The 1,153,433-nt window shown below is 44.1% G+C and overlaps 7 protein-coding genes and 5 long non-coding RNA genes across 28 annotated transcripts; 5 read left to right on the forward strand and 7 right to left on the reverse strand.

Annotated features, from left to right (window-relative positions):
- Positions 1-64,226: 64,226 nt before the first annotated feature.
- Positions 64,227-120,185, reverse strand: WNT7A (Wnt family member 7A). Of its 3 annotated transcripts, none has more exons than XM_075939682.1 (5): positions 119,493-120,185; positions 117,866-118,567; positions 116,326-116,552; positions 92,797-93,068; positions 64,227-66,511 (listed from the first exon to the last, which is right to left on the reverse strand). In XM_075939682.1, exons 2-5 carry the CDS (start codon positions 117,934-117,936, stop codon positions 66,032-66,034), a joined length of 1,050 nt encoding a protein of 349 aa, XP_075795797.1. In that variant the 5' UTR covers positions 117,937-118,567; positions 119,493-120,185; the 3' UTR covers positions 64,227-66,031. The 3 variants fall into 3 exon arrangements, with proteins under 3 accessions (XP_075795797.1, XP_075795798.1, XP_075795799.1); XM_075939683.1 differs by lacking the exon at positions 119,493-120,185 and adding an exon at positions 118,686-119,473; XM_075939684.1 differs by lacking the exons at positions 117,866-118,567; positions 119,493-120,185 and adding an exon at positions 116,651-117,012.
- Positions 120,186-120,919: 734 nt separating this feature from the next.
- Positions 120,920-179,573, reverse strand: LOC142830989 (uncharacterized). The gene is made up of 5 exons (XR_012906572.1): positions 179,405-179,573; positions 179,022-179,164; positions 170,808-178,475; positions 133,249-133,349; positions 120,920-128,307 (listed from the first exon to the last, which is right to left on the reverse strand). It is a non-coding gene; the product is annotated as an uncharacterized LOC142830989 (long non-coding RNA).
- Positions 145,551-168,225, forward strand: FBXW12 (F-box and WD repeat domain containing 12). Of its 2 annotated transcripts, XM_075939679.1 has the most exons (11): positions 145,630-145,746; positions 147,141-147,302; positions 149,710-149,747; positions 151,767-151,930; positions 153,136-153,257; positions 160,078-160,287; positions 161,641-161,805; positions 165,368-165,575; positions 166,517-166,698; positions 166,783-166,910; positions 167,802-168,225. In XM_075939679.1, the coding sequence occupies exons 4-11, from the start codon at positions 151,822-151,824 to the stop codon at positions 167,899-167,901; spliced, it is 1,224 nt and encodes a 407-aa protein (XP_075795794.1). In that variant the 5' UTR covers positions 145,630-145,746; positions 147,141-147,302; positions 149,710-149,747; positions 151,767-151,821; the 3' UTR covers positions 167,902-168,225. The 2 variants fall into 2 exon arrangements, with proteins under 2 accessions (XP_075795793.1, XP_075795794.1); XM_075939678.1 differs by lacking the exon at positions 147,141-147,302 and having other exon boundaries at positions 145,551-145,746.
- Positions 179,574-199,503: 19,930 nt separating the features above from the next.
- Positions 199,504-207,727, reverse strand: LOC112546249 (tripartite motif-containing protein 54). 2 transcript variants are annotated; one of them, XM_025186021.2, is made up of 4 exons: positions 207,536-207,727; positions 205,983-206,141; positions 202,907-203,077; positions 199,508-200,281 (listed from the first exon to the last, which is right to left on the reverse strand). In XM_025186021.2, exons 1-4 carry the CDS (start codon positions 207,725-207,727, stop codon positions 199,652-199,654), a joined length of 1,152 nt encoding a protein of 383 aa, XP_025041806.2. In that variant the 3' UTR covers positions 199,508-199,651. The 2 variants fall into 2 exon arrangements, with proteins under 2 accessions (XP_075795796.1, XP_025041806.2); XM_075939681.1 differs by lacking the exon at positions 202,907-203,077 and having other exon boundaries at positions 199,504-200,281.
- A 99-nt stretch (positions 207,728-207,826) lies between these two features.
- Positions 207,827-211,824, forward strand: LOC112546248 (uncharacterized). The gene is made up of 3 exons (XR_012906573.1): positions 207,827-207,948; positions 210,216-210,334; positions 211,682-211,824. It is a non-coding gene; the product is annotated as an uncharacterized LOC112546248 (long non-coding RNA).
- Positions 211,825-223,186: 11,362 nt separating this feature from the next.
- On the reverse strand, positions 223,187-272,979 carry PTPDC1 (protein tyrosine phosphatase domain containing 1). Of its 11 annotated transcripts, none has more exons than XM_075939692.1 (13): positions 271,297-271,695; positions 264,310-264,543; positions 262,575-262,612; positions 244,553-244,645; positions 240,419-240,530; positions 239,673-239,844; positions 238,796-238,876; positions 238,474-238,592; positions 237,581-237,718; positions 233,959-235,166; positions 231,506-231,691; positions 228,183-228,293; positions 223,187-223,721 (listed from the first exon to the last, which is right to left on the reverse strand). In XM_075939692.1, exons 5-13 carry the CDS (start codon positions 240,477-240,479, stop codon positions 223,605-223,607), a joined length of 2,193 nt encoding a protein of 730 aa, XP_075795807.1. In that variant the 5' UTR covers positions 240,480-240,530; positions 244,553-244,645; positions 262,575-262,612; positions 264,310-264,543; positions 271,297-271,695; the 3' UTR covers positions 223,187-223,604. The 11 variants fall into 11 exon arrangements, with proteins under 11 accessions (XP_075795807.1, XP_075795806.1, XP_075795802.1 ...); XM_075939691.1 differs by having other exon boundaries at positions 240,419-240,575; XM_075939687.1 differs by lacking the exon at positions 240,419-240,530.
- A 4,972-nt stretch (positions 272,980-277,951) lies between these two features.
- On the forward strand, positions 277,952-285,402 carry LOC112546243 (uncharacterized). The gene is made up of 3 exons (XR_003089887.2): positions 277,952-280,094; positions 280,582-280,720; positions 285,312-285,402. It is a non-coding gene; the product is annotated as an uncharacterized LOC112546243 (long non-coding RNA).
- Positions 285,403-309,235: 23,833 nt separating this feature from the next.
- On the forward strand, positions 309,236-314,998 carry BARX1 (BARX homeobox 1). The gene is made up of 4 exons (XM_075939693.1): positions 309,236-309,804; positions 312,773-313,061; positions 313,489-313,573; positions 314,198-314,998. The coding sequence occupies exons 1-4, from the start codon at positions 309,600-309,602 to the stop codon at positions 314,360-314,362; spliced, it is 744 nt and encodes a 247-aa protein (XP_075795808.1). The 5' UTR covers positions 309,236-309,599; the 3' UTR covers positions 314,363-314,998.
- Positions 314,999-345,068: 30,070 nt separating this feature from the next.
- LOC142830995 (uncharacterized) lies at positions 345,069-727,366 on the forward strand. Of its 2 annotated transcripts, none has more exons than XR_012906580.1 (3): positions 345,069-345,271; positions 463,780-463,901; positions 727,250-727,366. It is a non-coding gene; the product is annotated as an uncharacterized LOC142830995 (long non-coding RNA). The 2 variants fall into 2 exon arrangements; XR_012906581.1 differs by lacking the exon at positions 727,250-727,366 and adding an exon at positions 592,533-592,893.
- LOC142830994 (uncharacterized) lies at positions 582,822-594,828 on the reverse strand. The gene is made up of 3 exons (XR_012906579.1): positions 594,332-594,828; positions 589,621-589,807; positions 582,822-584,316 (listed from the first exon to the last, which is right to left on the reverse strand). It is a non-coding gene; the product is annotated as an uncharacterized LOC142830994 (long non-coding RNA).
- On the reverse strand, positions 719,252-900,248 carry PHF2 (PHD finger protein 2). Of its 2 annotated transcripts, XM_075939694.1 has the most exons (22): positions 899,512-900,243; positions 804,376-804,461; positions 798,555-798,669; positions 790,651-790,811; positions 781,844-781,985; positions 774,203-774,389; positions 773,081-773,243; positions 771,317-771,404; positions 767,622-767,728; positions 765,703-765,794; positions 760,761-760,850; positions 755,138-755,509; positions 754,036-754,155; positions 749,706-749,824; positions 747,086-747,264; positions 746,776-746,849; positions 745,372-745,529; positions 735,232-735,506; positions 729,732-729,827; positions 728,191-728,300; positions 725,530-725,791; positions 719,252-721,349 (listed from the first exon to the last, which is right to left on the reverse strand). In XM_075939694.1, the coding sequence occupies exons 1-22, from the start codon at positions 899,607-899,609 to the stop codon at positions 721,261-721,263; spliced, it is 3,183 nt and encodes a 1,060-aa protein (XP_075795809.1). In that variant the 5' UTR covers positions 899,610-900,243; the 3' UTR covers positions 719,252-721,260. The 2 variants fall into 2 exon arrangements, 1 of the variants encoding a protein (XP_075795809.1); XR_012906578.1 differs by lacking the exons at positions 719,252-721,349; positions 725,530-725,791; positions 728,191-728,300; positions 729,732-729,827 and adding an exon at positions 740,301-740,411 and having other exon boundaries at positions 735,367-735,506; positions 899,512-900,248.
- Positions 900,249-938,479: 38,231 nt separating this feature from the next.
- On the reverse strand, positions 938,480-1,049,648 carry FAM120A (family with sequence similarity 120 member A). The gene is made up of 18 exons (XM_075939695.1): positions 1,048,781-1,049,648; positions 1,034,751-1,034,997; positions 1,029,030-1,029,112; positions 1,005,301-1,005,429; positions 1,004,150-1,004,246; positions 1,001,965-1,002,062; positions 1,001,389-1,001,672; positions 1,000,155-1,000,242; positions 999,515-999,739; positions 985,351-985,525; positions 969,153-969,402; positions 961,544-961,658; positions 953,604-953,813; positions 951,559-951,742; positions 949,555-949,692; positions 947,944-948,085; positions 943,667-943,763; positions 938,480-940,375 (listed from the first exon to the last, which is right to left on the reverse strand). Exons 1-18 carry the CDS (start codon positions 1,049,252-1,049,254, stop codon positions 940,064-940,066), a joined length of 3,348 nt encoding a protein of 1,115 aa, XP_075795810.1. The 5' UTR covers positions 1,049,255-1,049,648; the 3' UTR covers positions 938,480-940,063.
- Positions 1,049,649-1,153,433: the final 103,785 nt, after the last annotated feature.

Here is a 1,153,433-nt window from a genome sequence, read left to right on the forward strand (position 1 = left end):
GGCAGGCCCAGGTTCCACCCAACCTCCCCGTGCCTCAGAAAGAACTAATCCTAGGAAAGGAGGTCCAGGAATTACGGAGGGATTTCCCTATCCCCATTCACTGACTTTGCCAATTATGACAATGCAAAGCTCCTATTAAGATACCAATGCTTCAAAGGTGGTGTACCTGGGTAGTATTGGACTCTACTTGTATTGATTTAACAGGTATGTATTGCAGCAGCATAACAGTGAAGAGCTCCACAGAATTTAAGTGTTACATGGAAGGCGCATAAAGAACTTCATTTCTCAGTCCTCCAGCTATTTAACATGGTGAAGTCTTTGCAGACTTCCTGTAAAATAACTTTGAAAAGCATTTTAAGATGTGGGGATGATTCCTGCATGACAATTGAGGTGTATCTTTGCTAGTGATCTGCTTCCTAATATGGTCTTATTAAAAGGTCACTTTTCCTATTTATTTTGTAATATAGTATGTGTATTGAAACGTGAAATAGTGCTGGCTACTACCTCAGTTATGCACCAAAATATTTTTCATAGTTTAGAGACATTGGGTGAAATCCTGGTTCCATTGACCTCTATGGAGTTCTCTGCTATAGGGTCTGAAACTTGAGGGTTTTTTGTGAAAAAGAGCTACCTGAATTGAAATTAAAAATATATAAAAACATAAGTATTCCCCTGCATTATTTTTAAGCCAAACAGCAATATTGTGCTAGGACACATGAAAACAGGAAGTGATCTCAAGAAAAACTGCAGTAAAAATAGGTCCTTTCATTGGTTGTGCTAAGCATTGCAAGAAGTTAAATAGCAGAAATAATAAATTGCACATTGGGCTTTAAAAATGCTTCCAGTTTTAATAATGTAATGTAATAATCTAGAAAATAAGGAAACATTTAGATTAGTTTTATGTGAAATGTCATGTGGTTGTTTAACAATCATGTTGCCCCATTTCACTTCTCAAAAATGCACTCCTTGAAACAGAGAACTAAGCTGAACTGGCTCCATTTCTCACAATTGTATAAACACGTTGCATGTATTTTTCTTCTGAGGAGAAAATGCTGACTGCAGGCCCACTACTATTCACAATGTAACTAGATACTGAATTCACTCTTTAGTGCCTTCATTTTGAAACCAGCCCGGAGGTTCGAACTTCATTGCATTGCAATGAGTTATCTTTGGTGATGAAGAAGGCATTTGCCTTCAGGTTGGAAAAACTAGAACTAGAGTCATCTCGGCAAGATTAGAACTCATGTGTACTGCTGACCTGAGGGCATGCACCAACAGGTAAGAGTCAGCAAAGACAATTTATTCATTTTTTTTCTCCAGAGCGTATGGTTTATACTAAGGTGAAAGTGGGAATACAGAAATACATAATGCAGGACATAATCCATTAGCAAAACTAGAGTAAAAAATAGGTAGGTGTCACTGCAATACTTCATACGTGTGCAATCTCATTATACACAGTAAACCATCAATAGATTATTCTACAGCCCTGTTCCTCCTCTGGCTGACGTCCAGGACACAATTCCCATTGAGTTAGTTTACAGAACTGTGGTGCTAATTAGGCAAAATAGTCTGTGGAGCTGCTTGTGTGAGCACAGAATCTAGCTCTTAATCTGTAAAGGCTGATTCTTCATACATGTCTTTAAAGCTCCAAGCATACCAATGGTCTGAAAAATGGATGCTTATTTACTAGTTTGCAAGCTCTTTGGGACAAGACAGAAGTGGATTTGGGGTTTGTAGGGCCCTGGACCACAGCAAGTGGGCCGCCTCCTCATCCCTTCCAGTCTCCTGCTAGGGAAATGGTGTCAGGTGTGGGGGATTCCCCCACTCCATCTACCCAGTGCTCCTGCCAAGGAGCCGTGTCCAGGGGCAAGGGCTTCCCTCACTGGCTCAACGCACTCCTGTAGGGAGTTGCATTGGGGCTTGGGTGGAAGGAGTGGGGCAAGCCCCCATACCCCAAACCTGCTCCCAAACAGGAATGCAGGTGGAGTGGCAGTGCCCATTTTTCTCGGGTTCCCCAATTGGCTGTGGCCCCTGGGCTCAGGCCCTCTTGGCCCAGTGGCTAATCTGCTCCTGGACAAGGACTATCTTTTCGATGCTGTGAACAGTGCCTAGCATAATGGGAACCAGTTCCATCACTAGGGCTCCTATGTGCTACTGTAGTCCAGAGAATACATTTACAATAGGATCAGGACTGGAAACAATAACTGTTGGAAACACACTTATCCACAATTTTATAGATAGTTTTTCCAAGTTTTTTCCGCAAACATGTTGACGGAGCTGAAGATGAAGAAAATATCTATGTTCTGTTAAGGAAACATACTAATCTCGCTACCATTAAATGTCCATTTCACAGTGATAGCTAGTCTAGTGGGGCCAGTGTTGCTCTGGTAGAAATGTTGCTTTGTGCCAAATGAGTGTCCTGTTTTCCACATCTGTGCCACTGGAATTTAAACATCCCCTCACAGCTTTCAGAAAAGGCAGCATGATAGGAATATGCTGTCTTGGCCAACGGAGGTTTTATCCAAATTGGTGGATGATCAGTTCTAAGTGAGTAACAGTTGCCCCCTTTGCACTTTTCCTTGGCATGTGCCTATGCACAGAGCACTCAATGTGCAGATCTCCTTTATATACTTTAAAGTGAAACTTATCCTAGAAGTTGTAGGGCTCCAGTTGGCCACCTAGACCAGCTCCCTGTGCTCACAGGACGGAGTATACCTGAACTTGTTTCTGATAGGTATTTTCTTTTAACCTAGTCTTAAAAACTTTCAGTGATGGTGATTCTACAATCTTTGGAAATCTATTTCAACATGTAACTATCCTTATGATTAGAAAGTTGCTACTAATATCTAACTTAAATCTCCCCTGCTGCAGATTAAGCCTTCTTGCCCTATCTTGTGTGGATGTGGAGAACAATTATTCACCATCCTCATTATACACACCTTACCATATCTGAAGACTTCCCCTCCCCCCCAGGTATCTTTTCTCAAGTCTAAGCATGCTTATTTTTTAACCTTTCCATATAAGCCACGTTTTCTAAAACTTTCATCATTTTTGTTGCTCTTCTTTGCCTATCTAGTTTGTGCACATCCTGAATGGGATACTCATCATTGCCTAGGAGAATGGGACAATAAATTCCCATGTATTACCTGTGACGCTCTTGTTAATACATCTTTCACCTGTAGGCTGAGAATCTGACCACCTGCAGTGGCTGGCTGTTCTGACAAAACACCAGACCTTTTTCACCACTACAGCACTTTGTTGACCCCTATTCAATTTAGGACCAGTTACAACCCTCTGATACTTGTCAGCCGTACTGCTGCCTTCCCAGTTATTTTTAGTTGTGCCTTTCATTTTTTTTCTTCCTAAGTGTAGTATTTTGCACTTAGTTTTTATTTATTTTCGACTTGTTTAATTTCATACAAACACTCCAATTTGTCAAGGTCATTGTGAATTCAACCCTTTTCTTAAAACACTGCCAACCTCTCCCAGCTCCAGTATTACCTGCAGCTGTCATAAACCTCTCCAGTCCACTATCCAAGTCATTTGTGACAATATTGAATAACGGACGCAAGGCAGACTCCTGTGGGACATCACTCCCCAGTTTGACAGAGAACTATTGACAACTACTCTTTTAGTTTGATTTTCCAACCTGTTTTGCACCCACCTTATAATCATTTCATCTAGACAGTGGTTTTCAAAGTATGGGTCATGACCCAGTGCTGGGTCGCAGAATACTAGGCACCGGGTCACCTTGCTCTAGAGTCACATGGTGCCCAGCAGATGTGCTAAGGCAGGCTTCCCAGAAGTGGCCAGCAGCAGGTTCAGCTCCTAGATGTGGGATGTGGGAAAGAGGTCTTGGGATCCTGCCCCCCCCCCCTTGGGAATTGCTTCTGCACCCCCATTGGTAGGTTCCCAAAACAAATCACCCCCCCCCATTTGGATATAAAATGTGTTTACCAAGAAAGGGAATATTGGCTTCTCTGACACTCTTCTTTCTGAAAGCTGTGAGGGAGTGTTTAAATTCCACCTCCACAGATGTAGAAAACGGGACACCAATTTTGCATAGAGCAACATTTCTACAACTGCAGCACTGACCCCACTAGTCTATGTATCGTTGTTGAATGGACATTTAAATTCAGTGAGATAAAACTGGGAGGATAGTGCCTGTGGGCAAGAGCAACATGCAGAACTGCTTGTATGCCTCTGCCTAGGAGCCAGACCTGCTGCTGGCCTCTTTGGGCTCGGGGGGAGGGGTAGCATGATCTGCTGTGTCAGGACAGTGGAAAGTCTGCTTTAGTACCCCTGTGGAGCCACTGACCAGGAGCCATTAGAGGTAAGCCCATGTACCCTAATCCCCTGCCACTGACCAGGAGCTGCTAGAGGTAAGCCCATGTACCCTCATCTCCTGCCCCACCCTGGAGACCACACACTTGTCAAAAGATATAATTATGTTTGGGTTGCAGGCATCAAGAATATTCTTCAACTAAGTCACAAGAAAAACAGTTTGAATACCTCTAATCTAGATCACCTTTCCTTAGTTTTTTAAAAGATAATGTCAGATGGGATTGCATCCAAATCCTTACTAAAATCAAGATCGAGCTCACCTACAGCTTTCCCCTATCTACTGTAATGCTATCAGAGAAGGAAATTAGATTAGTTTGTTTTTGGTTGTTCTTGACTGAACCATGCAGGCAATTACTTATTACCCTAATAAGTCCTCTCGCTGCATACTTACAGATTGCTTAATAATTTGTTCCAGTTTCTTTCCAGCTATTGAAGTTAATATGACCGATATATAATTTTACATGACCTATTTGTTCCCCCTTTTATCTGTAAATACTATATTTGCCTTTTTCTAGCCCTCTGGGATCTCACCCATCCATGAGTTGTCAGAAAATGCTAATGGATATGAGATTGCTCCACCTAGTGCCTTAACTACTATAGGATGAATTTCACTGGTCTCTGCCAACTTGAATATATCTAACTTGTTTGTTCTTTCCCTATTTTGGCTTATGTTCCTTCCCCCTTATTAATATTAATTATTACATACCCGGTCACAATGTACTGTATTAGTGAAGACAGAAGCAGCCTTCTTGAGCACATCTGTTATTAATTCTCCATCTTCGCTAGGTAGAGGACCTACAATTCCTTTTGTCTTTCTCTTGCTTCTTACGTATTTGTGGAATCTCTTCTTATTTCTCCCTTATAACTAATGTTAGTTGAACTGAGTCTGTGCCTTAGCATTTCTGATCTTGTCCCTACATCCTTGTGGCATTCTTCTGTACTCGTCCTTAGCAATTTGTCCAAGTTTCCAGATTTTGTAGGATTCCTTTTTGATTTTTCAGCTCACTAAAGAGTTAGTGATGGATCCATACTGGCCTCTTACTATTCTTCTAATCTTTCTTTTGCATTGGGATAGTTTGCTCTTGTGCTCTTTAGATAGTCTCTCGAGTAAACTGCCAGTTCTCCTGATATTCTTTTTCACTTTAATCTTGTTTCCCAATGGACATTACCTGCCAGTTCTCAGGTTTAGTCTACTTTTCTTAAAGTCCACCATAGCGTTTATACAGTTGAAAACAGTACTTAACTCCCTGCAGCTGTGGCTCTACTGAACAAATAGAAGTGTTCCTACCCAGTGACAACATGGGTCTCAATAAATTAGTGGAAGAAGAGGGGAATAAGTGAAAGAAGGAACACAATACGAACAGATCTTGCTTTAATGGTATTGGTTGGGTCTGTTCACTATGATTTCCTAGGATTTGTGTGGCCTTGGCCTTGCACATTCTTTAGAGCTCCAGAAACACTCTTAATTACAAGGAATGCTTAGCAGATGATTGTGGGGGAACTGAATCGTTGTTGGGGAGGTTTTTTTTCTCCTCTCCCTCAGATTCCCCATAGGCAGCCAGGGAGTTTAAACGCTATTTAAAGTAGAGGGGTGATCTGAGCCATTTAAATAATTATACAGGTGTCCCCCTACTTGCGATGCAATTGGTTCCTGGGGAAACATCGCAAGTCAGGGATGTCATAAATGGAACCCTCATAGGCGCTGTGCGCCATTGTAAATGCAGGCTGAGGACGTAAGTCAGGGGGTTTCGGCCACTTCTGCACTTACAAAATGGTTGTAAGTGCAGGGGGTTGGAACTCAGGCGGTCATATGTGGGTTTCTTGTGCATCTTTTTTGGAAGATAAATTTCTATTGATAGGGCTGTATAGGAAGTTGCTATGTAGAAGAAATTTGTGCAACATGACTAATATGTAATTACATACTGTAGTGGAGGTTTGTTAAATGTATACAAAGTACCTTTAACACAAGCATAAATTGCATTCTGTAGAAACAGGAATTACATGTTGGACTATCATATATGAAAATATAAGGATATAGTTTGTAAACATAAGTGTAATTTATGTAGGTTTGTACAGGTACCTATTAGATTGTTCTCATACGTACATTCTCATACCTATAGGATGCATAATCTGCTAATTTTACACATAGGTTGGGGCAGGATCGTTAGCACTTCTAACTGCATAGTGTGGTGGTGGTGGTGGTGGTGGCAATCCATTGTTAGTAGAGGCCATTTTAAGGAGAGCACATGGTTTCATGATAGCAGTCTCTCTTAGGGTGTGTCTAAACTACAGGGTTTTTTTTAAAACAAGTGGCCTTTTTTCGAAAAAACTTCCCCTGCGACTAGACTGCCACCGCGTTCTTTCGAAACTAAATCGAAAGAACATGGTGGTTTTTTCAACCTCGGTAAACTTCATTTTATAAGGAAGAATGACTTTTTTCAAAAGTGCTTTTTTGAAAAAAGGCATTCTTGAATGCAAACAGGGCTTTTTTGAAAGATAGCATCCAGACTGCTTTGGGTGCTCTCTTTTTCAAAAAGCAATCACTTTTTCGAAAAAGCAGTGGCTGTCTAGATGATTTCTTTCAAAAGAGGCTTGTAGTCTAGATGTACCCTATGAGAAAAATATGGAGTTTAGATCTCCATTACATCTCACTAAGGCTATGTCTAGACTACAAGCCTCTTTCGAAAGAGAGCATCTAGACTGCAATCACTTCTTTTGAAAAAGCGATCCACTTCTTTGAAAGAGAGCACCCGGGCAGTCTGGATGCTCTCTTTCGAAGAAGCCCTGTTTGCATTGAAGAACACCTTTTTTCAAAAGAGCACTTTCGAAAAAAGGTGTTCTTCCTCGTAAAATATGGTTTCCCGTGGTCGAAAAAAATGCCGTATTCTTTCAATTTAATTTTGAAAGAACGCAGTGGCAGTCTAGACACAGGGGACATATTTTCAAAAAAAAGGCCACTTTTTTTCAAAAAAAACCCTGTAGTCTAGACATACCCGAAGAGAGGCTGCTATCATGAAACCATGCATCAATAATATGGATGCCAAGTGGACTCTTTGCACAGTGCAGAGTGTTGCCCTAAACTTGCTGTCATTGCAAGTGGTTGATTCCTTAGGAGCACAAAACCTGCTCCATAACTTTGTACATACCGTAGGAAGTTTTAATTCTTATTGAACTTCCATCTTTTTGCACTCTAGAATGCTGTTCCACCTGAACTTTCTTACTCTGGGGAAAGAAATAATGCCATTTTCATTTGAAATAAAAACAATCTCATTAAATACTGAGCAGCCTTGGCAACACTGGCACCATATAAACATCCAGTAAAAAAAAAAAACTTCAAAACCTTCCAGAATTAAGATGTCATCAAAATCGTAAAGTAATTTGGATCAATCAATATTCATTTGGCATCAATATGTGGAGAAGGCTTTGGAGTGCACATTAACTAGGTATAAATATATACCATGTAGCATTTCTGGGCATATTATTTCAACTAGTTGTACTAAAAAATTCATGGAAGTTATATCGTGGCTCCACTTGTGACATGCATCTTTCTGGTACGGGAACTCCTTTACTAGAATGTTATTAAATGTTATAGCTATATCTTTTCTGCAAAAAGGGTAAAACACAGGTAATTTTTACTCTGATGTTATGTAGCTAATTGAAGTAGGTAAGGTGTGGGGGATCTTGACTAGCTAAACTGAGGTAAAACTACTTGTACTTGTATCTCTGTTAGGATTTACTCTTTGTAAAAGTACACCTTTTCTGAAGTGAAGACATAGCTCTCAACACCTTTATGGGCATGGCATGCACAGGTAGGTTAGAAGGTGAAGTTGTTTTGCAGAGAGATTAATCTTATATTGCTTTTATGCCAACATTGTATGAAAAATTTAGAACTTTGCTGACAATTTTGAATGCCCTCCTGCTTTGCTCCTCCATTCTGATGTCCACTGATTTTCCAATCCAATATCTGTCCTTGGAACCAGGTAAGTTCAGTAGCACCCAGACTGTGGTATCAGACTGGACTGCCTGCGGAGATGTGTTGGTGACATGAAAACTCTCACTGAGATTGGCAGCAGCAGAGGGCACTCTACTGAACCAATGACACTTATCTTTACTATTTGTGATAGTAATATCATGTCACCAGGTGATGCTCCCATTGAGGAGAGAGTAGGGTACAGAGCCCTTGGACTACCTGCTGCCCAACTAATCAAAAGGGAAAGCAGCTGGGCTTTAGACATGCAGTTACCACCAGACTCCTGCTGGACCTTGAGTCAGCAGGGAAGGACAGTGGACAAGGCCAAACTCCAGGTCAAGTTGCTGGCAGCCCAGTAGACAGATTCTCAGCCAAGAGAGGCTGTTCCTACGTTTAGAGTTCTGCTGGGATTCAAACATTTAAAAAGAGGAGCTGTCCCCAGCTTAGGACTCGGGTGAAAGATGCTTAGGGAGGAGGTGCTGGGCCAAACAAAACTGGGGTGAAGATTTTGTAGGGTGAAACTATTTGTAAAGAATGTACAGGGTATAATATATTGAACTACAGAATGGAATATGGAATATCTGGGTTGTGAGGATTTTTAAGGGACTCCCACAGAAGGGAAAACTGAGGCCCGTTGTTGCGGGGGCAGCTCTGTGACAGCTGGCCAGTAGGTTGCACTACAGTGGAAGCACACCCTTTGATACACTCTGTGAGGCCTTGTCTACTCTCCCTCCCTCCCCCCAATCAATCTACCGTACTCCACTTCAGCTAGGCAAATAGCACAGCTAAAGTTGATATACTTACTGCAGTGTCTTCCTCACAGTAGGGTGGGCAGGGGCTGCTTTCCCATCGACTCTGGCTATTCTTCTCATCCTGGTGGAGAACCAGAGTCGATGGGAGAGCACTTGGAGATCAATTTATCATGTATAAGCATGTAGTGGAGACGAGGCCTAAGTGAGCAAATAGGTACATATTTAGTCTAGATTTTAGCTATCTGAGGTAGTACAGACATACACTTCAAGCTGTTTTTTAAAAAGCTGATGCAAAATTGGGCAAATGGGACTAAAAATGGAAATCTCTTGCAATTATATGGTAGTATCTCTTATTCTCTGCATGTTTTTAATGTCTCCATTTGAGCTTTTGCTAGATTAATGGTGCACCTTTCATATCATCGTCTCATTGATTAGGGATCTTAAGTAAACTAATTGGAGTCAGTGAATGACAATAACTTCTTATGGTGCTTTTCCTAGTTCTGTTTTAGTAGCTGAAAGCTCCAAGAAGGCAGACTCTGTTCTGACTTTTGACCCCCATAAAGATGTCTCAGTAGAGAAAGAAAACTATAATACTGCCTTCTTTTTAGCCATATACAAAAAATTGCCAGCAGGTGGCATGCAGAGGGTGCAATTTTTTTTCTTTTTCTTTTTTGAGTGAGACAACAGAAATTTGAGATCAAAAGATTCTGAAGTGAAAAAGCCTCCTTTGCTGTTAGACCCATTATCAATAATTCATCGTGAATAAGAAAATGCTGCTTTCTTACTCCTTTCCAACAAAGGTTTGTGTAACATTTTGTATTTCAAGAACACATGGTAAAATTCTGGAGCAGCTGAAACTAAACCATACTTTCAGAACCTTGGTCTTTTTGGTGCTTTGCAAATTGACAGCAATGTTAATTTCTGCATGACGGCCGGCAAGAATGACAAAACGTGGAAAGCACTTTGTTTTGCTGTCCCCTTCCAGTTTTTTCTTTGAATCAACAGGTCAACAAGTTGGTCTGCTGCCATTGGGCATTATGTGTGGCTGAAAAAATAGTATTTTTGTTTGTTTTCTAGCCGTATTACAAATGTCTGGGTTTAAGAAACCTTTGCTTCTCCCACATTAGCACTCTAGACAAATCTTGAACTACCTTTGTGGCAGGCCCTAACAAACTTTGTCACTTTGACCTAATCCAGTTTTCTGCACAGCTGTGCTGAAGTCACCTTTAGTTTTATCACATTTTAATGCAAAGAAGGCCGGAAGGGTGCTTGTTTGGATTGAAGAAGCTGTGACAATTCATCTGAATGGGAGATTCAGTAACTGGGAAGAAAAATGTGACAGGGAGCTTTATCACTGCATTGTACACAACAATCTGAAAATTATTGCTTCTTTAGGGGCCTATTCTCTTACTGAGGCCTAGTTCAGTCTATGCTAAGCAGCTAGACAGAACTCTGAATAGTTTGCCAGCCCTAAAGACAGATTTTTAATTCTATTGTTTGTGGGTATCCCTGACTTTCCTAAGAGGATTCAAAGACAGATTGCAGAACAAGGCAGCTACCACAGGACTTTGCTAGGGCTGAGAGGTATTCTTTAACATTCAAATGGCAAAGCACACTTCCTTCAGTACTTCAAACTGATAAAACTCTTTTCATGATTCCTTTCAAAATTTGTAAAATTTATTGAACATAAAATGAGCTTTCAAAACACATTGTGAGCTGTTTTGTAAATGTTCTCACATCACTAACTTCCTGCAAAGTGGTGTATAAAGCAGAGCAGAAAAAAATTAGAGCACTGAAATGACTATATAAAAGTAGCTCTGTGTAAATCATATATATAATTATTAAAGAGGAAGTGTGATATATACACAATGTACTTGTCCTGATTCTCTATATATTGAATTGTAATGTCCAAATGAAACCAAACAAGTGTTGAAAATTGACATTCAAAAATGGGAGGAAGCCATTAGAAACTGATGTAACATTCAAACTGTTTGCAGTGCACTGTTGAATGAACCCTCCTTCCTGAAGCTGCTCTGTAAAACCCAGGTACTAGGAGAATAGGGACTTAAATCTCCTAGGAGACCTCAAACTGATGGTGAGTGGGATTGTGGCATCCCAGCACTGTTTGGCTGGCTCACTTTGCTGTCTCATAGCTGTGAGCTGAATCGGCAAAGCAGCATATAATGCAAAGAGTTCCCTGTCTAATACACCAGTATAAAGTGCTGGGCAGGCATGAAAATGCCTGCTTTGATCTAGAAGGACTTTAAATGACCTTTGATGTTGACTAACTCAGCCTGTCAAATGCATGCAAGAGTTGTGAGCAATAGGTGGTGGAATTTTTAATATGAATATCAGAATCTTGCTACTTCTGAACAGATAGTAAAAATAACAATAGGATTATATAGAGGAGAGGTTACCCCCTCGTGCCTGTACATGGAGGCCCTATTCAAGAGTAGCAGTTCTAAAACCACCTTTGAGTTCATTGGACTCCTCACAGTGGTTTTAACAAAGAGGAAGGACAAAAATGACATATTTGCAGGTGATCACCTGCTGATGGCAGATGTTACGATGGAATCCTTAAACAGGGGGCAACATATGAACAAAGATACCTATCAGGGAAAGACTGAAGGAATAGGTCTCAAATATAGCCCAGGCCAGCTCCATAAAGAGCTTTAAAAACAGGCAGTAAAGAATGCAGAGCAGGCATAAAATGATTACAATAGTTCAAATGAGCCAACAGATGTAGTACTGTATTTGGAACCAGCGAAAGTACTCAACCAAGAAGGAATTGTACTTAAGCTGCATGATGCAAGGGTATGTGGTATTGTTGCAAGGCCATTAAGGTGTTCTCTTCAATGTAGCGAATTCAGACAGTGCAACTGAATGACACTTCAGTGCCACAGTGCATGGCATTGCTTTCCACAGGAAGAGCAGAGTCAAGATGTGATATCCACTTTCTCTTACCCTAACACACCGTCTGTGAATGAATATACTCAGGAAAAAGGAACATTTAGGACAAAGCTTCTTGTAGATCAGGGCTGGGCAAAATATGGCCCGCCAAGCCACAAGACCCAACCCATGGTTCCCTGCCTGCAACCCCCCAGACGCTGCTGAGAAAAGTGGCTGCTGCAAAGCCCTGATTGAATAGCTGAGAGCTCAGGGAAAGAGGCAGAGACTTCACATGCTGCCTCGACCCCAGCACAATCCCATTGTCTGGCTTCCAGCCAATGGAAGCTGCCTGTTGTCAACACCCACCCCTCGGACTCCTAGTTATTGAAAGACAACATGGACCTTGCAGCCAGTGTGAGGGTGGGATAGGGCAGGGAATCTGCCTGAGCAGGCTGCTGGCTGGGAGTCAAACAGGTATGTCTCCTGGCCAGAGCCTGCCTCTGGCATCCCAACCCCTTTGCCCCTCCACCACACATAACCCAAGCCCTCTGCCCTGCCCCCCCCCCCACACTCATATCCCCTCCCCAGTCCACTGCCCCAGGTCACAATCCCCCCCGTCCAAGATCATAACCCATACCCTCTGCCCCCTCTCCTATAGGTTTCCTTTGAGGATGAAGACCGAAAGGTCATATATAGTGATCGCTTTGTGAACAGTGCTCACCCAGGGGTGATGCTTTGACTTTACTCTCCCTATAAAAGCAGAGTTTCTAAAGGGCATTATAAGGCTAGTCCTTCCCCCACCTCCCCAGTTTCAAATCCAGTCCTTCCTTGGGATCTGAACCTCATCCTCTCATGGGACGACAGTTTGAAATCTTGGCTCCTGTTCTTTCCTTCGCCTTTCTTTTAAAGTCACTTTCTTAACATCAGTTACCTCTGCTAAAAGGGCTAGAGAGTGTGAGGCACTTATGGCAGATCTGCAGTGTACAGTTTTTCACAAGGATGAGGTTTCATTATGACTTCCTCCAAAGTGCAACATGCCTTCTGATTTTCATCTTGTCGTGATTATGAGGGTTAACCAGCAGCCTGGGAACTAAGCGGTTAACCTTACCTAACCAGGTACATTCAGCCAATAGGAATGTAGGTAGGAATTTCAAACTAGGACAAAGGAATGTTTGGTTTTTTCCCTCCTCTCTCTCAGAGAGTTCCCCCAGCTACAAAAGGGGACAGACATGTCTCTCTCTCTCTCCAAGAAACAATTCTTCACTTTCTGTAAGTAGGGTAAAGTTTAGATAAATCCACTAGGTTTTATTGTTTTATGGTTTGGGACAGGTATCTGGTGTCTGTGCACTTTTAAACAATGTTTTGGCTTTCTTTTGTAACTAAGTCCTCGTCCATAGTGGAATTTCTCCATGAGTATTACCTTGTTACTTTTCTACCTGATCATTATGCTTGCAACAGGAATATTGTTGTGATAATAAAAGATTTTCTCTTTTCTTTTTATTAACCTGGTACTGGTTACTTGTTATGTCCTGGGTTTGTATTTTAGGGGTGAGATTTCCCGAGTAGTCTCTCCTCTGATTTTCTTTATCAATATTTGGGTGGTGGCAGCGGCAATTGTATTCCCAAAATCTAAGGTTAAGATTTTGGGGGAAGTTTTATACCAAAGCCTGGTAGATAAGGTTTTGGGGGGCTTTTGCTGGCCCCGACTTCTGCATTTATCGTGCCAGAGTGGGGAAGGAGCCATGACACACCTCAACCAGACTGTTTACCTTTTGGTGTTTTCTACCCTAATCATCACCAAAGCATGGACAAGACAAGACTGCATAACCTGGATATGTGTGTGGCTCTAACCAGCAACCTGCACAGAATGTCACCATTTTGGAAGTCACCAAGGTTGTTTGTCACTATTGCCAAAAGAACGAAGGGCAAAGCAATCTCTTCCCAAAGGCTACATGGGTTTCTTTCTGCATCAGCCTTTGCTATGGTCTTATGGAAAGCTCTTCTTTCTCAAATTGCCAGGGCTTATTTTATGAGAGCCCAAGTGGTGACTCTCTTCTCCAATGAGCACTGCTCGGGAGTCATCCACAGTGAATAACTACAGGGACCAGCACCCAAAGAAGAAAGGAAGGATATTTAGCTTGTAGAAACTAGTATTCTTCAAGATGTGTGGTTCCTGTGGGCTTTCACAACCCATCCTCCTTTCTTTCTGCTCAGATCATCATGTGGTGCTCTATAAGTTGGAACTGGAGAAGTGGTCTCACTCTCACACACACACACATTTTTGTGCCCACAATTGACAGCATGAGGAAGTGCAAACGCAGTCTCAGGCTAACAGACACTACTATTGAAGAGCTTCCAATTCTGGCCACGTGGAGCCCATGTGCACCCACAGTGACCATACTATGATGTTATATGTTGTTGCTACCACTGCTATATAATTGCAATAAGTCTTATACAAAATATGTCAAATAAGGTGTCAATGGAAAAATGGTTTGCTGAATATGAATGTGTGTATGCATATGTAACCACCACCAGGTGGATTTGAACCTGGGATCTTAGTATAGGAGTCTCTACTCTCTGAGCTAAAAGCCAGCTGATTCTCAGCCCATGCTGTAGAGGTCTCTTGAGCTTAACTGTTGCTATGGTCTAGGTACCACTTGCATTGCTCAGTAACCACACTAAGGGTATGTCTAGACTATATGCCTCTGCCAACAGAGGCATGTAAAATAGGATACCCGACATAGTCAATGAAGCAGGGATTTAAATATCCCTGGCTACATTAAAATAAAAATGGCCACCGTGCTGTGCCGGCTCAGCTGATCGTCAGCACAGCACGCGAGTCAAGACGGGGAAGCCTTTGTCAACCGCTCCTGTAAACCTCGTTCCATGAGGCATAAGGGAGTGGGGGTATGTCTACACTACCACCCTAGTTCGAACTAGGGTGGTTAATGTAGTCATACGAACTTGCAAATGAAGCCCGGGATTTGAATTTCCCGGGCTTCATTTGCATGTTGCCGGGCGCCGCCATTTTTAAATGTCCGCTAGTGCGGACTCCGTGCCCGCGGCTACACACGGCATGAACTAGATAGTTCGGACTAGGCTTCCTATTCCAAACTATCTAGTTCGTGCCGTGTGTAGCTGCGGGCACGGAGTCCACACTAGCGGACATTTAAAAATGGCGGCGCCCGGCAACATGCAAATGAATCCCGGGAAATTCAAATCCCGAGCTTCATTTGCAAGTTCGTATGACTACATTAACCACCCTAGTTCGAACTAAGGTGGTAGTGTAGACATACCCTGGTTGACAAAGGCTTCCTCTGTCCACCAATCCATGTCTTGACTTGAGCGCTGAGCTGAGCCAGCATAGTGCAGCGCCCATTTTTATTTTAATGAAGCCAGGGATATTTAAATCCCCCTTCATTGACTATGTTGGGTAGCCTATTTTACATATCTCTGTCGGCAGAGGCATGTAGTCTAGACATACCCTAGGTGTGTGGGTTACACGTATATCATTCTTGTACTTGAAGTTATGAATATTGACTATGTATCTGTATTTCAGATGTGTTTGGTCCTCTACAGAGTAATTTGTATCCAATCTGGCCAGCACATGGCTCATTAATGAGCACAATGGACCCAAAAGAAGCCAATCAACATCTAATGGATTTTCATGGGAACTTTCTAACTAGAGTATGTGTAATAGCCTCTGCTATGACTCAGCAAAGCATGCGAGGCTTGTGACAAATCACGTGACCCTAAACTCCATCTTGTTACCGATATGTCTCCCCAAGCTGTGCTCAGGACTTTGTTTGAAACAACAGGTTTCTATTCACATGACAGAAACTATAAAAGGTCCTGGAAACATCTCCATTTTTCCCCTTTCCTGCCCTAATCTCTAGACCAGAGGTGGGCAACAAAAAAGCAGCTGTTCACCAGGGTTATCCTCTGAGGCTGCCACTGCTATAGTTACCTCTGCCTCCACAGGTGCATGTGAGTGCAGCTTCTGTTGGCTGCAGATCACCGTTCCCGACCAATGGGAGCTGCAGGAGTTGGCACAGACCAGGACATCACTTGCTAAACTCCCACTGGCCAGGAATGGTGATCTGCAACCAATGGGAGCTGCAATTGCCTGTACCTGTGGAGGCGCAGGTAAATATAGCAGCAGTGGCCCACCAGGGGCTAACTCTGGGGAACTGGATCTGTCCTGTGGGCTAGTATTTGCCCACCCCTGCTCTAGACCAGTGTTTTTCAACGTGGTCCATGAAACCACTTTGAGAAACCTGCTAATTGGGTGCTTCGATAAGTTGATTTAGCAGCTCCTCAGCCACAAAGCCTCATGGCTCCCATTGGCTCTGGTTTACCATTTGCAGCCTAGAGGAGCCACAGGAAGTGCCGATCTGACCCACAGCTTCCCACAACTTGACTCATAGCTTCACACAGCTACCCTGCTTATCTCAAATAGCCAAGATATAGAAGGGACAAAGCAATAGAGCAATGGCCTTGGGAGATCTTGGAGAACACTTAACCGCTTCACCAGGAATTCAATCAAATGCAGTCACTAGATTCCAGTGGAAACCGGAAGCTCTTACTATGAAGACAAGAAAAATTCAGCCCAGATTTTCTATTTATTTGCAAAAAATGACACAAGTTCATCACAATAATCAACTGAAGGGTATATCTGGTCCCTTGCCTCTCTAAGGTAATCAGTATATAACAGTCTGCTACCTCAAATGAAATTACCAATCAAAAATGAATTTGCCTTAATTAAAGAATAAAATAAGTTTATTTAATTATAAGGACACGAGTTTTTAAGAGAATAAAAGTATAAGGTATTTAATGTCAGATATGGTGTTACAAGATAAAGATAAACTTACCAAACTAGATTTGATTCAAGGTGAAGGCCCTTCCCTCATGTTTCCAGGAACATGGCTGACCAATCTCTCAGTCCAGAAACTGCTCCCAAAGTCCAATGACTGTTTCCTTTGTCATTTTGAGTAAAAAGGAAAAAGACGGATAGAGAGAGAACTTAGGAAACGTTTACCCCTCACTATAAAAGTCCTGTTACCCTCTGAAATGCATTGCCTGAGGGCTAGCTCTAGATAAAATTCATTCTTGCTGTGAGGTTGGAGTCAATGAGTCTAGTGATTGAAAAATGTTCCACACTGCTGTTTGCCAAGATGTTTGTTACTGTCCTCTTTCGTGCCACAGAATGGCCATGTGATAGGTGATGGTCCATCAGTTTTGATGACACCTGGCTAGAGGCATCAGGTTGTTCTTTGTTTTTGAGAAACAGATCTATCCCTTCCCCAGACTTGTTAACACACTTCAGTCATGATTTTGGCTTACGGTCATATGTTTATGTAAAATATTACATACATTTTGCCATGACATTATTGATAGCAAGTAATTGGTTTTCAAAGGATATATTTTGTATAAGCTGCACAGCCCACATTTTGCATAAAGATTATTACAATAGTGTTTAGGGCGTGAACACGACGATACATTCTGTCCTATGCATGTCTTCAGAAATCTTCCTTCTCAAAACTATCAGCTCATTTGCAAATTAAAATGATGATTCACTATGTGGCAAATAGACAAATGGTAAAGAGAGATCAATGCCTGGGGACAGGTAGGTCTGATGGATTAGATAAAGGCCCCTAAAACGACCAGTTTGCGGAACTGTATCCTTGATATACAGGAACTTAAGGTTGTTCTAATCTTAGTACCATCCATTTACATTTTGATCATTTTCCAGGAGAGAAATGCATCTCCCCCCAAGTCCTGACTAATTACATAGGGTAGATTGGCAGTTACCTAAGCATATGCCTGTATTCCTATGCTCAGTGAGACCTTAACAAATCTGGTTATACCCACAATATCACTACACACAAACCACTGTTATGGACACAACAGTGAGATAATTGACCACAAAATGAGTTATGTGTCCCAAGCCAAAAGCATAATGAAAATCAAGGGTCAATTACCTTGCCATAGGAGACTGGAAGGAGTCTTTTGCAAGGGAGTCTGTTATGAGCCTTACCCTTTTTAATATTTTTAATATTGCAAAGGATTGAGTCTTTTTAACAACATAAATCAGTTGAGTTGCTGTGGTGATACAGGCAAGAGAGGTGAGGTAATTTTCTGTTGGTGGAAGGCAAACATTTCAAGCTAGACTGAGCTAGCGCTTCAGATCTGGGGAAGGAAGCTGATTTATGAAAATGAAGCCTCTAAATATCTTTGAGGATCTGGGCCAGGGTCTTACAAGTTGCTGAGCATCTCCTGTGGGTCTGAGCGTGTAAGTATTCACCAGCTCTCGGCAGGAGGTGCTCAACATTTCAAAGGATTGGGCCCTAGGCTTGACCCTGTCAAAATTCTTACTGATTTCAAGGGGACAGTTTGTGAGTTGTAAAAACTGAGCCTTCTGGCCACTGATCCATAACTAGCTTGTACGTGTGAGCTACTGATCAGAATAGCTTGTATTTGTGATTTAATAATATAATATTTGATAAGAAATAATATGTGGCTTTAATATCACATAAATGGAGAATCTACAGAAGGCTGCATCGATACCAAAAAATTCCATTTAATTTAGAAAAATGTCCTCCAGTGTAGGTCTTGATTTCAGTTGTGTCGCTGTTTCCTCTGAAAGTGAACTGTTTGTTTTCTTCTTGTGACTTTAGAAATTAAAATTTTCTTTACAGGAGAGAAAACAAGCTACTGTTTAGATTTAACACCTAGAGTTTTTATATGGCTTCACTTTAATATATAGAAATAGGATATTTTTCAAAAATACCGTTACTGTGAACTAATCCGTCTGTAAGGAACTGAGTAAAGTAATGAAAGTGATACCATATAACAGGGAGTAGAAAAACCAACTCCCTATCAGTGGAATTTAGGAAGCTTTCTCTCACATATGGGAGACAGATACATTTAATCCTCAGATTAGCGGCTGAGATCCTCCTTTGCTCTTGTGAATCGTGGGCTACAGAACAGAGCCCCAGAAATGTCAGCTGGGAACATGGAAGGGGAATTTCTTAACTCCTGATGGAAAAGGGTAAAGCAGTGAACACCCAGCAGGAAGTTCACTTCTGAAATGTGTGTGGTTTGCTGAGGTTGTGGACAAGTAATAACCATTGCTTGTTAAAGGTTAAGCAATGTTAACATTAGGGACTGAAACTGGCAGTGGGGAGGGACTATAGCAATAGTGAGTCTTGAGATACTTACACAAGGAGACGATTGGTACCATAAATGATTGCTGTATAGCGGCATTAGAATTGTGGTTTGGCTGATGCTTGGTTGGCTTTCTGGGAAATTCATGTGCATATTGGCCAGTACTAGAAATTCCATTACAACAGTTCTGTGTTCTGTGTGTGACTAGTCAGTAGGGAGAGGAGATGAGAGAGATGCTCTGGATTTAAACTGAGCTTTCATTCAATGTAATTATCTCCCAATCACCACACTCCATAAAGCCTCCGCATTAGCTAGATAACTAGACTTTCTCCAGAGAGTTCTCTCTTGAGTATTCATATAGGAATCAAAAAAAGCTCTGTAATCTTCAGAAATGTCTTCTCTCTAGCTCTTCTTTCTTCCTGTTCTCTCTTTCTCTCATGCCCGGTGGCAGGGCTTCAGTAACTAGCCCTGCTATGCCTGAAATGACCAAGGGTACATTTACATGGCATTGTATGCCCTGGGTTTGAACACAGGCTCCAGTATAACCCTCCATCTCTCTCAGCTTATACACAAATCAAGCTAACCCAAGGTTTAGACCCATGATTCCAGAACCCCGCAGGCCTGAGGCAAGTTGGGATCCAGGGTTCAAGCTGTATTGCTTTGCAGTGTAGATGCAGCACCACTGGACTTGTGCTCTGGGAGCCCACAAAAAGTGTTCCAGAATCCCCTGGGATGACTTCCATTGTCCTCTGAAAAGCCAGAATTGATGGACAATCAAACTTCCCCACACTGCAAATAAAGGGCTTGAATGGCCACATTTGGGGAGGGAGCTAGGAAGTCTGGGATATGGGCGATTGAACTTGAGCCTGTAAAAATGCACCGTCGATATTGGGGCCCAGGCTGGGGCTCAAAGTTCAACAATTCCTAACATGGATTACCAATTAGTCTAGATGCTTATGCTCTATGTTAACAAACGGGGGGTCTCCCACCTTGCATTCTTATAACCTTCGCATATATCTCCACTGAGGAGAAGCCCTCGCAGGGTCCCAGAGCTTGGACTCCAGCCCAAGCCAAAATGTCTAAACCACAATTTTACAGCCAGCCAGCCAGCCCTGTCCCCTTGGCCAGTTCCCAGCTGCTACTGGCTATTTGCTCCTTATGACTGTGGCTGGTGAGTGCAGGCAGGCATCAAGCACCATCCTCTGCTGAGCCACCTCTCTGCCAGGTTCACTGACACCCCTGCAGTCAGGTGCCCTTGGGCCTGGGGGCACAAAGCATCCTTAGAGCTTAAGCCCTCCCTGCCTATGCTATAGCTGGGGGGAGAATTAAGGGTGCCCCTTATGGGAGCTATGGGGGCAGTAGCCCCCCCCCCAAGTTTGAACCCCTGGATTTCATACTTGAGGTCTGCTTAATGCTGCATGCCCTGACTCCAGAAGCAGTTAGAATCATAGAACACTAGAACTGGAAAGAAACTCGAGAGGTCATCAAGTCCAGTCCCCTGCCCTTCCGGAAGGATCAGGCACTGTCTAGATCACCTCTGACAGACATCTATCCAACCTGCTCTTAAATATCTCCAGTGATGGAGATTCCACAACCTCCCTTGGCAATTTATTCTAGTATTTAACCACCTGACAGGAAGTTTTTCTTAATATCCAACCTAAACCTTCCTTGCTGCAAGTAAAGCCTATTGCTACTCGTCCTATCATCAGAAGCCAAGGCGAACAATTTTTCTCCTTCCTCCTTGTGACATCCTTTTAGATACTTGAAAACTGCTATCCTGTCCCCTGTCAGTCTTCTCTTTTCTAAACTAAACAAGCCCAGTTCAGCCTTCCCTCATAGGTCATGTTTTCCAGACCTTTAATAATTTTTGCTGCTCTTTTCTGGACCTTCTCCAATTTCTCCACATCTTTCTTGAAATATGGTGCCCAGAACTGGAGATAATACTCCATTTGAGGCCTAATCAGTGCAGAGTAGAGCGGAAGAATGACTTCTCATGTCTTGCTCACAACACTCTGGGGGTATGTCTACACTACCCCCCTAGTTCGAACTAGGGGGGTAATGTATGCATACCGAACTTGCTAATGAAGCCCGGGATTTGAATTTCCCGGGCTGCATTAGCATAAAGCCGGCGCCGCCATTTTTAAAAGCCGGCTAGCGCGAACCCCGTGCCGCGCGGCTACACGCGGCACGGGGTTCGCGCTAGCCGGCTTTTAAAAATGGCGGCGCCGGCTTTATGCTAATGCAGCCCGGGAAATTCAAATCCCGGGCTTCATTAGCAAGTTCGGTATGCATACATTACCCCCCTAGTTCGAACTAGGGGGGTAGTATAGACATACCCAAGGTAATGCATCCCAGAATCATGTTTGCTTTTTTTGCAACAGTGTCACACTGTTGACTCATGCTTAACTTGTGATCCACTAAATCCCTTTCAGCAGTTCTTCTTCCTAGACAATCGCTTCCCATTCTGTATGTGTGAGACTGATTGTTCCTTCCTAAGTGGAGTGCTTTGCATTTGTCTTTATTAAACTTCATCCTATTTACCTCAGACCATTTCTCTAGTTTGTCCAGATCATTTTGAATTATGATCTTATCCTCCAAAGCACTTGCAACCCCTCCCACCTTCATATTATCTGCAAACTTAATAATCATATTCTCTATACCATCATCTAAATCATTGATGGAGATATGGAATAGAACCAGTTGCTTAACAGACCCCTGTGGAACCACACTTGTTATGCCCTTCCAGCATGATTGTGAGCCATTAATAACTACTCTCTGAGAATGGTTATCCAGCCAGTTATGCACCCATTTTATAGTAGCCCCAAGTAGGCTGTATTTCCCTAGTTTATTGATAAGAAGGTTATGAGAGACCATGTCAAATGCCTTACTAAAGTCTAGGTATACCATGTCCATCTCTTCTCCCTTTTCCACAAAGCTTGATATCCTATCAAGGAAAGTTATCAGATTGGTTTCACATGATTTGTTCTTTACAAATCCAACCAGTTCTTAAATGTAACAGAGTTTGAGCTGCTTGCAGCTTTGGCTTTGGGCTGGGAGTTTGTTGTAAAAAGAGGAAGGCAGGGTGATTAAGAATAACAAAAGGCTGGGCATTCAAGCAATTGAAGAATCTTTAGATAATCATGAAAAAATTGCCGGGTACTCCACTTAAAAGATTGGGGGAGTAGGAATGAGTGTTGTGCTGCTGGGATTTGCATTTGGATTACTGTGTTAAATTTACAAATGTTCTTGAAATGGAGATGAACAGGGACTAATCCAAAGATAACTGCAAATAGTTACAAAGCGATTTCACAAAATTGGGTGACTGGACAGCACAAAGGCAGATGGAATTTGCTGTGAATAAGTGCAAAGTAATGCACATGGAAAAATATAATCCTAACTGTAGATACAAAATAGCTGTTTCCACTCAAGAAAAATCTTGGAATCATCGTGGATAGTTCCCTGAAAACATCTGTTCATTGTGCAATGGCAGTCTAAAAACTAAAAATCCAACAGAATATTGGGAACCATTAGAAAAGGAATAGATAATAAAACAAAATACCATGTTGCCTCTACATAAAATAATTATATGCCCACATCTTCAATACTGTATGCAGAGCTGGTAAACCCATATAAAAAAGGATATACTGTATTTTGAAAAGTACAGACTCCAATTTGCATAGCTCAAGTTGTATAGCTTATTTCGAACTAGAGCCGCTGTGTAGACACACCCAAGGAGATGTATATATTCATCTTGTTCTCTTTACTAAATTCCTTAAATACTTCCTGATTTCCCATTGTATATTCTTGGGAAAAAGTCAAAATAATTTATTTTTATGTTAATCACCTATTTCTTTCATTTCTTTAAGATAGTTGCCCTTAATAGTTGCTTGCTACTTCCTGTTTAATCATCACCTCAAAAATATTACAAAAGCAATTATTCTATCTCCACTGGCAAGTAAGACCTATATTAAACTACTTTCTGTTTCAGGTAAAGAACCATCTAAGATAATCTGGAACAAACTAATCTTTTGTATTCTATAAGGAAAAATCCCAGCTATTTAGTTTATACAAATTGGTAGTTTCTGTTAATATTCCTAGCATTAAGATGCAGTCATTTTATAATCTCACATGTCAGAGATGAGCAGTTTCCTTTTCCCCTTAATTTTAAGATCTGCAAACTATTATTGTAATTCTGCTTTAAGGAATTTCATTTTTCATTTTCATTCCAGCTACTTTTGTGCTTGTCAGCATGAGTGATTTTTTTATTCACATTTGAAACAAATGAGAATGACAACAATCTTCCCTTTTTATAGCTCACACATATAAAGGATTTACAAGAGCTTCCACTACAACCATCAGGAAAGAGGCTGAGATGATGAGTTGTTCACTGTGCATAGAAGCAATAGCAGAAGGGTAAGGAAGGGCTTATGTCTAAACCACAGAATTAGAAGTCAGCTGATCCAAGTTCAGTTCCACTCCTTTATGCAGCTCCCCTATAACCTTAGATTCATCACTTAGGCTACATCTACATTGCGCAAAAGTCTATGCAAATGAAGTGCAGATTAGCATATTGTTGCACTTTATTTGCATAATTAATTAGGGATGTTTTTGCCCAAGAGGCTTGTGCGCAAAAAGGAACTGTCTACACAACTCCTTTTGGTGCAAAAACCTCCTCTTGCGCAAGAGCGGTTCTATCTGAAAAAATGAGGAAAAACGACTTTTGCGCAGGGGGGAAGTTTGTGCAAAAAGGAGCTATGTAGACGGCTCTTTTTGCACAAAACCCTGTTGTGCAAAAATGGCCCCTAATTAATTATGCAAAAGAAGTGTGGTGATATGCTAATCCACATTTCATTTGCATAGGCTTTTGGGCAAGAGGGATGTAATGTAGACGTTGCCTCTTGGTGAACTATTAAGGACAACAGAATGAGTAGGGGTAAGGAACAGTTTCCATAGGAGGAGAGATTAACAAGAGTAGGACTTTTCACCTTGGAAAAGAAATGACTAATGGATGTGGGAGATATGTTAGAGGTCAAAGAATTATGAAGGATGTGGGAAAATAGAATAAGGAAATGTTATTTACTCATAAGAACATAAGAACGGCCGTACTGGGTCAGACCAAAGGTCCATCCAGCCCAGTATCCTGTCTGCCCACAGTGGCCAATGCCAGGTGTCCCAGAGGGAGTGAATTAAACAGGTAATGATCAAGCGATCTCTCACCTGCCATCCATCTCCACCCTCTGACAAACAAAGGCTGGGGACACCATTCCTTACCCATCCTGGCTAATAGCCATTAATGAACTTAACCTCCATGAATGTATCTAGTTCTCTTTTAAACCCTGTTATAGTCCTAGCCTTCACAGCCTCCTCAGGCAAGGAGTTCCACAGATTGACTATGTGCTGTATAAAGAACTTCCTCTTTTTTGTTTTAAACCTGCTTCCCATTAATTTCATTTGGTGGCCCTAGCTCTTATATTATGGGAACAAGTAAATAACTTTTCCTTATTCACTTTCTCCACACCACTCATGATTTTATATATCTCTATCATATCCCCCTTAGTCTCCTCTTTTCCAAATCTTAGTCTCTTTAATCACCCCTCATATGGGACCTATTCCAAACGCCTAATAATTTTAGCTGCCCTTCTCTGAACCTTTTCTAATGACAATATATCTTTTTGAGATGAGGAGACCACATCTGTATGCAGTAGTCAAGATGTGGGCGTACCATGGATTTATATAAGGGCAATAAGATGTTCTCTGCCTTATTCTCTATCCCTTTTTTAATGATTCCTAACATCCTGTTTGCTTTTTTGACTGCCGCTGCACACTGCATGGACGTCTTCAGAGAACTATCTACAATGACTCCAACATTGCATTAACAGGTGTGTTGTGAGCAAGACATGAGAAGTCATTCTTCCGCTCGACTCTGCGCTGATTAGGCCTCAATTGGAGTATTGTGTTCAGTTCTGGGCACCACATTTCAAGAAAGATGTGGAAAAATTGGAGAGGGTCCAGAGAAGAGCAACGAGAATGATGAAAGGTCTAGAGAACATGACCTATGAGGGAAGGCTGAAGGAATTGGGTTTGTTTAGTTTAGAAAAGAGAAGATTGAGGGGGAACATGATAGCAGTTTTAAGGTATCTAAAAGGATGTCATAAGGAGGAGGGAGAAAACTTGTTCATCTTGGTCTCTGGGGATAGAACAAGAAGCAATGGGCTTAAACTGCAGCAAGGGAGGTTTAGGTTGGACATTAGGAAAAAGTTCCTAATTGTCAGGGTGGTCAAACACTGGAATAAATTGCCCAGGGAAGGTTGCGGAATCTCCATCTCTGGAGATATTTAAGAGTAGGTTAGATAAATGTCTATCAGGGATGGTCTACACGGTATTTGGTCCTGCCATGAGGGCAGGGGACTGGACTCGATGACCTCTCGAGGTCCCTTCCAGTCCTAGTATTCTATGATTCTAAGATCTTTTTCCTGATTAGTTGTAGCTAAATTAGCCCCCATCATATTGTATGTATAGTTGGGGTTATTTTTCCAATGTGCATTACTTTACATTTATCCACATTACATTTCATTTGCCATTTTGTTGCCCAGTCACTTAAGTTTGGTGAGAAGTTTTTTAAGTTCTTTTTGAAGTTCTGCAGTCTCCTTCAGTAATGTAACTCAAGAAATTGACCCAATTACATTTATAGGCAGCAGATTTGAAACAAAACAATCCACTTGTGGAACTCTTTTCCAGGAGATGGTGGAAAGCCCCGAATCATAACAGGGTTACAATAAGAAAAAAATAAGTTCCAGGAGGACAGGTCTATCAATAGCAACTAGTCAGAATGGGCAGGATGGTTTCCCTAGTCTCCGTTTGCCAGAAGCTGGGAATGGGTGACAGGGGATGGAGCATGATGATTGCTTCTTCTGTTTATTCCTTCTGAAGCACCTGGCATTGGCCACTCTTGGAAGACAGGATACTGGGCTAAAAGGGCCTTTGGTCTGACCCAGTATGGCCACTCTGATGTTCTTATATAGAGCTGAAATGTATCTGCCCCCTTGCTGTAACCCACTAGACCCCACTTCTCTTCCAGAGCTGAGATAGAGCCCAAGGGTCCTGACAGGGTGTCTCTCTCTCCACAGGGTTAGTAACATAGTAAGAACACACATTAAATTTTTAAAGCTGCCCAGTGTCCCATAAGTGACTTGCCACAAGATGTCAGAATATGTTAGTGTTAGAGCTGAGTGGGTCTAGTATTTATTTATTTTTCTTTCTTTTATATAGGAATTAGATACAGTGCTCCTGTCAGCTAACTGCTAAGGTGTCTGCCAAAAAGTAGAGTTTTCTCATGCTTTGGTAGCCACAGGACAGAGATGATGCGTGGTGCAGGAGGTTGCATTGGATTGGATCATCCCTCCCCATTTGGTGCTTGACTAGTACTGAGCATGCTCAGTAACACTGCTTAAGCCTCTGTCCTCAGTCCACCTCCCCATACTTTCACTCTCCCTCTTCCCCCCCCCCCCACCTCCCGCCCATCATGACATGCACAGGTCAGTTCCCTCCTACCAAAATCTGAAATGGCACCCCTGGGGAGGGTCATAGGAAATGGCTCGGTTATGTCAGTGGCCAGCAGCAGCTTAAAGGTATTAGATGCCTTTCAATGCTGTGCAGGCAGGAAGGGACAAGCTGCTTCTAGCCATAGGTAAGTGGGGTGTGGAGGGTGAGGCTCTTCAAAGACACAGGACAGATCATCCTCCCCTGCAGCTGGAAACAGCTTCCATCTCTTCCCTCCTGCCCAGTACCGAAAGGGCCACATTCTGGTGTGGACCCTGGCAGAAATTCAGGAGAGGGCATGTGACCCTGCTTGCACCCTCCTCCTTCCCCCATACCACCTGCACGTTGCCTTAGGACAGGGGTGGGCAATAAAAAAATGGCAGCCCACAGGGTTAGTCCCTGGTGGGCCGCTGCCACTATATTTACTTGCACCTCTGCAGGTATTGGATGATCGCAGTTCTGGTTGGCCATGAATTGCCATTTGCAGTCAATGCAAGTGATGGGAAGCATTGTGGACCGGGATGTCACTTCCCAGCACTCACATTGGCTGCAAATGGCAATTCGCAGCCAACCAGAGCTGCGATCCTCTGATACCTGCAGAGGCACAAGTAAACAGGAGGTGGGGGCCCATCAGAGAATAACCCTGCAGCCCAGATCCAGCACCAGGTACTGGGAGAGAGAGGTCCATACTTGAAGCCCTAGCAGGCATGGTGGGCAGAGAGCGCCAGGCAGGGAGGATTGGGCCAGGTCAGCCAGTCATCCACCATGTATAGGACAGGTGTATGGGATTTTTTATTTTGTGTGTGGGTGTGGGTGTGGGTGTGTGTGGCCTCTCCCCATGAAAACGTTAAAGATAAGAAGATAAATTAAAAGACTCCAACTATGCAGTATTCCTCTTCAACAGGTGCTCAGTCAACTTGACGTTAATCTGAACCTTTGTATTTCATAGTTCTGATTGTCACTGAACTCACTTGCATAGGAGTCACTTTACAGTGCATCCTGTATTCAGCACGTGGAAGTATGGTCACCCTACTGAGGCTTAGTCACTCAAGTATGAGCTCGTCCAGCCCCACAGTATGTACTCAGACCCACAGTGGTCACGCTGCTAATGCACATATGTCTCCCCAAGCTGGGAATTGTGTTTCCCAGCTGTTATGTATATCTGCCCTTAGTTACAGGAAATGCAGTTCAGCATGGGATGGGCTATATCAACCTGCTGTTAACAAGCTTCTCTGAGCTTGCTACTCTTACACTTGCTGTCAGGTAAGAAAGGGACAGTTAAAAAGAGAAATAGGTGACTGACTAGAAGGGAGAATAGACCGGCCCAGAACCTCTGCAGAGATTGCTGATTGCCAGAACCCACTGGGAGAAAAGTAGGACTATTACATGGGACTATTACACTTTTCCTCAGAAGATTCTTTGCCCACTGTAAAGAGACTGTTGGCTAGTCTGGGCTGGCTGGGAGAGGCCTGCGGTGCTTAACAAAGCTGTTGTGAGGAACCTTTGCCCAGAGGTCTGAGTGGGAACCACCTTAATAAAGTCTGTGGACTTTTACACCCTATTTGCATTTGCCCTGTAGTTTGTCTTGGACCCTGAGAGGTAGAGTCATGCAGCACTGTGATGTTTATAAATGAAGCTTTTCCACAATTTTGAATCTGTTTCTATCTGCTTACTATTTAGTGATGCATTACTGATTAGTGCCCTACTGAAATCAATCAGAGAGAACTTTTTCCTACACCATCCAACTGATTGATGTACTCGTATCATATGGCATATATAACTTTTTTTAGTTCTGCAGTTAATTTCATGTGATTTGTTATTGAACAACTGAACAGTCCTAGCACAGTTCAATTTTAGGAATATGTTGATCTCTGACATCCTATAGCATTTTTGTCAAACTATTAATGAATAATTGCAATAAGCATGCAGCATGTGAGCCTGCATTTGCCTTCACTAGTTCTTCAAAAGTAGTTCTTTGGAAATGAAATCAAGTAATCTAGTAAGAGATTTTCAGTGTCTCACTGTTCATGTATCTTTGAAAAGCATTTTAGTGGTTTCAAAACCCCAATTGTACTTGTGTGACTTTGTGATTTGGTTTGTTTTTCAAAGATATGAACACGTTAATTTCAGTCATCTGGTGTAATAAAGATCAAATATCTTTGTGTTGGAATGCTTGTATTGAATTTCATGCAAGCAGTTCAAGTCAATTGAGTATTAAGAGGATTTGGATTGATCGGTGTTGGTTCTAAACATGTAAAGTAGTTTTCCATTTGAAGGTCATGTCCTGTGGTAGATGTATTCTTTCATTTCAGACCAGTGCAATGAGAATACACTGATGAAGAGTGTTTGTGATTGGTTTTACTGGCTAAATTTAAAGAGTTAATTTTCCAATATGAAACTTATAAATAAATGGCAGTTGGTTCTCACGGGCAATTTAATCTCAACAATTCTCATTAATAGAGCACTGGGATTTGAGAAACTTGGGCTTTATTCCTTATTCTGCTATTGATTCACTGTGTGACTTTGGATAAGTCATTTCAATTTTTTCTTGCCTCATTTTCCTCACTTGTATAATTTGGATTTGTAAAATGCTTAGAAATGTGTACAAGGGCCATGTAAGTGCTAAGTAAGGACAATGAGCAAAGTGTCATTGTCTCAGGACTCTTGAATTTTAAAGTCTTATCTGAAATGCAGTGTAAACTGTTTAAATAGTGTTATATACGTGCCAGATCCTGAGTCTTTACTCAATTTTTAATCTATCCTTATTCTAGGAAAACTCTTGTTGCAATCAGTGGTAGTTTAATCACTATAAGGACTTTAGGATTTGGCCTTATGGGATACAAGCACTAAATGTATACTGTCCCCTGCCAAGTGAAACTGGTACTGTATTAAGTTGTCACGTCTCTAGTTTACATTTTTTAGGGGGGGAACCCTCCTGAAATCTCAAAGTAAAGCAGTAAATTGTAGCAATTTTATCGAGGGAGCTGCTTTTATATCTTCGCTGCATGTTTGTATGGTAGCTGCATAGTGTAACCAGAGATTAATATTCTGGAAAACCACAATTTATGATAGTTGCGATCGCACAAGTATCAGCTGACGATACTGTGTCACACTTTATTTCAAAGAAGTAGCGGTAACAATGGCTTATAGTAATAACAGTAATGCTCCTTCCCCTCAGGGAAAAGCAGAGAATGCTATCTTGCCACATGATCTCATTTCTTTTAAGCTTTGCACTAACTGCTGACATATCACATAAATGCCTCCTTTATTACCTGCCAGTGATTGTCTTCTGTATTGAGAATAGCCTCCGGAACCTACGTCCACATGCCAGCAAAGCGCTTCACTTACTCCATGTGAATTTCTCTCTGTCTAGGGTTCCATGAGGCCCCTTTATACACCTGACCATTCTTACTAAGTCAGGTAGCCTAAATTACACTGACTGTGAAAGGCCTTTGTTCCATTGCCTTCGTAGGCTTGGGACTGGGAGTTGGCACCGGCTTGGGCTATGTTTCTATATTTGCCAAGTAAGTAATTTGCCATTTTAGAGAGTTTTTAGTTGTGTCCAGCGAGCAATGCAGCTTGGCCACGTATCTCTGTAAGGATTTGGGTTCTTATCATTGCAAATGCTTTTAAACAAAAGCTGCATTCAGTCCCCAAACCGCACTTATCAGCACACTGGCAGATAAAATGATGCACAGTTATTTCAGATTGTTTCCCAGTCCCAATTTAAATGCAGCCCTGTAGGTATTTTTATTAGTTTCAGACCAGTAGATGATGTTTATTATTTAGGCTGGTCCAAAACTTTACATGCTGTTTCACACAGCTGTCATATTCAGCGATAAAGCAAATAAATGTTCCGACTTTGCTTGGCTGTGCTGTGGTGCTGCAAACACTTTAGCACGTGCTTCACTTTATGCATGAGTAGTACCATTGTTTATGGGATCAGGTCCATCTTGAAAAACCAGCTATTTGTCATGAAAAGCTATGTCTCATCCTAATGCTAAATCAGACCTATTTAAATATACCTTTGCATTCACCACATAAACTACATATATAATCATAAATGGAGGACTAGAAAATGTACCCGCTGTTGCTCATGTCCTTATCTCAAATATGTTTTGTTTTTCTACATTTAAATTATTGCTCTGGGCTGGGGCTGGAGATGAAGGGTCCATTATGCAGGCTGCCCCAGGGAGAGAGGATAACTCCGGTCCTCTCTCACCACAACAGCTGAGAGCCAGGAGGAAATACCTCTCCATGCTCACTGCAACTGCGCCAGATCAGCTGGGGGTGGGGGGTGCTGTATAACCTTCAGCTGAGGGACAGACACACCCACAAGCTCTCTGAAATAAGTAGTAGTTAGCTATCTCTTTCTCCACTCCTGCCCTCTCCTGGCCCAATGGGTTATAGCTGTCCCTGTCCCCGTCTCTGGCCCTTTGGCACCCCCCTGTGATCATTCTGCAGTATGACTCCCTCCAACCATACGCCTCCCTTTCCATTTCATGAGAAACAATTGAATTCCAAACATATCCCATTATCCTGGCACAACCAAACCCTTACTGTACTTGACGATAGGATAAGAGGAAGCTGCATACAAAGTTTGGTGATCTTAGCTCTAATTATTTAGGAGTTCTTGAACAAATGGACTCACAGATGGACAGATAGACATACACATATTTCTAAAATATATACTAAGATTACATCACCACACTAACCAATTCCCATTTGATGTTAACATCTTTATTTAAGGATTGCATATTACTTTTGCCTATGTATTATGTGGGCAAAGGCTTACATTGTCAATTTAAAAAAAATGTCTAAATAGCCACTTTCACTCAAAGGTCTTTTAATCTAAAATGGAAATGATAGCTTCATCAAAAAAACTATCAAATAAATGTGTCATTTCTCCAGTTGTGTCTTTGAAGTTTGACCTCTGACTTGGCCATCTGACACGTACTAGAATTGCAGAATTAATCATACTGGATCATCCCATTGACCCATCAATCTGATATCATGGAATCATAGAAATGTAGCACTGGCAGGGTCCTCAGTAAGTCACTTAGTCCATTCCCTTGCACTAAAGCAGAATTAGGTATTACCTAGACTATCCCCAAGAGGTGTTTTTCTAACCAGCCCTTAAAAACCTCTAATGACAGATTCCGCAACCTTCCTAAGTAATTTGTTCCAGTGCTTAACTACATTAGGTCATTTTTACTAATGCATAACTTAAACCTGTCTTGCTGCAATTTAAGCCCACTACTTCTTGTCCTGTCTTCAGTGGTGAAGGAGAACAATTTATCACCCTTCTCTCTCTTATGTACTTAAGACTGTTATCGTGTCTCCTCCCACCCACTTTTCTCTTCTCCAGACTAAACAAACTAAACTTTTTCAATCTTTCCTCATAGGTCATGTTTTTTAGACCTTTAATCGTTTTTGTTGATCTCCTCTGGCTTTTCTTCAATCACTCCACATCTTTTCCAAAGTTTGGTGTCCAAAAGTGGACATAGAACTCCAGCTGAAGCCTTATCAGTATTGAGTAGAGGGGTGGAATTACTTCCTGTGTCTTGCTTACAACATTCCTGCTAATATATCCCAAAATGATATTCACTTCTTTACCCAATAATACATTGTTGACTTGTATTTACACTGTGATGCATTATAACCTCTGGATCTTGTTCAGCAGCCACTTCCCATTTTGTATTTGTGCAATTGTTTATTCCTTCTGAAGTGTAGTATCTTTTCTTTATCTTCATTGAATTTCATTCTATTTATTTCAGTCCATTTCTGCAGTTTAAGATCATTTAGAATTTGAATCCTTTCCTCCACAGTGCTTGCAAGCTCACCCAGGCATTATAAGTGTACTCTCAATGACATTATATACTTTATCATTTATGACATTTCAGAGGGGTAGCTGAGTTAGTCTGTAACAGGAAAAACTTAAAAAATGAACAAATAGTCTGGTAGCACTTTAAAGACTAACAAAACATGTAGATGGTATTGTGAGCTTTCGTAGGCACCACCCACTTCTTCAGATGGCCAGTCATCTGCAGAATTGGGCTGTGCCCACGAAAACTCATGATACCATCTACATGTTTTGTTTATCATTTATGAAGACAGTGATAGAACCAAACTCATAGTGCTAGCAATTCCCCTCTGCCATGTGTATTGGCCAAACTGGACAGTCTCTATGACAAAGGTTAAATGGGTACAAGTCAGATATCATAAATGGGAATACACAAAAACCTGTAGGAAAACATTTTAACCTACATGGGCACTCATTAATGGATTTAAAAGTAGCCATTCTTCTACAAAGGAATTTTAAAAAAACAATTATAGAGAGAAACTGTGGAACTGGCCTTCCTCTACAAATTCGATGCTATCTCTCATGGCTTGAACAAAGACTTGAAGTGGATGGGCTGTTATATTCAACACCCAAATGATATTAAAAGCTAAGTATGGGACACTTCCAGCTCACTCAGTTAGTCCTTCACTAGTACTGGCACTACAACTTACAGAGGGTTTTTCTTTGTTCGTTTCCCCCCCCCCCCCCCCGCCTTTTTTTCTGCTATATATTGTGATGTTTCTCCCTTTTTTTCTCCATTCTGCTCATCTGAGGAAGTGGATTTTGCCCATGAAAGCTCATGATTCTCTCTGTGTGTGTGTGTGTGTGTGTGTGTGTGTGTGTGTGTGTGTGTGTGTGTGTGTACGTACACAGAGCTTGACAAGCGGCATCAAGCCCATCTCGCCAGCCATGTGGTTTGGCATGCTGCGCATGCACAGACCGCGCTGCACATATGCTGATCCCACTGAGGTGCCATGCAGGGCTAAAATTTACTTGCCACAGGAGAGTAGCTTGCCGTAATCATCAAGCCCTGTGTGTGTATATATATATGTATGTATGTTAGTCTCTAAGGTGTTACAGGACCTCTCTCTTTCTTTTTTTAAGTTACAAAATAACATGGCTACCCCTCTGAGACTTTAGAAGCAGACTCAATAGAAAGCCCCACTCAATGTGCCTTTCCAGCTTAACTGTGAACCATTGATAACTACTCTCTGAGGGTATGTCTAACTTGCACCTTCTTTCAATAGAGGGATGCAAATGAAGACATTTGAAATTGCAAATGAAGCTCGGATTTAAATATCCCATATTCGCTTTATGGCGCTATTTTGAAATAGCCCTATTTCGAAATAACAGATGCTGTTAAGATGCTGTTATTTCGAGAGAAAACCCTTCTCTCAAAATAACTGATAAAAGTGATTCCTTTGAAGCAAGGAGTGGCACTGCAGCTTTGTGTTACCATAAAGCACATCTAGATGAGACACTTCTTCTAACTATAACAAGGTTAAAAATAAACAATAATTTGTTGCTCTTGAACAAATTATGAGTTTTTCCCAGAAACATTTGCATGAAATTTCATTCTTCCTCCCTGTCTCCTCCAGGAACCCTAGAGATGGATTGATGCCCTTCCAGTTCTTGCTGTCACCCTCCCCCATCATATATCCTATTTCAGCTTAGCCAAATGTAGCTTCTTCCAAAGCCCTTCAATACAGCTCTTGAAGTGGCTGGAAGGGAAGATAGGGAGATAATGCTGGACTCAAATCTGTCTCCCACAGAAATCCATGACCGTTTTGCCATTTGCTTCCATGACAGTTGAGACAGACTCCAGTAGTTTCCCTCAAGAACTAAGCTATCATCTGTCAAATCCCTGTCCCCCAAGAGTAATGGTCTAGATCCCACACTGTTGCCTAGTAGGGCATCGCATCACCAGGAGAGCACCACAAACATTTCTTTGGCTCCTGAAAAACCCCTTCTTTGCATTCTAATTGAGAATTGAACCATGAATAAGGTGTATATCAAACAAGTCTGTTTGTAGGGTTTGAGCACATTAGCCATTGATTACACTTCACTTATGCATTGTGTATGCTGCTGGACTGCTCTGTGACAAGCTAAGCCTCTGAACCATAACAGCACAGTAGTATATGGCTAAAGTATCTGTTTTTCCCCTTCCCCTCCTATTTATTTCAAGTTTTCATATCCCCAAATCATAACTCCAGTCATCTGAAGAAGTGGGCTATGCCCACGAAAGCTCATGATGTCATCTACATGTTTCGTTAGTCTATAAAGTGCTACCAGACCATTTGTTGTTTTTTTCTGTAAGGGTATGTCTACACGCGGCACAGACTAGGTAGTTCGGACACGAGGAGTAACGGTAGTTCGGACTAGGAAGCCTAGTCTGAACTACCTAGTCCGTGCCGCGTGTAGCCGCGCGGCACGGAGTCCTCACTAGCGGACATTTAAAAATGGCGGCGCCCGGCTTTATGCAAATGAAGCCCGGGAAATTAAAATCCCGGGCTTCATTTGCAACTCCGGTTGCCTACATTACCACCCTAGTTCGAACTAGGGTGGTAGTGTAGACATTCCCTAAAAGACTAACTCGGCTACCTCCTGAAGCTTCTTCAAACTGGATATTACTTTTAGGAAATTAAACTCACTTCATAATGCAATATTGTATAGCAACAGCTTCTTGCTATAAAAATTGGGACCAAGGATGCACTTCTATGCTGCAGTCCTGACTATATAAATATCTTCTTTAGTTCCGTTGCCACTGCTCAAGCTGTCTAAACAATGGCTGTGAAGGATGGTAACAGCTTACATGGAATAGCCCTGGGAAAGTATAATAATGTGAACTTTGAATGGGAATGAGGGAAATTACCTTATTTTCTTTTCTTCGGAAATATTAACTTATTTCTCTCATTTGTTTGCTTTAGTTTGCTGATTTGCCAGGTGCAAAGAACCACTAGGCCAGGATGCACCCAAGACATTTGTCTGGATGCTTTTCTTTCTCTTGACTTTGCTCTTCAAATCCTGTTGCATAAATTAACACGTCATCTTCCCACGCCTGGCAATCACTGGTTAGTGGTTAAACTTTTTTATTTTATTTTCTTAAACATTTGTGTTGATTCAGCAATGCTCAACTTTGAGAGAGAACAGGAGCTTAAATCGTGATGAAATTTATCAATGAATATCCAGGCTTCCACAAGCATTGTGCCAAAAGAATATTTTTTGTTGCCTCATTAGCACAACAGTAAAGTAGAGACTGGTCAAGTGCTTACATTCGTATTTACTACATTCCCACAGCTTGAAGTTTGCCCTGATCAGCTGATGTATTTTGACCAGAATTCTTTAATGTGTAGTTACCATAAATTATTTTTTCAGCTTTGATGATATAAAGGTGTGTGGGGGGGGGGGGGGGAATCAGTAAAATAATTTACTTTCATTTCACTGTGAACAGAATCAGCTAGATCATCTGTGTGGTTAGAGCAGAAAAGCAAGAGTTGGGACTCCTAATTTCTATTCCTGATTCTACCATTAGAAAGTGGCCTGATCTTGGGCAAGATGCTCTGTGCTCAGTTTTTGTGTCTGTAAAATATTTATAACAACTACCTCTTGAAGGTTAATTATTTTTGATCAAGTTTTTACACAGTTCTCTCAGAGGCACTAGATATGCAAGGTGTCAAAAGGGTGACATAGTCATTGTCAAAGCACACCTTAAATCACTTGCAAAACATTTTCCTTCAGATAAAGTTTATAGTCTCTGTTCATGGGGACCACAGTGATTTGTTTGTCTGCAGTGGAGGATGAAGAGCTAGAAGATTAGAATATCTGTCTTTTTGGCTTTCAAAAAGAATTTTCATTCAGCTACTAGCTAAAGCTGGTGGACAGATGGCTTAAAAATCCCTTTAACTAATACATGTTGCAAGCCCTATGTTCTCTCCTCTGTCAAACCTTTCATTCATTATTCAGTCTTGAGAAATGGTGGGAGCCAAGTCCCTCTCCTCTTTTCCTAATTTCAAAGTCTGTGCTAAATCCATTCATCCATTTCTGAGTTATTGAAAGCTGAGGGGAGACTCTTTTTTTCTCCATTTTAAGTACATTTTAAGATGCTTTCAAGCTCAGATATATCTTAAAAACCACATTAAATGTTCAAAGTGGCTAGTCCTCAGTGAGAATTAGGCTCTTTCATTGTTCTCAAAAATTTAACAAATACCTTAGTTATTAGCATTTTTAATACTGGTGTTTATGAATGCAGGACCGTAACAGATTTCTAACACTGGGGGCTATGAGACCATTTAGTATCACTGCTGGTTAGCATTGTGAAGACATCCTCTATGGACTGATTTGTAAATGCAGTATCAAAAAATTGAGCCCCAGAGTAAAAATAGTGAAAACTTTGACATATATGATTAACCTAAGGTTATAAGGGATCTGCATAAAGGAGTGGAACTGAACTTGGATCAGCTGACTCCTAATTCTGTGGTTTAGACACAAGCCCTTCCTTACCCTTCTGCTATTGCTTCTATGCACAGTGAACAACTCATCATCTCAGCCTCTTTCCCGATGGTTGTAGTGGAAGCTCTTGTAAATCCTTTATGTGTGTGAGGTATAAAAAGAGAAGATTGTTGTCATTCTCATTTTTTTCAAATGTGAATAAAAAATCGTACATACTGACAAGCACAAAAGTAGCTGGAATGAAAATGAAAAATGAAATTCCTTAAAGCAAAATTACAGTAATAGTTTGCAGATCTTAAAATTAAGGGGAAAAGGAAACTGCTCATCTCTGATGTGTGAGATTATAAAATGACTGCATCTTAATGCCAGGAAGATTAACAAAAACTACCCATGTGTATAAACTAAATAGCTAGGATTCTTCCTTATAGAATCCAAAAGATGAGTTTGTTCCACATTATTGTAGATGGTTCTTTACTTGAAACAGAAAGTAGTTTAATATTGGTCTTACTAGCCAGTGGAGATAAAATAATTGCTTTTGTAATATTTTTGAGGTGGTGATTAAATAGGAAGTAGCAAGCGACTATTAAGGGCAACTATCTTAAAGAAATGGAAGAAATAAGTAATTAACATAAAAATAAATGATTTTGACTTTTCCCTCAGAATATACAACAGGAAATCAGGAAGTATTTAAGGAATTTAGCAAAGAGGACAAGATGAATATATACATCTCCTACGGTGCATCTACATAGCGGCGCTAGCTTGAAATAAGCTACAGAATTTGAGCTACGCAAATTCATATCTTATTTCAAGCTAATTTTGAGAGAGTCTCTTTCAAGATTTGACAGAATAAGCAAGCTCATAAGAGTCAGCTGATCATGATTGTGGTGTACATGTTATCATTTCTACTCCTTACTGCATGGATGTACAGTACTTCACCTTTACTTGCTAGAAACGTTTTTTGGTTTTTTTTCAATTCAGAACTATAACGCCCTTTTGGCAAATCCCATTTGCACTGCTATGTAGCTTAAGGAAAGAGCCGGTGTGCTTTAAATCATGAAATTATCAGCCCCTCACATATTTTAACTCCTAGCTAGATGAAGGTATTCTATTGATCGCATAACACGTTTTGGATAAGAGCATGCTCAAAGTGCAACTGCCCTCTATGATAAAGGATAAATAAACACAAATCAGATATCAGAAATGTTAACACCTGTAGAGGAGCATTGTAACCTGCCTCAACACTCAATCCTGTTTTTAAAAGTAGCTATTCTTCTACAAAGGAATTTCACAAGCCAACTACAGAAAGAGAGAAAATGCAAATTGACCTTCATGTGCAAATTGGACACTGTTTCCCTTCACCTGAACAAAGACATTAATGGGGTGGCCATTATAAAACCAGCTATCCTTACATTCAACACCTCACTGCCATCGAAAGCTAATTATGGGACACTTGCAGCCCACTCAGTTAGCCTCATTAGCACCGGCACTACAATTGACAGGCACTTCTCCCCCTTCTTTTTCTGTTCTAAATTCTCAGAGTGCCCCTTTTTTTCTTGAATCAAGCTCATCTGAAGAAGTGGATTTTCCCCATGAAAACTTGTGATGTGATATATATATATACCGGTATATTTGTTACTCTCTAAAGTGCCTCAAGACTACTCGCTCCCTTTGAAATACATGCCTTGAACTTTCTTTTTGGAGTCTGGTTTTTCCTGCATTCTATTTCATATGTTTTTAATTCGTTGTAACAGTGCACACAGTGCAAATGTAGCACAGCGCCATTTGACTGAGTTCTGTAGCTACGAACGCTGGTTTGGGATTCAAATCCATGTTGGTCAGAGGTTAGGGGTGTGTGTGTGTGTGTGTGTGTGTGTGTGTGTGTGTGTGTGTGTGTGTGTGTGTGTGTGTGTGTGTGTGTGTGTGTGAAGGGTTGAACAGTGGTTAGTTGTAGTTGTGTGTGTGTGTGTGTGTGTGTGTGTGTGTGTGTGTGTGTGTGTGTGTGTGTGTGTGTGAAGGGTTGAACAGCTCAATCTACTGGTGGAATATCTAGCTATCCTAACCCAGAGAAGAGAGGCATAAAAGGCATATCTAGCCCCACACTAAGCTGTACCATAGCTAACCTTCTTACTCTTGAAGAATGACTATTAGAGCATAAGAATCCAGTGGAGGAAATAACTATTTGTATTTGGGAAGATATTGCTTTAGTCTGCTTTATTGCCTCTCAGAGCTTCCGGTATGCCACAAGCTCAGGGTGGGAGGGGAAGAAGCAGGGATGGGAGACCACTCAGGGAAAGAGACAGGGTGGTAGTGGAACTCTGCACCCATGGGCCAAGAGTGCAACCCAACTGCTCTGGGACTCGGTGCTCTCCTGCAGGGTTGCACTCCTAGCAAACAGCTGCGGGGCTCGGAAGACACTCTGCCTCTTCCCCCGAGTGCCCCTCCCAGTCCTTGCCAGCCCCTGTACTGCTGCCGAAATGGAGCCCAGCAAGCAGTGGCAGCAGAGGGGCCAGCATTCACCTCCCCTGGTATGGCAAATTACCTGGTCTGGGACTGGTCATGTCCAGGGTACTATCTAACCTAGAAATCTGAGGGGCAACTCAAGGAGCTGGCCCTTTGCCTCAAAACTCAAAGAAAATAAGGGCCAGTTTGCTGGCAGCAGTTCCAGATGCAGTGGAACTCCCGAGAATGTAGAGGCAGAAAGTTTTACTCTTTGCTGGCAGGTGCATAAGGAGGGGAGAGAAGGGAAGGGTTGGAAAGTGCCACAGGGATGAAAAGTTTTAAGACACTTTAGCTGTCCCATTGGAAGGATTACTGGTGCTTCTAGTACCTATCCCCTGTCAGAATCATTGAGTCCAACAAATTCAACAGCTAGGCCTCCAAGAATATTTCCCATGTTATGGGAGCATGTCATCCCCAACCCTTGAGGGACTTGGAGGGAAAATTAATAATGTTCAAATTTTATCTCATTTTTAGGCCATGTCTTATTATATTTTACTGCTTTGCTCATCTAAATGTAATACCCATGATTTATTCTGACACAGCACATTTGCAGGATGTACTTACTTAAAAAATATATAAGAATGATTATCTAGGTTGTAATGAAAACTAGCATCATTGTGGACCATGTTTTAGAAGGCATAGAACACTAACATTATGTGCAAACAGTGGTCACCAGGCTCCATTGTTTTTTCATTCTGTGTGGGTGTGACTAACAAACTTTCACAAGCTGTGTGTCAGGCAATTGGAAATACTTTCAACAGCCTCCTCTCAGAATCCAAAAATCAATCCCCTGGGAATGCAGCTTAATAAGTCATACACCTAAAAATCATAAACGTGTCATTAAATCTGTGGGTATCACCGTAAAAAGATCTGTTAACTAAATAACTGAAGCAGATGTGGAAAAAATCTCTTACTAGACCTAGGACTGTCTACTTTCAGGGTTAGCTCAGCTTAACGACATTGCTTGCGGGTGTGGATTTTTCACACCTCTAAGTTATGTTTCTGCATCAACCAAACTTTTTAGCGTAAATCAGGCCTTAGAAGTTCATCTTCTTCAAACTAATAGCATTTTGCAATATAGGGGGAAAAAGACTCTTTAAGTGTGCTGTTGGCCATATACACATATGTGAATTACATGATCATGTGATTACAAAGGTTTTATCCATGTGAGTTTAGGATATCTCATTACTAAATCAGTCATGAGTCAGGACCCTACTTTAGATTCTGTAGCCTACCTAGCCATTTTAGCTATTATATAAAATAGTCAAAGAAGGATGGACTACTTGCATACCACCTCATTGCTCTGCAGCATTGGTCGGAGGATGGAGGATGGGGGCATGTTATATAACTGTCACTTCTTAGATTAGTTAAGTTTAGTTTTTATTTCTCTTCATTTTCAAGGACAGGTTTGATTGTAATGTTTCCTTCTTTCTATCAAAGACATTTGGTCCCTCTGACTCTCTTTTGACAGCAGTTTTAACTGATGTAGACCGTTGTATCCAGAATTGCAGATGTGCAGGAGTCAGGGCAAGGGCTTGAGGCTGTGGGGGCTCAGAACAGAAGGCTGGGAGTCAGGGTTGGGGTGAGGAGGAGTCAGGGCCGGGGGTGGGGGTGTAGAAGTCAGGGCAGCAGTTTAGGAGGTGTGGAGGGCTCAGGGGATGGAGACTTCGGGGATGGGAGCAGCCACCAGATGCTCCCCAGGGATGGCCCAGGGTAGCAGGGGGCCTGTGGTCATGCTGAGGTATAACTATCTCTTGTGCTTGCTGCCACCCTCCTCCCCCCACTCCCCACCCGCATGGACATTCAGGAATATAACTGCCCCAGCTATCAGAGCCCTCCTTTTTCATTTTATGAGAAACAGTCACATCCCATTGCCCTCACATAACCAAAACCTGACCTTGCTTTAAGTTATGAGAAGAGGAAGCTGCAGGCCACATGTATTGGTCCTGGCTCTTACCATTTAGGAGGCGTTCTTGAACAAAGGGACTGAGAGCTGGACAATGCACAGACAGACAGAAGCACAAACTCTCTCAAATACCTGGTAGACTAGCAGATGTTGCTGTATTAAAGTTTGGGGTTTGTGTTTGTAAATTAACAGGATCATGCACATGCTTTGTTATGATTGTCTCTGACGGGGTGATGGGGGGTGTCTCAGAACAGGGGGTTGGGTGTGGGGGAAGGGGCTCAGGCACTGGGTGAGGGTGCAGGACTCAGTGCAGAGGCCCCAGGAATTTATCAGGGCTGCCTGGGGCAGCAAGAGTGGCAATGGTGTGGTGGCAGCTCATCCCAGGGGCTGTGCTCTCCGGGCAGCAGCTCCTCCTGCAGGGGCGGGGCTGCAATCCCTGGTTGGTGGCTCCTCACCAGAGGCCAGGGCTGGATGGGCTGGCCCCAACCTGCAGCTTGACTGGGGAAAGGAGTAGGCCAGACTTTGAGGGAAAGCCCCAGCTCCAGTGTCCCCTCCCCCCCACAGCCTGAAGGATCTCTGCACGCGGAGGGATGGAAGGGGGGCAGGCTTGTAGCGCCTCCGCCCGTTTCCTGCAGCTTGTCCAGGGTGGAGGCGAGGTTCTCAAGGCCATTCCCAGCCTCCAGCAGCCTCCTTCCCAGCCTATGGCCTGTCACCTATCTGGGGGCGGGGATGAGACTGCAGGGGCTGGCCCCAGCCGTCAGTGGCCACCTCATTTCCTGCATCCACCGCGGGGGAGAGGGCGGCTAGAAGCCCTTCCCGACATGGCCTGCAGACTCGCTGTGCAGGAGGGCAGACTCTGGGGGCTGTCCCCAGCCTGCAGCGCCTCCCTCTTACCCCATGGGCATCATGTTGTCTACAGACAGGTCAGGCTCAGGGGGGCTGCAGCCAGTATGGGGGTGGGAGGGAGTGCTATGCCCAAGGGCTAGGAGGGCAGGAAAGGGTTTGGGGGGGAGGGACTGCTTACCAGTGAGCCGACCTGGGATGTAAACCTGTTGTTGACTATACAATTAACCAATACACCTGGGCTTATCTGTTAATCCTGTCAACTACAAGCACTCCCCCCGCCCCCTTCCTGCCTCTGGATGGGTTGGCTCCAGCCTACCCACCATGGTAGCAGGGGCCTTCCCAGGAGTGGGGTTGGGAGTGCACTGGCTGCCGACCTTTCCCCCAGGGACTATCCAATAGTCATGAAACCGCTAAGATTTAATGCGGTTACATGACTATTCAGTTACACGATAACTAACATCCCTAATGCTGGCAGACACGATGGCAGAGCCCCAGCTCTGCTGGCCTCTCCCTTGGAGGTGTGGCTGTCCCCAACGGCCACTCTGCATATAGCTCTCAGATAAATGTTTGCTATTTATGAGAGTAATTATGGGTTTTTCAATGCACATTCAAATTATGGATGGGAAGTAAGAGGTCCAAATGATTCAATTATGATATTTGTGATGTTTGTAATGTACTGACTGTGCTGCACATGTGTCTCAAATACAAAATGTGTCTCAAATGAAAAAGCACCTTATATGGTACATACTGAAAACAAACAAAACAAATAATTAACCACACTAATCAGGAATTGCTGTTTCTGTGTCAACTGTTCTATTCAATGCATTATTTTTTTGTTTGGAAATAACTTGTTGCTTCAGTCATCCACCTTAAATGTCAGCAAATGTTTCTGCCCCCTTACAGAGTTGGGGCAAATTGCAACTTCACTGTAAATAATAAAAAAAGCAATGGTTTAATGGTTTTGCAGCACCGGCATGTCTGATAATTCATCTGCTTTTATTTGTTTTCAAATAATGGGGAAAGGAGACCATAAAGGGTTTGAAGTCTTTTTAAAGGTTGGAACTGTGCAAAACTCATCTCTGAAAATAGTTGAACAGGGAATGAAGTACTCTTCATGCCTTCACTTAGAAAGGACGCAGTGGCACAGCCTCAAAAGGTTAAGAACAGCTCATTTAATTGCAATGTATTTATCTTCCTGCTCAAATCATCTCTGAAGGCATTTAACGTTCACAACCATTACTTTAAAAAACAACCTTTCCAAAATTGACCTCAGTTCTATTTTCTTGGTAAATTTGTAGCTCTTCTCACTGATCACCATTAGCACCCACGCGGCTGGTATGTATGAATCAATCTGAAGTGCTTCTCTCTTCCAGCAGAAGAGGACAATAATGCCTTTTTCATGTTTTAGTAATTAAATCTTTTAAGGCGTGATCTTGAGGTTTTGGTGATTATCAGTCTCTTTAACCCTGCTACTCTTATTTCAGACCAGTTTATTTAGTGTGTGAATAGTCATCTAGCCAAGAACTCATCAGATCTTTCACATTTCCCAATTATTTTTCTTATAGAGAAGAATTCTTGAAAGAGAAAGCCTATTTCTTGTGAATAACACAGACAGTTGTCACGTGCTGTTGTAAAACTTGCAAAAGAGTTACCATTATAACTCTATTGTAATATACACCTAATATTTTGGTGGATTTGCCTTTTGGTCTGAAAATGTCCTAACTCAGTGCATTTTATCTATTTGCCCTTTCAGGTGTTCTTGAGTTGTCAAACATTTATTTTACAGAATCCATGAGGATGGGAGCCATATCATGCTGGGCTCTCTACTAAGATTAAAATTCAAGGTCTCAGTCCTAAAACATGCGGTGTGCAGGTGAACTGTCACGCCTACACGGTGCTTCATTGACTTATAAAGATGTGTAGTGAATAGCACTTATATGAGAAACTATTGGTCATTAACGTCAGTGAAAGTAGAATGAAGCCCCATGTAGGGAAAGACTATATGGAATATTTTTTCGACGGGATTTTTTGAATATGTCCGTTTAAGAAAAAATGCAGCAACATGCCAGGTTGCAACAAATGAGTTGAATTTGGCTTTTGTGTTAAAATGGCGTTTGCAACAATCATCTAGTGTTCTGTTGTATTTAATAATATCTACTTATAGAATTATCTTGTTCAAAAAGATGTATACAGAATTTAACGCCTTTTGTATGCAGTTGGCCAAGAGTAGTATGTAAACTAAACTCTACAAAATGGACACTTTATACTATTTGACTCACCAGCTTCTATTTCTGGGATTTGACTGTTCTCCTTCACTCACCATTTGTAAGTACACATCAGAGAGCTAACATGACAGTCTGGTGATTCTAACCGTATTGGTGCATAGATGGATGTGAACCAGTCTACGGATGTTAAATAACGGTTAATTGAATAGTCGAGTAACCTCATGAATTCTAATCGGTTAGTCGACTATTCTATAGTTTCCGGGGGTGGGGCCAGCAGCCAGTGTGCTCTGGCCTGACTCCCAACTAGCCCCCTACCGCTCCAAACTGCTGCCTATGTATCAGACGCAGCAGCGCATGGTGCCAGGCAGGAGCTGGTTTGCAAAGGGAGCCAGTTTATAAGCCAGCTCCCCTCATGGACCATCTGTCTGTCTCCCCATGCTGCTGCCTCTGATAAAGAGGCATTAGAGTGGGGTGGCAGCAACCCCTGTCTCGGCAGGGCTGAGCTCCCGGACCCGGTACAAGCTGGAACTGAGCGGGGCTGCCTGCCCACCTGGCTCCTAATACACTTTAAATGCAGAGCCACAGCGGGGGTAGGTCCTAGACCCAGCGTGAGCCAAGACTGAGGCGGGCTGCTGACCAGCCTGCTAAAAAATTTACTGCGGGGGCGGGGAGGAGTAAAGTGTGTAGTCTATAGCATTAACCTATACGCTTTCGCTTATCGGTTAATCAGTTAATTGACTTCACTATTATATCCCTAAACCAGACTATTGGAAACTGAAGATCTTGCCATATAATATGGCAGAGGAAAGGTACCCCAGCATCTTGAATCTGACCCAGAACCTTAATGTCATGAGGTTATGGCAAGTCTTAAGAAGTTTCTTAAATAATTATGCCAATTCAGAACTTATGATAGCAGTTGGTATTAAAAAAGCATTTTCTCACTGATATCTAGAGACAAATACACACGAGAAGTGTTGTGTTAAGGAAATGTGTGCAGATGCCCCTACTCACTAGACTGTAGAGCCTTCAATCCAAAATCAGCTTTCTAGTTTACCTTTAATGAGGTCCCTTCTACTCAGCATATCCCAGAATGCATCACTTTGTGATGCCACAAATCCTATGATAGCATCTATTTGGCTACACTTGTAGGACACACTATAGTTATATCACATCACATTGTAGGATATTGTCAACATACAATGAGGTCCCAAAAGAATTTCAGAAAGAACAAAATATTTGTAATAGACTACTGGATGCCTTGTTTCTAGGCTAAATGCCCTCCAGTTTGAATCTTTTTGTATTTATTTGTTCTATCCAGTTCAGTGTAACTCATCCCAGTGTGGTAGGCAAAATGCCAAGCAAATGTAAGTGAGCTGTGATCAGACATTTGCTTGTGGCATCTGCAGTTTGTCCATTTTTTGCCATTTTCAAGACTCCTTTTCTTAGGGAAGGTGATACTGGAGCAATACATTTCTTAGATTGCTGTATATTTGTTTTCAGCTCTGCGTGTGAAACAAAGGCTATATTAGCTACACTAATTTAATTCCTTCTAGCAATGGATAAGCTTAATGCTCCTGCACTAACTTTATGAGATCTTTGGTTTGTAAGATACTAGATTGGCCTTGGGAGGCAGGCCAGTCCTCACCCACAGACAACCTGCCAAACCGAAGCAAATTCTCACCACCCCACAGTAACTCTAACTCAGGAACCAATCCCTGCAACAAACCTCGGTGCCAACTCTACCCACATATCTACACCAGCGACACCATCACAGGACCTAACCAGATCAGCCACACCACCACTGGCTCATTCACCTGCACATCTACAATGTAATATACATCATCATGTGCCAGCCATGCCCCTCTGCTATATACATCGGCCAAACTGGACAGTCCCTACGTAAAAGAATAATCAGACACAAATCAGATATCAGGAATGGTCATATACCTGTAGGAGAACACTTCAATCTCCCTGGACACACAGTAGCAGATTTAAAGGTAGCCATCCTGCAACAAAAAACTTCAAGACCAGACTTCAAAGAGACACTGCTGAGCTACCATTCATTTGCAAATTTGACACCATCATTTTAAGATTAAACAAAGACTGTGAATGGCTAGCCAAGTTCAAAAGCAGTTTCTCCTCTCTTGGTGTTCACACCTCCAGATCAGCTGCTAGAAGTGGGGCCTCACCCTCCCTGATTGAATTGACCTCCTTATCTCTAGCCTTACTCTTGATTGGTACTCTTTTCTTATGCCTGAATATTTATACCTGCCTCTGGAATTTCCACTACATGCATCTGACAAAATTGGTCTTTGCCCATGAAATCTTATGCTCCAATATATCTGTTAGTCTATAAGGTACCATAGGACTCTTAGTTGCTTTTGTTGATTGGAATGATACATTACTGATCACAGGGTATTGTTGATTTGTCTATGTGGCAGGTGCAGAGGCAGGTGGAGAAGCTTTCAGGAGGCTAATGCTAACAATTGCTTATCCCATGCTCCAAAGCTTTTTACATATGGGGTGTTGCAGAATTCAGTCTCGTCATTTCAGTTAAAAGTGAGATGTTCAGGGTTGCAGAGCAATTAAATATGCTGATGATGCTGGATGTTTATCCATCAAGCCCAGCTTCCTCAATTTCTGACCAACAAAAGAACTGAGATACGTTTTTTTTTCTTAACCCACTAAGGGTACATCTACACTTGCTCCCTAGTTTGAACTAGGGATGCAAATGTAGCCGACCAAAATTGCTAATGAAGTGGGGATTTAAATATCCCACGCTTCATTAGCATAATCTCGCCCGCATGCTATTCTGCTCGCCAGCTGATTTGAACCAGGAATTGCGCTCTGGAACACGTTAGTTCGAATCAAACTCCTTGGTTCGAACTAGTGTTACTCCTCAAAAAATTTGTAACATTAGTTGGAACCAAGGGGTTAGATTCTAACTAACATGTCCCAGAGCACACTTCCTGGTTTGAATCAGCTGGCGAGCGGAATAGATTATGCTAATGAAGCATGGGATATTTAAATCCCCACTTCATTGGCAATTTCGGTTGGCTACATTTGTATCCCTCATTAGAACTAAGGAGCAAGTTTAAACGTACTAAGTTAAGTGGGGTTACTAGTAAGCGAAGGAAGCCTTTGTTCTTGTTGTTAAGAGGATTTTCTAAGCCTGTCCAACTGTTGTTGAAATGTTTTGAAATCTCAGGTTCTTGATGCATCAATCACTGTTCCTAGGTTCTCAGGCAGCCACAATACCTTATCATGACTTTTTTCATCTACAACTTGTCCAAATGCTACATTTCCTTCCTAATACATATCTTGTGACAGTCTGGTCATAGGTTGTTACTTCCAGGACAGACGATTGGAATGTTCTTGATTTAGCGCTACCCCTAAAGACAACTCAGAAGCAGTGAAATATGTAACTTTTCTAAACATAATTTCCTAGTTTTTCAGTGTGCAATGCTGTTACCTTAGAGAATGTCTTACTGTATACTCCAACATGGCAGTCAAGGTTAGCTGGGATGCTTTTTGGATTTTTCCCAGGATGGAAGTTTCCTGGGGTTACTTCATAGCTTTTGCAGTGTGAGGTGCTGAACTTTTAAACCTGAATGTGTGAAAACTGGGTTTGGCAATCTTCGAAGAATGATGTAGGCACTTTGGTACTGTTAGATTTTTTGGGTCTAATTTCCCCCTTCCTATGGACACTAAGAGGGCAATCTAGCTGCAGCAGGTTGCTTGGTTGCAGGATTCTGAATCTCTTTCATTCTAAAGATCAGAATCTTGGCCTCCATCCTACAAACCCTTAAGTAATGGCCTTTACTCACCCAGCTAGCCCCACTGAAGTCAATGCATGAGTAATGGTTTGCCACATTGGACCTTGTCACTAGGGCCTCTTCAGCTATGCAGTCTATTTCTTTGCCACCGTGTCTACCCTTAATCCTGTTTCTGGACAGAACATAATACAGGTATACGGCAGAAGGAGCTTTTCATACAGCTTCATTCTTCCACCCAGCTCACTCTTTTCTTCCTGTCTATCCCCCACAGTTGATATATCCTCCTAGTCACTGAACTACTTGTCTAATTAGTCCAGCAATTACCACCCATGAGTCAAGAATTCCGCTACTGCAAATGATTAGTTAACTTCATTCAAGCTTGTTCTCAATTGTTGCAGCCACTTCAGCAGCCAGGATACCACAGATAGTGCCTTGTCACAGACCTGTATTTGTTTTCCATTCTGTGCACAGATCACATCAAAGGTTTCATAAGGAACAGAAAAAATTCCTGTTGGCATACTGTTTTCAGATTAGTTGCTAAAATGTGCACGCCCTCTGAAAATGTCCGTCTGCTGACGGTGGCCACAAAGTGTTTGCAATGAGGAGATGTGTTAAAGCAGAACAAATCCATGAAACTCAGTGCTTGAAAACTTGGCTCATAAAAAGAGAGAGATTACGGGCCGGATTTCAATGGAAGAAACTCTGGGGTGCCTTTGTAACATAACCTTTTATCAATGATAGAAGCTGAGTAAAAGCCACCAAAGGTAACCAATATGCCACTTAAATATAAATGAAGTTTGTGTTATTTGTAACTGAATAATGTCATGGAATCTGTGACCTACATTGGGAATTTCCAGTGCCAACAAATTAGCATAAAAAACCCTGGTTTGGCATCCAGAGAGGATAACTAGACTCCCTGAAAACAGCTCAACAGAGCTGTAAATTCAGGTGAACAAGCTCCTTCGAGCTTATGATCTTACTGTCCTTTACTATAGCAGCATGGCTCCTTGTCATAGGCCTTAATGATATTAGAGACAGTCACCTCAACTTAAACACCGCCACCAAAAAAGGTGATGCCCAACCAGCTAGTTGGAAACTGCACCTGTGCAAAGTGCAGATGTAAACCGAGCTGCTGGAATGAATTCATGAGAGTGTCATTGCATTTGGATTCGCACTCGTTTTAGGGGGAGCGCAAGCGTGAAGAGACCCAAAGGTCCCTCCTCCTTGTTAGGGAGCCTGAAAGGGTGGAAAGAGAAGCAGCACATGGAGAGCAGCAGCTGAGTCCTTTTCCCACAAGCCTTGGCACACGTGACTGAGAGGGAGCGAAAAAGGAAGCATTTGAATGATTTTTTTGTGTGTGAAACAGAATGAAGTAGGGAAGAGAGAAAAAGTGGAGACCGAGCTCCCAAATATTGAACCAGTTGCCCATCATCTTCAAGTACTGAACGTTGTAGTAGGGAACCCAAAGTACCTGAAGTACAGTAAGTGAGCCCAAAGCCAGCTATTAAATCTGGGTTTTCCCACCTTTGGGTAGAATTAAATTTGTCCTACTGAATTGATTATAATCTGTTACACACTATCATCGAATCCTAGAGCTGGAAGAGACCTCATGGGGTCATCAAGTCCAGCAACCCTGCCCAAGGCAGGACCAACCCCAACTATTGTGCAGTATGGAGCACACTGTCAGGATAGAAGGGCCTACAGGTAGATCAGTCTTGAGACTTTATTGGCCCTCCACTGGGGATGGTGCCCAACCACACAAGGGCTACGTCTAGACTACATCCCTTTTTTGGAAAAGGGATGTAAATTAGAGTATCGCAATTGCTAATGAAGCGGGGCTTTCAATCTCCCGTGCTTCATTAGCATAAAAATGGCTGCCGCTTTTTTTCAGCATGGAGCTTTGTCGGAGGGATAAGGGATCTTTCGGAAAAGGCTTTATTTTTCGAAAGATCAGCATCTAGACTGGCGCTTTTCTCCGACAAAGCTCCATGCTGAAAAAAAGCGGCAGCCATTTTTATGCTAATGAAGCACGGGAGATTTAAAGCCCCGCTTCATTAGCAATTGCGATACTCTAATTTACATCCCTTTTCCGAAAAAGGGATGTAGTCTAGATGTAGCCAAGGCGTTTGGGGAAGCAGAGTGTTGCATGCTGGCAACTTACAATTCCTATGTGGATCAGTTTACACACACACACACACACACACACACGCCTTTGCCTCCCTTTTCGGACTGCCCCTTTTTGGAGCAGGGAAGGAGCTGTTACTAGGGCTCAGTGCACTGGGATTCTACTTAGCCCTGAAGTGGAGAAAAAAGGAGGCCCTCTTTCTCCATGTTCATATACACATGTTGCTCCTGAGGAGGTGGAGTCTGGCCCTTGGCTTATTTGTTTTTTTCATTGGAAGTACAGAGAAAACTATTTCTGTTTTCCCAGCTATGTTTCCCAAGATCAACCAACACTTTAAAAAAAACAAACAAAAACCAAACAAACCCTCGATATGTTTGGTATTCAGATCTGGCGTGGAAGGAGGAAAATGTAAAAAGGGATCAGGTTTCAATGCCATAATTATGTTTGCCACTGTATACTTGTCAGGAAACAGATCTGAGCTACCTTACCAGCAACGTTCTATTGCCTGTTGATGTGCAGAGCAGTTTCCTTTGGTGACAGTGCAATTGATACAAGCAGGACCTGTTAGAGTAAATCAAATAAAAAGTGAATTTCCATAAGCTCACGTTGGAATAAAAAGGATTGCTGTAAATGAGATTCAGCAGAGTTTCAGGAAACTTGGAAGCCTGACCTAAAAAAAAAAAATCACCTCTTAACTTCTGTTATATTCATACAAATGTAGGGTGACATGAAATGGAGATAATTTTTAAAGAAAGATCGTAGAACTAAGTCAGACTACTCAATGACTGATGACCTATTTAACATTGTGTGTTTAACATGCAGGTTCTAAATTATTTTTAGTTGTGGGAAAGGGGTAAATTTTGTGTTTTCCTTGTAATCCCAAACGGTCACACTGGCCATTTTGCAGTTACTTTCAGACTCTCGGGAAATGTTTCTTTTATTCAATTAAGAATCAAGAGCACTGAAGCTTACAGCACACATTTGGGTTCTTTGCATTTCCAGTAATGTTATGCAGTGCATTTTAAGAGTGAAATTCATTTCTAGGCAAAGAGCTACTACAACAGCTGCATTCTCAAATATCTCACTCATTTATTTACCACTAGAAGATTTACCCGGAGTTGCTCAGGTCCTTAAGTCAATGAAATTTTAGTTTTTGGAAAATAAAATGCGAACATACATGTTTCATTTGATCCATTGCTCTGGGATGGGGCTGGGAAAAGGGGTTCAGGAGGCAGGCTACCCCAGAGACACAGAGGACAACCCCAGTCCTCTCTCACTGCAGCAGCTTGGGTACGCCTAGATTACATGCCTCTGCCAGCAGAAGCATATAAAATAGGCTACCCTACATAGTCCATGAAGCGGGGATTTAAATATCCCCGGCTTCATTATAATAAAAATGGTCGCCGCGCAGTGCCGGTTCAGCTGATCGTCGGCACAGCGCGCAAGTCAAGACGTGGATCGGTCGACAAGGGAAGCTTTCATTGACCGATCCCTTATGCCTCGTGTATCAAGTTCCCCTGTCTCCAACTCTTAGAGAGATTGTAACTTTCACAGTGACTAAGCAGTGTAGTATTTTGCAGATTCATTTTATATCATGAACTTAATGGGCAAAGCACAGCTCCCAAGCTTATGGTGATGAAGGATTTTAATGGGTCAATGCCAGGGAATTGTGAGCCACAGCTAATGAAATTGACGAAGCATGTTCAATAAAATCAAAATTTTGGGGAACAACTATGTTGCAGCTGTAATTTAAACCCAGAAAATCAAAAAGTGTCCTGGACAGGTGATGCAAGGGGAATATTGGCTGAGGGAAGTAATTACATAGGTGGAAAAAGTAAATGTAAGTGTTCAATAATTTACTGAAGTGCTTCACTTGACTGATGTATTAGCTTGACCCAATAGGGCATAGCACTAGTCACCAAGCTATGGCATAGTTCCAGTAAAAACAGCTGTCATCACTGTCCACCATAAATTATCAACTACTGTCTAGTTCCAGGTGTACACAGGTCCTGTATTAAAAAAAGTGATAAAATTTATGTTTGTAAACACAATTCTTGAAAACACAATCCTGTTTCTGGCAGATTAAGATGTTATCCATCCCTTGTTGCTAAGGTCATATACATATTTTCAGATAATAATGCCCCAAATATATAATTAGGTTTAAAATGGCAAACTTTAAGATAGCAGGGCTGGGTTTTCTTTTTTTAACTCAGTGGCCATGAAACAAATTGCTCTGGTGGCTGAAATCCTTACCTTCTGCTCATGCCTATCAGAAATAACACAAGGAACCTATGTTGATGGAGGGCATCCCATGCAACTTAATGAAGTAAATACTTACTCCAGATTCACACTAGTGTAACTGAGATCAGAATTTAACCTGCTCCTTAGTTCTCTAACTTATCTGCCAATATTCCTCAGTCCTGACCAGCAATAACTCTACATCAGGGCTGGGCAAACCTCAGGCACGCAGCTGCCGTGGGTTCAAAGCAGAGTTCAGTTCCTCTCTGCTCTGGAGGGAGGGAGAGGCTTTGTGTGATATACCCGCCTCCAGCCTAATCCTCAGCTCCCATTGGCCAGAAAGAACCAGCCAATAGGAGCTGAGAGATTGGCTTGGGGGAATGGGGGCAGCATAAGCCTTTTTCCCCCTCCTGGAGCTGAGAGCCACATGGAGGGAATAGCCCACAGCTCTAAGTGATCTGGGGCTGCAGCAGGCAGGGAAACCAGCTTGACTTGGGGGTGCTGGCCAGGAGATGCTTAGGTAAGCACCTCCCAGCCAGAGCCTGCCTCTGGCACCCCTGCCCCTCCCATATCCCAACTCCCTCCCCCAGATCACCAAACCCTCTGCAACCCCTGCCCCAAGTCACAATTCCCTCCGAGCCCCTGTACCCCCTCCTATATCCCTTCCCCAGGCCAGAATCCTCTCCTGCACCCAAACACCCTCCCAAACCCTGCATCCCATTCCCCAACCCAGGTGACAACCCCCTCCTTCATCCAAACTCCCTCTCAGACCTCACACCATCTCCTGCACCCCAGTCTCTTACGCCGTGCAGCCTTCTGTACCCAGTCTCCATCCTAGACCCCGCACCATCTCAACAGAAAAGTGCAGCCCTTGACCACTTTCCAAAATCTTGGAGTGGCCCCTCCACCAAAAATTATTGCCCACCTATGCTCTACATCATTACCAAGCTTTGGCTGAGAGAAAATGTCCATTGTAGCAAAGCTTATGGTGGGGTTTTTTAATTGCATAAATGAGAACTTTATTGAGAGCAACAAAGTAATAATTTGAACCCAGGAATCTCAAAGCAGTAGGTTAAGACAATAACATAGTTAGCTGCCTGTTCCCCTTGTCTTACACTTACATATTCTTTTGTATTTGTGATTAGACAGGTGGCTATGGTATTCTGCCCTTCAGACTTCAAAATAGAATGCACCTGGAGTCTAAGTGGGAAATAGTTTGAGTATAAATTCCAAATATGGGCATAAGGAGTTTTCTTGCAACTCTACAGGGCAGGAGCAAAAACTTCCACCAGTACTTTGAAACCTGAGCAATACTATATGCTTCAAGAAGGGAAAATATTTTCTAAGTGAATCTTCCCTTCAGTAAAGTTCAAAGAATAGAATTTATGCTGTACACATGTCCAAAGCCACGTTCCTAGTTTCCAGGTGCCTGTACAGGACTAACATTGATACTGGACTCAGAGGGGTAGTTGTGTGAGTCAGTATCTGCAAAAACAACGAGGAGTCCTGTGGCACCTTAAAGACTTAACAGTTTTGTTTGGGCAAAAGCTTTCGTAGGTCCAAACCATTTTGTCGGATGCCTGGAGTGGAGTGCATCCAATTTATGAAAGCTTATGTCCAAATAAATTCATTAGTCTGTAATATGCCACAGGAATCCTCAATGTTTTTATTGATAGTGGAGACAGTCAAAAACATCAAGAAGGCCCTTCCCTTCAATCCCTAGATTGAACAGCCTGAAGGTTTGTGGACTACAACATGATTTTCCATCTAATCCATGTAAGGGGGGTGTAATCCCCTAATCACCTAGAATGCGATTCATTTGATCCCACCAAGCTTCCAGACTGGCCTTATTCAGACAATGGTGAGGATCTGCCATCATTTCCACTGGCCCCCCATGTGCCTTTCTTAAATATGTGTTTTTACAAATATAAGCAGTGAATGGCGACAAGGAGAATATTAGCATACACAGTCTATTCTTTATTTCAGAGATGGTAGCCAGGTTGAAATACTTTGAAGAGATGGAAATGCCAATACAGGGAATGATGGAACTGTGCAGTGAGAAATTCAAAAGAGGTCAGGGACAGGTTTAAAAAAGCAACTGCAAAATCCAGATATTTTCCTCATTGTGGAATGATTGTTCTGTTAAATACAACTGTACTGGTTTATGTCGTCAGCGGCCCTTGGTGTAAGTACTTAATATTTCACTATTTTTGTCATTCTTTTCCTTGTCATTTTTCTTCTTCCTTGCACAAGGTATTAATAATGTCTGTTATTAAGGTGTAATAATTAATCTGTTGTGAAGGACCTTGGTGACTCCTGGCTGTTTTTTGGGCCAGATTTGGCCTCCTAGAAGTGATGAGTGTCATCTCCAGTCTGCCCTGGACTCAGATCTCTGAAGGAGCTTTAGATCTACTGGTTCAAAACTTCAATGAAATGCTTTTTTTTTAAAGTACAAATATATTTATGACTAAAAGATTTACCAGGCATTGCTTGGGTCCTTAACTCAATTCATTTTTGGTATTTTAGAAAATAAAATGAAAATGTCCATGCTTCATTTGAATCATTTCTCTGGGGTGGGACTGGAGATGAGGAGTTCAGGATGCAGGCTGCCCCGGGGAGAGAAGACTACCCCTGCCCTCCCTCACCGCAGCACGTTAGGGCCAGCTGAGAAGCACCTCTCCATGGCTGCTGCAGCCCCAGCGGGCCCAGCTAGGGGAGAGGTACATGTTTCCCAGCTGGGACAGGTACAGGTTCATCTGCCCCCTTCACTTCCCATTAATAATGAGGAATGCAGCAAACTTTCCATTATTCCCTGATGAAGGGGAACAACCAGCAATGTTCCTGTATTAATTAAGGGTGGGGGAGCTTCAGCCCTCACTTCTCTCCCCTGAAAGATGCCTAGGAGGGTGGGAGGCTTGGGGCTGAGGCAGTCCCAAATGGCCTTTCACCTGACGGCTGATTCTGTCTCTTTTTTCCATTTGGTTTTATGAGAAGCAAGCCCATTTTTGGCACATCCCATTTTCCTGGCACAACCGAACCCTGACCTTGCTTTAACTTATGATAAGAGGAAGCTGTATCCTGAATTTCATTGTTCTAGGTCTTACCATTTATTTCTTGATCAGACTGACAGTCTCAAATATATAGTAGGTTTTTTTAGAGTTAACTATTGAAATTAGATGCTTAGAAACTACTAGATAATTACGTCAATAAAGTTAAACTCTTGATAACTAAAGAGTTCCTTCATACCACATTTGGCCTATTAATAAATACAGCAGCTTACATTATTATTACCTGAATATTTTTAGCAATAAGGATAAGTGTGAAGAATGATGCAGATCTTGCTTGTGGAATGAAAATGAGGACAAGAGAGTGGTTCCTTAGTCCACTCTCTTAGAAGGTGTGAAGAATAAAAGGAATACAATTTTATTCTGTGGAAAATACTGAGGAAGTATTTAGGTAATAAATATACTGAAGTTACTTGCTTTTAAAGAAGAGCATGCTTTCTGCCCTCAGTGCCTGGTTCATGCGTGGTAGGGGCCGTTCATCAATTCTCAGGGTCAGTGGGGTGCAGACTAAACGTTAATCCTGTTAAGATAAGATGACGAGCAAGACTTTTTTTCTGTGTTTGCGGGAAAATCGGATCCAAACTTTGTTGTTTGGGCCCGTCTTCTATGACTGTAGTTGCCACCCGTGCTAGATGTATGGGTATGTTTGCTCATTGTCCAGACAGCGAGTGAGTTTCCACTGGACTATTCATAACTAGTTGCCTGTTGGATCATTCTCCCACCCTTTAAGCATCTCTCCTGCCTCATTGGACACATCAGTCACCCTCTAGTATGAATACCTCTATTCCTCTTAAGCACCAAAGCAGCATTATCTGGCTGGGAGAAGAAGGCACCCTCCTCCAGATGCCCGTGAATACTTTTCTATAATTGGTCCTTTGTGGGGACTGGTATATAGAAGTACAAGGTCCTCTTACCTCCCATGCAAGCTGGAAGCAAGAGACTCTATCTGGCATCCAAATCAGATTTCCCACGTGGTTTAGCAGCACTTGGCATCTCCTGAAAATGTTACGGGTAAAATAAATATGTGAATTAAAACCCTTCTTCACAAAATCCAAACCGGTGCACAGGAAACTAAAAGACAACATACATGTCTGAATATTGCCAACACTAAGCTGTTCAGAAAGTGCATTTGTTCTTCCTGTTTAAAGCTCATTATTTATTTTCTCTATTCTTCTGAGCTAATGGCTTACTAATGAATTCTGGGGAGGCTAGGGGTGGAATCATGGTGCTATCACGGGTTAAATCCCTTCTCTACTTTTTGAATGTAAATTCTTTTTGACATTCTTACTTACTGCAGAGCGTTGACTTTTTTTCCTACAACAAAACCGAGCGCTATTTGGTTTTGCATAGTTAACATTTTGCTAATGGGTAGCCAAGATTCTCTCAGCAGCTCAACAACATTTTCTAAAGCACACTGGCGTTGTTGTAGCAACTGGTGGCTGATCTGTGAATAAAGCAGATGTCATTGTAGCAGGATAAAGAGGGACTAATCTATCACCCAGCTACTACCACTCTTTTTGCCCAAACAAGTCATCAAAACGATGACTTTGGTGCCATAGTCATCAATTAAAGTCATTGTATCACCTTTACTCATCTTGTTATTAAATAAACGGATGTTATAAGTGCTTAGCCCTCTGCCACTGGCTTTCTCATGGAGGAAGTGAAGATCTGCTAAGGCACTGACTGTTTGCCAGCTTCCTTTTAGGCTTTGATTGATTTTGTACTTTCATACAAACTGGTCTGGCCTAAAGAAACACAATCTATGGTCTGAGGAGGTTTTTTTTCTTTAGTTGTTTAATCTGAATTCAGTTCATGAGAGATGCAATTAGAGATGGGCAAGCGTTGAAATAATCCAACTGGTACCCAAACTTAGTACAAAGAGAGAGCGAGAAGCAGATAAATTGCCTTTCTAACTTTTCAAAAAGACTCTGATCCATTTTTTGTACTTATTCTCCAAGCCTCACCACAGATGCTTAGCGTGAGCACAGCTTGTCATCTGCACTGAGTCACCTCACATCCCCCTCTTCGGGTAGCCGGCCATACTATGCAGACTTTGAATATAGAAGTAATATGAACGTAAGAATAGCCGTACTGGGTCGGACCAAAAGTTCATCTAGCCCAGTAACCTGACTTCTGACAGTGGCCAATGCCAGGTGCTCCAAAGAGAACGAACAGGCAAACATCAAGTAAACCCTCTCCTGTCACTTCTTCACAGCTACTGACAAACAGAGGCTAGGGACACCATTCCTGCCCATCCTGGCTAATAGCCATTGATGGACCCAACCTCCAGGAATTTATCAATCTTTTTTTTTTTGAACCCTATTAAAAGGCCTGATCTTCACAACATCCTCTGGCAAGGAGTTCCACAGGATGACTGCATTGTGTGAAGAATTCCTTCCTTTTGTTTGTTTTAAACCTGCTTCCTATTAATTTCATTTGTTGGTCCCGTGTTCTTTTGGGAACAAATAAATAACTTTTCCTTATTTATTTTCTCCACACTAGTCAATTTATTTCCTCCCCCCCCTTAGCTTTCTCTTTTCTAAGCTGAAAAGTCCTAGACTTATTAATCTCAGCCATTCCATATCCCTAGTCATTTTTGTTGTCCTTTTATAACCATTTCCAAATGCCAAGATATCTTCTTTGAGATGAGGCAACTACATCTGCACCCGGTATTCAAAATGATAGGGTTTACCACTTCCAGTTCCAAACTCTTTCACAGACTGTTCTTGATAAAGCATCACAATATCCTTTGTGAGGTGGCTCAGCAGTCATATTCTTACTTTACACATGAAGAACTTGAACTACTACATGTTTTGCTTTAGCTTGCCCAAGCTCATTTACTTCCAATAGTGGGATTAGATCCCAGGTCTTCTGACCTCTAGGCCTATTCTCCATTACCTTCCTTTTCTAAAGCTATTATTAATAATGTATTTAAAGGTGAACTTATTAGACAAAACCTGAGCTCATGATTCTTTAAATTCCACTGCAACCTCACTAATAACATAGCAATGTAAAGGTTCTATTGATAATTTATTTGTTATTCAGCAATTGGTGAAGTCATTGTTAGCAGACGAAAGGCAACCTCTACTGTCAAGCTAAGACTACACTGCCACTTGACAGCACTGCAACTTTCTGGCTCAAAGGTGAAAAAATACATAAACCTCCAAGCACAGCAGATTATAGTGCTGTAAAGCACCAGTGTAAATGGACTACCAGCAGTGTTGGCTACTTCCCTCATGGAGGTGGTTTATCTACCTTGCTGGAAGAGTTTTCTCCCAGAATGCCTGCCACGGCCATGCTTTCACTTTAAAACACTGTCGCAGCAGTTCTGCCATGTCTGTGCTTTTATTTTACAAGAGTAGACAAAGCCTCAGTTGTTAACATATTAGAGGATTTATCAATTGTTGCTTGGGTCCTTAACGCAAATAATTGTTTTCTTCATTTAAGTCATTGCTCTGGGGTGGGGGTGGTTAGTATGATGAGGGGGTTAGTATGCAGGCGGCCCCGGGGAGAGAGGAGAATTGCAACAGATTGAGGTCAGGTGAAAAGCTCCTGTCCATGATTCCTGCAGCTGCGGTAGACAACTGGGGGAGAGATACATGTTCCTCCACCTGAGAGAAACAGACAGACACATGGACAAACTCTTTCTGAAATAAATAATAGATAGCTGTCCCTTTCTCCATCCTTGCCCCCTACTGCCCCAGTGGGGTTATAGCTGTCCTGGTCCCCATCTCTGGCACCTCACTGCCCCCTGTGGTCATTATACAGTATAACTCTCCCTGTTGCCAGACCCCTCCCTTTCTGTTTTATGAAAAACAATTGCATTCCAGGAACATCCCATCTTACCTTGCTTAAAGTTATGATCAGAAGAAGCTGAATACCAAATTTGGTGATCCTAGCTCTTACAGTTTAGGAGGAGACAGACTCACAGACAGACAGACAAACTCTCTCAAATACATAGTAGATACAGTTAGAGGAAGGAGAGCTGATTTTCAAAAACCTCTTTAAAAAATGTTGTTAAATCTCAACATGTATTTTGTTTGTTGGTGTTATTTTTAGAGACCAGTCAGTAATTCAGGTCTTAAAGTAACATCCTAGAAGCAAGGAGACTCGTTTTCTATTCCTGACTTTTCCACAAACTTCCTATGTGCCTCGGGCAAGTCACTTATCTTCTCTATGCCTCAGTTATCAAACCAGAGTACCTTGAAGTTTACTGTTTGCTGAACACTTTTGCTGCTTAGCTGGTATGTGCTATGAAAGTGCAACCAATAATTATCTTAATGGAGGGTGGGAAATGGACACATTTTATCTTAGCTAATTTTACTGAAAGTCTGTCTATTTAGTGTGTGCATAGTTGTCTAGCCAAGCAATGGCATTTTCAGTGGCATGATGCAGTTCTTCTAGACCACGGTGGAAGCTAGTTGGCGAGCATTTGTTGACAATGTGCATCATTGTCTGTGTTGCACTGCAGTTGCACCTAGGGCTGCCAGGAAGGCCCCAGTGATACTGGTTGGCAGCACAGAGACCTTGCCTGATCTGGAACCTGTTCAACAGAGACCATTGATGATGGGGAAGATCAAAACCAGGTGGACAGATTGTAGGGTCGGCCACGAGGGACTGGTTGGGGATTATAACAGGTATCCATTGCTCTCTCCTTTGGCATGGTGGATGATACCATAATGAACAATGTGATAGCAAACAGTAATTTGTGCAGCTTGGGTTGGTGCCTACTTTCTCCAATACCTTACCAGTGGCAGCCTCCTATGTGATATGTAGAAATATTGCTTCTCCTGATATAATACTTATGTAAAAGAGTTTGGTTCAGTAAATGGATGGATACCACTATATATCTGGATAAATCAAAAATCTCTGGACAAAATGTGCTCTTCGATACTTAATCCAGAATTTTTTTTTTTTTTTTGTGTTGCTTGTCTGCTGATCTGCTTTCCACTGGCTGCTTTTCAGCAAAATCTTGATACCATTACTTAAAAAACGTCTGTGCTCTGCTGCTGAGACTATACAAAAGTACTTGAGATTTTAAACTTCCAGCACTGGAGGACTTCAGAAAAGTCCCCAGCAGATTTGGAGGAGATAAGAAGGAATGGTCCAACATTATTAGTTTGCATTGCAACTATTTAGACTGTGTGCGGTTGTGGTGAGTTCAAAGCTAGATGCAGGAGAACAAGGAAAAGTGCATGAATAAAGAAGTACAAACAGTATGAATAAATATTTTCAACAGATCTTCTTAGGCACCATTCTCTGCATTTTGTTCTCTCTCATACCCATGTGATTCCCATTTAAATCAGTGAGTTTGCATGGCTGAGCTCAGAATTTAGCACTGTTCCATGCTATTTTCACTATAACCCAGAATTTACAACTGACCAGATGGACATGAAAATGTGTTCACTATTAAATATATAAAATTCTTCCTGTGTAACACAAATAAAGAAACGGCTGATATGGTCCACTGAGCTGATTTCATATGAAATAATCTTTAAATAGTGACTTTTCATCCTAGACCTGAATTGGGCTACTAACTGGACATCATGCTGCAGTGAAAATTGTTTTCAGTTTTCTCATACGATAGAATTATAGGAGCACATTGAGATTGCATGGACATTTTTGTTTTATGCCATATGCCTTTCTGTTTTACCATATTTCTAGAGCTCTGTGTGGATACAAAATGTGTATCCATATCGGCATCCATAACCAGAAAAATGGCACACAGATCTCCCCATCCACATCCGTGGATGTGGATACCAATGAATATAAAGTGGATATCCACAAATTTGCATGATCCAAAATGTGTATGCACATCTGCATCTGTAGCTGCAAAAATGAGCTGTAGATATCTGCAATGATATCCACAGACATGGATATCCGTGGATATAAAGCAAACATCTGCAGATTTGCAGGGCTTTACTTCTTCCTACATCTAGCAACTATAATAATTGGCAAACCATCAGAAATGTAAGGTGATAAGTTAGATAGCTAAATATAATCTGTCACACATCTCTCCCCAGAACTAGTAGAGAGGCAGCAGCATGAGGGGGCAGCTAGCTTCCCAGGAGCCAGTGCATGCCAGGAGCCAGATTTTAAGCTCCCAACCCTGCTCCCCACCTCATTCCCAGCCTTGCTCCCGGGGAGCCGGCTGCTGCCCTGCACTGTGGGCTCTGATATATTTCTACTAAATTTTCATTTGGGCATGTATATGCAGCTGAAGCCTGCCCCATTTCTAAATTCAATCATACAAACTGGCTTTTAAAACTGAGTTTTGCTTTAATAGTTTCATAGTCTCTGAAATATACTATTAAATCCTGTACTCATGAGATGGTTCCTACTTATTTTTCTTTTTCTAGAGTAATAGTTCAACCTCAGAATAACCTTGCCATTTACTAAATGAGCCAATTAAGTTTACATTTTCAGGAGGTTTTGAGTTTAATTATCACTGTTGAAAGATACCTCTCCATTAGTTTTGTGCAAACACGACAAAGAAAACTTTAGGTCATTGATGGATTCTTGTTTTATGCAAGTACTTTTCCAAGTATGCAAGCTAACTGTGATCAAGACAGTTGTCAACTGAAAAAAAAATTAGGGCCATGAAGTGAAATAGATCAATGAAAATCCTCTTTTTAATTTTCTTTAGAATCCCACTTGGAATGTATCTTCAGTGCAGATTATAAGTCAAATAGTGCTTGTTCAAATTTTTTTCTTAACTTTCTTCCTATTTTTACAATATTGAACATGTTTGCTTTTCTGAACATTAACCAGGTTATTTATGTGAACATCAATCCAGCGCTCCACTCATTTAATAAAAATGAAAAGATGAATTTTCTATTGAAGGCTGTATTCCTCTGCAGTTGTATGCATTTCATTCCCATTGTATGGTTCTTTACCAAGTACAAACAGAGCTCTTCTATTCCCTGAGGACAAAGAACAAACTGTTTGGGGAAAAAATATCTACAAAATCGTAAATCTTTCTCCTATTTATTCTTCATGCCATTCAGTCACATTTAGAGAATGGCTAATTAACTCTAGACTCATGGCTGACTCAGATGGGCCAACTTTCTCTTATATGGTAAGATGTAGCCAAACTTTCAGATACTTTCTAGTAGACTGCAGCTCAACATTTTCCTCATTTCTGAACTTGTATGGCTACTTGTCAAATGCAGTATTCTTAACTTGAGAGTCAACTTCACAACCAATGAAAGAAACCAACACCCTTCCTAATATTTGGATCACCAGAAATACTGCAAATAAAGGGACAATGTCAGGCCCAATGTTATTTTGTATTAAATGTTCAACTAATTTCCCAAATGAGACTATCTCCACTGTACAATATTTAAGAATTGGTAAGTTCATCAATCTTTCCTAATTCTGCAATACAAATAAATAGATTTTCTGTGTATATCCAGTTCTTTATTATTGTGATTAAAATTATTCTGTTTAAAGAAATCTCTGTCTTTTAAGAGTTAATGTGCTAGTTGTACACTGTGCATCACCAATATATTGAAATATACAGAAAGCAGCAGTTTTACAGAATGCTTTTCTATTATAAAAACTTACTGCAAAAATAATACTTTGTTAAATTACTATAATCAGTGAAAAACAACAAACGGTTGACTGTGTTGTGTATGTAATTAGTCAAAGCCAATGCATACTGTAAAAAAAAATTGCCCAGTGATTTAATATATTAGAGATCTGTATTATTAAACCATATTGTATAATTGTAACTTATATCCATAATGAACATGTATTCTTGAATTTTAGGTCCCATTTTCAATCTATAATACAGTACACAACATTTAGAACCCTGAAGAAAAAAAATAGGCCCCGTTATAAAAAAAATTCTACTTTTAAATTGTTTCATGTTGACAAGTCATACAATTGAAAGCAAACTGTGTTAATCTTATCCAACTTCTACTTGGATATCTCATACACTGATGTCTGAGTTGCTGTAACATGATAAATGGCAGAACTGCAAAGAAACACTATATCCTTAATCTTAACTGTACATTGCAAAGAGCAGCATTGAGTGTTTTTAATGGAATGTGCAAATGTAAACAATATGTTGCATTCAGGGAAATTCTGAAAATACATTATTTTACCAAAATCCCATAAGATTATCTTGTACTATTTCCATTATTTTCTTTCTCAAGTGGTCCTAACCTTGCAGTCCTTGTAGAGGCAGATATCCTCCAAAAATGAATGAATCAGGTCCATTACTAATTTGCTTATTTTGGGTGTCACTGGAGAGCACAGCCTTCAAGATAACTTGTTTGTTTCCTTTGTCAGTTGTCTTTAACTTTGACTGTGAGTGATCTCACATTTCTCAATTTTGGAAGTGTTTGTCATGTTCCAGTTTTTGGGACAATGTGATATCAGTAAGAGCCCTGTCTTGTATTCCTTACTCAGACCAAAGCACCATTGAAATTAGAACTGTGAAGTGAGGCTCCAAATGATTCAGGCAGGAGAAGCAAGCAAAAAGATTCCAGCTGGGAGGGGGAATATTTATTTGCTCACCCACATCACTTCTGGTTTCCCAGATGAGAGAGGAAATCTCAAAAAGAAAGCACAAGGAGGACTTCACGGGGCTTTGGAGAAACAGATTTAATGGGTTTAATGTGTGCCTAAATGTGATTTGAGTTTTTCAACCCAGAACTTTTTTGGGAGAAAGAATAAGGCAAATGCTGAAAGCAATTGGACAAAACCTGTAAGCTTTGTATCTTATCTATGAGAATCAGGCGACGTGTGTGATGCTAGTTTTTACAGTCATAGTCTATAGTCTTCCACTGATAAAATCAAAATTGACAGTAACACAATATAGAGGTTTAACTGACGGCACACACAGCACATTTGCTAGTCATAACACCACAGTTTTAATGACTGACCCATGTGGGAAGCTAATTCAGATTTTTTTCTGAATGGGATAAATGAGCATCCAGTTAATACCAATCATGAATTCAAGCCATGTGACAAAATTGATGCCACATACCCTGTTCTTGTTTTGCATATTCTGCAAATTGAACTGCAGGAAAAGAGCCAGTTTGTACACACATCCGGAGAGAAAGTTCATTCTGCATTTTGACACATCTACCAACTGCAGCTAAATGTATCCTGCTTGCTGCTGTTGTGTCCACAAACTAATCAGCTTTTATCTGTTAAATAGCCTAAGAATTACAAATTGTATGCCTGTTTTGAGGAAAAAGTACAGGTTATAGAATTATACAAGCAGACATAGTATAAATAAAATATTCATATAAAAATAGTCTCTTACAAAATATACTCTTATCCTATGGTTCATTTTCCAAAAGGTGGAAGTTTGTCTGGAGTTTCATATTAATTTTTGATGTATTCCAAACTGGATTTTCATAATGCTCCTCTTTAATTGGAAAAAAATGTATTGTAAAGAGATTATAATCACTACCAGTTTGATTTTCCAGACAACTAGCAGCAAACAGAAAAAAATATAAAAGATGCCTGCTTTTTGTACTTAAACAACTAGTACTGCAGAAAATATCCTGCAAATCCAACTAGTAGAAATATTCGAGTAAAGAATAATATATACAGCTTCAGTTTTTCCTTGCCGTATCTACAAAATAATTATTCCACAAAGAAAGCAAGCTATCTACTTTAATTGCAGAATAGTTCCAAAAATGTTGGTAGAGTTCTTTTTTATTTAAATAAATTAATATTAGTTTTATCTGAATAAATTGTTAAATATTGCTATTATTATGCCCAGATGTCCCAAATCCCTGTGCTAAAATCTGCAGCACACAAAAAAAAAAGGCAGATAAACCAGTGTCTATGGAAAACTTCAACAGTTCTACTTGCTGTAGCAAATTGTGTGAAATGGAAAGACAGGCAAGACCAGCAGAAGCTTTTCACAAGTGTAGAAACCTAAATCTGCATAATCCACACTTAAGTAGAAATTCACACAGGGGCATTGTCACCCCCATCCTGTGCAAAGACCATTGTAAAGTTTTGTTTTGTTTCCCCCACCCAATCCACCCCTTATGCACAGTAGCTTGTGTGTTTAACCATCTTTTTCCAAACCAAAAGAGTCAGTTGCCAACTCCGAGATTTTTTCACTTGACTGGTGTTCTTTTCATAAGGCAGTCAAGGCATTAAGCTTTGGAGGTGCAGATTAGTTTAGATGACTTTTTTCCTCTGTTTTGTGTCTCAGGTGGCTTTTTTTTTTTTTTTTGGATAATGTATACAAGTCTTTAATGTGTCTCCATATAAGTATTGAAGCATGAAAGGAAAAGACGGATCCGTTCATTAGCTTTTCTTTTGGAAAAAAAGTAGGTCTTTGCTACAGTCTGGTGTAGGTATGTTGAGCTCATGTGCAAATGTATTCATTCCTAGAGATCTAGAATCACCCGTCCCAGTCACACTTTCATTTACAGGTGTACACTTCTGTTCTTTCACTGCATGTATTACACTTTACGTAGCAGCACCAGTGAAATTTACAGTTGCACTGCCACACTCGTGAGTACTGATGAGTATTGTAGCCTCGACCGCAACACATCAGATCACAGCCATTGGACTGCTGGGCTGTTTTGTTGCACATTCTGCCCTGTGTTCCCACACTGCCAGTGACAGGGTCTTCTTCACAGTAGTTTGGAGATTTTTCTATGTACACTAAATCTGTATCCATGGGTTTGCGGTAGGACAGTGGCTTCTTGATTTTAAGGAAGGTTGGACGCTTGTTGCGACTTGCCCTCACTGGTTCAACCTGAACAGCTTCATTGTATTTGTCCTTAAGGATGTAGCCCAGTTCCCGGAATTTAGGAAGGGTTGTCCAGCATGTCTTAGTAGTACAAGATCCTGAAACGCCATGGCATTTGCATTCCAATTTCATGTTTTCTTCAAGAATCTAGATTTGAAAAAACCCACAGAATGTGTTAAAACAATAAGACCTCATTGAAGGCACATTGATCTGAGGTAATGAAAACTGTGGTTCTCAAATGTGCTCTTTATCACAATGGCTACCAAACCCAGGGCAAAATTCATGCCCACCCAGGCGGCAGATCTCACTTGTTACCTATGTAATTGTCACAGGCATCAAACCCCTATGGATGTCAACTGAGTTCTGTCTGCAGAATATACCCAGCTGATTCCCTCCCCACTCCATGTTGATCAGAGAGGAAAACTTTATCCAATGTCAAATAAAAGCAAAAATGAGGTCTTTACCAACCAACAGTGGTCTACACATCGCTTACTGTTTATACAGTGTCCAGCACAATGTGTCTATATTGCAATTTTGGCATATGCCAAGAAGATTGGGGGGGGGGGGGCAAAGAAGCACAGATAACACATCTATGGTACTTTCACATGAAATCTCATACATACCACATTCTGAAAAAGCAATGATTTTTGCTACAAACAGATTTTGCAAGCCAACTGGGGAAACACATTCTATTCCAATAGTTAGACCTGAAAATGGCATGACAAAAAACCTACTGAAAAACACTGAAGGAAAATTTTCACCAGTTTTGTCTCATGGTAATGTATAGATGGACATAAACACATGTAATGCTGCATCTAAGAAACCCTATACTGTACATTACTTTCCTATGTATTAGTTTTATTATGTGCCTGGTACTCATAAGTCTATTCCCACTGTGGAAAATAAAAGACCCCTTAGTCTGTAAAATTCTCAGCCTTCATTGTAGTACAACTGTAGCTTTGTCTTGCAGTGTAAAAAAGGGATAGGAAAGAGAAGGGCAAATTCGTTACCATTTTAATTTTTGTCATCAATTACCAAAGTTTTCTGTTCTCTCTTTTGTTGGATATTGCTTACCACTATTAAAGCAGTTCTTGTTCGACCTGGTCTGTATCTCTCCCCACACACCACTCCCACCTCTCCTCTCCTATTTTTTTCCCCTGTAAAAATCTCTTTTCTGCCTTTTGTCAGCCTAGATTTCTCATCCCACTGTTGGCTCCTTTCAGCCCCCAAATCACTTATTGTACCAGTCGTCTGGTTTCCAGCTCCTGGCAGAAGACTGACTGACAGACTTACTACTCGCTGTATGAGCCCTGTAATTGAGTTTACATAGACGTGTGTAGGGTTAATGTAAGAAAAGACATGAATGTCATATACTTCATTTAGCACTGATATGCCAAATTATGGCAGGTGAGACAGGTGTATCTAGCCTGTAGTATTATTTTCTGTGTCTTAAACTGATAGGCTGCGTCTAGATTGGCATAATTTTCCAGAAATGCTTTTAACGGAAAACTTTCCCGTTAAAAGCATTTTTAGAACAGAGCATCTAGATTGGCACGGACGCTTTTCCTCAAAAGCACTCTTTGCGGAAAAGCGTCCGTGCCAATCTGGACGTGCTTTTCCGCAAAAAAGCCCCGATTGCCATTTTCGCGATTGGGGCTTTTTTGCGGAAAACAAATCTGGGCTGTCTACACTGGCCCTTTTGCACAAAAGTTTAGCACAAAAGGACTTTTGCCCAAACGGGAGCAGCATAGTATTTCCGCAAGAACACTGACAATCTTACATGAGATCATCAGTGCTTTTGCAGAAATTCAAGTGGCCAGTGTAGACAGCTGGCTAGTTTTTCCAGAAAAGTGGCTGATTTTCCGGAAAAACTGGCCAGTCTAGACAGAGTCCTGATGTCTGCAGAAGAGGAGGCTCTAGCAACAAGGCCTGCAACCTTCTTTCTCAAGGATTTGCAGCTGTCCAGCACAACTCCAAAAGTGAGCAGTCTCTTGGAAAGGGAATGGCCAAGCTGACCTGGAAACTTGGAGCATCCCTTTAGCAGCCTTTGGTCAATGCATCTCCCATGGATTCCCAACATCAATGTAAAGCTCCCCTTCCCCTATGCAACCCTCTCAGAAGAGCAAACACTGTCTGTTCTTTTAGGGACACACTGTCTGGGTTGTTATAGGAAGACAGAGACTGCATGAATGGGGACAAAACCAACTCCACATACTCAAAGAAACAGAGCAATGTGTCCTTAAGACAGTCTTAAATCACAACACAAGCTTCTCAGCATGTGTGCTACTTATCAACTTTGTGGCTGGGGTTATCTGGTGATGATAGATCAATACTTGTTAAAGTTGGTGTTACTAAAGACCGAAACAATCAAGCTCCTTTAAGCCTTTCAAGTAGAGGTATTATACTTATTGCTCTTCTGTACTGTAGCTTAATGGGCCGTATAGTAACTTCTATTTCTGAGCCTTCTGAGGAAGGTTGGGACAGAGCTGTGTTTCTGCCACCATAACAATTTCTAGGCTTTTCGCCTTTTGTTTGAATTTTCCCAACAGTGAAGAGTTGGCGTTCAAAAAACATTAGCTGTGGCTTCAGTTTGCTTTAGTTCCACATGTTGAACTGTCAAGGAAGTCACTGAGAGTGGACTGGTCTGGTGCCATGAGTGGGAAAGTGTCTAGAGAGTATAATTCTGAGCAGATTATAGCAATAATTTTGGGGTATAATAGGCTGCCTTTAGAGAAATTACAGGCGAGTTTGCCTTCAGATCCAAATGTAATGACTCTCAGTGATCTATCTAATAGATGCACCAAAATCTAGATCTGGGAAAGGTTAGCTTCAGAAGCACATCTGAACAGCTTGGCAACTCTGCTTAAAATTAGGGTACATCTAGACTGCAGGGTTTTTCCGAGATGCCAGAAGTACCCCGGGAAAAACTCCACCATGTCCAGGGATCACATTTGCTCTTCCGCTTTTTTTTGCAGAAAAGCAAACCTGCTCTTTTTGAAGCCCTGTCTTCCTTGTTCTATGAGGGAAAAGGGATCTTCTGAAAGGGGAATTTTCCAAAATTTGGCCCAGAGTAGACAGGCCAAATTTCAGAAAAGCCTCTTGTGAAAAAAAATCGGAAAAAGGTGTAGTGTAGATCTAGCCTTAGGCTTACATTACGAGTTATTTTGAGATACTCCCTCACTCATTCAGTTACTGGATACTTTGTCTTTTATTGCATTGCTCAGGGGTAGCAATAAAACAGCTGCAGCCACCACTATATTTGTCTGCACCTCTGCAAGTACCAGTGATTGCAGCTCCCGTTGGCCATGGATCACCGTTCTCGGCCAGTGGGAGTGGGAGGAAGCAGCATGGCCTGGGACACCACTTCACCTGTTGTGATCCCTCCGTCTGGGGCATCTGGTGCTGGCCACTGTCATCAGACAGGATACTGGGCTAGATGGACCTTTGGTCTGACCCAGTATGGACGTTCTTATGTTCACGCAGCTCCTATTGGCTGGGAACAGTGATCCACAACCAATGGGAGCTGCAATCACCAGTACCTGCGGAGGGGCAGGTAAATATAGCACTGGGGGCCTGCCAAGGCCTAACCCTGGTGGACTGGATCTGGCCTGCAGGCCGTTAGTTGCCCACCCCGGCATAGTCAGTTATAAGAGTAGCACACCAAGGAGATAGATGGAGACAAAAAAGGATCCATAGCTCAGCAACTTGAAAACAATATGGATTCTTTCAGCCATATTTGTAACGGATCTGTCTTTTGAGGTGATCTGTTATACCGATATAGTATTAATAACGTCTCTTGTTCAAGAGGTTGGTTTTGTAGCCTAGTGCAATGTTCAGAGTGGTGAGAAAAATAATGATGTCTAACAACTTTGTACTAACTTTCACATGAATCCTCCCTCAGGATAGTACAAAGTCTTGAAATGTTAATAAAAATACATCATGGATGGTTTATTGTCAGTTGTCATGAGGTTTTCATCCTTTTCTCCCCCTCCTATTCCCCTACCCCCCCCCCCCCTCCCGATTTTAGATACACTGAAAGAGAACTTAGGCTATTTCATTAACATCCTGTTTACAGACAGTGATCACTGAGGGAATAAACAGTTCAACTGGAAAGAGCTGAGCAAGCTGATTCAATGGATCAGCAATTGAAAGGACCCATGCCATGTGTTGAGCTTGCTGTTCTGGGTGAAGCATCTTGATGCCAGCTGGAACTAGCTTAGGAAGTTTTCTGTTCTCAGGACTGGGCGCAAGCAATTGGGATTAAAAGACCTGACTTCATTTGAACATGATCCTTTTGAATACTAGCAAATGAGCCTGACCATTATGAGTTCTTTTTAAAGAACCAAAAATATGATGTTATATTGTGCCATACCTGATGGGTGCCCTTTTGGTTGTTTTTAATGTTAGCTTAGACTGAACAGCTAACTCGTGTGTGGTTTATGCATCACCTAGCTGGGCCAAGTATAGGTTGGGGTGACAAGCCCTCTGTTAGGTTACTCTCCTTTATCCCTTTCTTCTTGCTGCTCCTTCCAACCCATTCCCTGGCAAGTTGAACAGGAGTCTAATCAGAATCATGTCTGTCCTCTACCTGGAGCAATGCAAAACTCTGTCAAATGGTGGTTTGCTACACTGGAGTATTGTGGTATCAGAGGCTTTGGTTATTTATCCCACATTAAAAGGTACATACTTTGGCACCTTCGTGCTTTCAGGTTACCTCTCTATACCGCCAGCGATTCAATTGTTGTCTTAAATGCAAAGAAGGACCTGGGTGATGCATGCTACCCAAACAGATTGATATAGAGCAGTGATCCCTGTAAGCTAAGCACTTGGGGCATATTTAGACTATGCCAAACAGTCGAAAAAGGATATGCAAGTTCTGCAGGAATTTGCATATCTTCTTCTGATCACGCTTTCGAAAGTGAAAGTAATTAAGACGTGGCTTTTTCAGCGAGCCACCCTTTTCATCGAAAAGCTGCTCTTTCTTTAAAAAAGGAGGTTTACGTGACTTTTCAAGAAAGGGGGAAGGGTTCGCTGAAAAAGCCGCGTCTTAATTACTTTCACTTACAAAAGCTCTGCTTTCAAAAGTGCAATCAGAAGAAGATATTCAAGAAGATATTCAACCAGAAGAAGATATTCAACCTCTTTCAACCATTCGGTGTAGTCTAGATAGGCCCTTAGATGGCCACCCAAGAGTCATTCAAATGCTGCACATCTGATAAGCAGAGTGCCCACAGCTGGACGTATGTGTTTTTACTGGTGGTGCGCATCCACACATGCCTTGGTGCACGTGACAAAATTTATTCTGTACGTGGATGGAAAAATTAGAGGGCACATTGGTATGGAGTTTTTCTCTTTGAGCCTGGGTATCACATGGCACGTCTGGGGCTCAAAAGAAGCTGCTTACTATTAAAAACCCATCATTCTCCATTAGGCATAAAAATGTCACATTGCCATATTTCAGAAAAGTCAGGATCTGTTTGTTTGAAGGTTTAACTAATAGCTCAGATTTTTCACATTACACTAGGTACTAAGAGAGACCATAATTTGATTTCTTTAAATACAGAAATCTGGAAGGTGCATAATTGCAACCCTGTGGCCTCTGTTTCTTCACCAACTTGCTTTACCCAACATTATCAGCAATCGAAGGCAAATTTGTTATATACCAGTGAATTCTTGAGATTATGCTAATTGCTGACAAAGGGAGTGTTTTTAGTTTTGCCCACTTTTTCCCCCAAGTCCTGCAGTAAGCTGTCAGTACTTGTTGGTTTTTCTCTTTCACGCACCTCCGCTCCTTAGCCTCTGGGAAATAGTTTACATTGAAAGGGTGTGGAAAGGAAAACCTGTACTAGTTCTCTGTGGTGATATTACCAGCAGCAATCCCATGTTTGAGCACTACATGAGGAGTTTAAACAATGGACAAAGAAGAAAAAAGTAGGAGGAAAATACACAGGATGAGAACTAATTTTATATCTAACTTGTGAAATCAGTTCTTATAGCATTTCTGTTATCAAGGTTAGTCAGAATTCCGTATTTTCATTTTTAATCATTTTAGTTTCACAGTTTCATTTGCTTAAGCCATTGACACACTCTTCTGGAACAGTTTTACTGGGTCAATCTATCCTAACTTTCATGGACAATGCAAGATCCTGATTTTGGCGTCATACGAATGCACTAAGACGAGAGTTGAGGAAAGGCCCTTACTCTACTTATGATATATCTTCATCATGTGGACCCATGGGAAGGAGACCCTTAAAGAATTCCACAGGGATTTCAACAACTTCCACCGACCATCAACCATAGCCTGGACTAGTCCACACAAGAGATCCGCTTCCTTGACACTACAGCACAAGAAAACGATGGCCTTATACCAGAAAACTACCGACCATCTATCTACATGCTTCTGTCTTCCATCCTGGACACATCACCCAATCAGTTGTTTACAGCCAGGCCCTAAGATACAACCGAATTTGCCCCAATCCCACAGACGGAGACAAACACCTACAGGATCTCTATCAGGCATTCTTAAATTTTAAATACCCACTTGGGGAAGTGAAAAAACAGATTGACAAAGCCAGCTTTGGGCCTCTGGGCTAGTGGGGGCAGCTCTGTGCTTCTGGATGGGGTGGGGCATTGGGTAGAATGTGAGGAGCTGGACTATCCCTCCCCCAACCAGCCCTTTAGCACCTCCTGTGGCTCCGGTGGCAGTTTAAAGAGCCTGTGGCTCCAGCCGCTGTTGCTACAGTGACAGAAGCGGCTGGGAGCCCCAGGACCTTTTGAATCACTAGATCCCAGACCAATTGCCCCCTTTGCCTGTACATGATCAGACCAGGAATCTGTCTAGTTTAATGTTCTGTCAGTGACCATAGCTAGCAACAGCAGCTTCAGAGGAGAAAACTCTGTTTCAGCCAGTTGTACCACAACACTTCCCCCCATGGCATGTTTCCTTTTAGCCCTGCTCAGTTCTGAAAATTCCCGGACAGGATTCCATGTGTACAACTCAAAGATTCTGTATCAAACTGGTTCCACCCTTGACTTTTTTTCCCCTGACAACCTTGCAAACATAATTTTTGATCCAAAAGTCAAACTAAATTCCTAAGCGCCATGGTACCTTCATCAAGATGCTGCTTGCCATCTTATGCCCACAGTTACTTATATCTCAGCAACCCCTGTAGTTGATAATTGAGCAAATCTGATATAGAATCTGAAGCACGATAAACATAGAGGCTGCATCTAGACTGGCATGATTTTGCGGAAATTCTTTTAATGGAAAAGTTTTTCCGTTAAAAGTATTTCCGCAAAAGAGCGTCTAGATTGGCACAGATGCTTTTGCGCAAAAAGTGCTTTTGCGTGAAAGCATCCGTGCCCAGTATAGACGTGCTTTTGAGCAAGAAAACTCCGTTGGCCATTTTAGCCATCGGGCTTTCTTGTGCAAAAAATAAGGTGCCTGTCTACACTGGCCCTCTTGCGCAAGTATTCTTGCGCAATAGGGCTTATCCCTGAGTGGGAGCGTCAAAGTATTTGTGCAAGAAGCACTGAATTCTTGCATTAGAACGTCAGTGCTCTTGGGCAAATTCAAGCGGCCAGCGTAGGCAGCTGGCAAGTTTTTGCGCAAAATCTTGCCAGTCTAGACGCACCCAGAATGCTCATATTTGAGTCTCTTTTCAGAGTAGAACCATATATTTGGTCCTAATTTGGATATTAGGAAAAACTATTTCACTAGGAGAGTGGTGAAGCACTGGAATGAGTTACTGAGGGAGGCAGTGGAATCTCCATCCCTAGAGGTTTTTAAGTCCCAGCTTGACAAAGTCCTGGCTGGGTTGATTTAGTTGGGGTTGGTCTTGCTTTGGGCATCTTCCAGCCCTAGGATTCTATGATTAAGGTCCTTATTTTTCCTTCCCTCCTTTCTCCTAGTTCTATCATATTTGATAACACTATGGTCTCCAAGGATACGTCTACACTGCAACACTATTTCGAAATAAGCTATTCAAGAATAGTTATTCCGAAATAGCTTATTTCAAAATCACACATCTACACTGCAGGGACATGTTATTTTGATTTAGAGTCCCAGGAGGCGCTGGGGAGGAGTAACTTGGAATGGCCCTGGTAAGGAGCTATTTCGAAATAGCAGCAGTGGAGCATCTACACACACCTTAGTTCAAAATAGCTATTTCAGAATAGGAGTTATTCCTCATAGAATGAGGTTTACGGAAGTCCACATAAGTCATCTCTTATTTCAAAATTATTTCGAAATAATGGAATGGCATTGTTATTTCGAAATAATGTTAGTTATCTCGAAATAACAGTGTAGTGTAAAACACACCCAAGACAGCTTCCTGTTAGATCTCATCTGAACTGACTCCAGCTGCTGCCCACTCTCCTGCAAACTGAGCTTGTTTAGAACCTGTGGTTTTGAATGATTTTAGTCACCTGGCTCAAGGTTGGATTTCAAACATACTCCGAAGGTGAATGGTCAGTGATTAAGCTTGCAATCTAATAGCAAACATTTTAAACCACCCTTTCTTCTATCAGTTGGCACTGAACTTGTAACAAAAGTATTTCATAATTATGCAGTCAAGTCTTTTTACCAGTTCGGATACATGAGTTCCTCTATCAGGAGATGCATTGCAAATTATTTATCCTCATTACTTTATTGGCAATCAAGCTTTTTAAAAAGTTGAAAATAAAACATCTCTGCTCTTACAAGTAGTTTTAGAAAAGACATTTTTAATGTTGTTTATATCAAACCAACAGCTACCGTTTTCTTTGGTGAATATCAAAGACCAGCTAGCCACAAGTCTGGCACCAGTTTCATTTAAATGGCAGAATCTGCAGACTGCAAATGCTAGTCCAAATATTTTCACAGAGAAGATAGAATTATGTTTGAAAACAGAACTGTTTTTGTTGTTGTTGCTAAAGTGCAGCCATTTGTTTTTCAAAAACAACTTCAGGAAGACCCATTATCACCTAGATTAGGTTAGATCAGTGCAGGGCCAAATTAGTGTCATCATGTATAAAATATAAAGCTACAATAATAAAAAATACTTGTAAGCCAACTTTTGAAAAATACATTTTCCAGCTTTTCTTAATTTTAATAGGAAAAAGCAACTATCTCGTTAATTATTTCAGCAGATTTGTGTGCTGTGTTGGGAGGAGACTATCTGTTCTGCCATGGGTTAAAAGTGCTGTCCACAGCAATCACTGGATAGTATGATTCAGCAGGTAGTTACATGTATTATAAAACGTAACCAGAAATATGATGTTCTCATTGAAATGGGACAATGACACAAAGGAAGTTTTCTTTGTGATTGTCACTTGCTCTCATCCAAGTAAAGTTCTCATGTTTTGTGGAGATGATAGGGAATATCCAATATTATAATATCAGAGGTCAAATGGCCCTGTTGCCCTAAAAAACTGGCTTCTTCATGAAGTGATATTGAAACTGATTGGTAAAAAGATCTGCTGTCATGAAAGTGTAGATATGTGGGATGAATACTATATCATTATATCATTATCCTTCTTGATATAGGACTGTCCCCTGCTGTGCATTACCTTCATCTCCAAAGAGTTAGATGGCATATTTATGCCTAAAATGAAACTTCCTTCTTCTATTAGCAGCGTATGACATTAGCATTATAAGACAGGACAGTTGTGCTTTTTTAATCACAGTTATTGAGTGTGTAATATACATTTCTATATGTTTATGAACAGAGCCCTGCGTGGATACAAAATTTGTATCTGGATCCATATCTGCTTCCACAAAAATGAGCTACAGATATTTGTTCTGACATCTGTGGATGCAGATACCCAGGGATATAAAGCAGCTATCTTCAGATTTGCAGGTTTCTAAATACCAAATTTGTATCCACATCCATAGGCACAAAAGTGATCTGTGGATATCCGCATCCACCTCCGTAGATGTGGATATCTGTGGATATGCAGGGCTCTATTTATGAAATGCTTTTATGGTACTTCTGGATTAAACATGCTGTAATCATATAAATTCATTTACAGTGATGAGTTTGAGAGGAGACTGAGGCTATGTCTACATTGACATTTTTTTCAGCAGAAGATATGGAAATCGTGCTCTCATTTGTGTATCTTCTGCCAATCCTTTTTGTGGAAGAGGTTTTGCCGCTAAAAAGCCCCATATAGATGGAGCCATTGGTCGGGAAAAAATGCTTTTTCGCAAGATCCTATAAACCTCATTTTTTGAGGAATAAGGGATCTTGAGGAATAAGAGATCTTGTGATAAAGGGTTTTTTTCCGACAAATGGCCCCATCTACACGGGGCTTTTTAGCAGCAAAACCTCTTTACAAAAAGGATCGGCAGAAGATATGCAAATGAGAGTGCGATTTGCATATCTTCTGCCAAAAAAATGGCAGTGTAGACATAGCCTGAATGAAAGTTCTGTCTCAGTTAGGTTTAATAACAACCTTACTCTACTAGGAATGGAATACTTCAGTGGCATTTGTCATTGCTTCTTTACATTTCTTACTTTGCCCATATAGGGATATAAATCCTCTGAATCTGGAAAAGACACAAAGTTGATGTGAATTCTGTGCATATTTCTTCATATTTCATTCATGGAGATAGCATTTTTAAGCTTCAGAGTCTAGTAACATTTTATAATTCAGAGTAAATTACTGATATATTTATCTCTTAACGTTTCTATTTATTCTTAGATTTGTCTCTAAACCAATTACTGTTTAAATGCCACTTATTCCATACTGTCCTGTCTCCTCCCCTGAAGTTTCCAGGTGCATTCTCCCAGAGGAAATACCCAGTCAGACTTAAATCTTTTTGATTTACTAATCTTTCTTTACAAAGTAGATATGAATTCTGTGCCCTGGGTTCAAAGCATATTTCCAAAGCCATCAGATGCCTGGAGCAGGTGTGTTATGGACCTATTGTGTCACATGATCCCATACACTCACCATCTCAAGATCTTGATACAAATTTGGCCTTAAAAATAGCTTGTGACCACTTTTAACTTCTTTAGGAATTCTAATGTAGCCTTCATGCAATTCTTCCAACGCTGTGACTTGCAAGTATTTTATCATTGTCACACAGAAACCCAAAAAATATAGATTCATTCTTTTGCGAGTTCATCTTTCCACATTGTTTTTTATGATGAACAAACATTCACATCACTATCTGAAACATCCAGTTTTAATTAATTTCATTTAAGAACTGGCTCTTTATTGCTGCTACATTCTTTTTGCTGAAATAAGAACTTCTTCCAAAAATATTCTAAAATTGGACTTAGCTGTAAAGAATTTGCCACTTCTAATTGCAATTGGGACAATACATCAGCACTTCCATGTTTTCAGATAGATTATACTTATCTGAGATAAGATCCTACCATCCAAGCCTATCTTAGCAGCTGCTAAGTTATAAAGATGAGCATACTTATCTTCAGGCCAAGAATTTTAACAAGGAGCTTCTGGCCTGCTGTCAATGAAACTTTCCTCCCATGCAGAAGTACTTGGAATTTCCTGATTCTGAGTAAAATACCCAGAGATTCTTTCTCTGAGCAAAATGTTTTGGCTTTGCTTATAGAATTGTCTTGATCCCAACAGGCATTTTATGTAGTATGATGGCATTTACACCTACAGATGTAAATGTCCAAACCCAGTTACTCTTCTTTACTGACAATTGTCTTTCTTGTTACTGCTGTAGACATGTTAGATAGCAAAGTTCCCAAATAAAATTAATGGCCCTCTTCATATTGATGTTCAGTTTAGAAATTATTTATAAGGGGTTAATAAATAAATAATCTTTTTAGTAAAGGGTTAATCAGAGTATAACAGGACAATCGATTCCGTGCAATCATGACTCATCACTATCTATTACATCTTGCACTAGTGTGCTTATACCTATCCACAACACATACAACTCATGCCTGTGATATGCTTATAACAACTATTCATTATTTATTAAGCCTGTATAAAAAGAAACCTTAATATAATGGGTAACCCAATTAAGTAGGGATCTGACTACTGTGGCATGCCTAGGCATAGTTATTTTGGAAACTGCTCCACTTTGGAAGAGATTTTAAGCTTTCTACTTGTATCATTTATCTTAAGTCTTGTGATTAGGAAAAGAGACATTTCTCCTTTAAAAAAAACAAAAACAACCCTCCCCCCCATAATCCAACCTTTTAGACTTTTACCATGCAGTCCAGACTCTTCAAATAAATTTCCATATTGTCACCTTAATTAGTATGCCATTCAAATGGTTGATCATATCATTTAAACCTTTTTTATATGCCATTATGTAGCCAGTAATAGAGATGTAGCCGTGTTAGTCTGATCTTGCTGAAACAAAAGGAAGGGCTATGCAGCACTTTAAAGACTAACAAGATGGTTTATTAGGTGATGAGCTTTCATGGGCCAGACCTTCTTCAGAGGGTCCTGTCATTTGTTTCATTATGTAGCCAGTGTACTAGCCACACCTGGGAAAAGCTAGCTGTAAATAGCCCCATAAGAATATTGATATGCAGATATTTAAAGGTTCTTGATTGTGTTTCACCTACTAGTTTGTTTTAGACTAGTTTGTTCTAATGGTGGAAAAAGATACTATGTTTTTAGCATTGGAAATGGGCCCTCATTTGCTTCGTAATTTCTGCAAATGTGGACATTGCCATCTTTTCTGTATCCTACAATTGGACCAAATTCTAAAGGAGTGTGGTCCATTGTGGGCTTCACAGGTTCTAAAAGTATTAGGACATCTTGGCTAACCAAGACTCCTAAAGGTTTTGCAACAATTCTTACTTTGGGTATATAGCATTGCTCTGGGCTGGATGAATCTGGCATCTCCTCTGCAGTCACATATGACTTAACATTTTACTAAAGCTTCTACAGGAACATGCACTTCAATAGGTATTTTATATATCTTGTATCAGTTTAGGGATACGTGTTTTAATATTTTATGACCCATTGAGGAAAAATCTGAATATGTTGTTAAATGAAGTCCAGAATATGTTTATACTCAGATCATTTTCCTAAAATCACACAACTTTTGTGCACAAATTTTGAGTACATCAATTTGGAAAACACAAATTATGATTCTGGCATTAATTCCCCGTTTAGCTATTTGGTCATGTAAGAGTACACATACCTATTGCTCTGTACTCATTAGTATAATGCCAAGAAATACTAGCTATATAGTCATTTAACAGTGCTTGTACCTGTTGCTCTATTCCAGGTGTGGGGAATCTCAGGCCTGGGGGCCAGATGTGGCTACTGGCTTGCCTAAGTCCAGCCCCCGAGGCTCAGCCTCCCTCCCCCTCCCTGCAATGTGGGGAGTGTCTTTTTCCTTCTCAGTTGGGTGCCACATCAGGGAGGGGGTTTTGTGAGTGGCCCTTGACTGATTTATCTGTGGGTCAGTGGTCCTCAACCCAAAAAACCCCACCCCTGAAGTATATTGATTGCTCAGAAATGAGTGGTTCATCTTCAGCTCTATGGCTGGCAATATGTGTCTTATCTTTTCATGGCTATGCAAAGGCTGTGCTCCTTCACAAGCTCTTATAATACATAATTCACAGGTTAGCCCTTTAAAGAGCACATCACACTCTTGTGTTTCCAAGACAGGCATGTAAGAAACGTAAGCCATTGTTTTCCTAAGTGATACACTGATTTTGTTTGTTTGTTTGTTTTCACTGAATGGGATTTAAACTGCTTGCTTCCAGAGTTCTGTGCACTCTGTGGATTCCGGCAAGCATTGTCATAGCTCATGACTTTGCAAGGAGCTGAGTTCTGATCTCTCTTGTGCCACAAACGTCTTAAGCAGACTTTATAATATGCAGTGTTATTATAGCCATGTCACTCCCAGGCTACGTCTACACTGCAGGCTTCTTGCACAATAACGGCTATTCTTGCACAAAAATTTGCTGAGCATCCACACTACAAGCCTGCAAGAAAGTGTACAGTAGATTGTCAGAAGAGAGGGCTTTTTGCACAAGAGTTATTCCTCTCCCCACGAGGAATAAGCCTTTTTGCGCAAGAGCTCGTGTGCAAAAAGGCTAGTGTGGACGGGAACAGGGGTTTCTTACGCAAGAAACCGCTATAGCTAAAATGGCCATCAGAGCTTTCTTGCACAAGAGAGCATCCACACTGCCATGGATGCTCTTGCGCAAAAGCACATCTCTTGTGCAAAAGCACATGGCAGTGTGGACGCACTCTTGCACAAGAACTTTTGCGCAAGAACTCTTGCACAAAAAGCATGCAGTGTAGACATAGCCCCTGGGTATTAGAGAGACAAGGTAGGTGATAAGATAATAACTCACCTGCTTTGTCACTACAGGCTACTTAGAAAAACTTATATTAATTGGGCTAAACTGCTGGTTGAAACTGATACAACTCCACTGAAGTCAAGTGCCTCTCACATGCATTGATTCAAACATCTTTATATAGGCCAAATGTAAAAGTGGACTGATAATGCTTACTTACCTTTGCAAGGCTCTTTGAGAATTATAGATAAAAAGAGTTGGCAGAAAAACCAGGGGAGGTGGATCTTTTTGGTCTTGTCAGTTATTGAACTTCTTAAAACTTTCTAGCATTGTTTACCAATGTTTGGAGTAATAGGCATGCACGTGTAATATCTCAGCTGTGGGTATTGTGTCTTACACACACACCCCAGTGGCTGGCCCAAATGCAGGTAAGACTTGAGCACACCAACTATTCTTTGGCTCAGGTTGTAGAGGCTTGTTCTGGAAGACCCAGGTTCCACTCCTACTGACATCCCATGATGGGAGAAGCATTACATATGAATAATTCATGCAGATGCACTGTGAATAAAGATATCTGGCATGAGGTAAGATATCACAGGCACCCTGGTCAAATTCAGTGTATGTGTTATAGGTTATGTGTGGTGTAAACAACTATCTCTTCAGAAGTGTGGAAAATGGTATTCCAGAAGGACCTAACCAGATATTAGATTGTCAATAACATGCAAAAAAGTTAACTTGCTCAAGCACCAATACATTTTTTAAAATCTGGGGACTTCACTCTTTCATGTTTTTAATTTTCAATGGCCAAAATATCCATATTGTCATGCCGAGAATAGACACACAAGTCCATATTTAGACACCTGAATAAGAGACCTGAATTGCAAGAGTGCTGGATACTCCCACTAAAATTTTAGCACCTACCTCTGAAAATATTGCCACCTCCTTAACAAGCCTAACTTTAGGTGCCAAGTTTGAAAAAGTTAGCTGATGACTTTTTTCCTGTGACCTCTGCCCCCATCCCCTAACGTACACACAGAAGGAAATTCCAGAAACAAGTACAAAGAAAAAACATACAGTATTTTAACATAACCAAGATTATGGTAACAGAAATTATACAGAAACAGCTTCTACCCACTATGGGTCAGAGTAAAGGTTGTTGTGTTGTGATGTGATGTAATGTGCATGTTTTTCTCTAGAGCACAATAATATGTTTGTGGTTTTAGGATAAAATCTGAGGCTCTTAAACACTCAGTTTCTTTGCTTTTAGTGTTTAGGTTTTGTGTGTGATGTAATAAGTAAGCACACTGTCTCTAAACAAGCTTACCAATGTAAAACAAAGTTTTGATTTTGGAATATTAGTGAGACACTGACAACTCTTCCAAAGTCAAAGGGCATCTTTCCATTGACTTCGGTAAGAGCTAGTTCAAACAGTGAATTATATAATGTCTAAAATAATCCTTCATTTCTCCTTGGGTACTTGTGAAGGGGTGTGCACTCCACATAGGATGAGAAGGGGTTAAAGAGGCCAGGGTGGGAGGGCGAGCCAGGGAGAAGGGAACTGATGGTGAGCAGGCTCAGCTGTGCAGAAACAGAGTGCCTGGGAGAAAGAGCAAAAACTCCCTTCGAAGAGGGAGGAAGAAGTTGGTTTAGACCTGGTGTTCTCAAAGAAATAGGTGACAGGAAGAGCAGGAAGCAGTGAAGGAAAGGAGCAGTGAGGGCTGAGAAACCAGAGACCAGAACTGCTATGCTGAGGGTCCCTGGGCTGGAATCCAGAGCTCAGAGCAGGCCCAGGTTCCCCTACTGGCCAGTGAGTAAGTGGTATCATCAGGGCAGCAGGGGAGAAGACTGCCTGGGACTATTTCCAAAAAAGGACTTTGGGTAACTCTGGAAGGAAACACAGATGATGATCGGGCCACAGGGCCGAGTCGTGAAGAGGATGCTGCGATGTCTGGAGTGAGGCAGGGCTGCACGGCGAGAGAACAAGGGGAGACATCCACCCTCTCCGAAGGGTGAGTGGACCCCAGGCCAATCCAGTGTTCACTAAATGATGTTTGCAGCCAGCTTCCCAAAGAGCAAACGTGAGCTAACTTTGGAAACATCTCCCAGCTTCCATGAAAGGTTCGTGACCTAGTCAGTGACTTTGTATTATTTAAGCTATTTAAACATTATAGTGACCTTCTGATTTTTTCTGTTATGAAAAATTCATGAGAGTAAATTTGGAACTTGAGGGCTTTTTATTATTTATTAACAGGACTTGGCGTTTTCTTACCTGTCTTTGTCAGCGCTAGTAATCACCTCCATGAACTGCTAGCTTTGCTCAAAATGCCAGAACCCTCTAAAACTGTGATTGCAGGTAAGTGATTGCATTTATCATCCCCTAATCTTCAGTGTAAATCAGGAATTCAATTTTCAACCACATAAGATGTAAGAGGGAGTTGAAAGCCAAAATACAAGTAGGACCATGTATCACAACTTCTGATGAGTTGAAAGTGGAGGACAAGTGGAATGAAAATTCATTCTTGTGGATTACAACTCTTGTGCAGTCTGATTCCTTCTCATAATTTAGAATAACATTAATGTTCCCTTTATCTTTACCCTGGGCTGTTGAGAAGATGCAGAGCTTGTCTGTCAAGTTTTGTCTTGTTTTAAGACTATTATCTAAAAGCAGTAGGAAAGCTATAAAATAGAGCTTTGATCCCTTCAAATACAAACAAAATATTATGAGCGCGCCCAGGATCTGTATTTTTTTTCACACCTAGGAAATTGTCCTGCATAGGCCTGTCAGGTGTAGTGCAAACATTCAGCCAGACCCGGAGGTAGGGGGTGGGGTAAAAGAGGAAAATGGAGTGATGATTTCCAAAGTGTTCCGCATTTCCCTTACTTTGCTCCCATTTAAATGAATGGAATTTTCATCATTGACTTCAGTGGGAGTGCTGTTCATTCAGTGCTGGGCCCTCTTGAAAATCCTGCCTTACAAACTGCATGTCGAAGGAGCTGTGCGTGGGCTTGCCAGAAATAACTACTGTTTCTATCGCCTCTTCAGTAGATTGCGTCATTGTAGTGATGGTTGTACAGGCCCCGTGCAGTGGTTGTCAAGGAGAAACTAAACACGTTCTCCCTGAGCAGAATGTCTATAACAGGGCTAGGATTGCAGGGGTGGGTTATGTCCAGGCCTACCTAGAATGAGTTGTTCTGTCAGGAGAGAACTCTAAATTGGATTGGCTCGGGCTCTTCCTCTGTATTTGGCTGGAGTGAGGAACCGCACCAACTGGGAAGTCAGAAGGGGCTTGCTGGGAGCAGCCTTGTTGCCTTTGTTTATGGGCCTCTGACTGCAACAAGGTATTTGTCTAGGACATTTGGATGAGCCTGGTAAGCCCTCCATTTTGTTGTTGTTGCTGCTGCTGCTTCTTTCCCTTCTTGGCAGATTTCTACCAAGCTGCTTAGTTACACTATTAAATCAAGGAACAAGCCAATGTGTAGGGATATTTCGGAGGCTAGAGACATGTTTTCGAAGTGGTACAGATTATTTTAGCAGTAGAGTTTCCATATAATCAGATCACAGGTTCGAGTGAAATTTAGTGAACATGCTGCCTTTGACCGTTTACCCTGGAAGATATTTATATTTGTGTTTTCAGAAGCTTGCCTTTGAGATTCCCTTTATTTCTTCAGCTCTATGTATCTCTGCTCACTCTACATCATCCCTCACCCGGCCCCACCCTTTTGCACTCCGGTATTGCAATAACCTCCTCTGGCCAGAAAGAGTAAATGCAGCTACTCGCCGGGCCTGTCAACATCGCTCCAGCCACCATCCTGAAGGGAAAAATGTACCCCTGTGAAAAGCATTCCCCATAAAGGAATGAACAAATACTAGGCATTATCCTGAGCTCACACCACTGTAAACTGGAGCAAATCCTCTGAAAACAAAGACGTTAAAGCACTGAAGTAGCCTGTTTGCCTCCACAGGGCTCCCAGTCTCTGTCCCTCAGGAGCCGAGGACCCAAACTCTAATCCTTTGTTTTATTGTACACTATGACGATGGACTCCCAGGCTTAAGGCTGATCCACCTCCTTCGTAGTCTGTGGAAATGTGGCCTTTGTCTTCAGTGGGACGGGATTTGGATGTTAATACATGAATGTTTTATATGACAGATTTACCATTAGATGGAAGCAAATAGAAAAAATAGTTTGCATCTGTTCAGTGCAAGATACAGTCACTTTGGGGATTTCTGTGGCTAAGTGGCTTCCCATACTCAGAAGACAGATGCATTGGTGTTTCTATGTGTTACATCTGAGATGGCCTGGTGCACAGCCAGTATTTCAATATATTTGCCCCTTCAAATGTTCCTGATACCCACTGATATAAGCAACTGAACCAAAGCTGGAGAGTAAACTCCGGAGAGACAATTTACAACTGCCAGGCCTGTGAATGGGGGGATGAAAGGGCAGTTGCCCTGGCACCCAGCAATACAAAAGGACCGGGACCTCCCAGCTGCTGCTGCTGCTTCTACTACGACAACAGTCCAGAGCTCTGGGCCCTTTAAATCACTGCCAGAGCACTGTACGGCAGCACTAAGGGCTGTGCAGCCCCAGCCCCGCCCCTTCTACTTGAGGCCCCACCCCTTCCAGAATCATGGAGCAGGAGCCCTCCCACCCCTACGTCTTTCCCAGTGGCCCGGCAAGGCAGTCGGCCCCACTGACAACAGGAAACTACTTTCATTCTAGAATAATTAACCATTGAGGTTATTCCATTCATATTTACTAACTGCAATGTGGAAAGTGGTTGATCCGCCTTAAATTTAAAGGACGCGCAAAAAGTTGAAAACTGAAGGTTTCTAAAAGCAAAGATCAGTGGGGGCAGGGAGGTTTAAGCAAAGTTAGAAAATAAATAGTGTAACTTTTTAAAGGGCACTAGGAAGTCGTGAGCTTCAGGAAACATATGACTGTCCTGCCAATACTTCTGGTATCGGTAATTAAATGGTACTGCAGTAACAGAGCAGCCTCACCCACTTTTTAATTATTCTTCTATAAGTTGGTCTCCTAGACTCTCTGGAGTCTATGGTAATTTTCAGCAGCTCCAGGCCCAGTAGAGCATGCATCTTGATGTATAACCCCTTGAAAACATTCCTGCTTGTGTAGCTGTTGGGATATTTGAATACAAAAGTACATACTTTTGGCTACTGTACATTAGCCAATTGCTCTCTGTTGTAAGCTATAAAGAGCCAGATTGTGGCAAGCTCTTTTTCCAGTACAAGGGCCATTCTCCCCTTGCTCATTGCTTGTGTTGTTATGGCACTAAGGGTATGTCTACACTTGCAGCCTAATTCGAACTAGGGCTGCAAATGTAGGCATTCGGAATTGCAAATCAAGCCCGGGATTTAAATATCCTGCTCTTGATTTGCATCTTCCCGGCTGGGCACCATTTTTTTTTTTTTTTTTTTTTTTGAAATTTACAAGCCCGAAGTAACTGCCTGCATCTACACGCGGCAGTGAAACGAGTGTTTGAAATAAAGCCCTAGTTCGAACTACCTGTTAAACCTCATTGCAGGAGGAATAACAGGTAGTTCGAACTAGGGCTTTATTTCGAACGCCCATTTCACTGCCGCATGTAGACGCAGGAAGTTACTTCGGGCTTGTAAATTTCAAAAAAAAAAAATGGCACCCAGCCAGGAAGATGCAAATCAAGCGCAGGATATTTAAATCCTGGGCTTGATTTGCAATTCCGAATGCCTACATTTGCAGCCCTAGTTCAAATTAGGCTGCAAGTGTAGACATGCCCTTATAGGACTACTCCCTACAAGCCGTCTTGTGACACAGCTATCTCTGAGGAGGTGGGGAAGGCAGGCAGGGCCTCGCTCCATCCCTGTGGCATGCTGGCTAGCTGCTGCAGGGGCATGTGCACCCTGTTAAAGGACAGTACAACGGCTGGACTCTCCAAGAGACATTGTATATGTATACACACAACAAAGCTGAACCACAAATGGTGATGACTGGTAGTCTGTCCCCCCTGTGGGCACCTAAGCCATCTAGAAATAGCACCAGCAGTGGCAGCCAAGAACCCCGGGCCCTTTAGAATTGCCACTGGAGCCCTGGATCCTGCGCTTTGGCCGGCTCTGAGGACTGGCAGGGATTCAGGCAGCACTGGGCGCTGGCTGTCCTAGCTCCGCCTCTTCTCCAAGCAGAGCTGGGACCCCACATGCACACACTGCAATGCTGTTGGCTCTTCTGTGGTCTGGTGATTCTAGTGCTGATACTAGCACTGGAAGAGAGTGGGGAAAGTATACAAGGCAGTTTGTCTGAGGAATCCAAACCTACTCTGAAGTTAACACTTTGCTAGGCAATAAAAGAGACCCAGCCAGGAAAGGGGACCAAAATGACATAATGCTTGGCATTCCACAATTGTATTGTGGGGATTCCTAAAATCCTTCATTTCTAAGCACCACTGTTTCATCTCAACCTCTTCCCCTACAAATAGGACAGTCAATATTACACTGGATTAATTCTGAAAGTTACTTGATCCATTTGGATCCACTCCTTATAATTTCTCTCAGCCATGCCTGGTAGTTAGAGTACAAACCCCCTGTTTGTTCATTCAGAACCTCTTCTACAACATATATTTAACTCAAGAGCCCAAGGAGAATTGAAGCACTACCAATTCATGATAGAATTACTAAATTAGCACACCTATGTGTGTCTGCAAAGAGAAACATCAAATAAAAATCCACCTTGATGTGCCCTTGGATTGCAAAAGCCTTCTAATGTAGCCTGTACCATGATTTATAACAATGACTCATAATGTGGCGTTATATTTAATATGATGTAACACTGATGCAAGATGTCATTCACAGAACTGCAATGTCAGAGAGAGAGAGATTTGATAATGTCCTTGCTTCTGACACGGAAAGAAAATCTTTCAGTCAAAGCACCAAAATATCTAAGCTCTTTCATACCTACTTTGCTATTTTAGCAGGTTACACTAGTAGATATGGAAGTTTCCTGCATAATTTAAGTACCTCTGTATGTGAGAAGTCTAATTTGCTAATTGAAGAGCCAACCCACAACTGTTGCATGTCTGCAATTCCCATGCAGTTAGTGGAAGTTCAGAGAGCAGATCAGTAGTAGGATCATGCTACAAATTAACAGGAACTTTATCTCCATTTTCTGGCACAGCTGTTATGAATGCTCCTACAATTCTCCTTGTTCTGCTTGCTTCTCAGTGTGGTCAGCCAGCAGTTCCGGATATATGAATTTGGCAAAGCAAAGGGCACCTGATGTGATGTGTCTCAGATATGGAAGAGGGTTCCAGGAGCCCTCTTAGCAGAAAGAGATATGCCAGACAAATGAACTAAGGCATCTCCCATTGATTGAGATGTTTTTCCAGGGTGCAAGCAAAAATCCCTCCTAAATCCATCTCTGAGCTCACTGATCTGGCTAACCAGGGGTACATCCATACTGCAGTTGGAGTTGTAATTTCCAGCTTGAGTAGATGTCCACGCGCTAACTTTGATTGAAATAGTGCACTAAAAATAGTAGCATATCCTGGGCAGTGCCATGAGCTGGCTATGCAATTACATAATTAGGAGGACCTGGAGGGGGTTTTTTTCAGGTAGCTCACCCATACCATCAAAGCTGTGCTGCTGTGTTTAGTGTGCTAACTCGATCAAAGTTAGCTTTCATATGTCTACCCAAGCTGACAATTTTACCTCCAGCTGCAGAATAGACATACCTAAAAAAGAGTTTCTGGGAATCCCAGCACTGCCCAATAGGAGTGACTATTGAAGAAACTGGGAGAACTTCCACTTGCATATGTGAGGGGGAAATACAGAGATACAGATGAACCCTGTTTATCCCTTCCACCCAACCACCTAAATCCTGTAGATACTGAATCCATAGGACCAGTGACTGACAACCATGGTCAGAACTGGATCTATATCCTGGGACAGATGGGTTAGAGCCATGGCTAGAATTCGAGTTAGGCACCGTTGGCACATGCATAGGGGGTGCCAGCGTTCTAGGAGCACTAAATGTTAAGTGAGTTAAGTTTCATTTTTTATGCAAAACATGAAGATCATCTCTACACAGGGGGACCCTGAAAATGCTATGCCTAGGAGTGTGTAAGGTGCAAATCCAGCTTTGAAAAGAGACCAGGAACACATTGTATAACTAAGTGTACATGGAGACACTCATATTATCCTTGGTCTGAATGTTACTGCTTTGTGAGCTAGTTCATTAGCTATTACACTAATGAGACTGTGTCAGGAAAAGGATGCTAAGAAATTAATATATGAATAAACTAAAAAAATGCATGGTTAAAAAGCAACAACTACACCTGAAGTTCTTCTCTCACTACACTGCTTACTTGATGAGTCTCAGTCATGCCTTCTAAAACCTAGCTGATAACACTCTTATCCTGTCTGCACTAGCAGTTAAACCGTTGTCGATATGCTGTTCCAAGGAACAAGTTACTGACAACCACTCTCAGCAGTGGGTATGTCTTCTAGAGTAGACCGGGTTATTCCTAGTAGTTTGGAATCTTTTGGAAAAGAGTCCCAAAAATATATGGATCTCAGATATTCCCTGTTGAAACACAACATGCCAGGCTTTGCTGTGTCCATTTGTGGCATTTAAAATCAGCAATCACTCCCACTTTGATGCATGCCCTCAGGTAGTCCTTGCTGTAGAATGGAGCAGGTGACAAAAACTCTGTACAAAACCTGATTATGACCGCTGAACTAAATACAGTCTTTAGCAATCCATTTTCTACTGGTTTGTGGCCACTCAATAACACCCTCCCAGGCTTGTGTTGGTCTCAAATGAAATCAGTAGCTCTACATTGTGAAGGCTTCAGTTACAGGCATATAAATATCTCCATATCAGAATAGTTTCTGAGCCTGCTGGAGAAATGGCAGTTTGCCAAAGACAGCACACACCACAGCTCTTCCAGATAATAAGACAAACACAGTGAAACTTCCCAGGCTCTAGTTTTTTAGGACTGTGTGTGTTGTATACACAAATTAGACATACAATCATTGTGCCCATGTGCAATTGGTGGGAAATACAAAGGACCAGGCACATTATGCTACATATCCAAGGCACAACACAGCACAAAGCTCACAGTCTAGAGAGTCAAGAGACACGGGCATGACTGCCATGTTATGCTATGCCTCTGCCTTGGCTAGCTTAAGGACTTTTACAGAACTTTTAAATGGGCTGTGATTTTGGCTCCCACCACAGCCCCAAGACCCAGATGCCTACTACATTTTTGTCCATGTAATTCTAAAAACCTAGGCCCTGTAACTATAATACACAACATTTGGGATACTTTGTCTGATTCCTTTAGCTGTGCAGTAGTGATGCTTTTCTAAAAGAACCCCCAGTGCCAAACATACTTGTGAGCAGCCGGATGTCAGTAAGCCATTTTAAGTTCATTTTTTTCCTTCCAGCTCCAAGCTACACCAGTTATATGAAAATGAACCTCTCTATAAACCAGCTCTTGCAAGATACAACAAAAAGGGGGAACGCCACATTGAGTGGACCAATTTCCTTTGTTATCATTGACTTCAGTGGACTTACACTGGTGTAACAAAAGAAATGTGACCCTCTCTGTTAAAAAGCCCGGTGGAATACAATCAGGCTATGCTAACTCATCTGCTGTAAAGAGCCTACCAGCCAAGAGAGTGATTCTCAGACCACTGGAGTCTACCGCAGGGATTGTTAAAATCAAGCTCTTTGAACAGTTACTCAATGAGATGAGTTCAGGCGACATTAATATTTCTGCTGTCGTAACAACTTAGTAGTGTTCTGAGAGATCATCTCTGCACTGAAGTGCCAAAACACTGAAATAAAGAAAAGGTTCGTATCACTGCTCTAGCTTTCGGCAGCCGTAAGTCTGAGGCAGGCTATGCTGTTGCTTGTGACAGAAACAGTAGCTCTTTTTCAAGGCCCAAATGCTGTGGGCTGCCACTTCAGTGCCAGATGTGATCTCTCAGAGCCCTAATTATTGTTACTGCAACAGAAATATTAGTGTCTTCAAGCCACTTTCCACTTCAGGCTACTCAGACTCAGGGCTAACTCACAGCAAGACAAAAACAAAGCCACCACTTACAGCCTGGCTGAAAAATTCCATCGAAGTGCCGACAGTGGAGAAGGTGAAATAAAGAGCCAAGAAAGCACAGGGAATTATTTTAGCTTGGGGCTGGAGCTGGGGTCAAGATTGGGCTGTAGGACAGTGAATTACTATGTTCAGGAGCCCTTCTGCTCTAGAAGGTAACCGTGGGTCAGTAACAGCACTGTTCGCTGCGTTCCATCCAGTGAGTCTGTGCAATCCAGCTAAGGCCATGCGACTGCTCAGGTGTCCCTGAGGCATTATTTGGTGAACCCTTCTGTTGATGATGCACCTGAAGGGAGACAATCCAGCTCACTGTCCTTAGCTCTCTTGGCTCTATAATACTTAACAGTAGTAAAACAATGACAGGCCAGTAAAATCAGCAGACTGGGCTGTAAATGCACAGGGAACAATAAGAAAGAGGGTGGGCACATTTTTTTGGATTTAGGGGCCACTTCAAGAATATGGTAAGTCATCAAGGGCTATACTTTTCCATGATATTAATGGAAGCAGCGTGGGGCCTGGGATGGAGGTTGGGGTACAGGAGAGAGTGTGGGGTCTGGGAGTGGGTTTGGGTAGAAGGAAGAGTTTGTGACCTGGGGCAGGAGAGGGTACAGGGTCTGGAAGGGGCTTTTGACCTGGGATGGGGGTGCAGGGGTTTGAGTTGTGACCAGGAGCAGAAACGGGTTGTGACCTCAGTCAAGGGATTGGGGTGCAGGGTCTGGGAGGGGTATGAGTGCAAGAGCGGGGTGGCAGAAGTTTTGGGAGCAGAAGTGCAGTGGCCAAACAGCTGGGGGGAAGAAGGGGCTGGCGCTGACCAGGAGGCACTTACCTAAGAAGTTCCTGGCCAGCAGCCTAGAGGGTCCCTCAGGCAGGATCCCTGCCTGCTGCACCCCCTCACACCGCTCAGAGCTGGGGGCGAGGCAGCATGTGGAGCCTCTTCCCACCTCCCCTCACTCACGATGGCACTCAGAGAATCACAGGCCCCCACAGGCCGCTCTGAGCTGTGTGCAGGGGGCAGAGAAAAAGCCATCCCAGATCTGGTGGCTTTTGGGGCCAAATCCAGCCTGTGGGCCATATTTTGCCCAGCCCTGAATAAGAAGGTGTTTTTACATCGTTGTTCTTTCAGAGTACACTTCCACATAGTAATTTAATGTCCTATGAACCAGAGATCCTGGCCCCTTTGTGCCACTGGCCAGTGTAAAGACTGACTTTGGGCACTTCCTAGCTAGCACAAGTTAGGGTGCTCTGAGGCTGCTCTACTGTTCCCTGGGGGCCAAACCACCTCACAGGGATCTGCGGAGCACAGATGTAGTTCTTGTCACGAGTCCTGTGCTGAGTGCTGCTCTGCTGGACAGGCGTGCCAGGGCCCGCATCTTTATTCTTTGCATGTGACAGTAGGAAATCTGAATATACGACAATATATTGCAAAGGAAGCAAAACCATGAGATGTCAAGATTCCCAGAATTGCTGTGTAGATTCCACATAAAAAGTGCATGTTTACAGCTGCCAGGAAGACAAAAGTTCAAACACTGTTTCTGCCTGAATGTGTTTTAAGCTGCCTGTTTCTAAGGAATGGTGGGGGAGCTTTCCATTTAAAATGATAACCCTGCCTTACGTGTGTATATATTATGTTGGGTTAAAATGAGTTGGTTTGTGGTCTCAGTTCCATTTCACTCACATTTTCCCCCCTTTAGCTATAGTCCCCACACAAAGAGCAAGATTTAGACAGTTGGGTTGAAAGTGATCCCTTTTCAAATGAATGATGAGACATTCATGTCTCAACCTGAAGAGAAGCAGATTCAGCTACACAGTAGCAAGAAAGCTTTCTACCTTAAGCACCATTTGACTTCCCAGCTAAACTGTTGGTTTGCATTTTCTGCTTTATGACTGGAAAAAGTAACATTTAGACAAATATTTGACAGATGGATTGTCCAACAAGTTTGTGTAGCTTACAAAAGTGCCTGTCCAACTACTGTAAAATGGCATTAGTCTTAAAGTCCATTTAGTTCTTAACATTGTGCTGTATGTGTTGTCACCAGACCTCTGATTCTAGACAAGGAATTGTCATATGATGATAGAGAGCAGAGACACACCTACCTTACGCCCAGCCTCATTGTTGTGCAAGTTCATGAGAGTCCTTGCATTTTGCTTAATCTCCCTTGCATCCACAAACACTTTGGCGAATCCTATTCCATATCTGATGTCAGCAGAACAACCTCCCCATTTCCATCCTTCGTCTTTATGGTACTGTCCCTGTTTTTCTTTATCACAGCCACAGTCGCTTAGGTTTCCTTGGGTACAGGCAGCAGTGATTGCATGTGCTACTCCAGCCGCAATGATGGCATATGTGAATGCTGCTTCTCTGCTACCTGAAATTAAAACAGTGCTGTAAGTATATGTGACATCATTTGTCATGGAATTATTTGGGAAAATATGTGCAAGTCAGCATAGTACAAATGCCACGAGGTTATAATTAGAAGTGTTATAAATATGCAGATATAAATGTACTATTCTGCTATTCTAAGTATTGATTTTTGTTGACATTCAGACACTCTGAAAAAATAGAGCTCCATGCCACAGTATATTTAAGTTTAGGTATTATCCAGATAACGATATACAAATATTTCTCAGTTACCATTAGAGCTAGCTGGGAAATTTCCAATTGAAGTTTTTTTTGTTAAAAATATCAATTCATCAATTTGTGGGACATTGATAAAACTCCCAAGTTTGGAAAAATAGAAAAAAGTTTCAAAATTATCAAAATTTCCCATTTGAAAGGAAAAATTTCAAATTTTCATTTGAAATTTCTTCTCATTTAGAATTTTTTATCCATTTAGTTATACAAAAAGAGTAAAAACTCAAAATCAAAACCAAACATTTCAAATTTATCAAAACAAAAAAGGCTGAGTGACCTAATCCAATAGCTTTTTCAAATGGCCAGTTTGTGGATATTTTCAAGATTTCAACTTTTCATTCTGATTCAAAATTAGAACAATTATTTAAATCTCAAATCCCCTTGTTAAACATCTGCCAACTGAGTCCTGTTATGCCCCAAACAACCACTGGTGATAGCTTATGATCAGGATTGGGCCGAGGCGGGCTGTGGCAGCTGGCGCCCCAGGCAGAACGAGTGATCGGAACCCCTGCCTGCACAGCTGTCAATGGAGTAACATCATCATCGGGCGTCCTGGGTGACCCATGATGTCATCATCGGGTACCTCGGGCGCCCCATTGAAGGCGGCGTCCTAGGCAACGGCCAAGTCGGCCTATAGTCATGGGTCACCCCTGCTTATGATTCATAGAACAAGCAAATTTCTGTTGTTCATCAGACTTCATGAGAAACAGGAAGGAAGGAAAAGGAAGAATGAAATGGTTGTAAAGTTTCCTTCCAAGTAAGGAAATCTTACAGGCTCTCCATTCTCAGCTGCATCCATCTCTCTTCTCATACGTGATCTATGTTTTTATGCTTGTCTCTAAGTGGTTCATTCTTTTAATGAAAAATATCTTCTTTCTTACCTCATAGCAAGGAAGCATAATGGATTGAAAAAAATCAACAAAGTCTATTAATAAGGAAACTTCTTTGCCAATTGCCAACATGAACACTCTTTACACTTTTCAGAGGTTATTTACACTGATGGTGCTGTGTGCTATGTTTACAAATGAACTAACAACCAACTTCCCTAAAAGATTTCTTGATTTGTCCTTCGTAAAAGCAACAATTTGTAAAATGTTGAATTGATGGGATATATATGCCCTGCAGGCTCTGTGGGTCTATTATTGTTAGGATTAATGGCTTGTCATGAAAACTTAAAGGAAAAGGAGAAGTTTCCAGGAGCCTCCAGTTCAAGAGCCTGGACTACAACTTCAAAATGCCGAGTGTACATATACCCTGCAGTAAAAAACCCCACAGCACCAAGTGTCAGAGCCCAGATAAATTGACTCCAGGCCAGAGGCTACAGGGCTAAAAAATAGCAGCATCGACTTTCTGGTTAAGACTGGAGCTCAGATTCTAAGACCCTCTCCCTGCACAGGATCTCAGAACCAAGACTCCAGACCACGCATGAACATTTACACTGCAATTTAACCTTATGGCCTGAGTGCCATTTGGCTAACCCAAGCCAGTTAAGGCCATTCCACAGGTCTGCTGTTGCAATATAGACATACCTTTGGTGTAGGATTGACACCTCTCCTGGACCGGATGGACCGAACACCATTGCTACAAAAGGCATCCAGTCCACTCAGCTGGGGAGAGTTGGCAACCTTACCTTGATGAATTGGACTCTCTACAAGATTGCCTCCCTCTCTGCAGTCTGGACCTACAACAGCAATTGTCCATAACAATGGATATTAGGGCAGCCGAAGAAGAGGGAGCTGCAGAAGCCGGGTGGAAGGCACTTACGCAGGGGCTGTGTCTACACTGGCAAGTTATTCCAGAAAATCAGCTGCTTTTCCGGAAAAACTTGCCAGCTGTCTACACTGGTCGCTTGAATTTCCGGAAAAGCACTGATGATCTAAAGTAAAATCATCAGTGTTTTTCCGGAAAAACTATGCTGCTCCCGTTCGGGCAAAAGTCTTTTTCCGGAAAACTGTTCCAGAAAAGGGCCAGTGTAGACAGCACAGTAGTGTTTTCCACAAAAAAGCCCCGATCGCGAAAATGACGATCGGGGCTTTTTTGCGGAAAAGCGCGTCTAGATTGGCCACGGACGCTTTTCCGGAAAAAGTGCTTTTCCAAAAAAGCGTCCTGCCAGTCTAGATGTGCTTTTCCGGAAATACTTTTAATGGAAAACCTTTTCCGTTAAAAGCATTTCCGGAAAATCATGCCAGTGTAGACGTAGCCGGGGAGTTGGGTATTTGGGTTTATGTTCCCAGAGCAGGCTTCCAGAGTCTGCAGCCCAGCCAATTAGGACACCTGAAGCCCATCTGGAGTCAGGTTGGAGGGTGGACTGATTAGAGCACCTGCAGCCACTTAAGGCTATGAGCACACAATAAAAACCTTCCCCCAAGCAAGGCAAAGGGAAGGAGAAAAGGGACTGACAAGAGACAGAGGAGCCCAACCTAAGCCAACCCAGAGACCCAATGCAGCCAGCAGCAACAAGGCCTGTTCCAAGACATCGGGGAGGAGGTACCCAGGAAGAGTTGGGGAAGTGGCCCAGGAAGGGGCTGCTCTTCAGTAGGGTAAGGGCCAAGCCTCACAGCTCACTCGGGGCTATCCCCCGCATAGGGCCCTGGGCCAGAACCCGGAGCAAGTGGGTGGGACCCCCCAACCCTGCTCCTGGCTGGTGGGCTGATAGTAAGGAACAGGGGAGACCCTGTAGACTAATGGCGGGACACCTCCAAAATCTTGGCCTGTCTGATGATGAAAGGGCTCTGATAGCGGGGTACCCTTGCCTTCTTGGCAGTGATAGGGACACCGCGAGCCTCTGAGGCACACGTGAAGCCCCACCAGGAAGCGCAGGACCCATAGAACACTAGTACTGGAAGGGACCTCGAGAGATCATCAAGTCCAGTCCCCTGCCCTCCAGACAGCAGGAGATGCATGCAATTGGAAGGATGTGGCTTGTCGGATCAGTGGACAGACATTTCTTGGTAATCTCTACAAACCCTAGTCTGCAGTAGGTAGTTATTTTGAAATAATTTCCTAGTGTAGACATTCAGATTAGAACAACCATGAGATTTATTGCCTTTAGGATGAAATGTAAAACTGTTGCTTTGCCACAGTCTTCCTGTGACACCCACTAGTTTCTAAAAAGAGTAATTGAAGAACTGAGACAGGTTTTTTCTTTTATTTTCCTATTTGTCAGAGAAAGGGGGGGAGAGAACTAAGCATGAATATCAAGTGAAGTTAGATGTTTATTGCCTTGATGTAATTGTTATCAGGTACTTACCTGAATATGCTGATGAATGAATTATATATAATACCCAGATGCTCACAGGCTTACAAGTAAGCAAATGTCATGGAATTCTGAAACAAAATACCAGTTTCACTAGAACCAGCTGAGGCACCTTGACTATCCCTCCAAGTTCCATACTGGGCCAGACCAATGGGCCATCTAGCCCTGTATCCTGAATTCCAACAGTGGCCAGGTGCTTCAAAGAGAATGAACAGACAATTATCAAGTGAGCCCATCCCCTGTCCTCCAGTACCAGCATCTAACAGCCAGATGCTTAGAGACACCCAAGCATCCCGGCTAATAGATCCTCTGTGAATGTATCTAATTCTTTTTTAACCCAGTTATAACTTTGACCTTCACAACATCTCCTGGCAAGGAATTCCACAAGTTAACGTTAATGTTGTGTGAAGAAGTACTTCCTTTTGTTAGTTTAAATACTGCACCTATTAATTTAACTGGGTGACCACAATTCTTGTGTTATGTGAAGGGATAAATAACAATTCCTTATTCACTTTCTCAGCATCATTCATGATTTTATAGACCTCTACCATATCCCTACAGATTTGAGGATATCCACTTTATATCCATGGGTATCCAACATCTGTGGATATGGATATCTGCAGCTCCTTTTTGTGGCTAGACATATGGATAAAAATTCTGTATCCAGAACCCTGAAAATTCACAGATATCAACTTTAAATCTGCGGATGTGGATTTCCACGGATCATGTGGATGGCAACTTTGTATCTGAGCAGGGCTCTACATAGTCACCCTTGGTCATTTTTCTTCAAGCAGAAAAGTCCTAGTCTCTTGAATCTCTCCTCATATGGAACTTGTTCCTATCCTTAATCATTTTTGTTCCCCTTCTTAGGTTGCGTCTACACTGCAGTGCTATGTCAGGCTACCTCTGGTAACCCAAAATAGCTATTCTGCATCTTTTGAGTGCGCCCATTATTTCAAAATATAACAGGCTCACTCTTCTGACATCCCTATAAACCTCATTCCATGATGAGTAAGGGACATTTGGGAATAGCGATTTATTTTCAAATAAGTTCTGTGTAGACAGCGCCAAATTTTGAAATAAGCTATTTTAAAATAACATCAATAGAATATATGCAATTTACATAGCTCAAATTACGTATCTTATTTCAACCTACCGTACAGTGTAACTACACCTGTAGTATTTTTTCCATTTCTACTATAACCTCTTTGAAATGGGATAAGCAGAATTGCTGGCAACATTCCAAGTGTGGGCATACAATGGGTATATATACACTGGCATTACGATATTTACTGTCTTCATAGAATCATAGAATACTAGGACTGGAAGGGACCTCGAGAGGTCATCGAGTCCAGTCCCCCGCCCTCATGGCAGGACCAAATACCATCTAGACCATCCCTGACAGACACCTATCCAAACTACTCTTAAATATCTCCAGAGATGGAGATTCCGCAACCTCCCTGGGCAATTTATTACAGTGTCTGACTAACCTGACAGTTAGGAACTTTTTCCTAATGTCCAACCTACCTCCCTTGCTGCAGTTTAAGCCCATTGCTTCTTGTTCTATCCTCAGAGGCCAAGATGAACAAGTTTTCTCCCTCCTCATGACACCCTTTTAGATATATGAAAACTGCTATCATGTCCCCCCTCAATCTTCTCTTTTCTAAACTAAACAAACCCAATTCCTTCAGTCTTCCCTCATAGGTCATGTTCTCTAGACCTTTAATCATTCTCGTTGCTCTTCTCTGGACCCTCTCCAATTTCTCCACATCTTTCTTGAAATGCGGTGCCCAGAACTGGACACAATACTCCAACTGAGGCCTAACCAGCGCAGAGTAGAGCGGAAGAATGACTTCTCATGTCTTGCTCACAACACACCTGTTAATGCATCCCAGAATCATGTTTGCTTTTTTTGCAACAGCATCACACTGCTGACTCATATTCAGCCTGTGGTCCACTATAACCCTTAGAACCCTTTCTGCCATACTCCTTCCTAGACAGTCGCTTCCCATTCTGTATGTATGAAACTGATTGTTCCTTCCTAAGTGGAGCACTTTGCATTTGTCTTTATTAAACTTCATCCTATTTACCTCACACCATTTCTCCAATTTGTCCAGGTCATTTTGAATTATGACCCTATCCTCCAGAGCAGTTGCAACCCCTCCCAGCTTGGTATCATCTGTAAACCCAATAAGCGTACTTTCTATACCACTATCTAAATCGTTGATGAAGATATTGAACAGAGCTGGTCCCAAAACAGACCCCTGCAGAACCCCACTTGTTATACCTTTCCAGCAGGACTGTGAACCATTAATAACTACTCTCTGAGTACGGTTATCCAGCCAGTTATGCACCCACCTTATAGTAGCCCCATCTAAGTTGTATTTACCTAATTTATTGATAAGACTATCATGCAAGACCGTATCAAACGCTTTACTAAAGTCTAGGTATACACATCCACCACTTCTCCCTTATCCACAAGACTCGTTATCCTATTAAAGAAAGCGATCAGATTGGTTTGACATGATTTGTTCTTTACAAATCCATGTTGGCTGTTCCCTATCACCTTGCCACTTTCCAAGTGTTTACAGATGATTTCCTTAATTACTTGCTCCATTATCTTAGTATCTGTTTGCTAATGGATCCTACTATTCTGTTAGCTTTTTTTTTACTGCTTCTGCACATTGAGCAGATGTTTCTAGAAGGCTAATTATGCTGACTTCAACATCTCTTTCTTGAATGATAACATCTAATTTAGACCTCATCATTTTGTACATATAGCTGGAATTACATTTTCCAAAGTGCATTATTTTGTATTTATCAGCACTGAATTTCATCCAGTATTTTGTTGCCCAGTCACTATATCTGACAGATCCTTTTATAATTCTTCTCAGCCTCCTTCGTATTTAACTAGTTTGACTAATTTTGTGTCATCTTCAAACTTTGTCACCTCACTCTTTCTCCCTTTTCTGAGATCACTTATGAATACATTGAACAGCACTTGTCCCAGAGTGGATCTCTTGGGGACACCTCTATTAATCTCTCTCCATTCTGAAAACTAACCATCTATTCAGTACCCTTTGTCTCCTGCCTTTTAATCAGTTAGGCTATATCTAGACAGTGGGGCTATTTTGGGATCCTGAAAGTATTCAGAAATAACAATTCTGCATCTTTAAACGTGCCCGTTTTTTTAAAATCTATTTCGAAATAATGGGCGTGCTGTTCTGGGGTTCCTGTAACCTTGTTCCACGAGGGTTAAGGGAGCTGTCAGAATAGCACTTATTTTGAAATTTGGCACTGAGTAGACAGCACCAAATTTCAAAATACGCTATGCTATGTAGATGCACCCTTACTGATTTTTTTTCCTCTCAGAGGTGTAGCTGTGTTAGTCTGTTTCCACAAAAACAATGATGAGTCCTGTGGCACCTTAAAGATTAACCAATTTATTAGGGCATAAGCTTTCATGGGCTGAAACCCACATTGTCAGATGCAACAACTGATTCTTCCTCCTTATCCCATGACTGCTTAGTGCTTAAGAGCCTTTGTTGAGGGACTTTGTCAAAGGCTTTCTTAAAGTTCAAGTACATTGTATCCATTGGAGCTCCCTTGTCCTCGTGTTTCTTTGACTCCCTTCAAAGAATTCTGATAGACCAGTGAAGCGTGATTGGTCCTTACAAAAGCCATGTTGTTCAGATAATTATGGTATACTGGGACACCCTACCTAGTTTACTAAGGAGGCTACTAGGGAAGCTGTGCTGCCAGGAAGGAGGTGTTAAAAGTTGGATGCACTGATATTTCTAGGATTTTCTATGGCTTATGGGGCACTTCTGTAGTAAATAGGCCCTAAAACCGTTTAAGGGATGACTTGGCAACTTTGTGGGGTCCATCTTGCTGAAATACCATACAAAATTATTTCTCATGAGATTATTCTGTGGAAGGATGCAGATGCTTTAGCTTTAGGTCTACATTTACATCTGTTTTTATTCTTGCTTTGGATGCATTTCTCATCTAACAGGTTGTTTTCAGGAATTGCTTTTCTTCACATAAGAAAAAGATATGAGCCTGACTCTAATCCTACTTAAATACTATAAATCATATCAAACTATTCTCTAAAAACTGTGTGTGTGTGTGTGTGTGTGTGTGTGTGTGTGTGTGTGTGTGTGTGTGTGTGTGTGTGTGTGTGTAAAAAGTCTTGTCAGCTCTTCAGTGCTAAACTAGAGGAGATTATACTGGACAAAGATTATACTGGACAGAAGGCAGGTATACAGAGGAATTCTCCACAGGAGAATACTCAAATACCACATACAGTATATTCATAAAGTATCACTCACACGTCTCATCTACTTCAGGCTGATGTGTTTTGCACTGATGATTCTGAAAGCAGTTACACTTGTTCTGTCCTTAAGAATATAAATGATGAGACATTCTAGAATTAGTAGATGTAATTTTGTGTTCATCTAATATTACTGCTTTTGTTGCAGTTTCTTGTTTGTGCTTTAAATACTCAAAAAGTACAACAGGATTTTTCCTTTTGTATTCAAGCAAAGACGTTATAAAGTGCAAGATTTAACCTACTCTGTAAAACTTGTTTTGCTCAGAACACTGCATATACTATGGGTTTTTTAAGAGAGTCTGAGATTAATTTTGAGGGGGCAGAAGGGTGAGAGTTCTAAAAATATTTTAAGTTTTTGGGGGGGCAAGTTTTGGCACATTCTGCATTTGGCCAGTAAACAGGTGCACATTAACACATCAAAAGCACTGTTTCAGTGAGTTCAATTTCTGACCAACTTCTGCCCGAAACTCATCCTTATGTGCAGGTATATGTCACCACAGCAGGAGTAATCTATTTAGGAGGGGAAGGTAAAAGGCTGGGCACAGATGTCTTAGAAGACACTAACCACACCTGCTTACAGTTCATCTTCATCTTGAAATGCTGCTACAGTGCCAGGTAAGGACAATGTGGGAAATAATCCATTGTGAGTTCGCAGACAGCCAGAACGAAGATGAATAATTTCACTCTATCTACTTCCTCCCATCACTGGAATGTAAGTATATACATCTCAGCCAAATTAGCCCCCTTACCATAATTTCCCTGCAAAGATTTAGCAATGTAACATTCAGGATCTTATTATTAGAAGTACTATTGAAAGGGCTCAGGCTTTAACTTCTATCCAGTGCAGTTATTTCAGTATTTTTAAATCCAGAGCTATTGATGATCATAGCATCAAAAACACTTTATAAAGGGGACCAGCAACTCTTGTACAGGAAGAAGAGGTAAAGTGGCATGAAAAAGATTGTTAGAGGGCAAAGAAGCAAGTGATTATTCCTGTAACATTTTTATTGTGAGGGGATAACTGGGATTCTGCAAAGAGGGAAGGGAAAGATGTATCGAGCTCAGAACTGTGGCTTCCAGTGGGCTATAGAGCCTTCTTTGGAGCATATCCAGAACACTCACTGCACTTTTCCCCCAGGGAAGATGGGTGATTAGGAAAGCTGGAGTTGGTGATCCCCTTTCTTCTGTAGAACCTGAAATGATGGAGATACCCAGACAGCAGTGCTGGGGGCTCTGTAAATGCCCAAGGAGGTCAGACATGGGAGTCTGAGCTGAACAGAGTGCACTCTGAAGACACTATTTGGAGAGAGTGTAGACAGACGGTATAGGAGTGAACTATGCCTGCCAGACTGGAAATCTATCTCAAACAATCCTCCAACCCAACAGCTACAAACATCAGAAAGGGACCCAGACATTTAAAAAAAAATCTTTGCAAGCTGGTGACATCCATGGCAAATCTTAATCTATACCAGCTCCTCTTGGAGCTGCCATGCAATACAAATCTACACAACGAACACAGTAAGAGGGGATGACTGGGATCCATGCAAACCACAGTCCAGAAGGATGGCTCAGTGTAGGCAATGTCATACATCCAAAGGATGGGTTTTCCAGCCGAGGTGCAGGATGCTGAGGTGCACTATGTTGGTGTCATCTGAGTGCAGGAGGGAGGGTGATGGAATGAGGTGTGAAACCTAGGATCGCTGTTGGAGAGTGGAGAGTTAGCTACACTTGTACAAAAGTTGTAGCTTATACTTCCTGGTACTCTACCTAGTGTAACCCACTTGGAAGTGCACCATTAGAGTATGTACTGATATTGTCAATGGTAAGCTACCTTCTGATCTTCCCCATGCACTCACAAGTAGCTGGATTATGGCTGCCTTTTGTCCCATGGAGGGGAAGAAGTTACTCACCTTGTGCAGTAATGATGGTTCTTCGAGGTGTGTGTCCCCGTGGGTGCTCCACTGTGGGTGTCTGTGGTGCTGGGACGATCCTGATCTGTGGTGCCGAGGCGAGCCTGACACCCACAGTGGAGCAGCCACGGGGACACTACCCAAAGAAGAAGCCATATTTTGGCTTCTGTTGTATCCTTTTGCTAGACAAAAAGGAGGGAATATGTGACTGTGGTGAGCAAGGCCTAAAATGGATGCTCATGTTAGAACACCAGATTTTAGAAACCTTTAGAAAAAATCTTTGTGCAAATAAAGGCTGATCTTGTAATTCCTGGGCTGTCCTTAGTCCTCTAACCAAGGACTGCACAGTAACACCAACCACAGGTGATGCTGGGGAAGCTCATGACATGACACAAATGAAAGCATTGGGATGGTCATAACTAAGCTAAATGATAGATACCACCAGTTTCAAATAGCATATGCTTCTTTTTAATGGAAACTCCCTTTATTGCAGAATATTAGATCAAGTATTTAAACTGTGAAACATGAAGAGTTTTTACTTAGCAGTATAAATCCATAGATGCCAAGTACTACTAACAGACCAGTACCTGATAAAATATTAAATGCTTTTTGGTGAAGATATCACTTATTCTGGTTATTACTAAATATAAAGGAAATGTCCTACCTCATAAATAGTGGGTAAAAGAAACTTACGGTGTGGCATAAAGCTTTTTAGCTGGCAAGACACAACTTCAAGCTTCCAAATTCTTGAGGTTTTTCTTGCAACATTTAAAACAGAGTTACAGCCCATGAAAAGAACAGTATCTTGGTATTTCAGGGGTTGGGATTGGTGATCTAATAGAGTTAGAAATAGACAAGATCTGTGAACTTAGCATCAGTTACATCACCAGCTGTTACGGAGTAATACAGATGGAACCTCTAAAATCCAGGACTCTCTGGTCCAGCAACATCCGTAGTCTGGCAGGACCACAGATATTGCTGGACCAGAGAGCCCTGGCTGGCCAGGTTCAGAAGCGCAGCCAAGTCTGGGCTGGTAGTGGGGAGCGCATCCATATCCGGGGTTGGAGGCAGCATTGGTCTGCAGCCAAGAGGGCAGTCCTGCCTGGGGCTGGCAGCAGACAGTGCAGCCCCGGCTACGACTGGAGTTAGCAGGGCCAGCAGCTGGGCACACCACCCAAACCAGCATCATGGGGGTGCAGCCCTAGCTAGGGCTAGAGGCAGTGGGGCCAGCCCCTGTCCAGAACTTGTGCGGTGGGGGAACACAGCCCCGGTCAGGGCTGGCAGGGTGGGAGCCTGGAGGCAGCTGCAGGCAGCAAGGAGCACAGCCCCAACAGGGAGCAGAGCCTACAGCCGGGTGGGGAACTTTAACATCCCCTTGTCCGGCAAATTCCATTGTTCAGAACCACTCGGGGCCCGAGGGTGCTGGACAACGGAGGTTCGACCTGTATTTGAACTCTGATTTCACAAGTATGTGAATGAGGGAACCATGCTTTGACCCTTTCAGTTTTTAAATGTCTTTGTTTGTACTTAAGTGTATGTATGACAGTTGCTTCGTGCACTGAACAGCCGAAGTCAAGAACAGAATGCAGAATAATCTTAACACTTGTCAAGTTGGCTACCATGTGGCTCTTCTAACATGTAGTAATGTCCCTGTAGGAAATGCATGCTGTACACTACAGCCCTAGCCCTACAAGCCTGCACATGTGTAACTGCACCCCAATGAATAAAGCCTTGACAAGACTAGGGTCTGGGAAGTCAGTGGATGATCTTTTTTCTACCAGAAGCAAATATGGACGTTACTCATTTAGGATTTCCCTTCCTCTCCCCCCCACCGCCACACACACACACATTTCTGTTTTTCTTTAAAACAGATTTCTTAATTTCATCCACCTAAATTAAACCCTTTTACAAAAGGTATCTGAGTCAGTGCAGAAACTGGGATCTAATCCTACAAGGTGCTGAGCATCCTCTACTCCCAGTGAAGTTAGTGAGAGCTGAGGGTGTTGAGCAGATTCTACCTATGGTTTTAGAAAGTTTTGCCCTTCCCCCTCTCCCCCCCCCCCCCCCCCATTTCAGCCCAACCATAAATTGACTAATCTGGGAAATAAAAAAGACAATTTTGTATTTATCTCATTGGAAAACATACCTTGTATTTTCTGCTATTTAAAGCCAACAGGTCAGGGAGGGAGTTATCTGTAGTGACATGAACTGAAATATATGTTGATTGTGAAAATAAAAAGATGGAAAATACAGTGTACCTTGCCAGTTATGTGCCATGATGAACATTACTTCACATGTCTATAGAGATCATAATTCATAGCTAGTAAAATGGAGAGCAGAACTCATCCTCTGCTTACTTATCTGGATCTGTCTCTCTTGGGGGGAAAGAGAGGGGGAGGAGAAAGAGGGGGGAGAGAGAATGTGCAGGCTTGATTCTTAAAACAGCATTTTAATTAATTTTTTAAAAAATAGTTTTGAAAATTAAAGTACCACCATTTTTCCAGTTAGGGGCCCAAATGTGGGAGCTGAGAGCACCCAGCTCTTCTGCTGACTTAGAATGAAGTTGAGTATGCTAAGATGCTACGTTAAAAATTCTTAGTTAACCAATTTCCAGAAATAGAGTGAATTTGATTGTGTTATGTATTTACCCGGCATTGCTTGGGTCCTTAACTCAAATACATTTTGTTTTTCTTCATTGCAATCATTGTTCTGGGGTGGGGTTGGAGATGAGGGGTTCAATGTGCAGTCTGCCGTTGGGAGAGAGGACTACTCGCTCTTTCTTTGGCTGCAGCAGCTTGGGGCCAGGTGAGAAGTATGTATCCATGGCTGCTGCCACCACAGTGGACATAGCCAGAGGAGGGGGTGCATGTCCTCTGGCTAGGGCCAGACAGATTCACAAATAGACACGCAAACAAACTCTCTGAGGGTATGTCTACACTACCCCGCTAGTTCGAACTAGCGGGGTAATGTATGCATACCGAACGTGCAAATAAAGCCCGGGATTTGAATTTCCCGGGCTTTATTTGCATAAGCCGGCTGGCACCATTTTTAAATGCCAGCTTGTTCGAACCCCGTGCCACGAGGCGTACAGATAGTTCGGAATAGCTTGCTAGTCCGAACCATCTAGCCCGTGCCGCGTGTAGCCGCGCGGCACGGGGTTCGAACAAGCCGGCATTTTAAAATGGCGCCGGCCGGCTTATGCAAATAAAGCCCGGGAAATTCAAATCCCGGGCTTCATTTGCACGTTCGGTATGCATACATTACCCCGCTAGTTTGCACTAGCGGGGTAGTGTAGACATACCCTGAAATATTTGTAGGTAGCTGTCCCTATCTCTGCCCCTTGTTGGCCCAATGGAGTTATAGCTGTCCTGGTCCCCATCTCTGGCCCCTTCCTGTCCCCCTGTGGTCATTCAGTAGTATAACTATCCTCCCTGGCATACCCCTCCCTTTCCATTTTATGAGAAAAAATTGAATTTCAGGCACATCCCATTGTCCTGGTACAACCAAACCCAGACTTTGCTTTAAGTTATGATAAGAGGAAGCTGCATACCAAATGGACTCACAGATGGACAGATGGATAGATGCACATTTCTAAAATATGTTTCATCAACACTGATTAAAAAGGTTCAGTGTTGAAATCAGATGCAAACAGATGTATTCCATTTCAAAAGAAAATTCTGTTTTAAGCTTATAAAATAGTTATTCAAGACACAAAGATTGTAAAATCAGTCCCATCGTTCTGGATTTCAGAAGATATGGGTCCTCCCTTTTATATATTTTCACTTCTTATACAGCACTGTGGCAGAAGGTGTTTTAGGTAGTTACAGTTTCTTTTAGAAAAATCTGTATCGTGAACCTGCAATAAGCATTTAGTTACTCTGTATTTTAATGTAATGTAATCTTTTTGTTTCTCTGAGACATGTACTCACAAGATACATTTGAAGTCAGGTATGAGATCCTTCTGATGTGAATTCCAACTAATGTGACCTTGGGCAATGTTTTTATCTTACTGTGACAGTCACAGCCTAGAAAGATTGACTCTTTGGCATAAAGCAACATGCTGGGGTTTAGATATATTGGGCCAGATTTTCAGCCTCACCTCTATTTTTGCAGGAGTGAGGTTTTTTGTGAATAACTAAGCCTGCTTTACTGCCTATGCAAATACTATATATATGCTTAGATATAGAAGCAGGAGAGGAAAATCCAGCACACACATGCAAATCCTGATATGCAGGCTAATGGTAGAATTCCCATTAATTTCACTGAGACCTATATTTCACCCTTTCAGTATATCTTGCAGACTCACTAGCACCAGTGGTTCAAAATATATAGTATTTGTCAATCTCTAAACACCAGTTACATCTGCAGGGAGGGAATGGTATTGTATTAAAGGCACAATACCAAACAGAAACCTTTTGCTGAGGTGGCAACCTTGCCTATTGGCTTTCATGGGCAAATATCTTCCCTCTGACTATAGACACTAGTTTAATTTTAACTTACTGTACTTTCCTTCTGCTAATAATTTTACAATGATATTTAGGCCTGATATTTGCTCTTTGTAATTAAAAAACAAATTTTAAAGCCTGTCCCATGAAACTATACTGGAAGTGAATACCAAAAACACTTGGACCAAAGACATGATAGAAAAATCATTTGTATTAAATGATATAATTTAAAATGCATTTCTAATCTGAAAAGTGACTAAAGATGGTAACTTTTTACTGAACAGATGTGTGTTTACTGCACATCAGATCTGTATGCATTAGTGACAAAACAAGTGTTTCTACGTTTTTCTCCTGCTAGCTCATGTATGAGAAGCTGGAGTCTTTTCTCTTTTGTGCAGCCACAAAATAATTGTTTTCTACGGCTAAATCTAGATAACGGCACTATTTCAGGGTACTGGAAGTATCCCAAAACACGTCTGTTATTTCAAAATACATTTTGAAATAATGGGCACACTATTCCAGCATCCCTGTAACCCTCATTTCATAAGGATTAAGGGATTTATCAGAATAGCATTTTATTTCAAAATTACCTCAAAGTAAGCTACACAGTTTGCTTAATTCCAATTATAAGGCTAGCTAGTTATACAGCAAACCCATGGAAGGTAAGAGTGTTACATTGTTGTTAGAGGATAAATAATTTGGCCTTCAGAATATGTCATTCATGGGGATGTGTTAGAATGGAAGATTCCATCTTTACTCAGACCACTTACAAGACGTTTTTCTCTCATTACTATCATGAGACTATGTATCACATAAGTCATTCAGTGAACAAGAGTTAAGGATGTTGCTGGAAGAGAAGCATGATCTCTAGGTCTGAGAATGTAAGCAAGTGGGAGCTAATAACTCCTAACACCTTGTCCCCTCTATAAACTTGCACAGATCACTTTACTTCTCTGAGGTTCTCCCTGAAGTTAAAAGTATATACACAACATGCAACTCAGTGCTGAATAAGGATGATTTAATGCACATGGGCCAGATTCTCTTCACATCATTCACAAGAGTAGTCTCTGACTTCAGTTGCAGTAGTTGCATGAGTAGTATGAGCAGGATAAAGGACTGTGGAACCTAACTTACCCCTTTATGGTGAGCCTTCTCCTTCCTCCCCAACCCCACATGCAAACTCTGAGGCTGCACATACCTTCCTCAAAATGAGCCCTCATTTGTTCTGTTCTGCCAGTGATAGCCATGTTGTCGACTACACTGTAAGCAGGATTCAGTTACTTATCAGTCTCTTCTAATCATCCCTGCCTATTAAGCTGCACTGTTGCTGCCATTGGAGGTCCCATCCCAGGCCCCATTTTTGCTGTCATAGACACGTCCAAAGGGGACTGCCCATCTGAATGGAAGTTATGGACAAATGAGTTAATTTAATTAGGTTGTGGCAGACATGTCACTCCAGATAGTCTTGCTTTTGTCATTAAATGTCAGTCTTCATTGTAAGGGCTGGGTTTTTTTAAAAATATTCAGATCTGCAGTAAGATCTTGACATTCTTAATCTTGGGCACACATACATGGCAAGAGTCTCGTATGGCTTTTTCTGTGCAGTAGGATCATTGTGTCTTCTTTCCAATGGTTGTGTTGAATAATTTTCACAAGCAAAGTCTCAGTGAGGGGAGTCTCCACAGACTAGCCATGAAATTATTTTTAGTTTGCTGTGTCATGCTATTTTGGAAGAGTCATAGGATCTTAATAGACTTGTGATGAAGTTCTTCCTGTTTAGTGCCTGTCATAGGCATGCACGGCACATTTCATTAGGTGTGCACTCAGGGAATTTTTTTTTTTAAAGGCGAACATTTATCGAATACTCAATCATAAAGGACATTATTTTTATTCATCAAACAAACTAAAGAAACTAAAACTTAAACATTTTTTTAAAATTAACAACTAAACTTTAAATACAAACGTAAGTATGGGACATTGTACTTCTTAGTTTGTTTTTCACATTTGCAATTCGGCGCTCATTGAATAATACAGCAATCCATACTTTAAAACTAAAAGAGTGTATCATGTGATTAAATTAAACTGCAAAGCCACTTTTTTTGAGACATTATAGGGTTACCAGGTAGTCTTTAAAAAAAATACCAGACACGCTTCATGGGGGGTGGGGAGAGGGACTGGCTGGGAGGGGAGTGGGGCTTGCCAGGAAGAAGGTGGGGGGGCCGGGAAGCAGAGCTGGCCGGGGTCGGGGGCTGGCTGGGGGAGAGGCAGCCAATGGGAAGCAGAGCTGGTCAGTGGGGGTAGGGGGGAGGGCAGAGCGGAGCTGGCCGGAGGATATCGGGGGGGAAGGGAGAGCGGCCAGCGGGAGCAGGGCTGGCCGGGGGAGCTCAGGAGGAGGAGGAGAGAACTGGCCACCGGAAGCAGCGCTGGCAGGGGGTGCAACGGGGCTGGCCGGGGAAGATTGGGAGGAGGAACCGCCCAGCGGGAGGTAGAGCTGGTGGCGGGGGTTGGGTACAGTGAGGCTGGCTGGGGGAGATAGGGAGAGGAGGGGAGAACTGGCCACTGGAAGCAGAGCTGGTGGCGGGTGCACCGGGGCTGGCTGGGGAAGATCGGGGGGAGAAGTGGGGGAGAACCAAGAGGCCAGCCAGGAAGGGGGTGGGGAGAAGGAGCATATCAGCCAGTTGGGAGCGGGACTGACCCGGACAGTGCAGATCCCAGGGTGCTCCCACCCCCTGCACGGTCCAGGCGAAGCGCGATTCAGTCCAGCTGCGGCTCCACCATTCACTTGACCAGCATGCAGGAGCACGGACCGGGCTGCCCCTCCTCCTCACATGCAACCAGGGCTCCCAGCGCTGATCACACCCCACCTGCCAGCCACTCCCCCAGCCAGGTTTCCAGGCATATACATAAGAACATAAGAACAGCCGTACTGGGTCAGACCAAAGGTCCTTCTAGCCCAGTGTCCTGTCTGACGACAGTGGCCAGCACCAGGTGCCCCAGAGAGGGTGGACCGAAGACAATGATCAAGCAATTTGTCTCCTGCCATCCTTCTCCAGCCTCTGACAAACAGAGACCAGGGACACCATTTCTATCCCCTGGCTAATAGTCTTTTATGGTCCTAACCTCCATGGCACCCAGTCAGAAAACCAGAAAATACTGGACACTGCACATGTCTGGTATTTTCTGGATTTTTTTTACTGGACAGAGCCCCAAAAAAGTGGACTGTCCAGTAGAAAACTAGACACCTGGCAACACTAAGACATTAGGGTGTGCCTGGGCACACCTGGCACACCCCGTAGTACGCCAGTGGTGCCTGTCATTGGATTTTCAAAGACCTGCACTGAAGCTGGCTTTAGTCTTGCCAGATTTCCAAAGACTGGCATTAAAATGGCTTTCAATTCTGCCTGGTCACACTGCAAAGGCACAGCTGTATCATTGGCAATGTCTAGACTGCAGGCTTCTTTTGAAAGAACCTTTTTTCAGAAGAGATCTTCCGAAAACATCTTCCAAAAGATAGTGTCCACACTGAATGGACGCCATCTCGCATTTAAGCTGCGATTACTATGGATGGAGTAGCTAGCCAGGCTCCTGTGCTTTTTCCTCTTTCCTCTTCTTTCAAAAGAACTCTCTCTTCCCCAGAAAGAGGATTACCAACACCGGAAAAAACCCTCTATTCTTTCTAGTTATTTTTGGAAGAATGCGATTGCAGTGTGGGCATAAAACTCTGTAGTATGGATATACCCACAGGGCTCATCTACACTGGCCCCTTTTCCGGAAGGGGCATGTTAATTTCAGAGATCGTAATAGGGAAATCCGCGGGGGATTTAAATATCCCCCGCGGCATTTAAATAAAAATGTCCGCCGCTTTTTTCCGGCTTTTAGAAAAGCCGGAAAAGAGCGTCTACACTGGCCCCGATCCTCCGGAAAAAGCGCCCTTTTCCGGGGGATCTTATTCTTATTTTCTAAAAGCCGGAAAAAAGCGGCGGACATTTTTATTTAAATGCCGCGGGGGATATTTAAATCCCCCGCGGATTTCCCTATTACGATCTCTGAAATTAACATGCCCCTTCCGGAAAAGGGGCCAGTGTAGACGTAGCCACAGTGTCACTTCAGTCATCAGAAAGAGAAACATCTTTTCCATACATTCTTGCATTATCTCATCAGTTTAGCAATGTCATATTCTAGGAGTCAGGACTCAGTTATTTGAGAGAGTAACACTCTGTTCATCTCCTGATTACAGCTATGGCAAATAGTAGGTTTACCACCGCTCTGTGCATGTGTTGTGTCCTCTGGGTTGGACTGGCGAGTATTCAGTGGAAACCCCTCATGGTTGAATTTGCTCTTCTTATGTTTCAGAAAAGCCCAAATTTGAGCTTCCTGTTGTTGCAAAAGACCCATCCGCATGATCAGGCCTTTGAATCCTTTCTAACATGTCATTTGAATAGATGTGAGCAGAATCCTTCGACTCTCTTACTCTGAAGATTTTATTGCTTTGGTGATGGAAAGTTCCTCAGTGCTGACGTATGGACACTATTATGCAGCATTTGTTAATTTAAAAAACATCCAGAATTGCATCAGCACATCATCAGCATTGTTGATGTTACTAAGAGTTATGGTCAAATAGCCACATTCAAATACCAGTGAAGCCTTGACCTTGAAGGATGAACTATACTGCATAATATTAGAAATGAAATGTATGTGGTAAATGGGATAGAGACTCATGAGTATATTTGGGATTCCAGCATCTGAACAGAAATATGCCACATTGATAGTAAATAAATTTAAGTGGTATCTAGCTATAATCCCTTGTCCAAAACTATTTTTGAAAGCTATATTAGCAAAGTTATATGTGACTTTCCGAAAAAAGTTGATAAACAATAATACCTAACTCTTATAAGGTGCTTTTAAATCCATAGATCTCAATGATCTTAACAAAGGTGGTCAACATTTTTATCCCTATTTTATAGATGGGTAAATTGAGTCAGAGAGAAGGGTTAGGCCTAGCCAATCATCCACATTTTGTGTCTGTGCATTTAATTTTTCATTCTTAAGTGCAGTATTTTGCACTTGTCTTTACTAAAATTCATCTTTACTTGAAATTCAGACCAATTATACAATTGGTGAGGGTCATTTTGAATCCTAATCCTTTCCTACAAACTTCTTGCAATTGCTCCCTGAATGATGTCAGCCACAAATGTTATAGGTATATTCTCCACCCAGTTATTCAAGTCATTAATCCAAATATTGAATAGTAACCACTGATGACTACTCCTTTGAGTATGGTATTTCAACCAGTTGTTCAGCCACCTTATAGACCACATTTCCCTAATGTTGTGTAATTCTGTCAAAAGCCTTACTAACATCAAGATATATAACTGCTTCCCCTAGTAATCCTGTAAAAGAAGGAACTTAACTTGGTTTGATATTATTTGTTCTTGACAAATCCATGTTGGCTATTTCTTATCACCCTATTATCCTCTAGATGAACAGTAATTGACTGTCCAATAATCTGTCGCAGTATCTTTCCAGATAGTGAAGTTAGAGTTCCTAGGTCTAAACATTCCTGAGGTGGTCTTTGTTTCCTTTTTTAACGGTAAGTACTATGTATAGAACATGAATATGCTGTTGTCAAGGTAACCTATTATCATAGATTTACACACACAGCTCCAGTTAGCATCGGAGTTATATGATATAGCTTTACAAACTGATAGCATTTCTTTGTGGGTAATTAGTATAATATTAGTACACATATACATTCGTGCTGTAATCACTGAATGATGCAATGGTATTTCAACAAGTTACATTACAGTCATTTTGAATTTGCATCCTAATCTTAGCACAGGCACAACAGTGCCACTTTAAAGTCAAATGGCAGTCATCTAATAGAGCAAGCAGAATGATGTCATGCGGTCTAATGATTTTATTGCAAATTGCAGTTGTGGGACTAGTGGTATCCTGCATACTTCCAAGGTAACAGTTTTAAAGATTCAGCCATGCTGAGAAGCATCAGTCTTCATGCACTAATACCTTCTACGCTTATACCATTCTAATGGCACTTTGAAGTAATCCTGTGAAAGGAATGAGAAAGTAGAAATCCTGTCCCCATCCCCAGTATGTATGGTAACAGATGTGAGACTTTCTCTTTTATCTTATCTTACTCATGAGCATTAAATCTGAACTTTGCCTTTACTAGATATAGGATTTGTCCTTAATATACTGAAATATTAGCTTAGATTATTATAAATTGTAGTTCATACTGGTACTTTACAGGTCTTAGGGAGGTGGAAAAAACAGTTAATGAAGGGTTATGGAAAACACTGAGCAGCTTAGAGAAGGCTAGGAACTGAACTTCCCCCCTCTCTTCTGATAAAATGATATGGAATGAATCACATGTACAGGGGTCTCCACACATGCTGATATATAGACAAGAAACAAGATCAAGAGGAAAATCTGTGGAACACAAATGATTACACTAATGTTAATAATATTTAGTGGCAGTAATAGACCCACTATTTTTCAGCAAGTTAACTCAGCCATAACAGTTTACACTGTAATCAAACTTGCCATTAAAGATCTTAGCCCAAGGATGTACTCCTGAGCTCCAAAACAGCTGCTTTTTCATGTGGGGTTGCTTTTCTTACACACCTTGCTAGCAAGTTGCACGTAGAATATTTTTAAATGCAAGTGTAAACATTGTTTAAATCTGAACATTGTTGCTTATGCATTCAAAGTGAATTTTGTTCACTGTGGCCTACATCAATCCTGGCATAATTTATGAAGTTAATTGAGCTACTTCAAGGCTCAATATGGCCTGATCTCTTTGAATACATCTACCTCTATAAACATTATAATGGGTAATTAGATCTGAGTTAACACTTCAAAGCTGGATCAAATCCACTTCCTGTAATATTGACTTTCTTTAAAAGTACCTAAATATAACCTACCAGCTAAATCAATTTTGAAAAAAAAACTCACAGGATTTACACACCATACCACAATAACTCTGCATCTTTCTGGCTCTCCGGTACACAAATTTTCTTTTTACCAATATGTGAGATTAGAGCAGTGAATTCCAACCAGCCTTCCAAGCAGAACTGTCATGGAGGTCAGTCAGAAACATGCCTCTGTAAACCAATGGCCGGAATGAAGCAACTCTATAGAAGCAGTTATAGTCTTTCGGTGTAATGGGCACATTTTGAGAAGTGTTCACTAATGTTGTATGCCTCAGTCTTTGAAAATCAAGCACTGTTTCTCAGATTGGTCACCCAGATTGGTTGAGAATCTATTGGCCTTCAGTAAATACTCTTGTTAGACTTTTCACTGTTTTTATTTTTGCAAAAAAATAGGAGCAGTGGAAAGCACACACACATATATATGAGTAATACTACAATATTTACTTATGCCTCCCTAAGCAAGGAACTTCAGCTATATAGATGCCAATGCTGCGTTCTTCATACATACAGAATTCCCATCGATTTTGTTGGGATTCTTGGGTGCATGCGGTGTTATATTTAGGCCATATCCTGCCCTGGTCCCCCTGCCCTGGGTGATTAAGACAAAATAGGGCCAGAATACAATCCAACCAAAGGGCTTCTCAACAAACCAAAGGCTCTGCACAACAAATCAAAAAGTCCCATGCCCCCGATTTAAAAATGCCCATGGCACACTTGACTCCTCACCTTGCCAATGCTACATCCTGCTTCCAAAGCCCTGTAGAATACCTTTGCTCTCTGTTATGACAGTATTCCCTCCTCCAACAGATCCTTGAATCTAAACTTATTGGGTACTTAGGCACTTTCACTGTTCAAAGCATAGAACCCCAGAACTATGGATGTCACTGTCAGACCTGAAACTTATATTGGAGTCAGTGACTGTTTAATTGTGACTGGAAAGAGTTTATCCTTAACTCTTCTCGTTGTTCCTAAGTATCACATGATCAACAAACACAAAGAAGCCCTCAGGTACCATGATCAACAAACACAAAGAAGCCCTCAGGTACCATAAGTTCTGCAATACATAGATATGAGGACAGTGTTTCCATCTTTGTTCAAAACTTCCTTATATCTAAATGTGTATTTTTATTGCTGCTATTTGAGTGCAATTTTAAAATGTAGCTTCAGCTATTAGGACGACTGAGAGAAACTGGAACGTCAGATTAGAACCCCTTTGACTGTGGATGTGGTTCAGACTGGCATGCCCAGAGTAGAAGCTGCATCTAAGGTTTCGGCTAGGTTGAATTCTAAACTGGCAAGTACCCATTTTCTGACTCTGTTTCCAAAGGCGCCAGTCTCTCACCAACTAAACAGATAATTATAATGAGCATCCTGCTGTGAATAGTGTAAATCTCACATAAGGCACTGACCTTGTAATAGCTCTACCCCTTGGGGCTCATAGCTACAGAGAATGACTCATGAGCTTTCTGTGTGCCCTATCTCCTAACAAAACCCCTACCCAGATCCAAATCCCTATGTCCTACTGTGTGTAATACATACATGAGGGGAAAACTATAGAAAGGCCACAGGCTTTACAAGTATAAGACAATGGAATACACACCACTTACATGACAAAGAAGTCATTTTGACACAAAGTTTTTCAGAGGGTTTCACTAGATCTCTTATAAGGAAAATACAGGTATCTATTTTGGTAATCCCACATGAAGAGGCAGGTGAAAATACCCTAAAGGGACTTTAACGGGGTTCAAAAAAGAACAATTTCATGAGTACATAAGTCCATCAATGGCTATTAGGCAAGGGTGCTGTCTGCCAGAAGCTGGGAATGGACGGCAGGGGGATGGCTTGTTGACTGCCTGTTCTGTTCATTCCCTCTGGGGCACATGGCATTGGCCACTGTTGGAAGACAAGATCCTGGGCTAAATGAACCTTTGGCTGGCCCAGTATGCCCGTTCTTATGAACGATCCTGCAGTGGCTGGCCCTGAGTGGATGCCCTGGCAGGTCTAGCATGTGTAATTCGTGACATTTCGATGTGCTGCTAACCTTCTGGGGGACCTACAGGAGCCAACCTTGCCGTAACCAGAAAAGAGGTAACATACCCACTTTCAGCTCTTTCCCAAAGACGGTCCTTTCCCCCAGGGCAGAGCAATTCCAGCGTCCGTTCCGGAATTGAAACTGGCATTCGTTGATTCCCATTTGAGACCCTTCTCCGATCACTATGATCGCATCGGGCCTGCTCTGACAGATGGCCCGCTGCCTGGGCGCCAGACCCGGGATCTTGTTGCAAATGATGCTGGCCCCCAGAGCCACCACCGAGGAGAAGCCCCTGAAATGAGAGAAGAAGGGGAAAGACTGAGCGCACGCAGCGCTGGCCCGGGGGCGCTCCCCGCCCGTCGAGTCTCTGGGCGGCAGCCGCCTGCTTACACTTGCCAGAGCGAGGCAGCTTCTCGCCCCAAAGCCCGGAGCCCAGAGCGCGTCCAGCCGGTGCTCTGCGCTGTCCTGCCGCGACGGGACCTTTCCCCCGCGGCACGCGGGTTTCTAGCCGCTCTGGGCTGGGCCGAAGGGGGCTGACCCCGGCAGAGGACAGAGCTCCAGCTCCTCCGTAACCCTTCGCTCAGGCGCTCCCTGCCTTTGCACCCGCCCCCTACTCCAGCAGGCCGCCAGCCCCTGGCCACGACCCCGCCGCGCTGTGCCGGGCGGGATGCGCCCCCGGCCGAGCCCGCGGGATAATGACGGACTTGGGAAGAGGGGGTCAACGCCACGGGCCTCGGCGCCTCGCCGCGCCCCCTCCCATCACTTTTTTGGGTGTATCATTATCAGAGAGGTGAAGCGCGCGGGGGCTTTTGCCAAAACGTGGCCAACTTCCCGCGTCAGGAGCGCGCAATCCGCCCCGGAGCCCGGAGCAGGCGCGCGCTCCACGGGCTGGGCTTTTATTGTCATTATCCGCGTTAATTGCATTAAGCTGTGAAATGAAGCGGCCCCTCCCCTGGGGTCCTGGCCCGCCGCCCGCTCCCGGCAGCGCAGCGCACCGCCTCGCTTTTGGGCGCGGTGTCAGGCTGGCGAGGCTGCTGCGCGCCAGGTGAGAGTGCAGGGTGGCTCTGGGGAGCCGGGGCGCGGGGTCGGGTTTTCTTTCCCTCTGGCAGCCCCTCAGGGCTTTCCGTGGGCCGGCAGCTAAGGACGCGGGACTGGGCAATCGGGGACAAGTGCAGGTCCGCACCGTCCATCAAGTAGCGTGCACCTGGGCAGAGCTGGTTTCCCCACATGGCCCGGGAAGGAAGAGGTGGGGAGCCGGCGGCCGCTCTGAAGAGCGAGCACCCGCAGCGTCCTTTCAGGTCCCAGGCAAGCGCTCCGCGCGGTGCGGAGTTTGGTTTGATTTCAGGGGATACGGTAGGTAGGGAAGGAACATAAAACTAACCCCAGCACATTGCCATTCCAGTCATGCTTCCGGCACATCACCAATGACTTTCACATTCCCCAGCGCTACGCTACACACCACGACTTCATTGCAGGGCAATGGCATTTCTGCTCGGCTTTCTTTTAAAGCTATAACAGTCTTCCAAACTTTCCCGGTTAAATATTAGCAGGTCTGGGCAGGTTCACCAGAGCGAAATCGTTTATGTGTTTTTTTAAATAACTTACCCAATTTTGATATACACAATCCCTAGGCTCAGAAAGATATGGAAAATCCAACGCCTTGTTTTCCTGTTCATATTCCTTGTGCGCTGGTTTTCAGATCACCATGCAGAATGATGCCTCTGATGCTATTCGTGCTGCTTAATTTCGCGTTTCCTCAGACAGTGCAGCTCCGGGTCAAGGTAGTGCAGACAAAACAGACAAACCTCCTTGTGATCTGAACAGGCTGTGTGTGTTTGTAAATCCCAGGAGACAAACACCATATCCCTTCAGCTGGGTCTCTCTCTCGCTCACTCACTCACCCACCCACCCTGTGTGTGTCCTCTCTCTCTCTCTCTCTCTCCCCCCCCCCCTCCCCTCTCTCTCTCTTTATTCCGGATTTGTATGCCTGTCACACGTAACACTTTAGTGCTGGGAATAGGCTGCAGTGATCCCTGCACGCAGCAGCTCTGAATCTCCCCTCAGGTTCAATGTTACTATCTATCCCCCCCCTTCTTTCCCCACTTCTCCAGCTACTTGGGCGTGTTCTCCAGAGGAGGGAGTTTTCCAGCCGAGGGGTGGCGGAGAAGGGAATAAGAAATCGCCCACAGACCACCTGCTTGTAGAGACGAGACAGCGATTCCCCCAAGCGGAAGGTGGGTTTTGCAGTCCTTCCTCAAGTCCAGGAGCAGGGAAAGGAGCCCGTACTCCGCGGAACCGCAGTCCCAGCTAGAAGGAGTGTAACAGGTTAATTTCCTTATTAGGCCCAGCAGTGACTAGGCTCGTGGAGAAGACATGCAGAGCCCCCAAAGGTGTGCAAACCTGCTGGAGGCTAAGCTGCACCCACCTGCACTGCGCTCCTCTCTCGCTAGGGTGATCCGCTTCCCTTCTCTCTCCTCTTCACCAGCTCATTGTTTAGGGTTTCCCACGCCCCCCCCCCCCGTTGATGCGGGGTTTTGTGCCCTGTCGGGGGGGAAGGGGGGGTCTGAAGGTGTATGTGTGGCTAATGTCCCTGCTTTGCTCCGTGGGGTCACTCTACAGGCTGGGTTGATGTGTTCGCCGCCGCTCCCCCACCCCATGTTCCCCTCTTGCTGCCTCCCCACGTCTGAGGTTTTCCATCTCGTTTCCCTGCCCCCCATTTCCTCCCCCGATTTCCGAGTCGGGATTAACATTATCACCGACATCCTCCCTCCGGCGGCGGCAGCATCCCTGGCAGGCGAGGCGAGGGGCAGGGCAGAGCCCGTCCGTGTTCAGCACCAGTGAGCCAGCCCGCGCAATTTAGATCCTATCTGCGCGTCTCCAAGGCCGGCTCGGCCCCCAGACAGCGGCCCGGAGAACAAGCCCATTGTTGCTCCAGACTTTGCCGGGTGCCCTTTCCACTGCGTTTTTGATTGATCCGTTTAATGACCGCGAGAGGGGCACGGAGCGGCTCGCCCGGGGGCAGCCAGCGGTCCTGCGGGGGGCTCTTTGTGTCAAAGCCACAAGGATCAGGTGTCACTGGGCACCCCCCTCGGGAGGGAGGCGCTGCTGGCCGCCCGAGTCTAGCCAGGCTGACTGAAGCGCCCTCCAGGTCTGCTCTCCCTTCCCTTCCCTAACCTGCTCTCTCGCCTCCTCGGCTCGGCAGCGTCTGTGCCCATTCCCGGAGCTTGCTTACCTACGGCACCTTTCTCTGTCGGGCTTGGGGGGGCCGCGTGAGCTGCAGGAGTCCTCGCCACTGCTCGCTTGTTGGAGGGGCTTGGTGTGGTTACGGCTGCGGGGATTCACGCGGATATGGAGGCTTTTATTATCCTCTTAAAATATATCACGCAGGGAGGGTTACCTAAATGATAACAGGGGTGTGGTGCTGGAATTGTTCGGCTCATAGTATTTTTCTGAAAACAAAACAAAACAAAAAAACCCCAATGACAGGACTTCCTGATTTTTACTAGAAAGTTGATTGGAAATAACAGTAAGTTTGAAAAGTTAGGCAAAGAACAGGTTTACCAACCTCCTATTAATTCACTGAGCTGGTGAAACCCAGTTAGTGGCTGGGCACTGAAATGTAAGTGAATTACTGGGAAAATGCGCACTTAACCCTGGAGTTGGCTTATTGCACTGTGTAAGTGGGAGAGGTCTAGGTTGAACATTAGGGAACAACTATTTCACTAGGAGGGTGGTGAAGCACTGGGCTGGGTTACCTAGGGAGGGGGTGGAATCTCCATCCTTAGAGGTGTTTAAGTCTCGGCTTGACAAAGCCCTGGCTGGGGTGATTTAGTTGGGGTTGGTCCTGCTTTGGGCACAGGGTTGGACTCCACCATTATGATGGGCTATGTTCACAATTGGGTGGGGGAAGGATTACATGCTACTGTGAGGATGGTTCACCTTTCTGTGTGTTTGGATGTAGCTAAAGTTCCATTTTTATATCAAAGCTTTTTTGTTTTTGTTTGGTTTAGAGGGGCTGGGGGCAACTGTTTCTTCGGGCATATATTTAGTGTGGTTCAGACTGCATGGGGTGCATGAGTATCTCTGAACCTTGGGATCAAAACAAAATTAACTGTGGGAAAACCCACAGACGTGCAAACTTTACACAAGAGAGAGACCACTCCCAGGCATCTGATGAGGTGGGTTTTACCCACAAAAGCTTATGCACGAATAAATCTGTTAGTCTCCTAAGGTGCCCCAGGGTTACTTGTATCTGAAGGGCGATGAACCAAAAGTTCTGACAATACCTGGAAAGGAGACAAGGTAAGTTTTCTTTGTAAATGCGCCATCTAGTGGAAGAAAATGGGTCCTGCAGTTAGCCTTAAATATTGATGCTCATCTGGGACAGACAATTACGAGTGAACCCCATTGGGGATTTGACTTGGGTCTAAGCTAAAAATCATCTGCTTTTAATAAAAATTGCAGAACCCAGAATTCAGGTAAGATAGAAACTTGTTGGAGGTGCTTTTAAATCACTTTTTAAAGTGCTGGCAGTTTAGTTTGTATTTCACAAGAGGCTGCTATAGACATAGACCGTTTGGTTGATTGCTTGGTTGGTGTTTGTTTGTTTGTTTGTTTGTTAAATAGCCGTCAAAGGCCACATCTCCACTCACTACACCAGAGATTGATCTTCTGGCATTTGATTTAGAGGATCTAGTTAAGACCCACTAAATCGAATACTCTGGGTCCGCACCAGTATTCCTTGCAGTTGCAAGGAGTAAAGGAAGCCAATGGGAGCATTTGCTCTCAGTGTCCTCCCTCAGTGAAGATGGTGCCAAGTTCAGCTTAAAATAAGTTGACTCCAGCTACTTTACACAGCTGGAGTTGCGTACTAGACCTGGCCTATACGAGTACCTATGGACAACATCCATTGTAGTCAGTGGGAGCTCAGCACTTCTGAACATCAGGCCAATTTTATTTAGATACCTAAGTGTGAGGTTGAGAGGTTAAATCTGGGCACTTGGGGTTGAATGTTTTGGGCATGTTCCCTGCCCAAGGCATTTACAGTCTCAAGATGGAAACACTTGAAGGTCTGAATACAACCTATACTAGGTGAAAAAGTTACCCATCACTATCTCCAAAGCAGTATTTCATGTGTTCTATACTGTACACAGTATTTTCTAAACATCTCAAAAGGCATATTTCTTAGATGCAAGGCAGCAAATAAATATTAATTTATTTTAATCAATTTATAGAACTTAAGGACAACAAAGTATTAGTTATAATGATCTTCCTGTAGGAAAACTCATGGAAAAGGGTGGAATCCATGAAGAGATATGCAGAAAAGTGTTGTTTTATTTGCATTGCATCATCCCCCTCAGACTGTTGTTTCTCATAGTGAGCCTTACTTCTGGACATGCTGCTGGGAAATAAAAGTAACACCATTTACTGCCACGTGGATCAATTATGGGAGAGGGGGACAATAGCACTCCAGATGTGCTGAGCAGTTTGGACAGCATGGTGTCCTGAACCCAGGCATCCTTTGAATTGATCAAATCTATGTTCCAATGGGCTCCAGGAGAGTTGAGTAGCCCTGACATAAACTTTTTGGACTGTGTAGGACAATATTGCACAGAAGAGCATTTTCACATGAATGTTTCTTGCCTAAATTACATTAGAGCATGTTTCCCTACAAAACTGTGAATCCCAGGCCTCCATTTTTACACTGTGCAGAAGTTCTACAGATATTGGAAACGTGACTTATCTTGCTAACCTATCTGCCTTTCCAAAGTATCTATCATCACAGAATATGCTTTACCTGCACCGATTTCAGACAGGGACCATATTTTATGTGTTTGCACAGCACCTAGCAAATGAAGTTCTGATCCAGAACTGGGGCTTCTAGTCACTACTACCATAAAAATACAGGAAGATCCCTGGCATTTGAGGAGTTACTACTTGGTGATCTTGATTTTACATGAGAAGGGGAGGCCATCACACTGGCCACTAAGGGTACACCTACACTGCATGTTTATTTCAGAATAAGCTATTTCAGAAGAAAAACTCTAAAATAGCTTATTTCAAAATAGCACATTTACACAGCAAATGCCCATTGAAATATCATTGATCTATTTCAAATAGCATGTCCACACATAGTGGCTCTCAATCACATTTAAAGCCCCCTAGGAGCACTTCAGGCAGGGCATCATGACAGCAATCACTTCCTGAGGTTATCTGAGGCTCGTGGTTAAAGGGACCCCTTTGTACAGCCGTGTCTCAGGCTCCTCTCTTTTGGCTACCTCCTTGAGAGACAGCAAAGCCTTTTCACTGCCTGCTTTGGTTGCCCTTGCGGACACCACAGCTCTCCAGCCATGGAGCTGGACCTGCCTCCAAGCAGTCGATGGCTCTTAGACCCCATGCCATACCTCCTGCTGCAGTTATAGCAGGCTGCCCTCATGGCTCTGCAGGAACAGGACCCACCACACCCTGTGGGGCACCTCCTCTCCTCTCTCCAAGTGCTGCTCATGCAGCACGACCCCTCCCACCCTTCTATGCACACCATGCACTGCCACTTCTGGTGACTGGACACCAGTTCCAACTGGTGGGTCCAGCTTGTCCTGGAGTGGTGGGATGACCAGCAGTGGCTGCAGAACTTCTGCATGCAGAAGGCCACCTTCCTGGAGCTCTGCGAGAGCCTCGCCCTTGCCCTCCAGCGATGGGACATCCACATGCGACCAGCTACCGCCCCGCCCCCTCCCCCCTCCGAAGCAGGTCGCCATCGCCTTCTGGAAGCTCACAACATGGGACAGCTACTGCTCCATTGGGCACCAGTTGAGTGTGGGGAGATCAGCAGTAGGGGCTGTGGTCATGCAGGTAGGGAGCTCTCTTGCAGGAGGGTGGTGAACTGCTGGAATGGGGTTCCCCAGGGAGGGGTGGGTAGTGGTGCAGGCTCCCTCCCTGGAAGGTTTTTCAGTCCCACCTTCACAAAGTCCTGCTGGGGGATGGGGTAAATTGGGGGTTACTCCTGGTGTGTGTGTGGGAGGGGTGGTTGGTGGTCTAGAGGACCCTGGCAACCCTGTGATTGTCTATCTCCTTCTACGGATGGTGAGGGTCGTTAACACCACCCTGCTGTGCTGGCCTGTCATCCTGGGCGGCGTGGGCTCCATCATCATTAGCTTTGCCACGATGAGCTTCCCTAACTGCAGAGGGGCTACTGACGGCAGCCATATCCCCATCTGGCCCCAGACCACTGGGCCACTGAATACATCAGCCGCAAGAGGTATGTTTCTATGGTCCTACAGGCCCTTATGGACCACTGCGGCTGGTTCACCTACATCAACGTTGGGTGGTCAGGGGAAGGTGCATGACACCAGCATCTTCTGCAACTCCAGCCTCTTCCAGAAGCTGCCTGCTAGAGCTTTTTTCCCCAACCGCACCATCAGGGTTGGGGAAATGGATATTCTTATCTGTGTTGGGGGGGACATTGCCTACCCACTGCTGATGAAGCCCTACGTGGGAGGCATGGACCCAAACAAAGAACATTTCAATGCCAGGCTCCGCAGGGCCCACATGGTTGTGGAGGGCACCTTCAGCCATCTAAAAGGGAGCTCGGTGAGTGGAACGGCCCCCAAGCGGTGGCAGCGTGTTGTGTCCTCCACAATATATGCAAGAACAGGCAGGAGATGTTTCTGGTAGGGTGGAGGCTGAGCAGTTAGCTAAGGCCTTTGAACAGCCACGCATGGCTGCCATCCGGCAGGCCCACCGGGGGCTGTGAGCATCCAGGAGGCCCAGGGGAGCGTTCCAGAGAAGGACCCCAGTGACTCTCCCCTGGGCCTCCCCACAAGGGGTCTGTGCATTGCTGTTCAGTGCCTTGCCTTCCACATCCCTCCCTTCACCCCTTCCCTTTCCCTGTTGGTACAATAAAACAGGGGCCCTTTTGTTTTGAAACGATAAATTACATTTTGTGTTTCTCTGGGGTAATTGTAACTGGGGAAGGAACCTGAAAGAGGGGAGGAGGGGAGAAAAAAGGGCAGAGGGGGCAGGAGAGACTCACAGATGGGATGGGACTGGTGCCTGCTTTGAGTGGGCCCATCGCCACATGTGCAGGGCCCTTGGTGGCCATGGGAGGGGGAAGAAGCTGGAGGGGTAGGCGCTGGGGCAGGAACGGCTACAGGAGCAGGAGTAGGAGCAGCCACCAGGCGCTCCACGGCAGTGGTGTGGCCTGCTGCAAGAGCTCCTGCCAGGTGGTGCAGCACAACTCCATGTCTGCCTCCAGAGCCCGCTGCAGGGCACACCGCGGTGGCAAGTGATGTGCTCCTGCCGTAGGTCTTCATGCAGTTGCCTTCGCCTGCAGGTCATGTGGGGCCTGGAGGCTGGTGCAGGAGGTGTGGCTTGTGCCTCACTCGCAGCTGGTCCAGCGGTGAAGAAAAGTGAGAAGGGCAGCCGTCCCAGGAGGCAGGGTGCCCGGAGCCCAGCCCTTGTCTCTGAGCCAACACGGAAAGGCCTCGGGTCAGACAAAGGCGATGTGTTTTGAGCAAGGCCATCTGTGGCTTGGACAGCCCAGGGGGGAGGGGCATGGACAGCCCAGGGGGGAGCCCCGCTACCTCCACATCCTGGAGACAAGCAGGCATGGGAAGGTGCTGGCCGGGCTGGGAGCTTGCAGGGGAGAGAGCAGCAATGGGGCGGCTCAGTTCCCCTCCGTGCCGCGCACGCACTGGGTCCAGCAGTGGCAGTGTCCCACAGGGAGAGGACTAGTAACCCTGCCTGCTGGAGGGGAGAGGAGTGGAGAGGAGGGTGTTGCAGGGAGGGGTGTGTGAGTGGCAGACACCGCTTGCTGAGGTGGGTGCTGCTGGGGTCCCCTCCACTTCTTCCCCCTCATGCTCCCAGCAGGCTCTCCTGGCAGGGGACCGGTGCCCTTCGCCTCACCACGCTGGCCCGGGAGCGTGGGCATGCCCATGTGTCGTGTGCGGCTGTGACCCCATCCTCCCTACTGGTGGTTTGTGGAGGGAGGTGGTCCCACCACAGGGTTGGGAGTAAGGCCTCCCCAGAACCCCTGGCAGCAGGCGTGCAAGGTTCCTGAGCGGCTGCCTCAGTGCAGCTGTCAGCTCCAAGCTGCTGCTCCATGTGCAGCCACATGCACAAGCTGCTGTGCCATCCCCAGGCTAAGAAGGCCAGGCAAGGAGTGTGCAACCCCTCGCCACCCACCGCCTCCCCGACGTGGGTCCAGAGAGTCATGCAGCTCACCTGATGGTCCTTCCCTGGCCTTGTCCACACCCTGGATGACATCCTGGGGGAGGGATACCGGCTCCAGGGACAGGGTGAGGTCCTGGCTAGTAGTGTGTGTGCTGGCCACCTCCTCCTCCTCCTCCACTGCCATGCCCTCCGGGAGGCTGATGACAGGCATCTTCCAGGCCCAAGTCAATGACAAGGGGAGGTGACCTGTCCCCCGCCCCCCAAACCAAGATACTACCCAGCTTTCTTTGAAGAAGACAAAGTTGAGATTGGTCCTGCCTGGGGCAGGGGGCTGGACTTGATGACCTCCTGAGGTCTGTGATTCTCTGATCCTATGATTCTAAGTCTGGGGTGCCAGTCTCGACTGGGAACTCCTCTCCCTCCTTTCCCTGGCCTTGGAATAGGCCTGCTGGAGCTCCTTCACCTTCATTCTGACCTGGTCCAGAGTGCAGCTGTACCTCCTCTGGGCCCGGCTGTCGGCCATGCAGCCGTACACACCAGCATTTTGCCATCTCTTGTGGAGATCCTGGCTGTTGGACAGCTCCCCCCAGGGATCCAGGATCTCCACATCAGTCCACAAAGGCACTCTCCTCTTTCAGCCCTGGGCAGGGGCATGGGAGTTGGCTGCATCTGGGCTGGCAGCCGTGGAGGCCTCAGATGGCATGCTGGGGTCTGCCATGGCAGAGGTCGGGCAGGCCAGGGTGGTACAGGAATAGCAGGGCCTGCTGTGTGCCACAAGCCCTTTCCCCAGTGGCTGTGGCTTTGAGGGCTCTAGGGGAAGGGGAACTATAGAGTCCTGATGAGTGTGGACTGAGTGGCCACCAGGGCACCACTGGGAAGCCCAGGAGGCCACTTATGTTGAAATAACTCTACCTGCCCCGTCTACACACACCCTATTTCAAAATAGCTATTTCGAAATAGGGGTTATATAAAATGAAGGTTATAGAAGAAGGAATAAAAGCCCGTTATTTTGATATTATTTCAGAATAATGTGATTTATTCTGAAATAACACTACTGTGTGGATGTGCCCTAAGTGTCCTACAAACCTCCCTCAAGGAGAGCAGACTGTGAGAGACGGATCAGAGGCTTGGAGCTGCAGTTCATGAAAATAATCCCCCCACTTCCACATGGGCCGTGTTCTCTGTAAGGTGTGCACTTGTGCAGCTGCTCAGAAAAGATTCAAATGCTGCCTGGCTGATTAGCAGCTAAGTATTTTTTGTTTGTACTGGTGGTGCACATTCATACATTCTTGGGTGCACATACAATTATTCCACACATAGATGGGGAAAAAAATCTGTACGTAGAGAAGAGAGATTAGATTAGGATCATGTGCGTGATCCTAAAACTTTTTTTCCACAAGCCTGTTGCTTAATTTTTGGTTTTTGTCTCTTACTACTTTGCTGTCATGAAGTGTTGCTGGAACTGTATCAGTCCCAGGATATGAAAGAGATAAGGTGGGTGAGATAATAATTTTTATTGGACAAGCTTGTGGTGGAGAAAGCAACAAAGCTTTTAAGCTTATACAGAGCTCTTCGTCTGTCTTGCTGTCATGTGATTAATGGTGTCGTATTCACTTCAAATAGCTGCACAATGTGCTCCTGTTCCTATACTTTTTGGAATTCCAGATCTTGGTTTTCTGTATATTGTTGCTCCTCAGCTAAGTGGTAGCAAACTTTAGAGCCTTGTCATTTTGTTTCCCATTGGAAGAGAAATATATGATGCAGTGTTTGGGTGGGTTTCTTTTAAGGATAATTTGTTTTATTTACATTACTAGAAGATTTACCCAGTGTTATTCGGGTCCTTAATTACTTTTTGTTTCCTGGAACATAAAATGGAGCAGCTGGAGCTGAGAGGTTCAGCATGCAGGCTGAGCGTCTCTCTGTGGCTGCTGCAGCTCCAGGAGGCACAGCCAGGGGAGTTGTGCAGGTCCCTTGGCTGGGACAGGTACAAGTTTATGTGTTCTCTGTGCTTCCCAGCCACAGTGAGGAATGCAGCAAACGGTGCACTTTCTCATAGGGAAATGTTCCTGTACGAATTGGAGAGGAGTGTCAGTCCCTCTCCCACCTGCCCTCTCTAAAAAGCACTGGGGGTGGGAGACTCAGGGCTGGGACAGTGCTGGACTTGAGGGGGCGGTTCTCCCAGCCAGTCCCTTTCACCTTCCTAGTGATTCTCTCTAGTTTTATGAGAAGTAATCCCATTCCAGGCACATCCCATTTTCCTGGCACAACCAAATCCTGACCTTGGTTTAAGTTATGATAAGAGGAAGCTGCATACTGAATGTGGTAGTCCTAGCTCTTACTGTTTAAGAGGAATTCTTAGGCAGATCGATTCATACACAGACAAATTCTCTCAAATATGTAGTAGATAGATAACAGTAATTGAACAGATGTGATTGCAAACAGCAGGCAGGCAATTCCCTCATCCAGGAATTGCAGCCAAAACACCAATAATTGATTCCCTGAGATCATTTCCACTTCAAGAAATTGACTATTTACAGCGATCAACTCAGAGAAAAAACTCCCTCACTGCTTGCCAGAGCCCCACAAAAAGAATAGACATAAAAAATTAACAACAATGCAAAATTTCATCAAAAATTCAACACAGTATGAGAAGTCTTAAGACTGTGTAATAGTGCCATCTGGTGACTCCTGTCTTAACAATAGTCTTCATTCTAATTCAGTGGTCACCAACCAGTAGATTGAGATCTACCAGTTAAACCTGGAGCCTTTGACAGGGGATCCTGACTGGTTTGGCCAGGAAGCTCTCAAGTGCTGGCACTTCAGTTGCCTTTCTGCGCACTGTCCTGCTGCTCCTGGCGTCTGCCTTGGAGCTGCACCTTGGGAGAACATAAGAACATAAGAACATAACAACGGCCATACTGAGTCCGACCAAAGGCCCATCCAGCCCAGTGTCCTGTCTACCGACAGTGGCCAATGCCAGGTGCCCCAGAGGGAGTGAACCGAACAGGTAATGATCAAGCGATCTCTCTCCTGCCATCCATCTCCACCAAACAGACTGGGGATACCTTCCTTACCCATATTGGCTAGTAGCCATTTATGGACTTAACCGCCATGAATGTATCTAGTTCTCTTTTAAACCCTGTTATAGTCCTAGCCTTCACAGCCTCCTCAGGCAAGGAGTTCCACAGACTGACTATGCGCTGTGTGAAGAAATACTTCCTTTTATTTGTTTTAAACCTGCTGCCCATTAATTTCATTTGGTGGCCCCTAGTTCTTATATTATGGGAACAAGTAAATAACTTTTCCGTATTCACTTTCTCCACACCACTCATGATTTTATAGACCTCTATCATATCCCCCCTCAGTCTCCTCTTTTCCAAGCTGAAAAGTCCCAGTCACTTTAATCTCTCCTCATATGACGGAACCCCTATCATTTTAGTTGCCCTTCTCTGAACCTTTTCTAATGCCAGTGTATCTTTTTTGAGGGAGCCTCCTGCTTGCTGTGCAGAGTGTAGGAGGGAGAAGAGAGGGGTGCTGGGGTGCTGATGTCAGGGTCTCCTTCCTCCCCCCACTCTTGTACCCTGTCTCCACGCAGAGAGAAGGGGCTGGAGGCATCTCGGCAATGCAAATCTCTGTCACTGTCATTCTCACAAACACACACTGTCCTTCACGCTCATCTCCTGACCCAACACGTACATGGGGGGTTGTTGCTACTTTTACTGCTTGCAAAGTGGGTTAGTTTTGGTTTTTGACTGGTCTGTGCAATTTGTAACTTTCATTTCTCTCACACTTACATTTAATGCTCTGACATGTCATGGCTGGAGTAATTCCTATGGGAACTGTGCTTCTGGAGGTGGCTGGCATGTACCTGCGGCCCCTGAGAAAGGCAGAGCAGGGGGTCTCCACATGCTGTCCTTGCCTGAAGACAGCACTCCTGCAGCTCCCATTGATTGATAATGGGGAACCATGGCCAGTAGAAGCTGTGGGGTCAGTGCCTGTAGACGAGGGGCAGCACATGGAGCCATTGCTGGACATTCCAGCTGCTTTCAGGAGTGGTGCAGGGCCAGGGCAGAAGTAAACCTGCCTTAACTCCATACCTCAAGCGGCTGTCCACAACCCTGTGCTCCCCAGACAAATGCCCTAGCCCCTAGCCCACTGCACTTCCTGAGGGTTCCTTCTCCTGTGTTGGCTGGCTGGTCACTTCCATGGTGGGCAGAGGGACTCCCACCCACCATGCTGTGCTGTGCTCCCCAGGCTAGCACACTGTCCCCTATGTTCAGGGTGTCCCTTATCCTGCCTTCCTAATGAAAGAGCCATCCCTGGGGCAGCCTGTGTTAGCTGTCTGACAGCTCCCAGGATGGGCAGGACTTGACCACACCAGTGTGCTCCCCAGATGAGCACCCCATCCCCCATCCCACCTCCCTACCTTCAGAGCAGGGCCGGATTAAGACTTTTAGAGGCCCTAAGCCCGTGGTCACCAACCAGTAGATCGCGAGCTACCGGGAGATCTCAGGGGCTCTAAGAGTAGCTCTTGAGCCCTCTCTGAACTGCGCGCCTGCACAGCACATTTACATTAGATTTCCTCATGTAATGTAGGCGGGGCTTCAAGGAAGGGGCGGGGCAGTAGATCTTCGCCTGTTCTGAGATTTAAAAAGTGATCTTGGGTGTAAAAAGGTTGGAGACCACTGGCAGCACTGAAAAGATTATGGTGTCATCCCTCCCCCCCCCCCCCCCCCATGTAATTCAAAATAAAAACAATGCTATACCATAAAATCTCTCTTCTTTTTTTTTTGGTGCCCCTGCTTTGCCGGTGCCCTAAGCATGTGCTTAGTCTGTCTATTGGGTAATCCAGCCCTGCTTCAGGGGGTCTGTTATCCTGCCTTCCTAATACGGGGGCTAGCTCCATCACTGGGGCAGCATGTATTGGCTGTCCAGCCACTCCCAGGATGGGGGGAGGACAGTTGGGACTTGAGCTGCGTAGGGGGGAATAGGACTCCAACCCACCACCCTGTGCTCCCCAGGCAAATGCCCTAGCCCTTAGGCCACTCCAGGACCCACCCCACCTATTTACTTTCAGGGCATCCCCTCCCACACTCCGACCCCTTGACCCAAGACCAGAGCCTGCACCCCAACCCCCTACCCCAGCCTGGTGACAGTGAATGAGATTCAGGGAGGAAGGGGGTGGAGTGAGCAGGGTGATGCCTCGGAGTAGAGGAGTAGGGGTGGAGCAGGGGCGGGGCTCAGAGAAGCGGGGAAGGAAGCAGAGCAAGGGTATTTGGGTTTGAGGTAGATCTTACATTGCACTTCAATTGAAAAAGTGATCTTGTGGTTAAAAAGGTTGGAGACCCCTGTTTTATGTGTATATATGACAGTATCCTATTTTCCTAAGGCTTGCACAACGCCAGTTTTAAATGACATGTCGAATTAAAAGCTGCATTAACAATTATACTTATTTTTCCTACGATACTATAAAACCATAGTTCTCTTGCCCACACGTTTGCTTGTATTCCACATATAACGAGACCAGGCTATGGAAGCTTACCTCTTGACCAAGCTTAGTCGTTATAAATTCAGAAACATTTGTTGGTTGTTGAGCCTAAACTAAACTCTAAACACCAAAGAAATAAGAGTAATTGAAAATGTCCTCTCCAGATTCAATTCATGCTCCCTGCTCTCTTTTAATTTAATATAGAAAATAAAATAAAATAAAATGCAGTAGCTCCTTGGAATTCAGTCCGGCTGTTTCTAGACTGCATTCCTTTCCGTAAAAGGGATGCAAATTAGACACATCGCAATTGCAAATAAAGCGGGGATTTAAATCCCCCCCCACACTTCATTTGCATAAAAATGGCTGCTGCTTTTTTCCGGCTCGGAGCTTTGCTGGAAAAAAGCACCAGTCTAGACGCGGATCTTTCAGAAAATAAAGCCTTTTCCGAAAGATCCCTTATTCCTCGTAAAATAAGGAGTAAGGGATCTTTCGAAAAAGGCTTTATTTTCAGAAAGATCTGCGTCTAGACTGGCGCTTTTTTCCGGCAAAGCTCCGAGCCGGAAAAAAGCGGCAGCCATTTTTATGCAAATGAAGTGGGGGGGATTTAAATCCCCGCTTCATTTGCAATTGCAATGTATCTAATTTGCATCCCTTTTACGGAAAAGGGATGCAGTCTAAACACAGCCTCCATGTTTCTTTCTTTGACTCCAATGTGGAAGCTGGAAAAGCGTGATTTTCCCAGCTGGTCTGAATAGCATGGAAAAGTCTAGGTCAGTTGTTCAGTATCTGGAGAAGATACAGCCTAGGTTAAGACCAAGCACACTCTTGTCTCCTTGGGTGTATCTAGACTACAGGGTTTTTTCGAAAAAAATGGCCTTTTTTCTAAAGAACTTCCCCTGTGTCTAGACTGCTGCCGCGTTCTTTTGAAATTAAATCGAAAGAATGTGGCAGTTTTTTCAGCTGCAGAAAACCTCATTTTACAAGGAATAACGCCTTTTTTCAAAAGTGCTTTTTTGAAACGCAAACAGTTATTGAACGCAAACAGTGCTTTTTCGAAAGAGAGTGGCTCTCTTTTTCAAAAATACTGGTTGCTGTCTAGATGATCTCTTTCAAAAGAAGCTTTTTCAAATAATTTTGAAAATGCCTCTTTCGAAAGAGGCTTGTAGTCTAGATGTAGCTCTGATGGCTTAATGCCACAGCAAGAGCATGAAGCAGAAAGACCTCCTCAAAAAGTGGAGTCAAATCTCTTTCTGTGCTGTTAAGTGACTTTCTCTTATGTGAGCAGCTGCTGCAGCTCAGGATTCAGGTGCTGGGTTTGTGAATTTTTTGCTGGGGATCAAAGAGGAAAGTCCTCAGTAGGGAAGTGATCAAGCCCTTTCACTTGAGGGTCTGAGAAAGAAAGCTGGCCTGGCATGATGGAAGGATGGTGGGGCTGCCCTGTGCACCTGATCACAATGCCACTCAAATTTAGTTCAGCTGCCCCACCATCTGGTAACCCCATGTACCAGGATGCAGTGCCAGTTACCACTTCACATTTAGGGCATGGACAGGAAGATAACTTGACCCCCAATCTTAGCAAAATTCTGGTTGCAACCCAGCTCAAACATGGATGGGTCTGGGCCATAACCCATTGCCTCTGTCCTTCAGTGTTCGTGCGCCGCCGTTCAGGACCTCAGGGACAGTGCTGGGCACTTAGACCAAGTCTAGATTTTGAAATGCAGAATTTACAAGCCATCTGAAAACGCAGTCAAGAGTCGCGAGTGATCCCAGGGCACGGTCTTGAGCCTGCTGGTAGGGGGCCTGTGGGACTTTGGTGCCAAGTGGGTGGAGAATCTGCAGCCCGTCCAACCGTCGCCCTAATGTTGCTCCTGAGAGAAAGCAATAGCACAGCTGGAAGTGAATTAGATAGAGCTGCCCATAGTACCTGTTAGTCTGACTTCTCAATGCCTAGAGGAGCTAATTTACTTCCCAGGGTAGAAAGAGGCTTTTGGAGCTTGCTGACTGTTAAACTGCTTGGAATAAAAGCAGCCAGAGATTTCTGCCAGGTTTGTGCCATCTTGGTTAAACTCCAGCTCGTAGCGAGAGTAGTTCCTGTTAAACATGAGCACTCTGCTACCTTTCTGATGCTGATTATAGCTTACCATGGTGAGCTCACTCTTGGTTCTGAGTGTGATCCAAGTACAACTTGGAGGTTCCCACATGGAACCAGGGAGGTAACGGTCAAGTTTCTCTTTGAATTTTGGGTTCATTCAAACATTCACTCTCAAGTGGAAATCCAGGGATGCACAGGAAAGGTCTACACATGCTCCTGCAAACCAAAGCTACTGACCTCTACACAGTCCCGCTGCTCTTGATTAATGGGGAGTCTCTTCTAGGTACTTTGTGTGCTTTGGGTTTCACATGGTCTGGAGTCTCCACACGCGAGGAAATCTAAAAGGAGAGACCCACATGATTATCCCCTGCATACTGTTTGCAACTACTATTCTCCTGCCCCTTGGATAATGTTGTTGGGACTCCAAAAAGGGACTGCAGTGCCCTTGCTCCTGTAATGGTCTGTTCTTTCCCATAAACCCCGGCTGCTGTGTTTGTGTGTCTGAGGATGTGCCTGACCTGGGCCAATGCTTTACCTTTCCTGCTTCGTTTCTTTAGCAATCCCTTTTCATCTTCCCCTGCAGCAAGCAACCCATTGCAAACAGCCACACAGAGACTTGTACCACGTTCATGAGGAAATACACCCAACTCCTCACAATATGCACTTAGGCATTTGCTATTTTTGTCCTTTAACACTGACATTTCCTTTGCACATTTATAAATGGATGTGAAGGTGAAAAGATGAACTACCAAAGCAGATCATTGTTGTTAGACAAAGGTCTTGACCACCGTGGACCTGATCCAGAAAATATTTGATGTGACCTTGAATGGTGCAAGAACTATAAAGCTAGAGGTGCAGAGGAGAGTTTGCTGTGCCTGGGGAGTAGCCCATGTATATAAGGGATGGAGGCGCAAACAATAGAGGAAAAAGTGAACAATGGGAAGGACATCCTCACAGTGAGGAAAGGAGCCAGCCAAGGCTGTGGTTATATTATGAAAATGGGTATCAAACATCCTCTAGCCCTATTTAACTGGTATTGAAAAGGGTAGTCCTGCTAGGGTGGACACAGTTAGCCCTATTCAACACCACCCATAATAGTAAAATGTGCTAGATAGAGGTTTGGCAGACTTTGTTCCAACATAGGCTGAAGTCAGCTGACTGTTCCCATTTGTGGAGGAGGAGGCAGAGCTTTGCTTCACATAAGTAGTCAGACAAAGCTGACCTTGCTACCATGCACAATGTCACAGTGCACAGGATGAAGGCAAAGCAGATGGCACAGATAGACAGATGGGGGAAAGAAACACAGGGAAAAGGGGAATCATCTATTGGCTTTCTTTGGGTCGAGAGGAGTCACAAAAACTGCCTGGGGCTGGAATAATCCACGGTGTGAGCAAAGGGAATGCTGAACGTGGAGGCTATGGGGGAGTAAACCATCCACTGGAGGCAGTATGCAGGAAGGAAATGGGTGGAAGACGGAGAGGAAGACACGTAGAGATGGGATTTGCAATGAAAAAGCCATCTAGTATTGTATTGTATCTATGCTATCACTTACTAATATCAACGAGAAATTTAACAAATGACAAAGTTACTTAAATTAGAAAAATATTTGTTCTCTGAAAAGAATTTTTCTTCCCTCCTCTTCCCCCTCCTCCCATGACACTTCAGATGTGGTTTTGAAACATTGGTTTCATAATGTGACTAGAGACGACACAAAGGCTACGTCTACACTGGCCCCTTCTTCGGAATAGCCATGCTAATTTAGAACTTTGCAATAGGGAAATGCGCGGGGGATTTAAATATCCCCCGCGGGATTTAAATAAACATGGCCGCCTTTCAAGTAGGAATAAGAGATCCTCCGGAATAGGGCTTTATTCCGGAGGATCGTGCCAGTCTGGACGCTCTCCGGCTTTTCCCCAAGCCGGAAAAAAAGCGGCGGCCATGTTTATTTAAATCTCGCGGGGGATATTTAAATCCCCCGCGCATTTCCCTATTCCAAAGTTCTAAATTAGCATGGCTATTCCGAAGAAGGGGCCAGTGTAGACACAGCCAAAGACTCTGGCAAGATAACAGCGATGGGATTGTGAGCCACGTGTGTAGTGCCTGCAGACACGGTGGGCATGGCAAGTGATGTTTGTAAAGTGTTAGCTTTTCCCCCTAACTTCAGCTTTGCTTCGGCAGCAAAGTGTAAGGATGGGGAATTTCTATACTGGATTTGATTTTTCTTCCAACCAAGATTGTTGTTCTAGTATCCTTTGCTAGTAGCAAATAACTTTTATTTGCTGTGAACCCCAAGAAATTGTATTGCACTGCCGAGAGCAGGAGTCTATGGACTTACAAATAACTTCCTACCACCTCATGAAGCCAGGAAACTCTCTCTATTTACATAAGTGAAGGTGTGTTTTTTCTCATGATGTAAGACAAAAAAAGCTTGTATTTGGTATTTTCTTTAAAACTATATAAACAACGCTAATCTATCAAAACGTGTGTTTTCCTGGAAAATGCCTGACTAAGCTAAAATGCTAATTTGTGTTTATGGGAAGTGTTACTTAATGCACATCTGTTTACCAGGGGGTCAGTTAACCTCTTCAAGATGATTTGTACTGCCCTCTAGTTATACTTCTCCAAACAGGAATTATGGAGTAAATAAACAAAAGATAGCATACCTATAATTGTAAACTGCCAAGGTAAAATGGCATAGAAGAAAACTGATCAAATCCTAATATAACTTTTGTATGAATGAGGAATTTATGGCAGTTAGCATGTCAGATACAGGTAGGGTTGACTAGTCAGCAAGTATGAAAAATCGGGACAAGGTGTAGGAGATAGCCCTGAATATTCCAACTATTCCTACAACATCAGGAGAACTGGTCACCCTAGATTGAGACAAAGTACTATTAGGGTATGGAGGGTTCCGTTGTGTTTCTATTTTTAGGAATGTTGATGTACATTTGTGTAGCCCCATTGGCTTCAACAGAAGCCCCATTGGCTCTCTGCTGATGCACCCCAGATGAGGACCAGCCCTGTGTGAATTTGTGAAACGTGATGCATTAGGAATACTGGAGTAAAACTCTTTATCCACAGCAGAGGAAACACTGCTAGACACCCAAGGATTCCCTGGCAGAGGGCCAACATGACTAGCTTAACACCATCTTAGTCTGCCCCTCTTCGAGGTGCCATGTATGTATCCAGTGTGCCAACATGCTCTCCCAATCCTCAGCTACCAGAAAGGCCCCTGGAACTATTGTGGCTTATACCTGGGGTTGAGCTGGCCCCAGGGCTGGGGGAAGGGCACAGAGGTGACACACAGTGACTCCTGTCCTGCACTGAGATGGATTCAATAGTATCCGTTAAGGACCTAGAACCTAAAACTCTCTAGCGGGGATTTTAATCTAGATCCCTTGCTCCCAGAAATCAATTTGCACCAAAGGCGGCAGGTGTAAGCGCCCTTACTGACAACGATCTCCAATTCAAAGTTCATGTTGTGTGTGTATACTGGATGCCTGACAAACAGGGTAGCTGACCTCCAGACAACCACCCCCCTCGCTCATGGGCAGATTCAGCCACCAGACTCTGGAGGTGGTGGCCACTGGCCAGGTAGCACTGAGGCTACTATCCTCCACCTGCTTCACCTGGGACATGGGGTGACTGGCTTTCCAATGGCTACAGCGGTGCCCCCTGCTGGACAGGAGAAATGAGGGGTTGCTACCGAGCACAGGAGAACTGATGTTTCCTGTTTTAAGACCTCCAAAACAAGATCTAATAAAACATGACAAAGAAATATCCAGCAACAAAGTACATGCTCCCCAGCAATCGGTGCTCACCCATCCTAGCAGAAAAAACAGGGACCGAAAGGCCACAGCGGCTAAAGGACTCCAACAGCCCTGCTGATCACAAGTGAGGTAGGTTGGCAGGGGGCAGTGTGGGGAAGCTTGCATTGCCACAGTCCTGGCTGTACCTGGCCTGTACATTAATATGGGACCTGAGTCTTCAAGTCTGTTGAGCCAGCAGCTCTGAATTCAAACCACTTCTTTTTTAAAACCGCTACATTGGGCTGCGTGTCTCACCAGATTTTTTCTACCCTCCAGGCCTGTGCTCTTCTGCCCATTTAAGAAACAGTAATCCAGCCCTGACAGTGGGTGGCCTTCGAAAGAAATTACTTCCCTGATATGAAAACAAGAGAGGTTTTGCAGGAGAAGCACAGACGTATATGTTACGTCAGTGCTATAATAAAGCACTTCATCTTCTACATCCTATTATACTTCACCGCCCTAGAGGCAGCTCACGCATATGTATTAGATTGTCTTTGGCTGAGTAGCATCCTAAATGTGTTCGCTACAGAATGAGACTCCATTCCACCCTTTGTTTTATTATAAACGTGAATATCTCTTTAAACATAGTGAGGATGTGGGGGGAGAAAAGTCAAAAAAACTTTTCCCAAAAAACATTTGCAATCGTACCACTCCTCCCATCAGTCATCAGGCTAATATTAAACTGGCAGCACGCTTCCTGTTTCAGGGTAGTGACTTTTCAGAAGCAAAGTGCACTATTGTTTTCCTGGCATTGATAAACAGGCTGTGGGTTTTCTCACTCTTACTGCAGTGATGGCTTACTCTCATAATTTAGACACCAGGAAAAATTAATACCAGCTTTTAGTGCATCACTTTTTAGCTCTATCGCTTCTATAGTATGCATTGGAAAGCACTACTACCAAAGAGCTCACAGGAAAGGAATAGATGTTGCATTTTCTTCTAGTGACAGTATTAGCCAAAATTGAGGAATAGGGGTGTTTTATACCCTTTTAAAACTGTTTGCAGCTGTAGCTAAAAAATATTAAAGCCTTTCTCCCTAGGTCATATATAAAATTATAACCTTTCAGGGGAAAAGGCCAAGATGCCATTGTGGGCAGCCCAGAACACATCTGCTCGGTATGCATCCAAAAAGCAAATTAAATGTTACAGATGCATATATACACACACACACACACACACTCATGCTACTTTGCGTGCGCACGCACACACGCACATACACACACAACTGCTTTTTTGCTCAGCTGCTATGGATTGAATAGAATGAATTAGGGTACGTCTACACTAGCCCCCTAGTTTGAACTAGAGAGGCTAATGAGGGTGACTGAAATTGCTAATGAAGCATGGAATTTAAATATCCCGCGCATATTCCCGGCTGGTCGCCATTTTGGAAACTGACTAGTCAGAAGTAACTGCTCACGTCTAAATGCGGCAGAGAAGCGGGATTCCGAGATAACCCCCTTAGTTGAAATTAACTGTTACTTCTCGTGGAATGAGGCAGTTACTTTGGCTAGTCAGTTTCCAAAATGGCGACCGGCCGGGAATATGCTAATCTAGCGCAGGATATTTAAATCCCACACCTCATTAGCTATTTCGGTTGCCCTTATTAGCCTCCCTAGTTCGAAGTAGGGGGCTAGTGTAGACGTACCCTTAGAGAATAATTCTGAATATTGTAATGTTTACCCACATATTTACCCACTTTCCACTCATATGACACTCCAGGAATAAAACATATGATACACCCACATCACCTAGACTACCGTGTTCAGTTCTGGGCACTCGCTCTTAAAACAATTTAAGGGAAGTCAGAGTCCAAAGACAGGCAATGAAAATTATTCTGGACACGGACAAATTTTGTATAAAGACAGACTGAAAAGATCAGGACTGACATATAAAATAATGACTAATCTAGAGAATGTCAAATGGAAGGTCATTATTTACTTTCAAATTCAATGAAATTGAAAGGCATTTATATAAAACTAGAACAAGGAAAAGGTTTTTTTTTAAACACGGATGTAATTAGCCTATGGAATTCATTGCCACTCGGCCTGACCAAATTATTTGGATTTACAAAAGGAGTAGGCACTTATATGGATAATGAGAGCATTCAAAGTTAGGCTACAATGTACATAAACCAGGGCTACAAAACTTTGCATACTCACAGCCAATGCCAAGGGCTGCAACTTAAGTGTGGTTGCATATACATGCAAATATATATGCAAATATATGCAAATAGCTTCTTTAACACTGACAGGCATGAATACAAAAATTAAGGCAAGACTACACAGCACTTAGGCTCCATTTAAGTCAGTTCTGCTGATACTAATAAAATGCAATATTTACCCGATTTCCACCCATATGACAGCTCTTTTAATGAGCAATGACAGTCCAGGAATTTAACTACTAAAACGCATATCAACAGAAGACCATTTTATTGACTGCTTTTTTGTTTTGACTCCCACCTGTGGACCACGTGTTGAGGAGCCCTGATATAACCCTCCATGCTCCTGAACATAAGCCAACACTAACCGCTTGGTGTAAGGAAGAAATATCTCCTATGAGCCACTATGGAGCAATTGCCCATAATGGAGGTTTACATCTTTCACTGAAGCATCTGGGATTGATCATTCTGAGATTGGATACTGGAATGGAGAGCCAACTGCTCTGTAATACATGCAGTAGTTACCTACACAGCGTGGATTTTAGAGTGTTAAACTGCTGAACATTTGTGTTCAGAACAGTTTGTGGTTATGAAATTAAGACTTTCACCAGCAGAGTGAGCGCGTGCCCAAGAAGGACACAGTCCAGACGTTTCAAGTTTAAGATAGTTATGACAGGTATAAGCAGATATAGACTTCCCAGACTTTTCAATCCCTACCCCAAATGCATATTATTTCTGGGACGTCTGTATCTGCTTATACTTTTCATAACTATCTTTAACTTGTGTGTTTGTGGCAGATGTTCATCTTGTTTCTAAATACATCAAGAAAAGCATTTATGTAAGACACATCACTAGGAACCTGATATTGCATTCCTCTTGTGCAAAACATTTGTGGTGGTTGTTTTGTTTTTGCTTTGTGTTTCTTACATTTGTGTGGAAATTATTCACTACTGTTTTGTATCTTTCTGATTCTGGCTTATTTGATAAATCATGCTAATACAAATTGGATAATGACCTCTTCTGATCAGGTGCAATCCAGAGAATGAGGGACACAAGATATATTTTATGCTACATTTTTTAACCAAGTAAGTAACTCTGTCAGGCCAAGTCTACAGAAAGTAATTTTAGCAAAAGTGCTGTCATTGGGTTAGCCAGGCCAATGTGAGCCTTAGGGCTATGTCTACACTACGTGTTTTGTCGGACGAGGCAATGCAAATGAAGCTCTGATTAGCATTTTGTTGCATTTCATTTGCATAATCTATTCCCATCCATTTTTGCACAAGAGGTTTTGCGCAAAAACATGCAGTGTAGACGTGTCCATTTTGTGCAAAAAACCCTTTTTGTGCAAGATCCTTATGTCTCTTGCACAAAAATGGATTGGAACAGATTATGCAAATGAAGCGTGACAAAATGCTAATCAGCGCTTCATTTGCATTGCCTCTTCTGACAAAACACATAGTGTAAACATAGCCTTGGTGTAGCGAAGTCTCCGGAAGCAACCAATATTTAAAATTTCATAAGCAGATTTAATTCACACAGTGATGAAAACACTGGAAGGCGCTAGTGTTTTGCCTACATTTGAGCTCCCACAAATGGCAGCATGGCTGAGAATATTTTGCTAAAGTTTCCCGTTTAGCAAGACCACAGTGACCTGGAGGGTTGTAAACAGAAAGCTTGATCCATCACTGTTAGAATCAATGGAAGTTTTGTCATTATCTTCTGTGGGAGCAGAGTCAGGACCATGACTTGTGTGCATGTGGCTAACCAGGGTTACCAATTATCCATGCTGGTGGCCTGGCCTGGCACTCTTAATGTGCTTCTTTGTTTTTTAGAGAGTAGCCCATAAACAAATAGCGAGGTAATCAGTCTGGCTGCTGCTCCTTCCTTCTGGCGCTAGGTACGAGGACATCTCTGGGAGCATTGTCTAATTTGTTGCTGCTCCTCCTATTCTGCGGGCATGCCCTCCGGACAGTCACCTGCTGAAGCACTATGGGGCTTGTGACATACTGTGTTGCTTTATGTGCTGTGTGTGGTTCCTACTGTCCTGGGCATGGCAACACTGTCTGAATGAAGGGGAATGACTCACTGCAGGAGGGCCCAGCATAGGAGATAACTCCTGCCCAGGAAGGGAGACAAATGGTAGGTGGAGTTGACACCAGGCTGGGGACTAGGACCTGGGGGATGAGTCAGTGTCAGCTGGGTTAGGATGAGACAAGGGCCAAGGACCCCTTCTCCCTGAGAGGAATAATTCTGGCTGCTCTTGGTCCCTGTGTTAACATCAATCTTATGCTACACTGTATCCCTGTGTGAACCAACAAACCTTGTTCTGCTTGCTGGCTGAGTCACATCTGGCTGCGGATGGGGGTGCAGGACCCGGTGACTCCCCCACATTCCATGACAGGCCTACTGCCCAGATTTCCCCAGCCTGCACTTAGCTGCTTAACCAGCGTGGTAAATGTAGACATACATGTGATTGTGTGTTGGAGCAAAAATGCTTATGTGTGAACATGACTCAGCCACATTTATTCTAGCCTGGTCAGATGAGCAGTAAACTAGTTATAAACCCACTGCTGTGTCTGTAGTGAACACGGCCCGTACGAGTCCAGTGTGGTGGACTTTCAAAGTGCTGATTGTTACTTTACAGCTTGGAGCTGGAAGAGAAAATGATGGTTTGGAGTTCACCTTATCAGAGACTGTCATGCACACTCAGGAATGCTGTAGCTCAATTGCCTTGCTTAAGCCAAAAGCTAAATAGTTTCAAAAGTTTATTTCCTGGCTTTCTGGCAACACTGTCTTTTTATTTATTTTCACTGTATGAGGGGTGGGCTAAAAATAGTTTTGGAAGCCGTTACTGTTGTACAGTGTGCAGCAATTACAAGCTTCAGTCCTATCCTATTTCAGTTGGGAATGAAAGGATGTCTCTTTGTCCAGATCACTTTTTATGCTTTTCTCTTTTTGTGCTAAAGTGTTTCTAGCAGTTCAGGAGAGTTGACAGTTCACGTTGTTACCTTGACAGGGCAGCTATCACAGTTAATCCACCCTCCAAGGTTTTTCCTCAGGATAATTATTGTTTTGGTGATTCATCTTGCAGTCCCTGCCCTTCCTTATTCGCACAAAATATCCTCCTCCCTGCAATATATCTGGGTCAGGCTCGTGCCATGCATGTGATTTCCTCTTGGGCACACAGACAAGAAAAGAGGGAGTAGGTTAAAGGTCAGACTTCCCCAGGTTGGCCTACCTAACTGCTGAACATAGGTCAGTCTGAGGGTTGCTAATAGGATAGTCTCAAATTGAGGAGTATTTGCAGGTCTGCAGTAGAGTTTCTGTGTGAGGAGGAGTTCACTTTTTTGTCTCGCTGGGAGGTAGGGGAAACTGCTTCTGTTGTTGTGCTGGAAAATTTCACTGATTCTGTCTTCAGTGGAAAACAGTTATCACCAGCACATCCTGGCATGTCATTTGCCTCATTTATTACTGTCTAACATTGGCTTAGTGCTTATGGTGCATTTCTAAGGTACTTAAAGAGGGCTGTGGTTCTTTAAGGAAACATAATTCACAGATGTGCCACACACACAAAAAAAAAAAACCCACCCTGGAAGTTTCTGGCACAAAGTGAGTCAAATTTGATTCCATATGAAAAAATACACCCTGAATGGGGCTTAAACTCACTTTGGGTATGTCTACACTAACCCCCTAGTTCGAACTAGGGTGGTAATGTAGGCATACCGCACTTGCAAATGAAGCCCGGGATTTGAATTTCCCGGGCTTCATATGCATAAGCCGGCCAGCGCCATTTTTAAATGCCGGCTCGTTCGAACCCCGTGGCGCGCGGGCTAGATAGTTTGAACTAGCAAGCCATTCCGCACTATCTGTACACCTCGTGGAACACAGGGACCAAGAGCAGCCAGAATTATTCCTCTCAGGGAGAAGGGGTCCTTAGCCCTTGTCTCATCCTAACCCATCTGACACTGATTCATCCCCCAGGTCCTAGTCCCCAGCCTGGTGTCAACTCCACCTACCCTTTGTCTCCCTTCCACGAGGTGTACAGATAGTTTGGAATGGCTTGCTAGTTCGAACTATCTAGTCCGTGCCACGTGTAGCCGCGCTGCACGGGGTTCGAACAAGCCGGCATTTAAAAATGGCGCCGGCCGGCTTATGCAAATGAAGCCCGGGAAATTCAAATCCCAGGCTTCATTTGCAAGTGCGGTATGCCTACATTACCCCGCTAGTTCGAACTAGGAGGGTAGTGTAGACAGACCCTTTGAGAGTGCCCACTGGGCTTCCAGAGGGATTGCAAGTCGGAAGCCCTGGGTTTTGTTGCTGTCTCTGACTCACTCTCTCTCTATTCCATAGTGTAATGTGCTTTATCTTTGGATGGCAAGTTCTGCGTGTTGCCAAATACAACATACTGCTATATGGATGTTTCTTCATAGGATAAAGAGTCAGCAGAAACTTGGTGACTCAGACAAGGAAGAATTCTGCCGTGTGAGGGAAAGAACTCACTTGGGAAACAGACAGTTATTGTGCTCCAAGCTAGGGTGTGATTTTACAGTGCACCCACTTGCCCTGCAGTTACATGGGTGGGGCCTGCTACAGCACAGTAAGATTGGTGCGCTGTAGACTCACATGTTGCTTTGTAGTAACTTGCCACGCAGAACAGAAACTTGCCATGCAGACAAGTAAACATTATGAAAATAAGCCTTTTGAAAGTTTAAGTGATTAGTTTGCTGAAGTGATATCCCAAGGCAGAACTCTGAACTCCACTCATATAGCAAATGAGAAGAATTCGGGGAGCTTTGTTACCCTTTTCAATGCATCACATTACAAAATCCACCAGACTGTATGGAAAACAATGTATTTTTGCTCAAATAACAGGAAGCACAGAGTTAACAAAACTAACAAGCAAAGGCTTTGTATCATGAAAATCTAAGTTGTTTAAGCAACATTTATTGCAGTAATCAACCCTTCTGCTGAAAAGAGATAACCCCTGCAGTTTGCAGGAGAGAAAATAAACCACATAAATTAAGAGAACAGGTTTAGAGCCTGTGTTTTACCAAGTAAGTCTCAGCTGGACATTAAATTTAAACATTTTATTTGAGCTAGGTCCTTAGAGGTGAATCTGTTTTTGTTTGTTAAATGTACTCTTTGCAGGATGTGTAACTGGCACAATATGTATGACAGGTAGCTGGAGATATAGGGCTTCTCTTCTCCTCCTCACCATATGCTCAAGTCTCTGTAGTTTATTCTGGTCTTCGTGTACTTGTACACCAGTGTTTCTCAAAGTGTTCCGTGGGCCCACCGTGGGAAAGTCACTGCCTGTGCCACTTTGTTTACTTAGACGGTTCCTAACTATGGAACTTAGTAGCTTCCATTGGCTCCAGTTTGCCGTTTCCAGCCAAGAGGAGCCATGGGAAGTGGCATGGCCTGGGCCTGGCTTCCCACAGCTCCCCTTGGCTGAAAACAGTGAACCGGAGCCAATGGATGCCACAGGGCTCCATGACTACGAAGTGGCACAGGCCTGCTAGTGGCTTTCCCAAAGCAGGCCCACGGAACAAGCTAAGGCCTGGTCTACACTAGATCAGGCAGGTTGACTTAAGGTACACCATCCAGCTATGCAAAATGCATAGCTGGATCTGGATTACTTTAAGCGGAGCCGCTGCAGAGTCTACACTGCGGGCGGCTTCTCTTACTCTCGCAGATCGAGGAGTACCGGACCTCGGCTGGGCCTGCCATCAGCATTCAATTTGAGGGTCTACACTAGACCAACTAAATCAAATGCTAGTAGATGAGACAACATCAAGGTCAGGACCACTGATGGTCATGAATTGTGCCAGGGCAGCACTTTCAGGAAGTGGGTGAGCATGTCTTTACGTTTTTTGTCTTACGTCAACTCAGGTAACTGCATCTGGCTATGACTAGTCCCCCTGCTGTTTCAAGCGTTCACTTGCACTGCGTGCCCTAAGCGGAGGTGTGATGTAGGGTAGGATTACCATATTTGAACTTTCAAAAAAGAGGACACTTCTGATGTAATATATACAGGCGACCCCCGACTTGCGACGCGATTGGTTCCCAGGGAAGCGTTGCAAGTCAGAAGTGTTGTCATTCGAACTGTCATTGACAGGTGCCATGCGCTGTCATAAATGTGGGCAGAGGACGTAAGTGGGGGGGTTTCGGCACTTTAAAAAATAGTTGTAAGTGGGGGGGGGTCGCAACTCGGGGATTTCCTGTAACACATTAATACAGGGTGAGTTGGTAGATAGGATACAGATAAACTACTTCTCAGGAGTGGCCTCTTTTTGAAAGCTCAGAGATGGTAACCCTAATACAGGGCACCTCTGCTGCCAGCGTCACCCCGAGGAGCTGCACCCCAGCACTGTGTCAGTCTTTAAAGTGCTACATTGTCCTGCATGTTGCTTCAGCTCCCCCAGACTAACACGGCTCCATCCCTATCGCTATCCCCACACTGGGTGCTCGCTGGGGAATGGGAGCGAGGCGGGGCCTGGACACAGGCTGAGCGGGAGGAGGAGGGGCAGGAACGGGGCTCAGCTGGGAGCAGGGGACAGGCCCGGGGCAGCCGCGGGAGCCCTGCAGACGGGCGGGGCGAGCAGCGGGCTGCTGCCGACTCACGTGTCGCGCTCGCTCCGCCCCGGGGCGGCAGAGGCCGGAGCCGGGCTGGGGATGGGCGCCGAGCGGCTCACGCTGGACTGCCTGCTCCTCATCTTCTCCCACCTGGAGGCCCCGGATCTGCTCCGCGCCGCGCGCGTCAGCAAGGTACCGCGCCGGGCTCCGCTCCGCCCGGCCCTGCGCTGGCCCCTCGCCCCGGGCTGTGCCGGGCTGGGGAGCGAGGGGGCCTGGCAGCCCCGTGCCCCGGGTCCCGGGCCAAAGCGCCACTCCCGGCCCGGAGCCGCGCCAGCTGGCCGGGCTGTGACGTCGCAGCAGTGGAGCTGGCTAGGGGCCTGCCCCGCGCCCCGCCCTCTGGCAGAGCATCCCCACCCCCTGCTCCAGGCCTTCTCTGCTCTGGGCTTTGCCTGCGGGCGGCGGGGAGAGGGGGCAGGGCGGAGTGATGGATACCGGGGGGGGGCAGCAAAGGGGCATGTTCGCTTAACCTGCCTGAGCAAACATTGTCCCCACCGGGAAGCTCCAGCTCTCTGGCTCCCTCTCTCCACCCGTTTCTGCAGCGGGCAAGCACATCGGCCCCTGCCGAGCCCTGATGCCTGACCCCGCTGTGCGGGGCTGAGGAGAGGAATAGTGAAGCGACCCGTCACCTGCTCCCACTGGTGAGCAGAGCGGGTAGCAAACTTGGGACTGGGTGTAGAGTCACTGAGCTGTACCCCAGTGGATCCTCCAGAGTGACAGAAAGCAGCTGGACACTTGACACAAAACTCTGCCCATCCCATGTGACCCGTAGTGATGCTTTATCCCCCTTAACTGTAACTGCTCAGTCGGCCATAGAGAGGAAATCATGCCTGTTGGTAAAGGACAGCACTGGGAGTCAGACAGTGGGGCCTGTTTGCTTTGCTCTGCAGAAAACTCCTGTGTAACTTGCAGTAAATTGCTTACCTGTGCCTCGAGTTTCCCATAAACACGGAACTCAGACTTTCCTACCTCAGGGGAGAGTAGTGAAGGCAAATTCATTAACACTTGTAAAGCACTTTGAGATCTCCAGTTGGAAGATGCTATAAAAATGCAAGTCCCGAGTAACATGATTATTGTAAAGCAGTGCTTCTTTTGCAAACCATTTCTATGAGCTGCTTTTATGCAGATAGCAGTTTGTTGGCAAATCACTGAAGCGGAGTTCAGGAGATTTTATATGAGCCAGTTCAGAGTATACGCATTGAGTGCAAGTTGTGAGCAAACGCATACTAGAGGAAACGGGGGGCAGACCAACACTGAAAAATACCAATTGATGTTTCAACTTCTCTGCTGTCAGGAATCCAGCTGCAGTGTGTAGTCCGTGCTGCTCTTTCCAAAGTAATGTATATCACTTGCCAAGCCAGGTATTCAGAGTGTTGTAGTGTATATGTTACTCTTAAGGGCATTTTGCGCCTAAACATTCTGCACACAATGTTTTAAAATTTGGAGGCATTTATTTGTCAAATAAATGTGGTGGGAGCACAGGCGACTAGCTGCAAAGGGGTGGGAAATTGCTGTATCTCTTCTCCCAGGACACAGACTGAGCAAGGAGGCTGCATCCAACTCTGACAGCACAAGGATATTTGGGCCTGCCCCAAAAAACACTCCAGGATACTTCCATGCCAGAGGCAAACAGACTCAGCAAGACAGGATCCAAGCGTTGAGGGGTTTAATGTTGGGGGAAGGATCCACGTGTGAGTTAAGGATGCCGACATGCATGCAATTGGCTAACCTTGTAACCACTGAACATTTCAACGGTTACACAGGTACACGCGAGGTGGCAGCCAGCTTTTTGGGAGCCGGTGTGCGACAGGAGCTGGCTTTTAAGCCAGTTCCAAGTGTGCACTGTCTCCTACCTGCCATCCCACTCCCGGGGAGCCAGTTGCTGCCTGGGGCGGCAGTCGGTTCCCCAGGAGCCGGTGCATACCAGGATTCATTTTTTAAGCCAGCACCTGGCATGCACCAGTTCCCACATGCCAGTCTACTTCCAGGAATGGGCCACGAGCTTCGTGTAACCATTTGGGTAACCAATAAGCTCATACTGATCAGTTACCTGCTGAAACAGCTACATCCTAGTGTGGGTTGAAAGCGTTTGTGTGGAGTAATCAGCTTAGTGGGAGATCTGAGTGCACAGGGGCTTCTTGGGGTGGGGATTCTGGGTGCACTAGTAATGGAACGTAGCAAGGGCAAGGTAAAGGTGGTTGGGGCTCAGCAGGGGCTCTGGGTGTGGGGTGGGAGGAATAGAGCTTGGTGGAGAAGTGATGGGGAGTCCAGATACTGGGAGATTCGGGCTCAGCCAGGTGGGGATCTGAGTGGTCCAGGTACAGGGTGAGTGAGGCTCGGAAGGGGTGTTCTGAGTGGGGGGGGCTAAGACTCAGCATGGGGTCTGGATGGATAGCTGAGGAACTCCTTATGAAGGGATCCTTCTTCCTATAGCTGAGGAGTGATGGATGCAGGAAATGAGAGATAGCGGAGATAGAAGTTTGCAGAGCTTCCTGCACCTGGGGTAGAAATCTAGGGGTAGAGTAGGTTTGACTCAACCTTGGATGCTCTGCAGGGAAAGAGGAAGTCCCACTCCTTCCCAGTCCCCCCCCCCCCCCCCCGCTACCTCTCTGCCGTCTGTCCTAGGCACCCAAAACATATTTCTGGGGAGGGTCTCGTGACTGCTCTTGTGGTTTCCCTTTGCTTCACCATCAGAGTCATTTTTTGGCAGGTAAGCAAAGAAATCTGTGGGGAACATACATTCTGCACATGTGCAGAACTTTCCCAGGAATGGTGCTTGCTGATATGAGTAGCCAAGACTGCATTTGACCCATTCTGCCTATGCTGTACATCTGATGTATTGCATTGGCTCTTTCCTTTATATATTTGAGGTCTCTTAGAGGAACCCAACAGATACCTATGTTGAGATGTCACTCATCCTTTAACAATTCTGTTGCCATGTTTTAGGTTGGAAAAAGATCAAAACTTTGCTTTGGTAGGCCCCAGCATGTGGCATACTATTTAAAAAAATGCAGAAGGGTGGGAGGTTTGGTTGTTTGATTTTTTTCCCCAGTGGCGTGTGTTTATTATGGTCACTGTTGGTCCCATATTTATACAAGGGATGTAAAATCCTGTTTAATTGGTTAACTGCTTAAACGTGATATTTAACTGGTTAACTAATTAAAGGTGGTTGGTGGGGGAGGGAGGGCGGTGCTGCAGGCCACGGCCAGGCTCAAGGTGGTAGGCTAGGAGCTGCTCCAATCCCAACTGGTTAACCAGAACCAGTAAGCATCACCCATTAAAGATGACACTGGTTAACCTTCCACATCCTAATTTATACCCTTTGTTCCTCTGTTTTTATTCTTGTGTCATAGCTCCTCAGTCTGTTCTCTTCATCTGCAGGTGGCAGTAACCTATTTTAATGTTACAATATTAACCTGTTTTTCTGTTTTAGATCGCTTTTACTGTGCGTCTGGACTCAGCACCAAAGTACCTAGATGGTACAGGCTGGCTGTCTTTAAATAGTTATAGCTTTTGGTATGGAGAGAGAAATACAAATACAGATAAAGCATGCGTATATAAACACTGAAAGAAGCATCAAAGAGTAAAACACAATTTTGAATAATTATCTAGCACACTTCCTATAACCACAGAATTCCTATAAAAATCAACGCAAAACTGAAAACAATCGATTTGGAAATTCCCCCTTACTATCTTGTGCTAAATATTCAAACTAGGCATGTGAATGGTTAACTGGTAAGCATCACCCTTACTGGGTGGTGCTTATCGGTTATGGATAACGAGCTGAAGCTGGAGCAGCCCCCTCTCATTTGATCAGTCAGCTGGTCAAACATAACATTGAAATGGCTAACCTGATGTTTAATTTGTTAACTAAACAGGATTTTTACATCCCTATTTCAAACAAAATGTAAACTTAAGAGTGGCAGTTAAAAGTAATGGGGATTGCAGGGCAGACCTAGAAAGATTTCCTGGTCCCTTTCCCCTCCAATGACTAATATTATCTTCTTTCTTCTGTCAGTGACAGTAATGCTGAACAGCATGAAACGCAGCTTCCTTTGTTCTAACACATCTTTTCTTTCTCTCTTCCCATTGTATTAGGCATGGAATGAAGCTGCAGATACAACTTCACTATGGAGGTGAGTGCCCCTTTCAGTGTCTCAAAGAGTCCAGTGTGTAGAAGAGTGGAGAAGCTGCAAGGTGATCTTTGGGGGAACTGTCTGGGGTTCTCTGCGCTGGGTCCCTCGTTGGCATTTTTTTATAGCCACCTGCCTGGTACTTTTGCTTTGTCCTTTATAGTAGCTCTTGGTTCCCATCAACTTTCTCAAAGGGGTGGTGGGACTTCATGGCTACCCAGTTCAAACAGACCAGTCCTGTGAGGTCCTGAACTTGGGTGCCCTCGCCCCCCACTGACTGTGATGGGGACTCTGAGAACCCAGCCTCTCTTGGAGTATACTCAGAATGAGAAACCTGGAAATAATTTTGATCCAGGAATTTTAACTGCATAAAATTGAAGTGCATACAATATGGTGGACAAAAGGTCCCAGGGTTGCTTGTAAGGCCTATGTATGTGTGTGTACTCACTCTCTTTTTCACCCAACATAGTGTTTTGAATCCAGTCCCTTTGGCTGATACGAAACTATAGCCACGTCACACAAATACCACCTTTTTTAATATCTTAGATTCTTGCCACTCTCTAGTAAGAGAAGCCCTCCAGAGCTCTGGGCACCCTGGATAATCTTTTAAAAATACAGTAATGAATAAGGCAGACCCATCCATTACCCCAGCAACAACACAGTTAAAAAATAATTTAATTGGTATCCTTGTAAGCATGGCTATGGCCTCATCTCACTGCTGTTTCACTTATAGATTTTTTTTCCTTTTATGTGAAATACATTGATGGGGCAGGGTACAGAATAGGATGACCAAATAGTAAGTGTGAAAAATTGGGATGAATGGGGAATAATGGGCACCTATATAAGTAAAAGCCCCGAATATTGGTATTATCTCTTATATTATTACATTTCAAGGCTAGGTCAACCTAAGTTATGCAACTCCAACTACATGAATAATGTAGCTGGAGTTGACATTGCTTAAGTTAATTTATTGTGGTGTTTACACTGCACTGAGTAGATTGGAAAAATTCTCCCATCGACTTATCTTATGCCTCTTATTCCAATGGCGTACCAACAGGAGAGTGATCTGTGGTCGATTTAGTGGGTCTTCACTAGTCCCATTAAATATACCCCCGGTTGGATCGATTGTGGAAAAATAGACATATCACTGGTTTCTCTAATGGGGAAGCTTCTGCTGCCACCAAGTGGGCTGTATCTATTCAGTAGACAAATACAGACTTTTGTTCTGCAGGCTGGCACCTTTCATTAGCACATTTAATGTTTAAATAATTAACTCTGGCATTAGGAATGAACAGATCAGTCCAGGTTCTGGGAGAGTTTGCTACATCAGATTAGGACTGATGTGTGTGTTTACTATTACAGAGACATTGTCATTTTAGGTGATCATATTTTGAGCTCATAAACTTGTTTTCAGTTAAATTCTCCAAAGGTATCGCCAGCCTCTACACTTTCTTGTAGAGGCTGGCGATATCTTAGAAAAAAAACCCATTTTTGTTACATTTTTCCACAGATGCCTTTATGGGCGCTAGACATTGTGTTTGCTGGGCCTGATCTTCTACCTAATAAAGTCAGTGAAAAAACACACATTGACTCAAGGGCTACTGAATCACATCCACTCTGGGGATTGCTAGGTCTCTCACTGACTGTCCACACTGCAGTTTCACTGAGACAGCTCTAGAACGCATTCTCCAATGCACTATATGCAACTGGGCTTTACAAAAAAAAACCATTTTCAGAATGTTGCAGTGAGCAAAATGGTGGACCTATACAAGTTGATATTTTTACTCCCAATCCATGAGGGGGTGCCCTTATTTCCTGAAGGGTCTTTTGTGATTGAGGAGGAATTCACTTTCTCCAGTGCCGCATCTTAAATTCTCCAAATGTAGAACAATCTTACTTTTATCCAAGACAAATATTTGGCTGTACCTAGCTAGAGGCATCCACCAAATGTGAATAGTTAAGGAGTTGCAGAATGACCATCCCCACTTCTAACAAAAATAGTGTCACCTTTATGTTTTATAGAAGGCTGTGCCTAGGTCATTGGACTTTTTGCAATATTTCCAACCTGACGCCAGGGATGCAGACATGGAAAGAGTACTATCTCCATCGCTCCAAACTTGAGCATCATATGGCATCAGGCCGGCCATCAGCTGATTACACATGTCTGGCCATGAGGGGACATAAAGGTATGTGAGAATACAGTAAAAATAATGTATAACAAACTGGATCTAACCCCTCATGGGATCTAGGTGGACAAATGCTTTGTACACTAGCGATAAGAGACTTCAGCAGCCTTCAAAACTGTTGTTCTCAATTTGAACATGTGCTTTTTTTTTACATGCAAATCTCACAAATCCAAAATCAGGAATCTTTGTAGGTAGAAAACCATGAGAAAAATGTTCAGATTCGGTGAAGTGCCTTGGAAGACTAAGCTTATGGTATGATAGCATGGACACATTCTCCAGAAAAGAACAGGGCCCTTAACATTCTTAAATTACGAGCTTCATCCCATAATGTTTTGAAGAAAATGTTGTTCTCTTCAAAGATGGTGACATAAAACCAAATAATTACATTGGTTATTCCATGCTGGTTAAATAAATTCTCTCTTCGCTTATAATTAGGGCCACATTTTTAAAGGGAGCTAGGCATCTATCTTTAGACACCCATATACCTTTAAAAATCAGAACTCTATAGCCTATGAATTGCATGGCACCTTCACTGAAGTCCAAATTAAATAGTGTCCCCACATAAGAATTTAAGACAATATTCTGGATTCCACACACAAATAAAAATAGAATCTAATTTTTTATATGCCTTTCAATTTGCCTTCATAGCTTGAGTTAGTATGATTTACCCTTTAATGTCTTGCTATGTTCATACATCATATTGTTAAACTCTAGATGTGCAAGTTTTGGAATCCATCATATTTTCATTCAAACAGTAAGATTGTCAAAGCAAAGGGTTAACAGATTTAACTAAGGCAGTTTTTATCACTATATGAGTTATTTGCTGAAATGATGTTTAATCACCTCTTGTCTGCACAGGGGATAATTTATGTGATTTATTTTCTCTCATTTTTAAAAAAAAATGTACTAAACGTTTTGGATAACAGCATGTGCTACATTAGCGTGAGTCATCACACTCACAACAAATGGAACTTTATATCTATGTTGCTCTGAATATTAAGAAAAAACTGCTAGCTCATGTTTGAAAGTGCAGTATGATTATATGCTAGGAAGCAATCAGATCTCCCTGGATTTGTATCTCCATTTTTGCTTACTGCAATTCATCTCATATGTAATTCTTTGCCGAATAGAGGCCTTAGTGCTCTTGGGGGGCATGAAATCACAGGATGGTCATACCCATATTTTGCTGTATTTTATTATTGTAGGTAAAATAGTTGCTATGGCTTATCTCTCCAACAACGAGCACGTGTTTGGTGCTGGAAAGCTGAGGTCTGTGGTATGCACTGCATCCACTGATGGCACTATCCGAGCATGGCAAGTCCAAGAGGTGAGATGCACACTCTTTACAAGTCCAGTGTCCCATCAAGAATAGTTGTACTGTTATTTTAAAAACAATTATGTCACCTACACCTCTTACACAATATGTTACACAACCACTCGTAATCTTCAGAAGATAATATTTAAAATGCAGGTCAAATATTATCCATGCTTTTCAATTCAAACTGAGTGAACTGTTCCATATCTATATAGATGCCATAAGATTGCTAGTATGTAAATAAGGAAGGGGGAACGTGGATAACCCAGATTTTGTTCCTAGTGTCATCTGTCTAAAATTCTGCGGGGGGCAATTGTTGCTTTTTTTATGTATAGAAAACTCATTAGCTTCAGTTTTTGGACCAGACCTAGATCTTTAATCTCTTTCCCAAGAGATCCAACTTCATTGTTCCTTATGATTTACATAGTGGAAAAAAAAATCATTACTTTTTGCTCATATTACTCACATGAATTTAGTTTCCTTGGCAAGAGTTTATTCAGCTTGACTTTTAGCAAGTCTCACTTTATTCCTCCACTTTTCTAACTGCTACAATGCAGCGTTGTTTGCTGGCCAGCCCTTTTTTCCATTCCATGCAATCTCTCTGCTTCTTCATATCAAACTTTTTGAGGTTGATATTTATTTAGGTGGGTCTAGAGCCTTTCCCTACGGCTACGTCTACACTGGCATGATTTTCCGAAAATGCTTTTAACGGAAAAATTTTCCGTTAAAAGCATTTTCAGAAAAGCGCGTCTAGATTGGCAGGATGCTTTTCTGCAAAAGCACTTTTTGCAGAAAAGCGTCCGTGGCCAATCTAGACGCAATTTTCCACAAAAAAGCCCCGATCACCATTTTCGCGATCAGGACTTTTTGCGGAAAACAAATCTCTGCTGTCTACACTGGTCCTTTTGCACAAAAGTTTTTTGGAAAAAGACTTTTGCCCGAACGGGAGCAGCACAGTATTTCCACAAAAGCACTGGCAATCTTACATGAGCTCGTCAGTGCTTTTGCGGAAATTCAAGCGGCCATTGTAGACAGCTGGCAAGTTTTTCCGCAAAAGCAGATGATTTTGCGGAAGAACTTGCCAGTCTCGACACAGCCTACAAGTTTTTTTTTTTTATTTCAAATAGTGTTTGTATAGTTAAATATGGAAAAGGATTGGATTTAAGTCCTTGAACTCTTTACTACAACTGGCTTTAATTCCCTTATAGTCCCAAAGTCTGCCCTTTGGAAATAAAAAATACAGAGCTAACATTGTGGTTTGGATTATCCCTTGTTTAATTTAAACTGAATGAATTCACGATCACTCAATCTAAGGGTATTTCCTATGACATATTCTCCTGTGATGTCTCTACTTACTGAAAGTAAGTCCAAAACTGCATCATCTCTTGTTGGTTCAGTGACAATTTGATAAAGAAAACTGTCATCTATTACATCCAGGAATAACTGGGCCCAACAGTAGTAACAGCATTTATTTTACAATTTATATCCAGGAAATTTAAAGTTTCCCACAATTCCCAAAAGTATTGCTATCTAATAATATGGTGGTGATTACTGTCCACAACAGAATCTGATTCTGGGGGTCTATAGCATACTCCTAATACTATCCCAGCAGAACCTCTTTCACAACCCTTCCCCAAAATGATTTTAACCCAAACAGATTTTGTCCATACTATCACTTCTTTAAGTTTACTGCTTTGTTGATGTACAATGCTACTCCACCCTTTTACCCATTTCTCTCTTAAACAGCATGCAACCTTCACTTCCTGTATTCCAGTCTTGAGTTCTATTCTACCATGTTTCTATATTCCCTGTAATAGCACCAATAGCACCAGATCCTCCATTCTATTGACCAAACCCCTTGCATTTGTGAACATGCATTTCAGTTATTTCCCTCAGACCTTACCTGGTTTTCTAGCTTGTGATGTTCCCTTATACCTTACTGTATCTTCCTTTAGCTGATTTTCCTGCTCCATGTCTGGCTTCAATATACTGGAGACTTCAAGAGTCTCTCTCAACCCCATCTCCTAGTTTAAAGCCCTTTTTAGCAATAGTACCAGTGTTGATCACAATAGATTAATACCCCAACTACTCACGTGGAGTCTATCAGTTGAGAAGAAACTTCTTTCTGTAACTGCCTCCCAAAGGTCAATCATCCCAAACCTTCCTATAGCATCAACCCTTGAGCCGTCTTTTCATCTTCATTATTTTGTCTTGACCCTCCATCTCAAGGGACTGGAAGTATTCTGCTCAAAAATCACCTGAGCTAAATGAATACCTCAGTTTTTGGTTGCAATGATAGTGTGGCATATATACATGAAGGTGATCTGGCTGATGGACATGTGTTTCTAGAAATGGAAATTACCACCTCTGAGGTGGAAGAAAAACTTTAAGAGCTTAATGCACTCTAATCAGGGGAACAGAACTTCCACTGCAGACCACTGAAAGAACTGGTACATGAGATTGCTAATCCAGTGGCAAAGGTTTTTAATAAATCCAACTATTTGGGGATTAATACAAAAAACAGTCATAGCTGTATTTAATAAAGGAGGTAGTGGCAAATGACAGATCTTGTTAGTCTGGTCTCAGTACTGTTTAAAATTGTAGAACAAATTGTGAAAACATAGAGGTAAATGGTAAAGGAAATGGTGCAGTGTGGCATGGGTTTGCCAAAGGTAGATCGTGTCATGCTGACCTGATTTCCTCCTCTGGGAAAATAACTGGGATTTTTTAGATATGGGAAGTGTGGTAGATCTAGTATACTTGAACTTCAGTAAAGGATTTGACACTATACTATATGTTTGTTGGTAAACTGGGATAGGGATCAGTATGAGCATTGTAAAATAAACAAGGAATTGGCTAAATGGAAAAGGCTACAAGTTGTGCTGAAAATTGGAGGGAGGTTACTGGTGGAGTTCTCCAAGGCTCAGTCTTGGAACCAATCTTACTTAATTTTTTTAATTAATGAGTTTGGCACAAAAAATTGGAGTGTGCTAAAGAAATTTGCTGATGATAAGTTTGGAGGCATCATCAATACACAGAGGAGGATCGGAACATTACACAGAAAAATCTGGATGACCCTGAGATTAAATTCAATAGTACAGAGTGAAAGGGCATGCTTCTAGGGGCTAATAAGAATTTGTTACAAGCTAGGGGTTCATCAGTTGGAAATGACAGAGGAGAGAGACTTGAGTGTATGGATCAGTCACAGGATGACCGAGTCTTCAATTTAATGCCATTGTGAAAAAGGCAAATGTGATCATAGTATGTATTAGGAGAGGCATTTCCAGTAGAGACAGAGAAATAATGCCATTGTACAAGATATTAGTAATATCTTACTTGGAATACTGTATACAATTCTGGTCACCCAAAAGATTAATTCAAATTGAAACAGGTGCAGAGAAGAGTTATTAGAATGATCAGAGAAGGGAGGGTGTATTTTATGACGGGAGACTGGAAAAGCTAGGCTTATTTAGGCTAGAAAAAATCTGAGCAGGGAAATGATTGCTATCTATAAATACATGGGGAAATAAGTAAATATTAGGGAAGACAAAGAGCTATTTAAAGGACAGTATTGGCACATGAACAAATGAATGTAAACCATCCATGAACAAATTCAGGCTGAAATTGAGAACAGCTTTCCAATAGGAATTGTGGGAAAGAAGATTGGCTTTGACTTACGTTCCTAAAACTCATGACTCTCAGGATTTCAGCTAACCACCAGCTGGAAGGCTTTTTTCTTTCTTATTTGGAAGCATCAGAGATGGCCACAGGTGGAGATGGAACATTGAGGGTAGAAGAACATAAGAACAGCCATGCTGGGTCAGACCAAAGGTCCATCTAGCCCAGTATCCTGTCTGCCAACAGTGGCCTATACCAGATGCCCCAGAGGGAGAGATCACAATAGGTAATCCTAATGTGATCCCTCCTGTCACCCACCTCCAGAGAAACAGAGGGTAGGGATACCATTTTTACCTATCCTGGCTAATAGCCATTAATGGATCTAACCTCCATGAATTTTTCTAGCTCTTTTTTGAACCCTGCTAAAGTTCTAGCCTTCACCACATCCTCTGGTAAGGAGTTCCACAGGTTGGCTATGTGCTGAGTGAAGAAAAAAGTGAAGATGGACCAGAGCTGGTGCAACACAAACATACTCTCTTTCTCAAGTGCTTGGCTGGCTGGTTCTTGTTCATGGTCTAAATCCGTGGTCACCAACCTGTAGATCGCAATCTACCGGTAGATCTCGGAGGCTCTAAGAGTAGCTCTTGAGCCCTCTCTGAACTGCGCAGTACATTTACATTAGATTTCCTCATTTGAGGAGCAGCTACTCACCGAGCAACAGCACAGGTGAGTAGCTGTGAGGAACGGTGGGAATTTTTTTTTAAAGTAGCAGTATAAGGATTGGGGATAGCAAGTGATGAAGAGGTGGAGCAGAGAGTTGGCGGGGCTTCAAAGAAGGTGCGGGGTGGTAGAACTTGGCTTGGTCTGTCATTTAAAAAGTGATCTTGGGTGTAAAAAAGGTTGGAGACCACTTGTCTAAATGATCACCATGTGGGATTATAGGTGGGGTTTGAAAGGAATTTTCCCATCTGGTCAGACTGGCAGAAGTCATGGGGTTAGGTTTTTTTTTTTTTTTTTTTTGCCTTCCTCTGCAGCATGTGAATCACAGGCCAGGATTATTGGGGTACATATCACATCATCATTTCCCTGCCATTGGGGATGGGGAGCATAGGCACTGCTGCAGCTTCGGCCCTCCTGTGCCTGCAGCACAGATTTAGATAACAAGCTAGTGATTCCTTCAGGTCTTTAACTCTCTTTCTGACTAGAGATTCAGGCTTATGGTCACTAATGTTCAATATTTAATTCAAATCACAGCACAAAAAACACGGTATATTATGAAATCAGACTTTTCTTCTTCCCTGGCTTCTCTCATCACATTTGAGAGGAGCAGAGTGTGCAACCAAGTCATATCTCTAGTATTCTGTCCTATTACAAAGAAGGTTTTTCATGCATCAAAGCTCCACTGCCTTCATGTGGTCAATTAATTTGAATTAGATAAGCATTTCTAAGAGTGTAAACAATTTGGGTTTTTTTCTGGGTAGTGCGGGGGAGGTTACACACTGTTCAACATGATAGTCTTGCCCAAAGGTTAAAGTGAAATCTTGCAATGATTAAAGTATCATATTCATTGTTTTCTACGTTTTTAAAGATAAATCACTGAATATTGGGCTTTAGGCTGGCGCCCTTGAAACAGCTATTGGGGACTGTTACTTTTAGAGAAGCTAGACTTGTTACATTTTAAATTAGTATTGCATTTAATATTAAAAAATTCAAGGCCTGCATAGTATCACGTACAGTTAGAAAATAAAGCTTGAATGGAGCCAGTGTCATTTAATTGGCTAAACGTAATGCATTCAAGATCAGTTGAGAGCTGGGCCATTGTAAACATGTTTGGGGAAATGAGTGCAATAATACGACAGATTTTTAAGTTAACTAGTGCTAACTTAAGTAGTACAGGTTAAGTAACTTGGTAGTACAGGTTGAACCTCTCTAGTCTGGAAACATCCATGATCTGGAATTATTTTAGTTAGCTGGATGTCCACTTTTCATGGATGTGGCCAAGTTTCCCATGGTCCTATGCAGTTTGTTTATAGCCACCAGTCCTGGTTCTGAGTGTTCTGTGCTGTTATTTAGCTCTAATTTATCCCTAAATGTCTTCTAAGAGCCCAGTAAGCAGTGGAAGTGTTGGTAATGCTGCTAGATAACATTGATCTCCCATGGTCCAGAAAATTCTCTGGTTTGGAACCGGTCAGATCCCAAGGGTGCCACATTAGAGAGGTTCAACCTGTACAGACATACACACACACACGTCCCTACACCTTTGGCATGCATTTTTACACACCTAAGTATTACATGCCTATGAAATGATAAATCAATTGACAGTGACCCATAACATCAGTCCTCTAACATGCACACCCGTTTTCGACAACAGGATAGAATTTGACTCATGGAAGCAAGCAGGTGCAACTCCCCTTCATCAACTGAGCTGAACAGAATGATGCCAAGAGCAAACTGAGAAACTAGAATGAAAACTTACGATAGATGAATTATGACAGTGTGTTTGGTCTGAGTTTAATTCCTGAGATCACTTCAGAAACCACTATCCCCTTTGGCAGAGTGAAATGCTATTGGCAGTCCTTGCTCAGGACGTGAGTAACAAAAGTGTTGGTATTGTAGGTCCAGACTGAGATGAATTTGCATAGCAAGGTATCAAATGCTGCTTAGTCTGACTGTACTACAGATGGCTCTTAAAATATGCTTTAATTATCAATGCAAATCACTTTGTGATGGTGCCCTGAAGAATGCAGAGATAATGAAAGAGAATAGGAGAGAAGATTTAAAAACTATTTCAGATTCTTGCTACCAAGAAGGGGTGACGGAATGGAATTTTCCAGTCCTGTGGTCTGCAAAGTCATTGGGTGTGGATAGAACAAGTTTGATTTATGGTGCAAAGGAAACATCAGATTATTTAAAATGATGTCATCTTTGGAAAGAGTTTCTTGGCTGCATTTCAGGATTTTTTCAATTCAATGGAGTAAGCTGAGTCATTATTAGAATCCAGAGAGAGAAGAGAGTTCCAGCAAGGAGAAACTAATGGCTATCTTGTCAAAGGAAAACTATTTCAACACAAACACTGGAAAATACCAAGCAAAATGTTATTGAAATATGTAATATTTTCAAAAACAAGCAATAAGGGGGAAAGGATGCATTGATAGCGATTTAAATCCATTGCAGATGCCCATAAGCTGACCTCTAACTACAAATTTTTGTTCAGGGTATACAGATATGGTCAAGTCCCACCCAGGAAGTGCCATTTGTCAAAGTTATTACTGTCCCACAGTACAAATTGGCAATCAGCACAGACGCCCATGGAACCATCAAAGTCTGGGATGGAGAAACTGGGGAAGAACTTGCTGCTTTCTCCACATCGTCATCCTCCTGCAGTTTGGTCACCTTCTCAGTGAACAAGCAGCTCTTCCTAGCTGTAAGTACACCAAGGTGGCTTAAGTAATGAGAGCTCAGCCTACCCTCAGATATGTGCTTACTTAATATAATGAGGAATATACTTCTGGAGTGCATTTTAAGTACTGGGAGATAGGTACATGTTTATTGAAAGAGACTTCAGATGACATCTGGTTGAAGGGAGGCAATGGCAAAACTTGTTAACTTCAGTGAGGCCAGGATTTCATCCTGGAACAGCAGCCTGTAAAGAATTAATTATTCTGCGCTGGATGATCTAGGGTTTTATCCAGTCTCATTTCAAAAGTCTGCCAGGATAGAACTTTCACCACTCTACTGTATAGATGTGCCTCTTCCAAGGGCTTTCATTCTCAAAGCCCATTTATTTTAACTTAATTCTTCTTTTGTTGCATATAGCACAATCATGCTTCCTTGCATTTATACACTTTGGAGACTATTGTACTCCTTTCAGGTTGCTCCCCGCATTTTATTTAGTTATTTTGATCTTTCCTCCAGCTCCGTTTTTGGGCTCTCTTGAGTTTGTCTACATATTTTTGGAATAAAGTATCTAGAACATAGGAAATTGCCACATACTAAGTGTTATACAGATGTTTGTAATGAACATCTTTTGCCTTGCTATTACAATGGAACAAGTAAAAGCATGTGTGTTGTGGAAGAATGCAAGAGAAGGACAATAGATAGGAATACAAGAAGGCTTTATCCAGTCTTAATGGGGCTTGTTTGGGAAGTCTCTGTTTCAGTTCTCTGTGGTATTAGTGCTGCTAGCTGAGGGAATGAATACTGTGGATTCCAGTATTCCTCATCACTGCAGAGAACACGGCTAAGAGGACGGAATGTTCGTTATAGTATTCAAAATTACAGCATAGTGGCACTGAGCTACTGCTAAGCACTTAGCTAGTGGAGAATTAAATTCCCACTTCAGAGACTGGAATCTTAGATGTTGAATCATGAGGAAATTCTCTCCACAGCCTTTTGCTTCTGCGCCTCACACTACATATAGTGAGGTGGTTCTTCCTCCACAGGATCATGTTAATTTTGTATGCCAACTGCTGTAACAGCAACAGGAGAGCAGCTGTGCTGATCCCCAAAATGGACTTAAAAAAACCCCTCAGTTAATACAAATTTTCCTTTTCTTTTGAATGGATTACATAGGAGACTCTGTGCTATGAACATCTTGATGTGAGATGCACTTTAGCCTTCAGGGCTGGTGCTTGGTAAAATTCAACTCTTAGCTTCAATTCAGATGAGACAGATGCTGGTTGATGTCATCAGCACTAAGCCTTCAGAGTCATATTTTTTATAGAAGTTGGGATGCTGTAGCTGTGCTTCTATCTTATGCATCTTTTCTTTATTTTAGGCAGCCACCGCAGGAGGTGCTATCTATATATTAGAAGTTCCTAACCTAAATCAGGTTTCACATATTACAGCATTTCAAAACTCTAGCATTGATTTATTACTTTGTTCACCGGACAAGCAATGGCTAGTTGCTGGATCTACTGAGAATGCAGATACATCGCTAAAGGTACAACATGCCATTAAACGCTCAAATACAATTGGGAGCTGTATTTAAATATGCAGATGTTAACTATATACATTTTAATATAGTCTCTTGTGCCTTCCTCTTGATCTTATTGGCATAGATTCCTGACTGATGGACTCAGAAGTACAGTAAACTTCTGATAATCCAGCACCTTTAGGACCCAGGGGGTGCCGGATTATCAGATATGCTTGACTATCAGAAGGGGGGGCTATGAGGGGTCTGGCCCCAGACCCTTCATAGCCCCCCCTTCCGATTAGTCCGGCTCTTCCCCAGGCGTCCCTGATTCAGCCGCTGCTGGTCAGTTTCAGCAGCGGCTGAATCAGGGACGCCTGCAGCAGAGCAGCTGGAGTGCTGCTAGGTTCATCCGGTAGCGCCGACCCTTGGCACGGCGAGACCAACCCGGCAGCACCCCTGCTGCTCTGCCCCAGGTGTCCCCAAGTCAGCCGCTGCTGAAACTGATCAGTGGCTGACTCCAGGAAGCCGGAGACAGAGCTGTTCTGCCCCCGGCTTCCTGGATTCAGCTGCTGGTCAGTTTTAGCAGCGGCTGAATCCGGGAAACTGGGGGCAGAGCAGCTCCAATGGTCCGGCTGCCCAGAGCACTTCTGAGTTCCTGATGGTGCCGGACCATCGGAGTTTTACTGTATTAATATATAACAATCTGATATCAAAGAAGGAAAACATCTTCCTTGATAGAACATTTCCTAATTAACCTTAAAGAATTTGCCCTTCCTGGACAAAGTGCCTAATGTGTTTTATCCCATAAATCTTAGGGCATTACATGTAATTTATAATGTAGCTTTCTTTGTTGCAAAACACTCTGCTTCTAATGCAACTGGTTGAATTTGAATATCTAAACTATTGCATTTTATATTTTTGTGGTGCAAGTAGAGCAATCTGTGTAGCAGTTTTATATATCTGAAGCTAATAAATAATATGAAGATTCGAAAAATAAAAATAGAAAATTTGCTAGAAGCCTAAACGAACAACTTGCTCTTAGTGTTAGGCAGATGACACTCCTAGTGGTTACTGTCAAGGTCCTCATCTTTACAGAATGAGATACAACTGAATTTGCTTGCTAAGATAACGGCAAGGTTCACATAAACTCCAGCAAGACACTTTTTTCATCAGAATTCATCAATCTGTCAGAAAGGTTGTGATACATTTATTTTGGACACCTGCCTGGTAGGTTGCGCTAGGATGCCCAGGCTTTCAGAGTTCATGGCAGCTCATGTTATGTAGACTTCCCTGAATTCTGAACCCTGTATCTTCCAGGACGGTTGCTTCCCTCCATTGCTGAACTTCTGAGAGGTCGAGCTGACACAGGAGTTTGTGAATCAACACTCCCATCAGTTTGCTAGTTAGGCTACAGAGGGCCAAGGGCTGCCAGGGTGGTTGCAATGGAGCCAGGGGCCCTGGCAGACAATTCCTTTCAGTTTCACTGCTGCCCAGCACTGAATAGCAGCAGTGAAACTGACAAGGTGTTAAACTTGACCAGAGTCTGGTCAATCTCACATGGCTATTTAATGGTGGACAGCAGCGATACAATCATAGTACTTTTAGTAGCGGTTGCCAGGGGTAGCAGTGTTCTCATCCTCACTGCAGCTTACCAGAAGGATTCTAAGGAGCACATTTAATTTTGGAACCTCTAAGTTCTGTATTTCATTGTGGGATTACTGTTCTGTGAAAAATTGAGGTTTTGACATTCTTGTCCTAGTTCAGGATGAATTTTCCCAAAAATAGTCCCCTGCTGACCCCAGACTCCATGAGGGCGCTTCTGCTTTGAAATTCACAAGAACCCCCGCTGGGGACTCTTGTATATTTCAAAGCTGGCACGCTGCATGCAGCCTGGGGCCAGCGGGAGGTCCTGCTGACTCCGGGCTCCATGTGGATGCTTACCCTTTGAAAAGCACAAGAGCCCCCCAGGGCTTACCCATTTCAAAGGGTAAGCACCCACATGGAGCCCGGAGTCAGCAGGACTTCCTGCTAGCCCCGGGCTGCAGGCAAAGTTCCACATTCCTCCTTTGAAATGTAGAGCCCCCATTGGGCTATTGACTAGTTGAGTAGTCGATGGAAATTCCATCAACTACTCGACTAGTAAATTACTAGTTAGTTAACATCCTTAGTTGCAAGTACTTTGGAGGATAGGGTCATAATTCAAAATGACCTGGACAAACTGGAGAAATGGTCTGAGGTAAATAGGATGAAGTTTAATAAGGACAAATGCAAAGTATTCCACTTAGGAAGGAACAATCCTTTTCACACATACAGAATGGGAAGCGACTGTCTAGGAAGGAGTATTGCAGAAAGCGATCTAGGGGTGATAGTGGACCACAAGCTAAATATGAGTCAACAGTGTGACACTTGCAAAAAAAAGCAAACCTGGTTCTGGGCTACATTAACAAGAATGTTGTGAGCAAGACAGAAGTAGTCATCCTTCCGCTCTACTCTGTGCTGATTAGGCCTCAGCTTGAGTCCAGTTCTAGGCACCACATTTCAAGAAAGATGTGGAAAAATTGGAGGTCAAGAGAAGAGCAACAAAAATGGATTAACAGTCTAGAAAACTAGCTATAAGGGAAGGCTGAAGGAATTGGGCTTGTTTGGTTAGGAAAAAAAAGACTGAGAAGGGACATGATAGCAGTTTTCAGGTATCTAAAAGGTGTGTCAGGGAGGAGAGGGGAAAAATTGTTCTCCTTTGCTTCTTATCCTGTCATCAGAGGCTATGGGTTTAATCTGCAGCCTGGGAGGTTCAGGTTGGACACAGAAAATTTTCCTAAATGTCAGGGTGGTTAAGCACTGGAATAAATTGCCTAGGGAGGTTGTAGAATCTCAGTCACTGGAGATATTTGAGCAGGTTGGATAGAAATCTGTCAGGGATGACTGAGACAGTGCTTAGTGCTGTTGTGAGGGTAGAGGACTGGACTTGATAACCTCTCAAGGTCCCTTCCAGTTCTAATATTCTAGGAGTTTGTGAATTCACCCTAGTTTCATATGTGCTTTGAGATATTCTCCTATATATTGAATAACATGCACAGCAACAAATTTTTAACCGCCCTTGACAGGTTAGATTCATTTTACAATGGATTCTGAAAGTTTATTAGAAATACCTCAGAATAATCAACCAAGCCACAAGTAATTTGGGATCTTTCTTCATGCAAAAAGTATCATTTTCAGCAGTGCTCTGTTGGCATCATTCTAGTTAAAACACCATACACCCCTTCTACATATTTTAGCATAAGATAAAAGGAAAGTTGACTGGAATAGCAGAGAATGCTGCCATTTTATATTCAGATATGCTGGCAGAACTGCGTAAGCAATCCTGCTCAGTCTGTGGCTCAGCTATACGAAGTCTTATCCCAGACTTTCACAAGCATCAAACCCTCACTTTTCAGTAAGACTGTGATGACTTTCAATAAAGCATTCAAAGGCAAACTTTAATAACTGACTTTCAAAAGTTTTTCTTAACTTTAATCGTGGAGAATTTTTTCTACTGTTTCCATAGGTGGCACTGTAATCTGAATAGTGTATTTTTTTTTCCCTACAACAGATATTTTATATAGATTGCTTGATTAATCCAACAGATGAACCACCCATATCTTGTTCTTTGCCTGTCAACAACTGTGCTGTAGTCTGCTGCTTACCAAAAGCACCAGCAAGAATAGCAGTAATGCACAAAGATGGCATGTCAGTTGAAATGAACATCACAGTGTTTGATCTAGCAGTCAAGAAGTCAAAATATAAAACGGAAGTTCTAGGTATGTTTTGATTACTATTCCCTTTAACACTGCATAGAAAAGATTTTTTTTTATTTGACTTGCACTTTTTTATAGTAATCATAGCAGTTTATTATATAGTTCAGGATACAAAACTCTTTCCAAAACATTTTATCTTGGAGCTGGAATTTTCTATCCCAAATATTTTTTAAAAAAATATGGATTAAAATACATCACTTATTATAGGAGAAAGGAAAAAAATTTGCTTTTGCCGCAGTTGTGCTTCAGGAACTGCTAGCTTCCTGTTGGCTTCTGGTTGCAGTTTGAGGGGTTTGATATTAATCCGCAAAGCTGTTCATAGCTTGTGTCCTTTCTGAAGCCATGTATTTCCCCTTCTACTCTCCAGCAGTCCAGTTCAGCTAGGGCACATAGACATGTAAGTATATAGGAATACTCAACTCTGGAAATGATCACTACCACTGCTGCAACAGAGCCAGCTGGTCATTGGGGTATAGTGGCAGGTTCCCCCCCAATTCGCAAGCAGTTACTTAGAAGAATGGTGGAAAATTTTTCTCCTGTAGTCCTTACTCAAAATGCAAAAAGGGTAAGAGGCTAAATAATTTAAAATATGCACATGGTCCTGGATGGGCAAAAGGCCATGTCCAAAGTCAAGGGAGCCTTATAGAGAACACACAGCCTGCAGCTCATGTAAAAATAAGGCTCTCAGTCAAACAGGAATGTAGCACTATCCTAAAGGGGGAAGAGAGCCATCATAAGATCTTGTTGGGAGGGGTGGCAGGATAGTGACCGACAAATAGTGTAAATTATGGAAAAGAAGAGCGATGTCACGCTCACAGTAACCAGGCACCAGAGAAAAAGTCTTAAACTCTTCCTATACTGCAGATTTTAGTAGAAGTGGTTTTAGAGTTGGAAGAGTCTTTGAAGTATGAGTGTTTACAAGTATTGTATTTTCTTTATTAAAGCTCAACAGATTGCAAGTTTCACATTACCAGGAGGAACCCGGACCACAGCAATTCTCATGGAAGGGCATGGAACAGAAACAATTCTTCTAGGATGTGGATCAGAATTGAAACTCTATTCTATCTTCGGGACTCAATTAGAAGTTTTCCAGGACCACAAGAATACAATCACTTCTCTATGGGTGGTATGTCTCTCAAATGTTTAGCACTAATATTTTTTGCATTGTTTATTTCTACTCTAACTCCAAGGTTTTTTGTTTAATTGGAAGGATTCTTTTCGTGTTGTCACATCATCTATGGATCTCTCACTACGTGTGTACACCTGGAAAAAAGTAAACAAAATCTCTTCGCTGACAGGTCGCTATCACTTACTAGGGGGATCCCACAGATGGTCAAGGTAAGACAACTCACTTGGTAACTGGACCAAGTTAGCAACTTTATTTATATGATTAACTTGTTTTCACTTAAACATGTGAATAATTCAATATTCTGAAAACTGAGATATTGGCAATAGACAGGGGAATTGTCACTACTGCAGTCTCCTCTAAAGGGAAAAAAAATCAAACTAGTAATTTTTTCAGAAATGTGGAAGATATTAAGCTGCTTTTTGTATGTAAAATATTTTCTAATGATCATGTGGTTCTTGTATTTTGCATGGTATTTATTTCTATAGAGGTGGGGAACCTCAAGTCCAGAGGTTGAGGGCATATGCCAGCCTGGGGAAGCTGATGCTCCACTCCCTGCTCCAAGCACACACAATCTACTAGGCTAGTCCCTCCTAAGCACCCGTATGTAAGGGTAATGTGGAGAGCATCTCTCCTTTTCAGTTAGGGAGTACACCACGGAGTTTTCCTGCTTCTTGCTTAGGGCCTCTCAATGACTGATTTTTCTGTGGATCAGTGGCCCTCAACCCAAAAAAGATTCCCCACCCCTGCTACAAAATCAAGTTCTGTTTTAAAGTCAGAAAGTCATCACTATTTTTCAGTGGGTTAGGCCTCTGCTAATGCTGTTTGTGTCGTTATGTTCAATTGAGAAGCTGCAGGGCAGTAGAATTTAAACTGCAGGCACAAATATCGCAAGAGGCAGGCTCTCCTCCACCCCCACACTGAAAGTTTAGGATGGCTGTCTAGGCTGTGACAGGTATTTCTGCCCCAAGAGTAAAACATGGACTTAATGGATATGTCTACACTTTAAATTGTATAGTCCTAATTTAAAGGTGACAACTACAACTAGCTGCCTATTAAGACCTTCTGTTTAACTTGTTCTCTCTCAAATTTTTTCCACACAGGGGCTTTACAGAAGTGGCATGTGACAATATCAGCATTGTAGGTGTGGTGGCGGAAAGTGATGGAAAAAGTATTTTAAGAGCATATTCCTTTAACTTGTGAATACAGAAACATTTAATGATCCATCATTTTAGCTACATTTTGTGTGTTCCTTTGCAAAGCTTTACGCAATTAAGCATACGGCACTCTGTCATCATAAAACTTTTAAAGTAATGATAAACAGCAGGATATATGCGGTTTACTAGAGGTCCTAACCTGTATTTTAGCTCATCTAATAAAAATATTCCTTTAAAATACACTTAATTTCAGTAAGGCCACCACTATTAATATTGCTTTTAGAATGCTTTAAGTAACCCTCAGCTTTCTATTATGTAAGTTAAGTTGCTCTTATCCTCAATAAAGAGTCATACAACAGTTTAAAATTTATTGGATCTGCAAATAAAAATACATTAGTCACATGGAATATACACAATACATGCTGAAATTTAAAAAAATACAGGAATGAAACAATCCTTGTACCTAGTTCTGTCAATACAGTATGGTTCAGTGCAACTCTTCTGGCATGATATTTTATCCAGTAGCATACTACTATATTTTTAAAAGATGTTTATAAAATATAAGCACTGACTGCCTTTAAATAACATAGCAGGGGACATCTTTTCCACACATGCAAGATGTAGACCTGCGTGCAGTTCTACGAAAGTTACAGTATGCTGTGCAATGTAGATTTATAGATGTAGTTTAAAATCATGGAACAGTTTGTACCATCATATCTACAGGAAAGGACCACTATACTTCCTGTGATTGTCAGCATTAATTATTTTTAAGCTGTTTCAATCCTCCCTTTAATACCCCACATATCCACGATGAATAAAAAATAAAACTTTAGAACTCAATCATTGTAGATGTTTATTGCTGTAGAAAAAGACTAAGTATTGAGCACTTTGAGAAGAGATATCCCACACTTCTGCTATTATTAAAAGTCACTTGAATATTTTAACTCATTCAGTACTGGAAGGTCTTAACCTTCCTTTCAAAATTAGGATGACACTTTACCTTATTACCACTCACTTTTACCAAGAGAGCTAATGGCGTGTTCTCTGTTTGCCCTCAAAAGCAGCACTATTCTGGCTGCAACCTTGTGATTAATACAGTAAATGAGTTGAGAGAAGAAATCTGTTGCTGCCATGCTTAGTTTGAAACTTAGTTGATCAAATATTGATTTGGATTGCTTTTTCTTCACATATCAAAGCTGCAGAAGCTTAGACTGAGCCAAAATGGTCCTGTTGTAATAATAAAGCCCTAAGAAAGGCAGCAGGTTGTATAGTTAACTCCTTGTGAGCAAAATCCCTGCCCTAAAACTATGCAACCTACTACCTCTTCCTAGGAGCCCTCTGTATCTTCTGCAGTTCTTCAATTTAGCAGCCGCACTGTAAAATCGGTTATTTTTTATTGCAGTTTCTTTTAAACTTTCAGACATGCAAATACTGTGACATTTTACATTCATTTATACTAGGAATGGTAGATCAGACTAAAAACCCTTGACTGATATTCTACTTCGCTTTCAACTAAGCTCACTACCACTTTTGTTCAGTCAGAATAGCTCCTAAAATTATCACTTTCTAAGTAACTCCTTTCCCCCATGCAACTAAATTAGCTGGGATTTATAAATTTTTGGTAGTGGAACAAGTTTGACTCTGCCTTAGTAAATCTGAGCTGGTTACCATTTTTTTTAGTGTGAAAACCTTCTACACTCTGGGCTCATGAAGGTTAAAACAGGCATCCAGGGGATCAGTCATCCTATGCTTCCTGTACAGATTACCCTTCCATTTAGAAAGGTGCAATGTACTACTAACAATCATACTCCCTACAAAAGCGGGGGAGGAATGAGGAGAGATACTGAAGTCTTTATATAAAATAGTACCGCTGAAGTCATCTTCTCCAAATCAGTTTACTGGCCACTTGGGCTACCTGCTATTTAATACCTCACTGAAGTTGTGCTGTCAGAGCTACCATGAATTTCAAAACAGTTTGTCTAACCAATTTAAGTCAAGATTAGTGATCCAACAGATGACATGTGAAAGACCATTTGCACAATGAGCAACACTCACGTCAGAAAAAATGCTGCATTTGGTTACTGTGCTATGTGTGCATAAGAAGTCACATTAGCACCTGACATTTTACAAACTTGAAAGTCTATTCAACTTTAAACTCAGAATACTCAATTAGTACGCAAAGGAACAGCAGATGTGTTTTACTCCTCGGGGAAGGCAATAGATTGTATAGTTATCTCCTGACAGGGTAAAATAACTACCCCACAACTATACAATCTACTACCTCACTCCGCTAGAGAAATATATACTTGGACCTAGTTCCGGGAAATACAGCTTTGTTGAACAGCTATTCAATTTTGAACAAGTCTTATCTTATGGTACCAATTACCACAACCAGTATTTTTGCTTAATTAGAAATGCAACAGTTTTAGTTTTTAAATTATCCCATGAAGTATACAGTTAGGATGAAATCTACCCTTCCGTACCTACGCTTCTCCCACAAAGAGAATTTTTAAAATCTAACTTGAAAATCAGAATGATAAAGAAATTGACTTTCCTGGACTGCACAAAATCCAGACATGCATACCAACTCTTCTATGTTACAGAAATGTATATCCTCTGCCCATAAGCCTTTGAACTAGAAAAGTTCTGAAGAACTGCAAAATAAGCTTCTAAAATGAAAGAGCTGACACTGCTGATTTTCTGCTGCTTTAGGAAAGACAGTAGATTGTATAGTTATCTCCCAGTTGTGGGTATGACCCTAAAACTATACAACCTACTACCTCATCCCACAGTGCAGACATCTTCTTAGTTCAGATGCAGAAAGAATGTTGTTTTACCAAAAACAAATTAACTGCAAGACAGCATCTATATTACAGATTACCACAAAGAAAGCTTCTCCATGCAACAAATTAAAGATTTTTTTATTTCCTACTTTTTAAAAATTATACCAACCAATAGACGATCTCAGGATTTCACCTCTGGACAGGGAGCAAGATGCAGAGCAAGAAAGGTATCTAAAATGCAGATTTTTAAAATGTTAAAATTACTCAAATCTGAAAGTAAAAAAAGATATCAGAAATCTTACATACAGCAAGAACATCATCACTCATTCCTCTTGTTAATTAACAGTAACAGTGAAACCTAACAACCATGGTTCTCTTCAGCCAATTTTCCTAGTTGTACCAGTGAAAGGGTTTAAAGCCTATACATCAAATACAAAATGTAATACCATGAATAACCAATGTTTTAAGCCAAGTTAGTGTAGGAGATTTTCACTTAGCATTTAAAATATAACAGCATGAAAGTGCTACTTTGCAGATACTTTGAGGTGAGCAAATTGTTACCCCAGATCTTAGATTAAGTTCTTGGGGGGAAGAGACCAACCTGTTATGCAGCACAATGTATTTTTGATCCCAATTGGGCCCTCTACGCACTGCAATATTAGTGCAACTTGCTTCTCCAAAAGCTACTTTTGTGCTCATTTTTTTAAAAGCAAAAAGGACATACTAATTCATTCTGATGTAAACTTAAAACCTGTTTCCACTTTAACACTTCAGTTAAACATGATCCTGAACAAGTTCGGAGAGGAAAAAAAATCTAAATCAAAATGCTTGCCAGGCAGATGTACAATTTAGAATCCACTTCTTAGCAAAGACAACAAAGAGTTCTTTAGTACCTTAAAGACTAATAGATTTATTTGGGCATTGGGGTTTTGCCCATAAAAGCTTATGCCCAAATAAATCTGTTAGTCTTTAAGATGCCTCCTCCCCACCCCCCTTTTTTATGCATGCACAGACTAACACAGCTCTGATTCCTGGCAAAGGTAGCTTGGAAACAGGGAGCCGGGGGAAGAAAAGTTGATTTATATTAGGAAAAACAATTAACCATCTGAAATAAGTATTTCTAAATGCAGTTTAGAAATGCAATTTTCTGAACAGTTCAAATATTATATATTTACAAGATTTTATTGGTAATTCTAATTGAAGACTCTCAAAAAGTCTTAACAGAATAGCCCCACCACATGTCAATGTCCTTGCCAAAAAATACAGCCTGTGATCCAGTGCATTTATATACAAATGGAGGACATTATTCCGCCATGAACAGCATACCAATAAAAGCAAAAAAAGTCTTGAACTCTTCAATGCTGTACTCTGGAACCTTAATATATACAAATATTGGCAATGAATGTTAGTGGATTGCTCTTAAGGTTCTGCCACAGAGTAGAATATGCCCCGGACCTGCTTTCACTAAATCATATGCTTTAACATAATTTAAGTTTAAGTATTTCTTGCACAGATGGGCATAAGTTGTTGGTTATAATTCCCAAAACAGAAATAAAATCTGAATAGCTCTGAGACAAAGCCACCTTTAGATAAGCTCAGTAGAGGCAAAAATACTGCAGTCAGATGGAGAAAAAAAAGTGTAGAAACATTAAAAATCCTTTTTCATGAGAGTCTTCACTTCTTCACCAGCAGAGCAAAAAGCTGTGTAAAAGTATCATATCCAGGATACTGAAAGTCTGCTGATGCCTTCTCAGTCCAGCAAAGTGAACCACATCAGATAGAGGAATAGCCAAGTGGGAAATAGAAAGACTATAGTATGGAGTCACACTGAGCCTATCAGATGATGATTCAAGATGGTACCTGTTTATATGTTGTGAAAACTGGCCACAAAAGGATGACAGGGCAACCAATACTTTTTTTTTTTGCTGTTTATGTATTTAGTCCTACATATCTCAATGATAATATTCTTCCATTCAAATAGAAGTTATGTTAAAAGCATTCTATGTTTACATTATACTACTGAGTTGATTGATATTTATTTTCGCAAGATACTGAATATGGATGTTAAATTTCGATTAATCAGCTAATCGAGTTGTTGATGGAATTTTCATTGAGTACTTGATTAGTCGATAAAGGGGGCACTGGCTATCCTGCTGCACCTCTTCCTTTGAAATGTACCAGAGCCGTTGTTGGCTCTGGTACATTTCAAAGACAGAGGTGCAGCAGTCGGGACCCTGCACAAGTGGGGACTGCTTCGGTCCCCACTCATGCCATTTCCCCCACTGCCTCTCGTATCCCTCCGCGGAGATGGTGATTCTATAACCCAACAAGCCTAGTCGCTTATATCCCTAATAATGCAGTCCATTTTTTTCCAAAGTTATTGAAAGGGTTTCAAGCAGCCTTAAATCTCCTAATAAAATGTATTCATTCTTGAAGTGTTCACAGCTGGGCCACTCTTTCCACTGCCAGTGGAACTCATTTGTACACCAGGCCCCATCTGATTATCTTCAGATTGCTTCTGCTATTATCAGGACTTTTTGCTTGAAGCATTATGCAACTAGTTTTATACTGAGCTTACAGAATACATTTAGAAATTTAATAAGCTTATGTGAAGAATTGTTCCATTTCATTACAAGACTTGCTAAAATTGTGAGGCTTACATTTAAAAAAGCTGAATAATACTATTTTCTTATGGTATTTATCTACTGTCTCATCTGTGCCTTACTACATCACAACTTAAGACACTAATAGCTCATACTCACCAAAACAGTCTCAATTTTGAAAGAAGTGAAACTGACCCTAAGAGATGGTTGCTAAGATATTTTCATCTATTGCAATTTTGGAGATGGTATAAAACAGAAATTTCTAAAAAAAAATCTCGTGAAGTTCTGTTTCATCTGTCTAGATCTTTGGAATGCTAACACTACTCTGTCTATATATCCAATTCTCAGCTCAGGAGAAGCAATAACTAAAGGTGATGGAGCAGTCTTTGTAGGAGCCAGGGATGTTAAGTAGCAATTAATTTGCTAATTGAGTCGTCAATAGAATTTCCATCAACTACTCGACTAGTCAATAGGCACTTCCACGTTCCACCTTAGAAATGTACAAGAGCCCCAGGAGCACACGTAGAACCTAGGGCCAGTGGAAAGTCCCACTGACTCTGGGCTCCACACAGGTGCTTCCGCTCTGAAACGCACAAGAGCCCCAACAGGCTCTTGTGCATTTCAAAGCTGACACACTGCATGGAACCCGTAGTCAGCTGGGGAGTCTCAGCTAATTCCGGGCTCCAAGTGGCACTGCTGCTTTGAAATGCCACACAGAGCTGAAGGTCACCTGGGGAGCCCCCAGCTGATCCTGGGTTCTGTGTAGTGCTGCCGCTTTAAGTACTCCCCTCTTGTGTCTCCCCACCCCCTTGTGCCTCTGATAGAGGTAGCGGGGGGGGGGGGGGGGTGACTAGTCAACCATCCTGTCAACTGTCCGATAAGCATTAATTTTCACTCTTCTCCTGTAGTAATTTTGTAAAATTCAGAACACCCTTAAACTAGTGGCTCTTTAAAATTCATATGCTAAAGTTTCATTGGAACAAGTTTTCAAATAATTTGCAATCAATGATTAAATCACCCCACACCGGTTCAAAATTACTATACAAAAGCCTTTTACATTGCAATCATTCACTGAAATTAGAAGGAAACAGGAATATCTAATTTTGAGTTGCATGTAAGAACAGAGAGGTAACTGCTAGTAGTGCTAGACATGTTTGGAGATAAAGGATTTACCACAAGAAAATAAGTCACTGTTGCCCACTGTCCAACAAATTCTGTCCCCAACACTAAACAAGGTGAGGTCCCACAGAAAATGCTTTTAAAGCTTGTAATATGCATGAGGTACAATATTGAGTTTTCTACCCTAATTACTTGCCTCTGTAACACTAGTTTTTTAACGTTGTGTGTATGAATGAGAGATCAAGCGTCTCAATACGAATAGCTAGCAAACGGTATAAGTGAAATGTTCACACTATTAATTGGATAGAAAATTGCCAAATAAGATTCTACTGTACTAGTGGGACAAAACTTTAAGAAGTTACTAGCTTCTATGTGTTACTTCTAGATTAGTAAACAATCTATTGGCCAGATATCAATACATGCTGCCACCTGTTAAGATCAAATCTCTTCAGATAAAATACATTAACCTAAATATCTTTATTAACTTCATGTACACGTGAGGTGGTCAGAAAGTTTCCCAATATCTTGATGCTCAAATATTTGATTAGTTTACTGAAAGTCGATATAATAAAGGTCTGAAGAAAGTATCTGTTTTGCCTACTACTAAAATAGATTTGATAGTAACTTGTGTAACTTATTTAATCTGTACTTCATTTTATTATTTGTAAAGTGGATGAAAATTTTTACCCACTTCCAAAAACTGAGACAGTTTTACAGATATGAAGGGCCTAGAGGCTATCTAGTTTTTTCTCCTGTATCAAAATCACCAGCTACTCCAAAACCCTAAACTAAGAAGTTATGTATATAGTAAAGAGAACCAATTAGATATCAGATTGAACATACAGTGCTGATGTTTGTTCTGTACTTTTTCCAGTTATGTCAGACATGCTAGAACAGAGCATTGTTTTTTCTAACCATGACCACTCCAAACTGTTGCCCAATTTTTACATAAACCACTGTCGGGTGATTTCACCATCTTTTAGAGTCAACTGCCACAGATTTCCACTGAACAGAAGTTTGCCATTTCCTTTTTTTAAGACAGCTAAAGAAGTACAGCATTCTGAACTGTTTTTCACAGGACATTTAAAGTGGCAATTATTTATTCCCCCTGAAATGTCCGTTTTATTATGTATCTGTTTATATTATATAATCCCTTGATGGGGAATAGTTCACTTCATCATATCAAATATCAGTTAGTTCTGATATTTAATCCCCTACTTGATGTACTTTTCAGAGGATGGCTTAAGAGATAAATTTAATAAAGACACATCCATGAGTTAAAACTTATACCTGCATCAAAATTAAACGGTCATTCTTTTAAGTCACTGTAACAAGATATCTATATGCATCCTTATGTTTTCCTATTTAATTCCCTTATGCTGGTCTAACACACACAAAAAACCTGTTTATTTGTTCCTGTTAACTGAGCATGAGTGTCATGTATTTTACCCCCCTCTGTTAATTTCTGGTGTCCGTATATTATCAACTGAATAATTAGAGGTTTAACAAGCCATAAGATTTAAGTGGGATTCACAAAGGTGCTTCACTTTCATAGATTTCAGATCAAGGTGCAGCAATTCATAACAAAATTTAACTTTTCTATTGATCTTCACAGCTTCTAGAAGATCTCTTGTAAATTTTCTAAGTTATTTCATATACAAAGGGATCTTCCAACTAACAGTTAACATTTAAGAGAAACTTAAAAGGCATTTATCAAATGGATATTAAAATGAGAGCAGCAGAAATGATCCTTTTAAGTCACGGAAGTACTCACCCTCTCCAATCTTCACATGCAGGATAATTACATTTTAGTCTTTTCAAGTAGCCTATGCAACCTTTTAATTTGTATGCTCTTCATATCGATAAATCTAAGTTTTTAGATAACAGGCTAACATTCAATGCAAAAGTGCTGTTTAACACATTATAAATCAAAATACCATAAAGGTAAGTAGCAAATAACTTAGAAACTCCCTTTAATAGGTATTCTAACTAATGTTTCAAGATAAGGGCTTAGAATAGCATGATAAAACAGTTTAGGAACAACCTGTAGCAAACTTGATCAATTTTCAGTAATAATTTGCAAGACCCCCTTCACCATGACTTTTAAATGGTCAGTCACTAACCACCCTTCCTGTACTACTTATTGTAATCAGATCTCAATAACTGAGAACTTGAAGTAACAAAATTTCCTGAAGGGCTTTCAAGGGAAACTATACCTTAATGAGCCTACACCAAAATTAATAAAGCCATCCATGTACGAGAAGTTATGACTAATGGATCAAGCCAAATCTGACTATAGGAACCATTTACTAGGAGGTCTGTAAAAGTGAAGTCTAGTTACTAAACACTGGGGTTTTTAAGATTCTTTACAGTAGAAGTGAAAGTATTAGAAGTTCAATACAAATGAAATCATTAAATATTTCTGAAGTTCAAAAATATAAAATTCTGTTCAACAAATGCCATTTCAAAACCCCAATAGAATTTGAATCAATTTTTCATCACTAGTTTTATTCTTTAGGTACTAACTAAAAAATAATTAAATAATTTTATAAAGACACATGCTCCTGTCCCGCTGCCAGACCTCCCTATTCCTGGGCTCTGTATTCCAGGAACATCTGTGGTCCATGTCAGAGGACGGATGTTTCTGGACCAGAGAGTCCTAGTTTAGGGAGGTACAAGCTGTGATACTTGGCACATTGTTTTGCTCTCTAGTCTTTAGCAAACTAAAAATATAACTGACAATTGCTAGCCTAGATGAAAGTTACCCTGTATCACCTCAGCTCCTGCAACATCTACATATTAATAACATTTAAATGTCAGTCAACTTCCTTTTTGAACAACACAACTTAATGTTTCTTTGGCTTTCTTTTTTCCCCTCATACTAGCTTCAAAGAGGCATAGAGCCCAAGGTCTGAAAGGACTTTGGAAATCATCTTGTCTAGAGGTGGGCAATAATTTTTTATGAGGGACCACTCCAAGAAGTGTAAGTAGTCAAGGTCCATGCTCTTCCATAATATTAATGGAGGAGATGCAGAGTCTGGGATGGAGGTTGGGTGCAGAAGAGAATTTGAGGGTGCAGGATGGGGTGAAATCTGAGAGGGAGTTTGGATTATTTAAAAAAAAAAGGGGGGGGGGATTGTGACCTGGGTAGGGGGATAGGAGATGGTGCAAGGGTTTGGGCTGTGACCTGGGGCAGGAAGTTGGGAGAGGTGGTGGGGTACCTGGTACAGGCTCTGGCTAAGAGGTGCTTATCCAAGGCAGCTCCTGGCCAGAAGCCTAGCAGGACCCTTGGGCAGGCCCTCTCCCTGCCACAGCCCTGCAATACCACTCAAAGCAGCTGACTGCTGGGGCTATGTACCACTTTATGCACCATGCTCCCTGAGGGCCCTTCATGTGCTTCCTGCACCCCAAGCACAGCCAGGCAGCTCCCATTGGCCAATTTCCAGCCAATAGGAGTTGCAATTTCCCGCCAATAGGAGCTGCAAGAGGTGGGTCACGAGCAGAGCACAAAGGCCCCCCCCCCACACACACACACTTCTCTCCTAGGCAAAGAGATACAGATGGTTTCCACAATTGGCTGCTTTTAATGGCATGCAGCAGCACAGCAGGCAAGGCACCTTGCCTGAAGGTCTATTTCATAAGTCTTATAATTGACTTATACTTGTCATTGTTATCGGTTAACGCTTAGTCCTCAACAAATCAGATTTACATTGGCAGCTCTCTACAGTTGAATGTAATCCAAATGTTCCTTTTATGAAAGTTACAGCAGCCTATAAACAGTAGATTTCATGATAAAAAACTGATAACTATACAGCAGCAATACACAATGCAATTGATAACTATTTCCAATCTAAAACTTCATTAAAATTGCATTAAAGCTACTGCTACATCATAGACACATTTCAAAACACTACCGCTTAAATATACAACACAATAAGGCCCAAGTACAAGACGCATAACCATGTTAGTCCTTATGAAAGCATAAACTTTTGCTTCAAGGAGCCTTTACTTACTCCACCAGGTCTGTTTTAAATCCAAGTCACAGTTGTCAATACCTGCAGGTCTTACCAGCAGTTTCAAAGCCTCAAAACGTCTTGGTTAAGAACTGTTGAAGCCTAAGCAAGAGAAAAAGCGCATGAGCGGCTGCTACTTGCTCGCAGGGGACGGAGCTCCGCGGGGTCTGGGTGACCTCACGGAAGGTATTCGCGTTCCCTCCCCCTGGGGCTACGAACCGCCCTTCCCCCCGCCGAGCCCAGCCGCAGCATCCCCCCGAGCCCAGCCGCAGCTCCCCCCCCCGAGCCCAGCCGCAGCTCCCCCCCCCGAGCCCAGCCGCAGCATCCCCCCGCCGAGCCCAGCCGCAGCATCCCCCCGCCGAGCCCAGCCGCAGCATCCCCCCGCCGAGCCCAGCCGCAGCATCCCCCCGCCGTTAGCGCCCGCGGCCAAGGGCACTGGGGACCCCGGGCTTCCCGGCGCTGCTCGCAGAACAGGGGGCTGGGCCCGCCTGCCTCCCCGCGCCATTAGGAGCCAGGGCCGCGGGTCCGCCCGAGAAGCCACCGATCGCTCCCGCCCGACCCCCAAGAAATCGGGGGGGCCGCGGCCCGGAGGGTTCGGAGGAAGACGGGGAAATAGCGCCTCCCCCTCCCTGCCAAGGTCTCCCCTACCTGCAAACTTGATAGCGGAAGTGACGTGCGCGGCCGCTAACAGCACCCGCAGCCTATCACTCACGGGAACGGAAGTTACATAGCCAATCAGCAGCGCCCGAGGGCGGCACTTCCGGGGCTTCACGTTAGTCTGACGGGGGGAGCTGAGGAAAAAAAATACCTGAAATGCTTAAAAGCGTGAGCGAGCAGGCCGGTGAGAGCCCCCCCCCGGGCGGAGCACGGCCCCGCGGCCCCGCCCGCCCCACGCACGCGGCCGCCAGAAGGGAACATGGCGCAGTGGGCGCTTCGCCCGAGCAGGGGGCCGCCACCGCCGGCCCGGCCTTGAGCCAGCGCCTCCCCTCGGCCCCCGCGCCTGGCAGGCCCCGCCGCCCCAGAGCCTCTACCTGGACTCGCCCTGCGAGCAATGGCGGCCCTGCCGCAGCCCCCTCCCTGCCGCAGGCTGAGCCGGAGCGGCGCCCAGGACCCGGATGGAGTCGCTCGCGGCGGCCCTGCAGCCGCTCGCCGCAATGCACGACGGGAAAGGAGGCAATGCCGCGTGTGCCGTCTCGCGCCGCTCATTGGCAGGGGGGAGGCGGAGCGCGCCATCCGTCACCGGCGCTTCTCCACTCTCATTGGCCCGGGGGCCACGTGGCACCGCCTGGGAGAGGGGCCTGGTCTCTCATTGGAGACGAGCCCCTCCTCCCCCCTCCCGCACTTGCTCACCCCCTATTGGGAGGCGGATCGTTCCAACCCCATTTTCCCGCCCCACCCCGGGCGCCAAAAGACCTTGGAGCCCCCCCCGCGGCCTGGGGCGACTCCCCTTCCCGCCGAGCAGGGGGGCGGGGCGCGCTGCAGGGGAGCGGGGGCGCAGGGGGGCGGGGGCGCGCTGCAGGGGAGGGGCTGCAGGGGGGCGGGGGCGCGCTGCAGGGGAGGGGCTGCAGGGGGGCGGGGGCGCGCTGCAGGGGAGGGGCTGCAGGGGGCGGGGGCGCGCTGCAGGGAAGGGGCTGCAGGGGAGCGGGGGCGCGCTGCAGGGGAGGGGCTGCAGGGGAGGGGAGGGGCTGCAGGGGAGCGGGGGCGCGCTGCAGGGGAGGGGCTGCAGGGGAGCAGGGCGCGCTGCAGGGGAGGGGCTGCAGGGGGGCGGGGGCGTGCTGCAGGGGAGCGGGAGCGCGCTGCAGGGGAGGGGCTGCAGGGGAGCGGGGGCGCGCTGCAGGGGAGGGGCTGCAGGGGAGCGGGGCGCGCTGCAGGGGAGGGGCTGCAGGGGAGCGGGGGCGCGCTGCAGGGAAGGGGCTGCAGGGGAGCAGGGCGCGCTGCAGGGAAGGGGCTGCAGGGGGCGGGGGCGCGCTGCAGGGAAGGGGCTGCAGGGGAGCAGGGCGCGCTGCAGGGAAGGGGCTGCAGGGGAGCGGGGCGCGCTGCAGGGGAGGGGCTGCAGGGGAGCAGGGCGCGCTGCAGGGGAGGGGCTGCAGGGGAGCGGGGGCGCGCTGCAGGGGAGGGGCTGCAGGGGAGCGGGGCGCGCTGCAGGGGAGGGGCTGCAGGGGAGGGGAGGGGCTGCAGGGGAGCGGGGGGCGCGCTGCAGGGGAGGGGCTGCAGGAGAGCGGGGCGCGCTGCAGGGGAGGGGCTGCAGGGGAGCAGGGCGCGCTGCAGGGGAGGGGCTGCAGGGGGGCGGGGGCGCGCTGCAGGAGAGGGGCTGCAGGGGAGCGGGGCGCGCTGCAGGGGAGGGGCTGCAGGGGGGCGGGGGCGCGCTGCAGGGGAGGGGCTGCAGGGGAGCAGGGCGCGCTGCAGGGGAGGGGCTGCAGGGGAGCGGGGCGCGCTGCAGGGGAGGGGCTGCAGGGGAGCGGGGCGCGCTGCAGGGGAGGGGCTGCAGGGGAGCGGGGCGCGCTGCAGGGGAGGGGCTGCAGGGACACCGTCAGTAGCGCCCCAGGGCAGACCTGCCTCTCCAACAGGGCGTGGTCCTGCAGCCAGCGCCTGGCCCTCACTGGGGGTTAGTGCAACGCCCCCGCCCCCTTATTCTGAACTATTGAGCAGTCCCGCTGACCCAGCCCCTTTTCCTGAAATCTGCAGTTTCCTCGGAGTGAGCTCACTTGGAACTGGGTATTTGGGGAGTTACTGTTTCGAAATGGTGTTTTGTAGCCGCTCTTAGAGCAGGGGGCACCAGCTGGTAGATCGGGATCTACTGGCAGAGCTTGGAGCTTCTGACGGCTGTTCTATTCTGTTTCACCAGGAACCTGTTAAGCGCGGGCACTTCGCTTTCCCCTCCGCCCTCTGTGCTGCTGCTCCTGCCCTCTGCCTTAAAGCTGCTCCCCAGGAGGCGCCTGCTTGCTGTGCAGGGTGCGGGAGGGAGAAGAGGTGGCTGCTGGTATCAAGGTGCCACCCCCTTCTGTACTGATCTCCACACAGAGAGAAGGGGATGGCGGGAGCTTGGCAATGCAAATCTCTGTCACTCTCATACACTGTGGCTACGTCTAGACTACATTCCTTTTTCGTAAAAGGGATGTAAATTAGACATATGGCAATTGTTAATGAAGCGGGAATTTCAATCTCCCCCACTTCATTAGCATAAAAATGGCTGCTACTTTTTTTCCGCATGGAGCTTTGTCGGAAAAAAGCTCCAGTCTCGATGCTGATCTTGCGGAAAATAAAGCCTTTTCCAAAAGATCCCTTATTTCCTAGAGGGATAAAGTGGGTTAGTTTTGGGTTTTGACTGGTCTGTGCATTTCATAATTTTCATTTCTCTTATGCTTACATTTAATTCTTTGAATAGTGATTTCTCAAATGTCTAGCCTGTCATGTCTGGAGTAATTATCCCTTTGGTAATTATTGCTCCTGGAAGTGGCTGGCATTTGCCTGAAGCTTCTGAGAAAGGAAGAGCAGGGGGTCTCCAGATGGTGCCCTTGTGTGCAGACACCACTCCTACAGCTCTAATTGATTAGTATTGGGGAATCATGGCCAGTAGGAACTGTGGGCTCAGTGCCTGTAGATGTGGGGCAGCACATGGTGCCATGGCCATGGAGCCCTTGCTGTACAGGCCAGCTGCTTTGAGGAGTGATGCAAGGCCAGGGCAGGAGTAAGCCACCTTAACTCCACTGCTGCACCACCTGGAAGCTGTCTCTGTTAAACAATGTCCAGCCAGAGCCTGCTTCCTGAACCCCTGTCCCAGTCCCAAATCCCCTCCTGTAGCCAACTTCCTGCCCCAGATGTGAGACTCCTTGTGCCCAAACTCCTTCCCAGAGCTTGTACCCTGATACTCCTTCTGGACTCTAATCCCCCACCCTGGGCTAAGCCCGGAGCCCTTCCCACACTCCAAACCTCTTGGCCCAAGACCAGAACCTGCACCCCAACCTCCTACCCCAGCCCATTGAAAGTGAGTGAGTTTGGGGGAGAAAGGGTGTTGGAATGAGCAGGGTGAGGCCTCGGAGAAAGCGTGGAGCAGGAGCAGGGCCTCAGAAGGGGTGGGAAGGAAGTGGGGCAAGGTATTGAGGTATATCTTACATTGCAAAAAACGCTGATTTCTTTCAGTAGGAAGTCAGTGCTTTTGCGGAAATTCAAGCGGCCAGTGTAGACAGCTGGCAAATTTTTCCGGAAAAGCTGCTGATTTTCCGGAAAAACTGGCCAGTCTAGACACAGCCTGGAAGAGTGGTGAAACACTGGAATGAGTTACCTAGGGAGGTGGTGGAATCTTCATCCTTAGAGGTTTTTAAGTCTCGGCTTGGCAAAGCACTGGCTGGGTTGATTTAGTTGGGATTGGTTCTTCCTGGGGTAGGGGGCTGGACTTGATGACCTCCTGAGGTTTCTTCCAGCTCTGATTCTATGATTCTGGAGAGAATCTTCCCTCTCATCTCATGACAGCTCACTTGGCTTAAGAGCCTTTGGTGAAGGGCCTTGTCAAAGGTTTTCTGAATGTCCCGGAATGTCAGCACACTTCATGGCCGTCAGTGGCTTGTCATCTTTCCCATAGCAACATGTGGATATAGGCCAGTTAACTCATGCTGAGGCCTAACAAGAACTCAGATACACCCGCCTGAGAGAAACTCATTTTCATAATGATACCCCCAGGCCAGCAGCCCCTCAGGTCACAGGTCAAAGCGTGTAACTTCAACACTGCCATTGGGAGAGCCCAAAATAACCCACACATCTCACACAAATGTAGTGACAGTGAACTCATATTTGGCATATACTGTGGCCAGTTGGATGGAGGCAACCTCACGATACTCTTATTATCTTCCCATGGGGAGGGAAAACCCATTCCTCCGTTGGGTGCTGGCTCCTCATGATTCACAAACCAGTTTCTTTCCTTTCTAGGCAAGGAGCCAGGAAGTATCTAGGTGTGTCCTCCTTAGGCCTGGGGCCTTTGTGTGCTTCTCAGGTGTTAATTGGAGACACTTAAGAGCCATTGTCCATGCTGTATCGAAAAACCGCCCTCCCAGAAGAAAACATGTACAATATGAATACAAAGCCCTTATTGATAACTTCACACACAGATTGTCCATGAGGAGCCTAGAGAGAGCCAGCAGAGCCTAAGCTTTCGTCTGACATCCCACATGGCCCACTTTGCACAGAATTTGGGGCAAACACACACCAGTGGGTGCGGCAGTGATCTGCCTTAAAATCCAATGACGTGACAACCCCCCTTAGCCTGTAGCAAGCCCCATATCCCAGGTGTGACAAGTAACCGACTCTCTCCCATCTACTCATCCTTCTCTGTGGAACAGGGTAATTCCGCCTTCCCACACAGCGGGAGAAGACTAACCCCTCTCAGGGTTTGTTAAGTAGAGTAGCTGAGTCATTCCACATCCCACGGGTGGGGCTACCACAGACTCAACACATGCTGGGAGCGGCATTATAAACATTTTCATCAGCAAAGCTAGCTCTATGCACTAACACTGCCAGCAGCAAAACCGCCTGGCAGAGACCAGCCATGGCCCTGCCTGCCTGTAAGTGCTCCGGCAGGAAGTAGTACACGCCAGCTAAACGAGCCAAGTGAGCCGGGTTTTTGTTTACCTATCCTACTGCAAAAACTCGGCTCACGGACCTATCCATGGTCTGCGGTGCGGAGGGCTTGTGTGTGAGTGTGTGTGTGTGTGTGTGGGCGGGGGAGGAGGGTGCACCATGGACTGTGCAGAGCTGAGGGCTGGTGCAGTGGTTTGAGCAGAGCTGAGGGCTGGTGCGGGGCTGCTATGGTCTGGGTAGAGCTTAAGGCTGGGGGACGTCATTGTGGTCTGAACATAGCTTAGGAGTTGGGGAGGTTGCTGAGGGATGTTGTGGGGGGCGCTGTGGTCTGGGCAGAGCTTAGGACTGAGGTGGTGGGGCGCTGTGGTCTGGGCAGAGCTCAGGGCTGGCTGCCCCTTTCCCACCCTTTTTGGACGCTCAGAGCAGGCCGGCCCCACACCTTGCCCAGGGGTCTGGTGCATCTATTGGCCCCTCTGCTAGGGTGTATTTATGTCTGAGTTTAAAGGCAAAGGGGCCCAGCAGATCATCAAAGGCCACCCGCAGCACCCAGCCCCTGCCCAATGACCACTTAGCTCCAGCGCAGAGACATGCTGGCAGGAAGGGAGCTGTTTACACAGCTTTGTAGCTGGTACAGACTTTGCTGGATGCATGAGAAACAGCCCATGTAGCTGCCTCCCAGCAGGTCCTATCCCCCTTGTCACCTGCTGCCTCTGTAAAACCCTCTGCACCACTGATGTAATGCTCTCCAGCAAAGTAAATCCCCAGCACAAAGTGGCCCACTGTTCCCAGCCCTGACTCTCTGTTGACAGAGCCCAGCTGGTGGCAAGACTTCTGCACATGGTGAGACCACCTGGGAGGTAACTGGCATGTGGGTGGGATTGGGTCTGACCCAGAACGTTCAGGGAAACCTGCTGCTCCTCTCACACCGTGTAGATCAAAGAGCGTGGCACCCGATGTAGGTATCAGAGCAGCCACTGCCAGCCCTTCCTACAGCTGAACTGTCATATGGCCAAGGGCCTGACCTCCGTGTCACCCCTCTGCCAGGGAACCTGCGGCTGCCTCTTAGGGCATGTCTACACTGCAGGAGAGGACCAGGCTTTGATTCAGGTTGGGGCCAAGTCCTCCTTCCAGCCACACCCAAATCAGGCAGATTCAGGTCAGCAAGCACTCACGACCCGGTCCCACGCCCCTGCGAGGGTAAGAGCCCTCGTCCCTTCCCAGCCTTGTCATTGAGCAGTGGGATGCAGGCCGAGCTGGGGCAGAAGGCCTGTGTGGTGTACGAAGAACATGCCCGCAGGCATGGGCGGTGGGTGAAGGTTCGACTGGGGGACACAAGCACCCAGCCCACAATCAGCCCCACTCCTTCTGCCCAGGCCCCACCCCCACAGGAGCCAAGCCAGCCACTCCCCCAGCATCACGGGGAGGTGGGGTGGCGCGTGGCTCCAGCCTTCCCGGTGCCGGAGCCTGGGGCAGGCAGCAACACTCCGCCCCAGTACAACTATACTCGGTGTACTGGGGCGGAGTCTGAGCAGTCCAGGCTGGCAGTTTGGGAAGGCCGTGCCTTCTCCTGCCTGTGATACCCGACGCCCATGCCGGCACGGCTGTGTGACCCAGCCATTGCCAACAGATGTACAAAGCCATGTGGACGCTTACACATGGGCTGGGAATCATGGAGAGCACAAAGCCAATATTTGCTGCCCTGAGCGTGGTGCACGGTGCAGCCGCACCCGACCCCGGCTTGCCCTTCCTTCCCTCCCCACACGACACTCACTCTGGGCTAAGTCTGTCCCTCTCGGTTCACTCACCTTCCTCTCAGTCACACAAGGCCTGAGCCAGAGGACAGACCCTGCAGTAGGAATCGGGCTGCTGCTGTGGCTCTCACAAACACTCCGCAGATGGAGAAAATGCTTAAAGACAGGACCAGCCTGGGGTCCAGCTTGGGAGACTCTGACAGGTGATCCAGACTGGTTTGACCAGGAACCTATGAAGCACGGGCATTTCACTTGCCCCTTCACCCACTGTCACGCTGCTCCTGCCCTCTGCCTTGGAGCTGCCCCCCAGGAGCCTCCTGCTTGCTGTGCAGGGTGTGGGAGGGAGAAGAGGGGGCGCTGATGTCTGTACGGATCTCCACACCGAGAGAAGGGGATGGCGGGAGCTTGGCAATGCAAATCTCTGTCACTCTCAGATACACACACTGCCCTTCCCTCTCATTTCCCAACCCAACACATGCGTGGGGGGTTCTTGTTACTTCTTTTACTGCTTGCAAAGTGGGTCAGTTTTGGGTTTTGACTGGTCTGTGCATTTCATCACTTTCATTTCTCTTATGCTTACATTTCATTCTTTGAATAGTGAGTTCTCAAATGTCTAGCCTGTCATGTCTGGAGTAATTATCCCTAACAGTCGTTAGTTCGAATTAACTTTACTAGGGGCTACACATACAAACCGCTAGTTCGAATTTAATTCGAACTAGCAGAGCACTTAATTCGAACTAGGGAAACCTCATTCTACGAGGAGTAACGCCAAGTTCGAATTAAGTAGTTCAAATTAAGGTCTGTGTAGCCACGTAATTCGAACTAGTTGGAGGCCAGCCCTTCCCAGGTTGCCCTGGTGGCCACTCTGGGCACAACCAGGGAAACTTGTCTGCCCCCCTCCTGGTCCCAGAGCCCTTAAAGGGCCACAGTCTGGCTACAGTGCTTGTGCCAGTTGCAAGCCTGCCAGCACCCAGCCAGCAGACCCTGCACCTGGCACAGCACGAGCCAGCCTCCCGCTGCCACCCAGCCCTCCACCTCTTCCCGGGACCAGGCTGGCAGCTCCCAGGAGCCTGCCCGCAGTCGCAAGAGGCGGGCGCCTGCCTGGTCTAGTGCGGAGATCATGGACCTCATCGAGGTTTGGGGGGAGGCCTCCAATGTCCACGACCTCTGCACTAGGCACAGGAATGCAGCCGTCTAGGGCAGGATAGCTGCCAGCCTGGCCACCAAAGGCCACATGCGAACCCAGGAGCACGTTTGCATGAAAATCAAGTTGGTCCAGTGAGACCCCTGACCCAGAGCCCTGAGCTTAGAACATAAGAACGGCCGTACTGGGTCAGACCAAAGGTCCATCTAGCCCAGTAGCCTGTCTGCCGACAGCGGCCAGCACCAGGTACCCCGTAGGGAATGGACCAAAGACAACGACCAAGAAATTTGTCTCGTGCCATCCATCCCCAGCCTTCCACAAACAGAGGCCAGAGACACCATTCCTACCCACTGGCTAATAGCACTCCATGGACCCAACCTCCATGAATTTATCTAACTTCTCTTTAAACTCTGTTATAGTTCTAGCCTTCACAGCCTCCTGTGGCAAGGAGTTCCACAGGTTGACTATGCGTTGTGTGAAGAAGAACTTTCGCTTATTAGTTTTAAACCTGCTGCCCATTACTTTTATTTGGTGTCCTCTAGTCCTTCTATTATGGGAACTAATTAAGAACTTTTCTTTATTCACCCTCTCCACACCACTCATGATTTTATAGACCTCTATCATATCTCCCCTCAGTCTTCTCTTTTCTAAGCTGAAAAGTCCCAGTCTCTTTAGCCTCTCTTCATATGGGACCTGTTCCAAACCCCTGATCATTGTAGTTGCCCTTTTCTGAACCTTTTCCAAGGCCAAAATATCTTTTTTGAGGTGAGGAGACCACATCCGTACACAGTACTGAAGATATGACGTACCATAGATCTTCTTCGAGTGATGTCCCCGTGGGTGCGCCACTACAGGTGTCGGGCTCGTCCCGGTGCCGAAATCTGGAAAGTTTTCGCCAGCAGTAGCCCCCTCCGGAGGACCGCACATGCGCAGTGTGTTCTGCGGCGTTCGCGCCTTTTCTGCGTTGCGCGGTCCGACGCGCCAGTTCCTCCTAACCGTCCACGGCCGCAGACGGACTTGGAACACGCTCCCTTCTGAGGAGAAATCGTATTGTTAATTCATTTGTTCCTTCCCGGTTAGCCCCTTCCCTCATAGTTAGTTAGTTGTTATCTTAGTTAGTTAGTTCATAGTTTAAAAAAAAAATTATTGTTTTCTCTTGCCATTATAACCCCTGAGGGCCGCTCCGACCAGCCCCTCAAGTTGTTCTTTTCCCTCGGGGACCGCCGCACTAAACATGCCCGGCTCCCCCGGCTTTAAGAAATGCGCTTCGTGCGCCGACGCCATGCCGGCCTCAGATGGCCACTCCCGCTGTATTCGCTGCCTGGGAGAGGGCCACATCCCCTAGAAATGTGGTCACTGTTCGAAGTTGACCGCTCGGGCGAGACGGGACAGAGAAATGCGCCTGAAGATGTTACTCTTCAATAAGGCGCTTCAGCCCCCGTCATTAGAAGAACAGGCTGAAGGAGTGGTGCGGGACTCATCGGGCTTCCCTCCCAAACGGGTAGCAGACAAGTCAGCCAAAGCCCGTAGTACCTTGGCACCCAGTCCCATGCTTTCAGTGCGCTCGTCCCCGCAAGGGCGTCCAAAATCGGCACCGTCATCCGCGGCACCGCAACCAGATACGGTGCGGTCTTCAGCACTGAGACACCCGGCACCGTTGCCCCATGCGGCACCTCAGCACACTTCCAGGCTGGACCCGGCACCGAGAGCCGACCCGGCACCGAAGTCTAAGGAGCCAGCACCGGTGTCTAAGGAGCCAGCTCCAAGAAAGGACTCGGCACCCACAGCAACCCAACCTCCTTCAAGACCTGAGGACGCAGCTTCGCCTCACATACAGGGCACGTCTGCAACGGCCCGCACGGAGCACACATTGTACCTGGCCTGCACCGTCAGTTATTTTGGCGCCGGCTCCTGTGGCCCCGCGACACCACAGCTCAGGAGACGAAACGGCACCACCATCTCCACACCGCCTGGAGGAGGCTTCTGACTGCCTCGGTCGTCTCGATTCCCGTGGCTCCCCCATCCACGGGAGTACCCACTAAGGCGCAAAGGAAAACGCACCACCCCTGTACACCTTCCCCCAGTCCCGACAGGCAGCGTTTTCCCCCGAGCCATCGCTCTCACCCTGCCAAAGATGACGAGACCACCATTATGGTTATTCTTCCACACACTGTTATTACAGATTCCCAAGACGCTCTATTACACCACCACGTTACCACCGAGCATACTACTCGAGATCCCCATGTCAACATTCGCATCGCTCACGATCCCCAAGATCTCCTCCTTGCTCCCGTTACTATCGTCAGAGGAGCGCTGCTTCTTACTCACCGCAATATTCGCACCACGACTCTCATTATCGTGGGTACACCTCACCCCATCATGATTGTTCACGTTCTTTCACAAGACACTCACCAACCTCATCTCCAGAGCGACATCAATTGTACTCGCCACAACCAACGACCCAGGACTCTATCCCGCTGGCTCAACGTCCTCCAACACCTACTGGGGATGACTTACCAGCTTCGGTCCCGCACGGCGACATCACTCAGTCACCCATCGCAGAGCAACAACCCACAGCTTCTCCAACAGATGTTTCTTCCTCTTCCCCAGATGACGCAGTTTTTAATGATGAACCCTCGCTCGTGGATGATTACTAGCAATTCCATGAACTTTTAAAACAGGTAGCATATTCTCAAAATCTAAGTACCTCCGAGGCACCTCAGAAGCAACATGCCCTTCTCAGAAACCTACAACATTCCAATAAGCCGAAACTCGCTCTCCCCTTCGATGCCGCGATCCTTGAGATAGCTAACGACATCTGGCAGGCCCCAGCATCTGTGCCTCCTACCAAGAAATGCACAGACAGGAAGTACTTTATTGACTCCAAAGACACAGAATTTCTTTTTACGCACCCCACTCCAAATTCCATCGTCGTCGACGCAGCTCAGCAAAGGGCGAAGTCCGCACAATCAAGAAACTCTGCCACGGACAAAGAATCCAAGCGTCTGGATTTGCTTGGGAGGAAGGTATATTCGTCAGCCACAGCCACATTGAGGATGGCCAACTACTCCGCCCAGCTCGCCAACCATGACTTCGATAATTACTCGAAGTTAGTGCCTTTAATACAACACCTACCAGACTCCAAACGGGACATACTGAAATCTATTGTGCAGGAGGGTTATACAGCAGCCCGTAATGCACTCTAGATATCACTGGATATTGCTGACTCGGCTTCCCGCACTACGGCGACATCGGTCGTCATGCGACGTGCCTCTTGGCTCCACCTTGCTTCAGTACCAAAAGATCTACAACCCAAGGTGGAGGACCTTCCATTTGATCGAGCTTCCCTGTTTGCCCAGAACACTGACCAAGTGTTCCATTCTGGAAAAGACTCCCGAACTACTCTGAGAACCCTCAGGATGTACACTCCGCCTTTCAGGCGCAGGAGGGCATGGCCGTATAACACACAAAAGCCTTCTTCCTCTTATTCCACCCAACGCTTCAGGCCCTACGATCAACAGAAACAAAGGCAGCGCCCCCAACGTCGCCGCCAGCAACCTAATAAGCAGCAGAGTCACCAACAACCTCGGCAGCAAGTTTGATGCCCTTGTCAAGGGTCTGCGCACCATCCCCCTACTGGAGCCTTCGTTACGAGTAACCAAGCTTTTCCACCGCCGCCTGAATCCTTATTACCACCACTGGTTCGCCATCACCACGGACCGTTGGGTCAGGGAGATCGTAACCTCTTGACTCGCCATTCCCTTCTCCACTCTACCTCCCTCCAACCCCCCATCCCCGTCCCTTTTCAGGGACCCCTCTCATGATCTTCTGTTGCGTCAGGAGGTCATGCACCTACTTAGCATTGGGGCAGTAGAAGAAGTTCCTTCCGAGTTCCGAGGCAGAGGTTTCTATTCCTGGTACTTCCTCACCGAGAAGAAGTCCGGCGGATGGAGACCGATCCTGGATCTTCGCGGCCTCAACCGCCACCTGCGAAAACAAAAATTCAAAATGGGTGCTTTGGGCTCCATCATCCCAGCACTACACAAAGGGGATTGGTTCGCGTCCCTCGACCTCCGGGATGCATATTTCCATATTGCCGTCCATCCAGCTCACAGGAGATTTCTACGCTTTACTGTAGGCAATGATCATTACCAATATGCGGTGCTCCCCTTCGGCCTCTCCACAGCCCCAAGAGTGTTCTCAGAGACCCTGGCAGTCGTAGCTGCGTACCTTCGTCGGGCCGCCATTACCATCTTTCCCTATCTTGACGACTGCCTCCTCACGGGCCCTTCCATACAAAAGACCGAGACCGCAGTTACCGTTACAAGAGGTATTTTCGAGACTCTTGGACTAATCATCAATCTCCCAAAATCTTCTCTGGTCCCCACGCAAGCCATCGAATTCATTGGAGCCAGACTGAACTCTATAACCGCTCTGGCGTACCTACCCAGTGCCTAGAAAATGTATGTGCACTTATGCATGTACATCCATGTAGTGTCCAGCGCTAGTTAGGGCCACATCCTTGATCCACAACAACTCCATTCTATGGCTATGTCCAGACTGCAGAGCTTTTCTGGGATACCAGAGTGTTATGCTTAAAAGAAGCACATGGGATATTTTTCAGTGGGATAAGGCAACACGCCACATTTATTGAGAATACAACAGTAGCATATACTTTTCAGTCACCCACACACCCACACCCACACACAGAGTCAATGTTTTAGTTACCAGTCCAGAGTATGAATCAATCTAGTGGCCAGCCAGATTGATCGCAGAGGAGAGCCAGGCTTTGTCGGTTGCTCCTGGAGTTGGTGGCAAGACGAACCCAAAGTTCTATGGCAAAGCACCCTGCTTTTATAATCCTCTTTCACAGCTGAAGTCTATGGATTCTGCTGTGTCAGTCTGTGACCGGTTTGTTATCTTTTGATGTTAATATTCCAAAACACCTCTGATAGGTTCATGCTGTCCTGGATGGTGAATCAGTTGTCTTTTAGGGGTGCCAGCCTTCACCTTTAGAGCCGTCAATCTGCCTTTTCCTTAATCATGGATGCGCACTGATGATTTTCTGACACCGATGTGTCTGTCTTCACCCCGCATTCTCCCCCTTCTCTCTTGACCATCTGGCTTTCACGACGGCCTTCACACCTTCTCTCTTCCTGGCACATACATCTCCCATTCACACAAACAGCCTTTCACAGAGACCTTCAAAGGTATGCAAACAGCAGTGTTTTATATTGGGGAAAAGCAAAACACATTGTAAATTAAACCTCACTAAATCTTATAATCAAAACAGTTCGGGCCCTCGACATTCTTCTAATCTCAGTAGCATAGACACCATACAAGATCCTGCCTCTTACTTATTAAACCTTAAAACAAAGAAATTCATATTTAATGATATATTACTACATTACTAAACATCAAACCTGAAATACAAATATAAATTCTACTCCTACATAGGTTGGACATTAGGAAAAACTTCCTAACTGTCAGGATGGTTAAACACTGGAATAAATTGCCTAGGGAGGTTGTGGAATCTCCATCACTGGAGATATTTAAGAGCAGGTTGGATAGACTTCTGTCAGGGATGGTCGAGACAGTGCTTAGTCCTGCCGTGAGGGCAGGGGACTGGACTCGATGATCTCTCAAGGTCCCTTCCATTTCTAGTATTCTATGATTCTATCCACCCCATGGGGATAGGAAGGCATTGCTCTGTATGCACCTGGAGGGCTGTTCCCATTCCTGCCTCTCACTGAGCTTCAGCCCCAATGTCAGTGTAATTGGTATCCACAACTTTACTCCTTCTCTAAGGCTCTCAGTCTGATGGGTTGTCTAGGGCCCAGTACAATAATTCCAGAGGCAGTAACATTGGGATCTGGCCCCAGCTGAGGTGAGTTTCTCCCTGCAGTGTTGTTGATGGGCACCAAATCTGAACGGTGCTGCAACCCTTTGTGTCAGGTTGCAAAGCTACCCACTCAAATTTGGCCTGGTGATCCCTTGCAAACAGGGAACCTGGGGCATCCCTTTGTTCCATATAAGAAAGAAGAAGACCATAAGAATGGCTACATGGGGTCCAACCAATGGTCCATCTAGTCCAGTATTTTGTCCTCCAACAGTGGTCAGTGCCAGATGCTTCAGGAGAATGAACAGAGCAGTTTGTGATCCATCCCCAGTCATCCTCTCCCAGGTTCTGACAGTCAGAGATTTAGATCCACCAGGAGCATGGGTTTCCATCTTCGCTAATAGCCAATATGTAGGGGAATCTTTAAGGTTACCTCCCAGCTGAGGGAAGCAGTTAAAAATGATGAATCCATGAAGCTGAGTATCTCTCACTGCTGTCTTTGTGAGCAGTTGCAGGTGATTGTCCATCATGCCACTTAGGGATGAGATAACTTGCATTCCAATGTCTGTCCTACTGAGTGAGCCTTTCAGTTTGCCTTACATTAGGGGTGAATACATGGTGTTTCTTAGACATGATACTTCCCAGCATGAGGCCACCATCTTGAAAATGGCGCAAGTTGAGCTCTGATGCCTCTCTACTAGCGCTGAAAGCCAAGCCAAGCTAAAATTCAGTCTCTCTCACAACAGGCAAAGTTGTATCCCGAACAGACTGCCTGTTGCCAAATTACCATTTTTTGTCTTTACACTTGGTTGTAATTTGATATGTTTTGCCCTGCATACAGAGGCTGTGGTTTTGCTGCAATGCCCGAAACTTCTATATGGGCTGGCTGAAGGCTCTGCTGTCTGACAGACCCTGCAGTTCTGCCTTTGGTCACAAGATGGAGTGTGAGTACCCAGTATAGAGACTTACCAACGGTGACACACAATCCCTCAGAACTGCTATCCTCACTCCTCGAGCCATGGACCTTCCCCTGGCCTACAACCACTTATTACTGGCTTGGAAATGAGAACTGACTCATCGAAGGAAAATAGTTCTTACATTTTATATTATTTTGCATGAGTCACAGTGAGCAAGAGTTCAATTACAAGTGACATATCTCCCTCGGGGGGTTCCTAACCAAATTTCTTCTGACAGCGAATGTGTCACGCAGTCCAATGCCATATTGTGGATATTTCTGGAGGGCACGGTGGGATATGTAATGTGTCGTGCTGATGTCAGTGGAGCAGATTGCTTTAATGGAAAAAGGTCTCCTCCTGCTAGATGAATGATGAAGCGGATGTATGGCATTCCTCAGAAATGAATGTGTTCCATAGACGAAGCATTTATTTCCAAAGTAGGAAATATGTATTCAGTGACTGTATTCTACTGAGGCTGCCACTCTCACTGAAGGACACGGCTTTCTCCATGACAATTGCTCACTATGCCATAATTAGAAAGTTTAATTACTCTTGTCTTAGGGAACAGAACTGATCTGCATTTCATTCAGTCATAAGCTCCCCTTCTTCTGAAGTGTTTGCTTTTTTCCCTTAGTGAATAATTTTTTATCGATTTCTGGATGGCTGAAGTTCTTTTCTATTTGTTTTTAAATAAGGGACAGACAGCTGAATTTAATTTTGATTTGAAGAGAAGTTTACTATATAGCACCAAACTTTTTAAAAGGGAATTGATGGAGGGACCAAGAAAACAGTTTAAGTGTTACATACTAGGAAAGACTTCATAATATTCTCAACCTGGAGGCCACAGTCCACAGAGAGGTTGCCAACAGTTGCGAGGGTCTTTTTGACCACCTCCCTTTCTTTATGGGGTGGGTACCTACAAAAAATTCCTTCTGTTAAATAGGGAGATATGGAAAAGGTTTACTACACTAAAATTAGCCTGTGTACCGAGAGAATTAGAACAGATATATAAACCTATTGTTATGGAAAGTCAGTGAATTTACAGGGATGATGAAGAAAACTTAGGTCTGATCATCTCTGATATAAGTTGGCACATAGTCATTAATTGCTGTGGAGTTACATCAATTTATAGCTCCTGAGGATCTGATGGTCTACTTACACAATACTATTAAAGAATGCGCAAGATTAGAAATTATGATTAAATTATTATTAAAAATGGCCTAATAACCACAGGCAGAGAGCAGGAGAAAGCGGCTCTGATGTTCTGATCACCTATTTAATACAATTTCCATTAGGAAGAAAGAGTATTCAGCATTCCAGTCCTGGTGTAAGAAAAAAAGTGACCGATGAAAGGCCCACAGGAATTGTGTTACCATGTTAGTCCTAATCTTGTTCATTCTATACAGAAGGGGTGGGGAAGCTAAGGCCCAGAGACAGGATGCGGGCCCTGGCTTACCTGGATCCAGCCTCCGAGGCCCAGAGCTTCCCCCCAAGAATTGGGGAGCCCGTGCTGGAGCACATAAACTCTGATAGCCTGGATCCCCCAAGGCTCTGGTATGTGAGGGGAATGTGAGGTGTGTCTTTCTCCTCTTCAGTCGGGGGATACATCAAAGATGGATTTGGGAGGTTTTTTTGCTTCTCTCTTGGGTGTGGACCCCAACTGATTGTTCTGTGTTTCAGCAGCCCCCATTCCAAAAAAGGTTCCCTACATCTGCTATATAGCAATGACCTACAGGACTTGTAGGTGATACAAAACTCAGAGATTTGGTCAAAATATCAAAAAGGAGGAAGAATGGTATCTTACATCTCGAAAAAGATTAGACACTTGGAAATTGCAAATGAAGCAGGGAAACTCATTGTTTCAGGAGTACAGGATCTTTCAAAAAGGGTTTTATTTTCCAATCAATCCCTGTCTAAACAGCCATTTTTCTTTTGAAAAGCCCCTTTTTGAAAAAAAAAACCCATGGCTGCCATTATGCAAATGAAGCACGGGAAATTTAAATCCCTGCTTCATTTGCAATTTCCAAGTGTCTAATTTACATCCCTTTTTCGAGAAAAGGGATGTAGTTTAGACACAGCCTAGGAGAGGAGGGAGGGAGAGCATCGCAAACTAAGTAATATGGAGAAGATGTAAATTGGTGACTTGGAAAATGGCTCTGTTGTCATTGGTGATACTCAACAAGATAGCGATTGAAGAAAAAAGGTGATAGTGTGTCTGAACTTGAAATAATCTGCTGCAGCAGTTGGGAAACCAAGTGGTAATAACTTTGAGACAATGTTATGCAAAATAGTTCATTCCACTCTCACCCTTATGGCCGTCCACTCATTTGACACAGAGTTGTAAGAGGGTGACAACGTTTGGACCCAGATCCTGCAAGCTGCTCTATACATGGGTTGCTTGTGGACACAACAATCTGACCATACAGATCAGCTTGCAGGATTGGGGCCTCGGACACTACCTGTTATGGGCCTGATTTGAAATGGCACCTTACGGGGAAGCCTTTCTATATTACCATCAATGCTCTGATTCCTCCAGTGTCTGCACACACCAAATAGTGTTGTTTAAGCATATTCTTCACTTGTTACAATTCTATGCTGTTGTTAGTAAATATCAACAGGTATTCACAGCATGACTGTCTACAACTCTTGAAATCTGTGGCACAGATAATAAAGTCCCAAAGTGTCAGAAGCAGAGGGGTTCTTAACAAATTATCTCTCTGATAAAAGATGTCTGGGTATAAAATGCATCAGCAAATAGAAATCCCATCTAAGATGCTCAATAATGTTTTGCTCACAGAAAACCCAAGCACACAACAAGCAGGCATTACCTTGGAAACAAAAATTCCTGTATTCTGCTTAATTAAATAATGTACAGGGAAAAAAGGGGAGAGTGGACATTGTACTCAGCAAACAACATTTAAAAGCACACGTTCAAAATAATATACTTGTGGCTCGTGTGTGCCTCAGCAGAGGAAAAGGGTGAAAGAAATACACATTGTGGACTTGTGGTGGGCACCATGTGGCCCATTGGGGTTCGATGTGAGGCCCACACACAGGATTGCCAGATTCTGTTGGCTTTTGTCCGTGTACTTTTTTTCCTACTAGTATTACAAAAGTGACATGCCCTGAAGGCAGGGGTGCTCAGATCCAGCCCACCAAGCCATTTGATGCCTAGTCTGCTATGGCAGGGGCGAGACACACACTCCTCCACCCCCAGGGCCCGATTGGCTTGGGGCAGGATAAAGTGAGATGTCTCCTCCCACTCCCCCCTGCCACCAAAGGCGTGCTGCGCATAGATGGAGCTGTGAGATGTTCAAATTGGCTGGCGGTTCTCTCTACACATTGTGCGCCCCTAGCAGCAGGGCGGGGGTGGGGGCGGAGATTTTGAGCGCTCCTCTGCCCCCAGGCCAATCAACGCAGCTAGGGGCAGGGGAGGATGTAAACTCTCTCGCCCCACCCCCAATTTGCACACTCCCCTGCCCCTAGCTGCGATGATTAGCCTGGGCAGGGGAGCACACAAAATCTCCTCCTCTTTCCGCCCCACCACCAGGGGCACCCAGCACATAGAGGCAGCCACCAGGTGTTCAAAACAGCTGGCGGCTCCATCTAGGCACTGCGTGACCCTGGCAGGAGGCCTGAGGCTTTGTGTGCTCCCCCACCCCCAGGACCTGATTGGCCTGGGTGCAGGGGAGTTCACAGAAAGTCTCTTGTCCCCCAGGGACACACAGTTCTGAGCAGCACATGGAGGGAACCCATGTGGCTGGGGCTGCTGCCATAGGGATCCTGCCTCAGGGACTCTGGTGGACTGCTGGGTGGGAGCTACTTAGGGTAAATGACTCCTGGCCAGAGCCTGCCTCTTGCAGCCCAGCTGCTCCCACTTCTTAACTCCCTGCCCCAGGTCATCACACCCCTCTGCCCTAGGTCACCACCCAAATCCTCTGCACACTGCCCCAGATCACAGTCCCCACAGTGCTTGCATATAACATTGAGAGAGACATGTGCTCCCTCTGCATCCAAAGTGCTGCTACAGTTCAATCATACGGAACATCTGGAGTTCCCATTAGTTGCAGGTTGAGTGGTGGGTGCTCAGTGCTTCTCGGCGTCAGTGAGATGTAATACACACTATAGTTTGCTGCACAGAATCTGTTTCTTCTGTTTCATTTTTCTAAATTACTCTCCTTATAACTGAGGCCATGTCTACACCGTGAGATAAGGTTGAATTTGTTAAGATTGATTTCTTACCACCCAGTTTCGTTAAGTCAAAGGTCCATGTCCCTACTGTGCACAAGAATTCAACGCAGAGTCCCCAAGAGGGAGAATGCTGTCAGCTTTGAGAGTGATGCCCTGTGGGTAGCTATCCCACTGCGCCTGCCCTGCTTTGCCTTCTGGGCTATGCTCCCAGTGCATGCTGGTGCCAAAACTGTGCAGCGGGTGGTTCTGGGTTCATGTCATCAAGCGTTCCATACAGCACTCATGTACTCTCTCCCCCAGCCTTGCTTGAGATCAAAAGGAAACTGTCTTTTCACCCTGGTTGTTATCCACACAGATGCCACAGCAGCATGAACATGGACTCCTTCATGGATCCCATTGTGCATCAAAGCACTGGCTATTGATGCCATCAGTTGCCCTGTTAACCTGCTGACCATTCTCCTCCTCCTCCACCCTGCTGCCCTGAATGTCTTTGAAGGATTCCATGATCTGGCTTGGGAAGCTAGTTGAGTCCCCCCGTAGGATCAAATGCAGTTGCTCATAGAAGCGGCAGATCATCCATTTGCTTTGTCTTATGGCAAGACTGCCTCAGCTGCTTTATTTTCACACAGCACTGCTGAGTGTCCCTGAGGCATCCTTCCTGCACCATGGACTTTGTGATCTTCGCATATATATCTGCATTTTGTTTACTGTGGTTTGGAGCTCCATAAGAATGGATTCTTCTCCCAGGTCACCAATGAGGTCCAAGATCTCCATGCTGGTGCTGTTCTGTGCCCATGGAACGTGAACTCATGGAATTCATGGTCAGGTGTGCTGCTCAGGTGTGTTGCCTGCTCTGAGGTGTGCTCACCATGCTGTCCACAAAGGAAATGAAATTCAGAGTTTCCCAGGGCTTTTCCTGTTCACTTGAATAGCTGTCGAGTCACAAGCCTTGACCACAGCAGTCAGAGTAGAGCACCATGGAAAGTCTCCTGGAGGCCAAGAACGTTGGCTTGCACAATGCTGGGTCTATACTACCATAAAGTCAACTATGCAAGGTCAAATTTAGTGTTGCACCTTGTGAAAAGCAGAAGTACCAAAATTGATTTGAGTGGCCCTTAATGTTGATGAAACGGGGTTGGTAGTGTGGACTCATTGTTTAGAAAATCGACCTTATGCAGCTAAATTCAGCCTAAACTCCTAGGCTACGTCTAGATTGCCCCCTCTTGAGCAAGAGAATATGCAAATGAGTCAAAGTGGTGAATATTGCAGCACCTCATTTGCATACTTAATAAGCTGCCATTTTTGTACAAGGGGCTTTTGCGCAAAAAGGAGCCGTCTACACAGCTCCTTTTTGCGCAAACCCCCATTCTTGCACAAGAGCTGTTCTTCCTGAAAAAAAGCCTGGCTCTTGTGCAAGAGTGAGGGTTTGCGCAAAAAGGAGCTGTGTAGATGGCTCCTTTTTGCACAAAAACCCCTTGCGCAAAAATGGCAGCTCATTAAGTATGTTAACTAGGCGTGGTGATATTCATCGCTTTGCCTCATTTGCATCTTCTCTTGCGCAAGAGGGGTCAGTCTAGACATAGCCGTAGTGTAGGCCAGGCCTTATTCCACCTTCTTTTCTACCACTGCCTTCCAAACAATGTTACCCTGTGAAATAATAATGAAGCAATAAGACAAACAGCGTATATGTCAGATACAATTCAACCTGCTTATATTTATAACTATTTTATTTTTTGGTTTGTAGGAAACATAGGCAGCATATAGGATTGGCAAATTCCAACAAGTAAACTGCAAGATATCAGGGTTTTAATATTTTACATTTCTGACTAATCTTTCAGGACTGATGAATCACTGTTAGCGCCTGATGCACTGCCACAGTCAGGGCAGGATGCTTTTGTGAAGAGATCTTGCTCCGTGCTACCTGATTTCTCAAATAAACCTAATACTCTTTTGCAGAAGGACTGATCAGGACTGTCGCCTGAAAAAGCAAAAGCAGGGCATTCTGGCCTGCATGCTTCCGACAGGTCACTAGTACTTGCAAGCATTTCATCTGACATAGTAGAGATATAATCTTTGATGTTGATTCCTCTGATCAACTCTTCAAAATATCGTCGCACTGAAATTTTATATTTTGATGGATCCTGATACAATGACCTTCCTTGTATAAGTTTTTCCATCTTTCGCCTGAGTTTTTTATCCTCCTGAAGAAACTGTACTGAATTTGAATGTTGTTCCAAAAGAGTTTTCATTTGCTGATAAAGCTGCCTGGGCGCTTCAGTTTCACTCTCTACTAGCTGCAGTTTTTCTAATTTTGTCAAATAGTCCTTGTGTAATTTTGTCTTCAGTTCTGCAATTCTGCACCTTATCCCTTTCAGTAAACTGAGCCCAACTGTGTCAATCATCATCTTGGTGTCTGTAGTGCTAGATAGGAGTTCGCTGATCAACTTTTCTGTTTCCTGTTTAAAATAAAAGTTGATGCAAGGCTTCTTAGTAATGTCAACACGTAATATGCAAAATAGTTAAAAGTATGAGACGATATTTTAACTTTCTAAAATAATTATGACTCTAGATATACATTTTAGGCCTTACATTTTAAAGTGGCTTTAACGTTGCCTCCTATTTATGCTCATTTTTTGAGGAGTAACATTAGTTCGGACTAAGGGCTTTAGTCCGAACTAACGCGTCCCGGCGCGCACTTCCTGGTTCGAATCAGCTGTGATTCAAACTAGCGCGCCAGCGAGATCATGTTAGTGGAGCGCGGAATATTTAAATCCCTGCTTCATTAACTACTTCGATTGTCTCCATTTGCATCCCTAGTTCGAACTAGGGATGCAGTGTAGACGTACCCTCAGAGTCCTCCTGATCTAGAGTCCCATCTCTGACGATAAGATATATTTGCTAATAGCATACACAATGATACTTATCAATCTCAGGGTGTGTCTACACTGCACAGCTTAACTCGAAATAAGCTACACAGATTGAACTATGTCAATTGTGTATCTTATTTTGAAATAGCTTATTTTGAAATAAGGAACATATACACAGCACTTATTTTGAAATAGAGCATTCTTCCTCCAACATCCCTTATCCCTCATAAAATTGAGGTTACAGGAGTCGGAGGAAGAAGTCCTCCAGCTTGACAGTATTTTGACACTATATCAAAATAACTGCCTGCCGTGTAGACGCAGACTAAGTTATTTCGGAATAGTGCTAGTTATTTCAAAATAGTGTTGCAGTATAGACATATCCTGTCCCGAAACAAGCTGGGCTTTTTGCTCCCAATACTCCTTTTGGAAGCCTGTTCCAGAACTTTACTCTGCTGATGATTAGAAATCTTTGTCAAATTTCAAGCCTAAACTTGTTTATATCCATTAATAATTGTCCTTAATTTAAATAATTCATCTCCATCCCTGGTGCTTATCCCTGTGATGTATTTATAGAGATTGGTCATATCATACCTCCCCTCTGCCTTCATTTTGTTAGTTTAAATAAGTCAAGTTCCAGACATTTCTTCTCATAAAGAGAAGTTCTCCATTCTTCTGATGATCTTACGAGCCTTTCTTTGCACATATTACAGTTTAAATTCATAATTCATCTTTGTTAAACACTTAAGACAAGTATTGCATAGTATTTAAAAAACAATGAGTAGTCCTATGTCATCTTAGGCCATGTCTACACTGGGAAATTACTAAATTTGACTTAATGCCCAATTTAACACATTCAAACCAGCATGTCCACACTACAGAGAAGCCTCAAAATTAGTCCAAGGCAGGATCCATTAATGAATTATGCTACCTTGGACTTAAAGTCCCAGGAAATACTGGGGAGTAATTAGTTCAAATTACTCTGAGGAATAATTATTTCAAAATATCAGCACCAGAGCATCCACATTACCATTATTTTGAAATAACTGGAAGAAGCAGGAGTACAAATTTTGAATTTTGTTATTTCAAAATAATGGACTTAATAGTGTGGATGCTCCGCTTATAAATTTGACCTTGGGGGCATTATTTTGAAATAAAGTCTTAGGGTAGACCAGGACTTAGAGACTAACGAAGATATATATAGTATCATGAGCTCATCTGAAGAAGTGGGTTTTGCCCACGAAAGCTCATGCTATCATATATATTTTTGTTAGTCATGAAGGTGCCACAGGACTACTTGTTGTTTTTAAAGTTACAGACTACTATGCCTAACCCTCTGATAGTATTTCAAATGAGTGCTCACCAGTGCCTTGTACAATGGTGAGAATGCTTCCCTAGTTCTATTGGAAATATCTTTTCTAATGCATGCTAGGATTACAAAAAAAAACCCCTTTTTTACTGTTGCATTGCATCAGTGGCTTATAATCATCCTGTGGTCAAACAATATACCCAGTCTCTCTCTTCCTCTGCCTTTCCACTTGGTAAGTCCCCAGCTTCTAGTAAAAACTCTTATAGTTTATCCCTAAGGGTATGTCTACACTTGCCCCCTAGTTCGAACTAGGGAGGCAAATGAAGCATACCGAAGTTGCTAATGAAGCGTGGGATTTAAATATCCCATACTTCATTAGCATATTCACGGCCAGTCGCCATTTTAAAATGCTGGTCGCCCGATTTAACTTGCTGGGTGTAGACGCGGTAGTTCGATTGGAAACCCTTCTCTCGATTTAACTGTTACTCCTCATTGCACAAGGAGTAACAGTTAAATCGAGGGAAGGGTTTCTGATTTATAGAGGGAATTCTGGAAGACAAGGTTGCAGGTGTGCAACTGTTCATGAATCTGAGTTTTATGGTAATACTTAGAACTTTTCATCAAAGTGTTTGATAAGCATTAACTAATTAATCCCACTCTGAGACAAGCTTTATTAACTCTATTTTACCTATAACAGAACTAAAGGCAAAGAGGTTATGTGATTTGGCAACATCACAGAAGGAGTCAAGAGTCAGGATTATAACCTTATCTCACACTCCCACCACTAAACCACATCATTTTATATAACTTAAACCTTTCCTAAGGGCTATCTGCTTAAACTTGTATCAAACATTGAGTCATCATGACCTTCTGTTAATAAAACTGAAAGTGAGTCACTTATACTGTACCTTCCTAACTTGCACTGTGCTTTCAGATTTTTGAAGCAACGAATCTATATCTTTAATAAAAGTAATTTTTCTTGCTGTGTATGCTTCAGACATTTTTGCAACACTGTGATGCTCATGGTTTCCAAAGAGCTTGCAGATTGCACAAATTGGTTCATCATCAGTCAAACACATCTAAGAAAAGAACACAGTCATTTTCTAATACAGCCACGTACACTTATACGTTGTCAGCTATGTAGCACACTGACCCAGAACAGTAGACTCAGTCTGCTAAATAAATAATGGTGCAATTGACAAAAATAAATGTTCAGAGTAAAGCTGACACGGTTGTCTTCAAAAGGGAGAAATTCATGCTACAGCAATCTTCATTTCCATTGGTGTTCTCCAATGGGACCTTACTAATCTAAATTTCTCCGAGTGACACACAATAGATTTTCTCTCTACTTCTCATGAGTTCTTAAGAGCAGATGCTGTAAGAGGGGTAATTGTTACTCAAGCTATGTTACTACAAACTACACTGCACTTTATGTTTGCAAGGCATTTAACAAGTGCCATGTTTATTAATATTTAAATCACAGTAGTGCTCACCTATAATTAGGGATTGTATTCATTGTCAGGAAACAAAATTATAGAACTCTTCTCATTTGTCCATCAAGCTTTTATTAATTGGTTGATTTCTTATATGCATCATAGCAGAAATAGGTCTTCAGATGGGAAGAGAACAGTGATTAACAGATTAGTTCACAAAGAGTATTCCTTGCCTAGAGGAAGGTGCAGAATTGTCTATGTAAGAAGAGGCTGACCATACGGATGAGAGTGGATTCACTGATGGAGTGACTTTGGTAAGGGAGAAGAACAGACAAGCAGGGAGAAGCAGATTTATAAAGGGCTTGTCTACACAGCAGGAGGCATACCTGGGTGGTCAACAAATGCCTTTGATGTCGACCGCGGAACGTCCAGACTACCGCGCTGAGCCGACAAGCAGCTGATCAGCTCAGTGTGAGGGCAAGAAACTTGAACTAGATGCTGCAAAATAGGAAGCCAGTGGTAGGATTCAAAGTGGAGGTGAGACTCTTTGGAATGTAAATGGACAGTGGGCATCTTCCGAACATTTTTTCCGTTCTTGGGGATTCATTCAGTTACTAATCCTCAGACTTCAGTAACTTTTAGTGGGTCGCCCAGTTCTTGGAGAAAGTCTTGAGTGTCTCTAGAGGTAAATGATTTAGCAATGCTTTGATGCCCTTTGCTCTAATATTGTTTCAGGGGGGAAAAAAAGTATTCCTGTAGCACCTCAGGGTACGTCTATACAGCAGCGTTATTTCGGAATAACTGATGTTATTTTGAAATAACACAGTGCATGTCTACACTGCAAGTCTTTATTTTGAAATAATGTTGAGCTGGAGAACTTTTTACTCCGATTCATGGTAACCCTCATTTCATGAGGAGTAAGGGAAGTCGAATGAAGAGTGTTCTTCCTTCAACTTCCTGCTGTGTGGAACAGCGCCAAAAGCCAAAATAATCTATTTCAACTTAAACTGCACAATTGATGTAGCTGAAGTCACGTGGCTTAATTCAACCTTAGCACTGCTCTGTAGATGTTCCCTTAGGGTACGTCTAGACTACATGCCTCTGGCGACAGAGGTATGTAGATTAGACTACCAGGCATAGGAAAATGAAGCAGCGATTTAAATAATCGCTGCTTCATTTAAATTTACATGGCTGCCGCACTGAGCTGATCAGCTGCTTGTCGGCTCAGCGCGGTAGTCTGGACGTTCCGCGGTCGACATCAAAGGCATTTGTTGACCACCCAGGTATGCCTCCTGCTGTGTAGACAATCCTAAGTGTCCCATACTTAGCTTTTGATGTCATTTGGATGTTGAAAGTAATGTCCCATCCAGTTCATGTCTTTGTTCAGTCCCTGAGAGATGTCAAATTTGCATATGAAAGCCAGTTCCGCAGTTTCTAATCTCTAAGGTGCTACAAGATCACTCGTTTTTTTATAGTTGCAAACTACCATGGCTCTGAGACTTTTAAACATGCAAGTTGTTGCAGGAGTGACAGTTGTTGCTTGTTATTGTGCCATTGAGAAAGAGTGTGAGAGATCTAGTGGCCTGAACACAGGAACAAAAACTAAGAAATCCAGAGATATTGACTTCAGTGGTTTTAGCTAGGCACAGTGCTTTTAGCTAGGCACCCGTTAATATAGCATGCTGAGTTGTGGCCTCTGTGGGTAGCCCCCCAGGAACCAGTATGACTGCTTGTGGAATAAAGCACTACTCATTGTGACTACAGGTGACAAAAATCTAGTCCTCATGAGTGAATCACTTAATCTTTGTGCAGTGTTTGGAAAATGTAGAGCACTAGTTAATAATCACCTCTTCTACTACATATTTGAGAGAGTTTGTCTGTGTGTCTATCTGTTCAAGAACTCCTCCCAAAGGGTAAGAGCTAGGACCACAACTTTAGTCTGCAGCTTCCTCTTACCATACCTTAAAGGAAGGTCAGGGTTTGGTTGTGACAGAACAATGGGATGTGCCAGGAATGGGATTGCTTCTCATAAAACCAGAGAGAGAATCACTAGACAGGTGAAAGCAGCTGGCTGGGGGTGTACCCCTCACACCTAGGAGTGCCCCAGCCCTGAGCCTCCCACCCCACAGGCCCCCTGTAGAGACGGTGTGGGGTGCTGAAACTCCTGCTCCACATTTGTACAGGGACATTGCTGGCTGCTTCCCTTTGTAAGGGAGTGAGGGGAAAGTGCACAGTTTGCTGCATTCCTCACTCTGGCTGGGGAATGCAGGGGACAGGGATCAAGAGCAAAGTGCACAGCTCGTCTGACAGGGCGAGGAAGGAGAAGAGCAAGCAGCCTTGGTACGAATCTCAGGAGAGGTGGCTTCAGCTCTCCATCCTCCTCACTAAACACATACAGAGTCCCCTTCCCAGAGCCTCTCCTCACCCCCAACTCTGACTCCTGCACCCCCTGCCACCCCCAGTCCCCTGTCCTGAGCCCCTCCTTAAGGACCCATGCTTAAATGTGCTAGTAACTAAATAAAGCAAAAATAAGAAATATGTAAATATATACCAAATTCATATTTTCCCCGTGTTCTTCACAGATTTGAGATAGCTGGTTTTGCTGCTGGGCACGAATGTTTTCAAGTTCGTCCTTAAATTTTTCCAATATACTTTCAACCAGAATATTTCTTGGTAATCCAATTATTCCTCTGCCCCTCAAATATATGACCTAAAGGTGAGAAAACCTGTTACATACTATTGGAGAGAAGCAGGAGACACTTTGCTTCTCTGGTATAGCTGTGTAATGTAAAAACCATGCATCAGCATTCTTCAGTTGGGATTTATACTAATTTGATCTAGTACTAAAATACGGTACTGCTGCTATGTGATCTAGACAGCAATTTCCTTCCAATGTATACCTTATCAATCTAAGGCTATGTCTATACTAAGTGGAGGATTGATGCTGCGATGATCAATCTTTCAGTGTTCAATTTAATGGGTTTAGTAAAGACCCGATAAATTGAATGCTGAGGGCGCCCCCATAGACCCCAGTACTTCTCATTGTTGCATTTGCTCCTGTCGACCTCCCACTGTGGATGGAGATGGCACCAAAGTTTGAATTAAGGTTTGTTGATTCCAGCTACGCAATAAATGTAGCTGGAGTTGCATATCTTAATTCGAACGTTTGTGTAAGTATAGACCTGGCCTTAGTCTAAAGAGGATCAGTGGTACAAATTCTTCATTGAATAAGTGTGTGCAGAACTCACATTCAGAACCTAAAAGAACGGTACGAGTGCTCTCACCTACAGAATTTAGCTCCTTGTGTTTAAGCAGAGGCACTCACATCCCTCATTCAGAGCTAAATCCTGAAGATTTGACAGAGGTTCCAATCCTGGAGCTCTTACTCATTTAAATCAGTGGGAGCGTTCATATGAATAAGGGCTGCAGGAGAGAATCCTCCATTCTTAGTTGCAAAAACATCATTTAAGTCAAAGGGAGTTTTGTGCCAGTTAGAACTATGTAAAATCCTAGCCCCAGGCTTTGTCACCATTTCTCACACAGATAGCATCATGTGAATAACGGTAGCAAATTCTGACTCATAAGTGGCTTCAATGAACTTGCTAATGTCTATAAAACCACCCGAGCATTAATGATTGTTACATTCTAAATGAATGCAAAGGAAGGCTTTCATTTCCATGTGACAGGAACACAAGTCTGGTATACTTGGGAAAAAAGTCAAGGAAACTTGCTGTTTGATTAAAATCCATGGAAATATTTAGTCTAAAACTGATATTTTACAGTGAGTGTTGTTTCAGATCCTTGTTCCCGGTCTTCCCTTTTAAAACACTGTTTGCCAACAATTTCAACAACATTTGCTGAAGGATTTGAAGAACTGTCCTGCTGGGTTCTTGTGATTGGATCAGACCATTGCGTGCTGGGACCCACAGACTGTACAGGCTGCACCAATTTTAACTGATGTCAGGGGCAGTCACAACCATCTGCTCCTTTTACAGAAATGGAGCTTAGGGCTCATGGCAAGTTGGCAATGTGCCCCTTCAGCTGGGCAGACTATGGACTCACAACTCTGATTACAGGGGAGGTTAAATGATCATCTCTGCTTACTTTCCTGCACATAGGGCAGCAGAACTGTCCATTGACATGACTGCAGTTCTGGCGGAGGAGGATCTTTTCCAGGCATTGCTTGCAGAAGTTGTGAGCACAAGTTAGGACCAGCACGGGTGGGGTGAACAGCTCCAAGCATACTGGGCAGGAAAGTGCCTCTCCCAGAGCCTCCATGGTATTGCTGCACCTCATCAGGAAAGTCTTCTAGAGCAGCTGCAGCGATCCCTTCCTTCCAGGAGCTAATCACCATCCATGTTCTAGAACAACATGTTCTGAAACCTCTGTGACAGCAGCTCCATGGTGATAAGCATCAACAGTCTCTGTGCAGCCCTTGCAGGAACATGCACCTCCAGGCTTCTGAATCAGCTGAGGGGGTGGCCCACCAGTTGGGATCAGCATACTCTTTCCTGAGGGTACAGTACTTGGGGCAAGCAGCTATGGAACAAGGCTCCCATCTTTCTGAAAATGGAGGGGACATCCTGTTTTGTTTGTTTGTTAAAAAACAAGCTCTTCTCAGCCAGGGGTTGGTGTCCTCAGCAGAGCCCAGTAACGTCTAAGTAAGAGTTTCTGGAAATACTCAGGCCTGCAACTTTTGAGCCCCCTTTCTAGAGAGAAAAAAGGAAGCTATGAATATAATGTGCAGCAATCACATCTCAGATATGAACACAGCATTCCTCTCTATATTTCATTGGAATTCTAGGGCAAGCTGGGGTGAGGAACACTTCTCATATAAGGAGAATGGATTTATATAGGTGTTTCATTGTCTGCTCTAAGGAAAAGGGCCTGACTTCCCCTCCAAAGATCCTGATCACCACCTGTAAAGAGAACATTGCTTGTAACTTGTTCTCTGTGGCTACGTCTAGACTGACATGATTTTCCGGAAATGCTTTTAACGGAAAAGTTTTCCGTTAAAGCATTTTCGGAAAAGAGTATCTAGATTGGCATGGACGCGTTTCCCCAAAAAGTGCTTTTGAGGAAAAGCGTCCGTGGCCAATCTAGACGCGCTTTTGCGCAAAAAAGCCCTGATCGCCATTTTCATGATCGGGTTTTTTTTGCGCAAAACAAATCTCAGCTGTCTACACTAGCTCTTTTGCGCAAAAGGGACTTTTGCCTGAACGGGAGCAGCATAGTATTTCCGCAAAAAACGCTGATTTCTTACAGTAGGACGTCAGTGCTTTTGCAGAAATTCAAACGGCCAGTGTAGACAGCTGGCAAGTTTTTCCGGAAAAGCGGCTGATTTTCCAGAAAAACTGGCCAGTCTAGACACAGCTTGTGGGTAATGTAATGCTCCATCCTGGACCAGAAGGAATTTCTTTTCTCCTGGAATGATCAAGACCAAGACCAATATTGGATGTAACAAAGCACTTGGTAAGATAGTTGAAGGTCAAATAGGGATTAGGTCACCATGGAGCTCACTGGTATGCCTCTCTCACACCCATTAAGGTGATGTGAGAACATAGGAACATGCTGGAACCCATTTTCCAAGTCAGTTTGGAAATTCTGCTGACAAAATAATACAGATTTTACTGGAAGAAGGAAGGGAACAGTACAAACACTAAGGCTGTGTCTACATTGGCCGCAAGTATTTGAGCAAGAACACTGACGTTGTAATGTACAAAATCAGTGCTCCTTGCACAAATACTCTGACGCTCCCGCTCAGGGGTAAGCCTTCTTGCGCAAGAGGCCGTTGTAGACAGGCAACGTACATTTCTTGCGCAAGAAAGCTTGATGGCTAAAATGGCCATCAGAGCTTTCTTGCGCAAGAGAATGTCTACACTGGCACGGATGCTTTTGTGCAAAAGCACATGCCAGTGTAGATGCTCTCTTGCGCAAATACTTTTAACGGAAAAACTCTTCCGTTAAAAGTATTTGCACAAAATCTTGCCAGTATAGACATAGCCTAATAGAAAAAATATTTGTCTCTCACTTCTAGACTCAGGCATTTTAGAAGCAGAAAACTAGTGTGGAGAAGAGTTGGGAAGCCCACTTTAAAGCTGCTAATTAGTGATAATCAGCTAGTCACTCAGTAATGAAAAATATTTCAGTTGAAGTCAGCTTCTGTGAAATTCATAATCCAACTCATAGACCAACTTCATAATCCAGCAGCAGGCTTTCTTGAATCAGACTGGGATGACTTTCACAAGGTGGACATGGAGATCATATCAGTTATTGCCTCTATGCAGATAAGGGTTTTGTGTAAGAGAGTAATGGTGTGAGCTGGCATGGACCAGGGCAGCCCTGTTTCTAATAATGGGAATGCAGGCTTTATAAAAGGCACCACTTTTTTCTCTCTTGGTCAAAATTGTCTGGCTAACGCTTCACCCCAGTCAGGCCTTCTCCTGACTGTTGCCATCTAAGTTCAGTATTTGTTAGATGCCATTCTCCATTTTCTCTAAGCACTAGGAAAATTACATAAAGGTTATTGGAAACAGGCTGGACATGGATTCTGTTCTTCTCATTCTGTGACTGGTCATTTACTTAAATTTCTCTCGGTCTCTCTCCTACTCAACATGCCTTTTTGTTTCTCTTTCCTCCCTCTGGGGCCACGAGGTTTTGCATTTGCTTCTTTAAAACAATGTTAAATTTTATTTGACATTTACAGGAAGGAAGGCAGCTGAATACAGGTTTAGTTGGTGCATGCCATACTAGAAGTAATGTTTTCCATTTCTCTTCTTTTCAGATGAGGACAGGGGACTTTACCCTTCCTGTCCTAGGATCCGTCACTTCCAGAAGGAATCAGGTCCACAACACTGGCAGAAATAGCTTCTGTGGTCTGTCTTCATGACTCCCCCACTTCTGGTAGGTGGGAATTTAAAGGGCAGCGTTTTGGGTGCATGCAGGGAAGGGCTATGCCTCCGAGTGAGCTTTGTTGCCTTCAGGTGCCCCCGCCAGCATGGCTGTGACAATCACAGGGCACCCCGTCACATCATCATCAGGCACCTGGGCCAGCAGCACCCTAGTTTGCCTAGGCTCACGGGCTGTCCCTGGTTGCAAGGAAAGAGGGTGGGGTCACTTGCAGGACCGGGTGGGTGAGATTCTGTGGCCTGCAATATGCAAGAGGTGAGATTAAGGTTGGAAGGGACCATTGTGATTTAAAGACTAAGGCTACATCTAGACTGGCATGATTTTCCGCAAATGCTTTTAATGGAAAAGTTTTTCTGTTAAAAGCATTTGCGTAAAAGAGCGTCTAGATTAGCACAGATGCTTTTCTACAAAAGCACTTTTTGTGGTAAAGCGTCGGTGCCAATCTAGACGCAGTTGTGTGCAGGAAAGCCCCGATCGCCATTTTTGCCATTGGGGCTTTTTGCGCAAAACAGTTTTCAGCTGTCTACACTGGTCCTCTTGCGCAAAAACATTTCCGGAAAAGGGCTTTTGCCCGAACGGGAACATCAAAGCATTTGCGCAAGCAGCACTGATTTCGGACAGTAGAACTTCAGTGCTTTTGCACAAAATCAAGCGGCCAGTGTAGACAGCTGGCAAGTTTTTGCACTAAAGCGGCCGCTTTTGTAGAAAAGCTTGCCGGTCTAGATGCAGCCTATGAGTTCAGGACAAAAGTTTAAGGCTCTACCTCATATTTCAGGGGTTCTCAACCTTTGTCATTGTGAGGTCCCTTCCCCACACATGCTGTAAAAACTCCACAGCCCACTCATGCCACAAGTGTCTGTTAGTAGATTGAAAACCAGGGCTGGCGTTAGAGGGTAGCAAGCAGAACAATTGCCCAGGGCCCTGGGAAGCTAAGTTGCTCGGGCTTCAGCTTCATCCTGGGAAGGAGAGACTTGGGCTTCTGTTTCAAACAGTGGGGCTCAGGATTCAGCTTTCTGCCCTGGACTGCAGGGAGTCAAATGCTGGTCCTGCTCCCTGGTTTATTTTAGCAGACTCCCTGAAATCAGCTTGCGGTCCCCAGTGAGCCCAAGATTTCTGGTTGAGAACCATTGCTTCATTCATACAGTTTAAGGGGTAAAGCCCAGTCCAAGAATTATTTGAATACAGTTTTGCTGTTTGGAGAGACCAGCTCACAGAATTCCTCAATCTAATCAGGTGTATTTCAGCAGGAAAGCATTGGAGACAATCCTTCCAGTTCAAAAGACAGAGCACTAATGGTACAATTCAACTGGCTAAAATTGTTAACCCCTGATTGCATTACAGGCCATGCATGCTCATGTGTATCAGATTGTCCTTGAGGCTGGGCTGCATGCCAGCATGTTATCCCCAGTGCCAATCACAGAGGCTAAGAAAACAGACTGCTGACTGATGAAGATTCAGGTCTATAAATACAACAGGCAGCTGTAGCTCTATGTACACCCTTGTTTGTATTATTCTCTCAGGGTATGTCTACACAGCAGAGTTATTTCAAAATAACAGCCCTTATTTCGAAATAACTTTCCTAGCATCTACACAGCCAAGCCGCTATTTGAAAAAGAGGAGCGCTTATTTTGAATTTGGTAAACCTCATTCCATGAGGAACGACACCAAATTGGAAATAGTTATTTCTAAATAAGTGCTGTGTAGACACTTATTCGAAATAGGGGGCCTACATCCTCTCTCCCCGAGCCCTTAAAAGGGTAGACTCTGGCCACAGTGCCTGTGCCAGCTCCCAGCCTGCCAGCAGTCACTGCCCCGACCCAGTGGCCCCAAAACATGAGCCAGTAGGCAGGCCACTGGCAGCCAGCCCTCCTCCACGCCCCAGGAGCAGTCTCCCAGCTCCCAGAAGCCTGCCAGGGTTCAGAGAAGGTGGGCGCCTTCCTGGTCCAGGGCAGAGATCGTGGACCTTATTCAGGTTTGTGGGGGATGCCCCCAACGTCCATGATCTCCACATAAGTAGGAAATGCTGGGCCTGGACACCAGGATTATCTGCTACTGGCTTTCAAATGTTTCGTTGCACTTTAGCTTCCCTTTTACAACCCAGGGAGCCAGTGCAAAGGAGCTGGGGTTTGTGATAATTATTCTTGATCACAAGACCATCGTGTAGTGGGAAGCTGAACCGCTCTCAAAGGCTCAATTGTCTATTTGTTCAGGCTTCTGGCATGGTCATGTTTAGCTAAAAGGAGAGAATGATGCTCTCTCAAAGGTCATTATCCTCAGGCACATTGTGCCAGGGTAGAGGGGTCTGATTTTCCCCAGTGCCTCTTCCCATTAGTTCGGTCAGAGACTGTGGAGAAAAGAGACTGGGGAACTGCATTTATTCACAGGCAGTGATGTCCTAAGCAATTTCGTTCAGCTTCAAACAAATAAGGAAGTTTATTTCTCTTAGGAAATGGAAGCCAGGTATGGTACGTTTCCTGCTGGCAGCTGGGAAATCTCCCTAGTTACTCTATACACACCAGCTACTAAGTCAATAAGACTGTCGTCCTCAGGGTACCATCAGTTTGCTCCTTTCTAAGCACAGCGTGCTGGGGGTGACAGGTATCAAGTTGCTTGTCAATCACTGAATGGAATCCCCACGCCAAATCAATTTTTTGACTGTCTCCGGGGGGGAGGGGGGGGGAGAGAAACCCTTTCCCCACAGGGCAAAGCCAGCCTTTGCAGAAAAGTGGAACTATGAACACCACTTGAATACATGTCCCTTTTGTCACTTCTAGTCTTGAGAATGTGATTATATATGAAGGGCATCAGGTGTCTCATGTCCATGCTGAGTCTGGCAGAGATGAGAGAGCTGAAGTGGCCTTTTCTGGTGGTCTGTTTGCTCTCCCTTGGTTATTGCCTGAGCAGTTTTGTTCAGTGTCCTCTTTATGGGAATGCAAACTTTAACCAATAGTTCTAAAGTCAGCTCAAGAGGATTCTACTGTACACAAAATTCTAAATAGCAGGTCTTTCTGCTTCCCCAGATCTTAGTACACTAGAACTGGAAGGGACCTCAAGAGGTCAAGTCCAGTGCACTGCTTTCATGGCAGGACCAAGCACGATCTAGATCATCCCTGATATCTAAGAGCAGGCTGGATATACGTATCTCCAGGAATGGAGATTCCATAGCCTCCCCAGGTAATTTATTCCAGTGTTTAACAACCCTGACAGTTAGGGAATTTCTTAATGTCCCTCCTAAGCCTCCCTTGCTACAATTTAAGCCCATTGCTTCTTGTCCTATCATGAAAAGCCACAGAACAATTTTTCCTCCCTCCTTGTAACACACTTTTAGATACTTAACCTGCTATCATGTCCCCTCAGTTCTCTTTTCCCAACTAAACAAGCTCAATTCCTTCAGCATTCCCTCGTAGCTCATGTTTTCTAGACCTTCAGTCATTTTTGGTGAAGAGATGTCCCATGATCAACTCCAGAGCATTTGTCAACAGGGCCCTGCATGGATACAAATTGGTATCCGCATCTTCATAAATGCTCTGCGGATATCCACATCTATATCCGTGGCTGCAGATACTTGCAGGTCTAAAGTACATATCCATGGATTTGCAGGGCTCTGTATCCATGGCAGTCAGTAACAGCCAAACTCTAACGGGGGGGGGGGGGGGGGCTTTCTACCTCCATGCCTAGTAAGTCATTGAGAGCAGTTCATTATCCCCTGGTGGGCACACAGCAGGTAGGGTCAGCATCTCAGTATGACACTGAGTGGAGGGTCACTCTGTCCCAGAGAATATGAAGTGGGATTTTCTACCCCAGAGCTATGGCCATAACCTTAGAAGCTCTCTTGGGATATGTCTACACTGGCAGCTTCTTGCTCAAGAACTCTTTTGTGGAAGAGTTCTTGTGCAAACACACTCTTCCACCAGAGAGCATCTTTCAGCAACCGTGCTGCAGCAAGTAGGCAGTCCCCTGGCATTCACATTTTCCACCATACTCACCCTGCACTGCGTCCATCCTGATCAGCAGCCATTACAGATTGCCTTATTATACATGCTATAATGGAGGTATGTTGCCCTCCCACACAGTGCCATGGTGGGATTATCTAGGGCAGCATCTCTCAACAGTCCACAAAACTACTTTGAGAAACCTGCTAACTGGCAGTTCTGATATGTTTACTTACTGGCTCTGTGGTCACAGAGCCTCGTGGCTCCAGTTCACCATTTGCAGCTAAGGAGAGTCATGGGAAGTGGTGGCCTGGCCCATGCCGCTCCCGTTGGCTGCAAACCAGAGCCAATGGGAGCTGTGAAGCCAGTAAGCAGACCCACTGGAGCAGCCAATTAGCAGGTTTTTCAAATTGATTTTGCAGACCACTTTAAAAGACTGTACAGGGGCTTACAACAGCTTAATTGTGACAGAGGAAGCAGTACAGAGAGGATGTAGAGGAGGACATGGGAGACATTATCTGGGTGATGGAAGCTGTGGAATTAATCTTTGTAGTAGAAGATAGAAAGGGATGATGAGGGAAGTGGAGAAGTCTCATGCTGTAGATGGTGTCCTATCTGATAAAGGCAATGATAGCCATCAGACAGGCTCCAGCTATAGGTATTTGTTGGCTAAAGCCTGAAAGGTCTGAACACCCCATGTCTGATCATTTATTCACACTGTCCCATGCATTTTAAAGTTCAAGGAACTATTCAACAGTGCCTGGCTACAAGAGTCATTGTTCCTACAGGAGGATTAATATTGCAATTGTTAAGAGTGCAGAATCATTGACAGGCTGATTTCCTCATCACAAGCTGTTTTGAGCTGGGTTTTTGCTAGAACAGCTGCATCCCAGAGCCCAGGGAGCAGAAAGGTCAGTTTTAGAAAATTCTCTTCTCCACTTCCCTCATCATCCCTTTCTGTCTTCTACTACAAAGATTAATTCCACAGCTTCCATCACCCAGATGTCTCCCATGTCCTCCTCCACATCCTCCCTGTACTGCTTCCTCAGTCCCAGTTAAGCTGTTGTAAGCCCCCGTACAGTCAGCCAGCCATCACTTTATGTATAGAAGATCTTGTACCAGTAGGCTGCACGCGTCCATATAATTGACAGCCAGATCTGTAATAGAAAGGTGTTATTTATAGCTGACAGTAACTGAGCCAGGAATCTCACAGTATATCTTGTGTATTGTACAGGAATATTAGAAGAGCTTGTTTTCCTCCTCTCTCTGGCTTGTCTGTTTCTCTTTGCAGCTGGAGAGAGTTTGCCTGTTTCATCTTACACCCTCCCTACATGGGTGTGCTGAATCTGTAAGAAGGCACAAGCTTTGGAAAGTGTTCTCATTCATACCCCATTGTTTCCATTGCACCACAACAGTAAGCTGGGGATAGCTGGACATCAGCACATCCATCCGTATGCTTCATTCCCTCAGTGCTCTTGCAGAGCTGCTGCTAGCAATAAGCACAAATCAACAATGGGTCATCTTCAGAGTGCTTCACAGACATCAGCTAACTTACCATGTCCCTTAAAATCATACGAGACTGAAGCAAGATTGTTCTCCTCCCCCTGCCCATGAGGCAAGTAGACACACAGGTTGCATTGCGACAGGTCTAGGGTGGGAAAAGCAGGTGGCATACCTGAGAGGAAGTGCTGGTTCAGCTCTGCAGTCACATGCTGTTTTCAGCAAGAGTGGAGGCCGGGGGGGGGGGGAAGACAGCCAGAAAAAGAATACAGTAAACATTCAACACTATTCCCGTGAGCAGCACTCTGCTCACAAGAGACACGTGGAGCCAAATCAAGGCCAGAGCAAGGGGAATGTTCTCCAAACGCTGCTTTCGTCACAAGTTAAGGCTCACAAATGAATCATTTTGTACCCCCCCCCCCCCCCCAAGTGCAAAGATGGGAACTCAAGTATCTTAGCCTTTAGGATGGCAGCTTGTAAAAATCTACATTAGAACTTGGCTATCAGCTCCAGCAGCAAGCTTTCCCATACTGACAATCCATATAGAATGGAAATGGGGAGTTGAAATCCTAAATGTTTCTGCCTCTTTCTCCTCCACATCCTTAATAAATATCACATACTATGGCAAGTCAGAAGCAATCGTTCTACACCAAAACGAGAAAAGCCCGGAGGGTAACTAACTATTTTTCCTCCCCTTCCTTCAACCCAGAATCTAACTGTTGTGACAAAGCCTCTCCTCTGCTTTGGTGGTTCCTAGCCTCTCAGGCAGATTGCTTACTCAGAGGTTCACGACAGCCCTTAGTTTAGATGCTTTCTCCAGGACATCAGCTTTCCATTTGTTGGGCCACCCTCATCATTGGCCAGCACTGGGAACAGAGGAGATCCCTTCAGGGCCACCTTAGGAAGTACAGGGCCCAATTTGAACAATTTCAATGGGCCCTGCAGCAAAAAAAAAAGCCACACAAAAACTTCAACAGGGGACCCAGGAATTTTGGTTGAGCAAAAAACAAAACCAAAAGCCTCACACCTCCTGCAGCACTGGCAGCCACCACACTCCTCCGCCAGGGCCAACACCCCCTCCCACACACACCCAGCAAACCTCTGGCTTCAGAGCCCCTTTAGGCACAGGCAAGGGAATCGGGCAGATCAGCCTCAGGCCAGCCCTGGACCCCTTTACCAAAATTAGTCCTTTCCTGATGCTGAACATGGAGTTAGGGACATGGGGGAACTGCAGGTTCCAGCCCAGGGTCCCTGTGATAGCAGCTGCATGACACCTCAATCTCCAGGGCCATTTCTCCACAGCCCCATGATTACTCCTCCCAGAGTACCTCATTTCCCCTGCTCCTTGAGTGCACTGAGCTAATAGAAGGGGAGCCCTTTTTAACCAGTCTCAACTGCTTCTTCATTGGCTCCAGGTGTCCCCATTAGACTGGCTCACTTTATTCTGGAAGCCTTATAATTGGCTCCAGGTGTTTTAATTGGCCTAACTCATTTTGGCTAGTTCCTGCTGGTGCTGGGTTAGCCCTTGTTAGTTTACCCTGGGAACAGAGAACCTATTTAATCTAGGGCTAATATATGTCCCTTTCGACCACTATCCTGTATCCGCATCTCCGTGGGCAGGTGCAACGTCCTCCTCAGTGCATCAAAGGCTGGTCCTGGCAGAAGTCACCGGGACTGGAGACCTCCTGACTACAACCAGGGAGACTGGGTGGATCCTCTGGCACTGGGCCCTCCACCCTTCGTACTCCCTGGCATGTATTTCAGGAGGTGAGGGGTGCTTTATTGCCTGCTACTTGGGTTAATCTCCACCAGTTCCTGCAAGAGGGTGTTCCCCACCTGCCTCTCACCGCTGACCCTCTGGATTTCTCCATAGGCCCCAGTCCTGGGTGCCTTCCTAGCAGCACCCAAGCAGCCATTGTAGCCGGTTCCCTTTACACACTCGTGCTCCACACTCTTTACTTCCCCACCCTTGTGTCCCACCTGGATACCAAAAGGTGGGGCCTCTTGCCACCAATAGTGGGAGGGGAGCCCCAATGGGCTAGTTTGTATTCCACCTTGGTTTTGCGGCCCACCAGGAACATCGGTTGGAGACTCCTCCATGGCACTGTCAGCATGGGAGTGTTCTAGGTGTGCTTTACCCCTCTTCCTATGCGTCCCCTCCTGTGGTGTAAGGGAGACCCTGGCACGCCCCAGATCACAGCCTCACTCTTAGCTCCTCCAGAACCTCTTGTTGAGGTTCTAGCTGCACTTCACCCCTTGCCAGTTGATTGACGTGCACCCCATCTGTGGCCCCCACAAAGTCACAAGACCCCCTCGTCAACCTCCTCCTGGCTGTGGTGGCCATTTATAAAAGCAGGGAGCAGAGGTGGGCTTGGGGAGGGGTCTATTTCCATTCTTCTATCCATTCATGTATCCAGGCAAGGTTCCTCTGAGCGGCATCTGCTGGCTCCCTCGATGCTTTTGGGGAGCAGTGGGTGCTATCTGGGGGTCTCTGCTTGGTGTCCCCATCTGGGCCCCCTGACCTTCTAGTCTGCCACTGTTTGTTTTATTTGTCCCCCATAATCAGTTGGACTCCAGGGCTCAGTGGATCCTCCCTGTAGGCTGAGGGAAGGTCCTTTAGATGTGGACGGGCTTATGCCTGCCCACAGTGGGTGGTCAGTGCAGCTGGGGCTGAGGGAGGCAGGCCCCCAGCCCCACCTACAGCCCTGCCCCCTTTGCTGAGGCCCTGCCCCCAACATGGGGAGGGGAAGAGGAGGAACAGTGTACAGAGAATGCAGGCATATTCCTCCCCCCCAGGGAGGGGAAGAGTGCGTATGCACACCCAGAAGAGGCCGGGCAGCCTGAGCCAACCCCAAACTCCCTGGCCTCTGGAGCAGCAGGGACAGAAGAGGCTGCGAGCTGGCCTGAGCCTCCCTGCCCCCCGGCGCAGCAGGAAGGACAGGCAGCACATGGTCTGAGCCACCCTAGAGTGGGGAGGGCCAGTAGTGGGGCAGCAATATTCCATCCCCAGATGCCTACAGCAGGCATTCTGGGCGGAGTGTGGGCAGGGCCAGTTGGGCAGGGCTTTTAGAGCTTCAGCACGGTCCCGTCCACCCATCACTCACTGAAACCAAAATCAGTTTATATGGGTTAGGTGGCGGAGCCCTGGGACCAGGCAGCACTTCCCTGGAGACAAGGCCAGTCACATTCACCTCAGGACGTGGGAGCCATGATAGCCACTGACACCGGCCCACGAGTGGCCTTTAGCAGAGGGGGAAGGGAAAGTGATGGAGTAAAGGCCGGCTGGTCTCCGCTCACTCTGCGTTTCTAAGAGACAGTTAGTGGATTACTTCTAAGGTCCCCATTGGGAAGTGCTTGATTTGTCATTTAGCCACATGGAGCGTTGCTGTATTTTCTCAAGATGATGCTGTGTTCCCTTTCCCACTAATAACATTTTGCTTGTTTCATCTTAGACCCCGTAGCTGTAGCTGGGGAAATGTTGCCAGTTAAAGCACACAGGGAAGGCAGTTAGCAATTCCAAAAATTGTGGGCAAAGGCTCGAGATAGTGGGGGTTGTTAATTTTATGAGCAACTCCTAGCTATGTGACGCTGGTCCTTATTGCTGCCTACAATATCTAGGCAGGGTTAGGCTTTCTATTCTTTGTTGTCTTCTTGGTAACTGTGATCAGATCTGAAAATTAAGTACCTAAATATTGCCTCCTTTTAATACATTTTGCTAATTAGCTCATATTTGTTTCCCTCTATCTGACTAACAAAAACTCCTACCACCACAAACCTTCGCTTATAGGTAGGTATTGAAACTGGTGCAAAATGGGCTGTAAAATGGGTCAATAAATGAGGCTTTTAGAAAACACAGCATGATTCTGCCTCCCGGAAGCCAACAAGGAAAGGGATAAGATTGAGGATGGCCCCATACTAAGGAGATGCAGTCTAACCGTAAGCCAATTAGCAGGCAATACCTACAGCTCAGCTCTAGAAGCCTCTTAGCAGCTCTGGGGCTGGCTGGTTTTCTAGCTCAAAGGCAGAGCTTTGGTCAGCGAAGTAGCTATGCACCTATTAGCTCATGACCCACCTGCTTACCTCAAATCCAACTACTGTCCCAGACCCTTCCCTGTACAGATTCTGCTACTTCCTAGCCACCAGTGCACCAGCAGAGAACGCCAACTCTTCCACAGCCTAGCCCTCCCCTCCAGCCTTAATTTCTGACACTGTAGATTTGCAGCTGCCCTTCCCCCCCCCCTTTTCTACTGTATCACGTTCCCAATCCCTATGGTCTGCCTGCTCCCTTCTGCCCTAAAGTTCAGGGCAAGCACATGATTTCATATCAGTCAACATTTAGAAACATAACTTCGTGTATTCCTACAGGTTTTTGCTCAGCCTGAGATTTGTGTGAGCTTGTGCGGCTGCAGTATGCCCTCTCTCTCCCCATAACTGTGCTCTCCTCGAGCCAAACACAATGGCTCACCTACCAGAGCCTTGATTGCCACACTCCCTACTTGACACAGTGTGACTCTTAATGTGCTCCAAGTACAGGCCCCGATGCTCCCTCATCAGCTACACTATTAGGTCACATTGCCAAAGCCCTCCCCTTCTCCTATGGCAACTGACTGAACCCTCCTTCCCTCGTTTCACCAGATCCCTGCACCTGAAAGATTCCTTCTTCCCCTTGCCCTTGTGGAGGCAGGAAAAGGGAAGAAGGGAATTTGTGAGCAGCCATCTTGGTCTTGTTAACAAGAGAGCAAGAGTCAGGCTAAGTCTGTGGCCTGACAACGCGAGATCTGGAATTAGACGCTGCCTTTGCCTCTCGCCTCCATACGGAGATAAGGACAGAATGCTGACTCTGGCAGGGACCTTGGGATAAGGAGCATCTGGGTGGAACTAAATAACTGTTAACCATTGGTGTTTGTAATGGGAAGGAGACTAATTGTTATTGTTATTATATCTAATAGACAGTATAGAAACTGCTTCAGAATTGCTGGTATTCGAAGATCTGCCTCGGAAGTGTGGGGGGGGGGCTCCCCCCCTGTCCGAACCAGTTTTTCCCTTGTTGCAGCTCGTAATAAAACTGCCTCTGGCTACTTGTTGCTTAAACACAACGCAGACTGAAGACTGTTTTCTTCCACACCCTCAACATAGTCTTACTAGCCCCAAAACCTTTCCTTCAACTCCTCTCTTCTATTTCCCCCAAAGGCATTCGGCCAATAATCAAACTCCCTCCACTCAGTGCCCCCACGATTCACTCTTGGGGCCTTCAGGAAGGGGGCACAGTGGTAATTAGCCACATTCCTCTACCCACCCTCAGGGAGCAACCAGCAGGCCTGTATCCACCACACAACTAATCACAGTTCATACACTTGGTTCCTCAAACTCACGCCAACCATAGCACCCATCTCAGAAAGATTAATATAGCTAATGAATTAATATAGCTAAGGGACTGGATTTGTGCTTTGAGTTTTTGAATGCTGGAAGTTGAATAGAATGTCTTGTCAAGCTCTGAAACCTGGACTTGAGTATTATATATGGACTAGCCAAGATACGAAAATCATAAGACGGGATTTTCGGGTCTCTCTTCCACGTCTGTCTGTCTCTCTCTCCTCCTCCTACTGCCTCCCTCCTCCCCCTCTCTCAGCTTTCCTCTGCCTCCTGCCTCTCTCTCTGTCTCTCTCCTTCTCTTCTCCTCCCCCTCCTGCCTCTCACTCGGGGGACCGCGAAGCCTAAATGGCCATTTGGGCTCCACGCTCCCCATGCTGCATGGGGAGCGCGGAGCCCAAACGGTCACTTGGCCTACTTGCTCTCCCTGGCTGAGTGGCGCCAAAGTCAGCCAAGCGCCACTGTGGGAGGCGAAGGGGGATGGGGCAGTGACATTCACGGCCAGGGGGTGGGGTCTGGATCCGCTGTCACGCTGCACGGCACCACCCCGCCCTCCTTCCCCTCCCACCGTGGCGCTCGGCTGACTTCTGCGCCACTCAGACGGGCTGCCGCAGGGGAGCAAGTGGAGGAAGCAGCCGTTGGGGGCCCACGCTCCCCATGCAGCACGGGCCGCCCAGAGGGAACAGCCAGCATTTCAGCATTACAGACTCTCAGACATTGGGCTACTATATATATGATAGCAAGGCATGTAAATTGAAGTTGATCTGGATGTTAGTATTTCTATGACTGGTGAATTTTAGTTTACCAAGTTTTTTGGAAGGGTTTCACATACAGTATTTTACTTCCACATGCACACATTTTAAGATCATTCCACAAAGGCAAGAACTGATTTGCTAGGCTCTGAATTTGGTATACGGGGCTATCTTGCAGTTAGTATTTATAAATTATTAACAGAGCAAACAGTCTTGTTTTTAACTGAATATATGTAGTCAAAGATGGTGTTGTACAGTAAATATTTTAGCACAAGGAAGGATTTTTTTAAAGTTTACTTTACCATAGGGGCTGTAACCTGAAAATTGGGGAACAAATCTGAATTCTAATTCATAAACATAAATTGTTATTTGAGGATACACTGATGCCTTTAATGAAATAAATAGAAAATGATATCTCATTCAAAGACACAAAAAAGTAATACAGTACTTTGGCATCTGCAATACACTTTTTACATTTAATATTTTCATTGATTTAATTTTTATAGGTTACTCATATAAGTTATGTCTACTGTGAGTAAAGAATGAGGCCTTTCAAATTTAAGTCACTTTTCAAATGAGGCAAACATCTTTAGGTTCCTTTAGCCAGTTGGAAAATATTACTCTTTCAATTACCTTAAGATACAATCAACTTCCCTTTAAAAATAAAATGTCAAAACTTTTTGTTATTAAAATGCCTAAAATATTGGTAAAAAAAGTAGGTAAATAGGCACATACGCTGCAAAGCTAAATGTGTGTTAGGGTTTTTTTATGACAAATAAGAAAGTAACATTAAAACATTTGGGCTACGTCTACACTGCCGGTTTTGCTGGCAGTGAGTATGCAAATGAGGCATGGATTAGCATATCAACACACCTCATTTGCATAATTTATGCAAGGCATTTTTGGCACAAAGTCTTTTTGTGAAAAAAGAAGTAGCGTGGACTTTTTCTTTTTGCGCAAAAACCCCTTTCCCTGCCAAATCGGTAAACCTCCTTTCTTGGGGCATAAGGATCTGGTGGGAAAAGGAGTTTTTGCACAAAAAGAAAACGTCCACTCTACTTTTTTTTCCCCACAAAAACCCTTTATGCAAAAATGCCTTGCATAAATTATGCAAATGAAGCACATCGATATGCTAATCCATGCCTCATTTGCATACTCGCTGCCAACAGAACCGGCAGTGTAGACATAGCCTTGGTGATATACTATAAACTATGTATAAAGGATTTTTTTCTAGAAGTTTGTTTACTAGAATGAATCTTATTTTAAGATTTTCAAGAACTTCAGTAAGTACATGAGAGTGTAGTAGGATTTATTTATGGTAAAGTAAAATGAAATTAATGTAAACATGAATACATAAATATTAATACATTAAATCATTGTATAACATGGCACTGACATTGTGGCAATTGTTTAACATAAAAATATAGATTATTGATGAGACTTCTAAATCAATAAATAGTTTCAAAACAGTTCACAATATAAAAGCATATTGCTTCAGACCAAATGCTACAGTACAATCACATAGTAGCAGCTTATTAAAATATCAACTTGTATAACGAAATAAGGCTCACTACCATTCCCCTTTTTGAAAAAAAAATGTATTTAACTAAAACTAAAATTTGGAAAACATATGCCAATTAGCACAAAATACTGTTGCAGGTAAATGAATTGGACAGGATCACTGAAGTCCCCAGCATAACTTTGTAAACATCAAGAAGAGTTATCCGTTTCTTCTCTGTGGTCCTTTCTTCTTGCTTCTAGTATTTGTTTAAATATTTTTCTCAGGGTGTTGTAAACTTGTAGCCCATCTTCAGAATCCAAACTCACCTGGAAAAAAGGGAGAAATTTATTTTAATGTTTTATGTTTTACTGTATGGTATGGCACAATGCAAACCAGGAAATAGCGTATTTTTCATAAATCACTAGAGATCTGAACTATAGTGGATTCTTTAGCTCTGTCTTTTGACAGGTTTAAAATAAAATGGTGGTTAGAAACAAAAGGAGAGCGGTCGTGCTCATGTCTACAGTCTGAATGGCTACTGGCTGAAGAGCAGTCGATTAGGGATGTAACAGTATAGTCAATTAACTGATTAACCGATAAGCAAAAGCATATAAGTTAATGCAATAGGCTACGCGCATTTCCCTCTCCCTGCCGGTACATTTTTTTAGCAGTCTGGCCAGCAGCCTGTCTCAGGCCGGGTCCGGAACCTACCCCTGCTGCAGCTCTGCATTTAAAGTGTATTAGGAGCAAGGTGGGGACACAGAAACTGCTGCCCCCCCACGCTGCCGCCTCAGCCACAGCAGTACAAAGTGACAGGCAGCTGGTCTTTAAATGGGCTCCCCTCGCAGACCAGCTCCCACCTGGCACCCATGGCTGCTAGCTCTGATACAGTGGCTTCTGGCCCTATCCCTGAGGACTATAGAATAGTCGACTAGCCGATAAAATTTCATGAGGTTACTTGACTGTTCAATTAACCGATATTTAACATCCCTACATTAGATATGTATGAGCCTTCATTTCAAATGATTTCATATACTTCATGAGAGGAAGCCTCTCTGAGTTGACCATCAATGGAACCCACCACGACTAAATTCAGCCCTTACAAAACTTAACATCTGCTTTTATAAGCACTTGTTGATATGCATATATCCCAGGTTCCCACCACCTGTGTGTGTGGATGGAGACTGTGCATCTATAGAATGGGGATGGGGACTTCACTTCTGCTACATGCTCCCTTTTGTGTCCCTATCCAACAGAATGCTATTTCCATGGATATGAATGACTGGGAGAAATTGTTAGGATGTGGATTATTTCACTCCACCCAAACACACTAGAGAACACTGCACTAAGGAATACAATGTGAAGTTCTATTAATTGGCACAGCTTTCTCCTTCACATAGGGGAAGTTCTGAAGGCAGCTGCAGCACATGGAGTGCCTGAGAGCATGGGTTATGAAATCACACTGTCTGGAAATCATGAATCTGGGAGGCAGATTGGAAACAGCTCAAATCCCATGCTGGATGGGTTGATCTATGGGTTATGGTGGGGAAGCCTGAGTTCCAGGTCAAGGGGATAAAACAGAAATACTTACAGATTCCTAGGGCTGTCAAACAATTAAAAATTGATTGTGATTAATCGCACTGTTAAACAACAGCATCATATTTAAATATTTTGGATGTTTTCTACATTTTCAAATACAGAAAGAACCTCTGTAATCCTAGTCTAACACCACCTCTAGTCCAGCATTGTTGGCAGCTCTGTGGGTGCTCTGAGCCTGGAACACTCACGGGGAAAAATCAGCAGGCTGAGGCCTGCAGCATTGACAGGGAAGGGAAAAGTGGAGCTCTGGAGCCCCCAAGAAGTCCAGTCACAAATTTAATTAACGCATTATATTTTTAACAGGCATCATCACAGAAGCATGCCCTGTTGAAAATGGTACCAAAGCACAAAAGGGCATATGAATATTTAGCATATTTGGCACATAAATACCTTGCAATACCAGCTATGTGAACACCTGTTCTCACTTTCAGACAACATTATAAAGAAGAAGTAGGCAGCACTATCTCCCTTGTTTGGTTTAGCAACTGGCTGAACAAGAAGTGGGACTGAATGGACTTGTAGGCTCTACAGTTTTACATTGTTTTAGTTCTGAGTGCAGTTATATTATAACAAAGTTGCATTTGTAAGTTGCACTCTCACAATAAAGAGACTGCACTGCAGAACCTGTACAGGATGAACTGAAAAATACTATTTCTTTTGTTCATAATTTTTACAGTGTAAGTGTTCGTAATTAAAATATTAAGTGAGCAGTATACACTTTGTATTCTGTGTGGTAGCTGAAATCAATATACTTGTAAATGTAGAAGAACATCCAAAATTATTTAATACATTTCAGTTGGTATTCTGTTGCTTAATGGCATGCTTAAAACTGCGATTAGTCATAACTAATTTTCTTCATGATTCATTTTTTTAGTTAATCTTGTAAATGAACTGCAATTAATCAAAAGACCTATAGATTTCACCTGTTGTCATTGATGAACAAAACGAACAAAAACTTGTGTCACATTATGGATTGTGTACAGCTTCATCTGATGAAGATGAAAAATAGCCAATTGAATGGACTGATACCCTCGCTCCTTGGTATGAGGTTTTTGTTCAAATTGTTAGACAAGCTCCTAGTTATATGGTTGGGCTATCTTGGAAAGTTCCTCAGGAGATGGTGATCTAATTTTAGACCCAGATGTGGATGAATAAAGAGCAGGAAAACAATGATGCTTCTACCCTGACTAATATGGCCAAGACTGTATCCCATATCAGAAAGGCATACAATGCCACAACATGGGATGAAACATCAGAAGTATGGGATCTATAACATGGACTCTTTTTCAAGCCTTATTCAGGAGCCAGTCTATGAAAAAGAGAAGAGAATCTAGGAGAAAGGCTTCTACCATCATGAGACAAAGAGGCAGAAAAGTAGAACTCCTCCAGGGGTGTTTTCACAGGCTGCAGAGATCCAGATCCTCATATCTGAGAAACAGATATTGGTAACACAGATGATGATCACAGGGACCATCAGTTCCAGTAGCAGAAGGGACTTAAGATTCTGTAGATACTGGAGAAACAGCCAACTGAGGAGACTGATTCTGGAGTGATCACTATGATTGGAGAATTTCTGAAAGCTGCCTGCATTGCGAAAGGAATTGGTACCAAGGTGAGCCGAACAAATCTCAACAATACCAGTTGAAAGTCTCGACATATAGAATCTTCTTATTAATATACAATACTAAAAAAATCTGTGGCAGACAGTACCTGTCACATTGATATTAAGAAGAGGTATTGGTTGCCAGAGAGACAACATGGTACTGAAGCAAACAGAGTAAGATTCGTAGACCTTGAAGATGCGTGGAACCAACTAGTTTTAAAAGAAGGCAGATTGATGAATATTAGATCACTTCTTGGCCAATAATAAGCAGTAGAACACCATCTGAAGATCTCTCATCCTTCTTACCTCAGGCAAGAGCATTTGCAGAATGAACTAAAGAGATGGCTCAGCATATTTCTGACTTGCAGAAGATCTCTTAGAAACAACTCCTATTGGGTCTCAGAATAGTGTTTCTGATAGCAGAAAGTAACAGACTGGTTTTAAAGCAGCAAATTGTTTTCAAGAAGGGCCTTCAGAGTCCAAAATGCTCTTCACTGATTTGACTTTTGCTTCAAACATTTTAGGACAAACATGACAAAGATTTGATCAGAAAAAGATTAGCAAATTGAACATTTGTCTGGAATATGTGACTCTCCTAAACAGAAAAGGTATTTAATATGTTCATCCTTTATGTATGTAGCTACCTAAAAAGCAGGACAGATTTTTAAGTCTGGAGGTAGTCTTAGCCATGTAAACCTCCACCTCAGTACTGGGGAAGACTCATAAAAGTTTTTTTCCCCCAAAAAATACAACCCCCCCCCAAACGATAACATACAACAACATTATATTTAAGAACCTATGAGGAAGCAGATGGTTCCTATCTTGTCACAGGCAGTAATTAGAAACCAAGCGGTGGCTGGAACTACTCTGCTCTTTATGCCTGCAGGAGTGGGTACTATGCTGTACAGGGCACATAGACAGCTCTGAAAGATGTTACTGACTAAACTGTTCCAGGCTCATGCCTATGATTGTGCATACGATCAGTTTAGACTGATATTGAGGAATGAATATTCCTAACAGAATGCTCAGTAGACAGCATCTTTTTTGCAGAGTCCAAAGTCATGGATTTATGGCTGTAAGGGACATTCGTCTGTCCTGAATAACCTGGGTAATTAATTTCACCCAGTAACTCCTGAACTGAGCCCAACAGCTAATGGTTTAAATGCATCATCTCTTTTAGAAAGCCATCCAGTCCTGATATAAAGACTCCAAGTGCTGAAGAATCTACCATATGCCTGGATAAGATGTTCCAGTGGCTAATTATCCTCACAGTTAAAAGCGTCTTCTTTATGTTTGAAGTAGTCTAACTTCAACTTCTAGCAAGTGGAAGCAGCCTAGGAAGACTTAAAAATTATGCCTGAGAAGAGAGAAGACACTGTTTGAAGGCACTATTTTTACTTCAGAGATGCTCAGCACCCACCACTGACCTGTGCTTGGGGAGGACTGCTATGACAAAACTTTTATACTTTGAAACAGATGTCAGTATAACCACTATTAATGAATTACTAACATTTTTGACTAAGACTATTGCTTCATCCTCCATAATCTACAACACAGCCAGTTTCATGGGAGAGTTGTTACTTGCCTTGGTAAAAGCTTTAATGGCCCGGTTAAATAAGGCATCCTCCACATCAGCTGGTATTGTCTGCAAACTCACTACACAATTTATAATACAAAGAATAGTATGATATTGTTCCTAGTGGGTAAAAGAAATAGAAAGTTATTGAAAAGGAAACATTTTCAAGGAAAACATTTAAATTGTTACAAGTACTCCGAGAACTATAGCACACATCACACTGTCTTGAAATAAAATCCAGGGAAATAAATTCCACAAGGATTATCCTTCCGAGTTCTTACATAATTTTTCAATCATGATGGGAAGAGAGGTGCTGTAGTGTAAATGTTGACGAACTATATGGGGCCCAAAGAAGCAAAATATGTCACTGTCCAATATTAAACACTTTCAAACAAGGTTCAAGGTTTGGTATACAGAGACCTGAACCTGCTTAGGATCATGGCAGATACATCACTTAAGATACCTCCAAAAAAGGAAAACCCATTACAGGATGTGAAATGTAAACTATTAAGGCTTTCATTTTAATGGCATCCCTTTAATTGTAGAAAATCTTTACAAAGACCCCCCCCCACCCCATGTTCAAAGTCTTTTAAGATAATGTTAAAAAAAAAGTGATAGCAACTGTCCTTTGGGGTGGGAGGGAGAGAAGTTGTGGGGAGGGATTGGAGTGGTTGTTGTTATCCTGATTCCATTTCCTAATAAACAAAATAAAACACACACGAGAGGGAAGAGAAAAGAACAGAAAAGACAGAAAACACAAACTCTGTCACTGGGGCTGACTTTTGTTTGTATTCTTCCTGCGGGAAAAAATAAAGGCCACAGCACATGGCCTCACTAGCCACTCTGAGACCTGGTAGACTTGAACTAGCATTGGGCTGTTCAGGAAATTGCTTTTAGGTGCCTCTTTCTGGCCACAGGCTTATAGGAATATTGCAGAATACACACTCTTGACCACCTAACTCAGGCTTTTATTAAACAGAAAGAAAAAGGAACGAGATAGGAACGAAACAAAACAAGGAGTGGAAGGAAAAGGACACACAAAGGGACTGAGGGAGGATGACAGTCTCACATTGCAGGGAGCATTTGGGCTTTAGCCAGAGACAATGGCAGTGGCAATGTCATCTTGCTCCCCCCCTCTGGCCAGTATGATCAGAACATCCCTTAGGATTAGGCTGAAGGGGGCACAATGATGTCATGCTGGATCCTGGTATTCCAGGAGAGGGTGGGAATTACAGACATGATCATGATGAACCTCACTCCTTCCACTTTCAGTCAGCCACCATTCATGTCCATCCCAATGCTCCCTCAAAATCTTTTAAGAATTCCAGAGTATGATGGGTAGACAAATTCATCCTCCCAGTTTCCCCTCGTTAATTAGGCTTAATTTCCAACACACTAGTTTTGGTTCACTGATATCTAGTCCCATGCCTGAGACATGATCTTAACACAATTCTTGAGTAGTTTCATTAGGCCTTTTTGTTTGGCCTAATTCAGTTTGTCTCCCCTTTGCACCTTTTTTCCAACATTTATTGTGGCAGGCTATTGTGACACTTTATGAACTTTCAGTCGTTTCTTGCAACTGAGCTCACACCTGGGGTAAACTATTCTAACAGTTCTCCTGCAGAATGTGGGTAGTCCCAGGACATACACCCCATGGATCCTCTGAGACTTGTAGGAGGTCAGGGCTGTCCATGCACAGACTATTTTCCCCCAAGGTTTCCCAAGCCCCACCCTTTGACAGTACAACTCCAAGACTCACTACTGTGGACTCTCCTGCCCACAGCTGTCCACTTAACTCTACCCTCTGACTGATGGAACCTATGTTGTGAAAGAGCCTAAAATTATACAGCTCCAGACTGTATATCATTTCCTAAGAAAGACTGAAGGGCCCAAGGAAGCATATACTCCTAAGCCTTTCTCCTCAATTAACATCCCGGTCCTGGCAAGCTCCCTTTCCAGCGTGCATCACAAGCCCCACAAGGGTGTGTTCATGGTACCAGAAAGAATGTCTGGGTGAATGAGGGAAATGGTGACCTGAAGGCAGCTGATCCCTTCTTCTATATGAGGTCCCCCAGTAGATCTGGGGGGACCAATCTTCACTTGTGCAAGCAGCTTTAAGGGCAATCATACATTCTACAATAACTAATACGTAGTAAGATAAACAGAATGTTTATGGTCGTTTGCCTTCACATATCAAGCCATTACTTTATCTTTTATTTGGCTAAAATAATAAAATCCTGGTGAACTTAGGTCAGGAAGAAGCTTGACATTTCAAAACCTCGAACTGAGAGAAGCTGAATGTCATGGAAGTGGTAACTGCAGAGAAGGCAATCGTCACCTGCTGCCTGAGGAAATGTGCAGCTGTGAACTGAGGGGGGTCTTAGCACGTGCCCTACTTTCTACACAAATGATCCAGACCCAAAAAGAACACCCACAGGACTGGAAGATGTGTCTGAGAAATCTAGAACCCAAACCCTATCAGGAAATGTTCTGGAAAAGGTCGAAGAGGATTTATTTACCCCAACGGTGGGCAACCTAAGGCTCAGGGGTCAGACGCGGCCCCTGGATTGTCTGGATCTGGCCCCCGAGGCTTAGGGCCTCCCCCAGCATTTAGGAGCCTGCACTGGCACTCTAGCCCTCCCTGCCTCCCCACAGCCACCAGCCCCCTGTGCGTCAGCAGCCCCCGACCCAAAAAAGGTTCCCCAGTGCTGATTTACTCCTTTAGAGAAAGCATCATGCAAATGTGTCACTCACAGCAGAATGACTTATTTCCCATCAGGATCTGAGAATAAGAAAAGCCAAAGCTTTCATTTATGTAATGGAACTTGACCAGGCTTCTGAAGCATTTATTACTTGGACTTTTCAGTCCCTCACACTTCAGTGCTGCAGGATTAGATGTTTGCACAGCTCTTTGAAGATGCACAGGGCTATAATGTGGTCAATATTAGGCACTGTTATCAGATCTAGTGTTAGGAAAAACTAAAGGGAAAGGCTTTCTTGCCTTTTGTCTCTCTGGATTTCAAGCTGCAGTGGGCGGTGATACCTCCAGCTAGCACACATGTAAATCAAGCTTCTATTGACTAGAGCTCTAAGATTCTATCTATCTTTGGATTTTTCTAAAGCACCCATTACCAGAGCATCTAAGCATTGATTAAAATTTCCTGTAACCTATCAAGGTACATTTTCATTTTGATTTTTACAGAGCTTAAAATGTGTTTTATTGCAAGCTACCTTTTAAAAATGTAAATTCCTTGTTTAAGGTTCACTGCTGCAAAGCTTGAGTTAATAAACTGTACTTTTCAGTAAAATGAATTGACATATACAGTGTTTACCTTTTCTAGTAAGTTAAGTGTTTCTGGTGATTCTGTGCATTTTTTTGACAACACGTCAATATCCTCTTTGGTTATAACAGGTTCTTTTAGTTGCTCTATCCAGGACCACATCAAGTTGCAAAGGACAAAAGGATCTCGCTCGGCACAAATTCTATCCCAAGCTCCATCTCGAGAATTCAGTTCTTTCTAACAAAAATAAAAATGCACCATCTATTTACTTCTCCTCAGATTTTCTTTGCTTTTTGCAGCACTTGTTAGATTTGTGTTCATACACAAAAGATACATTTATCAGCCCCATAAACATATTTCCTCCTGTAATGGCGTTCACACTCATTGTTAATGCACTTCCCCCTGCCTAGAATTGGGGAGAGTAGCTCTCTCAGCATTCAATGCCCCTTTCTGCTCACTCTACGATATTCTTTCTTCTGGTAAGTTGGCCCTCCAGCTAGGTCATGTTTAGTCCTCCCCTTCCCAGGGTTACAAAGTCCAACAGCACCACTGTGCAAATGCCTTTTGAACACAAAAGACAGGACTCCGTAACACTTTAAAGACTAACAAGATGGTTTATTAGGTGATGAGCTTTCGTGGGCCAGACCCACTTCCTCAGATCAAATAGTGGAACACAGTCCTCAACCCCTGCTTAGGGCTCAAGAGCCACTATACCAGAAACTGGCAGGGGAGCTGAGGCCTATGCATTACACTGGATTCCAGCCCAGAGACCCTAAACCCAGCAATCCAGGTCTAATCAGTCCCTGTCACAGTTGCTGGCTCCCTCCTATCCAGCCTCTTGCCTGTTTCTGGTTTTACCACCGGAGCCAACTCTACTCCTGGTGTTACACCGCCTGCTTTGAAACTCTTGTTAGATTTCTTACTCCAGGGCACAATCTCAGGGTTACTCTCCTTGTCCCTGACAACTCCCCTCATTCCAGGGAGTGACTGCAGCTCCCTTCTCCTATCCCTCCTGGCTTTACAGTGTAGCCCTTCCCCAACTGGGCTTCACTCTTAATTACTTCTGACCCTCCCTCTTCCAGATGCCAGGTAACCTCACTGGCCTCTCAGGCTCTTGTTAACCCCATCACACTGCCCTTTTACAAAATTGTCAACATTAATCCACAGCTTGCACTCTTTAGACCTGAGGGGAACATGAATGAAAGATGTAAATGATAAACCCGATACCTGGGAAGCATCTGCCTCCAGCCTGACTCCACCTGAAGCATGGTGGGCTCATCCGGGCATGGCTGAAGCAGCCTATGTCATGGTGGGCCCATCCATGCTGCTCCAGCCTGGCCAGGCCCACTGTACCGTAGGCTGCTCCAGTGGCCCTCCATCTGTGGCACGATGCTATAGGCCAGTTAACCGGTTAGAACATAAGAACATAGAACATAAGAACGGCCGTACTGGGTCAGACCAAAGGTCCTTCTAGCCCAGTATCCTGTCTACCGACAGTGGCCAACACCAGATGCCCCAGAGAGGGTTACACATATACTTTAACTGGTTAACATTTTAAACAGGATTTTACATTCCTAATATGAATAGTACACCTTTATTCCCCACTCTAGCTCATCTGAAGAAGTGTGTGTGTGGGGGGAGGAGGGGTTGCCCATGAAAGCTCATGATATTATATATATTTTTGATAGTCTCTAAGGACTACACATCGTTATGAATAGTATATAGCACAGTCAGTGCTCTCCAATTATATCTGGCATATAATTGAAACAGCTTTTGATTCTTTCAAATCAAATGTGTCCAGGAGGATATGGGTTTTTGGATTATTTTAAGCTGTTAAATTGCCACTGAATTCTTGTGTTCATTGGCACACAAAATCCTGTTGCTTAGCTGTGAGAAGACCTGGTTCGAACCTAAAATCTCAAGGCACTTTTATGTTACCAACAATGTTTTGACCATAGCTACTAAACTGTTTTTAAAGTGACTGAATAAAAATAAATACATACTCTACTTTTCTGTCAGATGTTACCACCAAAGTGGTAGTTTGCTAGGGCTTCTTTGAATTGTTTTGTCAAACCTCAGGTCTCCAATCATATGATATTTCCATTGCAGCAAGAGCCTTTTATTTAGGTGACTGACAATTTCAATATCAGAGCACTTGCCTAGGAAACAGCCTTTTCAAATGGTTTGGATAACAGTGGCCTGGAGGATCTGGGCTTGAATGCCAAGCTACAATCTATTGCTCCCAGACCAGCGAAGGAACAGTACTCACTCCTGTGGAAGGAGCACCTCCTGCTGCTACGCCTCTGGAAAGGCGGTTCTCTCTCATCTACTAAATGCAACCTTCAGTTTAATGAGCATGCAATCGTGTCCTTTAGATGTATACTTTATACAGGTGTCAGAGACTCACTCACAAGCTAGTAGTGGAATTTTTGCTGCTGTTTATACTTTAAATATACATGTAATATTATATACTCTATTGAATAAGGTTTTAGAAAAAGTAATACCTGCCACATTTCTACCTTGTCTTTCACTTCCTCCTCTCCCATAAATTCATTAAGATTTGCAAGGGCTTTAGCTGCCAAAACTCTTCGTGCCTCCAGACTTAATTCAGATTGCAAAACAATGTGTGGAACTGCTTCCAATAAATCTTTACTATCTTGACTTTCATATCCAATAGATGATTCTTCTTCTTCTAGAGCAGAATTATCAGAGTCCTCAGATGCACAAATTCTTCTGCCAAAGGCATTAGTCTCTCGCGCCTTTCTGTAGTCAATTTCCTTTGCAAAACTACATTTTGGTGTTCTTGCTTCCCTGTCATTGTGTACATGTTCAAAACCTGAGGAAAAAGTTTTACTACGCTGCACTTCTTTTGGAGATTTTCTTCTATAGAAATTGTTTTGTCCATCTAAATTGAATTTACCTTGACTCCAGAAAATAAATGTACTACGAACTAAGGCGTCTTTGTTTAAATCCAGCTGAGGAGTCTGACTGACTGCAGAGAGAAAATGTTCCCTACTGTTCTGCTGCTTAAGTTTGTCAAAGAGTGGTACTTGTGCAGGCACTGTCCATGGAGTTTCTCCTTGTTCCAAGAGAAATGCAGTTCTCCTTAAATCTGAGTCACTGTAGCTTAGACGTCTTTTTGAATGAGTCAAAGGCTGAAGGCTTTCAATATTCCGCCTCTTCCAGAGAGGATCATATTTGTGTTCATGGGAGAAAACAGAATCCTGGTTCTCAAACATGACATTTCCCACTACTGAGTGGGAGAATGGCTCTGATGTGTCACTGTTCTGTCTTGTTAACTCTTTATCTAGTTGTGTAGTGTCCAACTGAGAAACAGTCTCTTCAATTTCAGATGAGAGATCTGGCATATCTAACAACTCCTCTTCTATCACTTGCCTGTTTTCAGCCAAGTCCAACAGCAGTTTGCAAACTAAATGAATCAGTTTTGGCACATATTTGAGATGTCTACTCTCATAACCATGGAGCAGATGTCTCTGACGGATCAGATACTGGGACAGAGTAACTGCATGTACTTTGGGCTCGCAGCAAGCAAACACATTTCTTAGAGGAATCAAAAATTGAGCAAACTCTCTTACACACAATAACTGTCCTCTAGTTTGAATAGAATTAGGCCTTTTTGCTCTAACAAAAAGAATTGCTTGATCTGCAGTCATTCTTGTTGCAAAAACTAAGTAACAAGCTATTAAAACACCTAGAAAAATTAAGAACAAATGGTTAACATATTAATACATACATTATAAAATAAAAATTAATACACACTAGGATACAAGCTTTATGTTCATTTCATAGTGTGCTATTGTCTAACCATAAGGGTATATGCAATTTTTGTATCATAATACAAACACCAGAGTACAGTAAGGGTACGTCTAGACTACCGCATTTTGTCAACGGAAGTTTTGTCGACAGATACTGTCGACAAAACTTCCGTCGACAATTTGCGTCCAGACACATGGAGTTCTGTCGACAAAGCAAGCCGCTTTGTCGACAGAACTCCGTAGTCTGGACGCAGTGTTACAGGCAATAACACCTTCTGTCGACAGAATTCTGTCGACAGAAAGTGTTATGCCTCGTAAAATGAGGTATACTAGCGTCGACAAAACCGCGGAGTTCTGTCGACGTTATGTCGACAGAACTCCGCGGTAGTGTAGACGCTGGTATTGTTTTGTCGACAAATGTCCACTTTTGTCGACAAAACTAGGTAGTCTAGACACACCCTAAGAACAAGTCTCGAGAAGACAGAACTGCTTTAGTACTAGGTTACTGGTAATATCCCAGATGGCCAACACTGACCATTCTTGTATCATATAATTTTCCTTTTGCTGCTTTTCTTCCCCTGACTCTGAACCACTTTCCAGTCTCTTATGTTTCCCTTGTTGCTGCTGGCTGCCCAAGTTGCTCTTATACCTGCTAGATACAGTGGGAAATAATTAAACTTGACTTCCTCTGTTAGTTTATCCATCAGTAAAAGGATACTGAAGCAAATGGTTTGGTCACTCAGTATGTAAGACTCCCTGGCTTTACATGTGATATCATGGAAGCAGAGATAGAGGCATGTTAGACAACTCTTCCACGCTCTAACTGCAAAGATACTAGAGGCAGCGCATTTTCAGTGAAGGGTTCTCTGGAACTCACTTCCACTTTTGGCCCCGCAGAATGTTAGCTTTTAAATCATACTCCAAAATTAGTTTTCTGTTCCAAGCTTTTGGGGAATAGATGGATCAGAAGTAGCACTATGTAGTAGGAGGGAACCATTAATGTATGGATTTGGGATGATGCACTGTTTCTAGCCTTTTATGTTCTAGCTTATATATTATTTCAATTTTGTACATGTACCCAAAGATGAGTGCAGAAATCTTTCCAAATGAAATAAGAAATTAACATAGGCAATAGCCTTGAGAGTGTGGGCTTCTCAGAAAACATGGAACCTCACTCATCTCCCAATGAAGTAGATTCCCACTGATTTCAAGAGTAGTCCTTACAGGGGAGATTCTATATGCATAACTCAGGGGTATACTTTGTGCTAAGAGCATACCTAAGAAAAGCACATTTTCTCTAATTGCTGCATGTGGATGCTAATTCATGAATCTAAATTATACAAAATGTAGAAGCATCAATCACTATCACAAATTAGACTGGTAGGCCACAGTACATGGCTTTTTGCTTTCCCTGTTCTCTAAGAGGCTCCTGAAGCCTCAGTTGGATTTTTTTCTCTCTCTCACCCTAGCTATTTTATTATTTCTTGCATATGCAGCTATTTGTATCTCAGACCTCCAGAATGAGACCTCTTTTTCTAGCTGCGAGGATTTAAGACCTGCAGGTGTTTCACAGATCTCCTTTCTAGCCATTTTACTTTGACATAGGTCAGCCATTGCTGCCACTCTGTAGCTAAAAGAGGATTGAAATTGAAGTGGCTACTCAATGGAAGACAGAGGGAATCTAAAATTTAGGGGGGAGGGATTCCCCTTTAATAATCTCTCCTTAGCTTCTTTGTTGAAAGCTATCTGAGTGGTTATAATTTTTAACCCTAGTTTCCCTTCACAGTTTAAAAAAACCCCTTGTTTTTCTCTCAACTGTGTTTTCAGCATAGCTGCCTCATTTTCAAACTCCTTATACCTACAGGGAGCAATGATGGCTGCTGCAGAGATGGGGACAGATAGAGACACATACTTCTGATGCTTTCCCAAATATGTCCAACCTTTGACATCCTCATGCCCAAAAGAAAAAAGTTCTGAAGAACAAAGTCTTAAATTCAGGGGGTGAGGATAAAATTACAATAAGAGTCAAGACCAGAAAAGCTCAAGGTAAATTATTTTCTTCATTGGAGACTATGTGGAATAGCAGTTGTCTAGGTGAAGAGGATGTCTAGTTTCAGTATTGCTGAGAGATTGTTACATGCATTCAAAATTTCTCTAACCATTAGGCACACAGCTCATATCTGTTAACTTGTTCACTTACTGCCTGTGGCAGAGAGACTCATTTTTACTAACACTGAAACACTTTACTCAGAGTGACAAACAATTTAAATAAACCTATAATGGTGTATGTGTCATTACTTTGCACCCATAGAAAATATCTTAACACTAATTTTTGAAGGTGAACCCATACCTGTTCGGCCAAGTCCTGCATGACAATGAACAGCTACCCTCCCTTCCTGCAAGGCAAAAGCCATCACTTTTACCATATCCAGTATAGTAGTGAGAGATGCCACGCCATAATCCTTCCATCCAAAATTATAAAAATAAACTAAAAAAAGGAGAGAATTTTCTTTAGTACACAATGTTAAAGCGTTTGTTCTGTGTGCAGAAATGAAATGGCTACCAAAATATTTTTTTAAAAAACAACCCTACTAGAACTAATGAGATATATTTGTTCAAAAGAAATTATTTTCACATTTCAGAGAGAGCTTGCTGTGAGAATTTCATGGACATGCTGAGGTAGTTAAGATGTTTCAGACTAAAGATCAGCTGGAATGGAAAAGATATAACAAAACTGAGTGATTCATACTAAAATTACTGAGCTATATATAGGAAAAGAGTAACACTCTGTTTGGGCATAAAAGCACATCTTAATTCAATGGCTCTTGAAATTCTAGTGCAGATACCCTTTTCATCTCAGTGTAGTATGAGAAAATAAAGATATTGCTGATACAAAACTCTTCAAATCAAAAGAGACAGACATTTTGAAAAGTGCGACATGACTCACAATCATGTCTGAAACACATTTAATATGTTCTATATTATTCATCTCAGTTCCCACTTATCTTTTTTACCAGGCATAGTCTTCTATTTACTGTAGCTGATCAATCCACTGAAATTTATCAACCATATTCCTCTAATGGTAGAACGAGAGGGGGAACAATGTATGACACAAAGTTGGATTTTAGTTTTATATTGTGTATAGTGTTCCTTATATAACTCCTCTTAATACAAAAACTGTCAGAAAAGCTGCATGAACTGTACTTGATAATTAATGAGGTAAAGCAGCAGGCGTGAACTTACTTCCATCCTCCATGAAAGCTTCAGGAAGGTAGGTAAAGCCACTCTCTTGTTCCAGTGGATTCCCGCAGCTAGCATGCTCCCCAGGACGCTGAAGGTTAATTACTGTTTTTATGTCACATCTTAAGCAAGGAACAGAACAGTCACATTATATTCAGCCATAACTTCATTAACCCTTATTTTCTAAATCATACATATCTCCTAAGTACAGAATGGATTGTTATCTGTATATTGCCAAAAGGAAAGAACCTTTACCAACAATGCAAATCTAAGTAGGAGTGGAAAAATGGATCAGGAATTAGTAAGATCTAGAGCAATTCATTACCTTTGAAACTGTTCAATAAGATTATACTTCTCAATAACTTCTGTTGAGGGTCGAGCCATGGCCAATATGTTATCTGTTATCCTGAAAAAATAAATTAATAATTTGGATGGATATTTCATTGTGATGATTTCCTGGGTAAACTACCAAAATATATAGTTGGTTTTCATTATCAGGAAGCTACCTGTAATTAGCAAAGTGCATTTATAACTTTTTTTTGAAAATTCTTTCATCAGTTAAATGACATGCTTTATAAATTCCACTGAAACAATTAAGTTACATAACAATATACCATTATTAGAGGTGCTCAGATATCATAGTAATGAGCACATTATTAAAACTTCAGTAGATGGCACCCAGACCATAATTTCTGTGTTCCTATTCAAAGACATTTTATATGTTTCTTCTTAACTAATTTTTACAAAATGTCAATATTAATTTTAAAATACATTCCAATGACCATACAGTATTGAAAAATGCTTTAATTGAATCTATACTTATTATCTTCATTAACATGTTTTGATTAATTTTAATCTAAACTCATGAACATATTTTAACTTAGCTATATTTAAATTTCAGGGCAAACTTCTATAGTTCAGAACAGTCATGTAACATGTTGACAGGCATTTATTATTTTGGATCTGAACCAATGCCCACTGAAGGCAATGAAAGTCTTTCATTAACTTCAATGAGTTTTGTATAAAGGCCTTTATGGCTTACTGCTAAGTATTAATTGATAACTGACCTTTTATTCCAGTACACACCGTATGTAACTTGGTAGTCTATATTTCATAGAAAAATACAATATAAATGTACTACCTTAAATTCTCTAACATAGCTAATAGTTTCACTAAGCTTAACTGTGAGTGTTACATATTACCAAGAAGAGTAAAGTCCTTTAATGGCTTGCTCTTGGACACTCCATCGAGCTGGGTTTTCATACTTGCAAGCACGTCCACCACATGCCATTGAACACTGCATATGGCCAGGAATGACATGGCGAAGGCGTTCCCCTACTTTAGTATATTTTGCAGTTGGACGCCTTGAATTTCCTACAAACACACACACAAACAGTAAATAGGATTAGCAAATTATCATCACTACCCTAAATGTAACACAGCATTTTAGGTTATTAAATTACAAGAATATAGTATATTAACTATTTTTCAAGAGATTTAAGTAGCAAGGATTCTCAGGAAATATCCCATTCTTTGCTTATATTAATGCCGAAGCTTATATTAGTACTGTTAATCATGACATCAGCTTGATTTTCTTCTTAATGAAATTATAGATATGTGATACCCTCCCTGATGAAGGAAATGTCACCTTTTATCTAGAAATGTAGAGCATGCCTGCACAAAGATACGTTAAGCTATCTTTTGTTTTCATTACTTTCTGAAACCAAGGTGTCAAACTGAAATGCTCTGCATGTTAAAAATAAAGTACAAATTAAACCCCGAGTAAGACATCAGTAAATACGACACATACTATAATAAAACAATTACTATAAAATAATTTTGAAATATTTATACATGCTTATATACTTCTGAACATCAGAACAAAGTTAGTACATCATAGCTATAAAACCCAAGTATGATTTTTGGCAATCATCTAGAAATACTTCACTTTTTTTCTCAGGAAAAGTTGCATTCAGCTCTTCAGGGCTTACAGATGATATGGCCACCATAACGCGGTGTGTAGATGATGAGAGCACCTCTACAACTGAGCTCCGGCGTCGCTGGAGTATGCGGAGAAGGGGATCAGAGGAAGAATGCCTCCGACCCTGAAAAAAGTTGCTAAAAATATTGACAGCTGAGCGCCTCCTAGGTGAACCCTCCATGATTATTCACCCTTTGCAACACTTTACAAATGCTGTAGAAAACAAACTGGATCTGAAATCCAACTTGCTCAATGCCGAAGTTACACAGAAACATGTATCTTTCTGTATGATCTAACAGCTAGTCAGGATAGGCTGAGCAATCTCCATAGTAACAAACAATGAAGCTACTGATGCCAGCTACCCTTGTGGCAGCTAAATTCTATATGAATTGATTCTGCTTGGGACAAACTGTTTCACTGATGATGAGAATAGCTGCATTTCAAGTAGATAATTCTGCAACTGGACTGGAGAAATTTTCCATAAACAAAATGAATATTTCAGTAAATTGCAATTATTGTACATTCAGCACACACTACACAGTATATTATATACCAAAATACAATCAAAATGTATTTTGAGCACTGCTTTCCTAGAAATCTGTAAGTACTCCCCCACTGATTAGTTTGTCAGTCCATTACCACCTTTTCTCCTCCACTTAGCTGCTCTAAAATGCACTGTTAGTTCTGTAATGATTGGAATTAGTGTGTTGCTATTGAAATTCAATACATGATGAATTGCAGCCTGCTCAATCGTGGACCATATATATCCACTAACAAAACACAGTTTGTTATTGAAAACAAAAGGTTTATTTTTTTCAGGGCAGAGCTTTTGATTAACTATGCCTCTTGGCTCTACTGGATTGAGGTAAAGCAGACTACTGGGAGATGTAGCCATATTATTTGATTGTTCAAAGCTTCAAAAGGTAGAAGAGGTAGTTATGGGGCTATGAACTGCCTCCACCTTTTCTTCCATGCTGGCCAGAAAGATTATGGCAATCTCAAAAATCACAGGGTGCAACCTTCACTTGCCTGGAGTAAGGATTGTAAAAACAATTTAAAATAATAGTTGTCTTGTCAATTCTGTTAGAGTGCAACTTGTAGATCTTGAAGGGCAAAATAGAGAAAAGAAAAGACAGAAGAAAAATCAGTATAACCTGACTTAATAAGTATGTTACTCCTGTTGTGCTCTCTCTGAGGGCTCTCAGTCCAGGTATGTGATTTCCATCTGATGTCACTGGGACTTGTGTATGTACCCACAGAAATCGATACCTCCCGAAGTTGAACTTTCATGATGAACCCAAGTACAGGCAGTCCCCGGGTTACGTACAAGATAGGGACTGTAGGTTTGTTCTTAAGTTGAATCTGTATGTAAGTCGGAACTGGCGTCCAGATTCAGCCGCTGCTGAAACTGACCGCCAGTTCTGACTTACATACAGATTCAACTTAAGAACCCCAAGCTCCCCAAGTCAGCTGCTGCTGAAACTGATCAGCGGCTGATTCCAGGAAGCCTGGGGCAGAGCAACTCTGCCTCGGGCTTCCTGTAGTCAGCGCTGGTCAGTTTCAGCAGCGGCTGACTTGGGGACACCTGGGGCAGAGCAGCTGGGGTGCTGCTGGGATGCTCCAGTAGCACCGCTCCTCGCTCCTTGGCGCTACTGGACCAACCCAGCAGCACCCCAGCTGCTCTGCCCCAGGCGTCCTGATTCAGCCACTGCTGAAACTGACCAGCAGCAGCTGAATCAGGACCTGGGGCAGAGCAGCTGAGGTGCTGCCGGGTTGATCCAGTAGTGCCCAGAGCGGCGCTGCAGGACCAATCGGCAGCGCCCCAGCTGCTCTGCCCCAGGGTCCACAACAAAAGCCTGGTCTGCTGGGGGGGGCACACTAGCTGCGCCCCCCCCCCCCCCAGCAGACCAGGGACACGGGGAGCAGAGCCGCAGAGGCAGCGGGGTGCCGCGCCTCTGAGGCTTCGCTCTGGCATAGTCTCAGAGGCAAGGGACCCCGCAGCGGCTGCGGCTTCAGTCCCGGTGCCTGTGGTCTGCTGGGGACGGTCCCCAGCAGACCACAGGCACCGGGAGCGAAGCCGCAGCAGCGGCGGGTTCCCGCGCTTCTGAGGCTTTGCTCTGGCAAAGCCTTAGAAGCCTGGGAACCCGCCACTGCTGCGGCTTCAGTCCCGGTGCCCCTGGTCTGCTGGAGATGGTCTCCAGCAGACCAGGGGCACCGGGAGCAGCTTACGAACGGGGCTTTCTCGCCCCGGAGCTCGCAGGCAGCAATCCGCCACCTCGATCTCCAGGGCGAGAAAGCCCCATTCGTAAGTGCGGATCCAACATAAGTCGGATCCGCGTAAGTCGGGGACTGCCTGTAAATAAAAAGTGGCTTTTTCTAGTTTTAAAATGTCAGGAAATGATCTCTCTCTTTTAGGTACAGACAAGAAGGACATGACTGGAATTTGAACAGATGTACCACTTGGCTAGTAAGGACTCACAGAGAGGTTTGATGCTGTTCCCAGGCCTACCACTTGCCAGTGATGGCAGGAGGGAAGAGGAACGTCTAAAATCTGCTCCCTTGGCTGCTGCTGTTGCCCAAGAACCTTTGCTACCCTGATCCAACCCAAATGCTCATATCAGGGGTGAGAGGAAGTATTGAGGCCTGCTCCTTAGCTGTTGTCCATGCATGTCTGCTACCAAACCATGCTCTCCTCAACTAATCACACGCCACCGTACAGCTGCTGCCTACAAGCCCTTTTTCTAAATCTGACATGTTCAAAAAAGAAAAACAAGCACTTTGAATTAAGCAGCATTCTAGACCTGAACGGCTGCTAAGGCAAGTTTCTGGGGTGTCTGTTATCGGGTGATCATAGGCTTTTTTTTTTGTTTGTTTAATTGCTGGATCTGTTGCCAACGACTACTTGTAGCTGTCCTGATGTTTGAAATTTTAGGAGTTATTTTTGTCTGGATAATGCACGAGTGCTGAGGTTTAAGTATCATTTGTGATTAACGGGTCTGTTTTAGAGATGGTTCAAATGCTGGCCACATCCAGAGAATATATCAAACTTTAGCTCATCAGTGATTTTGCTTTCTTAGATTTAATTCTGTATGAATCTTCATAAGTCAGCAACATTTTTCTCCAATATATGTCACATGCAAGAAAGTTATAGCGGAGCCAGCAGTGGATGAGACTGAGGTGTGCAAAATGCTGAATGCAATCACCCTTATTGACTTCCATGCCTCTTGGAAGTATTCAGCCAAATGTGTGAATCATAATTATTGCCAGTGTTCCCTCTAGGATTTTCCAACCATGATCGGGATGAGTTTTGGCTTGTGCACCAATACTGAGGTCATGTGCACTGGTTTGGATGTGTGCCACTGTGTCACCCAATTTATTAACACACACAATGTTACTATCCAGTAGAGCAGAAACCCCGCCCCCTCACACTCACCATGTGGCAGGTCCCATTCCCAGCCACTGGAGCAGACCTTGCCCCCCCCCCCCAAGCGGCAGGTCCCATTCCTGGCCCCAGCCACCAGAACATCACCAGAACAGGTCCCGTTCCCCCCGCCCCCCCGCCCATGTAGCAGCCCTGGCCACCAGAGAAGGCCCACCCAATGCCACACGTCACGTCCCAGCCCCAGCGGCTCCCTCACCACACTGTCTCAGCTAGCCCCACCCACCAGAGCAGCCATCTGCCACGCAGCTCTCCAGAGGAGGTGGGTGGGGGAAGAATTTTTTGTGCGCAGCAGTGCAGGCACGCAATGTAGCGAGAATATTATCGCCCATACAATTTTTAATATTTATTATTTTTGTGGTACCCCATGATGTCTAAGCAATTTCCAAAAACCAAAGATGGCACCATCCTCGGTCACAAGAATTTTATCACAAGAGAGCTAAAGGGAAGAAAAGCATGTCAAGGTGGTAACTGGTCATAGTCATGTTTGAATAACACAATGAATTATTTGTACTGCATGTACACACACATTATCCCCACCACCTAGCCATAACGGATATATATGGCTTTTTGGGGGGGTGGGGAAGGGACAGAGAGCAGGGATTCCTTTTTAAAACTCATCTAAACTTTCTTTTAAAAGGCATATTAAAGAAAATGATTACCTGAATTCATAGTTGAAAGATATGCACTGCTCTTTACCAGTGAACAATAAGGCAATTCATTTTGCAGCAAGACCCCTGCAGCCATTGCGGTACCTGTTGAAATAGTAACATGTTTATTGTACACACATCAGCGGAGACTTAAAAAAAATCACTGGAGGTTAGCTATGCAATACAAAAATACAGTTGAATAAGTTACATGTAGCACAGAGTGAGGCAGAGGCCTTGGGCAAATAGATACTGGCTGCACTACTCATTGTTACACAGTGGATTTAAACTGTAAGAAGTGACAAATTTCGCAGAAAATTCAAGCTCATACAACCTGCAATTTTAGTTCTGGAGCTCTGCTGAGTATGGACTCCAGAGCTGAACTTTTTATACAAATATGAGTCATTCAACAAAGGTCTTAGAATATTCAGTTCATTGCCATCTCAATTTCATCAAGTTCTCTACATAAATACACAACTATAGAGCAGAATCTTGTAAGAATGCTTTTTTCCCTCTAGCAGAAGCTAATGAAATCATATGCAAACTGGATACGACCAGACTGGGTCTGAGACTGGGAGTGACAAACTCACTACAAAAAATAATTTTCCCTCTTTTGGTATTCATACCTTCTCATTCACTGTTGGATGTGGGCCGCATCCATCCAGACTGAACTGATTTCGCTAGCACTGGTCCTCCACATAGTAATGTAACACCCACATCTTTGCATACACACACTTACTGATCTGAAGTCTCCACTTCGTGATTCTGATGAAGCATGTTCCAGCCCAACGAAAGCTTATGCCCAAATAAATGTGTTAGTCTTTAAAGTGCCACAGTCCTCCATGCTGTTTTTCATGAAATCAACGTGGCAGCACTGTTTCTAGATCAGAAACTTCGTACTTACAATTTTAATTACTTTGCATTTTTTCAAGATACACTCATGAACATGTGCTGTTAATCATCCACAATAGCATTCATAATCACCATAATTAAGCACAGAAATCAGGTGATGGATCTGAACAAACTTCAGGTTATTTTTGCCATATTTGCAATTACAGAAACCATATTTTGGAAAAGCGACGAGGAGTCCTGTGGCACCTTATAGACTAACTGAAGTGTAGGAGCATAAGCTTTCGTGGGCAAAGACCCACTTCGTCAGATGCATGCATCTGACGAAGTGGGTCTTTGCCCACGAAAGCTTATGCTCCTACACTTCAGTTAGTCTATAAGGTGCCACAGGACTCCTCGTCGCTTTTGCAGATTCAGACTAACACGGCTACCCCTCTGATACTTGACATATTTTGGAAGACACTTCTCCATTTAAAAAGTTTGGTATCTGAGATCTTGCCAACATGGAGAAGGGATTTTTGCTATAACCTAAGCTGTGAATTTAAACCAATACATTTCTATTAGCATAAATGCCCACAGGGACACCCTTATCCCAGTGTCAAAGTGTTTATCCTATTTAGCTTACATCCCCTAGTAAGTGGTTTACACAAATACAAAAATACTTTAAAACAAGCATAAAAGCGTCCATATAGGATGTTACATTGGCAGAACAGTTAAAACTCCCATGCAGACAAGCCTGAAGACCAAATTCTGCAACAATGCTTTTAGGATTCAACAGCATTAATTAAGCTGCCTTGAAGTACAGGAAATTTACTCAAAAGGTGTTAAGGGGGTGAGGTGGTGAAGCAGCCCAAGCCTATGTGTTTGTAAGGTGTTAATTGCTTGTTTTTCCTGGTCCATTGTTTAATTTATGCATATTTTGTATAATTGGTTTAAAAATATAGACTTAAAACATCCTCAGTGTGCATTTATCAGTTCAATGTAGCTCTGTCTGATTTCATAATGGAGTAAATCAGACGTATCCCCAATAAAGACAATGGGCCTGCTTCTCATTTACAGTAAAGCCATTTTAAAGACCTTTACTGCCAAAGCAATGTAAAGTGGACATAAGTTACATTTACCAACATTTTAAGGAAAAACTTAAAAAATAACAATAGACTAGTAGCACCTTAAAACTAACAAAACATGTAGATGGTATCATGAGTTTTCATGGGCAAAACCCACTTCTTCAGATGACAGGAGTGTTAGAAGTCCAGATCCAAGAATAAATAAGGGAAGGAGGGAGGGGGAGAGAAGGAAAAAAAGAGAAAGAAAAGGAGAAAAAAGGAGGAGAGGAAGAAAAAAGGGGTAGTCTTAACAGGAAAAACTTAAAAAACAACAGCTACCGCTCTGAAGCTTATCTACTCACTGTAAGGATAGGCAGTCAACCTAACTGTGGTACTTGTGTGTGTAGCAGGAGCTCAGAACAGATATTCATTCCTTAGTAGGTCTGGTTCCCTGATAAACTGGATCTGGACTTAATGGGGATGCACCCACTCTGCAAGCTAGGGAACAAGGATGGGGCTCCCCCTTAACTGTTGTACAAGGGGAGGGCAGTGGGAAGCCAGCAATGACCAGCTGTAAAGGGCTGATGGCAGCCCTCTACCAGATGGAAGTGATTAAGAGTATTGCTTGGATTACTGCCAGTTACTTCCCAGATGGGTTAAAACAGTCACAACCTACTTAAGCAATATCATCTCTTTTTCTGCATCCATACATTCTGCCTGGTTCTCACTGTAAGGTGAAAATGAAAGCACCTTAACAAATAAAGAGCCTTTAGACTCTTCAAGGATGCCAAGAAGTTCATTGTGTCATAAGGAAGAAAAAAGTTATGGTTACCTATATATGAAATGTTTTCTACTCTATCTGACCCTGGACTTGGTTGTTTTAGCAGCAAATTCCTTTGTTATATAGGTAGCTGAGAGCACCTGTATATTTAAGTAGCCAGCACTTTCCATTGTAAGCACTTTCCATGGGCACTTTCCATGCCCATTTCCACTATTTGCAGTAGGCCCCTGGAATTCAGCAGAGGGCAAGGCTGCAGGATGAAGAAATGCCTTTATTTGTCTCGTGAAATTCCATTCAGGTTCAGTCAAGTTAAACTTTTTTTTTTTTTTTTTAAATCACCTTCTCCCTTCTCACTTGCATTCCTTGGGAAATTCTGGCTGCCTGTCAAAATTATAATCGAACATACAAACATTCGAAAGATTTAGGTCCGTGCTATACCTTGTTGAAAGCAGTAGCATTACCAGCATCACACACTGCACTGTCAATTCCTGGAACCTGCCAGAGCAGCCGTAGTGGCACGATGGAGAGAACGGGGAGAGAAATGAATCAAGCCAGGCTTGGCTCCACTGATCCAGTTCAAGGCCAAGACATCCCATTTCCCATCCCTAGGGCATGACCACCTCTCCATGGGGGAAGAGAGACAGTCAGTTTAGATTCCCCATGTTACTTCCCCATGGCCCGTGGCACCACTGTCGCAGGAGGAAGGAAACGATTGCTGGGCTGGGTCAGACTCTCTCCCATTTCCCTGACGCCATCAAAACACACCTCCTCTTCCCTTCTCCTGCTGCCGCCTACTACAATCAGTCTGGTAACTCAAGAGGACAGCAACTGCACTGCAATGCTGACGGTTCAGGGTTCACAAAAGTACGTTGCGATATTGTACCCTAACTCATGCCCCACTCTACAAGGTCTTAAACCTGCTATAGGAAGGGGGGAGGGCAACATCCTGTCTTTGCCAAACTGTCAGTGAGGGAAAGGACAATAAGTATAATGGTCACAGTGGATCAACAAGAAACCCATTTCATTTTCAGATTCCATGGCTAGGAGGATAAATCGTGTCAGACCAATTCAGATGACAGCAGTCTTCTCCAGTCTGCCCAGGGTATACATACCCACCCTGATCTTCCAATCCTCTAGCCACTTCTAGTTCCATCAGATAAACTTTCCCTCTTCCTCTGGTAACAGCTGCAGAGGAAGCCCAAAAAAGGAGCAACATTTCCTTTTCTTGCTGCCAGAGAGACATGGACCCACTGCATACAGTTCCGATGAGCCTGTTATGACACAGTTTTAATTACACAGCCACATCTTTTTCCAAAGAACCTTTTCCTTACTCAGTGCACAGATGGGAAGAAAAGCGGGTTAGAATTAAGGCTGCAGGGGCAACCATAAATCTGGCATTTCTACTTTTCAAGTGCTTGACTTCACAACCTATACCATTTTCCATTAACATAATGTTTTGATACTTATATGTTCTCTGGCAATTGTGTGCCAAATGCTAATGACAATCTAATTACTTTCTTCTTGTGCCTTTTCTATATATTTTTAGTGTTATTTCAGCTAGGACTGGATTCATTGAACACCTGTAAAGGGAAATCATGCTTTACTAATCTGCTAGAGTTCTTTGAGGGGGTCAACAAACATGAGGACAAGGGGAATCCAGTGGATGTAGTATACTTTGACACCTCACCAAAGGCTTTAAAATAAAGTAAGTTTCCATGGGATAAGAGGTGAGGTCCTCTCATGGATTGATACCTGGTTAAAAGACAGGAAACAAAGGGTAGGAATAAATGGTCAGTTTTCAGAATGGAGTGAGGTAACTAGTGGTGTCCCCCAAGGGTCTGTCCTGGGACCCATCCTATTCAACTTATTTATAAATGATCTAGAGAAAGGGGTAAGCAGTGAGGTGACAAAATCTGCAGATGATACCAAACTGCTCAAGACAGTTAAGACCAAAGCAGACTGTGAAAAGCTTCAAAAAGATCTCATCAAACTAAGTGATTGGGCAACAAAATGGCAAATTAAATGTAATGTTGTTAAATGTAAAGTAATGCACATTGAAAAAAAAATCCAAACTATATATATAATATGATGGAGACTAGTTTAGCTATAACTACTCAAGAGAGAGATCTTGGAGTCATTGTGGATAGTTCTCTAAAAACATCCACTCAGTGTGCAGTGGCAGTCAAAAACACAAATAGAATGTTAGGAATCATTAAACAAATGGATAGAGAATAAGACAGAAAATATCTTAATGCCTCTAATTAAAACCATGGTATGCCCAAATCTGGAATACTGCATACAGATGTAGCTGCCTCATCTAAAAAAAGATATATTGACATTGGAAAAGGTTCAGAAAAGGGCAACAAAAATGATTAGGGGTTTGGAATGGGTCCCATATGAAGAGAGATTAAAAAGACTGGGACTTTTCAGATTAGAAAAGAGGAGACTAAGGCAGAATATGATAGAGTTCTATAAAATCATGACTAGTGTGAAAAAAAGTGAATAAGGAAAAGTTATTTACTTGTTCCTATAAGAACTAGGGGTACCAAATGAAATTAATAGGTAGCAGGTTTAAAACAAACAAAAGGAAGTTTTTCTTCACACAATGCACCATCAGCCTATGGAACTCCTTGCTAGAGGAGGTTGTGAAAACAAGGACATTAACACATCAACAAGGACAGCAAAGTAAAACTACTGCTTGAGTAACAACTGTTCACTTGATGCTTATAAATGGCATTGGAGTGTAAAGAGAATAGAGGACTTAGAATTATAGGGTTGGAAGCAACTTCAGGAGGCCATTGAGTCCAACCACCAGAGCGATGTGCCTGTGACTGACCTAGGAACTGAACTCAGGTCTCCTGAATGCCAGTCCAGTGCCTTAACAGAAAGGTTCTCCTTCCAATCTTAAAGTAACATGACCAATGAGGAGGACAGAATGTCTTGCATAAAGCCCCAGGGGAGAGGTGGGGACTTGAAACACAGATAGAAAGGCTCACCAGCTTGACCAGGGACTTGAGCCCTGGACCCTCAGGTTAAAAGTCTGATGCTCTACCAACTGAGCTAGCCAGGCCCATACAGTATAGATTTATGATACACTATTTAGTTACTGCAGTTTTCTTTAAGCAGTAAGAATCACAATAGAAGGCATTTTCTGGAACAAGATTAGCATTATCTGTTTCTTTCATTTAAAATATAGTTGTATTTCTTAAAGGCTTTATTTACCATTTTGTTCATTATATTTCCCATTCAATCCTGGCATATGATAGAAGAAAAACAAATAGCCATCACATTATTTTAGGCCATGTTCTTAATTCTCTGGTACAACTAATAGTCAGATCTTGAGGCATCATGCGATGACAGTAATCAGATTACCTACATTATCCACATGAAAAACACCTCTATTTCCATGACAGCAAAGGAGGAGGTCTTTAATCTCAGATTTATGGAGGATAGATAGATAGATAATCTTCATTTGCTTATATTTAACCACTTACCAAGCACAGAATAGTACAGTGCTATTAAGTCTCCATAAATAACACAACTAATGGAACTTTAGGACAGTAACAGCTATTGACTAGCTAAAGGAAACAGCAATCCAATATTGTCCAAGGATCCAAATGGCTCTTGAATTGTGGAATACCTGTTGATGCTAAAGACTGAGGGACGTATTGCACCAATTATTTTATTGCTCATACCACGTGGCCAATCAGATCTTGCAGATATTTTCTTCCCTTTCTGAAGAAAACTGATCCTCCAATACAGGCCTGCTGACGGGATTGGGGAAGACAAAGGAAGCAATTGCCCTGGGGCCTGGCGATCCAAAGGGGCCTCGGGCTCCCAGGCACTGCCCACGCCTTACACTCAAGGCCTCACCCCACCCTTCCTAGGGGCCTGCAGAAAATGTCTGCCTTGCTGCCCAAAAATAACAAGGGGGACACAAACTTTTATTGGCTGCCTGCTGGTCACTATGTTGCGGCATTCTTTTGTTGACTGAACTGAAATTCCATTATGCACTATAGGGCTAGATCAAAAGTGAAGTAGAAAAATACTCCTTGAAAAATAATCTGACTACACTGCATCTAAGAATGAATTTCCCAGCCCAGGTCCAGACTTGTGCTTGAGGGCTCACATTAGCATGCTAACGATTGGTGTGTAGACATTGCACCTCAACCTGGAGCTGGGTGTTCCGGCCCACAGACTCAAGCCTGGGAGCCCTAGCTGTATCAGCTACCCAACTATTTTTAGAACACTGATGTGAGACCCCCCCACTTACACAAGTCTACGGACCTGGACTAGGAGGCTTGCTCCTGTCTCAGATGCAACATAGATGTAGCCTATAGAGCTGATGCTGCACTGCTAATTTCACTACATAAGGAACAGAATTTTACTTTAGACTATGAAATCATCTCTCACAAACAAAGCAGAATATTAATTAAAATATGTGAACTGCTTTATCTATGTTATTGCAAGGGAAATTGACTACGGTGTATAATGCAACTAAATTATGTAGCTAATGTTAAACTAGTAAAATGTATCATATTACAGTAGACTTCTGATAATCCAGAACCTATGGGACTTAGGTGGTGCTGGATTATCAGATATGCCGGACTATCAGGAGGTACTATAAGCAGGTTATATATATATACACTGTATTCATTATATACTGTATATAAAGTGTTCTTAACCCTTTTTATTGTACATACTGTATACAGTATACTGTAATGTTTTAGATTTTTTTAAGCCTTTTTTACCCTTTTAGCTCAGTTCAGCTGCTGCCGCTGTTACCTTGTGACTCATTTTTTGCCGAAGCTCACTCACTAGGCTCTTGCTATTTTGCTGCCAGACTATCAGGAGTGCTGGACTATTGGATGCCAGACTATTGGAGTTTTACTGTATTAGAATGCTTTGAGTTTATGCAAGTTGTAGAACTATGAACTGTCCTCATTAAGCTTACTGTGGAAATCTACTAGTAGTTAAACTGTTACAATCTCTCTTCTTTGTACATGTAGAATCTGTCATTAAATAAGATGGATGCTCTCATGCTTGCAAAATATGTACCATCTGCCAGGTATGGAGGATTATCTATACAAGGTTTGGTGTGTACAGATGACCCAGTCTTGCAAAACATGGATGGGGTTAAACAAAAGATGGATGTATAAGGTCTTAATACAGTGGAATTTGTGAAATCTTTTAACAGGGTTGTGAATATACAAAGCAGGGATGTTAAATTTAGATTAACTCCAATTTGCATCAACTATTAATAGGTAGCAGGTTTAAAACTAATAAAAGAAAGTTCTTCTTCACACAGCGTGTTGTCAACCTGTGGAACTCCTTGCCAGAGGAGGCTAGGACTATAATAGAGTTTAAAGAGAAGCTGGATAAATTCATGGAGGTTAGGTCCATAAAAGGCTATTAGCCAGGGGATAAAATGGTGTCCTTGGCCTCTGTTTGTCAGAGGCTGGAAAGGGATGGCAGGAGACAAATCACTTGATCATTGTCTTCGGTCCACCCTCTCTGGGGCACCTGGTGCTGGCCACTGTCGGTAGACAGGATACTGGGCTAGATGGACCTTTGGTCTGACCCAGTACGGCCGTTCTTATGTTCTTATTTGATTAGTTAAGACTGTTGCTTCACTTCGAAGGGGAAAGTGCTGCCGGGAGCATGGTGCCAGTTGGGGTGGAGGAAGAGACTAGTCGACTAGTGTCTTGACTATCTGATACGCATTTAATTATTGGAGAGTGGACTAGACGTTCACATCCTTAATATAAAGTAGAACTAGAACTGTGTTCATACTTTGGAACAGACACAGACTGGAGATGGAAGCTGTTCCCCCAATTGGGTAATGTATGACCCTTTCTATAGTGTGCTGATTTACGTTCAACTAGCAACTTACCCAGCATTGCCTGGGTCCTTCAGGGCAGGGAGCTGGCAGGATGAAGAGTGCAGGAGTCAGAGCAGGGTCCTGAAGATGGAGGAAGTGTAGGAGGCTGGGGGCAGGGAGTGTTTGCAAGAGTGAGAATTCAGGGGTGAGGAGGGGCTCAGGGCAGAGGGTCACATTTGGCACAGGCCTTTTCTCTTTCCCTGACACTCCCCACCTCCTGCCCCCTTCAGCCACCAGGGACATTTTCTCTCCCCCAGCCCTCCCTGCTCCACCCCTGGTTGCCAGGGACATTTTTTTCTCCCTACAACCCCTCTCCAGCCACCAGGGGACTTTTTTCTCCCTCCCCTCTGGCACTGCCGTCAAAAGCTGGGAATGGGGGAAAAGGTTTGGGGCAGAGAGGCTACCTACTCAGTGTGCTAGCAGGCAAGAGGACATAGCCCCAGTCCTGGTGGCCACTCCCTTGATGGAATGGCTGCTCCCTTGGTGGAATGGCCGCTCTGCATATAGCTCTCCCCTGCAGGCTCATTGCCCCAGTGACCACTCTCATATTGTGTCCCTCCAAACAGCAGTGGTTCCCTTTGCATGTTATGTAAAACAGTCCTTTCCCCAGGGCTTCCAGTTGTCCCGGCACAACCAAACCCTGACCTTGCTTTAAGTGGGAAGCAGCTGCATACCAAGTTTGGTGGCCATAGCTCTTACCATTCAGGAGGAGTTCTTGAACAGACAGACCCACAGACAGATACGTGGACAGGCAGACATACACTCTCTCTCTCTCTCTTTTTCCCCTCCCCCATATATATATTAGTTGCCAGGTGTCCGGTGTGTGTGTGTGTATATATATATATACACACACACACACACACACACACATACAGGGAGAGAGAGAGAAAGAGAGATATTAATAAACTGAGCAAGCATGGGTTATATGATTTTTGGTTACATGATTTTGTAGGACTAATTATGCCACTCATAATGGCTTATTGAACCAGTTCTCAAATATCTGCTCTGATGACATTCAACCACTTTCTTGGCAATTCTATTTTACTGCCCAGTTTCTCTTGCTGTTAAGACTTTTCTCACAATCAAAATGAATAATGTTTAGTGTCATGTCATTGTACTTTTTCTTACTATCTTGTGAAACTATGACTAACTCCATCTTTTTATTGATACTGTTAATCTGAAAATATTTATTCAGTAACTAAAAAATGTAGCTCATTACTCTTCAGTTAATTTTGTTACAGAACTGGATTATTAATGGATTAATTGTTAAAGAAACTAAAAACAACTGAAGTAGAACTTCAGGCATTTTTTAGTCACTTTTTTTGTAAGCAGCATTTTTTTCCAGTTTATAGCATCATATCTTTCAATTTAGGAATTGGAGAAACCATCTTTTGAAACTTCTCAATATTATTTCTCAGTAACAGCCACAAAATATTGCATGTTCCACACAGATGAATCTAGATACTCTAAAGCATGGACATATTTAGGATAATGATTCAATGAGAGATTGTCTGTCATTCTCCCACTCCGTGATCCTCAATACTTCCAAGTCACTAAACTTTGCAACAGCAAAACTATGTTGCACAAAAAGTCTGGTTTATACATCATAGAGCATATTCTGTCCAGTACCATTAGTGCAGAGACAATTCTCTTGCAGAGGAAGTGGTATGATTATATTTTGCCACAGAGGAGAAGAGAAGGGGAGAACCAAGATTGAGAAAGACTGCACAGGGGGACATGAGGACTCCCTACTTATGCCTGACTCCATCTGAAGCATGAAGTGTGTGTAAGGCTAAGACCACACAGGCAATGCAAGCTCCTCCTGCAAGTCCCATGTCTGGTTTTGCTGTCACTCTGCCTCCCATGGAAGGAGATTCCTTCTCCTCTCTGCTAACTGGGAGGTCTCCCTGGTGCCCAGATGTTGCTCAAGCTGCATGTTGTGCAGTGCATTTGCTCAAGAATGAGGTAAAGAAAAACAGATAGTTTGACATAGTTCTGGCTGCCAGAAAAGAATTGTGCTGAATAAAATAAATGAGTGAATAAAATGTCTACAGACTATACCCCAATTAATTAATATGTCTATTTCACACAGAAATACCAATCATTATTTCCTTTTTTTACAGAACCTATTTCCAAAACTTGCAGATGAGTTTGCTTTCCAGAATAGAAAGAGCTCCAATTCTGTCGATTCCATTGCTGCCATGAAGAGTAAATGCATGGTAAGGTTTATCATATTTTTTTAATATACATACATAAAGGCCTTATATACTGCAAACTCTTATGCCTATGAGTAAATCCGAAGAGTCCACTGACACCACTCGCATATTTACACGATCAAGTCCATTGTTAGTAGCCAATTGAAAAATCTCTCTGTATAAAAAACTCAGTATTTTTCACTTCAGTTATAAAAGCAACATAATGAACTTGAAGTCTAATCAATTTAATGAGTGAATAGTAGCACCAGCCACTACATATCTCTCTCAGTCCCTCTGCTGGTTTTTGTGGATACATTCATATCTTCCTGATTTCTTTTTTAAGGTGTGGTTGTGTTCTCCCCTATTGCCTTTCACATATAAACAAACACGCAAAAACTGTCTAATGGCCAGATTGTAAAAGTACTTAAGTGCCTAAAAATGCAGGAAATGGATAATATCTTTTGACATCATTCTGCATCTTTAGGTATTACTTTCAAAAATCTGGCCCTTGGGGACCATACCTAACAACTCTGGTCCTACTCACATCAACGGGACTGCTTCCCTAACTAGTCATATGGATAAATGTTTTCAGGATCAGGTCCTTAACTGCCAAAACACAGGAAAGAATGAAAATAACACAAAGTTCTGCAAACTGCACAAAGTTTTCTTCTCCAATCGCTAAATGTTGTTTTCTCTAATCTCTTTCAGTTATAGTAGCAGTTCTCAACCAGAGCCTGAGACTTCCTGGGGAGCCACAAGCAGGTTTCAGGGAGTCAGTCATGCAAGGCTAGCATTAAACTCCCTGAGATGCAAGGCAGAATGCCAACACCTTGCCATCCAGGACTGAATCCAAAGCCTGAGTAGCTTAAGCTTCACAGCGCTTCCTGTAGTGAGGGGCTCTGGGCAATTGTTCTGCTTCCTACCCCTATTGCTGGTCCTGGCTTTTTTATATGCAGAAAAACAGTTGATGTAGTATAGGTGGGCCACGATGCTTTTATATCAGGTTGAGGGGGCCTCAAAAAGGTTATGAATGCCTGAATTACAGTAACCTTAGTTGATACTTTTACCAGTGTAGGTTAAAAAAAGTCACAGTATCATGATTCCGAAACAAAATATCCCTTTAGCCTATTTCTCCAACGTTTGAGAAACAATTAAATTCAATTTTTTAAATTGGATATTTTAAGATATGCAAGCAAGAGATTTTTAACATTAAACCATTTTTTAAATATGCTAATAGGCACCTAGCTAATCAGAAGACTCTGCAGCAAGAAATACAGGTCACTAAAAAAGCAAATTTTATAACAGAATTGTTAACTCAACCATAACATCATTGCCAGAAATAACACAAATTAGTTCAAATGTGTAAAGATGCTGAGAAAAATGTTATGTCCATGTTCCACTATTATTAGTGCTGACAATTTAAAATGGAAAAATATTATTATGTATGCAACAGTAATGATCAGGGTCCTAAAGTGCTAGGTACTTCAAAATAGATAAACTGGGATTATTAAACATCCTAAAGAAGTTAGGTTCTTAACGCCCACTAAATTTCAATGGGAACTGAGTGCCTAACTCCCTTTGACATTTTTAAATGTCATATATAAAATGCTTAATAATAAATATCAATAATATCCAACAAAATTATATAAAATAATTAAAAATCTAATACTGCCAAGCCTACATATGATTCAACAGAACACCAGGTAGGTGTTGCAGCCCTGGGTATTAACTGATGGTGGGCATAAATTAAACAGCAAGAAATTTCATGCTAAACTGATGGACAGGTCTAACAATTGATTTAATTAGTCCCTTCCCTAAGGTGCTTTCAACAAGCAACAAGACACAACAGGTGTATGAAAAACACATAGGGGTGAGGTAAGTGGAGGTCAAGGTAACAGTAACACACATCTGTTTACATATAGACTACTCATATGATATTTACACAGTGGGATGATCCTACTCCTATGGCAAAACAACCAGTGATTTAAATAGGGACAAGATTCAGACAAGTATGTTACTTCTGTACCTGCCTCCATGCACTTTTCCGGGGGGAGGGAGGGTAAGCAAAAACAATATTCACACACTGTTTCAATAAGAATTGAATGTGATTTAATCATTAAGCACAGTGTTTACACAGGACTGTAACTGCTTATGGTACATCATATACAAACAAAAGAAACAAAAACATAATAAGGCTTGGAAGGTTTGGATTTTTATGGGCAAATATTGGTAAACACCAATTTTGCTGTACAGTCAAAAATATTTACATTGATGACAACTGAAATTTGCAAACAGGCAAAGTAAAAAAAATGCTATTTAAGAACGTAGAGTTAAAATTCAGTAATTTTTTTAAATTAGGTTTATGGACTAGCAAATGAGTAGTAAAAACACTTGTAATTTGTTGATTCAATGGCAGATTTATTTTGTATATTTTGACATGTATCTTCATGATTAATAAAGCTTTGACTTCTTGAATATTCGTGTGTCATTAAATAGTTTTCTGATGTCCGTCTCATGGTTTTCCACAACTGTGAAAATTTAAATCACTAAAATATATAAAATGCTTAATAATAAATATCAATAATATCCAACAAAATTATATAAAATAATTAAAAATCTAATACTGTCAAGCCTACATATGATTCAACAGAACACCACGTAGGTGTTGCAGCCCTGGGTATTAACTGAAGGTGGGCATAAATTAAACAGCCAGAAATTTAATGCTAAACTGATGGACAGGTCTAACAATTGATTTAATTAGTATTATTTAATTCATGATCAGAGTTCTTTGGTAAATGCTAGCACGATAGTTTACAGACCTTATTTTAAACTACCTTGAACAGGCTGGCAGCCAATAATTACTATTGGGAATTATAAAGGAATAGGGTAAAAGTGAATACATTAACTGTTCTACAAACAAAACTGGTGACTCATATTATTAATCTTGTATCGCGTGTGTATTAAGACTACTCTTTTTCTGATTTACATGATGAACTGCGTACAGAGGAGTGAATTGGAATGTCTTTTATAGGCTTGAAAGCTATACACAACTGAATTTTAATATAAAATGCACATGCTTTAAAGTTGGACTTTTATAATGTCAAATGAATATAAATATCAGTCCTTTGCAAATTTCAAACACTCCGAACTTGAGAGAGTTAGCTTCTCATTTTAAATTAGTTTTAATAGGCAATTTCAATTGTTTCAGTTTAACTCCTTACCTGTTACCCAGAAAAAAGATTGGGTGACTGTTGATCCCTTCATTTCTGCAGATTTGACCAAGCACAAGTAGCATACTGCATGCAAACACCCATTTATAGAAATGAATCCTAAATGTTGCAGCAGTTTTTACTATGGTTAATTGGATTTGTAAGGGTAATCTGGGAGGAGCCAATAGCAATCAATTTTTTTCCCTACATGTGCAGTACCTAAGGGACTATGCAGATAATCATTCCATTAAACTGCTTTCTATGTCTGGTTTAGAATTTAAAGGGATTGAAACAAACAGGCCATATTAAACCTAATATTTTAATCGAGCAATCCTTTTCCTCTTCTTTTCATTTATCTCATTCCCATTACTGCCAGCAAAACCTGTTTATCATTTTTGGTAGGCATGTATAAAATATGCTTGTTAACAATTGAAGCACACAGAACTGGCATTGTAGAAACACTTTTGGATAAAGTTACATTAAACAAGAACTAAGTAATCTATTTTAAAACAATAAATAATGTCATGCTCAAATCACTAGTATGTTCTTTTAATATTTTCATTTTTATTTTAACATAGGAACTTAGAATATAACTAATATAGTTATAGCTAGTGTAAGCTAATGGGATCGGACATGATAGGTCTACAACAACATGAAGAAACAAATGCTTCTGAAGACAGCATAGCTAAGCAAAGCAGAAAGAGCATAACTATTAGGGATATAAGAGTGTAAACGACTAACCATTTAACTGGTGTTGGTCACAACCCACTTCCTGGGGAGGTGGCTTCCCTGGGGCAGTGAAGCCACCTCCCTGGGAGTGAGGCTGGTGGCCCTACTTCTGGGGAAGCTTCACTGCAGGCTTTCCACTATAAAGCTAAACTTTATACTACAAAGCCCGCAGCATGGGTAACAGCGTAACCACTGAGATTTTCAGCAGTTACACGGTTACCCTATTATACGATTTTTAACATCCCTAATAACTCTAAGGATTTTCTTTGGGTGAGTGAATCAGCAAATGACTGCACTGCACTTAAAATGGGGCAAACGGGCATCTGTGCTGCACTGGAAGGGATTAAGGGAAGAGACTGCTGCAAAAGGCGAATGGTGGTTAGCTTTACAGCATTGACTCACCCCCCAGAATGCGAGGTCTGAAGGTCCTAAGAGTACTTCCCATGACCAGGACTTGCCCCTTTGTTCCATGGTGCAGAGCAGCCAGCACTCACCCACCCTCCCCTAGTGGAGGCAAATATCGGATTGGGTTACAACCGACTGTGGGCATTATGCTAGTCACGCCTTTTTAAAGGAGTCTGGGAAGGAATTTTTCCCCACACTACCACACTGGCTTTGGCGGTGTGAGGTTTTTTTGCCTTCCCCACAGCGGGTGTCAGGGAGAACCTTTTCTGATAAGAAGAAAAGGGGGTAGGCCATATGCTGTAAATTAATTTGTAAGTATGGGGCAGATGTCCAGTGCCAGTGCTAAATAGGGAAGGCACCAAGCGACTAGATAAATGCAGGGGCGGACTGGCCCAGCAGGATACTGGGAATTTCCCGGTGGGCCGTCGTGTCCGCACGCCTTTGCTCCTCACTCCAAGCGGCTCCACGTCTGCGCTGTATGCGGCACGCAGAGCCCAACCCGCCACCTGCGCCGTGTGCCGGACATGATGCAGGGAAAGGGGGCGGGACTCAAGGGGCACGCAGGGGTGACGTCATGGGGAGGGCTGTTCTCAACCCATTTCCCGGGCCTATTTTGATTGCCAGTATGCGCCTGGATAAATGGCCTGGTAAAAGACTTAAAAGGAGGTGCTGGATAAATGAATGGGGGGAAGGACTGGGGATTCCTAAGACTGGTACGGCAGGGAGCTGCCCCTCTTTTTTATCACACACCTTAACTGTCCTACAAGGGGGTGGATAGGAAGGTCTATGCTGTGAGTTGGCTAGGAGGGACCTGGTTGGAAATGAAGGGAGGCTGGAAGTCCCAGGTAATAATTTGAATAAATATGGATTTGCCTGCATTGTACAGTTATCTAACAGGACGTCCCAAACAGCTAAAAAAATACAGCCTGATTAAAATCCATATTAAGTGTCTCTCGTCCTTTCGGTATACCGACAACAGTTAGAGAATAGACAAAAGGAGAAATAGTTTGCTCTTTTTTAAAAAGTTCATTTCAACCACTGAATATTAGTTGACAATTCAAAAGGTTTCCACTGATCTTGCAGCTCTTATTAAAAGCTGGCAGTCCAAGAAACAATTGTTGAAACTTCACCGTAACATAACATCCCTCTCTCCCTTACTTGACACCACTTTACTTAAAAACACAGTAGCCTGTATTCACACAAGCTTATTGGAGATAGGGAGATCTGCTTTATTTACGGAAGCAAAGTGATCCGGATACAACTTTTCTAAGGATTAAGCCTACAACCCAGTTAAGCTTGGAAAATATTGTGTCAGCTAAGGACCTGTATTCATTTGGCCAGGGAAGACACAGAGTTGTAACATAGCTAAATTATTAGGTCTGTTTTTCAGAACATTCTTCAAGTCAGATTTAACTGTTTATAATATACAGCATCTATGGAATAACTAAAATACAGCAATGGAAAAGTTCAGCTACATACAAAGATTTATATAATGAGGGAAACAGGACCAAACTTTAAAAAATGACATTTAAAATTGCAGATGCTATTTTTCCATAGACAATATTTTTGCAAATACAAAAACTAATGTGTACATAAACTGAATTTACATTCAAGTTGTGTATTTTCATGGCTAATTATAATATGTAATTTGTAAAAATACAGTGCAAAAAGCCCAGCCACGGAAGTAACAATTTGGTCACAGAAAGTTGCAACCACAATTTAGAGACACTGAGGTCCTGTAAAAATTATAGTCCATTCTTATTCTCAAATTTGCTTTTTCTTTTTTAGATTTTCCAGTCAAATACTATTTTCTTTAAAAATGAGATGTTAAGAATATTACCGTTTATAAAAATGATGACTGACTTGATAATATATAGTCCTTGGAGAAAGTGAAGGAAAAGGTTACATGACCATTAAAACAACCCTTTATGAAAAATAAGTTTGTTGCACTCCATTATGTTATTAGATCAAACAACTTTGACTCACAAATGCTTCATTGGTTAATTACAGAGGGAGAAAATAAATCAATTAAATCCATTGTTTCCACCCCTCAGGGATTGTGTCTCATTAAAAAACTAGAAGCTTATGTATTTAGTCAATTTTATTTTAGAAAGGTAAATGGCAAATATTCAGTGTCCAAATAAACAACGGACATTTACAAGGGTGGGAAATTTATTTTAATTGTACCTTATTTAAACATCCTGGATAAGTCATTGTAATTCATTTCTCTTTTGTAGCTTAGCTGGAAAATATTAAATGGAATGAGCTATAACCCAAAATAAATATAAATAGTTGCTTTGGATATTATACCTAAAATGTCATCAAACAAAAAAGGTTTGAAGGATGCCCAAATAAATGCCCTAGTCATACTTGTAACTGTAACAGATTCTGGAGAATATATAATTTCATTCTGTTTCATGATAATTAACATGCATACTAAAATACATTTTTGGACTTAAGGTGTCCAAAAGTAGGTAGTACAATACATTGCTGAGACAATCACAAGGCTTTAAGTAAGGTAGTTAGTTGGTCTCATTTTCATGTTTTCTACATTCCAAGACAAACTTATAATTTCATTTAAAAAAAAAAAAACCTATCTGAAGAGGCTCATTTCAAACTTTAAGTTGAAAAACTTGGTAAGTTAACTGAGATGCAATATAAATACATTCTAAAAATATTATTAGCTATGTGAATGGCAAAATTGTATTTGTGGGCTTTCAAACGTGCTCAACTTTAGCTACAAAACTATTTAATTTCTAAAAATTAAAAGAATTGAAAGTTGTAGATAGTTAATATCTACATAAATTCTTTTGTTATTTAGAAACCTAACCAGATCAGATACTCTCACTTCAAAAATAACTGCTTTAGAAAAAATTAATAACATGTCCGCTTGCTTTTTTAGTATGTCACTCTGGGATTCACTTTCTAGAACTACTGAGTACCTGCATTTCCCACTGACTTCAGGTGGAGCTTGGCATATCTGAAAAAAAAAAAATCAATATATAAGTCCTCTCCTGCAAACACTTAACCATGTAAGAAACTTTGTTTATGTAAGCAGTCTCTTAGACGAGTATATGAAGCTATTTAGGTAAGTAAAATTATTCACGTACTCAAGTGTTTGCAAGACAGGGCCCCAATCTGTAACTAATCAGACTGTCACTACTTTATGGATCCAAGATGCTGAGCACATTCAGGCATTCCTTGTATCCAGGATCTGGCTTGAAATCACAAGTGAAATGTTATGGAGTAGCACTACTACCTCTTGTTTTAACTACACGTGACTCACCATTGTTCTAGCAGTGGTTCCACCCATCACTGTTTGAAAACGGCTAGTATGTGTGTCACATCTCAACACCCAGAAACTTGGTTAATAAAGTATTTTTATGGAGTGTTTGGAGGGAGGGGGGAAGAAAAGGGAAGAGGGGAGAAATGGTGGAACTTAAACAGATGTTTAGTTAAACACAGAAGAAACAGACTGAGTCGTTTGAACAGATTTTTTAAATTGAATTTAAGGCAAAGAAAGATCATTTCTAAATATTTAGGTGAGCTGCTTAGTGAAAACTGATGCATTTTAGAAAATCTGAAATTTTAATATCTGAAGGACAGCTAGTGAGCTTTTTAATACTTAATGTTCCTAAGGATAACATAACCTAGTACTAGCTACCTGCTCATTTCCAGGTACCATGCAAGCATTGGTGGTGTGGAGCCCAGTTGAGACCTTGCCTTTCTGCTGTATCCACTTGCAGACAGGGATGTTAAATGGCGTTTAATCAATTAATCGAACAGTTGATGGAATTTTCATCACTAGTCAATTAGTTGATATGGGGGGAAAACTGCAGAGCTGCAGCAGGGTTAGCTCCTGGCACAGCTGGGGGGACCGGGTGTGAGCCGGGACAGCTGATTCCCGGATCACACCCGGTCCTCCACTACAACCTCTACCTCCCCTGCCCCTGTGGAGATGGTGCTGGGAGGGAACTGGCTTTTAAGCCTGCTCCCCCCAGCACCAGCTTCTGCTTTCCCCCTTGGTGCCTCTCTCTGATAGAGGCAGCAAGAGGGAGAAATAGGGATGTGAAGGCCTAGTTGACTATCCAATAAGCATCGACTAGTCACTTTCCCCACCTTGCTGCCTCTGTCAGATAGAAGGCCACCAGATACTTTATTTACCAGAGCATCAGCAGGTAGGGCCCTTCGTAGCCCCCACTGGCCATGGTTCACCATTCCCAGCCAATGGGAGCTGCAGGAAGAAGTGTGGGCCAAGCCACACTTCCCATAGTTCCCATTTGCCAGAAACAGTGAACCACAGCCAACAGAGGCTGTGAGCAGCTATACCTGCGGATGCTTGGGTAAATAAAGTGTCTGGTAGCTGCCAATGGAGAACCATGTTCAGCCCATGGGCCACCTATTGCCCACTCCTGGTCTATGCTATCTTAGGGCTGCATTTTAGAAGACTTAGCATTTAGCTGTCCATTAATAATTCATCTGCTTGAAGGGGGGATTTGATAGCAGCCTTCAACTTCCTGAAGGGAGGTTCCAAAGAGGATGGAGTAAGGCTGTTCACAGTAATGAGGGATGGCAGAACAAGGAGCAATGGTCTCAAGTTACAGTGGGGGAGGTCTAGGTTGGATATTAGGAAAAACTATTTCACTAGGAGGGTAGTGAAGCACTGGAATGGGTTACCTAGGGAGGTGGTGGAATCTCCATTCCTAGAGGTTTTTAAGTCTTGACTTGACAAAGCCCTGGCTGGGTTGATTGAGTTGAGATTGGTCCTTCCTTGCGCAGGGGGCTGGACTTGATGACCTCCAGAGGCCTCTTCCAGTTCTATGATTCTAACCTGGCCAGTTCTAAAATTCTGACTGCAGTTAGCACTTCCATAATGCAGTTAATCAGGCAGAATCAAAGCTTCAAACTGTCCTGAAAATGCAAATATATATTCAGATATGGAGAACTGAACAAATGTGAATGCCTGATTTTTTAAAATGTCCTGTCGTTTCCATTATATCTGAGTCATGTATAAGATATAGATACCCTGTTTCTTGGTGTCACTCTGATCTAATAATGTAACTCATTAAAACTCTATTTTTGGTCCAATACTGTGGTTCTTACAGGATCTTCAAAGTTATCTTATGCTGAAGCATAAAATATGATACCACATTAGAGCTACACTGCATTTAATATTATGTACTTACATTGTACTTTTATTTAAGAATGTCAAAATGCTTTATAAAAGATGGAGAAAGTCAAACGAAGGATAAAGAGAGACTTGCAACTTAAAAATCATGTTATAAACAGAGACATTATCTATTACTAACAACACTAAAAATCCAATCTACTTATGACTTTAGACTTGAGATTTTCAAAGTTAATATTAATTTTAATGGGACTTGTGTGTCAATATCCCCACGTCAGCTGTGGAAATTTTGATCACTGCTCTTCATTTGCGTCTTGCTCTTCTCTGTTTGGACAGTGAAAACTAACAAAGCCAGCTGTGCTTTAAGGTTACTAATATTTAGATATTTAGAATCAAACACTAAAGAAAAGTGTTTGTTTTTATAAATATATGTTTTATCGTATTTTTAAAGATCGGGGAAACATTTTTATTTGTTTTAGGATTTATAAAAGTTTGTTAACTTAATTTTGGATCCGTTTATGTTGGCACAGTGAGTCAGAAAAGAGAAACGAGCTTGGACTCACAGTATTCACCCTCTAACACACACATAATAAAAAGCAGTTATAAGCTAAAAACATGCTTTAGGTGCCAAGAATGATCCAAGGCCAAAGGTCACACCAACCACACTGTCTGAAGTGTATTATTCTACTCGGTAATTGCAGGTTTTCTTACTGATGAAGGATAAATGTATCATATGAAACAATACAATTATAGTTTCAAGTTTTCTATCAAGTGCAATCTTCCTGTCCCTCAGACAGTCTTATCTTCCCATATTCCCTCCTCTGGCTTCTCCTTTCCTTCGCTATGAATTATAGCTATCACTAAACGAGAAGTTGAAAATATAATGGGATGATGTGTAGCACAATAGTGAGTGGATTTAAAGTGAAAAGGATAGTTCTAAAGATGGAGAGTTGTATTGACTGCATAATGAGCATACAAGAGTTTGAAACTTGTTTGGTATGGGTGATTATACTCCTCTTGTAAAAGGAAGACATTCTATTAAATCTGAGGAGGACTGAACCAAAAGGAAAGTCACAAAAATTCAGTCTTCACAATTGCAGCTAGGTACAAGTCCGGGGATGGGAATGGTAGCAAAAGGTACTGTACCTCCTTCCTCCAGCTGCTTCCACTGCAGTACCTCATTCTTCCCTTAACCCTGCACCATAGATGTCTTGCCCTACAATTGAGTACAGTGCAAGATGAGCCCCATTGGGGTACATCTACACTAAGCTTTTTTCAGCAATAGTATATGTATGTGAATAGCCCCCTAGCACAGGTATAGACAGCAGTGTTGACAATGAAGCACAGCTTCGGTGAGTAAAGACATTCCTAAGAGTGTGAGTAACACAAGTATATACCCCGATGGTTCTTTACATGCCCAAGATGTGCTTCCCTATCAATACTTCAGGAGGCCTTCCCTGCCAGAGGGAAAGGCTCCAGCAGCAGGGAAAGCCTATGGCAGTGGGGAAGCAGGCTCTGGCAGGTTCAGCCTTTCCTCACTGTATCACCTGTGTATGAGCCTTTTGATGACATGTATTTACACAGTGTAATGTGGATGCAGCTTGTTTTTTACTGCAGCATGCAACTATATGGACACTACATGCTGCTGCTAATGATGTATAGCGTAGACACAGTCTTTGAAAACCAAGAACTTTCTAGTTCTAATCCTTGCACTTACATTAACTGGCTCTGTGGCCCTGGGCAAATCAATTTCTCTCTCTGCCACAACTGCCCCCATCCATAAAAGGGGGTAATACTGTTGAAGTGACAGGAATATTTTAAAAACTTAAAAAACAACAAATAGTCTAGTAACATCTTAAAGACTAACAAAACATGTATATGGTGGTATGAGTTTTTGTGGGCAAAACCCAATTCTTCATATGACCGGAGTATAAGAAGTCCAGATTCAAGAATAAATAAGGGAAGTGGGTGGGAGGAGAGGGGAAAGAAGGTAAAAAGGGAGAGGAGGAAGAAAAAGACAGTAAGTTGATCGTTCAAATAGTTACAAGAGGCTGTGCACTCATTTCCTAGGTCTCTGTTTGGCACCTTGCAATTTCTAAAACACTGGAGCATTTAACTGTCCCTCGCTTAGATCACAATTCTCCCATCTGACACTTACATAATCAACTCAAAGAGCAAGGAGAAATTTGAGTACAATAGCTGCAGTCTTAGCAGCAGCAACAGCCATTCATTACAATAGGACAAATATTACAGCTGTTGAAGTTATTTTGAAATAAAATTGAGATTTTTCCAATAAAAAACTCCATAATTTTCATCTGATTCTTAGAAGACATGATATATGTGGTTCAAGATACATTATGAAAAAGTGCATGAAATCAAACTCAATGAAAGTGTCTCAACTGTGAAAAATGTATTGCTTTTATTCTATTTTCAATTATACTTGCTTTTACACTGTAATAAATGGGCTGCATTCTTCTATAACAATCCATAATCTTGTTCTGAATGTCACAGTTCTCAGACACATAGCAAGTAAACTTATTAGGCAGAAAAGCTGGCTAGCCTGCAAAAGCATTTTATTATTTTTTTCCCCCAAGAGTAGAACTCAATTATGAGAATGTTTTGTGTGGGCTGCCTCTCAGTATCTTTGTATCTGATTTATGTTTTAGGGATTTGCCTATCATACTTTCATCCTGTGGTATTTCAACAGCACAGTGGTGGATAAGGGCTGTTACTAGGGTCTCAATTCTTATGAAATGAACTACAAGTTTTACCTCCCTTAACGGAGACACTCTGGTCCGGCAGGACCAAGGATGTCCCTGGACCACAGAGCCCAAGTATAGCTGCTTAGCTCTGGCCCCGGCCACGGAGCTCAGGGTCCTTCAGCGGCTGTGGAGCTCCAGCTGTGGCTGCAGCCACGGAGCTCCAGCCCCTGTAGCAACTAGGGCACTCCAGCCTGAAGAGCATGGCTGGGCAGGCAGCAGCAGTGCCGGGCTGGAGCCCTAGCAAGGGGCAGCAGTTCATCACAGAACATGTTGGGCAGGACCTTCCCTGGTTTGGCAAATCCCCTAGTTCGGGACCAGTCAAGTCGCGAGGGTACCAAATGAGGGAGGGCCAACCTCTAATTCTTATGAAATGAAGAGTTCTCAAGTGTATGGATAGCCAAAAAACAATTCATGATAGGCAAAAGACTAGGACCTCCTCTCCAGAACCTCAACTGGGCTGAAAGTGCCATGGCAAAGACCTGGGGTAGAGATTTGCTGATGAGTAACTGCTGGAAGCAGTGGGACTCAAACAACTGTAAGCAACGGAAAACTGTGAGGGTTTTTTTCTTGTAGAATTTTATGTTTAAGATTGTATCTGCTAAACCCTTTTGGATATATCCCTAGGGCCTAAGTTAAAGCTGTCTTCTTGAGCTGCCTCTTTAAATAAAGCACTTTGGGCTGTGAGCCCTGACGCACTTCTCTTGACCACGTTTCACTCTCATGCCATGACTTGCAAGAGGAGGCTCAGAAGACAGCCTTACAACTATCTTCCACAATGCCTACACCAGGGGAATCCTCCCCACCCCCACATCCTTCAGCCAGATACAAGGCTTTTAGGGCACCATTATGCGACTCTAGCCTTTTGTACCTGACCAGAAAAGGTGTCATTATCTTATCCATTGTTTGAATATATAGTCCCCACTGAGAGTGATATTTGCAAGCTATTAAGAGGAAACAATATAATTTACTCCTCCCCTTCAAGACATAATATACTAATGAGGCAGAAATATTAGGGAAATATCTGGCCTTTAAGACTGAGTACTAGAGAAAGTAGAAGTTCATTGGCATACTTGGCGATACTAAACAATTACAAAGATACAAATGCACTGGACATTTGTAATTTTTAATTGCCATGCTACTTCCTTAGGTCACACAATCTAATTTGCTTTTTCTTAGTGAGCCACCCCTGTGGTCTCAATTCCTTGGGTAGGAATTCCTATAGGCTGCAGCATCACCTACTGTGAAAGCAAACCTAAACAGATTTCCAAGGAGGAGTGAATGCAAAATATACAACTGAAATGTACAATTTGGCTCTACAATCAGGATTTTTGCAAGTGACAAAGTAAATGATTTCAGAGTGGTGATTGGCCATAGTTTTAGAGGCAATGGACTTCAAATTGCTAAATTGTTGAGAAAGTAAAAGATAAACAGCCCAGCATCTTGGTAATTCCATGGCCACTTAAAACAAAGAAACATCATCACTTTATAATATTATGCTACAAATCAAGAATGCTCCAAAGTGTATGTTTCAGGTTACATTCTCATTCAACTGGCAATAACACGACAGTTTTATGACCTTGTTATGGCATGACATGTTTTAAGATATATCTCTGGAGACCTGCTGAACAGGGTGTAGTTGCCCAATTAACTTTCTGGTGATTTTACGTAGTAATTGTGTAGTAGAATCCCCTTCCTTCATCTTTTACAAAATATAAATGTGTATCATATGTTGCCCCATTGTACATTCTGTCTCAATCCAACTTGAGAAATGACATCCTGAAAACACAATTTATATCACAAGTTTAATCTCATGAGTTTACATATCTCAATTTTATTAGCAAACCTATTCTGCAATTGCGTGAATTTTAATATTTCGATTTGTAAAACCACAAACATAATTGTTAATGTTAAGTGGATGGTTTAAAGAAATGTGATTACAGTTCTAGGCAGTTAAATCAACTAAGCACTCTGTGCTTCTCATCCCACTTTCTGGACCTACTTATTGATGTCTATCACCAACTGAGTCATCTCTCTCTTAACAGATGTTAGTAGTTCAGCATACTATATATAGCTTAGAGGACAAACAAGCCTATGAACCAATAACCTGATAGATTAGCATCTAGTTTTAGCTGCCACACTGAAAGTAAACAAGTTCAACTATATTTTCTTACCCAGTAGTATTAACATATCTGGAAATTTGTTATATGGAAATATTTTTAGATCTGTAAAGAATCAAACTGCTGATTTTAATAATATTAAAAAAGTGAAAATCTAGTCACTAACAAAAACAAAAGTTTCAAGTATGACACATGCACCTAAATCCCCCTGACAATTTTTGTAGTTTTACAATAACAGTTTCCAATTTTTACAATACTTCTCATTTCTTTTTCTATAGAAAAAATGCAGAAAATTGACTAGAAACATAACTGTGCAGTTGAAAACACACTCTGAAAAAAATCTAATCTAAGTTGCAATAGCGTAAAGTGTTGTTGTATCAATTGTCAGTAAAACATTTTCAGACAAGAGTGTCATTTGAACTGAAAGTGTCTTTTTAAAAGAATATCATTTGGCTTTTTCCACTGTTTGTGTAATTCTACTAATCTTCAGCAACATTCCCCATCCACAAACCCCCCAGAATGTACTCCCATCTGAAAAAAGATTCTGCACTCTACTCACACATTTATAAACCATGCAAAAGCATGTGTATCATCCCACTAAACTTCACCTTCCCAACACCCAAACAGCTAGTTAATTTTATAACTTAAATATAATAAAATGACAATGCCGAACACGGCAGACTCACTTATTATCTCTTGTTTACTTTTCCATTGCTGCCTAACGCATGAAGCCACGATATATGTTTTGCAGAAGCTGTTTTGCAAAAACTGTTTATGCAAAAACTAGATGGAGAAACTTGCTTCAAAATAAAGAGCAATTGCAGACTCTTGGTTTACTTCACATGTATTACTTTGGGATTAATTACTCGACTGACTTGGGGCCCAATTTCACCAACTCAAGTGCAGGCCTCCTGAAAACATATGGTTCCTTCTAAGAAACAAGAACCAAGGGAGCAGCTCAAAAGAAAAACAATTAACTCTACATCATAACATGCAAGCTAATCACTTTGCTATTTATTTGTTCATCCAATGAATAATGTGTTAAGATCAGCCTATTTACAAAAACAGAGTCTAACAACTAGGTATAAAAAATTACTATGAGGATTACAGGAAAATGAAAAGAAAAAAGTGTTGGCGTATCCTTCATCTCAAATTCAAATGAGAAAGGGACTAAAGGCAGTTTCTCTAAAAACAGCTGGGTAAAAGTAGTACAGGTATTGGGTAAATCCAGGAACTAACTGCCAAGGGAAGGAATGAAAATGTCAGAGTATGAAGAGAATAATCTGTTTCAATTTAAAGTACATACATAGACTGAAAATTAATCCTGTAACAGTGGTGCCTTCTTATCCAAGGGATATGCTCAGTGTGGATCTAATTCACTACAACCTGTGTGCTAACTTCAATGACAAACAACTATTTGTATTCCTATTAAATGTCACAGAGCCAGCCTGTACCCTATGGGAGAATAAACTGGAGCCTTATTATGACTCTTGCTTCATCAACAAAATTGTCAGCAACTTTCAGAAAGCTCAGCTGAAAAATGGTTATTCCTGGTAATGGGTTGCCAGCCACAAAGTACAGTTTGTTTTTTAGAAGCCCAAGTGAAATTAATAGTGCCAGATATCAAAAATAATATTTTAACTATTAAATTGAGTACCTTTGCTCCTGATGTCAATGAGATAAGGTGGCACAGGACTGCTTGTTATTTTTTAGGTTACAGTCTCACACGGCTTCCACATCTAAAGTCACTTGTCTTGGGTGTAACTTCTCTTTAATGCTTTTTGCTGGTGCTGAATATACTTTACCAACCAAAATGCTCTTGAACCCATCTGCTCACCCCAACTAGGGAAGAAAGAAGCCCACCAGCTTCCCTAGATCAAGCACGTTGTTCTTCCTGCTCTCTGCCTGAGCACGAGCAATAACAAAACCTCTCATCACACACACACACCGATCACATGCAGGTACACACACACACCCACACCCACACCAATCACACACACACACCCCGATCACATGCAGGTACACACACACCAATCACACACACACACCGATCACATGCAGGTACACCCACACCAATCACACCCACACACCCCGATCACATGCAGGTACACACACACCAATCACACACACACACACACACACACACACACCGATCACATGCAGGTACACACACACACACACACACACACCGATCACATGCAGGTACACACACACACACACCAATCACACACACCCCCCCCCCCCGATCACACACACACACACACCCCCACCCCGATCACACACACACACACACCCCCACCCCGATCACACACACACACACACCCCCACCCCGATCACACACACACACACACCCCCCGATCACACACACACACACCCCGATCACACACACACACACACACACCCCGATCACACACACACACCCCCCGATCACACACACACACACACACCCCCCGATCACACACACACACCCCCCGATCACACACACACACACACACCCCCCGATCACACACACACACCCCCCGATCACACACACACACACACACCCCCCGATCACACACACACACACACACCCCCCGATCACACACACACACACACACCCCCCGATCACACACACACACACACACCCCCCCCGATCACACACACACACACACACACCCCGATCACACACACACACACACACACCCCGATCACACACACACACCCCCCGATCACACACACACACACACACCCCCCGATCACACACACACACCCCCCGATCACACACACACACACACACCCCCCGATCACACACACACACCCCCCGATCACACACACACACACACACCCCCCGATCACACACACACACACACACCCCCCGATCACACACACACACACACACCCCCCGATCACACACACACACACACACCCCCCCCGATCACACACACACACACACACACACGCAGGCCCGCATGCGGGGTGTTTACAAGGCGGCCGTTCAAAGCAGCAGCCGTTTCGCTGGAGGCCCGGACAGACCCCGCCCCCCTCGCCCAGAAACAGGCAAACCCGGCCGCCGTGCCCCGGCCCCTTCACTGCGCTCGGCCCGTGCGCTGCAGGTGTGTGGGGCCCGGGCGGGGGGGTCCCTGTCCCCGCCTGGCGGCAGAGCGGCGGCCCCCCGCCTGGGCCCCTGGGCAGCCCGGGGCGGGGCTTGCGCGGGAGCGCGGCCCACAGGCGGGGCGGGGCCTAGGAGGCCGCGCGGCGACAGACCCACCTTGCTGCCGCGCCGCTCCGAGGCGGGCTCGGGCCGCCCCCTCCCGGGCCCAAGCGGCGGGGCTGGGCCGCTGCCCGGCCGGAGTGCGCCTGCGCAGACCAGGGCCCTCCCGCGCGTGGGGTAGTGCGGTGAGCGAGGGGGTGGGGCGGCTCCCGCCCCGCCGCGTCACGCCCTGGCGCTTCTCTTATGCCCATTTCACGGACACGCACCATCGCCGCGACGGGCTGCCCCTCAGCCCGGGGGGCCAGCGCGCACGGCCGCTCTGTGGCGGGTGAGAACGGGCGCGGGGCAGAGCGCTCAGCACCACCCCGCGCTCGCGGTGTCTGCCCAACACTGTCCCGGTTTGACTGGGCAGCCGCGGCAAGAGAGGCGAAAGGATTTGCTCACGATCATACAGGAAAACTGCACAGGCTGCATTTCTGTAAACGGGGACTCCCTGGACTGGCAGAGTCCCAGCTTGGGGCAGGGGGTTCAGGAGCTTGTTGCAATGCGGGGTGCAGGAGGGAGCTAGGTGCAGGGATTCAGGAGCTTGTTGCAATGCGGGGTGCAGGAGGGAGCTAGGTGCAGGGATTCAGGAGCTTGTTGCAATGCGGGGTGCAGGAGGGAGCTAGGTGCAGGGGTTCAGGAGCTTGTTGCAATGCGGGGTGCAGGAGGGAGCTAGGTGCAGGGGTTCAGGAGCTTGTTGCAATGCGGGGTGCAGGAGGGAGCTAGGTGCAGGGATTCAGGAGCTTGTTGCAATGCGGGGTGCAGGAGGGAGCTAGGTGCAGGGGTTCAGGAGCTTGTTGCAATGCGGGGTGCAGGAGGGAGCTAGGTGCAGGGATTCAGGAGCTTGTTGCAATGCGGGGTGCAGGAGGGAGCTAGGTGCAGGGATTCAGGAGCTTGTTGCAATGCGGGGTGCAGGAGGGAGCTAGGTGCAGGGATTCAGGAGCTTGTTGCAATGCGGGGTGCAGGAGGGAGCTAGGTGCAGGGATTCAGGAGCTTGTTGCAATGCGGGGTGCAGGAGGGAGCTAGGTGCAGGGGTTCAGGAGCTTGTTGCAATGCAGGGTGCAGGAGGGAGCTAGGTGCAGGGGTTCAGGAGCTTGTTGCAATGCGGGGTGCAGGAGGGAGCTAGGTGCAGGGATTCAGGAGCTTGTTGCAATGCGGGGTGCAGGAGGGAGCTAGGTGCAGGGGTTCAGGAGCTTGTTGCAATGCGGGGTGCAGGAGGGAGCTAGGTGCAGGGGTTCAGGAGCTTGTTGCAATGCGGGGTGCAGGAGGGAGCTAGGTGCAGGGATTCAGGAGCTTATTGCAATGCGGGGTGCAGGAGGGAGCTAGGTGCAGGGGTTCAGGAGCTTGTTGCAATGCGGGGTGCAGGAGGGAGCTAGGTGCAGGGATTCAGGAGCTTGTTGCAATCCCTCCAGTTCGGTCCTGAGGGTGCCAGACCAGGGAGGTCCAATCTGTAGTGAATTAGGGAATTGAACATGGCTGGTGCCTTAATCACTGGACTATCTTTCCTCTCTTATACATGTTATGTGTCACAGCCTGGAGAATTTCAATTATACAGATAAAAATAGACTCAAATGAATAATATAGGCTCTCTAGAGCTATTTCAGTCTGTAGCATCTTGCGCTAATAGCCAGCAACATTTGAATCTTGCAGTCTAAGGGTACATCTACACAGCAGCATTATTTCAGAATAACTGACATTATTCTGAAATAACATAGCCCGCATCTACACAGCAAGCCTTTATTTTGAAGTTATGGTGAGCTGGAGGACTTCTTACTCAGATAAGGAGAGTCAAAGGAAGAGTGTTTTTCCTTCGACTTCCTGCTGTGTAGACAGCGCCAAAAGCCAAATTAAGCTATTTTGACTTAGCTACTCAATTGACGTAGCTGAAGTTGCGTAACTTAATTCGACTTTCGCGCTGCTGTGCAGACATACCCTAATTGCCTTCTCATTTTACTTAATGAGAATGTTCTGATTGGCTCTAATAAGGGCAGGATAAGGATCTGAGGGCCTCAGATGCATTATTAATATTCACAAGCAATCACAATTTGATGGCTGAGCCATACAAACTGAGAAAGGCCCCTGTGAGTTATTGCAGATGGGGATGAGAGCAAAGGTGTTCTCAGCCAAGCTGTTCCCCAGCTTGGTTACCCCGTCAGTGCCTGCTGGCAACTAGGAGAAACAAATAAGGGAAATGAAAGAGCTTCCTGATTCTGCTGAGTCTCAAAATCATATCAATATTTATTTTTCCACATTAATTTATCTCCTATCTGGAGAGGACTTATCTAGTATCCAACCTACAACTAAGAAAGAGGAGGAGAGTGTCAAAGGTTCTGTTTAAACTGATGTATGCACAACTGGTGTACACACAAGTGGCAATTCCGGGCACCACTGGGTCTTAATGTCCATCCATCAGTCTCTTCCGATCTCTGTTTTGTTCATCCACAGAGGAGCTAGTTAACCTGAAAATGAAATAACCTTCTAGCAGGCCTATTAGCTGAATGCTGAATCTTTGAAAGATTAATCTTTGAGAGGGAAGGACAGTGTGGCTATGTCTACACTCGCGGCTTCTTGCGTGAGTAATATTCAAATGAGGCTAAACGTGGAATATTGCTGAGCCTCATTTGCATACCTAATGAACCACTATTTTTTTCAGAAGAGGCTCTTGTGCAAAAAGGAGCGTCTACACTGCCCCTTCTTGCACAAGAAAAACTCTTGCGCAATGCCATTACACCTATTACTTTTCAGGAAGAACAGCATTGCGCAAGAGGGTTTTTCTTGTGCAAGAGGGGGCAGTGTAGACACTCCTTCTGGCGCAAGAGCCTCTTCTGAAGGAAATGGTGGCTCATTAGGTATGCAAATGAGGCTCGGCGATATTCCACGCTTAGCCTCATTTGCATATTACTCGCGCAAGAAGCCGCGAGTGTAGACATAGCCTGTGTGTTTGTGAGAATGCCAGAGACACACACACTATGTGAGAATGCCAGAGACACACACACTATGTGAGAATGCCAAGCTCCCGCCATCCCCTTCTCTCTGTGTGGAGTAGGGACACCCTGACCTTCTCCTTCCCACACCCTACACAGCAGACAGGAGGCTCCCAGAGGGGCGGTTCCAAGGCAGGAGCAGCATAAGAGCAGGTGGAGAGGCAACTGAAGTGCCAGCGCTTGCTAGCTTCCCAGCCAAACCGGTCAGGACCCCCTGTCAAGCTCCAAGATCTACTGGTAGATCCCAAGCTACTGGCTGGTGACCACTGCTCTAGCGCAGTGTTTCTCAAAGTGGGCTGCGGATCCACTTGGAGAAAGCTGCTAACAGGCTGCTCTGATTTGTTTACTTACCAGTTCCGCAGCCACGGAGCTGGTTGGGTCCCATTGGCTGCAGTTTACTGTTTTGCTTCCCGTTGCTTCCCTTGGCTGAAAATGGTGAACCAGAGCCCGTGGGAGCTGCCAGGCTCTGTGGCTGTGGAGCCAGTAAGTAAGCAAACTGGAGCAGCCTGTTAGCAGCTTTTTCAGATTGGGTCTGTGGCCCACTTTGAGAAACACTGTTCTAGAATTAACTACATTATAGTGCAGGAAAACGGGTGTTTAGGACTCAGTCTGACAAAGGACTAAGCACTCTGCTGTGAGGGCCATCTTTATCCGTATACAGAATAGGCAGCTGCATAAGGCAACCAAAAATTTGTCCACCCATCAGCCTCTTTCTATCGCTGTTTTGTGGCTGCTAGAGCCAGGTGCGTCTTCATCTAGAAAGGAGCTAATTAACTGCTAGTTAACTTGAAAGTGAAATGGCTTTCTAGCAGGCCTATTAGCACAACACTGAACCTGTGAAAGATTCATGCAAGTGGAAATGAAGCCATTTAACAGGTATATACTGTCAGTTTCTGAATTTAGTGTGGTGTATACAGGACCTTAGCTTAACATTTCCTTTACAATATTTCATGAGTGTGTTCCTGAAGATTATGAATTCACATCTCTAGAAACTCATTGTCATCCCACAGGACTGCAGGGAGGCATAGGGTCAGGGGATCCAACAGCCATGCTGGGCCCCTGGGCAAGGGGGGAATCAGTTCTGCGCTCCTGGAAGAGGTGGGACCAAGGGCAGCCAGCACTCAGTGCCACCTGGACGATGCCTCTCTCCCTCCCCCCCCTCGGATTACCTGGATTATGCGGCACAGCACCCCTGTCTCCCCAGGCAGCAGTAAGAACTGCCCGCAGTACACCGTATGGTGCTCCGGCAGCAATTTAAAGGGCTCAGGGCTGTGGTACCACTGAGCCCCAGGGCAGCTGCCCTATTTACCCCTCTCCTGGTCAGCAGGCATGTGTAGGGGCAGCAGTTTAATAGTACTGCGTAGGGCCCCATAAATCCTAAAGACAGCCCTGCCTGCTCTAGATCCAGCAACCAGTTTAAAGTACATGCTTAGCTTTAAGTTTGTGAGCAATACTATTCATGTCAGTGAGGGTGTGTCTACACTGCACCTGTAGCTCGAAATAAGACAGTGGTGCACAACCTTTTTGCACTCTCAACCCCTGGGAATCATTTTGGTTGAGAAAAAACAAAACAAAACCGCAGCCCCTTTAAATGCTATTCCGCTCACCTGCCGCTCTCCCCACCCCCACTGCATGAATGTCGGGCAATACCAGCCAGCCCAAATCACAGCTTTGCGACCCCACCACCACTGAAATAAGCTACGCAATTTGAGCTATGCAAATTGCGTAGCTTACATTTGAAGTCAATTTCAAAATAGCGTATTTTGTAATTATACAGCACCAAATTTTGAAATAACCCGCTATTCCGAAATGTCCCTTACTCCTCGTGGAATGAAGTTTACAGGGATGTTGGAATAGCAAGTCTGTTATATTTTGAAATAGCACCGCAGTGTAGACATAGCCTGATAGTGCTTGTGTGCTGTTGGGTGAAGGCCAGAATGTTGAGCACCTTGCAGGATTGAGCTCTCAGCTAGTACGCTGTGAGATCTCGATTTCATAAATAATTTCTTACCTTATAGTTATTTCTTATGGCATCAATGCGATGAAGAAACTAAACTTTGTCGGCTGCCAAGCAGAATATGGCTCAAATAATCAGTTTCCTGAATGTCTGACCCTTTTTTAGACATTCATTTAAAAAAATGAAAGCTCTGATCTTTGGAGGTGCTAAAAACTCTGAAGGACAGGAGCCAAAAACGTCAGCTAGTCCTAAATATGCTTCTTCACAGGCTCTTACAAATTGCACTTTTGTGAATCACTTATTCCCTGAAACCAACAGCTGAAGAGTCCTCAGCTCAGAGCAAACTGACTCATGTTGTTCAGTGGGAATTGAAAGTGTTCAACACAGGGCAGCTGGAAAGCTAATCAGACCAACTGATATCTCCATCAGTCATTGGTTTAATACAAATAAAATGAACATTTTCTAAAGGCGTCCTCTGATTCATAAAGTGTTTGGTAACAGGATATTACCAAAGGTCACAGGATCACCTCTCACTTTTTGAAAATAAACATCCGGATTTTGCTTCTATCCTTTAGGCAAGAGATCATTATTCTATGCCAATGTTCCAGGCAACTGATAGTATCTCTTCATCATAAAATGGGCAAGATGGAAAAAGAAATCTGCATGGCTGACATAGATGGTCAGAACTGTTTCCCAGCCACACTCAGCTCTGCATGTCTATGAAGAAAAAATCTCTAGGATTTCCACCTTCCTCTCACCCTCAGCCTGCTATTTAAATCAATCATTTTTAAAATCACTACTATCCCTGTAATTTTGAAAGATCCACGTGAACTGCCCCTTCTTAGCTTCTCATTGAGATGTTTTGTCTATTGTCTGTTTACTTGTAAATTGGTGTGGCCTGGCCTGACCTCACACTAGGCTTGAACATCATATTTAAAACAAGTGACAGTGAAAATATTCTTTATGATGCATTTGGAACACACACACCTACTGGGTGTGTGATTCACTGTCCCATGTAACGGCACTGAGACTACTTACACAGAGAAAGAATGAGTGTGCGCTACAGCCTTAGCTGAGAGCCAGCTGGCTTTTAGCTCAAGCAGTAGAGGCTCGTGCACTAAGCAGAGGTCTCAGGTCTAGTTCTGCCTGTTGGCATTACATATTCACCCATAATCTTAGGTAAAAAGTCCTCTGATATATGAAATTGCAGTGGGTTCCAGATCCTTATTGGAAAGGACAGTTTTGACTTGTTTATGAAGAGAAGGATGTTGGGATGTTGAGAATGCAAGGTTCTTTCTTGTATCCTGAGATAAGGGTCACCTTGTTAACCTCAAGATTTAGCTAGAATTGAAATGAGTTGGTGGTCGCTGTTCAGTTCCCAGTAGACATCTGCCAAAATAATGAAAAGCTGTGGCGGCGCGTCGGGGTCCCCCGCCTCCTGCACCCCCGTAGTGGCACAAACAGACTCCACCAGCCAGTAGAATAGAGGGAGTTTATTGCGTCTCCAGGATACAGCACAGCACAGATGGAATCTGGTTACAGGAACTGGGGCTAAGAGGCCTCAGAGCCCCCCATTGACATGGGGGGTGGCTGGGCCCTACAATCCCAGCCCCCTCCCTAGCTCCTTCTCCCCTGCTTCCCAGACCGAGACTGAAAACACGGTCCCTTCCAGCCCTGCCCCCTAGCCAGGGGCGTCATTCCACCTTCCTTTGTTCCTCTCCCTGGGAGGTAACTGGTCGAACAGGTTACCTCCCTGTCCCATCAGCTACTCTGCTGGGCTGTGGTACAGACAGGAACCAGTGGGGGTCACCCACAGCCCAAGCCTAGCAACCAGCAAGGTACCAACACTACGTCACAAAAGCACCATTGCATTTAGCACTGATTGGCTTTAAAGAGCCCTGGACTACATAGGAGATGCTGTTCACAGTCCAGAAGAACCTTTCAAATCAGGACTCCCCCTTTGGCAGAGACAAGGGAGGTCCTGAGCAAATGAAATGAGGGTGTTTTAAATAGGAGCAGCATGGAAGTATTTGCAGAGATGCTTTTGAGTAGAGCTGAGAACAGAGTATTGAGGGACTGTAACAGAAGGAAGAATGTTGCAGAAAAGCTACCAGAAGAAATGCTGGCAGAGTGGTTAGAGAGATAAGAGAATAGAAGAAGGGGCACAGAAAGCAAGGAGAAGAGGATCATCCATATTACTGAAGTCAGAAAAAAACTCAATGAGAATGGGAATGGAGCATCGGCCCATAAGTACAGGCAGAAAAAGATCATCTGATATTTTGGTGAGAGCAGTGTGACGCCATGCCCCCATATTTGTATGGAAATATGTTTTTAATATAAATATGCATAACTCAAATGTGCTTTATGCATAATGGGTCAAGTAACCTATCATTCAAGAGCTTGTAACCCCCTGAATGTGTATATTCAATTTGTGTTCATGTATCTATCTTGAATGTGAAGTCAGAAATATGAAATGTAAACCTATTTATTAATCTAGGTCTTCTAGTGAAAGCCATTACTGGTACTTAAGGAACATATTGGCCCAGTGCTCAAGGTAATGATCTGTGAATGGTTTTGTTTTTCCTGTAAGCCTAAACTGTGGTTGGTACTATGAAGACATGTGACCATGTCACCTGGTGCTGGAATCCATCTTAAATTTAGTATATTTCCTACTAGGATGGGGAGAATTGAACAAAGAGTTCCTGCTCTGGGGAAATTCTATTTAAGGGATGGCAAGCAAAGAATGATTGTCTTCACCTGGTTTCACAGACTGCTCCCCACCACAAGAGGACACATGAAGAACCTGGAAACAAAGAACACTAATGTGCGAGGTAGAAGCAGCTGGACCCCTGTCAGAAAAGAAGATCAGCTCTGGCCTAAAGGACTTTACCTAAAATTAAGGACTAAGGTGAGAAAATCTGATTTGCAGCCATTTCTCTTACTGTATTAGGCTTGGCTGTCATGTTTTGTTTGTTGTAGCTTAGTAACTTATTTTAATTTGTCTGTCATCACTTGCAACCACTTAAATCCCACTTTTTATACTTAATAAAATCACTTTAGTTGATTATCAAACCCAGTGTAAATAATTGATACCTCGGGAAAACAACAGCTATGCAGTTCTCTCTTTCACTGATGTTGAGAGTGAATCCAATGAGCTTTCTCTGTCTAAATTTTTTAGATACAATACAAAGTAAGATGGAATTATTTGGGGTTTTGGTCCCTTTGCAGGGACCATGCCATTAGGTACTGTCAAGTCCCTGCAACTGAGCCATCCCAGAGCTGAGCTGTTATCAGTGTCTGTGTTACTCTGTTGGGAAGCTGTTACCCCAACTCTGTGCTTTGGCTGGGGGAGACCAGAGCTTCTGGCCCAGCAGGACAGTGGGACTGCCTAGGCAGCAGGTAAGCAGACTCAGCGGTACAATCAGCACTTCGGATGATAGTCTCTGTGCGATCTCACATCACACGCAGTTTCAATGGAATATAGAGAGCAGAAGCAGAGTTTGAATTCAAAATAGGTCAAGTTCTCAGATAAAGATCAACAGATCCTTTAATATCATGGGTCCAAACTCAAACTTGATATAGGTGGCTAAAACACCACTGAAATTGCACCATCTTACATCAACTCTGAATTTGGCTCTCCGTGATTTGGATTTTGACATATGCTTCATTGGAAATTATCTTAGATCAACATATGCCACCTTGTGGTAAATGAACATGATGCACATTTTCTCTCAAATATATTTTTAAAACATGTTATGCTAGATGATGTGAATTGCATCTCGGGTCTTGCAGGGGACACAGAATGGGCACAAGCCCATCAATAGCTTCTGCATAGTTTGGAGCTCCAACTGTTCAAATTCCTCCATAAACTCAGGTTCTTCAATCACACACTGCTGCAATATTTCCCTGAAAACCTCCATCACTTACAGAAGGGTTGAATTTGATCCAATGTGCTCCATGCAGGACAATCTCGAAGCCAAACACTTCTGCAAAGCAGATTTTTGTTTAGAGACTTGTGGGCACTCGCAATTTAATAATGTGTTTTCTTATGGTTTCAACAAAGCGCAGCACAATGCTCATCAGAGACTGGCTCAGAAGTTTGGATATAAGATTTTTAAAAATGTTGGGGGGAGCATTCTGGAATATGACTCTGGTTCCACTCTTAGATCTCCAGCTGGTATCAGAGTGCAGCTAAAACCTTCTAAAAAAATGTTTCTAGGTATATCTTTGAGGATTTTTTGATGCGCAGCAGTTTGACTCGGAGGAGAATTCTGTGCCATTGCACATGCACAGAATTTATGTCCCCCCTAGAGTTCTTTGCATTCCTGCAGAAAAATGACAAGAGCAGTCAGATGCCCCTCCCCAAGGGTATATTCAGGTGTCCAGGGCAACCAGCAGAGATGTAAATTACTGAAGGGAATGGGGCAGGACTGGGGAAGATCCAGCTAGGAGCTCCTATCCTACATCGGGCTCAACCGCGAGGCCTGGCTGAGCTGGGCAGGGCAGGAATTCCTCTTCCCCTGCCCATCATTGAGGGCCAGGTCAGATATACACTCCCAGATTTCTCCCCCAGTTACAGAAAGCTCTGCTAACTTGCTCCTGCCCCACTCATCCATTGTTCCTTAGCTTCAGGGAGAGGGACGTCTGTAATGGGAGCTGCTCTGCCATCCACCCAATCCCCACGCATCCAGACGTTCTCCTACCCAGACCCTCCAGCCTCACCTCACCTCCCTACCCTCACAGCCCCCGATGAGCCCCACTCCACCTGAACCTGGACAAGCAACCCACCCCTGAATCCACACACCACCGAGACCCAGCTAGCTACACTTGAATCCCCCATCCCACTGAGCCCCATTCCCCCAGCAGCTGGACCCGCCCCCCAGATTCTCCCTGCTGAGCCCAATCACCTTCTCCTGGACCTCCTGCACAGTTCCATAACAGTTGCACCCAGTAAGTCCCTGTGCATCCAGAGGCCCTTCCACCCACCCTCACACACACACTCCTTGGTCCCCTTCTGAACCTCCTGCACCCAAACAGAACAATCTCAACCATCACCTGGCTCTCCCCACATTAAGCCCCTCCACAGGTAAATCTTGCCTTGCTGAGCCTTTCTGCCCACATGTGGCATAGAGAAGCAGGGCCTGGAGTGTTTCTGGGGCAGGCCTTGTCCTTGTGTTATGTCAGCGCTGGGTGCAGCCTCACCTCTGAGTCCATGTCTGGTGGGAGGGTGAGAGGAGGCAGCATAGTGATCTTCCACCTTTGTGCAGCCCGTGGCCTGTGCTCCCCAATATCATGCTGGTGCCTCTACATTTATTTGACAAATAAAACTTGCAGAATTTAAAACGTTGTGGCAGAATTTTTAATTTGGGGCACAGAATGCCCCCAGAAATAACAGCAATGAATGCTGCTTATGTCAGATTACAATTTGTTTAGTACAGACTGATTATTTATAACTGGGAGGGGGGGGGAGTGGTTAGGGTACCAGGCTAGACCTTGAGATTTGGGCTTTAGTCCTGTCTCTGGCACACACTTGTGACCTTAAGCAAGTCACTTTAACTCTCTGTGCCTGATTCACATTCACACCCAGCCTCTGTAGCACCACTCTGGCATGTAATGGGATCTTAAATGAGAATAAAGTCCTCTACTGCTGATTTCCAGTGTACAAAATAATGCCTACTTCTCTTTGTAAGTGTCTTTGAGATCTTCCAAAGAAAGACACTATAGATGTGCAAAGTAAGCAGCTGATTCAGGGTTCGTCTACATAGCACCCTTACTTCAAAATAAGCTACACAATTCATGCTATGCAAATTGGGTAGCTTATTTCAAGGTTATTTCAAAAAAAATTTTTTTGAAATTAGGTGCTGTCTACACAGTGCCAAATTTCTAAATAAAGCATGGAATGAGGGTTACAGGGATGCTGGAATAGCATGCTTGTTGTTTCAAAATATATATTTTAAATAACGGGCATGTTTAGAGATGTGGAATTGCTATTTCAGTAAACGTCCAGTATCCCCAAATAGCCCCACTTTCTAGATGTAGCCTCACTGAATTGTATGGATTTTGATTTTACCTTTTTCAGATTTAAGAGAATAGAAGTTTTTAACAATCTAAAATTATTTAGAAAATGATGAAGAATTATACAACCGATGTTTATAATTGATTGGGAATTCTGTGCATCACGTTCCATGACATTGCCTATAGCTAAGCACTACAATATAAAGCATGGTTTATATTGCTTTGGTCAGCCACCCAAAGCAATATAAACCAATATAAAATTGGTCAGCCACACAAACGTTTCTTGCTGCTCCCCACTCTTATTTCGTATCTTATTTCGAGCTACGTTGCAGTGTAAACACACCCTCTGTGCTCTTTCCCTGAGTGAATATTATGCAGACATGTTCTTACTTCTCACTAGAGGCCTTTCATTTAATTTGTTTACCCAGATCCATCATACATTCTACAATATCTGTGTTATTTATAGCAAATCTCAGTGTAACAAGCACAGAACAAAAGTAGGAGAATAGTGGGGAGATGTAGCAAAACTGTGCCAACAACAAGACAAAAATAACTAGGAGAGGTTGCTGTTACGATGATACATATATTCAGTAGAATGCCTTGATGCAATTATTAGAATTTAGAAACCAGATCCTAAGCTTTTGTTTGCATTTAGATCAATTCGGTCAATGGTGTTACTGTTTACACAAGCTGAGTATATGACCCTAGAACAGCTATCCCCAAACAGTCCATCATGATTGATTGGACAATTGTGGAGGTTCTGATAGTGGATCTTGGCTTTTGTCAGGAAAAGCATGCAGTTTTGATGACAAAAAACTTCCACCTCTGTGAGAGACTTTTGTCTTTTCCCCTCCCTTTATTTTTGACAAAGAGCCAGTGTGGACTCTGTTGGTTGTTTTGTCGAGAGAACTGGCTTCTGCCAGTATCTCACAATACCTGCATTTATGGCTGTGATCAGTGTTTTGTGATCTCTGTTATATGTGCAAGTATTTGCAGGAATTTAATTTAAAATTCACAAGCAAGTGTATTCATGCTGGAGGAACTCAAGCACTCATCCAGTTAGGGTGTAGCACCAAAACATTTGCCGTACAATAACAACTAACCAATATTTACAGACTTTGTGATGAACCCACAGAGTTTGGAAAAAACTGAATGCTTTTGAATAACAAATAAAAGCCAGGAAATCAGAAATAGCACACAAATATTCTGCAAGCAGCAAAAGAAACTTTTAAAAATCGGATAAATTATTTGTTGCAGTTTATTTACTCAGCACTAATATTTATTAATATTGCTGATTTGTTTGCCAAATTGTGATCAAAACTGTTTGGCAGGAAAGATCTACTCAGGAAAGCCAGCCAATGGAGTTAAGCTGTCATCTAAGTACAAACAGAAAAACTGTTCACATAGCGTAGAAAACAGAACGTTTACAGAAATAATAAACATGCCCTCTAAAATTATGTTCCTTTTCCCTAAAATCCCTGAAGGCCACAAGACTTTGACCCTACAGCAGGAGCATAGCACTTCATGAGACTTCTGTCAAAGCACATGATAAAAAATAAATATACTCTAATAAAAAAGTGTCAGTCTGATTGCTCAGATGTGCCTTCCTTACACATTCTGTCTCCTTTAAGATGTGGTACACATGCTGCTATGAAAAGGAGATCCATATGGAGAGGCTATCAAGCCAATCCATCTCCCCGAAGTTTCAGTTATTGTAATTAACTTTTGTTTCATCTCACAAGGAAACACTGTAAACAATAAAGCCTGTTATCATTTGACATGTTTTTACTGAAAGTGTAATTTACTAAGGTCATTGTTTCTGTGTGACTCATCTGCATATACCTCTGTTAAGTGAAATCAAAATGCTTTGTCAAAAAAAAAATTGCAAAACCATGTTTTAAATGTATACAGCACCTGGCACAGTGGGGATCTGGACTTTGACTGGGGCTTTTAGGCAGTACTGACTTATAAATAACAGGTTCTCAGATCGCTATCATGATACATGCATAGCCTTAACATTTTAAACCAGTTGTTTTGAAAAGCAAATTGAAAGGTTTTTTTGTTTCATACCAAGTCCTGGATTTCTCTTATTGTAATGTATAGCCTCACAAATGACTGATGCGAGCAAGGAGCAGTCTTCCTTACAGTTCTCTTTATGGATTTTGTTTATTTGTTTGGTTGGTTTTCACTCTTGCAGGTGAATAGAATGCTGAACTCAGGTCCTTGAAGTTAAGTAAAAGAAGAAGAGCCATGTCAAATATTTAGGGTTATATTGTTCCTTGTGATCTCAAACAAGTCAACTCTCTGGGCCTCGGGGCAGGGGGCTAGGGGAAGGGGTGGGTGCAGGAGTCAGGGTAGGGACTTTGGGATGAAGGAGGTTGGAGATGTGGGGGGTGTAGGAGTCAGGGTTGGATCAGGAGGGGCTCAGGGCAGGGGATTGAAGGGGGCATGAGAGTCAGGACAGGGTTTGGGAGGTGTGGGGGTGCAGGAGTCCAGTCAAAGGCTTAGGAGTTCTGGGGGGCTCAGAGCAGGTGGTATCTGCACAGGGCATGGAATGCAGGAATCAGGGCAGGGAGTTGGGAGGTGGGGCGACTCTCCAGGCCAGCTGAGGCAGCGGGGGTCATGCTGCCCTGCTGGTGGCTGCTCCCCAGGACCAGGCGGGCAGCAGGAGCCACACGGTTTGGCCAGTGGTTGCTCCCAGGCCTAGCATGCTTGCTGCCTCCCCTCTCCCTCTGTGCTCATTCTGGAGTATAATGGTCCCTGCTATCAGACCCCCTCCCTTTCCATTTGATTAAAAATAATCAGATTCCAGACACGTCCCATTTTCCTGGCATAACCAAGCCCTGGCCTTGATTTGAGTTATAAGAGGAAGCTGCATATCAAATTAGGCGGTCCTAGCTCTTACAGTTTAGGAGGAGTTTTTGACTCACATGCAGACAGACAAACTCTAAAATATATAGTCGATAACTGTGTCCATGCTGGTGGTAGAATTGTACAACATTAATTATATTGGTATAGTTAAAACGATACAACTTCTGGGTGCAGCTAAGGCCATAAGCCCTATTAATTTTGTATGTAATTTACTTTCTCACTTAAATTTATTAATAAAGTGTGTTTATTGCTCTGTAGCAATTCTTATGGGGTTAATTGAGGGAAGGGTTTTTATATCTTGTGACTTCTGAGGACATAGAAAGGATTTCCTCCAGCAGCAAACTGTGAGTGAGGGGCTCAACATTTACAAAAACGTCCGCCTCGAAACCCCTCCCACAAATTGACTAATGCCTGTTCTCATTTAAGCCCCAGTGTCCAATCATTGAAGAGCCAGCTCGTTCAGAGACAATAGGTCAGTCCTCAGTGGCTGCTGTTGAGTTACTGCTGTGAGCAGTCTGTTGAACATCAGCATCAAATCCATGTGGGAAGAAGACTGGAGGCGTTTCCATTTTGGTCTGCTCTTCAGGCAGTCTCAGAAAGCTGGCACTCCTGGAGAGAAGTTGGTTTCCATAGAGCTCAATTGACTCATATGCAAATATTCATTTAGTTGTTTGGCCGGGGGGTTTGTTTTGGTTTTTTTAACTGCAGAAAGGTAGCACAGTTTAGAAGGGAAAACCACTCGGCGTGTCTCCTAGAGTTGTCCATGGGGGCATGCAGTGCTGAGGGGGCTAGCGCCCCTGTTGCAGATAAGCTGCGGGCTCTACCATTTCTCACTTTGGAAGGTAAGGTGTTCATGTTGGCTGTGTGGCACACGGGGCCCAGGCTTTCGGTGCACCGTTAGGATTCCATTGGAATGGTGTCCTGAGCCGCTGTTAGGAGGAGGCGTTGTTTGTCCCAGGCTGGGATAGCCCCGTTAAAGAAGTTGGGTGCGTCCCCACTTGTGACATGCTAACTGCTTTCCAACTCATGAGGTAAATGATGAACAAGTAGTTCACTTGGGGTAGTGATGGTAAGTGAGCACCAGCAGGGCCGACAGGCTCCCCAGGCCAAAGCCTGGGGAGGGGGGAAGGGCACGGGGCCAAGGGCAGTTAGCCCTTAGTACCACCAAGACTGCAGTGTGCCCCTCCCCCCGGCCTTCACAGCTGCACGGGGTGCCCAGAATGGCACTTTGTTGCTCCAGTAACTATTCAAAGGGGCTTGGGATTCTAGCCACTGCCACTCCTGCAGTAGCAGTAATTGGGACCCCCAGGCCCCTTTCAATCTCTGAGCCTTTGTCTCCTCCCCTTGGGGAGCAGTGGTAGCAAGAGTCCTTGAGTCAGAGAAAAGGAACTTGAGCAAAGAACCTTGCTGGAAATATCTGCTGTGTACGCATCAGCAAAAACCCTCGGAGACAAGGCCACATGGCAGGGCCTAGAGTACGTCTGGGCTGATCTTGTGTTTGTACTAGAAAGTGAATCCCTTAGAAGAGGGAATGAAACTCTTGATACTGGTGTGAGCTTCTTTGATGCACTAGCTAGTAAGATGATCCTCTGGCTTATGGGAGTGAGGAAACTGAGGCTGGGTTTGAGGATACCATGTCACAAAGCTCCCCATTTTCTCTTTCTCTGCAACAACCACAATGGCATAGAAGGCAGGATTGTCATAGATTCCAAAAAAGAACCTTTGTGATCACCTACTCTGACTTCTTTCATAGAATTTTCCCCAAATTATTCCTGGAGCATATCCCTGAGAAAAGTACCCAATCTTTATTTTGAAACCTCTCGTGATGGAGAATCCACCATCACTCTTGGTACATTTTTTATGCTTTATCTTTTGTCCGAATGTGTCTAGCTTCAGCTTCCAGACATTTGCTCATGTTCTACCTTCCTCTGCTGAAATGAGGAGTCTGTTATTAAATGTTTTTTCCCCGTGTAGATACTTGCAGTCTGTGATCAAGTCATCTGTTAAGTATCATTTTTCACAGATTTGGCCTGGTGTAAATCAGAATTAATTCCACTGAAGGCAAGAAATTGCATGGGCATAAAATTGCAGTGAGAAGAGACCCAAGTGCACAGTGTACAATTTCTACAGTGAAATCCAGAGTCTCCAAAGGGTTAATGATTTAATTTCTAACTGTGTCAATTTCCAGTGTCATCTCTATGTACACAATTTTCCTCTGAAACAATGTGTTTTCCTGAGTCTTAACACTGCTCAAACCTTTCCTGCAGTACACTTCTGTGCCGCTGCTCTAAACTGGCATTCACAGAAATGGAAGGAGCAGACTTTCCATCCGTGAACTACTGAAGCCCAAGTGTTGAGATATTAACAACTCCTTAAAGAATCAGGAGTCTACTTCACTGGAGCTGCACTGGAGCTTCACCATCCTGGGAGTAACCTTATTATCTATGACAGAGCAACTTCAAATAAAGTAAAATCCAGACCAAATCCTGGTCCCTTACCCAGGCGAGTCATCCAGTAGGATGAGTAGGGTCAGTGAAAGCTGGACAGAACCTCAAATCCTGACTACCATGACTGGTTACAGACTACAGATCTTGACTACGGTGCTCATGCAGGATTTTTTTTCAGAGCCCAGATTCACAGATGGATTTAGGCATCATAGAACCACACTTTTACATGCCTTGCCACCCAGTGGAATCCATGAATGCTGGGTTAGGTGCCCAGGTGTGACAGCGTGTTGGGGTTTCCCCATCTCCTGCACCCCCGTAGTGGCACGAACAGACTCCACCAGCCAGTAGAATAGAGGGAGTTTATTGCTTCTCCAGGATACAGCACAGCACAGATGTAATCTAGTTACAGGAACTGGGGCTAGGAGGCCTCAGTGCCCCCCTCTGAGATGGGGGTGGCTGGGCCCTACAATCCCAGCCCCCCTCCCTAGTTCCTTCTCCCCTGCTTCCCAGACCGAAACTACCACTCTCTTCCAGCCCTGCCTCCCAGCCAGGGCTCCACTCCGCCTTCTTCCCATTGTTCCGCTCCCTGGGAGATAACTGGCCGGACAGGTTCGGAGCCCCCTGCATAATGACTCATCCCCTGCCCTGCTGGGCCGTGCTACAGACAGCAGACAGTGGAGGTCACCCACAGTCCACTGCCCAGCATAGAATCCAGCAAGGTACCCCCCACTACGTCACACCAGGCTCCTTACATGAAGCATTGGATGAGATGAGTGGACCCACAAATCCAGGCTGTTCGGGCAGTAGCTGCCTAAACTAGCCAGTAGCCATTGCTGACTGGCAGGATGTGACCTAAGTCTGTCCCTGCTCAGGGAGTTAGGCGTGGACAGGGCTAGGCACCAGCTGAGTCAGAGTTTTGAGTATCTTGATGTTGGGCTCAGGTGCTCTTGATATAGGCACCAATGTCCTTCTGTGGATCTAGGCCCTGGCCTTTCTGCAGGCTTTGGGATCAGCTCCCAATTCAGCAATGTGCTGGCCATCTGAGAAAGGAAAAAGCTGCCAGCAAAACAGCATGATTCCATTAAATTCCCGTGTGACTCAAGGAAAATTGCTACACCAAAAGTGAAAGGCTAGTGCACTAACCCACTTGTCATCAAGTCCCCTTCTAGCAATTGCTTTGTTTTTTGGGATTGCACCTGGAAATGCTTATTGTATACATATGGAACTTGCTTTGCCTGATAGATCATAAGCAACTAAATAGGAATGTTAGTGGTAAACAAGTTCCTTGTATCTGTGAACAAAAAAGGAATAAAAGCCAACGAGGGAGGACGCAGAGTGGAGTGTCTTGCAAGAACAAGAAAAGTTGAACCTATTAAAAGCAGAAGACAAAATGAGCAGCATGTCGTTTTCCTCTGCCTGGAATGAGGTTTCTGGTAAGATGACGCAGACCTTCTGGGGCCAGATCATGCTCCCAACTGAAAAATAAAAAAGAGAAAATGCTCTCCTAAAAGAGCAAAGAACTCGGATGTTCCGGATGGGTTTTAAGCCATGGGAAAGTAAGGAGCTGAAACGTTCGCACTGTGATGGAACCCAAGACATTATCGAAGGTTGGATATCTCAAAAAACCTGAAACATGTCCTGATATAGCACCTAAGATTTAAAAAAAATCTGCATGCCAGGGTGAGAGTATCTGTCACATGCTCTGTCAGACACTAATTGGGCCATATTCTACAAATGTGTTGGCATGGCTCAGACAGCTTCCCTCTAGAGCCGTGGTCACCAACCCACCTCCAGCAGTGAGGGAGATAGTGCCGGCTTCCTGTGGGGTGGATGGAAGTCCAGCAGCTGCGCGCCACTCCTGGGGTTTGAGGAAGTGCTCAGGCTGCTCTCCCTCCCCCAAACAGCCGGCGCTGTACCACAAAGCAGGTCTGTGGCATGCCGGGGACTCTCTGCACGGGGGGGGGGGGGGAGGTAGGAGTCCCCAGAGGAGGCGCGTGCCCAGGCTTCCTTCTTCTACGGGGGGAGGGGGAAGAAGGAGGTTGGAAGAGGAATCTCCAGAGGAGGCATGTGCTGGGGCTTCCCTCCTCTGCGTGGGCGGGGAGTTAGAAGTCCCGAGAAGAGGCACGCGACCGGACTTCCCTCCTCTGGGGGGGAGGAGATCCCAGAGGAGGTGCGTGCTGGGGATTCCCTGTCCCCTGCAGCAGAACCCACTGGCACCCTGTCCCCTGCCCCCCACTGGCATCCTGTCCCCTGTCCCAGCACCCGCTAGCACCTTCCCCAGTACCATGTCCTCTGCTCCCACCACCACAGTTGGGGCCACATTAGTGAGGTTGGGGGAGGGGGTTGGAGGAGTTATTTTTTTGCATCTCACTTGTGTGGCCCCAACTGACTTTTCTGTGGGTCAGTGACCCCTGACTCAAAGCAGGTTCCCTGCCCCTCTCATAAATAAAGACAATGTTAAAACTTTTTGTGTTTGACATAACATTTTATTTAAAAATGAAGCCTAGCCAACAAACCCCCAGTTGGGGCCAAGCCCCTATCTGGCCACAGCAATATAACACTCCTGTACCTCCTCGATCTCTGACCCAAGATCTGAGCCTATCATACACTGGAACCCCATATCCTGAGCCTCTCACATCCCCAAACTCCTGCAGCCCCACATGCTCCGTCTTCTGCCACAACACTCCTGCATCATCCACACACCTGCAAATCTGCACCATCCACACACTGTCCATCTTACTCCCAGCCTCCCTGCCCTGAGCCCCTCACATACTCCAACCCAAACTCCTGCTCCCTCACATCCACAAGCATGTGGCTTGCTCAGTACCCCAACACCGCCCAGCCTGGAGCCCTCTCCCCGAGCCAGTGTCCCCTTCTCCACCTCCTCCTGCATCCAAATTCCCTCCCAGACCTTGCACCTCTCACCCCTTCCCACACCCAAATCCCTCATTCCCACCCCAGAGCCCACACATCCTGTCTCAAACCAGTGAGGGTATGGCTAGACTGCAGGAGTTTTTCCGGGATTCCAGAGGTATCCTGGAAAAAGTCTTCTGTGTCCAGGGATGTGTTTGTTCTTCTGCTTTTTTTTTTAGTGGAACAGCAAATATGCTCTTTCGATAACCCCTGTATTCCTCATTCCATGAGGAACGAGGAGGCTTCCAAAAGAAGGGGTTTTTCTGACATTTGGCCCAGTCTAGACAGAATCGGAAAAAAAAGCAGCAGTGTAGCCGTACCCGAGAGTGTATAAGGGCTGGGGATAGCAAGTGATGGAGAGGAGGAGAACAGAGGGTGGGGCTTCAAGGAGGACGTGGGGTTTTAGGGGAAGGATGGAGCAGTAGATCTTGGCTTGTCCTGACATTTAAGAAGTGATCTTGGATGTAAAAAGGTTGGAGACCACTGCTCTAGAATGTGGTTTCTTCCCTAAATCACATCCAAGCCTTTTGTGTCTGCAAGCTTGCACTCAAACTATCCCCAGACCAGGCTTTGCCATGAAATTTCCAGTGCTCCCCATAAAGGGCAAGAACTGGCTCATGGATCACCTACACCAGCGTGAGTGATGCACTAGGTTCTTATTTTATCCAACACCCCCAACTGCAGCACATGTGTTGTACAGAGGAGAAGCAATGGACAGAGCTTAAGGGCAACTCTCCTTACCTGATTCTGAGGTCTTGGGCACTACCCAGGTGAGTAAAGTGAATAGGCTGTGGCCAGTTGGTAATACTTGCATTTTAACTCAAAACAAATACAATTCCTTGTGAGAGCCTCACTTTTGCTTAGTGTAAAAATTAAAAGAATCTAGACACTTGGATTTTTTAGTCTGCTCAGCTGTACAATTTGACGGGCACCAAAAACTGTTGAAACAATAAGCAGAGCACTGTCACAAGACTCAAGAGACCTAGGTTATTTACCCATCTCTGCCACTGACCTACTGGTGACCTTGGGCAACTCACCTCCCTACTCTGCCTCCCCACTCATCCTTCATCAGCTTTATTTATTTAAACTGAAATATCTGTGAGGCAGAGACTGTGTCACTCTATGGATTTTGTACAGTGCCAAGCACAATGAGGCCCTGATCTGGGTTAGAACCTCTTGGTGCTGTTGTAATATGCATAACAACAAAATAACTGGAGCTCTGGAGTTATCCATAGTCTATTCAAATACAGATGGTGCAGAATTCAGGGACAAGGGTGTAATAATATGCATCCATTTGGTCTGACTTGGCTCCCTTATCAGCATATTCAGGTTATATACATTGGTGGATCATGCTCCCACAGCTACTAGCTCAGGGAGCCTATAACACCACAGATCCAGCAGAGGGAGCCAGAGCCCTGGTAGCTGAAAGATGTAAGTGAATTTTCCCAGTCCTGTAAGTTGCTTTTGCATTTGGGATTCTGTCTAACAAACACCACATTTGTTTTTCCCACCCTTCTGTGACAGTGTTATAGTATTACTTTTCATGCCTGTCATTTAGAGCTTGTCAGCATATCTGTGATAGTTTCCTGTTCTTTGCGGGCTTTATCGATTGGTCAAAAACATCTTTCATCCTGAAATTTGTCGTGACAAGACTTTGACATTGACTAAAATGGTATCAGGCTTGGTTTGTCGGTTGGTTTGTATTTAATCTTTTTAATTAAAATACAGAGTATAACAAAAAGGGTTCTGAAGGGATTCTGAAGAAAACAGGAATAGAACATAACAATACAACATAAATCATCTGTAGTTATCACTAAGATGGTTTAATAATTATATATATTGCAATTTGAATGTCTATATTAAAAACATCTGAAATCTAATTATAAAATAGAAGCAACATAGATTATGCATGAAAAAGCAAAATGGTTTAAATTCCTTAAGTATGTAAAGCTTCAGCTGTAGAATGAAAACTGTACCAATCCCTTTTGGGAATGGCAAGTAGAAAGTGCTTTTTCTAAAGTTAGTCTTATTGCATTCTTATGTGATGTATCCTGAAGTCTGACCCTGCTCCTGTTGAGCTCAGGAGTAAAATCCTTTATTAACTTCAGAGAGCAAGGTTCATCCCAGGGGAGAGATTTTCAAAACATCTAAGGGAGTTAAAAGCACCCACCACCTTGAGGTGCTTTTGCAAATTTCAGCTCATAAGTGCAATCTGAATAAACAGGCCTGAGTTGCAGTTGGGGTGGGGTGGAAGCATGGAGTGATACCTGCGGAAATCCCACAAGATCAGGTCCAAAACTGCAAATCCTCAGAAATTATAGTTGCTTACATGATCTTCAGCATTGTAAAAATTGTCCAAGTTTAAATTCCCTCTTTAATAACCCAGCACAAAGGTTTAATTCAGCTCTTCCATAGTTAGTAGATAACTTCCATCTAATTTTTAAATTAAAAATAAACCCTGTGTGTGGCTGCTGGACATAAATTGGGGGTTATAATTTGTAGGGCAATTTTGTTGTTGTTGTTTTTCTTCACACAAGTGGCTCTCCTGATCATGAGCGAGTCCATTCCCAACCCCCTCAAACCTTCAATGAAAACTCTGAGTATGCAGGGCCAGACCCAAGCCAATGTTCATCCAGCGGTGAATTGCTTTAAAACACATCTTTCTGAATTCAGAACTTCATGTCACTTCACGTGCACTGTTCCATCATATGAATTGGTTCTGAGAATAGCACACAGTGGACAAAGCCCTGAGAACAAGGCTTCTCCAAACCCTTGCTCCCATGTAGGCAGAGGAATGGCGAGTAGGGTTAGGGAGTAATGCAGGAGCACAAGATCACCATGAAGATGGTTTGGGGCCCCAGTTGATTCTGTTGTTCAAAGCCCTGCCACTTTTTGGAGGGGAAACAGCCCCTGTAGTGGAAAAGTGGCAAGAAAACTCCATGACATAGGAGTCTAATCTGACATAAACTCTGGTACATCTACACTGCGGAATAGTTATTTCGAAATAGCTCACCTACACTGCAGGGAAGCCTCAAAATTAGTCCAGGCTTCCCTAATGTAGACATGCTATCTCGATTTAGAGCCCCAGAAGCACTGGGGAGAAATAATGTAGAATGGCCCTGGTGAGGGGCTATTTCAAAATAGCAGCAGTGAAGCGTCTACACACACCTTATTTCAAAATAGCTATTTGGGGCTAGGCGTTATTCCTCGTAGAATGAGGTTTACAGATTTCGGAATAAGTCATCCACTATTTCAAAATTATTTTGAAATAATGGAATGTCTGTGTAGGACGCTCGCATTGTTATTTCAAAATATCTCGAAATAACGGTGCAGTGCAGACGCACCCTTAGAGCTCTTTCATTTGTTACTGCATGGCACCCAAACAAATCAATGAGCCAGCTCCTTCTCCTATTGAAGCCAATAGCAAAACTGCTACTGAATTCACTGAGTGCAAGATCAAGCCTTTACATATAAAATTACCAAAGGTGGGTATATAAACAGTGATGCGCAACTCACTGAGAGCCAAATTCTCTGGCTCAGGTAAGGATCACAGAAGGCCAAGGAAAAAGAGGGACTGGTGCCGAGGTGGAGCAAAATGCAGCCTGCACTCTGTGTGTGGATAGGTTACATACCTGTATAGCTCCTTCACCCCCAACATATGGGGAAATGGAGGAGGAGTAATTGATCTGCAGCTATATGGATTCATCAGCTGAACCCCACTGCAGATCCCACTGCAAATGATACTGCAGAGCAACAGCGAATTAGGGATCTTAGAGGAGAAGGGAAACGACAACTCCTACCCCCAGAACTTCCCTGGGCACAGTCCTTTGTTCTGTACTTTGGCTGTGCACAGGTACCAGTACACATATGGTTACAGGTCACATGATACTACATATGCACCAATATATCAGACACAAAGTGTTTTATGAGTGAGACTCCTACAACAAAAGTTACCTTAGAACACATTGAACTCCAGCCAAACTGGAGAGATTAAAATGGATAAAGACTGTTAGGAATGTCAATGGCATACAGAAATCCTAATCCATGTGGCATGGGTTTGTTCCCAAGTGCTATTCTAGAGTGAGGCAGTAAATCATACTAACTTCATTTTGGTATCTAGGGACCTATATCTCTTTATATAAGTTAACGTCTTTTATTAATTCTCCTCACAATGGGTAACATTCAATTGATTTCTGAGACAGTATATTTGAGACTAATATTTTCATTATGGAAATTTTCAACCACACCAGATCTATTGCCCTATCAGTTTGGATATTTGGAGCAGTCAGTGGTAGAAAGAGGAAGTTCTAAAAATAAAGACTGTTTAAGAGATTTCTGACATCTGTTCTCTTTTTCTAACCATTTGTGCCTGATCTGTTTTGTTAACATTCTGTGGGTTCATCCTTCAGACATTTCTCATATGTAAAGTCCCATTTACTTCAGTGGGAGGAGGAAAAAATCCTGCCTATAACTTGTATTGTAGAGATACCCTTCATTTCCTGTCCCTATATTTTGAAAAGAAATGCATTTTACATTAAAAGCTTGTAAATCTTCACACACACACACACACACACACCAACAAAACCCTCAGCTCTGCCATTTAATGGGTTTGTATTTTGTTTGGCATTTAAAGGAACCCAGTTTGATAAATTTAGGCCTGGCATTTTGATTTTGTAAAATAACTGTAAGTGGTGGTGCTGATGGGACTGGTGGGGAGGGAGGAGGGAAGGAAGGGGAGGAAGGGGACTTAACTAATATGGCTGGAAATGGTTTTGTGATTTTTTAAAATAAAAAACACTTCAATTAAACATTTTTTGTCTTTGTTGTAAATGATTTCAACATCTCCCTGCTTTGCTACAAACCCAGGCACTATAGGTCAGGGCTAGTGCATAAGAACCAAAAATTAAAACCTCACTAGAAAATGACAGTCTAAGTGACCAGGCTAGAGGCCTGATCTGGCTTCTTTTGAAATCAGTTGGGGTACATCTCCACTGCAGCACTATTTCAGGATACTTCCAGTATTCCAAAATAGCATTTGCCATGGCTTGATAGCATGCCTGTTGTTTCAAAATGTAATCGAAATAACAGGCCGCTATTCTGACGTCCCAGTAAACCTCGTTCCATGAGGATGAAGGGACTTGTCGGAATAGCCATCTATTTTGAAATTTTGAAATAGACTATCTCGAAATAAGGTATGCAATTTGCACAGCTGAAATTGTGTAGCTTATTTTGAACTAGCACTGCAGTGTAGACCCTAGAGTTTTGTCACTGAATTCATTGGGAGCATGTCTCCGATTTCTGTGTTTTTATCCCAAAAAGTAAGCACAGAATAAGAAGTAAGAAGTTAAGGCGACTAAGGCCCAGAGCCTCCAAAGTGTTTAAGAACCTCATTCTCACTGAAACAACATTTCTTCCGTTTTAGTAATTAAGGGCCCAATGTGCAAAGACTTGGGCATATGCTTAACTTTATGCACTGAGAGCAGTCAATAGGACTACTCAAAATGTGTCAAGTAAAGTAAGTGCCTCAATTTTTGCAGGATCAGGCCAGCATCTTTATTAGTGACATAGGCTCAGCTCCACAAAGATATTAGATTCCTACCTTTCACTGCCTTCAGGACATATTTCAAGTATGCAACTGTTTATTATTGGTTGCTGGAATTTCATACAGTTCAGGAGAGGTAAGTGCTGATTCATGGTTTTGCCTGAATGGATTTGGTGGCTAGACATGTACCATACAGATGTGTATAATTGGTTTGGTTTGGTGTAGCTGTCATTTATTAAACAGGAGAGTTACATTTTCAACAAGTATGTGGGCTTTTCCAGCTGGGTGTGCAAAACCTCCAAAGCCTACCTGCAACCTGGTAATTTGCACACAAAAAATTCTGACTGGTGCACTCCTATCAGGAATTATAGCACACAGCTTTGGTGTGAGTACAAGCATGCACAGGCATTTCTTAAAATCTGGGCCTCAGATTTTACACGGGCTATGGATTCACAGACAAGGGTTACACCTGCAGCCGTTCGTTACTTATATGACTTCACTGAGAGTTTTGCTTAAGGAGGGCCTGACCCTGTAGACCATAAGGCTGTGCCTACATTGGCACCCTTTTCCGGAAAAGGGATGCTAATGAGACCAGTCGGAATTGCAAATGCCGCGGGGGATTTAAATATCCCCCGCGGCATTTGCATGAACGTGGCTGCCGCTTTTTTCCGGCTCGGGGCTTTGCCGGAAAAAAGCGCCAGTCTAGACAGGGATCTTGCGGAAAATAAACCCTTTTCCGGAAGATCCCCTAGTCCTCTTAAAATCAGGAATAGGCTTCCGGAAAAGGCTATATTCTGCTTTTGTGCAAAATCTTGCCAGTCTAGACGCACCCTATAAGTTTATATGGGCTTTGCACTAGAATCCAGAGCTCAGCTCATAGAAAGGAGTGTTTTGAGTTGACCAGTATCAAATGTTATAACTTTTGATCCTTTTGCTTTGGACGGCTAAGTACGGTGTTCTGTTGTGCACATACATTGTTATTTTTGGACCGTGAACTAAAAATATTGCCATTCCTGTATTTTCTTGGCAGTTCACACTTTAGTCACTGGGCATGCAGGCTTTCATGATGATCTTTTGTTATTGTACTTCTGCAAAACAAAGAGGATGGCACAGAGAGAAAGAAAGTTCATTTTCATTTCTTAGTCAGAAAATGCTCATGCACTACAATGACCAGGAGCAGATAATTGTAGAAATAGCTGTTGATATACATATTATAATAATAAGCACCCATATGTTGCTTTCCATTTTACAGACAATTAATTACCATGCCATAATGAATATACTGTATTCATTAATATGCAAATTAACATGATCTATATACAATTTAAAAACTTGCAGAATATTCAATAGAGAGTAAGATTAGTTTGATTAAAAACATTCACACTTCTGTAGTTTCAGGGCTACTCTCTCTTTGAAGTTTATTAAGTCCCATGCCAAATGGAGATGCTTAGGTTGTGTTCATCAGTGAAATGTGTATAAGGGGGATGAATTGGTGAGGCTCTTTAATTGGTAAGGAAATAAAGGGAGCAGAGTGCAGCTCATATGGAAACCTCATTGCATGTTACAGGCATGACTTTCAAAGATGGCTACATACTCAAACTGGTATGGCCAGGTGTTTGAAGAAAATCGTTTTTCGAGAAATACATGTTTAAATTATGAAATTCTACTCAACCGTTAAACAGTAACATATTACTCAGGTCTGAGCTATTCCCTCAGCCCTATTGCACTTTTACAATGAATGTGTGATGTCACGTTTTCCACTCCTTGCATACTACTTTGTGGGTTTCCTGAATATCAAGTGCCACGAGCGAGTTGGAGATTATTGTGACTAATTTCCCTCTGCAGCTATCCCGAATCAGTCAGAGGAGCAAGGAGTGTGGAAATGATGTTCCTTGAATGGCATGACGGTCACCCCCAATTACAAGCACCTGGATATTAGCTGGGTAGGCTGAGGGTACCTGATGAACTGCAGCTCCTAGGATTATGACCTCAGTGATACATGTCACATGTCACAACATCAGACACATACTTTTAAGTTTATACACTAGTGCAAAACACTGTCTGGTATAGATAAGGCCTTAAATTTCCAATACCAGGAGAGGAATCTTCATCTAGAATCAAAACTGGGATTTAAAAAGCAAATTTCAACAATTATTTATCAGAAATAGTCCATGCACCTAAAAATCCAGCAGCTTCAGGAGCTTCCAGTTTTTAAAAATGTCTTGCATACCATTTTTTTTACATAGTTTTGTGACCTTTTTTGTTGATTTTTTATGTATAATTAAGGCCTGGAAAATTTGGGATGTTTTACAGATTTTCTTCTGCTTGTTTTTAATCATAGAAATATCAGAGATGTAGTTTTCTCTAGTCTGTATGTATGTTTTTGTTAAGAGTTGTGGGGGAGTTTATTGTGAGCATTTAACACCTTAAATAAAGGGGAATGGTTGTTGAGTGTTCAACAAAGGCTTAATTGGTCATTGAAGCTGAAAAATGTCCACCAAAAACAGCCAACCAAAAAAAAAGAAAAAAAAAGAAAAAAACAAATTTCCCCTCTTGAGAGCAAAACTTCCACTTGTTTTACTGTCACCATTTTATTAGTTTTCCAGCCAACATAGTCTTCTAACTTAGACAGCACCTGAATTTAATATGAGAGTAAGCCACATAAACTCTTCTAAACTTAAAAAATTTACACCACCTTTATCATAAAGATGTAAAAGTTGGACATTTTATTGTATTTATTTTATTTGTGGGTTTCTTTTAAGAGCCCTTTCAGTTTGCAGAGGAAAACCACATAATACCTTGCCTGATATGAAATAAGTATTTCCTACATTAGGTGTATACATGCACATGCTCATGCACATATTGTTTCAGTGTCTCCTTTTTTGAATGAAGCTGTTTACTCTTAGAAGAATATGCTGCTTTTAATAACTCTGGTGTTTTGTTTCCCAACCATAGGTCCAGATAGATGATACAAAATAAGACTGAGAATTCAGATCCTATTTGACAGCACTTACAAGATAAGAGCTTTAATTTTAAAAGTCATTCATTTAATAGCTGCTTGTTGTTTTTTTAAGCCACAGAAGATATAAATACTGATGTTAACCTTCATGTAATTCCCTATACAGGCAGTCCCCGGGTTCCGTACAAGATAGGGACTGTAGCTTTGTTCTTAAGTTGAATTTGTATGTAAGTCGGAACTGGTACATATTGTAGGGGAAACTCTAGCCAAACATTTCTCCAGAGCTCAGTTTTATTCTCCCACACTTCACTTCCCTCAGTCCTTTATTCTCAAGCTGAGGTGTCTGCTGAGAAAAGCCGCTCCGCGTCTCCCTGGTCTGCTGGGAGGGTGGGGGGGAGGGCGCTAGCTTTCCGTCTCCCTGGTCTGCTGGGGGAAGCAGCTAGAGCGGGGTTGCCTCACCCCGTTTGTAAGTAGGGATCCGATGTAAGTCGGATCCATGTAACCCGGCGACTGCCTGTACTAAGAAACATAATAACCTCTCTGCATTACACTGAACGTGTCCTGTTTGAAAGGCCAAAAGAGAGACCATAAATATTTGCTGTATTCAGGCTTTTTTAATTTCAAATAAAAGGCAGGAAGCAAGAAAAAAACGAACAGGTGATTTGTCATGGTGAATGAACTAGCATAAGTACGTGGGGATTTTGTTCAAACAATATCATGCTGATTTTACTCAGATGAGGATGTGGGGCTAAATCCTTCTCACCTCACTCAGGCATTGCCATAATGCTCATCTATTACAGAAGCAGGAAGAAGTCCCAACCAAGATCAGGGAGGGCCCCATTGCACTAGGCAGTGTACAAACACAGAGGCCTGGCCTAGCCATAAAACTTAAGTTCACCAACGGTGTGAAACATTCATTCCTCTGAGAGATGTAGTTAAACTGATGGAGACCAGACACAGTTAAGTCAATGGTTATGGAACAATTTTTCCATCAACTTAGCTGCTGTCTCTTGAACTCCCGTCCAGTGGGGTAGCAAGTGACTACACTACAGTGGTACAAGCTGTAGCTGTGCTGCTGTAGTGCTTGTAATGTAGAACTAGCCATCGTCAAGAGCCAGTCTCCTGCCTTTAAGAGATTACAATTTGAGAAGGCGGACAAGCGGAGCGAGGGGAAAGAGGCACAGGGATCCCTCAGTATTTTATTATGAAATTAGGACATAGAAGCACCCTCCCAAATTAGGGCCCCTCTGTGCTAAGCACTGTTCACACGCTAAATAAAAACTGTCTCTGTCCAAAGAGTTTTACCATCGAAACAGACAAGACAGACAAATGATGGGAGGGCAAACAAGGGCACTATAAGAGGTGGAGTAACTTGCCCATGGTAACACAGCAGACTCATGATTAGAATACAGATCTTCTGAGTTCCTGGCCCCTGCGCTAGCCACTAGATCAGAGTTACATATCTGGTCCCATTGACCTCAGTAGGATAGGTGGTGAAAGTAATGTGAGCAGGACGGGGTGCATAATTTGCAGTGCTCCATTGACATGCTTACAGTGAAAGGCATGGACATAGCAATATTTAAGTAAATTAAAGTCGTTATCAGAAGTTATAAGAATTATGTAAGGGCTTGCTGAAGTCCATAGTCATTTTTTCCAGGCTGGTTAGAGTTTCAAAAATCAAGGCACGTAATTTTAAAATTCAGAAACTAGGACAAAATAGAGAATTTAGGCAGAACTGTGTTGCAAATGGTAATAAACATATGGAACAGGTTGCCTAGGAAGTCAGTGGAAGTAAAGAGTATAAATGAATTCAAGAAACACCTGGTTTGTGTAAAATGAGGGGGTTGAGTGGCATGATGGAAAAGCAGGAATATGGGTCTAAAATAACCCTTTAAAGGGTGTCTAAAATCTCTCTCTCTAATCCTCCACTAATATATTTGAAATTTGCATAAAGTATCCTTTTAAGGCTAAGATACCTTGATGTGGATCTCTGTGGGTATGTCTACTTTACAGTATCTGTAATGTCTGCAACTGTTGTAGGTAGCTAGACACTAAATGCACATGCTTGGCTCCTGGTTAATATTGCAAGATGTATTGCAGCACAGCCCAGGGCCAAATCAAGCCCTTACATATTTTCTTCAATGCTATAACATGCACCTGAACATAAACAGAGAGCTGGATCTTGTGGCAAAGTTATTTGCAGCCTTGAAATAACTTGGAGATCTTGCACATACTCTTTAGTATTTTAGAGATCCGTGGCTCAGTTCTGCAGCGTCTGCTGATCCATTGCTCACAAAGTGTGCTACAGAGCTGGTTTGGAAATTGAGATATGTCATGATACAGAAGAATTTGTTTTAGTTTCCATCAGCTAAATGGTTTATTGGGCAGAGTTTGTCCAGAAATCCAGTTTGGTTTCCCTTCTTTTTTGCTTGCAAGTCTTCACTTTTCCCCCCTTCCCGTACAAAATTCAGCTAACACATTTCAACTCTTCGCAGGCTCCTGCACACTGCGGACTAAATTGGTCTTTATTGCTGTCAGAGCTGTTTCCCTTTTCCCCATGAGTGCACGGTGGGTCCCTCACATTACATAGGGGAAAACGGATTTAATAGTGAAATCATTTTATTCTGAAATACAGCTGACTTAGGGGTTGCTTCAGTAACCATCTGGCAATTAAATCAAATTCCAAACGACAAGAATCAACATTTAAATGGAAAAAATATACCCAGGGAGAACAACTACATACCAAATATTCCTGCCTTCTTCTTGCTGCTTGTCTCGGGACCTTCTTGATAACCGAGGGAGTTGGGGGAAAGGCAGTTATCTGTATTTGTGTCCGTGTGTGTTGGCGGCAGGGGAGGAAATAGAAATACATGTAGCGGTGTGTGTACATAAATATACACACGTAGCTGTATCTACACACACTGGGAGCTAAATAGGTACGAAGGCGCCCGTGCATGTTGCTCTCACAAAGGGAACGGGGTTATTTTGTTGGGCTCGAAGTGCTGCTTTTCAGAAGAGATCGAAATGATCCAAAGCAACCCGGGAACTACATTTGTGTCTCGTCAGAAACGTTAGAAGAATTTCCCTTTCGGCAGGGGCTGCGCGTTTCTTCCTCCCCGTCCTCCCCGCTGCTTAATAGCGATCAAACGCCTTCTACGTGCGGCCGAGCTAAACTGGAATTGACACGAGTTCAGAGTTTCCCCCAGTTTGCTGTTTCGGATGGTGAGGCAGGCTCATCGCGTAACTAAAGTAAAGCCTCCGAGGCAGTGTTGCCACTAAACGACTTCCCCAGGCAGGACTTGTCTGGCCGGGCTGGGGCTCTGGGTTGCATCTGCAAGGGATTTTCAGGAAGGCTGAAAATTGCTGCCTTTTGTGCGGAAGGGGCCGTGTCATTAGGAACTGTCATTGGAGGCAGTTTGGAGAGTCGCGGGGCAGATGTCAGCTCCGGGCGGCACCCCCGCATCCCGCAGGGGAAACCTTCAGCTGGTTCGGGGAGCTGGAAGCCCCGCAGAAATGGCCCGAAGCATCTCGCACCGTGCCCGGAATTACCTCGTCAAGGGGCCGGTGGCGGGGTGTGCGGGGGGGGGGGGTTCTCATCTCCTAGGGGGCTTAGGGTCCGTTCGAGGAAAACCTCCCAGGGCCCGATCCCGCGCTCCCCGCCCAGGGGGCTGGGACGTTTTGCCTGAGCGAGGAGCGCAGCCTGGGGATGACCCTGGGGCAGACGGGTTCTCCCCGGAACTTCGTTCCGCCACCTCCTCAAAGTCGGGGATAAAACCAATCCCGGCAGCGGCAGGCGGCTCCAGACCGGTTATTTTCCCCTCTGCAAAGCCCCTGCTGCCCCGGGCTTGGTGGGGGGCTCAGCTCAGACGCGGGATGTTTCCGTGCAAACGAAATTGACAGTGAGAGCGAGCCCCGGTCCCAGCGCCATAGTGCAGGTAGCAGCGGGGCGGCTGCTCTATCTTGCCGCCGTGAAGTGTCACCTTGGTCACCCCCTGCTCGGATTCCTTCCCCGCGTCAGCAGGGGAGAGGGGCGAACCGCTGGCTAGACGGGCTGGGAGGGCGAGGCGGGTAGCGCTGAGCGCCACTCCGAGAGGAGCTCGGGTCGGAGGAGAAAAGGACTTTGAGCCGCAGGCGAAAGCCTGCGAGGAAGGCGGGTCCGTTGCAAGGCTGTGGAGGTGCCACCCTGAAATCCACTTAGTTATTCGAACTTTGCTTCTTCTTTTGGTGGGCGGGGGGCTCTGAATTAAAGGCAGCAGGACCCGTCCCGTGGGCACGTGCCCCTCCTTCCTCGCGCCCTGCGAAACAAACCGGTTCTAATCGAATTCACTCATTACAGCATCTTTTAATTGCTTTTAAATTGCTCCTGAGCCCGTCCGCGGGGCCCGATTCTCTTTCCTGGTGGGTTCGTCTCGTCCCCTCCTCCCCCGTCCCGAATCCAGCCGGGCTAACGCGTTCGGCAGGTCAGCTGGCTCGTTAGTTCGAAGCGTGTTTTGCCCGCTCAGGGGCCAATTCTCTTTCTCTGGCCCCCCTTCGTCTCGGTGTGAATGTTGTTCCGTTTTAAAGCCAGTCATTCTTAGATTGGGGAGGGGAGGGTCCTTATCAGTTCGACCCGCTCTAATTATGTCCTGAAAATGAGTCTCCCTGTAATAACGCCAAGAACAATATTCCGGCAGACATTGACAGGGGCAATTATTAATCTGAAACATGTTACCAACTTTGCCGGGAGGCAAATTCATGGCTCTTGCGGCTTGTTTTGATTGAGAGGAGCGAACCAGATCCTCACTGCAAGCAAACGGGGCATCCACAAACTGACCCAGCTCTTGCGTCTGTTTTTTCACAGCCCTAAAAATATGGGCGCTTCTGTAGAGTGTTCTTAGGAGGGGGCTGCTGGGGACGGGCAGATGCCTAGAGAGCTTCCAAGTGTGGCTGGCTGTCTGGTCTGGGACCCCGAAAACGGAAACAAGCCTTATTTTCCCAATAGTGATCCGAAGAGGTGGGTTTTGCTCACGAAACTCATGGTCATAGATAGATAGATAGATAGAGGGGGTGTGTGGGGATAGATAGATAGATAGATAGATAGAGGGGGTGTGTGGGGATAGATAGATAGATAGATAGATAGATAGATAGATAGATAGATAGATAGATAGATGGGGTGTGTGGGGATAGATAGATAGATAGAGGGGGTGTGTAGGGATAGATAGATAGATAGATAGATAGATAGATAGATAGATAGATAGATAGATAGAGGGGGTGGAGATAGATAGATAGATAGATAGATAGATAGATAGATAGATAGATAGATAGATAGATAGATAGATAGATAGATGGGGTGTGTAGGGATAGATAGATAGATAGAGGGGGTGGATGGGGATAGATAGATAGATAGATAGATAGATAGATAGATAGATAGATAGATAGATAGATAGATAGATAGATAATGTTAGTCTCTAAGATGCACAGAACTACTCGTTCTTTTTAAGGTTACAAACGAACACGGCTACCCCTCTGGGACTTATTTTCCCAGTGCCATAACGAACTTCACAGCAAATATTTTATTTATAGAAAAAGAAAAGCAGCGAACCGTTTACACGGTAACCGCCACATTTGTGGAGAGAGCTTGCTTTTGTTGGCAATCCCCCACCCAAAAATGCAGCTCACTTTTCATGGCGATAGGGGAAACGTGCAATGAAATATTTAAGCCCTCTATAGAGCCCCTTTTCTAGTGATAAAAGTTCACTCACAATCACTTCTCCCCAGTGCTTGGAGCGGGCGGCTGGAACTCCCTCCGGAGCTCTACAGACGTCTGGGACCAGTCAAAAGTCACATCCACTTCGATTGGGTTCTTAAGGACTGCGGAGGGGGAAGACTGAGGCTGCTCTTGGCTACTGAAGTTAGCCTTGCAGTGGATAGCGAGACCAGGGTCCCCACTGAAATACTGTGAAGCTCGAGAGAGAGGGTGAATTCCTGCAGCCCTCGCTCAGAGCTGTCACTGGGTCCAGTGGGAACGGTGCCTTGCCTGGGATATTTACAACTACGGAAAGCGCTCGATGCCTGCTCGTGAAGAAGATGCATTCCCGGGGAAATGGCTGAAAAAACCCCTGTGACGCAACAGCCCCTTTTCAGCTCTCGCTATCAATAAGGAGCTCGAGACCGACTTTCCTCGCGTGTTTCGCGCGAGGAGCAACAAAATAGGCTGGGCTGCTTTTCCTGAACCAAACGACTCCCTGAGAACTCACGTGAAATCATTTCTTCCGGCACCAAGCGCCCAATAAAATATTGGCCGTGATCTCGAGAATAAACCCCCTAGATAGAATTGCAGAGCCCCCGTAAGTGACGTGGCATTGAGCTACCAACTTGCCATTGATAACACACGGCGTGGAAGAGAAAGATACTTTGGTTTCAGTCTTCCCACGGTCTTTAACTAGATAAATTTGATCATTTGCCATTTATAAACTCGCCAGCTCAAAATGTATTTAGCAAACACCAAGAGTCTCCTTTCCTCTCCCCGAGAAATGATCTGAAAAGGCTCCAAACTCATGTTAAAGTGAGAGCCCGGCCGAGCGGTTGTTGCTTACATTTTCTACAGACGGGTTTGGCTGTATTGGTTCCCCCAGGTGCACAGATCTTGCCTGAAACACATAAATCATCGGCTGCCCGGCATGAAACAGGGTCTCTGGGAAATAAATGAATCCAATTGTTCTCTGCAAAATCTCTGTACAAGGGCTGTACAAATAAACGAACGCAATCAGCGATTTCTTCCCCAGGTCGGTTCCTTTGCGCTGTTTACCAAGGCTTGGCACAGACACGGGTTGTGTCGGATCCGCAGTGATTCCTGAGGTCTGGTTCAGGAGAACTGGCTTTAGAAAAAAGCAGGCTGAGCCTCTGTCCCAGGGCCGAGAGAAACCGTTCGCTCCGAGCGGGGCTTTCTCTCCCTGCCTGTCCCCTCCGGCTGGGCTGAGCCCAGCTTGTCCCCGGAGCGCTGTTTCCGAAACGAGGCGCAATTCGGGCAGACAGTCCCAGGGCCAGTTTCGAGACCTTTGTCATGCTCCCTCGTCCCAGTTCACGTACTGGGGCCCGATCCTGCGGCCAAACTGCATCGATTTCCTGGGGAACGCGGGAGTCACTCGGGGCCCTGGAGGGCGCAGGTGGAGGTGCCAATGAGCGCGCCCTGTTCTGTAGCCAAGCCGCCCTGCGAAAGTCCTGCACTGGTTGTGAGCCTTCACCCCGGCCGCCCACTGAGCTGTGCTCCGAACTGGGGCTTTTCTCCCTCTCTTTCGCCAGGTCCCGATCCTGCCCTCCCCTCCCCCGCCTAGTCCAGGGTGGGCAGCGCTGGCTCCCATGACCCTGGCCCGAATCAGGACGGGGGGTGGGGAGGTTGACACTTCCCCGGCGCCATCAGAGCCTGTAGCCTGCGAACTGCCCGGCTCTTGGGCTCTCCGGGTTTCTCCTGGAGCGGCTGCCGAGCCCGGTGTCCTGCAAATGGAAGGGCGGACACAGCTCGCCTTCTCCTGGTGCCTCTATGAGCCGCAGCGGCGCGGGCAGGCCCAGGTTTCACAGAAGGGCAGGGTGGGAAGCGGGACCCTCTTTGCCCTCAGGTAGGCCACGGGGGTTGGACTGTACAGGGAGCCTTTTCAGCAACTTTCGCCGCTCCGCTCCGCGCTGGGGGCCCTGAGCGAAGGCCAGGGCGCCTTGGAGGAAGCGACCTGAATCCCCGTGGGGAGCCTGCGGCCTGCGCGCGTTTTCCCGAAGACACAGCAGCCTCCATGGAGCGGGGATGGTTCTCGGTTGGGCTAGTGGCTCGTGGGGGCCACAGGTGCGCTCAGGCCATGGCGAACGCTCCCAGGCGGAGAGGGCTGGGGGGGATCAGGGCCTTCCTCGCTTTTGAGCGCCCCCGCCTTGCGCGCACTGCCCCGGCCTGGCCAGCCCTCGCGTGAGCCCTGGGGTTGCGGGTCTGGCGCTTTAGTATTGCGCTCGGAGGCCGGCGGGGGAGGCCGTTGGGGGCCTCCGGGAGCTGGGAGGAGGCGGCTGCGCGACGGACTCCGGTAGGGCAGGAGTCCCTTAGCCGCCCTATTCTCCAGACTGGGCCCCGGGGAAGCAGGTGCTTGCAGCAAACGCGTATCCCCTGGCCCGTGCCTTGGCTGGAGCCGGACGGGAATTTGGCGTCAGTTCAGGGCGATGGGGACGCGGCCCGTAGGTTTTCCAGGGGAGCGGGGAAGGGGAAAGGCGCCAGGCGGTGACCCCGAACACTCTGCGGCAGGCTCTGGGGAGCGGGCCCGGGGCAGGACCAGACTAGACGGGCAGATGAGCTAGGAAGGCGCTGGGCTCGGAAAACAGCCTTGACTGTGTTTCAAACCGGCAGGACGCCGCACATCCTGCCGGGAGAGCGCCGCTCCAGCGTTTCGGACACCCTGGCACAGTCCTGGGCTGGCGGCGCCCATCGCTTTCCATGCACTGAGCGCCACGCCGCGCGGCCCGGGCTTGGGGGCCTTAGTAAGCGGAGAGGCTCGTTTGCTTGGCCTGGCACAGGATGGACGCTCTTCCCAAACCTTTCGCTTCTAGGTACTAAGCGCCCCCCCTTTCCTCCCCCCTCCCCACTTCTCCCCCCCCCCCACACCCCTCCCATCCGTCCCAGACTCAGGTCAGCCATATAATAGGCTGCTGTCTCCGGCCCGGGGCGGGGAAAGAGCGCTCCTATGACGTGCCTGGTGCAGCATGAGGTTGTAACTTTTCCAGCCCGGGCTCACTCCTTAAGGAGCTCTGCAGCCACTCGGTCCAGGGGGTGCGGCCGGGGCCAGCACAGGCACAGCGCTGGCTCCCCCGGCCCCTCCGAAGGGCAAAGGCGAGCAGGGCTGCGAGGAAGCGGCGCGCGGGGGCGGCCCAGCCCCAGGAGGGAGAATGGACAAAGGCTGCCCCAGGTCCCTGGGCGCCCTCCCGGAGGCACCAGGCGGAGGGCGGCTCTAGGGCGGCAGCCCGCGGCGAAGCGAGCCTGCGTCTGCAGGAGGCTGGGGGCGTCGCTGCGGCCCGGCGCGCAGCAGGAAGGATGCAGCACCCGCTGGAGCTGGGGGCCGCGCACTATTTCCCCGCGGAAGCCTTCCCAGACCACCGCTCGCATCGCTACCGGAGCTTTATGATCGAGGAAATCCTGACGGATCCCCCGGACCCCAAGGCCTCGGCGCCGGCGGGCGAGCTGCTCAAGTTCGGGGTGCAGGCGCTGCTCTCGGCCCGCCCCTACCACAACCACCTAGGTACGTCCCGCGGCCGCGCAAGCTGCGCGCCAGGGGAGGCCAGGGGCTCGCTGCGCGCAGGGGCAGCCCGGTCCAGTGGCTGCGCTGGGCTCCGGCGGCAGGGCAGCTCCGGGGAACGGCGGGGCGCTCTGCTGGCGGAAGCAGGCTTAGCGCTGCCTTCCGCGGCGCGTTGGGGTGCCTGGGGGCACAGAACCGCGCTGGGCCAGCGTGGAAGCGCGAGGCCGCTTCTCTTCCTTCAGGGCTCCGCTCGGGGGCTAAGCTCGGAAGACAGACCCTTCTCTAGCTCGGACAGAAGGACCAGTGTGTATATGCCACCAGGACGATCCCGTTTCGTGTGGTTTCATGCCAGAAGTGTAGGCTACAGCCACACACACACACACACACACACACACACACACACACACACCCAGGAAGGATGATTCAAAATAACATGATGTTTTCTTTCCAGACAGGAGTCCAACAGAAGCCGGCTAGCAGGCTGTGCACAACTGGCACGAAACAAACTCTGTTCTTTCCCTTTCTCCCAAGCCTTTGAGCCGCGTTTTTCAACCGGGCTCATCACAGGGAACAGCCTATTTCCTTCTCCTGCAATTTGCTTTTTTTTTTTTTTTTTTTTTTTTTTCAGTTGGGGGAAAATCCCTTCTGCGCAGGACGGAATCTTAGCCTGGTAAAGGACACTCTGTAATTACTCGTTAATACACCATTTATTTGAGGCAGGCTCTTTGCCTTCTGCCACGGAAGGCCCTTACATCGATTTAAATTCAACATAGGCCGAGAATGCTTGGGCCTTACGAAAGCTATATTATGAATCCCATCCTAGTTAGATGATGGAAGTTTTATTTGTGGACAGATTGAGATATCCGGACCCCAAACCATGATATCATGATGGTATTGTGCAGAAGAGAGACCAATATAGAACGTTGTAGGTAGAACACAGAACTTATCTATATTACAGGGAACATTACACATGTACATATATAGTGTAACATATATAGTGTAACTATATCTAAGCATATGCAATATATTACGAGGCACAATAAACAAACTGTTACTTCTGAATTTGAAAATTGCCCTTTCAAAAATTGTCCTTTCCAAAGCTACTTTTATCTATGACCAACCCTCTCTTTATCACAGAAAAAAGAAGGAAACACCAAAAAAACAAAACCCAGTTTATCGTTTATCTGAACACAGAACTAATCTGTTTTATAAAGACTTGCCGTAGAATCAGAGCAACGATTGCTGCATGAAGGCAGGGAATTTTGAAGCCCGTCTGAACTAAATGCTTCTTTAAAATACTAAACCGAGTGCACTGATGTTTATAAAATATCGTGGCAAAAATCCCATTGACTTCCGTAAGAGCAGGAGTGGTGGGTCCCTAAATTGGGTTAATGAAAGTACTGGCTTCTCCAGCACAATATATATTTCGACCCGGGAGAGGAATTCGAAAGGCCTTTTTGAAACACTTTCCTTACCAACACCTGATTGTCCCTTGCTGTCTGAGGCAGTTAAAGATGATAAGTTTGTGTTTCAATTTACATTGCTCTTGCGAGGGCATAGTCCTTTTATTTCCTACCCCAGCAAAGCTTTGTAATAGACGAACTGAATGATTCATTATTTCCACGCTAATTCTGTACGTGCTGGGGTCTGCTGGTGTTTCCTCCTCAAGATGAATAGGAAGAGGACTTCCTACTCGCGAGGAAAGCAACGCTTAAATTGTAAGGCTAGCAATAGTTTCTTAGCGTCCTATCCGCTGGAGGCCATTTGTCAATTTGATTTTATACTTCAAATAAGAGCGTTTGTAACTTAAGTACTTTGGTCAGAGAAGAAGTATCGCCAGTTCAAACCTAACGTGTTAGGCGCTACTCCACTCTTTGGGACCGAGGATCGTTACACCTGCATGTTTTTATTGTGATTCACTACCGCATTTAACGATTGTTTGCTTGTGAATTCAAATTAGGATAAACCCTTTGTTTTGTTCCATAGCACATTATGGTACAGTACGCCGTGCAAATGTGCCGGTATTCTAAATTGTTATGAAAAATAATATTTTATTGGAACCAATGAAAACAAAAAGAAGGAAAATACTGCAAAACTACGCGGAGACTTTGGACCAAAATGATCTAGATTACAGCGCTAGGACTTTGGGTTCACGTACGCTCTGTTACTCTACCAATTATGTATTCTGCGGCCGAGAAGTAACAATTAGATGCCAGTCGATTCTAGTGCTTTTCAATTATTATTCAATTATTTTAAATCCTGCCCTCTTGTAAATCCCAAATTATGAATGTCGATCTTAAATTTTAAATACATGCAAATAATTCAATTCGATCCTATTTGGAGCTGGGATTTTGATATTACAGCAAGATATTTGTTGAACGGGGGAAGGGAAGGAATCTCACATTAAGAAATATATAGAATCAGGCTGAACAATATTGGCTACCTTTAAAAAAACAGACGTAGGTTTCAATTGACCTATGAGCATTTCATTCTCAGAAGTAGAAATATTTTAATCTTGCCCCCTTTCCTTAGTGGTGCTTGACTTAACTCACCTCCCCCTAAATCCAATAATGTTAATGTTGTTTCTGTGTGGGGAAAACTAGACAAATACAAGGCTGCTGCAGTTAAGACAGTGTTACAGTTTGGTAGCTTTCCTGTTCACGTGTAAAATGTTTCCAATACCCCTTTTCCCGCACACTGGCTGAAGGTTTGAAAAGGCGCCTTACACGTCGCTGGATGGAGGGTGCTTGTCGAGTTAGTTTCTTTGGATCTACGCACAAAGCTCAGGGACCCATTTCCCACTCACTGCTCCGGGCATTGCTTCACCTGGCCCTGTTACAGCTCGGTTCCGCGCCCCACAGCTGTAGCGGGGCCTGGCTGGGGCCAGGGCCGCCCGGGATCGGATCTGCAACGCGCCCCAGGGCAGTGCTAGGAGGGCCTGCCCGCTCTCACCGCGTCTTTCTCTCCGCAGCGGTGCTGAAGGCGGAGCAGGCGGCGGTGTTCAAATTCCCCCTGCCGCCCCTGGGCTGCTCCGGCCTGGGGTCGGCCCTGCTGGCTGCTGGCTCGGGGCTGCAGGGAGGCTCAGGGTCGCCCCACCTGCCGCTGGAGTTGCACCTGCGGGGGAAGCTGGAGCCGGGCCCCCCGGAGCCAGGCAGCAAAGCCAAGAAAGGGCGGCGGAGCCGGACGGTGTTCACCGAGCTGCAGCTGATGGGGCTGGAGAAGCGCTTCGAGAAACAGAAATACCTCTCCACGCCTGACAGGTGCGGGGCGCCGGAGCCGCTGCCAGGGGGTCGGGATCCCAATCATCTGCCTGCAGTCCGGCGAGCTTGCCTGGCCTCGCCCCAAACTCACTAAGCGGGCCGGGCCCACCAGGCCAGGCCAGGCGCAGAATCCCGGCCGGCTGTAGCTGGGGCTTCCCCTGCACTCGTGGTCCCGAGAGCGAATCGATCAGTTCAGCGTTGACCCACCCACAGCCCAGGTTCTTTTGGGTCGCTCCTCCCCTTCCCCTCAACGTCCGCCGAACAGAAGCGAGGGGGCTGGGAGCACCCGATAGCCCCAACCCTTCCTTAAGGACCATCGGGGGCAGAGGCCAGCTGGTGTCTGGGACCGAGCTGACGGCGGAGAGGAGAGACAAGCGCTGCCTGGCCGCTTTCGGACGAGTCACGTGTGTTCTCTCTCCCCTTGCAGAATAGACCTGGCCGAGTCCCTGGGTCTCAGTCAACTGCAGGTGAAAACGTGGTACCAAAATAGGCGAATGAAATGGAAGAAAATAGTAAGTGTATTTACTCGTCTGGCTCTCGGCCTCGGCCTGTTTGATTTTATTCCTTGTAGGAGTTGGTGGCTGGCCCGTAGCTGATTGCATCAGAGAATTGTTGGGCGCTGTTAGGAAGGGGTAGAGGAAAAGGGACCTTCGACTCGCAGACCCGTGTGTGTCCCCTGGTTTGCACCTTGTTCGGGTTTCTCTCCCCTCTGTGTTGTTTGTGAGAAAAGCCTGCAATGCCAACCGTGCTGTCTGTGACCATGCCCAGCAGAAAGGCTTGCAAACATGCCGCTGCACACAGGCGGAGCACAGCGAGACGGGGTAAGACACCAAGGGCCAAGTCTGCTCCGGGGATTTCAGGATCTTTCCCCTCCCCTGTCGGAGGTAACGTGTAGAGGTAAAGAAGAGCCGTTAAAAGGCAATTCAGGTCGAGTTTCCAGCCAGCTGTAAGGTGTTTCCTTTGGCTGCCTCCCAGGCCTGGTGGTGTTGACATGCTGGGACACGGGATATATTTTTGATTCTCGGCATAACTTGTTAGTGTCCTGTATGGCAGCCTATCGCCAGCTTGGGATCAGGCACGCTTGGATCGGGCATCTTCAAGCGGGTTTCATTCTGGTGTCTTCTTTGGTTTCCCAGGTATTACAAGGCGGGGGCCTTGAGTCCCCCACCAAACCAAAAGGCCGTCCGAAGAAAAACTCCATTCCAACCAGCGAGCAACTCACAGAGCAGGAGCGAGCCAGGGAAGCAGAGAAGCAAGCGGAAAGCCTAAACTCGCCCTGTGAAGTCAACCAGGAGGAATAATAATAGCAATAACTAATAACGATCCAGCGGAGGGGGCCTCGTTAGCACGCCAGACAGCACAAAGACTCACAAAGCAGCATCGAGCAAGTGCCTTCTCTAACGAGCCGGGAACATTTGAAAGACTGGATTTGAGGAGAAACACACAACTCCATCCACAGCAGTTCGGACTGATGCTTAGACTTGTGCGCCATGCGCTCCATAGGCCTCCTGCTTCTTTTCAACCCGAATGTCCACAATGTGGAACGAGGCGCAGGATACATAGACAAGGCCCATGCCGCGTTCCATGAAGATACAAGAAGATGGGTGACTAAATGGTTAGTGTATTATTATTTCCATTTCATTTCCGTCCTATTTAATATTTGGTGGCTCCCTCTCCCCCTTTCTTCCCCTATGTACATAAGGCAGAACACAACCGTTTCTCTTTCTCTGTATCGGGTTGGGAGCTCCGAGATGGAAGATTGTTGTATTTTGTACGACAACCCGAAAGGGTCAGGAGGAGATTGTTACTGTAACTTTACACCTACTTGCTGTCTACAATCCTGTGGTGCCCCAAGTTATTCGAAAACTGCATTTTATGATCAGTTAATGCAAGATACTTTAGTTACTTTATTTCAATAAAGTGTTTTATGAGCTGTTGCTTTGAGCAAGGTCGTGTTTGTAGTACAAGCAGTTCTCCTGTTAGCGATCTCAAACGAGAGTTAATTGACAGATCGTGACGAAAGAGTGACGCAACATCTCTCCGTGCCAGAGACATACCGTGTGCTTGTGGCTTTATTGCTTCCATTCGTCATACTGTGTTCATTTTCACTAGTGAATTCTCACCTGCAGAGTAGCGCATTACCCAATAGGCAGAGTAAGCACATGCTTAGGGCACCAGCAAAGCAGGGGCACACACAAAAAAAAAAAAAAGAGAGAGAGAGAGAGAGAGAGAGAGATTTTATGGTATAGTATTGTTTTTATTTTGAATTACATATGGGGGGGAGGGGTACCATAATCTTTTCAGTGCTTACGGCCTCTACAAGTCTTAATCCGGCCCTGGGCACAATCCTTAAACCTTTACTCAGATTCAGCTTCCATCATCAACTTGGGCAAAGTCCTTACTTAGTGTATTTCAGCCATTGCTTTCTATACACTGATGGCTATCCCCTGTAACATCTGTTAGCAAGTACAAGTGATGTGCACGACCCTAAATATGTTAAACGATATTTTTACTTAAATTTAGAGGCGAAGCCGTTTCTTGGTGTACGTCGGGTAATATGTGACAGTGGATAGCCCCGCTATCGTGTTACTTTTTAGAAGACCACCAAATAATTTAAAACACTCACGCGTTAGATGCCGATGATTCCCCCTAAATGGCACAAAAAGTGTATTATTAACTGGCTGGTTTAATAATAAGTAAATCGTTGTCCGGATTGCCTTACATTATAGAAAATTAGTGTTGCTGTTTACCGCATTACTGTGTTTTGCTAATGTCCGACCCTTCCATCAATTTCAATGCAGTGTAAAAGATCGGGCCCATAGGACAATTCTGTAACTGTAAACATAATTCGATCTTAAATGACTCCGCGTAACGCCCTGCAATCGTGTCTCTATTTGCCTCTATATTTATCTATCTACATAACTACGTTTTAACTAATACGTAACCAAGTTCTAATGAGAACGTAAGCGATTTAAAGGTTTTTAACTAGCTAATATGTTTCCTGTATTCTGTGAAAATTAGGACACATCTAAACTCTGTAAGATATACTGAAATGCTGTCATTCAGATTGTAAATATTAGTATTAACATTTACGTCAGAAAAAAAGTTCTCTTGATGACAGTTTGTCTCTAATGCTCTATAATACGAGAGGTACAGACACATCCGCAGTGAAACATGAACCCAAACGACCCACACCTGTGTCCCTACGCTGCCGAGAAGTTACACACGGAAACGTCACACTAGAATGTTTGGAAGCTAAACGTCACAAAACATAGTTACATAGACTATTGCTTCCGGCAGTATATCGAATCCCCCGCCTTTCAGATCGGGAGGGTGCATGCGGTGATTCCTGACCGCACGTTCGACTCCGCGAATTCACCATCGAATTTATCAGCGTGATTTTAATACTGTGCGGCAAGGGGAAGTTTTTGGTTCAAAATGATCCGTTGCCGGTAACACGAAGATACTTTGCTGTTTGTTCATCTTAAATTACTGAAGGCTGGGCCCACAGTCTGTCCAAAGCGCCCCCGCCTCCCTGTATATGTGTGTCTAAAAATTCGGAAATGCTAACTACAGTATCCGCTTCACGTTCAAGCCGCATTACAGGGCATTGTCTAAACAGGGCGCCCATGTCAGGATGCCGCTCTGTCAGGTTAGCCCTTTCCGGGCCCCGGTAGCGATTATTTAAAACAAGGAGAGAGAGAACCATTCAGGAGCCCCAGAGTAATCGCAAGTTAAAAGGGAAGAGGCTGGGCCGATTAGGATGCGTAGGAAAGAGAGTGTCTCGGATAAAGGGGCAGATGAAAACAACCACGGTTCGCTCTAAGAAAATATTTTCTTGGACTGGCAAAGAGTTTTGGTTTGTCTGAATCCCCCCCCGACGGAGACGAGCCATGGAAACTAGACGGGTGTGAGGGGGAAGGTTTTGCGCTAGGATTTTTTTTATGATGCCTCCATCCAGGTGGTCGGTGCCTACGCCCTGCCCTCTGCTCTTGGAGCTGTCAGTTCCAGACGGCTTTGCCGCCAGTCTCCTTGGCAGCACACCAGTGTAACTCCTCTGAAACCAACAGAGCGGCACCGGTTTCCGCCGCCTGAGGACCCCGGCTGCCCGTCGTTTCCTTTCCACGTCTCCTCTGGGTATGAGTCCCACCCGGGTGGCAGCGTGCACGTCTGGAAACTGAGGCGGGGTTTCGGGGCTAGCGATCGAAGGCAGCTGCTGGCTCTGCTGGACTCGGGGGAGTGAACAATGCCACTGGCCGCGAGGATACTGTTGTACTAATCTGCATGGCCGGTGCCCGGTGCCCGGCTCTCCGACGTGCGGAGCTGCGTGGCAAGCGAGCGCGAGATCCCGGCCGGGGGAACACGCAGTGCACGTGAGTCTGCTTAATTACCGAGTCCCGGCTGCAGAAACAGGCCGCGGTCCTCTCCGCGAGCCAAGCGCTGGTCTAGCGCGCAGGCAGCTTCTGCTCCGAACGCCTTGCAAGTCTGAACGCCACCCTGGGCGTGGCGGAAATTCTGGCTCGCTGGCGCCCGGGGCAGGCGCTTTCTCCCCCGCAGGCGCGTCCAAAGAGGAGCGACTCCGGCGTGAGATTCCCCTGCGGATCATACTGTGAAGCGTCCTTCCGTGGAGAGGCGAGAGAGGCTCCCAGCAGCCGGCGCCACCGCAGCGTTTCGGAGGAAGGTCGCTACCGGCTGGGAAAGGAACCGGCCGGCCGGTCTGACTCCCAGCCCCCGCCGCCGCACGAGGGGAGGGGAAACCAAAGTCCTTCCACCGCAGGCTGTATCTGAACCCTGCTGCCCCTGAGCCCGGGAGCGCGCGGGACCGGCCCTTTGGAAGGGCTCGATTCATTACTGCGAATGATTAGTCGTTTGATCAGTTGCTTTATTTCCGGGCGCCTGGCGCTGCGCAGGGTTTGGCGCCGGCAGGCAGAGCCCAGCCCGGAGGATCCGCGTCTCCACGGGGGTTGGAAAGTCGTTCTGACCAGGCCGGGGTTCCCAGAGGCGGCGGGTCGCCAGCCGGTCCACAGCTCCCAGGCTGCTTCTCGCAGGCGGCCGCAGTCCCATCGCAGAGCCGAGGAGCCCGGGCCGTGCGCTGCCCTCCGGGTGGCCCGACGAGACCCGGGTAGCGGGTGGCTGGCGGCAGCGCAAAGCGGCTACCCGCTGGAAACGCAGCGGCCGCCTCTCCCCGGTGCAGAGCGGCGAGCGAAGCGAGCCCGGGCAAGGGACCGCTGCTTCCGAGGGCTCCGGCCTGACTCTCTCTCCGGGCTCGGAGACAGCAGGACCGGCCCGTGGGCTGCAGCGCCGGGCCAGCGAGGAGAGGCGAGGCCGCTAGAAACAGCTGCCCTGGTCGGATGCGCAGAGACTCCGGCTGCCACCTGGGCGCGAGTGACAGCGCGGAGCCAGCCGCGGCTCCCTGGGCTGCCGGCGGGGGGCGAGGCGCTGGGGGAAGCCCGGAGCCCGCCAGTGCTTCCTCGCGAGGGCGGGGGAAGGCATCTGGGGCCGTTTCCAAGGCGGGTGGCTGGTGACGAGCCGCTTCTGGTCCCGTCAGACGTGCGCCCGCCGCGTCTGCCCGCCTCAGAAAATCCCAACAAGCCGGTGTGTGTGTGTGTGTGTGTGTGTGTGTGTGTGTGTGTGTGAGAATCAGATGGGGGCCGGGGTGTGTGTGTGTGTGTGTGTGTGTGTGTGTGTGTGTGTGAATCAGATGGGGGCCGGGGTGTGTGTGTGTGTGTGTGTGTGAGAATCAGATGGGGGCCGGGGTGTGTGTGTGTGTGTGTGTGTGAATCAGATGGGGGCCGGGGTGTGTGTGTGTGTGTGTGTGTGAATCAGATGGGGGCCGGGGTGTGTGTGTGTGTGTGTGTGTGAGAATCAGATGGGGGCCGGGGTGTGTGTGTGTGTGTGTGTGTGAATCAGATGGGGGCCGGGGTGTGTGTGTGTGTGTGTGTGTGAGAATCAGATGGGGGCCGGGGTGTGTGTGTGTGTGTGTGTGTGTGTGTGAATCAGATGGGGGCCGGGGTGTGTGTGTGTGTGTGTGTGTGAATCAGATGGGGGCCGGGGTGTGTGTGTGTGTGTGTGTGTGAGAATCAGATGGGGGCCGGGGTGTGTGTGTGTGTGTGTGTGTGAATCAGATGGGGGCCGGGGTGTGTGTGTGTGTGTGTGTGTGAGAATCAGATGGGGGCCGGGGTGTGTGTGTGTGTGTGTGTGTGTGTGTGAATCAGATGGGGGCCGGGGTGTGTGTGTGTGTGTGTGTGTGAGAATCAGATGGGGGCCGGGGTGTGTGTGTGTGTGTGTGTGTGTGTGTGTGTGTGAATCAGATGGGGGCCGGGGTGTGTGTGTGTGAATCAGATGGGGGCCGGGGTGTGTGTGTGTGTGTGTGTGTGTGTGTGAGAATCAGATGGGGGCCGGGGTGTGTGTGTGTGAATCAGATGGGGGCCGGGGTGTGTGTGTGTGTGTGTGTGTGTGTGTGTGTGTGTGAATCAGATGGGGGCCGGGGTGTGTGGGTGTGGGTGTGTCTGTGTGTGAATCAGATGGGGGTCGGGGGTCGGCTACACCATTGGCCACCACATCCTGTGTGTAACTCGAGGTGTCATTTCAATCCCCCCTTACTCCAAACAGTGTCGGTCCCTGCGCCCGCTCGCGCTCTCCTTTCATCCCGTGCCGGGTTTGATGGCTTGTGATCTGGTAGCAGCGCGCTCACCGCTTCCCACTTGCGCCATCGGGTTACGCTAATGCGGACACGAAGGCGCAGCTGTAGTGTGTAGGGCGATCTGGGTGGCGCACAGTGCTCTGGAAATATCACAGCACGTCTTCAGTTCAGTCCCGGGAGAGACAAGGTGGGGGAGGTAATGTCCGTCATGTGAGACAGGGACGTGGTACAATGAAAGGGGTCCTCGTGTGCTCCGCTGAACGCCAGTGGATTCAATCCGGGCCAACCTCATTCCGGCAAAATACATGATATATATTGGTGGCAGCGTTCTCTTCCAGCCACTGCCTGTTCTCAAGGCACTACAGGATTAAGAGGTAGGGCTTCGTCTTCCCCCACAAACACCCGCCCAAAAAAGTTAGGGGGAAAACTCTCATTGCCTTCAATGGGAGCAGGATCGGGCCCTTCGGTTCAGGAGCAGGAACTGCGGTCTGTGTTTAAAGCCTCTGCCGATTAGTTGTGGGTCTGTCCGGAATCATTCTCGTCCCAGGTAACTGGTGTTAGTAGCCAGGAGGTCATCTCTGTACCACACTTCAGGTCTCAACCGACAGTCTTCGGGCAGAGCTCCCGATTTCCCTCTGTTTGGACAAACCGGGCTGGCTCCTGAATTCGTAAGACAAGAAAGCAAATCACTTGGTTAGCGGGGCAAGAGTTTCAAGTCGTGTTCTGCGCTTCCTCCTGCAACAAGGTCGGAGCTGGAGACTAGAGCTGGTAGGACAATAAACACTTGTTTTCACTTTCAAAACAAGGGAAAGTGTTTCCTTCAGAAGCGCCTACAACTGACTCTTCCTTCGACTTTCCATTTCCGTGATTTTTTTTAACTTAAAACAGGATCAAAGTCATTATAAAACGTTCACTTGTTGAAACCCCAGTTGTCAGTGTCTGAAACACCCTAATAACGTTTTAAAAAGAACAAGGAGAAGGATTTGCTCGTGGAAAAATGCCCCAAGACAGGCTATTTTTCATGAACGAAGATCACGTTTAAAGGTCGGGTTTTCACTCACTCGCTTTCCTTTTTTTCCTGTTGCCTCGCTGTGCCTGAGACCAGTGATGTAACCAATGCGTCTGTCAATGTTGCAACGTTTTCTTTTGGGCCGCTTATGTTTATTCTTTCCTCGGTCCGAACTACAGCGAGGTGTCATTAAGGCAGCTTCCTGTTGACACTTTCCCCTCGGGCTGCCTGATGTCGACAGGGTTGTTTCCTTTAGCAAAACACGAACGATGTCTGCGAGAGAAGCGCTTTGCGTTTGTGCCGGGTTTCAGCTGGCAAACCGCGCCAGAAGACCTGCCCCTGGAGGGGTCGGAGAGTTCCCAGCTCTGTTTAGTGCTGGTGGGTACATCTATCCGGACAATAGCGTGTGGGTGCTCCCCGGTACAAAGCGTAGCTGTAACTTAGGTCAAATGTGCCCCAAGGCTAAGTGGCGAGGTGTTTGCAAGACAAGCCCAGGGGATGGTGGATTCCCCCCGCCCCCAATTTTAAATACCACCGATTTTAATCTAATTATTGCTCAAAACACGTAACTAGACGAATAATAAATAAAATGCGAATTAAATAATATGGAGGTTGCTTCCTGTTTACTCTCAACACCCCCCAGGATCTTCAGGGGGGCGATCAGTCCGAACTTCGGTCACTGCGCAGGACTGGCGTTCACAGCTGTTTATCTTGCCCGCACTCTGGCTGGGTGAGTCCCTGTCTGTAACACAGAGCCCTGTGCTGCTGTCGATTTTGCCCCCTCCCTCCCCCCAGTGTCACTAATTTATAACCGAAAGGGAAAGGTCGGTTATAAAAGAATGAAAAAAATATATTTTCAGTATATTTGTAACCAGCAGCTCATCATAATGCTGGGAAAGGGCAAAAGGAAGGAATGGTGCCTTCAAACATAAATAGATTATGATTGTATCATTAATCTACGCCCATGGTAGATGTTAAACAGAGATTTGGAAACAGCTAATCTTTAGTTGTAACTGTTGGCTTCACCGAGCAATGTATATTTCATTTTTATATTAGAGACTCCAGGTGGGTGAGGTCATCTCTTTTATTGGACTGACTTCTGGTGGTGAGACAGACAAGCTTTCAAGTTATACAGCAGACCTGAAGCCCTCCCCAAAAGAAGTTGGTCCAATAAAAGATATTACCTCATCCACCATGTCTCTCTAATATCCCTGGCCCAATAGAATTATACAACACTACATACATTTCAAATCTTTGCTGTGAGTGGTGAAAAAGTGATTAGAATTCAGATGCCATAAAGGCATTTGTTTGAGGCTGGTTGTTCTACCTTTTCTTTTTCTTTGGGGCTGTAAGGGAAAAAATCAGGAATATGCTATGGTATTATATTATAATCTATAGTATTTTCATTGGTGGTCTTGGAAAATACCCCTTTAATGAGGGTACAGTACGATGAGGGCTAATATGGCTACGACAAATCAGGAAAGAGATCTTGGAGTTATCGTGGATAGTTCTCTGAAGACTTCCACGCAGTGTGCAGCGGCGGTCAAAAAGGCAAATAGGATGCTAGGAATTATTAAGAAAGGGATAGAAAAATAAGACACAGAATATCTTACTGCTCCTGTATAAAACTGAATACTGTGTACAGATGTGGTCTCCTCACCTCAAAAAAGATATTTTGGCCTTAGAAAGGATTCAGAAAAGGGCAACTAAAATGATTAGGGGTTTGGAACGGGTCCCATATGAGGAGAGGTTAAAACGACTGGGACTTTTCATTTTAGAAAAGAGGAGACTGAGGGGGGATATGATAGAGGTCTATAAAATCATGAGTGGTGTGGAGAGGGCTGATAAAGAAAAGTTATTTATTAGTTCCCATGATAGAAGAACTAGAGGACACCAAATGAAATTAATGGGTAGCAGGTTTAAAACTAATAAAAGAAAGTTCTTCTTCACACAGCGTGTAGTCAACTTGTGGAACTCCTTGCCAGAGGAGGCTGTGAAGGCTAGGACTATAATAGAGTTTAAAGAGAAGCTAGATAATTTCATGGAGGTTAGGTCCATAAAAGGCTATTAGCCATGGGATAGAAATGGTGTCCCTGGCCTCTGTTTGTCAGAGGCTGGAGAAGGATGGAAGGAGACAAATCACTTGATCATTGTCTTCGGTCCACCCTCTCTGGGGCACCTGGTGCTGTCCGCTGTCGGCAGACAGGCTACTGGGCTAGATGGACCTTTGGTCTGACCCAGTACGGCTGTTCTTATGTTCTCATGTTATGTTCTTATGAGTTAATTTCTGCCCTAGCCTTCTAACTGCTTCCCTGCTGCACAGTCAGGGGAGTAGTTGGCCAATGGCAGCAAGGCTCTTGGACCATTCAGCTGAACTGGGAGTGGACTAGTAGAATAACATGGGAACACCTCCACAGGGCTGACTCCTTTCTGTGGGTGTAGGAAGCCAATGGCAGCTCTGCCAACCTTCAAACCTCTCCCACCTGAGGGCACTAGAGACAAGAATCTAGGGGTATGTCTACACTACCCCCCTAGTTCGAACTAGGGGGGTAATGTATGCATACCGAACTTGCTAATGAAGCCCGGGATTTGAATTTCCCGGGCTTCATTAGCATAAAGCCGGCGCCGCCATTTTTAAAAGCCGGCTAGTGCGAACCCTGTGCCGCGCGGCTACACGCGGCACAGACTAGATAGTTCGGATTAGGAAGCCTAATCCGAACTATCTGTACACCTCGTTCCACGAGCCTAATCTGAACTATATAGTCCATGCCGCGTGTAGCCGCGCGGCACGGGGTTCACACTAGCCGGCTTTTAAAAATGGCGGCGCCGGCTTTATGCTAATGAAGCCCGGGAAATTCAAATCCCGGGCTTCATTAGCAAGTTCGGTATGCATACATTACCCCCCTAGTTCGAACTAGGGGGGTAGTGTAGACATACCCTAGGTGCGGTCCACTGCCCTGAGCTTTCTAGCCCCTCTTTCTTCCCTCTGGGTTTTTCTGTGGTAGGAAGTGATCAAGCCACAAATTATCACCCAAACTGGCTAAGCTGGGACATTGCCTGGCCAGGTCATGTGGAGACAGAGCAAAACCCAAAGAACAAACCCAGAGCACTGTGCTCTCCCAGGTTCACTCCTGTCACCTGGTTAAGATTGCGTTGTGTTTGTAAACAGACAGCCTGAAGTATATTTGTATATGTAAACAAGTTATGAATGAAAACAGTCTCAACAGCCCACAGAGATCTTTAAGGCGAAGATTAATGACCTCAGTGTTTAGGATAATTGAAGTACTTGCATAGAAGAATTTTTTAACAGTGGCAACTGTAATTACAAACTTTAATTTTGGAAGGAGTTGTTTACAGCACAAAGTAAATATGTGCTGTGTACTGACTAATTCTCTGACTCTTTCTACGTATGCTAGCAAATCTCAAACTCCCGTTACTCACATGAAGGATCTGTAAAGAAGTTGACAGAGTAATGCAGGCTTTACAGAGTAATGTATATTTCATTTCTATATTAGAGATAAAAGGTGGATGAGGGTAATATCTTTTATTGGACCAACTTTTTATGTGGAGAGAAACAAGCTTTCCAGTTTCACGTTGCCTTTTTGGTAAAGGGCTTACATTTCTGGGACAGTTATTTTTTCCTTTGAATGGTTTACACATTGAAAGGAAACAAATGTTATTTCCATGACTGCTTTTACACAGGACCAGCTGTATTCTGCTCCTAGTTACACCAGCAATAACTGAGAGCTGGGTTTGGCACGTGTTGAAGCTGCTGGATTGGGAAGGTATTCTACTCCCTGATGGGAAAAACAAAGGCAAGCTGCTGAATTATTGGTAAAATGTTATTTTCAAAGTGTATTTTGGCAAGGCCCCCAAGTACACTTACAAACAGGCTCTTGGATTGCTTCCCTACTATCATCCATGAGTTTCACATACACATTAGGCACCAACCAGCTAAGAAGCTTAGAACTGCAACAGGTCTTCTCTAAACACAACTTTGTGTATTGATATAACTGTTTTGGTTAGGGAATGATTTTTTAAAAACTTATATAGTTATACTAGTACAAGCATAGAGGGGAAGTAGTTATACTAGTATAAAGTTGACATCTCCTGGGGTAATTTATTTCCTTTCCTGCATGTGAATAAGACACACTGTGATAAGCACGTTTATACTGGTAGAACTGCTTCCACACCTGGTGGTTGCACCTCTATGGTTAAAGATAAACATCTTGTGTGTGACCAGGAGAGAGCTGCATATTGAAGACTGGAGAAGCATCAGAAGTAAAGTGGTCTTCCCATATTAGAAGGTTAATTTGGTAAGGATTAAAATATAACAAGGATTCTCAGTCTTAATCGGTCACCATGTCTGTTTTCGTGAAGGATGGGCTATGTCATAAAGAGTACCTAACCCTGTACCAGCCCTGAAAGGGTTAACTGTGCTTTGCAGATTTAGGAAGTCCCACCCCTCAGATTCTGCTGTGCACGCTCAGCCTGGAGGCAAGTATAAAAGGAAGCAGCCCAACTCAGTGTGGGCAGGCGGCTGGAGGGGGGATGATGCAGATGGCAGGTTCTCTGCAGGGAGCTGCCACAGGCCTTGGCTATCGAGCCGACACACAGAGTTTGAGATGGGCTTCAGGTTGCCTGGTGATCCCAGTGGAGGGACCATATTGGCAAGAGCAAAGGCACCTGAGGACTCTAGGCACCCAGGGAAACTGGATACTCACGGAGGGAGAAAAGGAAGGAAAAAGCCCAGGGACTTAAACTTTTCTGCAGTGAGTGAACTGGGAAACCAGTCAGCAAGTGTTAGGAGGCTCCCCACTGACTTGGGGGTGAACCAACCTTTCCTGCTATTGCCAGGTCCCTGGGCTGGGCCTTGGAGGAGCACAGATGGTCTGAGTCCTCCTACCCTGGGTGCCCCACACTCCTAAGTTGCCCTATTTCCTCAGGGGGCCAATTGACCATGAAGTCCTGTAGAAGAGGGTTAACATAATAGATCAGTCCATTGGGCCATGCTGCCCTGAGCAGAAGGGCTTCCCTTATTCTCTCTGGCCATTGGACATGCTACTGTGTTTTACAGTCAGGTCACAAGCACAGGACCTCATGAGCGGCTAAGTTTTGTTCCCCTTCTTCTCATCATACGTGATCCAGCAAATGGGACAGAGTCTACCTACCCTGTGATACAGGTAACAAACATTTTATTTTTTTAATAAAAACTAATGTTAAAGTTATCTAATACACAGGTTAAATCAAGATCTGGACATTATCTACAAGTACAAAATTTGCTTTAAAAGTCATCTAATACATAATCTGCAATATCCCAAATTTAAATGAATACTTTTAATGATATGATGTAGGAATTTAGGATAGGTTGTCCTTGAGTAAATGCAATCCATCAGAGAAGAATTTCAGTTACTTTCCTTAGTTTGCTTCTCAGTGGCACTTGAGTTTCCCCCAAAAGGTCCAGCAAAGGCCTACCCTACAAATGTTGCCCACAGTGACATTCTCCAAAGTCAGTTTTCCAGATTACAGTCAGATTGTACCCCAATATTATTTTTAGTTTTATAAATAAACTCTTGGGGCAAAATTCTCCTGTCTTATGACTTTGCATGGGATGTATGTCATGGCAGAGTTGGCCAACTTGCTCCACAATTATGTAGGAATGAGACGATAGCATAAAAGAGTCTTCGAATCTTGAACCCTAGCACTGATTCTTGACTAGGATTCCTAGGCACTACGGTAATACAAATGAATAATCATCATGAATTAAACCAGATGGAACCTTGCGTTACATTTGTTTGGGGTTCTCTGCAGTGTATTGCGAGAACATGGGAATTACCATGCTTGGTCAGAACAATGGTCTTTCTAGCTCAATATACTGTCACCAATGACAAATAAAAGCCACAGGCAGAGCAAACAGAGGCAGATATGTGGCTGCAGATAGGGGAGTTTGAAAGGGAGTTTGTAAGAGGGAGTCTCAATATGGTTAGGAAGACCCACATCACCTGTTTCAGCACTGCATCTGTCTCCTCTGTCTGCACCTGTAGCCAGACGGACCACCTGACTTTGGATGTCTCTAGCCAGTGCCTCATGGAACGAGGTGTACAGATAGTGCGGAATGGCTTGCTAGTCCGCACTATCCAGCCCGTGCCGCGTGTAGCCGCACGGCACGGGGTTCGAACGAGCCGGCATTTAAAAATGGCGCCGGCCAGCTTATGCATATTGAATGCTAGTGGAAACAGGGTAGGTTTAGAAGTTGAAATAGGAAAAGCACAAGTTAAAAATTACTTAGAGAAGTTAGATATGTTCAAGTCACCAGGGCCTGATGAAATGCATTCTAGATTACTCAAGGAGCCTTTAGCTATCATCTTTGAAAAGTCATGAAAGTTTGGAGAGATTCCAGAAGACTGGAAAAGGACAAATATAGTGCCCACCTATAAAAAGGGAAATAAACACGACTCAGGAAACTACACACCAGCTTGACATCTGTGCCAGGAAAGATAATGGTGAAAATAATTAAGTAATTCATCTGGAAGATAATAAGGTGATAGGTAACAGCCAGCGCTGATTTGTAAAAAACAAGTCATGTCAAACCAATCTGATAGCTTTCTTTGATAGGATAGCAAGTCTTGTGGATAGGTGAGAAGCGGTAGACATGGTATACCTAGACTTTAGCAAAATATTTAACACGGTCTTGCATAACTTCCTTATCAATAAACAATAAACTAGGGAAATCCAATGTAAATGGGGCTGCCGTAACTGGACGGATAACCATTCTCAGAGGCTATGTCCACACTACAAGGTTTTTGTGGCACAGAGTATGCTAATGATGGACTCATTAGCACGAGTTGCGATATCATTAGCATATTTTCTGCCAATGCTTTTTGCGCAAGGTGTTTTTGCATAATAAGAAGCAGTTTAGCCGGTTCCATAGGAGTCAGTTTTGTTCAATATCTTCATCAATGATTTAGATAATGGCACAGAGAGTACACTTATAAAGTTAGCAGATGATACCAAGCTGGGAGGGTTGCCAGTGCTTTGGATGCTAGGGTCATCATTCAAAATGATCTGGATAAACTGGAGAAATGGTCTGAGATAAATAGGATGAAGTTTAACTGGAACAAATGCAAAGTGCTCCACTTAGGAAGGAACAATCAGTTTCACACATAGGACTCATCTAGACTTCCTCAAAAAGGAGGTTAATGTGGCTTTTCAACAAAGGGAGGGATTTGCCGAAAAAGCTGCATCTTAACTACTTTCAGTTTCGAAAGCTCCGCTTTAGAAAGTGTGATCGGAAGAAGATATGCAAATTCCTCTGGACATTCGAACATTCCCCGTAGTCTAGATGAGCCCATACAGAATGGGAAGTGACTGTCTAGGAAGGAGTATTGCAGAAAAGGGATCTAGGGGTCATAGTGGATGTGACGGCCTTGCCCCCTTCCCTGTCCTCGAGGAAGGGGGTTGGGGGAGAATTGCGAATCCGTCACGACCTGACCTGTTCCTGTCGTGCCCGTCCGGGGGCTTCAGGTCTTCTATAGGCGAGGTTCTCTGGCCATGCGCTAATGGGTACTCTACGTCGGACACGTTCTGCCCCACGCAGAAGGGGGGGGAAAGGGGCCCGGGCCCGCCCTCACTCACAGGCCCCAGCCCAGGACCCTAAGGACTCAGACTGCTTGCCAGTCTCGGTCCGGCTGGCGGGGTCGTGCCCCTAAACGCATCAGCCCACGGGCTTCCTCACCGCCCTGCCCTGGGCTACTTCCTTTTCCCCCTTCGGTGGTCCTTACCCTGACAGCATCGAATCTCGGCAGGGCAACGGCTCGGGGTAGGGCGCTGTCTCTCCTGGCCGGTCCAGTCTCTCTCTCCAGTCGCTCCCCCTTTCCTGCATTGTCTGGCGGTTTTTAACGCTCCCGCCGGGCTGGCGCACCAGAGTCCATCCTGACCCCTGCCTTGTCCACCCCGCTGATTGGCCTCTCGGCCTGTCCAGGTTGGCCTCAGCCACTCTCTGGCGGCGCCACTGTGCTCGCCCAGCTGAGCCGCAGCGCTGCCCCACCAAGCCGCGCCTCCGCTCAGCTGAGCCACGGCGTCCCCGCTCAGCTGAGCTGCGGCTCTCCCCTGCTGAGCCACGGCTTGGGAGCAGCCGGTGCACGGCTGGTATATGCTCCGGGGTCTCTCTGTCAGGGCGCAGAGCCCCTGGCTTTCAGTGAGGGGTCTTGGTGCCCCGTAACAGTGGACCACAAGCTAACTAAGACTCAACAGTGTGACACTGTTGCAAAAAAAGCAAACATGGTTCTAGGATGTATTAACAATGGTGTTGTGAGAATGACACAAAAAATAATTCTTCCATTCTACTCTGTGCGGTTTAGGCCTCAGCTGGAATACTGTGTCCAGTTCTGGGCACCACATTTCAAGAAAGATGTGGAAAAAATGGAGAAGGTCCAGAGAAGAGCAACAAAAATAGTTAAAGGTCTAGAAAACATGAGCTATCAGGGAAAACTGAAAAAATTGGGTTTGGTTAGTTTGGAAAAGAGAAGACTGAGAGGGGACATGGTAGCAGTTTTCAAGCACCTAAAAGGGCTTGGAGGAGGGCAAGGAGGAGGGAGAAAAATTGTTCTCCTTGACCTCTGAGGATAGGATAAGAAGCAAGGGGCTTAAATTGCAGCAAGGGGGGTTTAGGTTGGACATTAGGAAAAAGTTCCTGACTGTCAGGATGGTTGAACACTGGAATAAATTGCTTAGGGAGGTCGAGAAATCTCCATAGTCGGTGATTGTTTAGAGCAGGTTAGACAGACATCTGTCAGGGATGATCCAGATCCATGGTGTCTAAACCACTAGCCACTAGCCACAATGTAGCTATTTGGCTGATTGTGTGTGGCTAGTTTGCTATAGCAGTAGCGACTATAGTGGCTACTGCTTCAGAAATGGTTGGCCACCACAGATTTATATGTCCCTTCCAGTTCTAGTACTAAAAGAAAAGCAAATTAACCTCAATATTCAACATGTTTGCCTTATTTCCAATATGCATTTGTCTAGCTTCAGCTTCCAGTCACTGAACAATGCTATACCTTTTTCTGCTACACTGATAAGCCCATTATTAGAAATCAAAATAACTGTAGTTCTTTTGAAGTTCTATCACTGCTTGTGCTCTGTGGGCCTTTCTGAGCCTAGGGTCGAATGGGGATACACTCTGTAAATCCCTTCTGTAGCTTAGATTTTTGTGATGCTTGGAGGGGGGCACTGAAATGTCTCTCTTATTTTAGCTCACTGAAATTTTTCTTTTTCTAGCAATATAGTCAGAATCCTTGGGAATCATGAGCCAGATTCAGTTTGGTACAACAGTATAAGGTAATTCCCTGTGGCTGACAGATTTGAAGTTTAGTGGTGTTACTCTGCATGATAAGAATAGTGGGGAATTTGACACTTCATTAGTTGTGGCAATTGTGCAAGAGGTTGGTGCACGTCCAGTTAGGGTAAAGAAGACGGCACAAGGATGATGAATTAGCCTAAGAGCAGGATTCTACCTTTATTGCTGTACAGTGGATTTCGAGTCCAATATCTTTGCTTTCATCTCATGTGCATACCTCTAACAGATGTCAAAGGAGCTATTGGGCCACTGGGAGTTCTGCATATTTAAAGCAAAACCAATCTTTGTGCTAGGGGCCTATGCACAATAGAAGTCCTGGTAATAATGAATTTGCGGGACCGAAGAGGTGCAAAGGCCTTGCATTGACCTTCTGCTCAGAGGTGAATTTAACCCTTAAGGAAGAATCAAAATCTGCTGTGCAACCTGAGAGCAGAGCTTTGCCCTAAACAGGCATCTGTACAGGAAGTTTACATTTCCATATAACTTCTAGTAATTAGCATGTGTGGCTGTAACTGGTCATTAGCAGATCAACTTTGCTCTGACTGGCTTTAGCGGCATGACAAGGGATTCCTTGCACATTGAAAATGATTCTTGGATTGATACAAGAACCAGCATGCAAGCTTTCTGTCTCCACCTATCCTGCCTTTAATAGACTTTTATTGTCCCCACTGTAATGGATTGCTTTACTTTTCCCATTTTTTGCAGTCTCTTGGGGTTGCTCAGGGAATCTAAAATGTGACCAGCTCACATTCTCTACTGCTCTGTTGTTTTTCAGTGCCACTCTTAGATCCTCCGTTGCACTGAAGTGCTGAGAGTATTCATGGGTCTTCAATTGCTGTTCTTTCTCTCCAAGATGGTGACAAGGGGCAAGGCTCTGGATCTGGATGTGCTGAGATGAGACTCAATCTAGAAGTTTGCAGAGGCTCCAGCAGCAGAAGCTAGGGAGTCAGCAGCCTCGAGCATTTTCAAACTGACAGCAGCAGGAGGACGGTTAACACACGTGCAATGTGATGGATCTGGTTAGCAGACACGGTGGCCATGAATTGCAGCACTTTACTTTGCAACTCTTATGGCTGAATGGTGTCTCTGGCAGCAGGGCTTGAAGGCTGGAGGAAGGAGCCAGGGGACTTTCAGGAAGTCTGCGTTATATTATTCACACATATTGGCATGTTGTCCGTAGTGCAAACACTACGGCTATGGATGGATGTCAGTCTCCTGCTTCTCCTCAGGGCCAGCCCACAACATTTTGGCACCTGAGGCGGGGAGCTCGTATGACGCCCCCATGCCCCCTCGCTTGGGCCAAAACTTTGAAAGGTCTCAATTCTCCCTTCTTCCTGTTCTACTCCTCTCACGGCACGCCACCATCTCTGTGCATCTAGAGCAGAGGGAATGCACACGCACCAGCAGCAGGCACAATTTTCTACACTCTGGGTCCTAGTGGCGCCTCCCCACAGGCTGGCACCTGAGGTGGCTGCCTCAGTTTGCCTCATGGTAAGGCCAGCCCTGTCTGTCCTTTACAAAACACAAAAGAGAAACAGATATTCAGGAAAAACAATAAAGTAAGTTTGCAGCACACCACAGAAACTGATAGTTGGCAATAAGTATATAGAATCAATTATGTTTGCTTTGAGGAATATTTCTTCCCAGTAAAGGACAGCTATTTAAAGCCAATATTATGAGAACTGTATAGTGTATAATTAACACGTTAATGGTATAGATCTCTTGCATGAGTGATACAGGGGCTGTAATACCACATGATCTCATTTTCATTGATAAGTTTTGCTAAAGACATTTATGCTAGGGATGAATGAATACAGTAGAATTCCAGGTATCTGAGCATGTGACGGGGCGGCCCCGCCCCGCACTCAAGCCCAGGGAAACCACCTGGTGCCGGGGGCGGAGAGGGCCCCACCCACACAGCCCTACTGGGCATGCTCCAAGGGGAGCACAGGTACAAAAGGCTGCTGGCCTGCTCAGAAGGGGCAGACTGCGACCCGAGCTGGAGCTAGGGCCCACCGGCCAGAGAGGGAGTCGCCAAGAGGGCTGAATGCGCCGCCGCCGGGCTCGGCCCCAACGCCGCAGCTGCCGACCGACCCCCCGTGACCCGAGCACCGGACACCGCCAACCCCGCCATGGCCGGGGGAAGCACCAGCACAGCCACCCGACCGACGCCGACAGGTGGGACGCGACGGGCCGGGGCAGGGGTAGGAAGCGACCCCGGGCAGGGAGCTGGAGAAGCCCCTGAGGGCTCGGGGCGTTGCGGGGAGGAGCCCCCCCGCCGAGCCAGCGGTGGGAACCGCCCGCCGCTACTAGGGCCCTGGGTCGGGGCCCGGTGGAGAGGGAGGGCCCGGGCCCCCCTACCCCTCCTGCCCGGAACCCCGGCGAGCGGGGGCTGGGATAAAGAACTTGGGACTAGGCCTCTGGGCCTGTGAACTGTGGACTAGGCTGTGAGGCCGTATTTCCCCTAAAAAGGGGCACCACGCTTCGGGCCGAGGCCCAAGCTGGTTGGATGATGCCCCGGAGGAGGGTGGCAACCCCCGTCAAGGGGGGGGACCCCAACAGAGCATCACAAACTTTTTTCTCCACATATTTTTTTTTATTTCAGAAAAAGTAGTTTGAGAGTGTGAGAATCTTGTCATCCTAAGTTTAAACCAGTGTTTCTCTAAGTGGGCTGCAAAACCACTTTGAGAAACATGCTAACTGGCTATGCTGGTTTGTTTAGTTACTGGCACCATGGCCATAGAACCTCATGGCTCCCATTGGCTCTGGTTCGATGTTTGCAGCCAAGGAGACCTGCAGGAAGTGGCAGCCCAGCCCAGACTTACACTACGGTTTAATAAAACATGCTGAAAATGTCGTGGAAAAAATGCATTAAGTCATATTGCTAGGTATTTCTATGGCCTCCATCCTCAGAGGAGCTCCATACCTCACATACATTACAAAATGTATTTTCACATTCTCCCAGAGAGATGGACAACTATCACTTGCCATCCTTTCCCAGGCTGGAACCAAAACAGAGGCCTGGATCTGAGGTTTAGTCTGCAATTGATTTCAGTGGGAATTAGGTACCTAACTACTTTCTGAGGATTCAGGCCAAAGAGGTTAAGTGAATGGACCACAGCCACACAAAGTCTGTAGCAGAGCCAGAAGTTGAACACAGGTCTCCTACATCCCACTGCTGTGCTTTAACCACATGATCCTCCTAACTCACGCTTAGAGATGCCAACAACCTTATTTATATATAGATATAGATATATATAAATAAAAAGTTTTGTTTTGCCAGTGGAGTGTCTCCATAAATAGGGAGTTTGTCTTTTCTATGAGTTTCCCAGAAAATCCACTTCCAGGCTGTGTGGCAGTTGCTGAAATAAAAATGTGTGTATAAGAATGACAACTGCTACTATCCCTAGCCCCTTTATGCTTTCTTAAACTGGTTCAGCTGTAGTACTGGGGCCAAGAAGAACAGGATTTTTTAAAAATTGCCTTTACTGACATGCTTTGCACTGAATGAGAACAGCCCACTCCCACAGCAGCCCTGTCTGCACAGTGTGTGTACAAGTGTCCTTCCATACATGAGAGAAGATACCTCTAAGAGTAAAGGTGGCGCAAATTAACTCCCTTGTCATTTGTTCATTTCCATAATGTATCAACAGCTGCAGCATAAAAGCAAGTATCAGGCTCTGGCAGCCTACTTTGTGCGCAGTCAGAGGCACTGCCGAGCACTTGAACAGTAGAGTCTCGATTATCCGACCTTCCTTTATCCGACATTCCGTGTTATCCGATCTGCCTGTGACCGCCCAAGGCAATTGTGCGGGCGATGGAGCCAGAGCGGAACGCGGAAGGGAAGGCGCCAGACAGTGCAGAGACAAAGGCATTGAAAGAAGAGGAGGAGGGAGCAGGGTCATGTGGCAGGATGCTGGAGCCCATCCACTCCCACCCTTTGAAGGTCACGGGGTGCCCCCAATATCCCCCCATCCCCTCTGGCCACCCGCGCTGCCCCTGACCTCCCTTATCCCTCCCGGCCAGTCGCGCTGCCCCTGACCTCCCCTATCTTCCCCCGGCCACCCGCGCTGCCCCCAGCCTCCTCGCTCTCCCCCGGCCAGTCGCGCTGCCCCCGGCCTCCTCGCTCTCCCCCGGCCAGTCGCGCTGCCCCCGACCTCCTCGCTCTCCCCCGGCCACCCGCGCTGCCCCCAGCCTCCTCGCTCTCCCCCGGCCAGTCGCGCTGCCCCCGGTCTCCTCGCTCTCCCCCGGCCACCCGCGCTGCCCCCGGTCTCCTCGCTCTCCCCCGGCCAGTCGCGCTGCCCCCGGTCTCCTCGCTCTCCCCCGGCCACCCGCGCTGCCCCCGGTCTCCTCGCTCTCCCCCGGCCAGTCGCGCTGCCCCCGGTCTCCTCGCTCTCCCCCGGCCAGTCGCGCTGCCCCCGGCCTCCTCGCTCTCCCCCGGCCAGTCGCGCTGCCCCCGACCTCCTCGCTCTCCCCCGGCCAGTCGCGCTGCCCCCGGTCTCCTCGCTCTCCCCCGGCCAGTCGCGCTGCCCCCGGTCTCCTCGCTCTCCCCCGGCCACCCGCGCTGCCCCCGGTCTCCTCGCTCTCCCCCGGCCAGTCGCGCTGCCCCCGGCCTCCTCGCTCTCCCCCGGCCAGCCGCGCTGCCCCCGGTCTCCTCGCTCTCCCCCGGCCAGTCGCGCTGCCCCCGGCCTCCTCGCTCTCCCCCGGCCAGTCGCGCTGCCCCCGGCCTCCTCGCTCTCCCCCGGCCTCCTTGATCTCCCCCGGGTTAAAGTTTGAGGGGTAAAAGCAATGTTGACTTGAGCAGGAGCAACGGAGCAGAATTTGACAGCAAATCAATACACCTAAAAGAGCTTTTATGTGATTATTGGTAAGACTTGTTAGTTGACTCAAATAGTATTGTTGTAAATTGCTGGCTTTTTGTGCTGGTTTCTGGAGTTTAAGGGGTTAACAGCAAGCTTTATCTATGCCATGCAGGGTGCCATAATCCTTTCACAGCAAGAATTCTGGGAGCTGTAGTGTGTGTTAATTTTTTTTCCCTTGAGGGTAATGATTGTCAACTTTAAGGTACTGGAGGAGTGCGCTGCTCTCTTGGGGTGTGTCTAGACTACATGCCTCCGTCGACGGAGGCATGTAGATTAGCCAGATCGGCAGAGGGAAATGAAGCTGCGATTAAAATAATCGCGGCTTCATTTAAATTTAAATGGCTGCCCTGCTCTGCCGATCAGCTGTTTGTCGGCAGATCGGGGCAGTCTGGACGCGACGCGCCGACAAAGAAGCCTTTCTTGATCGGCACAGGTAAACCTGGTTTCACGAGGCTTACCTGTGCCGATCAAGAAAGGCTTCTTTGTCGGTGCGTCGCGTCCAGACTGCCCCGATCTGCCGACAAAAAGATGATCGGCAGAGCGGGGCAGCCATTTAAATTTAAATGAAGCCGCGATTATTTTAATCGCAGCTTCATTTCCCTCTGCCGATCTGGCTAATCTACATGCCTCCGTCAAAGGAGGCATGTAGTTTAGATGTACCCTTGGAGTTATTTGCATAGATTAATCAGAAGACTTTGAATTGTGCTGAAGTGTATCAGCAACAGCTGGGGATGAGCTCTGATTGTGCTCTGATCCTGCAAACATTCGTGTAGCTGCCTAACTTTACCCATCTGAGTAGTCCCAGTTGAGTTAGGATGGGGTGTGGTTTTCTTTTGGGTGTGGTTTTCTTTCCTACTCCTTAGCGGGAGGTCTATGTTGGATATTAGGAAAAACTATTTCACTAGGGCTACGTCTAGACTGCAAGGCTCTTTTGAAAGAGGCTTTTTCGAAAGATACTTTTGAAAAAACCTCTTTCAAAAAAGAGCGTCTAGACTGCAAGCGGTACTTTTGAAAAAGAAAGCCGCTTTTTCGAAAGAGAACACCCAGGCAGTCTGGATGCTCTCTTTCGAAAAAGCCCTGTTTGCATTCAAGAATGCCTTTTTTCGAAAGAGCACTTTCGAAAAAAGGCGTTCTTCCTTGAGAAATGAGGAGTACCGCCGTCGAAAGAAAAGCCGCGTTCTTTCGATTTAATTTCGAAAGAATGCGGCTGTAGTCTAGACGCAGGGGAAGTTTTTTCGAAAAAAGGCTACTTTTTTTGAAAAAACCCTGCAGTCTAGACACAGCCTAGGAGGGTGGTGAAGCACTGGAATGGGTTACCTAGGGAAGTGGTGGAATCTCCATCCCTAAAGGTTTTTATATCCCGGCTTGACAAAGCCCTGGCGGGGATGATTTAGTTGGGGTTGGTCCTGCTTTGGGCAGGCGATTGGACTCAATGACCTCCGGAGGTCTCTTCCAGCCCTAGGATTCTATGATTAATCTTCTACAGTTTGTCTGTGCTCGGGTAGGTGTTTGGATTTCTTTACTGTTTGTCTGTCTGCCACAGACTCACTCGGCTGTCCCTCTGAACCTTATCTACTCACAGCCTTTTTTTCTTCCTCCCCTTCAATTTTTTTGCTTCTCCCTCTCTCCCTCCTTCTTCTATTTATTCTTGCATCTGGACTTCCAACACTCCAGTCATCTGAAAAAGTGGGTTGTGCCCATGAAAGCTCATGATACCACCTATATATTTTGTTAGTCTTTAAAGTGCTACTAGACTATTTGTTGTTTTTTAAGTTTTTCCTGTTACAGACTCACTCAGCTACCCCTCTGAAGCTTTTTTACTGTTCGTGTTCGGTTCCTAGTCAAAACCCGGGGCTGTGTCAAGTAACTATGAACACTTAATGCCAGGTATGGAATCTATATATTTTTATAAATAACTTTATTAAAACACCAAAGATTCTGGAGTGTAACAGTGGCTGGCTCTCAGAATCTCTCTCTCCCATGTTATCGTAATGGTTGACTACTGTGAAAATGAAGAGGCTGGGTGGGACAAGACTAGGTATTACCTGGAATTGAGAAATTAAAAGGGCTTACATTAAAACATAAAGGAAACAAATAATGGACCATTCCTCTGACCCAGCCCCTGTGGGAAAAAGGTCTCTTTTGATGCCAGAAAGTACGCAAATGTGCAACACATTGATGGCCATTCACTTAAAAAGAATCCATTGCTATGTTAATGAGGTCATGGATATGGTTTAACTTTAATTTAGACCTTGTGGTTTTCTTATTTTCATGAATCTACAGCTTTCTGTATGATTTAAAACACAATGTAGAGATTTCACTGACTGGAGCAGGCGTATAATGGGCCAAATCCGCCCACTGAATCTTGATGCCATTATATTTGGGAAAGGAAAGTTTGAAAGAAGTGTAGTGTACGGTCAAATGAAATAGCCTACGTTTGCCAAATGATTGATGCAAGTCCCTGCACTTGATCCTGTAGTCTTTATTCACACCAAAACTCTCTGACGTCAATGAAAGGTTGCCTGAATCCACCCTTCTTGTCTCCACATTGTAACTTGGCTTTTGTGTGTGTCATTATTACTGCGACACTTGAGAACCTGTAGCTTCAAAAATTGTCACAAAGTTTTGTGTTTCCAATCCCCACTCCAAGCCTGAGCATGGGACAAAGCAGACCAGGAGATGCAGATGCAGGTTCCCCTGGTTTCTGACTTGCTCAAATGACAGAAGGCCATTCCTACAACTCACTGCTTCCAGGGGTGGGGAACCTAAGGCCTGGGGGCCAGATACAGCTCCTGGCTTGCCTGCAGGAGCAGAGGGTTCCTGAAGGTTGGGACTCCCCCCTAGCATTGGGGAGCCTATGCTGGCACTCCAACCCCCCTGGCCACCTCCCCTGTGGGGTGGGAGCACACAAAATCTATTGGCCTGGGCCCCCCTAGTCTCTGGTATGTGAGGGGAATGTTGGGAGTATCTTTCTTCTTCTCAGGGGGCAGGGGACGGGGAGTACATCAGTAGGTTTTTTTTTCTTTTTGTTTATCTTTTGTATGCAGCCCCCAACTGATTATTTCTGTGGCCAGCAGCCCCCGATCCCAAAAAGGTCCCCCATGTCTGCCTTAAAATATGAAGTGATTGGCAGCAGTTTAACTTAAATAGCTAATCTATGCAGCATAAGATGATCTGAACAGGTAAAGAACTTAATGGATTAGATTTATATGAAGGATAATATTTCAGGAAAAATGCCTGCAAAAGTTAATTTGATATAAAGAAATTCCATACTGGGTTCAAACATAGATCTGCTTAATGCATTATGTTCTTTTTATTCATATGCAACAGTTCTTCAACCATTACATACAAAAAAAAATGGATTCTATGCAAAAAAATATTTCAAGATTGTTTCCATTTTCAGCTAAACCATGCCCTGCGTGATATCCCAGACCTCACATGCATTGCTGAAGGATAAAGAGAAACAAACATAAACAAGGCTGTGAAGGGAACAGGCAGGTAAGTAATGCTTATTCATTAAGGGTGCATCCACACAGCACCCTTACCTCGAAATAAGCTATGCAATTTGCGCTACACAAAGTGTGTATCTTAATTGGACTTTTGCCCTTAATTGGACTTTTGCCCTGCTGTGTAGACGCGCCCCAAGTGAAAACTTCAAAATGCTTCCTAAAAATCTCTTTAGGATGCTCTTTCTGCAGACATACATCTGTCTCACAATTTAAACAAAAAGCTTCTCCAGACAACCTTTTCCCATGAATTATGCTCTATAAAACTTGTAGCTCCCCAAAATGATCCACCTTGAATTATGTCACTGTTACATAAGGGGAGAGTGTAGAGCCAGATTAGTTGAAAAATTGGTTTGTCTTAGACTAGCAAGGAAACTGCTCCTTTCTTCTGCTCCCCTAATGCAGCAATTTTTTGGCAAAAATAGAGTGTGTAAGTTAAAAGTTGGCTGGTGCATTTGAACTTATGGTCTGATTTGTGCCTATGATTCCATGTTGGCCTCTTCTCGGCTGTCCCACAAATAACTCTCATACCAATTCTGCCCCATCAGACACTTCTAAAATTACTCCTGGAGATACCTTCCTGGATATTAAACTAAGCACTTGACAATTTAAACTAACTCTCAAATTATTTTAGACATTAAAACTGTCTTATTTCTATCCCTCACTTAACTGTGTCTGAAACTCCTATGCTAGGACTGCTCTTATTCGGAGGAGCCAGAGAGCCTTAGCTCTTTAACAGATGTTCTAATCGAGGGCTACTCAACACGCGGCCTGTGGGCTGCATGCGGCCCGCAGTGCAGTTTGGCTTTACACGGGGCTCAACACATGGCCCGCGGGTGGGAGCCAAAACAAAAAAGCAGTTAATATAATGTTGATATGTGTTTTAGTAGTTAAATTCCTGGACTGTCATTGCTCATTAAAAGTGGTGTCATATGGGTGGACATTGGGTAACTATTGCATTTTATTAATATCAGCAGCACTGACTTAAATGGGGCCTGTGTGTTGTGTAGTCCCGCCTTAATCTTTGTGTTCATGCCCATCAGTGTGAAATAATCTATTTGCATATATTTTCAGATAGATTATTTCACACTTAAGTTGCGGCCCTCAGCATGTGCTGTGAGCAGGGCCGGACTGAGTCATGGGCGAGCCGGGCAGCTGCCCAGGGCGCCAACCAATGGGGGGCACCTGATGGCAGCTGTAAGGGGCGTGCGGCGTCCCTTACAGCTGCCATCAGGCACCGGGCGCCCGGCTCCCGCAGCACCGGACCCGTGGCGCCGGTTAGCAGCACCCTTCCCCCCACGGCCGCGGGGCCCTGCATGCACCGTGCTCCCCGGGGCGGACCCTGGACTGTGCGCCAGCGGCCGTGGCCGGCCCATGCATGCACCGTGCGCCCGGGGGCAGCGCCTCGTGCCCGGGCCCAGGGATCCAAAAGGGCTCGGGCCGGCCCTGGCTGTTAGTATCATTGTGGCCTCTGGGGCTTCCAAAGTTGAGTAGCTCTGTTCTAATACGACACCCATGAATGCTACAGTGATGGGTTTTGTTTCAAAATGTGGAAAATATTCAAAAGTTAATGACTGTGGGCTCATTTTAATTAGATAAAGGCTGATGATTGTCTCAATTACTGCTTGAAGGGAACTTGATATGTTATCCTAATCAGAGTCTGGCATATTCCCATGGTGCTGTGGAACTTCTCTTTTGCCATGTGCCAGAATCTAAGCTTTTATTTAAAGTGTGTGTGTGTGTGTGTGTGTGAAGATAACATTGAAATTGTGAACTGAATTTAAGCAGCACTTCTGGCTCCAAGCTCTTAAAAAATGAGTCAGGACCTCAGAATCATGGCATTGTCTTTAAAAATCTCAGGATTTTAAAAACACATTTTGGGTCTCTTTATTTTCATTTTTAGCCTTTCGGATTCATGTTTTCAAGCATTTCTTCACAATGATGACAGCTAGAAACTTCCTCCTTTTTTTATAAAGAAAGCTAAAGTTTTCATATAGTCACATGACTCCAGTAGCTAGGGCTTTAAGAAAAATACAAATATGGTAAGACTCATGGTAAGACTCATGATAAAAGTTATTAGAGTTGGCTACACTGTAAGCCAGCCTGCAGATGCGCTTTCAAATTTCATCTTCTGTCTGTGAAATACTCACAAGCAGTTCAAGAAATTCTCATACATTTAGTCCACTAACAATGGGCAAATACTGAATATTTTAATGTTGTGGTCTGGGTTAGTTATAAGTTACATGGGGTGTATTTACATTTGGATGCATGTTAAACAGTTGAGTAATGAATTAATCTTGGAATAGAACATGGTATTCTAAAGTCATTGATTACTTTAGTATAGAATTAACTCTTTCACTACTGTTTGCTCTAGTGAAGTTCAAGTGCTCAAATATTTGCTGAAAGCAAATGCAAAGCAGCTGCAAAAATTATGGAATTCACGGAATTCTTTTCTACTGTTGGCTAAGATGTAATGTATAGAACTTCTATAGCCTTGGATGTGCTCTCAAATGGGGGTCCTGGCCTCTGCATATATCCGATGGCTGTGCAGCTGCAAACTAAAGAGTCCATAGCATTTTTCCCAGTTGCTAAGGGATGCCCACCTAATCCTGGCTAAACTGTCCACTTCCAATAGGGTGGGTTCTGTCTGGTGCAGAGGAAATGGGAAAAGGACAAATCCAAAGCTCCGCAAACTTTACTACCTCACTGCTTACCCTTTTCTCCAGATCGTTTATGAATAAGTGGAACAGAATTGGTCTTAGGACTGACCCCTGCGGGACACCACTAGTTACCCCTCTCCATTCTGAAAATTTACCATTTATTCCTACCCTTTGTTTCCTGTCTTTTAACCAGTTCTCAATCCAAGAAAGGACCTTCCCTCTTATCCCATGACAATTGTGAGGGACCTTGTCAAAGGCTTTCTGAAAATCTAAGTATACTTTATCTACTGGATCCCCCTTGTCCGCATGTTTGTTAATCCCTTCAAAGAACTCTAAGGGTATGTCTACACTACCCTCCTAATTCGAACTAGGAGGGTAATGTAGGCATACCGCACTTGCAAATGAAGCCCGGGATTTGAATTTCCCGGGCTTCATTTGCATGAAGCCGGCCGGCGCCACTTTTAAATGCCAGCAGTTCGAACCCCGTGCCGCGCGGCTACACACGGCACGGAGTAGCTAGTTCGGATTAGGCTTCCTCATTCGTGGAATGAGGAGTACAGCTAGTTCGGATTAGGAAGCCTAATCTTTATATTGCTACTCTTTCCCATAGATCTAGAGCCCTGCAAGTTTGCGGATATCCACTTTATATCCACATTTTCTATCCGCACAGGGCTCTATGTATATCCCTTGAACCCTATTATTTTAGTAGAGATAATGACATTACTTTGTACAATGCACCTGTTCACGGCTGTGTTTGTAAAATGGGGCTTTTCATTTATTTTTCTGAAACTAAATTAACCTATTTCAGAAAAAAAAATTATCAGAGAGGGGATTTGTCAGCAAGAGTAGGAAGAGGTTTCTGTTTGATGTACTTTGGAGTGGCATGAACTGGCTCTCACGTTTCCAGTCTATAAAATCACTTAACTTGTTAGATTTGTAAATGGAATGGTGCTTGTAAATGGAATGGCTGTTCCTGCAGAACGGCTGTGGCAGCAGATAAAATACCTTGCATGGAAATGCTGCTTAGAAACATCCCCTATGCTTGCTCATTGTACTTACAGAAAGCGGTAAAACATCTGCTTCTATAGGCATAATAATTGTATCTGACTGCTCCTTACTGAGAAGATCATATAGTGTATGTCACACAGACACGTCAATTCTGTTTTTTTCTTCGGAAACAAGGTTTATTTTTGAGAATGGCTCTCTAAAGACACCGTGCCCCTTATTAGCTAAACAGTCTTCTAAAAACGGGGTAAATTAATGCAATTGCTGTGAAAGCTTTCTGTTCCTCCCATCCCCTAAAAGTCTCATATTTGGTGACAGAAAGACTAGTAGAGTATTTATCCCTATCTGAATTTTTATTAGGTATGTGTGGGTTGGATTAGAAAATACCACCTTTATAACTAGAGAGCCCATGGTGGAAGATGCCCAAAATTGGGCCAAAGATTTTGGCACATATGTGTTTTCTGCCCTTTGAAAATGGAATAAAACCCTGTTTTTCCTGGGCTCAGACATCTGAAGTCCACAAGAGTTCTCTTCTTTGACCTTTCGTTTACATATCTCACATTTTCCAGGTGTGCTTTCCCTGAGGATATTTTATTAGTGTACTTACAGTAAATGTGCCCTTGACTGTCCCATAATCTCTCTCCAATATACATTCTGTCGCATTATGTTCAATTCAGATGAAAGCTAAAACCTAAAGAGCATAAATTCCAGGTGTCAGCATTTGTAAATGGAATGGCTGTTCCTGCAGAATGTGTCTGAGGCAGATACTTCATTTACTGCTAACGAACTCTGGGTCTAATCCTGCACTCCTGACGGAGGGCACGCTCCCCCGATGTCATTGGGACGCTGTGCCTACGCAGGGAGTGCAAGGCCAGAGGCAGAAATATTTCTGAAATCCCAGCAGATATGGGGACAATTCACCCTACCACAGATTATAGTTAATAGCGATCCTGATATTAACAATGTCTGGCTTAATAGCATCACTCTGCCAGGAGCCAATCTCATCCTGTTGCCATTCATGCTAATGTAGGATTCAAGTACCAGCAGCAACGTGATGCTAACTGAGACCTTTTTTGGAAGAAAGAGCCTGGTCACCTTCAGCAGCACAAAGCTCCATGTCCCAGCCCTCCTTCCCTGGCTGCAGCCCCACAAACCTGCTTGTCCTCAGGGACCTGCTGCCTGCATCGGAAGTAACGGGCTGGGACACCCAGATCCCCACACAACAGAAGAGCCCTGGCCAGAGATCCGGTGCTACAGGCTGGGAAGGGAGGCTGTGGGGAGGGGCTGCTGCCTGGGGTTAGGGTTTTTTACCCGGAGTGGGGACTCTATGGGGCTGTACCTTTTCCTGTGGTCTCCAGGCTGTGCCTGGGGAAGGATAGTGCCTTTGATAGTGGGGGCATGGACACGTGACTGCCCCACAGAGGGGGCATGCTCCCCACAGGGATGCGGAGGAACATTCAGGGTAAATCCAGCTGGTGGCTCAGGGCGGTTTGGTGAGAGAGTGCCACTTCCACCTCCTGATTTGCCTCAGTGGACCACTCTGCCTGTCTGGGGCAGAGGAAGGGGAGCAATCAAAAAATCGAGGAGGGGGAATGTGATTCCACATGTCCCCTATGTGCTGTCTTTGGCCCCATTTTTCCACCTCTGAGCCTTTACATCCTGGGGGGCCACCCCAATGGCTAGCCTGGCCCTCTGATAGCGTCTGTTAAGCAGCATTTCTCAACTGGTGGGCACGACCCCAAGGGTGGGGGGAGTCACAAATGGCAGGTAAAGGGATTGTGAGATGTTACAAACGTGGGGCCAGTGACCTACAGAAAAAAATCAGTCGGGGGGAGGGGGAGAGGGAGGAGTCGCAGACAAGCGCGAAGGCCCTGACTGAGAAGGAGAAAGACACTCCCCACATTCTCCTTGCACACCAGAGCCGAGGGGTCCCGGGCTAGTCGATTCTGTGTGCTCCAGCCCTGTGGGTGGTTGGGAGGGGGGCTGGAGCGCCATCACTGGTTCCCCAATACTGAGCCTCGGCAGCCAGATCCAGGCAAGCCAGGGGCCACATCCAGCTCCCAGGCCTGAGGTTCCTCACCCCTGCTTTAAAGCAAAGAAAATCTTGTTCCCTCACTCCCCTCTCACCTTGACACCTTTCACAGTCAATATTTCCTGTTTGCCTCCACACACACACACACACACACACACACACACACACTTATTATTGATGCATTTTTTTTAAAAAAAACTTCTCATATAAATGTGGGTGCAAATTATTTTTCTTTAAGGGTGAAACAGTTCTACAGCAGGGCAGCTCTCACCCATTGTGAAGAGTGAGCTATGTCTTCTGAGAACGCAGTGTAACTTCCTACGGTGTGTGCTGGGTGCTTACTATATACATAAATGGGCCCAACAGATCTGCAAAGGGGGTGTAGGCATCCTACACCAGACAGAAAAGGGTTATGGAGCTGCTGTGGGCTCAGGCAGTCCTGGGCAGGACATGTCGGGCCTGGAGAAAGGGCTTTAAAAGAAGAGGGCTCAGCCTGGGGCGGAGAATAGCTCTCCAGTCCTCAGCACCCATGGAGGAGTGTGGCTGAGAACTGGGACCGTTCACGTGACCACCATAGTTTCAAGCCCCTGAAGGGAAGGTACGTGGGGCTCTGAGATGCTTCTTTGGATTCCTTCCAAGTGATTTGCCTAATGACACTGTGAGGGACTGCACCTTGCTGAAGGCTCCTAAAAGGAAGAGGGGCCTGTAGCATTTCTTTGACTGTTCACTTGTCTTCTTGTTTGTCCTCTCTGCTGGAGCCCTGGCCCCTTTAAGAGGAAACAGGCCCTGGCTGCTCAGACTAGGGGGTACATTGCTACCTCCTGGTAGAGACTATTTAGCTCACCTGGCACCAGCTGTGGCCAATTGAGGTAGCTCTCAGTCCCAGCTGGTGAGGGACATGGGCCACAAAGAAAGGTGCTCATTCTAGTGGGAGGAAGCTGTAGTGGAGAGAAGGGAAAGTCTCTGCAGGCCTTCTCCAGTTAGTGCAGGGGAACTGCCTGGAATAAGGCAGCTCAGGAATAGCTGGGGGCCTTGCCCAGATGAATCAAGAAGCAGGGGAAAGCTGCTGAAAAATCCTCCAGGAGGCCTTGGAGTTCCCTGGTGCTGAAGGAAGCTGTGAAATGGTGCCAATAAAGTGAGTTTTACCCATGAAAATTCATGGCCCTACTTATTGTTTGAGAAAGGAAAGAGCTGGGAGAACTTCCCTGGACCCTGCTCTCCTGTACACTGGGGAAACCCCCTGTTGGACTGACAGAGACAAGCCCTGGAAGAGGAGGTATCAAGTATGGGGGACTGTTCTTTAACCCCAGGATGGGGAGTCCTGCAAGTTTCCTTATTTGAGAGGGGACAGAGGTAATGCAGTGCCCCTTCCACCTGAGTGGCTGAGGTGTGTGGAGGGAGAAGAGTGTGGGTACATGAGCCACCCAAAAACCTTTAACTGGGGACATCTGGGCTTTTCTTTAATGTTTGAAGCCTGTGTGTAAATAGAGGAACCCTCAATGCTAGTGGCTTTTGACTGACAGAGACTAGTATATTTGTGGAGTGATTGGTGGGATGTGAAGAGGCAAGTTCTGCTACAAAGAGTGTCTGGTGGCCTAAACCCCCTATGTGGACTTTTAAATAATCCTGAAAGAGGCACTTAGTGGGACCCAGCCTCCCACATCAGGCCACTGATAACTAGAGGCTTGGTGAGTAGGAGAGCCTATTACACCCATTAAGCCCAGCTGCAAAGCTTGCATACAGTGGAAATGACTGCAAGCTAGTGACTCCACCAGCACCCTTAGTTTCAGCATCTATGAGGGGAGAATGTTGCTGTGGAGTGTTAAGAAAATTCATTAAATGTTCTTGAGATTTTGTGTTGTGGCTGCTTGGTGGCTGTTTAGTGACCCCTTGTTTGAAATTTTGGCTTTGTCTTGCTCTTGCTTGTTTTTTCCCTTTTAGGTCAGAATGGCTTACTACTTTTCCATGGCTACGTCTAGACTACATCCCTTTTTCATAAAAGGGATGTAAATTAGACTTATCGCAACTGCTAATGAAGCAGGGATTTAAATCTCCCCTGCTTCATTAGCATAAAAATGGCTGCCGCTTTTTTTTTTGGCACGTAGCTTTGCCGGAGAAAAGCACCAGTCTAGACGCTGACCTTGCGGAAAATAAAGCCTTTTCCGAAAGATCCCTTATCCCTAAGGGATCTTCCGGAAAAGGCTTTATTTTCCGCAAGATCAGCATCTAGACGGGCGCTTTTCTCTGGCAAAGCTCTGTACTGAAAAAAAGCAGCAGCCATTTTTATGCTAATGAAGCGGGGGAGATTTAAATCCCTGCTTCATTAGCAATTGCAATACATCTATTTTACATCCCTTTTACGAAAAAGGGATGTAGTCTAGATGTAGCCCATGTGTCTAGCACTTAAGTAGCACATTTGAAGGAAGCGTATTGTAATTAAGGAAAGCTAGTAACAGTTTTTATTGTAGATGGTTATGAGATCAATCCTGCTTCTCTCCTATTGATGTCAATGGGATGTGAGGTGTGGTGTCTGGGGGTTTGTTTGTTTTTGGTGGGGTTTGCGAGTGGAAATAGGATTAAGAACATGGGCCAGATTTTTCAAAAGAGCTCAGCATCTAGCATTCTCAGTAGGAGCTGCTGAGTCTGGAGCCCTTCTGAATGAAGTGGACAGGTTTTTAGGTGCCTAATAGGAGCTGCTGGGTTGGAGCTTTTTAAAATCTAGCCCTGTATATTTACGTGATCATGTTATTCTTTCTTCCACTTGGCTGGATGCAAAGGAGAAGGATGTTCCTCAGTGAGGGGCTAAAAGGCCCATTCTGCTTATGCTAAAGAAAAAGTTCTTATATATTTGGCACTCCCACGTCAGGATTCTCATGTGGACTTGGAGTGGGTGGGAGGTAGCTTTACTCATTTTATACTTCTCCATGGTAAACTGAGTAACTTTAGATTTAAAATATTTAAATTTTTTTCAAAATGCAATATTTTGCAGTGTTTACTGGCTTTTGTCCCTCCAAATGTACCAAAGTCCCCTGACACCACCATTTGAAATATTGCTGAGGGTTTTTATATAGGCAAGAAGCTGTTTTCAAAGGAAGGCATGGAATAAAAGTTGTGTTGTTGGAAATATTCATTGTTTGAATGTGTTCATGAATTTTCTGTGTGCAGTGTAGGATGTACTCAGAATTACATCTGTGGTTCTTTAAATACTTATACAGTATATGCAGTTCTGTACTCTTAGTCAAACTTCATTTCCCAGATACAAACATTTCTTCAGACTGCAGTTCTGGACCCACCGAGGAGGAAATAAGTCTCAAATTTTCATGTCCGAAGAGACCATCGTGATCTTCCTGCACACTGCAGGCCACAGAACCTCACCTACCCACTCCTGTAATAGACCCCCTCACTTCTGGCTGAGTTACAGAAGTTGTCAAATAATGATCTAAAGACTTCAAGTTAATAGAGAATTCCCTTACACTTCCTCTAGTAGCTAACCCACACCACCTCAAAAGGTATTTGGGGAAAGTCAGAGTTCACTTCCTTCAAATGAAGGAGAGGCAAGGCATCCGGTATGCTGCTACTTCTCCCGCAGGTTTGCTTTTAATGCCTAAAATAAGTAAGTGACAGAAAACTGAAATGGCAGTAACAGATGTTTACCAGAAATTCAGGTAAGTGCTGAAAGCTGAAATTTCTTGTATTGCATCTGAAGATATTTCACTCGGACAATGTGTTTACCTCTGGAGGCTAATGTAGCCGCCTTTTAATATAATACAGCAAACTTACACTATGGTGTAGGGCAGGATGTGAAGGGTTTGATGTAGCCAATCAAGACTGTAGGGGGAATTTTAGGCAGGCAGACTACATCTATCCAAGCTAGAACTTGGTCAAGAGACTTAGATTGGCGGTAACTCCTCCTTTGATAGGACTAAATGGTCTGTTGCATGACACAGCAGCAGAAAATCAGGATATGTGGAGAGACTGGGTGTGGAGATCTGATACTGGGAGACTTTGGTGCACACTCACATTTCATGGAGCACAGTGAGGCATCAGCCTCCACAGCAGGCCTGTGGAAGGGCACTATGGGAGTCAGGATGTGGCTGGAGGGACTTCCGCTGCATTGAATTACTGACACACAGCTGTGCTGGGAGCCATCTTGTGACCCATAGACTCTGCTTCAGCCCTGAAGCCACCTAAACTTGCAGTGATAGCTGTAGAAAGGCTCTGCTCCCTGGCGAGGATGGATGTATGTAGGATGTGTTCTGTCTTGTCTTGCCACCACACACTTGAAATAACACCCTGCGTTGCCTTGCACATGGCACTGTTTGTGCCCAGAGATCAGAATATGGTCGGTCCACAGTAAGTGCTGCAGAAACAACCACAAATGCTCTGAACTTTAGGTTTGGTTCTTTTGTTGTTTGTCTCCTCTGGAAAGATAATCCCTAATGCAGAGGGGATCAAACTCCTCTCTGGACCTGACCTCTATTGTTTGTTTGGAATGGGAGAAGGGATGGTGAAGGTGAGAAGAAAGGCAGGGTTGGAGATTTCAGTTCTCATCTGCAACAGTTTCTATAATGGACCAAATAAAACTTCCAACCTGAATACCCTCAAACACTAACTTCAGATCCACATTTTGCAGCGTGGGCACCTCCAGCATTACTAATCGGTGTACAAATCTTTTGGCACAGACCATCTTAAAAATAAGTCCAAGGTAGTTTAAAAATCAGTCCTAACTTGATTTGATCCTTGTTAATCTGCTTGCATTGCAAAGAGCCATGTGAAAGATCGAAGTTGGTTTTTAGGCTCCTAAATTGATGAACTAGGAATCCCTAAAACGTTACTCCCAGTGTCTTTCTCCTTCGTGTCTCTGCTGAGATGGCCAATGGAGATGCTGGCTGTAGTGAATTTTGTAGAAGGTGGACTTAACATCTCGTTTTATGGGTCATATATTCAGTGCTAAATGTAATGTCTCTAATGTCAGTGCAATTTACAACTGTAATATCATTGTTAATGTGGCCACTTCAAATACAAAGGAGCAGCAAATCGTAATTTGAGAGAATTTAACCAAATGCAGCCTCCTTAAACAGTATATCATGTCAGTCTGCTGAGAAATATTTATCTTTTGGGACAGCAAAATCATTTGCAGAAAGTTTTAACTGCTAAATAAATACTCTATTGGCAACTTTAGGCATCATAAATGCAGTCAATATAAACATTGCAATGAGAAGACCAACTCCACTCTCCACTCAGATGAGTGCTGGCTAGTTCATGGCAACACAACATCTGGTGGAGTCTCTGCATTTGGAAAATCTGACTTCTTCCTGCTATTAGAGGCAAGCTTATTTGGTTTAGTTGCAAATTCTGGCAATGAAAGGCCCATCAAGCTTGTAGGCCTTGTGATACAGCTGGTCAGCACTGGCCTGAACCCCAGTTTTTGTAACTTAATAAAACTTAATTGTTTAAAATTGAATCCAGTGCTTACGAAAGGAGCTGGATTCAGAGCCTTGGAGACGGGGGTTGTCTGCCTGGCTACAGAAGAAAAACATAGAGGGGTCCTGCCAACGGACTTCATCTCTAACCAGGAGGTGTGTCAATCCCAGAGTGCATTTCTCCTTTGTCTTTGCTGAGCCTGCCAGTGGCAATGCTGGCCATAGTGAGTTTTAGAATGCAGGCATCTGTCCATTTGGCGCTTGTTTTCACCGAAGCTTCTAAACAGCTGTTGGAGGGTAACTACTTTCATTGGCTGCCAACACCGGGTCTGGGTTTGAATCTGTGACTTGAAGATGATAAAAGGCTCTGTATCTCATTACCAATTCTTGGGCCATCCAGTTGCACTTGCTACTTGTCAAAGCTGAGATTATGCATTATTATTGTTACTACTGCCTAGTGCATGCCATCTTCACAGCACCAGTGGGTATTTTGAAGTTCCTCTTTGTTAAGTAACAGGTTGGGAGGGAGGGGGCTGTGTGTGTGGTGGCTTTTTTAATTTATTTTTTTAAACTGATACATTTTTGTCAGGCAACCCCCATTTCATTAATGTTCCAAATATTATTCTAAGCATTGTATATGTATATGTATATGTATATGTATATGTATATGTATATGTATATGTATATGTATATGTATATGTATATGTATATGTATATGTATATGTATATGTATATGTATATGTATATGTATATGTATATGTATATGTATATGTATATGTATATGTATATGTATATGTATATGTATATGTATATGTATATGTATATGTATATGGAGGGAGAGGGAGAATTGAAGGAGCTGACTTGTCAATGTCTATGAACTTTCCATTTCTAGTCTTAATTGTTGCTTGGAATTTCTTCTAGTTTATTCTGAAGAATTATCTTTGTTCTTAGGAATAATTGGATGCCCTTTCTGAGGGCTTAGTAGTGTGGCTATTTTTTTTTCTGATATTCTAGATTGTACCTACCTTGCTCCATGGATTGTTGTATGTATTTATAAAGGATTGAGGGTTTTTTTCCCCTTCAGCCACTCCTCTTCTCCTTCCCTCAAAAGGTTTAAAAACAAACCTGCTGCTGATTTAAACACTTTGCTATCATTTTAAACGCTTTTTAGAAGAGTTGTCGTCATCCCATTTGAGACCATCCAATCTTTTGTTGTGGTGGGTTTTTTAAATTCAGCATCTTAAGATTTTTTTTTTCTTGTTTGAATTTTGTGTGAAATCTCTCACCTGAGAGCCTTGTGGTACTCTACAGAGCAAATAAGACAGGTCTCTTCTGCAGGTGATTTATAAGCCATTCAAATATCACACAGGAAGAAATGACAATAAAATGGTGGTGAGGCTGTGTGTATGGGGAAGAAAAGGCTTACAGCAGAGACTGCAATATGTATATTTATGGCTCTGGCTAATTCACACTGAACTTATTAGTGGACCAATCTTTAAAGGATCCTCCCTTGTGTACCTACAATATAACTGCAACTATTAAGTATAATAGCTGTGGAATAATAACTGCAGCTAAATAAGGGGACTTTGAAATGGGAAGATATCAGGGTTTCACTTGAAATCAAATCTTTTTTGTTTTTGAAAATAGACTTGCTGAATTTAGAACTAGCTCAAATGCTAATTTTTCCAACTTTGTTTTATAAATAGAAATTTTATTCTGGGAAAGATCAGGGTTTTTTACATTAAAATAATTGTGTGTGTGTTGTGAAGCTCCATTTCATGAAAATACTTTTTTTTTGGGGGGGGGGGGGGGAGGAGAGGGGATGACCTTAGGGCTATGGGGGGGGACAATCACTATCTATTCAGTGCAAGTAACTAATTCTTCTCCTTATAACTTGTTTACCTCTTTTCACTAACACAAATTGTTTAAAGTGTGTCCTGTAAAGTTATTACTAGCTCAAACTTCCTTTCTTTGGGAGGTTTTCATTTCATAACATTCTAGTTGTCAGTGAATTAGATTGCACAGCAAAATAAAACACAAGTTACTGTTATATTTAAGCAGATTTTTCATGTCATTATTTGAAACACACAAAGATGCCAAGTCTAATACTTTTGCCTTATATTAATGGTGGCATCTTTGGGGGGAAGAAGGGAGCAGTTGGGAAATCCTTAAAATCCTTGCCTTGAAGCTGGGCTAAGGCTATGAAACATATCAAATACTTAACCACCTCAAAAAGGTAGCTTCAATTTTTGTCATTAAACTGACAAAGACATCATTATCTAGGTACCTCAGCCTGTAAAATATATTACTACAGGAATGGGGGGAGTAGATGGTTTAGGAATTTGATAATGGGCTGAAGAGATTTCCTGCTCCCAGACTATTAATCTGGATCTGACAGTGACTGAAAATTGATGCCAGCTAGTGGCTGAGTAACTGATGTGAAATAATTTTTGTTCCCAGTGGACAAGTTTTTTGAAATTGCAGAACTATCACCAATGCAATGAGCCCTAACTGGAAAATGTGGTGTCAGCCTCCTCAGCAAGGCAGAGGACTGAATGGGGATGGAGACTAAAATATCACCTTCTTGAGAACAATCCATCCAGAGCCTCTTTAAAACCCACTAGCTGGGCAGCATGCTGCAGCATGTGCTTTCCCAGTTCTGTGATAAAATAGAGGACTTTGACACAATGATGCTCATGGGTACCAATTTGAAATGTCAACTAAATCTGCATTGTTGCTAGCATAAGACTCTTCTGGGATGTGTGTTTTACAGGTGTTGCCATGTATCAGGAGCTCTCGTGACTAGCCTACCTTGCATCCCTCCAGGATGATCTGTACACTAACTTCACTATTCCCAGCTGTGCTCTGTCAGACTGAGTTGCATTTGGTGTAAGGATTATACCTTCTTCCAAAGGATGTTGAATTTCCTAGATGATCCATGTGAGACACTCTTGCATTTCAGAGTTTACGGTTAGCCCTGCTGTTCCCAGTGAGATGGAAGGAAGTGAGGCTGAAGAGGGAGGAAGCGAAGGGACTTAGGAAAATCCTGCCCCTCTTCAACAGCAAGAGGGGATCCCATCTCCCAAAAGAATAGGATTTCACACTGGCTAACTGACATACAAAATGAAACACCTGTGTAGAAGAAATATACAAATAGCTGCATGTGTGTCATGAGTGAGCCATTGGCTGCCCACTTCTCTTATTGTTTTACCTGAGTCAGGAAGTGAGAAATCTTCTAAAATGAGCTAATGCTCTTGAGATGACTTTAAATATTTTTACCTTGGTTCTTGTTTATCTGATTGTTTCTTCCTGAAGAAACAAATGTGACCTAACCGTGGTCACTCAATTTCCTCTATACATAAAGCTTCATCTTCCCCTCCCCCCCCATTATTAATGAACAAATGTAGTTGGAGCACCAGGGGAAGCAAGTTGACAGTAGCATGTTTTTGTGATCAGACTGAAAATGATTGCCATGGAGAAGGCATCCTTGTGACATTTCAAGTGTTCAATGAAATAGGAATGGGGGCCCATGGTTAGCTTGATGCTATGGCAACATTATGCATGAAAGAATAATGGATAACACATTTGTCTACCCTCTGAGGAAAAACTTGCGACTTTGAGAGCTCTGAGCAAGATGGGTAACTCTTCCTCATGTGGGATATAACTTGCTCTAATACATGATGCATTTAATGTGTACCACAGACTCTTGTGATTAGGGGTTTTTTGGTAAGCAATATACTTAAAGGATGGAGGAAAAAAATCCTTATTTCATGGTGTGAGCACTTTCCCTCAGTGTTTGAAGTATGATTTAAAAACATCAGAAGAATTCTGGCTTGTACAGGGGAAGATGAACATACATTTCATTTAGCTGTATCTTTCACAGCTGTGACTGGGAAATTTATTGTGTTCATAATTGGGTAGACCGAGCTGACTGAGGCAAAAATTGACTCAGCCCATGTTGCCAGTGGTTCTTGGCAATACATGGGCTATGTCTAGATTGGCATGATTTTCTGGAAATGCTTTTAACAGAAAAGTTTTCCATTAAAAGCATTTTCGGAACAGAGTGTCTAGATTAGCACTGACGCTTTTCCGCAAAAGCACTTTTTTGCGGAAAAGCATCCGTGGCCAATCTAGACGCACTTTTCCGCAAAAAAGCCCCGATCGCCATTTTCGCCATCGGGGCTTTTTTGCGGAAAACAAATCTCAGCTGTTTACATTGGCCCTTTTGCGCGAAAGTTTTGCACAAAAGGGACTTTTGCCCGAACGGGAGCAGCATAGTATTTCCGCAAAAAGCACTGACTTCTTACAGTAGGAAGTCAGAGCTTTTGTGGAAATTCAAGTGGCCAGTGTAGACAACTGGCAAGTTTTTTCCAGAAAAGCAGCTGATTTTCTGGGGAAAAACTGGCCAGTCTAGACACAGCCATGGAGTTTAGTTCCTCCTTTTTGCTTAACTGACCAGCCAGGAAGAAGCCCAAGCTCACACGAGGCAACATTTTTAGTCCTTAACCTGAATTTTAGGCTATTTTCATGTTAAATCTCAGCCTTTACCTTGCTAAAACTCCAACTTCAGCCCCTTTTCAGCACAGGCACATGTACTTGGCTGAAGTCCCAGGGCTTTTGCATGTGCTTAAAGGGCTTTGAACAGGGATGGGGATTAAGAATGTTTAATGCTTTGCAGCAGGGGCATAGTCACAGGCAGGCCTCTGTGGGTTGTGGCCCACTCGTTTTGTGTCCAAGCCCACCCCCAAGCAGCCCATGTGGTGCTCCAGGGAGTCTGGGGCACCAAGGCTTACACTGCTGCACTTTGGCAGGGGGGCGGGGCTTACCATATCCCTTCTCTCCTGCACCCCCATTCTTGCCCACTCACCTGAAGTTGGAGCACACCCAAATGGGTCCTTCTGGCTAGGCCCTTCTTTGCAGATATAGGGCCTTTGGTGAGAATTGATCAATAGTTAGGATTGCCAGATGGTTTAACCAAAAATACTGAACCTCCCCCCCCCCCCCCCCCCCCCCCCCCCCCGGGAAAATAACCACCAGGGGAAAAATTCTATGGGGGGGGGAGGGGGAGGAAGGGGAGCACAAAGTTGTTGAGCAAAAAAAAAAAAAGCAAATTAATAAAACAGCATGGCCCCTTTCAGAGTGCCTGCCAGTCGGGATAGGAACAGGGGAGAAGTTGAGTTGAGCACTAAGACCCAGGGAAGGCATTGCTTCCCCTTGGTCCTTAGGCTTTTTGCTGGCAGCCATTTTGTTTTATTGATCAAGCCAAAACACAGCTTCCCTGTGGAACCAGGTAAGCAGGGAGTCGAGGAGTTGGGGGTGCTGGAGGCCGGGGCTGGGCCCAGTTGCCGAGTGTCATAGGGTTGCCAGGTATCCATATTTTCGCCTCCTGTCTGGGGAAAATAATCAGAAAATACCAGACGTTTTAGGTATTTGGTATTTTTCCAAATTTTTTTACTGGACAGGTGAAAATACTAGACTGTCCGGGTCAATACCAGACACCCAGCAACCCTATCAATAGTAGTTTGGCCTGAGTAAGACTTGAGATTTCGGTCAATTCTAGCTTTGTTTCTCTTAGTATGAAAACAAGTCTTTACACTATCTTACTATAATGGGTAGATTGTCTTGGCCCTAATTAAGCAATTTGATGTGGTTCACACAGCTGTGCTTTTTCAATATACTTTTAAAAGATTTAACCACATGCCTTAAGTCTGAGGAAGGTTAAATTTGTTTTGTGGAAAAAAATTAGTACTAATCTAGAATTAAGGAAACAGTGACTCCAATTTTTTTTGTTTTGGGCTACGCTTGTTAAACAAGGTTATAAAACCAATACCATATACCGAATGAGATTTATCCATGCACTTCTACTGGTGCATTATTGTTCATTGAAAAGTCAAGCATCTTCCTGGAATCAGACCACCTATGGCCTTCCCCCCAAAGCTGCAAACTACTTAGTGGAAAGATCAAATCATTGTATTAAGTTGGATTCTTTCACATTTCCGAAATATTTCAATTACTAACATACCAGGAGCCTTTTCATGTTAATGATAGGAGTGTCAATTACACACTCTCTCCCTGGACAATTTTCTTCTGGTGGGGGAGGGAACTCACTGGAAGGGATGGTCACACCATACGAGGAAGAACATGTTAACTTAGGTAGGCTAACCTCATAAACTTCAACTGAGGGAGATCCAGGGATAGGAAGGATGATGGATGCAGGAGCCTGGCTGGGAAGGAACAGGGGGGGCTAATGTAGAGCCAGGAATTTAGCAGCAGCTAGGATCTGCAGGGGAAGTAGGCTAACTCATAAACTTCAACTGAGGGAGATCCAGGGATAGGAAGGATGATGGATGCAGGAGCCTGGCTGGGAAGGAACAGGGGGGGCTAATGTAGAGCCAGGAATTTAGCAGCAGCTAGGATCTGCAGGGGAAGTAGGCTAAGTCACTTCCTGGGAGAAGGGAGATGTAAGCAGTTCAGTGGTCTGCACTTACTTCCCTGGGAGGAAGGAGTTCAGGCTACTAAACCTAGATGTAGGAGTTAGATGTAGGAAGGTGTCCAGGGACAAGGCCTGGAAGCAAGTAGACCACAGTTGCTAGACAGGATCCTGACTGACCCTGGAGCAGAAGGCAGACCACTGGAGAAGTGGCACACATTGGGCAGTGGAGCAGAAGGCTGCCTGGGACAATTGAATAGGACTCTGGTGCACTAGAAGGGAAGGATTATATTGATTTGCCCAAGGGGCAGCTAAGTCAGACGTGGGAGAACCCTAGGTTGTAGAGAGATGGAAGAGCCCATGAACAAGCAGATGGGGGCACTGGACCTGGAATTAGCAAATGCTCAGAGCAGAAGTTACCTCAGTGGTGAGTGGACCTTGTTACATTCACCCTATGCTGAGAATCAATAGGCCTATGGGTTACCTACATTCCATTTAAACCCTCAAAGTTCATGAGTCTTAACTGTTGCTTTGGGCTCCTGCTAGCATAAGAGTTGAATGACCTTTGTTGGCTCCGAACTTGTGACTGTAATACAAATAATTCTCAGTAGCGGCAAGAAATCCTAGTCTTACAGAATGTGTCTTTGGACCTTCCCCGATTTCTCCAACTTTTCTGAAATGTGGTGCCCAGAACTGGACACAATACTCCAGTTGAGGCCTAGTGAGCACAGAATAGAGCAGAAGAATTATTTTGTCTTGTTTACAGCACTCCTGTTAATGCATCCCAGAACTATGTTTTCTTTTTTGCCAGTGTCACCCTGTTAACCTATATTTAGCTGGTGGTACACTAGGACCCCTTGATCCCTTTCCACGGTACACAAAATGGGAAACTGCTACCAAGGAAGGGGTATGTGCCACAGATTTTTCCTTCCTAAGCAGAGTACTTTGCATTTGTCTTATTGAATTTCATCCTAGTTACCTGGGATGACATAACTTTGATCTATAATCCTACCCTCCAAAGCACTTGTAACCCCTCCCAGCTTGGTATCATCCCTGAACTTTACAAGAGTATGCTGTTGTCTAAATCATTGGTGAAGATATTGAGAAGAACCAGTCCCAAAACTAATCCCTGCTGAACCCCACTTGTTATGCTCTTCCAGCATGACTGAACCATTGATACTTACACTGCTGAAACCTACTTTAAATAATCACTTTAACAAAAAACCCATAACTTTCAGAGAGCAAGACTTAATTTTACTTGGTGTGATTCCTACACTGTGTTGTGAATGTTTGCAGTTCAGGCAGTCCCCGAGTTACGTGGATCCGACTTATGTCGGATCCGTACTTACGAACGGGGCTTTTCTCGCCCCGGAGGACGCGGGCGGCAGACACGCTGCGGTCCCGCCGCCCGCGTCCTCCGGGGCGAGAAAAGCTGCTCCGCGTCTCCCTGGTCTGCTGGCCCCCCCCAGCAGACCAGGGAGACGCGGAGCAAAGCCACGGAGGACCCGGGCGGGACCGCGGCGCGTCTCGGTCCCGCCGCCTGCATTTCCATGGTCTGCTGGGGTGGGGGGGAAGGGGTGCAGCTAGTGCGCCCTCCCCCAGCAGACCAGGCTTTTCTCACAGACGCCTGTGGTAGAGCAGCTGGGGCGCTGCAGGTTGGTCCCGCAGCGCCGCTCTGGGGTGCTGCCGGGTTGGTTCAGTAGTGCCTAGGAGCGGCGCTACTGGACCAACCCAGCAGCACCCCAGCTGCTCTGCCCCAGGCGTCCAGATTCAGCCGCTGTTGAAACTGATCAGCAGCTGATTCCAGGAAGCCTGGGGCAGAGCAACTCTGCCTCGGGCTTCCTGCAGTCAGCCGCTGGTCAGTTTCAGCAGCGGCTGAATCTGGACGCCAGTTCCGACTTAAGTACAAATTCGACTTAAGTACAAACCTACAGTCCCTATCTTGTACGTAACCCGGGGACTGCCTGTATTGTGGTGCTTAAGCACCCAAGTCATGGATCAGATCCCACTGAGACTCGTAAACACATTCATAGTTTTTAATCTGTCAAGCTATTTTAAACAGTTCCATGTGTTAGTAGTAATGTGTACAACTTGATCGGCTTGTCATGTGTTCTTCAGATGTCACTTTTGATGCTATAGAAGGTTCTATGTGTGGTTTCTGCAGGAAGCATGGTTGTTCTTAGTCCTGCAGTCAGACCTGCATGAGCAGACCTCTGTGGTCATGCTGGTTCTATTGGTTTCATCTGGCACTCTTGTGATGTGAGAGTCTGGTCCATGAACAGAGTCAGGGTCAGGATTTTGGTCCTGATCCATCAATGCACAAATCCACTGATTTCACTCACATACTTAGTGAAGCACACATGTAAAACCTGACAGGATCGGGGCTTAAGGTAAAATCTTCAAAAGTACCTAAGTGTCTTGATTAAGTTTCAACAAGCATTAGAGATTTAGAAGTCTGTCTCTCTTTTTTTAAATAGGATTTAATCTCCTTAATCAATTAGCAGCTTTTGAAAATGATACCCTTAATCTGTAATTGACTATCAAATTTGCTTTTCTATTACTAATGTAACATCAGAACACAGCTGACATAAGTAACTGCAGTTCTGTAGGAGCTCGGGGAAATGATAGATCACAAATAAGGCATGGTTGTTACTTTTATTTTATATAATATAGAAACACTTGCAGGGCTCTAAATTTTCCTCCATTTCTAGTGGTAACTGAAGGAGAGGGGGATTCGCTTATTTACTGCTTGGGGTATTGCCATATCTGCTATACCTATTACTTAAGACTGGCAGAATGAAAAAAATGCTTGTAGAAATATCTGTGTTGCTTTCATCTAATCCGCACTGGGATGAGAAGGGTTAGAGCAAACTCTAGCTCCCTTTTCTGTCCTTTGTGGATTCAACGGTTGGCTTGCAATTAAGTGTGCTGAAGTTTGAGGCATTAGTTTATTTCCCCTTATCCCCCAAAACAACCAAGATAAAGCTCATTTGGGCCCTATATTATACAGACTGCCAATTCCCATGCAAACCATGTCCTGAATGTGGGGAATGGCTTTTACTTCTGTAACAGTCAGCTCTGCATCCTCTATGTAAAATTTTGGACCTAAAATGCAAATCTGAACATGTAATGACTTTTCTAGTTCTTATTTCTCCTGGGATTGGAAGCCTGTACTTGGGACTGGGAAATAAAGAAGATGCTCATAAAAAGCTTTTCAAGATGAATCAGTGAGGGCCCATCTGCACAGCATGTCCAATTAGATCAGACACTCTGGAAAACAAGACACAATATTTGGACTGCTGCCTGAGTTGCTAGTAGGCGCCTCTCTTAATGCAGAATACAAGTGTGGTGGGTAGCTTCTCTTCCAGTGAAGCTCTCTATCTTTAGAAGATCATTCAGCATTTGCTTTTAATTCTACATTTAAGGCATCTGGAGAGAAATATGGGATACTGGTTTTTCATCATAGTATTTGCTCTTGTGGGACAGGAGATGCATTGCTGAGAGCTGTACCTGGCCAAGGTCTTGTATATGCCAGTGTGAAAAATGCAGATCTCATTAGTTTAGCTAATCTTCACTTTTTGGCTTGTTTTATCTCCTCATTGTAGTCCACACTGTGATACAGTGTGATCTGGCACCCACTGAAGTCAGTGAAAGAGGCATGCATATTTGAGAAGCAGGATGTGGCCCATGTGACTGTACTGTGAAGGAAAATTCTAATGAAATAGGACTTTCCCAATCACTTGATCAATGCAAATTATGACTAAGGTCCTGACCCTGCAATTGACAGCAGATTGCTATGCACTTACATGTTGGTCCCAACCCTGCAAATTCCATTGTAGGTGGGTGGACTCTTAACTCATAAATATATGGGTATGTTATATTTGGTATCAACAAGTATAACTTCCCCCACCTAAGTCATGTTCCCTTCCTGATGTGTATCAAGCGAGGATGAAGAGGTCTGCAGTTAGGGACTGGGAATAGCAGATTTCCATTGATGAACTTCAGAGAGGTTTTCAAGTACATTTTTTGTGGAAGATATGGAGTAAGGGAGAGGTGTTCTATTTTTCTATTGGGTTTTCTCCACCTCAGAGTGTAGCCATGTGATGCTTAGGTTAGTTGGCTACAAAGCCTCACAGAAATGGGAAAAGTCTCCCCAGCCCCCTGACTCATGCTCTTATCTTCATGTCTGGATACTATGTTGAGTTGTTTCTCATTGAGTGTGGATTGGTTAGTCTGATCTGAAGTGCTGAAAAACTGAGTCAGATCCCTGATAACCATGCGAATGGCTTAATCACACTTAAATGGGTTCTGTTGGTTTTTGAGCCATTGGTAGGGTTGCTAGGCATCTGTGTTGTTGTTGTTGGGGTTTTTTTTGGACTGGAACACCCATTTGAAAGCGGACCCTGGTGGCTCCAGTCAGCACTGATGACTGGTCAAAGTCTGGTGGATGGTGCATTGGGCCTCCAGTTCAAAGGCAGGTCCCTCCTGCTCTGGTTCTGCCTGGAAGTGGCTGCTAGGACCTGAAATAACAGTGCAGTAGGTGGCAGTCCTCCGTGATCTCTCAGCTGCCAGCGTCTAGCAGTAGAGGTTTTAAAACACTTTCTAGTATAGAAGGAAATTACAATTTAAACAAATACCGGATCAAAATGTGCAAAACTTTCCATCGTCCTCTAAGGCAGTAGGAAAATAATCAGTGCCTCTTGCTTTTAGAATGCTTCCAGTGCTGCTTTTCTCTGTGAGCTTCTAATCTGCTGCTCCTCCAGAGAGGCCATTCTATCTGCAAGTGAAGTTTGAAGAAATTATTGAAACAGGCACTGAAAGAGTGACTGAATTTGTCTGTATTTAAGCATTTTAGGAGAAAAGGAGGAGTCTTATCTGCATCAACCAGATTAAGAATATCTTACTTGAGCATTAAGGCTCATTTATATTCATGTTGAAGTGCTTTTGAGCTCCTCATATTGCGGTACTTCAGAAGTTGTAGGATGCAGTTTTGAAAAACCCCTAGTTTTGGCCTAGCTCTTCTCTAGTTGAAATCCATTAACTCCCATGCCCCATTGAAATCCAAAGTTACACCAGTGGTGAGTGCTTTGGAAAGTTTTACCCAGAGTGCTACGTAATAACTTTTAAGTTGGAATCCTATTTTGCTGCTGCTGCATGAGCAACGTAGAGCAAGAAGCTCTGAGTGGAACTTGACTGCATAAATGCTTTTTTTTACTTTTCAACCTTCCTCCCACCCCCCACCCATATCCTGCACACACATTTGGGCTGCTTTAAAAAAAAAAAAAAGCATTGGAGTAGAAATGAGTCAGGTTGAGCCTGTCTTTGTGGGGGATGGGACTCATAATACTAATAGCTCATTAACAGATTTACGTGAGCATTTATTTAAAGGATCGTGTATGTCTGTCTGACTGGCTAGTTAAAACAGTATTTTCTGGTTAAATTCTTCCAAGTCTTAATCTTTCAATGTTGTATGTAGCAACCCTTTTATAAAAACACAAAACAAGTTCATTCTTGCCAGTCTGTCATAACTCCTTTCTGAGAGGCCAAGCTACAAACTTAACTCAGTTCAGCCTCAGTGGCTTTTTAAATGTCCTGTCTGAATGAATGCCTTCATGTATTTCAGGTTTGTCAAAATTTAATCTCACATTGGTGTTCCCCACACAGTCTTTTATTCACTTCAACTGCTATGTTTAAAAAGTCATTTGTATGGCAGCCAAGTGGCTATGCATTTAACTTTTTCACATGGCAGAAGAGCAGCTTCTCTGGGTTGCTGGCTTCAGCCTTTTGATCAGAAACACACACAGGGCTGTCTAAACCGCTGCTTCGTCAGATGGCCGAGACTACCCCTCCCCCCCCCCCCCGACTAGTCAAACAGGATGAGGATTTTAACACAGAGGAAAGGGTGCAATGGAGAACTCTGCCATATTCATTTATATTTAAATGTAAAATCTTGTGGAGTGAGAAATATAGCAAGGTGTTTGGGGTTACAGGGTAACGGGTGCTTGGAAATGCTGTTGAGAGAGCACACTATAACTAGGAAATAGATGCTCAGTGGTTGCCTAATAAAACAAGGGTCCTGATGGGTTTCCGACGCTGAGTACTATTGACTTCAGCTAGAGATGTGAGTGCTCACGACTCTTTTTAGAATGGGCCCTGGTTCAGAAGATACGAAAGGATTATATAGCAATGCAGGATTACTGTCAAGGTACTAGGTCGTACCCACTGAGCTGTTACAAGGAAGAGATGGCACAGTGGCTCTCAGTCATTTTATTATGTCTTCTGTTGGGAAGAAGCCTCCCCGTGGCCCCATGAAGCTGGCTTTAGGGTAGTTTTGCCCCCAGAAAGCAGCATAAGATTGCCTCCAGGTTTGTCTCACATAATTGGTTTATAGTTCTAGGTCTGCCTCTCTCTGGGCTTTCTGGGATCCTGAGCAGCGAACAGTTAGCAAACAGGGTCTCACAAACACAGCCTAGTAATCTGGCTTTGCCCAAAGGAAGTGGAATCCACCCCGGCCTCCCCTGTATATTGGAGCAAGGGAGTCTGTATAAAGAGATCATGGCTGCTACTGTTGACTGTGGGGGGGAGGAGGAGTAATATTCCACTTTCCGCCGTCGTGAGTTCAGGCTTACGGGTCAGTGCTGTTCCCTGCCTGCCCCCATTGGTCTTGCACTGGCCTGTCTTAGCTAGAGTTAATCTTCCATAGGGAGCTCTCAGTGCATCCAAGGAATCTTGTCTGCAGTTTCCCCCAGGAGTAGAAAGCTAAAGAAACCCCTACGACATCCCAGTTCCAATTTGTGCCTCTTCCTTCTCCCCAGAACCCAAAAAGGGGCAGACAGACACCCACAACTCCTTCTCCTGTAGCCCTCTCAGGCAGTACACTCACACCCTCTCTCCACCTCCCAAAGCCAGGGATCCAGAGGGAGAAAGCTTGATGGAGTTTCCTGTGCCCTGTTCCTCTCCCTGTGCTGGGAAGTATAGCTGCCAGGAACCCGCTGTTTCCTTCTCCCTCCTGGCAGCCTGTCTTCAATATGCAGGCTGGGCTCAGTGAGTCCAGTGGTCCCTAGTGGTGGTCAGCAGCACTGCAGCTCATTTCTGTAGGGGAAGAGATTCTGTATGCACAAGGTTAATTTCTGCAAAATTATGCAGTTGTACAGAATTCCCACGAGTACCATAAGCACATGCTTAAATGCATTGCTGATTCAGGGCCATAATAGTATTTCAGTCTAGATCCAAGATCATCTCATTCACTTGAAAAACCTACTTTTATCAGTGTCTGGGTTGTCACTAGGGTTGCCAGGTGTCCTGTTTTGAACCAGACAGTCCAGTATTTGGGCTTTCTGTTCAGGAAACAAATGAAGAAAATACAAATGTCCGGTATTTTCTAAATAAGATGTAATGTAGATTGTGGTGTAATGTCAAGTGTGTCCGGTATTTTTGTTGAAACCATCTGGCAACCATAATTGTCACATGGGCATTGACTTTCAGGCTACGTCTACACTGCAAGGTTTTTGCGGGAAAAACCCATGGAGCATCCACACCTCAAATGTGTTTTTGTACAAGGAAATCAAGAGTAAAACGGCAGAACAGAGGGCTTTTTCCACCATAGGTAAACTTCCTTTTGCAAGGCACAACTCCCTTTTGTGCAAGAGTTCTAGCACAAAGGCAAGTGTGGACTATGGGAAAAAGCACAGGTGCTCTGGCCATCAGAGCATTCTTGCACAAGAGCATCCACACTGCATGGATGCTCTCTTGTACAAAAGCGATGTGCTTTGATGTGGACGTGCTCTTACGCAAGACGTTTTTGCACAAAAACTCTTGAGCAAAAGGCTTCTTGCACAAGAAGCATGTAGTGTAGATATAGCTACAGTGGTTTTTAAAAAGACTCTTTCTTTCCTTTTTCCCCATTGCTATTTCTAATATACTTTAACTTTTGAACACTGTGCAGTTATTCCATTGTAAAAATCAGCATTATTACATTAACATTACATCTTTTCTTTAAATATTATGTGACATGCTCAGTAAATATAGTTTCAGCTACAGAAATGGTTCAGTAGAAACACAAATCTCTGAATGTCAGAATGTAATCCATTTCATCCATCTGAAGTGGTACAAAGGGAAATCCTGTTTTGCAGTCCTTCAGTATTTGTAAATACATGGCAATGATCGTCATAGGTGCTTGCTTTAATGGAAAGTGGAATTTTGCTTCACTCGTGCCTTAAGTAAAAATACCGAGATGTAAACCATTTTTAATATTGACACATTTAATAGCTTGAAAGGTAATGTTTGTAGATTTTTTTTTAATGCTATCCTAGTTGAAAAGTATTTTGAAAAGATAATTTTAATTTTTTTGAAGGAAATGTGTACAGAACTTTGAAATCCTTTCATGTTAGACTCTGTTCTCATGCCTAGAATAATTAAGGTCACGTGCAAGTCATGCCGAGACTCACTTTATCCTCTTGCCAAATAATCAGTATGGTCTAGCTGCAGTCATCCTGCTGGACAGTTGGAGGTGGCAGTGCTGAATAACAAAGTATCTGGGCACACTTACAGAGACAAAAATCATCCAGGAAAGTGAAATTCCACAAGTGGGCTTCCAAAAGAATTCAGAGGCATGCACGTGGAACTCCACTTCCCCAGGCCATTTCTTAGTCACAGTGTGACTTCCATTTTTTTTAATTCCCTTCCCCAAACCAAGGTACAAATTTGCTTCAGTGGCTTGATGTTTGTGCAACCGTTTTTAAATCCCTACAAGCCATAAAAACTCTGTGAAAATGTAAATGTTGTGTAAAATGCAAAACCAAGTGAAACTTTTTCTTCCTCTACATTGGTGCCACTAGTTTAACTTTGTATGAATAAAATGGTGTTTAGCTTGGCATTGGTTACGTCAAATGAAATAAGCTGGCCTAGCAAACTGGCCTAGCAAACAAACCTAGCCTTGTATGTGTAGTAATGATTAGCCATAGTGGAAGTAAGGAGTCATATGGCACTTACTTGGGGATCTCATAGCAACTGGAAAGTAGGAGGATATGTTGGAAAGAGAATTTTGTATAAGAGCAATTACGAACAACTGCTGTAACAAAACTGCCAAAAATATCAAGATTTGGCTTGTGTATTAATTTGCTACATTTGGAAAACAACAATTTAAAACGGTGAAGGGACACATTAGGACAATGCTTGAATTGAAAATTTATATATTGCCATGTAACTGAGGCTACAACTTCAGGACATTCATTTCTGTGCTTTAACTTAATTATTTCAATGTTTCCCTCTGAGGCTACGTCTAGACTGTAGGCTCCTTTTGGAAGAAGCTTTTCCAGAAGAGATCTTCTGAAAACTTCTTCCGAAAGAGCGTGTCCACACTGCCAGAGCGCATCAGAAAAGCAATCTGCTTTTTCAAAAGATAGCGTCCACACTGAATGGACGCTCTTTTGCATGTAAGCTGTGATTACTATGGATGGAGTGGCCACTAGGGCACCTGTGCTTTTTCCTCTTTCCTCTTCTTTCGGAAGAACTCCCTCTTCCCCATCCACTCATGCCTTTTTTCAAAAGAGCTCTTTCGCTAAAAGCCTTCTTCATTGTAGAATGAGGATTACCAATGCTGGAAAAAATCCTCTGTTTTGATTTTTTTTTTTTTTTTTTTTTCTTGTGGAAGAACACAATTTGCAGTGTGGACATGCCTCAAGTTGTCGGAAAAATGGCCACTTTTCTGAAGACTCTGTAGTGTAGACATACTCAGAGGGAAACAACTGCTTGAAATTTGTAAAGCCCCTACAATGAGTCGCTTCATTTTATTCAAAGGAGTCAGTTATTTTGTCACTTGGCTGCTTGCCTCTTTGCTAAACTGGTGCCTTTCTGATCACCATATGCCCTTTTGCAATGACTATGAGCAAGTAGGGCTGGATGGGATGTGTCTTTCAAAGAATTACAGGGTTGGAAGAGACCTCAGGAGGTCGAGACCAACCCCAACTAAACCATTCCAGCTAGGGCTTTGCCAAACCAGGACTTAAACCTCTAGGGATGGAGATTCCACCACATCCTTAGATAACCCATTGCAATACTTCACCATCCTCCTAGTAAAATAGTTTTTTCTAATATCCAACCTAGACCTCTCCCAATGCAACTTGAGACCATTGCTGCTGCTTCTGTCACCAGTGGCCCATGACAAGCTTTGGAGACTTTGAAGTGTTTCCCCCAGGATATGTGGGCATAAACCCCAGATCTCTTGTTTCTCCACCAAAAGTCACAGACAGACTCCCCACAGTAACCAACAATCCCGTGATGGTAGCACTCTACTGGGATGTGAAAGGGCCAGGTTCAAGTCCTTGCTGTGCTCCAGTTGGAGCAGGGACTTGAAAGCAGCTCCCCAGCATCCCAGGACAGTGCCTAACTGGTGACTCTTGGGTAGACCAGGAGAACATCTCTCTGCTGTGTGGAACTGTTACGTACCTATATGGACTGGAATTGGCAATGGGCGGTGGGAGGAGGGCGACTCTCTCACTCTATAATACCGTTGTTCCGGCCCTTGCCTTAGAGGTGGGAGCCAAAGCTTGATGCCATAACAGCTGGGTTGTAGAGTGTGAGTGAGTCTCTGTCCCGAGGAATGTTATACAAAGTGGAACAGCTCAGCAGGAGGGACTGAGATTAATGCAGCCCCTACTTGCCTGCTGATCAGGAAACAGCCTCTTATGACCCATGTTCAAGTCCCTGTTCCAAAATGTGGCTGGTTTCTTAGTGCCCTGAGCATCTGGCTACTGGCCGTTCCAGGTTGAGTCCCTTTTGTCATAGAATCATAGAACACTAGAACTGGAAGGGACCTTGAGAGGTCATCGAGTCCAGTCCCCTGCTCTCACGGCAGGACCCAGTACTATCTAGACCATCCCTGACAGATATCTATCTAAACTGCCCTTAAATCTCTCCAGTGGTGGAGATTCCACAACCTCCCTAGGCAACTTATTCCAGTGTTTAACCACCCTGACAGTTAGGAAGTCTTTCCTAATGTCCAACCTAAAGCTCCCTTGCTGAAGTTTTAAGCCCATTGCTTCTTGTTCTCCTTGGCCTCTGAGGATAGGACAACTTTTCTCCCTCCTCCTTGTGACACTCTTTTAGATGACTGAAGGGACATGATAGCGGTTTTCAGGTTTCTCCTTTCCAAACTAAACAAGCCCAATTCTTTCATAGGTCATGTTCTCTAGACCTTTAATCATTCTTGTTGCTTGTCTCTGGACCTTCTCCAATTTCTCCATCTTGCTTGAAATGTGGTGCCCAGAACTGGACACAATACTCCAACTGAGCCCTAATCAGCACAGAGTAGAGCGGAACAATGACTTCTTATGTCTTGCTCACAACACACTTGTTAATGCATCGCAGAATCATGTTTGCTTTTTTTGCAACAACGTCGCACTGACTCATTTAGTTTTTGGTCCACCGTGACCCCTAGATCCCTTTCTGCAGTATTCCTTCCTAAACAGTCGCTTCCTATTCTGTATGTGTGAAATGGATTGTTCCTTCCTAAGTGAAACATTTTACATTTGTCCTTATTAAACTTCATCCTATTTACCTCAGACCAATTCTGAAGTTTGTCCAGATCATTTTGAATTATGACTGTCCTCCAAAGCAATTGCAACCCCGCCCAGCTTGGAATCCTCTGCAAACTTAAGCGTATTTTTTATGCCAATATCTAAATCATTGATGAAGCTATTGAACAGAGCCAGTCCCAAAACAAACCCCTGCGGAACCCCATTTGTTATGCCTTTCCAGCAGGATTGTGAACCATTAATAACTATTCTCTGAGAATTGGTTATCCAGCCAGTTATGCACCCACCTTATAGTAGCCCCATCTAAATTATATTTGTCTAGTTTATTGATAAGAATATCATATGAGACCATATCAAATGCCTTACTAAAGTCTAGGTATACCATGTGCACTGCTTCTCCCTTATCTACAAGACTTGTTATCCTATCAAAGAGCTGTCAGATTGCTTTGACATGATTTGTTCTTTACAAATCAATGCTGGCTGTTACCTGTCACCTTATCTTCCAGGTGTTTGCAGATGAATTCCTTAATTACTTTAACTTCTGTACCAGGAAAGATAATTAACTGACTGGTTCATAGTTTCCTGGGTTGTTCTTATTTCTCTGTTTATAGATGGGCACAATACTTGCCCTTTTTCAGTCTTCTGGAATCTCTCCTGTCTTCTGTGATCTTTTTTTTTTCCCCAAAGATAATAACTAAGGCTCAGATACCACCTTTATCAACTCCTTGAATATTCTAAGATGCATTTCATCAGGCCCCGGTGACTTGCAGACATCTAACTTTTCTAAGTGATTTTTAACTTGTTCGTTTTTTCTTTTTTAAATTTATCTCCTAAACCTACCCCCTTCCCACTAGCATTTACTATGGTAGGCATGCCTTCATCAGACTTCTGGGTGAAGACCAAAACAACGAAGTCAATAAGCATCTCTGTCACTTCCAAATTTCCTGTTACTTACTGAAGGAGAAACAGTAATGGGTCTCCCCGTCCTTGGTTTTCCTCTTGCGTCTAATATATTTATAGAATGTTGTCTTGTTTCCCTTTGTCTATAGCTAGTCTGAGCTCATTTTGTGCCTTTGCCTTTCTAATCTTACCCCGCATACCTGTATTGCTTGCTTATATTCATCCTTTGTAATGTATCCTAGTTTCTGCTTTTTATATTACTCCTTTTTTATTTTTAGATCATGCAAGATCTCCTGGTTAAGCCAAGGTGGTGTTTTACCATACTTTCTGACGCAGTGGAATAGCTTGCTTTTGGGCCCTTAATAATGTCCCTCTGAAAAATTGCCAACTCTCTTCAGTTGTTTTTCCCCTGAGTCTTGCTTCCCATGAGACCTTACCTACCAGCTCTCTGAGCTTCCCAAAATCTGCCTTCCTGCAATCCATTGTCTCTGTTTTGCTGTTCTCCCTCCTACCATTCCTTAGAATCATGAACTGTATGATTTCATGATCACTTCCACTTTCAAATTCTGAACCAGTTCTTTCCTATTTGTTAATCAAATGTAGAACAGCTTCCCCCGCACCCACCCAAATAGCTTTTCCAACCTTCTGAAATAAAAAGTTGTCTCTAATGCCATCCAAGAACTTATTGGATAGTCTGTGCTCCCGCTGTGTTAGTTTCTCAACATGTGTCTGGATAGTTGAAGTCCCCCATCACCACCAAATCCTGCGCTTTGGATGATTTTGTTTTTTTAAAAAAAGCATTGTCTACCTCTTCCACCTGGGGAGGTGGCCAGTAGTAGACCCCTAACATGGCATCACCCTTGTTTTTTACCCCTTTTAGCCTAACTGAGACTCGCAACGCATCTGTCTCCTACATCCATCTCCGCCTCAGTCCAAGTGTATACATCAAAGGTTTGTCAAAAAGACCCTTTCCTATTTCCCCCAAACAAACACTGAAATCACACAGCAGAATTTTCTGACTTCTTACAGTAACTTTTTTCAGAAATTTTCCCAACCCTCCCTGAGCAACATCTGGTGTCACTGAATGAGGCTGAATTCAGCCTAGCAGAAATAAACATGGGCAACTGAAAATCAAAGCTTATGAAAGGCTCAAGCAATAAATCCAGACTCTTCTCTGAACACTTCTGCATGTAAGGGTTTGCAAGCCAGCTACATTGTTCCCGACATTCAAGTTCAGTCTGTGATAGCGGTAGTTCGCAGTACGTGGGTTTACCTTAAGTATGATGAACAGGGACTAGTGAACCAGTTTACACTAAAGCAACTCCCTCAGCCTTCTGCACTTTCATCCTGTTTAGAGCCATTCCATGACTCTTTCCTGAATAGTTCAAATGGAATGTTTGTTTGTGGTCCGTGTGTGACCAGAATCTAGCGAAGGGCTACATTCATTTTTCTTCATATTTCCATCAGAGACCAGAAGTAGAAGTGTTGCATGAACAGGCTTTCCTATGAGATATACAAGATGTCTGGCCCAGTTAATCAGATTGAAGTGGCCTGGATAGATTTCAAATAAGCATTTGAACTCTCGGATACCTTTTCTAACCAATTCCGAGGACCAAGTCTCGGGAGGTCTGCCAGTTTCTGAAAAGTTTGAACTAGTTGCACTATGGTGAGGTTGTGGTGGGCTTTTTTTAAATAACGCCTACAGTGGCGGTGTGGGTGTTATATACGCACACCTGGAACTCAGATCTTATTGAAGTCTACAAACTTTTTGTTGCCCTTGCTTTGTGAGAGCTTGTGCCCATTTTGTGGCTTTTTTTTTGGGGCTGGGAGAAGAAATAACGGACACTTCTTGTGGTCTATGGCTTGTTTCCAAAGTGGACAAAGCTTGGCCATCCTGATTGCAGTTGCAATTCACTTCTCTTCTGGGAGTTTCTTCAAACCTCAAATGCAGCAGATGCCAAAGGGAACACAACTTCCAGAACCTCTGCGCAAATCTGAGCTGCAGAGCCTGTGCATCATTCTGTGACAATGAAAATATGGGTATATCTAAACCTACATCCCTTTTTCGATAAAGGGATGTAAATTAGAAAAGTGGCTTTTTTGGGGGGGAAGCAGCGGCTGCCATTATGCAAATGAAGCACAGGGAAATTCAAATCCCAGCTTCATTTACAATTTTGATATGCCTAACTTACATCCCTTTATCGAAAAGGGGATGTAGTTTAGACATACCTATATGCAGGGCTCGACAAACTATGTAATCTAATCACCTGTGGAGAGTAGATTACAACCCGGAAGAGCCGGGTTTGGGCGATCTGCGCATGCGCAGATTGCTGGATAGTATGGCTGGCGAGCAGGGCTCGCCACGGCTTGGTGAGCCCTGCCTATATGATAAAGCTTAAAGAAAATAAAAACCTAGAGAAACACTTAAAATTAAAACAGGGCCAATGACTTGCAGCTTTTTTTCTGGTGCCTAAGTTTTAGTAGTTAAAAGTGCTAATTGCTCACTGTCTCCTATCCTTCTCTTCCTCTGCCCCTTCCCAAATAGGAATTATTAGGAAAGGGATAGAAAATAAGACCCAGAATCTCTTACTGCCCCTGTATAAAACTATGGTACGCCCACATCTTGAATACTGTGTACAGATGTGGTCTCCTCACCTCAAAAAAGATATTTTGGCCTTGGAAAGGGTTCAGAAAAGGGCAACTAAAATGATTAGGGGTTTGGAACGGGTCCCATATGAGGAGAGGTTAAAGTGACTGGGACTTTTCAGTTTAGAAAAGAGGAGACTGAGGGGGGATATGATAGAGGTCTATAAAATCATGAGTGGTGTGGAGAGGGCTGATAAAGAAAAGTTAGTTATTAGTTCCCTAAATAGAAGAACTAGAGGACACCAAATGAAATTAATGGGGAGCAGGTTTAAAACTAATAAAAGGAAGTTCTTCTTCACACAGCGTGTAGTCAACCTGTGGAACTCCTTGCCAGAGGAGGCTGTGAAGGCTAGGACTATAATAGTTTAAAGAGAAGCTAGATAATTTCATCGAGGTTAGGTCCATAAAAGGCTATTAGCCAGGGGATAAAATGGTGTCCTTGGCCTCTATTTGTCAGAGGCTGGAGAAGGATGGCAGGAGACAAATCGCGTGATCATTGTCTTCGGTCCATCCTCTCTGGGGCACTTGGTGCTGGCCACTGTCGGTAGACAGGATACTGGGCTAGATGGACCTTTGGTCTGACCCAGTACGGCCGTTCTTATGTTCCCTCTCCCCACCCCCGCCCCCTCATTGGCTGATCATACTTCTGTCTGAAACTTCCTCCTGAGGAAAAATGCAGTTTGTCACAAGTCCTTCCCATAGTAATTCTATTCAGTAACTGGTATCATAATCATGTCAATATCAAATAAGCAGATGTTTATAGTTAATCCATAATTTTGCCATAAAAATATACAATCTCTGGAAGAAATTGAAGGGGAAGGCATTTTTTAACTTACTGTGTATACTCCAAAATTTAAATTGCTTTATGGCCTCCAAAATCAATATTGTATGTCAAAAAGGCTGCATGTTCCCCAAAGGAAGTATTATGTGTCTAGCAAAAAAACAAAAAACTGCTCTCCTCAACTTAAGTTTCTTCTACAAGAAGTTCTCATTGTTAATGTTTGCCTTAAATGAAATCCCCAGAAAAAGGGGCATTATTTCTGTCAGTCTGGCAAGTTTGTTCATTTTTATTGAGAGAATGTGAGCTCTTGCGTAAAAGCTGCAACTGCCTAATGGGCAAATAAAATGCATCGGTCACAGAGTCTCTGCTGCTTGGTAAGATGCCAGAGAGCCACAGTGATGAGATGAGTTAAGTTGGGCTTTGTTATGAACGTTTCCACTGAGAACTAGGGCTGCCGACTGCATTAGACATTGGGATGCTGATTAGCTGCTGTTTGATGTAAAGGGAAAAGAATGGTGTGTAATTATTTTCCATAGTGATCTCTCTCACTCACTCTCTCAACTAGGTTAAATTACACCAGAGTTGCCGATATAAACTGTAAGTGGCTCAAGGTGCAGATTACTTCTGTCATTTTCAACATATTAAATGCTTAATAGTCACTTTAGGGCACAAATAGCATTCAAATAACACTACCACGGAACTACTAATGTTGGGCTGGAGCTTGGTAGGTGGTGAGCGACTTCGATTGTCTAAGGGAAAATGGAGTTGGGCGTGCTTAACAGTATCTATTAGGTTAGGCACATTCTTCTATTTAAACCCCAATCCTGAAACACATTGTATATTAAAGTTAAGCGCGTGCATACATGTATGTAGGGTCAGTTTCAGAAGAGCAATTGTCTGTTGAAGGAAATTGTCAAGCTATAACCTGCATCTCTGTTCCCTCTTTAATTTATTATTCTGAACATTTGTCTGAAAAGAACATATAGTACTCATGTATTAAGAGCTCACTTAGAGCTTCCTTGGCTGAAGTTAAAGTCTTAGGTGCTAGACATAGTTTTTTCCACTTCATGTCATAGATGAGGTTAAGGTTCTATGAGGTGAAGTAAATAAAATCTTAGATGCAGCTTTAACACAAACATCCCCCGTGGTTTGAGAGCATCACAGAGAGAAGAGTACAGAAAATTATAGGCTTCAACAAAATTGTGTCTCAAAATAATGTTTCAGTTTCTCAGAGTGCCAGTTGATTTTAAAATAAAACAGCCTCAAAAACCGTGAATCACGAACTAGTTGTAATAAAGCAGAGAACTCTTTATCAAGCACTATAAGTGTGCTTGAAGTGCTGTGTACATACATATGTATATAAATTGTGTGCATGCGTGTGCGCGCATGTGCGCGCGCGCACACACACACGGAAGACACATCCCTGGGGCAGAGCTGATAATTGGCTTCAGTAAATTAAACAATTTCCTAAAAGAGCTGTTTCAGGAAGAAAGTGTGTAATACCAAATATAAATAGCCCCTTCCATTTTACCCATCTCCCATTAATGACCAGACACCCTGCCCTGCCCCCCCACCAGCTCCTTTCTCATCCAGTCAGCACTGAAGATATAAGCACTGAGAAACAAGTGCTATATGAAGACTTGTTACCTACAGTGACAACACTTAAACAATAGATGGTCCTACAGCACCTTAGCAACTAACAAAGTAGATGGTATCATGAGCTTTCATGGGCATAGCCCACTTCAGATGAAACCTACAGTGAGTCGAGCTCCATACAAAGTAACCAAAAAAAGGTTATTTGAAAAACAGCGAGCAAATTCTGGGTTAGATTTTTATTTTTTAAATCCCTGAGAAACTATATTTTAAATAAAATATACCCAGAAGTTTCATTAGCAGTATGACTTCCAGCTCACAGCATTGTGCAAAGGAGCAATACTTAAGTTCAGAAAGTGCAAAGGCTGAAGCAGAGCCAGTTTTCCAGTTCCAGTAACACATGCTATGGTGGTGTGACTGGGCTCCCAGAGGAGCCAACTGAGGTTGCTCAGTTAGAGTGAACTGCAAAGAATGGGCCACACAACGCTGGTGGATATCCCAGTACTTAGTCTGTCTTGTGCTGGCTTGGTAAACCTCTACCTAGATGCCAGTAGCACAATGAACACAACCTTTCCTTAGGCCTCCACCTAGACACCCCAGTCAAACATGATGAGGCTTCACTGAATCTTATCCCTCACATAAGCTAGTTTTATCAGTCAGACTAGGAGATGGGGCAACAAAATGGCAGAAGAATTTTCATGCTGATAAATGCAAAGTAATGCATATGGAGTGGGGGGAACCCAACTATTAATGGGGATTCAATTAGTTATTTCCACTCAAAAGAGCTTGGCATTATTGTGGGTGACTCTAAACATCCACTCAATATGCAGAAGCAGTGTAAAGAATTAGGACTTATTAAAGGGATGATGCAGTGGTTTGTCAATTTTTTTCTCATGACCCAGTTGAAGAAAATTGGTGTTTGTGACCCAACATAACTATCTTTTGACTAGAGTACAGGAGCTGGGGCCCAGGTTGCAGGAGGAGGCTATGGGTTGAGGGCCTCAGCGTTAGCGCTCGTGGTTGCATATGGGCTTCCCTCCAGCAGGTCCTGGTCAATGGCGCCGTGGGGGCTAAGGCAGGCTTCCTGGCACCATGGGCTATGCTGTGCTCCAGAAGCAGTCAGCAGCAGGTCTGGATTAACACACGAATTGCCCGTCATTCACAGATGATTTGCTATATACTTCAGAGAGAAGAATGGGGTATAGGCAGGAACCATTAAGTTAAATTGTTATCCTCTAACAATAGATGAACACAGACAACCACAAACATTATCTACCTCAGGATCCTTAACCCTTTCTGGCCATGTGCCTCAACTGACTCGCCACAGTCCCCCACTAAAGCTTCTTTTGCCCAGTATCTTCCAGGTGGGGGAGAATCTGCAGCAGCTATTGCCAGCAGCACCAGGTGTTGTCCCTTTCACCTTATGCCCTTCTCTCCCCCCCCCCCCAAGGTTGTCAGGGTGTCTGGCCAGTGTCAACGGTTTTGTGAGCAGCACCTGCTGAGGAGCTGGGGTCCAAGGCTCCAGGACTTCCCTGGAAGAGGGAACTGAGCTTTCCTATTTGGCGGGGAACGTAGAACATTTTGGTAACTTTGCAAAAATGGCAGCCGTCCACTAAATGACCTTGCCTCGCCCCCACGGAGTTCTAGATACAAAACACTGAACAGAGTCACCCTGATCAATGGACTTTCTTCCCTGTGCACCTGGGGTCTGCCCACACCCTGCAGCACAGTGGGAGAATGCTTTGGGCTCTGGAAATGGGGCTCAGAATGTGTTCATCTAGTCTCCTCCGTTTCTGAAAGACCTGAGGAATCCATGTAGTTCCTTTATTGTGTATCCACTGAGTTTTTTTTTTTCTCTCCAGTCCTCCTAGGTTCACAAGTCAGCAAAATTACCCTATGGTGGGATACAGTCTTCGTTACAAGAATCATCCCATTGAGATGGGGGGGGGGGGAGGGAGGGAGTCTCTCAGGCGGCCCACTCCCTAACCTAGGCTGCCCATTGCTAATGTAAATTATAGTCTGATTAAGTAGCATGTCTTGCCACACGCACGTGACATCAGTGCTTTGTGATCTGCTCTATTTGTGACTCCCTGGGTGGTATTTTTCACCTTTTGAAATTCTGAAGTTTCTGTTCAGCAGAGAGAGAAATTGCTATTGTGTTTTGTGTCCTAAAGTTATTACATGCTCCCAGCATTTGATAGGGATTGATCATTTGTATAGAAATGGTGGCTGTATTTGATTATCACAGTCCCAATCCCAATGGATAAGTATAGTTATCACACAGGCACCCTTGCAGGCAGGCAGGATATGTAGCTGAGGCCAGAATGTGTCCCTGCCATATTTTTTTTAATCAGCTCGATCTGATTAAATGCATATTTTAATTGGAGAGTGGTTAGAAATTTTCTACTTGACCTGACATTTAATTACTTTTCTCTGTTAATGCAAGAATGAAATATGATGTCAGCATAAAGCAATAAGCCAATGTCTCAAGAGATTGGTAAATATTTTCCTAATAAAACTAGGACATTAATTTTAGGAAGTTTAACTTAAAATCATGGAAGTGTAGATTGGCACAAAGATCACACGCATTTTGACAATAACTGTACTAAATGTTCAATTTTAATGTAAACGGTCACAAAAGAGCTAGAGTGAAGCTATGCATCAGTTACACTGTCCTGGAAAACATTAGCATTTCAGATAATAGAAACAGGGGCCTGCGAATAGTTTATTCCTGAGGAATATTGCCTGTCAGTAAAGAAATTCGTATTTTTTTTCTTTCTCTCTCTGGTGCAGAACTGAGTCCTCCTCCCCATGGAACTTAATGGAAAGATTTAGTGGCTATATGATCAGGCAGTCAGGAGGCAGACTGGCACCAGTGAGTAGAGCACTTGATTAGAACGCTGCTGAGCTGAGGGCTCAGGATTGGCTTATTGGGTGGCATCCCGGTGAAAATCATTTCAGCAAACTGTAACACGTGGCTAATAGTGCCCAGCTCCGCAATGAGCTCTGCAGACAAGAAGTGCTATAAGATAGGTACTAATAATTAGTATAGTCTAATATTTGAATCAGTTTTTAGATTAGATTTCATGGCAATACTTAAAGCTGCATATTTGGCTTTTTCATTTGATGGAGTAGGTGCAATTAGGCTTGTGAATCTTTTGATTGGGTGCCGTTGTATGTTGTATATAAATGAGATCCAAAGCCTATTCCCTTAGTACGGGGCTACTCATATGCGGCACGCAGTACTGTTTGGGTTTATGCTGGGCTCAACACATGGCCCACGGGAGGAGTCCTTAGACATGTCTCCACTGGGATTGCACTTCACAACAGCGAGTCAATATAATGGTCTTCTGTTGATATGCGTTTTAGTAGTTAAATTCCTGGATTGTCGTTGCTCACTAAGGGTATGTCTAAACTACATGGCTCTGTCGACGGAGCCATGTAGATTTGTTTGTTTGGCAAAGGGAAATGAAGCTGCGATTTAAATAATTGCGGCTTCATTTAAATTTAAATGGCTGCTGCTCTGATCAGCTGTTTGTCGGCTCAGTGCGCTAGTCTGGACGCTCCCGCGCCAACCTGAAAGCCCTTTATCGATCTCTCCGTTATGCCTTGTAGGATGAGATTTACCGGGGAGGTCGATAAAGGGCTTTCATGTCGGCAGGGGAGTGTCCAGACTAGCGCGCTGAGCCGACAAACAGCTGATCAGAGCGGCAGCCATTTAAATTTAAATGAAGCCGCGATTATTTAAATCGTGGCTTCATTTCCCTTTTCCGATCAGCCTAATCTACATGGCTCCATTGATGGAGCCATGTAGTTTAGACACACCCTATAAGTGCTGTCATATGGGTAGAAATCAGGTGTATATTGCATTTTATTAGTATCAGCAGAACTGACTTAAATGGGGCCTGCATGTTATGTAGTCTTGCCTTAATGTTTGTATTCACAACCGTCAGTGTGAAAGAAGCTATTTCTACATATTTGCATGTATATGCAACCACACTTAAGTTGTGGCCCTCAGCATGAGCTGTGAGCATCATTGTGGCCCCCAGGGCTTCCAAAGTTGAGTAGCCCTGCCATAGTAGTATCATTTATTATTTGTACTAGTAGCTGAAATAGTCGTGCCTGGGCTAACTTGAAAAGTCATGTGTGCTTATCAAAAGTCAAATTGTGAGGGGGGGGGGGGAATTGGACTGTAACAGGCCACGAATACCAGGGATGACTTCAACTTGCTGCCGATCTAAACGCGGAGCTCTCAACTACGCTTACAGCAGTCTCCATCATTTCACCCTGATTCAACAGACCTTCTGGGCTTCAGAGTGGTGATTGAGGTTTTCTTCAGTCCCAGTTGTATTGGCAAATGCAAAGTGTGTGCTTGACATGATTGCTGTGGTGTCATGCTGCCTTGTGGCTAAGGGTTTGGGTACCGGACCAAGAAATCCACAGGCTGTGCAGCCTCCCTCATGCAGCCAATGAAATTGTTTCATCCAAATTAGCAGAAGAGTAAAGGCAGTGGCTACCTCCCATATCACTTGTCCTGATATGGATGTATGCTTCAATGTACCTGTACATTGCATGGATGTAACCAAGTCAGTGTCTGCACATTTAAAAATAGAATGGTAGCAGGTTGCAAAACCTCATTCCGATTCAGCCTGGTGATAGTCTGAAGAAGAGGCATTCTCAACCATACTTGTAGGTATTTCTCATTGCTTCTAGATTTCAGAGTGAGACTTGGACAGGTGTCAGTCCTGGAATCTTGTGTTATAGATTATTTAAGAGCCCCAGTTGCAAACCAGAACTCCATTGAGTTGGGTATACAAACACACAGATTGAAAACAGCTTATTTACTGTACCTTGAGGCCTTGACAGGAGCGACTAACTCCCTTAAACAACCTTAGCTGGTTTTAAACAAACAATTTTTGTATGAGAGCATGCCCAATGTACAAATATGGGGATAATTTTTGTATGGTGCTACTGTGAAATTTCCATATGAACAGCTGCATAAGTGCATATTTTTGTAACTTTTAAAAAACAAAAGCAACAAATGGAGCCCATTTAGTGCAATCTGAAATAACACAATGGTATAATAATAATGTCCTTTTAAAGATTGCAATTGAATAATACAGAAGTGGAATGGTCTCAACTAGTCATGATGCTCTAAATATATGTACACTAGAACCTCAATTTTGCAAACACCAGTCTTATGAATGGCTATACATAAACCACTTTCCCAAAAGGAAAAATAAATCTCATAATGGAAGTGGTGTCAAAGAACACAACATCTCTTCATATTCTGATGATTTTTATGCATTAAAACCACTGCAAAGCAATTTCTTAAGACAAGAAAAAGGTGCTGTAGTGCACTACTTTGCAATTTATGGACAGCACCTGCTGTCATTTTGAGCTGTCCCATTGAGGAGTAAAATGATGGAACATACAGTGTTGGAGCACTAAGTTGATGCTTCTCCCTGCTAACTCCACACAGATCACATCCTGTGTTTGTATAAATATGTTTGTTGGGCCACGATATAATTTTTGCATCATAATCAAGGAATATAGTTATCTTAGGAGTCCATTTTTGCTAAATCCCTTCCTTTTAAGTGGTTGGGGTTTATTAAAAAATGTGGCACGTATTATAACTGGCTTTTGACATTGAGTGCAGAGTTGTTGCACAAATGAAATAGTTTCTATTGAACGGTTGCTTGCTGTGTCCGTTCTAAGAGTGGTACAATGCCCTTCTGGAGACAAGAGCCTGCAAGCAGAGGAGGAGCATTAGGTTCATATTGCTGCAAGCTATCATATCTCTGCGCAGCCCATTCCTGTAGTGGGTGGAAGAAAGGCTTTGCTATAAAATGTGCAGAGAGGCCTTCAAGCTCCCACAGAGCAATGATGCCATTCGTGCCTGAGCGGTGGTGGTGGTTATAGATCAGGCATGTCAAACGGCGTCCAGAGGGCTGCATGTGGCCTGATCGAAGTTTTTTGCAGCCCGCCACTACATTTTATACAAGAATAAAGTGCGGCTTGCTGGCCGCTCGGAGCACGTGGCTGAGTGCAGATCAGTCGGCCGGTCACTCTGCGCACTGTGCCGCAGCGACTGCTCACAGCCGGCTGGGCTGCTCTGTGCACGGCACCCAGCACCTACTCACAGCTGGCCACTGTACTCACGCCACCCCAACACCTGAGGAAGAAGTGTGCGGCAGATATGCTGTGACAGCAGCTCCGGGACCAAGGCATTAGGTTTGGGGGGGCTGGAGTGCCTGGCTCTGGGGGAGGCATTAGGTTGGGGGTGCCTGAGGAGTGCCTGGCTCTGGGGGAGTAGTGAGGCATAAGGTTAGGAGGGCATGGGGGTGCCTGGCTCTGGGGGAGGCATTAGTTTGGGGGGGCTGAGAGTGCCTTCCCCCTTCCCCAGAGCCAGGCATTGGACTACAGCCCTTTAGCTCTTCCCCTTGCACAAGCATACAATTCAGTGTTAATTGCATGGTGTCATACTGTTTCTCAAATAATATGATAGCATACAGTTTTTTTCCCATCAAATGGAATGGAATCAAGTACTGTAATATATATATATATATATATATATACGCACGCACACGGGGCTGATCTGTGGTTCCCCGTTTAAAACTCAGGACATATGAAAATTAAGTACCTAACTGTACTGTGTTAATATTTGTCATATTATTTCCTTGGAACATAGGCATTGCCAAATCAGCCAATGGGACCCTCTAGTCTAGTCCAGTATTGTATTGGCCACTTCTGTAGCTACAAGATGTGTCATGGGATAGAGTGAATGTGCTCGCACATGTCCACAAGAAACTAGTTAGTGGATAGTTATCTCCCGATAGGGAATGTTTCTTCACTCCCATCAGTTTGTGGCTGGCTTATGACCTGAAACATGAGTGAATTTTAATCTGTTTTTATCCTACGTATGGTATTTTAGATGTTTTCATTATCAATAAGCCTTCATCCTTTTAAAAATCTTACAAACTTTTGACCTCACTGCTATTTAATAGCAGTGAGTTCCATAGATGAACTGGGTAAAAAAAGTTTCCTTTTATCAGTTTTGTCATGTTTTGGTTGTTTGCTCATCAATTCCCACGTTGTACACCTGATATCTATCTTACATTTTACCTATCCTTATTTCATTTTCTGCTCTATAGACTTAACTGGGGATGGGTTTCCGATTTCTGAAGGATACCCATTTGGCTCAGATAACATCAGCTTTAAAGATTAAAAAAGGAAATTATTCAGTTTTATATCTAAGAAGTACCAGACAGTCAAGGATAACCGGGGTATACCAATATTGCTAATAAATATGCACTTGTACATCAGTCAGCCAAAGGGCAATTAACTTGTTAGTCTTACATGGATTATCTGTGTAAGAATATTATATATACCTTTGAAAGTGCAAAGTTTAAGAAATCCTAAAGATAGCAGAAAAACCAGCTTTGCAAGCCACTTGATTCATTTTGGTAATCCTTCTGGGAACAAATACACACAGAGCAGGCAGGAGAGGAGGATATGGATGCAAAATTAGGCAGCCAATGCAGATGTCATATTTAAATTCCAAGGCAAAAAAAGAATCATCATGTACCTGGTTTACACTGTGTTTTTCTTAAAGAAAATTCAAAGGCTATTGTTTGCCAGGCTGAAGCAATTATTCTGAAGTGAGAGTCTCTCCCTTAGTGTATATATTGTTTCTATTTAAAAATAAGTCATGTATCATATAAAAATAGAGTACCTTAAATTTATATTTAAAAATTATAAATAACAATTGTATTATATTCAAACAAGACCTGAAAAATTATACAAAATACCTAAAACGTAATCTATAATAAATAATTATGACTTTCCGGTAGCTTTCATAGCCACCAATGTACTTCTATTAGTTTTCGTTTGTGTGGCCCTCAGTAGGCTTCGAGTCTGACATGCCTGTTGTAGATGACACTAGGGAATGAACCAGAGACCGTCACAGCTAAAACAGGAGGCTCTGCAGCTTGAGCTAAAGGTCCAGGTTCTGTAGCTTGTTCCCCCCTCCCCCCCCCCCCCCCCCCCCCCCGCAACTGATTTATGTTCACTCTGGCTCATGCCCAGAGGTAGGGGAAATGTGTGCTGACCAATGGGTATTACACCTGGGCTCTGCATAGTGCCTTTTCCCTCGACTAGTCTGGTGCTCCCTTTCTCAATAGGCACTGGGCTTTACCCTGTTTTCTGTAGGAAATGTGTTGCAAATGATGTCTGAGTAGTAATAGTATGTTGTTGTTCTTTACTTCCTTCATCTATTTTGTCATGCGGCCCAAATATCCTGAGTGACTCCTCCAATGTGAGTACTGTCTGTCCCTATTTCATTGGCTGATCTCTGGTGCTGGCAGCACATGGTATCTCATAGGCATTTAGTTTGGCAATTTTCAAACCTTTTAAAGTCTCTTGGAACCTCGTTTTCTGCTCTCTAGCTCATTATGCACAGCAGTATAGGGCATTAAGGCTATGTCTACACTGCACAGTTATTTCAGAATAAGCTATTCTGGAATAGCTTATTTTGAAATAGCACGTCTACACTGCACGGAAGCCTCAAAATTAGTCTGAGGCAGGCTTCCCTGATGTAGACATGCTATCTCGATTTAGAACCTCAGGAGGAATAACTTAGAATGGCCCTGGTGAGGGGCCATTCTGAAATAGCAGAAATGGAGCATGCATACACACCGTATTTCGAAATAGCTATTTCAGAATAGGTGTTATTCTTCAAAGAAGAAAGTTTACAGAAGTCGGAGTAAGCCATCCGTTATTTTGAAATTATTGCGAAATAACGGAATTGCTGTGTAGATGCTTGCATTGTTATTTCAGAATAAGAGCCATTACTTTGAAATAACTTTGCTGTGTAGACGCACCCTAAAAGACCAAAGTATGTCTTAGAGCTGACTCAAGGTAGCAAGAGCTTACAAAGTAGCTTGTCTAAAACACAACAAATAACTCCCTACTTTTTAAACTCCAATCTGGCTTTAGTTTCCTAAATTATCTTTATTTTTAAACATGGAAAACTGAATGTTTAGTTTCATAAAGAGAACATAGGGACATTGCCACTTCAGATTTCATGGAGCTGAGTAAGAATATTTTCAATATAAGGTGGGGAGGGAAGATGGGCTTTCCGTTCATAGAATCATAGAGCTGGAAGAGACCTCAGGAGGTCATCAAACCCAGCCCCCTGCTCTAGGCAGGACCAATCCCAACTAAATCAACCCAGACAGTGCCTTGTCAAGCCGAGACTTAAACACCTCTAGGGATGGAGATTCCACCACCTCCCCAGGTAACCCATTCCAGTGCTTCACCACCCTCCTAGTGAAATAGTTTTTCCTAATATCCAACCTAGACCTCCCCCACTGTAACTTGAGACCATTGCTCCTTGTTCTGCCATCTGTCACTACTGAGAACAGCCTCTCTCCATCCTTTTTGTAACCTCCCTTCAGGAAGTTGAAGGCTGCTCTCAAATCCCCCCTCACTCTTCTCTTCTGCAGACTAAACAAACCCAAATCCCTCAGTCTCTCCTCATAGGTCATGTACTCCAGCCCCCGAATCATTTTGGTCACCCTCCGCTGGACCCTCTCCAATCTGTCCATATCCTTTCTATAGTGGTGATGGGGAGGAGGTAGAACTGGACACAATACTCCAGACGTGACTTCTCCAGAGCCAAATAAAGGAGAATAATCACTTCTCTGGATCTGCTGGCAATGCTCCTCCTAATGCACCCCAATATGCCATTAGCCGTCTTGGCTACAAGGACACACTGACTCGTATCCAGATTCTCATCCACTTTAATCCCCAGGTCCTTTTCTGCTGAACTGCTACTTAGCCATTCAGTCCCCAGTCTGTAACAATGCTTGGGATACTTCCATCCCAAGTGCAGGACTTTGCACTTATCCTTGTTGAACCTCATCAGATTTCTTTTGGCCCAATCCTCTAATCTGTGCAGGTCACTCTGGACCCTATCCCTGCCCTTCAGCATATCTACCTCTACCCCTAGGTTAGTGTCATCTGCAAACTTGCTGAGGGCGCAATCCATCCCCTCATCCAGGTCATTAATAAAGATGTTGAACAAAACTGGTCCAAGAACTGATCCTTGGGTCGCTCCACTAGAAACTGACTACCAACCTGACATTGAGCTGTTGATCGCTACCCATTGGGCCGACAGTCTAGCCAGCTTTCTATCCATCTTATAGTCCATTTATCCAATCCATACTCCCTTAACTTGCTGGCAAGAATATTGTGGGAGACTGTATAAAATCCTTGCTAAAGTCAAGGTATATCACATCCACTGACTTTCCCATATCCATAGAGCCAGTTACCTCATCATAGAAGCTAATCAGATTGGTCAGGTACAATTTGCCCTTTGTGAATCCATGTTGACTATTCCTGATCACTTCCCCTCTTCCAAGTGCCTCAAAAGGGATTGCTTTAGGATCCCTTCCATGATTTTTCTGGGGACTGAGGTAAGGATGACTGGTCTGTAATTCCCTGGATCGGCCTTCTTCCCTTTTTTAAAGATAGACACTACATTTGCCTTTTTCCAATCTTCCGGGATCTCGCCTGACCTCCACGAGTTTTCAAAGATCATGGCCAAAGGCTCCTCAATGACATTTGCCAATTCCCTCAGTACCCTCAGATGCATTAAATCCAGGCCCATGGATTTGTGTATGTTTAGCTTTTCTAAATAGTTCCTAACTTGTTCTTTATTCCCCAAGGGCTGTCCACCTCCTTCCCATTCTGCGTTGCCTAGTGCATTTGTCTGGGAGCTGACCTTATCTGTAAAGACAGAGGCAAAGAAAGCATTGAGTACTTCAGCTTTCCCCACATCATCTGTCACTAGGTTACCTCCCTCATTCAGTAAGGGCCCCACAACTTCTCCGATCACCCTCTTATTGCTAACATGCCTGTAGAAACATTTTTTGTTACCCTTCACATCCCTTGCCAGCTGCAATTCTGATCGCACTTTCGCCTTCCTGATAACTCCCCTGCATTCTCGAGCAATATATTTATACTCCTCCCTAGTCATCTGTCCAAGTTTCCACTTCTTGTAAGCTTCCGTTTTTTGTTTAAACTCACCAAGGATTTCCCCGGTAAGCCAATCTGGTCTCCTACCATATTTGCTTTTCTTGTTGCGCATTGGGATGGTTTCTTCCTGTGCCTTTAATAAGGCTTCTTTAAAATACTACCATTTCTCCTGGACTCCTTTCCCCTTCATGTAAGCATCCCAGGGGATCCTGCCCAACAGTTCTGAGGGAGTCAGTCTGCTTTTCTGAAATCCAGGGTGTGTATTTTTCTACTCTCCTTTCTTCCTTTGGTCAGGATCCTGAAATTTGCCATCTCATGATCACTGCTTCCTAGGTTATCACCCACCTCTACTTCCCCTACTAGTTCCTCCCTGTTTGAGAGCAGCAGGTAAAGCAGTGCTCGGCCCCTGGTCGGATCCTTCAGCACTTGTACCAAGAAGTTATCCCCAACATTCTCCAAAAACTTCCTGGATTGTCTGTGTACTGCCGTATTGGTCTCCCAACAGATGTCAGGGTGACTGACGTCGCCCTTGAGAACCAGGCCCTGTGATTTGGACACTTCTCTCAGTTGTCTGAAGAAAGCCTCGTCTACCTCATCCACCTGATCCGGCAGTCTATAGCAGACACCAACCACAACATCACCCCTGTCGCTTCCACCTCTAAATTTAATCCATAGACTCTCAACAGCCTTTTCTTCCTCTAAGTACTGGAGTGCCGAGCAATCATATTGCTCTTACCTACATTGCAACTTCTCCTTTTCTCCCCCGCCCTGTTCTTCCTGAACAGTTTATACCCTTCCATGACAGTGCTCCAGTCATGCAAGTCATCCCATCATGTCTCTGTTATTCCAATCAAATCATAGTTCTTCAACTGGGCCTGGGCTTATAATTCTTCCTGTTTGTTTCCCAGGGTTCTCACATTGGTGTACAAACAGCTTAGATAGCCAGTTCATCACCCTTTTTCCATCCGAATCAGGGGTAATCCTTTGTTGCTCGTTCCTCCTTGTGATTCTTCCCTGTGTCCGACTTCCTCACTTACCTCAGGGCTTTGGTCACTGTTCCCCAATGAACCTAGTTTAAGCCCTCCTCACTAGGTTTGCAAGCCTGCCTGCGAAGATGCTCTTTCCTCTCTTGGGTATGTCTACACTACAAAGTTAATTCGAACTAACAGACGCGGGCACCGTGTTGGGGACCATGGCTTTATAGGCTACCTATATAGGAATAACTTCTCTGTCTGGAGTGAAACATTTGACACCACACAGTACTGCTAGACAAACGTTTAGGACAGGAAGCAAAGTGGAATATTCAGTCCAATGGAGAGTGTTTGACAAGTTTAGGTTGGCAGAACATCGGGATTTTAATGACCACCTAGGTGGTCATTATCTCAAGGTGGCAAGTGCCTCAAACACATGAAGTGGTCAAAACATTTAAGAAGTAAAAAGGTTGGTTTGTTGAGTAGGAAAGTGCATGCCTTAAAAGGATAAGATGTAGGCGCTCGTACAAATGAGAAACCCCTGGTATACAGGCGCTCTCTGGACACACTTGCCCACTTTTCGAAAAGAGTAAAAAATGTCCTTGTGCCAATCAAGTGTTATGAGCAGCCCACTCAGGAAGATGGCTGAGGTGAAGGGGATGTATGTAGACTTCAGTCACTCTCTTTCTAGTAAGAGAAAAGCCTCTATGTATTTTTTCCTCATTTTTGCAATATAAAGGGGGCCTCCTTTTCTAGAGGGGGAACATCTTCTGAATGGATTTCTACTCCCTTTTTGGTTCCCTTGGTGCATCTGAGCAATGGCTTTGGAGGCAAAAATCATGTTTACAGGCAAGGTTGGATTTTAATAAATGGGAAGTGTGATGTCCCTTGTAGCATGGGAGATCTGGGCATGAGGCTCGGTAAACAGTGGAAAAGGAAGGACCGAGATGTCAAGTCCTCTGTAAATATACAGAGAGACTTGTATGAAGAACATTTCTATGAGTGACCAAAGTGCCAAAGCCAGGCATGTGATTCTGCATCCTTCAATCACATGGTGGGGTGCCAACGCATAGGCAGTGGCATTTTTAAGCCTCGCTCTCCCAACTGCGTGGCCTAAAATTGTGTTCAGCATCCACCAACAGCACTGGTCTCTCCTGGCTCCAGCTCTGCCTAAAATATTCCTCTAATCATGTAAGAATGCCTAAGGCTCTGCTTTTGGGAGGAGGGTCCTTGGCTGTTTAAATGTAAATTGCAGCCACGCTTTGTTAACCTCAGCAGTGCTTGTGGTGTTCAGCTTTGATCCAGAGGAAATCTCTCTACTGACTACAGTGGGGACTGGAGCAGGGCCTTTGGTGCCTTCTTCATTGTCACAAGCCCTCTTATATTTGTATTCTTTGCCATTCCCAAGCGACCTCACCAGAGTTTTTTTTATTCCATTCCTGAGTTGGAAATGGATATTTTGACTTATTGTGTGGCAAGAGAATTTTTAGGTTTCTCCCCCCCCCCCCTCCTCCCCAGATGTGCCTGCATCCTGAGAGAGGAGTTTAGGAATGAGAAATAAAAGCACAGGAACTGAGCTGTATTAGCTTATAGTAGCCTGGCATTCCAAGTGGAGAAGGCAAGACCCTCTGGGTGGTGATCCACCCATATCTACATGTCCCTTCTGCTGATCATTAGTACAAAGAGAAAATGACTAAATCCTAGCTCTCCCCTAATCACTGGCAATAATGAGAACTTTGGTTCAGGCCCAAAACAAAAAAAACCCACCCTAATCACCAGTGATAAATAGTAGATTTAGGGGAATTCAGTAATGCTCATTAAATTCCTTTATGGCTTTACCACTGGTTGCTAATCTCACTTCCCCTAAAGTCTTCTAAAGTGTTAATTTCTGACATGGAACAAAATAACATTCCTGAAAGATTAGTCTTCAGGGGATGTTTTGATTTGAATTGAATACCTACGATAACAGTAATGCTTTGATTTGTTTTTTCTGCCTGCCCAGCCCCATTTGATCAACTTATGTACAGAGTTTGTGTTCCTCTTTTTTAGCAGCCAATACTCTTTATCTGGAAGATGAGGCTTGATTTTTTTTTTCCAAAGAAAACTGGTAAATGCTTGATTTCTAGAAAATGAGGTGGTGATCAGTGGACTATGTAAAAGTATACTTAGTACACAAACACATGCATTGTGTGATACAAGAGGAAACCATTAATTCCAGGCGATGTCTGTCTAGGTATTTTACATGTAAGCATTGGAAATAGCCTTTTATAATATACCTTTCAACTGAGCTCCCAAAAAGTAATTTGAGTTTAGACATGAAACTTTGTGTAGAGGTGAAGGGCAGTTTTTCATAATCGCTCAGTGCGGGTGTAACTCACATTCTCCAGTAGGAGCAGATCCTAGATTGAGCCTATGTGAGTGCAAGCCAGGCAACCCCATCCTGAGTACCCACATGGACTTTGCTGTTCACAAGTAGAACGCTGCATCAGGAGCGGCCCTAGACAAGCTGCTGGCAACTGGCGCCCTAGGCAAAAACGTGCGATCGGCACCCCCATCTCCAAAGCCCTCAACAGCCGTTTATCTAAGCGACTGCCTACTTTGCCTGTATTGATGGGCCGCCACTGCACTGCATGCCTACGTCTATGCTGCAGCACTAGGCATATGAGTTTAGTGATACATTTTCAGGGGTAGTGATGCAAGGAAACCTGGGACACACTCTAGGAACCAGTTTTTGTGTTGCTGACACTATGTTCCTGCCCTTCCTGTGTAGAAGACCTTTTTCCCCACTGGAACGGAGTCATGGATCCAGTGGGAGACCTGTTCCTTGCAAGTGACATGTTTACGCAGTGGAAGTCACCTGGTCAGATTCTGGGTGACAATTTTGGGAGAAGTATTTGAGTTGTGGAAGTATGGTTCGGAGGGACAAGGGTAGTGCCTTCATGGCAGACTGGATAGATGCATTGTGTTGTGGATTCTCCTTTGGTTTACTGTCACTTCCTGTGCAAGAGAACTAGCAAGGTGTGGAGGACTTGCATAATCATCCCAGAGCTACGCCGACCACCAGGAACTCCAGAACTTCTGCATGAGGATACAGACCTTCCTAAAGCTAAGTGGGGAGTTTGCCCCAACTCTTTGGTGCCAGAATGCTCAATACAGGGAAGTCTTCTTGGTATTGAAGCCAGTTGGTATTGCTCTGTGGAAGCTGGATATTTGGTATGTATAAGAAACATACCTGAAATTATAGCTGGCTGAAGAGTCCCAAAATGTGATGGGCCGCTGATAGGACTCCCCTGTCCACTGTTTGCCTGCCAGAAGGAACAAGTGTGTATGTAGCATCCTTGGCAGTTTATTCGCTCGTTCCTCAAGGCTTGGTGAATCAGAGGCAGGTTCTTAAACGCTAGTATGGGAAATACAGGAAAGGTTCACGATAGAATCATAGAATACTAGGACTGGAAGGGACCTCGAGAGGTCGAGTCCAGTCCCCTGCCCCCATGGCAGGACCAAATACCGTGTAGACCATCCCTAATAGACATTTATCTAACTTACTCTTAAATATCTCCATAGATGAGGATTCCACAACCTCCCTGGGCAATTTATTCCAGTGTTTAACACCCTGACAGTTAGGAACTTTTTCCTCATGTCCAACCTAAACCTCCCTTGCTGCAGTTTAAGCCCATTGCTTCTTGTCCTATCCTCAGAGGCCAAGATGAACAAGTTTTCTCCCTCCTCCTCATGACACCCTTTTAGATACCTGAAAACTGCTATCATGTCCCCCCTCAATCTTCTCTTTTCTAAACTAAACAAACCCAATTCTTTCAGCCTTCTCTGGACCCTCTCCAATTTCTCCATCTTTCTTGAAATGCAGTATCCAGAACTGGACACAATACTCCAACGGAGGCCTAACCAGTGCAGAGTAGAGCGGAAGAATGACTTCTCTTGTCTTGCTCACAACACACCTGTTAATGCATCCCAGAATCATGTTTGGTTTTTTTGCAACAGCATCACACTGCTGTCTCATATTCAGCTTTTGGTCCAAATTACAAAGGATGATTATAGGTGAACAACACAGGAATGCAGGGGCAAGATTAGAAAGGCAGAGGCACAGAATGAGCTCAAACTAGCTACGCGAATAAAGGGAAACAAGAAGACTTTTTATAAATACATTAGAAGCAAGAGGAAGACCAAGGACAAGGTAGGCCCACTGGTCAGTGAGGAGGGAGAAACAGTAACAGGAAACTTGGAAATGGCAGAGGTGCTTAATGACTTTTTTGTTTCTGTCTTCACCGAGAAGTCTGAAGGAATGCCTAACGTAGTGAATGCTAGTGGGAAGGGGGTAGGTTTAGAAGATAAAATAAAAAAAAGAACAAGTTAAAAATCACCTAGAAAAGTTAGATGCCTGCAGGTAACCAGGGCCTGATGAAATGCATCCTAGAATACTCAAGGAGCTGATAGAGGAGATAGCTGAGCCTCTAGCTATCATCTTTGGAAAATCATGGGAGACAGGAGAAATTCCAGAAGACTGGAAAGGGCAAATATAGTGCCCATTTATAAAAAGGGAAATAAGAACAACCCAGGAAACTACAGACCAGTTAGTTTAACTTCTGTGCCAGGGAAGATAATGGAGCAAGTAATTAAGGAAATCGTTTGTAAACACTTGGAAGGTGGCAATGTGATAGGGAACAGCCAGCATGGATTTGTAAAGAACAAATCGGGTCAACCCAATCTGATAGCTTTCTTTGATAGGATAATGAGTCTTGTGGATAAGGGAGAAGCGGTGGATGCGAAATACCTAGACTTTAAGTAAGGCATTTGATATGGTCTCTCATGATATTTCTTATCAATAAATTAGGCAAATACAATTTAGATGGGGCTGCTATAAGGTGGGTGCATAACTGGCTGGATAACCGTACTCAGGGTTATTAACGGTTCACAATCCTGCTGGAAAAGCACAACAAGTGGGGTTCTGCAGGGGTCTGTTTTGGGACTGGCTCTGTTCAATATCTTCATCAATGATTTAGATATTGGCATAGAAAATATGCTTAAGTTTGCAGATGATAGCAAGCTGGGAGGGGTTGCAACTGCTCTGGAGTATAGGGTCATAATTCAAAATGATTTGGAGAAATGGTCTGAGGTAAACAGGATGAAGTTTAATAAGGACACTTAGGAAGGAACAATCAGTTTCACGCATACAGACTGGGAAGCGACTGTCTAGGAAGGAGTATGGCAGAAAGGGATCTAGGGGTTAGTTTTTTTTTTTTTTTTATGACTCCTTTTATTTTGAGATCATGCAAGATCTCGTGGTTAAGCCAAGGCGGTCTTTTGCCATATTTTCTGTCTTTCTGACACAGCGGAATAGCTTGCTTTTGGGCCCTTAACAATGTCCCTTTGAAAAACTCCCACTCTCCTCAGTTGTTTTTCCCCTCAGTCTTGATTCCCATGGGACCTTACCTATCAGCTTTCTGAGCTTCCCAAAATCCGGATGATGCCAGAGTGCTGAGGAGATCAGGGTTACATTTGAGGGGTGGAATGTGGACCTTATTTCCAGCCAATGATATTGTTGGTGTATCTGTACTACCTGTTTTGGGGGGGGGGGGGGGTTGGGGAAGTGTTTGGGGGGGGGGGGGGAGAGAAACCCTGTATACCTGCTGTGGTCATGGCTCCAACAATTACACTCTGAAGTCAGGGGCCCTGGAAAAAAGGAATTCAATTTGATGAGCACCATTTTCAGGATGGTGGTGGAACATCTCAAATCCATGGAGGCCAGTGTGCTCAGTGCTATGCAAAGGATTGGTGTTTACCCTCACAGATGAGGTGGGTTTTTCCTCCAGGGCCCAGGTGGGAAAGGGTAAATAGGGGTGCTTAGCAGTGCAGGGAGAAAGCGGCTATCTGCGTTTCGCTACTGCTGGGGGCTACTTTGTGGTCTTTGTAAATCTGCTTTCTCGTTTGCGAGAGAGACAGACAGACAGACACCTTAACATTGGGAGGGGCCACATGTGCTGCTTGCTCTTTGGTTTCATCAAATTTGCACTTGCTGCCATTTCCGTTGTCTGTACTTGTGACCATTCCACCTGTACAAAACCCACTTTAACAGGCTACCTGGAATGGCTCCGTGTTTGGGGGTGGGTTTGATGCTGGGGACTGTTGCAGTCATTGTGGGACTATTTGGATTTTCACTCTGCTTGTCACCTGCCTGAAGTTATAAAGAAATCATGATGTCACATTGTTCCTTTGATTGAGAAGTCAAGGCCATCCCTCCTCTCAACTGGTTTATCAAAATATAGAAAAGTCTGTAAAAGTCTCCTTCTCTGTTTGATACCGAACAACTGCAGCTATTAGAATGTTTAGGGTATATTTTGAAGAGAATCCCTACAAACTTGGACTCGAAACAGAGGCACACACAGGAGAACAGGCGCAACTCCTAAAATGCCTTTGGTTATTGAGCAGGTGAGGGAGTGACTAAAAAGCCAGAATGCCCAGACCAGCTGCTTTATGACAAAGGCACAAATATATTTTTCTGTTATGGCATCACCATTATCTGCCGGGGGAGGGGAAAGGATAGTGTGTCTGCCCCCTGGAAGTAGTCTCCTGAGAAGTGCCTGAGTAGGTGCTCCTGTCTGGCCAGTTGAAATGACCAGGCAGTATCGGAGAGTCATCTAGGATCAGGGAGAGGTCAAGTGGGGGGGGGGGGGGGGGGCTTGCTGAGGTCAAATCAGACTCCTTCAGCCAGGAAGGTCAGGTGAGACCGGGGGGGGATTAGAGGCATCCTGGGAGGGAGCAAAAGGTGGTTCCTGGGAAGAGATTAGACAGGAAAGCAGCAAGGGGTTTTTGCAGAGGCCCAGGACTGGAGAGGGCTGAAGACAGGAGAAGTAGCATATAGAAGCTTGCTAGTGCTAAGCAGAAGCCAATAGGTGGAGAAGGCTGAAAGCAGGGGCATGATGGAGGAGCCCATGCGAAGGCCTGGGATGTGAGGGAGGCTCTGGGACATGAGAGGGGTTGCACTCCAGTCAGAAGTGTGGATGGGCTGTCCTGGCACAAGGGTGGGAGATGGCTGACAGTGATACGTGGGGCGTCGAGGGAGGAGTTTTAATGACTGCTTGCACTGAGGTGAGAAATGGATTACATATCAGATCTTTTTTGGGGGGGGGGGAGAACTTGATCCACATTTTGGTAATCAACCATGTTGGATGGTTTAGAAGATCAGCTCGGTGTTACTGAAACCCCTGAAAGGGGAGAGGATGCCTGCCTTCCTGCCACGCTGCGGCATGCTGCACAAGGGCACTTGGGGCTGGGGCTGCTCTGTGGGGCAGGGAATCCCTTTACAAAAGTGAAGTTCATTAAAAATGTTTGTCTTCATCCTTTATCTCCACTGATTTCTAAAGTACGTGAGAACTACTTTCATGTGGCAGAGCTTGATTTGTTTAGAGTTCCTCACACTGCAGTGTATGGAAACTACTCATGGATTGACTGTATTGAGTTAAATTGAGTATTGTCCTTTAGTTACCTGTTGTATGTGAAGTATTTCCAGTAATGGAATGGGGAGTCCCTGCAAAAATCATGGAACAGACAGTTGTGCTATTATTGATCTTGTCTGATGTGTTCAAGGGCCTGCAAGAACATCTGGTCCAGTTCAGAGTAATAAGAGCCCCTGGTGGGCACCTTCTATGGCTACTGATTCAGACCTGAATTTTGCTGTAGTACTGTGTTTGCTGCTCAGTGTTGGGAGAGAAGGAAGCATCTGGCTGGCCAATGCCCACCTTCCCAGCTTTCTGGAAATATGAGCATATAGGTGGATATTCTTGCTTTCCAAGGAAAATCATGCTGCCAGCTACCCTCTTGTCATTTCCATACAAAATTCTAGGGTCTTCCCATGGCCTGCTGATCTGCAGACACTTTCAGTTACAATGAGCTTTGAAGACTGCCACAAATTACTCCTAGTCCATACGGGGAGCCAGGTGCAGGAAACCGTGGGAATGGGACAGGACTACTCAGACTTGCATCCTGGTACCCATCCCCTTCACTGTATCCACAGTGTGGGGGCAGCCCACATTTCACATAACCACACCCCTCAGATGAGCTAGCTATGGCAGCTTTCCCTCCTCCATCTTCCCCTTCATTTCTACAGGCCTGTGCAACCCTATGTAAGCAGGATCTGGGGGACCATGTCCCTTACAACTAGTTGGAATTAGACACAGCCAGGGGATCTCCCTATATAAATAGTTTGTTCCTGCTTTCCTTAGGTTTGTTAAATATTCAGCTGATGGAATGCTGTTCTGCTCATTGTAATCAACTTGGCTGGTGTTGGGTCACAAATTGTGTTAATACTAATTGAAATGTTTGTAATTATTATGGGGATACAAAAGGACTGTGCTTAACATGGCCCAAAAAAAGAGAAACGCTCAGTTTAAAGAATCGGGTGCTGGGCGTGCACATGTAAGTACAGTTTGCTCCTGTTGGCTTAGATTTGAGAGATTCAGATGATATAATGTTTTGTCCATTGTAATCAATTTGGTTGTTGTGGAGTCTCAAACTATGTTAATACTAAATGCAGCAATTGTGGAATATGATCACCAAGGCTTGCAATTACTGTGGGAACATAAAAAAGAAACTGTTGAACCATTTCAAAAGGAGAGTCACTGTCAGTTTGGAGGACTTTGGATGGACAAGGGCTCTGTTGCCAGCGTTCTGAGAGGAGGGCAGGACTCTGTCAGCAGGCTACATAGCGAACAGGCATTAGCTGTAAGACTGGTTCAACCTGTTTCTCCCCACTGTCTCAACGATAGAGCTAAAATAGGCTCCCTAAGGAGTCTCTTATTATTTTAAATTGACTCCAGTGAATGAGGAATTTCTTGTGGCTGGGCTGTGCTTTGGGCCAAAAGCAGAAATCACTGGAGTTCTTGCCTAAGGCCAAATCGACCACACACAGAAGCAGCGAGCGGCCGGCTGACACACGTGACGAGTGGTGGTAGCACAATAAGGGGCCAGCAGGCTGGCAGTGAAGAGGCGTAATGAGGGCGGCAGCACAGAGCAGCGAGCAGGCGGGTGGCAATTGATCAGTGGAGCGAGTAAGATGCCTCTGTACCTCCCGCCACTCAGGATGGCGGGTGAACTCTGCAGATTCACCTCTGGGTCTGCTCTAACCAAGGACAGCCGCTGTGAGTGGGGTGCAGAGAAGGGCTGGGCATGCGAAGGGGACACTTACATTGCTGGACTTAAGAACCTGAGAGGCAAAGGACAATGCCCAACCTACTTGGAATGGAACTTTTACTCCTGGCTTTTGGTTATGAACTCTGTGGTAGTTTCCCCAAATTAATGCCAAGTCACTTCTCTCCCTTTTTATTAAGGGTTTCTTTTCTACACTCAGACTCTGTACTTGGGAGTGGGGAAGAATTGCCTCTCAGAGGCAGTGTGTAAATTTCCCAAGTTATTGGGTGGGGACTTGAGCCAATTCTGTGTTGGATGGAGAGTAACCCCAAGGTGTTGAATCTGGCCTTGGCTGCATCTGGCAGAAGAGTTGCACCTACTTTGCCCCCTATGTTGTCTGTACCTTCTTTTCTTCACAGCTGGATCAGAGGCACAAGGAAGGGTCCCTCTCCTCTGTCCCCTGCAGCTTCTTCCTTGATCTCTCTGTGCTAAGAGTTGAACCGCTTCTCAAAATGTTTATGAAGCCTAGTGATGTTACTACAAAGTTAAACAAAAGCCAAGAGTGCCAGAGAACAAGCATGTAGCATCAGGGGTCTCTAGGAATGAGGCGGGGCTATACCACCAAAAATCTAACCCCTACAGAAGTGCCTGCACTCTAGAGCTAGTGACCGTCTGCTCCACTCCTCCAACAGACAGCTAGATAGTTTGAATTTCTGTTCTTCCGTAAGCCCATTTGCTTTGCTCTCAAGCCACGCTCACCTGCAATGCTCTCCATAATTTGTGTGGGAAAAGAACACCTTTTCATCTCTAAGGCATTTAAAAATAGCTAGAGAGTTCACTGGCTTGAGAGGGATCACATGGGTCAATCTTCTGATGGAAGCTGTAGCGGGAAAGGTGCTTGGACGAGACTGTGCAATGGGACAAAAAGGAGGCAGAATTCTGTTGAAGGAATGCTGTCGAGAGAGATGGTGTATAAGTCAGCCTGGAGCCAGATGCTGCAGAATTTCAGACACAAGGAGGCCTGTTTGAAACTGGCAAGACTATAATGGAAAAACTAGGAGGCACTATTATAATAAATTATAGACATTAGTGCAAAGAATCTGACATTTCATAGATGTGGTATTCTTGAGTAAAGAGGATTCCCTTCACTTTTTTAAATTTAAGAGCACACTGTGCTGCAGTAGTTTTCTCTTTGTGAAATTCATAAGGGTAATTTTGGGGTAAAATTTTATCTTAGTCTCATACTATTGAGCCACTTAAATATTGAAGGAAATGCTAGAGCTGAAATTTTGAATGTGTGGGGCTGAAATCGATGTCGAGATCCTTTTATGACAAAGGATTTCTTATACATTATGATTAATCCAGTCTTGGTTTTATATTCCCGTTGTGTCCTATTGCAAAGAAAAGCATTCAATATATTTAAAAAAAACTTACAGCAACCAAGAGTGATACTATTTTATTTCACAATAGAAGGGATATGGTCAATATTGACTTCCTAAACACATCGCTGTCCAAGTATGTGGGGGAAATCCTCATGCTGTTGAAGTCTGTGGGAGTTTTGCCCTTGACTTAAGTGAGGTCATGATTTTGCCTATGGTCTTTTCGATGTCTACCTTATTAAATCCAACTTTCTCCATATAAAAGGGTAAAGATCACAGAACCCCTCCTGCATGTTGTACTTTGGTGACCATCCCATCAAAACTAGAGAAAGCCAAGCAGACAAATCAGGGTTTGTATCTCATTTTCTCTCTGCAGCCTTGGGTCCCTGTAGTAGTGTAATAATCATAGTTTACATAATGATTGTGGAGTTCTCTTAAATGTCATCCTGGATCATCTTCCCTAGTTTCATTCCTTGTGTACTCAAGAAGGTTCAGATGAGGGCTGTTTCCAATGCAAATTGTAATTACAAGAAATAGTCACTCCTTTGGCATCTGCAGGCTTTTTGTATTTGCATGAGAGATGCAATTTAATCATTAAGGGAACTTGTGTAGCGCCAGGCTTGCTTGCCTGCATAGAAGGAAGCTGACCCCAATTTTGTAAGTGGGTGTTTATGAAGTCAAAGGTGCACTCTTAAGCAGACTAAGGAGCTGGGCCAGCAGCAGAATGCCCAATCTGGCATGCACACAGGAGAAATTATCCACGATTAAAGAGTTTCTGATTAATATGACTTACGTGCCAAAACTGCACATGCCGCGTATGATCTCAATTAGAATGAAACCTAATTCTTCAAGGCTAAGCTCCAGATTCATTCTGTAATTTCTCCTTTGTTTAACTTGGACAGTTTTTGACAACAGGATTTTTTTTAAAGGCCCCCAAAAAAACAAAAAAAAATCCAACAACAAAAAAGCCACACCATTTTAACTTGTACTTCTATAGAAAATGTCTGTCTTACGGTACTGCACTGAATACTTTGACTATTTAAACATTGGGAGGGGGGGCAATGGCTGTTGTGCATTCCTCAAAAGTGCTGCCATTTGGTGTTGCTAATGGAGCTGTAACAGTTTTCAGGAAAGAAGAAATGCTCGTGTGCAGGTTTTCTGCTCATAAAGTAACTCTTGCCAAAGAAAACGGCTTGAAGGTGGAAAGGAATAAGTATATAATCACACTACTGTCATTACCTCTGATATTAAGAAAGTAGGAAATGTCAAAGGCCTGTAAGAAAAATAAGTTGAGGTTTAATGAGTCCGCTGGAGAGGAATTATCAACATTAATCATTTAGGCTAGTGGACTAACATAGTTGGCATCAATGGAATAACTTTTTCCATCCTGGTTGAATATACAGCAGTTGCTCTAGCTCTTTCTAAGACCTTCCTCCCCCTCCCTTTCATCTCAAAACATCCTGGAAATACAGCATCTGAATCCGTATGATCACATTTTAAGTGTACTCCCAAACCAATATGACTCCCATTAAAAGAAAATTCAGCATTTAGGTCCAAAGGCTGCCCCCATCATGTGTGGGAGCAGTCTCCCAGATCCATTAGAACGATGCACTATCCTTGCCTGTTTTCTAAGGCACAAAAGCTGCAGGATGTGGGGAGTTTCTTGTGCAGGCACAGGACATCTTGCCAGACCTAAATGTTGAACCAGTCCCTTGCATGCTGTGGAGTGGTACTGGCGCACTGTCTTTTTAGTAAACTGAGCTCCATGGCACTCCAAGTCATTGAAGATCCACAGGGGCCTTTTGCCGGAGATGGGATATTGACCTCCGCACATTGGCCAAATTCCACTTCCATTCTGAATTACTAAATTGTATTCTCTTTTGATTGGATAAGGTATTCTCCACTTCCTGTTTTGAGCTGGTGTGTGGTGTAGCTGTCACTGTCAAACAGTTGCTATCTGTTTTACACTTACAAAATGTTGGAGAGTCGCTTAAATTTCTAAGTGCTTCTGAGACATTTTGAAGCTCTTTGGGATGTAAGGCACTAGTAATTGTATATCCTGCAATGATCCACTAGGGGGAGTTAGAAATTGCCTTGATGGTAGTCAGTTATGCAGCAAGAACCCCTTACCTTAATCTAATGGTGGATAGCTGTGGGGGGAGGGGGCTGAACCTCATGATGATGCTAATTCTGCTGGTTCCTAACTTATGCAACAGGACAAATGACTAGCTGGAACCACACTTCCCTTCATTGAGATGTGAAAATTAATTGGGAGGATAATCACTTGGAACCTCAGTTATTTTTAATTTGTGTAAGATGAAAATAAATCGGGAGCAATTAGGGGAAAACATACTTTGCCTTCTAGCCATCATATTAAAAACTCTGTGTGAGTGGAAGAAGACACTATGCAAAACCATATTGGACCAAATCCCCTGAGGCTGTAACTTTGTATAGTTCCATTAACATCAGTGGAATGATGCTGGTTTATACTAACTTGGGCTCTGTCCCTTTCTCTTTCAAAAGTGAAAGCTGTATACTAATGGATACACAAACGACACATGCACCAAGATTGCGTGGCTCTCATCTTCCTTCCTTCCTTTGTTGTTTCTCTCCCCCCCCCCCCCCCCCCCCACTTTTAAGAAATACTTTGCCTGTAGGCCCTTGCTGAGCTTTTCACACTGCACACAAGTATCTGAATGTGCTAGATTTTTTCAGGCTAAAAAGGACCATCATGAGGTGGCTTGACCAAGTTTCAGCTACTCCATTTAACTGTATGTTGAAAAAATATTTCTCACACACCTGCTCGGGCCATATTGTGAATGCTATTGATACACATTCCATCAACAGATGCAGTGTGTGACTATCCCAGGGCCATAGGACAGAACAGTAATCTTACTTGCTCAAATGACGCCATTTCACCTGGTGCCCAATCCCAGAGTCCACTGAAGTCATTAGACTCCCATTGACTTCAGTGGCCATTGGATAGGATCCAATACTGCAGGGTTCTGGGGAAGGACTGATGCACTCACATTCTCTGGCAACTGCGAATAAAGCCAGTGTCATCTGCCTAGCTTTTGTGACCATTTCCTCCGTAATGGAATCCATATGCAGAGATGACCTCCCGATGAAGCTCTTTCCTGAATTCGTGTACTGAGTGCACTATTTCCCCACCACTGTTTACGTTTTACAATCTAAAATATTTTCCAGATTAAACTTGTTTGAATGATACCATTCTGGTTTAATTATAGACATTGTCATTGATTAGGGTGGACAATCTAAACAACACTGGGCTCTGCCAGAATGGTTTTGTTAAGAGACAGTTACACACAATTCTCAGTCTCAATCCTTCTAAAGTATAGATGAGTCACGAGCAATAATCTACATTAGTTGATCTTCTGCCTCGTTAATGAGTAGTGTCTGCATAGAAACCCTGAATGCTTTAATTTTTAACTGTACCCTTCTTGTATTCTGTTACTGGGTCTGCAGTGTGTGCCTAATTACATACAAAATGAGTATAACCAATAGTAACAATTTTACATAATATCCTGGAAGTGCATGACACTTCAGAAATGCAGTGAAACAGAGTTTCTGCCCTGGAGTTTACAGTTTTAATGCACTATGTGTAGTATGGCTGAGAGAGAAACGGGGGGAGAGGAATGTGGAGTGAAAACTCAAGGGAAGGACTTGAGGAAAAGTTTAAATATAGTTTTGTGGTGTTGTCATGGTCAGGCAGTGGGCTAGTGACTGAGTGGTAGAATGTTAGCTGGAATAAGTGATGCTTGAGGAGGAAGTTAGGCCAAACTTCACTTCAGTTTATCAGAGGCAGACCAATCCAAGCTCAGGATGGTTGTTCTAGGCAAAGAGCCTTGAGAGAGAGAACAAAGCATGAGGAGCACGAAGGTGACGGCATCTGGCAGAAGGTGCATGCGGGAGGTGGTAGGAGATGAGTGAAATGTACAGGAGGAGGAATCATGGTGGGACCGAAGGCTCTAAATAGGATGGGAAAAGAGATGTGGAAAGGAAAGTGAGAGGGTTGTGGTGGTGGAAGCAGGGATGTGCTGGGCAGGCTGAAGAGGAGAGCGATGAGCCTGCAAGGCAGGACAGGAGGGGGTTGCAATAGCTAATGAGAGGGGTGACTAACATGGCGACACAGATTCTGTCAGTGGGGGTGGGGAGGAAAGGAGAGATTTGGAAGGTTGAGGGGCTGAAGAGAAGAGTTGATTGACACTGGTGAAGTGAACTTGAATGGCAGGGAGGATAGTGGAAGTATTGACTCTGAGGTTGGAAGGGAAGGAATATAGGGGAAAGGTAGACAGTTTAGTTCTCTCCACACGGAGTTTGAATTGGCAGGAGAAGAGCCAGGATGAGATGCAGGAGAGAAGGAAGCAAACACAAACTGAACGGAGATGGAAAGGTGACTGGGACTGGGGAGGAGAGTCCTAGCTCTTACTGTTTAGGAGTTCTTCAGACACAAACGTATAGTAAATTTGCAGTAAACCGCTTCCGGAAACTTACAAGGCAAGAATGTGCATCAATTTAGCTACCAATGCATGTTTCCTTGATGTCAACTGGGCCTGAGGTTTTGTTGACTAATATGGTAAGTTTGTTCTAGAGTAACGTGCCTGCTCCTGAAAGTGCCCTGTTACTAGCCTCCAGACTTTCAGGTTAAAGTGTTCTTAGCAAGGTTGCATCAGCTGATCTCCTAAGCTGTCGTGATCTGGGGGTGCGGAAGGAGAGGAGGAGGTTCTCTGCAGGAGCTAGGATCTGAAACCTAGGATTTTAAAGATAAATACCAAAAACTTGGGCCTGACTCTACTCTTTGTTTACACCACTGTTAAAAATCTGTAGCACCTTTGGAACTGCTATAGTCGCACTAGTGTTAATCCTAAGGAAGAAAGATCAGGATTGGGGCCACTGAGCTGCATGCAGAGGTGAACATATCCGCCTGTGGAGAACTGGAGTCATGGACTATCTACAGCTAACTTGTAATGTATTCTGTGTCTGCTGCAGCTTCTAGAGCAGCCACTTATAGAATGTATCGCCCTACTTTACAGGACTGAGATTCACTCTTACTTAATGGCTGTGTCTAGACTGGCAAGTTTTTCCGCAAAATCATCTGCTTTTGCGGAAAAACTTGCCAGCTGTCTACACTGGCCGCTTGAATTTCCGCAAAACCACTGACGATCTCGTGTAAGATTGTCAGTGATTTTGCAGAAATACTATGCTGCTCCCGTTCGGGCAAAAATCTTTTTCCGAAAAACTTTTGTGCAAAAGGGCCAGTGTAGACAGCAGAGATTTGTTTTCCGCAAAAAAGCCCATCTAGATTGGCCACGGACGCTTTTCTGCAAAAAGTGCTTTTCTGTTAAAAGCATTTCTGGAAAATCATGCCAGTGTAGACGTAGCCAATGTGTAACTCTCTCTGGCAATTACAGCATAATTTAATTTATAAGTTATTAGTATTTTGCCATCACCAAGCACATAATTATCATGCTGCCTGAAATGTTCAGGCATCAGGTAATGCTTTGTTATAACTTTTATTTAAACTGTGTAAACTGTGTATTTACAGAGTGGTTATTTTTGCTGTTGAGGTTTCACAGCAATTACACTGGGAATTTTTTCTGACACTTTTTCACTTAAGTCATCAGCAAGTACTTCCTGTGTAACTAATTCCTTGGATAATTGTACTCGGGCAAAAGAAAACGAACCATCTTCTAAATCTAATAGCCACAACAGCATCTACGAATTCAAGAATAGCAAAGGGATCTTTACCACTTTTTGTGGTCTGTTTCTTATAGCCATAATCTAGGTCCTAGCTCTAGCACAAATTTTGTGTAAAAATTTTAAGTCATAGATCAAAGTGGTAAAATAACTGTGCTAGTTCATTCTGCTTTTATCAAACTAAAAATAGCTGTTATGCACTCACACAGCTGGTTTATCATGGTATGTGTGAATATCTTTGTGTGTGAAGGTAATAACTAACCCTTTTAAGATGCCCTGTAAATATTTTGCCACCCCATTAGTGGGATCTGGATAGTGGGGTAACACACACAGCTTTCCAGGAGCAGTGTTGCAGTTAGACAGTGTTTCCTCATTGTAAGAGAATTTCTTGTATGTAGGCCTTCGGTCCACGGCCCCTGTTGTGTAGCGTTTCACTTACGCAGTCATCTGCTTCTGATTGCATTTGTTTTCAGAGGTTAAGGAGTAAGTGTCCAGAAAGAGGCAATGAGAGTGAGTTGCCTCTATGGGGAGTATTGGAATTACTGTAACTGGTAAACTACAGCAGTTTGGAAAGCTGTTCTGGGTTAAAGCTGTTGAATGCTGCAGAACGTTTTCCAAGAATATTTGCTAACAATTTTTAATGAATTGGCTTTGTCCGTGGGGGTACATCTTTAACCACTTCATTGAGAGCAACATACATATTTAATGTTAAGCACGTGCTTAAGTACTTTGCTGGTTTGGGGTTGGATTGAGCCTAGAGTAAATTGTATTTCCATAGTCATATAATAGCTTTGGATGGGTTCAGGAATTCCTACACGTATGCAGAAAACTGAAGGATAGGCTGAAGAAAACATTACTTCATTCTTTTACTGAATGATTTTCAGGTGCCAATGCATCACCACTAGCCTTCAGCAATTGTTTGGTCAAATAACGCAGAGAAAAATAAAATGTGAAAGGGGGGCTGAGTGGTACATTCCTGTAATGAATGAGTTTAAAAACAGGCCGGTCAGATACTGTCTCTTGAAAAGCATTTCCGACAACACAGTAAAAGCGGAAGTCAGACAATTTAGTTGACGCATAGACACTTGCAATAGTCTCTGTAAAACACTTGGCTATTCTATTTTATAGACTAACAAATAGCTTACAGCAATAATTCGTGCAGAAGTTAAAGCAAATCTGAATTAGTCACTGGCAGTGACTTTCCTAACCAGAAAAGTTTATGAAATTTGTATTTTCAACAGGAGTAGTTTGTGGGAGCCAAGAGCAGCATTCTGATAAATGTCTTTAACTTGTAATAAGAGCTGTGAACTCCTTTATTTCTCCCTCTTTGGCTTCTGAGCCCAGCATGGTTGCAATCCTGTGTGGGCTTTGGAGACTCACAAAATTAAAATGTTTTACATACAGTTTTCGGTCATTTTTGCCACAAGTAATCCACAGACTGCAGAAGGTATTTCATTACAATAGTTCACTGAGCCTCTATTAAAAACCTCTTTGACTCATGCCTTATCTAATGGGCAAAAAATATGTATCTTCTGTTCTTCGTGCCTGTTAAATTAAAACGTGTGTAACTTTGAGGTAGGAGGCTCAGTAATGTGGTAGTGCGTCATTAGGGGTCTGTCTCTGAGATGTGAGTTAATCAGCATGAGTCTTTAACTGGAGATAGGTGATGTGGGAGGGGGGTTGCTCCTCCCTCCTTTCCACTCTTGATCAGCTGGAACATCTGGCCATAGCTGGCCTAAACTGTGTACATGCACCCAGACTAAAATTAGCCAGAAAACACATTAGCACAGGTTTTTGAGTGGCTTTCCCAAAACACTCCAGGGAAGTGTTAAGAAATAGAGAAAAATGAGTGAGTGCATAAATAAAAACCTAACTTGGGGTTGTTTCTTCTCTGTTTTTGTCTTATTCTTTCTTCCTGAGAGTGTGTCTACACTACCACCCTAGTTCGAACTAGGGTGGTTAATGTAGGCAACCGGAGTTGCAAATGAAGCCCGGGATTTGAATTTCCCGGGCTTCATTTGCATATTGCCAGGCGCTGCCATTTTTAAATGTCCGCTAGTGCGGACTCCATGCCCGCGGCTACACGCAGCACGAACTAGGTAGTTCGGATTAGGCTTCCTATTCCAAACTACCATTACTCCTCATGGAACGAGGTGTACTGGTAGTTCGGAATAGGAAGCCTAATCCGAACTACCTAGTTCGTGCTGCGTGTAGCCGCGGGCATGGAGTCCGCACTAGCGGACATTTAAAAATGGCGGCGCCCGGCAATATGCAAATGAAGCCCGGGAAATTCAAATCCTGGGCTTCATTTGCAACTCCGGTTGCCTACATTAACCACCCTAGTTCGAACTAGGGTGGTAGTGTAGACATACCCTAATTTCCTTAGTGTTTTCCTTCTCTTCATACCCCTACATTTATTCTTACTAGCATTACCCATTCCGTTGTCATGGTAGATGTACACTCAGGTTGGCCTGGCACCAGGGACAAAAGCAGACACAGCTGCTATGTTGCCTATGACAGATCCGCTGCTGCCATGGCTGTCCCCCACTGCTCCGCCCCCACCTTGTGCCACCCACCTGCCGGAGAGTGCCGGGGGGGGGCCCACTTGAGTCTATCATCCAGGTGCTGGCGGGCTGGATCCTGGCCAGCCTGCCCAGACCTGCCAGCCAGACTCCCTGCGCTCATGGCGAGGCGCAGCCTCTGTTCCACATGCAGCTGACACTTAGCTGAACCAGTCTGAGCAGGGTGGAGAGAGGATTTCAGGGTCACAGTGGCAGGGAGGAGGCATTTTGGGGTTGAGTTGGCAGGAAGGGGGCAGTACCAAGGGGCTGACTTGGGTATTTAACTTGGGATGGTGGTGGGGCCCAGGCTTGTACTGGGGGGCAGCTGGATTCTGGCAGCTATTTGGGGAAAGGGGTCTCTCCCAAGCTTGCTTGCTGTGTGGCAGAGCACCCCTGCCCAGGTGCTGGCACTCTGAGGGTGGGTGAGACGGGCTGGGCTGCGAACTGGAGCAGCATGCAAGTCGTGCTGCCAGGGAGGGGCGTGCACCAATACCTGGCAGGAGCTGGTTGGTCTCTGGCGACTTGGCGGGAAACTGAGAGGCATGCAAAGCGCCTGTGCTGCACTCCCTCTACCCGCCCGGCACCTCAGGACCTGCCAGAGGTGGGGGGGGCAGGAGGGTCTCACGAGAAATCTGTTCTCTGTGACAGACGGTGTGACGGACGCCTCTCCTTTTATAATAGTATAAATTGCTACCTGTCATTCTCTTTCCTCCCCCTCTCTCTGGCCCCCCTACCACTTTCCTTCTGCTTTCTCCTGCTCCATATTTCTTGGTCAGACAATATTGTGTGTGTCTCTCTCTCTCTCTCTCTCTCTCTCCTACTTTTGCTTATTCCCTCCCTTCACGGCCCTTGCTCCCTTATCTCTCTCACTCCTGTCTACTCTGCTTCCTATGTCCCAGTTGCTTGTGCTCCGGGGGAGGCTACTGTTTCGAGACTGTGTGCACTCGCTCTCTGTGTAGTTAATAAAGAGCTTGTCGGTACATGACACTCAAGAATATGAAGTACTGTTGATGGGACTTGGAGGACCAATAGAGGTTACGGTTCCATACTGAAAATGGATTCCTCTGTGGAGTTCTTTACATCAGGTCTTGACAAGAACCCAGACATGAACTCCTTGGTAGTCATGGCTGGCTCTTGGCTGCCTTCACTTGAAATAGGCCCTGGACATGGCTTTTTTTGGTTTTTGTTTGTTCTTTTGTTCTTAAAGACCATGTGTAACCTCTCTCCATGCTGCACATAGGTCTATTTCTAACTTCCTAGGCTGCACCGTTACTCTCCTACTGGTTCCAAAATGTAGTGCAAGAATAGGGGCCCCCTGATGGGGTTGTGGAAAGGTTGACATATGGCTAGCACTGTTGGTATGGGACACCAGCCAAAAAGCAGTTTGGTATAACTTTGCAGGCGTGCTGTGAGCATGGGGATGAGGTGCAGTGAGTATCTCCAACAGCAGAGATGTATGTTAGCTATTCTGCATGGTCCTAAAGCATTTTACCATGATTAAAAAATTAACATTTAAAAAAAAGTTAACTACAGACCTTATGTCATAGCATCCCGTGAATAAAGCAGAACAGTCTATGAACCACTCGCCTCAAGCACATTTTGCTATTGTCTCCAACAGCAGTGGAATCACCCCCTATGTCTGTGGCTTTTGCCTCTATAGCAGGCTCCCTGCAGCTAGGGACCATGTTGCTCTGTTCTGTGGCTGGTGCTAGTGTACTGTCATAATGACGTTAGTGGGGAAATGCATTGATGGAAAGGATTCACTGCCTGCTAACTTTCTTTCAGAGATCTTCAGTACCAGTGCAGACTCTTGATAGGTACTTCTCAGCCAGTAGATGGAGACAGATCATGAAGTCTTTTTATGACGTGTCCCCTCCTCCTTCCATAAATTGAATACTATGAAAACAGAACCAAGGAAAAACAAAATGGACCTGATTGTCCAATAACCTGCAACGAACAGCTTTAATACAGTGGTTGAGACTTGCCAATGACTCTGTGTTCAGCCTTTAATAGGAGATCTGGAATAGTACATAAGATCTTGAAGAAAGACAAGTCATAGATTCTAAGGCTAGAAGGAGCCATTGTGATTATCTAGTCTGATACCTTGTATAACACAGGCCAGAGAACTTTCCCCAAATAATTCCTTTGGAAGTGGAGCGTATTTTTTTTAAATTAAATCTAGTCTCTATTTAAAATTGGCCAGTGGTGGATAATCCACCGCAGAACTTGGACAACTGTTCCAATAGTCAACTACCCTCATGGTTAACACTTTCTGCCCATTTCCAAGGTGAATTTGTCAAGCTTCAGAAACTAACAGCTCCAGAAAACATCTCCCTCTAATTTATACCAGCCCAGATGGTTAGGATCTCCTCAAACAGTTAAAATATTTCATTTGAGGTCAGATTGCTCACTGCCGAGCATCTGCAACCCCCTTCTGCCAAAGCCTGAGCAATGTATCTGTATAGTTTGGCCAAGATGAGGGCTGGAACTCGCGTTGCTGCTTTACAAATACGTCATAAAGATGCTTCTGCTCTTTTACCCATGAAAGTCTCATGGCTTGGGTAGTGTGAGCAATGAAGCATTATAGTGCTTCTTTCCCTGCTGCAGAATAAGCTTCCCTGGATCAGGGTGCTTTTGGAGACTGTTCTTTAAATGCTAGTGCAGGACAAATAGTCTCTGTGGCTGCCTAAATTAGTCTTCCTTTTCTATGTATGTTTGGAAGGTCCCAGGGATGTTTGGGGGGAGTGTGACAGAATGTGGGTAAAGTTCCTGGTCTACTTTTTTGGCTTTTGAATAGTGCTTTGGGACTGATTTCTGACCATCTTCAGTATGACCTTTAGTGAGAGATCATATTCCTCCTTCCAAGAAAGGGCTTGCATCTCCTCCAGCCCTTTTCTGATTGAACTTACTGCTGTGGGAAGCTGGGTTTTGAAGGCTCCTTCTCAAAGGTGAGCCTTGATCGGAGGCACAGATGTGGGGAGCCCTGAGCACATTCTACACCAACATCATTGTCAGAAATGGGCATTACACTACTGGTCTGAACTTGTCCTTTTGCCTTTGAGATGCTGGAATCCTCCAGCTAAGTCTAAACTACAGAACTTTTTCGGAAAACTTGATTTACGTCCACACTGCAATTGCTTTCTTTCAAAAGAAAATGGCAAGAACAGAGGGTTTTTTCCAACAATGGTAATCCCCTTTCTGCGAGGAAGAAGCCTTTTTCCAAAAGAGCTCTTTCAGAAAAAGACATGTGTGGAGAGGGAAGATGGTTTTCTTTCGAAAGAAGAGGTTTCCAAGAAACAACACCGGTGCCCTGGTGGCCACTCTGTCCAAAGTAATCACAACTCTATAATTTTTGTTTCCTGGCCCCTCTGAAAGCTGCAGGCACACTGGACAAGTCTTGTGGCAGGAAGCTGGCCCTGGGAGAAGCACCTGACCACGTGGCTCTCCCTGCTACCCAAACTGTCAGCAATGGCCAAGCCACAAGCTTCCCGAAATCCCCCTGGCCCTTGCAGGGAGCATGAGCAGGGCTCCCAGGACCCACCAAGGGGAACCAAGAGGCAGGCACCCTCCTGGTCTGGAGCGGAGATCCTGTCCCTCCTTGAGCTGTGGAGCAAGGAGGAGACACTGCAGGATCTCCACCCCAAGCGCCGGAACGCTGACGTTTGTGGGTGAATGGCTCAGAACCATGGGTGGGACCAGCTCATGTAGCAGTGCGATTGCATGTGTGCCATCATGCGTGACATGATGGCACACCTGGCTGATGTCGCTGCTCCTGCCTACCATCCTTCTTCCCCCGCTCCCCAAGTGATGCCTATGCCCCCATCCAAGCAATGCCAGTGCCCCCTCCCCCTGCCATTCCTGACCCCACTCCAGCCCCCCCTGCCCACCCTCTCTGTGGTCCCAAGTCCAAGGTCCCCACACCCGAGGTGACACATCCAACTGCCCCCCCGACACGCCAAGCCCCCCTCCAGGTTATAAGCCCCTTTCCCTCCCAGCTTTTTTTAATGAAAGATCAATAGAGTTGATTTTGTTCAAAACCAAACAGGTGTCTTTATTGAGAGGTCAGGGGAGGGGTTGTGGTGGGAATAGAATAGTGCAGCAAGCCAGAGGCCCTGGGGAGAGTTACTGGGGTCCCTGAGAGAAACTATCCCTCAGGGTCTCCCGGATGCACACCCCGGCCTGATGGGCCTGGCAGATGGCAGCTGTCCACGGCTGCTCAAAGAGTCTCCCTTCGTGGCCAGCATCTGCCCCCCACCCCAGGAGGAAGGCCTCCCCTTCCTCTCCACAATGTTGTGGAGGACACACTATGCTGACACCACCTTGGGGATTTTGTGCTCTCCCAGCTCCAGGCGGGTCAGGAGGCACCAGAACCATGCCTTGAGGTGGCCAAAGGTGCACTCAACCTGAATCTTGGCCCGGTTCAGGTGGGCATTAAATTGGTCCATGGTGGGATCCAGGTGGCCAGTCGGTATATGGCATCATAAGCCACGGCATCAAGGGGAAGGCCGCATACCCCACGATACACAGTGGCATCTGCACATCCCCAACTGCAAAGTCACAATGGGAAAGAATGTGCCCTCCTCCAGCTTCCTGTACGTGCTGGCGTTCCAAAAAATGTGGGAATCGTGCCCTACCCGAGCACCCGACAATGTCCGTGAACTGTCCATGGTGGTTGACCAGGGCCTGCAGCACCATTGAGAAGTAGCCCTTGCAGTTGGTGTACTGGGCCACCTGTGCACAGATTGGAATGTAGGTCCCACCAATCGCTCCACCACAGTTTGGGAACCCTAAGGCAGCAAATCCTGCCACCATGGGGTCCGGGTCTCCCAGGATGGCCCTCCGCAGCAGAATGGAGTTGATGGCCCTCAACCTGCAGAAGGAGAGAAACAAATACACAAAACAGACGATGAGAGAGGGGGTGCCTGAACCCTCCCTCCCATCCCCTGTCCCCCTCAAACACCCCAGGAGACCTCCCTATGAGGCCACCCCCTTCCCCCAGCAGCAGAGCTGGGGGTTGAGCTCATGCCGGGCCAGGAAGGCAGTCGGCACAAAGTGCTGCAAAAACTGCAGCATGGCCGTGTGGGGCCATCGCATGCCCGGGGGCAGCTCTGGCCCCATGGCACCAAGAGAAAAGCTGTGGTGTCCGAAAAGCTGGGCAAGCACAGCAGGCACTGCATGAAAGAGCTTTGCTGTCCCTCCCAGAGTAGGCAAGTGCACAGCAGAAGCAGAGAAGAGGCTGTCCAGGGGGGTCCCTTTAAGCACATGTCTCTGCTAGGCTCTAGTACCAGCACTCGGAAGCAACTGGTGACCTAAAGCCCTGCCTGGAGTGGTTCTGGGTGGCCTTAAATGCGAGAGAGCATCCAATCAGTGGACACTCTCTTTCAAAAAAGCAGATCACTTTTTCGATGTGCTTGGCCAGTGTGGACTCTTTTGGAAGAAGTTTTTTTGGAAGATCTCTTCTGGGAAAGCTGCTTCTGAAAGAAACCTGCAGCAATAGAAGTGGAAAACAAAACCTACAGAAAAGGCAGGGAAGAGAAGAGCAATATAACCGAATGAGCTTTAGAAGTCCTTAAATAATCCAACATTTCTGAAATCATTAGTAAGAACATTTGGTGAATTGAAGTAAAATGTTGATGCATCCACCAAATTGCAATCAATTACAGGCAGTCCCCGGGTTACGTACAAGATAGGGACTGTAGGCTTGTTCTTAAGTTGAATTTGTATGTAAGTCGGAACTGGTACATATTGTAGGGGACACTCTAGCCAAACATTTCTCCAGAGCTCAGTTTTATTCTCCCACACCTCACTTCCCTCAGTCCTTTATTCGCAAGCTGAGGTGTCTGCTGAGAAAAGCCACTCTGCGTCTCCCTGGTCTGCTGGGGCGGGGGGCACTAGCTTCGCGTCTCCCTGGTCTGCTGGGGGGAAGCAGCTAGTGCGGGGTTTGTAAGTAGGGATCCGATGTAAGTCGGATCCATGTAACCCGGGGACTGTCTGTACCAAAGTCGGGTTATTGCAAAAAGTGCTGAACAAATAGTATGGCATGGCAGGTGGGAAAATGTTTTCAAAACAGTAAATTGAACTTGAAAGCAAACTTTGATATGGCTGAAACTGACTTATTTTGTACGTATTTTCTTTGGTGCTTAAATACTCATCAGACAGTCAGAGAAGGTGTGGAAAGTGGGTGGTGGCTTTTTCTTTTAAATGCTGAATGTTTGCTGAAAGCAAATTTATAAAATCTACAATTCATACTGTGCTGGCTGTGCAAAGCTGTTACAGTCATGAGACCAATAACAAACCTAGAGGTTAGTCACATAACAAACACTGTCCGAACTGTGAATTGCCTGATTTGAAAACTAAATATGTGATTTGAAATTCATGCTGCAGATCACCTAACATACTAATATGCTGACTGGGAATATTCACCAACTATATCCACTTGTAATTTCAATAATAAATACAGTGGAAAATTTTTGCAATTTTTTTCACAGTCCATAAATGGGAAAAGTAAAAAAGCAATATTTAAAGCAAAGTTCATTGAATATACTTTTTTACTCACTCCTGGTGCTAAATTACCATGTAGTGAAGTGACTTGCTTAGGCCACTAAAATTAAATATTTTAACCCTCTTTAAAATGTATTCTATACAAAAACAGAATATTGCAAGAGAAACTACAGAAATCTCTGGAACTGAATTGTCTGTACCTCCTTTAAACTATAATTTTAACTTCAACTGCCTGCAATCCTTAAAGCACTAAATTAATTGACCTCATTTGCTTTAATTTCTAAGCCAGAGTAAATTTAGTCCTTGACACTGAAGTTTTCTTCTTGACCTCCATATGATTTTACTTCATTAGACATCTTGTTTTAAGGAATGTCTATGAATTGATGCGAGGAAAAATAAGACCTCTCCATGTAAAGGGGAATGTATGACCTCTCTGGGTAAAGGGATGTATCACAGAAAGGGCCTAGCCCAGGAACTCACTAGCTCAGGTTATTCATAAAGCAATACATAATGGAAAAAGGGCATTTGTCACAACATCATCCTATTATACCCTTGATTTGTCTTTTCCATTTTGTCTGCACTGTTGTGACACGGTATCAGTTTAACACAGTCTTGTGTTAATCTCTGAGCGTATCAGTTCTCAGATGAGACATTTCAAAGAGGTTCTTATATTTGTGGCCCACGCCCTTTCATACATGAGTAATAGAATGCTCATGTGCAAATGAGAATTGCATGCATAAGATGAATAGCGTCATCCAGGCCTGTCCCTTCACTCCTGCAATCAATGAAGGTTTTGTCATGATGATCCTTTTTGCTCTCTGATCACTAGACATGAAACCACATTTACTACATGAGTAAGTCACAGGCAGTCCAGTGCTATAGCCATAGGTCCCGACTCTGTGTGCTCCAGGCCTGTTGCTCCCACAGGGAAAAATTAGTGAGCGCAGAGCACCTATTGGTGCCATCTTTCTGCTGTTTCCTCCCCCTTCCCCATGCCTCTCACTTGCTGGCAGCTTCTTGCTTACCAACTCCTCTCCTCCGGTCCTTCTGGAGCACTACAAACATTCGATTTGTGGTGTCCACACTCCGGGAAGGAGGGGCAGGAGTAGAGGGGGACTGGTGGGGAGGTGGGATGGGGGAAGGGGTGAGTAGGGGCGGGGCATGGGCAGAGGTGGGGGTTGAGTACCCCTCCGCCCCAGCAAGTTGCTTTGGTTGTTTGGTTTATTGTTTTGAGGCCGAGGGTGTCTCCAATGAGGTCTCAATACAGCTGTCTGCAGATAAAACTATCAGCATTTTGTTCTCTGAGAGCTTTTGCAGGCTTTGGTTTTCTTAGATGCTCCTGACCTACATGAAAAGTTGTGGTGTGCAAGGATCGGGGTAAGCACAGGTTTCTGGCCTGGCAATTGTAAGTAGAGACAGGTGAAAATTTCTGAATAAAATACTTCCTCCCTCCTCCCCCCCCCCCCCCCCCCCAAAACTGGGGGAAGAAAAAAATAAGCTTGCATTGACTCAGATATTTTACAAGTGTTGTTTGATTTGTGTGAATTGCTTGTCAGAGGGGTAGAGGGAGGAATAATATGAAAGACATCATGTTTCGTGTTAACCTTTTCCGAATAATGCTTAGGCCCTTTGATTTTGAAAGAGAACTTTTCATTTGAAAAGTCACTTACATTTGATTTTAAAAATAAAGGAAAAGCCCCACATAAAATTTTGTTTTGAGTTGAACCCAAATATTCTCCCCTTTTCAAATCTTGAAATATTTTATGTTTTTGGCTTGAACCCAAACAATTTTTAATTGCAAGTGAATCAAACAAAGTCAATTTATTTACTTAATTATCAAGTGGCAGAATTGCACTGTATCACAAACCAGATCAGATAAGTCCTCTTCAAGGGCCTTAACCAGTGCTCATTGAAGTCAACGGCCGAGACCCTAAAATGTTTTTATATGCAACTAGCTTCACAGGGAAAATTTGTTCTCTGCTTGAGATGAATTTATTTTTAATCAGAACTGGTTTATTACATTCATTTTTTCCCCCCACTGAAGCTAGAATCCTGCAAGGTACTGAGCACTGGAGCTTTGAGTTAGCGGACAATTTTTTTGGTAATTTTGTGCAGATTTCTTTTCAGAGTTCTTTTTAGCTCTGGATTAATATTAATCATTTAATAGACTTGATAAATTTTGGTTTAAAATGAAATAATTAAATTGTTTTCACCGTCAGTGAAGCCAATATATTTCTAATATATATGCACTCCTAGCCAAAATCCATCTGTTTTTGTGACTACTTTAGAAGCAGTTTGTGAAGCAAGTTAAGCTATAAACCAAGTACCAGCAGTCCATGAATTCCATCTAGTGTCTTAACTTTGAACTTGAGCATGTATTTAAAAACTGACAATTTAAAAAACAATCCTCTCTTGGTACAGCCTAGAAAAATGTTCCCCGTAAGGGGAAATGAAAATTATTTAGACTAAAGTCAAAGCAGCAATTTAACATCCTTTTGTGTATACAAACACTCTTCTGAAAGTCACAAATCATAGCAGCTTGATGTACAAAGTCATTTTAAATGCTACTTACCTAAAGCCAGGAGATGAGAAACATGTGGCAGACCTTCTTTTGCAAAAGTTCAGGGGAGGGAGGGAGAAGGGAGAGGATGTTTGCATCTGTCCAAGGAGGGCCTAAAAATACTCTAAAAGCCGACAGTTCACTTATCTCATTAATCCTATACTGAAGACATTTCCACACTTTAATGGACTGCAATTAAACTCAATATTTCTTAATACGAGTGTCAGGTGTTTTCAGCAGTGGTGCAAATGACTGTGTAGTGCTATAATTCTGAAGGAGAAGGCATGTAGTCCAGGCTCATTTGAACAGCCAAATATAAACAAGAGCATATAATTCCATCTGCTTTTTGGCAATTTGTTGTTCCTTTTAGGTTCTCTTTCCCCGTTTGTCTTGTGGACACAGTTTGCAGGAAATGTCAGCCTGTGTGATTGATAGCATGAGATTGGATGTACTGACTTCATGCTTTCATAAAGCAAGACAGCTGTTGGGAGAAACTTTCCTTCAGGAGCTGGAAAGGTTTAAATTTTCCATCTCTTTGACTATTTGGCCTGATGAAGGATTGGGTTTTACTAGACGAGTAAATAAAAAGATGGCTAAGATGTACTACATGGTTATTCTAGTGATCTTTAAATAGCAATTATGGGGGAGAAAAACAACCCAACACATTTGGAATCTGCTTTAGCGAACCCTAAAAAATGATGCTGGAGTTCTCTCAAATATCTTATAAAGCAGTTAAAAGACTACCTCTAATTACATTATTTTATAACATAAGCTTCTCACAGGCCAGGAAACAATGAAAATGATTCACTTTAATTCCTCAGTTGTTAACTGGTTTTCAGTGGTTCTGACAATTTGGCATTACACCAAAGTATCATATACTGTGCTAGATAATTGCCATTTTTTCTAGCCAAGATTATGCTCCTTGATTGTATTGTAATTATTTGTTACTTTGGGGGATAAGTGAATCGGTGGTTTTTTTTTTTTTTTTTTGCCATCACGGTAAATGTTACTTCCCTTTAAATAGAGGGACAATGCACATGCCTTCTAAATTTATTTTAGAATTATACTTGCACCCTATTTCATTTTGCAAAGCATTCATTTCTGAAGCTGACATGAACATATTGTTAGAGCAATTTATTTAAAAAAAGAAACCAAACAGATTATCATTGACTCAAAATGCATCATTTAAAAAAAAGTTAGAGGATGTATTTCAAAATAAAGAGAAACTCAAGTAACTTAACTTAGGGCTGTATTGAACTCATCCTGAAATACAAATCTGGCAGTGACTATTTCAACTGGGCATGAGCCAGAACCAGTTCTCAGGAACTGAACACCCCCAAACCCTGGGAAGATTGGATCGAGATTGCAGTTTTTAAAATCTGTGCCAGACTCTGGTTGCTGTTCAGTGTATTGTTTTAGACCCATACCCATCATTGTAATATATGTGAAGGCTCGTGCTAAGAAGGTTTCCCTCTTTTCCACCTCACATTTAGCAGTGATACTGTGTACCTTTCCCTGATCTGAGGAAGAGCTCAAAAGCTTGTCTGTCACCAACAGAAGTTGCTCCAGTAAAAGATATTACTCCATCCAACTTGTGTCTGTTTTAGAGCATTAATCAAACTTTGCTAGTCTAGCCTATCGCATTCAAGTATGTATCATGAACAAATAGCACAACAATGTTTTTTAAAAAGTATAAAACCTGGCTAGGTCTTGGCATTGATCACCAAGGAACCTTTGCTAGCTAAGCACCTTGATAGCAAGAACTGGTTAAATGCAGTTCTGCCTACCAGGCTGTGAACTGTAATCTTGATGGACCTCACTCGGTATTGATATCCACTGAGGGTTTGCATTTCAAGATCCCTGTTTGCATCCCTGAGCCACCTGGCAGGCGGCTGTTCCGAAGGGACTGCACAGTGTTCGAATATATTGGGACCCCATCTTCTGGTCACAGTCCCAACATAAAAGTGCCAGGTGATGTTGAATGAGCAGGAGAGTGGAATGCATTATTATTCCTGCCTGCCCTCCCCCCGTTCATTAATGCTGCTATTCTGTGCTCTTGGTCTCATGAGTCATAAGTTCATGGCAAAATACTTAGGGGGAAAGAAAAAAATGGTGTTTATAAAGTCCTGATTATAAGAGAACTTGACATTCCAGCAAATCCTAGAAAACCTCAAATAACTCTTGAGCTGGTTTAGGAACCAAACTGAAATAGAAGCGGTTACATAGCGCAGACAAAGCATGGCATTAACTGCTATGGAGATACATTGTGTAATACTTTTGAGGTAAGAAGATATCGAGGAACAAGTTGGGTCATTTCATTCGGATCCAGTAAACATTTCCGTAATTGCTAATCATCAGTGCAGCGTCTTAACGGTGTCTGGATGCTGGCAACAATCTAATCGCTTACAAAAATATACATCCTCGACCTCCAATTATCATGATTGTACAGAACTGGAAACAAGCCAGTCTAGATTAGCCTCATACAACTCCCCTATTGTTGGACAGAGGAGTCCTTAATCATTGGTTTATACATAACTGAGAATCTCATCTTTATTTTTTTTTATAGAACAAGGTGTCTGCCCATGTAGAGGGCCATGTCCACCCCAGTAGAACATCATTAAAATCAGTAGTTGCTATATCAGGGAGGAGTTGGACCGTTTGCAGTGTTATGGTGCGTTGTGGTTAAATGGCATTAACCAAGGCTCTGGAAGGGTAGCTATGCATTTCCGATTCCCTTTCTACCAACCTTACAAAATCCATCTTGCTCTGAGCATTTTAATATTAATAGGTGTATTGCAGCAGTGGAAGAAATCCCCATTGGGAGTAGGCCCCCACCATGCTAGGTGCTGTACAAACATAGTAAGAGACAATTTACGCCATGCCCTAATTATAATCTAAATGGCAAAGACAAAGGCTGTGAAGGCCAACAGTAGTGAAGTGACTTGCCTGAAATCACATAGCAAGTCAGTGGCAGAGACGGGAGTAGAACCCACATGTCCTTCGTTGTAGTCCAGCATCCTAACTGCTGAAGCAAATTGCCTCTCTGACCATTACTGTGTTGATTGACCCTAAGAAGTTCCTCTCCAGTCCCTAGAAATAAAAACTACACCTAACATACTCGTCATCATGGCATTCAACCAACATGAACCAGAGCACAAAAGTCTTGGAGAGCAACAAAATAATTCAATGTATTTTATAATGCAGCGATGTAGCACACGCATGTTAACAATTTAACTTTCACTTTGTTCTAGTAGTAATAGTGCCTCACGGTAGAGCACTGAAAATAGATGTTGTGCTCATCACACTGCTATCTGTGTGCCAGCCAAGCAGAAGTTTTCAATTAACTTTAAGTAGTTATTGGTTCAGATGACGTCTTACTCAACCTGGTTGAGTGTTTTGCCTCTGTCGATCTTCGGTGGGATATTGATGCTGCCACACTCAAATTTGAGTTGACTCATCTAGCTTCATAAAGAGGCTTGTGATTTCTCTAGAAACTTTCTTTTGTAGCCACATGGGTGAATGGAAATCCTACTCAGCAGAATGAGGGCAGCCCGGGTGTATGAGCCTACAGCAGCACTGGTGTATTTTAACCCCAGCAGAGCTGTAGCTTGAGAAAGCAAGAGAGGGATTCCTCCTGGCCTCTCACTCAGCTGTTTGTAGTGTCATTTAAAAAATTCATACATAGACATACTTAACAAATGTTGTTGAAAACAAATTATCATTTCCTTGATATATAGCTTTGGTCTGCCCAATGCTGGATTCTGTACTTAAGTTCTTTATTCCCTAAAGTGAAAGGAATGCATGTCAATGACGAAGAAATAATTTGTATTACTAAATCCTCAGGACCCTGCTGTGCTAGGCTCTGGTCAGAACAGAACAAAGACCGTCCCTGCCCCCAAGCATTTACAATCTAAATTGTAGATCTGGAGCTAGATGCACACCCTAATGAGAGAGGCTTGTCAGGAGTCCTATGGTTAATGGATGAGATGAGATGAGACTATAAGGTTTTGTCTACACTGCAGGGTTTTTGCGCAAGAAGCCTTTTGTGGAAGAATTCTTGCGCAAAAACTTTTTGCGCAAAAGCACATCCACACTTCAATGCACATTGCAAAAGTGATGTGCTTTGGCGCAAGAGAGCATCCACACTGCATGGACACTCTTGCGCAAGAAAGCTCTGATGGCCATTCTGTGAATGGCCATCAGAGCACCTGTGCTTTTTCCCATAGGGATTTCTTGTGCAAAAACCCCTCCAGATCATCCACACCTGCCTTTTTGTGCAAGAGCTGTAGCGCAAAAAGGAGTTATTCCTCATGGGGAGAAGAATAACTCTACTGGCAAAAGCCCTCTGTTCTCAATTTTTCTTGTGCAAAAACGCGCTTGAAGTGTGGACGCTCTGCTGGTTTTTCCACAAAAACCTTGTAGTATAGACACAGCCTAAGGATTTGTCTATGCTGCTGGCAGAGTATGTAAATGAAGCACTGATAAGCATTTTGTTGCGCTTCATTTGCATAATCTATTTGAGCCATTTTTGCACAAGGGGTTTTTGCACAAAAACAAGCATGCCCAGGGGAGGCATAAGGATCTTGCGCAAAAGGGGGTTTTGCACAAAAAGGAAACATCCACATTTCTTGTTTTTGTGCAAAAACCCTTATGCAAAAATGGATTGACTAGATTATGCAAATGAAGCATGTCAAAATGCTAATCAGTGTTTCATTTGCATACTCTCTGCTGGCAAAAGCCAGCAGTGTAGACAAAGCCTTAGGCTGTGTCTACACTACAAGGTTTTTATGCAAAACCCAGCAGAGAATCCACACCTCAAGCATGTTTTTGCCAAGAAAAATCGACAACAGCGGGCTTTTGCTAGTAGTTATTCTTCTCCCCATGAGGAATAACTCCTTTTTACACTTCAGCTCTTGCACAAAAAGGCAGGCACGGATGCTCCAGTGGGGTTTTTGCAGGCAGTGTAGACAAAGGCTACGATCACTGATCTTTTAAACTAGCCGATGTACCTGCTGTTGCTTGGGTTCTTAACTGCAGTAATGTGTAGGGTATTTGGAAATTAAGAGAAATGCACATGCTTTATTTAAATGCTGGGACTAGGGGCAGGCAGTTGGGTGTGTGGAGGGCTCAGGGCAGGGGCGAGGGTTCAGGAGTGAGGGCAAAGGGCTGAAAGGTGGGGGGCTGGGGGCTCTGGGCTGGGGCATGGGGTGCAGGAATCAGGGCGGGAGGCTTAACAGGGCCACCTGTGGTGGCAAGGGTGGTGCTCCCTCTGGGGGCAGAGGGATTGGGGTAGCACTTCCTCCAGGGGCCCTTTTGAATCTCTGGGCCCCAGAGCAGCTGCCCCCATTGCTCCCCGTCAGCAGGCCTGAAGACACCACCTTTCTCTCTTGTGCAGCTGTGTAGTACAAGTCACTATCTTGCCCAAAAAGAATAAAATACTCTCCAGAAACACAAGCTTCCTTTCTTGTGGGTAAGTTTAGATAGAAAACTAGGCCATATACAGCAGAAGGCTAGAGACTATGGCTTAATTTGCTTAAGGTTCTCCAAACCCCTTGTGGGATAACCAAACAAAGCATTTGTAAGCCAGACTTTCAGCAAAGTTTCCATATAGTGCTCTCCTTATAAAAAGTTAGCAGAAGGCATGAGCTGTACCACAGAGAATATTTCAGACTTTTTAGTAAGTTCTAATTTAGTCATGGAGCTTTTTGTTATATTTGAGAGTCTCTGTCCATCTATGAGTCTGTTTGTTCAAGAACTTCTCCTAGACAGAGCTAGGACTGCAAAATTTGGTAGGTAGTTTCCTCTTATTATAACTTAAAACAAGGTCAGGGTTTGATTGTGCCAGGACAATGTGATGTGCCTGGAATGCAATTGGTTCTCATAAAATGGAAAGGCCATTTTTCTGAAAAAACTTCAATTACATCCACACTGCAGTCTCATTCTTTCAAAAGAAAATTGAAAGAACAGAGGGATTTTTCCGACATTGGTAAACCTCTTTCTACAAGGAAAAAGCCTCTTTCCAAAAGGGCTCTTTCAGAAAAAGGTGTGCTTTTGCAAGAAGAGGAAAAAGCACAGGTACCCTGGTGGCCACTCCATCATAGTAATCACAGCTGAAATGCGTGAGAACATCCATTCATTGTGGATGCTATCTTTTGAAAAAGAAGATTGCTTTTTCAATGTACTTAGGCAGTGTGGATACTCTCTTTGGGTATGTCTACACTTGCAGCCTATTTCGGAATAGGGCTGCAAATGTAGGCATTCGGAATTGCAAATCAAGCCCGGGATTTAAATATCCCATGCTTGATTTGCATCTTCCCGGCCAGTCACCATTTTTTTTTTTTTTTGAAATTTACAAGCCCAGAATAACTGCCAGTGTCTACATGCGGCAGTGAAACGGGCATTGGAAATAAAGCCCTATTTCGAATGCCACCTGTTGTTCCTCCTGAAATGAGGTTTAACAAGTTGTTCGAAATAGGGCTTTATTTCAAATGCCCATTTCACTGCCGCATGTAGACGCAGGCAGTTATTCCGGATTTGTCAGTTTCCAAAATGGTGTCCGGCGGGAAGTTGCCAATCAAGCGTGGGATATTTAAATCCTAGGCTTGATCTGCAATTCCGAATGCCTGCATTTGCAGCCCTATTCCGAAATAGGCTGCAAGTGTAGACATACCCTTCCAGATCTCTTCTGGAAAAGCTTCTTCTGAAAGAAGCCTGCAGTCTAGACATAGCCTCAGGCATAATAATAAATCTTGATGATGAAAAGGTACAAAAAATTAACTGGTCCAAACCAAAAAAAAAAAAAGGCTGAAATGATGGCTGGTCCACAAGAATGGTGTGAGGCTAGAAAGCAATGAGACAAAATGGGCATGTCAGATAATGAAGGAGAAAATGAAGGGATGTGTTGTTCTGCCCATCTCACCCTTGTGGGGTTCTCAAACATTTGGGAAGGGGAGTTGCCTGCCATGATGTTGACTGAAAGATAAGAGAAGCGGAAAGATCAAGTTTAGCTGTCGCATTTGCCACCCTCACCATATCCTGGCACTCCAGATTCTTCTCCCCAATCCTGGGGGCTGTTCTGACCAGGTCAGAAAGAGGGGGAGCTAGGTGCCACTGTCACTTCACTAGTTCTGGCTAAATCCTGACGCTACCAGCTGGAATGTTAAGCTTTGTGTCCCCACCCCATCCTCCCAAAGAATCCTTTTCCTTCTCTACTTTATTTTTCCATTTCATTCCATCTAATAAGAGTTTGCTTTAGCCAGCCAAGGTTGCTTATTTTGCAACACTGAGGTAAGCCTGTGACTGGAAAAAGACAGCTAAAAGGGATGTACAAATAAATAGCCCAACACTGGTACAAATTTGCCACATCTTAGGCCATCTAAGACCACTTGCTGGGATTGTTTTCCCAGCAGCGAGGCTCCCAGCAAAAGTTCACACCAGACACAGAATCTGCTTTTTCTATCTTCAATGTTCTTTTTTTCCCCCCCTCTCATCCTTCTTCTGTGTGTTTGTCTTGTTTTATGTTCTAGGAAGCAGGATCAGACTTTAACAGCAACCACAGCTCCAGCCCAGGTCAACTAACCTCCTCCCTCCCGCTTCCCTCCTAAAAGGATAGTTATTTCCATCCCTGATACCATCTTAGAGGTTGTTAGACAGGATTACTCCCTCCCCAGCCCCCCACTCCTTAATACTCTCTAGAGCTAAAGGGAAGCGAAACGATGGGATGCTGTCAAAATGAAAACTTTTCAGAAGTATAGTAATACAGTTGCTGAGTATTATAGCGACTGTTTTAAGGTAGGACATTAAGACTTTGTGTACGCTGGCAAATTTTGTCAAGAAAAAGTGCCCTTTTGTCAACAAAACTACATGAGTGTTCACACTGCAATGCAACTTTTGTTGGGAAAAACAGCCGTTGGCAATGAAAAAAAGGTTCCAGTTCCAGCAAGGTCTTATTCTTTTCCCCTTCCTGTGGTGTTGGCAAACATGCAGTGTAGACTGATTGTCGCTGATTCTGGCCTCTGGGAAGTTATTCTGGCCTTCAAGAAGCCTTATTGAAGGCACAGAAATAAACCATTCCAATGAGTAGCAAGAGAAGCAAATATGGTAGCAGACCGGATTGGCTTACAAGGGAAATCCTTGGTGAGCTTAAGCACAAAAAGGGAATTTACAAAAAGTGGAAACTTGGACAAATGACCAGGGAGGGGTATAAAGGTATAGCTCGAGAATGCCGGTGGAGTTATCACGAAGGCGAAAGCACAATTGGAATTGCAACGGGCAAAGGAAGTGAAGGATAACAAGAAAGGTTTCTACAGGCATGTTAGCAAGAAGAAGGTGACCAGAGAGAGTGTGGGGGCCCCTACTGGATGAAGGAGGTAACCTAGTGACAGATGTGGGGAAAGCTGAAGTACTTAATGCTTTCCTTGCCTCTGTCTTCACAGACAAGGTCAGGTCCCAGACTAATGCACTAAGTGATGCAAGATGGGATGAAGATGGACAGCCCTTGGTGGGTAAAGAACAGGTTAGGAACTATTTTAAAAAGCTAAATGTACACAAATCCATGGATCCGGATTTAATGCATCCGAGGGTACTGAGGGAATTGGCAAATGTCATTGAGGAGCCTTTGAACATTATTTTTGAAAAGTTGTGGAGATCGGGGGGAGATCCTGGATGATTGGAAAAAGGCAAATGTGGTGCCCATCTTCAAAAAAGGGAAGGAAGATCCAGGGAACTATAGGCCAGTCAGTCTTACCTCAATCCCCAGAAAAATCATGGAAGGGATCCTTAAGGAGTCCATTTTGAGGCACTTGGAATAGGGGAAAGTGAGATCAAGAATAGTCAGCATTGATTCACAAAGGGCAAGTTGTGCCTGACCAATCTGATTAGCTTCTATGATGAGGTAACTGGCTCTGTAGACATGAGAGTCAGTGAATGTGATATACCTTGATTTTAGCAAGGCTTTTGATATGGTCTCCCACAATATTCTTGCCAGCAAGTTAAGGAAATGTGGATTGGATAAATGGACGGTAAGATGGATAGAAAGATGGCTAGAAGGTCGGGCCCAGTGGGTAGTGATCAACGGCTCAATGTCAGGATGGCGGTCGGTTTCTAGTGGAGTGCCCCAAGGTTCGGTACTAGGACCGGTTTTGTTCAATATCTTTAATGACCTGGATGAGGGGATGGGTTGCACCCTCAGCAAGTTTGCATATGACACTAAACTGGGGGGAGAGGTAGATATGCTGGAGGCAGGGATAGGGTCCAGAGTGACCTGCACAGATTAGAGGATTGGGCCAAAAGAAATCTGAGGTTCAACAAGGACAAGTGTAGAGTCCTGCACTTGGGACAGAAGAATCCCAAGCATTGTTACAGGCTGGGGACCAACCAGCTAAGTAGTAGTTCTGCAGAAAAGGACCTGTGGGTTACAGTGGATATAAGAATCTGGATATGAGTCAACAGTGTGCCCTTGTAGCCAAGAAGGCTAATGGCATATTGGGTTGTATTATGAGGAGCATTGCCAGCACATGCAGAGATGTCATTATTCCCCTTTATTCAGCTCTGGTGAGGCCACATCTGGAGTATTCTGTCTCCAGCCTCAGGTTCTGTGGCCACAGGTTTTAATCCCACACCTGCATGACAGTACTGATTTCTCAAATCCAAAAGTGAGTGTCTACCTTGTATATCTGCTCTGTGACTGCAAAATGCAATGACAGGCTGCGACTGTCCACATCGCACACGCTGTCAGGCTCCTCTGAGTCTTCCTTCTGTGTCCGTAATTTCAAGATGCCATATGCAAGGTCCTCATGCCAGAGCATGCAAGAGAAGTGTGGGATCCATTCTTTTTCACTGCAGATGCTGGAGTGCGCAGCAAAGAATAGCAACTGGAGAAAAGGCATGAAAGGTTGCTAGACCAAAGTGGTGCCTGGTGGGATATTTTGCATGATCGGAAGATGCCCCATGATCTGGTCTGTGGTCCCACAACACCTAGCAACAGGTTTTTGTGCATTACCATTCTGATAGCCATCTTGTGTCCATTTAACCTTTGGTGGGGTGGAAGTTGTTGAAATCACCGTGAGGTCCCTGAAGAATTCCATGGGGACTTCAACGTTCACCTTCCCCCCCCCTCCCCCCCCAACCCATCAGCCTTAGCTTGGACCAGTCCACACAAGATATCCACTTCTTTGACACTTCAGCACAACTAAATGATGTCCACATCTCCACCACCCTTATTCTTACCTACATGCCTCTAGCTTCCATCCACGACACATTACATGATCAGTTTACAGCCGGGCCCTAAGATACAACCAGATTTTCTCCAATCCCACAGAGAGACAAACACCTACAGAATCTCTATCAGGCATTCTTAAAACTTAAATACCCACCTAGGGCAGTGGAAAAAAAACCAGATTGACAGAGCCAGATGAGCACCCAGTCATCTGCGTCTTCAAGACGGGCCCAACAAGGAAAATAACAAAACACCACTGCTCATTGCCTACAGCCCCCAACTTAAACTCCTCCAGCACATCATTAACAATCTACAACCTATCCTGGAAAATGATCCCTCACTATAACAGGCCTTGGGAAACTGGCCAATCCTTGCCTACAGACAAGCCCTAACCTGAAACACATTCTTTCCAGCAACCACATATCACTCCTCAAACATACTCATCCAGGAACCTACCCCATGCAATAAACCCCATTGCCAACTCTGTCCACACATCTATGTAGATATATCTCTGTATTAATCATAAATCTCTATATTAATCATTTTCATATAACTTGGGTCATTTACAAATAACATTACTTAATACAATTTTATATAGAAACTTTGTATTAAGTCGTGGTATAATATTATAGTCCCTAAGAATAATTAAGGTAAAGAAAATGTCTTTGTACTAGAATACATCACTTCCTTTTTATTTAGCTGATAGCCCTCTTGAATGAGTAAGGTGTGAATGAATAAGGCTTGGAAGGCCAGCAGTTCTGAACAGCTGCAGCAGTTGGAGAGGGGAATAGGACCAGATCCAAGGACAATAAGACCTGTCAAATGGGCTTATTGAAAGAAGATCAGACATATTGATGGTGTTGGGAGTCAGAAGCAAGCACCTTTTTGAAAGTAGATTCAAACTGCAGATTCCTTTGACAGCATTAAGATAACACCAAGAAGAAGGTGCCACAGATGACTGACACAGCCAAGAGTACACAGGTTTTGCATATGCATATGATGACTAACTGGTATAGATTTGCATGAGAGGGGAGCCACTACAGATCTAAGGTTTGCATGAGAGGGGAGCCACTACAGATCTAAGGTATCTTGCAGGGGGACCCCGGGTCTTGTGGAGCATCGCTCCAGATTGGCAGAAGCCTATCTCTCAGAAGCTCATGCAAGCTCATGATACACGATACAGATGTGTGTTAGCCTCTTAGGTGCTGCAGGATCACTCATTGTTTTCCTTAAATTAGTAAGCAGAATACCATTTGGTCCTCTTTGTGTTTTTTCGTAAAGCACTTCACACGGGTGGGCTGGAAGGAGCTTTGAGTTGCTGTTGACAGGCGAATCAGTAATAGCAATGATGGGGATACTGTGCATTTAGTGCATATAGGACAGTTCTGCCACCTATTCAATGGAACCAGAATATCTGAGAGCTCACTTCATTCTTTTGAAAATGTATTCATCTTTGTTTCTACTGTTTGGATAGTCAGGCAAAGGGAATGCAACACATCACTGAAACTATATGTATTAAAAGCTTTAGCAAGCTATACGAACACAAAGGCAGGCTCTACAACACCCACAGCCATGCTAACTTGACATGGTGGCATAAGTTGACTTTGATGTATTCTGCATTGTATAAGAGCGAAAAGTCTGGATGTAAGCTTAACCAGGATCATGTATTTCCTTACAAACAAGGCCTTTATTTTGTTTTGGGGAGCTAGATATTATCTCATTCTTTTCACTGTGCATATTCATTATTCTTCACCTGTGTCTTGGCATGACTCTTGAGCTTGAAGATAAGCAATGAATTCAGAACCTTTTATTGTGATACTGAACCAGAGGTTGAGAGCTCAAGAGTACAGTATACAAGAAGACTGAATAGCTTTCCTTGCTTTATTTTTTTTTTAAGAGATTATTTTTGCAGAGCAATCACCTTCATTTTCAGGGACTTGTCTCATCTGTTCCTTTCTCCGGAGAGTCACAACTACATTTTTGTCTGTGTAAATGACACCATTTTTTTTCACAAAAAGTATGTCTTGGAATCTTCAAATAGGCATAATAAATAATGAGGATACATAGTAAAAATCATACATGCAGTACTACAGATAATCTGATACACAGGGCAGCTCTTTGAATTCATGCACAAGTATGATAAGTCTTGTGCAAATATCTTTGAGCTCAATTTGTAGTAGCCTTGACTTGGTTGTGCAAAGGGGTAGAAGAAGGCAAGGCTTTCCTTTTACTTCCCTGTCCCTATTGCCTGAAGCTCCTGAGTGCAGAGGTCTTGGAGAGGGTGGAGAACAGTGGGAGGAACTTTGGCTCCCTGTCTCCTTAGTGTTGGCCAGAGTAGCTGGTTAGATGCACAGATGGAGTAATCTCCATGGAAAGGGGGTGAATTAACATAATTATCCCCTGGAATGTAGTGGGAACAGGAAAGAAATTGAGATTATTAAAACTGCTGTTTATTCTCAGTTTTGCTCCTGAGGTTGTACAATTACATACGGTCCCTTTCACAAGGCAGATGTGTTTTACCCCCATATATATTAGGGATGTTAAGGAGCGGTTAATACATTAATTAAGTAGCCAATGGAATTTCCATCGACTACTTGATTAGTCTTTAAGGAGGTTAGCTCCCAGGGCTGATGCAAGCTGGGACTAAGCAGTCCCAGCTCGCACCGGCTCACACCAGTTCTGGGACCGCTGTGGCTCTGTTTTAAATGTAGTAAGAGTTGCCACAGTTCTTACAACATTTTAAAACGCAGAGCCACAATGGTCCCAGAGCCAGTGCGAGCCAGGACTGCTCAGTCCTGATACAGAGGCAGCAAGGTAGATGGAGCGAGTAGTTGAGTAGTGACTCAACTACCCATTTACATTCCTAATAGACCTGTAACTTCAGTAATAATTAATTTTAACTTTACAATTAACTTCATAATCAGCTTTAAGTGCTCTCCTTTCGCAGGACATCTCACCTGTGCATGTTAGAATCATACAAGATTCCATGATAGACACCACTAGGGAAATCAAGCTTTTTGATGATCCCTTGCTTCACTTAATTTCAATGATCGTGAAGCAGGGGGAATTTTGCCAGCATCCTGGAAGATGTCCTGTGGCAGATCGAAGCAAAAGATGGATTTCTGATTGATTGTGAGGTTCTTCAGATGTTCCTTTTCACAGATGACATCATCCTCATGCATCAAAACCCGGAACATTGCAAACCCTCCTCAGTGACATTGTAAGAATGTGAAGGAGATTGGTCTAACCATCCATGCAGGAAAAACAAAGTGGAAGAAAAATGCATATTGTCCAGAATACGTTTTGTGGTTGGATGGACAGTCCTTTGAGTAGGTGGATCAATGTGTGTATCTTGGACAAGTATTGCAGATGGACAATGAGTTGGGCCTGGAGTTGAGCAAGAGAAGGAGATCGGGTTGGATTGCCTTTGGGAGTCTGCATAGTGTTTTTGATGATCCCAAACTTTCCACCATCACAAAAGCCCATCTCTTTAACTCCAGTATCCTTCCAGTAATGCTGCATGGTTGCAAAACCTGGAACATGAGGCTTACAGAAGAATTAGAGCTGCAAAACCACCCAAACAGCAATGGAAAGATGTATGGTGGGTATAAGTAGGCTACAGCATGTTACTATCGATGATTTGTGCACAAGAAGCAGTGTCAATATCATCCAAGTTATGTATGATCAGAAAAGGAGACAGTCTGGACATATAGTGAGACTGAGACACAACAGATGGACAGTGCGTTTACTCTATTGATATCCACAAGACATAAAAAGAGCAAGAAGAAGGCCTCCAGCACATTGGGTGGATCCTTCATGGAGGATTGATGGAAGGACATGGATGAGAACTGCACAAAACAGGATGGCATGGAAAAGTTGCGATCTGCATCAGCGGTGAGATTATCTGCATCACTGAAATCATGGATCTTCAAAGTAATCCAAGTATGTAATAATGGTCTTAAATATTAGTATTCTAGAAATGTAGGGCTTGAAGAGACCTCAACAGGCCATCTAGTCTAGCCCTCTGTACTGAGTCAGAGCCAAGTGTATCCTTGAAAGGTTTCTCTCCAACCTGTTCTTAGAAAATGTTCAGTGAAGTTCTGGAACAGTCTTCCAATCCCCTAAGTAAAAAGTTTTTCCGAATATCTAATATACATTGATCTCACTGCAGATTAAGCCCATTATTTCTTGTTCTCCATGCCCATTCAAGATAGGACAATTGATCACTGTCTTCTTGGGAACAGCCCTTTTTACATATTTGTAGGCTATTATGAGGTTCCCATGTATTTTTTTTCTCAACACTAGGCATGCCCAGTTTTTAATGTTTCTGACTAGGTTGTGTTCTCTAAACTGTCAATCATTTTTTGGTCTCTTCTGGACTGTCTCCAGTTTGTGCATATCACTGTCAGTGGATAAGAGAAAAGGTCCTCTCATGGATTGATAACTGGTTAAAAGATAGGAAATAAAGAGTAGGAATAAATGGTCAGTTTTCAGAATGGAGAGAGGTAACTAGTGGTATCCCCGGGGTCTGTGCTTGGACCAATCCTATTCAACATATTTATAAATGATCTGGAGAAAGGGGCAAAGAGTGAAGTCGCAAAAGTTGCAGATACTAAACTACGCGAGCTAATTAAGTCCAAAGTAGACGGTGAAGAGCTTCAAAAGGATTTCACAATACTAGGTAACTGGACAACAAAATGGCAGATAAATTTTATGTTGACAAATGCAAAGTAATGCACATTGGAAAACATAATCCCAACTATACGTACAAAATGATGGGCACTAATTTAGCTATTACCATTGGAGAGCTGTCTTGGAGTTATTGTGGATAGTTCTCTGAAAACAGCTGTTCAATGTGCAGCAGCAGTCAAAAAGCAATCAGAATGTTGGGAATCATTAAGAAATGGATAGAAAACATTTTACTGCCTCTGTATAAATCCATGGTACACCCACATCTTGAACATTGTGTTCAGATGTGGTCTCCTCTTAAAAAAAAAAAATAACTTGGCATTGGAAAAAGTTCAGAAAAGGGCACCAAAATTATTAGTGGTTTGGAACCACTGCCATCTGAGGACAGATTAATAGGACTAGGACTTTTCAACTTGGAAAAGAGTCCAAGGGGGGATAGGATAGAAGTCTATAAAATCATGACTGCTGTGGAAAAAGTGAAAAAAGAAGGGATATTTACTGCTTCCCATAACACAAAGAGGGGGTCATCAAATTAAATTAATAGGTAACAGGTTTCAAACAAAGTATTTCTTCACACAGCACACAGTCAACCTGTGGAACTATTTGCCAGAGGATGATGTGAAGTCCAAGAATATAACAAGGCTCAAAAAGAGCTAGATAAATTCACAGAGCATAGATCCATAAATGGCTATCAGCCAGGATGGGCAGGAATGGTGTCCCTGGCCTTTGTTTGACAGAAGCTGTGAATTTGTGATGTGGGATGTTTCACTTGTTTTTTTACCTGTTCTGTTCATTCTCTCTAGAGCACCTGGCATTGGCCATATTTTAGAAATGTGTCTGTCCTTTTGTTCAAGAACTCCTACATGGAAAGAACTAGGACCTCAAAATTTGATATGTAGCTTCCTCTTATCTTAATGTAAAGGAAGATAAGGTTTTTGTTGTGTCAGGACAATGAGCTGTGCCTGGAATTCTGTTGTTGTTTCTCATAAAATGGAAAGGGTGGGGTCTGTTAGGAGGGACAATTATACTGTGGAATGACCACAGGGAGGCAGCAAGGAGCCAGAGATGGGGAACAGGACAGCTATAACCCCATTAGGGGATCAGGAGTAGATAAAAGGATACCAATCTACTATATATTTTAGAGAGTTTGTCTGCCTGTGTGTCTGTCCCCCAGCGGCCAGGAAGGAGGGGAGGGCATGCACCTCTCCCCTAGCTGTACCCACTGCAGCAGACATCAGACAGGTGCTTTTCACCTATTCCCAAGCTGCTGTGGTGAGAGAGGGAAAGGGGTTACCCTTTCTCACTGGAGCAGCCTGCATGTTGGACATCTCATCCCCAACCCTACTCCAGAACAATGATTTTAAATGAAGAGAAACACAATTTATTTAAGAACCCGAGCAATGCTGGGTAAATCTTCTAGTCCACTATAAACACCGAGATCATTTTTAACAGTACTGCCACCTCCTCAGTTACGATTCATTTTTGTAGTTGTGCAGTTGGGGATGGGGGTTCCCCTTCCAAAGTGCATTACTTCACATTTGTCTTATTATTCATCTTGTTGATTTTCAGATTACCAGTGTTTTGAATTCTAATCCAATCTTTATTCGTGCTATGATGCCTTCGCAGCTTGGTGCTGTGTGCAAATTTTATAAGCTCACTCTCCACTTCATTATCCAAAATGGACTCCTGATGGATCACAGTTTGACAGACAACATGAGTACCATCTCTTTGAGTACATTCTTTCAATCAGTTTTGTACCAGTCTTACAGTAATTTCATCTAGGTCACCTTTCCTTAGTCCCACAGGACATGCTCATAAGCAAACTATGTCCAAAGCCTTACTAAAATTGAGATGTATCACATCTACAGCTTTCTCCCAACCCCTAGGACAGTCACCCTGTCAAAGAAGCAGTGCTTCACAGTCATAATATATTTATCCCCACAACGCTCTGTGAGGCGGGGAAAGGCTGTTAACTTCATATGCCTGATGAGAAACTGAAGCACAGAAAGGCTAAGTGAATTGCCCAAGTTCATACAGGAAGTCTTATGTGGATAAAAGTAAAATAAGTCCCTGGCCATTATGGTACTATCAACTAGACTCCAGTTCTACATTACAACCAGCATAGCATTAACCTCTGGGAATGAGCCATCATGGAGATGTCAAATATTTGGATGTTGTAATAAATGGTGGTGGAGGATGCTTGACAGATGTGGACACTCATAGAAGAGTGGCTGCTGCCATGCTTTAGGCCCTTCAGAGGTCTCTGCGGGGATTCTGTGACATCAGATTTGTATGAAGAAGCAAAATGGTAGACCCACAGTTATACCATCTCTGAATCATGGGCACTGAGGAAGGCTGACACAATGCCAGACGGATTTTTATTCTTGTCTTCATCAGCTGCTCCATACTGTCAGCGGCAGGACAATATCTGAAGCTGAATCAACTGACTGCCATCCCACTGGTTCAGTTTTGGTGGCTTTTTTCATACAGAAATATTATGTGAAAGGAAGATCAACAAATTCCAAAATGCTTATACCAAGGAATGTCACTACATGGCCAGTGACTGCATGAGTTCCCAAAGCCTCCATGGCGTGGTAAGATTACCAGCAGTGGGCATAAACTGAATATCCAGCCAGACCACCTAGCATGAGATCGGTCTGGGTGGTGTTTGATCTCAAAGGAAGCCAGGCCTCTTTGAGATTTTCTAGGATGATGAATCCACAGGAACTGAACTGCAGAGTAGGGACTTAAAATGTACTGCTGAATAATGGCACAGCTTGTCTTAGTCAATTTTACATGCTTTTATTTATTTACAAACTACAAACTTTTTGTTCTTTCTTAGCCTTTTAGAAGTTAAGGGGATCTGTTTTCCTGTTCGTTACAAGGCACGTGTTTGGGGTAAGAGGGTACCCATATAACTGCTCTCAAAACTACTTGTCCCTAAACTTTTAGAAAAAGAAACTGAGGAATCCTATTTCTCCTTGGAGTATATGGGTAGACTCACTGCTCAATTAGTTTACACTTCTATATAAGTAAATGAGATTAATAAGTGGGGCAGACTGTTTATTTAACACAGTCCTAAGGTCCAGCTGTAATAGAAAATAACTGTTAAAAAGTTTAAGTGCAAGAAAAAAATGAAGTAAAGCAATAGCTGCATTGGAGGACAGATGTATTCTAGAGCATGCCCATCTTGATTCTGTCTTGTGCAGAGATATTTTAAAACCAACATTCCTAGTCTGAGTTGAGAGCTTGAGGGAGCTGGTGATATTGTTATGAACCATATGTCCTAGTCTAGTACACCTGCATCAATGCCAAAGGCTGTTTGCTTTAGTGTTTTTTTTTTTTTTAATTATCTGTGTGGTAGATTCTCTGGGCTTGATTCTCCTCTGATCTGGGTGTAGCTCAGGAGTAACTCCACTATAGCTGGGATTTTATATCCATATAAAACATTTAAAATTGACAGACTAGTTTCAACATTAATAGCGTAGAAAAATGTGTTCACCACATAGGATCTGATTTATTTTTCAAAAAACAGTACTATCTATCAATTTTTTTACTGGTATTTTTAGGGAGGCTATCTCATTACGTTAGTTGGAAGGGGTGACACAGTCTCAGTGATATATAATTTTCATATCTGCTCAGACTTGTGCAGTTTTTATTGCGGTCTTAAATCACATAAAAATAACTATCCCAATAAGTAATTCTGACACAGAATTTTATGTAGGAATCAAGGCACAGTACATAAAGAATAGGTGATAAAATATTACACCAACATTCAGAAATTAAAATACTGACTTTTTAAACAGCTGGCTTAGCTGTCTTTCTTGGATGGAATATACCTAGTAATATTAAAGGATTAGCATAACCAACAAGAAGTGTTAAATGATTTGATTCCTGGAATGAGAGAACTCAGGTCCCAAAATTTAGACCATCGTCAACATAAGAATTATTTTCTGTAAAACGCTTTTGTCTCAATGTTATCTCATATACAGGAGGTAAAACTCAATATGATGATGAATTTAGAACGGTTTGGAATGTGAGGTTTTGGAGAATTTTTAAAAAACATCCAGCTCCCACTTTTTAGAAGTAGCTTGTCTTGGTTTTTAATGTGTTATGATTTTCATTAATATTTTTTAGAATTTGAAAAATTCATAAAAATGAGAGGAAAAATTGGCCTCTATTTTGGGCTTATCTCTGATTCAGCAAGAAAGGGAGGCAAGGAAGTGGATAATATGGCCTGTACATAAATTGATAACTTAAACAAGGTTTTTAAAAAGGAGCAAAGCTTTTCATCACACTGTAAGCTAAAACAAAACTGGGTAGTGAAACAATGACTAAAGCAGTCACGAAGAAACAAAATAATGCAGAGTCCATAGGCACACAGTATCAGAGGGGTAGCCACGTTAGTCTGGATCCGCAAAAGCGACAGAGTCCTTGTAGCACCTGTATATTAGGAATGGTAATATACAAACACCTGTAGGAGAACACTTCAATCTCCCTGGACACACAATAGCAGATTTAAAGGCAGGGCCAGACTGAGGGGTGGGCGAGCCCGGGAAGCGGCTCAGGGCGCCAACCAATAGGCGGGACCTGATGGCAGCTGTCGGGCTCACAGCGTCCCTTATAGCTGCCATCAAGAGCTGCACACCCGCCTCCCGCGGCACCGGCCAGCAGTGCCCTTCCCCCCATGGCCGCGGGACCCTGTATGGCCTGGCGCACGCGCCAGTGGCAGTAGCTGGGCCGGGCAGCGCATGCACCGTGCACCCCGGGGGCAGGCCCCGGGCTGCGCACCAGCATCTGTGGCAGGCCCATGCATGCGCCATACGCCTGGGGGTGGCGCCAAGTGCCTGGGCCCGGGGCACTAAAATGGCCGGGGCCGGCCCTGTTTAAAGGTAGCCATCCTGCAGCAAAAAAACCTTCAGGACCAGACTTCAGAGAGAAACTGCTGAGCTGCAGTGAATCTGCAAATTTGACACCAACTCAGGATTAAACAAAGACTGTGAATGGCTAGCCAATTACAGAAGCAGTTTCTCCTCTCTTGGGGTGTGTCTAGACTACAGGGCTCCATCGACGGAGCCATGTAGATGAGTTTACTAGACATAGCAAAATGAACCCTTTGTCATCAGATCCTGTAAGCCAGCCTGGAGTAAGCTGATCCCTGTCTAGACTACCGTGCTGTGCCGACAATCAGCTGATCGGCACAGCGCTGCAGCCATTTTGATGTAAATGAAGTGGCAATTATTTAAAACACCACTTCATTTTGCTATGTCTAGTAAACTCATCTACATAGCTCCGATGACGGAGCCATGTAGTCTAGACACACCCTTGGTGCTCACACCGCCAGATCAGCTGCTAGAAGTGGGCCTCATCCTCCCTGATTGAATTTACCTTGTTATCTCTACTCTGCTTCTTGCCTGCATATTTATACCTGCCTCTGGAAATTTCCACTATATGCATCTGATGAAGTGGGTCTATGCCCATGAAAGCTTATGCTCCAATACATAAGGTGCTACAGGACTCTTTGCCGCTTTTACAGGTACACAGTGGCAGTTGATGCTCAGCAAGTTAAAACCTTGGCAAAACCAAATACAAGCAGTAACGCTGGTTGAAATAAGATAATGTGAGGGTAAGATTTAGAAGTTTGTGCAAAATGTTATTGCATTAATGGTTATTACTGAAAGCTGGTGTGACTCGACTTGGGGATTTTGGGTTCATTCCCATCCAAAACCAAAACTCTATGTTCATGTCTGGTTGGATATTGAACAAAACACCAGGCCGTACACCATATGGGAAAGCAACTCTTACAGTGTTTTCTCCCCACGCCCCAACCTTTGATGCCTTTGGGTAAGGGAACTTTAATTGCCATCCCCTTCCATCAGGTTCTTCAGTAGCATATGCTGGGGGTACATTCTCCTCAGTGGACCTTCTGGCAGAATCGCTACGGTCTGGCTCTATTCCTGATCATAGAATCTTCTAGCTGTGTGTTTGGCAACCTCCTCACTCCCCCAGCCTCCTTTCTCTTATGTAGCAGAGTTGTACTAAACTAATGCTGATTGGAAGGGGAAGGGTGCCTGCGGAAGGATATGAAGTGTGTCTGAAAGCATGTTTCAGTTTTGTTTGTAGCTGGCTAAAATAATTTCTAAAGTAAAATGATTGTAATGGTAGGGAACCCCGTTAACATGGCTAGGGCCTAATTCTTATTACATTAAGGGCTCTTTATGCCACTCGACAGTGGGGTTGCCACCTTTCTAATTGCACAACACTGAACATCCCTGCCCTGCCCCTTCTCCAAAGCCATGCCCTCCGCTCCCTCCATCTCCCCTCCCTCCATTGCTCACTGTCCACTACCCTCACTGACTCTCACTGAGGTGGGGCTCCCATTGAAGGTGCCAGCTCTGGGGTGAGGCTAGGGATGAGAGGTTTGGGGTGCAGGATGCACAGTGCTGGGAAAGGGGCGGGGTGAAGGAGAGGGCTTGGAGTCCTGGTGACACTTACCATGGCTCCCAGGAAGTGACCATCAAGTCCCGTAGGCACAGAGAGGCTCCATTATGTGTTCTGCTGCCCTTGCACCTGCAGGTGCTGTCCCTTCAACTCCAATTGGTCATGGTTCCTGGTCAATGGGAGCTGCAGAGCTGGTATGCCATGTGTTGCCCCAGCTTCCGAGTGATGGTTCCACAGCTCCCATTGGCCAGGAACCACAACCAGTGGGAGCTGAGGGGGTAGTATCTGCGAGTGAGAGGATAGCGTGCTCCCTGCCTCCCCTGCTCAACACACACATACACTTACCCAAGTTATCCCCTTCCTTTGTGTTCTGTTCTTTGTTTCTCACTTTGATCCTCCTGTTCCTTTTCCCTGCAAGAGCGTACAAAACAGACTCACTTCCTCTGTGCAGCACATCGCTTTGGTCTGCCAACACGGGAAGTTCCAGAGTTGTGATTCCATGTTAGGACTGCCCACCTATATTTGCATAGGACTGAAACAGATCTTATATTGGTAGATCTTTCTTTCTGTGTGTGAAAAGTCAGTGTGAGTGTTTCAAATTCAGTGATTAATAACACAGAAAGACACTTGGACTGTGCCTCCAGATACATTAGCTAGAGCAGGGGCAGGGGAAACCTTCTTTGAGTTGGGGGCCGCTGACCCACAAAAAAATCAGCTGGGGGGCCCACACATAAGTGAGAAGCAAAGTGAGAAGCCCCTGACTGAGAAGGAGAAAGACACTCCCCACATTCCCCGCACACACCAGAGCCTAAGGGGGCCCAGGCTTGTAGATTTTGTATGCTCCAGCCCTGCAGGTGGGTGGCTGGAGCACCAGCGTGGGCTTCTCAATGCTGAGACTCAGGGGCCAGATCCAGGCAAGCCAGGGGCCACCTGGTTCCCCACCCCTGGGCTAGAGCTTTGACCTGGAGGTTATAAAGAGATCCGACCACACCCTTCCCAACCAGGTCTACATACATATGAGCATGCATTAATTCTTTTATGCCAATCACCCTGGTGAATGGTTACCTATGACAAAGAACGATCAATGAATCTTTTAAAAGTGCACTTAACAAACGATGGTGTCAGAACACTTCTGTGAAAAATGTTTTCAAGCACAAATTGCTCTGTCCTTTTTTGAGCCAATAAAGTAAAATTTGGCTCAAAAAAGAGTACAAAACTGGAAAAAAAACAGCCTAAAAACTATTATGTAAAAGTGTTTGATGTTTTCACAGCTATCATGTCACCATGTAATCTTGCATGATGAACAGCTGAGTCGTGGAATCAGTACTCTGCAAAAGGCTGACGTTTGTGACAATATTTCTTTTTCCTGAATAAATAAATGGACATTAAAGCAGCTGATGTATGTTAAAACATTTTCCCTCTTCAAACTTTGTGTACTTGCCTGTGAATCCTCACACTTCACCCGGGCTGTGTGTGTATTTACCTTTATGGTATGTAGCCTGACTAGGCAGTGGATAGCTGCTTAGCCATATGTCCTGTTTCCACTGAATGTAAAACCTCTATTGTTACTGTCTCCCAAGGTGCACTGCAATGATAAAGACTGCTTGTTCACATCATGGATACAGCTAGTTGGATGGGAGTAGGGGGTTTTCACAATAAAAAGGCATTTGGTTGCTGCTGGGATCCTTGTCAGTAAGATACTCAAAGATGGTTAATTGGACATTAATGTGTCAGATTTTCAACAAAATAACAAGAAATTTGCCAAAAATAAAACTCAGAGGAAACACGCCTCCCAATTTTACAACAAAGCTTTGTTTAAAATAGAAGTTTAAAGAGCTGAAGATTTATGACATGTTGACATAACTGATGGTAAAGGAGTTGGCTGAAGCTATGGGTGTGAAGGTCCAAATGAGAACATCTGCATTAAGAAGCTAATTCTCTTAAACATACTGATCAAAATATTAATGCTTCATGTAAACACAAGTGCTTTATCTGACAGTAATTTACATTTAGAACAACTTAATCCAACTATGCACTGCATCTTTATTCATTACCAGCAGCCTTTACTTAACACTTCATGCCCGCTTGCACAGGTGGACAATCTACTCAGAGTGACTATTGTGTTTATGTTATTTTTTCATAAGCTGGGTTAGAAATTTGTCAAACTGCATCATTGTTTAACTATGTGCCAGTCAAAGGGAAATTGCCAGATGGAGCGGCTTTCCCCTAACCTTGCTCCAGGCAATGAAATTACACATAGGCCACAGTCTTATGTCAAGCCTTAAAAAAAAAAAAAAAAAAAGGCCATGAATAGGTATGACTATGTGCATTCACAAAACCTGGCTTTCTTATGCCACTAATTTTATATGAAGGCTCATGCCAATGGTAAATAAAACTTCATGTCCGTCATGTCACTCATTAACTAGGTGCTCATAATTTATGTATTTAAGGTTTGCTTGTCCGCCAAGCAATCAAACAGTAAACCATGTTTTATAGGTGTTAGTGTTTATAGAAACTGTAAATAAATGTCAAACAAAAAAAATCAGGTTTCAGAAAAACGATCAGCGTTAAGTCATTTATCATTGTTCCAACTGGAAAAATCTGAAAACCTGTTGGTGCCAAAGCAAATGTTTCCCTGACTTTTTCTAACTTTCAGCTTAAACTGCTAGATTGTAGAATTCTATTAGCAGGACTTGATGAAATGGAAAACTTTGCAGATCATATGTTTTAAATGAGCCTCTTCTGCTTAAAGAATAGAGTGGGTTGGTGGTTATTACAAAAGCCATCTTTTTTAAAAAAATTATTATACCAGAAAGGGAAGGTGAGGTGGCATGGTCCAAGCAAAAATTATACCACTTGAGAAATGTAGGCAGAGAAGTAACTTGCAGGTATTTTATTTCCTACAGCCTGACTAAGCTGTAGCTGGCACTGCTATGTATTTCATGACATGCCTGCTGTAGAACTATTTCCTCTGAAGCATGTAGAAGAAAAAGAGGACTGTACAGGACATGTCATTTGTGATTGACTGTGATCTCTTTCAGTTCCAGCCAGAGCAACTACTTCAGAGAAGTGGATAAAAGTACAGTACAGTGTTTGTCATGCTGACAGGTCTGCACGAACTTCAGGCTTACTCTCCTGCACTGCCAGATAATGGATAATTTCTGGCTAATTTGTCTAGAGCCTCAAAGTTGTATATAGTAACCAATTAGTAACATGTAGGTTAAGATGTGTAAAGTACCATAAAATCAAATCAAAGATCCCTTTATCATCTATAGTTATTGTTACACTGAATTTTCTGTTGCAGCAAATGTTGTAGAGTGACCATACAGGTTCCTGAGGTCAGGCTGCCCTGAGTTTTGCACTTGGGATATTAAATCTATTGCACTAGAACAGGGGGTTCCAACCTTCTTTCTTTTGAGTGCCCCCCCATATGCTGTTAGGAACTCCAAGGCCTTCTAGTTTTGGGGGGAGAGGGTGGGCAGGGGCTCAAGCCAGCTCCACACAGCAGGGTCCAGAGAGGGAGTGTCCCCTCTACCCCCTGACTCACCTCAGTAGCAGGGTGGCCCGTCCATATAGGTGAACTAGGCGGTGCCCTATGGCGCCAAGTTAAATGGGGCGCCAAATGGTGGCACAATATCATTGAGGGGGTTGGAGGTAGGGGTGCCAATTGCATGGTTCACCTAGGGCGCCAGTTGCTGGCAGCTAGTCTAGGGCTGCCCCTGCTCAGCAGGCCATCCAGCCTGTCAGGCAGGAGGGGGATGACCAAATATTATAACGCAGGGGGTTCTGAGCTCAAAAAGTGTGAAAATAGCTTAGGGTGCAGGGAGGGGGGCGACTAGGGTCTGTATGTGGGGTAGCTCAGGGTGTAGGGGGAGGAATACTAGGCACTGTATGCTGGGAGGCTCCTTTGTGGCCTGCCAGCCAGGGAGGGAGCTGGGTCTCCCCACCCAGACAGCTCTTACTGGCTGCCTCTGTGGGATCAAAGGGGGCTGGGAGCTGAGGAGCAGCTTCAACCATGGGTACCAGCAAGAGGTGAGGGAATGCTGCCAGTGCCTGCTTCACAGCACCAACCAGAGCAGCTGCTGCTCCTCACTGCCTGGTTCTGAGTTCCTCCCTCTGACCGGGCCAAGGGACAAGGAGAGGAGATGTGGGAGGGAGGGGAATAGGGAGTCATCTCCAGGACAGCCATGCTTCTGTGCTGCAGATTGGGTGGGGCAACATCCTCCATGTCCCCAACTTTGCCAATGGGATCGGGGCTTCTGCCCCACAGGAAGCACCAGGACTATAGGCTCCAGGATTCAGCCTGGTTCCTCTTGGGTTGAGACACACAGGGCCCTGGGGACCCCTTGAAAGGGTTCCATGGACTCCCAGTTGAGAACCACTGTGCTATGTTATCCATATATAAGAAATATACAGCACTTTCTCACAGAGTATCAAATCTACCTTATAATAAAGAAGTAAATCTGAGTGATTTTGGACTTACAAATATTTTAGAAATGGCCCCTCATGGAAATGGTTTGGGTGAATCTAACCTTTTTCATCTCTTTCTAGCTGAGACACACCTAGACTTTCCTCAAGGGCCCAGGAAAGGTCTGGTAGCACCGTATTGGGTACCTTTCTATTTCCAGATGGGGAAAATTGAACAGATAGAAGAGGGAAATGAGATGAAGTGCAAGAGTAGATGGTGTCAATAACTTTTCGGGAAAAGAACAAAATGCTTACCAAGTCAGACCACTAAAGATACAGACATACATTTATAGATGCATAGGAAGGGAATTTCCACTTTGAATCTCTGTCAAACCTTGGAAAAACCCTTTGTCCACGACTGTAATCCTTAGCCTTTTTCTCTACATACTGCTGTTCTGTCTATTCCCACTATCCTGTCTAGTTTTTTCTTTCTACATTATAAGGAAAGAACTTGTATACATGTAGGTTATGTACGATTTTAATGCCCACATCTGTCACTGCACCTTCACATTCATGTTTCAAAGAACTGATAATCCATACTGCAGCAAAAACCCCTAACTTCAACCTGTTAATTTGTCCCTTTTGTCCTTTTGAATACATAAGATAGTGTGTGCACATACATTTCCATAATATTTGTCACTTTTACTTTTGAATGTATGTGAATCTGTTTTGAACGTTTTGTAGAAATGCCGTGTTTTGAGTAGCAGAGATTGTTCAGTACATGTAAGCTTTGCATTATCACAGACTCAGATCCTCAGATGATGTCAGTTAGCATAGCTCCGTTGACAACAAGCCTGTATATGCCAGCTGAGGCTATGTTCCTCTTGCTCTAGTGGTTGGTATATGGAGAGTTTAAGATTCTAATTTAGTTAACTAATGTGGGGTTAGGATGTTGGAGTTCAGGAGTGGTTGTATTTAATTTGGAAAATGAAATTCATCTAGGTCTCCCACACTTGAGCTCAGACATTATCATTTCGTAAAAATTTAGAAAACAACGAATACCAACGTAATCAACTAAACAGCGGGGACTTAGAGAAGGAGCAAATTGTTCTTATTAGCTTCTTGTAACTTGAACACGCTAATTCGCTTTTTTCCTCTTCCTCTCCCCCTCCCCTTTATTTATTCTTGGATCGGAACTTTTAATGCTCCAGTCATCTGAAGAAGTGGATTGTGCCCACGAAAGCTCATACCATCTACAAGTTTTGTTAGTCTCTAAGGTGTTGCTAGACTATTTGTTGTTTAAGTTTTTCCAGTTACAGAGTAACTCGGCTATCCCTCTGAAGCTTTTGTGTCATTGTGTATTATACAGGCTTATTTTTTTTAAAGTCTGCTGTTTTATACTGAAACTGTAAAGCTATAACATTTTATTTTTATTACCTCTTTAATTATTTTATTTATAGACATTTCATTTTGTGTTTTTAAACAACATGGTACAACGTCCTTCCAATTTGCTTCATTGGGATTATTAGTGGTAGTGTTTATTTACACATGCTGTGACTGCAGTAGGTTTGCCAAACATCATGCTCCCTGCCTACCCTGGTTCTGCCTGGCTCCTGGAAAAGTCTGGCATGTCTGGCTCCTAGGTGCACGGATGGCCTTGGGGGCTCCGCACACTGCCCCATTCCCAAGTGTCTGCTCACAGCTTTCACTGGCCGGCAGCATGTAGACCCCATACCCTCTGCCTAGGAGCCAGACATACCAGCTGCTTCCTGGAGCTGCCTGAAGTAAGTGCTGCCTGGCTGGAGCCTGAATCCCCTCCCTCACCCCAAACCTCTGTCCCAGGTCAGTACCTCTCCTCATCCAAACTCCTTCCTGGAGCCTGCACCTCCCATCCACCAAACCCCAGCTCTCACACCAAGCCGGTACCCTGCATCCCAACCTCCTCTCCACCCCGAGCCATCTTCCGCACCCAAAACTCCTCATCCCCAGCCCCACCTCAGAGCCCTCACCCACTCCGATATCCTAACCTCCTGCTCCAGCCCAATGAAAGGGAATGAGAGCGAAAGAGAGTGAATGATGGAGGAAGGGGGGGGGTGGAGGGGGGGGGGTCCTCTGGGCAGCGGATAGGACAAGGGGGGGTGATTTTGCGCAGTTAGAAAGTTGGCAACCCTAATGACAATGTCTAAAGAAAATGCACCTCAACATTATATCCGGGTGGCACAGGCCCTCAAGCACCTATTATGATTTGTTTCCAGGGCAACAATGGCAGGGTATATGACACATTGACTTCCTTGCTCCTCTCATGCTTTTGTGCCCAACATGCATTAGCATTAATTTGGTCCTGAGTTATTTGAAAACTCATAGAAATTAAACAAATAGATATACTGTAAACAATACAAATACAGTAACGTTTGGTGGCCAATGTAATGGTCATTTCCTGCCCCCTTCATAGGGTCGTGTGGGGCTCCAGACACCCCTGTTTTGCCATCGCCCTATCTCTTCCCACCCCTCTGCCCCTTCCCATCCCCATTGCACCCCTCCCTTCAAGCCCCCTCTCTCAGCGAGGGTTTGTGGCTTGATCAAAAGTGCATGGAAAACCTCCCATTCATGTCAATAGGCTCTTAACTCCCAATTAATACATACGTATAAATGTATTTTGAAATAAGTTGATGCCAAAGTCGACTTTTCAATTTAGAAACTCAATTTTAAAATATTTATGCTAAATTGTCTTGATTTTCTGAAGATAGCCTTTGAGTCTTTCCAACCTCCGTACCCCCTCCCCCCCCAAATAAAGGCTATGAATGCCTTCAAATAGCTAGGGACATAATTCATGCCCTGTAATGCATGGTTTAAAAATCCAGCTCTTTTCTGGCTCATTACCCCAGCCTGTAGACTTGATTTTTTTAATTAATGTGAGAGAACCTTCTTTATGACATGTTCATGTTTGCTCAAAAGTCACATCATTTTTCAAATTATACAAGATGTCAGTACCAAGTATAACGATCTTTATTGCTAAGTTTCCAAAATGAGCACTGTGTTTGGAGGATGGGGGGGAATAAATCTGGAAAGGAGGGAAAAATTTTTTTTAGCAAATGTAGTTTGTGTGCTTGTGTGTTGTAAACATACGTGTATGTCACAGCTTATAGAGACAGGATATGGCCTGCTTTTATAGGGTGTGTCCACAATAGTTAAATGCATCCAAGCAACACATCATAGTTCTCCGTGTATTAGCAGCTACTGTCTGACTTTGCTATGATGCAATGTTATATTTGTTTTCCAGAGACAACCCATATGGTATTTGTATGATTTCATCTGATATTGGTAGAACACCTAATGGGCTAAATTAAACCCCAGCATGTAGAAACACAGTTTCTGTTGACTTCCACGTATCTTGAAAAGCTAGCTGACTGCTATTTAATACCTGCCTATGTTCATGTTATTGAGCCAGATCATCAGCTGGTGTTCACTGACACACATTTACTCCACTTGAGGGTCTGGCCTATTAATTTTCACAAGTTATGGGAAATTGTAAATTCTGTTTCACTTTGCACCAATAAGAGAAACACTTGCTCTTCCCTTTTCTTTCCTGCCAAAGGCATGAAAGTCAGAATACCAAGATGTAGAGTAGGAGAGAAAGGGGAGGGTGAGAGAGTTTTAAGTACCTTTGCAGTCTGACAGCAGCAGCGTACAATAAAACTTAACCGCCTTACACGCAACTTCATTCGTTGTTATCTAATATCTAATCTGTCAGTTCCATTGTGCCTTCGTAGTGGTATCTGATATCAGCAGTACTGGAACACTAGACAGTTGGGATGCTGAAAGCCAGGGCCCTGTGTCTGGGAGGGCTTCCGCTGGATGGGGGCGCACAAAGCCAAGAATGGAGTCCCAGCCAGGGACTTGTGACTAGGAACAGGGCCCCGGGAGCGGAGCCAGTGTCTGGGGAGGGAGACGCAGGGCTGGCATCCATGGTGCAGAGCCCTGGGTGTGAGGCAGGTGGGGGCGTGGTTATGGGGTGCTGAGCATGGGGCTGGGAGGACAGCCTCAGGTGCAGAGCCTCAGGCATGTGGCCAGTAGTTAGGCCCTGGGTAAAACCTGGGGATGCTGAGTAATCTCCTAGTTCCCATGCCTGATAACCTAATAATAAGCCACATTCTGTTTTTGGGTACATTCTTGCAACCAGCTGACTTCAGTGGATCTATAAGGATGTGATCGAAGATGGGATTTGGCTACTTTTTTCAGTTTTTTGTTTGTTTCTTTTTGTTTTTAATGTGTTTGCGAGGTGGGGGGAGGACATTCTCCAACAATGAGAGATCCATTTGGTGACTATCTTTACTAATAGTAAGCAAATGGTCTGGTAGCACTTTATAGACTAACAAAACATGCAGATGGGATCATGAGCTTTCGTGGGCACAGCCCACTTCTTCAGATGACTGGAGTTATGATTAAAGGATAAGGAAACTCGCAATAAATAGGAGAAGGGAAAGGGGGGGAAGAAGAGCAGTACAAATGTAAGTTCCCCTTTGAAGCCGTCTCGCCCTTTCTAGGATGTGTCCGTGCAGAGTACACAGCAGAAGAAAGCAGTTCGGGGAATTCTTGTTTGTGGAAAAAAAGGTGGCCTTTGATTACATCTTGCAGCCAGCTTAGGCTAGACCTTCAGCTGTGTTTGTACCATTCTACCCACACAAAGTTGCCCTGGGCCTGGTTCATCTGCCCATAGGCTTTCTCTATGGAAAAGGATCTTTAATTGGTGTGTAGCTACAGTAGTGGTTCCTCCTTTAAACCTCTGCCTGCCCCCTACTGTTCCATCATTTCCCCTGCAACACCGGCCAGACTGACAGCCTCACTGGACCCCGGAGTGAGGCAAGGAGGGTCTGCTCCACACCCCAGAAGGGACGGGACCTCAGGCAGAAGAGATGTGGGTGGGGCTAGGCAGCCCTTAGTGCCACGCAGAGCACCACACCTTTCCCAGGCAGTCCTCAGTGCTGCTCAGATCATGCCGTGTGGTGCACCAGCAGCGACTTATAGGGCTCAGGACTCCATCTGCCACCACCAGAGCTCTGGGCCCTTTTGTATCTCGGGGCCCTGGGGCAGTAGCCCTTTTGTGCCTCCTCTTAGCAGCTTTGCACATCTCAAACACACTGCAGCCTGTGCAAAGGCTTTGTTGAGGAAATAGGGGAATGGCCAGCGACTGCCAGGTATAGAGCCCTGTGCAGCTACAAAAATGTCGATCTGCATCTGATCCAAATCCGCCAGGCTCAACTCCTCATCTGACCCACAATCTGCAATCCACATTTTACTTGCATCCCACAGCAAACCACCTGGAGGGAAGAGAGAGGGAGCACAGATGAGTGCAGAAGGGGCAGGGTCATACAGGGAAGAGGCAGGTAGCAGGGACCCAGGGCTGGGACTCTGCAGGTCAGTGCTCACCAGGCGGTGGCGGTGGGGAGGAAAGGGAGTCAAGCGGGACCTGCATTTGGCCCCTCCTGCAGGGAGATTTAGGATGGTGCTTGTTGTGTCCTTTCCCTGCTGGCATTGCAGAGGCTTACCCTGGCACCCTCTTCTCTACCTGGGTGGCAAGGGGAGTGGGGAAAGCCCTGTCTGTATCCATTCCACTATTTGTGGATACGAAGCAGCTATGGAGGGCTCTAGCCATGTGCCCTGCAATCCCCAGTTGTGACAGAGACCCCTGGGAGCCACTGGCAGCAGGCATAAATTTACAGCACCCCTGAGACTGATTTACACCAGAAACAAGAGCAGACCCATGCCTGGGGGAAGCACAGAGGGATATTTGACTCCAAAACAATAACTTTTCAGACCAGGTTCACAGTAATTGCTTTGACAATAGGGAACTTGTACACTATTACATGTGAGAGTCTGTGAAGGGAACTGATATAGGTGTTGGACATCCTGAATAATCTGTGCTGTTGCCTCTTGGTGATTTATTTTACTGTCCTCCTTTGTAAGGAATTACTTTGGTTTTAGGATGAAATATTTTTGCCTAAGACAAAACTGTGGTGTTGGCACTTCATGCTGAGGGGACAATGCTGACTCTCACCTTTCCTCTGGATTTATTCGCTGTTGTGGTAGAGATGTTGAGAGAAGCTTATCTCCTCATATGTGATTTGATGTGGAAAGATAGTGGGAAAACCGTGGGTCTGCTCTTACTAGTGATTTTCAGTGTGTCCTTGAAGGAGAACCCGGTTTCGGTTGCCTTTAAGAAAATGCTTGTGTGGCCTCTGCTCTACAAATCATCACCTGATGCCTTCAGTCTGGTTAAACATTAATGTATTTCAAGTATTCTTGGCCAACCATTCCCAGATGCCGCATATTTCCATTATTTTTGTCAGTCTGGATTCAGACCTATGTGTGTACAGTACGGCCCATGTTCCATTTCTAGGCCTTGATGTGGGAACTACACTTCTGACATTGGTTGTGTCCTTTTTTTCCTGGAGGCACTAGATTGCAACTGTTAGATGATGCATTTCAACCTGCGCTCTTTCTTAGTAGCCCCAGCTGCATTAATTAAAAGGCAAATAATAATTCCACTACTTTTTATTTAAATAGCACCAAACAAAAATTAAAATATAGGATTTTTTTTAGGTAACTTTTGAGATTAATCCTATTCTTAGGGAGACTTTTGATATTGATATCAACTGGCACAGGAGCAGCACCTGTCTGTTCTATGATGCTTTTTTCCTCATTTGTTCTTCTTTAATATTTGATAACGTTTAGTGAGTTTAGATTTATTCCAAATTTTCCTTTTTACAAGAATTCTTAGTGTGACAGGTTGCTGTCACAGAAGACCCCTTGGGGGGTGCTTTTTGGAGCGCTGATAAAGCTGCTGACATTTACCTCCTTTCTCACCACCCTGTCCTGCTGGGCCAGATCTCCTGGTCTCCCCCAGCCAGGCCACAGAGCTGAGATCATCACCCCCGAGGAACAATATAGAAACAAGTATCAGAGGGGTAGCTGTCTTAGTCTGAATCTGCAAAAGTGGCGAGGAGTCCCGTGGCACCTTATAGACTAACTGAAGTGTAGGAGCATAAGCTTTCGTGGGCAAAGACCCACTTCGTCAGATGCATGTAGTGGAAATTTCCAGAGGCAGGTATAAATATGCAGACCAGAATCAGGCTGGAGATGACGAGGTGGATCCAATCAAGGAGGATGAGGCCCACTTCTAGTAGCTGATCTAGAGGTGTGAATTCCAAGAGAGGAGAAGCTGCTTTTGTAGTTAGCAAGCCATTCACAGTCTTTGTTTAATCCAGAGTTGATTGTGTCAAACTTGAAGATGAACTGTAGCTCTGCAGTTTCTCTTTGAAGTCTGGTCCTGAAGTTTTTACGCTGCAGGATGGCTACCTTTAGATCTGCAATTGTGTGTCCAGGGAGATTGAAGTGTTCCCCTACAGGTTTTTGTATGTTGCCATTCCTAATATCTGATTTGTGTCCATTGATTCTTTTACGTAGGGACTGTCCAGTTTGACCGATGCATATAGCAGTGGGGCATTGTTGGCACATGATGGCATATATTACATTAGTAGATGTGCAGGAGAATGAACCAGTGACAGTATGGCTGATCTGGTTAGGTCCTGTGATGGTGTTGATGGTGTATATATGTGGGCAGAGTTGGCACCGAGGTTTGTTGCAAGGATTGGTTTCTGAGTTCGAGTTGTTATGGTGCGGTGTGTAGTTGCTGGTGAGAATATGCTTCAGGTTGGCGGGTTGTCTGTGGGCAAGGACTGGCCTACCTCCCACAGTCTGTGAAAGCGAGGGATCATTGTCCAGGATGGGCTGTAGATCACTAATGATGCGTTGGAGAGGTTTTAGCTGAGGACTGTAGGTGATGACCAGTGGTGTTCTGTTGGTTTCTTTTTTGGGCTTGTCCCGTAGCAGGAGGCTTCTGGGTACACGTCTGGCTCTGTCAGTCTGTCTCCTCACTTCCTCGTGTGGGTATTGTAGTTTACAGAATGCTTGTTGAAGATCTTGTAGGTGTAGGTCTCTGTCTGAGGGGTTGGAGCATATGCAGTTGTACCTCAGTGCTTGGCTGTAAACAATGGATTGTGTGGTGTGTCCGGGATAGAAGCTGGAGGCATGAGGTAAGCATGGCGGTCGGTAGGCTTTCGGTATAGGGTGGTATTGATGTGACCGTCACTTATTTGCACCGTGGTGTCCAGGAAATGGACCTCTCATGTAGACTGGTTCATTCTGAGGTTGATGGTGGGGTGGAAGCTGTTGAAATCATGGTGAAATTCTTCCAGAGTCTCCTTTCCATGGGTCCAGATGATGAAGATGTCATCGATGTAGCATAGGTAGAGAAGGGGTGTAAGTGGACGAGAGCTGAGGAAGCATTGTTCCAGGTCAGCCATAAAAATGTTGGCGTATTGTGGGGCCATGTGGGTGCCCATAGCAGTGCCACTGGTCTGGAGGTATATATTGTCACCAAATCTGAAATAGTTGTGTGTGAGGATAAATTCACAGAGTTCAGCCACCAGTTGTGCTGTGGCATCATCAGTGATACTGTTCCTGACAGCTTGTACTCTATCTGCATGTGGGATGTTTGTGTAGAGAGCCTCTACATCCATGGTGGCTAGGATAGTGTTTTCTGGAAGATCACTTATGCATTGTAGTTTTCTCAGGAAATCCGTAGTGTCACGGAGGTAACTGGGAGTGCTGGTGGTGTAGGGTCTGAGTAGAGAGTCCACATAGCCAGACAGTCCTTCAGTGAGAGTGCCAATGCCCGAGATGATCGGGCGTCCGGGATTTCCAGGTTTGTGGATCTTGGGTAATAGATAGAACAACCCTGGTTGGGGCTCTAAGGGTGTGTCGATTTGTTCCTGTGCTTGTGTAGGGAGTGTCCTGAGCAGATGGTGCAGTTTCTTAGGCTGTGTCTACACTGGCATGAATTTCCGGAAATGCTTAAAACAGAATAGTTTTCGTTATAAGTATTTCCGGAAAAGGAGCATCTACATTGGCAGGCTGCTTTTCCGGAACAGCCCTTTTTCCGGAAAAGCATCTGTGGCCAATGTGGACGCGCTTTTCCGGAAAAGAGCCCCGAGCGTCATTTTTGCAATTGGGACTTTTTTCCGGAAAAGACTACTGGGCTGTCTACACTGGCCCTTTTCCGGAACAGTGTTCCGGTTCCGGAATAAGGACTTATGCCCGAGTGGGAGCAGAATAGTTTTTCCGGAATAGTGGCTGATTTTGTACAGTAGAGCATCGTTGCTTTTCCGGAAATTCAAGGGCCAGTGTAGACAGCTCGCAGCTTATTCCGGAAAAGCGGCTGATTTTCCGGAATAAGTGGCCCAGTGTAGACACAGGCTTAGTGTATTCCTTAGTGGGATCTGAGGAAAGAGGCCTGTAGAATTTGGTATTGGAGAGTTGTCTGGCAGCCTCCTTTAGGTAGTCAGGCCTGTTCATGATGACAACAGTACCTCCTTTGCCAGCCTCTTTGATTCTAATGTCGGAGTTGTTCCGGAGGCTGTGGATGGCATTGCGTTCTGCACGACTGAGGTTACCAGGCAAGCGATGCTGTTTTTCCACAATTTCTGCCTGTGCACGTCGGCGGAAGCATTCTATGTAGAGGTCCAGACTGTCATTTCGGCCCTCAGGAGGAGTTCATGTGGAGTTCTTCTTCTTGTGCTGTTGGTGGGAAGGTATCTGTGTGTCAGTGCGCTGTTCAGTGTTGTGTTGGAAGTATTCCTTGAGACGGAGACGGTGAAAGTAGGCTTCCAGATCACCGCAGAACTGTTAGTGGGGGTGGCGGGGCAAAAAGAGAGTCCCCGAGATAGAACAGACTCTTCTGCCGGGCTGAGTGTGTAGTTGGATAGATGGACGATATTGCTGGGTGAATTAGGGGTCCCACTGTTGTGGCCCCATGTGGTAGGTAGGATTTTAGACAGCTTACAGTCCTTTTTCCTCTGTAGAGAAGTGAAGTGTGTCATGTAGATCTCCTGTCTTATTTTAGTAAAGTCCATTTGTGGGGAAGGTTGGTTTTTTATGAGAGACTCCAGACTGGAGAGCTCTTTTTTGATGTTTTCCTGTTTTGCCTGCATATTTATACCTGCCTCTGGATATTTCCACTACATGCATCTGATGAAGTGGGTCTTTGCCCGCGAAAGCTTATTCTCCTACACTTCAGTTAGTCTATAAGGTGCCACAGGACTCCTCACCACTAATATAGAAACAGAAACTCTTCAGGTCTGAGGAAAATGCAGTTTGGGGCCCAGCTTCCAGGAAAACCACTCCCCAAATGGGATCAGAACCCCAGATAAATCATTCATGTAAGCTCCCTTTCACAATGAAAGGAGGGTGTGCACACTGTTTGCTCCCCCAGATAACAGTTATTTACACTGGGCTTGATAGTGAATAAAAGTGATTTTATTAAGTCCAAGCAGTAGGATTTAAGTGATTGCAAGTGAAAACAGGCAGAGCAAAGTAGATTACAAATTCAAAATAACAAAAACCCCATAGCTAGTTCTAACACATTACAAACTTACCCTAAAACTGTTCTTATTCCAGCTAAAGTCTCCAAATCAGGGACGTTCACTGGGGTCTCTAGTTCATTTTCTTGAAAATGCCATGCCAGCCAAAGACTAAGAACTAAAAAACATTGCATCTTAAATAGCCTCCATTTCAGATGGGAATTCTCTGTTTGACGTTCTCCCCTTCCATGGAAAATTACCAGATCAGCCCCTACCAATGAGAGGAGGGGTCACATGACTTCCTAAGACCAACCACTGCTAAGACTTAAAGGACAAAAGAGGCTGTTTACAGATGATAATCCAGACATAGAGGGAAACACCCTTGATGGCTTTCATTTGTACATGTAAAACCATAAACCATTCCATACTCCAAATTCCTATCTGGACATACAATAGTGTTAAATACACCAAAATAGGATATACAGATCCAGCATACTGAGACATTAAAACTGATAGGTTACATGAGGTATTTTGTCCAAAGCATCTTTGAGTTATGCATATTTGTATCCATAAGTCAATTCCATAAAGCATGGGGTGGGGTATGGGGGATCCATCACACCTGGATAATGAAAAAACTGGTTTAACTCGGTGATATTTGTATTTACAATTTTTTTGTGTGGCCAGTAATCTGCATTTAGCCACCTTATTCTTTGTCTTCCCCCCCCAAGAATAGAATGTCTTCACTTTTCTTGAGTCATGCATTAATGCCGTTGCTTCTCACATTTTTGTTGCCCAGTGCAAAGGTCTGATCAAGAAATGGCTGATAAACCATAGCTACACAGAATATTAACTCAGTAGTATATGACAATGTAGTACAAGTTTATTCCTTAAGAAGGGCTAAAATCATTCTGGCTTTAAGTCTGTGTCAGTTTGCCACTCTATGTACAAGTTTGTCCTTCAGCTTAAACCTCCGTGTGTGAAGGTTTATACAGTTCATTCAAATGCTCATCATTAATCTTAGCCATACATTAACTTTGCACCCTTTTGAAGGAACATTCAACAATGCAAGTTATGACTAGAAAAGCAAGATCAGTCACGTGAGTCATACTAGCCAGGCAAATTTTGGTGTGTTCAGAGCATCAGTCTTATTGTGTGCTTCATAGTTGTGCCTTCATGAGGCTATTTTTGCTTCTCCAGAAAGTCTACTGAACCTGCATATCGTTTGGAGGCTCTTGACAATCATTTGCTTCTGTGTCAGTCATTTGGGAGCAATGGAGCTTTATAAAGAAAACTCCAGGTTTTGTTTTCTTTAAAGGACAGGCAGTGCACAGTTTCAAGCAGAGACTCCAAATGGGGACGCATATACAGGGAGTGGAAGTAAAACTCGGATTTAGATTCACTCTGGTGACTAACTCCACTTCTCTGTGATGATGCTACTGCTGGAGCTTCAGCTTCCAACTCTGTTTCAGGTGCCAGTTTCTGAGGATCTTCTCTCATTTTTATGAAGCTTTTCTAGGTTGCTTGACCAGTCCCTGTTAGGATTCTTCATTCCTATGACTAGTTTTAATTGTATGGCCTGTAATGTTTGAGCCACTGATGTCAGGTCAGGCATCGTGATGAGCTATATAATCAGGTGACCCCTCCTACCTCCCTGTACCAGGCTACACAGGTAATCCCCAAGCTCCCCTGCAGGCCCTATCCCACCGCTGCTCCACTATACCCTGCCTCCGCTCCACCCCTTCCACAGGTCCTGCCTATGCACCCCCCTACTCTGTCCCCTTACCTCGTCCCTCTGTGTAAAATGGGCTGGAGGATTATGGGGCTTGGCCTGGGGTGGCAGCATAACCCTAGCTATGTATTTGTCACTGTTTGGAGAGCTCAGGTCACTTGCACCATGTGACAGGGCGAGGCAGCCCCGCCCTGAACCTGCAGGGCCCAGCCAGGGTTACCTGGCTGCAGAGGCCCCTCCCCCACAGCCCTACTGTGCTACGTGCCCAGGCTGTAGCGCCCCTATAAGAGCCTGGGGAAGGACTCACTTGGGGAAAACAGCCGGAGGAGAAGGACCTGTGAAGCTGTTGCCGGAGACTCCAGGAGAGGCCAGAAGGGGCGTGGATGTGAGCTGGTGCGACCCAGGGACTGCCTGCTGAGGAGATGCTGGCCTGGAGGTTGCAGCAAGCTGGGCGAGTACAGGGAAAGGAACCCCAGGGAACCAGGTAGGAAGTGGCCCAGGGCAGGAGCGGGAGCCTCCTCTCCCGCCCAGAGAATCTCAGCGCGTTTCGGCCGATTTGCCCTGCTGAGGGAGTGACCCGCTACCCGGTCGCTCACAGGGCCCTGGGCTGGGACCCGGTGGAGTAGGGTGGGCCTGAGTCCTCCTACCTGGTGTGCGTCCCCGCTACAACCCTAAACTGTGTTATGGACTCAGGCCCGAGGGCCTTGGACTTAAGAGGGTAGGCGGGAGTGGCCCGCCACACACCAGTTGAGCTGGGATCACATGGCTCCAAATATCAAAGCTGTTTTCCGAGCTGAAAGTTGAGGTGGTTCATGCCATTTCATTACAATCTCTGTTTCTGTTGAGTGGCAGTACTCCAAATTCTCTGGCGTAGATTCTACAGGGAGGAGAAATGTCCTCAGTTAAATGAAATGTTTGTCTGTTTGAAAAAATTCTAAAAATCTTGCGTTAATGGTGGTGGTGGGGGGGGGGGGGGGAATAATTAAAATATGTTTGCACTTAATAAAAATGGCTCTATGAATATTTTGTTCCTGGCTCTCCGATAGTGCCAATTTTACAGTGAGGAAACTCAACTCACTTCAGTGGTGTTACTGTTTTTCACCAGTGGAAGAGAAAAAAGAGGAAAGTCTTTCTTTTTTAATCCTATGACATGCTAAGATTGACCAAAATAGACGAATGGTACAGTGAAAAGCATCTCAAATCACAAATGATCACTTGTCTTTGAAAATGAATTTTACACATACTTTTAATTATCTTTAAATGAACACACAGTTCAGTTAATGATATGAAAAACACAGGGTATATGATCTTCTTTCCTTGGCTTTTATTTAATATCGTTTTATTTAATTTTAAGCTTTGGTCGGATTGTTTCCCTCTTACGTTCCAGTTCAGCAACGCACTTAAGCAAGTAGATACATTCCACTGAAGTCAATGGAAAGTTTAGCACATGCTTTGTTGAATTTTGGGCCAGATTGCCTAAAACAAAGGGTTTCCAACTTCCATTATTGAATGACTGACTTGTGTGTTTCATTTACCTTGGTAATGGTGAATGCTTTTATTTGAATATTTTCTCAGGCTAATCTGTAATTTTGTAAAATTATACATAAAATAAGTCATAGTGGAAATTTAAAATCTCATTCTTAGCCAGAGTTGATAATTTTATAGATGCAAAATATATAAAATATACATATTAAGTTTAGACTACTAAAGAGACCTCTGCTCAAATTTAGTTGCTGAGGCATGGGACTGTTTTCTAGTTTGGGGTCTGCGCTCTTCAATCACATTAGAAATTGAGACCGGATCACCATCTTAAACTCATTTGAAGCCTCATGCCTTTAGCTGTTGTTTTATAATCATATTTAAATTGTTTAAGGCCTGTCGTTTGTTGATGTGTGTAAAGCAATATGGAAAATTGTGTGATTGGCATATTTGTAAAATAAAGTTTATCTGTGAAAACAAATAGTGTACTGAATTAAATACTGAACTTTGGAATAAATTTAATATGCCATGATTCATAGACCCAATGTACAAACTATACAGTAAATGTGGATGTTGTTTTAAGTGGGATGATTTTATTACCTCTAATGATGGTGTTTAGATTTCATAGTTCTTTCAAGTTAAAATTAATTTTATATTTCCACTTTCATTAGAGCTATCTATATTTACCATCCTATTCTAGCATTTATTTTCTAAAATAGTTCTGTTTAAACAAGTTTCTCTTTTAACATTCATCTACTCTAGTTTCCTAGAAACATTTGTATGCAGTGCATATCGGACATTAATCATTTCCATGTCTACGGACTGCATGATTTAGATTTTATGGCACTGCTCTGTAGATTCATTAACTCCGTGTTGACTTGTAATCACATTGACAAAACAGTGGATTGTGATTCCTCTCTCCCTCTCCCCATCTTTCCCTTGACTCTTCTAATTAGTCAATTGGATGGTCCTCTTTCTTGACTCAGCCTTTCTAAATAGCACACCAGTGCCTTTCCCTATTTTTTTTGCAGTGCTACATACTTACCGTGCTGTGGAATACCAGCATTGGAGTATTTCAGGAGAGGTGGAGCTTTTGAATGTCAGTCTTTGTGTGTATAATGATGCAAAGAGTGACCAGGTTGCAACAGCGCCAGTGCAACCAAGTGGGAATAGTATAACAGGGGAAAATAGTTATCATATTGCATTACATGTTGCATGAGAATATTCAGTTTCCTCAGGGCAGCTGACAGTAGCAATTGATATTACATTAAATAGTGATACTGCTGTCTATAAGTGAAGCTCTGTAATAAGGAGGTGTTTTGGGGAAATACAATGAAAGCTGCTGAAGAAGCCAACTTAAAAGAAGGGTTCTCTCTTAAGAGAGAACCCTGGAGTATAATCAACTGTATTGAATACAGTTTCTATTCCACCTTTAATAAACAACCATTTAGTAGGCTGGTAGTTGCTGCTCCTTGAGTAGAAGACACACCAGTAAAATAGCCAGCTTGTAACTTGTTTTTCAATTGGGCAAAGGTGGATGATAACATTTAGATCTCACCATGACCTGCTTCTTTTCATGTAAACCTATTGGAGCTATTGATCTAGAGAACCATTCTGGCATTTCAGCGGCTGGAGCTCCATTTTCTGTGGACACGTAATGAATGGTGAACTATCTCAGTACTGTTGTCTGCTGAGGAGACCAATGCAGCCAACACTACCAGAAATTCATGTTTCAGTCTAAACAGAATGATGCATTGCAGGTGCTCTCCACATCTCCTAGCACCTACCAAAAACATTAGAGGGAATTTTCAGCTTCCTCTTCGGCTTTTTAAATGGCAAGTCAGCTCAGTCATTGGATTAGAACAATCATAAATCCTCTGACCTATTGTATGGACTTCCAGCGAGCAATGACTGTTATCATGGCTTGTGAAACTCTACTGCCCTAACCTATGCCAAAGCTGACAGAGTGCGAGTTTAATGAATGTATCTAAAGGCTGCCATAAATTATCAGCTGAGAAAAGTCACTTCTCTGATGTTTGTGTATAAAAATTGGGCCTTAAATTGCTTTCTCCCTTAATCATCCGTTGTTTGAGTTACCCCGTAGGTGGCCTTCTTCTGAGATAGGAAGTTCAGCGCAGTAAATAAAGTCCAGCAGGATGCAAGGTGCTGAAAAGAGTGACTTCACTAGCTCTGTCACTTCGCTGCTTCAGTAAAATGAATGATTGTTGATTTGTATTTAATGCTCAATTTCCTCTCCATTACTACAGAGCATGCAAAGCAGACCTTGTTTCAGGCTATTCATGTGAGAGCTTGATCTATCTGGTTTCACATCTGCTGAAGGCCCCTGTGTCAATCTCTCCAGGAACAAAATTCAGATTTTAAGTCCAAAGAGAGTGATATTACTTTATAAGTAATGTTCTAGTCCATAAAATTGTGCTGTCGAACAGTAATCATCTTTTAAAATGTCATAGAAGGAAAAAGGATACAAACTATAAATGCAGAGAATAAAAATGTAATGCTTTCTGGATAATCATGAGTTTTCTATGTGCTCTTCAAATGTAAACATAGTCTGAATAGAAGATGCTTACCAGCAGTGTCTCTGCTTTCAGATGTGTGCGTCTCTCTGCCCTTCTGCCTAGCCACAAGCCATTATACCCACACTGTCACTTTCAGCAAAGAGATGAAAGATAGCCTTCTGGGGACTGAAACACATGTATACTGGGACAAGGAGAATGTTTCTGAGACCCTGTCTGTCTTGGTTTCTGCTTCTGCCTCTTTCTCCTGTATCTTTTTATCCTCTTGTACAGGAAACTTTTGTAGATTAGCGTCAATCCACCGAGGTCCTCTCCTGCTTACCCTGCCAGTTGTCGTTTTGCTTATCCCTCTCCATTCTCTCTGTTGATGACGCTGCCTCTCAAATTCCTCTCTCCAACAAAGCAAAAGAAAACAAAACTGACTCCTCCTGTCATATTTTGTTATGACATGTATTACTGTAATGTCGCTAAAGGCTAATGGAGATCAGGGCCCAGGGTGTAGGCACTATTCAAACACAGAGTGAGAGAGAGTCTCTGCCCTAGACAACTTACAATATAGATAGGGGTGGGCAATAGTTTTTGATGAGAGGGCCACTCCAAGAATTTAAGTGTTCAAGGACCTCACTCTTCCATGATATTAATTGAGGTTGGGTGCAGAAGGGAGCTTGGAGTAAGGGATTGGGGTATAGGAGGGGATTGTGACTTGGGGTTCAGGGTATGGATGCAAGAGGGGGATTTGAGTTGTGTGGGGTGGGGAGAAGAGGGTTTGGGAAGAGAGGAGCTGGGGTGCCAGAGGCAGGCTTTGGTTGTGAGAAACTTATTTGGATGACTCCCAGCCAGCAGTCCAGCAGGTTTCTTGCCTTCCATGCCCCAGAAGGCTGCTCAGAACAGCAAGCTGTGGGACCATGTGTGTCTATGAACAGCTGTGAGCCCGAGGAGAAGGGGGCTCTTGTACATTTCAAAGGAAAAGGCACAGAGGGGAACCTGCGTCAGCCACTTCTCTCCCTTTGAAATGTACAGAAGCTGCTGGCGGCTCCTCTGCGTTTCAAAGGGAGAGGCACAGTGGGATAGCGAGCGTCTCCCTTATCGACTAATCAAGTAGTAAATGGAAAGTCCATCAACTACTCAATTAGCTGATTAATCAAAATTTAACATCCCTAGTGTCTACGCCACTGGATTCCTCAGCCTCCCCCTTGTGGCCTGCTGACTCCCAGCCTAAGCTCAACCATCCCCTCTTTATATTTCTTGCCCTGGGGCTCCCTCCAGAACTGCTGTTCCCGGGCAAGGATCACGGTGCCCCGTAGGAGCTGGACTCACTCTCTGGGGCCTTTCTAAATTACCACTAGTCCCTGGTGCTGCTCCTCAGATCCAGGTCCTGGGCACTAACAGAGAGCAGATGCCTACAGCCTCTCTCAGGGCTGCAGTGCCTGTCTAAATGAGGGGAAGGAAAGGCTAGTGACTGCCTTGGGCTGGACTCCTGGCTGCCTCTTCTCTTGGGCAGACTTCCCTCCCTGCTCTGAGAGTAGCTCACCTTTGTAAGCTGTCATTCTCCAGGTAGAGCATGCTCTGCAGGAGCACCCAATAGGCACTGCCCGACAGCATGGACACTGTTAGGCTTGCTGCCGTGAAAGGGGGCACGTCTTGTCTCACTCATGTAATAATACAGAAAAAGCTGATGATAAAATAATAGGGTATTTTTGGTCAATTCTGGTTACGCCTGTGGAGCTATTTCCTTGTGGTTTATTTACGAAGACGGTGTTATGTTTTTCCCTTCCGCCGTTACTCCCCTGTGACAAGGCTTGCCTGTTGAAAGCTGGACACTGACGAGGTGGACCATTGGTCTGACTCAGCACGGCCATTCTTGTGTGCCAACAGTGTGACAATATCTGGGATGAGTTAAATCCCACTCAGCTGTTGGAAACGATTTTTATGGCAATTTTACACGAGTGTACTACCTGCTTTGGTAGGACTGTGGGTTCTGAAGGTGCTAATAATTCATGTAGAATGATCATGGCTTTAATAGTGTCCAGGCTGGTTCATTAATCTGTGGGAAGTCTTTGATTTCCTGTAAACTCTTCCCATACAGACAAAATAGGATCTCTACAAAATGCCTATACCACATCACTCCCGCCCCTCCTCCCCCACCCCCCAACTTCCTCTGTGTTGTTTTCCTATGGACAACGTGCCTCACGATAGCCCTTGAAAAGTAAGGGAAAGGATGGTGGTAATTCCTTTGTCTGCACAGAACAGTGTTTTTGTTGGTTATGGGCAGAGCAGGCCTCTACATGTGGCCCAGCCACTAAAGTTCATAACCTCTAAAGTTCACGAGCCTTGCTGAGGGAAGAACATCTGCTGAGCTGGCTAGCCAAAAAGAGCAGGCGGAATGGTCACTTCTGGAATGGAGGGAACTGTGTGAGCAAGATCCTCAACTTACGCAAGCTGTTAAGCTCAATTGAACTGAATAGAACTGTGACTGCTGGCACCAGCAGAGGACCTGGCCCAACCTTGTGGCTGATCGCTAGTCCTTTTTTGAACGTTTGACTCCAATGCAAACAACATTGTTCAAATTCTTATTAGGAGAGGCTATAAAACCGAAATGCAGTTGTAACTCAGAGGCACTGAGACCACTGACAAGGGAGAGTGAAGTCTGCTCCATAGCCTTAGCCGAGACCTAGTTGGCTTTCAGCTTCTGGTCGAAGCACATGGTGTTAACCTCTAAGATTTCAGGTTCAGTCCCTCTTGATGATGAGCAGGGGCTGTCAGCTTTACACACTGTTGGGAGAGAAATTCTGTATGGAAAAAAACAAAAGGGATAACATCCAGGGAGAGTCACTGAAGAATGGACTTCTGTCACCCTCTTTACCATGGTATGTGAGAGACCTTTCCATTCATAATATAGGGGATAACATAAATACTATTATGGTCAAAATTCAGAGACAGATTGTGACTGTGTGAGTTTGTGGAGGGCAAGGCACAGGATAGAAGGACACATGGACCTTTCTTCCTTTGGGGTATATCTACACTACAGCACTAATTCAAACTAACTTAATTTGAATTAGTTAATTCGAACTAAGCTAATTCGAACTAGTGCATCTAGACCTAAAAACTAGTTCAAATTAGCATTTTGCGAATTCGAAATAGCATGTCCACATTGAGTGGACTCTGAACCGAGGTTAAGGATGGCCGGAAGCAGTGCCGGCAGGGCATCAGGTTAGGACTTGGAGCGTGGAGATGCTGTCTCAGGCTAGCCGAGGGCTGTCCTTAACGGGACCCAACCCCCACCCCGGACAGACAGTTCTCAGGGGTTCGCAGCTCGCTTGTCTAACTCGATGAGGGACAGCAAAGCAGTCCTGGCTTGGAGTGCCCTGAATGCCCACACTAGGCACATCACAGCACTCAGCCATCAGCCCGGCTGCACTTACCGCAGGCTGCCATCCGGGGAGGGGGGGTCAATCGGGGAGCTGCAGGAGAGCTTCCATCCCGAGGAACCCACAGAGCCAGCCCAGTCCTCCCCATCAGGGGCTCGTACCCCATTCCTCCCTCACCTCCTTCTACTTACCCTTCCCTAGCCCCCCTTCCTGATATACAAAATAAAGGACACGTGTGTTCAAAAATAGAAACTCTCTTTATTGAACGAAACTCGGGGAGACTGGGAAAAATAGGTGGGAGAGGTGAGGAGGAAACCGGGGAGGAGGGAGCTGGAAGGTGGAAGCCAGGGAAAGAAGGAGGAGGGGAAGTATCAAACTATGGTACGCCATATCTTCAGTATTGTGTACAGATGTGATCTCCTCACCCCAGAAAAGATACTTTGGCCTTGGAAAAGGTTCAGAAAAGGGCAACTAAAATGATCAGAGGTTTGGAACAGGTCCCATATGAAGAGAAGCTAAAGAGACTGGGACTCTTCAGCTTAGAAAAGAGGAGAGTGAGGGGGGATACGATAGAGGTCTATAAAAGCATGAGTGGTGTGGAGAGGGTACATAAAGAAAAGTTCTTCATTAGTTCCCATAATAGAAGGACTAGAGGACACCAAATGAAATGAATGGGTAGCAGGCTTTAAACTAATAACAGAAAGTTCTTCTTCACAAAGCAAATAGTCAACCTGTGAATCTCCTTGCTGCAGGAGGCTGTGAAGGCTAGAACTATAACAGAGTTTAAAGAAAAGTTAGATAAATTCATGGAGGTTGGGTCCATGGAGTGCTATTAGACAGGGGGTAGAAATGGTGTCCCTGGCCTCTGTTTGTGGAAGGCAGGAGATGGATGGCATGAGACAAATGGCTTGGTCATTGTCTTCGGTCCATCCCCTCCAGGGTACCTAGTGTTGGCCGCTGTCGGCAGACAGGTTACTGAGCTAGATGGACCTTTGGTCTGACCCAGTACGGCCGTTCTCATGTTTTTATGTTCTAAGCTCAGAGCTCAGGGTCGGGGTCTCACTCGACCACCTTGATTTTCATGCAAATGTGCTCCTGGGTGACCAGGCCGGCAGCTATCCTGCCCTAGATGGCCACTTTCCTGTGCCTAGTGCGGAGGTCGTGGACGTTAGAAGCTTCCCCCCAAACCTCGATGAGGTCCACGATGTCCGAACTAGACCAGGTGGGCACCCGCCTCTTGCATCCCCAGGCAGGCTCCTGGGAGCCACCAGCCTGGTCCCGGGAAGAGGGGGAGGGCTGGGTGGCAGCGGGTGGCTGGCTCGTGCCGTGCTAGGTGCAGGGTCTGCTGGCTGGGTGCTGGCAGGCTTGCACCTGGCACAGGCACCGAAGCCAGACCATGCCCCTTTAAGGGCTCCAGGGCCGGGATGGGGGCAGGCAAGTTTCCCTGGTGTTGGCCAGAGTGGCCACCAGGGCAAGCTGGGGAGGGCTAGCCTCCCACTAGCTCGAATTAAGTGGCTACACAGCCCTTAATTCGAAGTACTTAGTTCGAACTAGATGTTAGTCCTCGTAGAATGAGGTTTACCTAGTTCGAATTAAGCACTCTGCTAGTTCGAATTAAGTTTGAACTAGCGGTTTGCCTGTGTAGCGCCTATCAAAGTTAATTTGAACTAACGTCTGTTAGTTCGAATTAACTTTGTAGTGTAGACATACCCTTGGTTAGGCTAAGTGGGTTGTCTGGGTTTACAGTGAATTTAAACTCAAGTCTTTATTTTTTTTAACTTGGCATCCTCCTACATGCCAGCATGATTCTTAATCCTGTTGTTCATATGCCCAGAGCAGGTTGTGCAGCCTCGTGGCAGTGTAAGGAAATTGCTTGAATAAGGATGTCTGAAATGGAATATGATAATTATTTATTTGGCTTTTTATAATCAGAAAAAAATGATGGCATTTATCCAGAGCTGACATAAGTTACAAAAACAAAAATAAACAGCAACTTCCCCCAACCAGACAAGACTAAATTCTGTACAAAACATAAACCACAAAATCTGCTTCCCCAGACATGATTTAACTCCCATCAAATACCATCCATCTAATGTAAAGCCTTCCCTGTGTGTCAGCATGGACAGTTTAGTTATTTCTGTGAAACACCTTCATGTATTAGATATCTCTATGCACAACAGCGTTTAAACAAATCTAGCTTTAATGAAAGTAACCAAATATGAGCACAGTTAAGTTAAAGGAAAGTAAGAAACTTCTCTATTGGCAACCCAAAAGAAGGGGATTACTTGTAGGTTAGACAGGTGAACAAGATTGCTCTAATTTTCCTCAGCTCCCACCCCCTAATACCCCTACTTTACTTACGCTACATCGATGACATCTTCATCATATGGACCCATGGAAAAGAGGCTCTTGAAGAATTTCACAAGGATTTAAGCAACTTCTACCCCACCATCAACCTCAGCCTGGACCAGTCCACATGAGAAATCCACTTCCTTGATACTACAGTATAATTAAATGATGGACAAATTTCCACCACCCTATACCAGAAACCTACCAAGCGCTACACTTACCTTCATACGAATGTTCATGCTTCCAGATTCCATCCCAGACACATTTTTCAATCTATTGTATACAGCGAAGCCTAAAGATATAACCGGATTTGCTCCGATCCTACAGACCGAGATAAACCCCTACAGGATCTATATAGAGCATTCTTAAAACTGAAATACCCACCTGGAGAAATGAAAAAACAGATTGACAGAGCCAAAAAAGTACCCAGACATGAAATACTTCAAGACAGACCCAAAGGAGAAAACAGATTCCACTTGGCATTACCTACAGTCCACAAGTTAAACCCCTCCAACGTTTATCCACAATCTACAACCTATCTTGGAAAATTACCCCTCACTCTGAGGTCTTGGGGGACAGGTCTATTCTCGCTTACAGACAACCCTCCAACCCGAAACGAATTTTTTCCAGTCACCATGTTACACAGCTACTCATAAGCATCCAGGAACCCAACCCCAGAATCAGCCCCGGTGCCAACTCTGCCCACATATCTAGACAAACAAATTCATCACTGGAGCGATCCACAGCAGACACCAAATCAGAAGCTCATTTAACCGCACATCCAGTAATGTGATCTATGCAGGGCCGGACGGAGGCATGGTCGAGCCAGGTGTCTGCCCAGGCACCAACCGATGGGGGGCGCCTGATGGCAGCTGTAAAGGGCGCGCTTTCTCTTTGATACTTATCTATTTTCTGTCTCTTTCTGTCCTGTCCCTCCCTTCCATTTTTCCTCCCTTCTCCTCCCTTCTTCCCTCATTTATTTTGGTTCTGGACATCCAACACTCCAGTCATCTGAAGAAGTGGTCTGTGCCCACAAAAGCTCATGATACCATCTACATATTTTGTTAGTCTTTAAAGTGCTACCAGACTATTTATTGTTTTTTTAAGTTTTTCCTGTTACAGACTAACTCAGCTACTCCTCTGAAGTGCTAATTTTTAATAATGCATCCTTAGATTTTAGCCAAATTTCCATGTGTTTAACTATGTCGAGTATCAATTTCAAAACAAAAGCGCAGAGGAAAACTTTCCTATATAATCAATTATTTTAGCAAAGTACATTTTAATGTAAAAGGTAATGTTTTCAAAAGCACTTTCAAAAGTGATTTTGACTTCTAAATGTCTCAGCCACTTTTAAATATGTGATGTAGTAGGTATTTTTGAAAATCTTACCCCAATGATTAATCCAAAAGTGTTCTGCCCCATTACATGTCAAATGTCTAAATTCCATTCTGCTGACATGATCTTAGCAAGGATCAATCAGCTTAAAAGATTCAAAGATCAAATTGTCTGATAGACATAAACATAAGAATTTGATGTGAGCAATGTTACTTTGCAGGTTCCGTTGCAATGTTACTTTAATGTGAGCAGTGTTACTTTGTAGCACCCGGTGAGGTTGTAAATGAGAGCACAAGGTTAATAAGTTGTAATTGCGGAGGAAGGCTTTATATTCCTAATAAGGCTTCCTTTTGCATTCAATGGAGGAATGTATTTTTCATGATACCCTGCCAAGATTCAATTAGTGGTGGTGGGGCGGGGGGTTGCTTAAATGTTAATAAACCCTTCGCTGATGTGCATCTATCTGACTGCTTTTGGAATCCTAGAACTTAGTGGCTATTCAGACCTTTCACCTTGAGAGGCCTGGACTTGTATCTGATGAGTTTGGTTTCAGCCTCATCCCTTGAGAATGTTTTCTCACATCACAAAACCACTGGACATTTTTGACATCAAGGCCAGCCTTTTCTTAGGACAGACCAAAGACGGGAAGAAGAGTGAAGTTGTAGCTCTGGGGGGCCATTCCCAGCACAGCATCTCCCTAGATGATACCTGGTTGTACTTGGTGCAGGCTTGATTTTCTCATAGCAAATACCCTCTCGGAGAGTTAAAGACAGTGGCTACATAGCAACGTGTATATACCATGCTTACTACTTGACCCATCCATAGGATGAGTTGGGGCAGCTGCCCTTGGTCCCATGCTTTTGGGGGGGGGACTCCCCTGGCAACTGTTTGATCCTCCTATGGTCTGGATGATCCCCCATAGTGATGGGAGCCCTTAGGGCTCAGGGAGCAGGAGCCCTTAGGACTGGGGCGGGTGTGGTGTTTCACTTCTCACTGCAGTGGTGAAGCCAAGCAGAGGGCTGGGAGAGAGCAGCAGGGTGGGGTGGAGCAGGCTGCTGGGTTGTTCCAGCTCCCAACGCCATGGTGAGTATGTGTGGGGGGAACTCCTGCTACCAGTCTACACCAGGTCTCCTGGAAACCCCCTGGGCTTGAGTTGCTGGGGAGGTCGGGGGTTGAGCAGAGTGGAGCAGAGGTGAGGCAGGGCAGGGCCTCGAGAGGAGGGTTCCTTGGGGCCCAGTGCTTGGGGCACTGGGGTGGGATTGCCTCAGACTTCACACTCCCCTAGGGACAGTTCCTTGACACCAAGGGTGAACTAATTTACTCACCTGGAGCCCTGGAAAGTTCTTTTTTTGTCATCTCTACTATCTTATTCCTTCTAGTCTGTCTCTCTCGGATACTTTATGACCCCCATTACTGTAGTATCTGTGCACCTCACAATCTTCTGTCTTCACCACCCTCCTGTGAGGTAAAAGTGCCATTACTCTTATCTCTGTTTTACAGGTGGCGAGCTGAGGCAAAAGCCCACGGTCACATGGAAGCCTGTGGTCACTGGATCAGGGAATTGAGCCATGGCCATCCCAGGCCAGCCTCTAAACAGCGAGCTGTGCTTCCGAGTGACTATAGTGAGTACTGATAAAAAGATGTGCTGGAGTATTTGCCTATCTGTTGTGCTGAATGTGCGATCAGATACAGTCCTGGCCACGTTCAAGGTTGGGGTCTTACATTGTCTTCAGAACTGTGCTTGTGAAACTGAATCTAGAATATAGGGTGAGAAAAAACTGACTAGCTTTCCTACACCAACACAATAAAATCCCTCCCTTCTATAAATGATTTACATATAAATCTTAATATTTTCATTTAAAACATTGAAACAGAAATGGTTTTGCAAGTTCTGCATGTCAGGCACAGTTGATAGATAAGTATGTTCTACAACCTCTCTGTTGCATATTATTCATGGCTCATCTTCTTTTCCCGCTACTGTATTAAGTGTAGGAGTATTAATGGACTCGGCTGTGTCATTTGAAGCTGTTCAATTAGCTCTTCAAGTCAGGGAATGTCCCTTCACATTAGGCGCTGATCAAATGTATAACCGGTCAGGTGTCTCTAGGTTAGGTGCTGTTACAATACGTATACGTGATGTTAAAGCGTTGTTCCCTTGTGAATGGCATCATCAAGGCGTGATGTTGAAGGATGCTCTTTTAAATTTCAAAGCTGCAAATTTCGGGCCTTCCTGACATTGTGTTGCAGAACCTAGACACAGTTCAGTATGCAGCTGCCAAGGCACTAAAGCTATATTTGCATTTACTAGGGCCCTGTGTCTGCAAACACTTATACACGAGTAGTCTCGTTGATCAGGTTTGCTAGACTTTTGTGTGAGGGAGCATTAAAAGATGTGAGTAGCTTTATGTCCACTAGTACTCCTGCTGAAGTCCCAGGTACCACTCACATGCTTAAAGGTGAGTATGCTGGCAGAAAGACATTACAGCGTGGGGAGGGACATAGACTATCTCAGTGGGAAAGCAGAAAAGGCTGTTAGGGAAAAAACCTCACCTTATGCACAGGCATGCCCCCAAAAGATCTTCTCTCAAGTCCAGGACTGTGCATTTCAAATCTGTGCCATTCTTCTATAATTAGAAAGAAATGTTTTGTGTTTTGGCTCTGGATATGTTATTGAAGGCTGGTATGCTACACTTGGTTTACTTCAACTTTCTGAAATTACAGTATTTATCGTTTCTAAAGTTTGCCATACTCTTGTGTTAGGCGAAATGTTTTGTCATTTCTCCGGGATGCCATAAATATGCTTGGCGGCTGCAGGCAGTCTTATGAAACCCATCTGCGCGTGTTCGTGATCTAACCAGATTTTAATCCACTTCATTTGATGAGTAGTTCTGTTCCTTTTCGTAGGAAGGACTCATGTCCCAGTGCTCAGAACCCGTAGAGGTGTTTTTTAGCCACAGTAAATCTCATTAATAACATTTTTAACATAATTAGGGTTGAAATTAAGAGGGCTTAAGTGGGCTTATGAGCTGAAAAGGGAGAGGTCTATATTACAAAGGTCTACCCGTCTAGCATTGTCAGCTAGGAATGTCGGGGGAGGGGGGAGAAATCACCCCCTCTAGCCAACAAAGCTACACTGAGGAATCCCTCCAGGGTAGATAAAACGATGCTAACGGAAGAGTGTGCAGCTAGTCTCAGTCAGCAAGGTGGGATAGCTATGTTGGCACCAGAACCCCCATATTAACTATCCTGGCCAAGGCAGCCTAAAATCTAGTGCTAGCCCTCTGCACAATGGTAAATTTCATGCTAGATCTCTTATATCTCTTTCATCTGAGCACATCTCTGTTCTTCATTACAATGCAAGAAATTACTCTTCTCGTCTCTTTTTCCATATTCTTTTTTTTTCTTATGGCCTTCTCATGTACTAACTGACAAATTGACATAATGGAATGATCTCATATGTGGTGATGTTACAATTTGGAAACTGGAATAACACAAGAAACCAATTTTTGACTTTATTTCAGTAAAAATTATGTTTGAAGTTTAGCCTGCCTTTGGCTTCCTTCCTTTCACAGTGTTTAAACAGTTCAGATTTTTTTATTTAAAAAAAAAAAAAAGAGCCACCAAGCTCTCTATTTCAGACACATTGACAGCATGAGACTTATCGGTTTATGATGTAAAGTAGCCTCCAGCAGTCTACTGGCTCAGGATCCAAAAAGCAGTAAGTTCCTCAAGTTTCCTAAAAGTACAAATAGAAAAATATATAGGATTACAGCTCTATTTTGACTACTCAAGCCTGTGTAAACGAAATTCATGTGAAAGAGTCAGAGGCAGTAGCTGATTGAACAAAGGGTTTCAAGATACCTACCAAGGCTTTTTATGCTAGACAGAGCCACATTTTACGATTTCTTGCAGGAATTGCTAATCGTTTCTAGTTCCGTTTTGCTTTGAAATACAGAGCTAATCTAGTTTGTACAGAGTGCTAAAACGGAGTGAAATGAAAGGAATGTTAAAGTTTTGCTTCACAGCGTAAGTAAATAGTAGTTGCATGGTATAGTTCTGCTTCATCCAACAGCAAAGTGGAAACAGGATTTTCCTCCCATGGTGGTAGCTTGACACAATCTCTTGGAGAGAGATTTCTGTAGATGAAAATAAAATGAACTATTCATTTGCCATCCCACATGAAGCTGAGTTTCAATGAGCTGCTTGCTTGCTTGTGGTTTATTCCATTTCAGTGGATACAAAAACAAAAAAGAAATGTTGAAATTAAAAACATTCACGTCAATGCATATCTCTGTCTGTCTGTCTCTGTCTCTCAATGAAACCAAAAGATGCTATCAGAGATGGGTTAGGCTGGCCTTTGTATTTACCGTAAAGTCTAGCCTTTGTGTTTACCTTAAAGCCTGATAGCAGTGACCAAAAACTGAATGGGTAGGGAATGTGAACTATACACTTATTCTAGAGAAGATCTTTCCTGCGCAGTTAGTTGGTAAAGATGAGGAATCTTGTGCTGCAAATGCTTGTATTTTGTTTTGTCAGTAAATGATAGATTTCAAGACTGTCATTTTGACAAGCTTCATAGGGGCCAAACTGATTTATAAACTTAAAAAAAATATATTGCTCCTAAACTGAGACTTAAGATGAAATGTTGCCAGAAAAAAAATGTATGATCCAAGTACATATTAAATCTGTGAAAATACGGCTTTATAACCGATGCATCAAAATCTAAAACAGGAAAGCAAATGAAGTATTAAGCCTCTTCTGTGTTTTACTGTGTGACTGGCAATCTGAATGCAAAAAAGTTGTTAATTTAGACAAAATAAAATAAAAAAACAGTCTACTGACCTACAGAAATACAAAAAGACTGGAAACTAAGTTTATGCATAATGCTTTAGCCCCCCTGATTTAAACTAAAATGGATTTTGGTTCTCACGTGTTAATTACAGGGCTTCTCTGAGGTATACAATAGCAACTGATTGGATCCAGTAGTATAGTGGGATATAATAGCTATTTATGTGTACAGCGTATAATAAATATGCTGTCACGGGGGGACAAAGGACTGTACAACTGGGTCATATGAAAATACATCTGTCCATAAAATATAAAGTGTATTTCATTGGGATAATATATCTGCTGAAGTGCTTACGTTGTAACTGAATAAACAGATTAAATTCCTGGAAATATGTTGGCTTGTTCAGTCTACATTCTGCGAACATTTTCTCTCATTTTAAGATAAAAGTTTTGAAAATGTTTAGTGACATTTTGTGGAAAAATGAGCTTTTGGGCTCATTGATACATTATCCATATATAGATGGGAACACCAGTTTGTTTGCTCTGTTAACTTTATAGGCACAAATCTGACCAACTTGACTTCTAGCCATGCTCACTCCTTTTAATATGTCGATATCTAGGGTAAGACACACGCTGCTTCATTTTGTGATTCTGCTTATATTTCACATTGGGACTATGTGAATGTAGCAACAAATACTGTAATACTTACTGGAGGGCATCTCTCTGAATTCATAGATGGTTCTGATATTATCAAGAGTAGGAGGAACAAAAGAGAAAGAGGGAGGCTAGTGCTTCCATACAAAGGGCCTCCTGAAACGTCTGTCTGGCCCCAGCCACTATAAAAAATATATTGTCAGAAGAGATTATGAATTCCTGGGCTATATACCATGTGTATCTACATTTCTATCTGTATATATTGCAAAAAAACAACATGCACAAGGTTATAAAAATAGCCTGGAAGTGATTGACATGCTAATAATGCTCAATCAAGTCAATAATGCCCATGTAACAAGCTCCTGAGAAAATAATATTTTTGGTTAATAATACATTTTTTAGAATGGAACTGTTTGTTTTTAATTAACCTCATATTTAGCTATTTAGTCATGCTGTATCTATCAACCAAGGTTAAAAAAAACACATGCTGTCTTCAAGGACTGTGTTGTTGCCTTAAACTTTCATCTCTTCCTTCTTGGCTCTCTTTTCTGCATTCCACCATGTCAGGTTTGAAAGGATTGGGGCATATCGTAGCTTGTCATGTTACTTTCATTCCTGGGCTCATCCTCCGTAAGAACAGCATTAGGCGATCCTTGTATGACAGAGCATCTTGTTATGACACTGAAGATGAATCTGTGAGGTTTTAGAACAATGCAGTGTTTCCAAAGCTGTCATTTGTAGACAGAAATAGATTTTAATCCATTAAGTGTCCCCAAAATGCTGGTGGTAAGGAATTCTGTGATTAAATAAAATAGAATTGAGCAGGAAATACATTGCTGACAAATTCGTGATGGAGCCCAAAGGGTCCCTTGGTCTTGAGTCTCTTCTTGAGACCTGATGGTAAGAAGAAAGTGGCTGTTTTTTGACAAAGGGGAAAATGTATAGGCTTCTAAGAAAAAAAGAATAAATGGATTTTTAGCTATTAGCCAAGATAAGAAATCTAGCTGAAAGAATTTGACTCAACCATGAGGTGTCTCATAAAACCTACCAATGGTTGGATGATTAATGATAGGACTATGATATTTTATACATAAAGGTCTATCTGCATTTTTTAAACAGTTCTGTTGTTATTCAGATGTATGTTGTCAAGGTTTCTAGTTGCCAGACCAGTGCAGGTTATATTTGCGGAACTTCAGGAATTGTGCCATTAAGAACATATTGCCCAGTATTCACACTGGAATGATCTCGCATTCCTCCATTATGCTGAGAATGGTTATTCTGAGAAACAACCTTTGGTCTATACTTTTTTTTTTAACCTTTCCTTACTTATAGATTATGTAATGTGTTTGATCAATATAACCCAACCCTGAATTAAGGAATTTTACTAGACTAAAAATGTCCCTTTCTTCTAATTACCTATTGGAAGAAAAACATGACCTGAGTCTTTCACAAACTCCAGTACTCAACTCCATTTCATAAAAGAGAAGCAAACTTTCAAAGAGAGAGGTGGTACAATCAACTTAATGCAAATAAACATTCAAACATTTAACAGTTCAGCGTTACAGTATTGTGCCAATTAAAAGAGAATAAATCAAATGCTGAATTCAGAACAGAGCTACTGTATTTTACCTTCATCTGTAGTTTTTCTGACATTCTAACAGACACCTTTTCATATGTAGAAATTTGGGACATTACTAATTATGACCTTCTAAAAATTGAATTGAATGCTGAGATGAGGGAGGAGATGTGATTATTCTCCGGGATGGAAGGGTTGCCAAAATAAGATGTCTTCGGCTTTTCAACACATCTGGCAGGCTCACTTTTTGAAAGTTTCTTTCAGTTAAATATATAGTTCATAGCTTGACCAGCATGACCCTGATGCATTTAGCACAAAGCTTGATAGTGCAGTAAAGCTAAGTCATCAGCTCTGAGTCAACGATAATTTTTAATGATTTCGCACTGAGTAATATAGCTCAACAGGGAATACATCTGTCATCACCAGGGATTTCTGTCACAAGATTCTAAGCTGTATTCAGTACAGCAGATGGGTAAAGGTATTTACCACACAGTTCTATGCTGCCATCGCTCCTGTTCATTGGGCATGTGAGACCACTTATAGGGTCAACGAGGCAATCTGGGCTTTGGTAGCATCATCAATCTGATGGCAGCCAGCTGATGTTATTCAGATGTGTCTCTTCAAGGGTTCTAACTGCCAGACCAGAGCCGGTTATATTTGCTGAACTTCAGTCCAAAATTTTTCATATATTTGGCATTACAATTAAAACTTTTCATATATGTCAAGAGATGTATTGAAAGAGGCCAGGTAACCCATGTTCTGCCTGATGCTGAAAGAGATCATAGAAGACAGATGTCAGAATTAATACTTCACTATTCCTTATTAGAGAATGGTAGCAGAATACCTCTCCTGGCTGGTCAGTCACTGAAGCAACTAAAAAAACTTTACAGGGGCACTGTTCCGAAACACATTCAGACCTCTTTTTCATCCCTTATATATTTTGCAGGGTCCGTCCTTGTTCCCAACAACAAATTCTTTACAGGTTTCTGGACAGCAATAGGTTATTAGTGTTCACGTTCCATTGGCGATGGATGGAATAGAAAGAAGAGGGAGGAGAATGAGTTAGAACATATTACAGTGGAAGATGGTGAACCTGTGGTAAAGTTTTTACAACAGATCTCTTGTAGTCACTTCTGCCACATGATATTTCTAGGGCTCTAACTAAGTAAATATGTGGAAGTGGCAGTATCACAGACCCCATGGAATAGCAAACTACTGTCGAGCTCATATTTACTGAAACAAACAAATGGTGTACTGCTGACCAGCAATGCTAAACAGTATCTTACAAGAAAGAAATGACAGAGCCTTTCTTTTTGCAATATTCTCTATTTTGTCCAGAATGCAAACACTTTTGCACTAATACTCTTTCACTTGAAAACAAAGTCCAATCCAGTAGCAACCTGCAGCACAAACCAGTGTTCATGTGTGATAGGGTGAAAAACAGTTCAGTTTTGCATTTGCATGGTGAAAAATAAGTAGAAAAAATTGTCTCAAACTTGATGAAAATCCCTTGATGATGGCCTTTAGAAACATTGAGTCTTCAGACTTAGCATGTATTTCAACATGGTATGGAGGGAATGAATGAACAGAACTCCTTTATCTTAGGGGTTTGCATGTCTTGGTTCTTTCTGGGCTGCTACCATTATGAAATGAAAGTGTAATCCTCTCAGAAGTCTGTGGAAAGCATGCCTGTCTATATTTTGTACCGTTAGTAGCTTGGTTTGCCTTTTGTTTGGCTTTTCTAAGCCACAAAGAAGATACTTGCCGCTTGGCTTTTGTCTCTGAGGGTATGTCTACACTACAGCACTAATTCGAACTTACTTAATTCAAATTAGTTAATTCGCACTAAGCTAACTCGAACCAGTGCATCTAGACCTAAAAACTAGTTCGAATTAGCATTTTGCTAATTCCAACTAGCATGTTCACGTTGAGTGGATCCTGAACCGAGGTTAAGGATGGCTGGAAGCAGTGCCGGCAGGGCATCAGATTAGGACTAAGAGCGTGGAGATGCTGCCTCAGGCTAGCCGAGGGCTGTGCTTAAAGGGACCCGACCCCCACCCCGGAAAGACAGTTCTCAGGGGTTACCCGCTCGCTTGTCTAACTCGATGAGGGACAGCAAGGCAGTCCTGGCTTGGAGCGCCCTGAATGCCCACACTTGGCACATCACAGCACTCGGCCATCAGCCCGGCTGCACATGCCGCAGGCTGCCATCTGGGCGGGGTGTCAATCGGGGGGCTGCAGGAGAGCTTCCACCCAGAGGAGCCCGCAGAGCCACCCCAGTCCTCCCCATTGGGGGCTTGTACCCCATTCCTCCCTCACCTCCTTCTACTTACCCTTTCCTAGGCCCCCTTCCTGATGTACAAAATGAAGGACACGTGTGTTCAAAAATAGAAACTCTCTTTATTGAACAAAACTCAGGGAGACTGGGAAAAGGAAGTGGGAGAGGGGAAGAGAGAGAGTGAGAGAGGGGAGTAGGAAACCTGGGAGGAGGGAGCTGGAAGGGGAAAGCCAGGGGAAGAAGGAGGAGGGGAAGTATCAAACTATGGTACGCCATATCTTCAGTACTGTGTACAGATGTGATCTCCTCACCCCAGAAAAGATATTTTGGCCTTGGAAAAGGTACAGAAAAGGGCAACTAAAATGATCAGGGGTTTGGAACAGGTCCCATATGAAGAGAGGCTAAAGAGACTGGGACTTTTCAGCTTAGAAAAGAGGAGACTGAGGGGGGATACGATAGAGGTCTATAAAAGCATGAGTGGTGTGGAGAGGGTGAGTAAAGAAAAGTTCTTAATTAGTTCCCATAATAGAAGGACTAGAGGACACCAAATGAAATGAATGGGTAGCAGGCTTCAAACTAATGACAGAAAGTTCTTCTTCACAAAGCAAATAGTCAACATGTGGAACTCCTTGCTGCAGGAGGCTGTGAAGGCTAGAACTATAACAGAGTTTAAAGAGAAGTTAGATAAATTCATGGAGGTTGAGTCCATGGAGTGCTATTAGACAGGGGGTAGAAATGGTGTCCCTGGCCTCTGTTTGTGGAAGGCTGGAAATGGATGGCACGAGACAAATGGCTTGGTCATTGTCTTCAGTCCATCCCCTCCAGGGTACCTAGTGTTGGCCGCTGTCGGCAGACAGGCTACTGAGCTAGATGGACCTTTGGTCTGACTCAGTATGGCCATTCTTATGTTTTTATGTTCTAAGCTCAGGGTCGTCGGGGTCTCATTCGACCACCTTGATTTTCATGCAAACCTGCTCCTGGGTGGCCAGGCTGGCAGCTCTCCTGCCCTAGACGGCCACTTTCCTGCGCCTAGTGCGGAGGTCGTGGACGTTGGAGGCTTCCCCCCAAACCTGGATGAGGTCCACGATGTCCGCACTAGACCAGGCAGGCGCCCACCTCTTGCGGCCCCAGGCAGGCTCCTGGGAGCCACCAGCCTGGTCCCGGGAAGAGGCAGAGGGCTGGGTGGCAGCGGGTGGCTGGCTCGTGCCGTGGCTGGTGCAGGGTCTGCTGGCTGGGTGCTGGCAGGCTTGCCCCTGGCACGGGCACCGTAGCCAGACCGTGCCCCTTTAAGGGCTCCAGGGCCAGTAGGGGGGCAGACGAGTTTCCCTGGTGGTGCCCAGAGTGGCTACCAGGGCAAGCTGGGGAGGGGTAGCCTCCCACTCGTTCGAATTAAGTGGCTACACAGCCCTTAATTCGAACTAGGCGTTAGTCCTTGTAGAATGAGGTTTACCTAGTTCGAATTAAGCGCTCCACTAGTTCGAATTAAGTTCGAACTAGTGGTTTGCCTGTGTAGCGCCTATGAAAGTTAATTCGAACTAACGGTTGTTAGTTAACTTTGTAGTGTAGACATACCCTGACTGTGACTGAGCTGAAGTTTTATCAGTTATGTTATTCTTTGGAAAGAGATCCATTAGGAACTTTTAAGTTGCAGTGGTTTTTTGTAAACCGTACTTTTCCTTTCCTTTTCCTGGCATTTTCTGGCTGCTCGCTCATGTGTAAGTAGTTTGTAGAGCTTTGCCATAAATTACATTGTAACCTCAAGTCAATGGATAGGGCCATATACTTTCACCTCTCCATAAAGTTAAACAAAAAAAGCAGTCATGTAGCACTTTAAAGACTAACAAGATGGTTTTATTAGGTGATGAGCTTTCGTGGGGCAGATCCACTTCTTCAGATCATATTCTGAAAGTGAATTGCCATAACCAATCTGTGTGGGGATGTCTGATGTCTGATTTGTGAGCATTGAAATTTGTTTACTTCTTCATTGTATCCCTCTGTTATATAATGGTCATGCCAATTCACTTTCAGAATATGATCTGAAGAAGTGGATCTGCCCCTCTCCAACATTTTAATCAAACTGGCCATTCCCTTAAAGACCTGACAACATGCATTTTACTATGAAGAGACTTTAACACCAGATTACAGAGGGAGACTTCAGAACTTTTATTTATGCTAAAATTCGACACATTGGAAATGGGCCTTAATTTAGATGATAATTACCTTACACATTACAAAGACAGCCTCCCCACCTTTTGATATTCATAGTAACTCCAGATTAGCCACTTAATTGATTCTTACAATAAACAATTTCCTCCTTCCTTTCTGTTCCTTGTCCCCTCGCCTCCACCTTCTGTTCTATATAGCTGATTTGTGAGCACTGAAATTTGTTATAATGATTACTAGGATTACTAGTAATAGAAATGTAGCCGTGTTAGTCTGGTGTAGCTGAAGCAAAATACAGGACTATGTAGCACTTTAAAGACTAACAAGATGGTTTATTAGATGATGAGCTTTCGTGGGCCAGACCCACTTCCTCAGATCAAATAGTGGAAGAAAATAGTCACAACCATATATACCAAAGGATACAATTTAAAAAAAAGTGAACACATATGAAAAGGACAAATCACATTTCAGAACAGAAGGAGGATGGGGGGGGGGGAGATGAATGTCTGTGGGCTAATGATATTAGAGGTGATAATTGGGGAAGCTAGCTTTGTAATGGGTAAGATAACTAGATCCTTTGTTTAGACTCAGATGTAGAGTGTCGAATTTTAGCATGAATGACAGTTCAGAGGATTCCCTTTCAAGTGCAGATTTAAAAGGTCTTTGTAGCAGGATGCAGGTAGTTAAGTCGTTGAGACGGTGTCCTTTCTGGTTGAAATGGCAAGAAACTTTTTTCTTTGTGATCCTGTCTGATATCTGTTTTGTGGGCATTGATCCTTTGGCGAAGTGTCAGAAGTTGTGACTACAGAGTTTTATGCTTTAAACCTACCTGTTGTCATGTTAGTTATATTAGAGTTGGCCTGATTGTCTATTTTTTAAATTATCTAGCTCTTATTGGTCTATATTATTCAGAGAGCCAAACTATACCCGTGATTAGAAAGAATGTGGAAAAGTAGCTTTCAACCATCTTTCTATTTCCGGTGCACTCAGACCACCAAGTTCATTAATATATCTGATGATCTTATCAAATACTCTTCATTGTTTATTCCTGTCTTTTCAATTTGTGTTAAGTCACAAATTTACTTTCAAACCTTTATTGTGTAGCAGAGACATTGACATTTAAAGTGCCATCAGCCTCTGGAGCACAAGATGGTGGGCTTGATCCCACCTGTCTCTGCCCACTCTCTGCCCATTCAGGTAGTGATTGGAGTGGCCTAGGGGATATGGCATTTGCCTGGGGAGCACAGGGTGGGTGGGTTCAAGTCTTGCCCCAGCAGCTTGACTCCAGCCCTACCACCACCCACACACACACCCTAGGAGTGACCAAACAGCCAACACAGGATAAGGGACCCTCTCGAGGTGGGATGGGCTCATGAGTGAACTAGGGGGATAGTCTGCCCCACGAAAGCTCATCACCTAATAAATCATCTTGTTAGTCTTTAAAGTGCTACATGACTGCTTTTTTTGTTTTACCAAGATCAGACTAACACAGCTACCTCTCTGAAACAAAAGACAGGACTATGCAGCACTTGCATAGTCCTGTCTTTTGTTTCAGCTAGACCAGACTAACACGGCTACATCTCTATTACTAAGCTACCTCTCTGTTACTCTCCATAAAGGGTGAGTGAAAGTCTTATGTTCAGAGGTTTCCCAGGAGAAGACAAGATCTACCCCTCAGGGCTGCACTAACATCTCCTGCCCTGTGCTCCTTCCGCTACATTCCACATCCTAATGACATAAAAAAACAAATAATGGGTACTTGAGAACAATTAGTACCTACTCTATCAGCTTCATGTTGCATGGACACTCTAATTGACTATTTCTTTTCCTTCTTTTTCCTTCTCCCCTTCCCTCCTCCCCATCCCCTATTTATTTAGAAACTGGACCTTTAATAACTCCATTCATCTGAAGAAGTGGGTTGTGCCCACAAAAGCTCATGATACCATCTATATGTTTTGTTAGTCTCAAAGGCTACGTCTCGACTGCAAGCCTCTTTTAAAAGAGGCTTTTTCTAAAGATATTTTTGAAAAAGCCTCTTTCGAAAAAGAGCGTCTAGACTACAACTAGTACTTTTGAAAAAGCAAGCCACTTTTTCGAAAGAGAGCACCCAAGCAGTCTGGATGCTCTCTTTCGAAAAAGCACAGTTTGCATGACATAGCGCCTTTTTTCGAAAGAGCACTTTCAAAAAAAGGCCTTATTTCTTGTGAAATGAGGAGTACCGCTGTCAAAAGAAAAGCCGTGTTCTTTCGATTTAATTTCGAAAACACGACTGTAGTCTAGGTGCAGGTGAAGGCTTTTTTTCAAAAAAAGGCTGCTTTTTTCGAAAAAACCCTGCAGTCTAGACACAGCCTAAGGTACTACAAGACTATTTGGGGTTTTTTTAAGTCTCTCATTCCCAAAGTTCAGCTAGTGGAACCAACAGCTATATCTCTACCCCCCTCCTCCCGCAATCCCCATCACTGTTTATTGACACTCGGGTTGCAGCATCCTATCGCACAATCTCTTCAAAGCCTGCACCTCTACATAGAATGCAGCCCTGCTTGTTAGCAAAGGAAGGGCCCGTGAGCATGTTGTCCACATATTTGTCATTGTAACCGTCCCCTTAAAGGCCACCCCGAATCTGGGTGGATAGTCGTCCTATATGAGCGTTTTACTCTACGGTCGGCTTCCTAGCCACAGCGTATTTCACATATTTTAGGCATGCTCCGAGCCTACGCGGATCCCAGGGAACCGGGAAGGGGGCTCGGGCCCTCCCTCTCTCCGAGCCCCGACCCAGGGCGCTAAGACTGGGACGTACGTCCCTTGTCAGTGGAGGGGGTCAAGATCCCCCAAACCCTCCACTCGCGGCCGATGCTCCCACTGACGTCACGGGGAGCCGCCGGACTGCGCTGCGGGCTGCCGGCTGTGCCGTCGTTCGGCGCGGTTCCCTGGCTCTCGGCGGCGCACCCCCAGACGCCTAATCCTCCCCCTGGACCTTTGCCCCCCCGCCTCGGGGTACGTCCCAGTGCAGGGTAGAGCGGGTGGCCCGCTTGCCCCATCACAGTCATGGTAAGCAAAATTTGCATTAAGTGCTTCTACACATCATGGAGAAAGCATTTGGGGGAACTTCCCTGCTTTTCCTCCAGCATCACATCCTTCACTTGCACTAGTGTGAAATAGTTGTGCCTAGTAATTTAGCACAAACGTTCCCAGCTTTCCTCTTTTCTGATCCATGTGCTGAAACAAAATCACTTTTTTTCTTTGTACCACTGTTTAGATTTTGCAAATGCAATAAACTCTGGGCTCTCACGTGTCCTTGAAAAGTATGAGAAACAGAGAGGAGGACTGAAGCTTGACAGTACATGCTAGCGATTGACTAAAAACACATGAATTCCACAGCCAAAATTAATTGTGACACCAGTAAATTTAGAAAAGCTCCTACCATACTCAAGCAATTTTTAAAAATATCATATTTTAGCAAACTCCCATTTAACTGTCATGTTCTTTTTCTGCATTTCCTTCCCATCACTGCTAATTACCCAGACTTTTGTGTGTAAATATAAGCTCTTAACTTGGCTATCAGGCTACCCCCTTGCATGGTTTATTGAATTATTCCATAACAACCACAGCAACATCCATAGTAGTGAATTGTAATATCTCTAAACTGAGATATTATCTGAGGCCTGTGCCAACTCCCATCAAAGCCAATGGAAAAAATTCAGTGGGAACCAGATAGAGGCCCCAGGTGCTCAGGGTCTAACTGATTGCCATATCTGAGGTCAGGAAAGAATTTTCTATGGGGCCAGATTGGAAGACACCCTCCCCCTCCCCCCGCTTTTTTTTCCCTTCCTGTGCAGCATGGAGCACTGTCACCTGAAGGTTTAAACCAGAGGTGGGGAACCTCAGGCCCGGAGGCCAGATGCAGCGCCCTGGCTTGCCTGGGTCCAGCCCCTGAAGCTCAGCCCCCCCTCCCCAGCATTGGAGAGTCTGTTCTTGTGCACCAGCCCCCCACTACCTCATCGTGGGTCTAGAGCACACAAAATCTAGTAGCTTCTCTGCCCTCCCCCCTCACCCCTGGCGAAATTCTGATGTGGGAAGGAACTGTGCGAATGTCTTTCTCCTTCTCAGTTGGGAGGGACGCATCACTGAGCGGTTTTTCATTTTTGCTTCTCACTTGTGTGGTGTGCGGACCCCGACTGATTTTTCTGTGGGTCAGCGGCCCTCAACCCAAAAAAGGTTCCCCGCTCCTCATTTTAACTAATGTAAATGGTGGAGTCTCTGTAACTTGAAGTCTTTAAACTGTGATTTGAGGATTTCGGTAACTCAGCCAGAGTTAGGGGCCTCTTACAGGAGAGGGCGGGGAAGTTCTGTGGCGTGCGATGTGCAGGAGGTCAGACTTAGATGATCATGATGGTCCCTCCTGGCTTTAAAATCTGACTCTCTGAGCTGAAGGGGATTAACCAGCAGTACTTGGGAAGTAAATCTAGCCAAAGGTGAGGGCTGTCAAATGGAGAGGTTGCTAAAATGGTGCTTGTTCCATGGTAGGCAGGCAGGTCTGCTAGCATGTGGAGGGAGGGGGTACTACTGAAAAATTCAGAGCTGGGGGGGAACGTGACTGCCCACGTCACCTCTGGATCTAGAAAAGAGGCTGTCAAATTGGGGTATGTGCCCCCCATAAGGGCATGGAAAAATGTGCAGGGAACGGGGGTTAGCAGAGACACCAGGTAGCTCAGGCTGGTGACATGACCTGGTATGGGCCAGCCCCACATGGCCAGGGTCCAGAAGGAAGCACTGCATCCAGCCTTGACCCACCTAGAATCAGGCTGGGCAAAATATGGCCCATGGGCCGCATCTGGCCCACCAAGCCCCTGGATCCAGCCCATGGGCACAGCAGCAGCCTCAGTCAAGCTCCCGGCCTGCCCCACACCGGAGGAGAGGCTTTGTGTACTACCCCTGCCTCCAGCACCCTCTTGCAGTTCCCACTTTCTGACTCCACCTCGGACCCGTCCCTCCTCCATTAGAATCATGGAAGAGCACAGCCCTTGACCACTCACCAAATTCTGGGAGCGGTTCCCCATCAAAAATTATTGCCCTCCCCTACTTAGAAGCTGTTGCTCAGTGGAAGGCAGGGCAAGCCCTGCTCCTGCAGTGCGAGGGGAGCGATTTCCCCTGAGCAGAGCCCCCGCCGTGGGAGTTGGGAGAGTGGCCTCAGCTCTGGGAACAGGCATGGGGTGGTTGCCCCAGGGCTGGGGTTGCCAACCTGCCTGGTTTCGCCAGGAGTCTCCTGGAACAGGCTCCATCTCCTGGAGGCCACTGAAATGAATTTGGGAGATTTTAGGCTGCTAAAAGTCTGGCGGAGCTGCAGAGCTAAGGCAGGCTCCCTGCCTGCTCTGGCCCCATGCCTTTCCTGGAAGCATCTGGCATGACCCTTTGCCCCCCGGGACTGCCAAGGGGTCTCCTTGTGTTGCTCCAGCCTCAGCTCTGCAGGTCCCATTGGCTGCAGCTGTGGGGGTGATGCCTGCAGGAGTCAGGACAGTCAGGGAGCCTGTCTTAGCCCCACCGCTCCACTGACTGGGAACTGCCCAAGATAAGTGCCACCTGTGCGGAGCCTGCACCCCAATCCTCCTGTACCCCAAGCCTTGCCCCAGACCCTGCTCCCACACCCCAGACCCCTGGCCTAGCCTGGTGAAGAGGAGTGAGGGAGGGGGAAGTGAGTGATGGAGATACGGTGAGTAGGGTGGAGGAGCAAGACAGCCTTCAGCCAGTGGCCCTGCTGCTTTCTTTCTCCCTGTGCTGCCAGTGCCAAGGGAACCACTGCAACTTGCTGCTGGGCATCCCGGCAAGAGGCGACCTGAGGCCCTGCCCACCCCACACAGCCCTGCTTGGCAGAGACTGCAGCAGCCTCGCTGGGTGGATCCCCTTGGAACATTTAGCTGTTGCTAAATGGAAAGCAGAGTCTGGGAAGGAGAGGCCCATGCAGCACCTTTTCTGCTAGAGCACCAGAAAAGTGCTTGAGGGCCCCATTGGATCATTTTTGTGCTTGCACCAGGCCTAATGTGTTGGTTTTTTGTCCCTGGGGTTGGGGGGAAGAGGTCTTACATTTACACTGGCAAAATATCTCCAGGGCTCCAGGCAGAGGACGCCGCACCTGAAAATCTTTTACAGTGGACACTATTCTGGTTGCAGCAGTAAGAGCTTCGCTCAATGTAAAACTAGACGCTTGTGCTGGGTCTTGCTGTGGGTGCATTAGAAAGGGCCTGCTGCAGACAGAATCCACAAGAGGTATTCTCACTGCTTTCCAAGCAGCACAGTCGCACAGCAGCTGCCCCACGCTGGGAGCCTAGCACAAAGCCCAGCAGGATTAATGAGAGGTGTTCCATGGACTTCAGTGTGCTGCGGGGCAGCCTCTTAGGCTATGTCTACACGGCCAGCTTTTGCCGGCAGAGTATGCAAATGCAGCGCTGATTAGCATTTTGTCGCGCTTCATTTGCAGGATCCATTCGAGCCGTTTTTGTGCAAAAAGAAGCAGTGTAGCCACTTCCATTTTGCACAAAAAGCATCGGCAGAAAATATGCTAATGACATCATGACTCATGCTAATGAATCCCTCATTAGCATATTTTCTGCCGCAAAAACATGCAGTGTAGATAAAGCCTTAGTGAAGGCTATTTTGTGCCTAGTCAGTGTAATGGGGGCCGCAGTCCTGACCCCATCCTTCTTCTCTCCTTTGACACAGCTAGCTCTTGCAGAGGAGAGGGTGGCTAAGAGGGAGCAGAGCTGGTGCCACCCCAGCATGTATTGGTCAATGCCTGCATGCCAAAGCGAGAGAGCAAACATTTCTTGCACCTTCCCCCTTAGCAGAGATTGTATGAAGGCAGGGTTGGCCGACCATATAGATGAGCTAGGTTGTTGCTAGCGCACCAGGCTTAAAGGATGCCAAAAACCTGGTCAATGGGAGCAGCAGGGGAAAAGCCTGAAGGCAAATGCTTTCCTGTACCACCATTCCACCAGCCAGGCGTGGGAGGGAGAACAGCAGCACCCAGAGCCCCTTTCTCCACTTGCCACCAGCTATGCAGGGACTTTAGTGCTGGTTCCCCTGCTGTTCCTCCCAAATTACTGAATGTGTAGGAGCTACCAAAGTCATAGTTTGCCTAGGGTGCCCATAACCCTTGGGCCAGCCCTGCGTGCAGGGTCTGACCACAATAGTGTACTCGGTGACTTTTGTATGTAAACATGGCAGGCTGTGAAAGGTAGATGTTTCTTTCATTGGGTAGAACAGCAAAATGCTTAGGGCCAGGGCTGGTCCACTTATCTATAGGGGAGAACACTTTGCATTGGGCGTTATGAATTCTTACCTTTCTTGGACATTAGTATCCCACATACTGGATTTGGTACCCGGGATACTGCCTTGTAGCTCAGCAGTGCAGTGGCACAGCACATTGATGAGAAGACGAAGGTGGGTGAAATAGTACAAATAAGAATTAACCTGACTTTTTTTAATCACATTTTTCAAACCATTAATAGTTTGACCAAAATTTGTCCTTTCATTTTTAAATTGCTCCGTATATTTTGGCTGCAGTCAAGACTGCAAGAAGTACTCAAATACTCTACAAAAATTAGATATTTCACAGTATTTTGGGACCTGCCTGAACCAGGAATTGCTGGAAATGTCAGGGATTGGTATCATGACCAATCAAATCAAAGAAGTTCCTGTAAGTTTGGATAAAGTTCCAGTAGATCTCTCAACTTTTGGATGCTTGCCCAAAGAGAACCACATTTTTTCATGAGTCTTTTGGCATAGCAGTAAATGCTTTTGTAAGAAACATGAAACATTTCTATTACAGCAGCACCCAAAGGCCCTGATTATCTCAAATGTTGCCAGCATATTTCAGTTTAAGTTTGAGTTTCCAGTATGTTACAATGTGTGCCTAGCATGAAAAATTGCATTGCCAAATTCACTTCTGGAACAGAGGCAGAGCAAAAATATTTTAATTGCCACTGTCACAAATGAAAAGTATTTGCTCATACATTAATAGGCGGTAAGGGAAACCTTTATCTGCATGACACACACATACTTCAGTACTTTGCAGTGTTGTTACCACCAGCAATAGAAAAATCTAAGAACACATTTTCTTTTCCCCTCTGCTCATCCCAAATGAACTATGACAGCGCCCCTAGGTTTAAATGTTCTTTTATTGTTATATAAATGAACAGCTTCTACTAGGCTTATGGCCACAAACACCAAGATTCAAATTACAGACAAACCATTTGGCTCATGTATAATTGCTGGGGTTTAATGTATAATCCACCATCTGATCAAATGCAGATTTCAACGACAGCTGAAGCAGCAAATTCCTTTGTTTTACACTGGTGGCAGGCATCCAAATTACATAATGGCCGTGCAATCGAATACAATTGATTAGGAGCATGATGTTATTTGTAATTTAATTTATTATTGCAACACATGTTTTATAGGGCACTTATCACTGTGTGATCTACATGCACATTTCATGGCTTAGAGCATGTTGATAAAAACACCAAATAAAAGCAGGAAACCCATGTTCCTGTTTTCCCAACAGCTTTCAACAGAGAAAAGAGAAAGTGCTGACCACTTGGCTTAAGCCCCCAGTTGAGCGAGATGTTTAAATGCATCCCCAACTTTAGCATATGAATGATTCCATTGATTGAATTAGGCAGGTGTTTAAGAATCTTCCTAAACGGGGAACTTAGTCAGCTATATCTGAGCATATGACCAACAGATGTGCATTTTCAAGGCAAATGAACTCTGATAATGATTTTATGTTTTAGAGATACCTTCATCCCAAAGGCCTTTTCAGTCCTAACAACCTGATCTGTCTGAGGCCCTAGTTGGATTAAATTTGTGTGGAAAGATGGCTACGCCTGTTTGCTTTTCTCCTGGTGATGATGTCAAGGTTAAGAGTACCCTGTGGTCGCTTGAGGGCATCCGCTTGAATTTGCAGGCTCCCGGCCTCTCTTGGGCAGAACGCCACATCTCTCTCCCTCCTGACTGTTTTAACACTGCTCAGCTCTCAGCCTATGCAGGGATCTATCTCTCCAGCAAGCACATTTCTTTTCATAAGATATAGGCATTACAGAGAAAACCTGTAAAAACAAGAGATCATGTTATATGGCTGCTAACAGCACATCAGCCATACAGGCCCTAACAGGCCCAAGTCTTTCCTAGGCATGTTAAATTTAGTGTAATCAACTGATAGACTAGTCGATGGACTTTGCATCAACTAGTCAATAAGGGGGAAGCTGCAGCGAGGTTAGTTCCTGGCTCCAGGAGCTAAGTCGGCTGAGGCTCTGCATTTTAAACGTGTTAAGAGCTGGCTGATTCCTGGCTCATGACGAGTCCCCCCTGCTGCACACCAGCCTTTTAAAAGCAGAGGTGTAGAGTTTGGGACTGGGCGCAAGCCAGGAATCAGCTGATTCCCAGCTTGCACCTGGTCCCCCCTACCCCCTGCCTTTCCTGCCCCCTACAGAGATGGTGCTGGGGAAACCGGCTTTCCCCAGCACCATCTCTTGCTCCCATCCTCTTGCTGCCTCTGATAGAGACAGCGGGGAGGGGGAAGCAACTAGTCCAGAGACGAGTCAATTATCTGATAAGCTTTTGCTCATCAGATAGTTGACTAGTCAACTTACTTCCCTTAATTTCCAGCCCTTTGGTAAGTGTTGGCGCCTCCCTTGGGTAGCAGGGTTTGTCCACTTGCTGGGTGAGAAATGGCACCAAGTTTAAATGCAGCTTTTTATACCAAAACCCTTTGCTTTTTTGTTGGTCTCAGCAAAACCCAATTTGAACTTGTATATGCCAGCCTCCCTGGGCTGGAACCTCTCTGGCAGTCGTTACAAGCTAGCGACTACTCCTGACTTGCCCCTACGTTTTAGTTCCTGGAGGAGCTGTGGCAATCCGCACTCCCAGCCCTGAGTGGTACATGAACCATTCAGAAACGTAATACACTGCAGTCCCCTCCCCACAGCATGCTGCAGTTACAATAGCTGTCTTGCTCCCTTCCCAGGATGGGGTGGCTCTGCTTTGTGATTGTTTTAAAACTGTTGGCTTGGGTGCTCATGCTTTGATAGAGGAACTACATTTTAGGAGCCAAATTCTCAGCTGTAAATGGGCATAGCTCTAAGAAGTTGGTTTTATGGGGGGTTTCAGATTTCACTGCAGTTCATTCAAATCTTATTTAAGATTATTATAAAAGAACCAGGACAATGGATTTATTCTCTTTTTGTGACAATGATTATGTTGACATTGATATGCTATAAGATACTGATTCTTCTCTCTCTTACACTGGTGTAATCTAGAAGTAAATCCACTGATGTTTTTGGAGATAGGCTGGTATAAAGCTGCTGGTCATGAAAGGAGAATCAGGCCCTTTTTGTAGACTATTCCCAAAATAGTTCTGTTGTATACCTGCAAGTATATATGCATTACAGATTTGTGCATCTGTCTGTGAGTCAGTCTGGGTATGTCTACACTACAGCACTAATTCGAACTAACTTAATTCGAATTAGTTAATTCGAACTAAGCTAATTCGAACTAGTGCATCTAGACCTAAAAACTAGTTCAAATTAGCATTTTGCTAATTCGAACTAGCATGTCCACATTGAGTGGACTCTGAACCGAGGTTAAGGATGGCCAGAAGCAGTACCGGCAGGGCATCAGATTAGGACTTAGAGCGTGGAGCTGCTGTATCAGGCTAGCCAAGGGCTGTGCTTAAAGGGACCTTAGAAAAGATGAGACTAGGGGGGAAATGATAGAGGTCTATAAAATCATGAGTGGTGTGGAGAGGGTGCATAAAGAAAAGTTCTTCATTAGTTCCCATAATTGAAGGACTAGAGGACATCAAATGAAATGAATGAGTAGCAGGCTTCAAACTAATGACAGAAAGTTCTTCTTCACAAAGCAAATAGTCAACCTGTGGAACTCTTTGCCACAGGAGGCTGTAAAGGCTAGAACTATAACAGAGTTTAAAGAGAAGTTAGATAGTCATGGAGGTTGGGTCCATGGAGTGCTATTAGCCGGGGGGAGAAAAGGTGTCTCCGGCCTCTGTTTGTGGAAGGCTGAAGATGGATGGCACGAGACAAATGGCTTGGTCATTGTCTTCGGTCCATCCCCTCCAGGGTACCTAGTGTGGGCCGCTGTCGGCTACTGGGCTAGATGGACCTTTGGTCTGACCCAGTACGGCCGTTCTTATGTTTTTATGTTCTAAGCTCAGGGTCGGGAGTCTCACTGGACCACCTTGATTTTCATGCACACCTGCTTATGGGTGGCCAGGCTGGCAGCTATCCTGCCCTAGACGGCCACTTTCCTGTGTCTAGTGCGGAGGTCGTGGATGAGGTCCACGATGTCCACACTAGACCAGGCAGGCGCCCGCCTCCTTCAGCCCTGGGCAGGCTCTTGGGAGCCGCCAGCCTGGTCCCGGGAAGAGGCGGAGGGCTGGGTGGCAGCGGGTGGCTGGCTCGTGCTGTGCCAGGTGCAGGGTCTGCTGGCTGGGTGCTGGCAGGTTTGCACCTGGCACGGGCACCGTAGCCAGACCGTGCCCCTTTAAGGGCTCCGGGGCCAGTAGGGGGGCAGACGAGTTTCCCTGGTGGTGCCCAGAGTGGCTACCAGGGCAAGCTGGGAAGGGCTGGCCTCCAACTAGTTTGAATTAAGTGGCAGACTGGCATTTTCAGAAGGGCTTGACTTTGTCAGAGGCCCAGCTACCACTGATTTTCAATGGGAGTTGAGTGGCTAACTTCAGACCCTTCGAAAACTGAAGCCTTAACCTTTAAACTCATGGACTCAAGTTTTTTTTCTTGATTTTATGTTTGTTTCATAATGGTCACTGGATATCTGGTATGCTGGAAAGCGGATAACAAAGGTATGGTTTGTCCACCACAAAATATAACATTCCCTTGCCAAGTAATCCTAAAGTAAAATATTTCACCAAATATAATACGCTTTGTTTCTGCTTAGCACGGTTGTGCCTGTATCGGAGCAATATGGTATTTCCTTTTATGATAGTGGGTGTGTCATCATGAGTATAGCATAATGGTGGTGTTGTGGGGCTTTTTGTTTTTGTTTTTAGGGGTGTTTTACATGGCACCCAGATCCAAGGATAGACAGTAATGTAAATAATAATGTACTATGCGTAGTCTGGACAGACTGAGAGTCAGGTGTGGGATACTGCAAGGCCAGTGCACACTCCCATGCAGGATCCTAGGAATAGGCCGCAGTGACCTCAAGAGGCCACTCTCACTTTGGCAGAAGGACAAATGCAATACTAGAATCAGTAGTTCCGTCCAGAGAACAGGGATGGTCCAGGAGCCCTGGATGCAATGGTACAGCGGCCTCTGAACTGAGCTCACAATGTAAACGACGGAAACTGCATGGTAACCACATCTCCTTGCAGCACTGCTGCTACTGGACCTTTGGCTGGATTAGGTGGCTTTAAAAAAAACAACAACTTGGGTACTACCAAATCTAGGCATATCTAAAGGAAACTTTATACTGGACTTTTTTCAGCAGTTTTCAGTCCCCAAATCTGGGACTCTCTGGTCTGGTAGGGTCGTGGATGTTTCTGGATCAAAGAGCTCCAGAGGCTGGGAGTGGGAGCCAGCTGGGAGAACACAGGACCTGGTGAGCCCCAGCTGAGCCAGCAGCGACTGGGCCAAGTGGAGGCTGGGGAGTCCCAGCTGGGGAACCCCCGGCAGCAGCAGGAAACCCTGGTGGCAGCGGGTGGGCTGCAGGGCAAGGAGCTCCAGAGAGAGGCACCCAGGAGCAGGGCATCAGGGAACATTGACTTCCCCTGGTCCAGCAAACGCCATGGTTCAGGACTGCTCAGGTCCCAAGGGTACCAGACCAGAGATGTCAGCCTATATTGTAATGATTAGCGTAGATCAGTGGGTGGTCCATGGCTCGAGCTCAGTCCCCTGCCCAACTCCGACAGCAGGGAGCCCATGCTGATGCTCCAGCATTGTGGCTACAGTGCAGTCGCGAGGTTGGAACACCAGCTCCGGCTTCCCACTTGGGGGGTGCACAAGGTGTGTGTTTGAGTGTGTGTCTGTGAAGAAAACCCCAACCTTCCCCACCAGATCCAGCTCATGGAGAGAGACAGAGCAAGCAGTTCTATGCACTGCCAGTCACCTGCTCCCCACCCTGCTGGGAAAACAGCGGCGCAGTAACATGCTGTCTGGAGGCTTTCCCTGATGCTCTCATTGGTTGGAGTTGTGGCCAATGGGAACAGCAGGAGGCCAAGCTTGGGAGCGACAGGGATGTAAAGCCAGGTAAGGACCCACCTCGTGCCCAGACCCTACACCCCGATCCCCCTATTTAAAATTAAATTTGATACCCTAACATGAGAAAGCTAGTGCTTAATCTGTTTAATAATATAATTTTTCCTTTCTTACTGGTTAAATTAAACCATTCCGCCTAGCTGCAGCACTAGTAAAATGTAATTATGTAATTACACTGTAATTATGTAATTAACAGCGAGTTTCCATTAGCAACTGGTGGTTCACAGAAAGGTTTGCATTGAGCTAGGTGGTGAACCACTAGCCCAAAAGTTTAAGAACCTCTGGTATAGATAGAGCTTTCACCATAGATGGTGCTATAGTGTTCGATTCTTGTATATTTTTATATTGTTGATCTGATGGGTGGGTGGAACTGGGGTGTTAGCCAGAAGTTCTGAGCAACCTGTTTGCGCTGGAGTTGGCACGTGCAATGTTCCAGAACAACTGTGATTATGACCCCGTATTATAACAAGTGGCAGTTATTTCAGGATGTCAAAAGCACTTTTGCCTGAGGAAAAAATGTATTGGTCATGCAGATTTCAGGAACTACTGTCTTCGTCTATGGCTGTGGTTGGGAGAGAGAACGCTAGCCAATTGAGATCAGTCTGATACTCACAAGAATTGTGTCAAAATGTTTTACTTCCCTGTACAGTGATGCAGCATCATTGACTTAGGGGCAGTCTTAGTGGATGCAATGTTCACACCTAACAAGGTAGACGTAGAAGATTATATCAAGTACCAAATTCCAAGTAAGAGGTACTATGCTTAGTGTGCACGAAACGCAATGTGACAGATTTTTTTTCTTAACGGTTCCCCTTATCAGTCTTTGATCATGAATGATGCAATCATTTGTTGTAATGAAATTTTGAGAGCTCTTCAGGAATTTACTTAGTGTTTGATCCTCTGATCCTAATGCAGGCAAACCTCCCAGTGAAGATGATGGGTTAGGACTGGATAAATGGCAAGTTGCAGGCATCTGTTAGGTCCTGGGTCCTTTTCCATCTTTGTTTTGGAAAGCAGAGCAAAGGCAAGAAGTACATTATTTAATTAAAAGCTCTCATCTTCAGTCAGTCACCCTTATCCCTTGAATGCTTCAATAACATGATGTTAAGAATTTCAGACGGTCATTACACACACATTCGTTAATCCAAATGGTTGAAATTGACATGGGAAAGTTTTCACCTTTTAAGATTCTGGTTCAATGAGGTGAATGCACCTCAAATGGAATTAAACACATATTTCAGCTACACAGCTATTTATTATTATAAGCATTCCTATGTAGTTCATCACAAAGGGCCTGACAGACGTGTACGATAGGGAAGCATTATCTCTGGTTTACAGGTAAGGAAGCTAAGGCAGAAGGGGTTATATGATATATCCAATGGAACGCAGCCAAGCCTGTGACTGAGGAAGGGAGAGAACCTAGATATCCTGACTCTCAGTTCTGTTCTTTAATCATGAACGAATCTTCCCCATGTGGACATGTATGTCCTGCGACTAATTTTAGGCCAGTTTGTGATCTGAGTACTGAGTACTGTAGTTGCCAACCCTGCAGGATTGGCCTAGAATCTCCTGGAATCTGCATCGGGCTTGCAGTGACTAAAACAATCCTGAAGATTTTCATGGGATATTTTCAGAAAATGACACTGTCATGTTGATAAAATAATCTCCTGCAATAGCTTCAGTCAGAGTTGGCAAGCCTACTAAGTACATTGAATTTGTATAAGGGCCGGGTGGGACATGGAATTCAGCATCACTCTCTCTGGGCATATAAAAGACAGAACTATGTAGCACTTTAAAGACTAACAAGATGGTTTATTAGGTGATGAGCTTTCATGGGCCAGACCCACTTCCTCAGATCAATATGTTGAAGAAAATCGGCACAACCATATATACCAAAGTGATACAATCAAAAAAATGAACGCATGTGAAATTGACAAATCAAATTTTAGAACAGGGTGGGGGTGATTTGTACTGTGGTGTCCAGGAAATGGATCTCTCGTGTAGAATGGTCCAGGCTGAGACTGATCATAGAATCATAGAATCATAGGACTGGAAGGGACCTCGAGAGGTCATCGAGTCCAGCCCCCCGCCCTCAAGGCAGGACCAAGCTCCACCTACACCATCCCTGACAGATGTCTATCTAACCTGTTCTTAAATATCTCCAGAGAGGGAGATTCCACCACCTCCCTTGGCAATTTATTCCAATATTTGACCACCCTGACAGTTAGGAATTTTTTCCTAATGTCCAATCTAAACCTCCCCTGCTGCACTTTAAGCCCATTACACCTTGTGGTGGGGTGTAGGTTGTTAAAGTCTCTGTGGAATGTATCCAGTGTTTCTTGGCCATGCATCCAGATCATAAAGATGTCATTGATGTAGCATAAGTAGAGAAGGGGTGAAAGGGGACGGGATCTAAGGAAATGTTGTTCCAAGTCAGCCATAAAGATGTTAGCGTATTGTGGGGCTACGCGGGTACCCATGGCTGTGCCGCTGATCTGGACGTATAAGTTGTCACCAAATTGGAAATAATTGTGGGTGAGAACAAAGTTACACAGGTCTGCTACCAGATTGGCAGTGGTATCATCTGGGATAATGTTTCTAATTGCTTGTAATCCGTCTTCATGTGGAATATTGGTGTAGAGAGCTTCTACATCCATGGTAGCAAGGATGGCGTTATCAGGGAGGTTATCAATGTTTTGTAGTTTTCTCAGGAAGTCAGCAGTATCTCGGAGATAGCTGGGAGAGACTTTAACTCCAGACTTCAACGAGAAGCTTCAGAATTGTCATTCATGCTTAAATTTGACACTTTATGTATGGGTTTAAACAAAGACTCTAATTATCTCACCCATTACAAAGATAGCTTCCCCAATTATCACCCCTAATGTCATTACCTCACAGAAACTTACCTTCCTCCCTCACCCCCACTCTGTTTTAAAATTTGATTTGTCAATTTCACATGCGTTCATTTTTTTTGATTGTATCACTTTGGTATATATGGTCGTGCCAATTTTCTTCCACATATTGATCTGAGGAAGTGCGTCTGGCCCTCGAAAGCTCATCACCTAATAAACCATCTTGTTAGTCTTTAAAGTGCTACATAGTCCTGTCTTTTGTTTCAGCTACACCAGACTAACATGGCTGCATCTCTATCACTATTCTGGACATATAGTTATGGACTCTTGTGGCCAGAGGAATGGATAGCCTCCATGGGCCCCTGAGCAAGGTGTGTGTGTGGGCGGGGGGGCCTCAAATGGAAGGGGTGGGCCATGGACAGCGAGCCCTCCATGCCACACAGAGCATGAAATGCCCCCTCCAGTCCTCAGAGTGCACAGCGTGGTGCTCCAGTGGCAATTTAAAGGGCAGTTGCTTCCTTTTGCTCCCCCTGTAATGGGCCAGTCTGTGGCTACATGTCTCCTGGCTGCTTCCACAGTGACATAGCAAGAGTTGCTACCCAAGGGCTATCTTTGCTACCCAATGGATCTCTGGGCAGTGATCAATCCAGCAGGGGTCAATCATGTGCTGAGTGTTCTCCTGTTGGCTCCGGTATGCTGCCAAAATGAGAAGGGTAAGCAAAGTTGACCGGAGAGTCTCTGCTGTCGATTTACTATGGTGAGGATACCATGGTACCCAGACCCAAGTACATCGACTTCAGCTGCGTTATTCACGTAGCTAAAACTGCATAAGTGAGGTCTTCAGTCCGCAGTAGAACAGACAGTGTCTATCAGTGCTCCTCTTGTATTCTGTATATCAAAGTCCCACTGAACGGTCTCTCTGTCTCGGACTAATTGAACTGTTGCCTTTGAGTCTTTCCATGGCCCTTCTGCAGGATTCAGGCTTTGTAAGAAGCATATGTGATATGTATGCATTGCATAAAATACCTTGATACATTTTGAATGTTATCAGCCGTCTCTGCATGGGAAACAATGATGAATAATGACTAACTGAGAAAGTGCAAGTTGAGTGCACTGTGAAACATGAGGCCGCATGCTTTCTACCATCCAAGAAGCATGATTTAGGTGTCATTAGATAGCTTACTCTGATTATGAAGTGGATCAGTCTTGTTTCACAGTAGTGGAAAAAATTTGGCTGGTTTATAACATCCCAGCTGCGCAGATCATCCCAATATAGCTGTGCTTTGTCTAACCACTGGACAATTAGATTGTTCAGTTCCCTGGATCCTGTGCTATGATCACAGACCGCAGAAGCTTCAGTTGAGTTCTATACATGTCAATATTTTTGTCCAGTCTGAAAACAGGGCTGCCATGGATCACTTGTGATTTGCATTATTAAATATTTTATTCATGGGAATCACCAATTTCCCCCAAAGCCAAGTTTGCAATGTTTTGATTTGACTCAAATCCTTATTTTTTACTTGTGGTTATTTATTGACAAATGGGGAATAAGAAATGATGAGAGAGCTGCAATTTAAAACGTGTGTGCTTTTTAAAAAAAATGCAGAGGGAACAGGAGCACTAAGTGTGTGTGGGGGGGGGGGAGGGGGAAAGGGGTACTTATATAATCAGATATATTATTTAATGTTAAAATGCTATGAGTGTATCTTGCAGTTTTCATGCCAAATTATTTGTCTAGTACATACCATGAGCAGGCTGCACAAATTCATCAGAAAGCAGGGGTTTTTGACAGAGCTATCAGGAAATGTGTCCTACTTTTATATCAGTAATGCCATGGGACCTTTAACGTCTCTGTGGAATAGGCAGCACTGCACTTTTTAAGATTGTATTTCAAGGAGCTACATGCAGTAAGCTGCATGGACCTTGGTTTATCTACAGTGGAAGGGAGACAAGAAGATTAGGCTTATGGTGCAAAGCTGGTATTTATATACTAAACCATCTTCTCTAATTAAGCGACTGCAGAGTTGGCATGGATATTGATGATATCCATGTACTTGTTAATGAGCTCATCACCTTTCATTCCAAACTAATATTCGAGAAGAATAAATTCTTCTTGAAGTGGTGAAACTGCTTGGAGTGGCACTTCTCTTGGCTCATTGAGGCGCAGCGTGGGCTTGGGTAAATGTTTTGCCTTTGGAAAAGGACTAGCTGCGGGGCACTGACATAATGCTGCCCAATTATTCCTGACTTTATCTCTTCCACCTTGAGAATTCCTCTACCAGAGTTATTCTTGTTTTGGAATCCCAGAAACCAAACTCGAGAGGGAACAGGCCTTTTGCATCAGTCCAACCGAGTGTCTCTGCAGGGACAGTCTAAGGAAAGGTTTGAGAATGTCTCCGAATAAGTGGGGTAAACATTGCAAGCTAATCACAGCTAACACTCAAGAGACTTTGTCAAGAAATGCCCTTTGCTAGCCAGTGAGTTTACTTGTGGGAAAATTTACCAACCTGAAAATTTTAAGCAAGCCCTTTAACATATTCCCAGAAATAAAATGTTGAGGTTCTAACTGTAAGTGCTAGTACCAGAAATTTGACTCTAGGAATTATGCTCATCTGATTAGTGTATTTAAATGTTGAATGCTTGCAACAAATAATTCCAGCAGTTATTTGACAAAGACACGGTATATTCAGGGAAATGGAAAGGATCACTGAGTGTATACTACAAAGTATTGTGTTGTGAGCTATTCACCAAATACTAGCTATTAGGTAGCCTCTAGTTAATCTCAGCCAAACTTTACATTCCTTATTCAATATTTGTAAACTTTGAGGTTTGACAAATATGGCAAATGGACTATCTTTAGGCGTCTCCTCCCTTCTTCCACATGTAGAATCGTTAAGTACAGGTAGGACTTTTCTGGTCCATGACACTCTCGTCCAGCAAAATCTGTGGTTTGGCAAGCCCATGGTTGTTGCTGGGCCAGAGAGCCCAGACAGCTGGGAGCGGCGACCAGATAAAGGTCTGTTCAGAGCAAGGCTGGGAATAAGGCTGGCAGGCGCAGGGCCTGGAGTGGGGCTGCGAGCCAGGAGTGGGCGCAGGCCCTGGAGTGAGGCTGAGAGCCAGCAGCAACCGAGGGCTGGGGGCCAAGTTCAGGGCTAGGAATGGGGCCAGCAGCTGGGGCTGTGTCCAAGTCTGGTACCTGGAGCTGGGCCAGGAGGGGGTTAGCAGCAGGGGCCAGAGACGATAATGTTGCTGGGAGGCTGGCAGCAAAGGCATGACTGGAAGGCTGGTGGCCCCTTAGGAGAAGCTGGAAGCTGGCAGCAGGGGGTCAAAATGAACCTTCCCTGGTCTTGAGGGTGCCAGACCAGAGAGGCCCAACCAGTAGTTCAGGGAGCATCGGTTCTGTTGTTAAATACCATCGTGGCACTGGAGAATACTTTGCACTTCAGCACCTGCCATTGGAGGATCTAAGAGTGCTTAAAAACATGAATAAGTTAAGCTTAACAGCATCCTAATATGACCGTACCTATTATCCCCATTTTATAGATAGGAAAATTGAGGTACAGAGGGGTCCTAGACCTTAAAGCGACTTATCTAGATTAACACATTAAGACTAGGGGCAGAGTGAGAAAAAGAACTCAAGGGTGGACTTCCAAAGACACTCCAGGATGCACATCCATGGGAGTGGAATACCTAGCTTCCTCCTATTTCTGCCTTTTCAAAATCCTGGACCCCCAGATCTTGTAGCCCAAAGATCTAACCACTGCGTCACACTTCTCTTCATTTGATGGTACATCTGTATTCCATTCCTGTTGAAGGTCAATCATATTTTGATCTAAAATAAATGCTCTTTTTGTCTGGTCACTGTTAGTAACAAAAGTGATCAATCCATAGGTATTGAATTAGAAATGTAGCCCATGAGAGCCCAATCCCACAAGGCATTCAGTGCTCTCCAGTCCCACTGCAGTTATTGTCATGACTTCATCTGATCATTTAGGGAGATAAATGGCAGCCTTGTTTACCTCTTAGCATTACAAGCGAAAAACCACATTTCTTAATATCTTTTCTAACAAATTCCACATAGTCATCTCATGGAGACTGCAAGAAGTTTTTTTATAAATGGCCCATACCTTGATTAAAGTTCCTGGCATTCGTAATGGCACGAGCCTGTGGGATTTAGTACAGGCAGTGCGGTTCCTGTTTGCTTTTTCCTCTGAAAATCTAAGTTTACATGAAGGCCATCAGCTGGAACCTGCATGCCTTTATTATTACTAATAGCGGTTGGGATTGCAGCTTCAAATGATGCATAACATTTTTTTAAAAGTAAACTTTAAGCCAAGTTAAATGAACTTTAAAAGTGAACATGATTCATAACAGATACAATTTTAAAACTGACCAGACACAGCAAATGTAAATTCTGTCCTTTTTAACTGTAAAATGTTTAAGCTTATTTGCAAAAGAACTTGAAAAATTAAAACCATACCCCCTCTATGTTTCTTTAAGCTATGAAGAAACATTAGAGTTTTGCATTTGAAAGGATGGCAAGACAAACTGTATAGACAGACTAAATGTCGACTTGAATTATCTTGCTTGTGGAGGGGATGTCTTAAACTGATGATCGCATGTAATCTGCAATGTATTAAAAGCATATTCTTTATTGGAGTCCCCATATTACATTTCAAATGCATTTCCATGGAATGTTTCAAAATGTCATCTAAAATTATTACTTTTTTCATTGAAATGACATATGTCCCCTCAGCCCTCATCTAGAACTTTATTATTATGATTCATTGGACAGCTTAAAGACATGAGATCACTTTTTGTGGTTTTATGTCTCTCGCCCTACCTCTGTCCCTTCTTCAGTGCTAGTGCCAGCTCTGCGTTCCCCTACCATGGTTTAGTACTAGCTCTTTGGCATTTGTAGGTTTTGTTTTACTTGATCAGAGGTTTGGTTTAAGTAAATATTTAGGCAATATATAATAACCATGCCTCAAACAAACACTTATAATAATGATCACCCATAATGAGCTCTATATTTGAAAAAAAAATGAGTTCCGGTTTCCATTCTAACCCCTATTTTCAGATGCTCAAAATGATTCTCAAATAAATTCTGTTGAGGGGGAGATTTTGCCAGGATTGGTTTCCACCCAAGGGAGAAATATTTTGAACAAATTGCTAATTAAAAGTTAGAAGAAAAATGTGCCGGTGCTTTCTGCAAGCGTCCTTAGAATATTGACTTTGCTTTGAGGGAATCAGAAGTGCTGATGGGCCCCAATGACACAATTTTTTTCAAATTTTGGCACAGAGGTATATAGAATCATAGAATCATAGAATAATAGGACTGGAAGGGACCTCGAGAGGTCATCGAGTCCAGCCCCCCGCCCTCAAGGCAGGATCAAGCTCCGTCTACACCATCCCTGACAGATGTCTATCTAACCAGTTCTTAAATATCTCCAGAGAGGGAGATTCCACCACCTCCCTTGGCAATTTATTCCAATATTTGACCACCCTGACAGTTAGGAATTTTTTCCTAATGTCCAATCTAAATCTCCCCTGCTGCACTTTAAGCCCATTACTCCTTGTCCTGTCCTCAGAAACCAAGAGGAACAAATTTTCGCCTTCCTATATAGCAAAGCATCTGAGGCAGTCCAGTCAGTTTGTATATGCCCAATGCTGTGCCATCATAAATGCTTAAGGTAGTTTAAATGCTTAGTGTGTTCAGATGTTAAACTTGAGCTCCCATGGAACTCAATAGGATTAGGATCTGGTGGTTAAAGCATCTTAAAATCCCAAAGCAGCTGACTGGGATGAGCGCCTGGAAGAGTCTGTCGCCTTAACTGACAACTAAGAGTAACAGAGTAATCTACACTCCAGCTGTTCCAGTGGCACAGTTATGGTGCTGCAGCTGTGTCGCCGTGGTTTATGCAGTTTCTACATTGACTGTATAAAGTTTTCCATCTATGTAGTTAATCCATCTCTCTGAGGAGAAAGTAGTTGGATTGATGGAAGAATTCTGCATGTGGGGTGGGGAAGAATAGTAGGTTGACTCTGGTGCTCAGTTTGTCACAGCCCTGAGCTACGTAGCTGGGTTGATCTATTTTTTGAAACATCGAGTAGGCCTGAGTTCATCCACTTGAACCTTGTAAGCTGCTTTTACTCAGAGAAGGTGTGTTAAATATTTAAAGTGCTTTAACTCTGTTAAGTGCCTGACGTTCTAGAGGAGCATCCTTCAGAGATGCTTTGAGGACTCCTGACTTTAACGGCTCTTCTGGTAAGGATGTCTGTTCTAATTCCCATTCCCTTTAAGAAAGGGGGCATCATGTGGAAAAGATTCTCTAAGTGAAGTTTGAGAAATCCATTTATCAGGAAATTGAGAGAGGTTTGAAAAGGTGAATCATAAAGGTTCAAAACCTAGAAAACAAAAAGGACACAAAGGATATTATTTTTGAAATCTCACAATTTTTAGGCAAATTGCATGGTTTTTGGTGCCTCACTCATGATTTTTGAACGCTTGTATTTCATGTGGGATTCAAAATTAATTAGAACTTTGTTATCCTAAAAGTATACTTAATGGATCTTTAGTTAAACGTCCTGTCAATTTTATTCAATGGATTAAGCCTTAAACCATTGTGTTGCAGGCTATGATAATTTGGTTTAGCTTTGATTACTTTGGCTTTTGCTTGGTGAAGGTACAGCATTCCTATAGTCACTTCTTTGTACAGACACTGGTAAACAGCTGAACTGGAACAATATGTGTAACAGCGTTCTAATCTCTCACATTCTTAAAATATTGTTCTTATTTAAGCATTAACGTCTTAAGTTTTCCTGCAGGCTGGCTTGATGTAGTAGGTTGATTTCCACCCTTAAATTCTGTAAGGTATCATGATTCAAGGAGTAGCCACAACAGCAGATTAAGGATTTTCCATCTATGTAGTTAATCCATCTCTCTGAAGAGAGATTACCCTAGTAGGGGGGGGAACTGTACTTTGGGAGGAGCGGCAAGGGGTGTCCCGGGCACAAGGACGCTCTGACCCTCCCACCCCCTGTGACAACCTCACACAAAGAAACTGCACACATTGTGGCAAGACACACTGCTCCATGTCTGGAGAAATATGTCACAACTGTGGAAAATGAAAGCACTATATTTCAATGTGCATCGCGACAAACCTACCCAACAATGTCTAGCTGAACTAGAATGTGACCGATCTCTTCTTGTACATACAGCATTACGGAGAAATAAAAATGGGTGCAGTGCTCAGCAAAACCTTAGTATTCCATGCTGGTTATAAGGAATATACCTTTAAAGTTTAGGTTTGATCCTGGGGCTGAAGCTAATGTTTTACTAATTCTCCTTTTAAAAGGAATATAGAGTTCCATCCAGATAAAGCTGTCTGATCCTGTGCTTATGGCATGTGACAGTTCCAGACTAAATGCTGAAGGAGTGGTCACCCTAACAGCAGGAACTTGGTTCTACTGGGAAATCTTTTCTATTTCCGTTGTTAGCTTCTCAGGGTAGGGATTGTCTTGTGCCGTGTTGGTACAGCACCTAGTGTAATGAGGCTGTGGTCTTGATGGGGGCCTTTTGGTACTATAGTAATACAGATATTAAGTGATGGGGAACCCCACTTCCTTCAGGAACTGATGGGGTCTGTCTCTGTTAAGAACCTAACATACAGCTTACTGACATTTTGCCAGATCAGGAAATAATTCTCTCTCTCTCTCTCTCATTTTTTTTTTAAGGGCAAAAATATTGATCTTATTAAAAGGTGTAATTATCATCAGTAATAAGAATGAGACACAAGACTATCTGCTCTGGTTAGTCAATAATGCCAAAATTATCACTGATCTGTGGGGCTACATCTATACTGCAGGCTTTTTGCGCAAGATCGGCCATTCTTGCCTAAAATCTTGCGGAGTGTCTACACTGCACATGCATTCTTGAGCAAGTAAATTTATAGTAAAGCATCAGAAGAGAGGGCTTCTTGCACAAGAGTTATTCCTCTCCCCATAAGGAATAAGCACGAAGACAGTGAGGACGGGCAACATGGCTTTCTTGCGCAAGAAACCCCTGTGGCTAAAATGGCCATCAGAGCTTTCTTGCACAAGAGAGCATCCACGCTGCCATGGATGTGCTTGCACAATAGCACATGGCAGTGTGGGTGCGCTCTTGCGCAAGACCTTTAGTGTGAGAACTCTTGCGCAAAACAGTTCTTGCGCAAGAAGCCTGCAGTGTAGACATAGCCTGGGTGTATGCCTATCGTAAAGTGGCTAGCAGGTGACAACTCAGCTTGCAAGTTATTAATTGCCACTGTTCTGATTCACAGGAGGTGACAGAGCTGAGCGGTACTGAAGGCACACAAACATTGACACATCTACTGCAATGGAGTAGCTTGCGTTGCTGCATTGTTTTTTTAATGCACTCACAATCTCTTGCTTTTGTCTTTAACTTGTAAATACTTTACTTCAGGTGGTTTTGTCCTATAAAAAACCCACAAACACAAGTGCTTGACACCATCAATGTATCAGAAGCACATGAGGTTGTTTTTTTTAAGGAAAAGAAAAGAAAAAAAACCATGACAGCCAATTAAAAAACAATTTTTTTTCTTCTGGTATCATTAATCAAATGCATAAACAGTCCTTGTAGTGACACCTGGCAAGGTTAATGTTTAAGACCTATAGCAATTATAGCTCCCCTGAAAACCGCTTGGCCAGCAAGTCACATAAAAGACTGTGATTATGAAGGAAATGGGAATTAGCAGAAAAATTTAGGGAAACCAGTTGAAATACATTGGTAGCAAAGGAGGCAATGAGAAATCTGACTGATTAGAGCTCCCCTAGGGAGAAGAAACAAGGTCTAGGGGTCATTTTTTCACCAAATTAGTAATGTTTGTCATTTGAAACCAAAATAAAGCAGGAACAGAAGTAAAAGATTTTCTGTAGCAAGATTGCTCTCTGGTCTCTTGCACCTAAATCTCAGGAAGGGTGATTGCAATTAGTGGCTTGGATTTTTGAAGATCCTAATTAATCTTTAATTCATCTCCTCCAAAAATATTCTTTGGTACAGAATACAATGCTCAGGAAATCCCTCACACTGATGTATTTTTGCAGTAAACAACTGCAAAATTGGATGCAAACATTCTGTGTCTACTTTCTCTCTGTTGTATCCCATTTTACATCTCTGTATTCCACAAAAAATTACTCCTCTAGAGGTAAACACAGCTTTAATGAAAGCTAAGCCTCTTGTGGTTAGCACTCACTAAAGTCCATATATTTCCCACATTTGAGGAACATTAGCAGAACACTTTTTGTGCCAGACACAATTGTGCTTTAAGAAAAAATCTTAAAAGTAAATAGCAGTTTAAGCAAAGAATGATGACCGTTTGGAGCCAATTGCTTAATATCAAATGCTAAGAAAGCATTAGTTAAAACCTCTATTGAGGGTAATATTCTCAATCACATTCAGCGCAATAATGTTAAGTCCACAAGGGCTTGATTCAATGGTAGGCACAAGCCTTATTTGGCTATATTTCCTCCTTGGCAAAAAATCTGCTTCACTGCAAGGCACTGTAACACTATAATACCTTGTTCTCTGGCTTCTTGGATTTGGCAATTTTTGCTTCATTCCAAATAATTTGTACTATCTTAACTAGCTGAAAATTGGCCTTGGCCTCTGATTTGATTTTAAATTACTGAAAATAGTGGCAGGCTCTCTGAAAAACAAACAGTTAATTTTCCAGTTGCAAAACCAGCTCAGCAATGATTGGAAGAACAAATTGATGAAAAATGGTAAGCCATGAGAAATCAGAAACTGCAGTGTTCTGTAAGAGTGCCAAATTACTGTGAACACTCTGGAGTCTAATGAATCCCAGCTACTAGTTCCTGATTCAGTGTTTCGATTCTCTGCTTTGATGTTATGGGGTAGAAAGTTGCTTCACGCAGCACAGACCTAAGCAGAACTTTTGGAACTCAATGGACATCCCAGAATCATTGAGCATAATCTTACATGCACCGCACCAGACAGAAGTTGACAAGTGTTTGAGCAATTTATTAGTGATCAGTTGCACTCTGGTGCCTGCCTGTTCATAGGAGTTTCTTAGTGCTTCACAAACATTGACTATTATATCAGTGAGGGTATGTCTATGCTACAAAGTTAATTCGAACTAGCGGAGCGCTTAGTTCGAACTAGGTAAACCTCATTCCACGAGGACTAAGCCTAGATCGAACTTACTAGTTCGAATTAAGGGGTGTGTAGCCTGCGATCTGAGAGTCAAGCTGGGTTCTTCCTTCCTGTGCATCATTACCTGGTTTTCCAGGCTAAATCAAGACCGCATTTACACCTGTTCAGTTGATTTCAGATTACATTCTTGCCTGTATTGTCAATGAGTGGAATTGGTTGATTAGAAGTTGCAAACAGTAGCAGATCTGTTAAGTTAAAGGTTCCAATTTTACATAATTTGGCTTTTTTTTTCAGAGTAGAACTTTACTTTAAACTTCACCACGCCCTTGAAGTAGATATAGGAATTGCTTTGCCCATCATTTGAAATACACTATTTAAAGGAGGTGAAGATTACGGAGTCAGATTCACTGCAACTGAGATTTTTCCATAGAATGTAATTACCTAAATTAAGACACCCTTACTTTTATAGCCCTTAATGACCATAAGAAAATCTCTGTTTAATGTCTCATCCTAACTAGAGCACATCCAAAAGTACCAAGCTCCTAATACCACCAGCTAGGATGCGCTAGTAGTATAGTTGGTATCAACGCAAATCCACCCAGAAGAAGTGCTGAAATACGCAATAGTGATCTACAATGTGGAGAGGGAAGTCAGATTACTCACTTAGCACAAGCGACAAGGAGTCCTGTGGCACCTTATAGACTAACAGATGTATTGGAGCATAAGCTTTCGTGGGCAAAGACCCACTTTGTCAGATTCATATACAGGACTTCTTGTTGCTTTTGCAGATCTAGACTAACACGGCTACCCCTCTGATACTTGTCACTTAGCACAGTGAACAATGGAGGTGAAAGAAAAACTTGAACTTCATTACAATGAATGTCTCAAATCCTGCAAAAGCTTAAGTACAGGCTTATATTTATGTTCAGTTAAGTCAAAGGGAATGCATGCATGGAATTGAGTATGTGCGGAAGTCTTCGCAGCTTGGGACCTATGCTATAAATAAGATGCTACCAAATTCATGGCCATGAAAAACGCATAATGTGTTCAGCTCTGGTGAGGCCACATCTGGAGTATTGTGTTCAGTTCTGGGTCCCCCACTATAGAAAGGATGTGGATGTGTTGGAGAGTGTACGGAGGATACAGATTTTTTTTTTACTCAAATAGAAAAAAATGTGGGGTATATTTGGGTGCAGGGCATATTTGCTAAGTGACAGTAGTCTGTTACAGGAAAAAAAACAGCAAGCAAATGGTGGTTTGTTTATCTGCAGAAGTGAAGAGTGAGGGGGGATTTGAGAGCAGCCTTCAACTTCCTGAAGGGAGGTTCCAGAGAGGCTGGAGAGAGGCTGTTCTCAGTAGTGACAGATGGCAGAACAAGGAGCAATGGTCTCAAGTTACAGTGGGGGAGGTCTAGATTGGATATTAGGAAAAACTATTTCACTAGGAGGGTGGTGAAGCGCTGGGATGGGTTACCTAGGGAGGGGGTGGAATCTCCATCCTTAGAGGTGTTTAAGTGTCCACTTGACAGAGCCCTGGCTGGGTTGATTTAGTTGGGATTGGTCCTGCCTTGGGCAGGGGGCTGGACTTGATGACCTCCTGAGGTCTCTTCCAGCTCTATGATTCTATGATTCTATAATGCATAGTGAAATCTGGCCTTTTGTGAGCTTTTACTCTATACTATGCACATTTCACAGGGGAGACCAGTGTTTCTCAAATTGGGGGTCCTGACCAAAAGGAAGTTGCAGTGGGGTCCTGAACAGTGTTCCCTGTAAGCTGTGAATTTGTGTGGCTGCACAGAAAAGATTCACATGCTGCTCAGCTGATTAGGAGAGTGCCCACTACTAGGTTTTTTGTTTCTACTGATGGTGCACATTCATATATGCCTCACTGCATATATACATTATTCTGCACATGGATGGGAAAAATCTGCATGTGGATGGAAAAGATTAGAGGGAATATTGATCACAAGGATATTTTATGGGATTGTGGAACTACTGCCTTTACTTCTGCACAGTCTTTAGAGCTGGGTGGCTGGAGAGCGATGGATGTTGCCAGACGCCCAGCTCAGAAGGCAGTGCCCTGCCAGCCGCACCACCGAAGTAAGGGCTGCAATACCATACCATGACACCCTTACTTCTGCACTGCTGCCTTCAGAGCTGGGGGAAGGGGCAGAGAGTGGCAGTTACTGGCTAAAAGCCCTGCTTTGCAGAGCAGCACAGAGGTCAGGGGAGCAACACCATACCATGCCATCCTTCCCTCTGTGCTGCTGCTGGAGGCGGTTCGGCCTTCAGAGCTGGGTTCCCAGTCAGTAGCCACTGCTTTCTGGTTGCCCATCTCTGGAGCCAGCACCTGCACCACCACCACCAGCAGTACCACAATCCCCCCCTATCATAACCCCCACTCCAACTCCTTTTGGGGTCAGAATCCATACAATGACAGCACCATGACATTTCAGATGTAAATAGCTGAAATCATGAAATTTTTAATGAACTAATGACTGTGAAATTGACCAAAGTGGACAGTGATTTTTGGTAGGGCCCTAGTTATAAAGCTGTTACCAATATTTTTTCTCCTTTGGCTATTGATCAGAAATAAAATTATGCTTAAATAAAAGTAATGAAAATAGGGGAGCTGACAGTAACAGACTTCCATATCTTTAAACGCTGCATTGAAACAACTATTGCTTTGAAACCAGAAATACCAACGGAGTAGGTGGGGAGGCAGTAGGGTCTTTATGTATGTACGTGGAAGTGGAAGTGTGATCCTGAGCTAGGAAGTACCAGCTGATGACTGTCAAATTCCTGGAACATGGGGGGCAGGGAGAGCTGGACAAGAAATTAATACTTCAGGAAGTAGAACAGGATGTGAGGCAGATGTAAAAGGGAAAAGCCTCCAGAGTAAGTGGAGTTACTGACACATTTCATAAAGGGTGAAAGCTGAGGTGTTGTAATGACTTCTCTGGGCCTTCAAAATAGCCCAGAGATTTAAAGCACTACTGTGCAAAACGAACTGGAAAAGCTATTGAAATTTATAACACAACTGGAAAAATAGCTGTATCCTGTATGCTAAAGAACATATATTGTACTGTACATTATATAAATTATGAAATCGACTGTATATTTGAGAGAAAGGGTATGTCTACACTACAGCACTAATTCAAACTAACTTAATTCAAATTAGTTAATTCGAACTAAGCTAATTCGAATTAGTGCATCCAGACCTAAAAACTCATTCAAATTAGCATTTTGCTAATTCAAAATAGCATGTCCACATTGAGTGGACCCTGAACCGAGGTTAAGGCTGGCCGGACCCAGTGCCGGCAGAGCATCAGGTTAGGACTTAGAGCGTGGAGATGCTGTCTCAGGCTAGCCGAGGGCCGTGCTTAAAGGGTCCTGACCCCCACCCCGGACAGACAGTTCTCAGGGTTCCCCGCTTGCTTGTCTAACTCGATGAGGGACAGCAAAGCAGTCCTGGCTTGGAGGGCCCTGAGTGCCCTCACTCGGCACATCACAGCATTTGGCCATCAGCCCGGCTGCACTTGCCGCAGGCTGCCATGCAGGGGGGGTCCAATCGGGGGGATGTCAGGATCCAGGAGGCCCTGCAGGAGAGTTTCCACCCTGAGAAGCCCGCAGAGCCACCCCAGTCCTCCCCATTGGGGGCTCGTGCCCCATTCTTCCTCCCTCACCTCCTTCCACTTACCCCTCCCTAGCCCCTCTTCCTGATGTGAAAAATAAAGGACACGTGTGTTCAAAAATAGAAACTCTCTTTATTTAACAAAACTGGGGGGGGGGAATTAACCTCTGGGGAGACAGGGAAAAGGAGGTGAGAGGGGAAGAGAGAGGGTGGAAGATGGGAGGGGGAAACCTGGGAGGAGGGAGCTGGAAGGGGGAAGCCAGGGGAAGAAGGAGGAGGGGAAGTATAAAACTATGGGACGCTATATCTTCAGTACAGTGTACAGACGTGGTCTCCTCACCTCAAAAAAGATATTTTGGCCATGGAAAGGGTTCAGAAAAGGGCAACTAAAATGATTAGGGGTTTGGAACAGGTCCCATATGACAAGAAGCTAAAGAGACTGGGACTTTTCAGCTTAGAAAAGAGGAGACAGAGGGGGGATATGATAGAGGTCTATAAAATCATGAGTGGTGTGGAGAGGGTGAATAAAGAAAAGTTCTTCATTAGTTCCCATAATAGAAGGACTAGAGGACACCAAATGAAATGAATGGACAGCGGGTTTAAAACTAATAAGCGAAGTTCTTCTTCTCACAGCACATAGTCAGCCTGTGGAACTCCTTGCCACAGGAGACTGTGAAGGCTAGAACTATAACAGAGTTTAAAGAGAAGTTAGATAAATTCATGGAGGTTGAGTCCATGGAGTGCTATTAGCCAGTGGGTAGGAATGGTGTCCCTGGCCTCTGTTTGTGGAAGGCTGGAGAGGGATGGCACGAGACAAATCGCTTGGTCATTGTCTTCAGTCCATCCCCTCCGGGGAACATGGTGCTGGCCACAGTCGGCAGACAGGATACTGGGCTAGACGGACCTTTGGTCTGACCCAGTACGGCCGTTCTTATGTTCTTATGTTCTTATGTTCTAAGCTCAGGGCTCTGGGTCAGGGGTCTCACTGGACCAACTTGATTGTCATGCAAACCTGCTCCTGGGCTCGCATGTGGCCTTTGGTGGCCAGGCTGGCAGCTACTCTGCCCTAGATGGCCACTTTCCTGTGCCTAGCGCAGAGATCGTGGACATTGGAGGCCTCCCCCCAAACCTCGACGAGGTCCACAATCTCCGCACTAGACCAGGCGGGCACCCGCCTCTTGTGGCCCCGGGCAGGCTCCTGGGAGCCGCCAGGCTGAGCCCAGGAAGAGGGGGAGGGCTGGGTGGCAGTGGGTGGCTGGCTCATGCCGTGCCAGGTGCAGGGTCTGCTGGCTGAATGCTGGCAGGCTTGCAACTGGCACGAGCACTATAGCCAGACTGTGCCCCTTTAAGGGCTCCAGGGCCGGAAGGGGGGCAGAAAAGTTTCCCTGGTTTGGCCCAGAGTGGCCACCAGGGCTACCTGGTAAGGACTAGCCTCCAACTAGTTCGAATTACGTGGCTACACAGCCCTTAATTCGAACTACTTAATTCAAACTAGGCATTAATCCTCGTAGAATGAGGTTTACCTATTTCGAATTAAGTGCTCTGCTAGTTCGAATTAAATTCGAACTAGCGGTATGTATGTATAGCTGCTATTAAAGTTAATTTGAACTAACAGCTGTTAGTTCAAATTAACTTTGTAGTGTAGACATACCCAGAAAGAGAGAGAGAGTATGTGTGTGTCTTTCTGTGAGTCTGCTTGTTCAAGATCTCCTCCTAAAACAGTAAGAGCTAGAAGCACCAAATTTCCTCTTGTCATAAATTAAAGCAAGGTCAGAGTTTTGGTTGTGCTAGGACAATGGGATGTGCTTGGATATGATTGTTTCTCCTAAAATGGAAAAGGAGGGGTCTACTAGCAGGGAGAGTTATACTTGGCAGCAGCAAGGGGCCAGATATAGGGGTTGGAGAGCTATAACCCCATTAGGCCAGCAGTGGGGTGGAGAAAGAGTCAGGTATCTACCATATTTATGAGAGTTTGTTTGTTTGCATGTCTGTCTGTCTGTCTGTCCAGCTGGAGGACATGCACCCGTCCCCCGGCTGTGCCCGCTGTAGATGCAGCAGCCATGGAGAGGCGCTTCTCACTAGGCCCCAAGCTGCTATGGTAACAGAGGCCTGGGGTTGTCCTCTTTCCCCAGGGAGCCTCTCATCCCCAGCCCACCCCCTCCCTGAAGCAATGATTTAAACGAAGAAAAACAAAAATTATTTCAGTTAAGGACTTTAGTAACAGCAGGTAAATACTCTAGTAAAATATAAGCTACATTCAAAACATCCTCAAAAGTGGCTTTTTTTATCTGATATTTAAAACATCTGGTATCATGTATTTTGTAAATCTTAAAAGGTGGAATATTTTTCAAAATTTGATTGAATACCTTATGAGTAAAAGTTATGTTTGGAGTGTTTTTTCCATTAGCAGAAAATTTAGACTTGTATATGTAAAATTAGGCAACAAGGAAAATAAAATAATTGACAAAAGATTGTACAACAAAAAAATAGTTTATAGATTTTTTTGGTGAAGGAAGTCTAACAATTAAATGCAGTATTACTATAGCCTCGCAAAATAATTAATCCATTATATTAATTGCATGGAGGCCATTCATAAATGATGTGGTACACTAAAATGTTTCCTGTCCTTGGTTTCCATATTTCTCCTGTGTCTTGGTTTGGTTTCTAAATGCATTGTTGAACTTTATCTCCATCTATTCCAGATGTTTGCAAGTTCTAATTTGTTTTCCATACGATATCCTCTTATATCACCCTTTTAGTTTTTGCAGTGGTTCTCTGTGGGACGTAACATTCTTCTTTCACCAAAATAGTTTTTTTCCTGCGTCAGCAGCTGCTGCTATTTCTTCTATAGTAGTGCCTAGGATGTGCTAATGGCCTGAGGCCTGCACCCAGGAGTTTACAATTTAAGGCCCTGATTTTGAAGACACTTAGGCGGGTGCTTGATTTTACTCATGGCCTGAGATCTGCTGATGTCACTGAAGCAATGCTGAATTGGATGTCAGCATTAGACTCTAGCCTTTCTTTCCAGGATTCAAGCCTAATCTGTTCGCTGGTTCAGCAAAGCACTTAAGCGTTTGATGAAGTCCCATATGAAATCAATGGGATTTAAGCACGTGCTTAAGGGCTTTGCTCAATTCGGACCTGAGTATTCTGAATAGTTCTAGAAAAATTCCAACAGTTTCTGACACATTATGAGAAATGGAAAGAAATGTGAAAATATAATCTCCAGCGTGCTGACGGGAGTTGGTGGGGGAGGGAAATGGGGCAGTTTTAACTGGGTCCCAGTGATTCAAAGGATCCCGGGGCTCCTGGCTGCGACTGGAGACTTGGGCCGTTTAAACGGGCACTGGAGCGCTGCTCCACACAGCTCTGGGGGGATGGGAGAGACACTTCCCGATTCCAAGCAGTGCTGAGGGCTGCCTGCCTCCAGTCCCACCCCTTTTGTCTAAGGCCCCGCCCCTTCTAGGGGCACAGAGCCGCCCCTCACACACACCTTCCCTGCAGGCCCACGGAAACTATTGGCTTCCCTGATAACATCTGCTGGAGAAGGGCAGAACGATTCAAACTCTTCCCAACCGGCAGACTGTTTGAAACCTAAAACTAGATCTGTATTCCAATTTGGGAGGTTGAAGCCATCTTTTTAATTTCTGCTAATAACCTGCTCTTGTTTGTTTCCCACTCTCACTTACACATGACCTTGTCTTTCCCTAAAAGTTTCAATTTCTCTTCTCTCTTCAGAGTTGCTCCCAGGTTTCTTATAATTTCTCCTTTTATTTTTCCCCCATGCCTTTCAGTATCAGTGCTGTAACTTCTAAAAACTCCATGGAAGCATCCCTCAGTACCTACCAGTTATGGTTCTGCTAGAATCCCCAAGAATATTAGGCCAGATTATTTAAATATGGGTGTCTGAATTAGGCAGCCTAAATAAGAAGAGTAGCTTTGAAAATCGGACAACAGAAGCTTGATTCAACTCCAACTGAAGTCAAGAGGGATTTTTCACAGATTCCAAATACAGGACTATGTAGCACTTTAAAGACTAACAAGATGGTTTATTAGGTGATGAGCTTTCGTGGGCCAGACCCACTTCCTCAGATCAAATAGTGGAAGAAAATAGTCACAACCATATATACCAAAGGATACAATTTAAAAAATGAACACGTATGAAAAGGACAAATCAAATTTCAGAACAGAAGGAGAATGGGGGCGGGGGAGGTAAATGTGAGCTAATGATTTAGACATTTACCTCCCCCTCGTCCCCCTTCTGTTCTGAAATGTGATTTGTCCTTTTCATATGTGTTCATTTTTTTAATTGTATCCTTTGGTATATATGGTTGTGACAATTTTCTTCCAGTATTTGATCTGAGGAAGTGGGTCTGGCCCACGAAAGTTCATCACCTAATAAACCATCTTGTTAGTCTTTAAAGTGCTACATTGTCCTGCATTTTGTGTCAGCTACACCAGACTAACACGGCTACCTTTCTATCACTATTTCACAGATTCCAATGAGAGTTGGATTGAGCCTGTCACCTTGAAAATTTGAGTCTAGATTGAGATGTGGTAATTTGAAATCACAGGGCCAATTCTATCCTAAGAAACGTTTCCTCCTAGCCATCAGTACATTTTTCCCCCAAGTGTTAGTGGCAAAGTGGAGTAGCTGGCTATCAGAGAGACTGGCATATTCAATAACCTTCTCAAACTCTAAAATGTCATAGCCAGTTGATTTCATGAGCTATTCTCATGCGGGGCAGAAGACAAGGCTGGAGGGATCAGTAACACGGAGTACCAATATTAGAGGTACCAGAACACCCAGATTCCTTTGTAGGCCCCCAAAATAAATTTTGCAATCTATGTTGGTGCACCAATCATGCTGTCTTGTGCCCAGATAATAGTGAACACAGGTAAGTAATAGTGAAAAAATGGGTAAGCTGCTAATGTGAAAATTGGTTGCAAAGATAAAATCTGCCAAAAAATATGATTAGTAATTAACTGGAGCGGGCAGCAATTTTCTTGGCAAAACTTAATGTGGTTTCCAGTTGCTGTGGTCTCTGCTAAAGAAAACTTCTCTGTAATTGCAGGTTAAGCTGTTGTGCAATGTAAATAACATGAATAAAGCTGTCTCTTTTATAATTTTGAACGCTGTTGAATCTGTTATCCGGTGCAAAAACTAATTTTTAGCTTTTGAGGAAATGAATATAATTATGAAATTTATAAAAAGACCACTTTACATCAGGCACATTACTTTACAGTTTTATACATCTCTTTAAATGACATGCTGTTGGCAGATTGCTAAAAGTACCTAAGCAAAACAAAATAATCATGAGTAGAAATAATGAGTGAAACAAATGAAAATTCCTATTTAGAATAGATCAGAGGACTTCAGGCTTAAGTATATTATGCTGGACTAATTGTTCTATTTACAATGGTAATCAACAATTATATTTTCTGCAAACTATTACATAGGAATATAGAACTGGAACTTGAGATAGAGTTTTGGGTTAGTTTAAACTATCTTCTATCTACTTTAAGGCTTTATACCATCCCCAGTTAGAAGAGTATCTGAGTGCCATCCAAGCAAAATCAATAGCAAAGTGCCTGGAGTGTTGTGAACTAGTCAGAAAGCTGCTTGGGTTGGGGGTTTGAGTTTTTTTTAGAAGGGGTTGTAAGGATTTAGAGTAGGGATTTGTGGGCGGTTATCTGGCTTCAGAGTAGAAGGGGTGGGGTCAGTGTTGTGAATGTCATTTCAATGGTATAAAGGCTCAAAGATGATATTTTACAGAAATATTATAGTTCTTATTAATCTTGTGTATCTTCTCCCTGTTTATTCTAAGGAGTTCTCCTTTAGAAAAGTAATAGAGATGCAGCCGTGTTAGTCTGGTGTGGCTGAAGCAAAATGCAGGACCATGTAGCACTTTAAAGACTAACAAGATGGTTTATTAGGTGACGAGCTTTAGAAAAGGTTACTGCAATTGCTGGCTTACTCTAGTTCAGGGGTGGGCAAAAGGGCCTCCACAAGCCAGATCCAGCCCACCAAGCAGGTTGATCCAGCCTGCAGAGGCTCTGCTGCTCCCCCACTCCCAGACCAATTAGGACTTGAGGGCAGGGGGAAGCTCACAAAGTTTCCTCCGCCCTGCCCCACCGTGCCAGGAGCACACAGTGCTTTGAAGTGCCACGCGCGACTGGCAGGGCGGGAGGAGACGTCACGTGCTCCCCCGGCCCCAAGCCCTGATTGGCCTGGGGGAGAAGGGGGAGTGTGTGAAGTTTCCTCCCACTGCCAGGGGCATGGGTGCCTAGGGGTAACCTCTGAGGGGGGCAAAGACTTCATGTGCTCCCCCTGTCCCAGACCAATCAGGGTCTATGGGTGGGGAAGTAGGGAAGTATTACTTCAAAAATTTCTGAAGTGGTCCCCGGCATTAAATTATTGCCCAGACCTGCTCTAGTTAGTGCATTCCAGCTAGGGTGGGGGATATTTTGAATGTAGCCATTGATAGTGTGTACTGGTGGACTTTTCCATGTATAAGGAACTCAAAATGACATCAATGAGGCTTCATGATGCTGCAGCAGTCTGCCTGTGCTATCAGTTACGGGTTTGGGGTCTAGGATAGAAAATGTCTTTCTATGTGGTGATAAAAATTGATACTTTTTTTTTAATGAAAGGGCATTTTCTATATGTCTGTGGGTAAAATGCAGCTGTAATTTGGAAGGCAAAATCCCCTACATATTTTGTATGACTGTTCTTTTCCAATCTTTGCCCAAATCTTCCAAAAGTGCACATGGCAAAGTAATATGCACTTTTGTACTCAGCCAGCCTAGTGAGCCCTGGGCTTGCTCAGATGATTTTTCCAGAAACAATTTTGAACATAATTTTTTTGTCTTCTGAAATAAAGCATCTATAAAATAAGAGCCTGACAGGGTAAATTTTAAAAGCATTAACTCACCCCCACAAAGTACCTGTAAGGTCAGCAATTATAATGAGCTTACTCTCAACTGATTAGCCCACGTGCATTCTTGCTAATTAGGCTTTTGTGCCTTAAACTTTTTTTTTTATTTCAAAGTGAACAACAATATTAAACAATATACTCTCGGAGGATTCTGTGCCACTGCTCACATGCAGAATTTATTTCCCTGAAGATTTCTTTCCTTTAAAGAAAACACATTGTGCTGGAGAGGGACTGCAGCTACACTTTTCTCCCACCCAGAGCTGCTGTGGCACCAGAACAGAGGGCATCTGGCTCATTTGCCAGAATGGCCAGCCGTTGATAGGCAGAGGGAGAGGCTGCTTTCCTCACAGTTCTTGGACCACAAGGCAGGGGAAACACACAGAATTGGGGGAATGGGGCTACTGGGAGGGTCACCTAGACCGGAGTCCAGAAGACCTAGTGTAGGTGACTTACTAGGCAGGTGGTGAGGGACTCAGGAGCCAGTGCGGTGGCAGCATTGAGCCAAAGGCTGAATGGGAGTGGGGATGCAGGGCACATGAGGACCGGAAGCAGGGGGGTGGAAGATGGTTGGACATGTGGGGATAGGGGCAGAGAGGGGTGGATGAGTGGGGGTCCAGGGCCAATCCCCTTAAAAGGGATCAAACCGTTTCACACACACAAAATGAGAAATGACGGCCAAGGAAGGGGGACTGCTGAAAAGGATCCCAGGATTGCAGTGGGCCACAAGCTAAATGTGAGTCAATAGGGTGACACTGTTGCAAAAAAGAGCCAACATCATTTTGGAACAGATTGACAGGAGTGTTTATAAGCAAGACCCATGAAGCGATTTGGCTGTACTCTGCCATAAGCACCGACTCCATGGATGCTCCGGGGCTGGAGCACCTATGGACAAAAATTAGCAGGTGCTTAGCAGCCAAGCTTTTCTTCTGACCTCCCCTGCCTCCCCCCAGCAATTCTCACCGGATGGTGGCTCCGCTGACCAACTCTTCCCCCTCTCTCCCAGCACCTCCCAAATGCCATAAAATGGCTTTATTGTGGCTTTCAGGATGCTCCTGGAGGGAGAGGAAGGAGGCAGGGAAGAGGTGCAGCAGGGGCTTGATGGAATAGGGGTGGAGTGGGAGTGGGAAAAGGGGCAGAGACGTGGGGGAACAGGTGGAGTAGGGATAGAGCTGGAAGCAGAGTTGGAGGCCAGCTAGAGGGGAAGTTGGCACCTTTATGTATTCCACACTGATTTGGCATCAGCTGGAGTAGTGTGTCCAGTTCTGGGTGCCACATTTCAGGAAAGATGTGGACAAATTGGAGAAAGTCTAGAGAAGAGCAACAAAAACAATTAAAGGTCTAGAAGACATGACCTGTGAGGGAGGACTGAAAAAAATAAATTTGTTTAGTCTGGAGGAGAAAAAACAGAGGGAACATCACAGTCCTTAAGTGCATAAAAGGTTATCAAGATTTGGCCCATTATATATATAGTAGTCCAAGAGTCTGTAATGCTGCAATGCTGGCTGTTCCCTCTGGGTGGCGCTGTTGCCTGAAATGCCGGCTGTTCCCTCTGGGCGGCCTGTGCTGCATGGGGAGTCCGGGCCCAAACGGACGCGTGCGCCACTTGCTCCCCCGCGGCGGCCCAGCTGAGCGGCTCGGAAGTCAGCCGAGCGCCGGGGAAGGAGGGTGGGGCAGCGACATACATGGCCAGGAGGTGGGACCTGGACGAGCATGCATCCCCGATGGAGATAGGGGAGAGCGGAGGAGACAGAGAGGAGGCGGAGAAGAGCGGAGCAAGAGTGAGAAGCAGGAGGGGGAGAAGAGAAAGAGAGAGATGGAGAGAGAGGCAGGAGGCAGAGGAGAGCTGAGAGAGAGAGAGCGGAGGAGGCAGTAGGAGAGCGAGAGAGAGACAGAGAGAGACCGGAGGCTCAGGAGAGAAGAGCAAGATAGAAAGGGAATAGGATGTGGAGGAGAGACCCAGAAATCCTGTCTTATGACGGGCTATTGGCTAGTTATGCATAATTAGTGGATGACAAACACAAACTTCCTCTGCTCATCTGAGGAAATGGGTTTTGCCCACGAAAACTCATGATACTATATATATATATATTTGTTAATCTCTAAGGTGCTGCAGGACTGCCCGTTGATTACAGGTTAACAGGTTATAATTATAGGCTAACATAGCTACCCCTCTCAAAATTTTAAACAAGCTTTTTAAACAGACATGATGATGGTTTGAACTTTATCTGTTTTATATGTTTAAGGCCCTAATTCTCAAAACATTTACATATTTGCTTAATGTGAAGCATATGATTAATTCCATTGAATTAAAGGGGAGTGCTCATGTATCTAAAGTTAAGCTTATATGTAAATCTTTCAAGGGCTGGGGCCTAAATCAGGTTCTATAAGGCATGCCAGCTAGCAAAAGCAAGCAGGAAAAGTAAGGGTTATGATAGATCATCATGGAAATAATTAGGTTATTTAAGCTTTTACTTGATTCTGGTGTTATTTTTAAAAAGACATAAGTAGTTGTTCAATATTTAGAGAACATCTAACATTTAGAGATATCTGCTACTGATCAGTTTTCATGACCGCCAAAGTAAACATTTCATTCTAAGGATCAGAAAACATTCATAAGTGGGCTGTAAATAGTCACAAATTGCTTTTCAGTTGTGATCAGTCTTTCTTCATAACTTCAAACTTCCTAAAAGTTCTTAAATAAAATTTGTATGCATAATGTTCTTATGAACCTCTCAAATTCTCCCAAATAATTGCACGTGGCAATTGCTTCTTTGAAGAAGGATTATGTTACTTTTTGGGAAAGACTTGGCTTAAGGAAATTCAAATATTTTGGTGAAATAAGTAATAGTTCTACAAGAGATTATGTTACTTAAGAATTTGGGCCTTTTTGTATTTCCATTTGTGATTGTGGATTTCACCTTGTATGCATTCTATCCAGCCAATGTTTGTGGTAACAGAGTAGTGAATTTTTTGTATTAAGAAGGGCTCTCTGGCGTAAAGTTTTTCTGTCTACACGTTAGATTCTTTGCTTCATTCTAATATATTTAGACTTGTCGAATGGTTGTCAATGAGGAAATGAGTCAGATGGTCTCCCTTGCCTCTTTTTTAAAGGCCAAGTAACTTTACATCCTCTTTTCCTTCTTTCTTCCAAAGTGGTATTCTTATGTTCTGTAACATATTTCAAATTATTGTGCTTGCCTTTCCAGTAATCAATTGTATATTTTTGCAAAACAGCAAAGAAGTCATGTTTGCAATCAGGAAAATAAATCTACCTCCTGTAATATTGTGCGATATTTTTGAGTTTAATATGGTAGTTCCAGAACAAATAGGTTGTATCCATGGGGAGGAAAATTTACCATCTTTGTCTGACTAGAAGACTATGCTTCCTACTCTTGTTGAATATTTTAGCCGCTGAAATCTATGTGCTTACCTCCAGGTTAGGCCACGGCATCTTTGTTTTCACTGATCAGGAAATAGCTGCTGCGTGTGGTGTATTCTTCTGACAAATTGTGTTGAAATGCCACAAAATTAGATGCAGAAGTCTATGCTGAACACATTGGTATTAACCCCCCTTATTCATTGTACTGAAGAATGTACCTTGCCTGTGAATGCCCAAATTTAGTGGCTAAATTGAAGACATCTTGGAAATATATCCCATAAATTACACTTAAGCTATTTGACAATGTCCTTAGTTGCAGTGTGTGGGAGAGAGCCATGTTATACATTAGTTTCTTTTGCTCCCTTTCTTCCAGCCGTGCTTTCAATTTCTGCTATAATGTCAGTGCAGTAGCTAACTTAAAACCTATTTCCTACCAACTGTTGGGTTTTAGGGCTGAATCTCTCCTTTCCCCTAAAGTAGAACAAATGGGTTATTTCAGTCATGGGTTTTCTTCTTTGCCAACACCTTCTGCTACATCTTTATCAAAATTATTTGTACCATCCTACGGTCTGCTGCATTCAGGAATGTCAGTTGTATACAAATAATAACAAAAAGCACTTTCTTGTTGAAAATGGTTTAAATAAATGCTCCTAAAAATCATGTTCCTTTTTTCCCTTCCTTCAAATGATCATCTACTTCAGATGAATAGTCCTAATTTACTATACGTAGGCCTAATTTACATTGCGGATCAATCTCATATTTCATTCAGTGCTGTATGGCATGATGCCACATGCATGTGCTACATATTATGAGTAAAGCTTTAAAAAGTCCTCTTTTATAGCTGCTTATGTTGTGTGATTGAGGTCTTGTAGAGGGAGAATTTGCCAGGGCTAAAGGTTATTACTGGCACTTCTGCAACTAATATTACTTAAAACTAAAGCAATTAGGTTCACCAAAATATGGGTTGCTTAAAGGTACTTTTGAAAGTTAAACATGAAATGCAACTTGATTTAATATATGCTACTGACATGATTTTAATTAAAGGACACAGAGAAAATTAGTTGCACTATTAAGTGGGAGGTGAAGAGAGATTATTTGGGTGCAGGTGAGGTTTTGTACTGCCTAAGGGACTAGGAGGTTGAAACAAGAACATGTTCTGAATTGTACAATGATAATAATGAACAGAAAACTACCCAGCAGGCATATAACAAATGTTAAGGTTTGGATCAGCTCGCCTCATGGTTTAAAGAACATTGGGTTCTTTACTCCATTGGATTATTTTTATTATGGGGTAGTATGTCTGCATAGCAGCTAGGCAGCATAGTTCTCAGTGTGTGGAGACATACCCATGCTAGCTCCCTTCGAGTTTGTGCCTAAAAGTAGCAGTGTGGTGTCGAGGTTCAGGCCAGTGGCTTGAGTATATCCTTCAGCAGGGCGGAGGGAGTCACTCTGTGCTGTGCTCCAGCTGGTAGCATGAGTTGCTGTCTGCTGCTGTAGCCCCATTGCTGCCTTTAGTTGCTAGCTCTAGCAAGCTAAACATACATGTCTGCCGACACAGCTCCTATCCCAGGTGATGGTATGTGAGCACCAGAGCTGTACCTAGGGTGGTGCAGGGCCCAGGGCTCCTGCCCCGCTTCCCATCTCTTCCCACCCCTGATCCACCCCTCCTAACCCCATCGTATCCCTTCCTCGAAGCCCCCTCTCTTGAGCTACATGACCCAGGGGATTATGGGTGGGGTCGGGTCCCCCATACTCAGCATGGCAACGGAAGCCAAAATGACCCAGCAGCCTGTCCATTCTGCCAGCTATCTCACAGCCCACTGCAGTGGGGGAAAGCAGCGTGCCATTGCCCCAGCCTGCTCCCTTCTGCTCTCAAGCCCTGCATTGCTCGGGGGAGTGGAGCGGGCGGGGGCAAGGGCCACGGCTGAGTGGAGCAGAGCTGGGAGATGAGTGGAAGAGTGGAACAGGCTGCTGGGTTCCCATAACTCCCATGGTGATTACGGGGGGGGGGGGGAGGAACCCCTGCTGCTGCTGCTGCCCCATGCCTGGATCCCCAGGTAATCCCCAAGGCCGCCCTGGGCCTTGTGGGACCTGTCCATAGGATGGCTGAAGTGGCCACCACGGGACCCTCCCCCAAAGTGCAGGGCCTGGGGCAGTCACCCAAAACTGCCTATGGACAGGATGGCTCTGATAGGCAAAACTGTGTTAGCTTTAATTTAGTGAGCACGGATAGCCTAGATATGGCATCCCAGGCTTCAGCAAGGGACAGCAGGTCATACGTGCCCCCAGGCTCTATGGCAGGCTTGGCCTCTCTTTTGTAACCTGTGCCAAAGCCACATTTACACTACTGTTGTTGCCCATGCTAGCTACGTCAGAGGTTACATGTGACTGACTTCATGTGCTACAGTCACACTTTTACCTGTAGCGTAGAACAACCAAGTCAGAGCGAAGCTGCAAAGTGATATGGACGCCAGCCCTTTAAATTGTTACCAAACAGCAAGGAGTGTGCAGTTGTTGTTCGTTAGCCCCCAGTGCATAGATATGACTTGGCAGCAAGAAAGGGATGAGAAAAACAACAGTAATCCCTGAGCAACTTATCTGATTGGCATTCTTTGAGCATGGGTAGGTATTTAACAAGCCTTACTTTTCCTGTCTTTCTGACAGTAAAAAGCTTTTGAAAGACCCATTAAGCAAAACGCAAGGCAGGTAATACCTTTATATTAGTAAAAACACAAATATTGTTTGGAGAGAGAGAACACACATTTAATCAACTAACATTACACAGTGGTTCAAAGTACTGTGGTTGACTTTTATGCATTGTTTTAGCATCTATAAATTAGAAACATTTATATATACTAAAATGATTTCGGAAAATTGTTATTTTAAGTCTCATGGGAGGCTGGGAGACTGTTTCCAGTACAGAGCATATTTTTAAAATGCATCGTGTAAAAAGGTACATTAAAACACACACACATTGATCAGGGGATTTTAATTATCCAGTTGCATCTACCACGTTTCTCACTACTTTCCTTAGTGAAAGTAAAGACTGGATAATTATAAAAAATGTGTAAGTTTTATTAAGCAAATAGAACTTAAAGCAAATAGGGAACCACAGAAAGCAAAACAAAGTTGATTAGATTATGGTGTTTTACCAAATGAATAAGAACAAATTCAACATGGGATGCTAGTTTACTACTAAATCAAACTAATTAAATTCAAGGTCTATCACTGTTGTGTTAAATAAACATACTTGATCCTAGTTCTGTATCACACATTAACCAGCAACATTATTGTAACAGTTATAATTTCTCTTGAATTTTGCCAGTACTGTCAGCTGTTATGCTACTATAGCCAGAAGTTCAACAGCGGTAAAACACTTTCGCGTACAAGCCAACTCAAGCGGCTGTCTCTCATTTAAGAACTTGTTCATGTCTTGTGACCACACTTGTAAGCTGTTTACTTGAAAACACTCATCTCTCTGTGGTGTGGTATCTTCGCTATGTGTAACAGTTTGTTACAGAGTGAGTTGTGCTTTTGACCCTTTTCAGTTCATCATCTGTGCACCCCTTTGGGGCTATTTCCATCTCTCCCTGGGTGAACCACACACACCATTCTTAGATTGAATCTCTGGATTGCAGCCCCCATATGAAGCCTTCAACTTACTTGTGTGAAGAAGTGAAAATGAGGTGGCAACGTTTGCAGTCTGATTCTAGTAATTTCCTTCCTGACAGGACAAATGCCAACTGAGGGCAAGGCTTGACACCTTGTTTGATTGTGTGAAGAAAGGACAGAGATTTTTCAATTAGCTTTAATTGGTGCTTGCCATTCTATGTTCCCCAAGATCAATGAGAGGCATTTGGGGGCATTTGCAAGCTGCCTGCATGTCAGCTATGAGGTTACATAATAAACTGAGGCTGACATTTCTTATTTCCAAATTTAGTGCTGTTCATTAGGTACCTTCTGCATATCTGGCACATGGTACAACACATGCTCCATTTTCTTGAGAAAGAAATTGCAGAAAAGTGGAGGATTTTTTTCAAAAATAATTTGATTGGGTTCAGGGATTTGACTGGAAGGGGACAAGCACACAGTGAGCAGGAACACAGGCTGTGCAGGGAAGAGAGGAGGGAGACAATGGGAAAGGGGCGGGACCTGGGCAGGGAATGGGGTGGGACCTGGGAGGAGAAGGGAGTGGGGCCTAGGCTAGGAAGCTACTGCCTCCCCAAGTGGAAGCTTCATCAACCACCCATGATGGCAGGCATAACTCTATTAAAATAATTACAAAACAATACAGAGTCTGTGAACACAATTACCCCTTCCTATCTCCCCCTCTCCTCCCCCACACACAGCTCTTTGAGTCTCATAGGGTACGTCTACACTAGCCCCCTAGTTCGATCTAGGGAGGCTAATGAGGGTGACCAAAATTGCAAATGAAGTGCGGGATTTAAATATCCCATGCTTCATTAGCATGTTCCCGGCTGGTTGCCATTTTAGAAATTGACTAGCCCGAAGTAACTGCCCACGTCTACACGCGGCAGTGAAACGGGATTCCTAATTAAAGCCCTAAATCGAATTAGCTGTTGTTCCTCCTGCAATGAGGTTTACCGGCTAATTCAATTTAGGGCTTTAATTCGGAATCCCATTTCACTGTCGCGTGTAGACGCGGGCAGTTACTTTGGGCTAGTCAATTTCTAAAATGGTGACCAGCCAGGAACATACTAATGAAGTGCAGGATATTTCAATCCTGTGCTTCATTTGCAATTTCGGTCGCCCTCATTAGCCTCTCTAGGTAGAACTAAGGGGCTAGTGTAGACGTACCCATAGAGTGACACTTGGATTGAAACAAAAGGCAGGGGAGTTTAAACTCTAAGCCTTCAACTAAGGATTCAGTCCTTGCTGGGATCCTCCACCCTCCCTTTGTAGGGGGATGATAGAGTGCAGGAGAGCACCCCACTCGGAGAGAGATGCAAGACTACCCAAATCAACCTCAGTTGGTACCATTCCCTCCTGGGTCTCATGCCCAAGTTTATCCCATGAGCTAATTCTCCACTCACTTGCATTAGCCACTAATGATTAGCTTGGCAACACCTTTCCATTCCCCTGCCTGGTCTCTCACTGCTGTATCCACTCTTTTATGTTCTGTAGCCAAATGTTGGCCCTTGCATCTTCCAAGTTGAATTTTTCCTCCTTAAACATTTACATGGCATGTAACTAATCCATGTGTGTTTGTGTACAGCTGAACCACAAAATTCCAGCAGGAACCTTGACACCTCTGATGTTTGCTAAAAGCAAACTTCAAAGTGGCTTGTTAATCTAATTAAAAGTTGCCAAATTTTCATGTGGAAGTGAGTTAGTGAGTTGCTAAATGGGAATAGCCAAGATTAGTCCACAGAGTAAAAACTTTTTGTATTATGCATCATGCTGTGTATATAGAGGACCAAATGTATTTAGAAAAACTCCATTAAATGCAGTGCACATAAAACTAGATATTCAGCTAATAATAATAGAGAAGTACACATGCAGTACATACAAATGTTGACCTGTACATGAAAGTAACAGAGAAAACAAATTGAGCTACGTCAATTGCGTCACTTATTTTGAAATAGGGAGCGTCTACACAGCACTTATGTCGAAATAGAGCACTCTGCCTCTGACTTCCCTTATTCCTAGTACAATGAGGGTTACAGGAGTTGGAGTAAGAAGTCCTGCAGCTTGACAGTATTTTGACACTATTTCGAAATAACTACCTGCTGTGTAGACCTGGACTAAGTTATTTTGCAATAGCGCTAGTTATTTCAAAATAGTGTTGCAGTGTAGACATACCCTTAATGATAATGTTGAAACTCAATAATAGTTTATTTTTACTAATGTAGGCTACGTCGATAAAGGAAACTAAATCTTTAATTTCAGAATGAATCTTACAGAAACTTATCAAAAATTACCAGTGTAAGGTAGTTTGGGATTTAAACTGTACATATTTCAAAGTTTTTCTATCTAATTTTCCAATATACAGTAACAGATTGAGCTCTGTGGTTGATAAATAACATGACAGTGAGAGATAGTTAAGGAAAGCGTTATTATTTACAGTACCTGTCATAAATGCCTATGGAGTCAGCAATATAATGAACCAAAATGCTAGTTTATTGAATGCACTTTAAAGTGTTTGACAGCTGGAGGACAGATAATATGAATTACGGTATATGAAGAAGGCCATAGAAAGCTTCAGGGCTTTTTAATTTTGAATCCAAGTGAAGCATAAAAAAGCATAATTTCTTACTTTTGCCCTGTTTTATATACTACATAATATAGCCATTCTTCTAGATCCTAAAGTTGTCATTTCACATTAGAGTTCAGGGCTGTAGTGGTTACATATTTTCCAAAGGTCAGTTTTCCAATTATAATCCCAAATTCAAAGTTAATATTTTTTCTTATACCCACGTTGTAACTTTATTTTGTTAATTTAATAAAGATACCATTTAGCTGAGGTAGGTGGTATTCTGGGCTTATGAACAGTCACCTAATGTCAACAGCAAGCAGGAACTGTAACTACTGACTTCCCATCATTTGCAAAAAATATTTTCCCCAAAATTATAGCATGTAGGAACTAGACAGCATTCAAGTCATTCAGGGAGAAATTACAGTGAATTTCTCAGGTACTTTATATATTCCAAGTTTAATTTTAAGTGTCATTACTTTTCAAAGCTTACCTCATGTACTTAATATCAGAGATGAGTTTTTTTTCAAAGTCTTATAAATTGCAGCTAATAGGCAGACAGTATGTCTTTCTACAAGGTAATTTTATCCATATCCTTCACATCTGTATCAAGTAACTTTTAGGCTTTCTTTAGCAACTGTCGGATTTTTAAAAGGCAAATACTATAATTAATAAAGCTGGATTAAAACAGTGTTATACATTTTTTATTGCCTTTGATTCATGTCTCCATATATTCTTCACACTGATGATAATCAGCTCATTATCATATATATTAATTCAACACATTCCAGTTTAAGCCTGTCTTGATTGTTAAAATACATGTAGAAATCCAAGTTTGGCTTGCCTAGAAATTCCAGCATTGGCTTCAGATTAGAAAGTGCTTCCAAAATCCAAGAATTGATTATTATTCTTATTTTAACTTTGATTGCTCAGTCTGAACAATAAGCTCCTGATGCTGCAAAGAGTTACATGTGTGCTTTATATATGGGAGTAGTTATGTGAAAGTCAATGAGAAACTACTCAGGTGTGTAAAGCGCATGTAAATCTTTGCAGTATTGGAGCATAAAGTGGTTTGATGATGAGGTTTTTTCCTTTAATACATGTAGGTTTGTGATGCAGCATTTTACAGTCAGTGTTTCAATCTAATTTCTTATCATTTCATGTTATAAGTGCTACGGTAATGTGTTCTAAAATGAACCAATAAATTTCTTGATCCCTCTGACACACGCCTGTACACAGATCCCCGCTATCTATCGTGTCACCGTGGGTGTAAATTGCATCTGCTGATGATCTAGCCCAGCAACTATATTATCAGGATTTACCTACTCAAAGGAGCAGCAGATTCAAAGTTCTGTAACACCCTCCCTAAGGAAGTAAGGGAACATCTACACTGCAGGGTGAGTCAAATTAAGCTATGCAACTTTAGCTATGTTAATTTGTATAGCTGAAGTCAGAATGGCTGAATTCGACTTTTGGTGCTTCTACACAGCAGGAAGTCGAAGAACACTCTTCCCTTACTCCTCATGAAATTAGGTTTATCATGCGTCGGAGTCAGAAGCCTGCCATCTTGAAATTATTTCAAAATAATGAATTGCTGCACAGATGCACACTTTATTTCGCAATAACATCAGTTATTTCGAAATAACCCTGCAGTGTAGACGTGCCGTAAAAGAGACAGCGCTTCTCTTCACCACCTGCAGATCATGCAGACAACTCTTACTTACAGCATTCCCTAAAGAACAAGACTCTCCTCAGTCATGCAGCATGCTGACAAGTAAGACAGATAATTTAACCTAGAATAAAGTACAGAGCTGATATCACACTCAGAATTAGGAACACTGGTTACACCTACTGGAGGCTGGAATGCCAACTGCTCCCTTAGCCACCCCCCACCTTCAGAGTCATTGTGGATAGATCCTGGCTCTCTTAGGATGTGTTTACACAGCACCCTAAACGCAAAATAAGATACGCAATTTGCGCTACGTAAATTGCATATCTTATGTTGAATGAATTTTGAAATAGGCTATTTTTAAATTTGGCACGTCTACACAGTGCCAAATTTTGAAATAACACACTATTTTGAGCCATTCCTTATTCCTAGTGCAACGAGGTTTACCGGGATGGTGAAATAGCAAGACTGTTATTTCAAAAAATATTTTGAAACAACAGGTGGCTTGTGTAGACACGGGATAGCTCTTTCGGGACACCTCTGGTATCCTGAACTAGCCATGCAGCATAGACGTCTTAATATCAATGGGACGCATGCCATTTACAACATATAAATGCAAGGGGAGGGAGCGCTTCGTGCATGGTTCTGGATGCATGTGTTCTCACCATATACTGTGTGCTAAAGGGCAAAAGCAGGTTGCCTTTCCATATCAGAGGCTACAGTGTCAAGTAAGAGTTAAAGGCATAGGCAGCTGTCAGTATTGTGATGAATTAATAATACAGACCTGTGCTGATGTCAAAAACAGAATAAGTTTGTAAGGGCTGGAAACGATTTCTACGTGAAGGAAAAAAAAATCTCCCTGGGGGGGGAGCTATGGTGGGACCAGGTGCAGGAGAAAGGGGGATGCACAAAATGTTCCCCCACCTTCCTGCAGCAGATCCACATCGCCAACTAGTGTCACCAAAAATAGAAGTAATACAGGGGAGGAGAGCAATGTGAATCCAAGACGCTTCAAACTCTTGGGATTAAAATCTACCGGAGCCTAGGGTTAGTTAATGCTGCTCACAGCATTTTATAGAAACAACCCAACCCTGATCCTGCATGGACTGTGATTCACTTCAGTTGCATAAAAGCCCAATGCAGTTTGTTTGCTAGCTAGGGGAATGTGGCCAGACACTGGTGGGGCTGCTATCCTGTGTGTGAGAAGACTGAGGGAGTAGAATGTGAGGGAAGCGTGGGAGCCTTTTATGGAGCTGGCAAGGACTCCCAAGAAGGGTGGACTTTGTTTCTTGTGGATCCATGACCCAGCAATACATTTCTTTAGCCCCGAGCCCACCCATTTGAGGTGAGGATTTGTAAGAATTAATCTTCTCTGCGTATTTTTTTATGCAGGAGCTGAAGATTTGAGCATATCTGCATGTTGACAATCAAATTATATTTTAGTGCATCTCTTAATTGCAAAACTTCCATGTGTGGAAACACAGGCTGTTCTAGGCATACACTTTGTGCAAAATATTTTCTAAGGCTCTGATCCTGGTGTAAATGGTAATATGTGGAAGACTGCTGAGCCTGTGAGATTTCAGCAGCTCTACTCACATCCTTTAATTTAATCACTTCTGTGTTTGCAGAATGGAACCTTGGAAAGTACAGAAGTGGCCCTTTCTCGTTTTCTTTATTTGCTGGTATAATTTTGCATGAGCGGTGAGTCTGTGAACTAAAGTAGAGAGGTGCTCTGTGGTCTGTCCCAACTTCATTAATAGGAACCTTCAGTTGCAATAGCATTACTTTAGATCTATAATTGTATGCTACCATTAATGCACTGTATGTCAAACAAAGTCTCAGTCTCTATAAAATAGATCACTTCTGATGCAATCGTTCCCATATGCCAGCTGAAAAATTCACTTTCCTGAAAGCATTTGTATGAGTCAAATACAATTGGCCAAACATTCATGGCAAGCAAACAGCAAAGAGAGATGAACATAGCCAAAGCAAGCTAGTTTTTAAACTCAGGCAGATATGCATGGAAAACATTTTGTGGTATTCTCCCATGTTTCCATAGAACTATAGTCATTGGCATGTTGACTGAAAAATGACATAAAGGATAAAAAGGGGTTATGATGGAAGTGCCTTTGATTGGGTTGTTGTTTGGGAGCTCTTTGGAGTGTCAATAATATTTTAGAGGGAGAGTAAAGAGCATAGGGGGAAAAACCCAGAAATGTCTCATTTTTGGCAAGGGCCATTTATTTATATTTTTGTTCTAAATGTACCTTGTGGGCCCCTCTACTCTCTTACCAGAGGACTTGGAGGATTTATTTGCAGTAGTTCTGAGAATTGGACAAATGACTCCCCCTTCCCTCACCCTCCTTCTCAAGGGCATTTCTAGGAGGAGAATTTTCTAAAATGAACTATTTTCTAAGTATTGTTCTCATTTTGGTGTTTTGGCTGATTTCCCTAGCATTTCTCTTATTCTCATTAAATTGTTAAAAGCTGAATGAAAAAAATTGCTCTGGGTTTTTGGTAATATTTCAAATGTAAGTATTGTGATAGAGAAGATAAATCTTTAACTGCATACAGGGTCCAATTTTTAAATATTCAGGCAGTGAATTCGTCACTTTTAAAATGTTTGTTCAGTTTTGTCTCTTCGTAAAAAAAACCAAAACAGCTATTTCTTAATACACTTTGAAAAAAGAAAGACATGTTTACTTCCTCCTTAAAATGTCGATAATGCAGACGCGACAACTGAAATGTGACCAAATGAACCTAGGATATACTGTAGTCATGGCTCCACTGAAGTAAACAGCAGAACTCCCCAGAATATCAGTGTGTCCAGGATTTCATCCCTAGTTTTTACAGATATTTTTTACTCCATTTTTGAAAAAGAACCTTTAAATTTTTCAGTATTTCAGCTGCCAAAACAATTCCAGAAAGAGTCAAAAGGAGAAATTACTCCCTTGTTTTTATTTGAGGGTCTCACACCGGTAAGGGGATAATTTGTTTGTTAGCTTGTTTATTGTTCAGAGATTTTCTGTAATTTGGATAGTACTGCATAAAACTAACAACACTGCAAGGTCCATGAATAGTATGGCAGGCAGTGTTTTTTCCCCCACATATGCCTTTTGGTGCACTGCAAAATTAGCCTCGAGTGACAGCGTTTTCAGGTCTTACTTTCTGAGCAGAAGCAATTAATCCAGGAGATGTATGCCAGTCTACGTAGAGATTTTGTTTTGTGTAGATAAAATGTGTTTTGCCATACTCATTTTCACTTGGGACTTGGCCTAAATTGGAAGGCATGCCTCCAGAAATGAAGGACTAATATTAACCCTCTAAGTCTTCACTACTGTTAATGTCAAAGGCTGCACCACTATCATTCAGAAACCTTACAAATATTGCACATAGATGACACGGGCAATAATGCATTTCAGCTTAAAAAAACATCTTTTGTGTAGAAAGCTGCCCCAGTATTATAGTCCTCAAAATAATCAAATTTCAGTTTAACATTCACTTTTCCTCCCAAAAGTGCCCCCTTTCAATTTAACTCTTCAAACAATTTTTCCTTCATGCCAAGTAGTATCATTTACAGGCACATTGTGCAACTCAGAAGTCATAACTTTTTATTTCAATCTATTAGTTGAGCTCATTTTGCTTGTGCAACATTTTATTTTACCTTATTGAATCTCTTATTTCTCATTTACCTCTAGGAAATTATATTTAATTAGATAAAATAGAATCCATTTCAATTCAACATGGGACAGACTCTGTTTTGCCCTGCACCTGGTATTGTAATTGAGACTATTGCAAAACGAGCGTAAAAACATTTGTAAATCAGAATGGTGGTAATTTACACTCACTTTGCACAGATTGTAAATAGTGGGTCCAGTTTTTTCTTATATATTTATTTAGCATGATATGCTCATTACCAAAAAAATGAACTCTGTTCTCGGTTGTAGAATTTGGAAATGATTGAAAATAACAAATTGTCATATAGGAATATGACATGACTCATAATATTTCAGATAAAGGAATATTATTTGTTAATGGCTGCAGTTGACTTATAGCACTTCTTTGAAAGTTCTGCATCCTATTCTTTCCGTAGCCCTTCTTATCTAACTTAATCAAACCATATCATAAGATAGTGTAGATTAATTTCTGACAAATACCCACCCCTAGCTTTTAAGCAATAATTATGGGAGGATTTTACATGCTAAATTAACAAATATTTTCTGCATCATTGACATTCAGTCTTCCATGACTGTTAAATACAGTCCCCCTGGAAGCAATGCCTAAGAGAGAGTGTTTTCTAAAGGACTAGATCTTACACATTTACACCACCCACCTTAATGTAAGTAAGGGAGGGAAGGCGCTACTAGAGAACCTGGGCAGCTTTAGGTACAATACCAGGTACACAGGATGATTTGACTCTGTTTACAGCCATGGAAGCAGGCCTGGGATTTTCCATTCCAGGGAACCTAGCACCTGCCTTCCAGATTTGAACAGTTTAATGTGAGCTGCTGTTACATCATGTCCCCAAAATCAAATGCTGATCCACGGTAATTTGTTGTAGTAAAAGTAGGATAAAACTGAGCAACAAATGTTGGCATCTCCCCGGTGCTAAATGGGATTGGAGTTGCTATTTTCAGTCACCATTATCAAGGCTTTTTTTTTTTGTTTCTAAAAAGAAGACAGTAAATGTAGCATTGGTAACTTCCACACAGAAACAAATTGTGCAACAAAAGAACAACAACGGCACCCTGACTTATCTTCATTATGTGGAAGAATCTCACACTACGGATCCAGATCTTGTCCAATCACACAGACTGAAAATCGTTCCTCTTTACTGGTGTGGGGAAAGGGATTTATCAGAATGGATCAGATAGCTGCTGGCTGTGGAAGTTTATTGAGCTGAGACCAGGGCCAAATACAGTGACTGGCGAAATAGGATGGTTCTGGAAACGTGGCTGTAGAATGTCTGGACAAGGAAGGAGATACACCGTGGGAAATTTCTGATCACTATGAAATTTCTGCTCACTGTGGACATGGTAATCCCACATGGATGGACTGCTCAGTGCGAAACACCAGCAGCACGTGTAATCTTGCAGAGGTGTGTGATCAAAATGGAAAAGATGCCTCTAACACTCACTCCCTGATATTCTATAGCACTGCCACACCAGGCCCACCTCTGCCAGGGCCGATAATGACTGCATGGGACTCACAGATATCTTTGGCACTGGACTCGCAACATGTTAATCCAGCCCTGCCTGGATGTATGAGTGGGAGTGGCCTTCTAAGCAAAGGGAGTTAGAGACAAAGATTCTTTAAGAAAGATCCTAGGAAGAGCTTAGTAGGGGATGAAAATTTAGCCTGAGAGTTACAGGCTTTGTTGCTCTTTGAGTTTCCAGTATAATCCAATCCTAGAAAAGAGAAAAGTTTGCACTAAATGAGCTGGGCATGATTCTCTTTTAGTATAAGGCCTCTTGATACCACTCGTGTAGTATAAAAAGCCTCAAAGGGAACAGAAATACCCTTTGCACTGTGGGCATCACTGGATAATATAAAAAAACTAGCATAAAATGCTCTCTATTTAGGCATCAGACATCCATCAGTTAGGGTCCCATGCATGTCTCTTCATCGGGCTTGTCTCTGCATCACCCTACCCTCTGCCCTCCCCATCAACCACTCAGCCTTGCAAGTGTCACTACGCTCACGCTCCTTCCATGCACAAATCAACCAGTCAGCTTTGCAGGTGCCATGTCATTCTACCATCATTCTTAGTCAAGCTTCTTTGTGTCTATCCTCTCCCATTAATCAAAGGTGGATGTGCCCTGTCCCTCCATCAATCAAGTTTCCATGCGCTCGGCCCTAATTTTGTGTCTACACCCACCCTGCGTTAATTAGGTTAGTTTTCACTTCATCTTCATCAGTGACATTTGTATGCACAGCATATTAACTTTGTTATAATGTATGTGTTAATGTGAATGAACTAAAATGACCCTTAATTCAGAATCATTGGGTTTGGGCTGTGGGTTTAAAACAACAAACCACCCTCTCCATTGCACCAGTATTCTTCAAGGTCCATCTTTGAGGTTTGTGTAGGTAAGCCATACGTATTTTAAAACTCTGTTGTTGACTATGCATCAACAATGAACAGCAGGACTGCCAGTGAATATTTTTAGTCACAACCCAAAGTCAATCGGTTCCCATTAAACATTTTCTGGAGGGAAACTGAATAAACCCAGAGTGAAATGTTGCCGACAACAGCCACTTACTTCTAGAGGAAAATGGGCATTTATGCCACATGTTAAGCTCTTTATAATGCAACATTAACTATGTAGTGGCTACCAGGTGCATCCATTTTCTGTTTGCCTACGTATGTGTCTATGTATATATGTGCATATCAGGCCCATACGCGGGGGTGGGGGAGGTGTGTGTGTGAAGGGTGCAAACACACCCTCCTGGTCCTCCAAGTAAGCATAAGGTTGGGATGGCTCATTGCCCCAGCCTTCCTCCCCCGTACTCCAGCCAGCCAGGGAAGACTGGGGCTGATCCCCCACCCTGAGTGAAGCTGGGGTGGGACAGCCACCAGACCCTACCATGATTTGGACCCCCCCCCCCCCAAACACAGAAATTCTTGCGTACAGGCCTGCATATGATGAACCTGATTAAAATATCCCTGCATTTAGGGTCTGAATTTCATGCTGTTCCTTGTGCAATGGAGCAAATCAAAACTTTAGAGCCAAATAATCCCTGACTTTGTTCACTTGAAATTCAAATCTGTGATCCTGTCTCTTGTTTATGACTATTATATTTAAGATGGAAATTAGGAATTAAAGAGCTAGCTTCCCCAGATTAAGGCATTGGTAAACTGAAAGTTTGAAAGGTGTCAAATATTTAACCAACCAATTTTTGTGCATAGCTAATTTAACAGTTTGTTTCAACAACTGTTTAAGAAAAAATACAGAAATTAAGCTATCATGTTTAAAAGTTCGCCCCTCTACACCCACCCCTCTCCCGAATATCTTCACCTGAGTACTTGGTCATACACTAAGTTATTGATCAGCTGCTTAGTAGCAAAGCTAACAAAACAGATCCTATGGAAAGGATGCTTCTAATGGTAAAGGCATGCAAGTGAACTAATGCAAAGGAAGGAGTGACAATAGAGTGTTGAAAGATGGCTTGGATGTTAATTTTTTCCCAGGAAAGTGAACTCTAGCAGAACCAAAGGACAATGCAGTAGGAGCAGCTTTGAATACTGCTTTATAGGTAGCAGACAAGCTGTGTGAACAAAGTAGGTCTGAGGTTTAACTTGTTTTGTAGATCTGACAGATGTTATGTTAATTGCTTTTGCACAGACATTAACACCTATGGAAGATGAATAACAGTTTGTCATGGCTCTGTCAACAAATACACATTCATGGGCAAACACAGGTGTAAACTCCTAAATAGGTTTTGAGCCACATAATTATGTAAACACTGTAACAATCCTTATGAAAAATGTCCTCTTTAACAGTTTTTTTCTGCCTGGGTTGCTAGGAATGGATCCTCTCAATATCGTGGAGTTTATTATGTGTCGTTAAAAATCTTTCTTAGGAGTGTATTATTAATGGCAGCTGGCATTGCTCATGTTTTCTGATGGGGGGGGAGGAGCAAAGATATTTGCATCACTTTCTCTACACTGTCTCTACACTTGCCAACTAGTGATCTGAATCAAATTTCCCATTTTAGAGACACATTACTGAGAAGGTTATAGTAGGTCAGCTCTGTCAGTTGCTTGAACCTCACTATCCTAGTTACATATTATACAACTTTTAGACTCGTATTTGATGCTGCACTGGTTTGTGATCCTCTCCTAGTAATAAATCAGATAGTTTATCTGCTCTAAATTTATTAGATCTGTCTGCTACTGTTGCTACCATTAACCACTGGGTTTAACTGGGATATTCACTGTCATTACTAAGAATGAACACAAATTGTTTCCCAGTGATTACACTAATACCTGCAAGGTCCCAAAGTATTTTGGGGAGGCAATTGACCTTCTTTTTCAAGGGCTAAATTCATGGGAGCAAGGGACCCACAGGAGAATCATTACTTTTAATATTTCTCTTTTTTGACTTTGCACATAGTCATATTGGGTCAGATGTTTTCAAAGTTAGACATGAGCTATTCCATGCATAAAGCAAATGTATTTGTGAATGCACCTTACATACACACTTTAGACACACAAAGAGCCCTGTAAACCTACAAACATCCGACTTGTGTGTGCACAGAGTGATTGCTACCATCTGTTAGGTATGCAGAATCCTCAGCTTAGCAGATCATTCCTGTATGCCGACCACAAGAAGGGCTTCGAACTGCATTTATTTCTTTTAATTGTAATTTTCAAAGTCCGCTAACACAGAGAAAGTTGTGAAGATCCAAATACTTTACATTAAAATGTTTTCCATGCCCTGGGCATGGATTTTTCCCAGCTAATATGTTTAGAAGATGTATGAGGGAAAACTTGCAGACTCACAAAATATTGATGGCTGGATTTCCACGTAGACACTTTTGACACTAGTGGGGAGCTGAGCGAAAAAGGGGCTGGTGTTCCCACCAGGGCCGGACTGAGCCATTCTAGTGCCCTGGGCATACAAGTTAATTGCGCCATGGGTTGTGGGAGGGCACATGCACGGCCCTGCTCCCGCACCGGCGCATGTGAGAGGGCGCATGCGTGGCCCTGCCCAGTGTGTGGGGGAGGGCACACAGAGCTGGCGGTGGCAGGACGCACATGCCCGGCCCGGCCCAGCCCGGCTACCGCTGCTGGCGTGTAGCCTGGGACCACCCGGGGTGGGCCGAGCCTGGCTGTGCATGGCCCTGCAGCTACAGGGGGAAGGGAGCTGCTGGCCGGTGCTGTGGGGGTTAACGCGGCCCCCGCCCCAGGCGGTTGCTGCAGGGTGGCCGCTGGAAGCTGCTGCAGCCCGCATTCCGGGCGCCGGGCGCGCAGCGTTTGTTGGCAGCTATAAGGGACGCTGTGCACCCCTTACAGCTGCCATCAGGTGCCTCCCATAGGTTGGCGCCCCAGGCAGCTGCCCGGCTAGCCCATGCCTTAGTCCGGCCCTGGTTCCCACAACCTGGTTCAAGCACCAGTGCATGTCACCCCCCATCCATGTTTTTGGGCCGTATTGGGATCCTTGGTCTGCATGTTGATAGCAGTTTTCCCGTGCTCCTAGTCTCTCTTGTGGGGAATATGAGAAGTGGGGAGAGGGAAACACTCCCTACACCAACTGCTCCTCAAACTCTATCACCTCATGCACAAGAATTGTTTAAGGAGCAGGAAACCAGGACAGATAAAATCATTATTCCCCAAATATTTTCTCCTCCACCTGAGGTGGTTATGCTTCCCCAGCTGATTATGACTGGGATGCCAGAGCAGCCTCTGCCCATGGGGAGCTAAGGCCCCCCACAGACATGGGCTGCTGCTGCACCACTGCTGCCTCTGATACAGAAGCAGCAGCACAGGGTGGTAGGCGGGAGCTGGTTTTTAAACCTGCTCTCTGCATGGACCGGATCCCGCCTGCTGCCCCATGCTGCTGCCTCTGTATCAGAGGCAAGAGTATGGGGTAGCAGGTGGCTCCCCTACGTGCTCTTCATTTAAAACTCAGACTGGTGAGCTGGGACTGAGCCAGACTACTAGTCCAAGTTTTAAATGCAGAGCACGTGGGGGGGGGGAGGGGAGTGGTGTTGCAGTTAAGTGGGACCATTAGCAAACACTTCTTGGTTAACTGGTTATCCAGCTCGCTGCTAACATCCCTAATCTGAAGCATACAAGAAACAGTTGAGCAGTGGTGTGGGAACAAATTTTGGAGTGGAGATGCTGAGCTGTAGCCTCCTTCATCTCTGTTTGTGCCCCTCACTGTCCCTTAGAACTGGGGCCAGCAGTTAGGACCCTGCATTTGCAGCAGGGCCAGCAGCTAAGCGGGACCCAGGGCTAGTAGCGCTGTGCACAGGGATGGCAACCGAGTGAGACCTGAAGCTAGAAGCAGAGCCACAAGGGAACAACGGGGCCAGTGGCTGGGACCCTGAGCAACAGGGCAACAGGCTGGTGGCCAGGAACCTGGGCAGTGGGGTTATGTGGCCAGGATGCCCAAACCTTGGCGGGGCAATGGTAGGACCTGGGACAGAGGGAACATTGTCCCAGCTCTCCTCAGGTGGCTTGGGGAGGAGGTACATGGGGGAACAGTCATGTGGCCAGTCTCCCCAGTTAGGTCCTTCCTCACCAGTTGTCCCTATTCAGAAGTTTGTTATATACAGCTCGGTAGGTCCGTACATTTGGCCACCCCCTGCTATATACCATTTAACCATCTCCCACTCTTTGGAAACTCTCTCTCCCACTTTCTTTCTGCATGAGGGAGAATCACGTTGGACAAAGGGGCACCGGAGGTTGTAAGACGAGGGAATGCTATCCATTTTTCTTCCCTCCCCTATACCGATCTCTCTTCCCTGTTCCTCTTCAAGGACCTCTCACAAGAATACCTCTTAAAGCATAACACACTTCACTTATGCAAATGGGCACTGTAAAACAAATTCCTATTTTGCTAAGATAGGGTATGTCTACACTACAGCACTAATTCGAACCAACTTAGTTCAAATTAACTAATTTGAACTAAGCTAATTCGAATTAGCGCATCTAGACTTAAAAACTAGTTTGAATTAGCGTTTTGCTAATTCAAACTAGCATGTCCACACTGAGTGGACCCTGAACCGGGGTTAAGGATGGCCGGAAGCAGTGCCGGCAGGGCATCAGAGTAGGACTTAGAGCGTGGAGCTGCTGTCTCAGGCTAGCCGAGGGCCGTGCTTAAAGGGACCCGACCCCCACCCCGGACAGACAGTTCTCAGGGTTCCCCGCTTGCAAAGCAGTCCTGGCTTGGAGTGCCCTGAGTGCCCACACTGGGCACATCACAGCACTCGGCCATCAGCCCGGCTGCACTTGCCGTAGGCTGCAATCCGGGGGGGTTGGTGCCTGTAAGATGAGGGGCAGCACATGGAGCCACTGATGTGCACCTCCCTACTTTCAGGGGGTCCCTTATCCTGCCTTCCTAATACAGGAGCCAGCTCCATCTCTGGGGCAGCCTGTGTTGGCTGTCCGGCCCCTCCCTGGGTGGGCAGGATGGCAGCCCACCATCCTGCGCCCCACTAGCAAATGCCCTATCCCCTAGTCCACTCCAGGACCCACACCACCTCCTTACCTTCAGAGGGTCCCTTATCCTGTGTTGGCTGTCTGGTTGCTCCCAGGGTGAGAGGACTGGACTTGGGCTGCTGAGGTGGGATGGAACTTGAACCCACTGCTCTGTGCTCCCCAGACAAATGCCCCATCTCCTAGGCCCTTTATCCTGCCTTCCTAATACGGGAGCCAGCTTCATCCCTGGGACAGCTGGAGTTGGCTGCCCAACTGCTGCCTGAGTGGACAGAGGGGACTGGGATCGAGCCCTCCACCCTGTGCTCCAGAGGCTGATGCCCTATCCCCGAGTTCATTGGAGATCCCACTCCACCGCCTGACCTTCAGCAGCTCCTTATCCTGTTTTACAAAAGCAGGGGCCAGCTCCATCCCTGGGGCAGCTGGTGTTGGCTCTCCGGGCCCTGCCCGAGTGGGTGGAGTGGGGAATGGAGGAGACTCTAGTTCACCACCCTGTGCTCTAGATGCTGATGCCCTATCCCCTAGGCCACTCCAGAACCCACCCCACCTCCCTACCTTCAGGGTGTCCCCTCCCACACTCCGAACCCCTTGGCCAAAGACCAGAGCCTGCACCCCAACCCCCTATCCTAGCCTGGTGAAAGTGAATGAGATTCACGGAAGAAGGGGGATGGAGTGAGCAGGGTGAGGCTTCAGAGAAGGGGTGGAGTAGGGCAGGGCCTCAGAGAAAGGAGGAAGGAAGCGGGGCAAGGATATTTGGGTTTGAGGTAGATGTTACATTGCACTTAAACTGAAAAACTGATCTTGTGGTTAAAAAGGCTGGAGTTCACTGCATTAAGGTCACCAGGCATAATATTTTTCCTATCAGCTGGAGTAACTGAGATTTTGGCAGAAGGCAGAATCTCACACTTAATAAAAAAAATGGCATACTGCTAAGCATTATATGATAAAGTATTAGACGGCCTCCAGAGTGAACAGTGTTTGAATCTAAAATGTTACCGCCATCTGAAAATTTCATTTACGTTTATGACCTATAAATATGGAATCATTAGTTAACAAATGAAAGAATTATTGTGCATACATTGAAAGAAAGGCACACATTTGATTATAGTTTAAGAATCTTAGGACTAAAAATTGGTCTTTACCCTCAGTTCTTTTTCAGGACCAGAAAGTAACAGGCATAAAACTCCCTATGGGAGTTCGAATTAACTTTGATTGGCGCTACACATGCGAACCGCTGGTTTGAACTTAATTCGAACTAGCAGAGCGCTTAATTCGAACTAGGTAAACCTCATTCTACGAGGACTAACGCCTAGTTCGAATTAAGTAGTTCGAATTAAGGGCTGTGTAGCCACTTAATTTGAACTAGTAGGGGCTAGCCCTCCCCAGCTTTCCCTGGTGGCCAGTCTGGGCACCACCAGGGAAACCCTTCTGCCCCCCTCCCGGCCCCGGACCCCTTAAAGGGGCACAGGCTGGCTACGGTGCCCGTGCCAGGTGAAAGCCTGCCAGCACCCAGCCAGCAGACCCTGCACCTGGCACAGCTCGAGCCAGCCACCTGCTGCCACCCAGCCCTCCACCTCTTCCCGGGACCAGGCTGGAGGCTGCCGGGAGCCTGCCCAGGTTCGCAAGAGGCGGGCGCCCGCCTGGTCTAGTGCAGACATCGTGGACCTCATCCATGACCTCCGCACTAGGCACAGGAAAGTGGCCGGCTAGGGCAGGAGAGCTGCCAGCCTGGCCACCCAGGAGCCGGTGTGCATGAAAATCAGGGTGGTCCAGTGAGACCCCCGACCCTGAGCCCTGAGTTTAGAATGGCCGTACTGGCCAAAACGCTAATTCAAATTAATTTTTAGGTCTAGATGCACTAATTCGAATTAGCTTAGTTTGAATTAACTAAATCGAATTAAGTTAGTTCAAATTAGTGCTGTAGTGTAGACATACCCTATAAGAGTGACAGAGATTTGCATTGCTAAGCTCTCTCCATCCCCTTCTCTCTGTGTGGGTACAGGGTACAGGAGTGGGGGGAGGTGGGACACCCTGACATCAGCTCCACCCCCGTTTTTCCCAGGGCTGGCTCTAGGTTTTTTGCCGCCCCCAAGCAAAACATTTTTTGGCCACCCTCCCCCCCTTTTTTGTTGGCTTTTACACATGTTTGCACTTTGCAACGTTTTTTTTGTTTGTTTTGTTTTGTTTTTGACTGTAGCCAGCACAGGACTGTTTTCCGCAAAAAATCCCTGATCGCGAAAATGACGATCGGGGCTTTTTTGCGGAAAAGTGCGTCTAGATTGGCCACGGACGCTTTTCCGCAAAACGTGCTTTTCCGGAAAAGCATCCTGCCAGTCTAGACGCGCTTTTCCGAAAATGCTTTTAATGGAAAATCATGCCAGTGTAGACGTAGCCCTAGTGTCCATTCTTATATCGCATCCCTCACAACAGCAGCCCCTCCCTTTGCATAGTACGGAAAACTGTCTTTTTCCCAGGTCTTCCGGTTGTCTCAGCACAGCCAAACCCTGGCCTTGCTTTAAGTTAGGAGAGGAGGAAACTTCATACCAAATGTGATGGCCCTAACTCTCACCATAAAACTGGACTCTGGACAGCAGGAGTGTAAGAGCCTCTGCCCCCATCGTTCACATTTATTCCCCTCTCCCCTCCCTTTCTTTCCAGAGAGAGGGACTCGCTTGTGGCGCTAGGGCAGGGAGATGCTTCATGCAAATGGACCCATCTGAGTAAGGGCTGGCCTGGTTAGCGGCCTGTCACCTCCCTGCTTCTCCCGCCTGAAATAACTGGACTTTGGGTATCCGGTCATAGGGCTGGCAGGACACTGCCGGGTCCCCTTTTCAACTGGACTTTCCTTTTGAAAACCAGGCACCTGGCCACCCTAAGCAACCGCTAGGAGCGGTCAGAGAGGACTGAGAAGTGCCATTTAAAGTGGGGGGGGGGCACCTCCAAGCCCCAGATTCCTTCCCTCAACCTTGCTCATTCTTCTGTCCTCTTGTTCCCTCCACTCCTCCCCAGCCTGGCCCAGTGCCCTCTCCAGCTCTCCTCAGCCCCCATGCTCTTGATCACTCAGCCCTGCCCCCTCTTGCAGCTCTGTGTGGATTCCCTCCCTTCTGACTGTCTGCTCATTGGCTTCAGATGCTTCCCACGTACTCTTGCTGCCGCCTGGCTCCTGCTGGCGCTGCCTCGGGGTTGGCTGTAGAAATCACCTTAGAAAAGTATTTTGGCACTTTGAAGACTGGTGTGCAGAATAGTTGATGCTGTACATCCTGGTAAGGATAATGTAAGAGCAACAGAGATAGGAGCATAGAGAAGTCAGAAATAGGATTGTCCTGCAAGAGGTGTATTTCGTCACCCATCGATGGTTAGTGGAACAGTACAATTGGGAAGGGGGCAACAACTTCTGCAGGCCCCCGATCACGGTGCACGCGGGGGGCTCGGCTCTGTGCCTTGGAAGGGGCAAGGCCTTGGGCAGGAGTGGAGCTGGGGCATCCAGTCCTCAGCACTGTCCAAAGTACAGAGCTGAACCGCCGCCCCTTTTTCCTAGCCCTCAGGGCTGCATGGAGCATACGGTGCAGCGCTCCAGCAGCAACTGAAAGGGGCCAGAGGCTCCAGCCACCCCCAGACCCCAGGGCAAGTGCCCCTTTTATCCCCCTCCCCTCTGTACCTTGGCAGTGGCCTGAGTACAGTACTGCAAAGGTAAGAGCCTAAAATGTATCCCTTTGAGACAGAATTTTGATATGGATTGGGGCAGCATGCAGAGCCTAAATGTGTATTGCAGCCTATTGGTCAGAATTTACAAATGGAATTCATCTTTTCCCCCAAAGTGAGTTAGTTTTCCCTGGCATAAATTTGTATCCCAGATACTGAAACATTAATATTTCTTTATATTATTATAAACATTATAATTCATCAGCAAACACATCATGAATACAGAGGGAATCAATCAAAAATCATAGGCACTCACAGTTTTTGTCACAAAATGTAATCTCAAAGTGCTCTTCAAATCCGTAGTGACGTGGTATATTTTAATTTCATTAGAAAAAATGTGTAGGTGATAAACAGACATCATTTTCCAGTCCAGCTAAGGAAATTGGGATCCTCTGCTCCCAATGAATAAATGAAAGGCTTTTTGTATTTTCTCATCTACTAACTTATATGTTCTATGTGCTATTTATATGTTCCTGTTCCAAAAAATGTTCCTGTTCCAAAAAATGAAGTGGATCCTAAATTTATTTTTTAAATGAATGCAAGTTTAACAAATGAAAAGCAATGTAATGTATAATCAATGTATTATATATACTGATATATTGTATATTACATCTGTATGCCATTTAATTTTTAGTTCTGTCAAACTGTCTGAGATGAGGTGACCACATCTGTACTCAGTATTCAAGATGTGGGCGTACCATGGTTTTATATAGAAGCAATAAGATATTTTCTCTTACTCTCTATCCCTTTTTAAATGATTCGTAACATTCTATTTTTTTGATTGCCACTACACACTGAGTGGATGTTTTCAGAGAACTATCCACAATGACTCCACAAAGGGCATGTCTAGGCTACAGGATTTTTTCGAAAAAAGTGTCTTTTTTTAAAAAACTTCCCATGTCTAGACTGCTGCCACGTTCTTTCAAAAGTAAATCGAAAGAACGCAGCAGTTTGTTTGACCGTGGAAAACCTCATTTTATGAGGAATAATGCCTTTTTTTCAAAAGTGCTGTTTCAAAAAAAGGCGCTATATAATGCAAACTGTGCTTTTTCGAAAGAGAGCATCCAGACTGCCTGCCTGGGTGCTTTCTTTCGAAAAAGTGGCTTGCTTTTTCAAAAGTACTGGTTGTAGTCTAGATGCTCTTTTTCAAAGTATCTTTCGAAAAAGCCTCTTTCAAAAGAAGCTTGCAGTCTAGATGTAGCTAAAGCAAATAAGGAAAAGTTATTTACTTATTCCCACAATAGAAGAACTAGGGGTCACCAAATGAAATTAATAGGCAGCAGGTTTAAAACCAACAAAAGGAAGTTTTTCTTCACTCAGCACACAGTCAACCTGTGGAACTCCTTGCCAGAGAATGTGGTGAGGGCTAGAACTTTAACAGGGTTCAAAAAAGAGCTAGATAGATTTATGGAGGTTAGGTCCATCAATGGTTATTAGCCACTATGAGTAGGAATGGTGTCCCTAGCCTCTGTTTGTCTGGATATGGGTGACAGGAGAGAGATCACGTGAGGATTACCTATTGTGTTCCTTTCCTTTGGGGCATTGGCCATGTCCACAGACAGGATAATGGACTAGATGGATTGTTGGTCTCACCCAGTATGGCCATTCTTATGTTTTTATGTCTTGCATATTATTGTACTTTTCTGTCACCCTAAGTCTTTTGAGCAACACCTTTAACTTTGTGCGCATATGTTCCACATCTGGCACTTTTCTGGGAGAATCTGGGTTGTTGCATTTTGGGTTCTTTGGTAATTTTGTAAGAAATTGATGGTAAATTACTGCCACTGCTTTCCTTCTAGGTTAGCAGTTTGCGAAATGTTTCTAAACTTCTTTAAACCATTATTTTCCTCCACTGATTTGATAATAGGTGGAAGAATGTCTGTAACTAATGAAAATTCAGCAGGTTCCATGGATATGTCCATTGTTAGTGATTGGTTCATTTCGATTTCCTAGGGGTTGATTACTGCTCTGGAAGTAACCTGGGAAATACAGACTATTCTAGTCATTTGTTGAAGTAATCAGTTCAAGTAATAGCAAAATGGCAGCTTGCTGGTAGTGTTTCAAAAGGCTGTGCTACAGTTATGTCCTCCTCAAACTTCTTTCCCAACTGATTGAATTCCAGTGAGTTCCTCTTTAAAAAAAATAAAACCTCCATTGCAAAGAAGAATTTAGGTTAACAAGATTGTTTGTCCCTTCTAATCTCTTTGCGAGGAGAATCAGATAGAAAGCCACATAAATGGAATATATTGTCTCTGTTGTAGGGAATTCCCTCTCCCCCTAATCTTTAAGTTGCAGAGTTCTAAGGGATCTTCTTGAGGGCTGCATCTAGACTGGCAAGTTTTTCCACAAAAGCAACTGCTTTTGCGGAAAAACTTGCCAGCTGCCTACACTGGCCGCTTGAATTTGCGCAAGAACACTGACGATCTAATGTAAGATTGTCAGTGTTCTCGCGCAAATACTATGATGCTTCCACTCAGGGATAAGCCCTCTTGCGCAAATGTATTTGCGCAAGAGGGCCAGTGTAGACAGGGGAGGACTATTTTGTGCAAAAAAGCCCTGATGGCGAAAATGGCGATCGGGGCTTTCTTGCGCAAAACCGCGTCTAGATTGGCACGGATGCTTTTCCTCAAAAAGTGCTTTTGCACAAAAGCATCCATGCCAATCTAGACGCTCTTTTCCGCAAATGCTTTTAACGGAAAAATGTTTCCGTTAAAAGCATTTGCGGAAAATCATGCCAGTCTAGACGCAGCCTAAGAGTGCGTCCTACACAGCACCTGTACCTCACAAATTGCGTAGCTTCTTTCGAAGTTATTTCAAAATAAGGCGCTATTCCAAAATGTCCCTTATCCCTCGTGCAATGAGGTTCACAGGGGCATCAGAATAGTGATACTGTTATATTTCAGTATAACTGGTTTGCTCTTAAGGCGCAGAATAGCTATTTCGGGATACCAGAGGTATCCCAAAATAGCTCCATACCAGCGGTATCCCAAAATAGCTCCACTGTGTAGACATAGCCTAAGGCTCTAAGCTATTGCTGTTGTCTTCAGGCTGCATTTCCACATCACACAGCTAATGCATCCCCTGCCTTCACAAATGAGTAGTCTGTGGATCCATGCAGTGACACAGTTGCCAACTACAAAACTCATAACTTCAGGCAACACCAGTGAAACTTGGACATTTGGCAGTTTTTTGCTTGGAATGTTTAGGTCCATTTGAACACTGAAATCAAGCCATCCAGACTCCACAAATTATTTTGTCAAAGCGAGTGTGAGGCAGATTTAGCAAGCTTTGCAGAGTTGTGACAGCACAAACTCATTTCACATAAGGCCATTATACAGCCATCACATGAGAACCATTTTCACTCAGTGCCAGCTGTTGATAGATTTCACCCCATGACCTAGATCTGAAAAACTCCGTCTCTTATTACCAATTGTTTGAGTCCTTCAGTCTCTTTGGATTTTTTTAAAATATGAGGAGAAAAGTAATTTATACTAACATTTGAGGAAATAAAAACAGATATTAAATCAGGAGCAATTGCTGGGTTGATTTAGAGGTAGCTAGAAGTATCTGTCTCTTCTTATTCCATGAGTATAAATCTCATGGAAATCACTGGGAGCACCTCACACAACATAAGGGCTATTTATGAGACAGCGTTGAATAAAACTATGCCTAATCTACTTCCCAAAAATATTTTCAGCTTATAAAAATGAAATGCTTTTTTTATTTGCAAACTTAGATGGAACTCTACTAAAGAGGGCTAATTACTGCTGGAATATATCCCATAATAATATAAACAATATCTGGTCTCCTAATAACAATGAAAGAAGTGAACTGGGGACAGGAGGAAGAAAGATACACAGCTGACTTTGTTCTCCTTCATCCCATATAAAAAGAACAAACTGCTAGCCAAGTTCTGCAGAAAAAAACCGTTTCTGAAGATTGTAAGCAGAACAAAAAAAGTTGAATTGGAACCTTGGAAGAGTTCAAATCATTCAGTGTAACAAGGCTCTCTGTGAGCTAATGCCAAGTCCAAAGTAGGGTAACATAACTTCTGCACTCAAAGAGCAAAGAACAGATGAGGGTGGAAATGATTTACAGGGAGAAAAACGACTGGGCTTGTCTTTGTCCATGTGATCAGTCAGTCACCATGACAGTATAGGATGGCCAGGTGCCTGGTTTTTTACCAGAAAGTCCAGCTGAAAAGGGAACCTGACAGTGTCCTGTCAGATCTATTGACCAGACATACAGGCTGTGTCTAGACTGGCAAATTTTTCCGGAAAATCATCTGCTTTTCCGGAAAAACTTGCCTGCTGTCTACACTGGCCGCTTGAATTTCCGGAAAAGCACTGACGATCTCATGTAAAATCATCAGTGCATTTCCGGAAAAACTATGCTGCTCCCGTTCGGGCAAAAGTCTTTTTCCGAAAGACTTTTGCGCAAAAGGGCCAGTGTAGACAGCATAGTACTCTTTTCCGCAAAAAATCCCCAATCGTGAAAAAGGCGATCGGGACTTTTTTGCGGAAAATCGCGTCTAGATTGGCCAAGGACGCTTTTCCGCAAAAAGTGCTTTTGCAGAAAAGCATCCTGCCAATCTAGACGTGCTTTTCCACAAATGCTTTTAACGGAAAACTTTTCCGTTAAAAGCATTTTCGGAAATTCATGCCAGTGTAGACGTAGCCACAATGTCTGGGATGGTGGGGAGACACCAGTTCATGACTTGTGTCAGTCCCTACTCAGCTGAGGCTACACTCAACAGGTTGAACCTCTCTAATCCAGAACTTTCTCATCCAGAAACATCTGTCATCCGGAATGATTTTAGTTAGCTAGATAATCCACTTTTCATGGATTTGGCCAAGTTTCCCAGGGTCCCATAAAGTTTGTTGACAGCCACCACTCCTGGCTCTGAGTGTTCTGTGCTGTTGTTTAGCTCTAATTTACCCCTAAATGTCTTCTTACAGCCCAGTAACCAGTGGAAGTGTTGGTCATGCTGCTAGACAGTATTGACCTCCTGTAGTCCAGAAAATTCTCTTGTTCGGAACCAGTCAGGTCCCAACAGTGCCGGATTAGAGAGGTTCAACCTGTAACTGCATTGGGGAGCTGCAGGTCCCAGTGATAGCTGTGCAGGTGAGTCCCTCCTGACCTGGGCCGGGAGAATAGAAGGGGAAAGCAGTGAGAATGGGGGTGGGAGAACAGAGTCCGGGGGCAGGGATAGAACCTTAAGTGAAGAGGTGAGGTAGTGGCAGACCTTGCGGGAAGAAGTAGAACAGGGGAGGTTCCAGAACTGCTTCTGGAATGTCTGGTTTTAAAATATTACCAGATTGGCAATCCTATGGTGCTCTCATAGGCAATAAAATGTGAATAGCTTTGATCCAGGGTGACTGTGTTACTCAACATGGCTGGACCCTTAGCTGATATAAAGCATTGAAATCTGCTGGATCAGAGTCCTTACACCAGTTAATGACAGCTGGATTTGGCCCTGCGTGTGAAGCCAGGAGTGAGTTATGCATCTTATGCAGATAGAGCCCTTCTACTGTCTCATGTAACCATATACATGTGCCACTCATTCCATGGGAAAATATTTGAGAGATGCTCCAGAATATTTTTGTATTTTATAGTCACTGTTGATTTGTGAAACTCTGCCTACAAGGACTGTTGATTTTCCTACCAAGAGCTCAACTAAAAGAATGCTTAGAAGGAAAGGGGAAGTTTAAATTAGTTTTAGCAAAGTTATTTGATTGCTTGTAGAGTGGCTATGGGCCAGTAGGTCCTCTTCATTTCGAAAGGTAATGGGAACACAGCTCTTGTGAATGTCTGGAGGGAGGAGCGCAGAAAGGGCATAGCATTTCATCCTCCATTTTTTTCCACCTCTTAACCTTCCCTCCAGAAGCCCCTTCACAGCTTCTCCATTAAAATAGGAAGGGGGCAGACTGAAGAGGCAATGTTTACGTACTATTACCTCTGGTGCATATCCTACACACTGGTGAGTACTGTGTGCAAACACCTGCCATTTTAATAGAGACACAGTCTGGGAGCAATTCCTGAAGAAAGGAGTAGAAGGAAATTCTGTAAAATGGAAACTGATAGCATTTTCTGTCCTTTATATATAAATAAACTGGACACAGGACAAAGTGTCCCTGGGTTTCCACTCATACAGTATGGGCCGTTGATTATTTGCAAGCTGCCACCTTTTGCCATGTTTATTTACAGGATCAGTGTTGTCAGGCTTAGAAAGGATTTTGCAGAGTATCTCAGGTTAAATGTGTGTGGTGCATTTATAGATTTGATTAGACTGTCTTTGCTAAAACTGCAATATAATTCATGTGCATTACACTCTTGAAATTACTGAAGCAGTTTATTAATATCTTGTGCAAGCATAACAAATGTTGAACCTCTCTAATCTGGCACTCTCTTGTCCAGCAACATCTGTGGTCCGGCATGATTTTAGTTAGCCAGATGTCCAGTTATCATAGATGTGGCCAAGTTTCCCACAGTGCTGTAAAGTTTGTTTACAGCCACCACTCCTGGCTCTCAGTGTTCTGTCCTATTATTTAGCTCTAATTTACCCCTAAAAGTCTTCTAAGAGCCCAGTAAGCAGTGGAAGTGTTGGTAATGCGGCTAGACAATATTGACCTCCCATGGTTCAGCAAATTCTCTGGTTCAGCATCAGTCAGGTCCTGAGGATGCTGGATTAGAGAGGTTCAACCTGTAGCATCAAACACACTTTACTAAAGAAAATGTAAATGTTTGCTTTCAATTTTAATGCTTTTAGTCAGTGTTGGTATGTAAAAGAGAACAACTCCTTCACAGCCCATGCACCATTATAAAAAAGCCTTGTATTGCTTCATTAGCTTTTACTCACCATCATATGTTTTTTCCTTAACAAAGGACAATTGGAAATTATTGCATTACGCAAGTGGAATTTAAAACATTGCTGCTATAGTTAAGGATGCTCTTTCTTTAGAAGAATCATTAAGTATGACCATGCACTTTAGAAATGTGATTACAACAGTTCAGCAGATGGTAGACACTTGGGGTCAGCTCTAAGAGGATCAGTATTTACAGAGTATTAATAATGGTTTAAGCCTTTTCATAAATAGATCCTGATTAATTTTAAGTCCATTTGTAGAAAACTAGCATTGCCAGAATATTTCCTAAACCACAATACAAAGAATGATAAACACCATCCATTAATCCAGGCTAATGTACTCCACACATTTAAAAAAATCACTAAAAGGATTATTGTAATTTTTCAAACATGAAAAAAACCCACATATTGGCTCTTTCATGTGTACTCTATGTGTTACATTTTTTACAAGAAACTCTTTTTGTTGATGGATTTGTGTGTTTTTACCATTTGCTGGAACATACTTTCACATTTAATTTTATATTGTGTTTGAAATTTCATCATACCAATGAGTGGAAAAAGTATTAATCCAGTCAGGTGAAACAGGAGGAAAACCTTTAGGAAAAGCCTAATAGCTCTTTTAGCAAGGCAATTTGACGTTATTCACTAGTAAATAAATAGTTTAGAGGATATTAGTTCTCAACTTTAGCTATACTGTAACAGTTTATTCAGTAGAGGCTTTTTCATAACATGGGAAGGACAGAGTTGTTGCAAGTCTGACACACCTGTTTGCAGCCCTCATGTTAAAAACTCATGGGCTGAAATCCTAACTCCAGTGTAATCAGTGGCCTTTTTTTGAAAAAATTTCCCCTGTGTCTAGACTGCTGTCGCGTTCTTTCAAAAGTAAATTGAAAGAATGCGGCAGTTTTTTCGACCATGGAAAACCTCGTTTTATGAGGAAGAACGCCTTTTTTCAAAAGCACTGGTTGTAGTCTGGACACTCTCTTTCGAAAGAGGCTTGTAGTCTAGATGTACTCTGGGAGCTTTGCCTCAGCGGAGGCAAGGTTTTTACCATGGGTATACAGTGTCTATCTCTGTGGAAGTGTACATATTTCTTTGGATAATGGTTTTTCAAACAATATTCCTTCTAATCTGGGAGTGGGCAAGATACGTGGCCCACCAAACCTTTTGATCTGGCCTGTGGGACCCCAAGGCAGGCTATCTGCCTGCCACAGTTCCAGACTGTTCAAAACAGCTGACTGGTCCTTGAGGCACTGTATGACCGTTGGGTGGGGAGTGGGGAAAGACTTTGCATACTGCCCCTGCTGGAAACCAGCCAATGGGAGCTGCAATGATTGGGCTGGGAGCGGGGGCAGTATGTGAAGTCTTGCCCCCTCATCCCTGGCACACAGCACAGAGAGGCACATGGAGGGAGCAGCCAGGCATTGTGGACTGGAACTGTGGCAAGTAGAAAGCCTGCCTTAGGCTCCTGCTGGGCTGATGACCTGGAGCCAACTAGATAAGTGCCTCCTAGACAGAGCCTGCCTCTGGCACTCCCGCCCCTCCTGCACCCCAACTCCTGCCCCAGGTCACCACTCAAACCCTCTCTGCATTCCCCTCCCCCAAATCACAACTCCTTCCCAGATCTGCACCCCCTTCTAGGTCAGAATCCTCTCCTGCAACCATATCCCCTCCCTGAATCTGCACCCCAATACCTGCCCCAGGTCACAGCTCCCTCGTTCACCCATACTCCCTCTGACTCCACACCCTCTCCTGCTCCCCAGTGTCCTACACTCCCTTCTGCACCCAACCTCCATCAAATACCCCTCACTCCCTTCCTAGAAAAGTGCGGCCCTTGACCAAGTGCCAAAATCTTGGAGTGGTCCTTCCCCATCAAAATTATTGCCCACCCTTTCTCTAATCTCTTCCATCCATGTATGGATTTTTTCCAACCATCCGTGGAATACATTTTTTATGTACTCCAACGTATGTGCATATGCACCACCAGTATAAACACAAAACCTAGCTGCTAATTAGGTAGGCAGAATTTGACTCTCTCCTGATTGGCTACATAAATGCACAGCTTGCAGGGAACACTGCTGCAGACATCTTTACCAAAATTAAAAATATAATCCATTTAAAAGTATAACCAGGAGCTACTGCAGACTTACACCTGCAATCCAAAAGGACCTACATCCAACAGTATTACACACACATGAACAACTATGGTATATTTTCTTCCATATAAGATTATTCCTAAGGGATTCTGCACCAAAAAATTCAGAATTCTGCATAAAAAGTCAATACTGTATTCTGCAAAATTCTCCATATTTTATTTGTCAAAATAATCATAGAATCCATAGAAGTGGAAGGGATTCATAGAAGTGGAAGTGGAAGACTCGAGAGGTCATTGAGTCCAGTCCCCTGCCCTCACGGCAGGACCAAGCACTGTCTAGAAATATAATGCAATATAATCACACCAGTTTCATTTACTTTGGTAATTTATTTAAACTACACACAGAAAAAAGTCACAATAACTATTCTGCATTTCCTTAACACATGAAGGTTAAGTTACAACCACTTAGTAACTAATGCCCTGCATTTCAGTTATAATCCTGGATTTTCATTTCAATTACAGAACACCAAACTGGGAGAGGGAAAATGGGGGTGTAGAATGTCATTTTAAATTGCTCAGACTTTCACATCTGAAAGCCACACAGTTTTACTAATCATTGTCTTGGATCTGGCTGAGTACTTTGGAAAGTGCTTGGTTCTGATTGTCCTGACATTTTATTGACTGGTAAATTTTCCCTCAATCTTTTTTTTAATGGGTATATAAAATAAATCCTAAACTGTAAACTAATCCCATTGTGCCACTTTGCCACAGGACAAAAGTAAGGAGGTGCACGATCCTCATAACTGAGGATTCCCTTATTGTCATTTCACAGATTTTATGCTCTTGGGGAATAGGAACCATAGAAATGCTGCTATATTTGTGCCTCCAAGAATGGGATCTATTAACTCAGGGAGGCTGTTTCATTTGTGCCTCTAGCTTGCCTCCTGCAGAATAAAAAATTAAATTAAATTAAAATAAAATAAAATAAAATAAAATAAAAACCCTTACCCTTCCATGCCAGGGAGCTGCAGTTTCAAGAAAGGATCTCTCTCTCTCTCTCTCTCTCACACACTCACACACTCACTCACACACACACACACACACACACACACACACACACACAGAGGCATGCATGCATGCACGTATGCTCAGCAACATCCTCTCCCCAGTGATCACACAGGTGTTCACACTGGAATCCCCTCCCCTGTCTGAGGCTGCTCCAGGATCACCAGAACAGATGCACTGCCAGGAAGAGGTGTGTGTCCCCGGATGATTTTTTTGCATTTTTCTGGGGAGGGGGGACATGCAAAAATGTTGTGCAATGCCAGATCCCCTAAGGAGTATAAGATACAGCCTTTTATGTAGGCAGGACCTAAGCTACTTGGGGATTTATAGACCACATCAAACAGCTTATATGGTTTTATAACTAATTTGAATTGCTGAATATTTCACTCTGTTACACTGATTTTGGGTTGAAGTGAGAAATCATGTTGTAATATGGGATCAAGAGGAAGAAGTGTTAAGGTGGCACTTCTAGTTTGACTTTGCATTTCCAAACTTTAAACTGTTTGATTTTCAAATGTATTTCTGTAGCCACACTAGAGAGGTTTGGGGGAGGAGGGCTATTTGTTTGTTTGTTTTGCATAAAGTTTCCTCCTTTTCAGTTGTGAGTCATTGAAAGAAAGACTATGGTTAGAAGTTGCCGGTTCTGTTGTCCCGAACCACTGGCACAGCAGTCCTTGACAGAGGTCACTAAACTGACTGTAACCTCTGGACTACCCAGGAAAACATTCCCTTTGACCTTTAGTTAGTCTCTTATTAAAGGTTGGATTGTGATATTCTTGTTCACAGTTAATAATATCCTATTCCACACACATTCCCATTGAAGTCAGCAGGACCACTTGACAGCAAGATACTGTTCAAGCCTACTACAGGTCTCACAGCCATAAAAGAGCCGTGGGAGAGGCCAGCAAGATTTGTCCCAGAGAGAGACAGAGAGAGAGAAGTATTTATTAACATTAAAACTACTGTCTTAAGTTGTAAAAATTAAGGTCTTGTAGTGAGCAGGGGTGGCCGCTCTCTGAGCCACTGTGGACCAAGATGGAGTCTTCCCCTTTAAGTTCACAGAGGCCCAGGGGTAGGGAAGGAAGTATAAAAGCCCAGCCCAGGAGCTCAGTGGGGGTCCAGCTGCTAGAGGGAGCAGAGGCCTTTGCTGAGCTCTCATGCTTAGGCCCTGAAGACCTGGCAGAAGTGGAGACTTTCTGTCGTCCCCTGTCCCCACATGCCTCGTACCCACACTCTGCGAACCTGCCACTGACTGAGAGTCAGCTACAGACGGAGGGGGGCTTTGGAAGTTGCTCAGGGGAAGCAGATGATAGTCAGGCAGACCTGATAGCCCTTTGTGTATTGGCATGTTTCAGATTGGATTCGCCGCTGACCCCAGTGGCTGCCGCTGCTAGGGCCCTGGGTCGGAATGTGGTGGAGTAGGGAGGGTCTGCCATTTAAAAACTGTCCTAAATAGGAGCCTCTGGTTCATGTTCTACATGTGGCCACAACACTGAATGGCACAGCTGCTCTAGATTGGAATCTCCTATGCTCCCTGCACACCCCAGAATTGCATTGGATTTATTCCCAATCGTGCTGAGTGTAAGTATCGAAAGCTTCTATTTACACTAGTCTGCTGTCTCCCATCAACCCAGTTTTATTTGTTTAGATTCTTCGCTTTCCATGTAGCATTTTGTATCTGTTTATTTCCTCTGCTTAGTTGAGTGAATTTTCATTTATTAACACTGAATTTCACCTCAATACGTCCAAGTTACTGTTCTAATCCCTCCGGGTCAGCTTCCACTAGAAATGTGTTTGTTTCTCATCCAGTTTGGGTGTCACTGGTGAATCTGAAACAATAAAGTAAATTCAGTCTATCTCATTATATAATCATTACCAGACTACTTATACCAATGTTAATTATCCCTCGTACTAAGCAGTGACTATTTGGACCTTTACTCATTTCTGGGAGGTTTTTTAACTAATTTCTAATCCATATAGTGGTTTTTATTCATTTTTTTTAAATAAATGTATGTGGTACAATATCAAATCCAATACTTTAATACCTGAGAAAATCTATTTTGCTGTCCCAGGTAACATCTGCCTTGCTTCTTGATGTTCCTCCATCCCCTTTTAATTTGAATTACACAGCAAGACGTTGCTGTTCATACAGTTAGTTTATTACAGCGCTCAAAATAAAATTAACATCAACTATATCAGGAAAAATGCTGCATAAAGGATTTTAATAGTGACCCCTGTTAAAATTCTTTTGGCTCCATTATAAGTATTCATGCATACAAATGTCATTAGCATAGAATGTGAGGACACTTATGACAATTTGGAATGTGCTCAGTGCTAGAGAAGGACATTTGCAGATGGTGTAATTGCAATTTGGTTGTTTATTACTCATGGTGCTAAATATCTTGACTGAAGGTACCAGTTTAGTTCCTCCCTGTCTAAAACATAATATAGTGAGGCTTGGGAAAACTTCTTCCTACCTTCCATGTTAGACATTAGGCAAGAGTGTGAGATGTTTCAGCAGTTTGCAAAGCACTGTATAAAAAAATCAAATGTTGGACTCTCTGCCCAGCATTACTAAATGCAGTTGTGTGTTGTGGGGGAAACGAGGGAGAGGAGATAACCTTTCCATGGAAAAGTAGACTATGATGATGATTCTTATATATGTATCTTTTACATAAAATGGAGGAAGGATTTTTTTAACTACATTGATTCACTATAATAAATACACTGGAGCTTACCAATTACTCCAGTTAGTTGCAAATTCTTTACTTGAAAATGCATAGACTCAGTTAAAATCCAGGATTGTTAGCCATTCAAATTCATTAAGTTAAAGGGAGACTTTGTGAGAATATATAGATATTTAGTTCTAAGTTTGTGCTTCCTGTTCACCTAGTTTAGGACTATAGTGAAGATTGATGAATGTTTTTTTCAGCACTTTTTAAAAGGCTGAGTACTAGATACATGGGAGATGTTATTTTATGTTTATACTGCAGTTAAAAGTGTAAATAAATGTGTATTTCCAAGGGGTCATCAATTTTTGTTTTATTTGGAGCCTAAAGCACTTAAGAACATGCCTAACTCCCATTCACTTTGTTGTAAATTATGCTGGTAAAGTCTATGTTTTCTGTACTGTGCATAGTGATTTAGCAGCATGACTGCCTTTAGCATTATTAACAAGTAGTCCTGTGGCTCCTAAGGGTACGTCTATGCTGTGGGCTAAAGTTGAGCTAAGATACACAACTTCAGTGCTCTTCCTTCAACTTCCCTTACTCCTTGCAAAATGAGAGTTATAGACGTCAGAGTAAGAAGCCCATTATTTCAAAATTATTTCAAAATAACGGGCTTATAGATGTGCACTCTCTTATTTTGAAATAGCATGAGTTATTTTGAAATAACCGTGCTGTGTAGACACAGACACACACACACAAGCGCTATCATGAGCTTTCCTGGGCAAAACCCACTTCTTCAGATGAGCTTGAAGGTTTCCCTTTTATTCCTCCACTCAAGCTCATCTGAGGAAGTGGGTTTTGTCCACGAAAGTTCATGATACCATATATCTATATTTTTGTTAGTCTCTGAGGTGCCATAGGACTACTCATTGTTTTTAAAGTTACAGACTAACTGAGACTCTGAGACTTTTTAGCATTATTTTTAGTTGCAGTAAAATGTTGTTGAGATCTGAGTTAATTTAAAAAACTTCAAATTGTGCCTAAAAGGGATCAGGTCTGTGGACTCTGTATTCCAGTAATTTCTCAGGTAGTGGTCAGTAATTAGTATCACATGCTTCAGATGAAGGTATTCAGCCCACAGTTGCATAGCCTCTGTTAGTGTTTATTGTATGCCCTGAGCATGAAGTATTATGACTTCAAATTGTTCTCCTAGTGAGTGTAACGTGGATGTTCTCATTTCATCTCCCAGAAGTGTCTAATACTCTTTAGAACTCTGCAACACTGCTCAGTCTGCTCGTAAGATTTCACTGTTGCTGTAGGCAGAGGGGCTGACAGCCACCGTGGGCCCTAGGCCGAGGTGGGGGGTGGCTCTGTGTCCTGTGAAGGGGCAGGGCTGAGGGTAGAAGGGGCAGGGTCGAGGGCAATCAGCCCTTAGCACCGCCCAGACCATGCCACCGCATCGCCCATCCTTCAGAGCTGTTCAAACTGTAGCACTCTGGCAGCAATTCAAAGGGGCTCTGGGCTCTCTAGTAGCAGTATCTGGGTGCTCTGGGTCCATCTCTGGGCCCCGGAACAATTGTCCCCTTTGCCCACCTCTGCTGGAGGGCCAAGTTGTAGGCAGGGGCGGCCCGTGGCTATAGGCGGACTCAGCCGCCGCCTAGGGCACCACTGCCTGGGGTGCCCAATGATGACATCACGGGGCGCCCAGAGCGCCCTTGATGACATCAGTCCATTAATGGCCCTGCAGGCGGGGGCACCGATCGCACGCTCTGCCTGGGGCACCAGCTGCTGCTTGTAGGATTGTGGATCCCAGGCTATGAGAAACACTGCACATGGTTTTAAGTGGCCTCCTACAACATGTGGAATCCCTTATTCTGAAAAATATAACCCTCAACTGCCAATTTCATTGTAAGTGGTCTCCCACAAAACGTTAGCCCCTCATGTTTAGCAGTCTGTCTAAATCTGTATTTAGCTCAGGCTTTCTGGTTTCTCTCCCAGAGCTGAAGAGCCCTGCGATGCTCAAAAGCTTGTTCCTTCTACCAACAGAAGTTGGTTCAATAAAAGATAGTACCTTGCTCACCTTGTCTCTCTCATAAGATTTCCCCATGGTCTCCCTCAGATATTTTCTTTAAAAATATGCTGGAACAGGAATATGAGCTACTTACTCATATTGCATTTGATGGAGGAATGTATGTTTCATGATGCCCTGCCAAGCTTCAATTAGTGGTGTGTAGGGGGGGTTGCCAGATGGTCTCCCAAAAAATACCGAACACACAGCTAAAACTTTGTCGAGCAAAAAAAACAAACCCACAACCACCCACACCAAACACACATCCTGTGTAGCTACTACCAGGAGCCAGCACGCTGGGAACAAACGGGGACGCAGCAGAGCCTGCTCTGCAAAGCAGCCGCCTGCTACCCAAAGCAGAGAGGAGAGAGAGGCAGAGCCCCAAGGCAACTCAATGGCAGGGCTGGGAGGGGGAGAGGGACCATGGGTAGGAAGGTGACTCCCCCATAGCCAGGTCTTTGGGTGTCCCAGTGGGAAGAAGCAGACATTCTACCCCCATCAGTTTTGGCTGAGAGCCCATGGAAGGTGCCTAAATGCAACTACAAAGCACCTGTGGGCTTCTTTCCTGGACTACAGTGCCACAACGCGCTTGAACAGCGCTCAGGAGCAGGGACAGGGCTTCTCCTCCTCCCCACGGCATCACTCCTCCTCAGACGCAATCAGCTGAGAGCTCCCAGCGCCGATTGCACCCTGCCTCCCAGCCACTCCCCATGCCCCCACCTGGCTTCTGCACGCAACCAGAGGCTCCCAGCACCGATCGCAGCCCCGCCTCCCAGCCTGGGAGTCCCTCTGGTTGCACGCAGAAGCCTGTGGTTGCATGCAGAAGCCGGGTGGGGGGTTGTGGCTGGGAGTCCCAGCCACTACCCCAGCCCCTGCCAGGCTTTTGCACGCTACCACAAGCTCCCAGCACCAATTGCAGCCCCGCCTCCCAGCCACTCCCCTGCCAGGCTCCCCGTCTGGCGCCCAGCCAGAAAAACAGAAAATACTGGACATTACACATGTCTGGTATTTTCTGAATTTTTTTACTGAACAGAGGGCGCAAAAACCGGACTGTCCGATAGAATACCGGACTGTCCGATAGAATACCGGACTGTCCGATAGAATACCGGACTGTCCGATAGAATACCGGACTGTCCGATAGAATACCGGACTGTCCGATAGAATACCGGACACCTGGCAACCCTACAAGAAACAAACAAAACAAACTGCCACCATCAAGTGATTTTATTCCTAAAACCAGGGATGAAAATTTGAACCTCCTTCCAAGGGTACCCCAAGTTCTTTGGCCCTAAAAGCTTGAAAAAATAAATAAGAAACAAGCTGCAGTCTCTGGTGGCTGACCTCTCAGTCTGAGGCATGCAGATACACACAGACAGACCTCCTATACCTTCCAGGACACAAGAATGAAATCATTGTCTTAAAGTGATTTTTATTACAATACAAAAGATAAACTTCATAATGCATACTTAGTTGCTCTGTAACATCTAGTAACCAAGGAAAACATATTAAAACAGAGAAAAAAATCTCTGGGAACAATGTTTAGGTGCTAACTGGGGAAAGAGGGCATGGATTCATACAGAGTAGTTCAAACCAAACCATAAAATAAAGGAAAATACCCTGAACACGACTAGATTCACTTTTTTCCCCTTTACTTACTCACAATCTTCTCTTTGTTCAGTCCACTTCCATGCCCTGAATTCCTTGGAGGCCTAGCTTTAAACCATCCTGTCTCTCTCAACTCCTGGTTTAATTCTCCCCCCCCCCCCCCCCCCACACACACAAAAAACAGTCAAGGTACCTTATACAATTCAAATTCCAGTACTCTGTTCCGATTGGTTCTCCTGGCTCCCAGGCCAACTTCCTTGCTAGCTACCTGAGTTTAAGCCTTTAGTCACTGGGTGCTGGTCAACATTCCTCCTATCCATTTCAGTTGGCCATAAATGTGCTATAGTAACATGTGGCTTTTGAACGAGCTATTTATAGTGTTGAAGGACTTGTATGAGGAATCAGTTATTTCGAGAGAAGGGTTTTCTCTCAAAATAACGCTGCTACATTGGCTTTTTAGTTCACAATAACGCGATTTCAAAATGGTGGCCAAATGTGATTATGCTAATTAAGCACGGGATATTTAAAATCTGTGCTTCATTAGCAATTTCGGTACACTACATTTGCATCCCTATCTCGAGATAGGGAGCAAGTGCCAACATATCCAGAGATATGATGGGCCTTTACATGAGCTAAGCCAGAATCCTAGAGCTATAGGGAAATGAAGAACATTTGTCCCTGGGTATGTCTCCTATTCCTAAACTGGTAAATTTCCTCAGTGGTAACAACCTGAAAACTTAGTGTAAAAATACTCTTGTGCTGGGGTACAATCACAGAAGTCCCCTGGGAATTGTTCCCTAGCATGCAGATCATGTCACTGACACCCACCTTCTTGCTCTCTGAGGCACCTCATCATCCTGTTCTGCTGTGCCAGACCCTCTGCTTCCCCCCAGACAAGGCACAGATTTAGGGTTACTGCCCTCTGCAGAGCGATGCAGACACAGAACCACTTCAGCTCTGGGTGGATGCAGTTCTAAGGCACGGCACTCAAGAAAGCACTTCCCAAATGGAACCAACCCTCCCCCTGCCCCATAAATCCATCGTTGTGTAAAAGTTTTACACAGGGAAAGTTTATCAGGTAAACTTCCTTTATCAATAAAAGAGTGGTGTGCACAGCGGTCTCCTCCCCATCCCCCTTCCATTCCCCCCCCCCCCCCCGAGGTAACCATTATTTACACTGGGCCTGATAGTAAGCAAAAGTGTTTTTATGAAGTACAAGCAGTCGGATTTAAGTGGTTGCACGTGAAAACAGATCAAAGTTAGTTACTAAATTAAAATGAAAAGAAAACACCTAGTTAGTTCTAATTCACTAAGGGTACATCTATACAGCAGGGCAAAAGTCGAATTAAGCTATACAACTTCAGCTATGTCAGTTGAGTAGCTTAAGTCGAAATACCTTAACTCAGCTTTAGGCGCTGTCCTCACAGCAGGAAGTTGATGGAAGAACACTCTCCCTTCGACTTCCCTTACTCATCATAAAATGTGGGTTACAGGAGTCGGATTAAGAAGTCCTCCAGCTCAACATTATTTCAAAATAAAGGCTTGTAGTGTAGACGTGCCCTTTGTTATTTTGGAATAATGTTAGTTATTCCAAAATAACACTGCTGTGTGTAGACATATTGTAGGAAACTTACTGCATGCAAATTCTTACCCTAAAGAGCTGTCCTTATTTCAGGCATGATCTTCAAGTCAGAGACAAACTCTTTTACTTTGACTTGGGTCTCCAGCCCTCTTTAAAGTTCTTTGTATCTTTTTTGGGTGTCCCAGGCAGTTTCCCAGGCCAGCCGAAGACAAAAAGGGATTGCTTTCCAGTGTTTAAATAGACTCTCCAAAGCAGGAATCCTTTATTTTACATCCTCCCTTGTCTGTGGAAAAATACCAGGTTCAAAATGGATTCTAGCACCATGTGGTATGGTCACATGTCTTTCTAGTCCAACCACCTTTGGACTTACAGGACAAACAAGGCAGTTTAAAAGTCCTTGAATTGATCACCAGTCTGTAGGCTTCCAGGACACTGGTAATGACTCACACTTCATTTTTCTAACTTCATATACAAGAATGATACATGCACCAAAACTGGATACAGAGATAGAGAATACCGCCCAGCTCTGAAAGCTGCACTCCCACCAGCATCTGCACAAAAGGGAAGACTCCCTTAGAATAACTTTACAACTCTCTGAAAACCTGCTTTTGAGTCAGGACTCCATGGTTACAACACTGACATTTCAGAGCTAAACATCTGAACCTGTGAAATTGACTCTTTTAAAATTCTATGCCTGTGAAATTGACCAAAATGGACCATGAATTTGTTAGGGCCCTATCTATAGTAGATCTCTCTACCATGACATCAACCCTAATTTTTAATCCCTTTATCTTTACCCAGAGACACTTCCTTGCTTGTTTATCCTAATTATCTTTATGGGCAAGTAAGATTTTAAGCAGATTCTCTCTCTGATTTATCTTGTGGCTCTGATGAAACTATTGTTGTTTTCCTTCCCTCTCCTGCTCTCACCCCCAACATCTAGTACTCTGTTAAGGTTGCTTTTGTATACTTACCTCTGGGGTTTTGCCCTCTGATCCCTTTAAACCTAATTTAAAGTCCTCCTCACTTGTTGGTGAATCAGTGCATGAAGATGCTCTTCATCTGCTTGGTTAGGTAGATCTCATTTCTACCCATATGGAATCAAATCCCACATTTTTTCACGGGTGATCTGATTCAGCAAAGCACTTAAGCACATGCTTAAGTTGCCTGGACTTCATGTTAACACATAAAATTAAGCATGTGCCCAAAGTGCTCTTGTGAATATAGGACTTGGGACTGGACTTGAAACCTACAGACTAATTTCTACTAGGTGAAGATACTTTCCGTTACACATTTTTCAACATCTTAAACCCAAGATAAAAATCAATTCAATAAGAAGCGTGCTATGCTTCAGTGCTTCAAATAGGTGTGTTAAAAATGAAAATCTGCCATCGAGGAAGGTACATAAGTAAAGGCTGCCCTCAGGCAGCTTTAACTTAAATACTGACAAGCAATGCATACTTTCTTGCTTACTAATTTATTTTCTTCTGTGAAATGGTGTACTGATCCTGGCAACTCTTTCATCACTCAGTACACATGGATGACCCTGTGAATAAAATAAAATTCATAAGCTTTATCCTCATGCACTTTTTCATAGTTCTGTTTCGATCTAATTTCAGAAAGGCAGTGCAATAAATGATTATATGGTTTCCACAGATTAGTTTGAGTGTATACATTTAATTTAGGGTAAATAAAAAATAGTGCAAAGAGCTTGCTAGGATGCTTTCATAGCACACTATAGTGAAGAAATAAATGAAGAACAACCTATATACCAGCTATTCTCTTGGCAGATAATTGTCTCCCCATCCTTTGTCATGTCATTGAAGCCAAAAAAATATTATGGGCCGGAGCAGGAAAGACAGTAATATTGGGTGTTCACGTGAATCTATTAGCCACTTATTCTTTCTTTTAAAGATATGTATGGTAATGTTGTGATCATTTGGGGAGGAAAAAAGAAAAGTAGTGGCTAGGAGGATGATAGAGGAAGAGTATTGTTAAGCAAGAAATCACCACGTTGACTATTATGCATTAAGAAATAATCCTTGCTTAATATGTAAAATAGTGCATTACTTAACTGACCCGGAACACTCTTCTGTTTCCTTTACTATACCCTTGATGATTTTCCATCTTTGAATGCTGTTGAGAAGGTTCTGAGCGGTATACTAGGGGCCCAGAGCTGGCACCTGAAAGAGGCAAACAGATAGTGAGTATCAATCTAGAAGCCTCTGTTAATTGGCCGAGCCTCAGTCAGGGGGAGGGGCTACCAGAGCTATATAAGCCTGTGACTCAGCGACCAGGAACAGCTAAGAGGAGAGTTTGGAGAGGGAGTTCTCCAGGTAAAAGAGGAGTAAAAACGGGACCCTTGTGGTAAGTGGCTGTCTGGAGTGTGTGTTTGTGTGTGTGGGGGGGGGGGGAGTTATTTGCAGTGTGCTGAGCTTGTGTTTGTCTGTTTGGTTTGTTTGTTTGGTTGGTTTGTTTGTTTGAAGGAGCTTCTAAAAGGTTTGAAATCTAGAAGCCTCTGTTAATTGGCCGAGCCTCAGGCAGGGGGAGGGGCTACCAGAGCTATATAAGCCTGTGACTCAGCGACCAGGGAGAGCGCGACCAGGAACAGCTAACAGGAGAGTTTGGAGAGGGAGTTTAGAGGGCACTAGTGACTTCTGTCCTTCTTTAAAACCTAACTCTTAGAATAATCTATTCTCCAGAAGTTTAAAAAGAATCCCAGTTTATACTTAAACTTATTCATTACAAACATGGAGACAGAAGCCCAGCAGCAGAGTGGAGGCTATCCTGTTTATTGCGTCGAGTGTAACATGTATGATTACCTGCCCTGTGGGCGGGTGGCGTATGTGTGCACCCGTTGCAGGGAGCTCCTGACCCTCAGAGACCGAGTTCGGGCTTTGGAGGCCAGGGTGGCTGAACTGGAGGAGCTAAGGGAGGTAGAGAGCTATGTTGATGAGACTTTCCGGGACACTGTAGTACTGTCCCACCTCCAGTCTGAGAGCCCCAGTGTTCTTAAGGAAGATGAAAGTCTCAAGGGAACAGAGCATTCAATGGGAGCAGAGGGAAACCATCCTGTAGTTGGGACCCTCCTCCCAGAGGATGCTGCGGTATCCTCTCGCACTGAGGATACCTCTGATGGGGAGGGAATGCCTGTTAGGAAGAGGCAGGTGTTAGTAGTGGGTGATTCGATCGTTAGAATCATAGATAGTTGGGTTTGTGATGACCGGGAGAACCGTATGGTCACTTGCCTGCCTGGTGCGAAGGTTGCGGATCTCTCGAGGCATCTAGATAGACTTATGTGTAGTGCTGGGGAGGAGCCGGTGGTCGTGGTACATGTAGGTACCAATGACGTAGGGAAGGGTAGGAGAGATGTCCTGGAGGCCAAATTTAGGCTGCTAGGAAAGAGACTGAAATCCAGGACCTCTATGGTGGCGTTCTCGGAAATGCTTCCAGTTCCACGCGCAGGGCCAGGTAGGCAGGCAGAGCTTCAGAGTCTCAATGTGTGGATGAGACGATGGTGTAGGGAAGAGGGGTTTAGATTTATTAGGAACTGGGGACACTTTTGGGAGAGGGGGAGCCTATACAGGAAGGATGGGCTCCACCTAAACCAGGGTGGAACCAGACTGCTGGCACTAAACATTAATAAGGCCGTAGAGCAGTTTTTAAACTAAGAGATGGGGGAAAGCCGATTGGTGCGGAGATGCACGTAAATCAGAGGGAGACTTCTCTTAGAGGAGAATCCATTGATAGAGAGTCTCTAAGCTGTAGTCAGAAAGAGAGGAGGGGAGAGGGCAAACCATGGGCCAGAGCAGACAAACAACCGCATACAAAGGAATCCAATGCATCAGGGAAGGGCAGACAAATAACCAGTGGCAAATTTTTAAAGTGCTTGTACACAAATGCTAGGAGTCTGACTAATAAGATGGGTGAACTAGAGCAACTCGTATTAAATGAGGAGATTGACATAATAGGCATCACTGAAACCTGGTGGAATGAGGAAAATCTGTGGGACACAATCATACCGGGATATAAAATATATAGAAAGGATAGAGCAGGCCGGGTGGGTGGCGGAGTGGCACTGTATGTGAAAGATAATGTAGAATCAAATGAAATAAAAATATTAAGTGAATCAACATGTTCCATAGAATCGCTATGGATAGAAATTCCATGCTCCAATAATAAGAAATTAGCAGTAGGGATATATTACAGACCACCTGACCAGGACAGCGATACTGACATAGAAATGCTGAGGGAGATTAGAGAGGCTACCAAAATAAAGAACTCTATAATAATGGGGGATTTTAATTACCCCCATATTGACTGGATACATGTCACCTCAGGAAGAGAAGCGGAGATAAAATTTCTCAATGGCTTAAATGACTGCTTCTTGGAGCAGCTGGTGCAGGAACCCACAAGGGGAGAGGCAATTCTCGATTATGTCCTGAGTGGAGTGCAGGATCAGGTCCAGGATATAACCGTTACAGGACAGCTTGGGAATAGTGACCATAATATAATAACATTCAACATTCCTGTGGTGAGAAGAACACCTCAGCAGTCCAGCACCCTGGCATTTAATTTCAAAAAGGGGAATTACGCAAAAATGAGGAGGTTAGTTAAACAGAAATTAAAAGGCACAGTGACTAGAGCCAAATCCCTGAAAGCTGCATGGAAACTTTTTAAAGACACCATAATAGAGGCCCAACTTAAATGTATACCCCAAATTAAAAAACATAGCAAGAGACCTAAAAAACAGTCACCGTGGCTTAACCACCGTGTAAAAGAAGCAGTGAGGGACAAAAAGGTATGTTTTAAGAAGTGGAAGTCCAGTCCTAGTGAGATAAATAGAAAGGAACATAAACACTGTCAAATCAAGTGTAAACATGTAATAAGAAAAGCAAAAAAAGATTTTGAGGAACAGCTAGCCAAAAACTCAAAAAGAAATAACAAAATGTTTTTTAAGTACATTAGAAGCAGGAAGCCTGCTAAAAAGCCTGTGGGTCGCCTAGATGATCGAGCTATAAAAGGAGCAATCAAAGACGATAAAGCCATTGTGGAGAAACTAAATGATTTCTTTGCTTCAGTCTTCACGGCTGAGGACATTGGGGAGATTCCTGAATCTGCACCGTCCTTTGTGGGTGATGAATCTGAGGAACTGTCCCGGATTGAAGTGTCATTAGAGGAGGTTTTGGAACAAATAGAAAAACTTAATGTTAACAAATATCCGGGACCGGATGGCATTCATCCAAGGGTTCTAAAAGAACTTAAATGGGAAATTGCTGAGCTATTATCTGTAGTTTGTAACCTATCCTTTAAATCAGCTTCCGTACCTAATGACTGGAAGGTAGCCAACGTGACACCAATATTTAAAAAGGGCTCTAGAGGCGATCCTGGCAATTACAGACTGGTAAGTCTAACTTCAGTACCGGGCAAATTAGTCGAAACAATAGTAAAGAATAAAATTGTGAAGCATGTAGAAGAACATAATTTGTTGGACAAAAGTCAACATGGTTTCTGTAAAGGGAAATCCTGTCTTACTAATGAGTTCTTTGAAGGGGTTAACAAACATGCAGACAAGGGGGATCCAGTAGATATAGTATACTTGGATTTTCAGAAAGCCTTTGACAAGGTCCCTCACCAAAGGCTCTTGTGTAAATTACATGGCCATGGGATAAGAGGGAAGGTCCTTTCTTGGATTGAGAACTGGTTAAAAGACAGGAAACAAAAGGTAGGAATAAATGGTAAATTTTCAGATTGGAGAGGAGTAACTAGTGGTGTACCCCAAGGGTCAGTCCTGGGACCAATCCTTTTCAACTTATTCATAAATGATCTGGAGAAAGGGGTAAGCAGTGAGGTAGTAAAGTTTGCAGATGATACCAAACAGTTTAGGATAGTCAAGACAGAAGCAGACTGTGAGGGTATGTCTACACTACCCCCCTAGTTCGAACTAGGGGGGTAATGTATGCATACCGAACTTGCTAATGAAGCCCGGGATTTGAATTTCCCAGGCTTCATTAGCATAAAGCCGGCGCCGCCATTTTTAAAAGCCAGCTAGTGCGAACCCCGTGCCGCGCGGCTACACGCGGCACGGACTAGATAGTTCGGATTAGGTTTCCTAATCCGAACTATCTGTTCACCTCGTTCGAAGTAGGGTGGTAGTGTAGACATACCCTTTGTTATTTCAGAATAACATCAGTTGTTCTGAAATAATGCTGCTGTGTAAACATAGCCTAATATACAGTGTGATTAGAAATACAAAACAGGAGCAGAAATCCTATACACAAGACAATAAAGATAGTCCTGATTTATTCATTGTAAAATTTCCACCTGTGAAAATAGGTTATAATTTTTAGAACAGGCTAATCCCTCATGCCAGGTTTGCCTCAGAATGTGTCATGGTGGGGATCTTTGGTTGGCCTATTTGTCAAACTGTGAAATGATGGCTGACCCAAATGGCGCCAGACTTTGAAACTCTTACTCATACTGAGTTACTTAACTCCATTGGTAGCTCTGTTGGCATTACTCATGGGGTAAGGCATTTTCAAAGTGAATAAAGGTATTGCAATCTGGCCTGCAATGATAGAAATGATTAGGCTTGGTGACTCTTCCTATTTTCTTTGAAACTCACCAAGGTAGCCCTGAAAATAACATTGTTATAATATTAACCCACTTCTGCCACCATGCTGTTTAGCCAGGCGGCGGGCCTAAAATGTTATATTCCTTGCTCTTCACCACAGAATATTTGTGCTAAAGCTACCAGCAATTGTTTTTATTTGACTAGTGATTTCATGTCCTGGATTATGTTGAAAACAGTTAACTGATGGTTCTCTTAAAAGGCCAGTACATTTCTTAATACTTTGAATTGAATTCACTGGCATAGATTCTAGAATTGAATGTTCCCAGAGACTTCTGGTACTGAACTGGTAACAAATTAATAGGGGAACTAATTACTTACAAGGATCTTAAAGTTTTCAGCTTTGATGAAGAACTAAAGAGGTTTTTTATTATCCCTCCCTGGATACATGGGGGGGGGGGCTACCATTAATGTCTGTGCATAGAAGAAAGGGGAGACTAAGCCCCTTATTTCTTTACAGGACACCAAGGCTATGTCTAGACTGCAAGCCTCTTTCGAAAGAGGCTCTTTCGAAAGAGAGCGTCTAGACTGCAAGCGGAACTTTCGAGAAAGCAAGCCGCTTTTTCGAAAGGCAGTCTGGATGCTCTCTTTTGAAAAACCCCGTTTGCATTCAAGAACTCCTTTTTTCGAAAGAGCACTTTCAAAAGAAGGCGTTCTTCCTCGTGCAATGAGGTTTACCGCCGTCGAAAGAAAAGCCGCGTTCTTTCGATTTAATTTTGAAAGAACGCGGCTGCAGTCTAGACGCAGGTGAAGTTTTTTCGGAAAAAGGCTACTTTTCCCGAAAAAACCCCTGAGTCTGGACACAGCCCAAGAAGTAGGTTTTCAGAATGGCATGTGGAGATTTCATAATGTGAGTGCCATGAATATTAATGAGTTATGTATCTAAATCCCCGTATAGAACTTGGAATATACACCCTCTGGGCTGCCAAGTGCAGAGCTCTCAGTAACTACAGCCACACAACCTATTACAGTCATAGAAATGTAGGGCTAGGGGGAGCTTCAAAGGTCCGCTAGGCCGTCCCCCTTCATTGAGACAGGACCCAGCATAGCTAGACCATCCCTGCAGGCATGTGCGTAACACAGTGTCTCTCAACATTTCTAGACTGCTGTAACCCTTTCAGGAGTCTGATTGGTCTTCTGTAGCCCCAAGTTACACCTCTCTGAAAAACTCTTTGCTTAAAAAACAGACATAAAACTACAATAGTGTTACAGCACATGGTTACTGAAAATGGCCGACTTTCTCATCTCTATAATTATAAAATAAATCAATTGGAATATAAATATTGTACTTACATTTCAGTGTATAGTATATAGAGCAGTGTAAACAAGTCAGTATGACATTTGAACTTGTACTGACTTCACTATTGCTTTTTATGTGGCCTTTTGTAAAATGATGTAAATATCTAGATGAGTTGCTGTACTCTTTGGTTAGGAAGACCTCAGTGTATCGCCTTGGATACACTTACACCTCATTGAGAACCATGGGCTTAGCTGGTTTTTTTAAACCTCCACAATCTCCCTTGGAAACTGTATTCCAAAACTTAACTACCCATGCAGTTAGAAAGTCTTTCCTGATATCTCACCTGAATCTCCATGCTACAGATGAAGCCAATTACTTATCCTGCCTACACTGGACATGGAGAAAATCTCATCGTCCTCTTTATACAGCCCTTAACATATTTGCAGACTATGATAAGGTCGCATCTCTTTCTTTTCTCAGGAGTAACCAGGCGCGGTTTTTTAACTTTCCCTCGTAGGTCAGGTTTTCTAAACCTTCTATCATTTTTGTTGCTCTCCTCTGGACTCCCTCCAAATTGTCCACATCTTCCTTAAAGTGTGGTGCCCAGGACTGGACACGATACTCCAGCTGAAGTCACAACAGGGCTCAATAGAATGGGACAGTTTCCTCTCGTGCCTTACATACAACAATCCTCTTCCATCAGCCTATTACATTAGCCTTTTATTTTGCATCTTCATCACATTGTTGACCAATATTAATTTGTGATCCTCACACCCTTTTCATCATTACCAGCACTTATCTCCCATGTTGTAGTTGCACATTTGATTTTTCTCTTCCAAAGTGCTAGATCTTGTACTTTTTTTTTCAATTTCATCTGGTTGGATTCAGAACAAAGTGTCAAGGCTGTTTTGAGTTCTCCTGCTGTCCTCCAAAGTGCTTGCAACCATCCCTCTTGGTGTCATCCACAATTTGTCTAAGCATATTCTCCTCTTTATTATCCAACTTATTAATGAAAACATTGAATAATACTGGATCCAGAAGAGACCCTTGCAGGATTCTGTTACATACACCCTTCCAGTTGGACTGTGAGCCATTGGTAACTGCTCTTTGAGTACAGTCTTTCAGCCAGTGATGTACCCACCTTAACATAGTATTCTTTGGGAAGCCAGTGTACAGTGGAAGTCCAGTTTGATGTGCTCATAATAAATGGGGACAGAAGTTAAGCCAGCATTAACTTAGCCATGTGATATAAATACAGCAGCATTTTTTAAAAATGTGTCCTACTTTTCTGGTGGCATGGGTTAATATTACCTAGGATCTGAGCTGAAGCCTGTTGAAGCCTTTTCCTTGACTTCATTGAGCTTTGGCTCTGATCCATAGTTTGCTGTGAAGTTGCATATTTGACTAATAAAGCAACATTATAATCACTTACGGAACCATCCCAAAGTTGTTTTTTGAAAGATACGAAAGCTGTCATGATAGTATTGTAGCTTAACAGCAGATGTCCCCTGCCTGAATACAGAGACATATTCCCTGGTGGAATATATGTACATTTCAGAGAAAAGACAACAATAGAGATGCAAGGAAGTCACTCAGGAAGAGGTTTCTGACATTATCTGCAGAAACGAATGCTAGTAAATAGTTCACATAAGTATGATTTATAAAAATCACAACTATGGAACATTAATGGCTTTAGAGATGTTGCTTTATTGCCATCAAAATAATAATAATCCAGAGCACAAATTCACTTTTCAAGGAGAAAAAGAAATTAAAAGGCCATATGTACAGGAGAGAGAGCCAATATACTTGTCTTTCCTTTACATTAGTCTTCTTGCAAATTTATATGTACATCAATTATTAATTGATTGGTCATATATTCTATGGTCTACTGTATCAGAGGGGTAGCTGTGTTAGTCTGGATCTGCAAAAGCAACAAGGAGTCCTGTGGCACCGTATAGACAGATATATTGGAGCATAAGCTTTAGTGGGCAAAGACCCACTTCATCAGATTCATGGTGTACTAGTGTGAGCACAAGATTGGGAGTCCTAATCCCAGCTCTGAATTTGTCTTCCTGGAGCCCATATCCCAAAGATTTTTAGGAATCTCAGTTTCATTCTAGTCAATTAGGTACCTAAATACTTTTGAGGATCTGGGACCCTGTCACATAGCAGTCTGTCTCCTTTTTCCCCCATTTGTATGCCTATTGCTACTAGTGCTAATAATACAGCTGCACAAGAATGTCATGGGATTGAATTAATTAATGTTGTAAGATGTCTCTTTGGAGATGAGAAGCCCGATATATACGTTGTTATTGTAGGTATTGTACTGCGTTTAGTGCTTCTCTGATTATTTATATTAAAGGACGCTACCAGTTCCCAAATTACAAGTCAGTCCTGTCTCTATCATGAGACATTGCTTTAAACTTTTTTTCCCAAAAAAAAGGTCTACATTTTGTTACAGAAGAAAACACCATGGTTTTTGATGCTGTTGTTGGGATCATATATTGTAGCAGATTACTAGGCAAATGCAGCACAGTATCCGTGAAACCAAACAAATCCTGGCATTTTCACCTAGCAATGCCATCTAGTGGTGTAGTGTCCCTCTTACTGTTTCTGCCGGCAGAATCCTACAAAAAAAATCAGAAGCCTATGTTAATCATGTGTCCTGGTGCTGCAGTTTTGTTAGTTCCTTTTGTGACCAAGGCTAGAGATCCTGTTGTAGGGCTGAGATATTTTTCACTGATGTCACAGGTGTCAAAACACTTAGTTGGTCATTATTTTGAACTAGCCAATTAGCCTGTCATAAAACGGAATTTTCAGGTCTCTCCTCCACATCCTATTCCCTTTCTATCTCGGTCTTCTCTCCTGAGCCTCCAGGTCTCTCGCTCCATCTTTCTCTCCCCTCCTCCAACTGCCTCCCCCTCTCTCCCTCGCAGCTCTCCTCCATCTCCTGCCTCTCTCTCCGTCTCTCTTTCTCTTCTCCTCCTCCTCCTCCTGCTGCATGGGGAGCACGGAGCCCAAACGGCTGTTTGTGTCGCTTGCTCCCGTGCGGGAGCCCGGCTAAGCAGCTGCCTGTGAGCTCAAGTTGCCCCCCTGCACCGTTTCCCTTCACCCCAACACTGATCCTGTAGCCTCCCAGTTGTTCTCTCCCTCTCCCTCCCCCCCAGCCAGGGTCTATTCACGGCCAGGGGGCAAGGCCTGGAGCTGCTGTCACGCCGCATGTCACCACCCCGCCCCTTTGCCTTCCGCCATGGTGCTCAGCTGACTTCTGCGCCGCTCAGCCGGGCCGCCGCGGGGGAGCAAGCGGAACAAGCGGTTGTTTGGGCTGTCCCGTGGCAGCCCAGCTGAGCAGCGCAGAAGAGAGCTGAGTGCCACGGTGGGTGGCAAAGGGGGACAGAGCGGTGACGTTCACAGCCAGGGGGCGGGGCCTGGAGCCGCTGTCACTCCTCACGTCACTGCCCCACCCCCCTTCGCCACCCGCCGTGGCGCTCGGCTGACTTCTGGTCAGCTGAGCACCACGGCGGGAGGCAACAGTGCCCCCCAGAGGGAACAGCCAGCATTTCAGCGTTACAGAGTCACAGACATTGGGCTAGTGTATATACGATGAACAAAGTTTGAATAGCTCATGTTTCCATGAAGTCTGCTCACAGTCATTTCATTGCATGGAAATGCCTTGTATCCTCCTGGACCGTTGCACAGGGCAGGGTGTGAACAGAGCCTTGCCCTTCCATTTGCCACATGACAGCTGGCACAACTGAACTGATGCCAAGGGGGAAATAAGCAGTGCCTGGTGTAAAGCTGGCACAGTTTTCAGATGAAGCAAGAGGAAAGCAAGGGAACTGGAGTCACAATATTTTCCGGGGTCTGCACCTTACTCAGGAATCTTGATAGCTCCACAATCTAGCCCTTATCTTGGCTGCCTCCTCCCACGTTATAGAGTAGTTATAGACATTTCTTCTGTTGAAAATGGTTTGTGTGGACACAGAGCCACATTCGGCCCCCGGCCCTGAAGCAAATGCAAAGCAATTGCCCTGATCTCTGCTGAGTTATTCTGGATGTGTGCTGGTGTAACTGACAGATGACCACTTGCTTAATTTCCACAATGAATACACAGAACCAAAACTTTTCATAGGCTATAAAGAAAGGGAAGTAAAATCAGTGGCAATCACCTGCATATTCCAAGTGGGTGGCCATTCATCAATGTGATGTGGAAGGTGGAATAACTTCTGCCAATTACACTGGAATCTGGAAACATTTTTTAACTTGCAGCATTTCCTTCAGTGCAGAGCAGTAATAAGACACTGCAGCCATCTACAGTGTTGTTATAAGTTATTTCTTACTGACAGTTACAGTCCATTAGGACTGATGGCTACGTTTAATTACTATACACTTCTCTTTATAATAGTGCAAACTTTATTAAGTGTATCAATTTAAAGTTTTATTTTAATGCTTCTGTAACTTTCAAACAGTTTGGGACCAAATTCTCAGCTAGTGTAAGTCGGTGATAACTCCAGAAAAATCAATGGCACTACACTGAATTAAACCAGCTGCGCATCTAGCCCACAGTTGCTTTAAATATAATTTTTTCAGAGATTTGGTTAGCATCAGTTAAATCTTCTATTTCCCACCGTGCCCCGTTGTGCCTTTTATCACTGCAAACAAAAATGGCAGGCAACATCTTTTCTGACTGTTCATTACGTTGCTGATGATTGGCTTTCTTGGTTAGTGGTTTTTCTCTCTCCCTTTATAGGGCCAAACAGGCTCAGAAGGCATCCATAAGGCTTATCACTCAAAGTAAACATTCAAAGCATATTTCCTTGGTGATGAAAGATTTACACTAGTTCCCTGTTATGCAGCATATCAATCACAATGCTGCATTTCCTACATTTCCCTTTGCATGTCACCCCGGCTGCCCTACTGAAGCTAATGCTCAGATGTTACAGAGGGCAGGATTTGGTCTTATTTGTTTAACTATTGATCTTCTAAACCAATTGGGTGAAATCCTGATTGCATTGAAATCAATGGAGTTTTGCCCTTATTTCCTGTGTGCCAGATTGTGATCCCCTTACTCACTGAACTCCATAAATGATTTCAGGTTGACATCAATAGCACTGTTTTCGAAGTGAGGTACTATTGCATCTAAGAACTGGGACCTGTGTGCTTGGACCTCCCCTGAGATCTGCTGATCTGCCAGTTGTAATATTTGTGACATGAGAAGACACAGCCAGTCTACAGTTGGGCGCCATTAGTCAGCTACTTCTCCATCCAACTCAAAGTGATCTAGCAATCTCAGGCATGTGACATCTCACAATCTGGGATGGATTTATCCTCCCAATAACCCTCTGAGGTAGGGAATGACTATGATCTCCGTTTTGCTGATGAGATGAGATGGTAGATTTCAGGATCCTGACAAAAGGAAGAAAAGAGAGTAGTAAAATACACACCTTGGATTTCAAAAAAGCAGATTTTGACTCCCTCTGAGATCTGCTGGGCAGAATCCCCTGGGATGTTAACATGAAGGGGAAAGGAGTCCAGGACAGCTGGCAGTATTTTAAAGAAGCCTTATTGAAGGCACAGAAAGAAACCATCCCGACACGTAGCAAGAGAGGCAAACATGGTAGGAGACCGGATTGGCTTACAGGGGAAATCCTTGGTAAGCACAAAAAGGAAGCTTACAAAAAGTGGAAACTTGGACAAATGACCAGCGAGGAGTTTAAAGGTCTAGCTCGAGAATGCTGGGGGGTTATCAGGAAGGCGAAAGCGCAAATGGAATTGTGACTGGCTAAGGATGTGAAGGATAACAAGAAAGGTTTCTACAGGCATGTTAACAAGAAGGTGATCAGAGAGGGTGTGCGGCCCCTAATGGATGAAGGAAGTAACCTAGTGACAGATGATGTGGGGAAAGCTGAAGTACTCAATGCTTTCTTTGCCTCTGTATTCACGGACAAGGTCAGCTCCTGGATTTCTGCGATAGGTGACTCAAGATGGGATGAAGATAGACAGCCCGTGGTGGGTAAAGAACAGGTTAGGAACTATTTAGAAAAGCTAAACGTGCATAAATCCATGGGTCCGGACTTAGTGCATCCGAGGGTACTGAGGGAGTTGGCAAATGTCATTGCGAAGCCTTTGGCTATTATCTTTGAAAAGTTGTGGAGATCGGGAGAAATCCCGGATGATTGGGAAAAGGTAAATGTAGTGCCCATCTTCAAAAAAGGGAAGAAGGATGATCCAGGGAACTACAGGCCAGTCAGTCTTACCTCGGTTCCTGGAAAAATCATGGAAGGGATCCTTAAGGAATCCATTTTGAGGCACTTGGATGAGAGGAAAGTGATTAGGAATAGTCAGCATGGATTCACAAAGGGCAAGTCGTGCCTGACCAATCTGATTAGCTTCTATGATGAGGTAACTGGCTCGATGGACAGGGGAAGTCAGTGGATGTGATATACCTTGACTTTAGCAAGGCTTTTGATACGGTCTCCCACAATATTCTTGCCAGCAAGTTAAGGGAATGTGGATTGGATAAATGGACGGTAAGATGCATAGAAAGATGGCTAGAAGGCCGGGCCCAGCGGGTAGTGATCAATGGCTCGATGTCAGGATGGCGGTCGGTTTCTAGTGGAGTGCCCCAAGGTTCGGTTCTAGGACCGGTTTTGTTCAATATCTTTATTAATTATCTGGATGAGGGGATGGATTGCACCCTCAGCAAATTTGCGGATGACACTAAGCTGGGGGGAGAGGTAGATACGCTTGAGGGCAGAGATAGGGTCCAGAATGACTTAGACAAATTGGAGGATTGGGCCACAAGAAATCTGATGAGGTTCAACAAGGACAAGTGTAGAGTCCTGCACTTGGGACGGAAGAATCCCAAGCATAGTACCAGCTGGGGACCAATCGGTTAAGTAGTAGTTCTGCAGAAAAGGACCTGGGGGTTACAGTGGATGAGAAGCTGGATATGAGTCAACAGTGTGCCCTTGTAGCCAAGAAGGCTAATGGCATATTAGGTTGCATTAAGAGGAGCATTGCCAGCAGATCCAGAGGATTGGGCCACAAAAAATCTGATGAGGTTCAACAAGGACAAGTGTAGAGTCCTGCACTTGGGATGGAAGAATCCCAAGCATTGTTACAGGCTGGGGACCGAATGGCTAAGTAGCAGCTCTGCAGAAAAAGACTCGGGGATTACAGGATTACAGTGGATGGGAAGCTGGATATGAGTCAACAATGTGCCCTTGTAGCCAAGAGGGCTAATGGCATATCAGGGTGCATTAGGAGGAGCATTGCCAACAGATCCTGAGAAGTGATTATTCCCCTTTATTCAGCTTTGGTGAGGCCACATCTGGAGTATTGTGTCCAGTTCTGGGGCCCCCCACTACAAAAAGGATGTGGACGCATTGAAGAGGGTCCAGCGGAGGGCAACCAAAATGATTAGGGGGCTGGAGCATATGACTTATGAGGAGAGGCTGAGGGACTTGGGTCTGTTTAGTCTGCAGAAGCAAAGAGTGAGGGGGGGATTTGATAGCAGCCTTCAACTTCCTGAAGGGAGGTTCCAAAGAGGCTGGAGAGAGGCTGTTCTCAGTAGTGACAGATGGCAGAACAAGGAGCAAAGGTCTCAAGTTGTGGTGGGAGACGTCCAGGTTGGATATTAGGAAAAACTATTTCACTAGGAGGGTGGTGAAGCACTGGAATGGGTTCCCTAGGGAAGTAGTGGAGTCTCCATCCCTAGAGGTGTTTAAGTCTCAGCTTGACAAAGCCCTGGCTGGGTTGATTTAGTTGGAATTGGTCCTGCCTAGAGCAGGGGGCTGGACTTGATGCCCTTCTGAGGTCTCTTCCAGTTCTATGATTCTATGATGAGGAACTGAAGCCCAGAGAGGCAAAGTGACTTGCTCGGGGGGGGGGGGGGGGGCTATGTTCACACAGAAAATTGGGCCTGGAGTTACTGAGGGAAGAGAGAGGTGCCTTATAATGGGATTCACAAAAGCTTGTACGTTAGCCAATAGAAGGCAAGGACAGTGCTTACATTCAGGCTGCAGGAAACGTTTTCCCTCTGCTTGGGACTATCAGCTGCAAACCCTCTCTTGGAGTCAGACACCTGCACAGTTTGTGCAAGAAGCCAGGAGCAGGAGAGAGGATGAGCTCTCTCCTAACTTCTGTCCAAGTTGTTGGGGTATGTACCTGAGATACAAGAGGGGCAGGAGGAATTTGAAAAAGGATCTGCCACCTCTCATGTGAGGGCCCTCATCACAGGGTTGGGGATATTCTGTTATGGAGCTTCCTCCATCTCTTCTGTTGAAGTTGTTCCACTGTGGATAAATAATGAAAGAATGATTACAGCAGGGGGACTGAACCCTGGGTCCCTCACCTCCCAGGTGAGAGCCAAATCACTGGGCAAAAGGTTATAAGTGAGGTCCTCCCTTCCTGCCCCACCCCTAACTTTTTGTGTAGGCTCATCTGTCAGGGTCTGATGCAGTAGGAGAGCTCTGAGCGCAAGCAACAAAGAGTCCGACGGCACTTTAAAGATTAACACATTTATTTGGGCATAAGGTTTCGTGGGCTGGAGCCCACTTCATGCAGCTGATGATGAAGTAGGCTATAGCCCACAAAAATGTATGGCCCAAACAAATTTGTTAATCTTTAAGGTACCCCTCTGAAACTTACCAGAAGAATTAGGTGAGGGAACACCGATCATCCCCCAGTTCATGAACCAATCAGTTCATGTATCTGGTGAGGAGTTGCAGTGTGCCCATGCAGAAGTGCCTACAGGGTTCAGCAGTCATTAAGTGGGAGTTTGTGGTACCCATCCCAGTGGAACCTAATTCTGGAATTTGGGCCCATCCACCTGTGAACTGAGCCCACGGTCTATTCCAGGTCATAGATGTCAACCTGCTGCCGCCCTAACCACTGGGTCATTCTTCTGCAAGTAGCACATCTAACGCATGACTAGAGATGAGCAAAGCTTTCAAAGTAGCCTGGGAGCTCGTAGAATCAGTCTGAGCCTGGGAATGTTCATTGCTTATCATTTAAACCGGTTTTTTCCCCAAGAGTGCTTCAAATTTTTTAAAAAACAAAATGTGGTTTTCTAGCTGAAGGGGAATCTGTGTTGTGTAATAAAGTCACCCCCCGAACCTCTGAAACTCGTACAAATTAATGCTCTTTGTGACACCCTCCATCAGTAAATCTTCTCTGTTTTGTTTTTCACCTAACCTTTTTGTGAGATTATTTTTTCATGTTCCTTTTTAGCAGCTTTTGCCAATCAGAATGAAACATCAAAGGATGTTCTAGGGAGACTAAGCGATGCAAATCAAGTACACCTAGCCCTAAGGATATTGCTATTTGGCTAACACCAACTAGTCATAACTCCTTTTGTTCTTATTTGCCATGTCAATATATAGATTTCAGATTGAAGGGTGTGATGAGTAGTGTTCTGCAGGGATCAGTTCTGGATGATTCTCTTCAATATTTTCATCCATGATTTAGATCATGGCATAGAGTATGCTTGCAAAGTTTGCAAAAAACACAAAGCTGGGAGGGGTTACACGTGTTTTGGAGAATAGGATGAAAATTCAAAATGATCTGGAGAAACAGTCTGAAGTAAATAGGATAAAATTCAATAAACAGAAATGCAAAGTTCTCCCCTTGGGAAGAAACAATCAATTACACACCTACAAAATAGGAAATGTCTGCCTAGGAAGGAGAATTGCAGAAAGGGATCTATGAGTCGTATTGGACCACAAACTAAATATGAGCCAACAGTGTAGTACTGTTGCAAAAACAAACAAAGAAAGTTCTGGGATACATTAGCAAGAGTGTTGTAAGCAAGGAATGAGAAGTAACTCATCTGCTCTACTCTGCACTGATTAAGCTTCAACTACAGCATTGTGTCCAGTTCTGGGTGCTATATTTCAGGAAAGATGTGGACAAATTGGAGAAAGACCAGAGAAGAGCAACAAAAATGATAAAAGGTCTAGAAAATATAACCTGTGAGGAAAGATTGAAACAACTGGGCTTGTTTAATCTAAAAAAGATGTATAATTCTCTAAAATCAAACTCCCTAAACTATAACCCATAAATGCTAACCCTATCCGCCACACCCCCTTATGTAACGTTGAGGCCATAGCGTTATCCCCATTAGTAATAAATTGTAACACAGGACCGGCAGAGCCTCCCCCATGCCACGAAAGGCTATGATTATACCGGCCGAAGGGGACAGTGCGATTGTCCACTTTATCCCACAGCATACCGTGAGGGCCCCAATCCACAACCGTGCTGAATTCACCCCGGAGTACCAGGGGGCTGCGTCCACAACATGCCTGCCAAACTGGTGCCGCGTCCGCTGATATCCTCTTTATCACGCAGCGGGGCAAATCAGGGGCGTGCGGCTCCCAGGAGTCATTACCGCTTCCGTGCATCCTGGGAATGCTCAGTAAAGTACAACCAAATTCATCGTATAAGAAGACTGTAATCCATAATCCTTCACAGATTTGCGCAACTCTTTTACGAGTTCATAAGGCAAAGCCTCATGTCGGGCGGGCCGTTGGGGTGCATATACAATTGGAAAAGCCTGTAGAAGCTGCACATCTCCTCGCCGAAGAGCCTTACGTCGGCATTCAGATAAAACCCCTGCCTGTTCATTATGTGAGGGCGCCACCAAGGGGGGGCCCATATGGAGCGACTGTGTGGCTTGCGGACCTGTATGAAGAAGCGGGAGCTAATGCTGGGGCAAAAGGCGGAGGGGCTACAATCGAGGACCGAGAAACAGCTCGTAGCCTCTGAGTCTGTAAAATTTGCTCCGCCGTCGGCGCAGATGCCGCCAGGGCCTTGACGGGCTCAAGCGACGGGTACGAGTCAGGCCCTACGCCAACTGCCGCCGTTCCTGTGTCAAAGGGGTCCTCGGGCCCGCCGTCCTCAGATTCACTGTCCTCTGGGCCGAGGCACAAGTCGTCAGGCTCCGGGAAGACCGGGACCGTGGCGTACACTGGCTCACAATCCTCCCGGGGGGATTTCGGGGGAGGGGACAAGGGATCCTCTGGGCCCTGATATGGCCTGGGATCAAATGTTGCTGACGCTTCCTTCAGGACCCGCTCGGCGGGATGCAATGCCCGTATGGCTGTATAAACAGTTTGCCACGTTACTATGATCCCTTTTGGGAGGGATAATGCAAGATGTTCAGAGGTTCTCAATTCCTTGCCCACCTTCTCCCAGAAGGTCAAATCATAAGAACCCCCTTCCGGGACCACGGGCAGTGGTCTCGTATCCAAACCAACAGCTGAACCAGCTGTACAGGGGGAACCTTAAACCCCTGTTCCTTCACAATGTGCTGCAAGATCTCAAGCTGCAGTTTTTGCTCTTTCGTGGCAGACTGCCCCATACTGTTATTCTGTACGCGGCTGCTCACCTGTTCGTCCTGCGAATGGTGATGTCAGTAATTTCGGGAGCTCCTCTCAACAACTTATCCTCCGTCCAGCCACGGATACACCACCGGTTCGAATCACTCGTTCACTTCAAGCCCTGTATCGGGCACCGTTTGTGGTGTATGAAGGCACGGACTCCGGCTGGTGCAAGCAAAAAATCATTTTATTGCAAGATTACAACTATCTTTATACCCTCTCAAGCTTCCCAAAAGTCTACATCCTGCTTTTCATAAACTGTGCTTCTTCACAGTCCCAAACACAGCATTCTCGAAGGTCGTTGACCCAGGCAGAGGTTGTTATTGTTGGCTCAGGACTTTTGCTTGGTTTCGTCCTTGGGATGCCCTGTCACGCGGCCAAAGCACTATACTTGCTGATTCTCTACACCAGAGTGTCCACACTAATGCTATTTTGAAATAAGTTTTGAAATAAGCATTATTCCCCAAGGAAAGCAGGGCAACAGATTTCAAAATGACCAGCCTGTTATTTCAAAATGACAAGCTTGTTAGTGTAGATGCTCTGCTTATTATTTTGAAACTAGCCAATTAGCCCTTCATAAGACGGGATTTTCAGGTCTCTCCTCCACGTCGGTCTTCTCTCCTGAGCCTCCGGTCTCTCTCTCTCTCTCTCTCTCCTCCTACTGCCTCCCCCGCTTTCTCTCTCAGCTCTCCTCTGCCTCCTGCCTCTCTCTCCGTCTCTCTCTTTCTCTTCTCCTCCCCCTCCTGCCTCTCACTCGGGGGACTGCGGAACCTAAACGGCCGTTTGAGCTCCACGCTCCCCGTGCTGCATGGGGAGCACGGAGCCCAAACGGTCGCTTTCGCCACTTGCTCACATGTGGCGGCCCGGCTGAGCGGCACAGAAGTGAGCCGAGCGCCACTGCAGGAGGCAAAGGGGGGCAGGGCGGCCCGGCTGAGCGGCACAGAACTCAGCCGAGCACCATGGCAGGAGGTGAAGGACGTGACTCAGGCAACAGCCCCACCCAGAGGGAACTGCCAGGGAGGCAACAGTGGCGCCCAGAAGGAACAGCCAGCATTTCAGCGTCACAGAGTTATAGACATTGGGCTGTTTGATATATATATATATATATATATATATATATATATATATATATATATATATATATATATATATGATAAGGGGTGTTATTTTGAAATAATTCCCTAATGTAGATCAGTGCTGAGGGTGGTTAAACACTGGAATAAATTGCCTAGGGCGGTTGTGGAATCTCCATCACTGGAGATTTTTAAGAGCAGGTTAGACAGACAGGAATTTTCAGGAAATAAGATGCTACTTAGCCATAATAAGGCCACCAGAATCTGGCCCATAAAGTTTAAACTAGAATATTCCTGTCATTTTATTTTAAATTTCTGAGTGTTAACACATGGGAGTTAAGGTTCTAATTACTCTGGCTAGAGTGAGCCACAAAATGGAGGGGTTCTGGTGAGGTTCACCCCATATAACTCTACCAAAATTCTTGTTACTGATCTGCAAAGCTGGGAAATTAATACTCGTCCTGCCAGTTCTGCCACCCATATGTTAATTTTTACCTCACACAATGATTATTTCAGTCTGCTTTGATGGGGCTAGCCACAGAAAAAAGGAATATTCTTGAGCCAGGCTGGCAGAATCTAGTCCCCTGTGAGGCTAAAAATGATATGCTAGGAATTAGGCTAAAACTGTCAAACCTCATTTTCTCCAATGATAACACTCAAATTCTCACAAATGAATGGTGTTGGTGGAAGAATAGAAAGAGCCTATTCTTCCCCCAACAGCCATTCATTTGCGAGATCAAACAGTGGTGTCAGGTTGGAATGAAAAGGTAGAGACTGGCAGCAGCTGAAAGCAAGAGACGCTGGGTGCAGAGAGAAAGAGGAGTTGTTCCCAAGATGGAAAAAAGAGAGAAAAGACATATGGACCTAAAAGTGAGAGCGCATCATTGTGTTACTTTTCAAACAGTGCTCTTGGATTGTGAGTAAGTATCATGATGATGGGGATTCAATGTACTTTTAAACGCCTTCCGAGGTGTGATGGGGTGTACCAACCCTGCACTGGGGAAGCAAGGCTTAACCAGGCTCCCCTGGCTGCGGAAGTCCCCCCCTCCTCCCCCACAGCCCTGCTGGGCATGCTCAGACTGCAGCCCAGACATAAAGGCCTGGAGAGAAGTTCAGTCTGAACTAGCTGCCAAAGAGGAAGGACATACTGCCAGGGCTCCTGGAGGTGAACCGCTATTGGTACCAGTCCTGGACACCAGCCAGCGAGATACCGGAGACACTGCCGAGGATCTGAAGGAAGGACCCTGGAAGGAGTCCAGGGGAGGTGGGTAGGAAGTAGCCCAGGGTGTAGTCCATTGGATCCCAAGGAGTTCGACATGTTTCAGTGGGATTCCCTGCTGAGCGAGCAGTGGACTGCGCCAATGCTAATAAGGCCCTGGGCTGGGACCTGGTGGAGTAGGGCAGGCCTGGGTCTCCCTACCCCCTCCTCAGTCGCCAATCCATGGGGCCTGTACCTATTGCTATTGACTCCAGCTGCTAGGCCGCTGTGCCCCTGCAAGAAGGGCTCTTGCTATTGACTCCAACCACTAGACCTCACTGTCCGAGCAAAAGGCCCATAGGTTTAGGACAACCACTGAAGTACTATACACATGGGGTTGAGACAGGATTTCAAGAACCCCAGGGACTAGACAGCTCCCCCTGGGGGTGGGGGCAGCCACATCACCCTGCGACACAGGGTCTCTTGAGCTATGTCTAAATTGCAGTGCTATTTTGGGATACCTCCGGTATCCCGAAATAGCTATCCTGTGTCTTCACAGCAAGCCAGTTATTTCGAAATATACCAGGCTTGCTATTCCGATTTCCCTATAAACCTCATTCCATGATGAGTAAGGGACATTTCAGAATAGCAGGTTATTTTTAGCTCAAATTGCGTATCTTATTTCAACCTACGGTGTAGTGTAGATGCACCCTAGGGGTATGTCTAGACCCGTGGTCAGCAAGTGGTCGATCACGATCGACTGGTCAATCGTGAGGCCTCGACCAGTCGATCGCAAGGCGTTGAGGGCCCCCCACCCTCCATTTTCCCCCCACCCCCAAGAAGCCCCACTACCTACCTCCACCGTAGTGCCGGCTTCCCGCAGGGTGGACGGAAGTCCTGCCTGCAGCTTTGCGCCATTTCTGGGGGTTCCGGAAGTGTGCTGGCTGCTCCCCTCCCACAGCTCTGTGGTGTGCTGGGCGTGCTGCAGGAGGGAGCGTCTGCCCCGGAGGAGGAGTGCAGCGGCTTCCCTGCACCGCAAGCGGGATGAGTGGAGCACAGGGGTTTCCCTGCGTCGTAGGAGGGGGGTTTGGCCTTGGGGTTTGGCCCCGGGGCAGGCGCGCGCGCAGGGGTTTGGCTGAACCGCAGGAGGGAGGTCAGCCCTGGAGGAGGCATGTGCCAGCTTCCCTTGGGGGGAGAATCCTGGGAGGAGGCGAGTGCAGGGGACTCTCTGCCCCCCTGCCCCCTGTTCCCTCTCCCCAGCCACAGAAACCTGTCCCAACTGGCACCTTGTCCCCTGCCCTCCCAGCACCCTCTCCCCACTCCCCTGTTCCCTCTCCTCACTCCCCAGCCTCAGAAACCTGTACCCACTGGCACCCTGTCCCCAGCCTCAGAAACCTGTCCCCACTGGCACCCTGTCCCCAGCCTCAGAAACCTGTCCCCACTGGCACCCTGTCCCCAGCTGCAGAACTCTGTCCCCACTGGCACCCTGTCCCCTACCGAAGCACCCACTAGCACCCTTCCCCAGCATTATGTCCTCTCCTCCCATCAACACAGTTGGTGCCACAATAGTGAAGCTTGGGGAGAGAGGGGGTTGGAGGAGGGTTTTTTTGCAACTCACTTGTGTGGCCCCAACTGACTTTTCTGTGGGTCAGTGACCCCTGACTCCAAACAGGTTCCCTGCCCTTCTCAGAAATAAAGACAATGCAGAAAGTTTTTGTGTTTGACATAATATTTTCTTTAAAAATGTAGCCTGGCCAACAAACCCCCAGTTGGGGCCAAGCCCCCATCTGGCCACAGCATCATAACACTCCTGCACTCACCTTTCCCCCAGACCCTACATCTGAGCCGATCATACCCTGGAACCCCCTGCCCTGAGCCCCTCACATACCCCGACCCAAATTCCTGAACCCTCACATCCAGAAGTCTGTAGCTTGCTTAGTACCCCAACCCTCCATCTGACCCCCAACACTGCCTGGCCTGGAGCCCCCTCCCCGAGCCAGCGTCCCCTTCTCCACCTCCTCCTGCATCCAGATTTCCTCCCAGAGCTTGCACCTCTCACCCCTTCCCACACCCAAATCCCTCATTCCTACCCCAGAGCCCACACATCCTGTCTCAACCCAGTGAGGGTCCGGCTAGACTGCAGGAGTTTTTCAGGATTCCAGAGATATCCCAGAAAAACTCTTCTGCATCCAGGGATGTGTTTGTTCTTCCTCTTCTTTTAGTGGAAGAGCAAACATGCTCTTTTGGTCACCCCTATAGTCCTCTTTCCACGAGGAATAAAGGGGCTTCCAGAAGAAGGGTTTTTTCTGACATTTGGTTCAGTCTAGACAGGCCAAATGTTGGAAAAACCTCTTCCTACAGAAGAATTGGGGGGGGGGGGGAAGCAGCAGTATAAGGGTTGGGGATAGCAAGTGATGGAGAGGAGGAGAATAGAGAGGATGGGGCTTCACGGAAGGGGCAGGGCAGTAGATCTTGGTTTGTTCTGTCATTTAGAAAGTGATCTTGGGTGTAAAAAGGTTGGAGACCACTGGTCTAGACTACATGCCTCTGCCAACAGAGGCACGGAACGAGATTTACAGGAGCGGTCGACAAAGGGTTGACTGCCGCGCTGTGCCAACAATCAGCTAAGTCGGCACAGCACGGCGGCATTTTTATTTGAATGAAGCCGGGGATATGTAAATCCCTGCTTCATTGACTATGTCGGGTAGCCTATTTTACATGCCTCTGTCAGCAGAGGCATGGAGTCTAGACATATCCTAGATGACTGACACCATAGACATAAATACATCTCCCGATAAGCCTGAGAAAATCTGCTGCCCCGCCTACCGGGAAAGAAACCGGAAGTGCTGTGAGACATCCGAGAGTCTTGAGATGGCTGCCAAACACTGCAAACTCCCGGTTGTGCTACTGTTATATCAATGCTGGGGACTTCCTGACCTCAAAAGCTGCCAGAGAGATCAGAGCCCACCACAAATGTGCCTGGTCTTCCCATCTTGCGATGGCAAATCCAATGCCTTAGCTTCCGGAGATGGTGGTGTAAATCTTTGAGCCAACCACCTGTTCCTTTGTTTGAGGCATGACCTTGGGTTACAGATAGCTCTGAACAGAACAGATCATTAGCTCCCCCTTGTGTCAGCTCTTCTTTTCTGGCTAGCTAAGGCTAGAAGACTGAGGCAAGGTGCCTCTTCCCTACCTGCAGCCTAAATGTGAAGCCTTGCAGAAGGGGAAGGAGTTACACTCTCCCCAGTTCTGCTGTCCGCAGCCTGGCTCTGCTAATCACAAAACTCTTTGCTGTCCGAGAAATGGATAGATCTGCTTGAAATAGGCATTTCCTTTCAGGAACGGTGAGCTGAGCAATCTTTGATCTGCAGAGCATTTGATTCCACCTGAGGTTTGAATGTGTAGCAAAAGCCGTGATCATATTGGGGAATTTTTGAAGCTCAGTTATAAAATGGGTACTTAAATCATTATGGGCTCTACTGAAAGCTATTTTCAGCCCTGTGTGCTGTGCTTTAGAGCAGTGTTTCTCAGCCGGTGGTACGAGTACCCTTAGGGGTACTCAGAAAAACCGGGGGAGGGGGGACATGTCAACACAAGTGAAATTTGGGGAAAACTGAATTTTTAAAAAAAAATTTAGTGTTTTATTATTTTTGTACTTTTTACACCCAAAAATTTCATCGCCCGCCTGGCTACGATTAAGCATTTAAACAAATGTGGTGCAATGGTAGAAAAAAAATTGTGTGTTTGAAAACTGGAGGTACTGGAGGTACTTATAATTTTTTTTTAAAGGGGATACTTTATAAAAAAAAAAGGGGGTTGAGAAACACTGCTTTAGAGCCTGTCATTTCAATATGCTTTGTACAGAACCACTCCTCCCAGTGTAGCATTAGCAGCTCTTGTAAGGGAGTTAGGCTTGTTATTAGCTGTATACCTCACTCTATGCACCAGTGCAATGTAGTAATGTAGGAATGAATCAAGCCCTTAATTCCCATTGTACACCTACCAAGGTGGAAGTGTAAGCCTATTGAAACCCACTGAACAGCTACAGCTAGACAAGCCAATTGTCTGTTGATTTGCTTTGATATTTTTAGTTTGGCATTCTAGCCTAACCATCTCACTGGTTATAACAGGACTGTACTTTGCCATCTTATTCAGACTTATTTAATCATTTTTTGTCTACCTTAATGAAAATCACTGTAATCTGTCTAGACCCTTTGTCTGATATACCTGCCAAATGCACTAAAACATTGATGTATGTAGCTTTCATATATGTATGTAGCTTTCATATATGTAGTGCTGTCTCATTTTCAGAAGCTGCAATGGAAACTTTATTTATTAGACCACTATTCACATGGTCTGAATTCTATGCTTGTTTGAGCCTATGCACCCCACTGGCTTTCCTGGTATGGCTTGGGTAGGAACGAGGGCAGAAATTGCTACAAAGTGAGCAGTTCAAAAGGATTCTCTGAATTTCCTTTGCCCTGAGATGAATAATTGAGTAGCATTGCTCACTGCAAAGTGTGTGTTCTCAGGACAGTGCCTATTCTAAGAACCTCTTCACCATCAGTAGGTTTCATTATTGTTTGGGAACCAGAAAACCAGGAAAGAATAAAAGAAAACAGAGAACAGTCTGCCTATTCAAAAGTTAGAATGACAAGATCTCCATTTCCCTCAGCTAAAAACTATGCGAAGACCCTCTTTTTCCTTGTTAGATATTGTATTTTGCTAGAAAATGAACTTCACTTTTTAAAGTTAATTCTCATAGAAAATGAGACACTACAGAGAGAGAGTGCAGAATTGACCTTCATATGCAAATTTGATACTGTATCCTTTGGCTTGTACAAAGACTTGAACTGGTTAACACCAGCTTTACTTACATTCAACACCCTATTGACATCAAAAGCTAAGAATGGGATACTTCCAGCCCACTCAATTAGCCTCATTAGCACTGGGACTACAATTGACAGGTAATGTTTTTTTCTTCCTTTTCCTTTTTATTCTGAGAAGGGTCCCCCCTTTTTTTCTCCACTCAAGATCATCTTACCTGAAGAAGTGGGTTTTGACCACGAAGCACTAGATATAGATATAGATATATTAGATTCTAAGATGCCCCAGGACTACTTGTTGTTTTTAAAGTTGTAGACTAACACGGCTACCCCTCTGAGACTCATAGAAGGTGGTAATGTTAAAAAAAATTACTGTGAAAGATTGCCAATTCATTGTCTTCTCCATCGTTTCTAAAAGGAAAATGGGCTTTTCCCCTGGGATTCTTGAATAAAAGCACCATAGGTTTTGTCTACACTACACAGCTTTTAGGGCATGTCTATACCTATCACAAGATCAATGCTCCAGAGGTCCATTTTCTAGCATTCAATTTAGTGGGTCTAGTATAGATCCATATATCGAACACTGAGGGCAGCCCCTGCCAGCATCCGGTAATCCTTATGTGAAGACTTAAGGGAAGCCAGTGGAGCATTTACTCCCATTGGCCTCCAGCTGTGTGGCCACCACCAACGTGTGGTTTAAGGTAAGCCAACTCCAGCTACACGTTTTGCGTACCTGGAGTTACTCACCTAAAGCCGACCTTCCTTGTCTAGTATAGACCAGGCTTTATGATGTAGCCATATCAACACTGCCGTGCCACTAAAAGTTGGGCAGTATAGCCACCATTTGTTGTCTCTTTTGCTGACAAAATATTTCCACCCCTACCAAGTAGAATTTTGTCGTTCAATTGCCAGTGTGGACATAGCCTTAGTCCAGTGTTTTGCCTGTATCCCCGTTGACACACATGAGGTTTCAGGATACATATTGGAATTTGCAGTAGCTAAATGTCCATTCTAAGCTGAATGTTGATGCACAGGTTTTGAGTCCAGTTCAGTTTGTGATGGAAATCATCTTTCCAAACTACTGGTAATTCATTGTCATTGTTATATTTCTGTTTTAGAAAGCATAAGAACGGCCATACTGAACCAAAGGTCCATCTAGCCCAGTATCCTGTCTCTCGATAGGTGCCAGGTGCCCCAGAAGGGGTGGACCGAAGACCATGATCAAGCAGTTTGTCTCCTGCCATCCTTCTCCAGCCTTTGACAAACAGAGGCCAGAGGCACCATTCCTTACTCCCTGGCTAATAGCCTTTTATGGACCTAACCTCCATGAAAAACAATGGCAAAATAACTTTTTGGTTACAGGATCAATGTTTAAATAAGTCAAAGTTATGACATTTAGAACCCGTGAGCACTACTCCTATTGGAATTCATGACAAAATTCTTACTGACTCCAAGAGGAGCAGGATTGGTCTTTAGAATGACTCAATAACAAATGCATTGTGGGCTGTGTCCTGTTCTTGTTGCTCTCACAGAAATAGACCTCCCCTCTTGCCTCTCTCCCCCAGTCTCCCCGCCTTCTCCCCCACCTCCCCGGCCAGCCCACTACCCCTAAGGCCCAGGGAATCAGTAATGTGAGGAAGGTGAACAGTATTTAAACTTCTTTCTGGTCTCTAAGAAATGTAATGAAATGCTAGGTCAGTTGCCTTACGATAAAACAGTTATACAAATTCGGAGTATTCAACAGTGTTAGTTTTGGTTTATGGTGTTTAATTGTTTTAAATGATCAGACATGGTCAAATAAAATGGAAGTAGTTAAATTAGACTCCACCACATCATTTATGATGGATATATTGTTTTTACTGGAATTAGTCTGTGCTTGTCTTCTCATGTGCTATTGTTTTACATGTATAAATTATCAGCAATCATTTGATCCCAGCTGACAGGGTAGATCTCTTACAATAATATCACAATTCACATTCAAGCCAAATTGAAATAGTTCTATGAGATGACAGCTAGACGGTGACTTTTCTGGAAATATTTCGTGAATTCCATTAGCAAAAGCCAGATTACTTAGTATAGGTGGCTCCTCAAAGTATAAACATACTGCTTACAGGCAATGAGAGATTGAATGAATTTAATGCACCCTTGATACTTCATGTAAATGTGAATTAAAGCATCCAGGTCTTTCCTGGACTTTAGTTTTTGCTAACGAGGCTTATAAAAAAAAGATGCTAATATAAAAAGCATGTGTTAATTTCCAGCTTCCTGACTGCATAGCAGAAATGTGCACCATTAACGGAAAAAGCAACTCTTTTAAAAACCATTACACAGAGTGACATGCTTTGTACAAATTAAACAAAGCTCCCTCATTAGCTTAACTGAACCTACTCAGTAAAATAGGTTTGTAATGTAACTGTTCCTCTTACAAGATTCTGTTCTTTCTCGAGCAACGAAGAATCAAGCAAAAACCACTCCAAAAACAAGGTTTTAGAAAGAATATTTTTACTTCTCCCAAATGCATTTGCATGTATTCTTCTGCAAAATATATGAATGAAAAATGTTGGATATGAAAACTTGCCTTTTAGTTCTTCACCGTGAAACTTGCCTAGAACCTCACAGTACTTGTCAGCTGTTGAATGTGAAGCATTTGAGCAAAGAGATCTGGACAGTGGTGTAGGTTGGAACTGTCCGGGTTAGGTTTCAAATGCTGTGGGAGAATGGTGAAAAGAAGCCTGCGCTCTACCAAAACTTTGGCACATGAGCCAAGTCTTGCTTGTCTAAATGAGGAGAGTTAGCCCATTTGCTTTGATTGGTTGACTCCCTAAGCTGAATCAAGCAATATTTGGCACTTGGAGGATTTTTCCCATTATTAAAAGCACCAGACTTACTAACACAATCTTTGGCTTCCATTTGTATAGGACAGCAGCAAATGGATTTTCAGCACTGCTAGTAATATATGTTTTAATGGAGACCTTGGAAACCAAACCACCACATTGAAATAGAGATATATATTTAATACAGCTGATTTATAATTGCCAATTGCCTAGAGAGACACCATGAACAAAATGCTTAATGTAAGAGGAAAAAGTGTAGGCTGTCACTTTCCATTCCAAACTGTAATTTCAATTGTATGAGCAGGAGCAGCTGCAAGCTGCTATCAGACATAAGAAGTTTTTAGTGCTAAAAAGGCAGCTGGGCTGGAAATACCTCAGGAGCGCACATCCATTTGTCTGGTTAACTTCAGCACTTAGACTATCAATCAGGGCAGCCTAAAGAAAAATGAATGACATCAGTCAAAACAAGAGGATACACATATCTCTATGCAGTGATTAGCCCCATGTAGCACAAAAACTTAAATAATTTGTGCTTTGAAAATGTGGTGATGGATGGGCTTCCATTAGGCTTGGGATTTAAAACATTCCGTGAACTCGCAGATAAAATGGCACTAAAATGTTACTGCTATAATCAAATAAATCATATCCGACGATGGTGTATATAAGTACTTTAAAACATTATAGATACTAGTGTTCTGTATATAATAAAAAGGTAAAGAATGTAATCCCACTGGCTCTGTTCACCGCATGGCTGGAATCCTGTAGTTCTAGCCAAACAATCTCTGTGTCATTTAAGGATGATTTGCTGTGAATCCAATGTACATGGATGGAACCAAAAGTCATGCTGGCCTTTCATGCCCACATTTTTAACCTGGCAGCATTACCAATGCTCCTAATGTTATCGTTATTGATAGTATTTCATGTTTATCTTAAAGCTCCAGCTCCCGGAGGTGGTACTTATGTGAGAACCTCAGTTTACTTTGCAGGCCCTCTTGGTTGCAGAGAGATGTCTAAAATTGTGAAATCCTAAATGCTCAAAACCAGAGGGGAAAAAGAAACTGCTGTTTTGATCTGTTTTTTTTTTTAAATGCATGATTTGTAACTCCTCTTCATGACTGGGGCGGGAAGGTGACTTATTTTTGAACATTTATTTGGATATAATATTGATGCTGTAATAAAACTTAGGAGGATCCGAGAAAAACAAATTGACATGCAAGCGTATAGGCCTGGACTGGTCCTCTCACAAAAAGGAATTTAACCCGAAGCCCGTAATGTTGATTGAAAGGGCTAGAGCATATAAAACAAGAGTTGTATTTTAGAGACTATCTGTATTTATGAGCAAGCTTACATTTTATTCAATGTGGGGCTTAGGATTTGGGGAGGGGGGTCTTTTTAGCACTTAGTATAGCTGGAGGAATTTGAAAGGTCCATCTCTACCTAACACTGGCAAAAAATCCAACCTAAATCTTGGGCTCTGTTGCATTTGTTGTTGCTTTCTACTTTGGAATGTCCATTACTGTTTGCTGACATTTTCGTATCTTCATATTTCTATGCCTAACGTTATGCTGAAATAACATAGTCCGTGCCTACACAGCAAGCCGTTATTTTGACATGTCAAAATAATATCAAGCTGGAGGACTTCTTACTCTGACTCCTGTAACCCTCATTTTACAAGGAGTAAGGGAAGTCGGGGGACAAGTGCTCTAACTCGGACTTCCTGCTGTGCAGACAGAGCCAAAAGCCTAAATAGCTATTTCGACTTAAGCTACACAATTGACATAGCTCAAGTTGCGTAGCTTATTTTGGCTTTAGCCCTGCTGTGTAGACGTGCGCTATATTGCTTGGTAGCCTAAACACCTGCTTGCAATTCTGACTTGTAGCCAGAAGAGCCTGTGAAATTCTCATCTCCCATTATTGCACTGGTCAAGTATTCTCTCTGGGATATAAATATCAACAAGTGTGTTTTGAGCACTTACAAATAAGTTTCAGAGCGAGTGTGCTGAGGCACTCTGCGTTTGATCTGTAACCTGCTACTCCCTCTGTGATGCATAACATGCATAACTGCCATTCCCAGCAAAGGGAAAAGATCATTTTTGCCAGTGAAAACTGGTTTTGCTTTAGAAGAAATCAGAGAAAGTGATTGCCACAGGGTCATCACAGTGCTGGTTCAGACAAGCTGCCACATCTGTGAGTGTAGGGGTTCAGGGTGGGGTGAGGTATCTCCTGTCTTTGCAGGGGATAGGTTTCAGTCCTAATGGATTGTGGAGGGCAGTGTATAAACTGATACAGGTTGAACTGCTCAAGTCCAGCACCCTCAGGACCTGACCGGTGCCAAACCAGAGAATTTGCCGGACAATGGGAGGTCATTATTGTCTAGCAATATTAGCAACAATTACTACTGCTTAATGGGCTCTTAAAAGACATTTAGGGGTAAATTAAAGCTAAATTACAGCAAAGAACACTGTGAGCCAGGACTAGTGGCTGGGTGTAAACAAACTTTATGGGATTGTGAGCAACTTGGCCACACCCATGATAAGTGGACTAAAATCATCCCAGACCACGGATGTTGCTGGATCAGAGACTGCCAGACTAGAGAGATTAAACCTTGTAATTTAATTCTTTCCCCCCATCTGTTTGTCTCTGTCCACCCGCAGTTTTCTTTGGTTTTTGTCTTATTTATTGTGGCTGTGTCTATATTGGCAAGATTTTGCGCAAAAGCGGCCACTTTTGCGCAAAATCTTGCCGCCTGTCTACACTGGCCGTGAGTATTTGCGCAAGAACACTGAAGTTGTAATGTACAAAATCAGTGCTTCTTGCGCAAATACTCTGACGTTCCTGCTCAGGGATAAGCCCTCTTGTGCAAGTATTCTTGCGTAAGAGGCCAGTGTAGACCATTGTGTTAGACAATGTACAAAACCAGTATAAAAGATGGTCCCTTCCCCAAGGGAACTTGCAATGTAAGTAATCATAAGGCAAGAGACAAGAGATCCAAGAGTACATGATTGGGGCTCCGAGGTGCTTCTGCAAAACAAATCTAATAATGTGCTTCAGTGCCACATGGAATGAAGAAGGCAGGAGTTGTCTATAGATTGACAGTTGTATGGTAATATAATGGTGTGGATTCTCTAATGAGCAACCTGTCTCCCACTTTGTCTCAACAGGTCCCCAACTCTTTCAACTTAATAAGAAACCTTTATTCTATTTAAACAACATTTTTATAATAAATAATACACAAAATATTCCTTATGAAACATAAACTTGTATAAAATGATGCTCATTCATAGGTGAAACAAATAAAACCTTTGCAAAGAAGTACACTATAAGCACTAGAGCATATTGGGAAATGAAATTGTATCTAAATTAAATGCAAATCCAGGTCTTGAGGGTTTTTTTCATTGTCTCCGTGTCCTCTCAGTGGGTGAGTAATGCATTCTAAGTCAGTGAATCTCAAAGTGTGGTCTGCAGACCACTAATGGTCCGTGGCCATCTTGCAGGTAAGCCACTGGTTCAGGGCTCGCTTCTGCCCCCTTCCCCCCCGCAGTGGGGAGCCCACACTGGTGCTCCACCCCACATGCTCCCACTGCTTCCCGAGCCTCGCAGGCTAGATGCAGTTCATGGGGGGAGGAAACGGCTCCGCACGCTGCTGCTTGCCCCTCCCCCCAGCTGGGGAAATGGCAGTGCAGGAAACTGCACAACTGGAGACTGCTCCTATTGGCCAGAATCCCAGCCAGGCCCCACAATTCCAGCCTGCTCCTGCACCCTACCTCCTGTCTAGAGCACTCACCCTCAGCCTGCTTCTGCACCCTACCTCCTGTCTAGAGCACTCACCCTCAGCCTGTTCCTGCACCCAAGCTCCCAGCCAAACCCTACACTCCTACCCCATCCTGCACCCATTTTGTCATCATGGGTGCTTGACTGGTGATCCCCGGAAAGGTTTGTGTTGAGCAAGTTGGGCCACAGGCCAAAAAGTTTGAGAACCACTGTTCTAAGGCAGTATGTACATTCACATGCTGAATCTGTTCTGATACTGGAGTTACAGATTACTTTTGTCCACTCTCTAAGTGTAAACCTTCTTGCTGCTGATAAGGTGAAAATTTTGACACAGCAGAACAGGGTAAAATAACAAAGGGAAACTGACTTTTGTGGGTAATGGAGGCTGAAGGTTTATTGATCATGGCTGTTAGGTGAGAGGTAAATCTGGAAAGACCGTTTTTCCCTACCCATTCTCCCATCCCCCCACAATTCTGATCTCCTCTATGGGATTGACTCTCCCACAGACAACATACAGTATTGGAGCACAGGTCAGGGCTGTGCAATGAATTCTGAAAACTTGCAACCAGGTCTCCAGGTTTTGCAGAGGGTCCAAAAGCTGCTTGGATTGGCTCTGCTTATCAGTGTTTGAAAACAACCAGATGGGTTCTTGCAGGTTTGATGCCAGCCAACTTTATTTGGAACGTGGGCAGGTCTGTGCCTGCTAATGCTTGGGTCTGTAGTGCAGAGAGTTGTGAAGCGTGCTGGTGTTTTGCAGGAAAAAAGTGGGGTTTTCATTTTGCAAAGTTGCTTTTGATTTGTGCCAATTGAAGTGAAATCTGTGTGCCGGAAAAGCAGGTGTGTGCGTACATGCATGCATGCAACATACCAGACTTTCATTTGGATCTGAGTGGGTGTTTTGTTCTGGTGTGTGAGACATACGAAATGTAAAGGCTCAGCTCTGAGAGGACTCATTTGGAAAAATCACCCTGTTGGTTCTCTCCCACCAGTGCATTGTCAACAGGTGAGACATACTTATGAGCTGGCAAGAGCAATGTAAGGATGTGTCCAGAAAAGGTTGCATTAACATGTCAATTATGGACTGAAAAAATTATTTCAATGCACCCTCCATCTTTTGAGAACTTATTAAAAGCTAGTGTACTTTAATTTTTTTCCCCAAATGGAAAATATTTGGCTAACCTGTAAACAAGCATATTTTCTTTAAAATGAGGCTTTTTTTTTTTTTTTTTTTTTGCTGTTTAGTTTCTAATTTAGTGAACCAAAATAATCTCAAGTTTCAATTTTCATTATTGTGATTTGCAAAAGTTCAGGTAAGGTAAGTTTGAATTTCCTTTAGAGCCCTCTGTTTTCTCATGCTTATAACTTTCTCAATTATTCTTTTGAGATGAATACTTCCATCCTTAGTTTCAGCTCTGAATATTTTTGGAAGGAATCAGAGGGGAACAGTTGCTTACAAAATAAGACCCAAAGTTTGTAGGTATTTCTCCTGCCATAATTATTTTCATTAATTACTTTTTTCTACTTCTCTTAAAAACTATTTCCATATTAAAATAATAGTTCAAGGCTACACTTATTGGTCTTAAAATCTGTTTCTTATCCTTGTATTATTAGATGGATGCACAAGCCATAAAAATCCCTGTCAGGTCCTTCTTACGTTGTCAGTTACTCATTTGTGTCCTGAGTGCTTGACACAATAGATGGCCTTTCCTCCAGGCCTCCTAGTGGCCATTGTGCTTACTCTCACTTTCCCCTTCATTTTAATATTAATGGAGCTTAACTGGAACAAAAGCGGTATAGAGGCCGAGACAAAACAACCCCAAATCTATTTCTTTTTTAAATCATCCATAGTATTTTTCAAACTACATCAAGGCAGGGCTTCTGCCAGAATGTTTACTCTCAGGTTTCCAGACCCATAGAAAAGGGTTTTTCCCCCCCCCTTTAATCCTCACTTTCACTTTCATTATGTACCTGAACAGTGAGTCCTTTGGAGACAGGAAAACTCCTTTTCTTCTCCTACAAAGAAAACTTGGATTGAGGTGTACACATTTGTACTTAGTATCATGTTTTATTGTTTCACATCACTTTCTCTGTAGCATTTGCTCTTTGGTGTTATGTTTAATTTTGCAGCTGGTGATGTTCTTGCTTTTTTTGTGACCTGTAACGGGCAAAACAAAAAAAGAGACTAAAATCAAAATCCGCATATACTTTCATTCCAGTCCTCTCTGCCCAACATAGCTGTTAGAGAACTTCAGCCCTTGTTTTCAGAGGATTTTGAGCATTCACCACTCCCACTGACTTAATGCCTTTGAAAATCTGCCCCATGGTGTCCTCGCCTTTGAGACAGAGGATCAGCGTCTAGACAGCTGCTCACATGCCCATCTTATATAGAGCACATTCCAACAGAGAATCTTACAGTAACTGCAGAAGGATTTAAATTGAGGTGCTTGAAAGGTGGCTTTAATTGTGTACATATGCTGCTGTAGAGGGTTGCAGTTCCCCTCCTAACATTTTTACTTAGAGCTGTCACCCCTTTGTTACTGGATCTGAGGACAGTAACCTCCTCCCACCAGGTACAGGGCATTCAGTCTCTGAAGGAAACACACAACCCGTGAGTGCCCTGTCTTAGGGGAAGAATGCTATGCTGATTCTCTGCTCTAATGTGGGGAACTCCAGTGGCTGCCTAATGCAATAAGCATATTCCTTATAAGGCAGCACATCTGTCTACACTTTTACAGCACAGGCTGCATCCCGGCATGCTTGGTGAGGCCCCACTGCTTTGACTATTTGCAGTCTGGTTCAGCTTTGATGGAATTTTAGCTGGTTTTAATATATGGTGCTCGGTCCTGCCAGACACTGAAAACCACAGCAGTGTTGCTTTGGACGGATTCTGTCCTCCCAAAGAACACTTTACCATTTGCCACGTGGCTGTTTTCCTCCTCCCAATCCAATCATGCCATGTAGACATTATACATTTAAGGCGAGGATAAAATTCTCAAAAAGCATCCAAATGACTTAGGTACCCTATGGCTTGAATGGACCATCATCATGTAGGCATTCGTGGAAATGTTTTCCAGAGATATTAGATATTACCCAGAGCTGTTGGTCTCTACCTAAAGAGCTGCTCTTGCTCCCACCAAAATAATTTAAATGGCCTGTGGCCCAGCAGATCAAGCATAGAGCCGTTAGAAATGGTGGTTTACTAACTATTTGTATCTCCAGGTGACTAATAGGGTATCCAATGGAGAAAACACTGGGGGTGTGTCTAGACTACATGCCTCCTTCGACGGAGGCATGTAGATTAGCCAGATCGGAAGAGGGAAATGAAGCCGCGATTAAAATAATCGCGGCTTCATTTAAATTTAAATGGCTGCCCCGATCTGCCGATCAGCTGTTTGTCGGCAGATCGGGGCAGTCTGGACGCAACGCGCCGACAAAGAAGCCTTTCTTCATCGGCACAGGTAAGCCTCGTGAAACCAGGTTTACCTGTGCCGATGAAGAAAGGCTTCTTTGTCGGCGCATCGCGTCCAGACTGCCCCGATCTGCCGACAAACAGCTGATCGGCAGATCGGGGCAGCCATTTAAATTTAAATGAAGCCGCGATTATTTTAATCGCGGCTTCATTTCCCTCTTCCGATCTGGCTAATCTACATGCCTCCGTCGAAGGAGGCATGTAGTCTAGACACACCCTAGGTGAGGACTCAGGAGACCTACTTTCGGTTCCTGGTTCTACCACTCTTGCATGGGGTGAGGTTGGAAAAGTCCAGTCAGTTTCTCTCTTGCCTCAGAATTTCTATCTGTGAATTGAGATAATGACACCAACAACCTCTGTAAAGCCCTTTGAGAGAGAGAGGTAAAAAACGCTGTGCAAAAGGTAGGTATTGTGTTTGTGTCGTGCAGTGTAAGGTCAGTACTAGCTTTTTGCATGATATTTCATGCACTTAATAGACCACTCCAGGCAACATAAAACGGCAAAGAAAATTAGAACATATCCATGGTGACACAAACACATGGAGCTGACAAAGGGCCAGATATGCAATTAAGCTCTTTGTAGGTGCTTTATCTACATACCTGATTCTGCTGTGAGTGTGTAAAGATGCTTCACACTCAACTGAGGACATGCCCACGCCACAAAAAAAAAAACCCTCACAGCAACGAGTCTCCGAGCCCAGGTCAGCTGACTCAGGCTTGGGCTATGGGGCTAAAAACAGCAGTGTAGACATTCTGTAGCCTGGTCTCTGAGATACTCCATCCTCATCAACTTGGGCTCTAATATAAGCGCTTCTACGCTGCTATTTTCAGCACCAAATCAGTTGACCTGGGCTCTGAGACTTTCTGAGACAGGGAGATGGGATTGCAATGTAGACATACCCTGAATGAGCGTTGTCAGTGCTCAGCACTTCTGGAAAACAAGCCAACAGTGAATGGGCGTTCCTCTGCTAGGAAAGAGAAACCCAGTTGCCCTTTCAAGACAGAACACAGCATGTGCTTTCTTGCCGATACAAACCACATATATCACAACACAACCACACAACTCTCTGCAGCTTGTACGTGAAAAGGCAATTCAGCGAGTGTACGTGAGTTGACCTACTTCAGGTAGGTGGAGCAAATTCACCCAGCCTCACCCTTCCTGGTATGATCCAATTCCAGCAGGGTGAAATATGTAACACTTCTGGTCATTGTAGCTTTCCAAAAAAAATTGGAGCTCTCAGTTTTAACAAAGAGGGGAAAATACCAATCCTTATCTCTCTCTTTATTACCTCATAGCTAGGCCACACCCCAACAGAGTACCTAGTTGTTATAGTTGGGTTTTTGAGAGAGGAGGGGAGGTTGTGTATCCGAATTTTTTTTTTTTTTTTTTTTTTTTTTTTTTGGTACATCAGGGGACTCCAAGATGTGTAGCAAACAGAGCTGACCCTTTGGAAAGAAGCTAAAAAGAAGGTTGGTTGGCTGGCCTGCTTGGAAGAAAAGAAAGCAGAAGAATCAGACCCACATGGGTCCTTTCACATCTGAAGTTACTTTAAGACTTGTATCAACATTTATCCATTTAATTTCAACCTCACAATTAGAGTCCACTTCTACCTCTCTCCACCCACCAATGGGAGCCTTATGCCCATGGAGTACATTGGCCTGCTATGTGCTACTCACCCACAGGAGGTGAAGATGGGGTCAGATATTTATACTTGAGTGTATTCTATTTAAACACATCACACTTGTGTTAGATTACAAGCGCTACTCTGACACGTCGTTAGGCAGATGTGCAGCACTGAAAGTGGCAGTCGGGTGGGGGGGGGGCAAAACAGCTATATATAATGTGGGGAGTTATTGTTAAAAATATGCAGTTCCTGTAAAAATAATAGCAATAGAAGCAACATTGTATCTATTAGTGTTTTCCCTTTTGGGACTTATTTTTCAAGGAAAACAGTGCGTGAATACCATCTCCATTACTGTTTTACTGCTGCAGGCTAAATCTTAAAACTGCATAATAAACCACTTCTGCTTGGAATTAGCTGAATCTGTTCATAACAGATTACCATCAATTGCTTTATAGAGGTGATTATCAGTTCCAATTGTCTGCCAAGCAGCATTAGGTTTAGTGTTTCCATCCGCCTAGTCATTAAGCACATGTCAAACTCAAAGTAACTGTGGTAATTTCTGCAATTAAGGCCACCATTATTGTTTCCTTTACTTAAATTGGGAGTCCAAATTACATGGTTAAATGTAACCACCAGTTGCTCCCCGCACACTTAAAGCTTGCACTGCAGAAGAGTCTTAAACCCATGGGAATACACAATTAATACAGTGACTGCAGATTAAGTTTGCTGCTGACAGACAGTTTGATCCTTAAAGGATCACACCCCACTGCAGGCATATAATTAAGCCAAATCTCACAGAGGGGTCAAGGAAGTAACCCGTGTTCTGAAGAATCAATATAAGCTTGAAATTACAGATGAAGTTCCTGAAAATTCAAAAATGTCCCCATTTCCACAAACTGGATTATCTAAATTCAAAGCAAAACAATATTTGACAACAGGAGGGTTTTGGGGGGGTTGTAGATATTTATTAGAATTGACTCTTCGCTGACTGATTATCTGCAAAAGTTCAGAAGAAAGGTCCAATGAAATGTACTTCAGCTGAAGGGTTTGGTTTGGTTGGTTTGCAGTTACATTTCTTAAAAGCTTTGTCCAAAGCTCATTGAACTTAATGGAAAGACTCCTAATTGATTTAAAGGGGCTGCGTCATTGTAGTGATTGTGACTGTACTCGCTGGAGCTCTTCTGGACCCCAAAGTCCTCTGCTTTTCCACAAATAGAAGCAAGAGATGAAAAGCAGGATATGTCTACACTGCAGCATTTTTCTGAAATAACGGCCGTTATTCCGGAAAAACAATACTCGCGTCCACGCTGCAATAGCATTACTTCAACAAAAAGTTGAAATAACGGAGGGCTTTTTCCGACGGCGGTAAACCTCATTCTACAAGGAATGAGGCTTTTTCCGAAAAAGCCCGCGGGTCCACTAGTGGCTGTTAACCACAGTGGTCAGGGACACAACCCCATGCTTGTGGTGTGGCATCTGCCAGAAGCTGCAGCTCAATGACCGGGATGGATCACTCAGAATTGCCAAGTTCTGTGTGTTCCCTCAGAAGATAGGACACAGATCTGTTCCAATGTGGCCTTTCTTACCTTTTGTAGACGTGGAGCTTAGTGTGAGTATTCGTGGAAATTGAATTTTGAATTAATACATTCATGCTGGAAATATGCTTCTGTCACGGAGTGGGAGGGAGTCACCGGGCTCATCTGCAGCCAGATGTGACTCTGAGCCAGCAAGTAGAACAGGTTGATTCATTGACAGGGACACAGCGTAGCACAGACTTGTTGTTAACACAGGAACCAGAAGCAGCCAGTACAATCCACCTTGGGGAGAAGAGGACCCAGAGCCAGTGCCCTGGGCCCCCTCCTTGCATCCTCCACCCACAGAGAGAACTCACACACCCAGCAGCTTGTCCCCCAGCCTTGAGGCAGCTCTGCCCCCTCCTTTGTTCAGATTCCTGGGAAAGGTGTCACCTGGTTGCTCCTCCCACCCAGGCTCAGGTTACAAGACAGCCTGAGGTATTGTTGCGTATATGCTAAGATGGGACAGTGTGGGGGAGCCTTGCCCTCAGTGAGAGCCACACCTAACATTTCCATCCCCAGCTGGACACAGTGCAATTCCCCCAGGGAAACTGCGGCACATGCGCACACACACAGAGAGAGCAACAACAGCACAGGACAGTAGGAATCACCCACAACATAACAAAGCGAACAGAGTGAACACACTTCCTGCTACGTCACAGCTTCTGAATGAGAGCCTCAGAAACCATGCCATGCTATATGTGTGTGTGGTTTTTTCAGGCACACAGATTAGATATCATAGAATCATAGAGCTGGAAGAGACCTCAGGAGTCATCAAGTCCAGCCCCCTTCCCAAAGCAGGACCAATCCCAACTAAATCAACCCAGCCAGGGCTTTGTCAAGCCGAGACTTAGAAACCTCTAAGGATGGAGATTCCACCACCTCCCTAGGTAACCCATTCCAGTGCTTCACTCACCCTCCTAGTGAAATAGTTTTTCCTAATATCCAACCCCGACCTCTCCCACTGTAACTTGAGACCACTGCTCCTTGTTCTGCCATCCCTCATTACTGTGAACAGCCTCTCTCCAGCCTCTGTGGAACCTCCCTTCAGGAAGTTGAAGGCTGCTATCAAATCCCCCCTCACTCTTCTCTTCTGCAGACTAAACAAACCCAAATCCCTCAGTCTCTCCTCATAGGTCATGCACTCCAGCCCCCTAATCATTTTAGTCACCCTCCACTGGACCCTCTCCAATGCATCCACATCCTTTCTATAGAGGGGGGCCAGAACTGGACACAATACTCCAGATGTAGCCTCACCAGAGCTGAATAAAGGGGAATAATCACTTCTCTGGATCTGCTGGCAATGCTCCTCCTAATGCACCCTAATATGCCATTAGCCCTCTTGGCTACAAGGGCACACTGTTGACTCATATCCAGCTTCCCATCCACTGTAATCCTGTAATCCCCGGGTCTTTTTCTGCAGAACTGCTACTTAGCCAGTCGGTCCCCAGCCTGTACCAATGCTTGGGATTCTTTCGTTCCAAGTGCAGGACTCTACACTTGTCCTTGTTGAACCTCATCAGATTTCTTTTGGCCCAACCCCCTAATCTGTCCAGGTCAGTTTGGACTCTATCCCTGCCCTTCTGCGTGTCTACCTCTCCCCCTAGGTTAGTGTCATCTGCGAACTTGCTGAGGGTGCAATCCATCCCATCATCCAGGTCATTAATAAAGATGTTGTACAAAACCGGCCCTAGAACAGAATCTTGGTGCACCAAGGATTTCCCCAGTAAGCCAATCTGGTCGCCTACCATATTTGCTTTTCTTGCTGCACATCGGGATGGTTTTTTCCTGTGCCTTTAATAAAGCTTCTTTAAAATACTGCTGGCTCTTCTGGACTCTTTTCCTCTTCATGTAAGCATCCCAGGAAATTCTGCCCATCAGTCTCTGAGGCAGTCGAAGTCTGCTCTTCTGAAGTCCAGGGTGTGTATTTTGCTACTCTCCTTTCGTCCTTTGGTCAGGATCCTGAAATCTACTATCTCATGATCACTGCTTCCCAGGTTGTCACCCACCTCTACTTCCCCTACTAGTTCCTCTCTGTTTATGAGCAGCAGGTCAAGCTGCTCATGGCCCCTGGTCGGTTCCTTCAGCAAGAAGTTATCCCCAGCATTCTCCAAAAACTTCCTGGATTGTCTGTGTACTGCTGTATTGGTTTCCCAACAGATGTCAGGGTGATTAAAGTCCCCCATGAGAATCAGATCCTGTTCTCTGGAAGCTTCTCTCAGTTGTCTGAAGAAAACCTCGTCTACCTCATCCACCTGATCCGGTGGTCTATAGCAGACACCAACCACAACATCACCCCTGCCACTTCCACATCTAAACTTAACCCATAGACTCTCAACAGGCTTTTCTCCCTCTGTATACTGCAGCTCCAAGCAATCATACTGCTCTCTTACACACAATGCAACTCCTCCTCCTTTTATCCCCCTCCTGTTCTTCCTGAACAGTTTATACCCTTCCATGACAGTGCTCTAGTCATGCGAGTCATCCTACCAAGTCTCCATTATTCCAATCAAATCATAGTTATTCGACTGGGCCAGGGCTTCTAATTCTTCCAGTTTGTTTCCCAGGCTTCTCACATTTGTGTACAAACACCTTAGATAACCAGTTGATCGCCCTACCTTCTCAGTCCGAATCAGGGGTCTTCCCTTGTTGCTCATTCCTCCTTGTGTTTCTTCCTGGTATCCAACTTCCTCACTTACCAGAGGGCTTTGGTCACCATCCCCCAGCAAACCTAGTTTAAGCCCTCCTCACTAGGTTTTCAAGCCTGCCTGCGAAGATGTTCTTTCCTCTCTTGGTTAGGTGGATCCCATCTCTTCCTAACAATCCTTGTGCCTGGAACAGAGTCCCATGGTCGAAGAAACCAAAGCCCTCTCTCCGGCACCACCTGCGCAATCAGGCATTTACTTCCTCAATTTGACGGCCCCTATCTGGACCTTTTCTTTCAACAGGGAGGATGGATGAGAACACCACTTGTGCTTCAAATTCCTTGATCCTTCTTCCCAGCGCTACATCATCTGCTGTGACCCGCTCAAGGTCATTCTTGGCAGTATTGTTAGTTCCTACATAGAGAAGCAGGAAGGGGTAGCGATCTGAAGGTTCAATCACTTTGGGAAGACTCTCGGTCACATCCTGAATGTGAGCTCCTGGCAAGCAGCACACTTCTTGAGATTCCAGGTCTGGACGGCAGATAGATGATTCAGTCCCTCTTAGAAGGGAGTCCCCGACCACCACCACCCGTCTTCTTCTTTTGGGGGGGGTGGTTGTGGAACCCCCATCCCTAGGACTCCACATCCCATGCCTTCTGATTTCTTCCCTGAGAGGCCCCTGCCAAAGCATTCTCTACCGCAGTGCCTGTGGAGAGAGCCTGAAAGCGGTTACTTACCTCTACAGGAACGAGGGATACCTGAGTTGGCCGCCTTCTCCTTCTAGAGGTTACATGCTGCCAGTTTTCTTCCTTGACCTGTACTGCCCTCACTGGCTCTTCAGCCTGCTCTGCCTGCAGGATCAAACGCTGCCTTCTATCGAGGAAGTCTTCATCCTCTCTAATGGAACGTAGGGTCGATACTTGGGCCTCTAATTTTTTCTTCCAAAATGGTGACCAGCTTTCACTTAGTGCAGATGAAATCCCTTCTTTCTTCCGGGAGGAAGACAAACATGGCACATGCTGTGCAGGTAACAACAGCAGATCTATCATGATCCATACCTGCCTTCCTTCAGAGAGATTCCCCAGTTGTTATTAAATGCCTCCTTGAAGGGCAGGAGAGTAGTGAAAAGATTTTAAAGAATGGCAAATGTACCTCGCCCCCTTCCCAACTCCCTCTCAAAACTCCCTGTTTGCAGTCCCTGGTCGCAAGCTCCCTGGTTGCTGACTCACTCTTTTATAAAGCCCTGGACTGCCTGATAGCCCCTCCCCCTGATTAAGTCTCAACGAATAAGCAGAGGCTTCTAGATTTCAAACCCTGATTAGAAGCTCACAGCTTCCACTTGCCAGCAACAGCACACACTCCGTAGGGGGAGGAGAAGGGGGAGAGGAAAGGGAAAGGGAACACACTGCTTGCAGGGAATCTACAAACATAATTATTCATAGGAATATTTAGCAAATAATGAACAAAACTGAGAAAATCATAATGTGTGTGCAGTGAAATAGGCTAAAAGTTATCTCTGCATTATTTGTACAGTTCTTAAAGGGCCTGATTGAAAAATCCCTTTGATTTCAATAGGTTTGTATCAGAACCTTCATTCTTATTTTTCAACTGTAGGTGGATCCCAGGTCACTGTCTCAAAATATTCCTTTGAAACAAGGAACTTGTTTAGGTCCTAATCCTCCTCCCACCCCGAAATCCACAAAGTGATTTTTTCGCTTCTGTGATGCAGTTCCTTTCTTACAGACTTTATCCCAATTCTTCAGTTCACTGCCCAGGATGTGAGAGGATTATTTTTTTTCCCTCATGTTATTCTCCCTGTACAGTTTGTGCTTTCAAGTAAAACATTTATATCTTGACTCATTTCTTGTTTGTCTTGCTTTCATGAGGTGCATGGATTTCACATCTAGGCAACAGTCCCACAACTGGCTGTGTGGGGTCGGGTTCCTAGGTCCACAGGGAGTCCAGTTGGTTTCTTTGTGAATGCTGGTGAAGCCAGCTGTAGCATCAGGGCCCTAGTTATCAGCTTTATGTGTTCCAAGCTACTGATACATATTTCTCTACAAAGTAAATGCCTCAAAATGTTCTTTAAAAGTACATATGAATTGAGTCTAAGCAGCTGTTGTATGAGCAATACAGATCTAGCTTTGCTGTTTTCAGGGGATGCATTCCTCTGTCCCAGCTGAACAAATTGGGATACTCTAAATCCCAATACTGGATTGTTATTTTAGGATGAGTGTCAAGACACACAGTCACGTCAAGACAAATCCTCTATTGCTGGGAACACCTGAATAAATGAGCTTTATTCAGGCTCCTGAAAATCTCCTGAGAGCTGCAGTAGCACCCCCATTCTCACTACTCAGAGTGGGTTGCTCTGTATAGTCAAAACCCACTGACCATGGCTATTGCTCTCTTTGAGCCCATCCCACCCCTAATAGGCCCACAGACTTCATTCCCTCCTCATTGGATGCATCAACAAGATGGACTTGGTGGACCAGAAGTCTGTCCTGTAGACTTTGTTTATACATACACAGTGCTGGATTACCCAATAGGCAGACTAAAAAAATGACCTCAATTGTAGTTGTGTGAGGACTACACTAGGAAATAATTTCAAAATAACTTATTTTGAAATAGTATCTCCTGAAATAACTATTTTGAAATAGCATGTCCCCACTATGGGGGAGCCTCGAAGTTAGTCCGAGGCAGGCTCTGTTATTGTGGATACGCTACGTTGACTTAGAGCCCCAGGAAGCACTGAGGAGTAATTCTTCAGATTACTCTGGGGAGTAGTTATTTCGAAATAGCAGCAGCAGAGTGTCCACACTGAGGACAGATTTCAAAATAACCAGCCCATTATTTCGAAATAATGAGCTTGGCAGTGTGGATGCTTATTATTTCAAGATAAGAGAGGTTATTTTGAAATAACTCCCAAGAGTAGACCGGGGTGAGTGACTACAAACACAGATAATATAGTTTAATCCAGGGTTTGACGAAACCTATTCGCCAGCCACGCACTCCGCATGCGCAAGACCTGCATTGCGCATGCACGCGCCACCGGGTGAACAGGGTGAGTGGCTGAAATCTACTCGCCACGGGCTTAGGTTGATAGCTGTTTTAATAAAGTTTTCTAAAATGGTTTGTTTTCCCTTCTAGTTTCTCACATCCAAGTAAGGAAATCTGATACAGTAAACAGCTTAAATAGCAACAAGAGGCCAGTATAAGCTGTCAAAAGCTACAGACTGAATCACAAGTTAAACCTAATATTTTGGTTTTGTTTTACAGCAGTGCCGGTTTTCCCTTACAAATCAAGACTATGTAAGGACACAGTGTTGTTCTCTCCATTTGAATTTTTCTGGCTTTTGTTGGTTTAAGCTGGAGCAATAAGTTATTTAGTTGTAAGTTTCTGTATTTAACTGAATGGGCCTTTAATGAGAGAAGTAATGTTTTCATACGAAAGTGACACTAGTTTTTCCAAGGGAAAACAAATCTATTAAATTCATTGAAACATATGTGTGAAAGCCACAGTGATTCTAATTTAATCTGAGTACTTGAACCAAAGGTATATTTAATAGTTTTTAAGGCTCTTAAGGGATTTTGTAGTTTTGTTTTGTTTTGTTTTGCTTTTAAACAGAAGGGTTCTATATGGACAAAACATTAAATCACCAACTCTGACCACTGAATTTTATTCCATGATTTAAAAAGAAAATCCTTCACATTAAGGGTAAATATTTTGGGACTATCCCCCTCTCTGTGGGACAGAAATCTGTTGAAGTGGCAATATGGGGCATTTGCACTCCAGAAGGCCTCATAACCTGGCTGCATGCTGAACACACACTCCAGAAGGAAGGTGGATTTGGGCTGGGTAGAGGAGGAGGATGACTTGCTATGTGGAATGTTGGAGCAGTCATTCAGGGATAGGCTGTTGATGTAAAAGTTCCCTGCATCCCTTGCAGCTGTCTACCTATCCTCATCTTTCTTCCTGAGTGGGACTACTGTCATATCCCCCTGACAGAGCTGTTTCAGAACGGTAAGTCAGGGAATACCGTCTTAGACAGTGAGGCCACTTCAGTGTGAAGAAGGGCTCCCTCAAAGCATATGGAGAAGGGTTTCAACAGAATCTGTGCAACATTCATGTCTGCTTCATCCTCCCCTGACATCTTTTACATTGCGGTCCTGAGGGGCTTGCTGTGCTGGGGAGAAGCTGGATTCTGCTCCCATTGTCAAGCGTGGAGTGTGAAATTCTGTGGCAAATCTCTTATTGAATGTAATCAGGCCAGGATTTCATCTGATGTAGTTTGATGAAGATTTTGTCCCTGACCTCAAGGAAGAGGAAACTTGGAGGCAGCATTGCTTCAACCAAAGTCAGTTGAAGTTTTGCTAAGATGCTGAGTAGAAAATCTCCCCCACTCTGCAGACCCAGCGATATAATTCCTCCCTTAAAACACAACCTCAGCTCTCTATCTCGGTGTTTCTTAAAGTGGTCCATGAAACCACTTTGAGAAACCTGCTAACTGGCCACTCCGGTGTGTTTATTTGCCAGCTCCACAGCCACAGAGCCTCACAGCTCCCATTGGCTCCAGTTCACAGGTTGAAGCCAAGGGGACCTACGGGAATGGCGGCCTCTTCTCACTGCTCCCCGTGGCTGCAGATGGTGAACTGGAGCCAATGAGAGTCACGAGGCTGCGGAGCGGGTAAATAAACCGGAGCGGCCAGTTAGCAGATTTCTCAGAGTGGTTTCATGGACCACTTTGAGAAACACTGCATCTATCTTGAGGATAATATTGATAAAGCTGCTCTGCCACTGAGAGATCTGTACCTGTACTGAAGAACTGGAGTGGGAGGAACATATGAGAGCAATCCAAATGCGTGACGAACTGCAGACATAACAGTCCACTCACGCACTTGTTACAAGCACATAAACACTTGCTGTTTCAAGATAGGAGAAAAGGGCAGCCGCTGAAAACAAGCTAACTCAGAGGGCTTGTGTGACTCTGCTATTTATCAACTCCTAATTAACTGTTAATTTGCCGCTCTCTGGGTTCATGCACAGCCCTAATTTATCACAGGCTGTAATGACAGTGTCAAAGCCTGGGGGATAATACCATGTGCAGCTCTTTAGCTGGGCACTCTTCATTAAAAAAAAAAAACATTATGTGAAGTTATTCATACTGCTGTCCCAGGCAGAGAAAGCCTGGGTGTAAAACATGAACATAAATCTGTGTTGCATGCAGCCTTACTATATATGAGCTCAGGCTAGTTACTGAGTTCCGGGGCCTGGCATCAGTTATATTGTAGTCTTTGAAACACAAACCATGGCCCCAATTCTGTATGTGACATCACTTGGGGGGAGCACAGCAGCCCTTGCAGGGTCAGGGCCTCTGGAGGTAGTGGTGTGTGAGGTTTGTTAACCATCTTTTTCTTCTTTCCATTAATAATATTCTTTAAAATAAAACCACCTCATCATGAAAGAAATGCCATGAAATGGCAACTAACATTGTATATAAAAATGACTACCAAAAATCCAGGCTTTGAGAATTAGGTTTAAAGTGTGCTCCTACCTGCAAGACTGTGGACATCTTCTTAAGCCTGTATTTTCAGTTAGGAATTCACTCGTGTGCTAAATCTGTTTCTGATTTTCATCTTCAGCTGCTACCTCTTTAAACCCATTCTTTCTCCAGCCGACTGCCTCGGTCAGCAATATTTCCTTACCAATCATGTTCCTCCCCTGAGCCTATGACCCCTGTCTTTGGTTCACCTCATCTGCCCTAGGGCTCCATCCTGCCATCATTACTGAGGGTCAGGAGTAACAACTGGTGGCAGGTGTTCCAGGATTGGGCCCACAGACCCAAAGTCTACAGATGCTTATTCACAAGTTTAGTTGCATGTAACTGCTTATGTGGATCATGTTAAATACCTTCCTATGCCTGTACAGAACTGGGCCCTTGGATTGTAAATTCTCATGGAAGGGAATGTCTCATGTTGTGTTTGCGAAGCATGTACAGTCTAAATGAATGTTGATAGTAATCGTTTGCCCTTGTCATCAGTCCCCATTTTTCCCTTTTCCACTGCTACTGTCTGTGCTGCCACCCCACCACCCTCCATTGTATGCAATGTTAGAATGTCCAACTTCACTCTTGACGTCCACCTATTCGAAAAGGGAAGGAAAACGAGGGGACGCTCCATACTGAGAGGCACACGTGAGAGACTTTTAATGCAGAGGCTTCTTGGAGAGCACTTGACCTTTACACAGCTTGTGCCCCCTCATATCCCCTTGTTATAACACCTAGTTAACATGTTCCTTTTATGGTCTTTCAGGTCTAGAACACCTTATTAATGTCAGGCAACATGTGCTCCTTTACTAAGGTTGGCTGCTGTTTGTTTAAATGAGCCCTCCCTTCCAGAGGATAATGATTTTGGTGGGGGCATTACTAGATACAGGGCTCTTCACCGGTAGGAGCATTATCACTGCCAGACATATATGAACACAAGCCCCGAAACTTGGCCATAGTGGAATAGAGAGACTCTGCAGAAGACCCTCTTGGGGAAAATTCATTTTATTACCCTGTGGTAGCTATGTATTGATACAATACTGAATCGAACGCATGGACTTATGCCGTTTATATAGACTCCCATGCAGATGCAATGTGTGGAGGAACGTGTGGGGTCATGCCTTCCTCCGCCCAGATTTTTGCCGGAGTTTATATTTTTATTTTTTATGGGGGAGGGAGTTCAAAATAAATGCCCCCCCTATAAATAGGTACACATCACCAATGGAGCTATTCTGTCCATTGCATGACCTCCCTCTTCTGTGAGTGTTTGGTTAAACTACTATTTAAAAAGTGTTGCCTGTTAGATCCTATTTACAGTGTAAATCTTCCCATATTACGGGAACAGGCTACAACCTTGGTGTCCCTGGAGACAGTTACAACACTGCCGAGTCTTGTAGCCTAAATGGGCCTGAACAGTGTTTAGCCTGTATTCCTTAACTATACTACAGCGCTCTCTTCCCTCCCCCCCCCCCACCCCAATAAAAAGTCCAGTGGAACTGGACACAACAGAAGAAGTATAGAGTGGTGTCATGCCTAGATAATTCAGGGCAGGTTAACGGGCCAGAATCCAGGGTCCGTGGCCCATAAAAGCTATGTTTGTCCTTTCATATGAGAGTGCTGTTGAGCTCAGCCACCAATTAGCAGCCAGCCAGGCTTGATGAGGATTTCCAGGGATGGAACAGACAAAATACAGGGGAAAATTGAGATTACAAATTGGAATTCTTCCTTGGAATCAAGGAATTCTGAAAAGCTTTGATCACACAGCATGTGAGGTACTGCAGTTACAGCTTGTACTTCAGTGACACTTCAGGTCCATGTCCAGAGGTTTGAAACATTTGTGCAACAGTCAATGGTTTTTAATAGGAACATTTCTCCTTTTTAGGATGGCAGAGGGCAGTATGGATCTTAAACACAACACATAATGGACATACCCTTTTTCCATGATAGCCTCCTTTTTGTCTCCGTTTGGTGGGGGGAAGGGCTGGGGACTATATGTGCTGTTTTGTACTCTCCTGAAAATGATGAATGGCCTCACACCTTTAAAGGAAGGAAATGAATTGACTCTGTGGAATCACTCCACTGCGGCAAATCACAAGTGATTTATGAAATGGTAAATACTTGTCCACTCCGCGTGCAGACAGAACGCAGGCAGCACTTTGCGATCCTGGTGGTGCTGGCGATAGGATGTTAAACTCGGACGCGGTCAGAGAAACTCAGCACCCTCAGACCACAATAGAGAGAAGAAGGGGTTTGCTCTTTGGACACTTCTCTCTCTCACCATCCCCCATATGCAGGCAATTTCTAGTCACTACTGCACTCCTTGCCCATGCCAGGGTGCCAGATAATGCGTAAGCAGAGTGACCAGCCACCCACAAAACACCCTTCCCCCTCAAACAACAGAATCTAGGAAGCTTATTTAAAGCTATTACAGAACTATTTACAGTGTGACACTGTTGGCCAGTTATGTGTTTATGGCCAGCCCTTTCACACCACTGAGGCACCTCAATGTGGCCAGATTCTGCTCAAGCATTTGCCAGGAGAGAGAGAATTTCTTGGCGGAGAAGAAATTTCTTGGCCAGCTGTCTCACCCTCTCCTCACCATAGGGGACATGTTATAAGCAGAGTGCTTTGCCAAACATCTCCTGGGACTCTAGTCCCTAAACTGATTTAATTCGTACTGGGGCAGAGGTTTGTATAAGCCAGCCACCAGGAGCAGAGAACTGTAATACTGGAAACTCCATTGGCTTCTTTTGCATGACTCCTGATTTTGATTTCCTTTCCCTTCCCCCTGCAGTGTGCACCGAGAGAAGAATCAGGCCCGTAGTAAACATTTGTATTTTACAATCACCCAGCATTGGTATTTTTAGGCACTCGCTTACTAGCTTTTTTTTTAATGTAGGTGCGAAATAGGGAGGTACATTTATTTTGCAGTTGCTGTGAAACCAGTTTAGTTGTCCGATTGTCAGATTATAATCAATTCATAGCTATTAATTTTACCGTCTGGGCCGACATTTAATTGAAAGTGAAGACATGTGGACTCCGGGTCTGGAGGCCTTTTTTGGCAATTTAGGGTATGCCTGATATTGTCTCTTTCTTCTTTATAATGAGTGTAAACTGTTAAAATATTACATTTATGATTTAAAAAATAAAACAGTCCTTTGAGCTGTATGCAGGGTAAGAGCATGTTACGGAGCTGCTAGTGCACACTTTTCCCATCATGCTGTTCACTAATGAGCTAGGCTGACACTGAACTGCAGACCGAATATGAAATGGAGCTATGGTCAGATAAGCCCCTAGCTCACTTTGATGACAGCTACAGTTACTTTAATAGCTGCAGCCCACCTAAATGGTGCTGTTGACAGCTGAGTACTATGAATGGAGTGAGAACAATGGGGCTTCTGGATCTGTTCATTTTCGACAGGATAAATCATCTTTTATTTGATTGAATATGGAAAGTTTTCCACGATGTGCAAATATTCTGTTGCAAGGCTATTTATCTGCAGTAGGTGTCTGCATGAAGCGAAGTAAATTACTGAATCATGGTTTCCTATCTGAAGTGCAATGAATAACCACGAGTCCCAAACACTTAAGCTAAGTATGTGAACTTGAAATGCATCCTGATGAGTTAGTTATCGCTTCTGATAGATGTTTCCTAAAAGGAATTTTCCATCTTCTTCCTGTCCCTTTGCTGTTGTGCCCTCTGTGATTTATGTCTGAATCAAGGAGAAGCAAACCTCAGATGGAATTTATAACCTACATTACCTATATGATAACGATGAGGGACAGGCACTCTTCATAATAGGTATAGAAGAGGAATGATGTTTGTGGTTAAGGAACTAGTCTGGGACTCAGAAGATCAGGGTTCAGTTCCCAGTTTGGCCACAGAGTTTCTGTGTGGTGTGAGGCAAAGTCACTTAGGCTTATGGAGCGCTGACAGGCGGAATCAAACCGGGGATCTCTGGAGCGTGGAGCATGAGCCTCTACCACATGGGCTAAAAGCCAGTTGGCTTGTAGCTAAGGCTGTAGAGGAGACTCGTTATTCTTTCTGTAAGTGGTCTCGGTGCTACTATATGAGGCAGCATATGGCACCTAGAAGGTGAGTGGCTTACACTTGCTCTACACTACAGAGTTAGCTTGACATAAGGCAGCTTATGTGGACCCAGTTATGTCAGTGTACACACTATAGCCTTGCTCCCGCTGATGCAAGTGCCATAATATACTGAATAACTCCACCTCCATGAGAGGTGTGAAGGGCTTACATGTTCACTTAGGTGACTCAGAGTTCCTGTAGTCACTGCGTTATTCATATGATTTAGTTGGGGTTGGTCCTGCTTTGGGCAGGCGATTGGACTCAATGACCTCCGGAGGTCTCTTCCAGCCCTAGGATTCTATGATTTATATCAGCTGTTGGCTGTCATTCTTGTCATTCCATGGTGCAGTTGTGAAATTGACAAGAAAGCTGGGCTGTCATCGGGGCAAGTGGCAGGAATCTAGCTAGAGCCAACCTGCCCCAGGACTGCTGAGTCCCAACCAGGCTGCTCCTGTTTAGCTCCCCACTGCTAGTTGTGCTGCTTCCTGTAGGCTCCTGGCTCCCCAACGTAGGTTGATTATGTTTCCAGTGTAAGCATGGCCTTAATTTCCGCTTTGCTCAATTGCTTATCTGTAAAGGGAGGCCAAATGTACATGTTTTCCTACCCTTTGAAAAGTCAATTGTCTGTTTAACTTGCAAACTGCTCAGGCACGGAGGTTTCTTACTATGTGTATGTACGGTGCCTAACAATCTTACTTTAATACGACTTTTCTTACTATCATCAGAGTAAAAATATAACTGATCTAAAGATCAGCAGCCTTACTCTGGCTGTGAATATGAAGTAGGTGAGATCTATGTATGTAGTGCAGTTCAAATATCACCCTAAATAAGTATGAGCAGCACCATTAAAATCTTATGTCCTCCTCAGATACTTTTGCAACCATTTCCCCATTCTAATTACTGAGAATGCTTCAAATCCCAGGGTGCAATAAATGGACTAATTGTAAATGATGTCTCTTGTATATTGAAAAATGAAAACAGAGGATGGTAAAAAAATGGCCAGCTGGGAGCAGGGCTCTGAGCCAGATGCCTTACCTCTGTCCTGCGCCCCCTCACCAAGTGCAGAGCTGGAAGCAAAGCACCAGGTGCGTGGGTGGCAGGAGAGTCCCAGGAGTGTGGTGCTGGCCTCCAGGATCCCAGGCACAGATCCAGGAGTCTGGGGTTGCTGCAGCACCCCCTCATCCCTAGTTCCTTTCCCGTGCATATGGCCACTGCCCACCCAGCTCCTGTTTGGCCACAGGGCAGGGGGTTGAGGTGTGTTTGTGCAGGGAGGAGTGGGAGAGAGCTTGGGGCTAGGGCAGTCCTGGTTGGTCATTCTGCCCCCTCCCTGAGTTCCTCCTGTACCAAATACTGTTGTATAGCAACCCTCCCCCAACCCTCTGCTCTGAGCCTCCCCCTCCAGGTGGGGGAACTGTGATATGACAGTACCTCTAAGATATTAAAGTTACTTTTACCTGGATAACCAATTTTAGTGGCTACAGCTATTGCTCCTCAGCCTTTACTAAATGCATACTGTTTAAAAAGGCTTTGTAACCCCTTTACGTTTGGTGATCCAGTCCCCAGATGACAGGCCTACTTAATCCTGCTTTAGTGAGGTGAGGGGTGGACTAGATGGCCTCTTGAGGTCCTTAACAGCCCTACAATTTCTATGGTTCTATGACCCTTATTTGCAGAGCTATTCAGGATCAATGACAAACTCGAGAGTTTCAGTGTTTTGCTGAATGATGTTTTCTTTGGGATTTAGGAAGCTGGGGAAAGGGGGATGTTCAACATAAGAACGGCCATACTGGGTCAGACCAAAGGTCCATCTAGCCCAGTATCCTGTCTAACCCAGTAGCCAAGTGCCCCAGAGAGGGTGGACCGAAGACAATGATCAAGCGATTTGTCTCCTGCCATCCCTCTCCAGCCTCTGACAAACAGAGTCCAAGGACACCATTTTATCCCCTGGCTAATAGCCTTTTATGGACCTAACCTCCATGAAATTATCTAGCTTCTCTTTAAACTCTATTATAGTCCTAGCCTTCACAGCCTCCTCTGGCAAGGAGTTCCACAGGTTGACTACACGCTGTGTGAAGAAGAACTTTCTTTTATTAGTTTTAAACCTGCTCCCCATTAATTTAATTTGGTGTCCTCTAGTTCTTCTATTTAGGGAACTAATAAATAACTTTTCTTTATCGGCCCTCTCCACACCACTCATGATTTTACAAATATTTTCTTCACTGCCCGCCATTCCTAGAAAGCCTGCACACCCCTCCCTAACAGTTGTGACATGGTTTCCTGCCACGACTGAGTCGATTTTCTCCGAGATTCTGTACATTCCATCAGGCACCTATTGATGAAGTCTGAGTTGCTAGGCACCCGGTCAGAGAGAAAATATATTTTGTTCTGGAGTCTGGTGAAGGAGGAGGTTTGGTGTTAAAATTGGACAAAATATTTAGTGTGATTAAATAAAAATTATTTCACTCAAGGAAACTGTGTAATATCATGTAAAAAATGAAGAATAAGTTCCAACTACTCAGCAAAGTACAGTAACCAAACAGATAGGTGGAAAGAAATTAAATTTACCAATTATGTCCATTGCTTGCAATATCTTTTTTAAGTGATACTTTGTTTTCTCTAGATCTTCTTCAGAGTGACACTTATATATATCAAAATGATTTAAGATCTATTTCATCTACACATTAGTCTTTGCCTTTAACCAGTGCTGGAGCCTTAACCACTAATCTATTTGTCTGCAGAGGGACAGAAAGAGTCCTCTAGATTTCCTTATCTCTCCCCACTTGAAAGTTGTTCTGTGGTAAGTTGAATTCCCAAAGGCTCTTATTGTGAATGAGTAATTGAGCTAGCTCTGGGGAAAGAAGTATGAACGCCGGGCGCCCTTTAACTCCTCCTCCAGCCTCTCTTAAAATTGATTCCCTAAAATGGGGGAGGGGGAATGTGGGTTCCACTCCTAAGTAAAGGGATTCTGTTACTTTAATTAAAGGAAAGTCAGGCAATTTTTCATCTACATTTTTAATTCATAGTTAAAATGCTGAGATGTGGGTAGCCATTGAACTGATTATTACATAAAAACTGTATCTATATACTCAGTCACAGCATTTAAATTGGAACTTTTGCTCTCCAAATTCCACCTGCCCTATTCCTCTAGCCTTATCTCGGCCTAGGTCATCTCCTTTTCTAATCAAAGATGTCGGATCAGAAAACTCTCCTGCATTGAGGTTCACGTGTGGACATTTGGAATTTGAGACAGTACATATGAATCTGAGAAGCGTGAATTGGAAACCAAGAATTATTTAGAAGGAGAAAGATTTCTGAATCTGGATTCTTCCATATCTAGAATATATTTGATCCGAGTCCATGTCCTGCTCTATGCAGAAAGGTATTCAAAGACTGGGCCCAGAAACAGTGCTTAATAATGCTTTTCTGTGAGGCCTGTTCTCTCTGACTCATCCAAACCAACCTCTTTCCCCCCTTTTATTAATCTCTTTTCTCACATGGAAACTTTTATCTAGGAGGAGTAAGGGAGGGGTTATTTAGGAGGGGAAAGGCTAGGAGGAATGTGCATCTTCCACTCCTGCCCTTTCCTAACAAACAAACAAACCAACCCCTTCAAGCTCAAGTAGGAATGGAATATAAATTAATGTACTCTAAACAAATCTGAGTTAATTTCTCTGAAGTTCACCTCCTTCACCTGACATATCAGGGCAGCTTCTAGCTCAGGATCCCATGACAACTTGGCTGAAAATTAGAAGATGGACGTCATGGCGGCATATGTGGTGCACATTTAATAGTAATTATAATAGGGATCAGCAAGATTAGTGGTATTTTAATTTTAACAGAAAGGATTGTTTACACAATAGCATCTAAAAGATACAACTAGCTATAAATAGTCTTAGCCTATATTTACTTATCCCAATAAATCAATATTTTCTTACACTGCACCAGATTAGACTAGCTCGTAAAAAATGCTAGCCACATGTAGACTGTACATAACAATAACCCAGCAATGTTCTTCCAGTATTATAAACAGCCACGATGAACTTTCGTGATGGCTCCCCTTGCCGGCCATTTGGCCACAAGTCCAAGAATAAGATATGTTTGGTGATTTTAAAATAAGTGAAACTCTCTAACTCATGTGGCAGGTAAAAGGTAGCACTGCTGGGAAGGAAACATCTTAGGAAACTATCATTTGAGCAGTTGAAAATGAAAGTTCCACACTGTTCAAAACCGAATCTACGCACATTATTTGTAGTCCAAACATACACTTTTCCTGGGGATTTGATTTGATTGGTAATTTAAATAACCACAAAGTAAACTGCACCTTCAACTTTCTCCTCAAGTTTGGATGATTTTAGATTCCTCTGCCCTTAATCCTGTAGAAACTCTATACTCCTCTTTTATCCTGGTTGGAGTTAACAAGGGCCACCTGCAAGCATAGCAGAGAGTGCCATGAATTTGGATTCAATATTCTACTACCTGAATCAAAGATGACTTGAAGAGTCCTCAGGTCCTATGACCTGTTTGTATCTGAATGTTTTAGAATCATCCTTTTGAGAGAACCCAGCTGAATGGAAATTGTATTTCCGTCCTGTGAAAAGATAAGGGAGCTCTGTGTAGTGTGCTGTCAATGCAGCAAAGGGCATGTCACTCACGCAGTGCGGATGGGCTGTTTCGGCTTAGTCATGTCACCTGTAAGCTGTGGCATGTCCCTGAAAGAATCTGGTGGGCAGCAAAATGCCTCTAGCTTCACTGAGAGACAGGCCACAAAAGACAATGAAATGCCACAGCCTTGGCTGCACGCGGCTGGCTAGGTATATAGCAGTGCTGGGCTACGGGATTTGAACAGTAACTGCAGATGTAATAGATATGTCCATACTGTATTTCCTTTTCATTAACATGCTGAATGTACTGACAGGACTCTGTGGGTTCAACTCAGGATGTTTGTGATGGGATTCATGTGGTGCAGTCTGGGGCCGTGGGGCCTTATGCCCTCTGTACTCGCTCCAGCCTGGGAGGTCTATTACAATGCCTTGGTAATGACCAGCAACAAACCCTCCCAATGCTATCATTCTTTTAACCTATCTTTTAAATCGGCTTCCGTACCTAATGACTGGAAAGTAGCCAACGTGACACCAATATTTTAAAAGGGCTCTAGAGGCGATCCTGGCAATTACAGACCGGTAAGTCTAACTTCAGTACCGGGCAAATTAGTTGTAACAATAGAAAAGAATAAAATTGTGAAGCATGTAGAAGAACATAATTTGTTGCTCAAAAGTCAACCTGATTTCTGTAAAGGGAAATCCTGTTTTACTAATCTGTTAGAGTTCTTTGAAGGGGTTAACAAACATGCGGACAAGGGGGATCCAGTACATATAGTATACTTGGATTTTCAGAAAGCCTTTGACAAGGTCCTTCACCAAAGGCTCTTGTGTAAATTACATGGCCATGGGATAAGAGGGAAGGTCCTTTCTTGGATTGAGAACTGGTTAAAAGACAGGAAACAAAGGGTAGGTATAAATGGTAAATTTTCAGATTGGAGAGGGGTATCTAGTGGTGTACCCCAAGGGTCAGTCCTGGGACCAATCCTTTTCAACTTATTCATAAATGATCTGGAGAAAGGGGTAAGCAGTGAGGTGGTAAAGTTTGCGGATGATACCAAACTGTTTAGGATAGTCAAGACAGAAGCAGACTGTGAGGGACTCCAAGAAGATCTCACCAAACTGAGTGATTGGGCAACAAAATGGCAAATGAAATTTAATGTGGATAAGTGTAAAGTAATGCACATCGGGAAAAATAACCCCAACTATACGTACAGTATGATGGGGGCCAATTTGACTACGACAAATCAGGAAAGAGATCTTGGAGTTATCGTGGACAGTTTTCTCTGAAAACTTCCACGCAGTGTGCAGCGGCGGTCAAAAAGGCAAATAGGATGCTAGGAATTATTAAGAAAGGGATAGAAAATAAGACCCAGAATATCTTACTGCCCCTGTATAAAACTATGGTACGCCCACATCTTGAATACTGTGTACAGATGTGTTCTCCTCACCTCAAAAAAGACATTTTGGCCTTGGAAAGGGTTCAGAAAAGGGCAACTAAAATGATTAGGGGTTTGGAACGGGTCCCATATGAGGAGAGGTTAAAGTGACTGGGACTTTTCAGTTTAGAAAAGAGGATACTGAGGGGGGATATGATAGAGGTCTATAAAATCATGAGTGGTGTGGAGAGGGCCGATAAAGAAAAGTTATTTATTAGTTCCCATAATAGAAGAACTAGAGGACACCAAATGAAATTAATGGGTAACAGGTTTAAAACTAATAAAAGAAAGTTCTTCTTTACACAGTGTGTTGTCAACCTGTGGAACTCCTTGCCAGAGGAGGCTGTGAAGGCTAGGACTATAACAGAGTTTAAAGAGAAGCTAGATAATTTCATGGAGGTTAGGTCCATAACAGGCTATTAGCCAGGGGATAAAATGGTGTCCCTGGCCTCTGTTTGTCAGAGGCTGGAGAGGGATGTCAGGAGACAAATCGCTTGATCATTGTCTTCGGTCCACCCTCTCTGGGGCACCTGGTGCTGGCCACTGTCGGCAGACAGGCTACTGGGCTAGATGGACCTTTGGTCTGACCCAGTACGGCCGTTCTTATGTTCTTATGTTCTTATTCAGCACAACCACATGTGGAGCACCATATCCGGCTAAATTGCATGAATGCTCCCAGAGACCTTCATGAGTCACACGGAGAAAGGCCCCAGCCAAATACCTCTTGCCCCCTCAACTTCCAGCACTGAACTCCAAGAATACACCACCCTGCACTGCTCATTTTGAGCAGCACAAGTTCATTAATCGGTTCTTTACTTCATCAATGGAAAGTGCAGAAATGCCAGTTTTTTAAAAACCTGAGCAGATTTCCACACACTTCACACACACTCACTGGTAAAGATAAAGTGTAAAAGAAGTTTATTAACTACCAAGATGGAATTTGAGTGATTGGAAGTGTTAAGCTTAAACATCAGAGTAGTCACCAAAAGAAAAGAAAATATAAACAAGTAGTCTAAACTCTTCAGCTCTAGGCAGAAACTAGATCAGGCAGCTTTTCTCACTCCACTGGATATTGCAGTCCATAATACACAGATTTTATCCTTGAAATCTGGGCCAGTCCCCTTAGTTGGAACCTTTTGTATTCTCAGTGTCTTGGTTGCTTGCAGCATAGGTGGGTGAAGGAAAAAGGCCCAACCGAGGCCCCTGTGTTTGGTTTTTCTACCCTTGGACAATACAAGTCTAAACATGTTTGGTGAGCCTTGGTGAGTCCCTAAGCAAAGTTGAGCAATTCCCTGGGGGTGACCTCATGAAGGTGAGTCATATTGTGGCTCTCTTGCTGGACAATGGCTAGTGATGTCTGTTCAACATTACCCATGGGAGTGGGGGTCAGGGGAATTGGTTACCTCCTTGTCATTGTCTCTGTAGAGCTAGTATCTGGATGCCTCTCAAACCCACACTTATTTTTGTGAAAAACATATAGTACAATTCTTATAATTTCCAAATGATGATATACATAGACAGCTAGAGAAATGATTTAGGGCAAATCATAACCTTGCCTTTGATACCTCACATGGCATGCTTTGTGCAATATTGCAATTATCTACAGATGAGAAATATGGGGGGCTATAGGGTGCACCCCCAAGGTATAGAATGTCATAAAGTTTGTGTGTCATATGATGTTAATCATATTAATGCTGAGATGAGGTTGAGCTAAATGTTCTGGACCATCCTTGTTCAAAGTTCTTGATAACTATAACAGAGGCTTGGCTTGGTTAAAAACTGATTGCTTCCACCAGGGCTCCAGAACCTGTGAGGAGACACAGATATTCTACACTGATCAGCTACAGATTCTCCAGGACCCATAAGGCACGACTACACAGCAGGGCAAAAGTCAAATTAAGCTATGCAACTTCAGCTACGGCAATTGCGCAGCTGTAGTCGAAATAGCTTAATTCAGCTGTTGGTGCTGTCTACACTGCAAGAAGTTGAAGGAAGAACATTCTTCCTTTAACTTCCCTTACTCCTTGAGAAATGAGGGTTACAGGAGTCGGAGTAAGAAGTCCTCTAGCTCGACATTATTTCAGAATAATGGCTTATTGCGTAGACGCACTCTTTGTTATTTCAGAATAGCGTCAGTTATTTGGAAATAACGTTCCTTATGTAGCTATATGTTGGGGAGATGGCCTTGTAGCTTGGTCTTTGGGGGAAATCTTAGCCCTTGCCAACAGACCAATGCTGGGGAAATTGATATAACCTTCAGTATTTTCTGCCTCTTTCCCAATCTGTAAGAACAACAGGAAGGGCTGTTTTTATTGTAAGTAAGGTGGTGCGACCTGAAGTGCTTGGGATGCTGCATGAATCCTTTCAATTGCTGTACAGAGATCTCAGAAATCAAACAATTACATATATAGCAGAAGAGGAGGAGTCCAAATTAAAGAGGGCAGTTAAAGAGAGACACCCATAGCAGAGTGAAAACCCACACATTGCTCATACAAATACGAGCAGTGCTCACTTACCATGTGAGAGTCACAACTATGGAAACTTTAAACAGCTTGATATGCTTTGATCAAATGCACACTTTGTATTCACACCCTGTGCACTACTGGAATTGTCTTTGTTCAAAATATGCTTTGAAAGGTATCCTATGAAAATTAACAACTGACCGGTCAGAATTATCATGGTAATGTGTATATAGCAGCATTATATGCAACGTTATGAACTTCAGCTGAAATCAGGACTGAAGTATTTTTACCAAAGAAAGTCTGGGAAGCAAGAGAAGTCTTTTGTCTTTGAGAAACAGGTTAAGTTGATGTCCAAAGCTTGGTGTCATCAAAGCTGATGAGCCACTACCTAACAAGTGACTGTTCTTTAGCTTGGAAGGAGGGGAAAGCAAAGAGACAAACAGATCTGCATCTTAACAAACAGCAGTGAAAGTAACAGTGAAACACCTCTTCCTCCATGTCTCCTTACTCTTGACAGGAAAGAACTTACATGTCACTCTCAGAAAACTGCTTTTCAAAGGGTGAGTGAACTAGAAAAGTGAGGGGGCAAAACCACTCCTACATTCTCTCTTCCTATCCATCTCTCTTTTTTTCACTTAAGGAGACAAAAAAATAGCTGTTGAACCTTGGGAGCAGATCCCAGCATGAAGGTTTGGTCAGCAATGTTCTGGAAACATGTGGTAAGAATTTCACCTTGTAGTACATCTACTTTGTTAAATGTGGTAATAGGAAGCATTTTATCTTTCTTGTCTTACAATCATGTCTGACTTTAATGCCTTAATACTTGCACACACTTAAAACCTATCTTTTTGTAGTTAAATATACTGATTTTATTCTTTAATCAAAGCTAACCCAGTGTTATGAGCTGTATCGGTAATTCCATATAGAGCAGCAAATTGTTGTATTTTGACCCCTTAGAGGGGCAATGAACCTAATATATCTGCACAGACCATGAGAGGGATGGACAGTGCAGAACACATGTTGAGATATTGGGGTGACACTGCAAGTGGTAACCAAGGCTGGTGGAAACCAGAGTGTGACTGGAGTGCACTGGCTGACAGTAGGTATGTGCAGATACTCAAGGGCTGTGTCTAGACTGGCCAGTTTTTCCAGAAAATCAGCCGCTTTTCCAGAAAAACTTGCCAGCTGTTTATACTGGCCACTTGAATTTCCGCAAAAGCACTGACTTCCTACTGTAAGAAATCAGTGCTTTTTGCGGAAATACTATGCTACTCCCGTTCGGGCAAAAGTCCCTTTTGCGCAATACTTTTGCGCAAAAGGGCCAGTGTAGACAGCTCAAATTTGTTTTCCGCAAAAAAGCCCTGATGGCGAAAATGGTGATCGGGGCTTTTTTGCGCAAAAGCGCATCTAGATTGGCCATGGACGCTTTTCCACAAAAAGTGCTTTTGCGGAAAAGCATCCGTGCCAATCTAGACGCTCTTTTCCGAAAATGCTTTTAACAGAAAACTTTTACATTAAAAGCATTTCCGGAAAATCATGCCAGTCTAGACGTAGCCACAGTGTGACCTGCATGCTTGTGAGCAGCCTGGATGAGAGCTTACAGCCGTGAAACATTGTGAGGCACCCAAGGTTGCTTATGGTGGCACAGCTCCTCCCTGTTCTAGATTGCCCGGGAATGTTATACATGAATATACAGGCTGCCCAAAACAAAGAGAGTGCCATAAGCTTTGGTGTGCTTACAGTGAAAAGACAGACCCTTCATCTTACAACTCTCAAGTTCTTTTTCAAGGTCACTATGGGCACATCTACACAGCAGGGCTAAATTCAAAATAAACGATGCAACTTATTTGGTAGCTACCAAAACACAATTAACCCAAGAGTTATTTTGAAATAGAGCACGCTTTTGCCAACTTCCCTCATTCCTCATGAAATGAGATTTACAGAAGTCGGAGTAAGAAGCCCATTGTTTCAAATTTATTTTGAAATAATGGGCGTACTGTGTAGATATGCACCATGTTATTTTGGAATAACTGATGTTATTCCAAGATAACACTGCTGTGTAGACATAGGCTATCAGTCCTTGACCATGGATTTAGTTGAAGCCTGGAACATCTCAGTTACAGCTGTGTGGTTTTGAACAAAAAATTGGACTTTGTCCAAAACTGTTCATCTTTATGTCCCTGGTTCTATTTTTCCAAACCAGATACCTGACTGATACAGTTTTACAAAACCACCCTTTTTTTATGGCTCTGTAAATAATGACACACTTCATAGCCTTTGGAAAATAAACCACAAAATAGATTTCTTCTTTTATTTTAAAACAAATAAAGGAATTAAATATGGATCAGTTCATTATTAGAGTTAGGTAAATAATTTCTAGGAAACACTGTTTTTATTTAATGTTGCCTCGTTTTTGTGATTGTGTGTGAGTACTCTCCCAATGTCTTGAATGTATTTATTTATTTTTCATGGGGAGCATTCTATATCAAGATTCAAGCAGTTTGTATTGATACAGAAGTCACGTGATATTGTTTCTATTGTTTGATTTAATGAGCAAGACTCTTTTCTAGAGTAGATGTCCCATGCATATGTTTGCATTTAAGAATTAAAAATTCCCTTTGATCCAATATTTTCCAATAGTCAGTTTAAACTCATTGTTTTCTTAGTAGGTTTACCCCTAAAATATCTGGAGATAGCGAATACAAAAAGACAACCAAACATGAAGTGATTTGGTTTAAATTTTTTATATCCATGTAAAATTTTTAACAGCATTTATCCAGCTTTGTCCATAATGTGAAGCAACAATAGTCACTGTGTTCAAAACTAAAGTAAATTCTATTAGCCCACAATGTGCATGCTTTTTGTTACTCTGCACCCTGAATTAAAATTGGAAACCTAACTCAGCCTTAATCTTTGTTTCTGAACAGCTTAAAGCAGCTCTGAATGTTAGTTAAGTGTACGATAACTTCTTACATTTAATAGCATAATGTCTATGTTTGACCAACATTAACCACTTTTATGCTGTTGTTGCAAACTACCATCTTACAGTGCACCCTTTCAGGGAAGAGTGCTTTTGTAAAGACAGTGTTCACCACCTGCAAGAATTATCTTTCTTCCCTCATCATGTTTTGGTTTGATGACATTTTCACTCTCTAAAGCAACTTGAATGAATCCTGAAGAGAAAGGGGGCAGCGTTTATTTTTAAATAAATCAAAATTGAATATAAATAACACTTTGCAATTATGAGTGTTTAAATTCCAAATTTTTTAGGTTAATCACTTTCAGAAACAAACAAGAGATTGAATTTATATCGCCTGCAGTTGTTGTTGGAAAGGTATGCCCAGAGATTGCTAAATGAAGTCAGTCCCAGTGCAATTATGATCACTCAAGCATGCTTTCAACGTATCGTGCCAAATTAGGTAGATTTGAGCAATTTAACTTCCTGTAACAAATCTCTAGGGTACTTTTGAGAAAGTACAGACTGTTTACAAACACTCTCAGATTTCATGAGTAACTCTGCGCAACAGCAGTTCTAGCAGCACACACCTGTCAAACCATGACAGCATGGACTTTTCATGCCACATGTGCTGGAGAAAGACCCCAATTCTCTAGGTTTTGTTATCCTTTATTTGCAATTTAAAAAATTGAAAGGCCACCAAAGTTTTAATTACCTTGGACTGGGGCTTTTGAAAACCAAAATGCTACAATCTGTTAAATGTAAATATTGTCGGCTTTCAGCATTGCATTTTATCCTTGAATTAAATTTTGTTTCTGGAGTCAAGCTTTTGCTTATTTTGTAAAACAAATGAATGGAGAGTAAGCACCATGGAACAGATGCTCAGTTGGAAGTCAGTAGAGCTAGGACAATTTACCCAAAAAGTTTCATTCCCAAAAGCTTCCATCAACTCAGCTTCTGAAGAAGGTGAAACTGAAGTTTTCAGAAGGGAATCAAATTGCAATAGCATCTGCAGTCCCCAATTTTTAATGTTGCACGCCTTACAAGATGGAAGTCAAATTGCTTGGAAAAAGCCATACACAAGAGGTAAATAACAATTCTTTTTCATATTAAACAATAATTATTACAATTTCCTGGCTGCTCAGTCTCCTGGATCATGGTCATACCACCCAATCCTGTAAAGTGTTTACTACTCAGTAGTGAGTGTTTGCCCGTTCAGCCCCAGAGGGCATGCATCAATAGGACCACTCACATGCTTAAAGTTAGGCCTGTGCCTAAGTGTTTTGCTGGAGCAGGGCCAGAGTGCTCAGCATCTTAATGATAAAGCTCCTATGGCCGTGATGAAGTGCTTATTCTGCCAGAAGCATACAGTATTTTAATGAATATATAGTCTCTTTCCTAACTGCAGTGTTTAGCACACAACTTCTGCTACACAGCTGCTATAACCAAGCTAAACAACAAGGCTGTGTCTACACTAGCCCCTTCTTCGGAATAGCCATGCTAATTTAGAACTTTGGAAAAGGGAAATGCACGGGGGATTTAAATATCCCCCACAGGATTTAAATAAACATGGCTGCCGCTTTTTTTCCGGCTTGGGGAAAAGCCGGAAAAGAGCATCCAGACTGGCGCGATCCTCCGGAATAAAGCCCTATTCCGGAGGATCTCTTATTCCTACTTGAAAGTGTAAATGAAACTTGAAAGTAGGAATAAGAGATCCTCCGAAATAGGGCTTTATTCCGGAGGATCGCGCCAGTCTGGACGCTCTTTTCTGGCTTTTCCCCAAGCCGGAAAAAAAGCGGGGGCCATGTTTATTTAAATCCCGTGGGGGATATTTAAATCCCCCGCGCATTTCCCTATTCCAAAGTTCTAAATTAGCATGGCTATTCCGAAGAAGGGGCCAGTGTAGACGTAGCCCAAGTATTACTGTCCTGGTCATCATTAGAAGTTGCAATGAAATCCCACAAGTGTTGGCTCCACATGTATTGCAAACAAAGCACTGCTCCTAAAAAGTGTTTTTCTTTTGGGCATGGTGCTGGTCCAAGCCACTGGACTAATGGGATTGAAAAGGCATAAACGCCATGTCTACATGGGGAAGTAGAGTCCAGTTAGACATTAACATTGTCCGATGGCAACTTTTCCAGTGGAACACTGTAGAAAGTAAAAGAACCAAGCCAGTGCTCAGTAGTAACAGTTAGGGGTGCTGCTGCTGACTGAGGGGCAATAGTTTTGTCAAAACAACAATTCCATTTTAAATCTTACTAGGGGGCTGCACCCCGTAGCTCGCTGGGCTCGCCAACCCCCTGTCTCTAGCCACTATGCATGCGAAACCCCCCACCCTCAGCGCTATGCGCGCCAATCCCTCCTCCTGGCCACTGTGCGTGCCACACATTCCCCAACCACTGCGTGCGCCAACACCTCCCCCCCAACCACTATGCCCTACCACCAGCCTACTCCTGCACTCTCCCTTGCTCCTGTACCCACCCCACTGGCCAGACACCCTGCCTCCAAGCCTGCTCCTGCATCCTCCCCCTTGACCCCACACCTTACCACCAGCCTGCTCCACACCCTTCACAAGCCTACTCCTGCACCCTCCATCCAGGCCTGACACCCTACCCCTAGCCCACTCCTGCACCCTCCCTCCTGCCCAGACTCTGCACCCTCACCTCCTCCTGCACCCCACCTCCTGCCCAGATCCTGCACCCTCTTCCCTATCACACTCATTGCCAGAGATGGGGGTGCACAAGACAGGGGAGGGAGGAGGCTGCATGGCTCCTACCTCCCCAGAGCACCTGTGTGCAGCTCTTGCTCATGTGCAGCTGCAGCGGTGGCTCACCCAGGGGATGCGGTGTGGCCGGGGGGTCAGGCTCAGTTGGCGGAGGGGACCCAGCTCCAGCAGCAGCAGTAGCAGCTCCTCCCCAGTGACACAGTCCCTTGGGGCGTGAAGCGGAAGTTGGAGCTGGACCAGCCCATGCCGGAGGGGACGGCGCCGAGGCTGACCACAGCAAGCAGCTGAGGACAGAGGCAGAGGTGGGCGGCATCATGAGGACAGAGATGACGTGATGACATCACTCTGTCATCCTGCAGGACATTTTTTTACATATATCTAGAGAGATAGCTTTCTATTTGGATAAAATTAGTATTGGTCCTTACAGATATTTTTTAATTTTCTATTTTTATAAGTAATCTTTTTCCACTTCTTTCCTACACAGTTAGCTTACAGATTGGAGCATGAGATCTAGGAACACAGAAAGAATGGGAAGCGACTGTCCAGGAAGGAGTATTGAAGAAAGGAATCTAGGGATTATGACCACAAGCTAAATATGAGTCAACAGTGTGACACTGTTGCAAAAAAAAGCAAATATGATTCTGGGATGAATTAACAGGGGTGTTGTGAGCAAGACACGAGAAGTTATTCTTCTGCCCTACTCTGTGCTGATTAGGCCTTAATTTGAGTATTGTGTCCAGTTCTGGGCACCACATTTCAAGAAAAATGTGGAGAAATTGGAGAGGATCCAGAGAATAGCAACAAAAATGATTAAATGTCTAGAGAATATGAGCTATGAGGAAAGACTGAAAGAATTGGGCTTCTTTAGTTTGGAAAGGAGAAGACTGAGAGGGGACTTGATTGTGGTTTTCAAGAATCTAGAAAGTGTCACAAGGAGGAGGGAGAAAAATTGTTCTCCTTGGCCTCTAATAATAGGACACGACGCAATGGGCTTAATCTGCAGCAAGAGAAGTTTAAGTTGGACATTAGAAAAAACTTTCTAACTGTCAGGGTGGTTAAACACTGGAATAAATTGCCTAGGGATGTTGTGGAATCTCCATCTCTGGAGATATTTAAAAGCAAGTTGGATGGACATCTATCAGGAATGATCTAGACAGTGCTTGGTCCTGTTGTCAGGGCAGGGGACTGAACTTGATGACCTCTTGACCTTCTAGTTTGGAGGCGTGTTGACAATGAGGATGGCTGGATCTAAGGAAAGGAATGCTTTGTCTGTCCTCTCAATGTCCCTTCCCGTTCTAATAGTCTATGATTCTATGAACCCAACCGTGGGACATAGAGATGTTATTTCTAAAACTATCCCACACTTGATGCAGGTTGTGCAACCGCATGTTCTCGCTCTCCCCCTGCCTCTAATTGATTTGCTCTGACAGACATGTTTCCTCCAGGCTGAGATCTTGGTCCCACTAAAGTCAATGGAAGTTTTCCCAATGATTTTAAGAGAGCCAGGGTTTCACCTCTTGTGAATATGGAAGTAGTTCCAATGCTACCCTGGCCTCCAACTGGGTCACTCCATTAACACACTAATGCGCTCACTGTCCACTCTGTGTTGCACCAGCTGGTCTCTCCCTTGCTTTGTTTACGCAGTATTTCTTTAGCTGCAACTACTCTTCCCCAGGGACATTTGCTGCTCCTCTGGTTCTCTCCATAGAACTTGCAAAACCTTTGCCATTGTCAGTCATCCTCTTCTGGACCAAAGCACTCTTACTCTTCATGCAGGCCTTCGTCAAACTCTGTCATACTCTGTCAGATTCCAGCCAACTCTGTCAGATTCCAAATGGGACAACATCATGTTTCTTGGGGTAGTGTAAACTGAATAGCATATGTCTTGTCTTCTGCCCTAGGTTCTGCAGTATTGTGGGGAATATGTAATGGACTTTACCTTGCCTAGGAAGGTACTACATTTTTCTGTAGGTAATGAGTGGAACGAGTGCTTTCTAATCAGTTTGTAAAGTTTCTAGAGCTCTTCTGGGATCGCTGAATAAAATATACAATATAAATGCTACTTATTTACTCTCATTTCATTCTGAGTCACTCCATTAACACACTAATGCGCTCACTGTCCACTCTGTGTTGCACCAGCTGGTCTCTCCCTTGCTCTTTGTTTACGCAGTATTTCTTTAGCTGCAACTACTCTTCCCCTGGGACATATGCTGCTCCTCTGGTTCTCTCCGTGGCCAACTTTCTTGTCAAGTATAGTATTAGTAATGGCCTACCATGTTTGATGTCAATTCCTGGTCTAGGCATGAAAGGTGTATAGAGCAGAAATGAAATATGGGAGTAATGTGGGCAATGTTTCCTCTAGTCTTTTCCATCCAGGTGTGGAATACATTTTTAAGTGCACTGAGGTACGTATAAATATGCACCACTAGTAAAAATAAAAACGTAGCCATGGGTGCCCTGCTAATCAGCTGGGCGGCATTTGACTCTCTCCTGAGTGGCTGCACAAGCACCCAGATTACAGGGAATACTGAATGTGAGAGTCCTCGCCCACAGAAGTGGGCTTTGCACAATGGACTTCCCCAGGGAGATTTGGCTCCTACTGGAACGCATCGTGATTGAAGTACCCACTGTGGGCCTCCCATGCTTAGGATGTTTGTCCCTGGGTTGATATAGTTGCAGACCCATTGGCTACATCATTTTTAATCAACAAATTTCAAGCTGACAATATCCCTTTTAACTATGTGGCTCTGATGTTAACAAAGTTCTCTCAGAGCCCACCTCCATACATCATTTATAAAATCTACAGCAACGTGTGGCCCCTGAGACATATGTTATCTATCATGCCATTCCATTAGTTACAAGTGTGTGGTGCCTAATGAATATGTGGCCCTGAGCATGCTGTGCTAGATGCATAGCACTTAAGGGCTAGTTGACTAAGAACTCCCTGCAGCTAACTGTTACCAACAGCTTTGTAGTCTGTGGCAGGTTAGCAGCTGAAGCTTCAGAGTGTGTTTTTGCTAAGAACAAAGCATTAAGCTGCCTTTGGAGGGCCTGATCCTGCATTCCTGTCACACGCAGGTCTCCTACTGACTCCAGTGGGAGGGTTTACAATGAAAACAGGATGGTTGCATACATGTGTGATTATTCAAGGGCATGTTGTGCCTGGATACCTAAGAGAGTTGAAGGAGTCTTCCCAGCTTGTGCGTTCATGTGGGTTACAGGCCTAAATGTTCCTTTTACTTTCCTGTGCATTAACATGGCTCATGGCTAGAACCCAACAGACGCCTTGGGATGGTGTTGAAGAGGGACAGGGCTAGAATTTCTTCCCTCCCCTTCCCATTCCACTAAGGGGAGCTGCCCGTAACACTGCACAGCATCTTCTCAGGGCATTACAACACCTGCATTCCCAGGAGCTCTCCGGCTGGGGGGCGGTGCTATGCAGAGCTCACGGTGGAGCAGTGAATCACAGTGTGGGGATGTCCCCTCAAGGCACAATCAAGCCGTGACTAAGATGTCCTGTTCCACACACGTGCACAGCGGTAGATTGTTTTGCTTACTGTTAATTGATCTTTGTGAAAATTAATAACAAAGAACAGTGATCTTTATTCATTTATATGTATGAAATATAAGGCATGCCCCCCCCCCTACAGAGTAGAAACTAAAATGACTAGGTATACATATGACTAGTTTCCTACATTGTCAGCAACACCAGTGGCAGAACAGGGCAACCAGACTGCATCTTGCTGCTATTTCTATTTCCTGCTGTGATTATTGGGGTTCAGGAGTTTCCTCTTTTGTGAGGGAGAACATCATTTGGCATGTTGGTATACATCTTATTAGGGATGTTAAAATTAGATTAATCAACTAATGAAATAGTTGATTAGTTGATAAAGGCACATGCGCTTTGAAGTGCAGCAAGAGCCTGCTGGGATGCTGCTACATTTCAAAGGCAGAAGTGCCACCTTTGAAATGTACAAGAGCTCCAGTAGGCACTCTTGTGCATTTCAAAGATTGAGAGGCTGCATGGAGCCTGGGGCCAGCAGGGGACTCTGAGTACATTTCCAAGGTGGAACACCACCTCTGCTCCCTCCCACAGAGCTGGAGCTGGGGGTAATTGGCTTTTAAGCCAGCTCCCCCGAGCACCCTGTCCTCTTCCCTTCCTCTCTCCCCATGCTGCCTCTTTCTGATAGAGGCAGCAAAGTGGTGCAGGGATGTGACTAGCTGACTAGTGTGTCAGCTATCCAATAAGTTTTTGCTTACTGGACAGTCAACTAGTTGCTTCCATCCTTACATCTTATATAATGCCATTTATACTAAGTAAAAAACAATGTGAGAGACAATTTCCATAGAGAGTGTGCAGGGCGGGGGAGGGGGAGAGTATTGACTGTGTAGCCACTTAGCTTGCAGCATCACTTCTGAGTTGTGCCATTTGTTTCAATGCTTCTAAGCCCTCTATTTCAGTGACCACCTAACTTTCTTCTGCAGGAGGCTGGCAATCCATCATCTAAATCAGTGTTTCTTGAACTTTTTAAAAGCAAGGAACACCAAACAATCATTTTTTGTTGAGCAAAACAAACAAACAAACAAAAGTTGCCTGCCCCTTTAACTGTGCCGTGGAACACAGTTTAAGAAACACTGATCTAAATGCATTTGTTCTCAGCCTGGTTTTTTTCCCCAAAAAATATATGTGTTGTGTATTTAAGGTATTTTTAAATTCCAGTTTAAAACAAATGAAATATTGACTGTATGTTTCTTAAAACCAGTTATTCCAGTTTGCAAAGATTTATAGACTTCTGTTTCTCTATGTTTATGCAATATTGGTCTGCCTAATTTATTGGCGATAAATATGTAGTGACATGTTTTAAAATTAAAATACTTGATGTATGTCTTTCCTATAAACCTATCTTCTGCTTTGATTGCATTAGAGGCAATCCAAAGAGAAATACAGGGCTTGATTCATCACTCACTGATAGCAGAATAGTTCATTGTTTTCAATGAAGACCCTCATTATTTAGGCTCGTGTAACTGATCAGAGCATTAGGACCCAAGTGCTTGAAATAAATTGAGTTTTAACATTTTGTTGCCCTGCTTGGTTTCTTTGTGTTTACTACAGATATAGATTCAACAAAAGGGTTAAGAGCTTCAACTTCAGCTTCAATGGGAAGCTCAACAGTGCTTAACGTTGAACATGTGTGTAAATGCGTTGCTGAATTGAGGCCATTGTCTCGAAGATCAGTCTTGTCATAGTTGTCAGTGTTCCTCAGCATGTTCATCATACTGGGGTCATTTTTATATCTGAGATGAATCTAGTAGTCCTAGCTAAATGGCAAGCAGAAAGATGCTGAATTTTGAAACAGTTCCATTGTCAGTTTTCAGAACTATGTGCAAAATTGTGTCGTGTAAGAACAAAGAGCATGAAAATGAATGTCAGAAAATGATCAGAGTAAAGTGCAAAGTAGTTCCATTCTAGTTGCTACCAGTATGATTGGTCCCCAAGCTCCTTTCCATGCAGACTTCCCTAGCAGATCATCCGTTCCAAACTCAGGAGCTCGTCTGGATCGCTGTGGATTTGAAACCCACTCTGAAAAACTTTTAAAAGGTTATTTTACATTTGTGTGGGGTAGGGGATGCCACAGGAGTGAGAAGAAGTGTGACCTGTTACCCTACTCTGGGATGCCATGTGATGTACTGATATACCACTAAGCTCATCTGTTCTGCCAACATAGGCCACCTTTTACTCTGTCTTGCTAAGGCAGATGCTTAAGCCTCTTCTAGCGCACACACAGGCACAGCCATACCCAGCTGCAGAAAGACACAAACACTGACATCAGCTCTGGAAGACTTCCCCTAAAGGACATACCCCAGCACTCAGGTGCCTACCTCCACTGGAATGCTTACCAAAAGGTATATTGTTAAATCCGCCCCTCCCTCAATGTAGAGGCAGATATGCACAGCCTCTTCCTCCCCCACTCCAACCTCCATTCTGAATAGCACAAGCTGGGTTTCAGAATCAACAAGAACAAGTTTTTTTAACTAGAAAGGGTAGATTTTAAGTGATTAATAGAGATAGCAAACAAAACTAAACGAATTACTGAGCAAATAAAATAAAACATGCAGACTAAACTTAATACACTAAAGAAATTAGCTACAAATAGCAATTTCTTAACCTAAAGATTGTTTCAGGCAGATTACAGTGATTTTTGAAAGCCAGCTGCCCTGGCTTGCAGCTTGCAAATTCAGGTATTTTCATTCATAGGCTAGATTCCTTTCTAGCTTAGGTTCAGTTCTTCTCACAGTTCAGTTCTTGTTTCCAGGGGTTTTCCAATGTCTTTTTGGGTGGGGAGGCAGAGGATAACCTGAATGATGTCACTCTCTTACCTTACATAGTTTTTGAGTATGGCAGGAAGCCGTTGTCTTCCAGTGGGCAAATACTGGGATTCCAAGACTGGGTCCAATATCAGATGACTCATTCACATAACTCTGCAGGACAATAGTAGCCATTACTCGCAGGCTGTTTGGAGCATTCACAAGAAGACTAAGCTCTTTCATAGAGCCATTGCCTTTTCTGATGGGCCATTGGCCCTGTCTGACTTTTTAGTTGTTGTATCTGAAGGGCTAGCTGTGGGTATCACCCACAGATACATAGTCAATATTCCTGACTTCAAATACAAAAGCAATACATGCATACAAATAGGATAATTATACTCAGTAAGTCATACCCTTTCCAATGATACCTTACATGATCCATCTTGCATAAAACATATCTTAGTTATGCCATATTTATATCATAATAGCACTGTGCAGAATGTGGAGTGTAACATCACAGGCTGGTTGGGACTACGTTTCCCCCATCAGCAGGAACTGAGGATGGATTGGAGGCCCCAGAAGTACCTTGATCTGTGACAAGGAAATAGAGGGACTGAGAAACAGGTTGAGGTGTAGAGCAATGAATGAGAGAGCAAGTGGGAGTGGGACCCTAACTCACCATTATTCAAATAGTACCCCCTTGGGCCATGGGTGCCTAGTGATTCCCCAGACCTCTGCCTTATTTCATAGCTCACTAGAACTGGAAGGGACCTTGAGAGGTCACCGTGTCCAGTCCCCTGCCCTCATGGCAGGACCCAGTACCATCTAGACTATCCTTGATAGATGTCTATCTAACTACTCTTAAATATCTCCAGAGATGGAGATTCCACAACCTCCCTAGGCAACTTATTCCAATATTTAGTGAACTGTTCTTTGAAAGCTATTTTAAACTCTGGGGCCATTGCACGGAGCCCAGTACAAACAGCTGGTTCTACTCTCATGCAGCACAGGAAGTTTTCCATGGCTCAAACATTCCACTCTTCTACCTTCTGTTTTTATTTTAAAAGGGAATTTTAGTTTGTGGGCACCAAAAATCATTCGCAGTTTGGGGCTCGGACAAAAAATGCATTCTGTTGGGTCACCCAGAAATTCAACACTGGCTCTTGTCAGCCCAAGCTACTGGAGAGTGTCTCAATAATGTATCTGATAATCTACTTTGATTGCAAAAGCTGAAGGGAGGAACCATGTTTTTGTTGTGTGTGTACAGTGCTTTGCCAAGTCCTTATTCATGACTAAGAGGCCCTACCACAATATAAACAATATTAATAATAAATAAAGTTGTGTCTGTTATCACCATAGGGCCGTGATACTAGCTCTCAGTGCTATTTTCATGGTTCTACTATACTCATTGCTCCATAGCAATTTTTTTTAATCTCTCTGATTGTTTCTAAATTTTAGTTCAAACATAAGAGTCTTAGTGCACTGAATGAGTATTAACAGATAACATCAGGAGGTATGTTTAAGTTCTGAATGTTTTGCCAAGAATTAGAAAGGTCAAGTAGGGCAAAAAAAAAAGTTATCGACAAAACAGATTTGAGGTTCAAATTACCCTTTGGACCAAGGAGTGGGCTGCTAAATTGAAGTCTTACTCCTACTGTTCTATTTAGGTTCATCGTCATTTCTTAATTTCTTGTGATACATAGATTTTAGAGAATAAATTCAACAGGAGTCCCACTAAGACACAAAAAAAACCCCACACATACATTATTTTAAAACATTAACTTTCATGGTATTCCAATAAAAGTTCTAGATTTCATTAATTAGTAGATACATTATCTATAATGTAAGACAAACAGCAAATATTTTCCTTTGAATTAATGAGCTAATTTATGGATTACACTTGCAGCTGTTACTACATAGGCTGGTTTTGGTCATTATAATATGTTCTGATAGTCCCTGTAGCAAAAGTAAAGCAGTTCCACAAGCTACAAAGAGTTCAAAGCTTTTGATTACTCACAGGTCCTTGAAGCTTCCAATCAACCACTTTCTAGCATGAATGCATTAGTTCTGAAGCAGCACCCAAATGACAGAATGCTAACGTCAAACTTGCAAGAAGGTCTGCTTGAGCAATTCTTTCAAGATGTCTGTAATCAGCTACCAGCAGACATTCCGAGCACCTATTACAGGCTTTGCCATACAGGTTTCAGGATTGCAGTGTTTCTACGTGAACCATTTAACTTAATCTCAATTAATTTAGAACTCTCAAAAAGAGATCCAGATTTGTCATATGTCACATTATCTTCCCAAGCTAGCAGTAAATATTTTTTTCCTCTGCCCCCAACTTTTGTTTTAGGAAGCATTTGAAATACAGGAGCCCTAATTTAGTACGTTGTCAGAACACAACCTTGCTATCCTTACACAACCAAAACTTTCAATGAGAATTTTGCCTGAGTTAGAGCTGTAACATTGGCCCAGTTGCTGTGTTGACCTCCTAAATGACTAGATTTCATATTTCTTTACTTCTGGGGGCTTCAGGTCTCCTTCATCCTTTGTATATCATACACTTTCCATTAACAGATACCACATGTTAACAACTTTAATAGAATTTATTAGATTTAACAGGATGGTGAGGAAGGCGGAAGGCAAGTAGTAAGCAGTATGATGGATAGTTTTTCATCCATTAAGAAAGCTTACTTTAAAAGTCTTTGTTGGTGTTTCACCTGTGTTTAAATCATCTCTAAAATAATCAATTAGCTAAGACCCTTTAAACACTTTTAAACCTGAGTTGCTGTCTAACAAAAAGTTCCTATGAAAGATAAATGACTTTTGTAAAGCCTCAGCATTTATACTAACTAAAGTACCAGAGCAAGATTGCATCATTATAGTTTTTCTCATACATCAAAAGGAAATCAGTTATTTAAGTATAGCAAAAGTTGGAAATAACAGCCGTGTGCTGTATTCTGCTCTCATACAATGTTGTTTGCTTAGAAAATAATTTGTTTGTTAAACAGTTTTATGCATGAACCATAAATATAAGCAAAGGAAAATATTTTTATGATTTGCTCTTTTTCTCATTCATTAAAAATGTTGTGTTTACTACAGTTAGCTTTATCATAAAATCATCTGGGCTATACATTTCATAATTTAAAATACAATTAAACGAGAAATTTACCATGTAACCAGCTTTTTCCTCTTGCTCTTCATGGTATTATAAACCCTAGAGGACACGACCTTCATCTTTATATTAGACAGTAAGGGTGTGTCTAGACTACATGCCTCCGTCGACGGAGGCATGTAGATTAGCCAGATCGGCAGAGGGAAATGAAGCCGCGATTAAAATAATCGCGGCTTCATTTAAATTTAAATGGCTGCCCCGCTCTGCCGATCAGCTGTTTGTCAGCAGATCGGGGCAGTCTGGACGCGACGCGCCGACAAAGAAGCCTTTCTTGATCGGCACAGGTAAACCTGGTTTCACGAGGCATACCTGTGCCGATCAAGAAAGGCTTCTTTGTCGGCGCGGCGTGTCCAGACTGCCCCGATCTGCCGACAAACAGCTGATCAGCAGAGCGGGGCAGCCATTTAAATTTAAATGAAGCCGCGATTATTTTAATCGCGGCTTCATTTCCCTCTGCCGATCTGGCTAATCTACATGCCTCTGTCGACGGAGGCATGTAGTCTAGACGTACCCATAAGCACCACAATTGCAGGGCTGTATACATCCATAGTAATTAAAACAGTCTCTTTGTTTAGCTGTCAGATTTTAACATTTTAAACACTTTGCTCAGTTTTTTCCACCACTGTTTTCTGAGTTATTCTAGGAAATTTGAGAGGCTGCAGGAATTGTTACCCATAGACTGAAGAATCTAAACATTCATGAACTGCACTGATAGCAGAACGATGTGCTAGTGGCTGAAAATAAAGATGATTCACCACCAAAATGGAGTTGATCAGTAAGTGTACATCTACACTAGCCCCCTAGATTGATCTAGGGAGGCTAATGAGGGCGACCGAAATTGCAACTCAAGCCCAGGATTTAAATATCCCATGCTTGATTTACATGTTCCCGGCCAGTCGCCATTTTAGAAATTGACTAGCTCGTAGTAACTGCCCGCGTCTACACGCGTCAGCGAAATGGGATTCTGATTTAAAGCCCTAACTCAAATTAGCTGGTATTCCTCCTGCAATGAGGTTTACCAGCTAATTCAATTTAGGGGCTTTAAATCGGAATCCCGTTTCACTGCAGTGTGTAGACGTGGGCAGTTATTTCGGGCCAGTCAATTTCTTAAATGGTGACTGGCCGGGAACATGCAAATCAAGCGTGGGATATTTAAATCCTGGGCTTGATTTGCAATTTCAGTCGCCCTCATTAGCCTCCCTAGATCGATATAGGAGGCTAGTGTAGACATACCCTAATACAATGTTGGTTTGCAAAGTGATGCATTTTAAATCAGCATTTCATTCTTTGGCAAATAATCTGGCAGTTTTTAACGGAGTTATACTGTGCATAGATTTTCTGTGATGCAAGGTGAATATCCTCTGGCAAGCACAGATGGCCAGATCTCAAAGATGTGCACAGGTGTGGGTACGATTTTTGAAAATTCAGTATTCTGTATACTGGTGGGGGGAAAATTCTAGATGCAGATTGAGGTTGATTGAAACATTTCCCAAACTCAGGTCAGCTTCATCACATTGTTTTGGTTAAAATTTGTTTAAAAGTCTGAAGCAATCAACATGATTTGTTTCAACATTTTCTGAACAAAATGGTTCCATTTAAAATTTCCTTTTAGTTTCAAATTTTCCTTCATTTTTATTCTCAGAAATTAAAAGGTCTTGAAAATGAAACAAAATGTTTCATTTTGGATCAAATAAAATATTTCATTTGACTCTTTTAAAACTGTCAGTAAACAACAGTTATTCTTACAGCCATAGTGAAAAGCACTTTGCAAAAATCTAGCCAAATCCTTCAGGAACAAACACAGTTGGGTATTGGCCAGGGATCACAGAGCCTAATTCATCTTTTTACAAATACGTGACCCAAAGTCTGCAAATTTAGGGTGAGTTTGAGTCAAAATTCACACTTAAAAGTCAAGACCCTAGGTCCAAATGTGGGAAAGATTTCAACCTAGATTAAAACTCAATGGCATTGGGCTCTATCTCTAATTTTTTATCTTTTGAGTGATACTTGTTGACTCTTTGGGCCAAACTTTTAATAACTGTTTCCAGATTTTCACTAATAGTTTCACATACTCATTTGCATGTAGTAAAAGTCAAAATGTGTGAGTGCGTGTTGTCGTGTGTGTGTGTGTGTGTGTATGAAAGAGAGAGTGTGTGTGTGTGTGTGTGTGTGTGTGTGTGCAATCAGTTTCAACAATGGAACCCTAAAGATAAACACATACAAGACATCCACAGATCACCACACACATCTTCACAGAGCCAGTAACCACCTCAAACACCCTCTACAGCCAAATGCTCAGATACTACAGAATATGCTTCAAGGAGGATGTCTGGAATATACAGTTTAACACACTCAGTGCTGCCTTCACCAAACAAGGACGTTCCACCAGAGAAGTAGACCGCATCATGGAAGGGGCCACCTGAATACCTCAAGAGAAACCCCCCTCTGAGCACACACCTTTAGTTGGCACCTACTTCCCCTCACTGAAATCCATACTGGGTATCATCAGGCAGCTACAACTCATGCTTGATGTGAACCCATCCTGAAAGAAATCTTCCCTGAACCTGCATTTCTGGTCTTCAAACCTCTCCAAGCTCAGCAGCAGCAGCAGGCTCTCCACCAACTGGGCCACACCAATTCACCGTGGCACCAGATCCTGCCAGAAAAACAGTGCAAAACCTGCAAACATATCTCCCAGCACACCTTTCAAGATCCATGGGTCTTACACATGCCTATCACAACATAATAAACTTCATCCACTTCATGCACTAAGTGCCTCTGTCACAACTAGGTGGGTGAAACCAATCACTGCACACTCGAATAAACTCACATAGGAAAGACAAAAACACCATATCACCTGTGGGTGAGCCCTTTTCACAAAGTGATCACTCTATAGTTCACCTATCAGTCCTCATCCTCCCAGGAAAGCTGCACAATGCTTTCAAATGATGGGTCTGGGAGCATAAATTCATTGTTCTGCTGGACACTAAAAATATGGACTGAAAACAGACCCTGGATTTATGTTTTATTAATCTGTAACCCACTAAACCCGCTCTTTGACCTATGACTGCAGAGGTGTTAATGGGGCACTTTGCCTTGAATGGTCCCTGTGACAGGCTGTATCGCTATGTTCCTCCCTTCTGGTACATTTCATACAAACTATGCCTTGTAAGGCATCATCTGAAAACTCTTAATTTGATGATCATTATTATCCTAGTAAAATATGTGTGGCAACATTGTATATAAGATTCTGCTTTATGATGTTATTAAGACATATTCCAAACCTGGGGAAGCAGCCACACACCAGTCCCTCAAAGACAAAAGGCAAACTGATGCCTCAGCTAGGTGTCAACAAAATCATATGGCACATCCCCTGGTTAAGTGGCCATTCTGTGGCAGGGAAGAAATTGCGAGCAAGAAATTCACATTGTAGCAAAGAAATATCTAGAGGTTCCCATCCCTGTGGACTTTCTGTCTCTTGAACCTCAGTGGGAGATGATTCTCAAAAAAGAGGAAAAGGTAAAAGAATGGGGAACTGGTGCCCCCAATATTCCTTCCTTTCTCTCTACCCACAGCAGTCACACCACCTAAGGGACAAAGAAACACGCTTGGACTGAGGGAGAGATCATGACTTGGGGAGCTGACAACCTGCGTGGGTCCCTGGGCAAGGTGGAGCTGGCTTTGTGCTCCCAGAAGGGGCAGGGTCTTGGATGAAGGGGCAGGGCTGAGGACAGTCAGCCCTCAGTGTTGCCTGGAGTGTGGCTTACTCCCAACCCCAGCCCTCAGAGCTTCACAGAGCTTGCAGCACAACATGATGGTGACAATTTAAAGGTTCCAGGGGTCTGGCCACTCCCACCACTATAGTACCAGCAATGGTAGTCAGGAGCTCTATACCCCTTGAATTGCCAGGGAATGGGGCAGCTGCCACCCCCCACTCTGACAGGCCTGATCCTGTCAGAGATTCAGCCAGGAAACTGCTAGAACATGTGGTGAGAGACTTTTGTTTTGAATTCACTTAGCTCGTTAAATTAGATATGAGTTGTGTTTTACCTTTTGTTTCTTTGTAACCAATCATGATTTTTATGCCTCATTACTTTTAGTCAACTTTCTGTAGTTAAGAAATGTGTCTTATTCTTTTATCTAAACCAGTTTGCTTGGACTGAAATGTTTGGGAAACTCCATATGAAATAAGATTTGTGCATATTATTTTCAATTAATAAAATGATGGATTTTATATTAGTTTGTGCTGTCCAAGAGAGGGCTGGGTAATACAAGATACATATTTCAGAGGGAAAGTCTTGGACCAGGAATTTGCTAGTGTTATCCTGCAGTATAATTCAAAAGTGGCTAGCCATAGCACTCGTCCAGTAGAGCTGGCAGTAGTTTACAGGCTGGAGTCTGGGTGTGAACAGATCTGGTATGGTTACTCTCACAGTGAAGCAGTGTAAAAGGGACTCCAAGCTTGAGATCTGAGGATGACACAGTCATCTAACAGTCCAGATTTTATCCTGGGTAATGTTATGTCCCCTTCCAATATGTATGAACTACTTATGCTAAACAATTTCTTGCACTTGCTATGATGCTGCAGTAGCTTTCCCCAATCTGAAGAGCTCTTAATATGTTTACACAGCAAAGACAAACCTACGTCTGGCTCTCGCCACCTAATCACAGGACTTAGAGGGTATGTCTACACTGCACACTTATTTCAGAATAAGCTATTCCAGAAGATATATTCCAAAATAGCTTATTTTGAAATAGAGCATCCACACTACAGGGAAGCCTCAAAATTAGTCCCCAAATGAAGACACACTGTCTCGATTTAGAGCCCCAGGAAGCACTGGGGAGAAATTACTCAGAATGGCCATGGGGAGTAGCTATTTTGAAACAGCAGCAGTGGAACGTCCACACTGCAGCTATTTTCAAATAGCTATTTCAGAAGAGGAGTTATTCCTCGTGGAATGAGGTTTACAGAAGTCGGAATAAGCCACCCATTATTTCTATATTATTTTGCAATAACGGAATTGCTATGTAGATGCTCGCATTATTTCAGAATAATGCCAGTTATTCCGAAATAACGGTTCAGTGTAGACACACCCAGACTGTATTTCATTGCTGAGTAAATTTCCAGGTGCAGGCTGCCAGAGTGGGTGGGTCTCAGAGCTCAGGCTACAGGATGAACCAGTCATGGGTTTTCTTGTACTGTGCACACACCCCAGTATGGTTCGAAAGCTCGTCTCTCTCTGCAATAGAATCAGGTCCAATAAAAGATATTACCTCCCCCACCTTGTCTCTCTGAAAGAGGGAGACATTTGGCTGCATTCGCTCTCCTTCCAGCTCACGTGGTAGTCTGCACGTATGTACAGAGCAGGATTATGGTCCTTTGGAAAAAAAAATGTCCTTTTGAAAAAGTGTTCACAGTAGAAATGGTCTCGAGGCACATCATGCTAATACAGATCAGAAGTTTCCCAAAATTCAGGGGGTGTTAAAACCCAGAAAATTAATTTGTCTTTACCTATTTAATATGCTTTTCATAAAATGGCAGCTTCAGTACTAATCACAATGTGCACCGAATTTATTACTAATTCTTGAGGTTTCCCTTTGAAGGCAACTTTGTATTTGCTCTTTTTTTGAAAGCATCAATCATCATCCCATTTAAGAAAACTCTTCTTTAAATCACAGAGTCTGAGCAAGCTGGTTTTTCATATCAGGTCGGTTTCATACATGGAAAACAATGCGTGTGTGTTTGTTCTAATGCACTATTAATTTCCATCTGCTGGATTTCTTTTCTTCTTGACTATGAACCAATTGTCAGGAAATATAGGGGAAATGTTGTATATATTTTAATATATACACATTCTTGGAAAGTTTGAAATAATATGATTTGTATTGTTTGCAGTATATTTACCCAGGCAAGCTTGGCTCACATACAGCATCTGGGGTTTAGTGTATTGCTAATTTTTAATTTAGCTGAGTTGATTGAGACATAAGAAGACCACGTGACAGAAGGCTGTTATATGTGGGGGTCTATGACTCAGCTGGAATGAAGAACCAAGATTGTCCTGTCAGGCTTTTGCAGAGAGCCAGCATTCCTTCCTCCCACTGATGAGCAATTACTTGCACATGTCCCCCTGAAATCAATGGGACTAGTCTCATGACAGCTCACCAATGAGCGAACAAGCATCATAATCTGTCCACAAACCCCATAATTTGTGCCAATTCCAATCGTCTCTTAGAATACAAGGGTGCAATAGTTGGCGTGTGTACAGCAATACTTTCTCATTTTTTCCATACTAGAACTCTGCTGATGATGTGACCATTAATTTTTCAGCTACATTTAACCAAGAAAGGTACCAATTGTACGATAAAGCATGGTACTTTTTCAAAGCAATACATTCGGTTTCTATGCCGTATCTGCTATCAGTTAGAGAAAAATGGTACTTATTTGAACTAAAATAATCTTAATTTTCCTATTTTGGTAAATTCTTAAATCCTGTTCCAACATTTTGACAGTTCATTTATTGTTTTTGTTTTGTTTTGTTTTGTTTTGTTTTTTTAATAACACAGGCATTCTATAGAATGTTACTGCTTAGAACATGCATGGGTCTTTAATCAAATGCAGGGCTGGAGTAGAAGTTGTAATTGTATCAATCTCATAATTAATGAGAAATAGGTAATAGAACTGATTTCATCGTAGAAAATATTGAGACACTATAACCACTTCCCTAGAGAGATTAGAGAGATGCCCACTTACACAGTCACAAAAAGAAGCCTATGCCTTTATTTCTATTTCTTCCCATTTCAGCTTGCAGTGGAGAGCAGGGGACAATGAATAATTGGGTGGAATTGTGGATTCAAAAATTGCTTTTATCATCTTTCCTCGTCCTTTTCCTTTTGCCTGTATTTTCCATCCCTTTCTATACACATTTATGTAGTCTCTGTTCTGTTGATATTTTAATTTGCTGAGAAGGGAAGGGGTAGATTCTGCCTCTTTCATATGTAGAGATGATAGCTAAGTGATACCTTTCATACCCATGTAATAAGATGCAGAATTATGCAATACAATGTAGAGCCCTGTAACAACATTCTGGTGAACCTGGAAATACTCATCCAGTATTTCTCAACCTCTTTGATTCTAAGTTGCTGCCTGCCTAATCTGTCTAAGGAAAATCCTAGGGACCAGAACTGGTCCACAGCCTGGTTGTTGAGAAATGCTGCACTAATCTATCTTCTCTGGGATTTATTCCAGCAGTCCAAACTCATGAGCATTTTCAGACACACATGCAATTGCTTTTGTTTGTTTTAATAAACCTGTCAGAAAAATATTTCCTTCTTCCACCCCCAAATTGCACTGGTACAAGGCCCAGTTAGTACTAGGGTAGCTCAGGCAGCACAAGTAGTATTCAGTAGTATTCAGCTTTGCTGTATATACAAATTCATGCCTTTAGAGAGGCGAGCCTGGTGAGGTGATAGCTTTTGTTGAAACAACTTTTGCTGGTGAGAGAGTCAAGCTTCCAAGCTACAGAGCGCTCTTCTTCAGGGCTGAGAAACATGCTCAGTGTGCCACAGCCAAACACAAGATGGGCATTGACTTTAAAAGTCTTGTGACACTGCAGAGCTAGGCACGTAGTTATATCTGAGGAAGGAAGAATTTACCAGCATCTATTTATTGGGGAAGCCCCAAGATACTGGATTTTAAAACTATACTGATTTTTTGCATAGAACAAGTTATTTCAGGTCAATCTTAGAAATTTCTATTCCTTCGTGAGCCCTCAGGGAACAAAGGCACATTGCTTTGGAGATAGAGGGATTTTTTTAAATCAAATAATTAAATATTTTTAAAACTCTCTGAAAATTCCTATAGTTTTTCTGTAATATATATGCCACACAGAGAGTTCAAGAGAATGTTGTATACAATTCATTAGCATGGACTTGAGGTTACTCGTGAGTTGTGAAGACCTGAGTAAATTATTGCCTTTGGTATCCCCGCTGGTGGATATGTAACATTTGCTGTCTAGTATCTTGTGTAGTTTGATGAGAGAAGAGGAGAGACTGTGACAAATTCAATTACCAGCACAAATATTGCCTATTACATAGTACTGTAGACCTCCTCAGTAGCAATATCTCATATTCAATTCAGTGGTGATGGTAAAACAGCATCTGCAAGTTTTAGACTTTATTTCTTCTCTTTTTTTTTCTTTTTCTTCAGGTGTGAACATATAAAACTAGGCAGCTCTGTCTACACTGGCACCTTTTTCCGGAAATGCTTAAAACGGAACAGTTTTCCGTTATAAGTATTTCCGGAAAAAGAGCGTCTACATTGGCAGGATGCTTTTCTGGAAAAGCCCTTTTTCCGGAAAAGCGTCCATGGCCAATGTAGATGCACTTTTCCGGAAAAAAGCCCCGATCGTTATTTTCGCGATCGGGGCTTTTTTGCGGAAAAGACTACTGTGCTGTCTACACTGGCCCTTTTCCGGAACAGTTTTCTGGAAAAAAGACTTTTGCCTGAGTGGGAGCAGCATAGTTTTTCCAGTAAATCGTCACTGCTTTTCCGGAAATTCAAGGGGCCAGTGTAGACAGCTCGCAGCTTATTCTGGAAAAGCACCTGCTTTTCCGGAATAAGTGGCCCAGTGTAGACACAGCCGGCATGTTTAACTTGCCGCAGTCCCATGTAAATAAATTTCAGAATTGCTTGATATTTTAGACATGTACCTAATAACTATTAGGAAATACCATATGTACTCATTCATAAGTTAGCTTATCAATGGGTCTACATTGTCATTGTGGATTAGGGGCTAGCAAACTTCAGTTCCCAGTTCATCAGGGTAAGCCTCTGACGTGCCAGGACATTTTATGTACCTGGAGTATCCGCAGCCACGGAGGCCCTCAGCTTCCAGTGGCTGCTATATGCCATTCCCAGCCAACACGAGAGGCAGCCAACATGGCCCTCAGCCTGTGCTGCTTCCCACAGCTCCCATTGGCTAGGAACTGTGAACCCGAGTCACAAGAAACACACAAATGTTTTAGTAGATTTTTTAATGTAATCTAACTAACAATCTGTAATAATAACTGAAAAATCTCTATTCACATATCTTCAGAATTACAGTCCATGTTTTAAAGTCTCATATTATTCTAATGCCCTTATTTTAAAAGTCTTAACATCCTCTAAAGCCCAGATCAGTCTCCAGTTCACCAAACAGTTCATTAAACTCAGCTTCAGTCCTTGCGACTCCTGCATTGTCATCGTAGATGTCAGTAGTGTCATCCTCAGACTGATTCCTTACTATCAGCCTCCATTGTGTCATCAGCAAACATTCTCTGATTTATCAAGCACAGGAGACCTTCATAATCCGCAGAGCGGTTCCGCAGCTGCCGAGAGCCACAGGGAGTTCCCCGCGGCTCCCAGCTGCTGCGTTGAGTTCACCATTGTTGAGTCTAAATACTCGTATGAAAATCATAGAAAGTAATTTAGTTGTAGATTTTTTAGGACTTTATAGAAGGGCGTCGCTTGCTTTATCACTGTCAAATTTTAATCATTCTTCATTTATTTACTTCAAAGCAGCCCTGTAGATTGGCATGTCTATGGCAGGAACAGGCGATTTACATTTTATTACAGATTTCATCACTTCTGTGCATTAGATCTGCCAGATTTGCTAGAGACTAAGGAGGGTCGCTGGTCAACATGCATGAAGAGATGAAAGTACACAGTAGCAGACTGACACCCATGCCATAGTGCTACTGTCCATTGTCGTTTTCTGATTGGCTGATAAGGTCTAGCATTTTGAGAAATCATAGAATTATAGGGTTGGAAGAGACCTCAGGAGGTCATTGAGTCTAACCCCAGGCTAAAAGCAGGACCAACCCCAACTAAATCATCCCAGCCAGGGCTTTGTCAAGGTGGGATATAAAAACCTCTTAAATGGAGATTCCACCATGTCCCTAGGTAACCCATCCCAGTGGGCAAATCGGAGCCACTGAGAGCTGAGGGGCTCCATGCCTGCAGATGCTCCAGGTAAACAAAACATCCCAATGTGTCAATGGCTTCCTCTGGGGAGCTGGGAGCCGAAGTTTGCCAACCACTGAAATATAGGTTGGCTTATGAAAAGGTCACAGTGTTTAGCCATTTTTATCTGTTCATCTTGTGGGGGTCAGCTTATAAACAAATGGGCTGATAAATGAGTATATACGGTAGTTCTTTTCCCCCAAATCTCTTCATCCCTGCTTAACTTTAACGTGGCTGACTTAATTCCTTTAGACACATTGCCAGGCCTCTGTTTCTTAGCAGATGCCACGGTCAACTACCAGAGTATGAGAGTAATTGGCATGGGCTGGGCATCTTTCCGTTGGGCTTCCTTTTAACTTTGCAGTTCCCATTCCTGCAAAGCACTGAAATCATGGTGCTTAAAGGTAACCTTGTGTTTAAAGTGCTTTGCTGGATCAGGGCCCAAGTCAGTTTTTACAGTCAAAGTCATGAGGCCACTTGAGCAGCTCCTTAGCTGATTTAACATACATTGTATTTTTAGGATCTAAAAGGCTTTTTTAAAGTTGTCAGAAATTTTAAACCCTTTATTGATTGACTGATTAATTGTAAAAAAAAACCCTGACTTCAGTCTGGATCCAGCAAAGCACTTTAAACACAGTGGTCTACTCAGGGGTTAAAATTAAGTCTGTTGTTGGTGCAAGGCCTTAATGCTTAAACCGCTAAGCAAGGACATAGAGGCAACAAAATACAGACCCAGTGTGCCTCGTTCTTGTCTGGAATCTCCTTACCTCATTTCACAGAGCTAAGACCAAACTTCTGGATTCTGACTCCCTAGAATGTAGTGTTTCTTTCAAATCCAAATCTTGAAAATGGACCCTGTCTTTGTAATGATCTGATCCAGCAGCTCAGATCACAACGCTGAGATGGGGAAATGTACATGAACTGTGAATGCACATGAAGCCCGACTTTGCCAGCCTGAATCCTTGATCCGGATTTCCAGGCTGACCGGGCTCTGCCATGATCCTGAGCCACACCCCTGGTCTCATTCTGTCTATGGACCTGCAAATCCCAGGCCTCAAATTAATATTTGGGATGGTTACCCCTCCCCTCCAAGAAAGGATACACATTCACAGATCTATTTTCAAACAATTCACAGCTGACACGCAGTACTTTATACTAGTTTTTGAAATCAATATTCTGTAAGCTTCTCGGTAATGTCTTTTTTATATTCTCTGACAAAATCCCTCATAAATTTCAGTTACACATTTATGTTCCAAATCTGCCTTTAATTTAGATTTAATAAGACATTTATAGTACAGCCTATTCGCTACATTCTAAGTGATTATTAAAAGCTGTTGAGGATTAGCAACATTGTAACCCATACTTGAGAGATCCATATAAACGGTTTAACTTGCTTACCACCAAAGTTGGAGTTCAGCTGAGGCTCTTAAGCAAACACTTCTCTGGTTTAAGGAGCAAGTGACTGATAGAGACTGTCCCAGTAAGGACTCGTGACTCCCAAATTTCCTTTATCTTTAGATCGAAAGAACCAGAGTGAAATTCAGGCCCTACTGAAGACAATAGGAGTTTTGCCATAGAATTCAGTAGAGCCAGGATTTCACCCCCAGACTTTACTGACTTTCTGTCTTCCTCAGAAAATATGTAATAAACTAACCTCTTCTAATGTATTGAATACTCAGAAGTCTGTGACTCATGTGAACAGTGGATGAAGTAAAAGATTACAGTTCATCCGGGGCACCATTTCAGATTTTGGTGGGGGAGAGGCGACCTGTGCATGCTGTGATGGGGGGAAGAGAGTGAGAGCATGGGGGAGTGGACTGAGGACAGAGGCTTCAGCAATGTTACTGAGCATGCTCAGTACAAGCACCAAATGGGGAGGAGCAAAACCAACCTCATCCGCCCTCCCACACACACACACATTATCTCACTACCAAGGCACTGGAAAACTACTTTTTACCAGTTATCTGACAGGAGCACTGTATCTAATTGCTATATAAAAGAAAGAAAATTAAATACATATTAGACCCACTCTGCTCTAACAATAGCATATTCTGACATCTTGTGGCAAGTCACTTACGGGACACTGGGTAGTCTTAAAATTGTAATGTATGTTCTTACTTTGTTACTAACTCAGTGGACAGACACAGACCCTATCAGGACCCTTGGGCTCTGACTCAGCTCTGGAAGGGGAGTAGGGTCTAGTGGGTTACAGCAAGGGAGCAGATACATTTCAGCTCTATATAAGAACATCAGAGTGGCCATACTGGGTCAGACCAAAGGTCCTTCTAGCTCAGTATCTTGTCTTCCAAGAGTGGCCAATGCCAGGTGCTTCAGAAGGAATAAACAGAAGAGACAAACATCATGCTCCATCCCCTGTCACCCATTCCCAGCTTCTGGCAAACGGAGACTAGGGAAACCATCCCTGCCCATTCTGACTAGTCGCCATTGATAGACCTGTCCTCCTGGAACCTGTTTTATTCTTATTGGAACCCTGTTATGGTTTGGGCCTTTCCACCATCACCTGGAAAAGAGTTGCACAAGTGAATTGTGAAAACATAGTTTATTTTGTTTGTTTCAAATCTGCTGCCTATAAATTTAATTGGATGAGCTTCTTGTGTTACATTACTAAAGGAGTAAATAACATTTCCTTATTCTTTATTTCCACACCACTCATGATTTTCTAGACATCAAACACATCCCCTTACCCTTTAGTCATTTCTTTCCCAAGCTGAATAGTCCCACTCTTGTTAATCTCTCCTCATATGAAAACTGTTCCTTACTCCTAATCATTTCTGTTGCCCCTTCTGTACTTTTTCCAAATCCAATATATCTTTTTTTAGATGAGGTGACCAGATCTGAATATAGTTTTCAAGATGTGGGAATACAACGACTTTATGTAGAGGTAATATGCTATTTTGTCGTCTTATCTATTCCTTTCCTAATAAAATTCCCAATATTCTGTTAGCTGTTTTAGTTTTTAGACTGCCCCTGTACATTGAACAGATGTTTTCAGGGAACTATCCACAATGATTCCAAGATTTTTCTTAAGTGATATCAACTATTTTGTATGTATAGTTAAGATTATATTTTTCCATGTACATTACTTTGCACTTATCAACACTGAATTCCATCTGCGTTTGTGTTGCCCAATCATCCAATCTTGTGAAATCCCTTTGTAACTCTTTGCAGTCAACTTTGAATAAGTCCCTGTTAACCCCCTTTTCAAGAACATTTGTAAGTTTCACAGCAGTGATCCAAATGCAAATCTCAGCAGCACAACACTCATTCCTACTCTTTCCTCCCCACCCCCCTTCTGGAGTCAGAGCATTCAGCTTTAAGCAGACCTCAAGTAGGAAATCCAGAGGTTCCAACATTGGGGGGGGGGGAGAGACTCTGCCTCCCTAGCTCCCCATGAACGGCACCCTGGAGTTTATGTGATCTGTATCTGGATGTTCAGGGTCTCTGATTTGCATTGGTAAAGAGGGAAGATGTACTAAGATTTCCAATCTGCAGAGGGACAGTAAATAGGACAGATTGTGCTTTGAACCTCAAACAGGAATAGTGCCTGAGAAAGATCTGAAGCTTTGGTCACTATGAAGGTAAAAGGTGAAATATTAGTTCTTCTACTCTATGACGGACATGTAAACTGAAATGGTTTGTTAATAATATGTATGTAATCTCTATTTGTAATCCAATTTGTGTAGCTGTAGAGGTGTCTCTGTTCTATAAATTCAGGCTGAGCAGGAATATAGAGTGAAAGTTAAAGTTCTTGGAATGTGCTTGTGATTTTGTGGTTTTATGTGCATACAAGTACAGGTTGAACCTCCCTGGTCCGGCACCCTTGGAACCTGACTGGTCCCAGATAAGTGATTTTTCCAGGCTAGGGGAGGTCATCTCAGGCTCCTTGCTTCCCCCACCACTTCCTGGCTTCCCCCACAGCTCAGCTGAGCCAGCTCCTAGACCTCTATCTCCCTGTAGCATTCTGGAACTCTCTGATCCAGCAATCTCCGTGGTCATACATGACCACGGATGTTGCCGGATCAGAGAATCCCAGCTTTTAGAAGTGCAACCTGTATAAGAGGTTATATGAACTATGAAGACATTTTAATATTTATATCATTTTGTTTAGGACTTGTTTTAGTTAGTGTAGGTTTTAGTAACCAGTAATGTCCCTTGATCTAATGTCTACAAGAAATCTTAGTTAGTTCACTTTTCATCTCTTTATAATGCACATACCCCTTTCAACTCACAAATCCACCCTATAGAGGATCCCTTCCTAGCTCTTGGCCCCTTGACCTCCTTGACCCCAAATTCCCAGAGGGCATGTGCCATGGCTATCTTCTTGTGCCACAAAGGCTTGATTATTCCTCTTGTCTCTTAGTTGGTGTTGATCTTGTATGGATCAGAGTACAGACACGGAGGAGGAGCTCACACTAGGAAGAGTCCTGTATCAGAAGTAAATCAATTCAATAGTTTTCTGGCAGCCTGTGCAAAGACTCCAAAATAAGAACATTTAGGGTATGTCTAGACTACTTGCCTCTGCCGACCGAGGCATGTAAATTAGACATACCGACATAGTCAATGAAGTGGGGATTTAAATATCCCTCACTTCATTAGAATAAAAATGGCCGTTGCGTCGTGCTGGCTCAGCTGTTTGTCAGCACGAAGCGGCAGTCAAGACTGGGATCAGTCAACAAGGAAAGCCTTTGCCAACCGATCCCTTATGCCCCGTGCAACGAGGTTTACAGGATCGGTCAGCAAAGACTTTCCTTGCCGACCGATCCCTGTCTTGACTGCTGCTTTGTGCCAACAAACAGCTGAGCCAGCACGACGCAACGGCCATTTTTATTCTAATGAAGCAGGGGATATTTAAATCCCTGCTTCATTGACTATGTTGGTATGTCTAATTTACATGCCTCAGTCGGCAGAGGCATGTAGTCTAGACATACCCTTAGCTAAGTAAGGGTATGTCTATACTATAGAGTTTTGTCGGAAAAATGGCTGTTTTTCTGACAAAACTTGAGGAACATCCACACTGCAATTGCATTCTTCTGCAAGAAAATCGAAAATTGGATTTTTCCAGCATTGATAATCTTCATTCTATGAGGAAGAAGCCTTTTTGCGAAAGACCTCTTTCTCAAAAAGGCGTGTGTGGATGGGGAAGAGGGAATTCTTTTGGAAGAAGAGGAAAGAAGAAAATGCACAGGTGCCCTGGTGGACATTCCATCCATAGCAATCACAGCTTACATGTGACAGAGCATCCATTCAGTCTGGATGCTCTCTTTCAAAAAAGTAAATCACTTTTTCAATGCACTTTTGCAGTGTGGACTCTCTCTTTTGGATGAAGTTTTTTCGGAAGATCTCTTCCGAAGAAAGCTTCTTCTGAAAGAAGCTTGTTGTCTAGACATAGCCTAAAAGTAATGTAGTCTCAAAATAGTGATAGTTAACTACTGCTGTAGTGAGATAAATCCTTTGACTGTTCAACAGGCAAGTATAGCCAAGTGTACTTTATTCTCGTGTTAAGAGCCCTACAGCATGATAGACAAAACATTAGTAATATTAGACAAAACAAAGGAGCAAAAACTTAAATTTCCCTTACAAAATATCTGTTTTTGTTGTTCATTCTAGCTCGACAACTCCTTTTAGTTTGCTGCATGAAAAACTGAAGATTATTTCTCTCAGCACTGAAACCAGGATACAGTGCTTTAGTAAATCAACTCAGTCACAACATGCAGAGTTCTGTACTACAATTTGATAACATCACGCCATTAAATCTTTCAAAATACTTGCTAACAAGTCAGTAACAGGAAGCTGCTGAAATGTTGATTGACTGATAGCACCACAGCATTCTGTTCATAAAAGCTCAATAAATTTATTTTTTACGTGACCTACGTAGTAAGTGGCATTTTACTAGCCAAACTGTAAGGGAAGCCTTTGTTTAAAAAGTGGAACAAAGTGCTTAAATCATTCTTAAATTATTGCCTGAATTTGGCAGGTTTATCTAGTACTGTGTCTGAGGTCTTCAACAACGGTGTCTCTAAGTTTAAAAAAAAGTATGTGTGGGGAAAGAGAACCTAGTTTTTATGTGCAGTTGGATATAATTATTTAAGGCGTTAATAACAATCTGACATGATATTCTCATGCTGTCTCTTCTGAACTTTTAACCACTACTGAATATTTGCTGTTACTAAAACCTGCCTTGCCTGCAAATACAGGTTATTATTTAGAGAACTATGTATAATTTAATACGGTTTTAGCTCAGAGTTGCAATTACATTAGAGAGGATGAAAATGATACAGCTGGAGTTTGAATGTAAGCTCAATTTGAAAACTGTTATCAAGAATGGCCTGAGAAATCTGTGATTGCTGTTCATATAATGCCCACTCCAATTTCCATGGAAATCAATGGAGAGACCACCCAGACCACATCTTCACTACATGGAAAATCAACACTGCCTCCGTCAGCACCGGTACTCCTGCTCCTCATGAGGAGTAAGGGAAGCCAACAGAAGCGTTTGTTTCCTTCAACCTCCTATTGTGTGGATGGCACAGAAACTCAATTTAAGTTACTCAGACTCCAGCTATGTAATTAATGTAGCTGGAGTTGTGTATCTTAATTTGACCTTCCACTGTAGTGTAGCTCACACTGTGACTTTAAAGGGAAGTGGATCAGGCTCCCCTTTAACACTGTTGTATAAAACTAAGCTATGGAAAAAGAGAACAAATAGCTACCATTGGTGAGACAGCGAGCCCTGTCCTTCTGAAGAGATGTTCAAACTGGGCTGAGTTTGGTCGAATTAAGTTTGGTTGTCTTATTTGTGTTCCCATTTAACCCTATTTAAAGCTATTACAGAGGTAATCTCCATTGCTTGTTGTTGTTGTTCATGGTGAGAAGGCTAAGGAGGAGGTCTGGAATCAAGAGGGGTAGATTCCCTTCTGAAATCAGTCACAGACTTGCTGTGTGGCCTTGGACAAGTCACTTCACCTGCTTTGTGTCTCAGATCACTATCTGCAAAAAGGGGGAAATTGTTTCCTAACTCCCAGACGTGTTGCAAGGATAAATCCAAGAATGATGTGAGGTGCTCAGATATTGTGGTGATGCCAACCAATGTTCCCGCTAAGCTGCACGGCAGCACAACCCCACCGCTGTTTAATCAGCCCCACCCAGTCAGGGACTCAGGGCTCTGCACACGCTGCTCCCTGACTGGGTGGGACTGATTAAGCAGCTGCAGGGCTGTGCTGCCACGAAGCTTAGATGGAATCTTGATGTCAAGTATATAGGCCCCTAAAATTAAACAACCCAGGAAGGGTCCCACAATGGAACGGGTTCGATGTTTTAGCAATTATCTGGAGACGTTTGCAGAAAGCCTGCCAACACTTTATTTGGATCTAGCTCTGTGCTATCATGCTCTCCTGAATTTTCACCAGATTTCAAAAAACTACCATTGTCCTAGCTCTGGCGACCTGATAGCAGCAGTTTATATTGCTGGCCTTGTTAGCCCACATTGAAAGTTCTGATCAGTCTTTAACTTCTGATCAGCCACATGCAGAGCCATGAGGAGAAATTTCTGTCAGTGCCCCATTACTGTCCTGCATATATTGATGGGAAAGCAGGTATCCATGACTAACCAATATAAAGAAAGCATTTTTGAGAAAAAGCCAATAAGAAAAGTTAAGGAACAAGTGTCACTAAATCAGAGAAAGCCAGAAAAGCTGAGGTAGATCTAATAGCTGCCAGGGCTAGTAGTACTAATAGATGGTTTGCAGAGAATGCCATTTGACTGGAGAAATCTGGGGTGTATTGATGCTACAGAAGAATAGTGCTGCCACTTTAGGAATCTGTTCTTTAACATGACTAGAACAACTTAAAAACAACGAATAGTCTAGGAGTACCTTAAAGACTAACAAAAACGTAGATGGTATCATGAGCTTTCGTCGGTACAAAAGCTCATGATACCATTTACATGTTTTGTTAAACTTTAAGGTGCTGCTAGACTATTCGTTGTTTTTTAAGTTTTTCCAGTTACTGATTTAACTCAGCTACTCCTCTGAAGTTTTTGAACATGACTAGAACAGTTATGGTCAAATTTTAAAAGGATTTCAACCCCACTTCCTGTTCAGGTACAATCAAGTAGCTAGACACCTAAATAACTGCCTTTGTGTCTGCAATGAATTATGCGTGGAAAGTTACACCCACAGAAGATGTTCAAATATAAACGCTATTCTCATCAGTAGCCATAACCAAAAAGCCAATATGCATTCCTTGGGCATTGAATGCAAGTAATTTGATAGGTTTATTGTGATCTGGTTGGATGAAGAACTAATATTAAAGGAATTCTTTTCATTATCAAATCTTTCTAGTCTGTTAGGTTTTATTCAGGCATTTAACTTTCATTATTGTATATGGTTACATTCCCATGTGTCAGGCTGTCCTGGAATTTCATTCTTGGATTTTCTGTCAACCAGTCTTGAACTGTTGGACATGAGAAGAGAAGGGGGACGAAGGGGAATTGCTACTATCTTTTAGCTAGGATATTTTTTTTAAAAAAAGAGAAATTGTGCCATTAAGTAACATGCCAAAAATTAGGAAGTCTCTAGCCTTGGAATGAACCAATTCAGCCTGTTAACAACAGATTTCTTTCATTGCTTTGGCATGTCAGTGATTATTCTAATGTAAAGCCTTGACAGAGACAAAATAATGACAGCAGGTACCCGCTGGAGGCAGTGATTTTCCTAAAACTGGCCCCCAATTAATTATGCTTAACAAGTTCAAAGGTCAAAAGCGCAGATTTCTGTGATTGGGTATCTTATGTAGAGTGCACGATCCTGGGAGGAGCTGTTGACATCTTTGATTTTTCCCACACACAAACTGTTGGTACAAGATGTAATCTGTGGAATGAAAGGGCACTGGGCAGAATGAGTGGGGACAGCTGCTCCCCAGAGGCCTTGAACTGAGAGTCCTGCTACACTAATAATAATGCTAAATTTCCATGGCCCCGGGAAAGGAGAGGTGTCAGGCTACAAAGAGACACAGATGGGAGTGAGTAGGATTAAGCAGCACTGATTACATATAAGTATTTTTTCACTAATATAATGGCAACGCTTTAAAAAAAGTTAGCCCTCTCAAAGCTGGTTCGTTTGTTTAAATAATTACAAGGCCAAGTCTGAAAACCTCTCCCATGTCTGGAGTTTCATCCCTCACTGGATCCTATTTTGAGTCAAAAGAAAATGAATATTTCAACAGATGTTTTTCCCTCTTATTATTGATAACTGAGATAAATGGGCTAAGATTTTGATTCTGCTTCTTGTGTAGCTATAAGACCTGCAACTGCAGACCTATCAGGGCTTTGCATCTGGTCTGCAGTGTGCAAAAGCCTCCTGTTCTTTAACTCTGTATAAAAGTGCAGTTCCATTACTTATTTTCTCTAAAAGAAGAGCAAGGAAAAAGTCTGCATGTATTTCTGCAGGTAGCTATTGATTCACTATTTGGCCCCAGCTAGTTATTTGATGCTGTACTTACAGACACAACCTCCTGTTTTCTTACCGGGAAGGCATTTTGTTTACTTCATGCAGTTTGCCTGGTGCTGAGTTTCTGGAGCAAAGCTGTAGATATGGCAGAAAGAGTTGAATAGCAAGTGTAGTTTTCTCTTGATTCCATCAGTGGAAACTGATGACATTTGATTTTTCTTTAATCAGTTACCTTGAACCTTCAAAAACAGTTCCTAAATCAGTTCTGAGGAAATGGAAAGATGCAACAAGAAAAACACATACACCATTTATAAGGATCTGGTCACTGCACTATATAAGAGATAGGATTAGACAAGCAAATTGCCCACACTGGCCTATGATTTACTGATGATTTCACATACCATAGAATGGGCCCTAACTAACAAATACAGGCGGCACATTTTTATGTCAGCAGCAGGTTTATTATTTCATAAACTGTTTCTGCACTGTAGAGGTTGTTGAGTGCTCCTTCAATGTTTTCTGTCACTGAAAACTAACACTGCTTATGCAGTAGAGTAAAAAAGCCACTTTCATTTTATACAGAATTTATGACGTTCACGTGATGATTTTTTGTCTTTTAACAGTCAGTGAATTAAATGTATGGCTACATTTGGGTTGTATAAAGAAAGCAGAATTGATTTAAAACAAAACCAAAAAAAGGGGGGGAGGTTCCAGTCCCATCAGCTTTACTGCAGTTTGAGAAAACTCTTTCTAGATTATTTTTGAGCAAATTATTCTTCCCAGTTACAGTAACATGATTTGCAATATTGCCATCGCTACTGCTGCTAAGTCCCCTCCTGCCCATGCACTTCACCTGATTCTCACTAGCCACATGATAAGAAGGGAGTCCACAAAGTGTTGCCAATGAGGGTCAGAACATCAGAAGGGCCATACTGGGTCATACCAAAGGTCCATCTAGCCCCGTGTTCTGACAGTGGCCAATGCCCCGTGCCCCAGAGGGAATGAAGAGAACAGGGAATCGTTCCTTGATCCATCCCATCCCTGTCACTCATTACCCAAATTCTGGCAATTTAAGCATCTAGAGTAGGGGTAGGGAGCGTACAGCCCAGGGCCACTTGCGTGGATCTGCCCCCTGAGACTCAGGGCTCCCCAACTTCAGCATTTGGGAGCTGGTTTTCCAGGCCTGTAGCTCCCTTGCTGCCCAGATCCCGCACCCCCATTCCACTTCTGTACCTCACCTCCGTCACCTCCCTCTCAGATCCCACACTCCAAGCCTGCTTCCCGGCAGCCCCCTCCCACACACTGAACTCCTCATTTTTGGTCCCACCCTGGGGCCCACAAAATCTACTAGCCTGGGCCTGTGGGAGGAGGGGTTGTTTTTCACTTTTGTGCAGCCCCCAACTGATTTTTCTGTGGTTCATCGGCTCCCAGCCCAAAAGAGGTTCCCTGCGCCTGATCTAGAGACTGTTAAAAGCAGATTGCCATCTTTGGTTGGATGTATTCCAGGAGACTTTATCACATGATATAATCTTTAATTAGCGATTAATCTTTGATTCTTGGAGACTCCAGGACAATCCTGTAGGGTTGACAGCCCTAGGTTAGCCACTTTTTTTTCCTTTTAATTTTTCATATTAATGTAATGTTTCTGAAAGGCAGAGGATTGTCTACTTTGCAGAATGATGTCTTCTGTTTATTGACAGTGTAGGTGTAGATTGGTCATAGCTATCGCCAGTGCCTGGCACTACCTTGCCAATGCACCTCACCCTCTGACCTGAGGAAACCATTTTTAGTTGTGGAAGGATAATTTCTTCTGTAACCACATGGAATCCTTGGCCTCTCTCCTAAACCAGCCCACCTAACTGATTACTAGGAATTGGACAATGGCCATCAAACGCCTCCTCACGCTCACTACCAAATAGTCATCAGATAGAACAGACTGAAAGTTCTTACTATGTGTTACAGCTTTGTATGCCGTGCCACTGTGGTATCTGAGTGCCTTCCAGTAGTTCATTAAGTGGCATCATTAACATGGTTTAGATATAGGGTTGCCAGATGATTTCAACAAAAATACCAGACACACTTGACATTACATCACAATCTACATTACATCTTAGTTAGAAAATACCAGACATTTGTATTTTCTCATTTCTATTTTCTCAATTTGTTTCCCGAACAGAAAGCTCAAATACTGGACTGTCTGGTTCAAAACCAGACACCTAGCAACCCTATTTAGATAGGAAATGTCAACCTCTTTACACTTTTCTTGCCCTTTCATACCCGTAAGCAGTTTATCTGTCGCACAGCTTGAAAATACTCCGTGTACTTGTGGCTTTAAAATGACAGATTTTCCATTTTATTCATCTGTTTAATGGGAAAGGTGTAACTTTATATTTTGTCAATCAGCCTTTGCCATGGCAAACGGGGGGAAGGGGAGCAGGCAACAGACTTGCTAGGCCTCTGGGCGCAGTATGAGGGGAGAGCAGCTCCATGCTCCCAGAGCAGTGGGGCCTCGGTCAGAAGGGTGAGGCTGAGGGCAGCCAGCCCGCAGAGCCACCCAGAGCGTGCCACACTGGCACTCTTACCCCACTCACAGTCAGCCCTGAAAGCCACCACAGCATGCCATGCAGCGCTCCAGCAGTAATTTAAGGAGCCCAGGGCTCTCACCATCACCACTCCTGTGGTAGCAGCAATGGCAGCCAGGAGCTCTGGGCCCTTTTGAATCACCAGTCCCCAGGTCAACAGCCTCCTTTGCCCCCTTCCCTACTCCGTCAGCAGGCCTGATGGCATACATAGAAACAAGTGTTTAAGTAGAATAGCATCAGTGTTTTTAACCTCATTGGCCATCCAAGTACTATGACACTCATCTCTGTCTCTTACTGCAATTTCAAAATCCCTATCTGGGTGACATTTTATTGTACCGAGTACAGTGTAATGTGGCTGTTCTCTGCCCCCTCCCAAGTAAAAGTTTTACAGAACAAAAAAAAAAGAGTATTGCTCATCAGATTATTCCAAATTGTGTTAAATTGTATTCAGGTGGAATTTAAGAGAAGCAGCAGATTTTATAACTCTCAGCACTGTGTCAGCTAATTTATGTAGTGATTCAGTTTGATTCCTGTGTTACATGTGAATCGTGCTAACTGGCAATGTGAATGGAATATTGCTTAAGCCAGGTGTGGAATCCATTTAGTCACAATTCTTTCGTTCTCCCATAACGATTCTATTTTCTTAGGTATTTTATTATAGGAAACAGCAGGGAGGATTTACAGTCTGTTCTTTGAATATTTAATAGCAAACAGTATTCTAGCATAAAATCTCTTTGTGTGTGTGAGTAGTTACTATCAGAGTCTATTATGTGTCTGGCTTACAACAGCTTGGGTGAAGATAGGAACGGAAAGTTTCATTTAACTTGTATGTGTAGAGCTAGTTGTATCAATGTGAACTAAACCCAAAGCAAACAAGCATAGCAGTCTATATGCAAGGCCAAATCTGGTGGCTTATGTACATTTCTCAGCAAGAATGACACTTATCAAGGCATCAGCGTTGTAGATCAGAGACTTTCTTATGAAACTAGTGAAAATTACTTTTCAAATTCAAATTGTCCGATCATCTGAAGAAGAGGGCTGTGCCCATGAAAGCTCATGATACCATCTACATGTTTTGTTAGTCTTTAAAGTGCTACCAGATTATCTGTTGTTTTTTAAGTTTTTCCTGTTACAGACTAATTCAGCTACCCCTGAAATTTTCAAATTCTATTAGGCAGGACCCTCACCTTAAGTAGATTGTGGTCCAAAGCAACTGTTCATGTACTAGCATTTCCAGATTATTATGACATGAAGAACAATAAGTCCTGTGGCACTTTAAAGACTAACAGATTTATTTCGACATAAGCTTTCAGGGGTCAAAACCCCTTTGTCAGGTGCATGGAATGGAGTTGCCATTCCTCCTTGTTTTTACAGATACATACTACTGTGGTTTACTCTCTGATATAAATGTCACACACTAGATCCAAGTTTTTATTCAAAATTTAGGGCAACATACATATTTTGACTTCTTATACATTCATAAATATGGTACAGTCTGAATCTCCTGGGTATTAGCAACCACTCCAGTTTGAAAACACATTTTCAAGTCGAGTATAATATTTCCATCTGGAATTGTGATTGTTTTATCTTTATTATATCAGGCCCAATGATAATTTCCCCCTTACTTTGACATTTTGAGCTATGGAAATTGCTGGCTTTCTCCTTCGCTTCGTTTTACCTCTCTGTTGGAAATGGCATTGCACAGACCATGCAGAAGATTTGAATGCAGCTGGTATTTCAGAAGGCAATAGTCCAGTCATTGAGTGCATGCAGCATTTGTTGAAGAGCCAGAGCAAAAGCATAAGTGCACTGGAGAAATCTAGCATGCTCTGTGCCTGGACTTTTTAAATACAGCTATGCTACAGTACAAATATAGACGAAGGAAATCTCCCACTGCTCAGAATGTAATTTACGACATGGTATTTATATTAACATACATAATTAAAAGGGATAGAAAAACAAAATGGTCCTAATCAGATAGGTCAACGTATAAGACTTCCAGCCTTCAGGCACACAATCTTGTAACAATCACTCAGTTATTACTGTTATATAATACAATAAAATCATTGGTTAAAGATGTCAGGCACCATTAAAACTGCAAAATATAACAATTAAGTACATCTGGGCAGTAACAGTTCCTGGTGGATTTCATTAAAATCTCTGGTGATCCAGCTAAATACGTATAATATGAACTCTTTATACCTTGTTGCATCTTTCTCTGGGTATAAGAGTTGTGTACTGTGGCAGCGTTCTAAAAACTAATGACAGGAATACGTCAAATGTCTTGGAGGCTGAAATAATCACAAGTTGGAATGCTTTTCTGAATCCACTCTGAACTTCCTAAGTCTGGCAATCTTGGAAGAACAGGTTTTCTTATGATTCCGGAAACACCACATGGCTAGAAGCATAGCATTTCTCATAGTTATTTGTTTCTTCTGCTTCTATGCCCAGTTGGAACTTTGCAGTGTAGAAGCATAAGACAATGAAAACAGTGGGCTTGGTTCCCCACTTTTACTCAGTTTTTGGGTTGATAAAAGTCCATTGCCTTCCGGGCTGATCAAGTGGTGTAAAAAATTGAGTAAACAGCATAGTACCTACACAAGCAGCCTCGGAAAAAAAATCACACTGGGTTTGGTTTGAGATTTGAGCATTTGAGTTCGGTTCTCATTTTATCCAAACTAATGGAGTAATTTTATCTTCATTTCATGGTGTAGTATTTTGTTTTGTTTCTTTGTTTGAAAATGGTTTAAATTTTTCCATATACAAAGAGAGGAGAATGAGTGAGTGATTTTACTTGTTAATAAGAAAATGACGTTGTACATTGCATTGGGAATGACTCATGCAGTATCTGTCCTTCCCACTACTGAACCAGAACTTTTTCCCCTCAGAGCCTGAGTGTAGCCATAAAAGTGGTGGGATGTTGAGATCTGTCATACTGTATATTCTGTGTGATTTGAGTGAGGTTTTTAAATAGGCCAAAAACAAGAAACAGAAGACATAAGAGGTGGCAATTTTATGGGCAGGTAGCTTGCTTTTGTGACATAGGCAAACACTGACAAGATGCCAGACTTCCCATATTTATTTAGGTAACCTGGGATGCTGCATTGTCACAAACTTCATAGGGAGTTTAGCTCCAAGCACCCAACAAATGGCTTGGAGGCTTAAATAATTACAAGTTGGAATGGGCCAGCCCTTAGAGCTGTGAAGAGCCTCTTGCCTGCCTGTGGCAGGACTGGAGCCTGTGTTAATTCTTTAGCGTTCCTCTCCGCACCCCACGCACTGCCTGTCTGTACTGCCATTGTGTGGCGTGGCTGCCCTTTGTGTAAACCTGCTCAAGCTAGTGTTAATCTAGCTATCTCAGATACCCAAGTAATGAAGCTGGAGTAGCGCACCCGGCAGCATGGGCTGTACAAACTCACCCTGAACCCTGGGTTAGCTTGTGCTGCTTCATCCCCACTGCTCTGGTACTAGCTAGAACCAGGGTTCTCCAAGGTCATTGCATCATGGCCCCCTTCTCACACCAAGAATTACTGTTCAACCCCAGAAGACTGGTCTGAAACCTGCCCCGCCCCCCTCGCTCCCGACCTCCACTACCCCTGCCAGCGGGGCCAAACCCAACCCCCACCTCCTGAACCAGAGGACCAAAGCCAAAACCCTGAGCCCCGTAATCCAAGGCTGATGCCCTTGGGCTTCGGCTTCGGCCTTGGTGCTGGGTATTAGGCTTTAGTTCTGGGCAGTGGGACTCAGGCTTTGGTTTCCGTCCTAGGCAGTGAGGCTCATGTTTCGGCTCTGAGCCCAGCAAGTCTGAGGCCAGCCCTGGCGAATCTCTTTGGGGTCCTGACCCCCCAGGGTGAGAACTGCTGAGCTAGATGAATGCTAGTTTTGGCCTGTCTATTCAAGCTACCCTGTCATTGCAATACAGACATAACCTCAGAAACTATTGCTCTTTGCATCTCCATCTACCCATAGGCCTTTGCTGTGTCCTTGTTGCACTGTTGTTGCTCTTAACTGCTCACAACAGAGTCTGAGGGTTTGTCTACAGTACAGACTATGCAAGTAGGAACCATTGTGGGCAATGAAGAGCTGGTCTGTTACAATACTGTGTGGTACTTACTGGTATGGGCTAAAAAGTACCTACATTTCAAATGGGATTATGGTGATGAGAACTAGGTATCGTTTTGTTGGCAATAGCAGGATCTGCGCCGGCAGTTGTGAGCATCCCAACTCTCACAGGCCGCAGGGCTATGTAGACAAGCCTTAAGACCCAGACAACAGTATGCTAAGCATGTGTGGTTCTGGGTATTTACCAGCGTTGTGAGGCTACATTGACTGGGGAAAGCTGTTGTTTTGAATGGTGTGTGGAGAACAGATTTTTGCATGGATTTCTAATTGTTATTCAGTGAGTGAATGCTGAAGTCCTCTGTCCTCATCACACATGCACTGCGGCAAGGGCAGGGAACCTCAGGCCCGGGGACCGGTTGAAGTCCTGGCTTGCCTGGATCTGGCTCAGGGCTGCAGCCCCTCCGCCCATCCACCGTGCAGCTGGAGCACACTGAGAGCATGTCTACACTAGGACATTATTTTGAAATAACTAATTTTGAAATAATGACTCCAGAAATAACTATTTTGAAATAAGGAGGCCTTGAAATTAATCCACGGCAGGCTCCCTTAATGTGGATGCACGCCTCAGCTTAGAGCCCCAAGATGCACTAGGGAGTAATTACTTTGAATGATTCTGGGGGGTAGTTTTTTTTAAATAGAAACAGTGGAGCATCCACACTACCACTATTTTGAAATAACTATTTCAGAAATAAGCGTTATTCCTCATGGAAAGCAGGAGTTATTTTGAAATAACCAGCCTGTTATTTCGAAATAACGGGCGTAGTAGTGTGGACGCTCTGCTTGTTATTTTGAAATAAGGCGAGTTATTTCAAAATAACTCCCAGGTGTAGATCAGGAAAAAATCTCCTAGCCTGGGCCCCCCTTAGGCTCTGATTGTGGGAAGTGTCTTTCTCCTTCTCATTTGGGGGCTTGGGTTTGTTTGCTTGCTTGCTTGTTTGTTTGTTGCTTCTCACTTATGTGCGGCCCCCAACTGATTTTTCTGTGGATCAGCGGCCGCCAACCTAAAAAGGTTCCTCACCCCTGCACTACAGGAACCTACAGTTCAGTCTTACCCAAAGTCTGTTTGCCTAAGGTATTTATGGCCCCCCTCACCATACTGCATCAAACTGTTTGATGTATGTATCCCTCCTCCCCACCCTGTCTCCTGAGTCAGGACAGTGCTATTATCCTCATGTTACCAAGATGGAACTGAGGCCCAGAGAAACGAATGACATGTCCAGGGTCACAGAGTAAGTATGTGGCAGAGTAGGGAAATTTATGCGGGTCTCCCAAGTCCTAGGCTAGTGCTCCAACCATTGGACAATCCTTCCCACCTCCTTCCTTCTTACGTCCCCAGGTCAGCTGATTAGTGGAGGGACTGTCTATAATGGTGAGAGTGCAGTTCACCCTTTGGGACCATGCAGTCCTTGGGATGTTGACAGGTGAGCTGGCAGATGCACCAGGCTTCTGGGCAAAGTGGGGTAAGGTGGTTCTAGGCTCCCGGGGGGGGGGGTCTTTGGGGAAAGGGATAGGGCCACCCTCAGCACTTAAAACAGAATTATGGCATTGCAAACTTTTCCATGTCAAATAATCATTTTAAGCACAGGTGCCACTGTTAAATCTAATGGAAAATTAACATGCGATTGCCTAATAGGTCGTTGGCATGCAGAATGTTCTCTTTGGCACAACTGTCTGCTGACAAACCCAACTAGATGCTAATTGACACATGTTCCTTAAGACGAATTGCAAAGCATCTGATATCAGGAATCTTGCAATATTTCTCAGAAAGCTTTAACATCACAGGTGGGACCCAGGCATTTCTCAAGTAAATCACCGCAGAGATTATATTTCAGGTCAGCATCTTAATGACTAGTTGCTTTGCCATGCTAAAGAATTCCATATGTCACTCTTTTCCTCCTCTTTATGAAAACTGTCAGAAATATCTCTTGGAATTGTTCAGAACGGTTGAGGGTTTACAGAGGTGCATAACTGGAATTGTGCCTCACAGTTTGTGAACAAACACTAGCAATAATTGTTTTTGTACAGTGCAATGCAGCTTTTCTGCCATTTGAACAGAAATTGATGTTATTATTTTACATATTTGGGCAGCGTATGAAAAGATTTTTCCATAAACACAGCTTCACTTAATTGTTTACCAGCATCTCATGTTTTGTTTAATGTAAGTACAGGCAGTTACCACATGTATTCTTCCAAATCAAGAATCCACTAAAATAAGGATGATTGGCTGGGCAGCCCTCCACATATTTCCAGGGAGGAAATCACCCACACACATTGGGAGTTAATTGCCTAGTGAATATATTATGATCAAAGGTCTATGAATTCAGTACTTAGTGAATTTTGATGCAGGGGAACCTACCTACCTATTTGAAAATAAGAATTCACTTGATGACCTAGTTTTGAGACTACGTTGAGTTTTGTTTGGAAAATGTTAGTGACTGACAAAAATATGAATGCCAAAAAAATTTCTGGCACCATTTTTTTTCTTTTCTGTTTTCTTTTTGGATTGGGTCTGAGGGGAGTTTAGAAGGGATAGACTCCAGATGTCAGCTGAAAAGAAATTCGAAGCTGATCCCAACAGAGAACGCTCTGAATCAATGGACTCTATATTCGAACAGTGTATGAAGTTCACATCAGACTTTCAGTTCTGTTTAAGAAGGGCATTATCTGTGCCAGGAGCTACTCTGTTTTCTGACTGTATTTGTATTACAAGCTTATTCATATTCAGAGGAAATGCCCTAGGTCAGCAAGTGTTCAGCTAGGTAACCCTGAGGTCAGGTTTAATTGCCCTAAAAGGTGGCACATGGCAATGAATGAGCTGTAATGATTTAGATAGTATCTATTTCACATCAAGACGTTTCCACTCTGAAGAGACCTAATCGAAAGTAATCTGAAAATTAGGGAAAATAAAAACCATGCCCACAGTTACCTAAATACCTATTTCCTTGCATTTTATGCCCTAAATAACCTCATTCTTGAGAAGTTTAATTTTTCCCTTCTGTCAATATGCAATTGCCGGGGAGAAATGTTTGATCATAATCAAGCATTTTATAAGCTGTGACTGTTAAAATATTATTGTTCCAATAAAGAATATCAGAGGGGAAAGTGTCAAATATAAGGGAAGGGAGAAGGTTTCCCCAGGCTAGCAAAGAAAACATTACATGATTGTTGCATGGGAGTTCTTCTCATACAGTATTGCTTTAGTTCTTATTAAAAGACACCTAAAGATATAAGATATCCAGGAGCCTTCATTTAACCTCTGTCCACTTTCACAAATAAATACAAATACATGCTTCAGGCAATTTAAACATTTTTGTTAGTTACATTTAAATAGAGTTTGAGAAAAGCCTTCTGAACTGAACCTGGGCTTTGCCAAAATTTGAGGTGTGTATTTCTGGGTGTTCATCTGATCCAGAAGAAGCAACGTAGCTATTCTTATCCTTATCATTCCAGGAATCAGACGCTGTGTGTTTAGCTGCATTTTTACATATATGTATATTTAAATCCACTTCACATGCTTCTCCTCCTCTCCTTTCAGGGAGGGGAAGTAGTATGAATGACACAGTCATGATCACATGGTTACTAGCACTTAGAGCATTGCAGTCTTTGATCTGGAAAGTTGATAATTTCTTCTTTATGGCTCGGATTCATCAAAGCATGTGCTTAAATTTAATTGCAATGGGACATTAACATGCTAAAGTACTTTGATGAATTGGGGCCTAGTAGAAACAAATTTTAAAACAAAAAATGTGTATAAAGTGGGAGGAAAAGGACCAATTTGGTTTTAGTCTTGTCATTCATTACATTCGTTTCTTTAATATAAAGGTAACAACTAGTCATATGTTCAAAGGTATGTGAAGAAAGCTAAAATATAAACTTATGGCTGCTTTAAAACATGAGCAATTGATAAAATAAGGTAGGCTTATTTAACCCCTTGAATACTGGGCCTAAAAGGAGAGCAAAGTTGGATAGCATATGGGAACTAGGAGAATTTTCATATGTAGGAGCCAATATTAGGCTGATATGGGCTATAAACAAGTGTGTCTCTGTTTTAAATTCCAAATAAAATCTGCCAGAGGAAGACCATAGTTATATGGTATACTGTCCCAACTTTAATTTATATTTGTATTTGGGTATGACACAGGAATGCTCCTGTCAATGATCTCTCAGATCGAATAGAAGGAAAGGTTTTTTTAATAATAATATATGGAGATATACCTATCTCACAGAGCTGGAAGGGACCTTGAGAGATCATCAAGTCCAATCCCCTGTCTTCATGGCAGGACCAAGTACCATCTCTGACAGATTTGTCCCCAGTGGCGGCCTGTCAATACAGGTGAACTAGGCGGTCGCCTAGGATGCCAAGATAAACAGCCGTTGAGGGCGTTGGAGGTGGGGGCACCGATCTTGCATTTCGCCTAGAGCGCCAGTTGCCGGCAGCTCGTCTAGGGCCACTCCTGTTTGTCCCAGATCCCTAAGTGGCCCCCTCAAGGATTGAACTCACAACCCCAGCAGGCCAATGCACAAACCATTGAGCAATTATTGTTTGGTTGTTTTTTGTTTGGAGGCAGATATAATTATCCAGCAATCATTGTTTGGTCAGCTATTTAGATTTAAGGGATTGCTTTAAAAGTAAAATGTGCTAAATAAGTAGAAACAGAGCATAGTAATTTAGGAGGACTAAGGTATTTCTAGTATACTAGGGAATTCATAAACAGCTGCTGATTTTTTTGGTATCTGTGTACAGCCTCTCTCCGAGTTATGAACAAGTTACGGACCAAATACTTGGCCGTAACTCGATCCATTCGTAACTCGGACCCCATTGAGTTACACGTTACCGCGCTGTTCATAAGCGCGGGTCACGTTCGTAACTTGGGGACCGCCTTTATGACCGCTCCATGGGAGCTTTGGTCATAAGTGCGATTGGTCGTAACTCGACCGTTCGCAACTCGGGGAGCAGCTGTATTTGTTTAATTATTTTCAACCAAGCCATATATTTATTCTTTTGTTAACCAGTCTAATTTATTGACATCATTATTTTATTTCACTTGCAACCATCATTAAATAATTGCAACTTTATTTATAAATTGCACTTTTAGTAACAATGTGTATTATACATGTTTCCAGAATTTGAAATACCAAATTAATCAGGATAGCTAGTAAGTCCTTATTGTGTATCTGAAAGAAACAGGGACATTTCTGTTCTTATTTACACCAGTGTAAGTCACCCATGAGAGGAGTGGAGTTACTCCGCATTTGGCCCATAAACTTTGAATGGTAACTCTTTATAATAAAAGTCCATTTAAATCCTCATACTGAATTAAACCAGGAGATAGACTCACCATAGCTCTTTAAATTTCATCTCCATGTGTCAGCTGCTACCCCAGCAGGTTCAAGGATATGAGGTTCAAGCCAAGGTGGTGTTCCTGCTACATGTCCTCCTATGTTTTTTCTACTAAGAGATGGTATGCCTACACTTGCTCCCTATCTCAAGATAGGGATGCAAATATAGTGTACCGAAATTGCTAATGAAGTGCGGTATTTAAATATCCCGTGCTTAATTAACATAATCGCATCCAGCCGCCATTTTGAAATCGCGTTATTGTGAAATAAAACACCCCATGTAGCAGCAGTATTTCGAGAGAAAACCCTTCTCTCGAAATAACTGTTAAACCACCATTTTGAAATCGCGTTATTGCGAAATAAAACACCCCGGCTATGTCTAGACTGGCATGATTTTCTGAAAATGCTTTTAACGGAAAAGTTTTTCTGTTAAAAGCATTTGCGGAAAAGAGCGTCTAGATTGGCAGGACGCTTCTCCACAAAAGCACTTTTTGTGGAAAAGTGCCCGTGCCGATCTAGACGCGGTTTTGCGCAAGAAAGCCCCAATCGCCATTTTCACGATCGGGGCTTTTTTGTGCAAAAGAATACCGTGTTGTCTACACTGGCCCTCTTGCACAAAAGCATTTGCGCAAGAGGGCTTTTGCCCCAATGAGAGCAGCATAGTACTTCCCCAAGAACACTGACAATTTTACATGAGATCGTCAGTGTTCTTGCGGAAATTCAAGCTGCCAGTGTAGCCAGCTGGAAAGTTTTTCCGCAAAAGCAACTGCTTTTGAGGAAAAACTTGCCAGTCTAGACGCAACCCCCATGTAGCCGCATTATTTCAAGAGAAAACCCTTCTCTCGAAATAACTGTTATTCCTCATACAATGTAGTCTAGATGTAGCCTCAAACTATTAAAAAAAAGGTGGTGGAAGTAGTGACATTATGCCCACATATTTTTATGGAAATATGTTTTTGAATATGAATATGCATAACTCCACTATATTTTATGCAAAACAGGGCACGTAACCTATCATTGTAACCTCCTGAATGTAGAATAGTAATAGAGATGTAGCTGGACTATGCAGCACTTCAAAGACCAACAAGATGGTTTATTAGGTGATGAGCTTTTGTGGGCCAGACCCACTTCCTCAGATCAAATTGGGGAAGAAAATTGGCACGACCATTTATACCAAAGGGATACAATCAAAAAAAAGTGAACACACATAAAATTGACAAATCTGATTTAATATTTAATAAAATCACTGTTGTTTATTATCAAACTCAATGTAAACAATTGATACCTGGCAGGAAACAACAGCTGTGCATATCTCTGTTTCATTGATAAAAAGAGTAAACTTTATGAGCTATTTCTGTATAAAACTTTTATATAGAATAAGGCGTTTTTGGTCCCTTTGGAAGCAGGGAGCATCCTGGTCAGAAAACGTCCTGGTTTGTACAGTATGCAAGATGGTCAGCTTCTTTTCTTGCTGTCCACAGAACTAATTCTGATGCCATGTTTCTTCTTCAATTTTCTCTTTGTTGGTGCTCTTAGGACAATATTGTTAGGAAGGGCTGGTGGCTTTAAGGAGTTCTGTGTTTAAGGAAACCCGGGCATTTTGTGGCTCCCACAAAGTTCCTCCCCTCGCTCTGTTGCTTGGATTCAGCCAGTCAGTGAGATGTCAGTTAGGCTTATAGAGCACACGAAGGGCATGTCTACACTAGGAAATTATTTCAAAATAACTAAATTCGACTTAACTCCCGATTTTACAAAATGGAACTAGCGTGTCCCCCATACAGGGAATCCTCGAAATTAGCCCAAGGCAGGCTCCATTAATGTGGATGCGCTACGTTATCTTAGAGCCTCAGGGAGCAATGGGAGTAATTAGTTCAAATTACTCTGAGGGGTGGTTCTTTCAAAATAGCAGCACCACAGCATCCACACTAACACTGTTTTGAAATAACTATTTCAAAATTAACATTATTTCCCGAGGAAAGCAGGAGTTCAGATTTTGAAATAAGCAGCCTCTTATTTTGAAATAACGGGCTTGGTAGTGTGGACGCTCCACTTATAAATTTGACCTAAGGGGGTTATTTCAATATAAAGTTCTAGTGTAGACTAGGGCTGAGTGGAAGAAAACTTCGAGCAGACAGATATGAAGAGCCTGGCGGGGAGCAGCATCAAATACTAATTGTTTTTAAGACTATTTTATGCTTATATTAGGGTAGCAGAATTTGACCTATGTGGGAATTATTTTTGCATCCCATCAAAAGGTTTGGCACGCTGGCTTAGCCCCCCTGATTGCTTTTGTCAAAGCAGCATTGCAGCTTGTGTGCCCATTTTAAATTATTTAAACCATTTATAGGTTAAAAATAATTCATCTTTCACCTTTTTTTATGTAAAACATGCACAAGGGTTTCCAAATAGAGACTGTGAGTCCTCGATGGGTTATAATGCCATGACAGAATTTAGCACCTGAACACAATGATTTTTCTACGCTTCAAAAAATGCTCCCCTGACGCTATTCATTTCCTTGAAGCCTTCATTGAAATGTATCTTTTCAATCACATAACTTAAGAGCATGAGGTATGCAAGTTCTTTCTCACTGGATAAATAGATACCATTCTGGAAATGCAGCCATAGCTTTTGCTTTCAAGGCCAGCACTAAATCAGATACCTTATTGTTGTTGCATTTGTTGCGCATTTTACAATTTTGGTGCATGTTTTGCATGTGTGATTTATCCCCATCATTTAAGACTGTGCATTTGCATGCCAGGGTCTATAAATCTGTATTTATGAATCCAACATATTCATTTGACACAGAGATCTTTATTATCAATATCCAAACATTCTCCATGTGTCAACATACAGTGAAAGTCGAATGGTTCAAGAGTGCTTTCCTGTCCACCAGCTGCTTGCTAAATTCATACCTCCCCTGGATCTTTTTGTGGTACTCCATTTATCCAAACCTTCCTTCAGTAGACAATCAAGCAGTGTCAGTGAGCAAGCAAAAAACCCTTCCCTCTTGAATTTTCCTGTCACTTCATCTGCCTCCCGAAGCAAACTATTTATTCTTCTGATGAATACAAGCTTCCCTGAAGAGCAGTGGTGGAAAAAGTAGCCAAAAATGTTACTTGAGTAAAAGTACTGTTACTTCAAGAAAAAAATGTAATTAAGTAAAAGTCAAAGTATCATTCTGGAAAGCTATTTTGAGTAAAAGTTCAAAAGTATCACATCTTAATTGTATTCAAGTATCCAGAAGTAAAAAGTAGTTGTCCTATGGAAATCTATGTTTAACCACCTGAATTATCATAGGGCACCATTATTTGGGTTGGGGGGGGGCACTGATCTACAGAAAAATCAATCAGGGCCCACACAAGTGAGAAGAACTCCCCCCCGAAAACCCAAAAACCTCACTGATGTGACCCCCAACTAAGATACCTCACTCCCCTGGCACTCCAGCTCCTGGTGGCGGAGGGAGGAGAGGAGAGGAAGAGGACCAAGCTTCAGGGCTTCCAGTAGGCCAGATTAACTCTTCTGGGGACCCAGGGTTAGTAGATTTTTATGAGCTCCCCCGCAGGCTCTGGGGTGAGGCCAAAAGGGAGAGGTTCAGTGCCCAGGGGGGGTTGTCAGGGAGTGGGATAGGGATGGGGGTGAGGGCGGGGGTCTGGTGGGAGGTAAGCTATTGGAGCAGGCTGGGAGTTGAGCTCTGGCCAGGAGGGAGGTGCAGGAGTGGGCTGAGGGTAGGGTGTCTGGAAGGGTGGGAGGATGCAGGAGTGGACCGGGGCTGGGAGAGCTGGGCGGGAGGTGGGGGTACAGGGGAGGGATAGGGGTGCAGGGGCTGGCCATGAGAGGTAGTGGGGGGTGCTTACCTAGCTCTGTGCTGGTAAAGTACAAATACCAAAAAAAGGTACTTGAGTAGTGTACCAAAGTATTTCTACTTAGTTACTTTCCATCTCTGCTGAAGATGGGTGCAACTCTTTAAGTTTTCTGCCATTTCTTTGGCAGCTGTAAAGGCAAATACAGGATCTGTTGTCTGTCCAGGCTACAATGAAATCATGGCAACTTCTCAACAAAGTAGTAGCAGTTGTGATGTTCATCAACTAGAAGTTGCAATGCCTTGCTTACCATGATTACTTGGACAGGGGATAGTGCCAAACCACAATAGAGACTAGAAATTTGAAGTCAGTGATCTGGTTTGCCGGGCTTTGCGCCTTGTGTCAGATTCCAGTCTCGTCTTTACTTGACTGCACCCAGTTCCATTACGACATGATAAACCTCAGCCACTTGGCCTGAAGCTGTGAATGCGGTTCTACCAGCAAGTGTCCCTTAGCAGCTTCACAGTTAGATTGGTTACACTGTGCATGACGATCTTCCACCAGATAGCTGATGCTAAAAACAGAACTATGTCCTTTGCATTACTCCAAAGAGGGATATTGAATCTGCACACACTGCAGCTGACACAACCCAGTGGAAGGAATGGCAGTCACAAGGCATAAAGAAAGCTTTTGGTTTCAGCCCAAAGGTCCTTGCCTGGAGGCCTTTGTTTTTTCCTTCATATTCACACCATTGTCATAGCGTTGGCAGCGGCAGTCCTGAAGCTTTATTTTATCCTTGTTAGAACTGTTTATGAATATTTGGGTGAGGCCTTGTCCAGACGGGAGACACACAAAGAGATCCAGCCATCCTAATTGTCAACAAATCGTCATAGAATCATAGAATACTAGAACTGGAAGGGACCTTGATAGGTCATCAAGTCCAGACCACTGCCCTCATAGCACGACCAAGCACTGTCCAGATCATTCCTGATAAATGTCTGTCCAATGTGCTCTTAAATATCTCCAGGAAGGAGATTCCACAAGCTCCCTAGGCAATTTATTCCAATGTTTATCCTCCCTGACAGTTAGAAAGTTTTTCCTAATGTCCAGCCTAAACCTCTCTTGTTGCAATTTAAGCCCATTGCTTCATCAGAGGCCAAGAAGAACAATTTTTCTCCCTCCTCCTTGTGACACCCTTTTAGATACTTGAAAACTGCTCTCATGTCCCCCCTCAGTCTTCTCTTTTCTAAAGTAAACAAGCCCAGTTCTTTCAGTCTTCCCTCATAGCTCATGTTCTCTAGACCTTTAATCATTTTTGTTGCACTACAAATCTTATTGTAAATGACATACATTCACTGAGACTAATGTTGGGAGTTCAGTCCATTATTATATTGTAGTTCTGTGCTTTGCCGAGCCACATTGATATGTTATCAAGTACCTTTCTTGCCATCAGGCCAGTTAATTAGTTTTGAATTCTTTTGATGCAATAATGACTCATAGCTTCTTTACAAACTACTTGGCACAGGCACTCACACATAACATCAACCTGTTTCCCTACCAAACCAAGGACATGACCCATATGTTCAGTGAACAGCTTATCCAACCAGCACCAGAAAGCCAAATGATTTTTTACGAGGAAGAGGGTAATTGAGATTAGACACTCCTGCACATTCCTCCAATGTCAGATCTCTGCATTAAAAGTGCCCTTGTTTTTTGTGTCACTGCATTTATTTAGCTTGAGCCTGGACTAAACTTTTGTCCATTTGGAGTAGGCCATAAAACGTCCGTGTGACTTTTCATGCTGCTTCAAAGCATCAGCTAAGTTATGCCCAGTAATTATACCTTGAAAACACACTCAGTGATTTGGCATTCTTGTAAATATTTTACAAGAAAACCAAAAAAATGTGTCAATTGACTTCAAATAAACTTGCCAATGCAATTCAATTACAGGTTGTACCTCTATAAATTGGAGCTCTCTGGTCTGGCAACATCCATGGTCCGGCAGGACCACGAATATTCCAGGATCAGAGAGTTCCGGCATGTTGTGGCAGGATGCGGGGTGGGAGGAAACTGGGAAGCCTGGCACACAGCTCATCTGGGCTGCAGCGGGGGGCAAGAGCCAGCATACGACTCAGCTGGGCTGCAGGGAGAGCTAGGAAGCCTGTGGGGTGGGATAGGGCAGGGCAGGGCAGAGCGGAATGTGGGGCCGGCAGTGTGGGTGCCAGAAATGTCCTCCCCTGGTCTGGCATGCCTGTTATAAAGCCTGGTATATATTGAACATTTTTATGACTTTTTAAGTTCTGTGCTCCTGTTGCCAAAGTTGCGTTTTTTGGAATAGAGATCTTTCTTTTTTCTTTTTTTCTTTTAATCTGGAAAATATATCTGCTACATATGGAGAAATTCTATGACATAAGACAGTGGTGAATGTAATTATGAGACAGTGGAACCTTCCTATATTTGAGAGTGCATTTGTGAGTGTTTCTTTTTCTGTTACCATCCAAGCATCTTGTTGCAAAACAGAGACATTTTAAAATATAATTTGCATTTGTTAAGATATTGATCCCAGTTCCAGTACTTAAGACCTGGGAGTTTTCCCAAATACAATAACTATGTTTACATGCAGTAGTCAGAGAGGAAATTGCATGTGAAAGCACTCTATATGGAGATGGTATTTTGTTGCAATTATACATAAGCCTTGTGTTTACAAGGGGTTTTTAAGCAGAATTCAAAGCATATCTCCTTTTCGTGATGCATCAACAAGCATATCAAATGTGTGTTCAAAAGGCTTGTTCGTTTTTGCAGAAATAAAAACCAAATGGCTGAGCACTTTCCAACAGAAAAAAATTGCTGTAGCAATTCCATGGTCTATTTAGAACACATTTATAAAACCTTTTAAATAATAAAATTCTGCACTCCTAATTTAAAAAAAGCCCTACTTACTCTGTTGGATTCATGTTTCTAAACATTGTGAAGCCATCATATTAAATGCACAATTTTCTTCCTTCGAAGAACATATATAACGCCAATAGGCGGAATCAAAGCATGGGACCTCTGGAGTTTAGCTCATGAGCCTCTACCACGTGAGCTAAAAACCAGCTGCCTCCCAGCTAAGGCTGTGGAGCAGACACATCAGTTCTCTCTGTAAGTGGTCTCTGTGCCACTAGATGGGACAGTATAGCACACCTAAAAGGTGTGCAGGTTACATACTTCCTGTAGCTGAAGAAGCACATCCAGAGCTTTGGAGACATCCCACTTGAAATCCCAAAGAAGCCCTTGTGTAAAGGCAGCTGTCTCATGCTGTTGGCAGGTGGGATTGAACCTGCAGTTTTAGCGGCTAACACCGTGTGCGCTAGGGCATGTGCTAAATGCCAACTAGCTCACTGGTAAAGCTGTGGAGCAGGCTCATTAGTCTCTCTAAATGTCTGACTAAATGGGACAGTACCCCACACGCTGTAGGTAGGTTACACATGCATGTGGGTTACACATGCATTCCACTTTTCCCCTCCATTAACCCTCCCAAATCCCTTCCAGAGGATTCATATGGTGTTACTTAAGTGTGAGCTGTTGTATTTCCTCTGGACAAACTTCAGGCTCCAGAGACGCTGCCATTTTGAATTCAGTCCTCTTTGAAACAAATCCCTCTCCACTGATTTTTCTAAAGGTTAGTGCCCTTCGAGCTGTGCTGATTCACCCCAGCTGAATCACTCTAGTTTTGTTGGTGCTCATTTTATCATTGCCCGTGCTCAAATGTGCATTTCAAGCAGAGATTCTTCTACCCTTTACTCATAGAGACTCATCTTTTATGCTAGAACAAGTCCCATTGAATTTATTGGGTCCATTCATGGAGTAAACTGCTCAGCACAAAGACAGATAAGGAGGCAGAATCTAGGCCAAAGCTCGTAAACTCAAGAATAGTGAAACAGCAAATCTAGAATGGAGGCTCAAGAGCACAAGTCCCTCCGCTGGTTTTTGTGAAGGTTTGAAAAGCTTTGCTTACATTTAGTTCTACATAGTTGGGCATAGCTATGATACTCTGTTATAACTGTATAATGCTAAAATGTCATCTTGACAATGTGACATTAAACACTATGTACATTCTCCATGCCAAACACTGAATCAAATGCAGTTTGTCTCTTAATACAGGCACACACACGTACACACAAAACTGTGCATGGGCATTGCTTTGGCATTAACTGGTGCTTCTAGATAGTAACTTCAGTTTTAATTAAATCTCTTGTCATACTAACTTTCTTTTTAGTTGACCCTACAAACTTCCTTTCAAGTGTAACACTTGTAGCTTGCCTTTCTTCAAGATACATTTGAAGGACAGGTCTAACGTTTAGTGTCCAATTACAAAGGACCCATTAAGAATGGTTCTCTTTTTCTTTAAAAAGATTTGGTAATTTAGCCTCAAAACAAACAAGTTAAATATATTGCAAACTGAAACCATAATCTTTGCACTCCCGTTATAGCAGTAGACCAGCTAACCTCATGCATACACAAACAGATTGGCTAATTCCCTTGTATTGTAAACAGGATGCACTGCATTGTAATATGGCATTGCACCTCTATTTTTGAGTAAGTACAGCTCACCAAGCCAGTATTTGAAAAAAACATGCATAGTTACTGAAAGTAAATAATTGGGATGAGAACATAATTTAATCATAATTTAATAATCAGAGGTTATTTTGATAGCCAAATTTTTCGCTGTGCATGCTTACAAAATTCTTCTCTGCAAATACTCTAAGGTGCAGGCACAGGTTGGGGTGTAGACATAAATGTGTGTTAGAAAACCTGATTTGCACATACAGGGATTTCTACATGCTTCAACTGGGTGCATGAAAAATGCAGACAACTGTTTGAAAATTTGGCCAATCAGGTGCATGTCAAGAATATTGTAATTAAACATTTTGCACACTTCTGTAAAGGTTAGTATTTCCCATTATTTGATGAGGCAGTAGGCTTAGGGACATGAGCATAGGTTTGGAAATCAGGAACTCCTGAGTCCTAATAAACTTGTCAAGTGCCATCTACTATATATTTGACAGAGTTTGTCTGTCTGTTTGTCTGTTTCTTCAATAACTCTTCCTAAACGGTAAGAGCTTGGACCACCAAATTCAGTAGACAGCTTCCTCTTATCATAACTTAAAGCAAGTAAGGGTGTGTTAGTTCGAGCTAGGTAGGGTAATGAGGGCAAACAGAGTTGCAAATGAAGCCCGGGCACCGCCATTTTGAAATCCCCCTTAGTCTGTGCTACACACGGCACGGAGTAGGTAGTTCAAATTAAAGATCCTAATTCAAACTATTGTTACTCCTTCTTCTTCCACGAGAATCCTGGGCTTCATTTGCAACTCCGCTTGCCCTCATTACCCTACCTAGCTCGAACTAACGAGCTAGTGTAGACATACCCTAAGGGTGTGGTTGTGACAGGAAACTGGGATGTGCCTGGAATAGGCTTGCTTCTCATAACCCCAAACGGAAAAGAGACAGAATCACCAGGCAGGTGAAAGGGACTGCCTGGGGGTGCGACCCCTCTCCCTGTCCCTGACTGACCCAACCCCAAGCCTCCCACCCCCCAGGAGCCCTTTAAGGAAGAGGGGGGACTGATGCTCCACTTCCCCAGATTGATACGGAGATATTGCTGGCAGGTCCCCTTCATCAGGGAGCGAAGGAAAAGTGCACAATTTCCTGCATTCCTCACTCTGGCTGGGAAGCGCAGGTGAACCTGGACCTGCCCCAGCTGGAGGACATGCACCCTTCCCCCAGCTGGGTCTGCTGAAGCTTCAGTGGCCATGGAGAGGCACTTCTCATCTGGCCCCGAGCTGTTGCAGTGAGAGAGGGCTGGGGGAGTCCTTTCTTCCCGGGGCAGCCTTCTACTGAACCCCTTATCTAAACCCCACCCCAGAGCAATAATTTAAATGAAGCATGGACATTTTCATTTTATTTTCTAAAGAACAAAATTACTTGAGTTAGCGACTCAGCTAAATCCTTTAGTATTATATACATACAAACATTATTTCTTAAGGTATTCTGGGGACATGTTGCTTTACTACAAGGTATTATGAGAGTTTACTGATCTATAGTCAGATTTATATCCTAGTGGTAAAGGATCAATGTTAGAAAGAAAATAAGAAGACACACTGGGATTTTTCATCCAATTCTGGCATACCCTGCTGCTTACTCTTCTCACCAGACCATAGTAATTACACTACAAATTTAGGTTGAATTTATTAAGATCAACATTTTAGCAATCAAATTTACAAAGTTGAAGGTGCATGTTCTCACTGTGCACAGAAAGTCAACAGGGTATATCCCCAGTAGCATGGCTACCTTTGCCTTTAATAACGATTCACTGTGAATAGCCATCCCAGAGTTCCTGCTACCCATTTGCATTCTGGGTTAGGCTCCCACCCAGCTGACCCTGGTTCAGTGCCCCTCTGCCCCTTGGAAAGGCTGCCCCGGCGTTTCCCATGTCCCCAGCTGACCCCGGGCTCCGTGCAGCGCTGCCCTTTGAAGTGCAGCAGTGGCGCTTCAAAAGGGCAGCGCAAGGTTAATCCTTCCCTGCGTTAATTGCAGGCGTTAACGCACATCAATTGACAGCCCTAGTTATAAATCATCCTAATGTGGCTATCTTTGACCTAACTTTGTGGTGTAGACCAGGCCTAAGAGAAAATATCTGTAACCTGAATTCCTGCCATTCCCTCCATAATCAGGTTTTTCCCAGGCTTTCAGTATCGGGGACTGGACTGGACACATTCTTACTGCACACCTTTGAACAAGAGTGCAAGCCAGGTAAATCCACCCCCTCTGCCTCTAATCAGAGGTCAAAAACCTCTTCTAGACTCAACGATTCAGCTTCCTCTTTTCCATCATGTCTCCATATCTTCTCCATGAATGACTCTTCTGATGCCTTTTGGTTTTAGGGTATACATTCAATGTTATCAGTTTAGACATGTATCATTATGCTATGCATATACAATATTATTTGTTCATTTTGGTCATCTGGAGTAAGATTTTGTAAGTTGCTTTAGCTGGTACAAGGTAACCAGACCCAATAATAAATTAATGCAAGCTTTTCTTTTTTTTTAATATGTGGCCATATTTTTCAATTTACTCCTCACAGATCATGTCACATTAGAGAGGACTTTTGACTTGCTATTAGGTAAAGGTACATAAACTTTGGACATGCCATTGGGTTATAATAAAGTCTACTGGTTGGTAATTTTCTTCTTCTGGGGTGATTTACTGAACTATCCAGAATAATTAGATAAATTGAAACTCTTGTCATCCTAGTTTTAATCTTACAATATTTCATTGTAGCTCAGATATCTCCTGGCTTGTACCTATACTGCCACAATATCCTCCAGTGCTACTTTTAGCACTCAACTGAGGTTCTGCTTTGAGCACAAGAAGGGATCCAAGGTTCATGTCCAAGAAGCGATGGATTAGGTACATTTGCCATCCACTTTGTGACCTGAAACTCTTGTTGGGAAGTATGATTTAGCGAGTAGACATACAATGGAGCAGGGTGTATGCCATTTGCCATGCACTGCACCAGAGCAGTATTGATTTCTATAAGCAAAACAGACCTGGAAAAATATTTGATTTTCTTGCCTGTTGGTAGAGTTGCCAGATATTTTCAAAAAACGCCTCGTGGAACAAGGTGTAAAGATAGTGCGGAATGGCTTGCTAGTTCGAACTATCTAGTCCGTGCCGCGTGTAGCCGCGCGGCACGGGGTTCGAACAAGCTGGCATTTAAAAATGGCGCCGGACGGCTTATGCAAATGAAGCCCGGGAAATTCAAATCCCGGGCTTCATTTGTAAGTGAGGTATGCCTACATTACCACCCTAGTTCGAACTAGGGTGGTAGTGTAGACATACCCTTAGTGTCTTCCAGTACACCCAGTTTCTCATAAATTAAAAGAATTTATATGAACTGAATTTTCTGGTTTTTATACTTGCGTAGCCTTTTAATAATTCACTAAAATCTTCTCCAGTGCCTGCAGGGCCTTGTCCAGCACGGTCCGCATGGCCATGCCCAGGGCGCAGGGGCCCCAGCGGGTGTCTGGCCCCTCTGCAGCTGCCATGGCCCTGGCCGGAGGGGAGACTACGCTTCCTGCACCGGGGCCATCCCCGCGTGAACCCGCCCCGGTCCTCCATGGGCAGGGCTGACCTGAAGGAGGCAGCGGAGCCGGGCAGCAGCAGGAGGCAGAGGGCGGCCAGCACGCTCTGGGAGCACATGGTGCCAGTGCTGCGCAGAGGGTACTGGCGTCTCCCGTGGCCCTTTAAAATCAGCGGGGTGGGGTCGGGCATTGCCGGGGGCAGCTGCTTACCTGGAAGTGCCGCCCGTGGAAATGTGCTGCCCCAATCACGTGCTTGATTTGCTGGTGCCTAGAGGCGACCCATGATACATGACTGTCCCTCTGCCCGCACTAATCAAAACTGGACTTTGGATCTTCCACCACTATAATTAATAAATGACTGGTTTCCTCAGTCCCGGTAACTAATTCTGGTCTTCCTACCTCCCATAAACAAACACATATGGACTCTTCTGCGGCTAAGGGCCTGCAAGACATGTAGGAAATGGTCGTTAATAGCAGTTCTTCTCCACAAGGGGCTGTTTTGGGGGAAAGCAGGCAAGAGTTCCTACTGTTCTGCTCCTGCCTTCCTGCCCTCCTGGGGCCTGAGCCATTGTCTCTCTGCTTCTCTCCTTTGCCAGTGGCTCCTTTGCCCATGTGCCTGGGGCAAATGTCTGGCTGAGTCATTTTGTCCAGTTTGTCCAAGAGATAGCAGCCATTTTGTTCTCAGGATCCCGTAGCCAGTTACCGAGACACGTCCATCCCATGTGCTTTCTCGTGGAGATTTTACTTCTGGTCTTTGCTGCTGCTGTTTCCCTTGATCTAAAACAAGGAAGTACTGTGAACAGAAAGTGGACGGAGTATGGAAAAAACATAACGAGGTCAGCATTACAACCCAGGCCTCGTCACATCTGACCCCAAGCCACCTTCTTGGCTGTCTGTGAATGAAATAGTTTGTGGCCACCCGTTCCTGTCTGAAACCGAGAGAGTCACAGAAGTCTAAAGGTGCTTAAAATAGCCCTGCTTTTCCAAAAGGAAAACTTTTTTTTGGTTAGATTCAAGTTTAAAAGTCTTGAAGCCACAGTATGCTTGGTTCTTAAGACCAGATCTTCTCCTCCCTCCTGCTTTGGTCACTTTCAAAGTACAGAAAGAACCCAGCTGAAGAGCAAGGTTTTAGGAGTGGCTATGTAGTCTGTGCATGCCAGGGAGTTCTAGGAAGCATTCTGTCTTCCGAAGGTAGCATTCCTTCCCCTAGTGGGGTGCCAGTCTGTTGTACCCCTCTTCCTCTCAGCTGGCCTTAAACTGCACAATCTAGACCTTTTATACAAGCTTTTACATTGAGCAATTACTTTTTAAATAGACTTATTATTTTCCCACACAAGCAATTGCCTTAGCTGCCACAGGACATTACTCAGCTGGCAATGGGATGGGAAGAGGTCCAAGATACATTGTATAAAGATGTGATCCATGCAATGAAAAAGTTTGGGAGCTCCTGCTTTAGACCAGCACCAGTTTTAATGCTTGTCCCCCCATTTTATTGAGGATTGCAGTTAGGTTTTCCAGCTAGTAATTCCAGCTAGCAGGAATCTCTCCCATCCTTTTTTGAAGAAAGAACACTATTTTTGCCTTTGTCTCTGCTAAACAGGCTGCATTTGCACAGCACCTTGCTTGTTGATCCTTGATCTGGTTCAAAGCCTCCTTGTGATATAACAATATAAACATTACATTCAATTAGCTCACTTTTCTATTATCTCTTCAGGAACTGGGCCTAAAATCTGCCAGTGGGAACCAGTCTATGAACAGCAGAAATTCTCATCTTCCTGAGCCTCCAGCTTCAGAATATATGTATAACCTGGGGATGATTATTTAGCCAACATCAATGCAAGAATTAGGAATTTTAAATATTTTTCCACATTTTGGGATCCACCAAGCCAGAAAACAACATAACAGCTGTGTCACATGCCAGCTTTGAAGTTTGGCTAAAATTCAAACTTTTCAGTGCTGCTTTAAAAATATATATATAAGGGACTATATCATGCCAATGTTATAGGCAACTGTAGTTCATATTCTGTGCCATGTTTGTCTTCAAGGAAATAGGATGTTTATAGTATTCAAATTGGTGCTGATGGATTATGCTTTTGTGCTGTTTAACAGCTGTTTGGAGCATTGCGCACTACAAAAGGAGATAGGATCCAAAACATTGTAGGTTTATATTATGAATAACAGTCGTTTAATAGCCATAACAATGAGCAACAACTTGAACTACGGCTTTTGGTTAGAGTTATGTCTTAAATTAGTTTGCAATTTCAGAAAATTATAGGGATGGTACTCAACAGTAACCAATACATGTGAACTCTTCACATTTTTTCACCCTAACCTTGCTAAAAATGTTTTGAAAATGAAGCATTATAATGTACATCTATGACCAGAATTTAGATGCTGTTGTCTTGGAAATTCACACCCTCGAGACATCCTCCAAAATGTGTTTAATGGTCTTCCTGCAGAAGCTAACCATGTATGTCACAACAGCAGTAACTGAGATCTGAGGTGTGATGAGTTTTACTAGAGAGGAAAAAAATCACACTCTGGGGTGCAATCCAGACCAGTGAAAAGTTGTCATCACCTCCCCAGTAATCCTGGGTGCTTGATCACAACCAAACACCGTTAGCAAGCAGAAAAGCACACAGCTCCTTGAGTGTCTGGGTGCTATGCAGCCCCAGTACAGCACTATGACACCAGTAGCCTGCCACAACATGACAGCCTCATTCTAGTCTCTGGCACCCACTTACCTTATGCAGGGGGGACTCCGCCACACTCCCAGGCCTGAATTTCTCCCAAAGCAGCTGCCGTACGGTGCCCAATCCTCTCCTGGAACACTCAGAGAAATAATAATGTTCACTGGCTCCTCTAAAGAAACAAAAGCACATCACAGCTCATTGATTAATGGGGGGGGCGGGGCGGGTTTGTGGCAAATGCACCTTTCCTTGGGTGGGCAAGTTTGCTTTCTTAGTAACTATGTGTAAATGTGGGGCAAAGAGTGGAAGACATAATGGAGTGTTTAGACTTCTGAAAATCTGGAGCAGGGAGTGCAGACCAATGGCTAAGGAGTGTTGTATTAGTGGAGGGTACATCTAGACTAAGTTCTTCTTTTCAAAGGAGATATGCAAATTCGGCACTAATTTGCATGTCTTCTTCCGATCGCTTTTTTGAAAGCAGTTTTTCGAAAGTGAAAGCAGTTTAGGTGGGGTTTTATCAAAAGAACCCTCCTTTTTCGAAACAACCCTTCTTCCTTCAAAAATGAGGTGTACAGGGTTCTTTTGAAAAAGGGGGGGTCTTTAAAAAAAACCATCTAAACTGTTTTCACATTCGAACAAAAACGCTTTTGAAAAAGCAATCTGAAGAAGATATGCAAATTAGTGCCAAATTTGCATATCTCCTTTCGAAAGAAAAACGTAGTCTAGCTGTACCCTTAGATGGAATAAAGGGGCAAAGGTATTCCCATAACCCAATCATTCTCCAGTCTTTAAACAAAGTTAAACCAGGTGTGAGGTTTCATGTACTAGAGATGTTAAATATCGGTTAATTGAATAGTTGAGTAACCTCATGAATTCTTATCCATTACTTGACTAGTCTATAGTCTCCGAGGGTGGGGCTGGCAGCCAGTGCATTCCAGCCCCACTCCCGAGGAGCCTCCTGCCACTCTGTGCTGCTGCCTCTGATACAGAGGCAGCAGCGTGGAGTGCCAGGTGGGAGCTGGTCCACGTGGGGAGTGTGATGGGGCAGTCCAGCCCCGCACTGGCCAAGGGGGGAGCCAGCTGGCCTGCTGGGCTGTGCTAGCCCTGCCCCTGCAGCAGTGCTGGGCGTGCTCCAACTGCAGGCCAGGTATAAAGGCCAGAGGAACAGCTCAGTTGTGGGTGGCCTCTGGGGTGGGAGGAGCTCCTGCCCAACCTCCAGAGCCACAGCTGGACCTGCCGCCAGAGCAAGAGCCGCTGGGACTGCCGCCGTTGCCGCTACTGTCCCTGGGCCGAACACGCCCGCAACGCCAACCCCGGGGGACCGCCCACCCCGCCGTGGTGGACATCTCCTTGGCTGCTGCCCCAGACGCCGGACCTGCCAACGTCACGGCCGCTGCCAGCCCAGCGTCTGCAGCCATGGAGCTGGGATAGGAAGCAACCCAGGGCAAGGGGCAGGGAACACCCCGGTGGGCTCGGTGCATTTCGGGGAGAACTCCCCACCGAGCCAGTGGTGGGAACCACCCACCTCTAATAGGGCCCTGGGTTGGGGTCCAGTGGAGAGGGAGGGCCAGACCCTCCTACCCCATCCACTCAGAGTGTGGACTAGGCCTGTGTTTGTGCTGGACTAAGCCCCTGGGCCTGGGAGTCTACTGCCCGACTCCAGGGCCGAGCAGTGCCGGGAGGGGGCACCCCGCGACAGGGAGCCAGTTCAAAAACCAGCTCCCCTTGTAGATCAGCTTCCTGTTGCCCTGCACTGCTGCCTATGACACAGTTCCGGCACAAGCCAGAACCGAGCCGGGCTGCCTACTTCCTAATATGCTTTAAATGCAGAGCTGCAGCGGGGATAGGTCCCAAACCCAGTGCGAGCCAGGACTGAGCTCGTCTACTGGCCAGCCTGCTAAAAAATTTACTGGTACGGGGTGGAGGAATGTGTGTAGTCTATAGCATTAACCTATAAGATTTTGCTTATCCGTTAATCGGTTACACCCCTGTCATGTACAGGGGCCTCAGCTTGCTTAGTACCATGGCAAACACCATTTAAATCCTTTCAGCCTTTTATTAAAGAGACAGAACAATCCCTTGTTCCCTATCTCTTTAGCTGGAGAGAGGTTTTAGATGGAAAGCGCCCTGTTTGACAGTCTCTTAGGTGGTATGAAAGGTGGTGCTAACTGTCCTTTTAGAGGAAGGGATAAGCAAGCTAAGATGGACTGAAGCTGTCATTGTCGTTGTTAAAGTCCAATCCCATTTCCTGAGCAGGCAAAATAAGACAAATGCACACAAATATTGCAAAGATAGAAACTGAAGCTTTTCTCGCCTGCTGTCTCACTGCTGGAAAAACACTGGCACAGCACATGTTCTTATCAGCTACTCGGAGACCCGGCAAACTCTTACCAGGATCATTGGTGTAAGGAGGTGCTTTTAGCGGCCTATTTCTGGTCACAGGCTTAGAGCAGCGTTGCAGAATATGCAGAGTTGGCCAGCTAAGCCAGACTCTTAAACAAAAGGGAAAAGGAGAGAGATGGGAGGGAAAAGAAATTAAATTGGAAAGAAAAATGACCTAGGAGGAGGGTGAGATGGGCATGGAAAAGTCACGTACCCCATGGTGGCTGAGGTTAGCTGAAGCCAGTATAGGTGGAAATATCAACTGCTGTCTCTCCCTGGCAGGGCTCTTAGGGATAGGATGAAAAAGGTCCAGGGACCCAGGAGATGGAGGGGGTGGCAGCGAGAGCAGAGAAGCTCACTCAGCCAGTTTTTCTCCGCAAAGTCTCTTTTCTCAAGGCCCCATTAAGGGAATGGTGGACATAATCATAGAATCATCGCATCATATAACACTAGAACTGGAAGGGACCTCAACAGGTCATCAAGTCCAGTCCCCTGCCCTCATGGCAGGACCAAGCGCTGTCTAGATCATCCCTGACAGGTGTCTGTCTAACCTGCTCTTAAATATCTCCAGTGATGGAGATTCTACAACCTCCCTAGGCAATTTATTCCAGTGTGTAACCACTCTGTAGGAAGTTTTTTCTAATGTCCAACCTAACCCTCCCTTCCTGCAATTTAAGCCCCTTGCTTCTTGTCCTATCCTCAGAGGCCAAGGAGAACAATTTTTCTCCCTCCTCCTTGTAAGACCATTTTAGATATTTGAAAATCTGCTGTCATGTCCCCTGTCAGTCTTCTCTTTTCCAAACCAAACAAGCCCAATTCTTTCAGTCTTCCCTTTTGCCTCATTATTTTGTCCACTAGTTAGGCCTAATTTTTGACACAACAGTTTTGGTTCACTGATTTCTGGTTCCACACTCCTCTTGTCTACCTGGGATGATCTTAGCACCAGCTTGGAGCTTTACCAGGTGGCCTTGCTGTTTGGACTAATTCAGTCCATCTCCCTTTCATACCTTTCCCCCATCAGCTTTAGCTGTGATAGGTTTGTCTGATGAACTTTTACTTACTTTTTACATTTGGGCTAACAAGGTAAATCTCTAGGCCCAGTTGTTACAACAGGACCAACTGCCTCTCAAGTCCCACAGCAAAAGATGCTCCTAGGGCTGTGCTGTTGGGGAAAGCAGTTGCTTAAAGACATAAAAACAATCATATTGTGTCAGACCAATGGTCCATCTAGCCCCATACCCTGTCTCCACTCATGACTAGTGCTACAGCTTCAGGACAAGTGTACAGAACAGGGCAATTTTGGCGTGATCCACCATTGTCTTTTCTTCTCTGCTTCTGACACTGAGGCTGTGTCTACACTGGCACCCCTTTCCGGAAAAGGGATGCTAATGAGACACTTCAGAATTGCACATTCCACGGGGGATTTAAATATCCCTCGCGGCATTTGCATGAACATGGCTGCCGCTTTTTTCCGGCTCGGGGTTTTGCCGGAGAAAAGCACGAGTCTAGACAGGATCTTGCGGCAAATAAGCCCTTTTCCAGAAGATCCCTTATTCCTACTAGGGCTTATTTTCCACAAAACCCCGAGCCGGAAAAAAGCGGCAGCCATGTTCATGCAAATGCCGCGGGGGATATTTAAATCCCCCGCGGAATTTGCAATTCCGACTGGTCTCATTAGCATCCCTTTTCCGGAAAGGGGTGCCAATGTAGACACAGCCTGAGAGATTTAGGGTTGTGCCTACATTGGGTTACATCCCTGACAGTCTTGACTAATCACCATTGGTGGTTCTGTCCTCCATGAGCTTACCTAGTTCTTTTTGAACCCAGTTATACTTTTGGCCTTCACAGCATCCTGTGGCAATGAGTTCCACAGGTTAATTATGACATCTGTGAAAAGGTACTTCCTCTTGTTTGTATTAAACCTGATATCTGTTAATTTCATCTGATGACCTCCTTGTTTTTATATTGTGGGAAATGATAAATAACACTTTTTCACATCAATCATGATTTTATAGACCTCTATCATGTCCCCCCTTAATCATCTTTTTTCTATAATGAAGTGTCCCGATCTCTTTAGTTTCTCCTTGTCTAGAAACTGTTCTATATTTTTGATCATCTTTGTTACTCTTCTCTGAATTTTTTCCAGTTCTATTGTATCCTTTTTAATACTGATTCCCAATAGCACCCTCTCTTATCCTATAATTATATATTTTCCTTAACAGCCATTGATAAGGGACCTTGTGGCTTTCTGAAAATCCAAGTACACTTTATCGACTGGATCACTTTTCCACATGCATGTTCACTCCCACAATGAATTCTAATAGATTGGTGAGGCATGACTTCCCTTTACAAAAGCTGTGTTGACTTTTTCCTAACAAATCCTGTTCATCTGTGTGTCTGATAAGTCTGTTGTTTACCACAGTTTCTACCAATTAGCCTATAACTGAAGTTGGGCTTACCAGCCTGAAATTTCCAGGGTCTCCTCTGGAGCCCTTTTTTAAAAATGCCAGTACATTAGCTACTCCCCAGACATCTGGTTCACAGGGCTGTTTCAGCAATAGGTTACATATCACAGTTGGTTACATATTATAGTTGGTTATCCTGCTTGTTCCTATATGCCCAGATTTTAGCCCTTGGTACCCACCCTGCACTGATATGTAGTCTAAGTCACAATCTAGTCTTCACAGAAGAATAAGGTCAAGGATCATCTCACTAACCTGGCCATGTTATCTGAACTCTGTTGATGAGGAAAGCCACACATTAATTTAGTCACAGATGGAGGGAGGGGGGTGGCATATACAAATCCATGTACCATACAGTTAGCAAAAGATTGTGTAAATTCCAGAAAACGTACAAAAGGGGAAATTAGAGGGGGCAGGGAATTTCCCTGGGTCCCCCTTATAAATAAACACTGCTGAAAAGAATGAACTATAGTTGAGTCTGGATCCTGCTTCATTATTGGCTGGAGCTGAAAAGGAAGATAATGACTCTGAAAATGTGTCGTTCAGCCATGAGCCCACCTTTCTTTGTATACATGCTCAAAAGCAAGACCATACAGGGCACATTGCAACATATGAAATTCTTTTATTTTTTAAGTGACTGATTAAATCCAAAGCAAAGGGAGGGAAAATCCTTAAATTCTGATCCTGTCTGACAGGTGGCTTACTTCTGATCCCACCTCATAATCCCCTGAGTCTTGTATTCAAAACTGTTCGAGTCTATTTTAAGCAGAAGTTAGGCTAGATGGAAAGATTTATTTATTAGGCCAGGACACGTACTTCTGGCAAACACAATATTTTTTTAAAGAATGGCAGTGAATTCAAGATCGGAATGTTTATTTGTTGAAGTACAGAGGATGTTGGAAGGCTTATCCATATACCCAGACGTGTCTGAGGGGTAGTTCGGGTTGCGGAATTTTTATTAATATTGACTGACGCATATTTCGCTGTGCGCACATGCTGTGCATGTATAATTCTTTTTTTGTACTTCAGAATATCTTTAAATACTTCTCAGGCACCTACTACCAAGTAGCTAAAACAGAGCTCACAATCCCCTTGATTGGTCGGTCCATCAGCCCTCACAGAGAGGCTGACGATCACAACATTTGTGTTGTTCTAGCTATTCCTTCAGCCATCTGCTGGCCAGGCTTTCGGTGGCATCAGACATCTGATGGGCATAACACACTGTAGCCCAGAACCTCTGAGCTCAAGTGATCCACCAGCCTCGGCCTCCCAAGTAGCTGGTATTACAGATGCATGCCACCCTGCCCAGAGAGCTCACAATAATTCGGGGGGAGGGAGAGAATTACATTCTGAGAGGATGCAATGATGTGTATTACTCTGTAGTGCCACTGAATGGTGATGGCACATTAGATGCCCTTGAATAAAGACTGATAACAAATTGGAAGTCTGTCTTTGAACACCTCATAAGGAGTCAGATCTATAGGTGTGGAGGCTGGTTCTGCAAAACTTTACTCCACAAGTAGTCTATACTCATATAAATAGTGCCATTGACATCGATGGAGTGACTGTTTGGTAAAATGCAGGACAATGTAGCACTTTAAAGACTAACAAGATGGTTTATTAGATGATGAGCTTTCGTGGGCCAGACCCACTTCCTCAGATCAAATAGTGGAAGAAAGTAGTCACAACCATATATACCAAAGGATACAATTAAAAAAAATGAACAAATATGAAAAGGACAAATCACATTGCAGAACAGAAGGGGAATGCGGGGGGGTGGGAAGGGGGAGGAAGGAAGGTAAGTGTCTGTGAATTGCTGATATTAAAGGTAGGGAGAGTGGGATGTTTGTGAGTTAATGGTATTACAGGTGATAATTGGGGAAACTGTCTTGGTAATGGGTGAGAAAGTTCAAAGTCTTGTTAAGTCCTTGTTGGCAAGTGTCGAATTTTAACATGAATGACAGTTCAGAGGATTCCCTTTCAAGTGCAGATGTAAAAGGTCTTTGTAGCAGAATGCAGGTGGTTAAGTCATTGAGAGAGTGTCCTTTCTGGTTAAAGTGGCAAGAAACTGTTTTCTCTTTGTGATCTTGTCTGATATCTGTTTTGTGGGCATTAATCCTTTGGCGAAGTGTCTGAGATGTTTGTCCAATGTACATAGCAGACGGACACTTTCGGCACATGATAGCATAGATTATATTTCTGGATGCGCAGGAATATGTGTTCTTGATCTTATAACTCACTTGGTTGGGTCCAATAATGGTATCAGCAGAATGAATATGTGGACAAAGCTGGCAACGGGGTTTGTTGCAAGGGAAGGTACCAGGGTTGGTATTAGTGTGGTATGTCCTGTGGTGGTTGGTAAGAATGATCTTGAGGTTAGGTGGTTGTCTATAGGAGACTATGGGTCTGTCTCCCAGAGCCTCTTTGAGTATGGTATCCTGTTCCAATATAGGCTGTAGTTTATTGATAATGTGTTGGACAGGTTTAAGTTGGGGGTTGTAGGTGATGACAAGTGGTGTTCTATTGTTGGTTTTCTTGGGTCTGTCTTGAAGTAGATGGTTTCTAGGTATTCGTCTGGCTCTTTCAATTTGCTTTTTTATTTCTCTGGGTGGGTAGTTGAGATTTATAAATGCTTGGTAGAGATCCTGAAGCTTCTGGTCTCTATCAGTTTCTATCAGTTTGGTAAGTGCTCCTTATATGAGTTTGCATTTAGCACCCAGGTGGCAAACCTCAGGCCCAGGGGCTGGATGTGGCCCCCAGCTTGCCTAGATCTGGCCCCCAAGGCTCAGCATTGGGGAACCCATGCTAGTGCTCCAAGCCCCCTGCCACCTGCTTGCAGGGCTGGAGCCCACAAAATCTACTAGCCTGGGCCCCCCTGGGCTCTGGTGTGCAAGGAGAATGTCTTTCTCCTTCTCAGTCAGGGGCGTCTCACTTTACTTCTCATTTGTGTGTGGCCCCTGAAATCTCCATCCAAAAAAGTTTCCCCGCACCTGATTTAGCAGAACTGTGTGATGGCTTTGTGTGATAGTGCACCTGTGGGAAAGGGAGCATCTGCAAAACCGCAGCCACCCTGGGCACTTTGTGTAAGCACAGTATGTAACCTAGTATATCAGCATGTACTTCCCATTTCCCCTTGCCTCAGTGGAGATTGGGGCCCCACTGTGCTAGGAGCTGCTCCCAACTACAGGAAGAAGCCCTCCCCTCTAAAGAGCTGGCTGGCTAAAGAGAAGAGTGTCATGAGGCGGAGGAGGGAAAGGGGACCATGGATAACGTAATGGGATTCCATAGTCTAACCACACAGGCAACTCGGTGCTCCTTTAGCATCCCTTCCCTTCCTAGAACAAGTGCCCTGGGCTCACTCTGTACTGTTTGCATTATTTCACTTTGCCATCTATGGAACTGTCCTCACCAGCCTTTCTTCGTAGCGTTACTGCCTTTCACAAATGAAGATAAACATTTTCAGAGCTACCTAAAAGGACAGGCTTCTCCCCCTTTTTCCTGGTGTCCTTGGCCCTTGTGAGGCTTGGAGGTCACCAGAATCCCAAGTGCTCTTTGCTCTCTCTAGCGGAGCCCTGCTGGGTTCAGGGCAAGCCGGCAGAACGTCCGTTCATCGGTTGAGAAGAACGTGTGTTGACGGCCTTGTGGCAAAGCTGCCACGATGGCTTGCCTGTTACCCAGACCCCTGTTCAGTTACTCCATATCTTCCCCCGCTCATCCACCCAAGTGTCATTCTTCCAGCCCTAACAACCAGTTGGCACCTACGGGGCTCCCAAGGCTGGACGTGGGCTGGACGTAGTGCCGCTGGCGTGGTTGTTAATTCTGGAAATCATTTCTGTGCATTACTTTTTAAACTTCTAAAGACATATTTGAAAGAAAGAAATGTGTATGCTAGTGGGGCATTTTGAGGACTAAGTCCCAGGATCCCTTTTTGTTCATAAATCTACCATTCAAAACACAGCTCTCCTTGCAATAAAGGAAGTTACTCTGAAGGTGAAAAGGTAATGTTTTATTATTACACTCTGCCATTACCAGGACAATGAGCCCTGTCAGAAACAATTTGAAGCAAATGATTTTTGGCTCATTGTCAATGCTGAAATGCCTAAGGAGATCCTTTAGGACAAACAGAGGGAGGTGTTCTAACTTTGCTTAAGGTAACAGTTCATAAGTCCTTTTTTCATTGCCGGTTGAGCATGAATTTTAAAAAAAAAAAACATTTTGCATGCATTTTTGTGACAGGTTTATTTCCCACCCCTCCTCCTCATTCAGCAGCCTGGGGCTGTTAAAATAAAGATAAACATTTGATGCACTGATCTGCGTGTTGAGTAAAGACTGTGTTGTTGTTACTGCATAATATGCAAGATCAACAAGCATGATCAAAAAATATTATAGGTAGGGTATAACTGGTTTTGTATCCGGTGTCATACGCTTGCAGGTTATCCAGCACCTGGGAAAGGAGATTGAAGCGTGATCTGTGTCAACTGCTTCTGAAAGTGCTACAGTCATTCCGTGGATCACAGAAAGATCTATTGTAAGGTTTGGGGGTCATCCCCCAATAGATACAGAATGTCAGGAACACTTCGGCAGACATTACATTTCTTTTAAAGAAAGCAAACACCTAAAATTGTGCAGAGGAGAGAACCTAGTTTCTTGGTAACTCTTAATGCCAGGCGGATATGTATATGTCTAGCGGAGGCTACAGACCTGCCAGGCCCCAAGGCAAGCAGACGGCAGCTCTGTGCTCCCGGGAGGAACGGGGCCTTGGGTGGAAGGGGCAGGGCTGGAGGGAGCCAGCCCCCACTGCTCCAGGAGCATACTGCACTACCCCTCCCCCAGTCTTGAGAGCCCTCAGGAGTGTGCGGTGCAGCACTCCAGGGGCGATTTAAAAGATCCAGTACTTGAGCCACAGTGGCCCTTGCAGTGGTGGCCAGTAGCCCCAGGCCGTTTTGAATCACCAGGCCCCAGGGCAACTGCCTCCTTTGTCCTCCCCCCGTCCAGCTGACAGGCCTGTATATGGCCATAGTCTAGCCAGTCCCTGCCCGAAGGATTTGACTTGCATTTCTGTATGAATTTGCCCTTCTTGCAGAGCTTAATGTGTGCTGTTACTTACAGGCCTCAGTCCCAGCACTCTTCTGTCAGTGGTGCATGGCATGACCTTGCAGGATCCCCTGAGGCCAGGCTGTGCAGAGTCCACCATTTTGATCCCTGGCACCACTTTCTTTGCAAACTGAGTGCTGCCTTCTTGCCCTCACTCCCTCTAACCTCAGGGCATTTTCGTTTGCTAGCACAGAGGCGTCCGAAGAATTGATAAAGGCTATTCAGTGCAAGGGGATCTACTCCAAACCCTTTTCTAGTTTAAAGGGTCAGATATTGTGAGGTATTAGGTGCCCTCAACTCCCACGGCTTCCACAGGAGCTAAGGGGACATGGAACTTGACAGAAGATGCTCAGTACTTAACAGGAACAGGCCCTAATTTGTCAAAATAGACACAGCTGTTTCAAAGTGCTTCCAATGCTTGTCTCCTCTTGTAGAGCTTGTTAAGTGTCTGCCACAAGAGAATTGAATTGATCTTCTGGGATTGCCCTCCCAGTCATTTCTCCGCCTCCCCATGATTCCTAATCCTACCCAAGGTAGGTCTGAACTGGGGAAGAGAGGTAAAAGTTACCATTTCTTGTATGGCCGAACAATGCTTATTCTAATATTTATCTGCAATAGGATAGCAGATCAAATATCTAATTGTAGCGGATCAAATATCACTTCAGTTTATGTAGCCTAAGACTCATTTCAGGAGACACTCCCCACCACTGAAAGATGCAGAGAAACCTGTGAGAGAAGATTCTTGTTGGGTTTTCTGCTCCTCTCCCTAGAGTGCTTTCCAGATCAGACTTCTTATCCTCACCTTCAAAGCCCTACATAGCTCTGCCCTTCATTTCACGGTTTTGGCCTTCCCCCAGCACTCTCCCTCCGCATCTTTCCATTCTGCCAACACTAGCCTTGAATAAACTTTTGTCTGCTTCTCCCACAACAGTCTTTGCATTTTCATTCATGCTGCCTCCATGGCTATCAAGAAAACAACAATTGATCATTTAGGCCACACTGAACATTAACAACAATATAACCAATATGTTAATCCTCCGCAAATGCGTTTGGAAGAACTCCGTGTATTGTAGCCTATTAAATCTCACTCTACAGCTTGAGCAATCTTGTAATTAAGTTGACTCACCCCTTTCCCCACTCTCCTCCCCTAAAAAGTTAGTTACTTTGACTTCTGAGAGACTGTTGAGCGCACACCATGCAGACTAATAAAGGCTAGTGATAGAAATGTAGCCGTGTTAGTCTGGGGTAGCTGAAGCAAAATGCAGGACAATGTAGCACTTTAAAGACTAACAAGATGGTTTATTAGATGATGAGCTTTCGTGGGCCAGACCCACTTCCTCAGATCAAATAGTGGAAGAAAATAGTCACAACCATATATACCAAAGGATACAATTAAAAAAAATGAACAAATATGAAAAGGACAAATCACATTTCAGAACAGGAGGGGGATGCAGGAGGGGGGGAAGGAAGGAAGGTAAGTGTCTGTGAATTGATGATATTAGAGGTGGGGAGAGTGGGATGTCTGTGAGCTAATGGTATTAGAGGTGATAATTGGGGAAGCTATCTTGGTAATGGGTAAGATAGTTTAAGTGTTTGTTCATTCCTTCCCGGAGAGTGTCGAATTTTAACATGAATGACAGTTCAGAGGATTCCCTTTCAAGTGCAGATGTAAAAGGTCTTTGTAGCAGAATGCAGGTGGTTAAGTCATTGAGAGAGTGTCCTTTCTGGTTAAAATGGCAAGAAACGGTTTTTTCTTTGTGATCTTGTCTGATATCTGTTTTGTGGGCATTAATCCTTTGGCGAAGTGTCTGAGATGTTTGTCCAATGTACATAGCAGACGGACACTTTCGGCACATGATAGCATAGATTATATTTCTGGATGCGCACTTGGTTAGGTCCAATAATGGTATCAGCAGAATGAATATGTGGACAAAGCTGGCAACGGGGTTTGTTGCAAGGGAAGGTACCAGGGTTGGTATTAGTGTGGTATGTCCTGTGATTGTTGGTAAGAATCATCTTGAGGTTAGGTGGTTGTCTATAGGAGACTATGGGTCTGTCTCCCAGAGCCTCTTGGAGTATGGTATCCTGTTCCAGTATAGGCTGTAGTTTATTGATAATGTGTTGGACAGGTTTAAGTTGGGGGCTGTACGTGATGACAAGTGGTGTTCTATTGTTGGTTTTCTTGGACACCACTACTTGTCAATAGAACACCACTTGTCATCACCTACATCACCCCCCTGCATCCTCCTCCTGTTCTGAAATGTGATTGGTCCTTTTCATATGTGTTCATTTTTTAAATTGTATCCTTTGGTATATATGGTTGTGACAATTTTCTTCCACTATTTGATCTGAGGAAGTGGGTCTGGCCCACGAAAGCTCATCATCTAATAAACCATCTTGTTAGTCTTTAAAGTGCTACATTGTCCTGCATTTTGCTTTAATAAAGGCTGTTTGTGTTTGTAGTGCTAGGACAACTGTGTGGAGTTTTGTGCGATGAATAAACTTGAGGAGAGCACATTAACTGCCTGGATGTGGAAGGATTCAGCTCAACTGTCATTCCTCACCTTGAATGAGCACTTCAGAATATAAATGGGAAGTACTTGTCCAGCACTTCCAAACTGTGTTTATGTTTTGGCCAGTAACAACATGCAAATGTTTAATGCTTGTGATTATACTCCCTGCGAATGCTCATTATTTAAATGGTTTAAATGAGAGGAATCCGTTTAATCACACTTCACCCCCTCTTTAAAAATATCCAGCAGAGGTCTTTAAAAGAAACAGAACCCAGCACTCAGTGAATTCCAGAAATAGAACTTTGAATCTTTCAGAACATGGTTGGCTTCTTTTAGGAAAAAGATTTTTCAGAGAAGGATCAGATGTTAGGGCCAAGGCATTTTCATGAGATAAACTGCCATATAAACAGAATCCATCAGATGTTATTTCCTGTTCAGATGTTACAGCACATAGCTAACACTTATTGAAGCAAATTGCTATGCTCAGATGGCTTTATTTTCTGAGCAATGCAGTTTTGATGGTCAAACAATTTATCCCCAATTATACCTTTGTTTATAGAAAAGTCTCCTTTCTTTACTTCTATTTGCTTTTATGGCACTGCTTGTGTAATAGTTGATCACAATGTACTGTATAACACACACTTCCGCAGCAAAAGCCCAGTATCTTATGAATGCCACTGTGGTGAATTTGTACATGTTTTTAATACACCAGTGACTTGGATTAGTTTTCCATAGTATTTCACTAACTGTGATGCTTTTCACATAACTCAACCCCTCAGGCTATGAGAAGCTGAATTAAGAAACCAAAGATCTTGCAGCATTCAGCAGGTATAATCTGCCAAACGAAGAGGTGCTTATGGCCCAATCCAACTCCCATTTAAGTTTTTCCATTGATTTCATTGAAGCAGCCCTTTGTCTACATGGGCAGCTGTAAAGCATTGTTAGTTTCAGCGCTGCTCACAGAGCACAACAGGGAAACCGCTGTTGTGTGTTCACACTATCAGGTGCCAGCACAGTAGTGTGATCACACTTGTGTCACTTCCAGCAGGATTTGGAGCAGTTCGCTCTAGGTAGCTATCCCACAGAGCGCCTCTTGCTCTTCTACTTCTGAGGCCTGTGGGAAAGCAAGGGGGGATCACAGGGTATTCTGGATCCTGTTCCAGTGCCCCATGCATCCCTGTGCATTCATTCCAGCAACCTCTGTGCTTCCATCCGCATTTGGCAACATCTTTCAATGGCTTTTGAGCTGTGCGCTCTGCCTTCTCGGTCTTCAGGAATGGACGCTGAGCTGTTGAAGGAAAGGCTGATTTGTCTCGCTGACACGTCACAAATGGCAGTCACAGCGTAAGGGTCAACTCAAAGTGATGAGGAGTCAGATACTGAGCTTGCCATTTGTACCTATGAGGCATGATCGCTTTGTCAGATGAATTTGTCCCTTTAAACAAGTGACTGTGCTGCTCGAGCTATGGACTTGGCTGCCTCAACCTCCACGTCCCACTTCTCATTTCATTGAGAGACAATTTGGTTCCAAGTCTGTTCCGGAAGCAGCACAACCCGGCGCTGTCCCTTACTTAGGACATGTGGCAAAGCTCCTGTTTAGTGCTTGTGAGCAACCTGTACCAGGGTGTCAAAATAAAAGTTACCTTAAAATATATTGTGTACACCCCAATGTGGCACAAGAATCCTGTAGAATTCTACTCCTATGCTGTGTCTACACTGGCGCGATTTTGTGCCAGAGATATGCAAATGAGGCTAAGCACGGAATATCGCCTAGCCTCATTTGCATATCTAATTAACCGCCATTTTTGCAGAACAGGCGCTTGCGCCAGAAGGAGCTGTCTACACTGTCCCTTCTTGCACAAGAAGAACCCTCGTGCGCAATGCCTTTATTCCTGAAAATAATCAGTGTAGCCACATTGCGCAAGAGGCAATGAGGCTCGGTGATATTCCGCTCTTAGCCTCATTTGCATATCTCTGGCGCAAGATCGTGCCAGTGTAGACATAGCCCTAGTGTCTTGGGCCCTTCCTGGCCACTGAAGGATGGATTGAATTGTCCATTGACTCTTCCCAACTTCCCCTGTTGAGAGAAAGCAGTTCTAGAAAAGCAGGCAGGAAATGCTATCAAACTGATATTTTATATATATATATAAACTAGCGTCATCACATTAGTTTCATCTCAAAGGTTTGTTAAAAAAATAACTAATTGGCAATGGCTTTCACATGGCTCTGACAGACAAGGTATGATGAAAACAGCTGGGACTGATATCTTGGTAAATTTAATGTTTTTAGATATAGAGAAAGAAAACTTTCCTTTGTCTCAAGTGCAGAAATGTTCCTTCATCATGAATATTTAATCCTTGCAGATGGTCTGAAGCCACAGCATTTTTTTTTATTATTATTATTTTTGCTAGCATCTGTTGAAAAGTTTTCATCACTGCTTATGCTGAAGAGTGGACGGGGAACAATTTCAGTTAAAAACTTCTCAAGGATAACAAGCCTGTTAATAGCTTAGACTCTGTAAGTGGGCAAGGTACATTTAGCCATGACAGTTTTCTTTCAGTGGAATCAAGAGCCATTATCAGATGTGACAGGGAAGAATCAATGGAATTCAGTGAACAAAGGAACTATACAATGGGAGCACTTTAGTTCTGGAAAATGTCTAGGCTGTTTCTTGCTTCACAGAGGCCACACAGTGTTGAAGGTTACAGTGAGAGTCTTTTCTCTAATTAATACTTCATTCCCCTCACAAGTTTCAAGTAACCCCTTGAGATAAGTTAAAGATTTGCACATTTTAAGGAAAGCAACTGGACTGGTGGGGATGATGTTAATAAATTATGTTAAAAGGAGCTGCTATGTTCTTTAACTTTGGTTGAGGGACCAGTAAGGCACGCTGTATTAAAGTGTTTGGTTTTATAACTTGTTCCGTGTCCTATTTTATGAGTTAGTCCAATATAACGTAATGGCTGCTGAGAAATATTCACACATACCCCGACCCTTTTCAACCTCTTTTGACTGGGGCGTGTCATATTTCATATTCTGTTGAGGGGTTTGTTTTTTACCCAAACCCACTGAATATATTTTATGACAGCAATAAAACAAAGTGGCTCTGCGGTTAGAACAGCTGAGTTCAGCAAATGAGGTTAAAATTGGACAGAGGGAAAGTGTTTACACTGCCACCATCAACGTTAGGAGGCTAGATCAAACGGTTGTGGCAAATAGCTTTCTTATACATGGGAAGCCTGTGATAGGCACGCAGAAGCTAGCTGCTGTGCTGTATAGCCACACAGTCATTTGGTATTTGTCATCGTAACAAGAATATCACATCAGAGCAATGAGCAGGAGTACTGTTTTCCTGCAGGCATCTTAACAATGTCACGTATCAAACATTTAAGTGAAGAGCATCTAAGGAAGAAGAGGCTGAGAAAAGGCCCAGACTGGTCATTCATTGTAACAGTATGTCGGATGGATACAGTAGATATACTAAAAAAACTGGCAGAGATGAGCTAATCCAGCAGCATCCGTATGCTACCGAGCTTAAAGTTAAGGGTTAGTTTTTATCTAAACTCCATTAGCAATGTGGATCTGAAATTAACATCAAAAAGAAAGGCTATGTCTACACTGCCCCCACTTGTGCACAAAATATGCAAATGAGGCAAAGCGTGGAATATCGCTGTGCCTCATTTGCTTAATTAATGAGGATCCATTTTTGCACAAGAGGCTTTTGCGCAAGAGGAGCTGTCTTTTTCAGGAAGAACGGCTCTTGTACAAGAGGGGTGTTTTGCACAAAAAGGAGCTGTGTAGATAGCTCCTTTTTGCGCAAAAGCCTTTTGCACAAAAACGGAGCCTCATTAATTATTCAAATGAGTCATGGCAATATTCCACGCTTTGCCTTATTTGCATATTTTTTTGCACAAGCGAGAGCAGTCTAGACATAGCCACAATGTATTATTGTATCATAACTATTGTGCTTATTGGTGGCTGCTGTTCTCATGAATCGTATAACACTAGAACGGGAAGGGGTTTCGACAGGTCATCAAGTCCAGTCCCCTGCTCTCAATGGTGGGCCAAGCACCATTTAGACCTTTCATGATAGATGTCTATCTAATCTGCTCTTAAATATCTCCAGTGATGGAGATTCCACAACCTCCCTAGGCAACTTATTCCGGTGTTTAACCAGCCTGTCAGTTAGGTAGTTTTTCCTAATGTCTAACCTAAACCTCCTTTGCTGCAATTAAAGCCCATTGAGTCTTGTCCTATCCTCAGAGGTTAAGGAGAACAATTTTCTCCTTCTTCCTTGTAACATCCTTTTAGATACTTGTAAATTCTGCTGCCTCCCCACTAGTGCATGTCCTTCTCCCTGGGGTTCTTGCTTAATGTTGCTGTCTTCTTGGCCCCTGGGCCTCCAAAACCTTCCTGGGCACCCTGAGGGGACATCAGCTCTTCACTCCTCTTTCCATTGCTCTCTCTTTGGGTGTGGATCTGCCAGATCAGGCCATCACCTGCCAGATCTTCCCCAATTGGTAACTGGTCTTCCCCTACATCTGCTTGAGCCATAGGAAATGTTCTTGCTCTTGAAGCTGTCATGAACCCACTGCTTGTGCTTTCCCAACATAACCCCTTGTCAGAAGATGATCTGACTCCCTGCAGAGGGTAGGAAAGGCACAGAGCAGTGAAATGAGTCATTGAAAGTCACATGGAAAGTCAGTGTCAAAGCCAGGAATAGATCTTGTTACTTCCAGTGTTGTTGTCTAGCCACTAGGCCAGTGGTCCTCAACTGCTGGTCCACAGACCAGTGCCGAGCCACAGCAGCTATGGGAGCTGGGGCTCTGGTACACCACCCAGTGACTCCCCTCGCACAATTACTCTCCTCCCATGTGGGAGAGGTATGTCCTGCCCTGTCTCTCAGCCAACCAGCACCAGGCAGGGCCAGGGTCTCCTCCCGGATGCAGAAGAGTGACCCCAGAAGCAGTGCTCAGTTGGCAGCTGAGAGGCAGTGCAGGACTGGGGGGGGGGGAGAGCAGGGCATGCTTTGGGGGCAGGGCTAGTATTGGGAAGCTCTAACGGGTTGGAGCTGACACGGGGGGGGTTCTGAAGGTGTGACTAGTAATGGGGGGGCTATTGGGGCACGGCTGGCACTGGGGGGCTCTGGGGACAGGGCTAATTTTGGGGACTGGGGGCTGGCACTGTGGGGGGTCTGGGGTGAGTGGGTGCAGTGAGGATCTGGAAACAGAAGGCTGGCACTTTGGGGTCTGGTGGTGGGGGCCCCTAAGGGGTGGAGGGCTGGCACTGAGATGTTTGGGATGGGGGGGCTCTGAAGGCTGGCACCAGGGGTGTTGGGTGTAGGAGACTCCGGGGTCAGTGGTTGGGGCTGGAGGGTAGTTGAGAGGTGAGTGCTTTAGTGGTTAGGGTTGGCACTGGGGGGCTCAGGGTGCCGCCACGAACAGTCAGCTTCAGCTGCAGCAGCCGCCTGCCATGTAGTGCCTGCCAGAGCTGAAGGTGGCTGTTTGCAGCAGCTCTGGAGGCTGGGTGTTTGGCGGACTGGTAACATTTTCTTTGCATATCTGAATATGCAACAATAATTAATATGCAACTATGCAAATAAAATGTTGCCAGTCCACCAAATGGTTGTGAATGGGTTTGCCAGTCCACGGTATAAAAAAGGTTGGGAACCGCTGCACCAGACCATGCTGACCTCCTCCCCACCTGATGTCTTCAGAATCTAGCTTCTTAACTTGCTACTAGGTCGACTCTCTTGGGAGCCAGCTGGTAGGGCAGGGAGAGAATTCCTTGTACAGACTCTACCAGGCTGCAGGTACAGTAAGACAAATGATTACAGCCATTTAATCAGTATTTAGCAAATAGTTTACCTCTGAGCTTATCATGTTTAATTTAAAAATGAAGCAGCCGCTGTTGTGCAGAGAGGCATTTAATCCCTTTAATGGCACCAGTGACAGTGATAGACCACTTGTTTCACTCTCGTGGTTCATGATATCACCAGGATCTCGTGATGGAGTCACCTCCTCCTAATGCATCACTGGCTTACATTAGCCCCTTATGTTATGGCATCTGGAACACTTAGGTTAAAATTTATGTTTCAGTAACTTAACATAAGCATGCAAAGTAAACACGAGCTGTTTACTAATTCAGGCCCCAATCCTGAAATGCGTCTCTGCATGAGTAGCTTTCTTCACATAAGTTGCCCCATTGACTTTAGTGGCACTACTCACATGTTATTTGTGGGTGTGTGATTAAAGGACCGGGCCCTCCGTGATGTCATCTGAAGCATTATTTATTCTAAAGCCATCATTCATGTTAACGTTAGCATTGCCTAATGACGCTCATTAATCTGGTGTTTGCATAGTTTTGATCAACATATCAAAGCATCTGGCTGGTCTAGTTTTTTATTTCGTTTCTTTTAATCCCTAACTACTTAATGCTGCAGGATGTGGTATCTGGTTTTGTTTTGTGTAAGTTTAGGGGGGCAGTTCATCCCTGGTGTAATGGCATTAGTCAGTAGAGCTACCTCAAGGATGATTTGAACTTCTTCTCTTTCCTAATGCATTACATACAGAGATACAGGTACCATGAGTGACTAATATCCTCCTGTCATCAGTGTTAAGGAATCTCTTTTCACTCGTCATTTTGATAAACTGAGAGACTTTTAAAGAGATGGCAGTCAACATTTGCACACGGCATTTTTTGTGTGTGCAGTTATTTTGCACACACAGTTGCTCACAAAAGTCAGTAGTGGAACTTGGCCATCTACTTACCTACCTGGCTGTAAGTTTGAGAGGAAACCCTCTTTTGAATACTGATGTGGGCTTTACGTCTGAGGCACAAGTGAGGCGCAAGTCTTGTGTGGGTGCCCCGGCATGCGCTTGGAAGGAAATTCTGCTGTTTGCCATCCACCAACCTGCAGGAATAAATGTAGACTCTATTTTTGAAAAATCAGATCTTACCATTGTTTGGACATTCTAGTTTGTAATTGAATTTCCTCCAGGAATATGAGTATTTGTGCAAGGCATCCTGGGAAGAATCTGGCATTTAAAATGTGTCAGTGCATCCCCTTGTCTGTGTGTGTGTGTGTGTTATAGATCCCCCCATGCCCTTCCATAGGAGCTGATAGTCCACCACCTGAGCGCTTTACATAGTCTGTAGCAACCTGTGCTTTTAGCTCTGGAGATCTCCAATTTTGCTGCTCAATTTGTCAGCCAAAATGGTACCAGTCACAAGTGTGCAGATCGTCAACTATAAAAATGGGCATTTGCTTTGAAAAGCTGTAAATAACCAGAGTATAAAATACTTGCAGCGTCACTTGTAGAATCAGTGTTCTACGGCCTGATCCAAAGATTACTGAAGTCAGTAGAACACTTCCATTGAATGTAATAATCTTTAGATGAAGCCTCAAAGGAGATCTGATTGTCTATTGTATGAATTAATAGAGTATCTGATGAGGCCATACAAAAGTGTGGATCATTACACTATAATCCTGCAGATGTGTGTATTAAAAAGCATAATGGACAGTACTGATACCTTGGGTATATTATTAATTTTGAAAACTGAAGCCATTTTGAATCATCAAGGAAGTAAAAAGCATCAGATGAAAATAAACTTCTATTTTCATCTCTTTTTATTTGCTTCAAAAGAGCTAAATTGATTTCTGGAGAATTTGAAATAGAACTCTGAAGATGTAAGAAATGAAGAGTATGAGGCCAGGCTAGATGTTTCTTAGGGTGCATTTACACTGCACTGTTATTTTGAGATAACTAGTTTTATTTCAAAATAACAATGCGAGTGTCGACACAGCCACTCCGTTATTTTGAAATAAATTTGAAGTAGTGAGCGACTTATTCCAAAATCTGAAAACCGCATTCTACAAGGAATAATGCCTATTCCGAAATAGCTATTTCGAAATAAGGCGTATGTACATGCTCCACTGCTGCTATTTTGAAATAGTTCCTCACCGGGGCCATTCTAAATTATTCCTCCTCCTCCTAGGGCTCTAAATTGAGATAGCACATCTACTTTAAGGAAACCGGCCTTGGACTAGTTTTTTAGGCTTCCTTGAAGTGTAGATGTGCTATTGCAAAATAAGCTATTTCGGAATAACTACTCCAGAATAGCTTATTTCGAAATAAATGTGCAGTGTAGATGTACCCTTAGGCACTACTGGAAAATATCCTTTACGTCCTGGTTAGCAGTTGATCTAAAAACTATTATTCTTATGAATTTAACCCTCAGAGGTTAGAAATAATTTCCTATGTTTATATGCCTATACAATGACTATATGCTTCATAAAACAATTAGCTAGGATGCTGCCTGTAAACAATGGATGGATTTGTCAGTCTAGTGACAGAGCCACGTTACTTCATCAGAAAATATATATAAAAGATAAATGGTAAAGGTGAACAGAAACAGAGATTGAAGTCTGTGGGGCCTCAAGGCTGGTTTTAGGCCGATACGCCTGATTCCCCCGAATTGGACCCCACACCTAAGAGGGCCCCGCGCCCTAAAGCCGGAAGTGTGGTGGCATGTCGGGCGCGCTGTGGTAGGGGGTGTCGGCCCCAGAGGACGAGCGTGGCGGCTTCCCTGTGCCACAGGAGGGGTAAGTCAAGCGCAGGGAAGGTGGGACGCTGCCCTGTAGCTGGGGATTTAAAGGGTCTGTGATTTTTTTGTGTGTGCTGTTTTTTGGGGGGTTTTTTGCTCAACAAAAAATCCTGGCTGCCGGGGCCCTGTCGAAACTGTTCGAATTGGGCCCCGCACTTCCTAAAGCTGGCAGCCCGATCTGTAATGCAATGCAAAAAGGGATTAGAGGCTGTGAAAGAAGAGGTGTTTATCACACACCCCAAATTTAGGAAACAAACTCCATCTCCTGGTTAAGCTGGTTTCGGAGCATCTGAGGGAAGTGAAACTGAGATGAACAGTGGATGGCTGGAGAGTCTTAGTTGAATGGTCCTGCCATTCATAATAACTGGCCTTTTGTTTCTGTAAGAATAGCAGTGTGATGTGCTGTGACCGGGGCACCTATGATTTCCAGAAAGCACTGACTGCCTGCAGTGGGTGTTTGTTTTATTTTAATGTCAAATGCCTCGTATTTTGGTGCCTGAATATGAAATCACTTGCCCAACTTCAGGAATCAGGTTTGAAAACGCTGGCTCGAGAGCTGATTATAAAAACATAATGCCAAAGGAAAGCTGGAGGATGTGAAGACTCCATTTCTTCAAACTCTGTGAGAGCTCTTATTTTGGACATTTAACCATCCAAAAGGGAACAATTCAGCCATTTCTCTAGGGATATGTCTTCAGTCTTGTATTATCATGGGTGCCGAGCAACCGTGTCTGATCACCCTGGCTAACCTAGCCTAGATGTGAGTGGTTAAATTGCATAGCCCTACCCAGGTTACTGCATCTATGCTGGTATTAGGCTAACCTCTTTGTGTTGCTAGACCTCCTAGGGCATATCCCACTGTCCTTTGTTGAGCTGCTCTCTGAGTCTTTCCCAATAAATTGTGGGAGAACTGTCTTGTCTTTCTGGGCACATGGAGGTAAATGTGGAGGATTATCAACTTTGCATCCAATTGGCGGGTCGGTTACCAGTACTAGCAAAAGCGGCACCCATGAGGTAACCTGTGCACCCAGCGATGCCAGTTAGATCCAGCAGAAAGCCCCATCCCACTTGGGGTAGAGGTTGTTGTGTGTGGACAGCTGGGTACGACACCTGAGGAAGAACCTGAGTTAACTCTGCAGTGAAGACATGCCCTAGTCTCTGTTGAACTCTCCTGCACATATGCAAACACTTAATTGAAATGAATATGGAGTCTCTATGTTAATTTAAAATTGTTGACTGTAAGAGGGGGGGCATTAACAACACGAAAGGCCTGATTCTGAAAAGTGCTGCCCGCCAACACCAAGCACTTGGCATTGTGAGGCTCAGCTCATTAGACCTTTTGCTTGCACTGAACTAGAGTAATCATGAGCAAAATGCTTCTTATTTGACTTCACAACCCAAAGGTTGAATCCTGTTTTCTTCAGGACAGCAGATAAGACATTTCAAACTGTCCATGAAGTACTAGCGTAAACATACGCCCTTTTAAAATGTGTAGTCTTGTCACATAATGCTGGATATGAATTTGATAGCTTAGTAAGAAAAGATGTCTTCAGAGGCCTCTTTTTAAGCCACTCTTTGCATATGACATGTTTATGTGCACAAAATACAGTAGTATAAAGGAAATTATAGCCAAGCTTCATTTGTTATTAGGATTTCTGCAAGCCCTTATCAGGAAAATGCACAATGGATTTAAATGTTTAGTAAATATAGTTAGCTAGGGGAAAGAATTATTTAATGTTTGAAATAACATTGAACTAAAATTTGGCCCAACATCACCTCTTTGCAGCATATGAAAAACAGAAGGCAATCTAATTAATTATAATTATTATACTTTTAAGAGCAGAAGAGAAGCAAACTATCTCATAATGTACATAGAACAACTTCACACTGTTTACACAAATGCTGTGAATTCTGCTGTTTTGGTACTACAAATCCATGTCAGATGTTAATGGAAATAACATCATGTTTATGTCAAGATGGCAATATGCCATTGTTTTAAATAACAAACATGCTTTCTCTAATTCAGTTGGACTGGGTAACGACTTGAGATGAATGTAATGCCTGCAAGATTTGTGTGGGACGGTGCCAAGTGTCATTTTTGGAAAGACTCTCATTGGTTTAAACAGAGAAACGGTAGAAACAAAAATTTTATTAGTGATCATTTATCAGGAGCAACTGACAGCTTCACCACATATAATCCTTATAGAAATTACCTCCTGGGTAATGGCATCCTTTGTTTAGAAAGCAGTGGATTTATGAAGTGTTTCCAGTTGATGGTAACCATACAAGTAGATTGTAAAGTGCACTCGTTTTCTTCAAAGACAGCAAGTTCCATATTCGCAAATAACTAATGAATATTTATTTCTCTGACTATTTAAAGGCCAAATTAATACTTTCCATTATCTGAATCATAACCACACTAGTATACTGGATGCCTTAGGTTGTGCAAATGACTGTTCTGCAACAGAGATAGTTAACATAATTTTGTTCTTACTGCTGTAGCTTCAGACTGGGTAAGCTTTGTGGTCAGTGCAGTTCAGCGTTGCTTCTGGTCCATCACGCACTCATGAGTATGATTAATTGTTCGTTTAGCTCACTGCCAAATAGATGCTAATCTAGGTATCATAGAGACATGGCCAACGAAGAATCTCAGCTCCAAATACCCCTGAACTATGGGCAATGTGACAGATCCCAACCTGAACTTTTCAAGTGATCATTCTCCCTATGAGAGACCAAACGAGAACTCTACATCAGACATCGCGCCCCAACCCATAGGGAATCTGGAATGTGCCTCTTGAGTCCTTCTGTAACCACACGTGCCAGCTACACTAGATCTCCAGCCCTGGGCCAGATTCTGTTATGTTACTCACACTGAAACCAATGAAAGGCACTGCTCAATGTGAATAAGAGTGCCCTACTGAGGACTTGCTGTGAAGAACCGTGTTGACATTTGATTTCCTTGGCTTGTGCTGACAGGTTTGAACCAGAGCAGTGCTGGACCTAAAAAATCAGTGTTACAGACTAGTCTGGGGAGCCAGCAAGAACTCTTTTAACAGATGACTTTTGCAAAGGTGATAACCAGCCATAGGATGGTTTGGGACGGCCCCTGACCCTGCGCTTTAGGGGCCCCTGTGGCAACCGCCTCAACTGCCTTGTGGATGGATCTGTGGGGCCCAGAGTGGCCTCGGGGGTTACTGGGGAGCCTGATGTGGGGCAGCAGTAGGGGTCAGCCCTCACCACAGTGGCAAGAGCCAGAGCAACACCGCAGCCTGCTGTGCTCCACCCCACTGGCTTGTTGTGCTTGGCTTCCTCACGGTAGCAGGGCGAAGGGTGCCCCAACCCTGCTGCCCTCTGCTGCCTGCCACCATGTTGAAATGGAGCACAGTGGACTGGGAGAGGACAGGAGGACAGAGCCAAGCAGGCTCCTGTTGCCATGGTGAATGTGGGAGGGGAGAGGAGGGGCCGACCCGTTCTGCTGCCTAGTGCCAGACCCCTGGCTTGCATTGCTTGGGGAAGGGGGCTATGAGCAAGAGAGTGGAGCAGAGGCAGGAAGGGGTGCAGTGGAGGTGGATCAAGAGTAGGATTTTTGGGGAAGGGGTGGCAGAGGCAGGGCCTGTGGCGGTGGGGTTTCCTGGTCCCCACACATGAGGGACAATGGGGGCGGGGGAGCCTCAGGCCACATGCCCCCCTAGGGGCAGCCCTGGTGGTATGAATCCTAGCATAGAAAAGGACAAGCTCTCCGTGAAGACCCAAAGAAAATCTAGAGCGGAGTGAAATTACTGTCAGTATCTCAGTAAAGCCATTTTAGCTCATACTAAACGAGAAGAACTGGAGGAGTCTTTTCTTGAAGTGGCCAGTCAGGTGGTGTAATCGTGAGCTGGTTGTCTTGTTTCAGCAAGACTTTATCAGGAGGTAAGTCTACTGGACACAAAAGCTGATTGACGCCTGTCTTAGTTTTCTAGTATGATATTGCCACCAGAAAAGTCAAACTGATTGGCTTGCATGATCATACTGTTTTCTTTATTAGAAAAGCTTGTCACTATAGAAATGTTCCATTTTCTGCCACGTTTTCAAAATGGAAGTGAATAAAATTATTGTTCCCAGATCTATTAAGTGCACAGCTAACGTTATAAACAGGAAAGTGCTCAAGTCTACAGGCTCTTCCGATAATGGTTTGGTGATATGTTTGCCAAAAGCAGATATACTCCGCTTAGCCTGCAGTGGAAGGGGGATGATCAATGATTTTTTTAATCTTGCTTTAACTGGCCTTTTTGTTTTCAGAATATACATCACTGCAGTACCATGCATGACATGGTGGTTGGTTTTTTGTTTAAATTGTTTCTATTCCACGTATCCATTCACAGAACAGTTTGACGGTTATCCAGATGTCAAGTGACAGCTTTTATTTCTCCCCCTTCCTCCCCCCCAGATGGCCGCTCTGAACACAACTGCAGGCCTCGTCAGCAGAGACTGGCTGTTCAGGTGGAGGTGTTTGGACAATTTAAGTTGATAGAGTTATGATTACATCTACTGTTATTGCATTTGGTTTAGAGGAGGTCACTGACCATGTGTCCGTAGTGCATGGTCTATTGTGCAACCCTCCTGAGGTGGGCTTGTTAGCGCAATGGCTATGCAGAGCTGTCAGGACATAGGACAGCTGGGTTAGGTGGCTTTTGTTGTGGTGAGCAGGATTTGACTCTGGAGATTGTGGAACCAAAATCGTTATTACATAATTAAGTTCATCATTCACTAGCATCTGGGGGGAGTCGGCTTCTCCAACGGCCCAGCTCACAGCCACACAAGCGGTCAGAGTGAGAGAGAGAGAGTACTCTGTCCTGCACCCTCCCTTCCTTATCTCCATTGTCAGTGTGTGAAGGATCAGTGGACAGGTACATGCCTGGCTGCACCGCAGAACTGCCCTTGGGACTCAGGGGCTCTTGCTACCCCATCAGGAGGATCTCATTTATTTTAAAAGCTCTCTTACCTTCTGAAGATCACCTTGAAAACATACACCCATTGCAAGTCTGACAACAAAGTCCTGGACATCCAGCACTGGTCATCTGAAGAAGTGGGCTGTGCCCACGAAAGCTCATGATACCATCTACATGTTTTGTTAGTCTTTAAAGGGCTACCAGATTATTTGTTGTTTATTTAAGTTTAACAAAGTCTAGGACTTGCTGAAGACAGGAAAAACAGCTATAAAAGTAACCACCAAGAGACGGTTCTAATAGGACAGTTGCAAGAAGTCTGCTGAGATGAAGGTTTTCTCTCTCTAGTCAGATGCATTGGGAGTGAAGACCGGAACTCAGTTTCTTGCCAACTTGTGTTTAAATGTACAATACCAAGAAATGTAACATTTACCCACACAGGGGGACACAAATGGTAAGACCTAAAAAACAAAACATAAAAGCAAAGGTTTTCAGTGTTTGTTATGCTGGGGGGAAGTTTCCCAGTAATTGTCAGATGGGATGTTTGCAGCTTGCTAAAAACACTGGCTGTTCAGAAAGAAAAAAAAAGAAAGCTTGATGACTTGTAACAAGCTGGAATCCTAATGGTATCATGCCTCTTCTAGCACAACATACAGGAAGACAAAGATGTAAAGGCATGAGATAAGAGATTACAAGAACATCAGTCAACCCTTTAGCACCATAGCAGAACAACTAGCCTGCTTCCACCAAAAATGTCATTGCATAATTACCTGATGAAAGCCATGCAATGGACATTTTTAATGCCAGTGTTGAAATCTTACAAGCGGCTACAGAAAAAGGATGATAAGAAGAGCTTTTGAAATTATAAAGAGACTTTCAAATTGATCAGCTTTGATATTCACCCAATTACTTCCACCTGGAAACTGCATCGATCTGATAATTAAAGTTGTTCCATTTTATTGTCGCTTCCATGAATTTCTTTCTACACCACTAATAGTGAGACTAAAGAACGAGTAGGGTATCTCGGAAGAATCTGATGCTGGGTAGTTGCTCTTGATTGGTTTGTTCTATTATTGTTGCATTTTCCACAATTTGCAAATAGCCTCCAGGAAAATTTGCATTCCTAGAACTATGCTGGATCAAAGCCTTCTTTAATTTTAATTGTTCCTTATTGACCTTACTTTATTATCTGTGGTTTCTTCCTTTCCAAAACAAACCTTGTGAAAGTTAGCCTGATCTTGACAGTTTTTCAATGAAAATTAATGAAGAATTCCCATAGCGCCTCATCCAGCACTAACTTCAATGTAATTTAGATCTTGCATGGAACTTTTGTTTACCTATGTATGTCAATGGCTCCCAACTTTTCCCAGCATACGGACCCATTTTCAATCTATTAAAATTTTACAGGCCCCCTAAATAATATAGCTGTGCATGCATGTCCCTCAGCCCGTGCTGCTTCCTGAGGCTCGAGGAGCAGCGTGGGCTGAGGGCCTTGCTGGCTGCTGGAACGGACCCTCTTAGCTCCCAACTTTCCACAGACCCCCTACAATACCATCACAGACCACCACGGGTCCACGGATCACAGATTGGGAACCACTGACCTATCTTTATTAGGTAAGTGCTATAGCATTTTTTACATAGTTTTAATAAGCTAGTGCCCATGGACCAAAGATGCTAATCTGCCTTTTATAGCTGATTAAACCTGCTGTTCTGCAAAGGTTCTCTCTCTCTCTCTCTCTCTCTCTCTCTCTCTTCACTCTCTTATTTTTTTTTATTTTTTTTTAATTTGGGAGCCGGGCAGCTCTGTGTAAAAAATTAGTATTTTTTCCACAACGGCAAAACTTATATCCCATTAAAACATAGCATATTACTCTGATTAAAGGTTTAAGCTATGATGGATCTTCGTGTGAAGCCAGAAATCTAAATATTCATCACCCTTTTGTGTTAATATTTTCATTACTAGGGGTTTTTTCCTGTCCTTTTTTTTAAATTGAGAACTCCCTCAGCTGGCCACCACATGCAATTACAATAAGCTGTCTTACTTCCCAAGGTGGTTTTAATAAAGATGTTCTTTAACATTTTTAAAAAATCAACTTGATTAGGAGAAAGTTTTACAAGTTCAAAGACCTGGCTTTCCGCTCACGCTAGATCCATGTTTGACTGTGGATCCCAACTTTATATATCTTTAAGAATATGATTTAGTACAACCTAAATGAAACAATTTTGTAAACACAGATTGTGTCCTAGAAGAGGATAGCATATGCTTCCCTGTATTGTTGTTTCTCCTGCAACAGCTATACCACAATTCTTTTGTCAGCCTAGCATCATGTACACTCGTGATTAGGTTAGTATGGCTATTGCACTTATGGGTGTGGATTTTTCACACCTCTAAACAATGTAGTTATGTCAATCGACATTTTAAATGTAAACTAGGACTAAGTGTGTAGAGACAAATTCTGCCCTTTGTTACTCATATTCCATTAAAGTTGTTTGAGATCCTGAATATAGTTCAGACAAGCTGATGAGTAAACATTCAATAGAGAAAGTAAGAAGTTAACTGTGTGGTCCTGAGCAGTTTAATTTAAGACATTAGTAATGGGCTGCAAGATACTTTAAAAAATACCAAAATGAAAGAAGTCACCTTTTTTTCACTCAGCAGCATATGTTTCTACTTGTTCTCTAGTGCCAGATTTTGAGCTCCTTACTTATGTCAATTAACTGTTTCTCACATAATTCCAGCAAAGTCAATTGGACCCCTTGTGCAGGTACCTGCTCACCAATGACAGAAACTCTCCACAATCTGACCTCTGAGAGGTCAAGGACGAATGCAGGTGGGAGCAGGCCAAGAAATGAGGGAAGAGCACTAACTGAACTAGCCAAAACTGCTTCACTTGAAGTTCAGAAAAGTTTGACTCCAAATGTCGTTGCTCAGGGTAATCTCTTGCGGAGGGAAGGAGGGAGGGAGGGAGGAAGGAGCACTGCATGGACAAGATTTCATTCAGCATAGAGAATTGCAGTGCTACTCAGTTCCAGGCAATGTGTAGTAAAATGCCTTCCACAATTTACTGGTGTCCTGACTATTCAGTTTCTATGCAACCTGTTTTTTGTAAGATGGAAGGTGAAAATAACATGAATTAATCCTCTCAATGTACATGTTGTTCTGCTAAAGCTTCTAAAACATCTTGCCCATGGCGCATAAAATATGTACGTGCCTGTGCAGATGTGATTTTATAGTGATATATTGGCAGGTGACAGTCCTATAAGTGCTACTCCTGCCCTCCATGAACTGCATTGGCTGCTAGGTCACAAAATGATGCTATTCAAGGTCTTAATATCATACACACAACATGTTATTAGCTAGTCCCTAAAGACTTGTGGGACTGTCTCTTATTCCATGTGGTGGTTGTGGTGTGTATGGAAGATTCTGTTCTTCTCCCCTGTGTTCAGTGAGAACTGGACTGGTAACAGCACTGCTCAATGGAGAAGCTCCTAGGGGCCATCTTCATAATGCACTTGACCTATCTGGAGTCCCTTTCCCTTGTGTTTTTGTACTTGCTATGCGTGTTCCTGCCTTCCTTTGTGCCCATGGGAGTTTACCCCTTTTGAATAGGGGGTAGAGCCCAGGGCTTCAAACATATTTAGGCACCTCATTCACATTGATTTCAATGTGCCTCAGAGACTTGCTAATGCCGATTGTGTTTGTCATTGTGCTAGCGCAAGTTGCTATTGTCTGGCTGTGCCTGGTGGGCTGCGTGTGGTTGGCTTTTTAAAGGTATTTTCATGTTTTCAAAGTTTGTATTGTGATTTTTGTAGAAAACTAGCTAGTAGCCTTTTCCTCTGGCTAATATATACCCATCCTGACATGGAGAAATCAGGTACAAAAGAAATCAGGTTCTACTGAGATGATACTTTTATTGTCATTTCCATTATTGGTAGATGATTATCCTCGCTTTGAATTTCACCGTTATGTATTGGGTGACAACGAGGGCAGCTATGCTGTATCTTGGGCCAGAAGATATCCGTGCCATCTGTCATCACTTGCAGGAAAATCCTGCAGCAGTTGATTAGGAAAACGTGTGCCAAACACGTGTGAGTTTGCTATCTCAGTGTGCGCTCGCAGGGCTGTCAGTTATAATAAAACAGGGTAAAGACCTTGGGAGGCAAATTGCAGACTGATTTGGCCTTTCAGCTCTCACATTCCAATGACTGGTATACAAGCTTTATTAAACCCAGGGAAGCAATTTAATTAATCTGAAAGCCAAGACCCACAGGAATATAGGCCTTGTAAATATTGGATGGAAGGAGAGGCGCTTTTAGACGCACACATACTTATTTTAAGTATTTTGTTTGCTGACTATATTTCATATTGTAGAGCTGCAATCAGTGATTTTTGTTTATTTGTTTTAATCACAGTGCAGGAGACTCTAAGCCTTCATTCAATAAGCAATAAGGCACATCAGCGTTTGAATTATGGTGTAAAAATTCATTTGATGGGCAGCCTCCTTTTTTTGCCAAGGGAGCAGGACGTCCAATAGGCCTTCCATCCATTGGTCCAGATTGTCTTCCTTGCCCCATGTCAGCAGCCATCAAAATCCCTGTGGTTCCACTGTGCAATTGGGTTCCACCCTTGGTTAGGGAGTGAAGACAGGCTGCATTGGTGGAAGGCGTGAGTGGGGCTGTTGGAGCCAAACGCTGCACGGCCTCCTGCCTAATGCAGATTCAACAGAGAATAGGATAAGCAAAGGCCCATCAGCTTTTCTTTCCCGCTAAGCTCCCCCTCTGGTGTCAGAATGCTTTAACGCTTGAGACAAGGGCTGCTGGGATCCATAGCCAGAGAGGAGGCACAGAACCTCCATGCAAATATCCCAGGTCTTCTATAGCCTCTTCTGGGATCTGTATGGAACCTTAGAGATGGGTGAGATTTCGGTAGGTCTAGAAACCTTTCAATGACAGGGTAAACTGAACCCTGATGGGGCAATATGGCAAGATCTCAGACAGAAGCCTCCCACCCACTCCCCCCCAAAATATTTCCTCCTCTATAGTCCTCTCCCAGAGGATGGGATTGCCCTGTCATTGTTAGCAAGCTGGCTAAATGTTTCACAAAAGATGTGTTTTACTTAGAGAAGCCCAGCTCACATGAGACATCTAGGCTGTGTCTAGACTGGCCAGTTTTTCTGGAAAATCAGCCACTTTTATGGAAAAACTTGCCTGCTGTCTACACTGGCCGCTTGAATTTCTGCAAAAGCACTGACGATCTCATGTAAGATTGTCAGTGTTCATGCGGAAGTATTATGCTGCTTCCGTTCGGGCAAAAGTCCTTTTGCACAAAAGGGCCAGTGTAGACAGCCCAGATTTGTTTTCCGCAAAAAAGCCCCGATCGCGAAAATGGCGATCGGGGCTTTTTTGCAGAAAAGCACGTCCAGATTGGCATGGACGCTTTTCCGAAAAAGTGCTTTTGCAGAAAAGCGTCCTGCCAATCTAGACACTCTGTTCCAAAAATGCTTTTAACAGAAAACTTTTCCGTTAAAAGCATTTCCGGAAAACCATGCCAGTTTAGACGTAGCCCTAGTGTTCACTGACTGTCTTGTATCTGACCCAGTTTTGCTGCTGAATTGGCTAAGATGCATTGATATCCAGGCCTAATTTACATGAGCCTTCCTGACAGTTGAAAGGGAACCAGGATTTTCCTTGTTCCTAGTCAATTATTTGACAGTAAGGCAAGCAAGACAAATGCATCAACATTGTTCTTTTCGCCCACACTTTCTCACACTCTCCTAGTGTTTTCCAATGTTTTCTAATTGGAGAACCACAAATAAGTGTGCATTTTTTTCTACTTTTGCACACTTTCCTACTACTGTGCCCTTTGATTACTGGGAAAAGGTGGGAGAATAAAGAAAGAAGACAGTGGGGGGGGGACACTAAAAATCAAAAGCAGAAATCAAAACTTTTGTTTTTCAAAAACTGGGAAAAATGCCATTTTAAGTTGAAAACATTCATTAACTTTGAATAGGTTGATTCAAAACAAAAAAATGTTTTGAATGTTGAAATTGATTTTCATGCAGAAAAAAATCAGTGTCAAGAAAACCACTTTTTCTAATGAGAATTTTTCATGAGGTAAAAATGTGACTTTTCAAGGAACTGACCAAAATCGCTGGGTAAATGGAGTAGTATGATCCCATAAAAGTGATGGTTGCTTAACAAGAATGGTCTTTACAAGTTAATACTATATTTTACTTTGTCTTTCAACATCAGTGCACTCTTACTTGTCCTATTTTTGTTTTGTTTTTGAGTAGCATCCAGCCTGTCATGTGAATGAACATGCGTATTTCTCACATTATAGACCATTTCATGAAGATTGGCTGATGAAGAGAGAAATTGAATATCCTTTCAAGTAGCTTTTCTTTTTCCATGAGTGCCTCATGGACAAACAAAAACAAACATAATACAAATTCCACACAGAAGGTTTTGGGTTCAAAATAAATCACAAATGTGAATTATTAAGATGCTTATTTGTAATAAAGTGAAACACATAAATGAAGAGCCAATATATAAATTAAAATGTTTATGTGCCTCTTGGCAAGCAGGCTCCCTCCCACCATGTACTAATCATGCCAGGATAGCTGGGCTGTGCACTGCCTTTCTCACACCTCTTTGAGTCTCTAAAAGGGAGTTACAAGGAGGAGGAAGAAAAATTGTTCTCCTTGGCCTCTGAGGATAGGATAAGAAGCAAGGGGCTTAAATTGTAGCAAGGGAGGTTTAGGTTGGACATTAGGAAAAACTTCCTAACTGTCAAGGTGGTTAAACACTGGAATAAATTGCCTAGGGGGGTTGTGGAATCTCCATTACTGGAGATATTTAAGAGCAGGTTAGACAGACACCTGTCAGGGATGATCTAGACAGTGCTTGGTCCTGCCATGAGGGCAGGGGACTGGACTTGATGACCTCTCGATGTCCCTTCCAGTTCTAGGATTCTATGATACAGGAGGTGATAATCGCCTACCTCCAGGGGTTATGGAAACTCTTGGAGATGATTCACTTACCTGCCCTGTAACATGAGTTTATTTCAGGTGACAGAGCCTGGCCACCTCTTTGCTCCTGTTCATGCCTCTGTTGGGGGGAAGAGTGCCAATGTCATCATCTTGGTCATGCCCTGAGCAGGAGGGTCCCTGGTGTGAGGTAATATGGCCTCCCAGAAGGGCACGAAAGCAAGAACTGATTATATTTGCTGTAAATGTATGTTTGTGGATTTGGTGCAAATACCTAGGCCTCTATTTCTTTTGTGTGTTTCTCTCTGAGACTAAAAAGTCAAACAATTAAAAGCCCAGGCTGCAGCGAACAATATACAGTTTTACCTTCAGTGAAACAAGATTCAGAATGAATACATATCTGCAACAGGCCAGTGCTGTGGGAACAAATTTAACTCCAAGAATTTTCTGACTTTTGATTGCTTCATTTTTCATCCCTAAATTTGCCAGCCTTAACTCAATAAGATTTTTGCATTACATTTCCATACTTGATTGTATGAAGGAAAGAAAAAGACAAATACAAACATTTTAACTTGAGGCTCTGATAAGATTTGCTGGTAGTGTTTATATAAATGCCTTGAACCAGAAATTTCTAATGAAATTCAGTTACCTCCAGGCCAAAACCAGCAGAGTTTTTAAGCGCCTCTTGATGAATAACCTTTTGTATTTGTTCATTTCTGGTTTTCCTCTGATTCTTTCCCCTCCAACATTTTTATATGTTCTATATGTCCTAGCTTTGGTTTTTGCTATTAGGAGTGTCATATCCTCAGGACCAAAGCCATCCTTAACTTAAAATGGAAAAATTCAAATGTATTCATGAAAAAAATACTTAATTTATATACAGGCAGTCCCCGACTTACGCGGATCCGACTTACGTCGGATCCGCACTTACGACCGGGGCTTTCTCGCCCCGGAGGTTGGGGCGAGAAAGCCCCGTTCGTAAGCTGCTCCGGTGCCCCTGGTCTGCTGGAGACCGTCTCCAGCAGACCAGGGGCACCGGGCGGGTTCCCGCGCTTCTGAGGCTTTGCCAGAGCAAAGCCTCAGAAGCGCGGGGAACCGCCGCTGCTGCCGCTTCAGTCTGGGTGCCTGTGGTCTGCTGGGGACGGTCCCCAGCAGACCACAGGCACCCGGACTGAAGCCGCAGCCGCGGGGGGGTCCCGCACCTCTGAGGCTTTGCCAGAGCGAAGCCTCAGAGGCGCGGCACCCCGCTGCGGCTCTGCTCCCCGTGTCCCTGGTCTGCTGGGCGGGGGGGGCGCAGCTAGTGTGCTCCCCTCCCCCCCAGCAGACCAGGCTTTTGTTTTGGACTCTGGGGCAGAGCAGCTGGGGCGCTGCCAATTGGTCCTGCAGCGCCGCTCTGGGCACTACTGGACCAACCGGCAGCACCCCAGCTGCTCTGCCCCAGGTCCTGATTCAGCCGCTGCTGGTCAGTTTCAGCAGCGGCTGAATCAGGACGCCTGGGGCAGAGCAGCTGGGGTGCTGCTGGGTTGGTCCAGTAGCACCGAGGAGCGGCACTACTGGAGCAACCCAGCAGCACCCCAGCTGCTCTGCCCCAGGCGTCCCAAGTCAGCTTCTGCTGAAACTGACCAGCGCTGACTACAGGAAGCCCCAGGCAGAGTTGCTCTGCCCCGGGCTTCCTGGAATCAGCTGCTGATCAGTTTCAGCAGCAGCTGACTTGGGGACGCTTGGGGTTCTTAAGTTGATTCTGTATGTAAGTCAGAACTGGCGGTCAGTTTCAGCAGTGTCTGAATCTGGACGCCAGTTCCGACTTACATACAGATTCAACTTAAGAACAAACCTACAGTCCCTATCTTGTACGTAACCCGGGGACTGCCTGTATTCAGAATTTTTAAAAATACCGAAATGATGGTCTTCAAACTTTTCTTGAAATGAGATTTACCAGCTTAAGATTTCTACCTTTTAGGCATTTATATGGAATAGCTTTTAGTATAAAATGTTTGACTGGATCTTGGGAAAGTAAATGTTCATGTGATCTGCTTGCATGTATGATTCCACCCATATTCTGCAAAGCATAGTACTTTTAAAAAAAATCTCCTTTAGAATTAGGCCAAATGCGTAAAATTTCACAATGAAATGAATTAATCTGAGCAATGTAAAAGGGTCATCTGATATGCTGTGAAATTTGAAACTCAGGCTTTCCTAAATCAAGTGCTACCTGGGCCTGCCTCTTTCTCTCTCAGTATTTATGTATATGGTTACATATGAATATTACACACAGCAAAAGTATATCAACCTTATTGGGCTCCTTACTGGAATAATATTTCATGCAGTTACACGACTATTCAATTAATAGCTATCTAACATCCCTATATTCAGACAGATTATACAACAGAGATGAATAATTCCAATCAGAGAGAATTTTAATATTTACCCAATGCTTTAAGTGCTGCCAAAGATGGATGGACACTCCTTAGGATCCGCTCTGCCACTTTGTATTTCCCTATGTCCACTCCTTGATACTATAGCTTTAATGTCATATGGTTGAGAGCGATAGCAAGGGGCCCGTTCCTGCAAGGTGCTGGGCATTTCCTGAGAAACGCTATGCATTGTGAAACCCACAGTCTAGACGGTGTTCAGCATCCTGTTCTGTTAGGCCCTAAATCCCATATCTTGTTCATGTGATAGACTACCAGCAGGTATGGTGTGTCCGGGATTGGGGAAGACTTCTGGAACATGGACAGGTTGTTTTTTAGTTAGAATACAAGATGGCTTCTCCATATTGCCCTTGCGTACACTTAGAATTTTCTTCTGTGAGATTGGGTTTCATGTTGCCTATTCTTTTTCACCTGAGATCTTCATATTGCTGCAGGCTTTAAGCAGGCAAAAATCCTAATGACATCCAAGGGAACTTTCACAATGAAGGGCTGAAGCTTTGTTTTGATAAATAAAGATTGTACTGTCTGGTATTCTCTCCACCCCATTTCTTCTGTGGTGACTCCATGACAGACTTCTACTGCCAGTGCTGGAGGTAACGCTCTGCTTTTCCAGAATGAACCCGGTGCTTTTCTTTGCTGATACTGGTAAACAGATAGCCCATGTTCTGTTGTGAGACCAAGTATATCGTCGTCATCTTCAGTTGCATCTAATTCTTTCTGACCGTTATTGAAAGAAGGTTGAAAGAGAAAAGGGCAATCTGACACATCTGATCTACATTATTTTTCTGATCTGCATTATTTTACCCTTCAGGTATGCCTTAAAGGCAGGACCTCTATGAACCTCAGGGATCTCTGTAAATTCCTCATGAGCATTAGTATTATATCTCAAATGCTAATCTGATGGCTATACTCACACCCGCTTGGCCATTCTCAGCTGCTATGACTGAGGCTATGGCTACACTGTAGCCTTCGTCCGGAAAAGCTTATGCAAATGAAGCTTCATTTGCGTAATTAATTGGGGGCCATTTTTGCGCAAGAGGGTTTTGCTCAAAAAGGAGCTGAGTAGACAGCTCCTTTTTGCACATAAAAATCCCCTCTTGCACAAGAGCCGTTCTTCCTGAAAAAATAATCCCAGAATCATGTTTGCTTTTTTTCAACAGTATCACACTGTTAATTCATATTTAGCTTGTGGTCCACTTTGACCGTTAGATCCCTTTCTTCAGTACTCCTTCCTAGATAGTCACTTCCCATTCTGTATGTGTGAAATGGATTGTTCCTTCCTAAGTGGAGTGCTTTGCATTTGTGCTTATTACACTTCATCCTTTTTACCTCAGATCATTTCTCCAGTTTGTCCAGATCATTTGGAATTATGACCCTATCCTCCAAAGCAGTTGAAACCCCTCCCAGCTTCATATATTTGCCAATTTAATAAGTATTCTCTCTCTATGCCATCAGCTAAATCGTTGATAAAGATGTATTTAAAGAACCTCTTCCTGTTGTCTCTTATGTCTCTTGTTAGGTTTAAGTGCCTTAGCCATTTATCCATGTTTCCACATTTTGTGGGGTTCCTTTTTGATTTTCGGGTCCTTAAAGAGCTCCTGCGGTAGCCATCCTGATCTCTTCTTGACTCCATCTGACAATATATCTTCTCTGGCTTTTTACAACCTGATAAGATTGCTTCATTAATTTATCTTAACTGAAGCTATTCGTAAACATTTAAAACAATCCTTCAGAGATTAGCCAGAACCTACACAATTTACAACTTGCTTTTAAAAATAAGAAGCTCTTAAGCAAAGTAAGCTGTCAGGGGATCAGCGGGAAGATCCTCTCATGGATTGGTAACTGGTTAAAAGACTAAGGGCTTATCTAGACTATGCGGAACAGGTGAAAGAGAATATGCAAATTCTGTGGGAAAAAATGAGGTTTACGCAGCTTTTCGCCAAAGGGGGCAGTTTGCTGAAAAAGCCGCATCTAAACTACTTTCACTTTTGAAAGCTCCACTTTTGAAAGTGCGAGCAGAAGATATGCAGATTCCCAGGGAATTTGCATATCCTCTTTCAACTGTTCCGCGTAGTCTAGATAAGCCCTAAATGGTCAGTTTTTCAGATAGGAGAGGGGTAACTAACGACGTCCCCAGGAGTCTGTTTTGGGACCAGCCTTATTCTTCATATACGTAAATGATTTCCAGAAAGGGATAATCAGTGAGGTGGCAAAATGTGCAGATAATATAAAACTGGTCAAGATAGTTCAATCCAAAGCAGATGGTAAAGAGCTTCAAAAGGATCTCACAAAACTGGATGCTAGGCAACACAGTAGCAGATGAAATTCAATGTAGATTAATGTAGAGTAACACACAGAGAAAGCATAATCCCAGCCAAGATTATAAAATAATGAGGATTAAATTAGCTGTTACCACTCATGAGAGAGATCTTGGAAGTCATCGTGAATAGTCCTCTGAAAACATCTACTCAATGTTCAGCAGCAGGCAAAAAAGCAAACAAAATGTTGGGAATCATTAAGAACGGGATATATAACAAGACAGAAAATATCATATTGCCTCTTTATAAATCCATAGTATTCTCGCATCTTGAATGCTAGGTGCAGATGTAGTTGCCTTATCTCAAAAAAGATATATTGGAAGGTTCAGAAAAAGGGCAACAAATATGATTAGGGGTTTGGAACAGGTGCCATATGAAAAGAGATTAATAAGACTGGGACTTTTCATTTTGGAAAAGAGATGACTAAGGGGTCTATAAAATCATGAGTGGTGTGGAGAAAATATATAAGGAAGAGTTATTTACTCCTTCCTATAGCACAAGAACTAGGGGTCACCAAATGAAATTCATAGGTAGCAGGTTTCAAACAAACAAAAGGAAGTACAGATGAATTTCTCTGGTCTGGGACTCTCTGGTCTGGCAACATCCGTGGTCCAGAAGGGATCGGGGTAGCCAGCCCTCCACCCCACCCAGAGCACACTGTACCCCTCCCCCAGCCCTCTGAGTCCCCTGAGTGCAGGGCGTATGTGTCCATACTGAAAATGGTGGAGTGGCAAAGCAGCCCTTCAATGTAGACACTCACTCCTCCTGTTGCTGTTAATCCACCTGCCTGAGAAGTGGTAGCTGTGTCCATGGAATGATTTTTCCATTGACCTAGCACTGTCTACTCAGGAGTTGGGGGCGGCGTAGCTACATCACTTGGGGGTTCAGAGTCTTCACGCCCCCGCTCCCCCAGAGACATCACTGCCAGCGTAAGTTTTCAGTGTAGACCATCCCTCAGTGTTTCCAACACTTGTTTGCAATGAGTCATGGCTACAGAGAGTGTGCGTGAAACCATTGTAGCTTTCAGTATGAAACTAATAATTTCTATTGGCTAGGAGACGGTAGACCAGGATTCCCTGGAGAAGATAAAGATCGCTCATTTAGGCTAATCTAAGTAAGCAAATAAGTTTTACAGAAACATCAGATCCTATGCCAAGCCTACTGGCAGCACATAAATGAAGCTAACCCTTAATGTTTGTATAAATTTAGTCCATCTCTGCAGAGCCAAGAGAACCCTCCTGTACATTCTGCACATGCCTATAGTCCAGGGAGGATTCCTTGGGCTCACTCTTATGTGAATTTCTGAAAGACAACCCAACCAAGGCATCCTCACCACGCCCTGGCTCAGAGAGCTACAGTCTCTTGCATACATGGTGCCAAGTAAAGGCATGTGCTCACTTACTCCTGTTCTAATTAATGCGTAATTAAAGGCGGCTGTACCATGCTGAAGCCCTCATACTTCATCTGGCTGCTGTGCCATAGTCAAATGTATATACACTGGTGAAAACCACAGACAAATTCTGTGCATGACAGTTAGTGAACTCTGTTCCTTACACACTTAGTGTACATCTACACTGCACATTTATTTCCAAATAAGCTATTCTGAAAGAAATACTCTGAAACAGCTTATTTCAAAATAGCACATCTACACTACAGAGAAGCCTCCAAATTAGTCCGAGGCAGGTTCCCCTAATGTGGATGTGCTACCTCGATTTAGAGATCCAGCAGGCACTATGGAGTAATTACTTTCAATAGCCCTGGGGAGAAGCTAATTCAAAATAACAGCAATGGAGCATCCACACTACTGCTATTTTGTAATAGCTATTTCGGAATAGGTGTTATTCCTCATGGAATGAGGTTTACAGAAGTCGGACTAAGCCATCCGTTATTTCAAAATTATTTGAAATAACGGAATTGCTGTGTAGACGCTCGCATTATTATTTTGAAATAACGTCAGTTATTCCAAAATAATACTGCTGTGAAAACGCACCCTTAGTGACCTAGGGGCTGTGGCGAAGGACACTGCATCAAACAGTTAGACCTGCATCCAAGGTCCAGCTTTTTTCATTAACACTGAAAGAGCAGGTGTGCGGGTAACACTCCTCTTCCTGCCCAATAATTAGAGCATCCCAGCATTTTCAAATTCTAGTCTGCCTTATTAGAGTAGGGATTTTGACCCCAGATATCCTATCATAGGTCTCCTTTCATCCAGGGCATGCTCTATTCTGAGGTACGGCTCTTCCTCAGTCTCTCCAGTGGAAGCTGTTTCACTCTACAATACATTCATACATACATAGCCATTGGGATAGCACCAAAGCGAGCATAACTCTGCTGCCATGGTTGTGACAGTGGAGTCTTGGCAGGGTCACGTGACTGCTGTAAGTGTTAATTGTGTCATGAATTCTTCTGCAGAGGCAGAGAGCGTCTGGCCCCAGCCTATGGTGTGCTCATTTGGGCACTCACCATGGTAGTGGGAGACTGGTTCAAGGCCCTGTAAAGGATCAGGCTGCATGGGGATGTGATTCTCTTACATCTCATTGCGTGCTCCAATTCCACAGTTGTAGGAGGACTGGGGCTGGACTACTGACTTTGGGATATTTTCTCCCCTCTTTTATAGTCACCAGCCTACTTTGGGAAAAGGTTAAACAACACCATCATCATCATGTCAGGGCTCTGTCCGCTAAATCAAATGGGTCACACTAATTCAAATGATGCTTCTAATGAAGAAGTTGGGTGCCATCTAGTGGCTAGTCACATTTTTTGATTTAACAGAACACTAACCACGCCTGCGTGCAGCATGTCTTGCTTTAAAAACGCATGGTCAGTCTGCTGAACTTGAACTATGGTAACAAGTCTCAACACAAAAGCCGTTTGTGGGAGAAGAAGAATTTTGTCAGCAAAAGCACTGCCAAACAGCATTCACATGCACCAGTTTTAACCAACAGGGTCGTGTTGACAGAGCTAAAAGCAGCATAGCATAGACAGAGCCTCAGCGGCTTTAACATGTCACATTAATTTCAAGGGCTGTCACCAGTTTATCCCATCACATACTGTAGCACATATTGCGTGATGTAATTCAACACATGCTGATTTGCGGCCTGATTTCATCAAGGTATATAAACACAGCTTGTATGATGCCGGTAACTTTAGTGGGACTACTCACGTGCTTCATGGCAAGTGTTTGATGAATCAAGGACAAAAATCCAGGTCATGGTGCAGAACTATTTTTGCAGCACATTATGTAACACATGTGATGCCATACTTCCCTTCTGCGCCCCTCCTGCTAGGATGGCTCCAGCCACTGGTGTTCTGTATTTTTTAATCCTGTGCCAGCTGCTCCCATTGCTGATAAAAGAGGAGGGCCTCTTGCTTAAATCGAGAAAGCTTTCCTCACTGGCAATGATCTCAAGTTACAGTGAGGGAGGTCTAGGTTGGATATTAGGAAAAACTGGGAGGGTAGTGAAGCACTGGAATGGGTTACCTAGGGAGGTGGTGGAATCTTTATCCCTAGAGGTTTTTAAGTCCAGCTTGACAAAGCCCTAGCTGGGATGATTTATTTGGGATTGGTCCTGCGTCGGGCAGGGGGCTGGACTTGGCCTCCTGAGGTCTCTTCCAGTGCTAGGATTCTATGATTCCTTTCTTAGTTTTTCAGGCATGCAGTCGCAGAAAGTGCACTTGGCCCATGTATGACAATCCTGTGCTGAGTTTTCTTGAGAAGTAGGGGTATGTCTACACTACCACCCTAGTTCGAACTAGGGAGGTAGTGTAGACATACCCTAGGTTAGTAGTTTAATCTTTTGTGAGGTGCCACATTTTGGGTTTGTCAAGAATGCAGGGTTTTACAACATTCAGAAGTGTGTTTTGCCTGTGTGCTGGAACAAAATAAGAATAACTGTATTAATGGAGAAGCTGCATCAATTGAGACCCTTAGCAATGCAAAAGATAATCAATTCAGTTATGGAAAGGCTAATGATTAGGACTGTTTGAAATATTCTGGTTGTTCCACTTTCTCTGCAACATTCAGGTGTCATGTTGTGGTTGTGATTGTATCTAAGGAATTGCTAGAGGTGACCACTCAAGTGAGGCTTTGTGGAAGCAAAAGGCAATACAGAATGGGAACCTGCCTAATCCAAGACTCCCATTCTCCTCTCTGCCACTATACACCATCCTCCACCTCCTCGTCTTGACACCTGAGGCAGCCAGCTCTTCCTCAACTCTTGCCTCCTAACCCAATCCACAAGGCCAAGACCCAGTGGTTTGTTCAAAGAAGGAGAGGCGGGGGGCGTGGAGACTGGTGCTGGCAGTGGTAGGTGGAGAAAAGGGACAGGATATGATACTGAGCTCAGTGACAGCTTCCAGTTACTACTTTAAGGAAGACTGGCTAGAAAACAGCCTGATTTGAAGCTGAGAGATGGGTTGTTAGACCTGGTATAAACTTCTTGGGAAAATAAATCTTTTCTGCTGTGCTATGTCACTGCTTTCGGCCTTGCCTCGTGCTCTATGGAGTTATTTCTGTGCTGGATGTTCGACCATGCAAATGTCTTCTTTTTAATGCTCCTCTTTATTATTTTTTTAACCATGGCCTCTGGTGGTTTATGCCAGTGTTGGACTGAAAATACCTTTGATCTTTTTAGTACACAAGTAGAGATTGCTAAATCGATTCTGGAAAAATAGCAGCCCCCTGAGAGTACCAAAAGGCCTGGTCACAGGAGATTTTTCAATCCAACTTTACAGATGTAGATCCTAAACCTGCAATAAGAACTCACTGGTGATTCTCTGTGTTTGCATGGAACTTCACTGACTTTGACATAGGTCCATGCAGGCACGGCAGAGAAGGGATGCATATCCATGTGGACCAATGTGCATGATTGAGACCTTCCGTAGGTAGCAGAATTCCCAACTTATGAGATTCCCGATCACCTCGCTACTCTAAACTTTTCTCCGACTATCTCCGCCCAGTCATGGCTGCCTTCTCTAACTCAAGAGGAGCCACCAACAAAGAATCGCAATCTGCTCCATAGTATCTGCACATCCTATCTTGTTGACATCAGTCAGGTGGCATGTTTATGAAATCACATTATTGAGCCCCTACTAATGATTAAGTAATAAGTTAGAGTGAAAAACTCTACAAAAACACCACACAATTCTATACAAAACCTGAAATATTTTACTTTTTTTTTAAACTTTGATCTAAGTTTACTTAGATTTCATGGACTTGATACAAGAGCATTTGATATGAATCAGTAAATAAAACACTGTAATAGATAGCCACAATAAACTTTGTTAGAAATGTACATGTTGCGAAAATAATAATAAAAAAACAGCATGATGTCTGGGTTATATTATATAAATGCTCAACAAGAACAGTATACTAGGGAAGCTTAAAAACCCTGCTCTGCATAAATCTGGGGCCCTATTCAACTAACTTTCTCAGACTCCTAGCATTCAGAATCTATGTCCCACTGTAATAGTATAAAGGTTAGTTAATAAGGCCTCAGTTGTTTCCTGTAGCTGTTTTTTATCCCCATGGACATCACATCCAGGTAATGTGTATATAAACAAAGCTCATAAGAAATGTACAAATATAAAAAGCTACAAACATTAATAAATTACATCATCACAAAACACAGAAACACTTCACAAGGTGCTAGTAAAATAATTGTATCCCCTCATAATACAAGAATTAAAACAAAGAGCTGGTATTAAAGTTGAAGATTATTCTTCAAAATGTGTTTTAAATAGATTATTTTGTACTATTTGATTCTGTATAAGACATTTTATAAGGCTGCACAAAGTTTTACTTGTTTTCCAGGCAACGCCCAAATCCCCCCAAAAAGAAAGTGAAACCAAAACAAAAACCACCCCGCCCTTTTAAAATCAAACTAAAATACAACTGATAATATTCAGCAATGACTTGTATAAATGTTAACGAAGTCGTCTATAGAAAGAAATGTCTAAAGATACTTTACTTTTATAAAAAAGAAGTTATTTAAAAAGCTATTTACAAGCTACATTCTATGAAAAATATGCCTTAGTAAACACATCTAAAAATTAAAATGTGGGATTGCCTGAGAAACAAATTTAACCCCTCAAGTGTTTATATGCAGACAAGCAGTTTAAGGTAAAAGAATGCACTCTACACCAAACACTAAAAGAGTTAAACGACAAAAAAGTATCCAGTCAAATTGTCAATAAGCTAAACTTTCCCACTCTCTGACACCTGGGTGTATGCAGCCCTCGTTCCCAAGGTAAGTGTCTCTGATAAGAAGTGCTTTGATATAAACGTCAAAAATTGCACATGAAGAAACAAAATTTGACCTCATGGACTGCAGTTAAAGTGATTGCAAAGTCTGCAACACATCTTTGTGTGCTTTGATTTTGATACTGACACAAGCTATTGTACCATCATGTGTCAGTTAGCTAAAAAACCACAGACTCACAGAGCTAAAAATCCCAACCAGTGACAAACCCCCAGTAAACCAGCTCCCACTGTGCATAACGATTGCTGCCTCGTGCACCCAGTGTTGTCTAACCAGCAGCTATTGGAGGCGCACAGGGTAGTGCTCAAGTGCAGTAATGCTCCTCCAACACATCCCTATTATGGTCAGGGTGAGATAATTAAGTTTCACATTGTGCAGACTGCCTGCTGTAGTTGCTATAGCATGGGAAAATGTCCCCAGAAATCAAACTTACGGTCCCCCACTTTTAATATTGTTAGACAAATGCAGAATTTTAAAGTTAATTTTTTGCTCCTGGACCAGATACCTCTTTAAAGACAGTATTTTTCTAATTGAAATGTAACTTAAATGGATGTTCATTCTGTTAAAACAACTGATTTCCACTTATGAACAAGTTAAAGGGATACTTTCCTAAAACTGGAATGATCCTCAATTTCTTGGGTTATCATTAACTTTTTGCGAACTAGTCACTCTCAGCAATTTGAGAAAGGACATCTATATTAAAAAATATTTATAGCAGTATTCTGTACACTTTAACTGCTGAAAGTTAAAAAGAATTATTAAAGTGGTGGCAAAAAGTTAACTGGTATTGTCCCTAAGATGATGCACAATACTACTGAAGTCCTTCAAGAGTTGAAGAGTTAGTGTCTGCTCAGGAATTACTGAGCTTTGATCAAGTCCCAGTTTTCAAAATATTAAAGGAGAAGTTTCCCATTCCGATGGATTTTCAAAATCTTCCCAAGCCTCTGTTTCGCGGTAGCCATGCCCTTTTTTGTACGTTTTCCTGAAAATTGGGGGAAAAAATGAACATGTTAAGTAACAGCATCAGCAACTATGTAGAAACAACAGAGTAGGTTTGCTTGGTACAAAAACTTTCCAAGGTGGTATAAACTGGTACAATCACAGTGAAGTGATTACATTTTGGATGTGTATACTACAAATTCTCAAAGTTAAGATGTGTGTGTGTGTTTGCGCACGTGTGCGGGTTTAACACATCAGTCAGAATATTGCCATACATTACATGCTGCGCTGTGTATCCCAACCTCCATTCTATAGTAGCTCATTCTTGGTGATTGTCTTAATGAAACTTGGTTAAAATCCATAGTAAGAGTGAAACCGAGGTGGTACAAAAATCCTGAAAGTACCATTCCCCATGTCACTGTGCTGATTAACCAAATGCATTTGAAAGCATGCAAACATTTATTCTGTAGGGGGCTCTATTCAATTGTCCATGTGTCCAAAACTCAGTACCAACAAATTAGTGCAAACTCACTCTCCATATTTAAATGAATTTAGATGGTTCCAAGCGTGGTGTGAAACCCTCGTGTTTTGGAATGGAAGCATTCACAGGAAAGAAAGTTTTTAAAAATTAATTTCTATAGACAGCTTAACTGTGCACTTTAAAAGCTGCAAAGCTTATGATTGTCTCTCTCGCTGCATTAGGTTAAAGAAGAAAACAGTGCACAGTTTCAAAAACTGAGGTTCATTTTAATTGTATTTATTCTTTTAAGACATAATGATTAAATTCTATAATAAACAGCATTAGTACACTTTGTTTCCTTTTCATCTGTGACCATATTGTGACATCCATCATATTCACTCTGACACATCTAGGAAATATATCAACTTCGTTCCTGATTTTACATTGTCATATACTTGTTTTCTGGCTTTTTGCTTGCACTCCTGTGTAACCTACTCCTCTATGGTGTGTCATATAAAGTGACACAGAAACTATCTTTTAATCCATGAACAATCAGACAAGTGCAGATATTCTGGCTGTGTCTTGCTAGTGGCACGAAGGCTTAGGCTGAGCCATGGTTCTGATCTTGCAACTTTTACTGGCAAGCCTCCTACTCAAGTGAACAAAAGATTCAGCTGGGCAAAGACTGAAATATCAAAGCTCAACCATCTCCACGTTCTTCCATACTTTACTACAAATGATGCTATTGATAGAGCAGTGCCTTTCTTCTGGGCAGTTTTAAAACCAAAAGTGCCATCTTCCACATTGACACACAGAAAAGGTGGAGAACAAATAAATTACTCCACAATGAGCCAGAAACAGAGTGGAGGACTGATCAGGTCACGTCCCCTGACTCCCAGTCTAGCATGTGATGCACCGGATCATCATGACTACTGCAACGTGGTCACCTTTGTCTTCACCCACTGGGGAGAAAGCAGTAGGTAGGCACAAATGTATCCTTTACCCATTGTCCAGCTACTGTAACCATCCTAGACAACAGCTCTGGCAGAGTGTGAACAAATTTGACACAAGTAAAACAACACGGAGAAGTCAGATTATGGAAATCATGTGTTAGAAGTTAACAGTTAAAACCTATTCTTGTATAAAGTTGCACGTGCTGTTTTTTATGCTGCCAGCAATTTTTCCCCCTCTAGACACTTGTCTTCTGCTTCCTCAAGAAACCACAGTGAAGTGTAATTAAGATCTTAGCTGCATGTCAAGCCAAGAATTGTACACCTTCACATGAGTAAACAAACATAAATGCTCAGTTACCACTTACCTTTACTTTTCATACTGTGTATGTAGTCAAGATAATACGCACAGATATGTAACCTACACATTCTTATTTTTGTGTATATAACATACATATACACACCCTCAAATACGGGAATATAGCTGTGTCTGTTTGCATATTTTATATATATATATCTCCAAGAACAATAAAAGAAATGGAAATCTCTCCACTGACTTCAGTGGTTTTGAATCAGGCTTCCAGGTAGGCAGTGAGTGTACTGTAAAAAAGGGAGGGAAATCATGCTGCTGTTTTAAATATATGTTCTCTCTCCAGCGCTGGACTGGACTGAGCTCTCTTGGACATCTCCAGCAGAAGAGCTGGCCCCAAACTGGCTGATTTGGTTTAACACTGCAGCCTCCTTCATCCTTTCCTGAAATCTCCATTACAAAATCTCCATTAAATTCAGTCTTGCAGGCCCTGTTTTAGCAATCACCATGTGGCTCTCTAGAGAGGCATCCTAAAGCCTCCTTCTGATTAACAGCCACGCAGGGATGTCAGAAAGAGTTACTCATTCATTTTCCTCTCCCAGAGAGGTCAAGCATTTGCTTCTTCTGCTGTCGGCTCCATCACAGAGGTAGGGAGTCCCATCATCATGTGTCCTTGTCTGACCCCTAGACTCTGCCTCCTGGCACAAAGCTTGGACAGCCTTGCATACCTTGCCCGCTGCATTTTCAGCTATTCCTGGTTTTCTACACAATCCAGTTCATTTCAACAGGTCAACTTGTGCCCGAATGAGAACGCATTACAATGTAATGAATTAAATATTTAATTTTGGTGCATGAAAAAAATTCCTTGGCATCTTTCTGACTTTTACTTGGCTTTGTATTCTGGACCCAGAGTTTGCTATAAATAATAGCTTGTTAAGAAAATGTTTCTGACATTTCAAACAAGTTATTTCAAACATTTTCAGCCATTTAAGGATACAGATGTTTTCAAATTAAGCACATGACATACAAGGACTATGTCAAATTGCCTGCTATCGCCGGTAAATTCCATCTAGTTCTAAAACCATGGGAAATAGTCACTTAAATTATCAGACATTGCATCTGTTGGCCCTGGTCTACACTAGGGAGTTATTTCGAAATAAATGGAGCATCCATAGTACCAAGCCCGTTATTTCGAAATCTGTACTCCTGCTTTCCTCAGGGAATACGCTTATTTTGAAATAGTTATTTTGAAATAGCATTAGTGTGGATACTCTGCTGCTGCTATTTCGAAATAACAGAGTATTCCCCAGAGTAATTTGAAGTAATTACTCCCCGGTGCTTCCTGGGGTTTTAACTCAAGATAGCGCATGCACATTAACGAAGCCTGCTTTAGACTAATTTCGAGGCTCCCTGTAGTGGGGACATGCTATTTTGATTTTGTTATTTTGGGAGTTCTCTCTCTCTCTCTCCTCCCTTCTTATCGCCCTCCACCATTTTCTTAACTTCCATGTGGACCCAGAGGTTGTGTCTAGACTACAGGGATTTTCTGAAAAAAGTGGCCTTTTTTAAAAAAAAAACTGCCCTTGCATCTAGACTGCTGCTGCGTTCTTTCGAAATTAAATTGAAAGAATGCGGCGTTTTTTTTGACCGTGGTAAACCTCATTTTACTAGGAAGAACACCTATTTTCAAAAGTACTCTTTCAAAAAAAGGCGTTCTTGAATGCAAACAGGGCTTTTTTGAAAGAGAGAATCCAGACTGCCTGTGTGCTCTCTTTCGAAAAAGCAAGCTGCTTTTTCAAAAGAAGTGGTTGCCGTCTAGACGCTCTCTTTTGAAAGAGGCTTATAGTCTAGACGTAGCCAGAGAGAGGTAGTGGAAGACAAACAAAAATCCATCTATTCTCCAGTGTAAGCATAAAATTCCAATTACAGAGAGCAAACAAAAATATTAAAAAGCAAGTTGATTCGCATGGATTTTTCCTATTATCATTTCCTTCAAACAGTAATTCCTAAATATAGTTTATATATTTGCATAATTGAAATTAAATGTAGGAAAGAACAGATGCATTCGAATTTTATCTGTGTTAAGATCTATGGTGCAGATCCTGACTCCACTGGGGTAATCGCAGAAAAAACATATATAAGACAGTGGGAAAACATGGAATTTTGGAACAAGCCAAGGGTAAAATGTGACAGGAGAAAGGCTCTTGCTGTGAATGGCTTTGTAGATACTAGAGGAGCTGGATTGTGACACAGATATGAGTTCCTCTAAAACAGGGAATAGCCTATAGAGTTTGCTTTGGTAAGTACTAGGGCTCGTTTCCCCCATAAGACACCCACACATAGTGGAACACAGGCCAGCAATGAAAACCCAACTCAGTACTCAAAGCCAGCTCTTCTACTGGTGTAAATAAGCTTAGCTCTACTGTAAGATAACAAGTATACAATGGAGTAGGGAGAAGGATTAAATAATTGCATGGATCTTTGCCATGAACATTTACAGTACCTTTGGCAGCTGCATTATTCTGTGAGGAGGAGGAGGATCTCCTCTGGGTGAGGAAAACTCCAGGTGCCATAGGTTGCGAGCCTCTGTTGACTTGGGCGACCCCAAAGGTGCTTGCTCCAGCAGTGTATTCATGATCTGCTAGACTGCTGGCATGGGACTCCAGTTTGGGTTCAGGAGAGCTGCCTTCCTGAGAGAGTTTATTTGTGTTGTTGGGTGACAACTTCTTTTTGGTCTTCTTCTTCTTCTTGCCTTTTTGTTCCTCCTTTCAATAAAGCAGAGAAGCCCCATTTAGCTACGATGACAACCAGTGGCATTTGCTAGCGCTATTACACTGTGTATCATGTCAAGAATGAGGATATTGTCAGAACTGGATTAAGACACAGAGCGAACAGGGTTATTAGAAACTGCAAGTGAAAACTATCTCCTAGTATGTCAGTTGCATCCACCACCTGCGGTCTCTCCGTAACTTGTGAGCTTTTAGGGGTTGGGACTGTCTTTGGGCCTTGTTTGTACAGCCCCTAGCACAATGGTACTTTGATACAGGTCTCAGGTCCCAAAGTTCTTCAATAATACAAATAATAATGTTACAAGATAAATATAATGGGCCTGATTCTCAGTTACATCAAGGCCCATTTATGACTCTCTGGCAGCGTAACAAGGCCTTAGAGTGGGCAAAACTGGCCCAATGAGGACACTCCTAGTGCAGGTGGTCTGCTCCCCAGACAGTAGAGAGCTGACGTAAGGCTGTAAACTGGCTCTTCCTCAGCTCTCTGTGTGTGCTGCCTGTCAGGGGAGTGGTCAGGGTGCACTGCTCTGTGGCTACACTTTGTTTCCCAGAGGATAGTTCCTCTATGGTAGACTTGAGGCTGCTCTTACACACGCTGACTGCTAGGCCAGGCCCTGTGCACAAGCCCAGTATATGGGAGCACAAAGATGGTTTAAAACCTCCTTTTCCTTCTCCATTCCTGAGACAAGCACAGTATCAAAGTCACTAACAATCAGGCTAAATATTTTTCACCTCATGGGGAAAAATTAACATCTCTTCAGAAGTCAGCTGGGAATAGTGCCAATGTAGACCACAACCTATGTACATAGGCCTGTGATGGCCTATGGTGAATTCTGGTCACAATGAAAGAACATTTTAAACTCAGTGGCTATGTCTAGACTGGCATGATTTTCCAGAAATGCTTTTAATGGAAAAGTTTTCTGTTAAAAGCATTTTGGAACAGAGCGTCTAGATTGACATGGACACTTTTCCGCAAAAGCACTTTTTGCGGAAAAGCATCCGTGCCAATCTAGATGCACTTTTCCGCAAAAAAGCCCTGATCGACATTTTCAAGATCGGGACTTTTTTGCAGAAAACAAATCTGGGCTGTCTACACTGGCCCTTTTGCACAAAAGTTTTGTGCAAAAGGACTTTTGCCCGAACGGGAGCAGCATAGTATTTCTGCAAGAACACTGACAATCTTACATGAGATCGTCAGTGCTTTTGCAGAAATTCAAGCGGCCAGTGTAGACAGCTGGCAAGTTTTTCCGGAAAAGTGGTGGATTTTCTGGAAAAACTGGCCAGTCTAGACACAGCCAGTGTGGATGGTAGCAGGCTGATATTAGAAAAGCGTTAGTAGCCTGTTAAAAATGGGATTACTAAACTGGAAAAAACAGCCATTTCAGTCAACTGTGTGTTGTCACAGATATCTAATTTTTATTTTTGGTACTTTAGGGTAAACGTCTACACGGCATGATTATTTAAGAATAAGATGTTCCAGAAGAAATACTCCGAAACAGCATATTACAAAACAGCACAGAGTTTCTCATCTTGTGCTCCGTGGAGCCCCAGGGCTCCGCGAGACATCTCCAGGGGCTCCATGAGGTTGACAGTGGGCACTACATTTACCCCTACTTCCTATGAGGATTTTCTATAAGCATCATTAAGTTCAGCATGTTTTGTATCCAGACATCCATTTTCATAACCATGAAGTTTACAAGATACAAAAATGTTTTATTGCAACTTTCAGAATCTGATATAAAAAGCAATTAAATTCACAAACACTATGAAAATCTGGTATATTTCTCAATTTTCAGTTATTTAGCATAATATTTTCAAAAATGCTTAAGAGACATAAGTATTTGCATCTTATTTTTTAAAGGGATTCAAGTGCCTAACCTGCTTAGGAACTTTTGAAAATCTTATGATGTGCCTAAGCACATAATAGCTAAATACCTTTGCAAATGTGGCCTCAAATGCCTACTGTCATTTTGAAAATGGGAGCTACATTTCTAAATCTCATAAGCACCTTTGTAAATGTATCCATCAGTCTTATTGAATTAAAAGGTGCTTATACTGAAGACTTCCCCCAAATACTACTTTGTTCACTTGATCTGCCCAGCTGATAATTTTGTCAGTGTGCTTAAAAGCACCTAAGTTAGAAACCTCTAGTCTGTGGTGTCACTGGAAATCTAAAAGTGTGAGTTAGGGCCTGGTCCTGTTTCTATTGAGGTTACTGGTATGATTCACCAAGTATAGAATTGGACTTGTGCAGTAATTAAGTATGAGCTGCCATTACAACATAGTTAACATTCAATAAGCAATAGGAGAAGATGGCTCCATTTGGGAAAAAAATGGTATTTTCAAAGGGAAAGTTACGTTGAATGCAAACTCACCTGCTGAGATAATTTGGCTGCTGCTGCTGCCAAACCAGTTTCAATGGAGGCAACTCTTGTACCCTCTCGGACAGGTCTGTCTTGTCGAGGTACTGAGGGGCCAACTCTTGCTAAATGAAAGAACAAATCAAAATCCAGTACAACAGCGATTCTCTCTGTAGAGGGGAAGCACCATATTCCAACAGCGCAGGGGGCCGACAGACTTTTCAAGCCCCTGGGCATGGCGATGGGGGCAGCGCTGCACTCGGAGAAGGGGCAGGGCTGAGGCAGCCAGCTCTCCGCGTCTTCTGGAACATGTCACCAGGGCCGGCCCACAACATTTTGGCACCAGAGGCGGGAGCTCAAATCACGCCCCCATGCCCTCTCGCTGGGGCCAAAACTTTGAAAGGTCTCCATTCTGCCTTTTTCCTGTTCTACTCCTCTCATGGTGCTGCTCTGCTACCTACATCTGCACCAGCAGCAGACACAAATTTCTACACTGGGTCCTAGTGGCGCCTCCCGCCCCCTGGCACCTGAGGCGGCTGCCTCAGTTCGCCTCATGGTAAGGCCAGCCCTGCATGTTGCAGCCCCCGTCCCTGGAAGCCCTCAGAGCCACCTAGCACACACTGCCCAGTGCCTCAGTTGCAGCGGCAGTGGCCAGGAACTCCAGGTCCTTTTGAATTGCCAGGCCCTGGGGTAGGCCTGCAGCAAAATGAAGGCCAAGAGGGTGACCAGGGAAAGGGAAAGCTTCTTTTTAAATGAGGCTAACACCTATAAGTGCCAAGTATTATGAATGTCATTGAATGGCAGATGTAGAAGCAGAGCTCAGGACTCTACTTCAACAACATAGCTTTCAGGAGGCAACCTGTATTCGCTTTCAGATTTTCCAAAACTGACCACACTTCATGAACAATGAAACATTCAAGGAATGTGAATTTATTCCACATGAACAGGCTCCCAGAAGCAGCCTGCACTGCCCCTGTCCATCTTAGCCCCACTAATGTAGCAGGCAGCACTGAAAGCTACGGACACTCTGAGCTGCTTCCCAGCCAAACCCCAGGAGCTCTCCCATACACACCAGAAGCTGCATCGGCCCACAATCGGGCACTATAAAATGTGGCACGTCCTGTAAGGCACAACACAGAAACTATCCCCTGCAGTGATTAGGTTTTACAGAGCTTTTAATGAAAATAGAATAGTTTATATGCTCCATTTTCTTTTTTAATGCTTTTTTCCTATATAAGCTGTAGGCAGCCTCAGCACTGCTAGATTTCTCCAAATACATTATCAATTTCACCAGTAGGATGGAAAAGATACCCACAGCCTACAGAAGGTGGCTTTTGATTTTTAAAAGGTGGCTGAAGAGCAACAGCCCAGAAGGTGTTAAATTCAATGTAGTTGATTGTAAAAGTGGAACTATTTTTTTTAAGTTAGTCTTGCAACTGAACACTCCAGACAAGCACAATCTTTATGATTAAAATAATGAATCCCATTGTTCCTTCTCAGTTTTCATTCTGAAATACCCTCCCTGATACTGGACAGCCATGACATACTACACGTACCTGTCGGGCTGTAGGGGGCATCATCAGAACTTTTTCTTTTCTTTGATCGTGATTTGAATACTGGATTATCTTCATCAGATTCCAAAGAAGGGTAAACTACACAAGACACAAAAAATATCTTTTATTGAAGCAGCTAATTAGACTATAGTAAACAAGAATTTGGTGTCTGCACCCATCAGCATAGAACTAGGCTAGCACAGTGGCGAATCAGGCCTAGAATATCTATGAAATACATTGCGGCCAAGGGTAGCACTCAGAGTGAAATGTCTAAGAAGCACAGATGCTCTGGGGATAAAGCATTCTACTAAAAATCTAATGGGGCAATGGGCTTTCTTCCCAGCAATGCCACTGACTTGCTGTAATACCATGGGCAAGTCCCTTCATCTCACTGTGTATGTTTTCTCTCCCATACCTTGCCTGTCTTGTCTGTTTAGACTGCAATTTCTTGGGGTCACAGTCTGGATCTTACTCTGTATTTGTACATTGCTTATCACCACGGGGTTCCTAATTTTGGTTGGAGGCCTCTAGGTACTATTGTAATGAAAACAATCATACAGTTGTTGGTGCGCAGTGTGCACTGTTATTCTTGGCTTGGACAAGCCAGTCCTCTCCTAACATACAGCTTGGCCTATTTGGAGTACCTATCACCATCAGGTGCTTGGGAGATGTTACTCCCCAGTCAGATGGGTCAGCACATAGATTATCTCGATAGACATCTGGTGACCCGCTCATGGTGTGGAAGAATATTTCCTACATGGCTTAAAAACACAGGCAGAGTGTGGTACCCTTAGGGAAAAGAAAGGGGCTAATGTCAAAGTCGGGATAAAAGTGAGGCCACTGACTGCTTGCCAGTTTGCTGACCAGCACTATTGTGACCACATTGGTTGGGTGAAAGGGGATGTGATGAATGTCACTTCTTAGACCTTTCTCAGAGTGAACAGAGTGGTGGGCTCCACATTACATGGGCCCACTGCCAATTTTGGTCTGCAGGAAAAGCCACTTTTGATTTTAATGGGCCTTGTGCAGGGCACATGGAATTTGGCCCACTTAAGCCAGAGGCAGAGGCTCTTGGCCAAAACACAAAGCTATTCTCAGATTATTAGTCAGTAAACTAATTGCTCCATAAAATCCCACACTGTACTCAGTAAAATGCTGCTGTTAAAAAACACTGGGAAGGCATTGACACAGCTTGCTCCCTCCAGACCTCTGCCCCTCGCTCTGCTCATTGTAAAGCACACACATCTTACTGACTGACTAAAAATAAAGGGCCACACTGTCCTCTCTTGAGGAAAAATACAGTTAGGAGACAGAAGAGTCAGTGAGTTCAACCTTACAAGGTTTCTGTCAGAGGGAAGTGGATTGTCCTTCCATCAACGAGAAGAGAGGCCATGCGCTCATGGGTGTCCTGAGTTCAGGGTAGATCTGAGGACCTGGCTACCAGAATAGTACTGGTTCTTCTTAGTTCCTGCTCCCATCCAGCCCCAAAACTCAGAGATCTATTCCCAGCTCCGTCTCTCTTCTGCCCTGTCTGGATCCACAGCTCCCCAACCAAGGAGCTCCAGCATGGAAAGGCTTGAGGGTTAGAGAAGGGAATGATGTAGGGGAACTTTCACCACCTTCTTTAAGTTTAGAGGAAGTTTCTCCCCAGTTTGATCCCCTAGGCTATATCTACACTCACGGCTTCTTTCGCGAGTAATATGCAAATGAGGCTAAGCGTGGAATATTGCCGAGCCTCATTTGCATACCTAATGAGCCACCATTTTTTTCAGAAGAGGCTCTTGCGCAAGAAGGAGCATCTACACTGCCCCTTCTTGCGCAAGGAAAACCCTCTTGCGCAATGCCGTTCTTCCTGAAAAGTAATAGGTGTAACGGCATCGCGCAAGGGGCAGTGTAGACGCTCCTTCTTGCGCAAGAGCCTCTTCTGAAGAAAATGGTGGCTCATTAGGTATGCAAATGAGGCTCGGCGATATTCCACGCTTAGCCTCATTTGCATATTACTCGCGCAAGAAGCCGCAAGTGTAGACATAGCCCTAGAGTTTTATTTTCCATCCCAGCTTAGTTTGTTTCTAAAAGGTTAAAACTAACTGGTTCTCTGCCAGGGAGGGGGAAAAACTGAGCTGGATTAAGACAGAGGCTAGTTGTCAGGGAAAGAGATGAGATAGCTCAGTGGTTTGAACACTGCCCTGCTAAACCTAGGCTTGTGAGCTCAATCCTTGCAGAGGGGATTTGGGGCAAAATTTTGTCAGGGATGGTACTTGGCCCTGCTGTGAAGGCAGGGGATTGGACTCAATGACCTTTCAAGGTCCCTTCCAGTTCTAGGAGATAGGCAATCTCCATTCATTAAAAGGATCAATGCTGAGGACACCTGCTCCTGGAATGATGTGATCACAGCAGAATTGCAATTTTCATTTAAAAAAAGGCAAGTTCTAAACCCCCATCATGGTGAAAAGTTTAAAAATATGACCCGAGTGTAATTAATATAGAGATGCTGGCCTGAGCCTGAAACAATCACTCTGAGATGGGTGAACAGGACATGAACTCTTACAAGCCACTCGGAAGAGTCCCACGAACACTCAGGACTACATATGGAGGCTAGGAGTGTGGCAGGCTTAGCCCACCTACCCATCCAAGCAATGACTGGGGTAATTCCTGGGGTGCCGTTCTCCTGCCAACCCTGCCCTGCCTCTCTGTGGGACAGACGGAGGCCCTACTGTGAGCAGCAGGGGGTAAAAGACAGCAGTGATTTGCCAGGGTTAGCCCCATGCCAGCTGCCACCACTACATTCACCTGCCCTTCTGCAGGTACGGTGCTTGCAGCTCCTTTTGGCCACGGATCACTGTTCGCAGCCAATGGGAGCTGTGAGAAGCAATACAGACTGGGAAAACGCTTCCTGTACCTCTGACTGGTTGGGAACGGTGATCTGTGGCCAATAGGAGCTACAAGCACCCCTGTCCATGGAGGTGCAGGTAAATACAGCGGCCACCAGGGGCTAACGCTGGTAAACCAAATACTGCAGGCCAGTATTTGCCCTCTACTGCTGCTCTGGTGCGCCCAAGTAGGGGGACTGCATTGTCCCATATGAGGGGAGACAGGGAATCTCTGCCACTTGTATGCATGCATGTGTGTGTGTGGAGCTGGAAATGGGTTCAGAGAGGGCTATAGGTGTTGAAGACATGGTGACCTGTGTTATGATATGCCTAGGATCCCAGATTATATGAATCCTGCCCTCACCCCCGCAAAAAAGCATTCAGATTTGTTTTGTTTTTTCCCAGTTCATTAAATCGTGCTTGAAAATCAGGAGTATTATTGTCAAATACCGGAAATCCTCGCTCACTTTTGGCTGAACCAGCTGTGTCATTCAGAAATGCTCAACCTTTCCTGCTCTCACATTTTATTTTACTTTCACTACATTTCATTGCGTTTTCCTCATAAACAGATCCATTTGTGAAACCTTCAGAGGCAGCAGAATCTAGTGGGCAAAGAACGGGACTGGGAACCTGGGACTGCTGGCTTCCTTTGACACTTACTCAGTATGTGGCCTAGAGCAAGTGACTTAACTGTTCTGTTTCCATTTTCCCCTACAGTAAAACGTGGATAATTATTGACCCACTTCACATAAGGGCAAGGGCAAGAGAACGTACTGGGTGCAATCACAGCCCCTTCCTGGGGCTCTACAAATAACTCAATGGTAAAGAGATAAATGGGCAGAGGGAGATAGGGTTGGTGGTGTTTTTGGAAACCTTTGGAAATGGTTTTCTCCACATTTTAAAATATGCGAGCAGCCACATGCCACCTGAACGCTTCTCTCCATGAACATGCATGGTTCTTTTGGGTGATTGATAACAATATCATTTGAGTTTTAGTCCATACAATATAGATACAGAGAAACTCCTTGCTAGAGGGCATTTTTTTAAGAAATGTGCACTCAATTTTTATTTCAATATTTGCCTGTTAAAGCAATGTATGCTTATAATATTACTGCTTAATTTCGCCACTGAACAGAAAATCTGCTGACCATATGCAGCACCAGTATACAGTCAGACTGCTTACAACAAATAAGAACTATTAAATAGTAGCATAAATATATAATTAGCAAGAACGTTAGGGTTTAAAATATCATCCTACCCATTTTCCCACTGTCACATATAGATCATGTTTATAAATAATACCTCCACAAAATTTGTCATGTAATTTATCCTGATACAGCATCTTGTAGGTGTAACTGCAAACCTGAAACATGCACTTAACTTCTTTTAAATATCTACAATATTTTCAAAATGGAAATGCCTTGTTTTCACTAAACTTCTAAGTATTTCAATTTGAACTTTAATATATGTGTATCTAATAGAGTGCGTCTACACAGCACCCTTAGCTCGAAACAAACTATGCAATTTGCGCTATGCAAATTCGATAGTTTATTTCAAGTGTATTTCTAAACTGCTTATTTTGTAATTTGGCGCTAAATTTCAAAAAAACTCGCTATTCTGAAATGCCCCTTAACCCTCGTGGAATGAGGGTTACCGGGACATCGAAAGAAGCCACCCATTATTTCTAAAACTATTTCGAAATAATGGGCTGCTTCAATAAACACGGAATAGCTATTTCGGGATATTTCCAGTATCCCAAAATAGCTCTGCAGTGTAGATGTACCTATAGTGACAGCAGGTTGCAGTGATGTTTTTTAAAGGTTTACAGCCAGCAGCAGCATTTTAAAGTAATATTTTATTATGTTGCTAAAGAACTGCATACCCTTCTTGAGCCCTGTGTGATTTTACGTTTCTATGGGTATGAGTATTTTTACCTGCTCTTTCTCTCTCTCTTACACACATACACTGCTTTTCAATATTATTTAAAAAAGTTGCTTCCAGTATATAGTAAACTTGATGTAGTGGTCTCAAAAAGTCATCTTTTCCTTTTAGTGAAGAGTTTAGCATTCTTGTCATTAAAATTTAAGATCATGACCCTGTCGTATCTAATTCAGGGGTTCTTTACTGACAGTTTCTCTAACAGTCATTTCCTCATTGGCATGTAATGATCATAGTTTCTTGGTATACTGCATAAAGTTCTATTTTTAAATGTATATATCTGATTTAGGACTTCGCTAATTGTTGTTTCAGCTTCACTCCTGTGCTTATTCAAATCCTTTCCCCACACTACATAAAAGTCATATATTTTGGTTCAATCTAAATAAAATACCAATCTATCTGTTCCTCTAATCTCACGTATGCAGTGTGTTTATTCTAATCTATTGATTCCTATCTAACTTAATCTAATCTATCTGTTCACCCTTGTCTATCTAGCCTAACTAATCTATCTAATCTCTCTTTAATCTTGCCTATTTTCTACAGACTAATCCAAGCAATAAAGCACCCCCCTCCAAACATGCAAACAGTGTCCACACCAGAGCAGTCCCCTTGATTTTAATGGGACTAACTAAAAGTCAATCACTATAAGCACATGCATAAATACTTTCAGAATTGGAATTAATTCCTTCTCTTACCATAATCAGAATCTTTAAAACAGGCATCTAAATGGTCCTGGTCATCATAGTCTTCAATGTCAATGCTGTTTTTTGTGCTCTTCTTCGGTAAGTGCTTGCCTGCATTTTTGCTGTTACTGTTCCCAGTTTTTTTCGAGTTTTGAGCTGAGATAGAGTTATTTTTAGCTTGGTTGGTACTCCATGAAGTCTGCAGGCAGGAGTCTGAAGATTGGAGATTTGCCATTGATAACATTCCTTGGATTGCTTCCTGTGTGCTGGGAGATGCAGGTGGCTGACTAAGGGAAAACATTAACAAAATAAAGAGCTTTACGCTAATTACCAAATCAACAACATGCAATAAACAGCATTAAGTGTAAATATAGCTCAGTCTGAGTTCTGGATTAATGGCCTCACCACTGTGTAGGTGCGTAATATGTGAAATTAATTTATACCAAGTAGAGATCCAGCTGAACGTTAGAAGGACAAAGATTTGAAATAAAATCAGAAATCTTCCAAAATTTAGTTCTGTGAATACCTTTTCAGAAGTGGTAATTTGATCAAGTAAAGAGAGTAAGCCAACTGACTTTTCCCACAACAAAAAGGGAAACACTGAGCAGTTAATAGAAATACATGGGAGACTTTCTACAAAATCTTTCTTGGCTAGATCCTCAGCGGGTGAAAATCAGAGCAGGGCTACTGAAGTCAAGTGCCTTGTGGCAGTGTTACTATCTGAGGATATGGCACTCTGTTCTTATTCTGAACACACTCAGTAAAGTCTTCCACTGTGACCAAACAGCCATCTCTGTGATCACAGAGTATTTGTGGAGTTTTTCCTGTTTGCCAAATTCATCACAAGTAAACTAATGGCATGTATTTTGCTTCCTCTTCTATAACTGGAGCAGACTAAAAGGACAAAAAAAAACCAGGGTAAAATAATCAAAAGCAGCCTCAGTGATTTGGGAGCCCAAGTCAAGGAGTTTCTGACTCGTGCAAAGTCAATGGGCTCCTAAGTCACTGAGGAGCTTTTGAAAATGTCACCCTTAATCTCTCACGCGAGATAACAAAAAGGGTTTGCCCATCACTGCTGGGAAACCATCATTTCCATTCACTGTCACACCACCAAAGAAAGGAAACTTAAGCATCTGACTCTGTCCAATGAAAGAAATTAATTATAATAACATTCTACACTGTCAGGCTTGGATCATATGTTCAGAGCTGATATTTTGCACTGGAACATAGCATATGGCTTCTCATTTGTGATGTGTATTGATTTAAACATTCTGGTTCTTTTGGGGGAGTAAACTGTGTAATTAGTGGTGTTTGAAATTGCTTTTTTTATTAGTTAAAATATTGGTCTAGTCTAAAAGCCCCACACTCCTGGAGATGAGTTGTTAGGCTTTGAGCTAGCAAGACAGTTAAGCATATGAGAAGTCTTGCTGACGTTACCCTTTAGCGTTAATCATGCCCTTAACTGTTATTATTCTGGAATATGACCTTAGGGAGCATGGGAAGTCATTCAGGTCTGCTGACCAGCTACACACATGAATTCCATCACTGCAGAACTTGTAAACTTCAAATTTGGTTTGATAGAAATCTATTCTCCAGTACCAGCATTGGCTTGGGTTTTCAAATAACAACTTAGTATTTTTAAAAAGTGCTCCTCCTTGGCCACCATCCTTCAGGGTGCTCAGGACACTGTTCAAACTACACCTTGCAATGATATTGTTAGATACGGATCACGACAAAATACATCCTCTTACAATTACACAGGTAGAATGTAAGAGCTTTTCATAGATTTCTGCCATAACCCATACATTTAATCACATTTATTAAAAGATCAGTGCTGATCCTTTTTCTGCAGTTCACAGTGTTGACAAATCCAGGACAGGCTGGGATGCCCTAATGGACCTTTTCAAGCTCCACTTTCTGTTATTCCCAATATGCCAAAACTGGATTTCAGAACTGCTGCTTTCCACAGACTGCAGTGTACTTCTTACTTCCTCCGATCCCAACATACGGTCCTGGAACTGAAGTCAAGATCTACTGAAAAGGAAGAAGGAAGGTGTTCCATACTCAAGTACCCACTGAACAGAATGCTATGCCAGGAGGCCTTTTCAATTGGTAGGCTGTGGACAAAGAAGTCTAGTGGTAAGAAACAACCCTTTTTGTTGATGTCAGAGAACAGAGGATACACTGGGGCAGTGAGAGAGATCTGTTCATGATACGATATCCATCCATCTGCCAAAAATAGCCCCACTGAACAAGGCCCAATCTTGGAAAGTGCAGAGTAGCTCCAGAAAAATGCTGAATCCCACTCACTTCAATGGAAGTACTGCCTAGAAAGTACTGTGCACTGCGGAAGATTGGGCACAGAGTTCTTGAAGAGATGTGAGGATGCTACCGAACACATACAGCAATTATAACCCTGGTCTTTGTTTTTAAAAGCTAGGAACCGATTCCCCTATATTGACTCTTATACAAGAATCATTAGAGTAACTTCCTACATATTTTATACTTTCCCCCTTACAGCAAGCAATTTTCAAAAAGTGTTTTGACTTGCCCACTCCCAGTATTATTGAAAAGCTCATCTGGCATCTAACGCAGTTAGAGCTGCTTGAAAGAGAGATGAAGTGAGAACACAATGGGATTTAAGTACTTCCAGACAGAGGGTAAAATGAAATATTTCAGTTAGGAGACAAAATTAATGGAATATTAACTTTGGGTGCTCAGAGAACTAAGAAGCAAATTCCCTTGTCCTTTGCCTCTGTTGGTCTGAAATCATTTTCACAACACATCGCAAGTAAATTGCAGTCACACAAGGATCTATTCTCTATCCACAGAGAATCCCTCATGAGCATCAAAGGGAGTTAGTTATACCCCGATATTTAGAGAGGATTAGATATCTCCTTCCCCATGGAGAGAAGCTATAGGACGCACCTCTATAAACCAGAACTCTCTGGTCCAGCAACATCCATGGTCCAGAAGCACCACGGATGTTCCAGGATATCAGAAGAGTCCCGGTGTACTGCGGGTGGGAGGGCAGGGGATGCGAGCTACGAAACCGGGCACACAGCTCAACTGGGTTGTGGGGTGGGGGAGAGCGGGAGCTGGCACACAACCTCCCCTGGTCTGCCAAAATCCCTCATCTGGGACCAGTCAGGTCCCAAGGGTGCAGGAGCAGGTAGGTCTAACCTGCACTTAAAGATGTAAAGTCTATCCCAACTTCTCCTTTATGGCATACATTGGAGAAATTTTATAGCAAGGTCAAAAGAAGCCCAAGTTTTAGTGCTACTGTATGAAACCCCTTTTACATCTTTTTACTCTCTTCCTTGTGATCCAGTCAGAAGAACAGGATAGGGAAACAGAATAAACTGCTAGACCTCGTGTCTTATCCAAACAGAAACAAAGAATAGGATAATCTTACAGGCGGAAGAAAGATTCAGGAAAGCTGGAATATGATTCGAGGTCTGCATTACTACTGGTGTCTGATAGAAAGAATACCCAGGAACAGTTACGCACCAGTGTGTATGGGCTAATGAATATAGCCTGCAAAAGAATTTTAGAAAATTCCTTGACAAATATTCATAGCTGTCAAAAACACAATCAGGCTCAGAGTGATGTTAAACAAGATGATTAGCATTTCACCAGAAAAAATTTGGTTTTTGTAAAAGTCTTTTTCCTATAGTGGTAGGTTGATGTCAAAGAGTAGATAAAAATTCTAGAAAAGTGGTAAGCAAAAAAAGAAGCGTACAGAACACATACATTTAATGAGGGAAGAAAAACAAGTCCCCTAGAATACAGAAGAAAATTACTCTCTTCAAACAGTAGAGAAGAAAAAAAAACAATATCTGAAAAGGCAGATACTGTGATCTCAAGTACTTACTACGGTACTATTGTTGAGCACTCAGGCAAACAATAAAGTGCAAAAACCACTGACAAAATGAAATTATGTGTGGTTTCTTTTAAACCACTGATATCAAACATTTCCTAGGCAAATTAGCAACAACATGTCACATTCTCTTATGCAGTGCTCACTTAATCCCCTTTATAGTTTCTTAGGATTCCAGATATAGTAACATAGAATACATTCAGCAAGTTTCTTGAAACTAGTCACAATCATAAATAATCCAAAAAAGGAGTTGTCAGCTTTAGCAGCTAGTGAATCATTGAAAAAGAACATCAAGGTATTTATTTAGTGAAATATTCTTTAATCTTCCCATTATCATGTCAAACGCCTTAGTTTTCTGTTAATTGCATTCATATTGTTCAGCCTTTACAAAAAAATTAACATATTTTCTTCACGTTTCATTCAGCTGTTTATCTTAAACGCTGACCTCTCAAAACAGTGGAAACAGACCATCAAAAACTGTTCACCAAATGGGAGAATTAGAGAGGAATTGCCTAAAGCAACACAAGCTTTAACAAATAAATTATGGACTCTGATCAAAAACAGCGGTTCTGAAAGTCAAACCACAAACTCAACATGTGTGTAAAAAACCTCTTAAAGAGACAGACAGTTAAAAATAAGGCAAAGTGTTTCTCATTACCCCATGTCCTTGCAGATTTGCATTAAGTCATTTTTGTTCTGCTTTCTAAGCCAGACAAAATGTAGAACAAGAAACAGGAAGCAATTATTAACCTTTGGAAAGCTCCTTTCTATAACTTGAGAGATTATTATTTTTAAAAAATACCACTTTTAAAAGTAAGCTCTCTGTTAGTTGAAAATCATGAAGACTCCCACCTTGGAAATGATAGGAAAAAGGGAACAGAGTACCTCGCAGACAACTGTCCTGGCCCCCCACACTGGATGGAGCAAGTAAAATATACTGCTATTTTCAGAACTAGTTCCTGCTTTGTCACTGAGCACATTCCATTCACTTTTTGTTTTGCTTGTATTAAAGGAGAGGACTTGGGGAGGGATAGAGAAAAGGATATTTTTGTGCAATTTACTGGATAAATTAATGCCTTTTGCAGGTGATTTTGCGTTTTTGTAAACTCCTCTGCTGTTCTTTTTTCTTTCCCCCTTTAAAAGATACTTTACTAGTGCTTGGAAAGTTGTCACCCTTGAGAGCAGAGGGGGATTAGCTTACTTCAATAATTGTTCATTGTGTAGTAAGCATCTGGTGATTTTCAGCTGCTTACATCTCAGCAACCGAAAGAGGTACTGCACTGAAAACTGTCAGCTCACACAGAATCTTGATCTGTAAAACATAGTAAAATTTAGTAAAACTTGGTTCAGCCATTGCCCACTCCATATGCAAAGGAGACGTTCAAACTGACAAAAGGGTATCAATACAGTTGATGTAACATCACAGCTCATTAACACGATAAATATGGGGGGGAATTCTCACACCAAAGAGGTGATTTTAAGTTCCAAAGTTAGCCCAACCTACTATAGGCACAGCTGTGGCCCAGGGTCTGAGCCAACTCTTAGTGGATCAAGACCAGTTTGTCTGAGTAATGGCTTGTGGAGTGCCCAAGAACTTTAGCGGCTTTGTGAGGAAGAAAAACCAAATCACAGAAAGATGGGAATTATTAATACATAGAAGGAAAACCAGACAGTACCACATTTGTACTGTGCAGCACTGTAGTACATGTATGTATTTGTGATTTTTTCCTATTATAAAACGTCATGTTTATATATATATTTAATCAAAAACAGAGTGATTGAGAAATGAAATATAGCAATTTAATTTATCAAGAGCTTTTTTTCAATCAAGCCTCTACCCACACTACTAAAACTCAATTGTTTATATAAAAGTCAAAAGTGATATGACACACTCCCCCAAGCTACATCATGCAGTATAGTAATTGATGCAAAATTTAGTTATTACTGTACTTTAGGCTTTGATGTCACAAGCCATGAAGGCTATGAATGCACTGGACACTGTGCTTAGGATCGGGGAGGAAAAATGAGAGTGCTAACTAAGCAACGGAATAGCATCAATGTTCAGAGTCTGTGAGGTTTATTGTACCTTTCACAAACATTCCTGTTTAATACACTGCAAACAAGCAGCCTGCTTCAATATCTGTCAGGTACCTAATGTAAGAAAAATGGCTGAACCAAATTTTAATAATTCTTATAATGTTTTAGAGACTCCCTTCAATTCTCATATCCGACAGCAAACACAGTTGTAAGCAAGCTTTGTAACATGAGGCCCACATCTCAGTGGGATGTATCTCAAAATTATTAAAAACTTAAGTGTAAATATGAAAATAAACTACGTCAAAGTGTGAGGTAAAATGCAATTAACGAAAGTTGTTCTCTAATCCAATGATGAGTTCTGATGTAGCATTTAGATACGAGAAGCCTTTGATGGGATGAGGAAGAAGAAAAGAAACTACAGGTTAAAAAGTGTATATTGATTACTAATTAGAACTGGATCCAAACTAAACTCTGGGAAAGTGCAGACCTAGAATCACAACCAAACTTTGTGACTCAGGTCCATCTCTTATAACATGACTTTAAAAAGGTTGTTACTCAGCTCTACAAAACCGGTCATTAGCAGATGGTAAGCAGTAATTGCCTCCACCTAGGCAAAAGTAGCAAGTGGCTGACTAGGTCTGTTCTCCAGGAGACACCAACCTTCTCAAATCTAGGCTCCCTTTCTCTCCCCCTTAGCACCCTCACTGAAAAAACAGAACTTGTTGACACCCTGGCATTTTTACAGCTGTGTAGCCCCGCTCTGCGCCCGTCTACAGAAATAGTCCCACCACTACCAGCACTCCTAGAGCTGCATTGATGTTAGAATGTTACGATATAAGAGGTGAAAGTAAGCGGGTGCACCCTGGTGCACAGCTCCAACAAGAGCAGGCTGAAATGCAGCAAAAGCCAGCAGGGAGCTATTTAAAGAACTGGCAGGGACCCAGGTTGCAATAGGACAGTACCTGTAAGAAATGTTAAGTTTACTTTCACAACTGGATATGATTCTGCAAATTTAGTTTGGGTCAGTCAAGTGACAAGGTTTTCCCAAAGATGTCTCAGAGTTCCAATAATACAGTCACCCCAGCAAAGATAACGTCCAAAGAGAAGTGGGTTTTGCCCATGAAAGCTCATGATACCATCTACATATTTTGTTAGTCTATAAAGTGCTACCAGACCATTTGTTGTTTTTTAAGTTTTTCCTGTTACAGATTAACTCGGTTACTCCTGTGAAGCATCCAAAGGGCTGTTCAGTAACATAGAGTTCATATCCTATATCACCCAAGGCTGCCTGAATGGCAGAGTGAGCATCACATAATGAGCCTCTGATGGGTAAAAACTTTGCTAGCTCCACAAGTCTCCCTCCTTCAGGTTCATCTGCCCCTCTACCACCTTTCTTGGCACTGTACATTTCACTCCCGTCTCATTACAAAGCAAACTAGTTTTGTTTTTAAACTCACTGATTCTCTCTGCAGCGACAGGTTCACTTAGCAATTTATTCCACATGTTCACTTCTGAGCGTGATGCCTCTCTGCTGGAATTCTCTATATTGCTCTTAATTCCCAGTTTCTTAATGTACACTGCAGAGAGGATCTTCTTCGGACCCTCCCAGAGAAAGAGCTCCATTCTACTCTACCAACTCCTGTTCAGACCTGCAAGCTGCTGTTTAGCTACTGTGTCGAAACAGTGAAACATCCAGTGGAAGGAAGGAGAAGGGAACAATGACAGCACGGATCACTTGCACCCTTGGAGCGCCACGCTCCAGCCTGGTCCCCGGGTTGTGCTCTGCCATAGTTGTATAACTCATGGCACCTGAGACAACGTGGAATAAAAGTAGGGCTGAAAAGAGAATGGCTGCTGCAAAGAGACCATGATACAGCCGGAGGATTTCCCAATAATCCAGCCTGACAGTGGACATTTCCAACCTAGCTGTGCCAGCAGGGCCGGAGTAAGAGCTTTAGAGGCCCTAAGCACTGAAAAGATGATGGTGCTCCCCCGTATGTAATTCAAAATAAAAACATTACTATCCCGTAAAATAAAATTTTATTTTTCAAAACGACACAAAACTTACATGTATGCTGAAATGAAAATAGCTTCCTTCTAGATTTTCTGATTGCAAAATTCTGGATAAGTTCATCGAAGCTGACTCGACAAAGCATGTCCGTTTTCATGCACAATAGGGAAAGTGAGTCAAGTCTGTCCTGACACATTGTTGTTCTCTGTGGGTTTTTTATTCTTTTCAGCTGAGAAAAAGAGCGTTCTGCGGAGTTCTGATTTTTCCCATGATGACTACTTAGATCCTTTTTTTGAAATACCAAATATCGAATTTAAAAAAAAAAAAATTTTTTTTTTGGTGCCCCTGCTTTGCTGGTGCCCTATGCACGTGCTTAGTCTGCCTATTGGGTGTGCCTTAGCCCTGTGTGCCAGCTCTGGGAAGATGCTTTGTGCTTACAAAAGAAGGCGCTTTGCTTACGTCACACAGAACGAATCAGCTTTGTGAATTGTGAAGAAGGTGAAACCCGTTTTGAGTAACTGCAAAAATCTTACTCTGTAAAATGGGGATAATGAGACTGTGCTCCTTTGTAAAGTACATCAAGAGCTACTGCTGCTAGGTGCTACTAACAGAATGGCCCTCTAATAGAAGTTAAGCAAAAGGTATTCAGTACAGTCTAGAATACATATGGGGGGGAGCTCTTAAGTCTGAAGGTTGCCTAACAAAGGATGGCCCCTGGACCATCTTTCGCTCTAATTACGTCATTATTTGAATAACAAATGTTAATTTTTTTTTCTTCGTAGCCAGGACATTTAAGGCCCCAGTATCTCTGCTAACTGCCACCATTACCATTAAGCATCCCTGAATCTTAACTACTTATTTTGATTCGCTTTTTTTCCTAGGGTCAGTAAATCCTGTTTGCTGAAGGAAGCCACCAGGGTAGTAGCTTCCTGGATTCTCCCATAGTAAGAACCAGATTGTGCTCTCCTTTTAAGCTGGTGTAAACTCCCACTGATTTCAGCAGGCACTGCCTGAATAAGTCATGCAGGCCTGTTCTCTAACCATCTTTACAGGGAAGCACACCACTTACCACACATGCCTCGTTTTTGTTACATTCTCCCAAAACTGTATTTTACATTTATTTACATTGTCATTATTATTTGTGTTCCTAGATGCTCCAGTGCTCCATTGTGCACAAACACATAAGAACATAAGAACGGCCGTACTGGGTCAGACCAAAGGTCCATCTAGCCCAGTATCCTGTCTGCCGACAATGGCCAATACCAGATGCCCCAAAGGGAAGAAACGACAGGTAATCCTTATGTGATCCCTCTCCTGTCACCCATTTCCAGACACATAGAGGTTAGGGATACCATTCCTACCTATCCTGGCTAATAACCATCGATGGACCTAACCTCCATGCACTTTAATGTTGGACCAAGGGACAGTTCAGATTTGCCTTGCATTGATTTGGGATCTTTAACATATTTTAATCAAGATGGGTCTGCACTAAAGCGCCAGGTCTGAAAACAGTGCTGAAGTGTGGAGAGTTTGTGATTTGGATCCCAATTTTGCAGCTCTGACTTCATTTTCCTTTCCTGTTAATAGTTTCCAGTTTTTGGCTCAGCACCGCAGTGTAAAATACCTCACTGCATTTCTCAATCTTAACCAGACCTCAAAGATTTTGGTATCCAGTTTGATATCCCACTTATATTAAGCTCCACTAAAGCTCATGCAGCATTATGGATGAGTAAGGACCGAAACTAATCCAAAATGACCCATTTTATGCTTAATGTCCTCTAGAGAAATTACGTCTTAGAGCCATTTGCTCTTCCTGAGTTTTTTTAACGGCAGCTTTCTATTCTCTTCTTCCAAAACAGGCAAAAATCAGGGAACTGTGTGGACCTTAAAAAGCACTATACAATGAATGCAAGTTGTTTGGTGCATAAATTAATGCTGTCCTCAAGCTGAATTATCTGAGCTGTCTCCTTTTGAATGAATCATCTACTTTATTGTTATTGCTTAGGTGGATTTTCAGTATTTACAGCTGGGAATGGCTCTAATTTTATAATTATACCACCAGGACCTTTTCCACCTGCTCACCTCCAGGGCATGGGATACAGAAGGAGCTAGTTTACTGGAGAAAAAAGTGATTACTAAATTGCAAAATCTGTGTTAGCTGCACGTATGAAACAGGCCATTACTTTGCTTTAAGTGAGGGATAATCAACCAGGTGTGTGCCTACCTGTTGGTGTTATACTCTAAACCCCCAACTTCCTTGCTCGCCTGCAAAAGATCTAGAATTCCTGCTGAACTTCCACTCTCCTTCTTCACTTTGGAGTTGCGGCCTGGCTTTGCCTCCGTGTCAATGTGAAGCGAATCTTCATCTGATGAGTCATCGCTCTGTGAAGGCAAGGAAAAATCTCAAAGAATTGCAGCCAGCTACATAAGTCTGTAAGACATCCAACAGTATTGGAGTTCCCCAAAAACTTGAGGAGAGAACTGTTGCTTTATTTTCACCATAAAAAGCAGGGGCATGGTTTGAACAGGTCTCTTTACAGCTCTGTAGTTACAGTATCTTTTCAGAGACAATTTCACGCTTCCGAAGAGTGTCTGACTTATGGAAGTTCATACTTATCGATCATCTAGGCAGTAGCAGTGGAAGGTTCCCCATGTTACCTTTCCAATGGGCTTCACTCTTGTTCTCAATGCTTACAAAGTGTCCATCATTCCTGGCCATGTCCTTGTTTTGTATTATTTCCCTTTCCCCAATGAAAGGGAAGGCCAGTGACAACATTTTGTTCCTGTAAAGTTATTTCCTATTTATTTCTTTGTCTTTTCTTCTCCTCAACCAGCTCTGCCCCTAAACTCCTGGAAAACCTGCCATCCCCTTAATTTTCCCATGGTCTTCATTTCCTGCAGTGCAGATACCATCTGCCTGGATTAAGAAGAACAAACAGAACTATTCTTGAAGTCCATTAATGTTGCTTCTTAACTGTCCAGAGGGATTGCTAATGAATGACGCATGCCATCTTCCTTCCCCTCAGAGATTGGGCATGCATCTGCCACCTCTGTGCCACCATATCATGACACCCCAGGTGCCCAACCCTGCCACCACTGAAAGACAATGGGAGTTCTTGGTGCCTTGTGGCAACAGCATCGTCCCATGCAACTCATTTGAGTGGGGAGATGTCTAAGGTTAAAATTCTGCAGAATGCTTGATGGGTCCTAGTCTCTATTTATAGGCACCACTACAGTGCACAATCAAGCCCATGTACTAACTATCCCCGATCTGCTGCAATATATTAATGCAGTCCACTGCAGATAGCTACATGAAAAGCCATTACAGTTGGATATAAATAAATCTGCAAAGTCTTTAGTACATTAAGAGTATGAATCTCATTTACAGTAAGGCCCTTTTACACTGCTCTGGCAGTTTGAAGTGGCTTTAGAGTGGCTGCAAATGTAATTCAATGACTATTTCATTGAGAGACTACTGACATACTCACGTGTTTTAAGTGGATCAAGGTCAGAGGATTGAGCACTCCATAGGATCAAGCTCTTTATTTATTTCTAAGTATGTGTAATGGCACACAGATACAACAAGTATAAGAACAGAATACGATATAATACAATAATCATAGAATACCTTGTACAATACTGATTCCACCTTTGGCTTCTTAACTGGTGTGTGTTGTAACGTTTCTTTTTTATCTGATAAAACTAAAAAAAAAGAAAACAGTTAACGTTGAAACAGACCTTTCACTAATTTCAGAAACAGCCTATCGAGTCTCAGAATGCAATTTAAGTCCATTGCATTGTTTTTTAATCTTGTGCTTCAAGTCACATGTACATGTTCTTTTTTTATAGTAAAACTTATGTTAACTTTAAAAAGTAGCTTTGGAGACATGGATACAATTTAATTCCCCAGAAATAGACAAAACAGGATGCAGTCTTACAAGGTAAATCTCTCTTCGTAGTGTTTTTCTTTCTTCTAATTGGAAATTCATCAATTTTCAGTTCGCCATCATCTGATACATACTCATATTCATCTCGCACAGGTTTTGGTTTATCTTCTTTAAAATTCTGCAGTGACCCGAACACACCAGGATTCAACTGGGTTTTGACTCCCTTGGAACTGTAGAGACAAATGTTATAAAATCAGAAACGATGGCATTTTTCACATAGAAAATGTATCAAGGAGACACAGACACAAAGCCACATATCAAGGTAATATTTATTTTATATATATATGGAATCAAAGCATGCTAGCTTTGAAGACAAAGTAGCAGTTCACACTGGTTTGCATGTGTTTTGTTTTGTACAGATTTCACAGTACCAGATACTTAAGTGGGGTAAATCAAAATTGCTCCACTGACTTCAAATGAGCACTATGTTCACTTCAATTCAGCTTTATTGGTTATATAACACACATATACTACATGAAATCCTTTCATTCCATCTTAGTTGATTTATTTAGCATGTGCTCCACCTAATCTCTGGGGATATGTACATAGAATCCTAGGGCTGGAAGAGGCCTCAGGAGGTCATCGAGTCCAGCCCCCTGCCCAAAGCCTAAACTAAATCATCCCAGCCAGGGCTTTGTCAAGCTGGGACTTAAAAAACTCTAGGGATGGAGATTCCACCATCTCCCTAGGTAACCCATTCCAGTGCTTCACCACCCTCCTAGTGAAATTGTTTTTCCTAATATCCAACCTAGACCTCACCCACTGTAACTTGAGACCATTGCTCCTTGTTCTGCCATCCCTCATTACTGTGAACAGCCTCTCTCCATCCTCTTCGGAACCTCCCTTCAGGAAGTTGAAGGCTGCTATCCCCCCTCACTCTTCTCTTCTTCAGACTAAATAAGACCAGATCCCTCAGTCTCTCCTCATAGGTCATGTGCTCCAACTCCAGAATCATTTTGGTTGCCCTCTGTTGGACCCTCCCCAATGCATCCACATCCTTTCTATAGTTTGGAGGGGGCAGAACTGGATGCAGTATTCCAGATGTGGCCTCACCTGTGCTGAATAAATACAATATAAAATAAAAACTCAAATGGACAAGAACTCAAATCAGAAAAATAGCCCTCTGGACTGCAATCAAACTTAGTCCATTTAAGGCACTATTCTCAAGCAACTGCCAGAGTAAACAGATAAACCTTTCAAATGGCCATTATGCCCAATAAATTTGTGTCAGATCAATGATCAAGCGCTCAGATGATGTTTCCAATAGCATGCATGACAGTTTCTCTCAGCTGTTGATATAGAGAGGGGTAGTCTTTAGGGCAGGAGCAACACAAGCACTTCCTCATAATCACTACATTTTGATTGATGGAGCCAATGGAAATTGTAAGAAGGCTCAGGATTTGACTCGTTGACCACAGTGGGGATTTTCCCCAATATTGATACCCAAAGAAAAGTAGCAGCCAGTTCACCTGGTTGTCTATCCCAACCACACCTACCAATAGACCCGCAATGTACTGTGGAAGAGGACAAGACCAAAGAAGAAAAGGGAGAGGAGGAAGAAGAAGGCAAAGCAAGAAGAGAGAAGAAGGACACCCCAGCTGCATCAAGTCAACTACAGTGGCATGCAGGAATAGATCACAGTGCAGAATCAGGCAGAATATGTCTCTGTATGGGTGTGTCTAGACTACAGGGTTTTGTCAATAAAAGTAGACTTTTGTCGACAAAACTATACCTGCGTCTACACTGCCGCTGAGTTCTGTTGACATAATGTCGACAGAACTCAGCAGTTTTGTCGACGACTGTAAACCTCATTCTACGAGGAATGACGCCTTTTGTCGACAGAGTTCTGTTGACAGAAGGTGTTACTGCATCTACACTGTCCTTTGTGTCTACACTGTCATGTCGACAAAGCGGCTTGCTTTATCGACAGAACTGGATGTAGTCTAGATGCTCTTTGTCGAAAGAAGCCTTTTCGACAGTATCTGTCAACAAAACTTCTGGCGACAAAAGCCTGTAGTCTAGACGTACCCTATGGCACACAGTATGAACCAATGCACAGCACACCCAGAAGGCTGGAATAGCTCCAGTGAAATTCAGCAGTGAGACTACCAGTTCAAGTATTTTATAGGTATATTATTTACTCAGTGATCCAGATCTTGTTTAATCAAATAAAGTGTAGAACTATGCTAGAAAATAGGGGATTTTTCCTTTTATTACTGTGAAAAGTGGGATTAAAAAAAGAGTAAATGAAAAAATACTGGAGTTTTAGCCTAGGGCAACTTTTTACAACCAAGATATAAACTACCAGTAAAAGAGATTTATAATTAACACATTCTAACTAGAAAACCTATGTAGAACAATACATGTACAAAATAATCTCAAATGCTTCTATATCTGTAAAACCACTGATAGGAATCTGATTTCCTCCCTAAGAAATATTTTACACATATTGTCAAAAGAATTTACTTACTTAAAAACAATATAAATGCAAGCACAATTTTTAATTTTGAACATAAGGTCCAGTTTCTTACCTACTTGTCTGAAAAAAACCCTATCCATAGAGTACAAGTATCTTTTGTAATTCAGTGTATAGTGTCATATTTTTACTTACCCAAGCAGTTTCTTGTTAGAGAAAGAAAATGTAAATTTATTGTCCTTATTTCCTGATAAAGGTGTCTTTTCCAATTTGTGTTCCTCTTCCATTTTTAATAATGAATCAGGCTTACTGTTCTACAAATCATGAAAATACAAACAAAATAAAGTTAATGTGTTACCAATATTTTTATATTTCTAAGCAAATCCTGGTATATATTACTAAATAATTAGGATACACGGAACATGTGTGTGTATGCACATGCTCACACAAAGAATTGTAGATGGATAAATGGTTGAGTTTTCGCCTGAGTTAGGCCCAATTCAGGAAAGCATCCCAGTTGAGGATATCACTTCAACACACATTTACCTTTAAACATATGCTTAAGTCCCTTTGAAGACAACAGCTGTTAAGCACATGCATAAAGATTAACATGTGCTTAGGCATTGCCCTAAATGGGAATGATCTCAAGCATGAGCTTAAGTGCATTCCTGAATCAGGCCTTCACCCAGATGCTCTTCCCAATGAAGTCCATCAGAACTGTACCCACACAACTAAGGCTATGTCTACTCTGCCGGTTTTGCCAGCAGTGAGTATGCAAATGAGGTGCTGATTAGCGTATCACTAAACCTCATTTGCATAATCTAGTCAAGCTGTTTTTGCACACAGGGGTTTTGTGGGAAAAAAAGGAGTGTGGACATTTTGGTTTTGCACAAAAACCCCATTTTCCGCAAGATCTTTATGCCTCTATGGGAAGGGAGAGGCATATGGATCTTGCAGAAAATGGGGGTTTTATGCAAAAACAAAATGTCCACACTACTTTTTTTCCCGCAAAAACCCTTTGTGCAAAAATGGCTTGCATAAATTATGCAAATGAGGTGCTGTGATATGCTACTCCGTGTCTCATTTGCACACTCAAATTTGAGCACTCATTTGCACACTTAGATGAAGCCTAAGGGTAAAATTAAGCATTGAGTCCTCCATCTTGCAAAGAAGCACACATTTTCAACAATATTTTCCTTGGTTTTATTTTTTGGAGAGAGGTTCTAACACACCTTGACATGTAAAAAACCAAATGTATATACGTGATTACCCTTACTAAAATTCTGCAGAGTAATAACGGAAGAGGATGTTAAGGAATCAAAAGACGTAACTATCAGCTTGATTCCATTGCATCAGTACTATGAATCCAAACAGTTCCTTGGAATTACCCATTGGTAGAAGCTTTTTTGGATGAATGGTACTGCCACAAACTGTTTTCAAATACACCTCCCTCAATTATCAAAATTTTGAACTTGTTACATAGAAGAAAGTTCGAAACTGGGATCTACATGAATCCAATGAGTCTAAAGCAACAGGGAACACTCTTTATTTTGGCTCCTTCATGCTGCAAGTCTCTCTGAGAGAGAAAGGCTACATCTACATTGGCACCCTTTTCCAGAAATGCTTAAAACGGAACAGTTTTCCATTATAAGTATTTCCGGAAAAAGCACATCTACATTGGCAGGATGCTTTTCCGGAAAAGCACTTTTTCCGGAAAAGCATCCGTGGCCAATGTACACGCGCTTTTCCGGAAAAAAGCCCCGATCGTCATTTTCGCGATCGGGGCTTTTTTGCGGAAAAGACTACTGTGCTGTCTACACTGGCCCTTTTCCGGAACAGTTTTTCTGGAAAAGGACTTTTGCCCGAACGGGAGCAGCATAGTTTTTCCGGAAAAACACTGACAATTTTACAGTAGATCGTCATTGCTTTTCCGGAAAAGCAAGCGGCCAGTGTAGACAGCTGGCAAGTTATTCCGGAAAAGCGGCTGCTTTTCCGGAATAAGTGGCCCAGTGTAGACACAGCCAAAGTGTTTTCATGTCACACATGTAACAACTGGGTAGTTACAGACACTCTTTTTAAAAAGATGGAATACGATAATACTTCCTTTTCTTCCTGGAAGCAAAACTTCCAAATTTGACCCTTCATCTATAGTACTGGCAATGATAATTGTTACATGTTTTATATTTTTTGGATTTTACGTGAAATCAGTTTGCGTTTTGTGTTGTCATCTTTTTTAAAAATAAAACCCTTACTCTCTTCTAAATTAGTAATAGAGATGTAGCGGTGTTAGTCTGGTGTAGCTGAAACAAAAGACAGGACTATGAAGCACTTTAAAGACTAACAAGATGGTTTATAAGGTGATGAGCTTTCGTGGGCCAGACCCACTTCCTCAGATCAAATTGTGGAAGAAAATTGGCATGATCATATATACCCAAGGGATACAATCAAAAAAAAGTGAACACAAATAAAATAGAAAAATCAGATTTTAGAACAGAGGGAGGATGGGGGGAGGCTAATGTTAATGAGATAATTATAGTAGAGGTGATATGTCAATGAGATAATGACATTAAAGGTGATATCACCAATTATCACCTCTACTATAATTATCTCATTGACATTAACCTTCCCCCCACTAGTCCCCCCTCTGTTCTAAAAACTGATTTGTCTATTTTATGTGTGTTCCCTTTTTTTTTTATTGTATCCCTTGGGTATATATGATCGTGCCAATTTTTTTCCACAATTTGATCTGAGGAAGTGGGTCTGGCCCACGAAAGCTCATCACCTAATAAACCATCTTGTTAGTCTTTCAAGTGCTGCATAGTCCTGCCTTTTGTCTCTTCTAAACTGTATGGGCACTATCCTCAACTAGCGTATATTAAAATACATTAGCACCACCAGTCATCCTCTGGTTAGGGCTGCCAACTTTCTAATCACATAGAACTGAACACCTAACCTAACCCCTTCTCTGTGGCCCTGCCCTGAGTTTGCAAAATCCCCCTCCCTCTATGGCACACGATCACCTGTCTGGAGCAGGGGGTCGAGATATGGAAGGTTGTATGGGCTCTGGGCTGGGGTGTGGGCTCTGGATGGGGTCAAATGAGAGGTTCAGGGTGCCGGAGAGGGTTCCTGGCTGGGGCAGGGGATTGAGGTGGATGGGCAGGTGAGGACTCCAGCCGGAGGTGTGGGCTCTGTGGCGAGGCCAGGGAGGAGAGGTTTGGTTTGGAGGACACTCAGCATTGGGGAAGACAGGTTGGGTGTGGCGGGGTGCAGGTTCCAGAGGGAATTTGGGTATGGGAGGGGAATCCAGCCTGGGGCAGTGGGTTGGAATGTGGGGAGGAGATTAGGAGTACGCAGCTTCCTGGCACCACTTGCACAGGTCCCAGGAAGCAGCCACCAGGTCCATGTGGCCCCTAGGACGGTGCATGGTGGGCAGCCAAGGAGGCTCCATGTGCTGTCTTGCACCACAGGCACTGCCCCTGAAGTTCCCACTGGTCACGTCCTGGCCCCTGGGTGCTATGGGGGCGGTGCCTGCAGGCTCAAGGGCAGCACATGGAGCGTCACTGGCAGCTGCTTCTGGGAGCCATGAGGAAACAGAGCAAGTAGGAGCCCTGCCTTAGCCCCGGGCCACTGTACCGCCGACTGGACTTTTAACAATCTGATTAACTGTGCCAACTGGAACTGCCAGGGTAACATACCAGCTGGGCATTCCAGCCAAAATCTGGACACCTGGTGATCTGGCTCAATGAGAGCAGCTTCTTTGTTAAGAATCAGAGGAAGGTACAGCTGTTCTCTCTCCTTTGTGGATTTTTGGGTGAGCGACTGGGGGGGCCATGTCTTTCATTTTGCAGATGATTAATCTTTTCTCATAAAGGCTGTAGAATGCTCTGGAATTAAGACTGCAACTATTACAGAATGAATGTTATAGATTACATTCTTCGTATTGCTCCAAAATGGCCTGGAGTCAGATTACTGCACTCCAGGAGTGAATTCAAGCTAGGTGATGTATCTCAGGAGTCTTGTCTCAATGAAGCAAACTTAAATATGCAGGACCTGATTTGGATCTCTGGTTTGACACCATTGATAGTCTACTGATTTCACTAGAGTTTACTGAAGATTTAAACCGGTGTAATTCAGATCAGATCTGGGACTACATATTAGGGGTAAGATTATGCAGCACTGGCCTAATTCTGCTCCTATTGATGTTATTCTTGTTGGCTTCAAGATGAACTGAGCAGGACAGTAACATGTGCTTTGGAAAATCCCATCCTACATGTCTATTCTGACTGAAATTCTTTTAAATTATTCTATCTAATTCTGGGAGGCCTGATCCTCTGTAAATCCAGAGTAACACTAAAGGATTCAAGGGAATTACACTTTGTGAACCAATTAGCAAGACTGGGTTTAGGCCCTATATTTTCACATTGTTAGTACTATACTCTGCTGTAACATACACCACTTCTTCCCCTATTTCTAGTATTTCCCATTGCTGTGTGATACTCCAGCACAAGTTAACAGCAGACTTTACCTTATATTTCCATTTGGCTTCTGTTTTGCTCTTATTGTGCTCTCGAATTTCGAATTTCTCTGCCTCATTTTGCTTATTAACAGCTTCCTTATTGGGAACACTTAAGACATTCTTTGCAGCCTGTAAAAAAAAAAAAAAATCAGCACATATTCTTAAAAGAGAAAGAAATGAGCTCCACTTTTCCCAGGTTAGCTACCCTTCTCACTTTATATACAGATATCTGAATCATCTGGAAAACAGGAATATTTTTACACAGAAGAATCACACTAACATTGAGTCTTTGTGACAAAATAGCTGGAGCTTCAATAAAATATTAATGTGCAGAGAAATGTAAAAATTAGTTTTGTTTCTCCCTTGCCAAGGTCATTATAAAGAATGTAAAAACAACGAGTCTAGTGGCACTTTAAAGACTAGCACATTTATTTTATGCCCTAATAAATCTATGAGTCTTTAAAGTACTACCAGACTCTCTGTTTTTTCTGAAACAGACGAAGGCCAGCTCTACACCGCTGGAGAAAACTGATGTAAGATACACAATTACAGCTATGACAATTGTGTACCTGGAGGTGACTTACCTTTCATCGATTTTCTGGTGCGGCCCTACAGCAGGAGGTCGATGGGAGAAACTCTCCCATTGGCTTCCCTTACTCCTCACGACAGCGAGGAATACCGCAGTCGATGGGGGTGCCCCTAGAGTTCAATTTGGTCAGACTTTACTAGATCCGCTAAAGCGAACCCCAGAAGATCTAACACCAGAGAGTCGATCCTCCAGTAAGCATAGACAAGCCCTAACACAGCTACCCCTAGGAAACCTATAAAGAATGTTTTGATCTCATATCTGTTGCTTGATAGACATGTTTCACAAAGTGCATAGAAACTACTTTTGAGAAGCCTGGATATTATTTCTTATAGAACCTGATTTAAACAATTAAGTAAATTGGGTGGCAACCTGGTTCCTTTGCAGAATTCCCACAGATGTCAATGGAGTCAAGATTTCAATCACTGTGTTTTTCTTTTTCCTTCATGAGCTACCCTAAACAGAAGTCTTACTCCGTGCTACTGAAAAAAAATCATTCAGAGTACTTAGAACAATGTGACGCACCTTCCCTTTCTTTGGCGTTTCAATCTTTGTCAAAGCCTCCTTTGTGTGCGCCTCCAGCAGGTCCAGATTGGGAATGGCGGGCGGCGGGCTTTCCTTCACCTTCTTTCCTTTCTTCTTCCCTTCTCCCTTGACTTTTGGAGTTTTGGGGAGCTTGGGGGGCTTGGGCGGTTTGGGAGGCTTGGGCGGTTTGGGGGGTTTCGGTGGCTTGGGGGTTTTCACAGCTTTTGGAGTCTTTTTTTTCAGAACTTTTTCTACAGGTGGTGGAGGGGGTGTCACTGGTACAGGCGACGGCGCTTCTTCCTTCTCCACAGGACAGATTTCCTCTACCTTCACGTTGGCACTCACTTCTGTTTTGTTGACTTTGAACGCGTTCTATAGTTGGGCAGAACATGAAACACAGTCAGTTCCAACTTCCAGGCCATTCATTATTCTGTAGCATCCCCCCTTCGTGTGGACGATAAATCCCCAACACCATTGTATAATGATAGGGGTGCCCGAAGCCAGGCTGGGCAGGAAATGGAGAACACTACAACCTACTGAAATTATGTTGTGCTGGCTTAAAATCTTCCCCACTCCTCCTTGGCAATTATTTAAGGTACAAGTCTGGTCAGAACCAACTCTTGTAAGAAGTTCCCCTGGATCAGTAATGAACACATCCGGCTATGGGTAGGACTTTCAGAGAAGCTCAGGTTATTATTTATTACGTGTATCGCAGTAGGAGCCACAGTCATGAACCTGTTATGCTAGGCACCGTACAAACATGCAGTAAAAAGCTTGTTCTTTCCCCAGAGAGTTTACTGCTTGGCTGTGTCTACATTGGCGCGATCTAGCGCAAAAGCAGCCGCTTTTGTGCAAAAACTTGCTGCCTGTCTACACTGGCCGCGAGTTCTTGCACAAGTACACTGACGTTCTAATGTGTGAAATCAGGGCTTCTTGCGCAAGAACTATGATGCTCCCGCTCAGGAAGAATCCCTCTTGTGCAAGTGTTCTTGAATTGTTCATGAATTTCTTGCGCAAAAAAAGTCCTATGGTTAAAATGGCCATCGGAGCTTTCTTGCTCAAGAGAGCGTCTACACTGGCACGGATGCTCTTGTGCAAAATCATGCCAGTGTCGACGTAGCCCTTTAGTGTTACCCTCACTCGGCTCCATTAATATTTTATCATGGACTACACAGGAGCACAACTAGCCCTGTGCTGTGCATTTAGCCAACAGTGCAATCCTTTGAAAGAAAATCCACTTGTATGTAAGTCATTAGTGCTGATTCTCTGGTGCCCTGAAGCTGTTCTGTGCAGCTCCAGTGGTGCAAGGCACCCCGAAGATGGCAGATCCAGCCATTGGAAGTTCCCAACCTAGAGGAATCCTCAGGAGGCCTCCAGCTTTCCAGCTTGCTTCTGCAATGTTCTCTCCCAGCGACCAGTGCTGAGAACATAGCTAGGTTAAAGGGGTGCAGCTGGAGTACCCTTATACCAGGGGTCTCCAACCTTTTTAACCACAAGATCACTTTTTCAATTTCAAGTGTAATGTAAGAGCTACCTTAAACCAAATACCCTCACCCCACTTCCTTCCCACCCCTTTTTTGAGGCCTCACCCTGCTCACTCCATCCCCCGTCCTCACTCACTTTCACCAGGCTGGGTAGAGGGTTAAGGGGCAGGCTCTGGTCTTGGGCCAAGAGGTTTGGAGTGTGGGAGAGGCTCCGGGCTTAGCCCAGGGTGGGGGATTGGGATCCAGTAGGGGTGTCAGGGTGCAAGCTCTAGGAAAGAGTTTGGGTGCAGGGGGACTCATGTCTGGGGGAAGAGGTTGATTGCAGGAGGGGTTCAGGACTCGGACAAGGGTTCAGGAAGCAGGCTCTGACTGGGCACCATTTAACTCAGATGGCTTCTGGGTGCAGGAGCAGTGGGGTTAAGGCAGCTTACTCCTGCCCTGCCTTGTACCACTCCTGAAAGCAGCTGGCATGTACAGCAATGGCTCCATGTGCTACCCCTCATCTACAGACACTGACCCCACAGCTTCTACTGGCCACGGTTCCCCATTACGGATCAATGGGAGCTGCAGGAGTGGTGTCTGCAGGCAGGGACAGCATGTGGAGACCCCCTGCTCTGGCTTTCTCAGGGGCTGCAGGGACATGGCAGCCACTTCCAGGGGCAATAATTCCCACAGGGATAATTACTCCTGCCACAATTGGTTAAGCATTTTAGAACTCACTACTCAAAGCATGAGAGAGAAATGAAAGTGATGAAATGCACAGACAAGTCAAAAACTAAAACTAACCCACTTAGCAAGCAGTGAAAGATGTAACAAGACCCCTCACATGTGTGTTGGGTCGGGGATGAGAGTGAAGGGCAGTGTGTGTTTGTGAGAGTGACAGCTTTGCATTGCCAAGCTCCCTCCATCCTCTTCTCCCTGTGTGGAGATGGGGTGCAGAAGTGGGGAGAGGAAAGACACCCTGACATCAGTGCCCCCCCTCTCTTCCCTCTCACACTCTGCAGAGCAGGCAGGATACTCCCGGGGGGCAGCTCCAAGGCAGAGGCAGGAGCAGCATGACAGTGGGTGAAGGGGCAAGTGAAATGCTGACACTTGAGAGCTTCCTGACCAAACCAGTCAGGATCCCCTGTCAAAGGTTCCAAGATCTACTGGTAGATCCCAATCTACTGGTTGGTGACCACTGCCTTACACCCAGGGCCGAGCCAGGCAGCTGGTAGCAGCTGATGGAGGGCACCTGATGGCAGCTGTAAGGACACGGGGCCCTGCATGGCCCGGTGTGCACGCTAGCAGCGGTGGCTGGGCCAGGCTGGGCAGCGCCGTGCGCCCTTGGGGTAGGCCCTGGGCTGCGCGCCAGTGGCTGCGGCTGGCCCGCGCATGCGCCAGGCACCAAAAGGGCTCAGGCTGGCCCTGCTTACACCCACCTGATCCCCACAGCCCAGAACAATCCTTGGAAACTACTGAGAGCCAGCTCAGATCCCAGCTACTCTAATCTTAATCAGAGCCTTGACTGATATTCAGGAGACTGAGGGATGGTAGCACAAAGGTATCATAAAAAATGCACCACACTAGGGACTCCGGCGGGCTGACCCATAGCCATGCTGGATCGACGTACCGGTGATCAGACGTATTTGTAAAGCTAAATTTGACATTCCAAAGCAGGGGTGGGGAACCACAGGCTTGCCTGGAGCCAGGCCCCCCGAGGCTCAGGGCCACTCCCAATACGGGGGAGCCCACATTGGCACGCCAGCCCACATTGGCACTCCCCACCACGGGGCTAGAGCATACAAAATCTCCTAGCCTGAGCCTGTAGGCACTGGTGTGCAAGTGTATTTCTTCCTTCCCTGTCGGGGCCATGTCAATGAGGGTTCTTGTTTGTTTGTTCGTTTTGTTTTGCTTCCTTCTTGTGTGTGGCCCCTGACTGATCCAAACAGGCTCCCCACCCCCTGTTCTACAGTAGCAGGATGCTTGTTCCCAACGGCAATAACCCGTCACACAAGCTGCACTTCCCCAAGCAGAAAGGACAGTATCAAAGAAGTTAATATTAACTAACTATATTTTAAGATGCAGAGAGTCAGTATTTCCTCAGTTTGGTCTCCGGATTTTGTATTTCCTTTTCTTTTTTCCAGAGAATTCCAATATGGGGGAAAAAACCCTTGTGCTGTTCTTATGTTTCAAATGCAAATCAGACCTCACAATACATCTCAAATTAATTCAGATGTGAGAATGCGGCAGAACCATGTTTCACACTGCCAGGTAAAATAAGCAGTAAAAAGCTGCCCAAATAAAATTAACAGCTTCTAATTAAAAAGAAATTGTTTTCTGCTGTGGTTGCCATTCTGAGCCTGCATTAAAAGGCATAAAGGGAAGAGACAGATTTTAACCGCAGTGATGTAAGGCAGCGGTTCCCAACCGCTGGGCTGCGGACCAGTGCCAGGCCGGGAACCGCTGGCTGCTGGGCCGCGGCAGCTCTGGGGGCCGGGGGTAGGGTTCACCCCCGGCACCTCCCCTCCCATCATGGCTTTTGGGAGAGACGTGTCCTGCCCCACCTCTCAGCCAACCAGGGCCGGGCAGGGACGTAGTCTCCTCCCAGATGTGGAAGAGCTGTTCACTGCGCAGCGGAAGGGCCACGTGGAGCCCGGCACAGCAGCCTTAAAGCATCAGTGCTCAGCTGGAGGCTGGGAGACAGCACAGGGCTAGGTGAGGGGGACAGGGCAGGCACTGGGGGCTTCGGGGGCAGGGCTAGTGCTTGGGGGCTCTAAGAGGCAGGAGGCTGACACTGGGGGGCACTGAGGCATCTGGAGTGGGGAGCTGGTACTGGTGGACTCTGGGGGTGGGGTTAGTAGTGGGGGGGCTACGGAGACAGGATTGGCACTCGGAATGGGGCTAATATTGGGGACTGGGCATTGGCACTGGTGGGGGTTGGGTGCAGTGGGGCTGTGACACAGGAGGCTGGCACTAGGGAGTCTGGTTGGGGGCTCTATGGGGCGGGGGGCTGGCAATGCGGCATTTGGGATGAGGCACTGGCACTGGGGACAGAAGGCTAGCACTGGGGGGTTGGATGTAGGGGACTCTGGGGTCAGCGGCTGGTGCTGGGGGCTAATGGAGGGATGGGGGCTCTAGGGATTAGGGCTAGCACTGGAGGTCTCAGGGGGCCGGGTGTACCCCAGTCCTGGCCCCCAGAGCCACTGCAAATATCTGGTTTCAGCTGCGGCAGCTGCTCGCCAGGTGGCAACTGCAAGAGATGAAGCCGGCTATTCATGGCGGCTCTGCGGGCTGGGTCTTTTGGCAGACCAGTAACATTTTATTTGCATATTTGAATGTTTGTTATTTGCATAATGAATATGCAAATGTGCAAATAAAATGTTGCTGGTTCGCCAAAAGTTTGTGAATGGGTTTGCCAGTCCGCAGTATAAAAAAGCTTGGAAACCACTGATGTAAGGCATGGGAAGGAAGGAGTCGGAGCAAAACTCAATACACAGCGTTGTAGTGTATCTGCCATTAAATATATGGGGGTAGTTATTACTCTTGATCTACTGTAGGACTCCCACCAATCGCAATGAGTATTGTGCATATCTATTAAGAGGTCTACCATATATGGCCTATAGGTCTGGATGCCACATTATTAATTAATTATTATAATTGTTGTTAATCATGTTCATTCCAGTAGTGGCCAGGAAGCAGGTGAACTAGGCACTGTACAAACAGAGCTGCAGTAGACAGGCCCCTGGAAGGGTTTCCATTCTCAAGAGAGTGCAAAAGAAGGGGTGTAATACATGATTTTTTTGTGGGGAACTGGAGTCTGTTAAGTGGGGATTAGCTGAAGGGAGAGGGGTGAGCAGGACAGAGCCGATGACAATAAGAAGGAGAAGAAAGTGGAGCAGATGTGGAGTAAAGCTGAGGTGAAGAGAGCATGAGGCAGAGTAAAATGGGGTTTGAATCAAACATCCAGTCAGCACTGGAGAGGGAATGCAGCACAGGAAAGGGAATGCCTTCACAACATCACTGTTCCTAAATGTCCCATTAATTTTCTGATAGGAATGCAATGAGAAAAAAATTCACTTATTTCAATCATTTTCCAAGGTATGGCAAGGCTTACGAAAAATGCATGCTGTCATTAGCAATATGGAAAGACTACCAACCTCACTTAATCTGATTTCTTTGGCAAGGTCCTTGATAAGTTGCGCTGGTTTAAAGTGTTCCGGGAGTTCATCTTCATGCTCTGCTAGAGCCTAGAACAAAACACAGCCACTGCGCTGTTGTCAAATTCTTAATATTATTTTCACACCCAATCAAAAGACTTGTCAACTGACCTATCTCTATTTTTTTCTACCTCTTCAAATCAAGCAACACAAACTTTAGAACTGAATCAGTTAATAGAATGGGACAAACATGTTTTTACCCAGTCCGTGTATTATTTCGGTTTCCTGTGGATAACTACTTATAAAATCAATGGTTCTTTTCTAATCCTTACGGGTGATTTCACAACGGTAACACTTTCTTGCTTTCTCCCTTTGCACCTTCCTTTAATAAATTCATTTCCAACAGCTTCACCCGGAAGACAGGTTAGAGAACCTCTCCGAAGCGTTTCTTAATTGAGGGTAATAGCTTAATCCCTTGCTGCCAGAGTGGATCGGGTTCCCTGGTAGCACTGATGGAATTTGCACTCATTATACCATGTTACAACATCCCAAGCCCTGATGTCAATAACTGCACCAGACCTCTAGGCATTATTATTTGCTTGCACTTTTTTGTCCCACTATTTCACATCTGCTTAGCAGGCAGACCAGTGGTTCTCAACCAGGGGTACACATACCTCTGAGTGTATGCAGAGGTTTTCCAATGGGAACTCAATCCCTCTAGATCAGTGTTTCTCAACCTGGGGGCTGCTGTCCCTGAGAGGGGAATCACAGGATAGGTTTTGGGGGGAGGGTCACAACAAGTGCAGGATTGGCATTAGGAGGTGGCAAGTGAGGAAATTCCAAGGGACCCATGCCCCAGGGAGCCCTGTGAAGCTAAGTTCCATGCTTCACCTCCACTGTCTGGGGCTTGGGCTTCAGACAAGGCCGACAAGTATTACAATGAAATAGAAGTACAATATCTACATTGCAATCGATTTATTTTATACTTATATGGTAAAAATGAGAAAGTCGGCAATTTCTCAGTAATAGGATGTTGTGACACTTGCGTATTTTGGGGTCTGATGTTGTAAACAAATGGTTTTTAAGTGAGGCAAAATTTGGGGTACGCAAAACAAATCAGATTCCTGAGAGGGGTGCAAGTAGCCTGGAAACGTTAAGAACCACTGAGGTAGACGAACAGAGTGACAGTGAAGAGAAGACTTCCAAAACAGAGTCTGCCCTTCTTGACACAATAATATGGCTATTCTGACACCCAAAGGACATGGACTGCAGAATATTAGGCCAGGTCTGCACTAGAGCCAGCAGCTTAGCTTAAGGTATGCAACTCTAGCTATGTAGAATACATAGCTACAATCGGCTTATCTTAAGCCCAGCTTGGTGGCATCTCCACAGCGGGAGGCCGACAGGAGCAAATGCTCCCGTTGGCTTCTCTTACTCCTCGCAAAATGAGGAGTACTGGACATCGGCGGGGGCACCCTCTGAGTTTGATTTAGTGAGTCTTAACTAGACTCACTAACTGGAACTCTGGGAGATTGATCACAGCCGCAGCATTCTTCCATGTAATAAAGACAAGCTCTTAAGGACCAACACTTGAGTCAGCTTTGCTCCTCCACTGCTGTGGGTGCATCTAAGCTTTTGCACATAAATAAGGGATAGACACGTAAGTGATCTAAACTCTGTGCCCTCCACTGATCATGCCCTGCTAAAACAGAGCTTTGTCGGAGAATCTGATTTTACACTGTGTCAATCACAGCAGCAGATTCCCTAATTGGTACGCTGGGATGTACTGAGACATTCAGCCGCTAATCTTAAGAGACATGGAAAAGCAAATCAATTCTATGCGGGAACAGTCATGAAACAGACACACTTTGTATTAAAGTTCCAGTAGTAAATAGCTCATAAAGGACAAATGATAGCTTAGCAAATTAATAAACTGCTATAGAATCCAACCGATTAAAAGGTGGCTTATAACCCTGGCATAAAATCAATTAATAAAATCTGCTGATACGTTTATAACCCCCTATACTATTGTCATGGCTGTGACATGCTTATGACATCAATTAATCACTCATTAACCCTTTATATACTAGCTATGAACATTCAGTTACGAGTCCATGTGTGTCACTTCATAACATTCCCATTTATGAGTTGCAGCCTGTAGCATGGTGGGCTTCACTGCCACGGGCACCTCCTACTGGTCACTCAGGGAATTAGCTCTTTGGTGCTGGAATGCCCCCATCTGGCTGGTGTTATGCCTGCTGTTGCCTACCCTTCGCCACTCTGTTAGGACCCACATCCCTCCCAGACTGTGGCGTCCTCCCTCTGGGTATTGCCCTGCTACAGTGCCCCCACACTTTGGGGTCCTCCCACTCTGGGAAGCTCCAACCCCTTGTGCTCGCCTTGCCTCACTGACCCACTACAAGTCTTCATCTAGCCGCTTACCTCGGAGCAAAGCACAGTCTGAAATAGCCGCTCATCATTGGCAACAGGTTGAGGACCTGCTGCCTTTGCCTACAGTGGCTGCCTCTCTGCAGCCCTACTAGCTTCAGAGCTTGCTTTAGGTTCTGTAGCCTGGGAGTTTGCCTGGCCAGAGCTTCTCCAGCCCTGCCTGCCTTTCCTCAGCCCTGCCCTAAGTCAGGAAGCCGCTAGCTTCCCTGGCAGCTAGGTCCCTCCTGCTCCACATCAAGAGTGAGTCTGTCTCTCCCCCTCCAGGATCCTTTATTTATACTGCCCTCAGCGGGGCCCTAATTGGTTCATACCAGCCGCAGCTGCTGGCTCCACAGTGCCAGCCCTCTCCCCCGGGCTGGGTTTTAACCCCTTAAAGAGCCAGTGCGAGGCAGACGCCCTGTCACACAGCCATAGAAGTGAGGCAGAGTTGATCTGACAAGACGCATTCCTGATTACTTTTTCCTATTGCTTTTCTTAGTTAGGAGCAAGAAGCCAAAGCAGAAGAAAAAAAAAAGACTTGTCTGGAGCTAGAAATGCTGTTTCTCTTTGCCTTGACCAGCTCCATTCTCCTTTCCACATTGAACCTCTTTATCCTTGTGGGAACCACCAGAACATGTGCACAGCCGTATCTCTCTCCGAGAAGGAATGTGCCACCCACTTCAGTCCCCTCCTGGAGAGACAACTTCCACTGACAGGAACTTTTGTAATAGCCTCTACTGAAACAGTTGTAACTTTGGTACAAGTCTGTATTGCCCATAGGCGTCACGTGCTAAAAACTCTTCTCCTGACAAGTTTACAGCAAGGCACATCGCTTTTACTCCTACTCCAGTGGCTCCTAGCCTTTTCGGGGATACAGATCCCTTTTCAATCTACTAACATTTCACATCCCCTTCTTCCCCCGCCGAACAATATGGCTGTGCCTGCAACGTGCATGTCCCTCAGCCCAAGCTGCTTGCTAAGCCGCGGGAAGCAATGCGGGTTTAAGGATGTGCTCACTGCAAGAGGCTCCACACGGACCCCCTACATTATCACCGGACTACAGGTTGGAAACCACTGTCCTACACTAAAAGAAGGCATCAGGCCAGATGTTTAGGAGGTGTAAATGGGAGTAGAACCACTGACTTCAGTGCAGCTGCTCAGATTTACACCAGCCAAGGAAAATGTCAAAATCCGTCAAGCTGTGTTTCCATCGACACTATCTGTAAGAGCCACACCAAGGCAAAAAAATCTGTGTAAAATTCAAAAACAAAGGGAATTTGACTGATTAAAGGAAGGGAAGAGATTACTGGGATCACTCATAACAGGGCTCTCCTTTAAAAAGACTGTCCCTTAGAAAGAGGGTCAGAGGGTTGGTGATCGCATATGGTGCCTTCTCTATATATATATGGCTGAATTATATACCAGGTAAGTAGTTTATGAAAGTGCTCTCCATTTGACAGTTGCTGGGTGGCCTATGTGCAGTGACGGGTGGTATTAGTTTTTGTCAGCAGACTTCACCAGCCACGGACTGAATGGAGTATGGAGACTGAACTAGCCTTGTACCTCTGCAAGTGGCTCCTCTCAATCAGGGCTGAACTACACCAGAAGTAATGCCACACAGGTCAGCTGAGGTTAACTGGTGTATTTGAAAGGAGAGTCAAGCCTACACGTTCTTGAATCTTTTGAAGTCTTCTCTAGCTTCAAGGCCTACAACTTGTCAATTCATCTTGGTTTTCAAGAAGTAGAGACAACTTCCATTTTTGTGCACATAATCATACACCTGACATTTTTGTATCACAGGCTATCAACTGCTCCACTAATAAGACAGCCCTCTACCTCCTTCTCTCTAAGGGTGTGTCTACACAGCAAGACTTACCTCAAAATAAGATATGCAAATCGAGCTATGTCAACAGCATAGCTTATTTCGAAATAGCTTATTACAAAATTGGGAGCAGCTACACTGCACTTATTTTGAAATAGAGCTCTCTTCCTCTGACTTCCCTTACGCCTCATACAATGAGGCTACGTCTAGACTGGCCTCTTATTCCTACGAGATCCTCCGGAAAAGGGCTTTATTCCGGAGGATCGCGCCAGTCTAGATGCTTTTTTCCGGCTTTTCCCCAAGCCGGAAAAAAAGCGGCGGACATGTTTATTTAAATCCCGCAGGGGATATTTAAATCCCCCGCGGATTTCCCTATTCCAAAGTTGGAAATTAGCATGGCTATTTCGTAATAGGAGCCAGTCTAGATGTAGCCTGAAGGTTACAGGAGTTGGAGTAAGAAGTCCTTCAGCTCAACAGTATTTCGACATTATTTTGAAATAATGGCCTGCTGTGTAGACGCAGACTACATTATTTCCAAATAACACTAGTTATTTCAAAATAATGTTGCTGTGTAGACGTACCCTAAGAAACTAGGATTACTGATTTTGCTGATTTTGCTTCTGTCTTCTTTGTTCTTGCTACAACACAAACCAATGAAATAGATTTAAAAAAAAAAAAAAAAGATTTTCCTACCTGTTTTTTAGTCCACGACCTGAAAGCACCATTAAGAATTTTTGCCCCTTGGACTAAATGAGAAGAAGGCTGCTGTCCAGCTTTGTGCAAACCTAAACAAAGGAAATATTCAGTGATGGTGGCCAATTTTCTATTTAAAATTCTTTATTAAAAACTGTCTTGCTGTGCACTTGCGGTGGATGAGCAGGGGTTTGCAGCCAGCAGGTCACACTCACTGAAAACTAATCATATCTATAACTTTTATAGTACTAGTGAATATATTTACTGTGCCTTAATCCATTCCTCAACCAGCCTCAATTCCGCTCTGTTTCGGTATGTTACGTCTCTATTTGAGTTTACAATGGAAATTAGCTGGTTCCCAGTCGAGATGTAAAAGATTGTTTAAAAAGATAACCATATAAACACAAAAAATCCTAGTGGTTACACGCACTGCGGACTCTGCAGTATAACTTCTATACTGCAGAGTCTGCGGTGCAACCAGCTCCCTGGGAGTAGGCATGTCACAGTAACAGAAACCAATAGGCTGATACTTATTGGTTAACCATTTTAACGGTTACACTTTTACACCCCTAATTCCCAGTTAGCTCAAATTAACTACCAAGTGTGAACATGCTAGTCTAGACACTGTACAAACAGCAAACACTGATCCTATGGTGCAAATGTTTCTGGTTTATGCTAGTGCTTGGATTCTCATTGATTTTGGTGGGCTTTAAATCAGGCCCTTTGCCTCGTATATCTGCTGCTGTCTTTTACTTCTGCTAGAATTAAATAATATCGTCAACTGTTCTGGTTACTTTAAATAAAAAACTGGTATCTAAAATTCTTCATTAAAGAGGGCTTCCACAGATTAGACGCCTTTGCTTTCATCAGACAAATAATTTATCTTTTCTCTTGGAGATATAATGTACCTTATATAATTCTGCTTTTTATAGTTTTATAAGTTGACTGCTAAGACACAAGGAGACCCTCCTGAGGCCCAAATTTAGATGAAACTTAAGTCTTATTTAAGTATATCCATTTCTTTTATTTATTTAAAAAAATCTCTGTGTGTTTCTCTCTGGATGATGCTATGACAAGAAATTAAGGTGAGGAGCAAAATAATTACAGTAAATAAAACTAATTTGTGTGCTGCCTATCTGTGTGAGGTTATATAATATATCTGTTAACAATGAAGCAATCCAGTTTAGCAGCTCCTGTGCTCCCAGAAAACTTTACTTTTCAGTGTCTGCAAAGGTCACGTTGGCATTTCCAAATGACTGGATTCTGCAGCCTTTACAACCAGATGATTAGCAATTTGCTGCACAAGTAGTTCTGTTAAAAACAACACAGCACCTGAGAAACAAGGCACTACTCAATGTAAGGTTGGCAGAATTTGGTGCTAATTTAGACAAGGCATGACTGTAAATCTGGCATTCAGACTCTTGGAAAAAGCTGCACTGCCTTGCCAAGGGATTTAGTTATAATACAGTTATAATACAGTTGTCCTGTGATAGAGCTTAGTTCCCACTAATTGTGTTTTAAACTCTCCTAAACTGTTTGGGGCTTTAGCATAGATAAACAGCAGAGATAAGCTCCTCTCTGCATTACAAAAGGTAATAAAGCTTTTAAATGATTTAGGGAGGGGTGTTGCTGTACTGTAACTGGCATGGTTATCCTAGTAGGTTAGAAACGATCAAAGTCAATGAGTACTTTCCAAATTTGTGTATGTACTTTTTAGCCTACACACCAGCGATGCACATTTATTCCTTACCTTCTGCTGATATCTTAAGTAAAATGCAAAGACTTGATTCTGCTAGATCAAAAACTAGTGATTTTGGCCTCTGTCCATCTTTTGGCTTGCACACCGGCAGAAAATAATGGAAACTCTATCTTCACATAACCACAGCTGAGAAAACAAAGTGCACGGAACAGTGTTCTACCTTTGAATGTCTCTAGTAGATGCTTTCCCATGTACCAACATGCAGTTTCAAAGTTTGGAAACTGGGTTAGGCTGACAATTTTCAACCGTCTTTCCACCTCGTACGCTCTGTGATACAAAGCAAAAATGCACATTAAGTGTAATGACCTGCAAACAGCATTACACGTGAAAGAGAAAAGGATAGCTCATTGACAGACTAAAATGCAAACATATTTGGATTTTTTTCCCCAAGGTTTGTATTTTTTAATCAACAAGGCTGTAATAAATCCTAAAACACAATGTTAAAATAACACAAGTAAAAAGATACAGTAATTCCTCATTTAACACTATAGATATGTTTCAGAAAATGATCGTGTTAAGTGAAAACGTGTTATGCAGGGTCAATTTTCCCATTGAAAATCATGGAAAAGGTGGGGGTTGCGTTTCAAGCAGTGGTGTTAAATGAGGAATTACTGTACTGTAAATTAAGGACGGACAATTTGTCTAACCTCAGAAGAGACCTTTATTTTTGGTAAGGTCTCCAGCTTAAGAATGCTAAGCACTGGGTAACTGACTAATCAAATAGTTGATGTATTTTGCATAGACTATTCAATTAGTCGATAGGGTGGCTCCGCCTTTGAAGTGTAGCAACAGCAACTTCAAAGCAGAAAGCACCACATGGAGCCTGGGGTCAGCTAGGGACTCACTCACCCCGGGCTCCGTGTGGTGCTGCCATTTTGAAACGCCACGAGGAGCCAGATGCAGGGCTTCCCCCCAGCATTTCAAAGCGGCAGCGCTGCATGAGCCTGGGGTCAGCTGGGTAGTCCCCAGCTGATCCTGAGTTCCCTGGTGTTTCAAAGCGGCAGCGTCACATGGATCATCCCGGGCTCCACATGGCGCTGCCGCTTTGAAGTACCCCCTCTCTCTTATAGAGGCAGCAAGGGGGAGGAAAGCGACTAGTCCACTATCCTGTAGACTATCCAATAAGCACTTGCTTATCAGACAGTCGACTAGTCCTTCGCATCCCTACTCCAGCCGGGCTATTCAGAGGGTGGCCTATATTCAGAAGGGTGCACAGTGTGTTGTAAGGTGCCTCTCCCAATGTGATGTAGCATTTATCTTTTTTCCCAGTGCCCTCCTGTGTAAATTAAAACACCAGACTGTAGGTCTCCTCTGCAAGGGGGGAGCATGTCAGCAGCACGTGGAGACATACCCAGGTCACTCACAAATTGATAGCCGTCAATCTATGGCAACAGAGACTTCAGAGAAGGCCCGCTTGGAACCCTGGGTAATTACTCAAATGGCTAGCCCATGTGGAAGTGCGTGATGCCACAGCCTCAGCACTATTGGAATGTGAACTAGCCAGATCAGCAGCAGAGTGCAGGGTAAACAAGGTTAAACAGACTTTACCCCACTTCTCATTTGGGGAATATGGAATTTATGTTATTCAACCACTTCTTTTTTTACAATGATACCACTGAGCCAGATTGGAACTAGCCAGGATGTGTCTACACATTTGCCATTAGACCCAACAATCCACGTGCAGGGATACCCATAGATACCCTAATCTAATCAAGTGTGAGGGTAAGTAATGTCCTGGAGAGTCTAAGTGCAAGTGGGTTTAAGAATGCAGAAGTGCCTAACTTTTGCATTACATCTGACTTTGGCTTGTAACACACATGGATATAATTATTAAATATTCAAGCTAATTCTTAGCAGAGAGTATGGCTCAATTCATGGTCTTTTTTGATCTGTAAAGGAACCCTCTGAGGGTACGTCTACACTACAGCACTAATTCGAACTAACTTAGTTTGAATTAGCACAGCTAGACTTAAAAACTAGTTCGAATTAGCGTCTTGCTAATTCCAACTAGCATGTCCACACTGAGTGGACCCTGAACCGAGGTTAAGGATGGCCGGAAGCAGTGCCGGCAGGGCATCAGATAAGGACTTAAAGCGTGGAGCTACTGCCTCAGGCTAGCCAAGGGCTGCGCTTAAAGGGACCCAACTGCCACCCCGGACAGACAGTTCTCAGGGGTGCCCCGCTTGCAAAGCAGTCCTGGCTTGGAGTGCCCTGAGTGCCCACACTGGGCACATCACAGCACTCGGCCATCAGCCCGGCTGCACTTGCCACAGGCTGCCATCTGGGGAGAGGGGGCAACTGGGGGGCTGCAGGAGAGCTTCCACACCCAGAAGCCTGCAGAGCCAGCCCAGTCCTTCCCATCGGGGGCTCGTACCCCATTCCTCCCTCACCTCCTTCCACTTACCCTTCCCTAGCCCCCCTTCCCGATGTACAAAATAAAGAAAACGTGTGTTCAAAAATAGAATCTTTCTTTATTGAACAAAACTGGGGGAGACTGGGAAAAAGAGGTGGGAGAGGGGAGGGCAACTAAAATGATTAGGGGTTTGGAACAGGTCCCATATGAAGAGAGGCTAAAGAGACTGCGACTTTTCAGCTTAGAGAAGAGGAGACGGAGGGAGGATATGATAGAGGTCTATAAAAGCATGAGTGGTGTGGAGAAGGTGCATAAAGAAAAGTTCTCCATTAGTTCCCATAATAGAAGGACTAGAGGACACCAAAGGAAAGGAATGGGTAGCAGGCTTCAAACTAGTAACAGAAAGTTCTTCTTCACAAAGCAAAGAGTCAACCTGTGGAACTCCTTGCTGCAGGAGGTTGTGAAGGCTAGAACTAGAACAGAGTTTAAAGAGAAGTGAAATCAAGTCATGTAGGTTGGGTACATGGAGCCAGGGGGTAGAAATGGTGTTCCTGCCCAAAGTTTGTGGAAGGCTGGAGATGGATGGCACGAGACAAATGGCTTGGTCACTGTCTTTGGTCCATCCCCTCCAGGGTCCCTAGGGTTGGCTGCTGTCGGCAGACAGGCTACTGGACTAGATGGACCTTTGGTCTGACCCAGTACGGCCATTCTAAGCTCAGGGCTCAGGGTTGGGGGTCTCAGTGGACCACCCTGATTTTCATGCACACCTGCTCGTGGGTGGCCAGGCTGGCAGCTCTCCTGCCCTAGACGGCCACTTTCCTGTGCCTAGTGCAAAGTTCGTGGACAAGGTCCACGATGTCTGCACTAGACCAGGCGGGTGCCCGCCTCTTGCGGTTCTGGCAGGCTCCCGAGAGCTGCCAGCCCGGTCCTGGGAAGAGGTGGAGGGCTCGGGGGCATCGGGTGGCTGGCTCATGGCGTGCCAGGTGCAGGGTCTGCTGGCTGGGTGCTGGCAGGCTTGCACCTGGCACGGGCACCGTAGCCAGCCCATGCCCCTTTAAGGGCTCCGGGGCCGGGAGGGGGGCAGACGAGTTTCCCTGGTGGTGCCCAGAGTGGCCACCAGGGAAAGCTGTGGAGGGCTAGCCTCCCACTAGTTCGAATTAAGGAGCTACACAGCCCTTAATTCGAACTAGTAAGTTCGAACTAGGCTTAGTCCTCGTGGAATGAGGTTTTCCTAGTTCGAACTAAGCGCTCCGCTAGTTCGAATTAAGTTCGAACTAGCGGAGCGCTAGTGTAGCGCCTATGAAAGTTAATTCGAACTAACGTGTGTTAGTTCGAATTAACTTTGTAGTGTAGACATACCCTGAGTTCCTTACAAATAAAATTAGGCCTGGATAAACATTTCAGATCCCAAATCAACAAATTATCCCAAATACAGAACCTCAAACTGAAATCAAACGATAGGTAAAATTGATAAGGGTAAAGTTCAAAACACAGGCAAGTACCTCATCTGCATTTCAACACTTAGGCTATGTAGAAAATGTCCCGCAAATGCTAGGCAGTCTACAGGTGTGAGAGTTGCATAAATCCAACCTGTAAAGCAGAGAGAAATAGAGGCACTTGAATAAAGCCTGAAACGATTAGCACTGGTAATTGAACAGCATGCTGCTGCAGTCCATGGAGTATCTTTCTCATTTCCTGTGTGGCTGTCCAGAGCATGGGCCCAATTCCCAATTCCTTGAGTGAGCAAAGTTTACTCTGCTGGGGCATGTCTACACAGCAGGGGAAAAGTCGAATTAAGCTCTGCAACTTCAGCTATGTCAATTGCGTAGCTGAAATCGAAATAGCTTATTTTAGCTTTTGGCGCTGACTACACAGCAGGAAGTCGAAGGAAGAACACTCTTCCTCCGACTTCCATTACTCCTTGTGAAATGAGGGTTATGGGAGTCAGAGTAAGAAGTCCTCCAAGTAGTCAATATTTCGAAATGATGGCTTGCAGTGTAGACGCGCTCTTTGTTATTCCAAAATAACTCTGGGGTGTAGACGTAGCCTTGGAGTCAATGGAATTACACATACTTAACTCAGGGCTCAATTAGTGTTGATCACCTTCAACTTCAACAGGAGTCTTGCTGAGAACTTCAGCTACAGCAAGATCGGGAGGGGAGGGGAAAGAGAGAGATGCTGCACAGATTGTTCAGAGAGCAATTGTTTTATTGTTACGCTGAAAAACAGCAACAACAGGATGGTACCCATTTTCAAACGATCAAGGGTAAAATACCCAAAGGGGCTATGAATACTTATTTTCATACACAAATCTACTTCCACTTAAACTCCCTCTCAAAGTGGATCCTGTAAATTGCTCAGTGTTTACTCCACCAATTTCACATATGCTCATCAGAAAAATGCCTACTTTCCACTTCTTATGGGCAAAGCAAAATTCAAGTGTGCAATTGATTCTGACTACATGTGGAGAAAGAAAGAGGGATACTCTGGATACTGCCTGTAAAGCATGAGCACCATGATTAATATTAATTATTTGTGTTAATGCAGCATATAGAGACTCCAACTTTGACAGGCGCCCCATTGTGCTAGGCACTGTAGAACAGAGAGAATGCGTGCCCCAAGGAGCTGACTGCTCATAGGTGGGAGGGGAAACTAAGGCACAGAGCTGGGAAAAGTCACAAGCAGGTCAGAGGCAGAGCCATGAATTCAATCCAGCTCTCATGAAACCCAGCGCAGTGTCCCATCCACTGGGCCATGCTACCTCTCAACAGGTTGAACTTCTAGAAAGAGGATCGATACTCTGTAGAACGTGGTGCTTTGCACAGATACTCGGTAAAAGAGGCCGGACAAATGACTAAAATAGGGAGATTTCCTGCACTGAGGCATCTGTTAATGCTTGTTCCCTTCCTAGCCTTTTGCTTTTTTGGCATAGAAAGCAAAGGAACGGGGGGTAGGGGAGAGACGGGCGTGGTTAGAGCAGAATATTTGTTCCACGTCATTGAAAGGACAGACAAGTAATAAGGATCTCTGGTTTACATTACACTAATATCTGTAGTACAGTGTGCAGCATGTAAATGGCAATAAAAGCAAGGCACACAGACTCTGTGTTTCATCTGATGAGGTCAATTGAGTAACTACATGAAATAACATTTTTCCCCTGAGAAAATAATACTTTAGAAATAGGCGTAGCTTGCACGCACAAAGCACCGCGTGTTTTGAATATTCCAGGGAACACCTATGCAACTCACCTTTAGCAAACTACTCACCTGATGGGATAAAAAGCGTTTGTCCTTGCTTAACTGTGCATTTATAACATTTATCCACTTGGTCTGCAAAAAACATCTCACTGTGATTTGCTGCTGACTGCCAGCGTTCATACAGAGAAATGTTTGCAGAGGCCGGTTTGATGAGATAAAATATTTTTTCTCCCTGAGTTGAAAAACAAATTCCGTTAAACACTGAACACAGAAACCAAATGAAACTGCAACAGAATGGCTGTTGGAATGCATATTTTAACACTATTTAAATAAGGTTTGCTGCATGAGTTTGGATAAAATGCTGGTAGCAAGACATGACAGAAAACAGAATCACATACAGTCTAAGAAGTTTTTTTTACATTCAGTACTTTTTTACATTCATTTTTTTACAAAATTCATTACTAGTAGATATTTTTGTCCACCTTTGAAGAGATGGAAAAGACCTATTGTATCAGAGTGACAGCAGAATATAATAATACTAATAATATTTAGCATGTATTGAGGATTTCTACTTAGAAAGCGCTGCACAAACATTAACTAATTACTCTCTATTCGAGTTCTCTGAAAGAGAAGATTTAGGTAATTTATACATTGGTCAGTGGTGTACGCTGGCACAGCACCAACTAATGGAGCTAGGCCAATGTACATCAATTGAGGACCTGGACTATATTTTTATTACCTGTTACACTGTATCTCAGCCAGCAAGCTGAGAAGTATTTCATGATGGTTTAAGACAGGGGTGGGGAAGCTTTGTAGGATTGTGGGCTGCTGACACACACACACACACACACACAAAATTAGTTAGGGGCCACACACAAGTAAGAAGCCAAAAAAAACCAACCTCATTGAGGTGGCCCCTGACTGAGAAGAAGACACTCCCCACATCCCTCTTGCACACCAGAGCCTTGGGTGGCCCAGTCTAGATTTTGTGTGCTCCAGCTCTGCGGGGAAACAGTGGGGGGAGGGGGGGTTGGAGCATGAGGGTGGGTTCCCCAATGCTAGGAGGAGCCCCCAGCCTCAGGGGCCAAATTCAGGCAAGTTGGGGGACACATCCAGCCCCCAGGCCTTAGATTCCCCATCCCTGGTTTAGAAAGTGAATTGTTAAATGGGAAGTAAAACATAACTCCTTACTTTCAGCACGTGGTACCAAGCTGATGCCCCTCCAGAGTCTATGTGAAAATCTGTGTAGCTGTCCTTCACACATATCAGACAGTACTTGGTCACTTTGGGTTTTGCCAGCAGAGCATCATCAGGCCAATAATTCTCCACCCAAGACAACTTTTTAACAATGTCAGGAGGTTCTACAAAACTGGACATCCTTCACAGGAAAGACAAAGAATTTGTAAATATTGATCAAAATAAACATCACGTACAGAAAAGAAGGGCTGGATTCTGACCTCATTGCATCAGTCTGAATCTGGGGTAACTCCATACCTATCAATGGAAAACACACTTTTACAAAAGGCTAAAAAGCGTTCACAAGCAGAAGTTGATTGGGTTTAAATATCCTTGGGAAACATGATGATCCTTTACTGCTCTGTGGACTTGTGCTGCTAGCATTATTAATGTTGTTTAATTAGCTCTCGGTTTACAGTGTCACTCTTGTGATGTTTAGGTTTAGTGATCGTATTGTGGCAGACAGTCAGCACATTCCATTTTATGTCATGGACAGAAGGAATTCAGGCGGGCTGAGAAATCAGCCTTTGGCACGTGGTGAGCTAGCCAGTTTTAATACAAATAATGAGGTTTGAGCCAGTTCTGGTCCCAGTGATTTCTTATAAATTTCAAATGAGGAGAAAGTGTTACTCAGGAAGATAATCTGAGCCCATTCAATTGCAAGCTGACATGAAGAACTGTGCAAGTGACTGTGCCGCTGGAACTAAATTAACCTTTTACTTAAACCAAGTCAATACTTAGAACAAATATTTGTTATGCCAACACAGGGCACTTGAAAATGTCACTTAAATGAGAGCATATGAACTCCAATCTAAAATTATATGCTCCCATTTGCCATGCATGTGCCATTTATGCTCACTGTCAGAGCCTGATAACATAGTTCCAGTTAAAATGGCAGTGAAAGATGATGGGTGAGATTCAATTAAAATGTCACTGTCTTTGTTAAGAAACAAAATATTTGGTAGTTGATGTCAAAATCACCAGCAGATGAGTGATAGCTCCAGCAATCCTGAAAATAAAAGACCTCCTATCGTTGTTGTCTCTTAAAAGTGGAAAACTGTAAAGTCCCTGTTGAAAATACTTATAATCATTGAACTCTGAAATTACTTTTGATTCTTTATGTGGAAACAAACTTAAATCACTACAATAAATACAAGGGAACACAGGCGAGAAAGTGCTGGATATTAACAGAAATGAACTTGCAATTATTTTTCTGCCTTTTTTCTAGTCTGCTAATTGTTGGGTTTTTTTTCTTCTCAGCAAGACAGAATGTTCTTCTAAAATCATAACTGTTTATTTTTCTGCTGGAGCTCATCATTTTCTCTGTAATGATGAGGTGACATTTTCTTTATACTGTACATGTCTAGAGTATCTGGAAGGCGTACAAAGCAAATCTAAAGGATTCATGTGGCTGCATAAGGTTCAGGATAGCATAAATGCATCTCCCCCACTGATGATACTCCTGAGGTAGACTATCACTTGAATATGGTTGTAGAAACCAAAAAGCAGTAAATTTATATTTTCAGGTATAAAGGGGACTGTTAAGAGCATGAAATACAACATGAAATGAATGGGAGACTCCCCATCTCCACGGCTTATAAAACTGAAATGCATTCAGTCAGATTTTGTGGTTGTTTTGCTGCTTCACTGCAGAATCATAGCTTCAGGTCAGAGTTACTGTCACATACAGTCAAAGTCAGGACAGACCCAAAGTCAAAGAGATAATAAATTACCTGCAAACATGGTAGGAGAGGCAGTCCCACTTTCTATGAATTTCCCAGACCAGTGAAGGGCAACCCAGGCTAGTGAGTGGGTCACAGGAGTGGCCTCCTTCATCTCAGTGGGCTGCAAGATTGTTCTCACCAAGACAGGCTAGTTTTGCTCACTGCACTTGCGTGCCTAGAACGTGTGGGGTATGGCGACTGAACCGCAGCAGCACTTTGACTGGACGCAGAGGGAGCGCGCGGCTCTCACAGTCAGTGCTGTGTGCAGTCAGCAGGCACCTCACTTCACGGGTCCTTGCTTTTCAGGTGTGTCACTTTAGCAATATTGGTAGGAAAAAACCAGACGGATGGAAATCAACAGAATCTGGCAACCCTGTGTATGGGAAACAAAATGTCTCATGGGCCCCTATAGAACCCTACTGGGCTGCAGGCAGCCCTTGGGCCACAGGGTGCCCATCACTAGCCCAGACTATGGTCACTAACCCCACTCTCATTAAACCCTGAACTCCACATGGAATTGCACTGAATTTGAACCAGTGCCCTGAAATCGGAATCTGGTTCAGGGTCTGAAGCTGCCTAGGATGACTTTATTAAACGTCCGTCAATGACGTGCCTACCCACCATTCTAGTGCTGGCCTCTTAAGGACATATACAAAAATAATGGCAAGGAAAACAGATAGGCTGTGTCTACATTGGCACCCCTTTCCGGAAAAGGGATGCTAATGAGACCAGTCGGAATTGCAAATGCCGCGGGGGATTTAAATATCCCCCACGGCATTTGCATGAGCATGGCTGCCGCTTTTTTCCAGATTGGGGCTTTGCCGGAGAAAAGCGCCAGTCTAGACGGGATCTTTCGGAAAATAAAGCCTTTTCCAGAAGATCCCTTATTCCTGATTTTAAGAGGTCCCACCAAGAGACTCCCGGGGGTGGGACCTGATGCTCCCTGGTCTCCTATTTGCGGTGCGAGAAGTTCCTCAGTCATCTACAGGTTTCTCCCCGTTCGAGCTACTATACTGCCGGCGGCCCCGAGGGATCCTAGACCTCCTGAGGGAGGGCTGGGAGCAACCGTCGGTGACAGGCCGGGGGACGGTCCAGTACATCACCCAACTGCAGGAGAAGTTAAGCCAGCTGGGCGAGTACGCCCGGTTAAACCTCGAGGAGGGCCAGAGGCGCCAAGCAAGGTATTATGACACCCATGCGCGCCAACGGATCTTCCACCCGGGGCACCGGGTCATGCTGCTCCTCCCCACAACAGAATCCAAACTGCTAGCGCAGTGGCAGGGGCCCTTCGAGGTAATTAAAAGGGTGGGCGAGGTTGATTACGAAGTGAGGCTATCAGGTCGCAGGCAAGGAACGCAGCTCTTCCACACCAACCTGCTAAAGAAATGGGTACCCCGAGAGTCCCTACTAATAGCGCCCCCCTCCAAAGGAGAGGATCTGGGACCATGGGGGGGGGAGAAGGGGAACAACTAGAGCTCTCCTGGAACCTGGAGCTGACCCCCTCACAACAGGAACAGCTGAAAGAAATCCTCCGGAGACACCAAGAGACCCTTACGACCAGACCGGGCTGTACGACTCTAGGACTGCACCGAATCATCACAGAGGTAGGCTGGAGCGTGCGGGAGCCCCTACGCCCCCTCCCACGGAAGATGTGGGACACGGTCAAGCGAGAGCTACAGCTGATGCAACAGTGGGGGGGTGATAGAAGAATCGGCCAGCGAATGGCGTAGCCCGATCGTCCTGGTCCCCAAAACAGACAGCACGACCCGATTCTGTATAGACTTTAGGAAGGTGAACTCTGTGACCCAGTTCGATGCTTACCTGATGCCGAGGGTGGATGAGTTGCTGGAGCGACTCGGGCAGGCGGCCTATATAACCACTTTAGATTTGTCAAAGGGCTATTGGCAGATACCCCTTGACCCTGCAGCCCGGGAAAAGACAGCCTTCTCGACCCCCTTCGGACTGTTCCAGTTTCGGACCATGCTCTTCGGACTCCACGGGGCGGCAGCGACCTTCCAGTGGGTGATGGACTGAGTACTGGCACCCCACCAAGAATACGCTGCAGCCTATATAGACGACATTGTCATCTACAGCCGGGCATGGGAGGACCATCTAAGGCACGTCGACGCCGTGCTGACAGCCCTGGGTAAGGCGGGCCTCACGGCCAACCCCCGTAAAGGCCATTTCGCACAACGGGAGGTTTCCTACTTGGGGTATACAGTGGGGCAGGGGAAGTTGAAACCAATTTATAGCAAGGTACAAGCCCTGAAAGACTACCCAACCCCAACAACGAAAAAGCAGATCCGCCAGTTCCTGGGGCTGGCCGGGTATTATAGGTGATTCGTGCCTCAATTTGCCTCCCTGGCAACCCCACTGACGGAGCTAGTAAGGAATACAGAGCCGGCCAGGGTGAGATGGAACCCTCAGGCCGAACACGCCTTTCAGGCATTAAACGAGAAACTGGCCTCAGCCCCGGTGCTGAGACAGCCGAACTTTGATAAACGGTTTATCCTTTATACAGATGCCTCGGAGGTGGGACTCGGGGCAGTACTAGCTCAAGAAGAACAAGGCTGAGACCAGCCGGTCCTATACCTCAGCCGAAAATTGCTGCCACGCAAGCGGACCTACGCCATGATAGAGAAGGAAGCACTTGTGGTGAAGTGGGTGATTGACACTTTACGGTATTATTTGTGGGGGAATAAATTTAAATTGGTGACTGATCACGCACCCTTAGTTTGGTTGAACTCTATGAAAGAGACAAACGCGCGTATAATGCGGTGGTACCTGGCCCTGCAGCCATACTGTTTTGAGGTGGTGCATCGGCCAGGGGCGACTCACCAAAACGCAGACTTTTTCTCCCGGATAGGGGAACACCCACCACCCGGGCCTCGCCTCTCCAAGGGGGGGAGGTGTGTGACGGACGGTGGCGGGGAAGGGTTCCCCCCCCCCGCGGGGGAAAAGGGCCGCTACAAGCGGCACGCGGACCGACGCCGTGATCCCGGAGCCGGAAGCGGGGGAGGGCGCGGACCGAGCCGAAGCGACCGGCCCGGCCACCCCGGCTCACGCGTCCGAGTGAGGTGCGGGCACACGCCAGGGAGAGCGCGGGGGCGGCGGCGGCGCCGCATGGGCGGGACTTACCGCCCGGACGTCACTCCCCAGCGCCGATAAAGGTGGTGGCCGGGCAACTAGAGGGGGGGGAATGAGGAGGTGGCGGCCCTGGTTTCCAGGGGTGCCAAGTTCCCAGCCCCCCGGGCAACCAGGAAGGACGGCTCCGGCAGCTGGCGACTCACGCTGAGACGGACCCGGAGGCTTCGGCGCGGTGAGTGACCCCCAACCCACCCCGGCACCAGGGCAGGTCAGCGGGGAGTGGAAGGAGCCCCTTTTGGCGCCCGTGGGCAGATGAGTTGAGGGCTGCCGCCCCATCCGCCGTGGAGGGCGACGTCTGGGCGCCAAGCTCCACTTAGGGCCTCGAGCTGGGACCCGGTGGTGAGGGAGGGCCCGGGTCCCCCACTCCCCATCCTCCCCGCGACCCACCGAGAACTGGGACCAGTGTGGACAAGACCGCAGGAGGAACTCCCCCCCCCCCCCGCCCGACCTAACCCCATGGCCACGCTGCGGCCCCCCCCCCCCTCTGGCGGGAGGAGGGGGCCCGGTCTAAGGGTACGCCGAACCCCCTCAGCCGTCAGAGGCCGAGAGGTGATCACACCCTAATCAGACTCTGCAAACAAACCCCGGGTACGGGATGAGGAAAGTGATCTAAGGCCGTGGGTTCGCGGAGCCCCTTCCCCCAGTCAGGTGGGAAGCCAAAAGGGGGGGGGGGGCGCGAGGAGCTTGCACCCGTAAATCCTCCACAGGTGCTTACAGGGGCTCCTCTCCACGCCTGCATCCCACAAGGCACTCCTCCACTCACTCCCTCCTCATGGGACAAAAAAGGGACACAGTGGGCACGTGCCTTGTCATGCTCTGATTGCCCTCGCAGATGCCACAGTACTGCCACCGTGGAGACAGAGCTGCTGCCACTCAGTGCCATGCTCATGGCTCTCATGCTGCACCTCATGGTGCAGCACAAACAATACCCACATCTTGTTTCACCAGGAACAGGACAAGGACAAAGGAGAACAAACCCTGGTGTGGCCTGCAGGCCCTGCTCAGCCAAGTCCTGGTGCTCCTGCTGCTGCGCACAGTCCTCAATCCCTTGGACCAGGTGGAACTCCACTTCTGGCAGATGGAGACAAGCTCGGACTGGTGGGACCGCGTTGTCTTGCAGGGATGGGACAATCAGCAGTGGCTGCACAACTTCCGCATACACCAGGCCACCTTCCTCGAACTCTGTGAGTGGCTTGCCCTTGCCCTCAGGTGACAGAACACCCAACCGAGAGCAACTCTCACCATACAGAAGCGCGTGCCCATCACCCTGTGGTAGCTTGCCATGCTGGACAGTTACCGCTCAGTCAGGAATCAGTTCGAGGTGAGGAAATCCAGTCAGGGCTTTGCTCATGCAAGAAGCCAAGGCCATCAACCACGTCCTGCTACTGAGGGTCGTTACTCTGACGTGGACAGCATCATGGACGTCTTTGCCACCACGAGCTTCCCCAATTGTGGGGGAACAATAGATGAAACACACATCCTCATTCTGGCCCCTGACCACCGTGCCTCGAAACATATCAACCACAAGGGGTATTTCTCCATGGTGCTGCAGGCACTCGCGGATCACAAGGAACACTTCACTGACATCAACATCGGATGATCGGGAAAAGTGCACAACGCCCACATATTTCAGGACTCCTGCCTCTTCCCAAAGATGCATGCTGGTAATTTTTCCCCGACCGCACCATCAGAGACGGGGGGGGTGGACATGCCCATTGTGATCCTGGGCAACACAGCCTACTCCTTGCTCCCCTGACTCATGAAGCCCTGTGGTAATGTAGGCAACTGGAGCCACCATTTTTAAATGTCCGCTAGTGCGGACTCTGTGCCGCGCGGCTACACGCGGCACGGACTAGGTAGTTCGGACTAGGTTTCCTAGTCCGAACTACCGTTACTCCTCATGAAACATTTCATGAGGAGTAACGGTAGTTCGGACTAGGAAGCCTAGTCCGAACTACCTAGTCCGTGCCGCGTGTAGCCGCGCGGCACGGAGTCCGCACTAGCGGACATTTTAAAATGGCGGCGCCTGGCTTTATGCAAATGAAGCCCGGGAAATTCAAATCCCGGGCTTTATTTGCAACTCCGGTTGCCTACATTACCACCCTAGTTCGAACTAGGGTGGTAGTGTAGACATACCCTAGGAGACTATGGGTCTGTCTCCCAGAGCCTCTCGGAGGGTAGTATCCTGTTCCAGTGTAGGTTGTAGTTTATTGATAATGCGTTGGACGGGTTTAAGCTGGGGGCTACATGCAATGACAAGTGGTGTTCTATTGTTGGTTTTCTTGGGTTTTTATCTGGTAGCATGTTATGGTGTAAGGCCTTATCTACATGGAAAAGAAATTGGAATAACTAAATGTGTGATTTACGCTTATATCATAAGACCAGTGTAACTCCCCGGACCATTTTCACCTGGGAAGGAGTTGAAGCCTGACTGAAAAAAACCACTTGTACACGAGATGCAGATCCACGCAGGGAGTTAGAGTGGCATAACTATACCTCATTGGTGTAAGGCTCCCATATAGACAACCCTATGACCACACAAGGGGCAAGGCAGTGGAGAATCAGAGCCACTATGAAATCAATAAGCTGAGGCTTAGCACTTCCTCCAGTAGAGAAATCTGCAGGAGAGGACAGAGGGCACTCAAAACTCCACTAGACCAATCACGTTTAGGACAGCGTGCTCTATGAGGGGAGTGCTTCCAGGCTAGACAATAGTCCCTCTTACCTTGTATCTGAAAATTCCAAGTTAGTGACATTGAGAACTCTTTTCCTGTTGGTGCTGTAGTAGTAATCGACAAACTCCTTCAGCTTCATCTTGCAGTCTTTCTGTTTGGTGACATCAGTAACATCAACACTCCTTTCCGGTCCTAAAACATGAATGTAAGGGGGAAATGGAGTTCTGGGTTACTAGGAATGCAGGGTTATGTACAAGGAGTGGGTGAATGAACATTTCTAGGAGCACCTTACCTTCTGCATTTCCTGACTGTTTCGTGTCTGCAATTGTAATCTTACCGTTATATTAACAATAGCTTCTGTATTTATCTCCTCTAAATTTTACATTTTATTTTATTTTTTATCTGAAAAAATATTTCAGTGAGGCTAGTTTTAATCTCTCTACTTCTTTCATTATGTAATTTCCACAGCAGTTTAATCAAAATCAAATGGAAACCCGCAATGAAATAGCTGTGCTAAACTAAACCTATGTGAATGACATTTGCATTCTCCTATTGCACTGCATAATACAAGGATACTGGGTATATTATACAACACAATTGATTTTTTCCAACTGCTTCTTATTTCCATTATTTTTCTAATTTTTTTTTAATCTGGTGAACTGAACCAAGTGTTAGTTATTGCCAAAGATTGGCCACCTAGCATTGTTCCCACTTCTAAAGCAAAGTCATTTGGAGTAACAGATGCACCTAAAAGAGTCTTACTTCATCTGGTCATTTTTGTTAAAATTACTAAAAAATCCATCTTTTCCTGAATACAGAAAACAAGTCACCAGAACCTACATTCTCCATTTCATCTGAAAGACTTTGGACCTCATCCAGAACTCCAGTGCTAACACTAACCAGGAGTAACTCGACAGAAGTTGGTGGAGCTGCCCAAGTAAAAATGGTGTAAGTGAGGGAAGCATCAGATCCAGGAGCTCTAATACCAACCCTTAATGAATAACCATTTTTAAGCTAACAAGTTACCATTGTCTCTATTTTGCTGTTCTAAAAAATGACCCTACTCTCCTATATTCCAGTGAATTTTAAACATATAGCCTTAAATTTTCTCTCCCAGCATCCCTGTTTATAGCTTTCACATTTGGACAGATATTGAATAAATCACTTATTTAGTCACAACATGGCTTTTAGTGAATAATTCCAACAGTAACAACCTGTCTGGCTCTTTGGTTTGCACAAACTGCTTTCTCCTCTGCTGCTTCTGAAATAGACTCTTCTATGCCCTATATGGAACACCATGAAAACAATGGGCTAAATTCCCTCCTGGAATAACTCCAAAGCCAAATGACACTAGAAATCTGTCCCATTCTCTATAGAAACCAGTTCCAGACTGTACATTAAACAGCCTGTATTCCTCTCCTTTGGCTTTTTATTAGAGAGCCTTTTGTATATTGGGAAGGTGGATTGTTTTAGCTAGAGGCCAAGAGAAAGCCAGAAGATACTAAGAAGCACTCAGGTCAAACAATAAAATCTGCTAAAGACAGCAGCTGGACAAGCAAAAATATGTTTCCAGTATATGAGAGGATGGAAATGACAGTAAACTACAGGTTATTTTAATACACTGTTGTTAATGCAACTACCTCACTGCGCACAACTGTCTCAACAAGGGCAAGTTACAGGAAGGTGGTGTGAGGCGGGGGAGAGACAGCAGAGGTGAAACACCATGGGCTGGTAACACTACACAGTAATTTGGGGTTCTAGTTGGCAGCAAGTGAAGGGGCAGATTTTGCAATATTTATAAGGAGGGATGCCCAGTCAGTGCAGCAACAGGAGCTGGGCAGGCTGAGGGTATATCTACACTGCCCGTAGTTCAGTGCTGCCGCACCGCAGCGTATCAACTCTATTGCTGGGGGACAGATCTCCCAGCAATAAATATCCCACCCCAAATGAGGGAGTGGCAGCTTTATTGCGCTGTTTATACTGGCACTTTTCAGAACTGCAACTTTTTGTCACACCCCTGAATGACTGAAGTTTTTGCACTGAAAGTGGCAGTATAGACACAGCCTCTGGCTACATAACGGGTGTCATGGCAGAGGGAAGGAGGGTAAGTGGTGTAGCAGAGGGGCGGGGCAGGGTAAGGTGCAAGGAAAGACAAGAATCTCAAGGCAAATGGAGCAAGAGTCTTGAAGGCAAAAAGAGCCAATTTGGCAGTGGTTACAAAGCTCTTTCTGTAGGGTCGAGGGTGGCTCCTTTAGGATGTCTCCACGTGATCCCTCTGAGCGAGGGCTAAGCCCACACTTGCACTTCACAGGGCTGTAACTTGGGCTGTGTCTAGACTGCAGGGTTTTTGCAAAAAAAGTAGACTTTTTTCGAAAAAACCTTCACCTGCACCTAGACTACAGCCGCGTTCTTTCGAAATTAAATCAAAAGAACACGGCTTTTCTTTCGACGGCGGTACTCCTCATTTCACGAGGAATAAGGCCTTTTTTCGAAAGTGCTCTTTCAAAAAAGGCGCTATGTCATGCAAACTGTGCTTTTTCGAAAGAGAGCATCCAGACTGCCTGGGTGCTCTCTTTCGAAAAAGCAGCTTGCTTTTTCGAAAGTACTGATTGTAGTCTAGATGCTCTTTTTCGAAAGAGGCTTGCAGTCTAGATGTAGCCGGTGTGGCTCAGGGATGGGAAAAGACACACCTCTCTTAAGTGCAGCAAGGTGCAGCGCTGCAAAGCGTCAGTATGAACTGGACTCTGGGAACCGTGTTCCCAGCGCTGTTAGTTACTCCCCTCTGGGAGATGGCTGACATCGAGCGCCGGGACAGCTCTCTCCCAGCACTCATAACATGGTCACACTTTCAGTGTAAAGTGCTGCCACGGCCATGCTTTAAACTTTAAAGTGGAGCCAAAGCCCGAGCTATGTGCTGAAGAGCTATGAACAGGCTGGAGTTTGGAGAGAACTCAACCAGATGACTGGGAATGTGACATGACTGGCAAATATGCAAATGATCATTAGCAATAGAAGCCACAAAAAGCCTAACTATGTTCAACAATACTGCCTACAAAGGCTATAAACTGGGCAAGCTGGTATGCCCACATCTTGAGTACTGAGTACAGATGTGGTCTCCTTGTCTCAAAAAAGATATATTGGCATTGGAAAAGGTTCAGAAAAGGGAAACAAATTGATTAGGGGTTTGGAACGGGTCCCAATGAAGAGATATTAAAAAGACTTGGACTTTTCAGCTTAGAAAAGAGGACACTAAGGGTGGCTATGATAGAGGTCTGTAATATCATGACTGGTATGGAAAAAGTGAATTAGAAAAAGCTATTTACTTACTCCCACAATATAAGATCTAGGGGTCACCAAGGGTGTGTCTAAACTACATGGCTCCATCGATGGAGTCATGTAGATTAGGCTGATCGGCAAAGGGAAATGAAGCCGCGATTTAAATAATCGCGGCTTCATTTAAATTTAAATGGCTGCCGAGCTGAGCCAACAAACAGCTGATCAGCTGTTTGTCGGCTCAGCACACTAGTCTGGACGCTCCCGCGCCGACCTGAAAGCCCTTTATCGACCTCCCCGTTATGCCTCGTAGGATGAGGTTTACCGGGGAGATCGATAAAGGGCTTTCATGTCGGCAGGAGAGCATCCAGACTGCCCCGATCTGCCGACAAACAGGTGATTGGCAGAGCGGGGCAGCCATTTAAATTTAAATGAAGCCGCGATTATTTAAATCGCGGCTTCATTTCCCTTTGCCGAACAAACAAATCTACATGGCTCCGTCGATGGAGCCATGTAGTTTAGACATACGCCAAATGAAATTAATAGGCAGCGGGTTTAAAACAAACAAAAGGAAGTTTTTCTTCACTCAGTGCACAGTCAACCTGTGGAACTCCTTGCCAGAGGATGTGGTGAAGGCTAGAACTTTTACAGGGTTCAAAAACAAGCTAAATAGACTCATGGAGGTTAGGTCCATCAATGGATATTAGCCAGGATGGATAGGAATGGTGTCCCTAGCCTCTGTTTCTCTGGAAGTGGTGACAGGGGAGGGATCACGTGAGGATTACCTGTTGTGATCCCTCCCTCTGAGGCATCTCGTATTGGCCTCTGTCGGAAGACAGGATACTGGGCTAGCTGGAGTATTGGTCTGACCCAGTATGGCTGTTCTTATGTTCTTTATCCCTCATACAGGCAGAGGACCTCAGTCTTGCTGTATGCCTGATACACGGTGAGAAGGTAGCAGTCAGCTAGGACTAGGGCTGTCAAATTGAAAATCATGATTAATTGCACTGTTAAACAATAATAGACTATTTACATTTATTATAAATATTTTGGGTGCTTTTCTACATTTTCAAATATATTGACTTCAATTACATCAGGCAATACAAAGTGTATAGTGCTGACTTTATATTATTATTATTATTATTTTTATTACCAATACTTGCAGTGTAAAAAAAGAAACAAGGGAGTCCAAATTACAAGTCAAAGCAGGACAGGGCACACAAGTGTTTATCATATCTGGCATGTAAATATTTTACAATCATGGCCACAAGAGTGACACACAAACTTCTGTTCTCACTTTCAGGTGATGTAAATCAGAAACGGGCAGCACTATCTCCCGTAAATGTAAACATACGTGTTTGTCTTAGTGACGGACTGAACAAGAAGTAGGGACTGAGTAAACTTGTAGGCGCTAAACTTTTACAATTGTTTTGTTTCTCAGTGCAGTTATGTAAAAAAATCTACACTTGTAAGTTGTGCTGTCATGATAGAAACTGCACTACAGTACTTGCATGTGATGAACTGAAAAATACCATTTCTTTTGCTTATCTTTGTACAGTGCAAATCTTTGTAATCAAAAAACAGTAATATAGAGTGAGCACTGTCCACTTCGTATTCTATGGTGTCATTGAAATCCCTATATTTGAAAATGTAGAAAAACATCCAAAAATATTTATACCTAGAAGATTTACCCAGCATGGCTCAGGTCCTTATCTCAATGACTTTCTGGTTTCTGGAAAATAAAATGGTGGGGCTGGGGATGAGGGGTTCAGAGTGCAGGCTGCCCCAGCCCTCTCTCACAGTAGCAGGTTGGGCCAGTTGAAAAGCATCTCTCAGTGGCCACTGCAGCTCCAACAGGCACATCCGAGGGAGGGGTGCATGTGCCCCAGCTGGGGCAGGTCCAGGTTCATCTGCCCTGCTGTGCTCCCCAGCCAGCGTAAGGAATGCAGCAAAGTGTGTACTTTCCTCCTGGGAGAACAGCCAGCAATGTTCCTGTACAAATGGGGGGGAGGGCTTCAGGCCCCCCCGTCCCACTAAAGGGTGGAGTCCCAGGGCCGGGGGGGGCACATCCCCAGCCAACCCTTTTCACCTCCCTGGCAATTCTGTCTCTTTTCTGTATGGTTTTATGAGAAGCAAGCCCATTACAGGCACATCCTGTTTTCCAGGCAAATCCAGACCCTTACCTCACTGTAAGTTAGGGGTGGGGAACCTAAGGTCCAGGGGCTGGATCTGGCCCCCCAGGCTGGGGGTTCCCCGCAACAATGGGGAGCCCTTGCTGATGCTCCAGCTCCACACGGGGCTGGAGTGTCAGTGCTGGCTCCCCGCTGCAGGGGAGGAGCCACAAGTTTTGCAGGCTGGAGTCAGGCCTGATTTGACCCAGAGGCTGACTGTGTCTACATTGGCACCCCTTTCCGGAAAAGGGATGCTAATGAGACCAGTCGGAATTCCAAATGCCGCGGGGGATTTAAATATCCCCCACAGCATTTGCATGAACATGGCTGCCGCTTTTTTCCGGCTCGGGGTTTTGCCGGAGAAAAGCACCAGTCTAGATGGGATCTTGCGGAAAATAAGTCCTTTTCCAGAAGATCCCTTATTCCTACTTTCAAGTAGGGATCTTCCGGAAAAAGGCTTATTTTCTGCAAGATCCCGTCTAGACTGGCGCTTTTCTCCGGCAAAACCCCGAGCCGGAAAAAAGCGGCAGCCATGTTCATGCAAATGCCGTGGGGGATATTTAAATCCCCCGTGGCATTTGGAATTCCGACTGGTCTCATTAGTATCCCTTTTCCGGAAAAGGGTGCCAATGTAGACACAGCTGCTCTGCCTTATAAGGGGAAACCTACAAGGGCCCCAAAATCCACTAGCCCGAGCCCCCCTAAGCTCTGATGTGCGAGAGGAATGTGGGGAAGTGTCCTTCTGCTTCTTATTCAGGGGCCATGTCAGTGAGCGTGGTTTGTTGTTTTTGCTTCTCATTTTTGTGAGGTCCCCAAATGATTTTTCCATGGGTCAGTGGCCCCCGACCCAAAAAAGGTTCCCAACCTCTTAACGTATGATAAGCGGAAGCTTAGAAGGTGGCTTAGAAGGCATTCTTGAGCAAACACACACAAACAGAGAGACTCGCGCACAGACAAACTTTCTCAAATATATAGGAGATAAATGTAAATTGGATGCTATTACTGTTTAACAGTGCGATTAAAACGGCAATTGATACAATTCATCACAACATTAATTTTAATTGAGTTAATGTGTTTTGAGTTAATCACTTAAGTTAACTGCAACTGCCAGCCTTAGTTAAGACATAGTTTGCAGAACCAATTTCTCAATATCATGACACTGCTTCTTGAAACAGAGTGCTCTGGAGAGGCACAGAAAAGAAAAGCCTTGTTCTCACTCCATCTGACACACAGGATTTTCCCAGGAAACAATTGTGGTTTAACTAGTAATTAAAAGCTGCCACAGAATAATGAAGTTTGGAAGCCTTCCCTACAGTTTGAGGGATGACAACAACATTTTACATTTAGTGCCGTTCCCATTTTAAGCCGTAATGTTTTGCATGCTAACACCACTTAGATGCAGCCAATTCTGGATGGAGAGTAGCAGCCAACCAGCACACTGAACTGCACTACAATAGGAAGAGAAATTCATCAGGCAAACACTTAGGGTACGTCTAAACTACATGGCTCCGTCGACGGAGCCATGTCGATTTGTTGTTTTGGCAAAGGCAAATGAAGCCGCGATTTAAATTATCGCGGCTTCATTTACATTTACATGGCTGCCGCGCTGAGCCGACAAACAGCTGATCAGCTGTTTGTCCGCTCAGCGCGCTAGTCTGGATGCTCCCCTGCCGACATCAAAGCCCTTTGTCGGCAGCCCCGGTAAACCTCGTCCCACGAGGAATAACGGGGCTGCCGACAAAGGGCTTTGATGTCGGCAGAGGAGCGTCCAGACTAGCGCGCTGAGCGGACAAACAGCTGATCAGCTGTTTGTCGGCTCAGCGCGGCAGCCATGTAAATGTAAATGAAGCCGCGATGATTTAAATCGCAGCTTCATTTGCCTTTGCCTATGTGTCTAATCTACATGCCTCTGACGACAGAGGCATGTAGTCTAGACACAGCCTTACAGTAATTTTACAGAAAGGGCCACAAAATCTCTAGGGCAGCCTCCTTGCCCCTTATGATGTCACTTTGCCTGCACAGAGAGGCTAAGTCTAGACTGGCATGATTTTCCGCAAATACTTTTAACGGAAAAGTTTACCGTTAAAAGCATTTGCGGAAAAGAGCGTCTAGATTGGCATGGACGCTTTTCCACAAAAGCACTTTTTACGGAAAAGCATCTGTGCCAATCTGGACGTGCTTTTCTGCAAAAAAGCCCCAATCGCCATTTTCGCAATCGGGGCTTTTTTGCACAAAACAAATCTGAGCTGTCTACACTGGCCCTTTTGCACAAAAGCTTTGTGCAAAAGGACTTTTGCCTGAATGGGAGAAGCATAGGATTTCCGCAAGAAGCCCTGATTTCTTATATGAGATCGTCAGTGTTCTTGCGGAAATTCAACTTGCCAGTCTAGACACGGCCAGAGGGTATGATACCACTGAATCCCAATGGCGGTATTTACCACTCACTTTACAGAGGTACCAAAGAGTGCACAAGGGGAACAGCAATATCGAATACAGCCTGTAAGGACAGAACCTTGACCCTACTGAGCATCCTTTTCACTATGCCAGGAGCACAAAACAGCCTTCAAGTTGGCCAATTTGGGCAGCTCAGGATCCCTAGGGCATGAGGTGCTGGTGGAGGGGAGGGGGACCAGAACTTGCTATTGCAACAGCCATTTGGGCCACAATCAGCTGCAAAATGACACACTGGCCACAGAGTTTATGTGACAAGGCCAAACTGGATCCCCAGCCCAGGAAATCCAAGGAGTGCAAACATGTCACACAGACACCATTGCCCTCCCCACAGAGTCATGCACCAAACCCAGCTCAGCTGGACCCAGATATCAGGCAAGTTTTTGATTTTTAAGGGGACCTGTGTTTGTCCCTTACTGGTGATGCTTAAGAGGACCTGAAATTATTTTAGCATCACCCTTTTTACTGCTATTATTGGCTAATCCTCAGGTAGTATAAATGGGATTAGCTCTGCTGACACTGCTTTACTTCCGCTGAGGATCTGGCCCATTAAATCTTACCTTCCCTCAGAGAAGCAGAGGATGGGGGGGGAGCTCTAAAGAGGACTTTGTCAGGAGCTTGATTTACATAAGCACCAAGAAAAGCAAACAAAACCCAAAGAGGCCTGATTCCCTGCTGGTTTATTCCAGTTTTACACACATGCAACGACACTGATTTTATACCACGCGGGCAGAGAGAGGAGGAGAGACAGAGCAGCCACGGACCAGTCACCCTTTGATTTGGACATCCGAGCTGGCTGAGCAGTCAGAGAGAAGCACATCTGATCCCGGGAAGTGAGCAGCTGTGAGAAATCTCCCAGCTGGCCAGGCAGCTCTATCCATGACAGGGGGAGGCTGAAATGGCATGACAGAGCACTAAGCAGCAGCTAACAAATATCACACCACCCTCAGACAAATACGTACCGACGTAGTTTTCAACATCACTGACATAGAATGTAGGGGCAGGGACCGCTAAGCCCAATCCGTCCTTCTTCGGAACCAGGATAGGTTCTGTGAATCCGTTTTCTTCCAAGTACTCTGGGGTTAGCTGGCTTCCATTCACTTTGACTACCACATCTTCAGCACTAGAAATACAAACACAGTTACTGTACTAAGGTATTTCACATCCCATTGAAACTCAATGGAAATTAAAACTCCCGTAAGCATCTTTAAAAATTAGAAGTGTTCTACTGAAGCTAATATGTCAAATAAAAGAAGAGAACAGATAGAGACAGAGAGACTGTGTGTGTATGTGTGTATTTGAGATACTTTTTCAACAGCAAGTAGCTGTATGTTTTCTCACTCTCTTTTTCACACACACACATGCACACACACACACGCAGAATCTCTCCCCTCTTCCCCTTTTACTTATTTTGTTTACCCAACACTTCTAGCTTACAACTTTTCCCAGGTAAATTTAAGAGACAAATTCTTCTTTCAGTTCCAGAAGAGGGTATAATTCTGCCCAAGAACTGCAGTTATTCACTGGTAAGTAAGCATATGTGAGAATTCTCCCACCTGGCCCGGAAGCTCTGTCCATGACAAAGTTCTTTGCATATTGCCACTAACACTATTATATTTCTTTTCCAAAATCCACTCTCTTGAATGAGAGTTCTAAGTGGTCAGGGCATCTGAGAACTGGGACAGAAACTTTAATCTGCAAGAAGATGAGCTCAACCCAAGAATAGTAATAAACCTTAAAGTCTTTGAAATTCATTTGTAATAGCTAGAAATGGGAAGGGTGCACTTTGTGTAGTCATTCACATCTTTTCAAGTAGAACATAAAATGCTGCCATATTAATAGAATAGCATTTTAAACCCACGTTGAATAGATTTAAGTGACTGTATAAGGTGCAAGGTAATGGAGAATCAGGTCTCTTCGGGTACATCTACAGCAGGGCTAAAGTCAAATTAAGGTACACAACTTCAGCTATGTCAACTGCATAGTTTACATTGAAATAGCTTAATTCGACTTTTGGCGCTGTCTACACAGCAGAAAGTTGAAGGAAGAACACTCTTCCTTCGACATCCCTTACTCCTTGTAAAATGAGGGTTATCATGGGTCAGAGTAAGAAGTCCTCCAGTTCACCTTCATTTCGAAATAAAAGCTTGTAGTGTAGACATGCTCTTTGTTATTTTGGCATAACGTCAGTTATTCTGAAATAACGCTGCTGTATAAACATAGTCTTTGTGACTAGACAGCTAACTGAATTTCACTGAACTCTATTTAGGTTCAGATTTGAATGCAACACTCCAATTATATGCATAAGACTGAAATCCTAAATCAATTTATTGCAAAATATGTGAAGCATTCTAAAATCTTCTGGAATAAATTAATGAGTCCAAACTGCTGAAAATATTAAAAGTAGCACTGTGTTTATGAACCAGTTTCAATGGGTATGAAAAACAGTCACTTATCAGTGCTCAAAGCAGACAAACTGACAATGTTAATTACTCCAATTTAAAGACACCAACATTGAATATGTTATGTGACCTTAAGAAAAACTGTTCACTTATACGCTTTAAAACTCATGGTCAAACACTAAGACAGTGTTATGATAATTTACCAAAACTGATACAATGCAGCAGTTTTACCAAATTTAAATAAACAAAGCTCAGAAGTTTCAGAAATTCAACCTATGGAACTGCTCACTGCTAAAATATTTTAACAAATATTTTCAAAGGCATGATTGCTGTAAACATTATTAAAGACTCCATGACTACACGTCCCCATATAGTAATGGTCCTATAATAAAAAATGCTATTTTCTCCTCTGAGTCTACCAAGGCAAATGGGGAAATTAGTTACTTGGAAGGTTATGAAGATTCTTTAAGCCCATGAAGATATATTTAATAGTGCACTACTGCATATACTAATAGATCTAGCCTCCCCCATTCAGTGGTCACACAGGCAGCAACAGCCTTAATATATCTTGGAAGATTCATACACGTGTTGATGGGTGAGGGAACAGATTACAGACCCTTGCATGGGCCAGAAACACTTGAGACTAATGCTTGACTGCCCTCTTCTGTGTTAGTTCTGAACTACAGCTGACTGTGTAAATAACAGCGGATGTTTTCACATGGTAACCAAGGAAAGGGCACTATATCTCTATTGAATGAAAGAAACAGGTGAAGTCCAGAACAACTTACTCAATTTACTGCAGCTTCTCACTGTGTTAGTGCACAAGACACAACTACTGCATATCCTGACAGGAGTTCTTTGCGGAGAGGTGGGTTTGCTTTGCATCTTTCTTTGTCACGCTAATCGGGACATTTAGAATGGGATTGCAAAGTTGAAATGATACAGGTGCCTTAGTACCAGGATCGAGGGAGGGAGAGTTTGTGTGGGGGGGAGTGAATCTGGAGATCAGGCTCCATCGAGGATAGCTTATTGCCTGTGGGAAGCAGGAGAAAGTAGAATTCTTAGCTTCCCCCAGGATTCATGAACCCAACAGAAAGCAGGAATTTTACTGACGCAGTCTTTAGCCAGATGACGGTGGCCAGGAATAGATAATTGGATACAAATAGGAAACAGATGAGGAACATGGCCAATCAGTTCTAAATATTGAGTAAATCAGTAAAAGATGGTCAAGAGGTAAACTGATCAATTCCCATTGGGAACAGCTCAGAAGGGAGAGAGACTCAGTGCACAGACAAATGCTGGCACTGGGAGAGGATTTTGTCAGCAAGCCCACATATAAAAGCCTGCATCCTGATGATACCAAATCCATACGATATGTTACCAGGCATATGTTCGTGTAGCAGATCTTACTCCCTTGGCAGATACAGTTTAAGCCATGGCTAGTAAGGACCATGCTTGTCAAGCCCCATAGGGGCTGCTAATGTGCTAACAGTGAGCCTGGAGATTCTGATCTAAGAACTAAATAATAAGCCAGGGAGGCAATTCTCAGAGATGGCCTTCTAAGAAACCAAGTGCTGATACATGCTATTAGTCCTAGATAGATATTGGAAGCGGATGAGTTAGTGGTTTTTATACTTTAAGGAACAATGATACTGCCTGACATAAAAGATACTTGGCTAAAGATGAGCTCCACCTAAACTCTTTGCAACCGGTGAGTTGAAGAGGCGCTATTTAAGTATGAGTAAGACGCAAATAAAAAGTACAGGACACTGTTAAATGGAATGAACCAAATTTACCTGTCACAGGTGTAAGCAGGTGCAGGGCCCATAAAATTCATGAGTGAAGAAAGTTATACTGTGGCTGTTAATAGGAGGTAAAGGGGATGTAAGAGACATAAACTGTGCAACCCTTGCCTATTTGGGAATGCAAAATGAGGGTGATCTTCATGTTAAGGAGATGGAAATGGGAGAGATGTAGCAGAAATAGCAATAGGAAAATGCCAAATAAAGTAAGAGTTGGATGCTTTCTATTCTTCTTCTATTAAATCTTCCTGTCACTTTTCTGCTATACCATGCCTTGCCACTTCCGGTATGTCTACATTGGGAAATTATTTCAAAGTGAGATATTGCGAAATAACTCCTGAAATAACAATTTCAAAATAGTGCTATTCCTCTTCACAAGCAGGCGTTATTCTTTCAAAATAACAAGTCTGTTATTTCAAAATAACGAGCTTGGTAGTGTGGATGCTCACGTTGCTATTTCAAAATAACTCCCATGTGTAGACATGACCTCAGTGTAAAAATTACACTCAGTTTTACTACCCAATGAATGTCCAACTGGCCATCACTTAAGCCCATACACTTGCTTCACAGCCTAGAGACACCCACACTTCACTACCATGTCTGTTTCAGTCGCCAATGAATTTGCTCCTGTAAGAGCCCACTGGTGTTTACAGACAGGAAGGAGCTCCGTGAAAGAAGCACAGTATCCACCAGAGCAGTTGGCAGCTGCGATTCACAACCAGGGACCTGGTCAGGTAGATTGAAGCACCTGAACGTTACGTTTTAAAGTGTTGCAGTGGTTTTGTTTTGCGTATTGAATGTAAGGCCTTTAGGAGATGCTGATTTGTTGTTTGGGAGGCAGGGGAAGAAATCAGTCAAGATCTAAAATAAAAGCGTAAAATCAGGTTGAGAAAGTTAACTTGTGGTATGCCCGGAACACCGGAAATGAAATGAGCACATTGTCACAAGGTGCCGTTCCATTTTTGCCCTCTTTTTGTTTTTGGCTTCCCCTTCCTGTTTCTTCTGATCTCAACCAGTCTTTGGATTCCTTGACCACACCGTTTATGGCTTTAGGTAGGTTTCAGTAACACAATTTTACCTCAGTTGTGTGTTTTGAAGCAGGCAAGAGGTTTCAACTTAAAAATAAAAAGTCCCTTTTTGGGTTTGTCTGATCTGGAAAGTTATCTGAGTGTCTGCTAGGCTGTGAGCGTCTGCAGGTTTCGATTGTACCAATTGTGCTCATTATTAAGTCAGCCTTAAAATAGCAAAGGCCCCAGACAGTTTTTGTTTTACTAACACCAAAACTGAAAATGACCAACTGATAAATCCCGTAATAAACTGTTTGCAAGCTCCTCCTTTGACTCTCTCCTTTAGCTCTGGAGATTCAATTTTGTGCACAATCCATCCTGAGGGGGGAAATGGTGAAGATAAACCAAGGGCCAAATTTATAGAAGCTGCAGAATGACTCAAAGCCAAGAAAGATGCAAATGCAAGACCTACAATTGCTTGCAAACCTCCCTTATTTGGGAGCACGCGTATGGATGCCCATGAATATGAAAGTCAGCCTCCCGATTTGAATAATCAATTCCAGATCCCTCAAGGTGTTGATCATCCCGTCACTACCAACCCCACCCCGACTTCAAGGAGTCCCTGGCAGTTGAAGAGATCCAGCAAAGACCACCAAAAAAAAAAAGCTGCAGAAGAAATTTGTCATTCTGCTCCATCTAATCAGTTTAAATGTGACCCGTTGATACTTTTAATATGTCAAACATTTTACTCTGTTTCACCTAGAATTTCAAGAACCTCTTAGTGAAATTGTAGGGCCAGAATTCAAGGGGTCTAAAATCACACAAGTAAATTACTAAGCATTGAGGTAATTGAAAAATACACCTCTATGCAATGTACACAAAAGAGAAGCTTTGGCACCTAAATTTGCAGTTGATTCTCCATAGAATAATGATTTGGGGGCACCCTTTTTAAGTTAAGGCAATCTTCTCCATAAATGATAAGCTCTTTTGTATTTACTTAGTAGAAACTGCCTGCCTGTAAACATGATTTTGAAATAGTCTGTCATTGCCCATTTATAAGAACCAGAAAAAATAATCATTCTGGTGAATAGAGGTACAGAGAAAAGCGTAAGATGCCCACTATTAATACCCCAAACAAGTTGTTGTTACTGTAACAACCGAAGGTGTGTCTACTTTTCTGTTCAAGCAGAGATGGACTTCAAAAAAGTTTGCATTATTCCTTACACTGAACTTAATTCATCAGAACAACAAGAAGTCCTATGGCACCTTACAGACTAAGGGGGGGGGTAATATACTGGGGGGGTAATGTAGTCATACGGAGTTGCAAATGAAGCCCGAGATTTGAATTTCCCAGGCTTCATTTGCATAAAGCCGGCCGGCGCCATTTTTAAATGCCGGCTAGGTCGGACCCCGTGCCGCGCGGCTACACACGGCACGGACTAGCTAGTTCGGATTAGGCTTCCTAATCCGAACTAGCTGTACACCTCGAGGTGTACACGAGGTGTACGAGGTGTACACGAGGTGTACAGCTAGTTCGGATTAGGAAGCCTAATCCGAACTAGCTAGTCCGTGCCGCGTGTAGCCGCGCAGCACGGGGTCCGACCTAGCCGGCATTTAAAAATGGCGCCGGCCGGCTTTATGCAAATGAAGCCTGGGAAATTCAAATCCCGGGCTTCATTTGCAACTCCGTATGACTACATTACCCCCCCTAGTTCGAACTAGGGAGATAGTGTTGACATACCCTAACAGATTTGTTGGAGCATAAGCTCTCATGGGCAAAGGCCCACTTTGTCAGATGCATGTGACTAAGTAGGTCTTTGCCCACGAAAGCTTATGCTCCAATAAATCTGTTAGTCTATAAGGTGCCACAGGCCTTCTCGTTGTTCTTGAAGATTCAGACTAACATGGCTACCCCTCTGATACTTAATTCATCAGGTTTCTCACCTATGACTGTGTGGCCATGTCACAGACCTGAAGGCCCACTGCACTCAGCAACCTTTGGGTCTTTTCACACCAGATTAGTTCAGCCATTCTTTGCAGGACCTGATTTATTCACTCCTCTACAGAGAGCAACTCACTTATTAAGCGGCTCACGTCATTGCCATCTCTGGGTCCAGGCAAGAGTGCTGGTCAGTTTCTTGTCTGTTCAGGAGGTTCCAGCCCTTCTCCCAGAGGTGGGCTGTACTTAAGGCCTCTTGACAACGGCCTCAGGCAGCCATTCCTCCCCCTGACCCTTTTCCCGGTCAGCTCTTCTGCCCTCAGGAAAGGAGTTCAGCAGGCAGAACTTCCCCCACTGCTGTATTCTCCCTCATAACTCAGGGCCCTGGAAGAGCCTGCTTACTCCCTGCCATATCCACAGGCAACTCCAAGATTCTGGCAAGTGGTCAAGGGCCGCACTTCTATGGAGAGGGTGAGGGGTCTGGGATACAAGGTTGAGTGCAGAAGGGTACTTGGGATAGGGGATTGGAGTACAGGAGGGAGTGTGGGGTCTGAGAGGGAGTTTGGGTGAAGGAGGGGATTGTGATCTGGGGCAGGGATTTGGGGTGCAGGGTCCAGGAGGGGGTATGGGTGCAGGAGGGGGATTCTGGCCTGGGGGAGGGATTCTAGGAGGGGATGCAAGGTTTGGGAGGGAATTGTGACCTGGAAGAAGGGGGTGCAGAAAGTTTGGGTGATGACCTGGGGCAGAGGCTTAGGGTGCAGGTGCAGGGTCAAGGAGGGGATATGGGTGCAGAGGAGGGGAATAGGAGGAGGTGCAGGATCTGAGAAAGAGCTGTGACCTGGGGAAAGAGGTACAAGAAGGTTTGGGTGGTGGCCTGAGGCAGGTAATTAGAGGGAAAGAGGGGGAGGGGTGCCAGAGGCAGGCTCTGGGCTGGGAGGTACATACCTAGGCAGCTCCCAGCCAGCAGCCCTGCAGGAACCTGAGACAAGCTCCCTGATGAAATCTCAATTGTCCGGTTGTTGCACATCGGTCTGCTCCAGGCATGGAGCAGGGGGAGGAAAGGAGGCTTCACACTCTACCTCTGCCCCCAGCAAAATTTCTCAGCTTCTACTGGCCGAATACTGGTCAATGAGAGCTGAGAGATTTTGCTAGGGGGAGAGCTCAGAAGAAGTGCGTTTAGCCTCCCTCTCCCTTCCCCTCCCCCAAGTCCAGAGTAGAGAACAGCCAGCTGTTTAAAGCATGAGTTGCTCTCTTCCTAAAGGTCCTGGCGAGAAGGCCACAGACCGGATCCATTGGCTTGGTGGGCCGGATGCCGCCAGCCTACCCCTGTTCTAAATGCTACTTCTTCCCAGAACCCTTTCACAACCTGTTTTACAGGTGTTGGTAGGGCACTGGACCCAACTAACTGGGAAATGCACCTGTTTTAATAGCACTGCACCAATGTAACTGCAAGGAGAATTTAGGTCATCACCCATAATGACAATCACTAAAGATTTAAAGTCTGTGAAATTAGCTTAAAACTAGGTCTCTACATGGCAAACGTTCTCATGGGGAATTCTCTGTCATTCATTCCTCTCCCTATGCTGTTCATGCACTAAGCAAAGAAAACAACATTCACCACAGTATTTTGTACACATATTTTGTTTGAGCACATATTACAACTGGCCACGTGCTTCACAGCAATCACACTTTTACTTACATAGCTGAATAACCTACCTTGGAAAAGTCCGACTTCGAAGTTCCTTTATAAAGACTTGACTCCCATTCTGTACGGGTTTCACCTCTGTTGACTGCCCGGTATCGTGCTTGTGCCAATTTCTTTTCTTTTTCACTGAAAGAGAGTGAAATGGACAAGACCGTATGCTAAGTAGGGGATCATTACTAAAACACTCTGGCTGTGTCTAGACTGGTATGTTTTTCTGCAAAAGCAGGCGCTTTTGCGGAAAAACTTGCCAGCTGTCTACACTGGCCGCTTGAATTTCCACAAGAACACTGACTTCCTACTGTCTGAAATCAGTGCTTCTTGTGGAAATACTATGCTGCTCCCGTTCGGGCAAAAGTCCCTTTTGTGCAAAACTTTTGCACAAAAGGGCCAGTGTAGACAGCTCAGATTTGTTTTGCGCAAAAAAGCGCGTCTAGATTAGCACAGACACTTTTCCACAAAAAGTGCTTTTGTGGAAAAGCGTCCATGCCCATCTAGACGCTCTTTTCCGCAAATGCTTTTAACGAAAAACTTTTCCATTAAAAGGATTTGCAGAAAATCATGCCAGTCTAGATATAGCCTTTGTGAGTACTAAGATGTTTCTCTATCCATGCAAGCTGAGAAAAGAAAAGCCCACTACGCAGCACTGTTAATTTTAATACTGTGTTTGGAGTCACCATTAGACGGTTACGCTGTAGCCTGAAGATCTATTTCATAGTGCACTGTGTTCATTTCTAACATAAGGGACACCAGACGGATAATTACTGAGCACTACGTCTATCCCAAGCATTAAGCAAATACAGGCTGCGGATAACATTTTGCACTTGCCAGACTACACACTTAATCTTTATTGTAAGCCTCCCAAAAATCTTCTCTCCTTTTCTGTTTTTAGCACAGATCAATATGAACATGCTCTTTATTTGTCACACCTTTTCAAGAGCCCGATCCTAAGTCAGCAGAAGTCTTTTCACTGAATGCAAATGGCTTTGGATCAAGCCCTAAATACAAAATTCATAGTTCTGGCAAGAGAATCTACTGTGTTCGACATTTACGCCCAATCCGGTTTTTGGAGCATCTTTCATTGCCATACTTTGAAATGCAAGCCGGATTCATACTGCAACACTGGTGAGCCAGAGCAGAATGCCCCTGGCTCAAGCGCCCAAAGAATGACAGACATGTAGGCAAGCTGATCAGGGAAATGGGTCCGCTGAAATATGCAGTCCAGTCAAGTCAGATGACAACTTGGTTCTACTTTTTCTTTTCCACAATCACTTAACACTGACCAAGAAGAACCATTACAGTTTTTGCCAATAATCAACATTAAATCTTTCAGCGGCTCTTGCTTTTTAGTCTGACACGGGATGTTTACTGGAGGAAATTACTGACATCAGAAAAGCAGTCTCCAATGGTTTTGAGCTTTCCAGCCCCAGAATTTTTTCATGTCACTCGTTCCCTTTTTGTACCCTTGGTTCAGACTGTACCTAAAAGTGGACAAGCTGGGTAAGATAAAATATGAAACCTCAGACTCCATAAAAGCTCAGAGTAAACCCAACAACCCTAGTCTAGTTGTGAAGGCAAGGGGGTGAGGCCTGCTTTAGAGGAGGAGTCTTTCTGGGGAGGGATGTAGGTCTGGTTTTTTATGTTCAAGCCAGTTTTGTGGAAGAAAGCCGCACATCTCTATCACCACTACTGGACCTGTGTCCTTCCCCTGCTCTGCCCCATCCACACTCACTCTTTGGCTACCAAAGTAGCTGAGGAGACGGAGGTCCAATCTATAACATTCTGAGACCTGGAAAGGTCACCTCCGTATGCTGGACAGCAGTTTGGAAATAGAGACAGCTACAGAAGAAACCATCCCAGGTTTTGTATAACACTTGCTGGTTTTAATTAGTTCCATGCCGCTCTCCAGCCTAACTGGATATAGTCATGAAAGCTGCTAGTTCTTTATCTTAATGACCCTCGGGCCTAACGAATTCATTAAGTACTCATAGAAACAGAAATCAACCCCAACGGGTACGTCTAAACTACGTTTTTTTCGAAAGAGGATTTGCATATCTTCTTCTGAACCTACTTTCGAAAGATCCTCTGGACGTGTTTTTTTGGGGGAAAAACCAAAAAAAGCATGAGCCTCATTTTTTAAGGAAGAGTGGTTTTTTCAAAATAGGGTTTTTTTCCCAAAAACACCACGTCCAGACTACTTTCAGTTTCGAAAGATCCTCTTTCGAAAGTGAGATCGGAAGAAGATATGCAAATTCCCGCAGAATTTGCATATCCTCTTTAGAAAATGAAACGTAGTCTAGACACAGGGCTGGCCTTACCATGAGGCGAACTGAGGCAGCCGCCTCAGGTGCCAGACTGCGGGGGGGAGCGCCACCAGGACTCAGAGTGTAGAAAACTGTGTCTGCTGCTGGTGCACATGTATTCTTTCTGCTGTAGATGCACAGAGATGGGGGAGTGCTGTGCTGGAGGAAGGAGGGCACAAGAGACATAACAGGCAGACAGGCGAAAAGGTGGCATTGGGGTGTCATTTGAGCTCCCCGCCTCAGATGCCAAAATGTTGTAGGCCGGCCCTGTCTAGACATAGCCTACATGTACACCCCTTCCTCCCGCTTTCCATTCATATAACCCTCACCATCTCCCGTGCCAACTGGCCCAGCTAAACACATGTGTCATAACCAGTATTCTATCAAAGCCCTTCTTTTAGTTTTCCGCAAAGCAGCCTTAATTTCTAGTTACATTCATTATTCATATTATTAAAAAATATTCATTGCAATGCTTTTCAATCAGCATACTCTGATATAACTTTGCAACTTTGGGGGATATTTTCAAAAAGAGCAGGTAACACATATTGAAAATCTAGACATACCTAGTGCCCATTTGAAATCTCCCTCTTAGATGCTTTGTCATGTAGTACGGCATTCCATCAACCAGTATCAGCCAATTTGTGGATTACACAACCAGTATCAGCCAATTTCTTTATTGCGTGTTTGCAGAATGCATACCACAGTGAGAAATATTTCATTCCGGCCTCTGGGAACAACTGCACATGGAATGTGTGACACTGTGCTCCCATTTTTATGGAAATGTGTTTTCGAATATGAATATGCATAATTTGAATATGCTTTGGCAAAATGGGGCAATGTAACCTATCATTCAAGAGTTTGTAATCCCCTGAATGTGTATATTCTATTTGTGTTTTGGGGCAGGGAGCTCAGAGGATGAGGCAGGGGGGTACAGGAATCAGGGCAGGAGGGGAGGTGTTCAGGATAGGAAGTAGGGGCAGTTGGCAGCTACTCCCTGAGGCCAGCCTGGGTAATTGGGGCACCAGCTGCTGCTTGAGGCTGGCCCAGGGCCTGCGCTGCATGGCTGCCGGCTGCGGCCCAGGCTAGGGTGACAGAGGCTGCACTGTCCGGCCATTGACTTCTCTGCAGCTCTCCAGGGCAATCATGGCAGTGGGGACCTCTCCCCTGAGCTATCCAGGGCAGTGGGGACTGTGCTGCCCAGCCAGCAGCTGCTCTGCAGCTCTCCAGGGCTGTCAGGGCAGTAGCGGCATGCTTGCTTGCTGCCCCCTTGTGGTCATTCTGGAGCATAACTGTCTATGCTATCTGAGCCCTCCCTTTCCATTTGACAAGAAAAAATCGCTTTCCACGAACATCCCATGGTCCTAGCACTACCAAATGCTTTCCTGAGGAAGCTGCATACCAAATTTGGTGATCCTAGCTCTTACCATTTAGGAGGAGTTCTTGAACAAACAGGCTCACGGACGGACAGACACAAACTCTTTCAAATACATAGTAGATTTTAAACCCATACAAGTTACATAACAATCAGTGCATATGTGCTTCTCTTTGCGAGCCTTGCTATAATTAAATCTTGGCAGTGAATTATCATATCTGGAACGACACCTACTCATTTAATACAAATGTAATACTGCAAGATAACTCTGCTAGTTTATACATACACTGTAGCAGTTAACAAATGAAACTGATAATCTCATACACGTCCGGAAACATGCTGCACACAACCGTTTGACAGAACAACTTAACACTAAGCATGTTCCTACTTTCATTTGAAGAGTGGCCCCTAAACTTCCCAGTCTGTTGCGGTTACACACAGCACGTGAAACGTTGGAAGGATCACACCCTTAGATTTCATTTTTGCAATGTTACTTATATCCCTTTTATTTTATGGCTGTAATAATCTATATAATTTGTTTTTTTAAATATCCTTGAAAGCTGCTGTTCATTTTGAGAAAATATTATCGTACAGACCAAGAAAATTCAGTATGCAATATTCCAGTGATAAACTAAGGCTCCAGCACACTTGCTGCTCTTTATGCTATTCCACTCTAATGACTGATCTTGTGAAGTCACGATAGGCCGTATCTTAGATAAAACAGCAATACTCCTAGCACGGCTGTTGTAGTATGACACTGTACTTCTGCCACAGCTGTAACCACATATGCGTACAAGACTGCTGCAGTCACAATGTTTCTGATACAGCACCTTTATATCTGCCACACTATGCGATACGGATTGGGAAGGGCATATTGCCAAAGGCAGATTTTGTTAAGGAATGGAAAGCCAAGAACCTGCTCAAAGAATTAGACGTTAGCTGTTATTTCAACTCTACTTGTCATAGTTGGTATATTACTCTTCTAATCTTCTTTTTGAAACAGTCAGTCCTTGAATTCTAAGATTATGCACCCTTGTTTTCTTATGTAATTTTATTTAAATCATCTACCTGTATTTTTCTGCCAAACTAGGTGTCTTCTATCATTCATAATTTAAATCCAAGTGGAAAAAAGAAAAGGATCAATTACATTTTAACATAACATAGGAATTTTACTCAGAGTCTAGGCAAATCATGCGTTAGCTCCCACAATGAGGCAATGATTGACTCTACATGTCTTTAGTCATACCACTCCCTTTCCCGACAAGCCATTCTACTACTAAATGATGCACTTGAAAGATGACACACAGTTATTTATTTGACCTACTCCTGACATGTATGTCACTAGAAATTTGAGAAATAGGCAGGGTGATGCTTTCAAACCCACCTAGAGGAAAATGAGGATAAAATGTTTCCTCTGCATGTTAATTGTCGTTTGTTGCATAATAGCAATAATCTTGGTAGCATATTTATAATAAAAAGCATTTAATTTTTCACAATGATTGAGGAAGGATATTCATCCATATTAACCAGAATTCTTTGTTTCATTTGACCAAAGCAAAAACATCCCACAGTTCTTTATCAGGTAATACTCCCACTCCATCAACAAGCTTTTTATATCAGTGGGAGTTTTGCCTGAGAAAGAACCAGTTCCCCAATGTACACTAAAATTTTAACGGCCACCAAAATACCACTTAATCATATATGCAACCCCAAATCCATTAGATGACCAAAGCTAGAGTGTAATTACTATACAAGGCTGTATCAGACCTACCTACATATCCAGGGACTTTTGGGGCCTGCACGTAAGCGCCTCGATAATGGACTTTAGCCTCAACACCTTGGCGAGTTAGGGAAGGGTTATTTTACAGATGGGGACTGAGCAGAGGGTAGATGAAATAATTTGCCCTAGGTTAGATAAGATGCCTGTGACGAGGCTCTGCAGGGAAATGAATACAGATCTCCCTAGTCTCAGTCCCAGAAGCCCATCTTTTTACCCTTACTGCATTTTGAATCCCATTGTAGCAGGACTGCCCTATATAATAGTAAGAAACACACATTAATTAAAATATATCTTTCTATAACCAACAATTGAGAAACTAGCCATGCTTAAACATAGAGTAGCTACTTGAGACAGCACTGGAGTCAAGCAGGCATACTTACAAGTAGACTTCCCATGGGTTTTCTCACAATTTGGACAATGATAGATGTCAATATCTGGTGCTTCCTCTTCTTCTACACCAACACAACTGTAATATAAAAAAAGTAGACCATCTTCAGTCTGGCACGACAGGTGCAAATACACAAAGGGATTTAAAAAGTAACTTTGCACTTAATATGCAGCCATTTTAATCACTAGGGGGAAGGATGCGATGATCCTCTTCTGTGTGTGTAAGGTCAAGTCAAATGTCACTGCAGCCTACACTGGACTGTTGCTAAAAAGGGGTGTTTCCCAGATGTTTGTGTGCCAGGTCAGTAGGGCAGAGGCAAAATTTGTGCCTCCCCCGCTGCCGCCGCGTGGTGGGGCCCTGAACCTGACACACGGCTGAGCCTGAGCCTGCAAGGAAGGGGGGGAGCTTGTACCACATCTTCTCCCACCCCCAGCAGTTTGAGGCCGGGCCCTTGCATGCACTAACCTGCTGGCGGACATGGAAGCGGGTTGGGCTGGGGGCGGAGAGGAGGGAAGGAGGCTTCAGCCGGTGGCAGCGGGCGGCGGAGGAGCAGGCAAGCCGAGAGATGTTGGGGGAGTGGACGGGGACTAAACTGGCTTCCCCCCTACACACACACCCTCTCCTTGCTACGCCACTGCAGTAGGGTCCTCCCTCACCAAGTAGCACAGACTCCAACTGAAATTTCTTTGCTCCATTCACAAAGACCATTTTCACTAGCTGCGACAGAATAATATTCCATCCACATGCAGTTCTGGGAATTCAATCCACCCCAAAGATGAATTAACAAAGCACAAATCCTCCTCCCACATACCTACGGACAGTTGTAAGTCAGTAGGGCAACGTCGGCAAGAGGGTAGGACTACACAACATGAGTAGATTTCATCGCTGCTACAATGTTATGCAGAAGAGAAGGAAGGGTGACACACAAAGCTCGCTGCACTTTTGGCTGCCAAAATAGGTTGTATTGTGGCAGCTGCTGGGAACACCCACTGAGATTATTTTGGATGTCACAACATATGTAACAATACGGTGAAGCCTGCGGGCACGCTGTGTGCATGCAATCCAATGGCAGACCAGAGCATGAGGGGGAAACTAAACTAAATGACAAAGGAGTGAAGTACCCGAGGTAAGAACTTGTTGTACAGCTAAAGTAGGGAGCAACCAGCCAAATAATCCAACTCCACAAGGAGCAAACAGGATTTTTTTCATGCTTGTTCTGCCTAAATCAGCCCAGACTGTGCAAAGCAAATTAGCAGTACAGAATGGAGAACTTCAGCCCTCCATGAATGAAGCTGGGAGTCTTAGGATACAGGCCCCTCCTTCCTTCTTCCATGCTCAGCACAGGACCCAAGGCAGGGGGACAATTTTTGCCTGGATCCCCTAGGCTGCCAGGGAATACTTCAGTCACCAGTATAAACTGGACAGTCTTGGGATTGCTCTAATGTACACTAGCTGCAATGGCCCGATAGGGCTGTTACACCAGCCAGGGATTGCCGGAAGCCCTGCTGGATGGGCTAGACCCAGGGAACTGCTCAGCTGCAGAGCTCCAGTGAGGCCAGGCCCTGGATCCAAATCTGATCCACAATCTGAGTATTGGTACAGCTGAGAGCATCCACGGCTATAAAAGGAGTGAACTTCCCTTTCACAGAGACAGGCAGTCAGGGTTTGTCACAGCACCACTTGTGCCAATAGATTACGCTCTCCCAAGTGACTCAGCTACATCAGTACCAGCACGGGCCATTCGCTGGTATATGTCTGGGAAGGAGGAGACTCTTACTCAAAACTGGAGGGAGAAATATTTGACTTCTGAAATGCATTAGAGTCCTGTCCACATCAGTGTCTGCAAAAGTGCGCCTATCACCATTTTTAAAACCCAGTACTAACATACTCCCCTCCATATCCAACTTGATTACAAAACTCGGACTTCCATGTTAGAAACACTGGCACTAGGAGGTGGTCTACAGCAGGCTTCCTTTAGGGTGGCTTTTAACAGCCATCTCAAAAAAATACTGTCCCAATTTGTGCCAGAAATCTCCGGGACTGTTTCTCAGCACATCTGCAACCAGCACAATGTGGACCGACAGTGGGCAAGCTGAGGCCCGTTGGAGTTCTATGTCATTTTGTTTGCCATTTCCCACGCACAGGGTGACCAGATTCTGCTGGTTTCCATCCACAGAGGGCTTTTCCCTATTGGCGATGCACATGTAAACCAAGGGCATGAGGAGTGATGTGCATGCTGATGCCACACAACATTGTCAGTGAGATCCGTGGGCTCCCTCTCCACCCAATCAAAGTGCTGCTACAGTTCAATGGGCACATCCCGCAGATTCTAGGTATGCAAGCGCAGTGAGCAAAACTACCCTGTCACAGGAGACTGTCTTGGTTACAACAATCTTGCAGCCCACTAAGATAGTGGACCACTCATGCAGCCCACTCACTATCCTAGGTTGCCTGTCACTGATGTGAACAGTCCCCAAGTTCACTCGGAGGTGAAGTGCATGTGCTCATCTAAGTTCTCCAACCCAAAGAATTCAATCTATGCTTTTCTCCTAAAGAACACTAAATCATGTGAATGCTGAAGGCCATAAAAGGGCTATGACAGTGGAAGTGAGAAGAGAAGTGGATCAGTGGCAAACAAGGTCTACCACGTTAGCCCTTATGTTTGAGGGTCCAGCCACTGAGTTGCATTGCTAACATTACCTGTTCGGTCATGCGATAAAACACTTTTGACTCCCCTGTAAAAATATAGACATGACTGCATGCGTTGGCACTGCTCTAATATTTCCATAAATAAAAAGGAAATGTATTTCTCTCAGTTGTTGACTTGAAAAAGTACAGAAAAAAACTAAGGATAAGAAAATGATCGTAAGTGTCCAGATCATTAGGGTCAAGGATTTTACAGGCAATAAAAAGCCAGATTCACCAGAGAACTTAAACAACTCGAATAAATTAGCACAGGTGAAACAACTAGTCAAGCTTAGTAAAGGTAAAGGCTCTGATGTGGAGCTTTGAAAAGGCTATATACTCTAAGCCGCTGAGAACTGGGACATAGCTATTTGAAGAGGCATGAAAAGCTACTAATAGTGGCTTGAGTGTATGGAAGGACCTGTAGCTCTTATGGCAAGAAAAGTTATTTAAGAGCAGTCAAATGGGAAAGTAAGGGTAATGTAGAGCAAACAGGACCTAGCTTCATCCACATACTGACCCCAGAAAAACAGGGTGCCTCATGACATTTCAGTCACACTGCTTACAAAGGTGCTAGACAGGTCAGCTGCTTCACCTAGGGTCAGGGTGATCAGGTAGCATGTGTCAAATATCAGGACAGGGTCGGGCGAGGGTGTGTGAGAGGGGTGCACACATGAATATGAGCGTCTCTGTCTTTGTGCAATAGGTGCCTATATAATACAAAGCCCTGAATATCAGGATATGTGGTCATACTATCTAGAGAGAAGGTTGCCAGTTTTGGTTGCTTGTATTCCTAGAGGTTTGGTCACAGGACATCACCTTTGATTCCTGGAGACGCCAGTCCAATACCAGAGGGTTGGCAAGATTATCTACAATATGATTTCTGCACGCCTGCATATTTGTATTTACTAAGGCTCAGATTCTGACACGTTCATCACATGGAGCAGTTCCTTATGCCAAGAGTAGTTCTAGTAATGCGTACGGGGGCAGAATCTGGCCCTCAAGTCCCAGAGTATCTTGCTGTGATGATTCCCACTATCTTCATATCCAAACTCGGGGCTACTTTATGAGCCCCTCGCTTGCACTGAACAATGCCTTACCCCACAGGTAATGCCACTGAGCTCAACGGGCATAGTCCTAGGGGAAGGTACTAGGTCATACCAATAAAGAGATCCCAAAGCAGCCTTCCATTCCAGACATGGAGACAAAACATCTTCCTACAATCTCATCTACATAATAAACCAGGGATGGGTCAAGCGGCACTGACCCACAGAAAAATCAGTTGGGGGTCACACACAAGCGACGGGAAAAAAAACGCACTGCCCCTGCCCCCCAAGTGACAGGGAGAAAAAAAAACCTCAGAGGAGCCCCCAACTAAGATGCAGGAAAAAAAGATGCTGCCCTCACTCCCCTCAGCCCCATGGGAGGGGGAGGTACCGAGGCTCAGGATTTACCTACAGGGCCAGATAAACGCTTCTAAGAGCCCAGAGCTAGCAAATTTTGAGGGACTCCTTAGGCTCTGTGATGGAGCCAAAAATGAGAGGTTTAGTGTGCAGAGGGGGCTGCCATGGAGAGGGCTGGGGATGGAGGGGAGGGGTCTGGATGGGAGGGAGAGAAGGTGCAGGAGGAGGCAGGGGATTGAGGGGCCTTCCTGGTGCAGTTCCAAGGAGGGGGCCACAGGTGACTTTCCGCCACCCTGCACTTGCAGGCATCACCTCTCCCCCGAGATTCCTGGCCAACGGGAGTGACGAGGGGCAGTGCCTGCAGGCAGCACTTTCCTGAATCGTGCAGAATCCCTTCCTGAATACGTTTCATTAAAAACAACCCCCCCCCCACACACACACACAGCTGTGAGCAATTTAACACTGGCTCACCCCCGTAACCTGACGTTAACTAAAGAACTTAACTGTAGAGATGGGGAATCCAGGAAGCTTTCAAAGCTTTTAGCAACATTCATATGGCTCATTAACTGCTTTACATTTTAACCCCTGATTTTTCTGAAGAGCTCATTCTTTAACAAAGTGTTTTTCTAGCTAAAGGATCCTCTGCTCTGCCCACTGCCCACTGGATTCATTTCTTTGCCCCTCCTCTTTTCAGTGCTCGGGCCCCACCTCTGACCCCTGCACATACAGTGATCAAGAGGGTTCACAGCTAGACAAAGAGAGATCAGATGTAGCAAGTGTGGTAGCAGAGTACGGTCAGAGGCCACGCTCTAGTGATTTCCACGTTGGCCTATTCCTGTGGAACCTGGCCAGGCTAGCACCACAAACAAAGAGACCTGCGATCGGTGGCACCTTTGTGCCATTGTGCATACAAAGAGATGCCATCAAATCATACATGAGAGGTGCTGCAAAGCAACTGCAAATCCAGCAGGGAAACAGTTCTGAAAGCGCAGCCAAAGCTGAAAACAGCACAAGGAAACTGGAATCCCAGCCAACATCCTGGGATGGCAGCAGCTGCCAGCCTCCTTGCTGTCTGTTCGCCACTACTAGTGGCGATGACCCCATGCTGGCTTCCCTTACTCTGTGCGCTACTGCTCCTTTAACTGCACAGGGGCTCGCGGCAGAGGTGCAGGACCTGGGAGCTGATTTCCAGAAGGGATTCAGGAAGGGAGCAGGCAGCAGAGTGTCTTCACAAGCAGGTAAATGAGAATAAAGGCACAGAGCACTGCTGTTTCCCAGGACTGGGGAGAGAAGGGGTCAGGGCAGCTTCTGAGGTGCGGCTCCTTTAAGGGAACAACAAGTAACAGAGGGTGCAGCAGCAGGAGGCGAAGCTGGGAGGCAGCACTCTGGGCAACAGCAGATTTATTTGATTCATTGCATTAGTGGTCTGAGAATCAGTTTTTAAAAGCCTACAGATACCCTGGAACAACATGTTCACATCACAGCAGGATTCCCTCAGCTCCCAAAGCCCTGGGAGTACCATGCATATTACCCTTCTATAGGAGGCCTTACACGTGTCCTACTGTTTGCAAAGCACGCACACAGTGGTCCACCAGAATTACTACACACAGAACCACTTATGTGCACCATTAGGCACCTACAATTGTGCAAGCCATCACCATGACTGCATGCCCCAATAAGGTACCTGTAGTTCTACAGGCAGTCCCTATTTTTCTGGCTTATGGGCTGTCCCTTGCTACATTTTTGATATGGTGACTACTATGATGATTTGCAGAACTGGACTTGTCCTCCTTTTGGAAGGCACCAGCTTCCCAAAGCAAATGCAGAGAGAGTGAATTGGGGAAAAATCAAGAGGACAAAAAAAACTCTCCTGAGATGTCCTGAAAAAGAACTTCATGCATTGTGACATTGATATTAACATGTGAGAAGCTACAGCAGTAAACATGTCAGTTGGGGACCAAGGAAACATCTGGTGCAGGAAGTTATGATGATACACGGCTTGCCAGTCAGTCAACAAGACAATAAGTGTTCTTACCAAGCAGAGAGAGACAATCTTATAAATTCAACTAAAAATGCTACACCATTTTCTTGCCGTGTTTGTGTGTGTTATAAATTCAACTAAAAATGCTATACCATTTTCTTGCTCTGTGTGTGTGTGTGTGTGTGTGTGTGTGTGTGTGTGTGTGTGTGTGTGTGTGTGTGTGTGTGTGTGTGTGTGTGTGTGTGTGTGTGTGTGAGAGAAAGACAGAGAGAGAGAGAGAGAAATGGATATAAGCCTTCTATATGCAGCCTTCTATATGCCCAAAATATTCTCTTGTTAAATCAGTTTCCTTTTGCATTAAGGACAATCAGTAGTGGGTGGGTGTGATTTAAATGAGGCAATTTAAATAAGTGATTGGTCTAAAAATATATATATTGAAAGTTAGAAACCATATTGAAGCTTTGTAAAAATGGCTTTAAGTCTGTACTATTGCATCTTTTAATTAAAATTTAAATTCCATTTTTGGCAGGGTATTTTATTTGAATTTTACAAAACTGCTGTAGGTAAAAAATAAAATAGAGAAATGATGGCCTTGATCCTGCAACCATTTATGCAGGTAAATAACATGTCCTTAAAGTTAAGCAGACACAGAATTGTTTACAGGGCCACCAGCTGAAACTGAATTTTAATTATACATTTTTCTCAATGGTACAAAATCTTAAATCATCTCAAGAAAAAAGTTGCTTCAGTGTTAATAACAAAAAGTTATTTAGACTTTCAATATACTAACAAAGTTATTGCTAACTTTTTATACAGATGCAGAATTTTCAGAAATATTCATCTAACATTCAGCTTCTGAACTGTATTTAGGCATGCACTTATGGGATTTTCAAAAGCACGTAAGTGGTTTAGAGACGCAAGTCTCACTGACTTCAAATTGCAACCCTGACAGAAGAGTATATTCTAGTTAAAATATTTCAGCTTTCCTGACTTGAGAAAGCTGAATGTACTGGAAGGTGGATGTTGATTACAAATATAGTATACGAGTACTTTGCTTATTAATATTTTGAATTTGTGATATTTGGATGGGTTTTTTTAGCATGGCAACATTCTTTTAAGTGTGAAACTTCTTAATTAAAAAAACCTATGCAAAATCTGATGGTCTGCTAACAATTCAGAAACAGAGAAACAAGAAAAAAATATGAGCAAAATATGATTTTTAAAAACATTTAAAATAAAAAACTGATTTTTTTTAAATAAATTCATAACAAAACCTGCAAAGCTACTGTACAGCTTTTTTAGAGATTTTAGCCCAAAAGTATGCCTTATAAGAGTTTTATTACCCCACCACCATTCTAATGGGGCAATATACTAAAGAAATGGTAAGGCTTTTTAGGACACTCGCGGCTCCCTTTTGAACCTGTAGACTTCCGATAATCTGGAACCTATGGGACCTAGGTGGTGCTGGATTATCAGAGATGCCAGACTATCAGGAGATACTATAAGCTGGTTATATATATACTGTATACATTATATACTGTATATAAAGTGTTAACCCTTTTTATGGTACATACTGTATACAGTATACTGTAATGTGTTCGTTTTTTTAAGCCTTTTTTACCCTTTTTGCTCAGTTCAGCTGCTGCCGCTGTTACCTTGTGACTCATTTTTTGCTGAAGCTCACTCACTAGGCTCTTGCCATTTTGATGCCGGACTATCAGGAGTGCTGGACTATTGGATGCCAGACTATTGGAGTTTTACTGTATTACAATTGCCTCAGAACACACATGTATCATCATTTTCACCCGTTCAGTTTCAAATATGACCAGTCTTCAACAATTACAAACTAACAGCTGTCAAATAGTTTACTTGACAACTCTGGGGGGAAATGCTGTCACTTACATTATTCAACTAGCTCTATATGCAGCTCAAACTGTATTCATTGCATCAGTTATTGAATACATTGTGCATGATTTTTTAATGTGACTAGCACAAGATATACAAATCAGTACATGCTTCCTGGGTTTGTATTCTGTTAGTTTAACTAAAACTTATTTTTAACTCTTTTCTGCTTTATGAAATAAAATGGAGACAGGCCTAGAGACTTGCAACCCTGCTCTAGAGGCAGCACTTGACTCTCGTATTTCTTCACAGGGCTCCCAAAAGAGAAGGGCCATGTTGTCACACTGAATCAACTTCCACCCCCGAGAAGTAACACTGAGCTCTTGCTTCAGACCCTGGGACTAGCCCAGCATCACACCCTGGTAGCAATCCAATAATACTTTACACTTCAATAGCAGCTTTCATCCAAGATTTCAAAGTGCTCTGTGGACATCAATCAGTCCTCTAGCTACGCCACAGCTTATGGACGGGGAAACTGAGACATGGAGCCACAACAGTACAAAGCAAGGCCCCAGTGCTGCCCCTTTTAAGCAGGTGGGCATTTTGCCATTAAGAAAAGTCAGTGATAAGGCCACAAGCCTGTGCTCATTGAGTTCTGATTCCCAGAACACCGGAAGATGGAAAGGCTGCGGTGTCAGACAATATTCTAGCTTACTTTTTTTTTAAACTTTGTGTGGAAGAAATGGTGGCCAAAGTCAAGTTTAAAACCTCTATGTGCAGCCTTTCCCACCCTCTGCCCTCCCCTCATCCCATTACCTCCATTCTACCTTTCCTCTCCCACTCCCTGACTCTCTCTCCAACATCATTCTGGATTTCTCATTCACATTCTTCATCCATCTTCTATTCACTTCCTCTCCCTCTTCCAGTGCCTCAGTCCATGTCTTTGCCCTTCATTCACCTACCAACCTTATCGTCCACTTACCTTATGTAACCCATACATCTAGTGTGGTTACTGAGCATAGCAACAGTTAAAACCAAGAGACCTCTACAGCATGGGCTGAGAGCCAACTGGCTTTTAGCTCAGAGGATAAAGGCTCCTATACTCACCTCCAGAGGTCCCAGGTTCAACTCCATCTGGTGGTGGTTATACTTACTCGGAGGGGGTGCTTAGGGATGGGACCAATGGCTGTATTTGCTAAAAGTCAGCAGATTGAGGAGAGTAGCCCCATTTTTCCCATCTGCTGTTGCAGGAGACATAGCTCTTGAGCCTGAGCAACATATGGGGCAGTGAAAGCAGCACAAATGCATGGGCTGCTCAGGGCCTGGTGCTGGCTCCCTAGGACGGTTCAGGGTCCATGCCAAGTAACAATGTGATGCCCGATTGCACTGCAGGGCAAAAGCCGAATTAAGATGCACAACTTCAGCAACGTCAATTGCATAGCTGAAGTCAAAACAGCTTAACTCGGCTTTGGCTCTGTCTACACAGCAGGAAGTCGAAGGAAGAACCCTTCAACTTCCCTTACTCTTCGTGAAATGAGGGATACAAAAGTCGGAGTAAGAAGTCCTCCAACTTGCCATTATTTCAAAATAACAGCTTGCTGTGTAGACGCGCACTTTGTTATTTTTAAATAACGTCAGTTATTTCAAAATAGCGCTGCAGTGTAGACATGCCCACAGCTTCTACCCACGTGGTTTAGAAAAGCGATAGCAAAACAGACACGAGCAGTATTTTAGTCACAGCAAAAGAGGTGATCCACCATTCACCTGAATTCCTCTCCTGTCTAAGAGCAAAACAGGATCTAAAGGCACAATTCACAATTTCCCTGCAAGACATTTGTCATTCACTAAGCAGCAATCTTCTTTCTTTAGCAACAACTGTAGCTTATGTGAATGACAGTGTATTCTTGTTCTTCCTTGCTTTGCTAGAACTCTACAATTTCAGAAGTCATCATCTGAACTACAAAAAGTGGAGAGAAAACAGGACTTTTTCAGAAGTAGAAAGAATCACTGCTCCATCTACACAATCAAACTTTTCTTACTCTTTTTCACTGAGTGTGACACTGCATGCAATTTCAGCAAAACTGAAGCACTTACTTGAATACCTAGTCAGCCTAGGGAAAGCTCTAACTCGCTCAGAGGCAGAACTTTTTCAGTAAGAGTTTGCTTTTTTATTTACTTTACCAGGCAGGTTGACACATGGATTCTCATGTGACCAGATGATGACCTAGCTAAGTGTTTCAACCATATATCAAACTCCATAATGGAGGAAAGTAAAGTTATAAAATGGAAAGAAGAATGGGGGTAAGGGAATGGAAAATCCAATCTATGGCCCAAATCTGCAGAGTATTTAAGACATGTTAATTTTAAATGCACAAGCAAGGCCTAAAAGAGAGAGAACTCTGAATGTATCTAGTAATCAATATTCCACTTAATTGGAAGGGGTATACAACTTACAGAGGAGCCAGCATAGGCAGAAAATACATCTAAAGGGACAGATTTCAACAACTCCCCCATTTCAACCAACTCTATCCCCTGAATCCACTTGTCACTGTTTGTGCCAGACAGCTGCTTCAACAACCTGCTAAGACAAAGCCACATAAAGCACATGAAATCTACAATATCCCAGTCTCCTGCGTACTAATCAAAAACAAATTGACAGGCAGGATTTTCAAGAGAGTCGGCATAACAGATTCAATGTCCAGGTGCCCTCTACAGGCTGATTTTTTAAGAGTCTAATGCCATTGCCATCCGCTCCCTCCCTTGCTCCTGACAGGGCATCAATCCTTTGACTGTTTGGCAGACATTCCCGGGGAGAGCAGACTGCACACAAGGTCACCCTGATATCTAGATACTTTTGATGGGGTTACGGCTAGGGGTGTGAAAGGTTAACCTGGTCACCAGTAACCTTATTAACAAGAAAGCATCACCTTAACTGAGTAATCATAGAATACACACAATCAAGAAGTCTTCAAGTCCAGTCCACTGTACTCATGGTGGGACCCAGTACCATATAGGTCATCCCTGACAGATGTCTCTCCAACCTGCTCTTAAATATCTACAAAGGTGGAGATTCCACAACCTCTCTAGGCAATGTATTCCAGTGTTTAACCACCCTGACAGGTAAGATGTTTTTCCTAATGTCCAATCTAAACCTTCCTTGCTGCAATTTAAGCCCATTGCTTCTTGTTCTATCATCAGTGGTCAAGGAGAAGAATTTTCCTCCCTTTTCTTAGTAACACCCTTTTAGATACTTGAAAACCGCTATCATGTTCCCTCTCAGTTTTCTCCTTTCCAAACTAAACAAACCCAGTTCTTTCAGTGTTCCCTCATAGTGCCTGTCTTCTAGACCTTTAATTATTTTTGTTGCTCTTCTCTGGACCCTATCCAATTTCTCCACATCTTTCTTGAAATGTGGTTCCTAGAACTGGACACAATACTCCAATTGAGGCCTAACCAGCACAGAGTAGACTGGAAAAATGACTTCTTGTGTCTTGCTCAAAACACTCCTGTTAATGCATCACAGAATCATGTTTTCTTTATTGGCAACAGTGTCACACTGTTGACACATATTAGCTTGGGGTCCACTATTACCCCTAGATCCCTCCCTGCAGTACTCCTTCCTACACAGTCACTTCCTAGTCTGTACGTGTGAAATGGATTTTTCCTTCCTAAGTGGAATACTTTGCATTTGTCCTTATTAAACATCATCCTATTTACCTCAGACCATTTCTCCTGTTTGTCTAGATCATTTTGAATTATAACCCTTTCAATCTTGGTATCATCTGCAAATTTTATAGGCATACTCTCTATGCCATCATCTAAATCGTTGATGAAGATATTGAACAGAACCAGTCCCAAAACTGATCCCTACAGAACCCCACTTGTTATGCCTTTCCAGCATGACTGCAAGCCATCAATAACTACTCTCTGAGAATAGTTAACCTGAAGTAATTACCCTCTGAGTAGGGTAATGCTTACCAGTTCTGGGAGAAATTAGGGTTGCCAAATGGTTTAACCAAAAATAACGAACACCTCCCCCCGCCCCCCAAAAAAAACACAGTGGAAAAAATGCCGTTGAGAAAAAAAAGTGGGGGAGACCAAAGTTTTTGAGAAAAAAAGAGACCCTGAGAGTTGTTAAGCAAAATTAATTAATTAATTTAAAAAAAACAGCGTGGCCTCTTTAAGAAATGCCTTTGAGGCTTTTTGGCCCTAACAGGCTGCGGGCGGCCATCCACCATCTTGCCTCCCTGCTCTAGGCCGGACACCTCCCCTGCGGAACCTGGCAAGCACCCGGGATTTTCGCCTCCTGGCTGGGAAAAAATCAGAAAATATTGGACATTGTAGGTGACCGGTATTTTCTGAATTTTTACAGGACATGAGGTGAAAATACCGGCCTGTCCGGGTCAATACCGGACCCTAGGAGAAGCCCCTGCCTGCCGCGGGCAGGTCCAGCCCCACCGGGGGCTCGCTACAGAAAGGGGCTGCTCCAGCATCTGAAGCAACCTCTGTCCACAGAGAGCCCGGGGCTGCCGTGGACAGGGGCTGTTCCAGCAAGGGCTGGGAGCTGGGGGCAGAAACCCCGTGTGTCAGGGGCTGCTCCCACTGGGCTGGAGCGGTCCCCGGCCAGGATCCCGCTTCAGTCGGTTAACCAGTTAACTGAATAAGTATCAGGGCAACCTAATGTTTAACCAGTTAACTGCGTAACTGGGATTTTACATCTCTAGTCACAGCAGCACATCAGGGAACCCAGAAGATCTGGGCCAGCAGAAAGGGAGATGAAAAGAAAGTATTTCATAGTAGTAAGCACAGGACTAGGAGCCAGGCATTCCCACCTGTTTTACACTGGCTCCCCACTGTGGTCCCAAGCAAATTACTTAACCTCTTTAACTCAGCTGCTGCATTTACAAAACAATGGTACTTGCCTGCTTGCCTGAAAGGGTGCTGTGTAGACTAATTCATTAATATGTGTGTAGGGCTTTCATGAGAAGCTTCTAGGTAAACGCTCAATGGTGCAATTGAATAGTGCTCTTTTAATTGCTTTCCTTTGGTGTGTGGGCTCCATTGTTTGGAATACTCTTGTAGGAGTTTGTAAAACATTTTGTCCTTTTCCACTGCACAAATCCTCAGACTTTCATACAATTTCCAGCAGCTGCATGATCTGGCCCTTGCCTCATGTTGGGACAGACGGAGCCTCTTTCATTGCTCACTAGAACCATCAAATGATGTCCACATCACTGTATGCTAACCAGGTACATGTTACTGTATAGCCAGCACAGAGAGCAGCAAACTTAGGGGTTTTTTTGTTATGATTGTTTATTTTCTGCAGTCTCTGTAATAATAGCAACTTTAAAACTAACATGCTTGGGATTTGGAACTGGGAGGATTTTCCCCAAGTCTCGTTATAAGGGTATTTCAGGGTTTGTTTTTTTCTTGCTCTTTTAAAAACTGTGACCAAGCCCCTTGGAGTAGATGATTTTATAACATCGTAAAAGGGCTGGACGGGGAAACAGCACAATGTATAACTACTGTGGAATATTTGTTGCTATGCAGTATCTAAGAGAGTACAAATGTTACTAGAGTGTATCCACCTCAATCCAGGTCTGCTCTGTGGACATTTCCAGAAAAATTCCAACCCATGTATAGAGTAGTCAAGCTAAGCTGGTGTTAGCACAATCAGGAAGCATGATGGAGACGGGGCCCTGGCAGCCAGAACTGCTTTTACCTCCATTTTAGTTACATCTGCTGAAAGCAAGTTTAAGCAACATGATGGTTCAAAGCTGTCTCATCTACAGTGATAGCAAATTTACTACACAAGGAACATGCTTTGGAGCTAAACAGCCGCGGTCCTAATCCTAGCAGGTGCCAAGCCCCATTAAAGTCACCCCAGCCTGTGGGAAGTGTAGATGCACCATTGAAAAGTATCTCTTGTCTCTAGCTCACATTCTAAAAGGTAGGTGGCTATTGTTTGTGATGAGAGGCACAAAGTTATTGCTACTACAGTTTCCTCATGGTAAATGCAGGTGTGTGTTACAAAACATATTCAGAAAGTAACGCTAGTCAGAATGCAGCAGCCTGCTTGGTAAACGGGACATCAGAGAACAAGAACATTCAAGCGGTGCTTTGTAATCTCTACTGGCTGCCTGTGGAACTTAAGGAGCTGGCATTGAGCTACCAAGCCCTCAACAGCCTGGGACTGATTCATGTTAAAGACCGCTTCTCTCCCTCTGACAAACAACCAGAGCTGACTGGGTGGGACGAACTTTTCCTTGGGAATATGCTCTCCCTTCTATTTGAAGAACCCTGTAAGATTCATTTTGAAGGCAGACTCATTTGGGGGGGGGACTAATACAGGGACATTGTTTTTATTTTATCTGCACTGTGTGATTTATTGGGGATTTTCTTAAGCATTGTAGGGTTGCTGTCATCTTATTTTTATGTTTGCACCGGTGCCTTAAGCTGATTCCCAAGGAGGCCTGGCTATAAGTTAACTTTTTCTTTACATTTTAGAAACTAACTGAAGAAAAACCCATGTCTCAGTTCTGTACAGAAATGGAAGACAGAGTGAATGATAGCAAGGAGCTGTTTGCACGGCGTCTTCTTAGACACATTTGTTTTAGCTAGTTGTACTGAGTTTTGCTCTCTTGGATACACTTTATTCCTTGGCTGACTTCACTACCTTTAAAAAAAAAAAAAAAAAAAAAAAAAAAACCTTGCTTGCAGTTGTACTGTGTAACAGAGAATTAGCCCTTTGGGAGGCAGCATGAATCACTTGACCTCTACAGAACTATTTGTAAGGCTGGAAGAAATCAGTATCTTCCTGAAAAACAAATGTTACAGCCAAGTTAAGCTATTTGAAGAATTATTTTAAAATGGCAAAATGGGATCTAAAAAATCTCTCTCTGGCACTGGAAGATCCCATAACTACAGCATGTAGGCACTGAAATACATTCTGTATCTATCCTGAATAATGACACACCTAGGAAGATCTAAATATTAAGCTCCTGAGACCCACTGAGCTGAAATGCCAAACAATTTGAAAGAACACCCAGCTGCTTTTACTGATTTGCTAAAAGTAATACCCCATAAGAAATAGTCTCTGCAACAAAAACCACAATAATAATTTTGAAAAACATGGATTAAGCCTTTCTCAGCAGGAGTGATACAAGCCATTAGGAGAGTTAAATTAAAAGTGGATACAAGATCAAAACACTGACACCAACAAGCCCTTGAATTTCACAAATGGAATGTCATGTTTTATGTAGTCAACAACATCCATGTTGTTCAAACCTGAGTCATCAAACCAGCTAAAATCCACCAGTCATTATACTTATCAACCCTAATTACAGGATATTTTCCCTAAGGTATAACAGCAGCCTCTCCATTATAGCATTCATCATAACCCACCCCCAGTCCTCATACTTTTTTTAGCATATTATTCACTGTGGGAGAAACCTTTCTGGTTTTTCAGACACTAACAGTATGATCCAAAACTCATTGGGAATCTCTCCATTGATATCTGTGGGTGTTGGATCAGGTCTGTTCAGGACAGATCTCAGTTTGGAAAGAAACCAGCGTTTACTTCATCCTGCAGAAAGCTGCTAGCTTTACTGTTTATATTGCTATTGTTCTTGGGTAAATAATGTTGCAGTGCCTAATGGCTAGATTTGTGAACATATTTCAGTGCCTAACTCCCATTGGAGTTAGGTGCTTAAACAGCCTTAAAGATCTAGCCCTGCAAACAGGTTACTGCCTCCCAGGCACCGTTTCATGGCACAGAGTAACCTTACAGCATCCCTATCTCGGTTTCCCCTCAGTGACTTAGCCCTCTAGTTCAGCCATTAACCAAGTCTACAGCTTCCAGTTTATACAGGTCCAAAGCAAATAAAATCTTTGTGCTAGCTGCAAACCGGGCTCAGCCCCTTCTTCCAAGGAGGGCTTCCTTCTTCTAAAGGACTCTTCTGCCCAGCTTATGACTGCAGCTCTCAGCCCTTTCCAGGCTCTTTCCTGTCTCTCTGGAGTCCCCTCAGCTCCTTCCCAGACCTCCCTACCAGGAGTCTTTCCCTCTCAGCAGGAACTCCCAGAACTTGCTACCTGGATTCCTCGACTGGCTCACAGTGCCCAAGGGGCCCTCCAGGCCAAAACCCTTCAGTCCAGGATCTCCACCAAACCCACCTGCTCTCTACAGCAGCTTCCTTTTCCTGCTCCCATTTGGTCTAATGGAAAGGTTGTTAATGAGGCACAGTTGGGCTGGACCTATTCCCTCTCAAACAGCGCAGTCCACCTCTGACAGGCTCTAAGGGTATGTCTACACTACCACCCTAGTTCGAACTAGGGTGGTTAATGTAGTCATACGAACTTGCAAATGAAGCCCAGGATTTGAATTTCCCGGGCTTCATTTGCATATTGCCGGGCGCCGCCATTTTTAAATGTCCGCTAGTGCAGACTCCGTGCCCGCAGCTACACGGGGCACGAACTAGATCGTTCGGACAAGGCTTCCTATTCCAAACTATATGTACGCCTCGTGGAACGATCACACAAAGCCTCCTCCTCCCTGCAGAGCAGAGAAACGCAGGGACTGTGTTAAACGCTTGCGCTGGGTGTGTCTGAGGGTCCCAGAATTAGTGTATTAGAATAAAAAAGTCTTCTCCCCCTTGGAAAGTGGGAAAAGTGGGACAAACACAGGTGAAAGTAACAGTTTCTCTCCAAGGGTACGTCTACACTGCACACTTATTTCAAAATGAACTATTTGAAATAGCACGTCTACACTACCGGGAAGCCTCCAAATTTCTCCAAGGCAGGCTTCCCTAATGTAGACGTGCTCCCTCGATTTAGAGCCCCAGAAGGCACTGGGGCGTAATTATTTTGAATGGCTGTGGGGAGGAGCTATTTCAAAATAGCAGCAGTGCAGCAGTGCAGCGTCCACACTACTGCTATTCTGAAATAGCATTATTCCTTGTGGAATAAGAAGTGGAAATAAGCCATTCATTATTTCAAATTTAATCACACAATTAAAAAAATTAATCGCAATTAATTGCACTATTAAACAATAATAAGAATACAGCTCCCCTCCCCCGCCCGCTCCAACGCAATGCCCTCACCCCTCCCGCAGAGCCAGGTACCCTCTGGCCCCCACTCCAACCCAATATCCTCACCCCTCCCCATAGAGCCAGGCACCCCCAGTTCTCCTGCTCTAACCCAATGTTCTACCCCTCCTGCAGAACCGGGGACATAGCCCAGCATGGCGGAGGGTAACACGGTATCTCCGTGGGAGACGCCAACCCCCCACATTGGACCTGCTCTGGGTCTCACTGGAGCCACCGCTGCAGCCACATGCTTTTCTCTCCAGGAGCTGAGGCGCATGCGCAGAGCGGTCGTGAACGATCTGGGTGCAGGACTCCGAACATTCCATTTGACAGGCACGTGCCGCCGCTCCCTCCCAGATCTCCTCTTCAGGGCAAAATCCCAGACATTTTTTGCCATTTAAAAAAGCCAGCTGGATGGAGAATTAACAAGTGAAGACGAGGACATGTCCAGGACAAACCGGACATATGGTAACCCTAGATTAATGTGTATTAATTTTTTAATGTGTTAATTCTGCCCTGCATTAATCACAGGTATTAACACACATTCATTGACAACCCTACTTGTTATCCATATAAATATCCAAAACCTGCTTGCTTCCTTCCAGAATCTTGGCATCATCACCATCCTGTGGCAATGAGTCACACAGGCTAATTGTAACACAATGCACACAAGTATTTCCTTTCATCAGCTTTGAATTTGCTACCATTCAGTTTCATTGAACATCCCTTTGTTCTTGCATTGTGAGCCAGGGAGAAAAGACCTTTTTATTGGGTTTTCCTTTTTAAAATGTATTGTCTTGTCTCTATCTAATATAAGCTAAAAGGCTATTTGTGGTATAAATATTCTCTCATAAATAAACTCAGCGTCGGAGTTTATTTATTGAGATCTATTGCCTTAAGGCTGTGCAAAGAGACAATCCTAACACTTCTAGCTGTTTTGTACACCCAAGGTGCTGTACACGGCAGGCCCATTTTAACTAGCAGCTTCCATCCCTCCTATTATGTCTTTCAGAATGGAGTGGAATGGCTAGAATATACTGTACTCTGATCCCAATGAAGAGCTTAGCTGGTAAGTTTGCTAATGTCACACGAGCAGAAGTTTCACAGGACCTGATCCTACAAATCTCTCCTTATGGAAGCGGTTCCGTGTTCCCCGGATTAGGCACCATGAAGAAAGATTGCTCATGTCATTCAGAATTTACAGACTAGAGGCCTTGACACTTAATAAAGCATAGCACTGGTTTGATTTAATTTTTCATTTTTGAATGAACCAGTCATAATGTAACGTATAAGCCAAATTCTGGCTCCTGTGCTGGCCCCTTTGGGCTGCTCCAATGACACAAAGGAACTGGAAAATTGCCCGAGGTGAGCAGCTGAGGAGTCATTCAGCACAGGGGAATTCCAGGCTGGCACAGAACCAAGCTACATAACCCAATTTCATAGCAATAAGAATAATATGTCTCAAAAGCAACATTCATTTAATTTACCCATCTTTCCACCACTCTTCTGGCTAAGTTAGAGCAACCTGGAAGTTGCTCTAAATCACCCTGGATGTCGATAGCTCCATAGGGGAATGACAGCAACTGGAATAATTGAAGTCCAAAGAAGCCCTGGCTACTCTTCATTTTCCCAGGTCATGCCCCTTTTGCTTGATGTGAACCTTCTGTTCTTCTGGCTTTTGAAATGATTTGCACACACAGTACAATATATAGTGGCTTCAGTGCAGACAAGGATGAGAGCCTTTAATTTTCAGTCTGGGTGACACAATTCATACTAATGGTGGTCTACATTTTTAAGACTGGGCCTAGTTTTCAGACTTGTGTACCTAAATAGAGCCCCATATCCTAGATCTGGATGCGCCTGTTCATACTAAGGTATCCAAATACCAGCTTTAGATGCCAATTTGAATGCCAAAATGCCAATTTGGCCTCAAGTTTGAAAACTGGACTTCCCGCTAAACTTTCAAAGCCAGTGTTTACATTTAAATGGGATAGGTTTTCCCCATAATAAAGTATCCAGGCTACAGGGTCATAAATGCATTTATTGATTTTGTTTTGCAAGTGTTTTTTTCCCCCAGACATCTCAAGATTACTTCTCCATTGCTGCAGCTGCCTCAAACTTGAATACCAATCAACACATAGACCTTAAATTCTTGCTAATTAACACATGGTCCACACGTTCCTGTTGAGCCTGTTATTTCTCTTTTATAACCCTACTCCCTTTTCACTGCAGGATTCAGTCAATATCACTGTTCTTGCCCAGTTAGCACAAAGTCTCTTCCAAGAAGAGCACAGTAAATATTTAATGAACCAAGGCTTGCATAAAAATATGATTTTGCTGATACTGTGATTACACCCTCCCTCTATGTTTAATTCCTGCGTACCTTCTATCAAATCAGTTTAAGTATCAGGGAAATGCAGTGAAACAGCTCACATTAGATAAATATTACACAATATCCCTGGAAAGCACGTTTTTAGCTGTGAGTTTTTGCACAAGAACCCTGATTCAAAGCACATCTCTCCAATCACAGTTCACAAACATACTATGTGATTGACACAATACATCTGATCAAACTAACCAGCATACATTGAACTATGACTATCCTGGACCTAGTATTCTCAAGCAAACAACAGATAAGGATTTAGTCCCACAAATTATTCTGCAAATCATTTTTAATAATGAATAAATCTGAGAAAATGATAAACCGTTTATAAAAAATGGCAGTTAGTAAGAGAAGCTAAATTCATCTAAGATATTTGCTATGAATTATTTGTACAGCTCTCCCTCTAAGATGATCTCACAACTACTTGCAGTATGCAGAACACAGAAACAAGTACTCTTCGGTGACATGAATCTCTTTTACCCTTCCTACATTAAAGGTTGAATTTTCTCTCCTCCACTGCCTACTCAAGGTTCTTATTCTTTAACTAGAAAAAGAGAATATTTTAAAAATCAATGTCCGGTATTTTTACTGGACATAGCCACAGGCATTCTGAAGTTCTATAAGGAAAACAACAACTTCTTTCATGGGCATTGCAGAAAGCCACCTTCTATTGCCAGGGACAGGTCAGCGTCTAATTCAAAGTGGAAGTGCTGATGCAGGACAATGTAGCACTTTAAAGACTAACAAGATGGTTTATTAGATGATGAGCTTTCGTGGGCCAGACCCACTTCCTCAGATCAAATAGTGGAAGAAAGTAGTCACAACCATATATACCAAAGGATACAATTAAAAAAATGAACAAATTGTATCCTTTTTTTTTTAATTGTATCCTTCATTTTTTTAATTGTATCCTTTGGTATATATGGTTGTGACTACTTTCTTCCACTATTTGATCTGAGGAAGTGGGTCTGGCCCACGAAAGCTCATCATCTAATAAACCATCTTGTTAGTCTTTAAAGTGCTACATTGTCCTGCATTTTGCTTCAACTACCCCAGACTAACACGGCTACATTTCTATCACTATTCTGGAAGTGCTGATAGTACCCATTCACAGAACTGCCTGGGACACAGGTTTCTTCCTACTCATGTCAACATGTTAGTGGCCACTGAGTTTTTGTCGCTGTGGCCTCCTGTGTTGCACAAAACAGCCATTCCAACCAAAAGGACAAAAAAAATCTCGAAAATCGAGTCTGGCAATGCACCCTAATAAACCATTACACTCAACAGCCATACAGCTGCTAAAGTCTTGACTCAGATTTTAATTCAGGAAAATTTCTCTTGAAACCAGCCTCAAAGTTACTTTTCCTGAGTAACACAGTGAATAACAATTATGTATAAGGACTTCAGTAGTAGTTATACCTGCTTGTTTAGTGACTGGATATCTGAAGCAATTTCTTATTTCATACAAAACAAAGAGATACAATTCTGCTTTTTTTAAGACAGCAGCAAGTAGGTCATGAGAACAACCGATGTAATCTCTCTTTTACCCTTTCCTTTAAACAAAATGTGTAATGTTTTGAAAAGGAAAAATGACACCATAGGAAATAGAAAACAGAGGCAGAATTTTTTAAAATAGCATAAACAAATTGGGGAAAATATGTTTATTATACTATAATGGGTCCTCTGACAGTCATGTAAAACACATAGCAATTCATGTTACCCATTGAGGTATGTTTTTCTTAAAGTGCTCTATTTTTTCAGAGTTTAACAGTTGCCATGGTACAGTAAAAACATTACAATTTTCAACTATTGAAGTGGTGAAAAAGTGGAGTTATAATGCCATGCAGAATGTAAATTCACAAAAAAAACAACTCTGGACCAGTTTCTACTCTCAAGATGTACTGACTTCAAAGGCCATGGATCTAAGAGTGGAATTTGGAACTGTTTGTATCTTATTAATTACAGGGACATAAATATGAATAATGAAATAAAAGGAAAAAAATCCTATACTGAGACTGGTTAAATGAACGTCTTAGGTCATTGAGTGCATCACAAATATCAACAGGCCAATCCCACTTCTCCTCATCACCAGACACATTATTCCTTCTGAAATCTTTTTTTCCTCTGGCGTCAAAGATAATTCTGTCTCTTTTCTTAATAAAGGGACTAAAAGTCTAAATATCCTTACTTTAACTGAGCCTCTGATTCAGTTAAACCCTTTTTTTTTCTTTTCCATTTCATTGTAAGGTGCCCTCAGTTCACAGGATAAAGCATCATGGGCCATATTTACAACGGTTAAGTCAATGGTAGAATTTGTCAACTGTCTGATCTGGCCCCACATCATAGCAAAGAAGATAAAAAAGATTAACCCCTCATAGTCCTAAACCTTCACAAAACAAAACAATCACCCTTTGTCCCAAGGGGTATGTCTACACTACCCTCCTAGTTCGAACTAGGAAGGTAATGTAGGCATACCGCACTTGCAAATGAAGCCCGGGATTTGAATTTCCCGGGCTTCATTTGCATAAGCGGGGCGCCGCCATTTTTAAAACCCCGCTCGTTCGAACCCTGTGCAGCGCGGCTACACGGGGCACGAACTAGGTAGTTAGAACTAGGCTTCCTAGTTCAAACTACCGTTACTCCTCGTGGAATGAGGAGTAACGGTAGTTCGAACTAGGAAGCCTAGTTCTAACTACCTAGTTCGTGCCCCGTGTAGCCGCGCTGAATGGGGTTCGAACGAGCGGGGTTTTAAAAATGGCGGCGAATGAGCGGGGTTTTAAAAATGGCGCCACCCCGCTTATGCAAATGAAGCCCGGGAAATTCAAATCCCGGGCTTCATTTGCAAGTGCGGTATGCCTACATTACCCCGCTAGTTCAAACTAGCGGGGTAGTGTAGACATACTCAAGCAGAGTATGACTGTGAATAAGGAGTTGTGACTGTGAATAAGGAGAAATGCCAAACTCCTTGCAGTCCACTTGGGATTTCATGTTGTTATTGATTTTACATGAAAGTTGCTCAGTCACCATGAAGATGAGCGGTAGTGTAAATGCCTAAGATTAGACAGACGGATTAAACTATTTATTGCCATTTATCTACAGCCTGATCCAATCACAACTGAAGTCAACAGAAAGACTCTGATTGACTTCACTATGCAGTGGATTGGTCTGTAGATCTAAAGGCTAAAACCCACGATTAGTTGATTAAACTAATTTTTAAGTTATTAAGATTTTAAGCAGTAGTGACAAAATGGCCCATTTTCTTTGACTAGGGCATCAAATAACTGATGGAGAAGTAAGTTTTCATTACAAAACACACAAACCCCCCAAAACCTGAGTCTTTTGCCCTTTTCCGTGGACAGAAAAAATCTCAAAATATAACCTAGTTCTTAGGGAAGTTTTTCCATGGGAATTGTAGTTACAAACAGTACAAGCTGTATGTAAATCCAGACAAACAAAGAGAAGAGTATCTTCTCACACTTTGTGGGCCACATCCTAGCTTAAAACGACAGAGTGGAAGAAAATGACGCTAATTGGATTCTTGTATACAATATAGGGATTTCTCCCTGCTCTGCTGCTCCTCAAGTGCTCCAGCACCCCTCCGGCACGTCTCTTAGGGTATGTCTACACAGAAACTTTATTTCGAAATAACTAGTGTTATTTTGAAATAACTTAATCCATATCTACACAGCTGGCAGTTATTTTGAAACAGTGTCAAAATCCTGTCAAGCTGGAGGACCTCTTACTCCAACTCCTGTAACCCTCATTGTATAAGGAGTAAGGGAGGTTGGAGGAAAGCGCTCTATTTCGAAATAAGTGCTGCGTAGACGCTTCCAATTTCAAAATAAGCTATGCAATTGACATATCTCAATTTGCATAGCTCATTTCGAGTTATGCCCTGCTGTGTAGACACACCCTTGGGTCTTGTCTACACTTACTGGCACCTTCAGTCTACTCCAGCTATGCAAATAGTGTACCTGAAGTCGACATACTCACTCTGGTGTCTTCTGTATGAGGAGGCTGTGCTCCCGTCGACACTGGCTACTCTTCTTGGGCTGGTGGAGTACCAGCATCAATGGGAGCATGCTCAGAATTCAATATATTGCGTCTACAGCAGACACGATAAAACGACAGCCGGTGGATCTATCGCTGCAGCATTGGCCTATGGCTATGCCTACACCAAGCAGCTTTTAGTAATAGCCCAATTGCTAAAAGTCATCACATTTAAATGCCTTTCTTTGGTACTTTCTCCAACAAAATACTTCTAGCTCCATGTGCACTTGCCATGGCAAAGCTTTTGTCATTCTGAGGGGGGTAGGGGTTAATGCAACTGTGAACAACAATATTTTTGTCATACAATTGCAAGTGTAGATTAAGCCTTGGTGTTCACTTCCTAGGGTGCAGAGAAGAAGTGCAGAGGATCTGGGCAGATAAGCTGTGGAGAGAATTCAAGAGAGTGGTGCAGCAGAAATCAGGAATGCCAGCACAACAAGGAGAGGGGGCTCTGGAAACAAGAGAGGGGAAAGGCAGCTGAGAAGGAGTGAGTGGAGGAGAGACGTGCAGAAGGGGCAACAGAGTAGAATGGGCTAGAAAGGGGAAGCAAGCCAGGTGGCTTCAGCAGACTTGACAACAAAGCAGTAGATGCCCTAACTGTTTCTGATGATTGTCTCTGGCAAACGTAACCACACACACCTCTCCACCACAATGCAATATCGCCGCAGAATCAAACTTAGTCACTGGCATCAGATTAAGAACAAAGCAACAATTGTGCTGCATTACCCCAGTTCTGTCAGTTGGGCCTTGGTTTAAAATAAGCATTTAGCCATTTATGTTCAAAAACAAATCGTTTAGGAAAGTTGTCTCTATCTGAAAGCAAATAGCACTGTATAGACAAGAAAAATACCCCTCCCTCGATGGCCATGCTCAGAGCTAACTGTGGGAACAGCCAAAGCTTATGTGCCTGGCATTGCAGTTCAAGTTCTCCACTGAAGCATTAGAGTAGGGGGACAACGGAATTGCTGGACCCCTGTGCAAGGTGTATGGGGAGGGGGGATTGCTCTGTGGTTCCGGAAGGGGCAGGCCTCAAGTGGAAAGGATGGGGCTGGAGGCATCTCGCCCTCAGCTTGCCTCCCCGACTCCCGCTGGCGTGGCACTAGTGACTTAAAGGGCCTGGGGGCACCGGCTGCTGCTGCAGTAGCAGATGGGAGCTCCGGGCCCTTTTGAATCATCGGGCCTCAGGGAAATTGCCCCTTTTGCCCTCCCCAGTCAGGCCTGCACAAGAGATTTGTGACAAGTGCAGAGCAACTGGTGAGAAGGGAGGACTGCTGCAAAATTACACAGAAGCCATGTAACACTGAAAACTACAATTATTTTTATTATTAGAGTTACCATAGTGTCTCGGTGTCTAATCTGCGGATGATGCGGATCCAGATTTTCCATTTAAAGCCCTGGAAATCTGCAGATAGCCACGGATCATTTTTGCATGTCATGGATCGGATGCAGATCCAAATGTTGTAACTGTGCCCAAAGGACTTTTCCTTTCCAATGCTCGAAGGCTCTTCTTTGCTGCTTCTTAGGCACCAGCAAGGGGGAACAGTGCTAGAAGCAGCTTGATCCCACTGGCGTATTGCACACCAGTGCTGAGGTGCTTGGCCTGGATTCCAAGCGGGAGGCCTCGGATGCAGGATCCTGCTTCTTTTACATTCCAGGGCAAATGTTTTTACAGATTTGTCCTTTCTATGGGATTCCCAGAGGACACTTCAAACAGCTGTTACGGTGGGGGAGTGTCACTAAGAGGCATAGGCCTGATGCAAGATGAGCATGGTTTGAACCTTGGATAAAAGGGCACGCCCCCCTCCAGGGCACAGTCCCAGCTAGGATTCTAACTACAAATTTAGCTTAATGGCTAAGTACCTACAAACTATGTACAAACAAAGACGACAGACAATGGTTCTAAAGAACTGCAAATGGCCTTGTGTTGCAAGACAAGGCACTTCAAACAGCCGTCCAGGGCAGGAAAAAGGAACTGAGGAGGCAAGGGGCGGCAGGGAGCACTCCAACCTATCCTATGGATAAGGCTAAAGGGGAAAATCTCTGACAACCGTGCACATGGGCATGCACACGCCCAGAATGGAATCAACATGAGCAAGCACTCAAAAAAGAACCACAATTTAGAGATATAGCAGAGTGACACACAGCACGTGTGTCTTTTAGCCATATTCGGTGATAGCTACTTGATAGTTTTAGTGCTCAGAAACAAGACTGGATTGACAAACCCTCAAGACAGAAGTCCCCTGTCCGCAGAACAGATACAGTACAAACGCCAGAAGCTCATTTACCTCCCCCTTGACCTAGAGAAACTCCCTCTAGGATTCACTCTCCATTTGGTTCTTGGGCCCCCATGCTGAGCTACTAACAAGGCTGCCAATTAGTGTCAAATGTGATAGTGTTTTCTGCAATGCAGACACCTGTCAGCAGAACTGGGCTGACCAGCACCTCACATGGCAGTCTGCAGACAGCTTGATGTTAGTGGCTTGGAAACCGCATATGTTCAGTGCCCCTGTGCCACTTATAACAACGTACAGCTGGCAAATTTGTATTTCTCCTTGTTATAAATAATAAGGTTAAATTCTCTTCATAGAGCTTTGGATTTTTTTTCTCTCCCTTTAGAAGATCTGTAGTTTTAACAGCACTAATTTCTATTTGCCAACCTAGTCCTTATAAATGAAGATGTTCATTAAATTAATGTTAAGCGATAAGTGCTATAATTAGGACCCATTTAAAATACAGTACATCTGAATCAAAGACTATCCAAGATGTTCCTTTTCTTATTAATAAGTAATTGGAAGGAAAACGTCAAGACTTAAAATGGATGTTATTTCCTCCCTCTTCCCAAAAAATAATAATAATAATAAAAAAAGAATAAGTTCATTTATGCAACGTATGGGATGACACAATACATCACACGCTGGCTAGCTCCTGCCCCTTTTCCAATTCATTTCAGTGTGAAGCTGCTCATTAGGTATCATATTAATATTTGGAGGCAATGTAGAGCATAGTGTGTGTGTAATTTTCTGGGTGGGGTGGCAGTAAATGAAAGAAAACAAAGAACACACACAATAGTGGGCTGGGTATAACTAAATAATAATTTAAATATAACTAATAATTATTTATCAGAAGAGAACAAATGTCAGTATGATGAGACGTTCTCTGGTTTGGAGTGGTTGTGGTTTATTCTATTCACTAAAGGTACAAATTAATTGAGGAAACACTTTTGGGGCTAGAGTGCCATCAAAAAAGGTTTTAATGATGGTGAGAAAGCATAAGTCTACCAAGGACGTTATCACTATATAAAAAGGGCCAAATTCATCCCAAGTGTAAACTCCATGGAATTATCTCAGGGATCGGTTTATCCATCTGTGTTTGTCCATATCTGAGGCCTGGTTCCCTGCATTTAAAGTTACATGTGTGCATTAGGTGAATGCACACTGGAGGCTAATATGTGAAGCCAATAATGATGCTGCCACATTCTATATTCAAAAAGATTTATAGGCAACATCTAGTGCAGGGCTATTCAACACGCAGCCCATGGCCCGTTTGCAGCTGCAGTGTGGTTTGCGTTTGCGCGGGGCAGTTTACCTGGGCTAAGGCCAAGCAGACTTATGTGCTTGCAAAGGGCTCCGTAGTGGCTCCAAAGGGCAGGATTTGGGGCTATATTTTTATTTGCTCGTGATTTTGAAAGAAATAGTGCAAAAATGCAGATAAAAGGAAAGCAAAAGACTACTTCCAGTGTCAAAGGAAAGGATGACAAAAGTCTGTTTCCTTATGATCCTCAGAGGTTCTCATGCACTGGCCAAAAGCTCTTCCTATGCTCAGCTTCTCAGTGCTCACATTCACAGCAGCAAGCTGTTTGCCTCAGAGACTGAACCCGATTTTGACCGGCTCTCCTATGTCTGAGTAGAACGGTGCCATAGGATGGCTAGTCAGATGTGATGCAGTTTTTCACGCACTGTTTTAACTCCCTTCAAAATCCTGTATAATTTCACTGTGTGGTGATTTGTTTAAATGAATGAAACTTAAGTTTTCATAGATTTTTACTGGCTGTTAGTAGGGATGTGAACAGGTATCCTACATGGTTGATCCTTACCAGGTAATGGTTAATCATTACCTAGGAGCAGTCCCCTGCCCTTGGCTTGCCACAGGCAGAGGGCTACTCCCATACTGTAGGGCTGCTGGCTCCCAGCCCACACAGGCGGGAAGTCGGAGCCTTGCAAGGGGCCAGAAGCGGCAGACGGGCGGGGGGGGGGGGGACGATGCCGGTTCCCAGCCCACCCAGCACAGGGTCGGAAGCAGCCAGCTGGAGCAGCCCCAGTCTGCAGAACGGAGGCTGCTCCAACCCAGCCACGCTGGAACTCCTCATCCCGCCTACCCTTATTTAATCAGTTAACTGGTTAAACTTAACATTTAACCAGTTAACTAATTAAATGGGATTTTACATCGCTAGTTATTGGCTACACAATTTATATTGATGCAGTGTTAGTCACCCAGTTAAAATACTGAACAGTGGTTTGAAAACGTCATCCTTAACAAAGACAACACCAGGACAAAATGATTATGTATTTGATTGAACAATAACGTACCACTATCCATGCCCTATATTAATCATCTTGAGGCAACTCATGGCCCACTTTGGCTCTCATACTTACACTGGTGAATGTCAGGTCAACCGCTTTTGAAGTGACGTCACACCAGCATAACAAGGATCAGAACTGGGACTGCTACGTTTCAGTATGCGAGACCACTCGATAATTAGGCTTGTCCTTGCCTTGCTTTACTTGGATACTACACTATCATTTAGCCTTCTGCCAGCTCCAGTCTGAAGCAAACAGCCAGATACGAGTGAGCCATGAATCTCTGGGCAAAGCACTGGTGTAGACACCTGTTTAGAGGGAGGTGTGGCCAAACATAGCAAGCATTCCAAAAACTCACAGCTTTAAACTGCAGTTTAGATAATGTGCCCTTACTTGGCAGATAAGTTTGTCAACTCTCCTGTGTTGCTGCTTCTTGTTCTGCCCCTTCTCTTTTCTCGGTTGCCAGAAAGACACAGGAAAATAAACCAAGCAGGAAAAGAATAAAGCAACAGAGAAGGGAAAAGCAGGAACATTCAGAACGTAAGAAACAAGTCACTGATGTTAGGAAAAATTAAAAACAAACCGCCCCGTATTCCCCCAAAGGACGAAAAAAAAGTAAGAATGTAAAATAAAGCAGAATTTTTTTAAAAAATCCCTCTGAAAAAGTCACTGCTGGCACACCATTAATGAAAATGGAACTGCTCAAGGGAAGAATCTGGCCTCGTATAGTAATACAATTGCTTCTATTTAAGTGAGCTATCTTGGTGTAAAGAAAACGCTGGGAAGTGCAGAAACACCTATCATCACTCTGTGGAATTCATTGCTGCAGAAGGTCAAAGAGAGAGAAATGTGTTGGCTGAAGAATTATGCTATTACACAAGCATTAACAACATTGCATCATATCTAAGCTACGCCAGACGATACTTTGATGAGAGTAACGAGCCGTATGCACTAAAGTGTGAGCTGACAGCCTACAAGTGCCAGGAAAGATTTTACACACAGGTGTGCACACTCTGTAGTGGCCATAAGTGACTGCACTCCATTTTCTCTTTCATCTTCTACTGCAGCACCAGGGACTGGCCAATGTCATTGCGGCAAGACATCAGACAAAATGGACTAATGGGCCAGTTGGTTTGATGATTGCTAGGTTCTTACCCTGTGACACGTAGCTAACATTAAACAGTCAGCACTATTCAAAATACTCTTTGTACTTTTTGTGCTTTCTTGTCACTACATAATTGGAGGAGGGAGGAGAGGAAGATAGAGGAGATGAGACACCATTATATTTGCTTCTGTACTTTCCAGATTAATTGTGCCAAAGCATCACAAGTACATAGAGCTATGGGTCACTGCCCGGAAAGCAGTGTTGATACAAGTCTGTGTTGAGCAAGGCACAGATATCTCACTGAAATTCCCAGTTCCATTTTCCTTACATATTACTTTTCATATTTCCTGAAGTGGCTCTTGGCTCATTGGGACATAGGATAAAGCCTTCAGTTTGCATCACTACTTAATCGAAAAGGGGCATTTTAATTGTCTTGGTAAAGATCTTTTAGATCTTTCCGCTGCTTTTGCCCACCACTACCATTTTACGAACTGTAATGTCCAATAGGAAAAAAGAAATACGGAATTCCCCCTACATGATGGCTTAGTGCCACATGCTAATGCAAAGTAGCCACGAGGCACCTGCAACAACATCACTGTGACATTAAAGTTCTCCTGAACCATAGAAGACAATCTGTACCTAGAGCTTGAAATAAGCTGCACAATTTGAGCTAGGCAAATTGCGTAGCTTATTTCAAGTTAATTTTGAAATAGATTATTTCAAAATTTGGCGCTATTTACACAGCACTAATTTCGAAATAAATCAGTCTTCTGAAATGTCCCTTACTCCCCATGGAACAAGGTTTACAGGGAGATTGGAATAACGAGCCCATTATATTTCAAAATAACAGGTGCGCTTAAAAGACACAGAAGAGTGCTGCAGTGTAGCTGTAGCCCAAATTAACCTGTCCCAAGCTACTGAAATCAATGGGAATCTTTCCACTAGCTTCAGTGGTTGCTAGATCAGGTCCTTGAGAGTCAAAATCAACAGCTATCGTTCTTCATTTTAACAAGCAGTCTAGGACAACCTCTTTTCATATCACCAAGGAAACAAAATCAGCATCTCTCACTGTACAGTCAAACAACGCAATGAAACAAACTATGCAAACGTGTTTGGTAAAGTGAAGGAGCCTCAGGTATATTAAAAAGGCACATGGTGGTACCTGTTACATTTATAAATCAATAAATGGAAATGAGATAAAGTCCATCAACAAGAGCTTTGTTGATCACATTTGCATTTCCACTGTCTAAAGTTCCAAACTCTTATCCTAGCATGAACCTGGCTCAGTGTAATTCTGGGATGGACTCACTCCTTAGGTTGTTCTTCTAAAGTCCTGGTTAAGGTCCTAGAAGAGAGACCCCCAGAACTTTGCAAAACCAAGGGACTGAACCAAGAACAAGCTAGGCTCTAGGATAAAGAATCGCACCACACCTGTGATATATGTTTATGTTTTGTTGGGCAAGATTACTAATGACCAGGCATTAAGCCCTCTGCATAACTGAGACCCTTGGCAAAGATGGAAGGTCTGTAAATATAGCAGTGTTTCTGCGTGGGTTACAACAACGCATCTGTCGGGAGAGGCAGCTGCGCTAGAGAATTCTTCCAAAACGAACCCAGCTTGTTTGTTTAAACACAACACTACACCCACTATTTGAATCCAGTTGTAGAGGATGTCTGAGTATCTACAGAAGCAAAATATTTTTAGCTCTCTTTTCTTCTTAGACATTCGTTGTGTTTTCTTTTTGCATTTGTGGTTCATCTGCTACTTGGAGAAGCACAGAAAGAGGAACACTTGTAATATGCATGCTACAGAGAGGAAGAATGGCATTGTAGTTCAGATACTGGACTGAAACTAAGGAGATGTGAGTTCAATTCCTGTGTTACTGGGGTAAATCACTTCACCTCTTTTTCCTCAGACCCCAAGTCATAAAATGGAGATAATATTTTCTTTCTTCTACTTTTGGTCTGCCCTGTATATGTAGGCTATAAGCACTTTGGGACAGGGACTGCCTTCTATTAGGAGCATGAACAGCACCTACCATAATGGGGCCTACTCGCAGTTGGGGGCCTCTAGGCATAACCCCATAACTGTAGGTTGCTAGGCTGGACCACCAGCCTGGGGAAAACAATCAGCTGTGCCCAGTTCAGTTTGCAGCCCTTGCCTCTGTTTATCCTCCAGCACAAAAGAAAAGAAACATGGAGTGACAACATAATGCAGCCACCCTGTTCTCAACCTAGATTGTGGGGCCCTTTGGCAGCTTAATTGACAAGACCTTTCCCAGACTGGTGGGAAGGTCTCTCACTCCCTCGCAGTCCTCAGCTGTAGTCACAAGAGAGAATACTCCCAGCCCTCTCCAGCTCCTAGCTTCCCTCAAGGGGCTGGGGCCCACATCTATAAATCCTGCCAGGTAATCATCACACCCAGTTACTAAATATCTTCCAGGTGAGCTGGATGATTCCCAGCACCTGCCCACCAGGTGTCTCTCCAGAATGGAGCTGACTGCTCCTCGGCTCTCTGCTTTGAGCAGGGGGTTGGACAGCATACTTCCTGAGAGCTCTTCCAACCATAATCTTCTATGGTTCTCCCAATTTTTAAAGGGGCAGAGTGCCCGGATACAGCATGTATAAAGAATAACGAGATGGAATGTAAACAAATAATTGGCACATATATGGAAGCTCTTATAAAGCTATTTAATGGTTTGCATTTTATCAGAGATTCTCTTTTGTCTCCTTCATTTATTTCTTCCCGAGCGCACACAGGCAGATCCCTGCAACAGTGCAGGTCTTTCCAATGCATTCCTTTCAACTGGACACAGCTACTGCAGCTGAGTTTGACTGAGCAAATGCAATTCATCCTCTCTGGATGGCACAGCACCACACAGCAAAGAAAGTCTCTTCAGAAAAGATACTCTGGAGCTGGTAAACATGCTTGATGTTAAGAGTCCCTCTCCTAGAACCTGGAAATGTGTTACTGACAGAGTTGTTTTCTGCACAGTAAAATGAAAGAGAGACCCATTCTATTTCAAGGGAAGGTCAGTTCATCTAATAACTTTGTGGAATGTTTGTTTACTAGCGATGTAAAATCATGTTTAACCAGGCAGGCTGCTCAGGCCTTAGCAGCCCTGGAAAACCATATCTGCGGGGGGAAGACTGGGGCTGCTAAGGCCTGGTCAGGCCCACTGCTAATGCTTACTAGTTAACTAATTACAACCCTACTGTTTACCCACAGGATTTAACCCGGATCAGCTGAGCAGCCTCGCATTGTTTAAGCCAGTATGCACTTTGGAATCTAGTGAGTAGTTTACTACCCACTTGTACTCTTGCAATCAGCTTGTGTGTGCGGTACACTCACAAGCTTTGTCCGTGACAGCTAGTACAGATTCCTCTGGGTTATGAGGCTATGTCTGCTGTGTTTTGATTCAGATCTCTTTCCTTCCCTGTTGCCTCTTTGTCAATACCCTCCCCAATCAGCTTTGCCTACTCACTGTCCGACATCACAGCCCTTTGTCCACCTTTCAAGCCCAAACACACCAAAAGCAAGTGACTTAGAAGTTGGACTATGAGTTGCTCTCAATATTGCTGAAAGAGCAAACTCCGGATACCTGCAGAATTCCAGATGCCAAGAATAGAGGTCTCTGTCAGCAGTTTTCCTTTCCTATGGAAAGTACCAGTATCAGATGTCATTATGGGTGTGCATTCCCCTACCCAACACAGACTTGAGCTCTCCAAGAGGAGGAGATGACCAGAGATGTAGGATATCTTGAATTCCACAGTCATAACTGCAGTGAATCAGTTGAATTATACAAACGGAATGGCTGCCAAAGGCATCGCCTCAGAACACAGGAGAAAAGAAATGTACGTGGGGGCTGTGGGGACCCCACTACCCTGTGCATGTATCTGCACACGCACACAGCAAGACTTTTAGGTGACTTATTGTGAGGGATGGATCCAGATGAGCCAGCATTTTCCAGCTGCCAATAGTTCAGTGATGAAGTGGGTCTGAAAAGTGCTGGGTATTTAGAGCTGGTCAAGAGTTGGCTACAAGTATTAGACACATGCTCATTCCCATGTACCTGCTGAAAATCCCCAGGCCACATTCTGCCCCATGCTGGGTGAGAGCGCAACTGGTGATTTCAATGTGCAGCAGCAAGGCAGGATTCCTGCCTGACCCTTGAAAGGGCAGTAGGAATGGAGCTTCACTTATGAACCAACAGATGTGTGGCAAGCGAGACCCAGCAATTATGCTGTGGTGCAAGGACCCCAAGAGCCAAATTGCTCTTTTGGGAGCAGCCGGAAGGAAAGCCCGCCTAAGCATCCCCCTAGTGCACCCTGACTCATCCCATGTCACCTAGTTAGACTCGCTCTGTCACCCCTGCCCTGCAGTCAGCCCAGGTCCCTCCACCAGGATGCTGCAGGCAGCCTGATAAAAGCTTCGGGTCAGTAAACAAGGCTGGACACTGCCTTCCTGGTCCTAGTGCACCGCTGTATTTTACATTGGATTGCCAGTGGATACTTGAAAAGAAATAGGTAATACTTCTATGACAAGCACGGCTGGTGCTTGAATCTTTTCCACAGCTCCTGTCATCTGGACCAGCCTCTCTGTCTCTGCCTCATCAGCTTTGCAACTCATTTTGGAACTCAGAGGAAGATGTATTACTTTTCCTTTTCCCTTCAGCTATCAATGCATCTTCCAATTTGCTGTTATTTATTATTTAACTTTTCAATTCTGTTATTTTTCAATTACTCACTAAAATGCTTTGGAAAGCAGTTTGTATGAAGGGTGCTATGCAAGATATTGTTGCATTACAAATTTGTCACAAAAATCACACACACAGTTCTTTACGGTGAAGGACAGGAAGAAAGATTGGGTTTTAACTTTCATTTGTTTGCCTCAAAATTAGCACTTTTTGATGGCGTGCATGCCAGAACTGCTGGGAGAGAAGTGTTGTATATATGCGGCAAATGGCCTTTAGTTCCTCGCTAGAAACAAAAATTGTATTGCTTTATAAATGAAATATTATATAGTATGAAAAAATGTAAATCAGTCAGACAGAAATATGTGAGACTGCTAAATCATAGCAGTTTAAAGTTATTATACCATCAAAAATTTCTGCTAGCATCATACTGCTAAGTGCCCTGCTTAGACCTGGTTTACTCCAGAGACAAGTATATTTCCCAGAGCCAAAAGTCAGACACTCAAAATCAGCAATACAGCAATGTTCTGTTTCTTGAGTCCCTGCAACAGAAGGTCCCAGCTCTGAAGCACTGATGTATTAGGTCATGCAATATTTTAGTTTTCATTATGTATAACCACAAGAATTGACTGGTCACACAGGATAATCATTGGCAAAAAATTTATTTAGGATGGGCCAAATCCTGCAGGCCTTACTTTGGACTAGATTGGTATTTCTAAACATTTTTTTATAAAGTACCCCTTTTTCAAAAAAAAATATAAGTACCCCCAGAACCTACAGATTTCAGACACACAAATTGTTTTCCTACCATTGCAACACATTTGTTTAAACAACTTAATCGTAGGCGGGTGGGCGATGAAATTTTTCGGTGTAAAAAGTACAAAAATAATAAAGCGCTATAAAACTTAAAACAAAAATTCAGTTTTCACCAAATTTCAGTTGTGTTGACGTACCCCCTAGACTTCTGTCGAGTACTCCTAAGCATACTCATACCACTCATTGAGAAGCACTGATTTAGAGCACATCTTGCTACAGTTAAAAGGAACGGTGTTACTGAGCAGTGTTACTTTTAAAGGAAAGGTTATAAAATGAAAATCACTAAGGAATCAGTCAAATGACACTTTTAAATAGTAAGCCTGTTTCAGTGATGTTGATCGTTTTTGGGACATCCTGGGTCTGAATGAAGAAATGAGGTATAAAGGGACTTCTGAAGTTGTACCTTCTCTTTTCCCTACCTATTTGCAGTTCCTTTTCGTTTATTTTAATTAAACAAATGTGTTGCAATGGTAGAAAAAAATTGAGTGTGTCTGAAAACTGTAGGTACTGGGGGGTACTTATAATTTTTTTAAAGGGGTACTTTACAAAAAAGGCTGAGAAATACTGCTCTAAATCATGCAGAACTACTATGATGTGGTTCTACAGAGTATCGATAGTAGGTACGCACTGGACTCCCTACTGCTGGAGATACTGCTTTTACTGGTGGGCAAGTTAATGTTTTTTCCATTTTTACATAGAAACAGGCATTATCCCCAGTGGGGGATGAGCAAATCACAGTGTCTGTAGTGTTTCCATCCATCATGAAAGAAACCCCCTCTGTTGAGCCTACAAGTAACTTGCTAGCCTTGGTAAATGACAGGAAATTTGAAGTCTTTCTGCCTTGCCTAGACATTCGGAGGCCAGCGAGGATTTTATGGGAAATTCCAGATAGCTTAAAATAGAAAAAGAAAAGCATACATTCAGATACATTCCAGTCTAAACTGCTGTGCCATTATGCAGTACTATTTGTATAAAATAATAGATCTTGCCCAAATCAAGAATGCTGGAATTATTAACGCTAAGATCATGGCTTTGTGCAAAAGCTGTTTTCAAACGTCACCTTTTTGGCTGTGAGTACCTAGAACGTGAAACGCATCATCACCATTAAGTGCTTTTACTCACATAACTCTATGCTTTTTCACCCTTCTTACCTGATCAGCTCTTAAAACAAAGCTGCACATAGAGAAAACATAAGACAGCCAACCCCCAAACCATTCAAGGCCAGCTGTGCCTGCTAAACCAATCAGTTTGCTTTCACTGACAACCTTATCTTCCTGCTCTTCTCTAAATATCTGTTTCATTTTAAAGAAGCGTGGCACGGGTCACATCTTGAGCTGGTGTAAACTGGCACAGCTCCACTGAAGTCAGCTATGGCAATTTACATTCATGGAGGATTTGCCCGATGGCTTTAACCATTCTTCCATTTCACTTCCTCTCCACAGTCCCCACCACAGTCCCCGCTGCATGCACTTACATCCCTCCAGCTTCATTTCCCTGGCTCAGAAATGGGCAAACAGCTGCTTCCGAAGCTAACAGAAATGCTGCTCCGTGGCTTGGCAGTAAGATATTCTCTAGTGTAAACCAAACAGCTGCCTCCCCTAGACAGATCACACGGAGAGCCGTGATTTAACCTCTCTAGCTGTATAGGAAAAATGTATTTGCCACTATTTAAAAACATCTTGCATTTCTTGGTTGGTGACCTCTTTGTGGCAGGGAGCAGATCTTCCTGTATGTGTAGTGTGTCTGAGTGCATTATAGGCACTGCCACAACACGAGAGTTATTTGCCAATAAATCTTGCTCTGTGACAAATTACCAAGCCTATTTGTGACTAACACTCTCGTTTTCTGTAGCTTACAACTTTGCCAGGGGCTGACATTTCTCACTCTTGTTTCCAATTGGGAGGCGATTTTTGTTTGCTGCGTGAGAACAACTGGTGTTTTCCCAATGCAAAAATAGTGCTCACATGCTTTTTCAGTACACGCCTAACAAAACCGGTTTCGATTTTAAACTCCAGGGTTAGTGTGTCTGAGAGCTGCAGCAAAAGAGGACATTGGGTGTCTGAAAAAGGAAAGTTAAGAATTAACCAAGCTGTGAGTGAGTGGAAATAGCACCCCGTGCATGTACCAGAAGTTGCAAGTGGGTGCTGAGAGCTAAATAATGCCCCTCTGTCTATCCCTTGTACACCAAGCATGAGTACCGGTCTGTGGGCTTGTCTTCACGGGGAAATGTACCCACATACACACATGCTGCTGTGATTATACCAATATCATTCCCTATTCCAGAATAAAAGTGTCCATGTGGGGAGTTAGGTTGGTATAATACCATTATTACTATGCTGGTTCCATGTGTAGATACCCTTAGTGAATGGGAAAGAAGAAATCCTCCCACCAAGCCACTCAGCCACACTCAGGCAACAGTAACCCCTCTTGTCCCTGCACCCAGCACTGTGGGAAGCTATGTCAAGTGGATCTGCATGACAGCGACCAGTCCTTTCCGACCCCATCCTGTCCTCAGCTGCCCTTCACCACCCAATAGTTCCAGGCATTCTGGGGATAACCCAGAATTGTTCGGTGGCACACACAGGCTGTCTCCTTCATCGGCTACTCAGATGCTGCTCTGCCCTCCTACGCGCACACAGCAAACCATCCGGTTCAGTTACGTGGATGTCCCTGAAGCCCAAGCAAAAGGGCAGAGGATTTGCTACTGAGGGAAGATATCCAGATACATGTACATGCTAATATGCACCTATACACAACCACCTGCTCACGGCAGTTGAAGCTTTGAGTCAGGACCCATAACTCTTCCTAACAAGCTATTCTAACCCCGCAGAGACTCCTCCTACAGGTTGTACCTCCCTTAACCGGGACTCTCTGGTCCAGCCATAGAGCCCAGGTATAGGGAGGTCTGGCTGCGGGGCGCGGAGACTCAGCCGGGAGCCATGGCGCAGGATGTGGAGGGGCAGGCAGCGCAATAGGGAACTGTGGCCCCTGTGGACAGGCGGTAGTGGGGGCCTGGCAGCAGCAGCCACTGGCCTTGGAGCTTGGGGACCGCAGCAGCAGCCGCAGGGCTCCGGCCCCGGCCATGGAGCTCTATCCCCAGCCACGGAGCTCCAGCCCTGATGACAGCCAGGGAGCTCTGTCACTGGTTGAGGAGCTCAGACCCCAGCAGCAGCCATGGCCAGGCAGGCAGCCGTGGAGCTAAGCTGGAGCCCTAGCCAGGGGCAGCAGGACACCATGAGCCATGTTGGGAGGGACCTCCCCTGGTCCGGCAAATCCCCTCGTTCGGGACCAGTCAGGTTCCGAGGGTGCCGGATGAGAGAGGTCCAATCTGTATTTTAAAATTGGTAGCAGAAGCCCCTACCAGTCCTTTTCTTCAGGACCTTGGCATCACCAATTTCATGTTATATGTACGTCAGAACAGAGCAAATACACAGACCTCAGTTCAGCCCAGCAATTAAGTCCATACTTAAGTCCATCTCTATTCAATAAAGCAACTTAAGGATCTCTTTAAGATTAGCCTGGCTTTACAGAATAGGAATGGACTGCTGCATTGGAGCCTTAGGGAGTGCTCGGGTTTTTAAGCAACTGTGTAATCTAATAATCACACAGCCAAACCTGGGCTTGTTTGACTGTGTAATTGCTAAATTGCACTTTACATTTCCAAGCATTTGTGCATGTAAAATATTAGCCCTATTCTAACATAACTTTGTGTATCCCATACCTTTTTAAAGAGTTTATTTTCCGAACACTCTAAGAAAATACAAAGGCTCACTCTTTGACACTCAGTGCACTTAAAAATGTATAGGGAAAAGCACATTGAGAACTGCAGCAGCAAACACCACAACTGGGAATAGGGTTCATTTAAAATTTTGAAAAACAATAACTGTTCTCAAGGTAAAGATGAAAAGGCAATTTAAAGATACTCTTAGATACCCAAACACTTGGTAGTGCTTCAACTTTTAAATGTGTTCAGATTGAAGTTGAAAAAGCCTGATTTTGTTACAGGGAAAAATATTAAACATTCAAGCCCAGAAGCATTAGAGTGCAAATATGGCTGACTACACCTTTTTAAGGTATATTTTAAAAGACAGGTCCATGAGGATCTCTCCCATTTCCCAAATAAGCATAAATGCTTGGATACCTTAGTTGTCTCTGCCACACAGAGACAGATTAGTTCAATAGATATTCAGGTAGGATAAACTGTCCCCTTCAAATTCTCTGCATGAGAGTAATTCTCTACTGCAGACTGACAGTGCCGCTCTGTGCATTGAGCAGAAGAAATTGTTCAACACGTTCAAAAGGCATTCCCTCCCCACCCAGCTCAGTGTGCTACTTCCACACCAATTCGGCCATGAACACGGATCCCCAGGGATCTGCCAGCTAGATCCCTCAGCCAGCCGTTTCATAAGCATGTCACAATTTGTTCAACAGCTTCTGCATGCTGGAATTTGCACAGAGGGCCGTTCTTTTAGAAACACAGGATCTGCTACACTAGCACAGACCACCAATACATCAAAACAAGTATTTTACCACCAGCCCTGGGTAAAACTTGACACTATTTTGGAAGGTGGAAAAGAAAACCATAATAAACCTAATTTGTCAGTGTTACACACTGGGGAAAAGGTGCCTTCCTGACATTCTATAGATCATAAACATTCCAAAACAGACAAAGAGAGTGAGGCTATGTCTATACAACAGAGTTTTTTCAGAAAAACAGCCATTTTTCCAAAAAAACTTCACTTATGTCCACACTGCAATCACATTCTTTTGGAAAAAAATCAAAAGAACAGAGGGGTTTTTCTGACATTGGTAAACCTGTTTCTATGAGGAAGAAACCGTTTTGCAAAAAGGCTCTTTCACAAAAAGGCATGTGTGGACAGGGAAGAGGGAGTTCTTTTGAAAGAAGAGGAAAGAGGAAAAAGCACAGGTGCCCTGGTGGCCAATCACAGCTTAAATGTGAGATAGCTCCAATCAATGTGGACGCTATCTTTTGAAAGAGCAGATCGCTTTTTCGATGCGCTTTGGCAGTGTGGACGCTCTCTTTTAAAATAAGTTTTTTTCCGGAAGATCTCTTGCAGAAAAGCTTCTTTCAAAAGAAGCCAGCAGTCTAGATGTGGCTAGAGAGAGAGAGAGTATGTGTGTGTGTGTGTCTCTCTCTCTCTCCCCATCCAAATGAGGATTTTCTGATATTTGCTCTTCATTCCAATACCTATTTACAAACACCCACTTCTTAATCTGTTGACTAACAACCATAATATGGATCAGCATAATCCACTTAAATTTTTTCTTGGAAAAACACTGTAGTGTTCGGTTGGCTCCAAATTTTACCCACAGTATCTTGCTTTTTTTTTTTTTTTTTTTTTTTGGTTACATAATTCGTAGAGCCTACATACAACTATTTTTTATAATGTACAGGATTTTTCCATGCTCTTTTTTGTTTTAAAATAGGTTAAAGTGAACAGCTCTACACATACTAGAAATCCTAATAAAATATAGTAAATAAATAAATAATAATAATAATTAATAATGAGGGGGAGCTGGAAAAGTGTTTAATAAAGATATATTTTCTCTTCCATTTTCACTATAAGATAACTATAATAATAATGACTTTTTTAGAAAATTAAGAACAATAGATTGACCATGTCCTTTTGTAGCAATTATTTAAGGAACTCCCATTGCCATTCTTGAATAATTTCTCTTCTTCATGGCTTGGCCTAATTATATATAGCTTATCACGACCACTCCTCAGCAGCCCTTCTCTGAGTATTTTTCAAAGGAGTGCAGCATTTTTAAAATGCAGTGGCCAAAAGTGAATATTTGACCCCAACATGGAAATAATCAGAGAGCTGAATTAATAACTCATCACAACATTCTTCAGCATCTATTTTCCTTTTCCAGCTGAGCCCTGAATTGGCCTTATTAAACTGCCTCTGCAAGCTGTAGAGATGTGTTTAGACAGGCATCCATCATTACTTCAAGTACCTTTTTCAAATTGTTTACATACAGTTAAGCACCTTCAGTTTCAGTTTAAATCAATTCACACCATAAAAACTCTGGATTTTACAAAAAGTATTATTCCTTTTTTTCCAGATTTTAAACTACTTTTGTTTGAATATATATAAAAATAACTTTTTTATTATTAATACTAGCCATTACATGAGATAGATGTATGTTTGTGCAAGGCTGCCTGTGGAAGTAACGCTATGTATTTTAGTAGTGAAGATACACACAATAAACAAACAGGTGCTCACAAGCTCTTCAGCGCGCACACATCTGAACATACCGATGAATTTCACGCCAACCATGTACACATTTCAAGCTGTTAGCAAATAATGGTTTAAAGATCTGATACACTAAAATGGGAAGAAAATGAAAATCTGCATCAAAATATGTTTCAGAACAGAAAAAAGATTTTAAAAAACCCCATAAAACCAGAATAAGAGGATGAAATTGAGTGTATGTGCTGCAAATGGTGTGGGCCAATTATTAAATGTAAATTTTTATAGGCTAATGGTTCTAAATCCACCACAGTAAATGTTTTTTTCAAATGAAAGCTGTTTATTGTGTTTGTAAACTTAGAGGTGGAATTAGTCTAAAAGGTGCCACAGGACTCCTCGTCGCTTTTAGAGGTGGAATTGTGTTTTAAGTTCAGTTTTAGTTCTGCAACAAATCACATTGAGTACCTTTGATCAAAGCATTAATCTGTTATTGAATACCTTTTCCCCATCCTTCCATCCACCAAAATAAACCCTGATATTTACCCAGAAAAATTATTTTTCCACCAATTTTCATGTAGTTTTGTTGTTGCGGTAATAAACAACCATTCTGGTGACCCCTATAAACAATGATAAAATCCCGGGGAAATTGAATAAAGTAAAAAACAACAAAGAGCCCTAAATATAATTTCATGCCATCTGCCTGTCTGCCACAGGGCACCCGCCACATGAGTGACCACTGGCTCTTCACCTGACTCTGAAATTTGCCACTGTCCCATCTATGGTGACACCATAGTTCTATCCTCTGTATGTGGTGCTTTTGTACAGAAGGGCAGACACAAGAAAGGGTGGAGCAGATGCCATGTCATGTGTATTCACATCTGTGTTGTCACTTCACAATCAAAGCAGTTTGTGTTTGCTAAGTCTACACTACAGATCTATATCAGTCTAAGGATCTATACTGGCAGTCAGTATAACTATGTTATGAAAAGTCCACCGTCCTTAGCAACATAGATATATCAACCTAACCCTCCTCCCCCACTCCCCCAATAGATAGCACTATGTCAGCGGAGGGTAAGGAGGCTTCTCCAACCAACACAGCTACCAAATTTCAGGGAGGTGGATTAACTATGTCCACAGGAGGGCTCTTTCCCATCAGCTTAGAGCATTTTTGTTAAAATTTTCTCCCCATTGAATAGTCCCCATTCTCCCCATGCAGAATAGTCATAAGGATCAGTGAATTTGACATCACTTCTAATTCTTTTATATTTGTTTTTGTAACCAGCTCCTTATTTGTTCTTACATTTTCTTTAATCCGCAGAGCTGACACTTAAAACTTTCCATGCACATTGTCTTCTTTTCATCATGTCTTCATGCCACGCTTGCTGGAAATGCCAGCTTTTGCCCCTTTCAACAACACAGCTCCATGTATCCAAGAATGACACTGGTTACACTAGAATTAATTTGGCACAGAAGTATTGGAAAGAAATTATGAGCAGATTTGCTATTTTTATGCAGTTACCAGTCTGATGAGGCACTCTTAAATCCTAAACTGATACCTTGATCTGTTGGATGTAATAAATATCACCAAATAAACATACTGATACCTTTCCAGGTCCAATTAAGAGAAATAACTGAAAATTTTCATATTTTCTTTTCATTCAGGTATGTTTACTTGCTCCAGTATCAATGTACCAAAATTAGTGTGTGGTATGTTAAGTGCATATCTTAATGCACAGCTATTTTTCTTTATGGAGTGATAGGTTAATCATTTGTGATTAGGTTCAAGAAGATGTTATTAAACAAAAACTTAAATCGGAAGAACATTTTTCTGCACATACGGGACTTTATCATAATACTTGTCAGATACACTAGCCCAGAAAAATACAAATGTTTAAAAATGACAAATGACTATTCAGTTCAAAAGAAGTAATTACAGCTGTGCAGTCTTTATTTACTACACTATTTCAAGGTAGAGGACTGGCTCTATCATCACTGTGTGTCCATGTCTTTCATTCATCATTTTCTGCATCCTTGACGGACTGAACTCAGAAGCTACTTATTAGTAAGGCAGCGTATGGCTGCTCTGCTCACACAACTAAATGGATCAGTGCAGGCATCCGCTGCAGGAGGCAGCTAATTTTCTCCTCCACTACATAGGATGGGATGTGTCACAATGAGCCCTTTCATGTCTGACAGAGATCAGATGGCAGGGAGAGAAAATTAAGAAAGAAATGCACCATTAAAAAGAAAAAATGTGCTGGTGATATTTGCACTTCCCAGCAGCACAAAGACAATGGTTTTCACTATATCAGACACTGATAACACAACTGACGGCTTGATTCTCAGCAAGCATAAACTGATTTAGCTCTGTTGTCTTCAATGAGGCTGTGCTGATTTACTCCAACTGGGAATCTACTCTGACTATAGCCTCTTCCTTGATTAACTGGTACAACTGGTCTCTGTCCTGTGCTGCAAAGAAAATATTTAACATTTATATATGGCAAAGACTAGCAAGTTTCTGATAATGGATTTAAAGAAAGATAGTGAAGCTAAGGTCAATGTCATCACAAGCACAGGGCTGACCTTATCTACACACAGAATACACAGCTGCATAGGGCACCCAAAAATTTGGGACACCTTTGGGTCTTATTGTCCACCCCTCTACCCTCTTCCTATCCCTGTTCTGTGGCTCTGCTTCCTCCAGAGAGGACCTATTTAACTTAAAACTGAGAAAGCCTGCCAGACTGATTAGCAGAACACTGAACCCGTGAAAGCCATTCAAATGGTAATGAAGCCATTTAACAGGCATTTACCAACCCCAGGTATATTCTGTCAGTTTCTGAATAGACTATGTTAGTCGACAGGAATTTAGTTTAAAAATATTTAATTCATGTGTTCCTGAAGACTATAAAAATTGCATCTTTAAGAAACTGACAGCCAGCTACCCATGGGTATAGAGGAACCAGTTTAAAAGCACTGCCTAGGGCCCCATAAATCCTAAGGACAGCCCCGTATGAGTGTAGATACAGAAGGCATTTTCATGAAGGCAATGCGCACTAAAACACTGTGAAAAGTTATTTTCTCCTCTACAACCAGATGGTGTAAATGAAGTACTTGACAAATACACACCTGCAGCTAAAGATATCCAACCGACCAACTGACAACACAGCTGCTTTAATGTAGCATTACTAGTAAAACAAACATGGACACTTAAAATTGTAAGGTTCAATCCCTCTGTGTACAGAGCTCCCATGGACTTCCGTGGAAGCTCAGGCTATAGAATCAGCTCCAAAAGAATTGAAACATCATGGCTGAACATCTCATGTTTCTAATCGTGCTGTATCTCTCTTGCCCATTATCTCCCAAATCTTCCAGAGCAGATAGACATTCTCACCTTCTTCTTGTACATTCTGACAGGTTATTCATTACAGATCCCCGAATTTCAACACAGACAATGGCATGGTGCTTTGCAAAGAGCGAAATAGAATGTTAGATACAGCAGCAGTGTGAGCTCACAAATGCTATATAAATAACTGCTAGGCTCTGCTTGTTTTCAAACCAATCATGCATTATGCTTTACAGAACTATGTTCTGCAAACCCTACTCTTGTGTAGTCTTAAGGCCCTGTCCTACAAATCCTTATGCACATATTATTACTCACGTGAGTAGTCTTCTGAAGTCAACAGGAACTGCTTACATGAGAGACAGGACACAAATGTAGAATTCATTGCAGGGCTGGGGTCTTACATTGTTCAGAGTGAGCAATACCTGGCTAGCTGTCATTTTCACCTAAGGACATATTTGGTGGCATTTTCAAAACTTCTTGGCATGAAATGCAACTAATTCTGCTCTCACCATCACCAATGTGAGTTTCCCAGCTTGACTGCTGAGAGAGTCAAGAAGGACCAAAACTGAGAGCTTTTTGAAAATTCCGCAGGTTGTATAAACTTGTTATTTAAACAAACCCCTCCAAAATAAAGTAAAAACACTGCATGAGGTAGATTTGCTTCTACAACAAAAATAAAGTAAAAACGGTCACAAAAACCAGTTACAGATTTGCAAGACTTTTGATAAAGCTACAAAAGTTAAACTAAAAACTTTTGAAAATTTATAAAATAACATAGCCATGCATTTTGCTGTAAAAAATGTGCTTGAATTTGGTGATTTTGTTGGAGCAAGGAAGCTGGCCCTCTGTCAAGATGGCAGTTTACTTTTCCTAAATTGAACCTAGGATACAAGGGGATGCAGAAACCATAAAAATGCTGAGCGGGACTCTCTAACACAGACTCACATGCTTCAACAAGGCAGTCTGCTTTGCCTAACCCACAAGTGGAGGTAATGACTCCATGGAACTCAATAAACCTTGCAAGAAAAGATGAAAGGATAAGTAAGGGGAAATATCCACATAGGCCCTTTTGCTTTCTCCCTTTGCACTGTACCTTTGGATGAATGAATAAATAATGCTTTGTTTTGAAGAACCTGCTTTGGATACACTAGACTCAGCTCACTGGTCTCAAGCTCCCAGAAGAAAAGAGCGTACAAGTGCCAAACGCAGTTGGACCTGTCAAGCTGGCACAGTTGGTAAGCCTGCTTCTAAGCGACCAGAGGAGCTAGTGAACAGGAGCAGCTAATGGGAGTTTTGCAAGAGAGTTGTGTGGGGGAGCTAGATATACATAACATTTTTTAAATCTAAAGCCAAAAACACCCCCAAGAAAAATAAAACATCAACAAAGGAATGCGCTGCCGGAGTAAACAGAGAATGCAGGCAGGAGTCCAGCAACAGAGTGGGGCTTATCCAGTTTATTGGACCCAATGCAGAATGTATGATTAAGGCAGCATATGGGTACTTTGAGTGCAAGAAGCTCCTGGCCCACAGAGACCAGGGATGGGCTTTGGAGACCAAAGTGGCTGAACTGGAGGAGCTAAGAGATAAGACTTTCCAGAACAAATAGAGAAGTCACATCCTGAGTCTGACAGCCTCTGTGCTACTGAGGAGGGTGAACATCTCATGGAAGGAGAGCAGAGGAAAATGATTCCACAGTTGGGACCCTCCTTCCAGATGAGGTTGTGGTATCCTCTCGCACTGAGGGTACCTCTCCTCAGGACAGAACTCCAGTTATTAGGGAAAGGCAGGCATTAGTAATGGGGGATTCATTCATTAGAAACATAGGGTATGTCTACACTACCCCCCTAGTTCAAACTAGGGGGGGTAATGTAGTCATACGGAGTTGCAAATGAAGCCCAGGATTTGAATTTCCCGGGCTTCATTTGCATGAAACCGGCCGGCGTCATTTTTAAATGCCGGCTAGTTCGGACCGCGTGCCGCGCAGCTACACGTGGCACGGACTAGCTAGTTCGGATTAGGCTTCCTAATCCGAACTGGCTGTACGCCTCGTGGAACGAGGTGTACCGGTAGTTCGGAATAGGAATCCTAGTTCGAACTACCTAGTTCGAGCCCCGTGTAGCCGCGCTGCACGGGGTTCGAACGAGCGGGGTTTTAAAAATGGCGGCTCCCCGCTTATGCAAATGAAGCCCGGGAAATTCAAATCCCAGGCTTCATTTGCAAGTGCGGTATGCCTACATTACCCTCCTAGATCGAACTAGGAGGGTAATGTAGACATACCCGAAGAGAGGATGGAAGATGATAAAATAGGGATAGACTTTGGTTTGAAACAATCAAATGAAAAAAAGTCCTATTCAATTACTTCATGTAATGGCAGACAGCTAAGAACATAAGAACAGTCATTCTGGGTCAGACCAAAGGTCCATCTAAGCCAGGGGTGTCCAAACATTTTTCAAAGAGGGCCAGATTTGATGAAGTGAACATGCGTGAGGGCCGACCATTTTGCCTGACATTCTTTGAACCATTAAAATTAAATGCAAATTAACTATTTTATGCAAAGTTTATTGCAAACGGCATACTTTTCATTTCATCACATGGATGACAAATCTAAACAGGTGTTAAATCACTCTGCCTTTCATATCTGAAGGCCAGATGAAAAAAAAATCCAGGAAGCTGAAATATACGTCAGGAACATTGTAAAGTACATTACATATTATTGGTAATAAAGGATGTCTGTCAACTTTTAAGTTCAAAAAATATGAACAGGAACATAACACCAAGTATACATGTTGTGTCCAAATATATTTATAACTGATTTAGACCAACTGACTAATTGAGATTTTACAATGTATTCATCTCAATACATATGGATTCGTTGGGGGCCATAAAAGATAGATATTGCCAAATTACCTGTGGGGCCGTATTAAACCGGAACACGGGCCGCAATTGGCCCGCGGGCCGGACTTTGGACATGCCTGATCTAAGCCCAGTGTCCTGTCTGCCAACAGTGGCCAATGCCAGGTGCCCCCTACAAGGAAAGGAAAGAACAGAACAGGCAATCAGGAAGTGATCTCACCTCTGTCACCCATTCCCAGCTTCTCACAAACAAAGGCTAAGGACATTATTCCTGCACACCGTGTCTAATAGCCATTGATGGACCTATCCTCCATGAATTTATCTAGCTCTTTTTTGAACTCTGTTCAAGTCCTGGTCTTCACAACGTTCTCTGGCTAGAAGTTCCACAGGCTGACTGTGCATTGCATGACGAAAAACTTCCTTTTGTGAGTTTTAAACCTGCTACCTATTAATTTCATTTGGTATCCCTAGTTCTTATGTTATGGAAACAAGTAAATAACTTTTTCTTATTCACTGTCTCCAACCAATCATATAGACCTCTATCATATCCCCCCTTAGTCTCCTCTTTTCTAAGCTGAAAAGTCCCAGTCTTTTTAATCTCTCTTCATATGGCAGGTGTTCCAAACTCCTAAGAAGTGGTAAGTTTTTAGAGACATAAAGGGTAACAAAAACATTCTACAAATATATTAGAAACAAGAAGAAGACCAAAGACAGGATAGGCCTGTTACTCAACGAAGAGGGGAAAGCAATAAAAGAAAATGTGGACATGGAAGCGGTGTTTAATGACTTCTTTGTTTTGGTTTGGTTTTCACCAAGAAGGTTGGTAGTGATTGGATGCCCAACACAGTGAAAAAGGAGTAGGTTCAGAAGCTAAAATGGGGTAAGAGCACGTTGAAAATTACTCAGACAAGTTAGATGTCTTCCCGTCACCAGCGCTTGATGAAATGCATCCTAGAATGCTCAAGAAACTACCTGAGGAGATATCTGAACCATCAGTTACAGGATGTATCTCTATGAACCTGAACTCTTTGGTTCAGCAATATCCGTGGTCTAGCAGGACCATGGATATCCCAGGATCAGAGAGTCCTAGCACACTGTGAGGGTTGGGGGGACCAGGAGTCTGGTGTGATGTGGGGAGGGAGAAGCCTAGCGCAATGCAGGTGGGGGTGGGAGCCCAGAGCACGGCCCAGTTGGGCTACAGAGGGTGGGGATAGGAAGCCTGGTACATGCGACCCAGCTGGGCTGCCCAGCGGAGCTGGCGAGCTCAGCGTACAGCTGAACTGGGAGGGGATGTGTCCCTGCCAGCTGAGAGGGACTCACTGCTCTGTCCTCAGCAGGGAGCTGCTGCTGTAGCTGAGGGAGAAGAGCCCCTCCCCCAGCCAGGCAGCTCCATGCTCAGCAGCCTTGAGTCCCTGAGCAGGACTTATTAAGCAGCTGCGCAGCTGTGCTGCCATGCAGCTTAGAGGGAACCTTGCTCAACTGGAGAATTATGTCCACTTCCGGGAGCCATGTTTAAGGAAAGATAAGAACAAATTGGAAAAAATCTAGAGAAGAGCAACAAAAATGATTGAAGGTCTAGAAAACATGACCTCTGAGGGAACGCTGAAAGAACAAGAGTTTGTTTAGCCTGGAAAAGAGACCAAGAGGGAACATGTACCTACAAGGAGGAGAGAGAAAAATTATTCTCCTTAACCTTTGATGATAGGACAAGAAACAATGGGCTTAAATTTCAGCAAGGAAGGCTTAGGTTGGACATTAGGAAAAACTTCCTAACTAACAAAGGGTATGTCTACACTACAGCATTAATTCGAACTAACAGACGTTAGTTCGAATTAACTTTCATAGGCGCTACACTAGCGCTCCGCTAGTTCAAACTTAATTCGAACTAGCGGAGAGCTTAGTTCGAACTAGGTAAACCTCATTGCACGAGGACTAAGCCTAGTTCAAACTTACAAGTTCGAATTAATGGGTGTGTAGCCCCTTAATTCGAACTAGTGGGAGGCTAGCCCTCCCCAGCTTTCCCTGGTGGCCACTCTGGCCAACACCAGGGAAACTCTATTGCCCCCCTCCCGGCCCCGGACCCCTTAAAGGGGCACGGGCTGGCTACGGTGCCCGTGCCAGGTGTAAGCCTGCCAGCACCCAGCTAGCAGACCCTGCACCTGGCACGGCTCAAGCCAGCCACCCGATGCCCCCCAGCCCTCCCCCTCTTCCCAGGACCAAGCTGGAGGCTCCCGGGAACTTGCCCGGGACCGCAAGAGGCGGGCACCCGCCTGGTCTAGTGCAGACATCATGGACCTCGTCCACAACCTCCGCACTAGGCACAGGAAAGTGGCCATCTAGGGCAGGAGAGCTGCCAGCCTGGCCACCCAGGAACAGGTGTGCATGAAAATCAAGGTGGTCCACTGAGACCCCCGAACCTGAGCCCTGAGCTTACAATGGCCGTCCTGGGTCAGACCAAAGGTCCATCTAGCCCAGTAGCCTGTCTGCCAACAGCAGCCAACACTAGGTACCCTGGAGGGGATGGACCGAAGACAGTAACCAAGCCATTTGTCTCGTGCCATCCCTCTCCAGCCTTCCACAAACTTTGGGCACCACTCCTACCCCCTGGCTAATACCACTCCATGGACCCAACCTCCATGACTTTATCTCACTTCTCTTTAAACTCTGTTCTAGTTCTAGCCTTCACAGTCTCCTGCAGCAAGGAGTTCCACAGGTTGACTCTTTGCTTTGTGAAGAACAACTTTCTGTTACTAGTTTGAAGCCTGCTACCCATTCCTTTCCTTTAGTGTCCTCTAGTCCTTCTATTATGGGAACTAATGAAGAACTTTTCTTGATGCACCCTCTCCACACCACTCCTGCTTTTATAGACCTCTATCATATCCCCCCTCAGTCTCCTCTTTTCTAAACTGAAAAGTCCCAGTCTCTTTAGCCTCTCTTCATATGGGACCTCTTCCAAACCTCTGATCATTGTAGTTGCCCTCCCCTCTCTCACCCTCTCTCTTCTCCTCTCCCACCTCCTTTTCCCAGTCTCCCCCAATTTTGTTCAATAAAGAGAGATTCTATTTTTGACCACACGTTTTCTTTATTTTGTACATCAGGAAGGGGGGCTAGGGAGGGGTAAGTGGAAAGAGGTGAGGGATGAATGGGGTACGAGCCCCCGATGGGGAGGACTGGACTGGCTCTGCGGGCTTCTGGGGGTGGAAGCTCTCCTGCAGCCCCCCAATTGCCCCCTCTCTCCAGATGGCAGCCTGTGGCAAGTGCAGCCGGTCTGATGGCCGAGTGCTGTGATGTGTCCAGTGTGGGCACTCCAAGACAGGACTGCTTTGCAAGCGGGGCACCCCTGAGAACTGTCTGTCCGGGGTGGGGGTCGGGTCCCTTTAAGCACAGCCCTCGGCTAGCCTGAGGCAGCAGCTCCACGCTCTAAGTCCTCATCTGATGCCTTGCCGGCACTGCTTCCGGCCATCCTTAACCCCGGTTCAGGGTCCACTTAATGTGGACATGCTAGTTCGAATTAGCAAAATGCTAATTCGAACTAGTGTTTTAGTCTGGATCCGTTAGTTCGAATTAGCTTAGTTCGAATTAACTAATTACCAAACTGGGTGGGGTTGCAACTTCTTTGGAGGATAGGGACATAATTCAAAATGACCTTAGCAAGTTAGAGAAATGGTCAGAGGTAAACAGGATGAGGTTTAATAAAGAGAAATGCAAAGTGCTCCACTTAGGAAGGAACAATCAGTTCCATACATACAAGATGGGAAGCGACTGTCTAGGAAGGAGCATGGCGGAAAGGGATCTAGGGGTCATAGTGGACCACAAGTTGAATATGAGTCAACAGTGTGATGCTGTTACAAAAAAAGCAAATATGATTCTAGGTTGTATCAACAGGTGTGTTGTAAGCAAAACTCGTGAAGTCATTCTGCTGCTCTACTCTGCACTAGTTAGGCCTCAGCTGGAGTACTGTGTCCAGTTCTGGGCGCCACATTTCAAGAAAGATGTGGAGAAATTGGAAAGGGTACAGAGAAGAGCGACAAGAATGATTAAAGGTCTAGAGAACAGGACCTATGAAGCCAGGCTTCATGAACTGGGCTTGTTTAGTTTGGAAAAAAGAAGATTAAGGGGGGACATGATAGCGGTTTTCAAATATCTAAAGGGATGTCACAAGGAGGAAGGAGAAAATTTGTTCCTCTTGGTTACTGAGGACAGGACAAGGAGTAATGGGCTTAAAGTGCAGCAGGGGAGGTTTAGATTGGACATTAGGAAAAAATTCCTAACTGTCAGGGTGGTCAAATATTGGAATAAATTGCCAAGGGAGGTGGTGGAATCTCCCTCTCTGGAGATATTTAAGAACAGGTTAGATAGACATCTGTCAGGGATGGTGTAGACGGAGCTTGGTCCTGCCTTGAGGGCGGGGGGCTGGACTCGATGACCTCTCGAGGTCCCTTCCAGTCCTATGATTCTATGAATTAGCGCTGTAGTGTAGACATACCCAGAGTTGTTAAGCCTAGAGTGGTTGTGGAATCTACATCCCTGGAGATTTTTAAGATCAGCTAAGATAAACACCAGTCAGGGATCACCGAGAGATGGTGTTTGGTCCTGCCATGAATGTGGGAGACTGGACTTAATGATCTCTGAAGTTTCCTTCTAATTCTATGATTCTATATATTCTTACAGTGCTTATCTATTTAGACTAGTAGTCTAAATAAGAAGAATGGGTAACTAGAGTGCCTCGTATTAAATCAGGATATTGATATCATAGGCATCACAGAAATTTGGTGGAATGAGGGTATTCAACAGGATACAGTGATATCTAGGAAACAAAATATACTGGGAGTACAGAATAGGTCATGCTGTTGGGGGGAACAGCACTACATGTGAAAGAAAGTGAAGTAAAAATCTCAAATGATCCAAATGGTACCATAGAATCTCTATAGATAGTAATTCCATGCTCTAATACTGTAATAAGAATATAGCAGTAGAGTTATAGTACTGATCATCTGACAAGGATGGTGACAGAGACTGTGGAATTCTCCACACTGATTGGGTACATGTCACCTCAGGATCAGATTCAGAGGTAAAGTTTCTTGATATCTTAAATGACTGCTTCTTGGAGCAGCTAGTTGTGAAACCCATAAGAGGAGAAGCAATTCATGATTTACTCCCTAAGTGGTCCAAGAAGTGAATATAGCTGGACTGCTTGGTAATAGTGACCATAATATAATTAAATTTAACAATCTTGAGGCAGGGAAAAAACCTCAGCAACCCAATACTGTAGCTTTAATTTCAGAAAAAGGGGCTTCACAAATATGAGGAAGTTAGTTAAACAAAATTGAACAGGTACACTGTAAAAGTGTAATCCCTGCAAGCTGCATGAAACTTTTTGAAGAATGATCTGGAGAAAGGGGTAAACAGTGAGGTTCACAGATGATACTACCTGCAGATGATACAAGACTGCTCAAGATAATTAAGGCTACATCAGATTGCAAAGAGCTACAAAAGGATCTCATAAAATTGGATGACTGGGCGACAAAATGGCAGATGAAAATCAGTGTTGATAAATGCAAAGTAAAGCATATTGGAAAACAATCATCGCTATACATATAAAATGGTGGAATCTAAAATAGCTGTTATCACTAAAGAAAGATATCATGGAATCATTGTGGAGAGTTCTCTGTAAACAGAACATTAAGAATAATTTAAAATGGATTGATAAGAAGACAGAAAATATCAAATTGCCACGATATAAATCCCCGGTGCGCCCACCACTTCTTGAATACTATGTGCAGATGTGGTCACCTTGTCTCAAAAAATATCTGTTGGCATTGGGAAAGATTCAGAAAAGGACAACGAAGAGATGCCATATGAGGAGAGATTAATAAGACTAGGACTTTTCAGTTTGGAAAAAAGAGACAAGAAATTGGGGATACTATAGGGCTACGTCTAGACTGCCATGATTTTCCGGAAATGCTTTTAACGGAAAAGTTTTCCGTTAAAAGCATTTTCAGAAAAGCGTGTCTAGATTGGCAGGACGCTTTTCCGCGAAAGCACTTTTTGCAGAAAAGCGTCCGTGGCCAATCTAGACACGCTTTTCCGCAAAAAAGCCCCAATCGCCATTTTCGCGATCGGGGGTTTTTTTGCGGAAAAGAAATCTCTGCTGTCTACACTGGCCCTTTTGCGCAAAAGTCTTTTGGAAAAAGACTTTTGCCCGAATGGGAGCAGCATGGTATTTCCGCAAAAAGCACTGATTTCTTACAGTAGGAAGTCAGTGCTTTTGCGGAAATTCAAGCAGCCAGTGTAGACAGCTGGCAAGTTTTTCCGGAAAAGCGGCTGATTTTCCAGAAAAACTGGCCAGTCTAGACACAGCCTAGAGGTCTATGAAATCATGACTGATGTGGAGAAAGTAAGTAAGGAAGTGTTATTTACTCCATCACACAATACAGGAACTAGGGGTCACCAAATGAAATGAACAGGCAGTAGGTTTAAAACAAAACAAAAAGGAAGTAGTTTTCTCTCACAGTGCACAAACGACTGTGGAATCGTTTGCACAATCAACAGTGTGCACAAACGATTGTGGAATTATTTGCCAGAGAATAATAGGGTTCAAAAAAGAATGAGATAAGTTCATAGAGAACAGGTCCATCAATGACTATTAGCCAGGATAGCCAGGAAGCCTCTGTTTGCCAGAAGCTGGGAATGGGCATTAGAGGATGGAACTCTTGATGATACCTGTTCTGTTTATTCCCTCTGGGGTACCTGGCTCTGTCCAATGTCAGAAGACAGGATACTGGGCTAGATGGACCTTTGGTCTGACCCAATATGACCTTTTGTATGTAAATATGAGCTGGCAGCCCAGAAATCCAGGCTACCAGTGGTAGGACCACATGGTTCCACTCAGAGTAAGGAGAAAGAAGCCAGGCCTTTCACCCAAGGCCTGAATGAGGGGGACTGGATAGGGCCCTAAAGGGAGATCACCCTGAGAACTTTAGCACCTACCTAAAACTTATTAATTCTCTTTTCCCCAACAAAAGTATTGAACGTTTTAAAAACCTTTTCTCAAGGAATTTCCTCCTTGAAAACTCTTACAATTTTTAAAAATATTAAATGTTGTAGGAAAACAAAGCAACTCCATTTTCCAGCTATAATTATTTTACTATTTTCCCCCTATCTTTCATTGTGTGCGTGTTGGATAAGAGTTTGCCTGATGGTGTTTATCATACTAAACCGAGCCCCTGGTAACATGACCACAAATCTAAATCACTGTGAACACCTCAACAATAAATCAGTAATAAATAACATAGGTAATTAGAAAATTAAAAAGTCCAGGGAAAAAAACTATCCAAATCTCACAACTTCTTCTCTCAAAAGGATTGCTGCATTCTCTTAGGATATGTCTACACTTGCTCCCTAGTTTGGCCCAGGGAGGCAAATGAAGCATATCGAAGTTGCTAATGAAGCACGGGATTTAAATATCCTGCGCTTCATTAGCATATTCGCAGCCAGTCGCCATTTTAAAATGCCGATCACCCAATTTAACTTGCCGCGAGTAGACGCAGTAGTCCGATCCAAAACCCTTCCCTCAAATTAACTGTTACTCCTCCTGCATTTTTCCGAAAAAACTCTGTAGTATAGACATAGTCGAAGTGCAATATAGAGGAGAGGTTCGTTATCCCCATTTTACAGACTAGGAAAGTAAAGCATAGAATGGGAAACAACTTGTCAGTCAGCAGGCTAAGAGCAGAACTGAGAACAGAACCACGGTTTCTTGAGTCCCAGTCCAGTGTTCTAACCACTATCAGGGCTGGCCTTACCATGAGGCGAACTGAGGCGGCCACCTCAGGTGCCAGACTGTGGGACGGCGCCACTAGGACCCAGAGTGTAGAAAATTGTGTCTGCTGCTGGTGCAGATGTATTCTCTCTGCTCTAGATGCACAGAGATGCAAGAATTCCTCCTGCAAGGAGGTTAAATGGTAGTTCAAATTAGGAGCTTTAATTCGAACTACCTAGTCCATGCCGCGTGTAGCCGCGGGCAGGTAGTTCAAATTATGGGGCATTTAAAAATGGCGGTGCCCGGGAACATGCAAATGAAGCCCGGGATATTTAATCCCAGGCTTCATTTGCAAGTTCGAATGCCTACATTAGCCACCCTAATTCGAACTAGAGTGGCAGTGTAGACATGACCTTATAAACTAACAGGTGTATTGGAGCATAGCAGATGTATTGGAACATTTAGAATGCTGCCATCAGAGATCAAGAGAGACCCAAATAATACCCCAAAGCACCTTGAATTCCAGTCTAAGGGCTCGCCTTCACCACTCTCTTGGTACATGTTACCTACACTCCTGTTGGCTTAGCTCTAGCCAGCGTGGTCACACTGCAACACTGCACCAAGCTGCACAAAGTGATCGGATTAGCTGCACAGTGACTGGATCAGCAGCACAGAGGAGCTGAGCCCTCACTCATGCTCAAGATAGGATACAGTCTCTTTAGCTAAAGGATCAATACTTCTCTCATTTCTCTAGTAAAAGACAGTGGCTGAAACTCCTATCCCCTCTTAAGTCAGTGCAGCCAGTATTTCATCCGGTATCAAGCAGTAAATCTGGATTAAAAAAACCATTAAATTCTCCTTTGGTTTTGCCAAAGAAAAAGTAGATTAATTTGATTATGCCATGAAGTATGCATTTGGTTACCTCCTGTAATTCTTAGCCTATTTACAAATTATTCTGTGCTTCAGAAATTGCTACTCTAACATCTATTAAGCTTATTTCCTCCAAGCAGGCATGAAACATTTTAATGAAACATTACTTTGAATTGCAGAGGAGCATATTCAAATAAATAGAACTTCAAATACCTAGTAAATTACATTGTCATTAGTAACTGAAAGATGCCCTTGAGATTGCACATTGTTATGTTTGTTGGTCCTTGCGGTAGTAAATTGCTATTTGCTTCTCCTGATTCAGATGTCTACAAATTGACAAACACTTATTGCATTCAATTTATGAAGCAGATTTCCATTTACCAAAGAATTGTAAAAAATCATGTTACATTTTGAGACATGAATTAAATGTTTCAATAAACACATTCAATGACTTTGATTGTTCACACACCTGGAATCTGGTTGTTTTTTTTTTTCAATCTAAAATCCTTCTTACCACTTCTGACTGAAACTATGAGTGTTCTCCCTACAAACCTTTAGATGAAACATTTTACTCATTTCTATATGTATGAACAGTGCTTGTGTTCTATTTATGTTCCAGTTATGAATGCCCAAGTTTTAAGAGGGCAAGCGTACTAGATACAGTATATCTGAACACTGCAGAAGGAAGAAAACTATTTTGCCAATGGCAGTAAATTCACAAAACTGCTAAACCACCACATGAGAAGTAATGAATTCCCTCTTTTTTTCTTAAGTCACTTGTAATGCTGACTTACAAAGAGAATACGACAAAGTTTATTTGGCCAAATGTGGAAAAGTAATACTAGTCAATACAAAATTATGAGCAACTTGCCCTCCTTTTGCAGGCAAAACACTCAATGAAGCCAAAGTGTAGACTCAAGCCCTTAACTAGACCAGGATGGTGTATGCCAAGCATCCAGAATACAGATGCAGTTCCATCCTGGGAGATGCATGTATGGAACTTTGTGTTCCTCGGAACTGTCTACAGTTCATCAAGAGAACATGCTCAAGCAAGTATTCCCACTCTCTAGGTACTAAGATGCATGCTTCTCTCACAAAATAAAAGTTTCGTTTTTTAACGTAAGAGCACTTGAGGGATTTGTAATACCAAATCAGGTTGCGGAGTAACCACCTCCACGAGCAGTGGAGCTACTTCTATTCACAGCATTTATTTGAAAGCACACATCTTACTTGAAAACAAAAATCTTGTTGAAAAGCTTAGCCTTTTGTGCTCTTGCCTTTTTCTGAGCACTGGCAGACACAATACAGGTCATAGCAGCACAGCACAGATACAGGATGAATCTCTGTAAATGGGGACTCTCTGGTTCGGCAACATCTATGATCCAGCAGGACCAGAGAGTCCTAGCGGAGGGCTGACAGCTGGGAACCCTGTGGGCTAGGAGAGAGGTGCCTGCAGGACTGGGAGCCCAGCTCCCTGCAGCTGAGCTACTGATCGCGAACAGCTGGGTGCACCACAGTGGAGTTGCCTGGTGGGGCAAGGAGCCAGGCACGCTGCAGCAGGACTGCTTGGCGGGACTGGGAGCCCAGCGCACTGGGAACTGGGCTGCCCAGCGGGGCAGAGGAAATGGGGAGACCGGCAGGGAAGTGGGGCCGGCAGCCAGTCCAGGCCCGGGAGGGAGCCAGTAGTGTAGGGTGCAGGTATGACCTCCCCTGGTCTGGCAAAATCCCTCATCTGGGACCGGTCAGGCCTTGAGGGTGCTGAATCAGGGAGATCCAACCTGTGGTATGACCGTTTTATTTATGGTACGACTAAACTGCTTTTTTTCCAAAAGGAGATATGCAAACTCGATGCTAATTTGCATATCTTCTTCTGATCACTTTTTCAAAAGTGGGTTTTTCAAAAGTGAAAGTAATCTGGACACTTTTTTTTTTTTTCAAAAAAAACCCAACCTTTTTCGAAAAAACCACTCTTCCTAAAAAAAGGAGGTTTATGCTGGTTTTTTGAAAAAGGGTTTTTTTCCCGAAAAAAAACACGTCCAGACCACTTTCACTTTCGAAAAACCTGCTTTCGAAAAAATGCACCAAATTTGCATATCTCCTTTCGAAAAAAAACCCGTAGTCTAGACATACCCTTAAAGCCAAATTCTGCTTGTGTGCACATGCAGCTGTCAGAAGTTTCAAAGGAAATCATGTGTAAGCATCAACGGGCAGACACAGGCCCGTGTTCACTGGTCTCTAACTCTGGCTGTTTCTAAAACCCCTGGAAGAACTGCAGCACGCATGAGACTGAATGTGGCCCAGTTCCAGTCAGTGGGCATTTGACACTGATTTCTGTGGCATAGGAATGAGCCAATGGAGCTGAACCTTCCATGCAACAAAGGCCTTCAGAGTTCAGCTTTGCACAGAATTTGTCTACCGTGACCTGACAACTCTCTCCCCTTCAAACGTCAGACTCCCGGGACACAGCCAACCACTCCAAGTACCATTTATGGTGACAAAGCTAATATTAACAAACAAAATCACCAACAGCTCCTGACATCAATGCCAGTAATTGCAAGCATAGCAAACTGCCTTTTTTTAAAAAAAGGTTTTAGGTTAATGGACAAAATGAATCATAGAATCATAGAATCACAGAACACTAGGACTAGAAGGGACCTTGAGAGATCATTGAGTCCAGTTCCCTGCCCCCATGGCAGGACCTGGTACAGTCTAGACCATCCCTGAGAGATATCTATCTAACCTGCTCTTAAATATCTCCATAGATGGAGATTCCACAGCCTCCCTAGGCAACTTATTTCAATGTTTAACCACCCTGACAGTTGGGAAATTTTTCCAAATGTCCAACCTCCCTTGCTGCAGTTTAAGCCCATTGCTTCTTCTCCCAACTTCAGAGGTCAAGGAGAACAGTTTTTCTCCCTCCTCCTTGTGACACCCTTTTAGATGCCTGAAAACTGCTATCATGTCCCCCCTCAATCTTCTCTTTTCCAAACTAAACAAGCCCAATTCTTTCAGTCTTCCTTCATAGGTCATGTTTTCTAGACCTTTCATCATTTTGTTGCTCTTCTCTGGACTTTCTCCAATTTCTCCACATCTTTCTTGAAATGTGGTGCCCAGAACTGGACACAATATTCCAAATGAGGCCTAATTAAGGCAAGAGTAGAGCAGAAGAATGACTTATCATGTCTCGCTCGCAACACTCCTGTTAATACATCCCAGAATCATGTTTGCTTTTTTTGCAACAGCATCACACTGTTGGCTCATATTTGGTTTGTGGTCCACTATGACCCCTAGATTCCTGTCTGCAATACTCCTTCCTAGACAATCACTTCCCATTCTGTACGTGTGAAACTGATTGTTCCTTCCTATGTGGGGTACTTTGCATTTCTCCTTATTAAACTTCATCCGATTTCCCTCAGACCATTTTTCTAGTTTGTCCAGATCATTTTGAATTATGACTCTATCCTCCAAAGCAGTTGCAACCTCTTAATAAGCATACTCTCTATACCAATATCTAAATCGTTGATGAAGATATTGAACAGAACCGTCCCAAAACAGTCCTCTGTGGAACCCCACTTGTAATGCCCTTCCAGCAGGCATTCCGGGAACTGTCAGTAACTACTCTCTGAGAATGGGTATCCGTTATGAACTCCAAATCCTGCTCACCCTACCAATTTACTGACTTTAGTAGGAGTATTCCCACTGGTGAACTAAAGCAGAAGGATTTGGCTGCCAGTCCATACTTAGGAAAGTCTCCTGTTGAAGCCAATGACAGCTTTGAGTAAATGAGAACTGAAATAGCTGGGTTATGTGTGTTTACAAAGAGTTGGTCACTATCAGGGATATAAAATCCTGTTTAATTGGCTAACTGGTCAACTGATTAAAGGAGGGGCAAGCAGGGCTAGAGTGGCCTCCCTGCCTGCCACTGGGCTGGAACGTCCCCTCCCTCTTTCCCTTGCAGACAGGGTCTACCTCAGCCGAGATACCCTACCCGTGGCAGACAGGGAGCTGCTCTAGATCACTGGTTAACTTTAACCAGTAAGCCTCACTCCTATTCCTTAATATAAATTAGATGTCTGCATTGGTTATCCGCATCTTTCTTCCCATCCAGCCCTTCCTTCATTACTTCCAGCTTTGAAGTATAAAGAGAGTGAACATCGCTGCTTATTAATTACCTTCTACATTTTTTACTTTTTACCTGATTTCAAATATTATCAAAGCCGTTTCACTTCAGCAACATTAATACACCTATGATCTCGTTACAAACTGAGACAAATGCAGAGTGATGTAACTGGGGAGCAGGGTATCTGGGAAACTAGCTATATAGTCAATGTAACTGCTTTATTTCACACTCTCTCTTTCTCTCTCTTTCTTGTCTAGTTTTGCTTTTGTAACCCACACACCTAGGCTATGTCTACACTTGTGGCTTCTTGTGCAAGTATGGCGTCCACACTGCCCTCCTGCTCTTGCTCAAGGAAATTTACAGTACAGCGTGGTAAGAGAGGGCTTCTTGCGCAAGAGCTACGCTCTTTTTTTAACAGGTGTAAGCCCTCTTGCACCGGAGCTCTTGCGCAAGAGGGCAGTGTAGACAGGCAACATGAATTTCTTGCGCAAGAAAGCCCTGTGACTAAAATGGCCATCAGAGCTTTCTTGCGCAAGAGAGCGTCCACACTGCCAAGGACGCTCTTGCGCAAAAGCACAGCTCGCACATGGCAGTGTGGATGTTTTCTTGCGCAAGACTTCTTGCACAAGAACTCTGGCGCAAGATGTTCTTGCGCAAGAAGACGCCAGTGTAGACATAGCCCTACTGTGGTTCACTGACCCATGCAGTGGTACCTAGACCACAGCAACAGATGTAGACGGAGCTTGGTCCTGCCTGGAGGGCGGGGGGCTGGACTCGATGACCTCTCGAGGTCCCTTCCAGTCCTATGATTCTATGATAAGACCAAAAGACCTCTACAGGCTGGTCTGAGAGTCAGCTAGCTTTTAGTTCAAAGGGTAGAGGCTCCCATACTAAGCTGCAGAGGTCCCAGGTTCAAATCCGCCTGGTAGCAATTACGCTTTCTCTTCCTGCACCTTGGATTGGCATAACTGGACACCAAACCTTCAGTGGAGCAGTGAGATTGCCAGTGTTAGATATAAACTCAACGTTCAGCCAGACCACCTTAAGAACCTAGCCAGAAATCAATCCAGGAGGTATGTAATCTATAAAGGGGCTAAATCCCTTGGGATTTACCACAAATTGAGGACGACGATTTAGAGCAGCTCTAGTTTACACTGGGAACAAAAACAGGGAAGTTCAATGGTGAGATTGACACTAGGGATGTTAAAATATGTGTAATTAAGTAACCAAGTAACTGCTGAAAACTTCAGAGGTTTAACCGGGGTGGGCATGATACAGTTTATGGTCTGGACTCGGCCCGCCAAGCCATTTGATCCAGCCCATAGCCTGCCTTGATGGAGGGAGAGCGGGGGCGAGACACTTTGCGTGTCTCCCCCTCAGGTTCTAACTAGCCTTGGGGCAGGATAGTGTAAGAAGTCTATTCCCTCCCTGCCACCAGGGGTGCACGGCATGTAGATAGAGCTGCCAACCATTCGAAACGGCTGACGGTTCCTTCTACATGCCATGCCCCTGGCGGGAGGGGGAGGGGCCAAGATTTTGTGAGCTGCCCTGCCCCCAGGCCAATCATCACAGCTGGGTGTGGGAGAGAGCACAAACTCTCTCACTCCCTGCCAGAGTCACCAGAGTCACCACCAGCCGGGGCAGGGGGGACAAGAGACTTCCCATGATCCTCTGCCCCCAGCTGTGATGATTGGCCTGGGGTAGGGAATCACCTAAAATCTCCTCTCCCCCCTGCTAGAGGCATGTGGTGCATAGAGGGTACCACCAGCTGTTCAGAATGGCTGGCACTCCCCTCTAAGCATTGCACGACCCTGGCAGGGAGAGAGAGACTTCGCGTGCTCCTCCACCCCCAGGACCCAACAGGGCGGAGGAGCATGCGCAGTCTCTTGCCCCCCAGGGATGAGCAGCCCTGAACAACACATGGAGGGAACCGACGTGGCTGGGGCTGCTGCAGGAGGGATCCTGCCTCAGTGATGCTGTTGGACTGTTGGTTTGGAGCCACCTACCGTAAGTGACTCCCAGCCAGAGCCTGCCTCTTGCACCCCAACCCCTCCCACTTCCTAACCCCTGCTGTAAGTCATCATTCCCCTCTGCCCTAGTTCACCACCCAAATCCTCTGCACACTGCCCCAGATCACAATTCCCTCCCAGACCTTGCACCCCTCCCCCAGGTCAATATTCACTCCTGCACCCGTACTCCCTTCTGGACCCAGCACCCTAATCCCCTGCCCATGGTCACATCCCCCTACTTCACCTAAACTCCCTCTCAGACTCCACATGCTCTCCTGCACCCCAGTGCCCTGCCCCGAGATCCCTTCTTCAACAACCTCCATCCCAAACCCCGCACCCGCTCCACAGAGAAGTACAGTATCTTGGAGTAACCCCCGATTAAAAATTATTGCCTACCCCTGGGTTCCACAGTTACACAGAGAGTGGCAGATGGTTCCCCAGGAGTCGGGGTGTGTGGACTGGCTCCTCACATGCCCTGGCTCCTGCCTGCTCCCCTCTCCTCCTGCCTTTGTATCAGAGACAGCAGGGCGGTGGGATAGGTGGCTCCCTGGGAGTCAATGCACACTGGGAGCCAGATTTTAAGCCAGCTCTCCGCACATACCGGGACCCTGCATATAACTGTGAAGCCCAGGCTCATCAGTTAACCGTGTATACAGATACACTTTCACATCCCTGCTTTACACCATCTCCTCAAACCCACTCTGTGTCCCCCCAACAGATGTCAAACTGGTGCAATTTATACAACCATACTATTGACTCCTGTTTCCTAACCTACTTGCCACTGAGTGTAACTTACAAAACCATTTGCATCAAAGGTGACTTTGGCACAAAGGCTTCTAGGAGAGTTGCACTTACATTACACAATGAGAACAGTGGGCTCAGCTGGCGTAAATTGGCATAGGTCCATTGCAGTCAACAGAGCTAATCCAGTTTACAGCAGCTGAGGATCTGGATTCTATTTCTGAACTGGGACAAATATTAAAAATATGGTAAGAAGCAGAAAAAGATGAGCCACTCCAAAGCCTTGCACTGAACTTAAAGAAACAATGAAAGTTAAAAAAAAAAAAAAAAAAAAAAAAAGGGTTGGGTTGGAAGACTCCTGAAATCCAAAACAGCAAAGAGTGAGCAATATACCCACCATCATGATAACGGCATTCCCAAAGCTGAAAAGTGCACACAGATTTGTTGGTTCCAATAGAATGTATAACTAGAGTGAAATATTCTGACACGCATTCAGAAAAGCACAGCAGGTTGTCATTTATCTGCTATGCCATATCACTGCCAAGCTGCACTGAAGCACACTACGTCCAAAAGACACACACTCACCCCTTAAAGCAATCATTTTCTTAAGAGATTTAAAATACATTCATTCTGTAGCAACAAGTAAAAGATTTCAGTGAATTACAAACTTACAAGGCTGCCACCAGATGCAAATTCACTTAAAAATAGGCAAGGAACAAGAACACCTACCAGATTCATAGTACAAGTCAATGCAAAGGAGGAAACATTCTATAAAGTTGGCCACAATGACAATTGCATAATCCAGAAACAAGCGTGATCTTGATGTTCAGCCAACCATGTTAAACCCAGCAGACGTCTATGAAGACACTAGTAAAATAGGTCTTTACAGCATCTTGCAAATCCTATGCTTCTGACAGAGTAGTCCTCACTTCCCCTTTTTTCCAGGTATAAACAATTCATATTCTCCACTATGTCTAACTTACAATGAAATTGCAAATAAAATGTGATACCCCAAGATCTCAGAGTACTTCCTAAGCATTAACTGACTCTCACAACACACTTGTAAGACAGGTCAGCATTATATCCATGTTAGAGGTAGTTAAATTGACACATGGAGAGTTTACCTGCTTTCCACCAGGTCTAAAATAGTATTAATTTATGCTGAACTTTTAATGCATTCATCCACCTCTACAAGTTTACAATATCTATGTACACGTCTGTGCACCAAAATTTGTATAGAGCTGCATTGTACCGTTAAAAACTTGTTCATTTCTACACATACGTTGCTGTATTTTAATAAGGGTGGGGATGGAAGATACCACACAATGCAAACAGGATGAGAAAAATATCTTGTCCAATAGAAGTTGTTTATGGAATTTAGGTAGGCAGAATATAATAACCCCCAGCTATTACATGCTTCCAGCCTAACACCCTCAGACCTGGTCTATACTAAGAGTTTAGGTCAAACTTAACCACATTAGGTCAATTTTCTGAACGATGAGTTCTGTCAACTGTAAGGGTCATTAAAGTGATACTCCTGCTTTTCACGACAATTATCAATAAATTTGACCTTGCATGGTCGGCTTTAGGGTACTGCAGATGTAGCGCTGTGAAAGTCGATGTTCTTGGCCTACAGAAAATGTCCCATAGTGTCCCGCTGTGACCACTCTGGCCAGGACATTCAACTCTGCTGCTCTCCAGGTGCACAGGAAAACCCCTGGGAAAAAACTGAATTTCATTTCCTGTGCGGCCAGCATGACGAGCAGACCTCAGAGCAGGTGGCCCACCTGAGCAGCACACCTGTGCATGAATGCCCAAACGAGCTCCAGAATGGAGCGTGCAGGAGATCCTGGACCTCACTGCTGTGCGGGGAGAGAAATCTGTTCAGGCAGAACTAAGACGTGGCAAAAGAAACACGGATACCCTATGCCAGGAATGATCATGCAGGGCATTGTGGAGAAAGGACATGCCAGGAACAACAAGCAGTTCTGCATGAAAATAAAGGAGCTCAGGCAGGTGTACTAGCAGACAAAGGAGGCAAACGGACAGTCTCAATCAGCACCACAAACATACTGCTTCTATGAGCAGCTGCATGGGATTCCAGGGGGGGACCTGACCAGTTTCCCAAGTTAATCTGTGGATTCTTCCCAAGATACTCCTCGGGCAGCACCACAGAAGACAGCAGGGGCTCCCTGGAACAGTTTGTTAAAGTGCCTGGAGATGGAACAGGAATCCTCCCTGCACATTTCCATAAAGCTCCCGTAGAGGATCTCTTTCATCCTTCTCAGAAGGTTTGTGGGGAGATTGGCCTTATTCTGTCCTCCACAGTAGGACACCTTTCCACGCCAAGCTGGCAGTAAGTGGTCTGGTGTCTTTGCAGCACAAAGTCGTGCTGCAAAAAGTCCAGGTTTCTGGGCACATTCAGTCAATATCCACTCCCTATCACTCTGTTTGATTTGGAGAAGACTGATACTGCGCATGGCAACCTGCATGAAGCAGGGGAAACTATCACTGATACCACAGCTGTACACTTCCATTTGCTCATCTTCAACAAAGCACAGTTTGAGTCTCTGCCCTGTCACTATGCCTGGATCCCCCGCCCCCTACCACCTGCAGGTTCCTGTGGGAAGGGTACGTTGCATTCTTCTGGCAAACAGGGGGTACCGAAAACATGATCAACACATGTGGCCCTGCCTTGCACCACCATGGCTCCCTTTGCAAACACAGATGCTTTGCCTAGATGCAGGAGCTGCTATTTGCAAGCGCTGTGTTGCACATGCTTTCAAAGCAGGAGTAAAGGAATGAGCCCCGATCTGTCCCTTACCGTGTCTGCCACCAAACCCAGTCCAGCTGCTCCCTTATAAGATCTCTCTGTGTACCTGCTGCACAGTGAGCACTTAAACACATAACTGTGGCATTGTACATAACACATGCCTATTGTCTTGGACAGGTCTTCCTTTATGCTAAGAGATTAGGTTCTATGCTCTACAGTGCATATCCTGTAAACTCTGCCCTTCACTTTTTGTTACAGTGAGTGCATCAAAGAACCTGCTGCACACTCCCCCAATCCAGCTCCTCCAGCTATTTGGCTATCACGCATCCAAAGAAGGGATGTTAAATATCGGTTAATTGAATAGTCGATCAACCTTGTAAATTCTTATTGGTTTCTTGACTATTCTATGGTCCCCGGGGGCTGAGCTGGCAACCAGTGAGCTCTGGCTTCACTCCTGAGGAGCCATGAGGGGAGCTGCGTTAGGGTTAGGGTTCCCCTTATGTACTAGCTGCCTGTTGCCCCACGCTGCTGCCTCTGAGACAGAGACAGCAGCACAAAGTGGCAGCAGCCCCTGTCGATGGTGGCGTCTGAGTTCCGGGACCCGTCACAAGCCAGGTGTCTGCCTACCCTGCTCCTAATACACTTTAAATGCAGAGCCGCAGCAGGGATAGGTCCTGGACCAGGCGCGAGCCAGGCTGCTGACAAGCCTACTAAAAAAATTACTGGCAGGGGAGAGGAGGGAAATGCATGTAGTCTAGAGCATTAACCTATAAGCTTTTGCTTATCGGTTAATTGGTTAATCGGCTACATTATTACATCCCTAATCCAAAGGTGATGGGGGAAAGGGGAATCAAGGGCAGCCTCACTCTCAACCCCCAGGGAACAAAAGGCTGTCTGTCATTCTCACACCTGTGTGATCGCTGAACTAGGGGATTTTAATACACCGCTTTCCCTTTTCCCCACGGCCCCAAAGCTCCCACCCTGAACTCCTTTTTGTCCCTGCCTCCTTGTTTTCGTAAATACAAATTTGTGATTTCTCAACAACAGAATCTTTATTGCTTGTGTGGCATGGTGTGGGAGAATTTACAAGCACACTTAATGCAGGGGGCACCTGATTAAGAGTAACACACATGACTGTCATATTGCTTTCTGGCCACTCACAAGGCTGTTTTTCAAAGCCTCTCTGATTTTCAGTGACCCTCAATGTGCTTTCTTATTGCCCTGGTGTCTGGCTGCTCTTAATTAGTGGCTAAGTGCTGTGCCCGCACTGGCATGAAATTTCCCCCCTTACTTTCACAGATATTATGTAGCACCACACAGACTGCCACAACAATTGGGAATCTTGTGGAGCCCTACCCTAGTCAATAAATTGTAAAACCTTCCCTTTAAATATCCAAAAGCACATTCTACTACCATTCTGCACTTGCTCAGCCTAAACAGGCAGTCCCCGAGTTACGCGGATCCGACTTATGTCGGATCCACAGTTACGAACGGGGCCCTCTCCCTGGTCTCCAGCCACTGGTCAGTTTCAGCAGCGGCTGACTTGGGGACGCCTGGGGCAGAGCAGCTGGGGTGCTGCTGGGTTGGTCCAGTAGTGCCACCGCTCCTCGGCGCTACTGGACCAACCCAGCAGCACCCAAGCTGCTCTGCCCCAGGCGTCCTGATTCAGCCACTGCTGAAACTGACCAGCAGTGGCTGAATCAGGATGCCTGGGGCAGAGCAGCTCGGGGGGTTCTGCCGGGTTGGTCCAGTTGCGCCCAGAGCGGCGCTACGGGACCAACCGGCAGCGCCCCAGCTGCTGTACCACAGGCGTCCGGAGCAAAGCCGCAGAGCACGGGGGCAGCGGGACAGCCCAGACGCGCCGTGGCTGTCCTGCTGCCCTCGGGCTCCGCGGCTTTGCTCTGCTTTGCTCCCCGTCCCCCTGGTCTGCAGACCCCCCGTCCGCTGCCCGCGTGTTCCACCGCTTTGCTCCCCGTCCCCCTGGTCTGCAGACCAGGGGGACGGGGAGCAAAGCAGAGCAAAGCCGCGGAGCCCGAGGGCAGCAGGACAGCCATGGCGCGTCTGGGCTGTCCCGCTGCCCCCGTGCTCCGCGGCTTTGCTCCGGACGCCTGTGGTACAGCAGCTGGGGCGCTGCCGGTTGGTCCCGCAGCGCCGCTCTGGGCGCTACTGGACCAACCCGGCATCACCCCAGCTGCTCTGCCCCAGGCATCCTGATTCAGTCACTGCTGGTCAGTTTCAGCAGCGGCTGAATCAGGACGCCTGGGGCAGAGCAGCTTGGGTGCTGCTGGGTTGGTCCAGTAGCGCCGAGGAGCCGCGCTACTGGAGCAACCCAGCAGCACCAGAGCTGCTCTGCCCCAGGCGTCCCCAAGTCAGCCGCTGCTGAAACTGACCAGTGGCTGACTACAGGAAGCCCCTGCCCCGGGCTTCCTGGAATCAGCCGTTGATCAGTTTCAGCAGCAGCTGACTTGGGGATGCCTGGGGTTCTTAAGTTGAATCTGTATGTAAGTCAGAACTGGCGTCCAGATTCAGCCGCTGTTGAAACTGATCAGTTTCAGCAGCGGCTGAATCTGGACGCCAGTTCCAACTTACATACAGATTCAACTTAAGAACAAACCTACAGTCCCTATCTTGTACGTAACCCGGGGACTGCCTGTAGTTAAACGGCTCCTATCTGTGGTCCAGGCTACCTGTGTATGGCTTCATGAGCCATGGGAGCAAAAGGTAGGCTAGGTTGCCAAGGATCACTATTGCCTCCAATGTTAATTTTCCAGTCTGAGAAGAAAGTTCCATCTGGCAGTTTTCTGAAGAGACTGCGTCATGCATCTTTCCTGACCATCCCATGTTTGTCTTGTAACGCACCAGTACCTGCGACACAAACAAGAAGTACCCCTTGAAGTTTATATACTCTTTGGCCAGGCAGTTGGGTACCAAGATAGGGAAATGCGTTCCATCTATCATCTCACCAGTTAGAAAACCCCATTGTGGCAAAGCTCTCTACCATGTCCTGCATGTTTCTCAGAGTCACTACCCTTCCTAGCAGAAGGATATTGGTTGCCTTGGCTACTTGGATCACAGCAGCCTCCAAGGTAGATTTTCCCACTCCAAATTGATTCCCAACTGACCAGTAGCTGTCTGGCATTGCAGGCTTCCACAAAGCTATTGCCACTCGCTTCTCAACTGTCAGAGCAGATCTCATTTTGGTATTGCTGTGCTTCAGGGTAGGAGAAAGCAATTTGCAAACTTCCATTAAAGTGGCCCTATGCATGCAAAAGTTTTTCAGTCACTCCTGATCATCCCATAGCTGCACAACTATAGAATCATAGAGCTGGAAGAGACCTCAGGAGGTCATCAAGTCCAGCCCCCTTCCCAAGGCAGGACCAATCCCAACTAAATCAACCCAGCCAGGGCTTTGTCAAGCCAAGACTTAAAAACCTCTAGGGATGGAGATTCCACCCCCTCCCTAGGTAACCCATTCCAGTGCTTCACCACCCTCCTAGTGAAACAGTTTTTCCTAATATCCAACCTAGACCTCCCCCACTGTAACTTGAGACCATTGCTCCCTGTTCTGCCATTCGTCACTACTTGTTGGCCTCCGTCGGTCAGTTGACCATGGATGACGTATCCTAGTTCTCGTCTTGGTTCGTGTCGAATTGTCAGGGACAGCGTCGTTGGTGGCTGAAAAGGCCAATCCGGGACAGGCATTCTTTGCCGCAGAAGTCGCAGCTATAAGTGGTTCCCTGGCTGTTGTTGTTGCGTAACTTCCTGCGGGCTCGCTTTTCTTCTGATGCACGCATCATGTTCGTTTCGCCTGACTTGAGCTGTGTGGTCAGGATGCCCCTCCACTTTGGGCGGTCTACTGCGAGGTCTTCCCAGGACTGCGTGTTTATGTCGATGGCTTTCATGTCCCTCTTCACGACATCTTTAAATCGCAGGTTCGGGCGCCCTGTGGTTCTCTTCCCAGATGCCAGTTCCCCGTAGAGGATGTCCTTTGGGATCCTCCCGTCCTCCATGCGGCGCACATGGCCAAGCCAACGCAGGCGACGTTGTCGGAGCATGGTGTACATGCTGGGGAGGCCGGCTCGAGTCAGAACTTCGAGGTTGGAGACTTTGTCTTGCCAGGTAATACCCAGGATGCGGCGCAGACCTCGTAGATGGAAGGCATTCAGTCTCCGCTCTTGTCTCGCGTATGTGGTCCATGTCTCGCTCCCGTACAGCAGGGTGCTGATGACGCAGGCGTTGTACACTGCCATCTTTGTTGCGGTTGTCAGCCTGGGGTTGGTCCACACTCGGGTTGTCAGGCGGGCTAAAGTAGAGGCTGCCTTCCCGATCCTCTTGTCGAGCTCAGCGTCAAGGGAGAGATTATTGGTGATGGTGGAGCCCAAGTACGTGAACTGGTGGACGACGTCAAGCTGGTAGTCGTCTACTGTGATGGCTGGTGGAGTGACAGTGTCCTGGCTTAGGACGTTTGTTTTTTTCAAACTGATAGTCAGCCCAAAGTCTTTGCAGGCCATGGAAAAACAGCTCATCAGCGACTGTAGTTCTTCCTGGGTGTGTGTGACGACTGCTGCGTCGTCGGCAAATATCATGTCCCTGATCAGCGTCTCGCGTATCTTCGTCTTGGCTTTGAGGCGAGAGAGATTGAATAGCTTGCCGTCCGATCTGGTGCGGAGGTAGATTCCTTCCGTTGCTGAGCCGAAGGCATGCTTGAGGAGCAGGGCAAAGAAGATCCCAAACAATGTGGGGGCAAGAACGCAGCCTTGCTTGACGCCGCTGCTGATGCTGAAAGGCTCGGAGCAACTGCCGTTAAACTGCACTGTTCCCTTCATGTCTGTGTGGAAGGATTCAATCAAACTCTGCAGTTTTGGTGGGCAGCCGATCTTGTGAAGGATTTTGAAGAGTCCGTCTCTGCTGACCAGGTCAAAGGCTTTGGTGAGATCAATGAAGGAGACGTACAGGGGCATCTGCTGTTCTCTACACTTCTCCTGGAGTTGTCGTAGGGAGAAAATCATGTCTACGGTTGACCGTTCTGCGCGGAAACCACACTGTGACTCCGGGTAGACACGTTCAGCCAGCTTCTGCAGTCGGGTCAAGATGACCTTAGCAAATACTTTGCCTACGATGCTAAGAAGGGAGATGCCTCTGTAGTTGTTGCAATCACTTCTCTCGCCCTTATTCTTGTAGAGGGTGACGATCTTAGCATCCCGCATATCCTGCGGTACGGCTCCTTCTTTCCAGCACTGACAGAGCACTTTGTGAAGAGGGTGCAGTAGGGAACACTTGCACTGTTTCAGCAGGTCTGGAGGAATCCCGTCGCTGCCGGGGGCTTTTCTTGAGGCCAGTTTATCAACAGCCTTGCTGAGCTCTTCTACTGTTGGCTCTGCATCAAGTTCTTCCATTATTGGCAGGCATTCAATGGCATCTAATGCTGCGGAGGTCACCGTATTCCGTCTGGAGTAGAGGTCGGAGTAGTGTTCCACCCATCTCCCCAACTGTTGTTGCTTGTCGGAGATTATTTCTCCAGTAGATGACTTGAGGGGTGCTGTTTTGCTCTTGGTAGGGCCCAGCGCTTTCTTGATGCCGTCGTACATGCCTCTTGTGTTCCCTAATATGGCTGCTTTCTGGATGTCGTTGCTGAGCTGCTGCCAATATTCGTTCGCACAGTGTCTGGCAACCTGTTGAGCCTTGCTCCTAGTAGCCCTGAGAATTTGTAGGTTCCTCTGGCTTGGTGACCGCTTGTATTCTGCCAGGGCGGCGCGCTTGGCTTCTATGACTGGAATCATCACAGAGGACTTTGCTTCAAACCAGTCGTGCGTCTTTGTGGTCCTCTTTCCAAAGGTTGCCAGGGCAGTGCAGTGCATTATGTTCCGCAGTGTTTCCCACTTTTCCATGGCAGAGTCTCCTGTCTGTGTGGCGTCACTACTGAGAACACCTAAACAATGTGGTCCTACCACTCTGTGCTTGTCTCACAGCACCAGAACCGGCGTTCTATTTTGTCAAGAGGATCAAATGCCCTCAGCATCTGCCAATTGCTCATCTTAAGTGCTTCACACATGAGTATGTCCATGGCATCCTCATATTTTTCCTTGCTCTGGCAGGCCCTGGATGGGATCTGGACATACTGCAGTATACTGCATGAGCTGTTTGCTATGATTGCCATAGTACTTTGCTGCTGAACAAGATCCATGTTTACCCAGCTATAGCATCTGCATAAATAACCAGAAAAAAAAAGGGTGTGAAAAAATTGTTTCGGGCCGGGGGGTGCGTTATGGGATGCTGACAACACGTACCCAGAACCAGCCACCATACTGTTTTGGTCCCATACGCACTGGAAGCATAACCCAGATTGCAAAGGGATGGCAGGAACTGTGGGTTAGTTATCCACAGTGTGTCACTGTCAAAGTCCACAGCAGCCACCCTACTGAGGACACACTATGTCGAACACTTGTGCACATGCACCTTCGACTTTACAAAATTGGGTAATAAAAAATCAACCTTAATAAATTTGACCTTATCTCATAGTATGGACAAGGTCTCACTCTTGCAAAAAGTGCTCTGATGATCATAAGCAGGCGGCACGTTGGCTCTGTTTTTAACGTAGAAGACACCACGTCCAGTGGTACCATTCCCACTACCATGACATGGGGGCCTTGGCTCAATACTGACTCAAAAGATTGCATGTCACTTCCAGAATCCCCAGTACCATTTCCAAGAGCACAATGGATTTAGCTTGTAGATCTCCCATCCAAGTACTACTTAGGCAAGGCTGCTTAGTTTGTGAGATCTTATAAGGCAATAGACTGAGGCAGTATGAAAAGCACGTGTGAGTTACTAACACAAACTTGGATGTGATTTAGGCCACTATGACTGTCACAGATAAGAAGCTTGAAGATGTTGGAATAAAACTGCAAGAGACTGAGAAGAAAATTGAGGACTTGAAGGTAACAACAGATGGGTTAAATGCTGTTATTGCTGATAATAGTAATGACTGTGAAGTATTGAAAAATCAATGTGATGACCTTGCAGACAAACTCAGACTAGGGAGTTAGATCATGTTAGATGGGATTCACGAAGGTATAAAGATATGGGAGACTAAAGTATTATTTTCTGAATTAATATAGCAAGTACTCTGGGAAAATTAATTTCATTTCCCTCTACAGCATATATTTTTCCCTAGAAAGCCATCAGAAGAATTTCTTACACAGAACTCTTACAAGCTAAGAAAATGTCCCATGGACTGTTGCTTTGGGGTCTCTCTGAATGGCCAGGAAGGATTTTTTTCCCCCTACACACTGTTTCACAGACTTAGGTATTATAAGGTTTTTATGCACATTTTCTACCTTCCTCTTAAGCATTAGATTCTTATGACAAAAACATTAGCTTTTATGAATCATTATGCCAATAAATATAATCCCAAACCACCATAGTATTTTATATTTAAAAAGAGAATCCCTGAGAGATGGAAGATGGCTGCAGAAAATCATGATGACTATTCAAATTTGATAAAGAAATTTAAAATACTTTGTGGTGCTGATTACATAATTTGCTCATATAGCTGCCTTTTGTTGGAAGTTATTAGTTTGGGCTGTTACAGCAACACCGCAATTGTAATTAAATCCATTATGCACCCGTATTTTCAAGTGATTTCAACTTTCTTCAATAATTATAGTCTTTGGACTGACATTTATTAATGCCAAGTTTATAGCATTGCAGATCCCCTTCCCCCGTCCCTCTCGATAATAGATTTTATCCCTATACAAGTGCTGAATATACTCCCTCTACAGGATACTGACACCATACCAAAAGGCATTTGAAAACTCTGAGATGTTTAAAAAATAATGGGTAATAATCCATTTGGCTGTTGTGGAGATGTATAGGCAAGAAAAAAGGTCCATGGTTTGATTACTTGAGTATGTGAGTAATTTTAGTTATAGTGTGAATTCAAGCGGGGAGAAGTTGCTGCCGAATGGAAGACACATGCAAATTGTCACTGTCGCATCCTAGGAATTAAGCATTGCTAATTCTGTGAAGGCAAGTGAAATTCAAGAGTCAACAACATAAATTTATTCTTTCCTTGAGAGGCATAGGTTGGTCACTTTCCTCCTCTCCAGGGCCCAAACAAACAATTTTATCTCCTGGCAGATAAAAAAAGGTATTCCCTATTTGCCACAGTAAAAAGAGCCTTAATGATTCTTACTTTTTAAACATGTATGTAAGCGCCTATATGGGGAAGAGATGTCCAATGACAGAAGCCTGTTTAATCTTGCAGAGACAAAATAAGATCTAGAAATTTAATCTGGACAAATTCAGACTGAAAACAGGATGCAGATTTTTAACAGCGAGGATAATTGACCATTGGAACAGCTTCCAGAGGAATTTGATGGATTCTCCTGAAGACCAAATGTCTGTCTAGATGTGGTCTAGTTCAGCCAGAAATTATTATTTTGATGGAGGAATTACAGAGTGAAAGTCTATGCAGGAGGTCAGAATAGGGGACCATACTGGTCCCCTTGTGACTTTATAATCTGTAAGGTCCCCATTTCACCAGAATGGAACTCAACAATTCAGGTATCCCCTTGAGGCATCAAAGCAAGTGAGAGACCACTGCTTCCAGAGGACAAAGTCATGTGTCCTCTTTGCTCATTTGGAAGGAAACAAAACCCATTCCTCCAAGAGACTCTGCCCAACAACCCCCTCCCCATCCTCTTCATGGCTTCCTATTAACAAGCCCTAATTGATAAACTCTTACTCCAAAGCTGGAAGCAAATGCAGCTTTTCCCATGATTGAATCCAGTTACTCTCCATCTGGGTATGGGACATACACAGCCTGTTACAGAAGAAATTAGATTTTAAGGATTCATCTACAGCAGAGAGAGAAAATATTGCAGTGATAAGAGAGAATCTCTACCTTTTCCATAGTAGAGATGAGTCAGCTAGGATTGTCTAAGACTGGAATGCATCAAACTCCACTGTGGCTCTCTCTTCTACATAGGTGACACACTGTGGGAACCTAACCTTAGCTTATTTGGGTTTTTTCATGGTATTTCCGTGACTTTGCTTGGTGAGACAAAGGAGAAGGGAATGTATGGTCCTACATGTTTCCATTCTAGTTTTGATAGCTTTGGGCTGGTACTCAGCAGGATCTCCCACCATGACAGCTTTTTATAATTCCACAGGAAACATAATTCTAAATGGGCCACATACAGTGTGTGTTGGTGGTCTGCAGAGAGTTAGCTGCTCAAGAGGTGCTGGCTCCCTCCTTATTTTTAGCTGCTGAGTGATATTAAAAACCCTAAAAAATACACTGAGGATTTTCCTAAGCAAGTGTTGTAGCCGTCTCAGCAATGGTGAGTGATCATGAACAAGAGAGAACATGGTCCCTAGCATCACAAAAGGGGGGATAGTGATCCATGAGACACTGGCAGCAGGAAAACACAGTCCAAACTATGCAAAAGTTTGAGTCTATAGAATAGAAGCTCTGGTGATGTGTTCAGTGAAAAGGAACTGAATATTGTCTGGATTTTGAAGGGACCTCTGTGATGTTTGGATAGTATTCCAGCATACTACTTGCTCACTGTTTGATGTACTCCCACGTTCTCCCCTATTCATCCAAAAACATAATAAAAAACATTTGCATTCACTGTTGTATCTGGCAACAGACCATTGAAGACTTTTCTGTACTCACTCTTAGAACTTTGAAATGCGAGACTGTTTTACATTATGTTAGTATTGATCGTGAAAATGACTAACTAAAAGGATAAATCTAATATTTAATCATATGACTCACAATTATTGCATACACAGGTAAATACATTCTACAGTTATTTAGTAGTGTTCTAATACAATACATCTCCCATAGTATTTACCTGTGGTATTCACCTTCCACCCTTGCCTGTGATTTAAATTCTAATCTTTGATATAACACAGCCGTTTTCCTGAATTGACTTTATTAAGAAGCAAGGTTCAAAGGGGTAGCCATCTTGCCGTATCTGCAAAAACAACTAGGAATTCTGTGGCACTTTAAAGACTAACAGATTTATTTGGGTATAAGCTTTCAGTAAATCACAGAGGTAGGGTTATATTATATATCATGGGTTCCCAAACTGGGGGGCGGGGGTGAGGCGACCCAGCCCTCCCCCCTAAGTTTCGCTGCTAATTTTGTTTTTCGGCCCTGGTCAGTTCCTTTTTTTTTTTGCTCAACAAGTTTTGCAGCTATTGGGAGAGGAGGGGGCATGATGCCAAAAAGTTTGGGAACCACTGTTATATATCAAAAGAAGGGAGTTATTTATCAAGTGTAGGACCAGTGTTAACAAGGCCAATTCATTCAGAGTGGATATGACTCACTTCCAGTAGTTGATGAGGGAGGTGCGAATACCAAGAAAGAGGAAATTGCCTTTGTAGTGAGATAACCATTCTAAGTCCTCATTCAGTCCTAATTAAATTTACAAGTGAATTGCAGCTCTGCTGTTTCGCTTTGTAGTCTGGTTTTGAAGGGGTTTTTAATAACAGGATGGCTACTTTTAAATCTGTTACTGAGTGTCCAAGAGAGGGGAAAGTTTATTATGAGGGACATTTTCAAGGCCTTATGTAAGGCATAGTATACTATTATACCTTATATAAGGCACATGTACAATTGAGCCAATTATTCCCTGGCACCAGGCCCAAGCTTAGATGGACTCTGTTGTTCTCCCTTCCTACCTACAGCTCTGTGCAGGGGGGGCCTACAGGACATGATGGGGAACCCAAAGTACCCTGGGAGCTGTAGTTCCTTGGCCAGCTCCCTGCCTAGATAGCTGGCCATGGAGCAGGGATGGGACTGCATTTCCCAGCATTCCCCTTGGCTGCTAGCAACAAGAAAGGCAGGGGGAGAGAGTGGGGAAAGGTGTGAGCCATACACAACAGCCTGCTGTGTAACCTGTCCAACACATTATCAATAAACTACAGCCTATACTGGAACAGGATACCATACTCAAAGAGGCTCTGGGAGACAGACCCATAGTATCCTATAGACAACCACCTAACCTCAAGATGATTCTTACCAACCACCACAGGACATACCACACTAATACCAACCCTGGTACCTTCCCTTGCAACAAACCCCGTTGCCAGCTTTGTCCACATATTCATTCTGCTGATACCATTATTGGACCTAACCAAGTGAGTTATAAGATCAAGAACACATATTCCTGCGCATCCAGAAATATAATCTATGCTATCATGTGCCGAAAGTGTCCGTCTGCTATGTACATTGGACAAACATCTCAGACACTTCGCCAAAGGATTAATGCCCACAAAACAGATACGAGACAAGATCACAAAGAAAAAACAGTTTCTTGCCATTTTAACCAGAAAGGACACTCTCTCACTGACTTAACCACCTGCATTCTGCTACAAAGACCTTTTACATCTGCACTTGAAAGGGAATCCTCTGAACTGTCATTCATGTTAAAATTCGACACTCTCTGAGAAGGAATGAACAAACACTCAAACTATCTTACCCATTACCAAGATAGCTTCCCCAATTATCACCTCTAATACCATTAGCTCACAAACATCCCACTCTCCCCACCTCTAATATCATCAATTCACAGACACTTACCTTCCTTCCTTTCCCCACCCCCCTGCATCCCTCTCCTGTTCTGAAATGTGATTTGTCCTTTTCATATGTGTTCATTTTTTTAATTGTATCCTTTGGTATATATGGTTGTGACTATTTTCTTCCACTATTTGATCTGAGGAAGTGGGTCTGGCCCACGAAAGCTCATCATCTAATAAACCATCTTGTTAGTCTTTAAAGTGCTACATTGTCCTGCACTTTGCTTCAGCTACCCCAGACTAACACGGCTACATTTCTATCACTATTCTGCTGTGCATAAGCTGCTAGAAGGAGGTGGTGCTGTGATTGGGAAACACATGTGCATACAGGCAGCTTTGGCCCAGATCCCATCCTCTGAAGCCTTCCCCAGACTGAATTAGGGATACTGGTGGCTTCGGTTCACCGCCCCCAAGGAAGGAACTGAGAGGGCTGAATGAACAATGAACCTCCAACTTAACCCTAGCAAGGAAGGTATGTGGACCCCACCAGGAGTGGTTAATATGATACGTTTAAAGGAGGGAAGGCTCTACTAGAGGGCCTGGGCAGCTTTAGGTAAAATACCAGGTACTACACAGGATGATTTGACATCCATGAAAGCAGAAATGGGCTTTTCCTTTCCATATGTATCTAATACTTAGAAAAGGAATCTAACACCTGCCCTCCAGATCTGAACAGACGTGCTCAAGTTTAATTTGGGCTGCTGTTACATCATTTCTCCAAAATCAAATACTGATCCACTGTAATCTCTTGTAGAAAAAGTAGGGTACAGTTGAGCAATGAATTCTGGCATCTCCCAGTGCTAACTGGGGCTGGAGTTGCTATTTTCAACAGCCATTACCAGTTTTGTGGGGTAAGAGGTTAGTTTTCTTCTTTTAAAAAGAAGACAGTAATATTGCACTGGTATTTCCCCACAGACACAAAGGCTATGTCTAGACTGCAGGCTTCTTTCGAAAGAGGCTCTTTCGAAAGCATCTTTCGAAAGAGCCTCTTTCGAAAGATCGCGTCTAGACTGCAGGCGGATCTTTCGATAGAGGAAATCCGTTTTTTCGAAAGAGAGCACCCAGCGAGTCTGGATGCTCTCTTTCGAAGACGGCCTCTTTACATTGTAGAACGCCTTCTTTCGAAAGAGGAACTTTCGAAAGAAGGCGTTCTTCCTCGTGAAACGAGGTTTACCGCCATCGAAAGAAAAGCCGCGTTCTTTCGAAATAATTTCGAAAGAACGCGGCTTGAGTCTGGACGCAGGGGAAGTTTTTTCGGGAAAAGGCTACTTTTCCCGAAAAAAACCCTGAGTCTGGACACGGCCAAAGAGTGGAACAAAAGAACAAAGGTGCCTCAACTTTTCTTCATTGTGTGAGACAGTCTTACAGTCTGGATCTAGATATCCTCTACCCACACAAACTGAAAATTACTCCACTTTACTGGGTGCTGGGGAAGGGATTTATCAGAATTGATCAAGTAGCTGCTGGCTGTGGAAGTTTAGAGCTGAGACCAGGACTACATACAGGGTGTGTCTAGACTACATCCCTCTTTCGACAGAGGGATATAAATTGGACACTTTGAAATTGCAAATGAAGCCAGGATTTTAATTTCCTGCACTTCATTTGCAAGGCTTGACAAATCTGCTTATCTACTCGCCCGGGGCAAGTAGATTTCAGCCCCTCACCCCATTCACCAGCTGTGAGCACATGCGCAATGCAGGTCTGGTGCATGCGCGGTGCGGGGCTGGCAAGTGGGTTTTTGCCGTGGTCATCGAGCCCTGTTCATTTGCATAATCACGTCATGGCGCTCTTTCGAAAAAGCGCTATTTTAAAAGTGATACCGCAGTCTAGATGTGGTTCTTTCGAAAATAGAAGCCTTTTTTGAAAGATCTTGTAAACCTCAGACTAATCCCTTTCTATCTTTCCAAGCTGCTCGAACAGGGCCGGCCCACAACATTTTGGCACCTGAGGCAGGGAGCTCAAATGATGCCCCCATACCTCCTCGGTTGGGCCAAAACTTTGAAAGGTCTCAATGCTCTGGGTCCTAGTGGTGCTCCCCTTCCCCAGTCTGGCACCTGAGGCGGCCGCCTCAGTTCGCCTCATGGTAAGGCCGGCCCTGTGGTCAAACTAACATCTAGGTCTAAGCCCTTATCTCCCTTTTTAACTATTTCAACCTTCTCCCTGATCTTCCCAGTGCCTTGTTCCACTCACCACCATTCAAAATGTCATTGTTAGAATCACCTGGCTGGCCTAACATTCTGACAACGTCCCCCCATCTCTACCGAGGCGTCCCTGCTCTTCTGTCACATCAAGTTCCCCCACTTCCACCCATCACTGTCAGCATCCTTCATCTTTTTGTACACTTATCCCATAAGCCCCTTTGTACTTTTCTCCATCCTGCCCCCGGTCTGCCAGGAACACCCTTCCAAAACTGGCAATGAAGACTCCATCAAAAAGGTTGGATTTTTCATTTCCCTGGAAGGACTCAGATGAACTACTCAGTCAGCAAGAGGGAAACCAAATGAGCAGCCATACCTGCTGGAGGGAAGGAAGCCAGAGCACAGTCCAGGGGAACAGACAGCCATACGACCGCTGCCCTCCCCAGCCCTTAGAGTTGCTCAGAGCACATTACACAGCGCTCCAACAGCAACGTGAAGGGCCTGGGGCTGTAGGCACCTTTGTTGCCACAATAGTGGTAGCAGCGACCAGGAGCCCTGGGCCCTTTAGAATTGTCAGGTCCCAGGGCAGTTGCCCCACTTTTTGTCCATCCTCTCTCCCCCATCAGTGGGCCTGGTACAGTCAGGTATCTCACTGTGATCTTCTTCAGATAATGAGTGCACAGATCATAGCGTTCAACTGCTCAGAGATGGAAAGTGTTCCCTGTCACTGCAACAATCTGTGCATCTAGGTGCCACGACAAGTTCAACATAACCCCAAACCTAAGCATAACTTAGAATGGTGGTCAGATGCATTGATAGATAGTGAGGCTGCTATCTTGGTCATACCTGGAAGTGTTTTATTCTTTCTGCAAAGGCTGTCAGTAGCAATTAACTCAAGCAATTAACAGGAAACAAATTAACTCGATTTTTTAAAACAGTCATTATTAATTGTAGTTTTAATTGCACTGTTAAACAATAATGGAATACCAATTTAAATTTATTATAAATATTTTGGATGTTTTTCTGTAACACAGAATACAGAGTGTACAGTGCTCACTTTATATTACAGCAGTGACATGTGAATATCTCTGCTCACTTTCAGGTCACCTGAAGTGGGCAGCATTATTCCCTGTAAATGTAAACAAACTTATTTGAGCAACTGACTGAAAAAGAGGTAGGAGTGAGTAGACTTGTAGGCTCTAAAGTTTTACATTGCTTTGGTTTTGGATGCAGTTAGATATTAAAAATCTACATTTGTAAGTTGTATTTTCATAATAAAGAGACCACACGACAGTACTTGTATATGGTAATTTGAAAGATGCTATTTCTTTTGTTTACCTTTTTACAGTGCAAATATTTGTAATAAAAAAGACTGCGTATTTTGTAATAAAAATCAATATATTTTAAAATGTACAAAAACATCCAAAATTTATAAATGTAAATTGCTATTTTATTATTGTTTAACCATGTGATTAAAACTGTGATTAACCATGACTTTTTAAAAAAAAATCCTCATGATTATGATTTTTTTAAACATTTAATAGCCCTACTTCCTACCATTATCACTTCTGCATTCTCTAAATTATGATTGAGCCAAATAATTTTCATCCATCTGCTTATTTTTTTCCAACACTGAAACAAAGGAAGCTGCATCATTTGAGAAGTATTAGTGCATGTCATCTGCAGTCCATAGTAACTTGGTGTATACAGTAATCTAATGTATATATAAATATTTCATACAAAAAGCTCCAGGCAAAGACAAAAATGGTGCAAAGTAAAGTGCTCATTTGGTGTTTGCACACTTTGACAAGTACATGTGGAAATCCAATGAAATTCAAAGACATCATCTATTCATATAAATTCTCATTTAGTATATACGTATCTTTTGTGCCAGTGAAACACAGGGAGTTTATTAGTATTAAATGTTTTTAACAATGAGCATGCATTAAATATGGGCTTCTTTAAACTATAATAATTTGACCAATCAAATTGCACATTTCCAGACCAATGAAAGGCAGATATGACATATGGACTACATCTCTGTCAAATGTGACATTTCCATCACCTGCTAACAGCTTTAAAAAAAGAAAGAGAATTTTTTTCAAAAAAAAGTTACAATTGTTTCTTAGCAGAAAATCTGATTTCCCCTCTCACTCCCTCCCCCAATCCTTACATCTCTGAAATATATTTGATGAAAAATTTAGGGAAAAAATGTGCAGAGAGCAAGAATACCTAATTTTTGCTGAAAAAATAAAATATTCAGAAAGTTATAAGCAACTAAAAATGACAGTTTATAATGGAAACATTTATGTAGCAACACTTATAGTTAAGGTTATATGTGCCACTCAAATAAATATGAGAGCAGATTTAAAAATGGGGGTGGAAGGAAATCTACAAACATTTTCATTAAAAAAAAGATCTGCTTTTCACTAGGGCATATTTCTTGTTCATTTTCTGCTCAGCCCTAGCCACTGATATTGAAAATGATGGACAAAAGCACAAAATCCTGCTTCATTCCACATGTGGCAGGCCTCAGTCTGGATCCTATGATGCACTTAAACATGTGCCTAACTACCATTATGTGAAAAGCTCCATTAATTTCAATAGGCTACTCACATGCTTAAAATTCCATAAGTGAACTGCTGGTTTAGGGACTAGAGAGTGATGTTTATGGTTTGGGAAGCCTGTTTGAGATAGTGAAGAACTACCACATTTACTTCTGCCAGGTCTCTTATGCTTATCTTCAGCCCCTTAGAGTGAAGGCTGTCCCTAGCTCCATGGCACGGTAGGCAAGGAAAGTATTTGCTGCCCCTCCATTTGTTAAACTTTTGAATAGCTTACAGCTCCCCAAGCCTGGCATCCAAGGCAGTCCCTAAATCCAGCCCTGCGTGGTCAACACTACTAAAGCCTGTTAAGAGATCTAATAGTATAATCATGAAGTTCTGTTTCCTATCCAAGGCCAAGAATTCCATCAGCAAACTGTGCCATATCTCTACCAGAAGCCAAAGGGTACAGGTGCCTGCAACGGTGAGGTCACTGGAGTTTGGTCACCACCACTTTCTTAATAAGCTTTTCCAATTAAGGGAGATTGGAGATTAGGTGATGATAGTGCCCAGTGTAAGATACTTCGGAAGGGGCTGGACTATTGTATTCTTTGGTGTGGTAGGTAAATTGCCTTCTTTGAAAGAGATTACTGTGATTTCAATTATAGTAGCCAGATAAACCTTTTACATATCCTGCTATTTTAAGTATCATCATAGATATAGCAGTAACTGTTATAAACCCTGTAAATTAAGGATAATGTCACTGTTTTCTAAGATGAGTTTAGCTCTGTGCTGCAGCAGCTTATTATTTGGCCTTTCCAGATCACACAGTGCTGGAACTTATTGCATATATTCTCAGTTGAGGAATGTATTGTTTAAACGGATTAACATAACTGATCTGTAATGGATTTAACTGTAAAGTATGTAGCACACTTTCTGCACATTTAACAGTTACATCTTTACAAATACAAATCTAAAGTCAATTAAATAAATCTCCTTATTGTACCCTGAAAAGGAAGCTGAGACAGAGATCGCATGAAGTCTACTGGGGGCCTTGCTAGGGCCAATGTATTCTAAGGTATGCTTACACTTTGAGCTAGTGGTGTGACTCCCTGTTCAGAGAGACATAGTCACGCTAGCTCCCCCAAAGCATGTGCACTCAAAACAGAACAGAGATGCAGCGGTGGGACAGGCTAGTCAGCCCAAGTACATTAAAATCTCAGTTGCACACACGCTCAGGGCAGCTAACACTGTCGTGGCCACATTTTATTTTTAGCATGCTAGCCTGATGAGAGCTAGCCCAAGTAGGTTTTTGAGATGGGAATCACACCTCCAGCTCCAAGTGTAGACATCTCCTGTGTGGAAGGTACTCAGATAGATGAAAGTATATAATAGTATAAAAATAACATACCTAAAAGTGCTCTGATACACCTCTGCTGTTTCCAAATACAAACTTAGAAATAACATGAGCTATTTAAGTTGAGAAAGGAGCAACTTTACATGTAAAATAATGAGGTTTAAGAATTTTTAATACATGCACATTGTGTTCCATACCACAGATTAGATGCATAAGATGCACCAGGGAGAAATCTCAACAATTTAAACAAAACTTAGGATATTTACATTGCAGCAAAGTATCTGGAATCATTCCAATGCATCATTATACCAGATTTTAATACCATTCAACCATGTTTATTTAAATGTAGAGAATAGATGCAAAACATTTTGAATAAACTTAGTTTCTGATTAACAAGAAAGGAAGTTATTACATCAGGGAAGGTTATTGCCCTTCAGCTGAGCGGTTGTGGAATTAACTGGGATTCTAAGTATTACATTACTAGTACAATTTTATATTTGCTGAGATTTCAAACAGAATTTGAATGTCATTTTAAACTGTAATATAACTTTGCTAATAAAAGCAAAAAGATCACTCACTTTTAAAACTGAAATGCATGTAATGTTCATGCAAGGCACAAAGACTGACAGCATTGGACAAGTCAGCTTATTAATTAGTGTTTATAAGAAAGGGAAAGTATTTTTAAAGTGTTAGAATAATCTTGATAATAGTTTCTCTGTCCAGCAGCATTTTTTCTCATTTATGGTTAAACTCCTTTTAACTGATTTTGTAAAATATATAAAATAAATCTCTATTATCCCCACCAGAGACATATCCAAATTACAAAGAACAACAGGGGAGGGGGAGAGGGAGAGAAGGGGTCAGCTAATCTGTCTCCCCTTTGCTCACTAGCAAAATTTATTTTTCTTTATTTACTAAAGATATTTATCTATTTATTAATCATATGTGGAAAATGATGCTGTTTGAAATTTCTGACTAAGAGTACAATCTTGCACTCATTCAAGTTAACAGACATTTTGTTCTTGAATTGGATCCCATCTGCGATTCAGCAGCACGTTTTGGTTCATGGTGAGGACTGGGGTCTTTTGCTAGATTTTTTTTTTTATGAAACCTGAATGGTATCTAATGGTTATAACATTTTCATACCTTCTGTTGTAAAATCCTTTATCTTTAAAGGACTTTCACATATACTAAAAATTCAGCAGGACAGGTCTATTACCTGTTGTCAGATGCTAGTATCTCAGTAACACACTTGCATGCTTGTGCCTATCATATAAGTGTATACTATAGTTTAGAACGTTTTTAAAAATATCCATTAATTTGGGGTTCCTTGACTTTTGGGCTCCCAAGTTGAGAGACTATGACCTGCCTTTGAGAGAACTGCTAAGAAGCACTTATTACCCTATTTCCAATGAATAAAAAGTAGGTATTCAGCACTCTGAATATGAGGCTCAAATTGTTTCATATTGGACCCTTTTGCAAATTTGGGCCATTATGATTTCTTATCTCACAGGTTTAAATACAAGACTTAACATTTCCAACCCCCCAATACTATCAATAGGCATGTTGAGTCCTACAACTAAATGCTGTTCAGGAGTAAAAATCCCGCTCAGCTCAAAAGTCAGCATTACAGTGCTAGATATCATTCTAACAGCTACTGAATACTAGTTTGATACCTGGGCAGTGTTCCAAAAGGGAACAGAAAACCTGAAGATAAAAGAACTGACTATTCTAAGGAAGCTAATCCACTTTCTCCTTGCATGCATATCTGAACATAGAGCCTGTAGTTTAGAAATAAAATGCTGTGTAGATATTGAAGTTCTGTGCCTAGGGTTGTTAGTATTAGAACTTTGGCATCTCAGAGTTAAGGTTGACTTGCAGTTTCCATTGTAAACATTTTTATTTTTAGGGCTGAATACCTCAACTTTTTTCCATTAACACCAAGTTTTTGGCCCTTTGGCATTTTTTTCTAGAAAATAAAACAGAGTGTATTATTAATCATTTGAAAATCCACTATGTATGTGGAAAATATACACTGTTCTTAATAATAAATACATTTAAAGTTGTCTTGATATTATGACTGACATCAAAAGGTCTCTGGAGATACTGAAGTATCAATCAGAAGTATCCTACAACATGTTAAGATTGTTATAGTTTCCACTGTAAATCTTTTTCCATAGTTACATATCTCAAAACAAGCAAAATGCTGAAACAATTGTCTCTAGGTCATTCTAGGCTAGGGGATCAAGAACTCAATACTAACGGACTTCACAATATTGTTTTGCTTTACCTGCTGCTGGTCAGAGTTCATTTGCAGCTGAAAATTATGTTGATAATTAACGTGGGAGCTTAATTCTGAATCCCATATTTATGAAGGAAAGCTAGGTGTGGAATTCCTGATCTGATTAGAAAGCCAATGAAAATTTCATCTCCCCTTAATGACTGCCACAAAAGGAAGCACAGAGATTCCATGTGGATTTAAATTTTAAATGGTACTTTAAATTCTTTAAACTCTTTTTAAATTGTAGAATAATCTCAAGGCCTGATCCTGCTTCCACTAAGATAAATGATAAAATAAACATTGACTTCAGGGGAGCAGGCTTCAGATTTAGTTTTATATTTGTTTCAATCACTGCTGCATTTGATTTCAGACAAACAAGCTTTTAAAAAGCAGACAGTTACCACAAACGGCTTGTCTACATGGGGGAAATGATTGGAATAGCTACTCCAGAATAGCTCTCCATATGAATACTCTATTCCAAAATAATTAGTGTGCTTTATGGAACAGTTTATTCCACAACAACTATTCAAACCCTTAATGTGGATTATTCCTTTACAGTATTCAAACAGCTAAAATCTTTAAGATGTAAAATTAAACAACGAAACATATGCAACAACTTTTTCCTATTTTTAATTCTCCAGACTAAATGAAAGACTGTGCAGTGCAAATCTGCAAAATATACTGACACTTGATAGTACTGAGGCAATCTGGTCAGTAAGATTCAAAACAAGATTCATATTTATACATGTAGGAGTTGAATCTGTAGTTACAATCTTCCATTGATAGGAACTTAGAGAATTCTCATTCCAAAGGAGAGCTATTTCCCAATAATGGTCAATACTCCATCTGATATTCACTTCAGTTATCAATGCATCGGGTATAACTGCTCTCAGAATTTTATGCTACCTGTTGAAACTGTGAGTGTTATTCTTATAAATCTAAATGACTAATTATTTTTAATCTTTCTAAGTTATTTACCATGATGATTTCTGATGGCAGAGGGTTTCACAGCTGTAAGTATATGTGAGGATGCAAAAAAAAAGTATTTCCATTTCTTCTGTTTGGTGAGTGTGTATATATATCCCTCCTATGGGACCTGGGTGCCTAATATAAATTAATAAAACACCATGTTAACTCTCACAGCTAAGAGGATAAACAACTCACCTTCCTGTAACTATCAACCATAATAAATAGCCCAGTATTGTTCCACAGATAAGGAAATACTTAGAGAAAAACCCTTGCCTTCCCTGCTCTGAAGTTAGCAAACTTAGATTCTGGCACACTTCCAGAATGAGCAAGTATAACAGCTGGTTCTTGCCCTAAAAGAGGTCTCCCTCCACCCCTTAAAGGTTTGCATTCATAGACTGTCTGTCAAAGTCCCTGGGAGGCATGGGTCAGCATTCATGTCACACTGCCTGTTAGTACCCAGCTTGGGCCAGCTATTGAGTCAACCAGCAGACCAAATTTGGTGATGAATCCAGGTCACATGCTACCTGAGGCATGTTGCACATTCACTAAAGCCATGTCTCCCCTTGCGGGTAGATCGATGCTGCGGCATCATGGTGTTAAATTTAGCAGTTCTAGTAAAGACCCACTAAATCGAACACTGAGAGTGCCCCCGTCAGCACTGGTACTTCTACTCCTCATGAGGAGTGAGGGAAGTTGAGTGTTTCTCCTATAGACCTCCCACTGCAAGGACAGCCCCAAAGCTCCACTTACGGTTCATCAATTCCAGCTACTTTTTTTACATAGCTGAAATTGCATACTTTAAGCCGACCTTCCCTGTAGCGTGGACTTGGCTTAAGAAGAGTCAAAGCATCTTAGCTGATCTCAGTTGCAGCACAGCTTCAAAGAAAGGGAAGGTTTCCCAAGGGAAGGCAGGTACCAAACCATACATGGCTTAACAGATTAGAATCCACACCTTTCATTGCTCCTGGAAGTTCGCAGAGCCACCAACCCACTCCTCCAAGTTCTACATTTTCTAAACATTCCAAGTGGTGTCTAAAGATAGGCCCAGGCAGAGCACGCTGCAGCAGTCAAACCTGAAGGGACAGTGCCGTTTTAAAGAAGGAAGTGACAGTTCCATTGTTCACCATAGATGAAAAACAGGACAATGAGCTACCTGGGAAGCTAAGAGCAGCTGGGAACCTACGAATACCCCAAGATAGTCTATCTCTTTGGCTAATGATGGGCATTCTCCATTAACAAACAAAGTAGCCAAACCTCTATCAGCAGCTCTTTAGGTTGTTTTCTCTAGCCAACATGCATCTCCGCCATAACTGCTGAGTTGAGCCTCAGCCAACATGTTTTCGCAAGGCCTGTGCAGAACCCGGAAATTATTCAGTCTCAATCTAATGGTAAGCACAGACAGGGCAGTTTTAATGCATAACGGTAACAGCATATCCCCAAAAATTAACACAAACACTCTCAAAGGACCTTGAGCATGTTGCACAGAAGGGATAACCGGGTGGAACCACAGATGAGAAGGGCCTCACAGATCCTATGAAACAATTCTCAAAGGAAGGAGCAAAGCCAGTGAACAGTTCCACTCACCCCTTTTAGATCCTGCCAGCATATCAGAAACACCACGTAGGCAACATTAGCCCAAGCTCTAGTTCTAACAAAATCATCAGACTCTTGACTTTTGCCCAGACCCAGGAGTTCATCAAATCTCTTTAACATACCCAATCCTGAAACCAAGTGACAGGAATCCAGGAAATAAAAAGATGCACGCTAAAGTGTAATCTTCCCCCAAAATGAAACGTATGAGACATGGCATCTCAAAAGATGACATTAAGTGATGGCTTCAAAAGAAAGGTGTAGCCATTGTTTCTTTAAGGATGGCATTTGTCCTCCCAAGAAGAGACAACAATCCCCATTGGTAACAAACTTAAAAAAATTTTGACGGCCTTTGACCAGGTATGAGAAACCTGGATCCATCTCACAGGTAATTTGTCAGGTAACGTGACAGAGTAATGATTTCCGAACCATATCCATGGACCACCAGAGGTCTGCAGAGCACTGGCTAGTCCCAATGATACCAGCTCCTCATCCTCATATGCAGGCAATAAAGTACAATAAATGAAAGCCTCAAGTACATTCAATACTTTTCCAATATTCATTTGCTACAAGCAATTGTCAATTGAGAGGGTGGGGAATTAGGAATGTGATGTGAAGTAGTCCATGAACTATCTCTATTAAGGTGTGATGCACACTATGGAAAAGTTTGGAAAGCCCCAATACAGAGGAATCAGGAAAACACCTGAGCCATTTCCACAAAAATAAAACAGGCATTATGGAATTTTTAAGAAATCCCACATCCTTTTAGGTTACTTGAAAATAATAATCAGTGAAGCTTTTCCCCCTTTAGAGATTACTAGTTTACATGACTTCTTTGTGTACACTCTTGTAATATCCAAACTAATCAATGTATTTATTAAGTTTGTAAATCATTCAGCAATAAAATGAAGAACTTTTTTGTGCCTATCATAAGTGCACAAAATGCGTGACACGAGTAGAGATGTTTGCACATATTTTATTGAATCAAATTACATTATTTTTAAAATAGTAATTTTCCGTGGTAGTGTAAAATACAGACATACACACACACTTGCAAGACTGAAGTGTCTAGAGACAGCCATCATTTTCATTCTCACAGCCCCTATTTATTTTTACAGTCCATCTGAATTTTTAGGTTTGCTGCTATTTCTATTCAAGATAATTAAAAATTAACATAGTTCTCAAGGTAAGGATACACCATCTGTTTTGCTAGTACGTTCTTTCCCTTCTAATACCACTCAGAATATCCTATTTGACTATCACTAAGTTTTGTCATCATTGAGCTGTCCACAGTCATGCAGAAATCATTTTCCTTCAAAAGTCATCAGTGTAAACAAGTATCTTAACTAGTCCCTTCTTATTTACTTGTCTATGTGGACTTTTCTCTGCCATCGTTCTGTCTTAACATTTTAAATCCTACTTGAGTTCTTCTCACAATCCTCTTTAGTCTTGGCCATTTCATTTTTGTCACCACTCTGTCCACCCCTCTTTTCCAAATCTAATACATAAAGGAGAATGTTTGTAAGTTTGTGCACTAATTACTTGGACACTATAAGAGCTACTGCAACCAAACTGTGCATGGGATAACCTTATAACCAGGAGAAGATTTTAAGGTATTTTTGGACCCAATTGGGCCCAAACTCATGCTGTAAAAATCAAAAAGTAACCTGCTGCGCTGCAGGGGACACCCTGCCCACCCTAGATCCCATACCCGCCACGTGCAGAGCCCAGCACAGTCCGGGACTCACCCTCTCCCTCCCATGAGGTTACATAAGCAACCCTCTTCCCACACCTCGCGCCAGCACAACCCTCTTCCCCTGAGTACCACGCGCACAACGGCTCAGGCACCCGCCCTGCCCCCCGCCGCACCTGCAGCCCTGGGCTCAAGCTGAGGCGCCCCTCCTGCGTGTAACCTCCACTCCACCCAGGGTCGCACCCCCTCTCCGGGGTTGACACCGACCTATATTTTAATCCCTATAGAAATCAGTGCAACTTTTCTACCGTTCAAAAAAAGATAATGGACTACTGTTTTTCTACATTTTGTTCCTCCGGTTTCCCGAGCAACGCCAGGTACCTCCAGCTAGTCCTTAATAAACATGAGATAATACTACACTTCACTTTGGATATGTGGCTAGTACATAACGCAGAGGAACCCCACCATTAACATTTTCACCTATAAGAACTGGGCACTGATTCACACACTTTGCTTCATTTTTCTGAACCACTTTTTAAATCACGCCAGTTAACAAGTTTTTCTAATAGCCTCTTGTAGGGAAATTTATCAAATTCCTTCTGAAATACCTCTGTTCACTCTCTCCACTCAGTCTCTTTTAACTTAGGCCCTTAGCCTGCTCCAACCAATCTCCTTTATCTGGTATTCTGTGAGAACACTTCAAAAGAGGTAACAGGAGAGAGTCACAGTTTACCCTACAGAATACCTACCTGTGTATTCACTCAGTTAGGAGCTTAACACAATCATTACATTATTTTCCTGTTATATTTCCTGGCCTGTCAATAGTTTTTAACTGAGATAATTTTTTCTTGAATTGTTTCAGAATAGATAAATTACACCTTTAGTCATGGTGATTTACTCTTAATTTCATTTTTTTCATAGTTCAATCTCTCACAGTACCTGACCTTTGCTACTTGTAAAGAATCACTTTTTATGTCTACCTTTACATCCTGAGGGACTAGCAATCACACTGACTCTCCTGAGGGCTTCCAACAGTACTCTAAATAAACTTAGAAGAGCATTTTATTATTTTGTACGTGGCTGGCTACTTACTCCTCACATTACCTCCTTGCTTTTTTCAAATAATTACAGATGATGTTTTCCATTCTGTTAGTCTCATTTGAGTCCATTTTTAAAAGGACATCATTTTAATTTCAAAACCCTGCTAATTGTTCATTGCCCCTCCATGTTTCCCTTGATTTGAATTTCTGTTGATCTGGAGAACCAAACCTAATAACTTTATTTTTAAACGACCTTCAAGGTGATTTCCTGAATTTTAATCCCCTCAACTTTCTTTTCAAGCTATTTTTAACTAACTTCCCCATTCCTACAATACAAAGAAAGATGGTCTGAAACAGGCTTGAAGTTCAGTTTCACAGTATTTGTTCATCTAATTAACACCGCCCCTCCCCAACAGCCTTGTTTAAGTTCCAAAGCTTGTCCAGCTCATCAACACAAATTGGTCCAATAAAAGTCACCCACCTTCTGGCCTCCCCTGTGGTCAGTACATATAACTTGGACCATACTTTCTATCCCATGTTTCAATAAGAAATAAAGAAGTCTCTCCCTTGCTCTGCTCCCACACAAACTCCCCCAAACCTCATTTTTCCCCTCCCCACAAAAGTTGTGGAGCTATAACGTTCAATCAGTTTTTCTCTGACTCGCTGTAAATCGGGGGAGGGGCGCTCTGTTTCGTTCTGCCAGGCCCCGTGACCCTGGGAATTGCCTGTAGTGACACCAAGAACATAGCAATGCTGCTGACTCGGCGATAGTGCACTTTCGTGGTGACACGACAAAGGGGCTGCACCGCACCCCGCACCCGTGCTCCCCCAGCAGCGATACAATGAGAGGGCGGGGCCCCCGTTCTGCGAGTGTCATTGACCTCAGGGTTAAACGTCTGTAATAGGCTCGTTGTGTTGTTAAATTGTTAGCACGCTGCTAATTGTCAGTGGGCTCCGAAGTCCCGTCACCCATTGAAACTCAGGGGCAGACACTCACCGGGGGTGCTCTGGAATGGGGAGTCCGTCCCAGGCTCGGGGGGGTCAGTCACAGCCTGGGGGCTGGGGTGTGGGGGGTCTGTTACAGCCTGGGGGCTGGGGGGTCTGTTACAGCCTGGGGGCTGGGGTGTGGGGGGTCTGTTACAGCCTGGGGTGTGGGGGGTCTGTCACAGCCTGGGGGCTGGGGTGTGGGGGGGTCTGTTACAGCCTGGGGTGTGGGGGGTCTGTCACAGCCTGGGGGCTGGGGTGTGGGGGGTCTGTCACAGCCTGGGGGCTGGGGTGTGGGGGGTCTGTTACAGCCTGGGGTGTGGGGGTCTGTCACAGCCTGGGGGCTGGGGTGTGGGGGGTCTGTTACAGCCTGGGAGCTGGGGTGTGGGGGGTCTGTTACAGCCTGGGGTGTGGGGGGTCTGTTACAGCCTGGGGGCTGGGGTGTGGGGGGTCTGTTACAGCCTGGGGGCTGGGGTGTGGGGGGGTCTGTTACAGCCTGGGGTGTGGGGGGTCTGTTACAGCCTGGGGGCTGGGGTGTGGGGGGTCTGTTACAGCCTGGGGTGTGGGGGGTCTGTCACAGCCTGGGGGCTGGGGTGTGGGGGGTCTGTTACAGCCTGGGAGCTGGAGTGTGGGGGGTCTGTTACAGCCTGGGGTGTGGGGGTCTGTCACAGCCTGGGGGCTGGAGTGTGGGGGGTCTGTTACAGCCTGGGGTGTGGGGGGTCTGTTACAGCCAGGGGTGTGGGGGGTCTGTTACAGCCTGGGAGCTGGAGTGTGGGGGGTCTGTTACAGCCAGGGGTGTGGGGGGGTCTGTTACAGCCTGGGGTGTGGGGGTCTGTCACAGCCTGGGGGCTGGAGTGTGGGGGGTCTGTTACAGTCTGGGGTGTGGGGGGTCTGTCACAGCCTGGGGTGTGGGGGGTCTGTTACAGCCAGGGGTGTGGGGGGTCTGTCACAGCCTGGGGGCTGGAGTGTGGGGGGTCTGTCACAGCCTGGGGTGTGGGGGTCTGTTACAGCCTGGGGGCTGGGGTGGGGAGTCAGTCACAGCCTGGGGTGTGGGGGGTCTGTCACAGCCTGGGGCGTGGGGGTCTGTTACAGCCTGGGGGCTGGGGTGTGGGGGGTCTGTTACAGCCTGGGGTGTGGGGGTCTGTCACAGCCTGGGGGCTGGGGGTCTGTCACAGCCTGGGGGCTGGGGTGTGGGGGTCTGTCACAGCCTGGGGGCTGGGGTCTGTCACAGCCGGGGGGCTGGGGTGTGGGGGGTCTGTCACAGCTGGGGGGCTGGGGTCTGTCACAGCCTGGGGGCTGGGGTGTGGGGGGTCTGTCACAGCCTGGGGGCTGGGGTCTGTCACAGCCTGGGGGCTGGGGTGTGGGGGGTCTGTCACAGCCGGGGGGCTGGGGGGTCTGTCACAGCCTGGGGTGTGGGGGGTCTGTCACAGCCGGGGGGCTGGGGGTCTGTCACAGCCTGGGGGCTGGGGTCTGTCACAGGCTGGGGGCTGGGGTGTGGGGGTCTGTCACAGCCTGGGGGCTGGGGTCTGTCACAGCCTGGGGGCTGGGGTGTGGGGGTCTGTCACAGCCGGGGGGCTGGGGTCTGTCACAGCCTGGGGGCTGGGGTGTGGGGGTCTGTCACAGCCGGGGGTGTGGGGGTCTGTCACAGCCTGGGGGCTGGGGTCTGTCACAGCCGGGGGGCTGGGGTGTGGGGGGTCTGTCACAGCCTGGGGGCTGGGGTCTGTCACAGCCTGGGGCCTGGGGTGTGGGGGGTCTGTCACAGCCTGGGGGCTGGGGTCTGTCACAGCCTGGGGCCTGGGGTGTGGGGGTCTGTCACAGCCTGGGGGCTGGGGTCTGTCACAGCCGGGGGGCTGGGGTGTGGGGGTCTGTCACAGCCTGGGGGCTGGGGTCTGTCACAGCCTGGGGGCTGGGGTGTGGGGGTCTGTCACAGCCGGGGGGCTGGGGTCTGTCACAGCCTGGGGGCTGGGGTGTGGGGGTCTGTCACAGCCGGGGGTGTGGGGGTCTGTCACAGCCTGGGGGCTGGGGTCTGTCACAGCCGGGGGGCTGGGGTGTGGGGGGTCTGTCACAGCCTGGGGGCTGGGGTCTGTCACAGCCTGGGGCCTGGGGTGTGGGGGGTCTGTCACAGCCTGGGGGCTGGGGTCTGTCACAGCCTGGGGCCTGGGGTGTGGGGGTCTGTCACAGCCTGGGGGCTGGGGTCTGTCACAGCCGGGGGGCTGGGGTGTGGGGGTCTGTCACAGCCGGGGGGCTGGGGTCTGTCACAGCCGGGGGGCTGGGGTGTGGGGGTCTGTCACAGCCGGGGGGCTGGGGGTCTGTCACAGCCGGGGGGCTGGGGTGTGGGGGTCTGTCACAGCCTGGGGGCTGGGGTCTGTCACAGCCGGGGGGCTGGGGTGTGGGGGTCTGTCACAGCCGGGGGGCTGGGGGTCTGTCACAGCCGGGGGGCTGGGGTGTGGGGGTCTGTCACAGCCGGGGGGCTGGGGGTCTGTCACAGCCGGGGGGCTGGGGTGTGGGGGTCTGTCACAGCCGGGGGGCTGGGGTCTGTCACAGCCGGGGGGCTGGGGTGTGGGGGTCTGTCACAGCCGGGGGGCTGGGGGCTGGGGTCTGTCACAGCCGGGGGGCTGGGGGCTGTCACAGCCTGGGGGCTGGGGTGTGGGGGGTCTGTCACAGCCTGGGGGCTGGGGTGTGGGGGGTCTGTCACAGCCGGGGGGCTGGGGGCTGGGGTCTGTCACAGCCGGGGGGCTGGGGGCTGTCACAGCCGGGGGGCTGGGGTGTGGGGGGTCTGTCACAGCCTGGGGGCTGGGGTCTGTCACAGCCGGGGGGCTGGGGTCTGTCACAGCCGGGGGGCTGGGGTCTGTCACAGCCGGGGGGCTGGGGTGTGGGGGTCTGTCACAGCCGGGGGGCTGGGGTCTGTCACAGCCGGGGGGCTGGGGGTCTGTCACAGCCGGGGGGCTGGGGTGTGGGGGTCTGTCACAGCCGGGGGGCTGGGGTCTGTCACAGCCGGGGGGCTGGGGTAGGCTGTCGGGGCTGCTCTGGAGTGAGGGGTCAGTCACAGCCTGAGGATGGGGGCCACAGAGCGCTCGGGGGGTCAGTCGCAGGGGGCCGGTGGGGGGTCTCGGGGCTTGGCTCGGGGCGGGCTCCCACTCCCCCCACGCGGCGCGGAGGGGCCCTGCCCCCCTGCCCCCCTGCCCGTGCTCGCAACCCGCCCTGCGGCTCCGGGGCCCGCGCTCGCCCGGCTCCCAGCCCCTTCCTCCCGCCCATGTGCCGCGGGCCGGGCGGGCCCTGCCTGGCGCTCCGCTCAGGCTGCTCCGGCCATTGTGCCCCCGCCAGCCGGGAGCCGAGCCCGGCCGCGCAGCGGTGCGATGGTCCGGAAAGCGGCGCGAGCCCAGGACAATGGCCCCAGGCCGGGGGCTGCGCAGAGCCGGGCGGTGCGACACAAACCCGACGAGCAAAGCCCAGGCCGGGGGCCCTGGCTCCTCCTCCCCGCTCCGAACAGGCCTTTGGAAAACTGCACAGACCGCGGCGGCAGCTCCGCCGCCTGCCTCCCTCGCTCTGCCCGGAGAGCCGGCGGCGGCGGGCGGGCGCCGCCCGAGCGGGGCGCGGGGAAGGGGACCAGGCCCGGGCGCTTTGTGTTACCTGCCGTGGAACCAGTCCTTGCAGGCGTCGCACTCGATCATGAAGCGGGTCACGTCGTAGGGCAGCCTGCAGATGCAATAGACGGGCACCGTCGCCATGTTAGCTGAGCTGCCTGCAAAACAACAGCGGGCTCCCAGGCAGAGCGAGCGGGGCTGGCGGCTCCTTCCGAAACGCGAGCACAAAAATTGCAATGTCGAGAGAGCCGGAGCGGGGAGGGGAAGGGGGGAAGGGGGAAGAGAGGGGAAATCAGATAATGCAATTACAGCTCCTCAAGGGCGAGCTCGCAATGTCACAAAAATAACCCAGGGCTCCCGAAACTTTGGCTCATGGCTCCTCTCCGGCTCTGCCAGCCCCAGGCGGACGGGGCTTTGTGTGTGTTGTTGTTGGTAAATGATTAGTATCCGAAGTGTGGGGCGAAATGCATTCTAGTGCGTGCCCCCTGGTGACAGTACAGTACCGCGGCTTTCATAAACACCCGACATGCAGCCTTTCCTTGCAATGTCCTTACGTCAGCCTGCAACATTGGAATATTTCCTCCGACGGGCTGGGGAGGGAGGCTGCACAAGGGGAGGCGAATCTGAAAACTCAGCGCTCGGCATCGGGCAATATTAGCGGCGGGAGGGCACAGCCCCCCTTGCTGGGAAAAACAACAAACCGGGCCGGGGAGGAGGAGGGAGATTTAAAAGAAAGAAGCGGCGAGCGGAGCTGGGCGGCGGGGGCAGGGATCCCGCAATCCCCCCGCACTGCGAGGCGGGCCCGGGGAGAACTGGCCTTGAAACCAGAAAACTCAGCGTGCCGACTCCAGAGGGACCCCCCCCCCCAGGGCCCCTGGCAGCGGGGGGGACACGCGCCCAGCTGTTAGATGCTGGTCGGAGCGCGGGAATGTCCAAGCAGGGACCTACAGGCGGGGCAGAGCCGGGGCGCCGCTGCCACCCTGCCGGGACGGGGCTCGGGAGTGACTCGCGCACGGCCCGTGATGGGCGCTGCATGGCGGGGGGCTCTGCCCCAGCCAGGGGGGCCTAGGCGCGCGGCTGCCAGGGAGCGCCCCGCTCCGCCGCCGCCGGGCTCGGGGGAGCGGCTGGTTCCGCGCCTGCCCCAGGACAAAGCTCCGCGCGCGGCCCAGCTGGCGGCGGCGCTTCTCTGCCGCGGTCTCCTCGGCCAGCCGGACCCATCCAGCACGTCCCGGGCGCTCCGTGCGACACCGGCCCGGCCTTGTCCCCAAGGAGCCCTGCCCCGTGAACTCTAGCGGCCCCTTCAAACTGTGGGTAAAGCGGCACTGGCCACTTTTGTCTCTCAGGGATTCCCAGCTTGAGTCACTCGACTGAGTCAAATGATCATAAACCTTCCCCCAGAGTTATTAACATTCTCCAGCACTGTCCCAATGCGCACACACCTTTGCAATGCACACACACGGCTGTGGCGAAAGGATACAGTTCCTGTGTGCGTACACAGATTCACATCAATTTAAGTATAACAGAGGTATATACATGTATACACCCCCATCAACCTATTTTTGTACAACATCTAGCTCTAAACCCCCAAACCTTATTTGGATAGCCAACCTTCTACCAAAGGAGAGAGAGTTAAACTTGGAAGTCAAAGGATTTTTATTCAATAATTGCACTGTACTGAGAAAAGAAACAAAAGCCTTATAGAATTAGTAAAAGGGGTTTAAGCAAGGTGGGGGAGGAATACATGAAAGATATGTCAAAGAGAAAACTTGGATGAAGGTATTTTGCAACATTTTATTTCCTTAAAGCCGCCTAAATCTACCTAATAAAACAACAAACAACCCTCTTCCTCAGGCCCAGGAAGGCTATGTCTACACAGCAGCATTTTTTCAGAAAAACTGAGGTAATTCCAATATAACAAAGAGTGGTCTACAAAGCAAGCCATTATTTCAAAATAATGGAGAGCTGGAGGACTTCTTACTCTGACTCCTTTAATATTCATTTCAGGGGGAGTAAGGGAAGTCAAAGGAAGAGTGTTCTTCCTTCAACTTGCTGCTGTGTAGATAGCACCAAAAGCCAAATGAAGTTTTTTTGACTTAACCTATGCAATTGAGGTAGCTAAGTTGCATAGCTTCATTTGACTTTAGCACAGCGGTGTAGACATATCTTTAGGTGCTACAGGACTACTAGTTGTCTTACTGTATCTATAAAAAAGTTTTTCCTGCAAGACGGCAAAGTGACTTCATCATGTCACTCTGGCATTCCCCAACCTCTCTTTCCCCAGTACTGGCTACTATGCCACACCTCTCTCCTCCCCTGTGCTTGGCAGCCCAAAGGAGAACATGGGGCACGTGAGACCTTGGAGCACCTTCCAGCCCACCCCCCACCCCCAGCAGCTGGGAGAGAGTGCAGGACGCATAAGGCTTCGGAGTGCCCCCCTCCCTTTGCCCCGGCAGCCAGGAGGAGAGTGGGGCCTGATGCAGACTCAGCCAGGAGAGGGGTGGTGAAGGTTAGGCTGCAGCGGGGGGGCGGGGGGCCCAGGCTGGCTCAGCTGGGGGGAGGAGGGAAGGAGAGAGGGTCTGGCTGGCATGGCCATGGGGAGGGAGGGGAACCAGGCTGGCACAACCAGGGGAGGGAGAAAGCGCTTGGGCTGGTGCAGTGGGGGAACGGGGATGGAAAATTGGTCTGGGTGAGTGTGGGTGCAGCCCAACCCTCCCTGGTAGTATTGAGGGAGCATGGGGTCTGGTGAGGCCTCAGAGCAGCCCCCCTCCTAACCTCTCCCCCTCCCTCCCCGAGGCCAGGGGGAGACAGCCAGGGTGGTGCAGCCCTGGCAGCCGGGGGGGAGGGGGGAGAGGCCTAGGGCTGGCTGTGGGGGCAGGGGTGCAACTGCCGGCCCTCCCTGGCAGCCGGGGGCAGAGCTGGCTCTGCTTATGCCCACAGACGGGGGAGGGGGGGGTTGGTGAGCATAGCAAGCAGGGGGCACCACTCCCACCTTTTTTTCCAAAGTTACAGACTAACGTGGCTACGCTTCTGTGACTTTTAAATCTACCTCAGCCAGCCAGTCCACCCACCCCTGAGTTAGAAATAGAGTGACTGGGCCTGCTCCCCTTATAAAGATGAAAGTAAATGTGCTGTGCCTAGGAAGTGCCCAATCAAAGCTTTGGGATATTGGATGCACATTGCTCAAGGCAGCTCATCAGCACAATACTCTACAGCCCCAAACCGCAATCAGCACCCACAACGAGAAGAGGTGAGCAACAGCAGCAGTGTAAGAAGAGAGGCCCCTCCGCTTGAATGGATATGGAAAGGTGAAAACTACTCTTCCAGCCCCAGAGCCTGCCGCAGCTGCTCAAGAGACAAGGATCATATGGAATGGACAAGAGACAGGCGTCGTCAGGGCCTGCTCGTAGCCTTCCTCAGGCTCCACTTTGGAGTGCAGTAACTAATGTGGAAACGTTCACTTTGAAAGAGACTTGTATTAGTTATTTCCTGGGCATGCTGAATAAATTGAAAAGGGATTAATTATAGTGGATTTAGTGCTTGAAATTGTTTTCACTTGCCAGTCTCTTCATCACAGACCAAGGAAGAGCTGTGTACATTTCCTTCTTCGGCTCCATCCAGGTGCTGCCATCCTGGATGAATCGCCTTTAGGCATTCCAGGGAAATTCTGTGTTCCATGTAGGCTTAGTTCTAGGCCGCCCTGATGAGATTACCAACAAAGTTAACAGTTGTACCAGTGGGACCTGTCCAGCAAGACTGGAGTGACACTGACAAGTCATTTTATGTAGGCCACAGACTGAGACAGCAGTGACTTTTAGTCCCTCCCATGCTGGCTGCAGTGTTGAAAGTGAAAGTCTGTATCCCATAATCAATATCCTGAGCCATCTACTTCCCCTGGGATTGTGTGGTAGTAGATGACCTTGCAAATGGTTGTTAAATATTTTATGATGGCTTTCCTTTGTAAACAGTGTACGGTTTCACATTTTCCCATAAGGCTGAGATCAAAGTATTGCACAGTGTTGTATGCACACACACACCCAAACTCCGATTACTAAAATGATGCAGTCTACCAGTACTGAGAACACAAGCCTGCACTTTCAAAACTGGATAGTGACTTTTTGAGACCCTCCAATTGTTTGTGTGTCAATTTGAAATACCTTGAAAATAACACTCTAAAACACAGGTCCTGTTAGGGTGTTTTAAGATGGGCACCCAAAATCACAGGAGACAAAACCTATAATGCCCCAGCCAGACAAACAGGCCACCAGGTCTAGTGGAATAAAGCAACAAGAGGAAAGATCTAGCATAGCAGTCAGCAATCTTGCCAAAATATAACAAGGAAATTAATAGAATCAGAGAATACTAGAACTGGAAGGGACATCAGTATATCATCAAGACCAGTCCCCTGTCCTCATGCCAGAACCACGCACCATCTAGATCATCCCTGACAGGTGTCTGTCTAATCTGCTCTTAAATATCTCCAGTAATGGAGATTCCACAACCTCCCTAGGCAATTTATTCTGGTATTTAACTGCCCTGACAGGCAGGAAGTTTTTCCTAATGTAAACCTCCCCTGCTACAATTTAAGCCCATGGCTTCTTGCCCTGTCATCAGAGGCCCAGGAGAACAATTTTTCTCCCTCTTCCTTTTAACACCCTTGTAAGTTCTTGAAAACTGTTATGTCCCCTCTCAGTCTTCTCTTTTACAAATTAAACAAACCCAGTTCTTTCAGTCTTCCCCCATAGCTCATGTTTGCTAGACCTTTCATCATTTTTGTTGCTCTTCTCTGGCCCTTCTTCAGTTTCTCCACATCTTTCTTGAAATGTGGTGCCCAGAACTGGACACAATAATCCTACTGAGGCCTAATCAGCGCAAAGTAAAGAGGAAAAATGACTTCTTGTGTCTTGCTCACACATAGGCACCAGGTGAAAGCCCAGCTGGGGAAGGCAAGACCCCTTTCACCAGAGGCCCTGCCCCTGGAGCCAAGCCCCACCCTTCCCCAGCCCGATCTTGCCTGGCCACATGGAGAGCCAGTGCTATCGTGATGCCTCCGGCCCTGGCAGGGGAAAGCTGTGCTGCCCCACTATGGCTCCCCCACCAGGCTGCTGAGCTGGACTGCCTTCTCCAGGGGTCAGGGAGAGCTGGGCTGTCAGGGCGTGGTTCCAGCCTTTCCCGGCAGTGGGTCATATAGACAGTTTTGGGAAGGCCCTTGCCTACATTACTGACCGCTCATGTGCTCACAGCACTGCTGTTAATGCATCCCACAATCATGTTTGCTTTTTTTGCAAGTGTCATACTATTGACTCATTTAGCTTGTGGTCCACTATGACCCCTAGATCCCTTTCTGCGATACTTCTTCCTAGACAGTCACTTCCCATTCTGTGTGGCTGTGTCTAGATTGGCAAGTTTTTCCGCAAAATCATCTGCTTTTGCGGAAAAACTTGCCAGCAGTCTACACTGGCCGCTTGAATTTCCGCAAGAACACTGACGATCTCATGTAAGAAATCAGTGCTTCTTGCGGAAATATTGTGCTGCGCAAGAGGGCCAGTGTAAACAGCACAGTACTGTTTTCTGCAAAAAAGCCCTGATCACGAAAATGGCGATCGGGGCTTTTTTGCGGAAAAGCGCGTCTAGATTGGCCACGGATGCTTTTCCGCAAAAAGTGCTTCTGTGAAAAAGTGTCCTGCCAATCTAGACGCGCTTTTCCGAAAATGCTTTTAACGGACAAACTTTTCTGTTAAAAGCATTTCCGGAAAATCATGCCAGCGTAGACGTAGCCTGTGTGTGAAAGTGATTGTTCCTTCCTAAGTGGAGCACTTTGCATTTGTCCTTATTAAACTTCATCCTATTTACCTCATTGACTTCATCCTATTGACCATTTCTCTAGTTTGTCCAGATCATTTTGAATTATGACCCGATCCTCCAAAGCGCTTGCAATCCCTCCCAGCTTGGTATCATCTGCAAACTTAATAAGCGTCCTCTCTATGCCATCATCTAAATCCTTGAAGAAGATATTGAACAGACAGTTCCCTTCACCACAAGCTAGTGGGCCTGCCCTGGAGCGTATCTTAGAAGTGAAGAGAAAAAAATAGATGCACATGATCTCACCTGGCTTTGACGTCAAGATAAAATATGCATGCAGAGACTGCTCCGTGGGTGCCATTTTGGTTTTCGTTGAATGTGGTAACTGAATTTTTTAGTGTCTTTCTAAAGCTTGCAATGTGCTGAAAAGCACAGTACGAAAATCTGACTGCAATCAGTACAGGAAATATATAATTTATATAGCACGAAATGCAGATATCTGAACACGTGCCAAGAAATAGTCCTCTTACTCTATGGGCCAGAGCCTGCTCCCACTGAAGCAATTTCCAATGATTTTCAAGAGGATAGAACGGAGCCCAAAAAGTTTAAGGAGAGTAAAGTTCACCTCAACTGGTAGCTCTAGCACTGTAGCTGGGGCCCCACAGAGGTGAAATGGAGCAGTACTCGCACAATCTCAGAGTAGCTGCATGTTCCCATTAACACGATTTCATGTTAAGAAAGTCAACATTTACCCTGCAGTCCACAGGCTTTAGGGTTCAAAATGAATGGAGCAGTTCACGTCTGTCAGAACTTTCATTTCTGCCTGCTTGCCTAGTCCCAATGACAGCGCTGCTCTGGGCACTGTCAGACATTTATCCTGACAATCTAGGGCAAGAAAGTTAATTGTTTTCAAAATAAAAACAATGGATTTCCTTTTTAAATGACATCAGATTTAGCTCTCATCTAATCGGCTATAGCTCATATATATAACCAATGTCTGATTAAGACAACTCTGTTCCAGGTTAATATCATCACCAAGGACCCAGTGACTAATGTCACCATGTGTATTGTTGCATTTGAATTTGCTTCAGGAATGTGGAATCTATTACTTTCTCTGTGTACTCATTTCCGAACGTAAATAAAAAGAAAAGCCCAACTGTTTGATGTAACCATGGGGATTACTTCAGCTCCTCACTTCACTAGTGCTCTGTGTCTGGGCTTTAGATTTTAGCAACATGGGTCTGTAGTAAAACAACCATAGTAAAAAAAGGGTTTTAAAGTGAAAAGGATAGTATGGAGGCAGTGGTTCCTGATGTGTAGAGCACTGGATTGGCACTCCAGAGAGTGATGTACTATTCCCAGCTTTGGCCTGAAGCTGCTGGGTGCCCTTGGGCAGATTGTGTCCCATGCCTCGGTTCCCCTTTCTGTAAAATGGGGATAAAGATTCTGCCCTCCTCTGTAAAGCGCTTGGAGATCTACTGATGACAAGTGCTACATAAGAGCTAGATATTATCAATATATACAAGGTATGCATCCTGTCATACAGAGATATTTATGACTTGCTCATGGGGCATGATAGATGACATACGTATAACACAAGATATAGCCTAAATTCACTATTCATATTTTTATTGTATTCTTTTAAGTTTGATTTCTGCATACTAAACAATTCCTATGCCAGGCCCTGGCGACTCCTGACAAATAGTTACCTATACAGGCCAACAAAGATATAAACAGCCACAACAAACCAGCTGCCCTCCTCTGTACTAAAAGAGGCCAGTCCACACACAACCCCGCCCCTTGTTTACACCAAAGGAGCACCAACTCTAACACCTCCACTGACCTCAGCTACTGCAGTAGGAGAAAGAGGGGAGAAAAGTGGTCTCAGGCAGGTGGATACCAAACTATTTAGAGTTTTATAGGGGAAAAAAATCCTTAAACTCTGAAATTCAACAAGTAGCCAGTGTAGCTCACAGAGCCCCGAATTCACATGCTCATGGTGACAGGTTCCTGTTTAATAAGCAAACCACCATATTCTGCATTGGTTTCCAAACCGATTTAAAGCACAGACACAAGCAGAGATCATTGCAACCGTCCAACTTTGAAGCAACAAAGGCCTGGATGATGGTCTGTAACCAAGAGGAGGGATCATAAATTTATGACCTATTGCAGAGTGAATAAAACCATCCTAGTCTCTGCTGCTCTGATGATCTAATAGCAGCTGGGAGGCTAACAATATCTCCAAGTCACAAACTGACTGACACAGAGCAGGGATACACCTCCAGTCAGAGAGGGCAGATATCGTCAGAGCCTGCCTCAGATTACCAGTTGTCTCTGGGTGGAGTCACATTCAATGCAGCCCCCTCAGCACCTTGAAGCACCCACCATACACGGAGCTATGGAACAATACACGCTCTGGGGGCTGGCTGAAACGAAGAAGGGAGTTTGTACATGTACACACTGGACTGCAGTTACATTGTAAAATTGTACAGGATGGGCATTAAAAGAAGCCAGTTATGCCAGGGTGCGTCTACCAGTCAGCAGCCCTAACTCCTGTAAGCAGGGCCAGCCCGAGCCACTTTGGTGCCCTGGATCCCAGGCGCATGGCCCTGCCTCTGGGCGCATGACACATGCGCGGGCCCACCCCCGGGGTGCGTGGGCGGACGCACAGCGCATGCGCTGCCCAGTTGGCCCAGCCACCGCTGTGCCTGGCTATACAGGGCCCTGCGGCCGTGGGGGGAAGGGCGCTGCTGGCCAATGCTGCCACCTTTGAAGTAGGAATAAGAGATCCTCCGGCTTTATTCCGGAGGATCAGGCCAGTCTAGACACTTTTTTCCGGCTTTTCCCCAAGCCTGAAAAAAGCGGCGGCCATGTTTATTTAAATCCCGCGGGGGCTATTTAAATCCCCCGCGGATTTCCCTATTCTGAAGTTGAAAATTAGCATGCCCCTTTCAGAAAAGGGGCCAGTGTAGACGTAGCCGTGCAGTTGCTCCACTTCTGCTAGTTCAAAATAGCCCCTCACCAGGGCCATTCTAAGTTATACCTTCTGGGGTTCTAAACTGAGGGAGCACATCTACATTAGGGAAGCCTGCCTAGGACTAATTTTGAGGCTTCCCTGCAGTGTAGACGTGCTATTTTAAAGTAAGCTATTCCAGAATAACTATTCTGGAATAGCTTATCTATAGTATATATAGTATAGTAGCCCAATGTCTGTGACTCTAACGCTGAAACGCTGGCTGTTCCTTCTGGGCAGCGCTGTTGCCTCCCACCATGGCACTCGACTGACTTCTGCGCCGCTCAGCTGGGCCGCCGCACGGGAGCAAGTGGTGCGAGCGGCCATTTGGGGTCCGCACTCCCCATGCAGCACCATGCAGTATATTCATTTTTATAATTTCCACCAGAAGCTCCAGGCACAAAGCCCTATATTTTCAAAGCACTGTCTAAGGCTTTACTGCCAACACATCTCCACTGCTGCTACTGAAGAACTAGGCTTTTTTAATATGGAGGGGGACTCTGGCAGCAACAATGAAGATAAACAATGATGTATCCGTGTTCCAGGCAGCTAATGCCAGAACTTTAGAGTTCTTTGTGAAGAATCTCAGGTTTTGTTTGCCTGAGCTAGCCCTAGCAATGTATATCCCAAATCCTACAGCTTTGCCAGCTCATCCAGTTGTTCTAACTCGCTTATTGGCATTCAGACTTACCAGCGACAGCAAGAGATTTTTTTAACGGGGAAGGAGTGGCAGGGTTCAGCTGGGATGTCCTAATTGATATGATGCAAACTGGGGCACTGAGTTCGACTTCTTCCTGTTTCTTCCAAAGCCAAAGGTAAGTTTTGAAAACTTCCCAGGAAAAAAAAAATCAGATCAAATACCCAGAGAACATCTTCAGGGTGGTTTAAGTCTCTGTGGGTGGATAATAGTAAGACACAACAGGAACAGGCTTAGCTGTAATTCTACTAAAACACTGTGGTTCTTTGACCCACTTTTACTTACACATGCCAAGGTCTTTGAGCTCATGGACACAGATGGGATTTTCACACATGCCAAAGTGATCTAGGAACCTAAATGGCACTGGGCACTGCTTGAGCTATCAGTCTAGGATCTTATACTCTTAGATCCAGGTTCAATGCCCACAAAGGCGCACCAGCCACAGCTGTTGTTACGCAGATAAGAATTAGCAGTCATTTGGGGTTTTAAATGCTGGTTTTGGAGTATTTTTCCTCTAGATGCACAGTGTTTTCTCTGTTTCGCTGAAGGTGAGTGATGCTGTGCTGGATCTCACTGCGGCTGGTCCGATCACCGCCTTGGAGTGGAGCACTGGGATAGATGCTTGCCCGAGTGGAGAGCTGCTATGACCATGGACAGTGACCACAGTCCAAACCCAGAACGGCACCAGGATCTGCAGACACCCTCAAGCGGGAGCGATCCGAGGGGGCGGAGCTACAGGGCTGAGGTAGATCAGTGTTGCTCACGTGACCGGTGCCAGGACTCAGAGCAGCGAGAGCCGGATGCTGGTTCAGTCGGTCCCAACATCGCGGCCTTGCCTCAGGATGAGGTTTGGTGGTGGGGAAGTGGCAGCCTGTCCCTTACGGTGGCCTGAGACGTCTATGAGGCGGAAGGCTTCAGCGTGTCCTCCATCTCTAGCATAGGAGAGTCCAGTATAAATAGGATTCCATGTTCATGAGGTGCCCTGTGATCTGGCAGCAGAGGGACCTTGACTTACACTATCCAGGGCAGATAACAGCTCACTGGTAACCGGTGCTGATGGAGCCCCCTTCCTCATTTGACTGTGTTTGGTGGGTGAGCAGGACGCTGTCAGGATACCAAGGACTCTGGTGCTAGTGAGCACCCGTGCTGAGGCTCCCATCCTGAGTCCTCCCCCCAGTGCTATTTCAGAGCCTGCTGGAGCATTGTTGTGGACTGTGCTCGGCCCTGCGTTGTGCCTCTGAGGGCTAATGGAACTGCCTGGGATGGGAGTCCTGTTCCTTCCTCAGACAAGGGTTAAAGGATTTGCAGATCCTGCACTTGTCTGACTGATGAGCCTGCCCCAGACCCAAGACGGGGAGTCACCCAAAGGCATAGGTTTCACAGAAGAACTGCAGGCTTGAAACCCCTGAGTCTTGGGCCTATCTTAAGTCCCAGAGGGAGTGGTGAGAAGGGGGGAAACCGCCTAGCACCTGCTACAAACACACACCAGACTAACTGTGCCCTACTGATAACTACCGGGAACAAGATGAACAACTCGAGGACTAGGGAAACGTGGACACTTGTGATGCAGGAGTGCACTGGCGATCGGAAGGAATTGAGGGGTTGGGACAGGCAGGGTTGCATGCAGAGCTCAAGACGGGTGCCACTTCGGGGGGCTCCAGAGCTGATCCCATAGGCAGTTGCTAGGGAAAAACTTTCCGACAGCTGTGCACACAACGCACACACACCTCATTGGAACTGATGTGCGCAAGTGCTCAAAGAATTCCTTGTTCCAATACTTCTAAGGAGCCTTTTCCATCACTCCCAGCTGCAGCAACCTTTCTATCAGCAGCGCAAGGCGGCTTTCATGAGAGAGGTCCCTGAGGAAGGACAGTGAATCTGGCTGGAAGGGAGGGGTAGAAATAAATTGGAGGGCATGCCTCTGTGTTATTGTAGTAAGGACCCCACCGTCCAAAGTTATGGCAGTTCATGCAGGGAGAAAAAAAGAAAGGCAGTTGTAAAAAACCAGTGAAGATGGATCTAGGAACGAGTCTGGTAGGTCGCCCTTGTGTGCTCTCTTAGAATGATCTCTTGGCCCCCAAATTAGTGTGTTGAGCCTGACTAGGTGGAGGGTGGGAGTGGTTGGCTTGGGTGGCTCTTGTAGTCCTTGGGGTTTTTTGCTTCAACAATTAGGAGTTTGGGTGGGTATAGAGGTACTTGTGGCCTCTAGCCGGCACAAGTATTTTCGCTTGTCCCTTTGAGAAATGGGAAGGGGAGGCAGGGAGGAGGGCTTTGCCATAGGGAAGTAATCTTTGACACTCCGTCGTGTAGCTACAACGCTACCTTAGCGGGTAGTGGGACAGAGAGACTGAAAAACTAGTCCAAAGGCTCCTAGGGCTTCCGGAAGAGGTGCTGAGGGTGTGCGTGGCCCTGTTCCCCAGCTCCTGAGGCGCCTCGGCGGCGTGCTGCAGAGCTGGAGAAGGGGAGCCGTGGTGCTTCGTCCAGTGATGAACAGGACAATGACGGAACCAGCGGTTCCCACGTCCCCTGCTGGCCCAGCAAGTGGTCCCCAGGGTCCTCATGAGTGCAGGGGGTGGCTTCCCTCCAGGGCATCCACTTCTGGAGGAGGGGTGATGTCCAGGCTGATGGCCCCACGGGTTTGAAAGTCCCAGGCCACTGGGCACTGGCCTTGGGGCACTGGGAGTGGCTGCAGTGCCGACGGTACAGGCGGTGCTGCCAGCACGGGCGGGATCCACTGTCAACAACTGCTGCTCGGCGCCAGTCGGACGCAGAGCAGGGGCTGCCAGGGGACCCGGAGCAGGTGGAACGGCCCCCCCCTCTCAGCATTGCCAGCCCCTGCCGCTCGAAGCTGAATGGCGGCTTCCCTTCATGGAAACGTGTAGCCCGTTGGTGTTTGGCAGCCTGGTGGCCTGCGCCCCACGCGGCTCGAGCAGCACCGGAACCCAGCGCAGGCCTGGCCGTCTGGGGGACCTCCTGGACTGGGGGCTGGGTCTCTCCACAACTGTTGTCAATGGGATCAGTGCCTGAGCAGTCACGCGCTCAGCGCCCTAGCATGGCAGACAGGGCGGGGCGGATGCACCTTGCTGGGCCTGCGCCAGTCGCTGCACTTGGCATCCCGCTGTTGGTGCCCCAGGTGCAGCGACTGAAGGGGGCTTTTCTTAGCCTGCCTGTTTCTGAGGCATGACAGTGCCATGCAGGTGAGTGCTGGCAGGGCACCTCCCCCGCACCGAGGAGCAGAGCTGCTGGGACAGAGACCCATGAGAAGCTCCCCAAGCAGGTTTGCCCTTAGGCTAGGGAGCCACCAGAGCCAGTGTGGGCAGCACCCGCAGCGACAGGACCTCCTGCACTGCCTGCGTAGCCACGTGTCCATGGCACTTCTAGTTGACAGAGGCCCTCACCGCTGTCTGGTGGGGAGGCACGGACAGGGGTGGGCTCCCACTCAGCTCGCTGTGGGACTTGATTCTCCTCGACTCTCTCCTTTCCCTTCCAGGAGGCGGGAGAGCTTCCTTTGTAGGTCTCTTGGGCTACTTGAAAGGAGCCAGGATGCGGGAACGGAGGGGCACTTTGTACCAATGCCCCAGTGCTTGGGGCCGAGTCAGATCTCTACCCAGGGGCTGGAATTTGCGTCAACGCCATCAGGAGCCCCCGAAGACGGATGCGTCTCCTTTTTCGTTTGGGGTTTGAACAATTTACAAAAGTGACCCTTGCCGATTGCGTGTCTTTCGCCCAGAGGCCTGACTATTGTGTGGCTCACATAGGTCACTTGCAGCCATTGCAGGGCTTGAAACCTGGGGATAAGGACACGTCCCATCCGGGACCAGGTAACCCACACTCCAAGGGATAACCAGTAACTGCATTACAAGGAACAGTCCATTGCACAGAACGAAGCAAGCCAGGCTAATGGAAGCTGAAGAACATCCCATCACTGTCACTGGCAGCAAAGAGGAACAGACGATGGGGGGAGCAGGTGGCGCCCCTTTTACAACACTGTATGGACGCCACTCTTGGTGCTCTGCAGACCTCACTGGGGGGCGCACATGCTGGTGCATGTGGTGAGCACACGCACCAAATATAGACTGGACACAAGCGAGCACTCGCAGAAGTCACTGTTCCAGCCCCATCCTTGCAAGGGCTGCATTGCCAGTTGTCTTTAATGGAGTTGAGACCATGAAAATTGTCAATGGTAAGCAAGCTCGCCAGAGACCCCGCTGCGAATGGGCTTGTTAAGCAGTAGAAAGCACAGAGGTATGCCATCATATCTACATCCAGGCAAATGTTCTGCTACTCAGCCCAGCTCTGGTGTCCGTAAAGCCACAATTTACACAAGTAGACACCCTGGTCAGCTTATAAAACATTTACACCATTTTTTTAAAAGCTAAAAATGTTTAATGCATGGTGTGTATCACCCTAAAGCGGGTGATGAAGAACCTCTGCATTAAAAGTTTTGGGGGATTGGTTAGATCCTGCACAGCACATGCCCTTAATAGTCATTGGTATGTCACCAACAGTGCACAAAACATGTTCCAGCCACATCTGACTACAACATGATCTCTGCTGCCTCTTAAGAAGTCATTAGCCTGGGAGTCTCTACAGTTAAAACTCCTATTGACTTCAATGGGGGCAGGTCCCAATGGAAAGTTTTATGGTTGTTCCAAGCTCTTTTCAGTTCACCTACAGCATAGCCAGCTTTATGACATCAGCCTGTTGAAATCCATCCTATTGATCTGAAGTATCAAATACATAATGAGAATCCCTTTCATCCAATGACTTAGTCGATGTCTGCAACTGAAAAGCTGCAGGGTATTTACTGTACAAAGAAAGAGCCTTATTTTCCAATTATTGAGACCTCTGTGTTTGTCGAAATAGGTGCCTGGCTTTTGTGCTGTGTGTGGGGACTCGAGTGCTGATGAAAGGGGCTGGTTTGGTGGCACAGGAGAATGAAGGCATCTCCTAGGATGTGACCCAGGCAGTAGAGAACAAGCTTCCTCACGCCACCCAACCAGTGTATCTCCAGACCGGCACTGAGGGTGTATCTAGACTACAGAGTTTTTTTGAAAAAACTTCCCCTGCATCTAGACTGTTGCTGAGTTCATTCGAAAGTAAATCAAAAGAACACAGCAGTTTTTTCGAACGTGGAAAACCTTGTTTTACGAGGAAGAACGCCTTTTGTCGAAAGTGCTATGTAATTCAAACTGTGCTTTTTCCAAAGAGAGCGTCCAGACAGCCTATGTGCTCTCTTTCGAAAAAGCAGCTTGCTTTTTTCCAAAGTACTGGTTGCAGTCTAGATGCTCTTTTTTGAAAGAGGCTTTTTCAAAAGTATCTTTCAAAAAAGCCTCTTTCGAAAGAGGCTTGCAGTCTAGACATAGTCAGAGAGTGCAGCTCCAAAGCTGCCAGGGAAGTCAGCCCTCCCTGCTGCAGCTGCTGACAACCCAAGGTTGTATTTAAAGTACAGATTTATTAGTAGAAAAATGTTGTATTGAATGTTCAGAATAAAGCTCTGGCTGCAGGGATTCCATGTAGAGCAGGGGTAGGCAAAATTGGATCTGGCCCACCAAGCTGCCGGGACCAGGCCATAGCTGAGCGCGAGTCTCGGGCAGGCCCCCTGCCTGTCCCACTCGCACCCGCTGCTCAAAGTGGTCAGCTGCAGGGGCCATATTCTCCTGATTGCTGCGAGCCACCAGGGCACGCTGTGCCCGCCCCCAGCACAATCTCACAGCTCCCACTGGCCAGTTTCCAGCCAATAGGAGTTCCCTGGGCTGTGTCTGCAGTGCAGGCAGCATGCAAAGTATCCCCTCACCCCCAGGGCTTGTGGTGCTCAGAGAAGCACATGGCCTCCACAGCATGTGGGGGCGTGGAAGGCAGGGAGCCTGACTCAGACACCTGCTGGGCTGCTGGCTGGGAGCCACCCAGGTAAGCACCTGCTGGCCAGAGCCTACACCTGGCACCCCCCCTTCCTCCTCCCAACCCTCTACCCCTCCCCCAGGTCACAACCAAACCCTCTGTACCCCCACTCCTGTGCTCATACTCACTTCCAGACCCTGCACCCCAATCCCTTTCCAGGTCACAAACCCCTCCTTCACTCAAACTCCCTCCCACCCCACGCTCCTACCCTGAGCTCCTTTCTGCCTCCAACCTTCATCCCAGACCCCACTTTTCCTCCATTAATATCATGGAAGAGTGCAGCCCTTGACCACTTACCAAATGCTTGGAGTGGCACCCCATCAAAAGTTATTGCCCACCCGCGATGTAGAGGCTCTAGTGAGGATCATGGTTCCATTGTGCTAGATGCAATGACCTTTGTTTCTGCAGTAGAAATAGCTCCAGACTCTTGTTTTGTGGAGACTATCATGCTGGCTACATGCCCTTTGCCAAGGAAACTCAGACAGTGCATGCTCTAGCTCACAAAGGAAATAAACGTACACTCCAGATATTCTGCCCAGGCTGGAGTGGAGGCATCTGGGTGATAGCTTTGCTTGGAGGGAAAACAAAGTCCAGGCCATCTGGTGAGTGGTCTGAAAGTTTGGGTACTTATAGCTCCCCAGGCTAGGACACAAATAGCCCAGGAGACTGCTGGTCTGCATGCCAAAGGGAGAGCAGCTCCGACTCTCAACACACAGAATGGAAGTCAGAGAACACTAGTTAAGGAACTTACCATTACAACTCCAGATCCATTTAGTTTCGTATTCTTCTACCCGAAAGTGAGTGATTCAGGGTGTTTTCTTACAGGTCTCTCTCATGATGATTTTATCACTCCTGTCTCGAATTTCCTTTTCTGTGTGTATTTAACCCATTCTTTTTGTCAGATTCCATGAATAATTTTGTATCAGATTTCCTCTACCTTGAGATTACATAAAGAAACCAGTAAATGCAGGAGACACAGACTAGGGCCTAGTCTAGTAACATGCTACTTCGGATTGAGAGGGCTTCAGAGACATGACCTTTACCCCTGGAAAATGTAAACACCTACAACAGGTTTTTCCAGCCACTAGATTCTGACTGTGATTGTTGCCTGGTGGCACAGGGATCTTCAGAAATGCACACAACAGCAACCCCTTGGCAAAACTAGTTTTCTTTCACAGAATACGTCCATGCTGTAGTCAAACACATATTTCTACATGCTAAATAACTGTTTATTTTCATGCTATATGAAAGGTTCAAGTGAAAGACAGCCAAGTCAGAGGCGGATTAACATAACTGGATCTCTTGTGAAAATGTATCTCTGGAGATGCCCTGTGTCGGTGGTTCCCACTGTGCTCTTCATGAATTTCTGGAGGTTTATCGGGCAATGCGTCAATGGGCCACTGGTGGTAGGTTGGTCACATGATGCTGGTTTCGTTCATGCACTGAGCCTGCCTGGGATCACCTCTCACTCTGTACACTGGACCTACCACAGTAGCTGCGTTCCACCGGAACAAGAAAACAGTCGGAAGGGGCAGGCCCAGGAATGAAGCAGATGGAACTTTCCTCAGAAGTGGGCCTGGACTCTGCAACTCACGCCTACAAGAGACAAAAAGGACCGGGGGCTCCCTGCCGTCAGAACTAGTTAGAAATTCATCAGTTTGGCTTAGCTTTCCCTTCAGTAATTCCTTCCCCCAGATACCCAACCCACACGACTCTCTCTCTCAGAGAAGGAAGCAAGCAGTCCATCTACAAAAGAATCAGATTTCTCGCAGGAAGGAAGGGACGGTTGCATCCATTTTTAAATACTTGGAAGGGGCTCTGATGGTCTAGTGATAGGGGCCAGAGAAGTATCTAAACCAGTGGTGCCCAAGCTTTTCCTGTTGCACCTCCCTTACCAGTAATGGAAGCTGTCTATGCCCCTCCTGCAGGACTGCACAGTTGCCTCAGCGAGGAGCAGAGGCTGAAGGTGGAACTGGGGGCAGAGCTGAGGGAATGAGTTACGGCTGGGTGTGAAGCGGAGCGGTGGCTGGGGGGGAGCAGAGCTGGGGCCAGAGCTGGTCTAGGGGCAGGGTGGAGTGTTCCTTCCCCGCTCCCTGTGGGGACTGGACTAGGCCCCACTGCGCACCCTGGGACGTTCCTAGGTGCCCCCTAGCGTGGGCACTACCAATCTCAATGGACAGTTTCCAGATGCTAAATTTCACGGAAAGCCATAAAGTGATAATTGGACAGTAATTACTGTGGGTCCCACAAAAACATTAGGTGCTCATGCTTTGGAGGGAAGAGGTCTGTCCAATGAAGGCCCCCATAATTTACCAGAGGCGTCATCACAGAATTAAGCTTGCACCGACGGTATGGCCAGGCCGAGTTCCTTCTTCCCTGTCTCTAAGCCTGGCCTCTTCACAACTCATTTGCAGACTGTGTTACTATCAATTGACTAAACAATTGTGATCAAGTGGGAATCAGTCAGCCCCAGCACAGGCAACCACGTGCAGTTCTGAGACCCCCACTCACAAAAGCCTAGTTCCTGTGCCTCACCTACAGCAAGGGTCTCACACTCAATTTACCTTGGGGACCGTGCCAGTCCTCAAATCCCTCTAGCAGGGACCACTCTGGCAGGGCTCCAGGGGTAATTTAAAACCACTGGCAGTGCAGCAGGGCTAGAGTAGCTGCCTACTGCTAGCTCCTTGCTGCTACAGCACATCCCTGTGGCCCATGGGAGGTTTGTGCTGAGCCGGCCCGGCCATAGGTGTAAAATGTGAAACATTTAACTCGTGTTGTGACACTGACTCGATGCCAGTGACACCAGCTCTCCAGATTTGATCACAAGCCTCCTGACAACGGGGGATTCCCCCCTCCCCGGAAAGCCCCAGCCATGTTATTAGAATTAAGCCAGAGCTGGGATCATCACTACCTGATGCCTCATGCACCACTATCAACTGTGATTGCTCTGACTTAGTAGATTATGCTTGTTTGTTAGTGCATGGTATTAAAAGAGACTCCCAGCCACCCTTTTCTTTCTTTTTCTTTTTTTTTTTTTTTTTAAAGGAAGACTTTAGGTCTCATGGTTTGTGGAGAAAAGCTAGAAAACATGCCCCGAGTTCAGCCAAAACCATCAAACACTAGATGCCAAATAAAAAGAGCCCCAAGAGTATTAGTGTCTGTGATTTCAAGAAGCCCCCTCTCTCTCTCTCTCTCTTTTTTTTTTGGGGGGGGGGGGTTGATTCATAAGTTTTGAATGCTGAGGGTAGGCAATACAGTACATGCAAGTTGATAGTCTCTCCTGTGCCCAGGATCCCACAAAAGAAATGAAACAGAGTCCTCACCCTGATACCCACATGTTCTTATGCTGGGATCCCCAGCCCCTGAAATCCAAACCCATCGGCCCCACCCTGCTGGCTGCCGAAGGGTCAGTGTGGGCAGCTCCCTGATCAGCATGGTGGCAGAGGCAGCCAGTGTGGTTTCCTGGACTGAGCAGTGCCCTCTGTGGCCAAGATTATGTGGGCACTGCTGGGAGCCAAGTCCCTGCTTTGCTGCCCATCCCCTGCTGCCCCTGGGCCGGCAGCCGCACAAGGGCTGATTAAAGTTTTTCAAAATATTTCATGGGCCAGATTGGGGAAGAGCTTGGGCCACAGGAGGTGCCTGGACCAAGAGTCTGAGACTCCGTCTTACATCATGTGCAAACCTTTCCCAAGCAAGAGCATTACCAGCTCCAGGGTTCGCATACGGCAGTTACCGGAAACATCCTCAAGGAGAGTAATTGTGTCATTTCATAACAAGTGCATCACGCCACTCAAAGAACACGTTCAACGGCTGAGTTTTACTGCTAGTCACATCGCCAAGGACAGCTACCGTTGTGTGGAACAGAGCGATGGCCTGAATCCCTTTTCTGCTTCGCAGGGATTCTCTGTCAGTGCTACAGCCCAAAGCTCCTCCTTGTAAAACAATCCAGTTGAGAGAGGCAGCCCTCTTCAGGCTCTGCAAGCAACTGTAACATTGAAAGGACAGTTTTTCCCATTCACTCTGCTTTGAAAATTAAAAGTTTAGGCTCAACAGTCCAGCACATCCCTTCACCTTCCTCCTTCCCCGACCTCACGCATCACTTCATGGTAAGTGCTTGTCAAACTGGGGTTCGATCTTCTACAGCAACAGCCAGCCGGACAAAAGACACTCAGGGTGTGTCTACACTACACGGCTCCATCAATGGAGCCATGTAGATGAGCTTTGTAGACATAGCAAAATGAAGCGACGATTTAAATAATCGCCACTTCATTTACATCAAAATGGCTGCAGCGCTGTGCCGATCAGTTGTTTGTCGGCACAGCGCGGTAGTCTGGACCTCGTGGGATAAGGTTTACCGGGGCAGTTGACAAAGGCTTTTGATGTTGACCGCCGAGCGTCCAGACTACCGCGCTGTGCCAACAAACAGCTGATCGGCACAGCACGGCAGCCATTTTGATGTAAACAAAAGCAGCGATTATTTAAATCACCGCTTCATTTTGCTATGTCTACAAAGCTCATCTACATGGCTCCGTCGATGGAGCCGTGTAGTGTAGACACACCCTCAGCATCTGTGTCCAGATGAGCAGCTACAATACACCCCTTGGCAAAACATAATGACCTGCCTACACCTGTGACTGAGCTCCTACACAGAGGAAAGCTGCAGCTCTCCCGCAAACAATAGCCAGTGATTATGCAGCCTTGCATTGATTTGCTCCACGAAAAGGCCCGCGCTGTCAAAGGGAAGATCCTGCAGGGTTCGCTCGACCTCGTGGGGAAAGCCCTATGGTTGGAGACAGGAGCGAGATTGGCATATCGAGGGCCGGTGCCAAGGCAAAAACGCATACAGAGGAGCGGTGCTGGGGCAAAGTCACGCATCTCGGGGAACAGCGCGCTCTCAGGAGCGGTGCCAAGGCCGTGAACTACGGTGCTGTGAATCCCCAGTGCCGGTCAGTGCAGGCGTGGTTGGAGCAACGTGACAGCTCAGAACTAGGGATGTGAACGACTTGTCGACTAGTCGTTCCCCCCACCCCCCCGGCTGTGTCTATCAGAAAGAGGCAGCAAGGTGGGGGAAGAGGAGGGGATGCTTCAAAGCAGCAGTGCCACGTGGAGCCTGGGGCCAGCTGGGAAGTCCCCAGGCTGCTGCTCTGAAATGCCGCAGGGAGCACAGAGCATTTCCCAGCACTGCTTTCGTCTCTGAAGTGTAGCAACAGCCCGTGGATGTTCTCTGAGACTATAATGCAATGGGACTAGGGGAAGAATCACAAGATGTGGATTTTCTGTGCTCAGCAAAGGTGCCTGGTGGGAACTCCAGACTCAGTGGTAAAAAGAGAAATTAAATGGAAAGGCTCCACTCCCACCAAACTATTAATTTTTCCAGTAGAGCCAGCTGGTAACAACCATGCTCTCCAAGCTCTGCTAAAGTGCACACTAAAAGCCAAGGGCAGAGCTACAAAGGCTGCCGAATGCATTCTGAAAGTGAAACCAAAAGGAAATAGGTTTCCTTCCTGTATGCAATTCGCTTGTAAACAACCCAGTTAAGAAAGGTCACAATACAGCTCCAGAAACCAAGCTTTCCAGGACTTCCTTGGACCTCAGAGAAGTACTTCAGCCTAGGTTAGCAATTCACCCCATTTACTTAACACAGTAACCAATATGGCCAATTCCAAGTGTACACCAGCTACTAAGAACAAAATTGGCAAACGTGCTACATTTTGAGCCTTGGGGTTTTTTCTCTTCTATTGGTTTGGATCCTTTCAGGTTCACTTTTTCAAGTTTTTCTCTGCAGCCATGAGGGCTAGAAACTGGGCTTTTGTTATAAGCAGCAACGTCTTTTCAAATCAAGGGACTGGGGCTTTAAACACTATCAAAATATCACAAGAAGCCCAGAGGGATTGGAGTAATCGCTGTTTCACAGGTCTTATCGATAACTGTCTCCCCCGAGCAGACATGAAGTCACAAATCTACTTGCCTCGGTAAAAAGCCAAGCACTCAGCTTATTTCAATGGCTAAATTACAAAAAACAAAACAAAACAAAAACTTCACAAATACGGAAGACTGGTTATTTTGAAGTTGACTCCTGTGGGACCATGGTCCTTTACATTCCTTCTAGCTTGCAGCTTCCCAGTGGGGGAGCAGGAAGAAAAAGGGTGAGAGTCAGCCTCTGCCATTAGCGTAATTAGTATTTATTTAACCCTCTTGTGTTTTTATGAGGGGTTCCTGTTAAGCAATGAGAAACTCATTCACTACAAAGCAAAGGAAGCCAGAATTTCAGCTTGGAGAGGTTTCAAAGCGTTACAAGTTCCACTATTAGAAAGTGTGTGTTTTCCTGTGTGCTGAGTACACCATAGCGCAAAGGACACAGCTTACAGAAAGGGCTATGCAATGAATGCTGGTTTGTGTACCACAGCAAAGCAACACACGGCCAAAAAATCAACATCTATTTCCTCAAAATACCCCTCCCACACACACATTTAAACCAGTATTTACAGGAACTGGATCTGGGGATACCCGTTAAAAGGAAAAGCTAGAAAAATCCCGACCATTGAAACCAGTGGCAAACCTCCCACTGATTGACGCCAGTGGAGTCAGGATTTCACCCTGATGCACACGGTAAACCTGCAACGGACACTGATCCATTAGGAAATTATGTTTCTGCCAGCGATGCAGCAGGGCTAAACCAGGCTCCCTCCCTCCCCTGGCCGCATGCTGCTATTAGAAGCAGCCGGCACGTACAGCCCCTGAGCAGAGGGGCCAGGCAGCTGTGTGCGCTGCACAACACCCATGGCCACAGGCACCGTGTGGCTGTAGCTCCAGTTGGCTGTAGTGGAGCTGGTGCAGCCTGTGGAGCTTTGGACTTCCCCTCAGCCTAGGGGTTGCTGGAACAGGCCAGGAGGAGCGGGGGCAGAGGTCTGGCCCATGGTGCAGATACTTGTGTGAGCTGGATGAAAGTGTAGCAGGCCAGAGGTTCCTTGTTCCTACTTTCGCCCAATGCAATCGCCCACACCTAAGCCAACTGCATCCTACTCCTGGACCTTAGTGCAACCTCACGAGTTGTCTTGGTTTTTAAACAGCTGTCCTGAAAGAAAGCCAAGATCATCACTCCCTCCCCCTCCACACCCAGAGATCTGCTGGGAGAAGCTCCCCTTTTATATGCAAGGGCGAGTCCTGGGGACTGGCAAGCAAGCCAGGCAGCGGCTGGGCCATGACTGCAGTGGGGGAACATGGCTCATGTCCCAGGATGTCCCCACCATCTCCTCTAACCCCAGAGCTATTGCCTGGAGAAGGTCAAGTGGTGTGACGTGCCACTAGAGGACCCAGAGAACCTGACATTTGAATGAAGCTGCTGACTGCTGCAATAAATGCACAGGCACCACCACAGCTACTTCATTGGCAGCGTGTAAGCTGGCTGTGCCCACAGACACACATGTGGCTTGTTGTGTGTTGACAACCCAGGTGAGACCTGACCTCTGTCCAAACAGGGGAGCAACCGACATTTCCTGCCCAGCAACCAACTTCTCCACGCATGGTGAAGGCTGCTAAGCCTTGGCCATCTGTGAGAGCAGTCCAATGGTTTTTAGGCTGTTCTGTGTGTGACTGATGTGCTGAAATACCACTGAGCCCGCCTACCTGCCCTTTGGGGTGCCCCACCACCCTGTCCTGCTGGGCAAAAACCTCTGGCATTGGCAGAAATGGGGTCATAGCTCACAGCAGAGTAATACAGACATTGAGCTCTGCTCAGCTCTGGGAAGGCTCAGTCAAAGGGACTTCACACAGCACCCAGGTGCACAGCGCCAGTGGGACCAGAACCCCAGATAAATCCATCTTATTCTGTATCAAGTTTTATACAGAGCAGGGTCATAAAATGTTTGCCTCCCATTTACCAATGAAAAAAGAGATATGCACAGGTAACAATTATTTACACTGGGACTGCGGTGGAGATGGACGTAGGAGACAGATTTGTTGAGAGTCTCTGGGTTAGGTTGAAAGGGGTAAAAAACAATGGTGATGTCATGCTAGGGGTCTACTACAAACCTACCCAGGTAGAAGAGGTGGATGAGGCTTTTTATTAAACGGCTAACTTCATCATCCAAAGCACAGAATTTGGTGGTGATGGGGGACTTCAACTATCCAGACACATGTTGAGAAACTAACACACCAGGGCACAGACTATCCAATAAGTTCTTGGACTGCGGTGGAGACAATTTTTTATTTCAGAAGATTGAAAAAGATACTAGAGGGGAAGCTTTTCTAGACCTGGTTTTAACAAATAGGGAGGAACTGGTTGAGAATTTAAAAGTGGAAGGCAGCTTGGGTGGAAGTGATCATGAAATTGTAGAGTTCATGATTCTAAGAAATGGTAGAAGGGAGACCAGCAAAATGAAGACAATGGATTTCAAGAAGGCAGATTGTAGTAAACTCAGAGAGCTGGTAGGAAAGGTCCCATGGGAAGCAAAATTAAGAGGAAAAACAACTGAAGAGAGTTGGCAATTTTTCAAAGGGACACTGTTAAAAAAGGAAACTATTCCGCTGCATAGGAACGACAGAAAGTATAGCGAAAGACCGCCTTGGCTTAACCAGGAGATCTTGCATGGTCTAAAAATAAAAAAGGAGTCATATAAAAAAGTGGAAACTAGGAGAAATTACAAAGGGTGAATATAAGCAAACAATACAGGTATTCAGGGGCAAGATTAGAAAGGGAAAGGCACAAAACGAGCTCAAACTAGCTAGAGACGTTTACAACTATCTATAAACAATCACTATCTACAAGTTATCTAACACTAAAGGACGAACACAATGAGATGAAGTGCTCCAGCTACCCTCACGGGCAGTAAGAAGGAACCGAGGGGGTGGAGGGCCGGCGGGGGTATATATGCTCCGGTATATTAGCACCACTCCAGGGAGCTCCCCAGCTGGCTCAACGGGTACTGCTAAAGGAAAAAGCTCCAGAGTCCCTGCACGCAGCACGCACATCCGTCCTAACTGGAATGGACATGAGCAAGCACTTGAAGAGGAATAAGAACAACCCATGTAACTACAGACCAGACAGTTTAACTCTGTGCCAGGAAAGATAATGGAGCAAGTAATTAAGGAAATCATCTGTAAACACCTGGAAGATAACAAGGTGATAGGGAACAGCCAGCATGGATTTGTAAAGAACAAATCATGTCAAACGTATCTTGTAGCTTTCTTTGATATCCACAAGACTTGTTATCCTAAGGGAAAAGCGGTGGACGTGGTATACCTAGACTTTAGTAAGGCATTTGATACGGACTCACATGATCTGCTTATCAATAAACTGGGCAAATACAACATAGATGGAGCTACTATAAGGTGGGTGCATAACTGGCTGGATAACCGTTCTCAGAGTAGTTATTAATGGTTCACAATCATGCTGGCAGGGCATAACAAGTGGGGTTGCACAGGGGTCTATTTTGGGACTGGTTCTGTTCAATATTTTCATCAGCGATTTAGATATTGGCATAGAGAGTACGCTTATTAAGTTTGCAGATGATACCAAGCTGGGAGGGATTGCAACTGCTTTGGAGGATCGGGTCATCATTCAAAATAGTCTGTGATAAACAGGATGAAATTTAATCATGACAAATGCAAAGTGCTCCACTTAGGAAGGAACAATCAGTTTCACACACACAGAATGGGAAGCGACTGTCTAGGAAGGAGTACTGCAGAAAGGGATCTAGGGGTTATAATGGACAACAAACTAAATATGAGTCAACAGTGTGACAGTGTTGCAAAAAAAGCAAATGTTATTCTGGGATGCAACAAGAGTGTTGTGAGCAAGTCATTCTTCCACTCTACTCTGTGTTGATTATGTCTAATTGGGAGTATTATGTCCAGTTCTGGGCACCACATTTCAAGAAAGATATGGAGAAATTAGAGAAGGTCCAGAGAAGAGCAACAAGAATGATTAAACGTTTAGAAAACATGAGCTGCGAGGGAAGACTGAAAGAATTGATTGGGCGTGTTTAGTTTAGAAAAGAGAAGACTGAGAGGGGACGTGATAGCAGTTTACAAGCATCTAAAAGGGTATTATGAGAAGGGGGGTAATTGCTCTCCCTGGCCTCTGAGGATAGGACAAGAAGCAATGGGCTTAAACTACAGCAAGGGAAGTTTAGGCTGGACATTAGGGAAAACTTCCTAACTGCCAGGGTGGTTAAACACTGGAATAAATTGCCATGGGGAGTTGTGGAATCTCCATCTCTGGAGATATTTAAGAGTACATTAGACAGACACCTGTTGGGGATGATCATTCTAGACAGTGCTTGGTCCTGCCATGAGGGCGGGGGACTGGACTCGATGACCTCTCCAGATCTCTTCCAGTTCTAGTGTTTTATGATTCTATATTAATAAACAAAAGTGATTTTATTAAGTATTAAAAGTAGAATTTAAATGGTCATAAAAGATAGCAGAGAGATCAAAGTACATTACTAAGCAAAATAAAACAAAACACATCAACTGCATCTAATACTCTAAGACAGTGGTCACCAACTAGTAGATCAGGATCTACCAGTAGGTCTTGGAGCCTGACAGGGAATCCTGACTGGTTTGGCCAGAAAATTCATGTGCTGGCACTTCAGTGGCCCCTTCACCCGTTGTCATGATGGTCCTGCTCTCTGCCTTGGAGCTGCCCCTTGGGAACCTCCTGCTAGCATGAGAGTGTGTCTGAAACACACACTCACTCACTCTCTCTCTCTCTCTCCTCCCCCCTTTCCCGACCCAACACGTACACTGGTGGGTTAGTTTTAGTTTTTGACTGGTCTGTGCATTTCATCACTTTCATTTCTCTCTCACTCTTAAATGCAATTCTTTGAGTAGCGAGTTCTAAAATGCCTAACCTGTTGTGGCTGGAGTACTGTCCCAGAGAATGCAGCCCCTGGGAAAGGCAGAGCAGGGGGTCTCCACGTGCTGTCCTTGCCTGTGGACACCTCTCCTGCAGCTCCCCTTGAACAGCAATGGAGAACTGTGGCCAGTGGAAGCTGTGGGGTTGGTGCCTGTAGACGATGGGCCGCACATGGAGCCATTGCTGGACATGCCAGCTGCTTTCAGGAGGGCCAGGGCCCGAGCCAGCTGTTTGGCTACTTGCAGGCTGGGTGGGGGGTTTGGGCCCATAGCCCTCCCCTCCCCCAGGCAAGTACCCCACCCTCTTAGCCACTCCAGAGCCCACCCCTACCCCTTACCTTTGGAGTGTCCCTTATCCTCCTTTCCCAATGTGGGAGCCAGGTCAAGCCCTGGGTAAGTCTGTGTTGGCTGTCCAGATGCTCCCAGGGTGGGCAGGGCTTGAACCCACCACCCTGTACTCCCCAGGCAAATGCCCTATCCCCTAGACCACTCCAGAGCCCAGCCCACCTTCAGAGGGTCCCTTATCCTGCTTTCCTAATACTGGAGCCAGGTCCATTTGTGGGGCAGCTGTTGTTGGCTATCCAGCTGCTCTCAGGATGGGCGGGGGGGAGTGGGTCTTAAGCCACCACCCAGCACTCCCCAGGTGACTCCAGAACCTGCCCCACCTCCCAAGGGTCCCTTATCCTGTGTTGGCTGTCAGGTCGGTCCCAGGGTGGGTGGAGGCAGGGATGGGACGTGAGCCCACCATCCTGCGCTCACTAGGTGAATCCCCTAAGCCACTCCAGAACCTACTCCACCACCCTACCTTCAGGGCATCCCTTATCCTGCTTTCCTAATGCAGGAGATAGCTCCATCCCTCCCACACTCTGAACCCCTTGGCCCAAGACCAGAGCCTGCACCCCAATCTCCTACCCAGCCTGGTGAAAGTTAATGAGGTTCAGGGAGGAAGGGGGATGGAGTGAGCAGAGTGAGGCCTCGGAGAAGGGGAAGAAGGAGACAGGGCAAGGGTATTTGGGTTTGAGGTAGATCTTACATTGCAGTTCAATTGAAAAAGTGATCTTGTGGTTAAGAAGACTAGAGACCACATGCCATATCTTCCCTTACCAGTAGCTCTAACCATCTCTTCCCACAAACCGGAAGCCTCCCCGCCTGGCCCGGATTCTTCCCCCATTTCAGTCTTAGATGTTTCCAGACGTCATCTGGGGTAGAAAGCAGGGGTGTCTTGACATCTGGCAGCTGCTCCTATTGTTTGGTTTCCCCACCTTTATATAGATTGTACCCAAGGTGGGAATCCTTTGTGCTCAGTTCAAACTTTTCTCACCTTCAGTGGAAAAGTAAAACATCCAAGATGAATCCCACCATCAGGTGACTTAAACACATGTCTTTGTGGGGACTCGGAGCCCCTCCTTCTGACTGGTTCATAGGAAAAACAAACCTATTTACTGTTTCAAAGGGGTAGCCGTGTTAGTTGGTAACTTTAAAAAGGAGGAGTCCTGTAGCACCTTAGAGACTAACATTTATCATGAGCTTTCGTGGGCACAATCCACTTCCTCACATGAGCAGAGGAAATGGGTTTTACCCACGATCTATATTTTTGTTAGTCTCTAAGGTGCTACTGGACTACTTGTTTTTAAACCCATTTACAGATCATTCTTAATCATGAGCCAGCAAGTTTCTGAAGCACCCTTAAAGGCCCTCACTGAGCATGTCTGGATTAATAAAAAAGGCTCATACTTCATATTTCTAACTTCAAATACAGGAATTACACATACACACAAACAGAATATACATATTCAGCACATAACTTTTAATAACGTTACATGAAACATTTTAGTTATGCAGTTAAATATTAGTTATGCATATTCATAAGCATATTTTCAGACACAGAGTGTGATGTCACACAGTGAATATTTGAATTAACTCTTCTGTCCCCAAAATTGAGATGATTTCCCAATTGTTCTTAACCCTGTCCTCCAGAAAGCCACCATACACCTTTCAGTCCATACGTCATACACAGCATCAAGATGTAACGATGCTTCATCACTAATAGGGTCCTACCAAATTCACAGCCATGACAAAGATGTCACGGTCTGTGAAATCTGGACTTTTGTGTGCTTTCACCCTATGCTATACAAACGTCTCGGGAGAGACCACTGATTTTCAAAATGGGGTCTTCACACAAAAGAAAGTTGCAGAGATGTATTGTTACCCTTACTTCTGCACTGCTGCCTTCAGAGCTGAATGCCTGGCAAACAACTGCCGCTCTCTGCAACCCAACTCTGAAGGCAGCAGGGCAGAAGTACTGTACGTGTGGCACGGTGTGGTATTGCCAGCCTCACTTCTGCACTGCTGCTGACAGCCACTGCCTCTGGGCTGGGCATCTGGAAAGTGGTGGCTACTGCCTCTGAAGGTAACACCCTGTCAGCAGCAGGGCAGAAGAGAGGGTGGCGATACCATCCCATCCCATCCTTATTTCTATGTTGCTGGCAGCAACTTCAGAGCTGGACTCCTGGCCAGCAGCCGCTGTCCCCCCCCCCGAAGGGTATACCGCTGCCAGCTGCAGCACAGAAGCGAGAGTAGCAGACAGTGGAAATCAATCCCCCCTGCCCTGCCCACACACAAACACCTTTTTGGATCAAGACCCCTACAACTGCAACATTGTTCAATTCACAAGCACTGAGGACTAGTATCGGGAGAACACCAGAGGGCTGGAAGTAGGGAATCTGATCATATCCTCCTCCCATCTCTGCAGCCCCTTCCCTGCTCAAAGGCGCTCTTCTGAGTACAAAGTTCACTTGATGTAGGTAACCTTGTACGAGTGCTGCTGAGTTAGCCCTACAAGCCAACCAGCACTCACCCTGCCCTCCACTTTCCTTTCATTTCTGCCACCTAACTCAGCCATATCACTGCTGCTTCCGGGCTCTCTGGGAACAGACACATCTATGGAAAAGCAATCAAACAATCAATCAATAAAAAATTGGACTGCTGGTGCCGAGTTCAGCACAGAAGTCTCTCAATTCCCTTCTCTCTTCAGTCTGTACCCGTATCTCATCTGAACTCTTTTCCTGGTCCTCTTGTGACTTTAGACTCTCATGTTCCACCCAGCAGCTTCCCAGAGACATAGACTCCTCCCTTCAGCCCTCAAGCTTTTTCACACTGAAGGAGCAAAGGACATGCGGCCATTCAGAAATTCTACACAGGTGCCCAGGCAAGCTCTCTCCACCTACCAGATTGCAAGGCAGACTTTGAGGACATCTACTTAGCACCATAATGAGCCAAGATGTTTGGACACAGACTGGCTAACCTTGTGAGGAGGGCTTTAAACTAGGTTTGTCGGGGGCAGGTGAGCAAAGCCCACAGGTAAGTGCTGAATGTGCGGGACTGGGAGATGGGTTGGAAATGGGGGGGACTACGGCCTATAATGGCAAGGAGAAAGGAGGGTCAGGGCACAACAGGGAGGCAAGATCAAATCAGTATCTTAGATGCCTATATACAAATGCGAGAAGTATGGGTAATAAGCAGGAAGAACTGGAATTGCTAACCAATAAATACAACTATGATATCATTGGTATTACAGAAACCTGGTGGGATGGGACGCATGATTGGAATGTTGGTATGGAAGGGTACGGCTTGCTCAGGAAGGACAGACAGGGAAAAAAGGGAGGAGGGGTTGCCTTGTATATTAAAAATGTACACACTTGGACTGAAGTGGAGATGAACGTAGGAGATAGCTGTGTAGAGAGTCTCTGGGTTAAGCTAAAAGGGGTAAAAAACGAGGGTGATATCATGCTAGGAGTCTACTACAGGCCACCTAGCCAGGTGGAAGAGATGGATGAGGCCTTTTTTAAACAATTAACAAAACTATCCAAAGCCCAAGATTTGGTGGTGATGGGGGACTTCAACTATCCAGACATATGTTGGGAAACTAACACAGCGAGGCACAGGCTATCCAATAAGTTTCTGGACTGCATTGGAGACAACTTTCTGTTTCAGAAGGTTGAAAAAGCTACCAGAGGAGAAGCTGTTCTGGATTTGGTTTTAACAAATAGGGAGGAACTAGTTGAGAACTTGAAAGTGGAAGACAGTATAGGGGACAGTGATCACGAAATAATAGAGTTCATGATCTTAAGGAAAGGTAGAAGGGAGACCAGCACAATTGAGGTTATGGATTTCAGGAAGGCAGATTTTGATAAGCTCAGAGAACTTGTAGGTAAGGTCCCATGGGAAGCAAGACTGAAGGGAAAAACAACTGAGGAGAGTTGGAAGTATTTCAAAGGGACGTTGTTAAGGGCCCAAAAGCAAACAATTCCGCTGTGTAGGAAAGATAGAAAATATGGCAAAAGACCAGCTTGGCTTAACAAGGAGATCTTGCATGATCTCAAAATAAAAAAGGAGTCATATAAAAAATGGAAACTAGGACAACTAACAAAGGATGAATATAGGCAAGCAACACGGGAATGCAGGGGCAAGATTAGAAAGGCAAAGGCACAAAATGAGATCAAACTAGCTACAGGCATAAAGGGAAACAAGAAGACCTTTTATAAATACATTAAAAGGAAGAGGAAGACTAAGGACAGGGTAGGCCCACTGCTTAGTGAGGAGGGAGAAGCAGTAACAGGGAACTTGGAAATGGCGGAGATGCTCAATGACTTCTTTGTTTCGGTCTTCACCGAGAAGTCTGGAGGTGTGCCTAACGTAGTGAATACAAGCAGAGAGAGGGTAAGTTTAGAAGATAGGATACACAAAGAACAAGTTAAAAATCACTTAGGAAAGTTAGATGTCAGCAAGTCACCAGGTCCTGATGAAATGCATCCCAGGATACTCAAGGAGCTGATAGAGGAGGTATCTGAGCCTTTAGCTATGATCTTTGAAAAATCATGGCAGACAGGGGAGATTCCAGAAGACTGGAAAAGGGCAAATATTGTGCCCATCTATAAAAAGGGGAATAAGAACAACCCAGGAAATTATAGACCGGTCAGTTTAACGTCTGTCCCAGGGAAGATAATGGAGCAGGTAATTAAGGAAATCGTATGCAAACACTTGGAAAGTAATAAAGTGATAGGGAATAGCCAGCATGGGTTTGTGAAGAACAAGTCATGCCAAACTAATCTGATAGCTTTCTTTGATAAGATAACGAGCCTTGTGGATAAGGGAGAAGCGGTGGATGTCATATACCTAGACTTTAGTAAGGCATTTGATACGGTCTCGCATGATATTCTTATTGATAAACTAGGCAAATATAACTTAGATAGGGCCACGATAAGGTGGGTGCATAATTGGCTGGATAACCGTAGTCAGAGAGTTGTTGTTAACGGTTCTAAATCCTGCTGGAAAGGGATAACAAGTGGAGTTCCTCAAGGGTCTGTTTTGGGACCCGTACTATTCAATATCTTCATCAATGATGTAGATATTGGGATAGAGAGTACTCTTATTAAGTTTGCAGATGATACCAAACTGGGTGGGGTTGCGACTTCTTTGGAGGATAGGGACATAATTCAAAATGATCTTAGCAAGTTAGAGAAATGGTCAGAGGTAAACAGGATGAGGTTTAATAAAGAGAAATGCAAAGTGCTCCACTTAGGAAGGAACAATCAGTTCCATACATACAAGATGGGAAGCGACTGTCTAGGAAGGAGCATGGCGGAAAGGGATCTAGGGGTCATAGTGGACCACAAGTTGAATATGAGTCAACAGTGTGATGCTGTTGCAAAAAAAGCAAATATGATTCTAGGTTGTATCAACAGGTGTGTTGTAAGCAAAACTCGTGAAGTCATTCTGCCGCTCTACTCTGCACTAGTTAGGCCTCAGCTGGAGTACTGTGTCCAGTTCTGGGCGCCACATTTCAAGAAAGATGTGGAGAAATTGGAAAGGGTACAGAGAAGAGCGACAAGAATGATTAAAGGTCTAGAGAACATGACCTATGAAGCCAGGCTTCATGAACTGGGCTTGTTTAGTTTGGAAAAAAGAAGATTAAGGGGGGACATGATAGCGGTTTTCAAATATCTAAAAGGGTGTCACAAGGAGGAAGGCGAAAATTTGTTCCTCTTGGTTTCTGAGGACAGGACAAGGAGTAATGGGCTTAAAGTGCAGCAGGGGAGGTTTAGATTGGACATTAGGAAAAAATTCCTAACTGTCAGGGTGGTCAAATATTGGAATAAATTGCCAAGGGAGGTGGTGGAATCTCCCTCTCTGGAGATATTTAAGAACAGGTTAGATAGACATCTGTCAGGGATGGTGTAGGTGGAGCTTGGTCCTGCCTTGAGGGCGGGGGGCTGGACTCGATGACCTCTCGAGGTCCCTTCCAGTCCTATTATTCTATGATTCTATGATTCTATGAAGATTTTTATAATAAAATAGCTATGACATAATTAAAGTGTTGCCAGTTTACGATGTCCCTGTTTTTCTATGGTGCGCTCACTAGCCCACACGTACTGTAAGCAGGAGGCCTATACTTTGACCAGCTTTATCATCTTATATAACACTTAGCTGGTTTTCCTGTTACATTTATCTTCAGAACCGCACACCTTTCCTCATCCCTTACTCATCTCCATTATCAGGGCAATTGGAATCCGCACTGACTTGGCACAAGATACTTTTATTTTGAGGACATCTAGCAGTGCGTAATAACAACAAACATGCTTACCTTTATTATACGCACACAATGGGCCTTTTCCACTTGCCAGAGTGGTTGCTTCCGCCCTCATCACTTCATTGGAGTCTCTTCCTGCAAAACAGTCAAAAATCTTTTATTTCTCTGCAGAGGGGTGAGTTTTAAAGTTCAAATCAATAAAAGGCGGCTCTGTCCAGTGAAAAGCAGCACCCAAAAATTAGACTATCCAGTGAAACCTACTGATGTGCGCTTACTCCTCCTGTTCCCAGGCTGGCACACCACTGTCAATGGGAAGCAATTCCTCTGCACCGGTCACCTCTCTCAGGCCACATCTTCACTAAATGGAAGATCAACACTTCTGGAGTTCCATTTAGCAGCTCTAGTTAAGGATCAAGATACATCGACTCCAGCTATGTAATTAATGTAGCTGGAGTTGCATATCTTGATTCAACCTTCCCCTTTAGAATAGACCTAGCTTCAGTATCTTCTGACATCCCCCTCTCCTCGTGTCAAACTTCATTTCACTGATTCCATTATCCCTCTGGCTCATGGACAGTCTCAGCCAACACAGGCTACTCAGGCCCTATTCTAGCAGAATCTCACCACTTCTGACTCACTGTAATTTGTCAGATCTTCACCAGTTTGTAAAGCTTGATCCTTTTTCCCTTTTCCTGTTTAAGCCACTTTTTCACTGCCCCAGTGTCTCAGAGCTAACTATCCACACTCGAGTCCAGTATGGATAGGGAGCTGGGCCATCTATCCCTCTGAACGGGTTTTGTTGTAGTCATGTTTTAAGGTTGGTAAAGCAAACTGCTTTGCTGCTAGGTTTAAGTTCAACCAAACAAGAAAGTGACATCTCCTCAGTAATCAAACAAGAATGTTTCTTCTCCTGAGACTCTTAAGATCAAAACAAAGATGGCTCTGTTTCAAGATGGCTAAGAGGGGAGTGGGTTCTGTGGACTCTGTGGGCAACATATTCCCTGGCTGGTGGAAAGAGAAGGCTGCCTCTGGTAGAAAAGCTCCCTCTTCCTTCTTCCTCAAACTCTTAACTTTTTTCTTTAACTTCCCTACCAGCTGTCGCACCTTCTGCAACTATCCGTCACCACATAATTTAATAAGGATTTTAGCCTTTAGAACAGATTAAAAATCTTCATGTATCAGATAAGGAGGACCAACAAAAAATACCAGGGACACAGAGCAACCTCGAGGGAGCAACGCTGCATCCAGAGGAGAGAAGAGCCATGCACAATAAGAATGCTGAGAAAGAAAATTAAGCAAACATGGTTACCAGTGAGTACAAAGGCACCAGGTAGATTTAACCAGCATCAATGCTTTGAGGAACCATATTTTTAAAGGGTGCATAGTGCCCATTTAATACAAAAAGCTCTTCATTTCGCTAATTATTATTCACATAACTGTAGCACCTAGGGGCAACAGTCGTGACTGGGTTCCCATCACACTAGGTGCTATACAAACACACAGAACGAGGCAGTTATTTGTCACAAAGAACAGAGCATCTACAAAAACAAAACAGACAATGGGCAGAAGGGAGAGGCAGGCCCCATTTTGACTTTAATAGGGCCACGATTTCCCCACTGTTCTCCTGATTCCTAGTCCAGGGACGAGTTCTTTACACCTTTCAATCTCCCATCAGCAAAGCACCTGCAGGAAGGACCAAGGGTTCTGCCACAGCAAATATTATCATGAAGCACTATCCACTCCTTTTACCCCAGGAGCTGCGATTTAGCTCACGACTTGGGAACTATACTCCTTAAGGTTCACCAGCTGTGGAAAATTTGCATACAGTTCTCTCACTGTTCTTACCAAGAGGAAGGTGATATGGATATCCATACAGATATTTGCAGAACAGTGCCCATCACTACAGCAGCAAAGCTTCCCCGCTTCGCTCCTACCCCCAAACTTCTGAAGACTATCACCGACATCACACATACATATCGAATGACTCTAAAATACACCCATGACAACTCTTCTTGACTATGATCCCGGAGAGCAAACAAACCCTGCGCACCACAGAAAGCATGTTCTATAACCAAGGGCTCTCTAACACCACAATTCTAGGGAACAGCTGCAGAGCATGACCCGATGAACTGATAACTGAGCCATGCCCCAAGCTGATGTGTTTTAGCATTACAATGACCCTATTATACATTCCAAACCAGCACAGAAATCACTTTTATTTTAAGGAGGCAGAAGTAGTATAGACAAGCTGATATTCTCATAAACTAATAAATGATGCAATTTAAACACAGTTGGAGAAAAGGCAGGATTTTCCTGAATATCCTAGTGTATCAGACTGGGACTCAGACGGGTTAGGGACTACTCACAACTCTGCCACTCACTCACTGCCACACTTGTCGAGTCATTTAACCTTTCTGTCCCTGAGTTTTGCCATCGGTAAAATGGAAACAAAGCTTGCCCTCATATGTACAGTACTGTATATGTGCTATGGATGAAAATGGCTATAGTATACAAGTGGTAGGTATCAGCATTATGCTTCTGTAATCAGCTTTCTCCACAGATTTCTCACCCCTTCATTCTTGGCCATTTAAAGCGGAGTCCTTCAATATGCAATATGATTTGCTGAAGGCCCTAAATCTGCCCTAATTGTCAGTAACTATTCACCTGGCTCATGAAACACTGGATAGAACGATGCATTAACTGGAACATGGATGGATCATTATTAGAGCATTAACACCACAGTTTAAAACAATTAGCAACTAATTCTACAAAGAAAGAACAAAAAGGCAGAGGGCAAGCTAAGGCAACAACGTTCATTTCACTCAGTTCATTTAAGGACTCCCTGTTGCTTTATTGCTTTATAGACAGGCTCCATCACCTGCTTCAGCTTACCAATTCCAAGAGGAATATTTTACTGTACATGCTATTGTAGCCTGGTGGTTCCAGGGGTTTAGGCCAAACTCCTCTTGGGGAACAAGACAAAGTGACCAGAAGAAGAGCTCTGTGTTGCTCCAAGACTTGTCTTTTGCCCACAGAAGTTGTTCTAACAACAGACATGAACCTCACCCACCTAATCTCATTTCACAGAGCTGGAAGAGACCTCAGAAGGTCATCAAGTCCAGCCCCCTTCCCAAGGCAGGACCAATCCCAACTAAGTCAACCCGGCCAGGGCTTTGTCAAGCCGAGACTTAAACACCTCTAGGGATGGAGATTTCGCACATTAGTTGCTTGAAGAGTTGTTAGGGCTCTGACTTTACTGGGGGAAAAAAGTGTGTTTTTAAATCAGAGCTAGCTATATAAATGTATCATTTGTAGTTTCTCAACTTGGCCAACTGAAGCTAGGCAGGAATTACAGGGTTATCCTTGACCAGCTATTTCGAAGTAGATCCTACCTGTGCCTTTTCTCCACTAGGATTGTGTACTGAGAGCGCTAACTTGGGACAGTTACCCATGTGCAAAAATCACACTGCAGTGCATTCTGAGGGAAGGGGGTAACAGTGTCTTAGTTGCCCATTAAAACAAGGGGAGTTACACAGGCATAGCACACACATATTGAAGAATAACATTATTCCTGCTACCTAATCTCATCACACACAATAGAGAAGAAAAACTCCAGCCTGATTCCCCCCCCCCCCCAAGTCCATCACATTGTCCCTGGACACATTCACACTGGGTTTTTTCTTGACTGTAACTCACCACTGACAGGCACACATGGCAAGGGGCTGGCTTCAGCCCCTGCACTTTGAGACAAGAGGTGCCCTGTATTTTTGGCTAAGATACCAGCCCTTTCCCCAGAGTGCAGTAATCTGGTTGCAGCACCAGCTAGTCTGTATGTGGATTGCCAGGGCAGAGAAATAAGGAGGGACAGAACAATGGAGAATTGCTAATAAAATCCAGTGGTCAGCAGCCTGAATCCATGAACAAAGCAGAGCTGCTAGGAAGGAGGAGCTTAATTATGATGGCAGGAGAGAGCTCTCCCTCTGGTGTAGATAAACTGGAGATCTTACATTGCCACAGCTGCAGAAATACAGGTGTGTTGCTACAAAGTCTGCAGTATAGACAAAGCCTTTAGTTTAAGACAGGATTTAACATCTGTGTGGCTACGTCTACATTGGCCCCTTCTCTGGAAGAGGCATGTTAATTTCCAACTTTAGAATAGGGAAATCCGCGGGGGATTTAAATATCCCCCGCGGGATTTAAATAAACATGGCCGCCGCTTTTTTTCCTACTTTGAAGTAAGAATAAGAGATCCTCTGGAAAAGGGCTTTATTCCGGAGGATCACGCCAGTCTAGATGCTTTTTTCCGGCTTTTCCCCAAGCCGGAAAAAAAGCGGCGGCCATGTTTATTTAAATCCCCCGCGGATTTCCCTATTCTGAAGTTGGAAATTAACATGCCTCTTCCGGAGAAGGTGCCAATGTAGACGTAGCCTGTGTGTATAAGCTGGGCAGAATCAACTTTCACACTGGGAGAATACTTACCTTCTCTCACCCTGCGTAAGTCATTCTTCCACTCCACTCTGCACTGATTAGGCCTCACTTGGAGTATTGCATCCAGTTCTGGGCACCACATTTCAAGAAAGACGTGGAGAGAGTTCAGAGAAGAGCAACAAAAATGATTAAAGGTCTAGAAATCATGGCCTGTGAGGGAAAACTGAAAGAACTAGACTTGTTTAGTTTAGAAAAAAGAAGACTGAGAAGGGGACATAACAGTTTTCAAGAAACTACAAGGGTGTTACAAGGAGGAGGGAGAAAAATTGTTCTCCTTGACCTCTGATGATAGGACAAGAGGCAATGGGGTTCAATTGTAGCAAGGGAGGTTTAGGTTGGATACTAGGAAAAACTTCCTGTCCGGGTGGTTAAACACTGGAAAAAAAAATTGCCTAGGGAGGTTATGGAATCTCTATCATTGGCGGTATTTCAAAGCAGGTTAGACAGACATGTATCAGGAATGATCTGGATGGTGCTTGGTCCTGCCGAGAGTGCAGGGGACTGGACTTGATGACCTCTTGAAGCCCCTTCTGGTTTTAGTATTTTATTATTCTAAGTGTTGTCTATTAAGACTGTGAATTCCTCAAGGCAGGGACTGTTTCCAATGTGCATGAAGCTCTATTGGGATATTTAAGACCTTATAAGCACCAATGAAATAGAAAGTTTTTAGACAGAAGCAGCAGCCGATAAGGGTTTGTTTATGCTGTAAAGTTAATGGTATAAGCCATAGGGTCAATGTATGGTTACACCAGTATAACCCCATGTAGACGTTCTTATTTCAACATTAGGGTGCCTTTTTGGGGTTAGCTTATGTTGCTTTGGTCAGTGGTGTAAGCTAAACCAAGAGGATCCTCTCATTCTGGAGTGAATACCCACACAGGGAGTTATATGGTATAGTTATACCACTAGAACAGGAAAATACCTGTTTAGGCAAAGCCCTAACAAGCACTTGCTGAATATCCTGGTTACTGCGATCACCCTAACAGGCTGTGGCTGCTGCTCATCGTGAGCCTCTCAGCTAGTGAGGCATCCTGAAGGTCAAGGAACCCAAATCAGGTGAGGGCGGAGAGAAGGGATGATATTTGCCAGCAAAGCCACATGGAATTTGCTTTTCCTTGTTTTTTGTGCCTTTTGCAGAGAACCAGAATAGGGCACCATTTCTTTGGGGAATAAAAGCTTTTCTCCTTGGGAAGATTCTAGCATCTTAGCGTCTAAAATTTTGCTTTTCAATGTTTCATCCATTTTTGCCCATACAAAAATATGGTAGTTTCTGAAGTAATTACAACAACAATTATTTTGCTTCCCTATTGGTTATTTACTGCATTTTTATTCTCTCTGCCAGGAGAGCCTTGAGTTGGAGGTGACTACCTTGGGTCAGATTTCAGAAAAAAATTACCTCCCCCTTCACATTTCAGAGCAATTATATTTTTGTAGCTTCCTTCAAGAATTTAGTTGAACACTTGCAACTTACTAACCAAGCTGTGAAATCACCATTGCTCTACAAAACAAATACAACTAGCACTGTCCTCATACAGGGCAACATCCCCCTATATAAGGATTACATGGTCTACCTGCTAATAGCAGACCATGTAATCCATTAACAAACAGCTTATTTATGTACAGGAAAAATTATTCACAATATGTTGGTCTATATGACAATAAAAAAGGCATTTTTTATACTAAAAGAATAAAGATTTTTATTAAGCATTGTAAGTTGCATTCAATAGCCTTCAAATACACCACACCACAATCCATCTACAACCAATCAAACCCAACAGTAGTTCATTCTTGCACAATCCATGAGTTGGGGCAGAACTCCCTTCAACTTACATTAAGATACCTACTTAGCTCTTGCGGGCAGGGAATGGGGAATTACACCTCATTTCTGATCACTAATGTGTGATGAAGAGCATCAGGAGAATTATATGAAAACGAATATAAAGAAATGATTCTGATTTTGAAGTACATTAAGTTTGGAAACACTAACAAAAACATCAAAATGATACAGGTATATTTGCTTATACTAAATTCTTGATGGGAAAGTTCTCAAGAACAAGCCATTTGTTTCCTGCTACAGAAGGGGGTATTTTTTTGAAGATCAAAGCTTTTTTTGTTTTTTTTGTTTTTCACAGAATTTCATATTTGCTAATATGAAGGCATAAAACAGCAACAGAGAACAATAATGCATACAGCAATGAGTACACCAGGGTAACGTTGATATTCAAAAAACGGCTAGATAATTTTTTTTAAGTTTTAGAATAAATGCAACAGAGGTCAATAATCACAAAATTTTAAGGTTAGAGCAAGATCAGTCAATGACTAAACATAGTTAACATCTTTTATAGGACTATTACTGATTATTAGCTTTTTGTTTTGCAAATGGGCACAGTACTTGTAAGAATGGAAGAAAGAGGACAATAACATGCATAATATTAACTACACACTTTAAAAATTATGAACCATGCAGAAGTTTAGCTCAAATAGTAGTACTAATGGTCTACGTCTGATTCAAAACCACATAGTTCATTGATCACGGATGCATGGTATTAGTCACAAAAAGTTTCAGAACACATTGTGTTTATTTTGAAAGGTCATTTGTATCTTCTATGATTTCAAGTTTATCTCCATTTAACTTTCTTGTAAAGTATGTATGATGTATATTTAAAATCAGCAGAACTGCAATATTACTCTATAATTTTTAGTTTCGATAGTTTGCACATTTTAACACAAAAGAACCACATCAACAGTGATGAAATTTAAGAAAGAAAAACTGTGGTTGTGCCTTTTTCCCCCATAATCATGAAATCAAAGCCTTAAAAAAGCTTTATTGTGACACAGTAATGCAAAATCAAATATAATGGCATACATATGGTGCCAAGTACTAAAAATTATATTTTAAGCTATATATACTTAAAAGACTGCCAAAATTTGTTTTCCTTATATTTCAAGAAACAAAACTACAAGCTTTTGTCATAACCAGTTTAAACTTTATGTATACTTCATTTTAAGTGCGGGAGTCAAATGCTCTTCATTCTCTTTCTTTTTTGTTTTATTGTAGCATTTTGACTACAACTGGTTAAAACTAAAAATGTGTTGTTTAAATCTCTGACATAAAAGAGGGATCCGAATTTCCAAAGTCCTCATTTTTCTCTTACGGAAAGGAAAAAATGTACGTAACTGTAGGCTCTCTTTCTTTCCAGATATTCCTAATCCTGACCCTTCCCAACATCCTTCACCCTCTATAAAAAATAAGTTTACTCTTCTTTTTTTAAGACAGCAGCCTCAAGAGTATCATCTTTATGGCAAACACTGTCTGCATTTAGTGCATTTAAGTGAGGATTTGTATTGCACATTTTAGAGTCATTACTCAAGGCACTTTCAGACTGGTTGGAACCCCTGATGTCTCCTGAATTCCCATTCATCTGGGAAGCTGGCTTCTCCTCATTCACTACTCCATTTTCAGCCAGGGATCCATCTGAAGACACAATTGAGGATTTAGATTCCTCTGATTTTGACTTAAGTTCTTTGGCCACTTCTTCTGCTGAAGCAGCGTAAGGAGGTTTGCCCTATTAATAAAAAGAGAATACATTAATTAAGGAAGCTATTATTATATATTTGTAATTGTTTATCTTGACACCACTTCCAATGGTGTGCTGTAGGACACAGACAGAAGTGTAACATGGTATCTTGGAATACTGCAAACATAGTCTACTTGTATCACAAGAGTTAGCATACAATACTAAATCTCAAGCACTGATTTAAAGTAGGGATGTAAGAGTAACTGGGTAACCGGTAAGCTGATGTTTAACGATTACCTGCACCATTTACACTCTTCAATAAGGCTGCTAGGAGCTGTGGCAGCCCTGGCATTCAAATGAGGCCAGGAGCCGCAGCAGCCACGGGAATCCCGATAATCCCAGGAGCTGCAGTGGCCCCAACGGGAATGTGGGGTTGGGAACCCTGGCAGCTATAGGAACCCCACAGAGGCAGCAGTTGGTTAAATGTGTAACTTATAGAAATTTTATTGGTTACAGAGTTAATTTTAAAAATTTTTTACATCCCTAATTCAAAGACTAAACATATCAATCTACAGACATGGAAAATTCACATCACTGTCAAAGGGGTGCAAAAGGTCAAACAAAGCATGTAATGCCAATTTCACCTTTGAGGAATAATAATGACAATATATCTGGGCTTCCCCTGGGTTGGGCAGTAAAGAAACCAATTTTTTTCAAATTAACCAGCCACAGAATTGGCTTTTATAGACTTTTATGACTAAGAGCCAAAAATTGCAGTTGGCTACCATAACTGCGATTACCATATTTCAAAGAATTTTAGTGCTTACATGAAAATTAATGTGAACACCTTTCAACTCAGCCTACTTTTCTGACGTGCCCCTGGTTAGTAGTACTTTGCATCTGGTGAAATAATTACACTGTTTAGACTCAAGGGGTAGCTGTGTTAGTCAGTAATTTTAAAAACAACGAGCACCTTATTAGGTCATGAGTTCTCATGGGTAAAATCCGTTTAACCAGATGAGTTGGTGTGGAAATTACAGAATCCAGGGTATATATAAAACAGCAAAAGAAGTTCTGTTAATTCTAGAACCAGTGTTAATGAAGCTAATTAAATCAGGCTGGATATGTCTCCATCATAGCATCTGACGTGGAAATGAGAATATCTAAGGTATGGAAATTGCCTTTGTAGTGCATTAAAGTGCATTAACTAGTTAAAATCTTTACTCAAACCTAAGCTGACAGTATTGAACTTGTAAATGAACTCCAGTTCAGTTGTGTGTCTCTATAATCAGGTGATAAAATTCTTTTGTAAAATAGCTATTTTAAAATCCATTATTAAAGGTCCAGGGAAGTTAAAATGTGCCCCTACAGGTTTGTGTGTTACCATTCCTGATATCTGATTTGTGTTCTATCCAGTTTGGCCAGTCTACATGGCAAAGGGGCATTGCTGGCACTCGAGAGTATCTCTCACATCTGTGGATGTGCAGCCCCTGATATTATGGCTTATGTGGTTACCTTAAACCCCTCCAGTATATCAATGACAATCTACAACCTATCCTGGAAAACAATCAGTCACTCTCACAGAGCTTGGGAAGATGTGCCAGTCCTCATCTAGACACAGCCCCCCAACCTGAAACAAATAATTACCAGCAGCCATATACCACACCACAGAAACCCACACCTGCAACAAGCCCCATTGCCAACTCTGTACATATCTATACAAGCGACACCATCAGACCTAACCACATAAGCCACACATCAGGGCTCATACACCTGCACTTGCACTACTGTGATAAATGCCATCAAATGCCAGTGATCATCTGCTACAGTATCTGTGCGGTACCTAACAATGTGGCCCCATTCTTGGTTGGCCCTTCCACACTACCATAATCAACATGATTAATTATAAGGAACAATATAAAAATCTGGCCCAATTCCTGCAATGGAAGATTTACAATATTCGTTTCCTTACAGTATTCACTTCCTTGTTTTTAGGTGCTTACTGATACCCAAAGACTGAAATACCATGGAGACTGGACTACCCTCTCAATCCCAAAAGTATTCCCTGTGAAAAAGACTTATGACACTAGAAAACTTGGACTCCTATGCACATACTACATTGGCTCTGGGGTTAAACAGAGGCCCTGTTTCCAAGCCTGTAAATTCAGTACAGAATTCCAGCAGAATACTTTACATGGGAATGAGAATTAAAGCTTTAAAATACAGAAATTAACATGCAGATATTTAGATCAATGTTCACGAAAATCAACAAGGAAGGCAGGCTGCAATAACTACCAAGTAGTATATAGAACAAGCTTTAATTTTTACATCTAGAAAACATTTTTAGTTGAAATTGGGAGTTCCCTCATTTCTAGCTGCAAGCATCCCACTCAGCCAACTCCTAAACGTTACTATCCAGGTGACACACTGCATTTATTATGCACCTTTGTTCACCCTTTCCACTGATCCATCTCCCCACGTACTCATTTAACTTTCAAAAGTCCTGAGCACCTGGAATGAAAGCAAAATAGAGGAAAAGACGAAGCTGAAACAAATTGGCATAATATGTGTAATCCCATTTGCAGGGCTCGCCAAAAGGCGGCAAGCCCTGCTCGCCAGCCGCGCAGATCGCTCTGCACTGGCTCTTCCGGGTTGTAATCTACTTGCCACGGGCGAGTAGATTACATTATTTGTTGAACCCTGCCAATTTGCTTCAGTGGCATAGTTTCAAAGACCCAAGGAAAAGATAGAAGCAATGACTTACGGACAGATAAGACTGTGTACTCAGGTGGAACAAAGGTTGTTCCATAATTTCCGACTAGTGTTTACACGAGTACTCTAGAGGTAGAATCCGAACATTACTTTATGGTTTGTTGTATTCTTTTAAAGGAATTTTGGGGTGGGGGAACCAGAATGAAAATGAACAAAAACTGGTGGAATTGGAATGGCGGAGGGGAGAAGAGGGTGGAAGTATAAATTTGATACAGTTTTGTATTTCTTTTAAGAGTCTGCTCACTGATTTCAGCTTAGGTCCCATATTCATCCCCTTCAGCTGGTCAGGCTTGTCTACATGGGGCCTAGGTATATTCTTCATAGCAGGGTGCATTCTTTTCCTCTAATCAAATAACCAAAGCTTGCTTCTGAATGAGATGGAACTGGGAGAACTGTCATCACTGTCCATATGGCTTATTGTTTCAGTATGTACCATAGTAGCTACAGGAAACACTCAATCCTGCCCTTCTCCCAAGAGCTGTCATCAACGTCTGTTGGCCTAGGGAGCCTGTGACCACTCTAACATGTAAACCAGAATTATGGAAATAAATCACAGCACTTTATTACCTGAATTGCTCCCTGGTTTTTATAACCTCTCCCATAGTACCTTCCACCTCTTCCAAATGTTCTTATCACTGGAGTGGAAATAACTCCTCTAGGACGCCTATATGTATTGAAAAACAAACAAATGCATTTAAACTTTGTTTAAAAATACCTTAAAACTAAATAAAATAAAGGTTTGTTTAATAATACCATCTAATTACTATAAGAAAGATTCAGAACCCCTCCACCCCAATAAACAACATAACTAATCATTGTGCAATTTAAGATTTTACTACTTGGGAGTGTGTAAAAGTCTATGATCTGTGTTTCCAAAATCTTGTTTTCCTACAAATAAAATTTTACTTAAAAAAAAAAATATATATTTTCAAGCTCCATGGAAATTAAAAAAAAAAAATCTTATATCAAATTATTCTTCAAGTACATATACAATTTTCTATCAGTGATGACCATATATAAGAAAAGCCAGGCAAAAGACAGCCATTCTGAACCATGATTTATTTGTATTTGTAAGACCATTCTTTCCATTTGATTATGCTTCCCACCCACAATGTGCAACTCAGGAGAATTCACATAAAATATGATTTAACAATGCTAAGCTGCTGCAATACTAAAGCTAGTCAGTGATTTAAGTGATTATGAAAAGGAAGGTGTGGCTTGAACCACTTCTAGTCCAGGCAGACACAGTTCTGCTACTCTCTTAATTACGACTTACAGGTTGGACATGCTATTGAGAAGAGCTTCAGTCACAACAAATCAGGAAGCAGGATTTCAAATTATCTAAATGGAGATTAGATGAGATCCACACGTTCTGATCTTGGACCCTCCCTCTTGATTGTGGCCATATACAGCTCCAAAGCTCTTCCACATGGAGCACTGTAATCTTAAGAATTACATTTAGCTTACATCAGGGTATTGAACTCAATTCATGGATAGAGCTGGATTCTCCAATTAACTAATGACCAATAATGCTTGCACTAGCCAAGAAAAGAGGAAACTCCCAGGGAGCCATTTACAATGGACAAGATACACCTGGAATGTAAAATGAGAGAAAGAGTAAACTGTATACGGAGAGTGTGTGGTCAGAGCATGATATACAGGAACTAGTTCCTGCAAAGTAACCAAGCCAATCCCAAAACATGTGATCGAGCATACAGTAAATGTGACAATGTGTAAATATATATAAAGAGGTTTCCTGTATAACTTGGGATATGTAGTATGCCCCATGTGCTTGAGTTTGCTCAAGTCAGTGTTGCTTGTATGACAAATAAAAATACCTAAGTGACAAAATCTGGAGTGAAATAGCGTTTTTGGGAAGCCAAGTAGAAAGAACTCCCAGAGGAAATCCCAACATATGACGACTCTGTGACCTGGAATGACACTTGTCTGGAACAGGTAAAGTAACTTCAGTGACAAACCTGAAGTATACTTAAAATCCATACACCTGCAGTAGAGTAAGTGAACACCCCTTATTGTAAGGATCACTACCTAACAGTAAGGGAAATGGTATTAAAAGGGTTTAAATTACGTCAATGTGTTCTAATAACATTTGAAATACAGGCAGTCCCCGAGTTACGCGGATCCGACTTATGTCGGATCCGCAGTTACGAACGGGGCTTTTCTTGCCCCGGAGGATGCGAGCGGCGGGACGCCCAGATGCGCCGCGGTCCCGCCGTCCGCATCCTCTGGGGCGAGAAAAGCTGCTCCGCATCTCCCTGGTCTGCTGTGGGGGGAGCCCTCCACAGCAGACCAGGGAGACGCGGAGCAAAGCCGCTTACATCAGGGTATTGGTGTAATACAGGAAGCCCCAGGCAGAGTTGCAGAGTTGCTCTGCCCCAGGCTTCTTGGAATCAGCCACTGATCAGTTTCAGCAGCGGCTGACTTGGGGACACCTGGGGTAGAGCAGCTGGGGCGCTGCTGGGTTGGTCCCCGCAGTGCTGAGGTGCAGCGCTGCGGGGACCTACCCGGCAGCGCCCCAGCTGCTCTGTCCCAGGCGTCCAAATTCAGCCGCTGTTGAAACTGATCAGCGGCTGATTCCAGGAAGCCCGGGGCAGAGCAACTCTGCAACTCTGCCTGGGGCTTCCTGTAGTCAGCCGCTGGTCAGTTTCAGCAGCGGCTGAATCTGGAGCCAGTTCCGACTTACATACAGATTCAACTTAAGAACAAACCTACAGTCCCTATCTTGTACGTAACCCGGGGACTGCCTGTATCTAAAAAAATAGACACTCTACAAAGTAAAGCAGCCTCTCATGTGACACAGAGCAAGAAAATTTGCTCTCTTACCACCCAAAAGAGTTACATATTTAATGCAGAAAAGATAACAAGAAGGTGCAGGTTAAAAACATGAATAAAGGTAAATTCAAAGGTAAATATAAAAGCACTGAAACCCACACTATGGTTTTCCTCCTCAAATACTGCTGTAAGGCAATGTAAGGTCTGAAAAGCCCCAAATGTGTAGTAGGAATTTTTAAAAATTATTAAAAAATTGTGTAGCCATTAAAAATCATAGCTGTTACATGCGCTGCGGGTTCTGCAGTATAAGGCTTACTTATTCAACAGAGCCCACAGTGCAGCTGGCTCCCCAGGAAGTGTGCTTTACAGATGTATAAAGTGGGCTCCCAGAACTGCTTGCAGGGGGCTGGCTGCGGCCCCACACTGCGGGCTCAGATACTGAAAAAACTCTAAGAGGACCAGCAGCTGGTGCATGCCAGGAGCTCACTTATAAGCTGGCTCCTAGCTGCTGGCTGCTCTGCGGGCTCTGCAGCATAAGCTTCATACTGCAGAGATTGCTGTACAGGGCAGCAGCTAGCTCCCCGGTAGCAGGGTTGGCAGCCAGCCTGTGCCAGCAAAGAGTGTAATCATAAAGGAAACTAATAAGCTGATGCTTATCGGTTAACCATTTAAACAGTTACACTGTTACAAGCCTAATGTGGAGGGCTGTTTGCACTTGGGGGACATTTAACATGGGCAGGTATAAGACAAATTTGCCAACGTCTGGGTTCAGCCTGGGGGAACAGGTCTGCAAATCGCACAATATGGTTGAAATGCAGATAATGTGGTAAAGTAAAAACTACCTATACTGGTATTAACGAATATTGTGTAACAGCTGAGATGGATGACTCTGGTATGGACCCAGTGAATATTACTTTAACTGGACTACGTTCCACCTAAATTTCTTGTCTTAATAAATGAAAAGATATTTTATGAGGTTTTTTTCAATATAATTAAAAAAAGCAAAGTTAAAATTGCAAAATGTTGCTTTAAAGGCAGAGCAAGCCTATAATGTAAAATTATACCCAGCTAGGCTATACAATAAAAGGAGAGCTTGCACTCTCCAGTTTCAACTTAAAATCTAATTTCAATGATAGTCCTAATAATTACGACTACTCTGGTCTTAATGTGTTGTGGAGTAATAAACTTACAAAAAAGCACAAAACCAGGAACATCATGCAATAAAACAAATGCTAACAAAGAACAAAAGTAAAAGCAGGGGGAACGTGTAATTGGATGTTGATGACAACTTATTTCGTGAGAAACAGGATTAGGGAGGTAAATGGATCAGCAGGCTGGAAACACGTCAGGTCCTCGGGACCTGATTGGTCCCAGATGACGGATTTTGCTGGACTAGGGAAGGTTGCTTCTGGCCCTGCTCTGTCACTCCACCAGCTCGGTCCACGCAGGGCTTCCTGACCTCCCTCTAACTCCTTCCAGTCCACCTGAGCCACATGCCGGGGTCCTCCAGGCAGCCAGTTGGGCTGCACATGCCAGGTCTGCACACACCCCACAGCCCAGCTAGGACACAGGCACCAGCCTTCTCGCCCCCACTCCCTGCATCGTACTGGGCTCCCACCCATTCTCTTGCATTGTGCTGGGCTCTCCCCCCCACAAAGCACACCAGGACCATGAAATGTTGCCGGACCAGGAAAAAAAATACAATGCAGGGAATGGATTTCATTGGCTCAAATAAATTCCTCATATTCTTGTAACTGAAATGCTACTGAGTCATATGCTGGTATAGGAGCAGTAGATGTATGTAATTAGATTCAGAATGAGAGATTTTTGTGCGTAGAAATGTTTTAATTTATCTGAACTACTGAGAAAGAACATATTAAAATGCTCCTGGACTCCTGAGCAATGGCCCTGTTTTACGTGGTCCACTTCACATGCAAGTAACAAAGAAATGCAAGAACAATGATTTATGCAACCTCTGCTATCACTTCTTTGCCCCCACTCTGGATTCTCTAGGACACTGAATCACTACATTACAGGGGTATTGCACTTACCCTCTTGCTGGCCCTCCAACAGAAACCACCTGTAGAGGAAATGGCCCTCTCCCTCCACGTCCACGTCTGCTTCCAGCCCAATGGCCGACAACAGTGCCAGCTATTTCAAGTTTCCCTCCCTGAGAAGGAATAGGTTGGACTCCTGCACATAAATGCAAAAGCAAAAATTGTTTTTAATCATGAAATTGAATTTATTAGCGATTGAAAAATATGCTGCCAATCTTCATTAAACAAAGAGCTTCCTTTTCTGATACTGTGAAACTAGCTGGTATGGTATGGCAGTTTAAAGAAACTATGGCTAAAATTGCAGTTGAGGAGTCCTTTATTAAAAATAAATGAATTATGAATTAAAACTACTTCAGTTTCAATAATTTGAAAAGTTTTGATAAGATACTGAGAATCTAAATGAAATGTTGACAAATATGTAAAACAAGGTGATAGCATGAAGGTAACTAAGAAGGAATTAATTTTATAGTACTAGATGAACTATTGTATCATGCTGATGAAAGAACAGTAGCAAATACACAAGAAAAGGTAATTAAAATTACTAAGCCTGAACCATGTTAAAGAAATGCCATTTTGAGTTGACTTAATTGTACCCACTACTTTTACCCTTCTTTTTTAGGCAGAAGCGAAAACCTTAGTATCCAAACAACACAGAATATCAGTATCACTGACATTCTAAATTTGTATTTTTATACGTAATGTCCTTAAAAATAATGCTAAATCAGGATAAAACATTTCCAGAAATCCAGGTAAGCACACTAGAGTTAGATGATACTGGTAAGTCCATCAGCAATGAAAGGGTTAAAAATTATGCCATTTATACAGGTGTATTTAGGTTAATATGCTTAAAAACAACAGCGCTGGTTAAACACAGGCAGTTCATACTTTTGTGTACAATTCCTTCACCTTTAATTGTTTAGTGTTTGCATTGCAAGGTTATTTTTGCAATAGTGTATTAGAAATATTTGCGTGGGTTTTTTTTTTTTAAATAAAAGCTTAGATGCGAGAGACTACAGCTACATATATGGGAAACCTGTAGTCCAAGTAACCGGAATTCTTGAATTTCTACTGGCCCCCTTTACCAAAGAGAACAATGGACAAAGAAATTTAAACATTTATAGTAACTTAGGACAGAAATCCAAACTTGGATGTGAGGCACCAATGAAGGAGTGATTAACAGTAACACAAATACAAGAACTTTTACTGTGTCACTTCTTCAAGATGCCTTATTGATCTCCAGTTTTAGAAAATCTTTAGCCTATCCAAGCAAAGCTGAGCTTGTTATAACACATACTAACATTTTGAAACAACAGACAGAATTTCTACTTAAATGTTAAAGCATTTTTATATTTGAAAAGAATGTTCTGTTGATGTAATATTCAGACCGGCACCAAGACCGGTCTGCCACAGGAACTCAGGGAAAAGATTCCAGTAGAGTACAGCAGAGAGTGAGTGAGTTCACAGCAACTCAAGAAGGCTCTAGAAGAGTGATAGCTGGAGACAGGGAGACAGTAAAACTGGCAGCCAGTGGGAAGCCTGAGACCAGACTGTGAAGTGAAAGAAGCTGTTGCCAGAAGCTCTAAAAAAAGGGGTTGGTATAATTACCGCCCTGAAACTTGCTAGTCCTGTTGTTGTCATTGCCAGAGAAGGCTCCGGAGTGTCCTGCTGCTGCTGCCACCCGGAAGGCCCGGTAAGCGCCTGTTGCTACTGTTTCCCCATAAGGGCCTCCAAAGCCACAGACTCCTGTTAGACCCAGGGTAAAGAAAGACAGGGGAAAAACTGTGAGGGGGCCAAGTATACGGGAATTCCCCAAAAGATAAGATGCTGCCATGTTCTTTTACAGCCACAGCGACTACTGCCATTCAACACTTAAGGCAGGAGAAAGGCTGCTTGTTTAGCAGTCAGAGGGACTAAAGCAACATGGGAGCCCCACTGTCCAGCCAGATCAGAGGCTGATGAAATGCAGGAACAACTCATCACCAGTGAGAGGGCTCTATCCAGAGTAATCGCAACCTTGGCCTACATGTCTCCTGGACACTTAGGCTACGTCTACACTGGCAGCTTCTTGCACAAGAACTCTTCTGCGAAAGAGTTCTTGTGCAAAAAGAAGAGCTCTTGTGCGGAAGAGAGCGTCTACACTGCCATGTGCTTTTGCGCAAGAGCATCCATTGCAGTGTAAACACTCTCTTTCGCAAGAAAGCTCTGATGGCCATTTTAGCCACAGGGGCTTCTTGCGCAAGAAATTCATGTTGCCTGTCTAGACTGCCTTCTTCTGGAAGAGCTCTTGCGCAAGAGGGCTTATTCCTCATGGGGAGAGGAATAACTCTTCCGGAAGAAGCCCTGTTTTACAATGCTATACTGTAAATTTACTTCTGGAAGAACGCTCGTGCAGTGTAGACAGCCAGCAAGTTTTTGCAGAAGAACAGCCTTTCTTCCACAAGAAGCTGCCAGTGTAGATGTAGCCTTAGAGGCTATGTCTATAGTGCACCCTTCTTCCACAAAAGCTTAGGCAAATGAAGCACGGAGTAGAATATCACCATGCTTCGTTTGCATAAGTATTTAGGGGGCGTTTTTGAGCAAAAGGCTTTTGTGCAAAAAGGAGCTGTGTAGACGGCTCCTTTTTTCACAAAACCCCATCTTGCGCAAGAGCCATTCTTTCTGAAAAAATGAGAAAGACGGCTCTTGCGCAAGAGGGGAAAGGAGCCATCTACGCAGCTCCTTTTTGCGCAAGCGCCTCTGGCCCTAATTATTTATGCAAATGAAGTGTGGCAATATTCTACTCCACGCTTCATTTGCATAAGCTTTTGCAGAAGATGGGTGCAATATAGAGGTAGCCTTAGTGTAACACTTTATTTGGGGAGGAATCTTGTGGATCTGGAGATCTGAATCTTCAGTGCATAAGTGGCATTAACATGCTTACAAGTTTTGAGGCAGCAAACCTCCATAATAGCACTTGCCCCACACACACACACACACACACACACACACACACACACACACACACCCACCCACCCCTCCGCCACACAAAACCTATTCATATTCCTATTACATATATATTCATATGTAGTCCTTTTTTTGGGGGGAGCTACTGGCATGACCATTCAAGGATCTCCTGTGTGCTTACTCTGGGAAGTGCCTCTGTTTAAATGAAAGTACCAAAATTAAATTTTAAAAAAAGGGTGGTATCTACAACCCCACAGCTATCCTATTCCCTTCATAAATTAAGTCGTTCATTCATACTCTACGTTTATAGTTGTGAATATTTTTGAAGTAAGGTAGTTTTATTATTTGTACTTTTCCTATCTTCCTAAGCTGATTTATTCTTTTTTCCTCCACACACAAACAATAGCCTCAAGGCATTTTGCACTGCCACAGATACTTGCAATATTGAAGGAAACAAATGTTACTGCAAGTTTCTCAGTTACTCAGGTACAGACAATAAAAATTATACTTTCTGCTGGATCACACTTTGACCATTTATTTTACTGCACTACTGCTATGGAGTTGGGCTGATGAATCGGAACACAGACTTGGAATGCAAATGATATTACAATATTAATTTTATACCAATTTAAATCCATGGACAGGTATTGCCAACCACTCACTCACCAGCAAAGCCTCTCCCCCGGCCCTGAGGTGGTGGGACTGGCCCAAAGTGTCGAGGATACATTGAAGCTGGATAGAAAGGCATGGCAGGTGGAGGCGGGAAAGGAAGTGGATGATTCTGCCTGGAGAAATTTAATCCTTCTAGGATGCTCTGACGCATCTTTTCAACCTTGGCAGCCTGCTCAGCCTGTAAGTAAACAAAAGTGCACAAATAAATGTTAAAATCTTTCATTTTTGCTGTTAACATTGTGCTTATTAACCTGACTGAAAGAATGCTAAATGCAGACTAGTGCTGGGACATACCTATATTTCAATGGATAAACAATAATTTGCTATAGTGGGTAACAATCGATCATCCGTATTTCATTGACTCACAAGAAATACTCATATTCAAATTAAAGGTAGTCTACAATCAATTTTCCTAGTGTTAGAAACAAATACAGTTCATATGGTGATCTTAACTCCTCACTCTCCAGATCCCTCAAACAGTCAAAAAAAGAGGGTGAGCATTTGTTACACTATGCACTTTAACATAAGAACGGCCATACTGGGTCAGAGTAATACTCCATCCAGCCCAGTATCCTGTCTGCCAACAGTGGCCAATACCAGATGCCACAGAGTGAGGGAACACAACAGGTAATCCTCATGTGATCCCTCCCCTATCGCCCACTTCCAGAGAAACAGAGGCTAGAGACACCATTCCTACTCATCCTGGCTGATATCCATCGATGGACCTAACCTTCATGAACCTATCTAGCTCTTTTCTGAACCCTGTTAAAAGTCCTAGCCTTCAGTTCATCCTCTGGCAAGGAGTTCCACAGGTTGTGCACTGAGTGAAGAAAAACTTCCTTTTGTTTGTTTTAAACCTGCTGCCTATTAATTTCATTTGGTGATGCCCTAGTTTTTATATTGTGGGAATAAGTAAATAACTTTTCCTTATTCACTTTTTTCATGCCAGTCATGATTTTATAGACCTCTATCCTATCTCCCCTTAGTCTCCTCTTTTCTAAGACGAAAAGTCAAAGCCTTTTTAATTTCTCTTCATATGGGACCTGTTCCAAACTCCTAATCATTTTTGTTGCCCTTTTCGGAATCTTTTCCAATGCCAATAGATCTTTTTCGAGATGAGGCGACCACATCTACATGCAGTATTCCAAAAGTGGGCATACCATAGTTTTATACAGAGGCAAGAAGATATTTTCTGTCTTATTCTCTATCCCTTTTTTAATGAATCCTAACATTCCATTTGCTTTTTTGACAGCCGCTGCACACCGAGTGGATGTTTTTAGAGAACTATCCAAAATGACTCCAAGACCTCTCTCTTGAATAGTTGTAGCTGAATTAGTCCCCCTCATATTGTACGTATAGTCACTTTACTGTGAATTTCCTCTTAGTGAAATAGTGAAATAAAATTAACATGTTGGTGATATTTTGTGATACTCACTATATATATGTATATTTTTTTAAATCTGTTTTCTGTAAGAAATTAAGGGTTTTGAACATAGGTGTTGTAAGCCTGACTTCACTCTTTTTCAATGGTTCAAATAAATTAGGAACTAGATTTTGTTTGTTTTGTAAAAGCAATGCTAGCTTAGTCCTTTTTGACAACATTGCCATCTCAATGCAAAACATCATGCTGCTGCTGAGAAGGAACAGAGATAGCTGTCAGCTCCGCTTGATTTGCTTATTACCTTCAGAATGTACAAGATTTCAATTTCCGGGTAAGTATCTTACAGATGTATGCATAATAGTCTTTTTATTATTTGAATTCATGTAAATCCTCTAAGCAACTAGTGAATCCTTGAGTCTACTGACTGAGATTACAGGACAGAGGAAAAATGAAGTCTTTCTACTTCTTTCAGAGTCTATTAAAATGACATGTTTCCACAGAGCCATAATAATTAAGGTCCATTTCCCATCCCCAAAGATACCCACATTCCAAACAGAAAGACCATATTCTCTAAAACCAGTAACTGCCAAACAAACTGAATTAGACACTAAAGAAAATTCAGAATACATGAAAAAGCAGTGGTTCAGGAACTACCTACCTGACCATCACAGAGGTCAATGAGAGGAACTTTCTCCCGGCTTGCTTTGATGAGCTTCGTCTGGAACAGTTTCCCATCAAAATACATCCATGGACAGCAGTGCTCCCATGGGATTGGCTGTCCACAAGCATCATTTGCAAAAAGTGCCATATCCACACCACTCATAAACAAAGCGGATAGCTGAATTCCTCGGGGATCTAGATTCTCAATCTTTGAGGAAAAATGAAATTTTAGTTGAACAAAGGGAAAGTACCAAGTAGAATTCCAAGTAATTGATCTATGCCAATTATTTTCACACCTATTTTGAAAATGAAATTGTTAAAAAGTCTGATTTTCAGTAAGTGGACTTTTATTTGAGAGCAACTTTGTAAACACAACCACCTGCATTTGCAGGTACTGGAGTCTGATACCTGTAACTCCAAAATTACAATGCTCAAGAGGCTGCGTTGTCACCGCCCCATAAAAAAAGACGCAGAAGCAATAGAACCTTTGATATCATACAAACCCAAGCAAAGGAAAGAATTAAAATGAAAAGATGTTTTCAAGTCTCAGAAGGACAGCCACATTTCTCTGTATCTGCAAAAACAATGAGGAGTCCTGTGATACCTAACAGAGTGAGTTTTATCCATGAAAACGTATGCCCTAATAAATCTGAGAGGGGTAGTCGTGTTAGTCTGTAACTTTAAAAATGCGTAGTCCTATGGCACCTTAGAGACTAAAAAAATATACAGTATCATGAGCTTTCATGGGTAAGACCCACTTCATATGAATGGAAGTGCAGAACCCTTTGGAAATCCTAGACAGTCTGCTGACCACAGATTGAAAAACACTGTTCTATGGTAACAACTTTTTGAAGACACATCGAGTCTGTGGGCCCCCAGGGTCTGTGCACCACAGGTTGAAACATAACAGACATAAAACACAAAATCTTGAACTCTAATGAATACTGAGATATTGCTCACTAAAACAGTGTTGGAAATAGTCAAGGAGAAAAATCAAAACAACAAAAAACCAGCTTTCATGTCCAATGTGCCATGACCTACCAGGATCAAAGACAGACCAGTACAAATGCTTTCAGAACAAGTAATTTTTCCTAAGGATTACTCCCAGATCAGCACTCCAAAAGAAAATATTTGATCTCAAATGATGCAAATTTTCATTTCATATTTTAATATTCATTCATGAATCATGACAACTAAATGAGCTACAGAAATGGGATTTAAGGAAGAGAAGAATAAAAACTCATGTTTGTTGTAGTGCTATAGTTGTGTTGGTCCCAAGATAGGTGAAGACTGTCTCTAATAAAATTCATGCCAAAGTAAAATCTAAATGATAATGGGAGAGGGAAGTGATCATGTGACTGGAATGAGAGGAAGGCTATCTTAAATATGTTCTGTGATGATTTAATGATTGGTAGCAACTGGGGCTATGTCTAGACTGCATCCCTCTGCCGACAGAGGGATGCAAATCAAGCACTTTGGAAGTACAAATGAGCCCAGGATTTAAATATCACGAGCTTCATTTGCATACTCACGTTCCAATGCTGTGCCGATCAGGCTCCGTGTCGAAAGTGAAAGTAAAGTGTAGCCGTGGTTGTGCCGCGTTTCTGCCGACAGCGGGGGCTTTTTCGGCAGATCCTGTACCCCTCATTTTTTGAGGAGTACAGGATCTGCTGAAAAAGCCCCAGCTGTCTGCAGAACTGCGGCTACACTTTACTTTCACTTTCGACACGGAGCGTGATCGGCACAGCGTTGGAATGTGAGTATGCAAATGAAGCCTGTGATATTTAAATCCCGAGCTCATTTGCACTTCGGAAGTGCTTGATTTGCATCCCTCTGTATGCAGAGGGATGCACTGTAGACACAGCCTGGGATGGACAGGAGGAGTGCTAGTCAGCACCCAGTGACTAGAAGGGTTAAACTCAGATAAATAGCAAGGGTATTGGCAGGGGGCCAGAAGAACCAATGGGAATACCATGAAGAAATTTGAATTGTATAAGATACCTTGTCTGTTTTCTTTGTGTGGGGAAATTAAGACAGGAGTTAAGAGACACAGAATGATTTAAACCCAGGCAGGATTACCATGCCTCCAAGGAATTCGGGGCATGGAAGTGGACTGAACCGTAAGTTGAAACATGTATTTAGTCACAATTAGAGTATTTTTCTTGATTTTTGTGGTTTGGTTTGAACTGCTCTGTGTGAATCTATGGCTCCCCTTCCCCATTCACTATGTAAGAGTTGTTCCCAGAGATTTTCTGTGTTTTAATGTGTTTTACTTGGTTGCTCTGTAACACCTAGCAATCAAGTATGCTTTATCAAGTATATCTTTTCTTTTGTTAATAAAAATCACTTTTTTTAGGTGATGATTTGATACTTTTGTCCTGGAAAGTAACAGGGGTTTGTGTGTGTTTTTGCCTGCCTGAGAGTAGGTGGTTAGCTACCAGAGACAGCAGCTTGTTTCTTTTTTCTTTTTTTCAAGCTCTTTGGGGCAAACGATCTTGAGGTACCCTGGGGGATGAATTCAAGTGTGCCCCCCCCCCAGTTTTTTTAGTAAATCACTTGATGATGGCAGCTTTTGATTATTTCTCAGAGCCAGTGTATCTGTGGCTGGAGGGGGGGAGGAGGAGGAGGAAGGACATTATAAGAAGAGCCGAGAGGGAAGGTATTGAAGGTCTTTGCGGGCCCCCATCTTCTGCACTTGGGAGTGCTGGAGTGGGGATCAACCCTGATAGCAACCATATAATTTAAAAATTTTTCACAGGAGCACACAGACAGAACTATTTGCTTATGTTGTCAGGCAAGGATCTCCATTGTGAAATTTAAAGTAGTGTTTCCATGTTGTGTTTCCAGTTAAGAAGCTGATCTTTGACTTCACCACATCCATGAGAGAAACGGTATATCTTCAATTAGTTCCACAGGGTAGCCGTGTTAGTCTGTAACTGAAAAAACTTTAAAAACAACCAATAGTCCTGCAGCACCTCAGAGACTAATAAAAAAATGTAGATGGTATCATGAACTTTTGTGGGCACAACCCACTTCTTCAAATAGTGTTGGGCTTGCTTAACTAGAAGTACTGAAAAGAGCTAGAAGTCAAGTGCAGGGTAAGGAACATCAATGTTCTTCTCCCCAAAAAAAGAATGATTTTTTATTTCCTCTTTTAATGTAATTATTAGGACAGTCAAAGAGAAGACCGTTTCCCTTCCTCGTACACACACCAAATAAACTCTTTTGTTTAAAGAACAGAATTTTGAAGTTAGCCCATAAATCAAAATTCAGCTTCCATTTACCTACTCATGCTGTGATGTTAAAAGAAGTTGACAGTTAAGGGTACAACAAAAGCAATGTGCTGAGCTCTATTATAATTTCCTTTTTAACTGAGTATGTCATTTGGTGATTGTGATTATCCATGTGTGATCAAGCTCCATACCTCTGACCTGTAATTCTAAACCTATTCTGATAGAAGTTAGGATAGTCTGCATTAGATCACGGTGGTTTCAAATGAAACTCTGAGGCTGCCATAAATTGCACTGGAGCTGACTGAGCCTTTGGACTGAGGAAAGAGGAATAAAACCATCCTTCTTTCCCTTCACCTCCCTTAGGCCCTGTGCTGAGAGCATCTGAGATGAACCCCCTAGGTATGGGTCTTGCATGTATAAATCTTACAACATACACTGTACAGTTTAGTGTTGCTTTAAGAGCGTCTACAACATGTATTATGCAGCAATTATATAAATTCTTCATATAAAAATGTGTTACAGCAAATACAGGTTAAGAGATTTCCATGAAATTCTCTGTTGTGATGTTTGCATTTAATACTGTTTCAACTGTAGATAGCACAAAATTAAATAAAAATCTGATGTTTTCAGTGTATCCTCCACGGTTTACTTCTGGAAACTCTCAGAAGAATTAAGATTTTGGTTTTTAATATTTTGATTCTGAAACAGTATTATTCCTCTCTGGCCTACTTCCACTGCAAATGAATGTCTTTTAGTTCTAGGTTGACATCTTTGAAAAAATGTCACCTGTAGCATTTGGGAAAGGCAGTCTTGTATCACTAGAAAAAAATTCTAGGAATACATGAAGAGTTAGAGCTGAAAAAGTACAGAAAGAGTATGTGATGATAAAATAAGACTGGTTGAGGGATAAGAAGGGATAATGGAAAAAAATAAGGAACAAGAGAACTATTTAGTAGACACGTGAACATGTTAATCCTTTCCTGGAAACTTGTCATTAATTTTCAATGGTAATTAAATTGCTTTATATTTCATGCACATAATCAGAAATCTACAAGATCATAAAAAAGAGGACCCAAATCTCTGAGTTCAAACTCACATGCTCCTTCTGTGCCTGACTTCAACAGAAAGAAGCAGCAGCTGTTTGTGAAGACTGTAACAATGTAGCATCAAGTATTTTATTTTCAGTTACCAACAAGCACTATGGAACTATTCCATACTTCTCCTACACACAACCTAAAAATAAAAATTGTTGCCGGAGAAATACAACGCTTTAAGGTAAAATATCCTGCTTATTAGTGGCCGCCTCTCCACCATTCTTTTTTCTCGGAGATGGAAAAATTTATTTTCCACTGGGAATGTATTTGCTGGAACCTTTGTGTCCAGCAATGTTCATGGGGGTGGAATGTGTATGTGTGTAGGTGTCTGTGTTTGTTTCCTCCATTACCCACCCACCGAAGCTGGAGACAGAAACAGGACTGTTTACTTTGTTAATACCCACAAAACAAAATCTACAAAGAATATTATGTCTACATTGTTGTGCTATGAGAATGAGAGGAATGAAGACCAAGTGATTGCTGTGCAGATTTCTTCATGTTACAACCCACCTTTTGACCATGAAGTTGCCATTTGAGTTTTCAATACCTACACATAAGGTTGCCCAATTAGCTTTGTGACACTGAGATATATGCCTTACTCCTTCATACTACTGAGATTTTACATCACTTCCTCTTCCCCCCAAGCCTCCTGCAGGATAAAGTACTTGTGTTGACATCTATAGACCTTAGATCATTCTCCCTTCTGCACCCCAATCCCTGACACCCCAAACATTCAGGGTGCCTCACTAAAGGGATGTTCATGATTTGGCTATGTGTTTTCCTGGAGAGAGGTGCACTACAAAATATAGTTATCCTTTAGTCTGACTACTGAATCAACACCATTAAAATACCATATCCTGAAGGAAGATGACATTCAGAGGTTGCATGTTTATAGTGTTTATTTTAAGGAAAAGAAGGCAACCACAACTGAATGGGAGAAAATACAGAAACATTCATCTCAGCAACTCTCCTGCTTGACTCAGTTCAGGCACCACATGGGCAATTGTGAATGAGAGGAGGATTTAATGATGCTGCCTTCAGGAATCTGATATGTTGCTTTTTAGCAACTAGCCAAAGACTTCTGCAAATGACCACATCTGCAATCGCTGAAACATGAGAGCAACAGATGAGCAGTCCTAAAAGAACCCAGCGTGTGCTCAATTTGCATTCTGTCCTGAGTCTCATTATCTCCTTTTTTCTGGTAATTAAAACCGTAGAGAAAAAGATGACAATGAGGAATCTCTCTTCCCTCATCTCCTTTTGGGGAGATATATATTTATGCTTTTCAGGCATCCTGGGACTGCAAGGATCCTGGAAAGTGATTCATGCTCTCCACTTGCTGAATAACAATCCAAATAAGATTCTTATCTAGACTCTGGATTATTTGTTTAAAAAAAATGTTTAAATAGTTGAAATGTAAGTGAGCTGCAGCTACTCCAGCTACGAGAGAGAGCAATGCCACAGGCTGTTGAGTCTCCCTGCTCTCTTCAGTGTCTTCTAATTGTGGACCTCAACTTGAGAAAACGAGATGCTTTTGCTACCTCTGCCCATTCAGTTCAGCACAGCAGGTACTGGCTTGGCACAATGGCCTTCAAGTCACTGTAGGAAGACAGTCTTCTCTGGCTCGGTTGGGCTATCCTACTTACATTAGGGCCTCCAGATGACTACATGCAATTATTCCTTTAGAGTGAGGAGGTGACACACTTCCTGTTCCTTCTCCCCATTGGCCATCTCCCAACACCATAAAGAACACTGAATAGGATGCTTCAGATCACCAACTGTGTCCCCTGGCTAAAGCTTTCTTTTGTTTTCATTTAGTAAAGTGCTGGATGATTTCAAGAATCAGCTAACTGTTGTAGATATAGGACTAAATCAGGCCTGGGCAAAGTATGGCCCACTGGCCAGATCCAGTCCACCAAGCCAATGAATCCAGCCCACAGAGGCAGTGGGGAGCCCCAGGCAAGCTCCCCTGCTTGTTCTGCACGCCGCTCAGAAACATGGCTGCAGGGTGCTTTCTCTATGAGTCCAGAGGGAAGTGGGGGGAGAGGGGGCAGGGGGAACAAGGGGAGAGGCAGAAAATCAGACGCTGCTCCGATCCCCCAGAACAATCCCATTGGCCAGTTTCTGGCTAGAAACTGGCCAATGGGAGCTGCCTGTTTGAAAAACAGGCAGCCACGAAGCACAATTCTCCTGCTCAGTACTCACTCAAGCACATGGCCGAGCAGGCAGGCTGGTCTGGCTGCTGGCTGTTAAGTCTCCGGCCACAGCCTGCCTCTGCCATCCTAGCCCCTCTTTCCCAACCCTCTGCCCCCCACTCCTGCCCTGCTACTCCACAGGCACCTGTACCCCCTCCCAGATCTGGCACCCTATTCTCCTTCCTGAGATCACAATCCCCTCCTACTTTAGGTCACATCCCAAAACCTTGCACTCCAATCCCCTGCCCTAGGTCACAACTACCTCCTTCACCCAAGCTCCCTCCCAGACTCCATTCTCCCTTCTGCACCCCAATCCCTGACACCCCAAGCTCCCTTCTGCACCCAACCTCCATCCCAGTCCATTAATACCATGGAAGAGTGTGGCCCTAGACCACTTTCCAAAATTTTGGAGTGTCCCCCCCAAAAAAATTATTGCCCACCCCTGGACTAAACTCTGCCATTTTCTTCATCTGGGGCAAAGAATTCTGGATAGGGTTTCTAAGAAGGTACCACCATGAAGGCAGATGAACATACAAAGGTCTAAAAAAAGATTTCCCATAGTAAAGCACAGACTGATTAACACTTTATATAGCGCAGTAGGTGTATAAATATAAAAGTCCACTGTTTAGCTAGTTATGTTTTCTTCATAATATGTAATTTGTTTTAGAAAGATAAGCATCTCTGCTAAAGTCTTTTGATCATATGCAAATTAATATTCATGGAATGTAATCAGTGCTGGAAGACTGCTTCCCCTATCTTCTAAAATTTCATTTTCATAACAGAAAAAATATAATAGAACTAAGTGATAACCAGCCTTTGCTACACTTAAAAAGTTTGGATTTCACATACTAAGTGACCAGTGTAGGCTGAAGGGATACACCAGATTTTTAAAAATATTCAGATGTTATTCGGCGTTCCAACTTTTGATTTAGGAGACTAAAATCCACTGACTTTCAAGTGCCTAAATCCTTACTGAAATTGAGAAAAGGCTCCTAGATTGTCACTTCACAGTGCCTTCACAATGTTCTAGCAAGATCTTTACTACTACTTCTAAAAATTGAATACACAATGGAAATAACTTTGAAGAGCTCTAAAATATCCAGAACACAGTGATGAAATGATCCTGGAGAAGCTTCCCAGCCCAAATAAGGAACAGTGGATACCTAAATAACCTTTTAAAAAATTGGACTTAATGCTTAATGTCTTTAGAGAAAAATACCACTTGCTCATGTTAATATTATGGATCAGTTGAGGGTCAACTTCTGGAGTGAAAGCGATGAGGAGTCCTGTGGCACCTTATAGACTAACTTCAGTTAGTCTATAAGGTGCCACAGGACTCCTCATCGCTTCTGCAGATTCAGACTAACACGGCTACCCCTCTGATTCTGGAGTGAAGGAAGTTTGATTAAGAATTACCTTAAGTTCCTGTAGCTGGTCAGGTTCATAGAGTTTTGGAGACAATGCTTGAGAAAGAAAAGCATCAAGTTCCTGGCGACGAAGTATACGGATCCCTGGCCACTGCACCATATACCTACAGCAAAAACAAACAAAGAACGGTTACTAACCTTTCTGTAACTGCTGTTATTTGCACTGCGTTGCACATGTCCATTCCATGTACGTGTCTGTGGATTCCAAGGCAGAGTTGGAAAGTTTTTATCCTTAGAAGTTACTGAAAGGGCAGCTGGAATGTTCTGTGCTGTCTCGTGCACATAAGGCAGTCATAAAGGACTAAGCTACCACAAGGTTCCCTCAGCTCCTTCCTACCAGAATGATTCTGAAAGAAATGTAAAGGAGGGCAGGTGCAACTCAACCCTAAGAGCAACAATTACAGAAAAGTTAGTAACCATTTTTCCTTCTTTGAGGAAGGAAAACATGTCCACTCCACTGTAGGTGGCTCCAAAAAATTCTATTTGGAGACAAGATCTGAATCTATTTGAACAAAAGGACTGGAGCACCACTTGTTCAAATTTAGCTTCATCTCTAGATTGCACAGTGAGAGGCAAACATGCAACACTGTGACTAGTAAAGATGTATTGTGGCATTTAATTAGCTAATCGTGTAGTCGATGGAATTTCCATCAACTACTGCATTAGTTGATATTGGGAAGGGGCACTCACTACCATGCCAAAATCCTCATTGCAAAACCGGAGCTGCCCTTCATTCTGTCTGCAAATACAACAAATAATTGTGATGAAAATCTGAATGGCTTAGTCCACTCCAAATAAAACACTAATCTTTTCTACCATTTTGGAGTACACAGTGACATCTCTCCTTGTTACTGAGAGACTTTGGGAAGCAGGAAGGTAAATAAAATTGCCTAACTGATGTGAGAAGGGGAGAATACTTGCATAAGGAACATCTAACAGGGATGAAGGCAAGCTTTATCCGAATAAAAAAAATCATATATTGAAGATGCAATTTTAACATCCTCAACTCTCCTGGCAGATAACACGTCTACAAAAAATGCTATTTTCACTGAAAGGTGTAACACAGAGCAGGTCACTAGAGGCTCAATGTAGGGACCCACCAGCTTTTTAAGACTCAGCCTCTTTAAGACTCAGCTTTTTAAAATTAAGGCTCCATGGAGGAGAAGGGCTCTGTGTGCAACATCCTGTCTAAGCCCTTTAAAAACCTTCCAGCCATCAGTCTGGAAAAAAGAGAATGGTTATCCGCAGGAAAATTAAACACTGATACACCTGCTAGGTGTACCCTAATTGAGCTAATCCTTGATCTTTCAGATAAGATAGTCCAGCACTTGCTGAACAGAAGAACTAGAGACCCACTTCAGCCTCAATGAGGCAAAAAACTTCTTCCACTTAGCCAGCCATCATCCTTGTTGGTTTTCTACTATTCACTATTCTCTGGAACTGGACTCCTCTGCTGATGGTAGCCAGCAAGTCTCTAGGCTCTCATGTGAAAAAGGCTGGAGTGAAGGAGGTGGACACAATTCTAAAATATGTAAAATATGATCAGTGTGAAGCAGAAGTAATGGAGAGGAACTGACAGAGGTCTGTGAAAACCAGCGTTGATAGGACCATGCTATAACAATCAGTGTAAGATTGACCTCGTCTTGCTTTGCCTTGCATAGAACTCTGGGCACAACAGGGATAGGGATAAACACATACAATAGGGATGCAAATGTTTAAAAGGCGAACCCATGAGAACAGGGGAAGCCCATGCCTGTGGCAGGAGATGGGGGGGGGGGGGGGGAAGGTCGCACTCCAGCCCTACAGCGGGCTGGGACATAATGTTTAACTGGTTATCTAATTAAATGGGATTTTACATCCCTAGCATACAACTGATCCTCTGATCACTGCAGCAGAAATGCATCAGTCATTGAATATAGGCTGCAACCTGACATTTTGTGTTGCTGCAAACAGATTCACTTGAGGGAGTTTTCCAGAGCTGGAAAATGTCCTTGCTATGTCTAGGTGAAGAGACCATTCCTGGAGATTGATTAACAGACTGCCTATGCAGCCTGCCAGCATGGTCTGAGCCTCTGGGAGGCGTGCCTCCTTCAGAAGTATAGAGTTGCTATCTCAGACTATGTATACACTATGGAGTTTTTCTGGGATACCAGTTGTATCCCAGAAAAACTCTGCCACATACAGGGAACACATCTGCTCTTCCAACAGTCCTGTAAACCTCATTTCAGGAAGAAGATAGGCTCTTCCAAAAAAGGAGATTTTTTCCAAAATTTGGCCCGGTGTAGACAGGCCAAATTTCGGAAAAGCTTTTTTCAAAAAAACAATTGGAAAATGGTTTGCAAATTGCAAAGTGCAATTTGCGTACCTTTTTCCAAAAAAAGACGTGTACTGTAGACACAGCCCCAGCTCCTATCTAGTGAAGACTGGGCTACATAAAACCTGGCGATCATATTGTCAATTGGCATGATATGTTCACTCTCTGATGTGAGGAAGGAATGCAATGCAAACTAATGAGATATTCTTCAGCTCCCTGATATTTATGTGCATAGATATCTTTGGGAGAGGATAAGCTTTCAAGTTCAGAATGAGACTTTACATTGCAAGCAATCTTGTCTATGTAGTAAAACCCTAGCTGTTGTCAACTCTAACTCCATTAAGTTCTATTTTCTGTACTGAAGACAGGACTGACTGTTGATTAGCAGGCTGAGCAAGTCAAAGGCTGCCTGCAATCTGGCTTGACCTCCTATCAGCCAGCTGTGTAGGTAAGGGAATATATGTACCCTTTGTCTCCACAGGAACTGCTACCAAAGCCATATGCTTTGTAAAAAACATAAGGGGCAGCCAACAGATCGAAAGGGAGGACTGTGAACTCATAATGGTGGTCACCAATGGTGAAGCTCAGAACTTTTCTGTCTTACTGCTCAATTTCCATGTGAAAGCAGACATTCTTTAAGTCAAGAACATACCAGTCAACCAGATCCAGGGAAGGAATAATGAAAGCTAAAGTGACCATCTAGATTTTTTTTTAAGCTTGTCTAATCTAAAAGACTTGCTTTCTGGATCAGGATGTATTAGGAATGAAACCGCTTACTTATAAAACAAAGGAGGGATTTCTCCACAGCTCTTTAAAAACAGACGAAGAAGGTCTCTTGTAGACCTGGTCTTGTAAGAGCTGTCCCAGAAAAGGGACAGGGAAAGGAAAAGGAAAGGTGGGGCAAAAATAAAACAGAGCAAACACCTCATTTGCACCATGCTTAGAACCTACCAATCTGTTGTAACTCAACTGAAGTGGGTCAGGTATTTTGCAAGAACTGGACCAATAAACGGTGGCACTCTTGGAACTGGTAGACTGCTCTCAATCTGCCCATGAAAAATGAGTTCTTGGAAGATGCTGCCTGCCTTAAACCAGTGACTGTAGACAAAAAGGGCAGCAACAGAGGTTACCATTTCTAACCCCCTGCTTCTTCCCTTTTGTAGGTCTTGGGCTTAAGGATAAATCAATGAAAATAATGAAGACAGAACACTTTCTGCTTCACCGCTGAAGTGTAAATGCCCACGGTCCTCAGGGCTGCCCTAGAATCTCTGAGACTAAGCAGAGTCTCAGCTGTCTTTTCTGAGAATGGCTGCTCACAGGGTAAGCCCTGAATGGTCTATTGCATCTCTGAAAGGAAGCCAGAAGAGTGCAGTTGGGATGAGCGCTTTTCAGGATGGCAGAGGCCACGCTGTGTACAGCGGAATCTGCTGCATCGAGATACACCTATCGAGCTGTTCTAGCAACCTACTTGCTCTTACCCTCCTCTATCAACGTGAGAAACTCTTGTTTTGCCTTATATGGGAGCCTGTCCTTCAATTTCAAACCTATCCCTCACAGAATGAAATCAAAGCATCTCAGCACAGTTTGCTGGTTCATAATGTTACACTATAATCCACCTATGAAATAAAGCTTCTGCCCCAAATAAGTCCAACTTCTTGTCCTCTTCATTCCTGGGGCTAAAGTCTGGTGTCCCTGCCTTTTCTCTTCAGTTGCTGTGGCAACGTCAAGAAAAATTGTAGGAGGATGGATATACAATGCTCAGCCCTTCTGGGAAGGGACACAGTGCCTTCTCTCTACTCTTTTAGCGGTCAGAGGCACGGAAGCTGGGATCTGCCAGCAAACCTTGGTAGGGTCTAAGATAGCTCAGATAGCTTTGTCAATATAAGAGGTTCTGGGGCTCTACAATGTTAGGAGATATGTTAGCCTGAGAAATTTTTCCCACTCCTCTGGGTGGATATCAAGAGTCTCCTCCTCAAAGCTCCTGGTAAGTCTTAAAATAAATTACCCAGAGATGGAGAAATAAGCTCCACCACAAGGAGCGGACCAAGAGGACACTAGTGGTTCAATTCCTGCAGTTGCTCAGGAGAGAGATCCCAAGTATGTTCAGTGTTGGGCTTGGTAGCAGTGCCACAACACTCCTGACACCCAGCAGATGGAGCCATCTGACAACTTAAAGCCATGACAAATGCTGCATTTGTCTCTTACATAAGCTTCCTCCAGGCATTTAAGGCAGGTGGGGTGAGAGTCACTATTGTGCATAGCCTTCCCACAAGAGTGGCAGCACTTGAGATCCAGAATGTAGGATAACTTCAATGCCAGGGCTAGTACAAGCTCAATGTTTTTAAACTAATTACTAAACTACACTATTACATCTGCACGGTACGTACAGGTCTGGAGAAAGACTTGCAATGACAGAGTGTGCCAATAATGGTCACAGATGGTAGGAAGGCACTAAGGTGTATGTAGAGCGCTCAGCCCTTTATGCCTTCCCAACAACCACAAGGCAGGAGAGGGTGCTCAGGCTGTCCCAGCAGGTACTGCCAAGGGGGGAAAAAACCTCTGACAACTGTGCACTGAAGAGCACAAACACCTCCCACGGAATGGACATGTGGCATCACTCAAAGATGACTTTTCCAGAGTCCTCACTTTAATAGCTAAAGTAAGCGGTATTACTGTCTCAACAGCAAAGTCACCAGAACAAAAGCAAAAACTTTTTGTCCAGGCCTCAAAGTAAAAAATAAGACATAGCTAAAAAGACTGACATATATTTTGGTAAATCTCCTAATTGATGACAAATTAATTACTGTTTTTTGCAGCCTATTGTTCTGATAAGAGTGACGAGAGGTGTGATCTTTGTAGCTTGATATCTTGTTTCTTTCACCAATAGAAGTTGGTCCAATATAATACATTACCTCACCCACTTTGTCCAAATTATTGTAGTCTGTGCTGATCCAAATACTTTTGCAGAATATAAACATATATATTTGATCAAAGTTACTCAAAGAAATAGTAACGTTGTTTGACAATACTTATTACATTATACCCCTTGAGATGGCTCAGAGAACCTGAATTAGGAAAATATCCATTATTTGATACAAATGTCCAAGCAAAATATACTGATGATGCTGCCTCTGAACTCACCCTACAGTACACATCATCAGAACATCTCACAACTTTCAATAACAATGGGTAAGATAGGCCGTAAAAATACTACCTAAAGAAAAAGTAAGACCTAATAATATAGTATAAAGGCTTCATCAGCCTGAGATGAACACGCTACTGAGGACTGAAATCATAGCAACATTTATGCTGGTCATTCCAAACAAGTGCCAATAAAACTTTTATGCCTCACAAACGATATATGTTACAACACAGACACATTTTTTTTTTACAAATATGTTAAGGATTTAAATCTCTCTCTATATAAAAACATTTTCCTGCGAGATGACGGAGTGATGTCATGTCACTGGCACTGCCCTGCCCCCTTACATCACTCCCCCATGGTGGAGGGCTGTCATCTTAGGCCGCAACCACCAGCACCACTAGTCAAACCCCAACAGCTCACAAGGGTCACCCAGGCTCAGCCTCAGTCACCCCCCAGATCCATCATCACCCGATCCTGGAGCTCAGCCTCACAGTCACCCCCAGAGCCAGGATCAGCCCACCCCACGGAGCTCAACTGCTCTAGGCCCTGCCAACATTGCACAGGCAGCAGCCTTAGATGTGGCCAAGCTCCCCTCCCCAGCAGCAAATCCAGGACTATCCCAGCTGCTCCTCCAGGCTACTGCTGCCCCCCCCCGCCGGCCTCTCTGCTCCCTGCAGCCCAAGCACAGAGCCAGGTGCTGTCAGTGGCCATGATCTCTGCCCCCCACCTGGGAGTGGGGGTTTGAGGTCTCAGCAGGGCGGTGAGGATGCAGGGTCTTGGCACGTGGGGGGAGGCGGGAGGCTGGAGCGGGCTCCCAGTGCGGCCCCAGCCCACTTGCTCACCACTCTGCTGAGACCCTGCACCCCCAGCCCCTTCACTTACCACTCTGCTGAGACCATACACCCCCAACCCCCTCACTCACCCATTCCACCGAGACCCCCACATCCTCAGCCTGCTCCTGCACCTTCTCCCCTAGCCAGACAGCTACCCCAAGCCTGCTTCTGCCCCAACACTCTGCCCCCAGCCCACTCCTGCACCCTCCAACCTGGCCAGACACCTACCCCCAGAGAGATGTGCGTTGGCGAGCATACCCCTTATGATCTCTGGCAGCAAAAGCTGCCGTGCACACGTGTGGGGGGGAGGGGTGTGTGTTGGTGAGCATAGTGAGCAGGGGGCACAGCCCCCTAGTAACATTATTGGAAATAGTTGTATTCTACTCCTACGAAGCCTTACAATCCACCGTACCTTTTAAAGCCTTGGTGGAAACCATGAGGCAGTACATAGCCACACATGTGGACCAAAGAACACTATTACTTTTGAAAACTTCGGCTCATGACATCGACTCATAACTTTCAGCGGCAAGAACCATCTCTCGAAGAACTATACATGGCTCAAAAGGCAAGATAAATTAATATTAAATTGGAGGCAAACAAATTTATCATCTCAAACATTGACCTTCCATTTATACAAACCTTGCAACCTTTCAGCCTGAGATCTTGGGTCCTGCCAGATTAAGCAGCAAGAGCTGGGTCCTATTAAGAGACTAGGGATTCCCCCTAAACATACATCGGTCTCATTCCTAATTCAGCTCCAAAGCTGGGGGTTAGTATATTCCTTCTTAATTCTGCACTTTTCACGTGGGCCAGTCTAAGGAAGGGAACCAACAAGCCTAATACAGTGAATCCTACTACCTGGTAAGCAGAAAATCATTTACATGAGCTTTCCAATTTCAAAAAGCTACTAAGCAACTATTTTCTGCAATGCCTGTTGGCTTCTCTTAGGGAAGAAAGTGTCAGTTTCTATGATCCAGAAGGCAGTGTTTGTGTCTGGCTACTTAGAAGCCTAACAAATTAATCTAAACCAATTCAAATGCAAAGATACAACTGTGACAAAATAGGCAAATTTTCTTCTTTTAACTCTCCATGGAATTAGCTGAAAAACAGACAAGTACCTAGCACACATCTAAGAATTACAGAACCGAGGATGTCCTTTCTTCCAAAACCACTTGAAGTATGAATTATTAATTTTCAAAGTCATGGTTTAATGCAAGATTGAGAAAGACTTGAGAGAGCAATATATAATACAGAGTAATACACACATTTATTTCATGTTCTTTCAACTTGTGTGATAAACCCTCACCTTAATACACAACAGAGCACCATAAGATGAGTGGGCACATTAGTTGGATTGAGCATTGCTGGTGTATCTGATCTCATACAGGCCAAAAAAGCCCTCATTCTTCGGTTCTTGTCTTCTACTGCTTTTCCCAGCCACAGCTTCTTCAGATTGGGACAGGTCCATTCCCTGAATGCAAGCGCTTCTACCAGTTCAGGGGTTTGGGGAGATTTTCCTTTGTAAGCAGCCCATTCTTTAATTATCACTGGTGAAACTATAGACAAAAACAATTAAAAAAGGAATTCAAAGGCTTGTATATTTTAAATTTCATATACAGATAACCTCCCCATTTAAATCAAGAGGTCATTTTAATCCAGGTGTATTTTTAGATACATTGGCTGTTCTGATTCTGTATCATCTATGCTAACTTGCATGACTAGTAACCAATCAGCAAGGTCCTGAATGATCATTTCTTCACATGCTCTCATTCAACCCGTTCTCTAATATGTAATATAAAACCACAAATATTCAGTAGGAATGTTACTGACAATTTGTTTTTAACCCAATTAGTTAAAAGTATTTTTCTCTATCAATGGAAAATAAGCTATTTATTTCTCTTTGATTCAAGAGTTGGAGGGATAAAAAATGAAGAATACTTCCCCACATAGCACAAATACAAAATATTTCCTAAGCATCAGTTATTTTCATCCCTTCAGCTTTATCTCTGCAGAGCCTTACAAAAAGCAAAAGGAGGACCAGAAAGACGCGCATAGGGAGTGTAAATGAAAAAGGAAATCTTGGGCAGTGATGTCTAATGCTCATTTATCAGCCACGATAGCCACACAGGCCTGGTATAAAGGGGCAAGGTCTTCATAAGACATGGGGGGTGGGCAGCTTCAGATGAGCAGCGGTAGGACAAACCTCACTCTTCTGTCAAATCTGCTCTCTCTGGAGACACTGGGTTGGTTAAGGAGGCAGAAGACTGGATTCCTCAGCAATACCTGGGTTTTGCTTTGTGGGCTGTCAGCCCTGAGCGTAGGAAAATATACTCTGCCTCTGCTCTGCCTTGTACTACTTTCTGCAGAGAGACAGTGTATAAATTCCCACGTTATAGTGTGACCCTTGAATCCTTGATGGAATGGAACTCTCAGTTCCTTTGATTGATGAACTTCATCTCCTGAAAGGGTAGGTCCTCTTTCATGAACTTGGCATGCTAGATGTTGAGAGGCATACAACTCATCTCAAATCGGACAATCAAGGCCACTGACCTTGCAGATATATCACGTGACCACAACTGTCTGCAACAATGTCCCTGATATTCCTCTGGCCTTCCTACATGATCTCCTTTATGTCATTACTGTTCTCCTCTGGGATTTTTGAAAGAGAATAAGTGACCCTCTCACATTTGAAGTGAAGTGACTGTATTTAGGGAATAATGCCTGGTAGTTCCCTACTGAAAACTGCAGCAAGGTTAATGAATATTCTTCTCATCCAAAAAAAGTCTAATTTCCAAGGTTCCTTGTTGAAGCTGAGCATGTTTAGCAAACTTTTCTTGTACTGCAGAAATGACTAGGAACCCTGTGGGTGGGCGCAGAAGCACTCAGAGCCCTTGGAGGTTATTTTAATACCTTTTATCTTCCCACTTGCAAGTGAGTACAGAAGTGGCCACGATCTACCATAGCTCCTCTAGTTCCTCTACCCACTCATTAATCAGGAGGAGGATGAACCTGGACAGTGCTGTCACACTAAAGACTTCCTTGTACAGATTTGGACTTAATATCCAGGGTTTCCACAATTCTGGACTAGAGGTCCTGCAAGTCTTTTAAGTCACTGATCACACGTGTGGGGGCTAGGCTAGGTTTCCTAGAATGGCATCAGGGATAATTGTGGTAGGCACCTCTGTCATTTCCTGCAGCCCCCACATTTGTTTCCAGTGTGGGTGACCTAACCAATGATAATGCCAGATAGTGAGATCTCCTCCTCTTATGTGAATCTATGTTCCCTTTGAGTGGACATAAACACCAGAATTACTACCTGCAATGCACACCTACAGCAAGGTGGACACTGATACATACTTGAAGAATTATATATTCCATGTGTGCAATATAGGTATAGGTAACATCTCACTTTCAGAGAATACCATCTAACAGATAGCTACTCAAGTTGCCATAACTGGTCATTGAGAACTGTGGTGGTAAAGAGTAACAATAACTAAAAGCCTTAGATGTCCTGAGACCCCATCAATCTTACAGATCTGGATATTGCACAGAAACCACTCTTCTCGCACTTGATAAGAATCTCATTCCAGCAATAGATAGTGATCAGTTGTCTATGTTGAAATTTGATTATCAGCTGCCTTCAATTCTAGTGAATATGAAGTACTGTTGACTTGCCTAAAGCTGTTTTATATATATACACAGAGAGAGAGAGAGAGAGAGAGAGAGAGAGAGAGAGAGAGAGAGAGAGAGAGAGAGAGAGAGAGAGAGAGAGAGAGAGAGAGAGAGAGAGAGAGGTCTCCTTGAGCACGCATATATATGAGAGGGGGACAGGTCTCCTTGAGCAGCTTTGACTCCGGTTATATTTGTATATCGATCGCCAAGGACATTTCTGTGCAAGGTATTGCACCATTCTCATTCAGTATACGAACAAAGTATTTTTGTGTACTTTCTAACTGTCTGATCTCAGTATTGCAGGAGACATTGCAATTACAAAAGTTAACTCATTGGTACAAAAGAAAATAGTGGCTGAAATTCAAATGACTGAAATAGCTCCCTCCATCTAATTTGTTTCACCAACAAAAGCTGTGATTCACTCCACTTCAGATATGAAGATAACTTAGGCTCTTAAGTATAAGAATAGACTTAAGCTAGTATCCAATGGGAAGAACTGGTAGGACTTAAGACCTTGCCATAGGCGAGTGGAGGGCAACCTGCGGTCCATCAGTGTTCTATGCATGACCTGCAAGACATTTTGTTAACAGTTGCCCATGCACAGAGCTGCCAGATTCTGCTGGTTTCAGTCAGTGTATATTTTCCCTACCAGTATTACTAAAATGACATGCACACAAAGCAAAAGCATATGGACTGTGTACTGAATGCACACAACACTGACGTAGGACCATGCGTTCCCTCTGCATCCAAAGTACAATTACAGTTCAATTAGCACACCCTGCAAATTCTAAGTACACAAGCATAGTTAGCAACAATACTCTATCCCACGAGACAGTCTTGATTGTGACCACCTTACAGACCACAGAGATGAAGGAGGGCTACTCACTAGCCTAGATTGCCCATCACTGCCCTAGACAGAAGCCCAAGGGTATTTTGAAATCAAATTGATAAAATATAAAACGGTTTTGTTTAGCTCTGAAACAATGAAGAAACATCTTAGCAGAAGACTAAATGATTGCACTGTAACTCTACCCTTAACTCAATGGATAAGTAGGGAATACTAACATCTTGGTAAATGTAATGTTCGATGAATTAGTCACTACAATTGGAAATTCCATATGAACAAATTTAAGTTAATTGCCAGAAGGGAAACAGTAGATACATAATTTTTCATCCTAATTTCCAAGATGATTTGGTTTGTCCGACAGGCTACTTTTTCCTGAAAAAAAATGTCACTATTTACTTCCAAGAAATAACACATTTCTCAGAGCTTTTAAAAAAGGACAGTCAACTAAAAATGATACTTGTATAAAAAATCACTACTTCCCCTTCTCCCCCATTACCAAACTTCTTATTACTTTAATTTTTTTTTGGGGGGGGAGAGGGGGTCTATTTTTTATATTTGTTCACTGTTTATACATTGTTTAACCTTGGTTAGTTGGGTCTCTCAGACAGCAAAAGAGGAAAGAGAAAAAATTCAAAAGGAAAGCGTGGGTGTTAAACAACAAAAACTGTAAGGAAGATCCAGAAGCAGATATTCTTAACCTTTTTAAACTGAATAGACAGTGCCCAGATAAGTCACTTTTGCCAACCAAACCTTCTCTCTGAGGGATGCTGAGTAAGGAGAGTCGGCCAGAAGAACTTGGGAGTTTGCTGCTGCGACTGGCTGATGTAATGGTGATTAAAAGGGCTGTCTTCAGAGTAAAGCAGTATAAAGACCATTCAGAAAGAGGCTTAAAGGTGGGCTCCATGTGGTAAGAATAACATTAAGATCCCACCTTGGAGGTGTTCTGCTGATTGGCTGGTGAGTCTGTAGTAATGCCTTTAGAAATGTGGATCCCATAGGGTCCATAGGAAAAAAAAGAGCAAGATCGATAGTGTTTTCTCTAAACTATGAGGCAGCACAGACTCCTCCCCCCCCCCCCCCCCCCCCCCCAAGCTGCTTAATAAGCCCTGCAAAGCCAGGGGCTCAGGACTCATGCATGGAGCTTTCTGGTGGGGGGGATAAGCACTTCTCCCTCAGCGACAGCAGCAGCTCCCTGCTGAGGACAGAACAGAGAGTCTCTCCCAAGCAGGGCAGAGCTACACAACAGCCTAAAGTAGGGGTTGGCAAGATAGGATCTGAGAGATTGGCCTGGGGGATGGGGCAGCACAAGTCTCCCCCCTACCCCCCACCCGGAGCTGAGAGCTACATAGAGGGAGCAGCCTGCAGTTTTAAGTGATATGGGGCTGCAGCAGGCAGGGAGCCCACCCTGCCTTGGGGGTGCTGCCTGGCGGCTGGCTGGGAGATGTGTAAGTAAGTGACTCCCAGTCAAAGCCAGCCTGCCTCTGGCACTCCTGCCTCACCCAGCACCGCAACTCCCTCCCCCCAGTCACCATCCAACCCCCCTGCAATCCCTGCCCCAGGTAACAACTCCCTCCCAGATCCTGCACCCCCTCCTGCCAGAATCCTCTCCTACACCCATAGCCCTATCCCAGACTCCGTACCCCGATCTCCTGACCAGAGCACAACCCTCCCCTTCACTCAAACTCCCCCTCAGACCTCTCATCTCCTGCACCCCGGTCCCTTACCCCGTGTGCCCTTCTGCACTATTCTAGATCCTTCAACTCCTACACAATTTCCAAAACGGTGGAGTGGCCCCCTCACCAAAAATTATTGTCCACCCCGGCCTCTGTCCTCAACAGGGAGCTGCTGCTGTCACTGAGGGAGAATGGTCCTCCCCAAACCAGGCAGCTGTGAGTGCGAATCCTGTGCTCCTGGCTGAATGAGGCTCGTTAAACAGCCGTGGGGCTGAGGACATTGATGACCGTACTGGAAGGTAGTATGTCAAGACTGCTTCAAGGTGGCTCTGACGGACCAAGGGGCCAGCGTGTATCAACTGTAAAATAGTGTCAAGGATTTTTGGCCTTTTGCGTTGGGTGGCCCAAACCGAAAATCTTTTCCATTTAAAGAAGCAAGCTTTCCTAGTGAAGAGCCTTCTACAGTTTGGACCTCGCTGGTCCGGCACCTTGGGACCTGACTGATCCCAAACAAGGGGATTGGCTGAACCAGGGAAGGTCCCTCCCTTTGTGGCTGTGCTGCCACTAGGCTAGGGCTCCAGCCTGCCCCTGCTGCTGCCTCAGCCCCAGGTGCTCTCTCTGGCCCCGCTACTGCCGGAGCCAGAGCACAACGGCCAAACCTGAATAGCCACTTGGCTCTGCATCTGGGGCCGGAGCTCTGTGGGTGGGGCAGAGGGACAGGGCTGGAGCTCCCTGGCTGCCGCTGGGGCTAGAGTTCCCCAGGTGCTAGAGCCAGAATGCAGCTGGAGCTCTGCAGACAGGAACAGGGACAGAGATCCCTGGCTGCTGCTGGGATTGGAGCTTCCTGGTTGGGGCTGAAGGTCCACAGCTGCAGCAGGGATTCCACTGGGGCCAGGGAGCCATGCCATCCATCCTCCGCACCTCCCCCCTCACCTCCCACACTCTGTGCTCCCAGCTGAGTCGCTGGTGCCCCTTCCAGCGCTCCTACCCTATCGCCAGATCTCCTTTTTCCTGGGCTCTGTGGTCTAGGAACATCCATGGTCCATGCCCAATCACGGATGTTGCCAGACCAGGGAGTTCTGGTTAAGGGAGGTACAACCTGTACTTTGCAGCAGAATCTCTTGTACTTGTAATGAGCAGCCTCTGTTGGTAGCACTCAGACAACCAACATCCACTTTGTCAATACTGGGTATGGGTGAAGATTCTCACCTTCTTTATTGTACCTGGACTGCCTTGTGGTGTTACAGAAGCCTAGAGACACATTTTAAGGAGATGTTAGCTAGAATTGTCCTGAAGATATCCATAACACCGTGACTGTACCCTATCTGATTTTGCATCTCTCTCTAGGAATCAAGAGAATTGGCACAAATGTATATACACGACTTTGATCTCCTACTATGAGGAAGGTATCTTGCAATGACTGAGGGGGCTCATGCCTTCCTAAAACAAAAGGTTGGCCATTACTTATGGTCTTTGGTTACAAACAAGTCTATAATAGGTTTTCCCATTATGCTGGTTTAAGGACAGAGCTGTTCACAGACCAATTGTTAATCTGCTCATTATTCTCGTATGTTTATGTGAAGAGTCACATTCTCTTGAGACCGAGCCAGTACATGGATGTGTGCCCCAACGTGCACTTGATACATCTGTAACAAAAATCTTTCAAGATACATCAGAATTGGGAACATTTCAGAGAAAGGCAATAAAAATGGATAGAAAGCATGGAAAAGCTTCAATGTGAGGAGAGATTAAAAAAACTGGGAGTGTTCAATTAAGAGGAGAGATGCCTGGAGGGGTATAACAGAGGACTATAAAAGGACTATAAAATTAGCAAGGATGAGTAGGAATAGTGTTCCTAGCCTCTGTTTCTCTGGAGAAGGGTGACAGAGGAGAGATCATGTGAGAATAATCTGTTGTGTTCCCTCCCTCTGGGGCATCTGGTATCAGCCACTGTTGGCAGACAGGATACAGGGCTAGATGGACTTTTGGTCTGACCCAGCCTGGCTGTTCTTATGCAGCTATCCCAGAACAAGCCTCCTCTTGTCAACTAATCATGTAGTCTATACAAATTTTATCGACTACACAACTAGCATAATACCCATTCCTTACCATCCTTATTCATAACACCAGAACCAGCAAAGAAATGAATAGGCAGGGGGTCTGAAAACCAAATGTAAAGAAATACTTCTTCACACAACACACAGCCAACCTGTGGAACTCACTTCCAGAGGAAGCTGTGAAGGTCAGAAGTATAACTTAAATTAGGCAAGTTTATGGAGGATAGGTCCAACAATGGCTATTAGCTAAGATGATTAGGGACACAATCTCATGTTTTGTATGTCCCTAAACTTCTGCTAGAACCTGGGACTGGACAATGGGGGAGAGATCACTTGTTAAAATTGTCCCGTTCTGTTTGTTCCCTCTGAAGCATCTGGCAACAGCCATTGTTGAAGACAGGATACTAGTTTAGATGGACTACTGGCTATATTTTTAGGTTTTCCTATAAATTCTATTATCTATGATGGGCTCAGAGTCCATTTCCCAAACTGCATCAAGAATTTCAGCTTTTTGCATGGGTAAGTCAAGGTTGTGGCAACTTCCTGAGGAGAACGACCATTGATCAGTCATGTGAAATTGGGACAGATGTGAATATCACCTCAGATATGTCACCACCACAGGACAGGCATTTTGTAAAGGTTCTTGGTTCTGTGCTGAGACTGGTATCACTTTGTACTGGCAGAGACAGAATCCCACTGTAAATTGCAGGTATTTTTCTGCAGGTGGGATGGATGATGACATGGTATTATGCATCTTCTAGACAGCCATGAAACAATCTTAAGCCTGAAGGTCAGAGATGATGGAGGCCAAAGTTACTACCCTGAATCTGAGATGGCATATATATTTGTTCAGTTTTCTCAGGTCTAGAATAGGACAAAATCTCCCGGTTTTTTTGGGATAAGAAAATATCAGGATTAGAAGCCTCTTCCTCTATACTCCAGAGGCACTTCTTCTATTCCTTCACTTATTTGAGCTGATTCTCAAGAGAAAAATCCTGAAGAACAGGGAATGGGGGCAGCATGGAGTGAGGATCAAAACTGGATGACTTCCAGCACCCACCTGTCACTTTCTTTCATCAGGCGTTGTCTATGGAAAGAAAGGTGATGCACAAAAGGTAGGGTTTAGAGATGGCTCCTTAGTGTTCAGGTGTGGCCATGAACTTGTGTAAAACTTGCTCCCTGAAAGCCAGTACAGTGGGACAACAGTTGAGGAAGGTACCCCTCTAAGAAAGCCTCTGCTTCTTCCTAAGCAGAAGTTCAGAAAAATCTTAATTGGTGTTATGTGTCTTCTGCCTTGTTTGCCCCAGGACCCAACTGTCTTACAGTTTGTGGTACATGCCTATGAAGTAGAATGTGGCCCTGGAATGTCTGAGGGTGTGTCATCCATATGAGTGGTAAATAGTTCTGTGCTCTTGAGGATAAATCTTCAATTGTACTTCTGCTGGAACACGAAACTCTGTAAAGTTACAAAAGTGGCCACAGATCTAGCTGAAGCATTGTATGCATCCATGGCTGCCACAATAATGTCTTCAAATTCTACTCTGCAGTCTTATATTCTCCTTCACAGCTAATCTTCCCACTACTCCAAACTGTATCTTGCAAATAAGGCCTCCTAACTGACAATTCACAACTGCAGTGATGCGGATGAACTATCCTTTATTCCAAATAAGTAAGGGGTGCTTGTAATCTACTTAGTCTGCTCATGAGTCAGACACAACCAACAAAGGATGGTAGTGAAAAAACACAGAATACAAGTGGATAGTGTTAACAAATTTTATAACTTCTCACAGCCACATGCTGGATATTATGTTTTCCAAAAACACTTAGATTGATCAGACCATTTGTAAATAGCATGAAGAGAAGGAAAGTGGAACTCTGACTCTGAACAGTAGCATTGTTTGCAGCTCTGAACATGCAATATCAAAATGAATACTTGCCAGATGAAGTCTGCCCCCCTCGTAGTCATGTTTGCAGAGGTCAAAGTCTTCTGTTCCGGAATCTTAGCTATTTCCTGAGGAGCTCAGATTTCTTTGCTGAAACAATATCTGTGCAGAACACTACTGTGAAATGACTGAGGCTGGTTATATTTTCTTCTCTGAGCAAGAGTATAGATTCAAAAAGAATAAAGGCTCACTCTGGAAAGTTAAGTGAATTAAGTGACTCAGCTGTTCTCTCACTGAATAGTTTTGCTGTCTCAAACGAGAGTGTTTGGACCTCTTTTGGATGGAGCCAGGATACATGAAGCAGGATACCCATTGAGATGGCTTGGCGAAAAGACGACCCTCAAAGATTAACTGAAATTGTTCTATGCTCTTATGGCAGTTGCTTAGTTGTTATAATTTATGAAGCTGTATTTTGCCATAAGAGCTTGGTAGTTTGCTACTTTGAATTGCATGCTGATGGATAAGTAAGTCTTACGACCAGAGAGCACCAAGTGATTTTTATTTTTCCTCACATGATGTTGTTTTAGAAAGCTGCTGGTTACGTTCACTTGCTACATCACCACTAATGATACTGGGTACTCAGATCCTTGTGACAATTTCATGTGAGCTCTTTTACATGCTGGAGCTAAAGTTAGAGATTACCAGAGGATCTTAGCTGACTCCAGCAGAGCATCACTAATGAGCAGGCCTACTCCCCATGTGGCTGAGTATAGAACCTCCATGAAACTGTGGAGAATCTTGGATTTCTTCCAAGAGGATCTGTGGTGATCCAGCTACTTGTTGCATCAAGTCTTTCCTTACAACGCCAGCATATAATGGTATGAAGGTATTACCAACTCAACAAGCAAGGAAGATATGCTTGCTGTTACTACGGCTCCCTCTTCACTACACTGTTTCTCCTCAAATGGCTGTTGAGACTGATGCAGGGGATCTGAAGGTAGAGCTGGCTGCCTCCACAGATTTACTCTTTCACAACCCCTGGTCATTCTGAGATAATGCTCCTTATAGGAGTCTCATGAGTTCCAGAACAGTCTGATGTACCCTTTATGGGTACGGCTGAGGACACCAACATCATTTGAAGGAGGTATTATGTATCTGGCATATCTAGATTTTGTATGTCCCCTGTCAGTGTAACTCTGAGGAGGAAGCTGTGGGATGGTAATCTGGTGAGGTTTCCACATTCAAGTGAGAATCTGATGAACAATGAACATCTGGTTCAAATGGGAGAGCCAAAGACGGCAGAGTGATTAGAGACAGAACTCTAGACCCAGACAGTAATGCAGAATAAGATGGTACTGGAAAAAATCTGGTATTTAGTACCAAAACATTCATATCCCTTGCTAGCAAGGATAACACTGGTACTTCTGCAATTATTAAGTCTTTAGGAAACATAAGTCTACTTAGTATAACTGACAAAAGTGGAGAAGGCAACTTGGAAACTATTCCCCAATGAGCCATTATCTGTACCAGAAGAGTCACAGACTGACATGATACCAAATGGCTCTTCACAGCCAAATGGCTCATCAGCACTGCAAACTATTTAGAGAAGTTACAGATAGCACCAACTTACTTACTATACACCGCAGACACACTCAGTACTGTAGGCTTAGTACAGGCAGCGAGTCTACTCTTTGTCAAATGTTTACTCAGTACTAAGCTAATAAGACCAGGCTTCAATGTCAGTGACATGTCAACCTATGGATGTAGCATTTGGCACTGAAGTAGTGATTTTTCCCGATCAGTAATTAAGCACCACTACTCAAATCTCCTAGAGCCTCAGCAGTGCCCTCATCAGGACATGACATCTCTACAGAAGTGACTCCCTCAGGCAATTTCACCCTTATTGTCCTCTTTTGCCTGAGACCATCTTGGTTGTCACCTGTGTTTAATGAGGTGTTGTAATACCACTTTCAAGAGGATCTCCTTGCACCATCCTACCAGTTGCATGGGTCCTGGGAGTCACAGAAATAAAACTTGATGAGGTACTCTGAATTTCTGCATTCCTTTATACAAATGAGGTCAAAGGCCCTGGACCCAAAGAAGCCCAAACAGATGAATCTATGAGATATTTGTAATTTGGTTGCGCTGATCTTTTTAGTTATCCTCCCAAATGATCTATAATATTCAATTTGGAAGAATATGAACTTCTACTGAACAATAGAGAAAACGCATGTGTGGTTGTCATTCAAGAGAATATATCCCTGCAGGCATCACATGAGTTAAAAGCGAGGGGATTTAGGCATTCCAGTCAAGCAGACAGTAGACCTAAAAAATTAAACCCCCCTTCTGACTAAAGAAGTGAAAAGAGATGGGGGAAATCCCTATATCCCAAGAAAAATGTCTCTAAAGCTATTTACACTAACTATACAAACAAAATGAATCATTACGCTAAACCAACACCACCACCTATTTATCTAAGCATTTACCATGTATATCTAGTGTCCTGCAGTTCCACTTACGCCTTTGTTTCAAGCCTACATGGTGAGGCACTGCCCTATATACCCTCAGTTAGGGGTATAAGGCTAGTCAGACTATATGTACGGACCAGACACTGCTGGCAAAAATCTCCAAAAGCACATGTACCCCTGAAATGGAGTACCCATATTGTAAGGGACCCGGGCACAGGTGGACTGGTCCTCGTAGTCACAGCTGAGCTGAGGTCTGCACACGAGCGATGGTAGTTGCCACCCAGGAGTTAGAGGAATTGCAAGAGTCAGGTCCCATAAACAAGAGTCGGGCTGGAGTTTGAGACCAGAGATCAGAGGCAGTATCAGAATCTGGAGGCAGGAATGAGGGTTACAGGCTGGGATCAGAAACTGGAGATCAAGCAAACTCTGGCACTGCAGCAGACTGAAATCTGTGCCATTAGCCAGGCAACCTTCTGAGGCAACTCCTAGGATTAAAGAGGGTACTTTGCCAATTGAGGGCTACACAAGGTATGGCATCACTCTGGATCTCTTGGGCGGTACTTCCTGCAATACCTACTCTCCACAGTGCCCCCCAGCTGTACCTCTTCATGGCCTCCTTGTGGCATTGTGAGAATATCAGCTGTCCTAGGCTCTGCAGACCCAGGTTCTAGTCTCTGAATCCTTACACCCAGCTACAATCACTCTGAGAAGTCATAAGAGACTGGTGCTTATGTTCTGCTCTTTATACCGACATGCGTAATACAGGCACAGCATCAGGCCTGGCCCTAGGGCAAGGTGAGCAAGGCAAATGCCTTGGGCCCTGTGCTTTCAAAGCCCTGCACTGCTGAGTATTCACCATCCACTGGCTGCGCCTGGGGCTACGCTCCCAGCCTCCTGCCGTGGGCCCCGCACAGCATAATGGATGCTGCTATTCAAAAGATTCCAACTGTGGTGCATGGACACAGACCCATACTTAAAGAACACCACTTGGTTTTGTTTGGCCTTCTGAAGAAAAAAAAAAAAAAGTTCACCAATTGCACCTCCTAACAATTTTTGCTATAACTTTGATAATTACATACAAAGAACATCACAGTATAAAAGTATGGCAATAGTCAGTTTATATAAATGTTTCATTACCCTACAGTTTGTATATCCAATGATAAGACTAACAGAGTTTACCATGCGTACAGGAGATCCTCGCAATTTGCTGAATTGCTATTCACGGTTTCATGTATTTGCGGGTGTCTACTGACCCAGACTGGGTTGGGGTGTGGCTGCCCCTGCAGTTAGTTCCCTGTGGCTTCCAGGAGCCACGGTGAATGAGTTTGAGAGCCACAGAGAGCTCATTGTGGGGGGGCCAGGAGCCACAGCCCCCAGTATTCACTGATTTTGCCATTCGTGGTGGTGCCAGAAACGCATCCATTGTGAATGGCATTTCCTGTATTTCACAAACCTAACTTTGAGTCATGACAATTACAAACACTTAAAAACACACACATTTTTTACTATATGTATTAGATTATGCAATACATTATATATAACTAGCAAAGCCCATGTTGACAGAGCTCAACAATGAATGTTGTGAATCAGAGTTAAGGTTTGTTAAGGTTGGGAAATTTTAGGCATGAGAACAACCATTATATTAATATACAAAATGTATTCAGAGTAAATAATTTATACATACTGCCTTGGCTGTTTCTTTCCATGTTTAACAGTTCATTTTTAATGCTACATGTGTTATATGTATAGGGCAACTTAAAATACAAGTTAACTAACTTTGGGGTCTCCGTGATCATCCCTTTCCCCCCCTTTTCTCTCCTCCTGCTTTCTCCTAAAATGACTTGATCTTCTTTACTCATCCCATTTGCTATACCCTTGATCCCCATAATAAGAAAATTAATAAAAACACTTTAATTTTTAAAAATCCACATAAAATTAGTATGTAACCATCACAACTCTGACTGCTTTGCATATGTTGCATCCCTTGCCTCTACTCTTTAGATTTTTTCTTTTTAGACTTTAATCGGTTCAGGGCAGAAACTGCATGTTCCTATTAACATTACAGTAGATTCTGCTTACTAGCAACTTCTTGGCTCCCAGCAAGAAGCAGCTTTTATCTGGAGGCCACCAATATGTGAGAAGCAGGTTTGCAGGGCTGCAGCCACAGAAGAAAATGCTGAGATGTGCCCGGTATCTCTCTCTGTAACCTCACAAACCTGTCTTCAGTTGCTGAGCAGCACTTCTCAGTTCTTCCTTTATGGAGTGCAATCACACAAGCTGTGGGGATGCAGCCAGGGAAAGCAGCTTGGAGACTGGGACCCTCGGGCCAGGGTAGGGTGCAGCCCAGAGATTACAAAGGTATCGTGCAGTACTGCAGGCCCACACCATCCTCACTCAAGGGAAGCCTCCAGTGACAAGGGTGCGGTTCTAGTTCTCCCACCCTGCTGCTGCTGTGCCCACAGCCTTCCCTCCCAGCTGCACTTAGGTGTGCAGTGTAGCAGACAAGAAAGGCAAGTCAATCAAGATGTCAATATCCAAACACCTTTAAAGTAAATAGGACTGGACTGATTCCAAATATCAAGATTGCTATTAAGCAGCACCAAATATATTGCTTACTCATGTTAGTGGTTCCTTCTCTGTACCAACATGCCTGGGCAGAGTTGGAAACTAAACTCTCTTGAGCTCAAGTTCTGTGTCTTAATTACAGATATTAAAAGAACCACAACCACAACTGAGGAGCTGGAATACTACTGCAATAAACACACAATATTGTATGAGAATTTCCTACATTAAAAGACAAAGAACCTCTACCAGGAGTTCGCTATTTACAAAAGCAAATGACTGTAGCCAACAGAAGTGATTCAGAATTTAAAACAAGTCAATAAATGTTTAACTAGCTGAAATAAAAGGCATTTTACTTCTAGAAACACAAACATTTAAGGAGACCAAAAGGAAGAGTTTCCTTAATACCAGAACTACCCTTGTTAGGAACATCAAAGGATACTGAGAGCTAAGTCAGCAGCATCTTCTACCTCCCCAGATTAAGGAAACTCTGAAGGATGGTATAAACTAAGGGAGGGAAAAAGGTGCCAACCAGGTAGCTCAAAAACTCGAGGGAACTCTGCAGGGGTTTTTTAAGAGAAAATCAGAAACTTGCTTAAAAGCTAAGCTAGTTATGGGCTTCAGTAATATGTATGCTTTAATCACTCTAGCTATTTAGGTGCATAAAACTATACGTTAATCATTACAGCAGCTTCAAGCACAGTGATCCAATCAGCAACAATGAACAACACACAGAACTTTATTATTTCAAAGTCAATCTCCTAAAACTCTGTTACACAGAAGTGTGTTTAAAATCCACGTGTGAATTTGTGGGTTTGGAAATTATTCTGTTTGAGAAAGAGGTAGATTAAGAAAGAACTCAGAAAAGGAGTAATTTGACTATTTCAAAACTCCAGGTTGAACCTCTCTAGTCAAACACCCCCAGTATCTGACTGGTACCGAACCAGGGAATTTGCTAAACCATGCGACACACCAATATTGTCTAGCAGCATTACCAACACTTCTACTGCTTACTGGGTTCTTAGAAGACATTTAGGGGTAAATTAGAGCTACGTAATAGCACAGAACAATGGGAGCTAGGACTGATGGCTGTAAACAAACTTTATGGACCCGCAGAAAGCTTGGCCACACTAATAAGTGGACATCTGGCTACGTAAAATCATGCTGAACCATGGATGTTGCTGGACCAGAGTGTGCTGGACTAGAGAGGTTCAACCTGAATTTTTGAATCTCAATGAAACATTATCCTTCTGCCTATAAGGGGGACAAAGTATTTCATAAGATTAGCTTGTTCCAATTAAAAATTGGCGGTGAAGGGTATAAAAAATGTAAGAGATACAAATGATTACTATAGCCTGAGACACAGACTGAAAGTGACATCTTACCACACAAGTTTAAATATTTCCTTTTTAAATTTGGTCTACTGAGAGCAGAATCCTACAAATAAATATGTTGTTACCTTTTCTCCTATTGACAATCAATATTCTGCTTTGCCTGTATCTTTCTAAGATTGTGTTACAGAGGTTCAATCACCTCTTGGCATGTGTTTGAAATTAAGAAAACCTTTCCATATATAAACTGGGATTTTCTCAAATGAAATGAATCACTGGCAACTACAAATTTGAAAATGTGTATGGCTGATTAATGTCAGCACTAGCACTCATGTTTTGACTGCATTACCAAACAGCCCCTGTAACACACCTGCTTACAAAAAAGTGTAGTTTTTAAATTATTTGGTTTATGAGCAAATTATTATACCTAAAGCTGAAGCAAACTACAGTGTAGAAAAAAAATAAATTTCATGGGTCAACATTTGAAAGCTAAAAAGAAAGACAAAACTAAATACCACAAAAATATTACTAGACTGAGTATTCTCGAAAAGCACAGTGAAAAATAGGGGAAGTTGACATATGCATTTAATATTTCTGTGAAAATTATTTTAATCTTTGTGAGAGAAAGAGAAATTTCTTACACTCAAGCCTCAGCATAATACACACCAGGACCAAAAAATGACAGGCTACTCGCGAAAAGTCAAGCAGTAACCTGACTATATTGTTTTTCATGTCAGTTCTCCAACTATAAACCTCCAATCTTACTCACCGATGCCTATCATTTATATACATGAAACATTTAGGGGAAATAAATATAGTAGGAAAAAAAGATAATAAATTAATTGATTTAAAGGACCCATAAAATCTGCCACTTTTGTTCTGATGGAATATTACAATTTTATCTCAGTTACATTAATGAAAGACTAATAATTCCTCTCATTTTTGATTTTGCTGAAAATGTGCATAAGATTATGGAGTTCTGAAGAGAAAAATGGTGGCTATAGTACATACATTCTGGTGGAAGTCTGTTCTTCCTAAAAGCAAGTCTTTCAGTTTTCTTTCTGCTTTCTGCCAAACTAAACAGGACTCCGTAAACATACTGACGAACTGGCCTATAAAGCAGAGCAGCAGGCGGCAGGTCTTTGTTGGCTTCGTCTTCAATAGAAACAGCAATTTTGATTTCACCCTTTGCATGGAAGAAAGCAGAATAATATTGCATATATATATATTTCTATATAAATTTTCCATTCAATATTTAAAAAAATCAGTATGCTAACACAATCCTGCTTTTAAACAATTTTACTCATAATTATTTAATCATTGCACAAGATATATTTGAAGAACAGATGCCAAGAGTTAAACTAAAATTTAGGGACTACTTTCAAAAGTACGCAAGTGACTTAGCAACAAGCCTCACAGTTATATTCCTCTAAATATTTTACAGGCTTTGAAAATCTTCCCTGTAGTTCCCCCCCAACTAAAATAAGTTTTGTGCTAGTCACTGACACAACACACAATTATGCATGTGATGCAAGCCGTTTAAATATCCAGGCACTACATTATTATTATAGCGATCTTGCAAAAATATTCAAAATTGAGTATTTTTACCAGTAACAAAACAATTAGGGATATGATTCCTCTAGTTTTTTTAATGATCCTAAATACGAGCCAAAGACTTAATAAAGGAAAGTCAGATACGACAGTATTCAAGAAATCAGTAAAAGCTGCTTTATAATAAAGTCAGAAGTATATTAAAGTATAAAAGCTCTGTCAGGGCTTCCTGGGGACAGGGCTCCTCAGTGATGGAGTTTGCTGGTTCCAACAGTGGAGCTCCCCACCGCTGGACTCCCCTTTGGCTCACACTCCCAGGTGCTGTGGCTCTCTGGTCTGTTGGGGTATGTCTACACTACCCCTCTAGTTCGAACTAGCGGGGTAATGTAGGCATACCGCACTTGCAAATGAAGCCCGGGATTTGAATTTCCCGGGCTTCATTTGCATAAGCGGGGAGCCGCCATTTTTAAATCCCCACTGGTTCGAACCCCGTGCAGCACGGCTACACGGGGCACAAACTAGGGGCTTCCTAGTTCAAACTACTGTTACTCCTCGTGGAATGAGGAGTAACGGTAGTTCGAACTAGGAAGCCTAGTTCGAACTACCTAGTTCGTGCCCCGTGTAGCCGCGCTGCACGGGGTTCGAACCAGCGGGGATTTAAAAATGGCGGCTCCCCGCTTATGCAAATGAAGCCCGGGAAATTCAAATCCCGGGCTTCATTTGCAAGTGCGGTATGCCTACATTACCCCGCTAGTTCGAACTAGAGGGGTAGTGTAGACATACCCTCGCAGATTTAAGAGGTTCACGCTGTAGAAGTAAAGCTATTTAGCTATCTATTGAATGTTTTGCATGATTTATATTAAGGTTTAAATACTAAACACTAAGTGAACAATTTAATCTAAAACACTGTATAAACCAAAAAGATACATAAGGTGTATACACAATAATTTTAAAATAAAGTGTGTAGCTTACTTTTATGTTCACCATGAATAAGGTTTTATACAATTACATAAATATAGAGCTTCTTGTAGACCAACATTTTTAGGAAAAGGCATCATTGAAGGCCAGGACTGATAGAGTTATAATCCCAACTATAATCCCTGGTAGTACTAACTTGAGGCAGGTTGTTTAATCTCTCAGTCTCACTCTCAACATAAAAGACCATAAGAACAGCCATACTGGGTCACACCAAAGACATCTAGCCCAGTATCCTGTCTTCTGATAGTGGCCAATGCTAAGTGCCCCAGGGGGAAATGAAACAATACTGGTAACCATCAAGTGATCCATTCCCCGTTGCCCATTCCCAACTTCTGACAAAACAGAAGCTAGGGACACCATTCTTACCCATCCTGGCTGATAGCCACCGATAGACCTAAACTCCATGAATTTATCTAGTTCTTTTTTGAACTCTGTTATAATCTTGGCCTTCACACCATCCTCTAGCAAAGAGTTCCACAGGTTAACTGTGCATCGAATGAAGAAGCACTATTCATGAAGTGCTACCTATTCATTTAATTTAGTGACACCTAGTTCTTGTGTTATGGGAAGGAGTAAATTACTCTTCTTTACTCACTTTCTCCACACCAATCATGATTTTATAGATCTCTATCATATCTGAAAATCTAAATACACTATATCTACAGGATCCCCCTTGTCCACATGCATGTTGACCCACTGAAAGAATACTATTAAATTGGTGAGGCATTGCTTCCCTTCACAGAAACCATGTGGACTTTTCCCCCAAACAAATTACAGGCAGTCCCCGGGTTACGTACAAGATAGGGACTGTAGGTTTGTTCTTAAGTTGAATCTGTATGTAAGTCAGAACTGGCGTCCAGATTCAGCCGCTACTGAAACTGACCGCCAGTTCTGACTTACATACAGATTCAACTTAAGAACCCCAAGCTTCCCCAAGTCAGCTGCTGCTGAAACTGATCAGCAGCTGATTCCAGGAAGCCTGGGGCAGAGCAACTCTGCCTGGGGCTTCCTGTAGTCAGCGCTGGTCAGTTTCAGCAGCGGCTGACTTGGGGATGCCTGGGGCAGAGCAGCTGGGGTGCTGCTGGGTTGCTCCAGTAGCACCGCTCCTCGGCGCTACTGGACCAACCCGGCAGCACCCCAGCTGCTCTGCCCCAGGCGTCCTGATTCAGCCACTGCTGAAACTGACCAGCAGCGGCTGAATCAGGACCTGGGGCAGAGCAGCTGGGGTGCTGCCGGGTTGGTCCAGTAGTGCCCAGAGCGGCGCTGCAGGACCAATCGGCAGCGCCCCAGCTGCTCTGCTCCAGGGTCCAAAACAAAAGCCTGGTCTGCTGGGGGGGGGGAGCACACTAGCCGCGCCCCCCCCCCCCAGCAGACCAGGGACATGGGGAGCAGAGCCGCAGCGGCAGCGGGGTGCCGCGCCTCTGAGGCTTTGCTCTGGCAAAGTCTCAGAGGCGCGGGACCCCGCCGCGGCTGCGGCTTCAGTCCCGGTGCCTGTGGTCTGCTGGGGACGGTCCCCAGCAGACCACAGGCACCGGGACTGAAGCCGCAGCAGCGGCGGGTTCCCGCGCTTCTGAGGCTTTGCTCTGGCAAAGCCTCAGAAGCGCGGGAACCCGCCCGGTGCCCCTGGTCTGCTGGAGATGGTCTCCAGCAGACATGGGGCAGCGGAGCAGCTTACGATCGGGGCTTTCTCGCCCCGGAGCTCGCAGGTAGCAATCCGCTACCTCGACCTCCGGGGCGAGAAAGCCCCGTTCGTAAGTGCGGATCTGACATAAGTCGGATCCGCGTAAGTCGGGGACTGCCTGTATGTTCATGTGTGTGTCTTACAATTCTGTTCTTTACTATAGTTTTAACCAGTTTGCCGGGTACAGAAGTTAGACTTACCAGCCTGTAATTGCCAGGATCACCTCCAGAGCCCTTTTTTAAAAATTAGCATCACATTAACTATCCTCCAGTCATTTGGTACAGAAGCTGACTTAAAGGATAGGTTACAAATCACAGCAATTCTGCAATTTCAAATATGAGTTCTTCCAGAACTCTTGGGTGAATGCCATCTGATCCTGGAGACTTTACTGTTTAGTTTATCCATGTATTCCAAAATCTCCTCTAACGACACCTCAATGAGGGACAGTTCCTCAGATATAGCATGTAAAAATAATGGCTCATATTTAGGAATTTCCCTCACATTGTCAGTTGTGGAGACCGCTACAAAGAATTCATTTAGTTTCTCTGCAATTACTTTATCATCTCTGAGTGCCCCTTTAACGTCTTGATCATCCAGTGGTCCCTGATTGTTTAGCAGTCTTCCTGCATCGGGGGAGGGGGAAGGGGAGAGAGAGTGTGTGAGTGAGAGAGAGAGAGAGAGCATGCGCGCGTGGGGCTAGCTGTTGTTCAAATTGGGGGGGGGAGCCTTTCTAATTATATTTCTACAGTTCATGTGCCAGATTTTTATGTGCCTTTATATTTTCCTCAAGAATTTAACTTCCACTTTTTAAAATTATGCCTCTATCTCTCACTGCTTCTTTTACATTTCAGCTCCCCATTAAAGACCGCCATGGCGTGGAGTCTTCATGGAGTAATGAACAAATTAATAAATGCCCATTATTAAGATACTGTATGCCAAATATCTCAATGCTATCTCGTATGTAAAGTCATTTCAGCTCAATAAGCAACTGTAAAAAGTCCATTCTACCTTTTAGTTTCATTTGACATCAGTGCCCTAATAAAGATTTTCTGTGTGGCTAACTGCATAATAGAATGACTTGATTAGTGGGAAGCTAGAAAATCACAAAGTACAATAATTTCTTGGGATACATCCTACAAGCCACTAATTGGCCATATCTGATGTTTTCTAAAATATGCTCTTTTCTCCCGTTTAAAAAACTGCCGAATCATCAGTTTGCCATTCTGATTCTTTGAGCACTGTATCTTGCTGGACACTCATTCATCTGCCTCCCCTCAAGAGTTTGGTAGTTTTTGAAAGAAAGGAATATGTTCTGGGTTCAGCCTCAATTGCTTAATTCATTTGCCTATTTCTGAGCTTTGATGTTGGTCACTTTGAAGAATGATGTTTGCAATCTTTGTGTAATTAGAAGATCAGAGCAAAGCACTTACTTTCTGCACTTATAAGATATGGGAGCTAGCGATGCAAGCGACTACTCGACTAGTTGACTATCCGATAAGAATAAGCTTATCAGACAGTCGGCTACTGATGTGACTAGTCACTCCCCCCCCCCCCCTTGCTGTCTCCTTGAGAGGCAGCAAGGGGGGGGGGGAGCCGGCAAGCCGATTCCCCCCAGTACCCTCTCTGTGGGGGGCAGGAGAGGTAGAGGCACAGCAGAGACAGAGAAGTGGGGACTGAAGCACTCTCTGCTAGGGCCGCTTTTGCTGTGATTCTGCTTTAGAAATGTACAAGAACCCCAGCAGGGCTCTTGTACATTTCAAAGGTTGAGGTGCCACAGGGAGTGTGGAGCCAGGGGGCAAGTCCCCGCTGGCTCCACACTCCCTACGGGATTTCTGCTTTTGAAATGTACAAGAACCCCGCTGGGGCTCTTGTACATTTCAAAGGCTCAGGTGCCACAGGGAGCATGGGGCCAGTCCCCCACTGGCCCCAAACTCTCTGCGGGGCTTCCGCTTTTGAACTGTAGCAACTGTCTCCCGGCAGTGCTCTTGCTACAGTTCAGAGGCAGAGGCACCCTTGTAGACTAACTGAATAGTCGATGGAAATCCCATCAACTAGTCTATTAGTGAATTAATCTAAATTTAACATCCCCAATGGAGACAATGTTCTGGAACCCCTATCATACCTATTGTTAGCCCATGCTAAGAGTAGGGAAGAGCATACGTGCCAGACTACATGCTTATTGAGACTAAAAGCCTTACATTTTGGGGAGTTTTCTGTGACAAACGCTGCTTATATTTCCAGAGTGTTACAAGGGGAGTGGTTTTTCAATCAAGGCAGGTTTCTACTTTCAGACCATGTCCCAAACAAATTATCTATAGCAGCGTTTCCCAAATTATGGGCCGTGGCCCGGTAGCAGGCCTCAGCATGCATGGTGGCTGCTGGCAGGGCTGGCCTTAGGTGGTCAAATCAGGCCCCGCGCCCCTGAACCCGGAAGTGCTGGCGAGTTACAGAGCCGGGGGCCCTGCTCCACCAATATGTGGAACTGGGTCTCTCCCCTGGCTCTGCCTGGAGCAGACCCTGGCCCGTCCCTGCTGTGCGCGGCTCCTCCTCGCCAGCTGCTGCTGCCCATGTGCAGCGTTGCACGTGGGCGGGGAGGATGCCCGGGCGTGACGTGATGTCACAGCCCGGGATTTTAAAACTCTTTGGAGACACATTGCAGGGCTGCCTCCGGGTTCGGCCTCCAGGGCCTGAGCACAGCCTCCAGCCCCACAACGTGGAAGGCAGAAGGCAGGGAACGGGCTTGTGTGGCAGCGGGGGGGAGAGGGAGGGAGGAAGGAGAGGAGGCAGCAGCGGTGGGGAAGGGAAGGGGCTTGGGCGGGAGGGGCGAAAGGAGAAGGGGCTTGGGAGGGAAAGGCACCAAGGGACACAGTGCAGGAGAGACAAATGCCAGGGGGCCAAGTGCAGACAATGAGGGAAAGGGCAGGAGGGGAGGTGTCAGTGGGAGAGGGGGCAGGGTGATGCTGGGAGAGGAGAGTAGAGGGGAAGGGCATTGAGGGCTGGAGGGGGAGGTGCTGGGAGAAGGCTTGAAAGAAGGGGTGGGCATGAGAAAGGTGGGGATGGAGCAAGGCATGAGTGAGGGCACAGAGGGGCAGGAGGGGAATGGGGCAGAGAGTGGTGAGGATGTGGGTAACAGGGAAAAAGGGGGCAGGGACAGTAAGGGAAGGGGAAGGCACCAGGAGGGTGCAGGGCTAAAGGGGACTCTGGGGTGAAGCAGAAGGGCAGACACCTGCAGGGGAGGGACCAGCACCAGAGGAGAGAGGCAGGACAGGTGTATAGAGGGAGGTGTTAGAAGAGGGGTAGCTCACCTGATCAGAGTGGGGCTACTGGAGGAGTGGGCACAGGGGGGAGAGAAGGGCTGGTGGAGGGGGGCATTTCGCAGGAAGGCTGAGGGCAGCGAGAAGGGCAGGAGTCAGGACAGCAGAGGAGGGTGAGGGATTGGGGGGCAGCAGGCACCAGGGGAGCTGATGGAGCAAGGAGAGGAGACATGGCAGCAGAGAGAAAGGGGAAAGGGTTATAAAATATTTATTAATAACTTCGTATGCTGCCCACGGCCAGTTTGTTTGCGCCCAGCAGTGCAGTTTGGGTTTATGTGGGGATCAACACATGGCCGGCGAGTGGAAGCCGAAACAAAAAAGTAGTCAGTGTAATGATCTTCTGCAGATATGTGTTTTAGTAGTTACATTCCTGGACTGTCATTGCTCACGAGAAGTGCTGTCACATGGGTAGAAATTGGGTAAATATTGAATTTTATTAATATCAGCAGAACTGACTCAAATGGGGCCTGTGTGTTGTGTAGTCTTGCCTTAATCTTTGTATTCATGCCTGTCAGTGTGAGAGAAGCTATTTGTATAGATTTGCTTGCATATGCAACCACACTTAAGTTGAGGCCCTCAGCATCAGTGTGGCCCCTGGGGCTTCCAAAGTTGAGTTGCCCTAGCTCATCCCTGACAGGTGTCTATCTAACCTGGTCTTAAATATCTCCAGTGATGGAGATACCGCAATCTCATTAGGCCAGCGTTTCCCAAACTATGGGCCGTGGCCCAGTACCGGGGAGTGGGACTGACCCAGCCATATGTAGATCTCGCGGTGCTGCCCCACTCCCCCACCGCACAAAGCACAAGTTAGTCTGGCCCGGGGATCCTATTGTCTCCCCCCCCCCCACACCCCCCCCCCCCCCCCAAGTAGTTGCGAACTGTCTGGCTGGTAGACACACTCATGCAGTCTGAGCACATTTACCATCCAGGCAGTTAGAAACTACAAACTGATAGATCTAGTAATAATAAAACTTACCTAATGAGAAAATACCAGACATATTATATGTCTGGTATTTTCTCAGTTTGTTTTTTATGTGTTGGGGCTGCAAAAAGCAGTACTGAAAAAAAAGGGTTCCAACTAAAGTAAAAAGTTTGGGAAACCCTGGTCTAACCAGCTTTCTGTCTGTCTTACAGTCCATTTATCCAAACCATATTCCTTAACTTGCTGGCAAGAATATTGTGGGTGACCATATCAAGCTTTGCTAAAGCTGGAACTGGGAGTTTTGGGAGGATCAGAAACAACTTATTTGAATATTCATCATTTGATTAATGAATATGCAAATATACGTTACCAGTCCTCCAAAAGTTTGTGAATGGATTTACTGTTCCCCATGTCAAAAAGTTTAGGAACCCCTGATCTACACAGAATCCTATATCCCTCTGTTAGATTTGGGAGGGTGTAACAGAATAATGCTTAAATTATTTTACCAATCACCAACTTGTACTGAACAGTTTTCAATAAATCATCATCATGATGAATGCACAGCGGCAGGGCGTGTACAAACAGCTCATCCTATAAATATTACAATTGTTGAAAGCTTGTTTTGTTTTTCTTTTACTGTTAACAGTGTTTCCATAGTGAACAAGGCCACTGTTTCTGGCCATCTACATTGCTGCTAGCTAGCATATTTTTAAAGTTATGAAAAATAGTAGTGCCTGTGTGCTTGCTGTCAAAACCATTCTAGTGTCACAAAGGCTCATCTGTACATTTACTAGCAATACCAGTAGAAGTTAGGCTGAGGAATGCTGGAGTTATATTACTCTATGTCCACATATCAGCTGCAATGTCCTTGTCTGTGGAAATTAAAACTTACTCTGTTGTGTAGATGAATGTTTGATTCATTCATTCATAATTTAAAATGTCTGGATTTGTATTTAAATCAAAGATTCACACATCCCTACTTATGAATATATCATATCAGCAAGTGTTTGGGCACTGAAATTAAAAAAAAAAAAAAAAAAAAAAACCTCTTTCATTCCAAAACTGTGAAGTCACTTTTCCCCACCAGTTTTTGGGAGGTCATTTACACAAGGAGCATCTTAAATTAGTCCATACATGCTACCTTGTCTTTCAACTTTATCATTAGGGTAACTGTACTGAAACTGAAATCTGCTACATACAGAAAGATGAAGATCACCAGTCTGTCTTAGGTTTGCAGGGAAATAATACTGACATAACTATAAACTTTTTGAACCACAAAAGGTTGCAGTCTAAAAGAACAGGAATAAGTTAAATTTAGCAAAGTAGATTTTAATGCAAACTTTTCTCCGCTTACCACAAATTATACCACACCCAGAATTTAAAAGATGATTGGGTTTATTTTTACTGAGAGAGACATGGCAGATGAGGTAATATCTTTCAAGCTACATAGAGCTCTTCTTCAAGTCTGGGGGATGTAACCAGAATATCTAAGCTGAATACAAGTTGAGATAAATTATAACTATAAGGAGTTCACACACAAAATAGGAGACCACTTAAAATTAAGCAGACAATCAAGAGTTACCAGGCAAACAATTAACATTACTTTCTATCTGTTAAGAAATTTAAATTTTAACTAATCCTTATTTCTATTCTGTTCTGACAGAAGTCTGCACCACCAATTTCTGCAGGGTCACAGACTATTTTAATCAAGCACACAGAGAAATGTCACAAACACCAATGTGAACTGCACAAGTAGATCAACAGCATTCTAAATCCCTAGTAAAATTCCAACAGTCACCCCACTGTACCCTTCGCCCTTTAAAAAAAAATTAAATAGGCCTCTTAATGAATGGTTTTAATTTTCCTATTTTTCCCTTACAAAGTCTCAATTTAAGGTGTTAAAATCCCAATTTTCTCTACAGCATTACATATTATACAAACACATCAATGAGTATAAATATTCAATATTTTCTTTATATATACTCAGACATTCTACCCCCAGTTAAAGCTTTATTTTGTCCTTTGCTTTTGAATTACATTCCAGCTATAGTTCAAGCAGCAGCAACAGTCGTGAAGTCACATGGCAAGATAACCTACATAACACAGTATGTTTCCTCAACCCTCTTCCTCTCGCATTTTAGGTTTTCAACATGCTGCAGTTTGTTGTGATGACAAAATAACTGTTTTGTAGACATTGGAAGGGAAACGCAGGTGATTTCTGGAAACTGGGTAGGGGGTCCTTGAGGCTTTTGGTACCCATAAAGGTTTAAAAGCTGTGTTTGGTACTCTGGAAGTAGTCAAGGCTTTTGGTACTTAAAAGGGGATGAACTATACCCTCCCCTCCATTTAGGGGAGGGCAGAGGTGTTTTCAATTTAGAGGCGAAAGAGTAAATAATCTGTGGTAGCAACTAGCTGCATCTTTCCCCAATATTGGCCACTACATCCAACAATGACAAAGAAGTGGGCTGTGCCCACGAAAGAGCTCATGATACCATCTACATGTTTTGTTTAGTCTTTAAAGTGCTACCAGACTTTTTGTTGTTTTTTAATGACAAATGCATATATTAGTTAAGTGTTTCTGATAAAATGATCATTTAAATTGTCAAAAGACTTCAGCATTCACACCTCTCAGATCTTGGTTTTAGACTCTTGGGAAACTCAGAAAAAGACTGCAACCTTTTTCTGAAGCTGGTGTTCTTCGAGTTGTGTTTGCTCATGTCCATTCCACGCTAGGTATGTGCGCTCAGCTATCGTGGAATGAAATGAGCAAACACCTCATTTGTGTTTGAAAAAGAAGAAACATTGCATCAGTAACAGTTATGTTTTTAAGGTTTCCCCACAAACATGAGAGCTAGAGACAAATTTAGATTCTGGAAACCAATAATGAGATCAGTTAAAAACAATCTATTATTTCTAATAATAATATCGCAACACTTTACATGGCAATGCAATCATATTACACATATTTCTATGCACTGAAAAAACAGATCAGTCTTTAAATACTGATTATCCAACTATATTCAATGCAAGGGCCCCTAAGTTAATTTATTTCTGGAAGTGATTCCTCACAGGATAATTCTTCTACTGATGTTTAATTGCTTGGATATTTTTCTGCTATCTATTATCATATATTCAGATAGTATGTTTAAATACCACAATATCAAATATAGCATTTGATGTCACAATGAAATTAATAAGACATTTGTTCCCACCCACCTTTACTTGTGTCTTTTCCTTTATACAGATAAGAAAATTAAACGGAGAAAAAAATTTATCAATGCCATATTATGGTTGAGAACTGGAACACAATGAAATTAGGAAATACAAAACTAAATCTTGATGCAGGCACATTTAAATATGTCAATTCTCAATCATTATCAGCAAGATAGCTGTGTTAGTCTGTGTCTTTAAATACAACGAGTAGCCCTGTGGCACCATAGAGACTAACAAATATATGTAGTATCATGAACTTTCATGGGCAAAACCCACTTCTTCAGATGAGCTGGAGTGGGGGAAAAAAGAAAAATGGAATTTAACAGAAAAAGAAGGAAGAGAGAAAAAAATACATGTCAATTGTAGTGCTGGTGCTAATAAGGCCCACCAATTAGCCTCATTATCATCAGCACTAAAACTGACATACCATTTTTCCTCTACCTTCTTTTTCTGTTATAAATTCTGGATTCCCTTTTTTTCTTCCACTCCAGCTTATCTGAAGAAGTGGGTTTTGCCCATGAAAGTTCATATAATGTTAGTCTCTAAGGTGCCATAGGACTACTCGTTTTTAAATTCTTAATCACTGCACTGCATTAATGTCCATTTTGTGCAGAAATACATTGCTAAGCATACATTTGACAAAACAGAGTTCCGTGACAAAAAATAAGCTATGCAAAGATTAATAGAAGGTTTGGATACTCAAAATTATTAAATTTCTGGTTTGCCAATTTTGGGTCCTTCACAGTTAGACTTAGAACTTGCCTCTCCGTGGCCATCCCTTTTGTTGACCGCTACAAACAGGGATCCCTGGAGAGGGGGTAAGAAAAGAATTTGCACTCTTTGGCAAGTACAAAATGCTTTCACTCTGTGCACTTTGCTGTCAGGAAAGAAGGAAGCAGAGGATTATAACAGGGCCTTGTTCAGATCCAGTATGGCTTCATCAAGTGGCAGACACACTCTAGAGGGGCCCACTAGCATCAAAATGTCCAAGGGACTATGTGTTGTCTCCCTGACCATTTTCCCTTGGACCCCAAGTACAAGGCCACATGCTTTTAACAAGTCCTTGTATGCTTCATAGTCATCTTGTGAGGGGAGACACCCAATGTCAATATTGTCTTGTCCAGAGAGATAGTGGCGGCAGGTAAAACAGGCTGACAAGCCTCCACTGGTATGGCAGCACGCACAGGAACCTGCAAGGTTTCCTTCTGGGGCTCAGTGCCAAGCTCAGTACTAGAGTCTGGATCTGGAGCCTCTCTGTATGATACTGCTCGTGCCCTAACCTCCAAGGGCATCTTGAGGAAGTGTTGCGTAGTGGGGGATCCTGCAAGGGTTCCAAAAGGGGCATTAAATAGCTTCTGGTCCCCATGGACCAAGTAGTGGGAATTGGTGGAACAGAAATGACTGGGGGAGCACCAAGATAAGCTGTACTGATGAGGGGAGTAAGATTGCACCTCCGAGAATGACGAAATTCAATGGAGAGACCAGGGTGGTGCTATGCCTCTTGGTACGGAAGAAGGTCATCGAGGTTAGATCTTGAGGTGATCAAGAAGAGTTTTCCCCTAAGTAGCAGGCTCAGCACTGTAGGAGGTCCTAGTGATAATACTCTGCTGTTTGGAAGCACCAAAAGTACCGACTTTTGACCCACTGGAGCCATCAGTACCAGAAGAGTAGGATGAACCCTGGCCACCGTAAAAACCTACAGCAAACTGGCTGGAACACTGTCAGCCCTAAGGATGCAGCTCCTGTGCAGGCATCAGAGGAACTTGCTGCAGCACCAGAGTTCGATAATGCGGTGCCAGAGATGAAGAGCAGCCCAACGCAGATCTCGCTCTATTCCTGTCTCCTTCCACCTTTGGCATCAGGGCCATCTCTTTCCCAGTGTCAAAGCAGCAGCACCACAGGGACCAAGAGCCTGTGCAGCTCAGTGCTTCGTGGTTTGGGGGTGGGTCTTCAACCCCTGCAGATCTGACAGCAGTTTTCCCTATGAGCTTCCCCCCTACACGTGCGACTGCTCGAATGAGAGTTGCTCAAAGGGACAGACTTACCACAGGAGGTGGAGGGCTTGAAACCTGGCCACTGAAACATGTCTCCCCTCCCCCACAAGAAGCCAAGGATGCCACTAAGCACCGAGGTGTCTGAAACGAGTTAAATCCTAAAAACTACTAAACAACTAATTCCTAACTACGAAATTACAACACCCATTTAAACTAAACAATGGAGAAAATCACAAGGAGATGAAATGCCTGAGAAATAAAGGGTTCCAACAACTGTCACGGGTGGGAAGATGAAACTGAAGGGGAAGTGGGCTCAAAAGCAACCTTTATACTGAGGCTATGAGGGAAAGGCGCCAGAAAGGAGCCAATTTTACCTGTGGGGGAAAAATTCTAGCAGCTGTGCTCAGGGTATGCACATACCAACACTGGAATGGACATGTGAAAGCACCTGAAGAATAAAGAACTCCATGCAACGTTCTCAAGGAGATAGTCTCAGGTACCCTGATTAACAAGTAGTATCACTATGGGAGAGCTGGGCAGGAAGCAAGTAGCTACTTTTTCTTTTTTTCACATGGAGATTAGACTGTATCAGGTGAGTCCTGCAAATCCTCTTTATTTTCTCTTCAGTAGCTGAGGAAGTGAATTGTAGCTCACAAAAGCTTATGCCCGATACCCTAATAAACGTGTTTGTCTTTAAAGTGCCACTGGACTCCTTGTTGTTTGTTCAAACAAACTGAGTTACTGCATTTATGTCAGGCCAAAAAACTAACAAAGTGCATTGAAAGTGCAACGTCACAGACATCAATGAAGTCACTGCTGGATAACTAATTTCTTCAGTCAATGTTATTTATGCACAGAGACATCCCAGCCCCATTGGGCAAGGCACTGTGTAAACATAGCAAAGAAATAGGCTGTGTCTCAAACAGATCATGGAATACGCATCTGCTAATTAAATGATATTCTGGTTTTAAAGATATCGGTGAGAACAACACAATATAGTTAAAAATACAGTGACTGGACTTATTGCTGTCACAGTTGTTGTGGTTGGAATTACTGGTGGCATTAAACTGCTTTCAATAGGAGTATGAGAGGATGAGATCAAGTCAGAAGAATCAAGTTGTAGGACCTTTTCTGCCTGTATGTAGAGGGAGATTTGGACTGAATCCTGCCTTTTCCTAAATGTCCCTTAAGGTATGTCAGAATAGTGCACCTATTATTTCAAAAGCTATTTTGAAATAACAGGTGCGCTGTCAAGACGCAGAAAAAGCTATTTTGGGATACCTAAAGTATCCCGAAATAGCACAGCTGTCTGGACACACCCGGAGACACTGCTGATCTCTGATCATTTCTAAACACACAGCTTTGGGAAATCCCATTCAAACTACACTGATTCCACTGGTATTGACAGTCCCATCTACACGAGGCCAAATGTTGGAAAAAAAACCTTCTATCCGGTCAGATATTTAAGTATGGACACCTTCACAGAATCACTATTTCACAATACCTGAGGTTAGAGTCATACCTTGGTTAGGACATGAAAGATGTAGGGATACATTAATCCCTTCTTGTGCCTGTGTTCTGCCACTCTTAATACTTCAGGTGCTACAGGAGGTAATGGAGGGGTGGTAATATCCATATGGTTCCTGGTGGGCATTGACAACAGACATGGGATTTGTGGACTATTGGCTTGATTCCCTTTGACTTCGGCTGCCTGGCTTCCTGAAGAGGCAGTCGAGGAACCTTCTGCCTGTAATATATCATACAAAGATTTTATTGAGTATAAAGAAAAAACAAACTTATACTATAACAGAAAAAAGGCACAAATTCCTAAAGCTGCTATAACTGAAAGATTAAAGTTTGTTAACTATGTGCATTGACCGCTCTTTATGATTAATCAGTTTCAAAGTTTTGCAGATGTGAACATCCCTTCACACACAGAAAGGTATGCAGAGACCCAGACCATTTGAGGTAATTTGTGTGCTGTAGCCATCAGATTTTCTAAATACCAAAAGGGAAACAGACAAATCCTTATTTAAAAAATTAAGGATTTCTTATTTTAAAGAAGTCAAAGCACACTATTCAATAAGATGTTTTCTCAGAACATGGCTTTCAAAAAATTCAAGTGCACAACTGCCCCTTTTAAATAGAACTTAAGTTATTACCTTTGTTTGGTCTCCTGGGTCTCCATGTGCTTGCTTTTCCGATTGGGTTCTTGTTTTCTCCCAGCTCATTTTGTTCCCACTGACATGGCTGAACCAATGCACAAAAAAGAAAAACTACATTATTTATTGAAAAAATGTTAAGATGCATCTTAACTGTATTTATAATCAATGAGAATTTTTATCACTCAATGAGTACTCTAATTTTGAAAGACACAACAGAAATTAGAAATGCCAATATACACGAATGTCTAGAGAGCAGTGCAACATCCCCATAATTGTTAAATGTTGTTAATATCCGGATTGTAATTAAAAAAGAACCATAAGCTTCCTTTATAATGATCAAATGTTAATCATAGAATTGTAGGATGGGTGGGGACCATGAGAGGTCTTCCAGTCCAGTCCCCTGCACTGAAGGCAAGACTAAGTATTCTCTTGACCATCCTTAATAAGTGATTATCTAACCTGCTCTTAAAAACATCCAATGAATGAGATTCCACAATCAAGGCAACTCATTCCAGTTCTTAATTAACCACCTGATAGGTGGAGTAAGTTGTCAAGCACAAGATCACTGTCTGATCCAGGATCTAACTCATACCCAAATATCCTTGCCATGCCTCCTTTCCCACCCCTTCTCAGGCTCCACCCTACTCACTCTTTACTCCCTCCTTCCCTCATTCTCATTCACTTTCACCAGTCTGGGACACAGGATTAGGGTTCAGGGGAGTGTATGCTCCAATTTTGGGCCAAAGGGTTTGGATGAGGGGGGGCTCTGTGCTGAGTCTGGGACAGAGGGGTTAGATGCAGGAAAGGGTTCATAGTGCAGGCTCTAGAAATGAGTTTGGATGTAGAGGGCTCAGGGCCAGGGCAGGGTTTTGAGATGTGGGCTCCAGCCAAGCATCACTTACCTTGTACATCTCCTGGGCAGTGACACAGAGGGACTAATGAAGACTCGCCCCTGCCCTCGCCCTATTCCACTCCCAAAAGAGGCCAATATGTCCAACAGTGACTCCTGGGAAGGGAGGGACATGTGGCTCCTCACCCTGCCCCCTGTCCACAGGCACTGCTCTCTCAGTTCCCATTGGCCATGATTCCCCATTCTTGGTCACTGGGAGCTGCGGGGGCCGTGCCTGCTAGTAAGTATTAGGGATGTTAAATTTAGTTTAACCAACTAATCGACTAGTCAAGTATTTGAAAATAGGTAAGGAGTTACTGAATGATCTCATCCATTACTTACTTCACAGCACCTCCGTTGCCTTCATCATTGTCAGAGGAAGATGATGTAGAAGAGGCAGGAAAATATGTTGAATCCACATGATTTGGGCTCCCACTCTGAGCTGGATTTATTGGAGAGGATCGTTCATACAATGGAGTATGTTTTCCTTCATGAGGAATGTTACTGTAGTTGTTCTGCTCAGAAAGACTTTTCCCACCTGTTTCCAAGGTGATGGCTTGCTCCGAGAGATTGTATGGGTATGGACCCGGACCTTGGGCTCCACCCTGACTGGGCATCTGAGGGGCCTAATATAGTATTTTTTTAAATAAAGGTAACAACAAAAAGATTGATGTTATAATACAAATTCTATTATTTCAATAGACTATTTTTAACATATGGAGAGAAGACTTCCAGACCACTCATGAATGTTTTCATTTGAGCCTGCAGAGTAACTACAGTTAAAAGATGAGTTTTGTCAATCAGATCTGGTTGTGAAAGATGGGCTAGGTTTTTATTTCCTCATCTAAATTTTCATGTGTCTAGCAAACAACATTTCTAATGGATATTAATTCAAGAAAAGCAGAAGAAAATACTTGCCACAGGTTTTGCTAGTAGAGAGGGCTGTGGAATGTTGAGCATCTGAGAAGGAACATACGGTGGCACTATACCAGGCATCCCAAACTGATTTGGTCTGGCTGTTTAAATAGCAAATGGGGGGAAAAGGGTGGAAATAAAAATGGGAAAACACGCAATAGTACTCATTATATACACTCATCCCCACACATGCAGTCTGGTCAAAATGGTCTAATGTGTATTTTAAGTAACTAATCTATATGTTTAAAAAAATCAAACCTCACCGGGGAAAAAACAAAACAAAACAGTCTGACGGTACCTTAAAGACTAACAAATGTATTAGCATAAGTTTTCATGATACACAACTCTCTTCTTAACTGTTGGTCCTTAAGGTGCCACCAAACTCCTTGTTGCTTTTGCTGAAACACTAAGAGTCTCTTATGCCTCGTGAAACGAGGTTTACCGGAGCGGTCGACAAAGGCTTCTCTTGTCGACCAATCCACGTCTAGACTGCCATGCTGTGCCGGATCAGCTGATTGTCGGCACAGCGCGGTGGCCATTTTTATTTTAATGAAGCAGGGATTAATTAAATCCCCGCTTCATTGACTATGTCGGGTAAACTACTTTACATGGCTCTGTCGACAGAGCCATGTAATCTAGACACACCCTAACAAACCTCGTTAAGTTTTACTTTTGATCTTTTTTTTTTATATATTCTACCCTTTCAATTTATTTATTCTTGTGTTATTCCTGTGTCTATTTTTACTACATAATTCTCCCTGCAACTCAGTAGTGTCAAGCTGATTTTAACTTGGTTTAATTTCTCTCCATTTTGATTCCATTTCTCTCTCTCCTCCAATTATTCTGCCTACTTTTATTTTCCAAATACCATCACATCTAGAACTCAAGTCACACGACCCTTCAGTGAAAGTGGATTGCATATTACATTTCAACTAGAATACAGAAGCAGTGGAACTTGAATTCTTAATTCTCTAGACGCTAACTATAGAATGCTTGTTGGACAGCCAATATTCTAAAAGTGAAAAACACTATTAACGCTCAATCTTTGTTAGCAAGAAACAATTTTCTTTCCATCTTCCTCAAAAGGATACGAGGTAGATTAATATACTGTAATATGAAAGCCTGTCTTTAGAGCTTCCCTTATACTCACAACCTTCTTCATACTAGCTTGGGCTTGCAACTCACCCAAGATGAACTGGTTAATTAGGGTTAGCAAAATATGAAAGATTGTTGCAATAACTGTAATTGTGAGTTGTGATGGCACCAAGTGACAGACTGAAAAACACTCAGCTATTCTAGTCCTATGGAGGTTTTGGGGGGGACTTAATACAGGCTCCATCTCAAAAGAGTTACAGTTCAGGAGTCCAAACATGGAAAACAAAAGGAGCCTAAGGGGAAAAGAAGTAAAAAAATAGTGGCAACCCAGAAGACAGGACGGAAACCACAGTGCCTGGGTGTTAACTGCACAGGGAAGGACGAACGAAGGTAGGTAAATGGACACAGAGCTAAGTCAGGGTTCTAAGGGGGAGCTGTTGTAGCATGGACTGCCAACACCATTCAATCTGCAGCACCAGGAGATACAAATGCACACTGTATCAGAGTTCAAGTAAATGTCTGCATACCTAACACTGCAGTCATAACACTTTTTATCTAGCCCTTCATTTAATTAAAAACCAAGGCTATACAATAAACTGGGAGGAAAATGTTTTCCAAGTTGCAACACTGTTTGGACACACTTAACACTTCTATTCAAGCTTTAGTTGTAACAATTAACTTAAGCCAGTGCTTTTTTTTTGTTTGTTTAAAAAAAAAAAAAAAGTGCCAGATGGCAAAATTGTTGAGCAATTTTTTTGTTTTGTGCAAAAAGTATAGGTATACCAATTTTTGTGCTCGAGTTGCTGCCCAGGTTTCACCTGTTAACAGTTTAAGTATCCTGCTTCTCAACACAAATGCATTAGGCACTGTTCTTACAATGAAAGACAATTAGTGTTGTTTCTGTAATGCAAACTCAATTTGAGGAACCTGTCCACCCTATTTAAAAACAATTTGAACCATTGCAGTGAATCCTGGGCTTTTAAAGATAACCTGATGAAAATAGAGATAATGAACATAAAGACCACCTCCTCAACACTGCTATCTTTAATTTAAGATTAACTTAAGTTTTCTGAAACAGATTCTTGTTACTTACCTAGGTAATGTGGTGGATGAAATGGCATAGGTTTATTAGTCGCTGAATAATATGCAACTGCTCTCTTAAATCGAGTAACTTTGTCTTCTGTTCTAGACTAAAACAAAAGGTAAAACAGGCTTTGTAAAGAAATATACATGTGACAATACAGGCAGTCCCCGGGTTACGTACAAGATAGGGACTGTAGGTTTGTTCTTAAGTTGAATTTGTACGTAAGTCGGAACTGGTACACATTGTAGGGGAAACTCTAGCCAAACATTTCTCCAGAGCTCAGTTTTATTCTCCCACACCTCACTTCCCTCAGTCCTTTATGCTCAAGCTGAGGTGTCTGCTGAGAAAAGCCACTCCGCGTCTCCCTGGTCTGCTGGGGGGGCACTAGCTTCGCGTCTCTCTGGTCTGCTGGGGGGGGGGGGGGGGGCACTAGCTTTGTGTCTCCCTGGTCTGCTGGGGAGAAGCAGCTAGTGTGGGGTTGCCTCACCCCGTTTGTAAGTAGGGATCTGATGTAAGTCGGATCCATGTAACCCGGGGACTGTCTGTACTGTAAACATGCTTATCTATACCATATCATATAAATATAAATGTAGTATCTATGGATCAAACTAACATCTTACTATGGCATGCTTGTACAAAAAACTATTTCTAATTATCAACATGGCAATTAAGTAGCTATAACACCCACTTTTATTAACAATCACCATAGGAAATATGTTTTGTTCCACTTCAGAAAAGCAAACTTTTCTAAGCAGGTTCATAATGACATTGAACATAAATAAAGCTAAAAGGCAAGATGGAAAGAATGTAGGGCCATTTCAATAATCATGAAGCCAACCATTAAGTGAAGACAAAGAAAATGGATTTCTTCCCCAAACTGCTGAATGCTAAAATTTGACAATCAAGACATTGTACATAACAAAAAATGTAAACTTGAGCTTTCCGCAACAAAGATCAACAACAGAGTTTAGCTCAACCAAACTCAGGTAGTGCTTTTTGTGTTTAAAAAAAAAAAGGTGCCGGTACTCCAGGGGAAAAAGTTGTTGAGCTCTGATTGGAGGTGCTGATACTGTGCCTGTAGGTGCTGGTACTGCATACCGGGCAGTACCATCACACAAAAAGCACTGAACTCAGGTATGTGTATGTCTCCACTACTTTACCTGTGAATGTTGGAAAACATCTTTTGCTATGGCATCCAAATCAGTTGTGTCCTGAATATTGCGGACGTAGTCAGCTACAGCCTTGATCACTACATCACAAGGTGGCAAAACTAACTGATGTGCACGTACCTATGAGAAATCATATTGGTTAACATTCCATAAATTTAGATCACTCTAAAAAAGCTCCAAGATATTTCAGTATTATAGCTGAGTACTAGTCTAAAAGTTTGCTACAAGGCAGATTGAAAGTACATGGACTTCTGGTATTTCAACTTTGCTGCATTTTTTTTTTTTTTACTTTGTTCTTCAAAGATAACCTTGCAAACATGAAGTGATAAAACAATACTTCTCAGGAGGTATTAACTGTCCCATACAATTCAGTGAAATATTAGCTCTAAACCAATGATAGACATTTCAAAGGTCAACAGTTACTAACTATTTTACAGCTTAACATTTTAGAACAAATGCCCAGCTCACGTGCTCTGGGCAGTATGGTTACATTCATTTGAAAGACCTCTGAAAGGCACATGATTTCAAGTCTTAAAAAAGCTCCTTTAGGACAAGCAAGAGAAAGTCTAAAGTAGGGGTGGGCAAAAGAGCCTCCGTGGGCTGGACCAAGCCCGCAGAGGCCCTGCCGCTCCCCTGTCCCCAGGCCAATCAGGGCCTAGAGACCGGAGATCTTGTGGCACTTATAGCGATCCCTGGCTGTTGACTAAGTGCTGCGCACCACAGGGCAGGGAGCGAGACTTCATGCTCCCCACGCTCAGGTCCATCAGAGTGAGACGTCCCTTGCAGGGCGGGAGGAAATTGTGTGTGCTTCCTCCTGCCCCCAACCCGATTGGCCTGGGAGCAGAGGTTGAGGGGGGGAAGGGAGCCACATGAAGTCTCTTCCCACCCTCAGAGGCATGGGTTTCTAGAGGGAACCACCAGCTAGTTTTCTGAGGGGGGGGCAAAGACTTCACCCCCCCCCCCCCCCAAAACAATCAGGGTCTGTGGGAAGGGACGCATGGAAGTGTCCTGGCCCTGCCCCTGCCCCTTCCACCTGAGGGCCCCGCCTAATACTGTTCTGAAGAATTCTTCAAACACTGCTGAGGCCTTGATCATGTAAAGACTTTGCTCATGTGCTTGACATTAAGAATGTGTATAAGATTCTGCAAGGGGTGTGTGTAAATGATTTATTAGCCCAATACATTTCAGCTGTGCCAGTTTGTCTCCTAGAAACTATACATTTACCTTCCAAAAATACCTATTCCAGATAGAAGACATACAGAAAATTTTAAACACAACCAGGCTCTCAGAATTCTTAATAGTACTGTCCTGCAAAATACCTGGACTATACTCTTCACATTCTGGTATTTTTGGTAAAGCCAGTTCACAGAGGTTGGAGAAGACTATTCATATTATTGTGCGGGCTGGGCCACCCAGAGGCTCATCCAAGGCAAGCAAGAGTTGCTTTCGCCATCAGAACACCTCTAGTCCCCCAACTTGACTCCGAGCCACATGCCATCAGTCCTCGCCTTATGGACTGCAAAGTTTAGACTGAGGCAGGGACAATGCCTCGTACTTGTTAGTGCATATGCACCCACTTTGACTGCTGCAGATGATGAAGAAAAGGCTTTCTACGCTAGCCTGAATTCAGTGATTTCTTCAATACCTTCCAAGCTATATTTACTCGGTGATTTTAATTCTAGAGTTGGTTAGGACTACATCACATGGCCAAAAGTGCTTGGACATCATGGTATTGGATGTGAGAACTCAAATGGCACTCTTCTTCTTCAAACTTGTGTGCAGCATGAGCTTGCTATTGGAAGCACATTCTTCCAACAGGTGAACAAATACAAAGCAACCTGGATGCACCCTCGGTCTAAGCATTGGCATATGATTGACTATTTCATCACCAAACAAAAAGACCTTTCTGATGTCAAGTTGACTTGTGCAATGTGTGGTATTGGCTCCTGGTCTGACCACTATATGGTACACAGTGTTGTCTCCTTGAACCTTTGATCAAAATGTCATCATTCTGCTGTATGTTGAAAAAAGCTGGACGTAGGTAAAGCTGGATGTAGGTAAACTTGAAATACGCGAGACACAAGCACAGTTTCAATGCAGTCTTAATGCTTCCTTAGTCACCAGCAATGAAGGTCTAGAATGGTCACCCACTATTGAGGATGATTGGAGAAACATCAAAGAAACAACCTATAGAACTGCTGTCGAGATCCTCTGTTTCCAAAAACATAGGCACAAGGACTGGTTTGATGACAAGGACAGAGATGCCCAACCTCTTCTTGATAGGACATATGTGACACACCTGGCTTAGATCAACAATAAAGAGAATGCCTCTAGGAAATCGGCATATATGCGAACTAAGCAGGAGGCACAAGTCAAATTACGGCAAATGAAAGAGGACTGGTGGAAACATCAAGCAGTTAGACATGACCGTAAAGCATTCTGTGATGGGCTGAAGGTAGTCTATGGGCCACACACGTTGCTGGCTGTACACCAGTGAGCTCTGCTGATGGCCTCACTTTGATCACAGATAGTGCTAAAATCCTTAACTGCTGGGCTGAACATTTCCACAGAGTGTTGAACCAGACCTCAACTTTTGACAGTAGCATTCTTGAAGAGATTCCTCAGTGGACTAATGATTTACAGCTGGATATGCCACCAATTCTTGATGAGGTACAAAAAGCTGTTAAACGGATGAAATCTGGAAAGGCACCTGGCAGTGATGCAATTCCATCAGAAATGTATAAAGCTGCTGGTGGACTGCTGATGTACTGTCTCACCCATTTATTCAGCACCATTTGGGAGAAGGAGCTAGTCTCCCCCAGGACTTCAAAATGCCTTGATTGTACACACACACACACACACACACACATATATATATATACACACATATACACACACACACACACACACACACGAGGAAAGGTGACCGTGACTGTTGCGATGACCATTGGGGCATCTCTCTGCTCTCTATATCTGGTGAGATCCTGGCCCGTGTTCTTTACAATCGGCTCACGTGTTTAAAAATGGTATTATTCCTGAAAGCCAGTGCATATTTCATGTCGGTCAAGGCACTGCCAATATGATATTTACAGCCAGACAGATACAAGAGAAATGTAGAGAGCAACATCAGGACCTCTATGTGATTTTCATCGATTTGACCAAGGCGTTGGACACTGTCAACAGAAATGGGCCCTGGAAAATACTTGGACGAATTAGTTGCCCTGAAAAATATATCAACATTGTTCAGTCTCTCCACGATGGCATGCTTGGTCACGTCCTTGACAATGGAGACACATCAGCACTTTTTGACATATCAAACGGTACAAAGCAAGGATGTGTCCTTGCTCCTCTCCTGTTCAACATCTACTTTCAATGATGCTGTTAGTTGCTTTTAAGGACTGCACATTGGGCATACCTATTCAGTTTCGAACAGATGGCAGTATTTTCAATCTCCGGAGACTCCAGGCTCGCACTAAAGTGGTTACTACAACTATTCGTGACCTTCTGTTTGCCGATGACCGTGCATTGCTGGCTCATTCAGTGAAGGATGCACAGGAGCTTTTTGATCGCTTTGTTACTTCTGCTCAGTTCTAGACTCACAGTGCGCCTCAAGAAGACAGAATTTATGCCTCAGCTTGTCTGGAAAGAGTCCAGCACTCCAGTGATTACTGCTGCTGGTACAGTCCTTAAGGCTGTTGACAAGTTCTGCTACCTGGGAAGTGTACTGTCCTCTAGCATAAATGTGGATCATGATGTATCTGCTCAACTAGCCAAAGCCAGAGCTGCCTTTGGAAAACTGACCAAACACCTATGGAATGACCATGGTATTAAACTCCATACCAAGATAGTGGTTTATCAGGCAGTTGTCCTGAATGTCCTGCTGTATGGCTCGGAGTCATGGACAACATATCATCGTCATGTTTTGAAGCTCGATCAGTTCCATATGCGTTGTCTGAAGAAGACTGCCCATGTGAACTGGTGGGACAAAATTCCTACTACAGAAGTCCTTAAGCTGTGTGGTGTCATGGGCATGGAAGCAATGCTTATGAACAAACAGTTTCGCTGGATTGGTCATGTTATGAGGATGGATGATACATGAATACCAAAGATGGTCTTCTATGACCAGCTTGCTCATGGGAAGCGCTCTATTGGTGGTCAATATAAGTGCTATAAAGACATCTGAAAGGCCAATATGAAGTCATGTGGCATATCTCCCAATGATCTGGAAACTCTAGTTCAGGACAGTTTGTCCTGGCGACAAACCATCGTACGGGCTCTTAATTGCTTTGAGAGTCAGCATATCCAGGCATTGCAGGAAAAGCGGAGGATCCAAAAAAGCGCATGCAGTTGGCGGCTTTTTACGTGATATCTGTAATTGGCTCTGCCGATCAAAGATTGGTTTAGTTGTTCATCAAAGGCGTCATAGAAGAGGAGAGCCGTCCATCGACGGCTCAGTCCAAGACTCTTCACATGCAGCTTAGTATCAAACTGGATTCCAAGTGATGGTAAAGACAAGGATTTTTAAGCAAGTTGTTTTCCTTGTGAGTTTATACTGTACATAAAAATGACTAAAGACACGTCTGGCTGTCTGAAGTTCTCCCCCATGTGTGCACGCACACAGTTCAAAGGGGAGCACTGTATAACTGAAGTGCTCAGCAATAGCATCTTTAATGTACTTAAATTTAACATCTTTGTGGGGGGAAAATACCAAAGAAACACATCATAGTAGCATTTACCTTCAAAATGAAAACACAAAAATGAAAATGCTAGTTTAACAGAAATTAAAAGAAAGAGTCACAAGAGTGATAGGCCTGAAAGGTGCCAGGAAACTATTTTAAAAAATTATAATAGAAGCTCAACTAAATGCGTACCCGTTTTAAAAAACCCAATCAGAGGACCCCAAAACCCACCATGGATAAATAGAAGAGTAAAAGCAGCAGTTAAAGGCAAAAAGGCATCATTTACAAATTGGGAGTAAAATTCTACCGAGCAAAACAGAAAGTAGCATAAAATCTGGCAAGTCAATGTATAAATTATATTTAAACTATAATTATAAGAAGTACAATTAAGCAGGCCAATAAAAGGAATCTGAAGAGCAACTATCAAAAGACAAAAACAGCAAAAAAAATGTTATGTACATATATGAAACATACCAAAAAGTAAGTGGAACAACTGGTTGATTGAGGTACTAAAGGAGCAATCAAGAAAACAAGGCCACTGCAGAGAAAGTAAAATTAATTTGAGCTGGTTTTCCCTACAGAATATGTAAGGGAGATTCTCACATCTGGTCAATTCTTTTCAGACAAATCTGAGAAATTGTCTCCTACTGAGGTATCAAAGAACAGATTTTGGAACATATTAAAGAGTAATAAATCACTCAGATGTGATAGTATTCATGAAGGATGTTAACAGATAGCCCATTAAATGGTTACTTGGTAAACATCACCATTAGTGGGAGATGCTTACCAAGTAACAGTTAACTAGTGACCAGCTGCAACAGAGAGCTGCTCCAGCCCGACCGAGCCCTCCGTGCGAGGCTGCTGGCTCCCAGCCCATGTGGTCTGGGAGCCAGCAGCCCCCATGCAGAGGCTGGCAGGGACAGCCAGGCCTGAAGGAGCAGGTACAGAAACAGAGACAGCAGGGCAAGGAGGTAGGCAGGAGCTAGTATGCACAAGGGAGCCGTCTGCCACCCCATGCTGTTGCCTCTGTATCAGAGGCAGCAGTATGGGGCAGCAGCCAGCTTCCCGGAAGTGGGGTGGCAGGCGGGATCTGGGGAATGCCGGGAACTGGCTCCCAGCATGCATTTGCTCCCAGGGAATGAGCTGCCACCCCACATGTAATCACGTTATTTTCAGTGGTTACATGGTTAATTGATTACATGCATTGTAACATCCCTAGTTTGAATGCCTCCCTATGTCTGTGATCCTAATGCCTGTGAATGTTATTTTCCACCATTCCAATGAAAGAAATGTCACACTCCCATATCCTAAGCCTTCTGACTAGGTAACAGACGTCTGATCAACAGATGGTCCCTCTCTCTGAAGTTTGCTACTAGGATCACAAGGACCATGGACTTGCCTCTGGTCCATGCTGATGGAAGCTGTTCATGGAACTTTCAGGACAGAATAGGAGACTGTTCCAAGCCTTCTCATTGAAGGAAAAGACTCCTATTGATTTCAACGGGCACTGGATCAAGCCCTCAGGGCACACTGAACTTCAGCTCTATGAAGGTCTAAGTCGTCTCGAGTAACTTCACACTGTGCAACAAAAGATCCTCTCTCAGTATGAAAAACCAAAGAAAGAGATAACATCACCAGCCACTGTAGCTCCTCTTCCACAATATATAAAGGCGGCAATGATGTCAGTTTAGCAGAAACAGGGCTAAAGGCTTCTGTTGCTGTCATACAAGGAGAAAATTTTTGGTCTGTTCCTCTCTTTTGCTCCATTCAGGTGGCACAAAGTGAGAAAACCAGACAAAGCTTCGCAGCTAGTAAGTCCCTTGACAAAGGAACTACAAACAGGTATAGAACTTGGATAGCTACGTCAACCCTCAGAGCCTTAGGAACATAGGTTAAGTAGACCGCACTCGGGAAATTTCCAACGGCAAGCCCTTGGGGACTATTTCTCCCACATATTCCTGTATACATGTATGGGGGAGGACTCTAGGACAACCAACCCAGGGAAACAGTGCAAGCTGGTAGAATTTAGAGCTGCCATTAGTCTAGTCTAAAAATCTACCAAAACCTTGGACAGAGAATCAAGGAGTTTTACTTACATCTCTATTGGTCCCCCACCTCCACTGTATCTTGTAGAAACCCAGTATAGCAGAGAATGAACTCTCATCTCTGGTTAGGGTTGAGTAATCACCCCGATGCAGAGTGGAAAATTATTGTCCTCAGCAAAGTTACTCTGCTCGATTCCAGTCCCAATTCTACTCTTGGAGTCAGAGAGAAAACTCCTTCTACCCTCACACCTCTATCCCAGCTACATCTTCTATTCAGCCAAGTAAGATCAATACTGAGGATTAAGATCCTTAAATAATAAACTCATGTCTGCTGCTTTTATGGTTTCTGAATAACCCTCCTGGACTAACCATATGAAATCAGGACTCAATTACAGCCAAATAGTGAAATCATGTTAATATTTTCTAATTACCAAAAAAGAAAGGAGTTTCACTCAAAACATCTCTGCACAGATGTTTTGTTTCTACTTCAGATTAAATGACAAGGTAACAATTTCGAATGTATCCATGTCTGCATCTGTAGTACTAGGTAGGAATATGAAAGACTAATCCCTCCCCCCCCCCCCACTTCTGCCTCTATCAGATAGAGGCAGCAAAGGGGGGGGAAAGAAGGGGGTACTTCAAATTGGCAGCACCGCATGGAGCCCAGGTCAGCTGCTCCGTGAGGCACTGCCACTTTGAATGCCTGGCATTGGGCTCCCCACGGCATTTAAAAGCAACAGGGCCACATGGAGCCCAGGGTCAGCAGGGGAGTCCCCCATGCTGACCCCCGGCTTCAGCACTTTCATCTTTGAAGTGTAGCAACAACCCAATGCAAAAATGCATCAACTATTCGATTAGTCAATTATCAATACTTGGCATCCTTAGTACTAGGAGTCACTGAACAGTAAGCACAAATAACCTTGAAAGAATTTGAGCCAGAATTGTGAACCTTTTTTTCTTTTTGTTTAAAAGGACCATTACAGCAAAACTAATGGTTTCACCAACCAGTATACACAAACGAAATTTGGAAGTATCTAACTTGAAACCCCCTGTGACCGTGTCCCCTCCCTCGGTCTGGTCCGGGGTGCGGTCACCGGTCTCTAATCCAATTAATTCTATGTCTGTGCGTCGAATCCGACCACGTTTCTCTTTTTCTTGGTTGGGGGAAGGAAGGGGGGCCCGGGCACGCCCTCACTCACGGGCCCCAGCCCAGGACCCTAAGGACAGAGACTGCGCTCCAGTCTCGGTCCCGCTGGCGGGGTCGTGCCCCTAAACGCACCAGCCCATGGGCTACTTAACCACCCTGCCCTGGGCTGCTTCCTTCCTCCCCCACTTTGTCCTCGGGATGCCCTTTACTCACAGGGTCGGCTCCCCCCCCCCCCCCGGGAGATTGTCCCAAGTGCATCCAGGTCTCTCCTCTCCTCGGGGAAGCCTGGTCCTCTCTGTGTCCCCCCCTTCCCGTTCTCGGGTGGCTGGTGGGCTTTTAAAGTCCCCGCCGACCCGGGAGGGGTTTATGCGCCCCACCCCCCTGACGTCTGCCGCGGCACGTCCTTGTGTCTTCTCTGACCGGCGGGGCTGGGGCGGACTCAGCTGCGCCACGGCCTTCCTCCAGCTGAGCCGCGGCGCGGGAACAACCGGTGCACCACCGGTATCCGCTCTGCTGCCCCTCTGCAAGGGCGCAGAGTCCCGGATGTCGGGTGCGGGGTCTCGGCACCCCGTCACACCCCCCATTTCATGCATTCCATTCTAATGGTAAAAAGTTGTTAGATATTTGATATACACAAGAGTAAACTTGGAACACAAACTGCACATGGAGTCTGATGCCACTACATTTGTGGAATTAGAAGGACGCCTCTGCTGACAAAAAATGGATTCAGAAACATTTGAAGTGTATTGATGCCATCTACTGGATTCCAAAAAAAAGCAGTTCTGAATCTAAGGATTAAAACTGATGCCTGAAAAACAGATCTGGTAGTATAACCAATCAAAAAGAAAGTATGTAACCGTCCTCCAAACCCACAACAAAAAACCCAGAGAGAAGATTTATTAACCATGTCCTCCAGGCAGAGCCACCTGGGGGGCAGGGGGAGAAGGGTTGCTTTGATTGTGAAAAGCTTCATAAGCAGCCAACAATTTTCCAAACATAGTCAAGTCCAGACCCAAAACAAGAACATAAAAAACATGAACCAGAGTTGTCATAGTCCTTTGTAGCACCAACTGTGCTGATTACTGAATTGGACAGTTTTTATTTTGCGCTATCTACTGGAGTTAAGCATATCTGTTGCCCTGGCTCTCATGCGAAAGGAGAAGTATGTCTTACTAGTTACCTATACTTTAAATTTGTTGTCTGCAACCCTCCTAGTGATAAGAAAAATTCAAATTACTGTTTAAAATGACATCTATTTTTCTGCAGTATTTCCTTACAAATCCATTAGACCGAGTGAAATCAAGTGATCCATCTTTAAATCTACATAACTTCCAAAACACAGTAATATTTAATAAGTTTCATGTAGCCAGGTTTGAGAGGAGAGAGGGCACAACATGTAAGCATGCAAGTACCTTGTTTATAATTTGGAGCAAGCTAGTTCACTACATTGGGAATGCTCAGAAGCTTAACACAAGTACCTCAGCTGCACAGTCATTCTGATTTTAGTAACTTGTTAACTACCACTGAGAACTGCAGGACAGTTTCTGTACTTCACAAGCAGCACACGAGCATTTTAACTGTCAAAATGGAGGCCTTTATCTAGCTATGTATTTTAGAAATGTCTGTCTCTGAGTCTGCTTTTTCAAGAACTCCTCCTAAACGGTAAGAGCTAGACCCACCAAATTTGGTAGGCAGCTTACTCTTATGCTAACTTAAGCCAAGATCAGGGTTTGATTGTGCCAAGGAAATGGGAAGTGCCAGGAATGGGACTGTTTTCCATAACATGGAAAGGGAGGGGCACATGGAGGGGTACAATACTGAGAGTGGCCACTGGGGGTGGTTTGCACCATGAACAGAGTAGACAGCAGGGCTCCACCATATTGCCTGGCACCAGACCAGGTAAGTAGTCCCCCAGCCTCACACCCTTCCCCTGCCCCAATCTTGGCCACAGCACTTGTGGGGGGCAGGGAGAAAAACAAGGGACCTTGCTAGCCAGGAGGACTGGGGGGGAGGGGGGATGCTAACATGAGGGGAAAAGGAGTCCAGGAGAACTGGCAATATTTTAATGAAGCCTTACTGAAGGCACAGAAACAAACCATAGCGATGCCCAGTAAGAAAAGCAAATGTGGTAGGCGACCAGCTTGGCTTAGCAATGAAATCCTTGGCGAGTTTAAGCACAAAGAGGCAGCTTAGAAGAGGTGGAAACTTGGATAGATGACCAGGGAGGAGTATAAATATAGTGCCTGAGAATGCAGGGGAGTAATCAGGAAAGCTCAAAAAGGAATTCCAGCTGCCAAGGGATGTGAAGGGTAACAAGAAAGGTTTCTACAGAAATGTTAGCAATAAGAGGGTGATCAGGGAGGGTATGGGACCCTTACTGGATGAAGAAGGTAACCTAATGACGGATGATGTGGAAAAGTTGAAGCACTCAATGCTTTTTTGCCTCAGCTCCCAGACTACTGCACTAGGCAACTCAGTATGGGAAGGAGGTAGGCAGCCCTTGGTAGAGATAGAACACATTAAGAACTATTTAGAAAAGTTGGACATACACAAATTCATGCGTCTGGATTTAATGCATCCGAGGGTACTGAGGGAGTTGGCTAATGTCAGTGCAGAGCTTTTGGCCATTATCTTAGAAAAGTCGTGGAGATCAGGACAGGTCCCAGATGACTGGAAAAAGGCAAATATAGTGACCATCTTTAAAAAAGGGAAGGAGGACAATCCAGGGAACTATAGACCAGTCAGCCTCGCCTCAGTCCCTGGAAAAAAATCAAGGAGATCCTCAGAGAATTCATTTTGAAGCACTTGGAAACGGGGAGAGTAATCAGGAATAGTCAATATGGATTCACCTAGGGCAAGTCATGCCTGACCAACCTGATTAGCTTCTATGAGGAGGTTACTGGCTCAGTCGACATAGGGAAGTTGGTGGATGTGATATTTCTCTACTTTAGCAAACTTTTTGATATGGTCTCCCACAATATTCTTGCCAGCAAAAGTTAAGGAAGTATGGATTGGATAAATGGACTGTAAGTTGTCTGGAAAGTTGGCTAGATTGTCAGGCTCAATAGGTAGTGATCAATGGCTCAATGTCTGGCTGGCGGTCAGTTTCAAGTGGAGTGACCCAAGGATCAGTTCTAGGGACAGTTTTGTTCAACATCTTTGTTAACGACCTGGATGAGGGGATGGATTGCACCCCCAGCAAGTTTGTGGATGACACTAAAATAGGGGGAGAGGTAAGTATGTTGGAAGGTAGGAATAGGGTCTAGAGCGACCTAGATAAATTGGAGAATTGGGCCAAAAGAAATATAAAGTTCAAAAGGATAACTGCGGAGTCCTGCATTTGGGATGGAAGAATCCCAAGCATTGTTACAGGCTGGGGACTGCCCGGCTAAGCAGCAATTCAGCAGAAAAGGACCTGGGGATTACAGAGGATGAGACACTGAATATGAGTCAACAGTGTGCCCTTGAAGCCAAGAAGGCAAACGGAATATTAGGGTGCATTAGAAGTCATATTTCCAGCAGATCTAGAGAAGTTATTACTCCCCTTCATTTGGCACTAGTGTGGCCACATCTGGAGCAGTGTGTCCAGTTCTGGGTTCCCCGCTATAGAAAGTACGTGGACATATTTGGGGTATGTCTACACTAGCCCCCTAATTCAAACTAGGGAAGCTAATATTCGAAGTTGCAAATCAAGCCCGGGATTTAAATATCCCACGCTTGATTTTCATCTTCCCGGCCAGTCGCCTTTCTTCCTTGCCCCCCGCCCAAATTTACAAGTCCGGACTAACTGCCCGTGTCTAAGCAGGTACCCGGTATTTTGAATTAAAGCCCTAAGTCGAACTACCTGTTATTCCTCCTGCAAGGACTATGGATGTTACTCTTTGTTTAAGCCTGAATTCATATTGCACCTATTTTAGTCGCCATATCATTTCAACTGGACTCAGGAGACTTCACTCCCTAATGGCAGGAGAGCAGTATCTCTCCATTTTACTTTTTAAACCTAAAACCAAAAATACTTGTTCGTATTTATAGCAAAGTGGTTCCCAGAACATGTTCCAGGTACATGCTGAGTGCCCATGAAGCACATGTATGCTACTGCTATCCCATGTCTTCAGCCCCACACTCCAGGTTTGGTCTGTACTAACTGCAGGGACTATTCAAGCATGGCAGCTAGGACAGCATAACCCTGTAGCACAGATCTACCCCACACCAATGAGTTTTTTCTATTCATGCAGGAGCTCCATCTCTCAAATTAACAGTAGCGGTGTTGAAGAATTACGCTCCTGTGGACCTAGCTGTGTCTACAACGGGGTTAAGGTCAGCACAGTTAGTGTATACATTCATTCATAAGCCAATTTTTTTTATATTTTTTTTTTAAAAGGTGAAGCAGCAAAGAGTAGATGCTTGGCTTATCAACAATGTAGACCTGTTATTACAGATCAGAGGCTGGCAAATTTTGGCTCTTGGAACGTCACGGGCAATCCACTTGCACGCTAGCACATTTTGTGTACCTGGAACATCCACAGGCACAGAAGCCTTCAGCTCCCAGTGGCTGAAATTTGCTGTTCCTGGTCAACAGGAGTAGTGGGAAGTGGTGGCGAGCACATCCCTCAGCCTTCACCACTTCCTGCTGCTTCTTTTGCTCAGGGGCTCTGTGCCTGTGGATGCTCCAGGTACACAAAATGTCCCACTGTGCAAGTGGCTTACCAAGACATGCCAGGAGCCAAAGTCTACCAACCCTGATGTATTTTAAAAGTTGGAATCATAAGAAACACACAAAAGTTTCACTAAAATTATTTTCATATAATCTAACAAAAAACGGTTATAATAACTGAATATGTATTTCCCATACCTTTAAAATTAGTTAATATTTTAAACATCCATTTATTGATTTTAAAGTGCCATCATTCTAATGCACCCATTTTAAGTCTTCAAATCCTTCAAAGTTTGATTATTTTTCCAATTCAAACAGTTTATTAAACTCAGCTTCAGTCATAGTTGCACTATCATCGTAGATGTCAGCAGTGTCATCTTCAGACTCAACTTTCTTTTCATCATCAGAATTCATTTTGTCATCAGCAAATATGGTGTTGTCTTCTGAGCCATCAAGTACACTGCTGATACAGCATTTCCAAAATTATTTTTCTACCAAAAATTATTTTTCTACCATTTATGAGGGAATGGACTCCCACGCATCCCTGACCCACTTCAGATTTATGAAGCCTGAAATCAGATTCCCACCTTTTGCCAACTTCACCTACCTGAGCACATCCAATAACACATTCTGCAAAGCCTGTCTTGAAAGGGTTTGTTCAAGCAGACTGAGACAAAGTGGAGGATCTGTGGTGTTTTCAAAGGGTTTGCATGCAGAGGGGATGGCACTCAGTGTCCCTGAGTGTTACTGATTTAACCAGGTCAGAGGAGAGAGAATTTGCTGTTACAGAGACTAGCATGGAACTTGGAACCCCAGCCAGTGGCCTGCAGAATAGAGATCCCAGCAACTGGTGACCTGGTGACTGGGAGAACCAGCTCAGATGGCACAGCCAGTTCTGGACAATGGAAGAACAATGGACTGTAGAGACATGACCCTGGAGACCTCACCAGCTGATTCCAGCTGGGGGAGAACAAAGGATGAAGGAAAGGAGAGGCAGAGAAGAGAGGACCCGGGTGACCCTGTTTACATGGCCAGAAGACAAAGGACAGCTCCTAGAGGGGGATATCAGAAGCTCACTTGGAAGGAGAGGGTTGCTGGACTGGGCAGAGAGATCAGGCAGAGCCCAACTGGATGCAAGGGAGACTAAGATGTTGTGACGTAGTGGGGGCGGAGGGTACCTTGCTGGGCGCTGTGCTGGGCGGTGGGCTGTGAGTGACCTTCACTGGCTGCAGCACGGCCCAGCAGGGCAGGGGATGAATCATTATGCAAGGGGGCTTCGAACCTGTCTGACCAGTTATCTCCCAGGGAGCGGAAAAATGGGAAGAAGGCGGAGTGGAGCCCTGGCTGGGGGCAGGGCTGAAAGGAGTTAGTGAGGTTTCTGGCTGGTATCATGGAGGAAGCAGCTCAGGCTCCCCCATCTCAAGGGGGGCTGAGGCATCCTAGGCCTCCCCTGTAACCAGATTACATCTGTGCTGTATCCTGGAGAAGCAATAAACTCCCTCTATTCTACTGGCTGGTGGAGTCTGTCTGTGCCATTATGGGGGTGCAGGAGATGGGAAAACCCCAACACGCCATCACAGATGTGCTGTGGGATGCCAGGCCTACAGGCATCCCTCAATAAACCCTCCTGTTTCATGCTGGCTGAGAGTCGCTCCAGCCTAGAACAGGGTTGCACTATTCCTTGAGTGGAAGCCTTGGGGTCTGAGCAAGTGGACTACCTGAGGGGATCCACAGCGAGACAGGCATGCTGAAGGCTCAGAGAGGTGCGGTCCCAAGAGGTGGAGGGGCTTAATCCCCAACAGAGGGTGAATCCCCACGATGGAGCTGTCGCACTAGAGGCAGTTTCCCCTGGGGTCCGTATAGACCAAATGTGGGCATGTCTGACATCAAGCAGTTGTAGAACAGAAGTCAAGCCTCCAAGTATCGTAGCCAAAGCAGTTTTGAGTTTTTTGGCCACATTTCATCTCATCCGTCTTGTGTGCCATGAGCATCTCCCAAATGAATATAGCAGGTTTCCTGAGAAGTGCTGCTGTTCTCTTATTCCACTTTCTTTCTTATTCCACTTTCTTCCTTTTCAAGTGTGCATACAATGACACGAGCAGGAAATTTCACGTTTTTAGACAAGGTTTTTCTTTTAAAAACAACAGAGGGACATTGATCCATTTGATCCATTGGACAAACATGATAAAGCCACTGAAAAATGGATTTTTTTCATTATAGTGATTTTAATTCAAATAGTTTTTTCACCAACACCAGTTACCATTCTGTTGCTTAGAAAATCAAATGTCATTGGTATTTCATCCATACTTCCTATTTGTGAACACTCAAATGCAAATTCTTTTCCATGTTTTATAATAAACCTTTGGAAAGATTTGATTTTTTTTCTTCCAGAACTCTCGGAAGCTTTTGTGCTATCTTTTTTCACTGACGGAGACCATGACAGTTCATGAAGTGAGTATACCAACTCGCTGATGCTACGAACACTGATGGTTTTACTGACTTCTATTTGTCACCTTTTAACATTTGCAAAGCACACAAACAAATTCCAGTTCTAGTGACAAAGGACCAGTTTTGTCAACATTCAAAAACCCAATCACAGATGTTTCTCCGGAGTAGGAAATGAAGCGCACTTCGTTGGACATTTTTTCTTGCTTCATCATATGTCTTTTAGTGTTGTGGGGATTTTTGCCATTCTCTTACCTGCTTCTCTCATTGATACAGAATTCACGAGTAGCAGCGCCAATTCTGGTTGCTTCTGCATATTCAACAATTAAGTCTGCATGCTGCATCATAAGCAGTTTTCTTTTGATTTCATCATTGTTCATTTTAAATACTAGTATGAAAATCTTAGAAAATAATTTAGTTATAGATTTGGCATGATGTAATGTAATGCTTTATCATTGTCAAATTATTATTGTTCTTTGTTTCAAAGCAGCCATATAGATTGGCATGTTTGTGGCAATAAAAGGCTATCTAAATTTTATTATAGATTCCATCAATTCTATGTTAGATTTTCAGATTGGCTAGAGACTTTCAAGGTCCAGTAGTCAATATGTATGAAGAGATCAAATTACACAGTAGCAGACTGACACCACTGCCATACTACTACCATCCATTGTAGTTTTCTGATTGATTGGTAAGGTCTAGCATTTTCTGAAATACATGGGTCAGATTACATGCAGATCTACTGCACCGCTCTTAACAGTCATTTCAAGTTAATCTACTCCACTAAACAAAGCCTTTGCAACTTTAAAGGGCTGCAGTACTGACGTCAATATATTAATTCACAATCAATGTAAGTACATGCTATAAAAATACCTGTAATAATCATCTAGTCCTGTAATAGGAGAATACTAGGAAAAGCAAACAGTTAGTACTAGGAAAAACTGAACTTTAGTGAGTCTCATGTTTTTATCTGATTTGTTTACATGGACATAAACTGAAAAAAAATATCAAGTCACACATTTTAGTTATATTAATACTACTTTTATCTCAACCTACTATATATTTTAGAGAGTCTGTGCATCTGTCTGTATCCGTCTGAGTCTGTTTGTTCAATAACTCCTACTACACAGAAAAAACTTAAACAACAAATAGTCTAGTAACACTTTAAAGACTAACAAAACATGTAGATGGTACCATGAGCTTTCATGGGCATACCCCACTTCTTCAGATGACCGGAGTGTCAGATGTCCAGAACCAAGAATAAATAGGGGAAAGACGAAAAAATTGGAGGGGGGGGGGGAGAGAAAGAGAGGCAGTGGGTAGATAAAGTTTCAAAGGGAAAGCAGAGCCAGTCTGTAACAGGAAAAACTGAAAAACAACAGATAGTCTATTAGTACCTTAAAGATTAGATCGTTAAAAGAGGCTGATAAGAACCATTAGTTTGTACTTGGAGAGGAAGAGTACTAACAACAGATTCTATGCAGACATCAAGAACCACTGTTTGTTCGGTTGATAATGTCCCAGCCATCCAATATCGTGATTTAAACCATCTGCATGAGAATTAAACTTGTGAATGAAGTGGAGTTCCAATCCTTCTCTATGTATTTGGCTTGTGGAATTGGTCTGTAGCAAAACAGCAACTTGGACATCCCTTAATGAGTATCCATGGAGATTAAAGTGTTCTCCAGCAGGGTTTTTTTGTGTTCCCTTTTTGAATATCTGATTTGTGTCCATTGATTCTCTCATAAGGACTGTCCAGTTTGTCCAATATATATTTCAGTGGGACATTGCTGGCATTTGATGACATAGATCGCATTATTGGATGTGCAGTTAAATGAGACTCTGATTTGGTGGCGGATGTGGTTGGTTCCAGTATTGCATTTGTTTGTATAGATATGTGGACAGAGTTGGCACCGGGGCTGATTGCAGGGCTGGGTCCCTGGATGCTTATGATGTAGTTATGTAGCATAGTTACCGGAAAAAATAATTTTGTTTCAAGTTGGGCAGTTGTCTGTAAGCGAGAACAGGCCTTTCCCCCCAAGACCTCTGAGAGCGAGGGGTCATTTTTCAAGATAGGTTGTAGATTGTGGATAATGCACTGGAGGGGGTTTAAGTTGTGGACTGTAGGTAATGCCAAGTGGAGTTCTGTTTTCTCTTTTGGGTCTGTCTTGAAGTAGTTCATGTCTGGGTACTTTTTTGGCTCTGTCAATCTGTTTTTTCACTTCTCCAGATGGGTATTTCAGTTTTAGGAATGCTCTATATAGATCCTGTAGATGGATATTTGTCTGTGGGATTGGAGCAAATCCGGTTGTACTAAATCCTACTAAACAGTAATGGCTAGGGCCACCAAATGTGGTATGCAGCTTCCTCTTATCATAACAAACCAAGATCAGGGTTTGGTTGTGCCAGGATAATGGGATATGCATAGATGTGATGGCTTCACATCAAACAGAAATGGAGTGGTATAAGAGGAGGGATAATTATACTCACAAATGACCACAGGGGGGCAGTAAGTGCCCCAGCCCTAGCAAGCAGCAATTGGGCAGCAGCAGGGTCCTCACCACGCCAGCCTGTCCCAGAGAGCAGCTGCTGGCCGCCATGTGGCTCCCACCACAACGGCCCACCACAGTGTAGCTCCCACTGCCCTAGGCCAGCCTGAGGGAGCAGTTGCCATCTGGGGCATGGCCCTGTCCCTTCCACAGGGAAAAGCTGGCAGACCAGCCGCCTAGCTTCTGCCACCCTGAGCTAGCCCCGGTCCCAGCCCCGGGCACTGCCTGGTAAGTCTTCTAGTTATAACATATACAATTTAAGTTCAAACACATTAAACCTTATTAACACATTTAGCACATTTTTTAAAGAAGCAAGTCCAGAACTGACTTTTCATCACTGGTTATCTACGACAGATGTCACCAAACTCCTGCTCCCAGCCGGTCACAGTAAGCTGCTGTTATACCGGTATGTTTTGTTTACCTAGATCACCCACCAGCATGGAGCTCCTCAGCTCCCTGTGGCTGCAATTTGCATTCCCCCAATGGGAGCTGCAGGGACACAACACAGGGTAAGGGACATGCTGGCAGTCACTTCCCGCCATTCCCATTGGTCAGGAATGGCAAACTGTAGCCACTGGAAGCTGCAGGGCCCCATGCCTGCAGACACTCCAGGTAAACAAAACATCCTGGTTACCAGCCACTTACCCCGATGAGCCAGGAGCCGAAGTTTGCCAAACCTTATACATAGGATCAGCTTATGAAAGGGCTATAAAGTTTTCCCATTTTTACCTATCCATCTTGGGGGTGGGGGCCCAGCTTATAAACAAATGGGCTAATAAACAAGAATACACAGCACATTGCTCAAGGGTGTGGATTTTTCACCCCCTTGATTGATGTAACTATGTCAGCCAAAAATTTAAGTGTTGATCTGGCCTAGGTGGTAAGAAGTTTGCTCAGTCTGATTTCAGAGATGAGAATAAGTATCCTTTTCCTGAAGAGCACCTTTTCCTCTGGTAGAAAATTAGACGAAGAAGAAAAAAGACGACCTCCCTCTACCAGCTGAAAGAAAATCCCTGCTAGCATCCATGGGGCAGGAAGAAGTCATATTTTTAATATGACAGGGTCCCTTTTTAAAATTAGTAGCTTTTACAATGTTCCATGGCAGGAGGGGGCCTTTACATCCTTCAGCAGCAATTTTGTGGTTGCTTCAAAGGTAAATTGAGAAGGCAAACAGAAACAGCCGAAGTACAAGAACAATGAGGTATTCATATGGAATTTAAAAGATACTTTAATATAATAAAAAGAAAATATTTTCCCGAACATACTATATGCAATTTACTTATGGAACTCACAATTAGGCACCAATACAAATCAGGAAATCATCTAGTAAGCCAAACTCAAACTTGGTTTATAAAAGAATGTTTCCTTATGCTTGGTTATGCTACTGTCGGAGACAAGATACTGCATTAGACAGAAGACTGATCTGGTCAGGCCTGGCAGAACCCATGTTCTCAACCAAAAAGTGAGTTTTCTGAGCAGTTGAAGTTTAGTTTTTCTTTCTTTTATTGGAAGGGGGGGGGGGGGAAATCATCCCAAATCTTGGAAAGTTTAGTTTAATGCTTGTGGCAAGTGAGAGGACAGCTACACGGCTACGGTCTCTCATTTTCTAGTTAGCAGAGAAGAAGAAAGGAGCCCCAGGTTAAGAGCTTTTCACAGCACTTGGGATTGTTGGATGCTCAGGTTAGAGGCAACTGAATTAAGATGCAACACACATGACCCGTGATTGTCATACATCTTCGACCTTTACTGTTATCAAAATAGCCTCTGAGAGGCCTTACTCATGGCTCATTGGTACTTATCTGAAACTGAATCTAAATAATTGTGGAAGCTGAAAGTGCGTAACACCAATGTGTTCATCTTTCTGAGGAAGCTATGACCAATTTATAGAATGATATGAAATTCACCAACCCAAGTAAAGAGCTGGGATTCCATGAAGAGCAGGCTGTTTAGGAGAGGATTTTTGGTGCCCAGCTGGCCTGGACTATTAATCTGAAAAATGTGAGATCCTGGAAAACAGAAAGAGGCTGTTAAGGACATGGCTACATGTCCTGGACATGCTAAGCCACAGGAACCCAAGGCAGCTCAATGCCCTTCTGTAGGACTCTTTTTTTTATTGCTCATTTAAAATAGAATCCAACATCTCCAAGTAGATTAGACCACACTGATTTTCAATGACCCATAAACACTGAAATTATTGTAAAACAGGGATTATGCTCAGATACTTATTCAACTTAAATGGCCATGGCTCTATTAAAGGAGTTACAGAAGAAATGGTCAGATAATATTTTTCATTTACATTAGGCGATATGCTTTGTAATCAGTCTCTCTGCCTACTGAGCTCTGTGGCTGCACACAATCCGGTAAACCAATCTCTACAACTGACTTAACCGGAAGATAATCTACCTCAGACTAGGAAGGAAGCTCTAGCGTAGCCTTCCCAGACCCTCCCCTGGGCCCAATCCCTTCAAAAGCAAAGTAACCATGGTGCTAGATTCTAGGACTACATTCTTTACAGACCTACAAGAAAACTACCCTTCAGTAGTGCAACATTCTCCTGAATTGCCATGTCCAATTTATTCCAGGGTAAAAAGATCAGTCCGGTGGAAGAAAAGGTGCCAATTCCCATGGCCCCAACTCAACATGAAGAGCAGTGGATCTATATCCTCAACTAATCATTCCAGACCTTTGTATAAAAAGGGCCTTATGACGACCAATTGCTGGATACTATAAATACGTTTCATGTACTCAACAGTCTTTGCATGGAAATGAGCTCTTTTCTTCTCTGCTTCCCCTGAAAGGTCTGTTCGAAAACAAGTCTATACCCAGGATATGCTAGATTACTCAATTTAAAAACGTAATGTTAGGATTCCAGCTTTCTTAGGCAAGCACTGTGGCTGAACTCATGGCATCTAATGGTTTCTCTCCCTTCAACACCTAAAATCAGCTTTTCAAGCTCCAGGTGCCATTCAGGAAGTCACTCCACTGGTCCTTGCTATTGATTAGCAGGATGTTTAATCTCTATCATTCCAAACATGTTTATTTATCCGTAGCATGGAAAGCCTGCCAAGCATGTTCCACAAACATAAACAGCCAAAGCCCCTGCTCCAAAAGGCTTATGGTCTAAATAGTTCCTTTGGTTCTTCCCTTTGTAGCAGCAAAAGCAATTCAGATCGCTTCCCTTTAAGCGAACCATTAACACTCCCCAATTTTTCCAAAGGGAAAGTGGTTCTTTCTGTGGCTTCAGAAGGCAAGGCTTTTTGTCCACTTGTCTCTGTCTGAATCAGGGTCAAGTCAGAACAGCAAGGTTCAAACGTTCTAGAAGTGAACAGCTAGCAACAGAGCCAAGCCAAGTAGAGGCTGTCTTCTGAGAATTTTACTACCCCTACCCCCACTTATTACTCTAGATGTTTCTGAGTTCATCCAGACAGTAAAACCTTTGAAAAAGGGCAAAAAGATTATTTTCTTTTCCCCACCTTACCATGCTAATTCTTGGGGGCACTGGAGAAAAGTACAATTATTCAATTTTACCCTACAGCATTGGTGGTGCTTTGCCTCAATTCCACACTTCTGGGCAAGCTGATAGGTAAAGCTCCATTCTTGATAGCACCATTACTTTGCTACTGAGTAATAAAAAGGACTGAGAATGTCACAAAAAAACACTTCAAAGAACCTTAGTTTACCTAGTCTCTGTTCTTCTTGATTAACAGCCAGGTCCAAATTTTCTGAGGTGCTAAGGCATCCAACTTAAGTCAATGAGAAATCAAGGTAACAAGAACTTCTAAAATTCAGGACAACACTGTCTTTCCCATTATTAAAACAATAGGAAATTTTCTAAATGCCAAATTTTCGCAAGAGGGAATGAGAGGTCCCTGCTTCTTGTAGCTATAGGCTACGTCTACACTGACAGTTATTTCGGAATTGTTATTCTGAAATAGCTTATTTCAAAATAGCACATCTACGCTATAGGGAAGCCTCACAATTAGTCCAAGGCAGGCTTCCCTAATGTAGAGATGGTATCTCGATTTAGAGCCCCAAGGAGTAATAACTTAGAATGGCCCTGGTGAGGGGTTATTTCGAAATAGCAGAAGTGGAGCGTCTACACACACCTTATTTTGAAATAGCTATTTCGGAATAGGCGTTATTCTTCGTAAAATGAGGTTTACAGAAGCCGGAATAAGCTGTCCATTATTAACGGAATTACTGTGTAGATGATCACATAATTATTTCAGAATAACGTCCATTATCCCGAAATAACTTTGTTGTGTAGATACACCCATAATGACCATAACCCAAAGTCAATAAAAACAAAAAAACTGAGCTCCCAAGCTGAGTCCAGGTATAGTAACTTCACTTAGAATCATAGCACCCTCCCAATTTCAGCATCTGAAAAGCGACTACTAGACTTTTAACTCGGATCATTGCTCCAGGATCGAGACAGTGCCTAACTCCTCTCTCCACTAATCTGATTAAGTCTTTGGCTTACAGACGTACCTGGCAGGGTTGGTTTGTTTGGGTTTTCTGTAGTGTCTGGGGAAAATTATGTTTTATTTTTGCCACACCTTTAGTTAACCAAAAACCTACTAACTCCAGAGTTTTGATGACATTATTGATGCTACTGTGCCAAATGGAAGCTATGTTAAAGTAGTTCTCTTAGAAACTCAGGAAGGCGATATCTGAGAAATGGAAAAGCAAAGCAGCAACTGAGTTAAAAAAAGTGTTGGAAGTATCTGACGGGGGGGGGTCTTTTGAGTAAAGTGAATTTAAAGGCAAACAAGGCAGTATAAATCTTAATTTAAATGATGTTTTTATAATAACCAAGTAAAATGTAATATATATTTGGCAAGTACCTTATGGAACATGACTGTGGCCTTACTGGTCAAAGCCATATTCTGAATCAGTTATTTTGATCTTTGAGTAATATTACATCTGTAAACTAGCTCCCTTTGGTCGACATCTGAGATCCCAAACAAAAAAGGAAACTCCTTATGCCCCACTAAATAAGATGACAAAGATGGGCTTAAACAACTCTAAGGATTTCTCTTCCACAAAATTTACTACGGATTCTCCTTTTTTTCCCATTCTGAGGACTTTATCACAGAATGATCTTTTCATGGATCAATAACCCTCCCCAATAATCTTGCTAAAGAGATGGAGAAGGGCTTTGTGGCTCTCCTGTGATTGCCCAACTGCAGTTTAAGAACCAGTGGACTAAAAGATTTTTCTGAAGACAGAAGTCCCTCTATTCCTCCCCTAAACTTTTCAGCTTAATAACTTAACTGAGAGCATTAAATTGGTCTTCAAATTCAAATTTCTAAATTAAGTTTTAGCTTAGAAGTGCTCCACCATCTCTACATTTAGCTGGAATGGCAGAAAAAATTACTCTCTCTTACAAATACCACCTCCCTTACAGTGGCATGTTAAAGTATTATTTTGTTACACAGCACCAATTTTCAAAAGACAGTCTAAGAAACTTAATTATTTTAATTGCTTTTCATTAAATTAAAAATTGCCTGACTTTTTTCTAGGCTACGCTTGATACAAAAAAAACCAAGCAATTTTTAGCTTAAAATGTAGGTCAAAAAGTTGAGTGCTTAAGCTGTAAAGTTCAGGACAGGGGAAACAGTTAAGTATATTTGATAAAGGGGAGGAAAGAGCAACAGTTCTGAATTGTTGCCATCATCCCATCCCCCAGTGAACCCAGCTGCCCTTTCAGCAGCAGTTTTTGGCTTAGTACCACTTTTAACTCACAGCAGAAAAGAGTCCTTATGTTAGTATTTAATAGAAAGTAAGAATTAAACTGGTCACTGAGCCATGAATTGCTCCAGACAGGACAACCATACTCAATGCAAATCAGAGGGATTAGATATCCAAAGTAATTTTTAAAGGTATTTTTTAAATATATACACAATTTTAAATATACTTTATTACAAATAAGGGGCCAATTTTAGCAGTGAGGTACATGATAGCATAAGTAGCTCATTAAAAGGTGTGCAGACTAGAGTACCATACCTTGCATCAATTTGTCATTAGATAGCTATTGGCATATTTATTTCTCGGGAGCTGAAGGTGTCTAGTCTTCGTTTATTGTATCTAAAAAGCGCCTAAGATGTGAATCAGCTGCCTATTAAGAACATACTGCTGTGGTTTGCTGCTAAAATGGATTATAATGTTTAAATGCTAGAAATCAGATTAGGTTTGTACCTTAAGTGAGGCTAGTGGATGTTCTGGACCAAGTAAACTCCAATGAAAGGAAGCCAAATCTTCATCAGGAAGAATGTGATTACCTAGAATATACAACATGCAGAACTTTTAAAAAAAGTACACCTTTTAAAACCCAAGCACTTTGTATCAAACTGATTTTGCATTAAAACAGATTTGCAGTCAAATCGAAATAAATATCGGTTTAAGAAGGGGGCAGGGAAGGAGTTAACTTTGTAAACAAAATCTATTATTCCATAAAGCCTAATTAAAATGTTATTATAGAAGCATAATTATTTCAAAGCCTGAAGGCTGTCTATTAAGAGCAAAATATTAACTCTACATTTCTATATTTTTCAAGTTCAACCTTAACTTTGAATTTTCAGATTAATGTGATAATATCTATGCTTTTATTGCTGAGGTGATCTTATTTTTTTTCTGGAATAATCTGTTTATACTAATCTAAATCTGTCTTACAGTTTTATGTCTGGAATCACTAACAATTCAGAACACAGAAGCTAGTACTCCTGTTGGAGATGCAGTCAGAAGTCAAAAAAAGTTATCTTAGGGCTTCACCTACAGACACTTAGAATCCTATCTCCCATCACGGCTGAAACTTTCTATGCTCCATTTGATGCAGTTGGGTACCTAAAAAACTCTGCAGCTAACACCTAGATTTAGTAAATACTCCTCAAATGGGTTCAAGCTCAAACAGACACTTCCTAAAAATAATCGAAGCTGCCAAGCCTCACGGATCCCAATAGAAAAAAAAACTGAAATAATTGCGTTAAACCATTTTGAGGTAAGGTTGCCAAAAACTGTAGGGTAACTTTTGAAATACTGAGGACTGTTCTTTTATAAAGCTCTCGTATTTTCAAAGTGGCCTATTCAATCAGCTTTGAAAACCTTTGCAACAGCAGTCTGCCCTCAGCAAACAATACGCATGAGAAATATCAAGCAAATTGGCTTATCTGGCAATGCTGGGTATAAGAGATTAACAAAATCCTACTTTCAAAAATGAAACTAAGCTACCATCTGAAACTATTCTCTCCCCATATTTTCGTTATATTTGCTAATTTTAAGATGAAGAACCACATTGCTTAATAAACTAATTACTTCGTAAATACTACCTTCCAGTCAATTGGTTAACCTGGGAATTAAAAGGATTAGCAAATTAATGACAAAGCTGGATGGTCATTTACTACCTAACCCATTTTAGTAAAGCAGAAAGTTATTTAAATAATTTTGATCTTCCAAAGCATAGCACACATTGCAATCAGAAAAAATAATTGAAGAAATGAGAGGCAACAACTTGAATAAAGCAAGAAAATGATTCACTGATGACAAGGCAACAGATTACATCATCTCTAAAAATGGATTTTACAAACCGAGAAAAGAAATCCTTACAGACTCAGTTAAATTTAACAATCATAAATGTAGCAACAAAGTGTTTTTTCATATTTAACAAGTCTGTAAAAAGGAAACAGGCCTAGTTTCTAATGCTGTCATTTAAAGCAGGATTTTTTAAACTTTTTCACAGCTTCAGTATTTTAGAGTATGTCCCACTCTACAGTTGCTACAGTAGCAGCACAGGTATAGTACAACTATGCTTCTGTAATGCCATAACGAGTAGATGCCTCCTACAATGATGGAAGGAGTTTTCCGTTACAACTACTCTGAGTACCTGTGGTTAGGTCAATGGAAGAGCTCTTTTATTAACATCTCTGTATCTACATTGGGCAAGCTAACTATAATACAGAATTTCTCATAGTCCTGAGTGATGCAACGAAGTCAAAATAAGTTTTCAATGTATATCAGCCCTTAGCAATATGTGATTTATGAATGGGAAGGAAAGGCTATGGCAACCATAGCAATTGGTTATAAGAAAAGAAAAATATTTAAATGATTTGAGGGAAACCAATACCATGCTACTAGTCACCCTCTCCACACTACCAGCGGATGTCTACTACTAGCGGCGCGTCTGGGCTGTCCCACTGCCGGCGTGCTCCGCGGCTTTGCTCCCCGTCTCCCTGGTCTGCTGGGGGGGGGGGGGAGCTTCCCGCTGCCCGCGTCTGGGCTGTCCCGCTGCCTGCATGCTCCGCAACTTTGCTCCGCGTCTCCCTGGTCTGCTGGGCTCCCCCCCAGCAGACCAGGGAGACGTGGAGCAGCTTTTCTCGCCCCGGAGGACGCGGGCAGTGGGACCGCGGCGCATCTGGGCGTCCCGCTGCTCCCGTCTTCCAGGGCGAGAAAAGTCCCGTTCGTAACTGCGGATCCGACATAAGTCGGATCCGCGTAACTCGGGGACTGCCTGTACTATATAGAACATTTAAATCAATTCAACATATGCAGTAGAAGATGCAGGTGCACTTAGTTATTTACTATGGGTACGTCTAGACTACATGCCTCTGTCGCCAGAGGCATGTAGATTAGGCTACCAGACATAGTAAAATGTCGACATCAAAGGTATTTGTCGACCACCCACGTAAACCTCATCCCAGGAGGCATACCTGGGTGGTCGACAAATACCTTTGATGTCAACACCCGCGCATCCAGACTATCGCGCTGAGCCGACAAACAGCTGATCAGCTGTTTGTCGGCTCAGCGCGGCAGCCATGTAATTTTAAATGAAGCGGCGATTATTTAAATCACCGCTTCATTTTACTATGTCTGGTAGCCTAATCTCCATGCCTCTGGCGACAGAGGCAAGTAGTCTAGACGTACCCTATGTCTGCTATACCATATACAGACTCTACACTTTAAGAAACATATTTACAAACACCAAAAACCAGTATTTTGCATTAAAAAATAGTATTCTGTAATTAGACTTCTTACACTTCATACACACAATGGAGAAGAGATTAAGGTTACACAAGCAACCTTCACGCCACTATTTCCTGATCTGAGGGCTTAACTAGGCAATCTCAGTTTTTTATTATTTTTCCCCATTTTTATGACATTTAATATTTTTTAATAACAATGTTAAGACATGAATTAAAGACACTGTCCCCTCTAAGAAGTACACTGAATAAGATCCCTGTACCTCACACTGAGCTTAGTTTTCCAAAGAGACAGGTTCACACAAGGTTTTCACGTGTACAAATCAATACTTAATGAAGGGATCCAAACTCCCACTGTTTTTGAGTTGGATCATATGCTTTTAAGTGCACACAATACCCAAAAAGAGGATGTGTCCCTGGCAGCATCTTAACTGCCCAATATCTGAGGCACTCTCCTTTCTACAATACATAGCTAAATTAAACCTGAACAATACAAACTACGTTCTCTGGTTACAGAAAACTTCCAGAGAAGCTTGAAAAAAGAAACATACCATACTCTCTTCACAGATTGTGATTTTTAAACCCCCAAAACTGATCCAATCACTTTGCTGGAACTTGTCGCCAAGTTTCAATTATTTAACCCCCACAATTTTGTGCCTTTTTTTTTTTTTTTTGGTAAGAGAAGTCATCACTTGTCTTCACATTGTACATATTCTGTAACGGTGGTCCCTTTCTCATCCTCTATATTTCAAGAACAATTCATCTTTGAGTAGCATCAGGTATAAAAACTTACAGCCCAAAAGGTGAACTTTAACAGGGCGTTAACTAACAAGACTAAAAGCTTGCCCAAAAAGGAAAACTGACCGGCATAACTACAGTGAAATTATTATTCTACTGTGACTATGTTGGTATAACTCTCCCATGCAGACACACTATTCTGAAATAAGTGATTTTATTCTGATACAACAGTAATTTATTCTGGAATGACTGTAATTATAATTATAAACCTCTATAAAAGTTTAATTATTTATATTACTGCAGCACCTAATTCAGTAGCATGCATTATAATATTCAAAGACAAACATTATAGTACTGATAAGCCTGCAGAATCCTACAGTTCAAGTGCCCAGAGTTCATATAGAACTTTTCTATAGCTACATCACTTTCACTCCATAAAATAAGAAAACAATAAAATCAATCAAGATGTTAGCTCAATGTTCTGAACCAATATGAAGCAATCCACAAAAATACCTGGTAACTTTATTGGTCTCAAAGGGTTAGTGTCTGGACATATCAGTGGAATATACTTCAAAAAGCTTACAAGTAATTCCAAACATTAAATCACAGAAAGACCAGGTTTTCTCTGATAAAAATAAATTCTCAGGACTGTTTTTTTTTTTTTAAATTTAAAATGTGCGTTTAGACAGATTGTATCAAGAGCATTATCAACTACCACCCTCATAAAACTACTAACATCACTAGCTTTTTTACAAGTATTTCATAGTAATGGTAATGTATGTACTTTGGGAGTGGTTGTGATAACTATTCTTGACACGGAAAGAAAACATGAAATGATACAATTAGAAATATAATCTATTTCCTGCATGGCACATCGCAAGCCTCTTTTGACTCACTCGCTGATATATGGCTCTTTCCATTCTCATGTAAAGCAGGATTTCACTTTTTAATAGGAAAATATTAGCCTTGACAAAGTATGTATATATGGCTTTTAGCATTTACTAGAGCACTTCAAGGGAGTAATACATAGCCCTTTTCCTGCACAGATATCAAAGCACTTGAAGTATTATACTCATTTTATAGATGAGAAAGAACTAAGGCAAAGAAATTATGTGATTTACCCAAGGTCGCTCAGCAAGTCAATGGGAGAGGAGGAAATAGAATCCACATCTCTCTGCTTTGTCTGGTGCTCTATGCAGCATATCATGAAGGAAATCATTTATTCAATACTTTTTGCCCAGATACAATTTAGGATACCAGTCTTTGTAAGTCTTATTCTTCGGAGGTCTCTCATAGAAAACCTCAGTGCTGCAGTAAATAGCAAATCAGTTAACAGAACGAAGTGCTAGAATGGTGCTGGCAGTACTGTGCTGGTAGAACTGACATCTTACAGATGAGACACGAAACTGAGAGGTCTTCACTAGTTGGGCCCATTAAAGATCTCTTGGCATTTATCATCTGAAGCAAGAATGTGTCCTAGCCAAACTCCAACTAAGAGAGTAGTATCTTTCTTACCAGTACTTCCCTGCAGCTTCAATTAAATATAGTTCTTTTCGGTTATAGACATAAATTGCCATTCAGGTAAACAGCTGCTCAGATTACCTCAGTGACAGAGAAGTGATGTGGGCAGCTGAGACACTGCTGTTTGCATAGCACTCATATTTGACATAAAGTGTATTTTGGAAGTGCAAAATACCTGCACGATTCAATATTTTTAGCATGAATGGACAGAGTACACAAGTACATCTGCCCATCTGAAAGATAAACCAGGGTAATTAAATGGAGAGCTTAAATACTGTGTATTAATATGACTAAAGCTGACTGAAAACTTTGTTCCCATTCATGAAGTAAAAAGCTTTGACTAGTGAAAGCTTTTGCAGAACTCCTGCTTTATTTCCATAAGAGATTTGCATTACTCTGTTCACAACCTTTTCAGCTATTCATAGAGCAGCTCTCCAGACTCAAAAGTTGATTGCATTCACAGACATGCACAAGCTAGTGCCACAAGAAACCTAAAGCTTCTATCACTCCATATGCACAGAATACAGTAGCTCAAAAACAATGTAAAGGGAAACAGATCAAAAAGGAAAGAGATTTGTTAAAGCTATTATACACATATACCTTTTACAAATCATTCACTGTTAAGAGAAATGTAAGTTGCAAGTTTCACTAGTCACATTACATAAAATTATCTTATTATTTAACCTACCTAACAGAGCAGCAAAAATAGGAAAGCGGTTTGGATTCAGGTCCAGTTGCTTGGCAACTTCATGCATCAGATATTGGCTTGTTGTGAGACTTTTCCCATTACGGCTCAGTTTTAGGGCATGGGCACTGAAATAGTAAGGGATGTTGCACAATGCATAATCGGAGTCATATGCAACCAAACCATGGAAACCTTTTTCTCTGCAGAAAGCAATTACTTCTTGATGGTGATCCTCAATGCTCTGTGCAACCTAAAAAATAAGAGAAAAAAACATGAACAGTCTTTTCTCATATTTAGTATGACATGCTGAGATCCATAGCTATAGCTTAAGGCAGGGCTACTCAACTTTGGAAGCCCTGGGGGCCACAATGATACTCACAGCACATGCCGAAGGCTGCAACTTAAGCGTGGTTGCATATTCATGCAAATATATACGGAAATATATGCAAATTGCTTCTTTCACCCTGACGGGCATGAACACAAAGATTAAGGCAAGACTACACAACACACAGGCCCTATTTAAGTCAGTTCTGCCGATATTAATAAAATGCAATATTTACCCGATTTCCACCCATATGACAGCACTTTTAATGAGCAATGACAGTCCAGGAATTTAACTACTAAAACGCATAGCAACATTATATTAACTGCTTTTTTGTTTTGGCTTCCTCCCATGGGCCGTATGTTCAGCCCTGCATAAACCCAAATCGCACTGCAGAACGCAAACAAACAGGCCATGGACTACATGCGACCCTCAAGCCTCGTAGTCCTGGCTTAAGGAGAACCTGAACACTTGGAGCAAGTTAGGAATGTTAAAATACCCTTATTTTAGTAAACATGTAACAGCTGAAATTTACAACAGTTGCGTGTTTACATGTGGAAGGGCAAGTAGACGGGAGCCAGCTTCCACAAATATCGACTTCCACTTGCCTCTGCCCCACACTGATGCCTCTGTAAAAGGCAGCGGGGGGAAAGAGGGGGTGTAAGGCAGCTTCACTTTAAAGCTGGCGCCCGCCTCTCCACCTCTGTTTGCTGCAGCCCAGGCTGACTGCGGACAGGAGACTACAGGACCAGGCGCGAGCTGGGACTGAGCAGTCCCGGCTCACACTGGTCTGGGACCACCGAGCCGCTGCATTTTAAATGCAGAGCCACAGCACTCTGGAGCTGACATAAGTTCAGTTCCAGCTCGTGCCGGTGCCAGGAGCTACTCCAACCATGGCTCTGCAGAGTGGCTCCCCTTATCGATTTATCGTGTAGTCAATACAAAATGTATCGACTACATGATTAGCCAAACCACCGTTCCCTAACATCCTTAATTTGGACGGGAGTGATACTACTAAAAGATAGATCAGTATTACTGTATTATATTACATTTTAACAGTTTTTCATTAACACATTATTACACCACTGAATATCAGCCAAACTACAGAAAGGAAAAAAAAAAAAAAGACCCTCAGAGATGTACTTTCCTAGCCACTGAAAGGACTAGAATATGAGTGGTCCCAACAAAGGCATAAGTACAGAGGGTTCAGGAAAGCCAAATAAAGACCAACTTCTGACATTGGAAATAAGTTCCTGATCGGACAACAAAGGTCTTGTGTAATAATATTTTTAAACTATCCTCTACAGTTGACATTTCCATACACTGAACTTCCAATGACTAATAAGTTACACGAACCACAACTGCAGTATCAATCCCTGGACAAACAAATAAATTAACACTATGTTTATGAAAACTTACTCCTGTGTCCTCTGCTTTTACCTACGTTGCAAAGTATCAGAGATTTACAAAATAGCTGACAGTTTTCATGCTGATACAAAAAGCCTCAAACATCCCAATTTAAAAACAGTGAATAATAAAATGCCTTGAAATACCTATTCAAGAACAAGAAAATATCAAACACAACAAGGATAAAACAGAAGCTCCATTCATCTCACTACATATGTTTATACATTTACAAACTTAGACTTAGTGATAAATTAACCAAACGTAAGTGTTAGTTTGTAAGATCCATGGCACATGAACTGTCTTAGGTGTTGCAGAAACAGAACAAAAACACAATAAAGTCCTGGTCCGTGACACGGTCTCCTATGCAGTATAATACATATAATAAAATAATCAAAATAGTACTACCATGCTTCCATCAAATTAGAATTGTTGAAACACACACTTTTATTACTTACTAAAAAAAGATGCTTTCATTATAAAAGAATATTTTAAACAATTATTTGAATAAAGCAGCCCTTGTACTCTGGTTATTATTCCATTTTATCTGCATGTAACAGTTACATTTTATTGCTCTTCTGTTGACTCTCAAGCTTCTGGTAAGGATTCCCAGATGTAAGTTCAGATTTCCATATCTAACTTTATGATTGGCTCATATTTAGAAATCATGTCTTGAGTAACTTTTGAGCCTCTTACTTGGTATTTTGTTTATATAATCAGTTTAAAGCTTGCTAAATCATACAAGTTTCGAAAACTTTTACCTAATTTCTTAGGAAAAATATGCTTGGCATATTTGTTAAAAATCAAGGGAAGAGGAAAAAGTGATGCTCATCTACATCTCACTTTTTCCTATCTTCATCTTTTAACTCCAGTTAAAGTTATCTAATTGCAATAATTTGTCCTCATGGTCAATGGTGCAAAAAGCTTCTCAACCACCCATTGCAAAGGTAACATCTTGCCAGTCATTTCCTAAGTACCTAATTAGTTCCACCACTGTGTGTTTGGTACATGTGGCTGTTTTGTTTATGTCCAAGATAACCTGCCAGAAGTTTTTCATTCTATCAAGTTGTCAGACATGCAATACCACACTGTAGTAACTCAAAAATCAGATATATAAAATGTTTTAACTTGGGAAGGTTACTAGCATAATTTTTAATAAAACTTGCTAGTACTTATGATTAATTGTATGTATCATGCACATGTTGGGTTCATATTACAGAACAAGAGTGTTTAAGTAACAGAAATATTGAGCTGTTAACATGATGAAAAGCTGTAATGAATACCTGTCAAGGTACAGCAAATATTCAACTTTACCAAAACACAAGGGCTACTTCTACATTGGCACCCCTTTCGGAAAAGGGATGCTAATGTAGCACGTTGGAATAGGCAAATCCGCAGGGGATTTAAATATCCCCCGCGGCATTTGCATTAACATGGCTGCCGCTTTTTTCCGGCTTGGGGAAAAGCCGGAGAAAAGCGCCAGTCTAGACGTTATTCTCCGGAAAATAAAGACTTTTCTGGAGGATTTCTTATTCCTACTTAAAAGTAATAAGAAATCCTCCGGAAAAGGCTTTATTTTCAGGAGAATAACGTCTAGACTGGCGTTTTTCTCCGGCTTTTCCCCAAGACGGAAAAAAGCGGCAGCCATGTTAATGCAAATGCCGCGGGGGATATTTAAATCCCCCGCGGATTTGCCTATTCCAAAGTCTACATTAGCATCCCTTTTCCGGAAAGGGGTGCCAATGTAGACACAGCCAAGCAGATACAAAATAAGTACAAAAACTAGAGATAAGAGATCTAAAAATTGAGACAAAACAAACTAGTTTGAACATGCATGTTATGCCAAAATAAAGCACATTGAAAAAAGCAAACTTTTTGATTTTTAACTAAGTAGCTTAAAACAATTTTCAGTGTTTAAAAAGATAAAAAATTAAGTTTAAACCTAAGTCATGTGTAAATGATGCCACAATGGGAAGAGAGAAAATAATTTAAGATTTACTATCTGACATATACAGAAAAGAAAATGAGGTTCTGCCAAAGCACTAACAATGCTAGGTCCATGCCCTGCTTAGTCATTTAAATTCTAAAAAACATGCTTAGCATAAAAACAAGTTTCTGTTTCGCAAATTACATTTCTTTCAATGGACAAACAAACAGAAGTTTATAGCAGAAATAAGGATCAGTAGAAGCTTTAATTTCTCAGATAAACCTGTTTTATCTTTTGTTATGCTCCAGTAATCTACAAATTCTTCAAAGCTGCTCTGGGAAGGAAGTATTTACATTTTTCTTAGCACAAGAAACTAATGGGACAGTTTGTAAAAGTGCAGAAAGACTTTAACAAATGTTTCCAATAAGATTTCGGAAGATTAGCTCATACTTAAAACCTATTACCAATGTTCTCAAAACTAGCCTTCTTAAAACACCAAAATAAAATAAAATTCCATTCTGCAATGAGATTTTATTTCTTTATGCACATGCAAAAAAAGTAAACATGCAAGTTCCATTTACTCTTGCCCACCCAAAGTGTTGCCAGAAATTCTGGCATGAGAATAATGTGAAGGTATCTGGGATAAGGCTAAACAGAAGAAAAGTACACTTGAGGACTATATAGAACTATGATTCATCGGGGTGGATAAAAATTATTTAAAAACAATTAACATTGATTTGTATTTAAATTGGATTTTTTTAATAATAAAATACTAAATCTCATTTAAAAATCAGTTACTATTAAATCTCATCACAAACACGCTAAATCTACTTAGTCTCATAATGAATTAATACTCTAGTCCAGTGTTTCTCAACCTTTTTTTTTTATAAAGTACCCCTTTCAAAAAAAAAAAAGTATCCCCTGTCTAACCCAATGCCCTCACCCCTCCTGCACAGCCAGGCACCCCTAGTGCCTTCCCCACACACACACTAACCCAATGCCCACGTCCTCCCCCAGAAGCAGGTAGCCCTAGATTCTTTTAACAATACCCATGGTCTCACCAGAGCCACTGCCACAGCCACGCACTTCTCCCTCCAGGCACTGAAGCCCGTACACAGAGTGGCCGTGAACTGTCAAGGCGCGTGGCTCTGAAAGACAGTCGAACATTCCCTTGAAGACAGGTGAGGCCGCCCCCTTCCTGAAACCCGGACATTTTTTGTTTTAAAAAAGCTGGCCAGATGGCAATTTAACATGGGAAAACAAGGATACGTCCGGGGAAAACCGGACGTATGGCAACCCAACCTTTGAAGTGCCTGCTCCTGCCACCTGGCCCTGCTTCAGTGGCTTGTCTGCAGGGAGCAAGTGGCCCACCAGCACTTGGCTTACTGCGTGGGGCTGTGCACTCCCACCACAGCCTAGCGCTCAGGGGCAACTGCCCCCCCGCTTCCTCCTTGTTACGCCACTGACCAAGCCTGCCCCCCGAACTTGGAACTGCCCGGAGCCGCCACAGCCACATGCTTTTCCCACTAGGTGCTGGGGCACACATGCAGAGCAGCTGTTAATGTCCAAGCACGCAGCTCCAAACATTCAATTTGACAGGCATGTGCCGCCGCCCCCTCCGATTGGCCTGGGGAGCACGTGAACCCTCCTCCCGCCCTATGAGGAGCATGCGGCACTTCAAAGCGCTACATGCTCCTTGCAGGGTAGGAGGAGGCTTCACGCACTACCCCCACCTCCAAGCCAATCAGGGCCAGGGAGGGGGGAACTGAGCGAAGGTTCCTTCCCCCTGCCCCTGCCCTGCGTGACCATATGGCACTTTGAAGTGCCACATGCTCCTCACAGGGCAAGAATGAGGGCGGAGGAAACTTTGCACGCTCCTCCTGCCCCCAGGCCAATCAGGGCTTAGGGTACGGGAGCACGTGACGTCTCCTCCCTCCCTGCAAGGAGCACATGGTGCTTCAAAGTGCTGCATAGTCCTGCCAGGTCAGGAGAACGTTTTGTGCGCTCCCCCACCCCCAGGCTTTATTGGGAGGGGGAGCGTCAGGGCCTCAGTTGGCTGGATCAACCCACTTGGCGGGCCGTATCTGGCCCGCGGAAGCCCTTTTGCCCACCGTTGGGCTAGGCAGACTGGTAACATTTTCTTTACATATCTGCATATTGATTACTTGTGCAGATAAAATGTTACCGGTCTGCCAAATGTCTGAGAGTGGATTTGCCGGACCACAGCATAAAAAAGGTTGGGAGCCACTGCTCTACTCCAGTGGCCCCCAACGTGGTGCCCGCAGGCACCATGGCACCCACCGGGGCATTTATGTGCATCCGCCGAGTGACCAGGGCCAGCCCAAGCCATTCTTGCTCCCCGGGCACATGGCGCAGGTGCGGCCCCCACCCCGGGCACGCGACGCAGGCGCGCAGGGACGGCTCAAGCCATTCCTGCACCCCGGGCAGCCGGCACGCGACACATGTGCGGCTCTGCCCCAGGCGCATGCGCGGCCACTCCACCCAACGCGCTGTGCACCTTACAGCTGCAATCGGGTGCGCAGCGCACCGGGGGAAGTGGCCATGCACCGGGAGGAGTGCGGACCACTGCTCTAGTCTGTCCAGCCTAACTACCAGCTCTTGCCCCTTGAAAGTTCTGGACTTTTAAATATCTGCTTTTCAGCAGACTAAAGAAATGTACAAAGAAAGACACTGGCTGGACAGGATTGTTTCTGTTCTGTGTTTATGTGATGGTGGGTCTAGGCCAAATACAGCAGAGTTAATTTAAGACATTGTCTAAAGACCTAGACAACATATAGGAAAGAACTGGAAAAGAAGATGGAAGACATTCAGCATATACACAGCTTTCTATATTCCCCTACACTTTGCCACAGAAAAACTGTCTCAGCTTCTGGGTGGAAGAGAAATCCTATCTGAGAATATTTTGAAGAAATTTATTCCCTGAATAAAAAGAACATGTCAAGTGTAAGCAGTGTAACATATGATGAAAGGCCTACTTGCAAAAATGAAAAATCATAAGGAAAACTGTTTATTGGGGAAAAAGTGATGTGGATGAAGACATGGATGTGTCTGAAGAAGAATGTGAATCAAGATAGTAATGCATCGTTCAAGACTTTTGGTGTATGCCTTTTAGTGTAAGCGTGATTTATCAAGTCAATTCCTAAGCTGTTTGCTATGCTGGATGTTGCTAGAAAAAAAGTTTAGCTTAGCTAATCCTTATCATTTGTTTAATTGGTTAACTAGGTTTAGAATCTATCACCCAAGTATTAGGGATGTCAGCATGTAGTCGACTACACAATCAATAAAATTTACCGATAAACCCAGACTTATCGACTATATGCATTACTCCCCGCTGTCTCTGTATCAGAGGCAGCAAGGGGCAGGGAAGCAGGAGCCGGTACCCCACCCCATGAGCAAAGGGTGAGCGGGACAGGAAGGACACGTGGGACGTTTTTAAGCTGGCACACATGGGACGCTTTTAAGCTGGCTGCCCAAGCATATTGCCTCCCAGAATGTCAGCGGGGAGGAGGGAGAGAGGAAAGAGAGACTGCTCCCCATGAGCACCAGATCCTGCATAGACGCCTGCCCTCTTGCCCCCATACTGTTGCCTCTGATACAGAGTCATCAGCGCAGCAAGGCAATGGGGTGGGGTGGGGGCTTCATCGGAGTGGGAAAGAAGCACACTGGCTGCCAGCCCCATGCCTGAGGACTATCGAAAAATCATGTAACTGCTAAAATTTGATGCGGTTACATGATTATTAAATTAGTCGATAGCTAACACCCCTATCACTTATACAACACAGAAAACTGAAAGAAATCTAGAGTTGTCGGTTGCCATTGAGTGGCATTTTCTTATTTTGTATTAAATATTACATGCCTCAATGTTGATGCCCTATGTCTATTCCCTATTTTATTTCAGCATAACTCAGCTTTACCAAAGGAAGTCCATCCTATACTTGTTTTCAATGGAGTTTACTCCAAAATTAAGTGATTTCTAAGAACAGTCAGCCTTAGCTTTTTTGGTAACTTGAAATCAGATCTGCGTCAAAACAACTGCGGGAGTGGGAAAAATGAGCACTAGTTGTAGAAATTTTAAGGACACCATACACTTAGCATTCTGAGGACTTGTCTGTTGGAGTTAATAAAATTTGAAATTAAAAAAAGTTTCAGAACAGCCGTCAGCTGGCAACCCAGGAGACTGCTGCAGTTGCAAATGTGAAACATTTATGTAATATTTAAGATATAGTTTAATAAAAGGTAAGAACAATTGTGCTTCCATGTATGATTTAGTTTTTACCATTCTTAATAGATACTGCAGAGAATGTGGGCACCAGTGGGGCAGGACAGCAAGTGGCCAGGGCAGGAAGTCAGGTGCCTGGGCAGGTCACCAGCTGACTGGCCGGCAGGCAGCGGACCGACTGATTCGGGTCCAGCGCCTTGGCCTTCGACAAGCACCACACAGCGCTGGCCAGCCCATGGGGCTAGGAATCCCAAGTGGAGAGGCCTGGCTTGTCCGGGGCAGGCCACTGGCTTACGCGCCAAGGCACCTGCAGTGTAGTAAGGCTTCCGGGCACAAGGTGGTTTGCAAATGTCTGGGGGAGAGAAGCATCAGCCCCGGGCAGCTGGGCTAGGCCAGCAAGACGGAGCGCGAGCTGGGCACGTTCCCTCGCCAGGCAATGTTGCAGGCGCATGCGAAGGGACCCCGGCCAGCGAGTCTGCGCCCCGAGGCTCCTGCCCACCAGCTGCCCTGGGACAAGCAGAGTCGTGGCCTCCGGCCCACAGCCGCCCCCTATTCCTCCTGGCCAATATATGGCTGCTGCATTTGCAGTTTCACACAAATAATGAATATTAGGTACTATTTCTTAAATAAATGAAAATCAAGTTATCTAAAAAAGTTACACAAAGTATACTCTCATATGTTCTAAAGTACCGTACTGAGCAGTAAATTAACATTTTAATGATCAGATTTGCACCATTATTTGAAGAAACGTGTGAAGTAGTATCAGTAGAAAACTTTATTTAAATTGGTGATGCAACTCACCTTGATTTAAATCAATTTAAATTAGGGATGTAAAATCCTATTTAATATAGTTAACCGGTTAACTGATTAAATGGGGACAGGAGCTGCTGCAACCCAGCTGCTGTGAAACTTACCAGGTAACCAGTTAACCAATTGCCCATTTCACATCCCTAATTGAAATCAACTTGATTTAGATCTATTATTTAAATCATCTTCGTTTAAATCAAATCAACCCTGTGATTAATAAAAGAAAATAATGTGAGAGAACAAAAAAGATAACTAATTTTTAGTTTTAAAATAGATATTCTTGAAAATAAGTTACTAATAAAAAACAAGAAACTTATGGTCTGATCTTCCTATCTATGCATTATCATAGTTGGTTGTATAAACTGATCATATATAAGGATTATAAACAAGTTCTCATTTCACAGAGGGCTGGCCATTTCAAACAGAGCACCATACAGAGCTGCTTTTCATACATAGGTCAGTAATTTCAATCTCTCCCACAGAGGCAGTGATTAAAAAAGGATTACTTTTTGAGAGAGATGTTAGATAGCAGGTAATAGAATAATCAACTGACCACCTGAATACTTAACAGTTAGTCGAATATTCTATAGTCTCCAGAGGCGAGACTGGCAGCCGCTGTGCTCCAGCCCCACGCCCAGAGAGCCCCCTGCCCTCTGTTCTTCTGCCCCTGTATTGATGCAGCACTGCAAGGTGCCAGGCGGGAGCCGGTCCACAAGCAGAGACTGTTTAAAGATAAGCTCCCATCGAAGACAAGCTGCCCGCAGCCCCACGCTGTTGCCACTGATACAGAGGCAGCAGCATGGGGTTTCAGCACCCCAATTCATAGATCAGCCCCTGTCCACAGTGGCAGTAGGAGGCTGCAGGCAGGGGCTGCTCCAGCTAAGCTGGAAGCAGTCCACAAACACCTTAGTGGGTTAACCGGTTAAATGTTAGTCTTTAATCGGTTAACCAGTAAAATGTTAACCAATTAAATGGGATTTTACATCCTTACTAAGGCTATGGCTACACTAGAGACGTTACAATGGCACAGCTGTACTGGTGCAATTGCAGTGCTGAGGTTTCCCAAGTGGCCTTTCTACGCCAACAGGCTAGAACTCTCCCCTCAGCATAGCTAAGCCAGCCCAATGAGCGGCAGTTGCTAGGTTGGCAGAGGAGCATCCCCTGCCAACATAATGTCCACACCAGTACTAGTCAGTGAAACTTATGTCGGTCAAGGATGGGTCTTTTTTTCACATCCCTTACCAACAAATGTGCTGGTATAGATACAGGTTAAGAAAAAAAATGAGCCATTAACTGCTAGTTAAAATATACTATTGATTTGCTGCTTGTTAATCAACTATCAATATCAAAACAATCTATAAATTCATCTATTAAAAAAAACGTATTTTACTGATAGGAAATCCTCATTTCTCTGGGACTACAAGCTAAAAAATATTCTTTAGTGTCCATAATTTGCATATTATTTATGCACACTCACATAAGATCACAGTATCCATTTAAACATGAGCAAAGGCACCACATTAAAAAAAATCTTACTCTTAATACGTGTATCCAGGAAAAACAAAAGACAGTTATGCTATAACCAGAATGTCACATCAGACTTGATACTTTTATTTAGAAAGGACATTAAAGATGACCTGGTGGAAGTATGCTACCATCATAACAAAAGCACTTTAACTTTAAATAAATATAAGGTTTCAGTGTTTTGTAGTCCATAACAGACTATTGCAAAAAAAGAAACTTTCTATCCTGATGGATTTCTAGTTTATTCTAGGTATGTGCCATACATGATTAACACAGAAAGGTGGAATTGCACCTCTCCTGTTAGCCACAGGTTCTCATACAAAAAATTAAATCGATATACAGACAGGAACAGGAAAATCATTCACACTAACATGTCATTAATAGTAACATATTGTATGTCTGTCATTCCTGTTAACCAATCACTACACTAGATACATTAATCCACCGAGTTAGAAAATTTCTCGCCAGTTACAATGAGATCAAGGGGTGGGACTTCCACTAACAGCTTAGGCTGAGCTGGCAGTGCTTCTAAAATGCAGGATTTTTTAATGCTAGGCCTTTCAACCTTAAGTCCCAGGTGGAAAATAAAACTGTAAAATTTCCCCCTGTGAATCTAAGGATTCTCTCAGCCTCTCAAAATAAGTTATTTTTCTGTTTCACCGTTTAGCTGAACACTGAAAAACTTAACCAAAAGATCACTTCTTCAAAACTTTCACAAAAGCAATCTTTACAGAAACTTGTACAGACTTCAAAGTTATCCTTCATCTGAGTTACAGCTGTCCTGTAATCTGCCAAAACTGACTGTACAAAAGCCAAATAATGTTAAATTCCAATTACTGATCAGTGGTACAATCCTGAAGGTCACATAATACTTACTATGCTACAGAAATAATAGACAAAGTTAGCATCTTTTCAGTATGTGTTCCAACTTCTGCTTTTTTTCCTCCTTAGTCAAAGTTTAAACAAATAATTCCTGGCATTTTCATTGCAGGTTTTAGTTATAAACTCTTCTTGTTGTGGTTAAACAACATCCATTATGTGTGTCACAATATTTTAAATTAACATTACTGCAAGATTACTACAAATCTGAAAAGCTGGATAAAAAGCATATAAAATATATTGCAACTATCATCTCTTATATGGTAAAAATGTTATAATAAAGCCTCAAAGACACACTGTCCTGCAATCAAAGCTATTAGCAAATGTAGATTTGTTTGAAATAATATAAACTGCAGGTGCATAACTGATTCTATATTAAGCAGTTCTAGTATAAAAGACATAGGTAATGACACTTCGTGTTAATCAATTGTTGTAGAATAATGGATTAATTAGTTTAAACTATTTAATTCCCCTTTATGGAAGTATTCTGGTTCTTTTTATATTTGACAAGGTATTTTCAGCTTTTTACCATAGATTCTGAACATCTACATTTTAGTCTCTGACAATGCATTTCATTTAAACAAAACATCTTCATTTTAAATGCAAATTAACATCTCCCCTCATGGTAGAACTTGTTGCTGGCCTACCAGGTACAATACAACTTTACTGACTTTTTTGTAACTGTTGTTTTGTAAGGTCCACTGAAACTCTTTGCAAAAAAACATGTAACACTGCACGAAGGTGCAAAAATTAGAGTATATTGTTACCTGTGGAGCAAATTAGCTAAGTGTGTTTCTAAGAAGAGGGAACTGCAGGCAGCAAGGGACATTTTATAAGTCAGATAAATGAATGGAACAATGGCCCCCAAAAGAACATGGAGGCAGAGTATCTAGTATAGAACACTACACACAGTTTTAAAGCAAAAAAAAAAAAAAAAAAAAAAAAAAAAACCCCTACTCAACTTTACATAAAAATAAGATTGTCTGCCAATCAGCATTTGGAGGATGATACCTGGATATTCACTGTGACCCTACATAACACTATCATCAGCCCTGCTCACCCCTCAAATGTGGCTCTCTCTGGTTTCTACTCTGAGGGGACATGAAGGGAAGCGGGAAAAGAGGAGTGGAGAAGAGAAATACAAATGAAAGCGTATAAACTACAACAGAAAGGAGAAATAAGGATAGAAAAATCTGACAATAAACGGTGAATAAATAAAGATGAGAAGGATAAATAAAATGCACTGAAAGAAGTGGAGAACATGTAAAAGGAAAACCTGAGAAAGCAACATAGCTAGTCCTGTTTTTGAAACCATTAAGGTTTTTATACCCCTTTTTGAAGGCATGCTGAAATTGTCATTTTCCTGCCTGTAAGCCCATTTGGCCAGTTCAACTGGGGAGGGGCTCTACCATTATTTTGCTTCCACAGGCTGACAGGTATGTATAAATAGAAAATCCCAGCGGAGACTGAGGACACCAAGGTACGCACTACACCCTCCCCTCTGCCTGCTTAGGGCACCCTGCAAGTCCCAGGAGGCAGCAACACTTCGTTTTGCTCCAGCCTCGGGGTCCGCGGGAAGGCAGCGGCAGCAGCATAAACTTTGGCCTCCTCCACTTGTGCAGCTGCCGCTGGCCAGCAGTAAGGCCGCTCCCATGGAGCTCGCCGAACCTCCTCTCCCAGCCCGAGCAGCCGACACCGCCAGGTTTTGACGACATTTTGCGGATATGGGAATTCATACTTCCCCCCTCCCCTCTCTGAAGTCGGTACGGACATTACCGGGAGGGCAATCCTGCTGCCATTTTAGAGCCCTACCCTGCCCAGCGCCACCGCCGCCTCTCCAGGCCGCAGCGCTCGGAATTGGCCAGCGGGACTGGAAAAAGCGGCAGGAGGGGGCACTGGTGCCATGGTGGAAAAGGGGGGTTCCAGAAGCGCAGCAAGCGGGGGCGCTGGCGCCCTGGTGGAGATGGGGGCCCCAGGAGCGCAGCAACAGGAGCTGGCCCCCCTGGAAATGGGGCCCCAGGAGCGCAGCAACAGGAGCTGACCCCCCTGGAAATGGGGCCCCAGGAGCGCAGCAACAGGAGCTGACCCCCCTGGAAATGGGGCCCCAGGAGCGCAGCAACAGGAGCTGGCGCCTCCCTGGAAATGGGGCCCCAGGAGCGCAGCAACAGGAGCTGGCGCCCTGGTGGAGATGGGGGCCCAGGAGCGCAGCAACAGGAGCGGGCGCCTCCCTGGAAATGGGGCCCCAGGAGCGCAGCAACAGGAGCTGGCGCCCTGGTGGAGATGGGGGCCCAGGAGCGCAGCAACAGGAGCGGGCGCCTCCCTGGAAATGGGGACCCAGGAGCGCAGCAACAGGAGCTGCCCCCCCTGGAAATGGGGGCCCAGGAGCGCAGCAACAGGAGCTGGCGCCCTGGTGGAGATGGGGCCCCAGGAGCGCAGCAACAGGAGCGGGCGCCTCCCTGGAAATGGGGGCCCAGGAGCGCAGCAACAGGAGCGGGCGCCTCCCTGGAAATGGGCGCCGCTGCCAGGGTCAAAATGGGGGGGTGAGAAACGCGAGGATAGGAAGAGCTGACTTGTGGCGATGGGGGCCGAGGGGCGCGGCGAGCGGGGGCGCTGGGGGCCGAGGGGCGCGGCGAGCGGGGGCGCTGGGGGCCGAGGGGCGCGGCGAGCGGGGGCGCTGGGGGCCGGGGGGCGCGCGGGCGGGGGCGCTGGTGGCGATGGGGGTCGAGGGGCGCGGGGGCGCTGGGGGCCGGGGGGCGCGCGGGCGTGGGCGCTGGGGGCCGGGGGGCGCGCGGGCGGGGGCGCTGGGGGCCGGGGGGCGCGCGGGCGGGGGCGCTGGTGGCGATGGGGGCCGAGGGGCGCGGGGGCGCTGGGGGCCGAGGAGCGCGGCAGGCGGAGGCCGCAGGCGGGAAGGCCCTGGGCCCGCGGCTCACCTTGATGTGAAAGCGGATGAGGGCCAGGCGGATGCAGTGCGCCATGCAGACGGGCGGCAGGAACCAGACCTTGGGCGGCGGGGTCCCCTTGTTCTGAACGTGGCTGACGATCTGCTGCGCCGTCTGGCGCTCGTTGCCCTGGCGCTTCACCCACTCGTGCAGCCGGGCCTTCTCCAGGGCGCCGTTGAAGAGCACGAAGAGCTCGATGTTGCCGTTGAAGCAGGCCTTGGCCAGCGCCGCCAGGTACCCCAGCATGTGGTTCCACTGGCCGCCGCTCACCCAGTCCGTGTAGAAGCCGCCGTAGAGCCGGTGCAAGCAGTTGTCGGCGTCGATGAGGAGGCGCAGCGGGGTCTGGGGGGGCCGCTGGCGGCCCCCGCCCACGAGGCTGCCCCGGGCCAGCTTCTGCAGCTCCACGGGCACCACGGCGCTGGGGCAGTGCTTCTCGATGTAGTCCTGGAACCCCTGCACCCCCATGGCGGGCCGGGCGAGGGCTGTGGCTGGAGGCGGGGGGGCGGCGGGGGCGCTGCTGCGGAGGCGGCCGTTCAGGGGGGAGTCGTGTGGGTCGGTTGGGGGCTCATGGCAGCTGCGGCCGCCATGTGCTGCTCTCACAGAGCCATGGCTCGGCTCCGGGCTGCTCCGCTGCGGCTCCTACTGCCGGGGGGGGGCACCGCGCGCAGGAAGCCGCCCGCCGCCGGGAGAGCGGAACAGGCGGGACTTGGCGGCGGCCCCCGCTGCCACTCACGGGCCGGCGCGCCGCGCACACGCTGGCTCAGGGCAGCACCGGGGGGCCGGGCCGCGCGCGCGCCTCCGCCACCGACTCGGCACCCGGCTGCGGCACTCGGGCGGCGGGCCTGGGCGCCGGGGCTGTTGCATAACCCAGGCATGCGCGCTGCGCTGCGGGGCGGGGGCGAATCGGGACACGTGGGGGGGGGGGCGCGGGAATGGCGGGCGCGCGGCAGGGAGGTCAGGCCGCGCGGCTTCAGCGCCGGAGGAGCCAGAGCTGCGCGCCCGGCACGTGTGCACGCGCCCAGAACAGCGCCGCGCCGGCCCCGTCACGCTGCACACGGGCCGCGCGGGAAGCGCAGCGAGCTGCACGCGGAGCAGCCAATGGCAGCGGCGAGCTCGGCCCGAGCTGCGTGGGCTCCCACTGAGCGTCTCCGCGCGCTGCGGGGCCCCGAGCTCGGATTTCAGGCCCGGGGTATGGCGAGAGCACGACTTGCTCTTCACCTGGCCACTGCAAATTGGCCTTTCACTGCATAGAAACCTAGCTTGGCTTTGTGCCAGACCCGGAATAGAGAGTACAGCTATCTACACACTCCCTGTAGCAGTGGTTTTCATTTGTAAATCCCTGCATCCCCCTTTGGAAATGTTAAACCTAGTGTGCAAACTCCCAGAGGTCTGTGGCCCACAGTTTGGAAAGCACAGACCTCAAGCATTAAGAGTGGGGGATGTGGCATCTGATAAAATAACAGGCACGTTATTCTATATTTTAGAAGTGCTATTTTTTCACCTTTATTTAAAGTAAAATAAAAACTGCTCAGTTTTTTTTGAACTTGAGAGCTCAAATGGAAGGAAAACAAATCTTCAAAATACTTTGAGAAGATGGACCATCCTTCCCTCTTGCTTGGATTTCGCTGGCTTAGGAGGTTTCCGCCTACAAAACACAAATTTGTTGAGATGCTATCAAGCCATACTGTTTCACACTGTTCCCTCACACTTATGTGATGTCCAAACCCAACAATATAAAACTGGCACAAATTTGAATGATTTAAAGTTTCCTCTCTCCAGACAAATATAATAATAGTTATTTAAAAAGAAACTCAATATTGAGAAATGAACCTCACCTCACCTACAGCTAAAGATTTAACACTTCCAGAAAATCTTCCAAAATGTGGAAGCTTGTTCAGGAGCATATGTTAAAATTAACTCTTCATGTAGGCCACAAATTTGTCAAGCACAACTGGCTACTGAGCAGGACATGAATTTAAAGACATGGCAACATGCAGTCAGTGGCATATGAACTGCCAGAATAAGATCTGTTATCCTCTTCTAAAATGCCTTAAGTATTATGGTGGATGACTTGTTCACTCTGGTTTCAGCTAGTGAAATTTTGTAAAGAATCCCACATTTGGCCTTAGCTATTTCCTGGCAGAACATATATATTATCTTTGAAATATCAACATAGTGTCTCAGTATTCCTCAATGCTTGGCAACTCTCAAATATTCAGATGCCTTATATGAAGTTTGGCATTTTACTGGTAAAGATACGTTTCATTTTTAATAAGATTTCAGTTGTTTGGCTAGATTAGTATCTAAAATAAATACTCTTGGGGTTGAGCAAAGCTTATTTAACACTGCGTGGAGGACCTTTGTATCTAAGAGTGACCAGTGGAGCTTATGAAGATGGTAGAATAAAGTATACAGAAAACTTTGTGAAAGTCCTCAATAAAAATGTTTCCTGGAAAAAAGTGGGTTTTTTTAAATCAGTGTGGAAAATATGCAGCACCTTTTCAGATAACTCTCCAAAGGTGTTCATGAGCATTTAGTAAGAGCTTTTTCTTAATTTAGCTTTCATCCTAAGGCTTAAATGGATTCTCCTTCCAAAGTACAATCACTAATTTTGTTATAACATTAAGGATGCTTCAGCAGAAACACCTTTAAATAGTTACTGTAATACAAATTATTATTATAAATAAACATTGCAATTAATTGGGGATTTGACAGAGGAGAGAGAGGATTTCAGGGTTTGTTTTTTATTTTTTGTGGGATTGTTTTTTTAAGTATCTAAAGATTCAGCAGAGCTTGAATGATTAATGCCAGGGATGCAGAGCATTAAAAAAAACAGATGGTCAGAGAGCCTGCAAAGGGGAGCACAGAGTTTGATCTAGATCACATTCTAATGGAAAGATTACAAATCAATCCAATCTCAGGCCAGAAACCAATTAAAGCCTGGTGAAGAAGTGGGTGTGTTCCATCAATATTCTGAACAATTTAAGGATTCAACGCAACCAATTTGCAAAAGGGGGAGGAAGGAAGTCACTGGGACAGATCTTTAGCTGGTGTAAATTGCATAGTTCCATTGACTTCAATGTATTTCCTGGCTGAGGATCTGCCACGCTGTATCCTGCTCAATCCTGCCACAGTTTAGAACTATTCCATATGTGGCTTAACTCCAGCAGAGTAAGATTTCTATATCTTCTTTGTATAGAACAGTACTGAGAGGTCAAAACAGCCAAAAGACACACTGGATGCTATCAGCTGTAATTCTTTCTTAATATGTAACTAAGGATGATTGACTCAAAATAGCCTATTGTAGTACTAATGGCTGTACCACTGAAACCCTGCTGAACATTACATAACTATCTCAATGCCAATGTCATAGACCATGGAGGGGGGCAATCATAATAATCTAGTCTGATGACCTATACATTGCAGGCCATGGAACCTCACACATCCACTCCTGTGATAGGCCAATAACATGTGACTGAGATACTGTAAGTCCTCAAATCTTGTTTTAAAGATTTCACATTACAGAGAATACACCATTTACAATACACTCAAATCACCAAATGACCCACACTGCAGAAGAAGGAGAAGAAGCAAAGTCAATCTGACTAGGAGAAAATTCCTTCCTGTCCCGATATATGATCAATTAGACACTGAGATCCATCATCCATACTTGGGAAATAATTCCCTGTAGTAACTCAGAGACTTCCCCATCTAGAGCCCCATCTCCTGGCAATGAAGATATTTGCTAAGAGCAGATGCAGATGGGCCATATGCCATTGTAGGCAAGCTCATCATACCATCCCCTCCAAAAACTTACCAACCTCTGTCTTGAAATATAAGGGGTTTTTTTGCTCTTGGTACTCTCCTTGGAAGGCTGTTCCAGAACTTCATTCCTCTGATGGTGTAAAACCTTCATCTGATTTCTAGCCTAAATATGTTGAGGGCCATTTTATAGCCATTTGGTTTTGCCCCAACATACCATTTTAAAAAATAAATACACAAAAACCATGAACCAAAATGAATTCACTGTGTATTCTAAAAAAAAAGAGAAACTGTTTAAAAGCAGCTCTCCCAGAATGAAGTTAGGAAGTTGAGTAGGAGTAAGAATAATGTGAAACTGAGAACTGAAAAGGAGGGGATTTCAGGAGATCTGGGTGCTGATTTGGAAATGGTGGTCTTTAAATGTGCAATATAGCCTATGTAGAGCAAGCTGCTATTTGCACATTGCTGGAGATTCAAGCTATTTCTCTCACAAGGTCCACCAATGGTTTCAGGTGGATTTTGAATGAGAGAACAGGACTGAGCCTGATGTGAGGGCATTATTCAGGCCAAACAGATATTTGTGCAGAAATTGGAAATCTGGGTCAAGTGAAGCCAATAGAACAGCAGCATAAATTATGGTGGGCACAATTAAGATGGCAATTAGGAAGACTGAAATTTATATGAGAGCAAATAGCCAAAAATACAAAAACAAATACAATATTTCAGAAACAGCCTATGAGATAATCAGCGGGGGCATGTTTACATTAGGAAATTATTTTGAAATAACAAAATTAGATATAATTCCCCAAATAACTATTTTGAAATAAGCTTATTTCTCAAGGAAAGCATGAATTATTATTTCAAAATAACCAGCCCCTTATTTCAAATAATGGGATTGGTAGTGTGGACTTTCGGCTTGTTATTTTGAAATAACTCCCTAGAGTAGACCAGGGCTGGGAAACCTGGAGTGCAAGAGAGTTAAGGCAGCAATTAAGGAGAAGTCATTGAAGCTAAATGATTTCTTTGCCCCTGTCTTCACCACCAAGGATAAAGTGGGGCCACGTTCCCTGGCCTACAATTTAAGCAATTAGGTTGAGGCAGAAAGAGGAATGGCCATACAAGATCAGATCAGTGGGTCAAGATGCTTCAAAGGAAGATGCAAGAAATCTCATTATAGACAGTTATTTCATAACTGGTTTGTACAGACTGGCAATGTTACCCCATTAACAGGATGGGTCTGGCTGGGTAAAGGTTAAAAGTGACTCATTAACGTCAGTGACTCATTATTCAAGCTGAATATCAAGAGGATTGGGAGTGGTTTTCTGGAAGGAATGAATTGAACTGTGGTGAGGGAGGTCTCTATGAGCAGCCAATTCAGGGCTGAAGGTTTGATATAAATGTTATCATTGATTTCTTTGTTAAAGACACTCTTGAAGAAGAGGGTGAATGTGTAGTTTGTGCAGAGTGTCTGTAGTATGGGTGAGGAAGGGGGCATAGCTCACATGCTTTATCTGGCTACCTTTAACTTTTCTTCCCCATTTCTCTCCTGAGTGCGGGGATTAGGCCTGCTGCTCTTTGTACTTTCTTCAGGCCTCTGTAACTGTCTCTTTAAATTGCCCCAAACATTTTGTCCCTTCTCAAGGAAAATCTGCCAAGCCTTCCTGTCTACATCAGTACCCCATCAAATGGGATAAGAGTTCTGTGAATAGATTCTTTTGTTTCCCATTTTTCATTATTCTGTTATATCATTTCTTTCTAGATTAATTAAAATGCACAAATTCTCAAATAAAGATCTTAAAATTGCAGCCATTACCTTCTCTAGCGATTGGTTACCATGTTTTCTCCCTCTCTTTTCCCATGGCTCTCTCCTTTGTCATCTCTGAGGTATTCGCCTATCAAACAGATACGGAAGTATAACATGTAGAAGAAATCTTTAAGGCTCTGTATGGCCATCCCGTTCAGATTCCTACTGAACTCTTGCTTTCTGCTGTAGTTGACTTGGATGAGGACTTTGTGTATTCCATTTTGCCTATTCTTTACAGTATTCTGTCAAATAAACAGGTTTTCAATAGTTTCCAGTGTTGTATTCTGTGTGTTGGTCCATCTCCGGTCTTCCCACAACTAGAGTGTCTGTTTGGCTCTTAACCACTCTATATGTCTTGCATCCTATTTATTGTTCTTGTTCTCATTGTTCTCTCCTGGTGCTAATACCAGGTCAACAGGGAGCAATGAGAATACATTTTGATTTCCTATTTATTCTTTGCCTCTGTAGTAGTAGACTTCTGTAGTTCCATATTATGATTTCAACATTAGTAGTGGTTTGGTTTAGTTTGGAAGTCTTGGTATGATTATAATCAAAAACAAATATTCTACATAGGTTCCTCTTCCAGGAGTTTATCGCAGTTCTCAATAGTCCTTTCAAGTCCTTTTCTTTCAGCTATAAGAAGTACCCACTCTTGTTTTATTGAACTTAATTTATGTTCTTCCTAATTTTCTTGTTTGTCTTTATCTTCCACTCAAGTTTTGTCAGCTCCTGTACTCATTGATGCTAATTGTGCCACAGCTGTTACAATCTGATGAACAATATCTTCCCTGTAACTTATATTTTTTAATTTTGTACTAAATAATATATAATATATATAAAAAAAGAAAGTTACACAACTAAAAGATTTCTTAGGAAGAAATCGGAATATATTTTCAATTAACAATACTATTAGTATTATACATATAAAATTCACAACTCTAATCTTTCTTATTCTGGTTTTGAAAAAGATCCACCGATACTACTTTGTTTTAATATATAGCAGCTTCTTCCAAATATCTCAAATAGCTTCTGACTGAATATTTTCCTCTTAAAAAGGAAAAAGATTTTCATAGGATATTCAGCTAAGTCATCTTAATGCTTGTCAGTCTCTCCAACAGTATTATCTCCCAGATAAGTTTCATTGTTCTATTTTTGGAGTTACTTGCTTTTTCCAGCTTGCAGCAAGAAGTAAGAGTGCAACAACTGATAGATTACTAGTCAACTTTAATAGATTTAAATAAGCTAAATTATGAATATTTCCTCAGTATAAAAGAGGAATAGTCTTCCAATAATTTTATATGCAGTTATTTATGGTCCTTTATTACATTCACTTTTTCTCATGGTACATCTTTCCATATTAATCTACACTTGTCTACACTCCAGCATTCCAGCTCTCTTAATTTTAATTTGCTGATGTTATGGGGGTACAGAATTGCACCTTCTTATTGGTCATGATTCACTCCTGCTCCACAGCTTGCAGGTTTTCTGATTCACTGCAACTCTGAGTTTTAGGTGGGGAACTATTCTGCCTCTCTATCATATTCTTCTGCAATTTCTCATTAGCCTTGATAGTGTACCATTTGAACCTTAATCACTTTGCTTTGGAGTTTTGGCCATCATCTTGTTGGGTTGAATCTGTACCTTACTCAAGTTCTCCATCTTCTTCAGTCGCAGGCATTTGCGTTGGCTTTACGACTTCTTATTAGGGAAGTCTGTAAAGAACCCACAATATTCTGGTGACTCTTCTTGGGGTTACACTATCGGATCTCATCTTTTTCCTAAGTCATGTTTCCTAGCAATAAGTCCTACCTCCTCCATACCTATGAAAAATTATGGTTCCATCTTGATTAACAGGAGGTCAATTATCTCTTACACAAGAGTGAAGAGCAATGGTCTCACAGCACGAAGTCTTATTTCTTTGAAAAATTTCTCTGCTTGCATTCAGTGTTTCTATTAATCTTAAAAGAAGGGAGCTGGAAAGGTTTATCCCGCATCATGTTTTTCACTCTTGGCCAACAACCCCTTAAAAATATAAAAGTGATCAGACAGAAGAATTTTGGCTTCTGATTGCCTTTGCCTTCATCATTACATGAATGAACTTTGCTTCTTACCTAGTTTAAGGAATTCTCTCAGATTTCTGTCCCTTAGCCCTGAAATAAATTAATACTTCACGTAATAATTTGTCAATTACTGCCAAAGCTGCCCAATTCTCTTTGGTCCATGTGGATTCAGCACATTTTCCATATGCTATCCTGTTCTATCATCACATAAGAAAGAACCTAATCAAAATGGATGGAATCCCAGTAAAGACAGCGTTGTTACAGAACAAAGACCTTTGCCTAGCTTCTCCCTCAAGGTTACATGCTTGCTTGTAGTGTTTATTTGGTATGTGTGTGTGTGTGTATCCTCTTGGGAGTCCATCTTCCCATTCTTCATAAAAATAGCAACAGGGACCTGAAAGTTTGACATCCCAGTGATATTTCCTATGGATTCCCCAGGATGGCAGATGCCTCTGCTTCATACTCCTTTATTTCAGTCTATGAATATTATTCCAAAGGCACATGCTTTCATGTCTAGCTAGATGTATCAAAGTACAGATGACCTGGAGTGCTTATCCTGAGAGAGATGGCTGTGATAAATCTCCCTGCCATGTTTTGTGGTACATCAGTGATACATTTCATAGCCTTCTGGGGCCATATGCCACAAGTTTTGTTTTGTTTTTTTAAAAGAACATCTAGATATTCATTTCATGGTTGGTGGGAGATCATAACTTCTCTGTTTTAAGTAATGGGTCAAAGAGCAACTTATATTTCTTACACAGCCTCAGCAAGGGTCACGCAGAAGGAGGAATTGGAGGAGTTAGCAAGAAAAGAGACTACAAAAGGAGTTAATGTTTTCCCAGATGGATTTTTTCCTTCTTTCTTCATTGGCTTTCACTCCTTCTACTTCGCCCTTTTCTTTCCCTCTATTCACTTTTAGGTCAGCCTCCTGCCTATTAATTCCCCTTTCTATGTCAAGGGGACCTAGTGATGCCACACACATTTTCTTCAGGCTGCCCAATTGGCCAAAACGTCTTGGAAGCACTGGGGGGACCAACAGTCTAGCTACGGGCCTGTGAAAGAGAGAGCTCTCAGAAGATTGCTTGATGTTGAATGGCAGAAGGTAGGGAAAGAACTTCACTCTGTAGATCATAGAATACTAGAACTGAAAGGGACCTTGAGAGATCACCAAGACCAGTCCCCTGCCCTCACAGCAGGACCAAACACCATCTAGATCAGTGTTTTCAACCTTTTTTTAAAAAATAAAGTACCCCTTTTTAAAAAAAATTATAAGTAGCCCCAGTACCTACAGTTTTCAGACATATTTTATTTCTACCATTGCAACACATTTGTTTAAACACTTAATTGTAGCTGGGTGGGCGATGACATTTTTGGGTGTAAAAAGTACAAAAATAATAAAGTGCTGTAAAACTTAAAACAAAAACTCAGTTTTCTCCAAATTTCAGTTGTGTTGACATATCCCTGTTGAGTACCCCTAAGGGTACTTGTGCCACTGGTTGAGAAACATTGATCTAGATCACTCCGACAGGTGTCTATCCAACTTGCTCTTAAATATCTCCAGTGATGGAGATTCCCCCCACACCAGGCTATTTATCCCAGTGTTTAACCACCCTGACAGGTAGGAAGTTTTTCCCAATGTCCAACCTAAACCTCCCGTGCTGCAGTTTAAGCCCATGGCTTCGTGTCCTATCATCAGAGGCCAAGGGGAACAACTTTTCTCCCTCCTCCTTGTAACAGCCTTTTAGATACTTGAAAACAGCTATCATGTCCCCTCTGTCTTCTCTTTTCTAAACTAAACAAGTCCAGTTCCTTCAGCCTCATAACTCATGTTTTCTAGACTTCGAATCATTTTTGTTGCTCTTCGCTGGACCCTTTCCAATTTCTCCACATCTTTCTTAAAATGTGGTGCCCAGAACTGGACACAGTATTCCAATTGAAGCCTAATCAGCACAAAGAATAGCGGAAGAATGACTTCTTGTGTCTTGCTCACAGCACTCCTATTAATGCATCCCAGAAGCATGTTTGCTTTTTTTGCAACGGTGTCACACTGTTGGCTCAGATTTAGCTTGTGGTCCACTATGATCCCTAAATCCCTTTCAGCAGTACTACTTCCTAGACAATCACTTCCCATTCTATATGTGTGAAACTGATTGTTCCTTCCTAAGTGGAGTGCTTTGTATTTGTCCTTATTAAACTTCATCCTATTTATCTCAGACCATTTCTCCAGTTTGTTCAGATCATTTTGAATTTTGACACTATCTTCCAAAGCACTTGCAGCCCCTCCCTTAATAATTGTACTCTCTATGCCAATATCTAAATTGTTGATGAAAATATTGAACAGAACCTATCCCAAAACAGATCCCTGCAGAACCCCACTTGTTATGCCCTGCCAGCATGATTGTGAACTCTCTGAGAATGGTTATCCAGCCAGTTATGCACCCATCTTATAGTAGCTCCATCTAAGTTGCATTTCCCTAGTTTATTAATAAGAAAGTCATGTGAGACTGTATCAAATGCCTCCCTAAAGTCTAGGTATGTCACATCCACCACTTCTCCCTTATCCACAGGGCTTGATATCCTATCAAAGAAAGCTATCAGATTGGTTTGACATGATTTGTTCTTTACAAATGCAGATGCAGCTGTATGATCAGTGTTGCTTTTAGCAAGTCTGAAATCCAAGCTCTGATCCCCAAGAGAGATGAGTAAAACACCCCAGCTTTTTAAAGAGCAACAGTTATTTCAAACAGAGCAGGAAAACTCCCTTCAAGCAATTACCTCTGGTGTTGCCATTTAACATTTGCATCGTGCTTAGAAGCCAGCCTGTTCAGGTCTGTATTGTGCTAGGCACTGTACAGACATCTGAAAAATGGCAATCTCTTCCCCAAGAACTGAGTCAAGGCTAGAACAGCCCTGATGTGTACTCTACTTTGTCCATGGGAAAACCATCCTTTGAGGGTAAAAATGATACTGTCTGAAAGAATGAATGGCTCCCGCTGGGGAACAGTCACTGCTTTCACTGCAAGAAAAAACTCAGCCAGGGCACATAGTACACAAGCTACATTAGGTCACTTTTGCTTTCTTTAAAGAACTTTACAAAAACATTAAATGAAGCGCTAGTTAACTGCTACATAAACACAATTTTCCAAAAGCAGAGAGTAAATAATACAGATATTATGAAATAAGAGCTTTTAAGAAGCAACATCACTAGTTCTTATAAGAGACAAAAAACAGCAGCATGCTGATCCATTCGAATTAATACCTGTGACACACACAAAAAGGGTATGTGGTAGAATATGATGTATACACTAAGACTGTGTCTAGACTGGCATGATTTTCCGGAAATGCTTTTAACGGAAATGTTTTCCGTTAAAAGCATTTTTGGAAAAGAGCGTCTAGATTGGCACGGATTCTTTTCCGCCAAAGCGTCCATGCCAATCTAGATGCACTTTTCCCTAAAAAAGCCCCGATCGCCATTTTCGCTATCGGGGCTTTTTTACGGAAAACAAATCTGAGCTGTCTACACTGGCCCTTTTGCGCAAAAGGACTTTTCCTGAACGGGAGCAGCATAGTATTTCCACAAGAAGCACTGATTTCTTACAGTAGGAAGTCAGTGCTTTTGTGGAAATTCAAGCGGCCAGTTTAGACAGCTGGCAAGTTTTTCCGGAAAAGCGGCTGATTTTCCGGAAAAACTGGCCAGTCTAGACACAGCCAAAAAGTGCTTCATAGCAGCAGTGCCAAATAAATAAGTCATGATACCATTTCTTTGAGACTGATAGATATTGATATAATCGAGTGTAGTATCTATATATTTATCGACAAGCCCAATCATTCCCAGAACTTAAAGATGCCTTTAGTGGTGTGGAAACATTTTAAAGAGTGGGGATGCTGACACACACCCATTACTTCTGCCCTCTCTGCCCCCCATCCCCCCCAGCAAAGCCCGGCGTGCAAGGCCAGCAGCCAAGACCTGGGGCTGGCAGGAGAGCCCCCTGGTGCATGGGGCCAAAGCAGAGTCCCCTTCACTCTCTCCCCCTCCCCGCTCGTGTGCGCAGAGCCGGCAGTTAGGACCCCAGAGTACAGGCCAGCAGCTAGGTCCCCGGGTATAGGGCCAGTAGCAGAGCACGGAATGGCAGCTGGGTCCCCTGCACTCTTAGGGTCTGTCTACACTACAAAGTTAATTCGAACCAACAGCCATTAGTTCAAATTAACTGTAATAGCAGCTACACATACAAATCGCTAGTTCAAATTTAAATCGAACTAGCGGAGCGCTTAATTTGAACTTTCTAAACCTCATGCTACGAGGAGTAACGCCAAATTCGAATTAAGTAGTTCGAATTAAGGGCTGTGTAGCCACTTAATTCAAACTAGCTGAAGGCTAGTCCTTACCAGGTTGCCCTGGTGGCCACTCTGGGCCAAACCAGGAAAACTCTTCTGCCCCCCTCCCAGCCCCGGAGCCCTTAAAGGGGCAGATTCTGGCTACAGCACCCAGCCAGCAGACCCTGCACCTGGCACAGCATGAGCCAGACACCCGCTGCCACCCAGCCCTCCCCCTCTTCCCGGGACCAGGCTGGCGGCTCCCAGGGCCTGCCGGGGCCAAAGAAGACAGAAGCCTGCCTGGTCTAGTGCGGAGATCGTGGACCTCATTGAGGTTTGGGGGGAGGCCTCCACTGCCCACGATCTCTGCGCTAGGCACAGGAAAGCAGCCGTCTAAAGCCGCATAGCTGCCAGCCTGGCCACCAGAGGCCACCTGCGCAGCCAGGAGCAGGGGCGCTGCAAAATTAAAGATCTGCAGCAAGCCTACTCAGGGGCTTCCAACCAGGGGCTGACCCAGATACCTGCCCTCATTATGAGGCCCTGGACCGCATCCTGGGGGTTCACACAGTCCGTGATCGACCCTGGGGCAGAGGGCCCAGCCCCTGAAACGGGGGAAGAGGAGGAAGATGAGGACGACGACAGCCAGGAGCCTGCAGGGAGCCTGCCCAGCACCCAGGACCCCCGAGTCATCCCACGGAGCCCATCAGCTGTGTCATCTGAGGCCGGGGAGGGCTCCACATGTGAGTGCCATAATGGTCCCCTTATGTGGGGGGGGAGGGAGCCCAGGTACTGTGCGCCTGGGCCTTGCCCACCGTGGAGCAGCAGCTGGGTGTCATGCAGGGACCCTACCTCATTCCACACACGCCGACCTCGCCTTGCAGACGGGGGCTGGGTTTCACTCACTGTGTCCCCAGGGAGAACTGACCACTGCTCGTTTTACCACAGAGCGCACCACCCCGCCTGGACCAGCCACCCGCACCCGGGCCAGCAGGCGCACCCAGAACCAGGAGGTGTACCAGCGGCGGCACCTGTGGCCACTGGGGCAGCAGCTCCACAACCAGGAGCAGTGGGTCCGCGAGGACCTGCGGCTTCGGCAGCAGAGCTTGCAGGCATTGAAGGAGCAGGGCCGTGCCCTCCGAGGCCACCTCCAGACCCTGGTGGACAGACTCCTGCCTCCTCCTGCTCCAGCCCCTGCATCCGCCCCAGCTCTCGCTCCTCCTCCCACCCCTGCTCCCCCTCCCGCTTCCTCTGCCCCCCCCGTTCCTCCTACCCCACCCTCCGAACCCGCACCCCCAATGCCACTCCTCCCCTTGCCTCCCCCTTCCAACTCCCTCCTCCCAGGTTTCCCCCTCCCCTCTCCCATCCTCATTCCTCTCTCCTCCCACCTCAGTTCTGTGAAATAAACAGACATATTTGTTGGCAAAACAGGTGTTTTTATTTTATGTTAGGAAGGGGCGTTAGGAAGGGGAAAGGGGAAGGAGGTGAGAGTGGAAGAAGACCTCAGTGGGGCATGCCAGGGAGAGTTCAGTCCTCCTCCACCTGGAAGTTCTCCCACAGGGCTTCCCGGATCCGGACAGCCACCCGCTGGACCTCCCAGGCGGCGCTGCACGTACAGGCCAGGCAAGCGTTCCACCTCAGCCATCCAGGCTGGCAGGAAAGTCTCCCCCTTTCTCTCACATAAATTGTGCAGCACATAACATGCTGCCACCACGAGAGGAATATTGTGCTCGGCGAGGTCAAGGCGGGTGAGGAGGCATCTGAAGCAGGCCTTCAGGCATCCCAAGGCCCCCTCCACCACAATGCAGGCCCTGGTGAGCCTGGCATTGAAGGCCTGCCGGGAGGGGTTGAGGTACCCCGTGTACGACTTCATCAGCCAGGGCTGTAGGGGGGAGGCCACATCCCCCACCAGGCACATGGGCATGTCCAATCTCCGACCCTGATATGGCGGTCAGGGAAGAAGGTCTCAGCGTGCAGCCGCTGGCACATGGAGGAGTTGCGGAACACCCGTGCGTCATGTGCCTTGCCGGACCAGCCCACACTGATGTCCGTGAACTGGCCCCGGTGGTCAGACACGGCCTGCAGGATCACTGAGAAGTAGTCCTTCCTGTTGATATACAAGGAGGCCTGGTGTTCCGGGGCACAGATGGGGATGTGCGTCCTGTCGATCACCCCCTCCCTCCCCCGCAATTGGGGAAGCCAAGGGTGCCAAATTCCTGGATGACCACGTCCAGGTTGGTAAGGCAGACAACCCTGCGGAGCAGCACCCTGTTGATGGCCTTGACCACCTGCAGAGAGACACACAAAACCAAGAATCATTGGGGTGCCTGGATGGCTGGGAGTGTTCGTTCCCTGGCACTGCCCTGTGCCCCACTCCCAGAAGCAATCCTGGCCACCGTGGGCGGTGTGTACTACAGCTGGGACAGACCAAACCCTCCCATGCAGGGCACTTTCACCTCCTCCCCCCTGTTTTCCCTGGGGCAGTCCATCCCCTCCTTGCAGCCCCCCTCCCCCTCTGGCCCAGTGGCCGGTGAGTGCCGTACCTCCATGAGCACTGCTCCGACAGTGGATTTCCCCATGCCGAACTGGTTCCCGAAGGATCGGTAGCTGTCCGGCATGGAGAGCTTCCATAGGGCAATGGCCACCCACTTGTGGAGGGGAATGGCGGGCCTCATGCGAGTGTCCCATCGCCACAGAGCAGGGGCGAACCACTTGCAGAGCTCCAGGAAGGTGTCCTTCTTCATCCTGAAGTTCTGGGTCCACTGTCGGTCGTCCCAGCGCTCCAGGACGATGCGGTCCCACCAGTCGCTGCTGGTGGCCAGATGCCAGATGTGGCAGGGCACACTGGCGTCCGGGCACTTCTGTGGCTTCTCAATGGGCCCCAGGGAGGCCAGGGGGAGGGGCAGAGGGCTGACGTGCACCAGATGGTGCCAGGCAGCCTCCAGCCATTGCTGCCAGGCTTGCAGCAACAAATCCAAAAACTGCACCAGAATGCACGGGGGCAGCTCTGGCTCCATGGTGCCAACTGCTGCAGTGTCCCCAATGAGAACGACTGAGAGGAAAACGCTTTGCAGAGAGGAAAACGCTTTGCTGTCCCTCGGCGAGGTTGGCAAGCAAGCGGAAAAGCTGAGAACCGGCTGTCCAGGGGGGTCCCTTTAAGCACAAGCCTCAGATAGCTTCAGACAGCAGCCACACAAAGCAACTACTGACCTGATGCCGTGATGGAACCAGTTTCAGCTGGCCTTAAATGCGACCCAGCATCCAATCAGTGTGGACGCGCTAATTCAAATTAGCAAAACATTATTTCAAATTAGTTTTTGGGTCTAGATGTGTTATTTTGAAGTAGCTTATTTCAAATTAACTAATTCGAAATAAGTTAATTTGAAATAGTGCTGTAGTGTACGCTTAGGGTATGTCTACACTGCATTCCTCTTTCGAGAGAGGAATGCAAATGCAGCTGCGCAAAATTGCAAATGAAGCACGGATTTGAATTTCCTGCACTTCATTTGCATAATCGCGTCCGGGTGCTATTTCAAAATACTCTATTTCGAAAAAAGAAACATCTACATGCAGTTATTTTGAAAGAAAACCCTTCTTTTGAAATTACCCTTAAACCTCATTTTATAAGGAGGTTCATTTGCAATTTTGCTCAGCTGCATTTGCATTCCTGTCTCGAAAGAGGAATGCAGTGTAGACATACTCTTAGTTCCCGCGCCTATGAATGCCTTAAACACCAACTTGATTAAGAAGGTTGAATGCTGTAGTCAGTGACATTTACAACCAAATGTGACCAAGACCGTTTATAGTGGGGTGGGGAACCTTTTTTGGGCCGGGGGTCACAGGGGAGCAGGACTGGCGTGCCAATGCTGGGGAGGAGCCCTGATCCTAGGGGGCCAGATCCAGGCAACCCAGAGGCCGCATCCAGCCCCTGGGCCTTAGGTTCCCCCCCCTTGGTTTAGAGTGTGTTCCATTTTACAACATCAGAGCAGAGCGATGAGGAAAGGTTAAAAATTGGGCTGTTAGTCTTGAAAAAAGAAGACTCAGGGAAGACCTGATAACAGTATTCATATACGTTAAGCCGTGTTACAAAGGACTGTGATCAACTGTTTTTCGTGTACACCAAAGGTGAGACAAGAATTAATTGTCTTAATCAGCAGCAAGGGAGATTCAGATATTAGAAAAAAAATCTAGCTAAAGATGTAGTTAAGCTCTGCAATAGGATGCCAAAGGATGCTGTGGAATCCCCATTCTTAGAGATAAGACAGGCTGGACAAACCTGTCAGAGGTGGAGGTTTCTGCGGTCCTGTCTCAATGCAGGGAGCAGAGTTTGATGACTGTGTGAGGTCTCTTCCAGCCCTAAATTGCTACAATTGTACGATCCAGCAGTGCATCACCTACTGTACCAAAACACACCAGTTCTAACACCCAAAATACAGTTATTTGACATAAAATTGTCTTAAATAACTCAAGGCAAGGTCCATATACTTCATAATTTCATGGCTGTGGCAAGTTCTATGATTGGTGTGAACAATACTATCTCAATGGGTTACTACATTTGCAGGTTTGTGACAATTTAGGTGTTAACATTAGCTGTCTTGCTGCCTACCATTTCAAACAGACATGCAGTTAATGTTAATTACTAACAATCTGCACTGTGCTGTGAACATACAGAGCATTATAAAAATGCTTAGTATTATCCAAAACGGCCTAGTACATCTTCCCAGGTGTCAACATCATTATCTCCTATTCAGTTGCCAAAACCTCCAGCTTTCCTATTTCTACAATCTAGTTATGCAGTTACAGTAAAAAAAATAAAAACAGAAAACAGCAGTACACTGAAACCCAAAACTTTGGTTACTGCAAAAATAATATTTAATTTGTGGATTGGATTCAATTTAAGCAATCCTTAGTAAAATCCTCAGTATTTTCATTTTATCTGAAGCTGCCAATGTTTTTCACAATCTCATATCCTAAAGAGTTCTTAATCTTCCCTCGTTCCACCCAACACATGGGATGTATTTGTTTTTACTTCTTTTTACACTTCCCTTATTTTATCAGTGGCCTGATAATCTTGCCAATCTTAATCAACACACTCTGGCAGGAGCACGCCTGCACTATCATTCTTTAAGGAAAAGTCTAACTGGGACTGTTCACCTCCCCCACCCTTCCTCCCCCCCTACATATACACACACCATAAAGAGTAGCTGGAAGAACTCCCTATGGAAATTGGAACTAGAAACTTCCGCTGGGTGCTGCTCCGTGGCAAGTGTACACAACCAGGCTGCCCACGAGGGAAGGTGATGCGAGTCTCAGACCATCTTCTGAAGATACCATAAGTAATAAGAGGACACTGGCCTTTCTCTTCAAGATCAGTTGCCCCAGCAGGTAAGAGGGAAAGCGTAAGTGATCAAGGTCAATGTCAGGGAAAAACTTGAGAGGGATCTTTAACCAAGTATTTCAGAAATCAGAAATGAATCAAGTGTGTGTATGTTTGTAGCAGAGATTCTTTTTCTAAGGGTCCATCTATGCCTCCTTTTTGGAATGACGGTTGTTGGAGGGGGAGGGAATTACAGGACAGTTTGTGCTGTGCTAGTTATATGGATGACTAAAATACTTCAAAAACAATGAGTAGTCCTGTGGCACCTTAGAGATTAATCAAAAAAATATAAATAGTATCATGAACTTTCGTGGACAAAACCCACTTCAGTCTCCAGGACGGGCAAGTCAATACTTTACAGAAGCATTACATTTCCTTTTAGAATGTTGCCTTGTATTTTTGTAAAGGATGCCCATTGATGATTGTGAAATCTGATCACCAGGAAAAAAATACTTGGAATGCAAGTCACAGCTCTTCACCCTCAGATATTCAGCCAAGGACCAAATAAATCTGTTAACAACTGACTACACAATTGCAGTCCAGATTATATACAAAAATACATCCCACATGACCAAGTAATGCATGAAATACACTTCTCAGCCACATTCATACGCCGCTTAGCAATAAAGCTGATACTTGCTAAAGGATGGAAAAAGTCCCTTCTTCTTTCAGTACATACTTTTAGTATTTTGTTTCCACTGAAGAAAACAATTACACTGCAGCACAATAGCTCAAAACCTATATTCAGAACATAATAAAACTTTGAATAGTTGGTTTTGCTGTTTGTTTAATGAACTGGTTGGTGTAATTAAAGATTTGTGCTTGCATTCTCATTGAAGGATAGGATGACACAAGTAAACACCATCCTTTTGTTGGTGTCACATTTTGTGTAGATTTATGCACGTGAGAATAAAATCTTTAAAATCTTGGAGGATATTAAGAGTTAATCTCAAAAATATTATTGTAATTTGCAATCTACACTCTGTTTTGAACGCAAAATCACTTCACTGAAAGGAATGCTAAAAGCAAATTACTGGGCATTGAAAAAAGCATGGCATGTGATTGAAAATGTAAACTTCACACTTGGGGCCAATTTCTCTAAGACGACCTTTGAATGTGTGCCTATAGGACTGTAAAAGCACTGGCTCTCACCAATCAAACATGAACCTGCTCACAAGCAAATTCAGTAACTGATCACACAATTGCTGACAACTCACCAACACCACTTTCTACAGGGCTCTTTCCTCTGAGCCCACTGAGTAACAAAAGAAACTATACCATATGCTCATGATACACGCTGCTACAACTTTGAGACCAAATCTATACAAACACGCCTCCCCCCAAATCTGCAACCACAAGTATTCTATCTGCTACCCAAGATCCATAAACCTAGAAATCCTGAACACCCGATCATCTCAGGCATCAGCACACTTACAGCAGAATTATCTGACTATGTTGACCTTCTCCCAGACCCTATGCTACCAGCACTCCTAGCTATCTTTGAGACACCACTGACTTCCTGAGAACACTGCAGAGCATCAGTAATCTTCCTCAAAACACCATCCTGGCCACCATGGATGTAGAAGCTCTTTACACCAACATTCCACATGAAGCTGAACTACAAGCTGTCAGGAACACTATCCCCACTGATGCTGCAGCACACCTGGTGGCCAAGCTATTTGTTCTCACCCACATTTCCAATTTGGGGACAGTTTATTCCTACAAGTCAGCAGCACTGCTATGGGCATCTGCATGGCCCCACAACATACCAATATTTTTATGGCTGACCTCGAACAATGTTTCCTCATCTCTCTACCCCTAGCACCCTTCCTCTAGTTATGCTCCATTGATGACATCTTCATTATATGGACCCGCAGGAGGGAGACCCTTGAAGAATTCCACAAGGATTTCAATAATTTCCACCTTACCATCTTAGTCTGGATCCATCTTAGTCTGGATCAGCCCACACAAGAGATCCACCTCTTTGACACTGCAATACAATTAAATGATGGCTACATTACTACCACTCTATACTGGAAACCTATGGACCGCTATTCTTATTTACATGCCTCTAGCTTCCATCCAGGACACAGCACACGATCGCTTGTTTACAGCCAGGCCCTAAGATACAACCAGATTTCCGCCGGTCCCACAGAGAGAAACAAACACCTACAAGATCTTTATTGAGAATTCTTAAAACTTAAGGGAAGTGAAGAAACAGATTGACAGAGCCAGGCGAGTTCCCAAGAATCTGCTTCTTCAAGACGGGCCCAACAAGAAAAATAACAGAACAACACTGGTTATCACCTACAGCCTGTATCTTACAACCCTCTAGCACATAATTGACAATCTACAACCTATCCTGGGAAATGATCCCTGTGATAGGGTAGCAGGAGCCACAGAGGCAAACCCCGCGCCCCGCACTCGGGTGCTGGACGGCCCCAGCGTTGCGGGACACGAACGGCTCTGCCGAGCCTGTTCGGTGGCGGCCGCTTGCGCAGGTGCGGGAGGCTCCCCGGCAGGCGTGCCAGGGGAGGGGTGGAGGAGCCATCGAGCGCATGCGCCGGCGTCCCACAAAACGGGCGCCAGCTTCAAAAGGGAGCTCCCAGTGGGGAGAGAGGAGACTGGGACTGAGGCCGGAGGAGTGCGGGAGGTAGCCGCACCGAACCAGCAGGACCGGGGTCCTGACCTGACGGATAGGCAGGTACGGGGTCAGGGACCAGCTCACCAGGGCCGGGTGAGAGTAACCGCAGGAACTGTCGGGGAGGAAAAGCGAACGGCGAATGGCCCGAGAGGTTGCAGTCCATGAAAGAGGTAAACTTGCAAATAACAAGGTGGTATTTGGCCTTACAACCCTACAAGTTTGGAGTGGCACACCGACCAGGACGTAAACATAACAACGCAGACTTTTTTTCAAGAACCAAGGAGCGGGGAGTCGACAAAGAGGGTGAAGAGCCAAGAAACTCAATGGAGGTGTGTGATGGGGCGGTGGGGGCCGCAGAGGCAAGTACCACGCCCCGCACTCGGGCGCCGGATGACCCCGGTACTGCGGGACACGAATGGCTCTGCCAAGCCTGTTCGGTGGCGGCCGCTTGTGCAGGCGTGGGAGGCTCCCCAGTGGGCGCGCTGTGGGAGTGGCAGAGGAGCCATCGAGCGCATGCGCCGGCGTCCCGCGAAACAGGCGCCAGCTTGAGAAAGATTTATTGTCCTCCTAAAGGAAGGACCTAGACTGGACCAACCCCGGCGCAGGGGAGGACCCTTGACAATCCTCTCACTCTCACAGGCTTTGGGAGACAGGCCAATCCTTGCCTACAGACAGCCCTTCAACCTGAAGCAAATTATTTCCATCACAGCCACACATCACACCTCAGACATACTTATCCAGGAACATACCCCTGCAATAAACCCCATTGCCAATTCTGTCCACACATCTATACAAGCGACACCATCACAAGACCTAACCACATAAGCCACAACAAGGGGGGGGGTCATACAATTTGCATAGCGTAAATTGCGTATCTTATTTTGAGTTTAGGATGCTGTATAGACACACCCTAAGGTGCCACAGGACTACTCATTTTCATGGGTACAGTTTCAGAAGCCAGTTCACCAGTGAGATTTTTGTTCCATTTAAATGGACTGTTTCTGTTGTTTGGCTACTGCTTTAGTGATGTTCTTAGCATCCCTTCCTTTTTTTTTTTTTTTTTTAGGAGTTTACAAAGATGAGAAAATCTGAGAAACTCTTATTTTTTACTATCATGTCTCTTTAACTGATGGCATCGTGATCTGAGTAAATATAAAAAAGCAAATAATTCTCATCTTCCATTAAGTGCTGACTTCTGCCAGCACACTCTTGAAAAATCTCTGAAAAGTAAGTTTGAATAGATGCCAGAGAAGGACTGACATGGTGAGAGAACCCTTCCTTTTAAGCTCAAATAGTCCCCTATTACTTTTTAAAATGTTACAGTCCTTTCACAGGAGTATTAATTTCTTTTTCAAGTGAGGGCCAGTGCAATCAGATGTAGATTAATAAGGATTTTTTGTAATAATAAAACAAAGATGACATGTCCCATTTTTACAGTGAAGTTGCTGAAAGCCATCAAATCAAACTGGAAACCCTGAATATAGTGGGAACCACTTCATGCCAAGGGATCGTGCCAAACTACCAGCACCCCTGATTCCAGCATCCTTGATGAAACATGGTGATTACCTTGTGATTTATTTGCTTTCCTGTTAGTATCAGAAGCTAGCTAGAGTTTAGTAAATAAAGTATTTCCAAAAGGTGGTGGTATTTCTTTTACAACAGGCAAAAGGAGTTTAAAACTGCAATTGGATTATGGAACAACGCTGTGACTTCTGACAGGCAATGTAAATGTACATTCACTTACCATACAGGCCTGCATTTAACTTCATTGCAAGCAATTAACTAGCACAGCATCAATGATCATTTCTGAAAAAAACCCTCACATATGTAAATATTACATGTTTAATAATCAAAGCACTGTTTTTAAGAGCACAACTTAATTTTCCTGACACTTCCAGCATATAGGCCAACTTTTGATCTCCCCAAAAGTAATGCAATTTTTGAGAGCGTCTCTTTAAATTAATTTAAAAAATAAATCAGAACTGTGGGTGTCTTTGATCTGCTCCTCTCTGGTAAAATACAGAAGCGAAGAACATGTTGCTAAGCAACAGTGTGCAGCAGAATGGAACTTGTGGAAATCAGGGAAAGTGGGGGGGATGAAGGGGATGAATGGTCCAAAATTACAAAAGGGAGAGAGAAGCAGCAAAGTATGAAAAAAATAAAGCGTTAGGAAACTTCTCTGGAAAACAGATAAATGTAAAGGTTTAGAGGATTACATAAGCTTACTTTTATTGCCAGTCCATTGACAAATTTAAAATGAGGGGTAAAAAAATGTGGAACAGATAAAGCACGCTGAAGTGGCTTCGGTATAGTTTGCACTAGAAGAGAATCTGTAGTTTTATTTTTAAACTGGGCAAATGCAGTCAAGTCTAATGTAATCATAACTAACTTGATTCATATTGTACTTTCCATCTATAGATCTCAAATAACTTTGAAGAGGAAGAGAAGTGCAGCCATTTTCTGCGAAACTGAAGTACAGAGAGGTTAAATGACTTCCCCAAAGTCAGGGCAGAGTCGTCAATAGAACCCAGATTTTCTAACTGATGCCCTGTATGTTTCGATGCAAAACATCATTGGTAACATGACTAAATATATGAATTACAAAAAATATTAACTATAGAGTTACTGATATCTCCATAATAACTCCAACTATTCCATGTGTAACCTACACTAATAGTGTGGCTCTTTGTCCCCTTGTAGTGGCTAGAACTCAGAGGTTTGAATCTGCTACAATTTGAGGCTGGGGCTTTTACTTATACTTTGGTTCAGTATTCGGTACCGGTGCTCCTATCCAGGGGCATTATGTTGCATTATGTTGCAAGGGACATGAGGAAAATGTATTCTAAGACAAACACTGAACACTGGCTAATATTTCTTGTTTACAAGGAGTCAGATCCTGGAGTATAATCAAAATGCACAGTTAGTAAATGGTATGCAAAACTAACTGGAAGCTCTCACCTGTGTTGCTCTGATCCTCGTGCTGCTTTGTACAAGCCATGGCCCCTATATTATGTTAGGCAGCCTTACCACTGCTCTGGCTTACACAGGCCTTTAATGACTAAAGGACATTAAAATCACAGCCCAAGACTGGCATGACTGAGGGGCATAATGACCGTGCCTTCTTTTCTATAGCCACACCCGAGTGCTCCCCTTACGCTATCAGTGAGGAGGGCATGTGCTGTACAAATCCCTATACAGGCAGTCCCCGGATTACGTACAAGATAGGGACTATAGGTTTGTTCTTAAGTTGAATTTGTATGTAAGTCGGAACTGGCTCCAGATTCAGCCGCTGCTGAAACTGATCAGGGGCTGACTACAGGAAGCCCTAGGCAGAGTTGCTCTGCCCCCGGCTTCCTGGAATCAGCCACTGATCAGTTTCAACAGCGGCTGAATCTGGACTCCTGGGACAGAACAGCTGGGGCGCTGCCGGGTAGGTCCCTGCAGGACCAACCAGGCAGCACCCCAGCTGCTCTACCCCAGGCATCCTGCAACAAAAGCCTGCTCTGCTGGAGGGGGGGGGTGCACTAGCTGCGCCCCCTCCCCCCCAGCAGACCAGGGAGACCCGAGCAAAGCCGTGGAGGCGCAGAGGTCCCGCCGCCTCTGCGGCTTTGCTTCTGTCTCCCTGCTGTGCTGGGGGGAGTCCCCCCCAGCACAGCAGGGAGACCCGAGCAAAGCCGCAGAGGTGGCGGGACCCCGCTGCCCGTGCGGCTTTGCTCCTTTGCCCTGGAGCAAAGCCGCACAGGCGGCGGGATCCCCCACCTCTGCGGCTTTGCTCCTTTCTCCTGTGCACAGCAGGGAGACAGGAGTAAATCTGCAGAGGCGGGGGATCCCGCTGCCTGTGCGGCTTTGCTCGGGTCTCCCTGCTGTGCTGGGGAGTTCCCCCCAGCACACCAGGGAGACCCGGAGCAGCTTTTCTCGCCCCGGAGGACGTGGTGGCGGGACCGCTGCGCTCTGGGCGGTCCCGCCGCCCGCGAGCTCCGGGGCGAGAAAAGCCCCGTTCGTAAGTGCGGATCCGACATAAGTACTGCCTGTATGGGCTCAGCACCACTGCACAATCATCCTCTTACTAGGGTGATCCTCACTGGTCCTGCTAAGCCAGATTTACAGCTAAGTTATAACAGCAGGGCAGAGCATCTATACAGCACCTAAGGATTTCACCCTACACTTGAAGGAAACTGCTGTAAAAATGGCATATAGGGAAGATGAGAGCTAGAAATGGCCTAAGTACAGTTCATGGCTGTACAAATAACACATATTTCACGAGCACTGCTGTGCAGCTTATTCTGGGATGGATGCAGCAACTGATGAGAGCACTTGCACAAGTTAAACAATCACCCTCACTTTCCGTTATTTGTCACCAATCCCATTGTTACTATTCTATGATTAAAACCTGGCAAGCACCGTCCTTTGAAAGAGTGTTCATTTTTCCTTATACAGTAATTGTGATACCTGATTAAAAGCCACATTTCTTGGAACACTGCACTTCAGGAATAATGCATGAACACAAATGACTCAGGCTGTGTTTACATTACAGACCTTACAGTGGTGTATTGTACCACTGCAGCTGTGGTGCTGTAAGGTCTCCTGTCTAGCCATTCTATGCTGGCAGAAGAGAGCTCTCCAACCAGCAAAATTAACACACACACATACACACCCTTTGAGCAGCGGTAGCTTTATCAGCGGAGATGGTATCCCACCAGCAGAGTACTGACACTTGGTCACTTTTATTGGTGAAACTTATGTCAGTTGGGGGCAGTTTTTTCACATCCCTGACTGATAAAAGTTTTGCAAACAAAAGTGCTAATGTGGACAAATCCCGATACTTTGTAAAAGGAGGATTTCTCATTGTGGAAAAGATACGGAGTCAAATTCTGGCCCTGCTTAAGTCAATAGGACCTGGATTTCACCCTGGTCTTTGACTCTATTTTCCATATTTTCAATGGCTTATAAGATGTAATATGATATTTTAGAGATATCACGCCTATGTAGTGTTAAGTGTTCTAAATCTGTAAACATGCATCAAAATAAGAGGGCTGAGCCTAAATTCTCAGAGGCAAATAATTTCAGTGGTTCTTATCAACCTATTTCAAGATTCCCATTTACAGGTGTGAAACTTAAGTTATGAAAAAGGAAAAGCAGAACTAGTAGCCATTTTACAGCATTGACTGTCCTCAACTCAGTAAAGCAATGGAAAGATTTTACTTCCATCAACAGATCAGAAGGAAAAGACTGATGTACTATTGTCTCAAATATATATATTGGCAGGACTACACTATGGGTACAAGTCGATCTAAGCGATGCAATTTGAATTATGTTAGTACTATAATTCAAGTCAACGTAGCTTAATATACTTACCGTGGGGTTCACGCTGCACTGGGTCAATGGAAGAAACTCTCTTGTTGAGCCCCCTTACTCATCTCATTCCAGTGGAGTACCAGAGTCAACATCCAAGCAATCAACAGTCGATTTCCTGGGTCTTCACTAGACCTTTGGTGGATCAGTCACCACAGCGTTGATCCCAGCTGTAGTGGAGACAAGCTGGTTGTTTTATAACTTTTCCCCCCTCTCATTTAACTTTGGTTTTTATGGTGTACCAAGGAAACATTTAAGTTACAAGAAAAAAAATAGATAAAAATATCCAAACAAATCTGATAGGTCCACAGCGATCCCAACAGTGATTACTGCAGTAATATTTGGGAAAAGCTTCTGTAAACTTTATTTTTACTCAGATTTTTTAATATAATTTCAATCAGATGGATGTTATGATGCCGCTAAGAGCACAGGATTTGTTTGAGCACAGGATTTGTTTGAAGTGTTGCTAGCTGAGGCACACTTCATTGACTCTAGTATATCTTGGGTCTTTGAAACCTCATACCATAAGCTGTTTTTATTGTAGCAGTTAATACCAAATAAGCAGTTTTGCTGACTGCTGAAATCTAGGGCAAAAATCAGTCTAGCATCAGAGCCCATGCAGGGAAGAAGTCTTTCCTGCATGCCTGAATTTACAGTACTTTTTACATATGTAGTGATTTTTGCTTCATAGATTAGAGGATTTCCTTGGAGCTAAGATGATGATCTTAGCCTCAATGGTGCTTGTCATTTAAAAATGAAGGTATTTTACTCTCATCGAAGAAAAGCAAATTAAAATATCTTTGTCTCTTCAAACAGGCAAAGAGAATTTTGCAAGGCTGACTGAGTTTCAAATATAGATGGATCATGTGAGATTTACACTGCCCTGTCTGTGCTGGAGTATACTAATGTTTGGTTGAAGGATATTACGATACAGTACTGTACTTGGATGAAACTGGTAATTAAATTATCTAACTAGGAGGCTACCTGGGGGAAAAATGTGGATCAAGTGTCGCATATTCAAACTTTTTCCAGAAAAACCGCTATCTAGAGATATCTCTGAAGATGGAAAATAAAAATACAGAGCATAAGAAGCACCAGTCATCTGAGAGCTATGATTACTATAAACATGCTTGGCTGTGATGGGAACTTATTAAGTTAGGGTTGGTCCTGCTTTGGGCAGGGGGATGGAGTGGATGACCTGCTGAGGTCTCTTCCAGCCCAATGATTCTCATATCTCCCTGCCCTAATTTAAAAACTGATGCTAATCTAATGGTCCAGCACATCCTTCATGTCATCTAGTTCTCTATTTAACACTTTGGTACTTTAGCATTTATTTGCTGGAGAGCCAGTGACTAGTGTCAGTATCAGCATCACCCCACAGGCAGAGTTTTCTATGTCCTCTGGTATTAATTACAATAACCTTACTCCATAACAGATTGTGTTGTTGAAGAAGAATCTCTAATCAATTCTAAAATACATGAGATTCCTCTATTATCATCTAATCTTACTATATATTTAATAAATGTGCAACTGTCAGTCTGTCCGTGAGTCCATTTGTACAAGAAATCCTCCTAAACGGTAAGAGCTAAGATCATCAAATTTGGTATGCAGCTTCCTCTTAACATAACTTAAAGCCAGGTTAGGGTTTGGTTGTGCCAGGATAATGGGATGTGCCTGGAATTCAATTGTTTAAAGGGGTTTGATAGGAGGGACAATTATACTCATGCATGACTACCGGGGGGAAACAAATGCCCCAGTGAACAGTCCATGGTCAGCACCATGGCCCCGGCCATCCTACGCTGGCGCTGGGGAGCAGCTGCCAGCCGCTGCCTGGCCCCTGCCAATCTGGACTGGTCCCAAGGAATGGAGGCAGGTGGCCTGCATGCTCCCCCCTACCCCAGGCCAGCCCTGGGGAGAAGCCAGAGGGCAGGAAGCACATCCCAATCCCACCTCTAGCTGGTCCCAGACCAGGGAAATTCCAGGTAAGTTCTAGCCTTAAATAAACTTAAGAATAGTCAGTCTCCTTCAATACTGCCTTGAAAAGTTTGAACTGAAATTAAAGATAAAATGCTCATTCTGGCCATCCCTCACCATCCTCCATAGTCTTTCCTCTGTAAGTGGAGATTTGTTATAACCAGAAAGAATGATCTAATCTTTATCTGTGAGGTGCAAGCAAGACCAATCTGCCTTTGTCCTATTACCACAGTGGAAATGCCAGCAGCAGATTCTTTCCTCAGAAAGGAAAGATCCTGTCCTCAGAAGGAAAAACAGATGAACAACTCGCCATGGATATAGCTCCACCATTGGTCTCAAACTACAGTAAAAAAGATAAGGATCAGCATCTTACATACAAAATAAATGGGATAGAGAAGAACTTCTAGACACCCTTCTTGCAATACAAGGCCAACAGGGCAGTCTCAGCAACAGTCAAGGGAAACCTATCCATCTCAGGGGCATTCCCCATTAGACTTAAGTCCTCTGCCACCTGACTGACCACTCCAAAGCCAAAGACTGCAGGACAGCTTACCCCTTATCACTACCTCCACTGCTGTGAGAAATACCTGCCAGATAGGAGAAACACCCAAAGGAGACTCCAGGAGACATTGTGATGTGAGAAACATGATTGGTGAAAGGGGTTGGGTGGACATATTTTGGGAGAATGGTGGGGAGGAGATTACTGATTTTTTTTTTTTTTTTTGAGGGAAAGACTATTAGAATGATGGCGTTTCTTTTGGAGGAAACAGTATTTTACTTGAGAAATTCATATGCATTTTTGACTGAGACAGAAAATTTTTGAAGGGGCCTCAACATTTTGGCAGCCTGTCCTTGTTTCTTCCCAGTTGCAAATGTCGCTCCATCTGCCACAGAACCCTGGGTTCCAACATTCTGTCCTATCTCCTGTTAAAGGGACATCACCCAAAACATTATGCTTGCTGTTTGAATATGAGTAGAGGAAAGTAATATCAGTCAATGTTGTCAGCCGACGGTCAGGGCAGTGTGTGTGTGTGTGTGTGTTTCCGAGAAAAGGTTTAACGTCCATGTCTTTACTGCTAGGACCGGAGTCCCGTCGCAGAGGGTGGCCAGCAGGCCAACAGACACCCCGGTATATAGGAAGAGCTTATTACACCTTAGATTTTAGCTGCTAGAACACAGGGGTTCCTTGGCAGCGGGCAGCCTAGGAAAGGCTGAAAAGGTGCCCCAACGGATCTTGTCACCCGGGAGTGACACAGATCCAAACGCCCAAGCTCTCCCTATGTCTGTCCCTTTATGACCGCCTGAAGTTCTTTTAAATTGTGCTTGGTTCTATTACAGCAACTGGAGGAGTCAGGTTAAAGCTTAAACAGTTACAGGTTTATTAAAGAAGCTTATAAATCATATGGTTACAATGGCTATTGCTCTATTTCTTAAATGCTAGCAAATATATATATATAGGTCTTAAAAATGATTACAGGAAAAAGGTAAAGATAGAAAATAGAAATAATGGTACCAAGTGACAGCTTAATCTTTAACGAGCTCTAAGTCTATGTATATATATACTTAAGCAAAGGACCACATCCAGGTACAATTTTTACCCCCTTCTGTGCCTCTCGACTCCAGCGTGTCAGGCCAGGGCCGGTCTCTCAATTCCTAGGAAAGACGAATACGAGGTGGGCGTCCCCTCTGAAACCTCGGGAGATCAAACACCTAACCCGACCAGCAGATAGATGGTAGATTGACACTCAGAGAAAATGCGCTGCTGGACCCATCTTTATACCCCTGGGGGCCCGTATCCTCTTTCTTAGCTAAGATGCCAAATTGTACTGGTCCGTTTTGTGGCGCCAGTGCTTACAAGCAAGGTTCAAGTTAATTTACACTTGCAAGAGAGATAACTAAATTGTGTGTGCTAGACATTTTTTTTTACTGGGCGAGAGATTCCTCCCCCACGCGGACGGCTGTGTGTTCGAATCAATATGGGTTAAGTCAAGGACACTCCTTGGCAGCCTCTTGGTCAGCAATTGGCGTATCTCTGTTTACAGCCATTCACAGTCACAGCAGCCTGGGCTTTCTGTTCTGTGTGCCCTGCATGCTCCAGGCAAGCAAAAATGGATGTTACAAGGGGGGTTCCTGTCTGGCTACAAATGTGCAGCCCACTACAGTAGCATGTCCTGTTTAAGATTTGATTTGTTTTCCAGAAGAACCTGTAGAAAATTGAGGGAATTTCCCCCTCCTTCCAGATAGTGCCTGAAGTTTTAATGTAATTATGTTTGTCATTTTTAGGCTAATCTTTGCTACTGTCAATGGCTCTAGTGTGAGACATTGATATTGATACACAATGTGAAAAATAGAAGCAAAAAAACCCTATTGATTGTTCTAGAGATAGTTTTAGCTGGTTGCACATTGCATCTGAGATATTCATAGGTTGTAGGTGAAGTAAAGCATTCTTTGAAATCAGACAAGCTCCTCAAAATGTGGACCACTCAAAATCATGCCTTAAAATGTACCACGAGAAGGGTTTCTCAGTGCATACCTTTCATATATCAATATGTAGCAAAGTGAGCCATGCACCTTGCTGGGCCCTTCAAGAGTTGGACATTGCCATTCAGCATTTACTGAGCATACATGTAATGCTGTTTTCAGTGGGTCATGATTCAGTCAAATTAAATCCAGTTTTCACTAGAACACTCAAAGGTACTTCTCAAATCCAGCTTTCTTCATCTTGTTATTTAGCTGCTAGATCTGCTAACAACATTCTAAATACTTCTGCTCAAGTGCACATATACATGAATAAGGAAAGTATTTTTTTCCAAGTTTCCTCACCCCCCAAAAGCCCGAAACACATGGCTTAAAGTTATCTGAGAGGAAGGCTGGCTTTGTGCTTAAAGCGTGGACTTTGGCTCAGATAATCTGGATTCACTCCCCAGTTTGTTCACAGGATTCATGTTTCAAATTGGACACTTCACTCAATCTGCTTGTGCCTCAGTTCCCCAGGCTTGTATATAAGACTGTTAATTCTTTAGGATGAGTGCTGTCTTTTAGTACATTATGTGTACAGCTCCTAGCACAAATGCGGCCATGTTGGTGGGGCAGTTGTTGCACAAATACTAAATCTTCAGGCAGGGAATGCTTCCTTTTAAAAAAAATAAAATCTCTGCCTGAATAGGTTAATGCAGGGGTCAGCAACCTTTCAGAAGAGGTGCTCTGAGATTTAACTTATTCACCTGTAGGTACGGGCCCAAGTGCCAGTGATACATTTTAAAGTCAATAATAGTCAATAATAGTCCTACTTGCAACAGCTTCATTAATAAATAAATGAAGATGCAGATCTCACCATTTAGTGCAATGTTTCTTAAACTTTTTAAGACCAAGGAACACCAAACAATAATTTTTTTTATGAGGCACACCAAGGATTTTTGGTTGAGCAAAAAAAAAAAAAAAAAGGCACCTGCCCCTTTAAGGGCTCTCTGCAGCACACCTCCAACTGTCTCGTGGCACACTGGTTTAGTGTGATATTTGCCTTGCTTAGTTCTCCCATCTCGGGCTTGTAGTTTGATACTTTAAGCAGCACACACCTCACCACCTCATCACCTTCTTCCACCTCACCACACAGACGCCAGCACCCACCCATCTGCTCTTTCCCACACCCAACCATGTGGAATATGCTCCCCCCGTCCAATTGGGGCCTGGGATAAAATCCTACTTTTCAAAGTAACAGGCACCAACAGTCTGTCCTGTCCTAACTCCCAGCTAAAGCAGAAATTATCAAGACCTCCCTCACCTCCCAGCACAAGAAAACTACCTCCCTGCCTCCACCTCACCCGCAATGCCAGCACCCACCCACCCCTTCTTTCCCCCGCCCGCCCCATGCAGTCACACACGTTACCCCTCTCCCCAGCTGGGTTGCTAGGCTATCTCTGCCCCACTACCACAGCTCCATTACCAGAGGAGCAGCCACATGGCCCAGGCTGCTGCCCCGGCCGCCCAAGAGCAGTCCCTAGCCCTGGTTTTGGCTACACTATATGGCCCAAGCCCTGGCCACCAGAGCTTGCCCAACTAGCCCCCATGCACCCATCACCACTAGCAGCAGCAGCCCCAGCTCACCTTCTTTCACCGGCTCGTGAGCTTCCACCAGCTCACTTCTATAATGGAGTTGGGCAGGTGGAGAGCACCAACTGCTGTCTGGTCCACAGCCCACTCTGCAGCCTTTCTGCCTATCCAGGGGAGCTGATGCTGCAGCTGAGCAACCGCTGCTCCCACAGCTCAATCCGCAGCCTCCTCGCCTGCCCCCTGGAGGGGGTTATGCAGCCGCGCACCAACCACAAGGCTCAAGTGGCAGCGCAGGCTCTTGCTGGGTGGGGGAGGAGGGGCAGGGCTGAGCTCCCGCCCTGCGTGCCCATAAAAATCGGCTTGCGTGCCACTTGTGGCACATGTGCTGGGGTTGTTGACCCCTGGCTTAATGTTTCAGGAATTTTTAGTACCTGAACACAGGGGATCAAAATGGACATGATTTGGGAACTCTCGAGGTCTGCACTCCACATCTGGCGTGTAAATAAAGGACAGAAGCTCCGAGACACAACAGAATGGTAACCAGAAGACAGCAGTATCTGTAAGGAAACAGACCAAAAGAGGGACAGAAAGAGAGTCTAGGAGATCCAAACTTCTGAGTGTTCTAGAGTGGTAATAATACTATAGCGAGGGTAACAGCTTAATGATTATAGCCAGAGTATGGCAATCTTATCAGAGAGCAGTTACTACAAGCATTATAATGAGGCTGGCGCATACGTGGTTCATTAAAGCATGAACAAGCATCCCATATAAACAACAAAACTATATTCCAGCAAGGACAAATTCAAAGATGACCTGTAGTCTATTCACTTGCAACCTCTTGATACTACTCAGCTTAGTATTAGATCTAAAAAAAAGAAAGAAGTGAGAAAATAATTCCTTTGATATGCAGTAAATTATGCAGTCAGTAAATTAGTGAATCATATTCTCTGAGTTATTAGCTATTAGCATGTTACACTTCTTGATGTTGCTCATGAAGAATGCATGTGAGAGTGAGAAAAAAAGGTTCCCCTTTGAAATCGCTGCCACTGAGTTGTTGACATTTCTTTTAATTGGCAACTGTCCTGATCATGAATGCAGTGTCTGCTGTCTATTTCTATGAGAGATTCCTGATTTTAACTAATTCTCCCATCTCTTACTTTTGGCGGGAGCAAAGGCAATTATCAAAACAACATGAGTTTCAGAGAAACCATGTTCCTCAAATAGCAATGAATGTGTATATTCTCCATTCACTAGGTTTAGCCTGCATTTGCATTAGAGGAATTATAAGACTGCACCATTGATACTAGAGCCAGATTCTCCTACTATTGAAGTCAGTGGGAATCTTGCCATGGACTTCAATAGATTTAAGATCAGGTTCCCAAGTGGGAAGAAAGAATTTGCATTTCACTTTGTATTACTAAGAGGGTCTTCTCTATGCAATTAGAAAAGTTCTAAGAATTTCTGTCAGTTTCCTGTGTTTCTCTGGTGCTTTACTGTGATTAATGAGGGAATAAAACACTTGTAAAAATTGGTTAACTCGGAACAGTGTATCCCCATCTAAACGAGGATATTTCTGAAGACAAGTCAATAGCAACCCTAACAAATGAAATAACCTGCCTCAATTTGCAATTCACTGCGTTAAAGAAAACCAACCTGCAACAGCACCATGAATCTTGTCAACCTGAGTTCAAAGATTTGTATCCACCTGACAGCAATTTAAGAAAAACTAAGATACGTTCATTACTGGAAGGTTTCTAGACTCAACAAGGTATGTTCCATTCGCAAGTTAAAGACAGCAACGCCGTTATAGAAGCCTCCTTCAAAATGGCTTGGCACATAGCTACATCAAAAAAACCTTTCACTGAAGGTGAACTGATGAAGCCGTGCTTCTTGGACTGCAGCGAATCACTTTTTGCAGAATTTAAAAACAAAGAGGATATAGTTAAATATCAAAACTGCAATTGTCTGATTCAACTATAGTAAGATGAACTGAAAGCATTTCAGGTGATCTGTTTTCTAAATTCCTAAAAGACATTGAAAGTACGGAGTATTTCAGTCTGGCAATGGACGAATCTACTGATCATTCAGACACAGCTCATAATCAGGTGTGTTTTTTCAATGGCAAAAAGTATGTCAAAGAAATGCTTACACTGCTACCTTTGATGGGTCAAACTAAGGAAGACAATGTTTATTCTGTCCTGATGGCATTTTTTGAAGGACCAGGAAAATACATTGATTTGAAGAAGCTTACTTCGGTAACAACTGATGGTGCTCCCTCCATGGTTGTAAAAGAGAAGGGGCCAATTTCTTTGCTGAAGAAAAATTCAGTTTCTAGATTTCTTTTCACACCATTGCATTCTGCACCAAGAACAGTTATGCAGCAAGCTGAAGAGAAGATTTCTCAAGAGCACAATGGATGTCACAAAAATCATCAACTTCATTGTTGCAAATGCTTTGAAACAGACAATTTTGAGCTTTAGTTGAGGAGTATGAAACACGCTATGGTGACTTGGCAATGCTTGCAGAACTTAGATGGCTGAGTCAAGGCAAAGTCTTCGATTGGTTTATGGATCTACTGCCTGCTGTATGAGTGTTTTTGGAGGCAAAGGATCGCCAGGATTTACTGTTGTGCTTAGACAAAAAGACATTCCTGCTAAATGTGGCTTTTCTCACTGATATGCCACTTAAATGCACTCAATCTTAGACTTCAGGGCAAATTTTAAAACCTGCCTTCTCTGATGTGCCATGGTTGAAACAAAACTGGCCCTTTTTGCAGATCAGCTTCGTGAGAAAGACTTAATTCATTTTCCCATCCTCAACTTGCAAATGACACAGCTGAGTGAACATACATCTTTTTTGTCTGATTTTTTTATGGAGTACATCTCAGAGCTGAAAACCAGATTTTCTTCTTATTTTCTAGATGTCAAATCCCTGAAGACAGTTCTCCAATTTACTGAAAATCCATTTTCAGTTGAGGTAAAGGCAGTCTCACCTTCAGCAGTGAGATTTGGTGTTGAGAGGGCCACGTTTGAAGAAGAGATGATAGAGCTGAAAAACAATGGTATTCTCAAAGCTAGGCATAAGGAAGAGGACACTGAAACTTTTTAGATGACCTATGTACAGGAAGACATGTACCCTGCATTATTGAAATGTTCCCAAAAAAGTGCTAACTTGCTTTGGGTCTACGTGTGTCTGTGAAAGTTCATTCTCTTCCATGGGAATCATCATGTCAAAACTGAGCACCTCTCTTACTGACAGATATCTGACCAACTTTCTCCATGCTGCTGCAATGGAATACAAGCCTGATGTGAAACAGCTGGCGAAAAGTTTGCAGACACAATCTTCACATTGATTGTACTTATACTCCAGTAAATTCTAGTGCTGTATTGGCAGCTTTTCTTTGATTTGTTAAAATGGTGAAGCCAAAACAAAAAAGTAGTCAATATAACGGTCTCCTGTTGATATGTGTTTTAGTAGTTAAATTCCTAGGCTATGTCTACACTCGTGGCTTCTTACGCAAGTAACATGCAAATGAGGCTAAGCGTGGAATATCGCCGAGCCTCATTTGCATACCTAATGAGCCACCATTTTTTTCAGAAGAGGCTCTTGCGCAAGAAGGAGCGTCTACACTGCCCCTTGCGCAATGCCGTTACACCTATTACTTTTCAGGAAGAACAGCATTGCGTAAGAGGGTTTTTCTTGTGCAAGAGGGGGCAGTGTAGACAGCTCCTTCTGGCGCAAGAGCCTCTTCTGAAAAAAATGGTGGCTCATTAGGTATGCAAATGAGGCTCAGCGATATTCCACGCTTAGCCTCATTTGCATATTACTTGTGCAAGAAGCTGTGAGTGTAGACATAGCCCTAGAGTCTAGACTGTCCTTGCTCATTAAAAGAGCTGTGATATGGGTGGAAATCAGGTAACTATTGCATTTTATTAATATTAGCAGAACTGACTCGAATGGGGTCTGCATGTTGTGTAGTCTTGCCTTAATCTTTGTATTCATGCTTGTTAGTGTGAACAAAGCTATTTGCAAATATTTGCATATATATTTGCATGAATATGCAACCACACTTAAGTCGCAGCCTCGGCATGTGCTGTGAGCATCATTGTGGCCCCTGGGGCTTCCAGAGTTGAATACCCCTGGTTTAAAGCTTAAATTGTGCAGCATAAATACTAAAACCTTTGGTATTTGTTGTCAGGGAGGAATTCTGAATAATATCTCAAATTTAAAGCACCAGTTTTACCTACTAAAAACCTACCAGGTTCCATGTGGACATATGAATGTAACGAAACAGGAAAAAAGAAACAGTCACACAGATTAAGCATTAATAGAGAATAAGCCCGTCAACTAAACTATGATAAAACCATAGCTCGGAAAGAAGATTCACCTTGGGAAGAGCCAATTTCAAAAAAGACAATTGTCTCTGGGTTAAGCAAATGCTATTAAAACTTCAGTTTTATAGTATAGTCTACAACTGAGCTCCCTCTAAGTTGTGCAGCTGCGCAGCAGGCTACAAGGGCCATGCAGATACCCCAGAGCTGCTGCAGGAGAGACAGAGAGAGAGCTGGGAAGAGTCCTGTATTGCTGCTGCAGCCATGGGCAGATACTGTGCCCCTCACCTATTATTCCTGGCTCCACCCCAGAGCTTGCACCCCCGGCTGGATCTTTCACTCACCTGCACCTCAACCCTCTTCCCTAGCCCTAAGCCCCCTCTTACACTCTGAGCTCTTCAGTCCCACCTCTGTCATATTAATTTATTATGTGCACCAATATGGAGGTGATACATCAGACATCACTTCCATATTGGTGTACATCACAAAATTCATTTTTCACATGCATGGGAAAATTAAAAGGAACATTGGTCTACAAATGAGGGAATAAGATAGAGTTGAGATGGGCTTTATAATTTATCAAAGGCAGCAAGGGGAGGGCAGGGGAGGCGGGAGCTGGTACCCATGAGGAGCCAGATCTGCAGAGCTGCCCCCTCCCACTGCACTCCACTGCCTCTCTATCAGAGGCAATAGCATGGGAGGGGGAGAGGAGGCAGGAGCTGGTACACTCAGGAAGCCAGCTTTCAAGCCAGCTGCCCACATGTATAAGCTCACGCAAGCTGCTTGCCTCCTTGCACTGCTACCTCTCTATGGATATGTCTACACTAGTACGTTAATTCGAGCTAGGTAGGCAAATCAGGCAACCGGAGTGGCAAATGAAGCCCAGGATTTAAATATCCCCGGCTTTATTTGCATGTTCCCGGCCGGCCGCCATTTTTAAATCCCCCTTAGTCCGAACTAACTGCCTGCGGCTACACGCGGCAGTTTAAAGTTAATCCGAACTAAGTTAGTTCGGACTAAAGGGGATTTTAAAATGGCGGCCGGCCGGGAACATGCAAATAAAGCCGGGGATATTTAAATCCTGGGCTTCATTTGCTACTCCGGTTGCCTGATTTGCCTACCTAGCTCGAATTAACGAGCTAGTGTAGACATACCCTATCAGAGGCAGCAACGGGTGGGGCGGTGGGAGCCTATACACATGGGGACCTGGCTTTTAAGCTGGCTCTCCTTACATGCTGGCTCCATGGAGCCGCCTACCCCCATCCATTGCTGCCTCCCAAAGAGGCAGTGGTGGAGAGCAGACAGGACCGGGTGCTTGAGAGGAGCTGCCTGCCCTACCTCCCATGATGCTGCATCTGTCAGTGGCAGCAGCCAGGGGGGTTGGGAAGGCTGTTGCGGAGCAGCCTCTGTCCATGGGGAGCTCAGGCCCCACACAAACAGGGGCTGCTGCCACCCCCTGCTGCTGCCTCTGTATCAGAGGTAGCAGCGAGGGGTGGCAGGCGGGAGCTGGTCTGTGTGGGGAGCTGCTTTTTAAATCGTCTCCCCTCACAGACAAGCTACCACATGCCACCCCACGCTGCTGCCCCTGATTCAGAGGCAGCAGTGTGAGGTGGCAGGGGGCTCCCCGGGAGTGGGGCCAGGAGTGCTCTGGCTGCTGGCCCTGCCCCCAGGGACTATCAGTTGTGTAATCACTAACATTTGATGTGGTTACACGACTATTCAATTAATCACTATCTAAAATCCCTACTGCATAATCAACTCCATGGGTAAAATACCAGTGTCACTGCACGCAATGGGACCATGATTTAGTTCTGTTAAGATTCAATTATGCAGACTGTGTCAAAAAAACATAGCTTGTTTCACTGCATATAGGTGTGAATGATTTTCAATACATTATGTTTGCAGGATGGCTAATGGAGTTTTCAACCCAAACATAGGTACATTTGTTAGAAGGAGTTTGCTGAATTTCTCCAGACCTCCAAGCAGAGGTTTCAAGTGGCTTTGCTTCTCAAGTACATCACAGAGACATGATTAATGGTAATGTATCTTTGAACTATTTAGTAACAATGCATAATTAACAAGTAAGCTGCAGAAACATGCAGTTACTATGTAGTCACGTGGTATTTACCATGTGGTTATAGTATAATTACAGAGATTACATCTTCCCCATAGAATAAGGGAACATGCTGTACAGTGTACTTTATTTTGCACTACTTCACAATGCAATGCAATTTAACAAAGAGTTCCTTTTTGATACAGGTAGATGTGAGCTGCAGGTAGGGAACTGCATATGAATCTGCAGACAATGGTGTTATTAAATTATCTGTATGGATTCTAGCTAATCAACTACTTTTTGAGCCCTGCTTTTGGTGGGCTTTGGATCAGGCCCATGGACAACATGTTCTATGAAAAGAACAATCCGTTTCGCACATACAGAATGGGAAGCAACTCTCTGGGAAGGAGTACGGCAGAAAGGATTTAGGGGTCATAGCAGACCACAAGTTAAACATGAGTCAACAGTGTGACTTGCAAAGAAAGCCAACATGATTCAGGGATGCATTAACAGGAGTGTTGTGAGCAAGATATGAAAAGTCATTCTTCTGCTCTACTTTGCGCCGATTAGGCCTCAATTGGAATATTGTGTCCAGTTCTGGGCACCACATTTCAAGAAAGATGTGGAGAAATTGGAGAAGATCCAGAGAAGAGCAACAAATCTGATTAAAGGTCTAGAAAACATGACCTATGAGGCATGGCTGAAGGAATTGGGCTTGTTTAGTTTGGAAAAGAGAAGACTGAGAGGGGACATGATAGTGGTTTTCAGGTATCTAAAAGGGTGTCACAGGGATGAGAAGGGGAAATTGTTCTTGGCTTCTGAGGATGGGACAAGAAGCAACAGGCTTAATTTGTACCAAGGGAGGTTTAGGTTGGATATTAGGGAAAAGTCCTACCTGTCAGGGTGGTTAAACACTGGAATATTTAGCCTTGGGGAAATGTGAAATGTCCATCTCTGGTGATATTTCAGAGCAGGTTAGACAGACACCTGTCAGGGATGATCTAGACAGTGCTTGGTCCTGCCGTGAGAGCAGAGGACTGGACTTGATGATCTCTTGAGGTCCCTTCCAGTTCTGTGATTCTTTTAGCTATGTGGAACTAGCAGACGTACCCGGCATTGCTCGGGTCCTTAACTGTAATAATGGTTGTTTTGGTTTTTGGTTTGTTTTTTAATTAAAAGGAAAATGTACATTCTTTACTTAAAGGGGCTCAGGGCAGAGGGTGGGGATGCAGGAGTCAGGATAATGGGTGGGAGCAGAAGGAGGGTCTCAGGGCAGGGAGTGGGGTGTACAGGCATCAGGGCAGGGCTCTGGGAGATATGGGGGGCTCAGGGCAGGAGGTGGGGGGATGCAGGGGTCAGGCTAGGGGGTTTGATGCAGGAGGCTCGATGTGGGGGGCTCAGAACAGGGAGTGGGGGTGCAGGTTTTAGGCAAGGGTTTGGAAGGGTGACTCGGCAGGAGGTGGGGGGGCTCAAGGCAGGGGCCTGGGAGGTCTGGGCAGGGGCTGCTTATGGCAGCAAGGGCAGCACTGCTCTGCAGCAGCAATGTGGGGCAGCAGGCCTGCCCAGGGCATCCACAGAAGCAGAGGCTGCACTTGCTTCCTGGCAGCTCCTCCCAGGAGGCCAGGGCTGTGCTGCCTGGCCAGTGGCTCCTCCCAAGGGATTAGTGCTGCACTTCTCTGCTGCTGGTTCCTCCCAGGAGGACTGGGGCTGGCTGCCCTGCCAGAAGTGCTCCCTGGAGGGGTCGCAGCCGCTACCCATTCCTAGCTGGCACCTGCTATCCAGGGGGCCGCAGTGGGAGGTGCTGGCCAATGGGGCTGCTGGCCAGTAGGGCACCCTCCCCCATCCAGCTCTCCGGACACAGTCTGGGAAGGAGTGGTTTGGCTTTGGGGCAGGAGGGCCACTTACCTGTGGAAAGTGTTCTGCAACATGCAGAGCTCTGACCCCAGCTGGCCACTCTTATCGGTGCAGCCACTCCCCTGTGGTCACTCTTCAGTATAAATGTCCCTCGTAGCACTCCCCTCCCTTTTCCTGGTATGGAGAACAATTCCATTCCAGGCACATCCCATTCCCTGGCACAACTAAACCCTTGCTTTAGGTTAGGATAGGAGGAAACGGCATACCAAATTTGGTGGTCCTAGCTCTTACCATTTAGGAGGAAAAACTTAAAAAACAATTAATAGGAGCATCTTAGAGACTAACAAAACATGTAGATGGTATCATGAGCTTTCGTGGGCACAATCCACTTCTTCAGATGAATGGCGTTATTAAAGATCCAGTTTCTAAATAAATAGCGGATGGGGAGGGAGAAGGATAAAGGGGGAAAAGAATAGTCAATTAGAGTGTCCATGCTACATGAAGCTGATAGAGAAGGTACTACGTGTTCTTAAGTACCCATTGTTTGGTTTTGTATGGGTTTTTTTGGAGTTTTTGAACAAATGGACTCATGGACAGACACACAAACAAACAGATGCACATTTCTAAAATATACAGAAGAAGATGAGTTATTTTGATATTTAGGTATTCATAAAATGAAACTGCCTAATGTAGTATAAAGATTTGTCCTTACTGTTGGAGTTCAGCCCCTTATGCCTACTCAAAATGGTTTTAGAAGCTGTATACAACATTGCTCTGAGAAGCTAAATAATTGAAATATTTATTTCATTTGCTGCTGCTAAATATACATTTTAACACTGGAATGGAGAAGAATAGTCCTAGGGCAGCTTGATCTGCTTAATGTGGAGGAAAAGGTGGGCAGCCCTCTGAAATGTAAACTATTATTATTTTACTTTAGAATAATTTTCTTGTCTAGAGGGAGTAGGTTTATGAGAAAAGTGATAAAAAAGCTCACTCAGAAAGACCAGCAATATCATATGATAGGGCATGAATTGTATTGTATTAATTCCTACTTTGCGTGTTGGCCAAGTCTTAATTTCACCAACATTAGATGCAAATAAATACAATTATTGTTCTCACACTAGAATGCCTTAGTGTGATTTTAAGCATCTATTACAAATTATTCTGAGATTGCAAGCCTAAAACTGTGCTGTATCACAGCCAACACGCACAGAATTCTTATGAGCCAATCAGATCATTTGGCTTCACCTCCTGGCTTATCCTAATTGATGAGACTCAAATTTTAAGCCCCCAGCAATTCTTCTTGCATGCACTCATTGAATTTGAAATTATTACTTTTAAATGATGAACTTACAATCCAAGCCATGAAATGGCTGGGTTTCATTAACTGTCTGTTACAGCTCAGTGTTGTTACCTGAAAATTCATTTGGGGCTGCCTGTTTTATAACTTTTTCTAATAGAGTGAAAGTTCTGGCTGGCCAAATATCACTTAGGAACATATCTTAGCTGGGAAAGTAGAAAAATGTGGCTCATCAATTTAAGTTAAATTAATATTCAGAGTGCTAAATTTCCAGCTCTAAATTTCTGGCAGTGGCACACTCATCCAGTTCATACTGGAACTGTTTTTTTTTTTTTTTTAAATTTGGGCACTAAATGTAGGTGCTTAAATTGGCATACAGGTGCCTAAAATGGGTACCTGGAAATTAACTTCACTGAATGGTTGAGAAACAAACGGAGAAAGCAATGACTGGCAACCTAAACAAAAAGAGAAAATACATCAATAAAAAGTTAGGAATGCTCTGAAAAGTAGAAATTAAATTGCTCCTGCACAAATTCTATTGCAAATGATCATTCAAACAAGCACTCACCTTTGCAGGCTCTGGAGGAATTTTCAGTTTCAGATGAAGGGTATAAAAATCCCATATATATATAAAATAATAAATTCTCAAACATGTAGCTTTTCTTTAGCCTCTGGTATGTACCTCAACTAGCCCTTACGATGGTCACATTTGGAGAAAAAATATATGCTAGAACAAGACAAATTCCATTTATCTTAAAGTCTGAATTCCCTTACAAAGTGCTCCCTTTCCCACCCCAACCATATGCCAGAACTATAATGCAAAAGAAGATATTGGTCTGAACTCCTGGCTGTTTATGTGACTTTAAGGGTACATCTACACTGCACACTTATTTCAAAATAAGCTATTCCAGAAGAAATACTCCAAAATAGCGTATTTCGAAATAGCACGTTTACACCACGGGGAAGCCTCAAAATTAGTCCGAGGATGACTCCCCTGATGTGGAGATGCTATTTCAATTTAGAGCTCCAGGAAGCACTGAGGAGTAATTACTTAGAATGGTCCTGGTGAGGAGCTATTTTGAAATAGCTGCAGTAGAGTGTCCGCACCACTGCTATTCCGAAATAGCTATTTCAGAATAGGCATTATTCCTTGTGGAATGAGGTTTACAGAAGTCAGAATAAGCCATCCATTATTTCAAATGTATTTTGAAATAAAGGAATTACTGTGTAGACACTCACATTGTTATTTCAGAATAACGGCCATTATTCTGAAATAACCCTGCTGTGTAGATGCACCTTTAGAAATAGGGGCTCCCATCAAGAATAACTGGTGATGTCTAATGATCCTTAGCACCAGTATTTCCTTTACAATAATAGACATGTTGAGAGAGAGAGAGAGAAACATTCAGAAGAAGTTCATTAAATTATATTGCTAAAAGTTTCACAGATCTGTTGGTTGAAGCTGAGCTAACGTCTGATGAGGTGTTGCATGATCATGATGCAGAAGCAGGCTATACAGTTACAGCTGACTGAACATCAGAACTTTTCTTGAATTGACTGCAACAAATTTTATCTCTATTTTGTCAAAAGCTTGGATGTTTTTATACCAGCTCTAAAGCTGTATGTGAAAAACAAACAAAATCTTGGGGGGAAGGATGTCAAACCAAGGTTTGGAAATTTTGACCAGTTCTAAACTCTGTAATTTTAACAATTTAGATTTAGATATTTGACCCCAGTATCTCAAAGTGAAAATCAATTTGCAAAAACTTACACAAACTAAACCCACATGAGATGTCTGCACAAATGCCTATATTATGAAAAACTATCTGTTTCACAAATCGGATTCATTGCTGAGATTGACCTAAAAGCCCTGAGATCAGGGGTTTTCATCATGTGGACACCATGTAAATAGAAAGATGTTCTGCCACACCTTCCCTACCATGCATAACCCCAAAAATCATCTCCCCACCAATTCATGAGCATGTGGATAACTTCCTCTCCCCTTCAGAATTACAGAAGATCTCAGTGGCAGCTACAGCAATTTCTTATATTGTAAAGTAAGATGTGTTGTGAATTTTTAATTTTCTAATGCAGATTAACAGCCAGAAATAAGGATGGGGAACCAGCTCCATATGATAAGTCAGTTCTCTGCACAATAAAAGTTATCATTGACCCAGTTTGGGAATTTGTACCTTAGATGACTTAAGAAAGGCAAATTCTTACATCCAAAATCCTTTCTGTGATCTGAATATTGCTTATGGTTGCACTGTGCATTTGGAATGTCTTCTTCATTACATTTCCACATTGTATATCCATTCCAATACCGTCTTTCAAAGAGGTCTCATGAGGAAGCATGCAAACCCCTGTAGACATTACAATCACAGTTTTAAACTGCTCTCAAAGAGATACATACTTTATCTTTAAATGATTAACAGAGCTCCAGGATAATCAATTTCTTCAATGAGAGCCTGACCAAGCTGCAGCTGAATATAATGGGGCTCTTTCCACTGACTTCAATGTGAGCTGGATCTAGCCCCGAAGAAATTACATAAAACTAAAACTTTTCATTAAGATTTAGCAATAGTCACTGGAGTCCTGGAAATATTTCTGAAGACTACATACCCCCCTATGCTGAAAACATGCATAGCTTTGGTCATCATTTGGAACCTGACCACCTTGTGTTTCAGTTCCTGTAAGTCACATCAATTCTTGTGAGTTTCTAAAAGTTTAGCTAATTGGGATGAGACAGATGAAGCTATAATTACAAAGAGATTCAAGATGAGACCTGTCTATATCTTTTATTGAGGGGTGGGAAGATATCTTATTATACAATTATAATTATATATACTGGGGGGAGGGGGGGTAGCTACAGCTGGATGAAGACTGCAAATATCTCAGTGGATATTTGAGGTTTTAAACAATTTGAAGTGTGTTCAAACCCATTGACCATAAATAGCCTAGCAAAACGAGTCTATGCATGGACGTATTCTCAGAAACATCTGCTTAAATGAGTGCTGAATTCTATACAGTTCTGCTCACACAACTAGGAAGCAGGGACATAACATGTGTGGAAAGTCCAATCCAAACTAACCCATGTAGCGCAAATTTCAAATACCGAATTCTGACAGCAAATTGCTCCAAACGATTTACTGACAGAATCATTCACTGAAATTATTCTGCACATATTTTTCAGACATAAATTCAAGAAAATCAATCTGTTCATGGACAAATAATGAACAGAGGAAGAAGGGAAATATCTCAAACAAATATAAAACTGCAAATTATTCACTCAGATCTGCTGGCAACAACCAATTTTTGTGGTAGTGGAAGCCTGTAGAGTAGGAGGAAGCTGCACAAAGATTTGACTCAGTATCCTATATTGCAATTCTGCAAAGGATTCAGCATCTAATTTAAAGGCTGCCTTTTTGTTTTGACCCAGTAAGGAAGAGTGAATGGGATTGCAATGACAAAATCCCACACCAAAGACTCTTAAGCAAACTAAAAAGTCATGGGATGAGGGAAGAGCCTCTCCTGGATTGGTAACTGGTTAAAACAAAGGGTAGGAATAAACAGTTTTCACAGCAGAGAGAGGTAAACAGCAGTAACCCCAAGGATCTGTACTGGAATCAGTACTGTTCAACATATGCCTAAATGGAAAGGGAGGTAAATAGGGAGCTGTGGTAAAAATTGAAAACAATACAAAATTACTCAAGCTAGTTAAATCCAAAGGAGACTGCAAAGAGTTACTGGGATGCTGGCAGACCTGGTACCAGCTCCTGCCATAGTCATAGAATCATGGAGCTGGAAGAGACCTCAGGAGTCATCAAGTCCAGCCCCCTGCTCAAGACAGGACCAATCCCAACTAAATCAACCCGGCCAGGGCTTTGTCAAGCCAAGACTTAAAAACTTCTAGAGATGGAGATTCCACCACCTCCCTAGGGAACCCATTCCAGTGTTTTACTACCCTCCTAGTGAAATAGTTTTCCTAATATCCAACCCGGACCTCTCCCACCAGAACTTGAGACCATTGCTCCTTGTTCTGCCATCTGTCACCACTGAGAACAGCCTCTCTCCATCCTCTTTGGAACCTCCCTTCAGGAAGTTAAAGGTTGCTATCAAATCCCCCCTCACTCTTCGCTTCTGCAGACTAAACAAACCCAAATCCCTCAGCCTCTCCTCATAGGCCATGCGCTCCAGCCCCCGAATCATTTTGGTTGCCCTCCGCTGGACCCTCTCCAATGAGTCCACATCCTTTCTATAGTGGGGGGCCCAGAACTAGACACAATACTCCAGATGTGGCCTCACCAGAGCTGAATAAAGGGGAATAATGACATCTCTGGATCTGCTGGCAATGCTCCTCCTAATGCAACCTGATATGCCATTTGCCTTCTTGGCTACAGGAGCACACCATTGACTCATATCCAGCTTCTCATCCACTGTAACCCCCAGGTCCTTTTCTGCAGAACTGCTACTTAGCCATTCGGTCCCCAGCCTGTAACTATGCTTGGGATTCTTCTATCCCAAGTGCAGGACTCTACACTTGTCATTGTTGAACCTCATCAGATTTCTTTTGGCACAATCCTCTAATCCTGTGGTTCTCAACTGGTGGTCCATGGTGACTTTTGCGGTGGTCCACAGGAACATTGTCCGAAGTCATACGGCGTGAGCAGGTGCCACCGTTAGGCTGTTTTACACCATGTTCACAAGCAAGCGGCACGTCATCCATAGTGTCACCTAAGATGCAACTGCGTTGTTTTGCCAGTAACTTCCGTCTGAGGCTCTGAGCGTCAGTGTAGCTGCTGCCGTCATGCTGAGCAGTTGCTGTGTCGTTCATCCTGTGCTACATGTGCTGGAGGTGGTCCATGAAAATGTTTTGATTGGCCTGGTGGTCCGTGGACTGAAACAAGTGGAGATCCCTAACCTATCATTAATAGACCTAATCTATCCAGGTCACTCTGGACCCTATCCCTGCCCTCCAGAGTATCTACCTCTCCCCCTAGCTTAGTGTCATCTGCAAACTTGCTGAGGGTGCAATCTATCCCATCATCCAGGTCATTGATAAAAATGTTGAACAAAACCGGTCCTAGAACAACAGATCCTTGGGGCACTCCGCTAGAAACCGACCACCAGCCTGACATCGAGCCATTGAGCACTACTTGTTGGGCCTGACAGTATAGCCAGCTTTCTATCTATTTAACCAAACCATATTCCCCTAACTTGCTGGCAAGAATATTGTGGGAGACGGTATCAAAAGCTTTGCTAAAGTCAAGGTATATCACATCCACTGACTTTCCCCTATCCACAGAGCCAGTTACCTCATCATAGAAGCTAATCAGATTGGTCAGGGATGACTTGTGCTTTGTGAATCCATGTTGACTATTCCTGATCACTTTCCCCTCTTCCAAGTGCTTAAAATGGATTCCTTGAGGATCCCTTCCATGATTTTTCTGGGGACTGAGGTAAGGCCGACTGGTCTGTAGTTCCCTGGATCGTCCTTCTTCCCTTTTTTAAAGATGGGCACTACATTTGCCTTTTTCCAATCATCTGGGATCTCTCCCCATCTCCACGCGTTTTCAAAGATAATGGGCCAAAGGTTCCATAATGACATTTGCCAACTCCCTCAGTACCCTCAGATGCATTAAATTCAGGCCCATGTATGTTTAGCTTTTCTAAATAAGAACATAAGAACGGCCGTACTGGGTCAGACCAAAGGTCCATCTAGCCCAGTATCCTGTCTACCGACAGTAGCCAGCACCAGGTGCCCCAGAGAGGGTGGACCAAAGACCATGATCAAGCAATTTGTCTCCTGCCATCTCTCTCCAGCCTCTGACAAACAGAGGCCAAGGACACCATTTTATCCCCTGGCTAATAGCCTTCATGGACCTAACCTCCATGAAATTATCTAGCTTCTCTTTAAACTCTATTATAGTCCTAGCCTTCACAGCCTCCTCTGGCAAGGAGTTCCACAGGTTGACTACACGCTGTGTGAAGAAGAACTTTCTTTTATTCGTTTTAAACCTGCTACCCATTAATTTCATTTGGTGACCTCTAGTTCTTCTATTTAGGGAACTAATAAATAACTTTTCTTTATCAGCCCTCTCCACACCACTCATGATTTTATAGACCTCTATCATATCCCCCCTCGGTCTCCTCTTTTCTAAACTGAAAAGTCCCAGTCGCTTTAACCTCTCCTCATATGGGACCCATTCCAAACCCCTAATCATTTTAGTTGCCCTTTTCTGAACCCTTTCCAAGGCCAAAATATCTTTTTTGAGGTGAGGAGACCACAGCTGTACACAGTATTCCAGATGTGGGCGTACCATAGTTTTATACAGGGGCAGTAAGATATTCTGTGTCTTATTTTCTATCCCTTTCCTAATAATTCCTAGCATCCTATTTGCCTTTTTGACCGCCGCTGCACACTGCATGGAAGTCTTCAGAGAACTGTCCACGATAACTCCAAGATCCCTTTCCTGATTTGTCGTAGCCCACAAACCCAACTATCTATGTTTCTAACAATCGAATCACCCACTACTAACACCTGCCTCTTCCTAACTGGCATTCCCTCCCCATCAGAGGTATCCTCAGTGCGAGAGGATACCGCAACATCCTCTGGGAGGAGGGTCCCAACTACAGGATGGTTTCCCTCTGCTCCCATTGAATGCCCTGTTCCCTTGAGACTTTCATCCTCCTTAAGAGCACTGGGGCTCTCAGACTGGAGGTGGGACAGTACTACAGTGTCCCGGAAAGACTCATCAACATAGCTCTCTACCCCCCTTAGCTCCTCCAGTTCAGCCACCCTGGCCTCCAAAGCCTGAACTCAGTCTCTGAGGGTCAGGAGCTCCTTGCAACGAGTGCACACATACGCCACCCACCCACAGGGCAGGTAATCATACATGTTACACTCAACACAATAAACAGGATAGCCCCCAATCTGCTGCTGGGCTTCTGTCTCCATTTTTCTAATGAATAAGTTTAGGTGTAAATGGGATTCTTTTTAAACCTCTGGAATATAGATTATTCTAAGAGTTATGTTTTAAAGAAGGCCCGAAGTCACTAGTGCCCTCTAACCTCCCCCTCTAAACTCCCTCTCCAAACTCTCCTGTTAGCTGTTCCTGGTCCCAAGCTTCCTGGTCGCTGAGTCACCGGCTTATATAGCTCTGGTAGCCCCTCCCCCTGACTGAGGCTCAGCCAATTAACAGAGGCTTCTAGGTTTCAAACCTTTTAGTAACTCCACAAGGGTCCCGTTTTTACTCCCTCTTTTACCTGGAGAACTCCCTCTCCAAACTCTCCTGTTAGCTGTTCCTGTTCGCAAGCTCCCTAACTTTTCTTTCCCCACCAAGGGCAGTCCACCTCCATCCCATACTGCATTACCTAGTGCATTTGTCTGGGAGCTGACCTTGTCCATGAAGACAGAGGCAAAGAAAGCATTGAGTACTTCAGCTTTTCCCACATCATCTGTCACTAGGTTACCTCCCTCATCTAGTAAGGGCCCCTCACCCTCTCCGATCACCCTCTTATTACTAACATGCCTGTAGAAACCTTTCTTGTTGCCCTTCACATCCCTTGCTAGCTGCAATTCCAGTTGCGCTTTCGCCTTCCTGATAACTCCCCTGCATTTTTGAGCAATATATTTATACTCCTCCCTAGTGATCTGTCCAATTTTCCACTTCTTGTCAGCTTCCTTTTTGTGTTTAAGTTCACCAAGGATGTCCCCAGTAAGCCAATCTGGTCGCCTACCATATTTGCTTTTCTTGCTGCAGATTGGGATGGGTTCTTCCTGTGCCTTTAATAAGGCTTCTTTAAAATACTGCCAGCTCTCCTGGACTCCTTTCCCCTTTGTCACGTTACTGGATTTTAAGGGGAACAGCCAGATCACTCCTGCATCCATGGCGGGGTATCTGCCCCAAAGTGTATACAAAGGGGGCCATGTGAGGTGTCAAACAAAAGCTTACTTTCTACTGATTCTGTAGATGCTGTTCATGTAATTGTATAATGTCTGTATGTGGAGTTATAAACATGTACTCTGTATGGATGCTGGAAACTTCTCTGTCTGTGGCTGAGCAATGCAGAGGAATGCTCAGCCCATGGATATGCTAATGAGCAAGGCTCCAGGAACAATGGATCTCTGAATGCAAAAGACACACCTGGTCAATGACTATGTGACCCTCTCCAGCTTGGAAGAGACCAAGGGATGGATATAAAATGCCATGTGGCAGACTCCATATGGCGGTTCTTCAGTTTTTGCTCCAAATCCCAGGTTCAGCCTTGCAGGGTACAATGATCTGGAAAGAACTATGGACGCATCCTGACACAGGATGTACACCAGAGACTTTTAAGATAGCAGTTTATAACATCTCTGCTAAGAGCCTGCATCGAGAACTGGGTGATTCGATGTATGTAATGTATGATCCTTTAACAACCTTACTCTCATGCTTTTCTTTCTTTTAATAATAAACCTTTAGATTTTACAAAATACAGGACTATGTAGCACTTTAAAGACTAACAAGATGGTTTATTAGGTGATGAGCTTTCGTGGGCCAGACCCACTTCCTCAGATCAAATAGTGGAAGAAAATAGTCACAACCATATATACCAAAGGATACAATTAAAAAAAAGTGAACACATATGAAAAGGACAGCTACACCAGACTAACACGGCTACATTTCTATCACTTTAGATTTCAGATTCTAAAGGACTGGCTCGGCATGATCTTGTGGGTGAGATCCAGAGTGTAAATTGACTTGAGAACTGTGGCTGGTTTCTTGGGACCGGAAAGAACCTGTTCGGGATAGGTGAGATTGGGTTCTATAACCCCTCACTTGTGTGTTAGGCCTGGGGTTGGTTGGGGCATAGGAAGAGCTGGTGTGTCCAAGGGGTTTTGCTCGTAAGGCTTCTGGCTGGCCAGGTAGGCAATTTAAGCACTGTGTGACTGGTTTGCGGCCTATTTGGGAAGGTCTCCAGTCAGGGGCTGTAAGGAGCACCGATTTTGAGCAATTCGCCTTGAGTGGACGCCCTCAGCCATGCCCAGACCCGGCCCAGTCCATCACACCCTTCATGTAAGCATCACAGGGAATCCTGCCCATCAGTCTCTGAGGCAGTCGAAGTCTGCTCTTCTGAAGTCCAGGGTGTGTATTTTGCTACTCTCCTTTCTTCCTTTGGTCAGGATCCTGAAATCTACCATCTCATGATCACTGCTTCCCAGGTTGTCACCCATCTCTACTTCCCCTACTAGTTCCTCCCTGTTTCTAAGCAGCAGGTCAAGCTGCGCATTGCCCCTGGTCAGTTCCTTCAGCACTTGTACCAAGAAGTTATCCCCAACATTCTCCAAAAACTTCCTGGATTGTCTGTGTACTGCTGTATTGGTCTCCCAACAGATGTCAGGGTGATTGAAGTCCTCCATGAGAACCAGGGCCTGCGATCTGGAAGCTTCTCTCAGTTGTCTGAAGAAAGTCTCATCTACCTCATCCACCTGATCCAGCAGTCTATAGCAGACACCAATTACAACATCACCCCTGTTGCTTCCACCTCTAAACTTAACCTATAGACTCTCTACAGGCTTTTCTCCCTCTAAATACTGGAGCTCCAAGCAATCATACTGCTCTCTCACATACAATGCAAATCTTCCTCCTTTTCTCCCCTGCCTGTTCTTCCTGAACAGTTTATACCTGAAGGAACAGAATCTGGACACCGTATGAAAGCCCTCTTTCCGAAACCACCTGCACAACCACGCATTTACTTCCTCAATTCGACAATCCCTACCCGGACCTTTTCCTTCAGCCAGAAGGATGGGTGAGAACACCACTTGAGCTTCAAATTCAAATTCCAAAGTCCCTAGGTATCACTGAACACTCACAAATGCATAGCCGGATACTAGTCTGGCTTATGTGTGTGTGTTCATGTTAGCAAAATAGGCATTAACAGTTATAACAATGTATTTAAAGTTTAGACTGAAAACGTGCTGCCTCCTACAAGCAGTCCATAAATCCTACTTACAATATCTCTATTCCATGATACAAGGCAGTGGTGGGCAACCTGTAAGCCGCATGCGGCCCTTTGGGGTTCCACTTGTAGCTGTTCAAGCTCTGGGTGGGCGGGGGAAGAGCAGGGACGGAGCACGAATCAGCAGATTTATGGTGCTCAAAAGGGCTGAGAGGGAGGGGGAGGAGAAGGAAGTGCAGGGCTCTAGTGCCCCAATGTGTAAGAGGCGTGTGGGGAAGGAGGGCAGAAAAGAGGGTGCACAAGCCGCAGGTGGAATGCCATTGGGCTGCAGGTTGCTCATGCGGCCCACTGAGACGAAGGAGGACCACTCCTGCGGCCCACACGCTAGGTTAGGTTGCCCATCGCTGTTATGAGGTAATGTGTAAAATGTTTGCTCTGCAGCTGTAAGAAGGTTTGTTAAAAGTGTACGTTCCCCACTGTCAGGGGAGAAGGTGATATATCGCACCTCAGGGAGCACACTACTTCCTGCCAATCAGCACGGACAATTGAATCAAAATGGGCCATTGGGGAATTAAGATTTTGCCCATCCTCCCCCTGCACAGGGAGATGTTACACAGGGTTTGTTCCATCAGCTTGGATTCGAGATTGATGGGGGATAAAAATCCCCGACAAGGAAAAACTGGGTATCTTTATTCTGTCTGAACTCTGAAAGGCAACAATTCTTAGACAATAACAAGAGACTCCCTGGCTGCTTGGCTTGGCTTATGTCCTTTGGGGCTAAAATGTGGTTATTTTAAGTAGCTTCTATTGCCTTTTACAGTTCATACTGTAATATGCTCAGTTTGTGTATGCTACCATCTTCAAACTTGTAAACAATTCCGATTTTGTTTTGTCCCTGCCTTTGGACAGTCTGCCCTGAGGGTAGGACTCACAGTCATGAGCCACTCCCAACAGTGGAACAGTTACAAAGGGATCTTAAAATAGGGATGACTGGGCAGCTGAAATGTAGTGTTAATAAGTGCAAAGTAATGCACTAGACCAGTGTTTCTCCACCAGTGGTACAAGTAAGTCTGGGGGGTGGGGGGGAAGGAGGGTACGTCAACACAACTGAAATTCGGAGAAAACTGAATTTTTGTTTTAAGTTTTACAGTGTTTTAATGTTTTAGTACTTTTTACACCCAAAAATTACATCCCCCACCTGGCAACAATTAAGTTGTTTAAACAAATGTGTTGCAATAGTAGAAAAAAATTGTGTGTCTGAAAACTGTAGGTACCGGGGGTACTTATCATTTTTTTAAAGGGGTACTTTATAAAAAAAAGGTTGAGGAAACACTGCACTAAACATAACCCCAGTTACACACAGCGCTTACCACTCAAGAAAGATCTTGGAGTCATTGTGGATGGTTCTCTGAAAACATCTGCTCAATGTTCAGCAGCAGTAAAAAATAAACAGTGCTAGAAACCTTTAGGTAAGGGATAGAGAAGAAGGCAGAAAATATTATAACACCACTATATAAATGCATAGTATGCCCACCTCTCCACCCCTCCAATATTGCATGCAGTTCTGGTTGCCTCATCTCAGAAAAAATATATTAGAATTGTGAAAAAAAGGCAACAAAAATTATGAGGGTATGAAACAACTTCCATGTGAGGAAGACAAATTGGGACTGTTCAGTTTAGGAATGGGACAGCTAAAGGGGACATGACAGAGGTCTATATAATCATGTCGGGTGTGAAGAAATTAAATAGGAATGTGTTATTTGCCACTCCACATAATACACGAACTGGGCGGCACCCAAAGAAGTGAATAGGGATCAGTCTAAAATGTCAGGAGTTCTTCTTCCCAAAATGCACAACCAATCCACAGAACCTGTGGTCAGGAGATGTTTGAAGGCCATATGTAAAGCTGGGTTCAAAAGGAATTAGATAAGTTTACAGGGAATAGGTCAGTCAATGGCTATTTGCCAAAATGGTCCAGTGATGTAACCTTGTGCTCTGGATGTACCTAAACCTCTGACTGCCAGAAACTGAGACTATGGGTACATCTAGACGACAGGCTTTTATTGACAGAAGGTTTGTCGACAGATACTGTCGACAAAGCTTCTGTCGACAAAGAGCGTCTAGACTACATCCAGTTCTGTCGACAAAGCAAGCCGCTTTGTCGACATGACAGTATAGATGCAAAGGACAGCGTAGATGCAATAACGCCTTCTGTTGACAGGACTCTGTTAACAAAAGGCGTTATTCCTCGTAAAATGAGGCTTACCACCATTGACAAAACTTCTGAGTTCTGTCGACGTTATGGCAGTGTAGATGCAGGTATAGTTTATAGGAGCTAACTCTGGTGAATTGGATCTGACCCATGGCCTGGCATTTGCCCACCCCTGCTCTATAAGTTGCTCTGATGCTAATTGAGGAATATAACCATTTTAAAAGAAAGATATGTGAATCCCCATCAGTACTGAGTTTCACAAATCTGTTATCCCCTCTCAGCTTGACACTGAGCCAAATTATTTCATTATGACTAACACTATAAGAGTGAATACAAATGAATTAGTGATTACCATGTTATTGCAGTGTTACCATGGCCCATATTTTTCCCTAAACTCCAACAGGAAAAGGAGAGATGCCTGGGTTTATACCATGAGACTATTTTAGGGAATCATGTCAAGAAAGGAAAGATATCTCTGACCTTGAAAATAAAGAAGAAAACTTTTGGCAAGAGAAGACGGTTGCCTAAAGTCCTGATCTGCCTTTCCTGGGCACTTATCTTGTTCACCACCAGTGTCTCTGAGTCACAGTACAGCTCTTTCTCCTGCTCTAAACTTTGTACATATCAGACAATCCCGGCTGGGCTCTTTCCTAAATCTATTAGGAGGGCTCTGCAGATCTCTAAAAACCCTTACCGACCACTAGAACGGGTTTAGGCAGATTAACCACCACCAAGGCATTCCATAGCCCATCCACTTCTCACTCCTACGCTGAAAAGAGCCCAGTTGAGGTTCCCTTTCTGATCACACTCGAGCTCCTCCCCTTCCCCCATTATCCTTCTCCTTCTCGCCTCAGGAGCCATTTAAATATCAGAGTGTCTCAACCTTTTGTTTTGTTTTGTTTGGAATCTGCTCCTCCCACACAAACAGCTGTTTTTCTGCATATAAAAGTCAGGGCCAGAATCAGAAGGTAGCAAGAAGGGCAAGTGACCCCATGCCACAGGGACCACGCAAAGCTAAGTTACTCAGACTTTGACTTCAGCTCCAAGCAGTGGGGCTGCAGTTTTCTGCCCTGGGTCAACAGCCAGTCTAATGCCAGCCCTGCTTGGTGGAGCCCTGGAAACTTGCTTGCTGCCATCCAGTTGGCCCCAGGTCCCTGGTTGAAAACCACTGATTAAATTAAAACCTCTGTAGTTCCAAAGAAGCAGGTTGAGTGGAGCTTCCCCCCAGGACTCAAACCCCGTGTGTCTTGGTCTTCATTCAACCATGCACCCCAAGTGACAATTCCAACACATACCTCAGTGGCAGATCACATAGAATTTCAAGTTAACATCGTTCCTTAAGCCTGTGGTTCTCAACTGGTGGTCCATGGAAAACTGGTGGTCTATGGTGGCTTTTTCGGTGGTCCACAGGAACATTGTCCAAAGTCACACGGCGTGAGCAGGCGCTGCTGTTTGACTGTTTTATGCCGTGTTCACAAGCACGCGGAGCGTCATCCATAGCGTCACCTAGGACGCAACTGCGTTGTGTTGCCAAGTACCGCTCCAAACATTGAAAAGCTTGTCAGCAAGAAGAGAATCCAAAAATCTGTTAGCAAGAAACAAATTTCAAACCAAAATGTTCATTGTCTGCTCTTTTTTATCATGTCTCAAAAAGAAGGTGGCCCATGAACATTTTTTGATTGGCCTGGTGGTTCATGGACTAAAACGAGTTGAGAACCACTGCCTTAAGTGAACCACCCAATGACCACAAGATTAATTAAGGAACAAAGGCACCTGACCACTTTTATTGTCAACGAAGCACAGTAATAGCACCTGACAGACTCCACGAGGAGTCTAAGCCTGTGACAATGGATGCAGCTCATTCATGGCATAACTTTCCACCATCCCCTCAGCTGGTCAAAGATACTCCCTCTGAGATACATCTTTATGCCCTGATATAAACCAGTTACGTACTGTTATCCTGACCTTATCTCTTAGAAGGGGTCAGTGTGTTTCTGTTATCCTGGGGGGAATGTTTTTGTACCATCCTTGATATCGGGATGTTCTGGTACCACTTGATATGAGGATGTGTTCCCGTGAGTACTCTGTCCCTAGCACTTCTCAGGAATGGGTACATCTGCAGTATCAGCCCTGTTCTTGCCAGATTCTGTGAGCAGGGCCTGCCGCTGATAGTAGGGTGTATGTCTCAAGCTCTCTTACGATTACACTTACCATGGCTGGGTTGCAGCTGTGAGTCATAGAATACCAGAACTGGAAGGGACCTTGGGAGATCACCAAGCCCAATTCCCTGCCCTCATGGCAGGACCAAGCACCATCTAGATCATCCCTGATAGATTTCTAAATGTCAATCTGGAATCAGGTTGTGGTAAGAGCTGCGGGAGCAGCTGTGTGGAGCTGTGGACCCTCTATCTTCTGTGGGCAGGAGGCCCCAGGAGTGGGGATATGGGCCAGAGGCTGCTCTCAAGTCTCCCCACCCCAGGCAGGTGGAGGGGTCCAGGCTTTCTGGCCCTGCTCCGACTTTGCCAAGGGCAGAACCTCCGGGAAAAGAGGAGGGACAGGGATGGGGCCAAAGGGGGGGTAGCCCCACCCCCCCTTTTGGGATGGGTTTACCACACTTGACTTGTGCCAGTGGGTAGTGGTCCCTACCCAGGGGGCAATACACCATCTGGTGAGCACAGAAACTCTCTAGCCATGTCCTCAAGACGCCCCCTACACTGCCAGCTGCCAGGGACTGGCATAGAGCTGGATACACAGGATCCCACTGCAGCTTGGGATTTGTGCCCAGCCTTCAGCTGCCCTTCACATCCCATTTCACCCATGGACCAGCACAAAGGGGCTATGTCAAGACCAGTGTCCCCTGTAAGCTGAGCGTTTGGGCGGCCACCCAGGAGAGATTAAAATGCTGCCCAGCTGATTAGCAGAGCGCCCCTAGTGCCTACAACTGACAGCATGTGTTGGTTGCACACATCTACACATGCCAGGAGGCACATCAACAAAATCTGCTTCCACACATGGATGGAAAAAAATTAGAGGAAACTTTGGTCAAGACCCAGGATCTGAGCCATGGGCTTTGCTGGTCTGGCACAGATACCTCCAACACTGTTCATTTCTTGCTGTTGACAACTCATTTTGCAGTTCATCAATGGATCAAAGGCCAGCTGCAACTAGAGAGCCACCCTCTGAAAAGGCTCCCTGTTCTACACATACCTCCAGTAGAGCTGGCTGAAAGGAAACACAAAAGACAGGTTTTTTAATGTGTTTTCAACACTAGATGAAATTTTCTTTTTGTCTAATTTTTCCAACCAGTTCTAACCTTTGGTGCCATCTTTCTTCAGAAAGTATAACGAGAGACCATTTCCTAACACGCCATAGTCATCGGCAGAGAAAGACACAGCTTGTCATTTTGGCACACACTTTTGCACAACCTTAGCTTGACACACGAGGGGTGCATCTACACAGCACAGTTATTTCGAAATAACAATGTGAGCGTCTACACAGCAATTCCGTTATTTCAAAATAATATTGAAATAACGGACAGTTTATTCCAACTTCTGTAAACCTCATTTCACAAGGAATAATGCCTATTCCGAAATAGCTATTTGGACACTCCACTGCTGCTATTTTGAAATAGTTCCTCCCCAGGGCCATTCAAAGTAATTACTCCTCAGTGCCTCCTGAAACTCTAAATTGAGGTAGCACATCCACATTAGGGAAGCCTGCCTTGGACTACCTTTGAGGCTTCGCTGTAGTGTAGGCGTGCTATTTCGAAACAAGCTATTTCAGGGGGAAATTCCGAAAAAGCTTATTTTGAAATAAGTGTGCTGTGTGGACGTACACCAGTAGGCTCATTAAGCTCACTCTTTGTGGGGAAATGTGCTTAAAATATTCTGCAGAAGTGCCATTTCCTTATACCTTGGGAGACTGATGGAAGCAAAACTAGTACTTTGCCCCTTGTAGTCAATATTTTCCAAAGAGGTGGCAAGTGGATTGCACTTAGCACACAGACCCTTCCTTAAGGTTGTGGTACAGAACTCAGAATGGTGCCTCAAGATTCTGGAGAGACAATGTCTCTAGGATGCCCTTTCTCAGGGGAATTCTAAATACCTGCTCTGTGCTGGACATGCCTTTCACATGTAGCTTAGGTGTTGCTGCTACAAGTCTCACACCAGTGTGAAAAAGGAGTAACTCCACTGATGTCAATGTAGGTACTGATGTAACGAGAATGGGAGCTCTGCATCAGGCCTGAAGAACCTAATTTATATTATTTTCTAAGTGATACTTTGCTGCCAAAAAAAAGTGAAGTAACTTCATAATTAAATGTACCAAGTAAATTCAATTTGTTTTGACATGCAGTTCTCAGCTGCCTGCATTTTCTCTATTACTGCACCCAATGTATCTGCTGTATCTAGTCTCTCCTCAATTTTGTGGACTCTCAGAGATCACTTTTCACTTTGCCGCCTTGTCTAGGTGTTTAAGCCCAGGACTGAGAACCAGAGACGCCCAACTACTAATCTGCTCTCTGCTATTGTCTCTCTCGATGACTCAAGTCACTAATCTCATTCTGTGAAAAGGAGGCCATATCGGCATCAGACATCATGATGACTGATGTTTGCACTAATCTGACAAGCACTAATTAGTTCCAATTTTTCTTTGCTGGAAGAACCTTCCAGATTTGCAACTGGAGATCCAAAAGATTATTCTTTTGCCTCTAATGTGGCTGTTGCTTGGAGGGCCTGGTAACAGGTTGCCTCTTTAATGTTAAAGTTTCCTGATGCCCTAAAAGGGTGTCGAGAACAAGGATTTTCTCTGTTGTTATGAAGGTGGGGTATCTTCATTATATTATGGCTGAGCTACAGTGGCATTTTGTTTGTTTTTTCTTCTTTTTGTCTCCATCCTCTGTCTGGTTTACACACCTACAAGCAAGCATTCTCTGACTCACTCAGTAACTTGTGCTACAAGACCATTTGTTGTTTTTTTCAGTAACTACAGGCAGTCCCCGGGTTACGTACAAGATAGGGACTGTAGGTTTGTTCTTAAGTTGAATCTGTATGTAAGTCGGAACTGGCGTCCAGATTCAGCCGCTGCTGAAACTGATCAGTTTCAACAGCGGCTGAATCTGGACGCCAGTTCTGACTTACATACAGATTCAACTTAAGAACCCCAGGCATCCCCAAGTCAGCTGCTGCTGAAACTGATCAGCGGCTGATTCCAGGAAGCCCGGGGCAGGGGCTTCCTGTAGTCAGCCACTGGTCAGTTTCAGCAGCGGCTGACTTGGGGACGCCTGGGGCAGAGCAGCTCTGGTGCTGCTGGGTTGCTCCAGTAGCGCGGCTCCTCGGCGCTACTGGACCAACCCAGCAGCACCCAAGCTGCTCTGCCCCAGGCGTCCCGATTCAGCCGCTGCTGAAACTGACCAGCAGTGGCTGAATCAGGATGCCTGGGGCAGAGCAGCTGGGGTGATGCCGGGTTGGTCCAGTAGCGCCCAGAGCGGCGCTGCGGGACCAACCGGCAGCACCCCAGCTGCTGTACCACAGGCATCCGGAGCAAAGCCGCGGAGCACGGGGGCAGCGGGACAGCCCAGACGCGCCGTGGCTGTCCTGCTGCCCTCGGGCTCCGTGGCTTTGCTCCGCTTTGCTCCCCGTCCCCCTGGTCTGCAGACCAGGGGGACGGGGAGCAAAGCGGCGGAACACGCGGGCAGCGGACAGCCCAGACGTGTCTGGGCTGTCCGCTGCCCGCGTGCTCCGCGGCTTTGCTCTGCTTTGCCCCCCATCCCCCTGGTCTGCAGACCAGGGGGACGGGGGGGGGCAAAGCAGAGCCAAGCCGCGGAGGACGCGGCCAGCTGACAGCTGTCAGCTGACCGCGCGCTCCGCGGCTTGGCTCTGCTTTGCTCTGCTGTCATCTGGGCTGTCAGCTGGCCGGGCACTCGGCGGCTTGGCTCTGCTTTGCCCCCCCCCCCCATCCCCCTGGTCTGCAGACCAGGGGGACGGGGGGGCAAAGCAGAGCAAAGCAGAGCCAAGCCACGGAGCGCGTGGGCAGCGGACAGCCCTGTCCACTGCCCACGTGTTCCGCCGCTTTGCTTCCTCTCCCTGGTCTGCTGGAGACCAGGGAGAGGAACGGCCCCGTTCGTAACTGCGGATCCGACATAAGTCGGATCCGCGTAACTCGGGGACTGCCTGTAGTGTTTAGTGGCATCACTGATAGCACCACTGAGAATTGCTGTCCTTTTTTGGGTTCAGTATCAGAGGGGTAGCCGTGTTAGTCTGAATCTGCAAACGCGACGAGGAGTCCTGTGGCACCTTATAGACTAACTGAAGTGTAGGAGCATAAGCTTTCGTGGGCAAAGAACCACTTCGTCAGATGCATGTGTTTTGGGTTGTCACTAATGAAGGCATAACCTTAGAAGAACTTAAAAGAAATGAATGGTCTAGCTAGCAGCACCTTAAAGACTAATAAAACATGCAGATGGTATCATGAGTTTTCATGGGCACAGCCCATTTCTTAGCTCATGATACCATCTACCTGTTTTGTTAGTCATTAAGGTGCTGCTAGACTATTCGTTCTTTTTTAAGTTTTTCCAGTTACAGACTAACTCAGCTACCCCTCTGAAGCTTTTTGTCCTTAGAAGGTTGTCGTTCACTGTTGACTAGTTTCTTCTCTAAGGAATGCTGGGTGGCGCCTATCAAGTGAAACCAGTCACAAGCGTCTGCTCTGGCATTCAAATAGGCCACAACATTTCAGATTCTGCACTAAAATATTAAACATCTTTAAATAAATGAAGAAACTGCTTTGATTCATACCATGTCCCAGTCGTCCTTTAGTCTTTGCAACAAGAAGGCACAATTCTGCTCTTGTTCAAATAGACCTCTTTTCTTGTTTTTAAACAAAGAAAATGAATCCCTGCCTCAGAAGAGATTGCATCCTTCTGAGCCATCTTAGGTCTCCCAGGAGTGGAAAGTCTTGGACCTGGTAACCGTTTCTTTGACCTGCTCTACTTCCTAAGGTCTCATCACTCTCTTCCTCTCCTTGCCTGCCCCCAGACCTGGATAATCCCTTGTAATACTACCTCAGCAAGTACTTTTTCTGCTAGCAGCCTTCCCTTCTCTTGCCCCACGTCCCCACAGTCATCACCAAAGGACTAGCATGGTGGTTCCCAACCTTTTAAAGCATGAGATCACTTTTTGAATTTAAGTGCAATCCAGGATCTACCTCAAACCCAAACACCCTGGCCCTACATCCTTCCTGCCCCTTCTCCAAAGCCCAGCCCCTTCTTACTCCCTCCTCCCTTCTCACTCACTTTTATCAGGCTGGGGGCAGGGAGTTGGGGTGCAGGAGGGGTTCAGGACTGGGGCCAGGGTTTGGAATGCTGGCTCCAGCTGGGCACTGCTTATCACAGGTGACTTCTGGATGGTGGTGCAGGTGGCTAAGGCAGGCTTACCCCTAGCCTGGCCCTGCACCATTCCCAAAAGCAGCCAGCAAATTCTCCATCCTCGCCCCCCTCTGCTCTGTGGAAATGAGGTACAGGATGGAGGGGTACCCTGACATCAGCACCCCTCCTTCATCTTCTTCCTGTGCCCTGCACAGCAAGCAGGAGGCTCCCAGGCAGAAGGCGGGAGCAGCATGGCAGTGCTGAGAGGGGCAGATGAAGTGCCAGCACTTGATAGCCTCCCAGCCACGCCTGTCAGGATCACCTGCCAAAGATTCCAGGATCTACCAGCAGAGCCCAATCTACTGGTTGATGACCATTGGACCAGCATATTTGGATCCCTGCTGCTTCCATCCCCTTTCTCTTTCAGGACAGTGTTCCCTCCAGCCAATATCTACTTCCCAGCACACTTTGTTCTTGGGTTTTGACACCAGGCCTTCCCCCTTACTCACATGATAACAATCTCAGCTTGGTAAATAACAGTGAGGCTTCTCGCCTGCAGTTTTCTAACACATCCACTTATTCCTGTAACCTCATCCCTTCCTATCTACTCATCTCTCACCCATACTCTCTCTCTCTAATCCACCCTTTTAAACCTCTCTTCTAACACGGTCTCAGAAGTTGAGGGTCAGTTGTGGGTAACCTATACACCTTATTAAAAGCTTGTATTGCAACATGGCCACTCACAACCAGGCCCACGTTATTTGTATGTTGCAGCCCCTATCTGCAAAGAAGTCTGTTAGTCTTCCTAGAAGGTGAGCAATTCAGGGCATGGATTTATTTCCTTTGTGCTTCTACTGCACCTAACATATTGGGAACACCAGCAGAAAAATAAAATTGTCTCTCTTGGGTTCCGGGACACTCTGTTGCTGAGATCCAAGTAACTGCCCAGCCCTCAGTGGAAACACTGCGGCAATCATTCAATCCCTTTCCTCCATTTAGACATCCTGCTTCCTGCTCCTGGATTTTTCCCTATGCCATTACACCACAGCATTCTGAACAAGACAGATATTGCGACTGCAGTCTTTCTGCTACTTCCTGTCCTTTCCCTCACAGCGGTTGACCCCATACACCATAATCTGATTATCTGGCTGAGGAGACACTGTGCAAACAGCCAAATACTCCACACCAACCAGCCTGAAAGGGAATGCTTTTTCACTTCACACTCATATGGTTGGTTCTTTCGGGAATTTCAAACCCACAATTTTTAAATGGAATGGAAATTCCTTAAGTGGGTTTTTAATCACTCCTGAAAAGAAGAGCAAGCAAGGCAAATTACAGGATGCTAAAGCAAGACTTGGACTCTCTGTAGAGTAGTGGAAATGTATAAAGAATTGGCAAATCCAGCAGAAAAAGGGGGTAGGAAATACTGTTTGACAGGGAAATGGTTCGTTTTTCCCATTAAAATAAAAGGCTTGTGACAGAGCTTTTCACTTTCAGTTTTCTCTTATGGAGCATGTGTTAAGGCAAAAGGCATTTCCACACAAATGAAAATTTTGTTCTAACTGGGGGAAGTGGCCCAAGGAAAAAAGGAACGCAGAACACAATTTGGGAAATAGATATCTTGTCAAAATTGTGACATTCCAAGGAGTTGTGGGGAGTTTTAATTACTATGAAATTCATTTCTCACTTCCTCACACTTTTTAAATATCTGGCCCCATTTCTGAATTTGCAAAGGAAAATGGGTATGTTACTTTTAAACATCCTAACTGTAGCTGGATCTTGCCTTTCAGAAAACCTTTGTTCTCATGAAAAATACTCAATCAAAGGAATTTAGCATTACACACAAATGTTTGGGTAGGAAGGATTGTAAGGGGAAAGAGTGTAGTTTGCCACAGGCTTTAAAACATATGATCTTCCTAGGATACCATTGTCTCAGCCAACACAGACACACCCTCAAAACAGAGATTTCCTCCAAACTAAACAGCTCTGGCCTTGCTATTGTAGTATGAAACTAGATAGTCTTCATGACTTCTCATAAATTCCTTTAGCTCTTACCATGATGTGATATCTTCCCTATGTCTGAGCAGCAAGAATTGTTTTGCTCTATACTGTTTAACAAAGTGATTAATTAAATTTATGTTCTATGATCAAGAATGTAGGTCTCAGAAATGTTGAGCTCCTGACTTCAAAGCTTTTAAAGACTGCTCATTTTCAGAGGGCATATCTGAAAATCCAACTCCCCGGTGTCTCAAATTAGACACCTTAAAAGTCGTGCCCCCCACTTTTGAAAACTTAGGCTGAACTTATAGTTATGTATTACTGTGCTGCCCATTTCTCATTTACTATAAGTTCCCCACTGCTAATAACCATCAGCCCACAGAATCTCCTCTGCTGCTAAGCTCACAATCAGACAGGTGTCCAAATATGGATTTAGGAACCCAACTGTCAGGTGCCAATGTCAGTAGCATAGTCAGTTTGCAGGATGTTTGATTTTATTTAAATGGTTAGAGATCTTCCCCCGCCCCCCTCCCAGGCTATTACTCAATAGAATTCAGTACAAATAAAAAATTCTTTTTCAGAACAAGACTCAAGCAGAGTACGAGATTTACCATTCCTGAGTGTTGAGGTATTCAGAGCTAAGGTAGCAATTACTCAACTCTGGGGAAATTTCATCTTTCCATCCCCTTCTAGGATCCCTTTCTCCTTAACTGAAGGGTGAGGCCCCCTCGTGCTATGCACTGAACAGAGTACTAGACAGTCCCCAGCCCCAACAACTTACCATCCAAATAATGTATGTTTACCTCCTGCCATTTACCCTTGAAGTTAACAGTCATGTGTCATCACTAAGGGTATGTCTACACTACAGCATTATTTCGAAATATCTTAATTCAAAATAGTTAATTTGAAATAAGTTATTTTGAAATAACGCATCTACACACAAAATGCAACTGGAAATAGATTTTTGCTAAATAGAAATAGCGCGTCCACACTGATTGGACGCTGCATCGCATTTAAGGCCAGCTGAAACCGGTTCCGGCAGGGCATCAGGTCAGTAGTTGCTTTGTGTGGCTGCTGTCTGAGGCGATCTGAGGCTTGTGCTTAAAGAGGCCCCCTGGACAGCCGGTTCTCAGCCTTCCCTGCTTGCCTGCGTACCTTGCTGAGAGACAGCAAAGCATTTTTCTCTCTGCCTGTTTGGTTGCCCTCACTTGGGACACCACAGCACTCGGCACCATGAAGCCAGAGCCACCCCTGGGCACTTTGGTGCTTCTTTAGGATCTTTTGCTGAAAGCCTGGCAGCAAGTGCTGGAGACTGCGGCATCTGCCATCTGTGGCAGCCCAACCCCCGGGTCCTCTTCTGGACCCCCCCAGGGGCTGTGGAAGAGCAGCGGCCAGATGCCAGCGTGCCCCGCCACATCCGTCATCTGGACACCAGCAGCAACTGGTGGGACCACATCGTCCTGGAGTGTTGGGGAGACCAACAATGGACCCAGAACTTCAGGATGAAGAAGGACACCTTCCTCGAGATCTGCGAGTGGCTCGCCCCTGCTCTGCAGCGATGGGACACACACGAGGCCTGCCATTCCCCTCCAGAAGCATGTGGCCATCGCCCTATGGAAGCTCTCCATGCCGGATAGCTACTGATCCGTCGGCAACCAGTTCAGTGTTGGGAGATCCACCGTCAGAGCAGTGCTCATGCAGGTATGGCAGTCTCCGGCCATTGTGCCTTGGGTGGGGGGCAAGGAGTGGATGGGCTGCCCCAGGGAAAAGAGGAAGAGGGGGTGCAAATCCCCTCTGTGGGAGGGTTTGTTCTGTCCCAGCCACACTTCAGACTGCCCACGGTGGCCAGGATTGCGGGGAGGGGAGGGTTGCTCCTGGGAGTGTGGGTGCGGGGCGGGGCAGGGAAGGAACACTCTTGGCCACCCTGGTACCCCAGTGACTCTCGGTTTTGTGTCTCTCTCTGCAGGGGGTCAAAGCCATCAATAGAGTGCTGCTCCGCAGAGTCGTCCGCCTCACGGATTTGGACACGGTCATTGTGGGGTTTGGTGCCCTGGGCTTCCCCAACTGCAGGGGGGCAATCAACAGGACGCAAAGAGCTCTTGAAATTGTTTATGATCTTCCGTGGGAGATAGCTCTCCAGGGAAGACAGCATCGTCCGGAGATGATGATGAATGGTTGGCCGGAGACCCAGGGGTCTGTGGTTCCCTGTTCGGGGTATAGTTGTCCTCCTGCTTATCATGATTCGAAACTGAGACAATGTCCTCCGCAGGTGCTGATGGAATGTTTGGCGAAGGAGCGTGAAGCAGAGACATTGGACTAGTGTGTCGGGGAGACCGTGAGCACGGGTATCGCGTGCTATGAGAAGGTAGGTGGTCATCATAGTAATGATCATATCTCTGATGGTGCGCCGGGGGGGCTCTTGGGAGAGTAGGCTCTGGACGCATCGTATCGGTGTGAATATCTCGAGCGTCTCGAGGATCTCAGTGAGATAGATCTACCAGAAAGACGAGATGGAGAACGAGAATAGCAGGAGTAGAGCCGTTCATCGCGGCAGCGGTAGTGACGACATGATGGTGATCGATGAGGTGATCGACGAGGTGATCTATGGTAGTGATCCCTAGTGGAGCCATAATGGGAAGCATGGTGGTTCTCCGAGCAAGAAGAAGCTGGTGACCAAGGTCCCGGAGAGAAACCAGCTCGGTCAGGCGTGAGGGAAGGAGTCCGAACACGCCTTGACTTATGTAGAGACTTAGTCGGCACCGAATGATCAATGGGGGAAGACGGTGCCGTTCGGAGTGGTGTGCATCCTGCATCCTGCAGAGTAGAGCAGAAGAATGACTTCTTGTGTCTTGCTCACAATACTCCTGTTAATGCATCACAGAATCATATTTGCTTTTTTTGCAACGGTGTCACACTGTTGACTCATATTTAGCTTATGATCCACTATGACCCCTAGATCCCTTTCTGCAGTACGCCTTCCTTGGCAGTCACTTCCCATTCTGTATGTGTGAAATGAATTATTCCTTCCTAAGTGGAGTACTTTGATTTGTCCTTCTTAAACGTCATCAGACCATTTCTCCAGTTTGTCCAGATCATTTTGACTTATGACCATATTCTCCAAAGCAGTTGTGATCAGTTAAGACAGAACACACCAAGGAAGCAACACAACTTGGAAGAGACAAAATGGTTACTTAAGAGAGTCCACCAAAGACTATGCCCATTCATCACTGTCACGGGAAAGATTTTAACAGACTGTAAGGAGACTCTAGAGAACTTGGTTCACCAATGAGATGAAAAAGCTGGAAGGTTTATGCTGTCTCAGCTAGTTGCCACATGGGACTTTTCTTGACTGGGCAGAAATAAACACATCTAAGTGAATGGCCAACAATGAGCTATGGTTCAGCCTTCCACAGGGCAGAGAGAAAAATTTGTGCAGGCCTTCATTTGATTTCTTTAATTATGTGGATCCTCCATATATTTTCTATATGCCCACATTCAAAATACCCTTGGAAGGTTTCAATTTATTCTTTACCATAACGTGCACTCTCGCATCCTCATACAGATCTGCAGCGAAGTTCATCATGCCAGCGGTCAGCACACTAAGCTATACTTATAGCTCAGACATGAAGGCACATGAGGCCCCAATGAACATTATACCAGGTTTCCTTGCACCTCTGCCCCCAAATTACTGGGGGCATCCCTACTGGGAACCAACCTTCCATTGAGGGGTCATTGAAAGTTGGGGCCTCCTGTCACAGGTACCCAAATCAGTAAAGATATTTAGGCACCAAACTAGTTTCAGAGGGTCTTCTCACCATAGTGGCACCTCTTGCTACTAGTGCTGGGAATTTGGCCAGGCCTGTATGCCCCTGTCCCCTAGCCTTTTGACTGTGCAGCCTCCTCGCTCCAGCAACTGCAATCTCCTCTTTGTGGCTTGGCCCTCTGGCCACTAAAGTCCTCCCCTTTCAGGGAATTCAGTCTTTCCAGACCCGCTGTTTGGCTGGCGTCTTCAGTGCCCTTGCCCTTTCCCAGTGATTGGCAGAGGATTCCAGCCCAGGAATCATAGAGCAAGCAGCCAAGGTCTCTGCATCTTACCTTTTATTGCTACTTCCCTGGGTTCTTCCTACCCAGCTGGCTTCCCCCTTCTCTGGATTTGCCAGCCTACCAAGTCCCTCCATTCAGAGAGTGAATGCAGCCTACTTCCCTGCAGCCAGCTACTTGGGCTTTATAGGCCCTGCCTGTGAGGGCTGTCTCTAGGAATTTTGGTGCCCTATGCAGAACTCCAATGGGGGGAGCCCCTCTGCAGGGCTGTGGGGGCAGGAGCTGGGGTGGGAGGCAGCAAGAGTTAGGCCCACCCCCGCACTCACCAGTGGCAGCGAGAAGCAGACCAACCTGGTCCCAGAATGTTCCGCTCCCCCAGCTCCCAGCTACGTTGCTCCGGGGAAGGGTCTTGGGGAAAGAGGTGGAACTTTCCCTCCACTCACCAGCAGCAGGAAGAGGAGCAACGTAGCTGGGGCAGCAAAGTGGGCTGGGGCCAAGTCACTCCACTTCCCACTCCCACCTCCAGTGAGTGCAAGGGGGTCCAACCCCTCCTGCCAGCACCACGCCCTCCACTAGGCAACTACACTCAGGGGAAGGCACAGGGCAGAAAGGTATGTCCCAGGTCCTGTGCTGCCCACCCCAGGGATGGCCCTGTTAGGCACAGCCTGCAGGGTAGGGAGGGGAGCCAAGGGATGGGGCTGGCCACCAGAGCTGCTGCCACCCCATAAGCAGCCACTTAAGGCACCACAGAATTGGAGGCAATTTGGTACCCCAAATTTTGTGGTGCCCTACAAGACTGTGTGTTTTGCCCATTGGGAGCAAAACAGAGTGGGGATTCTACTGCCTGTTGCTGGGCCTGCTTGGAATTACCCAGCTTTCTGTTTGCTGGGGAGAGCCTGGGTAGTTACTTAGCTTATCTGGCCATTGTAACCTCACTCAGTCCAGAGTGAGGGGGGGGCACTCCATCAAAGGAAGATAAACACCTAAATGCCCCTGACATTCTGGGCCAAGAGCCACAGATGCTTGAGAGCTGGTAACATAATGTAATGAGAATACATACACATGAAGCACCTATCATTATTAATAGGAGGCAGGGATGTTCTGCGCACACTGATAGCTGAATATGCCCCTTATGCTGCAGACCCATATTTTTAATGGAAATACAATATTTCAGATAATGACATGAAAGTTTTAGCTGTAAGCAAATAAAGCATTTCTCATCTGCAATTGACAAATGATATTTATTTAACCACGATTACATTGTTTATTGTGCAGTTACTTATGAATTAGAGTCTAGATTTTCAAGGCATTATGCAGCATTCCTTCCTGCAGACTATTTTTGTGGGGCCTAAGAAGCCAAAAAAATCCATCAATTACCTTTAAATACAGTTAACAAGGCAATAACCGTGGGCCTGCCTTGTAAGTTGCTTTAATTCTTTTTATTGCTAGGCTCTGCGGGCCTGCTGAGCATGAGGGCCCCAATAACGATTTGCACAATGTGATTAATTAGGATGATGGAGGAGATGTCATGCTCTAATGTGGTGACATTTTACAGGCTTGTTATTGCTGTTGCTTTAGAATAAATACTGACCAACAGGGGTGGGTCTACACTGCACCCATAGCTTGAAATAGGCTACGCAATTTGAACATCGCAAATTGCGTAGCTTATTTCAAGTCAATTTTGAAATAGTTTATTTCGTAATTTGGCGCTGTCCCCACTGCCAAATTTTAAAATAACCCTCTATTCCAAAATGTCCCTTACGCCTCATGGAATGAGGTTTATGTTTTGTAAAAATGGGCTTGCTGTTAAGACGCAGGATAGCTATTTCAGGTATCCTCCGGTATCCTGAAATAGCGCTGCAGTGTAGACATAGCCTAAGTGATCCTTCTGGTGGATTATTTCTTGATGAATAATCCTTGACCAAAACAAGTACTGAAAGTCTTTCTTACAAGACATCTGAACTCCTTTCCACCAGCTTCTAGTCTCTCCAAACTTTTTCCCCACTAAAAAAGGTCACAGCTTTGCAAAGGTCATTCATTGCACACATCTCAAAACATAAACCTGCTTTTGAATCTGCGGTGCACTTGCCCAATGTAATACAAAATGCCACTGACACTTGTGACACTTATTTAAGACTCTGGAAAGAACAGAGTCTGGAAGATGACATTTGAATAGTAGAGTGGACCTTTCAAAATCAATTCCCCAAGCATAAAAACATTCCTTTTGGCAGAATTCAACAACAAATAGGGGAGCAATGTATCTCCATTTTTTTAACCTGGGCGTGACAGCATGGCCTCACTTCACCACCTCCTGTTGTAGTACATTCTGAAACCAGGCCCTGGCGGGGCCTCTGCCCTGCCATACAGCCTTGGGGGAAAACAGCAGAGAGAAGCTATCCAGAGATACCAGCCAGTAAGACCAGCCACCAAAGCAGACAAACCAGGGATCTCTGGACATACAAGCAGGGGCAGCCCGTGAGCCTAGGCGAGGTAGGTGGTTGCCTTGGGCGCCGCTGCCCCGGGCGCCCGATGATGTCATGGCCATTGACGGCCGTGCAGACAGGGGTGGCAATTGCGCCGCCCTGCCTAGGGTGCCAGCTGCTGCAGCCGGCCTCAGACCACTCCTGCACACAGGCTACGCCTACACTGAAGAGTTTTTGCACAAAAACTCACCGAGTGTCCACACTACAAGAGCGTTTTTGCGCAAGAAAAAGTACAGTAGATCATCAGAATACCGGGCTTTTGGCGCAAGAGTTATTCCTCTTTCTATGAGGAATAAGCCTTTTTGCTCAAGAGCTCTTGCGCAAAAAAGGCGTGTGGGGACCGGCAACAGGGTTTCTTGCATAAGAAACCCCTATGGGAAAAAGCACAGTTGCTCTGATGGCCATCAGAGCTTCCTTGGCAAGAGCATCCATGGCAGTGTGGACGCTCTCTTGCGCAAAAGCACACGGCAGTGTGGACGCTCTCTTGCGCAAAAGCACACGGCAGTGTGGACGCTCTCTTGCGCAAAAGCACACGGCAGTGTGGACGCTCTCTTGCGCAAAAGCACACGGCAGTGTGGACGCTCTCTTGCGCAAAAGCACACGGCAGTGTGGACGCTCTCTTGCGCAAAAGCACATCTCTTGTGCAAAAGCACATGGCAATGTGGATGCGGTCTTGCACAAGAACTTTTTGTGAAAGATCTCATCTGCAAAAAGTTCTTGCGCAAGAAGCCTGCAGTGTAGACATAGCCCCCGAAGACTTTCTACATTTTGTCTGGACTTCCTCTGCCCTGTGCTGATTGGCTGTTTGCTCCAGCGCTCTCCCTCTCCCCCAGGATGTGTCTACACTGCTCTCAGGATGTGTAATGGTAGCATGTTGAGTCATTCAAGAGCTAGCTTTGATCTAGCTAAATCGAAGCTTTAAAGTAACAATACCAATGAGATAGCAGTGGCCTAGAAAACAGGGTCCTGGATGGGGTATTGAGGAGCATGGGACTACACTTCTATTGTTCCTTGTACTAAATAAGAGCTACTACATGAGGAATAATCACATCTCCTGACTGCAGTGCAGATATACCCAGTCTCTTCACCTCAGCTACACTCCACATCTGCCCTCTATCCTTTACCTTGTCTCCTCTTTACTCCCCATACCTTCAATGTCCCCTCTTCTTTCACTCTCCCCACCCCAATTTGCTTATCCCTTCCTCACTAAACCCACTCACCTTTAAACAATCACAGAACTAACACACATGGCATTTGCTGGCACCCCATTATTCATGATACATGTGTTTACCCCTGCTCCCTGCCCTGCATCTGACATGTCCATTTTGACTAAGTCGGGCGGGGGGGGGGGCAATAAACAGCCCGCAGGCTGGATTCGGTTCACCGGGATAAGTCCCTGGTGGGCAGCCATATGCTTTACTTACCTCCGCATCTGCAGATACAGCTACTCATAGCTCCCATTGGCTGTGGATCACCATTCCTGGCCTATGTCCTGGCCAATGGGAGCTGCAGGAAGCAGTGTTCTGATCCGTGCCACTTCCTACAGCCCATTGGCCAGGAATGGCGATCCATGGCCAATGGGAACTACGAGTAGCCTTATCTGCAGAAGTGCAGGTAAATAAAGCGTGTGGTGGCCTACCAGGGGCTAACCCTGGAAAATTGTGTCTGGCCCGTGGGCAGCTTATTGCCCTCCCCTACTGTAAGCTCTTCAGGGCTTAAAATTGTATCCTCTCTCGTAATAAGGAGCAGCTGGAGCAAGAGAGACTCCTCTTCTGTCCCTATTCCTGATTGGAGCAGCTGCAGCAAATCAAAACCAGGGAATCCTCATTCCCACTGAGCAATGCCAGTTTTTCTCCTCTTTCTCTCTGACCTGTTCAAACAGCACAGAGGGAGAAAAACACTTAACACCTAGCTGGTAGGTACACTGACTGCAACATTGTATATTGCATTCCAAGAGAAGAGAAATGTCAAACCTCACCGGCAGTGAAATGACTTTTCCCTTTTAGACTTTTAGAGAATTCAAAGTCGACAGAAGTGAACTGAAAAAATTCTGGACTTTCACTCCTTTTCAACATATTACAATCAAGGTCACCAATAATGTGCTCCACCATATACATAACAGAGATAAGGAAGTATCTAAAACACTGTGGCTCTATGCAGAGGCATCTATTAGAAAATGGAACAGCCTCACTACCTAAGAGGATGATCTCTTTGATTATAGGAGGGAACATCCACGTAAAGTTATAATTAGATATAATACCGCCTTAGGCAATGAATGAGCTTGGCAGATCTCAAAAGCAGGGTTTATCTGTACTTGGATGGTTAAAACCTAGTGTGCTTTAAAAAGTAGTATGTGTGATTCAATAGATGGCACTCTCCCCCCTCAGAGTCAGGGCTGACTCCACTGTCTAGCATTAGGGGTACTCTGTTTTTGGAGGTTGTCTTTCAAATGAGAAATACAAGAAAGTTACAAGCTAAAAGCAGACTTGTTGGCCCCGGCTTTCTCGCCAAATACCAATGTAACTACAGTCTGCCCACGAGAGTCCCCTCTGCACTTTCAGATAGATAGAACATTCTTCCCTCCTAATCTGGTGTAACAATGCTCTGTGTTGTTAAGAGGTTGGACTGTTAAATCCATATATGGTTGCATTTAGAAAAGATGGCTGAAGTTTTCAGATGTAGGTGTTTAAAGTTACTTACTCAATTAAATGACCTTGTTTGCATAGATGCCGTGTGCCCGTTACTATCATCAAAGCCAAATAAACCACAAATGCTCAAAACCTTTGCAGGTTTTTTGTCTGAACCTAACTTTTGGCATCTTCATTTGACAACTGGAGGCCTATACAGTAAATTGGTACAACTACCCTGGAGCGGGGGTGGGGGAAAATGGAAATAACAGTGTAAATTGGTTGGCAAATTGATTTGTGGTCAAAGTTTAAATAATGAAGTTATTTCACATATAACTATAAGGCTCTTGCTTTGTCTTGTTATGCTGACCGTACAAGAATATTAAATGTTATCCACTGCATAGCCTCCGTATTCATAAACCCTATAAGCAAGGAAACAGTTTTCCTATGCACTTGTTTTTAATGATTACTTTGTATTCCCAGACATTTCATCCTGACAAATGAGTTACGTTAGCAGGACACAGTATCTCATTGTGGTTATTGCTATGCATAGGCTTTTGCTGTGCTTTATCTGAGAGGCACTTGCAGCATGAGTCCCTACAAACTGTATAGAGAAGCATAGAACAACAATGCTGCTTCTATCAGTGCTGTTTCCAAAGAGGGTTCTTTTTTCAGTACACACAATCCTCTCCATACAAATATGCAAACACAAAACCACACTTGTACTCTGGACAAAAAGGATTAAAAATTAAGTCAGAGTTACACAGTGACTTACATTTTTGCAAATGCACATTTCATACCACTAGGTCACTGTAGTAGTGGGAAACTTCTGATCAGAAAAATTCCTTACATGCATACTTAGGGGAACAAACTCCTCAGTAGAAAAACTTAAAAAACAACAAATAGTCTAGCAGCACCTTAAAGACTAACAAAACAGGTATATGGTATCATGAGCTCTCGTGGGCACAACCCACTTCATTGTGCCCACAAAAGCTCATGATACCATCTACATGTTTTGTTAGTCTTTAAGATGCTGCTAAACTATTAGTTGTTTTTTAAGTTTTTCCAGTTACAGACTAACTCAGCTACTCCTCTGAAGCTTTTAAACTCCTCGGTGGCTAGCACACATGTCTCAGATATCTAAACAGAAGAAGACTGTCTGAGTTTCCAAGAGCCACAGCAGTTCAAATCCCACATGAACCTCCCTTTCATGAGATACACTTTATCGCCTGGAAGTGACAGGGTTTGAATCAAGACCTCCAGAGCTCTGCAGTTGAACTAAAGAATTAAGTGCTGTAATTGGCAGCTGTAACAGATCCCCAACTGGGCATCAGGGATGTGTAACATAAATGTAATCCCAATGTGTGTCTTCTTTCGTGTTTATTTTTCAAAAAAATTCTAGCAAATGACCCTGGTGGCAAGAACACTTGCTGAAAAAGCAAACAAAGCAAACATTCCAGAATATTTATGGAAAGCAAATTTCAGAAACGTAATTATAAATATTTTCTCCAGAAATTTGATTCTAGGAGTTACAATGCTCAATTTAGAGAACAGAAACTTACCAACGGCCCTGTGGCTCCCTCTTCTTTGGTTATCAAATACTTGAAACCAGCCATGTCCAAAAATTGTTCAGCAAATAATTTCAAATAAACACAATTAGAGAAAGCTATTGCCTATTCCTGACCAAAGGCAACATTTGTGGCAATTTTTTCACCCAGCACTATTAATCTACCATCCCAGATATATTTGGAGGTAATTAATATTGTAATGTGTTTTACATTCCTCAGATAAGCACTTCTACACTGTTAATGCTTTACACTGTGGTATTTAACTCTTTTGTACTTGTACAGAAATCTCCCATACTCTGAGACTGTAATGCCCCTTCGATACTGAAGTTATTCTTCTGAATCTCTTCTTTCCAGTGATGCAAGGTAATAGGGTCGATCTTTAAAATGGTTGCAAGCTGGCATTTTTACATCCATAATCAATTACAGAAATAAAACTGAGTCTGAAAACCTGGAGCTGTATTTCTCAAATCAGGCCCTATATTTCATTGAGTAATTTTTCTTGCAAACGTGCAATTATAAAGTAGAATATAAATAGACTCCTCCTAAAAGAAGTATGTACTCAAATTGAACATTGTGTTAGGAAATGAAGTAAGTCTAAGTACTTCTATAATTTAGGACATTTCAACAAGAGTAAATTGCGTTTACATTTTACGGAATCTTTTGAGACCAACCTACTGTTAAGTAAAGGTAACAAAAACTGTACATAACTCTAATTAGGGGAGTGAAAGTTTTCTACAAGTACTGCCTACTTATAATTACACTATTTAAATTGGGGTAGGGGATATTCAGCACCTTTCAAAAGATCTGTGCTAAATGCTATCTGGAAATCAGTTTTAAATAGATGAGGTTATAGTAAGTTTTATGCTGTATTAGCTTTGAAAATTAACTCAATGAAACAACACTGAAAATATCACTACAATCTAGACAGACATTTTTTATTATGTTTGATTTTCAGCAAGCAAAACTCGGTGATAACAGGATATGAAACACCATTTCAAGTATGTGTCTGTAGCAAATGTGCAACAGCATCTACCACTAAATGTAAGCAACCACACACACCCTTCAGTAGTTAGATCTGCAGCTGGTGCAGGTGGACCAGTGCCTGTCCAAGCAGAGGAATGTGATCCCTTTGTCAAAAAAGAAACTGGTACATTTTGCAGAATAAGTTGATGCTCCTAGCATACATGCAGAACTACAAAAACAAATATAATTAAGAGACTGAAATAGTTTCTGCCAAATTTGAGTGTAGAATAGCATTAAGGTAGAAAACACAGATTGCTTTTTACTCAATTAAATCTAATTAAGCCCAGATTGCATTGTTCTTAGTTTAATAACGGCATTCCTCAAATTATAGCAATTTACCAGGAACTTTTGACTCAGTATGTACCTTCTTCTAGAATAGCCTTAATTTCTTTTTTAAAACATTGATTCTCTTCAGATGGGAAATCTGACTCTGATCCAGCAACTTCACTGGCCGGTGCAACAAAAGGTGTCAGTTTTGTCTTGATTTTTGGTTAATAACATATATTATGACTGAACAAGAAATGCTATGGTAATATAACTTGGCAAATCATTATCCAGATTTAGAAAATATATCTGGCTATACCTTTTAATCTAGCTGGTTCTTTGTTGTTGCTCTATTACTACTGATTTAGTTACAGATCGTGGGATTTATGAAAAGTCTGTTCCAATTCTAGAAGTAGGGACCTGTAATTGATGGAGATATTCTGGTGTTCGTTACTTGTGGCAGAACATCTAGCTGGAGCTGCTTTGCTGCAGATTCCTGAATGAGATGAAATTTTAAAAAGCAGGGCACAGCATCTTTCTTGGACATCCTGTTGCTCAAGAATCTGATGTCAGCATTGATTAGAACTCAGCATCACACAGGCATTCAGGCCCTGCCACATCATGCATTCAGATCACCACCATCAACACAACAAAGACATTTCATGTCTTGTTCCCAGTGGGACAGTCCCAGATTTCCATTCTTGGCCTCGTGTCCTGCTGCCGTCCCATGGCACCAGGAGAGAAAGGCCCATGTTTGTGGGGTTATTGTTAGTAATTGCATCAAAGTTTTGGCAGTCGCTACAGTGACCTGGCTCTCACTCCAGCACTGCAGAACCTGCCACTCTTACCTTCACCAGAGGGCAAGAGAGAAAAAGGCAGTTTATTTTTTAATTCATAGCCCATAGGCACAAAGAATCTCTGGAGAAGTCTCACAGCAAGCATTTAATAGGGCTTCACAGCTCACCTTGTTGCATTCAAAGGTAGTTAGGGAGATTAAAAAGAGAAGCAGGCAACTATCAATTCTTCTCCCCACCACCAAAAATAACAGCGGCGCCCAGTACTAATAAGCAGAGAGCAACCGCTACTGGGGGGGAAGGCAGCCAGGAGGGCCATTTGGCCCAGGCATCAGGAGACAGAGGCCTCAAATATTGACATTTTTCTACAAGTCATTTTCATTTATTATACACCTTGCAGTTATAACAGAGACAACAAAAGAAGCTATAGATACGTGCAAAAAATTGATTTAAATCATTGTGGGACCTCGGGCCATTGCCGATTTTTCAGTCACATCCAAGTTTTCATCTGCGTGACTGGAGACTGGAGTAGCTTCTGTGATTAGTGATTCTACATTATGAAATGCTGTTTACTGTCTTTTCATAGTTTAGAGGTTTTGGAAGTCGTAGTTAATTCTGTTACTGTAAAGTGATTTTGCATGGTCTGAGGGTGAGTTTAGCCTTTAAATTAGATGTTTATTTGTGCATAGGAGATTTTTGTATTCCTATTTTTTCTCATGTGTCTTCGTATATAATAACCGTATCAGGCTCAGCTGTAAGCTACCTCTTTGTCAAGTTTTAGATTCACTTTTAAAGGCTTTTTTGTGGTGATAATCTTTTAATTCTAGTTGTTTAATAAACTTTATCTCTAACCTGGCAATCGCCCCGTGTTCATATTCATAACACACACCAGTCAGAGGAATTTAATAACAGGAACATGTTAGCAGACAGAATTTCAAGACTTTGAAATAAGGCTGTAAGGGCTATAGTAAATATCACCCCCAAACTGTTATTATATAATATTAATTGCAAAGTATATACAGTTAACATTTTATATAGCCTTTAGCGAATTAATTTATTGTGTTACTGTGTTTTAAAAGAACCCCTTTATAAAAATGAAGTTAAGATTTGAAAGTGGCGCAAGTAAAAGATGGTGAAAGCAGAGCGAAGCAGCAGTTAAGTGTTTAAAGCCAATAACATCATTTCTTGTAGAAAAGATGCCTGCGCCATTAGATAGTGACCATACTGGTAGTGACACTTCCAGTTCTGATGATGAAAACTTTGTACCCACAAATGACATTTCAATACCACTGCTTCAAAATCTGGTGATCATTAATCAAGACAGAGAAATGTCAATGGTAGCGAAAGATGCAGAATCCACGTTAGATTTAGAGGTAGAAAATGAGGACCTTGGAGATGCTGTGCAGCAAGAGCAAGAACTTCTGACTAGCACAGGACACAGTGTAACAACAGTAGCATCAGAACGTGATACTGGACTTCCTGATAAGAACAATGTTGCTCAAATGCATTTGTTTCTCAAAGTTAATTGTTTTCAGATTCCAAGTAATATACTGGAAGATGCTGAAAATCATGCTTTTCCCTCGTCTGCTGACAAAAACTCTTCCAAATTGAGAGATCTACACAAGAGACTGGCACTGCTGGAGCATGGAAAAGCAGGCTCTGTACTGTGTATCCTGTTTCATTTTTAGCAGTAATACTTCAAATGCATTGGTACTTGCTGACCTATCCGGTTGGAGCATCAATATAGGTTGGAGAAAGTTGAAAGAGCAAATACCTGCACATGAAACTTCAGTATCACATAAAGATAACTATGTTATATGGAAATCAGCTAGTAGAGCAGCACTAGCTGACAGTTCAATTGAAAACATACTCCTGAATAAAATAAACACATTTGTCTACCAGAATATAAAATGAGTTTATTGGACTGCAGGGGACATTTGTGCAAACAACAATTCTTGAAGAGATACGGCATGCAAAGTACTTCTCAATTATTATTGATGCAACTCCAGACTGTACTCATAAAGAACAGTCGACCTTGGTTGTTTGATATGTTAAAATTGCAGGAAGTTAAAAGGTTTCATTTGAAGAATGAATCATTCTGTTTGATAATTTCATAAAAAAACTGAAAAATAAATTGCTGTCCATGTATTAGAAATTCTTGAAGGCTTCAAATTATATTTTCAAGTCTGCATTGGCCAAGTCTATGACAATGGATCCAATATGGATGGGAAGTACAGCGGTATACAAGCAATCCTTCTTAAGCAAAATCCAAACCGTATTTTCTCTAGTTGTGGCAATCACACACTAAATCTTGTTGGCATTGATTGCACTGAGTCATGCAAAGAAGCAATCACATATTTTGGAACAATCCAGCAATTGTACAACCTCTTCAGTAGCAGTCCTCAAAAGTGGGAAATTCTGAAACAGCATCTGCCTGTTTCCCTTCATGGCATGTGGACAATGAGATGGTCAGCAAAAATTGATGGTGTTAAACCAATTGCACAGCATTTGGGCTCTGTGAGAAAGACCTTAAGTGAGCTTGAATCTCTTACTCTCACAGCACAGGCTTGCACTGAGCTTAAGCCAATTCAGAAGTATACATCCAAATTTGAATGCATTTTAATGTCATGCATGTGGATGAAGCTGCTAAAAATGATCCATGAAACTAATCTTGTAATTGAAGCACGCAATGCTACATTAGCTGTTGAGAGGGATAACACTGAATGACTTCTTAAAGATATTCAGAAGATTCAGAAGACACAATGGGACACAATCCTTCCTGAGTCCAAATCAGCAGCATAGGGTATTGATATTTCATCTCTGAGTTTTCCACCAATCACAGCCTAACATCTCAATATGATGCAGAAAGGCACTATAGAGTCAATGGGTTTTTTGGTTATTATTGACTCCATCAAATCTGCTTTTACATGTTGATTTGAGTCACTGCGACAAATGTGTACTCTTTTTGGATTCCTTTGGGAGTTCAGAGAACTAAGTGATGAAGATCTATATTCAGCAGCTGAACAGTTTCAACAAAGGTACAACAATGAAATGTCAAGGGATCTCTGTGATGAGTTTGTCTTCCTGAAATGTATACATTCCACCAACTTTAAATCAGACTGCAAGCCAAAAGAATGGCTTCAAGAAATATTCACACACAGCCTGTCGACTGTATTTCCTAATATCACAACTACATTATATAGTTTTGTCAGTCTCTCTGCATCAGTGGCTTCAGGTGAATGCACATTCAACATGTTAAAACAAGTAAAGAACTATCATCGTTCTACAATAGGAGAAGAGCGTTTGAATGGACTCGCAATGCTTAACATTAACAGTGATGTTGGAAGTAAATTAGATTTTTCTTCCATTATAAATGAGTTTGCACACAATAAAGTCAGAAAAGCATTCCGAAAATGAAGCATTTTGCTTGCAGTGGAAACTCACAATTCAAGTTACATTTTTAATATACATGCTATTGGTATAATAACTTAATTGTTAATAAATAAATGTCTCAAGTGTTCATTTTCATATATTCTTTTCGTTTTAGTATGAATCTGTGGATGAGAAGTTAGATATGGTAGAGGCCTGGGGCTGGGCTGGACTGGGCGGGGCTGGGCTGGAGACTCTAAACTCAAAGTGGCCCAGGCTTCTGTCATTCTCTGAGAGGGACTGTTCACAAGTCTGTAAAAAAGCAAAAGAAACAAGAAAAAAAAAGACAGGAATATGTAAAACACCTTATTTGTGTTTCTATTCAATTTAGGTCCAGTAAAGAATAGAGACAATTGTACATTATTTTTATGACGACATTTGCATAAAAACCCTACATAAATAAATTACAATGCTTTGGAAATATATATATATATGTATATTTCTTTTGTTTTTCCTAAAGCTAATTAAATATCTTGGGGGGGGGGGGGGGGAATTGTCAGAGTAGCCACTAGCAAGAATTGGTGACCGCACTCTGCAGCCGGCAAAAAATGTGTTGTGAGATCCCCTGTTTTAGGCATGCTCCCCTTTCACCTTTTTCTAGCTGAGCTAAAGGAAACTCATCATGGCAAGATGAAGCCTCAATCACCATAGTTCAGGACTCCAGCAACTGCTGGAAATCTCCACTCCACAGAAGGAAAACCAGGAAATTCACTCTAAATAACAAATGAAACTTGAGACTTGTTTCCAAAGTAGCCTTGAGTAGGAGTGATCTTGGGAATTATAGACTGGTAAACTTTAGGGAGTGCATCCTAATGGATAGAGCACTCAGCTGGAACTGGGAGGCCTGTGTCCCATTCCCAACTTGACCACTGGCTTGCTAAGTAACCAAATCACATCCCTGCTCCGTGCCTCAGTTTCCCCCACTTGTACAATGGAGATAATGATACTGACTTTCTTTGTAAAATGCTTTGAGTTCTACGGATGAAAAGTGCTATATATAAGAAATAGGTGTATTATTACTTCTGTACTAGATAAATTGTCTGAATTGCAAATTAAACAGAATTCTAAAACACCTAAACAATTTGGGAGAATAAAACCATAGCATCTTCAAAGAAAAAACATACCACTCTAATCTACTAGAATTATGAGCATATGTACAGAGTAGAGGATAAAGGAACCCTAGTAGACAAAAGCAAAACCATTCCAAAGTTTCTCACAAAGAGGTAATTATAATTGTTAGTTTTCAGTATTACAAAAAAGTATCACTGCGGTGTTCCAAGAACTTACGCTAGGTCCTGCGCTTAACAGATTCATCAGTGATCTGGACAAGGGACAGAATAGTGAGAATGGCAACATTTGCCAAGAATGCAGAAGCATTTAGGTTAGTCAAGGCTATGCAAAGAAAAACCCATCAAAACTTAAATTAAATGTTGAGAAATGCAAGGTAGAAAACACTGGAGGAATAATTTGAACACCGTGCGGGCACTGCTGGATTCTACCTTATTTGTAATCACTCAAGTAAAAACCTGAGCATCAGAGCTGAACAATGTGCAGTGACAGTTCAAAAAGCAAACAAAGTGTTAAGCTGTTTAAAAAATTAGGGAGTTACACTGAAAATCTTCTAATGCCATTTTATGAATCAGTGGTATACCCTCATTTGGAGCAGTATCCAGGACTGGTCACCACAATCTTATGAGATAGATCAGAAACAGAGGGGAATCAGAGAGACAAAGAAAATTATTCTTAGCATAGAAAGATTTCTACGTACAGAGAGAATAAGATTCTTTAGTTTAAAAGGAAATAAAGCAAGAGGGGACATGGAATGGCTTTACAAAATAATGCATTGCATAGAAAAGATATTGGACACTCCTAATTACCTTGTCATAATAATACAACAAGGGGAGCACTCACAGAAACAGAATGCCAACAAGTGTAAAACTGATGGGACTTATTTTTATTAACCCTATATTTTTATTAATTTGTGGAACACATTGCCACAATGCAAAAAGAGCCCAACAGGAGTCAGAAATGAAGAAATGGCTGTTTAAAGACAGGACACCTGACCAGATGCCCCAGTTCAACACTAGCTTTACTCTAGGAATGTATTAATAAATGCAGGTACAAAGGACAAGCACATGGCACAAACCCAGATCTCAAACGATGTGGGTCTTTCCACAGTCTTGAGTACAGGTTTTATAGTTAGGCTTTCACTAATATTTCAAAAGTGTTTAAGTGACTTAGGACCCTCAAATCTATTTTCAAAAGTGACTTAGGACCCTAAATGACCTAGCAGAATTCTCGTCACCCAACTGAGGCCTGTCCTCAGTACCACAGATGCAGTTGCTGTGGGGACCCAACCAACTGGCTCCACTTGATACAAGAAAACAGGCTACACCTCAGTCTGAGAGTGACGAACGCCTGGCACTCTTGTCAGGAGAGCGCTGCACTGAGTTGGCCACCTGTCTCTCTCCCACAGCCTCAACAGCTCCACCTTCAGGTGCTGCTTAACCAAGAGAGGACCAAGTATCTTCCATGTGCTCTGTTTCCAAGCAAAGAGACAGAGAGAAGAGAAAGTGACAGACTGGAGTCCAAATGAGCTGCATCAAGCTTACGGTGACAGCAGCAGAAACACACTAGGACATTTACCTTATTTCAGCAGGAAATAGATATTTATCTAGCTCTGCCCTCTCTTTAGCTTACATATTGCCAACAGTGCACTAGGCTAACAGCCACATGCATTTGGAGAAGATGGCCCAGCCCATAGGACACGCATGAATTGACTTTTTAAAAATCATTGTTATTAATTGATCTCTACACCAACAGCACATGTTTCCGAGCCAGTCAGTTAAGCAAAAAGCACTATGTCAATATTGCCCCTTACTGACCTGTATCTAGCTGCAGCTCAAGAACAGCTGTAGCACTCATTCAGGATTTACAAAGACAAAATTCATGCTTGCACCAAACTCTACTGCATGCCATAACTATCATTCTCGCACACCCCAAATGCTAGTCCCTCCCAATGTTATCAAGGTTGCCCATTTGGCGTGGTTTATTCTAATGCTACTTTTTAAATAGAAAATAAATTTGCACATCATAGCGTGGAATCAGTTGACCTTTCCAAATTTAGGAGAACATTTTGTGCACTACTTTCCAGCTGGTATTTTTGGCTATTTATTAGGAGGTTGATCACTCCTTGCTCCCAGACCCTTTTGCTTGTTGGGGGAGTGACATGCCTCTGATAAGACTCTCTCTATATCATTTTGCCACTATTTTTACAAAGCAAAGCATGAACTCAGAAACCAAACATTTTGATTGGGTGCCTGCCATGGGCAGAGCAGCAATAGGAATGCAACTCAGTTGAAATGCATGAACTAACAGCTTTATTTTAGCTCTTCAAAAGATTCTCAGGAGCCTTTGCAATTCCAAAAGGACAGTTCTCAGGCAATCAAATAATCAGTGAACTTTGTGCAGTCTTTGGACACTAGAATTATCCAAGAAGATGCAGATGTTGCAGTTTTGCTTTTTAGGATGATTGTAGAAAACAGTGATTCTGAAACTACAAAAAGAAGGCCCAGAAAATAGATTGCTGCTGTTAGTTTACTTCATTAGTTTATACACTCAAACTATGAATAAAAACAGCGCTGCAACTGCTATGGCTTTAGTTGTAAGCCTGCAACCATGACAACAGTAAAGTAATACTGAATCACCATGACAAGGAACTGGAGACAATTGCTACTGCTACATAAAAGCTGGCTTGAGCCAATCAAAAATTGTGCGCAAAAGGGGGGGGGGACCACTACACTTGCTGTTTTACTTTATTTTAATGCAACATGAAATATTTTTGTTTTGCATCATTGTGCAGAGCTCTCATGACCATGTCTTTCTCCTTTGATTGCTGCTGTCCACAAGTGTATGATGAGAACGTCATCTTGTAATGACAGGATAATTACATAACAAGAAAGAAAGAAAGAAAGAAAGAAAGAAAGAAAGAAAGAAAGAAAGAAAGAAAGAAAGAAAGAAAGAAAGAAAGAAAGAAAGAAAGAAAGAAGGGAAAGGGAAAGGGAAAGGGAAAGGGAAAAGGAAATCTGAAAATGGACAGAGCAAGGCAACTCCTGGCGTGACTAGCACAGAATCTGCAAGAGGCATTAGTTACGGTGTATCAGACAGCGATTTCTGGCCTGCATAACAGTAATACTTTCAAGCCTAGCTTCAGGACCTCTTAATGTAAAAAGAGCTTTCACGTTAACAAATAAGAATTATGGTGTCACGTGGGTAATTCACTGAGGTTAGGGCTCTGCATTCACAGCTCATTCTTCTGATGCTATTTCTCTCCATAACATCAGACTGCAGCCACCAGCAAGTGCAGACTGGAGGCAGGGTATAGTGCTGGCCTCGCAGCTCTGTCCCATCCACCCAGCCTAATGCTGGGGGGGGAGGGGGGTGGCCTGAGTGCTGCTGTGCTCCAGCAGTTTCCACTTAGTATATTTTGGCCCCAGCCAATGTTACAAGCTCCAGGACTACAGTGCCATAGAAAGACCCCTTTGTGCTGCTGCTTCATAACCTGCACCCAGTGTATTTTGGGCTTAGCTGAAGACTTACATATTTTGACTTACAGTAATTTAAGTACAGGTTGTACCTCCCTGGTCTGGCACCCTCGGGACCTGACCGGTCCTGAACCAGGGAATTTGCTAGACCAGGGAAGGTCAATGTTGGCACCTCTGCTGCTGCTAGCTGCAAGGCTCTGCTCTGGCGACAGCACAGGGGCTGGCACTGACTGAGCGGGGACTGGATGGTGGGGTACACTTGAGGAAAAAGGCAGGGTGGCGGGAGTGCATCAAGCCCCGCAATCTCCTGGCTGCGCTCCCAGCCCCCACTGCTAGCCACAGGGCTGCTCTCCTGTCCCACAGCTGCAGGGCTCCACAGCCACCTTTCCTCTTCCCCCAAGTGCCACCCCATCCCCACTCCTCCCCAAGCTTGAATGCTGCAAATGAGCTATTAACGGTGATCCGGAAGCTCCGGGAGGGTGGGGGAGGAGTTGTTGAGCACAGGACGGCTGGCTTTTCCCTATGAGTCTCCTGCCCGGCAGCACCACAAGAATGCTGAACAAAAGATGTTGCTGGATGAGGGAAGTCCAGTTCATAGAGGTCTGACCTGTAAGAGTAAGAGCTCATTCCAGCCCTGGTACAACATACTCAGAAGATACTCTAGAATAGTCTATTAATGGAGCTTTCATGCTTGTGTAACAACTAGGCCTGGATGGGCCCCACCATAGTGCATTAATATGAAATAAACAACATAAGAACATGAGAACAGCCACACTGGGTCAGACTAACGGTCCATCCAGCCCAGTATCCTGTCTGGCAACAGTGGCCGATACCAGATGCCCCAGAGGGAGGGATCACAACAGATTATCCTCACATGATCCCTCCTCTGTCACCCACCTCCAGAGAAACAGAGGCCAGGGACGCCATTCCTACCCATCTTGGCTAATAGCAGAGAATAATGACAGAGAATAAGATCATTAGCATCACAGTCTACTGGGTTCCTTAATCAGACATGTTCTCATGGTGTACTGGCAGTTACATTTGAAACAGAAAAGCAAGTTTGTTCTTTTTCCAATCATAACGGTCTCTCCAGCCTGTTGGTGTTTCACTCACTCTTTTATGGGGAGCTCCTCTGATATTTATCTTCAGAAAGCAAAGGAGAAGTTTACTCACAAATAAATGATGTCTTTCCACATCAGCAAAGAAACAGTCATAACAAATCAGCTGTTGCGTGTTATGTGACATGTATATCATTATGCTGGGAGTTGCGTGAAACTTGGGGGAAACTGGTGGGAGTAATAACTACTCTTCGTTCAGGATAAATGTAGAAAGCATTTCAGCTTCTTTTGGAGTACAATAGCTGAAACTGCAGGTGTCATCACCCGACACACAGGCCATGGGCAAGACTGGTCAGAGGTCAAACTACGTGGATGGAGGAGCATCACTACAGGTTGAATGAAAATACAGGAGGCTTGACTGCATTTTGCAGAGGTGTGTGCGTATGTGCGTGTGCACGCACACGCATGCTACAGATGCAAACAGAGCAGGCAGCAGAAAGCTGAGAACAGCCAGAGACACACTTGTAAGGAGAAAAAGCAGAGAGATCTGTCATAGCTGAAAGGTATATAACGTAAAAATGGCCATAATGGGTCAGACAAAAAGTCCATCTAGCCTAGTATCCTGTCCTCCAACAGTGGCCAATACCAGGTGCCCTAGAGGGAATGAACAGAACAGGTAGCCATCAAGTGATCCATCCCCTGCCACCCAGGCTAACCTGCTTCATGGTATCTTGAACCATTTAAAGGGTTCCAGCTCACTTCTCTTGAGCAGAGAGCCTCATCTCACTCCCTCTTGACCAGAGGTTTTAAGGATACGCAGTTCCCTGGATTATAGTGCAATCTTTACAGCAAGCCAGTCTGGCTAAGGCCAGCACCTATGCTTTCTTTTTTCTCGCAGGGCTACGGCTGCTGCACTTGCTGGCAATTACAAGTCATCACACAGCTCTTTCTAAGCAAGCACATATATTTTCCTCCAAAACACTTGTACCTGGAGAACAAACAAACAGTAAAAGCTGCTATAGAGATGCTAACAGCTTACCAGAGGTAAGTCTTATGGGGCTTCCCAAAATCTTTCCAACCCTTCCACAAGGAGGCCCTATCTGTTCGCTGGATCAGGAAGAAGACCCTCAATCAGTTTAAGCCCAGACTGGAAGCCACCAGCATCCAGTCTGGAGAACTCTTCTGAAGGTGATAGCTGGGCCAATGCCACTTATTCCCTTGGGCGTATATGTTCCTCACTCACAGCACCAGCCTGTCCTAGAAGCCAGCTTTCCATTCACAGCAAACTGCTGTGCAGGGATCTCACAACTTCCCACCCTCCCACTCCATTTTCCTTCCTTCCCCCATGGAGTGCATATAATTCATGTTTTACAATGACACAAACCACTTCTTATAAAATGGACTCCCCCAAAGATATTGCAGGAAGTTCCCCTTGCAGCCACAAGAGCTGTTTGGGCAGAGTGCTTGCTGGAAAGAGGCTTGGAATACTAAGGAAGGAAACTGACTCTAACTGTTTGCTTCCTACTGTGTTCAAGGAATCAGGACTTTTGTGTACATTTGTTGTAAAGCAACAGGATTGTATCAAATAAGTACCTGGCTACCATTAATTTCTCCTTTTAAGATCAGCCCACAAGACCCTGAATTTTGGCTCACTGCTAAGTCAAAACGGGTAACACTACAGTGATCTCCCAGAAGTGACACTGTTTTAAAGAAACAATGGAAAATGAAGTTCTTGGATCTAAAATGGTCTTACATTGGACAAAAAAGCAGCAAAGATTACTGTACTATCTGTAATTCACTGGAGTGTAAACTTACACACACACACACACCTTCCCTTGCTCCCACTCTGACAATGTCTGTAAAGATCTAAATTGGAGTATTATGAATCCTAATTAATTGACAAAGCACGCTGTTCTCTGGTGCCTAGGTGTGAATAACCAAACTAGGGTTTCACTTTCTAGAAACAGAAAGCTGTTTTAGGAAGACAGAGTGCTTGGGGGAACAAGTTTTGAACTTTAAGCATGTTCCTTAGTTTTTTGGTGAGAATCTGACTTGAGTTTTTGACCTTGGGCAGTTAACTTTCACATGCTTTCGTTATCTCAGTTCAAAATAGGCTTAAAAACAGGGCCTCTCTGGGGAAAAAAAGATGCTGTGAACCATTTTTCTGAGTAAATACATGACAAATTACAGAAACTAGTTTGGGTGATCCCATGGGACATTGTAGTCAAGCATTGCAGTTGTTCTGTATTCCCCCTTCCGCCCCCATCTCCTCTCTCTAGCCGTGTTACCAAATTCATTAGAAATCAAGGATTACTTCCTGTGAATTGTTCCTGATTGAATTGGACAATACATGGGAAATCTCATCACCTTTTTCCATAGTGGGCTCATCTGATCTTTGATAGTTGACTGGACAAGAGCCCTTTTAAAAATACTATTTATATTTCTATGAATAAGCTGTTTTATGATTAGTTATTTTGGTCTTAAAATTTCAGGGAACACTGTCTTTTGGATTGCCAGAAAGTGAACCAGTTCTAATTGGTTCTGTACAAAGATATCAACATCACTAGGGATATGTTAACCTTCCAAGGTACGTTTTGGATTCACAGAGTTATATGGAGTGGACAAACCCCTGAATTATAGAACTTAGAAATGAAAACAGACCTATGAGATCAAGCAACAAAGGTGTGAACTTCAAACACTCACGTTTCTTCTTAGTACAATTAAATGTTTTTAAACTATTTCCTAGCTGCAGTGAAGGCTAAGATATCACAGAATACCACACACATACCTGGTGTATAGTACACCAAGGAGGGAGACCCAGCCCAAAAAGAAAAGCTAGCACAAATATTTGGTGGCACAGACAGAATTTGTGCTTGGAATTTCCTTTCTGCTGGGTCTCAGTTCTACAACTGCCAGCTTTTCTGACCAGACAGACGGGATGCCATTTACGGGAACGGTGTCCAGCCCATCTGTTCAGGAAAATGGGCCATCCTACCCTCCTTCTTTCACACCATTCATGTCAAATGAGCTTTCAGGCCCAATGTTCAAGTGGGTTAAATTTAGTTGAATCAGTTCTAACATCATTATGTATTAGCAGGGCTGCTTTTGACAGGCTGCAGAACTGGTAGGAGCAAGTTGGTCTAGAATGGGAAGGATCTTGAGACAAGAGGCAGATCAAGAGTGATCTTTATATATCTCACTCTTCCATAGCCATGTCTCTGCCGCCCAGTCTCCTCTGTCTCTCCCCACCCTGGCCCTGCACCTATACAAGTTTGTTTATCTGACGTAACAAGCACAAGTGAGAATTTCTGACATTTCTAAATTTGTCTCTTAAATTGGGACAAAATGTGGAAATTTCAAAAATTTGTGGCACAGAAATTCCAAAAAATTCTTTTCAGAAATGCCCAGCTATTTCGTTTCAATATTTTTCATCAAAATGAAACATTTGACTTCACCAAAACTAAAAGGTTTAGTTTCAGTTTACTGAACTAATCCAAAACTTGTAGTTTCAAATCACGTCAACAGTAAACTGCATTTTCCCATAGTGGCACATTGCCTTGTGAGAGTTGTAATGCTGGACTGTGATGCCCCATTCCTTCCTATGAGCCATGCCCCCTGGCTGGACTACATCTTCCATAGGTCACCTGGAAAAAAATATCTGTGAAGCTCTCTTTCACCAACTGAAGTTGGTCTAATAAAAGATATTATTTCCCCTACCTTGTCTCGCTAATACCCAGGGACCAAGATAGCTACGACATTGGAAACAAAAAATTATCATAATAGTCTAGACATTTACAGACAATTAGTACAAACAAGAGGATTATTTTATCTGACAATCCAATTTAATTTTGTCTCTATGTATGTGTCTGTCAACAACCTGTGCAGTAATTAAACATCTACCTTCTCATGTTTAGAAGATAGGATACACAAAGAACAAGTTAAAAATCACTTAGGAAAGTTAGATGTCAGCAAGTCACCAGGTCCTGATGAAATGCATCCCCGGGTTACTCAAGGAGCTGATAGAGGAGGTATCTGAGCCTTTAGCTATGATCTTTGAAAAATCATGGCAGACAGGGGAGATTCCAGAAGACTGGAAAAGGGCAAATATTGTGCCCATCTATAAAAAGGGGAATAAGAACAACCCAGGAAACTACAGACCGGTCAGTTTAACGTCTGTCCCAGGGAAGATAATGGAGCAGGTAATTAAGGAAATCATATGCAAACACTTGGAAGGTAATAAAGTGATAGGGAATAGCCAGCATGGGTTTGTGAAGAACAAGTCATGGCAAACTAATCTGATAGCTTTCTTTGATAGGATAACGAGCCTTGTGGATAAGGGAGAAGCGGTGGATGTCATATACCTAGACTTTAGTAAGGCATTTGATACGGTCTCGCATGATAGTCTTATTGATAAACTAGGCAAATATAACTTAGATAGGGCCACGATAAGGTGGGTGCATAATTGGCTGGATAACCGTAGTCAGAGAGTTGTTGTTAACGGTGCTAAATCCTGCTGGAAAGGGATAACAAGTGGAGTTCCGCAAGGGTCTGTTTTGGGACCCGTACTGTTCAATATCTTAATCAATGATGTAGATATTGGGATAGAGAGTACGCTTATTAAGTGTGCAGATGATACCAAACTGGGTGGGGTTGCAACTTCTTTGGAGGATAGGGACATAATTCAAAATGACCTTAGCAAGTTAGAGAAATGGTCAGAGGTAAACAGGATGAAGTTTAATAAAGAGAAATGCAAAGTGCTCCACTTAGGAAGGAACAATCAGTTCCATACATATAAGATGGGAAGCGACTGTCTAGGAAGGAGCATGGCGGAAAGGGATCTAGGGGTCATAGTGGACCACAAGTTGAATATGAGTCAACAGTGTGATGCTGTTGCAAAAAAAGCAAATATGATTCTAGGTTGTATCAACAGGTGTGTTGTAAGCAAAACTCGTGAAGTCATTCTGCCGCTCTACTCTGCACTAGTTAGGCCTCAGCTGGAGTACTGTGTCCAGTTCTGGGCGCCACATTTCAAGAAAGATGTGGAGAAATTGGAAAGGGTACAGAGAAGAGCGACAAGAATGATTAAAGGTCTAGAGAACATGACCTATGAAGCCAGGCTTCATGAACTGGGCTTGTTTAGTTCGGAAAAAAGAAGATTAAGGGGGGACATGATAGCGGTTTTCAAATATCTAAAAGGGTGTCACAAGGAGGAAGGAGAAAATTTGTTCCTCTTGGTTTCTGAGGACAGGACAAGGAGTAACGGGCTTAAAGTGCAGCAGGGGAGGTTTAGATTGGACATTAGGAAAAAATTCCTAACTGTCAGGGTGGTCAAATATTGGAATAAATTGCCAAGGGAGGTGGTGGAATCTCCCTCTCTGGAGATATTTAAGAACAGGTTGGATAGACATCTGTCAGGGATGGTGTAGACAGAGCTTGGTCCTGCCTTGAGGGCGGGGGGCTGGACTCGATGACCTCTCGAGGTCCCTTCCAGTCCTATAATTCTATGTTTTTTTATCTCCACACTCTTCCTCAGATTCCAAACCAGACCACAACAAATTTACCCCCTTCCCCTTTCCCAGGAAATGTCTTCTGCTGAATGTGTTGGAGTACGTGCAAACAGTGCTGGAAAGAACAGAGCAGATAAACAGCATATGGAGGTTCCATTTTGGCAGAACAGCCCTGATCCAAAAAAACACTTATACACACAGCCAAATCTTACTGGTACCATTTCAATCCAAAAGGGATTTAAGCCTTTATTTTCCTGCTTTTGAGTCAATATTTTCTTACATCAAAGGGATTTCATCACGTACTTAAGTCAGGGTTGGGCAAATACCAGCCCACAGGCCAGGTCCACTCCACCAGGGTTAGCCCCAGGCAGACCCCCACTGCTATATTTACCTGTGACTGCAGCTACGGGCAATTGCAGCTCCCGTTGGCTGTGGATAGTAGTTCTCGGCCGATGGGAGCTGCAGGAAGCTGTGTCCCTGGCAAACCACCACTATTTCATTGTTCACTCCTAATTTAAGTGTTTTGCTGAATCAGTGTTTTGCAGCATTTTTAACCAGTAACTTGTAACATTAGTTATTTCAAAATAATTCTGCAGTGTAGACGTGCCCAGAGTGAACAGAGAGAGCATTGCTGAATTGATTATGTGGATTATTAAAAACACTGGCCTCCAACATAACATAATATGCCACGGCAGCTTCACACGAAGGTTCTGAATTCTAGAATAGGGAGCATGTTGGAAAGAAAATATAGTTCAGACATACAGAGATAGTTCTTCATCCTGTCTGCACTTCGGAGCAGGTTCTTGAGTGGAATTGGGGAGACAACCTAACTTCTGAAGAAGTGGTGGGAACCTAAAGCCCGGGGGCCAGATGCTTACCTGGATCTGTCCCCCGAGGCTCAGGGCTTTCTCCCTGCCCCCAGAATTGGGGAGCCTGTGGTGACACTCCAGCCCTTCCTCTGCCCCCCATGAGGCCAGAACATACAAAGTCTCTAGCCTGGGCCCTCTAGGCTCTGGTGTGCAAGGGGAATGTGGGGAGTGTCTTTCTCCTTCTTAGTCAGGAGCCACATCAGTGAGGTTTGGTTTTGGGTTTGTTTTTTTTCCAATCTCACTTGTGTGTGGCTCCCAACTGACTTTTCTATGGGTCAGTAACCCCTGACCCAGAAAAGGTTCCCCACCCCTGTTCTAAAGAGACCCATTTGTGCAACAGACCCTGAAAGAAACCTCCTGTAAGTGTCCATCTGTCAGTAATGGAATGGTACTTGATGACTCTAGCAAACAGTGAACTAGTAAAAAAAAAAAAAGTGTAATTTCTAAGATATCCACAGCAGATTTTATCAATGGCTGTCAGATGTGGTTCTCCCTCTCCTGCATCTTCCAAGCTCAATTAAAAGCATTTCCCCTTAGGGCAGGCATGTCCAAAGTCCGGCCCGCGGGCCAATTGCGGCCCGTGTTCCGGTTTAATACGGCCCCACAGGTAATTTGGCAATATCTATCTTTTATGGCCCCCAACGAATCCATATGTATTGAGATGAATACATTGTAAAATCTCAGTTAATGTCAGTTGGTCTAAATCAGTTATAAATATATTTGGACACAACATGTATACTTGGTGTTATGTTCCTGTTCATATTTTTTTAACTTAAAAGTTGACAGACAACCTTTATTACCAATAATATGTAATGTACTTTACAATGTTCCTGACATATATTTCAGCTTCCTGGATTTTTTTTTCATCTGGCCTTCAGATATGAAAGGCAGAGTGATTTAACACCTGTTTAGATTTGTCATCCATGTGACGAAATGAAAAGTATGCCGTTTTTAATGGTTCAAAGAATGTCAGGCAAAATGGTCGGCCCCCACGCATGTTCACTTCATCAAATCTGGCCCTCTTTGAAAAAAGTTTGGGCACCCCTGCCTTAGGGGAACAGGGTGGTAGCAAAGCCTGCTAGGCATAGGTTCTTTGCTAGTGTTTATTAATACCTGACACAAGCAGGAAGCTATTTATGCTAAGATCCAAGTATTTAAACAAGTTACGTTGTCATTACCCCCTACTATGAAAAGGGGCCAGGCAAGGAAATATCTACACAGCAGCTAGAAGCTAAACTTTCCAGCTTTCGGAGACATACCAGTAGTTCAATCACAGCTAGTGCGAGTAACTACCATGCTAAAGATAGAAGTATAGCCACAGTGGCACTAGTGGCTAGCTGCCCTGAGTATAAGCCCACCTGTCATAATTAGGAGTGCTGACCAGCACCCAGTGACTAAAGGGTTAACTAATGTCTCCTATACCTAGCCAGGTATCCAGTGGTTAGCCAATAACAATGCAGGTGGGAATGTCAAATTGGAAGAGAGGGGTTTTTCTCTCTCTTCTGGGTTTGAGAGGCAGAGCAGTTTCTTTCAAGACTGAGGGAGATGGGAGACACTTCTCTCTCCAAGAGCAAACTTCTTACAAGGTGTAAGTAGGGAAAAGTTTAAATAGTCCATCAGGATTTGTTGTTTTCCTTGTTTGGGAATTTGGAAATAATGTTGGAGCTGTTAATTGTGTTTTTCTTTTTTTCTTTGCAATTAAGTTTTAGCCCAGGGGCTTGCCCTGAATATCTATATCAATTGGTGGCTCTTCCCATCTAGCCACTTTACTATGCTTGCAACTGTCATTTTGTTTTGATAATAAAGGATTGTTTTCTTTTCTAATTAACTGGGATTGGTTGATTGTTGTGTTCTTGGGACTCAGTGCCTAGTTACAAGGGCAAAGTCTATTGTCTGTGAATTCTCTTTGTGTTTCCCAACTCCAAGCAAAATGCAGGTTGTGGCAGGGGGAGAGTTTTACCTTAGGGAGGAGAGTCCCCAAGTGATTTCTTCTCTGGTTTTCTTGGAATTACTTGGGTGGTGGCAGCTGAGCCCCCAAAATCCGGGTATTAGGATTTTGGGGGGAAGTTTTTGTACCAGAGCCTGTAGAGGCAAGGTTTTGGAGTGCTCTTGTGGGCCCCCACTTCTGCATTTGTCATGCCAGAGTGAGGAACAGCTTTGACACCACCCAAGACCCTAGGTTCATACTGAGGGTGACTAGCCCCTCTGACCACTTGCACCGCGTTTCTATATTCAATGCATTAGTATCAAGTTAGAGTAGGTATCTCCCCTCAAGGTAGCTCCACTGAAGACATATCCTGAGTGACTTGCTCATGTCACACAGCAAGTCAAACATAGAGGTGGGAATAGAAGCCATCGGACTACCAGCCACTAGCCCATATGCCCTTGAGATTTGTACAAGCAAGAGGATACTCACTGCAACCCCACTTCTGTGTAAGCTAGAAGAAAACACTCTTGGACTGACTACTCAGGCAGGGACTAAGCTTTGCATTTAGTGCTGAGTTTGTATTCAGTGCCTCTGTTTCTCCTTCATGCATCTGTTTGTTATGTTAACCGTGCACTGTCTATACTCAGGTACATTTGTATTGCTTATATGTGTGTGACAGAGCGAGCATTACTCAGGAGAAATGGATGGACAAGGACATTCCTCCTAGTACTAGGCTACCTACAGGAGAAGACATCAAGCCTTGGGAAATTAAGACAAGTAACTGGTATCAGGAAAACAAAACACTCCGCCCCCACCCCCATCATACACACACATTCCATCCGGACCTGACCACAAAAGCCTAGGAATGGGTTGCTACATCAAACACCTATTTATTAATATACCTCAGGAAGCTGGTGGAATGTGACAGAACTGTTCAAAGGGCCCTACTTTTGAACCCAATTATTGATGCACAGCATTTTAACTGCTGGAGTTGGGTCCTTAGCAGCCCAAGAGCTGAATAGCTGAAGTTCACTGTTGTCCACTGTGGGCAACAGGAAATGTTTCAGATGAATCTCTCAACCACATCTGTCCTCTTCACATCTAACCTATAGAAGAACATTCCAATGGGGGCTGCACAGGACAGAGAAACCTAGGACACTGGGTCTAGTAGGAAGGAATCATGCAGAAAACAGTTTTCCTTCTCAGTGAATCCCATGCACTGAATCAGATGGCATGAACTCAGCTATTCATCTCCACTTAGCACTTGCTATAACATCTCATTTCATGCTGTAATAAAAGCAACATGCTTGTGAGCTACACTGAAAAGCTGTAAGAATATTAATGACCGATCTCTAGGAATGCTCCTACTCTCCTTGCTAGGGGCCCAGGGGCTCCTCCTTGAGCAGGGGTGGGCAATAATTTTTGATGGGCCACTCCAAGAATTTGAAAGTGGTTGAGGGCCACACTCTTCCATGGTATTAATGGAGGAGGTGGGGGGTCTGGAATGGAGGTTGTGTGCAGAAAGGAGATTGGGGTCAGAGATTGGGGTACAGGAGGGAGAATAGGGTCTGGGAAGGAGTTTGGGTGAAGGAGGCAGTTGTGACCTATGCCAGGAGACTTACCAGCCAGCAGCCAAACCAGCCTGCCTGCTTGCACAACTAAAGGCTTGCAGAGCTGAAAATGTTTCTGCCTGCTCAATCATGTGCTTGAGTGAGTAAGTGAGCAGGAGAGTTGTGCTTCGTGGCTGCCTGTTAATCAAACAGGCAGCTCCCATTGGCCAGTGTCTGTCCAGCCAATGGGATTGTGCTGGGGTTGGGAGCAGTGTCTGTATCTTTCCCCCTCCCCTCTGGATTCATAAAGAGAAAGCGCCCCACAGCTGCGTTTCTGAGTGGGGTGCGGGGCAAGCAGGGGAGCCTGCCTGGGGCTTCCCACTACCTCCACAGGCCAGATCCAGACCGTGGGCAATATTTTGCCCAGGCCTACACTAGAGAATGACAGAGAAGCCCTGCTCGGCTCAGAGGGGCCACGAAAGTGCACCTAAAGAGGCTAGGGAGCAACAAAAGAGGGTCAGACTTCAGGGAACGTGCTGCAGTAGAAGCACAGGAGGAAGGACAAGGTCTGTCCTACTGTTTGGAGGTCCAGCCCCTGGTGGTGAAGCCATTCGGGAAAGGACCTATTGAAATTGTAGGGGAGTAAACGTCCTTAGCCAGGCTGCTGTGCAGTGATTTGTTGCCACGCTTACTGGAAAGCTGACTGATAGGACTTACATTCATCCTTTGTGAGGAGGGTGCTGGTTACTCTTACAGCTGCTGGACAGAACTATGCTGGAGGGAATTTCTTATTCACAGTGGTTGCTGGAAGTGAAGGGAAAAAAGCATGAGGCCAAAAATCCAGAGTGAGGATAAAATGTATAAGTCAGAGACCCTTTTTACTATTCAATGAGATGTTTCCAGACCTATTCACACCTCTCAGCCATGTACGAGGCAATCAAAACTTGTCTACATTACATGCAGAGAAGCAAGTAATAAAATGCATCATTTAGAAACAGCTTCCAGCATCTCACAGAACTTTGATGTGTGTTAGACCAGCTTTGATTTTTTTTAAACCTGGGTAAAATGAGTGGCACAATAGGTAAGTATTAGGAGCACACAGTCCATCACATAGCTGTTTTTCAATGCCAGCTTAGCCTACAAAATGGTTATTTGTGACCCTGCTTCCGTCTAGTCTTTCACTGCGTGTATGGCATGGCATTTTGTTGACATGATTTAGTGAATCAAAGTATTCAGTGCAGGTTGATTAAAATGTGTGGCTCCGGCTTTTGGTATACCTACCCTGTCCCTATTCTATATACACGTGTGCAGGAGGCAAAAGAACCTAACATAGCATTGAGTGTAGGAAAGTAGTGACTGGGGGCATGTCTACACAGCAGTATTATTTCAGAATAACTGATGTTATTCCAAAATACCATAGTCCATATCTACACTACAAGCAGTTATTTTTGACATAATGTCGAGCTGGAGGACTTCTTACTCCAACGCCTATAACTCTCATTTTACGAGGTGTTAGGGAAGTCGGAGGAAGAGTGCTCTTTCTTCGACTTCCTGCTGTGTAGACAGCGCCAAAAGCCGAAAAATAGCTATTGCAACTGCAGCTACACAATTGACGTAGCTCAAGTTGCATAGCTTATTTCGGCTGTAGCCTGCTCTGTAGACGTGCCCTTGGTGAACAATGGCATCTACATAAGATGTTATGGTTTAGAATGGAGGTTTGGAAGAGACAGATATGACCAGCAAACAATGCTTCACAAAACATTGTGCCATGCTCCAGCCTTGATAATAAAAAGGCAAGGTTTGTGGAGAAACAGGACTTCCTACTGTGATGGTATCATAAGGAACATCTACACTGCACCCTCTTGTTGGTAACAAGTAGCATACCTACCCTGCACGTCCCTACAGATGAATATAAATCACAGTGCAGACGGTAAGACACGGCTCGGGTGAAGACAAACCTATGTACCTCAGTATAGATCCTACTCCCTATAGCTGTACCTACTCGATCTACATGACTGTTTTCCCTGCCCAGACCTGCTGATTATGGGGGTATGGGGAGGGAAAAGAGGGCAGCTGTCCTGAGGCCTGGTGATTCACAGGGGCTCAGGGTTCCTCATTGCCAGTGCTGCTCCTGCAACTTGAGGGCTGGTGGAGAAGCCCTCCACTCTGAACAACATGGATTAACATGAAGGGCTGGCTACCCAAGCTCTTCCCCTTCTGCCCAAGGCCTCTCCCCCTTCCAGGTGCATGAAGCTGCCCACCCCCACTTTGCTCAGGGCCCCGCAGAGTAGCAGGCATGGGCTCTGGTAGGCTCCTCCCACCAGACCTTTTCTCTGATACATATAGCTCCACACCACAATGTGGATGCAGCCTGTTTTTACTGAGGCAGCTAGGTACACATAGCCTAGTGTAGATGTAGTCAGAGAAGCAGAGGTGAAGGTCATAGGTCTCTAGTTAGAACGTGGATAGAAGAAAAGAAATTGAATTTTTGGCTGCACAACAGCTGGAAGAGTTTGAGGCTTACGGACAGTGGCCACTCTTCCCCACTTCACCAACGACAGTGCTAAAAAAGCTACTCGTTCCCAAGCCCTCACATGGTCACCTGTAGTGAATGATCACTCTTGAGATTACTGCTCCAAATTCATTTCTACATCATCTCAACCAAGGGGACAGTCACGAACTGTCTTCAAGTGACTCAAGATACATCACCCACCATGTAATTTTAGCTTGTCCCCTATTGAAGACAATTTTAAAGTGTCCTGCTCCAATTACTGACTCGCCCATAGAATATTTTTAGACTTAAAAGTAGAAGACACCTAACAACAGTATATAACTATGGCACAAACATGTGGCTAGTCTGTAAAAGAAAATGCCAAGCAAGAAGCTTACTATCCAGTAAAATTCTTCCCTAACTGGAAATAAGCAGATTTTTAAAATAATATAACCTTTCATGATTTTTTTTTATGACTAGGAGATGATTAAATGGAACTAGAATTTTTTCTCATTCTGTTAACGTTTGAATAAATAACTCTAGTTTTGATTTTTGAAAGCCACTTAAATTATGATTGTATGAAAAAAGAATTTGTATTGTCTAGACATATATGTGACAGGATGTACCAGGTATTTCCTGCCTCCTGCAGGTGGCCCCAACCATTTTGGTGCACGCCACCCAAAGTTGTGCTTTTGGGGGGGAAAGAGCAACAAGTTTTGTCCTTCAGAAGCTGCCTAGAGACGCCACCCAGGATCAGCTGCTAGCAGAACCAATGAGGAATACAGGCAGTCCCCGGGTTACGTACAAGATAGGGACTGTAGGTTTGTTCTTAAGTTGAATTTGTATGTAAGTCGGAACTGGCATCCAGATTCAGCCACTGTTGAAACTGACCAGTGGCTGACTACAGGAAGCCCGAGGCAGAACTGCTCTGCCCTGGGCTTCCTGGAATCAGCCGCTGATCAGTTTCAACAGCGGCTGAATCTGGACGCCTGGGATAGAGCAGCTGGGGCGCTGCCAGGTAGGTCCCCGCAGCGCCGCACCTCGGCGCTGCGGGGACCAACCCGGCAGCACCCCAGCTGCTCTACCCCAGGTGTTCCCAAGTCAGCCGCTGCTGAAACTGATCAGCAGCTGATTCCAGGAAGCCCGGGGCAGAGCTGCTGTCCGCCGCCCACGTCATCCACGGCTTTGTTCTGCGTCTCCCTGGTCTCCCTGGCCAGCAGACCAGGGAGATGCGGAGCAGTTTTTCTCACCGCAGAGGACGCGGGCGGTGGGACCGCGGCGTGTCTGGGCAGTCCCGCCGCCCGCGTCCTCCGCGGCGAGAAAAGCCCCGTTCGTATGTAGGGATCCGACGTAAGTCGGATCCACGTAACTCGAGGACTGCCTGTAGTCTGCTCCCAGCCCTGCTAGCTGCTGGAGAACAGAAGCCCAATCAGGGACCAACACACATAGTTGAAAAAAGCTTGTGTCTTCCAAGGGAGCAGTTCTGGATGAAGCTGAGACAGTAGAAGGAGGATGACCTTGTCTTAAAATCTAAAAGCCTGGCCTAGGTAGAGGCTTAACCTTCTACGTGTGTCAGCAAAAGGCGTTTTTTGTTTACACCATAGAATGTAAAGCCTTTGAGTTGAGCATCCACTGATTGCTGTAAAATCTCAAGGACTTTGTTTGCAAAATTCTCCACCACGTAAGGTAAGCAAGGCAGTCTCTCATCCCTTCTTCACTGCAAGCTGTTCATAGAAGTTCAGCTCTTAAATCCACAGCAGAAGAAAATCTGAACAAATATTTTGCATAACATTTTGCGTAGCCTACTATAAATAAAAATGCTTAGAAATAAATTACTAAAATTGTATAGAGTGGGTCAGAATTCGTCACATAAATAATTTCACATACTATGACAATTACAAAACTAAAAAATAGAATCCAAGTCTCCAGAGTCCTGCACTCACTCTTCTACATCCCCAAGAACATCTCTCAAATTCGTAAGCCAGCCAGAAATCTCTACAGGACAGAGAATGAGACCTCAGCTTTTGGTTATGTCCCTAACAGCTGCATAAAGGAATACAGGAAAAATCATTAAAAAACAAAACCTTGTCCTTGAGGCTGGAGAGAGGGGGGGAAATAAAAGTAAATTGATTTTATTTCACACACTATCCAGTTGCCATTGACAGTCTGGATGAAAAAAAAAAGTACACAGTGAAGAGGGATATTGGACAGTTTCTTAAACAAGCTCTCAGCTTTGCAAAACAAAAGAAATCCCAATAGCAAGCTACATGATTTTTTACAATGCATTTGTCCTGCTCAATATATGATAATGTTCACTAACATACCAAGTTTCTATCTGGATAGCCTATTGCAGAGTGGTCTTTTCCACATTTCCTATGTGCTTGGTTGGCAACCTGGATTATTCCAGTATTCTGTAACCACCCATATGAACTGCACTGAGGCCTGGTCTCACCTAAAGATTTAGGTGGACAGAGCTTTGTTGCTTGGTGGTATGAAAAATCCACATCCATCAGTGGCATAGCTATGCCAACATAACCCCTAGTGTGAACACTAGTAGTGTGATGGAAGAATGATTCAGTTGACCTACTTACTGTTGCTCAAGAAGGTAGTGTTCCTAGAGCAATACAAAGCCCCTTCCATTGGTGTAAGCAGTATCTTCACTACAGGGTTATCTTGGCACAACTATGGCACCATTAGTGTAGACTTGGAGCTAGATTCATTGACGTATTGCAGTTGGCTACATTGTAAATCAATAGCCAATATTCCACAGCATATGTGGTCAACATGTGAGACAAACAGGCCTCCCAGGAATACATATAAGGTAAAATTTAGTAAATATTGCAGTTTACTTTATCAGATTCTTTTAGATCTGTAGCAGAAAATATTATACAATTTACTCAGCAAATACAAACTGCTTTGCTATTGTTGTATTTGCAGGGAGCCCTGCAAATCATTCTCTAGCAGAAAATGCTTTTCAGCAATTAAATTTGTTGAGCCATTAACATTCAAACATCACCAAAAGTTGTGACCAGCCTCAGTCCTCTAAGTAACAAAGACAGAACTACACACAGCACAGCACTGAGGAGCTAAAAGCACAATCCCTGTGTTGTGTTGTCAATATGACCCTGCATTCATAGGCTGAAGGAGCGATTTGGCTAAGAATCAATATTACAGGTCTGATCCAGGGCCTGGAAATAAGACCCTAATGCTGGAAAGTAGACAAGGATGATTTGCTCTTCTTGCAGTCACAGGGTGAGAATCTACCCGGGAGATTAAATCCCAGAACATCAGTCCAGCACTTGGCCCCTTCCAATCTGCAACTTCACTAACATGTAGTAAAGCCATCAGCAGGCACTGTATCAAAATAAATGAATCCAAGTTCCCCTCACTTCCCAGGCAATGACTCTCAGAGATTTCATTGTTACAGCAGAAATTAACCAAATTCTGCTAGAAACTTCCCTGGCAATGCAGTATTTGCATAAATCCTAAAGCTTGCTGATGTTTTGCATGTAGAAGATCCAAAAGCTTAAAATACTTAGACTCTAAGCGTTTGTGTACACTGTCACTTTACTACACTGTAATTTTCTCGCTCCAGGGTGTGAAAATACACACACATGCATGCACACCCCTAAGTGTAGCAAATTACAGTGCTGTAAAATGCTGATGTAAACAGGCTCCCAGCACTGTTAGCCACTCCCTTCATGGAAGTGGTTTACCTATAGAGCTGTGAGAGCTTTCTCCAAGCACCGGTGCTGTGACCACACTGCTACCACAGCAGCGCTCTAGACTTGGCAGTGTAGACTAAGCCCTAATCTGGAAATCATTCCAGGGAAATTTCTACATTCAGCATTGGTCCTAGAAATGCACCTCTGCTATGTTACACTTTGAAAAAAGCAAGAAGCACCAATTAATTCATAAAGTGAGACCAAATTATTATCCAGCCAGGTCTCTATTGTTGTACATGCCAGATCTATTGGGACTATCTAAGATTAAGTTTTGGTGAGCCACCAAATCTCTTCAAGCATCAAGTTATTTGATTACAAGTAAATTTGTAAACCTTGACACCAACTTTTCCTGTTAATCAGGGCTAGGCCTTATTTAACTTACCTGCAGTAAGAGACTGAACAAGATCTGGGCTTAGAACCTAATCTCCTTGAACAGAAGAACTCTTTATTGGCCTCTGCACATGGAGAAGTTAACACAAAGTAAATCAAGAAGCCAAGGGTAACTGCTCACATCTAGAAATCCCCCAAAAACTTAACATCTGAGGTAATCAGGAGTCTCGGCTAGAAAATTATTTTAGCTGCCTCAGATCCATTGAAGAGCAATGCTACAAGTCCCCGAATTGCCACCAATGGGGCGATGCATGCTACTCTGGCTTCACAACTGCAGGCCAGAATCCGGGTAAGACTGAAAATAAAATATTCCAATACTAATATCAAACAAACACCATCTGATCACCATCCTTACCCTTTGCATTATCTCCCCTTACACATCCACTGACAACAATGAAAACACTTATTGGTACACTGTTCCCACCTGTGCAGAGAGACTGCCACCCACTCACCTCAACAGATGGGAAACTTGATGGGGCCAACAGTGACTGGAATAGCCACAAATAAACTGGGTAGAACACATGCTGGGAGGATGCAAAGGTACCCCTGCCCTTCAGTTTCTAGCCACCCATTGGCTAGCTTGGAGAGGAAGAACCAACTGGTCCCTTGTCCTTCCATTTCACTAATTTGAACCATATCCCAGGCCATGTGTAGCTCCTTTTTACTCTGTGGTAGTAGCCTCAGAGCTGTTCTTTGAGTTGTTGCAGCTGTTTTGGGGTTGGGAATGGGAAGAAAAATTCCTTTCCAGGTTGGCAGAAGCCTAGCAAGTTCTTCACCTTCCTTGGAGCAGCTGGAGGCACAGATAAGTTAAAGAGGAATAGGACTGAATACGCAGTGAATAGTAGCACTTTGTAAGACTATTAATTCATTGCAATTCACAGCCAGTTTTCAGTGCACTTAAAAAGGAAGAGTTTCCAGGATTTTACTGATGGGCCTTGTGCTGTGGAGACGGGGAAAGGACCTTGTAGCCTTTGTAGTCCAAGGTCCCCACTTCTAGAGTCCATTGCCCCCTTGCCAGAGTAAGATGGACAGAAGGACTCAGAGAAGGGACCTCCTAACTGAGTCCTAGTGATAGTCTATGAAGAGTTTAGCCCGAATTAAGGGTTATATGGTAGGAGACTGGTAATCCTGCACTGCAACCACTTACCTGATCGGAGAGAGGATGGGTGACAAGGCCTGCCACTTAACCTCCATCCCTGTGTTTGTCCTTATTCATTGCTGTGTCTACATCCATTCTGACACCATCACTACTCCATTCCAACACCATCACTACTCCAGCACCTTTGGGCTTTGGCCCAAGCAGTGGGGCTCAGGCTTCGGCCCAGAGCCCCGGCAAGTCCACTTAGGGACCGATTAATCTTTTGTGGCCCAGCACCAGAAATATTTGTGGGCCCCTATGTAGTTGTTATCAGCTCCTTCCAAAGGTGGGCCTGGGTGGCATTGCTATGGTATACCCAGAACTGAGTCTCAGAGGCATTTTTCATTTTGATCATGCACCCCTGTATGACTGTATGTGCTTCCATAAACAACTTCCCCAACCCCCAGTTTTTCTCATTGTGCCGTACACCCATGTGCGTACCACTGTCCAGTGAGCAGAAACTTCATAATCAGAGAAAACTCCTCACAGATGTGTCTCTTTCCTTACCCAGACATTCTAGTTTAGGCCATGGTTTTAAGTACCCGAGATGCCCATCACCTACAGCAGGGGCTCCCAATTCCCATGTACCCCTCAGCTAGCACACATGCTGAAAGTAGGCATATAAGCGACTAATCGACTAGTTGATGATCCGATAAGCAAAAGCTTATCTGGATAGTCGACACTAATCGATTAGTTGCTTCCCCACCTTGCTGTCTCTATCACAAAGAGGCAGCGGGGGGGGGGGAAGGGTGCTGGGGGGAGCTGGCTTAAAAGCCGATTCCCCCAGCTCCGTGGGAGGGGACAGGGGTGCAGCGTCATCGTTTCAACTTTGAAACATACAAGAATTCCCACTGGGGCTCTTGTAAATTTCAAAGCAGAAGCACCACATGGAGCGGGTGGAGCGGAGGACTCCTGCCCCAGGCTCCATGTGGCATTTCAAAGGCGAAACGTACTAGTTCTTATTGACTAATCGAATAGTCAATGGAAATCCCATCGACTATTTCAATTAATTAATTAGTTAAAATGTAACTTCCCTAGCAGAATGTGCAGGCTGAATGATTTTGGAGGAGAGGTGTTCGGAGGTTCTCCTCCCTGAGCAGCAGCTCTGCAACAAGTTCACACTATCCCCCTCCGCTGTGAAACAGGGACCCTGTGAAACCAGTGGAGTTACCCTGTGTATAAGCAGTTCCGCTCAAAACCTGCTGAAGTAAGTGAGAGTCTTTTCGCTGTCTTTAATGGGCAGTATATAGAAACAGAGGACCCCCATGGGAGACTCTAGGAGCAAAGTGCATTTTATGCTGCACTGGTTTATTATTTTAACAGGAGGATCTCACATTACCCAATGAATAATCAAAACCTCCTGCAGCATTAACTTTTTTTGAGAGGCCTTATACCCAATTACTGAATGTAAAACTGCTTAGCTTACAGGGGCTGAGAATATGAGGTAGTATAGTCACAGGACTGATTCCTGCATGAAGGGAAGATGCAGCGGGGTCACGTACTTCCTCAACCTCTGTAAACAGGAGGGGCCAGCCAACAGCTGGTTGCAGGACTAGTGAGTGGCTGCCGCAAGAGTCCAGCCCTCCCCTGCACTCACCAGCCGCAGCACGGGGGAAGCAGAGCAAACAGCCTGAAAGCGCCTTTGCTCTCCTGGTGCACCGTTCAGGGGGAGGGAGCAGGACTGCCTGCACTCCCAAGCAGAAGCAGAGCAATGCAGCCCAGGGAGCAAAGGGTGTGGGGGCCACCTGGCTCTGCATCCCCTACTGCTGCAGTGGGAGGGAGGGACCCCCATGGCCCAGCTATGAACCTCTTCAGTTGGGGAAGAGGTGGGGCAGGGTGAGGGGCAGGGCCTGGGGTGAAGGGGATCATGTGGCCAGTGGCCTTCCAGATTCCCTCTCACCAGTTGCCTCTGCCTGCATGGTTACAGAACTGCAGGAAAGTGGAACAATTTTCAGTCTGTGTGACTGGAGGATATCTGGAGCCATACTGTAAGACTGTCTCACATAATGAGGAAAAGCTGAGGTGCCTTTGTTGTTCTTTTGTTCCATTCTTTGCTTCTGCGAGCAAATCACCAATGCAATATTAGTGTCTTCCTTTAAAAGAAGAAAACTTTAAAAAAAAAACCTTAAGGGCTGTCAAAAATAGCAACTCCAATTCCAGTTACTACTGGGAAGATGCCAGTATTTGCTGCTCAACTGTACCCTACCTTCACTACAGGAAATGATAGTGGATCCGTATTTGATTTGGGAGAAATGATGCAGCAGCAGCCCAAATGGAACTTAAGCACGCCTGGACTTTGAAGGGGTTCAAATCTGGAAGGCAGGTGCTAGATTCTCTCTCTAAATATTAGATAAATCTGGAAAGGAAGCAACCACTTCTGGCTCCATGGAAAGCGAGTCAAATCCCCCTGCTGCCTCACGCTGCACCGAGAGCTGCCCGGCCCTAGTGGGGCCTTCCCTCCCCTGCCACCACGTTCATCGCCCCCCGCCAGGCCTCAGACACAGGGGGATTGTCCACCCAGTCCCCCCAAACCCTTCTGTGCGCCGCCAGCATCCACTCTGGAGAGCTCCTCCCAGGGGAGCTGGGCCAAGGCCGCCTATTCCCGGGGCAAAGCTCCCTCCCTCGCACCCCAGCAGCCAGCCTTCCATTCACAGCACACTGCTGTGCAGGGACCTCACAACTTCCGCCCTTTCCTGTTGACAGCTGCCAGGGGGATGCTGGGAAATGTAGTCTCTTAGCTCCAGGCTGCGAGCTAGCCAAGGAACTACAGCTCACAGCGTACTTTGCATTCTCTGCTCAAATCCCAGCTACAGGCTCCCACAGCACTGA

The sequence above is a fragment of the Pelodiscus sinensis genome, chromosome 11 (genome assembly GCF_049634645.1).
Source record: "Pelodiscus sinensis isolate JC-2024 chromosome 11, ASM4963464v1, whole genome shotgun sequence".
NCBI lineage: Eukaryota > Metazoa > Chordata > Testudines > Trionychidae > Pelodiscus > Pelodiscus sinensis.

Bases quoted from the DNA above. Each gene is read 5' to 3' on its own strand.
- WNT7A (XM_075939682.1), bottom strand. From the start codon at position 117,936: ATGAACAGGAAAACAAGGCGTTGGATTTTCCATATCTTTCTGAGCCTA. The intron at 93,069-116,325 runs GTATGTTACCTC...TTTTAATTTCAG, and splicing joins TGGGAAAGAGCTGAAAGTGG to GTAGCAGAGAAGCAGCATTC. The intron at 66,512-92,796 runs GTAGGTGTGTCT...TTTCAAATCTAG, and splicing joins ACAATGAGGCTGGGCGTAAG to ATTCTTGAAGAAAACATGAA.
- PHF2 (XM_075939694.1), bottom strand. From the start codon at position 899,609: ATGGCGACGGTGCCCGTCTATTGCATCTGCAGGCTGCCCTACGACGTG. The intron at 771,405-773,080 runs GTGAGTAGTTTG...TCTGCTTTACAG, and splicing joins AACGCTTTTTATCCCATCAG to GTTGGATTTATGCAACTCTC. The intron at 721,350-725,529 runs GTACTGTAAATG...CCCAATTTTCAG, and splicing joins GAATAATGCAGCTGCCAAAG to GAAAACGTACAAAAAAGGGC.
- FAM120A (XM_075939695.1), bottom strand. From the start codon at position 1,049,254: ATGGGGGTGCAGGGGTTCCAGGACTACATCGAGAAGCACTGCCCCAGC. The intron at 948,086-949,554 runs GTAATTATACCA...ATTTATGTGCAG, and splicing joins GACTAGCAAGTTTCAGGGCG to GAGTCCAACCTATTCCTTCT. The intron at 940,376-943,666 runs GTAATAAAGTGC...TTTTATTAATAG, and splicing joins AAAACCAGGGAGCAATTCAG to GGCAAACCTCCTTACGCTGC.
- PTPDC1 (XM_075939686.1), bottom strand. From the start codon at position 240,632: ATGGAGGGTTCACCTAGGAGGCGCTCAGCTGTCAATATTTTTAGCAAC. The intron at 238,593-238,795 runs GTAATGAATTGC...TCCTTGCTTAAG, and splicing joins CTTATTGAACAGTTTCAAAG to ATGTGACATAAAAACAGTAA. The intron at 228,294-231,505 runs GTAAACACTGTA...TTTACCCACTAG, and splicing joins CACTTAACTTACTAGAAAAG to GAACAATATCATACTATTCT.
- LOC112546249 (XM_025186021.2), bottom strand. From the start codon at position 207,727: ATGAGGTGCAGCAATACCATGGAGGCTCTGGGAGAGGCACTTTCCTGC. The intron at 206,142-207,535 runs GTAAGCAGAGAT...TCTCACCTTTAG, and splicing joins GCTGCCCTATGTGCAGGAAA to GTCATATATTTGAGGGGCAG. The intron at 203,078-205,982 runs GTATATATTTAC...TTCTTTTCTTAG, and splicing joins ACGGGGAAAATATGAATTTG to ATGTGTTTGACTGATGATGA.
- FBXW12 (XM_075939678.1), top strand. From the start codon at position 145,654: ATGGGCGCCGAGCGGCTCACGCTGGACTGCCTGCTCCTCATCTTCTCC. The intron at 145,747-149,709 runs GTACCGCGCCGG...CCATTGTATTAG, and splicing joins GCGCCGCGCGCGTCAGCAAG to GCATGGAATGAAGCTGCAGA. The intron at 161,806-165,367 runs GTACAACATGCC...TCCCTACAACAG, and splicing joins ATGCAGATACATCGCTAAAG to ATATTTTATATAGATTGCTT.
- BARX1 (XM_075939693.1), top strand. From the start codon at position 309,600: ATGCAGCACCCGCTGGAGCTGGGGGCCGCGCACTATTTCCCCGCGGAA. The intron at 309,805-312,772 runs GTACGTCCCGCG...TTCTCTCCGCAG, and splicing joins CCCCTACCACAACCACCTAG to CGGTGCTGAAGGCGGAGCAG. The intron at 313,574-314,197 runs GTAAGTGTATTT...TTGGTTTCCCAG, and splicing joins GAATGAAATGGAAGAAAATA to GTATTACAAGGCGGGGGCCT.